This window comes from Staurois parvus, unplaced genomic scaffold (genome assembly GCF_062004578.1).
Source record: "Staurois parvus isolate SC_StPar_1 unplaced genomic scaffold, SC_StPar_1.0 ptg000165l, whole genome shotgun sequence".
Taxonomy (NCBI): domain Eukaryota; kingdom Metazoa; phylum Chordata; class Amphibia; order Anura; family Ranidae; genus Staurois; species Staurois parvus.
Window position 1 is genome coordinate 8,851 of NW_028317961.1, and position 1,153,433 is coordinate 1,162,283.

The 1,153,433-nt window shown below is 41.2% G+C and overlaps 1 protein-coding gene across 12 annotated transcripts; it reads right to left on the reverse strand.

Annotated features, from left to right (window-relative positions):
- Positions 1-33,869: 33,869 nt before the first annotated feature.
- Positions 33,870-605,553, reverse strand: LOC149462829 (receptor-type tyrosine-protein phosphatase kappa). 12 transcript variants are annotated; one of them, XM_089676118.1, is made up of 34 exons: positions 605,076-605,553; positions 519,709-519,831; positions 454,825-455,096; positions 386,879-386,960; positions 377,708-377,823; positions 338,543-338,717; positions 283,857-284,150; positions 211,470-211,772; positions 203,317-203,426; positions 202,748-202,949; positions 200,327-200,432; positions 190,887-191,160; positions 184,414-184,450; positions 145,517-145,655; positions 139,129-139,170; positions 126,080-126,109; positions 110,278-110,438; positions 104,271-104,306; positions 97,137-97,321; positions 96,856-96,943; positions 95,798-95,874; positions 95,567-95,584; positions 89,061-89,097; positions 88,395-88,492; positions 85,785-85,901; positions 75,124-75,278; positions 65,315-65,450; positions 59,219-59,377; positions 54,437-54,610; positions 50,194-50,325; positions 49,987-50,112; positions 45,344-45,507; positions 44,444-44,579; positions 33,870-35,021 (listed from the first exon to the last, which is right to left on the reverse strand). In XM_089676118.1, exons 1-34 carry the CDS (start codon positions 605,155-605,157, stop codon positions 34,968-34,970), a joined length of 4,440 nt encoding a protein of 1,479 aa, XP_089532244.1. In that variant the 5' UTR covers positions 605,158-605,553; the 3' UTR covers positions 33,870-34,967. The 12 variants fall into 12 exon arrangements, with proteins under 12 accessions (XP_089532244.1, XP_089532245.1, XP_089532250.1 ...); XM_089676119.1 differs by having other exon boundaries at positions 59,228-59,377; positions 605,076-605,552; XM_089676124.1 differs by lacking the exon at positions 139,129-139,170.
- Positions 605,554-1,153,433: the final 547,880 nt, after the last annotated feature.

The following is a 1,153,433-nucleotide window of genomic DNA, read 5'->3' on the forward strand; positions in this document are numbered from 1 at the left end:
CAGGCAGATTACGGGCCTCACATAGCTGCTGCCAGGCCCCTAATCTGCCATGGGCCCCTATATACCGCCTCCTCATGCTGCTGCCAAGTCCAGAGTCTGTCATGGTCCCTGTACGGCCTCCCATTGCTGCTGTCTCCATCGCCACACTCTGCTGCCATGTGCCACTTTCAGGTCTCTTCACACTGCTGGTGTGTTAAATTTTTTGACATAGGGTGCAGGCAGATTACGGGCCTCACATAGCTGCTGCCAGGCCCCTAATCTGCCATGGGCCCCTATATACCGCCTCCTCATGCTGCTGCCAAGTCCAGAGTCTGTCATGGTCCCTGTACGGCCTCCCATTGCTGCTGTCTCCATCGCCACACTCTGCTGCCATGTGCCACTTTCAGGTCTCTTCACACTGCTGGTGTGTTAAATTTTTTGACATAGGGTGCAGGCAGATTACGGGCCTCACATAGCTGCTGCCAGGCCCCTAATCTGCCATGGGCCCCTATATACCGCCTCCTCATGCTGCTGCCAAGTCCAGAGTCTGTCATGGTCCCTGTACGGCCTCCCATTGCTGCTGTCTCCATCGCCACACTCTGCTGCCATGTGCCACTTTCAGGTCTCTTCACACTGCTGGTGTGTTTAATTTTTTGACATAGGGTGCAGGCAGATTACGGGCCTCACATAGCTGCTGCCAGGCCCCTAATCTGCCATGGGCCCCTATATACCGCCTCCTCATGCTGCTGCCAAGTCTAGAGTCTCTCATGGGTCCCTGTACGGCCTCCCATTGCTGCTGTCTCCATCGCCACACTCTGCTGCCATGTGCCACTTTCAGGTCTCTTCACACTGCTGGTGTGTTTAATTTTTTGACATAGGGTGCAGGCAGATTACGGGCCTCACATAGCTGCTGCCAGGCCCCTAATCTGCCATGGGCCCCTATATACCGCCTCCTCATGCTGCTGCCAAGTCTAGAGTCTCTCATGGGTCCCTGTACGGCCTCCCATTGCTGCTGTCTCCATCGCCACACTCTGCTGCCATGTGCCACTTTCAGGTCTCTTCACACTGCTGGTGTGTTAAATTTTTTGACATAGGGTGCAGGCAGATTACGGGCCTCACATAGCTGCTGCCAGGCCCCTAATCTGCCATGGGCCCCTATATACCGCCTCCTCATGCTGCTGCCAAGTCCAGAGTCTGTCATGGTCCCTGTACGGCCTCCCATTGCTGCTGTCTCCATCGCCACACTCTGCCATGTGCCACTTTCAGGTCTCTTCACACTGCTGGTGTGTTTAATTTTTTGACATAGGGTGCAGGCAGATTACGGGCCTCACATAGCTGCTGCCAGGCCCCTAATCTGCCATAGGCCCCTATATACCGCCTCCTCATGCTGCTGCCAGGTCCAGAGTCTCTCATGGGTCCCTGTACGGCCTCCCATTGCTGCTTTCTCCATCGCCACACTCTGCCATGTGCCACTTTCAGGTCTCCTCACACACTGCTGGTGTGTTGAATTTTTTGACATAGGGTGCTGGCAGATTACGGGCCTCCCATAGCTGCTGCCAGGCCCCTAATCTGCCATGGGCCCCTATATACCGCCTCCTCATGCTGCTGCCAAGTCCAGAGTCTCTCATGGGTCCCTGTACGGCCTCCCATTGCTGCTGTCTCCATCGCCACACTCTGCCATGTGCCACTTTCAGGTCTCCTCACACACTGCTGGTGTGTAGAATTTTTTGACATAGGGTGCTGGCAGATTACGGGCCTCCCATAGCTGCTGCCAGGCCCCTAATCTGCCATGGGCCCCTATATACCGCCTCCTCATGCTGCTGCCAAGTCCAGAGTCTGTCATGGGTCCCTGTACGGCCTCCCATTGCTGCTGTCTCCATCGCCACACTCTGCCATGTGCCACTTTCAGGTCTCCTCACACTGCTGGTGTGTTGAATTTTTTGACATAGGGTGCTGGCAGATTACGGGCCTCCTATAGCTGCTGCCAGGCCCCTAATCTGCCATGGGCCCCTATATACCGCCTCCTCATGCTGCTGCCAAGTTCAGAGTCTGTCATGGGTCCCTGTACGGCCTCCCATTGCTGCTGTCTCCATCGCCACACTCTGCCATGTGCCACTTTCAGGTCTCCTCACACTGCTGGTGTGTTGAATTTTTTGACATAGGGTGCTGGCAGATTACGGGCCTCCTATAGCTGCTGCCAGGCCCCTAATCTGCCATAAGCCCCTATATACCGCCTCCTCATGCTGCTGCCAAGTCCAGAGTCTGTCATGGGTCCCTGTACGGCCTCCCATTGCTGCTGTCTCCATCGCCACACTCTGCCATGTGCCACTTTCAGGTCTCCTCACACACTGCTGGTGTGTTGAATTTTTTGACATAGGGTGCTGGCAGATTACGGGCCTCCTATAGCTGCTGCCAGGCCCCTAATCTGCCGTAGGCCCCTATATACCGCCTCCTCATGCTGCTGCCAGGTCCAGAGTCTCTCATGGGTCCCTGTACGGCCTCCCATTGCTGCTGTCTCCATCGCCACACTCTGCCATGTGCCACTTTCAGGTCTCCTCACACTGCTGGTGTGTTCCATTTTTTGTCATAGGGTGCTGGCAGATTATGGGCCTCCCATAACTGCTGCCAGGCCCCTAATCTGCCATGGGCCCCTATACCGACTCCTCATGCTGTGACGTTGCAACAAGGTGGAATTCAACCCTACATATGTTAGACCGCCTTTACGAACAGCAAAAGGCCATCACAGATTTCCTGATGTTAAAAGCAGATAAAGGTACTCCCTGTGTAACTTAGATGTCAGCCATTGGCAGCTCATGCGTGACACCTGCGCTTGCTCAGGCCCTTTGAGGAGGCCACGCTATTCGTGAGTCGGCAGGACTATGGGATGAACGACGTCATTCCTCTGTTGCACGTCCTGGAACAAATGCTGTTAACAATGGCTGGTCAGGGTGCGGTAGACGTGGCGCACAGATCTCAACGCCACATGGCCCCTGTGGGGGCAGGACTGGAAGAAGAGGAGGAGGTAGAGGAGGACATTGGTGCTCAGGAATTATTGAGTGAAATGGGTGGTTTTTCCACTCAGCGGACAGGAGTGGAGGAGCAGGAGCATCTGGTAGAGGAGGAGGAAGAGGAGACAGAGGACCTAGACGCACCGTGGCAGTATGCTGTGGAGATGGAGGCAGGGAGTCCCTCGCATTCCTTGGCACAAATGGCCCATAGCATGCTCGGTTGCTTGCGTAGCGACAGCCGAATAATAACCATCAGACAGAGGGATGACTTTTGGCTGTCCACCTTGTTGGACCCTCGCTACCGTTCAAAAATGGTGGCCTTTTTCACACCTGCTGAGAGGGAGGCCAAAATAACGTACTATAAAAAACACCTATGTAGTCAGCTGGTCTCTGCCTGTCTGCGCCAACGTCCATCCTCAGACACTGTGGGCCCTGTGCGCTCGTGTTCCGCTGCCATGGCAGCAGGGGAGGGGTGGGGTGGTAGGAGCAGTGGCAGCTCCACCAGCAGCGGCTGCCTCAGTCTGCAGTCGATGATGAGTAGCTTTCTTCACCAGCGCAGTGAGGAAACTACTAACCAGCCGCAGCAGCAGCAGCAGCATCAGGTGGACCTGGAGCAGGACCTCAAACAACAGGCTTAGGCCTACTTGGACAGCACCCTGCCAACCGAGGTAGACAATCCCCTTGACTACTGGGCAACGAAACTTGACCTTTGGCCCCAACTAGCTGAATTTGCCCTTGAAAGGCTGTCATGCCCGGCCAGTAGCGTGGCATCGGAGCGCGTGTTTAGTGCGGCAGGAGGTATTGCAACTCCGCGGAGGACACGACTGTCCACCCAAAGTGTGGAGAGACTCACGTTTGTGAAAATGAATCAGGCGTGGATTAGTCTGGATTTCAAACCACCAGTTCCTGACACAACTGACTAAATCCGCCATGAATCATGCCCCAAACATGTGCCACTTTCAGGTCTCCTCACACTGCTGGTGTGTTCCATTTTTTGTCATAGGGTGCTGGCAGATTACGGGCCTCCCATAGCTGCTGCCAGGCCCCTAATCTGCCATGGGCCCCTATACCGCCTCCTCATGCTGCTGCCAAGTCCAGAGTCTCTCATGGGTCCCTGTACGGCCTCCCATTGCTGCTGCCTCCATCGCCACACTCTGCCATGTGCCACTTTCAGGTCTCCTCACACTGCTGGTGTGTTCCATTTTTTGTCATAGGGTGCTGGCAGATTACGGGCCTCCCATAGCTGCTGCCAGGCCCCTAATCTGCCATGGGCCCCTATACCGCCTCCTCATGCTGCTGCCAGGTCCAGAGTCTCTCATGGGTCCCTGTACGGCCTCCCATTGCTGCTGTCTCCATCGCCACACTCTGCCATGTGCCACTTTCAGGTCTCCTCACACTGCTGGTGGGTTCCATTTTTTGTCATAGGGTGCTGGCAGATTACGGGCCTCCCATAGCTGCTGCCAGGCCCGTAATCTGCCATGGGCCCCCGTACCGACTCCTCATGCTGCTGCCAGGCCCGTAATCTGTCATGGGCCACTGTTGTCGCTTGTTGGCATATTCCGCTCGTTCAGATGCTCCTTCTCCTGCTACTCCTCTTCACGGATTCCGTCAGCAGTCTTTCTTGGAATCCGTTTCCAAGAGACAACAGTTTGCGAGCACGCACCCGACGGTGCAGAAGCTGAACGTCCTCCTGTCCAAGTTGCTGCTGCCAGGCTCGTAATCTGTCATGCGCCCCTGTACCGCCTCCTCATGCTGCTGCCAGGTCCAGAGTGTGTCATGGGCCCCCGTACCGACTCCTCATGCTGCTGCCAGGCCCGTAATCTGTCATGGGCCCCTGTACCGCCTCCCCATGCTGCTGCCAGGTCCAGAGTGTGTCATGGGTCCCTGTACGGCCTCCCATTGCTGCTGCCAGGCCCGTAATCTGCCATGGGCCCCTGTACCGACTCCTCATGCTGCTGCCAGGCCCGTAATCTGTCATGGGCCCCTGTACCGCCTCCTCATGCTGCTGCCAGGTCCAGAGTGTGTCATGGGTCCCTGTACGGCCTCCCATTGCTGCTGTCTCTATCGCCACACTCTGCCATGTGCCACTTTCAGGTCTCCTCACACTGCTGGTGGTTTCCATTTTTGTCATAGGGTGCTGTATGGCCTCCCATTGCTGCTGCCTCCACCGCCACACTGTGGCTCCACACTCTGGTTTTGGCCCCGTGACTGCCCAAATGAGTGAAGTGTGCGGTGATTCTAAGATCGACGGCACTCATCTGCATGTCATACTGACTGACAGTATTATTTCTCTTCCCCAGCAGACTCCAAGGGCATTTAAATTAAAGGTACAGTGTTCTGCACTAATATTAAGTCTCTCTGAAGCCTAGAAACACCCTTTTTTAAGTTAAATTCACAGCGAATTTATTCGACTCGAATCGAATATTGTCCACGAATTCGCCGAATCAGTCGAATCGAATTTTTCATTTCTTCGCTCATCTCTAGTCACAACCCTTCCTCCCTAAGTATTTGAGAGGAGGAGAAAGATAGCTGTTTGTACTCCTAATCAGGAGAGCAGCTTAGGGTGACAAAGCCGCTCTTCCATCGATGCAGTATAGTAAGCATTGTCACCCTAGGATCGGAATCTTGATACTTACAGGGCCACTTGGGGAAATAAGAGGGTGACAACTCTTACAAAGGAAAACTAATACAGCCACAACACTTAAAGACTGGTGGGCTGCAATTTTTGACATTTAGTTTTGTTGAGAAAAGATTCAATAATTGTAGAAAGAAGATTTGTTTACTTGACCACTCTTAGGAAATACCCTTCACATCCCTGCACAGTAAAGCTGCTTTTATGCATTCTTGTTCTAAGTAACAATGAGCAACCTTTGTTTTGGAAGCATCACTTTTGCAATTTAGCTTTGTGCACTAATGTCAGAAAAGACATTCTGTAGTAAGGTTAACCACAAGCTGTGTGCCTTTATACAGTTTAGTTCTCTGAACAGCTAAAAGTTTACATTCTGCTAAGGATACCACAAAAAGCTCACATTCTCAGAGATAGACGGTTCAAAGACAATAAGCTGACATTATAAAAAAACAATCAGAATAAATATAGTTTTAGATCAGAAAGCATAACCATGAATGTACAAGAGCAGTGAAAACTAAAACTGTAACTTAGCTAAATCTCTTTCCCTTCCATCTTTAGGGTGAATTTTTTTTGTCTTTGCTGCAGAATACAAATTTACTACAAAAAAAAAAGACTTGGCGATAGCACAGTTTTTTCAGAATGATACTCATTTTTAATTCAACATACACCTAGATTCCAAAGCAGATATATTTTTATGCTAAAATAATATACAAAATAATTTTTAACTAAATAATACTCCTATTATTTAACATATGTTCATGCTTAACAGTTTAAAGATGAGATCTTTTTTGGTTTAAGTAAGATGCCTTCATAGCAGCAAAAGCTACACCATAAACCTCAAAAAGGATAATTTACTAAATTGGGAAATCACTACAGAGACCTTTACAATCAACCATTGGAAACTTTTGTTTTGTAAAAGAACAAGGATTTTACAGGTTAGTTTGAATTCTCTTGGTCACCATTATTAGAAAGTCTTTAGGCATGTGCTTCCCTGAAGAGTCCTAGGGAAGCCCGGTCTTCATCCCCTAGATGAGAGTACGAATTTTATTATTAGATCTTTTTACATTGCATGCATCAGGTTTGTCCCACTAGTGACAGATGACATGCAGGCAAAATACCAAAGTAAGGTATCGAGTTAGCAGTCAAAGGTATAGTTCGTAAGCTATGATCAATATCATCAGTGCGCAGTCAGAAGTGATCTCTGCACATTTACCACCAGAATGGAAATTCTTGCCCTCCTTCTGTAAAGTCTACCCACCAGAATGAAAGCTTGCCTACACATACAGTAAGTCAGCAGGGAAGTACTGCTTCATCTTACCCATCATGTTGCATCTCTAACATCTATTGATATGAGGAAAATGCATCAGAAAAAAGACTAGCTACAGCAGAAAGAAATTCAGCTATGTTGTACTTCTGAGCATAAACTTGATGTATGAATTTGCCGTTATGTATGTATATATATATATATATATATATATATATATATATACACACACACACACACACACACACAAAAAAATATATATATATTATACCTTTGTTTACAGTATATAATAGAGAAGATGAAAGAAGAGCAATACAAGCATTTAGATGAAATGTGCATTTGAAAAATATTGTCATTCACAGATTCACATTTGTCACCATACACAAAGTGTGCCATTCAAAGTCAAGGTCTCTAGGAAACAGATTTTTCAGTATTTGTTGATGAAATGAAGCAAGTAATTCTATTAGCTCCCACACCCAGTGTAAAAATGAAGATCACTCTGTGAATTATCTCTGGCTCCCCTCTAAGATATTATTATACGGTAATTATATAGCACTAAAAGGTTTGCTCAGCGCTGTACATTATAGTGGGGGACAGAACATGAGACAATACAGTAACAAAACAAAACACGAGGGGTTCAAGGGCCCTGCTCTTTCGAGCTTACAATCTAGGAGATAAATCCCTTCTGGTACCAGTGTATCAGCCTCTGTAGGTGAAACTTTAGCCTATCCACATGGATTTTGGCCAAACTCTTGGTATCTACAATCAGGAGCGATATCAACCTGTAATTTGACATTTAACGAGGTTTCTTCTTTCTATAGATACTAAAATTACACATGGTAACAGAGCCTCATGTGGCATCTTATCCCCTTTGTGTATAGTGAGGACATTGTTGGATCCCTGGACAGGTAAGTGTCCTTAAATTAAAATTTGTATTTTTGGGGGAAGCCAGGAGCTCCACTTTAAAGCGAAGTTCCACCCATTTTTAATACTTTACCTTATTATGTAGTCCCTGTGAAATAAAGCACAAGTTGGATATTTTTTTATCATACATACCTTTTAATCCTCGGCAAGCCTACAGTTCCGGTCCTGACAGCCTAGGTGATGACTTCGTAAGGCGATTTGCAAGGTCTCCTGGGATGTCCTTTACTGTATCCCAGGAGTCCTTTGGTTTCCTGTAATCGCGGGACTTGGAAACTGGAAATAATGCGAATGGGAGGTGTTTTGCGCCATTTTACTGGAGTCCATGATATATTCCCTTCCTTGCAGTACAGTGCTGTACAGGTTGCCTGATGGGGGTGGGGGAAGGGAACTTCATCCGCCCCACCATTGTTATGGCAACTAGCACTGCACACATCGCGCCAAGCAGTGTCTGTACTGCGCATGTGCAGGAACAAGTGTTGCATGCTGGGATAGCCAGCAGCATGATTCCAGGAAATAAATACCTGCGGGCTTCAGATACCCACAACCATCATGGCGCCTGCCTGCTTCCAAGATCCTGGTAAATGTTTATGGTTTTCTAAGTAATTACAATGCTTTTAATATTTAATTATTAATGCTATTTGTAATGTCATCGTGGATCTGCTTTTAACAAAACATTTTTAGGGGGACTTGAGCTCCACTTTAAGTACCAAAGATTACCTATGATTGCTTGGCTGTTTAGGCCTAGGGACATCTAGCCCTTGTTCCTTTTGTGGTAGTTAAAATTCTTTGTGCCTTGGATTTCATGTGAAATTTCATATGCAGTTGTTACATGATTTTTGCCTTTCCCTCAGTTATCTCCTTTCTCTGTAATCTTATAATACAGCAAACCCAGCTCTCTGACAATGACATCATGCTCTTCACCTCATCCAATCAGATGAGGGGCATTTTAATAGAGAACACGTCTCGTTAAAAGCTGACAAAATCTAATTTAAAATGTAGAATTAAATTGCATACAATTAATGTAAAATGTCCACTGCCGCGAAGAGCAATATATTGGTAGCTACATAAATAAAACAGTAGCTGTGTAGCATCATTTTTCTATTTTGGATAGAAAGTCTTATCTGAAATTGATTATATAAAATAATGCAATAGATAACACCATATTTAGAATATTTTAATTGGCTTGAAATTTCTCTGCTCCGCAAGGACAAATGAAACCATTTTCTCCTCCATATAACACATTAAAACACATTCAATTTCTTTACAACTGTTTTAACTGAACTGTCTCCGAGCTTTTCATTAAATGGCACTTGTCTATTAAAGATTTAAGATTTACTTAATATATCATGAAAAAGCAGCAAAAGGAGACTGAATAATGCTTGACATATCTAAAGTGCATTTCTGACAGCTGGAGGTACAGTGAAGAACTTTTCAAATTAATTTTAAATACCACTAACTCCTTGGTGGTTTGTCTAGCTCTCCTCAATGTAATTCATGTTTTTTTTTAAAAAAAAAAAAAGTAGCCCAGGTGCTTTGTCGATTAACTGCTTTTGAAGGGAAAATATACCTTTCATCTACTTGGGGGATACGCTGACACATTAGTATTTGTACAAAATGGATTTTTATCTTGGCTGAATGAAGAAACAAAGCAATTAAAGAAAAGATTTTAGGCATATTAATTGCATGACGAGGAAATGTCACTCGAGTGTATACTTTTGTTTTTGACTGCACAATGCATCAATAGTAAAGGATGTCAATGTAATGGCCACAATTACAGCCTGGTAGCTCTGCTGTCTCACAAAGCTCCCTGTCATTTTAAAGGGCAAATAACATTCACATCTAACAGAGTGTCAGAATTTTGCATTGATAGTCATCATATTTATAAGGCACTGGATCTAGAGAAGATGAGGAATGAAGGAGAGTAAGCACAGATATGTCAACGGGAGACATTGATCAAAAGATGTGAGTTTGGAAAGCAGGAAACTGCTATTTTGCTCGCAGCTCTCCACAATGTCATCCCTCACAGGCTTTTCTACATTTAATAAAATATAAGATACTATGGGGTCGAATTATGAAAAAAAAATAATTTTGTGAATGTCTCCACATCTGCACAAATGTCATGAATCATCCCCATAATGTTTAATCTGTGTGAATTGTCATTTTCTATCATCAGCTCCATCTAGTGGAGACAATGCAGTATTTTACTGAAATAACACAATGAGGAAAATACCCCATTGTGAGCACTAGATGGAACTGATGATCATAGGAAAAAAGGATATTTCACACATATTACAAACATTTAAAGTGGTTGTAAACCTCTAATATGAAATATGAACAAAGCATGTTGCTCTAAAGTGTGCCTCAATCCGAAGCACTAATTGTCATTTCTGTCTGCTGCTTCCTTTCTCTGCTATCTGCATGAGCCCCTTCTGTCAGCTTTTCCGGACACCAAAAGGTAAAAAAAAGGTGATGTGGAGGGTGCTCACAGCCTGTGATTGACAGCCTCAGCTCTACTCCTGTGTAAAGGGGGGTGTGCCCCTCCAATCAGCTCTCATTGAGTTTTGCAAAGTTTAACTGCAGCTCCCTGCCCTCTGCTTTCTGAAATCTCAAACAATCTGTATAAATTCTGGACTTTGAATTGCTGTAGAGAAGATAAGACTGCAGATAAACCGGTACAACTTATGTAGGAGGATTTGTTTCATTTCTGTGTTTCATCTGTGAGTCACCTAACTGGGTATATAAAAGGGTTTACAACCAATTTAAGGTAAATTTTCTTTTAATTTTGAGACTTATAGGGGGTTATTTACTAAAGCTGGAGAGTGCAAAATCTGGTGCAGCTCTGCATAAAAAACAGTCAGCTTTCAGGTTATATTGCCAAAGCTTAACTGAACAAGCTGGAGTTAGAAGCTGATTGGCTAGCTTGCACAGCTGCACCAGATCCTACATGCAACAGTTTTAGTAAATCCCTCCCATAGAGTAGTATTTTATGATGTGTCAGGATAGATACTGTATATAGGAGCGTCTTATTTGGTTTTGAAGGTGCAAATTCCAGGGTTAAAATGTAGTGAAATGCAGGATCTACCCAGAGACTCTGGAATTATCAAATCCAGGAACAAGGTCTGTATGCAGGGACAGCTGGGAGCTTTAGCTGTCAGACCTCAGATGGGGCTATGAGACCACAGGGTCTCCTCAATTTCTGTCATGGCTGTTAAGGGCTTAAAACATTACTAGTTAATTTAATTATAGGGGGGCCCTAAAGAGAACCTCAACTGCAGAAGCTGTGCACCAGAGAAAGGGCAAATGACTAGTCACCAGACCTGTCTATGCTCTCCCTGCAGCTGACCTTTTAAGAACTGGAATAGCAAACTCTTCCAATAAGGACAATTCTTCCAGCAACAGCTGCCTTAGGGGCGATATACCTCACTTTGGAGAAATTTTCTCTCGCTTCTTATTAAATGTTTTCAAGTTTTCCTTACTCTAGCCAAAATGAAAAAAAAAGCAGTTAAACTAAAAAAAGCCAAACAAACAGCAAATAACTAGCCAGAAGTAATGCCTGTAGGCTACCTGCAGCTGTAATTCTCTCTGTTATTGATATTACCATGCTTTGTTCTACACTGTGTTGAGGTGGCCATCTTTAGAGGCAGGGCTTTGCTTTCAGCAAGGAGAACAGTGAGCAGCCCAAATTTCAAGATTCAGCAGTCAGTGGAAGCAGTGCCTAAGATTCACACTGCAGATACACAGCTATGAGGTTCTAGGCATAGAAGTGCCTAGGCATCCTTAGATGCTAGCAGTGCACTACTATATTTTAGGAGGAATCCAAATAAAAATATAGATTATTTTGTACTTAGGCGCAATTAAAAATTACATTGGAAATCTTCACTTTTTAAGTCAACTAGGCTAATTTTATCTATCACTGTCATTTTGTTACATGGTCAGTTCATACAGAACATATAGTTAGTTAAAAAAAAATGTAGAGTAGTTTTGCATTTATTTGTCTTGGTTTGGACAAAAAAAAATGAATTTTCAGTTTTTGATCAGGTAAATCTAAATATTACGTATTAATTTTTTGGTATTCTACAAAAGCTTTGCAAGTCTGAATGGTCTGACATTCAGGTGAAGCAGGAGGTACTGAAAGCCTCTGCAGGAATGTACAGGCACCGCTATGCTCCACATTTACTAATACCAGGAATTGTGAAGTGAGGACATGCAACCTTGGTTCTTTTCCAGAGAGAGAGTTTTTTTCTTCAGATATCAGTCCAAGAGCACACAGTTGGACCTAGCTTGGTATAATAATCAGAATGCCTTCATTTAGTCACAAACACTTCAGTAACTTTAAATTCTCCAGATATGTTATCTTCCTTCATGTTTTCAAATTTGATGTAGCTTCATGCTGCCTCTGATTTTTGTTAATTAGGTTGTTTTCTTTAGGTATGCACAGCTGCCCAAATACTTCTGGACATCTCCTGAACTTTCTTGCTGTTGTTTTTTTTTAAAGTGTTTATATGTTTTTTTTTCCAAGAAAAAAAGGGAGTGTACAAAACAAATGACCACCAGCACTGCAACGTTTTCAATGGTAGGTGGCCACACACAACCCAGTAAGGTGTACAAAGTACACAATAGTACAAGTAGAAAAATATAACAGTAAAGGTCTTGGTAGCCTAAACAGTGACATTCAGACATACACATGATCACAATAATGAGGTTAACCCAAACCCATGCTAAAGAAAGAGACATCCCATAGATGATTACGAGATGAAAAAGTCAGCCATCTGAGAGGCTGAGATATCTAACCAGGGCTGCCATACTTTGGTAAATGTTATACTTTATATTTAGGTAGGGCTGCAATGACAAGATGACAGAAATATTGCATTGTAGGTGGAGTATAGCTTTTCTAGTGTTCCAAGCGGAAGAAAAGCAAAAGATACATAATAGGAACGTCAAACAAAATCATTGAGAAAGCCAATGTATCGCTACCCCCGTAGAAGTTGCTGATTAAGACAGGTTCTTTCCCCACACTGTGTAGAGGCAGCCAGGCACACAGCAACATTCCATTCACTCTGGCTCATTGAACAATCTAGCGGATATCTTTTTGAATATTTATGGCTTGAAGAAACTTGTAACAGGGGAGGGCAAAGGGGTATGGAATACTTCAAAGCATCAAGCACAGTCTGTGGACACTTCTCTCTCTGTAGCAATAATACAAGTACAGGTAAACTGGAACAGTCTAAAGGTTCACGGCTGGGGACCATGAAACAAAAAGTAGCACAAGTAGTTTTAGCCTAGGATGGTCTATAGGTTAATGGCTGGGGACCATGAAGCAGTATGAGTGCAGGTAACAGCAGACTGGAACAGTCTACAGTTCATGACTGGAGACCATGAAGACACTTTAGCACAGGAAAAGCAGCTAGGCTCACAGGATCCTGGCACACAGTCAGTTCATAGGTGCAGCCTTCAGGAAAGTAGTTCAGCAGCCAGTCAACAGACTTCAGGGGCAAACAGCCTCCCTCCTCTCAGCTCACAGATCCATCCCCACTGGGGTAAAAAGACAAATCTCCACAGGGAAGAGATTGACTAGGCCCTGCTGAATATTCAGGCTGGACATTTAAATTCTCCCACCCTAAGCTTTAGAAACGTTTTCTAGAGACAGGCTGTTGTAATCAAACTCTCAGCCTGTGGAGCTCTTGGGCAGACCAAACCAAATGATCACTGCTTCCTTGATTACAGTTGAAGCCAAAAACTAAATTTACCTAAAAGCCCAACTAGGAGAGTGCTACACCTAAATGACACACCTCTAGAGTTTTGGGAGCCTGTAGGTTCAGACTGGCCTTGAATAGATTAAAAATAATTTAATCCAGAAGGAGGAGAAGTGAGGGCAAGTCCAAAACATATGTAGTAGGTTAGCTGACAGTTCTACATACATTGAATAACAAGCTTATGTCGCCAGTCCCATTTGAGACAGTTTCTTTGGAGTGTAACGTAAATGGTTAATAAACTTCAATTGGATTAGTCTATCATCCATACTAATAATATTGTGAAAGCAAGTTTCAGTTACTGCTGATGTAAACTAGAATTGGGGCAATATATCACTGTTCCTGCAAACTATTGCTTGAGAGTTAGAGAAGAGCAGATGAACCCATACAAAAAAAGAGGGCCAAAGCCAACCAGCAACATAGTTTCCCAGAGAAAGAGCCACCTAAAGGTGTCAAATGCTTTTTGAACATCCTAAGACAGCATCAAACCACTTTTCTGATATTTACCAGCACTTTATAAATGTAGATAGATGCCTGATTTTATCATAGGTGCTTTTGCCTGGCTTAAACCCAGATTGGTATGGGTTAACAATAGAAAGGATGACCTTGTTCAAATGATTAGAAAATACTTTAGCCAAGACCTTAACATCATTATTCAATAAAGAAATGGAACATTAAGAGCCACAGAGTATTTTGTCTTTACTGGGTTTACTCAGGGAAGCAAGTCTGAGGTGGCTAGTGCATAATCATTTCTAGATAAGACTCGACAGGTTTTGGATTGGCATGAGTACATGCAATACTTTTACATGTTTATATGCAGCACACCATGTAGCAAAACATTTGGAGTCTGTCAGTAGGGGTCGTAACCCCTATCTAAAACAGGATGCAGTATGTAGATAAATCACCTTGGTGTATCAAAGTTTGGAGTGGAGAATAACATATCTATTAGGGTCAGACACTATGGGGAGACAAACAAAAGAGAGGCCTTTATGAGTGAAAACAGAAATACCATCTGCATAGTTAAAATAGGTAGAGTGAAAGCTCCACATCACCCAGTGTTTTTTGAGAGTTTACTAAGTGGGTTTAATGTAGACATAACACATGTGGCCACTAATATTCCAAGTAAGAAAGGTTATGGTAGACATGGGAATTCTGATATATATAAAAGATTCAGGATCATGCTAAAGTCAATAAAGTTTTTCCTTGGGTCACAGCCACAAGTACAAAAAGGGTGAGAGAGCAGACTATACACACATCCATACATACTACAAAACAAAACTGAAAAAAGAACAGCATCATGGCCCAAAGAAACAAAGACCTAAAGTCAAACTCCCCTGCCCAACTCAACCAGTACAGAGCAGCCTTTTTCCCCAAGCTATGTCCTATGGTGGGAAACATGGTCATAGGCAAAAATTGACAATACCAAAATAGCTCTGAGCTATGGAGCAATATCCTCCTTAATTAAACATACAGACAGACAGATGATAAGTATAGAAAAAAAACAAAAACATAATAGTGTCACAACATTGCAGATACTATAAGCAAATACCATGTAAAACCTGGTTTCCACCAGGCAAGAGCACATTTTGGTATGCTGAAGAAAAAGGTTTGCCCTTTGTCAGGAATGGACTTGCCAATAATGGTGGGACTCACCTGCCTTGTGGGCTGCAGTACCAGGGCTGGCCAGCGGGTGCTCTCAGCAATCAGAGACTCAACCCTGCAGTCAGCCAAGACACCTGAGGCTGATTACAGGTGTATTTAAGGGATGGCCATACCTGCAGTCTGTGCCTTGGTGTGTGTTTTTCCATGGGCCCCTGTATCTTGTTACCTGCATTCCTGTTCCTGTTCCTGTCTGACTGATTCGTTGCCGACCCTGCCTGATCCGGACCTCTGCTGACTTCTCCTGTTTGATCCCTGGCTTGTGACCCTGACCATTCTCTGCCTGACCCCCTGTACCTACCTGCCCATTAGTTGCTGTACCTGGCTCGTGACCTGACTACTCTCTGCCTGCTCCTCCTGTTCCTACCTGCCCGATTGTTATTGACCTGGCTTGCCTGACTACGCTCGCACTGTATGTATTGTTATCTGTGGATGGTTTGGTTCGTTTTCACTGTGTTATGTTTTAGTATTGCACTGCGTTTATGTATTGTTAGTATTAATAAATTATATTGTTTATAACATATCTGAAGCTTGCGTTTCCCTGCGTCAGTTCACATACCTCTGGTCCTACCCGGAGCCCTGACACCCTTAGTGTGCAACACGTAGCTTGGCCAGAAGGATCGTAGCATACTGAATGCTGAGGTCGTAACTGGAATTGTGCTTGGAGTTTATGGACGTGTGGAGTAGTCCAGGAATAGAGCTACCATTGCATTATTACTGTGCAGTCTCTCTTTATATTGGCTGCTCTGAGGGACATGTCTCAATATTTAAGCAACCTGATGACCATAGAGCTAGGTGTATTGTCTGATGAAAGAGGTCTGCCTGGGACTCTGTGAGCCCTTTCAATAACAAATTGCTGAGCAAAACAATCCCTTGCTAATTCCTCCATCATCCAGCTCTCCAAAAAAGCAAAAGGGTAGGATTATTTCTTCTTAATCTGTTTTCCAGATCATCAGGTTTATCTTCTATTCCCTGAAGTTTATGGCAGAGAATAGTAATTTTGGGGATAAAGAGGTTAGTGGTATCCTCTAGGTCACTAATGCGGTTCTTAATATCAGTAACCCTTTCCATCTACTGCATATCTTGGAGCAGAATAGAGAAATCCAGTTTATGCTCCTCCACTTTTCCCATTAGATCTGTGTAATTTACCTTGATTTTGGAGAGCACCACAAGGGTTAGATGTGGTGAGGCTGAGGCCACCAGAGAGAAGGGCAATGAGAAATCTGCTACATCCCCAAGCAGCTCAGGAATAGAGGCAGGTGAAGACAGTAGAGCATGAAGCGGCAGCCATCTTGGCAAGAACACATGGTAACACTCATTCTGGAGGAAGGCTGTTTTTTTTATGCCTTCCCATCTACTACCAGACGCTGGGGAGTGGAAAAGGCTTCTGTGGTCCAAATGGGGTAACAGTGTGTAGTACAGTGGTGATTAGCAGTACAGGATTGGTAAAGTTAGTGGAGGAATGCCCCGGAGCTGCAGTAAGAAGCGTGCACTCACATCTGGTACTAAGGCACGCCTCCAACTTTTCTTGTTTAGTTAGAATTTTGTTGTTGGAAAGTATCATATACTAAATATGGTTTCAGATCTGTTTGGAGCTATCCTATATCAAGTAAATTGTTAGCAACTAAAGATGGCCATGCACTGATCTATCTACCCATCTCAGTTTTTATTTTAAATATATTTCAACCAAGACCTGTTATTAGATGTGGTGCTCTGTTCATGTTGTGGAAATTCTGAAAGATACCCAATCATGTGCAAAGAAAGACATTTTTGGCTTACACATGATTGGATGATGGAAGTCAGCATAGCTTTACTTCTTTCACTATACTAAGGAAACAATTATTATCTTTCAAAGTAAAAATTCTATTTGCCTTTAGTAAAGCAACCCAATATGTGTTTTCCACCAATAAATAAAACAATTAGCAGTATCCTAAGAAAAGATTCTGTGAATTATGATTCATCAGCAAAATTTGCCACTTACCACTTGCTGTTTTTGTTATATGTTATGTATACACCAAGGCCCTCTACTCATTTCTGTTAAATGAAATGAAGCAGCCTATTCATTGTGAAAGGGTATGAAATGCAGGGAATTGTCCCAAAATTCACACATTTCTTTCTTTTAATGCATCACATCACAATGCACAGCATGTGTGCTATGGAGCACTAAAACTTACTGTAAAACTTCATTGGGGTGCTATTCTAACATGTCAACCCAACAAATTGTAGATCATGTATTAAAGTACATTATGGTAATGTGTAGTAAAATGTGCTTTTTATCATGTGTTACCACAAGTAGCTGTAAGGACAGCAGTCACGTACCTGGTGGAGATAGAGCTGAAGAGGGGACTACTCTTGTACCTCTTGTCCAACACCCCTGGTAGTGATAACAGGCAGTGTAAGGACACAGAGTGGCACAAGGCCAGAGTAACAGGCAACACCAGCTGTTTGCTGGAAGTAGATGATGGTAGATCACCAGACAGGAACCAGAAACTGGAACACAATGACAATTGATTGGCAGACAGGAGCGTAGCCAGTACATAAGCCAAAAGGACATCAACAGCTGGGCAGTAAGGTACAGGAACATCAGGCACAGTCAGGGTACAAGCCGAGATCAGTACACAGTCAGGCAGTGAGATACAGGGAGTTAAAGACAGGAGAGGAATCCTGACAAAGCCAAGGTCACAGTGGTCAGGCAGAAATCCAGAGAGGTCAGGGGCAAGTCGGGTCATACACTGGTAGACAGGAATAGCAAATCAAGGTAGAGATAAGCAGGGACTAGCTGAAGATCACTCAGCAATCTGTTCATGTCATAGTCCATCTTAAATGGGCCATTTGTTGGCAGTGCTAATACTGGGCACGTATGTGCTCATGCGCACATTCTTTTTTGCACACATGCCAATATATTTGCGTGTGCATGCCAATGCCTGTCTTGCAGTGAACCTTTGCTCAGAATTATGAGCATGAACATGTAACAGCTTTCTGGTTCTAATATGTACGAGTTTCTCCTACAACAACCTAAAGGAACCTGGCTCTGGAGAAATATGAAGGTTGCTATTGAGGATGTCTTTGTCCCTGGCTGTTTATGGCTTTCTTCACTTTCAGTTAGCTGTCCAGGATGAGCATACAGCTTGAAAAATCATTGTTAAGGTAAAATTTCTGATTTGAATAGTTGGGGTCAGTGACAGAGTATTAAAGTCATTGCTTGTATAACAGTCAGAAAACTAGCATTGTTAAATTGTCTAAATCTTCCCTGTACTAGTAAAAAAATAAATACAACATTTTAGCTGGAGTTGTGCATTACACACTAATGCCAGTTGTTTCATCTGCAATAGATTGATTTAATCTGGAACACTTGTCAAGAAGGGGTTATATTTCATGCCAAACCCTTATTAAACTGTTGTTTGTAGTTGACCCTATTAAACTGCAAATTTATTCTATACACCAGTAACAGTATAAAGGGATGTTTAATATTTTAGGCTTTCCAGCCATAATATGACACATTGGCTGTTGTGACGACTGCATCCTTGGTCCTTCTTTCTTGGATGGATTATCTATATACCATTCTAAAAAGTAATCCTTGACATTTTCTGCAATCTCTGTATGACATATAATAAGGAGTGGAAAAGCTTTCCTTTAGCATCACGGTTTAGGAAGAAGATCCTTCTCTATTTCAGCATATCCTATCAACATGTGTTTGACGTTTGAGAACATTGTGTGATTTCTGCACAGGCTGGAAGGGATGCTGCTTTATGGTCTCTTCATCTAGAAGTCAGAAACATTTCAGTGAACTGGAATAAGTTTTCTGACAGTAAATACTGTAAGCTGTATTCTGCAGATGACAGCCAGTAACACTATATAGATTATCCCCAAGGATTTATCTAAGTGTTTACAGACTAGTAATCTCCTGCTCAAAATATGTCCTTGCCTCAGATTGATTAAATTCCGCTGTATTCTAAACTGAAGGCATAAATAACAGTCATCTCTCTTAAACAGTAAAATAACAAACTATGGAACTGCAAACAGCAAGGGAGAATTTTATTAGGCAGGTAGAAGCATTTAAATGGACAGTAGCTGAAAAAAAGAGCAACGGAATTTAACCTTTCAAAAACATTACATATATATGCATTCCTAACCTAAACACTTTTTTTATATTGTAAAGTCAAATCTGTGCATATGCTATAGTGGTGATTACATTTCTACTTATACTGTAGCTTTGTGTAATAAAAATGCACACGGTGTATATATATATATATTTATATGTGTCTGTATATATGCACCGATCAGCCATAAATTTATGACCACTGAGAGGTGAAAACAATAACATTAGTTATCTTGGTACAATGACATTTGAAAGTTGATGGGATATATTAGATAGCAAGTAAACAATGTTACTGAAGATGATGTATTGAAAGCAGAAAAAATGGGCATTGCAGTTTATCATGTATTGAGCTGAGTATCTGCAGACCAGTCAGGGTACCCATGCCCAGAGCCACCTACAATGCGCATGTGAGCATCAGAACTGGACCACAGAGCAACGGAAGAAGATGGCCTAATCTTATAAATCTAATTTTCTTTTACATCATGTGGATGCTTAGGTGCATACGCAATGACACCAGAATGCAGTGTGATGAGGCAGTGTGATGCTTTGGTCAACGTTCTGTGGGGAAACCTTGGGTCCACTCATGTAGATGTTAATTGACACATATCAGCTACCTAAATGTTGCTGACCAAGTACACCTCTTTACGGTTTAAGGAAGGCAAAGATGACTTTGAGGTGTTGACTTGGCTTCCAATTCTAAATATCACAATCCAATCGAGCATCTGTGGGATGTGTGGGGAAAAACAAGTCTGATCCATGAAGGCCCCACCTCACAATTTACGGGATTTAAAGCTGTAGTAAAGAAAAAAAAAAAAATCTTCTTCCTGCAAATTAAGAACATAATGTGCTAGAATGCACTGCATACTAGCACATTATGAAGGACTTACCTGAAAATGTAAGCTGTCTAAGCTCCCTGGGCCTTCCATCTTCAGCCAGTGTTCCTTCCGGATTCATGGGCTGCAGCCACATGACTGGCCGAGCCGTGATGACATCACTCGTGTGCGGGAGCCACGGCCGTGACATGGCTCTCAATGGATGACAGACAGTGCGCATGCTCCGGTGACACCATCGGTACTGTTATGTTGTTTTTTTATGCAGCCTATGGGCTTAATGAAAAAAAGAGGAAATATCTGCCAGAAAAAAGATGTGATATGCCCACCATTAGAATATGCTGCCCTACATCCACCCACTTCTAATGGAATGGGCATACATGGGCTGAACAAAAAAAACAACCTAATAGATTCCTCCATTCACATTGATTGATGTGGATGAAGAAATCTCTGCCGAACAAAACATATGCCGAAGCATAGGAGCGAGCCACCCATGGACCAGCCCAGACCTCCATGCTTGGGTATATATGTTCTTTTTTTTTAACCGCAGATGAAAAATGTCATTTAGCAGGTATATTATACATATCAACATTTGTTACAATATATGGTACAGGGTGTTTAAACAGGGCAAGAAATGACTCGCAACTATATGACAAGACAAGCTAGAGGCACAAACTTCTAAGTTTGAGTTAGATATAGTACAGTAAATCTCTTACCCTGTGGCATATGAGTACCTAGCTCCAATGGGGCGAGATGCTGCAACACTACACTCCCACCAGGGATGCAACAAGAAACTACATGAAAGAACCTGTGGGAAAAATATTGGATAGAACAGGAGTCAGAGAAGGAGGGGGGAATAGAAATGTAAAGACAAAGATAAAAAGATAAAGAGAAGTCCCCTAGGAGGGGCTAGGACCACAATTATCTAGAATGACTTGGGTCGTTTAACTTACGGCTGAGCCTTCATGGTAGCAGCAAAGTATCATCAAACTCTGGGGGCAAAAAGTGAGTGACCCAAGGTTTCCAGAGTTGTTCATACGCAGGCACTCCAAAAAGATTGCTTCGATTTTGGCATGAATCATCACCTGTGTAATCCTGTGCTTCGTTGCTATGAAGGGAGACTTCCAAACCTTCATTATGGTTTTTTTTTAGCAGCAGCAGTGATTTTACTTTTTTAATTAATAAAACACAGTAACAATAGACCATTAATTAAATAAAATAACTTTAATTGAAATCTGTGCCAAAAATATGAAAAATATACCTGTACAGCCCTGGCCAAAAGTTTTAAGAATGATATGAATATTAATTTTCACAAAGTCTGCGATTTCAGTGTTTTTAGTCAGATGTTACTATGGTATACTGAAGTAATTATACTGAATAATTACAAACATGTTATAAGTGTCAAATTACATTAAGTTTATGAAAAAAGTCAATACTTCTGGGCTACATCCTGACTGAGGGCAGCCCATTCTTGCATAATCAATGGTAGACGTTTGTCAGAATTTGTGGGGATTTTTTGTTCATCCGCCTCTTGAGGATTGACCACAAGTTCTCAATGGGATTAAGGTTTGGGGAGTTTCCTGGCCATGGACCCAAAATTTCGATGTTTTGTTCATCAAGCCACTTAGTTATCACGTTTGCCTTATGGCAAGGTGCTCCAACATACTGAAAAAGGCATTGTTCATCACCAAACTGTTCTTGGATGGTTTGGAGAAGTCGCTCTGGAAGGATGTTTTTGCACCATTCATGGATATTCATGGATGTGTTCTTAGGCAAAATTGTGAGTGAGCCCACTACCCTGGCTGAGAAGCAACCCTGCACATGAATGGTTTCAAGATGCTTTACTGTTGGCATGACAAAAGACTAATCGTAGTGCTCAACTTTTCTTCTCCGGACAAGGTTTTTTCCAGATGCCCCAAACAATCAGAAAAGAGATTCAGAGAAAATTAATTTACCCCAGTCCTGTACCTTTTGCGGAATATCAGTCTGTCCCTGATTTTCCTGAAGAGAAGTGCTGCCCTTCTTGACTCCAAAAGTCTTCGCCGCGCTGTTTATGCAGAACACATACCTGCCTGCTGCCATTCCTGAGAAAGCTCTGCAATGGTGGTGCCCTGATCCCGCAGCTGAATCAACTTTAAACAGATATTAGTGGTGCTTGTTGGACTTTCTTGGGTGCCCTGAAGCCTACTTCACAACAACTGAACCTCTCTCCTTGAAATCTTGATGATGCGATAAAAAGTTGATTTAAGTACAATCGTAGTAGCAGCAATATCCTCGCTTGTGAAACCCTTTTTGTGCAAAGTAATGATGACTGCATGTGTTTCCTTGTAGATAAATTAGTATTTTTGTCATTCTCAAATCTTTTGGCAAGGGCTGTATATGCCAAAGCATAGGAGTGATCCATCCACTGACCACCCCAGGCCTCCATGCTTGGGCATGTATGTTTTTGGTTTTTTTATGTTGATGATAAATCTCATGCAGCAGTACTGGCGTATCTATTCTGAGAGGACACTCTGTTGCTCTCAGAATAAACAGATCAGTGCTGCCCCTGAATGGTTATCCTGCAAAGAAAACAACAGTTAACAATAAAAGACAATAACAACACAAGATTAAATCAATAAAACAACTATTTTTGGCTTTTTCATTTATTTTTTTTAATGGGTTTTTTTCTTTACTTTTTTTAATTTTTAAACTTTTTTTTGTAAAACTGTAAACTTTCCATACTGATTTTAGGGTCTCTGTGAATGCAATAGCTAGTTTCCTGACTACCTAACATCTTTGGAGACCCTGTGTAAATGTGTATCCTATACGGATACTCCACTAGTGTGTGGTTTCAACAAATGGGAAGCCCTGGTGATTAGGTTTGCACAGTGCCACATGAGCCAATTCCAAAATCAAAAAGGTGTCTAAATAGCGGCATGCTCGTATAAAAATTGTCCACTTATAAGTGGTACCACACAAGGAAAAAGGGGTGACACCAAGTCCTAAACTATCTTGCCACTGCTCCCTATGTAGTCTGGGCATCCAGAGGGCTCCACATGACCATTTTTTCCCTTGTAAATCCAAAAATTACATGTATAGCCTGTTGCCCTCTCACAGGTCTTACACATTTTGACCCCATATCTGACATGCTTGCTGGGGAGAAACTGTTTGAATGTATTGTGGCCAGGAAAATTATGCAATGCAGATGTTTTGCTGGGGCATATACACATCTGCAAATTTCTGGCTAAGGCAATTTATGAGGGGCTGAATTTTCTGGAGTCTATCATATTCAGGATCACCCCGAGAATGAGTGTATTGCTGTTGAAATGCATAAATTGCATTATATTCTCATATCTATGCCTTGCCATGACAGCAGTGAACACAGGCATATGAGGAAGCGGGTCTGTAGACCAATATAACTGCAACTCAATCTTTTTAGTAATGCATATGTTGACGGTTAGGGCCAAAAAAACTTTAAATTCAGAAGCCATAATAGGTTTCCATGCAAATTGCCTGGCAAAGTTTGAATTTGGTTTGGCAGCAATAAATTGTTGTGTGTATTAATTTCTTTGGTCCACATCAATCCATACAGATCAGTGAAAAACAGCTCCAAAAAATCAAGGAGAGTAGCTACATTTGCTGTTTCCACTTGAATTCCGGGTTGGGCAGTGAATGGGGAAGTACGGGTGCTGTAGAATTTGTGGGCTGCCAGTCAGGATTTGCAAGCAAATCTGGAAGGTAACTATGGGCTCTATGGACCTGTGTTTTCTTGGTGGCTCTGGGCTAGCCACCGTACCAGCTTGCACTGAACTTATGGGACTCGCCACATCACCAACTGCTACTACAGTGCTGGTACGTAAAAGACCAGGATGTACTACACCGCTGGTGCTCGCTAGTTCACCAAAAGGTAGAGTGGCACTAGTACTGGCACTCTGCTGCATATGAGAATCATCATGCAATTCTAACACCTAAGCAACCTAGAGTACGGGGTCAGGTATACCTGACCTTAGCAGGGACCTCTTCTCCATCGTCTGAGCAATCTGTCAGGGTGCCGCTGCTCACTACAGGTTTGTATTCTGAGCCTGATTCTGTCACTGAGGCTTCCACTTTGACTGTCATCTGACATGCTCAGAATCCTGTAGGCCTCTTCACTTGTGTACCTTTCTTTGTAAATTTTGGCCAATATAATTTATTAGTGCAACTCATGGGAAAAAAAAAAAGCACCTGGCTGTCAGGGACTGTTTAAAGTTACAAAAAAATGTACCTGGTAGTGCTAGCAGAGATCAGGCCTGATCTTGCTAACACTGCAGTTTTCTGTGTAATGTATCTATGGATACTGCACTTTCTGGGGGGCGGGGACCGGAGGGAATAAATGCAGGTGCTGGCAGATGTCAGGCTGATCCTGTTAACATTGAGTTTTTGGGGACACTACTATTGTGAGCACTAGTATAGTTCTGGTCTGATTAAAGATATTGATCTGTTCAGACACTATGTAAGCAATAGACATTTATAGTGTATATGTGAGTGTTCCTGGCAATCAAAGGGTTAAGTGTGATACAAAAGTAGTGGCGGGCAATCTGATGCTATCTTGGAGGGATGCCAAGTGACGCTAACCCTAAAGTCGCCTGTGACACTAATACAGTGATCAGTTAAAAAAAATCTGTACACTATTCTAATGATACTGGTGACAGAGCAGTGAAAGGTTTTTTTTTTCTCCAGCATGGTGGAGCAACAGAACACATCTCCCACTGCTTTCCTACTTTTTATCATTATGGATAATGTTTATCTTTCAGGTGACTTGCCTGATAATTGTGAGTTCTTTTTGTCTTGGTTATATGAACATATAGACTACCAAACTGGTCTGCTTGTTTGGACCATGGCACGCAGTTACCCCCCCCCCCCCCCGGTATTTCCTTCCCTCCCCTTATGGCTCTTCTCTCTGTTCTATGGAAAGCTGGTGTCAAAGGCCACATTCTGTACATTCTACCTTATCATTTTGTCGCTATAGGGCAAGCCTTGCCAAGGTTTGGTTTACTGACACCATTGAGGCCTTATGTTTCTTGCTGTGATACAATATAGATTTTTTTTTTTATTCATCTTTCTTTATTACTGTATGTGTTCAAGAGCCACAGTTGGACTACCTTGTCTTTTCTATATGACTTCAAGTTCTATACGTGATTGTAATGATGACATTACAGTTTCTCAATGCTTTTTTTTTTCTTTTGTACTCTGTAAAAATGTTGAAAATCATAATAAACAATGTTTATACATATTATAGTGAGATTTAAAGTGTGACTACAAGGGGGAAAGGCCAGCCTAGTTTACATTCATGGACAGTGTTGTCTGCTTTTTAATGGGTGGGATAACTGTGCATATATGGTGTTTGTATTTTGATACATTTGTTAAAAGTGTCTTAAGATAATACCCTGTAGTGGTCCCTGGCTATCACCTATTTCTTCTCTGTATATTAGTTTTCTTTTCGAGCACCCTGGGATTGGAAACGACTAGGACATGGTTAAAAAAAAAAAATACTGTCGGAGCTGGAAGGTGTTTTGGTTCAGTGTCATTTAGAGTAACGTCTCATTGAAGTGGTCCTGAAACTTAAGTGAAGATTTTCTATCTTTTGTGGAACATCTGGAAACATTAATTGTGCCTAAGGAGTACTCTGTAAACCCCAGTTAACTACTGGGCCTTGCCCTGAATCTTACAGCTGTACACATGTAGTGTGAGATTATGTAATGTACTGCAACATCTGACTTTTAAGGCAGGCAATAGACAGTGCAAATTTATTTCCTTTTCTTTTTTTTCTTTTGTCCACATACAGGGCGATTAGCTACAGTGCCATGGGCTGTAAATTCTTGACAATGTTGCAAACAGTGGACACAGGAACATTAAGATCTCTGGAGATGGACTTGCTTTTCCACAATTTTTGTTCTCAAATCCTCAGACAATTATTTTCTGCTCTTTCTCTTCTCCATGCGGCATACAGAGACACACAACAGAAAGACAATCAATTTGTCACATTTTTAACTGGTTGCTGGTGTGTTTTCTATATTGTCAGCACCTGTTAATTGATACAGGTGAATTTAATTACAAATTACAGGAGCATCACAAAGTTGGAATGCATTTGTTTCTTCCAATTTTGAAAAGGTGCCAATTTTGGCCAGCCCATTTTTGGGGTTTTGCGTGGAATGTGTCAGATTTGGCTTTTGTTTCTCCCCTTTTTTGTCATGCCAATACAAACAAAAATAAACATGAGAATGCCTAAACCATAATTTCAACAATTTTCTGGACGAAGTGGTGCATTATCTGACAGAAATGCAGGGGTGGCAATATTTTTGCCCATGACTGTATCTCCACCAGGAGTAGATAGTAATTATTGCAAGCGGCTATAACAGCAGGCTCGTGAGACCCTAGCCCTTTTGCACATTAGTGCAATTAGAGGGGGTGAGTAGACTAGGTGAGAAATGCTTAAGTGCTGCTTTTCAGCACAAATAACATACTTTTAAAAAAATTTCTAAAAATATTATTTGTAAGAGAGGTTGGGGGCAGGGCAGCACAACATGAGAGTGAGGCTGAAGGTCCTCTAAGGTGCATTCACCCCTGCAAATGAACCAGCACTCCAAATAGATGCAAGAATCCCAATAGGGGTTCCCGCAGTTAGCCCTGGTACATTCCCAAGAAATGAAGGGAATGGGTGGGCAACAACTAGGCAAACAGAACTGTGCAACAGCATCTTTGGTGAGATGTCCTCCATTAAAGGGCTTGCAGGTGAGTTGTCTTTCACAGGCAGCTTTAACTGACTAGGCTTTGAGCCATAGAATTCTGTACATGTGAATGGAAACCAGAGCCATTATTGAAGTTTTTATCTTGATCTAAGGCACCCACAGAAAAAAGCAGGCCATGAAGTAATTGCTGTAATTGCTCAGTTAAAAGTACAGTCCTGCAATACAGGATTGTGTTGCTTGTTCATTGCCCAAGTCTAGTTAGCTGTAGTTTGACAGTTGAGTCAAGGCAAGGCTAGACCAATGGGAAGGGCCATTGTGGTTGTTGACTACAGCAAAGTGAAACAAATTTCTGGTGACCTGTGAAGAAAGGAATGTGTAAATGCACATCCTTTTTGTTGATAGATAAGTATTCTCCACAGTGAAGGGTGACAATAACTGACCAAACTTAGTAAACACTTTGAAACCTTTTGGATGGGAGAACAGGAGTGATAAGTAAGCAGATCCCTGAGTGGTTGAAAGTAAGTCTGTTTGAAATAGCTAAGGCACTGAAAGACCTGAAGCCAAAAAGAAAAAATAATTGAGGTAGAGGACGCAGGAAAAACTCTCTTGTAAATCTATGGATACTAATGTGCTCACCCAAGCATCAGCTATGTGAGCTCCCCAGACCTCAACAAAAGCCAGACGTGTCCCTAATTGGCAGAGTAACTTCATAAGAGAAATTTCTCAGCAAGAGACTTGCTGCACATATGATTTGAGATCCTATACTTCTTATGGTTTGACTGTAGAGTGGATTCTCAACTGTTTCATTAATAACAGCTGAGATTGTTTTGGATGATACATGATTTTTGTCCCCATTGTATAGTTTTTTTTTTTGTATCTGCTTGCCAATTTTATACTTTATTTTTTATTTTTAATAGTGTAAATTTACCTTTCATTGTATGTTGGAATTATGCAACATTTAAAACCTATATTTCTGAATTCTTATGATGTGATGGTTTTTAATACAATATGTGACTTCACAAGGGTACAAATAGTAAGGTGGCATTTGTATTAATTTTTTGCCATTGGATGAAGCTCAGTACACAGTGTAGAAAACTGGTGCATAATTTTGGCAATTCTCTGGCAAGTTTTGGTACTGTGTACCATTTCCAGTCTGAGTACTGTTTGGTCCCATTGCTGACTAGATTATATAAATCAAGAGGTCACAAATGGCATCCTGTCCCATGAAGATGTGTTCTGTGTTGGTGGAGACAATTAATGACATCATCATGCATGCACTGGGCAGGCAGCAATGATCGTTTTAATGTCTGATACACCTGAATAACTTTAGATTTTTTAAAACCTTGTTGCCTGGATGACATTGGGCCATGGCGTTTGGTTTGTTTTCTCTTGAGTGATACAAATATTTCTTGGAAGAGATACATTCCATAGGGTGGTATTGAGAGATATCTTATGGGGAGCCAGACTGTTTCTAATGCTATGTTAACCACTTATAATTTGAGGTTAACATCCATTGGGAAGCAGTTTGCAATGGTGGTGGTGACACAAATGGAGGTGTATTATATTTCCTAGAGATTTCACAGCACCAGACTACCACTCAATTTATGGACTTTGGATGGGCTTTTTGCACCTTCTATGATTACTGGCACATTGTTAGGATTATTGACAATGGAGGCTTTAAAATCATTTCTGAAATTTTATTTATACACATGCGCACTCTTGAACTATATTGGGAAGATACAGTGCACTTATTGTTGCATATATCTTCTAAACATATGTTGTATTTGGATAAATTGGGTTGCAGCAGTCTTCTTAATCATTGTGACACTGAATGCAGGTAGTTCTTCCCATTTATGCTGCACACATGAAAGAAACATATGAAAACATGGAACTATTGTTGAAACACATCCAGTACAACTGGAATATCTATGGAGAGCTAAAAGTAGTGGCTCTACTGCTTGAAATGCAGCTCAAATATACCAAGTACTGTTGTTACATATGTGAATGGGCCTACACTATGGATGAGCACAGGGACACCTTTGGACAGCAGCATTGTCACTCTGGGGAGAGGGGAGTGTTAGATGTGCTAGCAGATGTAAATACACTAACAAATTGAAGCTGAACTGTTTTTTCCCTTTTGCGATAAAAGATATATATATATATATATATATATATATATATATATATATATATATATATATATAAGCTGATCACCTTAACCACCCCTTCCGGTGTTATGGTTTTTTTTTTTTTAAAACAATGCAGCTATCACATCAAAGAATTGGTACGCTGCAATATAATAAAGGTTTGCTTTAGGGTTTAATACCACCTTAAAGTTTTACTCAATACACACTTTTAATTTACATTGTCCTTTCTATTCCTGTATAATGGCACTGTATTTTAATTAAAAAACAAAAATCTAAGTACCGTTTTCCTAATCGATATACAGCTGTCACATGACCCAGATCTTTCTCAACCTGTCTGCAGGGAAACATAAGCAGGAGGATCCTCTAGTCCTCTACCACTGGTCACATGTTCAAAAAAGAAAAAAAAAGTCTTTGGAATACAGAGTAAAAATAAATATCAAACTCTTTTAAATCATCATGCAAATAGATATTTGAAATCAAACCGTTATTTTGTGGAAGTAACATGGTGTGGGCAGATTTCTGCCAGTCCCAGGCTGTATCAAGACTCTCCAGTCTGTGTCTTCAAATAAAAGAGGGAGGTGAAGCCTCCATCAATCAAGATGTAATATGCTACCCCATTGTGTTTAGCTGGTTAGTGGGCGTGAAGGAGGAGGGTGGTAGTGGGTTGTCATTTACCACTATGTATTGCCCACATGTGTGACTCTATAGTCACATGGGCTGCTCAGATGCGATAGGGAGAAAATGCTCAGCATTGAAACTCACTGAAAAACAGAGCATGTGCAGATTTGCCACTACAACTGCAATAATCCCTAGCTTAATTGGGGACACGAACAGAAGTTGAAGCTAGAGAGCAGCAGAATCATCCTGTGTTTTTTTTTTTTTTTTTGCAGATTAAAGACGACAGATCTCATGAGTGTATATGAACAGCATGCAATAAGCCAGTTTTTTATGATGTGGGTATAGTGACACTTTAAGGAAGGCATTTTTGTTGGTCTATAGATCAGATACACCAGTAAAAATTACCTAGAAAGCATTCAAAGATGTCACTGGGAATTTTCTTTGCAACTACAGAGCACCTAACTACTTTCAGTTCCTTGAAAAACTTGTTACAGCATACAATACCATCAAGTCAAAATGGCAAAATGTCAGAGAAGATTCATTTTCTGCAATCAGTGAAGAACGAGATGAAAAATTTTACCAAGACATAACCACAATGAAAAACGAGAACAGGGCAACTGGAATCCATCAATGATGGCTGATTATTGTTGAACACTATGGTGAGATGCACCAAACACTGGATAGAAATGAGAATCCACAGGAAACCTCTTATGAAACATTATGCAAATAAGTACGTTATAGTCAATAGTAAATTTTTTATTTCTTAAGTTTCCTATGTGATACAGTAATTAGGAAATTACATTTCTGTTCCATTTGAAGGGGTCTATCATAATCACCAAATGTTTTTCAGTTAGCAAAACTTATGAAAAAATGTGTTGTCCAGTAAACATCTATCCTAGATGGGAACCCAGGAATGTATGTTAGTTTTATTCTTTGCTCTGTACTATAGCAGATCCAGGATCTAATGCCACGCAGATTTTCTAACAGGTTTGAACATGTTTCTAAATGAGAATAAGCCCTTTCAACCACCAAAGGAGTTTGTTACTGCCATTGTGGTGGTCAAAACAATTATCAAAAATCACAAGCACTACTTCAATTTGAAACATTGAAAACAATATATCCACATTAATGTACATTTTAAATTATACAGTATATTACACAAACATACAGCATCTCACAGAAGTGAGTACACCCCTCACATTTTTGTAAATATTTTATTTATCTTGTCATGTCACAACACTGAAGAAATTACACTTTGCTACAACGTAAAGTAATGAGTGTGCAGCTTGTATAACAGTGTAAATTTGCTGTCCCTTCAAAATAACTCAACACACAGCCATTAATGTCTAAACTGCTGGCAACAAAAGGGAGTACACCCCTAGGGAAAATGTCCAAAGTGGACCCAAAGTGTCAATATTTTGTGTGGCAACCAGCATTTTCTAGCACTGCCTTAGCCTTCTTGGGGATGGAGCTCACCAGAGCTTCACAGGTTGCCACTGGAGTCCTCTTCCACTCCTCCATGATGACATCACAGAGCTGGTGGATGTTAGAGACCTTGCGCTCCTCCACCTTCCGTTTGAGGATGCTCCACAGATGCTCAATAGGGTTTAGATCTGGAGACATGCTTGGCGAGTCCATCACCTTTACTCTCAGTTTCTTTAGCAAGGCAGTGTTTGTCTTGGAAGTGTGTTTGGGGTCATTATGTTGGAATACTGCCCTGTGGCCCAGTCTCTGAAGGAAGGGGATCATGCTCTGCTTCAGTATGTCACAGTAGTTGTTGGCATTCATGGTTCCCTCAATGAACTGTAGCTCTCCAGTGATGGCAGAACTTATGCAGCCCCAGACCATGACACTCCCACCACCATGCCTGACTGTAGGCAAGACACACTTGTTTTTGTACTCCTCACCTGGTTGCCACCACACACGCTTGACACCATCTGAACCAAATAAGTTTATCTTGGTCTCATCAGACCACAGGACATGGTTCCAGTAATTCATATCTTTAGTCTGCTTGTCTTCAGCAAACTCTTTGCAGGCTTTCTTGTGCACCATCTTCAGAAGAGGCTTCCTTCTGGGACGACAGCCATGTAGACCAATTTGATGCAGTGTGCGGCGTATGGTCTGAGCACTGACAGGCTGACCCCCCAACCCCTTCAACCTCTGTAGCAATGCTGGCAGCACTGATACGTCTGTTTCCCAAAGACAACCTCTGGATATGACGCGGAGCATGTGCACTCAACTTCTTTATGGTGAGGCCTGTTCTGAGTGGAACCTGTCCTGTTAAACCGCTGTTTGGTCTTGGCCACTATGCTGCAGCTCAGTTTCAGGGTCTTGGCAATCTTCTTATAGTCTAGGCCATCTTGACGAAGAGCAACAATTCTTTTTTTCAGATCCTCAGAGAGTTCTTTGCCATGAGGTGCCATGTTGAACTTCCAGTGACCAGTATGAGAGAGTGAGAGCGATAACACCAAATTTAACACACCTGCTCCCAATTCACACCTGAGACCTTGTAACACTAAAGAGTCACATGACACCTGGGAGGGAAAATGGCTAATTGGGCCCAATTTGGATATTTTCACTTAAAGGTGTACTCACTTTTGTTCCCAGCGGTTTAGACATTAATGGCTGTGTGTGGAGTTATTTTGAGGGGCCAGCAAATTTACACTGTTATACAAACTGTACACTCTCTACTTTACATTATAGCAAAGTGTCATTTCTTCAGTGTTGCCACATGAAAAGACATAATAAAATATTTACAAAAATGTGAGGGGTGTCTCACTTCTGTGAGATCCTGTACATGTACATTCATAAAGTAGGCCATATGTGAGTTGAAAATAGAACAAAAATTATTTTCGATTGTTGAATTGTTCGCTTTTTGCATCATTTGTGTTCCAGCTGCGACATATAATTTTCGCGCCTCAATAGAAAGTGCCTGATCGAACATATAGGATTTTTTTTTGTTTTTCTTAGAAAAATGAAACAAAGAATGGCACAGTCGTATCAGATATTTTCCTTTTTCAATCAATAGAACAATCTGTTCTAGACTCAACTATGGCTGGCTTAAAACTTCATGTAACTCCAAAAGGATCTATCCAGATTATATTTAGATCAATTTATCAAAAGTGCACCACTGGAGGGACAGTCAGCATTCAGGTAAACATCAAATAGGAATATCCTTTATTGAAATTATATGAAATAGTTGTAACACATCCATCGCGTATCAGCAGTCGAGGATCAGCCATGACTACGGCCCGACAGCTGCTACGCATTGGCTGTTTTACAGCTGTTTCATGTCCATTCAATAAAGGATATTGCCATTTGATGTTTACCCAAGTGCCGACTGTACCTCCAGTGGTTCACGGCACACAGAGGCATCAGTGACCTTTCAGTCTTAGCACCGGGTGGCGCTGAGGATAGAAGGAAGGTAGCAGCACCACTACACCTTTTTGCAATAGATAAAGTGCACCCTAAGATAAAGCTAAATATTTGCAGTTAGGTATAAGGGTAATGGACAAGGAGAAAGGCTAAGAAAAAGCTTTTTAACATGACAACTTCACAGGTCAAAAGACTGTGTCATTTCACACCTGTGGTCAAAAATACTTTCAGCTGGGAGTTCTGTGGGTAGGTTTTACTTCCTCTTATTGTGATCACTGCTTCATACTTAAAGTGATACAACCAGAAAGGGAAAGACAGCTGAGGGTCCACTCATTCCTGTACATTCTGAGCATTTCTGCAGTGCCTAGGGATGTACTTGAAGGGTAGCTGAACTGGGAAAATAGTTTTTAACAGAGCAGGAATCTCAGTGTTGCCCAATACACAACCCATTGATAATAGATTAAATCCAGGCTTGAAATGCATGAAGCAGTGTGTTTGGATGTTATACATTCTAGGCTTTAGGTAGTACACCTCAGCTACCCTCCTACTTCTCCTGAATGTGTGTGTGTGTGTCTTCATTCCGAAGGGGATTGCACTGAACTCAGTATATGGTAAATACAGTAAACTGTCTAGCATAACAGTTGCTGTGTGTACTGTAAAGTATTAGTGGCTTGCTGAATGCTTTCACACATTGCTTGGAATTACTCTTTAAGTACACATATTTAGGCTCCAGTACTTTTGTGACCCCTATACCACTACACATGCTGAACATATGAAATGTTAATTCCAATCACAAAATATAAAAAAAAATTAACAGCAAATGTCATAGTAATGCCACAACAGGAAGGAATGTTCTCTTTGAATCATACAACAAACACACCTGAAATAGGATATTTATTTATTTCAAACTGATTTTCCGAGAGCCCAAAGCTTACAGTCCTGTAAACATCAAGATACACATTTCGATACAATGTTGCAACCATAGGCGTTCATAGCCTGGACCACGACATGTCAACTTCTTGATCTCCAATTAGAATTTTTTTTAACATGTGGCCCAGAGTTCAGCTCCACCTTTAGTAAGCTTTGATTGCCATAAGATGTGAGATTAATTTGATCCATAGGTACAAGTGTTTGTGGAAAACTTTACATCACTTTGGTCCGGCTTTTAGAGATGGTCCAGAACCAATCAGTCACATAAACTTGAGTTCACCAGTATGAGCACAACAAAACATCTTCAAAACATTGCTCTTGGGTTAATGCAGAAAACAGATGCCTCTTACTTACACTCAATACATACAAAAATAAACTGCCGTCAATTTCAGCAAAAAGCTTTCCCCAGGAAAAATGACTGTTCCTTCAGCCGTCAAAAGAAAGGAATGTAAATAAGCAATAAATACAGAGTGTGCTTCTCCATATTGACATATTTACAATTGACTCTTTGGCTTATGTTAGGGATTTGTTTTTCCAAAATAATATATATGATATGATCCAGCCATCAATGTGAGAAAAAAATAGTAAGCCAAGTACAGATAGGTGACACTTGAAATGTAAAGAGGATTTACCATCAAATCTGCTCGGCTTTCCTTTGCATTTTTCTTAAACAAATTGTATTAAAAAAAGAGAAAACTGCCACATTGTAAATATAGACACATGCAACATATTGGCTCTAAAGTTGTCTCATGAGACGGCTGCATATACAAATACATACAAATCCTTGTGACGTAGAGACTTGTCCAGCTTCCGCCTCCAGCACTGTGTGTGATAATGTGGCACTAAATCCATCAATACTTTATACAGCCATAAAAACAGTTCAAGTTCTTTTATGAAGATACAGAAAGTCATAAGAAAAATACTTTCTCTTCGTTTAATTTTTTTTTTGTTTTAGTTTAAAACTTTTAAGGTCCGGTGTAAAAATCCCCCTTTGCAAAGCTGGAGTAGTATCTGTCCGAACATTAAATGCAGGTTGGCACATCAACTATGACGATTCAAGGTATTCCAAGGAAACATCATAGCAGAAACGGTATTGTTCCTGTTAAAACAAAACAAAAAGAATAGTAGCTACCAAATGAAAACAGCAATTAAGAACATTGATAAACGTTTACAATGACCACTGGTGGAATCTAAAGAAAAGTGTTTAAAAAAACAAAAACAAAAAAAAACCAAGCTTTTCACACAGAAGAGAATTCATACTGCATACAGATGCCTAAACTAATCAGCATGATATGACTTTCCATGATTTGGTCACTACATCTTTAACCACTTGCCTACCGGGAACTTTTACCCCCTTCCTGCCCAGGCCAATTTTCTCGCTTATACTTTGAATGACAATTGCATGATCATGAAACACTGTACCCAAACTAAATTTTTATCTTTTTTTTTAGCTACATAGAGCTTTCTTTTGGTGGTATTTGATCACCACTGGGATTTTTATTTTTTGCTAAACAAACTAAAAAAGACTAAATATTCTGAAAAAAAAAAAAAAGTTTTTCTTAGTTTCTGCTATAAAGTTTATAAGTAAGTAATTTTTCTCCTTCGCTGATGGCCACTGATAGGCTCTGTTAGGCAGCACTGATTGCCAGATGGACACTGATTGGCACTATTGGTTGCACTGATGGGGCTACACTAATCACCAGGAAACTGATGATCAGTGCCCTGATGATCAGTGTAGATGACCCCCTGCGTAATGCTACTTACCGGCTCTCCTCTCTTCACGAGCTGCCGATAACCGACATATCCTATTTACCTGTTGATCAGCTGTGATCTGACACAGCTGGTCACATGGTAAAAGTGGCTGTGATTGGCCCGTTCCGTAGCCATAAGATCAGCTGTGTCCGAAGGATACAGCAATTACAGATCACGTGCAGTGCGCGCCCCAGGGGGTCCATGGACGTCCTCCCAGAACTAACCAAGCGCGCGGTAGCCGTCTTTTGGCTATAGCGTGGTCGGGAACCGGTTAAAGAGCCATGAAACCCCAAACTTTTTCTTGGCATGTATATTTATAAATGGTGCCCTTTACCTATACTGGGAACCTTTTCTTTCCCCATATGATATATTTTGATTAATACCTGGTTTATCCTGCCATTTCTAATGTACTCTTTCATCTCAGTGTCAAAAAAAAGGAGCAGATTCCGTGGCCGCTACGTCACCACACACCCTGCAAATGCACCGCAATGTCTGTTCAGTGCTTTCACTTTCCTCTCTGAGCTGTACCGCGTGACATTTCACATTACCCGGGGGGGGGGGGGCTCTGAAACTAAACTGGATGGGACTAGCAGTAGTCATGATTGATATGGGATGTCTTCCAGGTTTACTAGTCTCACGTTTCACACAAACAAAGCTGCTGGCAAAAGCAATCAGGAACCGTGCTGTGAGCCTAGTGAAACAAAGTCACGCGACTATGGTTTACCAATTTTGATTATGGCTGATTAAGGCATTAAAAAGGTATTTAGATTTTTTTTTTGTTTTTTTTTTAACTGAGAGACAGGCATCCAGGCTTAATGCTATGTAAACATAATATAAACTGAGAATTGTGGTAGTGGGTTTAATATAACTTTAACCTTTCTGACCACACAACTTTGTAAACCTGAAAAGATTGGAAATTGTTCAAACAAGCTGAAAGCCCGTAACCAAGAAGGTGGTTTCATCTATTTTACCTGGTCTGGAAGGGAATATACATGAAGAAAGCCATAGAAAATGTTATTGCCATTCCGATTCCATTTCACATAACTATAATTAACAGCTAAGGATGCTAAAACACAACAGTTGCGTAGATGGCAGCACACTCACTGCATGCAAGTGATAGAGGAAACACTATGATCTCTAGGATGTTTATTCCCTCTTAATTTGTTTCTAGAAACATAACTGTGAAGAGACTGGGTGTCATTTCAATATTATACTAGCCCACAGGCTAAAAAGTTGACTGTGGCAAGTCATGGTGTTTGTGAATATTTTAATTATGGAGTGGGGTTCTCTTCTAGTAAATTAAATGCATGAAAAAAGTGTGCGGAGTCAAGCTCGGTGTTTGTAAATCGACCCTGAAGTGGATAATTAACTTTGTCACTTTTGGGAGGTGAGTCTATATCAGCATCTGGCCATGCCTCCTCTTTGTCTAAATCTAAAACGGAAACTCTGAGGGTTGCTCCATAAGTATCAACACTAACACAATGCTGCCTGAGGTTTTTATTTTTTTTTTTTAGTACCCTAACAAGCAAGGTAGGGCTCAGGTTTTAAAGCATCATAATTGCCAGAGGACCTTATATTGTGTACAAGGATTCTACAATCAAAACTAAAAATGCTACATAAAAACTGACTTTGGGTGTCAGGGGTGGGGTGAAATAGTGACTGAATTGAATTTATCTTCCAATTTTTACTTTCTGCTTTCCTCATCTTCTGGTCATCCCTATGGCTATGGGGCCTATTAATAAATCAGGATGACCTTGAAATGGCGATACTGCTATCTAACAAAAAAAAAAAAAGCCCAAATAGAACTCTGATCTTATTACAAAGCAAGCAAAGTACAAAAAAAATCATTTTGGCATTGAAAATGCATACAAAGTTTTGATGTGATGGTATTTAAGTTCCTCCTGGATTTCGAAATACATTCCCAAATACTCCCCCCTTTGCTTTCACAGAGGCTGTGGATTAGAGTGCACTCCAAAATACACACAGTTCTTGATTGTAAACTACGTAAGGATCCAGTTCAGGCCTTGTTGAACAGGCCACCTACGGTTCTACTTTGTGAAATGCCAAATTAATTTTTTTTTTAATAATGCCACCTAACTATTGCTTCTGGAGATCTTAATGCATAACTAAAGGCAAAACGTTTTTTAGTTTTGGATAGGGTGGAGAGGGATTAGAACATCTGTCAATTTTTATTGTAGACTAGATTCACAATCTCTACTTGTCCTGTTTATTATTATTATTATTGAAAGTGAAAGTAAAACAAAATCCTGAACTTTGGCCTGAGAATAGTAGGCAGAGATGTGATGTCACACAATCCCTCAGTTATACACACCCTCCAGCCTCGGCTTAAGAATGTGCACAGCTATCTGATATCTCTATGCTTGCGAGTATATCTCCTGAGTGCATTCAGGGGAATACACAGGTGCCAGTGACTATGTCAGGATCTGTGCTAATTAGGAGAAAGCTGGTAGGAAGGGGTTAATGTTAAAAATCCTAGGTATCTTACAACCTAAAGTGGCAATGTGGACCTGAAAACTCTGTAAACAGCAATTCACAAGCTAGGTGCTGTAAATAGAGCACGACAATCTAGGTAAGTCTGCTGACAGCTGATAAGTACAGCATTACTGAAGTGATGCCGATCTATGTAATAAATCACAGGTGCTGAGTTCTCGATCTTGTGAAGGCAGAGACCAGCAGGGAGAGGACACCTGCTCCCCCACACCTTTGCAGTGTATTACATGGAGACTCATGCTGGTCTAGTCTTCAGCACACCCTGTCACAGGAGAAGGGGAGTGGCGACACCGTTTTTCTGCTTGTGTCGGATTTATTCTGTTCAGAAGAGCAGGGGGTATTTCTGGAGAAGGGGATTGCTTCAAGATAACAAACTAAGCTCAGATGCCCAGTAAAGGTAAAATCTAGTCAACTGTAGGATTAGATTGATTTTTTTTTTAGGTTTACAACCACTTTAAGGCCTTTTGTTCTTTTTTTCTTAAGAAAAAAAACTAAATGAATGTGACCTATGCTTACATTGACTTTATGCATAGCCTGTAGTGAATTTACTTTTCATTTTTTTCTTTCTATAATTTAGGCTACAGATTATATTTTCTTTTTGACATGCAGTATCTTGACTTCTCCATTATGAGGCTATTTGGTTTATATTTGTTAATATGCACATCATTTTGGCACATCTAACAATTGGGCCTTTAGTCCTTTAGACTGCACCTTTTGAGAAATGGCCATTTTAAGTTATATAATGTGTTGTACACATTACATGTATGCATATTGGTTTATTATTACTATTATTTTTAATTTGTATTACAAAACTTTTTAATAAATACAGTATACTGAAGAAAAAAAATACACACCTCAATTTCCACACCATGGCCTGCATTTTATGAATAGACTAGCTGAAAAAGGATAGTGATATCCGCTGTCCATTTTAAATGAGCCCCTTAGCACTTACACTACCCTCTTTCTGAGCACACTGTACCTCTGCCCCCACGTGGCAGGATACATAGTACATAATTATTGTAGTTCTCTAATGTGATATTCATGCAGAAGCTAGCTGACAGGAAATAAACTAAGGCTAGCCTAACTCCAGCCAAAAATATATATATATTTTTTTAAAGCAGAGTAGGTAGGAGTCAGATCCTTTGTCCAGCTTTTATTGTGGTCTATGTTCTCACTGGGGAAACTTCTCCTCAATTCCTGTCCTGACGAGGGCTTAGAGGGTGTGAAAGTCACCATGCCAGAGAACATGCAATAAAAGTAACATATGTTCCACACCTTCCTAAATCTACAAAATAAATGTGTTTTGTTACTGTCTCTTTGTGCATCAAAAAGAGATCCCATCACTTCCCGTTTTTGTGACACCCTGTCATGGGACAGGAAATTAGAGTAAATCTTTCCAAGGGCAACACAGACAGCAATAAAAGCCAGGCAGAGATCTTAACCATTACCACTTTTATATAAAACAAAAAAAAGTTTTGTCCAATGTTGGTCCTAAAACAAACTGAGTGGACTTTCTGACTTTGGCATCTCATATATTGCAGTTTACTAAATTATTAAATGTGTTACCTGGAGTAGCTAAATTTGAAGAGTAAAAAGCGTGAGTCCACCACCTAGGGCTTTGGGCATTTAATATGGTATTAGATAGTTTCTGCTCTGCTCCAAGAGCTGAAACATTCACTGAAGGTAAGTACATATGGTATTTATTGCAGTACATGGGCTGTCACGTAAGAACAGTAAAATATGATGTTCAGGAACGCTATGGGTTACAAAAGGTTAGCTAATCATTGATCACAGCTATCAAGGGCAAATAAAAAAAAGTTAATGAAGCATTTGGAATGGGCTTCACTATGATAAAAATGTGCCACAGATGTCAGCACAAATTAATACATCCATGATCACCGCACTACCTATATCTAGATACATTTCTTAGAAAAATGTGTTCAAGTGCGTGTCGGAAATGTAAAGTCATATTTTTCTCTCCACTATACTGCAACAGTATGTGTAAATCACATTACCTTTGACTTCACAGCCGAGCGGCATCATAAAAATGAGTTAGTACCTGATCTTCAGCAGGCACAGTGTGTTAACTTCAGCACGGTTAGTTTTGGCTCTTGGATATAACAGTATGTGAGAATGAAGCACGTTTGTTAATGTGAGAGCCAAGTTTTCAGAACAAGTCAATAATGGACAGAAATAAACACAAACTGCCTTCTCTATTGATTTATTCTCTATTGATTTCTCTTAGCATTTGTTTTATTACTAACAGCACACTTTCATATCCATTTATATCCAAAAGCTTCTAATTTCATAAGGTAAAATTAATTAAACTCAATATCAAAAAGAATAAGGAATCCACTTAAAGAAGGCCAATGATAATCTAGTAGTAAAAAGGGATTTCTAAATATGCTTGCTTACATACTCAGAAATGTAGAGAAAAGGGAAAAACACAGTTTTCAGTAGGTGTCATTAAAGAAGAGCCATCACCAGAAGCAGAAAAAGTTTAGGTCCGTCCCAGGGGTTCCTGTGCACATGGCACGTGTCCCCATTTATGTCCAAGCAGTAGACGTTAAATATAATAAATATTTATTTTCAGTCATTGCTGAGCCCCACCCCATCTCCATTTTGCAGTGCTATTTCCTCACTCCTATTTTGTTTACAGTTGTGACAGTTGTGTACCCTGGCAGAAATTGTGAAATTTTGGGCATTCATTTTGAAAGTATGATTGATCATGCCAAAAAATGGTCTTTGACTGAAGGATAGCAATCAAATGAAGCCATATATCATCACATAGTTTGGCTCCTGTTTTTAAATAACAGAAATCACCCAAATGGCTCTGGTCAAAAGTTTACATACCCTGGAATGTTTGGCCATGGTGCACACACACACGGTGACACACACAGGTTAAAATGGCATTAAAAACTTAATTTCCCACTGAGCAGGCTAGATACTGAGCCATGAGGAGCAGAAAAGAACTGTCAAAAGAACTACCATAACAAGGTCATGGAACTTTATAAAGATGTAAACGGATATAAAAAGAGTAATGCACTAGGCCAGTGCGACCTCTGTTTTTCTCTATTCAGTATATTTGGACTTCCCCGGTTATTTGAGGGCAGCAAGGAGTGCATTTCCCAAGAAATTCATGATATGGTCCTATCTATACAGAGTCCATCCCTAAGCGCAGGAGTATCTGGGTTTGCCATTTCTTCACTGTTCTCTCAAAATATGCATGTGTTAATGCATATTAAAACATGAATCCAGTAAACGCATAGCCAATATTCTGAGTTCAGTTATGACCAATTAAGCCATAATCAATTTAGATCATTATGCAATAGTGATATTCACAACATATAAAACATATAATTGCATTATATTGTAGAATTCCTAGGATAGTATCTAACTACAGAAAGGTTTGCAGAACAATACCATGATAGACAGTGACAGGCAGCTACAGTGCCATGCTGGAAAGTACTTTGGAGTGGCAATGGCAGGAATATAACCAGGAATGGATTCCCTGGAGCTTGTAGACAAACAACATTTTGCACCCTCTGCTAGGATCACCTTTTTATACACAGGAGTTTGTTTGTTCCTTCCCAGATTAAAACCCAATGTGCCTAATAGTAATCCTAACCCTGAGAATAAAGAGAGGGCTAGGATAGTTTTTAAAGCTTTTAATAGAGTGCATAACTGCTAGGAATTAAAGGCTGTCACAGTGTCCCTGTCAATGAGATTTCTCATTTCTTCTTGCCAGTCAGCTGTAAACTAGACAGAAAATGAGAAGAAATTTCCCTGAAAAGAAACATGGGCAGCAGTAGTATCCCAAAAAAAATTTAAACCTTTCTTCTTTACTAGAAAATGTGTCTTTATAGCTGGCTATGCCCACCTGAGGGGATTTCCGCTTACTTCCTTTTTTTTGGCTGGTAACTATCATACAGACATGAAGAGGAAAAATCCCCCCTCACATACCCAAATGTGGACACAGATATCACTTTTGTAGGTTTTAAGACTATCAAAATTAAAAAAGGCTAGCTCCTCCCTTCTCCCATTGAAGCACAAACCCACTACTTGATGAACTGGCTTCTTATAGCAGCGATCAAGGTAAAACTACAGAATAAAATGTTCACAAGTAAAATGCAATTAGATCTACTACCATTTGGAATTTTTAGCAACAAAACATGTTCCATTTTAAATACAGTATATCTACACTCCTATTAACATCCTCTATAAAAAATAATAATTAGAAAGCAATTATCCAAACAAACATTATTTCTCATTAACTGCACAGCTCATTTGAGGAATGTTTGCTTTGCAGCATTTCCATAATTTGCCTCGGTTCCTTTATTTCCTCAGCAAAAGTGATATATGCTGAAGATCCTAGGGGACACCACATTCTGTGCAAACAGTACATTACCATGAATTGATGAGCAGTGTTAAATATGGATGAATTGTTGTACTGTAATGTACAAGGAATTTGAGTGCATTTTTTTTTCAAGATAAAAGATAAAATGAAGAATTTATTTAGAAACAATTCAACTACTTGATCTAGATATTTCTTTAACCGCATATCCAGAATACAGATCAGTTATTTTGTTCTAGCTACAAAAATTTCCTTGATAACAGAATGTGCCCATTCATTTGATTTCCCTTTGATAAAAGGCTCCATGTCTGACTAAAAATAAATTTGGTCTTTCAGATACTTCAACCGCCATGCCTAGAATTCTTGACCCATGAATTATTAACCACTCCCCCCCCACACCACCACCCAGAGCAGATATAGTGCTACAGGGCGGCAGGGATGCGCAAAGTCACATATATATACATGATTTGCAGTTCCGGGTAGGAGGTGCATGCGCGCCACCCTACCCACGCCGCTATTGGCTGCTGAACGTGTGAATTACCGGGTCTTGGCTGGCGATTCTCGGTCAGGACTCGACGATCGTCAGCAGAGCTGACAGGGGAGAGACCTGTTTGTAAACAACACAGATCTCTCCTGTCAGCATAGACATGCTGCTTTGTATCTCTCTGCACAGCAGAGAGATGCAAAGCAGCATGTCTCCCTAGCAAAACACACACAGCACACAGTTAACCCTGATGTTAACCCCTTCCTGCCCAGTGTCATTAGTACAGTGTCGGTGCTTTTTATTAGCACTGATCACTGTTTTAGTGTCACTGGGAATGTCAGAGGCAGTTAGTTCCCAACCAGTGTCAGAATGTCCACTGCAGTCCCGCTATATGTCGCTGATCGCCGCCATTAGTATAAAAAAAAAAATATTCCAGTATATATACACACCGCCATTTGTGGATGCTATAACTTTCACGTAAACCAATTAATATACATTTATTGGAATTTTTATAGCAAAGACATGTAGCAGAATACATTTTGCCCTAAATTTCTGAAGAATTTATTTTTTTTATTCTTTTACTGTACATTTTTTTAAAATATTTATTTTAAATATTGCGGACTACACTATTTAACCTAAAGTTCAGGTTAATGGTTTGCAAGAAAATAATGCTTTATTCGAGTTGGATTTTGCCATATTTTATATACTACCACTGGATTCAACAGTGAAATGTACTTACACTAGAAATCTCAAAATTGAAGAGAAACTAACAAATATACATGACCTAACGTGGTAGTAAACTCCTTGTTATTTTGTACCTACAGGTAAGCCTATAATATGGTTGGAGAGATTTACATGTTTAGCAGCCTGTGATGTCACACCGAATTCGGACTGCATACCATCCATTGAGAAAGCTGTGCAATGGTCATGACTTCCATGTGCACGAGTAGCAGTCACATCATTGTGGTTCGTATATTCAAATGGCTGGAGCAAGCAAACCCAGAAGGAAGACCAGGTGAAGATGGATTTCCTGTTAGCGGTGACAATGCACCGCTGGAGGGATCCATTTCTTAGGCAAGTCTGTCATAATGTATGTGGTGCATACTAGCACATTATTATATAAGCCTGCTGGGGGACTTTTTTTTCTCCTTTTTTTATAAAGCAGTTAACTATTGCTTTAAAAGTCATGCAATGATAGCACTACTTTACTCCAGCTGAAGTTAAAACAGCATTAAACAGCAAGTACAAAACAATGCCACAATGAAATAACAGAATAGAGAGAAGTTGCATCAGTTCAATGAATGGAATGCTATGCCAAATTCACAATAGAATGCAGTATTGTATAATAGTAATACATCATCACAGGTGGCTTTTATCTAAACACAGTAGTTTAGAAGACCATGATTACACTCGCACTTACCGGAGTCTCTACCATATTTGGCTTGCTGTTGCGTAGGGTTTTTACTGCATGGAAAACATCCACCACATTTTGCCTCTTGATCATTTCACACACAATACTAATGGCACAGAACACTCCACTTCTTCCTCCACCATTCCTAATAATAGAAGTTAAAATGTACAAAATGACTTTAAATAAAAAATTAATTCCTGGGAATATACAATTATTGTTGGCATCAGTCCACCCTAAACAGAAATTCCAGTTTAGGTAGGGGCCAAATAGCTTATTAGTGCATTACATTTTTTAAATCTCTGGGGGCAGTATTCTTTATACCCAAATTACACAATTGCTCAACTGATGCAGCAGTTACAAAGGGAGTTTTACACATCATGTGGCATACTGAATACTTTTGACATTAGAAAAATGAAAAACAAAATGCTCTTGACCTGCAGCATTAGGATATACAACTCTACGATGAGGTAAGGAGGGCAACTAGAATCTCCACTGGGGAGATTTCAATGCAAAAGCCTCCAGAGAAATATAAGAAACCACAGTCAATGAGCTAGGAAATCATCTAAACAATTTTTGCCCCATTTGCACAGAACAATTGTACATGCCCTTTACTGGATGAATTGGAATGTAAATGTCTCTTTAGCAAGTATTCAAAAGGTAGCAATGTTTTTACAGTAAATGGAATTCCAAACTCTGCTGATATGGGCAATTTACATATACATGAATGTGAAAGCAGGAAAAGTAGAGCCAAACAAAAATTAACAAATAAATGAATACATTCATTCACACATTTCTAACTCTAAACCATATAATTTGTCACCAGCATAACCAAGCCAGGCAGAGCAATAAGTACATGAAAGGACGAGAAACATGACACTATGGTACACAATGTCTCAATGGGTAACTCACAGGCAGTGAATAATAGTGCGTCCCTCTCCTTCATCACACTCCTCTTGCCATTTCTCAACTTGCAGAATTAATTTCAGGAAAGATCTTTTGGAATTTGGTACTTCCCTGTGAGCTGCCCATCCCAAGTACTGAAACTGTTGCACCATGAGATATCCTTCTTGAGGCTGTTTAAAGACAAAGAAATTAGTGTTTAAACTGTACATTCATCAACATTAAAGCTAAGTAGTCATCTGATCTAATGTATCAATATATTAAAGCTGAGATGACATTTTCCATAATATAACTGAAATTTTTGCACTCATACGTTTTCTTTTTAACTCTATTCCTGAGCACAGGAATCTTACCAATATTTAAACAGCCGAGTCCTACTGCCACCTTCAGAAGGTTGGGACACAGGTAAATAAGAACGTTAATCATTAGGACAGCTCCCGTATAACCTGCTTTCAACCGTCATGACTGGAATCAGGTTATACAGGGGCTCTTTTGTGATCAACCAGTACATAAAGCCCCTCAATAGACGAAAAAACTTTTTTTAAGGCAAATACAGCCAGTAGAAAAATCTTATTTTTTATTTGTCCATTGAGGGAAACCGGAATCTTAGGATTTCCTAAACAGTTGGGAAATCCAAAAGCAGTGGACAACAGCCACCACGAGATCCAGCATATGTGGGGATCATACTACAAAAGAAAACTGAACGGAAAAATGACTAAACAAAGGTTAAAGAGGGGCCAACAAAATATGGAAGTTACCATGACTCTAAAAGGAGGGCATCAAGGATCAACCTGGTGCTTCAGACAAGGACAGAGAATCATCACTAAGAGGAAACTGCTAACTGAAGGACAACAAACTATATAACTGGAGGACAACCAACTATCCACCAGAAAAATCAGGAGGTACCTGATTTTTCCAGGGTTGAAAGGGAGAAAATTTAGACCAAATAGCTACAGTGGATAACAAAACAGAAAGGTTTACTGGGACAAATACCAAAGATAGATCAGATCATTAAAGAAAAGTAAAAAAAAAGACATACCATGTCCAATAGAAAAAAAAATGGATAACTGGATGAAAGACTCTAAGCCTAACTTACTAAACCCTTGACTTCAGGGAAAGCAAGCTTGGAAAAAAATCAATGCCAAAAACAAGACACACTAGTCAATAGCCAGAGGCTTGAGCTTAAAATAACCTTAACTTCAGGGTGAGGTAGGTCCATTGATCAGGATGTTGATGGACAAGTAAACCCCTGAAGAAATACACATTCATAGAATAAAAACTAAATGGAAAAAGGAAGAAGAAACATTAAGCTGAGAAAATTTTAAGCGTGATGACCCTTTTTTTCTCAAGCAGAGTGTGGGGTGATTAACAACATCTGTATAAAAGGGTAGGTGGGGTGAGGAAATATTGTACTACAAACTGTCATACAAGGACATCTGTACCAGAATGATGTTTAAGAGACCTTCCAGCTAACAAATTGGGTTTTTCAGTGATGTGGTAAACACATTGCACCTTAGCCAAGCTGTTATTAAATATGTGATTCTAAGAATCATTCAGTCTACACCACTCTCTGCTGAGGAACTAGGTGCAGGAATCCTAGGAATAGCACTAGGAATATTTGTGTAATAAAGAACAGAGGAATACAGAGCATAGAAGTAACATAAGGGGACTGCAGCTTGATCACAAGGTTCCCCCGGTAATTAGGACCCATGAAAGCCTTTAGATTTATACTACTATCCCACTTTACGGATATCTGCAACAAGATAACTTGTGTTATCTTGTAGAGTGTTTTGTTTGCTGACCCTCCAAGAATAGACAGGACCTTCCAGCTACAGATACTCTATTCAAGGGAGAAAGGAGAAGAACACATTTACAGAAGCCCCCACTCTTCAAAGTGGTAATCATATGAGGAGATCCAGTAAATCCTGGTAAGAAAATAGTGTGGTCACAAATGGCACACGCAACACTGTCTAGTGTAGGAAGTAGGTCCGCTGGTCAGTTAAAAGGGATGTTCTCAAATATTTTCAGAGAGGAAGATTTTTGAAGCCACCAGATGAGGTCCAGTGCAATTCAAATTAAAAGACTGATCAACAGAGGGATCCCCCACCGACTCTAAAATTTCTGTTCCGTAGAACCGTATTCAAGGAGTAGGCAAGAGAGTCTGGTGAAAAGTTTCCAGGATTTCTCATTGCAAAAGGAACAGCTTTGTACCTTGTCCAAATACCAGACTTGCTAACTCAAAGGAAGTGACCATAAAAGATTGAAAGACAGCACAGAAAGGGAATGTTAAGTGGAAATTCCCCAACAATACCACAAACCCTGAAAGAAGTGAATGGGGAAGAAACATTCTACACACAAACCCCCAAAGAGGTGAATGGGAAAAATATGCTATTCACAATGGAAACTAACTTTCATCAGGGAAGGTCTCATGAGTGCTTCACAATTGAGATGCTGGGAAAAGGTACTAGGGTGGATATAAGGGTCAGTGTTGTTGAGGAAAGTCAACTACTACAAGGGGTGTAGCCATTTATAAAGGAAAAAGACTACCATGCAGAGGTGAATGTGAGAGTCAGTGGGATACCATTCCCATAGATAAGGTGCTATCACAGTACGAATCAGAGATCCCAGGGTGCAAGAAAGCCAAACAAACCTGGTGCAATGGGGTGAAGTAATACAAAAAGAGTGAGAAGGGGCAGCTAAAAAAGGTACCTTGCTAATTGGTCTAAAGCAGAATCTACCAAAGGAAGTCTAAACATCCAAACTGTAAGGAGCTAGACTAGCAGGACTCATTAGGGTGAACAAAGATGTCCCAACTTGCAGAGGACTGAGCAAATGAGATTGAGGACTTCTGGCTTTGGGAACTGTGGCTTAATTGGGAGGTATACTCTAATCACCTAAAATGTACTACTGTAGTAATAGATGAAGGATGGGGTTTTCTCCTATCCACCCACAGTAAGGCAGTCATGCACTCTGACCACTAGTGGCATCTGGAATAACACTGTCAAATGCAGGTCCGAGAAGATCCATTCCCTTAAAGAACAAGTAAATCAGATGTTCTTTGGGCCTATCAACACACACAAACCAACTGTTTATGAATTCCTAAAGGATGATGATTTTTTTTTGCATAAATGGATCTCTCACCTGTCACTTTATATTTAAGAAGGTATGCCATAATATACAAGTAACCTTGCTATAAAAGCCAATTGATTTGCTTTTTTCTATTTTTGGGAAGAATTATAACTTCTGTCAGGTTCCGATCTCTGTCTATAACCCCAATGGGGTTGCTAATTACTACAAGAAAATCAAGAACAGCAGCTGTCTCCATGACAAGAATGAACAAAAAGTAACAAATATTGTATGTGTAGGTCTAAACCCCCCCCCCCCTCTCCCCTGTACTATAAGTGTGTTTTTGTCTGTGTAGCCATTTCAGAGAGTACCCATCACGTTCTGTCCTAATAGTAAGTGAAAGGAAATTTCCCCAGTAAGAACAAAGATGGCAGACAAATGCCCTTTCTGAACCCAGCTTTTAATATGTTCATTGCTATGCATTGCCCAGTTGTTAGTATCTTCATAGTTTTAAACAGAACCACTCATTACAAGGGCACTTTGACCAGCATGATACTTCTGCATAAATGTCCAAATACATATCAGAGCCCCAAAATTTTCATAAAAATATTATTATTATTACATCGAGTTTATATAGCGCCAATGGGTTTGCTCAGCGCTGTACAATAGAGAGGGGGGCAATACATGATTATACATATATATACATATTTATTATACACAATAAATTATTTCCTTTTTGATGTCTAAGATGAACCCCTATTTGAGATTCTTCCATGTAAAAACTCATGTCCTGCTTCATCATTCATTCACAGAGTTCTGTGAATGGGAGAACTACGTGTACCAACAGCCTTTGCAGCCCTTGGCTTGTGGCTCTCAATTAACTATCAGGGTGCTGTTGAGCACTCTAGGTAGTTCATTGATGCTCCCTGTCAGTGTGTAACTGCCTGCCCGTACAAGATACAATCAGACAGCTTACACTGACAGTCTGCAAGAGCCCTGCATTGCACCCACGATCTGCTGATGGTGGGTGCAATGCTTTGCAAGCTTGAAGTGAAAAAATTAACAATGCACATTTTTAAAAAAATGTTATGTGCAAAAAGATGTGCATTTATAATTTTATTTCTTTTTAACTTATCTTTTAATGCAAGATTTTCTTTAACCTTTAGGTCTAAATTTTTTATCAAACTAGCTACAGAATTGAGGACTGCTTGAGTTCTTTTCTATATACTGTACATCTTCATGTAAGCTGACCAAACATATACAATTTGACAAAGATTCCCTCGGCTTACCTTCAGAGTGAGCCACTGACACCATACAAACACATAATAAGATAGAAGACTAGAAACACATTATTGTCCTGGGTCAGTGGCCTACTACCTAAAGATATCAATAATAGACTGGCAAAGAAACACACAGTAGACGTGCTCTTATTTCAGATCTACCATGATCCTTTAAAATAAACCAAAATGTGATCTGCATTGCCCCATACCTAGGTGGCTAAAGACTGTCACTTAAAGGGAAGGTTTTGTGGCACACTTTATACAGTTATAACTCCATAAAAAAAAAAAAAAAAAGTTTGTATGTACCCGTGTCAGATTACATATCCTAAAGATTCTGCTGATTACATCACAGTCCATTGAACAGGACATGCACTCCACCTGGATTGGACCATACCGCAACATGCCTTCTTCAGGCCAATACTGTGGACATCCCTGTGCCAAAATCAAACTTTGTGTGAAAAGCATGTCTTTTAAGAGCAATTGGTTACATATTTTATTTTCAACCAAAATGACCTGTGTCAAATCCACTTCACTAAGCATCACTAATGAAGAACATCCATAGTCATATACTAATCTCCAGAAATCTTTCACAGTGTTTGGAAGAGGATGCTGGGTAACGATGAAGGCAGCTGGTTGTCTGTAACTCTGCAAAAGATGACAAACAAGGTTATTTCTTTTAGGTACTTCTCACTTTTTGTCTTCTTGTTGTATCTCTAATGTTGGCTGTGTACTAGGCAATTTTGCTGCAATTTGACCACTTTCAACTGCAAACATTACCAAACAGTCCAAGGTAACCTACCACCAATAGTTGGAATTAGCTGTTGGTGGTAGGTTGCACCAGCAAAAGCGGGTTTAGATCACCCCAAACCTAAGAGCACATTAGACTTCTCACACCTCTCTAGTGTTATTGGCTAGAATGCAGAACATATTTTACTACTGTAAAACTCATAAATAGAAAAGATAAAGTCCTGTTACACTAGCACACAAGATATGTTGCCTCTGCACAGGAAAATGACCATTACTCCAGCATTTGATTGTGTGACCATCCATTTTTTTCAGGAAAGGTATGTACATCTGTAGCTCATTTACAGTTTATGGATTTAGGTAAGCATGATAGTTAGGACAGGGCAATGTAATTTCATAATAGGTCTTCTTTAAGTGAAATTGTACAAAAGAGCAGTGATTATGGGCAATGTTCAGTATCTCACGGAAATCGTTTATATGGATCCAAGTGCAATAAACTCTGTGTCTATATTTTTAAAGTGTAGCAAGATGGGAAGAATAAAAAACCTGGGTAGTAGCAGTACCAGGTTACAGCACAAGCTGTTAGAACACATCACTCATCATAACATTTGTTGCTCCAGAAGAAAAGTTATTAGGGATGCACCAATACCACTTTTTTACAGTAAGTACGAGTACTCAAACTTTTTTTTTTTTGTACTTGCCTTTACCGATATCTGCCAGCAACTGTTTTGTCTGCAGTTCAGCTGTCAACAGGGGAACCCCACTGACAGATGAATGAGTGATTGGTTGCTAAGAACAGCGGCCCCGCTCCTTAACCACTTCAGCTCTCACACCTGTTCACCCCTTATGGGCCAGAGCAATTTTCACATTTGACATATAACGTCGTAATACATATATTGTTTTTTATAGGGCAAACAAGGCTTTTTGGGGGGGAATATTGTCTTGCTACAATCATTTGTTTCACAGTCCTTGGACAATTAAAAGTAACAAATCTAAAAACAAAAAAAAAAAAGGCACTTTCTTTTTTTTGGGCAGTATTAGATTAAAAATAGTGTTACTGCATATAAAAAGTGCACATTTTATTCTGTAATTTGTGCTGTATAAAATTACACTAAAATTATAATTCTGGTACAAAGCATTAAAAAGTTATTTACAAATGAAATACATTTATTTTTTCAATTTTGCGTTTTTTTTTTTAATGTTAAAAGTGTAAATATATGTTAAAGGTGTAAAAATTATAATGAACAAAGCAAAAAAAGTTTTAATTACCAATATTTTATAAAATAGAAATGATTAAAAAATAAAATAGAATAAAAAAAAATATTAATTAAATGGAGAATAAGGAGTTAAATTGGGACTGATTAAAGTAAATTAGGGTTCGTAGGGCTTAAACAGAGGAACTTTTTTTTTTTCTTTGAAATTAAAACTTTTTTTTTTTTTTACATGACAGGATGCCTTTAACTGATGAAGTTCATCACTTTGATCTGTAGATGCATAAACAGAAAGATACAATGTTTCTTTTTATCTTTCTGTTTTAGTGGCTCAGCAAAGTTGTTAACATTGTCAGGCTGATATTTTTTTTGACAGTTCCAATTTGGGACTTGTTTACACTTCAGCTATCAGCAGGGGAACCCTGCTGACAGTTATATGAGTCATTGGTTGTTAAAGTTATACTAAAGGTTTTTTTTTTTCTTGTAAAACAACAAACATGTCTATACTTACCTACTGTGTGCAGTGGTTTTGCACAGAGCAGCCTAGATTCTCCTCTTGTTGGGCCCCCTGCTGGCACTCCTGGCTCCTCCTTTCTGTAGGGTGCCCCCATAGCAAGCAGCAACCCGCTGCTCCATGTGCCCGTTCACACACACAGCCTCGCCTTGGTTCCGCCCCTTTCTCTCCTCATGAGCTGACTGGCAGTGATTGACAGCAGTGGGAGCCAACGGCTCCCGCCTGCTGTCTCAGCCAATGAGGAGGCAGAGACCCGGGATAGCCGAGGATAGCGATGGGGCTCAGGTAAGTATTGATGGGGCTGGGGCACTGCTGCACACAGGATTTTTTTACCTTCACACATTGAATGCATGAAGGTAAAAAACCTTGAGCCTTTACAACCACTTTAAGGATGCAGTGGCCCCTCTCCTTAACAACCAGCAATTGCCGGCTTTTTTTCTATTTACATTTCAGATGTCAGTGGGGAATCCCGCTGACAGCTGAAAGAACGGGAGCCTAAAGGTATCCGTTTCAGGTATCGGAGCATTTGCATGAGCATCGATTATCATGAAAATTCTTAGTATCGGCATTGATACTTTTATCAGTGCAACACTAAAAGTTATGATGGGTGGTGCCGCTATGGAGCCACACCACCCACAAAGAAGAATGCGGACCCTCATGCGGGTGCCATTAACTCTAATGGCACGCCACCCGCACTGGAAATTGCAACCGTACTGGGAACCGAGGTTCCTGTGCGGGCTGCATTTTCAGAAGAAGTGCAGGGACTTCTTTCCTGCGTGTCCCGGGGCACGGGAGTCCATTCAAATGAATGGTCTCTCGTGCCCGTGCAAAACACAGCCCGCAGGAACGCAGATATGTGAACCGGGGGTAAAAGGCTAATCAGACTCCAAGCTTTGCAACATAGAATGGTGTTGCAAGCATGCCTAATCTCCATTGTTAGGAGCAGATATACTTAAGGGTTCTCTGGAAGGTATTGGAGTAACAAATGTTGAGAAAAGGGATTTGTGCTAACAGTTTACGCCTGTTAGCTACCTAGTACACTTTTTGTTTTTCATTTATAATTCGCTGTACAGGTTTGCTATAAATAATATAGAATGTGTGCATCTTACAATAACAAGCTAGAGAGGTGCTCCAACATGTTTGCCAATCAAGTTCCTTGGCAACAGCTATATTTCTGGGATAAGTAAAATGCTTGTCTTAACAGGATGAATAGAAACTGGGCCGAGAGAGGGAACTAGTCCTTTTTAGTATTACTCACAACTACAAACAAAACAGAAGTTATAAGACTGAGCTGTTATAGATGAACCACAAACCATAAGATGAGATGGATATTTTAGATTTAAGCCAAGATATTTGAAACCCAGTACCATAAACACAGACCAAAGCATGATTGCATTTGATTGCCTTTCATTCTCCTGCATAACACTTAACCAATTACACTAAATGAAACAAATCGCAATGACTGTTCAAAATGCAACATAAAATGTTCTGCCTAATGTAGTTCATTACAGTCTCCATTTGCAATTTAATGTTATCCATTAATTATTCAGCCTGAGAAATTGCTTAGTTAGAATTGAGCAAATAACATGGAATGCATGGTATTGCGGTTCTGTGATGTGTAAACAAGGATGTATGCAGCCAATTTTAGCTCTCTCTGTAAGAGTCATTTAAAAATACATTTCACGTGTTCTTGTATGTGTGTAAAAATGTAAAGTATAAATATATTTCTCAATTTGTTTGGTCTAATTACACATTCTTCAAGTATTCTTGGCTGTATCAAACAACGAGGCTTAGCAGAACAGCTTTAGTTATGCAGTAAGCTCCCTTTAAGTGATATCTGGCTAGAGAAACAGATGTGAATGGGAACTCTCGTAACAACGAACATAAGAAATCGAGCAGCACGCATTACAGCTAAATGACATCTGGGAAGACGTGAACACTTTTGTAACTTCTCACAGAGCACGGTGGCCTCAGAGCTGCAAACAGATCCTCAGCCTGTGTCTCTTTAACCTTGAATGCTTCCAGGCGTTGTGTTAACAGCTAGAGTGGAAGTAAATGGGCCATGTGAAACAATCATTCCCACAAGAGGTGAACCCTGAAAATGACAAACAACTTGCCAGTATTTCATGAGAATCCAATTTTAGTGAATGACAACAGGGCTTTAATTACTGCCCATTAATTTCCTATTTGTTTTGGCATAGTTTGTAGCACTACTTCATCAATCATGCTGGATCAGCTACGACTCCTGTCCTCTACACACATCAAACAGAGAGGGGGGTCTCCTTACATCCACCAGTGCTGCATTGATGTAATTGCTGCTCTCCCCATCTATGGTAATTAAGAAAGGCAGACATCTGTCAGGAGGCAGCAGGTCCATGAAGCGGTTCTTGTCATGGTTCCTTGGCAAGCAGGCTATGCTGCAGTCCTCAGCTTGTAGTCGTGGGGTTACAGAATTCAGAGTCTGTAGGAGAGAAATTCATTAGAGGCACAGTACCGCCCCAGTGATCATTAAGACAGGGTTTCTGCTTCATGCTACATCTAATACTATATCTGAACCTTTTTCAAAGATTGCCACTGAAAATGTGCACATGCAACATATATTCTTACAAAAGGAAAGAAGTCTATTCTTTAAGGAGTACAACAATAAAAAAACATATTTGGATTGTGATGAATTCAGTAACTGTGAAACTTTTGATTACTCTGGATACAAATACTATTATTTTTTTTTTTATAGTCAGGGGTGCAAGAACTGCTTCTAGGCTGTGAGCAAAACAAGAAGTAGTCCCTAAACAATAACTTTAATGCATATGATGCAATGGTGATGCTGTATATAACACAATGATGCTGTTTAGCTACATAGAGATACTGGTCGTTAATAATGAGCAGAGAGCTTGCATACACATTTGTAACTTCTTCCATCCTTACCCCTACAGGACTAAGCCTAGGTTCATGCTTGCTCATCTGCATTTTTAATGCATTTTTCTGACATTTTGGTTTAATTTTAATGCATGTTCATGTATTTTTGTTGTCCTTTCACATGTGTTTTTTTTTTTAAAGCGTTATGCATGTTTGTTTTGGCCAATGACTAGCAATATCTTGTCTGTTTAGGGGAGGGATTCTGTTATGGCAAAAAAAAAAAAAAGGGAAATGGAATGAAAAGTGCATGTAAGGTCCTATCCACATTTGTGAATGTGGCTGTTTGTGATTACCCAAAGGAGAACTAGTGGGGTTCCCTGGAATCAAGTGGGAGAGGGAAGCCCCACTCAAAGCAATGGGAGCCGACAGCACTCACAGCTATTTACAGATGCTTACATGTAAATGCTCATGCAGTGATTACCTGCAAATGATCAGTCCTGGATGCTGACAGTCTGTGTCCAGGGATGATTATCCTAGGGTAATTGGTGCACAAGCATTTACCTGAGAATTTACATGAGAATAGTTGTAAATAGCTGCAGGTGCTGTCAAGCTCCCCTTGCCTTCATTGGGATGTCCCATCCACAAATAATGGTGATGAACCCTGCTGAAGTCACACAGATGTGAAAGGGAGTTCAGCTTACTTTTTCAATGAAAAGCTTCAAAGATTACAACATGCATATATCATGCACATTGAAAGCTTCAAATGTGAAAAACTAGATATACAGTTGTGGCCAAAATTATTCAACCCCCAATGCTGTAAAGGGGTTTAGGGACTATAGTGTACATTTGGAATTGTATTCAGAATCAAATCCTACAAGGACGTTGTAACTACCCAAATGCAACTAAAATGACATCAATTGTTTATGTAATACAGTAGTAAATGGTTCTTATGTGGTTTCTTCATTGCCACAATTATTCAACCCCTTAAAGACTACCACTCTGAAGAACAGAGGTTCATACAGGTGCTTTCCATCAGGTATTGAAAACACCTGTGGATGTCACCGAGCAGCAATCAAGCATAATAAGCACCAATTAGGCAGCTTTAAAATGACTGTGATACTCAGCTCCTTCTAGACATTTACTGGTGTGGTTACAAACATGGTGAAGGCAAGAGAATGGTCCAGGAAGACAAGAGAAGAGGTGATTTCTCTTCACAGGAAGGGCAATGGCTATAAGAAGATTGCAAAGATGTTAAACATACCAAGAGACACCTTAGGAAGCATCATTCGCAAATTCAAGGCAAAGGGCACTGTTGAAACGCTACCTGGTCGTGGCAGAAAGAAGATGCTGACTTCGACTGCTGTGCGCTACCTGAAGCGTAGAGTGGAGAGAAGTCCCCGTGTGACTGCTGAGGAACTGAGAAAAGATTTGTCAGATGTGGGTACAGAAGTTTCAGCCCAGACAATAAGACGCACACTGCGTAATGAAGGCCTCCGTGCCAGAACTCCCAGGCGTACCCCCTTGCTGTCTCCAAAGAATAAGAAGAGTCGACTGCAGTATGCCAAAAGCCATGTGGACAAACCACAAAAGTTGTGGGATAGTGTTCTGTGGACTGATGAAACAAAATTAGAACTGTTTGGGCCCATGGATCAACGCTATGTTTGGAGGAGGAAGAACAAGGCCTATGATGAAAAGAACACCTTGCCTACTGTGAAGCATGGTGGAGGGTCAATCATGCTTTGGGGCTGTTTTGCTTCTGCAGGTACAGGGAAGCTTCAGCGTGTGCAAGGTACCATGAATTCTCTTCAGTACCAGGAGATATTGGATGGAAACGTGATGCAGTCCGTCACACACCTGAGGCTTGGGAGACGTTGGACCTTTCAACAGGACAATGATCCCAAGCATACCTCCAAGTCCACTAGAGCATGGTTGCAGAGGAAAGGCTGGAACATTTTGGAGTGGCCATCGCAGTCACCAGACTTAAATCCGATTGAGAACCTCTGGTGGGACTTAAAGAAAGCAGTTGCAGTGCGCAAGCCTAAGAATGTGACTGAACTGGAGGCCTTTGCCCATGAAGAATGGGCGAAGATACCCGTAGATCGCTGCAAGACACTTGTGTCAAGCTATGCTTCACGTTTAAAAGCTGTTATAACTGTAAAAGGATGCTGTACTAAGTACTAAGATTGAATGTCACTTGGGGGTTGAATAAAACTGATAATGCTGTGAGCACAGAAAAGACATTTGTGGTTATTTCATTATAACTGTTATGTTATATTTGTCTGACCTACAAGTGCCTCTTTAATGTAAATGTAAGCAAGATGACTGAATGATCAAAAGCAATGTCAAACTGGCCAAAACACTCAATTTCAGTGGGGGTTGAATAATTTTGGCCACAACTGTATAATCTTACCAATATTCAAATAATTACACATGTAATACTAAAATGTCCCACCAAATTTAAGCTAACCTTCATCCTCACCAACCACCATCATCTCATGCCTACCTCCCTCCTCTCTAAATATTACAAACTGTATTTTCAATTTCTTTTTTAATTTTTATGATCAACTACCACTACTTGCAGGCTCCTGGGTTGCTTACATCACCCATCTAATGAGGCTGTGGGATATACTGTGGCATGCCTTTAAGGGGGCTAGCTGTCTCTTAATACTACCAGCCAGTACCCTAATGATGTGCTATGTCATCAAGGGGCCTGCTGCAAGAACCTGGAAGTGAGAGATTACCTCCAAATGACATCACAAATGAAAATGGCAGTGTGGGACCAGGTACACAGAAGATCACATGTGTCTTGTAGACTATCCAGTGAAAAGGTATAGGGGAGGATATTAGCGTGGGTGTAAAGTTCCTCATTAAGTAGCATTTAACAGGAAATCTGAGGATATGGACAAATTCCACACATTTCTTCAATAATAATAACATTGTAGAGACTGTGTTCCATTATGTGACACTTTTCCTAGATAAACAAGGAATCTGCCATTGCTGACTTTTCATTCTGCAACACTAGCTGCCTGATTTATCCTTTTATTGAATTGGCTTAAATCTCTAATCCAGAATAAGTAAGGAGATAAGGAGTTTTGACTTTGACTTTCCAGAGCTGTGGCCTAATTCTAGGCCAGAAATCACTAAAGCCAGAGGGTCAGCACAACATCCAGGCAGCTAGCATTTTCAGGTGATGGTCAATAATAGCATCCCTCATATTTCTTTTAAGAAAGTTTTACTTTAAATAACCAATGTACACAAAGTGATTGATCATCATCCATGTGAATATAGTGAACTAACTCCTATGAGGAAGAACACATTCAGAAAAACCGTAAATGCCAACTATTCTAGTACTTAGTGTACTTTTTAGACATCAAGTTTTTCCATTAATTACCATTTCCATTAATTACCAAACTGAAAAACCATTCAATCTAAAGGCCTATTTGGAATGCACATCAATACATGCTAAAGACAATCATATAAAAAAGGTTTTGTGAATATATATATAAATGTTAAAAATGAACTTTTTCCAGTATTTTACCAAAGAATGCACAAACAAATACAACTGTATTTTGCAATTTTAAAATGGACTTACCATGTCCAAATGTAAATATCATAATCCTACAACCTCAGAAACCTAAGTGACTCCATACATTTAGGCTGCATTCATACTTACTGGTAAGTGTTTTGTAGGCTGAAGCTAAAAACTCACAATTTTATGGGGTATTGTATATTGTAAGATGATGTATGCAATGTGATGATGTGATCTATTACTCTCAACAGTAAGTAACCTTTAGAAATCAATGCTGCATGCTATAAGTACTTAGAAGCACAAACAGCATGCTCTGTGCCAGTAATGGAAGTTTTTGGTATAATGTTTACATAATGAAAACTTCATACAGTTTCATGCAAACATGCAAAAGTGAACATAAAGAAAAATATGCAATTGTAATACTAATGTTGGTTTTTTTCCTGTCACAAACATTTTTATTGTTCTGTAGTTTAGATGAAATGTTTAATAAAAATGCAATCTGAGATCACAAAACGTAATGCCATATAATGAGGATGTTTAATATGGCTGAGCCTAAAATAATGAAAAACATTTTCTTTTGTATCCAGATACAAGGACAGATGCATGAATTACAAATTTAGAGCATTAACCAATTGCATGCAACTTACATATATGACAAAAGATAGATAAGCCTCTAATACATACTGATAATACCTGGAATTCATCTTTGAGATGTGATGAATTGGTCTGTGAGTCTATTCTTATCATGTCAAAGTATGCTGCTTTAAACTCACAGACGGGTATGGCAGTCTCTCCACATAAGCATGCCTCCAATATGGCATCATGAATGAAGATATACTGCTCCTGCAGAAGATAAGTAGGTTACAAAGGCAGATATCAGAAGTATTAAGATTAAAACCAATATTTCTATACTTGCTGATTGAATATAATTTACATATGAAAATATAAAAACAAAATCACACCAGTGACCTTTTCTGCATGTTGTTTAAAACCATATAGGACGTATCCTCTAATGAAATTGTTGACTATTATTGATTTGTGCAAAAGTAAAAGGACTGCTAAATAAATTAACTGTAGGCTGTGTGCACAATTATTGAGCAAGTTGTACTTTTGAGGATTCATTTTATTATTGAACAACTACAGTGCACTTGGTCAATCCAAAATGTTAATAAACCTCAAACCTGAATATTTAAAGTGGAGTTCCACCGAAGAGTTGAAGCTCCACTTTTCTACCTTCTCCGCTGCCACATTTGGCACCTTTTGGGGGGAGCAGGTACCGGGTTTTGATAGGTACCCGCCCACACTTCCACTTTGTTTGCCCCAACGAACTGAGCCAGACGTTCACCCCACAGTATTTGTAGCTGCTGATTTTTGTTGCATTAAGTAAAACTGAGGTTTTGGATTTCTTAGGAGAATATCTGTATGCGCACAATCATTGGGCAACTATCAGTGTGCACAATTATTATGTAACTAAATGGAAAACAAAAATGTTCCCATCTCACTTGTTTATTTTCAGCTGTGAGAGTAATAACTCAAAATTTACAAATTCAAATTTCTGACATATGATAAAAGAAAAAAAAAAAAAGAAAAAAAAAAAATCAGTAACCAATATAGCCACCCTTCTTTTCAATAACAGTCATAAGTCTCCATTCATGGAGTCTGTTTCTTGATCTGCTGACGATCAAGTTTTGTGTGCAGCAGCCACAGCCTGTCAGACACTGTTCAGAGAGGTGTACTGTTTTCCATCACCATAAATCTCCTATTTAAGGAGGGCCCACAAGTTCCCAAAAGAGTTTAGGTCAGGTGAGGAAGTGGGCCATGTCATTATTCTTTCATCTTAAAGGCCTTTACTGGCTAGCCACGAAGTGGAGTACTTCTATGCATGTGATGGAGCATTCTCCTGCATAAATATCAGAGTGTTTTTGAAAGACTTTTTCCTGTACCACTGCTTGAAGAAAGTGTCTTCTAAAAACTGGCAGTAGTTTTGGGAGTTGATTTTGAGTCCACCTTCAACCCGAAAAGGTCCAACTAGCTCATCCTTAATACCAACCCATACCAGTACCCCACCTCCACTTTGCTGGCATCCGAGTTAAGTCAAGCTCTGTCTCCCTTACTGATCCAGTCACGGGCCCATCCATGTTGTCTGTCAAGAGTCACTCATCTCAACAGTCCATTAAACCTTTGAAAAATCCGTCTTCAGATATTTCTTGGCTAAGTCCTGATGTTTCAACTTATGTGTCTTGTTCAGTGGTAGTCTGGTTTCAGTCTTCCTTACTTTGGCCATTTCTCTGAACACCTTGTACTTCTCGGCACTCCAGGTAGGTTGCAGTTCTGGAATGACAGCACTGGAGGATAATGGGTTCCTGGTAGCTTCATGTTTGAGTCTTCTCAAATCTTTGGCAGTTAATTTGCATCTTTTTTTTTTCAACAAGTTTCTTGCAACCCTGTTGACTATTTACAACAACACGTTTGATGGTTCTGTGATCATGCCCAATATCTTAGCAGGTTCAAAAGTGCTGCATTCCCCTGAAAGACTTTTTACAATATTTGACTTTTCAGAGTCAGTTAAATCTCTTTTCTGGCCCATTTTGACTGAGGAAAAGAAGTTGTCTAATAATTATGCACACCTTGATATAGGGTGTTGATCTTCTTAGGCTGCACTCTCCCTCATTACACAAATACCCATCATCTGATATGCTTAAAACCAATAAGCATTCAGGTTTATACAGCTTGGGAGTTGGACAATAAGCATAAAAATGACGATTTGGTCAAAATACTCCCTTGCCTAATAACTGTGCACACATAGTATACAGATCTTGATATTTGTTGGCAAATTAGTGCTCAGATTAGCTCTCAAGAGCTACACAAGTCCTAAGGAGTGAACCATTGTTCCTAAACAAAATTGTCCACATTTTTCTAGGTGTTCCTCAACACCAGTGCAGATTTTTAGCTTCTCAGGACACAAACTCCACCAGAATTGCAAAGCTTAAAAAAATCCTATAATTCTTAACGCTTATGTACATGGACATTTGTTCACATCAAACTTCTTTTCTGCACAACAAAGCTAATAGAAATTAAACCGTAGCTTGAAGCATTTGGCAGTCAAAGGCAGGAATTGTGAAACACCACTGAGATCCTTTATAACTAAATTACAATCTAAATGCACCAAAAGGCATGTGGTTTTTGGCTATCTACACATGTAGTTTAGCAGTATTTACTTGGTAAAAAAATGTTTAGTGATCAAGTTTGTGTCTTGACTTTTTTTTTCCATAAAAGCTGAACACATTTACTTTTTTATTTCCTAAATCTCAAAATGATCTTGATAATGAACTTCTAGGTCATTTGCAATGTATTTATCTTAACAGGCTGCAATAACACCCATCAGCTTCTGCTCAGTTTAATTTCTTCAGCTGATTCCCAGATGTATAGTAATCCGGCACCTGTATAGCCACCAGGCCCTTTCGCAGTGTGGTCCCCCCTTGCTGCACCCCCCTGCCACCTTACATGGGCTTTAACATGGAGGTTGGGAGGAGACAAAAGAACATCTTGTCTTCAAACTCCTCTGCCTGGAATGGAACTGGAAGCAACATTAATTTTGTCACTTTGACAGACATAATTCTCTTTGCTTTATCAGCTAGAGAAGCATGTAACAGAGCAGATCTCTGCTCGGTTATATGCTGTGGAGGGCAGGAGAGATCTATTAGACCCCCAATACATCCATAAAGAGTACCTGTCAATTGCCCATTTCTATCACATGAGGTTCGGAAACCCCTTTTGATAGCAATAAAGTTTAATTAAAAAAAACAAACAAAAATGATCATAAAATGTAAAACAAAAAAAAAAAAAAAATTAAACATAACCTCCGCTACCATGCACACAACTGCAAAAGCAAATGTGCGCCCAGGGTGTGTTTGTGTATGTAATCCGTGATCATACCACAAATGTGAGGTATCACCTTGAATGTCAGAGTGAGAGTAATAATTCCAGCACTACAGAGAATGCAGGTAACTGCAAACTGATGAGCTGTATGGGCTTTTAAAGTGTCACCAATGGATTGTTTTAGGTACCACAGTTTTTCATGAGCGCAAGCAATTTTAAGACTTGACATGTTTAGTATCTAATTACTTGACACAATCTCATATTTCACATTTTACAAAAGCATGGGTATTATACTGTGTGTGTTTGCACTAAAAATCATTTTATTATATTTTTTTCCTGAAAATATGCATTTAATAAACAGTTGGGCAAATATTGTGGGATATAAAACATTGCAACAACTATCTTTTAAATCTACAGGTCCCCTGCTTTCAAAAAATATAGAATGTTTTGGGGGTTTTCGGTAATTTTATAGCTAAAAATGCAGATTTTTACTTACAGGTGAAACTAAAAAAATTAGAATATGGTGCAAAAGTTCATTTATTTCAGTAATGCAACTTAAAGTGAAATATATGAGATAGACTCATTACATGCAAAAGCAAGATAGTTCAAGCCGTGATTTGTCATAATTGTGATGATTATGGCTTACAGCTCATGAAAACCCCAAATCTACAATCTCAGAAAAATAGAATATTGTGAAAAGGTGCAATATTCTTGGCTCAAAGTGTCCCACTCTAATCAGCTAATTAATCGATAACACCTGCAAAGGGTTCCTGAGCCTTTAAATGGTCTCTCAGTCTGGGTCAGTAGGAATCACAATCACGGGAAAGACTGCTGACCTGACAGTTGTGCAGAAAACCATCATTGACACCTTCCATAAGGAGGGAAAGCCTCAAAAGGTAATTGCAAAATAAGTTGGATGTTCCCAAAGTGCTGTATCAAAGCACATTAATAGAAAGTTATGTGGAAGGGAAAAGTGTGGAAGAAAAAGGTGCACAAGCAGCAGGGTGACCGCAGCCTGGAGAGGATTGTCAGGAAAAGGCCATTCAAAAGTGTTGGGGACTTTCACAAGGAGTGGACTGAGGCTGGAGTCAGTGCATCAAGAGCCACCACACACAGACGGATCCTGGACATGGGCCTCAGATGTCGTATTCCTCTTGTCAAGCCGCTCCTGAACAACAAACAACGTCAGAAGCATCTTACCTGGGCTAAAGAAAAACAGACCTGGTCTGTTGCTCAGTGGTCCAAAGTCCTCTTTTCTGATGAGAGCAACATTTGCATCTCATTTGGACACCAAGGACCCAGAGTATGGAGGAAGAATGGAGAGGCACATGCTGCAAGATGCTTGAAGTCCAGTGTGAAGTTTCCACAGTCTGTGTTGATTTGGGGAGCCATGTCATCTGCTGGTGTTGGTCCACTGTGCTTCATTAAGTCCAGGGTCAATGCAGCCGTCTACCAGGAGATTTTGGAGCACTTCACGCTTCCTTCCGCAGACGAGCTTTATGGGGATGCGGACTTAATTTTCCAGCAGGACTTGTCACCTGCCCACACTGCCAAAAGCACCAAAACCTGGTTCAATGACCATGGGATTACTGTGCTTGATTGGCCGGCAAACTCACCTGACCTGAACCCCATAGAGAATCTATGGGCATTGCCAAGAGAAAAAGGAGATACATGAGACCGAACAATGCAGAAGAGCTGAAGGCCGCTATTGAAGCATCCTGGTCTTCCATAACACCTCAGCAGTGCCACAGGCTGATAGCTTCCATGCCACGCCGCATTGAGGCAGTAATTGCTGCAAAAGGGGCCCAAACCAAGTACGGAGTACATATGCATGCTTCTACTTTTCAGAGGTCTGATATTGTTCTATGTGCAATCCTTGTTTTATTGATTGCATGTAATATTCTCATTTTCTGAGATTGTGGATTTGGGGTTTTCATGAGCTATAAGCCATAATCATCACAATTATGACAAATCACGGCTTGAACTATCTTGCTTTGCATGTAATGAGTCTATCTCATATATTAGTTTCACCTTTTAAGTTGCATTACTGAAATAAATGAACTTTTGCACGATATTCTAATTTTTTGAGTTTCACCTGTATGTGCAAAAATAAAAAAAGTTGCTCTAATGCCAAAGTGATTACGGAAGTAAAAAAAGCACAGAAAAATTAATTACTGTACAATAGTTTATCTAATGAAAATTTATTTTACTAGTAAAGTATGCCTCTTTCTTGAATACTTTACAATGATGTGTTCCAATAAATGAAATCATCAATACCAATGTGGTTGAGGCAGTGTTTTCAGTACAGTTTCAGCGTAAACAGCGTTTTCAGCAGGTCTCTATAAACAATGGAAATGACAGCATAACTCTGTGTCATAGGCTGTCAGAAGGTTCACCTAATACTGTAGATATTAAATTACACTGCAAAAGAGATCATCATCAGTGCTTCAGTAAGGGCAAAAATAGAAATTTAGCCAAACTTTTCTAACTGTGCTTACCACAGCATTACTAAGTGTTACTACAAATAAAATCAGCTTTACACCACTGCAGACTTTGTATGTTCTCCAACAGTAAAATGTCCTGCTTGCTATGTGTGTTCAGATAGTGCATGCCCTGTATGTCACGGACTGTGTGAGATTTGCTCATATATGCTCTGATTGATTAATCTGTGTGTTTTCTGATGACATTCTTTTGTGCCATGACTGTTGTGTGCAGTGTTTGAGCACTGCTTTTGTTCTGGGTGTGCACTCAAGCCACAGTTTGTGTGCTGGGTTAGAGGCACATTGTGACAAAGGGGTAGAGGAGCAGGCACATTGGAGCTAAATGTAACATTAAAAAGGAAAACCGGGTGGTAGGAAAAGTTCCACAGTGAAGAGAAGAACAGTTATATGCATTACTTACCTCTGTCTGGACCATATTAATCCGCCGGGAGCGTAAAGCTTTCACACAGTTGTAGATGTCTACCACACCTTCCCGTTCTGCCATGTCCAGCATGATGTCAATAACTATGTAGCAACCAGTGCGACCAGCGCCAGCGCTGCATGGTGTAGAGGGGAAAAACATGCTAAACGTTATAATGTACAAACTAAAAAATACCTTTATAGCTGGGCTAATTCATAACCTTCAGTTGACTAAAAGCTCTTCATTTATATTATTCAATTTCAATGGAAAATAAAACATTTTTAGTGTGATTCTTTTTATGCTTGCTACAGTGTAAAGGTCACATATGCAGCATTTTTGTTCCCAAGTTTTTAAAATGCAGTTGATAGACACTTTTTTAATGAGGAGCTTGAAACTAGATTTATTTCCCTGTGTTAGAAGAGGCATTACTTAAAGTGATATTAAAGGGTTTCAAAGCTCCTGTCACTGAATCCTTAAAGGAAAAAAAATCCTTATCAGAAACAGTGAGAGGTTGGTTGAGAATAGAATAAAACAGAATATAATAGAATGACTTTCACAGTATTACAATATGTTGATGCAATTCCAATTTCTGTTATTGCACAAAAAATGGCAGGATCCACTTCTGGGACTGACCATTTTTCCATAAAATTCTTCTTCTGTGGAATTTAACTCAGCAAAAGAGTTTTGAAGGCCTGAATATCTTGTCAGGATTTAGCCAATACTCAAGCAAAGAACAGGCAACTTAAATGCATAGGGAAAATATCTTTTAAAATTTTTACCAGCAGCTCAATAAGCCATTTTCCTCAGCTATTCTGCACTTGGTCTCCACTTGCATGTCCAGAAAAGGAACAGCAACAACCCAGGTGCTGGCAAGTGTTTGCATCTCTGGAAAAGCAGGTAGCAAGAAGCAGGCGTGTTTTTTATATACTTTGTGGAAATGGTGGGTGAAATTGCTTCAGCCAAAAAACATTTAAAAGAATGTCATCACTTAAGCAGCAATGTGGCATGGGAAAAATCCATCAAGCTCAAAAAGGTTATTGTTACCGAATAATATAATATTCTTTTTATTTCTGCACTTATGGAAAAAATCAACTATATGGTTATCAGCTTAACACAATTTTGTGGACCAGACTGGCACACAATTGCAATGTAAGTAAGACAAGGTGACGCGCTACACCTTAAACTATGGTGTAGAACTATGTGTAAAACCAAATAAAACTTATTACAGCATATTCTTAAAACATAATAAAAATAAATATAAATGACAAGCAATCCATCCTGTGTCCTCAATAACTGTGCAAAACCTTCCAATTGTGCAAAAGCCACAAATTATTACTCCATGATATTTGCAGAATTGATGTTTATTTGAGGAAACAGCATTGTTTAGATACACTTAATTATAAGATTAAGAGTAATAATCTGTGGCTTTTGCACACTTACCGAGGACACAGGATGGATTGAAGTTCATTTATTTTTATTATATTTTAACAATGTAATAACACAAACTGCACCATTTTTTATTTACAGATGTTACCTACTGCCAATGTAGTAGAGATATTCCAGAGGGTGAATTACACACCAAGGTAAATAACACCCCTAATGTAAAAACAGGACACTGTCACAAATGCAAGGAAACCCTGCCTTAATTCATCAATGCTGCAGGTTCCCAGAGCAGACCAAACTTTACCCATCAATGGTGGGTATACATCCGAAGGGGTCATCAGGGTCTGGGTACCATAGGAATGGGCCATGGCCTTGAGCCTGTATAGAAGCTTACAGCTAACTACTCTCCTTACACAATGTGTCAAAGTGGGCAACACATGCAGGATCCAGTGCCCGAAGCAAACAATACAGGCAGACTCTGTTGATGTTGGGCATGGTTTCCAAGATGTACATGAAGGGCAACCACTCCAGAACCTGCTAGTGAGTTCTGAGGCAATAAGCAACTGGATCTTGATAGACGTGTTAGTAAAATCAGTGAAGCATATTAAAGAATTGGTGTAGATACTTAACCAGAAGAGAGGAGATCCATCATTTAAGGAATAGGTGCAGTTAAGTGAGCGTGCACAGAGCGGCATTCCCAGCTTTTGCCAGTGTTCAATCATATGAAGATGACTACCAGTCCTGAACTCTACAATTAAGATATCCTGTCTTCTTAATTGCTCATTAAGGGAAACAAGATGGATTTACGGTCATGTCAAAACTATCTAGTTGAGAGGTGGGTAACATAACAAACAAAATGCTAACAGGCCCAAAAAGTGGGCAACACAGCAAACAAAATGCTAACAGGCCCACAGGTAACCAATGCTAACAAATGGCCTCAATAAAGCTTGCTTGGCTGCCTGGACAACACCCTGAACAAGAGAGCGAGAGACTAGTGGTCTTTGAAAAAAACATCCAGAGACAAAATGTGGCTCTTCACTGAATTCTGGGCCAGGCGAAGATCCAGTCCTGTCTAAACAAAGAATTCAATACTCAGAATTTCCTAAGATGGAAATTACCAGCTGAATGCTGTTCATTATGATCCTTCAGAGTATGTGAGGGAAGAGTTGTAGAGGAGCAAAGGTGTAGATCAGATAGAACTGATCTCAATGAGCCATCAGAGCATCCTAAGATCTTTGGACCTGGAGACAAACTTCAGTAGCTTTAGCTTGTTGTTGAACCTGTGACTTGGAGGACGGAGCAAAACATAAGGAGCTCTTCTAAGACTCTGAAAGTTCCACTGATGCTTGGCCTTCTTTTGCTAGGACAAAAGTGTGCTTTTACCTCTAGTGATCTCCTTAATCAAAGAGTCTAGGGATATGCAAAGAAGTGCTCCCCATCATAAGGCATTCACAGTAAGGGCTTCTTGCACAGCTATTCCGTAGCCCAAAACTTGCGCCAAGGGGTCCTTTGAATGTTAACCAAAAGAAGACATGCAGAGACTATACGCATAACGTCTGCTAGCCTGTTAATTCAGTAAAGCAGAGACAACAAAATAGATCCAGGATCCCTAGCCATATCTTTGTCTAGACACTAAGCTTGACAGACATGACCACAACAGAAGGCTGAAGGGTGGGTTTAAAGGATATAGGTGTAGGTGGGTTTAAGCATGTCCGTACTGACTCCACAAGTACTGCAATTATATCATTGATCTTAGGAATTAGGTCAGTAGACTAAGATCCCTCTTGCAGCAACTAATCCATAAAGGTTTGGGTGCTTTTCTCTTCATCTCCCACTGGACTATGCATATGCAGCTGAAGTTTCAGGAAAATCAGAGATGCATGAGATGGTACAGGAGCACGCTTACGACCCCTGAATTTTGAGTCAGCTATCATGGTCAAAACTTTCTCTATATGCTGTGACATAGCTGTAGAGAATTCCTCCCTGGATAAAGCATAGGAGAAGGAGGGTATTCCAGATGACGTTAGGGCTCAGAAGAAGGTGCGGACTCCAGCACAAGAAAAGGGTCTAGTCTCTTAGTATCAGGCCTTTAAAGGGAATTACTGCAAGCCGCCCAAGCTCTGTTAGTGGATCGTAAACTGGAAAGCCCACACAGAAGTGCCAACTTTGCACTTATGAACCATCTTGCAAGTGAAGGCTTTCCCCTTAGAGTACTTTCAAACCATTGTGGAGCAGGAAGAGGTAATGCCCTCTACAATCAGGGAACACTGTGGCAACTGCGAAAAAGTCCAGGTCTTGCTGAAGTCTGACAGATCAAACTATCAGCTAAAATTGCACTTATAACAAAGTACTTAAAACACCTCTAAGTATATAGAGTAGAACAAATAATGGCATAAAGAATATCAAATCCAACTGCAATTTTATCACTTACAGAAAGAAGAATGAAAATTAATGTTGCAGTAGTAGTCAAGGAATGTCAGTATACTCATTTTTACAATTAAAAAATCCAGATTTTTTTAAAAATAAAAAGAATAGTAAATAGTGTTTCTCAGCTCCTTTATCCCATAGTTCTCATTAGTAGGTCTGGCAAAGGCTGAAGATAAGAGGTCCATGACTCTCCACTCTGCCTTAGCATTTAATCATGGGAGATCAATACCAAGGGCTTTCCAGCACAGCTATTTGTTTACACTTCACTACCACCTGAATAAAACAAGAGGAAAAGCACATTCGACAGATAGTCTGATTTATTAGCGGTGCTGTCTCCATCCGCTACCTTACAGAAAATGTAACTAACAGTGTTGCTGTGTGTTATTCAAAGCACTCGGCTCATTGTCTTAAAATGACACCAGTGTTTAGGTAGGCATGGAACAATGAACACTTCACATCTAAGCAGCAGAACATCTGAATTGCTGGAAAACTCAGATTTAATTTTGTACTCTACAAAGGCAAGGCATATGCCCTAGAAAAATAAATGAACATGTACGTAAACGCCTTAGAAGGAAAGATACTTGCTTTAAGCTTTGCAAAGTTAAAAGAAAAAAAAGTTGTGAAACGTTTCTGCTTGGGTCCATAAAGTGTAAAGCTCCACTTTCTGCTTGATTGCACCAGGGTATCCAAAGCTTTGTACTGTTATACCTACCAGTCCCTGTAGCCCATCATTGTAATGGGTAGTCTCACTGACCAATAGTGGGATGGAAGAGTGAATCCAAAAACATAGTAGCTTGGCAGATTGTTATACAGAGCTTCAGGGGCACATGAGATTAAAGCATAGCTAATATGCAGGCAACTGTAGGTTTCTAAAAATCATAGCCAAAATATTTTTCGAATCTGTTCCTAGGCTATTTGATGTAATTATACGAAAGAGCATCTGGCACAAAATCAGAAACAGAATATATAAAAGTTAAAACCATCCAGTACTGCACTGATCACTGATTAAAAGAGTGTTAGTACAACTAGACTGTTAACACAACAAGAAACAAAATGCCTACAAAACAAAGTGCAAAAAAACCCACCAATAATTAAACAAATTGTGAAAAAAATTGCATACAGTGTGGACGATGGTACACACACACACACACACTATAAAACAAAATTATCTTGTGTGGTTAAAAATTCCGCCATTAACAATACTGTGTGACACTCACAGTGCAAGGATCCGAATAGCAACATGCAATATAAGAAAAATAACAAAATGTGAATTGCCCACACACTATCAATACTCAAATGTGATAATAAATGCACTAAACCAGTCCAGTGTAACGCTCTTAAGTGTGAGAAATCAGTGTGTCCAACAAGGAACTTTCAGCTGTGGTATGATCCCACTCGGCATATTCAGCAAACCTGCTTACCAAAGATAAATGACCCCAATTTATGAGCGGTAATTTATCTCTGCCCCTGAAAGTACCTTGTTGGTCACATGCATTTCTCGCATTAAGAGTGTTACAATGAACTGTTTTTAGCGCAACCATTACCACATTTGAGAATTGTTTGGCCAATTCTTCATACTTTTGCAATTATTTTGATTTTTGCACTGTGCGTGTCAGAAAATATTCTTATAAGTGGTACAAAAGTTTGCAGGAAAAACAAAAACAAAAAAACTGCTCAGCGCTGTATACTTGCACATTATGAGACGTACCTTAAAACAAAGCTCCTACAATGGCACGCTGTTATCTCTAACAGGGTTACCATCTTCACCCAGTCTTTCTTTCAAATTTGCAGGCTCTGATGTTTGAATGGTCGACCTGCAATGATGTCATTCCCATGCATGCGCATGGGAGCCACAGCCATAGAGCTTTGAAGGGATGGCATACTCAGTTCCAGAGCGCAGTGCACTGGTGATGTCACTAGCTGCAAAAATAGTAAAGATCTCCAAAATGGTGCATGTTTAGGAGATAATCCTTATACCTACAGGAAACCTTTATTATAAGCTTGTCTGTGGGTAAAAGTCAGCAAGCGGTGTTTACTACCACTTTAACTTTTTTTTTATTTTCACAAATGAATATTTCACAGCTTATAGAGCGTGAGCAGTAGTTCACAATTTATGCACATTTTGTGCAGTTTTCATGTTTTGTGTTACATTTTGGATTTTTGCTTAGCATTGTCACATGGGGCCTCATTTCAATGTATATAGTGTGCGTCCCACTGCCCATGATTTGTTTAATTATTGGTGTTTATTTTCTACACTTTGTTTTGTATGCACTTTTTGTTTCTAGTTTTGTTTGTAAAGTAACAAACACTCTTTTAATCAGTGATCAGTGCAGCACTTTGATGATTTTAAACTGTACGTGTCTGAAATAAGCTTCAATAGCAGGCCATTTTTCAGAAGTATGATCGTTTGAAATTTACTTTGTCATGCAATGATGTACATAAAATACATTTTATGATTATTTTTTTTTTTTTATTTTGAAGACAAATAAAATTTTTTTGGTGGTATTTTATAACCGCCAGGTTCCTAATTTTTTACTGTAGAAAGGAAAGTTGACTACATTTTTTTTAAAACAAACCTGTTTCCCTATACTTTTGTTATAAGCCATTGCAAATAAAAATGCCATGAAAGCATGAATACCCCACAAAATAACCCTTTTTGTACAGTAGACACCCCAAAGTGAACTCATTTTTTGCAGCAATTTGTTTTGTAAATGATGAAAAATGCAGGTATTGTGAGGTTAAAATTGCTTGGTAATGGATAAAATGAAAGTATGTACCAGTAAGATATGACAGGATGATGGAAAAAGAATGTTCAGATGTGCAAGGAAGGCAAAAAGATTAAAATATGTAAACCACAGCAGAGACACTATGGAAATCAGTTTTATTGTAAAGGAGTAGAAGATAAAAGGGTTAAAGTTTTTCTTTATACTACAGTGGTTGCTGCTGATCTGGAATAAACAAATAAATGAGTTATTCATTCTTTAGTTTCACTTTCTTCCCTTCCTCCACTGCAAGAGAAAAGGTTGGGCTCACAGATGTAAACACGCTATTTACATTATGATTGCCGTGATTCATCTTTCTACGACAAATCACAGTGATCCTAAGGTATAGAGCCATGCAGGCTGGCTCTGCACATGATGATGGCTCATTCACAGACATTACCAGGTGCATTTATCATCCAGAGATTATTTGTGGAGCAACATTTATAAGCAGTGCTCCGAAAATAAAAGCCCACCAATATGCCATTTTCTTATAATGCAGTGGTAGTTGAGTGGTTAAAGGATCAGATCACCTTTCGTAACATGTTACATTTTACACCCATATTAAGGATGTAAAATTTTATGATCAGACCAGCTGCCAACCTCCCCTGGCCCCCGCTTTGACAGCTGGTGGGGGATCTTCTCCCCCCTCTCTAGCTGTCAAATTTTAAAAAAATATGTCTGCCCGTCTGGCCATGTCACGCATTCACAGTCCTTTTTACCTGCAAAAAAATGTGCATGTTATTTTTTACTAAAAGGTGAAATTATCCTTTTACAAACCAAGCTGTCTGTTCAGGGCTGTTGAGCCAAAGTTGAATAATTGTTTTTTTATTAATCTAAGGCATATACTTACAGGTCCTTGTTAACTGTATCAACCTAACTCAGTTTCAATTTATAAACTTTTAAAGTAATCTTTACAGAATGCCCGTTACTGAACTTTATTATTCTTGAACTGGATTCCTTCAGCTCTGGTTACAGAGATTTTATTGAATCTAGCTGAATAAGTCTAAACTAACAGCGCTCATTGAAACATCTGCGAAAAGGGTCTAAATTGTTTACATCAACAAGTAGGGTTTGTAATGTTTAACCTGCATCAGAAAAACAGGCTAGTGTCTGATTGCTTTGAACTATGGTACATTTGGGGCCATTGAATAAAACAATGAAAAGTATTTAAGAGGTCCAACAGAAACAAACACATTCTGTGGAACTTCGTAAACCCATCTTTGACATTCATTAGAACTCAGTTATGCCTCTCCGTGACAACTGTAAATTCATTTGGGACGAACACCAAACTCAGTGAAGCAGAGTAGTGGCTGAAGAGTTTTGCAGCTGTAGCATGATGGGAATTCAGAGACCTTAGCTCCCCATCAGCTCCGCCCAACTTGTGATTGACAACAGGCAGTGGGTGGATTCTAAGCATACAACCTGCTATTCACTATGGAATCTGCCCATTGCCTGCCTTGATTTACAAGTGGATGTGATAGGGTACTAGCCCCTCAGGCTCTGATCAATGTCAGCTTCTTTGGTTACTGGTAGCCTGTTAACCATGACGCTGCCAGTGTCCTTGACAGCCAATAACAGGTGATGATGGGGAGGAGTAGCAGTGTGTGACCCTGCTATACAACTTACAGCCTATCTCTGTACAACAATTTTGCATTGGTTCTCCCAATTACTTTTGAGTTTCTTCATGGTCCTAATAAAATGAACATGAGTCTATCGCATGTGTCATTAAAGCTACTAAAACTGGCTTAAAACAAAAAAGGAACGCTGAAGACACTACATGCCAGATAAAAACAAGACCACCAGCAGCATGACAAAAAGAAATTGAGCAAAAGGTGATAAAATATAGCCCCCAGTCTTTGGTAAAAACTGAAACAAAGTCTTCTGCAGCTGCTCTAAATATACCATGCACAAGGGAATGCACTGTATATGAGTAAAAAAACAGAGAAAAAGTGCACACTTTGCGCAGTTAAACCTTTAGTGATCAAAGTATTGAAATCATGGTTGCATTCACACATTTCATTTACTAACAGCACCTTAAATGCAGCCACATCTTGTTGAAGTTGTAGAACCACTTGTAGCCAGTGATGTCCAGGGGTTGCTCAGCATGGAGTTTGAATCTCTCACTGCAGGCTGGCGGCAGGTTTTTTTTAAAAAACTGGTTAAGTACTTTACAAAGGGTAAAACCACCAGAAAATTGGAAAAAAAATGCTTTACTGAAACAAACAGGCAAACAGATATGTTCAAGGACATCCTTGGAAGAAGTCTAGATGACGAAACCGGTAGGAAGTGACGTCAGATGTCATAACTGATGCAATTGCGGATGCTGGAAGTGCAGCAGTGGCCATTTTGGAAGTGGTTTTACACTGAATGTTTGTAAGTGCATAGATTTTAATAAATATAAAGTTTTATAAGGATTGATCTATGGCCTCTGTATGAGATCTCTTTCTTGGGAACCCTGGAGAGAAGTTGGAGCAAAGAAGGGGACTGTTGAAATTGGAGGAGTTTGGTGGAAAGTGATTTGAAAAACACTGATCTGGTAACACTTGCATGCATTTTTGGAAAACAGTATTGCACTATATTGGTATTTAGGGTAAACCTGTGTGGATATTCACATGAGATGGTCATTGAAGTACCAGACACAAGGAGACAATGAGCTGAAGTGAATTAGTGAATTTGAGAATAACTGATTGGATATACAAGTATATGAAGGGTAAGGGTAGAAAAAGAAGAACACTGTGAACACATATGGTTATTTTATTATAAATGTGAGCACATTGGACAGGATTTGAGGCATGGTGTATTGAGCATACTACAGTATATTATATTTTTTTTTTTGTAGATATGGGAAGATTGTATTCACAGGAAGATGATGGAGATATGACGTCTGATCTTTGGTTGTACAGAGACAATATTGAACTTATCATTTTGAGAGCTCTGGTCACTTCTATGATTGACATTTTCCAACCGCCATATTTTCCCTAACACTGAAATCAGTAAAGTGAACCTGACCTGGACAAAAACGTTTCTACGGTAACAAAACTTCTAGTTTTTAAATCATCTGCTGCATAGTTGCCTTGGATCCTAGGTTCTGCTATATAACTGTAGAAGGCCAATGGTTTGTAAAACACAGTCCACTGATATTTTTCCTATTTTAGCAACATTTATTTTTCTAACAATTTTCATAACAATTATGAAAAAAAATACACACTAGAAATAATAGTGATAAGTTACACAAACCTGCAGTGAACCACAATGGGACCAGCACTTGGTGGATTAGACAATTTTACTCTCCGAATAAAAGACAGCAGGCCTGTGGCATGATACGGTACTCCATGATCAGGCCAACCGGTGAAGTGAAACTGCTTGACTTCCCTGATTTCATTATATCCTCTCTGTAAAACAATTAGAATAAATCATTCTTGGAAGCAGAAAGTGCCTTAGCAATCCTTATCTTAACATTTCTTTAGAAGAACACATAGCCCAGCACATAACTTTATGTCTTGCATATTTTTAGACCAACGCGGCAGATACAATAATGCAGAATAAAAAAAAATGTGCCTTAAGCTAATGCATTCATTCTTGTATCCCTAAAGTGCATTTATTTTACTCTGTGTGCGCTAGGTTTTCTTTGTGTCCTGAGCTACAGAGTCATGAAGCAGGTTTATAGCTGATGACTGCTTTATTCTAGGATATTTTACAGCACTATCAAGCTATCAATTTTCACCAAACGTCTGGAGGAAGAAGACAATGGCACTTCACTATATTTCCACTGCACTGCAGCCAACACATTTCTACGATATACTAACAGATATCCAACATAGTAGAACAACTATGTCCAAGTAGTACTGAAAAAAAACATCACGGAAATGAACATAAGCAGAAAAAACATGTATTTACAATAATTTAAAGTGGTATTAAATCCAAACACCAAAAAGGTAATATATTGCAGTTTTCTTTTTTTTTTTTTGAGGCTTTATCTCCCCTGTTTTCGACTGGTGCTGTGGCCAGTTTCATAATGGCAGGGATTGGGTAGGCAATATATTTTACTAGACTATTGTATACCTCTGTCTTCATGTGTAATTACAGCCATATTAAACCTAAATGTACACATTATTATACAGGCAGTGCCCAAGTTACAAACATCCAACTTACAAAGGAGGCAGCGTGATGTCATGCTGGTGCCGGAAACCGCTGGGCGGCCATCTCGCTGCTCACCGCATGCTGCCACCTACTCTCTGGCAGGCCTGTCAGCAATCCCATGTCACTGCATGGCCAGTTAACCCTTCCGCATGCTATCAAAACTTAAAAATATTTTTTTTGGCTGGAGTTACACTTAAAAAATGTACCTGTTCCAACTTGCGTACAAATTCAGCTTAACCCCTTGACGCCGACGCCACACAAATATGCGGCCTCACAGAACTGGGCTTTTTTCCGCGTACCTGTCTTTGTGCTGGGAGCGCGCCGCACTACACACTCCCAGCACAAAGACCGCAGTGTCACTGAGAGCACCAGGTCCCGTTCTAACAATTGGGACCCGGGACTCCCGATTCCAGTTCACATGATCGCTGTGATAGCCTCTGATTGGCTATCACAGTGATCAGTCACTGTGCAGCCTGGCCCCCTTGTTTTTTTTCTCTCTCTATGAATGGAGGAGATAGATACATTGTATCTCTCTAACTCCTGGCATAGAGAGGAAAAAAAAAATGTTTGTAAAAAAAAAAAAAAAAAAGATAAATAAATATTAAAAGATAAAATAAAAAATAAAGAAGAAATACCTAGATTAAGGTTTGATCTAGTTCAGTGCCAGGGTTATTGTTTGGGTTAAGGTCAAGGTCAAAGGTCAAGGTCAAAAAGGTCAGGGTCAAAAGTCAGGATTTAAAACAAAAATTGGTATAAGTGTCAGTTAGTGTCAATGTCAGTGTCAGTGTGTTTTAGGTAAAAAAAAAAATACAAAAACAAAATGCGCACTATTGTTTCTGGGATGTACTACAGGTACAAACAACAAATAACATACATATATGGTATCACTGCAATCGTCAAGAGCTGGAAAATGTATTTTGGGTTGTTCTTTGGTGGTAGGATATGGTAGTAACAAGAAACACACAGCTAAATAAAAAAAATATTTTTATTTTACTAATTTGGGCCAGTTTTCATTTGATAATAAAAAAAAATCAGGAGATATCCATTACCATTTACCACCAAATTAAAGCCCAATTTGTCCTGGATGTACAAAGTAGTTGTGACGATATGTATGGTTTTACTAACACATGTCAACATTGCAAAATTGTGCTTAGGCATTTAGATTTGTTTTACCCTTAGGCGTGAAGGGGTTAAGCACAAACCTACAGAACCTTATCTTATTCATAACCCAGGCACTGCCTGTATTGTATTATATACCTGGAAGTGTTAGGCCTTGCACATGGGAGTAAAAAATGCTGAGATTTGTTTACTGATCTGATTTTAGATGCATTGTTGTCTATGGGGCAATTAACATGGCTTAGTAAAGATCAGTAATACAGTGATGAGTACAGACCCGTAAAAGAAAAAGAGAAAATTTTACTTTTGAGTGCAGTCATTTACTCGCATACACGTCTTTTCTCATCTATAAGCACGTTTACGCGAGTATATTAGAACGCTGTCAATGAAAAAAAAAATTGTATTCGTCTACGTGCTGACACAATTACTCAACATCATTCAAGGTCATTACACACGTTTTTTTTTGTTTTACTCAGAACTCTGTCAACAAGTTCCTGAGTAAACATCAGTAAATTATGACAATCATGTGCAAGGGGTCTTACACTTACACGTTAGCATGCACTGAACCAGAGAAAAAAAAAAACCTAAGGCTTGATCCTGTTTAGGTTTAACAAGGCGCTGAGCAAAACATGGCACCTAGATGCAGCAGAACTCTGTGCTATGGCTGCATAAACACAGGACAGTTAGCTGCATCCACTTTGTATGTGGCCAGACCTGCCAACTCTGGAAGCAAACTTTCTGTGTCCCGGGCTGTTCGGAGGCTCTTATCGCATGTGACTGGTTGTGTCATACAGGGTACAAATCTGGCCACAGCTGTTCTTTCCCATCGTGTGCGTGGAGCCAAAGTTTCTCTGTCGGCAAGCAGAAAAGCTAATCACTCGAATTAATGAGGCCCAACAGATTGCGTAGAAGAAACAATGAGCAAAAAATGTTTGGTTTTGTTCATAGCAGTGATGAAATTCAGAGATCCAAATGACTATGGTTTTCACCAGCTCATGCCCAATATTTACATGCCTGCAGGTAAAAGTTCATATAAAACTCTAGCCAAAGATAAATGCCTGCAAGGGTCAGACTGAGAGTCACATAAAATTGTTAATTGCGAATGGACATTTTTAGAGCATGTTTTTCTCAGATTTGATTATATTGAACAGCTTTGTCATTGGAGCACAGTGAAAACACCATACAAAGCGAGCAGCCTACTCTTCAGGTGCTGAAGTATTGGGAACACACACACAAATATGAATTTCCTGGCTAAAAAGAAATCTATATTATACATATTCATATTTATGTTTTTTAATGAACTGCAAGCTTTAAAGTTGAACTCACAGAAAAAACCCCAAAACAAAGCAAACAATATTTGCACATTTGCTATTTAAAAAGAAAGAAAAAACCCTAATATGTGTCCTGTTTGTGGATGCTGCTGTTTTAGGCAAAAATGATAACTTCATTTATTCTGACATCGCTGTAAGCATCAAACTTCCGGCCCTAGTAGAATGCATGAAGTAAAGGTGTACACTACATAAAGCAATTTGAGTCACCCTCACTCCATCTTCTCCATTTGTAAAACATCTTGTATTCTTTTCAGAGAATATAAGGTGTTCTGGGATTGAAGGAGGCCACAGATGGAACTGCTATACATCTTCCCCTCCTCCAATCACAGAACACCTTGTATTCTGTCTAATGATGCAACAATACTTTTTTTAATGGTGAGTACGAGTACTGATACTTTGAGGTGTGATTTGAGTTAATGGACGCAAATTGCACGGCAAAGAATAGCATGCAGTTTGAACAGGAATGCGATTCCCATCCACATCACATGCAGTTTCCCCATTGCTCCTGTGTGAACCCAGGCTTGTTATTCACATTGACGGTGTTGACCAATCAGATGCTGTCTAGCCTGAACTGTCATCACTGCAAGGAGAGGAAAGAAAGCGGCGGGGATTTCAAATCCCTGCCACTTTCTCTCTTCTCCCAACACTAAGTATGGGATGCCTGAAGGGAGGTTCCCTGCATCACTCCTGTGTGCACTCGAGCTACGACAAGCCTGGTTCACACAGGAGCAGTGGGGAAACAGTAGGCAATTTGGTCAGGAATCACATTCCTGCTCAAACCGCATGCTAATCTCTGCATTGCAATTTGCATCCATTAAAGCAAATCACACCGTAAAGTATTGGTTAAGGTATCAGTAGTATTTTCACGAGTACTCATGAAAATACTCGATATTGGCACAGATACTGATATCAATGCATCCCTAATTCTGTCAAAAAATACTAAATATTTTATGAAAGGAGGTGGTGGAGTGAGACAATTTACACAGCCTTACTGCATGTGGTGTACTAGAAACAGGAGTGGATATTTCAGAGACAAAATGATGACACTTACAGTGGTGCCAGGATGAATGAAAGTTAGTGTTTTTACTTAATGGGATACACATCATTGGGGGTAATTCATATTTACAAAGCAAATATGCAGATATTGTTTATTCAAGAAGCTCAACTTTAACGCAGATGTATGTCCTTGCAGCAGATCCCTTTTTGTGATAAATTGAAGGGCTTTCTTGTTCATTGTAGTGTGGATCTACAAGATAAAATTTAAAGTGCACTACAAAATGAAATGTTTATAGAATACAGCTTATTGTCCTTAGATGTGGTAGCTGCATTTGTTTTTTTTTTTTTTTTTTTGTTTAGGCTGTTATTCTGTGAATTTTAAACTTATGACGACAGTCAATCACTGTACTATATCTGGGTTGTCACAATAAGACACCTACTTTCTGAAGTTCAAAACATAAGAGGGAAGGTTTTTGTAATATTAATACAATTTTTAATTTTTACAATTAAAATTAATACAATTACATTTTTGATGCACTTATCAGACAGATACAGATAGAAAAAGGGGGGATGGCTAATCTTAAGAGCTTTAATTCCTAAGCCCTTCCTCCAATTTGGATGTACATACCCTCAAATTAAACCTGAGAGTGTGAACTTTCAGCCCATATCCATTATATAACTATAGCTTGAATATGTTTTGATAAATACCTGAAAAAAAATAAAATTGTGCCTGTGTATAAATATATATGGACCTAACTGTACAAGTATAACAAAATAGGTAATCAGCTCAATGATCGGACAGAGAACAGTAACTTTCAGTTTACTAAACAGGTGGAAAGTTAGAAACAATAATGCAAAACAGGTTCAGGATAGCAAAAACATGCATACACAGCAGAAAGATGAAACAAACACGTGAAGCCAGCACAAAACACAAACTCTTCATGTCCATGTCTCTGTGACTCAAAAGGGTAACATGTAACTGCATAGCATAGTCTCATTATTAATCTCTATAACAACAGTGTCTAGCTGAGAATCACTAGGAAAACAGTTAAAAACACAACCAGCTACTTGTAATTATTCTCTTATATGGTATCACAGTTAAGTCTACGGTAGCTCTGGTAACACAGGTGAACAGCTGGAGGGATCCAATGTCCTAGGACAAATGGCCACCCCATTGTAAATGAAGTACTCCTGCCTGGCTTTTACAGTGGAAGGCCTCTCATCTGGCTGCAGATCACCTGCCCAGCTACCTTTGCTTCATTAGGTGTGGCCTTTCTGATCTCCTGAAGAATCAAAGCTGAGAAATTTATACTCCCTGGGGGTGTCCATGAACCCAGAGGTTTGTGTGAAAAAGGCCTGATCTGCATCTGAGCATGGTGGTTAAATGGACTACATAACAAAACACTTAAAGGGGAGCAAATAGGGCAGCACTACTACTAAAAACAAAAAGCCCTAATGTAGTTCAGTTATTCAGAAGTACAATCTTGTTATGTATAACAAGTTGTTTTTAGTTTTGGATAAAGAATGGAATAGTTAAGATCTGTCAGTTTGTTTTATTGCTTTCAGTGTCTCCTTGGAATATTTCTCCTCTTTCCATTCTGCAGATGCACCAGGAAGTAAAATAAATTTTCTAAAAAGTTAGGGTTGTTCCCATCCTAGACAGTTGTTCCTGGAAAGGATATGCCCATTTAAATATTTTCCTTCATGTTTTGTTCTGGTGACAACTGTAAAATGAACAAGACAAATCAAGAGGGTGAATCTAGCTAACTGGGACAAAGCCAGCAATACAAACTTGACTCTTTCCTAATCCATCCAAAACTTTGGATAGGTTTGGCTATACATACACTTTAGGCTATTTGCATACAAAAATAAGGTTTATATAACACACTGAATTCACAAAGAGTTACTTTCCTCTTTAAAATTTGAGATAAAATATTATGTTTTCAAAAATGTTTCTTTAATTCTCAAAAAATGAATTATTTCATCAACATGCTTATTTCATCAACATGTACTAATCTCATGAAACCATTCAGGTATTTTATCTCATGATGTGATATTCAGTGGGATGGACACAATGGAGAAGGATCAGAACCCCAGGCAGTTTGTATTGCTAATAAAGAGGTACAGTAGTTTAAACTGTAGAAATATGCCAACTCACTAAATCAGTGTGGTCCCTGCAACATATGTATTAATACAAAAGAAAAAAGGTGACTGGAATACCAGTCAAAGGGAAGCTGCTTTCACAGGACTCACGTGGTAAATACAAAATATCTTTATAAATGTCAAATATTGAATGAAAATATAAAATAAAAAAACAGACACACAGATAAATACCCTTTTTCCACCAGTAAAAAAGACAATGTTGTTATTGGGGGTGGTGGGGGTGGGGGGATTTCCCTTCACTTCCTGTCCCATAGCTAAAACAGGAAACCCTACAAATGAAAAAAATCCTTTGGGGACCCCAGGTCACCAGAACCAATGTCCTGTCCCCACTGGAAGATTTCCCCTTTATTAATTTTCTGGGACAACCCAAAATCTGGGATTTTCTTTTACTTTCACTTTCAATAACAACAGTGAACAGGACAAATAGAGGGGTGAATCTTCCACCAGGGCACAGGCAACATTAAAAATATAACAGGGGTTCTAATCCCCTTCCACTCCATCCAAAAAAACAAAACAAAAAACTTTTTTTCTTTAGTTATACTTCAAGTAAACCCAACACAATGATTTTAAGTAATTCCATATTTAAGTTCCTAGGTATTACTGTTGAGAAACTGATCCAAAAAGGAAGGGAATACTCCAAATTAGCTATTTATAATATTTTTACATTCCTTAAATACCTCATGCCTGGACCACTACTTATTTAAGGTGATAGTGAACTGACATTTCAGCATCGCAGGAGATAACTGTTAAAAATATGTCACATGATTCAAGTATCTCATGAGATATTCTTAAGTGAATTGAGCCCTGAATCATTTACATCAGTTCTTGGCTATGTGTGAACTGCTAAACTATAATCTCATACACACTAGGTAAATATGGGAAAAAGCCAATAAATTGGCTGGGGTATATTTATTGCTATTGTGGGGCAATAAAAATGTCACTTTATTCTCTAGCCTTGAACACTAAAGTGACTTTCTCAATTCCACAGATTTCTTGAACATTATAAATCAGATCAATAGAGTACTTTGTAATCTGTGCTCAGAAATTTCATTTGCTTTTAAAATTAATAATAATCTGTACCTTAACATTTCCTTACTTAAGTGTTTATTTCACTGTTCAGTGGGTTTTATTGCTGACAATGCCTTGCATTTCAGAAACAAAATATGTACTGCATTACAGAAAAGGTCTAATTACACTATACACAGCTTTGGAGATTTACTTATCATATACAGACTGTGGGAGGCTGTATTATACAATATACTATACAAATAATATAACCATAGTGCACCTGATTTTCGGTTTATTTTAAAAGCAAGCTAAATGTAGGAATAGAAGAACTACAAACATTACTTTTCTAAAGTGTTTTCCTCTAATGAACAAGTCTTGTGTGTTTTAAAAATGTCTCAATTTATTTTGCTTTCACCGATCATATATTGGAAGCCATAAAGTAGAACAATAAATCAATTTTGTGAACAATGTTTGTTAGCTGCTTTGCTCTGTTATATTTGTATAGTATCCCCAACATCTAAAATAGGTTTATTGTTATGGTGGGAGTACAGACAACAGTTGTCTATGCATATTTACAAGCATAATATAAGAGTGGTTTAAATACTGTGTAATGAAGAAGCAGTTAACATTTCCCATAGGCTACAAATTACTGTACGGACATAAAAGAAAACATTGTATCCATGTTTTTTTAAGTTCCCCAACCTGCTTTACAATACAGAAATAGAAAAGGGGAGCTGTGCTTTAAACACAAACTTTACACATTAGTCCAGGTTCACACCAGTGCAACTTGTCATGTTCCTTGACAGTTCAATGTCGCATGACAAGTCACATCCCATAAGCGGCAATGGAACCATTCAAATCGGTGTGACTCAAGTCACAGTGACTTTGAAAAACGTCCCTGCACTATTTTTGGGCGACTTGCATTGACATATGTTAAATGAAGTCACACTAAATTGTCGGCCTCAAAGTCTAGCAACTTTGCACAACTTCAAAGCTGCACTGGTGTGCATGAGGGCTAAATATGGGGTATAATAAGGCTAATGATACCCAAATACCACCCTACCCGTAATCTTCGCTCCTCACAAGACCTCCTACTTTCTAGCTCCCTGGTCTCCACCTCCGACGCCCGACTGCAGGACTTCCCCCATCCTCTGGAACTCATTACCCCAATCCATCAGACTGTCACCTACCCTCCTCACCTTTAGGCGCACCCTGAAAACCCATCTCTTCAGGGAAGCCTACCCTGCCCTCATCTAACAGCCGATCTCCTCCACTCCTCCTACCACTCCATCCCCCAGAGCCACTTCCTCCTGTACCACTATCCCCTCCCTCCTAGATTGTAAACTCGAACCCCTCGTGTTTTGTTTTGTTACTGTATTGTCTCATGTTCTGTCCCCCACTATAATGTACAGCACTGAGCAAACCTTTTAGCACTATATAAATGCTGTATAATAATAATAATAATGATTTCACAGCCTAGTAACAATTTATAAATAATTTGTGCTTCAAAGTAACAAAAATATATCTACAATGCCTACATTTTCAAAATCCATCTGCAAAACAAATTAGGCAGCTAATGTCCCCATTACTACTCAAGAAGCCTCATTCAACTGCCATAGGTTTCCATATAAGCAACACAATATTGCACTCCAGTGATCTCAAGGTCTACTCAGAAACATTTCTATTATTCTCCTAGAATGTAAGCTCCAAGGAGCAGGGCCCTCAAATCCCTCTTGCATTGAACTGTATTGTTGCTGTATTGTCTCCCGTTATATTGCAAAGCGCTGAGCAAACTGTTGGCGCTACATAAATCCTGTATAATAATTCTATTGAATGCTACATACTACAAGGCTTTGCCATAAGAACACACCCTGTAACACATTTCTCCCTTCCTTGGGCTTAAAAGTAGAATTCCAGGTTTCCAATCACCAAATTAGCATTTGGAAAGTATTTCCATGCCAGAACAGTTTGATCATTGGAACTGCTGTAATAGAGTATAGCAGCAATAGCTGCATGCTGTAAATGGTGCTGTTTTCCAGCAACAGTTTGAGACATTTCCTCTCTGCTACAGGGTATAGATCGAATCAGTCATAGTGCATCCCTGTCAGTCAGAAGAAGCTTTGTATTTTTATCAATGAATGCAATGCTTCCTCTTACTGGCCAAGGTGGAAAGACAGGTGAATGGTGTCATGATCACAAACTCAGCCAATCAGAGGAAGCCTTGTATTCATTGATAAAAATAAAAGGCTCCAGGGGAACTCCTGGATGGGCTTGTGAGATTGGTACCCGACATGACTGCAACAACCTTGAGTTTTAAAACAGAACAAAAGAGATGGTCTTTTAGTGTTTTTTCCTCTCGGATGCATTCAACTGCATACAACTGGAGCACAATGCCTCTCCAATAGCAAAACTTTGCTGGCTATAGCTAACAAAGATGAGGAAATCAGTGAATTAGATAGCTCTTGCTGAACAAATAGCCTATTTCAACATTTGTGTAACATCAGTTGCCTTAATTATGGAGAATCATGAAATTGGAAATCCTGATTACCTAGATTCATAAATTGGCCAATTTTAACTAAAGCCTCGACTGCACACACATATATTTAGACAAACTAAAAAGTTGAGTTTTGCTGAAAATTAGATTTACTTTATTCACCAGGGCTGTCTATTTCACTGTGATAACTGATAGTTTGGTGTTGTATAGTGATAAGGTAAATGCAGGCCATTTCAATATACTAGGGAGTCTCTTGTAAATGGTGAACAGCTAGCAAAAGAAGAGCATCTATAATTATTCTTCCAGCAGTGGCCCGAGTCTTCAACTTCTGGTGCTTTCCAAACTTCTGGTTCTGTGAATACCTGCTCTTCCTGACACACATTGTATTTCATCCCATTGGCTCGAATGTCACTATAGGACAGGCAACCCAATGGGAGGAATCACAACATGTGGTAAGGAGGAGCCATTATTTGCATATCCAAAAGCATGGGATACCTGGAGTGACTGGGGAGCAGCAAAACATCAGATTATATATATAGACTTCCAGAAAGGTTATGTATCGATGCTCTTCTTTTACAGGCTTTGTTAAGGTAAACCTGTGGTAACAAGGTCACTTTGAAATTTATGAAAGCCTTTCACATTTTTCTTACCCTTTCAAGTGTAAATGTACGGATGACATACTCAGCCAGTGGCTCCATTTCTATACATGTCACTTTAAAATCTCCATAGACTTCAGTATCATCAGGCCAATACTTGTAACATTTCACCTGTAACCATAAAAAAAACCCCAAATAAAATTAGTACAAATACATCTCAATGCAATTGTTCCTTCTTTAAAGTAGATGTATCTCTCTCTTCCTATAATTTTCTATTAATACAGTAAGGAAGGGTTATAACCTGTCAGTTTATTTTTTGTTATCTGTGTTCCATTGGGGATATTTACCTTCACTTCCTGTTCCAAAAAAGAAAGGGAGTGAAAATCCCTGTAAATTAGGAGAATTCCTTAGCCACCAAAACTAGTGTACCAATTGGAAAAATTTCCCCTATTAATTTTCTGGGGACAACCAAAAATGTAGGGTTTTCTTTCAATTTCAATGATAATAGTAAATAGGACAAATAGAGAGGGTGACTCTCCCTAATGGGGGCACAGGCTGCAAAAAATCTAATAGGTGTTCAAATCTATCCCTGCTCTGTTCAAAACAAAAAAACGTGGCTTTAATTATACTTTAAGAACAATACTGTAATTATCTATGAACATCTAAAGCAAAAGTATGTTTTTCTACCTCCACCCCGACTACTTTGATGATGTCACTGATCTTTCTTTTCTTATCCAGTGCTGGTGGTTACTTCTGCACTGAATTACATCAGTGCAGTAGTACTATGTGATAACCATAACAGCCTGGGCTCTGAGATAGTTAGTTAAAAGACACTAGTTGACATTTTAACCAAGAACACTGTGGGAATCAAGTGATGAAAAAAGGTACTGCAAAAGACAGCTCTGGATTGAAGGTGAGCATTGCAACATGAGCTGCTTGCATATTTTACTTTTAATGGCCAATTTATTTTCACATTTTGGCTGGAGTTCTGACTTAAAGTGTACGCAAATCAAGATATCTGCTATAGAGATTCAGAAAGTGTTTGGAAATTTTACAGCTGTCACCAGAACAAGAGGCAAGAGTAAATCATCCATTGGGGACACCTGTTCCAGTGAAAATTGTCTAAAAGGGAAATTTCTCTAATTTTAGAGATGTTTCCTCTCTTTTTGCATCTCCAATACAGGAAAGTAGAAGGAAACCATGAAGGAAAAATAAAAAAAATAAAAAAAAACCTTTCCTATGCAATCCAAAACCAAACATTTAGATGATACATACACTTTAAAGCCAAACTCTGGGCAGTCAAAAATTAACCCTTGTAATGGGGCTGTGCCTGCACAATAGCTCATTATTTCCAGGGCAAAGGAGAACCTGTTTTACTTACTTGATCCTCCTCTCCCCTGGAAAACCGTGATCCCCATAATCCGGTGGTCAACTGTCCCTCGGTGTCCTCACACCTAGAGCAGGGCTATAGAGCCTGCTATGGTCCTGTTAATGTCAGGACCCTAGACTACAGGAGTGCAGAAACTGTGAGGACTGGTCTAGCTGTAGACAGGAGCGGAGGCTCAGGTAAGTATGTTTCCTTAACGCTAGAAGTTGGGCTTTAAGGAAATTTCTCCAACAAAGCAAACCAAGTAATAGGCTTTAAAACTTATAACAAAGTTTAATTTGTTTCATGTTAAAAAAGCCACAGTACCAATGCACTTGAATCAGAAACACCTCTTATACTAATACTAAGCAAATGGCAAGGGAGTGGAATGTTTACAGATCTCAGAAACACTATCAGGGTAAGAAAAGATTTATTCCTTTGTTTAAACACATTTCACTTCACCTATATCTTTATGCTTGGCATGTAAAACTACTCAGTGAGAACACATTTACACTTGCTTTGATTTTAACACACAGCTCTGCAGATTCTCCACACTCATTAGTATCCCCCAGTTTTGCTGATTCCCCTCCACTCACCTCTTGCTATATTGCTCCCATGCTGCTAACCAGGAATTACAACTGATAGTTTCTCCTACTCCGGTCTGCCAGTTCTGCCGATTCTCTTCCGCTCAGTCCTCTTTCCAGTCCATGCTCACCTTCCACTATAGCATTCCCACATTGCACACCACGTGGGCTGTCTGCTAGTTGCTTCGCTCCGGTCCAGACCTCGCTTACCTTCCCCCTGCACACCAGATGTGACGTCTGCACCAGAAACTTCCAGAATATACACCCATGAACTGGAAGTGACTGAGATTATGTCTTTCTCATTTACTTGTTGGTTTCTCAGTGCATCCTGGGATATTTGATACATCTAATACCTCCAAAACAAAATGAAGCTGACTTTGAATAAATGTCTCTCAAATGCTGCAGGTGCTGTTGGCGAGCATTGTGATAGACTTCTATGGAGGCTTTGGAAATGCTTTGGAGCACCAAAAAAATGACATGGGGTATAGTTTTTTAATGAAGCAAAGCAAACAACACTGTGAACAGGACTGTAAGGTAACCATTTTATTTAGTGAGGTGCTTTGACTGGCATTCAAACCGCATTAAAAAAAGTTTGTTAAATGCCACATTTTGACGCAAGTTTAAATGAGACCTAAGGCATATGGAAAACATTATTTAGGATAACACTGATCTGATTGAGCTGGCAAGCCTCAACTAAACTAAATGCAGTCTTACCCGGCCAACTTCAACTAGATTTGTGACCATAACAATGCAGGCAGATTGCTCTTGCCAAGCCATCCTCCAGAAATCATACACTGTTTCATGAACTGGGCCTATACAAACAGAAAAATAAAGATCAGTAGGTTGAAAGAGACAAAACCACGACCCTTATTCCTATTTTCATCTGTGACATATGTGGGTATATTTAAAAATGTTTGACAGTGTAGGAAATTATGTTTATGTATATATTCACGTGTGCAAATACAAGGTTAACAAAACTGAAGTTTTTATTTTCCTATACTTCCCTATACTTCAAATTGCAAATATTGCTTTATATTGGACTTGGAGAAAGATAAATAATCATCTTCTTCAGTGCTTTTTAATGAACTTTCTGGATAGGAATGTTTCCTAAAATGCTATCATGCAAATCCCATAGTTCTTAGAAGTTCTAGAAATGTTCACATAAATAGCTGTAAATGTTTTTAAAGTTTGATTTTAGTCAAGCTACGGGTCAATAAGCCAAAAAAGTATAAAAGTTCTTCACTAACTTAGGCAGTGCCAATCTCTGTTCAACAGAAAGTAGTATTTATATTTCAATACAGGTTTCTAAATGCAAATGGAATCTTGCCAGGAAGCTTAAATGAAAGCAATTAAAGTAGAGAGCAGAACAGATTCTTTTACCTTGGGTGGCAATGTAATGGCTCGGTCTCTGATATCCCTGAAACAACAGGCAAATAATTCATTCTTAGGATCAATAGGGTGCATTAAAATTATACGAACTACTAAAACTGTCTGGCCATTTACACAAAACGTTACAGAAATAGAAATCAAAGAGTGTGCATGAGTGATTATTTCAATTACACATTCTATATGGACAATCAACTGTCATACTTAATAATGTAACTACCCAGAATAAAAAATACAAATCTCAAGCCAGCACTTTCTCTGTTTAGCCAGAAACAGTGTTTGCTGGTGGTATTGGATACTACAAAAATCTTTTTAAAAATTAAATGTAATAGCAATAGTATATACAGGTCACCAAAATTCTACTAAAATACTTTGGTTATACATGAAGAAAAAAGAATCCTTGAAAACATTTTACTTAGGGTCCCCTGGAAGAAAAGGACTTAACTAAATGGAAATGAGAGGCTCTCAGTTTCAGATAATAAAATTCAATTTACAGAAATAAAAGCAACATGTGCCGCATGCAGGAAGATGTTAAAGTAATTGTGGCAGTCAGCATATGGTGTGGGCCAAATGTCAAGGGCAGCCACAAAAATCCAGACATCTTTCCAAAAAGCACTAAACTCACTTCAGAGGCAAACCCATGAACACCTGCAGGCGGTTTACGATTGGGCACTTTTGGTGGGTATCTAATAAACATCAAGCATGAAGGGACACCAATGCCATAAAATAGCTTTCATAGAAACATTTTAATCATCTTATCTCATTATTTAAAAATATATAATGTCCAGGTTCCTAGGGTCAAGGTTCTTTGTGTCTGATTTAATGTGACTTATCTTTGTTATCAAATTATGTCACTTTGTACAGTGACTAAAGAGATGTTATGATATATAAAAATCAACTAATACAATTTACAATAACACAATTATTTTTCTGCATGCTTACATTGCATTTTTTTTAAAATGAATTTAAGCTTAAAATGGTAACCTGCATTTTACTCCTGGCCATTTCCTTTAGGAGACCAATTGAAATCTGGGTATAAGACTTGTTTATGGGTGACTGGAACATATAAGCAGCCATAAGTCAAACTTTATGAGCATTGGTGCCCCTTCAAAAAGGATAGCACTAGTGGGAGCACAAAGGAAAAACACATTCTAGAACTGAAGGCCTCTCTTCAGAGTTAAATCTACTAAACTGCATATTCATAATATTCCTGAAAATAATGAATGTATTAATTTGAATTACTATGGTTTAGTATTCCAACAGTAACACTAAGTAGGGTTTAGCAAATTTATGATCAATTTTTATTTTTTTATATAATATTACCCAATTATCTAAAGCTTAGTTAGAAGAACCCATTATTAAGTTTCATTAAAAAATCTCAGAGACAAAAATGTGAGACAAATCATGACTGCAGAAGGCAAATTGTCCAAATTAAAGCAAATAGTAGACAGTAAGTATAAATTCTACATTTCTATGGTTTCAAAAAAAGTACTCAAACTTCTTGCTATCTATTAATGTTTCACATATGATAGACACAATTTAATGGAACTCCATTTGAAAAATGTGTGAATCCTGGGTGAAAGTTGTGTAACACCTGCAGTCAAACATTTACACGCTGACCTCTTATTGAAGCATTAAAAGACATTTAAGGTAAAAAATGTGACGGTGCAATATATAAATATAAATATAAATATAAATATATATATATATATATATATATATATATAAAATTTTCCTGTCAAGCCATTATTTGATGGTAGAAAAGAAAATAAAGTTGTCTCGGGAAATAATCAATACTGCTTTACTTCCCTTTAAAAATATCTCATGTGAAATGACAAGTTTGGAGAAAACTTGTTGTTGTTCACAGTTATGGTTTTTTTCCCCCCATTCTAGAACTGGCATTTTAAAAAAGGACAGTGGGCATTTGCTTACTTTCCTTTAGGTTTTATATATCTTCTCTGCATAACACCAAATCTGTGGCCGAAGGTTTTATACATCTACCCTGCATGACACCAAACAGGGCCCAGCTTGTCCAGTCAATACACACAGATACAGAAGTCATGGCCAATGGGTAGTTCAATGTTCTGTCATCTGATGAAAATCTGTAGCAATTTTAATTTGAATCCATAAAATGCCTAAGTTATTTAGATGATACCAGCCAAACACTCTGATACTAATGTTTAGACAATAATAAAAATGTTAAGTGTGCCAAGGTTAGAAGAGAGGCAAAATAGGTCCGCATTATATTATAAATGTTGGCTGTTTGGTGTGCTGCCTGAACTTTATGCAAGCTATTTTTGTTAGCTTCTCGCAGTTGTATTTGCAATTTGTCAGTGGCTAGTTTATATTTTAAACACCTGTTGGTGGTCTGGTAATCAGGTGCACCAGAAAAAGTAGTATTAGCAGCTCACAAACACAATATGGATGCCAAACTTAAAAAAGAGATAATAACCTCCTTAGCAGGCATAATTCTAAGTTAACCCATGTTTTATTTTTCACATTTAAAACCCCAACACTTAAATCCCCAAAGCATTATATATATTTTTTTGAAAGCAGAGGACCCATAAAATCATGTAAATTGCAATTGTTATGTCACACGATAAAGGCTCCTTTCACACAGGCATTCCGATCAGGTCCATCTGTCTTTTTCAGGCTGACTTGATCAGAAGGTTCATAAAGCCCTATGAACGGGTGGATGTAAACAGACTTGTGCCTGATTACACTCATCTACTTCTGGGTCCAATCAGTTCTAATTAAAAAACTGAAAAGGACTGCTTTCCTTTCTGGTTCGGCAGAACGGATCAGAGGTAACCTGATGAGAATGGACATTGGAGCCCGTTTACATCTGGCTGTCTACAGAGTGGGGTCTTCTTGTGTCCACTCTGAATAAACTGAGTGGGTATCGTTGTGACACCTGTCTTGAATGGCTCCGATCAGCAAAGGATCTGCTAACAGATCCCCTGCTGATCGGAGTGGACTCTGCTCCATGTGGAAGCGGCCTATTAGCTGAACTGTTTATCATGTCATTTTTTTCTTTTAGTAAAAAATACATTGAAATTCATTTTAGTGCATATAACGCAATAACATTTTCCAATTATCTGAAAATTATAACAGATGAGTTTGAATGTTTAATGATAAATAAAAAAAATATGTCAAGATTTATAATTGCATGCCACAACAAAACATCCACAAACTAGGATACCTCAAAACCTTTACAGCTCATCAATTTAGAACGAACTGTGAATATTGAACCTAAAGGTTTTACTTTAACTATGACAGGTGCAGTAATACCCAATAGTCTTTAGAGAGCCATCAGAGGTCTTTAAGGCACCTAATGCCTCCTCAGCACTCCCCCCAGCTTGACTGAATACAAATTCTGACAGCTCTGATCCCAAAAGTACTCTGGAGTTCTTCCTGGTTCATTGCTCCTAGGGGAGATCAAGAAATAGATGTTTCTCATTTTCCCTCTGCCTGACATCTTCAATAGATGTCCTGGGCTCCCATAAGGCACACGTGAGCCTAGGATACATGAGGGAGGGTGCAATATCTCTGATATACTATATATAGAAGTGATAAGGCCTCTGTAAAGTGAATCATTTCTATATGACTGGTCAAAGCCAGCTGAACAAAAAGAAATACAAACAGACCATTCATTTCAACAATATTCTTCCCAGAAGATTATATGTGCATTTATCAAAATTTTGACTTGCTATTTGCCTATAAAAACTTCCCATGAGAAAAAAAAAATCCAAAAGACCTGAGACTACTGCTGGGCACAGGCATCCTGGATGTAATGTCCTCAGTCACAACAAACTCAGAGCCCTGACACTTTGTAGTATTCTAATTCACTCCACTCCAGCTGCTACATAAAAAATTATGTTGGGAGAGGACAGGGGTGCCATTACAGTACAGCACAGTGAGTATTTACAGAAATGAGACGAGCTATGATGTGCAAGGAGAGGAGACTTGAATTGACTCTTCTGAAGTAGGCACATTTGCTAGCAAGTTCAGAGCCACATGGCAAATCAATTAAAAAAAAAAAAATGATGATGGAAAGGAAAAGCACTGCAAGTACGCATTTTAAACTGGTAACAGGTTTTCTTTAAAGTAAACCTGTTATGACAGAATTATGGGAGGTCCTTATAAACTTCCATCTAAAAAAAGTCAACTTCCAGGCAGTTAAGCTGGCCCATTTTTATTGTCGGAATGACTGACCCAAAACTATAATGCATACAGGAAGTAAAGGGCCTTTTTATAAAAACTGGCAAAAATAGATCTCAATATACCTATTTTATAAAAGTTGTAATACGAGGTTGTGATGTTGAAGAGAAACTAACAACATAATACAAAGCATCCAAACTGAAAAAAATAGTGATGTCAAAAAAGTAAAGTGAAAGCAAATTTTAATATATGTAATTACCTTTCCTTTCCCCAGCACCCTAGAAATAATAAATTACATTAGGTTTAAAGCTTAACTCCATCTTTTTGTACACTTTACATTTTGTTTGGGTCAAGCTGGCCCAAATGAACTGTGTCCCTCACTAACATGTGAGGTTGCTGGATGTACAGTATAAACTGTATGTAGTGGAGTCTACATGCAGCACACAGCACTATGGTCTGAGTGCAAGCCAAGACCTTCCTGTCGCAGACCAGGAACACAATAGAGTCTGTCTGAGCAGCGCTCAGCGATTCATAGAAATCGATGTATGCTGTATGTAGCCTCAGCATGTGCGATTCAGAAGCAGTTCCCATAGAAGTCAATAGTCTATAATTCGCAACTGAATCAGACTGCACTGCTCAGAAATTGGACAGGACTGTTTTTCATTCTGAACTGCCAGTGCACGGGACATACACTATGTTGCAAAAAGTATTGGGACACCCCTCTAACTCATTGGATTAAGGTGTTCCAATCACCTCCATGGCCACAGATGTATAAAATCAAGCACCTAGGCATGGAGACTGCTTCTACAAACATTTGTGAAAGAATGGGCCACTCTCAGGACCTCAGTGAATTTAAGTGTGGCACCGTGATAGGTTGCCACCTGGGCAAGAAGTCCATCCGTGAAATTTCCTTGTGACTAAATATTCCACAGTCAACTGTTAGTGGTTTTATAACAAAGTGGAACTGGGAATAACAGCAACTCAGCCACGAAATGGTAGGCCACATAAAATGACAGAGCAGGGTCAGTGCATGCTGAAGAGCACAGTGCGTAGAAGTCGCCAACTGTCTGCAGAGTCAATGGCTAAAGACCTCCAAACTTCATGTGGCCGTCAGATTAGCACAACAGTGCATAGAGAGCTTCATGGAATAGGTTTCCATGGCCGAGCAGCTGCATCCAAGCCTTACATCACCAAGTGCAATGCAAAGCATCAGATGCAGTGGTGTAAAGCACGCTGCCACTGGACTCTAGAGCAGCGGAAACGTGTTCTCTGGATTGACAAATCGCGCTTCTCTGTTTGCAATCTGATGGATGTGTCTGGGTTTGGCGGTTTCCAGGAGAACAGTACTTGCCTGACTGCATTGTGCCAAGTGTAAAGTTTGGTGAAGGAAGGGTTATGGTGTGGGGTTTGTTTTTTTTAAGGGGTTGGGCTTGGCCCTGAGTTCCAGTGAAGAAAATCGTAAGGAGCCAGAATACCAAGACATTTTGGACAATTTCATGCTCCCAACTTTGTGGGAACAGTTTGGGGATGGCGCCTTCCTGTTCCAACATGACTGCGCACCAGTGCACAAAGCCAGGTCCATAAAGACATGCATGAGCAAGTTTGTGGTGGAGGCAGCTGCAGGCATCATCCTGGTATAACCACTTGAAATCCAGCAAAATATGGGTACGTCGCTGATTGTCAAGTGGTTATACACAGATGAATCTGCATGAAATCATCTATTAGATGTAAAGAAATTTAGCCATTTATACTTTTACAAACAAGGCCTTAAAAATCTAACAGAAGGTGTGGCTATTCTACTGAATCCACACTAAGGTTATGCTATGTGGTAGATGTAAACAATACTAGGCTGAGTTTATTTATTCGTGGGCTAATGAATCTCTTATTTCACATACTATTACTGATTTTAAAGATCTATGAATTTACAGACACACATTAGAACAATCTAAAAATAAACATTCTAAACAAAAACCAAAAAAACCAACACATTAAGTAAAAAAAAATATGATGCAGCCAGACAATCAACATCAGAAAGAAATATGAGCAAGGGAGGTTTACCATTGGGAAAATAGAAAGCATTTCAGGGACTTAAAAAAAAAAAATGTACTGGTGCCAGGTTAGTGTATTGTGGCTATATAATTACTCTACAAAAAAAAAAAGAGAAAAAAAAAGTAACAAGACAGAATGAAAATAAGAAAATATGTAACAAAGTTAATCAGGTGGAGCATGCACAGATGTCAGGTAAATAAGCATTAGTAGGAATTACAAAGTAACTGGGAACAATTTCTATATTAAATGTTTATTGTAGGGTTCTGTTATTCACATATAGTAGTACTTACATCCCTGTACAGCCAAATCTACAGGCCAAACCAAAGTCAGGTGTGAAAGAAAGCACAATAATGTCAGTGAGTACTCAGACTTAGAACAAGCAAAGTGTACAGTTTCTCTTCTTTTAAACACTTGCAGTCAACTTCATAGGCATGACATGCGGGGAAAAAAAAAACACATATACAACAAGCTGAGAGCTGAAGGCATGCAGGGGAATAGCAGGGGCTGTGCAGCTCACTTACATCAATGTAATTTGCATTTATGTAGTCAGAGGATGGGTCATCTTCCACTGGCTGAAGGATGACTCTTGAGTGGTCATCTGGTCAAGAGAAGAAAACAATGAATCTATCAAGTATACAGCCCTTTGCTCTATGGAACAGCTAGTAAGACTAAGTTACCTTGTTGAGACAATTTGCACACCACTTCTTGCAGGAAACTAAAACTCAGGTATGCTTCATCAAGTAACCAGATTGTAGCAGCTCAGTAAAAAATATGCAAGCATTTTGTATGTTTTTGAAATACTTATTTTGCCTGCAATCTTGACTAATAAGCCACATGGCAATTATAACTCCAGTGTGGGAGAAAAAAATAAAACATAGGTAGCCCATCATTTGAAAAATTAAAAATGAAGCTAATGCTGAAATACTCACACCCTGTCCCTTTCCAGTTTTTCATACCACTTCCCGTGAGCCTAGACCGTCATGTCATTTTTAAGAAAAAGAAGTGTGGGAAGGGGAAAACAGAGGCTTGGAAGACAGGATTTGTTTTTAAGCTGGAAATTCACCTTAACAAATATGGTTAGAAAAGTGAATGTTGAAGCATAAATGCTAAAATGTGTGGTCTCGTGAGCTACTATGGTGTATACAAAGTGTTAATAAATAATTAAATATTGTGAATGATGCTAAAATGGTGTACAAAGCAATATTGTATCGAAATAAAATATGAGCATAACAATTTGTTATCATTTGTATTGCATTTTTTAGAGAAGAGCGACACTTTTACTTTAATTTGAAGCATGAATGGTTTATTAAAAATCATTTTAAGGTCAGTATCTTCTTAAAACTCTTCCTTGCGACTAAAATATGTTGCTCAGAAAACGTATGACAGCTAGCTGGACTGGGAGTTTGGTTGTTTATGCACACAATTTTCTTATACAGTCTCAAGTAGATGTGGGTAACAGGAAAAAAACAATTGATGTAAAGTGGGTCTGACTTGGAGAAACCAATATCTAAACTAAATAACTGGACATAAAGGAATCCTCAGAAGCACAGAATTCATTTCAATAATGAACACAACTTACAGGCAATGATGTTTCCATATCTATTCTTTGTTCGGTTCTGGTCTTTCTTAGCAACATCCCATGAAGCAGACTGACCCTCAAAGAAACTCTGTAAATATTAAAATATACAGTTCATCCTCATAAATAGAAGTGTTGTTGTAAAGAGAGATGCAACAAGCCTGCCTTAGGTCAGCCAGAAAAATGAGGACAATAGTTAAAGCACATATATTTGTGTCATGCTAATTTTTTTTTTTTTAATTTCTTGATGTCTAAACTGTGCTTTATTGGATTTCAGCATTTACCTCATATTCCTCTTTGAATCCATAGCTGTCAGATGTTTTCATAAGATTTATATGTTGTAATAAGTCAGCAACCCTTATGGCTGGATGAAGCTGTCCAGTTTGGTATGGAGATTCTGTTCCCTCACACAGGTAACGAGGAACATCTAAAAGACGGCTGGATTCAGCTGTTGCGGTGTGGTTTTCATCTGTAAAGAAATAAAGAAATGTTTAGCTGCAGCAAATTAATAAAATGGTTGTTTTTAAAAGTATGTACGGTACAAAGATTAGCTCAGTTCTCTATATTTATGAATGTAGTACAGTAACCCCCCAAACACATCGGGTGTGACTTGGCATGCGATTTGCATGCCATGCGACTTGAAAATCGTATGCAAAGTTGCACCCTATTGTCCACTATTACAGCGGTCATATCGGTGTTCGGAGCCGCACTGATTTATAAAGTAGTGCATGCATTACTTTTGGTACGAATTGCATAGACATCTGTGTCAGATGTCTTGCAAAGCGCACCAAAACTTCACCATAAGTCGCACGATTTCAAAATCGGCTTTGATGTGACCTGGGTGTAAAGCCGGCCATAGATGGTTTGAATCTCTAGATTCGAAGCATATATGGGCAGGCTGGGTACAACCAGCCTTTCGGATTTTACATGTGATTATTGCTAGCAGCTAATGGAAGACATACAAGACCACTGATAATCTCCCTCGATCCGGAGCTCCACACAAGATCTCACCCCGTGGGGTCAAAATGATCACAAGAACGGTGAGCAAAAATCCCAGGACCACACGGGAGGAACTAGTGAATGACCTGCAGAGCGCTGGGATCAGCATAACAAAGGCTACCATCAGTAACACACTACGCCGCCAGGGACTCAGATCCTGCAGTGCCAGGCGTGTCCCCCTGCTTAAGCCAGTACATGTCCGGGCCCGTCTGAAGTTTGCTAGAGAGCATTTGGATGATCCAGAAGAGGATTGGGAGAATGTCATATAGTCAGATGAAACCAAAATAGAACTGTCTGGTAGAAACACAACTCGTCGTGTTTTGAGGAGAGAGAATGCCGAGTTGCATCCAAAGAACACCATACCTACAGTGAAGCATGGGGGTGGAAACATCATGCTTTCGGGCAGTTTCTCCGCAAAGGGACCAGGACAACTGATTCTTGTACAGGACAGAATGAATGGGGCCATGTATCGTGAGATTTTGAGTGCAAACCTCCTTCCATCAGCAAGGGCATTGAAGATGAAACGTGGCTGGGTCTTCCAACATGACAATGATCCCAAACATACCACCTGGGCAACGAAGGAGTGGCTTCGTAAGAAGCATTTCAAGGTCCTGGAGTGGCCTAGGCAGTCTCCAGATCTCAACCCCATAGAAAACCTTTGGAGGGAGTTGAAAGTCCTTGTTGCCCAGTGACAGCCCCAAAACATCACTGCTCTAGAGGAGATCTGCATGGAGGAATGGGCCAACATACCAGCAACAGTGTGTGCTAACCTTGTGAAGACTTACAGGAAACGTTTGACCTCTGTCATTGCCAACAAAGGATATATAACAAAGTATTGAGATGAACTTTTGATATTGACCAAATACTTATTTTCCACCATAATTTGCAAATAAATTCTTTCCAAATCAGCCAATGTGATTGTCTGGATTTTTTTTTCTCATTTTGTCTCTCATAGTTGAGGTCTACCTATGATGCCAATTACAGGCCTCTCTCATCTTTTTAAGTGGGAGAACTTGCACAATTGGTGGCCGACTAAATACTTTTTTGCCCCACTGTAAAATACAAAAATTCATTTGGGTACAGTGCTGCTTGACCATGCAATGGTTATTCAAAGTCTGACAGCGCTGAAAGCTGAAAGGGGGTAAAAGTGCCCGGTATTCAAGTATTTAAATTAAAACCAGGATCTCAGGGGCTCAAGCAAACATATTGCCAAGCAGTGTGCAGGTTTGAGGGACCATTGTTGTTTCTATGTACTCTAAATATTACAGTGTTACTATATGAAAACCTATTTAATTAAGTAATTGCTGGATTTTCAGTAAAAAGAAAGGTGCAGTGGTCATTAACCCAAACCTCTGTCCAACATTTCTACAGTAAGCCTGCTGTCCACTTACAACTTTCTGAAAGTGGTAACATGGGAAAGAGGATAGGATAAGGTGGACACATACAAGATGTTAATGGAGACACCATAGTCTCCATTTGTCCCGAACGCATACTGTATCTACAAAGCCTCTCAAAGCTTACCATTCAGGTTTAGGTAGCAACTCCTCTAGTTAATCCACAGCTCAGCTTGTCCTACATACATGGTTATAGTAACATTGTGTAAAAACAGAAAGCCATGAGAGCTATTAAGCAGTCTTACTCTTTTGCAGGATAGTCATGGTCTCTCTGACATTCTCTGACTAGGACTCAAAAATACCTAAAGAATTGCTTTATACTCCACTTTATTTTAATTGCCAAACAATTAATACTCATAGCATAGCCTGGAAAGAATAACATTGTGATTATTTCTCCGTTTAATAAAAATAACCACATTTGCTGAAGGCAATCTGCAGGTAGAGCTTCTAATTGAGGGATCATAGGTAAATCAGTGTAAGGCTTCATGTACATGGGATGTTTGGAAAACACTTCTGAACGATGGAAACTGACTGCTGGAAAACGTAGGTTAAAAAACATCTGTTTAGCCGTGTTTGCATACTGTGTTTAGAAGTGTTTTATAAAGATAACCTCAGGAGACCTTCCAAAATGCCCAGAATGCACTGAAAAACAGTACAAAAATTAACTATTTCAGACATTTTGAGAGAAATAGAGAGAGCAGAAGCAGAGAGAGTAGTATTTGTTGAGATTAGCGGTTTTGTTCTGTGCAGAAATTTTTGCAGCAGTGTCTAACATATTTTCTTTCATGCGAAACCTCAAAGTATGGTGTACCAGGTCCATTTGAGTATGCTTTGCATGCAATTTTCATGATGAAAAAAGGCTCTGGACAGCATTTGGAAATGGAAGAGTTAAAATAAATTTTCAATGCAAATGCTTATAAACGCGGTTAGCATTTGAAACGCTGATAAAATCTACTCCTGAAAGCAAGTTTGGTGCGTACAAAAAACCGACTGTAAACTCAACTGCCTGTAAATGACAGTGTACATGGACACATAGGAAAACATTAAGGGGAGTTCAGGGGCAGCTGAAAAAAAACACAGAAAATCTCCTAAGCGTGAGTTTATCAGTTGCAGTGTACATGGAGCCTTAGCATGACAAGCATAATGCTTTACGGTTTCAAACTACAATTTATGAAGACAAAAGTTGTTACTTCTTTAGATGGTTTGTGGGACACTTTTTGATTTCTTATGGAACTGAGCAGACTGGAATGTAATATATTTATTTTAATGTAATTAATCAGGCCTTTTAAGGGAGCTCAAGAGTAAATGTTCCATTAAATATGGGTGACATATCTTTTTTCATTTGTGCAATAGCTTGAAATAAACCAGACCTATGTTGCATGCTTCATTGTGTCAGAGGTACAGAGGGTAGGCAGCTGGCAGCAACAGCTGGGAGTGGCAAGCTGGCAGCTGCCTTTATATCACGGAGTGGCACCAAGAGTGTTAAGCCTAGCTTTCGAATTGTTCGGAATGTCACATAAAGACCTAATTTCAAAAGTAAGATACTGCAAAAAAGTATTAATACAATAGGACACCTTCCTACTTACCAGTGATTGGCACTGTACCAGCCAGAGCAGCAGAAAATGAAAACACAAAACATGTTTCTGTATAAAATCTTGACAAGCACTTGAGTCAGGCTACATTAGGTAGATATACAAAACGGTGGTATGTTTATGGGTAGCGGGGATGGGTGAAATGGATGAACAATACAGCCATGCAGACAAAAAAAAAAAAATACAGTTGATAACTGCAAGGACTACTTCTACTACTAAACCAAAAAAGCAATGTACAGAAAAGCATACAAAGTGTACACAACACTCAACGTCATATCTTATCTAAGCAACACTAAATAAAATGCATTTTGCCACAATTATGAGATTTAATCTGTTAATCTGACAGCAAAATCCTAAAGGATATTTTTCACAAAACACAATTCTGTGTGTTACTACAGAGAGCTGGAGCAATATTTCCCAGAACAATTTACAAACTACTAGCAACTTTATTTTTGTATACTGACATGAAATAGAAAAACTAATGTGATATACATAAATGTTTGATTATTTATTTGATTTGATTTTTTTCTATGAATGTGAACCTGTACTTTGCCTATTTTGGGTAATGGATTAACTTTAGATGAGAAATTTTAAGCATGCTGTACTTGCTTCACCTTGTGCTTCCCTGCCACCCCAATCCCCCCAAATAGGTATGGGGAAATTACACAACAATCATTCAGGCCCTTCCAAAATGCAGCAGTCAGTGCCTGAGAAGCCAATCTCCAGGCGTGCGGGCTATCACATGGAGAAAGAGGAAATGTACATTTCATCTTGCTCAGCAACCAAAATTTACACAGGTATGTCCGACCTCTTGGAGTCTGACTCTGATGACATGGGAGTATGTGGACTGTAAATACGGCAAGCTTAAAAGAGTTCTAGGTTTACTTTAACTTTAAATTGTTTGTTTATGCCAAGTTGGCCAGAACAATCTGGCACTGGGAGTGCTGTAACAGACTGTAGCAGCATTAGCTACATACAGTAAGTGGTGGTGTGTTTCAGCAGCAGTAAAATCAACTTCCTATCTGCACCAGAAATAAAAAGACTTAGTCTTAGTGCATCTCTGCAATTCAAGATACAGGCTTACCTCGGTTTACGAATTGAATACGTTCTGCGGGATTTTCCGCACTGCGAAAAATTCGTAAACCGAAACGTGGTTTTCTAATAGGAGTGCATTGAAAGCCAAATAATCCGTTCCGGAGGTCATAAAAAAGTAAAAAAAAGTCTTATCTGTTCAAAACGCTTGATAAAGTGCACTTTAAAGGCATAAATACTGTACAGGGATATGATTAAAAATTAATTTGTAAATGCATTGAAAACAAAATAATCTGTTCGTATTGCGAAAAAAAAATTGTAAACCAAGGTATTATTTTCAATGCATTTTCATTCGTAAATCGAAAATTACATTAACCGAGGTGTGCATAAACTGAAGTACGCCTGTATTTTCATCAAAAGAATACAAGCTCTTAATGTCGTCTGCCCACCTCTCCCTCTCCACGAATCAGAGAAAAAAATCAGAAGAAAAGGCCTCTTCTGAGTGGAGGAGATGATGTAAGCCTGACTCTCTCTGGCAGCAGAGAGGAAGTTGCTTGTACTGCTTTCAGAACTCAGCACTGCTTACTGTAAGCAGCTAATGCTACTACATTCTATTACAGCAGGCCCAGTGATCAGACCATTCTAGTATGGAAACTATTCAAAGTTTAAGTAAATCTGGAATTCAATTTTAATCTTCCTTAGTACAGGTTCCATTTAAGGGAAAACATTTTAAAATGCCATCCATATTAGAGGATAGACATTAAAAGCAAGAAAACCAAAATGTAAACATACTTTACATCTTGTTTTCAGTACACTGGAATAAAGTACTTTGATAGTACAAGAAATGATTTCATATTTCAGTATGGCCTTAGTTGAATACTGAAGTAAAAATAACAGGGTCATAGTTATCTACTCCTGCCTACTGAAATTAAATGCCTTTGGGATGTTCAAGATTTTTTTTTAAACTAGGTTTATGAGTCCAGATTACCTGCTGGCATTTATTTTGCAGGAGCACATATTTCTCTTTGTTTTATCAAGATAAAAATAAAGCCCTTGAAATAGCTTGATATTGTATGTTTATTTGTGACTAAGCTTTTACCATAGAAAAGATAATTGGAAAAGAAGTGTATCACAGGCGTGAAATAGAAAATGGAACCTGAAATAAAGTACCGACTACAAAACCGCAGTGCTCAGTAACAGAACTATCTTACTCAAACTACTTTAAAAAATGTGTTCTTTTTACCCTGTGCCTTCTTAAACTAATTTGTCAGTAATTGTGTAGTTCTTCGCTAGAGGATCCCCAACTATCCTTCATAATTTGCCAGGTTCATAAGCTGATGTTAAGAGCCAGGGAAATACTGGTTGAAGCCAACTGATGACTGCAACTCTGCACATCAGAAGTATAATGCTATTGAAAAAAAGGACATTTGAGTAAAAATAAAGTCAAATTAATGTAAATACGTTACAATTAAATATAACAAAACAAAATTGTGTTCCACAAGACTATGATTTACTGTAAAAACCTACAACCACAAGATTTGCTAACCTAAAATTTCCCAGGACATACCCTAGCAAGCAAAAGCAGTTTCCATATTTGTTGACCTATTGTTAAAACCCTCTTATCATATATGACCATCTAAAGAGTACATCCCACTTGTTCAAATAGTAATATATACATGAGTTTTATTCTATTTTGTAAGTATGGAAAAGAGAGCCATTTCCTTCAAATCTTCTTCTGCCAATAATTTAATTCTGGATTTATAAACAGTTGTGCAGAGCATTTACACTTGCAAACTTTGCTAGTTTAAAAAACTAGTATAAATGTTATTCTCCATATACTGTAGATGTAGGAGCTGGCCAAGCACAATAAATTCTAATAAATGATTTCCAAGAAATCAACCCTTGAAATATGCTTCTGATACAGAGCAAACACACACACACTGAATGCATGTCTGCTTAACTCTCCATAGGCTTGAAACCTGTGAGGTACACTGGAAGAATGTAGTCAGAAAAGATGCTGGGTAGTGGATGAAAAATTTCCACAAGACAAAAACCCTTTTTACAATGTGATCCATGCCTTATCTTTGCAAATATCTGTACCGTATACATTTTGAGATTGGTACTCCAGTGAGTTAAAATACTTTGAATAGTGTGACAATCAGACAACATGTATTAGAGATACATACCTGTAGTCCTATTGTAATGGAGATTTTACAGTACTAATTCTGGCAAAAATTCTGTATGCATGAGAAATATACTTAAACAGGACCTGCCTGTTTGAAATCACGTGCTTTTAGTGGGAAATTCTAACTAATCACTAAATAAATGCTCTTAACATTGAGTCACATGCAAGAAAATCATTCATGCGTGAACTTGTGATAATGTCAGACTAGGTCCTCACCTAACACAGCAGTCGGCACAAGTGGATCATTGGGCACTGCAGGAAAACAAAGCTCATGAAAATTCACATTACCTCCAGTATTGGCAGTTGGAAACAGACAAAAAAAAAAAAATTAGCACAAGACATCACTGGCTATTAACAGATGAATTCTTCCAGCAGGCCAACAAGGACAATAAAAGTGCATTACGGACCTCGATGACAAGACCAAATCGGCCTTCAGTTTACAAGTTCCAGTATCTAAAGCTTATGCACTCACAAAGAAATGAGGAGACTTGCTCTTCAGATTTTAGCAAGTCAGTATATAATCATTGGTCACTACACAATAAAGATTGCCCTGAGGCTGTTAATTTACAGGACAAACAGAATATGAATGCATGTGTTGAACTTATCTTTAAATGACATGCATTATTTGTGGATGGATGGGCCACTTTTATAAAGCTGATGTAACAAACGAATAGCTCTAGCATATAATGATCATTCAAACAGCCAATAAAAGCATTGCTGCAAGAGATGTATGGAGGAAGCAACTAAGGAGCGGAGTAAAAGAAGCAGATACAGTGGAATTTAGTGTCAAAAAATCATCATTAAAGCCATGTAAAAATTGTGCACTATCAATATTCAGCGCCGATAGATCCACAAGTTGCATACTATAACCCTGTATATTACATAATCATTTCTACCGACCTCCATCTAATAACGTCAAAATGAACATGTGTTAAAGCTAAACTTCTGGAACAATAAAAAAAAAATTAAAATTAAAAAGACACTGTCACTTTCCTGTCACTGCACAACAGGTTATCCTACACAATGTTCAACGCTCCTGCAACATATATGCCACCATTATTTTGTTTCTCCCATACATTTCCTGGTGTGTCAAAGGCTTCCTTTGAGCACAGGTAGCTGCTACCTCTCCCTAGCCCTGTGTATGAGTAGTCCAAGTAGCAGGTACCTGTGAAGTCTCGGAACAGTTGTTAGTTTCTTTGAACTCTGGCTGTACTTAGCAGGCACTTAAATACTGTATAAGCATGTAGACATATCGGGGTTTATTTACTAAAGCTGGAGAGTGCAAAATCAGACTCACTTCTGCATAGAAACCAATCAGCTTCCAGGTTTCATTGCCAAAGCTTCATTGAAAAAGCTGAGGTTAGAAGCTGATTGGTTTCTATGCAGAAGGGAGTCTGATTTTGGACTCTCCAGCTTTAGTAAATAAACCCCATCCTGTCATGTTATCTTCAGTGGACACGACAGGATTAGACTTATGAGCATGCAATTGACCGGCAGTCTAATAAATGTATACAAGCAGAAGAATCAAAAAGCTCTACTGCAAAGACACATTCTGCTGTCACCAGAAACAAGCTAGTGCTGTCTGGGGCAGTCAGCCTTGATTTCAGAAAGCTTGGACATTGCTACATTTATCCAGCTAAAGAGAGAATCTTATTACTACCATGACTCTAATGCTGGGAGTTATAACAGCAGCCATTGACACCGATGCTGGGGGTCTTGATTGTGTTCTTTGACATCAATGCGAATGATTAACTATTGCTGCCACTGACATTGCCTTCTTTTCAGTGTGTATTGCAGCACGCTATAAAAAAAAATTCAGCAGGACTAATACTTTTGGGCATTGAGGTGCATTACAGCCATTTCATTTGCATTTCAATGCACAAAAAAATGCTGTTTTGTGTGGCCCTCTCCTAGTGTTAGGGATTGTATGGAGGACCTCTAAAATTTTCAAGTTGACCACCACTGTTCTATAGTATTCCCCTTTACTCCTTCACCTGCAGCAACAGTGGGGGAAATAATTATTTGATTCCCTGCAGATTTTGTAGGTTTTCCCACTTACAAAGAAATGAATGGTCTATAAATGTTATCATATGTATTTTAAAAGATTGAGACAGAATATCAACCAAAAATCCAGGAAAAACACATGATACAAATGTTATAAATTGAGCTGCAGTTCAGTGAGTAAAATAAGTATTTGATCCCCAAGAAAAACTTGATGGAAAAACCCCTGTTGGCAAGCACAGAGGTAAGACGTTTCTTGTAGTTGGTTGCTAGGTTTGCACACATCTCAGGAGGGATTTTGGTCCACTCTCCTTTACAGATCTTCTTGAAATCCTTAAGGTTTGTTGGCTGTTGCTTGACAACTCAAAGTTTTAGCTCCCTCTATAAATTTTCTATAGGATTAAGGTCTGAAGACCACTCCATGACCTTAATTGTGCTTCTTCTTGAGACACTCCTTTCTTGCCTTGGCGGTATGTTTTGGGTCATTGTCATGCTGGAAGACCCATCTTCAGTGTTCTGCTTGAAGGAAGAAGGTTCACATCCAAGATTTTACAATACATGGCCCCGTCCAGTGGCCCCTCAATGCAGCAAAGTTGGTCTGTACCTTTAGCAGAGAGAGAGTCCCAAAGCATAATGTTTCTACCCCCGTGCTTGACTGTAGGGATGGTGTTCTTATGGTCATAGTTAGCATTTTTCTACTTCTAAATAAAGTGAGTCGAGTTAATGCCAAAGAGCTCAATTTTGGTCACATCTGACCACAGCACATTCTCCCAATCCTGCTCTGAATCATTTAGATGTTCATTGGCAAACTTCAAACTGGCCTGTACATGTGCCTTCTTGAGGAGGGGGATGTTGTGGGCACTGCAGGATTTCAATCCAAGGTGGCATATTGTGTTACCAATGGTTTGTTTGGTGACTGTGGTCCCAACTGCCTTGACATCATTCACAAGCTCCTCCCGTGTAAGTTCTGGGCTGATCCCTCACTTTTCTCATGATCATCCTTACCCCATGAGGCAAAATCCTCCATGGAGCTCCAGACCAAGGGTGATTGATGGCTATTTTGTATTTCTTTCATTTGCGAAAAATCGCTCCAACAGTTGTTTCCTTCTCACTAAGCTTCTTGCTGATGGTCTTGTAGCCCATTCCAGCCTTGTGCAGGACTACAATCCTGTCCCTGATGTCCTTTGACAGCTCTTTGGTCATTTGCCCATGATGGTGAGGTTTGAATGGAAGAAATAGATTCTGTGGACAGATGTCCATTATACACATAAGCTGTCATTAGGAGCACCTTCCTAAATTGAAAGGACTAGTCTGTGTACCACATGCGCACAAAGCCAGTCTGTGGGAGCCAGAATTATTGTTGGTTGGTAGGAGATAAAATACCTATTTTACTCACTGAACTGCAACTCAATTTATAACATTTGTATCCTGCTTTTTTTGGATTTTTGGTTGATATTCTGTCTCCATCATTTAAACTACACTAAAATTAAAAATTATAGACCCTTCATTTCTTTGTGAGTAAACTTACAAATCTGCAGGGGACAAAAATGTATTTTCCCCACTGTGTATAACATATTATTTAGGTAGAGTAATGGAAGGTGTAGACATGCCTGGCCAGAACATTGAGTAATTAGACTAGGGCTAGTATATGCACGAAGGGAAGGGCCTATACTAGGGAACTGACTCTCCTGGAGTAGTTAAAGCTTAAAGAGTACCTTAACTTTTGTGGAAAATGTATATTGCATTTTACCAAACTTTGTTGCAGATTCCTACCTGCTTCTGTTCTGAATAAATAGCTGTTTGTTTCACTATGTCCTTTAAATATGGATTTAGAATGGGAGTCTCGTATTCGTTATAATCAGTTGGTGCACCTTCAGTGTTCTGATGAGAGAAGTATTTAGCCCTTTGGGAGTAACTCATCAAAAAATTAATTTCTGTTGCACAGGATGCCTAAAATCTGACTTCCCTCAGTGGAGACTTCTGTCAAAACCAGTGAGTCAACTGCATAAGCAGGAAATAACATTTTTGTAGATGTTCTGTAACCAAACAGAACTCCTCCCCCCCCACCCCAAAAAAAACCCCCACAACAAAACTCCTCCAGGTTACCATATTGCAATGAATTTTACAAAACATTACAGCACTGTAGGTTGAAATGGAAAAGTAATTTTTAAAAACATTAAATTACAATATGGCTAATGTAGCATTTGTTTATGTTGTATTACTTTATTTGCTAGAGTTTTTTCCCATGAAAGCATCAGGGACAGTACTAAAATTGAATAAAAATGTGTTCCCCATCTGCTGGTGGTTGCTATGTTGATTTGTGGAAAGAAAAAATAATGCAAGTAAGCATATAAAAACTCTATTTTACCTACAAATTATTAGTAGGTGATAGACTCTCTTTAAAATAATTAAATGTGTTTTACATACAACATTAAGTTTCTTAATCTGTCTCAATATCAATCTCCGTCATCACTGTCACCCAATGCTCAGAATGGGAGACAAAGGTGCAGCAATCTGGCTCTGTGGCATGCACATATGCGTATAAGTAGCATACGGCTAGGAGGAGAGAGCAGAGTAAGCAGATCTAATGGCTTATCAGTATGTTTCTTATGTTTTATTTACAAATGTGCAGTGTGGGTGGTCTGTAATCTTACACTTAAACAAAAAAATCAGTCTCAACCTCCTGGCTTTGCTGTCTGGCAAAGGTGCAGGAAACATAAAAGTGGAATTTACAAATCCTTTCGTGGATAGGAAAATATGTGAATTTAAGCTGTGTTTCTGGCCATTTGCCTGGGGTCTCACTAAAATACTATTAGTCTGACAGGTATGGTAATGTTACCAATTAATGGCTACAAGGGTAGAAAGCCCAATACAACTATGTTTACCTTAAAGTCCAAGGTCACTCGAAAGAATCTGTTTTGATAGAATGCTGGGAGGTCTGGCAATATGAACTGTGGGTTCAGAAACCAGGTCAGCATATTTATTATGGTAATTATGAGGCATGTCCATTCCTTTTGGTAAATTTCTTATGCATTTTATATTTAGGAGAATGCATCAGGAATAGTGGGGATAACCACAGATGGGTAGGAACAAAGTATGTGTCTGCAGTTGAGAAATGATGTTGCTGCTTTCTCCAGGAAGTGCAAGATGCCAGTATTTCATTTAGCCCTTCAGACTATACCTATAGCTAAAATGCCACTTAAAGTGGATCTGCTGACAGCCTAAATATTTACTGCTGTTCAGTGGCTTCTAGGCTTCAACAAAATGGCAGCTTCCAGCAAGAAGAAACAGGAACAATGCTGGAGGAAATTTACAGCACACACTAATTTTGGTAACATCATTACTAATGTGGAATGTATGTTCCTTGCTATAGAACATTTTTTAAATCAAGTTGTTATGGGTAAAGTTTGACCTTAAAAATAGACTGCCTCTTTAAAGTGGCAGTAAACCATTTTCTTAATTTTACTTACAGGTAAACTTACCTGTAGGTAAAATGAATATCTCCAAAGTGTGCACCATTTAGGAGATATTCTAGCAAGCATCGGCGCATGCGATCTGAAGGAATGGCATACCCATGCTGTTCCTTCAGAGCTCTGCTGCAGCCGTGGCTCCTGTGCATATGCGTGGGAGTGAAGCCATCGCAGCTCAGCCATTCAAGCGGCCACAGCCCAGGAACCCAGAAGGAAGACCAGGTGAAAATGGAAGCAGAGGTGACAGCACTCTGCTGGAGGGCTTTGTTTCAAGGGAAGTCTTTCATAATGTCCTGGTATGCGCACATTATGCCTTTACCTTGCAAGGGGAATTTATTTTTTCCCCCCATTTACCTTTACTACCACTTTAAGTGATGATTTTTTTCTGAACGTTGTGCATCTAATCTAAGAGTCAATTGAAATTGAGTCAAATTAAAAAAAAAAAAAATCTGAATTCTTTAACTGGGCCAGGGGTTTGTTCACTTGTTATCTCTTTAGTCTATATTAATGAAATAGATGTAAGTGGACAATAAAACAATGTTAGGATATATGTTCACATGTACAAAATCTTAATGTTCTAAATAGCAAAGATTTCTAGAAAAGTGCTGAAATTTTAGCATTAAATTGCTTTGCAACCTTGAATAAATTCATACATTTTAAGCCTGATCAGAATATAAAATTATTCAATCCCTTCTATAGCATCATGCATACAACATATTTTTTTTGGATTATGTTGCCTTGAGAGTGCTTACATCTGGGGGTGAAGTTGTGAGAATCCATGTAGGTAATAGACAGAGGGTCTTCGGCATGCAGAGTGCTTTGGTCAGCATAACTTCTATCCATTGCATTGACCATATGCGTCATCTCCTGACGCGTGTTACCCATGGCATCCTTGCGCTTCTTTGCCAGTTTACTGAAAAGGAAAGTACACTACATTACTTGCATAGGAGAAAAGACATTCAGGGTGACCCTAAAAGAAGTGATTAAAGCTTTAAATTCTATCAATATGACAAAATTCACAAACTGTAAATACTATTGAATGCAGAATGCTCTAGAAGTAAAAAGGTATTTTTTTCCAGTATTCAAATGGCTGAATAACCCAATAAAACAATTTGCCAGAGTCACGGGTAGTTTGGTGTTTCACTGCATTCTTGACAATAATGGTTAGATAGCTGAAGATAAAACACAATAGTAGTTGTCAAACAGTGGCATGTATATGATTATATACATTTCTTTGTAGTCTTTTTCACTGTGATCAACTGTCTCTGCCAATATTCATCTGTGGCATACTGCAAACCTCCAGTGACAAGCATCTCACACAGTTCAGTATCTTGTGGAGGTGTAGCTACCGGTGTAAAAAAATCAAAGAAACATATTTGAGATTCCTGAATACACCTAAAAATATCAATAACATAACACAATATAAATATTTCAGAAAGAAGATTACATGATCAAGACAGCAGTATAGCACCATACAGTGAATATCAGAGCTATAAGAAATATCAGCCTTGTGAATTTCTGGAAAAATACATATTACATACATATTAAAAAGGGAAATTTTTAGCAAAACAAGCTTCAGCTTACTGATGAAATATGCATTAAAACCCAACAGTATTTTTTACAAAGTGGCGGTCTGGTAATGTCTGCATTAAGCAACACAAACTGGCCTACAGTAATTTATAATTTAGTCTATTACTTTTTTTTTTTTTTTAAATATAGTGAATGCATTCAGGGATGAAAAAAAAAAAAGGACATATTCGCCAATACGGGTCATTTTGGTAAAAAACAGCCAAGACTTATCACTATGGAAAAGTCTAATAGGATTATTTACACAAACCTGCGGAGTAAAAATGGCTGTAAACCCTTACATTCTGTATACCCAGTGAAGTGGCTAGCCTCGGGTGATGCACAGAGATGAAACATATCAACCTATATAAAGTTGTACCTGTCTATCTGCGGTATCCTCTTCTCTACAGCCTACCAAAACACAGCATCTCTCAGCTCTAGAAAGAAATGGGTGGGGATCTGATGTCACAGACTGCAGAGCTAGAGCACAGAGTTCCCTGATATCTGAAAGAAGGGAAAGGAAAGGGAAGACACCCCCGTACTCAGACTGTGTGCTGCAGAGGGGTAGGCCATCTCCCAAAAGCTGAGGAGTTGGTTTAAAGTCTTTGTAGTGACTTATGTAGACAGCAGAGGGATTAGATTTCATAGAAAAACCACACTTAGTGCTTTGGATTCAGGGGAATACACACTATGCAGGGAGAGGCTTTGTTCCTGTTTCATGCCCCAGGTTTAAAACCACTTTAGGTATTATAAAGAATTATTCACATTGAATAGTAGGCATTTCTAGGGCAGCATAAGCGCTCCAAGTTTTGTGGTGCTCAGACGCTCTACCACACATGACATAACCTGGCTGTACAATCTACCCACAACTATATAGTGTCAGGGTCTGGTTGGATACATTTGAATGTTAAAGTGTCACTGTCATGAGAAAAATATGGGGTTACATTGCATTCCTTTTCTCTATACTTATTCCATGACAGTGATCCAAGCATTAAAGCCAAATATCAGCAGAACAACCAGGGAACTAACATTCAAAAAAGAACAATGCAATGTCAGCCCCCTACTTTTTCATGACAGAGTCTCATTAAAGTAAAGTTTTAGTCAATATAAATGACTGCAAATCAGACCGTAAAGTGTATGGTTGGCTTAAAGGGGCTCTTCACCCACCATTTTTTTGAAACCCCTGCTTACCAGGTTGCGAGTTCTGCAAAGTTCAGATATTTACCCACCCAGTGGGTCCAGCGTTATCCTGCCGAGATCCTCTTCTGTTCTGTCACTGCTTTGGTACTGTGTTGCCATGTTTTTGTGTGACATCATCAAGAGGCAGCCAGCTAGTCCAGGTTCAGGAGACAGGCCTCCCAAGGGTGCTTTACTAGGCATGCCCCCTCATCCTTTTCTGAATGAAAGACTATGCCTCCTGGGATAATGACATGCATATTCTAGGAGGCACAGTGCACATCATTTGCCTATGACAGTGACGTGCAAAGGGCGCAGGACTGAAATAGTTTGGTTAATAAACAAAAAAGTATGATGTTTATATAGCAGAGGTGAAGAGGAGGGAGGTTTGTTTTGAGGGTGAAGATCTGATTTAAGTCTTGCAATAGCTTATATGCAAATTAAGAAAGGCTTTACAACTTTTTCCCTTTTGGGTTCATTGCAGGGAGACATTCCAGGGAACAAATCGGAGCAGTGAACTAATTGCTAATTCAATCTAGCAAACACTTCAGCTGTGCAGTCTGAATTCCATGTGGTTTGCTATAATTTTAGATACCTGTTATTCTCTGCAGCCAGAATGCAGATAACTACTCAGATAGCCAATGAGTGTGTACCTCCTGAAGGATATGTTCTGCAACGTCTGCTCTTACTGCTTGATATTTCACCAATTACAGGTGAAACTCGAAAAATTAGAATATCGTTCAAAAGTTCATTTATTTCAGTAATGCAACTTAAAAGGTGAAACTAATATATGAGATAGACTCATTACATGCAAAGCAAGATAGTTCAAGCCGTGATTTGTCAGAATTGTGATGATTATGGCTTACAGCTCATGAAATCCCCAAATCCACAATCTCAGAAAATTAGAATATTACATGCAATCAATAAAACAAGGATTGTACATAGAACAATATCGGACCTCTGAAAAGTATAAGAATGCATATGTACTCAGTACTTGGTTTGGGCCCCTTTTGCAGCAATTACTGCCTCAATGCAGCGTGATATGGAAACTATCAGCCTGTGGCACTGCTGAGGTGATATGGAAGACCAGGATGCTTCAATAGAGGCCTTCAGCTCTTCTGCATTGTTCGGTCTCATGTCTCCCATCTTTCTCTTGGCAATGCCCCATAGATTCTCTATGGGGTTCAGGTCAGGTGAGTTTGCTGGCAAATCAAGCACAGTAATCCCATGGTCATTAAACCAGATTTTGGTGCTTTTGGCAGTGTGGGCAAGTGCCAAGTCCTGCTGGAAAATGAAGTCAGTATCCCCATAAAGGTCGTCTACGGAAGGAAGCATGAAGTGCTCCAAAATCTCCTGGTAGACAGCTGCGTTGACCCTGGACTTAATGAAGCACAGTGGACCAACACCAGCAGATGACATGGCTCCCCAAATCAACACAGACTGTGGAAACTTCACACTGGACTTCAAGCATCTTGCAGTGTGTGCCTCTTCATTCTTCCTGCATACTCTGGGTCCTCGGTTTCCAAATGAGATGCAAAAGTTGCTCTCATCAGAAAAGAGGACTTTGGACCACTGAGCAACAGTCTGTTTTTCTTTAGCCCAGGTAAGACGCTTCTGACGTTCTTTGTTGTTCAGGAGCGGCTTGACAAGAGGAATACAACATTTGAAGCCCATGTCCAGGATCTGTCTGTGTGTGGTGGCTCTTGATGCACTGACTCCAGCCTCAGTCCACTCCTTGTGAAAGTCCCCAACACTTTTGAATGGGCTTTTCCTGACAAACCTCTCCAGGCTGCGGTCATCCCTGCTGCTTGTGCACCTTTTTCTTCCACACTTTTCCCTTCCACATAACTTTCTATTAATGTGCTTTGATACAGCACTTTGGGAACATTCAACTTCTTTTGCAATTACCTTTTGAGGCTTTTCCTCCTTATGGAGGGTGTCAATGATGGTTTTCTACACAACTGTCAGCTCAGCAATCTTTCCCATGATTGTGATTCCTACTGAACCAGACTGAGGGACCATTTAAAGGCTCAGGAACCCTTTGCAGGGGTTATGGCCTAATTAGCTGATTAGAGTGGGACACTTTGAGCCGAGAAAATTGCACCTTTTCACAAAATTCTAATTTTCTGAGATTGTGGATTTGGGGTTTTCATGAGCTGTAAGCCATAATCATCACAATTATGACAAATCACGGCTTGAACTATCTTGCTTTTGCATGTAATGAGTCTATCTCATATATTAGTTTCACCTTTTAAGTTGCATTACTGAAATAAATGAACTTTTGCACAATATTCTAATTTTTTGAGTTTCACCTGTAGATTCAAACTTCCAAGGCAGCTTTGAATCTAATTGTTGGCTGTGATATACACATCCTAATACTGACACTTTGTCAAAATAAAGTAAATTTCAACCTTAAGTGAGCAGCGTTTTCTGAGTGTCAAACACATGCCACATTTGTATTACATCGAATTATGTATCTGACTTTTTTTATCCTTTCTGCATATCAGTGCTACAGATTTCCTCCAGCCTCTTTTAGTTGCTCGTAGGGTCAACCAGGGTGCCTGTAACAGGGTGATACACAGGACTACAACTTAAAGACCTTCATGGCAGGATGAAAAGGTATTATTTTAATGAAAGTTAGATATTTAAAACAACTGAAAACATCTTTGAAGAGAACATTTTTAAAACTGAGAATATAAAGGTTTGGTTTATGTCTACTTTAAACCTTCTGAAGCAGAGCTACAAAGGGTGTATTTAGGAACCTTTCTCCTACATCACAAACCAGCAAGAAAGACTGGTTTATAATGGTCTATAGCAATGCCTTGACCAAAAAAAACACAAGTATTTTGTTCCCTCTGTATGTATTTTAAACTCATATCATTTTAACAATAAAGACAACTGCTAACAGGTATAGTGTACAGGCACCTTGCACAGGCTGCATAAAACTTCTACAGCTTTTAGTACCCCCTGATCTGTCCAAAGGCTGGGCTTCCTGATCAGGAAAAGCACCGTATCCCACACATGTAAGGCATCCCATCAAATGTATGGGCCAATAGAAATATATTGGGGGTGTGAGGGAGGAGCAAAACTGCAATACTACCAGAAAGTGTTACAGCTTATCCCAATCAGAAGGAAACACTATTTTTTGTTTTGCTAAAATGACAAAGTAATTTTTTTTAACGTAAACTGCAACTAGAAAAAATGGTGAGCAAAACTACAGTAATACATTACAATTAAATAAATCTCAACATTCATTAATTTTGGAATTAAAACATACTGTGTATATCTCATGAAAAATGTACAACCATGGAGGGCTGGTGTGCACATTAGTGTACGTTAAGTGGAACTGCTTCTTTATTGAGCCAGCACCCCATCTCAAAATACTGCAAAAAAAAAACTAACAAAATAAAGAAATGAAAAACAACAAAAAATAAAAAAACACATTCATATACTTACCTTATCCCCACTTCTGCCCATGGCCAGAGTGAAATTAGCTTCCGTTGATCGATATCCAGGGAAATACTGAGAAGCCAGAATCTTGGGAGAAGATGCTGCTGCATTATGGGCGAGGATCGTGGCATTTCCCAGGATATCGGATATCACTCCCTGCAGCACATTAGGGGGCCCTTACTAATTAAGTTGAGCTTACGCAGTTTTAAAAAAAAACCAAACAAACATGCAAATATTTTAATTTCATAATTTGAAAGTTTAATGGTTTTGGTGAAATTATTATTTAACACAACCCCTTATGTGTGCAAATTTAATAACTGATGTTTGATAGTTTTGTGAATATTTACTTCGATCTTTTAAAAATAAACATTGTATGCATCATGTAAATTAAGAAACTGTTTGCAAAGCCTGCTCAGTTTGCTTAAAAAGAAGTGTAAACGCCCATTCACCCCCAATGTCCTGCACTGCACCACATATTCTTGCACTAAGGAGCACTACATTAAGCAGCATTGTCCATGCACAAACAGTCCTGTATATATATATATTTTTTAAACACTGCACCCCAAAACATCATAATATCTTCACTATAAATATGAGTTGTAGTGCAACTGACAAAGAATTGTAATGCAGTTCAACACATATACAGTGTGCTTTAAATAACTTGGGTCAACCTGTGGCCATGACAGGACATAAAAGAATTTTCACATTCTTAAGAAGCAGCAAATGAGCTTTAAAACAATCCTTTACAGACCTCTGTTGCAGCAGGCACTGCAGAATAAGTAATCCTGAAATACTATGACAGAGATACACACGTCCAGTTACATTAAAAGGCTGCCAGGTTTCAATGTCACTGCTGGGTAGATGAGCTGCAATTTCAGTGTTTCTATTATGAAGTTTGAGACTCATTTCTCCATGGTGTCTGCAGCTACAGAGGTCAGTGATTAGCGGTTTTAAAACTAATTTACAGACTGTTAATATGTACAAATTTTATATGCGCACGACTTGGGTTTTAGTTCTGCTTTAAGAATTCCCCCTCCTTTTGGAATCTTTTGCAGTGTGTGTAATAGGATTCCCTAGTGCTCTTGCTTAGTGCTTGTTACTATTGTAAGCTCGAAAGAGCAGGGCCCTCGAACCCCTCGTGTATTGTTTTGTTACTGTACTGTCCCCCAATATAATGTACAACACTGAGCAAACCTTTTGGTGCTATATAAATACTGTATAATAATAATAATACTAAATGGTAAAGGACGTTGGTCAAAAAAAGTAAAAGACAGGACTAAGGCAAGCCATAGATGATTTGATTTTCTTTCCTTTCACCATGAGTGCCAAGAAAGAAAATTGCTTGATTCTCCCATCAATATAGTCAGTGTTAATGGGGGAATTCCGTTTGCAGTGCTATTGTTTTCCGCTGGCAGGGAGGATTGCTGGGAGGCAGAACACAATGATTACTGCAAGCAGCTATAGTCACTAATAGTAATCACAAGTAAAGAATCTGACAGGCTGCTTAAACCCAAGTCCATCTACCAGCCTACCCACAGATTGATCGAATCTTGGCCAGTCCCTGTTGATTCGACCAAGAATCGATTCATCTATGGGTAGGCTGGCAGTACCCAAGTCGATCCATTGGTCAACTTGGGTACAACAAGTCTTCCCATAGATGGATTGAATCTCAGCCCAATCCTGCTGAAGTGGCTAAGATTCGATCTGTCTATGGCTGGTTAAACTCTAGCTATTCTTAAAGACGTTCCCTGCCCCCTCCTTGTAGCTATCCCTGTGTAGGTAAGTGGCTGCTGCAATGGACAGGATGGAGCACAGATGATGAATGGGCTCATGACTCCAGGAATTCACAACTGTTGTGAAGCGCTTTCTTAAACAATGAAGTCAGAGCTGCTGAATCATGTAACAGCACTGGATGAAAAAGAAAAAAAAAAAAGTATGTACACAGACGTTTTTAGACCGGGTATGCAGGATAGGTTGTCAGAGGAGGGAGGGAGGGAAAGTTTTTAACAATTAGAGTTCGCCTTTACTAACACTAATTGTATCCTCAGAGAGAAATAAATTTCAGTAATGTGTGTGAAAATTTTAATGTTCTAGATAACAAAGAAGCTTAAGTCTAAAGATACAATGCCATTTCATTTGCCATGCTTTACCTATTTTGTCTCTGATCTTTAGTTTTTTTCTCTAATAAATAAAAGATTACATCTTCAGTCAGTCTGTCAACTTAAGAAAAGTTCCTTTTCCATCTCCCCTCTCTGTTTAAAATAATGGACTGCAGCACGTTTAGGGTAATGTAAATTAGGAGCAACATTTCATGTGAGCAAATTGGCAGTCTTAAACTGGAAAATTATGTATACATTATGTCAGATTATTCAAATTAAGGTAAAACATTACAGGTAAAAACTAACAGACAGTAGTTTAACAAACAGGGAAAAGTGCAAGAATGGTTTCTCAAGAAAAATGGACAAAATATCAATTTATACTTATTATAATGTGCGATCTTACACTAAACCACAATGGAAAAGAAGACGGCTTTTGAATTAAGTAGCCAAAATCACTTTCAGTTGAAGTAAATATTACATGGGCAATAGGCAACTGCTATGAAGCCATTTTTTTTAAATACAAATTACTGTAGGCGTTATTGACACCTGATTTTTTTCTAACTCGAAGATCCAAAACGCCCGAAATAAAAAAATAACATGGCTTTGTGCCTGTTAACACCTGAGAGTAGTGTCGCCAAAAATTGTAGCTACAAACTTTAAGCAGTTTTGGCCCTGATAGACTTCAATGGCATAGCATGAAAACGTGCTCAGTATACTTTTTCCCCTAGTAACTAGCTTTCCATTACCTAAAAATAAAATAATGAACTTCACAAGAGCACTCAAAAGCACATGTACAAATGCTATAAAAAAAAGCCTGTAAACACACTCTGCTCAAGTGTGAATGCAGCCTTAAGGATCTTTTTCTTTACTTTTTTCATATTACATCAACCATGGAATTTCATTTTCTCTGGCTAATGCCTTGGATGTTCCCCATTATATTGCACAACAAGAATATAGGCAAGTGGCATCACATCAGTGCCTTTATTAGGTACAATGGCTGCTTTAAAAATTGATGTATGTCACAATGTCTACCTCATTTTAGTAGCTGCTCCCCACAGTGCTGGCTTGCAATGTAATTTAATGCAGCGTTAGCACAAGGTTTTTGTAAATATAAAAGGCACGCAGACTGACAAGAGATACACACCAAAAGGTTTCTGAATTTGGAAACTGGATATCTTCATTAACCTCAAGACTCAGCATGACAAGAATAATGTATAGTGTTTCACATAGGCAGTAAAAGGATCTTAAAGGAGTGTTGATTGTTTACATTCAGTTACACACAGTTCCGAGCTACTAAAACTGTATATTAAATTACAAACATACAGTATCTCACAGAAGTGAGTACACCCTTCACATTTTTGTAAATATTTTATTCTATCTTTTCATGTGATAACACTAAAGAAATTACACTTTGCTACAATGTAAAGTAGTGAGTGTACAGCTTGTATAAAAATTTACATTTGCTGTCCCCTCAAAATAATTCAACACAGCCATTCATGTCTAAACCGCTAGCAACAAAAGTGAGTACGCCCCTAAATGAAACTGTCCAAATTGGGCCCAAAGTGTCAATATTTTGTGTGGCCACCATTATTTTTCAGCACTGCCTTAACCCTCTTGGGCATGAAGTTCACCAGAGCTTCACAGGTTGCCACTGGAGTCCTCTTCCACTCCTCCATGACAACATCACGGAGCTGGTGGAGGTTAGAGACCTTGTGCTCCTCCACCTTCTATTTGAGGATGCCCCACAGATGCTCAATATGGTTTAGGTCTGGAGACATGCTTGGCCAGTCCATCACCTTTACCCTCAGTGGTCATCTTGGAGGTGTGTTTGGGGTCATTATGTGGGAATACTGCCCTGCGACCCAGTCTCCAAAGGGAGGGGATCATGCTCTGCTTCAGTATGTCACAGTACACATTGGCATTCATGGTTCCCTCAATGAACTGTAGCTCCCAAGTGCCGGCAGCACTCATGCAGCCCCAGACAATAACACTCCTACCACCATGCTTGACTATAGGTAAGACATACTTGTCATTGTACTCCTCACCTGGTTGCCACCACACACGCTTGACACCATCTGAATCAAATAAGTTTATCTTGGTCTCATCAGACCACAGGACATGGTTCCAGTAATCCATGTCCTTAGTCTGCTTGTCTTCAGCAAACTGTTTGTGGGCTTTCTTGTGCATCATCTTTAGAAAAGGCTTCCTTCTGGGACGACAGCCATGCAGGCCAATTTGATGCAGTGTGCGGCATATGGTCTGAGCACGGACAGGTTGACCCCCCCACCCCTTCAACCTCTGCAGCAATGCTGGCAGCACTCATATGTCTATTTCCCAAAAACAACCTCTGGATAGGACGCTGAGCACGTGCACTTAACATCTTTGGTCGACCATGGCGAGGCCTGTTCTAAGTGGAACCTTTCCTGTTAAACCGCTGTATGGTCTGGCCACCATGTTGCAGCACAGTTTCAGGGTTTTGCCAATCTTCTTATAACCTAGGTCATCTTTATGTAGAGCACCAATTCTTTTTTTCAGATCCTCAGAGTTCTTTGCCATTGAGGTGCCATGTTGAACTTCCAGTGACCAGTATGAGAGAGTGAGAGCGATAACACCAAATTTAACACACCTGCTCCCCATTCACACCTAAGACCTTGTAACACTAATGAGTCACATGACACCAGGGAGGGAAAATGGCTAATTTTGGACATTTTCACTTAGGGGTGTACTCACTTTTGTTGCCAGCGGTTTAGACATTAATAGCTGTGTGTTGTTATTTTCAGGAGACAGCAAATTTGCACTGTTATACAAGCTGTACACTCACTACTTTACATTGTAGCAAAGTGTCATTTTGTCAGTGTTGTCACATGAAAAGATATCATAAAATATTTACAAAAATGAGAGGGGTACTCACTTCTGTCAGATACTGTATACTGCAATCTTTCTCTAGTGTAACAAATAAGTGATTAACATCAAAGAAATTTGCAGGTTCGTCAGTTAGCTGTACTATAAACGATATACATTATATATTCCATCTTAGCTTTTCATCCATATGTAGCATTATTGTCAATTTTCAGTCTGAACAACATGTTTATAAGCAAAACTACATTCTCAATAGGTTTTCCTGAGTTTTTAAAAAAAAACAAAAAAAAAAACACCACCCTGAGCCAACAATATACTGGTGTTGATTTAATATAGGCAAATATGCTGTTCATTTCACAAGGGAAATGGCACTTTGCTATTTATTTTTCCAGAGTTCAGTAAACATGGTTAAACTTCATTTAGCAAATAATACTCAACTGTGTGCAGGTAAAATATTAAAAAATAAATTTTTTCTTGTATGCGATTGAATAATGGACGTAAGCAAAGCCTCATCTCATTCACTAAGCTCTGGGGAAAACTCCCTTGCAAAGTGAACAGCCTATTTGCCATCAGTACATCAACCTCACAGAGTGATATTCCAGTGGCTTCAAGGCCAAAAGCATAGGAGATCTTGTTGCCTCTGCCTGGAAAGCTTTGTACCCCCATAAAACATTATGTCGAATGTCCAAAAAGAGCAAAAAAAGATTTTTTCTTGCTCTTTGCTCTATATTTTTTATCTGAACATATTAAAAAATTGTATGTAAACTGTAACAGTGAACATATTTTATTTTCTCCCATTTGGTTAAATCTACCAATACTCCACTGAAAGCTTTTTGGTATATCTGTTCAATTTGTAAAAAGCAAAACTGTTGATCTTGCCAGAAATCCAGTTGTCCTATGTGTTGTGGACTCATTCTTATCTCAAGCAGTGTTATCACCCCTACTTAGTTCCCCCCTCTACTACAAATCACCTATTAACTATGTAACGGAAATGTTGAAAGTAGGTGTTGTTTTGTAGACCTAACACGCTTGACCTGGTGTGATAACACTATTCTTCCACACAGCAATTTAGTGTCGTCATTCTAGGACAAAAGTGCATTTTACTGGCAGGGTCACCAGGTGAAAATAGGAATTTTGACATACCCGCAAATTCCATATCTTGGAGTTAAATAAAAGGACACAAGTGTCTATTTATAGACTATGGGATTTATGCTGCCGCCTTTGTGTGACTGAACACTGGCAAAAGCTTTGCTGGGTCCAACCCCCAGTATATCATCAACCACCACCACCATCCTCCCCCCTTTCACTCAGTGGGGCTCCAGTTTTATTATTTTTTAGAAAGCAATAAGTAGATAAAAAAAAAAAAAAAACGCTAACAGTAGGTACAGTCTTGCGAGAAGAAACCAGGGTCAATGAACTCAAACTTAATAGCAGAAGCAGTCGACTTGATAAAGCCATGTGACCCAGTGGTGTAATGCGTAGGGAAGGGGCTCTGCCGACACGATGCTTAAAGCAACATACAGCAAGTATTCAGCAATATTGGAAAACCTTACTGTGGATTCTAATTTTAACTTTTAATGCGGTTTTAACTTGTAATTATATGTGAGTGCACTACTTTATTCAAACAAAAATTTTAAAGAGGATTATTATTATTATTATACAGTATTTATATAGCGCCAAAATGTTTGCTCAGCGCTGTCCATCATAGTGGGGGACAGAACATGAGACAATACAGTGACAAAACAGTACACGTGGGGTTCGAGGGCCCTGCTCTTTCGAGCTTACAATCTAGGAGGGAGGGGATAGTGGTACAGGAGGAAGTGGCTGTGGGGGATGGAGTGGTAGGAGTGGAAGAGATCGGCTGTTAAGTGAGGATGGGGTAGGCTTCCCTGAAGAGATGGGTTTTCAGGGTGCGCCTAAAGGTGGGGAGGGTAGGGGACAGTCTGATGGATTGGGGTAGTGAGTTCTAGAGGATGGGGAAGTCCTGGAGAAGTCCTGCAGTCGGGCGTGGGAGGAGGAGACCAGGGAGCTAGAAGGTAGGAGGTCTTGTGAGGAGCGAAAAGTACGGGTTGGGCGGTATTTGGGTATCAGGTCGGTGAGGTAGTTTGGGGCAGCGTTATGAATGGCTTTGTATGTCAGTGTTCGTATTTTGAATTTAATGCGTTGGGCAATCGGAAGCCAGTGTAGGGAATGACAGAGGGGGGTGGCAGAAGCGGAGCGGTTGGTGAGGTGGATGAGTCTGGCCGCAGAGTTCAGGATAGACTGAAGTGGGGATAGCCTGTGGTGGGGTAGGCCGGTGAGAAGGGAGTTGCAGTAGTCCAGGCATGAGATAATAAGGGAGTGAACGAGGTGTTTAGTAGTGTCTGGGGTTAGGAACGTACGTATTTTGGAGATGTTGGGGAGGTGGAGCCTGCATGAGTTTGCCAACGATTGGACATGGGGTTGGAAGGACAGGTTTGAGTCTAGAGTGACACCTAGGACTTTGGCTTGCGGGGTGGGACTGATGGTGGCGTTGTTGGTCGTGATGGAGAGGATGGGGGCGTGGGCTGGGGAGAAAATTAGGAGCTCGGTTTTGGATAGGTTCAGTTTGAGGAAATGGAGCGACATCCAGTCTGATATGTCGTTCAGTAGGTGGGCGATATGGGCGGAGACTGAAGGGGTGAGGTGAGGGGTGGAGAGGTAGATTTGCGTGTCATCGGCGTAGAGGTGATAGTTGAAGCCGTGGGAGTGTATCAGTTTGCCGAGGGAGGGGGTGAAGATGGAGAAGAGAAGGGGCCTGAATACAGAGCCTTGGGAGACCCAAACAGAGGTGGTATCGCTATAGGGAACGCTAAAGGAGCATTGGGATAGATAGGAGGAGAGCCAGGAGAGAGCAGAGTCTCTGATGCACAGGGAGTGTAATTTATTAAGGAGGAGGGGGTGGTCAACTGTGTCGAAGGCCGCGGAAAGGTCGAGGAGTAGGAGGACTGAGTAGTGGCCATTAGCTTTGGCGGTTAGCAGGTCATTAGTGATTTTGAGTAGGGCGGTTTCGGTGGAGTGTAGGGGACAGAAGCCAGACTGTAGTGGATCGAGGAGGTTGTTGTCAGTGAGGTGGGAGCTTAGGAGATTGTAGACTAAGCGCTCAAGGAGCTTGGATGTAAATGGCAGCAGGGAGATAGGTCTAAGGTTGTTCAGGTCGGTGGGGTCCAGGGAGGGTTTTTTGAGTATGGGGGTGATGTGCGCGTGCTTTAGGGGGGAGGGGAATTTAGGAGTATGACACTATTTCTGATTTTATGCTTTATGACACAATGGTATGAGTATGAGTAGAGTGTAAGCGAACCACATTTTCACAGCTTTATACATAATTTTATTTAATTTTATTTGTATATCACAGTTATAGGATCATTTAATTATTTATTATCACTTTATACACACCATAGTAGCTCACAAGACCCCACACTTTAGTATTCATTTGCGACAGATGGCCCCTGCCAATTCCAGAAATAGCAATAGCCACTGGAATAGACCAGACAAAGACTCACTGAATTCTGCCTTAGACAGGTATGCACCTGTGAGGGAGCCCAATTAAAGGGACTGGAGTATCTGAGAAGTTCGGCAACAGGTGGAGTGGCAAGTAATTAGCTTGCGCTGTCAGCAGAAAATGCCTTCTGACATCAAAAGCTAGGGAAAACCACTAATAGAGTCTCTTCCAACACTTGTGCCTCATAAAATGCTTGTGTGCATGGCACTGCAGCATGTTTGGAAGGATGAGGATGTAGTGTACGCTACAAAGTCATCAAGAGACGTAAAGCCAGGAATCGATATGCATAAGGGTTCGGGGAAACCCTGTCTTACCTTGTCCACGTTGCTGGGCCACTTCAGGGTAAAGGCTTTGCCTGTCATAATAGGCATACTTGTAAAGGAGTCAGGGTCTGAGTGACATAGAGATGGACCATGGCTCTGGCCCTCTTTAACTGCAGCTAACTACACTCATTATATTAAGTACCAAGGTGAGTGCCAAGTGCAGGAACCAGTGTCTGAAGCAAACATTATAGACAAGCCCTGCTGCCGCAGGTTCTGGGTACGGTTCCCAAGGTGTACTCAAGGGTAACCAATGCAGAAGCTGCTAGGTAGCCATAAAAGCAATATTCAGTCAGGTCTTGATAGATGTGTCAGTCAAAGGTAAAAAAAAATCCTGGTAAAAAATAGTAGGAAATTCTTCTTCAAGAGAAGGCATCCATCACCTAATGACACTGGAGCCTCATGGTGTAGACTGTGTTATATGGATACACTGGGGGGTAGTGTGTGTGTGTGTGGGGGGGGGGGTGGAACCAGCCAAGCTTTTGCAGTGTCCAATCACCTGAAGTTAATGACGTATGACCCATGGTCTATGAATTCATTCTTGTGTCATGTACTGTATAATAACTAAGCAGTATATACCATTTTTTTATTAAATATATATTATATTTTATTTGGGTTTAAATACACCTGAATATTCACACACTTCACCCACAGCCCTATATAAGAAACAGATATGCCAAGAACTAATAAATTCAGGGAAAATTAGAATGTAAAGGAAAAAATATGCAGCTTAGGCATAAGACTTGCATAAAAACCATTTCACCTGAGAGAAACACTAAACGCTGCACCCGTCAGCACTAACTAGAAATGAGTAGGTAGAGGAAAAAAGGTGGTACATAACCTGCTATACTTCCATAACCGATCCTACAGTACTTACCCGTAATATAAAGAATTTGTTGTTTTCGAAATACTAATTAACACCTACAAAAATACTATTACACTGCCCCAAATTAAACACCACCACGTGCAGCGTCCTGGATAAATAGTTAAGACTAATACCCAAGCAGACAGATTTTAAAAAACAATTTTATTTACATATAAGTTTGTTAGAAGGAGGAAACCATGACCCATAGACAAACAGCGTGCAACAAAAGGTGTTAGTGACTTATGACACACTCAGTAGGTTATCCCTCTAAAAATAAATAAAGCAACAGTAACCAATGCCAGCCATATATTAAATACTGTCTCTTCTCTCTTGGAAGTGTTGAGTCTTCTCTTAATAACAATGGCTAGTCCCTTTTTCTGAACATATTGTCTCACTAAGGAAGGAATAATTTTAGCGATAAACACAATTAAAAAATAAATTTCATAAATTTACAAATGTTTTCAACTTTTGGTGAGCTTTAACTTTCAAACTCTTCCTTAGGGCTCACTAACAAAAGGATGGTTAAGCTTTTTTTTTTTTTAAGACTCAAGGCAGTTGGCAAGACACAACTGCACAACTGGCTTATACATTTATTTGCCAGCCATGTGATCTTACCGCTGTATTTATTTTTAAAGGGATACTGCATCTTATGTTAAGTGTTAAAAATCCAAATAAAATAGGTGGCCAGTTTTTACTTACAGGTAGTAGGAGTAAGAATAGTAGCTCCTCCTGGTAGGCAAATCACAAACAGTGAGGAAAGAGAAGCAATGGTGAATGAAAAAGCATGAATCATTCACATTCAACAAAGCAGCACAATAAAAAAAATACAAAATAAAATGAAAATAAAAAAAAAAAAAACACAACAATGAGCTCTTAAAATATATATATGTATTATTGTCATATAAATGTCACTTGTTAGCATTTGAATGCTTTCATGCACTAAATATACGTTGCCATGCAATTCAACAAAAAAAATGAATGTTAGCTGCAAAACAATGTGTATACATAAGTAAGATGACTTCTTGAAGAAAAAAAAAAAGACCACTTGAGGAAATTACATGCAACATTAAAACTTTGTAAACTGAAAAAAAAAAAAAATTTATATAAAATGAAATAACATACAAATAAAAAAATGAACATTTAAATGGTGTATGTGTTTGAAGCACACAGTTAATTCCTGAATTTGAGTGCAATGACATTTGCTGTACACTGAGGTTGGTCAATGGTAACGCATAAAGAACCACCTGGTCCCAAAGGTCACAGTCATACTAACCCCTAATAGCTAGATAGTATACAGTATACAGTATACACTAAAGCAATTTAGGTTGGCTTACATGTGAAAAAGGAATACTGAAAAAGTTGTAACAAACAGTGAGATCTACTAGTTAATAAATGCACACCACACGGATTTAATAAGCAGGTCACACTATTCATAAGTGACCAGTTGAAGGAGTTCACATCCTGGTGAAAAATGTCACATAAGAACATTAAAGCGTATCTCTAGGCACAACCTTTTTTTGTAGTTTTCTTAGGGGAGGGTTGGAATAATATGTAAGGGAAAATCTTCAAATGGGGATATCAACTACAAAGGGGAACTGCTAACACTTTTCGAGATTTCCACTAACTTCCTGCTAAGTCCCTGGTACAGGACGTGAAGGGAAATTTCCCCTATGGTACACAGACAGAAAAAAATAATCTGGCACAAGTTCTAACCCTCCCTTACACTATCCAAAACGACAAAAATAGTTGGGCTCATACATACCGCTTTAAACAAGCACTTAACCAAAATACAGAGTAACGTACATTAAAATTCATTTAAATGGCACCCCAATGCACCATGAGGTCTATTCTGTATCGCAGAACAGAGCAATGTGCACAAATGCACTAGAAAATGCATTGTGGGGTGGCTTTCAAATCAATGGCAGCCCATTGCAAAATGCATTTAATATGCCACAAAGACACAAGGATGTGAATGAACCTCTAGGTCTTTGTGGTGTGTTAACATGCATTATGTTGTAAGTCAGGGGTGTCCAACCTGTGGCGCAAGACAGCTATGAATGCAGCTCAACAAGAAATCATAAACGTACTTAAAATTGCTGATTTTTTTGGGGGGGGATTATTTTGAAAAAATGCATTTACACTTACTGAACACATACGGCCGAAGAAAAATTTGACAGTGTCTCTTTACTGGACTTTTAGAAGTTTTATCTTCCCAAAGAAAAATAACTCTTCACAATCATGCCTTATTCATGTCATCCATTTTCAGCAGTACCTATAGTTGTGAGAAACTATTTTCAAGGATGAAGCACATGAAGGGCAAAATAAGAACCAAAATATCTGATGATCACCTTGAGAATTCATACTACATCCATCGAACCAGATATTGATGCGTTCGTTTATCAAAAACAGTGCCAAATATCGCACTAGTTTTAGGTTGCCCACTTTTAGTTTTATAATAAAAAATATTACAAATAAAATTAAGTTTTATTACTCAAATAGGTACATTGGGTTGATTTACTGGAGGGTACAACATCTGGTGCAGCTATGCATGGTAGCCAGTTTCCAACTTCAGCTTTTTCAATAAACTTTTACAAAAAAAAACTGGAAGCCGATTGGTTTCTGTGCAAAGCTACACCAGATTTGGCACTCTCCAGTTTTAATAAATCAACCCCATTATCTATATCAGTGATCGTTACCTTGTGATCTGTCCAACTTTTTCTGCTCATCAGCTATCCTTATTGTAGTGTATTTTAGGTGTGGCCCAAGACGATTCCTTTTCTTCCAATGTGGCCCAAGAATGTCAAAAGGTTGGACACCCCTTTCATAAGTTAACACATGTTGTGTTTAGGCAGCCCATTAAAATGAATGGACTGCTTTTGCACCCCAAAGTGCCGAAAATTAGATGTGACCCTTTTTTTGTGCATTGCAGCATGCTGCAAAATAGATACGTTTGCAGTGCCATTCAAAATGAACAGCACCTCAAAGCAGGAACGCATGTTACATGCAATAGTACACACTGCATTAATGCTTTTATATACATGGAACCTAAAGGTCTATGTTTAATAAAGGCAAAGGGGTTTGTATCGGAGGTCATCTTCTGCTAATCATGCAGTATATATCCCTGTCATCCAGATTCTCTGCTATTTAACAGCCTAATATTCAGATCATCTTACTCTATCAGAGCTTGTGAAAAAAAAGGCAGTCTGCTATAAGGGTTCATCTCTATATCCAAGTATGTTGCAGCCTAACCACAAATCACTAACAAATCAGAGCATGAGAGGACAATTGTAGTCATACCATACTGTTGAATGTCTGATGAATTTTAGGGCAAGCAATTATAAAACTTGGAGGTAAAATATGAACCATTGTTTCTTAGATATCAGTAGCAGTTAACCACTGATGTTGCTCATTCCCTGTAGATGCTCTTTAAAGGATAAGTTCACCTTTCATAACATGTTACACCCATATTCAAGGTGTAACATGTTATGAATGCATTGGCCCTAGCTTTCCCTGCTCTGACAACTAGCAGGGGATCTTCTCCCCCCTCGCTGTCAAACTTAAGAAAAAAATGCAGCCGTGCACTCATTCGCTGTGTTATGTGAATGAGAAACTAGAAGTCCCGCAACCTTAGCAGCTGTCGGCTTGTAGTTCTCAATGCACTACCACAGTGCTGTGGAGCGCCATGGTAGTTAATTGAGTCTTCCTGTTAGTATATCAGCTATCCCGTATGGGCAAGCAGATATACTGACAAATTTGTAGGAGACCTGCATGGCACCAGAAATCTGCTGATTGCTGGTGCAATACTTTAGAGGCCCCTGCAACAAAAAATAATAAACATTTTTTTTTTACCTGCAAAAAAATGTGCATTTATAATTTTGTTTGTATAAAGGTGAACTTATCCTTTAAAACAACTTGAAAGAACACTGGGCTGCTTGTCACCAAAATGTTGGTCCATGTACTAACATAGCAACTAACTCCTAAAATACAGAACTTCTGATATTTGGTACTTGTATCCAGACATTGACGTGGAGGATCTGTAGCCTAGATGTTTCACCCCATGGTGTTTCAATAGATAAAAATTGTCACTAAAAGCCCAGAAATTTCAACAGTCCAAAAACAAGACTCAGACATTATTAGTAGTAGCCTTTGTCTCTCACGGTAAAGAATTTCATATTGAATGTACTAAAGTGCTGTAGGATCCCTCATGCATGTTAATGCTTCAGATGAGGACTGTTATAGTGAAAATGAGGCTCAAATAATTCTAACACCTTCTTACGTCTTCCCTTCTCCATAGTATACATGAAACCTCAAGAATACTTTTATGAATGTGGCTAGTGGGACACCCAGTCCATCTTTAGGAAGATGGCACTGTAGCTGTAAAATTCTGTTCCACCATAATACGCAAGCTTTGGTAAAAAAAAAAAAAAAAAGTATATATATATATATATATATATATTACACACATACATATACACACACAATTTTTTTAACCATTAATCTGGCATGAAAATATCTGGAGAATGAATTTCACCTAGGTATGCCATGCAACCAAATGCCTTACAAGAAGCCATTCTCGGCATTGGCCTAATGCGCCAGAGGACTCCAAAAAATGCATGCATTTTGAGTTCATCTTAAAACAATCTATTATAGTGTTGCCCTACAGACTCAAAGGATTGGTAATAAAAGTGCACTCCAGTTAATTCCTACTCACATGGCTGTATGATGTGCCATGAGCATCATGGGCAAATGTTTGCAAAGCCCTAATTATAGTATACAGTTAGGATTTAGAATATACACATTTGAAAAGCTATACATCTACACACTATCATGATATTATATATGACTATTTATAAAACAAAGCCCAAATGATTTTATAATGAAGCACACTGGTAAAAAATGAGAAAAAAAAATTTGGGAAAATATGCAGTGTCCCTTTAATTGGACAGGAACGTCTATGATTTAAGAGTGAACCCAGTCAACATCTACAGCATCACACATATAAGCCAGTTTAACAGCAACACTTCACATCACAAAATGTTTATGGAACCAAACACAATTATATAAAGAAGGTAAAAAATTTGAACAGTTCGGGAAAATAAATATTAGGTTAATAATATAACAAGGAGTACACCAATGACTTCACGCTAAGCAATGTGAACTTTGATTGATATGAACAAAAGGATATTATCAGGCTCCACAATGTGACTGCAATTGCGCCTAGTGATCCAGCCAATGTGAGCCTTCAAACTGATTTCCATGCATAGGCTGACAACACTCACACAGAGTGTCTCTATACATTGTCGCCTTATAATGCAAACCATGTATATCATGACAGCACATTCAACCTTAGTCCAGGCAGACCAACCTACACAGACAAGTGTAGGTTCTACAGTATGCATTCCAGAATCTGGATTCATTCACAAGTATAAAGTATTCAGTCTAAATTTACAAGATCCCTTCCCAAGGTAAAAAGTTAAAAATCCTAGCTTCATTCAGTTACTGCATTCTTTACAAAATGTATGGACATATAGGACTCAATGCCTGTCAACAGGTACCAAAATTCCAAAACTTCAACACCAAATTGGACATAATCAAAGGGACCAAACTGGCCCAAACAGACTATTTTCTTTACTAATTTATGTGGTTCCTGGCAGCACTGTATAAACGGTACATAGCAGGGGTCTCTAAACTTTCTAAGCAAATGGCCAGTGTACTATCCTTTACGCTTTAGTAGGGTTGGACTGTGGCCAATGGGAGTAGAAAAGGTCCCAACGTCAGCGGGAAAAAACAATGCTCCATCATTGTTGTCAGTGGGAGGAATTGTGCCTCATCATTGGAATTAATTGTGCCCCATCATTGGTATCATTGGGCCCCTTCCTTGTTGTAAGTGGGAGACATTATTCCCCATTGTTGCTATCAGTAGATGAAATAGTGCCCCAAGAGCTGGATAAAAGCAAGCAAAGGGCCACATCTGGCCCCCAGGCCACAGTTTGGAGACCACTGACATACAGCATCAATATATGCAGTATAGAACACTATGTTCTGTAGTTTGGCAACTTTCTGCCTGCTGCTGGAACATAATTTAGTCAGGGTGTGTGAATGAAGCCTTATGGTCAAACGATATCAAAACCCCATGTGAAGTTTAGTGATAGAACTATTAGTTAGCAGGGCAGGTAAGCAAGATAAAAAAAAAATTCTTAAAGTGTTAGTAAATGCTCCAATGTTTAACTAAACACCACGAGCAGAGCAGAACAGAATTCTATACCACTACGCTCTCTTTAACCACTTCCAGACCGGACACTTTTACCCCCTTCCTGACCAGGGCAATTTTCAGCTTTTAGCGCTATCACACTTTGAATGACAATTGCGCGGTCATGCAACACTGTACCCAAATGAATTTTTTACCTTTTTTTTGAGACAGATAAAGCTTTATTTTGGTGGTATTTATTCACCACTGGGATTTGTATTTTTTTTGCTATGTAAATGAAATATCCAAAAATTTTGAAGTGTTTTTTTAATAAAATTTTGCAAATAAATATTTCATCATAAATCTTAGCCAAAATTTATTCCGTTATCTTTTTAGTAAAAAAAAAAAATCCAAATTAGTTTATAAGCAAAAATTATAATTTTTAAACATTTTTTATTATATTATTTTATATTTTTTTTTTTTTTTTTTTTTTTTACATACTGTCACCCTAGCAGTACAGTGAGCTGTGATTGGTCACAGCTTGTCACATGGTACAAGGCTTTTGTGAATAGCCTTGTACCATGTGACCTCTGTGATCATTCACAGATTTCACACGTAGTAAGCAATGATGTCAGAAGTGACATCTTGTTTACTACTTTGCATGTGATCACTGATTGGCCAATCAGTGATCACATGATCGGGACCTCGTACAGAGGTCCCGTCCGACGATCGGTGTTTCACTGTGTCCCAGGGAGCGCGCACAAGCAGGGTACGGGGAGGCCGTTTATAGACGGCCACCCGACCCTGCAGTGCCACCGTCAGGCCGTTTATATACAACGGTCGGACGAGAGGTGGTTAAGGGCTGGTTCACACCATAAAAACGCAGTCCAGATGTGTTCTGGATGCGTTTCCACGTGCGTTTTTTTAGACGTTTTAGGCGCGTTCTGTTGCGTTGTTTTACACATTCCGATGCGGGTTTGATGATTTCCAGTTCATTTTTCCCCTCTTTCTTCAATTTAAACAGGGACATTCCATTCCATTATACCACATTCCAGTACAGGAAAAATGCAGCCTGTTCTACTTTTTTTTTTTTCTGCAACTGGAATGCACTGGAACTGCAAACACTGATGTGAACTATGACACTGACAACCATATAACCTTCTCTCTGTGCATTTTGGATGCAGAAAAAAGATACTGAAATGCATGTAGTGTGAACTGGCCCTAAATGTCAAAATTTCTGCCACATACTTTTTTTTTTGTTAACTGATCACTCTGTGGAACCCTTACAGTGATGACGTGCACCTCTCTACACAAACTACAAATTCCATCAATCAATGCACTCACCAATACTGCTATTTCTTTTTATTCCGTCAGGTTGATTTGAAGTTTCCACATACAGTGGGACCATGTAGATTAAAAGACTGCACATCACTCTGAAAGGAAGTTGTGCAATGCTGCTATTAGTAGAGACCCAGGTAGCTACAGGTATTTAACATGATTTTCTTTTAAACTTGGGTTTAGTGCCACTTTAAATGTTTTAGAAAAATAGGGGTATTTCAGCGGTACATACACAGTACCAGATAGATGCTTTAAAAAAAAACAAACAAATTGGATAGTGCTACTTGATTGCTTTCTATCTTCCTGTTACCAATGACAACTTGAAATCAACTAATTAATGCTATGCCTGACTTGCTAAGTAGGGGTATTACAGCCATTGCACTTGGCTTCTTACATTCAGTGTACACAAAAACACTTCATTTGAGACTAATGACCAATTAGCAACCTAAATGAACTTCTCCAGTGTCAAGCAGGAATTTAATTACATGCTTTTCTGAGACCAGTGCGTATTTTCTGTAACACAAGAACAATACTAGGAAAAAAAAAACATGAATTTTTAATGGTTTGCAATAAGGACTTGCTCATATGTGTATAGTACTGCATTAGGACAATGATTTAGAGGCAATTTAGGAGAGGTTATAAAAGCAGAGGAGGTATCTTAAAGGACAACCATTTTTAACGTGAACTTCGCATAAACACATTTTTCATGATGGTACACATGCTAAGAACCGTGCATGTGTACCTTAATGGGTTTTATTACCTTTCACAGGGATTACAGTTCTCACCCTGACAATGCCTTCATCTTCTTGTCTCTAGAACAGTGGTCTCCAAACTACAGCCCTTAGCTTGTCTTTATCTGGCTCTTGGGGCACTATTCCTCCCAGTGATATTACCAATGGGTTGTAATTTCTGACACCAACATCAACAGTGGTGCACTATTCCTCCCACTGATACCAATGATGGGGCACTATTCCTTTCATGGACACAGATGATAGGGCATTATTCCTCTCAAGGAAACCCATGAAGGGTCATTATTCCTCTCACAGACACCAATGATGGGGCTATTATTCCACTCACAGGAACCAATGATGGGGCTATTATTCCTCACACTGACACCAATAATGGGGCACTACTCTTCCCACTAACACCAATAATGGGGCACTACTCCTCCCACTGACACCAATAATGGGGCACTACTCCTCCCACTGACACCAATATTGAGGCACTATTCCTCCCATTGACACCAATAATGGAGCACTGTTACATCCACTGACACAAATAATGGAGCACTATTCCATCCACTGACACCAATGATGGGGCTCTATTCTCCTCACTGACACTAATGATGGGGCTCTATTCTCCTCACTGACACTAACGATGGGGCACTATTCCTCTCATTGACATCAATGATGGGGCACTATTCCTCCTATTGACACAAATAATGGAGCACTATTCCATCCACTGACACCAATGATGGGGCTCTATTCTCGTTAGTGCCTCTATATCTGTTGCCCCTTCTGTAGTGATGTATTGGGTGCAGATAGTGCCTTTTATATGCCAGCTGCGGGTGGGACCACAATAGAAAGGGTAAGGAAGCAGATACATCCCTGACCAGCATTATGTAGCCTGTGTATTGGCAGTGAGTGAGAGAACCCTCAGCAGAGCTGAAGCACCAGGGCATTCAGATGAGAACACTTTTGGAGCAGAAACCATGTTCCCCTGACCTTCGCTTACTGGGTCCTGCGGCTTGGTTTAGCAAGGTCTCTGGGCCTGTGGAGGGTTTCCCTTTTTGTGAGGGGAAGGTACATCCTGTGTAAGCAACATCTACAGTATAGAGATGGTACCATCTGGGAAGATGACTAACAGTTCTGGGACTTATGTGAATGTTCTGTACTTGAGAAGTACTGCTCAGGATGTCGTGTACTAAGGAATATTGAAATATGTGTAAGGATGTCATGCTGTAAAGGAACTGTGCTTACAAGAAACCTACTGAACCATCATTGAGTTGTGCAGTAAAGCATTGAAAAGCATTTTGGAATGAACATTCCTTTGTCTTGGGTGATAGGCCAAAGGCTGAGAATGTGGAGGAGGCAGGCTTCAGGCCAAGGAAATGGTGATACAATATGGTGGAGTAACGCCAAAAACAACAAATAGGTGACCATTCAATCCAGAAACAAGAGGAGCAGGACCTGGGCTAGCATGGCACGAGCTCCTGTCTAATCCAGGTCCCTTACAGACTGTCTGTGTGCCAGAGACAAATGGAAGAAAAGATCCCTCTCCCGCTTTTCGTTTGTTAATTGAGGTTTTAATTAAGATAAAACTTGAAGCTGCTGATCTGAAGGTTCTCTGATTTTAATGAAAACAACATCCCTTTGCACATTTCCAAAGGTACAATGTGAAAAATATATGTGTTATCAAACTATTTAAAAAAATCATCACTAGCCATTTCATGACAGTTCTTTTCAAAGAGATATTTCATGAGATATAGGTTTTCAATGCCATGAATTGCCATTCACAGCAAAATGATAAATTCTATAGAAATCTTCACAAAATCACAAGACACCTTAGCAAAGTGGGCATGAGTGACCTACAGGACAACATAACTGCAAATATGTAGGGCATGAATTGGTAAGAAAAAATTAAAATACACATATGTAAATATGTATATTTGTTTCCATCCATTGAGTGGAAAAAACATGAATTTTTTATGGGACATGTATAAACATTGTTTCAGAGCATGTAAAGACACTGATATTGATCAGTGGTAAAAGAAAAATGCTTCTGTGTAAACCACATATGGTTGATCTGCGGAAGGCTTAATGACATCATTAAACTGGCTGTGCCTTCAGCAAATATCCATATGTTTAAAGAGACACTATCATCAGAAGAAAGACTATATACAGTAAGTCTCTCTCTATTTTCTATATACATATGCACATACACACACATATACAGTATATATACACACACACACACACATATATATATATATATATATATATATATATAGACTTACACACATATACACGTGCACAGTGCTCAGCATAAATGAGTAAACCCCAAAAGATTTGCCAGAAAACCTTCACTTTCATTTCACAATCAACATTTTCTATGGGACACTATACTATAAAATACTCCCACAAATGCGGGCCATTGATTGCAAACAAGATTTGTTAATTTGCAGACACAAAAAAAGTGTTTTTCCTAAGAAATTCATTCAAGACCATGTTGCAAAAATGAATACACCTCAAGTCTTAGGAGCAAAGATAAATTTTAGACAACAAATTCCTAATTAACAAGAATTCAACTACAGGTGAGTCTAATTATTCATTAAACAGGTGTCCAGCAGACAGTGGATTATAAAAATGGGAGTTGCTTAAAGAAAATCCCTTCCCATTTCATGCTCTCAGCAATGGCACCACATGGAAGAGAAATGTCACAAGGCCTGAGAAAGAAAAATTATTTCTTTACACAAGGAAGGTGAAGGCTACAGGAAGATCAGCAAAGGTTTACTTATCAGTCAGAAATTCTGTAGCAAAGGTGATAAAAAATTCAACAAAGATTGAACTGCAACCATCTCACAGAGACATCCAGGCCATCCATGGAAGTTAACACCTCGACAGGAGCATCTTCTGATGAGAAGGGTTGAAGAAAATTGCCATGCAAGTTTACTGCAGTTAGCTAAAGAAGTAGTAAGACAAACTGGGGTGATTGTTTCCTGTGACACAATACGACATACACTGCAGAGGAATGGCATGCATGGGTGTTGTCCACGAAGGAAGCCTCTCCTAAAGCCCATGCATAAAAAAAGCCCACCTAGAATTTGCCAGGGCCCATGCTGAAAAAGAATACTACTTTGGCTCTGTACTCTGGAGTGATGAGACCAAGATAAATGGTTTTGTAACTGATGGCTTCAAAACTGTATGGCATTGCAAAGATGAGGAGTACAAAAAAAAAATGCACGGTGCCCACAGTAAAACATGGTGGTTGCAGTGTCCTTTTGTGGGGCCGCATGAGTGCTGCTGGTGTCAGGGAGCTGCATTTCATTTATGGTATCATGAATTCACAGATGTACTGCTCTGTATTGAAAGAGAAGCTGCTACCATCACTCCATGCCCTTGGACATCGCACACTTTTCCAACATGACAATGATACAAAACACTCATCTAAAGCCACGGTTGTATTTCTGAAGAAGAACAGGGTGAAAGTGATTCAGTGGCCAAGTATGTCTCCTGAACTGAACCCAATCAAACACCTATGGGGAATTCTGATGCGACAAGCATCACTCTCCATCCAGCATCCAGGCTCTAAAAGAGGTCGTTCTTGATGAATGGAAAAAGATAGATGTTGCAATATGTTGCCAACTTGTTCATTCCATGCCTAGAAGACTTGGTACTGTCCTTACAAATCATACAAAATACTAGATGCAGCAGTTTTTGTTGTGGGGTGTATTCATTTTTGCATCAAATAATTTGAGTAAAATTGAAAATTTTGTAATCTAATTTATATTAATAACCTTACTTTCATGTAATGAGCTAAGTAAAATGTTCTATAAAACTCAGTTTTAGATTAGAAATTTCATGTCAGAAATTGTTCATCGGGATATTGATTAAAATCCTACTTTTCAAAAGTGGTGTACTCATATATGCGTGTGTGTGTCTGTGTGTGTGTGTGCGCGCGCGCGCATACACACACAATCCAGTGGTTTGACTTGATACTAGAACAGCCAGAGTGGCAAGACATCTGTCCTTAACCTTTTAAAGTCTGCCACCATCTACTGAAGTTCCTAAATGTTTGAAAGGAACACATCTATGGTACCATGTCCTTCCCTTTTTTCCTACAGGAAAGACCAATGTCCATTCACACAAACATTTTCCAAAAATGTACAAGTTGGCCATTAGGACATGAACAATTTGTTTTTAAGAACGATTCCCACACTTTTGTACTATCCAAACATGACAAACAGCGATCAGCTGTGTTTGATCATTCAGTTCTCTGTGCAGAGCTGGCTGGAAACAGATGCAGCATCGGATTATTGCTGCATCCACCTGGGTGAGTATTTTAGTTTTTTCTAAAGCCCATACTTTTCTTTTAACATGTGTATGTCATATCTCAGGGAAACAAATGTGATCCATCGAAAAACCCTTCAACCTGATTGACTGAATACAGCCATGGGTAGGAATGCATTAGGGGAAGGGGGGATTGTCCTGTGGTAAACCCTACATTAAAAGCTGGTGACAAGCCTACAACTGGTCAAATCAGGCAACAGACACCATAACAAGTCTCTAACTACCAGATTAGTTCCCCTTTACCAAAAGTATGGAAAAGAAACTATACTTCTAGGTAAAGGGTTATGTAAATATGAAACAGTATAGTTTTTTTGTCCTCAGCTTGTGATAATGTCCTTTTAAAACATACCTATAAGCCCACAAAAGTGGGAGTCAACATTACTTAACCACTTACCTAACTTTCAAGGATGTTTTTTTTTCTAATTCTCTGAATTTGCTTAGCTTGTGTAAATATTTATTTCCAATGTAAGTGGAAAAGTATAATTTAGCAGGCCAGTGCACCCAAGAATGAGGCTTTATCAGTTATGAGTGGATGCTGATGGGCTAGCAGCTTTTAATATGTCCCTTCAGGAGTGGGATTTCCCCACCTTAATTCCCCCGTTTCTGTATTTACTGTAATACAAAAGGAGTCTGGCAGTGAGAGAGTTAAGGTAGCCATATGCAGCCTAATTCCTCACACTGAGCCTGCAGGCTGAACTCATGAAGAACAATCCTTTCCCACATCAATCATAAAAGCATGGAAGGAAAATCTCCACTGCTGGCTGTAGAATCCAAGTGGCCCTAGAACCTACAGCTGTCTGAATACCCAAACAGTGACTGCATCTGATAGGACAATTTTTCACATGGCTCAGTGAAAGAAGTTAAAATTTGCGCCCTCTAAGGCTAGCATGAGAAACTGCGGTACAGAGATTTTGCTACGTCCTAAGGCATAGAAGAAGCCAATAGGCAATTCAAACAGCTGCCATGCACCCAAAAGTAAATAACAGTTTTGGATGGACCAATGCTTTAATTTGATCTCCTCATAAAGCATTTTGTGAGTGAATGGTTACTCATCAACCACATTAGCAAACAACAGAAAGCACTGTATAAAATAACTGAAAATAATACATGAAAGCACATGAGTAGCTGGCTTGCAGACAACACTTGGAGCATACCTAAGGCTTCTAATGCAGAAGTTCCTTCGCCATGTTATATATCTCCAGGAGGTAATTGTAAAAAGGCAATAATTAATCAGTCCAATCAGTAAACAATACAGCATGACTACAACATATTTCCACAATAACATTACTACATGTTCATACAAAATCATTTCCGTTATACACATAACATGTACTAGTACATTTCTACAGTTAACACATTACTACAGTGACATTGCAGATATTAATAACATACCAATGACAGCACAATCTTAGTAAATTCATTTTCAAGCTCACTGGCATGCAAAGAATACCACAAGCAATGGTGAGCGATTGCTGTGCTACTTCAGAGAGCCACTAGGTGGTGCTGTTTAATTTTTTATTTCCCCCTAGCAGAATAGGAAGGAACCCAATACATATAATAAAGCTAAATCTTCATATCCTCAAACTTTGATGCGGGGACAGCAGCACAGGCAAGAAATAAAAGGATCAACTACAGGATAATTGCGGGGGAAGAGAAAATGTGACAAGTCTTGCATAGGTATGCATACATAATAATATAATCACCATTCATAATAAACAGCAAGTACTTAAGTAGAGTACATTTAGCTTTTATGGGCTAGTAATCACTGGCTGTAGATTGCATACTATAATGTACCCTTTCCTTATCAGTAGGAATGGTCAGCTTCCTTCAACAGTGTTTACATTTTATGCCAATGTTTTAGACAGAAAAATCTGTTGAATATTAAAGTAGCCAAAAAGTGCTTAATATGAATATTGGATTTTAAAAAAAAAAAAATTAATAATAATTTTTGTCTTATCTGCTGACAGTTAAAATACTAAGGATAAGGGCCCTCCTAACCCTCTTGTATTGAACTGTATTGTTGCTGTATTGTGTCCTGTTATATTGTAAAGCGCTGAGCAAACTGTTGGCACTATATAAATCCTGTATAATAATAATACTACTACTATCAATAACAAAGATGTGTATGCTATCAATACAGTGAGTCAATCACTGGTCAAGCTGTGATTTTACTTTTCTGCCTAACTGAACACTCCGACTGGACTTTGCAAGTTTTTGCTCAATGCATTTCCACTGAAATCAATGGCAATACATCAAAACTTATTAAATTTATGCACGTGTTAAGTCAACATGCATTATGATGCTCATCAATGCATTATGATGGGCAGTGACATCAACATAAAGTGCACTACAATGCATGTTGAAAATGCATGACAGGGAACGATAACTTGCATTTTGAACGCACTTCCATTGATTTCAATGGAAAACACATCAGAGGCAAAAACAGGTGTAATTCCAGTACAGTTTATCGACCTTACAAAGAAACTGTCTATCACTGTCATTCTACTAGTGATCTAGTTTTCTGTTAAATATAGAATTCTTGAGGATGGATAAACACCGGGCTGTATTTACAGACAGTGCTTAAAGGATTCTCATAGCTTGAATGGAACTCAAGGAAATGTAAAGGCAATCCGTTGGCATCCAAATGGTTCGGCCACTGCCGATGATTTTCTCCTGAATACTAACCTCATCTAAAAGAGAAGTACGGGTATATGTTTTTTTTTTTTTTTTTTAATCATACTTACCTAGGTGGGTGCAGCATCATTCCAGTACTGCATCTGTCCCCCACTGGGTGAGAAGTGAGGGATCAGACACCGCCGACCCCTCAGCTCTCCCTGCCGCTTTGAGCACAGAGTGGTGACGGTCAGTCACTGCTCTCTCTCCCCCCCCCAGCTCTCACTGGAGTGCTGGGCAGTGGAGGGAGCAGCTGGCTCAGGCTCTTAGCAGGTCGCTGAGAGGCTAAACCAGGTGCCGGTACAGACATCTGGGTGGATCCCGACTTTAAAGTCAGGCTCTTTCCTCAGCCGGACCAGATGAGTGACATCGGCCGACAGTTGACTTTAGACCTCTTTTGGCTGAAAACAGGTCACAGGAGTGCAAAACAAACTACACTCCTCTGATCGACAGAAGTACAGCCAAACAAGCTTTGGCTGTACTTCTCCTTCAACTACTTGGTGACTCACAATTTCATAACAAGGGAAAGGAAACTTATATTTATAGATTATCCCTATATATGAGTCTAGCGAATGTTTAGCTTGATGCAGCCCCCCTCCCACCTCCTCCAGGGATCCTTTGAAGTGGTGTTAGACCCAAAAGCAAAAATTTCATATATTGCACCTTAACAATTCTTAGATGTGATGGCTACCTAAATTTCCTGTTTTTTGGCTCTTCCATTTACTTTCATCTGGTGATCGGGCCAGTAAATCTGTTTTTTTTTTCAACAGAACAAGCTGTCCTGCAGATGTGGCAGTTTGAGGGTTGAGAAAGGCCACTTGCCACTGACGGGTGCTTACAATGATCAGATTTTTTTATTCCATGTAAAACCTTTATCCTAAAAAGGAACAAATCTATTTGCTGTAACTGCTTATAAAAAGTGTTTGATTTAGATATACTAACAAACTGAAGCCAAACTCCCGCTGTTAGTCCATCCAAAACGCCGCCTTCCCCAAAGTGACAATGCTGCTGTCCAAAGGTGTCTCCTATGCGCCAACATCCAGAGTGGGGACACTCTAATACAGGAGGTATGTTACTGGCCAGATCACCAAGTGAAAACGGGAGGGAGGGACAAAAAAAAAACAAACAAAAAAAAAAAACTAAAAACGAAGTCCAATGCAGCCACCGCATCTAATGATTGGTAAGCACAATATTTTAAATTTTTTGTTTTGGGTTTAATACCGCTTGAATGTCCTGGGCAGTCTCACTGGCTCCAGGGGTTGATGGAGATAGGGATAAACTATAGTTTTGCAGGAAGGGTTGAGATTTGCATGCAATTTCAGCTGCTTACTCTACATCTGGTTATGCAGCCTCTCATTACGAAATTATTTTGCATCATAAACCCAATCTGAACTGGTTACTTTAGTGACAGGTTCATTTTAAAATAAGAAACCACCTAATTTGCTCAAATTTATATGTCTGAAGAACAGAAATAATGTAGAGATTATCCCTGAGCTTCAACGAATGCTATGAGACTATCAATTTGTCTAATGTCACACAGCAAGAAACCAGTTTCTCACTGCAGGTGTAAGCCAGGGCAGATTCTATGAAATAGGGAATCTGAAAGAAAATGGAATTTAAGTTTAAACGCTTTGAAATAAGGGACCAAAGGGATTTCTTAAGATCTAAAACTATTTCAGAGACTTTACCATTAAAAGAGCCCTAATTTTGACAGCTGTCCAGCATACAAGGGTGTTGACTGAACTGCTGTTTGTTAACAGAGCATGGCAGTGTGACTACAGTATAGGCATTTTTTCAGCTAATATCCTGGTTAAATTGTATAGCCCATAACAGTGGAATTTTTTTTTACAGCTTAGTAAGGAATTATTAGCAGCAGTGACAATTAACCTAAATGGTAAAACAAATGGAGCACGTATCAGATCAACAGTAATACAAACCTTGGGAACAAGTCAGTACAAGCAGTCTCTGTACTGCAATGTATATGCTAAGAAAACATCATCTGAAAAGCAACATTTAAGCAGCTCAGTAGTCGTCGGTGATCATTGCAACACATCAGCATAAGAAATAGTTGTTGCTGGTTTTTTTTTAAAAAAACTTTCCTTCTCCACAAGTGTCTGTACTTCAAATTGAAAACTTACATTTAATTGAAGGGAAATTTTTCAACAAGGACACATTTTGACTTTATAGTTTTTATGTACATAGTCTTCCATATTATTGCTATTGTACATAGCACTGTAATTGCCTTCTTACACTGTAACCGAACATATTCGCATCTCATTCAATTCCTTTCTGCTTCTGTTTTGCAGAAATAGTATCAAGGATGATGTCACATGAGCAACTCTGCCGCTAGTGATCCTGCCAATGGCAATTTGTTGAAATCGCCATAAAGTAGGATCGCTAAAAGATTGCCCAATTTTCTCCTAGGTCTTCAACTCCCCCTCTTTAGCTAAAGCAGCGTCATGCCATAACTAGCAACTGAGATTCATCTGCGTTCAAACCAGCGGCAGTGACATATTCCTCCTTCTGCCTATAGGGACAGATTAGTAGCTTCTTTAGTGGTCCTGCTGCTGGCAATTGTCCTCTTGTGGCAGAATCCCCCATCTGACATCAGCCTAACAAAGGTGTGTATGCTATCAACACAATACATAACAAGCCAAACTGTAAAATGTAAATACTCCAGCTGAACCCACACCTTTATGTTTTTACCTGACTTGGTTTGCACTGAAATCAACATAAGCACATGGAAACATATCTCAACATATGTGTTAAGACACACGTCAAATGCATCATGACGACTGTCAACATGCATTGACATCCAATACAAATACATACAACATTTAAAAAAGTGCAACCACTCGCGTTAACCATGTGCTTTGATGCGCTTCTTTTTATTTCAATAGAAAAAGAACCAGAGGAAAAAACACATAGGTGTAATGTCAGTGTAGTTCATCAGCCTTACAAATAAAAGGGCTGGCATTTGAATTTTGTCATTCTACTTAGTGAATTGTGTTTTTGATACATATATAAACCATGGAACTGAGGCCATATTCGGAAGGTGTTTAATAAAAAAAAAAAAAAAAAAAAAAAAAGTCTTTTAACTTGATTTGTTGCTCCTTATAACGGAAGGTATTCATGTCGGATTCCACCACATGTTAAAAAAATAAGATTATTTCTCATTTCAGGATAGTGGGTGGAGCCATGCAAACCATCCCTTTTGCCCCAAAGGCCAACTGTAAATGTAGAACCTCTGGTGTATAGCACAAATATAAAGCATTTTATTCCAAACTGGATACAGCTGTTTCAGGCTTTTTGGCCATCATTGCAGCGTATAAAATCCTTGGCTTCTACAGAGTAGAGCTTGGGACCCAACAGAAAGTATAACCCAGAAGGTTAATTGAGAAGGGATGAAAGAAACCAAAAAAGCCTCCACTGAATCTATGTGTAGCACAGCAAAGCTTTCTTTTATCAGGTGGTATTCCCATGTCTCATTCCATTACATATCCCAAACCACCACTCCACTTGAAATGAAGCTAAACAAATACAGCTTAAGCTATCCCAGGGTCTCTAAAGTGATAACTGAGCAAACCAACTCAAAATTTGATGTGTCGAATACCCATTTCAATGGAGGAAATAGTATAGGCTACATTGTCAATGTAAGAGACACCCGCAAACAGATAAAACAGTATTCTGTGAACATACTGCATCCAAAATAGACCGCTATGTAAATATTAATGATGCAGTAAGCAGGTATGGCAGAAAAACATTGGCCTCTATTCCTGCTTATGCATGTATTAACCAGTGTTTTGGCATGGTGCGTTTAGGCAGCCTATTCACTTTAAAAAGGTTGCCTAGGGAGTCTGAATACATGAATATGTACTGAATTTTTTTTTTTTTGAGGAGGAGCGGGGATGGGGGCAACCACAACACCATTTTGTACATGTGGCATGCACATTTGTGTATTGTGGTGTGTTTATGGTCAGGTGGTTTGCTTTGTACTGTCTATGTGTGTGCTGGGGTGCTGTTCAGAATGAATGGCAATGCACATACTGTATATTGCATGTTCTGGTGTTTCTAATAGCCTTCACGAAACATGCACAAATTCCCATGAAAGGTAAGAAGGGAACCTTATAGAAAACAAGAAAGTCCCACTAATCTGCCAGGTCTTCTTGCAAACTCTACAACTCAAAACTACTTTAGTTGACCTTTAAGAATATGACTGATTTAACTGTTATCTGGAGCAACAGAGAAACCCAAAGTGTTTCATAAAGATTGGAATTTGTATCTGTTGAATTAACCAGTAACAGGACACAATACTCAGTTGCGGCATCCAGATGAAAACTAAAAGGCTACATTTATTAACCATTTCTCCCTACAAGGCTAAGTGATCCTTGCATATAAGAGTCAAGCTCTGCACACTTAATACAACTTTACCCACCAATCTGCCATACCCAAATAGAAGGCAAATCGAAACCTAACTCGCAGACACGAAGATGTTTCTCAAACAGTGTAACCAGACTATTTTGAAATATGGATGCACATCTAACAGCACAGAATTTGAAGGAATTATTTAGGATAACCTAATATTGGTACATTTTTGTAAAAGTAAGACCCCTTTAACTTGCATTTACAATATATATTTGGAAACAGGTATTTTTAAGATTTGTAATGTTTTCTAATAACTGCAAAACTTCTAAAAACATACAGCTTACCATATTAAAAAAAAAAAAGTTTAGTTATATCAAATATGTACATAACATCAAACATAAACCAGTAAAAAAAATACTAATGGACAACAGGATTTCACCATTATTTTGCAGTTTCTGAGTGTGACAAACAGGACAACTGAGCAGTTTAATTTTGAGTCCTTACCTTTTTTTGACAATTAAAACGACAACTAGAAGCAGTAAGATGAATACTAAAATCCCTGCACTAATGCCAGCTATTTTCACCACACGATCGGTTTGCTTGGCAGGATCAGGAATAACCTCTGGTTCTTCAACCGCAGCAGCTAAAAATGGGAAAGAAATACACACAATTATAAAAAGGCTCCAACTTAAAACTAGTGATCAAAAGCATCAAGGTAAGTCAACAACATGACCACTTGTGCTATTCCGGACCCTGGTTCACCAAAAGCTTCAGGTCAGGATTAGATATCGTAACTATGACAAAGTGTAGCAACCCAAAGAAACCAATCCAGGTATGACAATTTTCAGCTGACACAAAGAGAATTCTGATTGGCTGTATAGGGGTACTGTGTCATCACTTGTACTTACACTGCTATATCAATAAGCCAAAACGTACTACATGTTAACTCATGCCCAGGAAACAAGAGGTCAACATGTAGCCAGTGGGATGACTGTAAATGCATATTGTTGTAGAGAAACCAACCAATTCAGTAAAAAAAGAGGAACACAAAAGACATATAATGAAATGCTAGCCTCATTTAATTGCACTTGCTGAATTATTAATCTCCATTAATTTCCAAAAGACCAGAATGGATGTTTTTCACATGTAACCTTAGGCTTGCTAACTGCTCCTTATTTATAATCGTAAGATAATATGCTGTCTGAAAGCTAGACGCTGTTACACAGACAAATGTACATTTCTGAGCCAGAGAACACATGAGAGGAATTTATAAAATGTGGTATTTCCTAAGCACATGCTGCAGGTCAAGGATTATGTGCTGCAGCAATACTTACCCTCGCATTTTGCACTGTGCAGCTGCACTACAAGTTTCTCATTCATAAAGACAACTGCTTAACAAGTCTACAGCTGAGAAAACGTATAGTAAGCAAAAAAAAAATGCCCAGTAAAAGTATTTCATAGGACATTCAAAACATCCAGTATTACCCAAGGAGGTTCTATATAGAGATAAGCAAACAAAACCAATCAGGGTCTGACCAGAATTGGGACAATCCACTGCTGTGTGTGAATACCACCTATTGCTCCAGCTGCAGTACAAAGATAATCTTTTTGATATTCAATATAAAGCTATTATAAATCCATGCGGCACTTGATTTATGTTAAAAGAGAAAAAAAAAAAAAGCAGAAAACATACAGGATAAAGGAAAACTTTCCCAAAAGAAGCATGGACGCTGCCATTGAAGACTCCTATGCCTGAAACTCTAGTTGCCTGGCTGTCATTCTAACCTTGTGGCTTCAATCTTTTGAGTCACAGATCTGGCAGACACATGCAGATAAGAACTTAAGAATTTGCTCACAGTTTTCTAATTACTAAATAGTAGCCAGGCAGCTAGCGCCTTCAAAAGGTGGTTAGCAATGGCAGCTCCCATGTGTTTCTCAGGAAAGGTTAACTTTAGCCCTTTGTCCACCAAGACACAATTTGTATGTCCTGGCATTCAAGCACGTGGCTGCTGCTGCAGCTATGAGCTTGGTATTGATATTGTTATTTTCAGTCTTGTTGGCCTCCTTGTGATAGCAATGAAGTAAAATAAAAAAAATTAAAAAGTAAAACTTTCATAGAAAATTATAATAAAATAAACACACCTGAACACAAAAACATATAGAAACACATCAATAGGGCCACGCATGTATATAAACAGCAATTGCATCACACATGTGAGGTATTCCAAAGACATGCTGGTGGGTTAATTGCCTCCTGTCTAAATTGGCCCTAGTATGTGTATGTATGAATGTAAGTTAGGGACCTTAGATTGTACGCCACTCGAGGGTTAGGGACTGATGTCAATGTACAACATATATATGTAAAGTACTAAGTAAATTGACAGCGCTATATAAGTACCTGAAATATTAAAATAATCACCATGAACACTGGAGTAACAGCAGTAATTCAGACTTTTAAAGAGTTGCAAAATTTTCACGCGTCTTAAAAAATTGCAACTGCCACAATTTTATTCTACTGGGCCTCTACTGAAAATATATAATTATTTGGGGTTTGTTTAAAGTGATTTTTGTAGCCAAAAATGTCCCACTGGTGACCTTTTTGGGGCACTACATATATGATTAGGCCTAAGCATCTTTAGAGCAGGTTCGCACTACCAAAACGTTTTTCTCTGCCCGTAGTGATCGCAGCTGCTGGCAAAGGGTGGGTAGAGTCTTGGGTTTTTACAAAGCAAGGCACTGTTTCCCCTTTTTATTCTAACACACTTTAATGGAATGCCACAAAGGGACATTCAGTTCATTTCAGTGCATAGCTGCTTAGCTGAGCTGGGCAACCGTGCATAAAAACACACGGTCGCACAGAGACCTGTAGAGCGGTGAAGAAAAATGCAGTCGTGTTGCATTTTTCCACACCACTCTGCCCCACAGCTGACAACTGCAAGAAGAGTGAATGGGGCACACAAAAAAACCAAACACAAAAACACAGCTCACCAAAGTGTGCATCAGTCCACCCCCCCAAATAAAAAACAAATTGGTCCAAAGATGGCAAGTAGGACCTGGCAAACGTCTCTTGTAAACATTTTTCATCATTCGTTATTCCAAAACCATCTTACTGCTGGCTATATAAAGGTAATATGAAGTGAGGATAAATGTGCTGAATCTTATATATGAACTATGCACCTTTAAAGTCCCAATATCCACAAAAAAAAAATATGCAGATCCTCTTCTTCCTAGTTACAATGGACCACCTCTAAGTTTAGTTCTAAGGTACATCTATATTAGAAAATTCTATAAAAACTTTAATTGCAATACTGACATCCGTGATCTATTATCCAGAACGGTTTAGACTCACATAAGTAATACCATTTATCTCTTTTGACAATGGATAAAACATCAGCTCAAAAAAACACCTGCCATGCACCATGCAAAGGGAACCATGTTTTTCCACAGATGAAACTTATTTATTATTTATTTTTCTAGGCAGGCATCAGATTTTATCAGTTACTGTTGTCCATCTGTGCAATGAATAGATTGTCTAAGAGACTGGGCTAACTGCCGTTTACACAAATGATTTTGGTAGCCTCAGGCTCTTTAACAACAGGAAATGGAAGCTTTTCATAAGTGGCGTTTCAGATTTTTGTTGCAAACAAAAGTTAATTTACAACCATTTGCTGTAACCACATGAGGGAATCTCCCTTACAACCTTTACTTCTGGCAGGGATTGCAATATAAATTTTAACTTGCAATGTGGTGGCGAAGATCAGATATGAAGACTTGTCCTTGACAGAATTATGTTGCTCCTTTGTGGACCAATACATTCTTTATACTTAATACTATATCAAAATATATAGTCACAAAGTTAAGGGTATATAACAAAAACAAGTTACAAGAAGAAAAATCCCTGTCCAAATGAGCTTGCAATCTAGAAGTTTTTAATCAAATTTTTTTCCCCTAACAGTTAGTATAAATTCCATATCTATTGTATACAAGTCTGTCACAAAGTAACGTCTATTATGATTATTGACTCATGGGACCTTAATAGGTGCTCACAGTAAAAGGATATGTAAGCTGTAAACCTTTAAATGGTTGTAAACCTCAAACATGAACAAAGCATATCCTTCTATAGTGTTTATGTGTCTCAGTCCAAGCATGAAGGGGTTGATATACTAAAACTGTAAAGTGCAAAATCTGGTGCAGCTCCAGGTTCTTTTGTTGTCAAAAGTTTAATTGAACAAGCTGAAGTTAGAAACTGATTGGCTACCATGAACAGCTGTACTAGATTTTGCACTCTACAGTTTTAGCAAGTTAACTCCAAAGTGTAATTTCTGTCTGCTGCCTAGTTCCTTCTAACAGGTTTTCTGCACACCAAGAGAAAAAAGGTGACAGGGGTGGGAGCTTCAGCATACAGCCTGTGATTAACAGCCTCAGCTCTGTTCCTGTGTGAAGGGTGTTGTTTCACTTCCCTCCAATCAGCTCTCAAAGCTCTCTTCCCTGAACTCTGGAGTGTGTAATTTCAGCTCCCCGCCTCCTCTTTTCTGACAGCTTAGTCAAGCTCTATAAATTTTACACTTTGAACAGATGTAGAGAAGAAAAGATTGCAGAAAAACAGGTAAAACATATGTAGAAGTTTAATCTCTGTATCACCTGAGGCCAGTCAAATAACCTCCTTTGTATGGTTTTTTTTTTTTTATAGGGGTTATCCTTTATACACATACGCCCTACAAATCAGCGTCATCCTGCTGTGATTCATCACTCCGCTGCTGGTCTTGCACTTCCATCTTCATTTCTGATGTCATCAGGAGCCAAGAGACAGCAGCCAGGTCCACCCACCACCAGCTGCTGTGTTGAAGCTGATGCCTCCTGGAATTAGTGACATGCCTAACCCAGAAGGCTTCAGGAGTTGGACCATTAATATACCATTAAAATTGTTTTATCATATATGTTTGTTAAGTAGACATTGCCACAATTTTTGTCAGCTGACACTGCGCTCTGTTTTTTTTCTGCTGTAATCAGTGATATTGTTCTGAGGACTACAGAACCCCAACCCATCTATGTTATGGACAGGAGGAAAGGGGCAGTTGACCCGATTCTCTGTTGACCTGATACAGTAGAGAGAGTGTCTAAGCATGGTCATACTATGGTATGAGTTACAAGTAGAGTTAACACTACTGTGCACCAGATCCTGCTCCAACATCTTCCTCTGTAACATCACTGGGAGCCAGAAAGAGACAGCAAGCCCCCTGATGACACATTGCCAGGTCCACCCTCCTCCAGCCACTGTGTTGAAGCTGATTTCTCATGGGATAAGTGACATGCATACCCCAGAAAGCCTCAGGAGTGGAAGAGACCTCATTCTCATCTAGGACTGTAGGGATAAAAATTGCAATGAAGGTCAGCTTTAAATATACAATTAAAATTGTTTTATCATAATGTATATTTGATAAGGGCCAAAAAACTGCTAATTTTGTCATAAAGTTTGAAAGTCAATACTTTGTTCTTTGTCCTAATATTAGTGATTACATTTTGTGGACTTCAGAACTCCACCCATCTATGTTAGGGACAAGAGGAAAGGTAGAGATTCCAGTAGTTCTGTCCCTTTTTTATTGTCCTAATACAGTAGGGTGAGCAGCTAAGCGTCATCATACTAGGGTAGGGATTACCAGTAGGTTGAGTGTTGTCATACTAGGACAGAATGTATGGCAGCCTATATATTTCTCCCAATACAGTTTTATTATTTGGGAATGCCTCTAACAGTGCCCCTCAAAAATACACAACAATCACCTTTTTCTAAACTATGTCTAATATTAAATTATTTGTTCTTTATTAACATCGGTGTACAGAAATACTGAAGGAAAGATGTTGATATGTGAAGAGAAAAAAACAGTTGAAGCTGTGCTAAAACAAAGTCAAGCAAAAGACAAAGAACTGGTCACCAGCATTACCTCTAGACTCCCTCAACAGATCTCTTTCTCCTTTACAGACTTGCCAAGCCCTGTTTTACACTTTTTGTGGAGGTGACCATCTGAGTAGAGGATCAGAGCTCTGCATCCTTATGGCAGAACTGTGTCTCTGAATACTGGAAATCTGATGACTGGTGAAGGAATAATCAACCAGCAGCAGTAGAGGTCTAGAAAGCACAAAAGCAGGAAGTTACTTGTCCACAAGTCTTCTGGTACAGTTTCCCCTTCAAGAAGACTAAAGAGTAGCATAGTAGTGACATCAAACAGAGGCAGCAGTGCCTTAAATCTCACACTGCAAATACACAGCTATGAGACAAAGAGACACAGAAGTGCACTGCTAGGTTTCAAAATAAATTCAAGACACAAAGTATACTTTAAAGTGTTACTAAACCCACAATAGTAAAATCAGTCTGTATATGCACTAAATCATTCTTGTTCTACTCAATGTTTAACCTAACCTCTGCATTGTGTAAAAAGGGCGTTTGACTATGTCTTCTCTGATCCTTCCCTTCTTCCCCAATCCATCTTTTGATAGAACAAGCTGCACATGCTCAGTTTGGTGTGTATTGCTACAGAGGCTTATTTTTCCACCAGACTGTCCAGACAGAGGGTCAGGGGTTATGAAGCCTTATAGGACAATCAGGGGAAAATAAGAACTCCTCCTACAAGCTGTAACCAGTGCTCTGCTGGACACTGATAGATATCACAAGAATGTTCTAACTGCTGATGAGAAAAGGTATTCAGCAGTTTATATTCACTAAAATAATTGCGCTTCCATGTTCTGTGTACTATAGGAGACCAGTTATAGTGAATGCAGGGTCCTGGGTTTAGGAACACTTTAAGGGTACTTAGGCAGAATTAACATTTGTAGATGTCCCCTATAAAATAGCTAATCTGAACTTTTAGCGTTTAGGTACCACTCACTGGCATTGTGTGCACTGGCCCCCGAGCTATGATTCGCATAATAATAAAAAATATTTTGGCACAGATTCCAACACACCAGCCAGATCTAGGCAGACATTCATGCAGATAAAAATGTAACTTAATATAAATTTGCTTAATGTCCAGCACATAAACATGCACTGTATCTATCACAATAATGTATTGAAGTGGTTTTGCGATTCAGGACAAATCAGACGGAATTATACAAACATAGATTCTGTTTCAAAGAGCCAAGAATCTATCATCGCTACTGTTTTAATATGTAGAGCTCAGTAGAACCTGCTCCGGCCCAGCAAATCAACCTTGCATTTTTCATGTTTGAACAAGTGAATCACTTTCTTTCTATTCATCAATGTTCTAGTCATTGAAATATTTAATATAGGGTGTGTAAATGTCTAAGATGAGCTATAAAAATCTATGCACATCTAAGAAATATAGAATAAATTAGAAAGGAAAACTTTGTACAATGAATACACAGAGGACTGATTTCATTGTACTGATCCACGTAATTAAGAGATATTTAATTTTTTTAACAGAACAATCTTCTCAACAGATTGTTATGGGAAGAAATAACTGGTAAGTGCATAAACCTTTGGACTACCAAACTCCAACCCCATGGATGATCATTGCGGTTGGTAGAATATAACAAAATACAGCTGCCATCAGACCATTTGGTTGGCATAATGCTTGAAGAGCTCAATGCCTAAAAACTTATTTCTGCCTAGTCAACTGTCCCTTCCTTCCCCCATCCTCAAAATAGTAAGTATCTAGCTGTGTATATAGTCACTCAGACAGACAAGGTGGGAGAATTCACTAAATCAGAAATTTCCCCACCCAACTGGAGGGAGAATGTTGTAGGAAAAATGAGAGAGAATGCTAAGGTTATGATTCATAAGAGACAAGTAATTTCTTTACTGCTTCAAACTCTCTGTCAATGGGGACGTTAAAGTGTTACTAAACCCAGGACCCTGGATTCACTATATCTGGTCTCTAGCAGTACACAGAACACGGAAGCGCAATTATTTTAGTAAATATAAACTGCTAAATACATTTTCTCATCAGCAGTTACAGCAGTGACTTCTATCAGTGTCCAGCAGAGCACTGGTAGAAACTTGTAGGAGGAGTTTTCATTCTCCCCTAATTGTCCTATCAGGCTGCAGGACCCCTGACCCTCTGTCTGGACAGCGCTGATTGGTCCCGTGCTAATCACATGCATCCTCCCTCCCACCCAAAAAAAACCCCTCTACCAATACACACGAAACAGAGCAAGTGCAGTTTGCCCCAAGGCTCTGTGCTATCAGCAGATGCAACGAGAAATGTGGAAGAAGGGGAGTATCAGAGAAGACAGGATCAAACATCCTTTTTACACAATGTAGAGGATTAACCACTTCAATTCAGGACACTTTTAGCCCCTTCCAGTTCAGGCCAATATTTGGCTTTCAGCACTGTCACACTGAGTGACAATTACTTAGTCATGCAACACTGTACCCATATGAAATTTTTATTCTTTTTTTTGAGACAGATAGAGCTTTCTTTTGGTTGTATTTGATCACCACTGGGCTTATTTTTTGCTATATAAATGAAAAAAAAACAAAAATTTTGAAAAAAAAAATCATTTTTTGCTTACTTTTCATTATACAATTTTGCAAATAGATAATTTTTCTTCATAAATTTAGGCCAAAATGTATTCTGCTACATTTTTGTGGTAAAAGTAACCCAAAATAGTTTATATTTAGTTTGTGTGAAAGCTATAGAGTCTACAAATTATGGGATATATTTGAAAATTGATCAGTTGAGATCCTAAAATGGGATGGGGTATGCCGGTGATCAGGATGCTGGTATGAGGTATGACGGTGATCAGGGCACTGGTATGGGGTATGACGGTGATCAGGGCACTGGTATGGGGTATGACGGTAATCAGATCGCTGATAGGGGGTATGACGGTAATCAGGTCGCTGATTTGGGGTATGGCGGTGATCAGAACACTGGTATGGGGTATGGCGGTGATCAGAATGCTGGTATGGGGTATAGCGGTGATCAGAACGCTGGTATGGGGCATGGCAGTGATCAGGATGCTGGTATGGGGCATGGCAGTGATCAGGATGCTGGTATGGGGCTTGGCAGTGATCAGAACGCTGGTATGGTGTATGGCGGTGATCAGGGCGCTGGTATGGTGTATGGCGGTGATTAGGGCGCTGGCATGGTGTATGGTGGTGATCAGGGCACTGGTATGGTGTATGGGGGTGATCAGGGCACTGGTATGGTGTATGGAGGTGATCAGGGCGCTGGCATGGCATATGGCACTGATCAGGGTGTTGGTTTGGGGTATGGCGGTGATCAGGACATTGGTATGGTGTACAGGGGTGTTTTGTGCGTACTGGGACATGACAGGGCCTCTCTGCATTATTTATTATTGTTATTGTGGGGCAGTGATCAAAGACACAGGGGCACTAAACTGGGGCACTTGGGTAGCTGGCACTGCAGTGTGTGAATGTACAAGCAGCCTGACAGGCTGCTGTATACTCACACACTGCAGGATTGCTTCTCTCTGCTCTCACACAGATCGCCTGAACACAGCGGTAATGTGATCCGCTGTGTCCGGGGCGACACACCGATCACCAGATCAAAGTGTGTGCACACACGTATGTATATGCTGCACAGTAACTGAAAGGATAAGTTCACTTTTTGACAGAAAAATTTAAAAATGCAAATTTTTTTGCAGGTAAAATTGTGTATGTATTTTTTGTTGCAGGAGACTGGAAAGCATTGCACCAGTGATCAGCATATTGCTGGTGCCATGCAGGACCCCTGCAGACCTGCTGGTATATCTGCTTGCCTGCACGTGCAAGCCAATACACTCTGACAGATGGAATCAAACTACCACAGTGCTCACAGAGACGTGGTAGTTCATTGAGGACTACAAGCTGATAGCCGCTAAGGCTGTTAAGACTAATCATTTTCTCCTTCACAGAAAAAGCTTTAAAAATTTTGACAGCTAGTGGGAGAAGATCCCCTGCTAGCTGTCAAAGTGGGAGAGTGGGGCCGGTCCTTTCACAACACAATACATGTTACACTTTGAATATGGGTGTAACATATAACATGTTATGAAAGGTGAACTCATTCTAAAAAAAAACCCAAACACTGGCAATGTCAGCAAATGCCGATAACCCTACTTTTGGCTGATAATTTTCAATGGCCGATATAGCAGTGCATCACTAGAATGAACTCTAATTCCATAGTCCATCTTTAAGAATACAAGTTGCCTCATGACATAGCATGTCAGTTTTTGGTATTATGTAGGAGAAAGCAGCAAACATCAAGACCCTTTTCACATCTTGCGCTTTGGGTTTGTAGGCAGAATTGCTGTGATTCTGCCCGCGATTCCAAATCATGTGGTAATCACTGTGCAACATGTGTTTAGATGCCATTATTCCTTAATGACAACTCAAACTCGAAGAGATTCTTTCACGGTTGTCGCATGGCAATTGTGGCAAACAGCACCTTTCAAAATCACATGAAGCTTGTCACCCAAAAAGGAGCAGGAGCTTCTTTTCAGGCAACAATCGCACTTAGAGCAGCCCTATACGATATACAAAATGCGTGAAAATAGCCTGGCAAAAATTGTTCCTCCTATGCAAATGTGTGAAGGCAACCTAAAAGTTCTTGTTGCTCATAACAACCTATCAGGTTAAAGGCTCAGGTGGAATGGTGTTGTTGTCAAACACAGCCTTTTTCCATTTGAATACAGCGCTGCTTAAACGCATGCATCTGATTACAAAACCCAGAGTTTGAAAATAAAAGGCTGTAGTTGGCTTGCTTCATTTGCAATTCAAACAACATCATATTTGGGCATGTTGAGTCCAAAGAAAAAAAAAATGGAAACCAGGTCAAAGGCAGTCTGTCATCTACCCTACTCCATTCAAGTTAATGGGTATTTTCAGATCTGCAATGGATAAGCATTTTAAATGCCTGTCTACATGAGTCCTTAAAGTGATCAGGTTGCAAAAAATGAAGATGAAAGGTTCATGCAATAGAATATAGCACCATAACACGCGTTGAGGAACACAGGCTGCCACCACTTACAGAATTAAATGCCCAAGAGTCTTACAGGGGCTGCAGTACTGAAACAGAAGGAAGGTAGGAGGAGATATGGGCTGTGGGAGAGTGGAGTATAAAAAGCTCTTCTACTGCAAGGACTTTTCACCCTGATTTTGTTTTCAAGTGGATAGGGTCACTGTAAAATGTCCTATCTGCAGGGCAAAGTTCAAAATGAAACAGATTGTGATTGAGCACTTCAAGCAGCAAGATATCTTCTCATTAACATACTTTTCATACCTAGGTCCCCAAGTGACCTCAGGGTTCTGCAAGGATTCCATGCATGCATAGACTATGCAACTTACAGTCAAATGAAAAGTACTTAAATGATCCATTACAAGCAAGCAATTTGGGCCGGTTGACAGAGAAATTCAGTGTAATAATGTACAGGATTTAAAGTTTCCAGCAAAATCTTCCTGACTTCTTAGCAGACATATTGTATCTACAACCCCATCTGTTTCTTAGATTAGGCTGCAGGCAGCAGCTGTAAACCACTTCCAAAGATACAGTTACAGACTGAGGTTTCTAGTTAACTTCTGGCACAAGGACCTGGTAAAATAAACTTTATGAAGAGCTTCTGGAAACCTAATCCTGGTTGCTATACCAACAGACACCTGAAACCACGAGAAACTGCACATCACAAATAATGGAGAACAGTGGTATATTGTATACATTAGTTTATGAATAATGCAAACAAAACACATAATAGACTTTAAAAGGATCACTTAGCAAAGAAATGTTAAACAAAATAAAAACTGAGACTATTAAAGCCTCTATCCCTAACCTACAGGATAGGGAGTACAGAACAACAAGGGAAACAAGTACAACTATATAACGCTTTTAATATTATTCATCTAATAGTAAGGAAAACATGGGGTAACAAAAAACATGGGGTAACAAAAAAATGTGGAACTGCCATTGTTGACCATGTTTAATAAAAATGACTTGTTTAGGTGTATCTGGCTTCAATACCTTTTTAGATAGTAACCCAAGTAAAAGTATGCAGATTAGAAGGTCAGAACCTCTGATTTATGTACTCATTTCAGGTGTTTGACTTGAGATGTGAGATGAGAAAGTGCTAAAAATCTGCACGAAAACAGAGTTGTTAGGAGAGTTCAGCCACGGTAGTCTGCAAGTGACTGACTAAAGATTTCCTTAAAACCAAGGGTCCCAAACCCCTAGGCCGCAGGCAGTCCATGGCTTCCTGGGGCCTGGGCCGTGCAGTGCGTGGGGGGGGGGGCACAGGTTGTTTGGGGTGTGGATGTCCTGTGTGTGCCAGCACAACCTGCACTTCCACCCTACGACCACCAGAGGGCACCCGCTCCCCTACTCCCACCACCACTACTCCCCTTCCCTCTCTGTGGCCATGAAGACTGAGAAAGGAAGGGAGGAGAGCTGGCCAGGGACAGGGTCTCATAGAGCACTGGTGAGACCGAGGCTGCACCCACCAACTCCCCAGCAACCCCCTTCCCCCAGGTGACAGGCTGCTGCCAAAAACCCATCTGGTGTCATCATGTTATTGCTCAGATCTTGTATTTCTTGATCAGTCCTGCTGGTGTATATGTGGAATAAGTTTGAACTGCTCACTTCCTCCTTGCCCAACCAGGGAGGTTGGGAACCACCACTTTAAAGCTCAATAAAGAAATAAATACACAGAAAATAAAATATGCATCTCTCAGTGCCAACAGTTTACCTACAGCACCCAGAAGACCGTGACATCCAGTGCAAACAAATGGCCACTGCCTCAATCTTTAACTGGCCTTCACAGCAAGGAGCACATGGAAATGTGATGAATGTCAAACGATATAAGAGAAATGTTCCCAGCTCAACTTACTGACCAGCCTGCAACCAACCTAATTGTCTTGTCAAACAGTTTGCGATAAATACATAGGTTTAGTTTGCACACATTTGAAAATACATGTGAAATCTGTACCCCAACTGACACATTCAGGACAATGTTAACATTACTATAATATCACCACCAAAATCAGAAACTTGTTCTCGGAGGCACAACTCTCAGGGGTTTAGATTTCACACATTTGCAAATACATGCGTAAGCTGCAGAGCCTATCCACGGCACCCCAATATTCTGCAGTTCCTAACTCTATACATTTGGAGAGCCTGCATAACTACAGAATATTGGGGTGCCATGAAGAGGCTCTGCAGCTTATGCATGTATTTGCAAATGTGTGAAAACGAAACCCCTTTTTTGGTGCTGATATTATAGTAATGTTAACATTGTCTTGAAAGTGTCAGTTGGGGTACAGATTTCCTTTCCATCTAGAATATTCTCTCACCTCATTATGTTACACTGAGGCACTAAAGTACAAACATGGCCATTGCCAAATATGTCAACATGGGTTAACAATAAAGGCTGTAATTTCTTTCCAGTGCACAACTGAATAAAAAGTATCACATCATGAGAGAATCATGTGATAAGAGAATACCAGTCTACAACATACAGTAGCTATAGCTACATTAAACTGGCTGAATGCATATTACAACACATGAAAAACATATTCCCAACCACAAGATGAGAAGTGATGTATATGTTTTTCCCTTTTCTAAATGCACAATAGAAAGTACATGTAAAATAGAAAATAAAGTGAACAAAAAGACAGTTGACATGGCGTGCTTAAAGCAGAGTTCCACCCAAAAGGGGAGTTCCGCTTTAAAGATTGGTCCCCCGCTCCTCATTAAGGATTGGCACCTGTGGGGAGGGGGTACCCGAATTTGACAGGTACCCGAAGCCTTATGGTACACGTGACAGGTCCCAGAAGACTACGGGGCCCATTCAGGAAGTGCAGCGCTACTCTCACATACGCAGTGGGCACCTGGCTGTGAAGCTGCAAGCTGTCACAGCTGGGTGCCCACACTTTTTGTAGCTGTTGACTTTTATTTTTTTATAAAGTGAGTGGAACTCCGCTTTAAGAAAAAAAAAATTGTAAGAGTTTGCCACACGGTCTATAATGTTTAGTAAACTTATACCTTGCTCCTATGGGTATTCATTGCAATGATGTGAACTGAACCTAAATGACTAACAAAAAGAAATTTCAGCTCAGAAAACACCAGTAAACTCAAGGACAATATATTTTTGCCCTAAAATAATTCTAACTGCACAACAATTTGTTACTTTCTACAAGTACTTGGAGAGTGGTAGCACAAAGGCTATGTTTAAGCCCAATTATCTGAAACAATTACAGGGTTTATAAATGCACACAAAACCGCAGGTGAAAAAGCATATGGTTTGCTTGATTTACTTTACAAGAATTTAGGTGCATTTTCATAAGCTTTTTTTAGTTATATTGCATTTAGCCCTTTTCTTCCTACGTGCAGACTCACCCCCTTTCCTGTGCCATCATTTCCTTTCAAAAGTAGAGCTAGAGAAGAATTTATTATTTAGGCTGATGTTTTTACCAAGTTTTTCTGATGTCTTCGGTCACAGCCTTGATCTGTATTCATGCACATCGCAGATCTGTACAGCTGTGTTCAAGTATGAACAGGGCACAAAGAAAAGCATTGCTTCCTATGTGTACTTGCAGAGCACAAGTTTGAACAAGCCCTCAATAACTTTTTGTGTGTGCAAGTGTACGCATGTGTACAATCATGTGGGAAGTAAGTACACCGCAAGGACATTGTTCACTTTATTAACATTTGAACAAGCAAATATTAGATCTTTAGTAAACAGTGTCTACAGATAAAATTGATATACTTTAATATAAGCACAATTTGAAACAGGCAATGTCGCTTTAAATTTAACTATGAATCTATTTCATAGTGCACTGTGGAAAAAGCAAGTACAACCTCAGAAGCTGGTATTGCCCTCGAGTAAAAAAATACTTCTGGAAAGCATTGTTCATAATTGCCCACCAGTCTCTGACACTGCCTCAACATTTTTGACTACTTCTCATTAGGAAATTAAAATTCCTTCAGCTGCACTATGTTTGTGGATTTCCTAGCATGGATTCATGTTATTTTGTTTTAAATCAGGGCTTTTCCAAGGCCAGTTCATAACCTTCCATTTCTTCTTTTTGAGTAATTCATTTTTGGATGTATTAGTGTGCTTTAGATCATTATTGTGCTAAAAGATACTGTTCCAGTTTAACTTGAGGACAGATGGCCTTAAATTCCTAAATGTTCATCAAGCACACTTTGATATGGTACAAACTTATTAACTTGATTGCTGCAAGCTACTTAGGTCCTGAAACAGCATAACAACCCTAAACAATATCATTTTCACCACCATGCTTCACAGTTGCTATGGGGGTTCTTCTCTTGAAATGCTGTCTTAGGTTTGCAAAAAACATGTCTGTTTCTGTGGCAAAACTATCTTTGATTGATCATTCCACAGTACATGGTTTCAGAAGGCCTCATTTTTGCCTACATGACAAACTGTAGCACTCCTCTAAACTTTTAGAACAAAAGCATCTGCATAGCATATCTCCAATGCAGTTTAAAGTTTATTGCAGGATTGTGATTGCAGAGAAGACATGCTATGATTAATTTCAAAGTTGGTGACCTTTTAACCATCTCCCGGCCGGATGGTGGCACTGCAGGGTCGGGTGGCCGGGCGATCTGTACGAGGTCCCGATCATGTGATCGCTGATTGGCCAATCAGTGATCACATGCAAAGTAGTAAGCAAGATGTCACTACGTGTGAAATCTGTGAATGATCACAGAGGTCACATGGTACAAGGCTATTCACAACAGTTTTGTACCATGTGACAAGCTGTGACCAATCACAGCTCACTTAGTAGTTCTCAATGGCTGCAAGAATGCAGACAGAGAGAAAGAGAAAGGATTGCTTTTACATCCTATATGGGTGTAAAAGCAATCAGTGTAGAAAAAAAAAAATCTTCATCACCCCCCACAAGTAGTACAGTGTCACCATGGTAACAGCATGTAAAAAAATAAATATTAAAAAATAAAATAAAAATGTAAAAAAAAGTTAAATTATAATTTGTTTATAAACTAATTTGGCTTTTTTTTTTTTTTACTAAAAAGATAAACGGAATAAATTTTGGCCTGGATTTATGATGAAATATTATTTATTTGCAAAATTTTATAAGAAACATTTTTTCAAAATTTTTGGACATTTTCATTTACATAGCAAAAAAAATCAAAATCCCAGCAGTGAATAAATACCACCAAAATAAAGTTTTATGTCTCAAAAAAATGGTAAAAAATTCATATGGGTACAGTGTTGCATGACCGCGCAATTGTCATTCAAATTGTGATAGCACTGAAAGCTGAAAATTGCCCTGGACAGGAAGGGGGTAAAAGTGTCCGGACAGGAAGTGGTTAAAATCGCATGCCAGACTCATAGGCACCCACAACCATTTTTGTGAGCAACTTAGAGTTCTTTAGATCTTGGCATGATAATACCACACATGTCAATGCCAAAGAGAAACCCAGACCCTGCATGCCTGAGATGTGTGGTGGATCTGAGTGGTGGAAAATATAGGAATGATCTTTTTCCATGTGACAAATCAACATTTTCATTAATTTAGATTGTGAAAATGGATACACCATGTCAATTTTGTGTGTCATTTGTTCAAGTATATGACCTTTATCTGCAGGCACTGATTTAATGAAGATATGTTTGCCTGTTCAAATATGTTGAAACCGTCAACAGTTTTCAATGGGTATGCTTGGTTTTTCACATGTCTGCCTGCATATACAGTATGTGTGTTTTTTTTTTTTTCCAAGCTTCCACCAGAACAAGAATAAAGGGAACAACTGGTCCCGTGACAACTAACAGGGAATTTTACTTACATTGGAAAGACAAACTCACTCCCTGTTCAGCCTAAAGCAGTGGAAACCACGGGAAAACGCCCTAATGATATAGAAAACGAAAAAAACAAACCAAAAAAACCTCAGACTGTGATCTGATCCCTTCCATATTCTATCCAAAATGAAACTAATTAACCTGAAGTATTAGCTTCAGATATACTCCAAGGACAAAGCATAATGGTGGGCATTGATGAAGTAAACTGGCAACACAAATAATTGCAAATCAGGTTGTGTCTCCCATAGCATGTGTGTCTGTATTCCTGGGCAGCCAAGTGTGACCATTTGCAAAGTTCAAAGGCAGATTTGTGTAGATGAGATGGATGTTCAAGCTAACAGACACATAATTAGGTGGCAAGAGTCAGATTTCACTCAGTCACAGCACTACTTAATACCAGCCAAAAGAAGAATTTTTGACTCAGGCTGTAACCTTGTAACAATTCTGTCTTATGATGCATGTCATTGCTCTTGTTTAGCATTGCTCTGTCCAGCAACAAAATTGATAAATGTCCCCCAATGTTTTTTCAGTAAATATGCTCCGAGTTTTTTTTACTGTGATACTTGCCTTAGAAAGTTTTGATGTGACTTTTCACATTAATACTATTGGCTTATTCTTGTAAAATTAACAAGGAATATGTAGATTAGCCACTTTCTTTAACAACTGTTGGGATAAGATATCAGACACACAAGGAAGGTATTGCTTTTAATAATCGCATCACTAACCTACTAAGTGACATATCGGCATGGATGTCACTCCTCTTCCTCAAACTCAATCTTTCCAAAACTGAGCTCTTAGTATTCCCCCCAGCCCGTGCCCCCTCCCCTGACTTCTCCATCAAGATCAATAACACAATCATCAGTCCCTCCCCTCATGCCAGGGTACTAGGTGTAATCCTAGATTCCCATCTGTCCTTTCAGCCCCAAATCCAATCACTGTCCAAATCTTGTAGACTTCACCTCCGCAACATCTCCAAGATACGCCCGTTCCTAACCTCGGAAACCACTAAGCAACTTATCCACTCCCTTGGTATATCTCGCCTTGACTATTGTAACTCCCTCCTCATTGGCCTACCTTATCGTAGGCTATCCCCTCTTTATTCTATCATGAATTCTGCTTCCAGAATCATCCACCTTACTAACTGTTCTGTATCTTTCATCCCTCTCTGCCAATCCCTCCACTGGCTTCCCATTGCCCAACGGATAAAATTCAAAACACTAACAATAACGTATAAAGCCATTTATAACATTGCCCCAAATTACATCACCGATCTTGTCTCCAAATATCACCCAAACCGTACTCTCTGCTCCTCACAAGACCTCCTACTCTCTAGCTCCCTTGTCTCCTCCTCCCATGCTTGTCTCCAGGACTTCTCCAAAGCTTCCCCCATCCTCTGGAACTCTCTACCCCAATTTATCAGACTATCGCCTACTCTGTTCACTTTTTGGCGATCTCTGAAAACCTCTCTCTTCAGGGAAGCCAATGCTGCCCTCAGCTAATACTGGAATCTTCTACTCTTCCAACCAGTCCATCCCCCACAGTTACTACCTTTTGTACCACTAGCCACTCCCTCCTAGATTGTAAGCTCCAAGGAGCAGGGCCCTCAAATCCCTCTTGTATTGAACTGTATTGTTGCTGTATTGTCTCCCGTTATATTATAAAGCTCTGAGCAAACTGTTGGCGCTATATAAATCCTGTATAATAATAATAATAATAATTAAGCTATATGGCCTGCCTATATAAATGATATCCTTGCTTGTTAGATCTTCTATTTGATTGTGCAGCAATTATTCTTCAAACTTTTCTTTCAGGCAGTGGGATCCCAGGACTTTCTATTGAGAAGAACAGGCAGTATGGCTGCTCTCGGACTGGTCTTGGCAATGCCCAACGCTTTTTGTTTTACCTCCCCATTAAGTAGAAATGCCCATTTTAATTGGTAGAGTCTCTTCTTGTCCAGCTGCACACACCCCTTCTCCTGGCCGTTACACAGAATAGACTTTTAGATCATTAGTGGTAAAGTAACTGACCCTTCATTACAGATTTGCACAGCGGTAAAGCAAGGTAGAGAAGCAAAAGCATATTGGGGCAGCAGAGCGGCTAAATGGTTAGCGCTTCCACTTGGCAGTACTAGGGTCATTGGTTCAAATCCCAACCATGGCACCACCTGCCTGGAATTTGCATGTTCTCCCTGTGCCTGCGTGGGTTTCCTCCGGGTACTCCGGTTTCCTCCCACACTCCAAAGACATGCTGGTAGGTTAATTGGATCCTGTCTAAATTGGCCCTCATATGTGTATGGATGTAAGTTAGGGACCTTAGATTGTACATCCCTTGAGGGTTAGGGACAGATGTAAATGTACAATATATATGTAAAGAGCTGCGTAAATTGATGGCACTATACAAGTACCTGTAATAATAATAATAATATTGAGGAATGAGGCAAAGGGATAGAGGGAGGTTTGGTGAAGAGTCTGGGGATGAGCTGTAAGAAGAGCTATACTGCAAAGCAAGAAAAACCCTGTGTATGTGATCAATCATATGGCTACCCTTTGAGCATATGGTAGATTATTATACAGGATTTCTAGAACGATTAATTATATCTAGAAACAATGTTTTTAAAACATGAACACTAATTGGTAACATTATTTACATCAAACTAACCTCTTAATTATGTAAATATCAAAAATCAGTGACAAGACTATACATTTCCTTTGAAATTCGAATAAACAAAATAGTCTGTACATGGTCTGTGTGCTTCACCCTAGCACTAGGAATTGTCCTGTTTGGTACTACATGACTTCTCAGAGCATTTAATATAACTAAGAATATGATCATTAGACTGGAACAATGTGTACTAAAACCCTCATCAGACATGCAGAATGTAAAATTGACCACAGTAAGAACTCCAAAACTATTCCCATAAAAATGCCATAAAGCCACCACATTTTGTCGCAGCAGAGCTTTTTTTTTCTTTTACCCTATTCTATAACTAGGTCAAATGGGCAAGCTTTTACAACTCAAAATGGGGTAAAGCACTTCAGATATAGTTAGCAGGCTTTATTAGGAGCTCCCAATTGAATAGCATTACAGTGAGCAACATCAACCTGATATTTCAGCATTATGGAAAATAAGACAAAGGATTGGTACAGAAACTTTAGAGAGCATCTCTCAGTGACTGCAGACGTCTATGTGCCCCTGAGCATAAATCTAAGAAAAGCTCTGCTGATTGTGCCACATAAGGAGAGTGCTTTGGGCAGTGACACAGATGTTGCTGATATGCTTTTAATTTATAAGTAGGACTTTCATTCCTTGCTAAAATGATTCACAATGGTTAAACATAATAGGATGAATGATAAAAAGTGCTGTGTGCAATGTTAGGGGTTTAGCAGTATTAGGGATCCAACTGACAAATCTTCATCTTTCGAAGCAGCTCAGCACTCGGCTCATCGTTCTAAGCTCACAAACTCTCATCTTGATTCTCATTTTTGCAGATTTGGAAAGATTTGAGTGTGACATACGGATGGCATTAAGAGCATCAAGGGTTTATACACTGTATCACTGAGACAAAGGGGGCAAGAAACTATCATGAATACATGAAAAAGTAGCTTGAAGACCAGCTGTGCAGACTAAAGTCAAAGCTACAAAACAAAGGGATTTCCACCTTTTCCTTTTAAAGCATCAAAACGTGTCCTTCTAGGTAAAATTGTACCTAGACATTTATGCATATATTATAAACACTATGTGAACTAAAATATTCAACTTGCATTATGTCACAAAATATTTTGCTACTGTAGTGCTTACCTCCACAGGAGCCACTGAACATGATGGGTTTTCTGTTCTGCCATGACTAAGTTGCTTGAACCCCAGTGACACTTGTGCAACTTAAAAGTTAGTATGCTACCAATCTATAATATTGCACAGAAAGCTGACTACAGACAACTGAATGGCTGATTAAATGGATGTATTATGGCAGTGCAGTTAAATATGTAAACATTTCATATTTCAGATATGTGCCTGCCGTACCAAGCACTTGTATGAAAAAGTATTCTGTTCTCTTTGTATTGCTTCCTTTGTGTGAAATCCCTGGCGTTCCTGCCGATTCCACTCCTTTCCTACTAAAAACTGTCAACACTAAGCAGCAGCACATCGTGGTCAGTTCTCTAGCTGTGCTGGGAACTTAGTCTGCACTCCTCCAATGATCAGACTTGTTCTGACACAACCCCCCCCCCCCACACAAACATTCACTGAGAAGTTCAGTGTTCTGCTGTTTCTCATCCCCCAGCCCTTATGAGGCTGAGAACAGAGAGAATGTAATTACCTATAAAAGAGGGAAACAAGGTATTTATAATGCTTTTATTTCTTTACACAATGTGTTGCCTTTCATTTCTATTTTAAACTAAATGGGTTGTTTTACAGGGTGAGGGTTTACAATCACTTTAAACAATGCATAAACAGCTAACTGAACAGGTTTAATATATAGTCCATCCCCGTGTTTTTTTGTGCAAGAAATGTCTGATGTTCATACATCAGTACAGTGTGCAAGAGGCTTTAAGATGCCGTACTAAATAACTTGGATACTGATCTATAAAATGGCAATCACCTAAACTGTAGTGATGCTAAACCAAATTATATTTGAAGTAAAAAGGGTTAAGAGTATCAGCATTATATAACCAAAAATAAAGGTGTGTGTGTGCATACTACACATACAGCCCCAATAGTGGGTGGGTGTATGAGTTCCTGACAAAGGGGTACCTCTGGAAGTGAATATAAAGTACCTGGAGTCTGATTGTCAGTTTTAGCCAGCTTTCATTGGGGCCGTTCTGTAAGGTGATGCACATGTAGTTGTTCATTTAAAAGTGTGCAATGGATAACTGATGGGCTGCTAAACAAGTAGTCTCTATTGCATTACCTGTGTCAGTGTTGAGCTAAAACACAGATGCTTTGGTTCACCCCTCCTGGTACACAGGAATCTGATCCAAATCACTTGGTAGTCTATTGTCCTCAGGTAACCCCGCAACTCCATCCTATTGAACAGGTCGTAACAAGGATCAGTCTCAGCTCTGGTCCTTGCTGGTTCTCCGTTGTAAATACTCACGGAAACAAGTTCTTCAAGCTCCCGTCCCAGCTCAGCAAACAATCACTCTGTGGCTCAGTCGAAAAGGCTCTTCCTATGGACATAGCAAGGGTGTCCAGTCTCTGCACAGGCTCAGCAAAGGCAACAGGTCTGCACTCTCTGGTCCCCACACCAATCTTGAGATGGCACCTTGGTCTCAGCAACATCCCAGCCAAGGTCACAAGTCTGTAAGGCTTGGATTTCCCCACAAAATATCCAGATATCTCCAGAATTGACTGGGAAAAGTTCTGTCTCTCCTATTGTTGGCAGGAATTTCTGGGTAGTGAATCCACAGTCCAATAGACTCCATTCACTTGTATTGTGCAGCACTCCTTTAAGGACTACATATCCCAGAGTAAATAGCATCCGCAAGTTCTCCTTCTCCTGATGCCAGGAGAGAGGGGGAGCAGGAGTGAGAGGGGGATCAGACACAGAGCCACTGTGGCAGCAGGAAAGCGAGTTGTGGAAGCTGGTTGCTGCACACACAGCCTGCTCTGTTTACTGCTCACGGGGGGTGGTGTTTGAAGGAGGTGAGCGGGCACAAGGAAGCACAGCCTGATCACTGAATCTCAGCAAACACTGATCCTCAGCAAAGCCCGCTTCTCCACACAGCCATCAGACACCTGTCCTCCACTGATATTTTTTCTTAAACAGGTGCCAGGCAGATATATACTCTATATAAAATCAAGAACGTAAGCATGCAGACTGCTTCTACAAACATTTGTGAAAGAATGGGTCGCTCTCAGGAGCTCAGTGTATTCAAGCGTGGTACAGTGATAGGTTGTCACCTGTGCAATAAGTCCATCCGTGAAATGTCCTTCCTTCTAAATATTCCACAGTAAACGGTTAGTGGTATTAAAGTAAAGTGGAAGCAACTGGGAACAACTCAGACACAAAGTGGTAGGCCACGGAAAATGACAGAGCAGGGTCAGTGCGCGGGGTCAGTGCACGGTGTAGCGCACAGTGCACACAAGTCGCCAACTGTCTGCAGAGACAATATCTAAAGACCTCCAAATTTCGTGTGACCTGCAGATTTACAGAACAAAAGTGCGTAGAGACCGTAATGGAATGGTTTTCATGGCCGAGCAACTGCATCTAAGCCTTACATCACCAAGTGCATTGCAAAACGTCAGATGCAGTGGTGTAAAAGCATGCTACCACTGGACTAGAGCAGTGGAGACGTGTTCTCTGGAATCGTGCTTCTCTGTCTGGCAATCCAATGGACATGTCTGGGTTTGGTGGTTGCCAGGAGAACGGTACTTGCTTGAGTGCATTGTGCCAAGCGTAAAGATTGGTGGAGGGGGGATTAGGGTGTGGGGTTGTTTTTTCAGGGGTTGGGCTTGGCTGCTTAGTTCCAGTGAAGGGAACTCTTAAGACGTCAGCATACCAAGACATTTTGGACAATTTCCTGCTCCCAGCTTTGTGGGAACAGTTTGGGGATGGCCCCTTCCTGTTCCAACATGACTGAGCATCAGTGTACAAAGCAAGGTCCATAAAGACATGGATGAGTGCGTTTGGGGTGGGGGTACTTGACTGACCTGCACAGAGTCCTGACCTCAACCCGATAGAACACTTTTGGGATGCACTAGAGTGGAAAATGCGAGCCAGGCCTTCTCGTCCGACATCAGTGCCTGACCTCACAAATGCGCTTCTGGAAGAATGGTCAAACGTTCCTATAGACACACTAAACCTTGTGGACAGCTTTCCCAGAAGAGCTGAAGCTGTTATAGCGGCAAAGAGTGGGCCAACCCAGCATTGAACCTTACAGACTAAGACGGCGATGCCATTAAAGTTCATGTGCATGTTAAGACAGGTCTCCCAATAGTTTTGGCAATATAGTGTATGTGTATAAATATTAGAATACATCACACACACCATCCTATCTTTCCCTACCATCACTAACAGATCTGTATGTACAAAAGTAAACATTTCATTTGTTTGGATATGTTGTTTTAATTTTAGGTTCTGATGTGTCTTTCAAATCAAAAGTTTGAAGTCTCTTTTGCTGATAAATGCAAATGACTGGAGATTCCAAGGAATAAATGAGCTCCAAGTATTGCATCTTGAACTACTCCAGCAATTTCTCCTTAATTAGCCAGATCCGCTTCAGTGTAATGAAAGCTATATGCACTACATAATTTCTAGTACATGCTCTTTTTACATCACTCAGTTATACTTTTGATTACGGCAAAAAAAAAGACCAAAAGAAGGGTGAATAGATTTACTTTTGGCTCTTTGCTTTCCTCTACCTTACAGTGTGCTAGATGCAAGAATTTGCAAATGAAGCATGCCTTGTAATCTGTGAACAAAGCTCCTTGTAATACTCATGCCTGCATTTGTAATGGCTAGACAGGGACAAAAAATAGCAGCATTCACTGTGTTGAATCACAGTCTAAGAAGCAGGCTAGGTTCACACTTGCATGAAAAATGGTTGAAAATGCTGATGTATATTTTCTTGATGCGTTGTAATGCCTTTTGTATGCCACCATTGATGTCTAATAGGCCAATATGAACTATGTCACACCAAAGGAAGAGCCTGCACATTTTCCAAAGTCACATGAAAGCATGATGCATAAGTGTGAATGGGTTCTGTAAACAATTATTGGATTATTTTTGTTTTGCATTGTTGAGCCAATGGCCAAAGTGTGACAAATTACACAGCTGTGAACATAGACTGAATGTCACTAATTTGGTTTTAAAGGTACAGATATTTTCAAATATCAGAGGGATTCAATCTCTAGCTGCAAAACATTAGATGCAAGGCATGCATTTGAGAAGGCATCATTGTTGCATGTACCATGATGGAAAAATCCATGCAACAGACACACTACCGTTACTGTTCTCTTTCAGAAAAGGATAAAAGAAAATTGTAGTATATACTATGTGATTTCAGATTATCAAAATTGGAGTAGCCTGAATCTAGAGCAGCTATGCATAGTAACCAATCAACTTATAACTTTCATTTTAAAGGCTTAACTGAACAAGCTGAAGACAGAAGATGATGGACTGCCATGCACAGTGGCTCCAGATTCTGTCAGCTTCAGTCTTGATAAATTTCCCTTGTTGTGCCTGCTGAAATGTTATTAAATGCTTCTGAGCTTTACTCATTTTATACCCTTGCAAATGCATATATTAAAATAAACCTGTTAAGCTCTTGGACGCTTCAAACAGGGCATGCATAAGCAGAAGTTAAATGGTATTATACTCAAAAACATATTTGGATCACGCCTTACCAATTCTAAGTTTGGTGTTTGCATTCTTTTGCGTTTTTTTTTTTTCCTTTTAGGTTTTTTTTCCTTTATTTTCATCTGGTGATCCAGCAAGTTATTTTTCAACTAACTAACTGACCAAGCTGTCCAGGCAATACAAGTTAGATGATTGAAACAAACCATTTAACACTGATAAGTGCTTACAATGGTCAGCTTTCATTCATTTATGTAAAACCTTTATCCCAAAAGGAAAAAAACACTGTTTGCTGTAACCGCTTATAAAGTGTTAGCTGGAGTTCAGCTTTAATTTGAGTCCATCTACAGTAAATCTGCTAGTCTAATACTACCCTCTGCCTAGACCAACAATGGGTGTCTGCTTTACCACCTCATTCAGAATGCAGACAAGGTAAGAAAGAAGTGTATTATTGGCTGGATTAGGTGAAATAGAAAGAAAAAAATCCTACAAAAAGAAATCTAAAACAGCCACCAAATTGAAGGATTGGTAAGCTGCAAAATATTGCAATTTTCTGTTTAATACCTCTCTAACGCCATAGACAGCCATACAATGATCTGCCATAACTTTATGACTGGTGAACAAAAGCAAAACAAGGCGCACTCTCTTTGTGCATTACCGTGGTGAAACACAAATTTATTATAAAGCATAAAAATGCATACTCACAAACCAAAGGGGGATAAAAACAGAGAAGAGTCTGTAATGACGGTCCAAAGTGACTGTAGACCTTTGGTGAAGAAGGCTAACGCGTTTAGGGAGACATATTCCCTTCTTTAGAGTACATCTCCCGAAATGCGTTAGCCCTCCACACCAAGGGTCTACCATCACTTTGGACCTTCATTATGGACTCTTTTTCTCTGTTTTTATCCCCCTTTGGTTTGTGAGTATGCATTTTTATGCTTTTAAATACATTTGTGTTTCACAACGGTAATGCACGAAGAGAGTGCGCCCAGTTTTGCTTTTGTTGACCAATATCAAGATTTCCCGATCTTCTAAGGGCTGCACCTCAACGAATGACAGTTACAGTAATCCTAGTCTGCATGAAGATTTGGGCACTGGTTTCGTTTGTTTATAACTTTATGAGTGCTGACTGGTAAAATGAATATAACACTGATTTTTTCAATACAATGGCATATGAAAGTCGATGGGACTTAGCCAGCAAATAAACGTGTTGTCCCTGCAGTTGATGTGTTTAAAACAGAAAAGACCCATGTCCACAGCCAATAGTGTATACAATAGTCAAGTGGGAACTGGACCACAAAACAATAGATGAAGGAGGTCTGGTCTGATGAATCATGTTTTCTTTTTCATTAAGTGGGTGGTCAGGTGTGTGCTTTGGTTACATGGGAAAGAGATAGCACCAGGATGCAGTATGGGAAGCAGGGAATGCTGTGAAAGCAGTATTATGCTTTGGGCAATGTTCTGTTGGGAAACCTTGGCTCCTACCACTCATGTGGATGTTACTTGACACTTACCTAAACATTGTTGCTGACCAAGAACACCCCTTCATGGAAATTAAATCCCACAATGGCAGTGGCCTCTTTCTACAGGATAATGCCACTTGACACATTGCAAAAATGGTTTAAGAATGGTTTGAGGAACACAACAAGAAGTTTGAGGTGTTGACTTGGCTCCAAATTCTCCAGATTTCAATCCGAATAATCTTAACATAAATTTAGGTCATCCAAGAGACTATCGGTTAAAATCTAAGTTTATGAAGCAGAATAAAAAAATATGGACCTGGAAGCGGCCATATTTTAACCATATCCCTGACTGATAACTGTTTGAATATTTAACATTAATCACATTTATTTCTCTATGCACGAGCAAGACAATCAATACAGAATCTGCTAGGAGTAAAGACTCAAACCAGTTTGGCTCTCATACCTCTATATCACATATGGATCTGAGCAATTTTTACTTTGCCATCAGTTGAAATAAAGTAACAAATGCATTGTTTTTTTGAAAGAAAAACTAAGCTTTTTTTTGGCAATATTGTCTTGCAAAAGGTATTTCATTTTTTATGCAATCTATAGACAAAAGATGTAAAAAATGTGTTTTTTTTTTCTATTTAGACCAGTGTTAATTTTTTTTTGACAAAGTACTTTTACTGTAAATTTGTGTCAAATTTAAATGACACAAAAATGATGTTTCTGGTTCAAATCATGGCCAAGTTATTAGGCAATGAAAAAGGAATTTTCATTGTAAAGGGGTTTTTTTTATTTGTAAAGTTTCTTTAAATGATGTCATTTGTAGACCAAAAATGTCACATCACTGATCTACATATGAATGAAAAAGTAAAAACCAGGAAACAATACAATATTAGGCTCCATGCACACTATCATTTTTTTAAGCTCAAAAACACTTGGAAAAAGCTGGTAGTTGCATTCAGAAGCATTTGGGAGTGTTAGCGTTTTATAAGCGTTTTTACAGTACATGTAAAGGAAAAAAATATAAAAGCTAGAAAAAAAAAGCTATTTTGGTAGCTTTTTCTTTTTCTGCTTGAAAAATGCTCCAAAAAACTCGGTTAAAAAACATTTTGTTCGGCTCCTGGATGCTGAAGTTTAAAAAATGCTAATGGCCTAAAATAGTGTGCATGGACACATACAATAACACTATTTAGCTTCTAGAAGCAGAAAAAAATATACGGTAATAGCTTCTAGGAGCTTAAAAAAACGTTAAGTGTGCATATTTACAGAATTAGACCCTGTTAAGACATACTTTGGTGACCTGTGTTTTAACACACTGAAGGAAAGCACGTCACCACCAGGACACAATTTTTTTCTATGCGCCTTATTCACGCTGCAAGTAAGCTTGGCGGTTTGGTGCTGTGAGCTGTGATAGAATGCAGACATGATGCAGTGCACAGGAAGGCATTGCATGGCACTATACAGCATGCTGATATGTGATAACATGATGTATCACTTTGTGTACTTCAAATAAAATAGAATTTAAAAAAAAAAAAAAAAAAAAAAAAAAAAAGGAAGTGTCCATCACACCACCCCCACTGGCTGCTCACTGCTGCCATGATGGACAACTGCCAGCACACTATATTGCTGCAGTTTTGTGTGTTGGCAGTGTGACTGGGCCCTAATGCAGGCCATAGACTGTACGAAAAACGATGTTGCCACCAATGGTTTAGAAAATCGGTTGTCTTTCACAAATTTTCCAGCATGACCAATAAACGAAATGAGGAGGAACCACGAAAATCGTCCGATGCCATTGCCCCACTAACAGTGCAAAAATCGGCCGATTATTCTTTCGGACTAAAAATCGGCCGGTAAACGAATCGTCTATGGCCTGCATTACACTTGAATTTTATTAGCTGCTCCTGCTTTGTAATACATAGCTCTCACCTGTGATTTTGAAAGATCCAAACTGCTGGTACTAGCAGCAGAGGGAGTGGCAGCAAATGGAAAGAAGCTGAAGGTAGGAGCTATGTCCTAGAACATTTAAAGTTTTTTTTTTTTTTTTTTGTAGGTATCTCCTATGTTTCAAATCCTGAAGTCAAAGAAAAGTTGCCTAATGCAAATGCACATTTATGGTCTTTCATGGTTTTACAGACGGTATATCAATGTACATACTCACTGGGTGTGTTCAGTTACAGGGAGGACACAGGAAAAAGGGAAGGGGTCCCTTGGACTCACTCAACTCAGAGACTTAAGTTGGAGGTAGCCAAAACTTTCTCAGTCATCTTCACTATACTGTTGCACCTTTGGGCTATAATAACCACCTATATGTTTATATAACCCCATTTAAGCTCAATACTGAAAAAAAATCTCAGACGCTAAAACATATCACCTAATCCTCAGCAGTGTTCTATAGCACTGGTTAAGGAACAACTATGCCCACTAAGCTCAAAGGAGATATAGATGTTGAGCCAGTTTGTGAAGCATGATGACATCACAAGACAAATAACTGGGCACTGGTTGATGATAACCTGCAAAATTAACCCCAGTATAAGTGATCAGATAGGCTCATGTTTATTAATGAGATGCCTATTACACAGAACCAGATCAAGGGCCTTCTCTTAAAAGAAACCATCTGCTGAAAGAAATCCGTGGACTGATATCCCAGACGACCTGAAGATTCTTGTTGCTCAACTGTCTCTGGCTTCAATGATGACTCAAAGTAAATTGGCAGCAACTAGCAAAGTCAGAACGGATTTGCATACCTGTCCAGGTCAGGGACTCGAAAGTACTGAAGCCAACAGTTCTGCATTACAGGAAGCTTCTAGGAAATTCAGGCGAGGTCAACATTGCCTGTCCAAACATTTGTCTCAGCCAGTTTTCTTTAAATCCCTTTCTCTATTAAAAAAAAAAAAGCTGAGGACTTTTAAGTACACATTTGTACAGAGTTCTTTCAAGCTTCGTAAAGCTTGTTTTTCTAAGAGAGAAATATTCCCCCACTGAGTGGGCATGAGCCGAGCTTTCATAGCAGATTATATATATAAAAATGGAGTTATAAAGATGGTAAGCAGGTTGTAAGGTAAAACTGAAGCTTAGAACACCACTCATGCTACTTTCTAAAGAAATAATTAGCAGAAATTATTGTACAATTACATGGCACACACTGAGTTAACTATATCTTTATGCACCATTATAGACACTGCAAGCTTGAGAAAAACTGATCTTGCCTTAGTGGTGATTTAGTTAATAGCACTTGCCAAGGACCATTGCTTACAACCATTCTCTCAGCAGGAATCTACCAAGTGAAGCTGGCAGGACAGCAATAGATAAAACAGTTTTCCCTAAGAAAGACATTATAAGTGATTTAAAGCTATTGGATTAATTTTCACTTTACATCATCAATGCCAGAGAGACGTGGTTCAGTATTCATAGTATAAACTAAGACCGCAATGTAAAAATTGTCACCCTGTACAGTTTCAGAAGAATTTCACTGTGTGCCATAATACATACCCTATACACTGTATATTGTGTTATTAAAGTGGTTTTTAAGGCAGGTGGTTTTTTACCTTAGTGAATTCTCTGAATTACAGTAAAAACCTTCTGCAAGCAGTGCTGACTTACTCCATACTTATCTGAGCCCAATCTAGTCCCAGTGATATGCATGAGAGCACAGGCTCTCCCTATGTATTGGTGCAGAGACTGAAGTGAAAGCCATTAGCTCCAGCTGCTGTCAATCACAGCCAGTGAGCAGGGGTGGGGGAAGAGCCGTGCTCTATGTGTCAATAGACACACAGTATGCGGCTCAGGGGCGAGCAGCCAGTGGAATGCTATGGGTGCACTTGGTGGGGAGGAGGAGCCAGGATGTCAGGGGGGACCCAAAAAGAGGGAGATCGGACTGCTCTGTGCAAAATCATTACACAGAACAGACAAGTATAACATGTCTGATATTTTTGAAGTTAAAATTTCACAATCACTTTAACTGACTGAGAAAGAACTGTATAAATAAAAGGGTAGTATGTTACAGGATAAATTCTTCTGAAATGAATGCATTATTACACTGATAAACAATGAAGGCAGAGCACAGCTGGACTTCAATTTTATTTCAGTGCAAAAAAAAATAATGATGTTGTACAAAGTGAAGGAACATATAATTACAAAACAGGTATTACTAGACATTGCAGATTATAACTCTTATTATAGCAACTGAATAGACAATGTAAAGATAGTTTTATAATGTGCATAAAACAAGGATAATATACCCCTTTGTTGCTGCCATTACTAATCATTTGTGTTTAATTTTGTATACCTAAAAAAAAATAATTGCCAATATAAATATAGCCCCACAGCCTAATTCGAGCCAAATGTTTTCAAATGTTGTATTTTTGACAGTGGAAATACTGTTCCTCATTTCCGGTCCATTGGAATGGGTTGCCTAATACACGACAAAAGGGCAAAAATCATGTATGCAGCATTCTCCTCAGTGCAGTGCACCACAATGCATGCTCGTGCAATTAGAAAAGATGACAACGCATTGTACCAATGTGCATTACCACACCTCAAGGGAATGAACAGGCCCTCATTGATTTTACCTGTTGTCTTAAAATTGGCTTGCCAGATTTGAACAAAATAAATATGGGCATTAGAGGACTTGAATTCCAGGCCTAGGCTATATAAAGGGCCTCAACTTCTGCTCTAGATGGAACTTTCCCTATCCTTGCTACTGATGCCAAGTCCTGTTTTGGCCATTCAATATTCCAATGCCAGAGCCTCTACTGCCAATTACGTTTCTGGCATTTGGATTGTTGAACAGCCTGCGGCAGTGGCTACTGCTTGGAGAGGGCCGAAAATCAATCTAGGCAGAAGTCAAGGTCCAGTGTATAGAGTAGGTATATTTTCAAAAGGCTCCTAATAAAAAAAAGGGATCAGTTTAAATAGCATCACAGGTAATTGTAGAAAACACATGGTGCTTGTAAGCTATGCTTAGCTAGTGTTTAAAAACACGTAAACGAATCCACATATTTAGAAAAATGTTTGTAAATGGTATGGTGTAACATTTAATGTAGAATATCCCTAGGTCTTTTCTAGATTAAATAGAAAGATGCCTGGAACATTTCTCAAGTCAAGGTGAGAACACTGTGCTATCAGAGGCAATCTGATAATTAAAAATCAAACTACTTGTTATTTCTACAGTGAGATGACAAAGATGAATTCATCCAATCTTTTATGAGAAATTATTTTAATGACACAAGAATTATTAAATGCTAAAGAGTTCCTGACCCTGGCAGTTTCTTGATTAATGATGAACGACACTGCTACTAGAAGGGTTAGAGATCATGAAAAGGACACACTGCAATCAACATTTCTTCTTAGGAGAATTAAAAGATATCCTGTATGTATTAAAAAGAAAGGATCTTTCCTGTTGCTATCAACAGTATTCTTGCACACATCCTGTTTTATACCCTGGGGGAGTATGAAGCAAATACCTTTCTATTCTATCCTATGTAATACACAACCCCCTCTCATTTTTGGGCTGGCCATACACTTATACATTGCATGCTGAATGGAAAAAAAATTGAACCAATTCCTCCATCCACACTATATAGCACAAATGGCTGAATCTCCCATAGCAGCTACTGTATATTGGCAGCTGTCTCTGCAAGCTGTCAAAATTCCCAAAGAACAGCTGCATCTAAATGTATGCAACCACTGCTCAGTTGACACTTTTCTCGGTTCCATTTATTTTCTTTTTTCTTACAGAGGTAAGTCAGATGTAAGTCAGATGGGAGATGGCCAACAGGCCCTCCCACTGCTTTGTGTGCGCTCATTAGCATCTTTGGTACTTTTTGGTGTGAAAAAGTGCAGTGCTGTAAACTAGGTTCATTGGAATACATTCATTTTTCTTGCATATGCATTTGCGCTGTGTTTTTGCTAGGTTTAAAAATGCACCTGACTGCATTTGGTGTCCCTTTACTAGTTTGTTTGGGACAAGCCGGGCCAAACAAACTATTTTCTACACTAACAGATGTGCCACCTAGGTGCTCTGTATAAACTGCATGTAGCCTCAGCTACAGTGCATCCAGAAAGTATTCACAGCGCTTAACTTTTGCCACATTTTGTTATGTTATAGCCTTATTCCAAAATGGATTAAATTAATTTTTTCCCTCAACATTCTACAAACAATATACCATAATGACAACGTTAAAGAAGTTCGTTTTGAAATATCTGCAATTTATTAAAAATAAAAAATGAAAAGAAAACCACATGTAAATACGTATTCACGGCCTTTGCTCAATACTTTGTTGAAACACCTTTAGCAGCAATTACAGCCTCAAGTCGTTTTGAGTATGATGCTACAAGCATGGCACACCTATTTTTGGGCAATTTCTCCCATTCTTTTTTGCAGTACCTCTCAAGCTCCACCAGGTTGGATGGGGAGCATCTGTGCACAGCCATTTTCAGATCTTTCCAGAGATGTTATCGGATTCAAGTCTGGGTTCTGGCTGGGCCACTTCAAGACATTCACAGAGTTGGCCCGAAGCCACGCCTTTGTTACGTGGGCTGTGTGCTTAGGGTCATTGTCCTGTTGAAAGATGAACCGTCGCCCCAGTCTAAGGTCCAGAGCACTCTGGAACAGGTTTTCATCAAGGATGTATCTGTACATTGCTGCATTCATCTTTGCTTCAATCCTGACTAGTTTCCCAGTTTCTGCCACTGAAAAACATCCCCACAGAATGATGCTGCCGCCGCCATAACCATACTTCACTGTAGAGATGGTATTGGCCAGGTGGTGAGCAGTGCCTGGTTTTCTCCAGACATAACGCTTGGCATTCAGGCCAAAGAGTTCAATCTTTGTTTCATCAGACCAGAGAGTTTCTTTCTCATAGTCTAAGAGTCCCACAGGTGCCTTTTGGCAAACTCTAAGCTTGCTGCCATTTGCCTTTTACTGAGGAGTGGCTTTCGCCTGGCCACAGATGGTTGTTCTTCTGGAAGGTTCTCCTCTCTCTGCAGAGAAACGCTGGAGCTCTTTCAGAGTGACCATCAGGTGCTTGGTTACCTACCTGTCTAAGGCCCTTCTCCCTTGAGCGCTCATTTTGTCTGGGCGGCCTGCTCTAGGAAGATTTCTGGTGGTTCCAAACTTCTTCCATTTACAGATGATGGAGGCCAGGCCACTGTGCTCATTGAGACATTCACTACCCCCCCCCAGTTTTCTTGGAAACGTGACAGACTGTGGGATCATTCAAAATGTGCAGCCCTGCTCGTGCATACGCAGTGGGCACATGGCTATAAAACCACCAGCAGTCACAACCAGGGTCCCACAGTTAAGATGCTGGCACCAGAGACAGAAGACAGCCGGTGAACCCAGCTGTGGTGAGTACACTGCTGGATCGAGGGACAGGTAAGTGGCTGTTTTTTTTAAAAAGTCAGCAGCTACAATTTTATTTTTTCACAGGAGACTGGAACTCTGCTTTAAGTAACTGAAAATAAGTCGAAAAAGTGCCTTTAAGTATACTGTACAGTCAGTACGATGTGATTGGAATTTAGTTTAACTTACAGTGACCCTTATTCAACATTGATGAAATACAAGTGTCTGATCAATATTTGAAGCAAAGATAGGTCTCTAAAGAGAGCAGTGAATGAAATCCTCTGCGACACTGCAAATGCTGATCTGAATTGCATATGACAGGATAAACAGCACATAGACCAAAGGACTGTGGGACAATGATCAAAGTGGCAAGTTTCACAGTGACAGTTATTGCCACCCCACCGCTTCTGTGTCAGAAAGAAGGCTCAGCAATAGCGTAATTAGGTGCACAGTAAAAGATGAAAACTAACAGCTCAGCAGAGGAAGAGTAGCATAAAGTGTTAGAGCAATTGTAGAGCGAGGTTATTAAAAAAAACACAACTGAAAGACGCTAACAGATGTGAAAAACACCACCTGGGAGAAGGAAAGAGACATATCATTGAACAAATGCACTAATGATCCAGTAACCTCCATTAACCTGGATGGATGATAATGGATAGTTAACTGCACATTAAGCCACTTCTCACTAGAATAGATAGAGGTCTTTAAGCGGAAAGCGCTTGTCTAAATTCATCAAGGTGGGATTTTGCAGTAAGCAAGAAAAGAAAAACTATATTATACTCAGATTTAGAAATATACATTGATACAATAAAACAAAATATAAAACGTGAAATCACTAGTGTTCGTCACACAATAAAGGGCATTCTAGTGGCAGCATTGGCTACTGAAAATAGTGACGTAAAAAATAAATCAATAAAAAAAAAAGTAAATAAAATAATCTGCCTCAAAGCGGTTTGTGTGTGTATATATATATATATATATATATATATATATATATATATATATGTGTGTGTATATATATATATATATATATATATATATATATATATATATATATATATATTTACATACATACACACACACAGATACTTTACTTTCTGGATTTAAAATGTGAGAAAGGCTAAAAAAAATTACAAAGTTTTATAGTCATTTTTTTGCTATGGGAAAGTTTAATATCAAAAGTTTTGATTTATTTGCCTTGGGAAATTTCTCCACACATTCGTCATACTTTGCTGAATATTCAAATAATCCCATAAAACAGAATTTCTAAATTTGCTTATTCAATGACTTTTCACTATTTTCTACCCTAATGCATTTTCTCAGTTGTCCCTTTTTCTACCATTCAGTCTAAATATTACCATTTACTGTCCATCCATGTAAAACTTCTTGAAAATCAGGTGTGATGTAGAGAAATAAGCATATAAGCCAAAGTGAAAAGCAAATACTTATGTGACTACACATAGGAATTGATTGCTGACATATATTATTAGACTTGTCATACTGTTCCAAGCTTGTGGTTTTCAAATCTGATCATGGGGATATGTCTGAAACTAAAACTGCCCATGAAAATGTAATTTAACCTCCCTGGTAGTCTGATTATTTCAGATTTTTGGTGCTGAAAGCGGTACCATTATTTTGCATGGAAATTTGGCGTTTTATCTTGTAGGCCTGTAATTCTTAGTAATAACTCACTGAAATCTGTCCGAACAAGAGTCTAGTAAACATCTCGGGTATGATAATATTTGAAACACTAAATCATAAATTATAATTTAATAAATAATCATAAAAAAGAATATAATAATAATAATAATAAATTTAATTAAATAATATAATCAAACCAAAAACACTGAATTTTGAAATATAGCGCCAAGTTCACACATCACTGAGCAGAGTCGCAAAATTGTTTTCAGTGTCTGATGACGAATTTCCCCACAAATCATTATCACTCAATTCTGCAAGTGGTTCTAATTTACTATCGCTGTTCTCTAGCTGGTCTAAAACTGCTTTTGACCTAAAGGGACGCTTTTTGGACGCCATGGATATTTCTCAGTTCCCAGGCAGAAAGAACAGTAAAAATGCAGGCAGGGCACAGGACAAAGCACTAGGGACAAAAAGTATGTGAAACAGTTTGATACAGTAATGTTTTACTATGTGATTTTAGTGTATTTAGGGAATGTCACTTTTTGCCATTTTCAAATTTGCCGCCGTTCCGTCCCCCATATGTCCCGACGCTCGCAGGGGACGAAACCCAAAAGACAGATGCCGGCATCTGCCGGATGACATTACAGGGGATGCTGCATGAGGGACATCGCGGGAGCGCAGGACAAGGTAAGTGATACTGGGATCCTAGAGCAGCACAGCATGGTAAGCCCGAGTGTAGCTCGGGGTTACCACTTGTGGTGCTGAAACTTTACCCCGAGCTACACCTCAATTTTTTAAATCACTCTTGTGATCCATTTCCAAGGGCTTTTTTCTACGTTTTTTTTCATTTTTACATGATGCCCATGAAAATGTTCCAGTGATTACTGGCAGTATTCCCGAGTGTAGCTCGGGGTTACCGCTTGTGGTGCTGAAACTTTACCCCGAGCTACACTCGGGAATACTGCCAGGGAGGTTAATCACTGGAACATTTTCATGGGCATCATGTAAAAATTAAAAAACGTAGAAAAAAGCCCTTGGAAATGGATCACAAGAGTGATTTAAAAAATTGAGGTGACTAGCACAATAAACATCCAAATGGTACAGATAGTGGTAGATGTTTGACTACAATAAAGATGGGAAAACACTAGAAGTTTCTTTTTTTTTTAACATAGTGGCTGAATGAAAAAATATGATCGCCATACTAACACATGCAATGTTAGTGTGGCGATCACCCTCGCTGTGTCTTTCTGTTCTGACAGGGGAGCTGCCCCCGCAGCAGAACAAACTGATCAGCGCTCACAGCCATTGGCTGCCAGTGCCGATTTGATGCTGGTTGGATGCTGGTTTTACAGCATACCTGTTCAACAGAAGCTGGTCGCAAGACCAGCTTCTGTAGAAGAGACTGCTGTACATAAGGGCCAAAAGACAGCTGGTTCCTGCTGAACTGACCATTATCAGATGTTTTTTCAGCCCATATGTACCCAGCTTAAGAATGTCAACCAAAAACTGCCTAACAATCATCACCCCATCCACTATAAATACATAAACATTCATATTTGCCTATTTACATAATCACCAGACAGAAGTTTTTTTTTTTTTAGTTCCAACTAAAAGACAAATATTTCAGTGCACAGAATATCTATTGCTCTGCTTAAATTCTCCACAAGGGGAATTATTATGTCATAGGAATGCAAAAGCTTGATTATTGCTCACGTCTAGTGAAATCTGTCAATTCTGCAACAAAGCCCCAATATAAAAGAATATGTAAAATATCTTTCCAAAGGTTGTGCTCTAGATATGTAGTGGTTGGGAAAGGGAGAAGTAACAGTGGTGGGGAGGATAAACCACATTGGCCAGCAGGGGGCACCCAATCTGACACAAAGAAGTGGGCCAGTTTCAGTAGAAGTATATAAAGCAGAACTTGACCCATAACAACTTGATAACAAATAACGTTCTTTAGCAAGGAACATACATTCCTCACTCATAATTATGCTACCAAAATTAGTGTGTGCTGTAAATTGCCTCCAGCATTGCTCCACTTTCTTCTTGCTTGAGGCTGAAATTTTGCTGAAACTTAGAGCCCCTGAGCAGCATTAAATCTTCAGGCTGTCAGAAGATCGGCCTCTACAATTTCGACACAGTGCCAAAAAATAGAGAGCAACTGAGCATGTGCGGAGCAGAGTGAGACAGCGTATTACTGGATTTAAAAATAGTATAAGCAATTATTTTTAACGTTTTACATAGCTAAACTTACAAAAGGGGCCAGCCTGAAGAGATCTAGCAGGACTTAATTTTCTGACTAAAGTTCCACTTTAAGTAGGCGAAGATTCTGTTCACAATTCTCCAGAAAGTTATGTGACTTTGGGGGACAAATGGGGTCTCTAGGTACTTTTTGACCAGGCTATACAGTAAGCATGAATCTGGATGAGACGCTTGTAGCAACCAAAGAGTTAACATACAGTATGTGTCAATAATTCAACCTATTCAGGGGAGATAATAATATACAAGCAAAAAGCATCTAATGAAGCCTCTAGTTATGATGCCCTAATCACAGCTCAGATAAAAAATACATTTTTATGTAGAAATACATGACTCCGTTATAATTATATGGTTAAAAAAACTCCAAGTGAAGCATTCCATACATGCAATTGTGTTAGCATTTTTGAGTACGGATTTACTTATTTATACTTCTGAAAATAAGGCAGCAGTCTCAGTGTTACACTACAATTCTTGTTTATCAGAGGAAACAAAAGTAAAGGCTACAGGCACCCACAGTGTTACCCCAAAATTTACATAATCTAGTTAAAATCTCAACTTTCTATGCTGGCCTATTTGCTTAACAATGTTAACACTGTAAAGAAAAAAGAAGAAAATGACATTTATAGAATTCTCTCCAACTAAAGAGAACATCACACAATCTGCAGATTATCCAGACACAGAGCAATTGTTCAACCTTAACCTGTTCTTCAGTCTGTGATTGTGCAGTAATGAAAATATTCACAGCAGCATCAGCAAGTTTATTCAAGTCAGTCCAAGGAAAGTGTAAGTGACCCAACATATTCAAAAGTGACCAAAAGCTACCACAATAAAGATTCTTGCAAAAAATACTTTGTTTACTCGAAACCTCTGCCTCGCCAATGGCTGATACAGTCAAGGATAATTTCTATATTACACAGTTATGGTGGGATCAAATGAGGCAGGAGTAATTTGGAGCTGTTATAGTAAGCCTGATATGAATAAAAACATGAAGGCTTCCACTGTAGACCATCCTTTAGGAAACTACCAGTGTGCAATCCTCACCCTTTTCTGCAATCTAAAAAAGGTGACAGTGACTGGAAATATAAAATCTAGTGGGGTGAGCCTAATAGCTAGTCAACTTGCATTTCCTGGAATAGATCCCATATATTTACATTTACAAATGTGCTGCAGAAAACTAATTTTTATTCTCCCAGGTTTATTTTTAGAACATGATCTATGATTAAAAAAAAGGGGGGGGGGGGTGTTTTGGTGAACTTCTCTTCTAAATAAAATATGTTTAAATTTTTTTTTTTTTTAAAAGAACTTATACAAAACATTTTTTTTTCGCTCTACCACTCACACACAATATGTTTCATTTCAGAACAATATTGCCAGCTTTCTACCAATTCTTCAGCAGTTGCCCTCATGGTCCTGCAGAGCACACTTTTCAGAGATAAATTGATCATTTCCCCCCATGGCTCCTTCTCACAATAAAAGATGTGTGCCTGAAAACAGGCATGTGGCAGGTGAAAGCACTTTATATGGCTAGACACAAAGTCAAAACACAAAAAGACCTGAGCAACCGCTAAGCAGCATATTCTACACATCTTTTGACAAGGAGGAAACACGCTCTTACCTTTAGTTGCAATTCTCACACACTGTATTTTAGTTTCCTAATGGAAAGGAAAAAAAAAGGCAGAGATGTAACATTTTTCTAGTTATTCTATAAATAGCTAACCCTATTAACAAGAAATGGTCTGTCTTTAGAACAATAAATACATTTAGATTGTTCATTATGCTACCCAAACATATGTAAATAAAGTATACTACATATCTGTATTAAAACAGCTCCCCTTCTATTAACCACTTAACTACCGGGCACTTCTACCCCCTTCCTGCGCAGGCCAATTTTCAGCTTTCAGTGCTGTTGCACTTTGAATGACAATTGCGCAATAATGCAACACTGTACCCATATGAAAGTTTTATCATTTTTTTTCATAGAAATAGAGCTTTCTAATGGTGGTATTTACTTGCCGCTGGGTGTTTTATTTTTTGTGCTATAAACAAAAAAAGGAGCAAAAAAATTTGAAAAAAAAAAAGTTTGTTTCTATTATAAAATTTGGCAAACAGGTAAATTTCTCCTTCACTGATGTGCATTGATGAGGCTTCACTGATAGGCAGCACTGATGAGGTGGCACGGATAGGCAGTACGGATGGGCACTGATAGGCAATAATGATGGGCACTGACTGGTGGCCCTGCTAGGCACTGATGGGCACAGGTGGGTGGCACTGTTGGGCCCTTGTGGGCGGTACTGCTGGGCACAGGTGGGCAGCACTGATGATTGGTGCCGATCCATCCTGTGACAGCGCGAGGAAAGTGCAGCCGATAACCGGCAACTGCATTTACCCAGTGATCTGCTGTGCCATTGGACACAGCTGGTCATGTGGTAAAAGGCCGATGGAATTGGCCTTTTACAAGAGGACGTGATCAGCTGTGTCCATAGGAGATCGGCGGGTGTGCGCCCTGGTGGTGTGCAGGAGGGCGAGTTCTGGAAGGACATCATATGACACCCTCCCAGAACTGGACAACAGCGCTGTAGCCATCATTTGGCTATAGCATTGTTGGCAAGCAGTTAAAGTAGAAGTTTTTAAGGCTTTAGGGCCCATTCACACCAGAACGTGGTATGGGAAACTCATGTTCTGTGCGCATTTCCCAAACTGTGTTCAAAGCACTGCACTTGCGATCAGCGGCGGGTGTCAGTGCAAAACTAATAACACCCCAAATACAGTGTTTGCTTGCACTTCACTGCATGGTATACAGTAGAAGTACCAAGAGATCCAGCCACAATGCATTTTTTAAGTAGCATGCCCTACTTTTGGTACAGTGCAGTGTGATTTCAGCCTATTCCAATGACTTGCAGTGGGAAGACAAGTCAATAAGGAGGTAAGATTGTGGATTATGAGTTGGAACCCCCTTTCCTCCTTCACTGCCTGAATGTATTCCTCAAGGATTTTTCAAATAGGCATTTGGGGAATAACAGAGAATCCTGATTTAGTCATACAGCTCATATGTTGCAGACTGTAAGGGAGCCCGATTCAGTGGGATGGAGCAGTGCCCATGTAAGACCTTGCTCGAAAACAAGACAAAAGCTATCAACCTGAGACAAACTTGACATTTCTTTAGGGCCTGCAGTGGGATTCTCGCTATTTGTCCTGTATCCTCCCAAGTGCTCCAACAAAGGCGGCTCTAGGCTTTGTAAGGCCTTAGGCAAAATTCAGACATTAGGCCCCACTTATGCCCATCCATCCGTAAGCTATGCAGCAGGCCTTCCCAGATCCTTGGTAGGCCTTCTCAGGTTGAGATCCTTGTGCGGTGGATGGGAGGGGTGACATGCGCAGATAAAACGTTACTCCTCATTGGCTGGCGGAGCTCCACACGTCTTAGGTTACATGAGAGACAAGTGTGACAGGGCTCTCAATGCTGCCTGTGCGTTAAGGTCCCCTTTCCCACAAAACTAAGATAATGCATTAGGCCAGAGGCATAACTAGATCCATCAGGGCTCGGATGCAAAAAAAAACCTGAAGGGCCATTACCTCCTAGCCCAGGGACTTTTACTACCTTTGAGGGGCCCTTTATTATGGTCTTACTGTAGGCCCTCTTCCTGCCATTACATTAGAATCCCCTCTTTCATCAGAGTTCTCAGCATTTCCTGAGCTCCCTTTACATTAGAGTTCTCCTCTACAGTACATCAGAGTCTGCAGGGTTTGCCTTACATGGACCCTGATGGTAAATGGGGAACAGTGCGGACCCTGACGGTAAATGGGGAACAGTGCGGACCCTGACGGTAAATGGGGAACTCTGCGGACCCTGATGGTAAATGGGGAACTCTGCGGACCCTGATGGTAAATGGGGAACTCTGCGGACCCTGATGGTAAATGGGGAACTCTGCGGACCCTGATGGTAAATGGGGAACTCTGCGGACCCTGATGGTAAATGGGGAACTCTGATGTAAGAGGTCCTCTGGTTACTAGAGCTCCCCCTTACATCAGGGTTTGCAGAGTTCCTCCTTATCTCAGAGTCCACAAAGTTTCTCCTAGCAATGTAAGGGTGAACTCTGCTGACTCTGATGGAATGGGGAATGCTGGGAACTCAGGTGTAAGGGGGGGGGGGGACGACGACTCTTAAATCAGAGTTCCCCTTTACACCAGAGTCTGCAGAGTGAATACACTAAGGTAAGGAGTTCACTGATGTAAGAGGAGAGTGAGGACACTGATATAAGGGGGACCCTTACATCAGTGTCCCCCCTTACTTTAGGGTCTCCATTCATCCCTTACATCAGTACCCCCCAAACAGAGAGAGTGACTGACTGCCCCACGGAGCGGTCACACATTAACCTGTAAGTGACTGCAAGCTTTGGTCCTCCTCTTCACCACGCCCTTTCCTTTCAGTTGCTTTCAAAAGGAAAGTTGTCTTGTCCTGAGCTTCCTCTCCCCCCTGTACCCCCCTCCTTGAACACGTTACCAGCAGCAGCCTACTCCCTGCTCAAGCCGCGCTCAGCCACGACTGAGCCAAGCTCAACCATTTAGTAACTGGCCACCTCCGGAACACTGCTTGGAGCAGGTAGGCAAACTAGGCAGCCATGAGGCCCAGTTATTGTGAGGCCTTAGGCGACCACCTAATTTGCCTAAATAATAAGCCACCTCTGCACACCAAGTGATAAGGTGAGCACCTAACAAAATATCCAGTTCCCAAAGCAAATATTGTAAGTCTGATCTACTGTCACAGGGTCTGGGGACAGTTCTCAAGGTATGCATCAAGGCTAATCAATCTGAAATTGCTAGAGACCATAAGGCAATCGGTGCAAGTCAAAGGTGGTAAAGAAATCACAGGCTTGGCAAGGTTATATGGATATGGTGAAGGACAGTCCCTGCAAAGCTTTTGCTAGTTTCTAATCACTTAAAGATAGTAGCATATAACCCATTGTCTAAGAAGCAATTCCTGTGTCCTGTACAGTATGATTGACATATTGATAGCTTTTATCAGTCCATGTTACATCCTTATCCGGCCTGTCAAATACTTGCAGGAGCAGCTCAGTTCCTATTGAAGTAGTCACTACTCCAGAACTGTGCAAAAAAAAAAAAAGCACTAAGGAAACTGTGGCTTGGAATCAGTAAAAACCTCACATGGAATCCCTGAGAGGTGTGTCTTTATTTAATGCATAACTTCAGAAAATGTGTCCAAAAAACATCCAGAGCAATGGTACAACCCAGGTTGACAAGATGGAATGCCCGCTCACCTGAGTCCCCAGGCTGGGAAGAGATGGGTGTCCTCGATGTGTTCCTGCACCGGCCGGGGATCGCGGCGCTCCAAAAGTGACGTCATGCAACCAGGAGGAAGCGGAAGTAGGGCACTCAGTATGGGTTGCAAGCTTGGCTAGTAACCACGACAACGCGTTTCGAATGCATGCGCTTTGTCAAGTCAAGACAAAGCGCATGCACTGCATGCACAATGCGTTGTTGTGGTTACCAGCCAAGCTTGCGACTCATACCCAGTGGTGCCCTACTTCTGTTTCCTCCCCGGTTGCAGTGACGCCGCAACCGACCGGCATGTATGCAAGTGAATAAGAGTTAATAGGTGTGGTCTTAGGAAAGTTTCTGTAGTTCAGGAGACAGGGTTGATGATGTTGGTTAGGATTTCAGTGCACTGTGTTTTCAGCCCAAGTGGAAGCTAGGCACTCACTGGATTTTGGGCAGTGACGCAATACTAGGTAAGCCACAGTAACCAGACTATTTTATTTCCTTAAAATCTTATATATGATTAATCGTCACAGGAAGAATTCTACTGCTCTTGTTAATTAAAGTTCACAACTACCCATAAGAAAAGCACCACAGTGCCTTTACATTTTTATAGTGCTGCTCTCTATGTCTATTTGATTCTTTAGCACTTAATTTAGAGAAAAGGAATTTAGTGAAAAGTATCAGCTTTGGCCTATGCTTTAAGCAGACAGTAGAACGGGAACCGTTATATGAATACTTTATAAAGCAGCAGTTGCTATACTACTAAGATTAAATAAAACATCTTTCAAATTTATTGTACGGTTTTATATTCCACAGTATGAAGTATGTGAATTTATTTAATTTGGTATGCTATTAATTGGACAAATTTGCAAAGCAAATCAGTGTCAGGAAGGTCAGACTGAATCCCATTTAATTAATACATTTCCACATATGAAGGAGTTTGGTATCTTAACTTGGGTCCATAATAAGGAAGCTATGCCATCTCATTGTACCATTTTACACACTTGTGTTATTGCTGCATATACTGCTGCACAAAAGCATCACCAACAGATTGCTACTAATGAATAAATGAAAAGCATTGGTTTAGGCTGTAAACTGGAAATGCACAGCCTCAATCCAAAGAAATAATGTCTTCTAGCATAACTACTTGACATACAGCAAGCATAATCATTCCCATCAGCAACTTGACCTCTATTACCACAGGGGCAGTACAATAGTGTTGCAAGGTAATAATTTCACAGATATCATACTATCAAAGCAGCAAACATCAACAGTGGAAAAAAAAAAAAAGGAAAAAACACAAAAAAAACCTTCAATTTCCTTTTAATTATACCTGTTCAGGTACAGATCCCCATCTATCAATCTTGCTGCATATCCTAGCAATTTCACCTAATCCCCAGACACCTGGCATGGCAACTCTATAACAAGGATGCTGCGATCTTGAGTAGAATCCTACTTATTTAGAAGAAGATTCTCTAATTGGATTTTAAAGCACCTTGTGTTATTGTTCTTCATGCTGTGCTTTCCTCTTATTCTGTTTAAATAAGGAAATCATTCACAGGTACCAGCCTTTGCCTCAAACAGACTTTCAGTACTTTTAGACTTCTGATCTTGTCTGCCTTCTTCTAGCATGAAAATAAAAAAAGCAACAATACCAGTAAACAGATGAACACTATTTTTAAACGTAGAAAACACTATTGTATGCACCAAAGAATTAATTGTTCCTTGGGTACCCGGAGATTTTTTTCACCCAAAAAAATAGAGAGGCCACGAGGGACCTTTTGTTTTCTCACTGGCATTTGCCACAATATGCTCCCAGCCAACATAGGAAAATCTATTTGCCTTAAATATTGCCAATGCTTGGAAGCACTTATAATTGTACTGCTGGCAAAAGAGCCCAGCAGTGAAGCGGTCACATCACTTGTTATAATCAAGTAGTATATGACCAACCAAAAGCTTTTCAACCAAACCAATCTATAATCACGCACAATCGTTATTTTAAAAGAGTGCTGGTGCCAGGTGTTCACATCACCCCTGCACTTTAGGAGGTTAGATTCCTGTGCAGATTGGGCCTCGAAAGCAAATTCAACCAATTTTGCCCATTGTTCTTGCCCAGATACAGAAAGTTGATGCATACAGTCACCCATTAACATGAATGGCTGTATGCGGGTATACGCTAGTACTTATAAAACATCCTACACTTTTCCGTATGTGTTTTTACATCTGTACCTATGGATGAATGGACAGGGATATATGCTCAGTTTTTACGTTGTATGGCCAAGGCGGCCATGTGCATGAGCCCTTGTGTTCCTTTTCAAATATATCACTGTTATCTGTATTTAAAGAAATATCTAAAGTCTGCCTGTTAAAATATATCGAAAAAGTGATGTGGTGTACTTCATTTTGCATATGACTTTATATGTGTATATAATTTAACGTGCAGGAGAACAACAAATGACACAGCTAATAAAGGCTGTAATATGTTTCACATCAGATTTAGCACTTAATTATTCCACAAGAGAGTGCACATTCTTCTATACAGTATATAGTTTCAAGTTAAGTGGAGGAAATGGCCCATAACTAGTACCCTTGAAAAGCCCATCTATTTCTGCACCCTATTTCAAAACTATTTAAATCTTGGTAGAAATATTTTGAAAGTTCCTGCAGTTTTCACATGGATATTTGAAAGGTTATGTACAAGTCGTTTGAAGATGATGAATTTTGCACCTTAACCCTGAGTGGTATCTCTTCATGATCAATAAACTAAAGCAAAAATATAAAAAAAAAAACAAAGCACAGGATATGTCTCACCTTCTCAACACTGCTCACAGCCTGAAAGTATATGTTATAGCCTTTACGAGGAAATAGAGGTGCGTTCCAGTAGTCTTGGTAAGTCTTATTGTCACCAACAGTAAAAGGTGCAGCTTCAGGAAGGTTGGAAGGCGGAAGTTCTGCAGCAAAGTAGTAAAGGGGGCCACCATTTCCAGCACTGTTGTAGGCCACTGGAATCTGATAACACTCCATTCCTCCAGTCTCCCTCTTTGTCCGATGAGGGTTCAGCTCTTCCACAACAACTTGATAAGCACTATGGAAAAATAAAGAATTAATGGTCACTGTAATTTTTACATCAAGAAAGGAGGAATGCGCATACCAGCAAGCCATTAAAATAAAATCCCTTTAACTACACAAGAATCCACATTTATACGCATTGCAAAGATGTTGTATCAAATCGTAGTTATGGTGTGGCGATTCTGATGTTTGTTACTTATTCTAATTCTAGGGCCAGTTTAAGTCAACTAGTAACAAAAAAAGGTAAAAAACTGGGATGTCCTAAACCATATATAATGATGATGTGATAAATAATGGAGTTCCTGCAAGAGGATAACCCCAAAACAAATTAAGCACAAATGCAACCGACTCACTGAGAGTAGTGTCCTCGGAACCGATCAGAACGTGTAGGAAAAAAAGGGGAGAGAACCAAGGGAAAGATATTCCACTGGTCAAGAGGTTCCAATGAGGACAGTCTGTGGCTTTCTAGAAGCCGCGGACTGTCCTTATTGGAACTTCTTGACCAGTGGGATATCTTTCCCTTGGTTCTCTCCTCCTTTTTCCTACCAGTTTAAGTCAAGCAAACTAATATGTTTCAGTTGTAAGAGGTTGAAAATCCCTCCCACACAGGCATAACACCCTACGGACATATGCCAATCAGACATAACATTAAGACCACTGACCGGTAAAGCAAATAACACAATGATGATCTCGTTACAATGGTATGTTAAAGTGGATGGGGTATATTAGGTAGCAAATGTACATGTTGTTCCTGAAGTTGATGTGTTGAAAGCAAAAAAAATGGGCACGTGTAGGCATTTGCATTAGTTGTGAAATACACTGCACGTATGATTAAGCCTCATAAAAATCAAGCAGCTCAACACCACACTATGATCCTAAATTAGATCAAATCACAGAATATAAAAAGGAAAAGTGTATCATGCTCCTTCTCTCCAGAACTGAGTTCCTATTACCCATGATCACTTGTTTTTCTACAAATTGGCTCCTATACCATACTGCATTGCAAGGAGAGCAGTAGATGATGCAGATGATGCCAATAACACCCGCAAGGAACTAGCCATATTTCTCACAACAGGAATAGTTGTTTCTGCATTTGGATTGACAATTGTATTTGCTTAAGCAACAGTGCGTTATCACACTGTGTGTGGATCCTTTTGATGCTCTGTACAGTGACTTGGAGACAACTGGCGAGTGGTATTAAAAGTTGGTGAACTGATGGAGAAGCAGGATGAGGTTTGGAATTGGAGACTCAGAGTAAAGCCCATTAAGACCCTCTTATTAATTTATGGGGTCGCAATATTTGGTGAATGTGCTTGCACTAGGGGAGTGTGAAGTGGCACTGTGGAAAGCATTGTCATTGAAGCTGCTTCACTTGGCATTGGAGTGTATGAAGCAAGAGTGGTAATTTGCACCGTTACACAGGACTATTTAGTGTGTGTGTGTGTGTGTGTGTATATATATATATATACACACACACACACACACACTATTTCTATGGTGGACTTAAACACAGGAGCTAAACTCAAATTGGTGTTTATTAAAAGTCAGCAGGTACTAAACATGGAGCTGCTGACTTTTAATAAACAGGTACTTACCTGTCCCATGATCCAGCGATGTGCTCACCTGAGCCGTTCTTTACATCACTGTCCTGTCCCCGGCATCTCAACTTTGGGCACCCGGCTCTGACAGCTTATGGCATCACAGCCGGGTGCCCACTGCGCATGTAGTGTGAGCTGTGCTGCACTTTGTGAATGGTCCCGCAGTCTTCTGGGATCTAAGACATGTCCCAGAAGACTGTAGGGAGGGAGGGAGGAGAACTTCCGCTCTGAACGCCTTGACGGTCGGAGCCATGTGGGAGTGGGTACCTGTCAAAACCAGGTACCTGCTCCCTCTCACCTGAAAAAAGTGCCATTAGGTAAAGGGGAGCGGGGAAGGAGGCCTTAAAGCAGAACTTTCCTTTTGGGTGGAGCTCCGCTTTAAGATGGAGAAGACAGATATTACTTGAAAACACAATTTTAAACGGTTTATTTTGCACAAATATTTACAACCCCAGTTCCAAATACGTTGAGATGCCGTGTAAAATCGACAAAAAAATGCAAGCTTTTAGTTGCCCTGTGCCAACTTTTGTGAGATGTTTAGCTGCCATCATTTTCACAATTACTTTTTTTTTTTCTTAAAATGGCACATTTTCTCGGTTTAAATATTTGATGTATTTTCCATTGAATAAAACATAGGTTTATGAGATTTGCAAATCATTGCATTCTGCTTTTATATAGATTTTGCACAGCGTCCCAACATTTTTGAATTAGGGTTGTATGATTTGATATGGAAATAGTCACATGACAAGTCGCACTCAGTGTTTCCCAAAGCGTACCATTCATATTTTTGAAAGTAATTCCCGCACTATTTTGGTCTGACTTTCATGCGACTTGAGGGCCATAGACTTCAATGTACACCCTCCAAAGTCGCATTAAAGTTGCACCTGAATGATATATGTGTGACTTGTGTGCGACTTTGTAGAGCACAAACAATCACATTGTCTGCTCTTTGACCCCTGTCCAAACCCATCCAAAGTCTCATCAAGTCACACTGCAAAGTCACAATGGAAATTGCACAAGTGTGAATGGAGCCTTAAGTTCTTAAAGATATAGTGTAATTTTGACAGGGGCCAAATTGTAAAGGCTATACGACTGGGTCAGAACAAATCCATATCTCCAGTTCCTGTGTGATATTCCCTGTCCCAGTTCTCAGAACCTACTAAAAGCGACCCAAGGAAGGAAAACTGGCAAACAGGTGTCAGGTTCATGGGCACACAAGGCTCATTGACAGGGGAGCTAGGGTTAGGTTGTGAAGTCCTATTGAATAGAAGAGTTACTGTAGCGCGAATTAATGAAAAAGCATATGCTGATTCTAATAGAAAATGAGTCATAATGCATAGTGCATCTCAGTTTGTTGCATATGGGCCTGAGGACTAGTCAGGGTGCCCATGCTGACCCATGTCCACAGCCAAAAGCACCTACAATGGGCATGTGAGCATCAGAACTGGACCATAGACATAGACCAGATTGACTTGCCCTCCAACTTCTCCAATCCGATTGAGTACCTGTGGGATGTGGTGAAAAAACAAATCTGATCCACGGAGATCCCAACCTGCACCCTACAGGACTTAAAAGATATTCTACTAATGGCTTGGTACCAGACACCACAGCATAACTTCAGAGGTCTAGTAGAGTACATGTCTTGACGAATAAGGGCTGTTTAGGTGGCAAAAGGGGGGCCAACTCAATATTAAGTGGGTGGTCATGCTCCTGATGGGATTTCAAATGAAACATATAAGACCATCAGGGCTTCCCAGTATGGCACTGTACAAGTGAATTATAAACTAAATCAAAAGTCTGTAATGGATAACATTATAGAGAATTGATATTCTAGTTTATAAAGTTACTGAGCATGTTTATATTTGCCAAAAAGAATCAATTTACAATTTGTTCAATATTCAAAGGGGCACTATAACCTTAAATGACCTCAGAGCAGATTAGTTTCTTAACAAGATATTTTTAAATCATTTTGTTAGCATTCCCTTTGAATTTACATTATGGGAGGCGCAGACCCTGGGCTGAACATAATGACTGGCTATGGGCTCTGCTTAAGGCACCAATTTGCAGTTGTCATTGCATTAAAGACAGAAAATGCTGACAGGCATCTCCACCTCCTGAATACAGAAAACTAAACTATAACTGACATACTGTAATACAGGCACAGATGGACAGAAATCTGTCCACTGTACCAAAATAGACTGCCTTGCATCTTTACAGTTGCTGAAGACATGATCCTTACAAATGTTTAAAGCAGATGGTATAGAACCTGTATTGCCCTATAGTTCCTGCAAAGTAACAGCAAAACAAACATTCATTGTATACCGGATCCTATACTGAAGCAATATTATGTAAGCTCAGTTTGACAGCAGAATTGTCACATGACCTGTACAATTAAAGAATAGTGCTTCGAGCTTAAAGTGCATCTCAACTAAAGAAGTGAAAATTTGCCAAGCTATAGAGAACATTACATTTTTTTTTTTTTTTAATTGTGCCTAAGCAGTATCTTGACAAATGTGAGCGGTTTCAAACTCTTTGCAAAAAATATCAGTTTGCTTACTGGCATGTGAGAGTGCCTAGGTACTCCTGTGTGAGATCTAAAGCCTCGGACTACTAATCTCACAATATTTGAAGTGATATTTGGTAATACGACTGCTGTGCTGATCACTATTTTCCAGGATGGAGCTTCTGATATGAAGAAGGAAAGCCATGCCTTTACCAAGAGAACTTACTCCAAATACAGAGGCAAACTACAAAACAAGGCAAGCCAAGTCATTAATCAGGAAAGGCTTACAGTGGTTGTAAACCTCAAATATTAAATATGAACAAAGCATATCTGTCTATAGTGTGTACTGTCTCAATTCGGGGCACTAATTGTCATTTCTGTTAGCTGCCCTGTTCCTCTGCTATCTGGGGCACTAAATGTAATTTCTGTCAGCTTCCCTGTTCCTCTGCTATCCAGGGCAATAAGTGTCATTTCTGTCAGCTGGTCTGTTCCTGTGTTATAAGTTTTCCTGACATTGAGAGAAATGGTGATGGCGAGGGAAACGCCTGTGACTGACCTTCTTAACTCTGTTCTTGTGTGCTGTGGGGAGTCATCATTTGTACTCTGTCTGCATTTTTGGAAATCGCTTTAACCACTTGCCTATGGGGCACTTTCACCCCCTTCCTGCCCAGGCCAATTTTCAGCTTTCAGTGCTGTTGCACTTTGAATGACAATTGCGCGGTCATGCAACACTGTACCCATATGAAATATTTATAATTTTCACACAAATAGAGTTTTCTTTTGGCGGTATTTACTCACCACTGGGGTTTTTATTTTTTGCACTATAAACAGAAAGAGCAAAAAATTAAAAAAAAAAAAAAAAAGGTTTTGTTTCTATTAGAAAATTTTGCAAACAAGTAATTATCTCTTTCACTGACATGCACTGATGAGGCTGCACTGATAGGCAGCATTGATGGGCACTGATAGACAGCACTGATGGGTAGCACTGATGATGCACTGATATGAAGCATCATCATTGGGCACTGACTGGAGGCACTGCTGGGCGGCACTGATAATCAGTGCAGATCTACCCTGTCACAGCGTGAGGAAAGTTCTGCCGATAACTGGCAATTGTATTTACTTTGTGATCTGCTGGACACTGCTGATCACGTAGTAAAAGGCCACTATGATTGCCCTTTTAACTGATCACGTGATCAGCTGTGTCCGTAGGACACAGCGATCACTGACAGTGCCGAGTGTGAGCCGCTGGGGGCGGATTCAGTTCCACTTTAACCAACACAGGAACAATGCTGTCCTTTACAACTGCCTGCTTCTATAGGTAGCAAGGTAAATGTAGAATTTAAGTCCGTGACTATTTTTCCTAGATCTTGTGCAAGGTTTACCTCTCCAGGGTTTCCACCTACATATACAATACTAATCAGTGGACTGGGGATGGGTCTGGCTAAAGAATGTGTTAACCATTCTGCCCATTCTCAATCTTCAGCTCATTCTAGACCTCTCCTGAGAACTTGTACAGCTGGGAGGAACAGAGAATATGAACATTATATTCATCATAAGGAAGTGGAATCTGCCCATCAAATACCTGGGAAGTAAATCTGTATATTTGAATTCTCACAGCAACTGACAGGGAACGTTTAAAGTAAGCTTACAGTTTAAAGTGAGAAGTTATAGGCTCGTGATGAACATAAAATATATGAGATCAAATAAAATAAGTACACATTTATAAATACAATAATTCAAATTACAAAAGCAAACAGCAGGGCCTAAAACGTCGCTAAAAAGCCTTATACACCAGGAACATTCTTCTGTGCCGAATGTCCCGGAACAAATATGGAATCTGTGATTATGTCCTGAAACTGCGCTATAAGGTACAATTGGAAGTGCAAATGAAAACACATAGGAACACCATAAACAGGTTTGGAGAGCTGTGTAAAATTATTATTCGTTATGAAACACGGATATTGAGCAGAAATGTTAACCTTCGCAAACTGCTATTTTTTTTACTATATACTGTATATTTAGCCTACACATCCCCTTAAAATAATGTCTCGCAGTATGTGCCAAGTGAATAGCCCAGTGCTCACCCTGATCCAGTTGGTTTAGATCATTCTGACCTATGCTTCTGCCTTTTCCCTCACAATAAGTTACCGGTCACAGAATACTGCTCATTACCGAGTATTACCGTTGACAATATGCACTTCCCTTAGACAAGCAGTGTTGAGAAAGCACAACAAAGTGAAGATAAAGACTGTATGAATGCCATTATGTCCACCTAGTCATTTCAGCAATTTTGCTGGTGCCGTCTAAATAATGCATTTGATTTTTTGGAGATGAGCGGAATGTCATAAAAAATTGTGCTGATGTTCTCTAAGGCTGCTATGGCAAAGGCAAACATTCCCAGCCCTAAAAGCATAGAATTGAATGAAATGTGACTGGAGTGAAGCTCAGCCACACAACAAAGCAGCTCCCTCTGCCTCCATATGAAATACAAGTCTAATACATGTGCACACAGCTTCCAGTCAGTAGCATCAAAATTTAATAATAAATGGAGCTCAGCTGACTCAAACCACAGAGGGGAAAAGAAATTCCATAATTGACAGAGACAGTAGAGACTTGTAAAGTTCCAGGAAGCCTTGTCATATCTACAATTACAGATTTCAGTAATGAGCCTTCCATTCAGCTAAGGGGCTCTTGGCAATAAGGAGGATAACCCTTCAACATCTAAGAATCTGGCCAACATACCTGTCAAGAGCAGCAAAAAAAATAAATAAAGGAAAAAAAACAAAAAAAAAAAAAGGATTGCCACAGAGCAATGTTCTATACATGTAACATGCATATTATAGAGAATTACTTAATGTATACACAAGCATCTGCACAAGCAAACATAGCAGAGGAAAGGAAATGAATGACATTTGTAGACTTTGTCAGTTTGAGGCTTATTTTAGAGTAACAGCCAGAATTCATACGATTAATTTTCAGATTATATATAGACCAACTATTTTGTATCCATATATGACTGCATTAACCACAATGGCTATTTATATAAACTTGCTTATTCACTGTATGTTGACAATATATAAGTAAAAGTAAACAAAATAAAACTAAACCATGTTTATATAGTTAATAATTAAGACAGACCTTAAAGCACTCAAAGATCACTTGCTGTTAGAAATAACTCTGGGTTATTTGGGTTGATTGAATATCATCTTGACATGAATGATACATGAATCTTGAATGTTGGCCTTTGTTTATTGTGGTTTTATTTTTTTGTATTGTTTCTTTACTTTGTCCCTCCTTGGACCACAGTAATTCTAATACCTTTAGGGGTGTCGCTCAGAATACAGATGGTTTAATGGTCCACATTATCTTATTCTACATTGAGTACTTGTTCTATGCAATAACCTAATTGTTATTAACCACTTAAGGACCGCCCTATAGCAGATATACAGCTACAGGGTGACACCTGTGCTCAAATCACGTGTATATATACGTCATTTAGCATTTCCGAGTAGGGGGTGCGTGCCCTATCCGCGCTGCTGCGGATGTCAGTCACTGGGTCCCGACCGGTAATTACCGAGTGTCTCCGACGGGGAGGAAGATTGTTTTGTTTACAAACAATCTTCCTCCTTGTAAGCTCAAGCACACTGCTCAGGATAGCTGTGCACAGTACAGCCATCCTAATTAGTGTGCTTACAGTGAAGCACACTCCCCCTGCCCCCTAGGAAAACTCTCCAAGCACACAGTGAACCCGTCAATCGGCCCTCACATTAACCACTTTCCTGCCCAATGCCATTAGTGTCAGTGCTTTTTTTATTTTTTTTCTATCACTGATCGCTGTATTAGTGACACCTAGTTCCCACCCCCATTGTCAGAATGTCCTCTGCAGTCCCGCTAAAAGTCGCTGATCGCTGCTATTACTAGTAAAAAAAAAAAAAAAAATCCCATTATCTATACCGTCATTTGAAAACGCTATAACTTTCACGTAAATCAATTAATTTACACGTCTTGGGATTGTTTTTTTTAGCAAAGACATGTCGCAGAATACATTTTGGCCTAATTTTATGACGAACTACGATTTATTAAATTTGTATACTGGACAGGTTTAATAGCAAAGTCCAAAATGTTCTTTTTTTTCCTCAAAATTGTCGGTCTTTTTTGGTTTTAGCGCAAAAAATAAAAACCGCACAGGCGATCAAATACCACTGAAAAAAAGCTCAATTTGTGGGGGAAAAAAGGACAAATTTCATTTGGGTGCAACATTGCACCACCGTGCAATTGTCAGTTAAAGTAACACAGCGCCATAACGCAAAAAATGGCCTGGTCATGAAGGTGGGTAAATCCCCAGACGGGCAAGTGGTTAATATTATTATTAAAAAAAAAAAAAGAAAAAAGCACTAAAAAGATATTTAGTTACTAACATTTGACTACCTATGAGTAACCTTGGATCATGAAAGGAAGCCTTTATCAGTAACAGAGCTATTGGTTAGGCTAGAAATGTATTACTGGCAGCTTACTCTTCCCTTAAGGTAAAAGCAGTGCTATAGAATACAGTAACTCTTATTATTATTGCTTTTATTGCACGCATACACGCACGGCCATGGGTAAAACATTTTTGAAGGTCTGTGTGTTACAACAAGCCTAACCCTAATCTTAATCTACGGTCACCTAATGTAAATATAAACATAAAAATTTGCATTAGCAACTGAAACTTTCTTTCCACTTAGGAATAAGAAAACATATCTGTCTCAAAGCACTACATATATGGAACAAATATAGGATAGTTGATAATTCTGGGCATAGAATTTTGGCTCATCAATTCTGAATGGTCTGAAATTCAAACAGTGGGTGACCCTGCAAGCACTATTCAGCTTGATATATTTCATTTAAAAATCATCTGAGCTGGGTGGAAATTCAACAGCCGAACAGTGATTGTATCCTACAAAAAGGCAGCCATCGTTCACAAGCAGCTGCCAGAATACAATGGAGATTCCTCCATCCACAGTTTTTCTCTTTGTCTCTTGTGGGCTAAATGGTTAAAATCAGACCCATCTATGCCTAGGTGCAATGGCTATAACACATACCTGATAGGAGCTCCTTTTGCTTGTGCAGGTCTCAACAGTACAGTGATGGTTGTGGCAGTTTCATTAAGAGAGGCATCAATACCTTCATAGTCTGGTAGTGTTGGAGCTAAAGGAATTGTTAAAATTGGAAAAAATAGAAACGTTTTAAATTAGTACATTATTCTGATGTAAATTGTTTTCACAGTGAAATAATTTGTGCTTCACAAAGAAAAATGTGTCAGACCATCTACTTAGTTAAACAGCCTTATTACATAAAAGCTCCGATGTGAATGCACAATATATATGTAAAGCGCTGCGTAAATTGACAGCGCTATATAAATACCTGAAATAAATACATTCTTAAAAGGTGCTAAAAAATAGCAACCAATCAGAATTTCCGCATCTGAATTTAGACCAGTATAAGACAGACTTTGACTGGTTTCTTCTGAATAAGTCTGACTGCTGCCATTAACAACTACCCTTAGCAGCTATTCTTTGTGGATCTTTTTGGCACGAACAAATAACATGGATGGACTCTAGGGTCCCATGAAGAATGTCAGTCAGCACTCCTAATATCTTTTAATTAATAATATCCACCATAACTACAGAAGCTTCACACAGGATAATTACCTAGAAATGCTGTCATACAGTGGAAATGCCAACTGAAAATACATACAGGTGAAATTCGAAAAATTTGAATATCGTGCAAAAGTTCATTTATTTCAGTAATGCAACTTAAAAGGTGAAACTAATATATGCGATAGACTCATTACATGCAAAGCAAGATAGTTCAAGCCGTGATTTGTCATAATTGTGATGATAATAGCTTACAGCTCATGAAAACCCCAAATCCACAATCTCAGAAAATGTGAATATTGTGAAAAGGTGCAATATTCTCGGCTCATAGTGTCCCACTCTAATCAGCTAATTAAGCCATAACACCTGCAAAGGGTTCCTGAGCCTTTAAATGGTCTCTCAGTCTGGTTCAGTAGGAATCACAATCATGGGAAAGACTGCTGACCTGACACCATCATTGACACCCACCATAAGGAGGGAAAGCCTCAAAAAGGTAATTGCCTTAGTTTGCAGGGCTAATACAGGTGTGCTATTTGCCAGAACAATTTCTATCTACAGTCAAAATAATATTAAAAAGTAATCATGGTAACTAACTCTGTTAGGCAAATGTAGTTCCAAAACTCTAGCATTTGTTAGCATTGTGGCCAATTAAATGCTACACATTACAAATGTTGCTACTAAAATAACTGTAAACATATTTAACAGGGAATGTTACAACCCTATTTTTCAAACCTAGACAAAAAAAAAGTTGAATGATATGACCAACAACAAATTTTTACTTTTAAGCACTTTTCATACTTCAGTCTTTGCCAAGGCTCTGTTTTTTTCCCGAAATAAAAAGTACCACCCTCCACACAGCGCAGGGAATTACAATAATTACTCCACTACAGACTAGCATTTTATATTTTACTCATAAAATGCTGACCACAGTGTGGAGTTTGCAGTATCCTGCAGTGTGTGTTCTTTGCATGAAGCTACAATGAACCAACTCAGATAGAAGTCCTGTCACGTAACCTGTCAAAGTCCTCTGACAAGTTTCCTGGCACTCCTTCCCCAAATTTAAATGAATGCAGCTCTGCTTGCTTTAGAATCCAAAAGCAGGCAAAACATAACCAAATGCGCCTGAAGATTTTTTTTTTCTAAACCAGTGGTATGGTTGAAGCTGCATTGTAACAAAGTCTCATTTTAGTGGAAATGACAAGCAGTTAAGCAAAACCTAAAAATAAAAAAAGAATTAAAGATAGATGTTGAATATTTTAATCTCACTAAGCATACATATTTCTTGGCCGTAAGCCAGCCTATAGATGGTTCGAATCTCTGCCAGTTCAGCAGAAAACGGCTGAGATTCAAACCATGTATAGGCTGAATGTACCCAAGTTGATCGATCAAACAACTTGGGTACAAGCAGCCTGCTGGATTTTACATGTGATTATTGCTAGCAGCTTTTATAGTCGCTAACAATAATCACTGTATGCTCTCGGCGGGGACAGCTTCACCTGCCCCCCCACCAGGAGAGCACAATGGCTCTGCGGGAGGGATTCCCCTGTGGTTGCAGGAAAGAAATTTGCTCCATCTATAGCCAACTCTATGGCCAGAGTTATTATCAGCAAATGATGACTTTTAAGTGCTATAAGCCACATAATGCATCTTCTAAATGGTTGCTGTAGGCTGTTTCAGGGTAAATCTCCCCAGAAGGATCGCAAACAGCAATTAAAAACCTGAATGAGGTTATAACTCTTCCCATTTTATTAAAAAGCATAGAAAAACTTTGGGCTATATATACTTTTAAAAAATTCTAAATTAAATTGTATACTGGTGACACACAAATCAACTTATTAACTATAGCTAGCACCTAAGGTATATTACCTGATATGTTGGTGGTAACATTGATGGTTGTTGCTGGACCAAATCCTTTGACAGTGCTAGCCCTTATAAGGAACTGGTAAGTAGTGCCTGGATGCAATTGAGAGAAAACATGGTGCGTACTATTCCAAAGTTTAGTAACTGTTTGAGGAGGTCCTGCCACAGGCACTGCGGGATCAAAAGACCGTATACTATTGTATTTCACCTGTTGAAAGAAAAGTTTTTACAAAATGGCCTTTGTAGTCATGACATCACATTACATTTACAAATACTGCAAATTCAATTTATAGGTTCCTTAGGCAATAATAGCAAAATTACAAGTCTGCAGATTTTTGTTTGTGCTAATGATCCCTGTGTTTAGTAATTTATTACAACAATCCGCAATGTGACCAGCACAGACTGTTCCGCACCTGTCCATGGGTTTCACTATTCTCATCACTACCATGCCCTTCATGACGGTCCAATAACCTCAAGCTGCTAGGAACTTTCAAACAACAATCTGTATAATCCAACATGATTAATTACGGCCATTATTTTAACAAAGACATTTCAGCAGATGTGAGCAGTGGTACCTCATATTGAGTGATAATGCCATTTGGCTCCATGGGTTCCTTCCAGTTCAAAAAGATCTTGTCTTCAAATGGTGTGCCTTTAAGCGAGCCGAATGGGACATATCCAGGTACTGTGGGAAAAGGAAGTTTTCATTTAAACAGCTAAAGTAAATATTGTGCATTTAAATTAGGTAAATTAATAGAAAACCCTTGCAATAAAAAAATACAACACAGGAGTGCAGGACTAATTAAAAAATATTCTGCAGAGACAACCATTACGTAGGCTAAACTATGAGACAGCAACAAGAGAAACTGAGCTGTGCACACAACAGCAGAATTCATTACTCCTCAGCTTTTGCAGGAAGTTCATACAGTTACCTAATGTTACAAAAAGATTTAGTATTAGATGGGCTTGACATATGAGAATACAGTTTTAAAATGGTTCTGTTATTGTCCTAGCCACTCAAATATATTTTTAATCATTTATAGAAAAGCAGAGCACAGTATCTAAATGGTTGCTATGAATAACATGACACTTTGTGCTCTAGCTTTTATTATCCCATCTGCTTTTCTTGGAAAAGCAGATATTCATGAATGAGGTATGTAACAGAGAAAAAACAAACATCCAGAAGCATCAAGGGTTCCTTTTGCTGAGTAATGAAGAATATGAATATTAGTTTACAAACAAATTAGGTGATGCTCAAAGTAATAATTTGATTATAGCTACTGTCATTCTACAACAGCATAAAATTAAACCATTATATAAATCATTATACCAACTAAATCAACTCCAAAAAAAGTGATACACAAAATTATTTTAGACAAAGGCAGAAATCAAGCTGATGTTGGTCACTGGGTCTATTTTTTGTTGACTCTGGTTAAAAGACTTGGTACTTCTAAAGTTTCTTCTTCAACACATTCTGCCTTAAAATAAGGGAGGTGGTGACGTGAGAGATTAAAGCATTTCTAAACCTAAGGAGGGCATATGACAGCCTCTTCCTTCAGACAGATGAACTGTCAGAGTCTCTGGGTGTGGAGGAGAAAAGCACTGCCTTGTCCCTTCACTGTCTGACATGTGAGCATACAGACCTAGAGGGCAATGAAAAATGACAGGCTGTGCGTGTCAAGACACCGAAGAGACTAGCTGCCATGGGCAGTTCTTTCTTGATGGGGCTCTCTCCATCTTATACAAAGTAATAGGAAGCTCACATAATTACAGATTTCCAAAAACCAAATGTAATGTTTTAACAGTCAAAATAAAAATATAAATGAGACTATTTTATTCACTGTGGCCAATTGCAACCAAAAACCATGCTAATAAACATTTTTGCTGTGTGGGAAAGTTGTTTGACAAAACCAATGAAGCAATATTATGAAGTACTCTGGGACATTTTTAAAGTATTAGGCTCCATTCACACTGGACGTTTTAACGCTGGTAACGTTAGCTGTGTAGAATTTTTCAGCGTTTTTGTATTAGCGTTTAGCCAATTTTTTTTATTTTTTCACATTTGCGGTTTTTAGAGTTTATTTTTTTTACAAAAAAAATGTCCAAAAACGCTGGTTTGCCACGATTTACCACTTTTGACATGTTTTTCAGCACTAGAGCAGTTTTACAGCTAGAAAACTCTTCTAGAAACCCACCAGTTCTGGGAGTTTTTTTTCCAGCCAAAGAACGTTGATTACAGTCTATATGGGCATGGACACATAGGATAACATGCTAGGGAGTTTACTGGCTGTACAAAAAAAATCAAAAAGCCAAAAACAGCAGCTGTAAAAACGTGAAGTGTGCATGATGACTTAGCTGTTCTAAAAAGCTATCTATTTTCTAGTTATAGTATCTCACAGAAGTCAGTACACCCCTCACATTTTTGTAAATATTTTATATCTTTTCATGTGACAACAGTAAAGAAATGACACTTTGCTACAGTGCAAAAGTAGTGAGTGTACAGCTTGCATAACAGTGTACATTTGCTATCCCCTCAAAATAACTCAACACACAGCCATTAATGTCTAAACCGCTGGCAACAAAAGTGAGTATACCCCTATGTGAAAATGTCCAAATTGGGCTCAAAGTGTCAATATTTTGTGTGTCCACCATTATTTTCCAGCACTGCCTTAACCCTCATGGGCATGGAGTTCACTAGAGCTTCTCAGGTTGCCACTGGAGTCCTCTTCCACTCCCCCATGATGACATCAAGGAGCTGGTGGATGTTAGAGACCTTGCGCTCCTCCACCTTCCATTTGAAGATGCCCCACAGATGCTCAATAGGGTTTAGGTCTGGAGACAGGCTTGGCCAGTCCATCACCTTTACCCTCAGCTTCTTTAGCAAGGCAATGGTCGTCTTGGAGGTGTGTTTGGGGTCGTTGTTATGTTGAAATACTGCCTTGTGGCCCAGTCTCCAAAGGAAGGGGATCATGCTCTGCTTCAGTATGTCACAGTACATGTTGGCATTCATGGTTCCCTCAATGAACTGTAGCTCCTAAGTGCTGGAAGCACTCATGCAGCCCCAGACCATGACACTCCCACCACCATGCTTGACTCTAGGCAAGACACACTTGTCTTTGTACACCTCACCTGGTTGCCGCCACACGCTTGACACCATCTGAACCAAATAAGTTTATCTTGGTCTCATCAGACCACAGGACATGGTTCCAGTAATCCATGTCCTTAGTCTGCTTGTCTTCAGCAAACTGTTTGCGGGCTTTCTTGTGCATCATCTTTAGAAGAGGCTTCCTTCTGGGACGACAGCCATGCAGACCAATTTTCTGCAGTGTGTGGCGTATAGTCTGAGCACTGACAGGCTGACCACCACCCCTTCAACCTCTGCAGCAATGTTGGCAGCACTCATATGTCTATTTCCCAAAGACAACCTCTGGATATGACGCAGAGCACGTGCACTCAACTTCTTTGGTCGACCATGGCGAGGCCTGTTCTGAGTTGAACCTGTCCTGTTAAACCGCTGTATGGTCTTGGCCACCGTGCTGCAGCTCAGTTTCACAATCTTGGCAATCTTCTTACAGCCTAGGCCATCTTTATGTAGAGCAACAATGCTTTTATTCAGATCCTCAGAGAGTTCTTTGCCATGAGGTGCCATGCTGAATTTCCAGTGACCAGTATGAGAGAGTGATAACACCAAATTTAACAAACCTGCTCCCCATTCACACCTGAGATCTTGTAACACTAAGGAGTCACATGACACCGGGGAGGGAAAATGGCTAATTGGGCCCAATTTGGACATTTTCACTTAGGGGTGTACTCACTTTTGTTGCCAGCGGTTTAGACATTAACGGCTGTGCGTTGAGTTATTTTGAGGGGACAGCAAATTTACACTGTTATACAAGCTGTACACTCACTACTTTACATTGTAGCAAAGTGTAATTTCTTCAGTGTTGTCACATGAAAAGATAGAATAAAATATTCACAAAAATGTGAGGGGTGTACTCACTTCTGTGAGATACTGTATTTCTTTATTGCACTTACCCAAGTAACCCTGAACTTGAACTGCTATGGTACTAAACAGCACATATGTTTATCAATATTTAGGCCCACAAATGTGAACTCAGTCGGTTCTGGTGGTCTTTAAAGTGGAAGTGAAGCTGCTGGCCTCCAGAGGTGCCCTCTGTGTGCAGAAGAAAGCCAACAACAGCTGGGAAATCCATGGGAAGAAGAGTTATTATGGAGCATTGTTGGCTGCCTCTCTTACACACTGAAGCTGTCGCTGACAGCCGAGCCTGGGACCGAACTGGAGCAGAACAGCTACAGAATAGGCAAGTATAGCAATTTTTTTCCTTTACAGGGATAGATAGATTAGGCTTAGAATGTGGCTGAGAGTAAGTTTAGAGTTAGTTAGGTTTTGCCTTTACTTCCACTTTAAAGTTGAACTCCAAGATAAGCATTGTCTAACTACAAGAGGCATGTATACTCATACCTGAATTTTGGTGTGCTTTGTGTATTTCTTTTAGATCTGTGCAGTAATCCAGCATACTTTGCCTTTAAGCAGGAACTTCCTGGTAAAAAGACCAATCACTTGTGCCATCTCCTGCTTTGTGAAAGGTTATTGGTGTTGTATCTGGGCCCCCACTGTATTTTCTTGCAGACAGTCTGTAGTGAGTCGGTCTGCACAGTCCCTACCACAGCTCTAATTTTGCATCAAATATGTACAACCCCAGTGATGATGTCCCTGCTACTTTTACAAGGTAATACTTGTGTTTGCAAGTGTATTTGGCTATTGAGAATTATAATTTAAGTTGAGGTGTCTGTGCCCAAAGTTAAGCTTTAGAGTGTCAGAATTTTCAATATAGAGAAATCGAACAATATGAATTAGCTGCTCAAAAAATAAAAGCAAAATTGTCTCAGAACAAGACTTATCAATACACTGCGTCTATAGAAGAGGTTGGACACCACTGCACATTTACAAGACCTAAAATCTTCTAAACTTATGATTCTATAGCAAATTGTGTGTGTCATGTGTAGTAATGCTAAAAGCTTGCACAACAGAGAAAAATGGCTACTACACTAAACCGTGTCACTGATATAAAGAGAGAACAAGTGTCCTTGTTCAACATATTTATTAATTTATCCTGTTCAAGAAAGAAATTCCATCCTTCACCTTCACATTTTCTTATCACTATGGATAAAAACAGATGTTGGTTTAAAATCGAACAAATGCCTTTTGCATTTTAACCATTTGAACTCCACATTCCATTTAGAAAGAGTGAAAACTTCAAGTGGAGAGCTCACTGCAGCATCCATTGATCTCCTTTGCAATGAATGAACCCAGAAGCAACAAGTACTTCTTCAATCCCATGTTCAGTTTATTCATTCCTCGGCTACTGTGGCCAGGTAACCAACTAATCAAGCATGATCTGTGCTTGACTGACTGCAGCAGGGAGTCTAATACACCATTGATGACTCCATTAAGGAGAACCTTTTATTTACCCATATTATCACACAAGGGGCCTAATAGCCCCCTTGTGATAGCAATAAAGTTAAATGAAAAATAAACTATAAAAAAAGAGTGTTAAAAAAATAGTGGGGGGAATTAAAAGCACCCCTTTCACCGCAAGCAAACATGGTGTAGGGCTTGCATATGTATGTAAACAGCAATTACGCCACAAATGAATACTGCAAACGTCAGCGTGAGAGGAATGACTCTAGGGCTATAATTTATGGTCAACTTTAAAGGATAAGTTCACCTTTGGGAACAGGTTACATGTTCCACTCAGTTTAGGGTGGAACATGTAACATGTTCCTAATGTTGCCTTCGACCCCCCACATGATCCCTTCCCCCCCATTTTAAAAATAGTGCAGCCATGCAGGTTTAAGCCCACATGGCTGCGTCATTCATTCACAGTGTTTTGTGAATGAATGAAATATGAGTCCCGACAGCCTTAGCGGCTGTCGGCTTGTAGTTCTCAATGAACTACCATGGCGCTCTTCCTGTCAGTATATCTGCTTGCCCGTATATCCCTTACAGGCAAGCAGATATACTGACAGGTCTGCAGGAGACCTGCATGGCAGCAGTGATCTGCTGATCGCTGATGCACTGCTTTACAGGCTCCTGCAACAAAAAATAATAAATGCACATTTATTTACCTGCAAAAAAAATTTGCATTTATTAATTTTTGTCAAAAGGTGCACTTATCCTTTAAACTGAAAACCTGTAAGGGCTTTTCAAGTATCACCAATGGACAATTTTGGGTACTGCAGTTTTTTGGCATTTCAGAGATATGTGCAATTTTAAGGCTTGGCATGTTTTGTATCTATTTACTCTATGCAACCCCATCTTTTATATGTTACATCTTTTATATGTTACAAACATATTTATCTTTTATATGTTACAAACGTATTTAATATCATATTATTTGTATGCACTAAAATATATTTTAACAATTTTACCAAAAAATGTGTTTGACAGTTGCACAAAAATCAAGTGAAATACAAGTTGCAACTACTACCATTTTATTCTACAGGGCCTCTGTTTTTGAAATATGTACATATTTTTGGAGGGGGCGAGTAATTTTCTAGCAAACATTTTGACCCATCTGTAAATCTTGGAATACAGCACAGGACACAGAGCTGTAGTGATAACCACAGGTTACATGATTGCTACCTTCAGGTGACTGGACACTGACAAAGAACTTTGGAAGGGCCACCCCTAGACTTGTTTAGTAGAAGGTTGTTCAAGTATTGTATGACATGGATTCTTTGAGTCGGCAAAAGAGCAAGAAGCAAGGTAAGCGCTTTTGTAAACAATGCAGGAAGTGCTGGTCTCCTACAGCAAAATGAAGAAAGCGTTGGTGTGGAGGAAAGATGGGGATATGTAGATAGGCATCTTATATGTCTACTGATGTCAGAAACTCCTCTTGTCTGAGAGAAACAATAACAGATCTTGCCAATTGCTTCTAGATTTTTGGTACACAAAGAAATCTTTTCAGGGACTTTAAAAATAGGTTTGAGACTGTATGGGTTTAATTAAAAACCTTGCAACTTTTCCTCTAAAGCACTTGGAACAACCACCTCTCGTGACTGAATTTGTCACAAGGTGGCCAGTAAATCTTGTTTTTCAGCTAAAACTAAGTTTGGGAGTGTGGGCACAGATAGAAATTCTGTTTTGTATACATTTTAAATAACAGATTGGGCCCAGAGCTTTAGGATATTTTGGATACAGAATGGTGGAATGCCAACAGATGTTTGAGGAGTGGGAGAACCTCTTCACTGTGGGGAGGGCTTGCGATGATAGCAAGTTGTAAGCCTTGCTTTTTTAGTTGACTGGGATAAGCAAAAGGGCCCCTTTTGCTGAGTATAGTTAGTAGCCATGGGAGTAGGAGACTTTTTCTTATGGAATAGGAGCATCTTTCCTTCAGTGACATCCTTGATGAATTTATCAAGGGATTCCCCAAACAGGCATAAACCATCAGAAGGCATGCATAAAAGGTGCCTTTTACAAGCAGGTTCAGAAAAACCTGTGCATATACACAAAGGTCAAAAACATTCTAGAGGACTTGGCAAGTTGCATTCACTAGAGAATCCCCACAAAGCAAAAAGTTTAAGGGCATCAGATGCAATTGTTCCAAGAGAACAGGGTCATCAAAGACAGGCCTATTTATTGGCCTTGTCCAGTTAGCCTTATTTTGGCAAATAGTCATGATGGCAATAACCAGCTGGAAGGCTGGACCTCCAAGGACAAAGGACTACAAAAGATCTAATCAACAGAATCCTTAAAAGGAACATCCTCAATATGAACTAAAAAGTGTTTATTGAGAATTGAAATAGCAGGCTCTACTACTGGAACAGCCTATTTTTTCCCCTAAAATTCAAAGTACACATTTCAGCACAATGCTTGAGAGGATACACTTAATATACACATGGATAGGAGTCTTTTTTTAATTTTGCCAGCCTCTTTGTGACAACAAGGGCTTATTTGGGCTGTGGAGACTCAGGTGCTGCTAGGCAAAGATGTCATTGTGTCATCTACAGTGTCAATTGTGTCGTTCAGGGAATCTAAAGTGGTAAGCAACTAGTGAGAAGCCATAGTCTGTTTCTCTTAAAATGCAGGGGTGGAAAAATCCTTACCAGCTTCTGCTACAAAATCTGCACCCCCTTTAGTTTCCTGAATTTTGTCTTCATACAGAAAAGGAGGCTCCATATTGGATTACTAAACAGAGTCAGGGAAGAGAGGAAAAGTGTAGTGCTTTTGCCCACTGTAAAACAAAAGTTCTACGAGTTTGAAATGTTTTCCAAAGAATTCAGACACAGTGGCAGAATAATCTGTTTATGTCAGATAGGCCACATTCTGTGCACATGAGTGGGAGCTAGAATCATAGTATGGTAGCATTGCCATAACATGACATTTCTTTGAGACAAGGGAACAGCTAACACCCTATGCTGTGCTTTGTGTTTCCTGTAGGCCATCAGCAGAATGTTTATTTGGCCATTTTTTGCCAGTTCCCTTGCGCCTGTTATTCTTCATTCCTAAAGTGAAGAGATGCTCTGTGGGTTATTAACAGAATGGATGCGAAGGAATGAGGTTTTGCATGTCCGGAATAAAGAAGCAGCTATAATCCAGTTGCTATCTAAGTTCCTTGGCAAAGCTTTTAAAATATTTGATTTTTTTCTATACTTTTACCTGCAATTTAAGTTGGTGACAGGGTCGCTAACACTAAAGACTTACCATCTTCATCTGTTTGGATAATGGTCTCCTCACTTTCCTTCCTTCCCTCTGGATTGGTTAAAATCATTTTCAGGCTAACATTTGTGTAAGGTGGGAGATGTTCCACTACATGCTGGGGAGCTTTGGGGTCCATATCTAGACAGTCAGCCTTGTTCATGCCGTGGCCCCGGTAGTAGTGATAGCAAATGGTAACATTGAAGGTATGGCAGCGAGTGATATTGTAGCCCAGAGACTCCCAATCGACAGCAATACGTCTGGACTGTATCTCAGCAATCTTCAGAGTTTTCGGTGTCCTCATAGGCTCTGGATAAACAGAAGAGAGTACATAATGTAAGCAATATACCAGGAAAACAGAGGGTTTTCAGTTAATTTCACCCTATCTTGTTATACCATCAAAACAATACATTTATCAATCATATTTCAATAATATGACATTTTCTGCCCATGCCTTCTCCACATCCATTCAACAGCCACAAAGCCATGCCTATTATTCTTTCCTATTCTAATCTGAGACTTACACAGCTTCTGTAAATATCTCACGTTCTGTATATAAAGGTTTACTTATTATGAATCGTGTACGAGTTGAAGTAGTCAGCTTTTGTTGCCATCTGCATTGTCAGTGCAATAAATACAGTGTGGATAAAAAGCTCTTATACAAAGGATAGCAAAGCTGTTAGGCAATATATAACTATATAATACCCAAACAGGACACTGCTTTACTGTTGGTAATGGCCAAGGCAAAAGATCATGCCTGGCAATATATAATTTATGTAACCAATCTTTGCCTAAAATCAGTTTTCGATGGCCTGGCCTTTAAGTGCTAGATACTGCATACAGTATATGGAGAAGTATTTTTCTATATATGCCAGATCTTGTTAAAAAATATGCATTAAATTGAATTTAAAACCTAAGGACTCACTGCACCTGTCTGCTTTGGGGCGTTGCATTAAGGCAGCCCATGCACTTTAATTGGACACACCAGAGCAGACTTGTAAAAGCACTTGCAATAATTTTTCCAATGCATTGCACCCCAACACTGTGTTGCAGGTAAACAAAGGTGCATTGAGGACCTAACTCCCCTAATGTCTGTTACAGCAACGTAATGGAATGAATGGGCCTATCTGGATGACCTTTTGTTTGCCTGTGTACTGTGTATCATAAATAACTGGCATTTAATAAAAGCCCAAAAAACCTTAGTTGCATTTCAGTGCTGCTGATCACATGCAGCTTCTTTTCATCTACAATCATGCAGTCCAGAAAAGGTTGCATTACTCAGGATGGGTTTCCTGATGGGACAACAGTGGGTCAGGTATACCGTGCACTAATAGAGCCACTTGGGGCCTTTATCAGAAGCCCATAAGACAGGGTGACAATGCAAGAGCACAAATAGGATACAAGGACAGAGCATTGTCAACCTATAAAAGGAGGTGAGAGATTTAAAGTATTAAATTTACTCTTGAAATGAAATTAACATGTTAAAGTTTATACAAGATTTAATTGTTTTGGTTTACTTGGACCATAAATCTTAAATGTGTAACAAATCAAATGGCCTAGTATTAATCGAATCACAAGCACAGAAAAGATAACAAGTGGAGAGAATTCTAAGACAGGAGAAAAAGCGAGAGAGAAGGCAAAGCCTCTTGCAGGTGAAGAACAATCATTCACAGCTGCAGCCCTGACAAGATGCCCCCTAAAGGTAGAACACCATAGCTGTTCTGTTTCATCCCCTGCCGTTCTGAGATCTTCCCTGTGGGTTTTTAATCAATGTTTAAGACTCAAAGACATTAAAGAGGAAATGTTAATTAATAGCATGATCCATTTTAAAAGTGCTTGGAGCAGATGCATAGGGATACAATGAGAAGACCAGGCAGCTGTCGCTTTTAATTTTTTTTTTCCTTCTTGGGAAGTAAATTAGCCAATATATCATACTAGGAGAGCATCAATATCCCCTGGATTGTGATGAATCCACTTGCATTTTGATGCAATCTGCTAAATGAACTAATTGCTCAGTTAAAACAGCAGTCTAAGGGATGACGCACATTTTAATTGCCATTTACTGGTGTTCAAAGTCAGTATTACTGCTGGATAAAGAACGCTTATATGAAAGCCTCCAGATTCAGGTGTGTATAGGAATAAATGACAACAACAAACACTAACAATGGATAAGTAATCCACGTGTATATTTTAAAAAATGATACAAATGTAAAAAGGATTTCTCACACCCTCTCATTACATTAGCAGTTTCCTCTGGTGCAGAGATCTTGGCAGGAGTACAGGATGAGTATGTAAAAAACCCTTCTGTGTGCAGCTTCCCCCCAATACCTACCTGAGCCTATTTGTGATCCACTGATGTGCATGAGAGCCTCGTTTCTCTGGGGACTCTCCCTCATTGGCTAAGAGAGCAGTGGGAGCAATTGGCTCCTGCTGCTGTCAATCACAGCCAGTGAGCCAATGAGGAGAGTCAGGGGACGGGGCCGAGCTGCGGCTGTGTGTGTGAATGGACACGCAGAGCAGCGGCTCAGGAGAGAGCCTGCTTGGGTAACCCCATAGTTCTTGGGGCACTAGGCAGGAAGGAGGGGTCAGCAGCGCTAGCAGGGGACCTGAGAAAAGGAGGATCAGGGCTGCTCTGTGCAAAACAACTACATAGAGCAGGTAAGTATGACATGTTTGTCATTTAAAAAAAAAGTGCCTTTAATATCACTTTAAAGTAAATGTTAATATAGGTCAATGCAACACAATGTTTATTTTGGCAAGATCACACAATGATAGGATTCCAGTCAACACTTGCAGATCACGGATCTTCTCAAAAATCTAATGACCAATGAAGTATTGACTCATGGCATAAAACTTGCATGTTGACATGCATGATAGCAGAAATAATTGTCATATGCATGTGTTTCTTGAGAGGAGCTGGATGACTTATAACACTACTGCTTTAAAGCGGACCTTGCGGTAAAAATGCAAGGCCCACTTAATATATTAGGGCTCCACCCCAGCCACAAAAAAGCAGCTTGACAGCTTAATATGTAGTAAAAAGCCAAATTATTGGAATATGACATTCTCCTTCTAACAAGATCAAAATCTCCCAAAAACACAATCGTACACTGTGCTCCAGTGTCTGCTTGTGAAATTTCGAGCACTCTGCAATCTCTTGGAAATTGACAGATGCAGCAAGATATCCCCCCTTGCAGTATTGAAATTGGGAGAAGGGGGAAGTAGAATACCTCACATGAATGACTGGAACAGAAGACCAAATATTTTGTGCAGCCAATTGTGATCTTGTGGGCCACATTTCAGACCCCTTATATCTTGCAATGTAATAGGCGGAACTTGCAGTTTAACACATGGTCAGCCTTAATGCGATACTTTACTTCTTACTAAAAGGAATATTGATAAAGCAGTAAATGTGACATTCGGTGCAGATGTAGCTTCCAGGTATATGCGTTTTGAGATGATATTGAAGATAACATCCCTAGATAAAAAAAACGGGGTTTTAAAGGCACCATACCACAAAAATATATATAATAAATGCAACTTTATTAATAAAATTCAATCCACTGTTGTGGTAATGAAAAATAGAACACATGGTGCATTGTTTTTAAAATGCTTGTAAGATTGGTAACAGGCACAATAGATACACATTGGTGCAAAAATGATGAGCCTATTGGTGGAGCAATACAATGGAGAGCTAACCATGATAGATGAGGAAATTGATAGCATTTATACTCAAGGGAATGATTTATTATCTCATGTACGCTTTAAAAAGAAAGATATGGAGTTGAAAGCCCATATAGAAAAATGTAACACTAATTTAAATGGATAAGGAAACCAAAATATTTATGGATAGGATGGTCTTCAAAAATAAAAAAGCCTACAGATGGCAAGGAACCAATAAACAATACATTAAAAGATCAGAAGGGAGCATGTGGTTGAAGTTGAGGATGGGGTCGTTTCTGATTCTTCTTCACATCCTTCCACTTCTTCTCAGCAACAATTTCACAAAAAAACATAAGAATGGAGAGGGATTTAGTCCAAACATGGGGGGCACTTTCAAACAATTAAGATCAAATATACAGCTTAATTCATCCATTTTGGATGCACATAATCCAATGGACACACAATCAAATTTTGCAGTCTGGACAACCTTAACACTCCACATGAGTCCAACCTTATAGTCTCACAAGGAAATAACCACACCACGATCAACACCACATGGTGTGGTCCTTTAAACATACCATGTGAGAACCTATGTGACAACACTAATACATTTAGACTCAAGCATCCTTTTTTTAGTAAATCCCATGGGAGGAAAAAAAACAAAAAACTATACAAACAAATCTGGACCACTATGTGACACGAGCACGAACTGAAAGTACACCTTAGAGGTAATTAATGTATCTCCTACAGTCCTTTCTTTAGAAGAAATTGAAGTACTATCCCTGGTCCTTTGTTTTTTGTCCAGAAAAGGATTTTGATCCATTTGAAGCAGTTAAGCACATTCACTTATTTGCGAGACAGTTGCTGTTGAGGGTTTTACAAGAAAAAAAACTTAACTTGTAAGAACGGTTTATCCAATTTGGATTTTTCCCAATTATAAAAACGGGATTTTAAGGCCCTGAAAGAACTTATTGAGTTATTGGAGGAAAGCGACAATATGGGTTATATTGATGAAATTGATAAATGGGACTTGGATGAATTATTAGCCGTGAACGATAACTCTCCGGTTTCAATCCAATTCCTGCTTCAAAAAACTTTCAAACCAAAATCCAAAACCTTTCCTTCATTAACTCTCAATGGCAACATCTTTGCTTTTGTGCAGCAAATGATTAAAGAAATTATTGCCCTACCTACTTTGGGTACATCTGGACAAAACTTGACCAAATCCTATGAATTAGCTTTGGAAAAGTTAAGAAAAAAAAAAAGGACTTGGTGATCAAACCCTCAGAGAAGGGTGGTAATGTTGTAGTAATGTCTTGTGATCAATATAGTTCCATGTGCCAGCAGATTTTAAAAAATACAAAATGGTATAATAAGGTCTCCCAACATCAAGTAAAAAAGACCAAATTAACCTAATATAAGATCATTAATGATGCCTTGCAAGATAATATCATTCCCAAGAGTACTTAGGAATTTCTGAACACTGAATGGCCATGCCTCCCAGCCTTTTATGCTCTTCCAAAAGTGAATAAAAACTTAAACTCCCAGGTAGACCCATTATCTCTGGATATGGAGGTCTCATGGAAAATGCAAGTACCTTGGTGGAAATGCATTTGAGACCACATGACATTAGTTTACCATCATACACTAAGGACACGATTCATTGTTACAAATAATTTAAGACATGCAGGTCCCCGCCAATACTCTATTAGTGGTCCTGGATGTAAAGGCTTTATATACAGTAGTAGTATACCACACAGTAAGGGCCTGGATATTATTAATAGTTTTCTACAAGAAAGAAGCAGGGACCAGACTGAATTCAATGTATTTGTTATTGAAATTTTTCAATATATTTTGACTAAACAATTACTTCACTTTTGGCGGTACCCACTTCCTCCAGGTGTCGGGCGTAGCTATGGGGACATGCTGTGCCCCATCCTACGTCAATTTGTACCGGCGGGGGGGGGGGGGGGGGGACACGTCAAGTGTTTGGGGATGAGTCTCTCTCAATGTACCTGTGCCATATTCTTTCCTGGCACAGGTACACTAATGATACACATCCTCTGGGATGGCACTAAAGAGCTGCTGGATACGTTCATTACATGTTTGGGTGTTAATGACTTCAATCTGTCTTTTACGATGACATGTGACCCTGAACGCATTTCCTTCTTAGATGTGGAGATTTACACTTTAAGATCTACTCTATATCATAAGGCCACAGCTGGCAATACTATTCTAAGGGCCAACAGTGGTCACCCATGCAATTTAATCAAGTCTATACCATATAGCCAGTATGTATGTCGAAATTGTTTCAATCAAGCAGATTTTAAATGAGAGGCAGATGCATTAAGAATCAGATTATTAGCTTGTGGATATTCAAATAAAATGTTGAAAAAAAGCATATTGTCGAGTAAACCAACAGTCACGTACGGATCTGATTTTTCAGACCCCACAATATAGCTCTAATACAGTAAAAACTACTAGATTAATTATGCGTTCTAACAACAAATCCACCACATTGTAAACAAATAGTGGTATTTATTAAAAGCTGATCCAGTTGTGGCTACATGTGTGATGGATAAAGCCGAGATTACGTATCATAGGAATAGATCAATCAGAGATACTTTGGTAAATAGTAATTTTAATAGATCAGGAAGGACGAACTGATGATGCCATAGGGGAACCTTTGTTTGTGGTGGTTGTGTATACTGCTAATACATCTCCCAAGGCAGAAAACATATTTTGTCAAATGGCGAGATGCATTAAGCAAGACACTATGTCAAGTGCCAAATGGCAGGTGTTTATATGATGACGTAGGTGTGATAGCTTCTATATTGGCAAAACCAAACGCACGTTTTGGAAAATAATCTATGATCATGTCTTAGCCATCCAAACGGGAGACATTTCATCCCCCATTGGTAGACATGGGACTTGGTATCATTCTAAAAATCCACAGTGTGTAAAGTTTTTTGCTCTTGAAAGAGTGCATTTGGACCCTAAAGATGGTGATTGGGACCGCTGTATCCTATAAAAAGAGGCAAGATGGATACACAATTTGGCGACGACACCGCCTCCGGCCTTGAATGACTCATTAAGTTTCAAACACTTTTTGCCCTGATATTCAGCCACCCTATATGTATTAATGTTATCTTTATATATATATATATATATATATATATATATATATATCTTGAGTATTGTTATATAATTTATGTATATGCTTATTTGTAATGTATTCTATATGTATAATTTTTTTTTGTATATTTTTGTATGCATTTGTTGGAAAACTATTTTGTATTGTATTATTTTTGATGTATTATGATTTTGAATATGTAATATCTATGTAGAATGTATATGGTTTTGGTTATTTTAATAATGTATTGTTTAGGTTTGATAATGACTCCGAGGAAGACACCTGGAATCATGAGCATATATCCGTATAATAATGCCCTTTTTGGTGTACATGTGGATGTTGGACTGGTTCATGTGTGCGTTTTGGCTTGGCGGCTTATCTGTTTTCTCTCTGGTGTATCCCCGTGTTAGCTGAGTGATGCTTTGATCTCCAATGTCTTCACATATTGACTTCTCAAAAATGTCCGTTATGTGACATCTGGCGTCATGACGAGCCGGCTGGTGACGCCAGGCGTCGTGACATGTATTAACGTCGATGACAATGTTGCACATGTGTCGTAGGGTGTGGACGCCAATAATTTGGCAGTTTAGTCTGCTATGTAAGGCATATACAATGGAGATTATACCTCTCTGACTGCGTTGTTGGGCTGGATTGGCAGCATTGTTTCTACTGTGTTTCCAGAACAGTTTGGGAGAACATTACCGCTATATAGGGATCGTTTTTTCTCTTCCCAGAGGGACTTTGATTGTTGGGAGCTGCCTAACCAACTAAAAAAGCACTCTGCCTGACTTGGTATGAATCCAATTAATAATTATTTATGGATCTATTTAGTAGGTCTTCCCTTTTTCTCCCTTTTTTTTGTTGAGAGTAGAATTGCAGTACATTTTGTAATAGTTAATTTAAGGTCCCAACAGGGATATAGTAGACATTTAGTCTTGTTTAAATTGTAGTTCCCGGTTTTTAGGGTCTTTATATATAACTAATGTGGGGAGAAGGGGTATAGTTTGTAGTTACGTGGGACACTTTAAACATTTGATATCAATGATTTTACAGTCTTCTGCTGTGGACTGATAGTCTGTGTTCAACTGGCAAACGTCTACATTTTCTAAGTGAGAGATCCTTCCTGTCAGTGTCTGGATTGTATGCTTGTGTTTCTCTTCCATTGGCCTCCTGCAAACCCTTTGATGTCATTTTGGGTAAATGTTAATGGAGCATGTTATATACATTGTCATGACCTCAATATGATGTTTATTTAAAATTTTTGGTTAATTTTGTATAATTTCAGTTTTTACACTTTTTCTCCCTGAAGAAGCGGGCTATGTCCCGCGAAACGCATTGGAGAACAAAAGCCAAATATCTACCTGCAATAACTATGCCAGCTATGGAGAACAACAGTAAAGCATTCTCATGAACCAATTATGCTAGTTATGTCAGTTATGATATCCAGGCTATTTGAACCTTATTTTTGCACCAGTGTGTATCTGTTGTGCCTGTTCCCAATCTTACAAGCATTTTAAAAACAATGCATTATGTGTTCTATTTTTCATTACCACAAGGGTGGATTGAATTGTATTAATAAAGCTGTATTTACTGTATAGTTAGTGATTATATTTTTGTGGTATGGTGCCTTTAAAACCCCATTAGTTTATCTAGGGATGTTATCTTCAGAATTATTAAGGGGTGTGGCACCAATAAATCCCATTAGCAAGGGGGGATGATCTCATTTTGGATCTCCATGTCCCACCTTCTCCTTATCAGTGTTTTGAGGAAACTCTGTCATCAGACCATAAATAAAAAAATAAAATGATTACATGCATTTTACCAAATTTTATGCATAATATCTAACTGTAAAAGTCTTTCTTGTGAAGACATCCAAAAGGCCCAAGACTGCTGCTGGCCACCTTGAGTGAGATGTCAGCAACCACAGCAGACTCAGAGCTGTCACTTAATGACACACTCTAATATTCCCCTTAGCAGCTACAAAAAAGTTTATCTGGAGAGGTTGCATCAACACAGACAGAAATTTGATGAAATTAGACACTACCATAAGAAGGGAGGGCTATAAAAATCATGGAGTAAGGGGCTGAGCGAATGAATTAAAGTGGTTGTAAACCCTTACCTATACCCAGTGAAATGACTGGCCTCACGTGATACACAGAGGTGAAACAAATCGCCCTACATAAGTTGTACCTGTTTATTTGTAGCCATTTGTCCTGTACATCTTTGTGAAATTCAGATATGAAAAGGACTTTTCACATACTCACAAAGCAGGGGGGTGGAGAGCTACAATTACACACTGTACAAAAGCTCTGAGAGCTGATTGGAGGGAAGGGACACACCCCCTTTGCACAGCACAGGAACAGAGCTGAGGCTGTCAATCAGCTAGAAATCCCTCCCCTGTCACCTTTTTCTCTTGGTGTCAGGAAAACTTATCAGAAGTGATTCATGCTGATAACAGAGGAATGAGACCGCAGAGAGAAATGCTGCTTACTGCTTTGGAGAGAGCCAAGTAGACACTACAGCAATAAGTGCTTTGTTATGATTTCATGTCTGTATTTTACAACCACTTTAACTCTCCTGGCATTATCAAATTATTTAGCAAGTTTAAAGGCATGCTGCAAGTGAATAGATAAGTTTGGAAAAGAAAAATACTATAAATAAGAATTGGAATTATTTTTGTGCTTTACCTGCATTTTCTTTAAATTGATAGGTTTGGCAAATAATACATTGCATAATATACCACTGCTGTACAAACATGGCCTTAAGCGTGCAGTATAAAATTGCCAAGGCAAAAAATTAAAAGTTCAGCTGAAGAGTTAAATACAGAAGTATCTTGATCTCAGTTAACCAAATTTAACAGAATTTAATGAAATATGCATGCATATCATCTCCTAACTTTGTGACACTTTTTTCCTCTCTGTCTATTTTTGCCACTAAAGTTCAATTAGCTGATGCAATGGGTGTCTAGTCAGCTGGAAAACACCAGTAGAACAAGACATATTCCCAAGGCTGCCATCAATCTCTTTTTCTCCCTAGTGGCATTATCACTGAGGCAAGAATAATTTTCCCAATCTAGCATAATTAAATTATTACACAACAGAAATCAACGGCCATGACCATGGGTATCAGACTTTAAAATGGCACAGAGCCAGCCTATTTCTATGGGTCATGCATGACTTTCTATTTACATAAGAAGAGAAAATTTGACAATGAGAATATATCCTTTAAATCTGCAGATTAAAAAAAGGCTGTGTACTATATAAAATTGTAAAACATGCATATCATCAAAATAAATGCAACACATATTGCATTGATTTTCTAAGGGGGATAATCTGTAAACAATTACTTAATATAATACATTAACATGTTTATCCACTTTCCCAATGGGAAGGGCAGCACAGTGGCTATATGGTTAGCACTTCCGGCTGGCAGTACTAGGGTCGTTGGTTCGAATCCCAACCACGGCATCACCTGCCTGGAGTTTGTATGTTCTCCCTGTGTGGGTTTCCTCCGGGAACTCCGGTTTCCTCCCACACTCCAAAGACATGCTGGTAGGTTAATTGGATCCTGTCTAAATTGCCCTAATATGTGTATTTATGAATGTAAGTTAGCGACCTTAGATTGTATGCCCCTTGAGGGTTAGGGACTGATGTGAATGTACAATATAGATGTGTAAAGCGCTGTGTAAAATTAACGGCGCTATATAAGTACCTGAAATAAATACATTTAGAATGTAAGATGTACATAGAAGTGGCATATCATTTCTTCATGGGACTATCATAGTCCACACTAGGCTACAATTTCTTGGTGATAAAAACACACCCATCTCATCTCCAACTCTACCCAGATTTATTTCACTTGTCCCAAACTATCAAACATAGCTGAAGTATTTCAGGTGGGTTCAGGAGTATCCCCGACAATGATGTTCATTAAAACTAAACTGTACATTAGGTAGTAATCTTCATCCTTATAAAATAAGCTTTTGACTTTCAAAGAATTAAAAGTAGGGAATCCTTTCTGGCCCTGAAGGATATCCAGCACTGCATACATCCACCTCAAAACCTCAGCTGTGTGCCAGTTTATAAATAATACATAAGCAAATCAAAACACTTGAAGCGTGCCATTGTATGGGTCCTTTCACACACGGCTTTTATTCCAATCAGCAGTGGATCTGTGAGCTGATCGGAGCAGAGTGGGGTGGATGACAGGTCCATGTCCACTTAGTTTCAGCAGAGCGGACACAGACAAGCCCCACTCTGCTCTATATGCGGTCAGGAGTAGACGGTACTCTGCTGTGTTTATATCCAGCTGCCTCCTAACCTCCTCCATTTTTTTTTTTTTAAGCAGGCTTGACTGGACCCGGAGGTAGATGGATGTAAACGGACTTGTCTGTTTACACCCACCTGTCCATAAGAATGCATGGACCTTACGATCAGGTCCACCTGAAAAACGAATAAGTGAATGGCCCGAATATATGGGTCCTAAGATATAAAAGACACGCTCACATCTAAAAAAGTATTTGTGCATGGAGGAAATGATCACTGCAACTACACAATGCTTAGGAAAATGTTTTATGCTTTTATCAAAAGTAGAAAAGAATAAACAAACAGACTTCGTGACATTCGATAGGATCAGATAGGGAACACGTGTGCTATGATGTTCATGTTTCTAGGATACAACTGAGATTTTTGCGTTTAGAAATATTTTTTGACTGGTCCATATCCAGGGCACAATTCACCAAGCGGTATTCTACTGCACCTGAGTATACAGTAGGATACCGCATAGCATTTTTAAATAAAAAAAAACATTTGAATCCGCTTAAAAAGGTTACCAAAATACCGCATGAGTTATTTTATCAAGTCATGTGGAATTTTAGTAGTGAAAAGCACGCATCATGTTTCAGCTGTCAGCGGGGTTCCCACTGACAGCTGAATTTAAGAAATGCCGGCAATTAAAAAATAATAAAAAAAAACAAACAACGTGGGATCCCCCCTCCCATCTATACCAAGCTCTTTGGGTCTGGTTTGGATTTTGAGGGGACGCCCCATGCAAAAATTTAAAAAAAAAAAAATGGTGTGGGGGTTCCCTCCCAATATCCGCACCCCACCCTTTCCTGACCTGCTAGGCTGCACGCACGGATAAGGGTCTGGTATGGATTTTGGGGGGGAACCCAAGCCATTTTCTTATTTTTTTTAATTGCTTGCAATTCTTTCTTTTACATTCAGCTGTCAGTGGGAATCCTGCTGACAGCTGAAACATTAATGCACGCTTTTCACTACTAAAATACCACGACTTGATAAAATAATTCATGCAGTATTTTAGTAGCCTTTTTTAGTGAATTTACTATTTTTCAGTGCATTCTGGGCATTTGGGAGGGTGTCCTGAGGTTATCTGTCAGGGATCATATCGCCATGCAATGGCTCCCCTCGGGCCGTGGCGGTGCGAGTGCACAGGAGTGTGGGGGCATGCATGCGCAGTAGCGCGGAAACTCGTGCATGCCCAGTAAGCGTACACGTCGTGCCACGCAGGCTATTTAAACCAGCAGAACACTAAAATCAATGCCTTCTGGTCTACAACGTTCCTGCACATATTCCTGATCCTGTTGCCTGTATTCTGATTTGCCTAAGAAAGAACTCTGCCTGCACCGACCTTGGATATCCCTGACCATCTGCTTACCTGCTCCTTTGTACTTTATCTGTCTGCTTGATACTGACCCGGCTTGTCTGACTTTGTTGCAACTACATATCTGCACCTGTACCTGGCTCACAACCTGACGGCTGCCATACTTTCCTGCCGCTGCACCCACGATCCTGCATCTGGCTTGCATCCTGATGTTTGCAATACTTACCTACCGCTGCACCCACGGTCCTGCACCTGGCCTGCATCCTGGTCACCGCCATACCTGCCTGCTACTGCATCCACACTCCGGTGTCCAGTTCCGGTCTGCATCCTGACTTCCGCCATACCTGCCTGCTGCTGCACCTACGTTCCTGCATCTGCACCTGGCCTGCATCCGAATCTCCTGGGTCTCCAGCTACCTCCCGCCAGCTCCAGATCTACCCGGCACTCGTGCCACTCCTGGCTCTGTGCCCTCTGTTCCCACTATCAGGGGTTCCGAGCGGGAGTCTTAAGAGGACGCCTTCTCTCCACGTCAGCCTCCCTAACCAGGTACATGACATCTTTTAAAAATGCTTCTAAATGCAAACGTGCATAAACGCGGTATACAAATGCGGCTAAACTCTAATTTTTTACCTACGGTTTCCAGCAGTCAGCATCCATCGTTTAGAAGAGTTTTCCAAATGCCCTGTGTACATGAGCCCTTATAATTTACAAATAGTAATAATAATAATGAGGGCTTAGAGAGTTATTTGGCTGTTTCCTTTAAAAATAAAAAATCATATCAATGTCCAATGTCCGCAAAATGTTAAACTGATCAAACAGGTGGAGATCATTTTTGATATTTTTTCTGGACATCTAAAGTTTCATACAAGACAGTGGAAATCTTCTCAGACCATTTATAATGTATGCATAGCTCTCTGAATTTTTGTCAGTTGTTGGTAACTGGACATTTTCAGAAGGGCAGACCTGATATATTTGTGTGAAAAAGACAGGCAGAAGGTTCAACGGAGCTGAATGGTCAAAACAAAAAATTCTCCAAAAGGTTTTTTTTATTTCAAGCTACTGCAGTCAGACTTGAACACACTGAACACATACATATAACTATTAAAACTAGAATATATGTCAGGAGTCTGCAATAAACATGTTGGTTTAATTTAAGGCTTAATTCAAAACAATTCACAAGGTTAGATGTGACAGATTACAAGGAATGTGCTAACACACCTAGCAAATGAAAGGGCTTGTTGTGTGGCACACAGCCTTGCTTAACAAGGTCCTAACATTGATTTATTGCTGCAAAGACCTGATACAAAATACAGATAATTGGCATTCAAATATGCAAATTCTGATTTAACTTGAAAAAAACAATTGACAATGACAAGCATTTGACTGACAGCTGATAGAGGATGCTACTTATACTTCCCAGGGTCGTCACACTTTTTTTTTTGGTGTTCTTGTACATTTTATTAACACAGCTCATTCAGTTTGGGCTGCCAATGCACAAGATTGGACAAGCAGCTTTTTTTTCCTGATGCAGTGCAGTACCAATGCACAGTACTGTTCATTGTGGTGAGCGGCAATGTATGTGCATTGGAACGGTGCTGCCTTGGTGCATGGAGTGCCTTCAAACATATCTTAGCTCATCAGATCACAAACGTGTGTTTTGGCCCTTACATTCGAAAAAAGTCACCATGAATGCCCATAAATGGAGGGCAAAGAGACTTGATCAGCTCATAATACAGCTGCACCAGCCCGAAAACTTAAAGAGCAGGAAGATTGGTTAGATGGTCCACTTTAACTGAAACTCCTTTTAGCATCGCAGTAATGAGTGCATAACCACAACGCACATTAAGTTCATTAGAGTATTGTGGTGCTGTTCATTTTGAATGGCACCTCAGTGCATTAAAGCAATGCAGGTCCTATGCACATGCACAGAATGGAGCTGGGAGTAGGTTCAGCCTTAGTTAGAATTTGACTGGAATTACACATTTGTATATTCAGATTACCTTCATTATTACTATTAATGGTGCCCAGTGACATAAGATGGAGATCAGAAGGTCCTGCCACTGAACAATCCATGCATGGTGCAGTTATACATACTGTATGTGCTGAAGTATTTGTATGCATTGTGCAAATATACCTGGCATAAGCCTCATCTAGGGGAACCACTCATCAGCCAGACATTTCAAAGATTGATTCTTCTTTGAGTTGATGCCAAAATGAGCCTCTCTACAAACTGTTGAGGGTTTACAGTTTATTTAATAAATATACCTTACCGCCAGTCCTCATTTTACATTATGAATTTATATGGATTTGTCTAGGAATGCTATACAGATGAACAACATACACTACACCCTGTTCCAAATTATTATGCAAAGGATATTTTTCTCATTTACCGTATATACGCGAGTATAAGCCGAGTTTTTCAGCACATTTTTTGTGCTGAAAAACGGCCCCCTTGGCTTATACTCGAGTCAACGTCTGCAGGGGGCTGCTGTCTCTTACCTGGCTCCGGTCCCACGACGATCCGGTCCATGAAGCGCGGCTGCTCCTTCATTCGGTTCGTCCACTGGATGTTCGCGCGGCTGCTCGGCTCCGCCTTCTCACCGGTGATTGGCCGCCAGAACTGTAGCTCAGGAAAGGCACACAGGCGGCCAATCACCGGCGAGGAGGCGGAGCTGAGCGGCCCCGCGAAAATCGAGTGAAGGAGATGCAGGTAAGTGTGCCGTGCTTAGGTGCTGCTGCAACCACATATGCTGGCTGCAGCAGCTCCATACTGGAACAGGGGCCAGCAAGTGTCAGTGGGAGGAATAGTGCCCCATCATTGGTGTCACTGATACCAATGATGGGGCATTATTCCTCCCACTGACACCAACGATGGGGCACTTTTCCTCCCCCCACTGACACCAACGATTGGGCACTATTCCTCCCCCCCCCACTGACACCAATGATGGGGCACTATTCCACCCCCCACTGACACCAATCATGGAGCACTATTCCACCCCCCACTGACACCAATCATGGGATACTATTCCTCCCCCCCACTGACACCAACGATGGGGCACTATTCCTCCACCCCCCCACTGACACCAACGATGGGGCACTATTCCTCCACCCCCCCACTGACACCAATGATGGGATACTATTCCTCCCACTGACACCAATGTTGGGACACTATTCCTCCCACTGACAGCAATGATGGGACACTATTCCTCCCACTGACACCAAAGATGGGGCACTATTCCACTGACACCAATAATGGGGTGCTATTCCCCCCACTGATACTAATGATGAGGCACTATTCCTGCCACTGATACCAATGATGGGGCACTATTCCTCCCACTGACACCAATGATGGGGCGCTATTCCTCCCACTGACACCAATGATGGGGCACTATTCCTCCCACTGACACCAATGATGGGGCACTATTCCTCCCACTGACACCAATGATGGGGCACTATTCCTCCCACTGATACCAATGATGGGGCACTATTCCTCCCACTGATACCAATGATGGGGCACTATTCCTCCCACTGATACCAATGATGGGGCACTATTCCTCCCACTGATACCAATGATGGGGCACTATTCCTCCCACTGATACCAATGATGGGGCACTATTCCTCCCACTGACACCAATGATGGGGCACTATTCCTCCCACTGACACCAATGATGGGGCACTATTCCTCCCACTGATACCAATGATGGGGCACTATTCCTCCCACTGACACCAATGATGAGGCACGATTCTTCCCACTGACACCAATGATGAGGCACGATTCTTCCCACTGACACCAATGATGAGGCACGATTCTTCCCACTGGTGTTCCCACCCTCGGCTTATACTCGAGTCAATAGTTTTTCCCAGTTTTTTGTGGTAAAATTAGGTACCTCGGCTTATATTCGGGTCGGCTTATACTCGAGTATATACGGTAGATACAAACATAAAACCTGCTTATGGCTATAATTGGTTGCATGTTTTAAAAGCAAATTATACTGAAATACAGACAGAGCTAAGCTTATGAAAGAATGTAATATTTAACATGGTTTGGCAGATCAAACGCCTTCTTACTGACATCCTTACCTCAAATTTTGTATCTAAAAAAATGTGTATTAACCAAAAATGTATTTAATCAGGTACTGAAAGACGGCAAGCATGATTTGTAAGTGCACTGGCCCACTACTATTGATCAGATGTCCTTATTTATCTAATGAAACGGAAATGTCAAATGGTTGCTATGGGCTACAGCGCCTTATTAAAAGTTAATTTGGCTGACCACAGAGAAAATAATAGGTACATTCTATTGTTCCTGTAAACAATACATCTCATTAGCTTAAGGGACACTTATTAGTGATATGACCTGCAATTCCCTAGAAACGGACAGCTCTAGTCTTCAATGCTGGCAAAACAAAACAATAGCTGAACACACGTTTCCCTCAGAGCACGTCTTAATAATAAAACGTATTATCCGACTGTCAGATACAGGGAAATCTACAGAGATGTCCCAAAAGCTTTTGACATAAAGCTATTTCCAAAGATGGAAGTTCAACGAGAACTTTGCAGAATGACAATCTGTTTCGTTGCTGTCTTTCAGCAAAAGCTAGAAGTGTAGATTGCAATGCCCGCTTCAATTTAACCCATATGTGAGAACGAGAGCATCAGTTCCTTGACCTCTTGGGAAAACACACTTGTCAGCATGAAATTGGATGCAATGACATCTCCTGGCATTCTGGCCATCACCCAATCTTAAACCTTTCGGCGCTGGAGAAAGCCTACAACCATCTGGCAATATCATAGCCAGTAGGTAGACATACTACAACAGCATAATTTCCAGCATCCCAAAAATGACCACTTGAAATACATTTGTAGAAAATATTACCTACAGATGTGCATACTTTCTTGATTGTATTGCTAACATAAGATGTTACTTCTAACAGTGTAAGATTCACAAATGTATAGAATATTTATAAAAACACTGCTCCAAAAAAATTAAAGGAACACTTTGAAAACACATCAGATCGAAAATAGGGAAAAATATCATGCTGGATATCTATACTGATATGGACTGGGTATTGTGTTAGGAAAAGGATGCTCCATCGTTTGATGGAAATGAAAATGATCAACCTACAGAGGACTGAATTCAAAGACACCCTAAAAATCAAAGTGAAAAAAATTATGCAACAGGCTAGTCCATTTTGCTGAAATTTCATTGCAGCAACTCAAAATGGTACTTAGTAGTTGGTATGGCCCCTACGTGCTTGTATGCATGCCTGACAACGTTGGGGCATGCTCCTAATGAGATGACGGATGGTGTCCTGGGATATTTCCTCCCAGATCTGCACCAGGACATCACTGAGCTCTTGGACAGTCTGAGGCGCAACCTGAAGGCATTGGATGGACCGAAACACAACATCCCAGAGGTTGTATAGGATTTAGGTCAGGGGAGTGTGTGGGCCATTCAAAAGGTATCAATTTCTTCATCCTCCATTAACTGCCTGCATACTCTCACCACATGGGCATTGTCGTGCACCAGGAGGAACCCAGAACCCACTGCACCAGCTTGGGTCTGACAATAGGTCCAAGGATTTCATCCCAATAGCTAATGGCAGTCAGGGTGCCATTGTCTAGCCTGTAGAAGTCTGTGCATCCCTCCATGGATATGCCACCCCAGACCATCACTGATCCACCACCAAAACGGTCATGCAGAATGATGTTACAGGTGGCATAACATTCTCCATGGCTTTTCCAGACCCTTTCATGTCTGTCACATGTGATCAGGGTGAACCTGCTCTCTACTGTGAAAAGCACAGAGTACCAGTGGCGGATCTGCCAATTCTGGTGTTCAATGGCAAATGCCAATCGAGCTCTATGGTGCCGGGCAGTGAGCACAGGGCCCACTAGAGGACGTCGGGCCCTCAGGCCACCCTCATGAAGTCTGTTTCTGATTGTTTGGTCAGAGACATTCACACCAGTGGTCTGCTGGAGGTCATTTTGTAGGGCTCTGGCAGAGCTCATCCTGTTCCTCCTTGCGCAAAGGAGCAGATATCGCTCCTGCTGATGGGTTAAGGACCTTCTACGGCCCTGTCCAGCTCTCCTAGTGTAACTGCTTGTCTCCTGGAATCTCCTCCATGCTCTTGAGACTGTGCTGGGAGACACAGCAAACTTTTTGGCAATGGCACGTATTGATGTGCCATCCTGAAGGAGTTGGACTGCCTGTGCAACCTCTGTAGGGTCCAGGTATCGCCTCATCCTACCAGTAGTGACACTGACCCTAGCCAAATGCAAAACTAGTGAAAAACAGTCAGAAAAGATGAGTATGGAAAACTATGTCAGTGGCCTCTACCTGTAAAACCATCCCTGTTTTGGGGATTGTCTCATTGTTGCCCCTCTAGTGCACCTGTTGTTTATTTCATTAACACCAAAGCTGCTGAAACTGATTACCCCCTCTGCTACTTAATGACCAGATTAATATCCCAGGAGTTTATTTGACTTGATGCTATACTCTGATTAAAAATTGTTTTTTTAATTTAAATTTTTTTGAGCAGTGTATATATAGAAATGTTACATATCAATTTTATCAAAATGTAAATAAGGTCAACGCAGTAGTATAGTGACTTTCCTTTACTGGGCACCTCCATCCTCCTCACAGGGACCTTCGTGATACCATACTTGGGGCATAATTGATCAAGGGAATTTGATACAGTACAGTTTTACTTCTTTTATGATCATAAGATCTGAGATGCCACAAGCGCACTTTATTTTACACAATCACATTTTGTTTTTAAGGTATATAAGGGGAAAACTTTGCGCTCAGAACGAGAGAGAGCTGCCAGCACTAAGATCTGTGATACAAACCCATAAAATGTATAAAAAGGTGCAGCTCTAAATACATATGCAAAAATTATACACAATAATTATCAAACTAACATATTATCTTAAAGTGTCCATGTGAAAATTAATCTCAAAAACATGTACATATAAAGTGCAATCAGAAAGAAAAAAAGGCCGTCTCCCAAGTGTTCGTTGAAAAGGAGAAAAGGTTATATAAATCCAGAAATTCAGATGAGGAAATTCATCAATAGTCTTCCACCACATGTAAACAAGAAGCCCTTTTAAAGCCATGTGTCTACCTTACGTGCATATAGAATACCTTACCAAAGAGTACGTGACCCTCTGAGGGTATGGTCAAACAACGCTCAAGATCATACAACCTTCTGGCCTCCAAAGATCCTCCAATAGCTGCCCATTCAAGCGCTCCAGCAATCCCGACAGACAGATAACATACAAGGGAAAGAGACTCTCATAGTGTAGCAAGACCAACTCTAGGATTTATTAAAACATGAATAAATGCACACTCACACAGATGTGAGGCAAAGGAGCAATATTGCAGAGTGTCAATACCATCCGATCAGCTGCTGTCTCCTCCACGAAGCTACTTCCAGTGTCGGCATACATGGTGACGCCAATTCTACTGGCCCTGCCCGATGCATTTCATAACAGACATTACCGGGGTGCTGTCCCCTTGATGACATCTGCTATGATGAAACACATAAGCTGGGGCCAGTGGAAGTGAGGTCACAATGCAGTAAGGTTTTAGGGCAGTTAAATATATGCCTGCAGTTCTGCTTTAAATTGCCTATGAATGGCACAAGCACAGTACAAGACAATCATTTAACTTACAAATATTCAGTTAAAGTTGAACTTTAGGCAAGCTACTAAATACACAGTTTAAATTAATATTTAACAAACACTTCACCTGCCAAAGAGTTTGCAATTCTGTGTATATAGACATCCCTGCCAGACAGCATAATCAGATCAATGACCTTTTATGTAGCAGTAACAAACTATGGTCAACATCACACCCCTCATCTACTGACTGGACAGCAAAGACAGCAGATGTCATCCCTCAGCTCACTCTATCTCCTCCGGTCCCTATGTTCACTTTCAGTCCATGAAGCAGCACTTAACTGGCTTGTAGTGATGACCCTCCCTTTCCCAGTCTGAGCGTTACTAACAAAAAGGTTACCAAAAGCTTACAATTGTGCTCAAAAGTTTGCATACTCTGGCAGAAATTGTGAAAATTTTGGCATTGATATTGAAAATATGACTGATCATGCCAAATAATGCTCTTTTATTGAAGGATGATGATCATATGAAGCCCTTTATTATCAAAATAGTTGTTTGGCTCCTTCTTAAATCATAATGATAACAGAAATCACCCAAATGGCCATGATCAAAAGTTTACATACCCTGGGATGTTTGGCCTTGGTACAGACACACAAGGTGACACACACGGGTTAAAATGCAATTAGAGGTTAATGTCCCACATCTGTGGCTTTCTAAATTGCAATTAGTGTCAGTGTATAAATAGTCAATGAATGTTAGCGCTTACATGGAAGCACTGACTAGGCTAGATACTGAGCCATGGAGATCAGAAAAGAGCTGTCAAAAGTCCTGCGTAACAAGGTAATGGAACTTTATAAAGATGGAAAAGGACATAAAAAGATGTCCAAAGCCTTGAATATGCCAATCAGTTCTGTTAAATCACCTATTAAGAAGTGGAAAGTTCGGGGATCTCTTGATACCAAGCTAAGATTTAAAGAGCAACCAAACAACTCTTTGATAATAAATGGCTTCATATGATCATCATCCTTCAATGAAAGAGCATTATTTGGCATGATCAGTCATATTTTCAATATCAATGCCAACATTTCACAATTTCTGCCAGGGTATGTAAACTTTTGAGCACAACTGTATATTCCGTTATTCCACCATTCACATACAATATTTGCATTAAAAAATACACAATTAAAAATAAAACAAAAGTTTTGTTATAATAAGTGAAAGCTATCCCTGAACAACTGATCCAAATGTGATGGCCTGAGACAGCAGAGAAGATAAAGTAGTATTCTGTCACTTGTATCGTGGAGATTTCGTCAAACGAAAAACAAAACTTCAAAAGAAAATGTGTGTGGACATGCAGCCCAAAAAATCTCTAAAAAAAAAAAAGCAAAAAACGAAACAAACAAACAAAAAAAAAAAAAACACATTGGGAGTATGCTAATTGTATAGCATTATTTATTTACTTCAGGTACTTATATAGTGCCGTCAATTTACGCAGCGCTTTACATATATATTACATTCACATCAGTCCCTAACCCTCAAGGGGTGTACAATCTAAGGTCTCTAACTCACATTCATACATACACATGCTAGGGCCAATTTAGACAGGAACATATTAACCTACCAGCATGTCTTTGGAGTGTGGGAGAAAACCGGAGGAAACCCACGCAGGCACAGGGAGAACATGCAAACGCCAGGCAGGAGGTGCCATGGCTGGGATTTGAACCAACGACCCTAGTGCTGCCAGGCAGAAGTGCTAACCATTTAGCCACTGTGCTGCTATTATTTGCGTTCAAACACCAAAAGAAGAGCAGAGGAGACTTGACTATCTAGAGAAGATGGAGACCATCAGAACAATAAATGAAATCCTATCCGAGATCTAGCATATTTTTCTAGGTTTTGCTGGCACACAGCAGTAATAAAGTAATAGTCATGCTCTGCTCCTTGCTGAAAGTGTGAACAGGAGACATTAATAAATGCTCCACTGACAATTACCTGTCCATTTACTTTGATACAATGTTTTTTTTTACCGCCTCCATGAATGATTAACTGTTTGTGTATCCTTCATGTGTAATCAATATCTAGGAAGCTTAACATTAGCTTTTCAGATTAGATGGCCTACGATAATAAATTTCATCGATCCAGGACACTGCGCTGCAAAAATCTCAGTGCATTTCTCAGAGTTTAAATTAAAAGCAGATATATGGCTGTTCAGAGAAGAAATGCCACGGTGATTAGAAGGTGTGATCTCTTCAAAGTCCTTTTGGACTCCAGTTCATGCCCCCACCCTCAGCTCCCAGATCATTTGGAATGAACTGGCCATGTCAACGAGCATCAAGATATACACAGGCAAATAAGAGTGTCAGAGCATATTACCGGGCAGCAAAAAGGATCCAACTGAGACCATAATTAAAGCAGGCACAGAGAGGGGGGAGTCATTATTGCAATCAATTTGTAAAATTAGAACATTGACATAGATAGAACTAATGAAACACGGTACTCCAACAACAGAAATGTGACATTTTATCTTCATTTCTTTGAACAACTAGTTATTGGAAATAAAAAAAAAAAGATCATTTTCATGGGTTACAGTTTAAATGCTCTACTCTAGGACTAATCAATGTTTTATATTAAATTATTCCTGAATGAACACAACATATTAGGACAACTATTTACTTTGCTTTTTTTAAAACATTTTTGTAAAATCTTTTCAAATGAAGCTAAAATAGAATTCCGCCCAACCAAGTTTTTTCACCCGTCATGTTTTTGATGTCTATGTCCTTTTAGGAAAATTCCCCCTACATTCTAACCTGGTGACAGCTGCCACTGAAAAGGGAGGTGAGTAGAAACCTCCAATACAATCCTGTTTTGACTACATCAGTCAAAGTAGGAATTTCCCCTCAAAATCATTTGGAGACAGTTTTGGAGGTATAGTGTCTGTTCCTATCCCATCATTGACAATTATGACATGTTGAAGAGAAGGTAAGGCCATACAGATACCAATTTACAGGCAAAACAACGGAGAGTTAAAGTATACCTCCAGAGGTAGTCCACAGACACCATATTACAAAAAAAATATTAATTCAAAATATGTGTTATAAGTTAGACCAGGGCTTGAAAAATTTGCTTTGAATCTAGGAGCCAACTAAAAAAGTTAGGAAAAAGTTTTTTTTTTTTTGGTAGCATAGTGTGGGTTGTCAGAGACCGGGCCAAGGCAACTTTTGGGTGACAAGTTTCACACGATGCAATTTGCAGTACGACAATCACAGCAAAACTGCACCACATTTTAGGTGCCATTGATAATAATGGCACCTGAACCTGGGTATTGCGACTGCAGTGATTCTGCTGCAATGTGAATGGAGCTGCCCTGGCTCACACTCAAACTCAGATTTTCATGACAGGCTAGATATTATGTGTTCCTATTGAGGTGGTTCACACAGATGTGATCCACGCGTATTGTGTTTAGAGTGCCATTACAAAAAGGGTCCATACTCGCAAGTGGTAGAGTAGCATGCGGAGAGAAGTATTCACATAGGAATGCTATTGACAGGAGTTTTCCATTGAAGTCAATGGGAGGTGTATGTGCATTGAAGTCAATGGGAGGTGTATGTGCATTGAAGTCAATGGGGGGCGGTTTTGCACTAAAGTCAAAGGGGAACAGTTTTGCATTAAAGTCAAAGGGGGACAGTTTTGCATTAAAGTCAAAGGGGGACAGTTTTGCATTAAAGTCAAAGGGGGACAGTTTTGCATTAAAGTCAAAGGGGGACAGTTTTGCATTAAAGTCAAAGGGGGACAGTTTTGCATTAAAGTCAAAGGGGGACAGTTTTGCATTAAAGTCAAAGGGGGACAGTTTTGCATTAAAGTCAAAGGGGGACAGTTTTGCATTAAAGTCAAAGGGGGACAGTTTTGCATTAAAGTCAAAGGGGGACAGTTTTGCATTAAAGTCAAAGGGGGACAGTTTTGCATTAAAGTCAAAGGGGGACAGTTTTGCATTAAAGTCAAAGGGGGACAGTTTTGCATTAAAGTCAAAGGGGGACAGTTTTGCATTAAAGTCAAAGGGGGACAGTTTTGCATTAAAGTCAAAGGGGGACAGTTTTGCATTAAAGTCAATGGGGGACAGTTTTGCATTAAAGTCAAATGGGGGACAGTTTTGCATTAAAGTCAAAGGGGGACAGTTTTGCATTAAAGTCAAAGGGGGACAGTTTTGCATTAAAGTCAAAGGGGGACAGTTTTGCATTAAAGTCAAAGGGGGACAGTTTTGCATTAAAGTCAAAGGGGGACAGTTTTGCATTAAAGTCAAAGGGGGACAGTTTTGCATTAAAGTCAAAGGGGGACAGTTTTGCATTAAAGTCAAAGGGGGACAGTTTTGCATTAAAGTCAAAGGGGGACAGTTTTGCATTAAAGTCAAAGGGGGACAGTTTTGCATTAAAGTCAAAGGGGGACAGTTTTGCATTAAAGTCAAAGGGGGACAGTTTTGCATTAAAGTCAAAGGGGGACAGTTTTGCATTAAAGTCAAAGGGGGACAGTTTTGCATTAAAGTCAAAGGGGGACAGTTTTGCAAGTCGATGGAAGGTGATATTGCGTGCTGTAATACATTCACTTTCGTAAAACCTCCCTCATACACCGGAAATATAAGAACAAATATCTTCACGGAGATAAGCTGAAACAAAATCTTCAAAATTGTCTTGTGTTATGTGTGGTCTAGTGGAGAGTCAAGCAGCATGTGTAAGTACAAGTTCCACACCTCCCTCTAGCACCTATCAGGCAGGGCACCGTCCAGAGGAGCATAAGTAAAATATTTGTATATCTGGAACCTCCCTCATACACCAACACGCCATTAATCAGCAAAAAGTCTTAATCCTTTTTGAAGATGTTATAAAGCAAAATGGAATCAATCCACAGAAAAAGAACTTGTCCATATATATTAAGTCCTTCAGGGGCAATAGCACTTATAACACAGTGAGAATAAACACTGTAAGCAGGGTAAATATACTTATCATGCTGTTGCTGGCATCAGAGGAGTTTTTGAGGTTTAGTAGATGTTCATGGACATGGCTTTAATGCACTTTGTATGTTTTATTTTTGTACTATTTAAGAGGTTGTTGATATATTTTGGCCATTAAATTTTGATACAAAGTTTAATAAATAAAAACCCACTGATTCTGGTTGAGTACATAACTGATCATTGCTGTGGCTGGTTTATATTGTCACAATCTACAGGGCAAAATCAAAGGGACAAATAATAATATACAGTAAAAAATAAAGTACATTGAAACATGAACATATAAAACATGTTTGCAATATTAGCATATACCATATAGCATTGATACACAGGATATAAGGGGGAGAGAAAAAAAATTACAATAGTCCGAAGCAAGGTAGTAATTAATATCTTGTAAGGTCCACCCCACAAATATACATCCAGGGCACAAAGACAGGAGTGGAGAAGTGGGAAGATCAGAAGCAGGCCCCTGGGGTGGACCCTTATGAACTACCTCCAGAAATATAGTTAAAGTTCCTGTTTTGTCTGTGAATTGGTATATTTATGATTTGGGAATTATACCCCCATTGGTTCTTATAGATAGGTCTATACTAACTTACCACCTCTACTATTTGTAGTAGTATTTTATGGCCAAACAGATTTCATTTAAAATAGAGCTCTGTGTTTTTCTAAAATGGCCATCCTATAAACAATCAACTCTATCATAAATTTTCTAAACCTTAACCATTACTCGTTCATAGGTCTAGGCTCAAAGTGCGCAGCACTGTTCTACTGTTGTTGTGACAGAAAGCTGATTATTTATAGAGAATGGTATTCTCAGAAAGAGAACGTTTCAACATGTAGCAGACATTCCTGATTGGCTCCCAATGGTAATAACATGGGTAAATAGCCCTTTCAAGTCATTGTATAGATGAGGGAGAAAGAAAAAAAAAAAAAACATTGTCAGTTCACAGGAAATATACATTAGATACCAACTACACATGATATTCAGCACTGAGCCCACATGTAGGATTAGTGGTGGGTTCCTACTTCTAAAACAACAAGGTTATATAATATGAAGAGCTGCTGAACATGTGAATATAAAAGAGATAATAAGGTTAGTACCGTGACATGTATTGTAGCTTACATCTGTGTGGTGTACTTGACAAAATGGATATGTATAATTCAGTCAGTACAAGATACGAGAGACTTCAAATGCTCTTCTTATGACACTCGGAACAATAACAGTCCATCAAGCATTTAAAAGGCAGCATGGATCTTAAGTTCTTCATACACCGGACTGTCTAAAACCATTTAATTCTGCAAGAATATAATAAAGTATTCATGGTACCAAGCTTCACAAGGCAGGGAGCCACATCAGCTTCGAACATGAGTAACGTTAGAAGAACACAGCAGCAAAACTCTTAACGTGAGGTCTTAGATGTTTTTGAAGGAAGGTAGCAAGTGGTTTGATATGAAGGAGGGCACGTTAATGCAGCTGGATTATTTGTACACTATGCAAGATTTTTTTCTATGCCTGCAGTTCAGCTATGTGTGCTGAAAATACATGCAACTCTCAACTTCTGTAAAGCCCAGTACACACTATAAGAAAATCAGACAAAAGATCGTCCAGTTTTCCTTGATGTTTCACAGAAGGTATAACTGAGGAGGATACTAACTGTACAAAAATTCTCGTACAACAAAGGCTTTTTTTTTTTGGTGGTTGTTTATGGTTTCTGATCATGCGCAGTCTGTTGAATCCAATTTTTCTTGTTTGAAAACCGTACACATTAAATGAAAATCGCTAGTTCTGTTTTCTTCCAAGAACAATTTAGGAGTTTGTCCCTTCGGAAATTTTTGTTTTTTCCTGAATACTGGCAACTAAATTTTAAAGTGAAAATAAATAAATACCTATGCTTGCATTTTTTATGGCTTTTCCTGGGGTGACAATTGCTTTAAATGCTAACTTGAACTGTTCCTGAAATGGTTAGTTTAGCCCAACTCCATTAATATTCACTTTTCCTTCCACATCTCCTTATCAGTCACTCTTCTGATTGCCAGATTCTCTGTCCACCAAGAAGCTTTGGAGGGTGGAACTAAGCATGATTGGAACGAAGAGTGCATATAACTGTAGATACCCCTATTTCTAGATGACCCGATTTTCATTGTAATGCCTGTTCATGCCTTTTTTTCTTAAAAAGCTTAATTTGAATTACTCTGCATCCAATAAAATACTGTATGCATTAAATAACGAACAGAAAACAAATGTAGATAACCTCATCTTATGCTTTTTCCCCCCTCATCATATACACGGCTTGAATAAATCATATTAATAACTTGTTTATTTAAAGCAGTATTAACCCCTTGGCGCTGGCGCTTCCTGGTCCTTTAAAGGTTTCAGAAGCAGGGAGGCAGGGCGGGCTTAGGGTCATGTGACTGCCGTGACACGCTGTCACATGATCAGGAAAGGTCCTGATCGAAACCTTTCCGTCAGTACCAGACATGTGTGCTGGGAGCATGCAGGGTGCACACTCTCAGCACATATGTTCTTTTTTAATAGAACGCAAATGTGCGGCCGCTTGGCGTCTAGGCCCAGACGCCAGGAGGCTGCACATTTGCTTTCGGCCGGCGTGAAGAGGTTAAACCCCAAACCAAAAACGTGATATACTGCAGCTTAAAAATTATATATGGTGACTGCATCAGTTTTTTTTTTTTTTTTAAGGCTTTTTCCCTCTGTTTTCCCCTGGTGATCTGGCTAATAACACATCACCTATATGAGTGGGGTGAGCACAGGGGGCACAGCAGAGAGCAGCATTATAAGTCTGCGGGGGAGTTATTTTATTAGTAGATTTGAATACAACAAACTTAAGTCAAACTCCAGCTCAAACTTTACAATCAGTTAAAGCAAAGAGTTCTGGAGGGTTAAAGGTTTTACATGAACAAATAAAAGCTGATAATTTTAATAATCCCTGCCTGTGATAAATGGATGGTCTCATCCATGTAAACTGATACATTCTACTGGAGAGCTTGAACATCTGAAACATAGCAGATTTGCTGGCTGAATGAAAGCTGAAAATAGAAGAAAAAGCCTAAAAAAAAGAAAACTAATACAGCTATCACATCTAAGAATTGGTAAGCTGCAATATAATACATTTTTGTTTTTAGGTTAAATACTGCTTTAAAATTACTCCAATAGACACCATATTTAAACAAAACAGAATAACTTTTCCCTTCTGCTTGGACTGTTCCCCTCTTTTGACTGCAGCGGGGTATGTTGAGAACTAAATATCTGGTGCTCATCCTTCTTGCATGTAATACTACTTGCTTTCAGACCAACAAATATAAATAGTAAACACCTACCCAATAGGAACACACTATTTCTCACAGTTCCTTACTCAATTTTAACAAGATATACTGAAAAAATATGTGCGAACAAGAAAAAAACCCCCACACTCATTAAAAGCACATTTGCAAATACACGTATAAACACACTAACTATACATAAGGTAAAAGGTCCATTTGGCATGTTATTATTATTATACTGGACTTTTATAGCGCCGACAGTTTGCTCAGCGCTTTACATTATGGAGGGAGACAGTACAGTAACAATACAGTTCAATACAAGAGGGATTAGAGGGTTTACAATCTAGGAGGGAGGGGATAGTGGTACAAGAGGTAATTAGCTGTGGGGGATGGAGTGGTAGGAGCAGTAGGGGATTCCAGTATTAGCTGGGGTCGGGGTAGGCTTCCCTGAAGAGATGAGTTTTCAGTGTGCGCCTAAAAGTGAGCAGAGTAGGCGACAACCTGATAGCTTGGGGTAGGGAGTTCCATAGGATGGGTGAAGCCCTTGAGAAATCCTGGAGACGAGCATGGGAGGAGAAAACAAGGGAGCTAGAGAGTAGGAGGCATGTTTCACAAAATAGAATTAACACACACAACTGTCATCAAACTGTGGTCCACAAATACCCATATGTAGCCTTTGCTATTAACTGCTGATGGACTGCACAGATCATATCACCTACCACTTAGCACTTTTTTTTTCCCTACTATTATATAAAAGTTTTGGCTGTCATGAACTGAGGTAGAAGAAGTGTTCATATTTTTATCTACATATGTATAATTTTATTTTAAATTGTGCTAGCAATAATGATCTTTAACCATAGGTTAGAGAGATGCAATTTTCACCAGGTTGGCTCTAATGCACATTTCCAGCTTTTAAGCACTTAAAATGCCACACAGTGGAAAGTGCTGCTCATCTACTATTTGACATAATTTAGTACAGCATGTCTGTCTTTTCATATAACAGCATAAAAGCTGGTGGGGAGTTTGAAATTAATTTACTTTTCTACTGACATTAAAAAATACCTGACATTTTTTGACCTTCAGTACAATCTTTCTTTGACCCTCCCCTTCCCGACACACAGATACAAAAAAAAAAAAAAGTTTTTTCAAGTTGAATGTTATGGCAAAGTTGAAATACAGATTAAGCTGTTTAGGCCGCTTTCACACAGGCAGTTGTTCTGCAGCTTGTAAATGAAGGTTCTTTTATTTTGAAATTCCAACACTCCTGGCACAGAGATCACTTGCATTTGTACATTGCGTTTATCTGCGTTTACATGCGGCTGCGTTTAGCTGTGGTAGTAAATTATTGCCTTTTCTAATGCAACTGTTTACTTATTTTTTCTTTGTACTGCGATTAACTGCGTTTATGTACAGATAGCTGCGGTGCATTGCTCCTGGACGCTGTCAACTTTATTTTTCCGAAACGCATAAAACCGTATGTTATGAAAACGTTGCTAAACACAGTGTGTGAATGGAGGCATAGGGATGCATTGTCTAAATTTAGCTGCAGTAAGTTCCTCTAACCGCAGCTAAAAGCTGAAATCTAACCACCTTAAGGCCCCTTTCACACATGTGGAACATCAGTTCAGTCATGTTTTTTCATCAGTTTTTTTATAACCACTGCAAAAGCAAAAACGGATCATTTGTTTATTTATATCAGTTTTGCATCTGTTATGTATTTTTAACAGAACAAAAATAGGGCTTTGATCAGTTTAAAAAAAAACCTAGATGTTGACGGATGCAGATGTAAACGGATATAAACAGATGCTCATCCCTTCACATTCGTTTTTCTATAGAGATACATTGATGTCCATTTTTCATCTGTCAATGGGTGAATAATAATAATTGAAAAAAAAAAAAATGGAAAAACGGTTTATACATGTGAAAGGGTCTTACTTGCCAAAGGATATGTAATTCTGTTTGTCCCGCACTCTTAGTAGGCAAAATCTGGATGCCTTGGAGCTGGATCTTCAAAGCAGTGTAAAGCATGCCATACACTAGTACATTTTTTTGAACGAATGATTACATTAACATTCATATGAAAATTCTCATTCAATGACCTTACAAATGTTCAAAAGTACTTCAAAACTTTGTTGTTTCAACACTGAATTTTGGAACAAATGGGTTTTCCCAAATAATCACAGTTACTGCTAGAAATTTGTTTGTGCAACAGTTTCTATCTTGCGCCTTTCAAATTTCTTGTCAGTGCAGTAGAAAAAGAGCGTAATTTAATGCTCGCTAACAATGAGATTAATCAGTAATGATTAAAAAAAAAAAAAATTGTTCTAAAATAAAAAAAATTCAAATGGAACTCTACTAGAATATGGCCAACGTAAGCACAACATGAGCTAGAACACACTGCAAGCCTCCTAACTGGTCAATGAAGGAGTAGTAGTGAAATGATAAGTCATCACTCTGAGTAGATTACAGGTGGGTGATATCAGGGCGAATCGGCAACCAACACCACCTCTGAAAGTTTTAGCAACGGTTAGGCCCCTTTCACACGAATGTGCAGGCAGACCGGATCAGACCCTACCATTCTCCTCTATGAGCAGTTGGATGTAAATGGACTTCTGCCGGCTACCTCTGATCTGATAAAAACAAACGGAAGGGGGTTTTGTTCCTCTCCATCTGGCCAGACTGGATTTGAGGGTAGATGGGTGCAAACAGACACATCTAATTGTTCCTAGAGCAGAGCTTAGTGGACAGAAAGAGTTTAGTGGACAGATTCCCCACTGAGCAAACGGAAAAAAATGGATTTCGCCCTGTCTGAAAGCAGCTTTATAAGCTAGAGCCAGAGCCTGACTTGAACCCAAATTATTCTGGCCATATAAAGCAAATTTATAGCAAAAGCCATTCCTGTACAAAGTCAATAGAGGATATTTACTAAAACTGGAGAAGATGTGCATGGTAGCCGATCAGCTTTTAACTTCAGCTTGTTTAAGTTTTGACAATAAAACCTAGAAGCTGATTGGTTTCTGTACAAAGCTGCACCTGATTTTGCACTCTCCAATTTTAGTAAATCTCCCACAATGTGTTTCAAGAACCCAAACAGCATACCCCTTTACATTTATAGCCTGTACATACCTGGGAATAAGTGATGTACAAGCAATTCATTACATTTTATACAACTAAAAATACAGTATTTATGTTAATTTAATTTTATTTAGTCCAGACAGCCCTGAACAAGCAATTCATTACATTTTATACAACTAAAAATACAGTATTTATGTTAATTTAATTTTATTTTATTTAGTCCAGACAGCCCTGAACCAAAGATCCCTAAAGCCACTGCTGTTTTAGTGCCAAACTGATGAGCAAAGGCATTATACCTGTATGAAAAAAGATCATCAGTGGATTTTGCTACCTTATGAAACTATTGTTCTACGTACACACAGTTCTAGCATGGCTCTATACATAGGTACTGAAATGTTTTGGAAATTCTGAGAAAAATAAACTGTAATATGAATCTCAAAAAGAACAGCAAGATTTTGTGATGATCACGTACCATAAAACAACTTCCACTATTGTTGACATACAGGCTTATTTAACCAGACACCGAATACACAAAAGTAGCCAATCGGAATGCATCTTTCAACAATTTGATTTCATTAACACAGGTCATAGATGATGCAAGAAAGAGAATTACTCGATTCCCCCATGAACACAGTCAATGTTGATGTAGGAATCCCTTCTGCAAAGCTATTGTGTTCTCCCAGCGGCGCATGGAGCTGTCACTTGCCAGGAGAGCACAGTGGATGTTGTTAACCTGCTATAGCCACTTGCAATAATCACATGAAAAATCTGACAGGCTGGTTGTACCCAAATCGTACAATTGCATTGGATACAATCAGCCTGCCCATCGGTGGTTTGAATCTCAGCCAGTTCAAATTTGAACCATTTATGACCGACTTAAAAATTCTGCAATGGGTTACTGCACTTTGGCATTCTACCTTTGCTTCCTCTTCCTAAATAGTATCATTTTTCCTAAGGCTAAATAAGATGGGCAACGCCAACATTGACATTTCCTCTTGTACCAAATTGTATTGTAACTGTAATGTCTACCTTCATTTTGAAACACTTGATAGTCACCAGGGTCACCAAAACTCACTGGAAAATTATTATTATTATACAGGATTTATATAGCGCCAACAGTTTGCTCAGCGCTTTACAATATAACAGGAGACAATACAGCAACAATACAAGAGGGATTAGAGGGCCCTGCTCCTTGGAACTTACAATCTAGGAGTGTCCCTTCTATTCCTGTTCTAATGACTACTCAGAATGTAAGATTTTATTTAAACTTTGGTGAAAACCGTCACCAAGACAAAAAGAAAGGGTAAAACTCCCTAACGAGGAACACAAACCAAAAAGAACCTGGCATATAAAGTTCTCCACGTGATCCACAGCTTGAGGCATTGGTGATTATTACGGAGGCACACACCCAGCTCCAAAAACAAATTGTAGCTATATCAGATTGGAGATGTAGGATATGGACATTCTGAATAAAGCAGAACTTCACCCTCTCAATCAACATTCACCATTTTTAATCTTTATAATGGTAGCATTGGTTAATAGGAGAGTATATCATATTTAATTTTTTTTTTTTTTAAATGTTTCTGCAGTTACTTTCTGGTTTCTTGTCTAGGCAAATTATGTTACTCCAGGAGTCTTCAGGAGGGGTTTTCTCAGCGAAGCACACCCTCCTGCCTGCATACCTGAGCTAAGGGCAAAAGGATTCCAAGAAGTAAATGCTACATGAGTAATCTGCCCTTACTTTTGGCCAGAAATGCTAAGAGCTGTTTTTCAAAGTGATTTCTCAGCAAAATAAAGCATGGAGACATGGATGGGCTCTGAATTTTAAAAATGAATTAAATTGCATTTTTGCTTTGTGGTGCTCAGCTGCGGTGTGGTTTTGCTATAAAGATAGTTTTGAGGTATATGCAAGTCACAACAGAAAATAAAGTCTGCAGGGTTTTTAGCTTCAGTTTTGAGTACGGGACAGCTAGAACCACTGTTAAATAAAAAAAAAAAAAAAAAAAAAAAAAAAAGGAAGAGTAACTGTTGTGTGACAACTTTGCTACTGTGGCAGAAAGCAAAAGGGAATCTTCAATGAGGACACATATAGCAACAGAAAATTAATGGAGGATGAAGTCATCTCAGACTCTAGTAATGAGTGTTTTATTGCCAAGGTGTCTGCTCACTTCCAGGCTTGGAGACAGCAGGAGAAAAAAAAAAAAAAAAAAAGACAGGTTTTGTTTCCTACTCTAATGCAGGCCATAGATGGGTCGAAAATCGGCCGATTTTCAGATCGTTAGTGGGCGATTTGGTCGGTCGTTTTTCGGTATTTTGGCCGTTTTTTTTTTTCGGTAAAGTTGGAAAAAAATCGGCCGATTTTACCGATCGGCCGATTTTCGCGGCAATTAGTGGGCAAATCGGCCGATTTTTTACCGATAAAAAATCTGCGCATGAGCAGTGACCTGCAAGAGGAAGACAAAAAGAAGAAGAGGAAGACGATGAAGAAGAGGATGAAGAAGAAGAAGAGGAAGAAGAAGAGGATGAAGAAGAAGAGGATGAGGATGATGAAGAAGAGGATGATGATGAAGAAGAGGATGAGGATGAAGATGAAGAGGAGGATGAGGAAGAAGAAGAGGATGAGGATGATGATGAAGAGGAGGATGAGGATGAGGAAGAAGAAGAGGATGAGGATGAGGAAGAATAAGAGGATGAGGAAGAATAAGAGGATGAGGATGAAGAAGAAGAAGAAGAGGATGAAGAAGAAGAAGAAGAAGAAGAGGATGAGGATGATGATGAAGAAGATGAGGATGAAGAAGAAGAAGAAGAAGAGGAGGATGAGGATGAAGAAGAAGAAGAGGATGAGGATGATGATGAGAAGAAGAAGAAGAGGATGAGGATGATGAAGAAGAAGAGGATGAGGATGAAGAAGAAGAAGAAGAAGAAGAAGAAGAGGATGAGGATGATGAAGAAGAAGAGGATGAAGAAGAGGATGAGGATGAAGAAGAAGAAGAGGATGAGGATGAAGAAGAGGATGAGGATGAAGAAGAAGAAGAAGAAGAAGAGGATGAGGATGAAGAAGAAGAAGAAGAAGAAGAAGAGGATGAGGATGAAGAAGTAGGATGAGGATGAGGATGAAGAAGTAGGATGAGGATGAAGAAGAAGAAGAAGAAGAAGAAGAAGAAGGATGAAAATAAGAAGAATTCCAGTCCAGCAAAAAGTGTCTCTGCAGAGAGCTCCGCTATTTCTGACAGTTCTCTGACAGTTCCTTGACATTTACAACGGTTGAAACATTGTATCTATTTGTTTCCGAATAAAAACATCTGTATCCTAAATGGAAACAAATAGATACATTGTTGCAACTTCTATAAATGTCAAGGAACTGTCAGAGAACTGTCAAAGAAATAGCAGAGCTCTCTGCAGGGACACTTTTTGCCGGCTCTAGACGGGTTGAAAATCGGCCGATTTTTTTTACCATTGATGGTAACGTCGGCCACTTGAACAACCGATTTTTCGTTTTTTAAAAGAAAAATCTGCAGTTTTTCTCCCCATCTATGGCCTGCATAAGTGTACTTTCACCTGGGCTGTCCATTCAGGTCCACTTGCTTGTTTTTAGGTGAACCTGATCAGAGGCTTGATATGGGTCTATGGGCAGGCTGATGATGTGTCTGTTATACCCCACCTATCTCTAAGTGCATCCAGGTACGGGGAAAAAAAAGAAAAAAAAATGGAAAGGAACTTTGTCCTCTTCTGTTTTTTCAGACCTAAATATGAAGGATTAAAAAGTAGCAAAGCAGCCTGGTGTAAACAGACACAATCCCATTTACATCTGGCCACTCAGAGCCATCACGGGTCCATCCCTATCTACTGTGTAAATACAGACACACTGAACAGCCATGGATGTAAAAAAAAAAATCTGTCCCGTTCAGCTCTGATTCAGCAGGGGATCTGGCAACATGTGAAAAAGCCCTAAAATCTAAGAAAAATATTTTGAATTGAGATTCACTTTAAATGTATAAAAGTAACACAGCCTAAAGCATGGTACACACAAAGTTTTTTTTTTTCTTATACCCAGTGGGCTGAACAAAAAAAAAAAAAAACCAGAGGTCGCCATGCTAACTATGCGATATTATCGTGGTGATATCTCCCGCTGTGCCTTAGTGTTTTGACAGGGGGACTGCCCACCACCAGAACACAGTGACCAATCATTACATCCATTGGTTGCCAATGCTGGTTTTCAAGCATGTTCCTTTGACAAAAGCTGGTCACTGGACCAGCTTCTGATGGACCGACAGCTGTACACACTTGTCTGAATGTTGGCCAGTTCCTGCTGATCCAACCAATATTTGTATTGTGTCTACTCAGCATTACTTGACAGAGGCGGACTGACAACTCATGGGGCCCCCAGGCAATAGGGAATCATGGGGCCCCTGTGTCCTTGCCCAAACTCAAAAAAGCCTATCAAAAAGGTACCAGGGGCATCTCATGGGGCCCCCTATTGACCCCGGGCCCTCGGGCAGTGCCCGAGTTTCCAAATGGTCAGTCTGCCCCTGGCTGACAAGCAATGTGGTGCACTAAGCAACCAGCGGCTCAATGTCACTTTGTCAAAATTTGGGAACACCAGTTGCTCATCCATGTGAGTAAGAAGCTCAGGTATTCCCACTGCTGCCACAATAAAAAAAACAAAGATGCATTTAGAATAGCATTAGCAAATGGATTTCACCTGTTGCCTGGATTCGTTTTCTTTTTACATCTGTACCAGCTCAGCATACTTTTTCCATCCAACAGTACTCAATATTTTCCTTAATCTGTTGAGTATGCTCTTAAACTGGCCAAACACACCAGTTCACTCACAGGGTAAACCTGAATGTTTCACTGAACACTAGTCTTTGATTCTGTTCTGAAAACAGCTGCAGTTCAATTTTCCTACTGGCTGGTAAACAGAAAAACAACAGACAGATGGTATGCAGAGGCTCCGTCCCTAAAGTGGTTTTGTTAGTTTGCTAATTCCTGCATTACTGAAACCAGAGGCAGCAACCATACTAGGCTGTCTGCGAAGACAGAGGCAAAGGAACAAATTAAAAAATAGCAAAAAATGAACTGAAGAACAGTACAGACGGCATAAAGCCCAGCAATTCTCTGGATTGAAAGGTTCCAGCTTTAAAATAGTTTTCGGTTGACTTCAATAACTGACACTCTGACAAGAGACAATAAGATGGGCAGTGATATAGAACCGTTATCTATAGAGCGGTACGGAGGCAGTCTGATTTGTGCACAACGTACACTCACATACATAAATTGGACTCGTGAGCCCCTGCTCTCTAGGTCGTAAAAAATCTAACTGTCTTCCAAGCAGAAAGGTGCAGTAAGGGATAACAACATATTGGCCCAGATCAAGTACATTTACAATTGCAGTCATGACACCCAGAACACCTTCTTACTCACAATAAAATAAGGATGTGGAAGGAATAAAATAAAACAAAAGCCCCAGAACATATAGTATTACTGCCTATTCAATGAATTTCAAATAAACCTATATCACCATTATCGTCATTATTATTATAATACATGATTTATTTAGCGCCAACAGTTTGCTCAGCGCTTTACATTATAACGGGAGACAATACAGCAACAATACAGTTCAATACAAGAGGGTATTGATAAGCTATGTCTTTTTTTTTTTGCAGCTACAGTAAACATTAGTACAGTGCTTCTCAACCTTTTTTCAGTCAATTATTTACAATGTCAAGGCACCCTCTAAAATTATGAACAGTCTCGTGACACCCTCTGAAATTATGGACTGTCTTGAGGCACCCCATTCTAAAATCAAAAAAACTATGCTAATAGTGTTCCTAGATTGTAAGCTCGAAAGAGCAGGGCCCTCGAACCACTCATGTATTGTATTGTTACTGTATTGTCTCATGTTCTGTCCCACTCGCTATTGTACAGCGCTGAGCAAACCCTTTGGCGCTATATAAATACTGTATATTAATAATATAATGCAGCAACATCCACTTGTAGAACATCCAACATTAGAGATGATTTATTTTTCCATAGCAAATACTCTTTTGCACACTGGTACTGACTAGTATTCCAGTGTTTCTCTTCTCCCTCAGTTTTTCTCCATCACTGAGCTAATGTGACTCCAGCACTGCAAGGGAGGGTCAAACAAGGATGCTGTGCAGGCAACCTCCTAATCAACTGATGTCATTGGTTGTCAGGATGCCGGCAGCCAGAAGGTCATAATGGTGCACAATGAAAACCTGTGGCCTTGTGTAACTAAAAGGCAGGATTGTTCCACCCGCTGGCTTGTATACAACTTTTGGGGAATTTTTAGACATTTTGCCAAGGCACCCCTGAAGAAACCTCAGGGCGCCCTGTGGCTTTGTGTAACTAAAAGGCAGGATTGTTTGACCAGCTGGCTTGTTTCCAAGTTTTGGGGAATTTTGAGACATTTTGCCATGGCACCCCTGAAGAAACCTCAGGGCACCCTGTGGCTTTGTGTAACTAAAAGGCAGGATTGTTTCACCTGCTGGCTTGTATACAAGTTTTGGGGAAGTTTTAGACATTTTGTGAAGGAACCCCTGAAGAAACCTCAGGGCACCCTGGCTGAAAAAGGTTGCATTAGAATGAACATTTTGTGAAATGTAGTCAGTGTTATTTGCATCATATTTTACAAGTGGTGTTGCCCTGTAACATATATATTACAGTATTACTAAACTTACAACAGTAAAATCAGTCTGTATATGCAGTAAAGCATGCTTGTTATAGGCATTGTGAAAACTAAGGGGTTAATCCTCCACCTCATGTAAAAAGGCAGTATGATCCTGTCTTCTCTGCTCCTCCCCTTCTACTGTCCACAATTTATCTGCTGATAGCACAGAGACCTGTGAATCACTCATGTTTTGTGTGTATTGCTAGAGAGCTCTTTTTTTTTTTCATTGGGAGGGTGCATGTGATCAGCACAGGGCCAATAAGCACTGTCCACACAGAAGGTCAGGGGTTATGTAGCCTCAGAGGACAGTCAGAGGCAGGGGCGGACTGACCATTTGGAAACTCAGGCACTGCCCGAGGGCCCGGGGTCAGTAGGGGGCCCCATGAGATGCCCCTGGTATCTTTTTCACAGGCTTTTTTGAGTTTGGACAAGGACACAGGGGCCCCATGATCCCCTATTGCCCGGGGGCACCATGAGTTGTCAGTCCGCCCTTGATCAGAGCAGAATGAAAACTCCTACAAGCCTTAACCAGTGCTCTGCTGGACAATGATAGAAGTCACAAGACTGCCAATGAGAAAAAGGTATTTAGCAGTTTATATTTATTAAAATAATTGCATTTCTGTGTTGGGTGTACTGTGGGAGACCAGATAAAGTGAATGCAGGGACATGGGTTTAGTAACACTAACATTTTGGTGTACATAACAAGAGGTTACCTTCTGGGTCATAGGTACCTACCTCACCCTTGCACCACCCTGCTGTGGGGAGCAAATACACTTTTTACATATTTTCTTGAGGTTTGAAATAGCAATTCAGTACTTCCACCTACAAGATGAGGCATTTCAAAGGAATAGGTCCATAGCAAAATTTTTAAACAACAGCTAAATTAGCGTTCAGATAGGGAACATGCCTCCATGGAAGAAGTGTTCCCAAATTCATTCATCAATTCATGCTACAGGTAAAGGTTACTGTATGTTTTTTTCCTGCTGGCTAGCTTGAAAGTGTGCTGGGGCAACCCCTGTGTACTCTTATGTATATTTCCCTGCCCAGGTGTACCTTTCCCTGTATGCTAGTTTCAAACGGATCACAGCAGCTGCCATTTTTTTTTAATTATATGCACATATATATTTATTAATATTTGAAGAATAAGGCTTCATGTACACTGGGGCTTTTTTCCTGGCAGGAGAAAAGCAGCTGCAAAAACACCCCTAGGCCAAGGTTTTTCAAATGAGTTAAGGTAGATCAAGTGCTTGGGCATTTATTCGTTTAATTGGCTAGAATACAAATTTATTCTGACCATTGATATTAAAACACAATCGAGCGCTAAATGTGCTTAGCATTAATGCGCATTTAGACGCATTTGCATGTGTTTGCCTGCGTTTCAGCACGTTATGCATTTTTCTTCTGCCAAAACGCTCCTTTCAAACACACAAATTATTTTTTTTTTCTGCCTCTAAACTCCTGTAAATGCCTATAGTGTGCATGAACACATAGGTTAACATGGAAGGGAGTTTAACCTCTTGCCGCCCGGCCAGTGTTCAATGGCCATATGGCGTCCACCCAGGCATGCGTGGTTTGCACGCCTGCAGAGCCGCACAGCGGCGCGATCTGTCACCGGCCGTGTACCTCGGACATGGCCGATGACAGATCTGAGTATCGGCCCTGTTGCCGGTACCATGTGACCTGCTGTGACCAATCACAGCAGATTAACATGACAGTTGTATACAATCAATGGCTTCATTCATGCCATCCATTGTATATTAGTGTGTGAATGGTCACAGCGATCACATGCACAAGCTGGGCCAATCACTGCCCAGTTGTGTCATGTGATTAGCCGTGGCCAAATCACAGCTAAGCACAAAAAAAAAAAATACCTGAATGAATCGATGTCATTCAGTTAAATACTTGCTTATAGCAAAGTAATTCATTGCTATAAGCAAATTGTGTAAAAAAAATAAATAAATACTGATCACTTCCCCAAAGTAGCACAATGTTACTATGGTAACATTGTACTACTTTGGTCATAGTGAAATATGAAAAAAAATCTTAAAAAAAAAAATTATATATATCTTTTTTTCATACTGTCACCAGTCAGTGTCCCTGATCACCACCATGCCAGTTATATGACGACGCTGTACTGCACCGGTGACAGTATGTAAACAAAATATAGTGAAAATAATTTTTTCATTTTTCCATTTTCCGACAAATGACAAAAAAAACACAACTTCAAAAAACTCGCCATGCCTGTTATGAAGTACGTCGGACTGTATACTCTGCAAAAAGGGGTCATTTGGGGGATATCTGTACTGTTCTGACATTCTTGGACCTCAAGAAATTAGATTGGCTGTCAGTACTTCAGGATTGATCAATATTCAGATATATCCCATAGTTTGTGAACTCTATAATTTTCCTACAAACTAAAAAATACATCCTAATTTGGGTTATTTTCAACAAAGACATGTAGCAGAATACATCTCGGCCTAAATTTATGAACAATTATTTATTTGCAAACTTTTATAACAGAAACAAAGAAAAACGTTTTTTTTTTTCCAAAATTTTCTGACTTTTTTTGTTAATGTAGCAAAAAATAAAACCCCCAGCGGTGATTAAATACCACCAAAAGAAAGCTCTAGTTGTGTGAAGAAAATGATAAAATTTAAGTTTGGGTACAATGTTGTATGACCGCGCAATTATCATTCAAAGTGTGAGAGCGCTGAAACCTGAAAAATGGCCTGGGCAGGAAGGGGTAAAAGTGCCCTGTATGGAAGAGGTTAAATACAGAGGGAAAAAAAAAAAAAGCTCAAAGATTGTAAAAGCAGCATTTTTGAACTCAAGTGTGCATGAGGCCTAAAGCTGGTACAACATTGTGCATTTAGCTAAGAGCATTTGCTTATGAAGACACACCTATATCGGTCTTTATAGCGCCAGAGCAATAGATACTTTACAGTAATACTAGCAGCAAAGTGACATAAAAAAATCTGATTTGAAAAGCTTTAGCACCTATTTGCAATGCATCATATTACCAATGCCATGAAACCTGCGCCATAATAAACTGATGTACCCAATAAACTGCTCATGTTTGTGTATTAGATTGGTAGGGATATTAAATTGCAAACTCCACTGATGTGAACAGTTCTAAGTGCTCTATAAAGCTACAGTTACAATTCTAGGCCATCATGCATCACAAGTGAAAAGTAGGTCAAAGTATCATTTGACTATTCAGTAAACTTACTAAACATTGCCTAATTTTAATCTCCACCATGCTTTCTAAATAAAATGACACTTTTGGTGATTAAAGATCAAAACATACCTGCCAATGATGCCAATGCAGAAAAAACATGCCTAATTTTACACTATTTCCCACAGTAGAATTTATACATTTAAAAATAGGCTTCAAGGTCGGACTTGAGTGTTACAAGAGTCTGAAAATCTAAGGCATCATTAATAGAAAACCTACAAGTGAAGCAATACACAGAAGATGCATGATGCTTGAAGCTTGTGCTGTGCCAATCATCGTGTGAACCCTGGCTGAAGTTCACAACTTTACAATTCATATGAATAGTTATGAATCGCGCAGCTTTCCAAAATTGCACTGTGGCAGGCGAAAGAGGCTGAAGGGAAATCTTCAGAGCCAAAGAGACCATAACGGGAGTGATGCGCTAAACAGGAGATTAAAAGAAGTTTCCTTTTATCATAACCAAAGTGATTAACTATCACTGGAATCACAATCTTATTTAATCTGACCATAGACATTACAAGGTGGTCCAATTATCAAAAAAAAAAGACATAAGAGTTTTTGTTTATGACTATTGAGCCAGGAGAAGGACCACTGATAGACACCTAAGGTGACTTGCTTAACACATCGTCCGGGCATCAAAGGCAGTTCGCTGAGATGCTCCTGCACAGTCAGACTCTGAAATTGGTAGGCATGTCTTGTGGCCACAGACCTGAAGGCCGTCATTGAGTCGGGCCATAAAATACTGAACAGTAATTAACTGATCTCTCTGTGGTGCTTTTTGGCCCGTTCACACCTGTGCATTTTAGGATCGGTGAAAACATTCATGCTTGCGGCATCTTTGATGTGGTTTCATCAAAACGTATGCTGCACAGTGTTCAATGGTCTAAAGAAAGAATTGTTAACCATTTCAGCTTGCACATTTGTAAAGCAATAGTGAAGAATTAAAGAAAGATCAATTCCTAATGGAAACAAAGTTTTGATCATGACGCCTATTTGACCAACGTTCATGCATTGATGCATACCAACATGGCTCAAAAAAACAAAACAAGACACATTTTAAAAAAAATATATTTAAATATATATATGGTCAGCACTTCGGCCTGACAGTACTAGGGTCATTGGTTCGGATCCCAGTCATGGCATCTCCTGCCTGGAGTTTGCATGTTCTCCCTGTGCCTGCGTGGGTTTCCTCCAGGTACTTTCGTTTCCTCCCATGCTGGTAGGTGAATTGGATCCTGTCTAAATTGTCCCTAGTATGTATGAATGTAAGCTAGGGACCTTAGAATGTGCACCCCTTGAGGGTTAGGGACTGATGTGAATGTATAATATGTATGTAAAGCACTGCATAAATTGACAGCGCTATATAAGTACCTGAAATAAATATACAGTGGGGATTGAAAGTTTGGGCACCCCAGCTAAAAATCTGTATTAATGTGCATAAAGAAGCCAAGGAAAGATAGAAAAATCTCCAAAAGGCATCAAATTACAGATTAGACATTCTTATAATATGTCAACAAAAGTTAGATTTAATTTCCATCATTTACACTTTCAAAATAACAGAAAACAAAAAAATGGCGTCTGCAAAAGTTTGGGCACCCTGCAGAGTTAATATCTTGTACTGCCCCCTTTGGCAAGTATCACAGCTTGTAAACGCTTTTTGTAGCCAGCCAAGAGTCTTTCAATTCTTGTTTGAGGTATCTTTGCCCATTCTTCCTTACAAAACTCTTACAGTTCTTTGAGATTTCTGGGCTGTCTGTCACGCACTGCTCTTTTAAGGTCTATCCATAGATTTTCAATTATGTTGAGGTCAGGAGATTGTGAAGGCCATGGCAAAACCTTCAGTTTACGCCTCTTGATGTAATCCCCCGTGGATTTCGAGGTGTGTTTAGGATCATTATCCATTTGTAGAAGCCATCCTCTCTTTAACTTCAGCTTTTTCACAGATGGCATCAAGTTACCATCCATAATTTGCTGAAATTTTATTGAATCCATTTTTCCTTCTACTCGTGAGATGTTCCCTGTGCCACTGGCTGCAACACAACCCCAAAGCATGATTGATCCAACCCCATGCTTAACAGTGCCCCTTCTTCTCCAAACGTACCTTTGCTCATTCCGGCCAAAAAGTTCAATTTTAACCTCATCGGTCCACAGAACTTGTTTCCAAAATGCATCAGGCTTGTCTGTATGTTCATTTGCAAAGTTCAAACGATGATCTTTGTGGTGAGGACGTAGAAGAGGTTTTCTTCTGATGACTCTTCCATAAAGACCATATTTGTACAAGTATCTCTTTAGAGTGGAATAGTGTACCACAACTCCAGTGTCTGCCAGATCTTTCTGGAGGGATCGTTCAGTCAAACGTGGGTTTTGAATTGTTTTTCTCACAATCCTGCGAGCTGTTCTGTCTGATATTTTTCTTGGTCTTCCAGATCTTGCTTTAACTTCCACTGTTCCTGATGACTGCCATTTCTTAATTACATTCTGAACAGAGGATATTGACATCTGAAAACGCTTTGCTATCTTCTTATAGCCTTCTCCAGCTTTGTGAGCGTCAACTATTTTCAGTTTCAGTTTTCTAGACAACTGCTTAGAAGAACCCATGGTGCTAATTGTTGGGGCAAGGTCAGATGAGTCTGGGCATTTAAAACCTTTGAGATTGACATAACCTGGTCTTCCCAGACTATGATTGAGAACAATCCATGACACTGGCAGGTCTCAGCTTTGCAAAGGGGGCAGTGCATGCTATAAATTCTGCAGGGTGCCCAAACTTTTGCAGACGCCATTTTTTTGTTTTCTGTTATTTTGAAAGTGTAAATGATGGAAATAAAATCTAACTTTTGTTGACATATTATAAGAATTTCTAATCTTTAATTTGATGCCTTTTGGAGATTTTTCCATCTTTCCTTGGCTTCTTTATGCACATTAATACAAATTTTTAGCTGGGGTGCCCAAACTTTCGATCCCCACTGTATATATATGTATATATATGTATATATAAATATATATATATATATATATATTTTATATACATATGTATGTGATTATTTACCAAGTAGAAGAATTATTTTTTCTTTTCTGGGGACGTGGCAGCACTTTGGCTCAGGGATGGCCCACCTACCCTGCTTGCATTAGGATGTTAACAGGTTAATATCAAATGTATATTCTTTTACTTCTATATTAAGCAGATGTCATAATGCTTTTATTACAAGTACTAAAATACTGCAATGGACTTTGAAGACCTTTTCTTCTTAACGTCAATGGCGAAGGTAAAAACCTCTACTTAAAGTGTTACTAAACCCAGGGCCCTGCATTCACTATGTCTGGTCTCCCACAGTAAACACAACATGGAAGTGCAATTATTTTGATCAATACAAACTGCTAAATACTTTTTCTTAGCAGTAGGAGAAGTTGTGTGACTTCTATCAGTGTCCAGCAGAGCGTATGTTAAAGCTTGTAGGAGGAGTTTTCATTCTGCTCTAGGAGGATGCAGAACCCCTGCACTCTCTCTGGACAGTGCTGATTGGTCCTGTGCTGATCACATGCACTCTCCCAAGAAAAAAAAACACCTATCAATACACACCAAACTGAGCACGTGCAGAGCGACTCCACACGATATGACTTATCGGGAGATAAGAAGGGGACACTGGAAGAAGGGGAGGATCAGAGAAGTCAGGATCAAACAGTGTTTTTACACAATGCAGAACCCCTTAAGTTCCACAGTGAGTATAACAAGCATGCTTTACTGTATATACAGACTGATTTTACTGTAGTGGGTTTAGTAACACTTTAAGAATAATTTTTTTAAAATATTTAAAAACAAAGAAATACAGATAAAGCCTTTTAAAACAGCTAATGTGTACAGCAGTTTGTCTTCAGACAGATTTGATCTGTTCTTACCGCAACACTGAAGAACAAGGGTGCTAGACATATTAAGTGAATAAAAAAAATATTTGACAGTATCGGAAACTCTTATTAAACTAAATGATGTACACAAGGATATTCTGTCCAAGTACATTTAACAATATCAGAAAAGAGGCCATCCAGCACCGGTCTAATGTTCCATAATATGATTCACATGCAGAAAACTAGGTTATTACCTGCTCCATCCCTGTCTAATCTTCTCCCAGGGGTAAAATATGTTGTGCCTAATAGTTTGTGTATCAAATATTAAAATAAATTAGATTCCTTTGTGCACTTGCATTCTTTCTTTAAAGGTCAAACACGTTTTTCAAGCAAACAATTATACCATTCTAACCTGGTACAATTTCCCATCAACAGAAAACGCTATGAAAATAAAGAGGGGTGGGGGGGACCACTGAGAATACAAAACATTAAAAGGCTGAAAATGTGTTTACTAGCTTAGATTTTTACCAGACTCTCATTTTCTAGGTGCCTGCTCAAAAAAACAACCTATTATCTGGGATTTATTTTTCTGCCTATTGAAAAGAATCTATAATAATAATGTAAGAAAATTAACCCTGGCTGGAATTGCCCACTAATTCTACTAGAAAGCGGTTTGGACCTTTCTGATCTTAGTGTAGAACAATTGTCAGAACATACATCACACACAAGGCTAGAAACATTCTGCCTAATTACTGTTTTCACAGAGAGAAGTGTGGGCTCATACAAACAACTGCACAGAGCTATTCTTCTACGGAGCGCGAGATACAGAAAATATATTCACACTTTTTCTCTACATGTTTATCTAAACATTTTACCTATTGAAATATTTTTTTTAAAAATTTAATTGAACCCATATTAATTGTTTAGCATTTTTTGAGACAGATAAAGCTTTATTTTGGTGGTAGTCACCACTGGGATTTTTATTTTTTTTTTGCTATATAAATGGAAAAAGTCAAAAAATTTTGAAAAAAAAAGTGTTTTTGTTATAAAATTTAGCAAATAAATAATCTTTCTTAATAAATCTTGGCCAAACTGTATTCAGTTGTCCTTTTAGTAAAAAAAAAAAAATAACCCAAATTAGTTTATAGCCAAAATAACTTAAAAACTTTTTTTTTACATTTTTATTTTATTTTTTTTATATCATGTTTTTTTTTTTTTTTTAAACATACTGTCACCATGGTGACACTGTACTACTTGTGGGGGGTGATGAAGATTTTTTTTTTTTTTACACTGATTGCTTTTACACCCATAAAGGCTGTAAAAGCAAACATTTCTCCTCCTCTATGGCTGCATTCTTGCAGCCATTGAGAAATACTGTGTGAGCTGTGATTATGCTTGTCACATGGTACAAGGCTGTTGTGAATAGCCTTGTACCATGTGACCTCTGTGATCATTCATAGATTTCACACGTAGTAAGCAATGATGTCAGAAGTGACATCTTGCTTACTACTCTGCATGTGATCACTAATTGGCCAATCAGTGAACACATGATCAGGACCTCGCACAGAGGTCCTGTACAACGATCGGTGTTCCACTGGCCACCCGCCCCTGCACTGCCACCATCCGGCAGTTTATATACAACGGCCGGATGGGAGGTGGTTAAGGTCATATTCCAGTGTACTTGATTTTGGCTTCATATTAAAAATGCTACCCTCCTGACCCTTATTCCTACCCTTGAAGTATTTAAAGGTTTCAATCATACCTCCGATTTAACTTCAGTCCTCCAGACTGTACACAATAAAGCTGGCCATAAATGAGTCATTTTTTTTTTGTTCAACCAAATTGAACACAAAAAAAATTGACCCGATTACCTAATCCACACAATAGAGGTGGAAGATGGAATCCTCCTGCTGTGTCTTTATATTTTGACGGTGGGGAGACTTCCCTGCCTTCAGAATATATAGATCAGCACTGCAGTCTGTAGCCTGCAGCACGTATCGAGAGGAAATTTTCCAGCAGGGCAGTTGTACAGATGTTAGTTGGTAGATTGACTTCTGTACAATCACATTGCCCATGCATAGATCAAAATAAGGCCATGCTAAACAGGCACAATTGGCAGCATTATCTCCTAAAGTCTCTCTTGGTATGTTTTATCCCTCAAACCTTTCACCATTTTTCTAAGTGAGGTCTCCAGAGTTAGACACAGTGGGTTAGATTTACTAAAACTGGAGAGTGAAATATCTAGTGCAGCTGTGCATGATAACCAGAGTCTAACTTTAAGTTCAATTGACAATTTGACAAAAAAAAAACCCCAAAAAAATGGAAGCTGATTGGTTTCTATGTAGAGCTGCACCGGATTTTGCACTCTCCAGTTTTAGTAAATCAGTTCCAGTATTCTAAATGAGGTCCAACTAAAGTAGGATTGTTCAGTGCTGGAGTTTCCAGAGAAGTGCATGTGGAAGGGTATGTAGCAATTATAAAATGTGTTTAAGTTATACTATGTAAAAAGGATCAAGTAACAAAAATAAAAATATAGTAGCTGTTATTCCAGTTTGTCTGAAAAAGTAGAAATGTACCGTACTTTGTGTCCAAAGTATTCTGATGGCAACATTAAATTGTGAGTTCCTTTGGAGGCAGCAGCTTTTGAGAAATATATAAACTCTAGAAATAACGGTTGGTGCTATTATTGAATAAAACAATCAGAAACCTAAAGCAGAACTAAACCTTTCAATCCTTTTCAGCCAATGAAGCTGCCATCTTGGCCTCTGTTTAATTTGCAGTTGCCATGGTGCTGCACATGTGATCAGTTCTGATGGCTTGACAGTTCAGCCGAGAGCATAAATTACTCTTGACAGTTATCATTCACAGAATGCCTTGAATATAACAGTTTTTGAGCAACCATTAAATTGATGGGTTTAGTTCTGCTTTAACGTTTATTTATTTCACAAAGCTAGAAAAAGGTTTATAGTGACAAAAATAAAAAAAACAAAAAATCTAATCAAGTACGTATGCTTAAAACAGAAGAACAAAAAAACTCTACATTTTCACCTAGATAGAAGTAGCATTAATCCCACACTGCATTTGTTCCCTGCCACCTTTAAGACCGAGAGCCGAGAGATCAAATGTCGCTCATCATTCAGATCACGGTCTTTAGTGAGCAGAGAGCGGTGATTATCAGTCACCGGCTCTCTTGCTCTGCCCTTCCAGCGTTCATGGGAGTTCCGGGCTGTAGAGGGGGCGGGAGCAGCTAGCTCAGGCTCTCAGCGGTGTGCTTAGCGACATCAGCCAGCAGTAGAATACGGGTCACAGGAGTGCAGAACTAGGTGCACTACTGTGTTCATCAGGAGAAGTAGGGCCAAAAGTGCTGTGACCCTAATTGTTCTTTAACTTAAAAAAATGATTTAATTGCTTTCAGCTTCCTCCAAAATCTCATTTTTTTTCCCTGTTACAGCAGGGGTGTCAGACTGGTGGCCCTCCAGCTGTTGCAAAACTACAAGTTCCATCATGCCTTGGTCACTTGATAAACCCCCATAGCTTTAAGTACCATCTCTATGCTGATGACACACAAATCTATCTTTCTACTCCTCACCTCACCCCATCAGCCTCCTCTCGCATTACTAACCTACAAAGCGACATATCGGCATAGATGTCACTCCAGTTCCTCAAACAAAATCTTTCCAAAACTGAGCTCATACTATTTCCTCCAGCCCGTGCCCCCTCCCCTGACTTCTCCATTCAGATCAATAATACAACCATCAGTCCTTCCCCTCATGCCAGGGTACTAGGTGTAATCCTGGACTCCCATCTGTCCTTTCAGCCCCAATCCAATCACTGTCCAAATCTTGTAGACTAACCTCGGAAACAACTAAGCAATTTATTCATTCCCTGGTTATCTCTCGCTTTGACTATTCTAACTCCTTCCTCATTGGCCGACCAAATCGCAGGCTATCCCCTCTTTAGTCTATCATGAATGCTGCTGTCAGACTCATCCACCTTACTAACTTTTACGTATCTGCCACCCCTCTCTGCCAATCCCTCCACTGGCTTCCCATTGCCCAATGGATCAAATTCAATATGATCTCCTGCTCTCTAGCTCCCTTGCATCCTTCTCCCATGCTCGTTTCCAGGATTTCTCCAGAACTTCCCCCATCCTCTGGAGCTTTCTACCCCAATTTATCAGACTATCGCCTACTCTGCTCACTTTCAAGCGATCTCTGAAAACCTCTCTCTTCAGGGAAGCCTATCCTGCCCTCAGCTAATAATGGAATCTTCTACTCCCCCTACCAGTCCACCCCCCACAGTTACTACCTTTTGTACCACTAGCCCCTCCCTCTTAGATTGTAAGCTCCAAGGAGCAGGGCCCTCCTAACCCTCTTGTATTGAGCTGTACTGTTGCTGTATTGTCTCCCATTATATTGTAAAGCGCTGAGCAAACTGTTGGCGCTATATAAATCCTGTATAATAATAAGAATAAGAATAATAATGCCTCTGCCTTTGGGAGTCATGCTTGTAACTGTCAATCTTGCAATGCGTCATGGGAATTGTAGTTTGGCAACAGTTGGAGGGCCACCAGTTTGAGACCCGTGTGTTAGAGGGTGGCTATGTTCGATCACTATGTCCCATTATATGTTGGAGTGTAGCCACACTCTCTTGGTTGCTCCTGAGATAGATCAGGGACTATGGGGTTTGTAGTGTGTGCAGAGCAGTGCACATGACCGCAACTAGAGTGCACTGCTTGTTTCAAACAAACAGAAGTGAGGAATAAAGGAGAGGTTCCAGGGACATTACAAGGAGAGAGAATTTCATGAAAAATAAATTACAGGGCCAACAAATAGATATGTATGGATTATTGTTGGAGAATAAGGATAACGTTTAGTGTCACTTTAAGATATAAAGCTAGAGGTGACATCTTTTCACATTCACAATGGTTTTGTTTTTCATACAGGACAGAATGACATATACATAAGAAAGAGATGACTTTGTCAACAAGAAGCATGCTGTAATCACACAGGGAAGATTCATCAATCCCAAAAATGTAGTTAACCAGCACCACCCATAAGCCTGGGTCTACGGAGGAATGTAGTAACCTGCAGCAGGCACGCTTTCTCAACAAGCGACAAATTCATTTGGCTTTCACTTTAAAATTCAAATTGAGCTGCCTGCAGAGAGGCTGATAAGCTTGCTGCTAGACTATAAAGTCAACACCAGCCTTAAGATCTTGCACAGGTGGATTATGTGTAATGAAGTAAAAGAAATAAATATTGTGTGAAGTGAACTCTTCACATGAACGTCTGCAAAATCCAGAACTGCTTGGGAATATCTATCAGGCAATATAGAACTGAACAAATTCTGTGTACACATGAAGATAAAAGGGCCTAGAAGAGCACTCTCCTCTCTTTTGTTTACTAAACAGCCATGTGCCCAAAGTTCCTGAAGATAAACTTTTGCCAAAAAATGGTTCTCACAAAATGATGTTATGTAGAACACTTTTACATACAAAGAAAATTTTGACGCAGGAACTCACATTTGTTGTTCTATGCAGCAATTCTCATATTATTATTATACAGGATTTATATAGCGCCAACAGTTTGCTGAGCCCTTTATATGAATGTATGGTGCTACAGAGAGCAATTCCCAGGATTTCCCGACATTACAAGTTATGAGACGCATACTGCTGTAGGCACTGCTCTAATCAGGTTTGAGTAACCCATCTAGGAAGGGGAAACCCTGACCACTTGGGCCCATCAGTGTGTAATAAGTACCAAAAGGCTGCATGTAGATTCAAGGGCACAGGTTATGAAGTTTCTAATACTCTTGCAAAAGAGGTAGCTTTAGCACAGCCAGAGTCCTAACAACCAATGATGTCATGTGCATACCCAGACCTCAGCATCACAGGTGGGCGGAAGTGGAACTTCTGCCCTCCAGATCTCTAGCCTGCTTTGCCTCCTGTCTCCTGCCTACTGTTAAAAGGTACAGGGAGGCACTGTGATGGGGACACCCAATGTAAGGCAGTATTGTAATGATGGGACGCCTGCTGGAAGGGGGCACTGGGATGATGGGACGCCTGCTGGAAGGGGGCACTGGGATGATGGGACGCCTGCTGGCAGGGGGCACTGGGATGATGGGACGCCTGCTGGCAGGGGGCACTGGGATGATGGGACGCCTGCTGGCAGGGGGCACTGGGATGATGGGACGCCTGCTGGCAGGGGGCACTGGGATGATGGGACGCCTGCTGGCAGGGGGCACTGGGATGATGGGACGCCTGCTGGCAGGGGGCACTGGGATGATGGGACGCCTGCTGGCAGGGGCACTGGGATGATGGGACGCCTGCTGGCAGGGGGCACTGGGATGATGGGACGCCTGCTGGCAGGGGGCACTGGGATCGAAGGATACTGATGTAAGGAGGCATTGTGATGATGGGATGCCTAATGTAGTGGAGCACTGTGATGATGTGACACCCGGTGTAATGGGGCACGGTGATGATGGGACACCCGGTGTAATGGGGCACGGTGATGATGGGACACCCGAAGTAAAGGGGCACGGTGATGATGGGACACCCGATGTAAAGGGGCAATGTGATGGGACACCCGATGTAAACGGGCACTGCAATGGGGGGAATCCTGATGTAAGGAGGCACTGTGATGGGGGGGATGCCTGATGTAAGGAGGTAGGTGATTATGTAAGGGGGCATGGTGATGGGTATACCTGATGAAATGGGGCACTCTGATGAGGGCACTTAATATAAGGGCACTGTGATAGGGGTCTATTGTCTGATAGGTGTACAATGACTAAATACAGTATATCCTACCTGAGTTATAACACAAACATGAGATTTTAGTGATTGGACCGGACCTCTTTGCATTGTTTTCAATACTCTGCTTTCATCCCCATACATCCTGAGGTGAGACTGTTTAGAAGCACAAATTTCCAGTCCACTGCAATATATAGGTAAATAACAATCACACTTAACCACCTTCTATGCAAAATATCCGGTTCCTATACTTATTGTTTCCCCTAAACATAATTGTAGTCAGCCCATCTATGACTTCACAAGCATTAGCAATTAGGAGGTAGAGTGTGATATTTATCTAGTACTAAGAAAAAGCTGTAAAAGGAACTATACAAACTTCCAGAATGTTAAATAGTCTGCTTTCATTAGCATGTGATACGGCTGAACTTGTTACAATGCTATTTGAAAGTGTATCTTTCCCTATTTGTCACTCATGAAGAGAGCAGTGCATCTCCTGCTAACTAAGTGTAACACAAACACATAAATATGCATGGAGAATATTACAAGGCCCCATTGTAAACATCATGGTAATGTGTGCAAGTGAAGCGTGACCCAGCAGGAAGAGGAACAAATTGCTGTATCTTTCTCCGAGTGGCTGGCCCAAGCTAATAACCGAAGAGAGGTTTAGAACTAGGTCTGCCAGATGAAATGGATCAGACAAAAATACATTTCTATCACACAACTATTACAAGGATTGAGGCATTAGCTCAAACTAGTTGTGACAGACACACATAACAAGTGGCTTTAATAGCGAGGGCTGAAACAAGCAAAGTAATAAATGGGATTATTGTAAGCTGTAACCTGCATTTTATCAGATGGAAACACTTTAAAGAGGAACTCCAGACCACATTCAAGTGTATGTCTGGCCAAAATGGATTTTTGCTTTTGATAGAAGGGGGAAGGATAAGTTTTCTTGTCTGGGGCTCTTACTTACGATCATGGTGACAAACAGTGCAAGAGACATGAAGTGAGGGAAAACCAGCAATAAATGAAGTTGAAGATAGGGGAAATAAAAAAAAAAAAAAAACGTGACAGGATATGAATCCCTCCCCTGCTCAATAAAACACAGACAACAAAAAAACCTGACAGGATATGAATCCCTTCCCTGATCAATAAAATACAGACCAAAAAAAAACCTGACAGGATATGAATCCCTCCCCTGATCAATAAAATACAGAAAAAAAAAAACCTTACAGGGTATGAATCCCTCCACAGCTCAATAAAACACAGACAAAAAAAACAAAAAAAAAAAAAAAAACAAAAAACACCTAACAGGATATGAATCCCTCCTCTGCTCAATAAAATACAAAACAAAAAAACAAAAAACAAAAAAACCTTACAGGGTATGAATCCCTCCCCTGCTCAATAAAACCGACAAAAAAAAAACCTGACAGCATATGAATCCCTCCCCTGATCAATAAAACACAGATTAAAAAAAAACAAAAAACCTGACAGGATATGAACCCTCCCCTACTCAATAAAACAGACAAAAAAAAAAAAACAACTGACAGGATATGAATCCCTCCCCTGATCAATAAAACACAGACAAAAAAAAATACCTGAACATATAGAGGTTTATTTATTAAAGGTGGAGAGTGCAAATTCAGGCTAACTTCTGCATAGAAACCAATCAGCTTTCAGGTTTTATTCCCAAAGATTAATTGAACAAGCTGAAGTTAGAAGCTGATTGGCTACCATGCACAACTGCACCAGATTCTGAGTGAACTAGCTTTAGTAAATCTCCCCATATGGTTATCTGCTATATATATGTTCTTAGATTGTAAGCTCCAAGGAGCAGGACCCTCCTATCCCTCTTGTATTGAACTGTATTGTTGCTGTATTGTCTCCCGTTATATTGTAAAGCGCTGAGCAAACTGTTGGCGCTATATAAATCCTGTATAATAATAAAATAAAGGTGTGTGTGTGTTTTCTTAATATTAAAGAAGCCAAACAGGCTTTTCAAATGGGACTACTGCACCACAACCGCAAGCCTTGCTTCTGGTTCGCAGTTGCAGCACAGTCCCATTCACTTAAATACTGTATGTCATATTCAGCAGAGCTTTCCCCCACCAAATGTGGCAGAAGGATAATTTTTTTCCATGCTTTGCATTGCAGCACGTTATACTCCCATATGAATGCTTGTGCAGCTTGGGGGAAGTGGCGGGGGGCGGGGTCAATCGCCTGTGTTTACTGCCCCCAACTGCAAGTGTAAACTAGGCCTAACCCCCGTTCCCACCGATGTGACTTGTCATGCGATTTGACAGTTCAAATCATATGACAAGTCACACCCAATGATGAGAAATGGAACCATTCTAATCGCAGTCGGACCAATTTGAAAAGTAGTTCCTGCACTACTTTTGCTGATTTCGGGTGCGCCTTGCATAGACATCTGTGCATGAACTTGCACAGATGTCTTACAAGTCACACTAACATGCGACTTCAAGTGAAGTTGCACAATTTCAAAGTCATATTCAGTGTGAACCCAGGCTAAGACACAGTTGCTGGAAAGCATTAGCAGCTTGCCAATTTGTTTCACTTGTTGACCAAAAATTTGCTTTTTCTTTTCCACCTTTATTTGAAATTAGGAGCAGCAAAATTACAGAGCAGGGAAAAAATGTGTCTCTGCCCACCCACTGGATTATATAACATTTACAGATAGTATGAAATAAGCAAAAGATCAAACATAACTGGAGGAGGTTTTTGCACATATATAAACTAATAAAGCTGTTTAACCACTTGCCCTCCAGAGGATTTACCCCCCTTCCAGACCAGGCCATTTTTTGCATTACAGTGCTGCGTTACTTTTGACAATTGTGCGGTCATGCAACTCTGCACCCAAACAAAATAACCCTTCTTTCTCCCATGAATACAGCTTTCTGTTCGGTGCTATTTGATAGCCTGTTCATTTTTTATTTTTTGCACTATATAATAAATAAATTTAAAAAAAACTATAGATTTGACTTTTTGCTATTAAACATGTCCAGTAAAAAATAAAAAAATAAAAAAATCTAATTTTGTCAAAAATTAGGCCAAAATGTATTCTGCTACATGTCTTTGCTAAAAAAAAAAAAAAAAAAAAAAAAAAATCCAAATACATTTAAATTGGTTTACGTGAAAGTTATAGCGTCTACAAATGGCGGTATATACTGTGATTTTTGATTTTTTTTTACTAGTAATGGCGGCAATCAGCGACTTATAGCGGGACTGTGGCGGGCATTCTGACACTCGACACAATCAAAGGGTTAACTGTGTGCTGTTTTACTGTAAGCTGTGTTTTCAACTGTAAGCACACTGCTTTGCATGGCTCTGTATGGCTCTATGCAAAGCCATACAAAGCAGTGCGCCAGAGCTGACAGGGGAGAGAACTGTATTGTTTATATTGTTTATATACAGTTCTCTCTCCCCTCGGTAATACTCGGCAATCACCGGGTGCCGGCAAGTAATATCGGCCGGGACCCAGTGATTGACAGCGGGTAGGAAAAAAAAAAATATATAATAATAAATATATATATTTATTTATTACACACGTGATTTTGCGCACCCCTGCCGCCCTGTAGAAGTATATCTGCTATAGGATGGCAGGAAAGCAGTTCAATCAAGCTGATCCTATTGATAAACAAATACATACAGATTTCTGGAGATAATTAGAGGAGAAATATTTAACATGGAAATAAAATTGTTAATAGTTAAAACACAAAACTGACAATCTTCACAACTCATGACACCATAAACCCTTGAATGCTTTAAAGGACCTTAGTTACACCTTTGCAGTTTTTAAACGTATTCATAATTAACAGTGATTACGATGTAATGTTAATGCCTGTCCATGTGTGACAAACCCCTTCAGCAAAGAGAATATCTAACTATCTATCTATCTATATATATATATATATATATATATATATATATATCCATCTATATATCTATATCTATATATAGATATATATATATATACACACACACACACACACATATACACACACATATACACACACACACACCATTAGGGAGAGGTCTGATTAACCCCAAATTTATTCTGCAGCAGGACAATGACCTGTAGCCAATGTCATTAAGAACTATCTTCAGTGTAATGAAGAACAAGGAGTCCCACAGAGGTCTGGTCTCAACTTCATCGAGTCTGTCTGAGATTACATGGAGACAGAAGGATATGAGGCAGCCTACATCCACAGAAGACCTGCGGTTAGTTATCGAAGATGTCTGGAACAACCAACCTGCTGAGTCCATCAAAACTTGTGTACAAGTGTATCTAGAAGAATTGATAAAGGTTTGAAGGCAAAGGGTGGTCGCACTAAATATTGATTTGATTTTTTTTCTTCTGTTCATTTAGTTTCTGTTTTGTCAATTGATAAAAACAAAAAACTATGAACACTTCTATTTCTGAAAGGATTCTTAACTTACAGCATTTCTTTCTCATCTGCCTAAGACTTTTGCCCAGTAGTGTGTGTGTGTGTATATATATATATATATATATATATATATATATATATATATATATATTTATTGCACACACACACTCACTGGCCACTTTATTAGGTACACCTTGCTAGTGTCAAGAAAATATTCCCCACACCTTTACACCACCACCATAAGCCTGAACCGTTGATACAAGAGATCGTATCCTGCGTACCTTTGTTGTGAGGAGTGGATACTCGAGTTACTGTTGCCTATCATCTTGAACCAGTCTGCCCATTCTCCTCTGACATCAACAATGCATTTTCATCCACGCAACTGCCGCTCACTGGATATTTTCTCTTTTTGGGACCATTCCCTGTAAACTGTTGTTAGCTACATGTCATGGGACACCTTGACAGTCCTAAAAAAATGAAGAGCGAGCAACAAGTGCTCCACCTCCAGAAAGCTAAATGTAAAAATTTTTCAAAAAATTGTAAACAAAAAAATACCAAAAGACATTGGATGTGTTCCTGATAACTTCCAATTTGTATGAAAACATATGTTTCTGACAAAAGAAACAACACGAACAATAGCTCTACTATGATAACAGCAGCAGGTGGCGTCTATTTGCATACTGAGTAGGTAATACCTCCTGCAACAAACGGCCAAAACCTTTGAAATCCACATTTAACCTGTGAATTTACTCTCCTAAAAAAGAAGCTACAGAGGAAAGCAGCATACCTAGTCAAGATCTGATCTAGAAAATTTATTTGGCAAACTGTGACCCAAGTCATTTTACTACAGATAATTGCAGTCATTTACAGGGGGGTCAGCAGAAGAGGTGAGATGTGGACTGTTAATACAATTACTAGATCAGCTCTGATTACTCCTCCAAATGCTATTACTATGTCTCCAGCAAACCAATCTACTGTAGATATACAAGGCATTATCCCATTAATCTGGCAAACTGGAAACTAAGACAGCTAGGTCTTTGACTCGGTTCTTGCATCATGCCCATGACAAAACTGAACACTAGTAATTAAGCACAACCTACTTAGTTTAAGAAGATATAGAAGCATAACAATGTAAGATTCCAGCATTTGGCATCCAAATCGGGATAGTACCCACTATAAAAGTGTTACATGTCCACCTTCACATAGAAAAACTTAAAAAAAAAATCATTAAAAAACACTTTTTTTTTAGATGCTCTACTCTAGAATTTCAAACAAGGAAAATCCTGCTGTCTGTACTTTGTTGGCAGAACTCACCTCCTCAGTAGTAAAATAGATTTGAACACTGCCATAACAAAGGGTTAAACATTTAGTAGAGCCTTCTCCACTGAATATTAATTAGAAGGTGCTCACCCTGTCCTAAGCCTTTCTATTTGGATAAATCACAGCCATGACACAGACACATTCTCCTAAGGCCCAATGTACACGGGACACTTCTGAACGATAGAAACTGACTTCTGGAAAACGTAAGTTAAAAAATGTCTGTTTAGCCATGTTTATGCACGCTTGCATTTAGAAGTGTTTTTTTAAAAGAGAAGCACAGGAGAACCTCCCAAATGCCCATAATCCATGTAAAAGTGGTAAATTAACGATTTCAGAGAAATAGAGAGAGTAGAAGCAGAGAGAGCAGTATGTGTTGAGATTAGCTTAGTGTGAGGTGCTCATTAACATTTCTTTTGTTTCCAAGGGTGGGAAAGGTGTCCACCTGGCAGGGGGTCTTCATGAGGAATTTGAGGTGTGAATGTGCATTAACATATCTTTTGTTTCCAAGGGTGGGAGCGGTCTGAGGTGTGAATTGGTCATTACAATGTGTGACAAACTTGGTAGGAACATCCTAGTGTTTTGTCCAGGGGTGGGCAAACTTTTTGACTTGAGGGCCGCAATAGGTTCATATATTGGACCCGGGGGCCGGACCAAGAGTAGATGAATGATGTGTATGTGTCATCCATAGTAAGTATAGTAATATTCCCCCATAGTAAGCATAGTAATTAATCCCCCATATAGTAATTCATCCCCCATAGTAATTCATCCCCCATATAGTAATTCATCCCCCATATAGTAATTCATCCCCCATATAGTAATTCATCCCCCATAGTAATTCATCCCCCATATAGTAATTCATCCCCCATAGTAATTCATCCCCCATAGTAATTCATCCCCCATATAGTAATTCATCCCCCATATAGTAATTCATCCCCAATATAGTAATTCATCCCCCATAGTAATTCATCCCCCATATAGTAATTAATCCCCCATAGTAATGCATCCCCCATATAGTAATTAATCCCCCATAGTAATTCATCCCCCATAGTAATTCATCCCCCATAGTAATTACCCATAATTACGCTGCCCCGCCTACACATATCCTGACAGCCACATCCGCGGGCCGGATTAAAAGGTCCGCCGGGCCGTATACGGCCCGCGGGCCGTAGTTTGCCCATTGCTGGTTTTGTCCATTTGAGTACCTTGAAAACGTTTTGCATGCATTTTTCATGATGAAAAAGGCTTTGGAGAGCATCGGGAACTGGAAGAGTTAAAAACATTTTTCAAATGCAAACGCTTATAAATGTGATTTAAATCGCTGATAAAATCAACTGCTGAACGCAAGTTTCCTGCATTCAAAAAAACGACTGTAAACTCAAATACCTGTAAACGAAGATCTGTACATGGACACATAGGAAAACATTAGGGTGAGTTCAGGGGCTGCAGAAAAAACCGCTGAACAGCTCCTACAGGGGAGTTTATAAGCTGCAGTGTACATGAGTATTAGGAAATAAATCAAATTAAGATTTTTTTATTTTTTTTTAAAAGGGAACACAAACATAGTTGGGTTTTCTCATATTTATAAATACACATTAACGATTACATGCAAAACAGATACTAGGCAGCAGAAATTAAAGATCACTTTTTCTTGAGTAAATTCAACCTCTCAACAAGGGTTAATGGAAATACATTACAGGTTACAAAGATGAGTTACCTAACTTAATGAATGATAAAACAGATAACCGCAGTGCAATCAGCTCACTGGCCCTGTAAGTCATGAAGACACTAACTACAATTCATGACATTTATCGACATGTAAGCAATCAATGTAATTTAGGCCAACAGGATGCTTGGGAAGTGGCAGGAATCCAAATGCAGGCACGTAAACTGAAGTGTATGAGCAGGCAATACCAGCCCTGCACACAGATAATCACAGAATTAATTCTACTGCCAGGCCAATGTTCTGCTTTAGGACATCTCTAATAACACCTTTCAGTCACAGTGTTAACACTTTTTGCTCAGACTGGAAAAGATAAATCATCAAGAGAACAAATTTGACTAATGCCTTTATGTTCTGTATTAACAATATGTCATCCAGTGTCTTCTGTGATTTACCGGAAGCTACAGGCCACAATTATCCAACTCAAACACTGTATCTCAGTCATAAAGCATGGTTCAAGGACAGAAACAAATGATCATCAAAACAAAATGGTTTAGAGAGCCTCAGGTAACTAAAGTAATATTCAGCTACCCACCAGTATGATTTTAAACCTACCCTTGGGAATGCTAGGAACAGCTAAACATTATCGAACAATCTACGTTAGCGTCTAATGTCTATTAAAGGCCATGTGACCTCTCCGTTCAAACATGTCTATGGAGTAGCAGAACAGTGGCACAATTTGGAATATGTGTGATCTACAGGGACACTGTAAAAGCAAAAGCTGAATTCCAGTAGTATTCTGTCATTTCTAAAAGTGGCTCTGTTCTTTTACCAAAGGTGACAAAGAAAAGGCATTTCTGAAAAGGAATAATGTATACACTACCTTTCCTTCCATCTGTACTGCCGCAGGGAAATGGTACCCAGAAGTTTCCTGGGAACAGGACACTTCAATCTCCATGGTGCCCAGAAGCACTAATTGGTTCTTTCTGTTGACCTCCACACTATTGCAGGAGACAATGATGGGCAGACCATCAGTTAGAACCAGTGAGAGCAGTGGAGGACCCAGGAAATGGACACTCTCAGAAGTAGCAGGTCCCAAGCAGATTTTGGAGGACCATTTCCCTGCAATAAAGCCGCATTCAGCAGCTCAGGTGGCAAGAATTGGGAGTATGTACACTTTTGTTTACGGGTATGCATCATCCTGAAAACCTTTCTGTAGAGCCATCAAAAAATTATCTTCCCAAAATATAACCTAAGATTTCCAAAATTATTATTTTACAAAAAAGATGCTCAAAATAGACAAATGTTATGTTAAACGTCAGTTGGATTAGCAAGTTAGTTTTGTCATAAGAAGAGCTTAACTACTACCACTAACATCATGTGCTAATTACTCAAAATCAAGCAACTACTCAATGGAATAAGCAACATATCTGCATGAGACATCTTCTTTGGAAGGCACAACTCTCCCATAGTAGGGTTGCATTCTGCTCCTAGAATTGTGATATCACCTTTAGTACAGCAATGTCATTCCGAGGCTGCTATGTTTGTATAGCACCGGAAGCAGGAAACGTTGGGGCGCCAGGTAAGGAAATACTGAATGGTTGGATATAGGGGTTGCTGGGGTGGGCTGCACCCCCCCCCTTCCCCAAAGCCCCTGCTTACAACCTCCCTGCCTTCCCACACAGCACAGACATTGGCTACATTCACAACGGCGATTAGGGCTGGTGTGAATTTAAGCAGCAGTTCCTCCTGCGGCTCTCAGCCGGTAAGTGCGGCTGCCAGCCCGTTCAATAGAATGACAGTTAGCCAGCAGCCACACATATTCATGGCTTTCTATGTAGCTAGTGATTACCTGCAGTGATCACTGCTGGATATACTTTGTCTGAATCCAGCAACAAGAGGTGCAGCCTGGTGACCTGTCATTATAGTGAACAGGCCCGGAGGCTGCACCTATCTACTGACAGCCGCAGGAGGAACTGCTCATCAGCTATACTTATTGTTAGTGTATTTTATGTGCAGCCCAAGACCATTTCTCTTTTTCCAATGTAGGCCAGGAAGGCCAAAAGGTTGGACACACCTGGTATACAGCATGCTGGTGCCTATGCAGTACTGCACCAAGCTGACTCAGGGTACGCATAGTACACAAAGTGCAATGTGGGGCTGCTGGATGCCATTTCCTGTTCTGACCTCTGATTTTTATATACTGTAAAAGCATTTGGGGGGGGGGGGGGGTGAAAATGTTTTTTTTTTTTTAATTTCCACTTTAAGATACAGCTACTGCACAACCCAAAGAGATAATCACACGTCGAAGCGACTTACAAAAAAATTCCCATAATGCAAACATCTAGGATCAGTCAATGTAAAAGGGGGCGATTGCTGCAAAGTGTAATTGTGAGAGATTTCCTCTCAGAGTAATCACTCGAAATCATGTAAATTAGCATTGTGTTTACGGTAAGATTAGTCCCTTGAGATGGCGTCAAGTCTAAAAAAATTCTCCGTGCAGCTCAATTTCATGCCAATGTTACATTTCTTTTCTTTTTTTTTTAAAGCATCATATTTGTAGCAAGGATAGCTGTAGGCATTTTAAAGATTTTTTAAAATATATACGAATATGTAATGTGTTTTAAGTACCTTTTTCAACAGTTAAAGGAAAAAAAAATGTCCTTGAGGCTGACAAATTTGATCATTCCTGGTTCTGCCAACTAACAAATAACAGAGTGTAAGCCCACTGGACATTTTGATAAAGCTGGTAATGTTAGCTGTGGAAAGTTTCAGCATTGGCGTTTAGTGTCATTTTCCCACGTTTGCATTTTTTTTTACCAAAAAAAGTATTTTTTTTGGTCAAAAAAATTTTTTTTCAAAAAAGACTGCGGCATTTTACAGCATTTTGCCATGTTTTTTCAGCGAAAGAGCATTTTTACAGTTAAACTCCTCTAGAAACCCACTAGACCTGGCTTTTTTTTCCAGCTAAAAAACAATGATTACAGTCTATGTCCGCATGGACACATAGGATAACATGTTGGCGGGTTTACTAGCTGTAGAAAAAAAACATCAAAAGCTAAAAACAGCAGCTGTAAAAACATCAAGTGTGCATGAGGACCAATACTCAACTCTTGAAACATCATTCAGACTGGGCAAGGAAAGGGAAGCATTATACGCCTATCAAGCTTAGTTGCATGCACATGTGCTGTAAAGAAGAGGGACCAGTAATCAGATCATTGTGTTGCTGCTCTGATCAACAGACTGGGATGTGTTTCTGCCATAGTGGAAACTAAAGTGGTTTTAAAGGCTAAAGGTTTTTACCTTAATGCATTCTCTTCATTCAGGTAAAAAAACATTTTAGGTGCAGCTTCCAGTGAGCCATTGGATCCTGCTGCTTTCAATCAAATCCAGTAAAGATGGAACTCTGATCCGCACTCCATGTGTGTGTCACGAGACGCACACAGTGCAGCTCACGATCGAGCCTGCACAAGTACTCCCCTGGCATGCGGCTTGCTGGGGGGGGGGGGTATTTGATTGGCAGAAGAAGCCAGGACCGCTGACAGACTAGAGAAGAGGATCAGGACTGCCCTGTGCAAATCCCATTGCACAGATATTAAAAACACATAATAAGAAAAAAAAAAAATAATAGGTGTAAATGATCTCCTCCGCCCACTGTGCATTGGGAAAGCCACTGGAGGAGCACCCAGATCCTGGCTATCAATGTATGTAGTGCAGACTACTACATCTGCAGTGGCCCGTGAGATAATTGCTGGAGTTCCACTTTAACATAGCATGTGCCGAAGGTTGTGCACCCTGAAAGGGTAGTCCACCTTAAGAGGTTACAATAATGAACAGTAAAGGTCAGGAGCAGACTGACCATTTGGAAACTCGGGCACTGCCCGAGGGCATGAGATGCTCCTGGTACCTTTTTCATAGGCTTTTTTGATTTTGGGCAAGGATACAGGGGCCCCATGATCCTCTATTGCCCGGGGGCCCCATGAGTTGTCAGTCCGCCCCTGGTAAAGGTGCATGTTACAATGTGAATCAGTGCAGCGTGCTTGTGCATTGTGGTTTGCTGGAAAAGAATGCATACATTATTCCTTTGTTGAGATGTGTCACATCCTATTCATTTGAATGGACTGACTAATACAAAGGAGTACATGCAACATTCATTGACATGCTCTGCAAATAACAGAAAGCATTTAATAGGGAAAAAAAAACCTCTTGGTCAGAATGCGCAGAGCAATTAACACCTTGAACACCCCCATGTAATGTCATCTTAAAATGAAATTAAAGCCTCCCACACAGTTTTTAAAAATGTCAGGCAGAATATTATGTGCATGTAATATGCTAAAATATTCTTTATGCCATATTTAGGTTACATGTCAGACAATGATTTCCTAGGACTCCCCCCCCCTCAAAGCTATATTTGCATCCTTATAATAGGGACACAAAGTAAACTTTTGAAAGTGCTGCACACTTCAAACACACACCTCCAGCAGCACTTCTCACAGACCTAGCCTGCTTTGCATAAAACAGGAAAACAAGGTGGCACTTTGAGCATTAATCAAATGCTATTTAGCATAAGAGAGATGAAAGAAGGCTGGCGCTGTATAATTACACTTGTCGAAATGAAAATACTAATAATTGAGAGGCAAAGCAAGGCAGTGGCATGTTTTAACCCCAAGACAGAAAAAAAAAATGCCATTAAAGAACATAAAAAAAAAAAAAAAAAAGGCTCAAGGTTTTAGCTGTATTTAACAAGGCACTCATGAAAATGAACTGATTGCAGTAGTTGTTTATGTGTAACAATCAAGTGACAGAGCACAGGAGCACATAAGTCAGACTTGGGTCTAAGGCCTTGTTCCTACAGGTGTACTATAGTGTATGTCCATGTGAAGGTTGCCTTTTCATGCCCGAGCAGGCAGTCCCATTCATGTCAACCCGAACACAGCTGCTGCTCCCAATTTGACAACCAGGCAGGCACTCTTCGCCCGACTATAAATCAGTGGCATATTTCGGTTTACTTCTAGTCTGCCTCATCTGGCGACCTCTTGGTATCTGCAAGTCCAGAAGTAAAGCTAAAGGGGTAGGCGCAGTCAGTAGCTACCAAGCTGAAATTCAATACATTGACCTATCCTAGGAGCCCCTTGACTGGTGAACTGTGCAGTCTTATAGTAGTTCAACATCTTTCAGATTTCAAACACCTCCAATAATGTTTTCTAGTTTCAATAATTGAAAACAATCATGGAACATTCTGAGTTCAGCAGAAACCATCATTCATGTATGACTAAGGCAGCAACATCTGTAAAGACAAACGGTCTAGGAAAAAAATACGCAAGCCACCAGTTCTGGTTTGATTTTAAAGGAAAAACATCAGGGCCTTCACTGGTCCCTGGCTTCACTACTTATTGAGTTACTGACCTTGAACTAGTATGTGCATATTACGTGTCCTGACATAACACTTGCTGCATTTTGGTTATAGGTCAGTGAATTACTAGGTAATAAATTGATAAAGAGATGACAGAACCCCATCCTTCATGGCTTACAAGTCAAACCCTGGATTCCTATGCTGACAGGTTCTCTTTAAACAAGGCCATGGGTAGGGGTCCTCCTAGCTGGTGGTAAGTTGCATGTTCTATGACTCATATGTGTATATAGGGCAATCTGACAATCACATTCCTCTTACGTCTGATCATGCATCTGTACTCATTACAATCTATGGGTATGGATGAATGATATCTAAAAGGTTTAGCCTGAAAACAGCTTTCAAAGAAATTAAATTTGTAGGACTACATTAAAACTATGTTTGAGCATCCTGGCCCATCGAGGATAACTCATAGAAATCACAGATGCTTGGTTATTTTTGCAGCACCGGTTAAAAGATCTTGTCCTACTTCCAACTTTCACAGGTACTAAAGTGCCGATTCACATATATGCGAATTGGCTGCTGTCTGAACCGCATTCAGTCTGCATGACATGTGAACAAATATTGCTTCCTATGGTGCCTGTTTACATATGTCCCATGCACTGGTGGTGCGGATTCAGTGCGGTTTGAAAAAGAGTCATGTACGCTTTCTGAGAAGTGCGGTCCAGTTCAGGTACGGATTACAGGCTATTGACTTCTATGGGAACCATTTCTAAACCCCATATGTGTGAACAGGATAATCCTGAGAACGAATCCTGTCCTGAACCGCACAAGTGTAAAGCAAATTGCAAATCACATGTCCGATTTCTGAGCTGTGCGGTCCAGTTCAGGTATGGATTACAGGCTATTGACTTCTATGGGAACCGTTTCTAAACCCCATATGTGTGAACAGGATAATCCTGAGAGGGAATCCTGTCCTGAACGGCACAAGTATAAAGCAAATCACATGTCCGATTTCTGAGCTGTGCGGTCCAGTTCAGGTGCGGATTACAGGCTATTGACTTCTATGGGAACCGTTTCTAAACCGCACGTGTCATTAATTGTGAACAGGATAAAATCCTGTCCTGAAGCTGATGTAAACCTGTCCTGAACCTGATGTAAACCTGATTTGAACAGCTTAATAACTACTGTGTCAATTAGCTGTGAAACCTGAGCTTCAATCCGCACTTAGTCCTAAAGTATACATTGGATTCTATTATAAACAAAGGCTAAAATACATTATATGCTGTATTTGGTCACTGCAACTGAACACCTGTATTATCGCTGCTAGTTAGTTTGGACAGTAAATGCATCAATAAAGAAAATTAAGCATTTCATATTTCAACAAGTTACTAAAGGCTATAGATTATGCCATTTTCTTACCTTCCACCATGGGTGGAAAGAAGGAAAACTACACTACTCCCCCATCAACACAGTTAGTGTTGATGGGGGAATCCCTCCTGCAGTGGGCAGCCTACCCTGCCGGCAGTATACAATGATTAGTGTTGCCAGGTATTGCCGGCCACAATAATCATTCGAACAGGCTGCTTGTGCAAAAGTTAATTGACAAATCGACTTGTTTATAACCAGGGTGTCCACACATGGATGGAAACCTGACTGGTTCAGCAGGAACTGGACAAATTTCGATCCATGTATGGCCGCCTAACAACTGTAGACTATTACTAGTAAAGTAATGAGCATTTGGCCTGGGGTGGGTAATCACTGTTAATTTATGAAGCTGCCAAAACAGTAAAATCAATAGCACCAGTTTTCTGCCATCCCCCAACCCATGATAAAATTGCAACCAGTAGGAATAGGAAATGTTGAAGCAATATACCTCCCTAATGTAAATATTCTCATCAATGTGTATTAATGTCCTGAAACCCTTATTTTTTTAAATAGTTTGAAATTATATCTGTACACAATAGAGCTATAGTTCTCATTACACTTGCAGCATCTGTATCCTTTGGGCTTTACTGATTCTTTCATCACAGCAAGTCTACCAGACAAGGTCTGACTGATGGCATTCTATGCAGTCCCTAATGATGAAAAGCATGTGATCTAGGCTGCTCCTAAGCACCATTTTTACATTCATGGCAAGAAAGAGGACTTTTTACGCAAGCATGACATGTGTCCTAATGCTTCATGTAAAGTTTAAATTTTAAGGATAGGTCTACTTTAAGCTCCTTAAAGCTTTAATAAAGTTGGAAAACAGGCTACTTGCTGAAGCAGAAGTATCATTTTTTATTGAAAACATAAAGTGCTTTGAATTTTGATGGAAGAAGAAAGCAACTCTGGCAAAGGGTAGATATATTAAAGTTCTGGACGCAGTGAACTGCTGACCTTCTAGCTTTTGTGAAAATACAAAAATACAGAGGAAGCCCAGCAGGCACTAGAAATCCACAGTATAATAGGACAATGTCGCACTGGCAACAACACAAAAATAGTACAGTATGCTAACTAGGCAAGTTTCTAATATAAGCAACTATTCTTACTAGAGGTGTGAAAAGGAAACTGAATATTTGAAATCCAGGAAAGAAAATTATCAAAGGAAAATAGTTCTACTGAAATGTATACTGCAAAAAGAAAGACCATACTAAAATGCAACAGGGCACATTTTCCATATACAGTAGGGTTAGGTTAAATTTTTCTTAAAGCAAGGATCCCCAAAATCTGGCACTTTGGTAGCCTTTAGCTGGCACAAATTCTCCCACTGATACTAGGCATTATTCTTCCCACTGAAACAAACAAGGGACCATAATTGCTGCCACTGACACCAATGACAAGGCGCCATTCCTCCCACTGATACCAACCACAGGGCACTCGGCCCCCAGCTGATACCAATGATAGGCCACTATCCCTCCCTCCTACATTGTAAGTTCCGAGGAGCAGGGCCCTCCTATCCCTCTTGTATTGAACTGTATTGTTGCTGTATTGTCTCCCATAATATTGTAAAGCACTGAGCAAACTGTTGGCGCTATATAAATCCTGTATAATAATAATTGTCCCCACTGATAACGATGATGGGGCACTATTCCTCCCCCAAACACGCACAAACGATCCGGCACTATTCCTCCCACTGACACCAACAATGGGGCACTATTCCTCCCAATGACACCAACAATGGGGCACTATCACTCCCCTTGACACGAACAACGGGGAACTATTCCTCTCACTAATACGAATGATTTGGCACTATTCCTCCAAGTGATAGCAATGATGGGGCATTATTCTACCCACTGAAACAAAGGATGGGCTACTATTGCTCCCACTGATACCAATCACAGGGTACTATTCCATCAACTGATACCAATGATGTGGCATTATTGTCCCCACTGATACCAATGATGGGGCACTATTCCTCCCACTGATACCTAAAGTATTGATACCTAAAAGTATTGATAGGACATTATTCCTCCAAAAGATACCAATGATGGGAAATTATTCTGCCCACTATTCCTCCCACTGATACCTAAAGTATTGATACCTAAAAGTATTGATAGGACATTATTCCTCCAAAAGATACCAATGACGGGAAATTATTCTGCCCACTGATACCAATGATGGGGCATTATTCTGCCCACTGATACCAATTATTGGGACACTGTTCCTCTCACTGATACCGATTAAAAGGCACAATTCCTCTTCCTACTGACCACCAACCAGAGAGATTGTTTTATTCTCACTGATGCTGGGACTACCCCCTTGGTCCACAGTCATCCCCCTAAGGTCTGAAGGACAGTAAACTAGCCCTTTGTTTAGAAAGTTTGGAGACCCCCTGTTCTAGAATTAGGACTAGTGCATCTAGATGGGGAAACCCATGCACATTGATCCTGTTCCTATTGGATCATACAATCCCCTCCATCCACTCACTGAATTCAAGTTTTTCTCTCTTTTTTTTTTTTTTTTAGGTGAAACACTGTTACTTTGCCTGCCTAACCCAGCTATAGTAACTTTAGCACTGAGCATGCTTGAAGGAGCTTGCCTACCTGGGTACGCTCATGGAAGAAGAATATAATATAAATCAATAAAGGAAATACCTGAAATACAAGTCAGTGTTGTCTACTAATTTATGCTCCTCTGCAATAATTTCAACTTCACCCATAAACATACAAGCAAGCACATAAATTATGCTGTCAAGGTTGTACCCCACCCAAAAGCTCTGGCATGCCATTCTTCTGTCTTTACGGTTACACAAAGTAATATGGATAGTGGTCCAGACAACAACTGAGCAACACAAAAAGTCTACTTCCCATAAAATGCTGTAAGGTACCTTTATAAAATATAGATAAGGCCCGTGGAGTACAAATTAGGCTGCCTTGTCTGTATTATTCTCACGAAAGTGGTTTAAAAATAAAGATAATTAAATTAAAGAATACAGGGTCTAGTGTATATTATATTCTGGGACCTGACAGTTGTTTCTCAATTAGACTAAGCACTCTGTAAGGTGGCCTGGAATATAAAGTTGGAGATTCATAACAAAGATTACTTGGCATTGTCATGTTAAAGAAAAGACAGCAGAGAGGGGAGGAGGTTGAGGATGGTTCATTATTTTGTTTAGCTCACCATCTGACTTGGCTGAGCTGTTTTAATCTCAGAGAATTTCCATAGTCTATGTGATTTAAATGCTGATAGTGCCACATTTAATTGTCAGTTCTGTGATGTGACCTGACAAAACAAGCATTTGAAGTACTGTTTAGCATAGCTGCTTAGCTAAAGACAGCCACGCTCCACTCAGAAATTCAAATGCCAATTCCACTCAAACCATCCTCCAGAGTAGGAAGATGCTTTAGTCTAGCTGACCTTTTGCAGTAGGGTTATCTTATAATAATTCCGTGCTTGCACTCTCATTATTCTAACAATGTGTGCGGCATACGGAAGCAAATCAAGCAATATCAGAGCAATGCTGTGTTTAATACTAGTGTTTGTGGTCTACAATATGCACAGCCTGACGTTGGGATGCAACCAATTCTTGTTTGAAAAACATAATCATTACATTTTCTTGCCTGGGAATGCCTTTGCCCTACAATTCACTGTGGACAACACATTCAAAGGCTAACGTCAAGTACAGACAGGGGACTATTTGTATTCAATTAGGAAGAAACAGAAGCACACAGACATATGACTGAAATAAACTAATTAAGTGTTCTTGCATGGCAAGACCACTTACTGTTATCTCACATATATATTCTTATTATTATAGCCAAATTTACCACCCTAACTCCTCCCACAGTTTTTACACTACATAGACCGTAATATACCGAAACGTGCGGATTGTTCCCGATTGGTGTGCTATTACTTTGTGGAACGTTTCGCCAAATGGTTCACAAAATATCGCCGTTTTTGTGGTGAAATTGGTCCTATTAGGAATGAATGGCGGAATTCCTATAGGAATGAATGGCGGAATGTTCAAAACTAGAGTGGGAGCTGACAAAAGCTAGAGTGTGAGCTGAAAAATCAGGACCTGATTTCTAAACTGCCACCACTCCCTCATTTTCAAGCCCACCTACACAAATCTATCAAAACGTTCAGCTATCCCTGCTGCCACTAAAAATGTCAATGGCTAAGCCATGGTCCTGATAGTTTTCACAATATGACCATTTGTTTGCAACTCACGCCGCCCACTGACATTCATTGAAACTCCACTCTAGCCACCTCAAATTTGAAGGGCAATTTCTAAACTGCGACTGTGCCTTCATTTTTAATATTTCAGAGACATACTATGCATCAAAATGTAGGTCTGGGTCTTGTGATTCTAACAATATAAAGCTCTTCATGTAAGATTTATAATTTTTAAACTACAACTGTTTGAAGATGGCAAACGCCAGTGAAGTGAGCAAGTTGGAGCAGTTTGTTTTTAACCACTCTTCTCTGCCTTGCTACAGTGAGTGTTGCCATAGGAACCCAGGTGTGTGAGCAGGCAGCAGAGTGACAAAAGCTAGAGTGTGAGTTGTAGACTATTGGTGGAGGAAAGAACACTTCACTCAATTTACCCAGAAATTGTAGCTTTTCTAGTTAAAATTGCCACTCTAAATATTACCAAGTATGGATACTATCTATCAGTCACAATAAGAGCCACCCAAGAGTACAGCAAATTTACAACAGCTAATGTAAATGCTTATAATCAAATAGGCATAGAGCTTTTTTACTGTATACTGTACTCTTTGTTCTGTTGTGTTACTGACCAAAACACATTAGATGTTCCTGGACCAAGCATGCGCCTATGGAAACATTAGATAAAAATCAAAATTGTCTGCACACTTTTTCTGGGTCTGTGATGAAAGAGGATCAATATGACAGCCAGCCACCAGCACTTTCCAAATCAGCAATGGTATTATCTATGGTGCACAAGCAGCTATAGTCAGCCAAAACAGGCTAGTCAGGAGCAGAAGCAATTGGACAGGCTAAAAAACCTAATCCAATTGCCTGCCTCTCTCCACAGGCCAAGTATGAAAGGGTTATGTTTTATGTTAGGATCAGGGGCAGACTGACCATGTGGAAACTCGGGCACTGCCCACGGACCCGGGGTCAGTAGGGGGTCCCATGAGATGCCCCTGGTACTTTTTTCATAGGCTTTTTTGAGTTTGGCCAAGGACACAGGTGCCCCATGATCCCAATTGCCCGGGGGCCCCATGAGTTGTCAGTCTGCCCCTGGTTAGGATACTTGTTGGTCACAGCATGCCTGTAATTTCAACTACTCTGTGAGGTCTGTAGTTACCCAAGTGTCATCACATGGCTCAAACATTGACTCATTCCCAATCCCTTACGGCTCATCGACTAAACTCACTGTTTATAGGGAAATAATGATTGCTGCAACCTCTCATCAAATCAGAAAAGAGGGTTCATCTGAACATCAGGTCCCATGAAGTTAGTGATGTTAGTGACCATGCCATTTTCCAGAAAGGAACCTTCTCTTTAGCCTTCCCAAACAACTCATATCTCATTACCTATTATATCACTTACAAAGCAAAGTCACTGAATTGCTTGGACAGCCAAGTTATCCTGCACAGTTCTGCACATGAAAGCAAATGACACGCTCACTCCATAGAATGCAATCCATCACTACCACACCAACTAGGTAAAGATAGGATGCTTCTTTTTAAACGGTCAGCATCATTTTATGGGCCCTTCTCTCTAAAACTGGAAGTCAGTTTAAACTATTTTAAATATAGAAGACTACTGATAAAATGAACATATTTGATAGTATGGGCGCCTTTTTCATAACATACCAAGCTATGGTGGATGTTTATAATTTCAGTGTTATTCATTAGTGCACAATCATGGCAGTTTAGAGCAGTTATCTGTAAACCCTGGAAAGCAGAGACTCTCTCCAAGCTGCAATCATGCCAAAATCTCAAGGCAGCTGCAATGCAGAAATCTCAGATTGAACATTTTTACTCTAGCACAGCAACTTCAGCCGCATAATATTTGAAAAAACTAGTATGTTTATAAGGTGTTTAAAATCGTTATTGTGGGACACAGCACTAAAAATGTTATCTTCTGAGAAATACTTCTTTGATGAGGAGTTGGTAACACAATGACTGCATTAGTATGGGTACACAGCAAATGATTTCTACTCCTTCAACAGCCTCTCAAAACTATAGAAATTTGTCTTTAGCCAGGCATACAGATCTGCTGTTTTATGATTTCAGTTTCCGCTCCTTTAAACTTACTGGGCTTTCCCTAAGAAAACCATCTTACCTGCACACTTGGTCCTTGTAATCAGTGGAGGTCCTGGTTGCCCTGTTCCACCTTCCCCTGGTCTTGTTAGCAGAACCCTAATCTCATACTCTGTATCTGGGTCCAAATGCCATAGCTTGTAGGTTGGGGCATTCACGGCATGGGTTTCTGTCCAAGTCCCAGTGGTCATCCTATACTCCACCTCCTTCAGAATGATAGGCCCATCTCCAATAATTGAGTTGGCATTCAGCTGAATAAGGAGATATGTTGGACCAACACCAAGGAGTTGCGGTGGGGCGATCGGTCGTGGTGGTTCTGGAAGGGAAAAAATATATATATATTAAAGTAATTTCACCTAAGCAAGGGGTGTTATGAAGTATTCGTAAAAGGGTCATCTTTTTTGCTTGCATACATAACACTAACACGAGGAAGATGTATCATACACATTGTATTAGACACAGTGTGGGTACTTCATCTGCCAGGAAAAAAAAAACTCAGGATTTAGCTGGAAGCTTATTTCAGTCAACTAAGTGCTTGTTCAAACAAATGGTGAACTGAATTTTGCAGGAAATGCATACCAGAATTTATCAGAAGCTGAATTAGCTTTTCTGCATTAGACAGGTTTTTCTCATCTCTTTGTATGAAAGGAACTGCCCTACAAATTTTGGGTGAGTACTGAATGACAGGTTCATCCATTGTTCAAGGAGAATGTAACCATGTAGGATCATCAATCCAGTTGCTGAACAAGTGCAAAACACACCGAAACGAGGTGCATCTTATTGTCCAAAAAGCAAAGTAGGTCATTTTTTTTCAACAGCAAAAAGCTATGTGGCCTAAATACTTTATTTCATACAGAAGAAAAGAAAAACATTTATTTTATATATTTAACACTGTTGTAGAGGGCACATAACTTCTGTGGATATTTTCCACTAAGTTTTAAAGTTGTATATCATGTGTTCATGTTCACTAGGTCTTTCACAGGAATGAGTCAGTTGTGTGTTATTGATCAACTACGACAAAACCTGATTTCTGATTTACTGGTGAAATCATTCCTGTTAGGCTCCATGCACACTGGGCTTAAAAAAACACCAGTTCCCTTGGAAAAAAACCCCAGACATATAGAGCATTTTTGTACAATGTTTAGACACGTTTAAGAGTGTTTAATGTTTTTTCCTGCCAGAAAACTCAAATCGAAAACGCAAACCAGAAGGGTTTTTTTTTTCTGCCTCTAAACGCTGAGCTAAAAATATGCCTCTAAATATCCTAATGTGCATGGACACATAGGATAACACTGAGTTGCTTCTACAGGCAAAAGAGAAAACTCCTGTAGAAGCAGAGTTTTTTAAGCCAGTGTGCATGGAGTCAGTCCTTATGCACACTTGATGTTTTTACAGCTGCTGTTTTTGGCTTTTGACTTTTTTTTCTACAGCTAGTAAACCCCCCAGCATGTTATCCTTATGGGGTGGCACAGTGGCTTAGTGGTTAGCACGTCTGCCTTGCAGTAAATGGGTCATGGGTTCGATTCCTGACCATGGCGCTTCCTGCATGGAGTTTGCATGTTCTCCCTGCTTGCGTGGGTTTCCTCCGGGTACTCCAGTTTCCTCCCACACTCCATAGACATGCTGGTAGGTTAATTGGCTCTTGTCTAAAATTGGCCCTAATAAGTGCATGTATGAATGTGAATTAGGGACTTTAGATTGTACGCCCTTTGAGGGATAGGGACTGATGTGAATATATATATATATATATACATACATATATATACACACACACACACACACACATACATACACAGTATTTAAAGCGCTGTGTAAATTGACAGCGCTATATAAGTAACTGAAATAAATAAATGTGTCCATGCACACAGACTGTAATCAACATTTTTTGGCTGGGAAAAACCCCCCAGGACTAGTAGGTTTCTGGAGTTTTATAGCTGTAAAAACGCTCCAACGCTGGTAAAAAACAAAAAAACAACAACTCTAAGAGCGCTAACAAACGCAAATGCGAAAAATGTGGCTAAACGCTAATACAAAAATGCTAAAAAAATGCTGAAAAACTCACCTTTTTAACGTGATTTTACACAGCTAACATTACCAGTGTTATTGAAACACCCAGTGTGCACGGAGCCTTAGTGTTCAAAAGCCTCAATCAATATTACTGGGAAATATAGTTACATTTTTAGTTATGAACTGTAATTTTATTAAAGCATCGACAAACCATAAGTCAAAATAAAACCCAAATTATATACAGTATGTAGCTAGGATTAGTCAATATTGTATTAATAAAACAATTTAAAGATGTTGCAGAGCCCTGCATTATCAAAACCAGCTTTTATTACATCTATAGAAATAAGGCAGCCAAAACATGAGTAAGCTGGATGTTTCTTTAGTCTACATAACTCCTCAAAAACACCAGAAAAAAAGCTCAAACAGCTCCATTCTCCATAACAAAAATAGCCACTACGGCAAAATCTTCAGCATAAAATCTTAAAGGATAAGGTCAAGTTTAAAAAAATAAAGCAGTGCACTTTTTTTTCAGTAAAAAATGTGCATTTACTGTTTTTTTGGTTTTTTTTTTTTTTTAGGAGCCTGGGAAGCAAATCACTGGAGCTATGCAGGACTCCTGCAGACTGTCATTGTGAACTGTCAGCTTGTATATCGTATACTGACAGGAAGAATTAATGAACTACCGTAGTAGTTACATAGTTAGTCTGGCTGAAAAAAAAACAAACGTCCATCCAGCTCAACCATTAAAAAAAAAAAAAAAATATATATATATATATATATATATATATATATATATATATATATATATATATATAATCCTATACCCACAGTAGATCCAGAGGAAGGCAAAAAAGCCCAGCAAAGCATGATCCAATTTGCTCCTGCAGGGGAAAAAATCCCTTCCTGATCCCCCGAGAGGCAATCTGATATTCCCTGGATCAACTTTATCTATAAATGTTAGTATCCAGTTATATTCTGTGTCTGAGAAAGAATCCAGGACTTTTTTCATGCAATCCACAGAGCTGGCCAGAACCAACTGAGGGAGTCTATTCCACATTTTCACAGCTCTCACTGTGCAGAAACCTTTCCGTGTTTGGAGATTAAATTTCTTTTCCTCCAGACGTAAAGAGTGCCCCCTTGTCCTCTGTGATGACCTCAGGGTGAATAACTGTACACCGAGTTCACTATATGAATCACTGATGTATTTATACATGGAGATCATATCTCTTTAATCTCCTATTCTCAAGAGAGAATGAATTTAGTTCCTCTAATCTTTCCTCATAGCTGAGCTCCTCCATGCCTCTTATCAGTTTAGTTGCCCTTCTCTGTACTTTCTCCAGTTCCCCAATGTTCTTTTTGTGAATTGGTGCCCAAAACTGAACTACATATTCCAGATGAGGTCTTGCTAATGATTTGTACAGGGGTAATATGATATCTCTCTCTCTGGAGTCTATACCTCTTAATTCATTGAGAACTACAAGCCTACATCTGCAAAGGTTGTTGAGACATGCAGCTTCCCATTCACAGAGCCCTGTGAACGAATGATGGAGCCTCGCTCGATCACATTTTTTTTTTTTTCTTTTCAATTGTCACAGCTAGCGAGGTTAGAAAATCCACCACTAGCTGTCACAACAGGGGATCGGGGGTGGTGTTACAGTAACATGTTACACCCTGAATATGGGTATAATATGTTACAAAAAGGTGAACGTGACCATCTTCACCATAATTTATAGTCCTTATAAATGTTCCACATTATCAGGGTGATCTAAAAACTTCTCTTTGTGGGGATCTGCTTGTGTTCAATTTAAATGCATAATCGCCAATTATGTTTATTCCATAAAACCGTGCCATGAAAAAAATGATATGCAAAGTGCAGTCCACAGAAAGCAATCATATTTTACTCTGATCAGACAGGGATACTTTTTGACCGTATTATATGATTTACTGCACTTTGTCCAAGTCCTGTAAGGACAGAACACAATAATAAAACAGTGACTAATCACAAGTAAACTATGCTGAGTTGAAGCCACAGCACAAGAGATTAGGACGCAGGAAGAAAGGCCTGTATGTTTGGGGCCAACAGCTGAAGGTATCAGATTGATTTCTATACACAAGTGAATGCCTGTGAAGTCACAAGCACCACATCTTACAGCCTGCCAAAACATGCTACAATAGTGCGCTCTTCAGCCAAAATAAACATCCTGAATAAACTGAGGCAGAACCAGGCTCCAGGGAACTTTATTTTTAGAGCACAAAAGAGCCACATCTACAAAGGTCGTTTTGTGTAAGATTTTATGTGGACTGCGAGAAACACACTACTTTTGTGCGGTGATGGAAACGATAAAAACAAAGTAGGATTATGCACTCACACAGACTTGGATTGGATGAAAATATTGCATAAAACATAAAATAATGGTTTCAATTAAGTTGTGATTAACATTCCGTTCTCACGTTGCAATCATTTGATATAAATGCACTGTATATTTTACACCGTGTTCCAAATTATTATGCAAATGATATTTTTCTCATTTACCTAAATAATTGATGTAAATAACAGTCAGCATATTTCTCATGTTATCAACTATTAAGAGTACAATTCAAATTTTATTGAACAAACCTCCAAATAACAGGATTTTTGTTAAACATAAAAAACTTACAATGCACTGTTCCAAATTATTACGCACATAAGTTTCAAAACACTTTATAGGCTGTAAAGAACTGAAAATTGTCATTTGTTGTGTTTGCAGCATATTTACTGAAATCAAAAGCTATTTCAATCAAACTTTTAACAACATTTTAACTTTTAAACATTTTAACAGGTCACGTTACATTGTAACATAGGACCCCTTATTTGATAGCAGCTTCACAAGTCTTGCATCTATTGAACTTGTGATTTTTTGGACAGTTTATGTTTGAATTTGTTTACAAGATGTCAGAATAGCCTCCCAGAGCTGCTGTTTGGATGTAAACTGCCTCCCACCCTCATAGATCTTTTGCTTGAGGATGCTCCAAAGGTTCTCAATAGGATTGAGGTCAGGGGAGGATGGAGGCCACACCATGACTCTCTCTCCTTTTATCCCCATAACAGCCATTGATGCAGAGGTATTTTTTGCAGCATGAGATGGTGCATTGTCATGCATGAAGATGATTTTATTATGGAAAGCATAGTTCTTCCTTCTGTACCAGGGAAGAAAGTGGTCAGTCATAAACTCCACATACTTTGCAGAGGTCATCTTTACACCTTCGGGGACCCTAAAGGGGCCGACCAGCTCTGTTTCCATGATTCCGGCTCAAAACCTGACTACACCACCGCCTTGCTGACATTGCAGCCTTGTTGGAACAGGGTGGCCGTCCACCAACCATCCACTACTCTATCCATCTGGACCATCCAGGGTTGCACGGCACTCATCAGTGAACAGAACTGTTTGAAAATTAGTCTTCATGTATTTCTCTGCCCAATGCAGCTGTTTCTGCTTGTGAGCATTGGTTATTGGTGGCCGAATAGAAGGTTTATGCACAGTTGCAAGACTCTGGAGGACTCTACACCTTGATGTCCGTGGGACTCCAGAGGCACCAGCAGCTTCAAATATCTGTTTGCTGCCATGTAATGGTATTTTAGCAGCTCCTCTCTTGATCCGATGCATGGATCTGGCAGAAATCTTCCTCAATGTGCCTTTATCTGCACGAACCCGTCTGTGCTCTGAATCAGCCACAAATCTCTTAATAGTGCGATGATCACGCTTAAGTTTTTGTGAAATATCTAATGTTTTCATACCTCATCCAAGGCATTAAACTATTTCACTCTTTTCGGCAGCACAGAGATCCTTTTTCTTCTCCATATTGCTTGAAAATGGTGCTCTGCTTAATAATGTGGAACACCCTCCTTTAGTAGTTTTTCCTTAAATTGGGCTCACCGGCCAATCTAATTATCACAGGTGTCCGAGATTGTTTTCAGTGATCAAAAGAGCCCTGACACACAATGCCATCCATGAGTTACACTGAAAAACAAAATATTTAATCTTTGTGACACTTAAATAGAATTTGCATAATAATTTGGAACGCGGTGTATATGGGGGGGGGATTTATCAAAACTGGAGCAAACAATCTTAAACAGCTTAGCATGGCAACCAATCAACTTCTATCTTCAGTTTGTCAGGTAAATGTTGAAAATGAAGGACAGAAGCTTATTGGTTGCCATGCACAGATACCGCAGATCCTAGCTGCTCCAGATTTGATAAACCCCCCTCATAGTGTTTGAACTTGGAAATATCACCCAGATGTGTCTCTTTCTGCAAAGAATCATCATCTAAAAGCGAGATGTGTTCAATGTAACTTAGACTGCCCATACAGAACTGGGAAGAGAAAATCCCTGAACGCCGCATACCGACAAGATCCAAGAGTCACTAGAGTGTAAACAGCTCAGCTCTGTCCAGGCCACATCAACGATGTATTTCACCCCACCCACGGGGCTTAGTCATGGAGCTCTTTGTTTTTCAAATTGATAAAGCGCATGCGCACGAAGCATGTTGTCCCAGCAACCAGCCTCTTCCTCCTAAGCTGCGGCTCCAGCGTGGGTTCCTCCCCTCCGTCTCCTTGACATCGCGGTGACGTCACCTGGGATGCTGGGACGTCATGCTCTGGCAGGCGTTCATCTCCTCCACTGCTCCCCTCTGAGCGGATAGGCCATCCATCTGGGAACCTGGCATCTTAAAGCTACAGGCTGGCGTTTTAACATATTACCCGGTGTTAGTTTATTAAAGCTACACCTCCATACAAGGTGTTTTATATGACCACAAACTACACAGCGTCTAGCTCTGGTCAATACTCCTTTATACACTTATGTGTTTTACTGTGTCAGCAGTGAGTTTATACCATTGATGACAGTTGAAATTATTCACCTTTTCCTTTGGGACACATTTGTGCGCTTATGTCTACAGTGTTTATTCAATGCAACTTAGACTGCCCATACAGGACAGGGAAGAAAAAATCTCTGTACACCACATACCGACAAGATCCGACAGTCACTAGAGTGTAAACAGCTCAGATTCATCCAGGCCACATCAACCATTTATTTCACCCCACCCACAGGGCTTAGTCGTGGAGTTCATGGAGCTCTCTGTCTTTCAATATATTAGCACAACCAGACCACATTATGAAAGACCTCAATGTTTTAGTTCTTAAAGGAAATTTCAAATCCATTCAGGAAAGAAAAACTTTTGAACTAAGAATGATAATTCTATTTGAGATATGGGTCTTAATTTGGACATGGGATTCCTCAATCACTATCCAATATTTTTATGACTCCCTCTGTGAGTGTTGTCCCCCCCCCCCCCCCCCCCCAAGTCTTTGCTTTTGCTTTGCGGTGTCTTATCTCTAGGTTAACCCTAGGCTTGTGCTTCTGCTTTTTTTTTTTTTTTCCTCATCCCCCACATCTCTTCTAACATTCTGCTAAAACGTTGTAATAGTACTGCTGCTTTGACCTTGAAGAAGGGGACATACCCTGAAAGCTTGTCTTCAAAATTGTATGTTAGTGCAAATAAAAAAAGTATCACATCAGTACTCAATTGTTTCTTTCAGTATATGAAACAAATGAATTCAATTATGGCTGGTCACAATACGTAACAACTTCACTTATTTTCATTTTTTTTACAACTTTTAATTAAATATACACCTTATACAGAACCATGACGTTTAGTCCCAGCTGCAAGTGTCATGCACATTTGGTTAATACATTAAATATATCATAAAATCAATCGATATGCATAAATATAGGTGTTCACTTTAAAATCTGCTTCCAGAGTTACAGTATGTATCTAACCAACTCACAAAACTCTCTTCAACCTTCCTGAAAACACATGCTAACAGCTGGCTTGACTTCATAACCATCCTAATTCATTTCTCTTATTTATTTCCATATTCACAAAAATCTCCTTGTTTCAGCATACTTCTGTTCAACTGTGCCTTAACTACCATCTGCATAAGTGCAGCATATGTTTTTCTTGTTTACCACGACTACAATCTAATTAATTGTATGATTATCTTTATGATGCTAGTTTTAGCCTGTGTGTGGCCTTATTTGTTGTACAGAAACCTTGATTCAGTGGAAATAGCATAACAAGACAATATAGTCGTGTAAAAATTAAGTGTACCCTATGGAAATGGTTTCCACACATTTTAAGAGCCAACCCTTGGATCTTCATTCCAACAGTGCTCACTAAAAAAGGTGTTAGAATTAAATAAACACACAAGACACATTTGATTTTAATCTTATTTTTTAAAAAGTATCAATAGATGTGATGGTGTGCTGTAGAAAAAGTAAGTACACCCTTGGCTTTTTCCCTCTTAAGTAAAAATTACTTCTTGTAGAAGTTTTGCAAACCTGACCATCAGTCTCTCAACATCAGTTTCACCATTCCTCTAGGCCAGGGGTGGGCAACTGTGGCCCTCCAACTGTTGTAGAATTGCAAAACTGACAGTTACAAGCATGACTCCAAAAGGCAGAGGCAAGATGGGACTTGTTGTTCACCAACAGCTGGATGGCCACAGTTGCCCACCCCTGCTCTAGGCAAATGCTCTTCAATAGCATAGTTTGTGGGGTTCCTACAAAATATCTAATGTTTGGCTGTTCAAATGTGTTGATGAAGTCAACTATTTTCATGGAGCACACTTACCGTACTTTTACTAATCATTGTACCAAGTTTGATTTTTTTCTGGGGGGTATACACCAGTAGCTCTCAGTTTGGAATGGCAAATATTAAAATAAATGCTAAATAAGATGGATAACCATATAGGAGCTGGAGGTGAGAACAAGCGTCAATTTCATTTCAACTGTTAATGTATGGGCATGAAAACTATAGCAGGTTGTACAAAATTGTCACCACCTTACCAGAATTGGTCTTGGGTTTGGTTGTCCTGAACTTTAAAGTGCCTTTAAAGGCTCAAGGTTTTTACCTTCAAGCATTCTATGCATGAAGGTAAAAAACCTTCTGTCTGCAGCAGCCCGCCCATTGCCCCAATACTTACCGGAGTTCCATCGTGATCCAATGATGTGCATGAGAGCCTCGGCTCTCCAGGGTCTCTCTCTCCTCATTGGCTGAGATAGCAGTAAGAGCCATTGGCTCCCACTGCTGTAAATCATAGCCAGTGAGCCAGCAAGAGAAAGGGGGAGGGGCCGAGCCATGACACTGTGTGTGAATGGACAAGCAGAGCAGCGGCTCTGGAGTGAGTCTGCTTGGGTGCCCTCTTAGCAAGCTGCTTGCTCTGGGGGCACTAGGCAAGAAGGGCCAGGAGCACCAATGGGGACCCGCGAACAGGAGGAATGGGGCTGCTCTGTTCAAAACCACTGCACAGAGCAGGTAAGTATGTTTGTTTTTTAAAAAATAAAATACCCTTAATATCATGTTAACTCTTGGGGGTATATATGGCAAAAACGAACATGCACAGGCAAACTGTTCAGCTAGTTTTTCTATCCCATCTAATATATGTCCAACGCATTTAGACTGAGCTGAGCCTTACTACACATGGTTGCCAATTAGGCAAGAGTGATGGGCACAGCCAGTACATATTGTAAAAAAAAAAAAATCCTTATTATAAGTACAAAGACGGTTTCATGTACATGTAATTCTCTGATCCTTTGCTGGTAGCTGATAAAAGATCAGCCCCATAGCTATGTTTTATCATTGTACAGCTGGTTCTGCATCCACAACCTCCTCTAATTTGTCTATGGGTGATGCATAAATCATTCACAACATGGATTCAGTAACTCCATGATCTCGATCATCATTAGCAGTAAACCGTAGTGTCCACTGAAATAAAAAGGCAATTGTTGCAGCATCCTTACTTCACATTGATGTGCATGGTGAATATTAGGTTACAGACAAAGTAAACATTGTTTTGATTTTCAGCAAGCTCAGAAAACTGTAAGATTCTCTTTCAACCATAAAAATGAATTTCAAACAGTTTGCTCAAAGACAACCTGACCTCCTAGTCTCAGTCAAGGCTTTTTTTGTCCTTATAACAAGGCAAAGCTTTTCCTACTGTGAATACATAGGACTGAACAAAAAGTTAGTGCCTAGAAATGGGATTTTTACATTTCTTGTTTGCTGACACCAACCTGCTGACCTAAAGTCACTTGTTCCCTTTTCCTGTCCATAGGCTGTCAAACTAGCAAACCATTTTCAGTTTTATTTAACCACTTCCAGACCAGACACTTTTACCCCCTTCCTCACCAGGCCAATTTTCAGCTATCAGCGCTATCACACTTTGAATGACAATTGCGCGGTCATGCAACACTGTACCCATATGAATTTGTTACCATTTTTTTGAGGCAGATAAAGCTTTATTTTGGTGGCATTTATTCACCGCTGGGATTTTTTTTTTCTGCTATGTAAATGAAAATGTCCTACTTGTGGGGGGTGATGAAGATTGTTTTTTTTTCTTCACACTGATTGCTTTTACACCCATAGAGGATGTAAAAGCAATCATTTATCTTTCTCTCTGTCTGCATTCATGCAGTCATTGAGAAGTAGTGAGTGAGATGTGATTGGTCACAGCTTGTCACATGGTACAAGGCTGTTGTGAATAGCCTTGTACCATGTGACCTCTGTGATCATTCACAGATTTCACACGTAGTAAGCAATGATGTCACAAGTGACATCTTGCTTACTACTCTGCATGTGATCACTGATTGGCCAATCAGTGATCACATGATCGGGACCTCGTACAGAGGTTCTGTCCGACGATTGGTGTTTTACTGTGTCCGGAGGACACAGTGGGCATCGGATCACGGTGCTGCGCACTCCCAGGGAGCGCGCACAAGCAGGGTCCGGGGAGGCCGTTTATAAACGGCCACCCGACCCTGCACTGCCACCGGCCGTTTATATACAACGGCCGGTCTGGTTAAAGATGAATTCCAGGAAAGGCATATATTTACATAGTTATATTGGTCCAACTCAGATACCTGGCCGATGCCCCTAGAAGCTGGAAATCACTGTAGCAGGCACCACTACTCCAGTGATCTCCTTGCTTCCAGGTCCCGTTCTGAGACACCGGCCTCATGCACCCTGCACAGAAGAGGTCTGCCATTCGGTACATGTGCCATTCAGAGAATGCACTTAAATTTCTGAATACCAAGCATTTTCTGATTGGACAAGGTGGACAGCGTGCCATCACTGCCCTGCCTTTCCTGAACACTTTCAGATTTTTACTCTGAACTTTGGGAAGCAGAGGATAAGGGCCTGCATTATGTCTGTGCCTTGTAGGTCTGTGGGTCAGATCTGACTATAAACAGACTCTTTACACTCTACAGTTATCAATTAAGAATGGTAATTAGACCCCTTTCACAAGGGCGTTCAAGTCTGTGTTTTTTACCTGTCTGTTGACGGATGAAAAAACGGACAGCAATGCATTCCAATGGGCAAACGGATGTAACCAGACGTCTTACACTTACATCAGTTTACATCTGCTTCTGTTCAGGTCCATTTTTTTATTTTTAATTGAAACAAGTCTACATTTTTGTTCCATTTAACAAGTGGACAAAAAGCAGATGTAAATATATGAAAAATGGATGTACAGTGGGGAAAATAATTATTTGACCCCCTGCAGATTTTGTAAGTTTGCCCACTTGCAAAGAAATGAAGAGTCTATAATTTTTATCATAGGTGTATTTTAAAAGATAGAGAGAATATCAACCAAAAATCCAGAAAAAAATACATGATACAAATGTTATAAATTGAGTTTCAGTTCAGTGAGTAAAAAAAGTATTTGATCCCCTACCAAGCAACAATAATTCTGGCTCCCACAGATTGGCTCATGTGGTACACAGATTAGCCCTGTCAATTTAGAAAGTCACTCCTAACAACAACTCATTATGTGTGTAAAAGACACCTGTCCACAGAATCTTTTTCACTTTTTTCGTTGGACTGTTTCTGTAAAATTGTAAGTGAAATATCATAGCAGTTTTACTTTAAAAATATTTGGGAATAAAGTGGCATTCTTTTTTAATTCAAGTCAATGTCCTGTGGACCTTTGGGATTGTTAGAGAGTTGGGCTTGTTAGGACTGATATTTATTTTTATGTGTGTTCTAAGGAATATTAAAATCGCAGCTGAACAATCCCTTGTTATATCACCAACTGATTAAAATGTATGCATAATTTATAAGGAAATGGAGATTTATAAATAATCACAAGCTTTTTCTCCAGGGTCTCCAAACAAAATGCATATGGTAATGTTGTGATACAGGTTACCTTCAACAGCAGAAAGTAATAATTATACTAATATTGCAATTATAGAGAATCATTGAGTGTTAATTTTTCAGATTATATGGATCACGTTTAGTGCAGAAAAATACTTCTCATTTTTCAACGTAATAATTTTGTTGTCCTTAGGGTAGAATGTATGTAGTAGAAAATTTGTTACCTGAAATCATGATTGTAGTCAAGAGATTATTCACCAGTCAATGCCTAAGAACACAAACTGTTGCTTTAAAAGACATCACATGATAGATGTCAGGCAAGGATTAGAATATTTATGGCTACACCCACTTCAGCAGATGAAGTGGAGAGTCTATTGGACAGTTTGGAAGTTTTGTCCATTAGTATATTGTCTCAAGATCGTAATGTACGATCTGCATTTACACATGAATGCTTGCAAAATATGGGATTGCACATCTAAATAAAAATTTTAGGAATCTGGTCAAAATTAACATTTAAAAATCTTTGTACTATTACCACCTCATATATGTTCGTACAAGGACAAATATTTGACCTATTTTTTGCTGTGGTCAGTCTGCACTTTCCAAAGCTTGAACTTCATGGACACTAAATGCACAGATAAAATATATGTATGGGAGGCAATTTATCTACCTCTGGTACACAGAACAGAACTGTCTAGGCACGGAAGGCGACCAGATTATCTCTGTTGGAGTTAAGTGGCATGGGTCTTATCCCTCCCCCAGCCTCTGATTGGACAGTGAAAAAGACTACCAACAAATGAGCTGGTCATGCTTCTCACCTTCTATCAACATGCTTTTTTTATTACCACATACACCCATCAGCCATAACATTATGACCACCCATATAAACCTTTGAGGCATGGACTCCACTAGACCTCTGAAGGTATGCTGTGGTATTTTGCACCAAGAAATCAGTAGCAGCTCCTTTAAGTACTGCAAGTTGTGAGATGGGGGCCTCCATAGATTGGACTTGTTTTTCCAGCACATCCCACAGATTCTCCATTGGATTGATATCTGGAGAATTTCGAGGCCATTTCTTAAAGGTTTCTACACCTCAGAATTGTTGAGTTCATCAAACCATTGTAGAATTCATCACACAAGGCCACTTTCTTCCATTGCTTGGTGGTCCACTGTGGGTTTGGACACTCTTCTATCAGAACCAGCATTAGCTTTTTTTAGCAATCTGAACTACAGTAGCTCATCTATTGAATGGGATTGAACGGGCCATGTGCACTAATGGCGATCAATGACCTTGTCGCTTCCTTGGACTACTTTGGTAGATCCTGTCTTCTGCAGACCGGGAATATGCCTCGAGAGCTGCAGTCAATAGGACCAAGTCGTCTACCTATTACAATTTAGCTCTTGTCAATGTTGCAATTCCTTATGCTCTCCCAATTTGTCTACTTTCAACTAGTCAACTTCAGGGACAATATATTCAATTGCTACCTAAAACCCACCAGTCTTCAGATGCCATTTTAAGGAGATTGCAATAGATTTATATCAAGTCAAGTTTAGGTACTCACATTGAAAAATCCACATTCAAGGGCTTCTTTTATCATTCTTGTGATCAGTTACATTGCTCGCTGAGTATTGCATGGTCAGCCTAAGTACACTTTAAAGGATAAGTTCACTTTTTGGTAAAAAGATGCACAATTGTACAGCAATTCTTAGTAGATGACTGATAAATATTGTTCAAAAGTACTTAAAAATGTAATTTGATTTTAACACTCGATTTTGGACTGAATAAACTATAATTAATAAAAATCTCATTCACTGTGAATAAAGAAATGTGTTTGTTCGAGAACAATTTTCCATTCTGTTCTTTTAAGTTTTATGATCAAATGAACATTTTGAAAATAAAAACTTTAAAAAGGCATACACTAGTATGCTTTTGTTCAAAGTGGTTGCATGGGGTTTTCAGTGAGTTTTTTTGTGTTTTTTTAATTCCGCCATACCGATTTTAAAAGAGATTAAGTTAATGTATATAGTGCTATCAATATGTGCTAAATATTAAACAAAATTTGGTAGCTACAGTATTTCACAGAAGTGAGTACACATCTCACATTTTTGTAAATCTATTATATCTTTTCATGTGACAACACTGAAGAAATGACACTTTGCTACAATGAAAAGTAGTACAGCTTGTATAACAGTTTAAATTTGCTGTCCCCTCAAAATACCTCAACACAGCCATTAATGTCTAAACCGCTGGCAACAAAAGTGAGTACACCCCTAAGTGAAAATGTCCAAATTGGGCCCAAAGTGTCAATATTTTGTGTGGCCACCATTATTTTCCAGCACTGCCTTAACCCTCTTGGGTATGGAGTTCACCAGAGCTTCACAGGTTGCCACTGGAGTCCTCTTCCACTCCATGACGACATCACAGAGCTGGTGGATGTTGGAGACCTTGCACTCCGCCACCTTCCGTTTGAGGATGCCCCACATATGCTCAAAAGAGTTTAGGTCTGCAGACATGCTTGGCTAGTCCATCACCTTTACCCTCAGCTTCTTTAGCAAGACAGTGGTCATCTTGGAGGTGTGTTTTGGGTCATTATGTTGGAATACTGCCCTGCGGCGCAGTCTCCGAAGGGATCATGCTCTGCTTCAGTATGTCCCAGTACATGTTGGCATTCATGGTTCCCTCAATGAACTGTAGCTCCCCAGTGCCAGCAGCACTCAAGCAGCCCCAGACCATGACACTCCCACCACCATGCTTGACTCTAGGCAAGACACACTTATCTTTCTACTCCTCACTTTGTTGCCGCCACACACACGTGACACCATCTGACCCAAATCAGTTTATCTTGGTCTCATCAGACCACAGGACATGGTTCCAGTAATACATGTCCTGTGGTCTGCTTGTCTTCAAATTGTTTGCGGGCTTTCTTGTGCATCATCTTTAGAAGAGGCTTCCTTCTGGGAGGACAGCTATGCAGACCAATTTGATGCAGTGTGTGGTGTATGGTCTGAGCACTGACAGGCTGTAGCAATGCTGGCAGCACTCATACGTCTATTTCCCAAAGACAACCTCTGGGTATGACGCTGAGCACATGCACTCAACGTCTTTGGTCGACCATGGGGAGGCCTATTCAGAGTGGAACCTGTCTTGTTAAACCGCTGTATGGTCTTGGCCACCGTGCTGCAGCTCAGTTTCAGGGTCTTGGCAGTCTTCTTATAGCCTAGGCCATCTTTATGTAGAGCAACAATTCTTTTTTTCAGATCCTCAGAGTTCTTTGCCAAGAGGTGCCATGTTGAACTTCCAGTGACGAGTAGGAGAGAATGAGAGCGATAACACCAAATGTAACACACCTGCTCCCCATTCACACCTGAGACCTTGTAACACTAACGAGTCACATGACAACAGGGAGGGAAAATGGCTAATTGGGCCCAATTTGGACATTTTCACTTAGAGGTGTACTCACTTTTGTTGCCAGCGGTTTAGACATTAATGGCTGTGTGTTGCATTATTTTGAAGGGACAGCAAATTTACACTGTTATACAAGCTGCACTCTCACTACTTTATATTGTCGCAAACTGTCATTTCTACAGTGCTGTCACATGAAAAGATATAAAATATTTACAAAAATGTGAGGGGTGTACTCACTTCTGTGAGATACTGTATGTATGACTTGTAACAAGTATCCACAACAGCAACAATATTTGTTCTATTTCTGACAAGCAATTACATTAAAAGTTCTTGAATGCAAAGCTTGCCACTCACACTTAGCATACAATAAAATAAAAGATAAAAGAAAAGATAAAATATTTATTTTCTTTTTTTAATTATCTAAACCTTTTGACAGTCTATAAGGTCATAGGCACTAAATGACAAAGTTTATTTTGTTCCCAGGGAAAACAGACTACTGCAAGATGAATTAAATGTACGATTCCTTCATGCCTCTACAGGGATAAGCATAAGACCCTAAATGTTGGCTTATTAAATGGGTTAGTTGAATTGACTTCAGCAAAATGACATTATAGCGAACACTTTAGTCAGCACGTGGCAAATAATGATTTATGATATCTTTCTGTGGAAAGTAGAGTAGTAATTTGCAACTGCCTACAATGTATATTGAGCCAAGCAGGATATTACATTTTCATGTCCTGTGTGTGTATGCATACACACTTATACACAGTACATAGGTACACACAGAACAGGTGAACTGTCCGTGTTATTCAAGTACAAATGTGCTTAAGGTGTACTAGCAGGCTCTACTCTACTACCCAATGTATAAAACGTGAAGGAACACATCAAGTGCATTCTTCAAGGCAAAATGGTAACATTTTCATGTGTGTTTATTTATATATAAACCCTTCTCATCAGAAGAAACTCCCGTAGAGGTGTTAATATCTGTGGACGGCCTGTACGTCTGTGAGATGGTTGCAGTTCCATCTTTGTCAAATTTTTGTATCACTTTTGCTACAGTATTCTTACTGATAATAAAGCTTTGCAGATCTTCTTGCAGCCTTCACCTTTCTTTCTCAGGCCTTGTGACATTTCTCTTCCATGTGGTGCCATTGCTGACAGCAAGAAATGGGAAGGGGTTTTCTTTGTTAAATAATGCCCTTTTATAATCAACTTTATGCCTGTTTAATAAATAATTAGACTCACCTGTAGTTGAATTCTTGTTAACCGCTTACCGACCACCCTATAGCAGAACTACTGCTACAGGGCAGCAGGACTGCACAAAATCAAGTATATATACACGTGATTTTGTATTTCCGGGTAGGGTGGCGTGCGCCATTGGTGGCTACAGCTGTAGATCACCGGGTCCGGACGGAGATTCCCCCCACTGACAGATCGCCGTACAATACAGATCTCTCCCCTGTCAGCACCAGCATGCTGCTTTCGCCTCAGATGTTAACCCCTTCCTGCCCAGTGTCAGTACAATGTCAGTGCTTTTTATTAGCACTGATCACTGTATTAGTTAGTGTCACTGGGGATGTCAGTGGCAGTTAGTCAGTTCCCCCCCCCCCCAGTGTTAAAATGCCTGCCGCAATCCTGCAGTCCCGCTATAATTCGCTGATCTCCACCATTACTAGAATAAAATGTCCAAAATAAATTCCAGTATACATACCACTATCTGTAGACACTAACTTTCACGTAAACCAATTAATTTACACGGATTGGCATTTTTTTTAGCAGACATGTAGCAGAATACATTTTGGCCTAAATTTATGACGAAATTTGTTTTGTTTTTTTTCACTGGATATGTTTTATAGCAAAAACTTGTTTGTTTTTTTTTCAAAATTGACAGTCTTTTCTTGTTTAAAGCGCAAATAAAAATGCAGAGGTGATCAAATACCACCGAAAGAAGGCTCCATTTGTGGGGGGAAAAAAAAAAAAGACAAATTTCATTTGGGTGCAGTGTTGCATGACCGTGCAATTGTCAGTTAAAGTAACAGCACCGTATCACAAAAAAATGGCATGGTCAAGAAGGGGAGTAAATCCTCTGGAAGGTAAATGGTTAATTAGGATTTTATCTAAAATTAAAATTTTGCTTTGCGGCTGAGACTTTCATTTGGGTGTATTCATTTTTGCAACATATATTTTGAGCATCTATTTAAACTCATGTAAATCAAAAGTATTAGAAGATCTTTATCTTGAAGAAAATGACAGTATTTGATAACACATGTAAAGCCAATTTCAGACATCTTGAGGTATATTTTAAGTACAGCTAGAGACCGAAGAGGAACGTCTCTCATTTGCACTCTGGCACTTTAAAGGTTAAGTGAAAAGTTAAGCCTTTGAACTGCGTAAGTGCTACAACTACAAATTCACTGTCTTTCCATGCATAGTGCTGCTGGAAGCATTTAATCTTTGTGACATGCCACTTACCGGCTGCTTGAAGTGCTGAAATTGGAATTATTTCACACCAGAAACTGCTAGCTTCTGCATACTGAATTTCCTATACTATGCATCACTGTGGCATCTTGTTCACCTTGATTTGAAACACTGAGGCAATCATTTTATTATCCCCCTTCATGCAATAAGCAAAACTGTAGACAGTCTTTAGTACGGTCAGCACAAGCTGTAAACAAGACCAAACTCACAAAGCAGGCAGAAAATGGTCAGAAAACTAAAAGAATAACCCAGTACAGTTTTTAAAGACCTGTAGCCCAATTAAAAATCATAACATTGCTGAAGAATAAAAAGGGTACCACTTTGTATATCCAGTTACACACCTACCATTTTCTCATGCTGCAACCAAGAAAAAAAAGAAAGAAAAAGCACTTGGAACACTCTGTACCCCTAAAACTCTACATGCAGCTAACTGCTTCTAACTGACTCCAGCACAAGTAAATTCAAAGCATAGAAAGATCCCCTTGCTTTATGGGTCAATATCCGCTTTGCTGCCTTGTGGATAATTGTTTTTCAAGTTTGTGTATTTTACTTTCCACACAAAATTAAAAATTACAGAACATTTAGCTGGCAAACCCCATCCTGTGTGTGTGTTTATTTTAAAAAAAATATTTTTCATTAAGATCATGTACAACTTAAAACAAAAACAGTGGGAAACAGTAAGAAAATGCAAAATTTGGTAAAAATCCCTTTACTTGTACGCATTCCTCTAAAAGTTGCAAGAACAGTGTTCACTGTGAACCACCAAGCAGTAAAAATGTGTGAAATGTAAAAAAAAACAAAACAGAAGAAGTGAAGTGGGCTAACCATCTACAAAAAAATATGGGTACTTGGCTGGGCTGACAGGAATAAGTTATGTCAGAGTAGATATGAATAAAACTGGCCAAACACGGCTTGGTTTTCTCTTGATGGTGCTGCCAAACAATAACTGCTGCCTGCATCTGCAAGTATGCATTCACTGTTCAGCTGATAATGTTCCACCTGGCTCAATTTTTAATACTGACTTTTGTCGAGCTAGGTGGTATGAGCAGGGTCACCCATGGCTTCAATTTCAACCAGTTCAGCAGGAATCCTTTAAAAAGTTAGCCATCTATAGGTACCCTAATATATGCACCTCATTTGCTATTCAAAAAGCGCATTATCAGCAAGCTTACAGATATTAAAAGAGGTTCCCCCCTTCCACATGCATAAATTAATAATTAGGAGTATATTTTAAAGAGTTTCTGCTTGACAACCAACAGCCATAGGTGAATGAGCTTGATACTACAAAAATTCTTCATGTAGGAATTTTTCAGAAAACCTCAAAAATACAGTAGTCTAGTGCAGGGGTAAATACAGTACATAATGCTTGTGGTCAGTAGGAGGAATAATAATGTCCCATCCTTGGTACTAGTGGGAGGAATAGTGACCCTTTGTTGGTATTAGTGGGGTGCCCTATTGGTGGCACCAGTAAAAAGTAGGCAGTATGGTGCTTTATCATTGGTGTCAGTGGGAGGAATGGTACTCCAATGTTAGTATTAAGGGGAGTTAATTTTGCCCGATCTTAGATCGGAGGGAAGAATAATGCTCCACTACTGATGTCAGTGAAAGGAATGGTGTCTCATTGTTAGCTTCAGTGGGAGGAATAGTGCCCCCAAGAGCCAGAAAAGGCAAGCTATAGGGCCACATCCAGCCTGCACAGTTTGGAGACCACTGATTTAGAGTGAAATGTCCCAACTGTAAACAATGCAATTTGCTCATGTTCAAGCATTCTTGTTGGATGGCGTTACTGACCCAGCGTTGCCAACTTTTTGCCCAGTGCAAATCGTATTTTCCTTTAAATACCTCAGTATTCAGATCACAAGCATTTCATCCCGATACCTAATGGCTGTCAGGGTGCCATTGTCTAGCCTGTAGAGGTCTATGCGTCCCTCCATGGATATGCCTCCCCAGACCATCACTGAAACACCACCGAAACGGTCATGCTGAATGATGTTACAGGCAGCATAACATTCTCTATGGCTTCTCCAAACCCTTTCACGTCTGTCACATGTTCACAGGGTGAACCTGCTATCATCTGTGAAAAGCTGTGTCTGGGAGACACAGCAAACCTTCTAGCAATAGCATGTATTTATGTGCCATCTTGGAGGAGTTGCACTGCCTGCGCAACCTCTGTAGGCTCCAGGTATCGCCTCATGCTACCATGTCAGTGGCCTCCACTTGTAAAACCATTCTTGTTTTGGGGGTTGTCTCATTGTTGCCCATCTAGTGCACCGGTTAGTTTCATTAACACCAAAGCAGATGAAACTGGTTAACAACCCCTTCTGCTACTTAACTGACCAGATCAATATCCCAGGAGTTAAATTTTTTTGATGCCATATTCTGATTAAAAAGCGTTTAATTTTTTTGAGCAGTGTATATGAAGATGGCAAAGTGGTTCCTTTTGAAACAATGCAAGCTCACTATAAATTACCAAATCACATGCTTTTTTTGTTATTATTAGTTGTCCTATGCTGTAAAGGCACAGGGATCAGGTGTAGAGTGCAGTTTATCCCCGTCTACTATCTTCAATTATATGAAGTCTGGTAATTCCACTAAGAGGTTTCTCTCTCTGTTTTACCATGTTATTGAATACATACGTAGAGGGCTACCTGTGCAAGGTCTGTCCTATTTGGGAGAAGGATGTAGGGGTGTTTGAAGAGGAGCAATCAATACGGTTACACTCCCTCAATGTGTCTCACAGGTTGTCCCAACTTCATATTCTTTTAAGGGGACAATACACCCCAGTTAAGCCCCATGCTATGGGGCTGCGTAATAACCCAATCTGCAATAAATGCAAGAGGGATCATGGAGATCTCATTTACATGCTTTGGCAGTGTCCTAAATTGCAACAATAGTGGGAATCAGTGGTAGACACCCTTAACACTGTTTTTCAAACCACCATCAAATTAGACCCAAAGCCTTGCATATTAGGGATTCTGGATGACAGTAGCTTGTCTTCGTATCAGGTTGAGACGTTATCCAAAGCAGTATTTTCATGCTCAAATTGCTTCTTCAGGACTGTAATCTAGAGACTCCCCCAACTAAAGAGGAATGGATACAGGCTGTAGAGAACACTATACACTATGATAAGTAACTATACCTCCACCGTAGATGCCCAGCAAAGTGTGAAAACCCTAGTTGGCTCCCCCAGGTCTGGCTCCATTGGATTTGGTGTTACACAGATTATTGTAATTCTATAAATTGCTTGGGTGTAGTAGTATGTACCTCCCCAAAAGTCGGTTTTGAAACCATCCATATTCTGAGATGAAAATTATTGAGGCTTATACCCCCTTTCGATATTTGTTTCATGTCAACTGATCTAATGCTTGTACACCACTGTGTCTCTTTTTGTACTGTATTGAGCTTAATTATGGCTACTGTTTTTCTGTTTTGTTTTCAAGTATTGTATGTCTGAAAAAAAATTTAAAAAAAAAAGTTTTTTTTCCCATAAAACAATAATCACATGGTATTGCACAGGGCAGTCTCAAACCTTCTCTACTGGGGTTCCCAATCAGCACTCCAGGCTCCTCTTCTGCTTGTGCCATCATTGGAAGCTGCTGTAGTGGCACATGTGCTGGCTTGCTTCCAAGCCCCTGACAAATACAGCATGGCTCAGCCCCACCCTTGGCTTAATGGATCTGACAGCAGCAGGAGCCACTGGCTCTTGCTGTTCTCGGGCCAAGCCTGTGAGAGAGAGGAGAGAGGTCCTGCAGACCTACATGCTGGATCAATACAAGGTAAGTATTTAGGTGGGGGTGGAGAGAGAGACTGAGACTAGCAGTCAGAAGCAGAAAAACCTTACATCTCACACTGCAGATATACCGCTATAAAACTATCAACACAGTAGGCCCCCTCACAGGCCAGTAAGTGCACTGCTATTTTATTAGGGAGGAAATGCATTCTAAGGCTCAATGCATACTAGCATTTTTTTAAGCTCCTAGAACATATTAAGAGCATTTTTTACTGCTCCAAGAAACTGTGTTGTCCTGTGTGTCCAAGTACACTATTTTACGCCAAAAGCATTTTTCAAGCTTCAGTGTTTAGGAGCAGAAAAAAAAATGTTTTTGTAGAGTTTTTGGAAGCGTTTTCCCAGCAGGAAAAATGTCAAATACTCCTAAAAGCTTTTTTTTTTTTTACTTCATGTACTGTAAAAAAGCTAAAACTGCTAACACTTCTAGTTGCTACTAAAATGCTACTATAAGCCAGCACAAAAGCGCTATTATCAGCGGTTTTTCGAGCATAGAAAAACCGCTAGTGTGCATGGAGCCTAAACCTTAGATTGTAAGCTCATTGAGGGCAGGGAATGATGTGTATGTAATTATATATATATATATATATATATATATATATATATATATATATATATATATATATATATACACAGTCAGGTCCATAAATATTGGGACATCGACACAATTCTAGCATTTTGGGCTCTAAACACCACTACAATGGATTTGAAATAAAATGAACAAGATGTGCTTTAACTGCAGACTGTCAGCTTTAATTTGAGGGTATTTACATCCAAATCAGGTGAACGGTGTAGGAATTACAACAGTTTGCATATGTGCCTCCCACTTGTTAAGGGACCAAAAGTAATGGGACAATTGGCTTCTCAGCTGTTCCATGGCCAGGTGTGTGTTATTCCCTCATTATCCCAATTACAATGAGCAGATAAAAGGTCCAGAGTTCATTTCAAGTGTGCTATTTGCATTTGGAATCTGTTGCTGTCAACTCTCAAGATGAGATCCAAAGAGCTGTCACTATCAGTGAAGCAAGCCATCATTAGGCTGAAAAAACAAAACATCAGAGAGATAGCAAAAACATTAGGCGTGGCCAAAACAACTGTTTGGAACATTCTTAAAAAGAAGGAACGCATTGGTGAGCTCAGCAACACCAAAAGACCCGGAAGACCACGGAAAACAACTGTGGCGGATGAGCGAAGAATTCTTTCCCTGGTGAAGAAAACACCCTTCACAACAGTTGGCCAGATCAAGAACACTCCCCAGGAGGTAGGTGTATGTGTGTCAAAGTCAACAATCAAGAGAAGACTTCACCAGAGTGAATACAGAGGGTTCACCACAAGATGTAAACCATTGGTGAGCCTCAAAACAGGAAGGCCAGATTACAGTTTGCCAAACGACATCTAAAAAAGCCTTCCCAGTTCTGGAACAACATCCTATGGACAGATGAGACCAAGATCAACTTGTACCAGAGTGATGGGAAGAGAAGAGTATGGAGAAGGAAAGGAACTGCTCATGATCCTAAGCATACCACCTCATCAGTGAAGCATGGTGGTGGTAGTGTCATGGCGTGGGCATGTATGGCTGCCAATGGAACTGCTTCTCTTGTATTTATTGATGATGTGACTGCTGACAAAAGCAGGATGAATTCTGAAGTGTTTCGGGCAATATTATCTGCTCATATTCAGCCAAATGCTTCAGAACTCATTGGACGCCACTTCACAGTGCAGATGGACAATGACCCAAAGCAGACTGCAAAAGCAACCAAAGAGTTTTTAAGGGAAAGAAGTGGAATGTTATGCAATGGCCAAGTCAATCACCTGACCTGAATACGATTGAGCATGCATTTCACTTGCTGAAGACAAAACTGAAGGGAAAATGCCCCAAGAACAAGCAGGAACTGAAGACAGTTGCAGTAGAGGCCTGGCAGAGCATCACCAGGGATGAAACCCAGTGTCTGGTGATGTCTATGCATTCCACACTTCAGGCTGTAATTGACTGCAAAGGATTTGCAACCAAGTATTAAAAAGTGAAAGTTTGATTTATGATTATTATTCTGTTCCATTAATTTTGGTCCCTTAACAAGTGGGAGGCACATATGCAAACTGTTGTAATTCCTACACAGTTCACCTGATTTGGATGTAAATACCCTCAAATGAAAGCTGACAGTCTGCAGTTAAAGCACATCTTGTTCGTTTCATTTCAAATCCATTGTGGTGGTGTATAGAGCCAAAAATGTTAGAATTGTGTCGATGTCCCAATATATATATGGACCTGACTGTATATATATATATATATATATATATATATATATACATACATACACACACACACACACACACACACACACACAGGCATGTCTCGGTTTACGAATCAAATGCATTCTCTGGGATGTTTTGTATTGCGAAAAATTCGTAAACCAAAACGCGGTTTCCCATAGGAATGCATTGAACACCAACTAATCCATTCCGGAGGTCAGACAAAAGTAAAAAAAAAAAAGTCTTTTATCTGTTCAAAACTCTTTATAAAGTGCACTTTAACCTCCCTAGCAAGTTGATTATGTCAGTACTTCTGTGCTCAAAGCAGTACATTGTTTTCAATGAAAAGGTTTTTTTTTTATTGTAGGACTGTAATTCTTAGGAATAACTCACTGAAATCTGTCCGAACAAGAGTCTAGTAAACATCCCGGGTATGATGAAATTTGAAACCCGAAATCATAAATTATAGTATAATAATCATAAATAATAATAATAATAAATGTAATTCAATGTAATCACACCAAAAACACTGAAATTTGAAATATAGCGCTAAGTTCACACATCACTGAGCTTAGTCGCAAAATCGTTTTCAGAGTCTGATGACAAATTTACCCACAAATCATTATCACTCAATTCTGCAAGTGGTTCTAATTTACTATCACTTTTTTCTAGCTGGTCTAAAACCACTTTTGACCTAAAAGGGACGCTTTTTAGACGCCATGGATGTTTCTCAGTTTCCAGGCAGAAAGAACGGTAAAAATGCAGGCAGGGCACAGAACAAAAAAACTATAAAATTGGTGCAGCGCTACTAATAAAATACATATGAAGCAAATAAACCAACACAAGTGAATCAACCCCCTTAGTAACAGCATAAATCAATCACTGGTGTCAAGGTGCAATTGACACACACTTAGTAAGTGACTAAGGGGTGATAAAAAGTCCAATATGAGCACACAGGTGAGGAACTCTTCACACGTGGATGTGTCATACGTGCCATGGAGTCATGGAGTCATGGAGTCCCAATATGGCGCGGACTTCCGGCGTCCGCGCCATATTGGGACTCCATGAAGCCGCATGTCAGGAGGACAGCCGGTTACTGTGTATGATCGTTTGCCTACATGTAAGTGGGTATTTGTGTTTTTATTTAATTAAATTGGATATATTGCACTATGGAGCCTGTTTGGTTTATGTCTCTGAGTGGAAGATAGTGGTGTCGGTAGAGCGGTGGAAGAGGTCTGGCTAAAGTTACCATCATTCCGGTCATACTGAAGGGATCAACAGGGGATTGCCTGACTATCTTTTGAAAGCTGGTTGGCCCTTGAGGTCATTGCAAGGAGGTGAGGGGGCACTCAGATTGTTTTGGGATTCCTGTGGCACGTATGACACATCCACGTGTGAAGAGTTCCTCACCTGTGTGCTCATATTGGACTTTTTATCACCCCTTAGTCACTTACTAAGTGTGTGTCAATTGCACCTTGACACCAGTGATTGATTTATGCTGTTACTAAGGGGGTTGATTCACTTGTGTTGGTTTATTTGCTTCATATGTATTTTATTAGTAGCGCTGCACCAATTTTATAGTTTTTTTAGTTTATGTTATATTGGTACATAGTAGGTGTTAGCAGCTTTTTACATTAGGGTCATCTAAGCGCAGGGGTTCTTTTATTCATTTTTTCACAGGGCACAGGACAAAGCACTCGGGACAAAATGTAAGTAAAATGGTTTGATACAGTAATGTAATACTATCAGATTTTAGTGTATTATGTGTTTGTATAATTTTAACAGTTTTGAATTTCCCACTGGTTCCATCCCCCGTACATCCCGACGTCGTAGGGAACGGAACCTGGAAGACGGATGCCGGCATCGGCCGGAGGACATGGCTGGGGACGCTGCAGAGGACACATCGCAGGAGTGAAGAACAAGGTAAGTGCTGTAGGGATCCCTGAGCAACACTGCAGTGTAGCTCGGGGTTACCGCTTCTGGTACTGAAACTTAACCCCGAGCTACACTCGGAAATACCGCCAGGAGGGTTAAAGGCATAAATACTGTACAGGGACATGATCAAAAAACTATTTGTAAATGCATTGAAAATCAATTAATCTGTCTCGGAGGTCAGAAAAGAGAAGTCTTATCTGTTCAAAACTCTTTATAAAAGTGCACTTTAAAGGCACGGGGCCGGTGCTATAAACCTCCCAGGCGCAATGCATCCTGGGGAAACTTGCTTTGTATTGTGAAAAAAATTTGGAAACTGAGCCATTATTTTCAATGAATTTTTATTTGTAAACCAAAAATTAAGTTAATTCAGAAACTGAGGTACGCCTCAGGTACTGAAACTGAGGTACTGTGTGTGTGTATGTATATTAGATTGTAAGCTCCAAGGAGCAGGGCCCTCCTAACCCTCTTGTATTGAGCTGTATTGTCTCCCATTATATTGTAAAGACCTGAGAAAACTGTTGGCGCTATATAAATCCTGTATAACAACAATTATATATATATATATATATATATATATATATATATATATATATATATATATATATATATATATATATATATATATATGCGCAAAGCTCTGCATAAATTGACAGTGCTATATAAGTAACTGTAATAAGGTAATTATTTCAGGGTACTGTTACCATTTGTAAATATTCTCTTTAACATAGCTCATCACGTTTATTAGAATACTATGGTTACCATTAGCTCTATGACTAGCATACTTGGCACACATTTTTATTTTTGCTTTGTACAAAGGCAGTCTATATACAGTAAGTGTAGACCAGAAAGCCATGAGTCTTTCTTCGCTATACTGGTTACAATGTAAACAACTCAGGCAGAATTTAGACATCTAATTATCCATTTGTTTTTTGTTTCCACCTTGTGGGTTAGATCATTTATCATGTTTCACACTAATGATCAGTAACCACAAGGAAAGTGATTTCTGGAGGTAACAAACTACCTACCATATTAGCATACTCATAGCTTACAAGTTCCAGTCAACAGCCACTATGCATAAATATGTGGTCATTCAATTTACACCGCATAGAACGGTTTGACATGTTACTTGCTTTTCCCCAACAGCTGCCAAAACTAGACTCCTGTATATCTCACGCTAGCTGATATATTCAAACACTATTATCCAAATCATGATAACAAATCAGAAGGCGTTTTTTACTGGAGAGTAGTAAGCAGATAATGTGCAGAGACTCAACATGAACAGATAAATGTGTCATCTATTCTCAGCACTGTGTTTAGTCATAACGAAGACATCCATCATATGAATCCTGACAGGCTGCAAAGATAATTCTAGACCTTTACTTTACTGATCCTTGAACTCTGTGGCATCCATTGTTTGCATTACCTCCTATCTAGACAAAGCAACACCCAGCTCTCTAGTGGTAGAACTCATAATGTCTTAACCCACAGTGCTACTCCTATCAATCATTGATATCTTTCAAATGGACAGTAATGTAGAAAGGAGCAAGTTGCAGCTGTCATTCTGAGGTGTATGTTTGATTATTTATTACAGACATTTATATAGAACCAAAAATCTGTGCTGTGTTTTATATACTGTACATTCACATCAGTCCCTGACTTAGGCTCACAATCTAAGGCCTCTATCTGACATACATAACCGCACACACATACAACAGCCAAATAAGATAGCAGCAAAATCATCTGGCAGTATGTCTTTGGCATGTGGGAGGAAAATGCAGAAACCATGAAACCCATGCAAATACAGGAAGAATATGTTTAGTTCCTGTGGTTATGGTCTTTGCCCTGGATTTAAATCAAGGATGCCAGTGCTACAAGGTGGGAGGTGCTAACTGTGCAGCCACAGGAATGGTTTTACAAGTGCAGGCCACTGACATGGTAGCATGAGGCGATACCTGGAGCCTACAGAGATTGCACAGGCAGTCCAACTCCTCCAGGATGGCACATCAATACGTGCCATTGCCAGAAGGTTTGCTGTGTCTCCCAGCACAGTTTCAAGAGCATGGGGGAGATACCAGGAGACAGGCAGTTACTCTAGGAGAGCTGGACAGGGCCATAGAAGGTCCTTAACCCAACAACAGGACCAGTATCTGCTCCTTTGTGCAACGATGAGCACTGCCAGAGCCCCACAAAATGACAGCATGGATTTACTGTACAATACATCAGTTTTTCAAACATGAGGGTACTCAGACCTGAGATCAGAGCTGCACAATTGAGCCCTGCTTTTCCACAGGAATCAGGCAATGCAATTAATAATTGAATAGTCTTACAGAAACAGGAAGGTGGTATCCACATTCTATCCAAGATAAATGCCTTAATGTTCCACACAAAACCAATGATGTAGCAAAAGGTATAGTAAGCACTCAAAAAAGATTTTTACAGGTGAATAAGGAGAACAGTGTAATAGCATTATAGAACAAAAAACAAATAAAACAGATACAGCTCAAATGCCTCAATCTTTTATCCCAGTCAACTGGTCACAGCGTTTGGGGGTGCTGGACGGGTTGAATACTGGCTCGTCAGACACATCAAGGACTACAACAAAATGGCGCAAACTGTCCACACACTGCCACGGCATATAGTAAGCTTCAACTTGGTCTCCTACACATGGGGGAACTGCCTCTAAAACGTTTCAGTAATCATAGGGCTTGATTATAGTTGCTTATTATTTTTTTTTTACTAAGACAGTGTGCGGACAGGCATCATTTTGTTGTAGCTTTAGTGCATTGAGTTTTTGGCAAGTCATGCTTTTAGAAAGGTATTTTGTGTATATATATATGTGTGTATATATATATATATATATATATATATATATATATATATATATATATACACACACACACACACACATATACACACACACACATACATATACATACACACAGCAGGTAAAATAAGTATTGAACACGTCACCATTTCTCTTAATAAATATATTTCTAAATGTGCTATTGACATGAAATTTTCACCATGTTGGTAACAATCCTTGCAATCCATACATACAAAAACCAAAAAGTTAAGAAATTAAGCTATGTGTAATAAAATAGGATGACACAGGGAAACGTGTGAAGAAAGGGAGGTGCAACAAGACACCAGCTGAAATCTATCAGTAATTAGATAGCAATCCTGCCCCTTGTCAGAGCAAATGAATATCAGCTGGTTCAGTCTCAACTGATGGCCTATAAAAACCGGTCTTAGTAAAAAGGTGTCACACAAAAACATCTCATGATGGGTAAAAGGGCTCTCTCAATACCTTCGCAACCTTACTGTTGCAGAATATGCTGATGGCATTGGTTACAAAAGGATTTCTAAAATTCTGAATGTTCCAGTGAGCACTGCTGGGGCCATAATCCGAAAGTGGAAAGAACATCATTTCACCATAAACCGGCTACGACAGAGTGCTCCTCACAAGATTTCTGACAAAGGAGTGAAAAAAATTATCAGAAGAGTTGTCCAAGAGCCAAGGACCACTTGTGGAGAGCTTCAGAAAGACCTGGAATTAGCAGGTACAATAGTTTCATAGAAAACAATAAGTAATGCATTCAACCGCCATGGCCTGTATATGCATGTTCACCACACAAGACTCCATTGCTGAAGAGCCTGTGAAATACTGGGAGAATATAGTCTGGTCAGATGAGACCAAAATTTAACTCTTTGGATGCCATAATAAAGCATGGATTGCATGGGTTGTCACCGACATGTGAAAATTTCATGTCGATAGAACCTTTGGAAATATACTTACTGAGAAAAATGGGAATGTGTTCAGTACTTATGTTATCTGGTGTATGTGTGTGTGTGTGTGTAATATATACAGCTGTGTTAAAGATAATAGCAGTCAGACATCACTAACATGATCAATCACTGTTTTTGGTAGAAATGATATTTCTACATGGCAAATAACTTACTAGCAGGTGTAGTAGAGTAATAGAAATCCAACAGACCCAACAGTCATGACATGCATGCTGCCGATTCTGTGTAATTGAATCACTAATTGAAAGGGGCATGTTCAAAATAATAGCAGTGTGGAGTTCTATTAGAGAGGTCATTCATTCTTTGAAAAACAGGTGGCAATTATTGTCCTTATTTAAGGAAGGAAGGCAGTAAATGTTGCACATTCTGGCTACAGTGCATTTCTCTCTGAAATTCTGAGGAAAATGGGTCGTTCCAGACATTGTTCAGAAGAACATTTTGTGGACTGATGAAAGTAAGATTGTTCTTTTTGGGTCTAGTGGCCGGAGACAGTTTGTCAGACGACCCCCAAACACTGAATTCAAGCCACAGTACACTGTGAAGCATGGTTGTGCAAGCATCATGATATGGGGATGTTTCTCATACTACGGTGTTGGGCTTATTTATCACATACCAGGGATCATGGATCAGTTTGAATACATCAGAATACTTGAAGAGGTCATGCTGCCTTATGCTGAAGAGGAAATGCCCTTGAAATGGGTGTTCCAACAAGACAATGACCCCAAACACACCAGTAAACATGCAACATCTTGGTTCCAGACCAACAAGATTGACGTTATGGCGTGGCCAGCCCAATCCCCGGATCTTAATCCAATAGAAAACTTGTGAGGTGACATCAAAAATGCAGTTTCTGAGGCAAAACCAAGAAATAGAGAAGAACTGTGGAATGTAGTCCAATCATCCTGGGCTGGAATACATGTTCACAGGTGCCAGAAGTTGGTTGACTCCATGCAACACAGATGTACAGCAGTTCTCAGAAACAGTGCTTATACAACTAAATATTCATTAAGTGATTCAAAGGAAAGCAAAATCTTCAAACATTTTTCAGTTTATATAGTGAATGTTTGAGTTTGTAAAGAAGAATACAAACACTGCTATTTTTTTTGAACAGTCTAATATTCACTTTTCTTCACTTTTTTAAATTTATTTTTGTGTGTATGGAAATAAAAGCTATTAGGATTTTGAGCTTTATTCACTTTTTTCAACACACTGCTATTATTTTGAACACAACTGTGTGTGTATATATATATATATATACACACACATACATAAACAAACAAATATTTATTTAATAGGTCGGGATGGGAAAAAACAAGGATGCCCATTCATATTTTGCAAATGTCCCTCTCAAAGACCTTCACACATGGTGCAACATCAGGAAATTGTGGTGGCAGTGATTGGGGGACCTGTGTGTATGAGGGACCTGTGTGAAGGAATGCTTTGTTAACGTGAATTGTTAGACAGGGGGTCTTTTCAGTTGTTTTTCAGGCTGGCTGGTAAGTGTGCTGGGAAATACTTTGTTAGTGATGTGTGTTGCTCTTCCATGTGCACCTTACTGCAAAGGCTAGTTAAAGGTTGGGGTGGATGCCACTTTTTTGTATAGATGTCATCTATTGCATCATTCCCGAGACTGTTCAGTTGTCAAAATATAGGCATTTATATGTTTTTTCAGATGATAATGGAGACCTTTAACTTTACATTAATTTATGCATTAGGGTCTATTTTAGTAGTTACAGTGCATTTTAAATATAAAAAAAATGTTCTTGGCAATCGGAAATCTTTACAGCTACAGTATACCCACGCAAACAAGTTAATGCTACTTCCTTCGTTCAAGATTTGCCTGTGGCATGAACAGCCTCAGGATACATGCAGGCCTGGGAAAATTGTGAAACCTGTTCTCCTAATAGTATACTTACAGATGCTCTGTTTATCACTGGTCTACAAATAGCAACGGAGGATCCAGACTGTTTACCATAAAATATCCAAGACTATCGGCATCAATTCAGTTTCATACGGGTGTACTCATAAAAGTTTTATAAATCAAAATGCCCCCAGTGGCAGAATGGGAATCAGTTTCCAATTCAAATTCTCTGAATATATGGCTGTACTGACACCCTGCATTTTCTATAGCTAAGAGGAATTCTAAAAGTTCTTTCCATCATTACTATGCAGTGTCTAGAAAACTTTGACAAAACAATAGCCTGCCATACTTGCCATGATTTGTTCTTGTAGTTGCACTAGTTATAAATCATCACCTATGACCTGGGAAAAGGTAAAGTGAAAACATATGGAAAATGCACTCACTCTTGCTATAAAAGCAGTGTGGATTTAATATCTGTTGTAATGTTTTTTCCCCATAGTGCGTAGCTTTATACAGGAAATTTTGTTTCTGTGCATAGGTCCCAACTGCCCCTCATTTGAAAACAAATCTCTCTGTAACCCTTTCCTCCTCAGTTGGCCCCTAATTTTTGATATGAGACCACCATATAAAATGCACTATGTGAAGCTGGATTTTAGCCTTTCCTTTTTCCCACACTTATAGCCAGTCCTAGCCCGTGTTGAATTTGCTCAAGCCGACCATACATAGATCGAAATTTGAATGGTTCAGCAGGGACCAGCTGAATTTCAATCCTAATATGGACACCCTGGTTATACAAAAGTTGGGGTGGGAGTGGCTGGCTCATGCTTTCAGAGGTGAGCTGAGCTAGTTGCCAGTAAGGCATCTGGGCACACCATGACATTGTCCCTATCTCTGCAGAGCCTGCACTGGCTCTTTGACTTCAGCTGACAGAGGATTTTAACCAGCTGTTGGCTGAATTTTGGTCAGAGGAGTGCAAAACTACAGTAAGTGCACTCCTGTGACCCACGGGAAGAGTATGGTCTTAATTTTAGGTGGTCTGTGTAACTTAGGGCATGACAGAAGTAAGTTCTTTGCCTACTTACTTTGTACTACAATGTGCTTCTCTCTTTCGTCTGGAAAATTGGGAGGAAGGTCTGCACTTTACGTATGTAAAAGGAAAGTAGGTGAAACCTTTACACTTTTGGGAACCCCCGTGAGCAGCTGGGTATTATATCAATTTTGACACACTGTTGCTATTGCTACATGAAGAAATTGTTCTAGAACTTTTTAAGAGTGTTAGTGAACCCATGGAGTTTTTGAGAGGCTGAATTTGATGGACATTTGTCTTTTTCAGAAAAGTTCCTACACAGCTGAAAACTCAGGGTGAATGTCCCCTTAATTCAAAACATGAGGGATTCTAATGTCTAAGTCTAATGCCTACAACAAAAGTACATTTTAGAAGAAAATGTTAATTATCCTACATAGAAAACTAATCTGGCCTCCCCTGAAAACACAAAATATTTTTCCCCTCTGTAAAATATAGGACAGTCACTTTGGTAAATTAGGTTATACTTTGAAAGTTTCAATGATTTAAGAGCGTAGCATCAAAAGAGCGTTGTACAATTTACAGAGAGAATAATCATATAGAATGTCCTCTCTTACCATGCTACAATGTTCTTGGCCAAAGTACAGCCTACTAATCAATCTGTTTTATTTGTAAAGTTGACAGCATGTCGTGGAGATTTCTTTACTTTCAAGGTGATCTGATGTGTAAACAAGGCACAGAAACAAAATCATCTCTCTCCATTCCGACTTTAATAAAAAAAAACTGGAGTATCAAAGGTGGCCAAATATGGTCATATACGGTCTATGAAAGACTTAAAGAATCTCAGGTAATCATTTTGAAAATTTGAGAGTCGTGTACTGCTAATTAAGGAATTTGCAATGTCGTAAAAATATTTTAGCTATCTTTCAGTAGAGGACAGAGTTATAAAATGCAAAAAATCTATAATTTACTTTGTTTAATTTTAAGGATCTGATAAAATGAGGACTTTTGCTTCAACTCCTGAACAGGAAATGGCCTGGGGGGAGTGGACCTGATAGAAGCCCGAGCTGAGGTTGTCATACACCTTCTTACAGGGTTTGGCTGTAATGTACAACCCGTAGTTAATTTTTCCTTTCCTAAACTGAAAATGTAAAAAAAAAAAATTCAACTCCTGCCTAATTTCTTTTCCAAAGTCTTGGATGGAGCAAGGCAGGATTAAAATAACCCTTGGGCTGGGTGTTTACTGCCATCTGTTTGGAGATAAATACATTAGTGCACTGAAAGCCTGAAACCTAACATTTATAATTAGAGCCATTACATACATTTTAACAGTCCATGAAGAACTTGCGCTTTGTTTCCCCCCCTACTCCTATTCTACGGACAGCTGTAACATTTTAGATTTTCCCTTTCTGTCTTGGTGGCAATAGTCAAAAAGACACAGATTGAGAGAATCTCTAAAATAAAGACAGCAAGAAAAACTTACCATGAATTAAAGCCCTCCCCAATCTATCAGAAGAAAAAAAAAAGTGGAGTTCCACTTTAAAAGGTCAAAAGGTGCCTTCTGTTTTATGCATTAACAAAAATGATCAGCATGTGGGAATGTCTAACTTGTTGCATCTTTGATTTTTTTCAGACTGGTGTATTTCTGTCACTACTGTGGCAGGCACTGCAAAAGCCTGACACCTAACATTTATAATTAGTGTCATTATGTACCTTTTAACAGTGCCCAAAGAGCTCATGTGCAATGAAACAAAGGAATGTAAAAATACATTTCAGGCAATATTCTATCTAAAGTAAACACATCCACTAAAAAAAAATGAATAAGCCCATTAACAGCACTGAAATTAAATAGATCTCTTTCTAAATCAGCAAAATCCTTGACAAACATTGAGAATATATTACCATAACAACCTAGCTCTGAGACATTGAGAAATCAAGACGTTGCATTCCTTGAATTTAAAAAATAAACATCAGCGATAAGGGAATTATTGTTTACTGATGTTAAATTTTATTCATAGTCCACAGAAAACAAAACTACTAAAGGGGCCATTCTAATTATTTCCCAGTAATTGAATGCAGCATTTTATATTATGCAACTTAGGTGTGAATATATGCACAAAACCTTTTGAGGTTTGATGTGCTCTATGGTTTGAGTTTTGTTTTTATTACTGATTCACAACTAGCTTTGCAGGGTTTTTTTTAACCGTATGGATGCTTTTATGTCTCGGGTTGTCCTAGATTCTGTATTTAAACAGAATATCCAATTATAAATCAAAATAGTAAATATTCACTTACAATACATAGGAAACTATGACTTCATCATTCGTTTACAACACATAACCTAACTCTAGTGGATGGATATCACAGTTTAGCAAGTTAAAAACCCAACTCCAGTCACAATATTTATTAGATTTTGGATATAGCAGAGAAATGTTAAGAGTCTCATGTTTTCACCAATAATTCTGTCCCTGGTGGGGAGGTTTCCCTTTACTTCCTGTAAGAAAAGAAGTGGTTGGAAAACAGAAGAAGTGGTGGGAAATATTTCTGGTGAGGGCATGGGCAAAAAAAGTAAAAAAAAAACAAAAAAAAGAAAAGGGTTATGAAATGTGAAATGAAAATGTGGCCAATTTATTAAAGCAGTGGTCTCCAAACTATGGCTCTGGGCCCGATAGCAGACCTGTATCCAGCCCTTGGGGAACTGCTCCCCTCCTATTGACAGCAATAGGTAAATAATTCCTGCACTGATACAAATGAGGCCACTATTCCTCTCACTAACGCTACTGATGGGGCACTATGCCTTCCACTGACACCACGATAGGGACCTAAAACTAGTCTTTTTTCGCTTTAGAAAGTTTGGAAACCCGTGTACTAAAGTATGTTCACTTTGCAAGAGGAATTTTCACTGTGGAAAATAATTTTCATTTAGTTTAGGAGATAAGGGGAAGAATGCTAACACTCAAACTCGGCAGGTGGGCACAAACACAGGAAAAGGAAAAAAAACAAAAAAAATGCATGCTAAGGATTGTGGCAGATGACGTAATTCTAAAAAAAAAAAAAAACCCTGCCAATCTAAAACAGCCTTAGCTGTTCATTATTCAAGGATTAAAATGTAGCATTCCAGTGAAATACGAACTATAGGTAAACCTGCTCCCACCCCAATTATAAGCCTATTCCAACTACCTGTAAAGGAAAAATGTCTATACTTACCTATTCTGAGGGCACTCTGGTACAGTCACACAATCTCTCCCATAGCAGGCTCCAGTGAAGAGGAGCAATCGTTGACAAGAGCAGTATAGCCTGGGCGATGAAGCCATCCATAGGCTTACTATGGAGCATCCATTGGCTTACTATAGAGCATCCATTGGCTTACTATAGAGCATCCATTGGCTTACTATAGAGCATCCATTGGCTTACTATAGAGCATCCATTGGCTTACTATAGAGCATCCATTGGCTTACTATAGAGCATCCATTGGCTTACTATAGAGCATCCATTGGCTTACTATAGAGCATCCATTGGCTTACTATAGAGCATCCATTGTCGGCTGTCCCTCCTCTACCCTGAAGCTGCTGGGAGCTGATAATGTGACCAGATGAATGCCCACAGAATAGGCAAGTATAAAAATTATTCATTTACAGGGTAGTTAGAATAGACTTAGAATGGGGGTTGGAGTAGGTAAAGTTAGTAGTATCTGGAATTCTACTTTAGGGAGGACCTGACCTGTGGGGTTTTGCCCACAAATGCAGGCAGGAGCAAAGGCCTTGTTCCCAGTATTCCCTATAGGCTCCCTGTGGTTATCTGACTTATTATGTCTCGTTTCTTTGTGTGCAGACAGCCATCATAGTAAAGGCAGGACTTGACTCCATGATTCTATTGTCAGAGATGGCACTCTGATGATTGGTAATGTGACATCTGGTGGAGGAATAGAGGAAATATGTAGGAAGTCAATATCCAAATAATATATCAATAAGCAGGGAGATGCCTGCAGTGCGCAGGCACAGACACCTCTCCAGCAACCATAATGAGGAGCACAGTAGTGACCTTGTTCCAAATCTCACAAGACTAGCATTCATAGCCAACAGTGCCTTTCATATAGCTATAGGACTGTAGACACACAAGTGCCTAGGTACACTTACATGCACTTTACCTTTTTTTTTTTTTCTTTCTATATGAACTAAAATAATGAAGTATAGCATTTATAGTACTGGATTTGTAAGTGTACTAGACTTCCTGAAATTCCTTCAACAAAAGTATGCTTGTCCTTTAAAAAGTCAAATGTATTTCAAATATATATCTTTCCTTTTCTCATTGTACTGAGAGTGAAAACAATAAGATCATCAATTAGGAACACAACTTAGAGCTGTAGATATTGAATAGATGTGTTAAAAATAATTAGAAATAAATTCCTTGTAGATGAGGAAGCTCTGAGTAGACTCTAATCTTAACAATTCAAACATGAAATTATAATAAGAAAAAAAAAACTTTAGTGAAATGAACTCTCTCTCTCTCTGAACTGCTGCATCCTTCGTGGGTTTGATGTGAAGAGCTAACAAAGAGAAAATTAATGAGACTAAAATGAGATATTTTAACCTCGGCCTGACATTTTGAAGTTTTACTTTATTTTTTATAACAAGCATAAAAATTAAAAAAAAAAAGAAAACTTGAAAATGAAAGCAAATATATAACCTTTCACAGCTTCAGAGGTTTTATAATATTGTAAAACATTATTGCTTTAATAAGATCCACTCTTAAAAAATCTCATTTTCTAAAACGAAGTTCCAAGCAACAGACTTGATGGATGTGCCATGATTACAATTTCTATTGACTGTCATTGAAATGTCACTTTGTCGTTGGTATTACTGATACTGAAACTTTAAAGAGCACCTCTATCCAAAAAACATTTGTCTTCATGACTATGCTGTAAATATGTACAGATATACTGAGTATATCCAACAGATATAAAAATTAGTTGTTGACATACAAGCCATAGTTTCTCTCTAAGGAGATTCATTTAGGGAGCCAAGTGAATTTCAGCGTCGCTTGCATGCGTTCCCCTGCTGCTCATGTACTCTACACAGCACCATCAAATGGCTAAAGAAGAGATTCTAGTCTGTAGGTAACTAAGAAGCACAAGGTTTAGTCAATTTTTGCATAACACCAAGTTGTTTTTGTTGCCATGCAGAATAAACGAGTGAACCACACAAACCACCTTGGACATGTTTTGTTCTCTGGATCTCATGGACTATTAGAGCCCTATGAACCCCAAAACAGTGTTTTCACACAGAAGAATTTTTTTTCTAACCTACAGTGTTTAGGAGATTAAAAATTAGCTTTTATTGATCTTCTAAAAAAAGGAAATAAGCATGCATAAGATTTATTTTTAGAGAGAAATTTAAGAAAGTAGTATGGCCAAAGCTTTTTTGGTCATACTTCTCTTGTGGGTCACAGAAGTGCAGTTACGTTTGCCCTCCTGTGACCCAGAATCAGCTGATAGAAAGCTATTGCCCACCACCAGCTGACATGGTAGAGACACTCCAGGCTCTGGGAGGATTCTGATCATTGTGGGAATCCACTCAGCTGCCATTGACAGCTGTCTGAGAGCCAGAGCCAGCTGTACCCACCTCTTCTTCAGCCATTTTGGAGTGAACAGGTGAGTATGTATATTTGTTTCATGTTAATCCCAAACTTCTTTAAAAGGCATCATTTGGTATTTTGCATAGGGGTTCTCTGAGCCATGCAAACTGAATTCTGGCATATTTCCCCTGCCCAGGAAGCCTAGGTGCTGCATACAGCTAAACATAGGTCAGAATGGCTGTATTCGGGTAGACAACTGTACTCACACAAAAACTCGTAAAGTGCATGGATGTATTCCAAAAATGACAAAATTCTCTATTTTAGGAATATGCCCGTACTATATATGAGTGTTTACATGAGTAGCGGTGTATACTCGCGCACAGCTAATCAAGTCTAAAGGCTGAACACAGCACTTAGGCTCCCTGAGTGGAAGAAATACGCTGGAATTTACATTGCATTGGATCAGAGAGCATGTGTGCAAGATTCTGTATTCAGAAAAAAGTTAGCAAGAGGGTTATTCACACTGTCATATCAGATATTTTGACCCATTCAGTTTTTATGCTCTCTCTCTTGCTGCTTACGTAAAGTGTTATTAAACCCACAACAGTAAAATCAGTCTGTATATGCATGCTTGTTATACTCACTGTGGAATTTAAGGGGTTAATCCTCCACATTGCGTAAAAAGGATGTTTAATCCTGTCTTCTCTGATCCTCCCCCTTCTACTGCCCCCAATCCACCTCCTGATATAACAGAGCCTTGGGGGCAAGCCGCTCATGTTAAGTTTGGTGTGTATTGCTAAAGATTTTTTTTTTTTCTTTCTTAGGAGAGTGCATGTGATCAGCACAGGGCCAATCAGCACTGTCCAGACAGAGAGTCAAGTTATGCAGCCTCATAGGGAGAATCAGGGGAGAATGAAAACTCCTCCTACAAGTTTTAAACAGTGCTCTGCTGAACACTGATGGAAGTCACACGACTGCTCTAACTGCTGATGAGAAAAGGTATTTAGCAGTTTATATTTACTAAAATAACTGCACTTCCATGTTGTGTGTACTGTGGGAGACCAGATATAGTGAATGCAGGGTCCTGGATTTACTAATACTTTAATTTCCTAATAATTCTTGATGAACCAAAGCCTAGAGCAATATAGTTTTAAAATATTGCTCACTCTGATGTTCTGGTCAACAGGAATAATGTTAGCGGGGGTGGAGCCTAACCCTGGCGGCTGACGAGAGCCCGATGTAGGAGCTCTCGGGCAAGCTCCTTCACCCACCTCCCCAAACCCCTACCTGTGATGTGGAGCTGCGGTGCGGTGGTCCCCCTTGGATGGATGGAGGAACCCTGCGGGAGAGCTGAGTTGTGAGAAGGGATCCGGCTCCGGTGCTCGGGGTGAAGGTGTGTCGGGCAGCGGGGAGACAAGGTGGAGCGGTGCAGACACGTGACCGGCCGTTAAGCACCACTGGGAAACCAGGAAGCCGGCCGGTGTTTGGTGCAGAGAGAGAGGAGCTGATCGGCTTGTGGATCTACCCCTTGGTGCACGGCTGCAGACCCAATACCTGGTCCCCTGTTATAGCGCCGATAGTCTGGTGCCCTGCTAATAGGCTCACTGCTCGGAGCTCAGCATCCTAGCCCAGTGCTCAGAATCCTGTCAGCCGGTTTCTACCTGGAGCTCTGTCTGCCGGCTTGTTGGCTGGGATCTTGACCGTTGCTGGACTGCTGGGGGCTGTGCTGGTCGGTCCGTTGTTTGGGGCCCTGCTGGTTGGCCCATTGCTCTGAGTCCTGCTTCGGAAGGAGGAGAGACACGGGGGATTGGAGAGAGAAAGGAGGAGGATTCTTTTTGGAGGAACCCCTAAAATGATCACACTGCCCAGCTGAAGGACAGAGAGGAATGCTGGTTGGGCCCCGAGAAGAAGAGAGACACGAGCAGGGTGAGTGACTCTGACCGAGTCTCAACAAAATTATGTGCTTCCTGTGGGCTGTTGGGAGAGGCAGTGTGTGAGAGAAGAGAGGGGAGCCCCTTGAGTGGGAAATATAAAATAGTGAAAAGGAGAAGAGGAAAAACGAATAAAAAGCTGGAAAATCAAATGAGTGGATAAGTAGTGACGTATATATTAATAGTTATCTCTCCTTAACCCCCGAGCCAATAAAGAAGAATAAGAGCAATAGAAGAATGAAAAATAAAAGTACAAAAGGAAGTGGGCTAAAAGGGACTCAGACTGGCACTATTAAAAAATACACTTCCCAGGGAAATATAACCCCAGAAAGGACTCAGGGCAAAAGTGGAAAAGGTGAAGTAGATCTAAGCCTGGAAAGTAGCCCTAGACTATCACTAGGCCTTGATATTAGCAGCCAACAAATATCTGCTAATACAGAGATGGAGACAGAGCTACAAATACCAAACAAAAAAGAAATGGCAGAAATGTTCAAAGATCTGGAGAAAACAATAAAACAAGAAATTGTAAATATTCGAAATGATTTGGGTCACCTTTTGGTGAGAGTGGAAGAAACGGAGGAAAAAGTCAAAAACCAGTCCCAAACTATTGCCGAATTGGAAAAAGAAATAATTAATATGAGGAAAGCACAAGAAAAATTGTTTTATAAGGCTGAGATACAAGAAAATAGGAATAGGAGGAGAAATATTAGGATACGTGGAGTCCCAGAGAATTCTAAAGGAGAAAATTTGCAAGAGATGGTCTGTAAAATATTAAATTCCATAATGGACAGTACTAATATGGAAAAAACTAAAATAGAAGGAATCTCTAGACAAGGAAAAATCCAAGGAAATTCGGGAAAAGATAGGCCACGAGATATACTTGTCAAATTTTGTGAATTCCTAGATAAAGATAAAATTTGGAAGAGGATAAAGGGAAAAGCAGTAATTATGTATGAAGGAAAGGACTTACAGATATATGCGGACTTGTCACCAGAGACTTTATGGAGAAGGAGAACCCTTAGACCTCTATTGGAAAGATTGAAAGAACAAAAGGTGCAATATAGATGGGGGACCCCTGAGTGCCTAATAGGATGGAGAAATGGAAATACAGCATATCTTAGGTTCCCAGAAGATTTGAAAAATTTTTGCGACAGACTCAATCTACAAAGAATGGAGATTCCTGGCTGGGAAGAAGAACACTGGGAAATTAGAACGAAAAGAAAAGAGGACTGGCAACTGGTTGGTGGGGGGGGGCGGAGGGGGGGAGGGGGAGAGGGAGAGAGATAGTGGTTTTTTTTTTTTTTTTTTTTTTTTTTCTCTCTCTCTCTCTCTCCGCCTTGTCCCTTCCGCCCTCAAACCACTGTTATTGAGATATTTTGGTAGGATTTAGGGGTTAAGGGGGAGGGGGGGAAGGGGCGGAATGCTGTCCAGGGCTGGAGTTTTTCCCCTATAGATTAAATCAAAAGTGGATAGTATTACCACAAATGATTGGTAGGCAATCAACAGACCTAAAAAGAGGGGAGGGGGAGGAAGGGGGGTGGGATGGGAAAATGGGTGGGAGGGGGGAGGGGAGGGGAGTTGGGTGGGACGGGAGCTGGGTGGGAGGGAGGGGAGGAGGTATTGGGTTAATACTCTGCATGACAGAAGGGACAAAGAGGAAGAGGCAATCTAGAAGAGAGATGGAGTTAATAGGGAAAGATGGAAGAAATACAGTTTATAACTTATAATGTGAATGGGCTGAGTTGTCCAGGGAAGAGATTTAGGTTGTTTAATGAGTTACATCATAGGGCGACGTCAGTGGTATTTTTACAGGAGACGCATTTTGAGATAGAGGCAAACGTGAAATTAAAATCCAAATACTACCCAATATGGTACTATGCAGATTCTCCAATAAAAAGAGCAAAAGGGGTTGCAATAGGTTTGGCAAAGAATATGAGATTTGAGCTGCAGGATAGAAGAACCGACCCGGAGGGGAGGTTTTTATTCCTAAAAGGTAGACTTCAGGGGATAGAGTGTACTTTAGCCAATATATACTGCCCTAATAGAAACCCGGAGATATATATGAAGGGTCTGTTGAAAAAATTAATGGAATTCAAAAAAGGGCGTTTGATAGTAGCTGGAGACCTAAATTTCTGTATGGACCCACAAAGGGATAATACCTCTTCTGTGCAGAGAGAGGGGAGTAGGTCTCTGAGAGTTTTGAAGAAAGTGATGCATGAATGTCAACTAGTGGACACCTGGAGAATAACGCATATGAAAGACAGAGACTATACCTTCTTCTCTAATGCACATGAGATATATTCGAGATTAGATTACATCTTAATAGACCATCAACTTATAGATCACCTGGTTAAAATTGACATAGAGACAAGGACGTTCTCGGATCATGCTCCGGTCGTAATGAAAATGGAATGGGGAAGAAGGTGGACTGGAGGATTAGGGTGGAGGTTAAATGAGGTTCTTCTTCTGGATGAGGAGGTAGTTCAGAAAATCGAGAAAGAGATTAAGGTATACTTTAAGGAGAACGAATCAGAGGAAGTATCGATAGCCACAGTCTGGGAAAGCCATAAGGTATTCATAAGAGGAATCTTGATAGCGGCAGGAGCAAGGAAGAAAAAGGAAAGAAGAGAGAGGGTCAGTGGGATATTAAAAGAAATATTGGATTTAGAGCAGATACATAAGAAGAAAATAACAAAAGATACGAGACAGAAGTTATTGGATAAAAAAGATGAACTAGAGAGATTGATGGATGAGGAGAAGAGAAGAGTATACAACAGGGTTTTGAATGAGAGATATAGATGGGGAGACAGACCAGGAAGATATTTAATGAGAGCTTTGAATAAAAAGAAAAATAGGAACTATATAGAAAAGATAAAAAGCTCAAAGGGGGAGTTGGTCCACTCAAATAAAGAGATTATTAAAGTGTTTACGGAGTATTACAAAAAGTTATATAATATTAGTCCCCAAGGCCCTCTAAAACAAACTCAAGAGGTAATTAACAAAAAAAAGATGACATACTTAAAAAATGCGGGATTACCAAAACTAAGTGAAGCACAGTTGAACTCCCTAGACGCAGAAATTTCCCAGGAAGAAATCAAAACAGCACTAAAAAGCACAGGGGGGGGAAAAAGCCCAGGCCCGGATGGTTATACAGTTAAGTACTATAAGAAATTTAGTGAAGTACTGTTACCCAAACTGGAGAAATATATGAATGCTCTGGGAGGTGGGATGGAAGTGAGGAGAGAATCCCTACAGGCCCATGTAGTGCTTATTCATAAGGAGGGAAAAGATCCATCTCAGTGCTCCAGCTACAGACCTATCTCATTATTGAACACTGACACTAAACTGTATGCAAAGGTGTTAGCAAACAGGTTGAGGGACTTGATGCCTGAATGGATACATGGAGATCAGGTGGGCTTTGTACCGGGGAGAGAAGGTAGAGATAACGGCTTGAGAACCCTCATGCTTATTCAGAAAAGTAGAAAAGGGAAAGCCCCGGTAGTGCTCTTGTCAATTGATGCAGAGAAAGCATTTGATAGAGTGGACTGGGGCTTTATGATGGACAACTTAAAAGTACTGGGGATAGGCGATAAAATGCGAGAGTGGATAAGTAAATTATATAGGGAGCCTACTGCAATCATCACGGTAAATGGGGAGAGATCAGAACCCATTGGAATGTCCAATGGTACAAGACAAGGCTGCCCACTATCCCCCCTGCTATATGTATTGTCACTCGAACCTTTGTTGTCAACAATAAGAAATAGCGGATCGGTAAAGGGAATTCAGATAGAATCTATAGAACACAGAGTAGCGGCCTTTGCGGACGACTTATTGTTCTATGTGGGGAACCCCCGAATAACTCTCCCAAATATAATGAAGATTCTGAAGGAGTACGGTGAACTATCAAATTTAAAAATTAATCCAACGAAAACAGAGATCCTGAATATTAATATATCAAAGAACGAAAAAGAAAAACTACAAAAAGAATTCCCCTTTATATGGAGAGAAAAAGAGATAAAATACTTAGGAATAAAACTCACTGCCTCATCTAAGCACCTGTATAGATTAAACTATATCTCTTTGATAAATGAGATCAGGGAAGATCTAAAAAGACTGGAAGGAGGAAATCCATCCTGGATAGGACGTATAAACTTAGTCAAAATGGTAATTATGCCTAAAATACTGTATAGATTTCAAATGGTACCAATTAAAATCCCAGAAGCCTTCTTTAAGATAATGAAAAAAATGTTAACAAGATACATATGGAAGAATAAAAAACCTAGAATAGCATATGAAACATTGAGCAGGACTAAAGAGAAAGGGGGATTGGGTCTACCAGATGTCAAGAGATACTATAAAGCAGTGGTCTTAGCAAGAATATATGACTGGACATTTAACCATAAGGGGAAAAGTTGGGTAACAATTGAAAACGATCTTAGTGGCACTAGATTGAACCAGACGATATGGGTTCCACCACAGTTTAGGGGAATTAAAGAAAGCACAAGTATCTACACTCTAAATGTTCTTAGGATATGGGATAATTTACACAAAAACATGAAATGGGAATTTAATTCTATATTAATGCCTCTCACAAATACTGATTACTTTCCTCCGGGAAAAAATAAGATATCGGGGAGATGGTTTAGAAAGGAGGATACCCAACTGAGAGATGTTTTGGTGGGGGGGGAATTGAGACCACTTAAAGATTTAATGGAGAATAAGGGAGATATTTTTATTAGAATAGATGAGTGGAAATATCATCAATTGAAATGTTTTATTGGAAATCTTCCGAAACCCTTGAGAGTAAAACAGGAGTGGAATATGTTTGAAAGGTTGTTAGAGACACGAAGAGATGGGAAGCACGGTGTTTCAAAAGTGTATAGAATACTCACAGAATTAGACACAAACACAAAGTTAATCTTTATCACAAAATGGGAAAGAGATATGGGAGTTGGGTTTGACGAAGATAGACAGAAAAAGATGTTTAGATTGATACACGATAATGTGAGTATGAGAGAGGTTGAGGTTAATTATAAGTGTGTGACACGATGGCACATTACACCGAGTGTAGAGCACAAGATGAATGGGGAGGACTCAGATAAGTGTTGGAGAGGGTGTGGAGAGATGGGCACGGTGTTTCACATATGGTGGGAATGTCCGAAAATCCAGGCTTTTTGGAAGATAATAGTCAAATTGATTAAAGAAATAACTGAAATTGACATAGGGTTAGACCCAACGACGTGCCTCCTACACAATGTAGAGACATCAGTAAATAAATATAAAGACTCAGGTATTTGGTATTTCTTGAATGCGGCGAAAGGGTTGATACCCAAGTTTTGGCGGAGGGCTGAGGTACCAAAGGAGGAAGACTGGATTAATAGAGTAAACCAGATAGGTAGAATGGAAAGATCATATCATATGCAGGAAGATAAGATGAGAGTTTATTTCAGGAGATGGGAAAAATGGGAAAGAGCACGATTGAAAGAGAAATATAGGAAAATATGAATCAGGATGTTAGCAAAAAAAAAAAAAAAAAAAAAAATTTAATAAGCCTCAAGAGAGTAGAATGGGATAGAGTCTGCAGAGGGGGAGGAGGGGGGAGGAGCGGTGGGAAGGGGGGATAGTGGGATGGGAAAGAAAAGAGTTTTTAGTAAGGGATAGATAGAAATGTTAGAAATGTTTATTTGTATGAAAATTTTTTTCCCTTTTTGGGTTTTTGTAATAATATGAAAAATTTAATAAATATCTAAATTAAAAAAAAAAAAAAAAAAAAAAAAACAGGAATAATGTTAGAAAACCTAAAGCTAAAAGGAAAAATGGAGGGATTTAAAGTTGCATATAATAATATGAAATATCATTGTGATACATTTTATGGATCCTCCTTACAGCTTCAATTCATTAGCTTCCAAGTTAAAGAGGTAGTTTTATAACTTTTTGCAAAAAAATTCATTTATTTTTAAAAAAGCATTGAAATAAGGCAACCCAGCCCAAAATGTGCAAGCAAAAGACCCAATCTGAGCATCAGTTGAGACAACTAGCTTTTCTATGCAACATTAGCAAGAACCTCCAGCTGTTTTCAGCACTTTTTTAAACATATCTGGCTTTTCCGAGCAGTTGGAATAGGATGGTTGTCGTGTGTGGAATATTTACTCATCGGTCAAGTCTCAGATGAGATCAAGGTAGATTACATATCAACCGCAGTCATATTCTATGAATCATGTGTAACTGTGGCCGGCCTTTCAACAGTCACACATCGGCTTGTCATTCTACCAGTGTTGGGATCCACCATAAGCCACACCTGACCCTGGCAGCAGCAACTTCACAGAAAATCCCTTCGTAATATACCCAACTGCCTAAAGTACTTACCGCCTTCTACCACAACAGAAGTGGCTTAATAATGTGTGATATTGAAAGCACTGGTTGCCTTTACTAAACCATTTGTGGCCAGCCTAGCCAGAAATATCCGTATGCAGATTAACTGTACTACCATTTTTATCATTATAGAAAGCATTCACAGCCGACAAGCCAAACATTTTAGCATTACTCACAAGGACTTGAAAAACATTAAACTCATGATAAAATAAACTGTGCGCTTTTTCTTCTTCCTCTGGCTATATTAACACCCAGATCAATATTACACTGCCATAGCTTCCCATAGTGAAATTTTCATTTGTTACAAACTGAGAGGAAAAAAGCTCTGGGCATGCCCTGTCACATTTGCTTTGGAAGGAAATGCACTAATAAACTCTTGCCCCTGGGTCATCGTTGACAACGGGCAATACGCTGCCAACTCACATTAAAGGCAATTCATATCAGTGGCCCCAAACTTTCCTATAAAATTACTATCTTTTCTCTGGTTATAGCATTATGTCAGATTTAACGTGCCACTGAGATACCAGGGTCGTCATCACGGCTTAATCTGTAATATACTGTAGGTTTAACACCATAGAAGCTTAACCCTTCTTGGGATTAAGGAAATATTAACTTTGCTTAATATGATTTGTCAAGCTAAACAAGGATATAAAGAAAACCGCTTTTAAATGCATCTCATTTGTCAACAGAATAATGCTCCTATCGACATAAGGTGGAGGAAAATTGTATCCATAAATGTATAAGAAGCACTGTTAAAGGGGTTTTGACATATTAACACTAAATAAGCTTAACACATTCAGTTAAGCCTCTTTTACACGTCGGCTGCTATTTTCAGTGCTTCGTCTTTTAAATCCTGTGTTTTTCTTTATTATGCTTCTCTATCCTGTTAGTCTTTATTTTCTGCACACATTGGCCTAAGTATGATCTATGAAGCAGCAGCAATTGGCTGCCTTTGTTTGTGGTCAAAGTGTTGCTACTCTGATTAGAATTTTCCCAACCTCCTTTGTTTCCATGCACTGCACCGATGACCAACAAGCATTTCACATGTTTTACTGGCTAAAGTGGGTAAATGCCTTTCTTCTTTACATGAGAATCTTCTGGAAAAAAACAAAGTTTTTTTCTTCTTTTATTTTCAGGGAAGCCAAGTTACTATCTCTTAGCGTATTGTTAGCCAATGGCATCACAAAGCAAGTGCCAGATATATGAATATGGTATAAACCAAAAAGGAATCAAAAAGTTGAAAAATAGCAAAAATACCAGACATGCACTAGAATAGTGTGGCAATTTAAATGTCTAATAAATAAAAAAGTAATACATTCACATGGAAGGATAAACACCTAAGTGGGTGACAAGAGGTTAATAAAGGAGAAGAGTAGACAAAACACATCCACAGTTGACATAGCATATCCGGAAAGGGGGGAAGCCTGGATTATCGGATTTGGCAGCTTCAGAAGTTTGGTGTGTCTAGTTTACACTGTTGGTTTTATCTAAGATCCATCTGCCACTGGCTAGAAAAAAATATGTTTTGTGGGCTCTACCTTGACATATCTATTTAGATGTTTGTTTTTTAATGTGAATGCATTACTTCATTTTATTTAAAGTGGTTGTAAAGGCTCAAGGTTTTTTACCTTCATGAATTCTATTCATAAAGGTAAAAAACCTTCTTTGTGCAGCAGTGCCCCCAGCCCCCTGAATACTTACCTGAGCCTCATTAACATCCAGCAATGTGCACGACACCCTTTGCTGTCCCGGCTCTCTGCCTCCTCATTGGCTGGGACAGCAAGTGGGAGCCACTGGCTCCCGGTGCTGTCAATCAAAGCCAGTCAGCCAATGAGGAGAGAGAGGGGGCATGGCCAAGCCACGGCTCTGTGTGTGGACATCTGGAGCAGCAGGTGCCCCCATAACAAGCTGCTTGCTATGGAGGCACCCGACAGAAAGGAGAAGCCAGGAGAGCCTTCGGAGGAACCCGAGAAGAGGCGGATCCATGCTGCTCTGTGCAAAACCACTACAGAGCAGGTAAGTATAACATGTTTGTTATTTTACGAACCTTTAGTATCACTTTAACCGCTTGTCCTCCAGAGGATTTACCCCCTTTCCTGACCAGGCCATTTTTTATGATACGGTGCTGCATTACTTTAACTGACAATTGTGCGGTCGTGGAACGCTGTACATAAATGAAATTTATGTTTTCTTTTCCCACAACTAGAGCTTCTTTTTGGTGGTATTTAATGTGCGTTTTTTTTTATTTTTGCACTATAAACAAGAAAAGACCGACAATTTTGGAGAAAAAAAAAAAACGTTTTTGACTTTTTGCTTTAAAACATGCAGTAAAAAAAATTAAAAATCTAATTTAGGCATAAATTTAGTCCAAAATGTATTCTGTTACATGTCTTTGCGAACAAAAACTCCCAATAAATGTAAATGAATTGGTTTACGTGAAAGTTAGTCTCTACACATGGCGGTATATATACACTGGAATTTTTATTTTCTTTTATACTAGTAATGACGGCGATCAGCGACTTATAGCAGGACTGCGGGAGGGAGTCTGACACTGGGTGGGAACTAACTGCCACTGACATCCAATGACACTAATACAGTGATCAATGCAATTAAAAAGCGCCGACACTGTACTAATGACACTGGGCAGGAAGGGGTTCACATCTGGGGTGATCAAAGGGGTAACTGTGTGCTGTTTTATATAATGTGTTGTGTGTGTTTTACTAGGGAAACATGCTGTGCAGAGAAATACACAGCAGCATGTTATTGCTGTCAGGAGAGAGACCGGTGTTGTTTACACACAGATCTCTCCCTTGTCAGTGTTACTCGCTGATCGCCGGGTGCTAGCGGGGAATATCCGGCCAGGACCTGGTAATTGACATCTGTTGCCGCCAATGGCGGTGTGGGCAGGCTGGCGCACATGCCCCCCTTCCTGAAAATGCAAATCACATATAGATTTGTGATTGTGCCAGCTCTGCCATCCTGTAGCAGTAGTTCTACTATAGGGCGGTGGGGAAGCAGTTAATGAGGACTGGAATTATTACACTATGCTAGCAAGCTTCTGGTGCTTTGATACTGTCCAATTAGCAAGTTCAATACTAGGCTTAGGACTTGTTCCCCAATTCTATAAACTCAAGTTCTCAACTGTACCGTCTTCCTCAAAAGGAGAACAGAGAGGTGTTGCAGTAATATAACAGAAACTGAGTAAAGAATTAACATTTCTGTGAAGAGAAAGTTCTTCCACCCATCAATTCCAATGTTGTCCTTTAACCTAAAAACCCAGCTAAAGATACGTTTATTCACAAAAACAGTGAAAAAAGATAAATTATTTTCTAAGGGCTAAATATAACATAAATCACTCTAGAAAAAAATGTCAAATAGCAAAACACTAAATATTAAGCTGTACCAACTAACTCTGCACCAAAAATAAAAATATGACAACTTTGTCACAACACACATCCGAGGTGTCTGGACCACACAGCAGATATTTCCCTCTGGGAGACAACAGAAAGCTCCATTGTGTTGCAGTAACCCAGTGGGATTCTATAGGAATCCGGCTTTGTAACATTACAAGGGATTTTGGGGATTCTCTGTTTGACAGTACTGCTTTAACCATTAGCTGCCCGGCAAATAGCCGTTTGGCGGCCACAAAAATGCTTTACCTTTCCGGGGTATACGCCATTTGGCGTCGTCCCGCACATGCGCAGTTCGCGCGGTTGCAGAACCGCGCGATCTGTCACCGGCCGTGTACCTCGGACACAGCCGATGACAGACCTGAGTACCGGCCCCCGTTGCCGGTACCATGTCACCTGCTGTGACCAATCACAGCAGGTCACATGACAGTTGTATACAATGGATGGCTTCATTCATGCCATCCATTGTATACTAGTGCCTAGCTGTGAATGGTCACAGCAGGTCACATGCACTTGTCATGTGATTAGCTGTGGCCAAATAACAGCTAAGCACAAAAAAAAAAAAAAAAAAAAAAAAAACCCTGAATGAATCGATGTCATTCAGGTAAATGCTTGCTTATAGCAAAGTAATTCTTTGCTATAAGCACATTGTGTGTAAAAAAAAAAAAAATACTGATCACTTCCCCAAAGTAGTACAATGTTACTATGGTAACATTGTACTACTTTGGTCATAGTAAAATATGAAAAAAAAACTTAAAAAAAAAAAAAAATGTAATAAAAAATTAAAAATAAAAAAAAATATATATATATATTTTTTTTCCATACTGTCACCAGTCAGTGTCCGTGTTCACCACCATGCCAGTTATATGGTGACGCTGTACTGCACTGGTGACAGTATGTAAAAAAAAAATAGTGAAAATAATTTTTTTAATTTTTTCATTTTCCGAAAAATTATGACAAAAAAAATACAACTTAAAAAAGCTTGCCATTCCTCTTATGAAGTACGTCGGACGGTCTACTCTGCAAAAAGGGGTCATTTGGGGGATATCTGTACTATTCTGACATTCTTGAACCTCAAGAAATTAGATTGGCTGTCAGTACTTCAGGATTGATCAATTTTCAGATCTATACCACAGTTTGTGAACTCTATAACTTTCCTACAAACTAAATAATACATCCTAATTTGGGTTATTTTCACCAAAGACACGTAGCAGAATACATCTCGGCCTAAATTTATGAAGAACAATTATTTATTTGTAAACCTTTATAACAGAAACAAAGAAAAACGTGTTTTTTTCCAAACTTTTTTTTTTTTTTGTTAATTTAGCAAAAATTAAAAACCCCAGCGGTGATTAAATACCACCAAAAGAAAGCTCTAGTTGTGTGAAGAAAATGATAAAATTTTAGTTTGGGTACAATGTTGTATGACCGCGCAATTGTCATTCAAAGTGTGAGAGCCCTGAAATGTGAAAAATGGCCTGGGCAGGAAGGTGTAAAATTGCACGGTATGGAAATGGTTAAACACAGTTTGCTTACTATGTCCAAGACTGATTACCTCCCGCATCCAAATATTTGCAAAATGTTTTAAATTGTTCCCCCACTTGTATTAGTGGGGAAATTCTTTAAATGTGACGTTGTCATATCTCCTAAATTAGTTGGTTTTGAGGTCCAATTGTTCTTATGCAGCAGACTTGGGTTAAGGGTATACTTGCTTTCACTATGAAAACCTGAAGCCTATCCCCATTATACTGTAGAATCATTTTTACCATATATAAACTGTAGTGTGCCAAACAGTTATACTGTATGTCTTCATTTTGTAAGGATAACCAAAGAAGTTAAACAGTTGCTGCCCGATTTGAAGGATTTTAGTAGGTTTCCTCACTAATTGCATACTGTATGAAATATATAGAAGAATGAACAGAAAATATGAAACATTGTTGACCAATCAGGTTGTGAGTACCCTATTGATTATACAGTCATGGCCAAAAATATTGGCACTCCTGCATTTCAGATAATGAATCACTTCACCCAGAAAAGTGTTGCAATTACAAATGTTTAGGCATTCTCTCATTTTTATTTCTTTTGTTTGTATTGGTATGACACAAAAAAGTGGAGAAACAAAAAGCCAAATCTGACACATTCCATGCAAAACTCCAAAAATGGACTGGACAGAATTATTGGCAACTTCTCAAAATTGTAAGAAATAATTGCATTCCAAGTTTCTGATGCTTCTGTAATGTGTAATTAAACACACCTGTATCAATTAACAGGTGCTGACAATATAGAAGTCACACCGGCAACCAGTTAAAATGGTGAAAAATTGACTCAACCTTTCTGTTGTGTGTCTCTGTATGCCACATGGAGCATGGAGAAGGAGAGCAAAATTTTCAAGAAGTTTACATCCTATGGCACTGTTGCTAATCTCCCTGGATGTGGATGAAAGAGAAAAAAAATGATCAACGAATGCAACAAAGAATTGTTCGAATGGTGGCTAAAGAAAACCCGATCAACTTCCAGACAAATTCAAGCTGACCTTCAGGCACAGGGTACAACTGTATTAGCTCGCACTATACATCACCTTCTGAATGAAAAAGGACATTATGATAGGAGACCCAAGAGGACCCCACTGCTCACACAGAAACATAAAAAAAATCTAGATTGGAGTTTGCTAGAACTTACCCGAGTAAACCAAAATCATTTTCGGGAGAATGTGCTGTGGACAGATGAAGCAAAAGAACAGCTTTTTGGTAAAGCCCATCATTCTAAAGTTTTCAGAAAAAGAAATGAGGCCTTTAAAAGAATATAGTCCCTACAGTCAAACATGGTGGAGGTTCACTGATGTTTTGGAGTTTCTTTGTTGCTTCATGCACTGGATGTCTTGACCGTGTGCATGGCATTATGAAATATGAAGTCTACCAAAGAATTCTGCGGTGCAATATAGGGCCCAGTGTCAGAAAGTTGGGTTTCCGTCAGAGGCCAATGAACAAAAGCATGTCACCCAGAAATGGTTTCAGACAAAGTGCAGGAGAGTACTGAACTGGCCAGCAATGAGTCCAGATCTCAATCCCATAAAGCCCATGTGGAGAGATCTCAAAACAGCAGTTGGGAAAAGGAACCCTTCCAATCCCAGAGACCTGGAGCAGTTGGCGAAAGAGGGGTGTGCTACTAAAATGTTAACTTGAGGGTGCCAATAATTCTGTCCAGTCCATTTTTGGGGTTTTGCGTGAAATGTGTTAGATTTGGCTTTTTGCTTCTCCACTTTTTTGTCACAACAATAAAAACAAAAGAAATAAACATGAGAATGCCTAAACATTTGTAACTGCAACAATTTTCAGGGCAACGTGGTGCATTATCTGACAGAAATTCAGAGGTGACAATATTTTTGGCCATGACTGTACATTTTGAAATCAGATAAGCCAAGCACCACAGTTCATGACCTATGTATAGATCATATAATAAGCATTTAAAAGAGACTGTTTTGGGTGCTGGATGTATTAAGAGACACTCCACAGGTAGATAATTTACCAATGTAAAACATGCAGAGTTCACGGTTTTAATGCATATTAGACTCTAGATATACCTCTTTAACTTCCCATACCTTTTATTAATTTACTATGCAAGTTTCTTAAAGAACAAAACAGACCCAGAGATCTACCTTTCATTATGTAAACACTTGCATGCTTTGTTTAGTGCATATTTATATGCTTTAGTATTGTCACATTAAAGGGCTTTTGTACTTTACCTGAACAGTTCTCCAATTCTTTCTTGACAATCAGAATTAAATTGCTTCACATTCTGCAGTAGGCAGTTTAAATAATCATACTACAGTAGCTAAAAGTAGAGCATGCCACTGCTGATCATGGCCTTTGGAACATGCTGGCTACCTGGCTGTCATGCTGATTCAATGGCTCCAATGTTTACTGAGTCACTGACCTAGACCACGCGTGCAAACCAGGAGTTATGCTTTTCCTTTTTCTTGTTAGTTTGTTCTAGCTCAGGTAGTATAAATCTAAGGATCAGCATTTTTGTAGATGTTCAGCAATTGCAGCCTTAGGGGCATGGCTAGAATTTGTAGCCACCTGGGGCTTACAAAAAGAGCTTGGGTGAAGCCAAAGCACAAGTGTGATTTTAAAGAATAAAGTCACATGTTGACCAATCAGGGATATATTATAAAACATATTCCCAATAAGCATGTCAAAAAGCATCAAAGCATATCTTTCAACAGCTGTAAATCCAAGCATATGGATCCCAAATCCTCTGCTAACTACCTCTCTTGCAAAGCCCTTCTATCCTGCATAGATAGTGATCCATACTGAGAAGCATCCCTCTTTTATACCTCTTAGGATAAATGTATTAGACCCAGAAGTAACCAAATGCATACAAAAGTATGATTTATGAGTTTAAGGGAAATATGCAAATCACAAAGACCAGCAGTGAGAAATAAAAAGCAGTTTTAAATGTGACTGAATAGGAAATGCTATGTTTAAAAAATGAAACACAAAACATGTAACCATCAACTCTAAGCTCTGACCTATGTGATCCCAAAAACTACATTCCACTGCTTGTATAAACAAAAAAACCTACCACAAATCAGTGGTGAAACACGGACAGGTGTGCACACATTTCTATACAGCATCTCCTATTATCCCCTGTAATTCTAATTTTTTTTTTTTTACCTCTAACAATTAGTTGAGCAAAGTTTGAAACTCCAGATCCTCTCTCTGATTGTGTTACACATCTGTGCAGATCTTCGTCTGCCTTTGTTACCTCCCGCAGCTTAAAAGTGGCTGCAAATCTTCTGTGGTTGATGTTTTTTGTTTGGGCTACAGGGATATCTTCTCCATTCCGTCTCTAAAAAAAAAAAAAAACATTAACACCATGAATTCCAAAACATTAAACCATGTACAAAACGACCTATCATTTCTGAAAATCTTATGGAACAAAAAGGAAAAAAAAAATAAACAAACATGCCAAACATTCAATGTTCATGATCAGCCCACTATATAGTAAGTCTCTGCTTAACAAGTTATTCTATCATGACTACAGAACAGAGGAACCCAAGCAAGGGCTTGGGTACCATTGCTCTACAGTCTCAGAGCAGGTGTCAAGTACCTAGCATACATCACCATGCACTTCCCATACACTATTCTTATATGCACGGCCTATCTACTTTCATTACACACATTCCCATCACCTGTCATCATTATAGATTCCCCAAATAGGCAAACGCTGTCTTATTTTTATTATTTCATTAAAATAGCATTTACTTTCCTGTATTCAGTGTGACTCACTGTGTCTCATAGCCACTTCTAATATTTAAAGTGGCTCACTAGTTGTCATTGTTTTGGAACCCCTTCTACAACTAACATCTTTCAGTTTCTCTGGGCATAATAGACATTTGAAGAATTCTTCATAGCTGCTGCAATGCTTACACACCAGAGCACTGGTTCTCAAACCAAGCTGTGTCTGTATATCCATTCAAGTAAAAAAATATACTTCACACCTTTATCAACCAACATATGCATGGCATTTGATTAGCATTAGCAATCACTTAACAAAATGCAATTGTTGAACAATGGCTTGTTTTCTAGCAAAGTGTCACCCCAAATCAAAGACTGTAATAAAATTCACAATTTAACAGAGAAATAAACCAAGGCAACCCCAAATGGCCTCTAATAAACAGAGGAAATCACAGTATAAGATCAGATCAGGACACAGCTGCTTTGAAGAGATATAGCATATATAGCCAGAAAAAGCTTCATCTCTAAGAACTTATTCTGTGCCTGTGCAAAGACTAACTTACAATAAATTTAACTCATCAGATATATCCAACATCTACAATAGTGGCCCAGTAAAAGATTGCATTTATATTATTGCAAATAGAAACTCCATGAAGAATAAATCATAGGCACAGCATTCAAGTTGATTCTAAAAGGTTTGCAAAGGCTCTGTTCTTTATCAATCTACCAGTAACTGTAATATATGTGGGAAACTCAATACAGCAAGTACACTATATTAGGCCCCTTTCACACTGATGTGGTATGGTTTTTGACCACACTGCAGGTGCAGCGCAGTTCCTCGCAGGTTTGGGGAGGGCTAGCTGCATCAAGGCTTTCTGCCAAACATGTTAGCATTTTACTTACTCCTGTGCAAGCAATAAAGACGTTTATACGGATGTTGGAGTTGCCGGACACATTTTCTGTTTCATGGAGTTTTGGTGGATAGGGGAGCACCTGCTTTTTGGATTCCATGCCTGATTCCCAGATCTTTATCTAGATTCCCCTTGCACGCATTCCTGGAAGTATGGCTCATCAATGGTGGGTGCTGTAGCGACTACCAGCTGGGACTGGAAACATTATACTGTAGGTAAAACGTACATATTCACCAGCACACCATGGATCTCCAATATGGTCCAAAAAGGGGTTTTATTGCAAAAAGATCACATTACACAAGAAAGCGATGAGTTTACATGCCTGATGAAGGGGTTTTGCGTGGCTCCAAAACGTTGCACTTTTTGTGATGTGATCTTATTACAATAAAATACTTTTTTGGACCATATTGCAGATCCATGCTGTGCTAGCAAATATGTACGTTTGGACAAAATACAATTCCTCCTGCGCTCCAGGACCCAGGCCGGTGGCGAGTAGGTGAAATCAAACCCAAACGAAATGACCACCGGAGCATGAAAGGTCGTGCAGCTCCAAAACAACGCTGGGGAAGCCCGAACAATACTGCAAAGTGAAAAAAACAAGAAGCGTACCAACCTTGTGCATTACCTCAGTAACCAAAATTTATTAGTAAAGGAATGGTACTCACAAACAGCAAATAAAAACAGGCATGTAAGTCCTCCAAGGGACTTCAGAGACAAGAGGCCAGCGCGAATCCCATCATGGGGGTAGACACTCAGTACAGCTGACGCGTTTCGAAGGTCGTACCTTCTTCCTCAGAGCTGCAGCTGAGTTAATGCGCAAGGTTGGCGCGCTTCTTGTTTTTTTTCACTTTGCAAATATGTACGTTTACCTATGATGATTCCCAGATCTGTCACCTGTAGCGAGCACTGAACCTGTTCTCATTTCTACTAAGCGGGTTAGCTGCACTTTTGGATTGACTTCTATTATGGTTTTGGTGTGCTTTCTGAAAGTACGTGTATACTAGTCTCTACTGTAATGCACTTATTAATTTTAGCTTTAGATAGGGAGAGAAAAGGACATTTAAAACACCTTTTATCCTTGAGGGTTCCTTGAGGGTTTATTCACACCAAAACGTGGTGTGGGAAGGGCACATTCTGCAAGAGCAAGCAGGTGCCAATGAACTGTTAAAGTGATAATAAAGGTTCAGTAAAAGAAACAAAAAAAACTTCATAATTACCTGCTCTGTGTAATGGTTCACAGAGCAGCCTTGATCCTCCTCTTCTTGTGTCTACCTCCAGCACTCCTGCTCCTCCCCCCTGCTGAGCGCCCCCAGATCAAGCTGCTTGCTCTGGGAGCACTCATGATTGCTCGCTCCCGAGCCGCCTCTGTCTAGGCTCCACCTCCTCCTCACTGGCTGTGGTTGACAGCAGCAGGAGCCATTGGCTGTGTCTCAGCCAATAAGGAGGGAGAGACTCAGGAAAGCCGCTGCTCTCACGCACTGGATCAAGATAGGGCACAGGTAATAAATTAGAGGGCTGAGGGGGAGCTATAAACTGTTTTTTTACCTTCAACCATTTTAATGGCACCCCAAATGCATCCACAAAGGCAAAGTGTTTTGTCATGTGTCCTCTATGCCCTTTGGGAAGAATTATCACCCCCTTCAACACTTGTTGCTGAAATACATGAGCGGACAGAACAGGAGAAAAAAATCTTCAAATGCAGAACCATTACCACAAGCAAATCCACTTATCTTCCACATATTCCTCGTTACTTTGGAAGGTCATAAAAATTAATTGTTGAACTTGGAAAGTACCATTTCTTTAAACACTGTTAAGGGGAAAGATCGTCTGTGTCCATTACTGCAATTTGCTACATGAACTGGGCCCTGCAGTGATCATTATTACACGCTCCCCTTCAAAGTGATACCCTTTACCTTTTATTGGAAAACACATTTTCAAGATCAAGCTATTAAAAGCAATCCGGAAAGCTTCCAAATTAAAAAAAAAATTAAATTGGCCAATAAAAGGGATAATAATTATATCTTATGTACACACACATACACATATATATACATGTAAGGATGCATACAGATCCATATAGAGTCAAATACACACGCATTCTTATGCACTGAAGTTTTGCAACTGTTTGCATATTTGACAGCTGAGTTTGGATGACAACCTGTTATCTAGATTTTTTTTCCTTTTCCCTGGCATCAGTCTGGGTTAAAATGTTGACAGACATCAAAACACACAATTGAAAGGACCCAGGGAACAAAGTAAAAACTTGCCAGCAAGAGAGCAGAAGTATTGCACATCCAAAAATATGTCCTGAAAGTGTCATACAGTGTCTTTTAAATAAATGCTTGCCATTTTCTTTGATGTAAATTTGACCTCTGCGTCAATATTAACTAACTTTTCTTTGCCTTTTGAAGGTCTAACTAAAAGTTAGTCCTCTTTGAAATATATTTCTATGTTTATGTATCCTCTGTTAATAGGAGGAGCTAGTTTAAAGAAAAAGTATATGCCATTGTTCGATCATGAAAATAGTATTAGAAAATCGTACTGGTACTGTATTAGGTTGTGTTAGGAGAATATGCTGCCCTGGCTACTCTAGTATGATATGCTTTCACAAAGGATCGACTCCTTTTTTCAGCAATCACATTATGTAATTATCATCATAGAAAAATATGCAGGGGTTCCTCTTCAGATTATTTAATCAACCAGTCAAGAGCCTGCAACAACAAAAAAGAGGTAGATGGTCACATGCTACTCATGTTAAAGTGGTTCTTATAATTCCTCTCAGTAGCCCCTGGTAAGGTGTTTCCCAGCATTTAGAAGGAGCCCTCATGGAATTATACACAGAACCCTTATTTTGCATGCTGCCCTTTTTGTCCATTTACTATATTAAATTGTGCCGGTGGTTTCATACCGGCTTAGCACATCTGGAATTTCTCCAAATAATAGGTGATAATTGGACGTAGATTGTCCAGTTTTGCAAGTCATGCATCAGTTGAAGTGGAAGAAGCAGCTCCCTGTTCTCCCTCCTCTTATTTTCACTTTTCCTTGTCATAGTGTTACTTTAGTGACCTAGTATAGGGCGGTCTATATTTTCTATTATTATTATACAGGATTTATAGTGCCAACGGTTTGCACAGCACTTTACTGAGAGCAGGCAGTACAGTTCCAATAAAATTCAATACAGACGGCCTTGCTCGTTCGTGTTTACAGTCTAAAAGGGAGGGTTAAGAGAAACAAAAATGGGAATAAGTGGGGGGGATGAGATCATGGAGAGAACACAAGTACAGTTGTTAGGTGGGGGCAGGATAGGGATTTTTAGGGATCCCTAAAAGTGGACACAGTAAAATAGTTGAACATATAAGGGTAGAGAGTTCCATAGGATGGGAGAGGCTTGGGAGAATTTGAGAAGGCGAGCATTGGAGGGGGTGGCAAAGGAGCTAGAGAGCAGGAGGTCTTGGGAGGAAAAAAGAGAACAATTTGGTAGGCATTTTGAGAGAAGGTTAGTGATTTAATACTACCAATAATGTTCTACTATTCTACAATGCGTTTGCAGTGATAAAAATAAAATAAAAATTCTGAGATCACAGTACAACACTCAAGATATATGCATACAAATACACAAAACTTTCTCAAAAAAATATCCATGTAATAAAGTCCCAATGAATTTTCAGTGCTTCAAATCATAAGGTTTCTTCTTAAACATATAAGTGAATATCACCAATCCGTGCTCTAATGTGTAATACTGTGATTTTCCCCCACCAGGTGTGCTCTCACTTGAATGAATCTGATTTTACTACAAGAGCATGATCAGTAAACGCTTTTTGTCCCCCAGGGATTCTCCTGAGAAAGCCATGTGACCCTGTGGAGTAACGCGTAGGGGACGGTTCTTGAGTCCTGAGTGATGTACTTTGATTGATCTCTGAATTTTCTACACATTTTAGGATAGCAGAAGCGTGGCACATTATTGGTATTGATTTTATGCACACTAATATATGGAATTTGTTTGGTGTTAGCAGCTTTCAAATTAGAAAAAATTGTATAGCAGCTCAAAGTTTTCACATACATTTCAATAAGGTTAGTGATGTAGCCGAGGGCTGAGACGTTTATGGCTTTATTAGAAGTTATTATTTTTAAATTCATTTGTTGGGTGAGTGGAAGTCAGTGGAGGAATTAGCAGACACTGAATGGTTGGTAAGGTGGATAAGTTTTGCCAGCGGCATTGATGATGGACTAAAAAGGAGGTTAGCCTATGTAAATATAAGCCAATGAGGAGGGAGTTCCAGTAGTCAAGGCAAGAGATGACAAGGGAGTGAATTAGGAGCTTTGTGGTGTCATTGGTTAGGAAGGGGCGTATTCTGGAGATGTTGCAGAAGTTGAGGAGGCAAGCTTTCCATAGTGATTGGATGAGGGACAAAATGGAGAGTTCAGAGTCCAGGATTACACCTAGAACCCTGGCATTCAGGGATGGGTTGATAGTTGTGCTATTGATCTTGACAGAGAAGTCAGAGGAGGCGTGTAGGGGAAGAAATATGAGCTTGGTTTTAGATAGACCAAGTATGAGGAAGTGGTGTGACAACCAGACTGATATGTCCTTTAGTAAATTAGTGATGCATGAAGAGACTGATGGAGTGAGCTGAGGGGAGGGGTAGAGACATAGATTTGGGGGTCATTAGCTTAGAAATGGTATTGAAACCCATGGGAAGCTATCACCAAGGAGGGGGGGGGGGTGTAGATTGAGAATATGAGAGGTCCAAGAACAGAACCTTGCTTGATTGATAGTTTTGTAATTTGGGTTATCCATTAAAATTCTGTGGCCAGTTTAGACCAATAGTAAATGCAAGCAAGCCTGCATCATTTATTTATTGTATGTAATTGTACTCCAAGCTGTGTTTTATGTATTCTGCATACTACCCAACAACAATTTTTGTGTTAAAAAAGTTGTTTAAGGGAATAGGGGTGTAGTTGACGTCCAATCATATCCCCCTGATGAAGCTGCGTCATCTGCAGCGTAAGGCGTAGGGGAGGAGCCTTGACGTCACCCGGCACCCAAGGAAGGCAGGCACATACGCTGACTGGCAGACACGCTGGCTGTAAGATCGTAGATGTTTTAACTAAAACGCTTTATATTCTTAATATATGCGAGTGTATATGGGCACACAATAAAGGTCTTTTAATGTAAGGATAAGGCACTATGTTTATGTCTTCTTTATACTGAGGAAATATTCTTGGGAGGAGATTAAACGAAGGATTCCTGCGGTGGTGTGAATAAGAGAGGAGAGTCACATTCCAGCAGCAATTGGGAGATACTCACCATTATTGTTATGATGCAATATATGATCCAAAGTTCCAATAGGTGAACAAAAGCGAGATTTGCCTTTAGTAGGCATCAAAGGAGGTGAGCGCATATAGAGATCACAATAAGAAGTCACTTGGAATGGAGATTTGTTAACTTTTGAATTTTTCACGTTTGGACTGATCACTTTTTTTTTTATAGTAGATTTAATGGTGACTTATTATTTGGATATATTTTGTTTCACGTTAACACAAAGGACTTATATCACTAATGTATATTTTTGAAAAATTATAGCTTAAGTATATGATATTTTTTAGGAGAGCGGCACTATTGTTTGAAACTATTTTTGTGTTGTACCGTTCCCTAAAACACTCTTTCCACCTTACTTTTAAAAAGGTAGTTATAAATTGATTGGAGCAGTTGCCATTTTTGTTTGACATGCTGTGTTTGGTGCAAAAAGACACAAGATTTCTTTAGCTGCCTTTGCACTGTACTAGGCATCTGGTTTGTTACTTCATCATAAAGGAGGAATGAGCCAACTCCAAGCATATCTACCCTACATTTATTCACTGCTATATATGAGAGAACGGTTAGAGTTAAGGATCACACTTCCCATAGGGGCTGTGACGAGGCAGTGTTGAATCCACATAGATTTTCAAATCCTTGCAACAAAAAAACTCTGATTTAATGCAAATTTTTGAAGAATTCAGGTTTTTTTGCAGATTAGATATTAAGTGTGCTGGGAAAAGATTGTATAGTATTGCAGCCAGCTCTAATAAAAAGCAACAAACATTATTGTAAATCATCTATTTTTAAAGGACAAGTTCACCTTTGGTCTTAGTGGCTGTCAGCTTATAGTTTTCAATGAGCTACCACGACGCTGTGGAGCACCGTGGTAGTTCGCTGAAGTTTCCTGTCAGAATATTTGCTTGCTTGTACATCCCGTACAGCAAGCAGATATTCTGTCAGATGTGCAGGAGACCTGCATGGCATCATTGAGCTACTGATCTCTATTGCATTGCTTTCCAGGCTCCTGCAGACTAAAATAAAAAATGCACATATTTACCTGCAAAAAAATGTGCATTTATTATTTTTGTCAAAAAGGTGAACTTATCCTTTAAGTGCTGCCTCATTTTATACTGGTCACTAGCTCACTGGCAGCCTGGTAGGCTAAATATAAAAGACAAAGCATCAAAATGATCCGATTCCTATTAAAACCATCTTCACAAATGTCACAAACCACAACATTATGCGTTACGAAAGTTCTCTGTAAAAGGTACCAACTTTAAGAGTGACTGATTTGAAAGATGTACTTCTAAGACCGCAGCTTATGCAGCATAATTGATATCTATGGAGGGTACTTGGGATTTGGATTTGAAACACATACATGAGCTTTTATATATGAGGGTCTTATACACTTTTTTTTTAAACATGTCATACTCACCTACTCTGTGCAATGGTTTTGCACAGAGCAGCCCTGATCCTCCTCTTCTCGGGTCTCCCGCTGGCATTCCAGGTCTCTCCCCCTCCTGCCTAGTGCCCCCATAGCAAGGCTTGCTCCTCAGCCACTGCAATGTGTGTCCATTCAAACATGGAGCACAGCTTGGTCCAACCTCCGCTCTTTCCTCACTGGCTGTCATTGACAATAGCGGGAGCCAATGGCCACCACTGCTGTCTCAGCCAATGTGGAGGGAAAGACCCGTGGAAGACGAGGCAGGATTAGGATGGGGCTCAGGTAAGTTTTAGGGGGGCTGGGGCGCTGCTGCACACAGGTTTTTTTAATCTGCATGTATAGAATGCATGCAGGTAAAAAACTTTGAGCCTTTACAACCACGTTAAAGTGGTTGTAAACCTCAGACATGAAATATGTACTAAGCATATCCCTCTGTAGCTTGCACATGTCTCAATTAAGAGCACTAAGGCCCTGATTCACTATTGGGCGTGGGCGCATATTTATGGGCTTAAGCCCAATTTTCATGGGCGTCCGTCATTTTTTACCCTGCAACCTAATTCACTATTGAGCAGAGCCCATAAGCAGATGCCCAATCTAATTCACAAAAAGACACACGCCCGAAATCAGACTCACAAAACAGACTTGCTAAGAAGCAAGTCTAAAACCATGAAAAATCACTGCAGAGACATGTTCACTTAGAAATTTGCTTTGCCAAATATCAGGACTTCACTTTAAACAATATCTGCTATTTCCAAAAAAATTAAAAATGTGTTAAAATCCGTTTTTTTCAAGGAAATCGACACAGTAAAAATCTAGAAGCCCGTGCAGTGTCTTTGGCAGATACAACTGAGCATGTGCAGAACACATTTTAGACTTCTGCCATGGGCGTTTGCTTTTTAGCCACTGACTAATAGTGAATCTGATTGTGGATTCCTCTGACAGCCGGCACTCGCTCGCGTCTATTGTGTTTAATAAACAGCACTCGGCATATCTTCATGTAATCTAACTAGATTTCCTTAGTTCTAGTGATTCTATTTTTGTTTCTTATCCTTTATAATTATTTCTGTAATGATTTTACTTATTTCAAAGGTCTAGATAATATTTATTTTGACAGCTGAATGTAAAAATAAAGGTCCACAATAAAAAAAAAACAAAAAAAAAAAAAAAAACAGCGTGGGTCCCCCCTCTCATCCATACCAAGCCCTTCAGGTCTGGTATGGATATTAAGGGGGAACTCCACGCTGAAATTTAAAAAAAAAAACAGCGTGGGTCCCCCTCAATATCCATACCAGACCCTTATCCGAGCATGCAGCCCGGCAGGTCAGGAAAGGGGGGGGACGAGCGAGCGCCCCCCCCCCTCCTGAACCATACCAGGCCACATGCCCTCAACATGGGGGGGTGCTTTGAGGCAGGGGGGGCTCCCCCCCCCCAAAGCACCTTGTCCCCATGTTGATGAGGACAAGGGCCTCTTCCCCACAACCCTGGCCGGTGGTTGTGGGGGTCTGCGGGCGGGGGGCTTATCAGAATCTGGAAGCCCCCTTTAACAAGGGGGCCCCCAGATCCCGGCCCCCCCCTACGTGAAGGAGTCTGCGGTAGATGCTCCCGCAGACTCCTTCACAAAAAAAAAAAGTGTGGTGTAAAAAAAACACAGTACAGGGTCTTTGACAAGTCCTTTATTAAAACAATGTCCCCCGAAGTAGATCCAACGTCAATCACGGCGGCGGCGGCAGGGACCCGAAAAAAGAAAAAAAAAAAAAGTTCCGCTCCAGTCCGAGGCTTCCAGCCTTGTGAAGAAGAGGCTAGCTGACAGTTCTTATATAGGTATGGGGCGGGGCCAGCCGGGCACATCATCCCCGCCCCTTTCCTATTTGAGAAATGTCACCCTGTCTCTCCGCTGAGGCTAACTAGCTGAATGCAGGAGACAGTCTGACATTTCTTATATAGCTATGGGGCGGGGCCAGCCGGGAACATCATCCGAGTGACCCGCCCCATGTCACATGCTTGCTGTTCCCGGCTGGCCCCGCCCCATAGCTATATAAGAAATGTCAGACTGTCTCCTGCATTCAGCTAGTTAGCCTCAGTGGAGAGACAGGGTGACATTTCTCAAATAGGTAAGGGGCGGGGATGATGTGCCCGGCTGGCCCCGCCCCATACCTATATAAGAACTGTCAGCTAGCCTCTTCTTCACAAGGCTGGAAGCCTCCGACGGGAGCGGAACCTTTTTTTTTTTTTCTTTTTTCGGGTCCCTGCCGCCGCCGCCGTGATTGACGTTGGATCTACTTCGGGGGACATTGTTTTAATAAAGGACTTGTCAAAGACCCTGTACTGTGTTTTTTTTTTACACCACACTTAGTTTTTTGTGAAGGAGTCTGCGGGACCATGTACCGCAGACTCGTTCACGTAGGGGGGGGGGGGCCGGGATCTGGGGGCCCCCTTGTTAAAGGGGGCTTCCAGATTCTGATAAGCCCCCCGCCTGCAGACCCCCACAACCACCGGCCAGGGTTGTGGGGAAGAGGCCCTTGTCCTCATCAACATGGGGACAAGGTGCTTTGGGGGGGGGAGCCCCCCCTGCCTCAAAGCACCCCCCCATGTTGAGGGCATGTGGCCTGGTATGGTTCAGGAGGGGGGGGGGCGCTCGCTCGTCCCCCCCCTTTCCTGACCTGCCGGGCTGCATGCTCGGATAAGGGTCTGGTATGGATATTGAGGGGGACCCACGCTGTTTTTTTTTAAAATTTCAGTGTGGAGTTCCCCCTTAATATCCATACCAGACCTGAAGGGCTTGGTATGGATGAGAGGGGGGACCCACGCTGTTTTTTTTATTATTTATTTAATTCACGGAAATAATTTAAAATTCAGCTGTCAGTGGGAAACCCCGATGACAGCTGAAACATTCCTTCTGTCCCTGCAGAGAGCTCCGCTATTATATTTGACATTAAAAAGTATAGAGACTGCAACATTGTATCCATTTGTATCCATTCCGGATATAGATGTTTTTATTCGGATACAAATAGATACAATGTTGCAACCTTTATACTTTTTAATGTCAAATATAATAGTGCAGCTCTCTGCAGGGACAGAAGTAATTACTTCGCTATTATATTTGCAGGCCGTAGATGGGGCGAAAATCGAACAATTTTTTTACCATTGGTGGTAACGTCGGCCCATTGAACAACCGATTTTTTTTTTTTAAAACGGTCAGTTTTCGCCCCATCTAAGGCCTGCATTTTTCTTTTTCTTATTCTTTTTTTTTATTCTTTTTCTTGCAGGTCATGGCTCATGTGCAGATTATTTATCTGTTAAAAGATCAGCCAATTTGCCGATCATTGCAGCTAAAATCGGCCGATCTGCAAAATCGGCCAATTTTTATCCAAATTTACCAATTAAAAAAAGTTGCAAAATCCCCAAAAATGGCTGACCAATTAACCCACTAACGGGCTGAAAATCAGCCGATTTTTTTTGCGGACGATTTTAGACCCATGTAAAGCAGGCCATAGATGGGTCTAAAATCGGCCGATTTTTCTGCCGAAAAGAAAAGCGAACGATTTTCGGGCCGTTAGTGGGTTAATTGGTCAGCTGTTTTTCGGGATTTTGGCACATTTTTTTTATCAGTAAATTTGGAACAAAAAATTTTCAACTTTACTGGTAAACAAAATATGCTAAAATCCCAAAAAATGGCTGACCAATTATCCCAATAACGGAAGAGGCCCTTGTCCCCATTAACATGGGGACAAGGTGCTTTGGGGGGGAGCCCCCCTTCCCCAAAGCACCCCCCCATGTTGAGGGCAGGTGGCCTGGTATAGTTCAGGAGGGGGGGCGCTCGCTCGCCCCCCCCCCCTTTCCTGACCTGCCGGGCTGCATGCTCGGATAAGGGTCTGGTATGGATTTTGGGGGGATCCCCAAGCTGTTTTTTTTTATTTCAGCGTGGAGTTCCCCCTTAATATCCATACCAGATCCGAAGGGCTTGGTATGGATGGGAGGGGGTGCCCCACGCTTTTTTTTTTTGTTTTTACATTCAGCTGTCAGTGGGGAACCCCGCTGACAGTTGAAACATTAACACATGGCTGTCGCTCCTACAATCCCGCATGAGTTATGTTATCAACTCATGCAGCATTTTAGTAGCGAAAACCAATGCAGCGCTCATGTTTCAGCTGTCGGCGGAGTTCCCCACTGACAGTTGATGTAAAAGTATTGCAGGGAATTATAAACAATTTGTAAAAAACCCGGCGTGGGGTCCCCCCTCCCATCCATACTAAGCCCTTCGGGTCTCGTATGGATGTTAAGGGGTAACTCCACACTGAAATTAAATAAAAAACAGCATGGGGTACCCCCCAAAATCCATAACAGATACTTATCTGAGCATGCAGCCCAGCAGGTCAGGAAAGGGGGGGGGACAAGCGAGCGCCTCCCCCCCTCCTGAACCATACCAGGCCACATGCCCATACCAAATTATTCAAACATTTGTAAACAGACCAATTAACTGAAATGGTTTGGCATTTGTACCCCAAATATGACGTTCCCTGAGGCATTGGTAAACCGAGGTACGCCTGTATTAGTATTGCAATCCTTTGTATTGGGATACATAGAACCATCATACATGTGAATTGGCAACATAGCACAACATTTGTGTCACATTGGAGATATCTGGTAGTTACACTGAACTTGCCCAGGGACCTAAGATTGATTCACAGCACAGAAATACAGGCTGGATTAGCAATGTAGCTCCGTGGATTAGTGGTTAGCACTACTGCCTCACAACTCTAGGGTTGTCGGTTTGAATCCCAACCCCGGTGAGGAAGTAGTATGATCTCCGTGTGTGGCTGTCTTCAAATAGATGTTCTGGCAACATCTTTGCTTTCTGTCTAAGTGATCCCTAAAATGTGAATTAGAATGAGGCCTTGTCTGTTGAAACACCTTCAAAGCTGCACCTTATGTGAATGTCATACAATGGGGTAAGATAAGAGCCTGGAGCACTAATAGATTTGATAATGATGGTTTACACTCCATCCACTTTTGTGAAGGATTTGGCAAGCAAAGAGCTGACAGAGAGAGAGAAGAGCGAGCCAGTGAGATGAAGAAGAGTGAGCGAGAAAAACATACTGAAGAGTGATAAAGAGAGACATACAGAAGAGTGAGCGAGAGAGAAGAGCGAGCCAGTGAGACAAAGAAGAGTGAGCGAGAGAGAAAAGACTTGGTTGGTGAATCCACACATCAAACTTGTCACAAATACTGGTATGGATTTTTCCACCAAATGCAAAGCAGACCGCACGCCTTCAAAGATTTATTTCCTTTGTTAATTTTCCTGCTTCGTTCACACTATATGCAATTGAAAATTACTGTTTAAGTTGCCAATTTTACTGTGTTTTCTAGAGAATTACTAACTAGTTGTGTTTTCAATTGTGTGTAGCATTGCGATTTCTATTTGAGTCTAGATGTTAAATTGCTAATAAATGGCCAAAATCTTCAAATACCTTTGAACTCTCACTGCAACAAATGGCGTACGTTAATACACTCACATTCACATTCATTATATCCAATATCAGGTACCATGTCAATTCACAAATTGCACCTGAAATTGCACACCCTGGATGTGACTTGTCATGTGATTGGCATGGCCAGCAGCTTGCTCTTTGCATGGCAAATTGCACCCAATGTTACTGGGGGCTAACACCACTGTCACATCTAATCCGATGCGGCAATTGCCCAACTTACAGTGAAGTTGCACGAGTTCACAATCCAATTGGATGTGAACAGAGCCTACAGTGGCCAATAGGGTGCGACTTGGTCTACGATTTGCAAGTCGCCTGTAATGCCAATTGCATGGCAATCGCAAACAATGTTACTGGGGGCTACCCGGTCACATTAAAGCAGATTTCTAAGTGGTGTTATTGACACCACAGTCACATCATGTGACTTGCATAGAAGTTGCATGATTTCAAAGTTAGGGTACATGGTGATTTCAAGTGCAATTTGCAAGACAATCGACACCGATCTCTCAGCAAATTGCATGAAAAGTAGTGTATTCATTACTCTATTATTACTTGCGGCTCCAACCAAGTTTGAACCACAACAATATGAACGCTCCAATAGCGTGCACATTGAGTGGGACTTGGCATGTGATTTGCACAACATGCAAGTTGTAAATCGTCTGCAAAGTCGCACCCTATTGTCTGCTATTAGAGTGACCACATGGGTGCGTTTCAAACACTGATTTCTATAGTAGTACATGTACTACTTTAGTGGCAATTTGCATAGAGATCTGTGTCAGATGTCTTGAAAATTGCATTAAAATGGTCAACTTTACTGTAAGTCGCAGGATTTGTAAATCAGCTTTGCCCAGAGTGTAATGTTTGGTGATGTTTGATTTCTGGAGTGTTTTGCCAATTGATGGGAAATTCACCATACTAGTCAAATCGATTTGTCATTTTCAGTATTGCATACAAGATGTGGTCATGTGACTGTCTTAACTCATGCGAGAATCTGGAGGGAATTGTGACCATAGTAGCAATAACGGTTCCAATTGGGGTTCCCTTTCACATCCCTGCTCAATGTTCTGTTGTATGCTGCACACGTACATTTCACTGTATATATCTTTCTGATTTGTGGGGCCTGTATACCAAGGGTTAATGCAGGTAGGAAGCGGATTCATCAGGTGAAAACACTTTCACTGACCAAATTAAGGTCAGTGGTGGGTGTGGCTTCATTGGGTGTGGGGCCTTGTTTGGCGCGCTCCAAATACAACCTAGCTTATATAAAGATGTGCAGTAGGGAGTGATTTGGCCTGTTACTAGGCCGGGTGGTTTGTGACTAAGTCCTTGCATGGTGTGGTTTGGGGGAAGAAGAGATTTTGTGCTGAATTGCCCCAGACACCACTCAGGCTGTGTTTGGAAGTGGGCTGGAAATGTTTGCATAATTTTGGCCTTGTAAAGTGTGTTTGTGTGTTATTGCACAATGATTGTGTTTTTTCTCTTTGCATTGAAAGCCTCACACATGTCAATCGTTTTGTTTAAAATCTGCCCTTGTTTTAATTTTGCTTGCTCATTTAGACTCCAATGCATTTTTCTGACAAACCTGCTGACAAATGTATGTGTAGGGGGTTTGTAGAGGTGGGAGGGGATTTGTAGAGGTGGGAGGGTTTTTTTTCACATGCTTTGTTTTCTTGATATTTTGATCTGAAGACTTTTTTTTTGTGAATGGATCTTCATACTAAGTGATTGTGTAAGTAAATCCTATGTGCATGAAAATGTTACTTGATTCATCTTCCCCTTTGTTTCCTGCTATAACCTGAGCACACACAGTTCACTAGAAGTATCTTTAGATTGTAAGCTCTTATGAGCAGGAGTGTTTTATTTTTGCCACATCAATCCTATTTTTGTGACTCACCAAGATATTGACTGTACCTACTTGTTCCTGCTGACCAAATAAATGACGATATATTTGATCAATAAATATTTGACCGATGTTTTTGTGTTTATTTTATGTTCAGTATATGAACAACCTTAATAGTTACTTTGTATACTTATATAATCTGCTCAAATGTAGCTTGTAAGAGCGTGAATATGCAAGTGGGTGCAAACTGGCTTTTTCAAAACCAAAAAAAAAAACCCACTTGCACCACAATATTGTTATGTACTAATAAATGCAACATTCACTGTGCAGCCAGCTACAGGTTTTCTACAATTCGATTTACAGTAATAAAATAGTCCACACTTTGTTGATTTTTGGCCTTTGGCAACAAATATTAGCCAAGGTTAAAAAAAACAAATCAATAAGAAACACACATTTGCGAAAGCTATCATAGCCGCACATAAAAATGTGCGATTGCAAACAAATAAGCACCAAACAGGTGTCCGCATGGCGCATGAACGGCTATCCTGGAAGTCCGTCATCACGTGCGCGCGCACCCGGAAGTGGTTGTGGGGAGTGTAAGTGGATGAGAAGTGGTTGGAGGTTTTGTGTTGGTTGAAAATTTTGATAACCTTATTGGCATTTGGACATGGCGAGAGCACAGTTCTCAACTGAGGAGATGATCCTTATACTGTATGTACAGTAACTGTGGCCATTGCAAATATGTTAATAACATGTGAGGGACAAGTAATTGCAATTTTGTGGGTGGGGCCTAGCAGAATCTCACTTGGTGCACATGCTACTTATCTGTACATTAGCTCCTGGGTATTGATGGGTCAATGATATTAACCACTTGCCTACTGGGTACTCATACCCCCTTCCTGTCCTGGCCAATTTTCATCTTTCTGCACTGTTACCCTTTGAATGACAATTGTGCGGTCATGCCACATTGTACCCATCTTAAATTTATATCAGTTTTTTCAGACAAATAGAGCTTTCTTTGGGTGGTATTGACTTGCTGCTGTGTGTTTTACTTTTTGCTCGATAAACCACAAAATAGCTCATAATGAATAAAAGTCTGTTTATATTATAACATTTGGTAAACTGGTAATTTAGCAACACTGATGTGCGTTGATGAGGCAGCACTGGTGGGTGGCACTGCTGGCCACAGGTGGGCGGAACTGTTGGGTGGCACTGGTGGGCACTGATCATCGGGGCCGACCCCTGCTTTGATAACTGCTGGTTCTCGGCAGTACTTTCCACACATTCTGACAGCGTGATGAAAGTGCAGCCAAGACCCGGCAAATGCATTTCCCAGTGATCAGCGTGTCATTGGACATGGCTGATCACATGGTAAAAAGCCGCTGTGATTGGCCTTTACCACATCACGTGGTCAGCTGTGTCCTTAGGACACAGCAATCACGGAGAGCGCGTTCTGCCAGGATGTCATATGACACCCTCCCAGAGCTGCCTGGATGCAGTGTAGCGTTATTCGGCTATCTGCGGTCGCCAAATAGGTAACCAGCTAGGCCTTCATGGCTAATTCTTTGAATATCTGGACATGTATACTGCGTATAATGCATTACATTCTACAATGTGTTGGTGTACATGGTATTACAGTGTGCAATGCGTTGCTGGATTCTGCATGACAGTGGACAGCGTATCACAGTGTGCAATGCGTAGCTCCATCCTGCATGACAGTGTACAGTGCATTACAGTCTACAATGTGTGGGTGTACACGGTATCAGTGTGCAATGCGTTGCTCCATCCTGCATGACAGTGTACAGTGCATTATAGTCTACAATGTGTGGGTGTACACGGTATCACAGTGTGCAATGCGTAGCTCCATCCTGCATGACAGTGTACAGTGCATTACAGTCTACAATGTGTGGGTGTACACGGTATCACAGTGTGCAATGCGTTGCTCCATCCTGCATGATAGTGTACAGTGCATTACAGTCTACAATGTGTGGGTGTACACGGTATCACAGTGTGCAATGCGTTGCTCCATCCTGCATGACAGTGTACAGTGCATTACAGTCTACAATGTGTGGGTGTACACGGTATTACAGTGTATTACAGTGTGCAATGTGTTGTACACTGCAGTGTGCACTAAAGCATTTTACACTCATGCACTGTACACACTAAAGCATTTTACACTCATGCACTGTACACACTAACGCATTTGACATTTTTAGTGTGCAATGCGTTAGTGTGCAATGCCTTGGACAGTACAATACATGTGCATACCCTGAAAAAGGGTCCTGCACATTTTTGGCCCGGATGCGGTGCAATTTGAGGTGTGCAAAATGTTTGTCTCTAATTGCAACGCACACAAATTGCATGTGATTTGCCCAGGAGTGCGGTGTTAGACCACAATGCATGTATGTGAAGCCAGAATAAAAGGATGTGGATTTTGTCTATTTTTACTTGCGTATGTTAACATTATGGAAGTGCATTTTTTTTCTGTTTAACATGCTATAGAAATGCAACATGCATTTGGATGTAGTGTTTTTGTATGTGCATTTTGGAAGTATTCTAAACACACATTGACCCTAGGGCCACACCATATCTTATGCAGGCCATAGATGGGTCGAAAATTGGCCGATTTTTCGGCCGAAAATAAAATCGGCCGATTTTCGGATCGTTAGTGGGCTATTTGTTCGGCCGTTTTTCGGTATTTTGGCAGATTTTTTTTTTCGGTAAAGTTGGAAAAAAAAACGGCCGAATTTGCCGATCGGCCGATTTTCGCGGCAATGATGGGCAAATTGGCCGATTTTTTACTGATAAAAAATCTGCACATGAGCAGTGACCTGCAAGAGGAAGACAAAAAGAAGAAAAAGAAGAAGAGGAAGAAGAAGAGGATGATGATGAAGAAGAAGAGGATGATGATGATGAAGATGAAGAAGAAGAAGAGGATGAAGATGATGAAGAAGAAGAGGATGAAGATGATGAAGAAGAGGATGAAGAGGATGAAGAGGATGATGATGAAGAAGAAGAAGAGGATGATGATGATGAAGAAGGATGAAGAAGAGGATGATGATGAAGAGGAAGAAGAAGATGAAGAAGAGGATGATGATGAAGAGGATGATGATGATGAAGAAGAGGATGATGATGATGAAGAAGAAGAAGAGGATGATGATGATGAAGAAGAGGATGATGATGATGAAGAAGAGGATGAAGATGATGAAGAAGAGGATGATGAAGAAGAAGAGGATGATGAAGAAGAAGAGGATGATGATGATGAAGAAGAAGAAGAGGATGATGATGATGAAGAAGAAGAGGATGATGATGATGATGAAGAAGATGAAGAAGAGGATGATGATGATGATGAAGAAGATGAAGAAGAGGATGAAGAAGAAGAGGATGATGATGATGAAGAAGAAGAAGAGGATGATGATGATGAAGAAGAAGAAGAGGATGATGATGATGATGAAGAAGAAGAGGATGATGATGATGATGAAGAGGAAGAAGAGGATGAAGATGATGAAGAAGAGGATGAAGAAGAGGATGATGATGATGAAGAGGAAGAAGAAGATGAAGAAGAGGATGATGATGATGATGAAGAAGAAGATGAAGAAGAGGATGATGATGATGATGAAGAAGAAGATGAAGAAGATGATGAAGAAGAAGAGGATGATGATGATGATGATGATGAAGAAGAAGAAGAGGAAGAGGAAGAGGATGATGATGAAGAAGAAGAAGAGGATGATGATGAAGAAGAAGAGGATGATGATGAAGAAGAAGAGGATGATGATGAAGAAGAAGAGGATGATGATGAAGAAGAAGAGGATGATGATGATGAAGAAGAAGAAGAAGAAGAAGAAGATGATGAAGAGGAGGACGATGATGAAGAATAAGAAGATGATGAAGAAGAGGATGATGATGATGAAGAAGAGGATGATGATGATGATGAAGAGGATGATGATGATGATGATGATGAAGAGGATGATGATGATGAAGAAGAAGAGGATGAAGATGATGAAGAAGAGGATGACGATGATGATGATGATGAAGAAGAAGAGGATGATGATGATGATGAAGAAGATGAAGAAGAGGATGATGATGAAGAGGATGATGATGATGAAGAAGATGATGAAGAAGAAGGATGATGATGATGATGAAGAAGAAGAGGATGATGAAGAAGAAGAGGATGATGATGATGATGAAGAAGAAGAGGATGAGGATGAAGAAGAAGAAGAGGATGAGGATGAAGAAGAAGAAGAGGATGATGATGAAGAAGAAGAAGAGGATGATGAAGAGGATGATGATGAAGAAGAGGATGATGATGAAGAAGAAGAAGAAGAAGAAGAAGAAGATGATGATGATGAAGAGGAGGATGATGATGAAGAATAAGAAGATGATGAAGAAGAGGATGATGATGATGAAGAAGAAGAAGATGATGAAGAAGAGGAGGATGATGAAGAGGATGATGAAGAAGATGATGATGATGATGATGATGAAGAAGAAGAAGAAGAAGAGGATGATGATGAAGAAGAAGAAGAGGATGATGATGAAGAAAAGAAGAAGAAGAGGATGATGATGATCAAGATGATGAAGAAGAAGAGGATGAAGAAGAAGAGGATGAAGAAGAAGAGGATGATGATGAAAAAGAAGAAGAGGATGATGATGAAGAAGAAGAAGAGGATGATGATGAAGAAGAAGAAGAAGGATGAAAAATGAGAGGAATTCCAGTATGGCAAAAAGTGTCCCTGCAGAGAGCTCCGCTATTTCTTTGACAGTTCCTTGACATTTACAGCGGTTGCAACATTGTATCTATTTGTTTCCGAATAAAAACATCTGTATCCTAAATGGATACAAATAGATACATTGTTGCAACCGCTGTAAATGTCAAGGAACTGTCAAAGAAATAGCGGAGCTCTCTGCAGAGACACTTTTTGCCGGCTGTAGACGGGATGAAAATCGGCCGATTTTTTTTTTACCATTGCTGGTAACGTCGGTCGCTTGAACAACCAATTTTTCATTTTTTAAAAGAAAAATCGGCCGTTTTTCTCCCCGTCTATGGCCTGCATAAGCATTAGTGTGCCTGGGGGAGGGGGGGACCTTTGGCCTTTCCAAACACAGTAGATGCTCCAAGAATGTTTCCTTGAACTCTTGAAATGGTTAAAAAGGAAAGACACTCTAGATAGCCTGCACTGAGAATTGACTGTCATGATGACGTGTCAATGATTATTTGCTCTCATTTTTCAGGAGTACTGCTTGCAGTTGAAGCTGGTAGAAATCCACCTTCACGTCCTCCACTCACCTTCACTCGTGGCCAGTGGATATTTTGTGGCCGCAGGCAAGAACTGGCATCGAGGACCTGCATAATGACCCTGGCATGCCAGAGGTGGTTTGGAAGCAGCACAGCAATTTGACCATCCCTTTCCTCTATGTTGGTTTTAGGGTGCAGAATTGCTTCTCGTTCGTGAACGGACTGTCGCCGGATATCAGAGTCCCCATATTTTCAAGATATGTTTTAGCCATGTTGGCTTATTTTTATGTTATTTTCCAAGTGTGTCGCACCTAACCGCACAGTAGTGTGGTGCCATGCGTATTTGTGGCTGTGAATGGGGCTGTTTTTAATAGACGTGTGTAGGTGCAACAACGTTTTCATCATGGTACCTGCGCACATCTACATAGGGCATTGCATTTCTTTGCTGTGCTGGAAAATGTGTGTTCTTGCATGCGTTTCTGCACCACCAATGGTGTGAACAAGTCCTAAGGGCTGGTTCACACTATAGAAACAGTCTAGATGTGTTCCTGATGGGTTTTTTTCATGCCCTTTTGGCATGCATGTTTAGTGTGTTCCAGTACATTTTGAATGTGTTTTGGACATGTTTACATTGCATTTTTGTATCCCTTCCACTTATTTTTTTCTATTTTCTTTCTATTCAATGTAGTTAGGGACATGTGCGTTTTATTACATTCAAGGACGTTTCAATGTGTTCCAGTACAGTTCTGTGCAGAAACAATGCAGCGTGGTCAACTTTGTTTACAGCACCTGCAATGCACTGAAAATGCAAGTGCTGATGTGAACTATGACATTGACAACCATATAACCTTCTTTCTGTGCGTTTGTGATGCCGAAAAAGCAACTGAAACACATGTAGTGTGAACTGGCCCTAAAGTTTATTAGAGGTCAGGGAACGGGACTGACCAGGAATTGTGAATTCAATCAGACTAGTGGTGAGATACAATCAGCAATTGTATAATAATGTGAGATCTGAGCTGTAGCTGATAGAAATTAGACACATTCACTTGATCAGTAAATAGATAGTTAAAGAGTGGGGCGGTGATCCATAGATTTGCATATGGGACAGGTGATGACGGGGTGGGGGAGGGGGTCAAGTTGTATAAGGAGACAGATTTAAAAGAGAAAAATGTTACAATGAAATATACACGGCATGAAACTTGCACATTTCCTAATTGGCAGAAGAACAGTACGCAAGTAACATTCATCCACTTTCTAGTCATTAGGCAAAATCATAATTGTTTGATCAATATTCCTGCCACTGACACAACCCAGAAAATTGATCTCCATTTTTTAGGATGTAGCCATGACTGGGATTAGAACCCATGACCCAAGTGCTGTAAGTTCTGAGCTCTAACCACTAAACCACTGTGGGAGACACAGTTTGAGCTATAATGTAGAATAGTTACATTGTTTAAAAATGATAGAGCGAGCGCTGGTCACATGATATAGACTAGTAAAATGGTATTACACAAGATAAATATAACCACGAACAGTAGTGCATGAACTCGTGAAAGGTCATCCACCCCTGTGACAGTGTACTACACTATTGAGCACCTTTCTGGCTCCTGTGGCTGAGCTAATTCCTCCCCAGGACCATTTGGGCACCCACCCTGATGGATGGATGGATGGATGGATGGAGCTGGATGACTAACCCATAACTGCCAGCATACCGCTGCACCCCCAGATGTGTGATGTGTATAACCCATGCACATTAATACTTTTATTCTGGTGAGTGTAGACCAGTCCCAAGGGTGGTTTACCTTTCACAAGTTCATGCACTACTGTCCGTCACGGAGAGACCACACGTGCCATTCATAGGCACTCTCTGAGTTGGTACTCTCACACGAAGGACATTCCATTATTCAGGAATGATTCTATGAACTTATTTTAGCACCATTTACAATATTACATCATTGTTGCAATTCTTTGCACTTTTTGGTTTTTACATGCGTTCATTATTGATCACATGCATTTATAGCGCTGCACTTGTCTTTACCATAGAATAGTTACGTGATTAAAGAGAATGAAGATATATAATTATATTGGGAAATTAGAAGTATATAAATTATTTGAGATATAAGTGTGTAAATGTTTAACATTTGAGTACAGAATGTATGACATTCATTAGTAAATGCATTAGTTTCCTGATCATTTTGGAGACACAGCAAGAAAATACATAGAAGAAAATAGAAAATTCTAATACAGGTGTACAGGTGTATTTATTACATTCTAAGAAGTCTTTTGCCATCATGAAAACGCCAATGTTAATAAAGCCCGCACTTGTGCGCCATCTAGCGAACATATCCGGTATTGCACCTAAAAATGTGCCAGTGATAGCAAAGTAGTCAATAGACGCTCGTCAATGAGCTTGCTAGACGCTGGTCAGACGACTGATTGATTGACCGGAGTCTGCCTGAATGGTCAGTCTCTGCTATTACACTCACATCTTAGTGAATCAGGGCCTAAGTGTCTGCTGCTTCTTTCCTCCGCTATCTGCATAAGTCAGACACGTTTTCTTGACACCAAGAGAAAAATGGTGACAACGGAGAGACCTCCAGCAGATTGACAGCCTCAGCCCTATTCCTGTAAGCTGTGTGGAGAGGGGGCGGGATGTTTCTTCCCTCTAATCAGCTTTCAGAGCTCTCCTCACTGGGCTTTGCAGGGTGTAATTTTAGCTTTCCGCCCCCTTTTTTCTGAACTCTCAGGCACGTTGTATAAATTCAGCACTTTGAATGGACGTAGAAGAGAGATGTCCTCAGATAAACAGATACAACTTATGTAGGAGGATTTTCTGTGTATAACCCGAGGTCAGTCACTTCACCGGGTATATGTAAGGGTTTACAACCACTTTAAAGGCCTTGCTGTAACCCAAGATACTTAAATATACTGGTTATAAAGATCTTTCAATTTACTCATTTTATATAAAACCATAATCTAATGGGAGTACAGTTTATGTGCCTACTAATTTTCAAGGCCTGTGTGCTTTCTTTTGTCTAAATTGTGTGTGTGCGTAGGGAATGTGAATTTATTCTTCAGCCCAGTAGATGGTACAAAAAGGTTGCAATGTTAATAGCTGTATCATCCCCCTCTAGTGACATAAGGTTTATTTGCATTTGATGACTATTTTCCCTGGAGACGTAGAAATTTCAATTCTATACAGAGGGAATTTCTGGAACAGAGATTCTAGTTTTAAAATAGCCCCCTTTAGCTACAAGATTTTTATCACACTCTGAATTAAACGGATGGTGCTTATGGAAGATCACAGTTTTTAACAATAACTTCCTATATCCTTTCCATCCATCTGCACAGCATTCTGTCCCTGTGCTTTGTTATTTATCCTTCCCTCCTACGCCGTTACTGCAAATGATCATAATTGTGTATTTCTGCTTTATTTATAAAGGCTCCTGTCATCTTACCATACTTTCTGTACATTTGGGGCCCTTAACATTTACCGAGCACCTAGCTCACAATAGGTTGTTGACCTGTCAGATGAAGCAGTATGTGTGGCCTGAGATCAGCAGGGAAATGATTCATCTAGAATTCAGAAGCTGGTCAATTCAGGCTGGGAACAAGTAGGAAAATTTAAGGATGCAGTTGACATTCCTGAGAGCGAAAAGTTTCAAATTCACTATAAATTATTGTAGAATTTGTCTAGGTTTGTACATGCACCTTTTGGAGTTCCTACATCTCCTGTGCCACAAGAGCATTTTTTAAATTTGCAGTAGAGAAACAGCAAAATGTCTTAATATATCTTGGACCTCGCTGTTTAGAGAAATTAAGAGTTATAGCCAGGTTAAATTGTATGTCTGGGCATAATAAAAGAAAAAAAAACTATTCAGTACATCTCTACACAAGCATTAAATGCACATACGACGCAATCTTTTGTCTCTCTAAAAATGCATCAAGTATAGAAAAATACCTGTTGATCTGTCAGATAATCTGTGTGCTCCTAACTTGTTGGAGCTGACAACACACTGCCACTGCTGCACTTAAAATCCCAAGCAGTGTAGTCAGCCATACCAAACTCTCCCTTTTGAGACTAGAAAACATCCCCTCCTCTTATCTATATAAGTGGGAAGATATTCTATAGGCCACAAGGGTGAACTCAGGCAGGGCTGAAAACACTGCTTGGGATTTCAGCACACCATAGCTCTCACCTCAGGAATTTGGGAGCGCTCTTGATCTTCAGCAGGTCAACAGCTAATTTTCTCTTCTTGCCAAACAAAGGAAAATAGGCATGCACTGCATAGATATACTGTATATATTTATTTAATTTGTTTTGGTCTAGACCAGGGGTCTCCAAACTCTCTAAACAAAGGGCCAGTTTACTGTTTTTCAGACTTTAGGGGGGCCGAACTGTGGTCAGTAGGAGTAAAAATATCCTGACCTGGGAGTAAACCATGCCCCATGATTAGTATTAGGGGGAGTATTAGTGCCCCATTTTTGGTATTAATGGTAGGGATAGTGCCCTATTGTCGGTGTCAGTGGAAGGAACTATGCCCCACTGTTGCTGACAGTGGAGGAAATAATGCCCCATGGTCCAGATGAAAGCAAGCAAAGGGCAGCAGTTTGGAGACCACTAGCCTAGACACTTTTACTGATGCATACTGAAGTTGCTACATTTAGTTTGGGCAACTAGGTTCAATAATCTTTGGTCATGCAAGGGTTAAAGGAAATTCAGCCAACAGTGCAAAATCATGAAGAGGCTGTAATGACAATTGAAAATTAATGCCTCTGGAAGTCTTTGTAGGGCTGTTAATTTGCCCTTCTAGCAATATGTTTCAGTAATACTTGAAATGACCAACAATATACAGATGTTGAACATGCTGGTTATCAAGTAAAATCTAAAACTTTCTTCCAGCCTCCTGTGAGGTTGTGTTTTCACTAACAGATGATTAGAAATGGGGTGTAGTGCCTGGTATCTTTAGATCTTTAGATACAGTGCTGCTTGTGTTCATTGTAATTTTTTAAAAATGTCAAATGTTCTCAAAACCAGTTCATATATGGACCTGCCTAGGTGGTAAGGCAAGGCATTGATGATTTGATTAAAATTGCTCAATTCCCCCATCAACACAGTCGGTGTTGATGGGCAATGCCTCCCTCGGAGCTATTGTGTTCTGTAAGCAGGGAGGCTTCCCGATGGGTAAAACACAATGATCACTGCTAGCGGCAACAGCCACATGTAAAAAAGATCTGATGTGCTGGTTGTACACAAGTTGATCGATGGATCGACTTTGTACAATCTGCCTGTCCATACATGGATCGAATCTCAGCTGGTGCCTGTTGAACTGGCTGAGATTCGATCCATCTATGGCTGACTGAAGAATATTCATCCTAAAGACAGTGTGTCCACTTCAGGATCAGCTAGGTAGATCTAGCAATCAGGCTGGCAATGGAGGTTTATTTTAGGGGCCTTTAGTTCAATTAGTATTTTCATTTTAATAAAGCTCCGAGTCAGTTTTTCGTTACTTTGAAATGTTCTTGCCTACAATATGTTTGACTTTTCTAGAACAGCATTCCTAAAAGCTTCTATTATACTTTCATTGTTTCAGATCTTTCTGATCAATCCTTCCCTGTAGTTGTCTGGGTAGTGCCTCCGTTCTTATTGGAATTATATTTTTTTTTTCAACCGCGTGTTGAACTTTTAGTTCTGTGTGAATAATTTACAGCTCCTGTACTGGTATCAGATTCTTCATTCTTCCATTTGTGAAAATAGTTCAAGATGACTATACGTAATCCTGTTAGCCCTGCAGCATTTTGCATCAGTAGGATGTTCTTTAAAATATTAACGAAACATAATTAAAATTCTTTATTGAAAGTTATGCTTTGAATTTCTGATCCGCTGAAGGCAGAAGTACCCTAATTAAATGGAACAAAATTCTTGTTAAAGAGATAATGCCATCTTGGCAGTACCTGGATGTAGCTAAAAATAAAATAAATTGGATATCACCTTGGCTTGGTAATGATGGTTTAAAGGATTTTTGCAGAATACAAAATTGTACATTGTTGGATCTACTTAAGATTTTTTTTGTGTTCTGTGAGTATTCTGTTGGACTTAAAGAGGACATATATACTGTACAGAGGGTAGTCATCAATAATTCTCCCTGCAGCTTTTCTCCGGGGTTGGCTTACGATGTCGTATTCCCTGCTGTGTTTCCATGTGAAGTCAGCTATCTTGATAGGGAAGCAGAACTTTGTTGGTGGAAAAATGATCAAGAACCATCCAGAGAAGCGGAGAAACCAAACATCCAGAGAATGAAGTAGGAGCAGAAAGATCCTGTTCTGCAGGTCCTCAGGTGTGGGCATCTTAGAATGCCTCGCACTACACATTTGCAGCTGTAAGACTACATTCGCCTATCAGAAAGTTGACTGCAACTTCTAAAAAGTAATTAAAGCCTTTTTTTTTTTTTAAGCAGGGTACTGCTTAGTCACAATTAACACTTCTATATATTCCTTAGACAACATCAAATCTTTACTTTTTGAGTAGAAGTATACTTTAAAATAGAGAAACTGATGACTTTATGCCAGTTTATAATAACTGATGTTATACTGTACACTGGATTTTTTTTTTTTATACCATTGCTGTGGGTTAGATAAAGAGAGAACAAAGCAGTACTAACCTTTATGAGCATGATCTTTTCCATTAAAACTTTATGAATGAGATGTACAATAAAATATGTCACTACTATAAGCTATAAACACAATGAGGGAAATTTACAAAACCTGGAACAGCTGTGCATCGCAAATAATCAGCTTCTTTCATTTTCAAAGTTTAACCACTTGCCTACCGGGCACTTTTACCCTCTTCCTGCCCAGACAAATTTTCACCTTTCAGCACTTTCCTACTTTGAATGACAATTGTGCGGTCATGCAACACTGTACCAAACCCAAATTTTTATTTGTTTTTGAGACAAATAGAGCTTCCAAAATTTTTGAAAGAAAAAATTTTTCTTCGTTTGTTATAGAATTTTGTAAATAAGTAATTTTTCTCCTTCACTGATGGGCATTGATAGGCTGCACTGATGAGAAGTCACTGATGGGCACTAATGGGCAGCACTGATGGGCACTATTAGGTGGCACTGATGGGCATTATTATTTTATTTCAGGTACTTATATACCATCAATTTACGCAGCACTCTACATATATATTGTACATTCACATCAGTCCCTAACCCTCAAGGGGTGTACAATCTAAGGCCCCTAACTTACATAAATACATACACATACTAGGGACAATTTAGACAGGATCCAATTAACCTACCAGCATGTCTTTGGAGTGTGGGAGGAAACCGGAGTACCCGGAGGAAACCCACGCAGGCACAGGGAGAACATGCAAACTCCAGGCAGGTGGTGCCGTGGCTGGGATTCAAACAAACGACCCTAGTACTGCCAGGCGGAAGTGCTAACCATTTAGCCACTGTGCTGCCCACAGTGCATTGATAGGAAGCACTGATTCAACTGATGGGCACTATTGGCTGAACTGATGGGGCAACACTGATCACCAGGACACTGATGATCAGTGCCCTGATGATCAGTGTAGATGCCCCCCTGCAAAATGCAACTTACTGGCACTCTTCTCCTCGCGCAGTCAGCATGAGAAGAGGACTGCCAATAACCGGCATTTCCTATTTACCAGGTGATCAGCTGCAATTGGACACAGCTAGTCACATGGTAAAAGTGGCTGTAATTGACCCTTTCCTCAGTCATGTGATCAGCTGTGTACGAAGGACACAGCAATCACAGATCGCGTGCAGTGCGTGCCCCAGGAGTCACACGGTGGGGCGTTGTTCTGGGTGGTTGTCCATGGACTCCCTCCCAGAACTAGCCAACCGCGCTGTAGCCGTCTTTTGGCTATAACGCGGTCGGGAACTGGTTAAAGGGGCTATTAAAGCCAAAAAAGCAAACATTTATTATATTGCAGCTTACCAGTCCTTAGATGTGATGGCTGCATTAGTTATATTTTTAAGTTCCCCCCCCCCCCCCATTTTTAAATTTTTCTGGTGAGTCAGCCAGTAAGCCTGTTATTTTTCAACAGAACAAGATATTCTGCAAGTGTAGCCGTTTGAACATTTAGACAAACTATTTACTACTGATAGGGGTGCTTAAAATGATCAGTATTTATGTATGTAGACCTCCATCCCAAAAGTAAAATGCCTTTTGCTCAAACTGCTTAAAACCAGTGAGCTTGAGTTCAGCTTCTTTTTTTAGTGTACCTAAATCTGCTAGTACATATAGCACTCTCCTCTCCTAGAATGAAAATGCTGCTGTCCAAAAGTGTCTCTGTTGCTCCTTTATCCACAGTGTAGGTACACTCTAATACAATGACTGTGTTATTGGTCAGATCTGCAGGTGAAAGCAGCCTAAATAAGAAAACTAATGCAGCCACTACATCTAATGATTGGTAAACTACAATGTGTTACATTTTTGCTTTTAGGTTTAATAACACTAACTGAACAAGTAGAAAGCAGCTGATTGGTTGCTATATACAGCTGCTCTAGTTTTGATCAATTCTCCTGAGTACATTATAGCCTGTTAATCTAAGGTTACAAAGAGTCAAAAAGAGAAAAACAGAAGTGAATATAAATATGCAGTATTTCATATCAACCCAAAAAAAATTAAACATTCCTTTGAAAACTATTTTAGGACTCACACTTCTAAATGGTCATCCTTAAAATCATGTGTAAAAGTTTTCTGAATATTGCCACTTCTGCGCACAGTGTATTCAAACATCATCTGTTGAAGCAGATGCACATACTCATTGCTATTTTGGTGTCTGGGTGATGCATCTAAAAAAAAAGTGCAAAAGGCTGCAAAACCTGCCATGCACTTGGATACCAGCATTCACAAAGTGGTCAATTGAAAAAAGCCTTACTAAGTATGCAATGTGCTTTCAAGTCCATTATTTTTATCACTGTGATTATCTCATGTTATTAATGCTAATACAATACGGTACTTTTCCAATCCATGTAGAATTTTAACACGTTGAGGTGCATTTTATGTTTAGAAAGACAAAATATCAATTTGTTAGATAATGTTCTAATTATTGAAAAAGCAACTTCTAAGTGAAGTAAACATTTTCATGAAAAAATGACCATGGGGAAAAATAAAGTAGTAAAATAACTTTGTGACTTCACCCTCACGCACTAAACACTCCGATAATTTGTATTTTGTCATATTCATGCATTTGAAAATATTCCAAATTGAATTTGAAGAACTCCGCTCCTGGGTAGCCAATTACATGAGCAGGGGGGATAATTGAGAGAATTACCATCTACAAATGAAGCAGTGTTGCCATAGTCGTGAACAACTGGGTTCACACTAGCCCATGCTCTGAAGAGCGATCCGCTGTCAGGCATTCACGAGGTGAGCTTTCTGGTCCTTGATTTAATTATATATTGCTGAATAGCAAATTACAATGAGGTTAATGTGCCACAGCTACAAGGCAAGCTTTTGACTTGTGGTTACGGAGCAGCCCCGTTGACTTGATAAGTAAAGTCTGACAAGTGGTGCCGCCTATGAACTCAACATGCCGATTCACATTTGTCATGGCTGTGATGCAAAGCATCGCTGACACAGCATGGGAACAGCCCCCTCCAGCTGTATTTTGAACTTTAGGTGGGTGGTCAAGGAGCAATAAAACCATTTTTTCTTTTCATTTTCAACAACCCCCCCCCAAAGATTTTTTTTTTTTTAATCATTAAGGAAATAATTGCTTGTTGCACAATGAATTGTCAAGTCAATTATTACCATTCTACTATAGACAGATGTGAATGTACAATATATATATCATATATAAATAAAATGTATGTTTACAATATATGTATATATGTAAATTGACGGCACTATTCAAGTACCTGTGATAATAATATAAAAGTGGTTAGTGTAGTGCTCCTTTCGGGCCAGTTCACACTACAGAAACGCAGCCCAAATGCGTTCCGGATGATTTTCTGCATGCACGTTTTTGGCACTTTTCAATGTGTTTTTGATGTGTTCCAGTTAAATTTTCCCCTCTTTTTCTTCAATTTAAATAGGGACATGTGTGTTCCAGTGAGTTTTTGGCACGTTCCAGTGCGTTTCAGTTAATTTTCCCCCTCTTTTTATTCAATTTAATAGGGACATGTGTGTTTCAGTGCATTTTTGCAGTGTTCCAGTGCGTCTTTGGCATGTTCCATTGTGTTTCAGTTGAATTTTCCCCTCTTTTTCTTCAATTTAATAGGGACATGTGTGTTCCAGTGCGTTTTTGGCACGTTCCAGTGCATTTTTGGCACGTTCCAGTGTGTTTCAGTTAAATTTTCCCCTCTTTTTCTTAAATTTAAATAGGGACATGTGTGTTCCAGTGCGTTTTTGCAGTGTTCCAGTGCGTTTTTGGCACGTGCCAGTGTGTTTCAGTTAACTTTTCCAATAAGTGATTTTTTTCCTTCACTGATGTGCGCTAATGAGGCTGCAATGATGGGCACTGATAGGCTGCACTGATGGACACTGATAGGTGGAACTGATGAGCAGGAACTGGTAGGTGGCACTGATGGGCATTGACAGGAATCAGTGATGGGCACTGAAAGGCAGCACTCATATAGGGCACTGATAGGCAGCACTGACTGGCAGTGTTAGGCGGCACTGATGCGCACTGTTAGGCGGCACTGATTGGCGGCACTGATTGGCAGCACTGACCGGCACTGATGGGTAACACTGAAAGGCAGCTCAGATGGGCACTGATATGTGGCATTGATGTGCACTGGTAGGCACTGATATGTGCATGCAGAAAAAAAGCGCACTAAAATGCATGTAGTGTGAACTGGTCCTTATGCATTTCAGATAATTGTTTAAGTTGTGTGTAGACAATTACAGAAAATTAGAGTAACATCTCACTATAGGCTTCTGTTCCTGACATACAGTTCCTTTTGACCTGAACCTTAATACATTTTTATAATATAGTAACAACCAAAACTAGTGATAACAGTAGTGTGTAAAAAAGTGACTGTGGAAATATACCAATCTCACTGTTAAATAGTTATCTCTGTCTGGAAGAAGGATTACAAATATAGTGATGTGTGCATCTCTCGCTTAAAAACCCTTTTCCTGATTCCGTTAAATTGCACCCTGATCACTGTTCTAATGTGCAAAGTGCGATGCATCCGCCCACTTTAATTGTAAAAACTTGATGCACCTCACAGCTGTCAGACTGGATGAATTCTAGTCGGCTCCTTCAACGGACTGAGAGCCCTTGTGTACTGAGCAATCACATTTCAAATCATCCACCAGGGATCTTTCTGTGGCTAAACTGAAACCTAGCAGATTGCTTCTGCACGGGCACCAGATATATGATATGATTCAGGTACATTAAAGCAAACCTTTGAGAAGAAAGGGATGGATGACTGAATTGGATGATACAGTCAGAACTTTGCATTAGGGATAGTACTCCAAAATCTATTACCATATGCCAGCTTTCCCCGCAGATGTGCAGGATGACAGTATGATTTCATTGCTTTTGAAACAGGAACAAGCAGACAAGGGCCTCCCAAGAGGAAGCCAACATTCAAACACAGATGCAGGAAATGTATCTTTATGTAAGGGGCTACCGGAATACACCGGTCTGAGAAGGTGGACTCATTTTTAAAGTGAAAGTTTTAAAAACAATAATAACCAGGATGGCTGAATTTGTCTGGTTTTTACATTTTTGCCCTCCATTTACAAACAGCTGACTTCAACACCCACAGATATAGGTAAAATGGTTGTACAAGGTTTGCATGTCCGTTTCCCTGAACTGCTTTGCCATGAAAGCAACATCAATGCTAGGGCTATAATGTAACAATGATGACCATTTAAAAACATAGCAAAACCGATAGACTGCAAACGCCCATACCTTCCTGCCAATTACCTTTTAAGGGGTTTTAAAGATTCCCCACCATGATATACATGGGACCAGCAATTCTGACCTCTTGTTAAAAGAATGATACTTTATACATTCACGCCAAAACTTAGAGTGTATTTCAAGCCCAAACTTTTTTTTTTTATTTAGTTTTGAAAAAAGTGGGGAAGGGCCAAAGCCCATGTCAGGTTTTAACTGGTGCTCAAGGATTCGTTAGAATGAGAGTTTCCCTCACTTTCTGGAACAGGGGCAAGAAACCAAAACAAGTGCAAAAAATAGGTTTTCTTCACTAGAATAGGGGAAAACTAGAATCGTCTGTCCATCACTGTTGAGAATGTTCCTTTACGTGTTGCCTGATGAAACATTTATCAGCACAACAGGAAGTGAGGCTTGATTTTTTTTTTATCATAGCCCCAGATAGCAGTACATTCAACAGGCATTCTAATAAAAAATAAAGTTTTTTGGCTTGACAGAGCTACTAATACTGTATTTTACAGATATAAGAATGTTATTGAAAGACACTAAAAGCTTATCAAAGTCTGAGTTAAGGATTCATTTGTAGCAAGAATATGTTAAAAATGGCAGCTTTTGAAAAAAAAATAAAAAAAAAAATTATATATATATATATATATATATATATATATATATATATATACACACACACACACACACACACACACATATATATATATATATACACACACACACATACATACATCTACACACACACACATATATATATATAATGTATATCACATATATCTCTCTCTCTCTCTATCTATATATATCTCTATCTATCTATACACACACACATATACATAAATATACACACATATACACATAAATATACACACACATGTCCATATATTGCGCACATTACACACACACACACACACACACACACAAGTCAACCAAAGTCAGGACTGTGGGTTACCTGTGAGCAATCCAGTTTGAGCTCTTAAATCTAATGGTTTGTCATTGGCAAGTGCAAATAAACTGGGATGACTCTCCCTTTGCTTTTATGAGCTAAAGGATAACCCCTCAAGTTAGAAATTATGTAGTAAATGGAGGAAAAATTAGTAATGTACAAGGGTTAGACAAAAAAAAAAAAAAAGGAAACGCTACATAATCGGCAGCTGTGAAAGTGACGGCTTGTTTCTCACTGAAAACGGAAGTGAGGCAACATTCTTTTGATTCCGCTGTGTGATGAGACACCTAGCTAACAGGTGGGGAGCCTCACTTTCATCATCCACTGCGTGCACTGCTAGTAATAGAGTCATGTCAGAACTTACTAAGCTTCAAAGAGGGCAAATTGTTGGTGCCCACTTAACTGATGCCTCTGTGACTGAAGTTGCCGATTTGCCATGTCGCGATGTACAGTGTCAAAGGTTATGATGGCATATACAGTTTCTGGGAAAATACTGTCTGATAAGCATAAGCGACATGGTCAACTGACCGAAAGGGACAAAAAGACATTGTGCAAGATTGTGACCTGGAATAATACATTAAAAAAAAAAAAAAAAAAAACTGTCGAAAAAATGATTGCAGAGCTCAAAGTCTTCAAGGATTTTTGATCCTTTGTAAAGAGTTAAACAGGCCATTTAAATGCACTGCAAAGATGCCATGGGATCATCAAATGAGGGTTTGGCAATTGTAAAGTGTGGCCGTGATTGGATGATTTTTCTTTTTTTTGAGGGGGGTCAGCATATAGGGTATACACCACTCAAGGCTGGCCTGCCAGGGATCACATGCTGCTGGATGTGCCTATGTGCCTGCTTGGTCCACAACCACAATCCGTGAATATGAGAAAAAGATGTAGCAGCACTTTAATATACAAACAGCAGACTTGTTTATTATTCAATTCAATCAAGATAAAAAGACAGCAATACATGGCTCTGGGAACATTAGTAGACTCATTTCACTCTCCTTTACTGCTTATTCATTACACCAATGGCAACAATGTGTCAAGAAAATTCAACCAGACCAGCTGGTTCTTCCCAAAAGAATAATTAGCCAGAGATACCCGCAGCAGTCTCAGACTGACACAAGTATACAGATTCTTGTGAACAGGACAATCATCTTATGTCTGTAGGCATATATGAGCACAAGTTTAGACTTCTTCAGTGATTACCAGCATCCAAATATCCAGGAGATAGAAAGGAAGACAATAGAAATCATAGTCTAAACATTTAGTAGATTTCAGATAAATCTTTAATACCTTGATATTGCCTTGCTGATAAAGTGCAGGCATTTTAGGTATGAAAAAGAGAACAATCCAAATAATTCAAAAATTCAGATACCAGTTGGAAAGTCTGATAACAGGTAAGTGACAATATAATGAGCAATAGCAAAGCGGGCCATATTACACAGTAGAATGGTATAATGTTTGAGCCTTCTTTTTTTTCTTCTTTCTGTACATTTGCACTAAAATATTGTATGTACACAGGCTCATATAGAAGTTGACAGCCTTAGAAAAGGGAAGGCAAAGCAAGAACTGCAACAATGTTTCATATAGTGGCAAGGAAATGTGTTCTATCCCACATGGAAGAAAAATATATTTGAAATATATTTTAAAAATATTCTTCACAAACATATTGACATATTTTTGAAATACTACAATTTTGGCCATATTCCATATATTTCAAAATTTATATACACATACATATACAGTGGGCAAAAAAGTATTTAGTCAGCCACCAATTGTGCAAGTTCTCCCACTTAAAAAGATGAGAGAAGCCTGTAATTGGCATCATAGGTAGACCTCAACTATGAGAGACAAAAGGAGAAAAAAATCCAGACAATCACATTGGCTGATTTGGAAAGAATTTATTTGCAAATTATGGTGGAAAATAAGTATTTGGTCACCTACAAACAAGCAAGATTTCTGGCTCTCACAGACCTGTACCTTCTTCTTTAAGAGGCTCCTCTGTCCTGCACTCATTACCTGTATCAATGGCACCTGTTTGAGGTTGTGGACAGGTGTCTTTTATACCGATAACAAGTTCAAACAGTCACACTCCAAACTCCACTATGGTGAAGACCAAAGAGCTGTCGAAGGACACCAGAAACAAAATTGTAGACCTGCACCAGGCTGGGAAGACTGAATCTGCAATAGGCAAGCAGCTTGGTGTGAACAAATCAACTGTGGGAGCAATAATTAGAAAATGGAAGACATACAAGACCACTGATAATCTCCCTCGATCTGGGGCTCCACGCAAGATCTCACCCCGTGGGGTCAAAATGATCACAAGAACGGTGAGCAAAAATCCCAGGACCTTACGGGGGGACCTAGTGAATGACCTGCAGAGAGCTGGGACAAACGTAACAAAGGCTACCATCAGTAACACACTATGCCGCCAGGGACTCAGATCCTGCAGTGCCAGACGTGTCCCCCTGCTTAAGCCAGTACATGCCTGGGCCCGTCTGAAGTTTGCTAGAGAGCATTTGGATGATCCAGAAGAGGATTGGGAGAATGTCATATGGTCAGATGAAACCAAAATAGAACTGTTTGGTAGAAACACAACTCGTCGTGTTTGGAGGAGAGAGAATGCTGAGTTGCATCCAAAGAACACCATACCTACTGTGAAGCATGGGGGTGGCAACATCATGCTTTGGGGCTGTTTCTCCACAAAGGGACCAGGACGACTGATCCATGTACAGGACAGAATGAATGGGGTCTATGTATTGTGAGATTTTGAGTGCAAACCTCCTTCCACCAGCAAGGGCATTGAAGATGAAACGTGGCTGGGTCTTCCAACATGACAATGATCCCAAACATACTGCCCGGGCAACGAAGGAGTGGCTTCGTAAGAAGCATTTCAAGGTCCTGGGGTGGCCTAGCCAGTCTCCAGATCTCAACCTTATAGAAAACCTTTGGAGGGAGTTGAAAGTTTGTGTTGCCCAGCGACAGCCCCAAAACATCACTGCTCTAGAGGAGATCTGCATGGAGGAATGAGCCAACATACCAGCAACAGTGTGTCCCAACCTTGTGAAGACTTACAGGTGACGTTTGACCTCTGTCATTGCCAACAAAGGATATATAACAAAGTATTGAGATGAACTTTTGATATTGACCAAATACTTATTTTCCACCATAATTTGCAAATAAATTCTTTCCAAATCAGCCAATGTGATTGCCTGGATTTTTTTTTCTCATTTTGTCTCTCATAGTTGAGGTCTACCTATGATGCCAATTACAGGCCTCTCTCATCTTTTTAAGTGGGAGAACTTGCACAATTGGTGGCTGACTAAATACCTTCTTGCCCCACTGTGTGTGTGTGTGTGTGTGTGTGTATGTATGTATGTATATACACACACACATATATATACACACACACATATACATATATACACACACATATACACACACATATACATAGACATATATACATATACATACACACACACACATATATATATATATACACACACACACATATATATATATATACACACACACACATATATATATACACACACACACACACACACACACATATACATACACACACACACACACACACATACACTGTATGTTGAAATGCATTTTTATTACAGAATATATAAAAAATATTTTAAAAAATACATTTTCAAATATACGGTTTGTATAAAAATACAAATCTACATTTTTGGAATGCATTTACAAATATATGTAAAAATATATGTTAAAATGACTTTTTATATGTTAAAAAAAAAATCTGAATATATTTAAAAAATATTCATTTTTAAAAATATTTTTCATATGTTTTGTAATAAAAATGCATTTCAAGAATATTTTTAAAATATATTTTTCTTTTCTGTGGGATTCAGTACAGGGTTTGCTGAGAAAGAATTGCAGCGATGGTTGGGTATTATAATCTGCTATAATTTTACCCTTTGCAAGCCCAGTAATTATGGCCTAGTACACATGGGTGCACAGATTACCAGAATATGTTTGACTCTTTAAGGTTAAGAGCAGGAGGAAAAACTTGAGAATATTAATTATAAAATGAACACTAGGTATTGTTCTTTTATAGTCATGTGCGTTACAAATACATGTGGACCGACATGTGTAACATGATGAACTGCGCCAATCTGCTACCTACTGACAACTTGCTAACATATTTGCTAGTCATTTATAACAAGGGGCTGCTATGTGATGCATTCAGTTAGATAAATGTAGAATTACTGTGTGCTCTGCCCGAGGGAAAAGTTTAAGGATATCAGATGTGGACAATGTTTTAAAGAGGGATCAGGCCTGTGAGGGGAACCGGAGATGAGCTGTGACAGCCAAACAAGCCCAAAGCCATTATTAGTACAGCTGACATTTTTCTCATGTTCTTCATAATAAGCCTTAGTCCCTGCACATTAGGAAGTTGCTAGAGACAAGAAATATATATATGCACTAGATTTAATAGTGTTCCTTGCAGGGTAGTTACCCTGTGCAGTAAACTGTAGCGACTAACAGTCATTTTTTGCTTTGAATTACACCTAACCCAAATAGACCAAAAGTCAAGCTAGCTGTAAAAACTATTTTGACTGGCATATTTATATATATATACACATCTCTCTCTATATATATATCCATATATATATATATATATATATATATCTATATATATATATATATATATATCTATATATATATATATATATATATATATCTATATATATATATATATATATATATATCTATATATATATATGTATATATCTCACAGGTTATCTTACCAATATTTGTAGAAAACTGTAAAAAATAATGGCTCATTACATATGCAGATGCTGCTTCCTGCTTAACAGTGCTATCTAACCTAACTGCTTTACTACTCTTTCCCAACAGTGAAATTCTAGGGGTCAATCTACTCACTAAAAAAACAAAACATTCACTCCTTTTAAAGATCCACAAATCACTAAGCATGCCCGGCTTCCTGCTTCGAAGTGCTAAACAATGGGTGTGCTTTAATGTTCCTTCTTACAATGAAATTCTACAAGTCAGTCTACTCATTCAATCCCTTTGAGGCTGAATAAATTACTATGTTTAATGCAATGACACAAATAAAGAAGGGCAAGCTTTACTTAAAATCACAGGAAATGCTTCAATAATAAACTCAAAATGTGCTTTTAGTGAGAGCATACTTGACTTTCCTGTTAAAGCCATCTGCTATATTAAAAGTACGGTAAGGAACAACATTCCTCATTCCAAATGGCACTGTCTATTCATATAGAACAGAGTTCATAGCAGGCCATAGCAGTAACAAGCAATGATACCAGTTTGCAGAAATACCACGCTTGGACACTTGGTTGGCAAAGGACTCTTACCTGGCAGGGTTTCAAACAGAAGTCTGTAACGGAAACCCAGTCATTTCCCTCAGTGCTTTCTATATTTGTTATTCCCATTTGGGTGTACTTTTTTAAAGGTTATTTTAGACTACGCTATTTCCTGATAGAAAATAGTCACTTTAACCAAAAAGGAAGAGAAGAACGAGAACAAAGTCTCCTTACCTGAAGCCACAACTTGTTGTTCACTGCATCTCTGCCTGTGGCAATACACTGAAATGTAGCATTCTGACCAGCATTCACCTCAACATCTCCCAGTCTCAAGAAGTGAGGGGATTTATCTGTAAAAAGCAAGGTACAAATGTTATGGAATGTTTTTTCAAGGAGCACTCAATTCATGTTATGTTGTTTGGTTAAATAGGTTTTTGCTGAAAATCTACTTCTGGGTTTGACAGTGGCTCTGGACTCTCAGGTGAATCGCCCAGGTGGTGTCTAGTGTCCTTCAGCTGTTGGTTCAGTAGAAGTTATGAGTGACCAGAGGCATTCCTGCTCCTATCCAGGTGTGGCTTTGGCCTATTCCCCTCCTTTGGGAGGAGGTTGAAGGACTGACAGTGCCAATGTCACCATGATGGCATCACTGTATGCGTGCAATACCAGGGCAGATGTGACGTCACCTGGGAGGGCCCTGGAGGTCCTAGCCAAAGCAAGGTTCAATGAGCATTATGGGTAACTCAACAGTTAACATTATTGGATACAACTGGCCCCTTTGAAGAACTATATATACACCAGCAGATATGTGGTGTAATCAGTGATGTATTAGTTTTTGTGCTGCCCTAGGCAACACTAAAATCGAGCAGTGCCTCACCTGGTCCCCATCCTCTGTCACCTGCCACATACGCTCCTTCTTTCAGGCCACTCAAGGCAAATGCCTTTTTTGCCTCGCAGCAAATACGATCTTGGGTGTAATGTGAGCATCATTTTGTTTGGAGCAATAGCATATCGGGTGAAAGGAGATCAGTGGACCCATGGCAGAGGTGACATAAAATATGTAAGAGATAGATGGTGGGTGGCTAATATCTACGGACCTTTTACATTTTGTTAATGGAATTCATTACTTTTTATAGCCCCCACAATTTTTTTTTGAATACCAACAGTCTGCAGTATTTCTTTCACCATTTTACCAATTTGGATTGGGGGGGGGGCGCAGCAGACCTCGTGGAAAGACTGACAGTACAGATGAAACTCGAAAAATTAGAATATCGTGCAAAAGTTCATTTATTTCAGTAATGCAACTTAAAAGGTGAAACTAATATATGAGATAGACTCATTACATGCAAAGCAAGATAGTTCAAGCCGTGATTTGTCATAATTGTGATGATTATGACTTACAGCTCATGAAATCCCCATATCCACAATCTCAGAAAATTAGAATATTGTGAAAAGGTGCAATATTCTAGGCTCAAAGTGTCCCACTCTAATCACCTAATTAAGCCATAACACCTGCAAAGGGTTCCTGAGCCCTTAAATGGTCTCTCAGTCTGGTTCAGTAGGAATCGCAATCATGGGAAAGACTGCTGACCTGACAGTTATGGAGGGTGTCAATGGTGGTTTTCTGCACAAGGAGGGAAAGCCTCAAAAGGTAATTGCAAAAGAAGTTGGATGTTCTCAAAGTGTTGTATCAAAGCACATTAATAGAAAGGTATGTGGAAGGGAAAAGTGTGGAAGAAAAAGGTGCACAAGCAGCAAGGAAGATCGCAGCCTTGAGAGGATTGTCAGGAAAAGGCCATTCAAAAGTGTTGGGGACTTTCACAAGGAGTGGAATGAGGCTGGAGTCAGTGCATCAAGAGCCACCACACACAGACGGATCCTGGACATGGGCTTCAAATGTCGTATTCCTCTTGTCAAGCCGCTCCTTAACAACAAACAACGTCTGGGCTAAAGAAAAACACACCTGGTCTGTTGCTCAGTGGTTCAAAGTCCTCTTTTCTGATGAGAGCAACTTTTGCATCTCATTTGGAAACCAAGGACCCAGAATATGGAGGAAGAATGGAGAGGCACACACTGCAAGATGCTTGAAGTCCAGTGTGAAGTTTCCACAGTCTGTGTTGATTTGGGGAGCCATGTCATCTGCTGGTGTTGGTCCACTGTGCTTCATTAAGTCCAGGGTCAACGCAGCTTTGTACCAGGAGATTTTGGAGCACTTCATGCTTCCTTCCGCAGATGAGCTTTATGGGGATGCTGACTTCATTTTCCAGCAAGACTTGGCACTTGCCCACATTGCCAAAAGCACCAAAACCTGGTTCAATGACCGTGGGATTACTGTGCTTGATTGGCCAACAAACTCGCCTGACCTGAACCCCATAGAGAATCTATGGGGCATTGCCAACAGAACAATGCAGAAGAGCTGAAGGCCGCTATCGAAGCATCCTGGTCTTCCATAACCACTCAGCAGTGCCACAGGCTGATAGCTTTCATACCACGCCGCATTGAAGCAGTAATTGTTGCAAAAGGGGCCCAAACCAAGTACTGAGTACATATGCATGCTTATACTTTTCAGAGGTCCGATATTGTTCTATGTACAATCCTTGTTTTATTGATTGCATGTAATATTCTAATTTTCTGAGATTGTGGATTTGGGGTTTTCATGAGCTTTAAGTACCTTCTACTACGACATTCAGGCCCAATTTGGACAATGGGGAGTAGATCTTTCTGCTTCTCCTTTGGAACATCTTATGGCAGAACCAAATATTACCAAATTGGTAACCACTATCTACAATGCATCGGCTGGTTCACACTCCTTTACCTCCTCTTTTGAGAAATGGCGTGCTTATCTTCATGATCTCACAGAGGAGAATTTGGAGGAAGTTACTAAAACTATTTTACAAGATGTTACTACTGCTGAAAAGTTTACACATTTGAAATGTATACACCAACTGCAGTACACCCCAGCCAAGTTGAATCGAATAGGAGTAACGACTCAAGCCTGTTGTCCTAAATGTGGGGAAACCTCAGCTGTTTTCCACGTTTTGGTCGCGCTCTAGACTGTCTCCTTTTCGAGCTGAACTGTTTGACATGTTGACAAATCATCTGTGTTTACAAGCTCCCAGGACCCCAGAGGTGGGCTTATTGGATGTTTTTGGCAAGTATGTCCCTCTCACCTGTAGCCGTATTATGTTTCGTATGATCTTTTTCTATGCCAAGAAGGCGATTTTGTTATGCTGGAAGGACACATCTCCACCTGCATTGTCATACGTTTGCCACTTGATCAACCAAGTACTGCCTATGTACAAACTTATTTACAAGGGCCGTGCTTGCCCAAAAAAATTTACTAGAGTATTGCAACCTTGGCTGGATACTTCAGCCTCTCAAATGGCGGATCTGGCTCCTTCACAGTCCTTGGATTAAAAATTGTGTCACTTGTACCTCTATGTCTTACGCCCCGAGAGAGTATGGGTGTGTTTGTATACGTGCATTTTGGTAACTGATTTGTTTATGTTTCTCTTTTATTGATGGCTGCATTACTCTGTCAATATATGTGGCTCTATTGCTCTCAATTATCTCTGGTGACAGCCACACAGATATATGGGCGGCTTAAGTTTTAATGTTTTGCTGATTAGATGCTGGGCTCTGTGCAGCCAACTCTCTGACCATCGCCCTGTTAGATAGCTGCTGTCTTGTACCTTTTACCAACTAAAATTAAACATAGACATGTTAAAGAAAATACATGTTCACATATTTCTTGATTTAGATCATACAATAATTGGAGAATGGGAAATGGAACATTGAAATTCCCCAGAAATCTGTACTTCAGTACTATTAAGAACTTTTATGACATTCTATTACTGGAAGCCAAAGAATACAGTGGGGGAGGTATGCTCATCTATATTGTGTGCACAATTATTAGGCAAGTATTTTGACCAAATAATTTTTATGCAAATTTTCCAACACCAAGTTGTATAAACTTCAATTCTTCAGGGTCGCAAAAAACGTGTTGAGAAAAAAAAGATGCAAATTAACTGCCAAAGATTTGAGAAGAATCAAACGTGAAGCTACCAGGAATCCATTATCCTCCAATTCTGTCATATTCCAGAACTGCAACCTGCCTTAAGTACCCAGAACTGCAAGGTGCTCAATGCTGAGAGACATGGCCAAGGTAAGAAAAGCTGAAACCTGACCACCACTGAACATGAAACAAAAGTTGAAACATCAAAACTGGGCCAAGAAATACCCGAAGACAGATTCTTGAAAGGTGTGACTGACCCTTGATGGACCAGATTGATGGGCCCATGGCTGGGACAGTAACAGGCCCAGAGCTCCACTTTGACTAAGATGCCATCAAGGTGGAGTTGGGGCACTGGTATGGGCTGGTATTATTAAAGAAAAGCTAGTTGGACTTTTTTTTGGGTTGAAGATAGACCCAAAATCAACTCTCAAATCTACTGCCAGTTTTTAGAAGACACTTTCTTCAAGCAGTGGTACAGTAAAAAGTCTACATCTTTCAAGAAGACCATGAAATTTATGCGGGACAATGCTTCATCACATGCATCAAAGTACTCCACTACATGGCTAGCCAGTATAGGCCTTAAAGATGAAAGAATAATGACATGGCCCCCTTCCTCACCCGACCTAAACCCTATTGAGAACTTGTGGGCCCTTCTTAAATAAATTTACGATGAAGGAAAACCGTACACCTCTCTGAACAGTGTCTGGGAGGCTATAGCTGCTGCTGTACAAAAAAGTTGATCACCAACAGATCAAGAAACTGACAGACTCCATGCATGGAGGGCTTATGACTGTTATTGGAAAGAAGGTTAGCTATATTGGTCACTGATTTTTAATTTTTTGGAATGTCAGAAATGTTAATTTGTAAATTTTGAGATTATTCTCACTTTAACAGATGAAAATAAACAACAGAGATGGGAAAATCTTCGTTTTTCATTTAGTTGCACAAGTCTGCACACTAATACTTGCCCAATAATTATGCACTCATAGATATTCTCCTCAGAAAGCCAAAACCTCACCTTTTACTTTCTTAAATATTTAGGTTTGAGGTTTATTAACATTTTGGATTTGACCGAGAGCACTGTAGTAGTTCAATAATGAAATTAATCCTCAAAAATACAACTTGCCTAATAATTGTGCACACCGTAAATAGAACTTTTGTTAGATCTTTTGAATAAAGAATGAGGAAATTTAGTGCAAAACAAAATAACAGAGGATGCTTATTGGTGAATTGGTGAATAAGCTTGGTGAATTGGTGATGCTAAATTGGTGAATAAGCTGGGATATTTTGTAATATACCCTGAAGTTCTGTTTTTTTTCCCTTATTAAGCCGACGTTTGCCATTCTTCTCAATTTCTTTGCACTGTGGTGAATGCACGTACCTGTTCATTTGAGCAATAATAGTTGTTTCACACACCCCACCCCAAGACCCTTTCTTCATTCCCATAGTGTTTCAGAGAAAAACAATAGAAAGACTTGTGATCCAGAACATTGGGTTAGCACATTTCCCCATCCATATGTAATGTTATCTCCAGGTGGATAGCGCAGAAAGAATGCCACAGGGTTAACAGAAATACAGCCAGAAATGACTTCTGTTTGAAACAAGATGCAAGAATGCATGCTGACATGCCCTGACGAAGCATCATTATCCCAATTCGGCTGACTTAATTACATAACTTGGCACAAACAAGCCATAACCCTTAGCAATCGTATAAGACTTTCCAGTTCCAGCTAGATTTATGTAAAACAAAAAGCTGTTTAGTTGCCATAGTTTAATGTGCATTGTTAGGTTTATTTAATAATATTGTGCAAATGAAACCTTCCCTGCATGGCAGTGTTTGTCTTTGGCTTGTACTGCAGATCTGACAGGTTTTTTCTTTCCCTTGTACTCTGACTCCAGCAATGAGTGTTTAAAGCCTGGTTGACTTTCAGCAAAGAAAGTAATTAAATAGATTTCATTAGTTTACGGTTTTGGCCTTGTATCTGTTAAAGATCGATACAATTATCATTAACAGAGTGAATGTAAAGCATGACCCACATTTACAAGTGCTTGAGCACAGCCATTTTTAAATAGCAAGGAATGGAAGTAATTATGCAAATGCACTTAGGTAGTCCCAATTTACCTTTCTTGACATTTCTTGTGCTACTGGTGGTGAGAAAGCTGCAGAACATCAACCTGGGGAGTGAGCTTAGATCCAAAGTCTTGCTCAGAAGTGGAATGACAGTAGGAACAATTGGAGGCCAATTCTGAACTGGGAGGGTCTGAGGCAAACTTACATAAACCCCTCAGTCTAGAGCAGTGGTTCTCAACCTTCCTAATGCCGTGACCCTTTAATACAGTTCCTCATGTTGTGGTGACCCCCAACCATAAAATTATTTACCCAGTAATTATAATTCATGAGTGTCGTTTTAACTCCAATACTGCTGCTTTCAACACAGTAGCTGCTTTTAACAGAGTAGCTGCTTTCAACACAGCAGCTGCTTTCTACACAGTAGCTACTCTTTACACATCGGAAATATGTGTTTTCTGATGGTCTTAGGCGACCCCTGTGAAAGGGTCATTTGACCCCCAAAGGGGCAAATTAATGAAATACTTGTGAGCCACTAGAAGTTCTAAGGGAGTTCTAAGGGAAGTTCTAAGGGATGACGTCACCGCCCCTAAGGGAGGGGCGGTGACGTCATCACGCATCCACAGAGGAAACGGCGAGTATAGCGAGTGAACACACACACACCTGCAGGGCTGTTTGCAGGAGGACCTGGATTTATTTACACAAAAGCGTTACTTTTGCTGATACCATGTGAGTGGGAGATCAGAAGCTCATTAAACATTTTTACTCAGGATAAGACACTATGTTTCTTTTTCCCTTTTCTATGTATGTATCGTTCATGGAGGAATAAGCCAAGCAGATAGAGGAGAAAATCCTAATTGAGAAAAGCTGAATTGAGGAGAAAGGAGAGGAGGAAGGAGAGAGAGGTTCATGTCATGAACATAGACTTACCACGCCAATCAGATTGATTCACATTACCATCTCAATTCGTATGAACTGAACTATTTTTTATATTTTCATTATATATCATTATATATTTTTTCACTTTTGAATAGTTTTTCAGGCACGCAGTTTTTTTGCATTGATTTACAAATATTAATGAAATTTTTTTGATTCACTTCAATTATGGATTCAAGTATTATGCAATTATGAATTTAAGTATTATGGATATAGATTATTATTGAATTTTTAGTTATATACAATATTTATTTATTTATTTAGAGCACTTAGATTTATTAATTTTGGAGCGCGGTACAATATAGATATATGAAATTGACCCCCAAAGGGGTCGCGACCCACAGGTTGAGAACCACTGGTCTAGAGACTGTGTTGCAAGCTAAGACTGAGAGTCTCCTGAGTGTAGCAGATGGGTTCAGTGTAAATTTGCGGAAACCTGACTGGATCTTGTAGGGTGCAAGTTTGCTACTGCAGGAAACTGAGGGTACATATTACTAGAAAAGGGATATCTATTAATGTTTGATACATACATACAGTTGCTTAGTAATGTGCACTAGTTGGAGTTCGAGATATGCACTTACTTCCAGGAAACCTATAAATAGATAATTTGAAACTGAGATTCTTGTGGAATGGGAATCTTCTGGGTAAAACCTGAATTTCTGAGACTTAAGTTTCACATGGAGGACCACAGAGGTGTAAGGCTACTCTTGGGGGACCTGCGAGGTACTCACCTTCTGGAAACGTTAAGGGGTATAGATTGTGTGTTGGGTGACAATGAGAAGCTCACAGGGGCATAAATTGAAGTGAAATCACTAGAGCAGAGCTAACCGAAAAGATGCAAACCCTTACTGCTCAGAAGACTGCTAAACATCTACAAATGTTAGATCGTTAATATTTATTTAAATGTATATTATACTACAAAAATGTATAATGTTCCATTTAAAGTCAAAATTAGCGATATTATTTGTTTTGGGTGTGACGTTTACAACTTTCCCAGTGGAAACAGAAGTTTCAAAAGGATGGCCCCAATGGGAAAATTAGAACAACTGCTCTACTTAAAGTGAAATTTCAGATTTAAAAAAAAAAAAAGCCAGCAGCTACAAGTAGTGGAGTGGGAGCAAATTTCTGCTCAGATCACCTAGGTGATCAGAGAGGAAGTGGGAGCGGGTACCTGTCAAAACTAGGTACCCGCTTTCAGAAAAAAAAAGTCACCATTAAGGGCAGAGGAGAGGGGGAGGAAGAAGACTGGATCTTCTTGTAGTTACGCTTTACTGCATATCATAGATTTTTTTCCAACTCCGAAATGTTGCTGCTCTCACAGTTAACATGTAAGGATAATCTTTCTGCAGTTGGCTCTCGATGATTTGATTTTTCTTGAAAGTTTTAGTGCTTATAGCCAACAGCTTGTTATGGACATCCAGTAGGCATTGATAAGGGCATTAGGCCCTTCTTCTATCAGTCTGCTACATCTAACCATGTGTCCACAGACATCTCATAATTTTCAAATAAGATCATTATCAATTAGATCAGGCAACAATCCCATGATATCTACAGCTGTTATATGACTATTGTAAATTGAGCACTGTCAATATTTAAGAGCACTAATATCTTTAGGCCAAAGAAGATTAAAAATAGGTTGTATTTAAGTTTTCAGCACACATTATAACTACACCATATAAAATAATGCTAAAAAGGTAAACAGGTATTCCACCACATATGATGGTTGGATGAGTAGCCCCACAAAAATGTAATTTAAATATCATGTTGTAACTTGTTTGCTTAGCACGTGGCCAGAGTTTGTTAAATGTTGAATATACATTTTGATGCAGAAAGCATGTATCCTGTGCCCAGTTTTCAATTTCTGCCCAAAAACACTATAATAGAACACTAAATTTAACCAGCAGCTTTAAAAACCACTGTGCCTCATCCTTCCTATTTAACAGGCAGATCTACCAAGAAACATTGATAGAAGAAAACTAAAACCATTAAATCGGAACTGAATTCAAACGATAGAAGTATAGTATCCCTTGGGTCATATTAAAGAAACGCATGTTGCATCTTCATTAAGGTGTCTAACAGCAGAGCCACAAATGAAACTAACCAATTAAGACAGAGCACAAATAAATCATTTATTCTTTCAATTAAGGATTAGCTTCCATTTACTACAGTCTTTTTTTCACAGTTAAGATTAGACAGTAATTAATGTAGCAAGCACATAATTTTCCGCATGGAGTGACAAACAAAAGAGGTTTAACCATTGTTGATTTTGAGGCATTGTCTTATGAGAAGTGGCACTGTAAATAATACACCAGCTGCACAAGAGCCACTGGCTTTAGGAGGGGATAACCATTTCCTTGGGTATACATACTTTTTTTAAATAAATCCTTACCGCAGGGGTAGCTCAAAACTTGAACATCATCTATAGCAATGTATCCACCCCTTCCACCAGAGGCTTCAGCTTCAAAGATAACCTGCCAAAACACAATGGAATACAAGCATCATTAATAACATTTCAGAGAACAACTACCTATATGAATAAGACGACATCCAGCATAAAAAAAATGCATGCAAACAGCTACATCATACAACTTCAACTGCTTTCTCTGAGGGCATTAGCATATACACTTAGTCCTTTTTTTCACGACAATTCCTGTCTCCTCATAGAATTCTCTTACTACGGTTTTTAAGGAAGCACAGCCAAACAGACATATCTTCCTAATGGCAAATGACTTAAGCATGCTATTATTATTTCCACTGGCCAGGGATTTCTGTGTAGCAGGCAACACTGATGAGTCATTGTTCCATATGTAGCAATCAATCCAATGAAAGTAATAGTAAAATTCACCAAGTAGTACAGCAATCAAGAATTTATCATAGGATAACCCTAAAACATGGATAATTGTGACAAGAGAGAGCTAACTGGGGAAAACTAGGTCACCTGCACTCTGGTGTTTTGCAAAGTACCTTGCTGTAAATTTTTGCTTCGTGCAATAGCAGATAAGCAAGAGCGGAAGTGCCACCTAATTGGTACCAATGCCCCATTGCTGGTGTCCATGGCAGGAATTATGCCCCAGTGTTGGTGTCAGTGAAAGGAATAGTGCCCCATCATTGGTGTTAATGACAGAAATTATGCTCCAGTGTTGGTGTCCAGTGGGAGGAACAGTGCCGCATCATTGGTATCTGTGCCACATTGTTGGTGTCCATGGCAGGAATTATGCCCCGGAGTTGGTGTCCAGTGGGAGGAATAGAGTTCCATTTTTGGACGCAATGGGAGAGAAAAATCGCCTCATCGCTGGTGTCAGTGGCAATAATTGTGCCCCACTCTTGATGTCCAGTTGGAGGAACAGAGCCTAAAGATAAAGGCTAGCAAAGGGCCACATCTGGCCCCAGGCCACAGTTTGGGGAACACTGCTCTAATGTATCATTGTGGTTTTGGAGAATTCTATAGGACCACATAAATTACATAGAACAGATCACCAATAGTCTTTATGAAGGCATAGCAGAGTCTTAAACAGTACATGTACACAGATGTATTACATTTTGTGGGACTCTTGACCAAAAGAACACTACCATGCCATGGAATTATCAGAACTTATGTCAATGTCTTAAAAAGACCTGTTGTACCACCACTTAATTCCATGCACAAACTAAAGCTGCACCACTACTGTAGGATTAATCACTCCTTCATAAAAAAAAAATTAAAAAAATTACCAACACACAATGTACACTATAGAGTGCACGTCAACCACAGTGGCCAATGAAAAAGCACAGAATTATCTTTCTAACTTGTCACTACAAAAACTGGACTATTAGAGAAAACGGGTTAGATTTCCCGATCCCGGATAAAGGATTTCAGTCCTGTCTAACTGGCACACAAGTGCCCCAGAGCAGTTGAGCTGATTATAGACAGGATTTTTTTTTTTTCAATTCTGCCAACAGATGCTTCTATCCACGCCGGTCCAAAACACTGATATATTGTATTCTGACAATGGGACTCACTGATTGGCAAAAGTTTTTCAGCATATCTCTGACATAAGCTGATCAAACTGTCAAAAACTGATGAATGGGGCAGCCATACACTGACCAAAAGTCATCCAGTCCCTGTTGAAGCAGCTAAATTTCGATCCATCTATGGCCAGCTTTAGTATGGTGCTGGAATCTAACTTCCTATGCTGCTATGACTTCAATTGGATGGGTCAACAGTCAAAAAGGTAACATTCATTGCCATTTTAAAATAAATTTTAAGTATTTTAAATGCTTCCTTAGTTTTGTTTTTCCTTTTTTTGTATGCTAAATAATTTGCAATGTGGCTGTAAACCTATTTTAAAAGAGAGGGGCATGGGGGGGCGGTGTATGCAGACATTTCATGCTACACCTTACATATGTGGGCAACATAAAAAAATGGTCTAAAAGTTGGAGTTGGCTTTTAATACCTGACTACTCAATTTCCTAGCACAGAGCCCCCCCCCCCCCCCCCCCTTCCTTCTTGTACACCATAGCTCTCTCCTCTTCTGGGAGTGTCTAGTTAATCTCTTTGTTGATCAGCATCTCTACCTCCGCTTCTCACTTAACAATAACCTATTATGTAAAAGGTGAGGGAGGATTAAATAATATTAAAAAGAGCGGTTGAATGACAGCTCTGTTTCTGCTGAGGATGCTGTCATCACATCCAGAAATGGCGGGGTTCAGTAGAAGTCTCTGGGTTTTTGGATGTCTACACATGGGAGCATTTTACAGGTAAATAGCATGTCTAAAATACATTAAAGTATAACTAAAGGCAAAACCTTTTTTTTTTAGCTTTGGATAGAATGCAAAGGGATTTGAACACTTGTCAGTTTTTATTGGCGTCTGTGCACCCTATCTACCATTATCTTTGAAGTAAAAGAAAAACCAAAATTTTGGGTTGTCCCCAGAAAAGTAAGAGGGGAAATCTTCCAATGGAGACACTAGTTCTGGTCACCTGGGGGTCCCCAAGGAATTCAGTTAATTTGCAGGGATTTCCTCTTACTTCTTGTTTGGCTATGGGACAGAAAGTGAAGGTAAATCTCCCCAATGGGACACTGTTAGTGAAAAAAAAAAATCTGACATGGGTTAAACCCTCCCTTGCTCTATCCACAACGAAAAAAAAAGGTTTTGCCTATATAGTTACATATAGTTTTGCCTACTTTAAATGAACATATGATCTTGTGGGAAGATTTTTGTTAAACTGAATGGTCTGGTGACCGGAACTCTAAGTAAAACACAAAAGTTATAGGGCTGAAGTACACAAGTAATTTTAATGCTTTTCAACTGTAGAAATGCTGCAAAAAACCCTTGAAGCTTTGCCCATAGCAAGACATTCCCCAAATATCCACTGTACTGTATATAAAGGTTTCTAGAACATGAAGTAGTAGATGGTATTTAACAGTGTAAGATCACAGCTATATACATTTTAATTTTAAACATACAGGGTCAGAAATAAAGACAGACTTGACCTTGTGAATTTTGACAGCAAAATGTTATGCTGTAGTCTGCTCTGGACACTGAATGAGATTTTTGTTCTGCTGTTCCCCCTCCTCACAACCCTTCAATCTCTTAAGCCCCGAAGGAAGGATTTTCACAAGTACATCTGCTGAAAGAGCAGTCTGGGGAAGACTGGACTTATAAACATGCAGAACATGGTATGCATAACTCATCAGTTGAAAAAGAACGTGAATGAACCTAAACAGGCTCTCCTAACAGAGATACCTAATGCAAGGCCAAATCTCTCATGCAAGAAGTGCAAAAAGCAATCATTTTCATGTAACTCCTACATACACAAAGGATGGAACATGATATTGTTAACAAAACAGCACAAGATTTAGAAGTTGGAAACTTGGTTTCTTGGGTTCTACAGGCAGCGCTCTTACAAAAAAAAAAAAAAAAAAAGACTAACACACACAATCAACTGCTTTACTTTGGGACTGTTCACACAACAGCAACTGTGATGGCAGCAGTGCTCATGCCCTACAACCAGTGAATTTCATTGAAATGTCAAGTGACATTTCATTAAATTCATACTAAAGGCCTTTTTAAAATAACAAACATTTGATACTTATCTGCTCTGTGCAAGGGTTTTGCACAGAGCAACCCCAATTCTCTTCTTCTCTGGTCCCCTGTCGGCATTCTGGGCTCTTTCCTCCTGCTGAGTGCCCCTATAGCAATCCACATTCGTGTCCTCGCTCCCGAGCTCTGCGTGTCCATAATACACACAGAACGGAGCTCATCCCTGCCCCTGCTACCTCCTCACAGGCTGTGATTGACAGCAGCTGTCTCTGAGCCAACAGGGGGTATAGAGCCGGGACAGCAGCCTCTGGGATCGGTCCCAGGTAAGTATTGTTGGGGGCTGCTGCAGGGGAGCTGAATACTACTAATCTTCAGGCTCTGCAACCACTCCAATTTCTACTGGCTGCAGAGTGGTCAATGCAGTGGATTATGTTGCACCACACAGCGCTGAAAAAGAAAGTATCCAATAATTACTGGAACTATGATAAAATTAGAAAACCCTTTCAAGGATACACACTTTGAGTGCATAGCCCTACAGTAGAATTGTCCATGCAACGCTGATAAAAATTAAAAAAAAAGTGCATCTGCGTGTTTATCTCAATGCAGAAGCAGACCTCCATCAATAAGCTGCAGGGTGTCAAACACAATAACTTGCGCAAGAAACAAATGGCGACACTTTTTCTCTTGTCCTGTATAGAGAAGGCCACTTAAAGGATGGTCACAAAGTACATTCACTCTATAATCTTGGACTGACTGAAGGCAGACAATTTTTACAGTCTTTGTCCTGGATAGGACTGTCACTTTAATGTGTGTATATAAATTACAAAAAAATAAATAAATAAATGATCGCTATTTGTCCAGATGTTATTCTGCCAGGCTGGAAGACCTCATCATTTGAGAGCTGCATTATCACATGCACTGTATTTGGTTCAGGCTTGTAAACCAATAATTTCTGACAGTACCTTGTTATTTAGAATTTGAAAGCACTTTGGAAATAACCTTTGTTTCTCTTGTGCTATTTTCACCAAACAATCTGGTCATTACTTTCCTATGCCTTCGCTTCCATTCACTTTTAACTGCTTCAAGCAGACATCCTACAAATTCTGTCACATATTTCTTCAGGAGGCACAGATGGACTGGGAAGACTGCTCAATGAAATGTTTCCAGCAAACTGAGCAATATGTAACCTTCGCTGCCATCAGACAGCTCGTGAAGATGCTTCCCTCTGAGAGAACGGTTAGCTCATGAAACGTGAGAAGGAAAGGGTCACTCACCCACACATCAAACTCATCAGCACTAGAAAGACAAGAAATCAACCATTGCTCTGGGAAGAGAAAATCCACCTTCTGTGCTGAATTACTACTTCAAAATGCACTGTCTCATTAGAGAAATTATAAAATTGAATTGCTTAAAATATTCTATTTAGATTCTTATCCAACAATGACCAATTCATGCAAGAATGACTACAGCTATAAACAATGTTCACTCACATTCTATATATGTATTAATCAAAAAGCATAATGTGCAAGTTTTACACTTAAAGAGAAACTTCAGTCCCACCCCTGCTTTGTTTGATCTCCCCTTCTCCCCTCTTACCCTTTATGCAGCATGGTCCTCAGTTTAGATACTCACCTGCCCATCAAACCAAGAGTTGTCCCGCTGTCATCTGCTGCAGCCTAGGTCTGGCAGCTCCAGGTTTCCCTCTGATGTCATCAAGTACTCGACTGCCTCTTCTTTGTTCAAGAAACTGGCCCCTAGTGACAAACGGTAGGCCTGTCCATCGGCCACTAAGTCCCTGCTTGTGTAGTCTCCAGGGATATTTGATATGCAGGTATTGGATGATACAGGAAGACACACAGTGGATAGCCAGTTACAAGAATCCCTTTTTGATTTAATTTTTAGTATCAGCTATTAGGCTGCGGAAAGCTATCTGGCATTCCCAGCGTCAAAGTCAAGCCCAGAGTCAAATGTCAGTTCGGACTTACAATGCCTTGAAAAAAGTATTCAAATGTATTTTATTGGGATTTTATGTGATAGATCAACGCAAAGTAGCATATAATTGTTAAGTGGAAGGAAAACGAGAAATGGTTTTCAGAATGTTTTACAAGGGCGGCACAGTGGCTTAGTGGTTAGCACTTCCGCATGGCAGTACTAGGGTCGTTGGTTCGAATCCCAATCACGGCACTGTGGTTGGGCACCACCTGCCTGGAGTTTGCATGTTATCCCTGTGCCTGCGTGGGTTTCCTCCGGGTACTCTGGTTTCCTCCCACACTCCAAAGACATGCAGGTAGGTTAACTGGATCCAGTCTAAATTGTCCCTAGTATGTGTATGTATAAATGTGAGTTAGGGACCTTAGATTGTACACCCCTTGAGGGTTAGGGACTGATGTGAATGTACAATATATACATGTAAAGTGCTGCCTAAATTGACGGAGCTATATAAGTAAATAAAATAAATATGTCAAGATTGTGGCGTGCATTTGTATTCTACCCTCCCCCGCCCCAGAGTCAATACTTTGTGGAACCACCTTCTGCTGCAATTACAGCTGCAAGTCTTTTTAGGGATGTCTCTAACAGCTTTGCACATCTAGAGAGTGAAATATTTAGGGTCGTAGTCCTGCTGGAAGGTGAACCTCCGCCCCAGTCTCAAGTCTTTTGCAGACTAACAGATTTTCTTCGAAGACTGCCCTGTATTTAGCTTCATCCATCTTCCAATTAACTCTGATCAGCTTCCCTGTCCCTGCTGAAGAAAAGCATCCACACAATATGATACTGCAACCACCATGTTTCACGGTGGGGATGGTGTGTTCACGGTGATGTGCAGTGTTTGTTTTCCACCACACATAGCGTTTTTGCTTTTAGGCCCAAAAATTAAATTTTGGTCTCATCTGACCAGAGCACCTTCTTCCACATGTTTGCTGTGTCCCCCACATGGCTTCAGGCAAACTGAAAATGGGACTTCATATGGCTTTCTTTCAGCAATTGCTTTCTTCTTGCCACTCTTCCATAAAGGCCAGATTTGTGGAGTGCAAGACTAATAGTTGTCCTGTGAACAGATTCTCCCACCTGAGCTGTGGATCTCTGCAGCTCCTCCGGAGTTACCATGGACCTCTTGGATGCTTCTCTGATTAATGCTCTCCTTACCTAGCCTGTCAGTTTAGGTGGATGGCCATATCTTGATAGGTTTGCAGTTGTGCCATACTCTGGCACAGTGCTTCGTGAGATGTTCAAAGCTTGGGATTTTTTTTATACCCTAACCCAGTTTTAAACTTCTCCACAACTTTATCCTTGACCTGTCTGGTGTGTTCCTTGGCCTTCATGATGCTGTTTGTTCACTTATGTTCTCTAACAAACCTCTGAGGGCTTCACAGAACAGCTGTATTTATACTGAAATTAAATTACACACAGTTAGACTCTATTTACTAATTAGGTGACATCTTGCATTGCCCTCATGGGGGCAGGCTGGTGGCCAGGACCATAACCATCAATGAAGCTCTAGGGACAGGACACACAGCATCATTCGTTACTATGGTCTGTGCGCACCATGGCAATTGATGACACTGATCCATGGTGGGAGGCATGCAGGAACACATTAGCATTAAAGAATGGCTAGATATGCACCTCTGACCAAAACTGCTCTGCTACCTCCCACCCTCTGCTATGCTGCTGGAGCCAGAAGAAAAAAGGGGACTCTGAAGGTGGAACTGATGGTGGGTAGGTGTTGGTTGGTTGGGGGAGGGTGCGGGGGTAGGGGGATTCTGATATGAGAGGATTCTGTGATGGGGGGACTCTGACGTAATGGGAGGCCTTTGAAAGGGGGATTATGAGGTGATGGGGCACCTTTGATATAAAAGTAATTTTATCAAGGTGGTTGAGTGCATCTCAGGTCCAGGTTTCCCATTAATAGTAACATTTAGATTTATAAAATAGTAGACTGGGGTGCCTCAACGGTAGCTGAATTTACACATTTTGTTTAGTGCATAGATTTGTGTGAAAAACAGACAGTATATAGCGGCAAAACTGAACAAAATATAATTTTACAAGTACAGGAAAATGTTTGACTGTAAACTTGAAAATATGATCCCAAATTTTGACACTAATGTAGCGTTGAGCATAAGCTGTGGTCCTTTACGTGTAGAATACAAGCATTGTGTGTGCACGTAGGAGTCATTTTTTTTATTTTTAAATTGTAAAGCATTCCCCCCTTTACACAAGATCTTCAAATAATTTGTAGAATTCTACACCATAACTGTATTCTTTCCCCATTTACGATATAAACATGTCAACCTACTTTAAACCGGACTTTAGAATCTCGACTCTATAATTACATTAGATTCAAGTATACTAGGTTCATCACATTAATCACCTTTTTTGCCATCTTCTTTCCTCTTTACATTAATAATCGTGAAATCACATTTAAATGAATTGCTACAGGCATATTTATAAACAAAACAGCCTGGGCTTGCTCCGTGAAATCCCAAATGACCCTTGGACAATGATTTTACAGCAACAACAAAATCAAATTTGCAAACTTTAATTATCTCTTCAACACAATCGCAATGCTGCAAACCCTCAATTTACACATTATAAAGTAAAGCAAAGCATATTAGCAGCTCTAAAATTACTACAACAAGCACAAAAACACCATGTACTTGAAAGTACAGAAATACACTAAGGGATGGTGTAGATACTACTTACAACTATGTTCCTAACAATGACTTCTAAACCAGCACCATCATGTTTTGACTGTGTGATGTTCATAATATGTCTCCATGAACATAAAATTCAGTTGAAGTTTCAGGCTCTTTATCTTGGTGACCAAATATGTCAGGATCACTGGTCAGAATCAATTATTTTAGACTAGGTAACCCATGAAATTCTGCTTGCTGGAGCCATAAAATAATTGTGTGCATCAGGAGATTTCCAGTAACATCAGTTGAAAGCAAGTTACCTTCCATTAACAACCATTTTATGCGGAGAAAACAAATTCCCTTCCCCAAAGTATTCTGGGCCTTACTAGAAGTGGCTGACCACCAACATCCATTAGCTATGTTCCTGGCATTAACATTAAGAGGCCAACACACCAGCTTTTATCACACATGAATTTTCACCGAAATCAATAGAAACATATCATTCAGAAGCACATCAATGCATGTCAACTTGATTTGAAGTTCATTTTTATTTACACTCACGTTCAATGCAATTTGAATTGCAACATGCATTATAATGAGAGTTTCCTTCCACTACCATTGATTTTAATGGACAGAGGTATGAATAGGAGCCTTGATGTGGGCACTGCAGTTTATGCATATGTGTGCAAACAAAACTCTCCGTTTTTATTGTGAATTGTCAGATAGGGTCAATTTGGTTTTTATGCAGGCTGGCACTTGTGCTGAGGTATCTTTTGTTTGTTTGCGAGGTATGAATAGGTTCTTCAAAAAACCCACATAACTGTTGGCAAAGCATATCTAAATCCCAAACCCCAAATTTTACATATTTCAGCTTTCCAGTCCTTAGATACGTTGGCTACATTTGTTTTCTTTATTCAAGCTTTTTTTCTTTTATATATTCACCTGAGATTCTGCCAGTAAAACACTTTCAGTCATAGAATGATAGGTTACTCACCCTTCTCTATCAGGACAAATGGGATCGGACTACGGATACTTGCCTCTCTCCTGCTGTCCATAACAGAGTGGTTCTGAGACCACTAATAATAATGTAATCTATAATGGCACAGGAATGTATCAGTTGATAGGATGTCTGACAATATCATTAGGTGCGTTTTTAAACTTGAGAAGCAAACTTAATGTGAAACTATACTTACCCTTACTCCAGTGATGCCGCATCCAGGAGCTCTCCGTCTGGCCGTTAACATCTTTAGGCAGCCAGCTTCCAGGCCTCGATTGCCTGCCGCTATCATTGGCCGGGCGAGGAGGCCGTCATGCGTGGGAGATCAGTCAGATTCGGCATTGCTGAATTTGCACAGTGAGCTGCGCCATACAGGGGCAGACAGGAAGGTAAGCAACTTTAATGCAGAAGAGACAAAGCAAGTCTCTTCTGCATTAAGATTCCTGCCTGTTCACCCATTTTTATTTTTTTGTAGCTAAAATTCCACTTTAACAAAGCACTTTTATTGTTAAATAAAAGTGCTGCACCTCCGCTACCTGCACCGAGAGGGTAAGCCTCCCTTTTGGGGCACCTACCACTGAACTGCCCAAACCCTATCCAATTCGGCGGAGCCAAGCCTACCACGCTGCCTTACTGCTCCCACCGACGCAGGGCCCCCAGCACCCCCAGTCGCTGGCCCACAACATCCACCTGCGCTGCTCACCCACGGACGCTGAGCCAGACTGCGACTAACCCACTCCACCTCCTGCCAACGGCCCCTCTACACCGCCTAACGCCGGTCCCTTCATACACCACCTGATGCTGGGCCCTTCAGCACCATCAGCGCCTCCCGACGCCGAGTCCTCAGCGCCTGGCCCTCAATATCCGCCTGCGCCGGCTCACTTCGTTCACGGACGCTGAGCCTACTACAGCTGCCAACGCCTAGCCTACTCCACCTCCAGACGTCAATCCATACCACCTCCTGACGACGACCCTTCCACTCCTCCCAACGTCGGGCCCTTCAGCACCCTCAGCGCCTCCCGACGCCAAGCCCTCAACACCTGGCCTCAACTTCTCCGGTCTCCGAGCCGCCAGCATCACCAGATGCCGCGCCTACTGCACCCCAGACGTCGCGCCCTACGACCCCTCCGCTTACCGAACCACCGCACCCACCGATGACGTGCCGCCGCACCCACGGACACCAACCTACTTCACCCGCAGACTACTACCAACCAGCTGCTATCCTTGCTGCCCTCCACTCTCCCTCTCCCCTCCCAGAAGAACTCAATAGTCTCCTCCACAGCACTTCAGACGCTCTACTTCACCATCCCGGACCTGCACCCCCTCACCTCCCACGGCGTTTCGGACACTTTGCTTTGCCATCCCTGACCAGCACCCCTTCACCCCCCTGACCTTTCCAGCACCCCGCTCACCCCAACATGCCGCCCGCGCTCCTCCTCCTCTTCTCCATCCTTAAAACCGCCTCCCTCTACCCGCCCACCCCCACTAACATGTTACTGGAGATACTGGAGAATGGGTACATGCTTTACACTCAGATTTCAAAATCGGGTGACCTGCCAATTTCATTGCAATTTGCAAGACATCTGACACAGATGTCTATGCAAATCACAACAAAAGTAGTGCATGTACTACTTTAGAGATCGGTGCAGCTCCGACCAAGTCGGAACCACTTCAGGTGCATAGGGTGTAATTTGGCATATGATTTTGCATACCAAGTCACACCCAATGTGACCGGGAGCTTAAAAGACAATCAGACGGAAGGCACAATTTGCTACAGATTATTAGTATTACAGCCTCTTAATCAATGTTTCCATATTTGTTCATCCTACAACCCCCCACTCCAGGACTGGTAGCTCTTAAGTTCATGCAGCCTTAAAGCTGGTACCCAAGGGGCAAACATCAGCTGGTTCAACAGAAACCAGTGTGCATTTGGCCAGTGTGTCTGGCCATTTTGGCAAGCCTATCTGGCTTCTGTCGAACAGGCATGCTGGAAAACCAGCATCTGATCAGCGATTGTAGACAATAGCTGCAAGCGCTTACCGATGTGTGGGCAGCCCCCCTGTCAGAACACAATAGCTCAGTAGGGAGAATGCTCGACTAGCATTTCATAGTTAGTGCAGTGAGCTCCTTGCAAGCGTCTCAGTATTTTTTTTCTGTTCAGCCCCCTGTGTTGTATATAAAAAAAAAAAAAAAAAAACAAAAAAAAACACTACCTGTGTATATGAGGCTTTAGAGACAGGAATATAGAATACATACTCCTTGCTTCTGTACCTGATTATGCAGGGTTAATAAAGGAAGAATAGGGCCGCCCTAGATCCACCTGAATGATAAGTTCCTCTTATGTGTTATGTGGTTATTTCAGTGAAAAGGATTGCGACAATACACTAGAGATGGCATGCAGTCTCTGTCCTTTAGGAATGGGGTACATACAGACTGTATTGTGAAGACCACTAAATAAGAGGGAAAAAAAAAAAAAAAAAGATGGTTGCAAATTTCATGAACATCAAAAGAACCTTCCGACTCTTCTGTACCCCTTTACCCAACAGATTTTTTTTACTGAATTTAGCCACAAATGTTCAGAGCTGGCCAGAAGAGAACAAAAAAAAAGGAAAAAGTCATCACAATTTTAACATTGAGAAATGATGCTGCCCTCTCTAACCCAGCTACCATAAGCTTTGGTCCACTAGTGTCATTATAGTACAACCCTGTTGAGAGGTATAAAATCTTCTGTTTATTAATCATAAACATATACTCTGAGTATTTGTGAATAAATCACAAGTACATGTCCACTTTATTCTAAAATGCAATTAACTGCAGGCTTGTGCTGCTGACAACAGAAATTACAGTGCATTACCCAACCTTTCTTTGTTTCCAGAGGGCTTAACGTTTGACTTCTGCTCCAAATCAAACAGAGCTGCGAGACTTATCCTATCCATGTTTCCATGAAGTCCTGCAGAGCTTGTAAAGCTGTACAAAGCTTTGTGCAGTGAAAACGAGAAGACCTTTTCTGACACTACATTAGCATGTTACTTTTACAAGAAAAAAGGGGCAAACTTTACAAAGGGGACATCATTATATAAGCAGCAAAAAAAAGATTTTAGTTTATTTTTGTGCTTCAAAAAAAGAACACACTGTAGGAGGCTCTCCTAACAAAGGCATATTTAATGCTGTGCAATTGCTGATCATTGGGCACTAAAAGGTGCCCACAGGATATCTAGATGCCCTTGTCCAGTGCTTGATTCTGGCAACATCACACAATCTGACTTTATCAAGCATCTTCGTTACACAAGAAAATTAGACATGTGCATCAAGGAACTGGTTTTAAAGGAATGATGCTATGCAGTCTGCGTAGAGACGTTATATCTGTGCCTTCTCAAGCCAAAAAGACTTCTTCCTGGCTTCACTATTCTATCATAAACTCACCATACTATCCAATTGTGGAAACTTCTTTAGAACTACCACCACCAATGTAGTTCAAGGGCCTGGCTGATTGTATGCAGTTTGAAAGACTTGTTAAAGTTTGTCCTCAATTTCCCTAGTTTTGGTAAATTTAGTAAGATTTATCATAAATTGTACAAACTGTAATGCATATTGCTACCCAAAGCCTCTAAATGTACGCAAGATCTGGAGAAAGAAGCTACACTAGATTGAAGTTATTGACACAACAATACCAAAGGCCCATGAAGTCTATAGAGAGAAAATTCCGGCCATTCTCGAACCCCTTTTTTAAAGCACTAGTTTTGTCAATCTAAAGGATTTTTATACTTTCCAAAGCTAGTCATATACTGTACGAATTTTGGCTTGTTCCTGACGAACTGGATTAACCACTTGCCTACTGGGCACTTATACCCCCTTCCTTACCAGACTAATTTTCAGCTTTCAGCGCTGTCACACTTTGAATGACAATTGCGCGGTCGTGCAATCTTTATAATTTTTTTTCTCATAAATAGAGCTTTATTTGGTGGTATTTAATTGTCGCTGGGGGTTTTACTTTTTGTGCTATAAAAACGCAGGAGAGCGCGTTCTGGGAGGATGTCATATGACGCCCTCCCAGAACTGGCCGGCCGCAGTGTAGCCGTCATTTGGCCATCTGCGGTCGGCAACTGGTTAAAGTTGCTTAGTTGGTGGCCTTGCAGACCACCGCCTGGCAACATCCTTTGTCTGATAAATTGAAGGAACCAGGCAAACTGTTAGCCCAACAGTCACTGCATTCAAACATATGCAGCCACTGATCAAGTATTAGAACAGCCAGAGGGGTTGGCTATCTAAATACAATAGTTGCAGCAGGAGATTCATTTATCTGTCCTGTACAGGTGGAGGAGGAAATCTGATTATGAAAAATCTACTGCATATGTGTGTATGTCCAGTTGTATTCCCTGACCTGGAATGAGTGTGCAGACTATGAATCCTGATTTTTACACAAACAGTAGAACAGGAAACTCAAATTTTCAGCAATTTCAGCAATAGCAGCTCCCATCCCGTACATAATTTTTGTATATGTACTTACTGATCATTAAAAAAAAAAAAAAAAAAAAAAAAAAAAAAAAAAACACAAACACAAAAAAAAACAGGTGATGCCTAATTTAATTTACTTTACACAGTTGAGTATATGTACACCAATCCTTTTTATTTTTATTTTTTTTCTTCTGTCCCACCAGCTCCAAGATTGCAACAGCCCTACCAGATTGCTGCCTTGACTTCAGGTCTCTACTGCAGGTAACATGACTGTCAGGAATTAATACAGGAGCAGCCAATGCCAGCTCTCTTTTGAAAATGTTAATTGCCTGATTGTGACTGGCTTGATAATTTTAAAAGCGACAAATCTTTTACAGGCCACTATAATTGAGAGTCATAATAATGTTGTAATTCTTTATCTTCATTTGTTTGGGGCCAAAGAATCCAAAAGCATTCAAATCAAAAGGTTCAACATAAGAGACACTCTAAAAAAAAAAAAACGCAAAAAAAAAAAATTTTTGACTACTGCAATGCTTAGTGAAAATATTAAAATGGGGGATGGGGACAAATTTTTCACTAATCTACTTTGTGTACACAGACAATAAACATTGAGCAGCACCTAAATATACTAATGCCAACTATTTACACACTGTCTATCGGATGAAGGATTTCTGCTAGCAAAAAAAGGCTAGCTTGGAATAATTACACAGGTAAGTAAGGAGAAAGCATTACAACGACCTGTATAAAGATTCCTATTAAAATGAAAAGATAAGCCTAATGTAAGCAATTTTGTATCTTTTTTTAGTAATCTTAATATTTCATAAAGTGTTACTAAACCCAGGACCCTGCATTCACTATATCTGGTCTCCCACAGTACACACAACATGGACATGCAATTATTTAAGTAAATATAAACTGCTAAATACCTTTTCTCATGAGCAATGTATAGCAGTCTTGGTATTTCTATCGTTGTCCAGCTGAGCACTAGTTAAAGCTTGTAGGAGGAGTTTTCATTCTGCTCTGACTGTCCTATGAGGCTGCAGGACCCCTGACACTCTGTCTGGACAGTGCTGATTGGCTCTGTGCCGGTCACATGCACCCTCACAAAGGAGAAAAAATAAAAACCGGTCTAGCAATAGACACTAAACAGAGCAAGTGTAGAGTGACTCCTAGAGCTCTGTACCTTTAGCATATGGATTGGGGACAGTAGGAGGGGAGGATCAGAGAAGACATGATCAAGCATCCTTTTTACACAATGTGGATTACCCCTTAGGTTCCACAATGATTTTAACAAGCATGCTTTACTGCATACCAACCATGGCACCAACTGCCTGGAGTTTGCATGTTCTCCCTGTGCCTGCGTGGGTTTCTTCCGGGTACTTTGGTTTCCTCCCACACTCCAAAGACATGCTGGTAGATTTATTGCATCCTGTCTAAATTGTCCCTAGTATGTGTATGTATGAATATAAGTTAGAGACCTTAGATTGAATGCCCCTTCACTGATGTGAATGTACAATATATATGTAAAGCACTGTGTAAATTGACGATGCTATACAAGTACCTGTAATAAAATAATAAATAAAATACAGACTTATTTTACTGTTGTGGGTTTAGTAACACTTTAAAGTGGAGCTTTAGGCTTTGTCCACCATTAAGGATTGGCACCTTTGGGGAGCAGGGGGCGGGGAGGGGGTACCCGAATTTGACAGGTACCCGCTCCCCCTTCCGTTGTGATCGCTTAGGCGCTCGGAAGCAAAAGTTTTCCTCCCCACCTCCCTCCACGTAGTCTTCTGGGAAACGTGAAAGGTCCCAGAAGAGTAAGGGACCATTCACAAAGTACAGTGCACCTAGCTGTGAAATCGCAAGCTGTCACAGCCGGGTGCCCACACTGAAGAAGCCCGGCGCTGGGGACATAGGATGGCTTGTGAACCCTACCAGTGTCAGAACACCATGGGTTTTTGTAGCTGCTGACTTGTTTTTTATTTTCACTGAACCTCCACTTTAAGGAGTCATCATTCTCTCATCTCTAGCTAATGTATCAGTCTGCATTTTGTTTAAAGCGGTCCACTTTTTGTTTACACTTTTCCAAAGGTTCTCCAAAACTACAAATTTTACTGACAGTTTTTTGGGCCCAAATTCTATAATCTCAACTTTTTCAGAACATACAAGTTTGGAGTATGCAAGAAGTGCACTTGTTTCAACACAATTATTTTTATGGAAATCTCTCAGTACAGTTTGTTCTTTTATGTTCGCACTTATATAAAGAGGGAATAACACAGTGTATGAACTTGGCTTAAAAGAGGCACAAAAAAAACTGGCACTTTCCCATCAAAAATATTGCCATTAATGTATACCAGCCTAAACCAGGTGTAAAGCTTTTCTATTCAATGGAGGAAAGCCAAAAGGAGCAACTTTTTATGTTATACTGCAGCAAAGCAACTTCTATTAAGAACCTGAAGTTAAATATGACTCAAACTCTAAATTTCAGCTGAGATGTGTATTCAGTAAAACACAGTAGTCTGTATGCCCCCCTTGGCTATCTCAAATCCCCCCATTCCTCAACCACCCTCCACCATCACCCCACTTATCACCAATTTATTCTATTCCCTTTCATGAATACCCTTTTTTGCCCTGCGTTCAATCCAGTACAGTCCCAGGAGATGTAACACATAAAAGAAACCTTTCCGCCATACTGTACCTGTAGTTGTTAGCTGACATTTGTCTCATAATGCTAGATGGAAACCTGATTTTTATACAACCTGTATAAACTATTATAAAAGATACAATACAAAATGTATGATCTCTGACTGCTGCGTACAGTGCCTATACCTGTCTTGATAGAAAACGTATAAAAAAAAAAAAAAAAAAAAAAAAAAGATTTAAGCTAAAGAAGAACTTCGTACGAAAACAACAATTGCAACAAACGTGTTCTGCAAGACATAACACACGGTGTAATTTTAAATACAAAGTACTAAAAAAAACAGTTATTTCAAAGCATATTATGATTCAGCCATCTAATGGGAATGGATACAAGATGAATGTAACATGGCAATGGGTGGTAAAATAACTAAGCTCTGGGATATTCTGTGGTGTAGATGCTCTAACAATACAGTCAGTGCTGCTCCACTGCAGATGGCATGCCCCACTGAACAATATAGCTATTACAACTTGTTAAGCAATTCTTCATGATAAAGTGCCTTGAGTAAAACCAGTGTGCTGTAACTGAGCACCTCATTTCCAAGCTGTATCTATAGTTTCTAGGGTAAGAAGCAGACACGCTTGGTTTCCACAGTAGTTATTTACTGGAAATAAACATTTTGTTCATCAGTTAGGTTCCGTGTTAAAAAACATTCAACCGAAATAATGCTAATATGTAAGAATAAATAAAGATAACTAGTGAAGAGTTAAGATCGGTCCATTGAGATCATATCTTACTCTTATAAAAGCAAGGTAAACCTAGGAAACAAACGGTTGATCAAGATACCGACACAGTTGGTGTTCAGTAAGCGTTATTCAAGTGTAGAGCCAAGTCACTCAAAATATTGATTTATTGAAAACATACAAAAAGCTTCAGATGTGCAGCTGTTGTGATACTTATAAATGTGGAACAGTTTTAATCTAGTTGTTCAGAATGCCAGAATATGGTGCAAATATCCAGGCATGTCAAAAACAAGAATTAGAAATAAAATGACTGCCATTCCTGGAATTCACACCAACATACATACCAAACATGTATATCTAAGAAAAAAAAAGAACAGAACTGTAACCCTAACAAAATAATTTGTAATGTGTAAAAGGCAAATATATTATAAATAAGATGAAAATTATTTGTTAATGCCAGAGTTAAAGTGGGACTAGACCAGGGCTTGACAAATTTGCTTTGAATCTAGGAGCCAGTTAAAAAAAAATTAGGAGCCTGTTTTTTTTTTAACATAGTTTGGGTTGTTAGCCCATGGGTCAAGGCAACTTTTGGGCAACAAGCTGCATGCGATGTGATTTGCCATGTGACTATCATGGCAAAACTACAACACGTTTTATGTGCATTGGAAATAACGGCACTTGTGGTTTGCTATCACAGCAAATCTGCCATGATCCCAAAAAAGCCCAGGGTTTTCAAACTCAGGCTAGATAGGTGTTCCTAATGAGGTGGGTCACAGATACGATCATGCATTGCAGTTTGAGTGCCAATACAAGAGCCCTGTGCAAGTTTGTAGCGGTGTGTTCCAGACTCACAAGTGATAGAGTAGATTGGCATGCAGAGATAAGTGTTCACATAGGATTGCATTGACAGGAGTTTTTGTATTGAAGTCAATGGGAGGCATTTTTGTATTGAAGTCAATGGAGTGGAGAGAGAAAGAAAGCAAAAATCACACCTGTACTGAAACCAGAATGACATTGCAATTTCAGTACACTGTGTGAACCCAGGCACTAGGACACAAATTCTAGTCACCATGCCGACCTGGCGCCTAAAAATTTGTCAAGCCCTGGCCTAGACTTTTGCAGCTTTATGCCTGAAACAAAAGACAGGTCATAGTGAATCATATGGCACTTACAGAAAACATTCTACATCTTCCCTTTTGCCTATGCTCAAATGTTCATTCATTGCAGTGTGTCCCTGTAGAACAGCTCCTCCTATTACTAGACTCCAACACCCCCTGATAACACCATAAGTGTAATACAGAAACCAAGAAGAACAGAGTTTCTAGGCACCATCACTTGTGCTCTGCTCATACTAATCAGAAATAAATAGTAAATGGACACGGTTCAGTGATTTGTACTGCCACGTTACACTGTGTTAATGAATCCCTGTTATATATTATTATTATCATCAATACCTCCTCCTGCTATATGGCAGAGTGGTTAGACGGAAGCCTCTCCTTAGCGTAAAACTCCAAGCAGGCTTTCAAGTGTTTTGCACTGAGGAGAGGCTTCCATCTAGACACCCAGACTGGTGGAGGCTGCAGTGATGGTTGTCCTTCTGGAACTTTGTCCCTTGTCCACACAGGATCTCTGGAGCTCACAATGACCATTGGGTTCCTGGTCACATCTCTTACTAAAGCCCTTCACCTCCGATTGCTCAATTTGGCCAGACGATCAACTCTTGGAAGAATCTTGGTTGTGCCAAATTTCTTAAATTTGAGAATTATGGAAGCCATTGTGCTCTTGGGAAGCTTCAGTGCAGCAGAAGCCTTTTCCAGATCAGTGCCTTGCAATAATCCTGTCTGAGTTCTGCAGGCAGTTCCTTTGACTTCATGGCTTTTGCTCTGATACAACATGCATTGTCAGCTGTGAGGTCTTTTATAGAGAGGTGTGCGCCATACCAAAGCATGTCCAATCAATTAAATTCACCACAGGTGGACTCCAATCTAGGTGTACAAACATCTCAGGAACAAACAAGAGAAATGGGAGGCACATGAGTTGAATTTCAAGTGCTGTTGCAGAGGGTCTGAACACTTGTGCCAATGTGATAGCTCAGTTTTTTCTTTTTAATAAATTCACAGACATTTCTAAAATTCAGTTTTCACTTTGTCATTATGGAGTACTGAGTGCACATAAAATTCATTCTTTTCATTAAACAACTGTAGTATCAGACTGCAACCTAACAAAATAGGGAAAAAAAAAAAAAAAAGGGAGGGGGGTCTGAATACTTCATGAATGCATTTTACTTTATTGCTTTTGAAACTGCAAGGATACAAAATGTATTCACCATTCACCTGAATATACATTGGCACGGTGAAAAGCTATAATAGCTCCAGATACATTAACAAAAGATGAATAGCATTTGAACTCCATGCTTTAAGCTGTATCTGGTATATCGTATAGAATAGTCTACGTATGTTTACAGCAATCTGGCAATTTCTATTAAATATGAAAACAAAATGGAAAGATTTAGAAAGAAACGTCTCCCCTAATGAAGACAGCCAATGTCTTTAGTAGCTGTCTAGAATGTTGTAAGCCAATCAGGTTAGGGGGGTAGTTTGCTTTTATGTTTCATCATTTAGCAGCCTTGGCTCAGTATTGCAGCTCAGAATGTCACTCAAATGTCAAGCAAAACAGAGTTCTGTGATGCAGTAATACCTGTCCTGGGATGCCAAGGTGAACAACAAAGGGCCTATGATATTACAGGATCAGTATACCTTTTTTCCCCCTAAGATTCTCTTTCTAGAAAATGTTCAGGGACCCCTTGTGAGATATAGGGATGGGGGAGAGCACGGAGGATTACTGTAAAGCGGAGCTTACATTTTAGGCAATACTTGTAGGTTACCTTGCTGCTCCCAGGAGGAGCAGCACCCTGCTAATAAGCCTTTTTCGCTTCTTTCTCATGCCAGCATATTTATTGTCAGCACATGTGCACCGCATCCCATGAAACCAGCGCACAATGATGCCCCTCTTTCTCAGACCGAGTGTGGCTGTATAGGGAATTGCAAAAGACTGAGCCCAAATCATTTATGGACTTAAAGCAGAAATAAACCCTCCTATCCTTTTCAGCCAAGGATACTGGTATCTTAGCCTCTGTTTGATCTTCAACTGCCATGATGCTGAACATGATCAGTTATGACTCCAGCCACCTGATGGTTTGACAGTTTGGTTGAGAGCACAAGCAAACATGAGCTACATTCCTGGCACATGCAGGGTATGAAACTGTTTTTTGAAAGCCATCCACAGATGGATCGAATCTCAGCCAATTTAGCAGGGACCAGCCACGATTTCATTTATTTATGGGCAGGGTCATAGTACTGAAGTTGATCCATTGGTACAGCTTGTACAACCATCCATCCAGCAGCTATAGCCACTAGCAGTAATCATTGTATTCTGTTAGCTGGGAAGGCTCCCTTCCAGCAGAACACAACAGCATTGCAGGAGGGATTCCCCAATCAACACTGACTGTGCTCATGGGAGAATAGAGTAATTTTCTTTCCTTCCACCTGTGGTTGAAAGAAAAAAACAAATAATCTATGGCTTGCCTTAAAATGCATTTGAAAATACCGTAATCATTTTTAATTGCATGTAGATGAATAAAATCAGCCTTTTTCAACCAGGGTGCCTTGACGCATCTTCAGGGGTGCCTTGGCAAAATGCCTAGAAATTGCCCAAAAATGATATACAAGCCAGCAGGTGGATCAAGCCTGCTTTCTAGTTACACAAAGCCATAGGTTTTCATTGTGCATCACTGCAACCTTCTAGCAGCCGGCCTCCTAACAACCAATAATCCCATCAGTTGATATGGAGAATGTTGGTCGCCTGCATGGCATCCTTGCTGCCTGCACGGCATCCTTAGTTACACAAAGCCATAGGTTTTCACTACACATCACTGCAACCTTCTAGCAGCCAGCCTCCTAACAACCAATGAGGCCATCAATTGATATGGAGAATGTTGGTCGCCTGCACGGCATCCTTGCTGCCTACACGGCATCCTTAGTTACACAAAGCCATAGGTTTTCACTATGCATCACTGCAACCTTCTATCAGCCGGCCTCCTAACAACCAATGAGGCCATCAGCTGATATGAAGGATGTCCATCGCCTGCACAGCATCCTTGTTTGACCCTTCCCTGCCCCTCTCTGTCAGCACTGGGGTCAGATTATCTGGGTAATAGAAAGAAACTGAGGGAGAGGAGAGGTATTGGAATACTATTCAGTATCAGGAGTGCAAAGGTGTATTTGCTTTGTAAAAATAAATCCCCTCTAACATCCAGTGCCCTAAATGTGTGTGTGTTGCTGCATTAGGTAAAACTATTAATGTTTTTTTACATTTTAGAATTGGTGCCTTGAGGCTGACAATTTTAAAGGGTGCCTCAAAATTGTTCATAACTTTAAAGGGTGCCTTGACTGAAAAAAGGTTGAGAAACACTGAATTAAAAAATATTGTATCGGCATGGTTTTAATAAAAAATCGTATTTGTTGAATCTCTTTTATATGCTTGAATTTTGCTGTTATATATTGGTGTAGTGCCATAATGCTGCACTCACACATTTCCATATTAAGGGTACATAAACAATGAACATCTAAATGGAGGTAAATGGATTATTTGCTGCTGGAAAATGCATTTTATTGCAAGTTGCCTTGATGACCCTCAAAATATGGAAAGTTGCCAAACTGATAAAAGGCTTTTTTTAATTTCCAGCAAACTTTCATTTCAGGGAAGAAAATCAGCTTTCTAGTCATTTTCAAAATACCACACACAACTCTGAATAGCATTTAGGTAAAGAACTGTGCTAAGCCAAAGCATGCTGAAATATCAGGGACAATAACCTATATTAATGGACTGCACACCTTATCCGACAAAAACAGATGGATGGGGATCTGTTCCCCATCCATTTAATGGATCTGATCAGATGGCCAATGGGTGTAAACATATAGATGACCCATTTACATCTGACCAGCAGGCTGTGTCTGTTCTGCACAAGCGGAGTGGACATGGACCTGTCATCCTCCTGCTCAGCAGAGATCAGTGGACAGATCCCACGCAGAGCAGGTGGATCCACTTGGCCACCCGTGTGAAAGGGGGCTAATACTTTTTGTAGTTAAAAAATACATTGGGGTTGATTTACTAAAACTGGAGAGTGTATAATCTTGTGCAACTGTGCATGGTAGCCAATCAGCATCTGACCTCAGCTTGTTAAATTAGACAAAAAAACCTGGAAGATGATAGAACTGCAACAGATTTTGTATGCTCCAGTTTTAGTAAATTAACCCTATTGCTTAACAAGGCCTCTACTTGTACACCAAAAAGAGGCACAAATGAGAGGAAAGGAGGACAGAGGGATTTAGTTTGAAAAGAGGGACAGTCCCGCAAAGTGAGTGACAGGTAGAAGCTATTGGATAGGCTATGGTCACGCAGGCAACTCCGCAACCATTTTTTTCCTTCTTTCCTCCAGGGTTCCGTGAAACCAAAGGTTCCTCCAGAGGTTCCAAAGGGTTCTTAGATAATAAATAATTCTTACTAAAAAATTGCATCAATGGTCTTTCAAAGCAGTCTGAGCGTGGGCAAATCTTTTTACTTAACAGTTTAGGGTGGTCCTTCTACTGACTGCCACAATGGCCACCAATATAAGAAGACGCTTTTCAGCTAACCAACAATTCTCCACTCGGTACCAGTATAACAGGGCAATAAGCTTTTCAATGGACTTTATTATTAGTTTATTTTTCTGATTACGAAAAATATTTTCTTTTGTAGAACAGAAGAATGTTATGATATGATCTGTTCTGGGTGTCAAATACAACACAATTTTATTAATATAAATCATTACGTTTATATAAAACTTGCTGATCACGTTAATGTACCATGAGCTGTAGATGCAGGGATTTAGCAGGGGTTTTCTGAGACATGAAAAAGATCAAGGGTCTTCTGTGTTATACATGGTTAGAAGAAGCTGTTCCAGCCTGTTGCTTGAATGTAGCCACTACAGAAGTTACTCAGTTGCAGTTCAGACTATGGGCATAAAAATGGCTATAAAACAACTACAGCAATGCTTGCATACATACATCCTCTAAAGTCCCATTTCATATCCCGTAAACAGAGAGAGACTGTGGCACTTACTAAATAGCATATGATAATGAATGTTTAATGGACCAAGTAGTAAATGATGTTAAAAGATGCACACATTTCCTTGTCTCTAAACATTTTACTGCCTCCTACCTCTGGCTTCCTAGCCGTATAAGCGTATTTTGTCCATCTCTCATATTGCTGCATCTCAATTCTACAAACATGTTAATAGCACTCTGCCAGCAATGGCACATTAATAACACTTACAGTACTTAGCACCTCACAAAGTACCAGCATGAGCAGTCTTGTAAACAGCTGATATGGCAAGAAGACGTGAACACAACAATTAAAATAAATGAGCAGCTTTTTCATTAGCATATACGTATAATGTCAAATAAAAATGTGTGTTAACGATCACAGTTGTTGTGCGTCTTGCAAAGCTTTCTATGGAAACTGGGATACCTATGAGGTACAGGTAGATATTTTTCCGAATACCAAGCTGGTATTTTCAGATTTCTCACAATAAACTGACACAGGAGAAGGAAGCAGTGCTCTACCTGCCATTGTCTGACATTTAATATTCTCTTTAATACTTGACAGTTCTAGAAACAACTGATTTTCCTCATGCAGAACACATCAACTCTTTCTAAAGTAACTGAACAATGCATTTGGACTAATAATGCCAACTGTCTTGGTCAGCAGTATCCTTCCAGAGTCTCCCTTTCAGTCTTTCAGCTCGGTTTACTGGCTAGGATTAAATATGACTGGCTTTCATTATGAAAAAAAAAATGAGCCTCAATGTCTTGGAGGTAGGCACACAAATGGTGCTATTGTGTCTTGATCCATTGTGAACATCTTACACAAAACTGTTACAACGACAACTCCCTTTATGCCTTGTGCTCAATTCACCAAGCTTTAACATGTGTTTGCCATAATGATTGCCATTTTTAACCATTGATCAGTTATTTTCAGCTCTCACTGGCCCTCATTGTAGAAAATAAGCATTGTAATGGCATTTTAATAAAACAAAGCTTTGTTATTCAATGCCAAGTGTGTTTTAATCTTAACCCTTTGCACTAGTGCCTCCCAGCCCTTTAACAGGTTTTAGATGCCAGGAAGCGGGGCATGGTTTGTGATCACGTGATTGCCATGATTGGCTTTCACAGCAGTCACATGATCGGAAAACTCCCAATCGCAAATAGTGATTGGGAGCCTACCTTTACCTGCCAGTAACTGTGTGGGGAGTGCGCGTGCTGCCTCATGGGCCAAATTGAAGCAAAAAGGCATAGTCTGGTCCATCAGCTAGCTGGCAGAGAAACCTGCGAATAAACATCTCTTATTTGCTCCATTTTGGTTTGGTAAATAAAAACATATTGTTATACAGTATCTGTTTTGTAAGTATAGAAAAAAAAAATGTTGATCTTGTCAGAACTTTGCATGTCACATTTCCTGCATTATTCTCGGAGCAAATTTAGCACTTCCAATTCTCGCCTTGGGAACTAAAAACAGTGGAATGGGGAAAAAAGTGGTTCTCTGCATTAAGAATAAATAAAAATTTCTGTGTGCAGCTCTCACCTAAGTCCCCCCACCTTATACTTACTTGAGCCTGATCTTGATCTAGAGCCTGATCTTGATCTAGAGCTGTGTCGGAGGGCAGCGGCTCTCTTTCTTCACTGGACATCGAGGCAGCAGAGGGAGCCATTGGCTCCTGCTGCTGTCAATCACAGCCTCTGAGGAGAGAGCAGGGGTGGGGCCAAGCCGCGCCATGTGTTTCACACACACACAGGCTAGCTCAGGATCAAACCCGCACAAGTTCCCCCAAAGCAAGCGGCACTCAGAAGAGGGAGGAGACAGAGACACTAGTGGGCGACCCCAAATGAGAAGGATCGGGGCAACTCTGCGCAAAACCAGTATTTAAGTCATAGGTGCCCAACATGTGGCCCCTGGAGCCCTCTGATGTGGCGCTCAACCGCAAACCAGGGAAGCACACTTCTAATACATCCTGCGGGTTTGGCGGTATATACAGGAACTGATCATCTCCATTTTCCTCCTGCAACTGTTGAATCGGCTTTTCCTCCTCTCCCTCCCCCTGGCTTTCAGCAGCTGCAGGTTGAAAATGTTCATTATGCTATTCAAAATAAAAAATGTGAAATTCTGAACCACTGCATTTCATTGTGGCCTGCAACCAGTTACCAAAAAACTTAAGTGGCCCTCGCTCTTCAGATAGTTGAACACCCCTAATTTAAATAGTTTAGCAAAAGAAAGCTGGACAGGGCTGACACCTTTCAGTCCACAAAAAGACTGTGTGATGGCAGCTTAGAACAGGAAACCAAGACATAAGGTCATCATTTTTTGTGTTTTTTGGCAAAGTTCAAGAAACAGTGCCTATGATTTGGAGATGAAGACCATGAGATGGGATGGATTGAGTAGTTTACAAGTTTAGCAGATGTCAACAAAAAGGTCCACTACACCAGTGGTCGGCAAGCCGCGGCTCGCGAGCCACATGCGGCTCTTTACCCAGTCTAATGCGGCTCTTCTGTGTGCCGGGCGCCTGCTCCCCTCCCTCCTCTCGGTCGGCCGCTCCCCTGCCTCCTCTCGGTTGGCAGCCCCAAAAGTCCGCGCGGACCTTTTAATCCGGCTTGCGGATGTGGCTGTCAGGATGTGTGTAGGCGGGGCAGCGTGCCGAACGTGAGGGGAGGGGAGCTAGGCTCCTCTCACAGTCCGCCCTGAAGACCCGAACGGCGCGGGAAGACAGCGAGAGGAACGCAAAAGGTAAGTGAATTGACACGGGGGACTTGGCTTACTAGAAGGGGGGGGGGGGAATAGTACTGTGGGGGATGAAATACTATATGAGGGATGAATTACTTTATGAGGGATGAAATACTATATGGGGGGATGAAATACTATATGGGGGATGAATTACTATATCAGGGATGAATTACTATATGAGGGATGAAATACTATATGGGGGGATGAAATACTATATGGGGGGATGAAATACTATATGGGGGGATGAATTACTATATGAGGGATGAAATACTATATGGGGGGATGAAATACTATATGAGGGATGAAATACTATATGGGGGATGAATTACTATATGAGGGATGAATTACTGTATGAGGGATGAAATACTATATGGGGGGATGAAATACTATATGAGGGATGAAATACTATATGAGGGGATGAAATACTATATGGGGGGATGAAATACTATATGGGGGATGAAATACTATATGAGGGATGAAATACTATATGAGGGATGAAATACTATATGAGGGATGAAATACTATATGGGGGGATGAAATACTATATGGGGGGATGAAATACTATATGGGGGGATGAAATACTATATGAGGGATGAATTACTATATGAGGGATGAAATACTATATGGGGGGATGAAATACTATATGGGGGGATGAAATACTATATGAGGGATGAATTACTATATGGGGGGATGAAATACTATATGAGGGATGAATTACTATATGAGGGATGAAATACTATATGAGGGATGAAATACTATATGGGGGGATGAAATACTATATGAGGGATGAAATACTATATGGGGGGATGAAATACTATATGAGGGATGAAATACTATATGAGGGATGAATTACTATATGGGGGATGAAATACTATATGAGGGATGAAATACTATATGGGGGATGAAATACTATATGGGGGATGAAATACTATACGGGGGATGAAATACTATACGGGGGATGAAATACTATACGAGGGATGAAATACTATACGGGGGATGAATTGCTATGGGGGATGAATTACTATATGGGGGATGAATTACTATGGGGGATGAATTACTATATGGAGGATGAATTACTATATGGGGGATGAATTACTATATGGGGGATGAATTACTATGGGGGATGAATTACTATGGGGGATGAATTACACTATGGGGGATGAATTACACTATGGGGGATGAATTACTATATGGGGGATGAATTACTATGGGGGATGAATTACTATATGGGAGATGTATTTTCAGTTTTAAAAATATGGCTCTCAAAATAAATTTCAATCATGGTTTTGGCGAGATTTGGCTCAGTTGAAAAAAAAGGTTGCCCACCACTGCACTACACCATTGTTTGGGCACCTGGCTGCACATTCCCAGATAATACAAGTCAATAAGAAAGCCTACTAGGTGTCATCTATGATACTTCATCCTTTTTTGTTTGGCTGGCCCAGACTTGGCTCTTCTGTTATAAAAGCGTGATGGAAGTTTGTTATAGCCAAGTATGAGCTCTAACACTAACTTTATATTTTGATGGCACTAAGCACTATATATATTCATGGTCATAAATACCATCTTGGCCACACTTTAGTTAGCAAAAGTATGATCACATTGAAAATGTCACGTGATAAAATTCCTTGGTGCCTTCATCAAAATGAAATATGATATGAATACTATTTATTATTGTAATTAATAGAAATCAATTGTTATACATACTTTTTGTATATTAACAAAATTTACAAGTAGTAAAAACCAAGAAAACGGCATGCTTGACCAGCTAGGGTTCATCGTCTTGAGATTTAAAAAGAAAAAAAAAAGAAAAAAGATTTCTAAATAGGTTTCTGCTGTGACAAGAGGCAGGAGCAATTACTCTCTCTGCACATCAATCCAGGCAGCTTGGCAGTTTCCAAAGCTAACATGAGCAACCTGCATGAACTTTCCTTATGACATCAATCAGCAGGTAGCACACTGGATGTGACTTCACTACAGAGAAGAAGAACTTGGAGGTGAAATATTTCAATACAACTATTGGCACCGAGAGAAGATATTACATTTTTTTTAATATTATAATATATATATATATATATATATATATATATATATATATATATACATACACACACACACACACAACCATATATATCTGTATATAACAATCAACTATAAGCCCAGGTTCACACTTATGCGGTGTGGAATTCGCAGTGGTTTCTGTGCGATTTCCGCACCACATCACAATCGCACCCTTTTCATGCGATCCGCCGAGGGTGTGTATGTTAACAACACTCCGAAATCGGTCCGCAAAACACGATGCGATGTGCAAAATCGGATCGCATGGTTGTGAATACCCAGACGATCAGATTCTAGTGCGGATAAAAAAAAGGGTCCTGCACCTTTTTGTTGTGGATGTGATGTGATTTGAGCCATACAAAATGTGTGGTTCAAATCGCACTGCGCAGAATTTGCATGTGATATGAACAGGAATGCGGTGCGAATCACATGCGATATGCTGCACCGCACAAGTGCGAACCCGGGCTAAAGAGAAAGAGTGATGCCACAAATTTGTAATTGTTTTGTGGGTGGCTGCAGTGGAAATAGAAAAGATCTATATGACACAGGTGACAAGCTCAGGTTACATGGCAATAGTTTAACCTGAATGCCATTTCAAAATTAAGCCATATTTGTAGCGGTTTTGTTACTGCAGCACAAACCTGTAAGATATTGTGGCTATAATGAAAGAGTATTAACCTCCACATTTGGAAATTTTTTTTACTGCACGAGCACTAAAAATGTGAAATAGATTTCAGTAAGAGTTAGGCCCCATGTACACAGGACACTTCTCAATGATGGAAACTGCTGGAAAATGTAGGTTAAAAAAAGTCTGTTTAGCTGCGTTTGCATAACACGTTTATGCGCGTTTGCGTTTAGAAATGCTTTTTAAAAATCAGCACAGGAGAACCTCCCAAATGCTCAGAACGCACTTAAAAGTGGTAAATTATTAACTATTTCAGACTGTTTCAAAGAAATACAGAGAGTAGAAGCAGAGACAGCAGGATGTGTTAAAATGAGCTTAGGTGTCAGTTGCTCATTAACATTTCTTTTGTTTCCAAGGGTGGGAAGGTGTCTGTTGGAGTGCTCCATTAGGGCCACCTGGCAGGGGGTCTTTATGAGGAATTTGAGGTGTGAATGGTCTTTAACATATCTTTTGTTTCCAAAATTGGGAGAGGTCTGAGGTGTGAATTGGTCATTACAATGTGTGACAAGCTTGGTAGAAACAGCTTGTGTTAAGTGTTTTGTCCATCTGACTACCTTGAAAACGCTTCGCATGCATTTTTTCACAATGAAAAAAGGCTCTGGACAGCATCGGGAACTGGAAGAGTTACAAAAAAAATTCAGAAGCAAACGTTTACAAACATGATTTGCCACTTCTACATGCGTTTTGCATTTAAAACGCTGATACAATCGACTACTGAACGCAAGTTTTCTGCGTTCAAAAAAACGACTAAACTCAAATACCTGTAAACAATGATGTGTACATGGACACATAGGAAAACATTAGGAAGAGTTCAGGGGCTGCTGAAAAAAACGCTGAACAGCTCCTAAACGTGAGTTTATCAGCTGCAGTGTACATGAGCTCTTATTTCTAGCCAACTCAGTAAATTACATTATATTTAAAGGCCAAGTTCGCATAATCTCAGCTTTTTGCAGGTAATTTGTAGGTCACAGGTGCAATGCCAGGATCCTGCAGACTCTTAGTCAGCGGTCTGTCCATACCTCATATGGGCAAGCAGTTACTGAATGGCAGGAAGAATCAATGGACTACAAGAGTCCACTAGCGCCCTCACAGTTCATTGAGAACTACAAATCATCGGTCATGGAGGCGGACGGCAGTTGTAGTTCATTAATTCACAGAACTCTCAATGGATGATGCGGCAGTGTGGGCGGAGCACCGCATGGCAGCGTTGTATTTGAATTGCAACAGCGGAGAGCACTGTCACAGGGGGGAGAGAAGGCAGAAAACATGTTACATGTTCCACCCTAGATATGGTGAACTTAGCCCAAAATAGAACTGGCTTTACATGAAAACAGTGTAGGCACTTGATTCCCAAGTTAGATTGATTATGCTTTGCCAGGGTTGGCAATTTTTTTTTTGTCTTTTGGTTGAACATATTGGACTTGTCTCTTTTCAACCTAACTATGAACTATGCCCAAAATATGTAATTGTGACTGAACAACCCATGTAGTCAGTGGGAAAAAAAAAAGACCAATTCGGTATTAGTGGCAGAACAGTGGCTAAATGATTAGCACTTCCGCCTGGCAGTAATAGGGTTGTTGGTTTGAATCCCAACCACGGCACCACCTGCCTGCAGTTTGCATGTTCTCCCTGTGTGGGTTTCCTCCAGGTACTCCAGTTTCCTCCCACCCTCCAAAGACATGCTGGTCTGTTGATTGGATCCTGTCTAAATTGACCCTAGTATGTATGAATTTGAGTTATGTATGATATATATTATATATATATAGCGTTGCGTAAATTGATGGCGATATATAAGTACCTGAAATATTAAATAAATAAATAGTGGTCAGCATGTTTTTTTAAAGGACTGTATTACAAGAATACATATAAAGTCCATTATTTCACCTGCTCTCATCTGATACAATATATCACATAATTTAAGTTTGTAGAGTTCAACTATAGGGGGGTTCCAGTAACCAAACAGCAATTGCCCCTTACCTGAGGTTTGATCTTATTGGTCACACATCAGAATCTTACTGTAAAATCTACAACTTTGGACAGAAAAAAATCTTACTGAATATTTTATGTTATTATAATAACTAGATTAGGATGTGTGAAACAGTGATCCAAGAAATAGAGTTTTTCAGTATGGAACTTCAGGCAACCAGTTAAATGGTTTAACCACTTGCCGCCCGGCCTATGGTCAAATGACGGCCGGGCGAACATTTCGTCATATGATGCCCCTTCCCGGATCGCACATTGCGCGTGCCCGCAGGGCTGTGCTGTGGCGAGATCTGTCACTGGCCGTGCACCTCAGACACTGTCGATGACAGATCTGTGTACTGACCCCGTTGCCAGTACCATGTGACCTGCTGTGACCAATCACAGCAGGTCACATGACAGTTGTAAACAATGGATGGCTTCCTTTCATGCCATCCATTGTATACAAGTGTGTCTAGCTGTGAATGGTCACAGCGATCACATGCACAGGCTGGGCCAATCACAGCCCAGCCATGGCCAATCACAGCTAATCACAAAAAAAAAAAAAAAAACCTGAATGAATCGATTTCATTCAGTTAAATGCATGCTTATAGCAAAGAAATAATTTCCTATAAGCAATCAAATTGTGTGAAAAAAAAAAAATAATGCACTTCATTAAAGTAGTACAATGTTACTATGGTAAAAAAAATATTAAAAAAAAAAAAAAAAAAAAGAGAACAAAATGTAATAAAAATTTAAAACATTTTTTTTTTTCGTACTGTCACCAGTGTCCCTAACCACTGCCACACCAGTTATATGCTGACACTGTACTGCACTGGTGACAGTATGTAAAAAAAAAAAAAAAAAAAAAAAAACTGAAAATTTTTTTTTTAATTTCTTCATTTTCCGAAAAAATAATGACAAAAAAATTACAACTTCAAAAAACTCGCAATGCCTCTTAAAGGAAATTAGATTGGCTTTCAGTACTTTAGGATTGACCAATTTTCAGATATATCCCTTAGTTTGTGAACACTATAACTTTCCTACAAACTAAATAATAAATACTGATTAGGGTTAATTTCACCAAAGAAATGTAGTAGAATACATCTTGGCCTACATTTATGAAGAACAATTATTTATTTGCAAACTTTTATAACAGAAAAAGAAAAAAACTATTTTTATTTTTCAAAATTCTCAGTCTTTTTTTTGCTCATTTAGAAAAAAAATAAAAACCCCAGTGGTGATTAAATACCACCAAATGAAAGCTCTAGTTGTGTGAACAGAGTGATAAAATTTTAGTTTGGGTACAGTGTTGCATGACCGCGCAATTATTCAAAATGTGAGAGCGCTGAAACCTGAAAATTGGCCTGGGCAGGAAGGGGGTAAAAGTGCCCAATATTGAAGTGGTTAAATGCATACATTGTATGTTTATGGTTTTGCCTGCCAAAGCAACTGTAATTTAGTACAAACCTCAGCCAGGTAGGTGACATTTCCTGGATCAGCAATGCATCTTCCAAGGTCATCTCATCACCTCCTTGGGCCAACATCTTGACATCATTAAGTCTTTCCATCTGAGAGGAGGTGATCCAAGAACAGTACAAGGCAGTAGCGGAATGACTTTCTTGGACATGCAACTGTGTAAATCACAATAGTGATTTCGGCAAGTAAACCGAGTATATGTATTTTAACTATGTGTTTAGTCATTTCCCAGGAGATGTGCCTTAAGTAATTGTCCCGGTATTTCTCAGAAGCCTATGCTTCTAGTTACTCTCCAGTGAGAAAAGGACAGAAGGGAACACATAAGAAAATAAATTAGTAACACATTGGAGTTTATCTGGATACCACACAGACAGGCAGGATTAACGACCCTAGGGATATATGTCCCACAGGGCATATGACTTGCTGTGAATTACACCATAGATCATGTCCTCTGTGCTAAGCTGAGATGTGCTTTACAAGACTATTTTTCTTCTCACATGTATAATCCCCAACTCCAAGCTTTAAAAGAATATATATGGTCACTAACACATGTTATGAAGATAAAGAGATAGAACTGGCATTTAAGGATATCTTTCCTGCCTAAAGCTGCCTAGAGATGGGCACATTTTCCAGTGGCTGTGACAAAAGACCTATTATGTGCCTTTTAATGAACAACTGCTAAGCAACCTTCTGCTCCTGGTTTAGGCCCCATGTACACGGGACACTTCTGAACGATGGAAACAGACTGCTGGAAAATGTAGGTTAAAAAACGCCTGTTTAGCAGAGTTTGCATAACGTGTTTATGTGCGTTTGCGTTTAGAAGCATTTTTTTAAAGATACGCACAGGAGAACCTCCCAAATGCCCAGAATGCACTGAAAAGTGGTAAATTATTAACTATTTGAGACTGTTCCAGAGAAATATAGAGAGTAGAAGCAGAGACAGCAGTATGTTTTGTTTAGCTTAGGTGTGAGTTGCTCATTAACATTTCTTTTGTTTCCAATGGTGGTGAAGGTGTCTGCTGAATTGTCATTAGGGCAGGGGGTCTTCATGAGAAATTTGAGGTGTGAATGGTCGTTAACATATCTTTTGTTTCCAAGGGTGGGAGAGGTCTCAGGTGTGACTTGGTCATTACAATGTGTGACAAGCTTGGTAGGAACATCCTGTTTTCAGTGTTTTGCCCATCTGAGTACCTTGAAAACACTTTGCATGAATTTTTCATGATGAAAAAAGGCTCTGGACAGCATTGAGAACTGGAAGAGTTAAAAAAAAAATTCAGCCGCAAACACTTATAAACGTGATTTGCCACGTTTACAAGCGTTTTGTGTTTGAAACGCTGATAAAAACCTCTGCTGAACGCAAGTTTTCTGCTTTAAAAACAAAAAAAAGACTGTAAACTCAAATGCCTGTAAATGATGATGTGTACATGGACACATAGGAAAACATTAGGGTGAGTTCAGGGGCTGCTGGAAAAAAAAACAAAAAAAAACGCTGAACAGCTTCTAAATGAGAGTTTATCAGCTGCAGTGTACATGAGCCCTAAGGTTACCAGTAGGCATGACATGTCTATGGATCTCAAGTCTACAAAAGCCCTACATGGTGACACTCATGCAATGCTATTTCTCCGCCAGTTATTCCTTCTCCATTCATGATAATGAGCTTCTAAGAATATAGCGCACTCTGCAGTGTGCTAACAACTGCTTGCCTTACAGTGGTTGTAAACCCTTACATACACCCAGTGTAATGAATACGGGTGATAGACAGATTAAACAAATCCACCTACATAAGGTGTACTTCTTCATCTGCAGTCCTCTCTTCTCTACATCTGTTCAAAGCGCAGGATTTATATAGGATCTCTCAGCTCTGAAAAACAGGGGGCGGAGAGCTAAAGTTATACTTTGCAGAACCCAGGCTGTGTGCTGGAGGGTCCCTCCCATCGCCTTTTTTCTCTTGGTGTCAGGGAAAACCTGTAAAAAGTGACTCATGCAGATAATAGGAGGCAGCAGACAGAAATGTTCTAGACTGAGACAAGTACACACTATAGAGGGATATGCTTTGTTCATATTTCATGTCAAGATTTGCAACCACCTTAAGTGCACTCCTACTCAAAGATCATTAAAGCAGTTGTAAAGGCTGAAGGTTTTTTACCATCATGGATTCTATGCATGAAGGTAAAAACCTTCTGTGTGCAGCAGTGCCCTCAGCCCCCTCAATATTTACCTGAGCCTCATCAGATCCAGCAATGTGAATGACAGCCTTGGCTGCCCCGGGTCTCTCCCTCCTCATTGGCTCAGACAGCAAGTGTGAGCCATTAGCTTGTACTACTGTCAATCACAGCCAGTCAGCTAATGAGGAGAGGGGATGGTTCCAAGATGCAACTCCGTGTGTGAATGGACACACGGAGCAGTGGGTGCCCCCATAGCAAGCTGCAAGCTGGGGGGGCACCCGACAGACACGAGGAGCCAGAAGAGGCTGCAGGGGACCTGAGAGGAGGATCCAGGCTGCTCTGTGCAAATCCACTACACACAGTAGGTAAGTATAGACATGTTTGTTATTTTACAAAAAAAAAAATAATGAACCTTTAGAATCACCTTAATTCTGCACAACAGAGACTAGAGGACATAAAGCAGCGCTCTTGCAGTTGTGCAATTTCAAAGACATAAATGGCCTTTTCGTAACTATTAATGTGACACTTAATGGCCCCGTAATCTATTTTCCATTTCTGTGCTTCATCTGCCTCTTTGTAAGGTCCTCCATGAACTCCTAAACCTCACCTTTTGCCGCTCACTCCCTTTTGTTTGGAATGAGCAGTGCACATTAGTTGTGGTCATGTGCACTGCTGTACACACTATAAATTCCATAGTCTTTAGCCCATCTCAGGAGTGAGCAAGAGAGGGTGGCTATGGTAATACATACAGTGGGACCAAGGAGAGTTAACATAGCCACCCTCTTAACAGAAAGCCAGATCACCAAAAAAACAAAGAAAATTGGAAATTGTAAGTAGCTCAATATTGATTATCACTTCTGGTCAAGTGAACAAGTCTCTGCATGTTCAAGGAGAACAGATCAATTCAGATCAATTAAGTGAACATTTTGAATAGGTTATTTACAGCTATAACTGAGAGGTCATAGTTTCAATTGATATTTTCAGTCATTTACAGAACATATAACAATACTGTTTGAGTGGCATCATTCAAATTTTTATTTGATGATAGATTGCTTGTATCAGCATGTGCCCTGATGATCAGTGTAGCCTTAGGAGTGCCACCTGTCAGTGTCCATCAATGCAAGCTGTCAGTGCTCATCAGTGCCTAATAGTGCACATCAATGCCACATATCAGTGCCCATCTGAGCTGCCTTTCAGTGTCACCTATCAGTGCCAGTCAGTGCCACCTATCAGTGCCATATATGAGTGCTGCCTTTTAGTGCCTATCAGTGATGCCTGTCAATGCCCATCAGTGCCACCTACCAGTGCCTCCTCATCAGTGCCCATCAAAGCAGCCCATCAGTGCCCATCAAAGCAGCCCATCAGTGCCCATCACTGCAGCCTCATTAGCGCACATTAGTGAAGGAGAAAAATCACTTATTTACAAAATTTTATAACAAAAACCAAGAAAAAAATTTTTTTTTGTCAAAATTTTCTGTTTTTGGTTTGTTTAGCAAAAAATAAAAACCAGGATGTGATTAAATACCACCAAAAGAAAGCTCTGTCTCAAAGAAGATAAAAATGTCATATGGGTACAGTGTTGCATGACACAATTGTCATTCAAAAGTGTGACAGCGCTGAAAGCTGAAAATTGGCCTGGGCAGGAAGGGGGTATAAGTGCCCTGTAGGCTAGTGGTTAATAGATAACATTTGGGGGGGCACTCATTTGGCAAGATCAGTTATAAACACCTAGAATGAATAATGATACAATTAGTTGAGGAAAGTAGAAACATAGTGCTGGGCCCATAGATTTATGTCACTGGTATTGTGATCTTATAAAGTATTGATGCTGATGTTAATGATCTGGTTCCCAGGAAGGCAGATTTATCAGGGCTAGAAAGAACATAAGAGGATCTCCATATCTATCCAATATCCATACAATATCCCCTCCACAGGGGAGGGAATATGGTCTGAAGTTTTTGTGTATTATTTTGACACTTTCAATACTATTGACTATTTGGTTTTAAATATGATCCCATGGAGTGAATATTGTATTGATCTCAGATTGATATGGAGATCTAATGTTTCTAGCCCTGATAAAGGATTTGCTTTTGGACCACTGAAATGTGTTGGCTGCTTTTTGGACTGTACCTCTGACTTACCAGCATAAAGTTGCATTCAGACCTCTTAGCAATGGTGTAGCACTTCAATTTCAATGATTGGAATGGTAAAATAAGCCCTTTGAAAGCAATTTTTAAAAGGCTATAGTTTTAAGAAGCCAATGACCAACATAATACCATAATAATTATGATTTTATTATTGTATTGACCTTTCCAGTTTCAAAGAAAGGGGCATCAAATCTTATTAAAAAGCTTGTTGATGCGACATGTTTTTCCTGTCGAAATATAGTTTTAAAAAAAAAAGTGTTAAGTTCACAAAGCAAATTCATCTTTATTTAATCATCATAAGCACTGTGTGCCAGAAGTGCAGACTTATCATTGATTATTAACATCTGAGCTTTTCTCTGTCTCTGAATAGATTGGGTTAGTTATATAATGACACGGCTGTTAGCACTGACCTTTGAGAGGGGAATTTTATTTCTATTCTGGCCGGTTCCTAGATATTTAAAAGTAATTTTCCAGAGCCCATGAATATTTTGCACACCGAGTGGCCAATAAAAAGACTCATATTTTCTTAATCAAAACGTTACAACTACCTAATGCAACAGAGCGGTTTAGGTAAAGTGTTGCCTATCGTTCCACATCACAAACCTTAATCACTTCATTAATATCATAGCAGAAGGATAGTTAGTTGGCTTGCAAATAAAACTGTGGCCCAAATCTACTGAGAGCACCTTAAAATGAGAAAAAGCTCCTTCAAGAGTGAGAAAGCAGCTCTACAGTGTTCCTTCGCTTTATGCAGACACAATTAAAACAGCACAAAAAACATATTACTAACTTTATATTACACCGTGCATTATGTATGCGCAACAGAACTACTATACAGTATATGAAAAAGTTTTACTTTTGAAGAAACTTCGCCCTTATGCATACAGAATTTATGTGCCAGCTGTATTAAGATTCTAGTGTATTCTTGCTACTGGATTCTCAGATGGATGTAGATAGTTGTGGGTGCGCAATCTGTGCAAAGCAATGACAAGCTGACAGCAGCTGCAGGGTGTTGAGATGTAATTGCACGTAAGGCAATTACCTGAGGTTAGACACACGATAGCCCCTGGATGCAAACTGTTTGCACCCAGGAGTAATCATCTTTCCCCAATCGCAGGTAATTGCTTCATGTGCAATTGCATCTGAACACCCGTCAGCCTGTCACTGCTTTGCACAGATTGCACCCCCACAACTATCCACATCCATCTGAGAATCCAGTAGCAAGAATACACTAGATTCTTACCACAGCTGGCATGTCTTGTAAATCAGGAATAAATCTCAAATTCAAAAACATCTGCAATATTATATTAGAGTAGTAGACATTAAAATTGGATCCAACTTTGAAATCGTGCAATTTCAGGTCACACGATTTCAAAGCAGCAGGTCAGTGTGACTTTAGGTGCGATTTGACATCTGTGCGATTTCATGCTCAAATGTCTAAGAAAAGTTGCACCTGAAATCGCAAAAAAAAAAAATAGTTAAGAAACTTTTTTTTTTTTTTAAATCAGTGCACCGATTTGAATAGTTCCATTGCCGACAATAATGTGCGACTTGTCATATGATTTGAAACTGTCTAGGGGTGTCAGTATTAACAAACCACAAACGCAGTGCATTTGCCTGCACTAGATCACATGGTACAGTAGTACCATGTGGCCTGGTTGCTGTGCGTTTTTTTTTTTTTTTTTTTTTTTTTTTAACAGTAATGCACTACTTTTGGTGTGATCTGGTGTGATTTCAGCCCATCAGTAATGCACTACTTTTGGTGTGATCTGGTGTGATTTCAGCCCATTTAAATGATAAAACACATTTACAAAAAAAGATTAGACACTGAAGTTCACCAACAGGGAAATATAAACACCAAGGGGCCAGGATTCACACCATTTTCCAATGGAATCCGACTGGAAAAATGTGGTGAAAATTAAGTAAATCTTGTGTGAAAAAATATATTGCAGTGTACCAGTCTGCAGTGTACCAGTCTGCATCTATGGAAAAGCAGTGTCGTCAAAAGACAAGGACAAGAACTGTGCTAGGACTACAGAACACCTCCCTCTCAAATAGAGGTAAGCTGGGCAAGACTGATAGTACGGCTTGAGATTTTATTTATTTCAGGTACTTATATAGCACTTTATATATATTGTACATTCAGATCAGTCCCTAACCCTCAACGGGCATACAATCCAAAGTCCCTAACTCACATTCATACATACACATACTAGGGCTAATTTAGACAGCATCCAATTAACCTAACAGCATGTTTTTGGAGTGTGGGAGGAAACCGGAGTACCCGAAGGAAACCCACGCAGGCACAGGGAGAACATGCAAACTCCAGGCAGGTGGTGCTGTGATTGGGATTCAAACCAATGACCCTAGTACTGCCAGGTGGAAGTGCTAACCATTTAATCACTGTGCTGGATGGCACCACACTGGATTTTTAGATGAACAAGAAGATTTTATCCTGCACTCGCTTAGCAGATATTGTATAATAAAATCGCTTTATTAGTATATTTAAGAGACCATATAGAAGTAAAATAAAGTCAACTGTTGGGTTTACATACACTTTAATAACTACTACAGAATTGAAATCAGCCTCTGCGTAACCTTTCCTTAAGAGCCTGTAGGCTGAGAGCTTAAATGATAAGCTATGGCAGGGCTTATTTCTGAAAACACTACTCAAAGAGCAATGACCTGGTGTAAAGTTGAAAGAAAAGAAAAAAAAAAAAAAACACCCACATGAAAAGAAATGAAAAACATAATATGGTCTGATGAATCATCTTTCACCCTATTCCCAACATCCAGATTAGTTTACGTTTGGAAAAAACAAATGATGCTTTCAACTTACAATATCTGTAGCCAGCTCTTTAGGTATTGTCATCTATCTCGGGGTAATCACTAGGACTGATGATTGCTGTGTATTGGCTTATAAAGGCTACGGGAATATAAAACCATTTTAAAGGGCCAGTGGCACCCATAGGTGGAAACCTCTTTCCCTTCTGTTTCCACATTCTGAAATAATGTGCCTTTACATACAGATAAAGGAAATGACAAGTTCCTGTTATAAACACATTCCTTAACCTCCCTGGCGGTATGATAATTTCATATTTTTGGTGCTGAAAGCGGTACCATTATTTTGCATGGAAATATGTAGTTTTTTTATTGTAGGCTGTAATTTTTAGGAATAACTCACTGAAATCTGTCTGAACAAGATTCTAAATCATACATTTAATTCAATAATATAATCAAACCAAAAACACTAAAATTTGAAATATAGCGCCAAGTTCGCACATCGCTGAGCAAAGTCGCAAAATCATTTCAGTGTCTGATGACGAATTTCTCCACGAATCATTATCACTCAATTCTGCAAGTGGTTCTGATTTACTATCGCTGTTCTCTAGCTGATCTAAACCTGCTTTTGACCTAAAGGGACACTTTTTGGACGCCATGGACTTTTCTAAGTTTCCAGGCAGAAAGAACAATCAAAATGCAGACAGGGGACAGGACAAAGCAGTAGGGGCAAAATGTATGTGAAATGGGTTGAAACAGCAATGTTTTACTATGTAAAATCGTTTTGAAAAAAATGACTTTCAAAATTTCCCGCCACCGGCGGCGCTTGTACGTCCCGACGTCACAGGGACCGGAACACAGGAGGCGGATGCCGGCATCGCTGCAGGGGACACATCGTGGGAGCCAAGGACAAGGTAAGTGCTGCAGGGACTCCCTATGCAGCGCCGCATGGTAAGCCCGAGTGTAGCTCGGGGTTACCGCTTTTGGTATAGACATTTTACCCCGAGCTACACTCGGGAATACCGTTAGGGAGGTTAAACAAATGAAGACTGAAGGAAAATGTGGCCCTGCTACTTAAAGGACAAGTTCACGTTTGGGAACACGTTCCATCCGTTTTTAAAGTGGAACATGTAACATGTTCCTGATCCTGCAGCCGCCACCCGCTGCAGGATCCTGCAAAAAAAATGTGCATTTATTATTGTTTGTGGAAAGATGAACATATCCATTAATACCGTATTTTCCGGTGTATAAGGCGACTGGGTGTACAAGACGACCCCCTAATTTTCCAGTTATAACATAGATTTTGGGCTATACTCGCCATATAAGACTACCCCCCTTCCGAGGCAACACCATTTAAAAACATACAGTATACCGTGCTGAGCCAAGCTGGCTCAAAACAAATGTCCCTATGACAGATTAATCTGTCAGCCCGCTGGATGTGTGGTATATACAGTATACTGAGCCAAGCCGTTTCAAAACATACCAGTATGTTCTTACTGTAATCAGCCCGCTGGATGCGTGTATGTACGATAGCTGCGGCTACATACAGTATACACTGGGCCAATCACGGCGAGCGATGTATTCTACTAATGAATACAAAGCCTGCTCGGATTGGCTGAGGTTGTGACATCACCAGCCCACCTCTCTGACTCAGCCAATCTGAGCAGGCATATAGACAAGTGTGCTCGTAGACACACCGGGCTTTTGCATACTGGTGAGATATGACTGCCTTCCAACACCTCTATGTACTCCTGCATACACAGCATTATATGAAGTATCTGCTTAGGCACTGATAGATAGCTGTGTGCATATTCAGGTATAATTCCCCCGTTACAATGAGACCCATCAACTTCAAGACTTGAGAATGCATAAAACAGTTTTACCTCATAAAAAAATGCCATGGGCACTTTATACAACATATGAATTATGGTTCCCTAGTTTGCATGTCTATGGGAAAATGAAGGCAGTGGGGGAACCACTAACTGGGACACACCACACTCACTATGTGTTAGAGATCCTTGTTCGGTATGACAGATTTCCTACCATCAACTACAATCCTAACTGGTTTTCAAAGTTCAGATTACACGTACAGCCTTTTGGGACAAGTTTCCATAACTGTCCAATAATTGAATGTTCAAATTTCTCCAGTAACGAATGTTCCAAAACAACTTGCAAAATAAACATTTTTTAAAACCCTTGGTTAGCCGCAGCTTCAGTGCAATGTCAGATAACAGTTCTATTTGGAGATATTGCTCTTTTCTTCCCCTGACAATTTAGAACACTGTATTCCATCTATATATGTGAAAAAGACATTCCAATTTAGACTCTGAGATAGTTATCAGAAATGAAACAATGTGGGGCACCAGACACACTTACCGCACTCTGACAAATGTTTGTGCTGTCAAAACAGGTAATGTGCCATGTACTCTGGCAATATTAGAGGAAACAAATGACACTCACAAAGGCACCATTCACGAGAACTTCATAACAGGTACAAAAAATATCAACTTCACAAAATGCAGCAATGACTAGTTACAGATTATAACCAAAAAAACAAAGTCACTATCCAGAACTGTCACATTAATTTAACAGAATCATGGTATGACAGTTGTGACTGTTTTGTAAATTTCATTCAAGTGGAACTCTGGGTACTGTCTTTACTGCATTTTTACACTGGTCCAATTTGGCACAATGTATGTATAGATAATGCATACCTGAGTGGTCATTGAGGAATCTGGCGATATCTGTAGTAGTCGGGGCTACCAAGTGATGGTCTCAATCTTCTGTGTACAGTACTGTGCCAATCACCTTTCCCACTGACACCAGAGAGTTGTATTTCCACCATTCATACAATGCATAGTATTTTTTTTTCTAAGTGGATACAATGCATTCTCTGATTGGACCAGTTGGAGACTAACATTCCACATCATCCACAGAACACAATGTGTTCAATAAAAAATACAAGGCACTGTGAAAATTGTCAGTGCCAAGTGAGAAACAACCTGTGGCCAGCATGTAGAGGGGAAGCTTTTTTGCAAAAGACCCAGAATGTCGCTGCCCTTCAGGTATGAGATATGCATACTTGCATTGGTCCAAGCCAGTAAACAATAAAAATCATAACTGGAATTCAGCTTTACGTTTTAGTCTCATATGGTTTACTTTAACCACATCCCACCCATAAGACTTCCCTGTACATCCTCAGGTTTCAGTGGTTATACCAGGGCAGAGGATTCTGAATAAAGTAAAAATGATCATAGAGATGACCAAGGATCACAACTTCCTCGGTTATCTCTATGGTCTAAGAAACCAGAAGGAACAAAGGGTGTTGTCACTTCGGCTTCACTCAGATGTAAAAAAGCCGTTACTTGCTTGGGAAAGCATCTAAATCATATCGATAGTGACAGCGGCACATTTTATCAACAAGCAGAAAAAAAAACACACTATGTGGCGAGTTCATTTGACCTCCAGATGCACTCATCTTCCCCTGGAGTATCAAAAATGGTCTACTAAACTGATATTCAAAATTTGAAGATGAACCTGTAAATATTGGGTAGTTTTTGGGCTTCTTTGCCATGTGATTGTGATGTACCTGCCAATTCTCTCTGAATAGCTCACTAATCTATGGTGAAAGAGCCGTGTGATTTTTTTTTTTGCGTATCTATATTGAAATGTCACAAAATGACATTTCATTTGTCTTTATGTAATGTAGAGCATTACAATGTAGCAGAGTGTGTCACAACACACTATGCTGAAAAAAAGAACAGCAAGTCCTACTTTCTTTCAGCACACAAATCCCTATAGTGTGGTGCTGTGAACTGAGCTAATAGGACATAAGGCAATCTGACTTGTCTGGGCATTGGGCAAGGTTGTTCAGTGCAGTCCAATGCATGTGAAGTGAAATGGCCTTTAGTAAATGGCATTTTTAGTTTTCACTGTGTATAATACAAGGAAAAGCTTATAGACCTTCATATACAAATGCACGATAGTTTATATGCAGACCAGTACATGAGCAGGTGTGAAACATAATTAGAACTTACTTGAGCCCATACACATTTGATGTCTCAAGAAAGGAAGTGACTGCCTAGTTAGACAGGTCACAGATTATGTAATTTTCTTTCCTCCCAGGTGGACTGACTGTGTTGATTGGGGAATCCCTCCCAAAGTGCTTTTATGTTCTGAAGAACAAAACAATGGTAAGTCTTACCAGCTATAACCACTGACACTAACCATTCAAGAAAAACCTGACAAGCCGGTTGTACAAAAGTCAGGGTGCTCATACATGGATCAAAATTTGTATGGTCCCAGCTGAACTAGCCAAAATTTCAGTCTATGTACAGCTTGCTACAGATACCTTGTGGTTGATGCATACTGTAGAATATGCACAAACAAGAGTGACTACTTATGACTGGCCTGTCAAACCTTGCATTTCATCATTTCAAAAAACAGTGGTATGTAAGCACATCGAGTGGACTTGTAAACAGAAGCTGGCTATACATTAGTTGTTTTTCTTATGAACATTCGTACAAAAATTCTTTGCACATTTGATGACTGGACGAATGTTGTTCAAAAGTCCTTAAAATTTTGTTTGTCTTCAACATTCGATTGTGAAATGAATGTGATTTCCCAAATGAAGACCACACACTAAAATTTGTTCAAGTAAAAAATGTTCCACCATGCTCCTTAGAATTTTCTTGTTACTGTGGTCAAAAATCAATGTCCACTTGACCTTAGGAACTATTATAAAAATCAAACAAATATTCCTAAAAAAAATAAATTAAATTACTGCTAGTGTATAGCCAGTTTTAAGCTGGCCATAGTTGTTTTTTCCAGCCTACATACGAAGCGGAAAAAAAAAAAAAAACACAACAGATTCCTCTATCCACTCAAACAAGATAGATGGAAGAATTCTCCCGACAGGGACCCAGAGCTGTCAGAGTACATGGAAGAGCGGCTGCAGACACTGATCGACAAACATTACCAACTTGTTTGTTCAACAGAAGATCGATTTCTGTCAAACATGGACAGCCCCAAACTGAACAAAATTCAGCTGATCCTTGTCGAACCATCCAAATTTTGATCCATCTATGGCCACTTTAAGTTATAATAGTCACCTTCTACCTGCGAATAGTCACTTTTAGGGCTCATGTACACTGCAGCTGATAAACTGACGTTTAGGAGCTGTTCAGCATTTTTTTCAGCAGCCCCTGAAGTCTCCCTAATGTTTTCCTATGTGTCCATGTACACATAGTCATTTACAGGCAGTTGAACTTGCAGTCATTTCATTGAACGTACCAAATTTGCGTTCAGGAGTAGATTTTCCCAGCGTTTCAAACGCCAAACGCTTGTAAACTCGGTTAACCGCGTTTATAAGCGTTTGCATTTATAAGCTTTTTTTTTTAACTGTTTCATGTCCAGATGCTGTCCAGAGCCTTTTTTCATCATCAGAAATGCATGCAAAGTGTTTTCCATGTATTCAAATGGACCCGATACACCAGCGCAGTCAGTACCAGGTTTCGCATTAAGGAAAAATGGAAGAATGTGCTGCATTATGCTCATGATGGGATCCATAGTAAATACAACCAGAAAAGACAGGTCATCTCAACACATACTGTTCCGTCTGCTTCTGCTCCCTTTATTTCTTTCCGAATGTCTGAAATAGTTATTTACTATTTTTCAGTGCATTCTGGGCATTTGGGAAGGTATCCTGAGGTTATCTTTAAAAACGCTTTTAAACACAAATGCACATAACCGCGCATAAACACGGTATGCAGACGCGGTTGAACTTTTTTTAACCTACGTTTTCCAGCAGTCAGTTTCCATAGTTTAGAAGAGTTTTCCAAACACCTCGTGCACATGAGCCCTTACTACGTCACATTTACTAACAAAACCTTTAGTGATCCTGAATATTCAGACATAATCAATACAGTAAGGCTACACAACATACAATATTGATAACATGCATTGCATTTTATAAGCCGTGGAGAACACCTACCACAGCATGACCTTACCATTTTCAATATTGTTATTATACAGGATTTACGTAGCGCCAACAGTTTACGGAGTGTTTTACATTATAAAGGAGAACAGTACAATTACAATACAGTTTGATAGAGAAGGAATAGAAGGGCCCTGACCATGGAGATTACATTCTAAAGCTTGACTGAGATGGAACAAAAAGGTAATAGCTGCAGGGGATGACCTGATGGAGGTGACAATTACAGTTCTTAGGTGGAGGTGGGATAGACTTCCCTGAATAAATGATAATTAAAAGGAAATTTGAAGATTTCAATAATGTTACAATTTTTCTTTAATAAAAGAACCTTATTAAGTAAAACTATTTCTCAGGACTGTATAGGAGCAGGAAGAGAGTGAAAATGTGAACGGGCAGAAAACACTATTTATCATGCACCAGCAGCAAAAAGGGCAACAAAAGAAATGGCCATCTGACAGGAAGCAACAAAGACTGAGCACCAGTTGCCAATACCTAATTCTTTCTGTACTCCTTTTAATGTTTGCAATTACAGCCAACTATACATTGGCAAAAGCGTTACCTTCTGCGCCCATCGTGTATAGCAAATAGCTGTGTGCCAAGATAGTACAGCTCCTGGCTTCTACTCAAATGCAGGAAAGACTGTGCTTAACAATTGTTTTCCAAACTACTTCATTAGCACTCAAAGTGATATTAAAATCTGCCTGGACGTGTTATACTGAGGCTGTAGCTTGGTACAGAGCCAGAAATACTATGCAGTCATTATCAGAAACAAGGAAGATGTAAACTTAGAATCTGCCCACGCTGACAACACTATATGGCTTTACCCTACTAGAGGACATCAGGATACGGATTAAAAATAGGTTGGATGGCTTAATGTGATGGAAATAAAAAACATACAAGATAATGACGTTTTATAGACAATTGATAACTGCACAAACACTCTGTATTACACTTAAAGTGTTACTAAACTACAACAGTAAAATCAGCCTGTATATGCAGTATAGCATGCTTGTTATACTCACTGTGGAACCTAAGGGATTAATCCTCTGCAATGTGTAAAACAGCTGTTTGATCCTTTCTTCTCTCCTTTTTCAAGCGACCACCTCTCCAGACTGAACCGTAGGCATGCACATGCTCAGTTTGGTGTGTATTGCTAGAGAGGATTTTTTTTTTCTTGGAAGAGTGCATGTGATCAGCACAGGGCCAATTAGCACTGTCCAGTCAGGGGATTTGCATCCTCCTAGACCAGAATGAAAACTCCTCCAAGCGTTAACCAGTGCTTTGCTGGACACAGATAGAAGTCACAAGACTGCTCTAACTGCTGATGAGAAATGGTATTTAGCAGTTTATATTTACTAAAATAATTGCATTTCCATGTTCTATGTACTGTGGAAGATACAGTGAATGCAGGGTTTTGGGTTTAGCAGCACTTTAAACAGAAAAATTCAGTTGTGGGATTATTTCAGTCTACTTTTCTGTCACATATTTTATACATTTTCATAATGCCAAACTATGTGGAGCCTGCAGAGTACTGTACTGTTCACACAATTTAAACTGCCAAACAAGTAAAAGCATTTTGGAAGCTAAGACTTTTCAGTAAACAAAGTAAATGTGCTTAAATCAGGAACTCACTCCATATGTCTTAACCTGAGTTTTGTGTAATCGCATGCAAAATAAGCGCACACACAGACCTGATTCACATGGGCTTCAGCTTGTGTAAGTGTAGTGTGAACAGCAAGCTTTTAAAAATCATGAACAGAGCTTTCAGCAACCTTCGTTGAGCAGGGTCCGGATCTGGAGCAACTAGCAGACAGCACACGTGGAAAGTGAGCGCAGAACGGAGAGAGAGGACTGAGTGGTAGAGGATAAGCAGAGCCAGGGGGCCAGAGCAAGAGAAACTAGCAGATGTCACACGTGGCGAGGAGCTTGGGAGCTCTTAGATTGTAAGCTCCAAGGAGCAGGGACCTCCTAACCCTCTTGTATTGAACTATATTGTTGCTGTATTGTCTCCCTTTATTTCCTAAAAGCGCTGAGCAAACTGTTGGCGCCATATAAATAATTTATAATAATATAGGGGGGGGGGGGTGAGCAAGGACTGGGAACAGAAAAAACTGAGTTGCAGGCAACAGCTAAACTGGGGGACCAGGGTGGAAGAAACTAGCATGGTGTGTAGCATGGGAGCAATATAGAGAAACATGAGCCGAGACACGAGAAAGAGGGAGATCAGCAAACCAGAGAATCAGCAGAGCTGAGGGTTAGAGTGGGGATCTGCTGAACAAGGGTACTAAAGATCTTGGCATCTAGTGAGTAGAGCTGGGGGGTAGCTGCTAGCAAGCTTCAGCACTACTTGACGCTTGTAGAATGCCTGCAAGCAGCTTGCTTAAAGTGGAAATCAGCACTCCCCATTAATGGAGAAGTACAGCCAAAGCTCTTATGGCTGTACTTCTCCTGTGGATCACAGGAGTACAGTTCGTTCTGCACACCTGTGACCCATTTTCAGCCGACAGAGGGCTGAAGCCGGTCAGCTGACGTCACTCAGCTGGTCCAGGCTGGAGAAAGATCTTGACTTCAAAGTCAAGATCCACCCCAGAACGAATCTTGAAATGTGAGCAAAAGAAAGTGAAATAATGGACGTTTTCTGAGAGACAATGGAAGAGAGAGCAAGAAAGCAAGCTAGAAAGAACAGCTCTATGTGCTTGTGTCAGCAGCATAGCCCAGCAACTAGCATTTCTCACGGAGATTGTACTCAAAGGGAAGGATAGCTATGGAAAAATAGGAAAAGAAGGAAATACCCTAATTATAAATGGAGCCATTCCCACTTGTTTTGTGTCTTACTCAGTAAAACCTATTAACATTCAGCTACATTTGTCACCTTTTTTCAGCTTCACAAAGACAGTATTGAAAAACATTGCATCATGCTACATGCCACAGGATACACTGAGCTTTCTCCAAGCAGAGTATTCATCTATCTTCACTGCCCATTTTATAAACATCAGAGGCTCTTGTTTACAAGCAGGAGACTCATATGCAAGTTGAAGGCAGCCATGACTAATGGCAGGAATACATGGTAAGAAAATTGACCGATTGGTCATCTGACGACTGATCGGCGTTCATTCGATGGTCGAAATCGTGGCCCACATGAACCAATCGAAAAAAATAATTTGTCGAGCAATACATAGTGTTGACGTATTCCGTACAAGTGGAAGTGTTGCAGTGTGCATGTGACCTTGTAGCCACGCCCTGCCGCCCAGAAAGAGCGATTGGACATAAATCCTTGGAATTAATTGGATTAAATTGGATTTATGGATCCTTGGACATTTGGACATAATTGCAATAAATTGGATTTATGGATCCTTGGACATAAACATCCGGGTCATCTTCTGTTTCTGCTCATGCGTGATAGCGCTTGATAATTTTTTTTTGGACGACCGTCATACCACCGCATAGAAAATAGGTCATTTGCATGCGAAATGACAACATTTTTCACTGTTGTTCAACCACATTTTTTCGTTCAGAATATCATCGGTTATAACTAGAGATGAGCGAATCGAACATGGCGAAGTGGAATTCGTTTCGAATATTGGGAAATATTCGATTCGCGCCGAATCCGAAAATTAGCCAACTTCGGATGCACGAATCAAATTTTCCCAAAAATGGCGGCGACGTGTGGCGACGGAGCGGGGATCTCTGGGAAGGCGCGCAGACAAGGCGCGCTGACCCATAATGCATTCATTCATGACATGTGATCGCATTAGCCAATCAGCAGCCAGCCAGCCAGCACTGTGTAATGGTGGAGCTATAAATTGCGGCCATCTTACAATTCTCCATTAGCCTCCGGTCATTCAAGAGAGACAGACCTGTCTGTATTAGGGACAGAGTTAGGGCCAGGGAGACTTTAGGGCCACAGAATCGTTAGTTACTCAGGGACAGACACAGAATCGTTACTCAGGGACACAGAATCGTTACTCAGGGACACAGAATCGTTACTCAGGGACACAGAATCGTTACTCAGGGACACAGAATCGTTACTCAGGGACACAGAATCGTTACTCAGGGACACAGAATCGTTGAATTAAAGAGTATGTCAGACAACATGCAGAGGAGTGGCAGAGGAGGCAATGTTTCAGGAGCGAGCAGACATGGCAGCAGAGGAAGGGGTCGAGGCAGCACTAGTCGCAGCCAGAGGCCAGTGCTCCCGGTGTCATCCAGTGGTCGTGTCTCCACCGACAACCCTGCCGTCATCGATTGGTTGGCTCGGTCGTCTTCCTCTTCCCAGGTCACCTCTGACACCTACAGCCAACGGTCGGTGGGTACGTCAGACACAACCGTTAGTTGGCATGGCCCGGGAGCAAGCCCACTGAAATCACGTGTCCTCTACCTGCCCCTGTCCTTTGGTGTTCCCTCACCAAGCGAAGTATCGCATGCTGTGGGCTCAGCCCCACTGTACAGTGAGGAAGAGCTAACAGAGGGCGGTCAGGAACGGGGGGAGACATCCGCCTCTTCAGCAGCCAGGCGAAGAAGTACTGGCGAGGAGAGTGGCTCGGTAGCCGGTCTAGAGACAGGTCTGTCTCCTGACCCACACGCAGCCGAGGGGGCTAGTAGTGAGGCGGAGACCCTAATTGATGATGATGAGGCTGATCGCACTTGGCAGCCTCGTCGTCATCTGCCAGGCCCGTAATCTGCCATGGGCCCCCGTACCGACTCCTCATGCTGCTGCCAGGCCCGTAATCTGTCATGGGCCCCTGTACCGCCTCCTCATGCTGCTGCCAGGTCCAGAGTGTGTCATGGGTCCCTGTACGGCCTCCCATTGCTGCTGTCTCCATCGCCACACTCTGCCATGTGCCACTTTCAGGTCTCCTCACACTGCTGGTGGGTTCCATTTTGTCATAGGGTGCTGGCAGATTACGGGCCTCCCATTGCTGCTGCCAGGCCCGTAATCTGTCATGGGCCCCTGTACCGCCTCTTCATGCTGCTGCCAGGTCCAGAGTGTGTCATGGGTCCCTGTACGGCCTCCCATTGCTGCTGTCTCCATCGCCACACTCTGCCATGTGCCACTTTCAGGTCTCCTCACACTGCTGGTGGGTTCCATTTTGTCATAGGGTGCTGGCAGATTACGGGCCTCCCATTGCTGCTGCCAGGCCCGTAATCTGCCATGGGCCCCCGTACCGACTCCTCATGCTGCTGCCAGGCCCGTAATCTGTCATGGGCCCCTGTACCGCCTCCTCATGCTGCTGCCAGGTCCAGAGTGTGTCATGGGTCCCTGTACGGCCTCCCATTGCTGCTGTCTCCATCGCCACACTCTGCCATGTGCCACTTTCAGGTCTCCTCACACTAGCTGGTGGGTTCCATTTTGTCATAGGGTGCTGTATGGCCTCCCATTGCTGCTGCCTCCACCGCCACACTGTGGCTCCACACTCTGGTTTTGGCCCCGTGACTGCCCAAATGAGTGAAGTGTGCGGTGATTCTAAGATCGACGGCACTCATCTGCATGTCATACTGACTGACAGTATTATTTCTCTTCCCCAGCAGACTCCAAGGGCATTTAAATTAAAGGTACAGTGTTCTGCACTAATATAAAGGCTCTCTGAAGCCTAGAAACACCCTTTTTATAAGTTAAATTTGCAGCGAATATATTCGACTCGAATTTATTCCGCGAATTCGCCGAATCAGCCGAATCGAATTTTTGAATACTTCGCTCATCTCTAGTTATAACATCCTGCTCAACAATGAAGATAAATTTGATTTTCTTACTGCTTAAGAATGGCTTAAGTATGCTTCTATTCAGGTGAACGATTACTTTTGACAAACAAATTCTATTTCAGAGAATCCTTTACAAAATGTGAACACAAAAGACACAAACCTGTGAACACAAGCTTTTCCATTACTCACAGATATTGTACAGAAACTGCCCTATATAAGATATACCAAAAGTATACACACCGCACCAGGGGAGGACTGACAACTCATGGGGCCACTGGGCAATAGGGGATCATGGGGCCCGTGTCCTTGCCCAAACTCAAAAAAGCCTATGAAAAAGGTACCAGGGGCATCTCATGGAGCCCCCTACTGACCCTGGGCCCTCGGGCAGCGCCCGAGTTTCCAAATAGTCCGCCCATGCACTGCACAAAGTTTCATCTATAGAAAGCATATCTCAATTGTACTGCAATCAAACAGTATACTGTAACATTTACTACAGCCCAACATCATTCCCTCTTTGCTTCTGCTACTCCTCTGTAGTGCAAAGTTCCATCATTACTAATATAAATCGGCAGCACGGTACTGCTTTCCTTCCTTTTCTTCTTTTCTGGGCCAGCCTTAAGTAGGCTGATCCTTACATAAAACACTGAATCGGAAAAGCCCTGGGACCTTTATATTATAAACGATTTCTGTTTGTATATGAGCAGTGTGTACAGCAAGCTTTGACAAAGCATTTTCGGAGCTTTCAGCATGCCCTGAGAACTTTTCTTGAAGCCTTTAAAACAAGTATGGAGATACTAACACAGATCCTCATGGAAGTGCTAACTTGCCCTTTAAACAAGCTAGGCCCCTTTAACGCGGGTGATCCGCTCAGGTCCACTGGTCAGTTTTTCTTTAGGCAGACCTGATTGGAAAGTCCACAAATTTCTACAGACAGCCAGGTGTAAATGGACTTGTGTTTACACCCACCTACCAGCTTGTCCACCACCCTATAGCAGAAGCAGGGCTGTGCAAAATCACATATATATATATATATATATATATATATATATGATTTGCATTTCCGGGTAGGGAGAGCACGTGCCACCCTGCCTGTGCTGCCATTGGTGGCTAGGGATGTCAATCACTGGGTCCTGGCCGACAATTCCCTGCTGGCACCCAGTGATCATCGGGCAAAGGGGACAGGGGAGAGACCGGTGTGTAACAACACAGGTTTCTATCCTTTCAGCATGGATATGCAGTGTTGTATCTCTCTGCATAGCAGAGAGGTAAAAAAAAAAGCAGCATGTCTGCAAAGTAAAACACACACAGCACACAATTAACCCTTTGATTGCCCCAGATGTTAACCCCTTCCTGCCCAGTCAGTGTCGTTAGTACAGTGTTCGTACTTTTTATTAGTGCTTTTTATTAGCACTGATCACTGTATTAGTGTCAGTGGCAGTTCCCACCCAGTGTCAGAATGCCCGCCGCAGTCCCACTAAGTCACCGATTGCCGCCATTACTAGTATAAAAAAATAAAAATTCCAGTATATATGCCGCTATTTGTAGATGCTATAACTTTCATGTAAACCAATTAATTTACACGTATTGGGATTTTTTTTTTGTTAGCAAAGACATGTCGCAGAATACATTTTGGCCTAAATTTATGAAGAAATTTTATTTTCTAAATTTTTTTATTGGATATGTTTTATAGCAAAAAGTCAAAATATTGTTTGATTTTTTTCCCCAAAATTGTTTTTTTTTTTTTTTATAATAGCACCAAAAAAAATGCAGAGGTGATCAAAATACCACCGAGAGAAAGCTCTATTTGTGGTTAAAAAATGACAGATTTCATTCGGGAGCAGCGTCGCATGACTGCGCAGTTGTCAGTTAAAGTAAACCAGTGCCGTATCGCAAAAAATGGCCTGGTCAGGAAGGGGGGTAAATCCTCTAGAGGACAAGTGATTAAAAAAAAAAAACCACAGAAGGGGATCCGCCTTCTTCCGTTTAGGTGGATCGGATTGAAGGGTATTCGAGTGTAAACAGGCAGCAGAGTATGTTTATTTATTTCAGGTACTTATATAGCGCCATCAATTTGCACAGCGCTTTACATATATATTGTACATTCACATCAGTCCCTAACCCTCAAGGGGCGTACAATCTAAAGCCCCTAAATATATTTATACATACACATACTAGGGCCAATTTAGACAGGATCCAATTAACCTACCAGCATGTCTTTGGAATGTGTGAGGAAAATGGAGTACCAGGAGGAAACCCACGCAGGCACAGGGAGAACATGTTTATTCCAGGCCGCCCACAGAGCAGAGCACTCTCCATGTCCACTCTGCAAAAACTGAGTGGACATGGATGTGTCCTCTGCCCTCTCTGCTCTGCACAGCAGGGGATCTGTGAGTTTCAGTGGGCTTTCAAGTTTCAAGCAGTGCTGATTTGCAAGTGTAAAGTGACAATCAACACTCATTATGATCTGTGTTAAAAACCCTAAAGCTATAAATACTGTTTTACTAATATTTATTTAACCACTTCAAGTCTGGACACTTTTACCCCCTTCTTGTCCAGGCCAATTTGTATGTTGATTGGTTTGCATGCAAGTTTTAGCATCTATACTCTATGGTATATATACTGGAATTTGTATTTATTTATTTTATACTAGTAATGGCGGTAATCAGTGACTTATAGCGGGGTGGTTGGCAATCTGACACTTTATGAAAACTAACTGCCACTGACATCACCAGTAACATTATTCCAGTGACCAGTGCTAATAACATGCACTGTCACTGTACTAATGACACTGGGAAAGAAAGGGGTTAACACCTAGGGCGATCAAGGGATTAAATATGTGCCTAACAAGTGTGTGTGTGTGTACTGCTTTTACTGGCGATCTAGTTTTCCCTCATTCTGTACTTTCATTCTAGAGCTATGTTCTGCGAAGCCCAGAGCCGATCACTGGGTGCTGACGGTCAAACACTGGCTGGGACCCTTGATTGACATGTGCCTCCTCATTGGCGGACACAGCAGCGGGAGCCATTGACTCCTACTGTCAATCACAGCCAGTGAGCCAATTAGGAAAGAGGCGGGGTCAAGTTTGTGTGTGAATGGACACACGGAGTAGCAGCTTGGGAGCCCCCATAGCAGAAAGGAGGAGCCAAGAGCACCAGCGGGGGACTCAAGAAGATGAGGATCAGAGCTGCTCTGTGCAAAACCACTGCACAGAGCAGGTAAGTATAACATGTTTGTCATGTTCAAAAAAAAAAAAAATCTGCCTTTACAATCACTTTAGGACTTCTGTACTGCAAATTATTTATATATAGACCCCTCGGAGAGTGTTGTATAGCATAGTTGCAAAAACAAAACTCCATGGAGATAAGCCAAAGTTTAGTCTAATATTTTTAAGGTCAGCGAGATTGTAATGTTTATCTTTGTAAAAACAGCAAGTAAGATGGGTATGACTATATTCAACAAAGATACATTTCTTGGAAATGCCGATATTACAATATCAGATACAAAGATGGCAGTGAGTAATTACTTCATCTAAAACTGCCTGTTCTTAAGAGAATAATCGGTTTCTGTTCAGGTCATAATATGAGAAGCAGTCTTCATAATTCTAAATTAAAGTACAATTAGGATTCATTAGGTCACAGAATGGACTTTACAATCATTTTTTCTCCTGTTCCATACACAGAAGAAAACATATGTAATGTTTCTGATCAAAAAGGATCTTAAAAGGGAAACTGTTTCAGGTCACTTTTATTCTAATCTATTTTTTCAACAAAAAAGGGGACCAATATCCTGATTTATACGTTGTGGCAGTTATCTCACACTGCTTTGCTTAGCAAGGCTTATTACCAAAAAAATCTGCAGCATTTCTGAAATATATATTTGCTCATGTTTTATCACGTTAAAGAGTAATTCCACTTTTGTTGAGAAAAAAAAAATAGGGGTGCACCGAAATGAAAATTCTGATGCTGAAACTGAAAATTCAGGATGCATTTGGGCGAAAATCAAAACCGAAATGGACACGGACACTGGCATTGGGCCGGTGTAGTGATCTGTCATCTGTCCCGTGGACACAGCCAGTGACAAATCGCGCCGGAGGCTTCCTACTTGGCCTTCATTGTACAATAGGGAGGGTGGGAAGAAATTAAAGGGTGTCAGTGTCAGGTGTGCACCCGGCACCCATCCCCTGCGCAGCCGGCACCCATCCCCTGCGCAGCCGGCACCCATCCCCTGCGCAGCCGGCACCCATCCCCTGCGCAGCCTGCGCAGCCGGCACCCATCCCCTGCGCAGCCTGCGCAGCCGGCACCCATCCCCTGCGCAGCCTGCGCAGCCGGCACCCATCCCCTGCGCACCCGGCACCCATCCCCTGCGCAGCCTGCGCACCCAACACCCATCCCCTGTGCAGCCGACACCCATCCCCTGCGCAGCCTGCGCACCCATCCCCTGCGCACCCTGCGCACCCATCCCCTGCGCACCCTGCGCACCCATCCCCTGCGCAGCCGACACCCATCCCCTGCGCAGCCGACACCCATCCCCTGCGCAGCCTGTGCACCCGGCACCCATCCCCTGCGCACCCGACACCCATCCCCTGCGCAGCCGACACCCATCCCCTGCGCAGCCGACACCCATCCCCTGCACATCCTACGCACCCGACACCCATCCCCTGCACACCCTGCGCACCCGACACCCATCCCCTGCACTTGCAATTCTATACACTATTTTTTTTATTTGCGAATATCTTTCCCACAAAAGCAGGAGTTACCCTTTAAAGACTCTACACAGAAATATACCCGATGATCAGCTAAAAACACACTCATCATTTTATTTCTTACTGTGGTCTGAGAACACACATTTTTGTGGACGGAGTAGCGTCAGCCCTGCTCGTTCTCTTTTATTAAACTACGCAACCTTATTCACAGCATAAAGGTTAATTGCCTTATAGGTCAAAGAAGAACAGAGAGTACAGTACAGCTCTGAAAGATTGACAGGTATATCTTTTCAGCATTTCTATCTATGTCTGTGTTCTGACTGGATATATAGCACACATTATGCTACAAAAGTCACTTTTCATTTCAGTCACACAGACCGTATTGAAAAGAGCGGTCAATATGTTAAGGTACATGTGATAAAGCTTTATTTTCAGCAGAGCAGCTAGAAACAGCTTGGTACATATGTTAAAAAAAAGGGCCTTTCTGTTACTCATGCAGATACTGCTAGACAATAACTCTCCAGATTCAGCAATTAGCTTCCCTGCATAGGTTCACATAGGAAATCTCTATTTTGAGCCTATCCAAGGTTCTTACTTAAATAAAGCCCTGATGAAGAGGGAGTTTTCTCTGACCTCTGAAACGCATTGGCTTTTTTTTTACTTTTTTTTTTTTCTTTTTTTAAGTATAAATTAATTTAGGCTCTCTAATCCTTTTGTTTGGTGCTTCTTCCATTAGTGCATGTTCTTTTCTTGTAATCTCTTGGAGTACACACTGGAAGGTACCCTTGTCTGTTGTGAGCAGCCCAACATGAGCCAGTGAGCTCTCCATATGTTTTTGTCCTCTCGATACTTTGTATTATCTGTCACCAAAGTCCCAGTGCATCTTAGATGTTTTTTTCTGCACTGTACATATACTGTGTGCTCTCCTCCACTGTTCCAGAAGGATATACAGAACATCCTCCAGCACATTACTGTGATTGCAGCAAATCACAGAAAAAAAGGTACAGAGTCAATGAATATGGCTCTGTACCACATGATCACTATAACCAATCATTGCATCAGAACAGAATGTAAAAAAAAAAAAAAAAAAAAAAAAAGGTTGCTTATAGTATGTCGGAAGCCCTCACACATCAATTGACATATGAAAGAAAAGAAAAACTTGACCACCAACCAGAACCAGTGCAATCCTGTAACAGTGCCAACACTATTAAAATCCACCCCTCTAATGTCAGTAATCTTTCTAGAGTACATGTTAGTCCCATCCTGTATATGACCTGTATATTAACCCCTAACCTTTTTATCATGCACATCTGTACATTAACCCATTCTTCCCCCACTGTATGTGACCTGTACATTAACCCTCATATCCTGATCACTCTATATATGACCCTGATATTTAATGTATCTAGTGCATCATTGCCAATCTCTTTGTTCTAGCCCCCTCAATAATAGCATATTTCTTTATTTCCAAAAATTTTCAGGAAAAAAAAAATAAGATCACCTTGGGGTGCCCATTTCCCCAAAAAAGGAGGGGGGAGGTGAGGGGGTTGGAGTTGTTGCACTGTCCTGGCATTTTCATTTTCGATGTTTGCGAACAGAAAGTAAAGGAAACTTTTTTTTTTTTTTGTTCATATTTGTTGGACTTATTTTGGTATATAATAAAAAAATACTACCAAAATAAAGATAAAAATGTTAAAAAATATTTCAAATTATTTTGGATACAGTTTAGCATGACTGAGTATTGTCAGTCAATGTATCACAGCCCTGAAAAATAATAAAAGCCTGATATTTTTGCCTAATGAAAGGGGTAAAATATACCAATGCTGAGGTGGTTAAGGACCAGAAAGGACATTGTTCAATCTACTGATCTACCCTAGAGACATGCTGAAATCCAGTGTATGCACTGTATGGAATTAAAAAAACATGCAAAGCACTATGGTGAAAATAGAGAATTAAAGCTGAAGACAAAAGACCAGATGTGTTCCTGTTACAATGAGGGCTGTGCATGGCTAGAAATCCCAATAGTCTTTACCACTATGGAGAGAATGACCACTGATTCAAGCGGAAAGGGACAATATGGCTGCCATGAAGACGACTACATGAAAAGCCAGTGCGGCTGATGCCACTGGAGTCCACACAGTGAGGTCCAGACTACTATTCTGACAAGAGTGGTATCTGTCCACCCTGGCCTTTGATGGAAGGATTGGGGTAAGCACCTGAGAGCTTTTGTATTTACTCTATACATGCACCCAGCAAAACTGACTTTCACTTTTACATTCACTGTACGTGTCCCCCTTTGTAGCATGGATGGTAGCCAAAATAGGGAATATATCCAGCAAAGAACTCCAAAGTGATCCAGTCTTGCTCTAGTTATGCATGACAAGACAATGCTTCATCTCATCTCTGCTAGAAACAAAGTGGAAGCTCTGCTTATCTGTCCACAGTTGGCACCTTTTAAGGGGAGGGGGGAGCGGGCATCTGGTTTTGATAGGTACCTGTTCCCAGTTACAGCTCAGTTTACTGCGGCGGACCCGACCCGGAAGTTTGTACCCCCCCCCCCTTCCTCCTTCTGGAACACTTCACAGGTCCCAGAAGACTGCAGCCCCTTCACAAAGTGCAGAGAGCTTCGCACATGGGCAGTAGGAAACCGGCTGTGAAGCCACAAGTCTTCATTGCCAGCTTCCCTTAGTCAAGATGGCAGCTCCAACACCCAAAAGCTGATTGAAGAATTGGCTAGGGCAAGGACACCGCTAGATGCTGGGACAGGCAAGTGCCCCACAGGTCTGTGACTAAAAAGCTGATTATTTTCATCTAATTGCCATGTATTTTGGTTTGCTGAAAACAAATAAAATATTGAAAAAACTCCTAGATGTCATGATTTGCCGCAAAATTGTCTTCAAATTTATCAAATTTTAAATTTTTGGTATTTTGTTTTATATTATGGGTTTTTAACCAAATTTTGAGTGTAAATTACTATTAAATAATTCACATAAGTGCATTTAGGATATAAAATGCCAAAAAAAACCTTAAAGGGGTTGTCCTAGTTATGTAAAAAAAAATATAGCACTGTAAATTTGATGGTCAGCTATACATAAGCTAAGCAAGTTTTAGGGAAAAAAAATTATATTTCCTCATTTTCCTAGTTCTCTTCTGTTGTTATTTGTTATTTGCAGGTAAACAATCTCTGCCCCTCCCCCCCTGCAAAGGGGGTAAATACAAGTGCTGCTCTGAGTGACATGTCTGGCTACTGGGATACTCAGCAGCATGCAAATGGTAGAAGGGGTTACTCTTTCCTGAAGAATCCAGTGGGTGGGATACCAAATACCCTTGTTTTCTGTGTCTATGGGACAGTCGAGCCCGACAAAATCACTGGACAAAGAAGAATTGGCAGAAGAGGGTGCTAAGTCGGTGAAAAAAACATCCTCCGAGAAACTTTGGTATCTTCCCATAAAGTTCTTCTACCACCTCTCCACATAAAATTGGGATTGATGAAGCAATTCGTAAAATCACTTCCAAGAGATGGAGAATGGTTCAAATACTTGGTCACCAAGTTTCCAGGCCTGTCGGAGGCAAAATTGAAGGAAGGTGTGTTCGTTGGACCAGACATTAGAAGGCTTATAGTTGATCAAGAGTTAGTCAATACCAGGACGGATCCTCAAAAAGAAGGGTGGATTGTATTTAAAGAAGTCGTACAGAAATTTTTAGGCAATAACAAAGATCCTCACTGCAAAAAAATTGTCGGACAAATGCTTAAAGCATTTCAAGCTTTAGGTTGCCTGATGAGTTTGAAAGTGCATTTCCTCCAGTCCTACCTTGACTACTTTCCTGAAAATTTGGGAGCTGTGAGTGAGGAACAAGGTGAACGATTCCACCAAGACATTAAAGAGATGGAAAGGAGATACCAGGGAAAATGGAGCATTACAAATGATGGCAGACTACTGTTGGATGCTTCAGATAGGCATTCCAGATGCTACTAACAAGCGTAAATGCACCAAGAGGAGCCTCACAGGGAAGAAGAATCAAGTTTAGTGTGTGTAGGTGAGCTCATTTCAGTTCAAAAAAGGATTTTCATGAAAAAATTGTAATAAAACTTTAATTTTATAAGTCTATTTCTATTTATTTTGAGGTATTGCCTTATTTAACATAGTTACCTAAATTGTCAGGAAACGTGATGTCCTATGACAAAATGGAGGTCATTTTCAGATTCAGTACACCAAAAAACAAAGATTACGTGGAATAACCAAAAAAATTATTTTGCAGACCTGTGTAGTAAAATTCAGCAGCTACAGTATTTATAGCTGCTGACTTTAATGTTTTTTTGTTTTTTGGTGGGGGCAAGGACTCCTCTTAAGTGTGAATAGGTCTGCTTTTAAGTTTGTTTTTAAAAAAAGGAACAAAGCTATCATTAGCACAGATTTCTCAACGTGCTGGAAAACCTCCTGGGTGCAGCATAAACCTGTTGTACACGATTTTGCCCAGATATGGCAACCAATGTTTAATCTGAACAAAATTTTGGGGTGCTTGAAAATTCTGGCCGCATACACTTTATTTACCAATTCTTATTATTATTATTATACAGGATTTATATAGCGCCAACAGTTTGCTCAGCACTTTACAATATAACGGGAGACAATACAGCAACAGTACAGTTCAATACAAGAGGGATAGGAGGGCCCTGCTCCTTGGAGCTTACAATCTAGGAGATGCGTATTTTTCAGTGCCAACACAAGAACTAAGATTTATCGTGGAATTAACTTTCAATGAATTTAACTTAAGGGTCCAGAACGTTGCCAATCCATAAAGAGGAGCACTCTGGCCAAGATGATAAATTTGTCCATGGAGATGTATTCAGGCAAGCCACACTACAAATGACTATCCATGCAAAACCAAGCATTTCCTCTTCTCTGTTCGCACAAGTCTCCACTGCCCTGCAGCAACAATCATTATTCAGTGACAAGAGGTGAGGGGTGATATCAGTTTAGGAAACCCTAAACAGCTCTAAGCAAAGTAATCACTCAAAAGAAATGTTTGCAGAGTACTTGTCAAGATATAAAGAAACAAAATGTACAAAATGAGGTCTCTTAATGTGCTAAGCAATTTCTGCAGCATAAACCACAGTGTTTTTAATGCACAGTTCCATTACTACGTACAGCCTCTGAAAAGAACATCCCTTTCTATAGGGTTCTCACAGAAAGGATGCTCGGGTTGCATAAATGATCATAAACATAGAATATTTCGTAACTTTTTCCTAAGTGCTTAGATTCAGAAGTCCATTAAACTTCACTCAACAGAAAGGGACTAAGCAATGCGGTAATTGAAAAGAAGTCACCTCTTTGCCCTCATCTCTCTAATATGTTGTTTTTCACCCTGGGCAGTTCATGTCAGGACTCCTTTGGCCAGTAATTTCCATCTGCCTACAAGAACCTAAAGTAATCAAGTTCACATTTAAAGAAAACAAGCACAATGGAGCACATTTAGGAGTCCTGGTTCACACTAGTGTGATTTCAGATGTGACTTGAGTCGCACAGAATCACATGACAAGGGAAATCACATTTTTAAAGGTGCCCATTCACATTAATGCGACTCAGCACAGAGCAATTTTGGAAAAGGTTCCTTTACTACTTTGGTGTAATTCCAGTGGAATTTTGGCCCCATAGAGTATACAGCCATGGTCAAAAGTTTTGAGAAAGACAAATATTTTTTGCAAAGTCTGCTGCTTCAGTGTTTTAGATATTTTTGTTAGATGTTACTATGGTATACTGAAGTATAATCACAAGCATTTCATAAGTGCCAAAGTCTTTTATTGACAATTACATTAAGTTTATGCAAAGAGTCAATATTTGCAGTGTTGACCCTCCTTTTTCTGAAATTCACCCAGGCAAGCTGTCAATCAACTTCTGGGCCACATCCCGACTAATGGCAGCCAATTCTGGCCTAACCAATGCTCGACGTTTGCCAGAATTCGTGGAGTTTTTTTGTTCACCCGGCTCTTGAGGATTGACCACAAGTTCTCAATGGGATTAAGGTCTGGGGAGTTTCCTGGCCATGGACTCAAAATATCGATGTTTTGTTCCCCAAGCCACTTAGTTATCACTTTTTCCTTATAGCAAGGTGCTGCATCATGCTGGAAAAGGCATTATTTGTCACCAAACTCTTCTTGGAAGGTTGGGAGAAGTTGCTCTCAGAGGATGTTTTTGTATCATTCTTTATTCATGGATGTGTTCTTAACCCCTTCCCGCCGGCGCCTCCCGGCCCTTTAAGAGTTTCAGACGCCGGGAGGTGGGGCGTGGTTTAGGGATCATGTGACCGCCGTGACACGTCGTCACGACGGTCACATGATCGGGAAAGGTCCCGATCGAAAGAGCGGACCGGGACCTTTCCGTGAGTACCGCACATGTGTGCTGGGAGCGCGCAGGGCGCGCGCTCCCAGCACATATGTTTTTTGTTACATGAACGCAAATGTGCGGCCGCTCGGTGTCTAGGCCCGGACGCCGGGAGGCCGCACATTTGTGTGCGGCCGGCGTAAAGGGGTTAAGTATAATTGTGAGTGAGCCCACTATCTTGGCTGAGAAGCAACCCTGCACATGAATGGTATGAGGATGCTTTACTGTTGGCAAGACACGGGACTGATGGTAATGCTCACCTTTTCACCTCCTCAGACAAGATTTTTTTCCAGATGCCCAAAACAATCGGAAAGGGGATTCATCAGAGAAAATAGCAGTCCAATCCTTGTACCTTTTGCAGAATATCAGTTTGTTCCCGATATTTTTCCTGGAGAGAAGTGAGTTCTTTCCTGCCCTTCTTGACACCAGGACATACTCCAAAAGTCTTCACCTCACTGTGTATGCAGATGAACTCACACCTGCCTGCTGCCATTCTTGAGCAAGCCAAGTAGTGGTGGTGCCCCAAAACCGCAGCTCAGTCAACTTTAGTAGAAGGTACTTGCTGGACTTTCTTAGGTGCCCTGAAGTCGTCTTCACAACAACTGAACCTCTCCTTGAAGTTCTTGATGATCTGATAAAGTGCAGTCTTAGTAGCATCAATATCCTTGCCTCTGAATCCCTTTTTGTGCAAAGCAATGATTAGTGCATGTGTTTCCTTGCAGGCAACCAGGGTTAACAGAGGAAGAACAATGATTTCAAGCACCATCCTCCTTTTAAAGCTTCCAGTTTGTTATTCTAACTCTCTCAACATGATAGAGTGATCTCCAGCCTGGTCCTCGTCAACACTGACAACTATTAACGAGAGAGAAATTCACATGACATGATGTCAGCTGGTGCTTTTGTGGCAGGGATGAAATGAAGTGGAAATGTTTTTTGGGGGATTAAGTTCAATTTCATGGCAAAGAGGGACTTTGCAATTAATTGCAAATTATCTGATCATACTTCATAACATTCTGGAGAATATGCAAATTGCCATCACAAAAACTGAGGCAGCAGACTTTGTGAAAACTAATGTATGTGTCATTTTCAAAACGTTTGGCCACGGCTGTACAAACCTCACAGTTGCATCCAAGTAGCACTACATAATCAGAGTGAAAGTCAGATCAAAAGTGTATGAATCTAGCCTAAAATCTGATATTTGTTCTTTAATATTATAAATCTAGAGGTTTGCATATGAAAGATGTAAATTTGACTCCTTACTCAGCTTTATTTGTTTGTGTCCAATTTCTCAGCTTAAAGAAATCAGACAGTCAATGCCCTATTAACTGATCTCACACATTAAGCCCGAATATTCAGATTCTTGTATGAGTTCAGTCATGGTTGGTTCTCTTTAAGGGCAAGTTCGCACCAGGTGTGTTGAGCTACATTGTTCAATGCAGGCTCAAATGCAAGGGCACAAACAATTGCTTTCTATGTACACTGTTCACACCAGGTGCAATGCGTTACAAAAAAAAGGCAACGTGTCTGCATTTTACACAACTCACCTACCCAAATTACACTGTGGTGCATACAAAGTTGAATGGAATGTCATTTTGTGACTTTTTTAAAAAAACAGTGCAATGCACTGTAACAATGTATTGCTGCACCCTTTTATAGTGCATAGCTATTGGTGTTAATGTTTAACCACTTTGGTGCTGGGTGCTTTCATCCCCTTCCTGCCAGGCCAATTATCAGCTTTCAGCGCTGTTGCAATTTGGAGGACAATTACACGTTCGTGCAACACTGTACCCAAATTATCATCATTTTTTTTTTAAAGATAGAGCTTTATTTTTGGCGGTATTTTATAACCACTCCAAAACCAACTGTCCACCTGTGAGCCAATACAGTGAATTCTCTGCAAACACAACACAAAAATATTCAATAAACATAAATCAAAAAAATTTTTTTTAGGTTCGCAAACACATCACACCACCTCATACAATAGTGTCAACCAATATATAGATAAATATCGTGCTGCGCTCCTCTATTATTATCAAAGACACATGTGCGTGTAAAAATCGATTTCTCCCTGATGAAGCCACGTGACCGGTGGCGTAACGCGTAGGGGAGGGGCTCTGACGTCACCGCGTGCAGTCGGCTTTTCTGGCGAGTACAGACACAGTGTGTGTTAACACACTGCTACCTTTTCTTCTTAAAGGCTTGTTTATTTTAATGAAAATGTGAGTGTGACAGAGTTTGGCAATAAAAGGAGTTTTATAAGGATAAAGCACTATCTTCTGTTTTTCTTTGCAATTATATATGTGGAGTTTGCTGGAGTAATTCTGGAGGATTGTTCCCCTGGAGGGGAGAAGGAGGGAAGATTCATCCAACCATCCACACACCCATAGATCCATACAAGATAATGAGGAGAGGAGTGACACCAGGTTAACCAGGAAAACTGCGGTTTGGAGAGATTGTTTGAAGGTGATAAGCAGCCAAGCATACTTCATCCTTTTATAGGATAAACTGCATGATTTAGCCAGTTGAGGCTGGAGACGGAGGTGAGCGCATGATAGAGCTGTATTTATGCTGCAAAGGTTTTTGGAACCTGGAGTGTATTCATCGAATTAGCACAATTTCTCAAAAAGAAAGAGGACTCTTATGTATCAGTCTCTGGATATACAATGATACATTTATTTCCATAGTATAAAGGGATTATATAAGCACAGTGGACATTTATTTTTTTCACATTTTGTTTTGTTTTTTTCACACTTTATATTAGATTTTATTTTAGTTTATTTTTTACACATAATCAATGTGTCTTTGATGATAATAATAGAGGCGCGCAGCACGATATTTATCTATATATTTTATAACCAATGTTTTTTTTTATTTTTTGCTAAACAAATGTAAAGTTTTTCTGAGTTTGTTATAAAATTTTGCAAATAAGTCATTTTTCTTCTTCATGGATGTGCTCTGTTGAGGCTGCACTAATGATCAGTGGCGTGATTATCAATGTAAACCATGTACCATGTTTCCTCACACAAAGCATATAAGAAAAGTGCTGCCGATAAGTGGCAAGTCTGTTTATTATGTGATCGGCTGTGTCCAATCACAGCTGATCACAAGTAAAGGGCCACTGTGTTTGGCCCTTTACCCCGAGGGCGAGGTTCTGGAAGGACATCCATGGACACCCTCCCAGAACTAGATGATCACGCTGTAGCCGCCTTTTGACTATAGCGCAGTTGGGAAGTAGTTAAATTGCGAGTAAAAAAAAAATAAAATATGACTGAAATGTGCCAAAACCACACAACTTTCCTTTATTCCTCTTTTCATAAATCTTTCCTAAGTATATTGGATGTTGTATTTTATGCGCAATAGCTCAATTTCCTTTGATACTATGGTGTGTATCAGAAGCAAAATGACCAATTTTCTCTCTAACCTGTTTTTACTTAAAAACACCCTGTTAGATTTGGGAGGAAAACAGACTATTTTTCCAGTTCCTCTGAAACTGATGAAATATTTGAATTCAATGGGCTAAGGTGAAAAGGCCTCGTCTAAGTAATCTGTATCCAAGGCTCTGCAGTGCTGATGTATCTCTGTAGGAAATCCCAGACAATGCAAATACAGGAAGCTGCAAGATGGCAAAATCCACACGTCTATGTTAGCAGTCAAACTTCTATGGTTAGCATTAGCACAATTTCTTGGCACCTGTAGGCCACTTGTCCCAGGACCATGTGGTTGCTCAAAACTAATTGGGAAAAAATGTTATTCAAATTATTTTCCTACTTGCTGTATGCTTCATAGAAAATTGTAATATCAAGAAAACATACTAACCAAAGAAAACCACAGCCCCCCGCCACCACTAACAACAATTCCTTCCTCCTGTAGAAAGAATGTCAAACTGCCATTCCTGAAAATAAAACCCGTAAACTGACTGCTTTCTATGCAGAGCTGAACCAGATTTTGCATGCTCCAGTTTAGTAAATCCCCCCCAATATATTGTTTGCTTCAAGCAAGTCAAATTGGGGATGCAGCAAAATTTCGGCCAAAAATATTTATTTTTAAAGTTTATCAAGAAAACATACTAACCAAAGAAAACCACAGCCCCCCCGCCACCACTATGCGGGGCAACAATTCCTTCCTCCTGTAGATAGAATGTCAAACTGCCATTCCTGAACACTTACAGGATTCTCCAAGTTAGGCAAAATGGAGTTGATTTACTAAAACTGATGCACTCAGAATGAGCATATTAGCCAACTAGCATCCAACTTTATCGTATTCAATTAAGCGCTGAAAATAAAACCCGTAAACTGACTGCTTTCTATGCAGAGCTGAACCAGATTTTGCATGCTCCAGTTTAGTAAATCCCCCCCCCCCCCAATATATTGTTTGCTTCAAGCAAGTCAAATTGGGGATGCAGCAAAATTTCGGCCAAAAATATTTATTTTTAAAGTTGTGTTCCGTCAATATTTCCCAAAACACCAGGCATTGGGGTTAATTTACTAAAACTGGAGTGCAGCTGTGTATGACAGCCAATCAGCTTCTAACTTTAGCTAGTTCAATTACACATTGACAAAAAAAAAAAAAAAACCTGGAAGCCGATTGGTTTCTATGCAGAGCTGCACCAGATTTTGCACTCTCCAGTTTTAGTAAATCAATCCCATTGTCTTACCTCATAGTTATTACCTTTTGTTCCACTTGCCCCTCCTTTTTATAATACAGGATTTATACAGCACAAACAGTTTGCTCGGCACTTTACATTATAAAGGGAGACAATACAGCAACAATACAGTTCAGTACAAAAGGGTTAGGAGGGACCTGCTCCTAGGAGCTTACAATCTAAGAGATTGTGAGCTCTGCCTAATCCTCTTGTATTGAATTGTATTATTGCTATATACTGTCCCCCCCTTTATATTGTAAAGAGCTGTGCAAACTGGCCCTATATAAATCCTGTATTATATTAACAATAATAATAATGGACAAAGTGAGAGTAGGGGTGAATAAACAACAGAATAACTTCTCTGTATGAGAGCCACAGCAATGGCTATACTTTTCAGTATATATAAATGTATGTATTAACTGTGAATTTCGCTTCTATTTATGGTCAAACATACCTGTTCAGAGGTAATTTTATTTTGCAATTAAAGTGGTTGTAAAGGCTCAAAGATTTTTACTTTCAAGCAATCTATGCATGAAGGTAAAATCCTTCTGTGTGCAGCTCCCCTAATACTTACCCCAGCCCACTCATAATCCAGCAATATGCACAAGAGTCAACTCTCATTGGATGAGACATGGCTCCCGTTGCTGTCAATCACAACCAGTGGGCCAATAAGGAGAGAGAGCGGGTGGGGCCAAGCAATGGCTCTGTGTGTGAAAGGACATGCAGAGCAGTGGTTCGGAAGCAAGTCTGCTTCAGTGCCCCCATAGCAAGCTGCTTGCTCTGGGGGGCATTCGGCAGGAGGAAGGGCCAGAAGCGACGGCGGGGGACCAGAGAAGAGGAGGATTGGGGCTGTTCTGTGCAAAACCACTGCATAGATAAGTACCAGAGCAGGTAAGTATGACTTTATTTTTTAATTGCCTTTAAACATCACTTATTAATAATAATTTATATGGATGTATTTATGCCTGGTGTTCCATTTTAAAGCTATTTTCCTAAATAATGCCTTTACAACTCTCTGCAGTGTCATGTAATATAAGCCATAATTATTACATCGTCCAATGCAGTTTCTATCAATGACAACATGTTTAACACGCTTCAACAACATCGCATTATAGCATTGCACATTTTCCCAGAAAAAAAAAAAAAAAAAGCACAAATCTGTTTTGTAAAATCATCACAAAGCTCATCTTAATCTGCAAATGGAACGATAATCATGGTATTAGAAGAAATGGGTTTTATACTCAATGGTGTTATGATGATCAGATTAGCATGGCTTTACCTGATACTCATTTGGCCAAAAGGTGCTAACGGCCAGCTCAGCCCTCAGCCAGTCCTTGCCAGTGGCACCCGTGACATTCCAGATAGGGTTGGCAAGGGGTCCTTTATTCACCCGCACAAAAATGTTCAAGGTCCCAGGACTGTCTCTTTTTTGAGTGAAGAGAAGATAGTTGAAGTCGATGCAGTGCGTGTCATTTTCCTTCATGTTAGGAAGCTGTAAGCGTGCCTTTTCTCCAAGATCATGTTTGGACGAATCCACAATCATGTAGGAACCTTTAAAGAAAGTTAAAGAAATCTTTGAAATACAGTGCCTAGAAACAGTGACAATGTCAAAAGAAATACTGCCTTTCCACTAGGGAAATGTTATCTTTTTGAGGACATACAGATGCTATACAAAAGGATGCAGAGTTTGCAAAAACAGTTTAAGCATTGCAAAGAAAAAAAAGGACAAAAGCAACTTCGCTAAGATTTTATAGCTACATGGAGAGCAAGGATCTGATAAGAGTGCCAGCATCTGACAGCGCAAGATGCTAACCCCCCTGGAACTGAATGTCCTTCATTAAAATTTACACTGCAAAGACTACAGCACTTTTAGAAGAAATTTAGCTGAGAAAACAAGGGATATGGACTGTTCCTAAATAACCCAGAACTCCAGCCAGCTAAATGCAATTAGCAATTTTTTTTTCCTTTTTCAGCCAATCTTTTGAGCTACACGCCTCTACAACATAGCACAACTAGACAGATAACTGCAACTTTTACCTACTTGCGTAGTTAGTTTACAATATTTACAATAATTACATCTCATGCAAACTGGACATTTTGCTAACTCTCCTAGAAGCCTTTCCACCTAGAAGCAGTGTTTTGGCAGAAAAAAATGCTTGATGCTTCTATTAGTATGTAATACAGGGGTGTTCAACCTGTGGCCTATGGGCCACTTATAGTCCTCAACCTCAAACCAGGAAGACGCATGCCCAGGGTCGGCAACCCATTGATCACCATCTGGGCTTGCTATCCCACCATTCCAAAGCATCAAAGTGCATTAAGCCCGGGCCAGTAGCAGAAGCTGGTGGTTGTGGAGATAGCATGAGCTGCATAAGCTCCCTCTGTAGCCCCAGCTTCTGTCCCACGTGGACTGATACCAAGTGCACTTCGCCTGGGACATTTCTAGTAGACTGGAGAGCGATGCCAGCAGAAGCTGGAAGAAAAGAAGGTCACTGAGCTATTACAATGGGCATATTACCACCCATTAAAGGGTTAACAACTATTCGCCTGCTTTCACACTGATCTGTGGGTGCGGCGCAGTGCACCTGTGGCTTTCCTGCAGGTTTGCTGCAATGAGCCATAGACTCATATAGCCTGTGGGTTTGGTGCGCTTTCGGAAAAGGAACCATACCCACAAGATATAATAGAAGTCTACGGCAAAGAGCAGTTGACCTGCAGGAAAGCCACAGGTACACTGCGCTGCACTTGTGGTATGGTTTAACCTGCAGGGCATCAGTGTGAAAGCAGCATTATAGGGGGGCTCAGGACAGTGAGGGCTCATTTACATTTGTGGCTTGGGGAGCAGTAAAACCCCATTGCTGAGATGTGTTTTCACCACACCCCCAACCACTGGTGTAGCTTCAGGGGCCGCAATGGCAACCCCACCCCATGCTCAAGGGAGCCCATGTGACCTCCCTGTCACATTCTGTTTTACACTTGGAAAGGAGGGGCAGTGGGGGGCAACATATACAGGAACTGCCCCCCCCCCCTCCATTCTCCTCCTCCCGCTGAAAGCTGGCTTTTCCTCCTGTCGGCATTCAGAGGCTACAGGAGGAAAATGTTAATTATGTTATTCAAAATTTTAAAAAAATCTAAATTATGAACCATTTCATTCTATTGTGGCAAGCGCTCTTCAAAAAGGTTAAGCACGTTTAGCATGTCAAGAGTTTGGGTGTTGATATCAACGGCCAGAATAATAATTTATTTTGGACATTGAAATGAATTAATGCTAAACGTGCTATAACATGTTACACACTTTTACAAGTGCCTAGCGTTAACACATGTTTAAATGTGTTTGCAGACATCAAGTGCTCTTTCTGCCAAAGTGCTACTGCTCCTGAATGCAATGGCAGTGGGTTTTTTATTTTTGCCTCTAAACTCCTCTAAAAGTTTATGTGTGCATGGACACATAGGCTAACGTGAATGGACACAACTAGAAGCAGCTTAAAAAACAAAAAAAAAAACATCCAGTGTGCATGAAGCCTAATAGTAATACACGAGTTAAAATAAACTTTTAATTTTAACTTTTTAATACATTTGTCCACCTATAATGAAAAAAAAAAATTTTTAATTCAAAATCAGTACCAAAAATTAAAAAGTTAACACTGCCAACTTCAACTTGGGCTTAGGTGCCCAAGTCAAAGTTTGCAGTGTTAAGATTTTATTTTTGGTACACGGTTTTATTATTAGATGCCCCTGAGAGCACAAAAGACTTAAAGAATATGTAAAACCAACGCTTCCTATTCCTGATGTGTGCCAACTGTACCATGTACTTGTATGAAAAAGTATCCTGTTCTCTTTGCATTGCTTCCTTTGTGTGAAATCCCTGAAGTCCCTCTGCTCTCCTTAAAAATTTACCACACTACGGAGAACACAGCGTGGTCAGTTCTCTAGCTTTGATAGGAACGCAGTCTGCACTCCTCCAATGATCAAACTTGACCTGCAACCCCCCGCCCGCACAGCCTTTCCCTGGGAAGATCAGTGTACTGCTTTTTCTCCTCCCACAGCTCATTTGCAGCTGAGAACAGAGGGAATGTGATCATTAAAAAAAAAAAAAAAAAAAGTATTTATAATTTTTCTTTTAATCAACAACCGTTTTGTTTTCATTTCTATTTTAAAAAGTGAAGGTTTCCATGTAATCAACAATAAGCTCAGGAAAATGTGTCTTATGCTGACAATACATTATACAATTTTCTTGAGATTTTTGCTTTAGATGATTTACCAAAAACCATATAATATGAGGTCAAACCTAAACAACACTTTCAATTGTATCCAATTAGGCAGGCCCTTGCACCTACATAGTTGAAGGTAAATCTAAAGTAAATTGGGCAGAAATTGGACAGAAAACTAAGAAACTTGTATAGTCAGCCTTAGACAGAAAAAGTGAAAATAATATAGCAACATTATTTAAGACTGTTCTTAAAAAAAAAAAAAAAAAAAAAAAAACAGTTTCAGTGACCAGTCAGGACACCCATTAAAGCTTTACTTTTGGAAGAGTGGTGTATATTAATCATACTGACTGATTTACACAAAGCACATGTAGCATACCATAGTTCTCAAATGACCTTACCATCCCCCTTCAACAACCAGCCATTAGCACAGAGGTTACATTACAAGGCTAATTCCTTTCAGCGGGATAGTTTCTGGTTTGATGGCGCTCAGATGTTTACATGCTCTCCATATACTGTACGCAGAGCTTTTTTTTTGTGTGTTAAGTCACTTCAAGTTTTGTTTTTGTATCCTAAAACAAGGTTTGACTGATCATTCTATCTCTGAGTGTAATTACTTGTAAGAATAATGTCTTCACAACACATCCAGAAGTGTAATTGTTCTGTGCAAAAAGTACATGAAAAATCCTTCTTATTTTCTAATATCATTATTTGTGGGAGAAAAATGAGAGCAGAAAGCAAGACAAAAAAAAAAAAAAGTTTTATTCCCCCCCCTCGGAGGTCCCAAGATACAGAGCTCTCAAAGCTTATTTCTCCAAGACAAAAGCGTTTGTTGCTCCGGTGAATCCATCAGATGGAGCCAATGCCAGATAACCTGTGTCTTTATTTGAAAACCGGGGAAGAAAAATGTCTTTGTCAAAGCTCCTGAATGCAATTTTTGTCATTCTCTTTTGAATAGGTGTTCTAGGACAAGGTAATAGCACTGGGAAGCAAACAAGAAAAAAAAAAAAAAAAAAAGAAAAACCGTGGTCAATGGAAACATTATGACCGGTAACCCAAGACACACATGACCCTTTCACTGCGGGAACTCTTATTACCTCAAAAGGAACTTGAGTATATTTTCACAACACACATTTTAAACTGACTATAACCCTTTTCATGAACAATTCTGTATTTACATTACACATCTTCAATGTTTCATTTACTTGTCTATATTTTGATTACTGTATTTCATAAGCAGATTTATTAATGCTCCAATGCTCATCTGTGCATTTAGAAATCTGAGTTAACGAGTCTTTTTGGATCTATCATGAAAACGTTCACTTCATATGAATCAACATTTCAACTTTTTCCAAAACATATTTTTTTATGCATAAAGTATCATTTTCTTCCTATGACTAAAGGCATCATTCACACCATGGTGCAAAGACATGAGTTTTTCTGCACCGCTTCTACAAGGACACAAAAAAAAAAAAGCATTGTTCTCTATGTCCACTGTTCACACTATTTATTTCAGGTACTTATATATCGCTGTCAATTTACGCAGCGCTTTACACACACATACATATATATATATATATACATATATAGTACATTCATATCAGTACCTAACCCTCAAGGGGTGTACAATCTAAGGTCACTAACTTACATTCATACGTACACATTCTAGGGACAATTTAGACAGGATCCAATGAACCTACCAGCATGTCTTTGGAGTGTGGGAGGGAACCGGAGTACCCGGAGGAAACCCACGCAGGCACAGGGACAACATGCAAACTCCAGGCAGGTAGAGCCGTGGCTGGGACTATGACGCTTGTATTCCGTACAGATTTTTTTCTGCACAAGAATCTGCAACATGTATAAAACTAACTAAAACACGCATGAAAACTGATGTAAACTTGTGTCTCTGCAAGTGAAATCTGCACGGCAGTCAATCAGTTTTTCTGCACGTATGGTGTGAATGAGGCCTAAAAGGTCCATTCGCATCTTCACAGTGCAGTAACAAATGATAGAGAAAGGATTCATGTACATGAGCCTACCCTGACCGCTGGAAAACGCAAATCGCAGCAAAACCGCGGTACAGTGATTGCCGTGTTTTCCAACGGTCGGCGGACAAAACGTTCCTATCCTAAATGCAATTCTTCCACGTTCAGGAGAGGGAGATTTAAAGTGATACTAAACCCAGGACTCTGCACTCACTATATCTGGTCTCCCACAGTACACAGAACATGGAAATGCACTTATTTTAGTAAACATAAACTGCTAAATACCTTTTCTCATCAGCAGTATATAGCAGTCTTGTGACTTCTACCAGTATTCAGCAGAGCATTGGTTAAAGCTTGTAGGAGGAGTTTTCTTTCTGCTCTAGGAGGATGGAAATCCCCTGACCTCTGTTTGGACAGTGCTGATTGGCCCTGTGCTAATCACATGCACTCTCCCAAGGGGAAAAAAAAAAAACCTAGCAATACACACCAAACTGAGCACATGCATGCCTATAGATCAGTCTGGATAAGAGGCAGTTGCTTTAAAAAGGGGAGGAACAGAGAGTAAAGGCTCAAAAAGCCTTTTTACACAATGCAGAGGATTAACCCCTTAGGTTCCACAGTGAGTATAACAAGCATGCTTTACTGCATATACAGACTGATTTTACTGTTGTGGGTTTAGTAACACTTTAACTTCACCTAAAATGCTGAAGCTCCTAAACTCTGCTAAAAGCCTTTGTGTATATGGATACATAGGCTTTTATGGAGTGGAGTTTAGGAGCTTTGGCAAATAAATGCCAAAAGTTCCTAAACTCGAGTTTAGCAGTTGCTCGTGTACATACATGAAGCCTAAGAGTTTTACTGCATTTTATATCAGCACATGTTAATGCAGAACTAAACCCTCTGATCGTTTTCAGCCAAGGAAGTTGCCATCTTGGCCACAGTTTGATCTGCAACTGCCATGATGCCGCACATATGAGCAGTTATGACACCAGCCATTTGATGGTGCGACGGTTTGGTTGAGAGAACAAATGTGATAGTAAGCAATTTTAGGATGTAACTGGTTTTTTAAACCATTAAATCAATGGGTTTAGTTCAGCATCAAATAACAGTTACATTCCCTGCAATGTAACGGTCACGTTAGTTGTGTTCTCAACCAAACTGTCACACCATCAAATAGCTGGAGGCATAACTGATCACATGGGCAGCATCATGGCAGTTGAAACATAGGCCAAGATGGGAGCTTTCTCAGCTGAAAACGATAGGAGGGTTTGGTGCCGTTTAAAGTGATTGTAAACCCTTACATATACCCAGTGAAGTGACAGGCCTCAAATGACACACAGTGAAGAAACAAATCCTCCTACATAAGTTGTACATGTTTATCTGCAGACGTCTTTCCCCTACATCCATTCAAAGTGTAGAATTTGCACAGGAACTCTCGGCTCTAAAAAGCAGGAGGCAGGGAGCTGAAGTTACAATCCGTGAAGAGAACTCAGAGCTGACTGGAGGTAAGGGACACCTCCCGACCCCTCCTTCATACAGCACACAGGAACAGAGCTGAGGCTATCAATCACAGGCTGTGCCCTTCCCAGTCACCATTTTTCTCTTGGTGTCTGGAAAACTTATCGGAAATGTCACATGCTTATAACAGTTGAATGAGGCAACAAACAGAAACGACACTTCGTGCTCTGGATTGGCACAAGTACACACTATAGAGGGATATGCTTTTTTCATTTTCATGTCTGTGGTTTACAACCACTTTAACACAATGCATACTATGAAGAGGCCCTTGGAAAAACGCTCCTCCCAACTTCCCAGCCTAGGTCATATGGTCCTTGGTTGGCAAATATTAATGTGGAAAATCTATTGCTTGCATTCAGTCAACAGTGAGATATATGGATCAAATATAAACATAGATAATGTTTTAATAAACACATTTAAATTTGATCAGTTTCACATAAATATAGGAAATTATATTACTTAGATCAGCTCATTTTGCCTTACAGTGAGGAACAGAAGTATTTGAACACCCTGCGATTTTGCAAGTTCTCCCACTTAGAAATCATGGAGTGGTCTGAAATTCACATTGTAGGTGCATTCCCACTCAGAGACAGAATTTAAAAAAAATTTCAGGAAATCACATTGTATGATTTTTAAAGAATTTATTTGTCTTGCACTGCTGAACATAAGTATTTGAACATCTGAGAAAATCAGTGTTAATATTTGGTACAGAAGCCTTTGTTTACAATTACAGAGGTCATACGTTTCCTGTAGTTCTTGACCAGGTTTGCACACACTGCAACAGGGATTTTGGCCCACTCCTCCACACAGATCTCCTCTACATCTGTCAGGTTTCGGGGCTATCACTGAGCAACACGGAGTTTCAGCTCCCTCCAAAGATGTTCTATTGGATTTAGGTCTGGAGACTGGCTAGGCCACTCCAGAACCTTGATATGCTACTTACGGAGCCACTCCTTGGTTATCCTGGCTGTGTGCTTCAGGTCGTTGTCATGTTGGAAGACCCAGCCATGACCCATCTTCAATGCTCTGACTGAGGGAAGGAGGTTGTTGCTCAAAATCTCACAATAAATGGCCCCATTCATCCTCTCAATACAGTGCAGTCGTCCTGTCCCCTTCGCAGAAAAGCACCCCCAAAGCAGGATGTTACCACCCCCATGCTTCACAGTAGGGATGGTGTTCTTGGGATGCAACTCATCCTTTTTCCTCCAAACACAACGAGTGAAGTTTAAACCAAAAAGTTCTACTTTGGTCTAACCTGACCACATGACTTTCTCCCATGTCTCCTCTGGATCATCCAGATGGTCATTGGTAAACTTCAGACTGGCCTGGACATGTGATGACTTGAGCAGGGGAACCTTCCGTGCAATGCATGATTTGAAACCATGACGGCGTAGTGTTCTACCGACAGTGACCTTTGAAACTGTGGTCCCAGCTCTCTTCATGTCATTGACCAGCTCCTCCCTTGTAGTTCTGGGCTGATTCCTCACCTTTCTTATCATCAGTGATACCCCATGAGGTGAGATCTTGCATAGAGCCCCAGTCCGAGGGAGACTGACAGTCGTCTTTAGCCTCTTCCATTTTCTAACAATTGCTCCAACAGTTGATCTATTTTCACCAAGCTGCTTGGCAATTGCCCCGTAGCCCTTTCCAGCCTTGCGGAGGTCCACAATTTTGTCTCTGGTGTCTTTTGACAGCTCTTTGGTCTTGCCCATGGTAGTAGTTGGCATCTGACTGACTGTGGAGTAGACAGGTGTCTTTAAAGAGCTCAGACAGGTGCTACTAAGTTAGATTGAGTGGAGTAGAGGTGGACTTTTTAAAGGCACAGTAACAGGTCTATGAGAGACAGAATTCTTGCTGTTTCTTAGGTGTTCAAATACTTATGTTCAGCGATGCAAGACAAATAAATTCTTTAAAAATCATACAATGTGATTTCCTGGTTTTTTTAAAAAAATTCTGTCTCTGCGTGGGAATGCACCTACAATGTGAATTTCAGACCCCTCTATGATTTCTAAGTGGGAAAACTTACAAAATCGCAGGGTGTTCAAATACTTCTTTTCCTCACTGTAGCCTACAGCTTCTTTCCAAACCCATAGACCTGCACTGAAAAGAAAGAGTGTAGCATACTTGTAATTTACCTATAAGAAGAAATTAAGTTAGCATATGTAATGGGCACATATGGTTGCTTCTGTGCATGTAAATATTTATAGACTAAACATAATTTTTCATTAAATATTGACACCTATTTATAATATGGTTTATGCAAATATAAGTGTAAGGAAATGTCTTTTTAACTGGCATCCATTTTGTATAATGCCTCCATTTCTAGATGTGTGAACAGTTAATTTTGATTTTGGAGTTTCGCTTGTAAGGCCTCTCTCGTTTTCTGAGAATAGTTTCTATTCTCGGTTAACGGAACCACCTTATATGGTATCCCTCAGCTATTTGTGGTTTCTGTTTTTCCCGTAACTATACTGATAAGAGTGGAATGTTTCATTGGTCATCCTAAAATTAAGTAACACCCACTGAGTTCTGTACAATAGTTCTTGTCTTGCATTAAACTTTCAGAGATTTAGCTTTCACACCTTGGTGTCCAGAGCTTTATTTCTCCCAGGCCTGGAAGGGAAAATATTCGAGGACAGTTTGGGCTACAGACAGGAACTGATCCTTTCAGTAATCACAGACACAAAATATGCATACACATTATATATATATATATACACACACACATACACATATACATACATACATATATACAAACACACACAGATAATTTATTTGATCAATGTCACAATATTAAAGTGCAACTCTATGAAGCTGTATTATAACTTGAGGGGGCAAGTGTGAATCATACTCGCATCCTTGGTTACATTCATGAGCCTAGGCACTTACAAAATTAGGCTTCCTCACAATGCTCCCAGTATCTAAATACCTGTATGCGTAGTATGCAAACCTCCACAGACATCTAGGGGCCTACAATTAAAAAAAATACATAGTACTGCATAGCAGTTACAGCCAACAGCCCTTTTAGAAGAGCTCCAACGGTGATTTTTAAATGTGGGAAGTCGCCCCCGCCGGGAGAAGACAGTGATTAATGCTAGCAATAATCGCAAGTGAATCCAGCAGGCCAGTTGTACCCAAATTGGTCGATTGATCAATCAGCTTGGTACATTCAGCCTGCCCACATAGAATTCGAACAGTATAGCCGGCCTTACACATCTCTACAAGCTTTCCTTTTAACCCCTGTTTGGTGCATGCTGGGTGATCTCCTCATTACCACCTGGCAAACAATGAGGAAAAAGGCTTTTCATGACCGCTACATTCTTTCATATACCACAGAAGGATTCTCATACAAATTGTCCAATTAAGCCTAGTTTACAAATCAGTGACATACATACAGACTGCAGCTCTCTATCCACCTTGGAAATGAGCTCTAGAATCTTTAAAGTACGGCCACATACAGTGCATTCATAACATACTCAGACCTTCTGCACTTTATTCAATGTTATGTTGCAGCCGTTTAAATTCATATTTTTTTCTCATTAATCTACACTCCGTACCCCATAATAACAAAGTGAAACCCGATATTTAGAAATATCTGTGAACTTAATAAAAATAAAAAACGGAAATATAACATTGCCATAAGTATTCCGACCCTTTGCAACAACACTTGAAATTTAGCTCAGGTGCCTCCTATTTCTGTTTGTTGCTGAGATGTTTCTACACCTTGATTGGAGTCCACCTGTGGCAAATTTTATTGATTGGACATGATTTGGAAAGTTCACACCTTTCAATAATGCAGGCCATAGACAGTTTGTTTATCGGACGATTTTACGTCCAAAAGAATAATCGATTTTCGCACGGCTAGTGGGGCAATGGCATCGGCCAATTTTTGCGGTTCCTCCTAATTTATTTTATTGATCATGCTGGAAAATTTGCGAAAAACAGCTGATTTTTGCAATCATTTGTGGCAACAGAACAACCGATGTTTCTTTTTTCGGACGAAAAATCGGCCAATAAACGAACCATCTATGGAGTGCATAAGGGTTCATGTGTTTGGAAAACTCTTCTGAACGATGGAAACTGACTGCTGGAAAACGTAGGTTAGCAAATGTCAGTTTAGCCACGTTTGCATATCGCGTTTTTGTGCGTTTGCGTTTAGAAGTGTTTTTAAAAGAAAACCTCAGGAGACCTTCCAAAATGCCCACACTGCACTGAAAAATAGTAAAATATTAACTATTTCAGACATTTTGAGAGAATTAGAGAGAGCAGTATGTGTTGAGATGACCTGTCTATCCTGGTTGTATTCACTATGGATCCCATCATGAGCATAATGCAGCACATTCTACCATTTTTTCCTTCACGCAAAGCCTGGAAGATGACTGCACTGGTGTACTGGGTCCATTTGAATACATGGAAAATGCTTTTCATGCATTTCTGATGATGAAAAAAGGCTCCGGACAGCATCTGTGCATAGAACAGTTAAAACCGCTTCTAAATGCAAACGCTTATAAACGTGGTTAAACGCAGGCAAAATCTACTCCTGAACGCAAGTTTGGTGCATTCAAAATAACAGCTGTAAACTCAACTGCCTGTAAACGACGACGTATACATGGACCCATAGGAAAACATTAGGGAGAGTTCAGGAGCTGCTGAAAAAACGCTGAACAGCTCCTGAATGTGAGTTTTTCAGCTGCAGTGTACAGAACTGTAAAAGGTCTCAGAGCTGACAAAGCATACTGTATCAGAGCAAAAGCCATGAGATCAAAGGAACTGTCTGGGTAGTGTTATCAGTGCGATTTGTACCTCCGATTTCACTGTGGCTTACAACTTCATTTAACAGAAGTCAATGCAAATTGCAATGAAATCTGAAAAAGGTAGCGCAGAAACTATTTTTTAAATCGTGCTATTTCAAATCGCACTGATTAAGACACTGCCATAGAAATACATTAGATGTGACTTCAGGTGTGATTTGTAAATTGCATGTGGCACCTGAAGTCGCACGGTGTGAACCAGAGCTTAGACTGACAAATTTATATGAAATTGACTAGCAAATTAAAGTCCAACTCCAGCTATCATTTTTCAGCAGTTTCTTTTCTTTTGAGATAAAGGTTTTACATACATATTTATTGTAAGCACCCCTGTCAGTGTGAACTAGTTTGTCTCAACCCTCTAACCAGAATGTTCTCTGGACAGCTCAGTCTGTTAAAGGGGGCTAAAAAATAAACGTATGCAGGCCATACATGGGTCAAATTCCAAATGAATTTTTTTAAAGAAAAAAATAGGAAATTTTGTGTTTTGTATTCCAATGGTGACACTATTGATTTCGAAATTCGACCAACCAAGCCTTTAAATTTCACTTCATGTTGCTACAGAAATGAATTTTCGTGGCCAGAATTTCTTTTCTTTACAGGTCACTGCTAATGCACATTTCTTTTTCAATTACATTTATCGCACAATTCTCCTATCATTGATTAGAAATCCATTTGTTTTTCAAAAAATTTTCCAACATGCTCGATCACTCAAATCTGATGGTCGCTCAAAAATCGGTAGTTGCTGTGGCCCACTAATGGTGCAAAATTCAAACAAAAATTCTTAAAATTTTCGAAAGAATCAAAAGAAAATTAATTTCCGAATTCAGTCCATGTATGACTGGCTTTACTGTCTGGTTTACCAGGTGAAAATACCACTTTTGAGTTTAGATATGCTGTAAGCAAACATCCTTTCTCCACTCATTAAATGACATCAATCAGTCTCAAAGTAACTCATTGTGGGAAGTAAAATACTTCTGCCCATGGATGTCCCACGTTTTATACACCACCTTATGAGGCTAAACTGAATAGCTTAGCCTAAGTGTTGTTTTATCTCCTATGAGAATCAAACAGGGTTAATTAGGTGTTCATGGACATTTGATAGGAAGAATGTTCTATCAGCTCTATCTCTATGATGATGACTATACTTTGGATTTCTATATGCTTACTTAAAGCGGAGATGCACCCAAAAGAGGAAGGTCCGCTTTAAGGACTGGTCCCCCACTCCCCATTAAGAGGAAGGGGGGAGAAATTGGCAGGTATCCGCTAAGGCGACTGGAAACGGAAATTGTCATCCTGCCCTTCCCTCTCTGTAGTCTTCTGGGACATGTGACAGGTCCCAGAAAACTACAGGACCAATTCACAAAGCACAGCGCTACTCGTGCATGCGCAGTGGGCACCCGGCTGTGAAGCAGAAGTACTGCTACAGGGCAACAGGGCTGCGCATAATCTTGTATATATACGTGATTTTGTATTTCTGGGTAGTGTGCGCGCCACCCTACCTGCGCTGCCATTGGTGGCTACAGCTGTGACACCGACATAGCAGAGCATTACAAAACAGTATGCTTACATAGTAAAGCACACACAGACAACATAGTAAAACAGCGCACAGCACCCAGTTAACCTTTTGATTGCCCCAGATGTTAACCCCTTCCTGCCCAGTGCCATTAGTACAGCGTCAGTGCTTTTTATTAGCACTGATCACTGTATTAGTGTCGCTGAGGATTTCAGTGGCAGTTTCCCCCCCATGTCAGAATGCTCGTCACAGTCCCGCTATAAGTTGCTGATCACCGTCATTACTAATATAAAAACCAAAAACATTTGTAGCCGGTATAGTTTTCACATAAACCAATTAATTTACACATATTGGGATTTTTTTTTGCAAAGACTTGTAGCAGAATACATTTTGGCCTAAATGTATGACGAAATTAGATTTAAAAAAAAAAAAAAATTTATTGAATATGTTTTATAGCAAAAAGTAAAAAAAAAATTATATATATTTTTTTTTAAATTGTCGGGGGTTTTTTTTGGTTTTTTTTTATACTGCAAATAATAAAAACCTGAGAGGTGCTCAAATACCACTGAAAAAAGGTCCATTTGTGGGGTAAAAAAGGACATAGATTTCATCTGGGTGCAACGTTGCATGACTGCACAATTGTCAGTTAAAATAGCGCAGCCCCGTATCGCAAAAAAAATGGCCTGGTCAGGAAAGGGCGTAAATCCTCAGGAGGGCAAGTGGTTAACCAAGACAAATGTTGGCGAGTTACCATCTTTTCACTTATTCACCCAATTTCACTTTTTGTTTTTCAACAATTCTTAAAGGTTTGAAACAAAGTTTGAAACAAAGTTGCAACTAACACCCCGGTCGCACTTTGCAAATTGTATGCCAAGTCGCACCCTATTGTCTGCAATTACAGCTGTCAAATTGGTGCGGTTCTGACTTGGTTGGAGCTACACCAATTTCTAAATTAGTACATGTACTACTTTTGGTGCGATTTGCATAGACCTCTGTGTCAGATGTCTTGCAAATCGTACCTCAAATCGGCATGTCATCCGACTTTGAAATCGTGTGACTTCACTGTAAGTCGCACAATTTCAAAGTCGGGCTTGATGTGACCGGGGTGTAAAAGAGGAAAAATGGAGCAGATAAAAAAGCAGCTGAAAGCTGAACTCCAGGAAAGCAGCTGAACTGCCATGAGTAGCGGAAATTATCCACCAACTTCAAAAAGATAAAAAGGGAAAGCCTATCTTCAACTATATTTTGCTGACTTATGTTTACCTTGGTTGGAACAAGGGAAAGAATTACTGGTCCAACTATAAAAGATCTACTTCAGCCTTTTGGCATCTATATCCTAACCAAAATGTCTGAACATGTAATCAGCATTCCCATATATATATAGGTGTTACATGTGTCTTTTCTCTTAGCACTCAGAACGGCAGATTGCTACAAAAGTAAGGAAACACTACAGTAAAAGGAGACAATCCACAACCCTTCAAATGGCAGCTTGTTATACAATGACAGCATCTGCTCTTTGTTATGTGACACTCCCAGGTTGTACCAAGTAATGCCTGGCACCAAGTACAAGGGAGCTGAAATCTCAGGTCTTACAGAGCACTCGAGAACACAAGGTTAGGTCAGGAAATGGTACTACTTAAAGACTCTTTCCCATGAGCACATATTCGTAGTTAAGCTGACCATACGTGTTCAGATTTTTCGAGAATTTTAGTTTCAAGAATATTTGTTTTATTTTCTAATCATTAGTGGGGTCAAACTGATGTTTGTTTTCGACACCAGTAACAGGAAAAGTTGAAGGGGCAGGAAGGAAAACCTCTCGATCAAATCAATTTTCAGCCAGTGTATGTGGTTATCGTTCAGAAATTACATTTGTTTTAAAATCGATTAGACGCAAAAGACAATTTTTGGACATTTGTCCATTCATCGTATGTGCAAAGAATTTCCGTACAACTTCTCTTACCTGTATTCTCGGCTGAAAATCTACCCATGTATGGCCAGCCTTACCATAGAATGATTTACCATGAAATAAGTTTACATTTGACTTTCACATTTTACAGACTTGATTTTCTATACTGGTGATACAGAAAGAGCTCTGCAATCATTCTGCTTCTCTACTTTGAGTACTGTTGACGGAAGACTTCAGACACACTTTTACACAATGTAAAAGTTTATGACTGGGCAAACTTAAAAAAAAACAAAACAAAAAAAAACAACAAAAACATAACCACAGAACCACAAACACAAAACCACAAACACACAAAACCACAAAACCACAAACACACAAAACCACAAAACCACAAAAACACAAACTACAAACAGAAAACACACAAAAAAAACCCCCCAAAAAACCCCACAACTATGTAGTATCCTTCTCCAATATATGCACATTCCCTGTATATGTTGCAAGAACAAAAAAACAAAACAAAAAAAAAAATCCTTGTTGGTCTGCCAGAAAACCCGTGAACTGCAGTGGTCAGTGCAGCACTAGTAGAGCTGTCAGCTCAGATGGCAAGTTAAGCGCATACTGGATTTCTGGAAGATTAAGGACTTGTTCACAAAGGCAGTGGGTGAGCAGGAAAAGCAGGCTGTTTAGCTGAAGTTTTACTGTCCCTGAACACCCACAAGGAGACGCAGTTGCACAAGGCTGTACACATGCAGGCAAAAACTGAATGGAGCCACTATATAATTGGGTGCAATGTATAGTATGTAGTGAGTTTGCACTTTCAGGGTTGAAAAAGGAAGGGGGGATGGTAACTGCACATCCGAATAAGCCCTCATAGGCATTTTTCTGTATTTGAAATCATTTTATAAAAGGGATTAAAACATGGATACATGTGTATGTGTTACAGAGATGTACTGAAAATACTATTTTTATACTTTGTGACAAACACTAGGTGATCCGTAGCCTAGCACTGCAAGATGATGTAGTAAAGTACATCTGTTGTGTGGCACAGCGAGGACATAGAGCCTACATATGTAATGAGCAAATATGCACATCTGGCTTTCCTTCTATGTATATATCATTACAAACGTTATGCAGGAAAATGTTAAAACAAAATAAATACATACACACTTGCAACCACCAAGTGATTAGTTCAAAGCAAAATCACCAGCTTTCTGGAACTTAGGATAACTGTCTTTTGTTAAGGGCCTTTCACATTGGTGCATTCTGTGGGCACAAATGATTGCATGTATCATGTGCTCTGTGTCACTGTGAATGGTCTGCAACACACCAAAGAAGATGCATACTACACTTTCCTTAAAGAATATGTAAACCCAGCATCTCGTATTCCTGATATGTGTCTGCTGTACCATGTACTTGTATGAAAAAGTATCCAGTCCTCTTTGCATCGCTTCCTTTGTGTGAAATCCCTGGTATTCCTTCCAGTCCCTTTGCTTTCCTATTCAAAACTGACCACACTAAGCAGGAGAGCATACCATGGTCCGTTCTCTAGCTATGCTGGGAACTCAGCCTGCTCTCCTCCAATGATCAGATTTCTGCTGACAACCTTTTCCCCCTACACAGCCTTACAATGGGAAGATCAGTGTGCTGCTGTTTCTTCTTGCCCAGCTCTTACGCAGCTGACAAGAGAGGGAATGTGATCACTTACATAAAAAATAAAAGTGAAAGTGTGTGTTTTTCTTTCCATCTATACATAAATGTTTTACCTTTCATTTTAAACTGAATGGTTTGTTTTACAAGGTGAGGGTTTACACATACGTTTAACAGCTTCCCTACTGCCCTATAGCATAACTACTGCTACAGGGCGGCAGGGCTGCGCAAAATCACCTATATATACGTGATTTAGCACCGCCATTGGTGGCTACAGATGTCAATCACAGGGTCCTAGAGATTCCCGTCGATCGCCGAGTATCACTGATAGGTGAGAGACCTGTGTGTACACACCACAGGTCTCTCTCCTGCCAGCAGTAACAATCCTGCTGTGTAGGTTTCCCTAGTAAAACACACACACAGCACATACTGTAAAACACACACACAGCACATACTGTAAAACACACACAGCACATACAGTAAAACAGCACACAGTTAACCCTTTGATCACCCCAGATGTTAACCCCATCCTGCCCAGTGTCATTAGTACAGTGTCGGTGCTTTTTATTAGCACTGATCACTGTATTAGTGTCACTGGGGATGTCAGTGACAGTCAGTTCCCCCCCCCAGTGTCAGAATGCCCACTGCTGTCCCGCCATAAGTCACCAATTGTCACCATTGCAACAAACACTTTTCTCCTGAGCTAGGGAAAAAACTCAGTAGACCCAATAGAAATGTTCTGGAATTTTCTGGAATATGCACTGCTTGCTGCCCTCAACAGACCGGGGTGGTCCAAATACACTAGATGCTAATGAAGAAACAGAAAAAGGGCGCGCTGACCTAGTGCATTATCGTTTAAAATCTGGTTGGCTCTTAGGAAGAGGTTGTGTCCTCGAAACGCGTTAGCCAGTTGGTCATCCAGGGTTCTATCGTATGGACTCAGATGTTGTTTGGATCATACATCCTGTTCAGTTTGACATGCCTGTGTTTTGTCTATTGTGAGTATGATACTTACTTTGTTTCTTCAATAAATATTTTAAACGATAATGCATTAGGTCGGTGCGCCCTTTTTCTGTGTCTCCATTTGCCACCATTACTAGTATAAAAAAATGTTTTTAAAAAATTCCAGTATATACACTGCCATTTGTAGATGCTATAACTTTCACGTAAACCAATTTACATGTATTGGGATTTTTTTCTTTTTTTTTTTTTTTTTTTTTTTTTAGCAAGGACATGTAGCAGAATACATTTCGGCCCAAGTTATGAGAAAATTAGATTTTTTTAAAAATGTTTTTACTGGACATTTTTAATAGAAAAAAGTCAAAAAAATTGTTTTGTTTATAGCGCAAAAAATAAAAAAAAACGCAGAAGTGATCAAATGCCATAGAAAGAAAACTATTTCTGTGAAAAAAGGATATAAATTTACAGAGTTGCATGACCGCGCAATTGTTAAAGTAATGCAGTGCCGTATCCCAAAAAATTGCCCTACCACGAAGGGGGGTAAAGCCTCTGGAGGGCAAGTGGTTAATACAACAAACTTCTCTTTTACATCTATGTGCTGCAGTGCATTGTGTCAGTGCATTGGGGTGCTATTCTAAATGAATAGTACCATGTGTTTACTGGCATGAACAGGCCCCTAGATTTGAGAGGCAGGTGGATCAGCTTGAATTCACTATAAGAATAGCTCAGAGGAGAGATGCATTCCACATTCTCCATCCTAGGAGAGTTAAACCCTGAGCTGAGTGTGTGAATTTGTAGCATATTAGTTCCAGGTCGTTGCATCAAATACCCTGTTTTTTTAAGCAGATATTTACTTTAAAGCTGAACTCTCTCTAGGCAAACAGCTAAACACAGATGAAATGCATACGCTAGGGTGGTTTTACATACCAAAGGAATTGTAAGTCTGACCATCCAGTCCTGAGATTTACACAGCTCTGCCACACAACACTGCCCTGTTTAGCAGGGAACAGCAACTCATCGTTCTCTTCTGTACATTCACTTTCATTTACAACTCCACTCCACATCCCCACTTTGTGACTGGACAGTAAATGGGAGAAACAACATCTCTCGCTTTGATCTCTCCTTCTATTAGCATGCTCCTTTCAAGGCAGCACATCTGATTGGCTCCTTGTACTGATTCTCCCTCCTACAGATCTGCATTAACAGGTGTCTTTGATATCTGCCTGGGGTTTAGGCTTAAACCTATATTCACTTGTCATCTACACACAGGATGCTATCAAGCATGCTGGCCTTGCATTTTAAGTTAAAACTTTACTTGAAAAGTAACAAAAAACAGGAAATCTTTCAACAAAACTGACCAAAAGGTTATTATACTTTATGTTTTAAGTCCTCATGCACACTGGATATTTTTACAGCAGCTGTTTTTGCTTTTGACATTTTTTTTCTACAGCTAGTAAACCCCCACGCATGTTATTCTATGTGTCCATGCACACAAACTGTAACACTGTTCAACAAATTTTTATTTTTTGCCAGTTTTGGAAACAAAAGGATCCATTTCTTAATGAATTTCACATTCTGAGTTCAAATATAACAATGAAATTTGTCAATTGGCTCTAGTTTTTCTGTAAACGGAAAGTTTTCTACTATAGGCGTAATGACTACATAATGCACAATTATTATATAGATAGATGTCTTTCCACAAATATAAAGCAAGTGATATTGACTACCTAACAAAGCCTAAATGGCATAATATCTTGCATAGGATTACCAAGAAAAATTATAGCCATAAGCTAAGTTGAATCATTTTAATACTTAGGATTCTCACTATTTTTGTCTTCAGTTTGTGTCGGTTTTGCTTCTCTTGGCTTTTCTCTTGTATTCGAGGAAAGGGCTATCTCTTACAACTGCACGTGACTACACGCTTCAGGTTCTTCCTCACTTGACTCAACCACGAAGGATTCTGGTGCTTTAGGAATTGGTAGCCCCTCTCCATGAGGAACTGGACGTATTGCTGATGGAATATTTGGATAGTGCACAGATAACTTTTTCTTCTTATTTAGCCCTTTTACAATTGGAGGCACCATACAAAAGTAACAATTACTAACATGATCTGTTGGCTCTCTCCAAATCATTGGCACAGCGAAAGGCATAAATGCCTTTTTTCCATTCAACCATTGCTCCAGTGCCGTCCCACAAGAATTGCAGCATATATGTGGTGCCCAGCTCTTGTCCTGGTCTCCTATCTTGCAGCCAAAATACAAGTTGTAGGCTTTCTTAATCATTCCTGTTATCCTCCTTTTTTGTGAGATAAAAGTTATTTCACCGCAGATATAGCAGAAATTATCTGCTTTATTCACACAAGTTCGAGGCATTACTGAGTAGCCTATATAAGCATAAAATGAAATGTAAAGACGCTGTCGAACTACAATCAGCTACAGATACTGCAGCTTTTATGCAGTGAAGTGATGCAATTAAAGGCTAATATTGCATCATCTCAGTATACATGCAATTTTCTATTGGTCACCAGTATCAATTGCGCAATATGCAGCTGAAGTTGCATCATAATTTTGAATGGCTTACGTCATTAGATGGGTGAATATATCATGGAAACTAGAGCCAATCAACATTTTTTAGGGTCATTTTCATTTTCAGCACCCCAAAATTATGTAAGATTAGCTAATTTTATGCCCGAAACTTTTTACCTGTTGAACAGTGTAATCAATGTTTTTTGGCTTTGACATTTTTTGCCTGGAGAAAAAACCCAGGACTAGTGGGTTTCTAGAGGAGTTTTGTAGCTTGAAAAACATGCTAATGCTGAAAAACATAGTAAAACCGGCTTTTATAGACCAGGAAAAAAAAAATTTTTGTAAGAAAAAAACCATTAAAAAAAAAACGCTAACGCTAATACAAAAAAACAATTTTTTTTTTTTTTTTTTTAAACTCTCGGTTTTAACGTGACTAACATTTATTAAAATGCCCAGTGTGCATGGAGCCTAAGTGGTAATTGGCAACAGTTCTGAACATACCATTGCATGGTCCTTTTTCATTTACAGATTAATCAAATGTATTCAGGAGGAAAATGTATGTGTAAATATGGAACACAGTTTTACTTGATCTCATTGCTAAATGAGGTTTTAAAATGCCCAGCAGCTTTCATAAATGTGCATTTGTTGCTCCTCTCCACTTCTACAAAAGCTTTACATTGATCCCAGCAATATAATCAGTCAGCTCAGATAAACTATTATCCAAACATACCTTGTTCTGACAGCTCAGAGCTCGGAATAAAACCCAAGATATTATATCAGTAACATGCTCTCTTCTCTGGACAAAAATGGCCTTAAGCAAGAATGACTAGAGGCAAACTTTGGTATAATCTCCAATGCAAGCGCAGCCCATGCAACATCTGCTCACTAAATGGAACAGTGTCAAACGGCACGCTGAGGATTAATTGTTCAAAGGTTTCACAAAAGAACCCATGTCAACTCTGAACCACGAGAATTTGCAATCCCTGGGCCAGATACACAGATGTAAGCACTGCCACGCAAGTAGAGTTTTAGTGCGTGTGCAACTATACAACTTATTGAAACCTGAACAAATACAGGAAAAAAATGAGCACGTCCGTATGGGCTAAAGTGGAGCAAAAATGAATTTAAAGAACTCTCACCAGAAGTTTAAAATGCTTGTTAAAGCTGCCACTGCACCTTGCACTTAGTCCCGATCACATCTGTGCCATGGTTTTCAAGTGAAAAGACATTTTATTTTCATCAGTACTGGCTGTAGATCCACAAATTAGGAGTGTTCCTATGAAGTAGGTACCGTCACAATACTGAAGGCAGCTTTTCATTTTGCAACCCTCTGCCGCCTCCTCCAGGTGTGAGAGTGCACACAGGAGATCCTGCACAACTCCCTACCCACTCCTCCGCTGTAGCTCTGCCTGTTTTACCACCCTGTGCCTCCTCTGCTATACCCTTGTGACACCTTCAATGTAGAGAACAAACATCTGCTACTAAAGAGAAAGACTTATCCAATACCTGCCACCACCAGCTATTCAGGGAAAGCGTGTGGAATAGAAACGGTCAGCTTGTGTTAAGATGGCTGATGCAGTAAAGCACAGTCAGTCCAAAAAAAAAAAAAAAAACCCACAACACCACAAACCAGCCTGTACACGAATTCTAGGTAGAGTAGTGTAGTAGAGGACTTATATTGTTGATGGCTAGTGTCTTTGTGAATAATGGCAACTCCAGCAGATGTCATTAAAAGAAAATAAAAAGCTGACAGTTTGTACTCCACTTTCCCTGCAAAGCTGGCCTTGAACAAGTCTCAGCTTAGTCTCTTTGGTACACAGAAATGTGTTTATTACAATGAAGCTGTTAGAAGGGTATAGCAGAGGAGGCACAGGGGGGGTTATGTGCTGTCTATAGTGAGCACTTTGTCATGCCCCTCTCCTCTATGTATTGTCAGCCTGAACTGCAGTTGGGTGTACAGTAGTAGATTTTTGTTCAAAAATTTTAGGAACATTCATTTTATTTTCTATAATCATCTTTGTGGGGTTAAATTGACGTTCATTTTAGATTTCAGTGCTGAGAGAATTAAAAAAAAAAAAAAAAAAAAAAAAACAGGATGGAAAAAATGTTCTCGAATTAATGCATTTCTAGCAGCGTATGTGATTTTTGTTCAGTAAAGTCCATTCTCTCCAAAACCAAATGTTACCAGGAGACAAAATTTTGAACTCTTAGGCATTAATCAAGCTGTCAAATGTACTGAAAATTTCTGTACAAAAGTTTGTTAAAAATGTTGTTAAAAAATCTACTAGAGTATACCTGGCTTTAGAACAGATCCCTCAGCCTTCATCCAGTGTTGTCAGATAGCAGTAAGCAGGGGAGTGGTGAGCTGACAACCTACACAGATTTTGACGGGACTAACTGCAGTGTGCACTGGGTTCACTGGGGGATTTAAAGTGGAATTTAAGCCATAACAACTTAAAATACTAAAAAATAATATTCTTTAGCAAGGAACATACATTCCACATTAATATTTATGCTACTAAAATTAGTGTGTTCTGTAAGTAGCCTCCAGCACTGTTCCTGTTTCTTTTTGCTGGAGGCTGCCATTTTGCAGAAGCCCAGAGCCTCTGAGCAGCAGTAAATCTTAAGACTGTTAGCAGATCAGCTTCTACATTTTTGGCACAGGCACAAAAAAAATATAGAACAAGTGAGCATGTGCAGAGCAGAGTGAGTGTATTACTGGATTTTAAACAGTATAGGCACTTATTTTTAATGTTTCACATTGCTATACCTGCAAAAATTCCAGTTTAGCAAATCCCGTGAGACAACTTCTTTAAGCACCCATGAATCAGTTATTCTATTTTAAGTTATTTAAATTCATTAGAGAGAAACCTGACTATATGCAACCAATATTTGACACACCCACCCACTAGGTACTCTCTCGGACAAGGAAAAATGATATATACAAAATACCTTCATTTTCTTATAAACACACAAAATAAGGAGTGGCAGGTCCTGCTTTACAATTACAAAGCATGACTCAACGCAGGATTTACACTTACACCATTTATGTAGGTGGTTTACAACTACAGTACAATTATGGCCATGATCAGAGAACATTTAAATGCCATTCAGAGACAGACACATGAAAGGCAGGAATTCCATAATTTTGGAATTACACTTGGTACACCCTTCTTATTCATACAAAATTCTCACATTGTTCTTTTCAACCTTTGGCTCATGTATATGAACAAATCTGGCCATGGACATAAAGTCAAAGTACACATATCTGGTTAAGCTGCCACTGCTTTTTTAGGCCTAGAATTGGCCAGAAATCACAATAATTATGTCCATAGGCACTTTCACACAGCAAGCTAGTGTATTCTGCTGATTTATCACAATTTTTTTATTTTATTCAGTTCCTCATGGGACAATATACATGGAGTACTTTGTTCCATTTTCCTAAGTACCCTAAAACACTAGCTGGATGACAGGGGACTCCCACCTTGGCGCACAACCGCCCAACATCACAGCTAGTAAGAAGGTGGCTGCTTTTTTATGTAGCATCTTTCTCCGGCTCCCAGGACTTACCTGAGGCAAGCACCAGAATGCAGAGGCAAGTCCTGAGAGCCATTGACAGGTGCTGCCTATCAAAATGCTGTCTCCCCTGCTAGCTGTGGTGTTGGCTGGCATGCCAAGGAGGGGGGACAGGCATTATCCAAAACTTCAGCTAGTCTTCTATGGCATCAAAGATGGGACAAAGGACTACATGTAATGTGTCGCATCAGGAAATAAGTAATGAAGAAAGTGAAAATTACTTGATTATACTGGGTTATGAAGAAAAATGGAAAGCATCCGTTTCCAATCTCTCCTTGCTGTGGACCCTCCTCTCCTACAGACCCTCTGGGGTGCAAAAGCAGTACCCACCCAATGCCTCATGCACACAGGACATTTTTGCTATCTCTCCTAGATGCCTTTCCTCCTGGCAATGGAGTTTTAGCAGACAAAACACTTGATGCTTGCAAATGCATGAAGTGTGTTTAGGTGTGTCAAGTGCTTGGGCGTTAATTCATTTCACTGACCAGAATAATAATTTATGTTGACATTAAAATAATGTTCAAGTGCTAAATGCACCTAGCGCTAATGTACTGGATGTACTGGCAGTGGGTCTTTTTTCATGCCTCTGAACTTCTCCAAACACTTATGTGTGCATAGACACATAGGCTAACATGCAGGGGCATTTAGAGGCAGGAAAAAAATGTCAGACAGCTTCATAAACGTCCAGTGTTCATGAGGCCTTAAAGTGATAGTAAACCACAAAATAATAAAACGAAAAAAAAAAAAACAACTACTCCCTGAAAGTTAAAAGCATAATGTGCTAGTAAGCTTCTATCTTCACCCAGTCTACATTCCGGGTTCGTGGACTGCGGACGTGGCACGGCTCTCTCAAAGGGCGGCACGCTGCTAAAGTTAGTAAACCCTTGCACATTTAGGAGATTATAAAAAGTATGGTGCAGCGCTACCCTAAATATTACCGTGACTTAGCAAAAAACAAATATAATACAAAACGGTATTATAACACAATATAACTCATACCAATATATCTTAATGGTGACTAATCATTATCCTCAGTGCATACAGTGGATAAATATGCCACTCACTTACCAATCATGAAGTAAACTGATCCACTAGGGGATCCATAGTTAGATGGAAAAGTTAATGTTGAAAATAAACGCCAGTAAAGGATAAAAAAAAGTCCTGATGGGACTACAATAAAGTGAAAGATATTAATTAAATATTAATAAATAAAAAAAAACTAAGTGTGGATTACAATATGTAGGAAGGACTAAGAGAACCCTATGGAAACGACTTGGGGAACATGTTCAAAATATCAAAAAAGGTTTCCCTAAACATAGTGTTTCAAAACACTTTTCAATATGCCACAATTGGGACCCCTCTTTACTTTTTTGGGGGATAGAAAAATATAAAACTCATTGGAGAGGCAGTAACAAGGTTCGCACTTTAAGCCAATGGATTTTCTCCATGCAGACGCAGGCACCTAGAGGTTTGAATGTTGAATTTGATCTTAACTGTTTTATTTGTGATTTCTGAATCCATCTGGTCCTCCTTTAATGTTCATTGGTATATTTAGGATTTAAATTATGTTTTTTTTAATGTGGGTGGTAAATTAGTAATAGCATTCCAAATAATTTTATTGGGGCTTGACTGTTATTTAAGATATATAGATAAAGGTAGTTTTAATAAGTATTTAATATTTATATTACTATGTATATTGATGTTATGGTTGTTTTTGCAAGGGTGTGAATTTAAATTATACATATTCATAAACGCACCTTATAATGCATTCATATATATTTTGTTTGACGGATAGGGTGTGGTGGTACATTAAAATCTTATTAATTTAGTAATATTGAGGTAGTTCTTCCTCCCCTCCCTCTTTTTAGTCTGTATTTTCGATTTTTTTAGGGTATAGTGTATTTTTAGATTATTGGGCATTTTTAGATGGTCTCTATGGATTTTTAGTTTAATAAGGGTATGTGCATATATGTATATATATTTTAATAAACAGTATACATGTAGCCATATAAAGTAGTATTAACACCCGCATCTGCATCACTAAGTAGTAGTAGTAGTAGTAATGGGTTTATGCGTTTATAACCATTTTTTTAACGTTTTTATTTAATAATTTTTCTTTATAAAGTTTGCCAGAGCTGCTTTTGGGCAGCTATATATGCCTCGTTTTTAATAGATTATCTAGTGCAGGTTTATGTATATAAAAATTTGTATGGCTGCCGGAGGTTTCCTGTGGTCTTATTGCATAAGCTTGTCTTCTATGCAGGACCTCAATAACATGACCACCGAAGGTCCGCCTTCCTTTCTTTGATTGACAGACTCCCTATAAAAAGCCATGTCACCAATCATGTTACCCTGAGGAAGTCACGTGATAATGGGACGGAACGCGTAGGGACGTGGTGACGTATTTTCGGCGCTACACCCATCTTGCTACACCTGAAAAGCCCATGCAAGTACACCCATAGCATGAGGTTTTACAGCTTGTTTTATTCTGTGCAAAAGTGAGTGGGCAATTGGCTATGCATGTTTTAAAGGCATAGTAAAACAGATTTACACTATGGGAGATCTTTTTTCTGTCTTTATCCTGACCCTAATGTGAGCTAGCTGTATCTCACTATATCATCCCTGGAGGGGACCCTGCTGCTTCTTCATTAACCTGCAAAGGGGATATCACTGCTGCAGAAGGATATTATTCTCGAAGGGGGGAACAAACCGTGGAAGGTCCCTTTTGTCTCTTAACAGGTGTTTTGACCCTTTTGGGTCGCTCCAAGGAGGTAAGGAGGCAATTCAGCCGTTTATGGATTATTGCCTATTGGTTGTCATACGTATTCACTTTATCACCTGCACTTTCTGAAGACGTAGGAATATTTGGTGTCTACGCACCTTTGAACTTTTTTCTTTGGACTTATTTCATGCGACAATTTTTAAAGAAAGTTTTTTGGTTAATCATTTCTGGTAATATTATGTATATTTATCATATCATTTAATCACTGCACTTGTCACTACTGTGTGATAATTAATCCCATATTTAGGGATTCACGGAGCTTTTCACCTACTTTTCACTTTTATTTGCCAATTTAAAGCCTTTGTGGTCACCAGTATTGTTATAGTGATAATTGATCCCACATTTAGGGATTCACCATTTTTTAATTTATTAATATATTTCACTTTATTGTAGTCCCATCAGGACTTTTTTTCTCCTTCACTGGCGTTTATTTTCATCTTTGGTGAATGAGTGGCATATTTATCCACTGTATACACTGAGGATTAAGATTAGTCACCATTAAGATATATTTGGTATGAGTTATATTGGGTTATAATACCGTTTTGTATTATTAGATTTTTTTTTTTGCTATAAGTCACGGCAATATTTAGGGTAGCACTGCAGCATACTTTTTAGAGTTTTCAATTATCCATTTGGTATATGGTTGGGTGTTAGCAGCCCCCTCCTCTTAATTATCATTTGTGTTATTTAGTAGCACAGTAGGCCTTATTACAGGGTTACCTGTAGGTACAAGAGAAAAAAAAAACAAAAAACTTCTCTACCACTTTAAACTGTAGATTTCATTGGTAGTCATGATGAAGTGTTAACAATTAAATACAGTGGTCTCCACAAGCAATTGTTTCATGGTAAGAATATGACAAAAAGGATGCAGTACAGGTATTCAGCCTCCTTAATACCCCTAACAAAAATCTAGTGGAACCAATTGCCTCCAGAGTCCACCTGTGTGTAATTTAATCTCAGTATAAATACAACTGTTCTGTGAAGCCCTCAGAGGTTTGTTAGAGAACATTAGTGAACAAATAGCATAATGAAGGCCAAAGAACACACCAGACAGGTCAGGGATAAAGTTGTGGAGACGTTTAAAGCAGAGTTAGGTTATAAAAAAAAATCCCAAGCTTTGAACATCTCACGAAGCACTCTTCAATCCACCTTCCAAAAATGGAAAGAGTATGGCAGAACTGCAAACCTACCAAGATATGGCCATCAACCTAAACTGATAGGCCAGGCAAGCAGAGCATTAATCAGAAAAGCAGCCAAGGGGCCCATGGTAACTCTGGAGGAGCTGTAGAGATCCACAGCTCAGGTTGGAGAATCTGTCCACAGGACAACTATTAACCGTGCACTCCACAAATCTGGCCTTTATGGAAGAGTGGCAAGAAGAAACCCATTGTTGAAAGAAAGCCATAAGAAGTCCCATTTGCAGTTTGAAAGAAGCCATGTGGGGGACACAGCAAACATGTGGAAGAAGGTGCTCTGGTCAGATGAGGCCAAAATTTAACTTTTTTGGCCTAAGCAAAACGCTATATGTGGCGAGAAACTACCACTGCATATCACCCTGAACACACCATCACCACCGTGAAACATGGCAACATCATGTTGTAAGGATGCTTTACTTCAGCAGAGACAGGGAAGCTGAAAGTAATTGAAGAAATGGAGAACTGTACATGCTGAATCTCAAAAGGGGTCTAGAACAAACAGAAGGGCTCCCTGTTTTCCCACAAAAAAAAAAACAATGCACCTCAGTCTTCCCATTATCCCCATGGGATTCAGTTATTCAGGAGCCTGTAGAGACCTGTATCATCTATAATCTGGTATCATGTCCTTAGTATGAAATGCCAGTGTACTCTGTTTTCCTAACAGCACAAGGAACATTTTCTGTTCTAATTATACCAATTTAAAAAGGGCTGAAAAAAGGAATTTTCCTATTACACGTGGCAATTAAAGTTGTTGGATTATCAATTGTGTTTTAAACTGGTAGAAGCAGCAATCATTTGAGACTTTTAAACCCTTTAAATAGATTTGGGTCTGAGCAAGATGCATAGGCTTGCTGGAATTTCTCACTGAAAACACCATTAAGCATCTCCTCTGTAATCTTTGCAATGAGTAACATAGCAAAAACTCCATCACAATGAAACAAATTTTTAAGCAAACTGGTGATATGACTTACCACCCTGAACATACAGCTCTTGGGAAATCTAAGAGGTTAACACTGTGCAATATATGAAAAATTATCTTGTCTACATTCGACCCAAGGCCATATTATGGTTAAAGCGCATGTAAACCGAAAAATGAAAACTTAATTGATTGCAGCTTACAGTAATAATGTGGAGTGACTTTGGAGGCTGTGCGCTTTCTTTTAACTACTTGGGTACCACTGTAATACCCCTCCATTAAACAGGTAATTTTTCATTTTCTACTGCCATGATACTTTGACTGATAAATACTTTGTCATGCAAGATTGTACCCAAATTTGTTTTATCTTTTTTTAGATGGATATAGCTTTCTTTTTCATGGCATTTAATAATGACAGTGTTTTTACATTTTCACTATATAAAGAAAAAGGAAAAAAGTCCAAACATTTTGAAATGTTCCCCTTATTTTCAGTTAAAAAAAAAATATCAAGACAGAATAACCCCCCCCAAATACCCCATTTTGGAATGTAGACACACAAATGTGATCTAATTTTGTAAAAAAAAAAAAAAAAAAAAAAAAAAAAAAAAAAAAAAACACACACATGCTAGTATTGAGGAGTTTAAAATAACAAAATTTGCTCAATATATAGCCAGCTTAATGTGTTAGTAAACCCAGGACCCTGCATTCACTCTATTTGGTCTTCCACAGTACACAGAACACGGAAATACAATTATTTTAGTAAATGCAAACTGCTAAATACCCTTTTTCATCAGCAGTATATAAGTCTTGTGACTTCTATCCATGTCCAGCTGAGCACTGGTTAATCTTGTAGGAGGAGTTTTCATTCTGCTCTGGCTATCCTATGAGACTGTATAACCCCCGAACCTCTGTCTGAACAGTGCTGATTGGCCCTGTGCACCCTCCCAAAGAAAGAAAGAAAAAAAAAAAAAGAAAAAAGCACTCTCTCTAGAAATAAACACCAAACTGAGCATGTGCAAAGCGACTCCTAGAGCTCTGTACTATGGCAGATTAATTTGCGACAGTAGAAAGGGAGGATCAGAGATGACAGAATCAAACAGCCTTTTTTTTTTTTACACAATGCAGAGGATTACCCCTTAGTTTCCACAGTGAGTATAACAAGCATGTTTTACTGCATATAAAGACTGGTTTTACGGTTGTGGGTTTAATAACACTTTAATTTCCGCAGCAAATGAATGCAGGCTTGTAACAAAAAACACATCAAGAGTTGCTGGGGCTCCTAATAGTTGCTAACAATTACAGTATAAAAACCGACTATGGTGGGTTTATGCAAACTGCGCAACTCCTAACTACTACTTGATGCAAAGCCAGAGATTATGTGAAGAACAGCAAAAAAAAAAAAAAAAAAGTAAGCCAGCTTGCAAATCTCAGATTTAAACAACCCGGAACTTGCCCTTTCAAAAAGCTAGCAGCTAATACCACTAATGCCAAAAGGAAACAATAGTGAGAGAATGGAGTTTTGTAAGCTGCTCCATTGTTATTTCCCAACTGCTTTTGGCTGGTGGTTTGTCAGCAGACCAGGCAAATTAAAAGAAAAAAAAAGTATATATATATTATATATATACATATACACACACACATATACATATATATACATATACACATACACACACATCATGTAGCTCTCTCATGTCAATATGTTTTATACCCCAGCGCAATTGTAAATTCACCCTGCAGCAGATTGTATAATTATACTTTCTAATTAAAATAAAAAAATAAAAAAATAAAAAAAGTGGTCTGCCTGTGTTAGAAATAATGTATACTTATGCAGCTGTAATTTTACTGTGTGGCACATTTGGTGCTCTGTGGCAACAGGACCCATAGCATCCAACAGTGACACCAGCATCACTGAAATAATATAGATTTCATATTTTTGAGTTTACACACCACTAACGTCTATACTTTTTAAATTTTCGCTGGCCATTGGGCAGAGGTTAACCAGAGATTGCATACATTTGTGGAAAGCATCTTAATAACTAGACAGATTAACATAGTAAAAAAAAAAACCTTAAAATTCTTAATTATTACTCAAAGAATACAAAGGTAAGCTATATAGCAATATTCAGACTTTTTTTACATATTGACATTTAAGTAATGAAAGCATATTCGTCAATTAGATGGAGGAAGTCTAAATAATTCTTCAGAAGTACTTCTCATAAAAAGTGTGTGAGGAATTATTAATTCTGGCACTAGAATATTTTATTTACGGGGAACAGGAAGCTTCCTTGGTGCTTAGCCTCACAGTTGCCCTTGAAATACTATTAAATATGTAGATGATCAATTGTTGCGAGCTACCCATTCCAAAATGTCTAAAGTGCAATAATTCAGCCAAAGTCTTTCTGCTGAAAGATTACTCCTTATCAACCAAATGCATATTCTCTCTGGAAATAACAAGTGGTTAATCAGTCTAAACATATTACTTCCTCTCTGACACCCTTACCACAGAATGTCATTAGCACACCTTATGTTTCTTGTTTTTTAATCTCCTGCTAACATTTAATTCTGTTTTTATAGTTCTGCAAAAAACGCAATTAAGGCTCCACTTACTGCAAAGTAAAAGCTAAATTATGCATATTAAAAAATTGTAAAAAAGAATGACCCTTCTGACCACCAATCTAGGGGCGCCTCACAAAGGCGTGTGAAGACCTTCCTTCACAACACATGCATGCACTTCCGGGGTCAGGTCATCACAGTAAAACAGCAGCTTATAGCGTTTTAAATTTCTCAAATGCATTTAAAAAGGTAGCATACTAGTACAAATAAAATCAATGTATTTTTATGAGTGTCAATAAATATATGTTAGTGTTAATGCAGCGTTCTTGTCCAACCCAAGGGAAGGATGAAAAATTGAGTGACAGCTAAATTTTTGGTCCTAACAAGAAGTATTAAAAATTGATAGTTTTATATACTTCTTGTCAAAGCTGTCCAGCTTTCCTAAACATCTGATAATTCCTGGTTTGCCAAAAGACCTCTGAATATTGGGGGCCCAAGCCTAAAAACAACACAGAAGATCAGTCACATCTCTAGAAGCCCACCTGGTATTTCTGTCAGTTTCAACTGCATCCAGCAAACATCTGAGACAGTTTTGTGACAACGGATAGGACTTTTTTCAGGCAGAAACAAAAAGAAAAGTTGATACATAGGAAAAGTATTTTAATTCTGTAGTTCTTCACCAGAAAATGAACATGAAATGTTGTTAATGGATAGGCTATAAATGCATTAGAAAATGGTTAGGAAAATTCTGTGGCCACCAAATGTGACCACGCTGAAAATTAACACTGCCATGTTCCTGACAAAGCTCTTTCTTAGGCCATGATCACTTCTTGAGCGACGGTGCTGAAAAGTTTGGTGATACACACACACACACACACACACACACACACACACACACACACACACACACACACAAACATTTTGAGTAATGATTAGAATGTCGTGACTATACATATGTGTTGTGACTATACGTTGTATATGTGACAGCTCATCTACTGTTACAGGTAATGAATATGTGCAAAATGTTAAAGTCTCTGATCAGAGATTAGTTCTTTTTTTTTTCCCCCCCCCCTCACGTTCCCAAAAAATAAATAAATGAAGTTAAATGTTACAGGTTTATTGACCTTGGACAATGTTAGTACATAGGCTTTTTTTTGTCTTCAATTTTCCTTTAAAAACTCATTATGCACTTTAGCCCACATGTATAATCAATATAGACTGGCATAGTTGTCTGCATGATGTGCAAGCAACTAGCCAGCTTAATTCTGGATCTTCAATAATAAAATGATGACCTTGCCTATAATATATAGATGCATATTTATAAAGCAATGAATTTGACATTCAACACACATGCACTACAGGTAAATTAATCTGTTGTTTCAACGCGGCCCAGGAAAGTTCACCTGCAGTGAATGGTTTGTGAAACCAATCAGTAGACTGTGGGTGCAACCTTTAGGCTTCTGAAGACACATCTTCACCCTCATACCCTCGATACAGGCTGTCTGAAATTTAAAGGAAGCGTCAATGAATTACATGGCCTTTTATCAGCACCCATGTAGTCCATTTACACCCTGTTCCAAATTATTATGCAAATTCTGTTTAAGTGTCACAAAGATTAAATATTTTGTTTTTCAGTTTAACTCATGGATGGCATTGTGTGTCAGGGCTCTTTTGATCACCGAAAACAATCTCTGACACCTGTGATAATTAGATTGGCCAGTGAGCCCAATTTAAAGAAAAACTACTAAAGGAGGATGTTCCACATTATTAAGCAGACCACCATTTTCAAGCAATATGGGGAAGAAAAAGGATCTCTCTGCTGCCGAAAAGAGTGAAATAGTTCAATGCCTTGGACGAGGTATGAAAACATTAGATATTTCACGAAAACGTAAGCGTGATCATCGCACTATTAAGAGATTTGTGGCCGATTCAGAGCACAGACGGGTTTGTGCAGATAAAGGCACATTGAGGAAGATTTCTGCCAGATCCATGCATTGGATCAAGAGAGCAGCTGCTAAAATACTATTACATAGCAGCAAACAGATATTTGAAGCTGCTGGTGCCTCTGTAGTCCCACGGACATCAAGGTGTAGAGTCCTCCAGAGTCTTGCAACTGTGCATAAATCTTCTATTCAGCCACTACTAACCAATGCTTACAAGCAGAAACTGCTGCATTGGGCAGAAAAATACATGAAGACTAATTTTCAAACAGTCCTGTTCACTGATGAGTGCCGTGCAACCCTGGATGGTCCAGATGGATAAAGTAGTCAATGGTTGGTGGACAGCCACCCTGTTCCAACAAGGCTGCGACATCAGCAAGGCGGTGGTGGAGTCATGTTTTGGGCCGGAATCATGGGAACAGAGCTGGACGGCCCCTTTAGGGTCCCCGAAGGTGTAAAGATGATCTCTGCAAAGTATGTGGAGTTTATGACTGACCACTTTCTTCCCTGGTACAGAAGGAAGAACTATGCTTTCCGTAATAAAAACATCTTCATGCATGACAATGCACCATCTCATGCTGCAAAGAATACCTCTGCATCAATGGCTGCTATGGGGATAAAAGGAGAGAAAGTCATGATGTGGTCTCCATCCTTCCCGACCTCAATCCTAATGAGAACCTTTGGAGCATCCTCAAGCAAAAGATCTATGAGGGTGGGAGGCAGTTTACATCCAAACAGCAGCTCTGGGAGGCTATTCTGACATCTTGCAAACAAATTCAAGCAGAAAATGTCCAAAAACTCACAAGTTCAATGGATGCAAGACTTGTGAAGCTGCTATCAAATAAGGGGTCCTATGTTACAATGTAACGTGACCTGTTAAAATGTTTAAAAAGTTAAAATGTTGTTAAAAGTTTGATTGAAATAGCTTTTGATTTCAGTAAATATGCTGCAAACACAACAAATGACAATTTTCAGTTCTTTACAACCTATAAAGTGTTTTGAAACTTACTGTGTGTAATAATTTGGAACAGTGCATTGTAAGTTTATGTTTAAAAAAAATACTGTTATCGTTAGGAGGTTTGTTCAATAAAATTTGAACTGTACTCTTAATAGTTGATAACATGAGAATTATGCTGACTGTTATTTACATCAATTATTTAGGTAAATGAGAAAAATATCATTTGCATAATAATTTGGAACACGGTGTAGAACTACAAGTTTGTCTGCCATGGTGGCAGACAAGATTGGTAGTTCATTCATTCTCAAATCCCTTCTCTGGATCAGACTTGCCGATTTTAAACATGACAGCAGCTGCAGAGGAGAGGGACCCCACTCGCTGTCATATGGGGGGGGGGGATCAGGGGTGAGGTGCTGGGGCATGTTATACCCTAGATATGGGTGTAGCGTGTAACATGTTCCAAACACGAACTTATCCATTAAAGCAGTAGTAAACCGCATTTAAAAAAAAAAAAAAAACCCTGCAAGGTAATGTCATAATGTGCTCGTATGCATTGCATACTAGCACATTGTGAAGGACCTGCCTTAAAACGAAGCCCTCCAGCAGCACGCTGTCACCGCTGCAGAGCCTTCCATCTTCACCCGGTCTTCATTCCAGATTCGCGAGCTCTGGCCATCTGATTGGCCGGGCCGTGATGACGCCATGCGCTGGAGTCCCAGGCCACAGCAGTGCTCTGAAGGAACAGCATGGCTATGCACCGGCTATCAAAAGAAACAAATCTCCTAAACAGCACACATTTAGGAGATACTCATTTTACCTACAGGTAAGCTTTATTAAAAATACAGCGTGTACTACCACTTTTAAGTGTAATATGAAGAATGGCAGATATTAACATATAGTAAATACATTATTTTTTTTATATTTTAGATACATTTTAATAAAATAAATAAAATTTAGAGTGATAAATATTTTATTACTGTTTGCATCCCTGCTATGGAGACTCTTCAGTTGTCCTGGTGAACATCAACAGACTGAAAACAAGAGAAAATCCAATATTTTGACAGAAAAGAAATAAAAGGGAAATATTTTAAAGAATACAGTTCTGCTGACAACTGGAAAGATTTCCTCTCAGTGTCTACACCAAAACCTCCAGCTACTTGACAATACTGCAGTGTGGATAGTCACTATTAAAACTGCTGAAAGTGTTAATTCTGGACATGCCAGTAATAACTGAAAGATAAATGGAACGGTTAGTAAGGCAGGAGTATGTTGTGGGCCATATGTTCTAGACCAGCCTGCATAGTTTGTTTACTGCAGGGAATAACAGAAGACGTAAGCAATAAAAATGCCACTGCATATTTTGTTAACCTGTCCACAGGAGAGCTGTGAACATTAACAATAATTCATTTTGCGTGAAACATAAAAGTTTTGTTCATAATCAAGCAAACAACATATGGTAAAGCCGCAAAGTCACACAGTTACTGACAAAACAAATTACTATAGCTTGGTAACGGCTGAATTTTGTACATTCAAAATAACAGGAAGAAAAAAAAAAAAAAAAAGTAAAATCTAATTTACAAGACAAAAAAAAAAAAAGATGGAATAAAATAAAGAATTAAAGTATAACAAAGGGCACATTTTTTTAGATTTGGATATAGTACTGAAGGGTTAAAGACAGTCAGGTTTTTATTGTTGTCTGTCGGTGCGGGGAAACTGCATGTGATTCAGACTGGAATCGCACCGCATTCCTGTTCAAATTATGTGCGATTCTTTTGCGGTGCGATTTGAGCCATTCATTTTGTATGGCTCAAATCACACTTGGATGTAAGGTGCACAACCCTTTTTTTTTTCTCCCACGCACTAGAATCGGATCGCATGGGTGTTAACACTCATGCAATCTGATTCAGCCACATACATTGCGTTTAGCAAACCGTTTTTGAGGTGTCAACTTAACATTGAACTGAGCGCGATTGTGATGCAGTGCGTGAAACTGCACAGGAATTGCTGCGAATCCCGCGCCACATCAGTGTGAATCGGCCCTTAAGGACATTCTCTATCTATCTAATTATCCTGATCACAATTATCACAAGAAATGAATGAGAGGGTAAATCTAAAATTCTGAGTTGTCACCAGTCCAGAAGTCTTCCAATGAGGACATTTCTTCCTGTGAAAAGCCTGGTACACATGTACTGAAAGTCGGCTGGTTCAGCAGGAACTGGTTGACTTTTGGTACATGTGTACAGCTGTCTGTTCAACAGAAGCCGATCTAAAAACCAGCTTCTGTTGACCAAACATGTTGGAGAACCAGCATTTGATCAAAGCTTGTAGCCAATGGCGGGTTGTGGGCATTTCAAGTTTTTTTCATTCAACCATCAGGTTAAATAAAAAAACCAGACGTGTATACCCAGCTTAAAGGGGGATTTCCCTCGAACTGACAACACACCCTGTCTCTTCCTGTTGAGTCTACTTGACAAGAAAAAAACATTTAAATGGTTTTAACGTTCCCTTGTTCTGTCCAAAAATAAATTAAATAATGGGGAAAAAAAGTGGATTGGAGTGGTTTGTGACGATGTTAAATTAGATAACTTTCCTGGAGAATAAAAGTAAAAATGTTAATTGTGATTATGGGAAAAAACCCTTGTTGTTTCCCATTTTCTTTTTGTTTTAGTGAATTGGCATCTGATGTATTAAAGGACCCAGTGTTAAGGAAAAAATGTAGGCTGTCTAAAGAACTTAACAAATGGGTAGCAGATGCTCGGCAGCAAAACTGGAGAATTCCACTCAGTTTTCAGCTGTGTTTTGAGAAGAGCTTGAAAACTGTTCTAGAAGTGACTTGGTATTCATGGGTTACAGTTTCCGCCCAGAACAGTGTCTCCTAAAGGAAAAACACCAAGTGATTATGGTTGAAGAGCTGCTTGAAAAGGATCAAAAAATGACCCAGGCCTCAAGGTAGTGAACATGTATACCGGACTCATCCTAGAGAGAACTATGAAAGTACAGGATATCAGAATAGGTCTGGTAAAACATATAGCACACTTGAAAATGTTATAGTATACCTGGTCATTACATTCTGCCAAAACTTCTAAAAATGCTAGTTCCCATGCTGTTGGTGTGACCGGCTGTCTCAATCCCTTCTGACCCAGTGCAGGATAAGCATATGTCTTGTATGTGGTCTTTGCTCTAACAATGACTTAAACAGAACCATTGAATATTTGTTGGGCCCATTTCCCTATAGACACCAATCTGGTTTCATCCCTTATACAAAGGGTGAACAAAACAAGGAATCTGTCAAGTTGGTATTTGTAACTGTTAAGCTGACCATACACTGATCAAAATTTGGCTGGTTCAGCAGCAACTGGTCAAATTTTCATCATTGCATGGTCATCCTGCACTGATCAGTGCATTCTGGCAGAGGCTGTTCCCAGCAGGGGCGGGGGAGGTTCATCCATCCTCCTCGCTGAAAAAAAAAAATGGACTATGTCCAGCTTTACATTTTTCCTACCTTACTCCCTTTTACATGCTCCAGTCCATAGTAGTCTCAGGACTGCAATTTGGCATATTATTTATTTATTACAGGTTCTTGTATAGCACTGCCGATTTACACTTATATATTGTACATTCACATCAGTCCCTAACCCTTGAGGGCCGTAAAAAGTCCCTAACTTACATTCATACATACATGCAGTACTAGGGTCTTTGGTTTGAATCCCAGCCACGACACCACCTGCCTGGAGTCTGCATGTTTTCCCTGTGCCTGCGTGGGTATCCTCCTTGTACTCCGGTTTCTTCCCACACTCCAAAGACATGCTGGTAGGTGAACTGGTTCCTGTCCAAATTGGCCCTAGTATGTATATGAATGTGAGTTAGGGACCTTAGATTGTACACCCCTTGAGGGTTAGGGACTGATGTGAATGTACAATATATATGTAAAGTGCTGCGTAAATTGATGGCGCTATATAAGTATCTGAAATAAATAAATGTACTAGGGACAATTTAGACAGGATCCAATTAACCTATCAGCATGTCTTTGGAGTTTGGGGGGAAACAAGAGAACCCAAAGGAAACCCACGCAGGTACAGGGAGAACATGCAAACCCCAGGCAGGTGGTGCCATGGTTGAGATTCGAACCAATGACCCTGGTACTGCCATGCGGAAGTGCTAACCATTTAGCCACTGTGCTGCCCTTCCCATTGGGAAAGTGGATAAACATGTTAATGTTTTATATTAAGTAACTGGAACAGCTACTTTAATACAATATTCTGTTTTTTTATTTGACCAAATCAAAGATCTGCTCACATGAAACCAGTAACCCTAGAGCAGCACCTTACTGGTTGGACCCGTTTTATTGCATTATGTCCACTCTGTAAGAATACAAGAAGTGTAAGATAGCAGGTGAAATGTGCCATGAATATGAGACATTTCATCTAGTGTTCATGTTTGGAGGAATGTGCGGAATACCACTTTTTAAGTAGTGCAGTGCTATATGAAAATCGGCATCCCTAGCTTCCTTTCAGATATGCACACTCCATTGGCCATTTAATCTACCCATAGATGAGATGTCTAATACTGTACTTTCTCAAGACACCCTTTGTCCCAGCCCTGCAATGCATGTAATAAAAACAAAGGAAAGTCCATAGCTGCATGCTTGTTCCAAGTCAGTTACAAGGCATTGAAGAAAGGGTTTGGGAGAGAGAGTCCATTTTACATATACTGTTGTTAATATATTAAAGCTGGCCATAGACAAGAACTTGTGATACACCATAATACATTTTTAAGTCTTTTTTTTCCACTAGAGCATGCCAAGTTTGGAATTCAACCTATCTCTGAGCACAGATTAAAGATTTTCCCTGAATGCTGAATCTGCAGTCATGAATAGATACCTCCACCACAGGCACGTCCAAATACCAAGGAAAATATTGAAAAATAAATGCATGGAAATGTACAGCCTGTCTGGCTTCTATTCCCTAGCTACAGGTCACCTTTCTTTATTAAAAGGGCATCAGCTAGAAACTGCACTGAAAGTACAGAAGCATTGAAGAATTTCATCTCAAGCACCTTGCTTACTCCGGCTCTTTTCTGCTGTTCTCCGGGACCTGTATAGCTGAACATTTTGTACTTTTCAGATTTTAATTTCCTTACCCATGTGTCAGCTCAATAACATCATTACTATAGTCTATCCAAATCCCTTTTCAATTTTTATTTTTGCTGGTTTCACTAGATTCTTCTCTGCGCCCTTTTCCTTCCCTGGTTCAGCCCACCAGCACAAAACTAATGCTTCACTGCAAATATTAAAAGCATTTCTCATCAACATTTATTAGAGATTAGAAGCTACAAAAAACACAGATACGGATCCCCTTGGTTAAACTCAGCAGATTTACCTTAAGGCTTGACACCCCTCATTTTACACCGTCATAGCAAATCACTAATTCCGTTCTTGCCTTTTACGATAATTCCCAGAAAGCTTAAAGGGGACCTATTTACACATCATAAATTTGCAGAAGACAGTGTTATACTCACATATTGCATGGTCCAGCGCACACTCCCAGAATTGGCTAAGGTACTGGAGGTCGCTGACTGGCTGCACACCAATGTCCTCAGGCAGGTCCATAGATAATGCGATTCTCTTTCCTGTACTGACTGTGTTGATGGGGGAATCTCTTCTACAGAGCTATTGTGTTCTGTCGGAGGGAGAACACAATGATTTTTGCTAGTGGCTATAGCCACTGGCAATATTCGCATGCTGATGGATGGATCTTGGCTGAACCAGCTGGGATTCGATCCATCTATAGCTGGCTTTAGCCAATCCATGGTGAGGCTTAGTCTGAAAGGGTCTTTATTGCATTACTCTGGGTTCGAGTATCACATCCATATACTAGCAGCCAGACCACCCCATGTTCCCAGTGACTTTACAAGTGTCTTCCAATGCCGCCCAGTGTTCCCAATATCATTCTGCCTATCTCCAGTGACTGTGCGTGTTCCTGCCTGGAACCCAAATGTCAGTACCGGTCATATCCTCTGAGGTGTCCAGTGTGCCTGTGTCTCGGACTCCTTTTGTACCTAAGCCAGCTTCCATCCTTCCGGCACCTCCTTGACTCCGTGTGTTCCAGGCTGCCTTTTGTTACAAGCACCTGTTCACTCCATGTCTGTAGCCTGCTTTAATACTTCAGTGCACTCCTAGTCTGCTTCCTGCTCTGTCACCGTACACTCCAGCCTGTGTGACTCCTACCTGTCCCCAGTGCACTGCTGCCAAGCTTGGGCTGTACTACCAGCGATCCCAGCATCTCCATGCTTTAAAGGGACTTTTACCTACATATCAGTATATAGTAGCTGTCTGCCAGAGGGCAGCAATCTGGGTATCATCCAAAGTCAAACACGTTTCAACCTTCAAAAGCTCTAGTGAAGATAAGGTGGCTTCTCAGCAATGCTAAGTGATCTAATTCTTGCTCTACAAGCAGGCACATTGGGCTCTCCCACCAGTGCCAATGCATATCCTGCCTAGTAGCTCTGTCTTCCGTGGTCAGTGCCACTGCCTAGCCCCAGCTGCTACATCCAGCTAGAGCAGGGGTGTCCAACCTGTGGCCCAAGATAGCTATGAATGCAGCCTAACACAAAATCAAACTTAATGGGTTTTTTGGGAATTTTATTGCAAAGGTACATTTACACTGAGTGACCACATGTGGCTGATGGAAAATTTGACAGTGTCTCTTTACTGGAGGTTTTTTTTAGGTTCTGTCTTCCCACAGAGAAATATCCCACTCTTCACAATCAGACCTTATTCATATCATCAGTTTTTGGCCATCACCTATATTTGTGAGCAACTATTTTCAAGGATAAAGCACACGAAGGTCAAACTTAGAACCAAATTATCTGATGATCACCTTGAGAATTCATCAAGAATTGCTACTACATCCATTCAACCAGATATTGATGCATTCGTTTATCAAAAAATATCACAGTAGTTTTATGTTGCCCTTTAACATTTATCATAAAAAAAAAAAAACGTTTTATTACTCAGATCAGTACATTATCTATATCAGTGATCGTTAACTTGAAATCTGTCCAAATTTTTCTGTTCATCAGGTATCCTTATTGTTAGTGTGAAAGTGTAGCTTGCGCAGAGAACTAATCAATTAAACTGGCTTCTGCTAGCAAAACCACAAAATGTGTAACGGTACACAAATGTGTAAGTACACACATAAAAATTGCTGCGCTGCCGCTACTGAAAAAAATAAATGAACACCTTACTACATATAGGGTACCTACAAGCGTGTATATACTTCAATGCCCTATGGGCTGGCAAATATATCCCGCCTACCCAGTGGCTAAATCATAAATAAGAAACCAATGTATGTAATCAATGTGCTCAAATGACAATTGTGCATAAAATAACAAACATACAATACCATCAAACTATGTATACAGTGAACTTATATGCAGAACACAATATGTATGTTAAAGTCCCAATCATATAAAAGTTCCAATGTGAAAAAATCCTCATCCGCATCCAATGTGAATACTAAGTGATACAATGGTTAATCTTCTTATCCATAGCAATCCTCTGTGTTGAGTGCTCCAATTAGTGCTCCCCCTCCAGAGCCCCACTCACCGCAAATAATTTACCACCTTGGATGGTAGGTCAAATATTGCATTAGATGTTGCAGCATTCTCCTGTAGCAAGTTGGCTGTCTGTATGATCTCAATACCTCTATACACTGGTAACTGACTTCATATGTGAAAAACACCTCTAGACCAATCGCTTGTGAAAACTCCTCCAGAACATCCACAGTACTTCTTTACCACCGTAAATACATTGATAATCGCTATGCCTATGAGGAACCCAGGCATAGCATGATCAATGTTTTTTTGTGTACTGTGGATGTTCTGGAGGAGTTTTCACAAGCGATTGGTCTAGAGGTGTTTTTCACATATGATCATGCTATGCCTGGGTTCCTCATAGGCATAGTGATTATCAATGTTTTTACGGTGGTGGAGGAGGAGTATTGTGGATGCTCTGGAGGAGTTTTCACAAGCGACTGGTCTAGAGGGGTTTTCACATATGGAGTCCATTACTAATGTATAGAGGTATCAAGATCATACAGACGGCAAACTTTCTGCAGGAGAATGCTGCAACATCTAATGCGATATTTGACCTACCATCCAAGGTGGTCAATTATTTGCGGTGAGTGGAGCTCTGGCGGGGGAGCACTAATTTGAGCACTCAACACAGAGCATTGCTACAGATAAAAAGATTCACCATCGTATCACTTAGTATTCACATTGAATGTGGATGGGGATTTTTTTCACATTGGAACTTTTGTGTTTGCACAATGATTGGGACTTTAACGTACATACATATTGCGTTCTGCATACAAGATCACTGTACACATAGTTTGATGGTATTGTAGATTTGTTATTTTTAGCAAAATTGTCATTTGAGCACATTGAGTACCGTATTTTTCGCTCCATAAGACGCACTTTTTTCCCCCCAAAAAAGGGGGGAAAATGTCAGTGCGTCTTATGGAGCGAATATAAAGCGGCCGGTCCGGTATTTCTGCCGCCACCATGTCAGAATACCGGGCCGGCCGCTCAGCTGTTCTCCCCTGCAGGGCCTTACCTGTTCCTCGCTCCAGCGCTGCACAGTCTTCCCGCGCTGGCTTCTGTGACAGCCGGGTGCCCACTGCGCATGTGCTGCGCTTTGTGACTGATTCGGTGTCTTCTGGGACACATGACAGGTCCTAGAAGGCGCCGGGCCATTCACAAAGCGCAGCGCTTCTCGCGCATGCGCAGTGGGCACCCGGCTGTCACAGAAGCCGGCCCGGGAAGAAGGAAGGAAGGACAACTCCGCGGAAGTGGGAGCAGGTACCTGTCAAATTCAGGTACCCGCTCCCTCTCCCTCCCCAAAGGTCAGCAGTCTCTGGTCATCCTCTGCGCTGTGTCCGCAGTCTCTGGTCATCCTCTGCGCTGTGTCCGCAGTCTCTGGTCATCCCCTGCGCTGTGTCCGCAGTCTCTGGTCATCCCCTGCGCTGTGTCCGCAGTCTCTGGTCATCCCCTGTGCTGTGCCCGCAGTCTCTAGGCATCCCCTGCGCTGTGCCCGCAGTCTCTGGTCATCCCCTGCGCTGTGCCCACAGTCTCTGGTCATCCCCTGCACTGTGCCCGCAGTCTCTGGTCATCCCCTGCACTGTGCCCGCAGTCTCTGGTCATCCCCTGCACTGTGCCCGCGCTCTCTGGTCATCCCCTGCACTGTGCCCGCAGTCTCTGGTCATCCCCTGCACTGTGCCCGCAGTCTCTGGTCATCCCCTGCACTGTGTCCGCAGTCTCTGGTCATCCCCTGCACTGAGTCCGCAGTCTCTGGTCATCCCCTGCACTGTGTCCGCAGTCTCTGGTCATCTCCTGCACTGTGTCCGCAGTCTCTGGTCATCTCCTGCACTGTGTCCGCAGTCTCTGGTCATCTCCTGTACTGTGTCCGCAGTCTCTGGTCATCTCCTGTACTGTGTCCGCAGTCTCTGGTCATCCCCTGTACTGTGTCTGCAGTCCATTGGTTCAGAATATTTTTTTTTTTTTGTTTTTCCCCTCTAAAACCTAGGTGCGTCTTATGGTCAGGTGCGTCTTATGGAGCGAAAAATACGGTATATACATTGGTTTCTTATTTACTACTGGGTAGGAGGGATAGAATTGTCAGCTTATTGTTCGTGTATTTTATGTGTGGCCCAAGGCAATTCCTTTTCTTCCAATGTGGCCCAGGAAAGTCCAACGTTGGACACCCCTGAGTTAGAAGCCAAGAAGTTTCAGCAGTGGAAGAACAAGTTTCTCAGAAATACAGGTGAAACTCAAAAAATTTGAATATCGTGCAAAAATTCATTTATTTCAGTAATGCAACTTAAAAGGTGAAAGGTGCGGTCATCCCTGCTGTTTGTGCACCTTTTTCTTCCACACTTTTCCCTTCCACATAACTTTCTATTAATGTGCTTTGATACAGCACTTTGGGAAAATCCAACTTCTTTTGCAATTACCTTTTGAGGCTTTCCCTCCTTATGGAGGGTGTCAATGATGGTTTTCTGCACAACTGTCAGGACAGCAGTCTTTCCCATGATTGTGATTCCTACTGAACCAGACTGAGAGACCATTTAAAGGCCCAGGAACCCTTTGCAGGTGTTATGGCTTAATTAGCTGATTAGAGTGGGACACTTTGAGCCTAGAATATTGCACCTTTTCACAATATTCTAATTTTCTGAGATTGTGGATTTGGGTTTTTCATGAGCTGTAAGCCATAATCATCACAATGATGACAAATCACGGCTTGAACTATCTTGCTTTGCATGTAATGAGTCTATCTCATATATTAGTTTTACCTTTTAAGTTGCATTACTGAAATAAATGAACTTTTGCACAATATTCTAATTTTTTGAGTTTCACCTGTACAGTGGTACCAGTTCCCTGAATAAATCCTTATCACTGAACAATAAAGAAGTAGGTACACCTTGACAAGTCCAGCTCTCTGCTCTCTCCACCTGTTGGGTGGCAGAGCCCGATTAACTACCAGTGCTGATCCTCCCTCTCCCTAATTACTGTGAAGGGGACGACAGAAGCTGCTCTGAAGTCACTTACGCTAGTTGTTTGTAACAAATAAATCTAATCATTTTTAAAGGAATACGCAACTGAATTTCTTAAATACCTCCCTAGAGTTCAGCTTTACACATTACATTTCTGTATATCGCTTGTTCAGACAACTAGAAACATGCTATAAGATAAGTAAGGCCTTCATGTGCAGAAAAAAACAAGGCAAACTACAACACCTAAAGATATTGCCATCATTTGAGATAAAAAAAATGGTGCATAGTGCTAAACTGCTTGAAGCTTTGTACCTAATCTTTAACATTCAGTCCATGTAATCCATGAAAACTGCATCATCGTTCTATACCGAAAAGCTGCAGGTATACCTATTGTGGTCGCTTTGAGCTATGAACGCCTTAACTGCCCACTTTAGGAGGGAAACATTTTTCCAGCCATTTAATGATGTGCTATTATTTGACCTTTTGTGCTGTCACACTGCATCAGCACCACAGGCATGAACACTTCACTTTAGTGTGCTTGTCAGAACAGGGCAATTCTAGCATTTTAACCCGTCACCACCTAACAAAAAATGAAAATAGACATCCTAAACTAGAACTTCAATGATACTCTATGAATAAACATTTTTTTTTTTAAATGTCCACAGATTCTCAAAACAAACCGCATTTAAACATTGGCATAAATAGATTGTTATGGGTGTCATATGAGAACCTGAGCCGCAAAGGATGGGTAGATCATTGACACTCTTTGCAACGCTGCCTCTCCTTTCCTGGAGAGTCTACATTTTGGGACTACAGGATTCCACGTATATATTTTTTCTTACAATGTGGGTCTAGTTATTATGGAATACTTTTTTTGTCCTGGGTAGTAGTATTATTATGCAGGATTTATTTAGCGCCAAAAGTTTGCACAGCGCTTTACAACATGAAAAACAAATGTATTATTTATTTCAGGTACTTCTATAGCGCCGTCAATTTATGCAGCACTTTACATATATCTAGTTCACATCAGTCCCTAACCCTCAAGGGGTGTAGAATCTAAGGTCCCTAACTCACATTCATACATACACATACTAGAGCCAATTTAGACAGGATCCAATTAACATACCAGCATGTCTTTGGAGTGTGGATGGAAACTGGAGTACCCGGAGGAAACCCACGCAGGCACATGGAGAACATGCAAACTCCAGGCAGGTGGTGCCATGGTTGGGATTCGAACCAACAACCCTAGTACTGCCAGGCAGAAGTCCTAATTATTTAGCCACTGTGCTGCCCAAATATGGCATTTCACTGCAATACATGGGATGTTTAGGTAGAATACATGTATATTATCCATGTTATGTGTTTATTTCAGACAGATCAGCTAATGTAGGATATAGCGTATAAGACAATACAGTCTTAGAGAAGCAGCTCAAGTCCACAAAATGCGGTAAGTACGGTGTTGAGATATATATTACTGGATTAGATGTTACAGTGTTAGATAAAAAAAAAGCTTGGATTTTATGTTTGCATTTAATGTGAACGTTCATGAAATCTTTGGATTTTATTAATTTGTAACAATAAAATGTTTTCCTTATGGGTATTGAGATGCAAGTTTATATCCTCCTTCATTTGGAACACAAAGTCCTTTCAATAAGAGAGACCTTGTAGGTGTTTATTCAAGTACATTTGATGGCATGATCCATGACTACTTCAAGCTCCACTGTTCTCAGCCTCCTGATTTTGGAATATATCAGTAGTAAACCCAAACTTACATTGTATCAGAACTTACCAATTCTTAGAAGAAAGAAAAAACTAATGTAGCTGTCATAACTATTTTCATCTAGTGATCTGTCCAGTAAGTCTGTTTTTCAACAGAGCAAGCTCTCTATCAAACATAGCAGTGTGAGACAAAAACATTTACCACTGATAGGGGTGCTTGCAATGATCAGCTGTTATTTATTCATGTAAAACCTTTATCCCAAAAGAAAAAATAAATGTTGCTGCAACTGAGTGTAAGCAAAAAAAAATGCACACGATACCAGTGTTGTGAACAGGGCACATAGAGAACAATTGTTTTCTTTGTACCCTTGCAGAACCAGGTGCAGAAAAACTCACGTGTTTGTGCATGGCGTGAACAGGTGTGTTACTGACCAGATCACCAGAGGGGAAAAAGGCCTTAAATGAGAACTAATGCAGCCACCATGTCTAATGATGGTAAGCTGCAATATAACTCATTCTTAGTTTTGGGTTTAATGCCACTTTAAACATTTCCTGTGTATCTTGTCCAATAGTTTTACTGCCATTAATGCGTATTTAAGGCCAAAACGTCATTTGTTTTTCTTTTATATTTATATAGAGTGGTGAGCAGTTAGAACTTCTGTCAGGTTTATATTGTTGTCCACGACCCTATTAGGAATATTAATTCTCTCCATATGTCCAGGTGACCACTGTCCGGGTGACAAAATAAAGGGAAATCCCAGATTTTGGAATAGATATAGATATATATATAGATAGATAGATATAGATAGCTAGATAGCAGGCTCCGAGGAGCAGGGCCCTCCTATCCCTCTTGTATTGAACAGTATTCTTGCTGTATTGTCTCCCATTATATTGTAAAGCGCTGACAAACTGTTGGCGCTATATAAATCCTGTATAATAAATATATATTACACACACACATTATATACACACACACACATACACTTTTTTTATTATTTCACACATATACAGTACATACTCCTATACACAAAAGGTAGATATCATAATGTTCCATTCAAATATGCACATTTTATTTGAAAATTCTCTATATGAAAAAAATATTAGGATGTTAAATTTTTTTTTTATTTTCAAGAACGGCTATCCAAACAGCAATATTAAAATCGGAGAAACTGCCAAAGCCTATATATTTTATGTGTGAATTTAAGTAAAGGGGTGTTTGAAGGGAGCCACGGTTGTCATCACTCAAGGTAATACTGCGACAAAGCCATAACTTGTCTGCTAGACGCATCTAAAGACCTGCCCTTGCACTGACCTCCAAGGGGGAAAATAAAGTGTTACCTGAATTCCAGACATTCTGCATTTGAGAGAAGACATAACAGGAGTAACTGATATTACAATTTAATGTAGTGAGCAACTGTAGTAGCTGAAGAAAAGTCCACTAGTTACTAAAATACTTAATTATATAAAAGGATCAGATAAAGAAAAAAAAACATCACATGCCAGGTCTTAGCCATGCACACTGAAGCTCTTGTATAGATGCGCATAACCTTTACAGTAGAAAGATATACATTTCCGTTATTTCTTGTCATTTGTCTGCAGAACTTTAGCTTCAGCCTGCAGCCAGCCATTGCTCAGATAATTCAGAAAAATTTCTATCAGCTTTTTACTAATTTTCCCCCAATTTAGATTTTTTGGAAACTGGGAAATGATGAAATATGTCCCAGACTACAGTGGACTGTTCAAGGTCTTTTATTGTTGCAACCAAAAGATGATGAAAGTTTCCACGTTTGGCAAGTGTGTGACCAGAGTAATACATCTAGTTGGATATCCTCCTGCGCTTATATGGATGACCCTAACTGCTAGCTGCTACCACTCACCTTACACCATAAAGTAAACCAATTTAAAAGAAAAATAGAGAAGCGCTACTAATATACAATATAATATTGAATATTCAGAGTAATACATCTACCACTGACCAGAACCCCAAATTCCTGTTGCACACAGTTTTTCTCACTATCTCTCTGGAAAATTCATCTAGCTGGCTCTGTTCATACAGAGCTTAAGAAGACATACAGCCACTCAATGAGATAGGAGGAGAAGCGTGTTAACATCAACCAGTTCGGCTCCAGAGGATTTTTTTTTCGTATACATGTAAAAATCTTAATTTTTGGCAATAAAATTACTTAAACCCCAGAATATTATATATTTTCTGAAAACAGAGGTCCTATAGAACAAAAAGATAGTTGCATATTTTTATGTCATATGATATTTGAGCTGCTATTAAATGCAAATTTTAAGGAAAAAATATATAATTTTTAATGCAAAAACACACAATATAATACCCATTTTTGGTTAAAATATAAAAGAGGATTGCATCGAGTAAACAGATACCAAACATTCCATGTCTTAAAATTGCGTGTGCATCCAATATCACCAAAAACTACGGTGCTGAAAAATCACCATAGGTGACACTTTAAAAGCCTTTACAGCTCATCAGTTTAGAATTAACTAGAAGCTCTTGCGCTAGAATTATTGTTCTTACTCTGGGATTCGCGGCTATGTCACCCGTGGTGCGACCTCGGTTTACATACATGTACACACCCTGGGTTTGCATTTGCACAAATGTGCGGGGCAAGAGGGGTTACAGCATTTTTGTTTTTATTTTAATGTTTTATTATAATTATTTTTTAAACTTGTTTCTTTTCTTTTTACTTTATTGCCATCACAAGGGGTTAATAAACCCCTATGATAACATTGGGCAGGTGACAGGTACTCTTTATGAAGACATTAGGGGTCTAATAGACCCCAATATCTCCCCTGCCCTTCACATCATCTAACCAAACACAGATAGGCTTGGTTAGAAGTGTCCCCTGGATGAACTGAGCAGGAAATGACGCATCTGAAACCTGAAGTGACATCACTTCTGGTTTCAGTGTTTGCATGCGAGATCGAGAACATGCACTTGTCTCGGTCTCATAGCGGTTTCCTTCCCCTACCTGGTCGTTGTCTTCCAGGGCTCCAGTAACAGTGAGAGATCCCAGGAACCACAGGAGGAGGGGGCGTGGGCGCTGAACTGCCGGCTCCATGAAAGTGATCGACAGTTATGGAGCTGCTGCATCACTTTCAAATCGGGAAGCAGCTGAACAAAAAACACACAAGCTGCTACTGCAGCCATCAGCTTGTGATTAAAAGGTTCACTCCGTGGACATATGTCCAGAGAGCTGAACTGGTTAAACTGCATTGGGGGGTTCTTTACTGTCAGAGCGGTAAAGAATGTAGAGTCCATTCCACAATTGGTGGTGTCAGCGGGAAGTGTCGATAGTTTACAAAAACTCAGCTGGGCATCTTATCAAATGCAACATACATAGTATTAACACACACACATTGAACTGGATGGACTGGTGTCTTTTTTCATCCTTACCAACTATGTACAGTAACCATGTAAAAAAAAAAAAGCAGTATACATTAGGATCAATGAGCCTACACAGCCAGGAATGAAGACATATGTGCATTAAGTTATAAATATTCATTTGACAAGTAACTTTCCACCATTATTTTCTCCCAAAGCACAGTAAAGTTTTGTTTAGTGAGTGATGAACACTGAGCAGGCGGTCACAAAAATAAAAGAACATCCATCTGATGTCAAAACACTAGCACATAACTAAAAAAAAAGATCTTTTACAAATCTTTCCCTTCTGAACATAAATTTGTTACGTGTAGGTTTTTTATTCATTTATGAGAAAAGAAACCTCTGTAACGATAATAATCACCAGTGGCAGGAAAAGGAGGTGTAGTTTAGTGTGCAAAGGGTTGACATCAAACTGCGATTTTCTTTGCACCATTAAACTGACCATCTGGTCAAACAAACAGTCCAGTTGTCTCATTAACTTTCACAAAATGGATTTATGCAAATAGCTTTTATGTAGACGTTCACCAACCATCTCCATGAAATAACAGGTTATTCTATTTCTGTAAATGGGTGAGATAGACCTGAAAAAAGAAGTGCAGTTATCACATTACTTGTTTTACAGGGCAGATCTTGTGCTTTCCAGAAGGCTAACCTGAAGAGTATAATATCTGGCAGCAGGCTGGGGGGTAGGGGCTTGGCAATCAACCTAGCTATGGTGGGCATGAGCATACAAGGACACCCAGGCGTTTGAGGCATCCGGGAGGCTTAAATGAAAAACAGACCTGATAGCTCTGGTGCTGGATTTTCCATTTTACAGCTGAAGTTTAAATGTTGCCTTCCATGGTTCCTCCATCCCCTTTCATAAGCATGCCAATTACATTTTTAAAATAAACCCTTTCCATTTTCATTATATACAGCTGTGCTCAAAAGTTTGCATACCCTTAGAGAAATGGTATTATACAGTATGCACCATTCTTAAAGATTCACATGAGTGAGCAGGCAAAATACATTTTTTTTTCTTATGGGATTTATATTCAAACCGTAGATCATAACAGGAAGGCACAATCATAAAACAAAATATGGCAACAAGTGAAATAACCCCTGTTCAAAAGTCTGCATACCCTTAGTTCTTAATACAGGCATACCTCAGTTTACGAACACCTCAGTTAACGTAATTTTCGGTTTACGAATGAAAAGCCATTGAAAATAATGCCTCGGTTTACAATTTTTTTTTGCAATACGAACAAATTAATTGGTTTTCAATTCATTTACTAATTATTTTTTAATCATGTCCCTGTACAGTACTATGTCTTTAAAGTGCACTTTAAAGTTTTGAACAGATAAGACGGTTTTTTTTTTTTTTGTTACTTGTTTTCTGACCTCCGGAACAGATTAAATTGGTTTTCAATGCATTTACAATTTTTTTTTAATCATGTTCCTTTATGCCTTTAAAGTACACTTTATAAAGAGTTTTGAACAGACAAAACTTTTGACTTTTTTCTGACCTCCAAAACGGATTAGCTTTTAATGCGTTTACGGATTTTTAATCATGTCCCTGTACAGTATTTAAGCCTTTAAAGTGCACTTTATAAAGAGTTTTGAACAGATAAAACTTTTGACTTTCTTCTGACCTCCGGAAGGGATTAATTGGTTTTCAGTGCATTTACGAATTAATTTTTAATCATGTCCCTGTACAGTATTTATGCCTTTAAAGTGCACTTTATAAAGAGTTTTGAACAGATAAGAGACTTTTTTTTTTTTACTTTTTTCTGACCTCCGGAACGGATTATTTGGTTTTCAATGCATTCCTATGGGAAACTGCATTTCGGTTTACAAATTTTCCACAATACAAAAAGTCCCGCAGAACAAATTAAATTTGTAACCCGAGGTACGGTTGGTACTGTGCATTGCCTTCTTTAGCATCAATGACAGCGTGCAGTCTTTTGTAATGGTTGTCTATGAGACCCCAAATTCTTGCAGGTGGTGCCCATTTGTCCTGGCAAAATGCCTCCAGGTCATGCAAAGTCTTTGATTGTCTTGCATGAACCACACATTTGAGATCTCCCCAAAGTGGCTTGACGATTGTAAGGTCTGCAAACTGTGATGACTACTCCAGAAACATCACCTTTTTCTGCTGTAACCACTGGAGGGTCAAGTTGGCTTTGTGCTTAGCGTCATTGTCATGCTGGATAGTCCAACAGCGTCCCATGCGCAGCTTTCCTACAGAAGAACGCAAATTTTCTGCCAGTATTTTCTGATAACAAGCTGCATTAATCTTGCCATCCACTTTCACAAGATTCCCCCATGCCTTTAGAGCTCCCCCACCCAAAAAAAAAAAACCCCATCAGTGAGCCGCCACCACCATGCTTCACGGTGGAAAGGGTATTCTTGTCGCTATAGGCATTGTTGACCCCCCTCCAAACAGAGGTATGATTGTGAGAATAAAGCTATATTTTGGTCTCATCACTTAACAATTACAGTGTGCCAGGAGCTGTGAAGCATGTCAAGGTGTTGTTGGGCATATTGTAATCAGGCTGTGTGGCATTGGCACAGCAAAGGTTTCTTTCTGGCAACATGACCACGCAGCTCATTTTTACTCAAGTATCGGTGTATTGTTCTCCTTGAAGCAACCACACTGCCTTTTTCCAGAGCAGTCTAAATTTCTCCTGAGATTACCTGTGGGTTTTTCTCTGTATTCCAAAAAATTCTTCTGACCATTGTTGCTGTAATCTTTCTTGGTCTGCCTGACCTTGGCTTGGTATCATATCAAGAGATCTATGAAATTCCACGTCTTAATAAGTGGTTGAACAGTACTAGCTGGCATATTCAAAGCTTTGGATATCTTTTTATATCCTTTTCCATTACCTTGTTACGCAGGTGTCTTGACCATTCTTTTCTGCTCCCCATGACTCAGCATCTAACCTGCTCAGTGTATCCATGTGAGAGCAAACACACTCATTGACTTCACCAATTGCAATTTAAAAAGCCTTGGCCTCGCCCACTCTCTCCCCCATTGGCTCACTGGCTGTGATTGGCAGCAATGGGAGCCAACGGCTCCTGCTGCTGTCTCAGCCGATGGGCAGGGAGGGTCTCATGCACATTGCTGGTTCGCAATGGGGCTCAAGTATTAAGAAGACTGAGGGGGGGGGGGGGCTACTGCACACAGGTTTTTTTACGTTCATGCATAGAATGTTACCTCTGAACAGCTATGGTGGACTGTAAAAAGAGGCGAAATGCACAGTTAATGCATGCACAGTTAAAACCTTGAGCGTTTACAACCACTTTACATAAAAGACAGTTTTTGCGGCAGGATCAGTCATTTTCAATATCAGTACCAAAATGTTGTGATTTCTACCAAGGTATGCAAACTTTTGAGCGCAATTGTACCTTATTCTAGAGCCAGTGAAGTTAACACTGGGTCTCCATGCTTCTCTATGAAATGCAGACAGATCATTGCTGGTGGGAAGGGCCAGTGGTCTGCTGTACAGAACTTCATGAAAATATCACAGCACTCTCAAGAGCCCTCAACCCTGATGCAAGTAGTGGGTTGGGACTTGGTAACAGTTATGCAAATATAAATCTGCCACGGAGTGCCCCATGCCTCCCCCCCCCCCTTTGCCTGCTGTTCGTCGGCCATATCCCTCCACCCCTCCCCCCCTTGCACATTCCTCTGTCCTTTTAGCTTCCATGAACGGTGCTGGGCCGGCCGTTGCAACCCAGCAGTGAATCGCACGGCTTTAAAAAGATGGGCACAAGAAGCAGCCCTCCTCTTTGTTCCTGTGCACGCTGCTGGAATCATCCATCTCCCTGAAAGCCGCTGGGAGGCTCGGGGGGGGGGGGGGGGGGGGGGGGGAAAATCGAGCCTCAGCAGCCATCCCCGCTGCGCACTCTGCAGACCCCCCCAAAGGTCAGGACTGTAGCCCTCTGCAATACCCCAGGGTTGGGTGTACCTGCTGCCCTCTGCTGAATGTCCCAGGGTGGGAGTCTCCGTAGCTCTGCATGAGCCCCCTCCTCAAAGGTCAGACCCCACACCTGAGACCCACAAGCTAAAGGGAGACCGCCTGATCCTACCCAAGACCCCTGTCCAGGGGTAAGTTGCCCGTCTGTTGCCCGAGACCCCTGCCCAGAGGTAGGTTTCCCGCCTGTTGCCCGAGACCCCAGTCCAAGGGTGGATTGCCTGCCTGTCGCTGGAGACCCCAGCCTGGGGAGAGATTGTTCGCCTGCTGCCGAAGACCCCAGTCCAAAGGGGGGGGAGACCACACAAGCCACCCTGCCGAAGACCCCAGTCCAAAGGGGAGGGAAGACCGCACCAGCCACCCTGCCTGAGACCCCGCGTCCTGGACCTCCAACAGGTATCTGTGTTATACTTTCTTATCCTTGGGGGACCAGACACCCTGTCGGATCCGTGGGCACGTTTTCCCCTGTTTTACCCAAACTGCTGCTGGGACGATCCCGTTTTACCCGAAACTGTTCCTGTGATGATCTTTGCCCCTTGTGAGATTACAATCTGCCACAGAGACTCTTCCTTTGCCCTTGGTGCTGGGCTACAAGTATCTTAGCCCCTCCTCGCTGTCACCCCCCCTATTGGCAAGACCCCCCCGTGCCAGGAATCGTCTCTAGTTTGCGCACAGATCACCATTAAGTGTCTGTCATTTTGTTGTCTCAAAGCTTTGTGTGTTCCCCATCTTATCTGTGTATTCTGTCCTGCCTACGCTTCCGTCACAAAATATAAAATATAAAAAGATGCAAGTCTGAAGGAGTTGACATTGCTAGTCAGGCTGCATTTGCATGTAGACTGCTCTGCGTAACACCTACATTTGATGCTGAGCTTCCATGATTGAAAGAAATCAAATCCAATGAATCATATTGATGGGCCAAGGATAGTAGGACGCAGACACAAAAATGGTGTTCCCCAAATGTGCCACTGCTTTGCTGCCTTGTATTGTGAGTAAATCCTTAGAGGATAGAATTGTGAATGCTGCTCCTTTATACTTTTTATCCGGATCTGATGCAAACAGCAGACACAGTGAATGTAAACGTGGTGCAAACCACAGAAACTGCAATGGGCATTAAAAAGCATTACCAGGTAATAAAGTCAATCTACACATCCAATGCTGCCCAATGCACACTGAAGCAATGGTAGAGCCAAAATATCCATTAAGATTACCTTAATCTGAGATCTCTATAATCTGCAGCACTCAAAATCCAAAGAGATCTTCACATGGTGCGTGAGTGGGCCTGCCTCCTGAAGCCTCTGCTGTGTATTTCACCTGTGCCCAAGGAGTAAGCAGGACTCAGGAGGAGGTGAGCTCACTAAGCGAGAATCAGATTATACACGTTACCCAATACAGCCAGTACGCGAACGGCTTTAATGGGTCCTTAACCCTTCATATTGTGTATCCAAGTGGATTATACTCTTTTTTTTTTTTTTTTTTTCCCAGGACTGATTGGGCTTTCATTTGTTGGTAAATGATAATACAGGCGTACCCTGGTTTACGAATTGAATGCGTTCTCTAGGACGTTTCGTATTGCGAAAAATTTGTAAACCGAAACACGGTTTCCCATAGGAATGCATTGAAAAACAATCCATTCTGGAGGTCAGGAAAAAGTTAAAAAAAGTTATCTTTTCAAAACTCTTTATAAAGTGCACTTTAAAGACAAAATACTGTACAGGGACATTAAAAATTTTCAGAATGGCTTCAAAACATGATGCAAAACCAACACCTCCACACTTGACGCCACATGCTACCTACAGACTCCAGCATGCACGGGGCCGGCGCTATAAACCTCCCAGGTGCAATTCATCCTGGGGAAACTTGCTTTCATGATTCATGAAAAAAAATCATGAATGCATTGAAAACCAAAATTAATCTGTTCCGGAGGTCAGAAAAAAAGTAAAAAGTCTTCTGTTCAAAACTCTTTATAAAGTGCACATTAAAAGCACAGGGTCGGCGCTATAAACCTCCCAGGTGCAATGCATCCTGGGGAAACTTGCTTCGTATTGCAGAAAAAAATTTGTAAACCGAGGCATTATTTTCAATGGATTTTCATTCGTAAACCAAAAATTAAGATAACCAAGGCGTTCGTAAACCGAGGTACTCCTGTACATAACTCCTGATTTATTTTTTTTTTCATTATCAAATGAAACACAAAATAATAGAGAACCTAACACCAATGAACAACCCAAAATGTATGTGTTTGCTCATTAAAGCTGAACTTTACCCATATTAACATAATTAAAAATAATGTTCTTTAGCAAGGAACATCCATTCCACAATAATAATTCTTTCTACCAAAATTAGCATGTGCTGTAAATTTCCTCCAGCATTGTTCTGGTTTTTTGAGGCTGCCATTTTGTTGAAGCCAAGAGCCCCTGAGCAGCAGTAAATATTTAAGTTGTCAGCAGATCAGCCTCTAGTGTCTCTGATTTTCAACACAGTGCCAAAAATAGAGAAATTGAGCATGTGCAGAGCAAGGTAAGACAGTGCATTATTGAATTTTGAACAGTATAGGCACTTTTTAATGTTTTACATAGCAATACCTGCAAAATGGGCCAGCTATTTTTGGACTAAAGTTCCACTTTAAGGGGTTAATGTGCCTCCTGGGAATGTTTGTAAGTATCCCTCCTACATTACACATAGGTGAGAAAAAGGGGTTGGCAATCTATAGATAACTGACCAAAAGTAATGGGTGGAAAGGTGCACTATTAAAAATGCCTGGAAAAACCCTTGGCAGGTTGTGCATCATATAGTTTATGCATTTCAAAGTGGTTGTAAGCCTCAAACATGAACAAAGCATATCTTTCTGTAAAGTGCACGTCTCAAACCAGAGCACCAAGTGTCAGTGTTTTGTGCTGATAGAAAAAATACGTTTTTGTAAGAGAAAAAAAGGTGACAGTGGAGGGATCACCAGCACACTGCCTGTGATTGACAGTCTCAGCTCTATTCCTGTGTGTGGGGAGTGAAGTCCCTTCCCTCCAATCAGTTCTCACAGAACTTCAGCTCCCCACCCCATGCTCTGTGTATCACCTTAGGCCAGTACCTCCACTGGGTATATGTAAGGGTCTACAACCACTTTATGGCTTAACTTTACATTTTTGCTGTTACACAAAGCCACAGATTTTCATTGTGCAACATTACAACCTTGGACACTGTGCAGGCCAGCTGCCAGCATCCTAACAACTGCTGATGTCATTAGTTGATAAGAAGTACATCAGGGGCATCTGCACAGCATCCATTGGCTCCTGCTGCTGTCAAACACAGCCAGTGGGCCAATGAGCAGAGTGTGGGGGGGGGTGTTAAGCCACGGCTCTATATGTCTTATGGACACAGAGTAGCAGCTCGGGTGCGAGCATGTAGTGGTGTCCCCTAGGAAAGCTGCTTACACTGCTCACGGAGGAGGAACGCCAGCAGGGGACCCGAAAAGAAGAGGATCAGGGCTGCTCTGTGCAAAACGCCTGCACAGAGCAGATAAGGATGACGTGTTTGGTTTTGTTTTTTTTGTTTTTTTTTTAAAAAGAACAATGCTTTAGTATCACTTTAAACAAACGTCTGTTGATGTGCACATAATGTCAGTTAAAGAAACCTCACAAAGTTTTTACTTTAACAAATATTTAATTATACCCTTCACTTCAAACATCTCATTAATCCTCATTCAATCTAATGAGCCCTAAGTAATTCCTCATTCAGTCAGGTATTTTTAAGCTTTTTCTGCTGTTTTTTTTGTTATTTTTTTCTTAACCATTCATATGTAACTTTTTCCTATTTTGCAGCTTTGCATTACATGAGTATCAGTCTGTCCAGCACTATTTCAGACCATCATAAAATTTGACAGGTTGTTGGCAGCACGGCTTATGCCCCCCGAGTGCATGAAAACGTCGGGATTTAACATACGTGGGCTAGACGCCCAGTGTGCACAAAGCCTTAAAAAATGCATAACCTTTATATAAAAAAATGGTCTTTCATTAATTCGTAAATACTTTTGTATTCTGTTCAAGAATCATAATCTTAGTGTAACCGATAATTGGACAGATAGCCACATAAAATGTACACTTTATCTACAGTAATACTGCTTGCATTACAAACAATAATACTAGGGGGAAAAAAAAAAAAACCTTTGCCTCTGGTTTACAGAACTAAAATATGCAATATTGCCAACAAAGTCTTGTCCCCCCAAAAAATTACTGTAGTCCATAATGGGTATACAAGTGTGAGAGCACAAATGGTGGATGTTTTCCAATGGAAATAAAGGTCCAAACCAAGGTACGAAGGCTACTTTCACACTGCTTTATTGCAAAAATGTAGTAAAATGCATGTGTTTTTACCACCTTTTTGCTGGTGCATTTTGCAGTTGTGAAAAAAAAAAAAAAAAAAAAAAGGACATGCAACTGGAGTGTGTTTTTGCTGTTTTTTTCATGCGTTTTCCATTCATTTCAACGGGGAGGTATGTTTTTGTGCATCTCTCTTTTTATGGCACAAAACACGACTGGCAAGTGTGAAGAGTTCCATAGGATTTACTGGCAATACCTTTTTTTCTTGCCTTTCTTTTTAATTTAAAAATAGAAGAAAAACTGATCTAGTGTGAAGCTAGACTTAGGTTGCTTTCACACTGAACGTGGTGTGGGAAACCCACGATCATGTGCGTTTCACACACCATGTTCAAAAAGCACTGCAGTTGCAAGCTGCATCAGGTGTCAATGTTAAATTATAAATCCACAAACGCAGTACATTTGCCTGCACCTGATCGCATGGTACAAGTAACAATAATGTATAGACGTGCAGCAATACGTATAATGAATGAATAATGTCCTACGTTCTGCAGACATTTTCTCTCTAGTGATGCCTGGTCCTCTTCACAGCGTGGGACTTTTAGGAATATGGGGGTGAATAGCCTCAGGTCTAACATTACAATGCTTTTCAGAAGTTATTGACGACAGCAATGTTAGACCGGAAGCTATTAACCCCCACAACAAAGAAAGTTCAGAGCTGTGAAGAAGACTGGGCATCACAGGACAGAAGATTTCTTCAGGAAGGCACATCATGAAAAAGGCACATCATGAAAAAAGGTAGGAGGTATGAATGTAGCCTAATTTCTTGTAGGGCTTTTAAAACTTTGGTTTCTGTGCCGAGCTGCTCACTATAGGTCAGCCCAGCACAAACCCCCTGCTGCTCTTGAGCCCTCATCTGGTCTACGCTGCTCACCTTTACTGTCTGTATATGCAGTCATTATTAAAATAATCAATGGACCAGCCACAGGCAAGCCGATCAGTAAAAAACAGTGACGGAGAAACTGCAGGCAGCCCTTTCTTCAATCACTGTTTCAAATAATAGAAAAGGGAAAAACCGGACAGAGTATACTTCAAACAACAGTTCTACTTTAAAAGAAGAAGGGTAGGCAGGAGTCTGGAGAACTAAGAAATTTAGATTGTAAAGAAAACTTAAATGACTTTCATCAACAGTTTCTGCCAACAAACTATTTATATTCCTTCTTCATGTCTTCTGTAGAGTCTTGTTTTTAACAGTCATTTTAATGTACCCCGGCACTCCATATATTCAAGTTCAATGTCTCATAAAATGGCTACCAAATTCTAATGAAAGTGTTTAAGTGCTTCAAAAAGCACTCTAAAAGAAATCTTTGGCCAAGATGCAGAGTACTGATCATTACTCTTACGGAGTGATCAATAACAGCCAATTGAGAAATGTAAACTTCAAGAGTGCTTAGGTTTTAGTAGCAACCAAAGGCACAACAACTCTTCTGCGTAAGTAGACCACTTATATAATTATTCACTTTAAAGCATACATACTTTATATACCTACATATAACAATTTGTGTGTGATGATAGTATTAATGTAATACAAGTGATAATTATTTTATTATGCAGTATTATTGCATTCAATACAAGGTGGTTTGCTTTGTAGTAGTATGCTATTTGGCTGTATTGTGCATTTGAATATTGAACGCTCCTTTATTACATTATTTTTAACATGCAATGTTTAACCACTTGCCTACTCGGCAATTTTCAGCTTTCAATGCTGCTGCATTTTGAATGACAATTACACAGTCATGCAACATTGTACCCATATGAAATTTTTATCATTTGTTTCACACACAGAGCTTTCATTTGGTGGTATTTATTTGCCACTGGGTGTTTTATTTTTTGCACTTAAAAAAAAAAAAAAAAAAAAAAAAATTTGAAATAACCGGTTTTCTTTGTTTCTATTATACAATTTTGCAAACAGGTAATTCTTCTCCTTCACCGATGTGCGTTGCTGAGGCTACATTGATAAGCAGCATTGATGAGGTGGCACTGATAGGCTGCACTGATGAGGCAGCACTGGTGGGCATTGATGAGAAGGCACTGATGTGCAGCAATTATGAGAACTGATAGGCGGCACTGATGGGCGCAACTGTTTGGCGGTACTGCTAGGCACTGATCATTAGTGTCCTGATGATCGGTGCAGATGTCCTCAGTATCATTTACCGGTTATCGGCAGTACTTTCCTCACGAAAGTGCAGCTGATAGCCAGCAACTGTATTTACATTGCGATCTGCTGTGTGATTGGACACAGCTGATCACATGGTAAAAGGTCGCTATGATTGGCCTTTTACCTCATTATGTGATCAGCTGTATCCGTAGAACTCAGCAATCACAGAGAGCGCGTGAGAGGGCGTGGTCTGGAAGGACGTCATATGACGCCCTCCCAGAACTGGACAACCGTGCTGTAGCCATCATTCGGCTATAGCGTGGTTGGCAAGTAGTTAATGAATGAATGAGATTTATCTATGCTAGTGGTCTTTTGTTAATTCCTGATGAGTTTTGCAGCTTGAAAGACCCATACTTCTCTATTTTTGTGTTTTTGTGATACAAAATTCATCAGTACCTTATGTCTTTTTTATTACAGATACAGTAGAAAACAGCTAAACCTGAAATTTGGAAACAATTTTGAAACTATCCTTCCTGTGGGCTTCCTCATCGCTACAAAAGCTGTAAAAACACCTGCACTTGTGATCATTGTGCCATTGGGAAGATTTCCCTTCCTGTCCTGGAGAGGCAACAGGAAATGAGAGAACATCCCTACAAATTGAAGGGAACTTTCCTCAGACATTTGTCACTGATCTAGTGTCCCCATTGGAAAATGTCTATTCCTGTTTTGGTAACAACTTTTTGGAAAATTTGGGATTCTACCTCACTTTCACTCCAGGAGACAATGGTCGCCAGAACAAATAGAAAAAGGTGAATCTCCACTGCGGGCACACAGACCGCAATAAAAACTCTGACGGAGGCTCTAACTCCACCCACATCATCATTTCATCTAAAGTTGTAAAAAAATGGGTTTGTGGGTTGGGGATAGTGAAGTTCCTCTTTAAAAAGGAAAAGTAGGGCCAAAACTCTTTTGTCCTCACTTCTCCTGGGGAACACAGGAGAGCACTTCATTCTGCACTCCTGCGACCTGTATTCAGCCAACAGTGGGCTAAAGCTGTTGGCTGATGCCATTGAGTCAGTCCAGGCTCTAAACAAATCTCGACTTTAATGTCAGGATCCACCAAGATTCCTGAACAGCAGCTGGCTCAGCCTCTTATTGAGCAGCTGAGAGCCTGAGCCAGCCACTCCCACCCCCTTTCACAGCCCAGAGAACATTGGAGGGGCAGAGCAGAGAGTTGGGGACGGGCGGTCACGGATGTCTGCTTACTGAAGACTGAGAACTGAGAAATCAGTTGTGTTTGATCACTTGGTTGTCGGTCTTAGAAGTGGCGGGAGACAGATGCATCACCGGACCGAGTATGTAGGTTTGTTTTTTTCATTTCCATACTTTTTTTTTTTTTTTTTTTTTAGAGATTTGTATGCTAATAAAATCTTGAAAGAACGGAAAAGTCACTGATGATGTGGTTAAGTTGCCTAGCCAGAATGTAAACCATAGCAGATGAACCTGCCGCGGTAGGGAAATCGTTTTGGTCTACAGAATGTGAACCTTCGTTTGCTAATCCTTAGCAGGGGTGTGGAAATTTTTGAAAAAACTACTTGTCCAGGGACTAAATTGGGGCCCCAATCTACTTGTCCCTCATGACAATCTACTTGTTCAGATTAAAAAAAAAAAAAAATTTAACCAAAACCGTATTTAAATTTGTGGTTAATTTAGGAATGTCTGGGGCTTTTAAAAACAAAAGGGGCTTCATGGCGACTTAAACGTGTAATAATTTTAACATTGGGCTGTTTATCTCCTCCTCAACTCCCTGCCTGTCTCCCGAACTGCATCCGGGGACTAGCAGGGATGAGAGAGACCTTGCAGTGTAATGAGCACCGACTGGCTGCTCCTCAGGAAAGGGTGAGTCAGGACTTATCCTTTTCGCTGCCAGAGCCATTTTTGCACATTTAAAAAATCAGTTTAGGCCTGAAGATTACATAAAACCCCCAAACATATATTTTCTGAAAGCAGAGACCCTAAAGAATAAAATAGTGGTAGTTCCAATTTTTTATGTCGCAAGTTATTACCGCAAAATTTCAGTTAATTTTAGGGCACAAAAAAGCAATAAATTGCCTTTTTTTGTAAAATATAAAAGATGAGGTTGCAGCGAGTAAATATATATCCAACTTGTCAAACCTTAAATTTGTACGCGCTCGTGAAACGGCAGCTAACTTCAGTACCCTATACTTTCTATAGGTTGACACTTTTAAAGCTCCTTATAGGTCACCAGTTTAGCATTATGGAGGAAGTCTGGTGCTAGAATTATTGCTCTCATTCTGGTGTGCATGGTGATATATGTGACATGTGTATCACAATCGATAGTTTCATGCGTAAGTGCCCCAGCGTGTTCTTTTATGTTTGTACGTGCGTATATGTGGGGGCCTCAATTTTTATTTTTTTTTTTTTATTTTTTTTTTTTTTAGGGGGGATGGTATGTGTTTGGGTGTAACTTTCATTTTTTACAATTAAAAAAAAAAGCAACTTTTTTTTCCCCCATCACATAGGAGACAAAGTCCCCTATATGATGATTTTTTATGACAGGTTCTCTTTGAGACTTTCAAGGTTTAAAAGACCCTGGATGTCTCCCCTCTGCTCCACTGCATTACAATCTCTCAACGGGGACCCGGAAGTGACATACCCCAGGCGTCGGACAATAGGAATCCAAAATCCCTGCATTAGGCAAGCCAACAAGTGACTGGATGAATTTAAAAAGTTAAAAGCAGAATTCCTTATTTATAGTCATTATCACATTTTTTAAATATCTGCTTCTGAGAACTGATATTTTTAAATTTTTTTATTTTAAAAATCTGCCTGGCTTACACATCATTCCTTTAACAGTTCCAGAGTATCTTATGAGATGCTTAGATCTGTCTTAACACTTCCAAAAAGTGCAAGGCATGGTCAAAATGTGAGATCTTTCATAAAGAACGTTTACATACAAATGATCGTCACTTGAAAGTCCACCCTTTAGCCATGTACCTAAATTACAGTTTAGTAATTGTAAAATAAACTGACATTCTAAACTACAGTCCTAGATACAACTTTACTGCCGTCCTTTTTCATTTGCCAAAAGCAAGCTTTTCTTAAGTAGCAGTGACCTCAATCATATGATTAATTACATAATACTACATTAATTGAAAACTTAGTTGCTTTCATTTTCCCTGAATATCATTCTGTCTTCGAACAGTCGATTAAGCTGTTCATCAAAGGTGAGTAGGCAAGGTCAGCAAGACTGTACCTCTTCATCTATTCATTACTGATTCTCCATGGTAATTAACAATGCCAACATTTACATAAATCACATTCCCTCTGATTGTGCTCTTATACTTTGAGGCAGGGGGGGATTTAATCTTGACGGGTTTGATTTTTACTTCACAAGCTGACTCAAAATTTTTATCCAATGTCACTGGAGACAAAGCTTAATTTGGCTAAGAGTAGGTGCTTTCCATGGCTAAAGTCAGATATGTATCAATGAAAGATTAGCTCCAATAAATCAATACAACACTTTCTAAACCCATTATTATACATATTCCATCCAAAACTGGTACCATTTTGGATGGTATAAAAAAAATACAATTATGCTAAATACTTTTTGATCAAACTGGCAAAAGTGGGTGAACTTTACAAAGGTTTATTTCGGGTCATTGATAATATCGTGGACTAGGGAACTCTATGGTGCAATGTGGCTATGATAACTCATTTTTCTGAGCCTTTGCAGCAATCAGGGTACAGCACAGTAAAGCCTTCTAGAAGCAGAAGGTATTTACTTGGCTTATTTATTTAATCGCAGATTCCAAAAATGGAGGAATATTTCTCACTTTAGGGCAGTGAGCAGGACCATGAAGATAATGTCCCAAAAGCCAAATGCACATTCAGAACCACTGGGGTATAGAGCAGATAGTATAAATATAGAGCCATTTTACACCAAAACGTCATACAGATATTCAAGGCTTATTGACCATTATCAGCACAGTGCATGGAAACCATGACTTTGGAGTAGGCCTTGGGACCCAGCTAGTAGAACCATCAAGATTATGTTGAGAAGGGCCAAAAGGAATCAAACAGCCCTGCAAGAGAATCAGCAGCTCTGTATGTGCATTTGGCCATGAAATAATAGAGTTTTACATACGTTGAATTTTTAAAAGAGTACATTTGACCTAGCCCCTTCCCACTCACAATATTCTATAAACCTCAGCCTGATGCCCCATGTTGGGATATCTTTAGAATTGTCTGCCCCTCTGAGCGCCTCCAAATCACACTTCGAGAGAGCCGCCAACTACTCAAACACTGATAACTCATGTCCCTGCTGACATTCAGGAACCCATCAGTTCTTCTCATGTGATCACGACGTCAGCTATGCCATAATGATCACATGAAAGCTCAGAGTTTCACCTTATTTGTCCTTTACAAAATAAAAGGAATACTAATTAGATAAGTCAGGTGGTCCGTTTCCATTCGACAGCCCATAGAGGGCAGTGGGCTGCGTCCGTTCTGCAAAAAAGGAATGGACACGGACCTGTCACCCACTTGTTCAGCGGGGATCAGCGGGCAGATCCCTCACCGAGCAATTGAATCCGCTGACAGATCCACCCCGTGTGACAGGAGCCTTACACAAGTTTTTTTCTCCTTTGGCACTTGTGTTTTATTTATATTTTCTATTGGTGTTCAGTTATTGAGGCGATTTAAATCCCCCCCCCCCCAAAAAAAAATATTTAAACCTCAGCTTTAAAGGGTTAAATGGTAAAATGAAAATCAACTCACCCCAAAATGCATCTGGCTTTTTCTATTACACTGCAGTACAGGTTAGTATGAACAGGCTCTACTGAAAACAACATTTTCTCATGTCCATGTATTTTTCCTGCACTTTAAAATTTAGCAAGATGCATGACAACACATCTAGTGAGATCAAGCCAAGAAAAAAAATTGTTTTTCAAGGTAACTAAACTTGCTTCATTCTGTGACAACCATTTATCAGAGGTAATAATAGTGGTAGAGTATGTACTGTATGGTCAGCGTAAACCTTCTCACCTTTTGGCATTTCTGTAGGCAGATAATGGGGTTCTTGCGCACTGACATGATCCCAGTCAAAGTCATCATAGAGATCTTGATGATAGTCACAAGCGGCTGGGCCATCATCAAAGGTGCAACCTCCTGTAGGAAAAAATATATAATAGTTTACAGAAATCTTGCAAAAAATATAACCGACAAAATATACAAAACACAATATTTTATGCCAGACCTGCAAATGTAGCCCTGGTATGTGTACAACGGCAGTGTGTATCAACATATACACTCACTGGCCACCCTATTAGGTACACCTGTTCAATCGCTTGAGAACTCAAAGATAAAATACCCAGTGAGTGGCAGTTGTGTGGATGAAAATGCCTTGTTGAGGTCAAAGGAGAATGGGCAGACGAGATGATAGAAAAGCAATAGTAACCAAATATGTCAATATGGACCAAAATCTCTGAGGAATGTTTCTACCACTTTGTTGAATCTTTGACATGCGGTTACAAAAATGTTATACAAAATGTTATAAAATAGTTTTGAACTGTATAAAAAAAAACTAAACCAACAAAACTTCAATATTGCTTTTAAGATGTTACTGTATAATAAATATTTTTTCCTTCCTAAATTGAAGACGCTCCATGCACAGGAAAGCATAGAAAAGAAAAGAATGATTCAGAGGAAATTGAAGAATACTATTCAGGGTCCTAAATTTTACATTCAAAGGGTATCTTTTGTCAAAACTATTTTTTTTAGGTTTGAATACAGCAAGTAATGCCTAAAAATTCCTGGCATTTTATTTAATTTCCTTTCTGGGAGATTACTCTTCGTGTTTCAAACACACAAAGAAAATAAAAGCATTTTTTTTTAAGTTAGGAGGCAATTTCAGGTTTTTTTTACACTTATTGTACAGATAAAGTAACATGCTTTCATTGCTATATTAAGAGGACTAAATAGGACACGATCATAGTTAGGATTTACTATGTTAGGACTATGATAGTTAGGACTGGATGTCGCTCCACTTCCTTAAACAGAACCTCTCCAAAACCGAGTTCCTAGTCTTCCCCCCAGCCTGCACACCACCCCCTACTGACTTCTCCATCAGGTCCAACAATGCCACTATCAGGCCCTCCCCACAGGCCAGAGTACTTGGTGTCATTCTGGACTAGAACCTATCCTTCCAGCCCCAAGTCCAATCTTTAACAAACTCATGCAAACTCCACCTCCGCAACATCACAAAAATCCACATGTTCCTAACCCCAGAAACCACTAATCCACTCCCTCATCATATCACGACTCGATTACTGCAACTCCCTCCTCACTGGCCTGCCTCGCCACGGGCTATCCCCGCTTCAGTCGATCCTGCACACGGCTGCCAGACTCATTCACCCAACCAACCGCTCCGTTTCCGCCACCCCCCTCTGCCAATCCCTCCACTGGCTTCCAATTGCATAACGGATCAAATTCAAAATCCTAACACTGACGTACAAGGCTGTCCACCATACTGCCCCGAACTACATAACTGACCTAATATCCAAGTACCACCCAGCACGCATACTCCGCTCCTCACAAGACCTCCTTCTCTCTAGTTCCCTGGTCTCCTCCTCCCATGTCCGCCTCCAGGATTTCTCCAGGGTGTCTCCCATCCTTTGGATCTCCCTACCCCAACCCATAAGACTATCACCTACTCTCCTCTCCTTTAGGCACACCCTGAAAACCCACCTCTTCAGGGAAGCCTACCCCACCCCCTGATAATTGCCGACCTCCTCCACTCTTCCTACCACTCCATCCCCCACAGCTTTCTCCTCCCGTACCACTATCCCCTCCCTCCTAGATTGTAAGCTCGAAAGAGCAGGGCCCTTGAACCCCTCTTGTATCACATTGTATTGTTATTTTACTGTCGCATGCACTGTCTCCGATTTGTAATGTACAGCGCTGAGCGAACTGTTGGCACTTTATAAATATTGTATTATAATAATAATATCCTAAAAGGTATTTACTACCATCAGCAAGGCAAGTGATCAAGTAGCTGCATCTGTAACAGTTCTGGCAAATATAAATATATATATATATATATATATATATATATATATATATATAATATCTCATCCCTGACAATGCGTGATCTCCTGCATGGTAGGGGTTGGGGAAAGACCTGGCAACCTACCCTGTAAAAGTAATTGCTAAGAGAATTCATGGAAAAAGTCGCTTACGAGTGATGGTCCATGCAATCGCCAAGGCTCGGATACGACTGAATAGAAAGATGCATATACACATATATATATATATACACATATATATACACATATATATATATATATATATATATATATATATATATTTTTTTTTTTTTTTTTTTTGTCAAGTTGCTGATTGCATGAACAGGCACCATAGAGAACAATTGATTTTTCAAGTTAGAGCATTTTTGGAGCTTCGAGCTATAAGCAACAAATCGCTCAAGTGTAAATGCAGCCTTAGATTTACATACCCGTTAGGTATCTAGTATCAGCAAAGCCATTGACCAAGTACCTACATCCCAGAGGAACATTTTTTTTTTAAACCACAACAAAAACAAATCTTGATACAGACAAAAGAAAAGAAGAAAAAAAAAAAAAAGGAAAGGGTCAGTCAAATGAGATACTTTGAACCCTATTAGTCAGCAAACCACCACAGTCTTAGTGGGTTAATAATTAAGGTAGACTTCCTCCAGGAGTTTTTTTTTTTTCTTCCTGCCTTACATTGGCCTTCATGAGCCACTGAGCATTTATGTCTGTCTCAATCTACAAACTAATCATCATTCATGTTAACCTCTGTCAAAAACACACAGATACAATAAATTAACTCAATGCTTTTTTTTTTTACATTATTGTTTAAATGGCTAATGTAATGGATTCTGAATAATAATTCCAGACAGACTAATGTTGTTATTAAAAGAACATCAATCCAGAAATGTAATTACAAAAATTGCAAACTTGGCATTTACTCAGGTCAGAAAACAATGGCTTACATACCACTTCTCTACTGTATAGAAAGGGGACATGTTTGCTCAGTTCAGTTACATTATTTAAAATTAGACCTTTTCATAGCCAATGATGCACATTTACTGTCTCCTGCGTTTCTAAATATATGGCCTTAACCACAGTACATTACTATCATTATCATTTGTCTGTACCTTTCAAAAAGTACAGCATTTGTTAAAGTGGTTCTAGAGGCTGAAGGTTTTTTACCTTTATATATCCTATGCATGAAGGTAAAAAACCTTCAGTGTGCAGCTCCCTTACCTCTCCACCACCATACCAGTCCTCCTAATACTTACCTGAGCCCGATCGCGATCCAGTGATGTGCATGAGAGCCAAGGCTCTCCTGGGTCTTTCCCTCCTCATTGCCTCCTCAGACACAGCAGTAGGAGCCATTGACTGCCAATTGCAGCCAGTGAGCAGGGAGAGGGGGACGGGGCCGATTCATGCTCTGTGTGTCTCAAACACACAGAGGCGGCTTAGGAATGAGAATGCATGAGTGCCCCCATAGCAACCAGCTTGCTCTGGGGGCACTCAGCAGAAGAGAGGAGCCAGGAGCACCAGTGGGGGACCAAAGAAGAGGAGGGCCAGGTCTGCTCTGTGCTAAAACATTACACAGAGCAGGTAGGTATGACATGATTGTCATTTATTAAAAAAAAACAAAAAAAAATGAAAAACTTTACAATCACTTTAGGAAGTATAGAAAAAGCCCTTAAAGTACTTCAATCAACATTTAAAAATCACTTGTGTTTATGCAATGGTACTACAATAATGTAACATACCAGACAAAAGAGATTTTGGTTTTACATTTTTTTCATCTGCATTTTGTCACTAATAAACGCACAGTAAACTACCCCCAATCCACAAGTTTGAACTCAGAAGTCTTCGCATGCTTTAACCTTGTAAGTGAAATTGCTGTAGCATTTTAGCGTTCCTTGCTGCACTGCCTTATTTTGTCAAAATAAGATATACCATAATTTGTGCTATTTAAACAGAATGAACGAGAAAATATGAACAATTCATAGTCTTGCACAAACTACAAATTGTACTGTAAAAAGTTCAAATGCATGTCAGCCACACTCATGAATTTAAAGAGCTGAGCTGGATTAGCATCTAAACTGCCAATAACAGAATTCACATTACAATGTAAGAGGATAAAAATATACACGATATTCATATATTACATTTACAGATGGATTTATATTTTTTCCCTTTTTTGCTTTGCTCAAAAAAAAAAAAAAAAAGTAACTCAGAACATGTGTGTACCCATTATTTTTAAGCAGGTGAAAGCTGTCAATGGTTGTGGCAGGCAAAGACAAAGCACAGCTCCCAGTGACTCAGTGCTCTTGAAGCAGGGCACATAAATGATTATACAGGTATCTCAATCACATCTTTTATTCTGCACGTTAGCAGCCCTCAAGCTTTATCATCCAAGACAAAATTGCAAATATATCACAGGTACAGATATGAATGTTTCTGAGATTAAAAACTGTAAGTAAACTTTTTTTTTCTAATAGCTTTTCTTTTACTGTAAGACCTCATTCATACCTCCACATTACGTGACTACACATTTTTTAGTGCGTCTTCACGTGACATGCATAGGGCAGCCATTTCAATTGAATGGGCTTGCCCTACACACAACAAAACGTGCAAAAGAAGCTCCTGCACCTTTTTTGGGACATAGAGTTTTGAGTGTTTTCTGGCCACATTTAGGGTGTCATTAACAATTAATGGCACCACAAGCATGACATGGTTTTTTACATGTTCCCAGACCACCCGCTTCTGCATGCATTCACAGAATGCACAGAGGAGAATGGAGCCTAAAGATTTTGCTTAAAATGTCTATGCAGCTTTCGCTCATGGTTAAATATACCATTGAAAGCATTTTGTTATGCAAGTGCAAAACACCTACTGACCATGTGAGAAATTCAGATCTGTCCTGTTGTCTCAAGCAGTCCCCCTACGATGTGGAAATGGGAAAAAATGGAAGGGATTTAGTAGTTGTCATGTGCTGCCACTAATGCCATAAGAAAATTAACAGCTGAGAACTTCTGGCAGAGGAACACGTTCTATGCTTGCAGGGGTATTTAAACTTCAATTTGGATGAGAGCAGCAGCTCTCTCCCTCCTCACTGGCTCAGAAACAGCAGCAGGAGCCACTGGCTCCCACTGCTATCAATCACTGCCAGGGAGGTCAGCAGGGGGTAGGGTCAAGTCACCGTGTCAATGGACACACAGAGCACGGCTCGGAAGCAAACCCTCACAAGTGCCCCATAGCAAGTGGATTTCTATGGGTGGCACTTGGCAAGGGGAGGAGTCTTTGTGGGGGACCAATGAAGAGCAAGATCTAGACTGCTCCATGCAAAACCATTGCACAGAGCAGGTAAGTAGACATGTTTGTTATTTTTTTTTTTTTAAATTACCCTTTACAATAATTTTAAGGGAATAAAATGTGGAATTGTGAAGGCATAGAAGATACACACTGCATATGTGTTATTACCAATGGACTTCGTGCAGGTAGAACAAAAAAGGTATGAACTGTATTTTCTGCAACATATGCAGAATGCGGTTTTGACAGCATTACCGTTTTAACATGCTTAATATGTATGTCATAATGCAAAGTTTAATTTGCAAAAGATGCATAATGTATATATATATATATATATATATATATATATATATATATATATATATAAATATAATGATCATACAACTATGATCAGTTTTAGGTGAAGGCTACATTTCTGCATTTTTATTTGTTGCAATGTGGTGTGTTTTTATGCATTACTGTTTATCACTATGGGAAATAAATTTTATGGAAGCCATACCAAAGAAATTAAGCAGGAATTTGTAAAGCATTGCAAAAAATGCATACATGCTTTAGTAAAGAGCTTCCACATTCCTAAATCAGTAAAGATCCGTACGTTTTTTAAGTTGAGGTGGAGCCTCCATGGATAGGACTTGTTTTAGCAGCATGTCCCACAGATGCTCAACTGGATTGAGATCTGGAGAATCTGAAGGCAATTTCAAGTCCACACCAAAAATTTGTAGTTGTGTTCCTTAAACCGCACGGTGGCAGGGCACATTCTCCAGATAAAAAAGGGCCAATGCCATCAGAGAATACTATTTCTATGAAGAGGTATACATGGTCAGCAACCATGTTTAGGTAGGTGGTGTGTGTCAGGTAACATTCACATGAATGGCAGGACCAAAGGTCTCCCAGCAAAACATTCCCCAAAGATGACACTAGCTCTGCAAGTGTCATCTCTTCCCCAGGTACAGTAAGCAATGCATACACACCACCATCCACATGAAGTATAAGAAAACATGATTCATCAGACCAGGCCAACTTCTTCCATTGTTCTGTAGTCCAGTTCTGCTGCTCACATACCCATTGTAGGTGCTTTTGGCTGTAGACATGGGTCAGCATGAGCACCCTGACCAGTCTGAGGCTGCATGGCCCCATACACAAGAAACTGTGATGCCCGTTTTTTATACTTTCAACACATCAACTTCAGGAATATTATGTTTTCTTGCTGCCTAGTATATCCCACCAACTTTCAGATGCCATTGTAATGAGATAATCAATGTAATTGACTTATCAGTGCTCATAAAGTTATGGCTATCAGTGTATGTTCCAATACTGACATTCGAGACAGCTGGAATGGTAGGGTCTGTTACAGTGAGATCAATCTGATAAGGTTTAGGTCTATCCTTATTTTAGACATTCCAGATTAATATCATATGTATTTCTGTACACACAGTCATGCATGCCTATAGGCTTTTTTTTTTGGACTTCAGAGGAAAAACCATGCTGGCTAATTTTAAGCCTCTTACACCTGTACATAGTCTGATCCTTTGTCTTACTAGATTATGGACTAACCTTCAGGGTTCAAAGCAATTGTTGATGCAGCATGTTTTGTCATGAAAAATGTTCCAACTTGTTCTCACATTGAGAAGACGATGTCAACTGTCCGTGCGTGGTGACAACTCACCAGGTGAGTCAAATCAGTACAGCATTGGGTCCCAGTGTGATTAAGGATGAAGCATATGTCCTATATCTATGGCTGGGCATCCATCATGTTCATGACACAATTTTACATATTTATTTATATTTAACTACAGGCAAGTTATAGATACCAACCTCTTAAGTAAATATGGGTCTGCTATTTATAGGAGAAAAGTGACGAGTGAAGTGACGTTCCCTTTGCAGCTAACCTAACCTTGTCTTCTAGAAAACGAGAAGATGACACACAATGGAGACCTGGGCCTGCAAGGCAGTCATTACCCTTTTAAGACTTGAAACAGCCTCCAGTATATTAACACAATCTACCAATAGATCACATATTTAATAATTTACCAAGATGGATGCCCTTAATTGTAGCCATGTGAACTAATTCAATTCTACATATTAAAATGTTAAAAACTGTATAAAATATAATTTCTCCTGTCACATTATCTCTACGCCAGATGAAATGTTGCAATTATTTCCTTGCTCCAAGTGTCTTTATAGAAGTGAATCATAGGGCTAAATCTTTGCAACTGAAGAGTGCTCCCTACCTATCAAAATATAAATGCACACATGGAAGTAACTGAACACTGGCTACAAGCCCAGATATACCATTCTGCCAAATTTAATAACCGCAAGGGCACAGAATGATCACTACATTGAATATATATTATTCCCTTATGCTCATACACCAAGTATCTATTTTGCTATTCTAATTGCAAGGTACATAGGAATGCAGTTTTCTATAATGACTTGCCAATGACTGACAATGGTGCTCAAGCATCTCAACAAAGGATTTCCTCAAACTGCTATCCTAGTTACTGATCTTGTCATATACAGTAGATTAGAACACTTGTTTATTAAAGAGTAACTACTTTTGTTGAGAAAAAAAAAAAAAGCATATCCCTCTGTGTGATCTACCTACATTGCAAGGATGTAAAAACTTTGCTGTAGATTCCTACCTTTTGTTATTCTGAAGAAATAGCGGTTTCTCAGTCTGCATACAATAAAGAAGAAATTCTGGCGTACAGAGGTGGTTATTCCAAAATAATACAGTACGGATTATGAACAGAATGTCAGATGCTAGCAAAGCAAATGACGTATGTATATGTGACTTTTCAACGTATACCGTAATTCTGTGCTGAAGATAGGCACAGGTAAGATATTAACACTGTTAAAAAAAATTATAAAATGTCCATAGACATAACCAAATCTTTAAAAAGTCTCTGGGACACCAAGGGGTTTATTTACTAAAGCTGGAGAGTCCAAAATCAGACTCCCTACTGCATAGAAACCAATCAGCTTCTAACCTCAGCTTGTTCAATGAAGCTTTGGCAATGAAACCTGGAAGCTGATTGGTTTCTATGCAGAAGGGAGTCTGATTTTGGACTCTCCAGCTTTAGTAAATAAACCCCCAAGTGTCAGATTGCGGCAGCCATCCTATAGAGCAAAGCCAACTCTGCCTGCAAAAACAAAAAAGAAAAGGACAGGAGGCGCCAGTTTAAGTGTAGTGATTAGAGGTTTTATTTAATAATATAGGATTAAAAACACTCACAAAAAGGCAATAAAACAAGCAGCTCATCTGTGTAGGAGGATGTGACCACTCCTCTCGTCCAGCAGGTACCGCCGGTCATACTCCTATGGTGCCATGTAAGCTGTGACAGTATGGAGCCATGTATGTCGATTAGGAGACCACCCGGATGTCATGCTGGAAACGCAGGCAAAGGATACAGGCTAGCTCCTTCTACAGGCCTCTACTATCCCAGCTTACATCCATGGCACCCTAGGTGTATGACCAGCGGTACCGGTACTTTTATTTTTTGTTAGTCTGTGCCCATTAACAAAGTGAATGTGAATAGGAGCGATTTTATAATTATCAACCAGTTACTAAACTTACAGGATTCTAATGAGGAAAGTTGTAAGGTCTGCATCCCTTTAAATGTACTGTAATTAACCCTTTGGGAGTATCTCACCAAAAATGTATTTTTTGCTGCAGGGGATGCCTAAAATCTAATTTGCATCACACCAGTGCTTCAGATTGAAAAGGAAATGTCATCTTTGATAACTTTCAAGTACAATATGACTTGTGTAGCAATTGTGTATGCTATATTATTTTTATTTGCCATTTTTTTCCCCCCACAAATGCGGAGTTACCCTGCACACTGTACTGATGTTTGAACTTTAGAATGCCTGGCTAAACTTTCGTTTGGGTACGCGAGTAAAGAAGAAAACTAAATTCTAGCTCTCAGAATGGAATTTTAAGTTCTTCAAACTGACATCTGAATTACGTATGTATATACTGTACTGTGAGTACTAACCAGCAACTCTGATTTCTGTATTTTAGGTTAAACTCATCTATACGCAGCACATGTTTACGCGCCTGTGTAAACAGGCACATTGAAAACAATGGGCTGCATTTAGATCAGAAATTAAAAAAAAAAGCCTTTTTTTTTTTAGGCAGTAGTGTGCAAATGGCCTAAAGGTCCATTCACACCAGATGCTGCTTTATAACAGCAGCTACAGTGCAGTGTGGGCTGGCAGAAGACACTTTTTTTTTTTAACTTTATTGAGATGTCTCTCAGACATTTAATAAAATTGAATACGCCATCAAGCAGTGCGTTTGCCTTACTCTGCACTGCACTTCCCACTGCAATCCAGTGGTGTGAACTGGGCCCAAATGAGTCAAGGCATTTTTCAAAGTTTTGTCTCCTTAACTTTTAGGAATTTTTCCCCTTTAGGGCCCGTTCACACTATATGCAGTGGGACTGTGTTGGGGGGCTATTCCAGTGCAGTCCCATGGCATCTGGTGTGAATGGGCCCCAAAGAGAGAAAAAAAAATAAAAAATCTTGCAAGGTAAGGAGACAAAAACTTTATAATAAAACATTATGAGCTTCACAATAACTGTCCAGTCTTTTGATCCACCGAGGAGGGTGCTAATTCTATTTACAATATTACAAACAACACTGGCGACATCAAATCAAAAATTTCCTTTTTATAATAACCAGTCCATTGGGATTAATATCATCAGATACCTGTCTTCAGTTCTGCTGCCTCTGGCTTCTAGAAAATGTCTGTGGTTTTTCAGCAAATATTGCTGCGTCTGTCTTTGACCGAAATGAATAAACACTGCATCTCATTCAGCAACTCCTTCCTTTGCTATGGGTACCAAGTTCAACTCCCAACTCAATTAAATTTTGTATTCATAATACATTGCAGGATACACACACACGTGAGGATGTAGACATGGCAAATGGAATAAAACCAAGCCATTGCAATACACTTCTATCTAAGCTCAGACAACAAAATGCATTCAGACTGCTGCACTTCACCCAATGCTTGAGCAAGTACAATGCCTAGAAATGTATCGCTCTGAACAATATTCTGACAGTAAAAAAAAATAAAAATATTTAAAAAAAAAAAAAAAAAAAAAGCAGAGAGAAGCAGAGTTAAACCTGGCTCACCTAATGGAAGAAATGTAAATTATTTTAGTAAAAAAAAATAAGTACCCCTAAAGCCCACAGTACTTGTCACAACAGATAAAACTCTTATCTGAAACAGCCTAGCTTTTGGTATTTTTCATTATAGCTCTGGAAAAGAAAGTAGAAAAAAAAACAAAAGAACCTAAACCATTTATATACTCTATGATGTACTTCAGACTAATAAAACAAAACACACACCACTGATGGAAAATCTAAACTACCTGTGGGAGGATACCACACAGTAAGGGCTCTAAAAATGGTTGAGTGGTACTTGGTCTTGCTGCTCGGAAGTAGCTGATATGTAGGATTTGGGTTGGATGGTGGGATAGGTTACACATAAGAAAATTGGCAAACATTTCCGTACAAGGAATGATTGTATGATTTTCTGATCGTGTGTACACAACTTTCAACCATCAATTCAGACCTTTCAAATGAAAATTTCCAAGGGGACAAATTCCCAAATTTTTCTAGTAAGTGAACAGAAGATTTTCATATAATGTGTATGGTTTTCATACAAGAAAAATCGGATACGAAAGACTGTGCATGATCGGAAACAATATAATCTACGTCCGTTTCTACATCGAAGAAAAAAGAAAAAAAAAAAAAAAAAAGGCCTTTGTCGTTTGAAAACCATACTGCGAACAATCGAGGAAAACTAGACAATCGCTTGTCAGATTTTCTTATGGTGTGTACCCTACTTTACATTAAACACCAGCTTACCTGTTTCCTCAGTACAAATTTATCAAAACGTTTCCCTGAAAGAGTTGAAAAAAAAAGCCAAAACTTTTTTTTACAGCAACATAAACTCATATTGTACATAACCAAACATGATTAAATCTTATGAATGACAAATTAATCGCCAGTATTATGTTGCAATGTGTATTTTTTACATATTTACATATTTTTACATAACTTTTATATTTTCTGGTTGGTCGGGTTAGGTCTTTTATTATAGTTTATCATACACTGTTTTATAATATCATGGGAGAGCTATCAGTGGAGAGCTCACACACATACAGTATAGATTATTTTATAAAACAGTGCATAAACTGTTGGTGCTATATAAATAGTATACATAGTATAAATCGTAATAGACTGATCACAGAAGGAGAGAATGTGAAAAAAATCAAATAAAGCAGAGGAAACAAGTGTATTGTAATTCAGGATGCATATTTTTCTCAGTGAAACTCCCACTGCTTTCCATTAAACACCACTATCTGATGTACCTGCAGAATCATGTATGCCACAGGTGTCAAACTGGTGGCCCTCCAGCTGTTGCCAAACTACAAGTCCCATGGGGCATTGCAAGATTGACAATTACAAGCATGACCCCCAAAGGCAGAGGCATGATGGGACTTGTAGTTTCGCAACAGCTAGAGGGCCACCAGTTTGACACCCCTGGAAGCAAACCCATATCCTCTGATGGTGCATAACTGCGGTAGTGACCCAAATCCCAATCCTCTTTACAATTTAAAATACAAGATTTAAAGCCCGTCTTCGAGCAAAAACTAACCACCTCCCTACCCATTTAGTGGTTTTGTTTACATACACTGAAGTACCTTTACTCACTGTGCCCCTTTATGACTGCCCAACTATATATATATATATATATATATATATATATATATATATATATATATATATATATATATATATATATATATATTCTTTTGCAGGTGATTTAAAAAGCATGGAAACGTGTACACATAGGGCAGTCCATTCACTTGAACAGGCTGCCATCTGTGCCTCAGAAGCTCAGGGGCCAAATGTTGGCCCAGAGCCAGGTACATTTCTCATGTGTTTTGTCATGAGACAATCATGGCAAAAATCATACGTTTGGAGTGCCATTTAGGATGATTGGCAGCCAAAGTGCATTGTGGATTTTGTGACAATTTGGAACTGAGGGCAGAACTGCAGCGATCCGGTCCATGATTCCAAATCACCCATTTGTGAACAGGTCTTAGGGTGGACACCCACACATATCTTTCACTAGGCGGTCATTATTTATGTGCTGAAAGATTGCTCGCTGCGTCCACTTAGCACCAAGACTATGCTGTTGCACAGCTCTTGGTCCCAACTACAGACTGGTAACCAGCAGGACTGACTTCCAATCATGTGGCCACATGATCATTGATTCTTATTGCTCTTGGATGCTCTGAACTATTTAACGGGGTACTGGGGTGGGTGGGAAAGGGTTAAAAGGAGAGATATAGTCACAGCGTACACTATTACTTTTTAACATCAGCACTATAAAAGCAATACAAAAGAATAGTTATTTTTGACAATTTAAATATAAAGCTTATTTGAAAAATCTTTTATTGCTGCCTGTCTGCTGGCCATCTTTTTCAGTAATTTACTGGATCCTCTGTGCTTGCTTTGCAGTTGGTCCTCTGCTCATTTCCTTGGTTTATATTAGTTTCTAAGGGCTACATATCCCATGCTACCTTTCTGCTTGGAGGCAGCGATTCCTGTACGGACTCCGCCTCCTCTATTAGCCCCTACGTAGTTCAGACAGCAGGCTCTGTGAAATGTGCGACACAGCAGAGCCTACTTCCAGGGCACAGTGATTACGTGTCACAGCATTCAAGAAAGCAAATGTGTGGGGATCCTGACAAAGTGAGTTTACAAACTTTAAGATCAGATTTTTTGCAATAGATATAGTTGACATATAATGTGGAAAGAAATATTTTACGTTTTTTTGCCTGGGCAGTGACATGGCCACCCAAAGGTTCCCATCTCTTGTGCAGAGAAAATGTGTGAACACTCACAAGTGGAAAGTAATGTGACCACAGATTTATGGAAGGATAAGTTAATATTTACAAAAAAAAAAAAAAAAAGCACTTTTTTTTTTTTAACACACACACCAACAAACCAACAAATACACACACGCACCAACAAATACGCACACGCACCAACAAATATGCACACGCACCAACAAATACGCACACACACACGCACCAATACACACACGCACCAATACACACACGCACCAACAAATACACACACGCACCAACAAACCAACAAATACACACACCAATAAACACACGCACCAACAAACACACACACGCACCAACAAACCAACAAACACACACACGCACCAACAAACCAACCAACACGCACGCACCAACAAACCAACCAACACGCACGCACCAACAAACCAACCAACACGCACGCACCAACAAACCAACACACGCACGCACCAACAAACCAACACACGCACGCACCAACAAACCAACACACGCACGCACCAACAAATACACACACACACCAACAAATACACACACACACCAACAAATACACACACAAACAAACCAACGTACCAACAAATACACACGCGCACCAACAAATACACACGCGCACCAACAAATACACACGCGCACCAACAAATACACACGCGCACCAACAAATACACACGCGCACCAACAAATACACACGCGCACCAACAAATACACACGCGCACCAACAAATACACACACGCACCAATACACACACGCACCAATACACACACGCACCAATACACACACGCACCAACAAATACGCACCAACAAATCAACAAATACACACACCATCAAACCAACACACACACGCACCAACAAACCAACACACGCACCAGCAAATACACACGCACCAGCAAATACACACGCACCAACAAATACACACGCACCAACAAATACACAAACACACAAACCAACGTACCAACAAATACACACACGCACCAACAAACCAACAAATACACACACGCACCAATACACACACGCACCAACAAATACGCACCAACAAATGCACACACGCACCAACAAATACACACACACACCAACAAACCAACAAATACACACACACCAATAAACCAACAAATACACACACGCACCAATACACACACACACCAACAAACACGCACCAACAAATACGCACACACCAACAAATACACACATGCACCAATACACACATGCACCAATACACACATGCACCAATACACACATGCACCAATACACAAACGCACCAACAAACCAACAAATAAGCACCAACAAACACGCACCAACAAACCAACAAATACACACACGCACCAACAAATACACACACACAACAAACCAACAAATACACACGCACCAACAAATACACACACGCACCAACAAACCAACAAATACACACACGCACCAACAAATACACACACGCACCAACAAATACACACACGCACCAACAAATACACACACGCACCAACAAATACACACACGCACCAACAAATACACACACGCACCAACAAATACACACACACCAACAAACCAACAAATACAAACCAACAAACACACACACGCACCAACAAATACACACACGCACCAACAAATGCACAGACACAAACCAACAAATACACACACGCACCAACAAATACACACACGCACCAACAAATACACACACACACACACAAAAAAAAAATATGCATCTTCTTTTTTTTTTGTTAGGGAACTGTAATGCCTTGGTCCTGAAGAATGTCTGTATAGCTGTCTGCTCGTACCTCTGATACGGACAGGCAGCTACACAAGCTCAATGAACTACCTAAAGAGCTCAACAGCACCATTTTATTTCATTGAGAACCACAAGCTGACAGCCTCAAAGGATTTCACACACAGAACATTTTTGTATAGTGACAGTGAGTGGGGGGAGAAGATCCCCCACTCGCTATCAAAACAGGGACCCTGGTGGGAGTGGAGGCTGGTGAATCTGTAATATGTTACACGCTGAATATGGGTGTAACAGGTTACAAAATGTGTGCATGTAGTGAATTGCCCTATAAATATAATTAACAAAATATTTTACGTTCCCCAAATTAGCATATAAATATCTTCGCACCAAGTACATAGCAAAAGAGACACTATGGGGTTTATTTACTAAAGCTGGAGAGTGCAAAATCAGGCTCACTTCTGCATAGAAACCAATCAGCTTCCAGGATTTATTGCCAAAGATTAATTGAACAAGCTGAAGTTAGAAGCGGATTGGTCTGTATGCAGAAGTGAGCCTGATTTTGCCCTCTCCAGCTTTAGTAAATAAACCCCAAAGTACGTCTATTTGGATCAAGTTTTCTGAGTTAAATGAGTAGAATTCCTAGTGTTAAATCTGAACATGAATGTACTTTTTTTTTTTTTTTTTTAACTTATTCATAAAAACACACTTGTTCCCTACTCACAATGACTCCAGGGTTTACCAACAATTATTGTATAATCTGGCTGCAGTGTTAGACTTGACTTGGTCCAATCATACACACTCCTGAGCAGGCAATTAGAGAGCCTGGAGGAAGGTGGATGGCATTCCTTTTAAAAAAATCTATGATACCCAAACACCAGCAGATTGGCTCTGGCAGGAAAGCCCAGGGAAAAGTAGTTGATTTGATTAAACTGCTAAAACCATCCTGCATTCTTCACTTGTTCTTTATTCATAACTCAACCTGAAGGCAAGATCTAAAACACTGGAAAAAAAAAAAAAATACATCCATAGCTCATACATTCCAGTTCCTTCTGCAACCTCCCGAAGCATATAATTCTTAATAAAACTAATGCGTTTGGGCCTTTTTTCTTTTCACAGCAATTTTGAAGGGATTTTCTACAATATACTACAGTTGCTATATTATTTTGGGATTACAAGGAAACGTGCCTAGTTAATTTGACATTGGCACAAGAAACGACTGAAGAAAAGGCTTGTTGTAAAGTTTTAAAGGATCTGAACTGACACTTAAGGCAAAAAAAAAAAAACTACAATAGTAGAGCAAGCAAGTAAAAATGAGATGTCACATGGAACCTTTTCACAGACAAACAAAACGGTGTTTTTGTGCCCTGAAAAAAAAACGAAAAAAAACACAAGAAAAAAACAAACAAATACAGTGGACCCACAAACATTACATTTGGCCATACACAGTGCCAGTTAGCACTTCTTCCAGCTGTCCTATTTAAATTTATAAAGGGCTTCATGGATTGGTGGCAAATGGTGAAAAACAACTTTTAAAGATGTGATATAAATTCGGTATCCAAAATAAATCTATAATAAATAGTGATATAACCCTATTTGACACTTCAAAGTCCCACTTTCACCCTTGAAAGTCCAAAATCATAAATAATAAACCTTTACAGTGTCAGTGAAAAAAATATGTAAAAAAGTCCAAAATTCCAAACAATTTGTCAGGGATCTCCGCGATCCCCGCAGCGATGGTCCCGGCGCAGGCGTAGTGCGCCGCCCTGTGCAGGGACGTGGCCACTAGGTCCGGGCCGGCCGCGGCGTTCGAGTTCGCGCATGCGCAGTAGAAGCCGCGGCCGCCCGCTGGGCACCAATGGCAGCGTAGGGCGGGATATTTAAATGGCCCTGAGCTGTCATTCAGTGCCTTCTGGTCTTACCTGCATCCTGTATTCTGCGAACCTGTACCTTGTAAGTTATTTGACCCGGATTGTTCTTGACCTGCTGATTTCTCCTGCCCAGACCCTTGCTTTGCCTGACCTCTCTTCTGAATGCCCCTCATTAGTTCTGACCTGCTGTTGCTGACCTGGCGTGTGACCCGACGATTCTCTGCCCGCTGCCTTGTACCATACCGTCCTCTCTGTTACCGACTCGGCCCGTCAGACTTCTCACTTGCTCAGCCATCCATCCATCCCATCGGGGTCACCCGACCTCCTCATATCAGGCTCTCCCCTGTTGGAGCCCCTGGCGAACACCCCTACCACTGACGGGTGTGCTCAGTAGTTGCGACCTGGTCTCGGGGTACTCCAAGTCCATCCCCACCATCAGGGGCTCTGGTGAACAAGTACCCTGGGGCTTAGATTCCGCGCTCTGGGCACACCTGACCAGTGGAGTGCTAGTGGTGCCGCTAGGCGGTCCGTTACACAATTACTCCTCCAAAGGGCCCTTATGAGGAAGTCCAGAGGTGATGAAACTCGGCAAGGGACGGGACGTTGCATGGGAACTGAAAGTGGCCATCTTTCTTGAGGGTATTCTGCACTTCGGCGTTCCAGAAAGCTGCTCGTGGCTGGGACATGGGGATTTTTGTGAATTTATGAAAACATAAGTGTAAGCATATCTAATAAATGTTCTGTATCTTTTAAATGAACATATTACACTATGTGTGCTTTTCTTTTATCTATGAATGGCAATGGGAGATATAAAGAGATAAGCTGAATGAAGGGAGAACCTGAAATTTAATTGAAGCCTGGAATCCAATCCTGAGAGTCATATCTATATTGGAGTGAGAGTCCATGGAATACTTTAAAGGTTTTTTTATACCTATTTAGGGTAATTGTATGCAATTCAGTCACATAGAAGTGTTCAGTGTATATAGGTGTTTCACGACTTCACGTGTTGTTCCTGATTTTGAGTTCTTTCTGATCTGCACGCTTTATAAATATTTTTGTGGATTACATTTAAATTGAGGATAATACACTATTTAGTTTTCTTTATCTTTGGAGGTATATGCTCCTTTGGAAATACACGGGGATGATGAAGCGGAATCTGGAGGAATAATTGTTTGGAATTTTGGACTTGTTTTACATATATTTTTTCACTGACACTGTAAAGGTTTATTATTTACAACTTTTAAAGATGGCAGCATGTTAAAAAAATATGAAATAGTTTAAGAAGGAGCAGTTCACCCGCTAGCTTGCTATATTTACTGGAAACCTGGCACAGATCTCTGCACCGAGATGTACACAATCAGACCCATCTCCTAACGAAATAGCAAGGTGGGTTCTGCTGGATTTTAATTACAGAAAATCATGTAGGTTTTCCTTTTCTTTTTTTTTAAACATCATTGATGGCGAGAATACTGAAAAAGATGGAGATGCCAGCACAGGAGAAACCAGTTGGGCAACTTAGGCTACCAATGTATTTCCATAAATTACAAAAATACAGGTTTTTATGAAAAGATACCAGCTCTCTGCGCACTGGAGTGTCAGGCTGTGCGGGTGCAGGAGCAGCTGGCTCAGACTTTCAGCGGCTCGCTCAGTGGTTGTGCCAGATGCTAGACCGGCATCTCGGTGGATTTACACACCAAGGTGGAATCCCTGCCGAGCATGGACAGGCTGAGTGGCTTCACTGACAGCGGAATTTAGATCATTGTCGGCTAAAAAGGAATCACAGGAGTGCTGAACTAAGTGCACTCCTATGACCCACAGGAGAAATATGGCCAAAAGAGCTTTGGCCATACTACTCCTTTAACCTTTTTGCCACTAGGTCCATATGTCAGACCTGACAGCAAGAATTCTTTTTTTTTATACACAAACCAGCGGCTCCAGCCACCGGGATTGTGTATAATGCTGACAGGCATACGCCTGCCTGTCAGGTGGAAGCAGACTGGTGGCTGCACTGCTGCCCGATCTCTTCCACGGCCCCCTGTACCGGTAACCAACCTGGCCCCTCTCCCCCATAGTACATTCCCGCCATGTATCTGGGCCCCTTTAGCCCATTTGCCAGCCCAGGGAGCACCATGGTGGGTGGAGGGGAGAGAGGAGATCGGATGGATGTCCGCTCTCCTCCCCTTCTTTCTGTGACCCAGAAGGCGGCGTGTATGATGTCACTTCCGGGTCCTGGTTATCACTTTCACAAATAGTCTGAGATACATCAATTGCAATGTGATCTGCATTATAATACATCTAATTTAGACCAGAGGAGACATGCAGGGTTTTTTAGGCACTGAATGTGTCAATAAAGAGAACCTGTCACCTCAAACCATCACATAGGGGACACATAGTCCCCTATGTGGTGAAAAAAAAAAAAGGATAAGTAAAAAAAAAAAAAACTTTTTTTTTTTCTTTAATTGCAAAAAAAAAAAAAAAAAGCTGCACCCAGGCACATAACATCCCTCCCCCATAAATTTGAGGCCTCCCCACCCCCACATATACGCACAAATGCACACTCTAGGATGCCTACCCATGACGTCGACTGTGATACACATGTTCCATATCACGGTACACATCGGAACGAGAGCAATAATTCTAGCACAAGACCTCCTCCGTAATGCTAAACTGATGACCTATAGGAACTTTTGAAGCATCGCCTATAGAAAATATAGGGTTGTCACCATTTCATAGGCGCACACAAATTTAAGGTTTGACACGTTGGGTATCCATTTACTTGGCGCAGCCTCACCTTTTGCACTAAAATTTACTTTAGTGTGGATTTTAATGGAAGTTTGAGTTTCCTAGAACTTTACGGTAATATCGCGAGATAAAAAAATTGGAATTGCCATGGTTTTATTCTCTAGGGTGTCTGCTTTCAGGAAATATAGAATGTTTGGGAGGTCTGTGTGATCTTCAGGCCTGAAATAATTTTTTAAACATGTGCGCAAAAAAAATGCAAAAACTGCTCTGGCAGCAAAAGGGTTAATGGAAGCGATTAGCTCAAACAGGACAAAAATGATGTGGACAAAAATGATGTGTACCCAGATTTAAGATGTAGTGGAGCCTCAGAGAATTTCTGTAGTAGCTAATGACACCTCATTGGCCCAGCAATGACAGCTAAGTCCTGGCTTCAGATCAAACCCAAGTGCATCTCTCATAGTCACTTCCTCAAAATGAAGATGCAGTTCTGCCTATATTTAGGATTCATTCCCCATTAATCACTTTGGTCACTTCTTTTTTTATATCTGTGACCAATCAGCTTGACTGGACAGAAAAGGTTGTGAATAGCTTGAGAACAAGGACGTGTCACAAGGATGTGTCTTGTTTAAGAGAAATGAATGGTTGCAATAGAAAAATACTAGCGTGGAGTTCCACCTAAAAAAATAAAATAATAAAAAAGTCAGCAGCTACAAAAAATTGTAGCTGCTGACTTTTAAAATGCAGCTACTTACCTGTCCCTCAGTCCAGTGGTGTCTTCACCACCGCTGATTTCACCAGCCGTCTTCTCTCCCTGGCGCCGGCATCGTCAGTGTGGGCACCCGGCTGTGACAGCTTGCGGCTTCACAGTCGGGTGCCCACTGCGCATGCGCAAGAAACGCTGCGCTTTGTGAAAGGCCCCGTAGTCTTCTGGGACCTGTCACGCATCCCAGAAGACTACAGGGAGGGAAGGGGGGTGCTTGGGGAGGACAACTTCCGGTTCTGATAGCAGAAGTCGGAGCGGGGACCTGTCCAATTCGGGTACCCGCTCCCCCCTCCACAAAGGTGCCAATCCTTAATGGGGAGCGGGGGGACAAAGGCCTAAACCGTAACTTCCCCTTTTGGGTGGAGCTCCACTTTAATCATTAGCTTCTGAATAAATGAAGGTACATGTTTCTGATAGACCAAGATTCAGGTATTTGTGTCCCTTACAGTTTGGCATAGAAACATACACAATGATTAGTAAAAGCAACACAACCAATGCAAAAAAATATTGATCAGTAATCTCCAATACCTGTAATTATTCTACAACAGCAAATTCTCAAATGACACCGGAAAACTTCCCACGTACATAGGTATGTTTCAGTGTAAAATTGATAGTGAGGTGATGTGCATGTGACCCTTCTAATCATAGTAAAAATTAAAAATAGTATTAAAGTGGGTGTAAAGGCTCAAGGTATTTTACCTTCATGCATTCTATGCATGAAGGTAAAAAACCTTCTGTGTGCAGCAGCCCCCCCCCCCCCCCCAATACTCACCTAAGCCCCCTCTCAATCCAGCAATGTGCACTGGAGTCTCGGCTATTCCGGTGCTCCCTCTACTCATTGGCTGAGACAGAAGCGGAAGCCATTGTCTCCCACTGCTGTCAATCACAGTCAGTGAGCCAATGAAAAGAGATAGGAGGTGGGGCCGAGCAGCAGCTGTGTGTGAATGGATACACGGAGCAGCGGGTGCCTCCACAGCAAGCTGCTTGCTGTGGGGGCACCCGACAGGAAGGAGGAGCCAGGAGCGCTGACGGGGGAACCAAGAAGAGGAGGATCTGGGATGCTCTGTGCAAAACCAATGCAGAAAGCAGGTAAGTATAGACATGTTTGTTATTTAAAAATGAATAAGCCTTTAGAATCACTTTAATAACTATCATAACCCTTTCTGTGTATTTCGAGAGACAATCATATGTATATTGGTAAATTGTACACTTCTATTCACCTATCACTATCACAGAAATTTCAGTCTATATCTCCTTAAAAAATCGTGTATTATCCCATATACAATAAATCTTGTTTTCGGTGCCATCCTCTTCCGGGTCGTACTTTGTTTCTAATCATGCACGGTCTTGCTCATTCGCTGTTTTTCTTTTTTTTTAAAGGATGAATACTATACTCATCAAAAATCTTTCATTCTGGTAACTGAGAAAAAATTTCCATTATGTCCTTTCAGAAATTTTCATCTATACAGCCAACATCAACTCTGAAAAGCAGTATAACAATGAACAGAATATCAAACAATCATTCCAAATATGAACATTTTTGTCCGATTTTCTAGCCTTAAGCCTAATCAGAATTCTTCTGGCTTGCACAGCACTGTCAATCTAACAATGGGAACATTGATACAGAGAATGCAGACTGACATCACCATACTCTCCTGCTAAACGGTCTGACACATAAGCTGGGGGTGGGTCCCTCACTTTGCTGCAATGTTTAGGCTTCATGCACTCAGGACGTTTTGGGGTTTTTTTTCCCTCCCCTGGATGCCTATGATCCAGGGAAGAAAAAAAACAAACAAACCAGCGTTCAAAAAAGCGCCTAAAGGCACGTTTTTGCAAACATGTTTAGGCATATCAAGCACTCTAGTGTCCTTTCATTACACTGGCTAGAATATGAATTTATTCAAGCTGTTTGAATGTTGGCTTAAAGTGATTGTAAAGGTTCATGTTGATTTGTTTTTTTAAACAACAAACATTTCATACTTGCCTGCTCTGTGCAATGGTTTTGCACAGAGAACCCCCAATCCTCCTCCACTTGGGTCCCCCACTGACTCTCCGGGCCCCTCCCCTCTGCTGAGTGCCCCCAGAGCAAGCAGCTTGCTTGGGGCGCACTCGCGCGTGCTTGCTGCTGAGTCGCCTGTGAGAGACAAATAGCGGCTCTGCTCCCTACTCACTGGCTGTGAGTGACAGCAGCAGGAGCCAATGGATCCCACTGCTGTGTCTCAGCCAATGAGGAGGCAGAGACATGGAAGAGCTTTCGCTCTTGTGCACATTGCTGAATCGAAATCTGGCTCAGGTATTAGGGGGAGACTGAGTGGGAGCTGCAAACTGAAGGTTTTTTACCTTATGCATAGAATGCACGAAGGTAAAAACCCTTCAGCCACTTTAGGTGCTCCAAGCACTTAAGTGCATTTAGACACATTTACACGTGTTTAGGTACATTGGATATTATTTGCAGCAAAACACTCCACTCCTGGACGTGCTTCCTCCACGTTTTTTTCTGCCTCTAAAACATTTGCCTATGTGTGCATGGACACATAATCTAACATGGGGACTTTTAGAGACAGCAGAAAAAATAAATAAAATGAACGCCTTGAAAAGTGGCGTTTTTTACATCCTATATACATTAGGCCTAAACCTCAGATGTAGTTAGAGCATGGTTATGCTGCTTCACAAAATGTTTGGAAAATAAGACTAGCCAACAGAATCAAACGTCTTTTGCTAGCTAAAACAGTTCACATAGCTCTATTTAAATTGTGTAAATTGGAGTTTTTGTCATAGTTCTATGCCGAGTGTGGTGATCTATGAATATGCTTTATATTTATGCAATAGGAAACTTTTATTGCAACTTTAGGCAAGGGTAACGCCTATGATATAAGTAAAACAGCGCTGGAAGATGGGCAACAAAACTTTCTACCGATGCTCCCACAAAACGTGTGAGAACTATGGTTCCAACATTGTGGCATGAACAAGGAAGCCTACCCCACCCTCACCTAACTGCCGATCTCCTCCACTCCTCCTACCACTCCATCCCGCACAGCCACTATTCCCTCCCTCCTAGATTGTAAGCTCGAAAGAGCAGGGCCCTCGAACCCCTCGTGTACTGTCTCATGTAGTGTCCCCCACTATAATGTACAGCGCTGAGCAAACCTTTTGGTGCTATATACTGTAAAATAATAATGATGATGATATCAGGCATATCTTACATATAAACCTTCATGACATGGCCAATTTTTGTATGTTTAGATGGGCATCTCCCAACATACATAAGGCTGTGCTCAGCAGAAACATGGTTGATTTCTCATACATGGGATTATTTTCATACAAAAGATCATTTGTCTATCAATAAACATATATTTGATAGAAGGCATGACCAAAAACAAAGCTTCCATGTGCAGGTGATGCCCATGTGCAATGTGTATAAGTATTTGGTTACCATATAAAAAATGGACACGTGCAAAAATTGTCCAACCAGACAGGTGGCTAAAACATTTCAGATCAATTTTGGGCAATGTTCATCAGTACCATTTCTTCAGGCTATAATTAGGCTTTGGGCAGCACATTAGCTTTAAAATATCTAATAAATTGCCTGATTGAGAGGCCTACCATATAGGTATCTAAAAAACAATCATTACAACAAAATTAGGTCATCAGGGCTACCCCAAAGACATGCAATTTCAATCCTACATTTGTTGTTAGACCCGGGTACTTCTATTACTTGTCCTACTTAACAGGATTAATAAGAGAACATGTCTCAGTTGCCACTGTTCCCTTTAAAAACCTGGGTGCCAGTCCCCATCACCCTTTTTTTTAAATTTAGATATAACAAAAACAAATGTTGTCATTGAAAGGGATCTATATCTATTTTCTATATATGTTTCTTTATATAGTAACTTCTGCTGAATTCTCATGTGTCCTGAGGAAGCATAAAGAGAAAACGCGTTGACCCATGAGGAACTACAATTTATTGCTGTATACAATATAATAAATCTTGATACATTCATTAGCACTTTGTGGTAGAGTGAGTCAGCAGTAGGAAGTGTCTAAATCAATACTGAGCAATCCGGTTTCTATATCTTTGGTGATTTTATTACAATTTCTTTTTTGGAAAATAAATAAAATTTGGGATTTTTTATACATATGTGTGTGTTCCCTTTCAATGCCAGTAAAACCCAACATTTGTTTTTAGGTTATATATATCTGATGATTATTATTGATGTGGCATAGGAGCAGTTTATCACTTCTCTTAAATTTTCCGCAGGATGGAGTTCAGCCAACAAACTTATGGAGAGCTCTGCGGAACTTCAGGTTTTACACAATGTGCAGGGTTGGATGATGCATTCACATTTGTGCTCCCCAGAGCTAGAACTCCAGGCATATCAAAAAAAAAAAAATTTAACACAGTATCTTTATATCCAACTATTGTAGGTACACAAATCAGTCTTGACATAAGTATTGGTCTCCTCTTGCATATCATATGCAGGCTCCATGCACACTGGGCGTTTTAGCCGTATAAAATCATGTTGAAAACATGTTGTTTTTTTATCATTTTTGCATTAGCGTTTAGCCGCATTTGCGGTTTTTAGTATTTTTTTTTTTGCTCAAAAAAATTTCCAAAAACGCTAGTTTGCCACGTTTTGCTGCGTTTTTCAGCATTAAAGCGTTTTTGTAGCTAAAGAAACTCCTCTAGAAACCCACTAGTCCTGGGTTTTTTCTCAGCCAAAAAAACGTCCCAGCAAAAAAACATGCTGGGGAGTTTACTGGCTGTAGAAAAAAAAAATGTCAAAATCCAAAAACAGCAGCTGTAAAAACGTCCAGTGTGCATGAGGACTTATGGTGGTAGAGAGGGACAGCACAAAAAGCTAATCAGGCCCTGTTGCATGCAGAATGGAGTGGAGAGGCTGATATATTAGGCTCCATGCACACTGAGATTTTTAAGAATGCTGGTAATGTTAGCTGTTTAAAGTCACGTTAAAAACTTGAGTTTTTTGCATTAGTGGTTAGCTGTGTTTTGCCACATTAGAACGTTTTTACAGCTAAATAACTCCACTAGAAACCCAATAGTTCTGAGGGGGTTTTCCAGCCAAAAAACGCTGAATTTAAAAAAATCAAATTTCATCAAATTTAAGCCAAAATGTATTCTGCTACATATATCTTTGCTAAAACTAAAAATCCCAATACGTGTAAATTAATTGGTTTGCATGAAAGTTATAGCGTTTACACATGGCAATATACATACACTGGGATTTTTCTTTTTCTTTCATATTTACTAGTAATAGCGGCTATCAGCGACTTCCAGTGGGACTGCAGCAGACATTGTGACACAGAGGGGAAAAAAAAAAAAAAAGCACAGACACTGTACTAATAGCACTGGGCAGGAAGGGGGTAACATGAGGGGCGATCAAAGGATTAACTGTGTGCTGGGAATGTTTTACTGGGGGGTGGGATGTGTGTGATTCACTGTAATCACACTGCTGTGGATGGCTGTGCTGTGCACAGCCATCCACAGCAGTGTGTCCGAGCTGACAGGGAGGAGGACTGTTAGTATACAAAACAGTCCTCCCCGTCGGAGATCTTCGGAAATCAACGGGCACCAGCGTGTAATTACCAGACGGGGTCCGGTGATTGACAGCCATGAATAACAGCGTGGGTAGGGTGCTCGTGCGCCCCCTACCCAGAAAAGCAAAATCACGTATATACACACATACACGATTTTGCGACCGCTGCCGCCCTGTAGCAGTATTTCTGCTATAGGGCGGTTGGCAAGCGGTTAAGTTTACACGTTCTACTTTAAAAACAGGCAGAACATGTGACATATTCCAAAGGTGAACTTTAGATTGTATGCCCCTTGAGGGTTAGGGACTGATGTGAATGTACAATATCTATGTAAAGGGCTGCGTAAAATTGACGGCGCTATATACGTAGCTGTAATAAATAAGTGTAATTTCCCCCTTAAAGAAACGCTCAACCTAATATCACTACCAGTGTCTCATTTTGGTCAAAAAAAGTCCAAAAACGCCGGTTTGTGGCGTTTTACCACATTTTTCAGCGTTGGAACGTTTTTGAATCTAAAAAACTCCTAGAAACCCACTAGTCCTGGGTTTTTTTTCCCAGCCAAAAAACGTTGATTACAGTCTACCTGTGTAGGGACACATAGGATAACATGCTGGGGGGTTTACTAGCTGAAGAAAAAAAATGCAAAAACAGCAGCTGTAAAAATGTCCAGTGTGTATGAGGACTCAATCTGCGCACTTAATTTTCTGTCTCTTCACTGCAATCCCCTGCACTGGTATCTGTAGGAAAGCATGAGCCGCTCATATTAAAAAGATCCCTGCACCAGTTTTTAGAGACACCACTGAGCATAACATCCTGCAGTACATACAGTACTAACCCTTCATGTTTTACTGCCAGTGTGCATCTATTTCTTGTCGTACGTTTGTAACAGAAGCATCATCAAAATGGATTACAGAATTTATAGAGCTTTGTTTAAAACAAAGTTAGTAAGTGAAACAAGGAGGGAAAAAATGCCTTTGGCATCATTTCAAAAAAGTAACATGCATTTTAAAACTTCCATAAGAAGATTCTTACAACTGCACCGCTTACTGCAACAAAAACAAAAATAATTACACTTTATACACAAATGATTTGAGAGAAAAAAAAAAAGCTGAAACGACTGCATTTGTAATTTGCAGCTAAAGGATTTGCAGGCTCTAACAGGTAAAGTGTAAACCACGTAATTAAAATGGAAAATGATTCCTTCCTTCCCTGGGGAAAGAAAGGCTGAAAGAGCATATTATGACTGCCTGAGCTGAAGCAGACGAAACACCTTGGGGAGGAATGAGGCTAGAGCAGGGAGGCATGAGACTGAATGAAATAGAATTTCCCTCTACACACAACTCATACATGACACTAAATACACAAGTCAGAAATGAACGAACGGGCTAGAAAATTAACAACACAGACACTAGGTACAGTGAAAAGTCGAATTTTTCAAAACTAGGAGGCAAACAAATTGCATCGGCTGGTTCATGCTCCTACAGTCAATTGATTTACACACTTTCAAACTTGGGAGTGAATCTTTAAACAATCACTGCCTCCTACAAACATAATTGACACAGATGAGCAATGCTGTCATGAGAGATTGCCCCCGGCAGCCATAATTCACAGGCTTCTAAATCAAGAAAGAAGCAAATGACATTTTAACCTTTTACTTAAACTGGCCATATGGAAAATACACCCAAATCAACTATTTCTTCATCTATGCTATACAACACGGAAGGATCAATAACCCACTACTGTGTTCTGACAGCTGGCCCACCCTCTGTTACAACACCCCAAACAACAACTGCTTCTGATTGGATATAGCTACTTTTCTGCCAATAATTTTCAGAAGCCAGCGGAATTTGAACAGTGTATGACCAGCTTAACCACTTGTCTTTTTTTCTTTGTTTCTACTATAAAATTTTGCAAACAGGTAATTTTTCTCCTTCAGTGATGTGCGTTGATAAGGCTGCACTGATGATGGGCACTGATGGGTGGCACTCACTGGCAGCACTGTTGGGCACTGATGGGTGGCACAGGTGGGTGCCACAGCTGGGCACCACTGGTGGGTGGCACTGCTGGACCCAGATCATCAGGGCACTGATTATCAGTGCCCTGATGATCGGTGCCGATCCCTCCTCTGACATCTGCCGGTTCTCGGCAGTACTTTCCTCACGCTGTGACAGCGTGAGTAAAATGCAGCTGACAACCAGTAACTGCATTTCCCAGTGATCAGTGTGTCATCGGACGCGGCTGATCACGTGGTAAAAGGCCACTGGCCATGGTAAAAGGCCGTAGGACACAGCAATCACGAAGATCGCCGGGGGCGCGCAGGAAAGCACGTTCTGGGACCACATCATAAGACGCCCACCCAGAACTGGCCAGCTGCAGTGAAGCAGTCATTCGGCTATCTGCGGTCGACAAGTGGTTAAAAAAGTTTGGGCAATTTTTTTTTCCGTGCAATTTACCTAATCCGCTGATCCTCCAAGCACAGGACTGTGGAGTTCCATATCAGGCAAGAATGGGACAACATTCCTATCCCAAAACTCCAGCAGCTGGTCTCCTCCATTCCCAAACGTTTACAGGAGTGTTGGTAAAAGAAGAGGGGATGCGTGGTAAACATGGCTCTGCCCCAACTTTTTTGAGACGTGTTGCTGCCATTATATCAAAATTACCTTATTTTTTTTTTACTTAAATTGGTAAATTTTCTCAGGTTTTGCAAATAATTCTGTTTGCATCCCAACGTTTTTGGGAATTGGGGTTGTAATTACATCTGCAGAAAGGAAGCTATCCGTGAGCACTTTAGTGGATGATGTATCCAGAGGTCCTTAAGCAGGTACTTGCTCAGACAACTTTTAGCAGTAACATACAGATATACTTCATGCCAAGTAATATTCAGAGCTGGATATATGACAATTTTGGTCTAACCAAACATTTTTCAATGTAGCCAGCGCTAACTGGAATTCTTCCCAAGAATGTTCTTAAAACATTCTATACAAACAGAGAGTATTTACACTGCGCTGGAAGAAAGTGAACTTGGGATTACATCTAAAATGGTTACTTGCTGGGAAGTTATCCAATCCCCAAACAATGCTCTATATATCCTTCACAGAATGCTCATAGCCAAAAGGGGTTGGTCACACATGCAGAAACAATCCAGCAACCACTAAAGCTGAAGTATGGCCAAAAATTATCTCTGTGAATTTGCACAGTAAAAATATCCCACAGTCAGTCTTCTGCCAGCACCAAACGTCTTCTGCTGGGGCTTGTAGTCCAAGCCATAGTACAGATATCACAGGAGGTTGCTTGCCTGCACCTCTTCCAATTAAAAAAATGCAAGGTGCTCTGATTGGAGGAGGGGCCGAAGAACATAATGATTACCTTTCTCAAATCATAGAACATTCTGCATTCTGATACAGTGCACGCAAGGTAAAAGGGACAAAAGACAAATACAGGGGTTACCACTAACCTACTTCTAAAAATGCTAGCTGCCCAGCTACTATGCTGAACCACTGGTTTCTTTCAATTTACGCAATCGATTCCATACTGTATATACCCACACAGGAAAATTTCCCATCACTGGTGTCAGTAGTAAAATTAGCTCCCCATCTCCGGTGTCAGCAGAAGAAATAATGCCTCATAATTGGTGTCAGTGTGACAATTAGTTCCCCCATCACTGGTGCCAGTGGGAGGAATAGTGTCCCATCACTGCTGGGAGTGGGAGGAATAGTGTCCCATCACTGCTGGGAGTGGGAGGAATAGTGTCCCATCACTGCTGGGAGTGGGAGGAATAGTGTCCCATCACTGCTGGGAGTGGGAGGAATAGTGTCCCATCACTGCTGGGAGTGGGAGGAATAGTGTCCCATCACTGGTGCCAGTGGGAGGAATAGTGTCCCATCACTGGTGCCAGTGGGAGGAATAGTGTCCCATCACTGGTGCCAGTGGGAGGAATAGTGTCCCATCACTGGTGCCAGTGGGAGGAATAGTGTCCCATCACTGGTGCCAGTGGGAGGAATAGTGTCCCATCACTGGTGCCAGTGGGAGGAATAGTGTCCCATCACTGGTGCCAGTGGGAGGAATAGTGTCCCATCACTGGTGCCAGTGGGAGGAATAGTGTCCCATCACTGGTGCCAGTGGGAGGAATAGTGTCCCATCACTGGTGCCAGTGGGAGGAATAGTGTCCCATCACTGGTGCCAGTGGGAGGAATAGTGTCCCATCACTGGTGCCAGTGGGAGGAATAGTGTCCCATCACTGGTGCCAGTGGGAGGAATAGTGTCCCATCACTGGTGCCAGTGGGAGGAATAGTGTCCCATCACTGGTGCCAGTGGGAGGAATAGTGTCCCATCACTGGTGCCAGTGGGAGGAATAGTGTCCCATCACTGGTGCCAGTGGGAGGAATAGTGTCCCATCACTGGTGCCAGTGGGAGGAATAGTGCCCCATCATTCATATCAATGAGAGAATTAGTTCCCCATGTCTGGTGTTGGTGGAAGGAAAGTTACCCAACATTGGTGTCAGGGGGAAGTATAGTACCTCTTATCAAGGGCCGGAAAAGGCTACCAAAAGGCTACCCACAGGCCACAGTTTGAAGACCCCTAATCTAAAGGATGAAAATCTAAATTGTACTGATGGATCGGCTTTATACATCTGGAAACAGGTTGTATTTATTTAGTGGCTGTGACAAAAATACCATTATCAAAAGAAAGTAAAACTAAAAGAAACACAAACTACAGCTCAGAAAAAGAAAAACACGGAAACAAGAACTGCAGGCTAAAAGAACTGCTACAATCCACATTTACATTTCTCAATCTAATTCAATTACTGAGTCTGAAATAAAAGTCCGACATGCCTGCAGCTAGTGTTTTTCAGGCAAGAACAGATCAAGTTTAACAACCTGGCCCAAGAGGGCAGTAAATTAAATAAACAGACAAAAGAAAAACCTTTCTACAGGGCATTTTAATAAAAGCAAAAAAGGAATAAAACAACCGAACAGGCTCCCTTTTTCCATCACGCGCACTGAAAGCAAAATTGAAGCTCCGTTTTCTCTGCTGTGAAAATAAAAAGAAAAAAAAAAAAAACCTAAAATAAAATTATAATCTTCTCATTAACATACAGTGCAGGGAACACAGATCTGCAGAGAGTTTGATTCATTTCAATAAGCACACAATGCAATGCTCCAAGGACAACATGTAACTGTGGAAAAAAGCACATTGGTTTTGACAGTGCTTCCAAACCAGTCTGTTTTGGAGAGATGTTAGAGGTGGCCCTGATTTTTGATGCAATTAGAATAGGAACATCAAGTGAATGTAAGCACTCTGGATAAGAGCAGACACGCATTTCACCCATTTTTAAAATGATTGTGTTTACTGGCGAAGAGAGCCTGTGCTACTAATCAGCCTATTCACTGTGATGTTCTATCACAGGCGACTAATAAACCAGTTTAATAAAGATAAAATCAGACATGGCCTTTGATTGCTCCTCGGTGTCTCATGGCTTGCGCTTCTGGATGTGATACGTACCAATGGAAACGGCGCTCTAAGTAGGCTTCATTACTGCGTTCTCAGGAACAGAAGCAATGAGGATGTAACAGCAGTCTGACACCGCGGTGTCACTGTAACACAAACACACTTACTGCAATAATAAAACTGGCATTAATGTTCTCCGCATGTGAACACTGAAGCCGACAAGGGCATCTTCTAAATGCAATCATCCATTAACTGCGTACTGTTACACAGTGGTAAATATGGTACGGTTATCTGCACTAACTTCTATTAGCAGCAGGCAAGAGAGATAAAAGAAGCTCCAAAAGAAATAAAGGAAGTTTACAAAAGGCAAGCAACATCACAAGCTTAAGGCCCTGTTCACACTTGGGCTTAGCAGAAACGCGGGCAGAAACATGCATTTCTGCAAACGCGCAACCTGCTTGCCATGCCATTATTTCTTTATAGCACCCTAAACGCAGTTAGCAGAGGCGTGTTTTGCTGCACATTTTCCACTTGAATATATATATTAAAAAGAAAAAACACAGCACAAATTTAGCAAGTTTTTGCAGCGGAGGGAGGCCCATTCAAATTAATGGTGCAGCTGTAAAAATCCGCTATACAAATGTGCAAAAAAATAAAAAATAAAAACTGATGTGGTAGTGTTGCTCAAGTGGGAACAGGGCCTAGACTCATACAATGTGCAATTTTAATTATTTACAATAAAACAATAAATGTAAAAAAACATTATACAACTGTTAAAAAAGATAATGAAAAAAAAAAAAAAAGAAGAAGAAAGCTTCCCCAGTTTGTCTAGTTTTTGTTTTAACAGCAGAGCTGGACTTTGGAAACATAACTGAATATCTGCAATGGACTTTTCAAAAACATACTACTTCTAGTAGACTGTGCAGCAGCACAGGGGGCTTGCTAAGATTTTGGTGTGGGTCACCAGTGATCAGACCACCTCCTCTTTGGCATGTAGACCTGGAAGTTTTTTAAAAAAAAAAACAGACAGGTGACGCCAAAAAAAAAAAAAGTGACCAGGTGGTCCATGCCTTTTTTTTTTTTTTTTAAATACTTTTTTGTTAACCATTTTAAACATCTAGGTTTGTCCTAAACATGTTTGAAGCTAGTTACTGTTGACAGACTCGCTACACCTCTGTTGGAAGTCTACTCCAAGCATCAACTGCCCAATGTGTGACGTGCTCTACTGGTTTGCAATACCCTTGTGGTGTAGTGCAGCAAGCACCACCTTTCGTCTCCCACCTGATCAGCAATGAAACATGCAGAATGCTTCTCCCCATTCCTTTGGATGGCTTTTGGCCACAAAAGTCAAAAGGATTGTTTACTGTCTAACCACATATGCACACAATGAACAATGGAGGGAGCATTCAGGGCATCCCAAGGCTACACCACCCTATATTTATCTACCTACACACCAGTAACTACACTTGAGCAGAAGTCCCAAAATTGTTTTCACAGAGGGGTCCTTTGCTGACTACATCCTTCGATTGCTAGAAGACAACATTCAAGGTTGAGCTTGAATATTATATGAACCTCATTATTAAAATTGTAATTTTTATCCCATGTGCCTAGTTCAGAAACATGGGGGCTGCCATTATCAACTTATCATTCTGCAACTGCTATTCACCTGCCTGTTATAGGGACTGCCTTCGCATTCATACTTTGTAAATCTAATATAATCTGGGCACAGTGGCTTAGTGGTTAGTACATCTGCCTTGCAGTAAATGGGTCATGGGTTCGATTCCCGACCATGGCGCCTCCTGCTTGGAGTTTGCATGGGTTTCCTCCGGGTACTCCGGTTTCCTCCCACACTCCAAAGACATGCTGGTAGGTGAATTGGATCCTGTCTAAATTGGCCCTAGTATGTGTATGTATGAATGTGACCTTAGATTGTACGCCCCTTGAGGGTTAGGGACTGATGTGAATGTACGACATATATATATGTAAAGCACTGCGTAAATGGACGGCACTATATAAGTACCTGAAATAAATAAATGTACACTGCATTGATTTATGACCACTTTTTTTATTTCATTTTTTTAAGATCCAGCTAAAGTGGTTGCGAACAAGAAATATTAACAGAGCATATCCTTCTATAGTTTGTGCTTGTCTCAATCCAGAGCACAAAGTGTCATTTCTGTCTGCTGCTTCGTTCCTCTGCTATTAGAACAAATAAATTCTGAAATGTTTTGCTGACACCAAGAGAAAAAAAAAAAAGATGACAGGGGGGCACATGCTGTGATTGACAGCATCAGCTCTGTTCCTGTGTGCTGTATGAAGGAAGGTGCGTCCCTTTCTTCCAATCAGCTCTCAGAGCTCTCCTCACCGATATAACTTCAGCTCCCTCCCTCAGCTTTTCAGAGCTGAGAGATCCTATGTAAATTGTACACTTTGAATGGATGTAGACAGCTGCAGATAAACAGCCTATGTATTAAGTACAACTTTTGTAGAAGTATTTGTATCATTTTGCTGATCACTTCACTGGGTATATGTAAGGATTTAAAACCACTTTAAATAGGAAACTTTAGGAAATGCACATTGAGGTCTTTTTTTTTTTTTTAATCCACTGAGGTGAACAGGTCCTATCATAACAGTGGATTATCTCATCTATGCATTTACTGGTGCTGAAGGACGTGGCAAAATACCACTCAACATATTTTTTTGTTAAACCCTCAGTTCCTAAGAGCAAGTATGCAAAGGGGGACTTCTAGCTTTCACAATGCGTTCTGCACAGCGATTCAGAGAACACTGAAGCCAGAGGGTCAGCCACGGCAGCCCCCCATTTTCCTCCAAAGAAAGATTACTTTAACCATTTGGAGGATTTACTCTCCTTCCTGACCAGGCCATTTTTTGAGTTACAGCGTTGTGTTACTTTAACTGACAATTGTGCGGTCATGCAACACTGCACCCAAATGAAATTTACGTCCTTTTTTCCCACGAATAGAGCATTATTTAGTATTTGATTGCCTGTGTGTTTATTTTTTGCGCAAAAAAAAAAAAAAAAAAAAAAAGATAATTGAGGAAAAAAAAAAAATATTTTTGACTTTTTGCTATTAAACATGTCCAGTAAAAAAATAAAAAAAATTCTATCAAATTTAGGCCAAAATGTATTCTGCTACATGTCTTTGCTAAAAAAAAAAATCCCAACACATGTAAATTAATTGGTTTAACGTGAAAGTTATAGCATTTTCAAATGGTGGTATATATAATGGGCTTTTTTTTTTATTTTCTAAATTTTACTAGTAATGGTGTGATCAGCGACTTATAGCGGGACTGAGGTGGACATTCTGACACTGGGGGAAACTGATATGGTATCACTGACATCCCCAGTGACACCAATACAGTGATCAGTGCTAATAAAAAGCTATTTTGTTTACAAATGGCAGTATAGATACTGGAATTTATTTATTTTTTTTTACTAGTAATGGCGCCGATCAGCGACTTCTAATTCTGACACTGGGGGGGGACAACTGATTTGGTGTCACTGACATCCCCAATGAAACCAATAGAGTAATCAGTGCTAATAAAAAGTAATGACACAGTACTAATGGCACTGGGTGGGAAGGGGTTAACATGTGGGGCAAAAAAAGGGTTAACTGTGTGCCGTTAACGGTGTGCTGTGATTGTGCTTCACTGTATGCACACTGCTTTGCATGGCTGTGCTATGCTCAGCCATACAAAGCAGTATGCAGGAGCTGACTGTTCTCCCGCCCATCGGAGATGCTCGGCAATCACTGGGCGCCAGCGAGTAATTACCAGCTGGGTCCTGGTGATTGACAGCCAAGGCCGAAAATGGCGGCTCTTGTAGGGTGTGCGCCCCCTACCCGGAAATGCAAAAACACTTGTATATATACACACATGTGACTTTGCGCACAGCTGCCTCCCTGTAGCAGTATTTCTGCTAAGGGGCGGCACTAAAGCAGTTAAAAAAGGTTTCTTGTGAACATCAATAAAAAGATAAACAAAAAGCTTTGAAAAGCAATTTAAACAACTGTCTAAATCCTCACACTAATGTACCAATTTATTAAGCATAATTCACCTGGAACATTTATTATTCATAGACTCTGCTCCAGAACACACGGTCATACATATAAAAGAGCTTAGCCATATAATGTAAATGTTATGTATCCGTAAATCAGACTGATACATCTTATCAAAGAGAAAATAAGAAAAACAGCACATTGCACAACTGCAGACTAATTATACCATCTGCTATGCCACAGTACAATAACACAAAGACACAGCACATTAACTCTTTAACATTCCCACATGGTGCATGTATATTCAGCAGGCTTCCTCGAGACGGCTATGGATATACAGAGAAATCAACTGCCATCATTAGTATTCCCTGTTCCCTTTTCTCTCGCTGAACTGCCAGACTCTGCAGGGACTTAAGCTATCTGACAACTTGCCTCCAACTCACCTAGGTAGCACAGAGATGAATGTCAGGATCAGCAATAAAAGGCATCAATCAAACATATACACTCATCTAAGCAAGTCGCCAATGCTAATCAGTGGGTATATGGAATTCTAGCCAGGCACTAGTTGAGTCTCATCAATGGTTACAGAAAGGGATGGAATGAGGTCACAAAGGAATCACAACCTAGGCTTTCAAAATAAGCAAAAAATTTCCAATATATTTGCATTCATCTTCATCGTGTCATAAACATGTCATATGAAACTTCTGTTTAATCATGTCTACAGGAAATACTAGGGTGCTCCTATTATGCATTGCCCTACAGCTATGTACATTCAGTAAGATAAGTAAACAGCTATGCCTGGGGAGTATTACGCATTTAGTTTGGTTTCCTCACCAGTCAGAAGAAAGCAGCACACAGTACTGTGCAATTACTTACACCAGCAAGGAAAAAAGAAATCCCGTCTTGACTAAAAAAGAAAAAAAAAAAAAACACATAACATCCAAATGTTGCACTTTAACCATTTCATGAGGACCGTGGAGTCTAACAAAATGGATACAAATGTGTACTTGCTCCACATCTCTTAGCAGACATGTAAAGCAATTATTTGGCACACAAGACTGATAAAGCCCCAAAAATCAGCATTTTCTAAGTTAAAGGCAAAGTTTCCCTTTTTTACAGAAAAAAAAAAAAATGTGTGTTTACTTTTTGCCTGCAAAGCATTGCACCCACAATCCACTCCTGCAGATTCGCGAGAGTGCGAGCGAGCCCGAGAGAGTGAGAAGGCGCGAGAGAGCGAGAAAGAGCGAGAGAGAAAGAGCGCGCACTAGAAGGAGTTCAATGGACTATGAGTGACCCATTAGGTTTGCCTGTCAGTTTGTCAGGCAGACCCGATCAGAAGGTCCATTCATCCTTGTGGATAGGTGGGTGTAAACAGACTTGTGTGCGCTTACACCCACCTGCAGTACCTCAAGGTCTGATCAGGCACTCAAAAAAAATAAAAATTTTAAAAAAAAATTTTTTAAATGTCTGTCTGCTCAGCAGAAACTGAGCGGACATGGATGTGTCATCCTTAAAATATAAAGCGCCACAAAGCCCAAACGAAAGTGCAGCTATCATGCCAATACCCCCCTGGGTAAAAAAAGTCCTTGTATGTCAGCAACAGCGCACTACTTCGTACTCCAATCTTCCCATCAAAATCTCTATAGCCAGAATGTGTTGTATCCAATGAAATCTCTTACTCCTGTGATCTTCCAATGTACGGATCCAAAATCTCCACACAAAAAAAAAAAATTATATAGTGTAGTATTTCTTCTGCAAATGATGCTACATGTGCGACTGTGTGCAATATACAGAAAGTGTGCACCACTGCTCCCCTAAATACTCTTACCCTTTTAGGGTGAAAATGTGCCTTTTTTAGACTGTGAATTAAATCCACAATACACGTGTCCGTCCTTCACCCACAACCTGTGTACAAAGCAAAAACAACGTGCTTGATCCCTTCCCCTTCAGGTATGCACCTTACCCTGCATGTCTTGTGAATAGCCTTTTCAAAATCATGCATCAACGTGCCCAATCGCCTCCTCACTTCTTCAAAGATCCTCAATGATCATGAAAGATAAACATACTCCCATGGTGCAGTATTACTTAAAATTCAAGTTTAATAGTGTAAAATTGCGCGAAAGAGAGAGAAAATGAGAAAGAGAGAGAGAGAGAGAGAGAGTTTAGCTTCAAGGAGCAGGGAAAAAAAATGCTAAAAACAGCTTCTAAGAGCTAAAAAAAAAAAAAAAAAAAAAAAAAAAAAACAACACACCAGTGTGTATGGAGCCAAAGTTGACAAAATGCACAAGAACTCTAACTCTAGGGGAAACCATAAAAAAAAAAAAATCCAAATCCCCTGCAGTAGTACTCCCCATACAGTGTCAGTTGCTCGTTACTGCCTAGGGTACCAGGGGAAAAAAACAAAAAATAAACAAAAACAGTTTACCTACCTTATCCCTCACTCTTCTGGCAGTTGACGTGCAACTCTTCTCCCTGTTGCTTAGAGTTGCAGGTGGTCTCTGTGCCCTCAGGAACGATGCAGGGATATTGGCCCTGCATTGTACTTGATGACATCAGAGTGTCTGCCACCCACAGAGCGCCACAGAGAAAGGGCTGCCACAGGCTAGTCTCGTACTGTGGAGGACGTCTGTAGGAGCAAGGGATTAGATAAGTAAATGTCCTTTTCACTAGTACCCTAGGCATAAACGAGCAATAAACGTTACAGTGCAGGTTGATGACTTTGTTCTCCCAGCAGGAACTGCCAGCCTGGTGGTGTGGAAGAAAAAAAAAAACAAAAAAAAAAAAACCATTTCAGTTAACAAATCTAACAATATTTTTATGCTCCCTATATATTAGAAACACCAATTACCTACAGCCAGGACAGGAGTAATGTACCCCTATATGGGCAGCACAGTGGCTAAATGGTTAGCACTTCTGCCTGGCAGTACTACCGTCGTTGGTTTGAATCCCAACCACGGCACCACCTGCCTGGAGTTTGCATGTTCTCCCTGTGCCTGCGTGGTACTCCGCTTTCCTCCCACACTCCCAAGACATGCTGGTAGGTTAATTGGATCCTGTCTAAATTATCCATAGTATGTGTATGTATGAATGCAAGTTAGAGACCTTAGATTGTACACCCCTTGAGGGTTAGGGACTGATGTGAATGTACAATATACAGTATATGTAAAGCGCTGCGTAAATTGATGGCGCTATATAAGTACCTGAAATAAATATACAGCAGTTACACACCCATTTCAATACTCTTACCCTGCCTATTTACAGCAGATAAGGTATGTTTTGCTTACAGAGATGCCAAAAATCTTTGGGTAAGAGGTCTGTCCTGACATTCCCTGTAAGTGCACTTTTACACTACTGTAAAGCACTAACATGTGCGGTTTCATCCCATCCATTTGAATAAGCTGCCTAGGGACTTATTCATACTTGCCCAAAATACTGACGCTTATCAAATGCAAGTATAAAAAGGTGCATTTGAAGCATGTAATGAGCGTTAAAAATGCCCCCCTTGCCTCCCAAATGCCCTAAGCGCACTTGTGGCACAGTTGACATGCGTTTTTTGTGCATTAAACCTTACCACAAATGTCTATTACCTTTAATGTACTAATGTGCCGCATGCTGGAACGTTACCATAGGCTTGAATGGAAGAAGTTGAAATGCTTCAAGTCCTTTAAGACTGGACATAGTGTGTCAATTTTTAAGTGTAGCGATGCTGATGCGAACGCTTCATGTTTTGATGATGTGAACAGCTCTGTGCGCTGCCCACATTACCAAGCGCATGGGCGTTTGAGGAGCATTAACAACGGTGACACCCTGTACGTTAATTTGCTGTATCATATAGTGTGTCATCAAGGTGAGATGGCGTGCATTTCAGAATGAATGGCACAGCATCGCACCAACCCACAGTATGGCAGCACAATAGTAAGAATATGCCCTGAAAAGGTGCATATTCCCTTCTTATCCCTGACTGTATCTCCAGCAAATTTACATACGTCAGCTAAGCAAGTTCCAATTGCTTTTCAGCTGATCAATCAGCACAGGGACAGTGATCCATTCCAGAAATTAATTTTCAATTAAGAGAGTGACAGCTTGATAAAACTCTCATATGCCATTGCCCTTATGGCTGTGAATGGTAGTTGTTACAATGTAACATGTTATCATGGTTCCTTAGTGGGTAGCATTGTTATCTTGCAATGGTGGGGGGGGTTCTAGGTTTGATTGCCATTATTAACTTGCAGGATTTTGTCTCCTTATCTCTGGGATGTTCTTCCCACTACCCAAAAACTTTTTGGCAAGGTAATGGTCTTACATTCAAAAAACTCTATATATGTCTCTCTCTATATTTTACCCAATTCTGGTCTCTGAACCAACAGTAGCAACTGTATGACAGACATCAGATCATGTGCATCTTACAGGCCGTGGCATCTGAAAGCTGTAATGCTCCTCTCCTTCCCACCAAGAATCAAGGTGGCACTATAACAATCTGCTGGTGTGGTAGGTGTATGGTAAAATTATTGGATGCACATGGCAGATGGAGACTACATGCAAGTGCTACTAAATGTTGCACAAAATATTACCCATTAGAACTGATTTTTCTGGATAGCAGTTGGAAACATGTTAATACCATCAGAGACATACCTTGCAGACCTGACACCTAGACCAAATAACTTCTTTAATGCCTTCCTCATACGGACAGCTGCAACTTTATGCACAATGACAGAACCAAGCATATTAACCAGCCCAAAATTTATAGTTGCCAACGTCTGCAAATCAATAGGCAGGACACCTTAAAGCACGGGTGTTTAGCTGGCGGCCCTTCAGCTGTTTCCAAACTACAACTCCCAGGAGGCATTGCAAGATTGACAGTTACAAGCATGACTCCCAAAGGTAGAGGCATGATGGGGCTTGTAGTTTCGCAACAGCTGGAGGGCCACCAGTGTGCCACCCCTGCCTTAAAGGAATCAGGAAGACATTTTGTGCACTGCTACTAAATGCTTAGAGGTGAGGCTAAAAAGTGGGTGTCCCTTTAGTGTTTGGATTGTAGCATGAGCGTAAAAACCATCATTGGTACCAGTGGCGGTAACAACCCCCAGCACTGGAGTTACTGACAGCAATAACAACAACCCCTAGCAGTGGTTGAAAAAATAATCCTTAGGACTGGTGTCAGTGTAAGCAAACCCTCGAACACTGGTAGTCAGAAGGAACAAAAATAGCCCCTTTCACTGGTGTTCAGTGTTCGTAATATGAAAGCTTCTCTCTTCATTGATAGTCAGTGCTAGCAATGCCAAAACTCCTTCATTGGTGGTCAGTGACAGTAATGTTTATTCCCCCTTCCCTTGATAGGTGGTCAATGGCAGCATTGTTTAATCCCACCCTTCCCTTCATTGGTGGTTAATGGAAATAATGTTTATTCCCCCTTCCCTTCATTGGTGGTCAGTGATAGTAATGTTTATTCCCCCTTCCCTTGATCGGTGGTCAATGGCAGCATTGTTTAATCCCACCCTTCCCTACATTGGTGGTTAATGGAAATAATGTTTATTACCCCTTCCCTTCATTGGTGGTCAATGGCAGCAATGGTAGTCTCGCATTGGTGTTCAGTAGTTTACATACCAAAGCACATGCTCTAGCGTTCCGGTCTCTTTCTCAGGCTGGGATGGCTTCTAGTTTCTGTGCTCTTTAAAGAGCAGGACGCTGGAACGCAGTCACCCAGCTGTCACTCTGCAATGTTCCTGATAACGAACTATCGCACCCTCCAAATTGGCAATACCGAATGTGGCCCCCTATTTCTTATGCTCTCCTTCACCATCTGCCTCACTTTGCTTTTCCTTGTGCTCTCCTGATCTGTCTTCTTTCCCTATACCTCTTACCTTGTCTTTCTTATCTTTATATATTTGGGACTGTTGAGAAATTCAAGGATGCTTTGGTATGAGCTGTGACCTACATTTAGGCCTCATGCATACTGCTGCTCATAAACGTTTAAGAGCTTTTGGCTTTTGTTATGCCAAAGCCCCTGAACTCAACTCAATAAAAGCCTATATGTCAATGCACACAGACTTAGAGTTTAACAGCAGCTAAATTTAGGGCCAGATAAACGTCCTTTTTCTGAACACAGAAGAATCATGTTTAGGAGAGGAACGTTTTGGCCAAAAAACACTAAGCTCAGCAAAACCGCATGCAAACACATCTAGATGTTTCTAAGCACTAACTGCATTTAGCACTTGGGCGATTATTCATTTCAATGGCAGGTACTCTGGCCATTGAAATGAATGTCCAAGCACTTAGCGCACCTAAACGCAGTACCACCTTTACAAGTATTTTTGCTGCGTTTAACGTTTTTCTGAAGCCAGCAGAAAAAACGTTCCAATGTACATGGAGCCCAAATCAGCGTTACCGTTTTTTGCTTCAATACAGTAAACACCCAATCCCTACTGCCAGATTAATAAAATGTCCAACTAAAGTCAAATAACCTGAAAGTTTTCAATTTTAGTCTAAGGCAGCTAATTATCATGAGTCAGAAAAGGGTGAAAAGTTACATAAAGAACATAAATATGTATGGAATCTGAAAATCCTTGATATGCAATTACTGAAAACTTGAACAAAACAAATTAACTGCTAGTATAAATTCAAGTAGGGAAGTTATATTAAAGTGATAGTGATCATTGTTCGCTTACTAGACATAGCTCACCATTATTTCGTATAAAAAAAAAATACACCAAGTAAATATTTCTCACCACCTTACAGTCTCACACTTGTATACATTTATAGTCACCACAGTGCTTGAGTTGACCAAAAACCTGCAAATTGTTGTGTTTACATTCTCTCAGCGATGAGTGATCAAATCTGCTAAAGGTTCAAATTATGCAGATGGTAACTGTATCATCTTGGAGTACAAAACAGGAGACGGGGATGATATTGATACACCATGGGTTTAACACTGCTGATTGAACACTGGCAAAAATGTTTGCTAGGGCCTCCCCTAGAGCAAACCCACTGAACCATGCCGACTCTGAAGCTCCAGTTTTTTTTAGCAAGCAATAAAAAGTGATCAAGATACAGATGGGACAGGTAATCACAGACCATGAGGAGCAACCAACCAATAAAACTGAGGGGTGAGGATCAACATAACTCAGAACTGTGAAGACAACACAAAAAAAAAAAAAAGTCCAGTTCCAGGAAACTTGGAAAAATTTAAGTTACCTTACAGTGGGGCTGTACCTGCACTGCAAGGGTTAATTGCTCATTTAGGTGGGGGTGGTCATATAGAAGATCTACTTACCCCAAAGGTTTAAGGTCCTGACATCTTTAAAACCAGTGTATGATCCATAGTCTTGCATTGGACATAATGACAGTGAGACACAGTCCACTGCCAAAGGGTGGGAGAGCAGTTTGCCAAAGGAGCAGAGCATCAGGTGAGTTAAAGGGCTATTTTCCTCCCCTACACCAAAACAAGTGGTTAACTCTTGCAATGCAGGTGCAGCCCCACTGTAAGGGATCATTTTTCGGTTTCCCGAAACCCAGACAATACTCAAATAACAGCTTGAACCACCTTACAGCCAAAGCTTGCATCAGCTGAGACCTGAATGTTCACCAGGTAGAACTTGCAAAATGTGTGAACAGAGGACCAGGTGGCGACTTTACAAATCTGGGATACAGATACTTAATGTTGAAAAGTCCAGGATGCACAAATCTCTGGTGGGATGGGCTCTGGTGGGAAGAGAACTAACCTTTTCTTTGAGGGTGAAGACCCTGGAAATTAGTTGTCTGATCCACCTGACAATGGTAGAGTGGGAAGCAGACTGTCCTTTATGAGGGCCCATGGGCAAGTAAAAGTGTGACTCAGCCTTGCAAACCAGGACTGTAACTTTCAGGTAGATCCCGACAGCCCTGACAACAGCCAGGCAATGTAGGGCAATTTCCTTGTCAAATTTTAGAGCAGGACAGGAACAATGTCCTTACAGAGGTGAAAGGAGGAGACCACTTTAGGGGGGGGGGGGGGAGAAGGTTCTGGTCTCGAAACCACCTTGTCATTGTGCAACAAGAAAAAATTCTTTATAAAAGAGAACTGGTTTTTCAAATACAGAAGTCAGAGTATGGTGCTATTTGGTTCAATGAAAATCATCTGAACCCTTTCCCCTCTTACGCAGCAGTCAAGGGAGAATCTTCTTCAGAGTGAAGGTATAAACCAGTTGGCAAAAGTTGTCATTGATTCCAATGAATCACCAGAGAATCTACAGCAAAAAGCTCAAGAATCCTTGGTCTTGGCCATTACTTTGTTTAGCTTGTTTTTGAACCTGGAGACAAGGATATGCACATCTGGTTTTCCCCACCTTTGACAAGAGATTTTAAAAGAGACCACTCCCCTTGTTCTAGGCATTGACAGATTAGAAAATCCATCTTCCAATTGTCAACTCTCAAAATGTGGACTGTTGAAAGCACTGGAAGGCAAGATTCTGTCCATCTAAGTATTAGACTCGTTTCTTTCAAAGCTGCTAGAAATCTGGTGCCCCCTTGATGATTCATGCAGATCACTGCTGTGGCATTTTTCAATTATAATCTGACTGGGTGACCTAGTAGAATGGAGATCCAATATTGTAGACAGTCTGATGGCTCTTGGCTCAAGAATGTGAATTGGTAGTTGTGACACCTGTTGGGATCATATCCCTGAACAGTCAGTAAGTGGTTAACTGTCATATCTGTCATTATTGAATTTCAAGTCTTGTAAAGGAATTACGTCCCCAATTCCAGGGCAGGATTGGAGATCCACTATGTCAGAGAGATCTTTGCCTGACTGAACAGAAACACTGAGTGATCCAAGGATTGGATATACTTGTTCCATGTCTCGGGAAACTTAAGGGGTCTGGAGCGTAACTGGGCAAATGGAACTGCCTTGGAGAGGACACCACGAGGCCTAGAACCCCCATGCAGACGCAAATAGGCATTGCTGTGACCTGAGAGTCCAAGAACAGGAGGGAAGAAGATTCTATCTTGAGCTGTGTCTAAGATTGGACCGGAGGGTGCGAGGGCTGGAGAGCAGACTTTGGAAAGCTGAGGCTTTCACAATCAAACGGAATGCATAGAAGATGCTTCCTACAAGCACATTCAGCAAACCAGGCTTTTAGCAATGAAACCCTACATGTGAGAGAAAGGATTATTGAGACTTGTTGAGTGACATTTTCAAGACCATCAACAAGAAACAACAGGGTTAAAGAAATCAGCTCTATTGCTCTAGGAGAGCAAGGCCTTCAAAGGCAAGTTCCTGGTCTCTGTTCATGCCTCTCCAGTCAGCAATAGTCTGGCAAAAAGACATAGCAGCAATTACTGGCTGCAGGGCTGGACTTGCAAGAGCAAATAAGGCTTTTTAACAGGGCTTCAAAACACCTATCAACAGAATCCTTAAAGGAGATCTAGGATCACAGCATACACTAAATCACAATTCCGTGAAAAAAATAAAAATTGAAACACCTAAAAAATGCCTATTTGCAGTGCCTGAGATCCCCATCTGCTGCATAAATCTGCCCATAGGAATGAATTACAAAAATGTGCTGTATGTGCTGCTACTTATGTTTACATGCGTGTGCATAACAGGCATATTTTCCTGAATGCAAAACCTGCACTGTACAGCTGTTAGTAAAAGCATGATGCTTGCAGTCCTTCAGCTTGTAAACAACTGGTAGAGAGCTAGAACCAGAAGTGCCCTGCATAGGAATTTAAAATTGATTCCAGAAGATAAAGCAAACAACAACCCATTTTAAAAACTTTGCTCATTACTAATATATCACTAATCACTTACAAATAGCCTGAACACTAAGGTTGGATTAAAGCTGGCCATAGATGGATCGAGTCAACTATGGGCAGGCTGGCTATACTCAAGTTGATCCTGTCGGATCTTTTGCATGCGATTACTGCCGGCAGCTATAGCAGCCAGCAGTGATCTTTGTGTTCTGCCAGCAGGGACTGTAACTGTGTTGATAGGGGAAATGAGCAATTTTCTTTCCTTCAACCAATTACAGAAAAAAAAAAAAAAAAAAAAAACCACAAAAATCACATCATCTATGGTTTGCCTTACCAGTGTTGTGTACATGCAGCATGCATGGTAATGCATACATGTAGGTGCGAATAAGCCCATAGAGTATCCCTTTGTCTTTCACACTTAACTGTAATGCTGAGATGTGAACCAGCCGTATAAGAAATAATGGGGCTTCTACCTGACATGCATTTTCATTAAAGCAAAAATCAAGGACAGATATGAACAGATCCTTGACGCAAAGAGTTCTCTGTAAATGAGAAAAGTTCAAAATCAATGATTTATGTTTTTACCAACTTTTCCCTTTAGGAAGGTAGACTTATAATAACCTCATACCCCCCCCCCCCCAAACTTCCTAAATCGAAACAAGTTTACATGGAAAAGAAAGACACTTTGATCCCCCATGTCATTTATTCAGCATAGTACTGGAGAGTATCACTTTCTACAATGTGCACAATATTACTTCAGCACCATTACACCAAATGTCACTAGATAAGCAAAGCAACTGAAGCTCACCGTCTGCCACCGCAAATCAGTCTTTACTGCAGGACACGGTTTGAACTGCTGTTTTCTCTGTACTCATGGGAAATACAATACACAGCATTGCACATTGTGTTACACGTGTTCCATGATTACAAGTGTTAATGTAAAAAAGTACATACAAATTTTACAAAAACAGTGTGTACGATGTAGATGATGAAAACTTGTACTGCCCATGATAGCTTGACCCCCTCCTGGTTTGAAAAAAGAAAAAAAAAACTATACATAATTGTGCAGGCATGCATACAATTTTAGCCCTCAAAGTGTGCCTAAAGACCTGAGAAATCAGTGATGTGCAACACTGAATATTTCCTGGTAGAGTTGAAAGCACTCTCAGTTCAGTTAGCTCTGATGAAGAAGGGATGCCCTTCGAAACGCGTCAGCTGTACTGAGTATCCACCCCCATGATGGGATCCGCGCTGGCTCTTTATCTTTCAGGTCCCTCTGAGGACTTACATGCCTGATTTTATTGGCGGTTTGTGAGTATTATCTTATAATTAATAAACTTTGGTTACTGAGGTAATGCGCTAGGTTGGTGCGCTTCTCGTTTTTGTTTTGATTTGCAGAGTTAAAAGTGAACCTGTGATTTTCCATACAGGGTAAAGTTCCAGACTCACTAGAAGCATACCTAGAAGCACTGAGATATTAATTTGCCTCCCTATGCATTACGGAATGCCGAAGGTGTGAGGGAAAGTTACGTATATGCTGGGGGGGGGGGGGGGGGGGGTAAGGCAAATTTGCCACTTTGCCCTGAATTGACAAAGCACAGACTTGCTTTAAAGTAAACCTGCCACCTTTTGTGTGTTTATCTCTCGGCGAGAACCCCGTAATAGTTATAGGCAAGTTGACCAGCAAACCAGAGTGCTGAATGTTTCAGAGGTCCATCAGTGGACATGAAGAAAGCTGAAAAAACCTGTAATTGTACCAAAGTATTTACATTCTTTTCTGTCGACAAGTGTACAGTTTAAAGCTGTCCTTCACACAAATGTAAAGAGAATGAGAATATATCCACCAGTGCTAATTGGTGCCCTAGAGACTGTTCTGAGATTTTCAGGAGGTACCCTGAATTAATACTTCTGTAATAAGGGATAGATTGTCTAGTGAGCGCTACCTAGAAATAAATAATAGTATAACAGGAAAGCGGCTAGAACACCAAAAAAGGTAACCAATACAGAATACTTCTGTAATAAATTGATACTATTGCCACACAAACGCCTTTTTTAAGCAGATAAAAATGTTCAACCATGGATGTTACCTTTCCCATTAGCTCATAAACTATCCACATATCACAGAATCCTGTATAAAAGCACATTAGTCATTTATCACATAAACCAACATCTCACATGGCCATCTTTAAGTGGGGTACTAAAGGCCCAGTCAAACTGATTTGTGCTGTGATACACATTGCATTCAGGAAGACCATTGATTCTGAATATGTTCTAACAAAATTCAAAGCAAGGCATGCCTGCACTATTTTTTACCAGCATAGCATGCCATAATGCAGAATGTGCATTATAGTGCACTGAAGGGCAGGTGCAAGCCAATGCAACACACTTATACCACACAATATGGAGCACATGCATTGATGCATGAACAATGAGACAAATCCAGCCTAAATGAAAAGAAGTGCCTCAAGACTACTTTTTAATAACCAATTAAATCCGGCCATAGCAGGGGCAGACTGACAACTCATGGGGCCCCCAGGCAATAGGGGATCATGGAGCCCCTGTGTCCTTGCCCAAACTCAAAAAAGCCTATGAAAAAGGTACCAGGGGCATCTCATGGGGCCCCCTACTGACCCCGGGCCCTCAGGCAGTGCCTGAGTTTTCAAATGGTCAATCCACCCCTGGGCCATAGAGGATTTTAATCCTGGCCTGTTCAGCAGGGACCGGACAAGAGTCAAACCATCTATGGGCAAGCTGACTGTACCCAAGATTACTGTTGTACAGAATGGGATTTTTACATGTGGATTATTGCCAGCAGCGATAACCGCTAGCAATAATCACCATTTTCTCCGGGCAGGGACAGCTCTCCCACCAGGAGAACACAAGAGCTCTGCGGGAGGGATTCCCCCATCAACACTGACTTTGGTTGCAGGAAAGAAAATCACATTATCTATGGCCGGCATAACTTTGCTAAGCCACATGAAATACAGTGAAGAATACTAAAAATTTGACAATAAAATATCACCAACATGTTGAAAACTCTTAAAGACGTTTGAGGAACCTTGTCCCTTCATACCTCATATTGAATCATTAAATATAGGACTTTGTCATTTTGGTATAGCAGCAGATATTATCCCATCAAAAGTATGGTATACTAACCTGCAAGCAATTCCTGAATTTGTGAACATTATATTGTCCTGTCTATTTGGAGCTCAGACATATCAATTTACAACACATTACTTTAGAGACTGAGATGAGTTTCTCTATGACATTAATCTGGACATTATAAGGGATCAATTGAGGGAGATTTAATGGAGCACAAAGGCAGAAACACACCTTTCTAAAGTCACACCTTAAGACAAGCTTTGATTTCATGGTCTTCTAAATAGTTATAGTCAAGCTTTCACATGTTCACTAGCATCATTTTATTTTAAACTTCTGAGCATTAAAGAAATCACAAGAGCAATAAAACACATCATAGCTGAACTGCAAAATCAACTCAATGAGTAATCGAGCAACGAATTGTAGCAACCATAATAAACAACGAAAGTCAAGGTAGATGAGGATTAATTAGCTCCATTTGGCTTTACACATGCATGAGTTTTGCCACCTACTGAGGAGACAGCTTTTAAAACAAAACGAAAAAAAAAGTGTCAAAGTGAAGAATAATATGGCTTGTTATTGGGTAAAATGCTGGGATGCATTTAGAACACCTGATTTAGCCAGGAGTATTTGTGCCTTTACTCCAAACTGGTGCACCTGTATCGTGCTCAATGGCAGAATATACCCTGTAAATTCACATTGATTTTTTGGGCTCCAAGAAAAAAAATCTATAAGCAATCCATGCAAACCAGGAAAACAAATAAAGATGAAGAAGTGGAAGCAAACAAATACATTCTTCCCTCTGTTCAGACAGACACTATCCAGATAGACCTTGACAAACAAGAAGGTCATGCAGATATTCCATTTTCTCCAGTAGGTCGCTTTGTATCCTTTTCTGCAGTTCTGAAGGTAAAACATTTAAAAAGGGGGTTTCCAATTTATAGCCAAATGAGCAGGTGCATGTTTTTCAGGGACACATCATTTTGACATAATCCTCCTAAAACAAATTCTAATCAAAAGCAAAGCAAAACTGGTTCCACAGTACAGCCATTCACATATAATGGCACTCTACGCTGCTACTAAATCTTAAAGCCAACTACTGACTTTTTTAAAGCAGTTCTTGAATTATTGAACTTCAGTCCCTTTTTATATACAGGATAGTATATAAAATCTCTCAGATTATGCTCTCCTTCCCTAATCTATTAAAAAAAAAAAAAAGAACTTGCCTCGAGTTGGAAATGTGAACCTTGACCAGGTGGTTTACATTCATTTGTTGTACTGGATGTGTAGAACTAGACAGCAATTAGACTTTAACCACTTGCCTACCGGGCACTTATACCCCCTTCTTTACCAGGCCAATTTTCAGCTTTCAGCGCTGTTGCACTTTGACAATTGCGCGGTCATGCAAGATTGTACCCATATGAAATTTTTATCATTTTTTTCTAACAAATAGAGCTTTCTTTTGGTGGTATTTAATCACTGCTGGGCGCTTTACTTTTTGCGCTATAAAGAAAAAAATTGCAAAAAATTTGAAAAAAAGTTTTTTTCTTTGTTTCTATTAGAAAATTTTTCAAACAGGTAATTTTTCTCCTTCACTGATGTGCGTTGATGAGGCAGCACTGATAGGCAGCACTGAAGGGCACTGATAGGCAGCACTAATGAGGTGGCACGGATAGGCTGCACTGATAGGCGGCATTGATGATGGGTACTGAGACAGCACTGATAGGTGGCACTGACTGGCATCGCTGCTAGGCACTGACTGGCGGCACAACCGCTGGTGCCGCCATTCAGTGCCCAGCGGTTGTGCCGCCATTCAGTGCCAACCGCTGGGCACTGACTGGTGGCACTGATTTGCAGCAATGCATTGATGGGCACTGGTGGACACAGGTGGGTGGCACAGGTAGGTGGCACTGCTGGGCACAGGTGGGCGGAACTGGTGGGTGGCACTGCTGGGCACCGATCATCAGGGCACTGATAATCAGTGCCCTGATGATCGGTGCCGATCCCTGCTCTGACAACTGCCGGTTCTCGGCAGTACTTTCCTCGCGCTCTGACAGCGTGAGGAAAGTGCAGCTGAGAACCGGCAATTGCATTTCCCGGTGATCAGCGTGTCATTCGACACTGCTGATCACGTGGTAAAAGGCCGCTGTGATTGGCCTTTTACCCCATCACATAATCAGCTGTGTCTTTAGGACACAGCGATAATGGAGATCACCGGGTGTGCGCCCCCAGGTGCGTTCTGATATGACACCCTCCCAGAACTGGCCGGCCACAGTGTAGCCATCATTCGACTATCTGCGGTTGGCAAGTAGTTAATGCAGGGTTTCTCAACCTAGGGTTTATTTAGAAGTTGAGCAATTTCTGCCTTTCAGATAGGTTCCCACTGACACCATTGATCTTTTTAGCTATTGGTAAGGGGTTAATTCTTCCCAAAGACCACAAGTGTAAGGTGCATTCTTCCCACTGACCATCACACATTTGTATCATTAGTTATATAGTCATTTTTAGAAGGGGTTCCCTGGGACCACAAAAGTAATTTCAAGGGTTCCTCTGTGATGAAAAGGTTGAGAAAGGCTGCTTTAGAGAGACAGCGAATCAAGGAACACAGAAACAAAGTGCTCTTCTTAGCAACGGGTTGATTTTCAATATTAGCTAATGACAAGTTATACATATATGTGAGGAATTTAAGAGAGTTAACTACAAGTCCCAAGGCTCCTTCAAACTGTCAACCAAACAGAAACCCAGTCAAAATGTTTACAGTATATGTCGAGGCAAAAAACATTGCTTCAATACATGCACATTTCCCCATGGCTAATCCCTTTAAAAAAGAAATCCCAGAAAATAGCTGATTATCTGCCAGAAATGCTCTCGGCTCTTAACCCCTGTGGTGGGCTGAGCTGAAAACACACAGCATTTTTGTGGTTTGAGTGGTGTCAGCTCTGCCCAGTTTTTTTATTTTGTTTTTTTTGCTGCTACTACTACTACTCAACCACTCTCTCTCAGACCTTAGCTTAATTAAAAGATAATCCTTTGGTAGTTCAAGAGGACTAGGAGAGCTAAACAGGCTCTTTGAGATGACACGGGATTTCTGACACAATCAACAGTTTTCATTTTTTTTTACAGTGCTTTTTCATAATTACAAGTACTTCTATAGTGCCATCAATTTACAGTGCTTTACATATATATTGTACATTGACATCAGTCCCTGCCCTACAATCCAAGGTCCCCAACTCACATTCATACATACACATGCTAGGACCAATTTAGACAGGATCCAATTAACCTACCAACATGTCTTTGGGAGTATGGGAGGAAACTGGAGTACCCGGAGGACATTCGAACCGACAAGCCTAGTGCTGCTAGGTGGAAGTGCTAACCACTTAGCCTCTGTGATGCCCATATTTCAAGGATATATTGAACAGACCAAAAATGAAGCTAATAAGAGAAGTTCATTGTAAAGCTGGCCAAAGATAGGCATTTTTTTTCCATGCAGCCAGTGGGATTCCTCCATCGCACACAAGCAATCGGGATGGAGGAATACCTTGGCTGGGACATTGCATTCTGATAGTGGCTCCTGCTTCTGTCAGAATAAATTGGCTGTAGCCGCTGATTGATAAGTTTTCCAAGTTGATTATTTCATTGACTGATGAAACAATTGACTTCTTTCAAATAGGGATGGCCACAAACTGATCAAAAGATTTGTATATGGCCAGCTATATTTACATAAATCAAGTCAGAGTGGGGTAGGGGGTTAGAAACTCTGCCACATTTTTATTTCTTTTACATTGCCAGGGCTTTGATTTGTCCAACACCCCGGGCACATCGGGTGTGACTTGGCATGCAATTTGCATTTGCATGCCATGCAAATCGTATGCCAAGTTGCAACCTATTGTCCTCTGTTAGAGCGGTCATATCGGTGAGGTTCTGACTTGGTCAGAGCTGCACCAATATCTAAAGTAGTACATGCACTGCTTTTGTTCTGATCTGCATAGACATCTGTGTCAGATGTCTTGCAAATCACAACTGAAATGGGCAGATCACCCAATTTTAAAATCGCGCGACTTCAGTGTAAGTTGCGCGATTTCAAAATCGGCTTTAATGTGACCGGGGGGTAACTATCAATATGACCCCAAAAAAAAAAGAAGGAGGACTAAAAGGTTTTTGTGCAACCATTAAAATATGTGCAAATTTGAGAGATGTTAGTCATGGATTAAACACAGTATCACTCTACACCTTTTTCCAGCACTAGTTAACTATGTGCATCGCTTTCACCAATAGCAAGAAGGAAGTTATCCAACAATTAGAATATGGAGAGCTCTCATCTCCATATTCTACCTCTTTTCATGCAGACCCTAGGCTAATGTTTGAAAGCCAAATTCGGACATAAGTGACTAATCTGGCTGCAGGTGGAATTTAAAGATTGGCACACACTGCAAGTCGCTATACACTTAAAAGTAATTTACTCTGCAGGTTTTACTTTTAGTCTTATGTTCTCAGCAGGTCTAATCAGCTCATTCTGGCTGCATTTTCCTTTCATAGACAAAATGCAAGCAAGCACAGGAAAGAAAAACTCTACACAAACACAAAGGTATCATCTACAATGACACGTCATGCTGTTCAGGTAGTGTGGTTCATTACCAGATGTAGACACACTTCACATGGATTGAACTTATTAAAACAGAAGACTAAAAAAAAAAAAACACATATGCACCCTGAAACAATTTGCAAAAAGGTGAATGACAGGCATTAAACATGCAATTATACGTTATTAATTCAATAATACGTTTGGCAAAAAAAAAGGCATTTTAATAAAGCAGCTTCAATAATGTTTGCATTCATTGTATGCAGATCTGTTTCAATCCCTTCACTAGAGTAGGGCTGGTCATACAGCTTACCGTATATCAGGGTTTCTCAACTAGGGTTCCTGTAGAACAGGAGCTTTAGTCAGTTAATCATTCTTCCAGCAGAGGTCCGAATCGTTTGTACAATCCTTCGCATCATAGCCCCCTACTCCTCTTAGGCTAGATTCTCTGTTGCTGGGGAACATGCGCAAAATCACATGCATTCTCGGCCCATAGCAAATGGCACCCCCATGAATCGGCACCTACAACAGATTTTCAAGTGTTTCAAACCACATGGTTCTGCAGCATCATGCGACTTGGTGTGGCGTAATTTAAAAAAAAAAAGGGTTTGTAAGTATTTTCTTGCATGGAGGAAATTAAATTGAATGGGCTGCACAGATCTGAACCAAGCCTCATATCACAACATCACAATCCTGCTCTTATAACAGCATTCTCAGTCCTCTCCTTCCCATTAAAATACCCCCTTCACATTTCTGTCCTCGGCTCTCCCCCCCCATTACTGTCCTCGGCTTCCCCCCCCATTACGGTCCTCTGCTTCCCCCCCCATTACGATCCTCTGCTTCCCCCCCATTACGGTCCTCTGCTTTCCCCCCCCCCATTACGGTCCTCGGCTTTCCCCCCCCATTACGGTCCTCGGCTTCCCCCCCCCATTACGGTCCTCGGCTTCCCCCCCCATTACGGTCCTCGGCTTCCCCCCCATTACGGTCCTCAGCTTCCCCCCCCCATTACGGTCCTCAGCTTCCCCCCCCATTACGGTCCTCAGCTTCCCCCCCCCCCCCATTACGGTCCTCAGCTTCCCCCCCCCCCATTACGGTCCTCAGCTTCCCCCCCCATTACGGTCCTCAGCTTCCCCCCCCATTACGGTCCTCAGCTTCCCCCCCCATTACGGTCCTCAGCTTCCCCCCCCATTACGGTCCTCAGCTTCCCCCCCCATTACGGTCCTCAGCTTCCCCCCCATTACGGTCCTCAGCTTCCCCCCCCATTACGGTCCTCAGCTTCCCCCCCCCATTACGGTCCTCAGCTTCCCCCCCATTACGGTCCTCAGCTTTCCCCCCCCCATTACGGTCCTCAGCTTTCCCCCCCCCCATTACGGTCCTCAGCTTTCCCCCCCCCCATTACGGTCCTCAGCTCACTTTATATCACCCCCTCCCCTTTCCTGCCCTTCCATACAGAGTCGACAGAGGGAGGCACAGCAGGTCTGGGCCGGGGGCAGGAGCTGCAAGCTAAGGATCAGTTGATAGGACTGCCATGCATCCTAGTAACCAATCGCCTGCTTATTAACTCAGGCAGCCCCCACCCTTTGCCCAGAGCTGTCCTGCCTCCTGCTGTTGGCTCTGTGACAATGACAGTGGCAGGAGTGACAGTTGGGGCAAATCGGCTCCTACATGACTGGAGCACGGCAGTCCGGATGGGGCGGTGACACGGTCCACCATTTAGTGATACCTGTTCTAGGAGGTTGCTAGGGTTCCTTGAGCAATCAGCAATTTCTGCCTCTCAGCTTAGTTCCCACCAGCAACATTGATCCTTTTTAGCCATCTGTAAGGGAGTAATTCTTCCTAATGACCATCACACTAAGGTATCATGAATTGTAGGCATAGTCATTTTTAGTAGGGGTTCCCTGAGACTGAAAAGTTAGTTCAAGTGTTCTTCTGTGTTGAAATGATTGAGAAAAGTCCATATACTACGTTAGATGCAAGGTGCACCCTGGGCCATCCACACACCTGTAGTCACTTTATGGCAAGATCCGTTTCTACATTAGTGCCACATGGGTTAAAGTGTGGTTTAAGGTATAGAACCTTTTGAGGGTTTACCGCTATTTGTCAGCCACATTAAATATTTTTTTCATGGGATTCTGTTTTATTCAAACATGTTTTAAAAGTTTGGCGATTTTACATAGCCTTGTCAAATCATTGGTCGGTAACATCTTACCCTAGGTTCACATCCCAGCATTTTTCAGAAACAGTACAGTCCATTTAACAGGATTTCCTATGGGACATGTTCACATCTCCGTGTTTTCGAAAGGGTCAGGGACTTTTTTTTTTTTAAACACAAAAATTTGCGTTTTTGGTTCTATAGACTTCAATGGAAACACTGCAGAAAAGCATTTATTGCGTTTTTGCTGCGTTTTGCATCTGCCTAGCAACAAGAAAAAAAAAAAACACGCAAAAAAGCGAAAAGCATCAAAAACACGTAAAAAAAAAAAAAAAAAACAGGTGCAAAAAGCAACGCAATGCAAAAACGGGTCAAACACAACCTGCATAGGTGTGAACCTAGCCTACAGAGGAGTTTACTCTTCTCTGTGCCATGATAGTCCCGACCACAACCTATTTCTTGCATTTCCTTGCACTTATTGGGATGATGGCACACAGCAGCAATGACCAATTCTTTTTTTTGTTCTATGTTTTTTAAAAACCTGGTACAGTTTGATATCCTATACAGTATGTTCATGGGGGTAGCCACATTAGGGCCTGTTCACACTGAACCATTGCATGGTCCTACAACATGTGTGTACATCATTCTAATACTATAACTAAGTGCTGTTCATGTCTCTGTGCTGTTTGCGTCTGATTTGTTTTCCCATTTTATAGTGTTGTTTGGTTCATAGAAGTATTAAAAGAGGAAGCATGGCCAAAGCTCTTTCTGCTTACTATCAGTCAACCCCCAGAGTAATACAGTGAATTACACGGACGACAGTATGAAAAAAAAAAAAATTGCTTTTATTCCCCCCATACTGTCACCAGTCAGTACCCTTGATCACTGCCACACATCACGATTGCTCTCAACTGCACTGGTGACCATATATTTAAAAAAAAAAAAAAAAAAAAAAAAAAAAAAAAAAAAAAGGAAAAAAATGTTTTATTATTGCCATGTTCCAAAAAATTGTGACCAAAAATAACAATTTGAAAAAAAACCCAAAAAAAACAAAAACAAAACAAACAAAAACAAAAAAAAAACAAAAAAAAAAAAAAAAAAAACTTGCCATGCCTCATACTACCTTGAACTGTCTACATTCCAAAATGGGAATTTGTTATTTTTTCATTTATATAATAAAAGAAACCCCAGTGGTGATTAAATACAGCCAAAGAAGGCTCCATTTGTGCAAAAAAATAAAAAGATAGAAGAAAAAAAAAACACCACTTGACCTCCCTCTGGAAGGTTTTACCCTTTTCATGACCTGGGCATTTTTTTCTGTTTTTGTTTTAATAAAACCGTGTCTCTGACAACTATAATAAATAAGACTGTTGTATTAACAAATAAGAATGTTTTATTAACAAATAAGAATGTTTTATTAACAAATAAGAATGTTTTATTAACAAATAAGAATGTTTTATTAACAAATAAGAATGTTTTATTAACAAATCTAATTATCACTCCTTTCTATAATAGAAATGTTGTAAAGCATTTATTTTAAAGAATATTCTTCGTGCTTCAAGATGCTCTAAAGCTGATAAAACATCAACCTGCTACTGAAACAAGGAAAAAAGCACATCCCCTCTCTGGCATTCTGGTTTAGCCCAAGGACACTGAAATTGGCTCCCATGTGTAATTTTTGTTAAGTGGTGATTAGTTCACTGTGGATAGGTTAAGCTCAAAGTGAATTATGAGCAGAATGATTAGAGACAAAATAAAAAGGCAATCAAATCTTTTGGGTGACCTTTCAAGCTAAAGCAATGTCTAGTTTTTGCTAAATAATTTTTCCTTAGTAAGATAACAGAACAGTGAGACTTGTGGATCTCAACAAACCCCAGGCGCCACATACATTAGACCCTGTGGAGGGGGAGAGTGGGTTAGACATGGGAGAGGGGAGGGTAAGTAATGGCTTTTAATGGGGACAAGTGCTATGTGCCTTTTTAGCTTGCGGTAAGTTCTTTAAAGTGAACTTACCCTTTAAAGTGGTCCCATACTCATCTGTACAGAACAAAGCAACAGGTTCACCTTAAAAGTATATGTAAACCCTCACCTTGTAAAAACAATCCATTCAGTTTAAGCCCTGGTTCATACTAATGCGGAGTGGGAAACACAGCAAATCCTGTGTGTTTCCTGCACCACATTGCAATCACATGGCATCCATGCAATCTGGTACGGCTGTCAATGTTAAATTAACGACACCCCAAAACAGATCGGAAAATGCAGTGTGATTACCAGAACACCCATGCAATGTGAATCAGGTACGGGGAAGAAAGAAGAAAAAATAAAAAGGGTCTTGCACCTTTCTGATGTGGATGTGATGCACACAAAGTGTATGGCTCACATCACACTGCACGTGATTGCACATGCGATGTCTCGCACTGTATCAGTGTGAACCAGGGCTAAAACAGAAATGAAAGGCAAAACATTTGCTTATAGATATAAAAACCATCACATCATTTCCCTGTTTTTATTTTGTTTGTTTTTTTTTTAAATAAGTGATCACATACCCTCTGTTCTCAGCTGCATAAGAACCTAGGGAAGGAGAAAGAGCAGCACACTGATCTTCCCAATGAATGTGCAGAGGGGGGCGAGTCAGCACAAGCCTAATCATTGGATTAGCTCTAAGCACAGCCAGAGCACTAAGCACACTGTGCTCTCATGCCTAGAGTGGTCAGTTTTAATAGGAAAGCAGAGTGATTGGCAGGAATACCAGGGATTACAAAGGAAGTAATACAAAGAACAGGATACTTTTTCATATCAGTACATGGTACAGCAGGCACATATAAGGAATATAAAATGTTGAGTTTACAAGCAAGAATCCACAGCAACGTATAGCAACCTTCCCTGTGTTCTCTGCCACTTTGCTGTCATAAATAAGAAGAATATACCCAGTACAAAGTAGATCCTAGACAGCTTGCTCAGGGCTAAGGACTCTCTCCCCCATTCCCATGTGATGGTACTGAATAGCCAACTACCATACACCGACCAAGTGCATCACATGCCCCTCTGTACGATAGTGGGTACCTCTCTCTTCACCTGATGGTGAGTGCTGAAAGGGCAGCAAAGGAGAAGGTGCTACCAAGCCACTGCATAGCCAGAAGGAAAGTGAACTTATTGCTTTGCCATGCATGGTAAGTATTCTGGTTCTCTTCCATAGGGATTGACGGTCCACTATTTTGCTTTGTTAGTCCTCATGCACAAGGGACGTTTTGATAACGCTGGGACCGTTAGCTGTGTAAAGTCATGTTACAAACGTGAGCTTTCAGCGTTTAACTGCGTTTGCTAGCTTTTTTTTTACCAGAAAAAAGTCCATAAAAAGCTGGTTTGTGGCATTTAACCGCGTTTTTCAGCGTTAGAGCATTTTTACAGCTAACTAACTGCTCTGGAAACCCACTAGTCCTGGGTTTTTTTCCAGCCACAAAACATTGATTACAGTGTATGTGTGCATGGTCACATAGGAGAACATGTTGGGGGGTTTACTAGCTGTAGAAAAAAAATGTCAAAAGCCAAAAACAGCAGCTGTAAAAACAAGTGTGCATGAGGACTAGGTTCCACAGATCCAATTGTCTTGAGAAAAAGAAGACCTGTGTGCCCTCCAAACAATTGCTTTTATGCAGTAAAAGAGTAATATTTCACACGCCTTCCTTGTGCTGTGTACCAAGCAGCATCACAGCTGGCTGTGCACACCTGGAATTACAAGGCAAGAGGTAAGTGTGCGGGGCGACATATTTAAGATCCAATTTTCGTGGTGTGAAATGAGCTGCAGTGCATACTGAATTTTTGTTGAACCTTTTATTCATAACGATTAAAAAATGCATCCCCAATATCCTCTGCAGAAGTGAACATTCTCCTTGCAAGTCCCCTACAGAAGTGTGCAGAGTTAAAACAAAGAGCTTCCTTCATATGACATATTACCCCAAATAGGCTGCATTACAAATGTATCCAAATGCTGGCATAACATAGTACTGAAGCATTTACATTTTTACTGGTGAAGAGAGGTTTTTTTTCAAGTCGGAGGGGCATTAAAGTGTTATAAAATCCACAACAGAAAAAAATCAGACTGTATATGCAGTAAATCATGCTTGATATCCTTCACTGTGGAACCTAAGTGTTTAATCCTTTGTATTGTGCAAGAACATGGTTTGATCCTGACTTCTCTGATCTTCCCCTTCTTCCAGTGCCCCCTTCTTCTCTCCTGATAAGACATATTGCGTGGAGTCACTGCATATGCTCAGTCAGTTTGGTGTGAATTGCTAGAGAGGTTTTTTTTTTTTTTTTGGAGAGTGCATGTGATAAGAACAGGGCCAATCAGAACTGTCCAGACATAGATCAGGGGTTCTGCACCCAGAAAGAAAAGTCCTCCTACAAGCTTTGACCGTTGCTCTGCTGGAAACTGATAGAAGTCACAAGACTGCTCTAACTGCTGATGAGAAAAGGTATTTAGCAGTTTTTACTAAAAAAAGAATTGCATTTCCATGTTCTGTGTACTGTGGAAGACCAGATACAGTGAATGCAGGGCTGGGTTTAGTATCACTTTAAAGCAGAGTTCCAGCCATTTTTGCGTTTATTAAAAACCAGCAGCTAAAAAAAACTGTAGCTGCTGACTTTTAATAAACACACACTTACCTGTCCTGGGGTCCAGCAATGTGCTCGTCCCTTCTCCCCTCCGTGGCGCTGGCATCTCTACTGTGGGCACCAGGCCGTGACAGCTTTTGGCATCACAGCCTGGTGCCCACCGTGCATGCGGGAGTCACACCGCGCCTCCTGATTGGTCCGGCAGTCTCCTGGATCCTGGTAAAGGTCCTAGGAGACTGCGGAAGCAAGGAGGGGGCTGAAATTCTGGATCACTTCGCCATGGCAAACTGAGCTGGAAGTGGGTACCTTTCAAAACCAGGTACCCGCTCCCCCAAAAGGTGCCAATAATGGAAGGGGGGAGGCAAATTAGTGGAGCTTCCGCTTTGGAGTGGAACTCCATTTTAAACATATAAAAAACACAATAAACCTGTGCAGCACTATGGTAAAGTCTTTAATTATGTGCAATGTCAATAATAAATTAATTTAACAGCCAAATTGTAGTAATATTTAAAAAAAAGGAACTTTTTTTTTTAAGACTACATGCTTAACTGAATGTGGAAACTGAGATGAAACAGACACACCCATTGTTTTATCTACAGGTAGGGCATTAGTATGGAGCCTAGACTTCCTTTGTTAGGAAAGTTTATGGGAAGTGTAATGCAATGCCACACAAAGGCGTTCCTTTTAACAAATGAATGCACCTGTAATGCAGGGTGTAAGCATGAGAACAGCAACATTAATCAGTGCATGAAACCCATGAGTCATTAAAGGGGACCACAGTAAAAGAAAAGCCCTAGCAATACATATTGTAAACTAAATCACAGATCATCACCTTATACATTTACGTTCATTTCTTTTCTAAACCTGCAATCAAATGTGATCAGTTTCCCACTTAATTGTACTAACAGGCAACAGCTGACATTTTGCAAGCATTGATCTAGCGAGTCGCAGGAAGGGTAATTTATTTCAATTTACGTCAATATTCCACCCATTTCTGATAATGAAGTAGAATGTATAATTTAACTAAGCAGTAAAATCTTGGCCAATCATACACAGGCAGATCTCTCATAAAAATCAACAAGAATTCAGTGGACTGCAGATTGTTTCTGAGCCTGCACCAATACTGTATACGTTCCCTCTAAAGCATGCAAGAATTTTCTTTATCTTTCTAGACAGAGTTGTCCAAAAGAGAGATCTCAGTGTGGGACAATTAAACTGATCCTGTTTTCTAGGTCAACACTAAGGTGATGATGACACTTCAAAGCAGGATATGTAAAACAAAAAGGTGGTGAACATTGCATCTGGAACCAATGTGTAGCCTAAAGCTGGCCATACATGGCTCAGTTTTTTTCCTTCAGCCAGCCAGCTGAACAAATAAATGGAACTGATGTGCTCATCCACACATCTGGGAGGTGGATGAGGAAACCCTCCCTGCTGTTTCACCGGATTCTGGCAGTGGGACTCCCCTACTATCAGAATATACTCAGGGGTGTGGACATTTTTTAAACTACTTGTCCAAAGGATTTTTTTTTTTTTTTTTTTAAAGCAGAGGCCCTAGAGAAAAAACTGGTGGGTTTTGCATTTTTCTGCAACACAAGTATGTGTGCAGCAGTTTTTCAAATGCAATTTAAAAAAAAAAAAAAAACTTTTTTGAATTTTAATGCAAAAAAAAACAATACTAAACCCAATTTTTTTGGTAAAATATAAAAGATGATGACCAAACATGTCACACTTTAAAATTGCGCACAAACCATACAGCGGCAACAACGTAAATTTTACTATCCATAGGCAACACTTTAAAAGTCTTTAGAGGTACCACCCTAGATTTACAGGGGAGGTCTAGTGATAGAATTACTGCCCATGAGCAGACAGTCTCGGTGATGCATCACGTGTGAACGGACGTATGTGTCCGCCTTTGCACGCGGGGACAGGGGTGCTTTAAAAAAATGTTTTAAATTATTTTAACCCTGTCTCTTTAATTTTTTTTCTTTTTCTGATCACTTTTATTGCTGTCAGAAGGAATGTAAACATCCCTTGTAACAGCAAGCGGCAGTGACAGATGCTCTTTATCCAGAGATCTGGAGTCAATAAGACCCCAGATTCCCCCTCTGCCCTTAAACTTTTTGATCACACAAGATCGGTGTGATCAAATGCTTTCCAATTTTAAAAAAGGGTGTCATTTACATCCGGGAAACCGGAAGTGATTTATGTTCATCGCTGTTTTCTATATCTACATAGAGCGAAAACACAAGATGGTCGATCTGGTGTCCTGGTGCGAAAGGGGGGATGTCCCCTTCCACTGTCTGTAAAAGCAATCCAGTGGCTAGTTAGCAGTTTGGATTTCTTTTACAAGAGAGCTGACTGTCAGCTCTAATTCCTGCTGCTTGCCCGCAGCAGGGCTAAATAGAAGGAAAACCTCTTGTCCGGCGCCCAGAACTGCATGTCCCAGGCATCGGGCTATAGGAATTGCACATCCCTGATACTAAATCAGAGCTGCGGAAGATTGGTTGCATACATTGATCGAGCAAAAACATACCAACAAGCCTGTTCATGAAAAAGTTGATCAGTAAGTTGACTTCTCATGAACAGGAATGGGCATACATGGAATGAAATTCAGCCTGTTCCTGCTGAACCTGAGGAAAGTTGATCCACATATGGCCAGCTTAAAGCAGAACAAAACCCTCAAATCCTTTTCAGCCAAAGAGGCTGCCATCTTAGCCCTTGGTTTGAATTGCAACTGCCATGGTACTGCACATGTGATCAGTTACGACACCAGTCATTTGATGGTTTGACATTATGGTTGAAAGTACTAGCAAATGTAACAGTTAGCATTCCCGTCATGCTAGCATGGTAACTTTTTTTGTAAACTGATAAACTGATGGGCTTAGTTCTTGCTTTAAAGACTCCGTTCACACTTGTACGACTTGTCATGTGACTTTGGACACAGTCACATGACAAGTTGCAACACATCATTTTCAATGACACCTGTTTGGATCTACGTGACAAACGCAGCAATTTTGAAAGTTTCTTGTACTATTTGATGCCACTTAAGCGCCAGAGAATGTAAAGTCACATTAAAAGTCACACTGGACATTGGAGTTGCACAAGTGTGAACGGAGCCAAGGTCTCATGCACACAGGACATTTTCCCAACCCTGTGTCAAGTGTTCAGCATTCATTTGTTTCATTGGCCAGAATAAACAATTTATTGTTGCCACTGAAATGATATAACACTCAAGTGTTTAGTAGTGGCAGGAGTTTTATTCTGCCAAAACCCTGCTGTACCTGGATGCAGTGGCAATTTTTTTTAGGTTTTTGTTTTTTTGCTGCCTCATAAATGTTTGTGTGCATGGACACACAGGCTAACATGGAAGGGAGGTTACATAGATAGTCTGGCTGAAAAAAGACAAAAGTGCATCCAGTTCAACCATAAAAAAAAAAAAAAAAAAAGTTATAATCCTATACCAACAATTGATCCAGAGGAAGGCAAAAAAAAAAAAAAAAAAAAAAAAAAAAACAACCAGCAAAGCATGATCCAGTTTGCTCCTGCTGGGAAAAAACTCCTTCCTGATTCCCCAACAGGCAATCAGATATTCCTTGAATTAACTTTACCTATAAATGTTAGCATCCAGTTATATTCTGTGTTAGAGTTAAAAAAAAAACAAAAAAAAACCCTCTAGGGGCAGCTGTAAAAATGTCCATTGTGCATGAGGCCTAAAGTGGACTGTATACATACCACAGACAGTGTTAGCCTGCCATTAATTAGAACAGACTGAGGAGCTAATCACAAACACCTTGCCATAACCATCACAGAAAAACATTGATGTGGAGGTGTATGGTACTGGACCGCTATGGAACGAGGCCTTAGGGATTACTGTTTAAAGTGGTTCTAAAGCCTGAAGGTTTTTTCTACCTTAATGCATTGTCTGCATTAAAGGTATAAAACCTTCAGAGTATAGCTCCACCACCCTCAAAACCCCCTATACTTACCTGAGCCACATTCTCAATCCAGCAAAGTGCACAAGAGCAGAGGCTCTCTTAGTTTCCTCCATCCTCATTGGCTCAGACAGCAGAGGGAGCAGGGCTGATCCATTTTCTATGTGTCTTATGGACATAATGCTGTCTCAGGAGGGAGCCCACACAAGTGCCCCCATTGCGAGCACCTTGCTATGTGGGCATTTGAGGGGGAGGAGCCAGGAATGCAAGCAGGGGACCCCAGATGAAGAGGATCAGGGCTGCTTTGTGCAAACCCACTGCACATAGCAGGTAAGTATTAAAAAAAAATCCTTTCCAATCACCTTCATGTGTTTGGCAACCACACTAACCATAAGGAATGCTCTAAATCCAACTGTCAGCATGACCAAGCTCAACTTTTAGTCTTCATGCACGCTTGATGTTTTTACAGCTGCTGTTTTTGGCTTTTGACTTTTTTTTTTCTACAGCCAGTAAACCCCCCCCCAGCATGTTATCCTATGTGTCCATGCACACATAGACTGTAATCAATGTTTTTTGGCTGGGAAGTTTTTTGGCTGGAAAAAAAAAAAGCCAGGACTAGTGGGTTTCTAGAGGAATTGGCTGAAAAAAACGCTCTAATGCTGAAAAACACAGCAAACCGGCATTTTTAGATGTTTGACAAAAAAAATATTTTTGTGGTCAAACCTGCAAACGTGTAAAAATGCTGCTAAACACTAATGCAAGAACGCTAAAAAAACTCACGTTTTTAACGTGACTTTACACAGCTAATGTTACCAGCGTTATCAAAACGTTCAGTATGTATGAGGACTATGAGAAAGCCAAGATTTGCATATAATTTTAGCCATCGTAACATGTAGTTTTCATTGACGGTAACACCAGGTCTTACATCTGTTCCGCATGTGTGCAAAATGTTTGTACCCAACTTACTCTTAAAAAGCTGTCATTTTATGATTTTGTGGGAACGCAATAGTTGAAATACTTTGTGACTATTGAGCTATTGTACAAAAATTCCATTTTCTAGAAAACAACCAGTACCGGCAAGCTCACTGAAAAGCAAAAGAAGAAATGAATACAAAGTTTTCATGCAATAAAAGTCCTGTATAATAATAAAATAATAATAATAATAATAATGTTGCTCCACAAATGATGCCAAAGTAAGCAGTTGTCACTGTTTAAACTCCACTTACAGCTTGTGCAATCGGTCCTGAATAGTGAATGTGCTTGTGGGCTGAACAAACAAAAGTGGAATGACTGAATCAGCCACCGAAGAATAACTTACTAAATAAACACACACACAATGATCACTATTTTAATCACTACAAACCGAATGGATCCTGGCTTCGATGCGATTTCAGTTTCTCAACTATAACTGTGAAGGCATACTAACAATGCAAGCTTTTCCACCAACCTGGTAGGAGAAGCCTCTAAATCAACATTAGTTTTATGATCTTATGGGAGTCCATGGAGGGAAATGAAAGGGAACCTGTGCTGAGAATTATATTCAGACAGCTGTCACTGACCTCCTTACACTCCAATCATTTTTTGTCACTGACCTGGAACATGCATGTAGCAAGTAAAGACAAAAGTTAACTTGTGACTTCTTGTTCAATGATCCAAAAGGTACTGAAGCCTTAAGATCAGCATGGAAGGAAAGAGTATTGGCTCAGGAGAGGTGGTTATGGATATAATAGTCCCAAGAGTCAATAGGGAAATTAAGGAAGTTCAGCTACAGGGCTATATAGGACCTCTCCAAAAGTGGGGTAAATAGTTGAAGAGGAATGAGTTTCCTGCTATAGAGATGGGGATAATGCAGCATAGGTAGTTCTGGGAGAGAGGGGGGGGGGTTGAAAGCTGCAAGGTATGGCACCATCGTGAGGCAGCACCCTCTAGAGCAGGGGTCTCCAAACTATGGCCCTCCAGCTGTTGAAGTACTACAAGTCCCATCATGCCTCTGCCTCTGGGAGTTTTGCCTGTGGCTGTCAGTCTTGCAAGGCCTCATGGGACTTGCAGTTCCTCAACACCTGGAGGGCCATAGTTTGGAGACCCCTGCTCTAGAGTAAAGCGGAACACTGCAGTGAGAAAAGAGAGGAGAGAGAGGTGCGCCAGACTAAAACAATTTATTGCACATAGACCTCAGAGGTCTGATGAAGAAGTATATTGCTTTGAAACTCGTCACCGCCCCCTTCCTGCAGCTCCACGTTCCGTCCTGACGTCACTTCAGCCTGGCGGCCATCTTTCACGTTCCAGGCTAGTTTCCACCGACGTGACACAGCCCATGCTGGCTGGAGAGGTGCCACACTAACCAGGAGACCCAGCTCTCACACGCACCGTGGCCCCCTGGATATTTACCCGCCCTCCCTGCTCCTCCCATGAGATCGGTGATGGAGATCTGGCCATCACGCTATCTGTGGCCCCTGGAACCCATCCAGTCCATCCATCCTGCCTCTGGTATTACGCCCGGATGACGTCCTTCTCTTAAATTGATGCCTGAAAACTCCCTACGTCCTGGGAGTTACTCAAATTCGTATGCAATAAATTGTTGGTTTTATACTACAGAGTCTGGCACACCTCTCTCTTCTCTATTAGGATCAGCATGGCAGTCAGACATTTTATTTAAAGGGGATGTCAGCATTGGCAGCCTTGTTTTCTTTGTACAGTTTTCATTGGGTGAAGAAGAAAAAAACAAAACAAAAAAAAACACACACACACACACACACACACACACACACACACACACACACGACGAAAAAGCGCAAACTGAAAATCAGCCCTTAAAAAGTGACACTAAATCTTTGGGCTTTTTATCGAAAATAACAAAAACATGTCTATACGTACCTGTTCTGTGCAGCAATTTTGCACAGAGCAGCCCCGATCCTCTTCTTTATGGGTCCCCTCCAGCACTCCTGGCTCCTCCTCCTCAAGCAGTGCTCCCAGCCACTGGCCCTGGAGGCAACTCTGCATGCTCGGCCCTGCCCCCCTCTCTCTCCTCATTGGCACATTGGCTGTAATTGACAGCAGTGGGAGTCAATGGTCTCCCGTTGCGGTCTCAGCCAAAAAGAGGAGGAAGAGTACCCAGACAGCAGAGGTTGTTAAGAACGTCACTGGATTGGAGGGGTCGCAGGGGCCCACTGCACACAGACTGTTTTTTACCTTCACACATAGAATGCATCAAGGTAAAAAAAACCTTGAGCCGTTCAATCCACTTTAAAGTTAAACTACACTGCATATGACCACCACAAACACAAATCGCTATTTAATTCACGATATACTTTCCTATCTATTTACTAATGCTAGCAGAATTAAAATAGTCAATGTTGATTGAAAGAGTTAAGTATAATAAAACATGCTTTTTAGATCTGGTCATATACAACATGTTAAATGCTTTATATGTTTTTTTAACAAAACTATGGAAAACTTGACCTTGGGACAATGTTTGGCTAATACTGGGACATGCAAATCACAAGGAAACTGCAAGAGGGAGGGAGCACGCAATGCTAGAATGCTGTGGGTTGCCCTGTCAATATCCTATCAGAAATCGTTCAATCTTTACATTGAATTAGCCGGGCAGAAAATTGTCAAACAGTGACAGCAACCAATCGAATGCAGCCACTGTTTGAGTATTCTGACAGCCGCAGGTCACTTTTATACAGCAACATACCTGCTACACTCAAAAGCAGGAATACCTGCAGTGGCCAGGGAGCAGCATTTCAAGACAGGGCCACTGGACAAGTTAAGAATGACAAGATGGCTTTTTAGGCATTAAAGAGTGGAAAAAATTACTATTAGATACTTTATGCTGCCACTGAGAATTACAAAAATTCATTAAGAGTTATATGTTCATCCGGTCTTTCACAAAATCAACCTGCTTAGATTTTTTAAAAATAAAATGGACATGATCTATGAGTATTCATGGCAGTGTGCTGTCATCACAATGATAATGCTCTATCCTATGTAGGCTGTCACTCAAACACTGATAAAAAGGGCTACAAATTCACATACAAACATGCATGAGATGCCTATATGGCATTCCTGGTGTTCTCAGTGGATCGGCCTAGACGGGTGACATAAGCTCAGGGTCATTCATTGGAAAACTATATACATGTCCTAAAGTAGGCAAACTCTTGTTGGAGGAAAGCTCTGCCTTCAGTGCACAGAAAACATTTGTGTAAAAGTTTAAAAAACAACAAACGAAAAAATAAAAAAAATAAACGGGGGGAAAAAAAAAAAAAAGGAGGAGGAGCATGTAACATGCAGATGAATAATTATAATTATTATTATACAGGATTTATATAGCGCCAACAGTTTGCACAGCGCTTTACAAAACAAAAGGTAGACATAACAGTTACAATACAATTTGGTACAAGAGGAAACAGAGGGTCCTTCTTGTTACAGCTCACAATCATCCCCAATTCCAAAGACCTCAATTCATTTCTCTTACCTCCAAGGTACTTTTTGTTATGCCATAAGAAATATTAAAAGTGAACTCTGTAGGACACATGGGGAAAGCAAAGCATTATACAGATGGTCCGTGCTGCATCTGAGCTTTGATGTTTGGGAGGCTACCCACAGGGAGGTACAGTAACACATGTACACACATATACCATTTTGATCCTTTATCAATAATACATCACATACTGAGACATACTTTACTGCCCCATCAGCAGCAGATATCATGGGTTTAGAACAATCAAAAAAGAAAAAAAAAAAAATGTCTGCATATAAACTGTAAGAGCGTCAGCAAGCCTTTTGAACCAACAGCTAGAGTCACAAGTTTCCAATGTCTCAGAACAAAACCTTCAGTTAGAAAAACTGAATTATGGGTGATCTAATTTGATTGACTGCAACATGTGACAGCATGAAGTGAAAATAACTGCCAAAAATATATATAAAATTAAAGCCTTGTTTGTCTGTCACAAAGAAGCAAAAAGATTTTCTTCTAGAATTGAATTTAAATTTACTTCAGAGATTAGATGTAAGCTATAATGATTTTTGGTTGTTTTAATTCTTTATTTAAAGTGGCTGTAAACCCTCACATATATCCACTGAATTGACTGGCCTCAGGTTATAAACAGAGATTAAATAAATCCACCTACAAAAGTTGTACCCATTTATCTGTTGCCATCTCTCCTCCACATCCCTTTAAAATCTAGTATAACTTGTCAGACCGTCAGAAAAAAAGGGGGCGGAGAGCTGAAATGACACCGCAGAGCACAGTGAGGAGAACTCTGAGAGCCGATTGGAGGGAAGAGACACACTTCCCCTTCATACAGCACACAGGAACAGAGTTGAGGCTGTCAATTGCTCGAGGTCCCTCCCGTCACCATTTTTCTCTTGGTGTCAGGAAAACTTGTCAGAAGAAGCGGCTCATGCTTATAGCAGAAGAACTAAGCAACAGACAGAAATGACAGAAATGAGACTTCGTGCTCTTAAAAGAGACAAGTACACACTATAGAGTGATATAGAGTGATATGCTTTGTTCATATTTCATGTCTGAGGTCTACAACCACTTAATAGGTTTGCATCAACATGACAGAGGCAGGTAAAAACATAAAATAATGAAACAGAAAAAATTAAACAATCATGCCTTCTTGGCGTCAGAATTGTCATTTCCAGCAGTGCAAATCTTTTGAATGGTAAAGAAGCAGAACAATAAACCATCATTCCCCATATATGGTCATTATTTTTCATTACCTTTTTTTTACATGTTTATAAACATTTTATATCAACTTTTTGTTTAGATTTAACTTTTATTAAACAAATTAAAGTAGAACTATAGGCAATTGTTTTTTCATTTTGGATAGAGTAAGGGAGGGTTTTAAGCCCAGTCAGAACGTTTTTCACCATCGGTGTCCCATTGGGGAGATTTCCCTTCACTTCCTGTCCCAGAGCCAAACAGGAAATCCCTGCAAATTAAGGTAAAATTCTTGGAGATCCCATTGGAAGATTTCCCTCTATTAGTTTTATGGGGACAACCCAAAATTTGGGATTTTCTTTTACTTTCAATAATAATGGTAAACAGGACAAATAGAGAGAGTGAATATCCCTAACATGGTCACAGACAGCAATAAAAACCAGGGGCTCTAGTCCATCTCTAAAAAAAAGTCTGCCTTTAGCTGTACTTTAAATGTATTTGTTGAATACATCTATGATAGTTTACAAAACATACGATAAGCCTTCAAATTAAAAAAAAAAAAAATGAAAAAAAATATTATATATATATATATATACACACATACAAATTATATTTAATATATTTTCAATTGCTGGGCTTCCTACAACCACATTTAATTGGAAGGTTGAGTCAATATGGGCGCAACTTCTACCTTTTTTTTTTTAAATAGGTCAGTTTTAAAACTGTGAACCTAAGGCTCAGATCACACTAGCGTTGAAAGCAGGTGTTTGAGGCGCGTTTTTAACACTCCTCAAACACCTATGAAAATGACACACATTATTATTATACAGTATTTATATAGTGCCAACAGTTCGCTCAGTGCTGTACATTACAATGGAAGACAATACATGAGATAGTACAATAACAATACAATGCAATATACGAGGGGTTCAAGGGCCCTGCTCCTTGGAGCTTACAATGTAGGAGGGAGGGGACAGTGGTACAGGAGGAATAGCTGTGGGGGATGGAGTGGTAGGAAGAGTGGAGGAGGTCGGGAATTAGCAGAGGGCTGGGTAGGCTTCCCTGAAGAGATGAGTTTTCAGGGTGTGCCTAAAGGAGAGGAGAGTAGGTGATAGTCGGATGGATTGGGGTAGGGAGTTCCAAAGGATGGGTGAGGCCCTGGAGAAGTCTTGGAGGCGGGCATGGGAGGAGGTGACCAGGGAACTAGAGAGTAGGAGGTCTTGTGAGGAGCGGAGAGTGCGTTTTGGGTGGTATTTGGATATCAGGTCAGTGATGAAGTTTGGGGCAGTGTTATGGACAGCTTTGTACGTCAGTGTTAGCATTTTGAATTTGATCCGTTGGGCATTTGGAAGCCAGTGGAGGGATTGGCAGTGGGGGGTGGCGAAAAGGGAGCGGTTGGTAAGGTGGATGAGTCTGGCCTCAGTATTCAGGATTGACTGAAGCGGGGATAGCCTGTGGTGAGGTAGGCCAGTGAGGAGGGAGTTGCAGTAGTCAAGTTGTGATATGATAAGGGAGTGGATGAGTGGCTTATTAGTTTCTGGGGTTAGGAAGGGACGTATTTTGGAGATGTTGCTGGCAGCATACAGTGCTGTTCACACTGAAGCGTTAGCGTCGCGTCAAACTTGACACCTCATGTCAAGGAAGAGTTGAAGCCTTTCAACGCCTCCCATTCAAGTCTATGGTGACGCTCCTCAAACACCTGGCAGCCTTTTGCGAGGCGCTAATACAATTAAGATAATTATAGGCGTTTGTGCTGCGGTTCTAACTTTGTAAAATGCCTCAAAACCGAGCATAGGGAGTTCAGGGAGTGTTTTTAACGCTTGTTAAACGCCTAAGGCCATAGGGGCGTTTGGTAAGAAGTCAAGTGTGAACAAGCCCTAAATCAGATTTTGCAAGTAAAATTGCAATCAGCTAGCAACATTTCTGACAAGTTCTTCTAACAAGCATGTTAAACTCTGGTACCACTCTACTAATCCACTACCGGAAAAAAAAAAAAAAAAGGAAATTCCAACCTAACCTTTCAAGTTGATCTTCAAGCAAAAAAACTGTTTATATAAACAGTTTTACTTCTCCAAGAGTTTGAAATTCTTACCAGCTAACCTTGTGATTCAGACACTCCTTCTAGACAACATTTCCAGGACTTGTGAATACATTACAGTGAAACAATACAGTCCAGTCAGTTCAAAACCCATCACACAGGTTTGGTTGGACAAAGGAGCAGCAGCACACTACTAACGTTATCGCTCTGCTCTTGCCCCTGTAAGCTCGTTCACCGACAGGGCTGATTAAAGCCAAATACCATTGACTGACTTCTGTGCTTCCCGTCCCTCTCATAGTTTTGAGTACTGCTGTACAGAGGATTACAGGTGGCCACTATTCAGAATGACTTCAATTAAATGGCACTTTTTTTTTTGTGATCTGCCAGAAATTCTGCATTATCCATCTGCTCTAACAGAGCAGGAATATATTTTCCTCCTTCATAGACAACACTCATCCCACCTACTGTGGCTAGTCTGAGATCACCAATATCAAGAGAGGATCTTCTAGATCAGGGGTGCCCAACTGCTGGACTGTAGGCCACATGTGGCCCATGGAGCCTTCAGATGTGGCCCGCGACCTCCTGCTCCAGGATGGCAGGTCGGCAAGCCCAGACTGCGGGTTTCCAACCTGCCATTGCAGAACATCAGTGTTCTGAATGGAGCTGGTGCTAGAGGAAGCATGGCTGTAGAGGGAGAAGAGTCGCATAAGCCAACGTATCCTGTATAGTGTTGGCTCCCGTCACAGGCCAAGTGATACCAACTGCACTCCACCCTGGACAGCAACAACCGGCAATACCTGTATCAAGGGAGATTTCTCAATGGAAGATTATTATTAAAGGTGAGATTATGTTCTAAAATCACAGTGTATATATTGGCATCTCTCTTCTCCAATGGATACTAGGCTGCTTTCTAACTGATCTGCAGATGCACCTGCGGGCTGCCTGCACTGAGCCATAGACGTCTGTTATCTGTGGGTTTGGTGTGCTTTATGAAAGTGCACCACACCTGCAGGATATAATAGAAGTCTATGGCAAAGTGCAGTTAACCCACAGGAAAGTTGTAGGTGCGCTGAGCTGCACCGCACCCACAGTACAGGTAAACCACAACCCATCAGTGTGAAAGCAGCCTTAGGCCACTTTCACACAATCGGTCCTATCAGGTCCACCTGTTTTTTAGACGGACCCTCAATTCTCCTCTATGGAGCAGCAGATGTAAACGGACTTGTGTCTGTTTACACCCGCCTAATGCCGGCCATACATGGGTCGAAATTCCCAAAAATAATCGGCCGATTTTAAGTCTGCTAGTGGGTCATTGGCCCCGGACGATTTTCGTGGTTCCTCCCCTTTTCGGTGGTCGGGCATGTTGGAAAATTTGTGAAAAACCACCGATTTTCGACTAAATGATGGTCAAATCGTATGATTGTTTTTCCGAAAAGAATATGCGAATGAGCCGTGACCTGGAAGGAACAGAAGTTTTGCCTGTCATATGGTGTGAATTTTATGACTTGGTCAGCTAATTTTCGAAATCATTGATGGCACCATCGGATTAGCGAGCAAACGACAAAAAAACATTTGGCATTCGACACATGTATGCACTGAATAACTCCAATCCACAAAAAAAAAAAACAACAGAAGGGGATTGGGGTATCTGTCCCCTTCTGTCTGGTTGGATTGGAGGGCCCACAGAGTAGAGCAGGCGGTGTCTGTGGACATGGACCTGTCATCCGCCCGCTCTGCTCACTCTGGCTTGTGATCGGTTACCAGGACGCTTAAGTGGCCCAACCCTGTTCTAGATTCTTCCCTTATATTTTGTTCTAAAGTAAAAAAATAAATAAAAAATAAAAAATGTGTTTTTAACCCAAATGAACAAAAGCAAAGCTGTTCTCACTTAAACAGGTTTATTTATACTGGTGAACCTAAACTACAAGTTTTATTGTATAAACATACTGCATACTATTGCACAACTTACAACATTTGACATTGCAAAGATGCCAAACATTTAGGTTTGCTGTGCAGCCAAGTGCAATCTATTGTTCTATGTTATTAGCCAGTTAGGCTCAAAGAGGCTGTCTGCTGTGTCAGTCTGTGGGATTACTGGCAAGAAGTCAGCGGAGAAAAAAAAAAAGTCAGCTTTCAAGATTTAAACTTTATCTCCAATATCTTTAATCCATTTCTCAGTAGCAGCCATACATACAGCCCCTTTATAAACAGGTATGAGCTCACCATGTAGACTTATTCGTCAGATGGGAAATTGGCAGCAATGTCTGCTCTGTTGGACTCAATTTTCTCAGCGACTCTCTTGCTACATGATGCTGAGCATGGAACAATAGACTGGTTGCACAGCAAACCCATACTGTTCTCTCTTTCCCATAATCCCTGACTCCAGTGTCATCAATGATCAGGCATATGGCAATTATTAAAAGCTTCCGCAGTCAGATGGAATTCTGCAGCAATGCACGGACGGCCAGAAAAAAGATCCTGGCTTTGCCTGTACTCAGCATCATGTAACTAGAAAGTCGCAGAGGAAGTTGGGACCGACGTTCCAATAGTGCAAACACTGCGGCCAATTTCCTATCGGACGAATTGTCTACAAATTTTAGTCTGCTTTAAATAGACATTGACTGAATTTTGGGGCCTTGTTTAAGGTTTTACACCATGTCAATTAGCAACTAACATGAAACAGCTCCATCTGTCACTGTCAAATCTTCAACCTGTGTGCTAAATACTTCTGCAGGCTTTTTGACAGATACACCTGTAACCTGGCCTCTCTAGAGTGCTTTTACATGCCTTTTGTTGCGTCAAAATTCACATATCAAAGTGCTAATTGGTATGCCTCTTTTACAAATGACACCAAGTACCAACTGTCAATTACCTAAATATAACTCACGTTTACAACTGAGTTTCGAAGTATAATTAAGTTACCAGTAATAAATACACACACATAATATATCCACATTAAAAAAAAAAAAAAAATGGGCGCGCGCACGCACGCACGCACACACACACACACACCATTGGATTCAGGTGTTCCAATCACCTTCATGGCCACAGGTGTATACAATCAAGCACCTAGACATGCAGACTGCTTCTACAAACATTTATGAAAGAATGGGTTGCTCTCAGGAGCTCAGTGAACTCAAGTGTTGTACCATGATAGGTTGCCACCTGTGCAATAAGTCCATCCGTGAAATTTCCTTGCTATTAAACATTCCACGGTCAACTGTTAGTGGTGTTATAACAAAGTGGAAGCAACTGGGAACAACAGCAACTCAGCCATGAAGTGGTAGGCCACGTCAAATGACAGAGCTGGGTCAGTGCATGCTAAAGCGCACAGTGCTAAAAAGTCGCCAACTATCTGCAGAGTCAACAGCTAAACACCTCCAAACTTCATGTGGCCTTCAGATTAGCACGATAATGCGTAGAGAGCTTCATGGAATGGATTTCCATGGCCGAGCTGCTGCTTGTAACATGACAAAATGTGGAAAATTTCAAGGGGTATGAATATTTTTTCAAGGCACTGTACTTGCATTTAGCGCTCAGACGTTTATTCATTTGATTGGCCAGAGTATTTTCCATTGACATGAATACACGCCCAAGTGCTAGAATTGGCTAATGTTTTGATGCATTTACACACACGTTTTTGCCACATTTAGTGTTCTTTAGCCAAAACGTTCTTCTCCTGAATGCGAATCTTCTGCGTTCAGGAGAGGGACGTTTAAATTCCCCTAAATTTTGCTGCTCCTAAACCCTGTACATGGACACAAGCTTTTATTGAGTGGAGTTCAGGGACTTTGTTAAAATAATGCCAAAAGCTCCAAAACACACGTTTAGGAGCAGCAGTGTACATAGGGCATTAGATCTCCCTTTACATTTCTATTTCCACTAAAATCAGGGGTTACAGTTTATGGAACCCCAGGACTTTAAGGTGGATACAAAGCCAACTTTTTTTTAGTTTTGGATAGAGTGGTGAAGTATTTGAACCCTTGACAAACTTATTGCCATATGTGACCATGGGAGAGAGATTCACCCTTCATATTCAACCTGGTTATCATTATTACCAGTAATGAAAGTGAAGAAAAATCTAAAATTTAAAGTTGTCACTAGAGAGGAAATCATCAAATGAGGACACTTCTTCTGATTAGAACAATCTGAGAGCAGGCTGTTAATTTTCAAGAGATTTCCTCTTCCCTCTTGTTGTGTCTAAAAGAACATGAAGTAAAGAGAATTTTTCCAGTGGGACACAGATGGCAAAAAAAAGAAAAACGATATGGATCTCACACACACATATGGAGCATGGCAGGGTGAGGCCATGCCACTGTGTGATAAGGCAGTTTTGGTCAGATTTTGGAGGAAACCAGCACACTAATGATGCAGGTGTGCGTGACCTTCATATTGGCTCTGGGATCAGCACTCAAGACTCTAGCCTTCTGGGGGGGGTCAGTGATTGCAAGGGAGTAGTGAGGATGCATGTTTGCACCACATTGTCCAGGACGGAACAGATTGAGACACGAGCCTGAGAGAAAGAGAGAGAGAGACACACAGTCTGAGGGATGGAGCAGCTGGGAATCTGCAGGAAAGCCAAGCTGACAGAGGTACATTGTGTAGTGCAGGAATACTTAGATGTGTTTGATGGTCAGGAGGACCAAGGCATGTAGCCAAAGGGCCGATAAAGAGTCGGGAGGCTGAACACTAGGTTTTGTATCGATGGTGAGAACATCCCACATGGAAAGATATTCATGTGAACGTTCACTTGGTTTCAATAAAAGTGGGCAGAAAAAGCCCTGAAAAGTACCTCCGGTGTGGAGTAAACTCATTTTTTGCACTACCAAAGAGCTACAAAACCCCCTAACTTTTCACAGGAGGTATTAATGAAAACTAAAAATTCCCAATAATGTTGAGGCTGGATTCAGTGTTGTCCAGGCAGCTGTCAACATGCTCTCAGGGGGCTCGCTGTGGGGAGCAATGTAAACAGTAAAAGACGGCTGCAACTAGAACGTTTAAAAAAAAAAAAAAACCACACACATTCTAGCAGTCATGCCCCAGTAAACCCTTCCCCCACCTCCACCACTGCTACCACCACACACACATGAACTAAGCCTTTGAGCTTGGTTTATTACTTTGGCCCTGATGTTAACAAGGGACAAAGCCACCTGTCCAGTGCCTCTTTTAGCCACCCACGCAATTAAAGTCTAAAATGATTGGTACGGTTTTAACTAAACCCCGTAGTCCCCTGGTGCCCAATCTGTGACCCTTACGCACCTTTTGTGTAGGCCCCTGCAGACACCAATTCGTGTTTCCATAGTACCCTGTTATAGTAGTGATTTCTAGCAGCCCTATCTAATGTGTCTCCAGACGCAGGTCTCCAATCTCCTGTATTACGTCCCCAGTCTCTGACCGTCTCCTGTATTACGTCCCCAGTCTCTGACCGTCTCCTGTATTACGTCCCCAGTCTCTGACCGTCTCCTGTATTACGTCCCCAGTCTCTGACCGTCTCCTGTATTACGTCCCCAGTCTCTGACCGTCTCCTGTATTACGTCCCCAGTCTCTGACCGTCTCCTGTATTACGTCCCCAGTCTCTGACCATCTCTTGGGTTATACCGATTTTCTGACTATATCCTGTTGTGTGTCTGTCATCTATGATAATGGATATTCACAGAATTTTACATCTTTGGTGATATCAGAGGCCGCCCATACCAAAAAGGTATACCATCACTGCTCTAGTCAAACTCCCCTCATACTCCACATCCAAGAGGTTAACTGTAAATCCAGGCTACAGAAGAAGATGAAGGGCAATCTCACTGTATTAACATCCCATAAACTCTGCACAAGCACTGGAAACATCCACAGACTACAGTATATGATCTCTATTGTAACTCTGAAGACAGACTACCATGCAAAAAGGCAGAGACTATATGTGTGGTTCTTCAGCACAAAAGCACAATCCTCTGTAAACAATGTCTGGTCACTAGCATAGTTCATTGATCTTCTCACCGTACCAACTGTCACAATTTGAAAACACTGCTGCTGCCCGGGGCTCCACCCACATGGCCATGTCACTCCTCAGTTCCCTGTGAATGAATAGACTACAAGTATCATGATCCATTGTGGCTGATTGCTTGTAGTTCTCAATGGACTGTGAGGGTGCTGGTGAGCACTCTCGTAGTTCATTGATCTTTCTGCTCTTAAAGCAGAGCTCCACCCAAAAGGGAAAGTTCCACTTTAAACCTGTGTCTCCCGCCCGTTATTAAGGATTGGCACCTTTGGGGAGCAGGAACCCGAATTTGACAAGTACCCACTCCCACTGCAATCACCTAAGACAATCGGAAGCTGTCCTCCCCCCTCCCTCCCCATAGTCTTCTGGGACATGTGACCGGTCCCAGAAGACTACGGGACCATTCACAAAGTGCAGCACTTGTTGCGAATGTACATTGGACACCCGGCTGTGAAGCCGCAAGCTGTCACAGCCAGGTGTCCACGCTGAAGATTCCAGCACCGAGGAGAGAAGACAGCCGGTGAAACCAGCCATGGTGAGAACACTGCTGGACCGAGGGACAGATAAGTGTCTGTATTGTAAGTCAGCAGCTACAGTTTTTGTAGCTGCCGACTTATTTTTTTCAACTGGAACTCCACTTTAAAGTGTTACTAAGCCCAGGACCCTGCATTCACTATCTGGTCTCCCACAGTGCACACAACATGGACATGCAATTATTTTAGTAAATATAAACTGCTAAATACCTTTTCTCATCAGCAGTATATAGCAGTCCCGTGACTTCTATCAGTGTCCAGATCAGCATTGTTTAAAGCTTGGAGGAGTTTTCATTCTGTCCTGGGAGGATGCAGAACCGCTGACTGTCTGGATAGTGCTCACTGGCCCTGTGCTGATCACATGCACCATCCCAAGAAAAAGAAAAAAAACTCTCTAGCGTTACTTACCAAACTGAGCATGTGCAGAGTGTTCTATTAAGAGATGAAATGGGGACCGTGGAAGAAGGGGAGGATCAGAGAAGACAGGATCAAATATCCTTTTGACACAATGCAGAAGATTAACCCCTTAAGCTCCACAGTGAGTATAACAAGAATTATTTACTGCATATACAGACGGATTTTACTGTTGTGGGTTTAGTAACACCTTAAGTAAATGCCTGCCCGTATGGGAGGTATGGGCAGTCAGCTATCCTGAGAGTCTACAGGAGCCAGATACTGCACCTAAAATCTGCTGATCGTGGGTGCAATGCACTGCAGGCACCTTAGAAAAAAGTAATAAATGCACTGTTTTTTACCTGAAAAAAAAATGTGCATTTATGTTTTTTTTTTTTATTCAAAAGGTGAACTTATCCTCTAAGAAATTGGAAGGACCCTGCCATTAGAAATGATTGAAAGCAAACCTGAAAAATGTGCATAGACAAGAGTACCAGTTTGTGACTCATGGTAGTCTTTCCCAAATATATGACTGCAGTTTAAACATTTAATTACAAATCAAGTAAGCACAAGAACTGTAAAATGATTGCCTCCTGAGCTATCAAGTTCCATCTGTGTACATTTTAAACCTTCGTGTGAGTGGGAGGAGGTCATTCACTAAAGCAGACACCCTTTCCTTTAGTATCTAGTAAAGTAAAAACATTACCAGTCTGGTATGTTAACTCCCAGATAATAACATAAACAAAGACTGAACCTAAAAAAAACCTTTACTATCTACACAGCCCACATATTATATCTGGAATATGTTCAAGTGACTTTCAAGCATGAATACATTTGTATACTTTCCCAGAAGTCGTATTCTAATTCACCACCAAAAGACTTTTCAGCTGATTTACTGCTATTGTCGTGTCTAATGCCCTAGTAGGTTCTGCATAAGAAATCCATACAAAACAAAAAAAAGTACAATAAAAAAAATAAAGAAAAAACAAAAATACATAAAGATGAACCTGCCACTTCAATTAAGCTGCCATCACAACTGAAATAAGGCTGCCCAAGCTATCATAATATAAAGAGGAGGTAGAAGTCAGCGCAATGTGTGTACAGATTTGAGAAATAAAAATCATAGGCTTTGCAATTTACATTTTACACCCCAGCCTGTGTAATAGCAGCTGTTCTTGGCAATTTGTGAAATCCAGCGATGACACTGCTCAAAGTTTCAATTAACCGGCAACACTTCTCAAAGCCGGAGAACTCAATAAAGCAGTACAACTTACAGAGGGACGTCAATACTACACTTCACATCCCTCTCTAGACAGCCTTGTATCAGCAACAACCGAGGCAATCAGTTTTCAGGAGAAGCAGAAAGAGTTCTCGGAGCATTCAGAAAATTGATCATCTATATAGTTAAAGAGAAGAATCGCGCAAGAGATGACATGAAATGATAGAACAGAAAACTCATCAAGAAACATTCAACATATAAAAAAAGGTGATCCTTGACACTAGTATAGCATTTTAAAGCCTAGGCTTTTTTTTTTTTAATCACAAAGGACAGTACTTACATTTAATGGAGGAGTGTCCCTCGTGCTTGTGCAGAATCTTCGCGGTCCTCTTACACAACCCCCCCCCCCCCCCCCCCAACAGCAGTAATCTTCCAGTGCTGCAGGGGTTATTACAGCCATCAGACCTATCAAAGGTATTTATCAATAGAGCCAACTGCCTGCTCTTTCTGCCCACCCTCCTCCATTCATAGAAGCTGTACTATAGCTTCCAGCAATGAAAACTACTCTATGAATGGAGGAGGCTCACCTTTTATTCATCTGCCCATCCTCCATTCATAGCGATTTTCATTGCGGGAAGCTATAGTACTGTCCGTTGTGCAGATCTTAAATATATATAATAAATAAAATGTTAAAGCCTACAATTTATATATCTATATATAATATCTCTACACTGGACAGTTACACCAAACTACTTAAAGGAATCAATGACAAATAAGTGAAAGCAGAAAGTTTGGAGTTTAAGCTGGCCATACATGAGTTGGCCAACCAGTGAATTGAACAGAGAAAAAAAAAAAAAAAAGGGAGAGAGAAAAGGACCAATGTAGATGTGGGAATCCACCACCCTGTGCCATTGTATTCTGACAGTGGGAGGACTACTCTGCCATCACAATACACAGATCTTTTAGACTGTAAGCTCTAATGAGCAGAGCCCTCTAATTGCTCTTATATTCAACTGTATTGAAATTGTACTGTCTGCCCTCAGGTTGTAAAGTACTGCGCAAACTGTTGGTGCTATATAAATCCTGTATTATAATAATAATTAAAAAAAATAATCAGCACTGCAGCCTTCTGCCTGCAGCACTGATCAAGTGAGAATATACCGACAGGATGGCTGAACATAAGTAGACTTCTGTTCAACGATACATGTATCCAAATTCTGCTGGTCCCTGCTGAACGGGCCAAATTTCAATCCATATATAGCCAGCTTTAGTATAAATCCAAGAACAAAAACTGATAGTATTGCAGCTTACTTAGATGTGGTGGCTGCATTTGTTTTCTTTTAACACTTTTTCCTTTCTATTAAACTGGTAATCCTGCCATTAACACACTTCCTGTCCGAGGATGATATGTACTGAGCAGAGACAACCCAATTTCTCCCTCTCTTCCTCATAATGGGGAGGCGTTTTTTAGTTCATAGAGATAGCAGGGAACAACGCCAAGGCTGAATTCACGCTGACTTGCGGTAAAATGCAATCCATTTTATGTGCGTTTTAACATGCACTGACTTGCGTTGGCGCAGCTTTTGACGTGGGTTGATGCAAAATGCATAGCATTTGAACGTGTGCATGTTTCCTGTGACATTACATCTTGCTCCTTTTTATGAATTAGGGACAACATTAATGAAAAGGCAAAGTTGTTTTTTTTTTCCCCATTACTTGTTGACGTGCATTTTACATGCATACATGTTGCATTTTAACACAACGCAGCATTGTAGTGTGACTAGGACACATAGAAAACAATAGTTTTTTAATGTGTCTATGCATTGACCTGCATTTTACAAGTGTGCTACAACTCAGATCAACGCACTAGTGTTTATCACTCTATTTATAACTCTGCCCCAAATTACATCACCAATCTTGTCTCCAAATATCACCCAAACCGTACTCTCCGCTCCTCCCACGACCTCCTGCTCTCTAGCTCCCTTGTCTCCTCCTCCCATGCTCATCTCCAGAGCTTCCCCCATCCTCTGGAACTCTCTACCCCAATTTATCTCTGAAAACCTCTCTTCAGGGAAGCCTATCCTGCCCTCAGCTAATAATGTAATCTTCTACTCCTCCTACCAGTCCATCCCCCACAGTTACTACCTTGATTGTAAGCTCCAAGGAGCAGGGCCCTCCTAACCCTCTTGTATTGAACTGTATTGTCTCCCTTTATATTGTAAAGCGCTGTGCAAACTGTTGGCGCTATATAAATCCTGTATAATAATAGTGTGCTAAAACGCAGATCAACGCACTAGTGTGAATTAGCCCTTACTGATAACAGTCCAGAGGCACAGGGCACATGACGTTATCAGCTTGGAAGATTTCTGGCTGGATGAATGGAGAAATATATTATATATATATATATATATATATATATATATTTTATTTTTTTTTTTTTTTTTTTATTAATTATTTTTTTTCAGATATAATAAAACTCTTTCAATGGTACATTTAACAGACCTAAAGGAGCTAATAAAAAAATGTACTGTCAGACTTTACATACTCTTTAGGTTATGAAAAAATGCAATCGTCTGGGATAACGCAGATCCCTTTTGCGGATCTTAAACATTTCACTTTTACATACAGTTACAAGGTAAGAGCAATAAAATATAAATATTTAAAAAAAAATGAAGGCAAATAAAGAAGCCAAAGTTGAGAGATGGGACAAGATAGAGAATATCTTTTCTATGTTTGTATAGCTCATACTAAATATGACGTTAAAATGCACTAATTAAATAATGACAAGCTGAACACAAGTTCCATGGGATTCAAGCACTAATCAGAACAGAAGAGCCGAGGGACATGAAAGCGCTGTCAATTAACAATGCTGAGAGGGAACCGAATACGGCCCATTCATTTTGGATATGAGCGACCCCAGTAATAATCAAAGATGTCAGTTTTCAAACAATAACCAAGTGGATTCATTAGTAACATGACATTACAGCGCCAGCCAGAAACAAACAGAGAAAAAAAAAAAAAAACCTCAGATAACAGAGATAATGGACAATTTGGCACACAGTGTGTTGGCCAATTATTGTTTTTTTTTGTTTTTTTTCTTAAGCAACTCAACTAACGCCTTAAGCTACCTGCCTTATTTTCATCTCCGTACCTGCGCTACACTCACAGAATTGGCATAATCCTTTGTTCTAGCAGCTTAGAACAGTCTCTGCATGGAGGCAGTGTGAGCACACAAACCGCCAGCATCCCTTCACACAACCAAGGCAGCGCTTCAAGGAATATCTCCGCTCGCTGCTAATCGAAGGCTTCAGCTAGCCATGGGTCTTTATTTTTTTCAGCTGAGCATTCCGTTTTTCTTATACGTTTTGATCACTACAGGGGAATTTTCACAGAGCAGTAATTACACGAAAACTGCTAACTCGCCGACTAGGCTAGCTGTTAACTCCCAGCAATAGACAGGACTTATTTCATGTCAGCGTATAAGGTATTGACAGTACAAATGTAAAAAAATAACAAAAAAAAAAAAATCAGAATTTTGTTACGGCCTGGGGGATGGGGGGTGAAGACAGTCAGGAGTCTAACAAGTTCACAGGAAGTTAACATAGGAGGTAGAATTGGCTGAAGTTAGCAAGTCTGCTAAATAGATGGAAATGAAAGGTGCAAACAATGCTGTGTGCTCATGGTAATGGAGGCAGGAAAAGTGGCAGGAATGTCAGTCTAAACCACAAAGACTGCAACAGGTAGAAGGGAAGCCGAGAAAGCCACAAGGCGTACAGGCTGGAAGTTCTATCCTGTGTAAACTGATCCTTTCATTGGGGGAGGGGGACCCAAATCCTTCCCCTCTTCAACAACCTCTGCAAGGGACACCATTCAAAACAACCTGGAGGAGAACAAAAAGAACACAACCTATCTCCAGGAACTCCAAGGAAAACAGATCGTGTCAAGAGTTAAACTCGACCAGACTCCTAGGTTTAATCCCCAACTGTATGCCATTACATTTGTACTTTAAACAACTGACAATATGATTTTCACCTTAAAATAAAATTTAAAAAAATATTGCTTGCACCTTTTTTTCATCTCAGTGCTACTGATCTCCTCCAACCTCTTTCATCCATTTCAATCTGCTGCACATAATGGCTCGGAACTGGCTTCCTAACGTTGACAATGCCTATGCAATGTATCTACTTCTAGAGATCACGTCACAAAGTCAACACACCTGGATAAGTACGGTTTAAAAAAACACACACACACACACACACACACACACACACACACACACACACACACACACACACACACACACACACACACACACACACACACACACACACACACACACACACACACACACACACACACACACACACACACACACACACACACAAAAAAATCAGTTGAGCCCAAAGAAATTTTAAAATGACAGTCCAGTCTAGGGGTTAAAGATTTGTGAACCGAGCCTAAAATCTTTATCCAGGGTGCCTGTGATGAGGTGACAGCATAGACTATATTCTCTATCCAGGCTGCTTTTGATAAGGTGACAACATAGGAGACTATACTCTCTATTGGAGGTGCCTTTCATAAGGTGACAGCATAGGAGACTATACTCTCTGAGGTGCCTTTCATAAGGTGACAAGGTAGGAGACAATACTCTCTATGAGAGGTGCCTTTCATAAGGTGACAACCTAAGAGACTATACTATATGGGACATGCCTTTCATAAGGTGACAACAAAAGAGACTATATACTCTCCATAGGAGGTGCCTTTCATAAGGTGACAACGTAGGAGACTACTCTCCATCAGAGATGCCTTTCATAAAGTGACAACATAAGAAACTATACTCTTTCTAGGATACCAACACAGGAGCCTATATGTTCTTTCCGGAGCACATGATAAAGTAGCAAAATAGGAGACTACAGCCTCTATCTGGGGCACCTTTGACAAGGTTGGAACCTACAGTCTCTATCTAGTCAGGCTGCCAACATAGGAGTTAAGTACCTGAGAAATATGTAATAAAGTGAAAACACAGAAGACTATAGTCTCCATCCAGGCTGCCAATTTAGGACCCCATAGTTTCTATTTGGGGCACATATGATAAACTGACAACATAGAGACCTATAGTCTCTATCCCAGATGCCAACACAGGACCCTCAAGTCTCTATCCAGGGCTTCTGTGGTAAATTGACAAAGTAGGACCCTATAATCTCCATTTGGGGAACCTATGATGAGGTAACAAAGTAAAGTCATATAGTCTCCATCCAGGGCTCTTGTGATAAGGTGACAAAGTAGGACCCTATAGTCTATTTAGGGCTCCTGTGTCAAGGTAACAAAGTAGAACCCTATAGTCTCCAACCAGGGCTCCTCTGATAAGATGACAAAGTAGGACCCTATCGTCTCTATCCAGGGTTCCTCTGATAAGGAAACAAAGTAGGACCCTATCGTCTCTATCCAGGGTTCCTCTGATAAGGAAACAAAGTAGGACCCTATCGTCTCTATCCAGGGCTCCTGTTACAAGGTGACAAAGTAGGACCCTATAGTCTCTATATAGGGTTCTTTTGATAAGGTGACAAAGTAGGACCCTATCATCTCTATCCTGGGCTCCTTTGATAAGGTGATGAAGTAGGACTCTTTCATTTCTATCCAGGGCTCCTTAGATAAGGAAACAAAGTAGGACCCTATAGTCTCTATCCAAGGCTCCTGTGAAAGGGTGACAATGTAGGAACACACCTGGGAAACAATTTTGTTAGAAAGTGCCTGAATAAGAACCTTGGTGGCAGGTTTAATGAAAGCTACAGATTAAGACAGGTACAAGTTAAATCATCTATGAGATCAGGTTTGGATGTAGTTTAACCTCTCCAGGCTGTAAGGAAATCAGCTAGGACCCCAATAAGTAAAGCAGAACAGCCAAGACCCCTGTCAGACCTGGTCACCTGGCAGAGGCATGTATGTCCATGTTGAAGATGGAACAGATAACAAGGGACAATAGGACACCTGGACTAGGTGTGTAGAGATGAGGGAGGGGGGAGGGTCAGGCTCCCCGTAAAGTTCCCAGGTCGGGGGGTTTTCAGTCCATCACTCACCTGCAGACAGCTGCCCGCGGAGCGCTGATGCCCAGACGGTTGAGAAGAGGAGCGGGACCAGCAGAACACAGCCGCCATCCATGTTTCCTCCAACTTTCCCAGGTAAGGCAGATCCAAGGAGCAGAGGCGGCACAATCCCAGTGTGAGTGTCCTGTCCCCGCAGATTACAGGAGAAGCTCGGCGCTCCGGACTATGACAGGCGCTCCGCACTCAGCGCTCTCCATGCTCGGCGGCTCCCCGCACTCCGGAGTTACTTTCAGGGTCTCTGCTGGGGGAAGAGAAGGAGGGGGGAGGAGGAGGCAGCCCTGACGTCACCCGGCTACACCAAACTAACCCCGCTCGGGAATGTGTAATCCCTGGGGACACAGGCACCGCGCCCCCTACTGGAAGCTGCTCGGGAACTACAGGCCAAGGTGTGCGGCGGACGGCTCAGGCTCCGGAGTGTGCGGAGATCATCCAGACAGGCGGTGTGATAGAGAGCGGAGTGTGGGGTGGGGAGGAGGCTGTGCTCAGAGCGAGCACACAGTCACACCCCTCCTCTGTGTAGATCGGAGACAGCACTTCGTACAAGTTTCTAGGATGGATCCTGGGTGCACGGTGCCTCCTGTACAGTGCAGTCACTAGATGGTGAGGACGAGCTGTCAGTGTTAAGCTCAGGAAACTGTACTGTCTGGGCTGCTCAGGAGGATCTCCTCCTTGGACACTGGATCTGATGGGCTGTCATCACAATGCACTTCTCTTAGAAGTCTATCACACTCAGTGGGGGGGTGATTTACTAAAACTGGAGTGCAAAATCTGGTGCAGCTGTTCATGGTAACCAATCAGCTTCTAACTTCAGCTTGTTAAGCGAAGCTTTGACCATAAAACCTGGAAGCTGATTGGTTTCTATGCAGATCTGCGCCAGATTTTGCACTCTCCAGTTTCAGTGTAGGTTCACACCTATGCGGTTTCAATTGCGGTTTACGGTTTAATCAGCCCAGCAACAAGTTGAAAAAAAAAATGCATGTGCAAACACTTAAAATGCACGGAAAAAAGCACTGCAGAGATGGATCAAACTGCATAGGTGTGAACCAAACCTAAGGGCTGGTTCACACCATAGAAACACAGTCCAGATGAATTCCGGATGCATTACTGCATGCGCATGTTTGGCGCACTCCAGTGTGTTTTTGATACACTCCAGTTCATTTTTCCCCCTCTTTTCTTCAATTTAACCACTTGCCTACTGGGCACTTATACCCCCTTCCTGCCCAGGCCAATGTTCACTGACTGATGGCACTTTGGGGCACTGGTGGGTGGCACTACTAGGCACTGCTGGGCACAGGTGGGTGGCACTGCTGGGCATAGGTGGGTGGCACTGCTGGGCAAAGGTGGGTGGCACTACTAGGCACTGCTGGGCACAGGTGGGTGGTACTGCTGGGCACTTGCGGGCAGCACTGCTGGGCACAGGTGGATGGCACTACTAGACACTGATGGGCACAGGTGGGTGGCACTGGTGGGTGGCAGTGCTGAGTATGATCAGTGCCCCGAGGATCGGTGCCGATCCATCCTCTGACAATTTCCAGTTATTGGCAGTACTTTCCTCACGCTGTGACAGCATGAGGAAAGTACAACCGACAACTGCATTTATTGGTGATCTGCTGTGTCATTGGACACAGCTGATCATGTGGTAAAAGGCCGCTGTGATTGGCCTTTTACCACATCATGTGATCAGCTGTGTCCGTAGGACACAGCAATCACGGAGATCGCCGGGTGCACACCCCGGGGGCGCGTGGGAGGGCGAGTTCTGGGAGGACATCATATGACTCCCTCCCAGAACTGGACAACTGCACTGTAGCCATCATTCGGCTATAGTGTGGTTGGCAAGTGGATAAATAGGGACGTGTGCATTCTGGTGCGTTTTTGATGAATTGTACCTCATTTCAGTACAGTTCTGTAAAACAGGAAAAATGCAGCATGTTCTGCTTTTTTTCTCTGCAACCGGAATGCACTGGAACTGCAAGCACTGATATGAACTATGACATTGACAACCATATAACCTGCTTTCTGTGCATTTTGGATGCAGAAAAAAGCACACAAACGCATGTAGTGTGAACTGGCCCTAAACTTGTGTTTACACCAATGCGGTGTGGGAAACACTGCGAATCCTGTGTGTTTCCTGCACTGTATTGCAATTGCATTGCATTCATGCGATCTGGTGCAGGTGTCAATGATAAATTAATGACACCCCAAAACATTGCAAAATGCAATGCAATTTCCAGAATCGATGCAATCCAGGTGCGGATTTAGAAAAGGGTCCTTTGCTTTTTTGATGCGGATGGGATTTGAGCCATACAAAATTGCACCACACAGACATTTGCATGTAATTCACACAGGAATGCGATTCCTATGAGAATTACATGCGGTGTCCCACACAGCATAGTGTGAAACCCAGGCTTAGTAAATCAAGCCCGCTATGTCTATAACATGTTCATTTACTGCTTGTCTATACACAGGGGAGCTCTGCCAATCATTGGAAAAGGGATGAGCTAAAGCAGAATTTCCCTGCCGGGGGTTCCTCCTGAGATAGCTGGGGCTTCCTTGAGCAATCAGAGGTGGGGAATGGATCTTCTACCTTCAGTGATCACTAGAGATCAGCTCAGGATTACTCCACACTCGTCTCTACCAGAACAGTAAAAAAAAAATAAAAAATCACACGTTTTATGCTAAGTCTGCTTTCTCACTGATCAGTTTTTCTTCCGTTTTTGCATTTAAAAAAAGCAGAAGAAAAAACGCATGACCATTAAATCCTATTGAACTCTCCAAACTGGTCAGTTGCAGGTCCGTTGCGTTTTTCAAAGTCCTGCAAAGTTGCATTTTTGGTGCGGTAAAAAAAAAAACACGCCCCTCCCCATTGAATTGAAAACGCTTCAAAAACATACCCGCGGTTTCTTTTTGGTTCATTTTGTGAGTCACGTGTCCTTTTTTCTCAGGTACAAAATGAACCAGAAATGCAGCAAAAACGCATATAAATTTTTTCTAACGGTAAATTGCAATGGAAAGTAGTGGAAAGCTGGTGATATATGGATCGAAAATCAGCCAGCTCAGGGTCCAGCCAAATTTCAATCCATCTACAATCGTTCTAGCTTGAGAAAAGTTGATCTAATTATTTATTACAGGTACTTACAGTTGTGACCAAAATTATTCAACCCCCAATGCTGTAAAGGGGTTTAGGGACTATAGTGTACATTTGGAATTGTATTCAGAATCAAATCCTACAAGGACGTTGTAACTACCCAAATGCAACTAAAATGACATCAATTGTTTATGTAATACAGTAGTAAATGGTTCTTATGTGGTTTCTTCATTGCCACAATTATTCAACCCCTTAAAGACTACCACTCTGAAGAACAGAGGTTCATACAGGTGCTTTCCATCAGGTATTGAAAACACCTGTGGATGTCACCGAGCAGCAATCAAGCATAATAAGCACCAATTAGGCAGCTTTAAAATGACTGTGATACTCAGCTCCTTCTAGACATTTACTGGTGTGGTTACAAACATGGTGAAGGCAAGAGAATGGTCCAGGAAGACAAGAGAAGAGGTGATTTCTCTTCACAGGAAGGGCAATGGCTATAAGAAGATTGCAAAGATGTTAAACATACCAAGAGACACCTTAGGAAGCATCATTCGCAAATTCAAGGCAAAGGGCACTGTTGAAACGCTACCTGGTCGTGGCAGAAAGAAGATGCTGACTTCGACTGCTGTGCGCTACCTGAAGCGTAGAGTGGAGAGAAGTCCCCGTGTGACTGCTGAGGAACTGAGAAAAGATTTGTCAGATGTGGGTACAGAAGTTTCAGCCCAGACAATAAGACGCACACTGCGTAATGAAGGCCTCCGTGCCAGAACTCCCAGGCGTACCCCCTTGCTGTCTCCAAAGAATAAGAAGAGTCGACTGCAGTATGCCAAAAGCCATGTGGACAAACCACAAAAGTTGTGGGATAGTGTTCTGTGGACTGATGAAACAAAATTAGAACTGTTTGGGCCCATGGATCAACGCTATGTTTGGAGGAGGAAGAACAAGGCCTATGATGAAAAGAACACCTTGCCTACTGTGAAGCATGGTGGAGGGTCAATCATGCTTTGGGGCTGTTTTGCTTCTGCAGGTACAGGGAAGCTTCAGCGTGTGCAAGGTACCATGAATTCTCTTCAGTACCAGGAGATATTGGATGGAAACGTGATGCAGTCCGTCACACACCTGAGGCTTGGGAGACGTTGGACCTTTCAACAGGACAATGATCCCAAGCATACCTCCAAGTCCACTAGAGCATGGTTGCAGAGGAAAGGCTGGAACATTTTGGAGTGGCCATCGCAGTCACCAGACTTAAATCCGATTGAGAACCTCTGGTGGGACTTAAAGAAAGCAGTTGCAGTGCGCAAGCCTAAGAATGTGACTGAACTGGAGGCCTTTGCCCATGAAGAATGGGCGAAGATACCCGTAGATCGCTGCAAGACACTTGTGTCAAGCTATGCTTCACGTTTAAAAGCTGTTATAACTGTAAAAGGATGCTGTACTAAGTACTAAGATTGAATGTCACTTGGGGGTTGAATAAAACTGATAATGCTGTGAGCACAGAAAAGACATTTGTGGTTATTTCATTATAACTGTTATGTTATATTTGTCTGACCTACAAGTGCCTCTTTAATGTAAATGTAAGCAAGATGACTGAATGATCAAAAGCAATGTCAAACTGGCCAAAACACTCAATTTCAGTGGGGGTTGAATAATTTTGGTCACAACTGTATGTAGCACCATCCATTTACTCAGAGCTTTACATATTATTATACAGGATTTATTTAGTGCCAACAGTTTGCGCAGCACTTTACAATATAAAGGAGACAATACAATTACAATACATTTCAGTACAGAAGGAATATGATGGCCCTGCTTGTGGAGCTTACAATCTATATACATACATATATATTGTACATTCACATCAGTCCCTAACCCTCAAGGAGCTTACAATCTAAGGTTACTAACTCACATTCATACATACACATACTAGAGGACAATTTAGACAGGAGTCAATTAACCTACCAGCTTTGGAATGTGGGAGGAAAATGGAGTACCCGGAGGAAACCCACACAGGCACAGGGAGAACATGCAAACTCTAGGCAGGTGGTGCTGTGGTTTGGATTCTAATGATTGATTTTTCTTACACTGGAATATTGGAAAATGTTTATTTGAATAGCGTCTCAGCCGATTGGCTGATCAGTGTATTCTGACAGAGGATATGTCTCCACTCTCAGAATATAAAAAGGCCCCTTTCACAGGAAGGGACCAGTCAAGTCTGCTGGTCAGTTTTTCAGGTGGACCTGACCGGACCTTCTATTCATCTCTATAAACTGGGGATGGGGGGTGTGTAAACTAACTTGTGGGCAGCACAGTGGCTAAATGGTTAGCACTTCCGCCTGGCAGTACTCGGGTCGTTGGTTCGAATCCCAGGCACGGCACCACCTGGCTGGAGTTTGCATGTTCTCCCTGTGCCTGCATGGGTTTCCTCTAGGTACTCTGGTTTCCTCCCACACTCCAAAGACATGCTGGTAGGTTTATTGGATCCTGTCTAAATTGATCCTTGTATATGAATGTTAGAGACCTTAGATTGTACACCCCTTGAGGGTTAGGAACTGATGTGAATGTACAATATATATGTAAAGTGCTGCGTAAATTGACAGCGCTATATAAGTACCTGAAATAAATAAATAACTTGTGTCCGTTTACATGCCCCTAACTGCAATCCTTTCCGTCTAGGCAAATTGGATCAGAGGGTAGTCAGGTATAATTAGACAGCAGAGTCCATTTACTCCCGGCTGCCCATAGAGCAGAGCGGGGCCTCTCCGCATCCACACTGCATAAAATTTATTTAATATTATTATTATTTCAGGTACTTATATAGCGCCATCAATTTACACAGCACTTTACATATATATTGTACATTCACATCAGTCCCTAACCCTCAAGGGGTGTACAATCTAAGGTCCCTAATTTGCATTCATACATACACCTACTAAGGCCAATGTACCCTAGGTTCACAGCTAAGCGTTTTTCTGCAGCATTTTGCAGAAATGCAGTACAGTCCATTTAACATGATTTCCTGTGGGACATGTTCACACCTGTGCGTTTTCACCAGGTACGTTTTTTGGAAAGGCTCAATGACACTTTTTTTAACGCAAAAAGTTGTATTTTTGTTTCTATAAACTTCAATGGAAACACTACTGAAAAGCATGTATTGCATTTTTGCTGCGTTTCTGATGCATTTTTGCTGCGTTTTGCATTTTAAATCTGCCTAGCAACAAGAAAAATGTAAAAGAAGAAAAAAATATGCAAAACGCATCAAAATGCAATGCAGAAACGGCTCAAAGGCAACCTGCATAGGTGTGAACCTAGGGTTAATCGGAGCCCTCCTCATCTGAAAGGGACCTACACAGCAGGGAGGATTCCTCCATTCACTTCCATTGTGTGAATGAGGGAATCCATTTTTTTTTAAGCCAATAACATAGTACTTATGTCCAGGGGCAGACTGACAACTCATGGGGTCCCCGGGCAATAGGGGATCATGGGGCCCCTGTGTCCTTGTCCAAACTCAAAAAAGCCTATGAAAAGGTACCAGGGGCATCTCATGGGGCCCCCTACTGACCCCGGGCCCTCGGGCAGTGCCCGAGTTTCCAAATGGTCAGTCCGCCCCTGCTTATGTCTAGGGTTTCTCATGGTAAAAAAGGTTGAGAAAGACTGATCTAAAGGATGATCATACCATTCTAAGAAGGTGATCTCCAAAATAGATTGCGTACACAATAAAAGAATATGCTGCCAACATAATGCACATATGTGGCTGCACAGATGTTGCTGTCATTCACAGCCTGTGAGCCAATGAGGAGAGAGCAGGGGAAAGGGCCAAGCTCTGTTCCGTGTGTGAATGGACACACAATGCGTGGCTCGGGAGCAAGCCTGCTTGAGTGCCCCCATAGCAAGCAGGCTTGCTATTGGGGGCACTTGGCAGGGGACCCAAAAAGAAAAGAATCAGGGCTGCTCTGTGCAAAACCATTACACAGAGCAGGTAAGTATAACACGTTTGTTATATTTAAAAAAAAAATCTTTCCTTTAGAAACATTAAACTACCTGGAATATATATATTGCTATTGTGGTTAAGGATCTGGGAGTGCCGTTGCATCCCCTCTATGGATGGTAGGATTTGACCTCCAGACCAGAACTGATTTGGATTCTTGCATGAATATCTTGCGCGCTATCTTTGAAGCTCTTTGCTTTTGATGTGAAAATATTGGAGATCTATAACACCTTTTGGACTACTATCATCATGTCCCTCAGCTCTTCCGTTCTGGATTTGAGAATTTCCACTCCAGCAAACTGTATGGGAAGTTTTGTTTTTACACTACTGGGTTTTCCTATACAGATACTGTTCACATGTGCTCCTGATGAAGATGTTGAAGGCATTCAAATTACGCTGAGCCAACATGTGGATGTTAAATTGAAATAAGATCTATGAACTTCACTTTGCAAACACTGGAAATGATGCTATATAACATATTAATATTTGTATAATAAACTTTATGATTTTATGAATTTACTTTGTGGTACCATTTTCTATATGCCCAGAAAAATTCAATAACTACAAGTATTTGAGGATGTGGACACATAAGACAGAGAACCTTTATACCTTATATGTACGTCACACATATGCATCCATGGACAGCTGAGGTTTCTATGCTGAGAGCACACTCAGTGCATGCTCCCAGCACGGTGACTGAGCTGTCATAGACAGCTTTCGTTTCTAGTAATGATCAGATGCTGGTCAGACCGGCTCCCAATTCTATGACACCTGCTACAGCAAATCACAGTAGTAATGTGATCGGGCAATCTTTCCTATCCAACAGGCATGAAGAACCAGTTAGAGGGACGTTGGGTGGGAAGGATTAAAGTAGAACTCCAGCTTGAAGCCCAAGATTGTTATGTGTTTGCAATCACTCTGCAATGCACATCAGTGGAAAAAACATTCACTATGGGGCCCATTCACATCAATGCTACATGGTGTAGTGTGATTTTTGAAAAGGTGCACTTGCTTCTTTTGGTTCTGAAAAGTACATTTTAGACCCATAGACTTCAGGGGGAAGACATGAAAAATGCATGTACATGCGTTTTTTTTTTGGCATGTTCCTGGTGGTTTTTTTGCTTAAAATTGAGTCTATTCCTCCTAGCAACAATTATGTCACAGTAGATATTGCTAGTTATTGGCAAAACATGAACACATAAAGCAGGGGTCTCCAAACTGTGGCCCAACGGCCGGATGTAGCCCTTTGCTACCCTTTATCCGGCCCTTGGGGCACTATTCCTCCCACTGAGACCAACAATGGGGCAGTACTTCTTCCCATGAAACCAATGATGGTGTACTATTCTTCCCATGAAACCAATGATGGTGTACTATTCTTCTCATTAATACCAATGATGGTGTACTATTCTTCTCACTAATACCAATGATGGGGCACTACTCTTCCTACTGACCAACAACCCTGAGCAGGGGCGGACTGACCACTTGGAAACTAGGGCACTGCCTGAGGGCCAGGGGTCAGTAGGGGGCCCCATGAGATGCCCCTGGTACCTTTTTCATAGGCTTTTTTGAGTTTGGGCAAGGACACAGGGGCCCCATGATCTCCTATTGCCGGGGGGCCCCATGAGTTGTCAGTCCGCCCCTGACCCTGAGGCCATGTTTATTCTCACTGATGCTGGAGCCAGGATATTTTCTATCCTCACTGGCCCTAATCCAGCTCTCCTAAAGTATGAAGGATAGTATATTGGCCCTTTGATTGAAAAGTTTGAAGACCCCTGACATAAAGCATTAAAAACATGCTACAAAAATGATCTGAAAGATACATGATTATGCAGCACAGAGTGAATCTTGACTAAGTGCCCAGCCTGGCCAGGAGGTTGGAAGGAACACAAAAACTAAACAAAAAATTGCACACGGCGTTCCACTGGTAAATGGACTTGGCATCAGATATATATTTGTGTTAAAGTGAAACTCCACTTTTTCTTTTATTATTTTAAATATGGTTCTACCCTCCTGTGTTAACTAGTTGCTGACTACACTATAGCCGAATAATGGCTACAGCATGGTCATCCAGTTCCGGGAGGGTGTTATATGATGTCCTCCCAGTACCGTGCCCCCCCCCCCCCCACCTGCGAGCACCCAACACTCTCTGTGATTGCTGTGTCTTTTGGACACAGCTGTTCACGTCATGGTAAAGGGCCAATCACAGTGGTCTTTTACCACGTGATCAGCTGTGTTCAATCTCAGCTGATCTCAATGTAAACACACTTGCTGGTTATCGGCAGTACTTTCCTTACACTGTCACAGACAGCCAGTCAGTGCTGCCTATCAGCGCACTTCAGTGCTGCTTTTTAGTGCCCATCAGTGCTGCCTATCAGTGCCCATCATTGCCACCTGATAGTGCAGCCTTATCAGTGCCTCCTCATCAATACCCACCAGTGCCGCCTAATCAGTGCAACCTATTAGTGCCACTTCATCAGTGCAGCTTATCAGTGCCCATCAGTGTAGCCTCAACAACGTGCATCAGTGAAGTAAAAAAATTACCTGTTTGCAAAATTTTATAATAGAAACTAAAAAAAAAAAAGGGGGGGGGGTTCAATATTTTCAGTCTTTTTTCTTTTATTTATAAAAAAAAATAGAACACTCAGTGGTGATTAAATACCAGCATAAGAGAGATCTATTTGTGTGAAAAATGGGTACAGTGCAGGGGCGGACTGACCATTTGGAAATTCGGGCACTGCCCGAGGGCCCGGGGTCAGTAGGGGGCCCCATGAGATACCCCTGGTACCGTTTTCATAGGCTTTTTTGAGTTTGGGCAAGGACACAGAAGCCCCATGATCCCCTATTTCCCGGGGGCCCCATGAGCTGTCAGTCCGCCCCTGGTACAGTGTTGCATGACCGCAACACTGAAAGCTGAAAATCAGCCTGGGCAGGAAGGGGGTAAAAGTGCCTGGTAGGCAAGTGGTTAAAGAAAAAAATTCAGCTTCAATTTACCATCTTCACACTCCAGTATTGTCCCTTGCTTCCTCCTTGGTCCAGTGCCAGTAGTCCTGTTTGAGCAGAATGACAATTGTCACAATGTTGCAGTCTGATTTACTGGGGAGAGAAGATAGTTATTTTCTGCCTGCTAAAGGCTGATGACATCATCTCAGTCTAGGCAAAGTCACTTGCCTGCAGCTCTGGGTGTCCTTTTTAATATTACTTATGAAAGGTACAGATTTTTACAGCTTTTTTAAAATTATACTGTTGCTATATATTGTGACATTTAGGGGCTGAATTGTGTAAATTAGTAAAGTTTCATTTTAAAGCTGCAAACCAGACAAACTGATAAACGCATGCTTACAATGCATGTTTGGAAGACTTTATCCATCAGACCATTTACATGACTGTCCAGCCTGTTCTGAGATTTGCACAGCTCTGCCAGATAGCACAGGCTATGCTTCTTTTGTTTTTGCAGTGAAACAATACGGCTTAGTCACTTCCATGCCTGCATCCTGTGATTGTAAAGTGAAGGTGAAACAGCGCGCTAAAGCCTGGCACACATAATAAGGTTTTTTTTCATTCAACCTGACAGATCGTGTACTAACACAAGCAATGTTAGTACAGTAATCGGTACTGGTAATCTCCGCTGTGCTATTGTGTTCTGAAAGAGAGACCTTCCCCTCCGACAGAACACACAGGTCAGTGCTTACAGCCATTGGCTGCCAGCACTAATCAGATGCTGATTGAATGCTGATTTTCCAGCATGCCCATTCAACAGAAGCCGATCTTCTGTTGGACAGGGAACTACACACCAGGGGCGGACTGACCATCTGGAAACTCAGGCACTGCCCGAGGGCCCGGGGTCAGTAGGGGACCCCATGAGATGCCCCTGGTACCTTTTTCATAGGCTTTGAGTTTGGGCAAGGACACAGGGGCCCCATGATCCCCTATTGCCCGGGGGCCCCATGAGTTGTCAGTCCGCCCCTGGTACACACAGGCCGAAAGTCAGCTGGTTTCTACTGTACCTGCTGATTTTGGCCAATATTTTGCCCATGTGTTCCCAGCATAAGGCTTCAATCAATCAGCCACACGGGGGCTGCCAGTGGTGGCTGTTAATGAGAATCAATAGATGCTAGTAATAGGCAGCCTATAGATGACCTGATTCCCCCATCCACAGATTCTAGGTGGATGGGGGAATCCTGCCCACTGTGTCTTTGTATTCTGACAGCGGGGAGACTTCAGAATACACTGGTCAGTGCTGTACAAATCTATGTACGGAGCCACAGTTGTTTGTATGTACATGAGCAGTTACATGTGAATAGAGTCTCCAAAGCAGAGATGCCACTTCATCCCTCACTTGCCCTCCTGAGGATTTACCCCCTTTCCTGACCAGGCAATTTTTTGCATTACGGCGCTGCGTTACTTTAATTGACAATTGCTTGGTCATGCAATGCTGCACCCAAATTAAATTTGCGTCCTTTTTTTCCCACAAATTGAGCTTTCTTTCTGTGGTATTTGATCGCCTGTGCGTTTTTTATTGTTTGTGCTATAAAAAAAAGTCCAACAATTTTGAGAAAAAAAATATTTTTGACTTTTTGCTATTGAACATGTCCAGTAAAAAAATTTAAAAATCAATTTTCGGCATAAATTTACACCGAAATGTATTCTATGACATGTCTTTGCTAAAAATAAATCCCAATACGTGTAAATTAATCAATTTACGTGAAAATTATAGCGTTTACAAATGGCGGTATACATACTTGGTTTTAAATAAAAAATTTTTTTTTTAATTTTTACAATAATGGTTGTGATCAGTGACTTATAGTGGGACTGCGGCGGACATTCTGACACTGGGGGGAACTGACCTTGTGTCACTGACATCCCCAGTGACACCAATACAGTGATCAGTCCTACAAAAAAAAAGCACTGACACTGTACTAATGGCACTTGGAAGGAGGGGCAATCAAAGGGTTAACTGCGTGCTGGGAGTGTTTTACTAGGGGGCGATGTCAGTGTGCTTCACTGTAATCACACTGCCTTGGATGGCTGTGCTATGCACAGCCATCCAAAGCAGTGTGCCTGAGCTGACAGGGAGGAGAACTGTTAGTAAACAAAACAGTTCTCCTCCCCAACAGAGATCCTCAGAAATCACTGGGCGCCGGCGAGTAATCACCGGGCGGGACCCGGTGATTGACAGCCACGTCCGTGAATGGTGAAGAAAAGCAAAAACAGGGCGCACTCTCTTCGTGCATTACTGTGGTGAAACATGAGTTTATTAAAAAGCATAAAAGTGAATACTCACAAACCAAAGGGATTAAGATTTTAGGCGGCTGAGAATAGGTAGGGTGCACGTATGAGTTGCGAAATCATGTATATATATGTGATTTTGCACACCCGTGCCACCCTGCAGCAGTATTTCTTCTTCAGGAAGGAGTTAAAACCGAACACATTAATTACACAGGTTCTGTGGCTGATTAAGGTGGTAATTAAACTCACTTAGTGCCTTATCTGCATTTAATCAGCCTCAGAACAGGTGTAATTAATATGTGTTTGGTTTTAAAGGGATGAGGTGGCAACCCTACTCCAAGGGAACCTAGTTGCATCCAGAATTGGCATTTCTGCAGAGTTCTGGCTACACAAAAAATGGTCAAAACCAATCGTAGCACAAAGTGTTGCTGTGTCCAGAGGCGGCCATCCTTGTTAATGTAATCTAATGGGTCATCTCTGCTTTCACCTCCTGTTTCCATGTTCCTGTTCAGCACATATGCATGCAGTGCAGCCTGGCTCTTAGTGCAGACTCTCTTCCCCCAGTCTAAGTGGTGCTGTACAGGGGAATGCACTTTGCATGCAACCATGACTCTGTACTGCCTTAGCCCAGGTACACACCAATGCAGTAAACGCTGTGAATCCTGTGCGTTTCCTGCACTGCATTGCAATTGCATGGCATTCATGCAATCTGGTGCAGGTGTCAATGATAAATTAAAGTGGAGCTCTACCCAAAAGGGGAAGTTCTGCTTTAAGGCTTTGTCCCCTGCTCCCCATTAAGGATTGGCACCTTTGGGGAGCTGGTATCCAAATTTGACAGGTACCCGCTCCCACTTCCGCTGCGATCGCCTAAGGTGAAGCAGAAGTTGTCCTACTACTACTTGCGGCTGTGCAGTGGGCACCCGGCTGTGAAGCTGCGAGCTGTCACAGCCAGGTGCCCACAATGAAGATGCCAACACCGTGGAGGAGGGCCGGTGAAACCAGCCTTGGTGAGGACACCACTGGACTGAGGGACAGGTAAGTGTCTGTATTTTAAAAGTCAGCAGCTACAGTTTTTGTAGCTGCTGACTTTTATTTATTTTTTATTCAGCTGGAACTGCGCTTTAATAACACCTCAAAATGTGATGTGATTGCCAGAAATCGCATTACATGGGTGAAAACACTCATGCGATGCGATTCAGGTGCGGCTTTAAAAAAGGGTCCTGCACCTTTTTAGTGCGGATGCAGTGCATTTTGAGCCATACAAAATGTATGGCTTAAATCGCACAGACATTTGCATGTAATTCGCACAGGAATGTGGTGCGATTCCTGTGCCAATTACATGCGCTGTCCCGCACAGCATAGTGTGAACCCAGACTTAAAGTACCTTCACACTATTGCAGCTTCTCTGTGGCCTGCGCTTCTAATAGAAGCTCATTTTTGCTGTGTGTACGGAAATAACTGCGATTTACGCACAGTCGCACACCTGCATAGATGTGAACCTACCTTTACTGAATACACCCTTTATGGTTAAAGGCAGGGGCAGACTGACAACTCATAGGGCCCCTGGGCAATAGGGGATTATGGGGCCCCTATGTTTTCGCCCACACCCAAAAAAGCCTATGAAAGGTACCAGGGGCATCTCATGGGGCCCCCTACTGACCCTGGGCCCTCGGGCACTGCCTGAGTGGCTAAATGGTCAGTCCGCCCTTGGTTAAAGGACATCACAAAAATTATATTGCTAGTAGCAGTCGGTTTGAATGTAAACAATAAGTTCCTCTTTTGAAATAAATAATAAATGCACTTTTTTTTTACAGGTAGAAAAATGTGCGTTTATTATTTTTTTGTTACAGGAGCCTTGAAATCATTGCACCAGTGATCAGCAGATCTCCTAATCTAAGGATAACAGTAGCAACTGTCTGGAAAAATTCCTTTTGGAAAATCAATGTTTCCTCCTGAGATCGGTCAGGCAGAAGTTTTCTGAGTGTCTATGAGCATGTGATCATTTTGAATGCAACTGTTATTGACCAGACCTAGCAATTGTTATCTTATGTTATAGGTGTCCTGTTGTGTTTTGTAATCATACTCACAGCGGCCACAAAGAATATTCAGTGGTGTCATAGAGTCATACACCTGGGCATAATGAATGCAAAGCTTTCCACTGCAGTGCAGCCCAATGTATATAGATCCCAGAGTAGTGCAGCACTGACACTGCACTTGCTGTTCATTAAAGTGATTTGTAAAGCTTTCATTTTTTTTATTAACCACTTGCCTACCAGGCACTTTTACCCCCTTCCTGCCCAGGCCAATTTTCAGCTTTCAGTGCTGTCGCACTTTGAATAACAATTGTGCAGTCATGCAACACTGTACTCATATGAAATTTTTATAATTTTTTTAAGACAGATAGAGTTTTCTTTTAGTTGTATCCAATCAACTCTGGGTTTTTTATTTTTTGCTAAACAAATCAAAAACAACTGAAAATTTTGAAAAAAAAGTTATTTCCTAGTTTCTGTTATAAAAGTTTGTAAATAAGTGATTTTTCTCCTTCACTGATGTGCGCTAATGAGGCTCTAGTGATAGGCACTTATGGGCTGCAGTGATGGGCACTGATGAGGAGGCACTGGTAGGTGGCACTGATGGGCATTGACAGGCATCACTGATGGGCACTGAAAGGCAGCACTCCTATATGGCACTGATAGGTGGCAATGATAGGCGGCACTGATAGGCAGCACTGATGGGCACTGATAGACAGCACTGCCTGGCACTGATAGGTGACACTGATTGGCAGCACTGATAGGCGATACTGACTGCCACTGATAGGTGGCACTAAAAGGCAGCTCAGATGGGCACTGATATGTGGCATTGATGTTAACTCGTAGGCACTGATATGCGGCATTGATGTGGCACTGACAGGTGGCATTGATGGACACTGACAGGTGGCACTCATGGGGCTACACTGATCATCAGGACACTGATCATCAGTGCCCTGATGATCAGTGTACATGTCCCCTCCAAGGAATGCCGATTACCAGCTCTCCTCTCGAGCTGTCAGCGGAAAATGGAAATATGTTGTTTTTTTATTGTAGGCCTGTAATTCTTAGGAATAACTCACTGAAATCTGTCCGAAGAAGAGTCTAGTAAACATCCCGGGTATGATAAAATTTGGAACACGAAATCATAAATTATAATATAATAAATAATCATAAAAAATAATAATATAATAAAAATAAATGTAATTCAATAATATAATCAAATCAAAAACACTGAAATTTGAAATAGAGCGCCAAGTTCGCACATCACTGAGCAAAGTCGCAAAATCGTTTTCAGTGTCTGATGACGAATTTCCCCACGAATCATTATCACTCAATTCTGCAAGGGATTCTACTTTACTATCGCTGATCTCTAGCTGGTCTAAAACCGCTTTTGACCTAATGGGATGCTTTTTGGATGCCATGGACGTTTCTCAGTTTCAAGGCAGAAAGAACGGTAAAAATGCAGGCAGGGCACAGGACAAAGCACTAGGGACAAAATATATGTGAAATGGTTTGATACAGTAATATAATACTATCAGATTTTAGTGTATTGAGTGAATGTCAAATTTTTACGTATGTACCGACGCACGCAGGGAACGGAACCTGGAAGACGGATGCCGGCATCGGCTGGAGGACATGGCCGGGGACGCTGCAGGGGGGACATCACGGGACCGCAGGACAAGGTAAGTGCTCGAGGGATCGCTGGAGAAGTGCTGCAGTGTAATCCAGAGTGTAGCTCGGGGTTACCGCTTCTAGTACTGAAAGTTAACCCCGAGCTACACTAGGGAATACCGCCAGGGGGGTTAACAGGTGCTTTTAGGTACATTATTCCACTTTTATGATTTTAGTGCAGCACCCTGCTAGGTAGGTGCTAGGGTTGGATAGATAGAATTTGTTGTGTCTTTGATAGGTAAATTTAGTTGTCACTCTGTAGTGGCTGAGTGGCCGTAAATTTTTGTTAGGAAAAAGCATAGTTAGCTCACTGTACTTGGTGAGCTGTGATCATTTAGTTAGGTCTGCTCTGTGTGCTCAGGTGTTGCTGGTCTGCCTAGCTTCCTCTCTACCCAGCAAACTGTAGAAGTTCCTGGTTGATAGGTGTGGAGTTATGCAGATGGCAGCATGAATATTGATACAGCCTCAGCCTACCCCAGGGAAGAGGGGCTCTCAGGCATGCTGGGTAACTGTATATATTCAGTGAGCACACAGGGCTCTGGCTTCTTTCCTGTCCAGGACTCATCCAGCCTAGGAGAGGGCACGTTGCCCTTCCAGGCAGCTACTGCCATGCGGCCTCAGGTGGGTGACCTGAGAGCCTGAATGTTGAGACCGAGGTTCTGCTATGCTGACTGAGGGACTGTCTACTAAAGATCTGAAAGGCATCCAGTTGCTCTTGGGCCTCGTGAGTGCAGACATCCCTAAGCCGTCATGCACACTTGCCGTTTTTACAGCTGCTGTTTTTGTTGGTGTTTCATGTTTTTTTCTACAGCTAGTAAACCCCTTATCATGTTGTGATATGAGTCCATGCACACATAGGCTGTAATCAAAGTTTGTTGGCAGGAAAAACGGTCTAACGCTGAAAAACACGGTAAAACGCAGCAAACTGGCATTTTTGGACCTTTTATGTTTTTTGTTAAAAAAAAAGCTAAACGCTAAAAAATGCACATGTGGGAAAACGCCGCTAAACGGTAATGCCAAAACACTTAAAAAAGCTGAAAAACACGTTTTTAACGTGATTTTACACAGCTAATGTTACCAGCGTTATCAAAACGTCAAGTGTGCATGAGGACTTAACATCTACACGCCGGCCGAACGCAAATGTGTGGCCTCCCGGCGTCTGGGTCTAGACGCCGAGCGGCCGCACATTTGCGTTCTATTAAAAAAAGACGTGCTGAGAGCGCGCTCCCAGCACACATGTCCAGTACTCACGGAAAGGTCCAGATCTCCTCTTTCGATCGGGACCTTTCCCGATCATGTGACCGCCGTAACGGCGTGTCACGGCGGTCACATAACCCTAAACCCCGCCCTGCCTCCCGGCTTCTGAAACCCTTAAAGGGTCGGGAGGCGCCGATGCGAAGGGGTTAAGGATCTTTGAGACTTAACCCCCTCTGGCCCTAGGAAGTCAGCTGTGGGTCTAGCAAAAGGGGACACTGGCTGGTGTTATGAAGAACTTTGTCCATCTGGCCTACTTTTAAAGGGACACTGCTCTGGGTGTTACTACTTTCTACTACTGCCTGAAGTCCACTGTTTGATTCAAGAACAGATTCCGACTTAGCTTGCCCTGGAGATTCGATAAAAACTAGACAAAGTCCTTTAGTGTACATAGTTCCTATATTTGGAGTATTGCACTCATCTCCCTCCTCCCTATCCAAGTTCTCCAAAAATATAAACAACATAAACAACACCCCTAGACTGAATATTGAAGAAACGTGTGAATGAGCCTATGTGCCTATGGGCAGCACAGTGGCTAAATGGTTAGCACTTCCACCTGGCAGTACTAGGGTCGTTGGTTCGAATCACAGCCACAGCACCACCTGCCTGGAGTTTGAAGGTTCTCCCTGTGCCTGTGTGGGTTTCCTCCGGGTACTCCGGTTTCCTCCCACACTCCAAAGACATGCTGGTAGGTGAATTGGCTCCTGTCTAAATTGGCCCTAGTATGTGTATGTATGAATGTGAGTTAGGGACCTTAGATTGTACACCCCTTGAGGGTTAGGGACTGATGTGAATGTACAATATATATGTAAAGCGTTGCGTTAATTGACGGCGCTAAATAGACAGCGTAAATTGACAGCGCTAACCTGAAATAAATAAATGTGCCTGGCTGCAGGACAAAGTAACTGGGGAGGACTTGGACAGTATTCCTGCAGCTACTACAGGAGTAGCGCTACCTTAGGAAACTAGGATCTGGTATCACATCTTGTGAAAAAAGTCCAAATGATGAGGACTAGAAATGTTTTACTAACTTCTGTATACTATAATTTCATATGATGTGCCAATACATTCTCCTAATATTGGCAGATAACATACGGTTATGTGCATGGATTATCTCTAATAGTGACAAGAGATAGGAATGACATTTCCTCACACAGGAGAATAAGGATCTTCACCAGCGTACCTTGGTATAGTGACATAGTGATCACCTCTACAAAAGGGATCTTGCAAGATCTTGAAACATCGGCCTGTAATGCCTGTTGCTTTATGTGAGTAAAGGACAAGATTATCTCTATACCATGCAGTGCTGGGGAAGATCCTTATTTTCTTATGATTGGTATTGGTGCCATACAGCAATCTGGTTCAACCCCTTGCAGAAACTGTAGGCGAGCCTATCAGGGGTGTGACGGATATGGTACAATTTCCTCACACAGGGGCGCCAACAGGAGGGATAGAGCCAGCCCTCCTGTATCAGGCCTGGACCCCATCAGCTCAGCAGGGGCAGAATTGGGGACTCTGTAAGTACCTTTGGCTGCAGGCAGAGTAATCTTTTGCTTCCCAACAATTAACTAAAAGTTCCTCTACCCCTTCAATTCACCAAGAAGGCTGGAGACAGAGGTGGGACTATTTACTCATCTTTAGGAGCAGGCAGAGTAATGCTCCATACTACAGCTCCTGACAATTAAATTCAAATTTTGGCCCCTTCCATATCAATTTGCTGGAGTAGTCCAAAACTTTAATTTAATTGTCAGGAGCCGAGGCATGGAGTATTACTTTGCCTGCTCCTGAAAATTAATAATGGTGGGGATCTGCTCTTACTCTGCTACAGTTTCACTTTCACTTACAGGCCTTCTCTCCACTCTGGACAAGGAGAAGCAGCACATTGATGAGCTAATTTTTTTTTATTTTTGTCACTCTGGTTTCTTCTTTTATGTAGCATGCTACTTGAGATGCAAAAGACCTGATTGACTCATTGTGTTGCTTCTCCCTCACCCAATCTGAACAAATCCTCTGTTTTTAATGGAAAATGTTAGACAGGGCAAAATTGGTTATTTTGCAGGCTGCCTGGTAAGTGTTGCTGGGAAATACTTTGTTTGTTTGCGATGTGCATTGCTCTTCCATGTGCACCTTACTGTGGCTGGTTATTGGTTGGGATGGATGCCATTTTTTTGTGGTGTTGGCTAATTTGGATGCAAGGATGCACTGGATGCCTTTGCTGTCATTTTGGTATCGCTGGGCATCACGTGCGTCCCTGTACCTTTAAGAAGCGGTGGGCTCCTCCAGGCTCACCCGCCCTTAACCTATCCATTGATATATGTGCTACTACTATGGAGGCTATGGAAGTTTTAGAGTTAGGTCCACAGTATACAGAAGACCCTTGATGCGGGATTGTGGCTTACGCATGTATTTGCAAATGTGTGCAAACAAAACCCTCTGTTTTTAAAGCAAGCTGTTAGACAGGGCTAAATGGTTGTTTTGCAGGCTGGCTGGTTGCTAGGAAATTATTTGTTTGTTTGTGATGAAGGATTACTTTGCCTGCTCCTGAAAATTAGTAAGGGTGGGGATCTGCTCTTACTCTGTTACAGTTTCACTTTCACTTACAGGCCTTCTCTCCACTCTGGACAAGGAGAAGCAGCATTCTACTTCTCCTTGTCCAGAGTGGCTCCTTGTGTTGCTTTTCCCTCACCCAATCTGAACTGATTGACACTTCCTCCAGCTCTGCAATCGGTTCATACACAGAGCTGGAGGAAGGATCAGCAGGATCCTGATATTGCACCTGCAATCCACCTAACACAGTTGCATTGATTTGCAGGCTCATTTTCACAGACAAAGTAAATACACATTTTGTTCTGCAAATATATATTTTTTTTGCAAAAGAAGGAAATAGCCCTTAAGGATTTATTGATGATCACAGAGCTGCATTATTTGTGTTATATATATCTGCCTAGAATTCAGCTTTAACACACGCGTGTCTTTCAACTAGTGTTGTCATGCTTAGTAATCCAGTAAATTGAGGATATTATATCAGGCAATTTAATCCAATAATTTCCAGTATAAAAATAACATTTCTGTTTGGTTATATAACACTAGGAAATCGTGTACTGTGTATAATACACTGCTCAAAAAAATTAAAGGAACACTTTGAAAACACATCAGATCTCAATGGGTAAAAATATCATGCTGGATATCTATACTGACATGGACTGGGTAATGTGTTAGGAATGTAAGGATGCCCCATCGTTTGGAAATGAAAATTATCAACCTACAGAGGACTGAATTCAAAGACACCCCAAAAGTTTAAGTGAAAAAATGATGCAGCAGGCTTGTCCATTTTGCTGAAATTTTATTGCAGCAAATCAAAATGGTACTCAGTAGTTTGTATGGCCTCGCATGCTTGTATGCATGCCTGACAGCGTCGGGGCATGCTCCTAATGAGACGACAGATGGTGTCCTGGGGTATTTCCTCCCAGATCTGGACCAGGGCATCACTGAGCTCTTGGACAGTCTGAGGTGCAACCTGGCATCATCAGATGGACTGAAACATGATATCCCAGAGGTGTTCTATTGGATTTAGGTCAGGTGAGCGTGGGGGCCATTCAGTGGTATCAATTCTTTCATCCTCAAGGAACTGCCTGCATACTCTCACCACATGAGGCTGGGCATTGTCGTGCACCAACAGGAATCCATGACCCACTGCACCAGTGTAGGATCTGACTGGCTCCAAAGATTTCATCCCAATACCTACTGGCAGTCAGGGTGCCATTGTCTAGCCTGTAGAGGTCTGTGCGTCCCTCCATGGATATGCATCCCCAGACCATAACTAACCCACCACCAAAACGGTCATGCCGAACGATGTTACAGGCAGCATAACATTCTCCGTTGCTTCTCCAGACCCCTTCACGTCTGTCACATGTGCTCAGGGTGAACCTGCTCTCATCTATGAAAAGCACAGAGTACCAGTGGCAGACTTGCCAATTCTGGTGTTCAATGGCAAATGCCAATCGAGCTCTATTGTGCTGGGCAGTGAGCACAGGGCCCACTAGAGGACGTCGGGCCCTCAGGCCACCCTCATTAAGTATGTTTCTCAATGTTTGGTCAGAGACATTCACACCAGTGGCCTGCTGGATGTAATTTTGTAGGGCTCTGGCAGTGCTTATCCTGTTCCTCCTTGCACAAAAGAGCAGATACCGATCCTGCTGATGGGTTAAGGACCTTCTATGGCCCTGTCCAGCTCTCCTAGAGTAACTGCCTGTCTCCTGGAATCTCCTTTATGCTCTTGAGACTGTGCTGGGAGACACAGCAAACCTGTCAGGAATGGACTCGCCAATGGTGGTGGGACTCACCTGCCTTGTGGGCTGCAGTACCAAGGCTGGCCAGCGGGTGCTCTCAGCAGCCAGAATCTCACTCCTGAAATCAGGCCATCACCTGAGGCTGATTGCAGGAGGTGTATTTAAGCAGGACCAGGCCTGTGATCAGTGCCTTGGTGTATGTTTCCCATGAGCCCCTGTACCCTGTCTGCTTCCTGCTTGATCCTGATCCTGACTCTGAACAAACTCCGCCTGTCCTGACCTCGGCTATTCCTGACCACTCTTCTGCTCGCTCCTGGTACCCTGTTTGCCCGTTAGCCACCGATCCGGCCTGCCTGACTACGTTGTGCTCTATATATATATATATATATATATATCAGTTTAGGTTTGGGTTTGTTTCACCTTGTTGTATGTATTTGTGTTAGTTTTGGGTTTGGTTTGTTGCACTGCGTTTATGTTTGTGTTGTCCTTAATAAATTATCTGGTTTACACGCTATACCTGAAGTCTGTGTTTCCCTGTGTCGGTCCACACACCTCTGGTCATTCCCGGAGCCCTGACATTACACCAAGGCCATTCCTGACCAGAAGTGGCTGCACAGGGAAGCCATCTTGGCTTGTTGTGGTGAAGGTTGCATCCGGAGGAGGTTATATACTTGTATTTACTAGTCTTAGATGACAGAGATTATGCCTATCAGACTCTGCAGGAGTATGCCAGGGATCAGCTGCTAGAATGCATACAGATCGCTCATTTCCTAGTAGATCAGGGCACGGAGTTCTCTGAGGTGCAACCATTGATTCAGGCTTGTGTTGAGTTGGCTTCATCTGGTACCCCTGAAAGCAGGGATGACTTTTTGCCGCCATTTAGTACAGACCAAGTAGAGTCACTGGTATGGTTGTTGGAGGATGATCCGGATTGCTTCTTGGAGCATTATTCAGAATGTTCACCACATGTGCTAGTGGAGTGTATAAATGCAGTGCAGTCTTTGGTCAGACAGGCTATGTGTAAGCTGAGTTTTGTTCAACCAATACTACAGTCCTGGTCAGAATTGTTACACCCAGCCTCAGTCAGCTTGCAACAAACCAGTCCTGCTTCCAATCATTCCTCTGCTCAAAGCTCTATTCCCGACAGCACCCCCAGTTACAGCCCAATATACCCTGCTATCTACCACATGTCAGTCCCCTGTTCCCACTCGCTGCACCTATCCTGCCTTTAACCCTGTAAAAAAAGGCCGCTGTAACAACTATTCCCTCCTCTGTTCCACCCTCCAGCTCTTCTCTGTCCCCAGCTACTCCATCGATTTACTTGCAGTGCCCCAGTAACTAAACCCAAGAAGAAGCAAAAATTCTTTACAACCAGCACCATCCTACCAGTATCCAAACCGGTCAGTCTGCTGTGTGAGAACCCGCCTTCTGTTGTTCAGCCTGATGCCTGATGACCCAGTGTACGCTACCCAGCCTGATGGCCCGATCCGGCCGGATGACCCGATCCGGCCGGATGACCCGATCCGGCCTGATGATCCTACCTGGCTTGATGACCTGATCCAGCCTGATGATCCTCCCCAGCCTGATGATTCTCCCCAGCCTGATGATTCTCCCCAGCCTGATGATCCTATCCAGCCTGATGATCCTATCCAGCCTGATGATCCTACCCAGCTTGATGATCTGGTGCCCGCTACCCAGCCTGATGGCCCGATCCAGCCTGATGGCCCGATCCAGCCCGATGATCCTACCCAGCCTGATGATCCTACCCAGCCTGATGATCTGGTGCCCACTACCCAGCCTGATGGCCTGATCTGGCCTGATGACCCGATCCGGCCTGATGATCTGGTGTTCGCTACCCAGCCTGATGACCCGATCCAGCCTGATGACCCTACCCAGCCAGATGACTCGGTGCCCGCTGTTGTGCCAGATGACTCAGTGCCCGCTGTCGTGCCAGGTGACTCGGTGCCCACTGTTGTGCCAGGTGACTCAGTGCCCGCTGTCGTGCCAGGTGACTCGGTGCCCGCTGTCGTGCCAGGTGACTCGGTGCCCGCTGTCGTGCCAGGTGACTCGGTGCCCGCTGTCGTGCCAGGTGACTCGGTGCCCGCTGTCGAGCTTGGTGACCCGGTGCCCGCTGTTCTGCCGATGACTCGGTACCCGCTGTTCCGCCCGATGGCCCGGTGTCCGCTGCCTCGCCCGATGGCCCGGTGCCCGCTGCTCCGACTGATGTGCCTCTGTCCGCTGCCCAGCCTGATGTGCCTCTGTCCGCTGATCAGCCTGATGTGCCTCTGTCCGCTGCCCAGCCTGATGTGCCTCCACCCACTGCCCAGCCTGATGTGTCTCCGCCCGCTGCCCAGTGTGATTTGCCAGCCCCTGATATCCAGCCAGTTACCTGACCCAGGCGGTGGAACATTTTGCACACTAAGGAATGTATGGAGTGTCCTGAGGCCGCTCCTTGAGGGGGGGTACTGTCAGGAATGGACTTTCCAATGGTGGTGGGACTCACCTGCCTTGTGGGCTGCAGTACCAAGGCTGGCCAGCGGGTGCTCTCAGCAGCCAGAATCTCACTCCTGCAATCAGGCCATCACCTGAGGCTGATTGCAGGAGGTGCATTTAAGCAGGATCAGGCCTGTGATCAGTGCCTTGGTGTATGTTTCCCATGAGCCCCTGTACCTGCATCCTGTCTGCTTCCTGCCTGATCCTGACTCTGAACGAACTCCGCCTGTCCTGACCTCAGCTATTCCTGACCACTCTTCTGCTCGCTCCTGGTACCCTGTTTGCCCGTTAGCCACCGATCCGGCCTGCCTGACTACGTTGTGCTCTATATATATATATATATATATATATATATATATATCAGTTGAGGTTTGGGTTTGTTTCACCTTGTTGTATGTATTTGTGTTAGTTTTGGGTTTGGTTTGTTGCACTGCGTTTTTGTTTGTGTTGTCCTTAATAAATTATCTGGTTTACACGCTATACCTGAAGTCTGTGTTTCCCTGTGTCGGTCCACACACCTCTGGTCATTCCCGGAGCCCTGACAAAACCTTCTGGCAATGGCACGTATTGATGTGCCATCCTGGAGGAGTTGGGTCCAGGTATCGTCTCAGGCTACCAATAGTGACACTGACCCTAGCCAAATGCAAAACTAGTGAAAAACAGCCAGAAAAGATTAGTAGGGAAAAAATGTCAGTGGCCTGTAAAACCATTCCTGTTTTGGAGATTGTCTCACTGTTGCCCATCTAGTGCACCTGTTGTTAATTTAATTAACACCAAGGCAGCTGAAACTGATTAACAACCCCCTCTGCTACTTAACTGACCAGATCAATATCCCAGGAGTTTAATTGACTTGATGCTATACTCTGATTAAAAAGTGTTCCTTAAATTTTCATGAGTAGCATATTATCAGCCAAACCTTAATATAGACAAGAGTTCTGCAACTGTGCTATCGCCCAGTAATTGGCAACTTTATTTTTTGTCTGGAACCTTTTATTAAGCTGCTATACACACCCTGCAATGGATATTTATTGCTAAATATATTACCAGTCGAAGGTCAAACATCATCTATTTCTTGATAAACAGTCACAAAATGTAATCTATTTAGGGCAGTTAAATTACACAATAATCAAATTCCATGCAACATCCTATATATGTTTTTTTTTAAATATTTATTTATTTTCAATTTATTGATCATTGGGAGGCATACGCATACAGCAACATTTCAGGCATCCCTGCCCTTTGTCAGTCTACAAAGGGCGAGTCAGTAAGGGCTCAAATGTCCAGCAGCCCTTGCCGCTCCTCTGAAAAGCAGTTCACAGTGCATCAGTTTTCAGTGGTGCCCTGCAGCGCACTGCAATCATGTGCATCATCATTTGGTTGCTGGGTGACTGCGATGTGGCCCCATAAACTTGCATAGTTTGCGTTCGTCACAGTGACACTCACCAAATTCAGCATGCGGTTTAATTTTATGATGCATGTATAAAGAGCTGAAGGGCTGCATGTCAGTGTTCAAAGAAGCGGTCGGGAGGTAACAAAACTGCGGCCCAACTGCCTTGTTTTACCACCCCGACTGCACTTGTGAGCAAAGCCAGAGACACATATAAAGCTGGAATGTGGAAAAGACAGAAATTAGCTATAAAGAATTCATTAATTGTTTAAGGCCTCTTTCATACGGGCGGTTGTTCTGCCTCTTGAAAACTCACATTTGTACATTTTATTTCTCTACGATTATGTGCGTTTACATACAGCTGCATTTAGCTGCAGTAGTAAATTCTTGCCTTTTTTATAGCAACTGCTTACTTATTTTTCTTTGTACTGCGATTAATTGCGTTTATGTACAGATAGCTGCGGTGCATTGCTCCTGGACGCTGTCAACCGTATGTTATGAAAACATTGCTAAACACAGTGTGTGAATGGAGCCATAGGGATGCATTGTCTGCATTTAGCTGCGGTAACTAAGTTCCTCTAATCGCAGCTAAAAGCTGAAATCTAATCACCCGTGTAAAGGGGGCCTAAAGGTGATGGCAACATTGACCAACAACAGATGTAATCCCTAAATGGAATCGGCTGAATGTTTCCTACTCTAAGGAAAATATGCAAAACAAATGAACAGATATATTTTGAAGAAAAAAAATGCATGTTACAGTCATGATTTAACCCTCAGTGTAACAAGGTTAATAACTGGGCAGCACAGTGGGTAAGTGATTAGCACTTCTGGCCTTGGCAGTACTAGGGTCTTCGGTTCAAATACCAACCACGGCACCACCGGCCTGGAGTTTGCATGTTCTTCTTGTGCCTGCATGGGTTTCCTCCAGGTACCCTGGTTTCCTCCCACACTCCAAAGACATGCTCGTAGGTTAATTGGATCCTATCTAAATTGGCCCTAGTATATGTACAGTATCTCACAGAAGTGAGTACACCCCTCACATTTTTGTAAATATTTTATTCTATCTTTTCATGTGACAACACTGAAGAAATGACACTTTGCTACAATGTAAAGTAGTGAGTGTACAGCTTGTATAACAGTGTACATTTGCTGTCCCCTCAAAATAACTCAACACACAGCCGTTAATGTCTAAACCACTGGCAACAAAAGTGAGTACACCCCTAAGTGAAAATGTCCAAATTGGGCCCAATTAGCCATTTTCCTTCCCTGTGTCATGTGACTTGTTAGTGGTACAAGGTCTCAGGTGTGAATGGGGAGCAGGTGTGTTACATTCCTAGATTGTAAGCTCGAAAGAGCAGGGCCTTCAATCCCCTCATGTTTTGCATTGTATTGTTATTGTTCTGTGATATGTTCTGTCCCCCTTTGTAATGTACAGCGCTGAGCGAACTATTGGCGCTTTATAAATACTGTATAATAATAATAATAATAATTTGGTGTTATCGCTCTCACTCTCTCATTCTGGTCACTGGAAGTTCAACATGGCACCTCATGGCAAAGAACTCTCTGAGGATCTGGAAAAAACAATTGTTGCTCTACATAAAGATGGCCTAGGCTATAAGAAGATTGCCAAGACCCTGAAACTGAGCTGCAGCATGGTGGCCAAGACCATACAGCAGATTAAAAGGACAGGTTCCACCCAGAACAGGCCTCGCCATGGTCGACCAAAGAAGTTGAGTGCACGTGCTCAGCGTCGTATCCAGAGGTTGTCTTTGGGAAATAGATGTATGAGTACTGCCAGCATAGCTGCAGAGGTTGAAGGGGTGGTGGGGTCAGCCTGTCAGTGCTCAGACCATATGCCGCACACTGCATCAAATTGGTCTGCATGGCTGTCGTCCCAGAAGGAAGCCTTTTCTAAAGATGATGCACAAGAAAGCCCACAAACAGTTTGCTGAAGACAAGCAGACTAAGGACATGGATTACTGGAACCATGTCCTGTGGTCTGATGAGACCAAGATAAACTAATTTGGTTCAGATGGCATCAAGCGTGTGTGGCGGCAACCAGGTGAGAAGTACAAAGACAAGTGTGTCTGGCCTACAGTCAAGCATGGTGGTGGGAGTGTCATGATCTGGGGCTGCATGAGTGCTGCTGGCACTGGGTAGCTACAGTTCATTGAGGGAACCATGAATGTCAACATGTACTGTGACATATTGAAGCATAGCATGATCCCCTCCCTTCGGAGACTGGGCCACAGGGCAGTATTCCAACATGATAACGACCCCAAACACACCTCAAGATGACCACTGCCTTGCTAAAGAAGCTGAGAGTAAAGGTGATGGACTGGCCAAGCATGTCTCCATACCTAAACCCTATTGAGCATCTGTGGGGCATCCTCAAATGGAAGGTGGAGGAGAGCAAGGTCTCTAACATCCACCAGCTTCTTGATGTCATCATGGAGGAATGGAAGAGGACTCCAGTGGCAACCTGTGAAGCTCTGTTGAACTCCTTGCCCAAGAGGGTTAAGGCAGTGCTTGGAAATAATGGTGGCCACACAAAATATTGACACTTTGGGCCCAATTTGGACATTTTCACTTAGGGGTGTACTCACTTTTGTTGCCAGCGGTTTAGACATCAATGGCTGTGTGTTGAGTTATTTTGAGGGGACAGAAAATGTAGACTGTTGTACAAGCTGTACACTCACTACTTTACATTGTAGCAAAGTGTCATTTCTTCAGTGTTGTCACATGAAAAGATAGAATAAAATATTTTTTAAAATGTGAGAGGTGTACTCACTTCTGTGAGATACTGTATGTGTGAATGTAAGTTAGGGACCTAAAATTACTCATATACACTCCTTGAGGGTTAGGGACTGATGTGAACGTACAATATATATGTTAAGTTCTGCATAAATTGATGATGCTATGAAATAAATAAATATTCAGTAAACCTACATTCTAAAGTGGTAATAGGATCTCCCTTTCAAGGCTACAATGTCACAAATCAGTATTCCTATGTCCAGGACAGTATTACTGCTCCAGAAGGGATATTACTGACTTGTGGAATTTAGCTTGACAAAAGGCTGCATGAAGCCTTACTGTATGCTTATGACTTTTAATGAGCAAAAAATAATACTCTGAGGGGAATTTATTAAAACTAGAGCACACAGAATCTGGAGCAACTGTGCATAATAACCAATCAGCTTCTATTTTTCATTTTTAAATCATAACTGAACAAACTGAAGATAAAAACTGATTGGTTACCATGGACAGCTGGACCAGAATCTGTGTACTCTAGTTTTTATAAATTCCCCTCATTGTGTGTCATTTTTGGGTTTTTCTTGGTGGTTATTAAATCCCTGTAAAATTTGTATTGCTGTTTTTGTCTGTTCTGGCGATTTGTACTTCAATTCCTCTCTGTTCCTGTCTGTTCGCAACATTGTCACTGGGATAGAAATAGTTGCAGAATTTCCCCAGAGTGGGCAGCACAGTGGCTGAATGGTTAGCACATCCACCTGGCAGTACTAAGGTCGCTGGTTCAAATCCTAACCACAGCACCACCTGCCTGGAGTTTGCATGTTCTCCCTGTGACTGCGTGGGTTTCCTCCGGGTACTCCGGTTTCCTCCTACACTCCAAAGACATGCTGGTAGGTTAATTGGATCCTGTCTAAAATTGTCCCTAGTATGTGTATGTATGAATGTGAGTTAGGGACCTTAGATTGTACAACCCTTGAGGGTTAGGGACTGATGTGAATGTACAATATATATGTAAAGCGCTGTGTAAATTGACGGTGCTATATAAGTACCTGAAATAAATAAAATAAATAATGAGGCCTCAAACAGCATTAAAAGCCTGATGGTAGGCAGGTACACACTGCTATTCAAAATGAAAAATAAAAGTTCTGGTAGAAATAAAAGCATATCTAAATTCAAAACCAAAAATGTTATATATTATGGCTTACCAATTATTAGATATGATAGATGGCTGTATTAGTTTTCTTTTTTTTCCCCTCTATATTCACCTGCTAATCTGGTCGAATTCTGAACAAATTTTCTCTAGAAAATCGGAAATTTTGTGCATTTTGTGATCCAATGGTGCCACCATTGCTTTCGAAATTCAACCAACCAAACCTTCAATTACTCCTCATGTTACTACAGTAAGAATTTTCATGGCCAAGAATTTTCTTTTCTTTTCAGGTCACATCTTTATATTTTTTGCACGATTCTCCCATCATTGATTTTACATTCATTCGTTTTTCAATTATACTATTTTCTTGAGAAATAATATTGACAAAAAAACATATAATAGGAGTTCAAACCTAAACAATACTTTCAGTTGTATCCAATTAGGCAGGCCCTTGCACTACATAGTTGAAGGTACATCTAAAGGAAATTGGGCAGAAATTGGACAGATAAGGGTAAGATAATTGTATAGTGTGTGCCCAGCCTTATGCAGGCCATACACGGGTCGAATTCAGAACTAATTTTCTTTAGAAAATTGGAAATTGAGTGCGTTTTGTAATCTGATGGTGCATCATTGATTTTGAAATTCAACCAACCAATTTCACCTCTGTTGCTATAGAAAAGAATTTTCATGGCCAAGAATTTTCTTTTCTTTCCAGGTCACAGCTTCATTTCTTTTTCGTTTATATTTCCCGCACGATTCTCCCATCATTGATTTGAAATTCGTTCATTTTTCAAAAAAAATGTCCAACATATCCAATCACTCAAATTCGATGGTCACATGAAAATCGTCCTTTTCTATGACCCACTAATGGTGCGAAATTAGAGCAAAAATTCTTAGAAAAGGTTTTCGAAAGAAAATTATTTTGGAATTCGACCCATGTATGGCTGGCTTTAGGGTCCGATCACACCAGGTGTGGTGGGGCTGTTCTGGGTGGTTATTCCAGCACATTCCCACCACAAGACAAGACAAAATGTCTTGTCTTCTATGTCCCTGGTTCACACCACAACAATGCGGTGGTGTGTGGGTGGTGTGCGCTGAAAAAAAGTCCAGCAAGCTGTATGCGGCACACAATACAACGTAATCAATTGTCATTATGTGACATTTCAATAAAATTGGTTTAAAAAAAAAAGTGATGTGCCATGATCAGCACTGCATTTCGGAAGGCAGTTATAATTTTTCTATTTTATTCTATTCTATTGTTTTTCTATACTATTCTATTCTATTCTTTGATTCTCTATTCAAATCTATTTTAATTATATTCTAATTGATTCTATTCTATTCCTTTATTTTCTGTTCTATTTTGCTCTGTTTTACTTTATTATTTTCTATTCTACTCTTTGGTTTTCTATTTTATTCTTTTCTATTTTACTCTTTGATTTTCTATACTAATCTTTTCTATTCTATTCTTTTCATTGATTTTCTATTCTAATCTTTTCTATTCTATGCTAATGGATCTATTCTTTTCTATTCCTTTATTTTCTATTCTAGTTTGCTTTGCTTTACTCTATTATTTTCTACTGTATTTTGTTCTATTCTTTTATTTTATAGTCTGTTCTTTTTTCCTCTATTCTGTTCTATACTATTCTTTTATTTTCTATTCTATTTCTTTATTTTTATTTTATACTATTCTTGTTTTCAAATTCGAATTGGTTTTCAAATTTGTTTTTCAAATTGAATTACCTGTATTTTCCAGCGTATAAGGCGACTGGGTGTATAAGACGACCCCCTAATTTTCCAGTTAAAACATAGGTTTTGGGCTATACTCGCTGTATAAGACTACCCCCCTTCCGAGGCAACACCATTTAAAAACATCAGATTTTTTAATAGAAATAGTTATGACTTACCTGTACTTAAAATCCTTCAAAATCCTCATATTCATCCTCTGACATCATAAGTTCATGAATGACATCTTGTGATACATTTGTAAGACAGTCATCATATGGATCAAATTCCAAATCAGATGGTTATCGCTGGATGTGCGGTAATACGGTAGCTTCGGCTACATACAGTATACAGTATATATACAGCCCGCTGAATGTGCAGTAATGTACATACAGTATACCAAGCTGAGCCAAGCTGGCTCAAAACAAATGTCCCTATGACAGATTAATCTGTCAGCCCGCTGGATGTGCGGTATATACAGTATACTGAGCCAAGCTGTCAAATTTTGGCTGAATTTCATTTCGTTCAGATTCATTTACATTTTTTACTATTGTAATTCGTAATATGGAAACATCCAAATCTCAGAATACTGGAAAATTTGTCTGAATTTCAATTCGGAATGGAATGTACTGCACATGTCTAGACAGCAGCACTGTCAATCTGGAGAAACTATAGTGTTAGTTGCACTAACAGATTCAGATGGACTTTATATGTGACTAACAAATTGAAGCTTAACTCCAGCTAACACTTTTTTTAATCTGTTACAGCAGTTTTATTTTTTTCCTTTTGGCATAAAGCCTTTACATAAATAAATAGAAACTGATTATTGTAAGCCCCCCTGTCAGTGTTAAATGGTTTGCCTCAACCTTCTAACTGCCACTTTGTCTGCAAAGCCTGGTCTGTTTAACCTCCCTAGCGGTCTGATTATGTCCATATTTCTGTACATTTTTTTGCATGGAAATATGTAATTGTTTTTATTGTAGGCCTGTAATTTTTAGGAATAACTCACTGAAATCTGTCCGAACGAGAGTCTTGTAAACATTCCCAGTATGTTACAATTTGAAAACACGAAATCATAAATTATAATTTAATAAATAATCATAAAAAATAATATAATAATAATAATAATAATAATAAATTTAATTCATGCAAAGTCACAAAATTGTTTTCACTGTCTGATGTCGAATTTCCCCACGAATCATTATCACTCAATTCTGCAAGTGGTTCTGATTTACTATCGCTGTTCTCTAGCTCAGTGTTTTTCAACCTTTTTTGTGCAAAGGCACACTTTTTTCATGAAAAAAATCACGAGGCACACCACCATTAGAAAATGTTAAAAAAATTTATTGAAAAACTTTTTGACTTGAGGGCCGCAATGGGTTCATATATTGGACCCGGGGGCCGGACCAAGAGTAGATGAATGATGTGTATGTGTCATCCATAGTAAGTATAGTAATATTCCCCCATAGTAAGCATAGTAATTAATCCCCCATATAGTAATTCATCCCCCATAGTAATTCATCCCCCATATAGTAATTCATCCCCCATAGTAATTCATCCCCCATATAGTAATTCATCCCCCATAGTAATTCATCCCCCATAGTAATTCACCCCCCATATAGTAATTCATCCCCCCTATAGTAATTAATCCCCCATATAGTAATTCATCCCCCATAGTAATTCATCCCCCCTATAGTAATTCATCCCCCCTATAGTAATTCATCCCCCATATTAAGTCCCCAAGCCCCCCCTGTGTCAATTCACTTACCTTTGCTCCGCGCGTTCCTCTCGCCGTTCCGGTGTAGCATGAAAAACTGTCTCCTATGAGGATCTGTCCCCCTCGACGTATCTGCGCATGTGCCAGTTTCAGGTATTAGCAGCCGATCGCAGATACGTCGAGGGGGACAGATCATCCTGACAGTATCACGCTCCGCGGGTCGGATTAAAAGGTCCGCCGGGCCGTAGTTTGCCCATTGCTGTTCTAATGATTGGTCTATTTGTGAGCCGAGGCCACATGTTACGGATGAAATTGCAATTTTTCCCACGGCACACCAGACAATATCTCACGGCACACTAGTGTGCCACGGCACAGTGGTTGAAAAACGCTGCTCTAGCTGGTCTAAAACCGCTTTTGACCTAAAGGGACGCTTTTTGGACGCCATGGACGTTTCTCAGTTTCCAGGCAGAAAGAACAGTAAAAATGCTGGCAGGGCACAGGGCAAAGCACTAGGGACAAAACGTATGCGAAATGGTTTGATACAGTAATGTTATACTATGCTATTTTAGTGAATGTCACTTTTTGTCATTTTCAAATTTTCTGCCGTTCCGTCCCCCGTACATCCTGACGTCGCAGGGAACGGAACCCAGAAGACAGATGCCGGGGACACTGAAGGAGGGACATCGTGGGAGCGCAGGACAAGGTAAGTGATCGAGGGATCCCGGAGCAGCGCCGCATGGTATGCCTGAGTGTAGCTCGGGGTTACCGCTTGTGATACTGAAACTTTACCCTGAGCTACACTCGGGAATACCACCAGGGAGGCTACGGAAGTTGAAAAATAATAGACTTACTGGTCAAATCACCAGGTGAATATAAAGTAAATATAAAAATTAAATTTAAAAATGTAAAACAAAATCCTATAAAAGAACTAATGTAGCCACCACATCTAAATATGGCTAAACAGCGCTATTTTAAATTTTTTATTTTTTCATTTAGATTTGCTTTAAAAAGGGAAAGGAAATCTGTACAACTTTAAAGTAAAGTATTTTTTAGGTAAAGCTAATTAGTGTATGTATACATGGAAAAAGCCATATATTATTCTTGCATATACACACAGTGCTTTATTGTCTCTGAGCACTGTCACTGTGTTTTACAGGCTCTCTATCAGTACAAGTCTATAAATGTGATAAGAATGATTGAAAAAAATAACACAATGCCTAGATGGCTTATCATGTAATTGCATTTATCCCAGCAGTTGTTCAGTAGGATAGTAGAGGGCATTTTGTGCCAATCTGTATAAAAATATTTAGGAAAGGAACAGCAAACAAGTAAAATGTGAAAGTCACGTGGGAACACTTGTTGAAGTTTCAGCTGTCGAGGAGGGGATATTACTTTGGTGAGACCTCCTCTTATTTCCTATTGAGTCTACATGATAAAAAGTGAAGTGAAAACTCTCCACAGATGGCCAAAAAACCCTGATAATTCTTTTAACCATTCCCTATTTCATTCAAAATAAAAATAGATTTTGGCTTCAGATATACTTTAAAAAATAACAGAATTTTGCCATTACAAACTCTGATGAGACCTCTGTCCCCTTGCCTTCCTTATCAAATGATTGAAAGTAATCACAGACCTCAGATGCAGAGCTGTTAGGAGATCAGTCAGTGTCCTTGCATTACAGTGACAGCTAATGCTGCAATTTTAGTATCAGCATTGCATAATCAGTGTAACCCCCCTGGTGGTATTCCCGAGTGTAGCTCGGGGTATGTTTCAGTTCCGGAAGTGGTAATCCCGAGCTAAACTCGGCATTACACTGCAGCGTAGCTCTGGGATCCCTGCATCGCTTACCTTGTCCCGCAGTCCCACGCTGTCCTCGTGCTGCGTCCCCGGCCATGTCCTCTGGCCAATGCCGGCATCCGTCTTCGGGGTTCCGTTCCCTGTGAGCGTCGGGACGTACAAAGGACGGAACCGGTGGGAGATTCAAAAATGTAAAAATTTTACATACACATAATACACTAAAATCTGATAGTATTACATTACTGTTTCAAACCATTTCACATACATTTTATCTCTCCTGCTTTGTCCTGTTCCCTGTCTGCATTTTTACTGTTTTTTCTGCCTGGAAACTGAGAAAAGTCCATGGCATTCAAAAAGCGTCCCTTTAGGTCAAAAGCGGTTTTAGACCACCTAGAGAACAGCGATAGTAAATTAGAACCACTTGCAGAATTGAGTGATAATGATTCGTGGAGAAATTCGTCATCAGACACTGAAAATGATTCTGTGACTAAGCTCAGTGATGTGCGAACTTGGCGCTCTATTTCAAATTTCAGTGTTTTTGGTTTGATTACATTATTGAATAAAAATGTATTATTATTATATTATTTTTTATGATTATTATATTATAATTTATGATTTCGTATTTAAAATTTTATCATACCCAGGATGTTTACTAGATTCTTGTTCGGACAGATTTCAGTGAGTTATTCCTAAGAATTACAGGCCTACAATAAAAAAAACAACATATTTCCATTGAAAACAATGTACCGCTTTGAGCACAGAAATACTGACATAATCATACCGCTAGGGGAGTTAATACACAAGGAGAGACTATAGTTATCCCCTCATTGTCCTGCTGGCCTCTATTTTAAAAACCTTCCACCTCCATAATATAATTCCCTCCAGGATAGCTAGATAGGTTTTGTTGTTTTGATTTTTTAGCTAGAGGTTGAGTAGTATCCTAGGATGGGATGAGGAGGAGGCCCAGATCTGCATGTTTGAGGGACCTTGGCCAATCCCTTGGCAGAAGGCTGAGCAGAGTGACTAGGGCAACCCTCAAATGTGACAGAGTCTGGGGAGCAGTGGGCAACGTTGGGGGAAGATGGATTGAGAGAAGGCTGGAATGTGGAGCGTGGGAGGGGGCCCCAGGGAGGGAAGTATACCTACAGGCCTAATGCTGGATGTGAGGGAGGCAGCCCAGCGTAAGGCCTGAAGGCAGCCACCAACCCACCACGCTAGCAGGCGAGGACAGTGTGAATACTCCTACACCCATTGGGCCAGATAAAGGGAGAGGGCGATCAGGTGCAATACCCAACTAGTCTTCACCCTGGACTGCTTAACTGCAAACTCTTGGGACCCCCTTGCTGAGAAATACCCTCAGCACAGCTGGGTGAAGAGGAGGATTCATCCGGGGTCTGAAGAGGTACACCAAGAAAAAAGGGACAGTGCTATATTTTGTCTAGTCTGCCTTTTCTTGTACATAGTTGCTAATAAGTTTGTTCTCAAGTTCTACAGTCCCTTGGGCATCCTGTATACCCCTAGACCCCATCTAAGTTGTTAACTCCTAAATAAAAAAATAAAAAAACTACTAAAAACCAGCTCAAGGACTGTTTTATTGACTCTGAAAGTACAAGTGCAGTGGCGGACTGATAACTCATGGGGCCCCCGGGCAAGAGGGGATCATGGGGCCCGTGTCCTTGTCCAAACTCAAAAAAGCCTATGAAAAAGGTACCAGGGGGATCTCATGGGGCCCCCTACTGACAGGCAGTGCCCGAGTTTCCATATGGTCAGTCCGCCCCTGTACAAGTGTGAAAAAATATGTGTTGCCTGGCCACGCAAAGCTTAGGGGGAGCCAAAACGAACCCAGCAGCCCTCAAGAGGGTAGTGCTACAATAATAAATCTAGAAAGTACTGCAAATAATAACTGTGAATAAATAATACAGCCAATACCAAGTTGTTGAGAAGGCTATTTAGCTACGTAGTCATTTAATAATGTGCCTACCACTTTCTAATAAATACATATATGTTTTCACTATGTCACATTTCTATTACAAGGAAGATTGGACTAAAAAAAGTATCACCAATATAAACATAGAAAAGTAAAATACAAAGGTAAAGATATAGCTAAGTTGAGAAGGGGGAATCCCACAGTACACATCTCTGGCTCCTGTTTGTCAGACTAGGCTGTCAAGTTAACAGTGAGTCCTTGTTTGGGAGTGTGCACAATAGAGAGGAAGATTAGAAACATTTATAAACATCTTATGCAGGCCATAGATGGGTCGTTTATCGGCCGAATTTTCGTCTGCACGAAAAATCGTCCGATATTCACGCCGTTAGTGGGGTAATACCGTTTACCGGTAATACTGTAATACCGATTTCGTGGATCTTCTCGTTTACTTTTATCAGTCATGCTGGAAAATCCAAGAAAAACGGCCATTTTTCGTGGACATTGGTGGCAGCATTGCTGCCAGCAACGACCGATTTTTCGTTTATCGGCCGAAAATTCGGCCGATAAACGACCCGTCTATGGCCTACATTAGTCTTCTAGGCTGTTTAGATAACATGCAGAGTTCTCAGTCAGCTTTCCACTTGCACCAGCTATATAGGTAGTAGACATGTGCATGACGGAAATGTTCGTTTCAGGTGCATTCGTTAACTGAAGAATTTAACGTATATTTTTTGCTCCATAAAACGCACCTGACCATAAGACGCACCTAGGTTTTAGAGAAGGAAAACAAGAAAAAAAATATTCTGAACCAATGGACTGCAGACAAAGTACAGGAAATGACCAGAGACTGCGGATGTACTACAGTAGATGACCAGAGACTGCAGACATAGTACAGGAGATGACCAGAGACTGCAGACATAGTACAGGAGATGACCAGAGACTGCAGACATAGTACAGGAGATGACCAGAGACTGCAGACATAGTACAGGAGATGATCAGAGACTGCGGACATACTACAGGAGATGACCAGAGACTGCGGACATACTACAGGAGATGACCAGAGACTGCGGACATACTACAGGAGATGACCAGAGACTGCGGACATACTACAGGAGATGACCAGAGACTGCGGACATACTACAGGAGATGGCCAGAGACTGCGGACCTACTACAGGAGATGACCAGAGACTGCGGACCTACTACAGGAGATGACCAGAGACTGCGGACACAGTACAGGAGATGACCAGAGACTGCGGACATAGTACAGAAGATGACCAAAGACTGCGGACACAATACAGGAGATGACCAGAGACTGCGGACACAGTACAGGAGATGACCAGAGACTGCGGGCACAGTACAGGAGATGACCAGAGACTGCGGACATACTACAGGAGATGACCAGAAACTGCGGACACAGTACAGGAGATGACCAGAAACTGTGGACACAGTACAGGAGATGACCGGAGACTGCGGACACAGTACAGGAGATGACCAGAGACTGCGGACATAGTACAGGAGATGACCAGAGACTGCAGTCATAGTACAGGAGTACAAGAGATGAGCAGAGACTGTGGACATACTACAGGAGATGACCAGAGACTGCGGATATACTACAGGAGATGAGCAGAGACTGCGGACAGTACAGGAGATGAGCAGAGACTGCGGACACAGTACAGGAGATGACTAGAGACTGCGGACATACTACAGGAGATGACCAGAGACTGCGGACATACTACAGGAGATGACCAGAGACTGCGGACATAGTACAGAAGATGAACAGAGACTGCGGACATAGTACAGAAGACGACCAGAGACTGCAGACATAGTACAGGAGATGACCAGAGACTGCAGACCTTTGGGGAGCGGGGGGGAAGGTTACCCCAAACTTGACAGATACCCGCTCCCACTTCCGCTGCGAGGAAGTGGAAGTTGTTCTCCCTCCTCCCCGTAGTCTTGTGGGACATGTGACAGGTCCCAGACGACTACGGGGCCATTCACAAAATGCACTGCCACAAGCTGTCACAGCCGGGTGCCCACACTGAAGATGCTGGAGCCGAGGAGAGAAGACAGCCGGTGAAACCAGTGGTGATGAGGACACTGCTGGACTGAGAAACAGATAAGACCGAGGAGCAGGTTCTGCTGCACAGAAGAGCCGAGAGGCCGGCCCGGTATTCTACCATGGCAACGGCCGTTCCATATTCGCTCCATAAGATGCACAGACATTTTCTCCCATTTTTTGAGGGAAAAAAGTGCGTCTCATGGAGCGAAAAATATGGTAATTTTGTCATATTCGAATTAAAGGATGGAAAAAGATTCAGATCCATTTGTTTTCCGAGTCCGAATTATCAAATGTATTTGAAAGTTTTATTCATTTCCCCATGGGCCTGAGCTACTTTTGCTTCATGTGATGTCATCTAAATGAAACTAATTAAACAAATGCATTTCTTAATTTCGTTATAACTTTTTTTTGGATTGGTTGCCATTTTGTTTCTGTGTTCATTCGGAGATTCAGATATCCACCATCAATGCTCACTATCTCTCGCAGCACCATGATGTAAGTTAAAAAGCTGCACCAAAACTGCCAGTCAAAAAGTCCCTGACCCCCCCCCCCCATACCTTTCTCAGCAGGCATTAACTCCAAACTACCTCTGGGGATCCACTCAAAGAGTCGGGGAGGCCCTGTCCTCATTGGTAGAAATCAATAAAGCTGCCCCCCTCCCCCCGTGAATCCAGAACGGACCCTGCACCTTTCATACATGAGAGATGCCATGATCCCGACCTAAACAGACACCCCTCCGCTGGCTGCAGCGTATGTCTTCTGGACATGTATTTTGTTCCACTGGGAAGTGAATACGGTCAAAAGGGATACTTCTTCTTTATAACATGAATAGCTACTAAAGGTGGTTAGTGAGTAGCTATAGCTTCAAATGCAGTGAAAAGTCATTTATTCAGACTGAGCTACAAATCTCTTGAATTGCCGAAACACAGACCTAATGAGAGCTAATGTGTAGCTTTTACAAATTGCTGCTTACAAATCACTTGTGGGTGTCAACTCTTGATGGGTTTATGCATGGTTAGTTTAAGATAGAACTAAAGCTAAAATATTTTTTTTTTCATTTTGGATAGGGTAACAGATGGTTAAAAATCTTCTTGAGATTTCCCTTCCCTTCCTGTTACATAGCCAAAACACAAAGCAAGAGGAAAGCCCTCCAAAGTGAGGGAATCCCTGGTTATCACCAAGGGTCATCAGACTTATTGTCCCCATTGGAAAATCTCCCCGCTGTTCCTGATCTGGTGACAATCCAAAATGTAGGATTTTCCTATTCCTAGGGTAAATCTCCCTAACGGGGAGCATGGACACTAATGTGATCCTAACAGATGTCCTAATACCTCTCCATTCTATCTATCAGTAGAAAAAAAATAAGTTTTGTCTTTTCAGGCTGAAGCTGTATCATTGCCTCTCTATATAGGGTTGCCACCTCATCCCTTTAAAACCAAACACATATGAATTACACAGGTTCCAAGGCTAATCCCAACCACAACACCACCTTCCTGGAGTTTTCATGTTCTCCCTGTGTCTGCGTGTGTTTCCTGCATGCTGGTAGGTTAATTGGATCCTATTTAAATTGGCCCTAGTATGTGTATGTATGGTTGTATGTTAGGGACCCTAGACTGTACACCCCTTGAGGGCTAGGGACTGATGTGAATGTACAATATATATATATATATAAAGCACTGCGTAAATTGACTTTATAAGTACCTGAAATAAATAAATAACTTAACCACTTGCCCTCCTGAGGATTTACCCCCCCCCCCTTCAAACAGAGCTTTCTTTTGATTCTATTTGATCGTCTGTTTGGCTTATATTTTTTGCGCTATTAAACATGTCCATTAAAAAAATAAAAATCTAATTTCCTTATAAATTTAGGACAAAATGTATTCTGATACATATCTTTGCTAAAAAAAATCCCAATAAGTGTTAATTAATTGGTTTACATGAAAGTTGGAGCATTTACAAATGGCGATTATACTTGAATTAAAAAAAAAATTTTTTTTGTTTACTAGTAATAGCAGCGATCAGCAACTTATAGTGGGACTGCGGCGGGCATTCTAACACAGGGGGGAACGGACTTGGTGTCACTGACATTCCCAGTGACACCAATACAGTGATCAGTGCTAATAAAAAGCACTGACACTGTACTAATGACACTGGGCATGAAGGGGTTAACATCTGGGGCAATCAAAGGGTTAACTGTGTGCTGTTTTGCTATTTGGGCTGTGTCTGTGTTTCACTGTAAGCACACTGCTTTGTATGGCTTTGTTGTGCAGGAGCTGACAGGGGAGAGATCTGTATTGTTTACATACAGGTCTCTCCCCTGTAGGAGATACTCGGCGATCACCAGGTGTCGTCGAGTAATCACTGGCTAGGACCCAGTAATTGACAGCTGAGGTCACGAATGGCCGTACCCGGAACTGCAAAATCCCATATATACTGTATATACGTGATTTTGCGCACCTGTGCTGCCCTGTAGCATGTCTGCTATACGGTGGTGCAGAACTGGTTACTGCAGATAAGGTACTAAGTGAGTTTAATTACCACCTTAATCAGCCACAGAATCTGTTTAAATAATGTGTTCAGTTTTAAAGGGATGAGGTGGCAACCCTATCTCTATATAGTAGCTGGTTTCCGGAGTGTGGCATTTCCACCTTCTGTCTTCTGACCTGTTTCAGTTATACAGTATTTTGCCTGAAGAGCACTCTCTATTTTTCATTTAGCAACAAATCAGCTTCTCTATTTTGTATGGCTAGACTAGGTTAGGGCATGAAAGGAAGACTCTTATTGGTTGCCAGGAAGGCGATTCCTCACTCAGACATGTTACATAGTTAGTCTGGCTGAAAAAAGACAAAAGTATATCCAGTTCAACCATTAAAAAGAAAAAAAAAAAGTTAATCCTATACCCACAGTTGATCCAGAGGAAGGCAAAAAAACCCAGCAAAGCACGATCCAATTTGCTCCTGCAGGGAAAAAAATTCCTTTCAGATCCCCCCGAGAGGCAATCGGATATTCCCTGGATCAACTTTACCTATAAATGTTAGTATCCAGTTATATTCTGTGTATCTAGGAAAGAATCCAGGACTTTTTTTAAAGCAATCCACTGAGCTGGCCAGAGCCAACTCTTGAGGGAGTCTATTCCACATTTTCACAGCTCTCACTGTGAAGAAACCTTTCCGTGTTTGGAGATTACATTTCTTTTCCTCCAGATATAAAGAGTGCCCCCTTGTCCTCTGTGATGACCTCAGGGTGAATAGCTCTACACCGAGTTCACTATATGAACCACTGATGTATTTATACATGTTGATCATATCCCCCCTTAATCTCCTCTTCTCAAGAGAGAATACATTCAGTTCCTCTAATCTTTCCTCATAGCTGAGCTCCTCCATGCCTCTTATCAGTTTAGTTGCCCTTCTCTGTACTTTCTCCAGTTCCCCAATGTTCTTTTTGTGAATTGGTGCCCAAAACAGAACTGCATATTCCAGATGAGGTATTACTAATGATTTGTACAGGGGAAATATGATATCTCTCTCTCTGGAGTCTATACCTCTTTTAATACAAGAGAGGATTTTGTTCGCTTTAGAAACCGCAGCTTGGCATTGCATGCCATTATTAAGCTTGTGATCTACCAGAACTCCCAGATCCTTCTCCACCATTGATTCCTCAGTTGTACTCCCCCTAGTATGTATGATGCATGCGTATTCTTAGCCCCCAAGTGCAGAATCTTACATTTATCAACATTCAACCTCATTTGCCACATAGTTGCCCAATTAAACAGTGCATTGAGGTTGGCTTGTAAATAGGAGACATCCTGTAACAATGTTATTCCACTGCACAGCTTGGTGTCATCTGCAAAAACTGAAATGGGATTTTTAATCCCAGACCCTATATTGTTTATAAATATATTAAAAAGTAAGAGTCCCAACACTGAACCTTGGGGTACACCACTGACATCCCTAAGACAATGCATAAGATCTTATGACCATCGGCTGCAACATACAAGCAAAGCTGATTGATGTCAGAGAAAAGTCTATTGGCTTAGCTGGATGTTCATGTCCTTAGTGGCGGACTGACAACTCATGGGGCCCCCGGTCAATAGGGGATCATGGGGCCCCTGTGTCCTTGCCCAAACTCAAAAAAGCCTATGAAAAAGGTACCAGGGGCATCATATGGGGCCCCCTACTGACCCCGGGCCCTCGGGAAGTGCCCGAGTTTCCAAATGGTCAGTCCGCCCCTGCATGTCCTATAGCTATTGTTGTCCTGAGATAAAGATGGTGCTGGCAATGCCTTATGCAGTCCAATATGAAAGTGATCTACAGTATATTGTTAGATTTGTAAAAAATCATTTGACAGTTGTTCAGCCACAACTTAATGTTTACCCTTTGGATGTTGGCCAGGAAGAAATAGTAAGGGCAGGTGTGAGAGAGGGAAAAAAGAAGAAAGGAACTCTGGCAGCGACAAGAATGCAAACAGCTGCAGTGCTGCAGCATTCTAGAGTCTACTATGTACTAAAATATCTGTCCAGGATGTATATTTGTCTGAGTGTTCTCTCGTTTCAAATATTGCATTTATCAGTCCCATATAAATAAAACGAGTTAAGCACAAAATAACAAAATTAATAAAAGCCTAAATCCAACTTTAGGTTTGAATAGAGAGAAAGTTACAATTTCTCTGTGACCCCATTAGGCAGATTTTCTCCTACTTCTGTTTTTGTGACACCTATACAAGAAATGGGGGATGCAGTGGTTGTCGGGAAAGACATTCTTAGAAATTCTAATCCTTCCTTATTCTACTAAAAAATGGAAAATTCTATCAAATATTTATAATTGTCCTTTCCGGATACTGATCTGTGGCAGCATAGATATTATATAGCTCCACCCCTATCTCCACCTAAGGCACCACTCTAGCCACTTGCCTACTGGGCACTTTCACCCCCTTCCTGCTCAGGCCAATTTTTAGCTTTCACCGCTGTCACACTTTAAATGACAATTGCAGTCATGCAACACTGTACCCATACAAAATTTTTATCATTTTGTTTTACATAGATAGAGCTTTCTTTTGGCAGTATTTATTTTTTGCTAAACAAATGAAAAAAGACCAACATTTTAAATTTTTTAAATGTTTTTCTTAGTTTCTGTTATAAAATTTTGCAAACAGGTAATTTTTATCCTTCACTGATGTGCTCTGGTGAGACTGCACTGAAGGGCATTGATATGCGGTACTGAAGGTCATTGATAGGCAGCACTGATGGACACTGACTGGCAGCATTAATGGAAACTGGCAGCACTGACAGACACTGGCAGTCAGCATAGATGGACACTGTTGGGACTGCACTGATGGACACTGTTGGGATTGCACAGATGAACATTGTTGGGGATGCACTGATGTCCTGTTTTACACTTGCCAGTTATTGGCAGTACTTTCCTCACGCTGTGACAGTGTGAGGGAAGTGCAACAGATAACCAGCAACTGTGTTTACTTTGTGATCAGCTGTGTCATTGGAAACTGCTGATCATGCGGTATAGGACTGCTGTGATTGGCCCATTACCATGATTTGTGATCGGCTGTGTACGACGGAAACAAATTTGAAAATAATTTTAACAGATTATAATAAATATAAAATAATTCTAATGGATTTGAAAACCATTCTATTCTTGATTCTATTCTATTCTTTTATTTTCTGTTCTATTTTGCTCTGTTTTACTATATTATTTTCTATTCTATTCTTTGATTTTCTATTCTAATCTTTTCTATTCTATTCTAATGGATTCTGTTCTTTTCTATTCCTTTATTTTCTATTCTATTTTGTTCTGTTTTACTCTATTTTTTCTACTGTACTCTCTTCTAGTCTTTTATTTTCTATTCTGTTCTTTTTTCCTCTATTCTTTTCTATTCTTTTATTTTTTTATGCTATTACTTTCTATTTCTTTATTTTCTGTTCTATTTTATTCTAGTTTTCTAATTTGAATTGGTTTTCAAATTTGTTTTCAAATTCAAATTGGTTTTCGAATTTGTTTTCGAATTCGAATCAATTCGGATTTCAGCCGAACTTCGTTTTGATGTTTCAGATTAGTTTAAATACATTACTGCTGTAATTCAGAATTTGGATATATCTGAATCTCTGAATAACAGGAAATTCGTCTGAATTTCAATTTGGATCAAAACGAACTGCACATGTCTAGTTTTCATTCATGACTCATTGTTTACTATTTTGATGCTGTGATTGGCCACAGCTATCACATGGTAAAGGGTGCTCTGATTGGCCCAGGTACCATGTGATCACTAGTGACCAATCCAAAGGTGTAACTGGAACCTTCAGGGCTCTGGAGCCAGAAACCATGAAGGGCCACTTGACCCAGGCCCTTCCCACTAAGCATGGGGTCCTTCCCACTGATCCCAAAGCTCTTTACTCCTGTGACGCGGCCCTTTATTATGGTCCCACAGTGGATCCCTTTCACATGTTCTGCATCGGGCCCTCTTCATACCATCTTGGGGTTCCCCCAAGGTGGTGGAACGCCAGGGCCCAGTCGCAGGTACAACCTGCTCGAACCTAGTTGTTCTGCTACTGTTGTCAATAGGACTGTGAATGGTGTCAGTCTGTAGAGCAGTTGACAGTGTCAGTATGGCAGTGGACTTTGCCAGTAATGCATTGGATGTATTCAGTAGGGCAGTGGATGGGGTTAGTAGTTTTTCATTTTTGTTATTTTATTTATTATTTTTTTACCACTGTATTTTTATTTTTTTACCATTTTATTTTTCATTATTTTATAGAATTTTTTAGGAGCCCCATTGGGGAGTATGGTGAGATATCAGGGGTCTGAACAGACTTCTGATGTTACCTTTGAGATTTAGAAAGAGAAAGGAGATTGAGGACACAGCCCTCAATCTCCATCTCTGAACCTTTAGCAGAATGAATGGAAAGCAATAATTTGGTACAGAGCTTCCCGTTCATTCACAAACTGAAGAATAGTAAACATAAAAAAAGAAAGCGAATGCAGACATCACATTTAAGAAGGGTACATGGGCAGTGTAACAGAAGGGGGGGGGGGGATTTTGACAGGAGGGAGGCAGTATGACAGAGAAGGCAGTGTGTGACAGGAGGGGGCAGTGTGAAAGGTGGGGGGGCAGTAAGACATGTGGGGGGGCAGTAAGACAGGTGGGGGGGGCAGTAAGACAGGTGGGGGGGGCAGTATTACAGGAGGGGGTCAGTGTGACAGGTGGGGGGGGCAGTAAGACATGTGGGGGGGCAGTAAGACAGGTGGGGGGCAGTATTACAGGAGAGGGTCAGTGTGACAGTAGAATACCTGGATACATTATAGACTCATCTGGGCACTCCTGTGTCAGAGAATATTTTCTAGGATTCCTTGCTGGAGCAGCCTAGGGAAAGTAAATCTCTTACCTAACCCGGCAGGAGTAGTCTGGAACCAAGAAGCAAAAGCTGGAGTCGGGGGCAGGGGGGGGGGGGGCGAGCTGGCAGTCCCAGAAAGTTGCCAGAAAGACCTAGCACTAGGCTGGATAGGAGGGTGAAGGGGCAGCAAATAGAGTAACGGTGCTCTGCATTCTTCTCCCTGCAGCCTCTGAATGACCGCTTCTCCTCCTCTCTCTCCCGCAGGCATTCAGAGGCTGCAGGAAGGAGAAAGTAGAGCATTGATTGCTCTATATGCTGCCCTGTCACCCCTCTCATCGAGGTTTAGACAAATGTGACAGTCGAGCCGTACGGCCCCCTGAAGCATAGGGCCAAGTTGCGGTTGCGACGCCTATATTTCGCTTCTGGACCAATCACAGATCACACACAGTAGTAAACAATGATGCCATGAATGGATTCCAATAATGACTGTTGTTTACTCTGTGATATGTGATTGCTCGGTGATCACATGGTATCTGGGCCACTCTTAGCAGCTCGATACTGAGCACCACAATCTGCTGGGCCCGGTGGTCACAGATTGCACTGCTGGATGCCACAGGGGACACGAGCACTGCGCATGAACAGGTTGAGGTGCTGGTGCATTGCGATGCCTGCTCAAGCTGCCGGACAGCAACAAAATTACTTGTCCGCAAGTGGTTATACCAGAGGGTAAAACAAATCTTAACACCTGAACACAGCTTTGCAACATGTACTTGTAAAACTGTACATATAATCACAACTACGTAGTATATCCAGGTGAAATATGCTGCATTTTTTTTAAAATTGGGCTCTCATTTGGTGGTAAATGGTAATGGATATTTCCTATTTTTTTTTCAATCAAAGGAAAACTGGCACATTTATTAAAAGTTCCTTCTGTACTGAAATGTATTGTAATTGTACTGTCTGCCTTATATTGTAAAGCGCTGAGCAAACTGTTGGCACTATATAAATCCTGTATAATAATAATATTTAAAGAATTTTTAGCAGTATATTTCTTACTATTACCAGAACCTACCACCTAAAAAGAACCCAAACTAAATTCCCCTGCTTCTGATGATCACAGTGATGCCACATATGTGTGTGTTATTTGTTGTCTGTATCTATAGAAGGACCCAGAAAAATTGTGTGCATTTTGCTTTTTTTATCTTACTGAAAACACAGACATGACATTGTTACAAAATTCACAACTGTGTGTATGATTACAATGAATGAAGGCTGCACAGCAGCTATAAAACCACAACGAAATTATTAAAATCACAAGATTACCGGAACATTAGCCCATGTTTTTCTAAGTAAAGGAAAAAGAAATACAAAAAGTCCCTGGCTACAAATGCTCTTTTTGATATAAGCTGTTTTTTGGCCTCATTGTGAAATTTGATGCAATTTCAGTCAATTTCCCCAAATGATCTTCAGATTGAAGCCAAGTGTCCTGCTTCCGCGTCCTGGTTCCATTGTCTGAAGCACAGAACCTTGGGCCAATGATAGCAGGTGGTTGTAGAGGGAACAATGGCATATTATTAAAGGGAACATTGGAAGAGGCTATGCTGGAAGAAGCAAGCTGAATTCTGAGTCATTTTTATTCGCTAACTATTTTTTGCCAGAGACAGATGAACAGTAAAATGGCATGTGAAAGAGACCCAAATAAACAACAGCTGAAAGAGCCATTAGCATCTCCCTTTACATCTGTTTTTTTTTTTACTTCAGCCTTTAACTGTTCACCCCATACCCTACACACCAAAAAAAAAACATAAGAACTAAAATAACAATCCTTCTGTACTTAAAGATGCTTTCATCTGTTTAATGCTCCCTATAAACTATATTTGGCAGAAATTCCAAGGCTACTCAGGCCAAAAAAAAAATATTTATTTTCAATAAAATTAATGATTAGTACTGTAGGATGGAAATGCTTCTTGGAACAAAAGGAAGCGGTTTTTGCTTGTCCGCCTTATTTTCAGCATACTGTAGACGGTTAAGTGATGCCTTAGGAGTGCTTGGTAAGCATACGTTAATAATTGCTTATGGCATAAATAAACATTAAGCCCAAAAGCCAAACTATGATATTTATTCCAAGAGATAGCTATTAATGAGTCAACAGAAAGTACATTTATTTATGTCAACATAAAACAGTGCAGAGACTAAACAATAATTTTTTTTCTTCAGATATAAAGTTAAAAGGAAGGGAAAAAATATATATTGTTTGCTTTATTTTTTAAATCCTGTATCAGATAGAATAGAAATAGGTGTAGCTGCATTGTTTTTTCTTTTTTTTCCCAAATCTTAGGCCCCTTTCACATGGACGTTCCGATTGGGTCCGCTTTTCCGGTTCTCAGGTGGACCCGATCGGAACCTCTATTCTCCTCTATGGAGCGGTGGGTGTAAATGGAAATGTGTCTCTTTACACCCGCCGACATTCAATCTGATCCAATCCACCAAAAAGAGACAGATGGGGATCCATTCCCCTTTTGTTTGTTGGATCCCATAGAGGACAGCAGGCTATGTCTGAGTCCACTCTACAGCAGCGGAGCGGCTACGGACCTGTCACCCGCTTGCTCAGCAAGGATCAGTGGACAGATCCAGTGCTGAGCAAGCGTATCTGCTGAGGGGTCCGCCCCGTGTAAAAGGGGCCTTATATAACTTCAACTAAAAATAGGTGTAGATGCATTGTTTTTTTTAAATCCTATATTATACAGAAAAAATAGGTGTAGCTACATAGCTTTTTTAAAGATCCTATATCATATTTAGTAAAAATAGGTGTAGCTACATTGTTTTTTTTAAAATCCAGCATCATATAGAGAAAAAATAGGTGTACCTACAGAAAAATTGGCATCATTATTTCCAACAGAGCAAATGTGTCTCTTCAGTAGGAAACAATGATAACTCATTTGTCAGCCAGGGCTACTGTTTGTTTATGGCCCTAGAATGAATATACCTGAATTTTGTTGTTTTCTTTCCATGCTGTGAAAAGAAGACAAGATAAATTGTATGATGGCAAACCCAGTATACCTTAATAACCACAACAGAGAAAATTCTGCAGGAGATGACAAAAGAATATGTGTCGTAGAAAATGTGTAATATTGTACTAAGCATGGGTGGCATTAATTTGTTGTTAAATGTTATGCCACCATATTGCTTGAATTAAATAAATTGTAATAGAACCATAAATTGCAAAATCATACACCTAATTTATATGCCCTATACAACCAGAAATCAAAAGAACTACAGTACATAAAGTGCAGATGTGGGTGTAGCACTGACCTTCAGTGGAGCCTCTGATGTATGGGTCTCCTGATTCCGGACGACAAAATCCCTGCCAGGAATGCCACACCCTCTGACACACCAAGTCTGAAGAAGTTAGATTTATTCAGGTGGCACAGTCAATGAGGCAACAACAACAAAAAAAGTCAACAGCAATAATCAGTCACAAAATAAAACAAATTTGTACAATATAGCAAAGACAATGGGAGGAGCAAGTATTTCTAGACCCAATCTCCTTCGGGTACTTGAATTCTAAATTTTGAGGAGAGGTTTCATAACTAAAGGTGATATTCACCTTAAGGCTAATAGGTCCTAGGGTCTCTCCAAATTCCTTCCAATGGCCATTGAAGTAGTAAATGTTGGGTCCCCAAGTCCTACAGTGGAGCACTCAAGTAAATTTGTGATCCCATGGTAAAGGGTGCCAGACACCAACCTAAGTTACACGTTAGGGTGGTGCTGTCCCTTTAAGAAGAGAGTAATAAGGTTGAGGCCAACTGCCTCTCACCATGGTGAGAGTGGTGAGTCTGTTGTTGAAGCCTTCTCCCATTCCCCAGGGTCTGGAACTTGTGGCATTGGCAACAACGTCTGGTGACGCCCCTCTTCTCTAGCTCACTAGATCCCTCCAATGACAGTGGCTTCTGGATGAGCCCAGCAGCACAGTCCCACTCAAACACAGCAGTGAACTTGCAACAAGCAGTGTCTCTGACTCAGCAGCACGTCAACTACCTCCTCTCACTCCCCATGTGAGACTCCCTTAGTTCAGGCTTCTCATTCCTTTTTCCCCCTCTCTTAGCACACCATCCCTTCTGGGACTTGTAGTCCCATACAGTAATTTACTTAATAATGGCTGTCTCCTAGGGGCTACATCCCCCATAGTTCCAGGTGGCTCCAAGCAGTCCTTTACCGTTCCCTGGGTGGGTTCTTTCTTTCCCAGACTACACCGCAGCTAATCACAGTGTCTCTGTATCCTGGTAGGTGGACAGGCTCTCCTCTGGCTATGGCTGCAGGAGCAGTCTGTCACAGTGTCTGTCCATCTCTCTCTCTCTTCTCCTTGTAAGGCCCCTTTCATACTGATGTGGTGTGGTTTGACCGTGCCTCAAGTGTAGTGCAGTGTACCTGTGGGTTTAGTACAGGTTAATTGTGCTTTCACAAAGCGCTCTATTATGTCCTGCAATTTTGGTGCACTTTCTGAAAGTGTACCAAAACGTGCAGGAGTTTGGTGCACTTTCAGAAAGTGCACCAAAACCACCGGCCGTAATAGAACTCTATGGGAAAGCGCAGCTAACCCACACCAAACCTGGTTCAGCCCACTGTTGGCTGCAAATGGGTCACAGGAGTGCAGAACAAACTTTTCCTTTAATTGTGGTGATAAGCCTAATGTTTTGAGCAGTTATTGTGCTGTATACCTGTGCCTTTGCTTGCACTATCCTTTATTCTAGAAAATTATTGTTAGCTCTCTTAAATCTTAAATCCATCATAGTAAAGTATACATAAATCTTTGGTTACCATTGTAAAACTTAATTTTGTAGCAACAAGTCTTCTTTTGCTTACTCTGCTACTGACGGTTGTTGGAGCTTTTGGGTCTTAACATTTTTTGTGTGTCCTGTTTTGTGTGCTGGACCCATAGAAATACAAATCTCATATATACAGATTTGCAGAAAACATTAGCAATAACCTTTTCTAGCTGTGGATTTGGGGCACAATTCCTTTTGTGAGATTTTGATCTCTATGAGTAAGGGATTAATGCTCAGGAGCCTTTCAATTTTATCAAGCAGATTTGTCAGGTTATGGGAGACCTGGGAGGTGCAGTCTTGCAACATCATGGATTGCAGGTCTTTATATTGAGGGAAAAAGATTTTTTGTTTCCATTAATAATGCACTAAAACTCATTTTACCTCAAGACACAGGCATTCAACCATATCATAGTTGCCAATAGTCCTGAAATGCCTGGGACACTCACAGATTTGTGATAGCTGTCATTGTCTCGGGCAGAGTCCCGAAAATGTAGAATTATCATGGACATTGCATCTTGCACCTTTCCAACTCAGTACACTGTGACAGGCAGCACAGCACAGCCCTGGGCGCTAAGTTAATTTCAGCCACTGCTTCCGCTCTACTGATTTCCACACCAGCAGCTGCTCTCCCAAGTCCCGGCTCTGACTACTCCACTCCTCCTCCAGATGCAGGGCAGAGATGGCAAGATGGCCTTCCTCAGACTACAAGACACCGCCTGAGCCCCCTCTCCCTTCAGCCCTTGTTCAGCTGGCAATGCTAAAATATCTCTCCATCTGGGTGGTACGCAATCTCTGATCATCTCTTGTGCCATGTCTGCAGTCTCTAATCATCCCTTGTGTCATTTAAACCACACCCATTTTTGGTCCAGCGCTGCCATACTTTTCTTGCTAAGCCACGCCCAAGGATGAATGCCAAACCCCAATTTACATATCGCTCCACCTAAACTCGCTTTCTGGACATACAGTTAAAAAGAGAGGAAATGTCACGTACCTTGGTTGGAGTCCGAACACCACTGAATGTGGTGAGAGAGATACAAGGCTCAATGAAGCACAGATGCCGGTAGCTTGATAGCAGGTGACTGCCACCTTCAGGAATGTAATCAAGGTGAGCCAGGGTCATACATGGTGAGACAGCGTGGTCAGGAAGCAAGTTGGGGTCGGTGCCAGGGAAGCAGGCAGAGCAAGGTCCAAGAGCAAGCCGAGGTCAGCACCAGGAGATCAGACAGAGCAAGGTCCAGTAACAGGCCGAGGTCAGCACCAGGGAAGCAGACAAAGAATAGCCAAGCCGAGGTCAGAATCCAGAATCCACAGAGCAAGGTGAGGAACAAGCTGGGCCAACAACCAAAGATCAGTCAGTAAAAGAAGGAAAAAGCAGGAACACAATCACAGGAAGCTGAAGAACATCCAGCAATTAGCACATAGCAGGATCTCCTTTAAATAGGTAGATTGGTGCCAGTAAGCGAGGATGTATGCGCTGGCTTACACAAATGCGCCTACATGTCATTGCAAGTTGAATATTAGCACAAGCTCATCTGTGTGCTGGTGCACGTGCATGAGCATTAGCTGCATGAAATAAGCATTAGCTGCACGGAAATGAGCATTAGCTGTATTAATTTCCTGAAAGGAAACCTTCCAATGGGGACACTCGTTCTGATGACCACGTCACAAAGGAATTCCCTTCATTTGCAGGGATTTCCTGTCAGTTTGACTATGGGACAGGAAACAAAGGGAAATCTCCAAAATGGGAGACGGTAAAAAAAAAATATCTGATGGGTTATAACCTTACCTTGTTCTATCCAAAATGAAAAAAAAATAATTTTTGCCTATAGTTCTACTTTAAATCACTATAGTAGGGGTTGTTTGTGTATGTGTAAGTATGTGTAAGTATCTTTGGAACTATGATCCCTTCTATGGCACCTTTTTGAACACTGAAAATCCCTGCCATTACTGAGATATCTGGAATATAACCAATTTAAAGAACAGAGACAACCCCCAAAAATATGACCACTCCCTGAAAAATGACATTTCTTTATCTATAGCAGTCATTAAATTATGAAGGTATAACTTATCAAAAGCACTGTGAAGATGTTGTAACTTTTAGTTCTCATGATTTCAACCTTATTAAGGTTTTCACAGTAAAGGGCAAATACAGTACAGAAGAAGGCAGCTTGCCAGATGTGTCAGAAGTGTTCCTGAATCTTCAGCCAGGCACCTGTAAGCAACAACAGCTGATTTTTAGGTAAAAAAAATAAAACATTTTCATTAGTATGGGTTTTAACCACTTGCCCTCCTGAGGATTTACCCCCTTCCTGACCAGGCCATTTTTTGCGTTATGACACTACGTTACTTTGACTGACAATTGCATGGTCATGCAGCGCTGCACCCAAATAAAGTTTACGACCTTTTTTTCCCATGAATTGAGCTTAATTTCACTGGTATTTGATTGCCTGTGCGGTTTTTATTTTTTGCGCTAAAAAAAAAAAAAGACCGACAATTTTGAGAAAAAAACAATATTTTTGACTTTTTGCTATTAAACATGTCCAGTAAAAAAATTATAAAAATGAAATTTCTTCATAAATTTAGGCCAAAATATATTCTGCTACATGTCTTTGCTAATAACTAGTAATGGCAGCGATCAGCGACTTATAGCGGGACTGCGGTGGGCATTCTGACACTTGGGGAAACTGACTTGGTGTTACTGCCATCCCCAGTGACACCAATACAGTGATCAGTGCTAATAAAAAGCACTGACACTGTATAAATGGCACTGGGCATGAAGGGGTTTGTGTTTGTGTTTCACTGTAAGCACACTGCTTTGTATGGCTGTGTGCACAAGCTGACAGGGAGAACTGTTTTGTTTACAAACAGTTCTCCTCCCCGTTGGAGATCCTCGGCAATCACCGAGCGCTGGTGAGTAATCACCGGCCGGGACCCAGTGATTGACCGCCGAGACCGCGTATGGCAGCCAGTAGCAGTATTTCTGTTATAGGGCAGGCGGGAAGCGGGTAATAAAGAAGAGAGCTGTAAGATACCCATGAACACAGGCACCAACTGCTCACTAATAGGCAGAACTAGATCCAAACTCTAAAAAAGTACTATACTATACATTATGGATGTTATAGAGAGCAACTGAATGTAAAAGATGCTGTATATGTAGAGCTATTTCAATATTTGACATTTTACAATGCAAGCGACATAGCAAAAGTAATGTTTGGGCTTAGTGCTCACTTGGACTTAAAACTATCACAGCTGATATTGTCTGTAGAGGATTTCCAAGGTACAATCATCTAAAACCATTAGTTGTGATATTCTTAATAAATACAAAGATGACTTTCACGGACTAGGACATTTTCCTGGGAAAAACAAAATCCTGGTGAATTAAACAATTACTCAAAGAGTGCATGCTCCTTGCAGAGCTCCTGTAGTGCTGATAGAAAGGCTTGCTAATGATCTTCACAGGATTCAAAAATAAAGTATGATAGTCAATGTTAATGGCTAAAAAAAATAGATGAATTTAATGGTGACAGTTAAAAAACCAAGCATGAGTGATCTATAGAGTTTCCTAGGTACTATAATCTTGGGGTCCGTTCACAACATACTGCTCTTAACATAAAAAGGCATGGGCGCTGATGTACATTTAACATGCATTTTCCTGTGGATTGCATTACATTTTAATGCTCATTGGTGTGCATTTTAATGTAATCTGTTGTGAGGTGACAGATCCATGGAACAGATCAAATACTAGCAACAATTTAATAAGGAGATTGTTGATGCATCTCATAAAACTGCACCTCACCCCTAAGACATCTTAGACAAAAAAGTGTTGTTGGGGCATAATGGATTTTTAGTGGTGCGACACGAAAAATTTATCAAATTTTTCCATAAAATAATCATTATCAACAATTTATTTTTACTTTCAGTTGCATTGCATTTACACGTGTTCATGTGTGTTATGATAAAATGCAGACAGGTTGCGTTTTAAAGCAATGCACTGCAACACACATATACACCACATTTTGGTGTGACCAAGGCACATGGAAAACAATTATTTCCTATGTGTGCTTGCAGTGTGGAAAAATCCAGATCACTACATGTGCTGTGTTTACTTAATGAGTTTAATGATCCAGTGAGCAACCAAAAAACAAAAAATAATAATATAATGAAAAAACCAACACTCCAATTAACCACTTGCCCTCCTGAGGATTTACCCCCCTTAATGACCAGGCCTCTTTTTGCTACTCAGCACTGCACTAATTCAACTGATAATTGCAATGCTGCTTCCAAACGAAATTTACGTCCTTTTTTTCACACAAATAGAGCTTTCTTTCGGGGGTATTTGATCACCTGTGCGCTTTTTATTTTTCACGCTATAAACAAAAAAAGACCAAACATTTTGAAGAAAAACAATATTTTTTACTTTCAGCTATACAAAATATATAGTAAACTTTAGTTATAAATTTAGGCCAAAATGTATTCTGCTACATGTTTTTGGTAAAAAAATCCCAATAAGTGTATATTGATTGCTTTGTGTGACAGTTATAGCGTTTACAAACTATGGAATAGATACTGCAATTTACGCCATTATTTTGCTATACAGCACTGCGCTAGTTTAACGGACAATTGCGCGGTCATGCAATACGGTACATAAATGAAATTTACATCCTTTTTTTTCCAACAAATTGAGCTTTCTTTTGGTGGTATTTGATCGCCTGTGCGTTTTTAATTTTTTGCGCTATAAAAAAAAAGGCTGACAATTTTGAGGAAAAAAAACAATATTTTGGACTTTTTGCTATAAAACATGTCCAGTAAAAAAAAATTTCAAAATCAAATTTAGTCATAAATTTCTGTCAAAATGCATTCTGTGACATGTCTTTGCTACAAAAAACCCAATACGTGTAAATTAATTGGTTTACGTTGAAGTTATAGCGTTTACAAATGGCAGGAAAGATACTAGGATTTAAACATTTTTTTTATACTAATAATGGCGGTGATCAGTGACTTATGGCGGCGATCAGCGACTTATGGTGGGACTGCGGGACTGCGGCGGACATTCTGACACTGGGGGGGAACTGACTTGGGGTCACTGACACCCCCAGTGACACCAATACAGTGATCAGTGCAAAAAAAAAACACTGACACTGTACTAATGGCACTGGGGAGGAAGGGGTTAACTTTATTATTCAGTGAAAGGGTTAACTGTGTGAGGGGAGTGTTTTACTAGGGGGCTGGGGTGTGTATTGCAGGGAACACCGCTGATCGAGAGAGAGAAACTCTTCTCTCCCGATCAGCCTGTCAGGAGCTGTCAGGGAACTGACAGAAAGCACAGCTACTGCAGCTGTGCTCTCTGTCACTGATTGCCGGTAATCGCCGGGACATAGCCGGTAACGACCGGCTGTGACCAGGCAACTGACATCCGCGGCCGTGATCGGCATGACAGGTAGGGCAGCGGCGCGCCCTGCGCGCGTCCCCTGCCTGTTTTGAAATCACATGTTTTAAAACGTAGTTTTGCCCAGCCGTGCCGCCCTGCCGCCGTATTTCTACAGTGGCTGGGCGGCATGTGGTTAAGGTCACTTACACCCTTCACAGACTCATCAATGTGTCTCAAAATCTAAAACAAACATATTTGGTGCAGCATCTTTCTACTAATAATCATCTCCTAAAAACCTAATCACAAACGTAAGTGTTCATAATATGTCAGGAAAAAAAAAAAAAAAATATACAAAAAATATATATGAATAAAGCCCCATATATAATAGAATAATATCTTGATGCTCCTTCACTCTTTCACCACTTCACATCTTCATAAAACATAAACCAGTGTTTCTCCACCAACACCCAGATTGTGCTCTTACCTGGAGTTTTTTGACCTCACATTATATAATGCTTTCGTCACACAGCGCTGGTGTCCTCTCACTGGGACTAATGGAATGAAGATTCCCCAGGTGATTCTCCTACTCCCACAGCAAACTTAGAATCTTGTATCTCCTTCTCCTCTTCCCCGTTACAAAAACGGAATAGGCAGAAATAGTGCTTTATCATTTATAACTATTAAAATAGGATAAAAATGCCACTCACAAGTTGTTGGTGCTAGATCGCACCAGATATAAACCGCATATCAACAGTACGATATCCTTCCTCTGATCTTGAGTTGCGTCGTGACGTCAGCTAGCCCCTCCTCTAAGTGTTATGCCACAGGTGACGTGGCTTTCTCAGAGGGATATCCAGGGGGAAGCATAACATGTAGGGGAGGGGTTAGCTGATGTCACGACGCAACGCGAGATCAGAGGAAGGATACCGGAAGAGAGTGTATGGAATACTAAATACCTGGCCGAAGGCAAAAGATTTATGTTTTTGAATATTTTTAAAACATTTTTATGATGATTTTGCTATTATGGATGATGAAAGGTTTGTTGTTTCCACATCCATGAGAACTGAAAAACAAACAGACAAAGTTCATATGGGATTTGAGATAACTGAGCCAGGCATATAATCTGCTGGCCAAAAATTATTAAAACCACCAAATTAATTTTCGTACAGCATTGAACTTCTGAGCCAAGGGAAGGGAACTTGGTTTCGCACACGTGGTACCCACGTGACCATGGAGAAAGTGACATAAGCTCATCTTGTGCTAGACACTGCAAACTATATTCTAGTTGTGAACTATTGTGGACAATTTTTTTTAAACCAATACACTGGAAATTCACCCTACCACCAAAATTGAAAGCAATTATTTTGTAGACATTGATTCCCAGAAAATTGTCAATGCCTTGATTTTAAACATGCAACTTCTAGTATTATATAAATACTACTACATAACTTAAAGACCATTTTCTTCCAAGGAGGTTTTGTCATGATATAAAGATCTGGAGGGACATGGCTGTCAAATGAAGCAACCTGTTAATTTTTATTTATTTAATACAGGTACTTATATAGCACCATCAATTTAAGCTGCGATTTACATATACAGTGCTCAGCATAAATGAGTACACCCCTTTTGAAAAGTAAGATTTTAATCAATATCTTGATGGACACAAGAACAATTTCCAAACTTTTGACAAACCTTTATTTAAACTTTTGAGTTTTATAGGACATTGTTTAGCTCATTACATGAAAGTAAAGTTAATAATATAACTTAGATTACATAATCTTCAGTTTTACTCTAATTAGTTGATGTAAAAAATGAATACACCCCACAACAAAAACTACCACATCTAGTATTTTGTATGACCTCCATGATTTGTAAGGACAGCATCAAGTCTTCTAGGCATGGAATGAACAAGTTCGTGACATATTGCAACATCTATCTTTTTCCATTCTTCAAGACCTCTTTTAGAGCCTGGATGCTGGATGGAGAGTCATGCTCAATTTTTCTCTTCAGAATTCCCCATAGGTGTGCAATTGGGTTAAGATCAGGAGATATACTTGGCCATTGAACCACTTTCACCCTGTCTCTATTCAGAAATGCAACAGTAGCCTTAGATGTGTGTTTTGGATCATTGTCATGTTGGAAAAGGGCATGGAGTGATGGTAGCATCTTCTCTTTCAATATAGAGCAGTACATTCATGAATTCATGATGCCATCAATGAAATGCAGCTCCCTAACACCAGCAACACTCATGCAGCCCCACAGAAGGACACTGCAACCACCATGGTTCACTGCAGGCACGATGCATTTTTCTTTGTATTCCTCACCTCATGAAGACATACAGTTTTGAAGCCATCAATTAAAAAAACATTTATCTTTGTCTCATCACTCCAGTGTACAGAGTCCCAAGTCTTCTTTTTCAGCATGGGCCCTGGCAAATTCTAAGGGGGCTTTTTTTGTGCATGGGCTTTAGGAGAGGCTTCCTCCGTGGATGACACCCATGCATGCCATTCCTCTGCAGTGTACACCGTATTGTCTCACAGGAAACAATCAACCCAGTTTGGCTTTCTACTTCTTTAGCTAACTGCAGTGAACCTGCATGGCAGTTTTCTTCAACCCTTCTCATCAGAAAACACTCCTGTCCAGGTGTTAACTTCCGTGGATGGCCTAGACATCTCTGTGAGATGATTGCAGTTCCATCTTTGTTAAATTTTTGTATCACTTTTGCTACAGTATTCTGACTGAGAAGTATAGCTTTGCTGCTCTTCTTGTAGCTTCCACCTTTCTCGTGTAAAGAAATTATTTTCTTTCTCAGACCTTGTGACATTTCTCTTCCATGTGGTGACATTGCTGATAGCATGAAATGGGAAGGGGTTTTCTTTGTTAAGTAACACCCTTTTGCAATCAACTGTCTGCAGAACACCTGTAAAATAAATAACTAGACTCACCTGTAGTTGGATTCTTGTTAATTAGGATTTTGTTATCTAAAATTTAGATTTACTCCTAAGACTTTCATTGGGGTGTATTCATTTTTGCAACATGGTCTTTAATGAATATGTTAAGAAGAATACTTTTTGCATGCCCAAACTAACAAATCTTGTTTTCAATCAATCGCCCGCACCTGTGGGCATATTTTGTAGTATAGTGTACCATAGAAAATGTTGATTCTGAAGGGAAAGTAAAGGTTTTCTGACAAATCTGTTGGGGTGTACGCATTTATGCTGAGCACTGTATATTGCACATCAGTCCCTGACCCTCAAGGAGTTTACAATCTAAGGTCCCTAACTCACATTCATACATACACATACTTGGGCCAATTTAGACAGGTGCCAGTTAACCTACCAGCATGTCTTTGGAGTGTGGGAGGAAACTGGAGTATCCAGAGGAAACCCACGCAGGCAAAGGGAGAACATGCAAACTCCATGCAGGAAGTACTGTGGTTGGGATCACTGCTTCCAGATGGATTAGATGAGGGCTACAATCTAAGTGATAACAATTTGGTGAATTCACCAGGTCCATAAGTGGTCTCTCAGGCACTAGAAACACAAAGTGTACTGGCACAAAGAAACAGCAGCATACAGACTACATATTCTTACTAGTGTTGAGTACTTACTACTTCCATGTAGTAAAGCCATGTTAGTGTCTTGATGGTGATTAGTATGACTATAGTACCTGTTTCTGCTGTGGTTTGCATGTTTGTCACATTTGTATTGTTTTTCTGAAAGAAGGAAATGCAATCTACTCTAGTAAATGTTAGATGGCTTGCTGAAGTTGATTTACTAAAGGCAAATAAGTTGTTTACTTTGCAAAGGAATTTTCATCTAGATTAGTGAATGTGGTGAAAATTCACTTTGCAATGAGTGCCCAATCACATGGAAGGAAAATAAAAATGAACAGTATTTTTGATTGTACATGATTGGATGATGGAAATCAGCAGAGCTTCACTTCGTTCACTATGTTCTGAGGCAAATTCCAATACAAAGTGCAACTTCACTCGCAAAGTAAACAGCCTATTTGCCTTTAGTAAATCAACCCTAATATGATTATGGGATGATCTTACTTTGGGACTTGTTTGTAAGGATGTTCCTGGAACAATCTTATTTCCTGTTAAATGCTGAATACACTGTTTTATGTTGCAAGCATGTCTTTTGTTTTCAAATTCAAATCCCTCTGCAGTAAAACATCAGTGTACCTGTGAGCCCTGAGGATATCTCATGGTAAACAATCAAAGTCCACCTTGGACACACCTCACATCTCAGAAATATCCTGGAAAATGTTGTGTGAAGCAACAAATAGTAGCACCTTTACATCAGAAAACAGATCATGCTAGTACCCCAAGGATATGATAAAGATAAACTCCCATAACCAGTGTAAGCACATTCTGGAGTTACTAACAATACCTGTTTTCAATGTACAAATGCAGAATCAGCAAAAGGCAACCATTCCTAATATAAAAGAACAGATAACCACTCTGTAAAAGAAGTCAGTGAAATAATATCCATCTGTACTATCGCCCATGCCATGTATGAATGCTAATGCACCCTGCTCTGCTACATGGTAAATGTCTGCGAGTAATATCCATCTGTATTATCGCCGATGCCATGTATGAATGCTAATGCACCCTGCACTGCTATATGGTAAATGTCTGCGAGCAACATCCATCTGTACTATCGACCATGCCATGTATGAATGCTAATGCACCCTGCTCTGCTATATGGTAAATGTCTGCGAGCAATATCCATCTGTACTATCGCCCATGCCATGTATGAATGCTAATACACCCTGCTCTGCTATATGGTAAACGTCTGCGAGCAATATCCATCTGTACTATCGCCCATGCCATGTATGAATGCTAATACACCCTTCTCTGCTATATGGTAAACGTCTGCGAGCAATATCCATCTGTACTATTGACCATGCCATGTATGAATGCTAATACACCCTGAACTGCTACATGGTAAATTTCTGCGAGCAATATCCATCTGTACTATCGACCATGCCATGTATGAATGCTAATACGCCCTGCACTGCTACATGGTAAATTTCTGTGAGCAATTTCCATCTGTACTATCGACCATGCCATGTATGAATGCTAATGCACCCTGCTCTGCTATATGGTAAATGTCTGCGAGCAATATCCATCTGTACTATCGCCCATGCCATGTAGAAATGTTAATACACCCTGCACTGCTATATGGATATCTATACCGCTTTTAAAATTCACCTCTTACTGAAGCTGAGTCATAACTATCAATGTCCTTATTGGAAATTCTTACTGCTTCCAAAATCTTTAAATCTGTCCATATTACTGCTGTGTTTACTTTGCTCTTATTGTCTAACCCAAATTTATGAGTTGATCCTAATCTTTACAACCCTGCCCTCCTGCTCTCTTATTTTCTCTTGTCCTCCTTTGGTTTGAGAAGTTTGCCCTGCTAGCCATGTGTCTTTCCTATGCATTCCTAATTGATTAATTGGCAATACCCCACCCAACTCAGTATAAATTTAGCCCTTCCTTAGGGGAGGCACAGCCAGGAGCAGTATTGGCAACTATCATCTTGGATTAAGTATTGAGCATTGCACTTCGGCGAATGCACAAAGCGAGAAGCAGACAACTTCAAATACTAAAGACTACAGGTGACCTGTTTCCCCATCCAGCTCTTACCCAGTCTGTTTCTTCATCTCACCACTCTGTAACATGCACTTCCTACTCCTCCTTCTCACAGTTGTATCCTCTCTCTTCAAACTCTCTCCTTCACCCCTCTTCTCCACCCCACAGCATATATATATCACCCTCACTCCCAGTGATGTATTTTGGTTTTGTGCTGCCCTAGCCAAGACTAAAATCGGGCGCCCCCCACCATCTGAATTTGTCCCACGCCAGCCATGGTATACCATTTGGTGCCAAATTATGGTACCTAAAAATCTCCATAGACAACATTTTAAAAGCTTTTACACCAGTTTAGAGTTACACGGGAGGTCTAGTGCTAGAATCTTTACTCTCACTCTGACAATCATGGCAGTACCTCACATGTGTGGTGCGATCTCCATTTACATATGCATGAGGGACCTGTGTGTGAGCATGGGGGAATGGGGGTGCTTTACATTTTTTTTGCTATTTTATTCTTTCTTTCTTTTTTTTTTTTTTTTACACTGTACCTTTAACTTTTTTTTGATCAACTTTATTTCTTTTACAAGGGATGAACAACATCCTTTGTGATAGCATGGGCCATGACAGGTCCTCTTTATGGAGAGATCAGGGGTCTATTAGACCCCAAATCTCTCCTCTGGCCTCAGTCTGATCGGTTACTTCACTAGCCGTTAACCTCCCTATCTGTCTCTCTCCTCATTTGAAGTTCACTGTATTCATTTATTCTCTTCAGCCTTGTCTTGCCCCAACCTGGCCACTTCAGTCTACAACAGTTCACTGTCATCCACCATGGACACATTGACCTCCCTCACTACACACAGAATTAGGCTCCGACCGCTACTGCCCTGGCAAACAGACAATAGCAGATGTCTCAAAATATGTAGCCGTGCTCTTGAGCGTTTATGGCGTAAGACTAAGACTCGGCAAGACATCGACCAATATAAATGTGCTCTTCAAAAATACAATTCCTGTCTCCACACTGCCAAACAGACCTATTTTATCACTCTCATTAACACCCTCTCACGCAATCCCCTTCAACTCTTTTCTACCTTTAACTCTCTACTTCGTCCTTCTTTACCTCCACCCACTAACTGACTCACTACCCAGGAGATCTCTAATCTATATTTCCCTTGTTTAACCCAGCTATTATAGAGGAGGTTGGTAAATTTTTTTCTAAAGCCCACCTAACCACCTGTCCCCTGGACCCTGTTCCCTCACAAATACTACAGTCACCCTCTGGCAATATCCTTCACTCTTTAACTCATATCTTCAAACTCTCCCTATCTACTGGCATCTTCCCCAACTCTCTAAAACATGCACTAGTCACTCCCATACTTAAAAAGGCCTCACTGGACCCCACCAATCATAGCAACCTAAGACCCATCTCCTTACTCCCTTTTGCCTCCAAACTCCTTGAACGTCTAGTCTACAACTGTCTGAGCTGCCACCTCATTGAGAATAACCTTCTCGATCCCCTTCAGTCTGGAATTCGGCCACAACACTCCACAGAAACTGTTCTCCTAAAACTCAAATCAACTTACTAACTGCTAAAACCAAAGGGTGCTATTCCGTGCTCTTACTTTTGGACCTCTGCGCTGCCTTTGACACAGCTGACCACCCCCTCCGCCTTAAAAAAAAACTCTATTTACTTGGTCTCCATGACTGTACTCTCCATTGGTTCGAAACTTACCTATCTTACCACACCTTCAGTGTCACTTACAACGCCACTTCCTCCTCTCCTACTCCTCTTACCGTCAGGATCCCCCAAGGTTCTGTCCTTCCTTGGGTCAACTGATAGCTTCCCATGGTTTCCATTACCATTTATATGCTGATGAAACACAAATCTATCTCTCTACTCCTCAGCTCACCCCATCAGTTTCCAAACGTTTCACCGATTTACTAACAAACATATCAGACTGGATGACACACCATTTCCTAAAACTCAATCTATCCAAAACTGAGATCATAGTATTACCTCTCCCACGTGCCTCTTCCCCTGAAATTAGTCAGCATCAATAGCACCACTATCAATCCATCCCCGCATGTCAGGGTGCTAGGGATAACCCTAGACTCTGAACTATTCTTTCAGGCCCACATCCAAATTCCTGTCCAAATCATGCTGCCTCAACCTCCACAACATCTCCAGAATACGCCCCTTTTTAACCAATGATACCACAAAGCTCCTAACTTACTCCCTGGTTATCTCTCGCCTCGACTACTGCAACTCCCTCCTTATTGGCTTACCCTTACATAGGCTATCCCCCTTCTGGTACATCATGAATGCTGCTGCCAGGCTCATCCACCTTACCAACCATTCAGTGTCTGCTACTCTCTGCCAATCCCTCCACTGGCTTCCACTCACCCAATGAATAAAATTCAAAATAATAACAACTTACAAAGCCATCCACAACTCTGCCCCCAGCTACATCACCAACCTGGTCTCAAAATATCAACCAAACCGCTCTCTTTGATCCACCCAAGACCTCTGCTCTCTAGTTCCTTGTCACCTCCTCCCATGCTCGCCTCCAGGCCATCTCCCGAGCTTCAACAATCCTATTAGACTCCCTCCCTCAATCTGTCCAGCTGTTTCCTAATCTATCCACCTTTAGACAATCCCTGAAAACCTTTCTCTTTTAACTAGTAAACTGCCTTTTATTTCCTGCATCAGCTCATCCCCCACAGCTATTACCTTTTGTATCACTCAACCCTTTCTCCTAGATTGTAAAATCTAACTAGCAGGGCCCTCTGTTTCCTCTTGTACCAAATTGTATTGTAACTGTAATGTCTATCTTCATTTTGTAAAGTGCTGCGCAAACTGTTACCATCTACCTGCTGGTGTTATAAACACAAGAAACTAGAAATGTTAGGTGTTTGTATATGCAGGGGTGGACTGACCATTTGGAAACTCGGGCACTGCCCAAGGGCCCAGGGCCAGTAGGGGGCCCCATGAGATGCCCCTGGTACCTTTTTCATAGGCTTTTTTGAGTTTGGGCAAGGACACAGGGGCCCCATGATCCCCTATTGCCCAGGGCCTCATGAGTTGTCAGTCTGCCCCTGTGTATATGATATACCAATCTAAGTTACTGTAGCAGAAGTCAATGTGATACTAATTGTAATGCAGTATTTTCTGTCCATGCCTATAACCAATCAACACACTAGCATTGTGTTACACTGGCCATACACTGCTATAATAATGACAGAATCATGTAAATGATTGGCTGCAGTCAGTGTTCGGCTGGAAATTTTCCACCTGGCTCCTTCAATTTTCCAAAATCAAAATTTGACGAGCCGGGTGGAAAATTGTTGGCTGAACAGTGACTGCAGCCAATCAGCTGCAGTCCTTGTTTGGGTATTCTGACAGCTGCAGCCTCTGGGGATATTGGTCCAATGTCACTGTTTATCATCGTTGGGGGAATCAAGTGATTTCTCTTGTTCAGCCAACTAGTTTAAATGAAGTAAGTAGAAGTGTGTATGGCCAGCTTTAGTGTCATATAGTGGTGCTAAGCTGATTCCCAAGAGGAAGTTGACTTAAAATGTATGCAATTCCTAATGATAAACTTATCTTCTGTGACCTGGTAAACAAAGATTGTGAAGCCACCCAAGCCGAAAGGGACCGCTTTCCTGGATCCACTTACAGATGGGATTTCAGTGTGTCCCTGTACTGCTCCAGAAGGCTAATTAATGTGAATGGAAGGATAGCTGCTCTCCCAATCTGCCCAAGCAGAAGATGAAAGGCAACCTAAGCCTGTGTGTCTCTGCAAAAACCATGCTTTGGGACTTAGTCATAGAATTGTGACCAACATAGATGCATTCAAGAGTAAAACTACTTTGGATTAAACTACCATGTAGTATTGGAGAGTTGAGCTGTCTGTGGAGGGTGCTTATTTGGCAATAGTGATGGGCCGTATGTTCGAGCTGAATGTTAGGCCAACTCGAACATCGCCGTTCATGTGTTCTGCGAACACACAAACGGCAAGGAAGCCCTGACAGTGCATTGTGATTAGCCAAAGCAATGCACCTGACCACAGATCAGGTGCAATGCTTTGGCCAATCACAGTACATGATGACATCACAAGGGGCGGGGATTGTAGAAATCATGCACACAGAGATGAATGCGAACCTCCATTTTGGCAAAGGCCTCCATCTTCTATCATTTTCTACTCCCAAATCAGTTTTCCTCATCCCCCCTCCCTCTCTGTTGAGTGACATGTGGTCTGTTTGATGCAGAGTTCAAAAGGCAAAAGGCCTCAGTGGGAGAGCTCCATGGCTATAAAACCCCAGCCAAGCTGGTGCCTATATGCCTGTTAGCTTCGCAATCTGGGATATCGTAAAACCATAAACCAAGTCCTTCACTGAGTTCAAAGACATTCCAGATAAGCCATAAAACGGACTCACATTTAAACATCTATTTTCCCCTATGATTACATATCTTGGATTATGAAAGACTTACACAAACATGGAGCACATATTTGGACGGCTCACTTTAATACAAATTGTTTGGTATATTACATCCCCTAGCTGAGATCAACAGGAGAGCAGAAAATAATATCTCCTTAACCATCCTAGCAGGTATCTCATATTTCATATGTAGACGTTCAGCAGAAGATTCTGCATAATCTACTCATGGATAGAATGTTATATGTATCCAGGGTAAGTTATGAACCATAATATAAGCTAAGAGGGATTTTTGGTCATAGCTTGGGTCTCCGCCTGCCACACCCACCCAAATGAGGCGATTGGTTCTCTGCTTCAGGGACACACCTTGCTGAGATCCTAGATAAAGGCTGTGATGCTTGAAGGTAGGCTAAGCTGAGTTGAGCTAAGTTAAAGATTCTCCCTTGTAACATCGGAACCAACTCTGGGAGACGGCCCTTTTGCTCTGAAACCTGATTTGCTTAACCCAGGCTGACGGCAAGTACTTTATCTATCCAAATTCCTTTCTGTTATCTCTTTGTTGTGCTATTGTTCTCTGTATATTTATATATATTGGCTATATCTTTTTCTGTAAATATTTTTGTTGCACCCTTTTGACCTTTTAGTAATAAATCTTACTTTCTAAAAGTGTTGAACTGTTTCTAAAGCTCTTTAATGCAAACTAAAGAACCCCTGCCTCTGAAAAGCGCTACTGTGTGTGTGTTTAAACCTCTATATATCCCTGCCTGCGGTGACAGTGGTATACAGACGATTATTCAAACCTCATAGTGTTATTGCTAATATTGCCGAGTTTCCTCTTTCTCTGTACAAAAAGGTGGTGGTGGCAGTGTGAAGGGTTAATTGTGTAATTAACTTGACCCTGTAACAATCGCTCTCAGGCTGCAGGTACACAGGTTGTGGTCCATTAGCTGGAAAATCTGTGTGCAGGGTGCAGCTAGGCATGGCATTGTTACGCACGTGACAGCGCGGTTTTAGATTGGCTAGTCCTTCGGTCATGAGTTTGGTGAGAAGGGCTGGGGTCTGACGCCGTGATCGTCACAGGGGTGACCCCCACCCCCTTGTGACATCATCACACTATTTAAGAACTGTCATCCCTGCGCAGCTGTCTTTTTTCAGGTTGTTGGTGGCAGCGGGTATCGTGATTGACGTTGGATCTACTTCGGGGGATATTTTCAAAATTTTTGTTTTGAATAAAGGATTTGTCAAAGACGGTCTCCTGTCATTTTTCCACTACACTTTTTTTTGTGAATGAGTAGTGGTACCCCAGACTCATTCACATGGGGAAGGACCAGGATCTGGGGGCCACCTTATTAAAGATTCCAGATTCCGATAAGCCCCCCGCCCTCAGAATCCCACATGGGGACAAGCTGCTTGGGGGGGAGCCCCCCTGCCCCGGAAGCACCCCCCCATGTTGAGGGCATGTAGCTTGGTATGGTTCAGGAGGGGGGGCGCTCACTAATCCCCCCTTTCCTGACCTACCAGGCTGCATGCTCGGATAAGGGTCTGGTATGGATTTTGGGGGGACCCCCACACCATTTAAAAAAACAATGTTGGCGTGGGGGTTCCCCTCAAAATCCATACCAGTCCCAAAGGGCTGGTTAAATGCCAGCAATTCGTATTTTAAATGCTGGCAATTCCGGCAATTCTTTTTATACTCAGCAGAAACAACTGAAACAATAAAGAATGTTTTTAATAGATGTGCAATATTTTACCTCATACTCAGATGTGATAAGATACTGCTTATTGAATTGTCCCCTCTGTTTGAAGTTCGCAGTCAAACTTTCGTTATGTTCTAATGTTCGACCACGAACTGAACAGGGTTGAGTTTGTCCCATCACTATTCAGCAGGTGATTATATTGGTTGGATGAGCTAAAGTATATCGGAGGTGGATGATGGATAAGTATCTGCCTGTATTTCTCAGCATAGAGGACACCATTGATCCTGACCGAATCTATATCTCTATTTGCAGAAATACAGTCCCAAACTTTCAAGGAACCCCCATCATGCTTCATCTTTGCCTCCAGACACTCATTACTGTATCACTCTATAGCCTTTGGCAAACAAACTGCCTCCTGCTACAGCCAAATATTCTAAATATCACATTTTGACTTCTCAGTCCATAGCACCTGCTGCCTTTTTTCTGCTCTCCAGTTCATACATTTTCATGCATAGTTGAGTCGTTTAGCCTTGTTTCCACATTTGAGGTCTGACTTTTTGGCCACAATTCTTCCATAAAACCACTACTGGCCAGACTTCTCTGGACAGTAAATGTGTGTACCTGGGTCCTTTTAGTTTCCACCAGTTCTGTGCTGCTCGCACTGCTGGACGTCTTCCAATGTCAAAGGGAAGTAAGCATGATGTCTCTTTCCTCTGTTGCATTACATTTCCTTAGCCAACCACTGCGTCTATGATCCTCAACGTTGCCTGATCAATGATGTTCTCTTTGCTGAAAAATACCTGCAGATACTTATCCATCATGCCATCAGGGAGGAATGTGATTGGTCCCAAATTTATTCTGCAGTAGGACAATGTCATTAATAATAATCTTCAGTTTAAAGAAGAACAAGGAGTCCAGGAACTGATGCTTTGGCCGTCACAGAGCCCTGGTCTCAACTTCATTGAGTTTGTCTGGGATTACATGAAGAGACAGGAGGATTTGAGGCAGCCAACATCCACAAAGGATCTCCTGAGTTCCTTCAAAAACTGCAAGCAAGTGTACCCAGAAGAACTGATGCTGGTTTGAAGCCAAAGGATAGTCACACTAAATATTTATTTGACTTAGATTTGTCTTCTGTTCACTCACTTTGCATTTTGTAAATTGATATAAATAAACCATTAAATATATATGTTTTTGAAAGAATTCTAACTTTATAGCATTTCTTCACACCTGCCTAAAACTATTGCACAGTGCTGTATATGGTTATAGCATTGGTCTGATGCTGTAATTATCCCCTGTCACCTCAAAGACCAAGAAAGGAGTGATCACATGACTGCTGCTGCTCTTGATCTTCATTGAGCAGAGAATGGTGACTATCAGACACTGGCTCTCTGCTCTGCCCCTCCAGTGCTCACTGGAGTTCCGGGCTTTGGAGAGGGCAGGAGTAGCTGGTTCAGGCTGTCAGCAGTATGTTGAGAGGCTGAGCCAACTGCTGTTCAGGCATCTGAATGGATCCCAACCTTAAAGTAGGGACCTTTCTAGAGCCTGGACCAGCTCTGTGACATCAGCTGACAGCAGACTTTTACAGGCTTTAGCCTGCTGTTGGCTGACATCACATAGGTATCATAAAATATAGTAAATTAACATGTAATCTTTTGAAAAGATATTGTTGAAATGACTGGTCTGATGATTAGGTCTCTTTGAGGAAACTCATTCATTTTGAACGGGTTGGCAGTGCACCTTAACACAATCATGCTGCATCTGTGTTGGGGTGCCCTACAGTGCATACGCATTGTTACTTATTGTTGTGGGGTGGTATCAAAATGAAAAGCAGCACAACACTCACAATTACTGTTATCAAAATGAAAACATCCGAATAGGCCCTATGAGTACTGCTCCTATAAAGGAGCAAATATGAGAAAAAAATTACGAAAGTCAAATATTCAGATATATATTATCGATACCTATAGTGCTTATGTGTTCTGCCACATGATTTCAGTTTCTGGATGTACTTTTGAAGTAACTGACAGCAAACTGCAAAAAATGTACAATTATGGAGTGAATTGACCTGTTCTAACATAGAAGGAAATGTAAGTGAAGAGAACTCTCCTTTCTAAAGTTTCATTTGAAAAAATAGAGCTTTTAAAGCCCTGGCTAAAGCACTATACCTTTAATCTATCCAAAAAAAAACAACAACCAAGCTTTGAACATGATCCATTCATTTGACATTATGGGATACTGAAAATATCAGATGATTAGTGCAACAAATATTATGAAGAATAAGTCAGACAGCCGAGATGTATTTGGTAAGGACATAAAGTGGGCACAAGACAAAAATGAAAGTGGGTCTCTTATAGTGGCTAGAATATGAATCACAATATTCTTTTAAGTAACCTTTCTCACTATAAAGCATTATTACTCAGGATGATACAGCAGGATGATTCAGAGTGATTTTAATTGGACAACGCAGTTGTGTCAGCACGTGACCAATCAGAATCACTCTGATTTGTTCGGAAGAAGACAGCGGCTTTTAAAACCCTAGACCACTGGCTCCATGGGCAGTGAAAGCTAATTATCCATGGAGGTAAGTGCAGTGGGGACCTGGGGCCGGGGAGGAGGGAGATCGTACGGTCTTAAGTTCACTTTTTCGCAAAAAATTAAAAGGTGAACTAAGTTTACATTAACTATTTATGAATGATAAAACAGCACTGCATAAATCATCCTTGGGCAGCCAGTGCTCCCGTTATTGTCTGTGAAATGAGCCACCCATAGGGTTTGCTTTACAGGCACAGTGAACAGAGCAGATCTGAGCTTCTCTGTACCATGTGGTCACTGTGATGATCAGTCACAGGAATCATAAATGTAAACAGTGTAGTGTTTACTTTGGTGGGCCAAACCCCTTCTTCTTACAATGGAGGAAAGGAAAAAATGAACTAATAAATGACACCAAGGGGTTTATTTACTAAAGCTGGAGAGTCCAAAATCAGACTCCCTTCTGCATAGAAACCAATCAGCTTTCAGGTTTCATTGCCAAAGCTTCATTGAACAAGCTGAGGTTAGAAGCTGATTGGTTTCTATGCAGAAGGGAGTCTGATTTTGGACTCTCCAGCTTTAGTAAATAAACCCCCAAGTTTCATGTTTAAACTCCCTCAATACCAGCATGTTGCTTCAGTCCCAAACAAATTGTGGGAAGAAAATGAGATCATATTTGATATGTTTTATAACAGGACAATAAAATGGAACTTTTTTTTTTTTCTTTGTTTTTTATTTACTCTACAAAGAAAAAAAACAACAGTTGTTATTATAGACCACCAAATGAAAGATCTATCAGTCTAAAAAAGAAAAAAATTATAAAAAAAATCAATTGCTTACAGTGTTGCAAGACTATATCAGTCAAACTATATCAGCACTTAAAACTTTAAAATGGCACGGTATGAAGGAGCATTACAGGCTACATGTAAAGTGGTTAAAAAAAGACTACAATTCCTCTTTATGCTGTTCTTGTATCAGCAAATTTAGCCATAGACAGTACTAGGGGGGTCGGAAATGTTATCTGCCTGACCAAGAAGGAAATGAGCTAGAGCAACAAAATTTGCCTGCTATTCTACATATTCTCCCCTAAGTTCAACACGTAGCACATTATCTCTCCAATTTTTTTAACCCTTCCAAAAAAATGTTTTGCCAGTTCTGCAAAAAAACTGCTCCATTGTTGCTATGACATCTGAATCTGTTCATAATGTCTGTCTTATCAGTGTTTTTGTAAGGTTAGGAAATAGGTAATAGACAAGTAGAGCAAGAACTGGTGAATAGGGTGGATTGTTTATGTAAAAAAACCCTAAATCCTTCAAAACAGCCAGTGTCTTGCCCTGTGTGAGAGTACATTGTGCTGCTGGGTGCATTGTGTTGCAAAACCAACACACCCTTCTTCTCCGCCATGGTTCATTCAATTACCTGCAACAATTGAGAAAATAGAGCTCTAATCCTTCAAATTGTCATAACAAAATTGGTGTTACATGTTGGGAAATGACCTCCCTTTTGTGGGTACCCAGTGGGGGTACCGGGATCCTTGGGAGTACAGAAGCTCAGAAACATGTAGAGAGAAGTTTCAAGTGGTCATCAGATTGAGGTTGTTAATGTCTAAGCTGGATGAGTGGTATACAGGCTGTGTACTGTGTACCATTAGGAGAGTGTGATTAACTGTACTGTGCATTGTACACAAGGAATTGTGCAAAAGGAGAACATGATCGCTTTTAACCTGGAGTGCCCCCTTAATGCTGACTTCACATGAATACGGCCTGCGGCTGTGAATACAGGCATTAGCGAGCGCGTTGTCCAATGTCCCCACTGAGTGAGTTAAGCTCTGTCCACAACTGTAAATCTATATTGCAAAAATGTCACAAATCACAATTACCTCTTACTCTAAGAAACAGTAGGCTTATGACCAGAAAAAGTTAACCTGGCTGGCAGATGAAAATTCTTGACATCGTTTACATTTTTAACCAATAGACTTTCAAAGTCTCACTCATGTGACAGGTTTGGTAAGTGAATATTTAAAATACATGTAAACTATAGCAATGATTTTCTCATATCTTCTGCCGTTTGATATAAATATAAAGTTTAAAGAATGTTGGTATAATTGTCGTATAAGCACAAAAATAACCTCAAAACGAGTTGATCCTGCCTGAAATCCAGTGATCTCATTATTTCCTGTGCTCTCCGTCTTTACTAAACTAAAATCTTAAGCAGTTCAGTCATGCTCAATTCTCTAGATCAGGAGGGTCAAACTCAATTTGGGCCAGTTGTATCTGTAAAACTGGATGTGCAGAGCACCCCAACCCCTTACATCAGATGTCAAGAGCCCCCCCCCACCATCAGACATCAAGAGTCCCTCCACCCCCCCCCTTACATCACAGTGCACCCCTTTACCTTGTGCTGCTGCTGGGAAGAAGCTGGGGGCAGATCTGGGAAGCAGAAGTGGCAGGGTCTGGAGGAAGACAAGAGGACAGATGGAGTCTTCTGAATGTTCAGACCAGGGGAGGTGGAGATGAGGTGGTGCTGCAGCTGCACAGAATCTGTAAGAGGAGTTCTGTCCTTCTGTCTACTTCAGACTGTCAAGATGGGGGATGCAGAGACAAGGTTTTTTGTGGCTGCACAGAAAAGCGCAGGATCTGGTAGAAGTGTTCTGTTTTCCTCTCTGCTACCGATTGTTGAGGCAAGCTGGGGGCAGAGGCAAGGGGGGTGCTGCTGCTGCAAGGGAGGCATGAGGGCCACCTGAAATGACCTGGTGGGCCAGATTTGGCCCACAGGCCTTGTGTTTGACACATGTGCTCTAGAATGATAATGCTGATCCTTTGATACAGTAATTGAATTAGCATTGTCATCCCAGGACAGCAAATATGTTGATAGCAGGTTTATTAAGTGCAAATAGTAAAAATGCCTGTAAAGAAAGAAAACTAATGCAGCATGTAAGAATTTGTAAGCTCAATTGTATTACATTTCCTTTTTGGGGTTTAGATATACTTTAATGATTATGGGAAACCTATGCGGTCTGTGCATTTAGCTCTAAAATCAAATGTCCATATGAAGAAGAAAAAAATTGCATAATGACCACATGCGTTGACAATATCAGTACATCTATCATATTGGCTGTCATTCATCCTTAAATATATTCACCCTTCACGCCAATATTTAGGAGGAATGATGACAGGTACCCAATTCTAATCTTCAGAGATAAATAGCCTACATATAAGCATCTTCAGATATGCATCATTATTTCAACGTTTCTGTTGATATAATGCACAAGAACAGAGAGGAATAGAGATGCTAAAAATGTTTCTCAGCTGCTTAATTTAGGAAGTAGCTACAGTGGCAAGGAAAAGTATGTGAACCCCTTAGAAACAGTATGTGAACCTCCCCTGGTTTTCTGCAGTAATTTGCCATAAAATGTGATATGACATTCATCTAAGTCACAACAATAGTTAAAGAGAATGCCTGTGCTTAAGCTGATAACACAAAGTCAATTCTAATTTCTCATGCCTTTATTGAACACACCCATTAAAAATTCACAGTGCTGGAGGAAAAAGTAAGTGAACCTTGGAGTTAATAGCTGTTCGAACCTCCTTCAGCAGCAATGACTTCAAGCAAGAGCTTTCTGAATCTCTGGATCAGACCTGCCCAACCTTTTCACCATTGTGCTTTGTGGACAATTCAAGCAGCCTCAGCTCAAACACATTTGCAGGATGTCTGGTGTGAATGGCTCTCTTGAGGTCATTCCACAGCATTTCTATGGGGTTAAGGTCTGTACTCTATCTGGGCCACAGAAGGTAAGTTTTCTTTTTTCTGAAGCCAGTCTGGGGTGGATTTACTTCAAGGCTTATGTCATTGTCCTGCTGCATTGCCAAACTTCTACTAAACTTCAGCTTGTGGAAAGCCACCCTGACATTATCCTGTAGCATATTTTGGTAAAGTTAGGAATTCATTTTTCCCCGTGATGATGGTAAGTGATCCAGGCCCTGAGGCAGAGAAGCAATCCCATATCATGATGTTCCCTCCACCATACTTTACTGTTGGGATGATGTTTTGATGTTGGTAAGCTGTGCGCTATTTGTGCCATACATAGTGCGGAGCATTCTTCCCAAACAACTCAATTTTTATTTCATCAGTCCAAAAAACATTTTCACAGTAGCATTGTGGTTTACTAAGTTGTAAATAATATATATTATAATTACTTGCAAGCCACTGCGGTATAAGATAGTAATTAAATATATAGGTCAGCAGGCATCTATTCACATCCTCATATAAATGTGTTTTGTAGTAATGTACAGTAAATTGATTGCTTATTGCCACGCCCTAAATGTGAGATATGAATACTTCCAGAAGTGATGAACAATCCAAGTCAACTTATTACAACTTCAAAATAATTAAATAATAAAATGTGAAAAAAACCAAAAAACGTGAAAAAAAATATCATAATATAGGTAAATTAAATAATAAAAATGAATAGTGTCCAAAAAAAGTCTATATAAATTTTATTAAAGTTGATTAGTCAAACAAGATTGCAGGTGGATTCTTGCTGGAATATACATGCTTATATGCGCTCACCTTCCATTAAGCCCACTGCTGGGCTAACACAGCTTTATGATGTTTATCCTTGATGGATATCTTTAGAGACTCCCTTGGATACTCCTGATGATTGATAATGGATGATTGTGGGTCTGTGGGTTAGCTTTTTCTCATGGCAATAAAGAGTGCTCCATCTCTTTGTATTATTCCTCGTTAGTATAGTGGGAAAGACAAAAGGTACATAGTGCCTTATCATTTTTTAAAAGAACAATTTTATTCCCAACTTCTTCTTATGCACTCACACGTATTCAGTATAAAAAGTGCTGAGTTAAAATCAGTGAAACAGCTACATGCGTTTGTGACAGGTCTCCTGCATGGCTGTTCACACTCGCTCACATAGACTGTACTCGCCGTGAAGTCGGGTTGCTGTGGTGACATCAAAGCCCCTCCCCAACACGTTGCGCCACAGGGGCACGTGGCTTTGTCCAGGGGATGTGAACCCACACATCCCCCAGACGAAGCCACGTGTCCCTGTAGCGCAACACATTGGGGAGGGACTTTGATGTCACCACAGCAACCCGACTTCACGGCGAGTACAGTCTATGTGAGCGAGTGTGAGCAGCCACGCAGGAGACCTGTCACAAACATATGTAGCGGTTTCACTGATTTTAACTTTTTATACTGAATACGTGTGAGTGCATAAGAAGAAGTTGGGAATAAAATTGTTCTTTTAAAAAACGATAAGGCACTATGTACCTTTCACTTTCCCACTATACTAACAAGGAATAATACAAGGAGATGGAGCACTCTTTATTGCCATGAGAAAAAGCTAACCCAGAGACCCACAATCATCCATTATCAATCATCAGGAGTATCCAAGGGAGTCTCTAAAGATATCCATCAAGGACAAACATCATAAAGCTGTGTTAGCCCAGCAGTGGGCTTAATGGAAAGTGAGCGCATATAAGTATCTATATTCCAGCAAGAATCCACCTGCAATCTTGTTTGACTAATCAACTTTAATCAAATTTATATAAACTTTTTTTGGACACTATTAATTCTTATTTTTTAAATTACCTATATTATGATTTTATTTCAAGTTTTTTTGTTTTTTGTTCACATTTTGTTATTGGTTTACTAAGGTGTGCTTTTGTCAAACTTCAGCAATATTTTTGGAAAGCAGTGGCTTCCTCTGCAGTGTTCTGCCATGGATACCTTGCCTGTTCAAAGACTTACATATGGTAGACTTGTGAACAGGGGTGTTTGCTAGTTTCAGTGAAGTCTTCAAGCCTTTAGCAGTTATTTGTGGGTTCTTCTTTACTTCCTTCAGGATTCTGTGTTGTGCCTTGGGAGTCATCTTGGCTGGGCACCCACTTCTAAGAAGCTACAGTACTAAACTGTCTCCTTATTTAGACAATAGGGGAGAGTTACTAAACTGCAAAGTACAAAATCTGGTGCAGCTGTGCAGAGAAACCAATCAGCTTCCAGGTTTTATTGCCAAAGCTCAAATGAACAAGTGGAAGTTTGAAGCGGATTAGCTAACATGCAGAGCTGCACCAGATTTTGAGCACACCAGTTTTAGCAAATCTCCCCCAATTTCTAAAACTATTGACTGATGGATGCCTAAATGCTTTGATATTTCTTTGTATTCTTTTTAAGCATTATGCATCAACTACTCTTGATTGTATGTCTTCAGAGAGCTCCCTTTTGCAAGGCATGGTTCACATCAGCTGACGCTTCTTATGAACAGCAATCATAAAATTAATGAATGTCTTTTATCAACCAAAGTAGATCTAAATCACACCATCAAGCGTATTTCATTAACTGGACTCCAGGGGTGCAAACTACTGATTACGGTTAGCTTTCATTGAAGTAATTATTCTATAGGTTCACTTACTTTTTTCTCTGGTCTGTGAATGTTTCTTGGGTTTGATAAATGAACACATAAGAAATTAGAATTGTTTCTGTGTTATCAGCTTAAGGGCATTGTGTTTGTCTATTGTTGTGACTTGGATGAAGATATGACCATCTGTACCACTGTATATAATATACCAGGATGATGACACAAATGAATAAAATAAGTCATGTTTGATCTAAAGAATCTGTGTAGTGCAGCTGGGGAGGTTGACACTTCTGCTCTCCCGTATTCAATCTGGTTTGCATCCTGACTCAGCTTGACGATGTACCTCTCATTGCTGATCCTGGTTTATGTTACTGACTTTGAATATCTGCAAATTAACATTCTGTACAGGTCTGATCAGAAAATTTCTAGCAGGAACAAGATGCAACTCTGTTTAGTTCAAGGCCAGTTCAGTAAACATCACCAAAGTCCAAGTGCTGAATCTTAACCCCACTGAAATCAACGGGACCTGAATGTTAGAAAAAACAATAATGGCCATTGTATAGGCCAATAGATAAAAAATAGTTAAGGAGCTGTTAAACAAATTACATGGGGGGGGGGGGGCACTGCTCTACCAAAGCAAAACATTACCAATTAAACATTAAAAATGTACAATTCCATTAAACAACAAGCCTGGGAAATGCCCTTAACCTACCTGTAAAATGTTGCATCTGTATGATGTATACAACTGCAGCAGAAGTGACTTTTACGAAGCACACAAAATAAGAAAATGCAGTGTACGATTCCAATAAATGACAGCACCTGTCCCCTTTTCCTCTTTGTAAATAAAGCAACAAGGCATTCCTTTCATCTATACCAGACCCTTATTCTAGATGAGGGGACCCCCCCCCAAAAAATAAAAGTTTGGCTTTCTTGCTAAAAATACCACATCCGAAGATCCATATCCTTGATGAGAGACTGGTATGAATGTCAAGGGGGCACACCATGCAAAAAAAAAAAAAAACAAGAAAAAAGCATGACCCCCCCCCCCCCCTTTCCCAAACTCCATACCATATTACAATACCTCCTGCCTACAGACCCCTACACACATCGGGCCAGGGTTGTGGGGAAGAGGCTCTTGTTCTAATCAACATGGGGAGAAGGTGCTCTGCTAGGGGTGTCCTTCTTGGCAAGGTCCACCCAGCAGCATCCAGACAGTGCGACCTTCTGCTACAGAACACCCTGGGAGCTGCTGAAGGTGCACTTCTGAGCTGTCTGTGGGCTGGTTGTGCAGGAAGAGCCACGTAGCAGAAAAGGCCATTTACTGTTAGTAAATCGGATAAGGTTAGGGTGAGTGATGTTACTAACTAAAACATTATTAACTGAACTGAATGATTGGGAATTAAAACTTTAATTTGGGGGTCACAGTGTCACTCACTGGGATTTGTGGGACTGGTTGGTAAACACGGTGTTTTAAAAAGTAGCAGTCTACCAAGGTAAACGGTATACTTCTTAACCTTATCCAAGTTATTGACTAAAGCCTACCTCAGTGAGACTATCTGAAAATTATTTAATTTATTTGGGGCTCCTTCACTGAGATTTGGAAGACTGGGTAATTAAAAATGCCAATCTACTTGATTGAAATGCATGCTTTTTTGCTTGGGCCTAGTTCAGTTGAGCCTGACTGTGATCTGATTCTGATATTGGACGTCCAGCCACCTGTTGGGGGTGAGGGGGAGGATAGGAATGGTGTTATTGACTGATCTAATGAGGTAAGACCTCCACCCACTGGCTGCAAATATAATTCACAATCATGGTCTTAGCCAGCATGGGTTGTTGCATATTTATTATTCACCCATTTATTTTTTTGCAAGGTATTGCAACATACAACCTGAAATGTTTAAACTTTACTTGCAATCATAATATTCAGAAACCTCTGAATCTGCAACAAAATCATTGCAGAGTCCACTCCCAGACCATTGGATGCCAACCAAGATGTAATACCAAGGAAGAGTTATGACTTCCAGCAGCAATACCCCATTTCTGATGCCCTCCACAGGTCCATGGAAGCCAAGCATGACATAACACAGAGCTGTCCTCTAGAAGTTGACAACATAGATGTTAAAAGTGTTTTGTCTTTTTTCCCAAAGTGTTACTAAACCCACAACAGTAAAATCAGTCTGTATATACAGTAAAGCATGCTTGTTATACTCACTGTGGAACCTAAGGGGTAATACTCTGCATTGTGTAAAAAAGATGTTTGATCCTGTCTTCTCTGATCCTCCCCTTATTTTACTGTCACCAATCCATTTATTGATAGAACAGAGCCTTTGGGGCAAGCGGCACATGCTCAGTTTGGTGTGTATTGCCAGAGAGGTTTTTTTTGGAATTTGTGTCTGGATTTGTTTTTGGACCTTAATTATTTCTGGTACAAAGATAAGCTTTACAAACAAGCCAGAGGAGTGTCGATGGGTGCAAAATTTGCACCAAGCATCACCATTCTTTTTATGGCTTAAGGGAGGAGGAGAGAATATATAAACAGCGACTTAGGATTTAGTACAGTATTTTAGATTCATAGATATTATAGTTACTTGAAGGGGTAATGCACAGCATCTTACTAATTTTACATCAGGACTAATTATTAATACGAAAAATAGTTCTCAAATGGGAAATCAACACAGAAACCTTTCTTTTTCTAGATTTGGAGATTTTTAAGGGTCTAGGAGGAATTCAAACCCACACTTACTTTAAGGCAACGGACAGGAACAGTTATATTCCAAGAGACAGTTGCCATCACAAAACATGGCTAATGAATATCCTTAAAGGACAATTACTTAGGATTAAAAGGAATTTTATCCAACAAAAAGATTATGATCTTCAAGCTAAACGCATAGGAAAAATGTTTATAGATAAAGGCTACAAAGTTTTAACAATACATGGACAGATAGAAAAAATAGGTTAACATGACAGGCAGAGTCTAATTGCAGATAAGGATTCTCATAATAGTAATAATTTTACACTACCCATGATATTGGATTACAATAAACAAACACAAAGTAGTAGAACAAATTTTTATTAAACACTGGCAAATCCTCAGGAGAAATACACATTTCAAAACCGTGCTACCAGAACAACCTAAGTTTATATATCGGAAGACCCCCACACTTAGGAACAGGATTGTAAAAATTGTTATTGATCCACCAAAAAAGAACACAATAGCCTTCTTTGATATGAAAGGGTTCTATGCATTCGGCAGATGTTATGCCTGCAGTAGATCCATATGCAATAAGAAAAGGAGAAAGTTGTTCTCATCATTTGTTACAGGTAAAGAGTTTGAGATAAAGGATTGTATTATATGCCAAACGGAGGAATTGGTGTGTGCTATATCATGTCCATGTGGATTACAATATATTGGTAGGACAAAAAGGATTTTAGCAAAAAGAATAAAAGAACATGCTTAATATATTGCATGGGGCTTCCCCAAGCATAATTTATCATTCCAGTTTAACTAGCTGCCGACCGCAGATAGCCGAATGACGGCTACACTGCGGCCGGTCAGTTCTGAGTGGACGTCATATGACGTCCTCCCAGAACGCGCTCTCCTGCGCGCCCCAGGGGGGCTGATTACGTGATGTGGTAAAAGGACAATCACAGCGGCCTTTTACCACGTGATCAGCGGTGTCCAATGACACGCTGATCAGAGGGAAATGCAAGTGCCGGTTCTCGGCTGCACTTTCCTCACGCTGTCAGATCGTGAGGAAAGTACTGCCGAGAACCGGCAGTTGTCAGAGCGGGGATCGGCACCGATCATCAGGGCACTGATGATCAGTGCCCTGATGATCGGTGCCCAGCAGTGCCACCCGCAAGTTCCGCCCACCTGTGCCCAGCAGTGCGCCCACTAGCTCCGCCCACCTGTGCCCAGCAGATCACCCACCTGTGCCCAGCAGTGCACCCACCTGTGCCACTCTGCAGTGCCACCTACCTGTGCCCAGAAGTGCCACCTACCTGTGCCCAGCAGTGCCACCTACCTGTGCCCACCCACCTGTGCCCACCCACCAGTGCAGCCCAGCAGTGCTGCCAGTCAGTGTCGCCAGTCAGTGCCAAGGGGTTGTGCCAGTCAGTGCCACCAGTCAGTGCCCAGGGGTTGTGCCAGTCAGTGCTGCCAGTCAGTGCCCAGCAGTGATGCCAGTCAGTGCTGTCTATCAGTACCCATCATCAGTGTCACCTATCAGTGCCGCCTATCAGTGCTGCATATTAGTGCCGCCTATCCGTGACACCTCATTAGTGCTGCCTATCAGTGCCCTTTAGTGCTGCCTATCAGCGCCGCCTATCAGTGCCCATCGGTGCTGCCTCATCAACGCACATCAGTGAAGGAGAAAAAATACCTGTTTGAAAAATTTTATAATAGAAACAAAGAAACTTTTTTTTTTTTTTTTCAAATTTTTTTCACTTTTTTTATTTATAGCGCAAAAAGTAAAGCGCCCAGTGGTGATTAAATACCACCAAAAGAAAGCTCTATTTGTGAGAAAAAAAAGATCAAAATTTCATATGGGTACAATGTTGCATGACCGCGCAATTGTCAATCAAAGTGCGGCAGCGCTGAAAGCTAAAAATTGGCCTGGTAAATAAGGGGGTATAAGTGCCTGGTAGGCAAGTGGTTAAAGAACATCACAATAGTTATCCATCTCAAATGCAAATTTGGGGTATAGAAAAATGTAAGAGATTGGAGAGGGAGTAATAAGGTGAAAACCCTGAGTAAAGAAGAGTCTAAGTGGATTTTTATAGTTAAAACTTTGGTACCTAAAGGCATGAATGTGGACTTGCCATGTATACATCCAGTATGTCCTACCAAGGCAATGCTCCAGTACTGCTTTATGGCGACAGGGAGTTGCCATGCTATTAATCAACACAGTTACAAATACTGGTTTATGTCACTACTCCACGTACCCTCTGATGAAGCCACGTTGGCGTATCGCATAAGGGTGTGGAGAGAGTGACACTAAGAACAGCTGACAGAGCCCACCGGGTTGTACAAGACAGGAGGTAACCTGGGAAGGAGAGTGCAGGAGGGAGGACATAGACTACTTATACAGAGTCCCCACTGAGTACTGCATTCATATGGAACTGATTTTATTAGTGCGTTTATCTGTGGTGCACCAGGACAGTGCACTTTGCTTGTGAGTGTTTGCGTTTTATAAATTTTTACAATAAATTGGATATTATTGGTGCACACTATAATAGTATTCTTTTTTACATATACTTTGAGAATTGACCTGCACCAGAGGCACTGAGCATCCTGAGATGAAGATAATACCCGCAACCCAGGGTCAATAGGGTTAAAAGCCCTATCAGACCGAAACTTAGTAAGTCATATATATCAGGTGAGAGACTGATGGTGACAGTATCTCAAAATGGTGATATCATTCGTTATGGCTTTTTGCACATGGATGGGATGGATTCAAGCTGCATGGATGTTTAAATGAGGACTTTTCACGTAAGAGGACTTTATTTTTGTGGATGCAGAGGTATCCTGAAGTTTCACATGAAGAATCTAGCATTGATATATATGTAGCGCTGTCCCAGTTATTATATTGTTCATTGTGCATATGTGGTTTGATCATATGGGGACTTAGCGGTGGCATATTTCTACTGATTTCTACTTGTTCATTCAGAGTACATCATTTGTTGGATTTATTATAAGTGATTGTGCAAAGGTTTATTTATTTATTTACCAAAAAAAATGTTTTTTCACATCTGCAGAATCTTTCCTTTTGTAAAAGAATATGTCGTTGCCTTCTCTATGTTCAGAAACTGTTGCTTCAACCTTCAGATATGCTTTCAACATCTGCAGAATCATGTTCCACTCGTTCTGATGCACTATCTTCATATATGACATTTGTGGCACCAGATGTTTGTAATTTACAACCACTAAATTATACTTTATGAAAGCACACTCTATCCAGCCATCATCAGACACTACTAACTTTTCAAGGGAATAAAGTCTACTTTTGCACTGTGGCTAGTGCTTGCAGAATTAAACGAAAATGGCTTTCTTTTTTGTGTAGAAATACATTTATAGTTTTGCTTAACTTGTATGGCTTTTGGTACTAACAGACACAGTTCATGTATTACTGGTTGGAAAGTTGAAAAAGGTTCATATACATTCTTGTGTCAGGAAACATGAGGAATCTGCACAACATCAGGCACTGGAAAATATATTTCTGCCTGCAGAAAACAGAGTAGGTATTAAAACTCAGTGATTCTAACTAAACTGGTGAAATCATTTGTCAGAAATGCAGTAGTACTATTCTTGAGCATGTTACAATTGAAGGCCATTTACCTCAGAAAAGTCTCACAAGAAAAAAAAAGAATGACTGGAGATCGGTCAGAGGATAAACCCCTTTCTAACCCCCTTGAATGGTTTCAATATTAAGTATTATCTGTAGTTGTTGATCAGGAGATAACCAACCTGAAACAAAAATCTGCAAAAAAAAAAAAAATCTGCAAACAAAAATGAAACATTAATCTGTGATATGCCAAATGGTTTAGCCAGATCAAAGAAAGTGGCATTTCAGCAGAAGCTTTGCAAACTGTAGCACAGTTGACTGATGTCAATATCGTGCAATTAAAGGTTGTACTTGTTACTTTCAAGGAAAATTATCCAGGTCTAAAGAAACAATGGTCTCCTTAATACAGTAGTGATGTTTTGGTGAGAGTGAAGAACTCACTGATTTGAAATGTATAGCATGTCTTACTGTTTCTTATATAATTTTGTGTGACCATCACTTGCAATCTGGTATAGATGAATCAGAGTAACTTGCGAGCCACAGGTGTGATAATTACTAGAGGATCGCAAACATGAAACACATAACTACAACTGTGTTGGAAATATCTACAAATATATGTTGCGCTCCTAAATACTTCTCAATAAATAATAATTAAATTATTACCATTAAATTAATTCAAATTATGATACAAATAACTAATAAAAGTGTATAAACACCAAAAAATATTTAAATAGATAGTTTCAACTAATCAATCTCCTCCAAATAAATATCAAAATAATTCCACATGAAATACTCCTCTAAAAATTTTTTTTACCAAGTGCTCATAAATCATCTATTAGTGACATGATGTACTTACTAATACCCTCAATTTCATTTATATTCATAATACCCTCATTTAATATAATAAAAATAGTAAACCAACTAATAACCCTCAACTAAAACACATTTAGATGATCCCCCATAAATAAAAATAACCAAATGCTCATAAATAATTAATAGTGATTAGTATGAATCCAAATATCATCAAAATAATAGTCCCATTGAATAAACAATTGTTTATATATAGTGACTTGGTGCTTGTTGTTCTTCATCGATCTATGTGAATGGAGGAATCTTTTTGTTTTCTTTTTTCATTCAGCCCATAATCTAAATGGAAAAAAAGAACATTACATGTATGCCCAACATTAGAAGTGGGTGGATGCAGAGCGGTATATTCTTTTTTTTTTTTTTTTTCAATAAAGAGTTTTTATTGAATTTTTCATAAGTTACAATAGAAATGAATGAAGAAAACACAAAACACCTAGGTAGCCAAAAGGGTCATAGAGCGAGAATGTAACAAAGTTGAATAATAAATGTACAACAAAAATATGATGTAGTAAAATTAAACATGTTATAGTTCAAATCTATAATGCTTTACATCTATAGAATGAGTCTTGAGAGGACTGCAGAGTATTGGGAAACATTTATCTGTCCTATAAAGTTCCAGCTCTACTCAATGTAAAAAACTCTGTAAAGGGTATAATTATAATGACAGGGGCAGGTGAGATTAGAAATAAGTGAAAAGGTATTGAGAAATCATGTAGCTTTTTATAATCAGCCGAAAACCTAAAGATGAACCAGTCCTTCCAAGTTTTATGGTATCTGGTCAGACGGTCATCAAACATAGTCATTCTTTCCTCCATGTGATGAATATTATTTACCTCTCATAGCCAATCTCTTATTGAAGGAGTTCGGGTTGTCTTCCAAAATTTGGGAATTAGAGATTTGGCAACGTTAAGCAGATGTTTAGTCAAGGAGTTCTTGTAATCTCTTTACAAGACTGTGGAATTGTTGGAGTAGGCAACAAGAAGCATTTAGTTTCATTTTAGTTTCAGTAATTTTTATTATAAGATCACAGACCTGTTCCCAAAAGGTAGATATTAGGGGACATTGCCACCAAATGTGTAAAAGAGTGCCTTTTTCATTGTGACATTTCCAACAAAAACATCTGGAGTTTGAGGACACCTTTTTTGTAACTTGTCAGGAGTGGTATACCAATGTGTAAGCAATTTGCATAACGTTTCTTGCAATTTTGTACTAAGAGAACATTTGCTGTATGTGCTAGTAGACAGGCATTTTGCCACCAGTCCTCTGAAAAGTTTTCCTTCAGGGCTTTTTCCAGTAAGTTTCTAAAATTATCTTGTTTCTCATTGGCTTTGGCTTGAAGCCATGAGTACGCCAAGGAGGTAGTTTTCTTAGTCTTAGATCCTTTGAGGCAAATTGTCTCTAATTGGGTCAGAGCCTTAGAGAAAGCAACTTTTTTATAATATTGCAAAGAAAGTCATGTATCTGAAAATAGGTCCAGAAAGGCATTACTTTTCCTCCACATATATCTTTTAGAGACTCCCGAGACACCATTCCACCAGCTGTAATGCAATGTGTGGCTAATAGTGTATGCCCCTTAGTCATTCTAGGTATTGTATAATTATGTAAGCCTGGTGAGAATTTAGGGTTACCAGTTATAGGTGTCAGAGGGCCTGGTATAGTTGCCATATCTTTAGTTCATGAACATTTATGGAAAATCTCTAGTGTGGGACCAATTGTAGGATGTTGTGTCACTTCTTTAGGATAGGAGGATTTACCAATCCAAGGTATGAGTTGAAGTGGGAGAGAGATCGAGGAGTTTTCCAGAGATATCCAGTCCTTATTCCTGCTGTGGCAGTTCCAGCCCACCACTCTGGCCAAATGTGTAGCATATTAGTATAATTTAAAATCAGGGAGGCCCATTCCCCCTACTTTTTTGGATCTAGTCATCAAGTAAAAATGAATAGATGGTTTCTTATGGGCTCAAACAAATAGTCTTTGTATTTGTTGTAATCTTTTTAACAACTTCCTGTCCAGGGCAATTTTCAGCTTTCAGTGCTATCACACTTTAAATGACAATTGCGCAGTCATGCAACATTGTACCCAAATGAATTTTTTAACATTTTTTTTGAGACAGATAAAGCTTTATTTTGGTGGTATTTATTCACCGCTGGGATTTTTATTTTTTTTGCTATGTAAATGAAAATGTCCCAAAATTTTGAAAAAAAAGTGTTTTTTTTATAACATTTTGCAAATAAATAATATTTCATCATAAATCTTGGCCAAAATTTATTCAGTTATCTTTTTAGTAAAAAAAAAGATTCAAATTAGTTTCTAACCAAAAATTATAATTTTTAAACATTTTTTTTTACATTTTTATTTTATTTTTTTATATTATTTTTTATTTATTTATTTTTTTTACATACTCTCACCCTAGCAGTACAGTGTCACCGTGGTGACACTGTACTACTTGTGGGGAGTGATGATTTTTTTTTTTCTTCTACACTGATTACTTTTACACCCATATAGGATGTAAAAGCAATCATTTCTCCTTCTCTCTGTCTGCATTCTTGCACTCATTGAGAAGTACTGAGTGAGCTGTGATTGGTCACAGCTTGTCACATGGTACAAGGCTGTTGTGAATAGCCTTGTACCATGTGACCTCTGTGATCATTCACAGATTTCACACGTAGTAAGCAATGATGTCACAAGTGACATCTTGCTTACTACTTTGCATGTGATCACTGATTGGCCAATCAGTGATCACATGATCACTGATTATCCAATCAGTGATCACATGATCGGGACCTCGTACAGAGGTCCCGTCCGACAATCGGTGTTTCACTGTGTCCGGAGGACACAGCGGGTGCCGGATTGCGGTGCTGCACGCTCCCAGGGAGCGCGCACAAGCAGGGTGCTTGTTTATAAATGGCCACCCAACCCTGCAGTGCCACCGTCCAGCCGTTTATATGCAATGGCCAGTTGGGAAGTGGTTAAGAAACTGGAAGGCAGTTTGATAGATAAGGCATGTAAACAATATAGCAATCTTGGTAGGATTGTCATTTTTATGATAGCTTCCCTGCCAAACCAAGAAATGTTTTTCAAGTTCCAATTTTTAAGATCTTTTTCAATATTTCTCAAAAGGGGTATAACATTTTGTGCATATAGTTCCTCTAAAGTGGGTGTAAGCCAGATGCCTAGATATTTTATGGCTTTCATTTTCCATCTGAAAGTACAGTTATGTTGGGTGAACTGTATGGGGCAAGGGAGAGATTAGGTGCTTCCGATTTACTATAATTCACTTTAAAGTTGCCAAGATAGCCAAAAATTTTAAAGGTTTGCAAAAGGTTAGGGACTCAGGTATGAGGTTGTGACACAAAAAGTCACAAGTCCTCTGCATAAGTAGCAATCTTAAAATCCGTACCTGGAATCCAAAAACCCTTTATAGATTTATTGTTGATCATGCGAATAAGGGGCTCTAATGATAAAACAAAGAGTAGGGGGGATAAGGGGCATAAAGAATAAGAGAAGGTAGAGGTTCATAGATATACTGTATCACCCAATATATGGTTTCTGTCCAGTAAGAAATAAGAAGCTGAAAGGTAGATGTCTCATTGGTCCTGATGAAGCCGAGTGAGATACGCCCATCGGCGAAACATGTTGACGTCATATGTCAGATACATCACTTCCGGTCACACGCATTGGTGCCATACACGCTAACCAGCAGGGAAGCAGCCATATTTTGTGGGCCATGAGTTGTTAAGGCTGCATAGGCACCAAGGGGAGAACGGAGCCCGCCAGTTACAGTCCCGATGGTGGCGGCTGTCCCCGGGACTATGCCTGGTAATCCAGACGGAGGAAACTTCCAGAAAGTATCACCTATGGCTCGGGTGGTGAGTGAACTGTCACACAGCTAGGCGAACAAGGCGTTTTTTCGCCACTTATACATATATCAGCAAGAACACGTATTGATTGACTGTCCATTTGTCATCAATTTATTGCAGGATGGGGACAATATGACTCACTATCCAGGTGCAAGACACCATTTATACATTACAAGAGACGGAGGACCCAGCAGGTTACACACTGTCATCTATATTAAGGTGGTCTATAGCCCGCATGTTGCGGTAAAGAAACCCCTTGAAGCAGGGCCTTGCCATCTTTATCATCTGCATTATATCAAGGATACCAACAGCGATTCCTTCATGACTGACTCTGCATTTATACATATCGGCATGTCCACTGTGAATTTGTTCACCACTCACTCATGCCCTCAATAGGAGCTGTATTGCAATCATCCTGTCATTATAGGGTCATCCGTATCCTAATATATATTTTCAATTTTTCACCCACATTGCCTGATTGGGTTATGGGTAATCTTGTCATAATTATGTGGTGCCTGTTTTCAGCCATCTTTGCATAGCATTGTATAGTTTATTATACCTGATGGTACAATTTTTCGACACACCCCCTACTGGTGGTGTAACCAATGTGTTGGTGCTGCAAATGTACTAGACAGGTTTCTCTCATTACATATACAGCACATCAATATAAGACCAGTCTTGATGTTGCTTTTATGTGATTTTAGGTCTTCTTGTATTATCTCATACTGAGGTGATGGTGAACCAGGGTATTTACCCTATTGTCTATAATTATTGTGTAATAAAGCATAATTTTTTGGAATTATTCTGAGTATCACATTCTGTCCATAATGTAACCACTTTTTTGTGAATCTCTTTTTCACAACCCCTCTCTTTCTATATGCGGGATAAGGGGCATCCCTGTCTGGTGCCATTTTTAATGAGAATCTTGTCAGAAAGGACTCCATTGATTTTAATTTGGGCAGTAGGTGATTTATACATAGAAGAAATTTATGATAACATCTTTTGCTTCAAACCTATGTGGGAACATGTGGCAAACATAAAGACTCAAGCGCTCTGTCGAAGGCCTTTTCTGTGTATGTGGATAAGAGGAGCCCTTCTATTTTCTCTCTTTTAGCTCTGTGATTCAGATTGGGTGTTTTAGTAATATTGTCCTTGGCCCATCTTCCAGGCATAAATCTGACTTGCTCTGGTCCAATGTTTCCTCCCAACAAAGGCCTAAGGTTGTTTGCGATCCATTTGGCTAAGAGTTTCAAGTCAGTGTTGAGAAGAGATATCAGCCTATACCTGGAGCATTCCAAAGGATCCTTTATTAGCCTTTGGAATCACTGCAATGTGAGCTAGGAGGAAGGGTTCATGGACTTGTCGATGCACATATAAAAAACTCAAGGCATGTAGAAGAGGGGCTTTTAAAAGGTCTGAATAGGTTTTATAGTATTTGCGATGTCAGGCCGTCAGGTCCTGAACTTTTCTCTGACTTTAAATCTTTTATAGCCTATGCTAATTCTTCTTCAGCAAAGTTGCACTCAAGGTCATTAGCCACATTTTGAGATAAAGAGGGTAGATTGCTCTGTTTGTAAAAAAAATTTTTAATAGTTAGGTCCCTATTACCTTTTAGGGTGGTTGACTTATGGGAAATGGGTACATTATACAGCTTAGAGTAAAATTTATGAAATTGCAAAGCAATTTTATCTGAATTGTGAACCGATTTACCATTCTCTGTGTTAATAAAGAACATATTCTCCATTATCTTCAAATCTTTTAGGGCTTTAACATGAAACTTTCCACTTTTATCACCATGCTCGTAGTAAATGCATTTTTTAAGAAAGAATGAGCGTTTAGATTTTTGGTCTGTATTGTTTTATAAGGCTGATCTAGTTTCTAACAACCCAGTCATTTACATTTTGAACCCCACTTGATTAATTCTCCTCTTACCACACTTATGAGGATCCCATATTATTAATGGGGTAAGGCCTTCACAGGTGTTTAATATAAAATAGGATTTAATAGTTTCAGATATATTTTCATGGATAGAAGGGTCAATAAGCAGAGAAGGATTCAATCTCCAATTACAAATTTTGATAGCTTGTTCTGATATGCATAGAATTAAGGAAATGGGGGCATGATCAGAAAATGAATGAAATCCGATCTTAGCTTCAGTTAGAATAGGAAGGTCCCTTGAGAAATGAAGAAGTAGTTTATCTGAGAATATTTCTCATGTGGAGGTGAGTAGAAAGTCTTTATCAGTTGGGTGTAAAGACCTCCAGGAGTCAACCAGTGTGAGTGATCTCAACATTGATTCTCTTTAGTACTCTATTAGAGATACAATTTTTGCCAGAGGAGGTATCTTGGAGCCAGTTGAGGGGAATATTGAAATCCCCTCCTAAAATTATACAACCTGAGGCAAACCACTTTAGCTCATCCACGACTTTTTGGCAAAAGGATATATGGGCTGAATTTGGAAAGTAAACATTGGCCAGAGTGGTGGGTCTGGCTTCTATTTTTTCCTTTAGAAAGATATACCTGCCTTCCAGGTCCACTAGTTGATCTATTACTGCAAAGTCAGTCTCTTTACTAAGAAGAATGGAAACACCTTTTGTTTTAGCTAAAGGATTTGTTGAGTGAAAAGCTTTTATATAATAGTTGTCATAAAGTTTGGGTGCATGATTTGTCTTAAAGTGGGTTTCTTGAAGAAAGACCACCTAAGGTTTTACTTTAAGCTCTCGCAGGAGAGTAGAACTTTTCTCTGGGGTGTTTAAACCTTTTACATCATGAGAAATCAGGATAGGCGGTTTCCCCAATAAGGAGCAGACCATTGTGGCAATAAGCAAAAAAACAACTTAACATCATTTAAATCTATTGTTAGTAGTACAAGTATATTATGGACCTAATGTTGGTCGCAGTGTCTGGAGTTTGGAATCTCTATCCTTAAGAGAAAAAGAAAATAAAATGTGGGGGGGGGGGATATATGGGGAGGATGAATGAAGGGTAAAAGTTAACCAATTCAATACCGGGCAATTTTACACCTTCCTGCCCAGGCCAGTTTTCAGCGCTCTCACACTTTGAATGACAATTACGCGGTCATACAACATTGTACCCAAACTAAAATTTTATCATTTTCTTCACACAACTAGAGCTTTCTTTTGGTGGTATTTAATCACCGCTGGGGTTTTTATTTTTTGCTAAATTAACAAAAAAATACCCAAAATTTTGAAAAAAACACGTTTTTCTTTGTTTCTGTTATAAAGGTTTGCAAATAAATAATTGTTCTTCATAAATTTAGGCCAAGATGTATTCTGCTACATGTCTTTGGTGAAAATAACCCAAATTAGTATTTTTTAGTTTGTAGGAAAGTTATAGAGTTCACAAACTATGGGATATACAGTATCTGAATATTGATCAATCCTAAAGTACTGACAGCGAATCTAATTTCTTGAGGTCCAAGAATGTCAGCACAGTACAAATATCCCCCAAATGACCCCTTTTTGTAAAGTAGACAGTCCGACGTACTTCATAAGAGGCATGGCGAGTTTTTTGAAGTTGTATTTTTTTTGTCATAATTTTTCGGAAAAAGAAAAAATTAAAAAAATTTGTTTCACTATTTCTTTTTTTTTACATATTGTCACCAGTGCAGTACAGCATCATCATATAACTGGCATGGCGGTGATCAGGAACACTGACTGGTGATAGTATGAAAAAAAAAAATATATATATTTTTTTTATTATTATTTTTTTTTTTTTTAAGATTTTTTTTTCCCTATTTCACTATGACCAAAGTAGTACAATGTTACCATAGTAACATTGTACTACTTTGGGGAAGTGATCAGTATTTTCTATTTTTTTTTTTTACACAATTTGCTTATAGCAAAGAATTACTTTGCTATAAACAAGCATTTACCTGAATGACATCGATTCATTCAGGTTTTTTTTTTTTGTGCTTATCTGTGATTTGGCCACAGCTAATCACATGACATGCGCATGTTATTAGCTGTGACCATTCACAGCTAGACACTAGTATACAATGGATGGCATGAATGAAGACATCCATTGTATACAACTGTCATGTGACCTGCTGTGATTGGTCACAGCAGGTCACATGGTATCGGCAACGGGGGCCGATACTCAGATCTGTCATTGGCCGTGTCCGAGGTACACGGCCGGTGACAGATCGCGCCGCTGCGCGGCTCTGCAGGAGCGCAAACTGCGCATGTGCGGGAGGACACCATATGGCGTCCAACTGGAACGCTGATGACATTTGCCGTCCGCCATTCGGCCATAGGGGGGCGGCAAATGGTTAAAGATGAGTAACAATACTTATGATACTATCAATCAGAGAGTATCCTAAGGAAATTAGACTGTAGATATGTAGCAAAAAATAACACTAGACCAATCCAAAGCAACACTTAATGATCTACAGTTTTGGTGGGGTAGTGGGAGTGCCCAATACCAGAATAAACTGGTTACCCACAGATTATCTAAAGCAGATAATAGTAATAATAATGTTGATATTGAGTTAACTTGGCATATAAAAAAATGGGAAACTACAGCTCCACAGCCAAAGAAAAAAAAAACACGTAAGTTATTTAAAGTTTGCTCAGTCTTAAAAGACAGTGTGTAGATTACAAAACAATAACATAGCATAATAAGCAAAACTAATATAAGATTCATGTTAATATAAATCAAAGTGACTTATCAATAGTAAAGATACTAGGATCGCTCTCCCAGTGTTCTTCTTAGTCTAATAAAGATAACTTAACTGGGGTGCAACATTGCACTTCAGGCTAAGCCAAAAGTTCATAACTTAGCGTTTATAATTAGTATAGATATTTATAGAACTGGGTAATTAGCACTTTAAATACCAATTATGGGAAATTTCCAGTTTTAGACTATCAATGTGCCCTGCAGACAAGCAACAATATTGAACATTAATAAAGAATTTTGTCTAGAGGTCTCAGTATAACATACCTCAGCTCTCTATGTAAGTAGAGTTATATAAAGAGTTATGAAAGACATAGTATGCGTATATGGTTAATGACACATCAATACAAATCTGGAAATATGCTCTAAACCTTACGTTTCAACACTGAAATGATGGAGAAAGCAGCCAAAGTGATGATGTAGGAGTAAACCAGTGAAGTTTAGTATATCAGGAAGACATAGTCCCAAACAGGTAAAGTTAAGCACAAATCTCTCACGTAAGAGCAGATGGATCTGTTACCTCTTTTAATAGGGAACCATAGGGAACTGAAAAAAGGGATCCATAAGTGAGAGGACACATATGGGTATTCATATATTAGTTAGGTCTTGTGTGTCAGGACAGTCATTAAGGCACAGTAGAGAGATAAGTGCCTAATCAGTGGCAAAACATCAAGCAGATTAAATGTGTGACACTATGGAACGAGCCATGGTGTTTCTCTATACAAAGCAACCAGAAAAGTCCAGAACCCAAGAGGGGAAGAGTACTTTAGACTAACATGGCAGTTCCAGGAGTAAAAGTCAAGCATTATCTCTGGTCTTTGGATGTTTAGACCTTGGGGAGGACAAGGTCGATGCAGAAGTTGATGGCTTGAAATTTCTTCCTTTCTTGTGAGGAGTTTTGTTAGGTGAGTTGCGGGGTGAATCTGAGGAGTTAGAAATAGGAGCAAGTAGTTTTAAACTCCTGTCATCATTCTGGTAAGTCAGTGTATGGTAATTGCAAGGCATTACAGAAATCCCTTAGCTCCTCAGGTAATCTGAATAGGTGTTATTTGCTATTTAGTGTGTGGCTTGCAGAGCAAAAGGAAAGCCCCATCTGTATGATGCCTTTCTCTCTCCCAACAGGGGGCACAAAGCCCTTCTGTTGTTTAATATTATGGGCAAAGGATCCTGAAAGAGCTTAATGGCATCTTCATTAAACATGATGAGGTCACTCTGCCTAGGTTTAGAAATTTCTTCTTTTAGTCTAAAATTGGATAGACCACAGATTATATCTCTGGGTGGAGCATTATCTGCACTTCTGGAATGTAGTGATCTGTGTGCTCTGTCTAAATCAATGAGTTTTTCAGGGTCTCTTTCCAGGACACCATTAAAGATCTTTTGCAGAGCAGGTTTAATATGCTCAGGGCTTACAGCTTGCCCTATTATCCAAATCTACCAAGTGCTGTTCATAGCAATAAGGTGGTTAGAATATGACATAGTTGTGTCTTCCAGTCTGGCAATAGCTTTATCTCTTTGTCTTCCTTGTCATTCTGTTGCAGCTAGTTGATCCGACATCACTAAGAGATCAGACTTCAAGTCAGCTGCTGTGAGAGAGCTCTTAATGTCTGCAGCTATTGCAGTCATGTCAGAGAGGATTAGAAGTTGATGAGCATGGCTTGCATCTCTTACCCATTCCTCTGATGCTGGTAAAGAGTCTTCATTGCTATTCTCCTCCTAGCGTGCTGTTGCCATCTTTCCTACTGAGGTGCTGTGTCGTGAATCCAGCTGTGTTTGGAAGACCGCCGGTATATGGCAGGCATCTGAGGCAGCGGGTGTACGATGATAGCGGGTGTGCTGAATGGGTTTAGTTATTTTGCCCATCATATGGCTTCTGGATGCTGAGCTGTAGGCTGTGGAACTGGAGGGATCCCGGAGCTCGTTCAGTGAGCTGGCTAATTAGCCGTTGGATTGCCATTGGATTGCTTTTACAAGCAGCAGGATGGGACCACCCCCCTTCTAGCCACCTTCCACGGCTTTCTTTTGTGCTCTCTTGCCCCACCGCCGAACCCAAGAATGCAGCCAGAGGTTCTCACTGCCGACCATAGAGCTTATCAGAGACCAGAATGGCTCCAATCATCTCTATTGACTAAGAAACCAGGAGCTACAAGCATTTAATTTCTATTTTGGCATTTCAGGGCCTCTGAAACTGTCATAGGTAGTCAGGAAGTGAAATGAGGAAATTATGCCCTTTATAAGCTTGAAGGTGCTTATTGGATTTTGGGGTCCTGTATGCAGCTAGACTGCCAAAAGGTCTCACACATGTGGTATCCCTATACTGGGGAGAAAATTCAGCATATATTTTTGGGTGTAATTCCACATATACCTATAGCATGTGTGACCAATATATCATTTAAGTGATAAGTTTGTGTTAACTTTTTTTTTTGTCATATTCCAAAAACTTGTAGTAAAAAATAAAAAACTTCCCATTGACTCAATATGCCTCTCAGCAAATAGTTTGGGGTGTTGACTCTCCAAAAAGGGGTCATTTGAGGGTGGTGGTGGGGATTGTGCTTTCCTCAAATTTCAGGGCCTGTGAAACTGTGATGGGTAGTGAGGAAGTGAAATGAGGAAATTACGGACCTTCAGGCTTTCAAAGGAGTCATTGGATTTCGGGCTCCTGTATGCAGCTAGGCTCCCAAAAAGTCTCACATATGTGGTATTCCCATACGCAGGAGAAGTAACAGAATATATTTTGGGGTGTAATTCTACATATACTCCTGTCATGTGTGAGCAATATATCTTTGTGTAAAAAAAATATATACTTTGTGTAAAAAAAAACCAAAACATTTCTTGGGCATTTTGCAAAAATTTGTTGGAAAAAAAATCAATCAATCAATCTTCCATTGATTCAACATGCCTCTCAGTGAATAGTTTAGGGTGTCTACTTTCTGAAAAGAGGTAATTTGTGGGGTGTTTGTACTGCCCTGGCATTTTAGCACCTCAAGAAATGTGATAGGCAGTCAGAAACTAAAAGCTGTGTAAATTCCAGTATCTACACCATACAGGTGAAACTCGAAATAATTAGAATATCGTGCAAAAGTTCATTTATTTCAGTAATGCAACTTAAAAGGTGAAACTAATATATGAGATAGACTCATTACATGCAAAGCAAGATAGTTCAAGCTGTGATTTGTCATAATTGTGATGATTATGGCTTACAGCTCATGAAAACCCCAAATCCACAATCTCAGAAAATTAGAATATTGTGAAAAGGTGCAATATTCTAGGCTCAAAGTGTCCCACTCTATTTAGCTAATTAAGCCATAACACCTGCAAAGGGTTCCTGAGCCTTTAAATTGTCTCTCAGTCTGGTTCAGTAGGAATCACAATCATGGGAAAGACTGCTGACCTGACAGTTGTGCAGAAAACCATCATTGACACCTTCCATAAGGAGGGAAAGCCTCAAAAGGTAATTGCAAAAGAAGTTGGATGTTCCCAAAGTGCTGTATCAAAGCACATTAATAGAAAGTTATGTCGAAGGGAAAAGTGTGGAAGAAAAGGGTGCACAATCAGCAGGGATGACCACAGCCTGGAGAGGATTGTCAGGAAAAGGGCATTCAAAAGTGTTCTGGACTTTCACAAGGAGTGGACTGAGGCTGGAGTCAGTGCATCAAGAGCCACCACACACAGACGGATCCTGGACATGGGCTTCAAATGTCGTATTCCTCTTGTCAAGCCACTCCTGAACAACAAACAACGTCAGAAGCATCTTACCTGGGCTAAAGAAAAACAGACCTGGTCTGTTGCTCAGTGATCCAAAGTCCTCTTTTCTGATGAGAGCAACTTTTCAATCTCATTTGGAAACCAAGGACCCAGAGTATGGAGAGGCACACACTGCAAGATGCTTGAAGTCCAGTGTGAAGTTTCCACAGTCTGTGTTGATTTGGGGAGCCATGTCATCTGCTGGTGTTGGTCCACTGTGCTTCAAGTCCAAGGTCGATGCAGCCGTCTACCAGGAGATTTTGGAGCACTTCATGCTTCCTTCCACAGACGAGCTTTATGGGGATGCACCAAAACCTGGTTCAATGACCGTGGGATTATTGTGCTTGATTGGCCAGCAAACTCTCCTGACCTGAACCCCATAGAGAATCTATGTGGCATTGCCAAGAGAAAGATGAGAGACATGAGACCGAACAATGCAGAAGAGCTGAAGGCCGCTATTGAAGCATCCTGGTCTTCCATAACACCTCAGCAGTGCCGCAGGCTGATAGCTTCCATGCCATGCCGCATTGAGGCAGTAATTGTTGCAAAAGGGGCCCAAACCAAGTACTGAATACATATGCATGCTTATACTTTTCAGAGGTCTGATATTGTTCTATGTACAATCCTTGTTTTATTGATTGCATGTAATATTCTAATTTTCTGAGATTGTGGATTTGGGGTTTTCATGAGCTGTAAGCCATAATCATCACAATTATGACAAATCACAGCTTGAACTATCTTGCTTTGCATGTAATGAGTCTATCTCATATATTAGTTTCACCTTTTAAGTTGCATTACTGAAATAAATGAACTTTTGCATGATATTCTAATTTTTCGAGTTTCACCTGTAGTTTGTAGACGCTATAACTTTCACACAAACTAATGAATATTCACTTATTGGGATTTTTGTTTACCAAAGACATGTTGCAGAATAAATTTTTGCCTAAATTTATGACTAACTTTGAGTCTATTGGATATTTTTCGTAACAGAAAGTAGAAAATGTTTTTTCAAAATTTTTGGTCTTTTTTTGTTTATATCACAGAAAATAAGAAAAAACAGTGGTGATCAAATACCATCAAAAGAAAGCTCTATTTGTTTGAAAAAAAAACCAAATTTCATTTGGGTACAGCATTGTATGACCGCACAGTTACCAGTTGAAACAGTGCAGTGCCGAATAGCAAAAAATGGCCTGGTCATGAAGGGGGATGAATCTTTTTTAGAGGGCAGGTGGTTAAGGGCATATTTAAACTTTTACAAAATGTATAAGTGATTATTGATTAAAAAAAATGTATTTATACATTTTTTTTTATTAGGCGATTAGAGGTATTATGCACAGGCCTCTGCAGACTATGCCTCTAGCTATAGGTCTGTACTGAGGTAATGGGCTAGAGGAAGTGTCAGTGCACTACAATGTACTACAGATGCAGCTTGTAGTGTCTCCATTTACAGATCTCTGGGAAAGGATGACATGGCTGAGCCATACATAGCCGCAGCGAATTTAAAAAACAATCTAGGAGCTTTCACAGAAAAGAACCCATGTAACCTTAAACATGATCAGAAAGGTGGATTTAATCTAACATCGATAAGTGAAATGTTTCTAATTGTATATTGTTGATCCAACCTCAAGTTGCTGGAGCATACAAAATTGTGTTTGTTGTATGATGGGCTTGGCAAGTTGGCACTGGCCTGCCTAGTGACAATTTTGCTTTTCCTGTGGTAAATGAAGTTCAGTGGCTCAAACAATTAGAAGCTAATTTTTCAAAATTAATTTCATTATTCATAATTCAAATAGTAAATTGGTTATTTCATGTGGTAATTAGTGTTCAGATACTTTTACATTTAATAAGATTAAAAGGTTCTGACCTGTTCAGATGTTGCTAAGTACACATGAGACTTGGCTTTTAAAACTAATTTGTTATATGTACTGCAAGATGGCATAGGTGATTTTGATAACTCAAATGTTGCCGTGCAGTGATTGCAAGTAAATCCTATTTCCAATGCATATTTACTTAAATTGCTGACATGAGACCTATTGGTCTCTTTTGCCATAAATGCATCCTCCTGCCTGTCAGTTGTCATGTTCACTGAGCTGCGCGTGCGCAGCTCAGTGAACATTTACGTCCTGATCTGTGCCACGGCGATATGACTCCCATGTGCATGCACTGGAGATACGTCATCCGGACGACCTAGAAAGAAGACTGTGTGAAGATGTAAGTGCCGGGGGCTCTCCAGATCGATCCCACCACAGCGCTGGAGGGCACCGTTTGACAGGTAAGTTTGCCATAATGTACTAATATGCCATGCATACTAGCATATTATGGCATAACGCACCTGGAGGGCCCTAAAAAAATTTTTTACAGAGGAGTTTACTACCACTTTAAGAGTCTCCCTCCCCAGCTGCACATGCTCTCCTTCACTTCTTTTACTCCCCTTGCCACTTGGATCAGCACCTTTATCAAAGAAAATACTTGGTGATTCAGGATATAGGGAGCATATGGCTCCCAACCCTTCTGTCCATGATATGACAGTGCTAGTAATATCAGTCAGCTACCCATTACTGTCACTTTGTTCACATTGGGTGTTTTTGTTTTTTGAGTAATCCATTTTTACTACTTGTTTATAATTATATATATATTTTTTACATTTTGGATCATGATCAGTTTTTATGTGTCATGTGATTTATTTATCATTCTATGTTCACTTCATTCATTAATTAATTTTCTTGCTCACTCATTTTATCACAAGTTATTTTGTGTTGTTATTTATTTCATTTGCACCTATTTTAATTTGATTCATCATTATTAGGGGTCTATTTGATTGGGTAGCACAGGATAATGCTTTCATTCATTATCTACTGCTATCACAAAGAATATTTATATTTCCTGTGATAACAATAGAAGTGATTTAAAACAAAAGTAAAGGTGCAGTGTAATTAAAAAAAAAATTAAAGTGTCCTCTGTCTCTCTGTGCTCCTTCGAAAAGGCAAACACATGCCTTGGTCCCACGCGCATTCGTAAACAGCAATCGCACCACATGTGTGAGGTATCACTGCGTACGTCAGATCAAGGGCAGTAATTCTAGCACCTCCTTTTTAAATCTAAAGTGGTAACTTGTAAAGGCTTTTCAAGAGTCGCCTATGGATAATAAAATTTAGTTTGTCGCCATTGCACGGGTGTGCGCAATTTTAAAGCATGACATGTTTGGTCTGTTTACTTGGCGTAACATCATATTATATATTTTACCAAACAATACGGTAATTATATTGTGTTTTTGTGCATTAAAATGAAAAAGTGTATATTTTCCAAGCAAATTGCGTTTGAAAAATCGCTGCACAAATACTGTCTGTCATAATGTAATTTTCTAGCAAAAAACACAGATTTTTGCCTCTAAACAAAAAATGTCAGAAAAGGCCTGGTCTTCAAGTGGATATTGAATCAATAAAAAATAAATATAGCTGCATATGCACTATTATACTATTAAAAAAAATTATTATAAGCCCTAACAAGGGAATATAAAGTGATAATAAAAATGTGTTGGTGTGGCGCTTGTGAACTATAATATACCTCCTCCCCCCTGATATGAGCTATCAAAAATAGTCAAGTAAATAATTTTCATGTCTCCATATATACCTAATCAAAATACATATATAAAATAAAGAAAATAATAAACTTCTAAGTGTACAATGCACCTCCCTCCCAACATGTACTGTTTCAATGCAATGTTACAATGAAACAGTACAACCTACTCTACTTCCATTTAGTGCATAAAAAACACAAATAAAAATCTCTGTGCAATATTACTAACATAAAAAAGGTAGATTCACAAATATAAAAAGTCCCTGTGTTATTCCGCAATACAAAGTGCCTCAAAACAGTGTTACAATTAGTGCCATCCTCCACACCCTTAATTAGTGATCACATATGCTCCCATCTTGGACACCTCACTCACCAAAATTCCCTGACTCCTAATTTGGTAAGCTGGTCTTATTTCACTCACGGATTCTCTCTCCTCCAACCTAGTCCTTTCCTCTCCACTTTCTTCTTCTCCTCAGGGTCAGCCATAGAAAAGAAACCAAGAGGCAGCCTCCAACAGTGTATTGCAATTTTCTTAAAACTTTCAAAAATATTAAAAATCCACTTACAATACGATGAGGCTTGTATCTTACAAGCTAGAAAGCACTAACTGATATTCTGGGATGCTCCTGAGTTCCAAGGACTGATAATGACAAAAGTAGAAGTGACGTAAGAAGCCCCTCCCAAGGACCCCTGATGACTTCAAGATGGCAAAATGATTTTGGAGGGGCTTCCTATGACATTTCCGCTTTTGTAATTTCCCATCCGTTAAATGAAGGAGTGAGTGAATTTTTAATGTTTTTCAAAGTTTTAATAAAGCAGTAATACACTATTGGAAGCTGTCTCCTGGCTGGCCCTAAGAAGGAGATGAAAGTATAAGAACCTGGAGAGGAGAATCCAGGGTTGGGAGGAGAGCAAAAAGACCCGCTTACCAAAATATGGGGTTATGGAATTTTGAATTTTGGGTTGTGTACCTGTAAAAACATGATAGTTTTCTGGGCAAAAACTATTACTTTTAATTTGCTTACTACAAGTATATATTTGCATGATTGTGTGATCAACACAATGCAAAGTATAATTATTTTGTATCAGGTTGGGGCATCAGGAATAAAGACACAAATGAACACTGTAGTTTTATTGTATGTGATGTTGTGATGGGTTGGTTAGTTGGGCCCCAACACCTAACTTTCTCCCCTGGGCTCAGTGTGCCAGTTTAAACTTAATTCTATCCTCCATCACTCTTTCTAAATCTAAACAAAGGTTTTGCCTATAGTTAGACTTTAAGTAACTTGGGGGCATGCAGATCATTTGGTAACCAAAACCTTGTTAAGGCCAAGAGTTCTTTAGTATAGCAGATATATAATTTTATTGCAAGAGACTTTGGAATCCAGATTGCCTTTACTTCATATTCCAATTCTTTGTCCATGGACCATGTTTGGAGAAATGAAAAATTGATTTAAAGTAACCTCTTCAATGGAGAGAGTCATTTAAACTTTCAAAATTAAACTCCCTGTCTAAGAGCAGCCACTACAGGATGCCTGCAATTATTATATGTTATCCCACTTTCTTTGTGCCTATATAAAACTTTTTTTAACTGTGTTACTAGCTTCTGGCATTCCTGCCTTTGGGGTTAAACTCTGGCAATGATCAACCATTTGTCTGTAGCACCTTTCTAGGTAGCTAGGGGAATCTCTAGTTTCAGTTGTTAGTTAGAGGCTGAGCAGCAGTCTGGTGCAATAGTCAGCGGGATTAAATTTCGGTCAGAACTGAGAGGTTCTGCAGATCAGCTCTCTGGGACTTTTCTCTATGCTAGAACTTTGAAAAAGGTTCTAGAAGCAGTGGGCCAAGGTAAGGAGTGGCTGATCTGCACTTTTGAGGGATCCTGGCCAATCCCCAACAGGAGGCTTGGCATAGGACCAGGACAGCTCTTAAAAGTGACAGAGCCTGCTTAGCTGCAGGAGAGTTTGAGCGGAAGATGGAGTGGAAGTGAGGCTGAAGAGTAAGAGCCTGGGAGGGGGCCCATATGGAGAGGTGCTCACCTACAGGCAGAGGACCTTGGAGGGAGGAAAGCTCAGGACATAACCAGCCCCCAGAGCAAGGACCACCTGTGCAACAGTGAAGGAGTGGCCCAGCTAGAAGGCCTGATAGCAGCCACCAACCCACCAGCAGCACAGGAGAAGGACTGAGTGAGTAGACCTGCACCACCTGGGCCAGTATGGGAAACAGGCACTCCAGTGGGTAACTGGATTAGCTATCTTACCTGGGACTGTTCCACACTGCAGTGCCAGGCACTGGATCCCTTGCCCAGGGATTCACCCAGTACAGCTGAATGAGGAGAGGAGTCATCTGGGGTCTGAGGTAGTACAACAGGAGATGCTGGCTAGCTCTCCAGAAGAGACATTTTTGCTGTAAAGACTTGTACATAGTTGCTAAGGAGTTTGTCCTCTATTGCCATTACCCTTGGGCATCCCATACACCCCTTATCCCATTCAAGTTCAATCCCCTAATAAAATTTCAAAACAAGCTCAAGGACTGGTTACTGTCTCCTGGTTGCAAGTGCGAGTGAAGTAAATGTGTGTTGCCTGGCTGTGCAAGACTATAGAGGGTCCCAAACTCCTAAGGGGGGTAGTGCTACATGTCCAATTACAGAGCATCAGTAGATAGACAGGGTACTCTCTTGCTTGACAGGATAACTTCAGGAATAGGGCTTATGGGGGAAATCTTGATTTTTGTAAGCATACGGATTTATTTTAAACTAGGAAAATGTACAGGCCTATGTAATGTGTGACTTAATGAACAGTAAGGGAACTGTATTCGGACACTAAAAAAAAATTCAATGCATCCTATTTTTTTCCTTTGTCAGCCCATTTCTTACACCTAGCTGATAATTTCCAAATGGCCTTCTTTATATTCTCCCAGACTCCTTGTAGGTCTGTCCTCATACAATGTAATTCCCAAGGGGGATGTCCAGTTACCTTGTAAGGTAAAGATATATAATCTTCAAACAAAACTGCAGGAAAATCACAGCATTTAAATATTGAATTCAAAGGTGATAATATTACAAAATAAAGTTATAATTAACGTTTCTGTCTCCTTATTGTTATTTAATAAGTAAATCCTCTACTGAAAATGCTGAAAACAGTTCTGTATTCTGTATAACAGAAGTGATAGAGAGTATTGGGACATCACATCACTAGAGATTAGTATATCAATTTGTGTGATTTAGAACTTTCAGTGAATTTGCACTGTTTACTCCAAGTTGGGGTTCTACTGGAAGGATATAGAATATATGTTATCAAAATGTGAGCTCAGTTCACATTACAAAATTCATGAATGTAAAAAAAATGTTTAGCCCAAACACAATTATATAGTTGTGGTGGAGACTAGACTTTTCATAGATTCCATGGCTACCAATGGAGGAACTATAGGATGCCAAACAATCTGTGATAGCCAGGCTTTTGAAGATCCCATGGTTACCAATAGTGAAACCACAGGATACCAACAATCTGGGAGCGTTTCCTGCTGGCATCTTCTACCCGACTTAATGGGTAGTGATTAAAAATGTTATGCAGGATTACATTATTAAAGTACTTTAGACCCTGTCTATCAGCAGGATTGTCTCCAAATCCTACTGAGGACTTCTGTATGTTCTATTCTGCCTGCTCCACTTTAAGCATTCTTACTGTGGCATCTACTATATTACAGTACCTGCTACTGCTAAGTTACAACAGTGATCCAATTTTCTGTAAGATATCAGTAACAGATGCAATTTGAATTACTGCCTAGAATTTTACCTTCAACTAAATTGACATATGATTTTCTACATTTACTCTGACTTCTTTACTGTATTGAAGAAGAATTCAATGTACTTCCATTTAATAAATTATTCTTATTGAATACACTGTGAAAAATATATCTATGTTTCTCCCAGTCTTACAAAAATATTGCAAATCAGGAAAAAAAGTATTTCTCTTCACACTAGGATTAGTCAGTTGCATTTATCAGATGCACTTTTTTCAACCACTCAATCATTTATTTCATTTTCTAGAAAAATTAATTTTTTGCACATTGACTGCCATTTTCATTCTCTTAAAAAGCTTTGACTGTACATGATGGATATATTTTATCGAATAATGTGGGTGGATTTATGGACATAACCACTTATGTTCAAATGAACACATGCACAGGATTGTGAAAGGAAAAATAAGGCATACAAATGTCCTTATAAACTGAATAAAGTGTTATATAATTGCACTTTGTGATTTTTTTTTGACCTAGAATGTCTTTACAGTCATTTTTCTATATCATATAAGGGACAGCTCCTAGCCAAGTATTGGCTATACTGCTTGTCACCTCGTGCCAGTGTTACAATCACCTTTTTTGGTACTTTTCATACATGTGATCCAGTACTCAGGTTCATACTTGTTTTTACTGGATATTCGATGGTGTAAATAGCTTAGGGACATAGATTCAGCATCTTTTAACTCCAAAAAAAAAAATTTGCTGCAGGACATATGGAGAACCTGATAAAACATTTTACAACATGTTTGATAATGCACTGATCAAAAAAATTAAAGGAACACTTTAACCACTAGCCTACAAGGCACTTATACCCCCTTTCTGCCCAGGCCAATTTCCAGCTATCAGCGCTGTTGCAATTTGAATGACAATTGCGCGGTCATGTACCCATATGACATTTTTATCATTTTTTTGAGACAGATAGAGCTTTATTTTGGTGGTATTTAATCACCTCTGGGTTTTTTATTTTTTCTTAAACAAACCAAAAACCACTGAAAATTTTGAAATAAAAAGTTTTTTCTTAGTTTTTGTTATAAAATTTTGTAAATAAGTGATTTTTCTCCTTCACTGATGTGCGCTAATGAGGCTGCACTGATGGGCACTGATAGACTTCACTGATGGACACTGATAGGTGGCACTGATGGGCACTGATGAGGAGGCACTGGTAGGTGGCACTGATGGGCATTGACAGGCATCACTGATGGACACTGAAAGGCAGCACTCATATATGGCACTGATAGGTGGCACTGACTGGCACTGTTAGGTGGCACTGATAGGCAGCACTGGCGGGCACTGATAGGTGGCACTGATGCACACTGATATGTGGCACTGACTGGCACTGATAGGTGGCACTGACTGGCAGCTCAGATGGGCACTGATATGTGGCACTGATGTGGCACTGATGGGCATTGAAATGTGACACTGATGTGGCACTGATGGGCAATGGCAGGTGGCATGGATGAGCACTGAGAGCTGGCACTGATGGACACTGACAGGTGGCGCTGCTGGGGCTACGCAGATCATCAGGGCACACTGATCATCAGTGCTCTGATGATCTGTGTACATGTCCCCTCTGAAGAATGCCGATTACCGGCTCTTCTCTCCCCACAAGTTGTCAGTGTGACAGCTCGCGGGGAGAGAAATAAAGATAACTGGCATTTCCCTTTTTACATGTGATCAGCTGTGATTGGATTGGACACAGCTGATCACATGACCGAGCTGACATCTTCGGCTCTTTCTGTGGATTGGTGACCCGCTGTGTCTGGGGGACATAGCACATCGCCGATCGCCGCGCTGCGCGCTCCGGGAGCCGCACATGCACGGTTAGAATGGGAGGACGTCATATGACGTCCTCCCAGAACGAGAGAACCGCCTTGCATCCGTCATTTTACTATATGGCAGGCGGGAGGTGGTTAAAAACACATCAGATCTCAATAGGGAAAAAAAAAATCATGCTGGATATCTAGAGTATACTGATGTGGACTGGGTGATGTGTTAGAAACATAAGGATGCCCCATCGTTTGATGGAAATGAAAACTATCAACCTACAGAGGACTGAATTCAAAGACACCCCAAAAATCAAAGTGAAAAAATGATGCAGCAGGCTAGTCCATTTTGCTGAAATTTCATTTCAGCAACTTAAAATGGTACTCAGTAGTTTGTATGGCCCCCACGTGCTTGTATGCATGCCTGACAATGTCAGACATGCTCGTAATGAGATGACGGATGGTGTCCTAGGTTATTTCCTCCCATATCTGGACCAGGGCACTGAGCTTCTGGACAGTCTGAGGTGCAACTTGGCAGCATCAGATGGACCAAAGCATGTTATCCCAGAGGTGTTCTATTGGATTTAGGACAGGCGAGCAGGTGGATGATTCAATGGTATCAATTCCTTCATCCTCCAGGAATTGCCTGCATACTCTCGCCACATGAGGCCGGGCATTTTCGTGCACCAGGAAGAACCCAGGTCCCACTGCACCAGCATAGGGTCTGACAATGGGTCCAAGGATTTCATCCCGATACCTAATGGCAGTCAGGGTGCCGTTGTCTACCCTGTAGAAGTCTGTGTGTCCCTCCATTTATATGCTTCCCCAGACCATCACTAACCCACCACCAAAATAGTCAAGCTGAATGATGTTACAGGCAGCATAACATTCTCCACGGTTTATGCAAACCCTTTCACATCTGTCACATGTGCTCAGGGTGAACCTGCTCTCATCTGTGAAAAGCACAGGACGTCAGTAGCTAACCTGCCAATTCTGGTGTTCAGTGGAAAATGCCACCTGAGCTCTGTGGTGCCAGGCAGTGAAAATAGGGCCCACTAGAGGATGTCGGGCCCTCAAGCCTCCCACATGAAGTCTGTTTCAGAATGTTTGGTCAGAGACATTCACACCAGTGGCCTGAGGTCATTTTGTAGGGCTCTGGCAATGCTCATCCTGTTCCTCCTTGCACAAAGGAGCAGATACCGATCCTGCTGATGGGACCTTCTACGGTTCTGTCCAGCTATCCTAGAGTACCTTCCTGTCTCCTGGAATCTCCTCCATGCTCTTGTGACTGTGCTGGGAGACACAGCAAACCTTCTGAGCCATTAGTGGCCACTGCTGTCAATCACCAGGTCCTGTTGTCAACCGCTGCTGTCAATCACCAGGTAAGTACTCGCCGGCGCCCGGTGATTTCCGAAGATCTCCGACGGGGAGGAGGACTGCTTTCTTTACTAACAGTTCTCCTCCCTGTCAGCTTGGGCACACTGCTCTGGATGGCTGTGCACAGCACAGCCATCCAGAGCAGTGTGATTACAGTGGAGCACACTGACACAGCGCCCTAGTAAAACACTCATTGCACATGTTAACCCCTTCCTGCCCAATACCATTGGTACAGTGTCAGTGATTTTTTCTAGCACTGATCACTGTATTGGTGTCACTGGGGATGTCAGTGACACCAAGTCAGTTCCCCCCAGTGTCAGAATGTCCGCCGCAGTCCCGCAGTCAAGCTATAAGTCGCTGTTTACCACTATTACTAGTAAAAATAAAAATACGGAAAATACTGCCATTTGTGAATGCTATAACTTTCACGTAAAATATTTGGTAAAACCTGTAATTTCTTCCTTAGGGTTATTATTTTATTTTCACTATTTATTTTCAATATTTGGAGTTGTTCACAAATTTTTCATCATTTTTGGAGTGTTCACTATTTGATTATATTCAAGTGCATTTATGTATTGAGACATATATTTAAATATTTATATATAATTTTTTTTTTCCCCTCACGTGTGAGTAGAGTGTACACAATATGCAGTCTGCTTGATTCACTACTTGTTCACTTTTTGTGTTTATGCTTAGTTAAAAGGTAATACACTATTATAAGTTTATATTTTTTTGAGGTTCATGAAGAATTTAAAAGAATTTTGGAATTTCTACACCGGATTATGAAAGAGTGATACGATTTTGATTTGGAGGTTGGAAAGACACTTCTTAATAGAAACATTTTTGTACACTTATTTTTGGGACACTTATTTTATTTACTTATTTATTTATTTATATCTTTTTATGTAAGATTGGGATAGTTTTTTTTATTTTGCAAAGAAAAGTTTGGTTATATCTCATGGGGCCCCCTACTGGGCCAGGGCCCTCAGGCAGTGCCCGAGTTCCCAAATGGTCAGTCCGCCCTTGGCCCTGGATAATAAGACCTCCTTCTGGGGCAGGCACTGTCTGCAGTTAGCCTTTTAACATTTTTAGAGAATATCTAAAAGCAAGAAAAAAAAACCTGATACATTGTAGCTTAACAGTTTTTAGGCTGGCTGAATTGATTTTCTTTTATCAGACTTTTTTTTAACTTTATTTCCATTTGGTGATCCTGCCAGGACACACTTTCTGTCCTCAGGTGACAACGCTTACTCTCTGTACTGTATTTATTAAGGATTAGTGTGAAACCCTAGGACATGGCTACAGAAAATCTCCCCCTCTTCATTATAACATAGGAACATAGGCATTTTGAAGCCTAGGTTGACAATCCTTTCCATGGAAAGGATAGGCAAATAGGCTGTAGTGAAAGTGGCAAGGCTCTCTAGCAAAGCCGCTTGTGATGGGATGCAGATATGCCAAAATACAGTTCCTACCAGGAGCGGACTGACCATTCATGCACTTGGGGACTGCCCGAGGGCCCGGGGTCAGTAGGGGGCCCCATGAGATGTCCCTAGTACCTTTCATAGGCTTTTTTGGGTGTGGTTTGAGTGGTGAGTGGTTGAGACACAGGGGCCCTGTAATCCCTTATTGCCCGAGGCCCCATGAGTTGTCAGTCCGCCCCTGGTTCCTACCTGAGATCCCATAAGCAACAATCAATTCTGATAATCAGAATAAAATGAGAATCCAGAGTCTTGGGGATAGGTGCATCTCTAAACCAAACTGAAACACATTTTATGTTATTTTACATGATTTCTGATTGTTGTGAGTAATGATTAATATGTCTTTTGGTTATGCAGATCACAAAATAACAATTTCTTAAGTTATATGAACAGCAATAAAAGTATTTTCAGAAATATTGGACTTTGTCTCAAATGATATCAGATATTGTTGTTCTGTACTGGCTACTGCTCCAGTAACACATATATCTTCAACACAATAACAACAGCATTTTCTGGATATCATTAATCTTTCCTCGGTATGCACACTGCCACCATCTGCTTTAAGAATCTTTCATTTGAAGTAAATGTTTTATAATAACTTTCCTAAAGTTAGCTTTTATGTTGTTTTTTGCAAAGCAAGGATGACTCAAATTTTATAACTGGAAACATTCAAAATTGGAACTGATAAAAGGTTTCCATATTGTTTTGTGTTCTGGGTTAACATTGCTTTTTTAGTCTATGCAATTTGTATTCTAACCAGTTTGTATAATCTATCTTGCTGTAAGAGTAACTGGGGATACTGGGAGTGTTGCTCAGTAACAATGAACTGGGAAAGAGGGAAAAATGGGTTTTCTAAACCTGAACTCCAGAGAGATATAAGAGACATACATTAAAGCAGTATTAAACCTAAAACCAAAAAAGTAATATATTGCAGCTTACCAATCGTTAGATGTGGTGGCTACATTTGTTTTCTTTTTTTAGGCTTTTTCCCTCTCTTTTCACCTGGTGCTCTGGCCAGTAACATACCTCCTGTACCTCCTACCCCAATCTGTCCAACTGTCTGTCCAACTCTGTCCACTTTTAGGGATCCCTGAAACCCTTCTCTTCAGAGAGGCTCCTGCCCCCACCTAACAATTGTACTTTTATTTTCCAATTGCCCAGTCGCGTCACTCATTCTCAGTATTCTGTGAATGAGAAAATTACAAGTCCCGGCAGCTTTTGCAGCTATCAGCTTGTAGTTCTCAATGAACTAACATGGCACTGTGGAGTGCTGTTGTAGTTCATTGAGTCTTCCCGTCAGAATGTATCTGCTTGCCCATATGGTGTACAGGCACACAGATACTGTCAGGGATCCCGGCCGCTCAGCATTGCGCGCATGCACAGATCGCCGATTCTTCCTAGCCGGCGAACACACAGATCGCGGCTGCGGCGGCCGCGCATGCGCACTAGGGATCGCGGCCGCACCAATGAGAACACAGGGCGCCCTATTTAAACCTGCCCTGTGCATCTCCAAATTGCCGCAAGGTCTTGTTCCTGTTCCCGTGTTCCTGCTAGTACGTTTCCTTGTTGCCAACCTCTGCCTGTTCTGATTTATGCTGACCCTCTCCTGCTCTTACCCCGGCTCGTTCCTGACTATTCTTTGCCTGTCGTTACTACTATTTGGACCCTCTGTTAAGGAACCCGGCGTGTGACCTGACTACTCTTTTGTCTGCTGCTTGGTACCGCATCTGTCCCGACTGTTACTGACCCGGCTAGTCTGACCACGCTCACTCCTGGCAGTCATCCATCCATCCCGCTCGGACCTGGACCTGTCATCCCCTTTCCAGCAGGCTCATCCCGGGCACATACCCTCAGCGGGACCCTCTACCATAGTTGGGTGCACCCAGGGGTCACAACCTGGTTCCAGTTGTGCATCAAGTCCATCCCGACCATCTGGGGCTCTGGTGAAAAGGCAGACTGGGACTTAGACTCCGCGCCTGGGGAATCCCGTTCTGTGGACCACTAGAGATCCCGTTGGGCAGAGCCTGACAGATACACTGACAGGTCTGCAGGAGACCTGCATGGCACCAGCAATCTTCTGATCGCTGGTGCAATGCTTTGCACAAGTATCAAACTGGCGGCCCTCCACGAGTCCCATGAGGCATTTCAAGATTGACAGTTACAAGCATGACTCTCAAAGGCGGAGGCATGATAGGACTTGTAGCTTTGCAACAGCTGGAGGGCCACCAGTTTGATACCCCTACTTTAGAGGCTCCAAAATAAGACATACCATGTCTCCTATAAGGATAGCACAAGTCCTTTGTGATTAAAAGAGAAGTATGGCCATACTTTATTCCTGGTAAAGCAGCAAAAGAACTGAAATTCCGTTCAGGAATGAGCATTTTAACACCAGGCCGTCATCAGCAGGACACAGCCTGGATCTGTGAGACACAAGAATTTTCTTTAAATTCCAGGACAGTTTCATAAAATTTGGGGCTGTTTTCAGGTTTGTGGTATGCATTATCTTATTTTTAGCTGTCTGAGAAAAACCAGTGTACTAACTAAACAAAAAAAGTTGTGAAAGCCTTCTAAATTAAATTACTCTAGTGATAAAGGCACAATATACTACTGGTCATATAGAACCTAAACACTTACAGATTTATATACAATTGCTTTATCTAATTTTCCTGAACTATCATTGCACATTGGTTTAATGGAGTTAATTAGACCATCATAAACTTGACGTATATACAGTATAAATTTGATGACAGTTCTTGAGTGTAATTCATGTTTTGATAGGGAATGTTTATAACTAAATATTATAAGTGCTTCTGACATTTATCATTTTAGGCTGCTATCTGTCTGTTGAGTTTTGTAGTAGTTGTTATTGGTGATGTATTGTACTTTTCTGTGATGCACGAGTCACCACTAAATGCTGCATGATATAAACTCAATAATTTTATTAAAGTCTTAAACTAGTGTTCTGTGACTTTATTTTTTAGACTTTTAAATAACTTTATTAAGACTGACTGCTATGTGTTTAACTATTAATTTGTTGTCAACTCTTGCTATACTTTTGATGTCTGCTGTACCCATCTAAAGAGCTGAATCAAAAACAAAGCGAACTTCAGCACCAACAATAGGAACAAAATAATGTACCTGTACTCATGGAACGCTATGCCAGTTATACCTTTACCTACAAGAGCTAGCTTGTATATGTTCCCCAGCATCACTTCATTGCCAGCAGTTTCCTATGCACCCAGCTTGAAATGCCACCATCGGGTTCCTTAGCCATGTTTTTTTTTAATGGCCAAGCACTTTGTGCTGCATCTCCTTCCACAAGTGGAGCTGCTGCTGGTGAGGAGGAGTGTTGTGCTGGCAGTGAGAAAAAAGCAAATTGTTTGGTGTTTCCTAATGATGTTTGTATCCACCATACTATAGGCACATCTTCAGGGGAAAACCTAAGGGCATAGGCTGGCCACTCTCCCTTAAGGGGGCATTATTTAGAGAGTTGTTGCTCCCATAGACAAAGCTGCCCTTTATGTGCTGCATGGCACTGCATACTTTAACAGACTGTCAACAATAGCTACCTGATGTGGCCTAATCAACACAATACTAAAGTTATAATTTAATCACTTGCTGGCTGGCCACTATACATATTTGGCTGGTCTGCTCCCCAATTGTTCCAGTAGGATGTATGACTATGTCCCCCTTGAATTGCACCTTTGTATGCACAGTCCTGTGATTATGCTGTTATTGGAAACAGCAGATCACAGGCATAAGTACAGAGTCAATGAGAGTGGCTCACTACCATTTGATCTCTGCGACCAACCACAGCATCTCAAGGGCTGCATGGCCATCCAGGTACAGTTTGTTATTGGTAGGGTTACCAGGTGTCCCACTCCAGCTTGCTTTAAATGAAATAATCCACATTAGGGTGTATTTATTTCACTAGAAAAACAGAATATTGTGTATATATAATATATATACACAGTATTACTGCAAAATATTGTAGTTCCTAGGTATACAATATTTAAACACTTTTATTAGGCAGCATTTTAAATGGGACACACACCAGCCAGCTTTTCTTTTCAATAGTTTTTATTTGTTTTTTTTCCATAAGAAAGAAGTTACAAGCTAGTACAGAAAAAAAACATCCACCCCCCCCCCCATATAAACTGCAGCCCTTTCCGGCTGAAACAGGCAATGCACAAAATACAATATTTCAAAACATTTATCTGTTGATGGTGACCAAAGGGGCCCCTTAGAGACCTGTAGATGGAAGACCTGCAATAATAAGATAACAGAAAAAATGAAATCTAATGTAAAGCAGTTTGTCAGGTCTGGTGCCATAGACCACCACAACCTGTATAAAGTGGCAATCGCCCTCAAATGTTCGACAGGCCATAAGGGGATATGCCCCTCATGGCCTTTGGTTAACTGTGTCCAAAACCAGAGAAGGGACTTGAAAAGGAAAGAGAAAGAGAAATTAAATAGAGAAAGAGAGGAGTGAGAAAAGAGATATGGGTAGAAAAGGAAAGAAAAAGGGAAGAAGTAAAGGATGCTTGGTGGAGGAGGATCCGGCTAGAAGTCGGGTGCAAGGATTAAGACGATTACTGTTTATCAATTTTCCATATCGACCAACATCTATCCTAGGATGATGCTGAAAGAACGAGCCAGCTCTTAATGAAAAATACAGCTTTGGCGGGTATTAATTTCACTGAATAAAGTCATCCAAATAATGTGACTATGTGCACAGTATTTAAGCATTTTCAATAGGCCCCATTCTGAACTGGGCCCACATAATTTTTAATGAAAAAATAAATGTGAAAAAGCCATAAAAATATTGTAGTGACTACATGCACAGTATTTAAGCACTTTCCATCAGGCAGCATTTTAAGCAGGACCCATTCTAGCCAGCTTTGATAAAATATTCAACATTATAGTGTGTTTATTTACCCCAAAAAATATAGTAATGACTATTTGCACTGTATTTAAGCAATTTCACTAGGTTGCAAACACCAGCCATTTTTTAGTAAGAAAAATATCATCAGGCTGTATTTTTTTTTACTGAAAAAATAAAGCAATATTGCAGTGACTCTGTACACAGTGTTAACCACTTGTACTAGACAGCATTTTGAACATGACACATACCAAGCAGTTTTTTTCCTCCTTCTTCCTTCTCCCTTTTCTATTTTTTTTTTCTTTTTTAATTTCAGTCAGCAAGGTATTTACCTATGAGATTGTTTTTTTTTTAATCAAAGTAAGACAAAACATTGGATCTGAGAGATTTTATAACTCAGAATAACAATCTTTGAAACAGTTTGCTATTTCTCAAGCGTTAGTGTATTTACAGCTCACAGGGGAGACAATCAAAGAAATACAGACTTGTAAGGCTGGAGAGACCGTGCAAGCAGTCATCCTATTTCCAAATTCATAAAACAGACACCTACAATAAAGCAGTTTCATTTTAGCTTTAGATAAAAGAAGAGTGTTGGCCTGTTTTCTTAGGATGGCCTACTCCACCACTAACTGCATCGCCCAATACCTTTTCTGTTGGGCTTCAATAAAGTGAATACGTGAAAATAATGAAATAAACTTTTCACAATACTCCTTTATTTGTCTAGAGACCAACTTAACATAAAAACCCTGTATAAAGCATTTGTGTGCTTCCCAAATTGAAAGCTGCCTAATGTCTCTGCATTCATTCAGGTGAAAAAGAGATGAGAGTTCCACCTGGAGCTCCACCCAGGAGCTTTCCTCGTGTAGGATGCTCTCTTTGAGGTGCCATTGTTTACATTGAATTGATTGTGATAAAAAAAAGGAGAAAAAGTAATCGGGGCATGGTCAGGAACAACCATAGGCTTGATAGTACATGAGAAACATAAAATAAGAAATAATCCCCGAGTAGTATTTATGTACTGAAGAAACGTATGTGTAATCCTGTGTTTTATGGTGTTGAAGTTGTCATACATTTACTAGTTGGACCTCATGTAAACATTGCTTAAATCCTCTTAAATAGGGATATGAAAAATGTGAGGAACCGCTGAAAGAATCTATCAGGGGATCCAATGCCAGATTGAGATCCCTGTCCAGGATGATCTCCCTAGTGGCAAAATGACAAAGATCTGCTAAACAAGACTCCAAAAAGGTTAGCTGAGATGTGTTAGGAAAATATACATTAGCCAAAGTGACATCCTGTTTGCCAATATTACCCCATAGGAAAAGATATCTGCCTTGAGGGTCAGAAAGTTGGTCCTCCAGCATCCACGGCAGGTTTTTAGCCAGCACAACTGAAACCCCACTTGATTTAAGATTGTCAGGACAGCTATAATAGCAGACATGGTATATAACATCTGTGAGGGGCACCTAGTATTTGTAAAATTAGTTTCTTGCAAATATATAACACTTGCAATCATCCGCCAGCATTCCCTAAGATTCTGTGTCTGCTTTACCGGGACACGCAAGCCCCTGACATTGATCGATACAAATTTGACTGCACTCATGGTACAGCAACATAAAAAAAAAAAGAGAACTGAACAAAAGAGACAGTAGAAACAGTAAAGAATAAAAGAATAGAAAGAGTAAGACTTGAGAGGCAAAGAAGGGATCATATTAAACGAATTAGGGTGCCTAAGCACCAAATGTCCTCAGCCCACCAGGGGATATGGAACATGTACTATGTATGGGGGTAATGTCCAACCACAGGTGAGTAGACGCATTTCTGAACTGAGTAGACCCACCATCAGAAATCCTACAGAAGAAAAATTTTCATGAAAGTAGAGCTAAAAAATTTGCCTTAGCTACTATATGAGACCCGAAAAAAACAAAAAAAACAAAACAAAAGGCTGCAACATGGGGTTAAAAAAACAACATCCACAAGCTACCAAGTAGCCAAAATACCGTCAACTAACACCCGGAGCGGAGAGCGCCAACAACGCTCACCACTATATGCCCATATCTAATCAGGTGGCCATTGCCTAAGGAATACAAATAACAATATGTATTGTTTTTAATAACAGTTGTAAGGTGTATTAACCAATTTACAAAACTTGAAGTCTTACTGAAGGAAAAAAAAACCCTTAATAGTGCTTTTGTGCATGGTTGAACTTATCCACCTTATGCAAATAAATAGATTAGAAAATCAAGACCAAAACTGTTTAAAAAACATATAAAAAAAATAAATAAACGTGTAAGCAGACATACTCCATCTCTTAAAGTGGGAGTAATTTCCCACTGGACATTTGTACCTACAGGTAAGCTTATAATAAAGCTTACCTGTAGGTACAAGGAATATCTCCTAAACTTGCTCCAGAGATATTCAGTGTCCCTGCTGCCAATGATGTCACTGGCGCATGCGCTCTGAAGGAATAGCATACTTGTGCCGTTCCTTCAGAGCTTTATGCAGTGGCCAAGACTCCCACACATCATCGCATTTCGGCCACTCAAATGGGAAGACACACTGGGTGAAGATGGAAGCCCTGTCAGCGGTGACAACACACTACTGGAGGGCTTCATTCTAAGGTAAGTCTTTCATAATGTGTTAGAATGTGATGCATACTAGCACATTATGTTATTATTTTTGCAGGGGACAATTTTTTGGGATTTTGTTTTTATTTTTGGTTTACTACTGCTTTAATACTACTTCAGAGATCCATCAATATAAAGTGGTGGATGCAATAGATGAGGAAAGAAGGAAAAAACAACTCTTAAGAATACTAACATACAGAAAAAAACTCATTCACATGCTACTAATTAAATTATAAACTTAGATCAAATTCATTTAAGCGCATCTACTCTCGCCTCTTAGCACCACTTAAAAAAACAAAACTTTTGTTTGTAATTTGCATATTGCATATTTATCATAAGTACAATAAATCCAACTCCCCCCACCCCAAAAAAAAAACCCCTAAGAGTGCTTTCGTGCATTTATAAACTCAGCCCTGTGCAAATAACTACTTTATAAAATGACAATCACAACCATTTGAAAAAACCATAGACCTAACCCATGTGCAAGAGGATCTACTCCAACTCTTAACACTACTTTAAACATCCATCAAAAGAAAAAAAAAGGAAAACCCACCCTTAAAAAGTGATAATATGCCACATAACTAAATTAATTTGTGTGGTATAAATAAACTCATTTATGTGCTACTAAATAAATTATAGAATAGATCAAAATCATAGAAAGAGAAAACCCAAAATAGTGCATTTGTGATTAGGTAAACTCATGCACGTTATGCCAATGAATAGATTATAAAATTAAGATCAAAACCATTTGAAAAAACCCTAGACCTAAGCAGATCTACACAGTCTCTTAACACTTCTTCAGAAATCCATCAATTTAAAGTGGTGGGTGCAATAAATAAAAAATCCTTAAGAATATTAACATACATAAATAGACTCATTCATGTGCTACTAAATAAAGTATAAAATAGATCAAAATCATTTAAAAAAAAAAAATGATATAAGAGGACCAGGCAGCTTTTAATTAAAAATCATAATTAGAATGAGTTTATTTCACTACATAAGCCCCCAAACATATTGTAGTGACAATCTGCACGGTATTTAAGCACTTGCACTGGGCCAGACTTTGAAAAGGGCCTACACCAGAAGCTTTTTTCATATAAAAATCAAGTGTATTTATTTAATTGAAAAAGCCAACAAATTTTGTAGCAACTACATGAACAGTATTTAAAAAAAACTTTCACTTTGTGGCATTCTATTCAACTCGTCTTTATTAATTTTTTAAATAACAAGGGAGACAAGAACAAGGACATCCATAGGTTCACAATAGTAGATAAATATACAAAGATGATATTGACTGCACAACTATATATCCAAGTAGTACAGTATGAACCATAGGGGAGAGGGGGGGTGGAGGAAGATGGAAAGGAGGGAGAGTGGGGGGATAGGGGGAGAAGATAACTCTTATAATTTATAGATTCATAACATTTGAGAATACCAGTCAGGTTAGCAAGGTTGTGCTTACATACTTATTAATGTACTCCAAAATGGTAAATGCCATCAAACTTCCATTGTGCATTTAGGATGAAGTGCACACAAGTGCCAGGCTTTATAAAATTTGTTGTATGATAGGTGTGAGATAGAGAATCTCCTCTCCATGTCACAATGGGAATTGAGATTAGTGACCACTCTTGTTAGGGATGGGGACTCTGTGGTTTCCATAAACTACTTATATTATTTATGGCTGCATAGAGGAGGTGTATTATAATGTTACAAAGTTCTGGGGAGAATCTGTAAATACCTATATGAAGAAGCGCTAGGTCTGGGCTAGGGAGTATTGTAGTACCAGAGATTTCTGAGATTATTTTGAATATGTTGTTCCAAAATGATCTGATGGACTTACAGGACCATATCATGTGAAATAGGGATCCTGTTTCTCCACACTGTCTCCAGCATTGTGGAGAGGTTGTCGGATATATTTTGGTTAGTCTAATTGGGTTAGGTACCATTGATGTAGTAGCTTAATGTAAGATTACCAGTGTGTGGCACAGCAAGAGGCTTTATATGTGGTGGTAAAGGCTTTCTTCCATGTGTGCTCTGAGACCTTTTGGGAAAAGATGGCTTCCCAGTTGGTTAAGGATGTTGTTTTAAAAATGTGTTTTGCATCTAAGATAAGCGAATAGAATACAGATATACCTTTGCCAGGGTATTTGGGTCTATTTAAGAAGTGAAATGCTGGGGAAGGGAGTGTAGTAATGCATGGGATATTACTGGTTTTCAAACAGTGTGAAATTTGGAGATATGTAAATTTCTCTTTGGAGGATAATGGATATTTTTGTTGCAGTTGGTGGAAGGTGGCCAAGTTTTGATGGGCAAAAAGATCAGAAAATGAGAGATATATCTAGCTGTTCCCAAGGAGTTAGATTGAGGTCCAGGATTAGAATGGCGAGAGCATTGAGAGGAATATGGATCTTTTTAGATTTAGTCTGATCAAGTAGAGAAGCTAGGTAATATGTGTGGAAATGAGGGAGGTTTGATCCCCCTTTGTGGTAAGGGCGAATGAGTAGGTTATTGGAACATTTGGGTCGCTTGGATTCCCACAAAAATATATGTGCTGTGTGGAAAAAATTCAAAGGTATGGGAAGAGTTCTGAATATATATAAGCTTTTTGGGGAGGATAATAATTTAAGGCTGTAATGCGGCCCAATTTGGACAAACCAAATGTTCAGAGTGAGGATATCTCTCTGGGGAGGTTCTGGAGGAATGTTTTATAGTTATGGTTGTATAGTTGGGATGGAGATGGGGTTAGATTGATTCCGAGGTATGGGATTGAGTGTTCTGTCCAAATATAAGGTAAATCTTTTGACAAATGGAGTTGGGTCTTTTTTGGTGTATATAGATTGAGAATTAGGAATTTGGATTCATTGAGTTTGTAATATGATATACTGGCATAGTGAGTTAGGAGTTCTATTATTTTATATAAGGATCTGGCCGAGTTCGTAACCATTAAGATGATATCATCAGCAAACTTATTTTGTGTTCCGAGTCTTAGAATTTTATACCTGTTATTAGAGGGTCTTGTCTTATTTTCGCAGCAAGTGGTTCTATTAGTAATGCAAATATTAGAGGGGATAAGGGGCATCCCTGTCTAGTTCCATTGGAAATATCGAATGGGAGTGATAGTTTACCATCCATTAAGACTCTGGCTGATGGGGAGGAGTATAGAGACATTATTGCAGATTGTAGCCATCCTGTGATACCAAATTTTTGTAGAACTATTTGCATGAAACCCCAATGGATGTGGTCAAATCATTTGGTGGCATTTTAAACAGGACCTGCACCAGTTAACTTTATATTAAAAAGCAAAATAAAACATTAGGTTGTATTCATTTTACTGAAAAAAAAAACAATCAAAATAATGTAGTAACTATGTGCACAGTAACTAAGCTTTGTTACTGGGCCACATTTTGAACAGGACACATACCAATCAATTTTGAATCAAAGCATCAAGACTGTATTTATTTTACTGAAAAAAAGCCACTTCAATATTGAAGTGACTCTGAACACAGTGTTTAAGCAATTGTACATGGATACATTTTGAACAGCATACACATCAGCAAGCTTTCAATATAAAATCAAGATTAGAGTGTATAATTGCATCTCATCTACTTTCATACTGTAAGGTAATATAATAAGATAAGGGTCTGTTATAGTTAAAGAGAATTCCTAGTCATGTAAGCAAAGGAGCAGGGGATAGTTAAAATAAAGAAATGGTGTGGGGTACTCCACACAAGAAAAGCATAGAAAATGGCCTGAGGTCCCCAATATTGAGGCCCCTCAAAATACATACCAGACACTTTTTCTAACATGCAGCCTGGCTAACCAAGAAAGAGGAGAATGAGCTTGTGTCCCTTTTAAACCATACCAAGCCACATGTCCTCATCTTGAGGGGCACCTTTCTAGTGTGGATCCTCCTAACAAAGCATCTTGTCCCCATGTGGATGAGGACAAGGGTCTCTTTCTTATAACCCTGGTTATGGGGGCCTGCAGGTGGGAGGTTTATTGGAATCTGGGAGCTCCTTTTAGGAATAAGGGAGGCCCCAGATACAGAGGTACATTGTACTCCTACACATTCACAGATTAATATTTGCAGTTCAAAATAATTTATCTGAAGATTCACTCAGGAATTTTTCTTTAACTCATAATGTACTGGATGTCATCAACTATGGCCATCAGGCTTTGAAGGACCAATAAAGGGGCTTTTGAATAAGCCAGCCTCTTATTATGAAAGGGGGGCACAGAGCAGCCAGAGTGTCATTGAACTATAAGCTGTTGTAGGGAAAGCATATGGTAAGAATGCAAAATAAAGAGTGAGATTATGGTTAGTTAAGAAACTGACTTTGAGTCCTTCTGCACACTGGACTTAAAAAAAACACTGCTTTTACAGGTGTTTGGCGTGTTTACAAGTATACTAGAAGAGGAGCAATTACAGGCTGAAAAAAAACACCAAAAAGGTGAGTTCAGGAAAGGAACTGAATAGCAAAACAAAATGTGGAATGCCTAAACGCATGTAAACATGTTTGAGCATTAATGTATTCCAACGGCCAGGATAAATAATATTCTGGCCAATGGATACCATTAATGCTCAAACACTTCACATGCCTAAGCACTTTTAATGCTTCAAAAAGGATGTGCGGTGTGTGGCTTTAGGCGTGTTTTTTAACCACCTCAATACTGTGCACTTTTACCCCCTTCCTGCCCAGGCCAATTTTCAGTTTAGTGCTCTCACACTTTGAATGACAATTACTCAGTTATGCTACATTGTACCCAAATGAAATTTGTATAATTTTTTTTTCAAACAAACAGAGCTTTATTTTATCACTGTTCTTTTTTTGTTTTTTCTTATATAAGAAAAAAATGTGAAAATTAAAAAAAAAAAGATATTTTCTACTTTTTGTTTTAAAAAATTTCCCATTAAATCAAGTTTCATCATAAATTTGGGCCAAAATGTCTTTGATAAAAAAATCCCGATAAGTGTATGATAATTGGTTTGTGTGAAAGTTATAGTGTCTACAAGCTATGCTACGTATTATTGAAAACTGATCAATCCTGATGTACTGATTGCCTATCACATTTCTTGAGGCCCTAAAATGTCAGGACAGTACACATACCCCCAAATGACCCCTTTTTGGAAATAAGGTATATAGTAAGAGGCATGGTGAGTTTTTTGAGGTTGTAATTCTTTTCCCCCACAATTGTTTGGAAAATGAAGAAATAATTTTTTCCCAGAAAAATGTCATATTAACAAGTCATTTCTCACACAGCATAGGCATACTTGCAATACCATCCCAAAATACATTCTGCTATACCTTCTGAGTATGGCAATACCACATGTGTGAGACTTTTCCTTAGCCTGGCCACATACAGAGGCCCAACATCCAAGTAGCAACTTCAGGCATTCTAGAGGCATAAATTAGACATCTAATTTCCTGACTACCTATCACATTTTTTAAGTCCCTGGAGCACCAGGACAATGAAATTACCTGGAAAATTACCTGCCTATCAAAGCTCTGGAGCACCAGGACAATGGAATTACCCACAAAATGACCCCATTTAGGAAAGCAAACACCTCAATGTATATTTTATGAAGCATAGTAAAAAAATTGTGCTAAATGTCAACATTGTGATGAAACTCAGTCCATGTTTCTGAAGACAGAGAAAGATGGACTGAGCTTCATTGAAGTGTTGATAATAAAAACACTACTGTTTTTGATCTTCCTTTTCTGAAAGACCGTGAGTGCCTCTAATCCAGTTTTGGACTTTTTTGATTTTCTTTGTGTGTGAGCACCTGGGCATTTATCTCAAATGTAGAGTGCCATGGCTACCTTTGGAATTATATATATATATATATATATATACACATACATACATACACACAATAATACCATATCTATTGAAAAGAATCCATAAACCAATAAAAGTGGGGTGGGCTTACCAGACACACCCAAAGTGGTCAGCACACATGACGCGGTGTTCCAATCAGGTCTACCCGGGGAGCATGGAAACAATGTACAAGAGCCGGTAGCTTTATAAAGAAACCATTATAACAATGTTATAACCATGCTGAACACAAATTATCCTACCATCACTATTTGATCAAAGAAAAAAATGCACATACCATAACTGAATTTCACAGAGTACTTAAATGGACAATGGACAGAAAAGTTGAACAGGAATACACAATGCAGGATTCACTGCTCTCACAACAGATCTCACAATACAGGATTCACTGATCTCTCAGCAGATAACCAGTCGATGCACAACTCTATAAAGATAATAAATGAAAACCTGAAATGCATTTCATCAAGTGAGCAATGCCTGTCAGGGCTTTCATACATCCTGCATAACCCACCTTAATTATATAGCATGTGTGCTCAGCATTCAAGTCAGTCATATAAACATAGCAGGTGTATAAAACATCACAGAGCAGTTATCTGTAAAAATTAAAATATAAACATATGGGGAATCATAAATCCACCATACATGCATATGCTATGGCAGCAACAGTCTGATATGTGTCCAATAGCAGCTAACCAGATCTCACCATTTAAATAAAGAAATCCTGTTCCCTTCATATAACCATGGTGAGTCAATCCCCTTTTAAAATTGCACAGCACCAAATACAGTGATATGTTTCCTAGAACCGGAGAACAAAAAAGACCATAAGTCCTCCTGCACATGAAAATGTCTGGCCAAAACCCACACTTCATGATTAAATGGCTTTAATTTACCTGCCAAAATACATTCTGCTGCTCCTCCTGAGTATGGTGATACAACATGTGACAGGCTTTTCCACACCATACAGAGGTCCAACATCCAAGTAGCAACTTCAGGCAGCTAGCACATAGCATGTACTGTATATACCAAGAATTACACCCCAAGATCAATTCTGCTGAGCAGAAGGTAAACAAAAGATTACCTGTGGTTTTAGTAGTGCAGTTTTCCACAGAGGAGAGCATTGGTCCAGGCAGCAGGCAGGGGTGTGGTCAGCGACAGTGAAAGGAATCATCCAGGCATAAGGCAGAAATACTGTCCATAGTCAGTACAGGCAGCAGGCCGAGATATTGCCAGCACAGCCAAAGCACTGGTGCAAGCAACAGGCAGAGATGTGGTTAGCAACAATGAAAGGAATTGTCCAGGCATCAGGCAGAGACATGGCCAGCACAGAAAAAGTATTGGTACTGGCAGTAGGTAGGAACATGGTCCAAAAACAGGCAGTACAGGTAGCAGGCAGAGGCATGGTCAGTTCAGGTGGCAGGTAGAGGCATACTGGATTAACAGGCCAGGGTCAGATGATAGCAGGCAGAAACATTAGGCTTAGGGACTTGGTCAGGTAAGACCTGGACACAGGGGTAGAGTCTTCTTCCCACCCAAATTTCTTTGAAGCCTCCAGTCTACAGACCCTTATCTGAGAATTACAAAACCCAGAGAAAGCCAAAAACTGACATACAGTTGCAAGAAAAAGTATGTGAACCCCTTGGGATTATGTGGAGTTTTGCATGAATTGGGCATAAAATGTGCTCTGAACGTCATCTAAGTCACAACAATAGAAGAACACAGTCTGCAGAACATAATACTACACAAACATTAGATGTTGCCATGGTTTAATTGCACATAACATGTAAACATTCACAGTGCAGGGAGGAAAAAGTATGTGAGGCGCTAGCTTAATGACTTCTCCCAGAGCTAATTGGAGCCAGGAGTGAGCCAACCTTGACTCCAATCAGTGTGATGATATTGGATGTGTTTCTGACAGCTGTCCTGCCTTTAAAAAACACAAACCTGTTTTGGGTTTACTGGTTTCAAGAAGCACTGTCTGATGTGAACCATGCCTCGCAGAAAAGAGCTCTCAGAAGACCTGCGATCAAGAATTGTTTACTTGCATGAAGCTGGAAAGAGTTACAAAAGTATCTCCAAAAGCCTTGATGTTCATGTGTCCACGGTAAGACAGACTGTCTACAAATGGAGAACGTTTAGCACTGTTGCTACTCTCCCTAGACATGGTCATCCTGTAAAAATGACTGCAAGAGCACAGCACAGAATGCTGCATGAGTTAAAGAAGAATCCCAGAGTGTCAGCTAAAGACCTACAGAAATCTCTGGCACATGCTAACATTTTTGTTGACACATCTACAATAAGGAAAACATTAAACAAGAATGGAGTACATGGGAGGACACCACGGAGGAAGCCATTGCTGTCCAAAAAGAATATTGCAGCACGTTTGAAGTTTGCAAAAGAGCACCTGGATGTTCCACAGCACTACTGGCAAAATATACTGTGGACAGATGAAACCAAGATTGAGTTGTTTGGGAAGAACATGCAACACTATGTGTGGAGAAAAAAAGGCACAGCACACCAACATCAAAACCTCATCCCCACTGTAAAACATGGCGGAGGGAGCATCATGGTTTGGGGCTGCTTTGCTGCCTCAGGGCCTGGACGGATTGTTGTCATTGATGGGAAAATGAATTCCAGAGTTTATCAAGACATTTTGCAGGAAAACGTATGACCATCTGTCCGCCAACTGAAGCTCTGCAGAGGATGGGTGATGCAACAGGACAATGACCCAAAGCATACAAGTAATTCAACAAAACAATGGCTGCAACAGCACAGAATACGCCTTCTGGAATGGCCCAGTCAGAGTCCTGACCTCAACCCAGTTGAAATGCTGTGGCATGTCCTTAAGAGAGCGATTCACACCAGACATCCCAAGAATATTGCTACACTGAAACAGTTTTGTGAAGAGGAGTGGTCCAAAATTACTCCAGATCGTTGTGCAGGTCTGATCTGCAACTACAGGAAATGTTTGGTTGAGGTTATTGCTGCCAAAGGAGGGTCAACCAGTTATTAAGTCCAAAGGTTCACATACTTTTTCCTCCCTGCACTGTGAATGTTTACATGTTATGTGCAATTAAACCATGGCAACATCTAATGTTTGTGTAGTATTATGTTCAGCAGACTGTGTTCTTCTATTGTTGTGACTTAGATGACGTTCAGAGCACATTTTATGCCCAATTCATGCAAAACTCCACATAATCCCAAGGGGTTCACATACTTTTTCTTGCAACTGTACATGAGACCCCTGTGTTGTCTTGAATCCCACTAGTACAGTGGCAGAACAAAAGACCAGTTCAGGAGCCAGGCATAAAGCATGGTCGATTAACAGGCCGAGGTCAATTCATGTGGAAGGCGGAAACATGGTTGATAGTTCAAGCAGCAGGCAGAGGCATCGTCAATAAACAGTCCAGGGTCAGTTCAGGTGGCAAGCAGAGGCATCGTCAACAAACAGTTCAGGTCATACAGGGAAATAGATAGCGGACACTGGAAAAATATCTTCACTTCACATGTACTATACTTCACTAATAGTGTGGTGATGTGTGATAGATATGGAACCACTCTCTAGTGCCTGCCACGGAGGGACATCGGGGACAATAGTACCGGGTGTCACAGCAAATTCTGTTACTGGAACATACACAACATTTTATTTGGGGTTTGCTGTCTTTTTGGGTAAGAGGGAGTATGTCAGGGAAATGGCTTTCATGGAGTCTAGTCAATAAATCAGAGCACATTTGTTTCGGGGGCATGGCCATGCGAAAAGAGAAGGGCTGTAACAATGTCCTCTTGGTATTTCAGGTAGGTTAGGGATCTTTGTATGCACTTATAAAAGATGACATACAAATTTTACAGGGCTAACTGATACAAGTAGATGGTGACATTTTTATAACAAAAAGTTGTGTCAGGAATGGACTTGCCAATAATGGTGGGACTCACCTGCCTTGTGGGCTGCAGTACCAGGGCTGGCCAGCGGGTGCTCTCAGCAATCAGAGACTCAACCCTGCAGTCAGCCAAAACACCTGAGGCTGATTGCAGGTGTATTTAAGGGATGGCCAGACCTGTAGTCTGTGCCTTGGTGTGTGTTTTTCTATGGGCCCCTGTATCTTGTTACCTGCATTCCTGTTCCTGTTCCTGCCTGACTCGCTGCCGACCCTGCCTGATCTGGACCTCTGCTGACTTCTCCTGTTTGATCCCTGGCTTGTGACCCCGACCATTCTCTGCCTGACCGCCTGTACCTACCTGCCCGTTAGTTGCTGTACCCGGCTCGTGACCTGACTACTCTCTGCCTGCTCCTCCTGTTCCTACCTGCCTGATTGCTATTGACCCGGCCTGCCTGATTACTCTTGCATTGTATGTATTGTTATCTGTGGGTGGTTTGGTTTGGTTCGTTTGCACTGTGTTATGCACTGCGTTTATGTACTGTTAGTATTAATAAATTATATCATTTATAACATATCTGAAGCCTGCGTCAGTTCACATACCTCTGGTCATACCCGGAGCCCTGACAGATTGATCTCCTTGTGACTAAGTAGGGCTGTAACATCTGGTCGTTCATATGCACCCCCCCACCCTTCATGAACTGGTTATATTTGTGTATGCATCTGTATTGTTAACGAAATGTAAAAACCTCATTATCATTTTGTAGCATGTTCTGGGCATGCAAGAAGAATGGACTAGCATATTATCTATAGGTTGGGTAGACCAGTAGTCATTGAATTAATTTTTTTTTCAGTCCCATATTCAATGTAAGTCCAAGAAAAATGTAAAATTCCTCCATGGTGAGGTGATTCCATACAAATGGATGGGCATATGATTAATTAGGATTTCTGGCAATATATTGGCTAGCATACAAATTACACTGCTTCATAATGTAATTTAGCAGATCATCAGTAAAAAAAACAAATGGAAAAAATAGATTGGCGTAAAATTTTCTGCTTGTATCTGAGGACCTGGCTGTGCTGTAAAAGGGGGAATTATAGGTTAGCAGGCAGCCACGTGGGATATAAAATTAAGTCTGGGAGGCTAGTATGAGCCCTACCTTATTGTCTTGGACAGGACACCCCATTACTAGTGCCTGGCATAACATCTGGAAACACTGCCCTGCTTGTACTCACCACTACACCAGGATTTGCAGTGCTACCGGTGGATGCCTGCTCCTCCTCAGATCACCTGAACCTCTTTGTTTGAACTCTCCCCTCCTCAGAATCTGTTGCTTTCCCACTGCGAAAGAGAGAGTGTTCCCAGCTATTCTCCTCCATCGTACTCAGTATCTGGAAAGCCTCCTTGCGGCTGCACAATCTTTCAGACATGTTGATGCTGCACTGCTGATGTTGATCAATGGTACTGTGTGACAGATTTTGATGTACACTGGCACACTGACAGATGTTGACCACTGGTACGCTGTGACAGATGTTGACCACTGGTACGCTGTGACAGATGTGGATTTGACACTGGTGCACTGTGACAGATGTGGATTTGACACTGGTACACTGTGACAGATGTTGATCACTGGTACAGATGTGGATTTGACACTGGTACACTGTGACAGATGTTGATCACTGGTACAGATGTGGATTTGACACTGGTACTGTGCGAAGATGTTGATCATTGGTACAGATGTGGATTTGACACAGATACTGTGTGAAAGATGTTGATCACTGGTACAGATGTAGATTTGACACTGGTACACAGTGACAGATGTTGATCACTGGTACAGATGTGGATTTGACACTGGTACACTGACAGATGTTGATCACTGGTACAGATGTTGATTCAACACTGGTACACTGACAGATGTTGATCACTGATACCGATGTGGATTTGACACTGGTACACTGGTGAGATGTTGATCACTGGTACAGATGTGGATTCAACACAGGTACACTGTGACAGATGTTGATCACTAGTACAGATGTGGATTTGACACTGGTACGCTGTAATAGATGTGAATTTGACACTGGTACACTGTGATAGATGTTGATCACTGGTACACTGTGACGGATGTGGATTTGACACTGGTACGCTGTAATAGATGTGAATTTGACACTGAAACACTGTGACAGATGTTGATCACTGGTACAGATGTGGATTTGACACAGATACTGTGTGAAAGATGTTGATCACTCGTACAGATGTAGATTTGACACTGGTACACTGTGACAGATGTTGATCACTGGTACAGATGTGGATTTGAAACTGATACACTGTGACAGATGTTGATCACTGGTACAGATATGTATTTGACACCGTGACAGATGTGTGGGGACACTAGCTAGGTGATCAATGTGTGTAAGTGCTGTATAACTCACTGCTCCCTGGCTGGCAACACAAATCGGCTCTGCTTCTCCTCACTGGTGGGCTCTGTGAGAAAAAGCAGAGCCGATCAACTGACAGGCAGCCCTGTTTACATTACATGATGGCTGTGATTGGACATTATGTGATCAGAAGGGACAATCACAGGGCCCTTCTGCTGAGCGGTGATGCGCCGAGCATAGGGGACAGGTGCGCTGCCACGCGACCATACGTGCGCCCGCATTCTGAGGATGTACAGGTACGTCCACTCAGAATGGCGAAGCTCTCACCGGCCATTTAAGTGCAGTGGCTGGGGGGGAAGCGGTTAAGCAGCTTTTCTCCTAGTGTTCAGAGAGGGCCTAAACAGATGCCCTGAGTACATGACATCTAATTTTGATTGCTAGGCCTTAGCAATCAACCCCTTTGCTGCATTCCTAATTATTATTATTGTATTTTATTTTATTTTGTGGTTGATTTGTCAGCAGTCACCTTTAGCTTTCAGATTTTAAATTTTATTTTAAGTTAATATGGCATTTTTTAACGTGTGGGTGCTCAATATGGAGTATTCACTTGTTTCTGACCATGTGTTCTGCAATGTTTGAAAGGAAAACAAAAACAAAAAGTTAAATAACAGTGTACACCTAAACCAACTCACATTTTATTACTAACATTAACTGCAACCCCTACAATCCCTATAAATGAAATAAAAGCATGTACTTGTTAATCCAGTTATGCTTGATTAAAACTGTCCTGCTTGTGGCCAATTTTACACTAATGTATTATTTGCGGTCTCATACTTCTTGCAGAAAAAAATCTACCTGTAATCTTTGTCCCTAGCACATTTATGCCTTATTAAAACTGTCCTGATGCTGATCAGCTTTACAGTGCTGTATCCTCTGCAGTATCTTAACTGCTTCCTGTCCGCCCTATAGCAGAAGTACTGCTACAGGGCGACATAGGTGTGCAAAATCACATATATATATATATGTGATTTTGCATATCCGGGTAGGGGGCACGCACGTGACTTACCCGCACTGCTGTTTGCAGCTGTGGCTATCAATCACCGGGTCCCGACCTGTGATTACTCACCGGCGCCTGGTGATTGCTGAGCACCCCTGACAGGGGGGGGGAAGGCCGTTTGTAAACAAAACAGTTCTCTCCCCTGTCAGCTCCAGCACACTGCTTGGCATAGCACAGCCATGCCAAGCAGTGTGCTTACAGTGAAGCACTAACTCAGCCACACAGTGTAAAACAGCACACAGTTAACCCTTTGATAGCTCCACATGTTAACCCCTTCCTGCCCAGTGCCATTAGTACAGTGTCAGTGCTTTTTATTAGCACTAATCACTGTATTGGTGTCACTGGGGATGTCAATGGCACTAAGTCAGTTCCCCCCAGTGTCAGAACTAGTAAAAAAAAAAAAAAAATCCCAGTATATATATTGCCATTTGTAAATGCTATAAATTTCACATAAAACAATTAATTTACACATATTGGGATTTTTTTTTTAGCAAAGACATCTAGCAATACATGTTGGCCTACAATTATGAAGAAATTAGATTTTTTACATTTTTTTATTGGACATGTTTAATAGCAAAAAAGTCAAAATGTTTTTTTCTCAAAATTGTCAGCCTTTTTTTATAGCACAAAAAATAAAAAAGCACAGGCAATCAAATGCCATCGAAAGAAAGTTGTATTTGTGTAAAAAAAGGACGTACATTTCATTTGGATGCAGTGTTGCATGACCGCGCAATTGTTAGGTAAAATAATGCAGCGCCGTAACGTAAAAAATGGTCTGGTCTGGTCAGGAAGGGTGGTAAATCCTCAGGAGGACAAGTGGTAAAAGTGGTTTTGTACCTTAATGCATTCCCTGTATCAAGGTAACAAATGCCCCACTGACTATTTCCCCCCCTCCAAACACTTACCTGAGCCTGTCGGTGATCAAGCGCTGTGTCCGGCTGTTGCCTTCTCTCAACTCTCTTCCTCTTCTCACAGGGACTCAGACAAGAGCCATTGGCTCCTGCTGCTGTCAATCAAATACTGTGAGGAGGGACCAGGGGGTGGGGGCAAGTTATGCTGTGTGTGTCTATGGAGCACGGCTCCATAGACACACACAGCTTGAGAGTGAGCACGCACGTGTGCCCCCTTATCAAGCGGCTTGCTATGTCAGCCCACAGAAAAGAGGAGGGACCTGGAGTGCCAGCGGGGGACCCCAGGAGAGGAGGTCTGAGGCTGCTTTATGCAAAACCATTGCACAAGTATAACATGTTTATTGTTGACTTTACAATCACTTTAATTCTTATAGCAAAGCACCAGTTGGTCTGTAGTATATTTTGGCCAATTCTTCCTCATAAAAATGTTATACTGCTGACCAGTTTTACACTGCTGTATCAGCTATTGTTTCCTAATAAATAATGAGAGCTTGCTAAAAATTGGCCAGTGACAGGATAGTTTTGCATCAGTACAGATTTAGTATTAGAAAAGGGACAGCCTCTACCCTATTTCTATCAAAGTGTGTCTATTACTGCTTTTTTAACAACTGAAATGTATCAGATTGGGATGCAGCTGTTGTATATAAGCTAAGCTAATTGTAAAATCAAAGAATTAATACCACAGCCAAATATGAGCTGCCAGTGTTCACTGTCACTGAGACTATCCATGAAAATTGTACTGTTCCATAACATCTTGTATACATTTACGGCATCCCGCAAGTATGTAATTTAACTGGTTCAATTCTGCCCCATAGCAGAAATACTGCTATAGGGTGGCAGCTGTGTGCAAAATCATGTATATATACGTGATTTTGCATTTCTGGGTAGGGGGCTGTCAATCACCGGGTCCTGGCCGGTGATTACTCGCTGGTGCCTGGTGATTGCCGAGGATCTCTGACAGGGGGGAGAACTGTTAGTAAACAAAACAGTTCTCCTCCCTGTCAACTCCAGCACACTAGAGAAGCACAAACACAGCACACATTGTAAAAAGGCACACAGCACACAGTTAACCCCTTGATCACCCCACATGTTAACCCCTTAATGCCCAGTACCATTAGTACAGTGTCAGTGCTTTTTATTAGCACTGATCACTGTAATGGTGTCACTGGGGATGTCAGTGACACCAAGCCAGTTCCCCCCAGTGTCAGAATCCCAGCCACAATCCTGCTATAAGTCGCTGATCACTGCAATTACTAGTATAAAAAAAATCCCACTATATATACCGCCTGAACGCTATAACTTTCACATAAACCAATTAGGATTTTTTTTAGCAGACATGTAGCAGAATACATTTTGGCCTAAATTTATGAAGAAATTAGATTTTTTAATTTTTTTACTAGACATGTTTAATAGCAAAAAAATATTGTTTTGTGGCCAGTGGGAGTAGACAATGCTCTGACAACGGTGGGAGCAAGCAATGCCCTGACATCGGTGGGAGCAAGCAGTGCCCTAGGCTTGGTGTTTAGTGGGAGTAAAAAATTACATAATTGGTGTCAGGAGGAGGAATAGTGCCCCATCATTGGTATCAGTGAGAAGAATAGTGCCCCATCTTTGGTGTCAGTGGAAGGAATAGTGCCCCATTATTGGTGTCAGTGAGAGAATTATTTCCCTATCACCGGCATCAGTGAAAGTAATAGTGACCCATTGTTGGTGTCAGTGGAAGGAATATTGCCCTATCATTGGTGTCAGTGGGAGGAATAGTGCCCCATCTTTGGTGTCAGTAGGAGGAATAGTACCCTATCATTGGTGTCAGTGGGAGGAATAGTGCTCCATCATCGGTGTCAGTGGGAGGAATAGTGCCCTATCATTGGTGTCAGTGGGAGGAATAGTGCTCAGTCTTTGGTGTCAGTAGGAGGAATAGTGCCCTATCATTGGTGTCAGTAGAAGGAATAGCGCCTTGTCTTTGGTGTCAGTGGAAGCAATAGTGCCCCAAGGGATGGGGGCCACAGTTTGGAGACCTCTGGGATAGCCTATAAGCTGTCATATATTCTTAATAAAACATACCATGTCTCCTATAAAAATATCACAAGTCCTTTGTGATTAAAAGAGAAGAATGGCCGAAACTTTGACCATACTTCTCTTCTGGGTCATAGGAGTGTGCTTATTCCTGCACTCCTGTGACTCAGTTTCGGTTGACATCACATAGCCGGTCCAGGCTCTACAGGGATCTTAACAATGAACAGCACTGTGGAGTGCCATGGTAGTTCATTAAATCTTCCTGTCAGTTATAGGAGTATAAGATGAAGAGCCGGCAACTCGTTCTCCCAATAAAAGTACTTTATTCATAAAGGGTACAGTGTGCAAGTTACAGCAGCTTGCTGTTGTTACAACTGCTGTACCTTGCACAATGTACCCTTTATGAATAAAGTACTTTATCGGGAGAACGAGTTGCCAGCTCTTCATCTTATACTCCTATGCTGTTTAAAGTGCCAGGAAGATAGTGTGAGCTTTGCAGCACCGTTTGTCTACCTCCAGGGGAAATCAACCTAGGTGTACATTTTTGTTTGTGTGTACATCCCGTAAATGCAAGCAGATATACTGACAGGTCTGAAGGAGACCTGCATGGCACCAGTGATCTGCTCATCGCTGGTGCAATTCTTTACAGGCTCCTGCAACCAAAAATAATAAATGCACTTTTTTTACCTGCAAAAAATGTACATTTAATATTTTTTGGTCAAATGTGAAATTATCCTTTAACCCCTAGGAATCTTACTACTCCTGGTGCTACTCACTATTCATTCATCATCCATTCCCTTTATCAGTGCTAGAACTAATATTAAAGTAAAACTATAGGCAACACATTTTTTTTCATTTTGGATAGAATAAGGAAAAGCTATTGTAACAAGCGTGCACACAGTGAAAGACGCAGGCTCCATTTTGTTAAGAATCTCAATTTTCTCCCCTCATTCTTTCCCCCCTCCCTCTCTGAGAGGCACAGTGACATATGGCAGCGTGTGTGTGTGTTAAAAGTGTCACAGACCAGAGCCCAGCAAGGGGGCTATGAGCTATAAGACCCCCAAGGGAGCTGGGGCCTCACTGTCCAAAAGGACCTGTAAAATTTAGCACCTCGTAAAAAGATAACTCAGCCTTCCCAGGAGTTCAAGGCATTCCAGAGAAGCAAGAAACCAGATAACCTTTTTAAAAATCCATTTTTCTGGAGGGCGCATGCGCGGCCGGCCCTGCATGGACGTGTAGTAAGCCCGCTCCGTCCATCCGCTGGATCCGAAGTGGCTTACACCAGCCCCGAGGGACATAAACATAGTAGAGGGCAAGGGCAGAGGTGCACAACCCTCCCCAGCTATGCCCTGATGCAGAAAAACCCCGGGACGGCCAGGGAAGCTGACTCATTTCTTCCCCGCTGTTCAGGCTGGGACACAAGGTGGCACCGGCTCCATTAACACTACATGCAGATCTGAAGAGGATGACAGGAACCAGCAGACGGATCCCAGGCTGCAGTACTCGCTCTATCCAGGGGACCCTGGTGAGTCATCTCCCCCCATCCCCTACAACAAGTAGCCCAGCCAAATCACGTCCACGCCTGGACATGGACGCTACACCTGCTTACCAGACCCTCATCCATCCATCCCCTCAAAATGCCACTAACTTTCCAATAATAGAGATGTTCCCTGTGTCTGACAAACCTATCTCGGAAATCTGCATGAAAAACATGCGTCTCTCACTCAGGCAGACACTGCACAGCGACCTTACATCATCACTTGCCCAAATTACTACTTTGATTCAAAAACAACAAACTTCAGACTACGCCATAGTGAGACAAAGATGGAGGAAATAGTTATAGCTCACAACGACTTGATCGTCGCACAAGCTGATCACACTGCCGACATCGAACAAATCAATCTGAAACTAGCGGACCTGGAGGACCGTTCTAGACGCAATAACATTAAATTTAGGGGTATTCCTGAAAATATCACCAACAAGGCATTATTACCCCACATCCAACAATATATGAAAAACCTTATCCCCTCTCTCTCAGATACTGAACTCGCCATAGACCACGCTCACAGAATCTCAAAGCCGTATTTCCTGTCAGCATCAATTCCTAGGGATGTTTTGGCACACATCCATTTCTACCACATAAAAAAGAAGATAATGACAGCAGCCAGAAACCCCCCTCCATTACCGCCATCACATGCTAACATCAAGCTATATGTGGACCTTTCAAAAGCTACACTTCTAAATCGTAAAAAATTGGTTACCATCACCAAAGCCTTATAAAACACGGCATTGCTTACCAGTGGGGCTTCCCCACTAAAATTACCATCAGACACCAGGGCAGAATTCACACAACTAGAAACCTAGAAGCGGGGATAGATTTATTGAAGACATGGAATATTATACCTGTAGACCCCCAACAATCCACCTCTACTACCGTGCAACAGATGGAAGTGGAATAATTTTGACATGCTATACCTCCAACTCATTTCAAACTGCGCACCTCTGACGCTCTACTCCACTATATCCCATCCACTCAACTAAGATCCGGTGATCGGCCTGATTGAAATAATTTTCTTGTTACAAAACACTGTTTGGCATGACCTTGTACATGGTCAATGCTTGTTTACACCCCCCAGTTTTGAAGTAGCGTCTCAAGCTACTCATGTTTCTTGCATTTTACGCAAGCCTTTTTTACCCCTGTTCACATCCCTCAGTCCCTGCACCACCAGTCAAATAAATACTTCAATTATTCAATTAAGTATCCTCCTTGAACATGGAGCACAATTTTTGACTCTCCAATCGAGTCATTTCAACAAGGCCCAGGCTACAAAACTCTCCTCCTCACACTCTTACCCGTACAACTTGGATCAACGCCTCAAGCATCAACTCTACTACTCCACAAACCGTACCAAAGACCCACACGATGATTAATATAACCTCCCTAAATGTTCGTGGCTTAAACTCCCCCTTCAAAAGATCGATGCTCCAAAAAGAAACTCGGACATCTCACGGGGACATTGTTTTCATACAGGAATCTCACTTCGCAACATCCAAGACCCCCAAACTACAACTGCTATAAAAGGACACTACTGCTATACTTACTGCTATAAAAGGACACTATACAGTTCCGTTATATATCAGAAACAGCTGACCCTCAAGGTCGCTATCACATATTGATCTGTGAACTTAACAACACCCTCTACACCCTAGTGAATGTTTATGGTCCTAACAACAATCAGAACCAATTTCCACACCCTTATTTCTTCACAAAAAAAGGAAGACTTATCATCGGTGGAGACTTCACGGTTATCGGCAACCCACTCCTGCACTCGTCCTCCAACAAAACAAAACTTCAATCGTTTCCTGCATGATCACGACCTTTATGACATCTGGAGATGCCAACACAGCACCGAAAAGGACTACACCTACTACTCCCCCTCTCATCTATCTTATTCCAGAATTGATTTCTTTATTACGGATAAATGGACTCTACAACATGTAACATCATCCAACATCGGTACCATCACATGGTCAGACCATGCTCCAATCAACATAATCCTGGACGACTCTCAACGCTCGACACTCCCCCCCCATCTGGAGACTGAATTCTACTATTCTGAAGAACCCAGAGAATAACATTTGCTAGAAGCCCATAACCTATTTTTTGACCTAAACACCACACCTGATATCTCTATAACCACACTTTGGCCTGCCTACAAAGCTTATATGCGAGGCATTCTCATACAACTAACGCTCGAATCAATAAACAGAGATTGCAACAAACTGACCAACTTCTAGCTTCTACAAAACTAAATGAGGAAATTAACAAACAAACCCCCAATACCTCCACATCTGCATCCCTCACCTCAGACAGGAACCAACTTTGAACCCTCTTACTACATAAATATGACCTCAACCTCCAAAAAACAAAGTCACAATTTTACTCCCTAGCTAATAAAGCAAATTCGCTTCTAACAAAAATAATCAAACAAAGATGCCTCAAATCTAAAATCTCCTCAATTTTACACCCAAATACCTGCACTTCCCTTACAAATCCAAAGGACATTGCTGACGCCTTTGCTACTTACTACCAAACGCTGTACAATATTAAGGATGACCCAAATACTCCCCAACCAACGACACTGTCCATTCAAAACTTCTTAACTACCACTAATCTACCCCATCTTACTCCGTTACAACTCACCTCTATATCTACCCCATTCTCTCCCTTGGAAATAGAAAAAACTATAAAAATCTTATCCCTTAATAAATCTCCAGGGATCGATGGCTTTACCAACGAATTCTATAAAACATTTGCTCCTAACCTTACTCCACACCTAACCACTCTCGTCAACCATGCTGCATCTACAGGTACATTCCCTAAGGAAATGTTGCAATCCATAATCACAACTATCCCAAAACCCGGCAAAGACCCGCAACTTGTTCAGAATTACGGACCGATCTCACTACTCAATATAGATATAAAACTTTACGCCAAACTAATATCCCAAAGATTGCTCCCCCACCTACCCACACAAATCCACCCAGACCAAGTAGGATTCGTTCCCGGTCGCCAAGCGCCGGACGCAATGAGGAGACTCATTTCTCTTCTGCATACATTAGAAACCACTAAACAACCCTCTCTACTTTTATCCCTTGACGCTGAAAAAGCATTTGACCGAATTCACTGGCACTTAATGAAACTCACACTTCAAAAGTTTGGAATCACAGACTGGATGCTATCGGCAATCCTTGCCCTCTACTCCAACTCCTCAGTGAGAGTACTGTCAGGGCTCCAGGTATGACCAGAGGTGTGTGGACCGACACAGGGAAACACAGACTTCAGGTATAGCATGTAACACAATATAATTTATTAAAGAGAACACAAACATAAACGCAGTGCAAACAATCAAACTCAACACTTACATAAATATGTACAACCAGGTGCAATAAACCTTAAACGAATAGGTACCAGTGCAGTCAGGGCTGGAGAGGTGGAGCGGTCAGGCAGGCTGAGCCCACAGCACGGATTTCCTCAGGTGCGGGGTCTAAGTCCCAGCCTGCTATTCACCAGGGCCCCTGATGGTGGGGATGGACTTGGTGCAGACTGGAACCAGGTCGCGACCCCTGAGTGCGTCCGGCTGTGGTAGCGAGTACTGGCAGGGGAGTGCAGGAACGGAGTCTGATGGGAAGAGGCAGGCAGACTTACTAGAGGTGATCCGTGCGGGATGGATGGATTGTCGGGTGAAGTAAGCGTAGTCAGACAGGCCGGGTCGGTATCGTGCAGGCAGCGTGGTACAGGAGGAGCAAGCAGAGAATGGTCGGGGTCACAAGCCAGGTTCAGCAGGTAGCGGGCAGCGCGGTACAGAGGATCAGGCAGAAGGATGGTCAGGCAAGCCAGGGGTTCAACAGGAGACGGTCAGCAGAGGTCAGGATCAAAGCAGGGTCAGCAACGAGGCAGGAACACAGGATACCAGGTACAGGGGCTCATGGGAAACATACACCAAGGCCCAGATCACAGGCCTGGTCATTCCTTAAATACACCTCCTGCAATCAGCCCAGGTGTTGGCTGACTACAGGAGTGAGCTTCTGGCTGCTGAGAGCACCCGCTGGTCAGCCCTGGTACTGCAGCCCACACGGCAGGTGAATCCCATCACCAGTGCTGAGTCCATTCTTGACAAGTACTAACCAATGGTACACTATCACAGATTTTTCACATCTCCAATGGCACCAGACAAGGTTGCCCCCTATCCCCCATAATTTTCTACTCATTGAACCATTAGCCTCGAAACTCAGAGATGACCCAGCATTCACAGGAATTTCCCATTTCAAAAGATAACACAAAATCAGCCTATTTGCAGATGATATAATACTAATGATTACCAATCCACACAAATCCCTCCAAACGATCCAAACACATCTGCAAAAATACTCAGAAGTATCATACTACAAACTCAATGCACCTAAATCCCTACTAAATCCCAGAAAATACTCCTCAAACACTTTCCCTTCTCTTGGGAACACCACAGCATCCCTTATCTGGGAATTAAACTCACCTCTTCGACAGACCAACTTTACACTTCAAACCATAAACGACTACTCAAATCCATCCCTCAAGAACTTAAAAACCTACACATGTCTACATTCTCGAAATTAGGAAGAGTAGCTGCTCTAAAAATGTGCATACTGCCCAAAATCCTTTACATTTTTTGCACACTTCCTATACCTGTCCCCAATACATTCTTCTCCAAACTACAAGCAATACTTGCTAAATTCCTCTGGAATTCAAAGAAACCCAGATGTACGACAAACCTCCTTATACGCCCAACCTCTAGAGGAGGGGCAGGTCTCCCACACTTAAAATCATACTATAATGCAGTACTTATGAACCAACTCTACTTTTGGTGGCACCCAACTACCGAAAAACCATGGACCACTATGGAAACACTTCCCCATCTTCTAACTCCACTACGCGACATCCTGTTCCTGCCACAACCCTCTCAACCCAGAAATCTACCCAAACATCCCTGTATTCGGGCTTCCCTACAAGCCTCTTGTAGGGAAGCCCGACCTCTTATTATCTAACTCACCAGATTCAAAAACAATACCTACTTTGATCACCATGCTACACTTTATCACCCAGTCTTTGAACCTCTCACATTGGGAAAATCAAAATATATTCTGTGTACAAGACCTTTATACAAACCAAAAAATAGACTCCTTCCCGACCATCCAAGAGAAGTTTCACCTCCCTAACAGTGAAATCTTCACATACCTGAGGATAACTCACTCCTTACAAGAGATGAATATTCCACTCCATTTGAACGTTTCTAACACCACGTACCTCTTTCTTAATAAAGCACAATACCCTAAGAAAGGGATTTCAACCTTTTACATGCTTATATCCGGGGCTTTGTTTACTCTACAATCCACCTCTCTATCTAACTGGGAGAAAACTCTCTCACAATCAATTCAACTCCACACATGGGAAAACACCTTCAACATCACACATCGAGCATCTAGATGTAGCTCCCACTGGGAATCGTACTTGAAAATCTTACACCAGTGGTATTTTACACCTGTCAAACTCTCCTTATATTACCAACACCACTCACCTGCTTGCTGGAGACAATGCAGAGAAATAGGATCAACACTACATATACTCTGGACCTGCAAATCTCTAAGATCGTACTGGAACAGCATTTTCCACTTGATCTCATCAGTTGATGGAGCCCAAGTGGCTCCAAACCCTGCCCTCGCACTCCTCCATATAGGAATTGACAAATTTAGTACTGAATTCCAAACCATCATTATCCACATATTAGCAGCTGCAAAACTTAACATCACTAAACTATGGAAATCTTCCACAATTACTTCTCTTTCCACCCTTATAACGGACCTCAATTTCCAATGCGAAATGGAAAGAAGATCGGCCCTCAATAACTCCTCCCATTATAAATTCAACACCCAATGGTCTCGATGGCTACAAAATCCCAACTGTTTTATAAGATGATAATAAATACGTAAATATGTAATCCTGCGACTCCTTTGCCATAGACTGGGGTCCCCCCTTCCCCCTCCCTCCCTTCCTTCCTCCCCTGCTCCACCTTTTACAAAGTTTCATACCCTTCGGTTTACACTAAGCCAACAACACCTTTTCAGAAACTTAATTTTTGCCCATATAACCCCAGCCAATTGGTGGGGAATGTCTTTTTCATTCTCACTTTCTGTTTATATGTACCCGCATGTGAACCGCATTATTATTATTATTATATATTGTACTTAAACTTTCTCAATAAAAAATATTTGAACTTTAAAAATCCATTTTTCCCCTATGTCTCATATCTTGGAGTATGAGAGACTTACATAAAAACCTGGCATATCTTCAGATTGGCCACGAGGAGACAAACAGTTTGGTAGGTCACACTCCCTGACTGGAATCCAGCAGAAAAGCAGAAAAGTAGATCTCGTGAACCATTCAAATATATATTTCATATTTCATATCTACCCCCTCCTCAGAGGCATCTGCATAATAATCTACCCGCGGTTGGAACGTCACTTGTGCATAGGAAAAGTTATGAGCAAAATATGAGTTATGAGAGATTTTGGCTATAGTCTAGGCCTCCGCCCAACGATCCTTCCCTAAACGGGGCATTGGTCCTTGACTTCAGAGACACCCCCTGCTAGGGAACTACAAAATGGGCTGTCAGGCCTAAGAAAGCTAAGTTGAAGAATTCTCCCTTTTAACATCAATACCACCAGGGGACACCTGTACCATTTCGCTCTGAAACTTGATCTGCTAACTCAGGACTTTGGCAAGTACTTTAACCCTTTAACCTCTCTCTGTTATCTCTTTGCTGTGCTGTTGTACTCTGTATATTTATATATATATTGGTTACATCTTTTTTCTGTAAATATGTTTATTGCACCCTTTTTTGACTTTCAGTAATAAATATTTCCTTTTGAAAGTGTTGAACTGTTTCTATAGCTCTTAATTGCAATTTACAAATTCCTGCCTCTAAAAAGAGCGCTACTGTGTTTGTTTAACCCTCTGTATAACCGGCCTGCGGTGACCATGTTAGGCAGGTGATTATCTCAATCATTATAGTGTTATTGCTGGTATAGCCGAGTTTCCTCTTTCTCTGTACAAAAAGGAGGTGGTGGCTGTGTGAAGGGTTGATTGCGTAATTAACCTGACCCAGTAACAATCGCTCAGGCTGCCAGTACATAGATTGTGGTCCAATTAGCTGGAAAATCTTTGTGCAGGGTGCAGCTGAGTGTGGCATTGTTACGCACATGACATCGCGGTTTTAGATTGGCTAGTCCTCCGGTCACGAGTTTAGTGAGAAGGGCGATCGTGGGATCGCCGCATATTGGTGGCAGCGATCCCACGTCCGTCACAGCTATAACCCCTGTCAGATTTTTTTTTTGCTATCTGTGTCCCATTGCAGAGATTCCCCTTCACTCCTGTACCATAGCCAAACAGTAAATGCAAATTAAGAAAATTCCTTGGGGCCCCCAGGTCACCAGAACTAGTGGCCCCATTGGAAGATTTCCTCTCTATTACTTTTCTGGGGACAACCCAAACATTTTGATTTTCTTTTACTTTCACTTTCAATGATAATTGTAAACAGGACAAATAGGACAAATAGAGAGGGTAAATCTCCCTAACAGTGACACAGACAACAATAAAAACTGATAGGTGTTCTCTCTGCATTCTATCCAAAACTAAAAAGAAATTGTCTGTAGTGATTTTTAGGTGAACTAGCTCACTAATTTCTTATGGGAGATTGGGATTTTAAACAAACCCACTGCTTAGCCCTGCAGAGCAAGGTAAAGCATATCAAAGCAAATAGGTCACCGAACACTGCCATACCCAGCCATTTACGCTTCTTGCACAGTGGGAGTAAGGAAGTGTTCAATACGTTTCTAGAGATTGCCCAATTTGTGCTACTGAAGAAGCAGATAATACTTCCAAGAAATTCATTGAGAAAGATCTCCACTGCACTGTCTCACTGGCCAACTTTATACCTATTCCACATTATTTTTGGTTACCTGTCTGAGGAGCAATATGTGTGAATATATAAAACAGCTAATGGGTGTTGGATGGACAACTCAGAACAAAGGTATTTGCACACCTCTTATCTTGTCCAGTACAGCAATTTAATTCTGTTTTTCATAATACATGTACAGGGTACATTATGAGTTCTCATAGGGGCTGATTTGCAAAAGTCAAATAGGCTGTTTACTTTTCAATGGAAGTTGCAGTTTGCAAGGTAATTTGCCCCAGAGCTTAGTGAATGAGATTAACCTCTGCTGACATCCAAATATCTGTTTTTTCTCCTTGCATATGATTGGGCAAAGCTCTGGGGCAAATTACCTTGCAGAGTGGTCAGCCTATTTGCCTTTAGTAATAAAAACCCCAGAAACTCATAGAATGCATCATTTTAGTCACTAGGTGTGTGAATTTTCTTTAACAGGGTGTGCTAGAGATATCATTCTGAGTTAAGTATATTTAATCAATCATCAGGCCTGTGGGGCTTGATAATGCATGATGGGTTTGTTATTATATACTTAAGGCACTTCCTGGTACATATACTTTTCTCGTGGGCTTTTGTTCTGCGAGGATGCAAATGTAACACCTGCCTTAAGCCCTATACACACGGGCTGAATATCAGTCGGTTCAACAGAACCTGCCAACATTCGGCCAGCACATACGCCAGCTGGTCCGATAGAAGCCCGGCTTCTGTCGAAAGGGCATGACCGAAAGACATCTGCTGATCGGCTTCTAATCAGCGCTCTCATCCAATGGCTGAGAGTGCTGACCGGTGTGTTCTGGTGGGGGGGCAGCCCCCTGTCAAAACACTATAGCACAGCTGGGGAGTTCACTGTACTAACACCACTTGTGTTAGCACAAGGATCTGTCAGTTTTTTCGTTCAGCCTGCTGGGTTGAATGAAAAAAAAACTGATAGTTTGCACAGTGCATTACCCCTTGTCTTAGGGCTTAAAAAACTAAAGTGCTGAGTACTGAAGGAATCTCCCCTTCTGGGAGGACTCCTTGAAGATAGTGGCTGCCATGGAGTGCTACTTGGGGTCTCGAGAAACCTAACTCCAGCTGCCCCCTACATGATGGTGGTGAGTGATTGACTAAGTAGGAAAAGTACCACAGGAACCTTTCCACATTGTCCTGCCTTGAATTTTAAGACTGCGACGCCACTAGACCCCAAGTTGCCAAGGAATCACATTTGAAATTTAGATTTTCAGCTTATAAAACCCTGCGAGAGATAGACTGATGTTTAGAAAAAATGCTGAAAGACTGTGTATTGAGTAGAAACTTGCAGGTATCCTGTGCTCCTTCCAACCTTCTTCCTATTCTTCATGCATATGTGCGATAAAATCTACAAAAATCTTAATTAAACTGAATGACTCCCATCAATTTTAACATCCAGGAAAAATAATTACTCCCTGGGAAAAAATGTGCCTGGGACATTATTTGACAAATAAGTGGGCCTGGGACACTCACAATGTAGTCTCTAGTGAGCTGAGGGTCAGTATTCCTTCCAATTATGCTAACCAAAATAGTGCTACACATACATAATATACACATAAAAAATATAATTGTTTTCCTTTTCATTGCAGACACAAATAATCACTGTGGCTGAATACATGCACATTCCTGTACATCAGTTAATCCCCCATGTCTATTAAAACACCTAAACGTTTAATTCCCTTGACAAAGCACGTAGGAAAGGCTTTCTCCATCTGCTATTGCTGCTGATGAGATGCCAAATGTCTTTACAAGTACTCACATAGTACTCACATAGAAATGAATGGAAATACAATTACAAGGCATGTGCTCTTAATGCAGTTCCTCCGAATAGGTAAATGGTTTTGTATACAGTATATTACCTTCCCAAAATGATTATGGAAGTGTTATATTACAATAAAAAATACATTTATATTGTTTTATGTCTGGGAGATGGTGTGTGTGAATTTTTTCACAAAAAAAAAACAAAACAAAACTTTTTCTCTGTATTTGGATTTTGTTGTCTGCACAGCTAGTAACTTGTCATTTATTGCAATCAGCAACTCTTTGAACACCGTACAATAAAAATTATATTTTATATAGTAGTAGGAGGGAAAAATGGACTGTAGCAAATCATTTAATATTAAATATCTACATAGGTAGCAGCTTATAAGAGGACACAGGCAACTAAACAACTTGATTAGTATATAGAAAAAAAATAGTGAGTAATACAAAAATAGTGATAGCATGTTTAGGTTTAAGTTGTGTAAAGCCATGACTGGTAGGCAAACTTTTTTAATTAATTTGTAAATAGTAGTTGGACTGTCTCTGCTTACTTCTATTTTGATGTACAAAAGAACAAAATTGATAATTAGCAGCTATTAACTGCTGTATGGATCCAGAGAATGCCACAGAAGAATCTAATGCTATTTTAGTTAGCTAGATGAGCATATGAATCTTCCATTCATGCTTTAGAGCTTCTTTATGTTGCTTTATTGAACAAACCTTAGCTGTCACAGCAGCGCTAAATTGAGAATGAGCTAACTGGTAGGGAAACACAGATATGTACCCATGACTGACAATTCCCAACAAAATCACTTAAGGCCTAATAGGGAAAAATCATTAACACAGAAAGTCTAAAACAAGTTACTCATTTCTGGCCCTTAAGGATATGGACCATTATCTATCTAGCCCTGGATTCAAGGAATACACAGGGTAACACAGAAATTTAGCAAATAAAACAAGATTATATAGAATAAAATTTGTGTGGGGTTATAGATAGAGATGAGCGAATCGAAGTATCCGAAGTGGAATTCGAGTCGAATATCGGAAAAATTTCGATTCGTGCCGAATCCGAAAAACAGCCTAATTCGGACGCGCGAATCGAAATTTTTCAGAAAATGGCGGCTGACATGTGCGGCGACGGAGCGGGGATGTCGGGGAAGGCGCGCAGACAAGGCGCGCTGCCCCATAATGCATTCCTCAACGACATGTGATCGCATCAGCCAATCAGCAGCCAGCCAGCCAGCACTGTGTAATGGTCGAGGTATATATAGCGGCCATTTTGGAAATCTTCATTTGCCTGCAGTCATTGAACAGAGGCAGACCGCTCTGTACTAGGGACAGGGACAGAGTTAGGGCCACAGAAACGAGAATTGGGGACAGAGAGAAGTTACTTAGGGACAGAGAACCATTACTCAGGGACACAGACTTGTTAATGAGGGCCACAGAATCGTTATTTAGGGACAAAGAAACGCTAGTTAGGGCCACAGAATTCATACTCAGGGACAGACAGAATTGTTACTCAGTGCCAGAGAATTGTTACTTAGGGCCACAGAAACGTTATTAGGGCCACAGAATTTTTACTCAGGGACAGACAGAATTGTTACTGAGTGCCAGAGAATTGTTACTCAGGGACAGACAGAATTGTTACTGAGTGCCAGAGAATTCTTACTCAGGGCCACAGAATTCATTCTCAGGGACAGACAGAATTGTTACTCAGGGACAGACAGAATTGTTACTGAGTGCCAGAGAATTGTTACTCAGGGACAGACAGAATTGTTACTGAGTGCCAGAGAATTGTTACTCAGGGACAGACAGAATTGTTACTGAGTGCCAGAGAATTGTTACTCAGGGACAGACAGAATTGTTACTGAGTGCCAGAGAATTGTTACTCAGGGACAGACAGAATTGTTACTGAGTGCCAGAGAATTGTTACTCAGGGACAGACAGAATTGTTACTGAGTGCCAGAGAATTGTTACTCGCACAGACACAAAATTGTTACTTGCACAGACACAGAATTGTTACTCGCACAGACACAGAATTGTTACTCAGGGCCACAGAATTCATACTCAGGGACAGACAGAATTGTTACTGAGTGCCAGAGAATTGTTACTCAGGGACAGACAGAATTGTTACTGAGTGCCAGAGAATTCTTACTCAGGGACAGACAGAATTGTTACTGAGTGCCAGAGAATTGTTACTCTCACAGACACAAAATTGTTACTTGCACAGACACAGAATTGTTACTCGCACAGAGACAGAATTGTTACTCAGGGCCACAGAATTCATACTCAGGGACAGACAGAATTGTTACTGAGTGCCAGAGAATTGTTACTCAGGGACAGACAGAATTGTTACTGAGTGCCAGAGAATTGTTACTCTCACAGACACAAAATTGTTACTTGCACAGACACAGAATTGTTACTTGCACAGACACACAATTGTTACTCAGGGCCACAGAATTCATACTCAGGGACAGACAGAATTGTTACTGAGTGCCAGAGAATTCTTACTCAGGGCCACAGAATTCATACTCAGGGACAGACAGAATTGTTACTCAGGGACAGACAGAATTGTTACTGAGTGCCAGAGAATTGTTACTCAGGGACAGACAGAATTGTTACTGAGTGCCAGAGAATTCTTACTCAGGGACAGACAGAATTGTTACTGAGTGCCAGAGAATTGTTACTCTCACAGACACAAAATTGTTACTTGCACAGACACAGAATTGTTACTCGCACAGAGACAGAATTGTTACTCAGGGCCACAGAATTCATACTCAGGGACAGACAGAATTGTTACTGAGTGCCAGAGAATTGTTACTCAGGGACAGACAGAATTGTTACTGAGTGCCAGAGAATTGTTACTCTCACAGACACAAAATTGTTACTTGCACAGACACAGAATTGTTACTTGCACAGACACACAATTGTTACTCAGGGCCACAGAATTCATACTCAGGGACAGACAGAATTGTTACTGAGTGCCAGAGAATTCTTACTCAGGGCCACAGAATTCATACTCAGGGACAGACAGAATTGTTACTCAGGGACAGACAGAATTGTTACTGAGTGCCAGAGAATTGTTACTCAGGGACAGACAGAATTGTTACTGAGTGCCAGAGAATTCTTACTCAGGGACAGACAGAATTGTTACTGAGTGCCAGAGAATTGTTACTCTCACAGACACAAAATTGTTACTTGCACAGACACAGAATTGTTACTCGCACAGAGACAGAATTGTTACTCAGGGCCACAGAATTCATACTCAGGGACAGACAGAATTGTTACTGAGTGCCAGAGAATTGTTACTCAGGGACAGACAGAATTGTTACTGAGTGCCAGAGAATTGTTACTCTCACAGACACAAAATTGTTACTTGCACAGACACAGAATTGTTACTTGCACAGACACACAATTGTTACTCAGGGCCACAGAATTCATACTCAGGGACAGACAGAATTGTTACTGAGTGCCAGAGAATTCTTACTCAGGGCCACAGAATTCATACTCAGGGACAGACAGAATTGTTACTGCGTGCCAGAGAATTGTTACTCAGGGACACCTAATCGTTGAATTAAATAGTATGTCAGACAACATGCAGAGGAGTGGCAGAGGAGGCAATGTTTTAGGAGCGAGCAGACGTGGCAGCAGAGGAAGGGGTCGAGGCAGCAGTATTCGCAGCCAGAGGCCAGTGCTCCCGGTGTCATCCAGCGGTCGTGTCTCCACCGACAACCCTGCCGTCATTGATTGGTTGGCTCGGTCGTCTTCCTCTTCCCAGGTCACCTCTGACACCTACAGCCAACGGTCGGTGGGTACGTCAGACACAACCGTTAGTTGGCATGGCCCGGGACCAAGCCCACTGAAATCACGTGTCCTCTACCTGCCCCTGTCCTTTGCTGTTCCCTCACCAAGCGAAGTATCGCATGCTGTGGGCTCAGCCCCACTGTACAGTGAGGAAGAGCTAACAGAGGGCGGTCAGGAACGGGGGGAGACATCGGCCTTTTCAGCAGCCAAGCGAACAAGTACTGGCGAGGAGAGTGGCTCGGTAGCCGGTCTAGAGACAGGTCTGTCTCCTGACCCAGACGCAGCCGAGGGGGCTAGTAGTGAGGCGGAGACCCTACTTGATGATGAGGAGGTTGATCGCACTTGGCAGCCTCGTCGTCATCAGGCAATTTCTTCCGCATCATCAGGAGAAGAGGGTGGCAGCTTGGCAGCGAGCAAAACAGTCGGTGGGTTGCCCAGGAGACAGCAGCAGGGTCGCATCAGTGTCAGTGGAGCCAAACGTCCACGGAGTAGAGCACCAGCTCCACTGCAGCCTACCACCACGGCCAGTAGTGGTGCCGGTGCGCACGGAGGAAGTAGCAGTCAGCCAGTGAAGAGTAGCGGGGGCAAAGTTTCCTACTCGGTGGTGTGGCAATTTTTCCTCAAGCCGCCCGAGGAAGTAAACGTAGCCGTATGTCGACTATGTGGCCAGAAATGCAAGCGTGGCCAGGGGGCCCATGTTGGGACTACAGCGTTGCGTCAGCATATGCAGCGTCACCATTCGGTGGCCTGGGAAAACCGTGATAAACATACGGCGGTTCTGCCTGCCCCAGCCCCCGCTCCATCACCCGCTCCGTTACTTGCTCCGTCACCCGACGTCGTCAATCGCCCTCTATCAGCCAGTCAAGGCTCCAACACCTCTGCTGAGGGGAGTTGTCGCTCATTGGCATCTTCCGCTCGTTCAGATGCTCCTTCTCCTGCTACTCCTCTTCTCGGATTCCGTCAACAGTCTTTCTTGGAATCCGTATCCAAGAGACAACAGTTTGCGAGCACGCACCCGACGGTGCAAAAGCTGAACGTCCTCCTGTCCAAGTTGCTGGTGCTGCAGTCCCTCCCTTTCCAACTGGTGGACTCAGCACCTTTCCGAGAAATGATGGCTTGTGCCGCGCCGCGGTGGAGAGTGCCAAGCCGTCATTTCTTTGCCCAAAAGGCAGTGCCAGCCCTGCATTCACATGTAGAAGAGATGGTGGGCCAGTCTTTGAGCATGTCGGTCTCTGCCAAAGTGCACGGCAGCGCCGACGTGTGGAGCTGTAACTACGGTCAGGGACAGTACATGTCATTTACGGCCCACTGGGTGAACGTGGTGCCGGCACAGCCGCACCAGCAACTTGGACAGGTCACGACGCTTTTGCCTCCACGTTTGCACGTCCTTGGTCCAGCAAGCATGTCCGCCTCTACCACCTCTTTTTCCGCCGTGTCCTCAGCCGCCACCCCCGTGCCAAGTCCCATTACCCGACCGGCATATCACATGTGCAGGGCGCAACGGTGTCACGCTGTGCTGCACCTGGTATGCCTTGGCGAACGTAGTCACACAGGGGAGGAACTGCTGAGTGTAATGAACAGAGAAATCGACAGATGGCTGTCTCCGCGCAAACTAAAAATCGGAACCATGTTGACTGACAACGGAAAGAACATGGTGTCTGCTCTGCGTCAAGGAAGGTTGTGCCATGCGCCATGCATGGCTCACGTGTTCAATCTGGTTGTCAAGCGGTTCCTAAAATCCACCATCCCACTGCAAGACATCCTTAAAATGTCACGTAAACTGTGCATGCATTTCAGCCATTCCTACACCGCAAAGAACACCCTCATTGAGCTGCAGCGGCAGAACGGAATTCCACAGCATCGCCTGATCTGCGACGTTGCAACAAGGTGGAATTCAACCCTACACATGTTAGACCGCCTTTACGAGCAGCGAAAGGCCATCACCGATTTCCTGATGTTACAAGCGGATAAAGGTACTCCCCTGTGTAACTTAGATGTCAGCCATTGGCAGCTCATGCGTGACACCTGCCGCTTGCTCAGGCCCTTTGAGGAGGCCACGCTATTCGTGAGTCGGCAGGACTATGGGATGAACGACGTCATTCCTCTGTTGCACGTCCTGGAACAAATGCTGTTAACAATGGCTGGTCAGGGTGCGGTAGACGTGGCGCACAGATCTCAACGCCACATGACCCCTGTGGGGGCAGGACAGGAAGAAGAGGAGGAGGTAGAGGAGGACATTTGTGCTCAGGAATTATTGAGTGAAATGGGTGGTTTTTCCACTCAGCGGACAGGAGTGGAGGAGCAGGAGCATCTGGTAGAGGAGGAGGAGGAGGAGACAGAGGACCCAGACGCACCGTGGCAGTATGCTGTGGAGATGGAGGCAGGGAGTCCCTCGCATTCCTTGGCACAAATGGCCCATAGCATGCTCGGTTGCTTGCGTAGCGACAGCCGAATAATAACCATCAGACAGAGGGATGACTTTTGGCTGTCCACCTTGTTGGACCCTCGCTACCGGTCCAAAATGGTGGCCTTTTTCACACCTGCTGAGAGGGAGGCCAAAATTACGTACTATAAAAACCACCTATGTAGTCAGTTGGTCTCTGCCTTTGTGCGCCATCGTCCATCCTCAGACACTGTGGGCCCTGTGCGCTCGCGTTCCGCTGGCATGGCAGCAGGGGAGGGGTGGGGTGGTAGGAGCAGTGGCAGCTCCACCAGCAGCGGCTGCCTCAGTCTGCAGTCGATGATGAGTAGCTTTCTTCACCAGCGCAGTGAGGAAACTACTAACCAGCCGCAGCAGCAGCAGCAGCATCAGGTGGACCTGGAGCAGGAGCTCAAACAACAGGCTTGGGCCTACTTGGACAGCACCCTGCCAACCGAGGTAGACAATCCCCTTGACTACTGGGCAACGAAACTTGACCTTTGGCCCCAACTAGCTGAATTTGCCCTTGAAAGGCTGTCATGCCCGGCCAGTAGCGTGGCATCGGAGCGCGTGTTTAGTGCGGCAGGAGGTATTGTAACTCCGCGGAGGACACGACTGTCCACCCAAAGTGTGGAGAGACTCACGTTTGTGAAAATGAATCAGGCGTGGATTAGTCTGGATTTCAAACCACCAGTTCCTGACACAACTGACTAAATCCGCCATGAATCATGCCTCAAACATGTGCCACTTTCAGGTCTCCTCACACTGCTGGTGTGTTGAATTTTTTGACATAGGGTGCTGGCAGATTACGGGCCTCCTATAGCTGCTGCCAGGCCCCTAATCTGCCATAGGCCCCTATATACCACCTCCTCCTGCTGCTGCCAGGTCCAGAGTCTCTCATGGGTCCCTGTACGGCCTCCCATTGCTGCTGTCTCCATCGCCACACTCTGCTGCCATGTGCCACTTTCAGGTCTCTTCACACTGCTGGTGTGTTAAATTTTTTGACATAGGGTGCAGGCAGATTACGGGCCTCACATAGCTGCTGCCAGGCCCCTAATCTGCCATGGGCCCCTATATACCACCTCCTCCTGCTGCTGCCAGGTCCAGAGTCTCTCATGGGTCCCTGTACGGCCTCCCATTGCTGCTGTCTCCATCGCCACACTCTGCTGCCATGTGCCACTTTCAGGTCTCTTCACACTGCTGGTGTGTTAAATTTTTTGACATAGGGTGCTGCAAGATAACGGGCCTCACATAGCTGCTGCCAGGCCCCTAATCAGCCATGGGCCCCTATACCGCCTCCTCCTGCTGCTGCCAGGTCCAGAGTCTCTCATGCCATGTGCCACTTTCAGGTCTCTTCACACTGCTGGTGTGTTAAATTTTTTGACATAGGGTGCTGGCAGATTACGGGCCTCACATAGCTGCTGCCAGGCCCCTAATCTGCCATGGGCCCCTATATACCGCCTCCTCATGCTGCTGCCAAGTCTAGAGTCTCTCATGGGTCCCTGTACGGCCTCCCATTGCTGCTGTCTCCATCGCCACACTCTGCTGCCATGTGCCACTTTCAGGTCTCTTCACACTGCTGGTGTGTTAAATTTTTTGACATAGGGTGCAGGCAGATTACGGGCCTCACATAGCTGCTGCCAGGCCCCTAATCTGCCATGGGCCCCTATATACCGCCTCCTCATGCTGCTGCCAAGTCCAGAGTCTGTCATGGTCCCTGTACGGCCTCCCATTGCTGCTGTCTCCATCGCCACACTCTGCTGCCATGTGCCACTTTCAGGTCTCTTCACACTGCTGGTGTGTTAAATTTTTTGACATAGGGTGCAGGCAGATTACGGGCCTCACATAGCTGCTGCCAGGCCCCTAATCTGCCATGGGCCCCTATATACCGCCTCCTCATGCTTCTGCCAAGTCCAGAGTCTGTCATGGTCCCTGTACGGCCTCCCATTGCTGCTGTCTCCATCGCCACACTCTGCTGCCATGTGCCACTTTCAGGTCTCTTCACACTGCTGGTGTGTTAAATTTTTTGACATAGGGTGCAGGCAGATTACGGGCCTCACATAGCTGCTGCCAGGCCCCTAATCTGCCATGGGCCCCTATATACCGCCTCCTCATGCTGCTGCCAAGTCCAGAGTCTGTCATGGTCCCTGTACGGCCTCCCATTGCTGCTGTCTCCATCGCCACACTCTGCTGCCATGTGCCACTTTCAGGTCTCTTCACACTGCTGGTGTGTTTAATTTTTTGACATAGGGTGCAGGCAGATTACGGGCCTCACATAGCTGCTGCCAGGCCCCTAATCTGCCATGGGCCCCTATATACCGCCTCCTCATGCTGCTGCCAAGTCTAGAGTCTCTCATGGGTCCCTGTACGGCCTCCCATTGCTGCTGTCTCCATCGCCACACTCTGCTGCCATGTGCCACTTTCAGGTCTCTTCACACTGCTGGTGTGTTTAATTTTTTGACATAGGGTGCAGGCAGATTACGGGCCTCACATAGCTGCTGCCAGGCCCCTAATCTGCCATAGGCCCCTATATACCGCCTCCTCATGCTGCTGCCAGGTCCAGAGTCTCTCATGGGTCCCTGTACGGCCTCCCATTGCTGCTTTCTCCATCGCCACACTCTGCCATGTGCCACTTTCAGGTCTCCTCACACACTGCTGGTGTGTTGAATTTTTTGACATAGGGTGCTGGCAGATTACGGGCCTCCCATAGCTGCTGCCAGGCCCCTAATCTGCCATGGGCCCCTATATACCGCCTCCTCATGCTGCTGCCAAGTCCAGAGTCTGTCATGGTCCCTGTACGGCCTCCCATTGCTGCTGTCTCCATCGCCACACTCTGCTGCCATGTGCCACTTTCAGGTCTCTTCACACTGCTGGTGTGTTTAATTTTTTGACATAGGGTGCAGGCAGATTACGGGCCTCACATAGCTGCTGCCAGGCCCCTAATCTGCCATGGGCCCCTATATACCGCCTCCTCATGCTGCTGCCAAGTCTAGAGTCTCTCATGGGTCCCTGTACGGCCTCCCATTGCTGCTGTCTCCATCGCCACACTCTGCTGCCATGTGCCACTTTCAGGTCTCTTCACACTGCTGGTGTGTTTAATTTTTTGACATAGGGTGCAGGCAGATTACGGGCCTCACATAGCTGCTGCCAGGCCCCTAATCTGCCATGGGCCCCTATATACCGCCTCCTCATGCTGCTGCCAAGTCTAGAGTCTCTCATGGGTCCCTGTACGGCCTCCCATTGCTGCTGTCTCCATCGCCACACTCTGCTGCCATGTGCCACTTTCAGGTCTCTTCACACTGCTGGTGTGTTAAATTTTTTGACATAGGGTGCAGGCAGATTACGGGCCTCACATAGCTGCTGCCAGGCCCCTAATCTGCCGTAGGCCCCTATATACCGCCTCCTCATGCTGCTGCCAAGTCCAGAGTCTGTCATGGTCCCTGTACGGCCTCCCATTGCTGCTGTCTCCATCGCCACACTCTGCTGCCATGTGCCACTTTCAGGTCTCTTCACACTGCTGGTGTGTTAAATTTTTTGACATAGGGTGCAGGCAGATTACGGGCCTCACATAGCTGCTGCCAGGCCCCTAATCTGCCATGGGCCCCTATATACCGCCTCCTCATGCTGCTGCCAAGTCCAGAGTCTGTCATGGTCCCTGTACGGCCTCCCATTGCTGCTGTCTCCATCGCCACACTCTGCTGCCATGTGCCACTTTCAGGTCTCTTCACACTGCTGGTGTGTTAAATTTTTTGACATAGGGTGCAGGCAGATTACGGGCCTCCCATAGCTGCTGCCAGGCCCCTAATCTGCCATGGGCCCCTATATACCGCCTCCTCATGCTGCTGCCAAGTCCAGAGTCTGTCATGGGTCCCTGTACGGCCTCCCATTGCTGCTGTCTCCATCGCCACACTCTGCTGCCATGTGCCACTTTCAGGTCTCTTCACACTGCTGGTGTGTTTAATTTTTTGACATAGGGTGCAGGCAGATTACGGGCCTCACATAGCTGCTGCCAGGCCCCTAATCTGCCATGGGCCCCTATATACCGCCTCCTCATGCTGCTGCCAGGTCCAGAGTCTCTCATGGGTCCCTGTACGGCCTCCCATTGCTGCTTTCTCCATCGCCACACTCTGCCATGTGCCACTTTCAGGTCTCCTCACACACTGCTGGTGTGTTGAATTTTTTGACATAGGGTGCTGGCAGATTACGGGCCTCACATAGCTGCTGCCAGGCCCCTAATCTGCCATGGGCCCCTATATACCGCCTCCTCATGCTGCTGCCAAGTCCAGAGTCTGTCATGGTCCCTGTACGGCCTCCCATTGCTGCTTTCTCCATCGCCACACTCTGCCATGTGCCACTTTCAGGTCTCCTCACACACTGCTGGTGTGTTGAATTTTTTGACATAGGGTGCAGGCAGATTACGGGCCTCACATAGCTGCTGCCAGGCCCCTAATCTGCCATGGGCCCCTATATACCGCCTCCTCATGCTGCTGCCAAGTCCAGAGTCTGTCATGGTCCCTGTACGGCCTCCCATTGCTGCTGTCTCCATCGCCACACTCTGCTGCCATGTGCCACTTTCAGGTCTCTTCACACTGCTGGTGTGTTAAATTTTTTGACATAGGGTGCAGGCAGATTACGGGCCTCACATAGCTGCTGCCAGGCCCCTAATCTGCCATGGGCCCCTATATACCGCCTCCTCATGCTGCTGCCAAGTCCAGAGTCTGTCATGGTCCCTGTACGGCCTCCCATTGCTGCTGTCTCCATCGCCACACTCTGCTGCCATGTGCCACTTTCAGGTCTCTTCACACTGCTGGTGTGTTAAATTTTTTGACATAGGGTGCAGGCAGATTACGGGCCTCCCATAGCTGCTGCCAGGCCCCTAATCTGCCATGGGCCCCTATATACCGCCTCCTCATGCTGCTGCCAAGTCCAGAGTCTGTCATGGGTCCCTGTACGGCCTCCCATTGCTGCTGTCTCCATCGCCACACTCTGCTGCCATGTGCCACTTTCAGGTCTCTTCACACTGCTGGTGTGTTTAATTTTTTGACATAGGGTGCAGGCAGATTACGGGCCTCACATAGCTGCTGCCAGGCCCCTAATCTGCCATGGGCCCCTATATACCGCCTCCTCATGCTGCTGCCAGGTCCAGAGTCTCTCATGGGTCCCTGTACGGCCTCCCATTGCTGCTTTCTCCATCGCCACACTCTGCCATGTGCCACTTTCAGGTCTCCTCACACACTGCTGGTGTGTTGAATTTTTTGACATAGGGTGCTGGCAGATTACGGGCCTCACATAGCTGCTGCCAGGCCCCTAATCTGCCATGGGCCCCTATATACCGCCTCCTCATGCTGCTGCCAAGTCCAGAGTCTGTCATGGTCCCTGTACGGCCTCCCATTGCTGCTTTCTCCATCGCCACACTCTGCCATGTGCCACTTTCAGGTCTCCTCACACACTGCTGGTGTGTTGAATTTTTTGACATAGGGTGCTGGCAGATTACGGGCCTCACATAGCTGCTGCCAGGCCCCTAATCTGCCATGGGCCCCTATATACCGCCTCCTCATGCTGCTGCCAAGTCCAGAGTCTGTCATGGTCCCTGTACGGCCTCCCATTGCTGCTGTCTCCATCGCCACACTCTGCTGCCATGTGCCACTTTCAGGTCTCTTCACACTGCTGGTGTGTTAAATTTTTTGACATAGGGTGCAGGCAGATTACGGGCCTCACATAGCTGCTGCCAGGCCCCTAATCTGCCATGGGCCCCTATATACCGCCTCCTCATGCTGCTGCCAAGTCCAGAGTCTCTCATGGTCCCTGTACGGCCTCCCATTGCTGCTGTCTCCATCGCCACACTCTGCTGCCATGTGCCACTTTCAGGTCTCTTCACACTGCTGGTGTGTTAAATTTTTTGACATAGGGTGCAGGCAGATTACGGGCCTCACATAGCTGCTGCCAGGCCCCTAATCTGCCATGGGCCCCTATATACCGCCTCCTCATGCTGCTGCCAAGTCCAGAGTCTGTCATGGTCCCTGTACGGCCTCCCATTGCTGCTGTCTCCATCGCCACACTCTGCTGCCATGTGCCACTTTCAGGTCTCTTCACACTGCTGGTGTGTTTAATTTTTTGACATAGGGTGCAGGCAGATTACGGGCCTCACATAGCTGCTGCCAGGCCCCTAATCTGCCATGGGCCCCTATATACCGCCTCCTCATGCTGCTGCCAGGTCCAGAGTCTCTCATGGGTCCCTGTACGGCCTCCCATTGCTGCTTTCTCCATCGCCACACTCTGCCATGTGCCACTTTCAGGTCTCCTCACACACTGCTGGTGTGTTGAATTTTTTGACATAGGGTGCTGGCAGATTACGGGCCTCACATAGCTGCTGCCAGGCCCCTAATCTGCCATGGGCCCCTATATACCGCCTCCTCATGCTGCTGCCAAGTCCAGAGTCTGTCATGGTCCCTGTACGGCCTCCCATTGCTGCTTTCTCCATCGCCACACTCTGCCATGTGCCACTTTCAGGTCTCCTCACACACTGCTGGTGTGTTGAATTTTTTGACATAGGGTGCAGGCAGATTACGGGCCTCACATAGCTGCTGCCAGGCCCCTAATCTGCCATGGGCCCCTATATACCGCCTCCTCATGCTGCTGCCAAGTCCAGAGTCTGTCATGGTCCCTGTACGGCCTCCCATTGCTGCTGTCTCCATCGCCACACTCTGCTGCCATGTGCCACTTTCAGGTCTCTTCACACTGCTGGTGTGTTAAATTTTTTGACATAGGGTGCAGGCAGATTACGGGCCTCACATAGCTGCTGCCAGGCCCCTAATCTGCCATGGGCCCCTATATACCGCCTCCTCATGCTGCTGCCAAGTCCAGAGTCTGTCATGGTCCCTGTACGGCCTCCCATTGCTGCTGTCTCCATCGCCACACTCTGCTGCCATGTGCCACTTTCAGGTCTCTTCACACTGCTGGTGTGTTAAATTTTTTGACATAGGGTGCAGGCAGATTACGGGCCTCCCATAGCTGCTGCCAGGCCCCTAATCTGCCATGGGCCCCTATATACCGCCTCCTCATGCTGCTGCCAAGTCCAGAGTCTGTCATGGGTCCCTGTACGGCCTCCCATTGCTGCTGTCTCCATCGCCACACTCTGCTGCCATGTGCCACTTTCAGGTCTCTTCACACTGCTGGTGTGTTTAATTTTTTGACATAGGGTGCAGGCAGATTACGGGCCTCACATAGCTGCTGCCAGGCCCCTAATCTGCCATGGGCCCCTATATACCGCCTCCTCATGCTGCTGCCAGGTCCAGAGTCTCTCATGGGTCCCTGTACGGCCTCCCATTGCTGCTTTCTCCATCGCCACACTCTGCCATGTGCCACTTTCAGGTCTCCTCACACACTGCTGGTGTGTTGAATTTTTTGACATAGGGTGCTGGCAGATTACGGGCCTCACATAGCTGCTGCCAGGCCCCTAATCTGCCATGGGCCCCTATATACCGCCTCCTCATGCTGCTGCCAAGTCCAGAGTCTGTCATGGTCCCTGTACGGCCTCCCATTGCTGCTTTCTCCATCGCCACACTCTGCCATGTGCCACTTTCAGGTCTCCTCACACACTGCTGGTGTGTTGAATTTTTTGACATAGGGTGCTGGCAGATTACGGGCCTCACATAGCTGCTGCCAGGCCCCTAATCTGCCATGGGCCCCTATATACCGCCTCCTCATGCTGCTGCCAAGTTCAGAGTCTGTCATGGGTCCCTGTACGGCCTCCCATTGCTGCTGTCTCCATCGCCACACTCTGCCATGTGCCACTTTCAGGTCTCCTCACACTGCTGGTGTGTTGAATTTTTTGACATAGGGTGCTGGCAGATTACGGGCCTCCTATAGCTGCTGCCAGGCCCCTAATCTGCCATAAGCCCCTATATACCGCCTCCTCATGCTGCTGCCAAGTCCAGAGTCTGTCATGGGTCCCTGTACGGCCTCCCATTGCTGCTGTCTCCATCGCCACACTCTGCCATGTGCCACTTTCAGGTCTCCTCACACACTGCTGGTGTGTTGAATTTTTTGACATAGGGTGCTGGCAGATTACGGGCCTCCTATAGCTGCTGCCAGGCCCCTAATCTGCCGTAGGCCCCTATATACCGCCTCCTCATGCTGCTGCCAGGTCCAGAGTCTCTCATGGGTCCCTGTACGGCCTCCCATTGCTGCTGTCTCCATCGCCACACTCTGCCATGTGCCACTTTCAGGTCTCCTCACACTGCTGGTGTGTTCCATTTTTTGTCATAGGGTGCTGGCAGATTATGGGCCTCCCATAACTGCTGCCAGGCCCCTAATCTGCCATGGGCCCCTATACCGACTCCTCATGCTGTGACGTTGCAACAAGGTGGAATTCAACCCTACATATGTTAGACCGCCTTTACGAACAGCAAAAGGCCATCACAGATTTCCTGATGTTAAAAGCAGATAAAGGTACTCCCTGTGTAACTTAGATGTCAGCCATTGGCAGCTCATGCGTGACACCTGCGCTTGCTCAGGCCCTTTGAGGAGGCCACGCTATTCGTGAGTCGGCAGGACTATGGGATGAACGACGTCATTCCTCTGTTGCACGTCCTGGAACAAATGCTGTTAACAATGGCTGGTCAGGGTGCGGTAGACGTGGCGCACAGATCTCAACGCCACATGGCCCCTGTGGGGGCAGGACTGGAAGAAGAGGAGGAGGTAGAGGAGGACATTGGTGCTCAGGAATTATTGAGTGAAATGGGTGGTTTTTCCACTCAGCGGACAGGAGTGGAGGAGCAGGAGCATCTGGTAGAGGAGGAGGAAGAGGAGACAGAGGACCTAGACGCACCGTGGCAGTATGCTGTGGAGATGGAGGCAGGGAGTCCCTCGCATTCCTTGGCACAAATGGCCCATAGCATGCTCGGTTGCTTGCGTAGCGACAGCCGAATAATAACCATCAGACAGAGGGATGACTTTTGGCTGTCCACCTTGTTGGACCCTCGCTACCGTTCAAAAATGGTGGCCTTTTTCACACCTGCTGAGAGGGAGGCCAAAATAACGTACTATAAAAAACACCTATGTAGTCAGCTGGTCTCTGCCTGTCTGCGCCAACGTCCATCCTCAGACACTGTGGGCCCTGTGCGCTCGTGTTCCGCTGCCATGGCAGCAGGGGAGGGGTGGGGTGGTAGGAGCAGTGGCAGCTCCACCAGCAGCGGCTGCCTCAGTCTGCAGTCGATGATGAGTAGCTTTCTTCACCAGCGCAGTGAGGAAACTACTAACCAGCCGCAGCAGCAGCAGCAGCATCAGGTGGACCTGGAGCAGGACCTCAAACAACAGGCTTAGGCCTACTTGGACAGCACCCTGCCAACCGAGGTAGACAATCCCCTTGACTACTGGGCAACGAAACTTGACCTTTGGCCCCAACTAGCTGAATTTGCCCTTGAAAGGCTGTCATGCCCGGCCAGTAGCGTGGCATCGGAGCGCGTGTTTAGTGCGGCAGGAGGTATTGCAACTCCGCGGAGGACACGACTGTCCACCCAAAGTGTGGAGAGACTCACGTTTGTGAAAATGAATCAGGCGTGGATTAGTCTGGATTTCAAACCACCAGTTCCTGACACAACTGACTAAATCCGCCATGAATCATGCCCCAAACATGTGCCACTTTCAGGTCTCCTCACACTGCTGGTGTGTTCCATTTTTTGTCATAGGGTGCTGGCAGATTACGGGCCTCCCATAGCTGCTGCCAGGCCCCTAATCTGCCATGGGCCCCTATACCGCCTCCTCATGCTGCTGCCAAGTCCAGAGTCTCTCATGGGTCCCTGTACGGCCTCCCATTGCTGCTGCCTCCATCGCCACACTCTGCCATGTGCCACTTTCAGGTCTCCTCACACTGCTGGTGTGTTCCATTTTTTGTCATAGGGTGCTGGCAGATTACGGGCCTCCCATAGCTGCTGCCAGGCCCCTAATCTGCCATGGGCCCCTATACCGCCTCCTCATGCTGCTGCCAGGTCCAGAGTCTCTCATGGGTCCCTGTACGGCCTCCCATTGCTGCTGTCTCCATCGCCACACTCTGCCATGTGCCACTTTCAGGTCTCCTCACACTGCTGGTGGGTTCCATTTTTTGTCATAGGGTGCTGGCAGATTACGGGCCTCCCATAGCTGCTGCCAGGCCCGTAATCTGCCATGGGCCCCCGTACCGACTCCTCATGCTGCTGCCAGGCCCGTAATCTGTCATGGGCCACTGTTGTCGCTTGTTGGCATATTCCGCTCGTTCAGATGCTCCTTCTCCTGCTACTCCTCTTCACGGATTCCGTCAGCAGTCTTTCTTGGAATCCGTTTCCAAGAGACAACAGTTTGCGAGCACGCACCCGACGGTGCAGAAGCTGAACGTCCTCCTGTCCAAGTTGCTGCTGCCAGGCTCGTAATCTGTCATGCGCCCCTGTACCGCCTCCTCATGCTGCTGCCAGGTCCAGAGTGTGTCATGGGCCCCCGTACCGACTCCTCATGCTGCTGCCAGGCCCGTAATCTGTCATGGGCCCCTGTACCGCCTCCCCATGCTGCTGCCAGGTCCAGAGTGTGTCATGGGTCCCTGTACGGCCTCCCATTGCTGCTGCCAGGCCCGTAATCTGCCATGGGCCCCTGTACCGACTCCTCATGCTGCTGCCAGGCCCGTAATCTGTCATGGGCCCCTGTACCGCCTCCTCATGCTGCTGCCAGGTCCAGAGTGTGTCATGGGTCCCTGTACGGCCTCCCATTGCTGCTGTCTCTATCGCCACACTCTGCCATGTGCCACTTTCAGGTCTCCTCACACTGCTGGTGGTTTCCATTTTTGTCATAGGGTGCTGTATGGCCTCCCATTGCTGCTGCCTCCACCGCCACACTGTGGCTCCACACTCTGGTTTTGGCCCCGTGACTGCCCAAATGAGTGAAGTGTGCGGTGATTCTAAGATCGACGGCACTCATCTGCATGTCATACTGACTGACAGTATTATTTCTCTTCCCCAGCAGACTCCAAGGGCATTTAAATTAAAGGTACAGTGTTCTGCACTAATATTAAGTCTCTCTGAAGCCTAGAAACACCCTTTTTTAAGTTAAATTCACAGCGAATTTATTCGACTCGAATCGAATATTGTCCACGAATTCGCCGAATCAGTCGAATCGAATTTTTCATTTCTTCGCTCATCTCTAGTTATAGACACTGTATAAAGTAATTAGTACTTGGCATCCCCGTTTTGGCAAAAGTACATTTTGTAAGGTAAACTGCTTTGGGTGCCAACATTTTGACAAAGGTAATTATACTTGTGCTAATGTTCATCAAAACTATAATTCAGTAACAAAATACTAAAATCATTATTGTTTCATAACAAATACAACACACACAATGCAACATTTTCAACATTCTTACTAAATGTAAAAGATAAAACTGCATTATAGTTAAATAGCAAATATCTGTAAACTTGAAATTTTGCCTTTTTTGTGAAATGGTGAAAATCAAAAAAAAGCAAAACTGTAAATCTGTTGAAAGTATATATATATAGCCAAAGACTAAGGTACTTTATGTAAAGAAAAAGATTACAGTTAACGGACTACATTAGACTACAGTAAGTAATCTGTAGAATGTAAATCAACTATTGAACTAAGCCCTAAAGTAAATCATCATCTTTGGCAAATAGCAAATCTATACTGGAAGAGGGTGTGTTTCCCTATGCACCATCTGGCCAATTGATGAATCTAAAATACATAACCTTTATTCAAATATATAAAAAATGTATGCTCAGCTGTAATTAATTCCTACTGGAGTAGAATGTACTGCACACAACAAAATGACTGGATACCATTGTAATTATTTACCTTACATCCAAATGGTTAATAACACCAGACCAAATCAAATACCATACCATTTTAGATGAATTGATGGCATAAAAAGAGACACTGTAGTTTGATCATAAACCTATCAGCTTGAATATATAATCTCTATTAAGGAAATGGAGTTACCCCATGGACAAAATTAATGAGATCGTATAATCTATCTTGCTACAGATATGTAATACGGGTACACTCATCCACGGGCTTAAATGTCAGCCTCTTATGGACAAGCCCCATACATCACCATATCCAGACAAAAATACCTGATTGTCTTGAGGAATGCAAATGATGCACTGTAAAACACAGTACAGACCTCTCCAAAAAAAAGGGGGGAGAGGAGTGAATACCATGCGCATTCAAAAAGTGCTCCCAAAGAAAGACCCAAAGAAAAAAAGAAACTCTACATGTTTTTCTGCAGAAAACAGAGCTTCATCAGGAGTATAAAGAATTAAAATAGTTCACATAGTGGCTGGAAGTTGTGCTTAGCTGCACATGCTGGCAAAATGGCACCTATTGTTCTCTATATAGAGATGGCCATCAAAATGGCCCCCCGCACTTGCTCAGTTCCTCAACAGCCACCATCTTGTGGACAAAACTTTCACATGTTCAGTACCTCAACAGATGCCATCTTGTGGATAAAAAAACAACACCACAGCAGCACATCAGTTCACAACACAATAGACACTGCTGGTGCTCTCAAACACTGTTAATTTCCCAAAATTACAGTTCATACCATTATATAGCATTTATGGAGCAAAGTCAAACAAAAAGCACAGAATCCCTAATCACACACAAAAGGAAGGAAGGTAAATCCTTCATTTAAACCATAAGGTGCCCTTGAGCCTAAATGGAAAATCCATTTTGCTTCAAGTTTCAAAAGACATTTATCTAGGTCTCCTTTTATAGGACCCAGATTATATTTGTCAATAATCCAAAAGTTTAAGAGGTCAGCCTTACCATCATGTTTTTGTATCTTATGTCTTGCTACTGGTCTATTCTTGTTTCGAGCAATATCGTTCACATGTTCAAAAACTCATCTCCTAAAGGGGCACATTGTTTTTCCTACATATATTAGGGGGCATAGGCATTTTAAAGCATAAATCACCCCCTCTGTGCTACAATTATATAAATCTCTTATTTTAATAATCTCCTCATTTTTAGGGTTAACAAACTCCTTGGTATTGCTCAAGACAGTACATGCCTTGCAGTGACCATACCTGAAACTACCTTTTGGTTTTTCAGGTAGCCAAGTGTGTTTCATTGATGTTTTAGAGGTTTTTTTCTAGCTATTTACTAACATGTCTCTCAAATTCCTACCCCGTCTGTAGGTTATCTTATGGTCTTTAGATAGGATCTGTGAGAGATATTTTTCCTCATGCAAAATGTTCCAATATCTCTTTATGATGTTGAAAATCTGCCCTGGTTGATTTGAGTATGTACCTATGATATGCATGCCTTGCTGGTCATCCACTTTTATGGTTTTCTGACCTAACAGAGATTCTCTCAGAACCCCTTTCACTTTCTCATAGGATTTAATCAAATCAGTCTTATGATAGTCACGTCTCATACATCTGTCAAACAATTTTTGACTCTCCATTTGGAATGCCCCTTCCGTTGAGCAATTTCTCTTTGCTCTCATAAATTGACCAGTGGGGATTCCTTTTTTCAAGGCTGCTGGATATGAACTATTCGTGGAGGCCGGTTTTTGATAGATTGTTGTATTAATATTGCCTCCTTCACCCCTTTTAATCTCCAAGTCCAAAAAATGTATGCCATCACATTTAATTTCACTCGTGAAGTACATCCCAATATTGTTTCGATTTAAGGTGGCTACAAAATTCCACGAACAGATCTTTTTGACCCTGCCATAATATGAACACATCATCAATGAATCTTACCCACATAAGAATGTGTGATGTAAAACATTCTAGTTCTTCTACAAAGACCATAGTACACTCTCACCACCTAAGAAAGAGATTTGCATACGTAGGTGAGCACAATGAACCCATCACAGTTCCTCTGCACTGTCTATATACTTTGCCATCAAATAGGAAAAAATTGTGTTCCAAAACAAACTGCAAAAGTTGGAGAGTAAATGTGCTATGGTTCTCAAATAGTTTGCCTCTAGTTTCCAGAAAGGATTTACAAGCTTTTAGACCCAAGTCATAACTGATATTACTATATAAAGCCTCCACATCTAGACTAGCTAGCCACACATAATCTTCCATTGTGATATTTTTTAGTCTGTTTACAAAGTCTCGTGTATCTTCGATATATGAAGGTAAACTATATACAAATGGACACATGATATAATCTAGATATTTACTTGCTCCTTGTGTAAGATTGTTATTGTCCGAGATAATAGGGTGGCCATTAGGTTTTTCTTTATGTTTTTGTACCTTAGGTAAGACATAAAAAGTCACAATAGTTGGATGTGCATTCATAATAAAGGCACCTTCATTTTTGGAGAGGATCCCCTCTTCAATAGCCCTTTTTAAAATAGAGTTCAATTCACTCAAGTATTTGGGGGTTGGATCGTTCTGAAGTATTTCATAGTTATTCTCATTGCTTAATAACTCATTACACATTTTCAAATAAAATGCTCTATCTATCAAGACTATACTTCCCCCTTTGTCAGCTGCCTTTATAACTATTTCTTTATTACTGCGCAGATCTTCCAATGCCTTGGAAGGTATTTGATTTGGTCTGATGTTATTAACCATTTGGATGTAAAGTAAATAATTGCAATGTTATCCAGTCATATTGTTGTGCGCAGTACATTCCACTCCAATAGACATTAATTACAGCTGTGCATACATTTTTTATGTATTTGAATAAAAGTTATATATTTTAGATTCATCAATTAGCCAGATGGTGCATAGGGAAATGCACTCTCATCCAGTATAGATTTATTAATCTGTAGCATGAACAGACAGGGAGTAAATGTACCTTGCTATTTACAGTGCCTTGAAAAAGTATTCATACCCCTTGAAATTTTCCACATTTTGTCATGTTACAACCAAAAACGTAAATATATTTTATTGGGATTTTATTTGATAGACCAACACAAAGTGCCTCTTAATTGTGAAGTGGAAGTTAAATGATAAATTGTTTTCAAACTTTTTAAAATTATTATATCTGAAAAGTGTGGCATGCATTTGTATTTAGTCCCCCAAGTCAATACTTTGTAGAACTACCTTTTGCTGCAATTATTGTCTTTTTGGGTATGTCTCTACCAGCTTTGCACATCTAGAGAGCAACAGTGTTGCCTGGTCTTCTTTGCAAAACAGCTCAGGCTCTGTCAGATTGGATGAAGAGCGTCTGTGAACAGCAATTTTTAAGTCTTGCCACAGATTCTCAATTGAATTTAGGCCTGGACTTTGACTGGGCCATTCTAACACATGAATATGCTTTGTTTTAAAGAATTTCATTGTAGCTCTGGCTGTATGTTTAGGGTCATAGACCTGCTGGAAGGTGAACCCCCACCCCAGTCTCAAGTCTTTTGTAGACTCTAACAGGTTTTTTTCTAAGATTGCCCTGTATTTGGCTCTATCCATCTTCCCATCAACTCTGACCAGCTTCCCTGTCCCTGCAGAAGAAAAGCATCTCCACAACATGATGCTGCCACCACCATGTTTCACAGTGTGGATGGTGGGTTTGGGTGATGTGCAGTGTCAGTTTTCCGCCACACATAGCGTTTTGCTTTTAGGTCAAAAAGTTCAATTTTGGTCTCATCTGACCAGAGCACCTTCTTCCACATGTTTGCTGTGTCCCCCACATGGCTTCTCACAAACTGCAAACAAGACTTCTTATGGCTTTCTTTCAACAATGGCTTTCTTTTTGCCACTCTTTCATAAAGGCCTCTTGGCTGCTTCTCAAATTAATTCTGTCCTTGCCTGTCAGTTTAGGTGGATGGCCATGTCTTGGTAGGTTTGCAGTTATGCCATACTCTTTTCATTTTTGGATGATGGCTTGAACAGTGCTGCCATGAGATGTTCAAAGCTTGGGAAATTTTTTTTTATAACCTAACCCTGTTTAAAACTTCTCCACAACTTTAGCTCTGACCTGCCTGGTGTGTACCTTGGCCTTAATGATGCTGTTTGTTCACTAATGTTCTCTAACAAGCCTCTGAGGGCTTCACAGAACAGCTGTATTTATACTGAGATTAAATTACACACAGGTGGACTATTTACTGTACTAATTAGGTGACTTCTGAAGGCAATTGGCTCCACTAGATTTTAGTTAGGGGTATCAGAGTAAAGGGGATCTGAATACAAATGCACTCTACACTTTTCAGTTATTTATTTGTAAAAATTTTTGAAAAGCATTTATCATTTTCCTTCCACTTTTCCACAATTATGTGACACTTTGTGTTGGTTTGTCACATAAAATCCCAGCAAAATATATTTACGTTTTTGGTTGTAACATGACAAGATGTGGAAAATTTCAAGGGGTATGAATACTTTTTCAAGGCACTGCATATATGTAAAGCACTGTGTAAATTGACTGCACTATATAAGTACCTGAAATAAATAAACTCAAAGATCAGGTAAAATGTAGAAAATTTCAAGGGATATGAATAATTTTTCAAGGCACTGTATGAAATAGTTTCAATGTTATAAGCAAACAAGCAAAACAGGTTATAGATAGCAAAGAGCATGCATACACTGTAGCATTTGTAGCACAAAACAAATCAAGTTATGAAAGCTGCACAGACATGAGGGTTTATTCAAGGCAAAAATTCCATTTACTTTGCACGGGAAGTTGCACCGTGAAAGGGAATTTTCCCCGGAGTTTACTGACTGAAATTTTGCTTTGCAAAGAATACCCAATCATGTGCAAGAAAAATAAAAAAACAGCATAATATACATAATTGGATGATGAAAGTCAGCAGAGCTTCCTCTCATTTACTAATCTCTGGAGATAATTCCCTTGCATAGTGAAACTTTACTTGTAAACTGAACAGTCTGCTTACCTGTTAGTAAATCAACCCAAAAGACTCTTTACAGCAATGTCTCTGTGGTTCAATTTGGGTAACATGTGGCTACATAGCATAGTCTCTGTACGACTCCATAACAACAGGACCACAGGGGAGTGGAGAACCACTCCACTTTGCAGATCACTTGCCCTGCTACCTCTGTTTCATTAGGGGTGGCCTCTCTGAGGGAGGGAAGCTGAGGAATTTATACCCAGGGAGTAGTTGGAAAAGAAGTGAAAGTGGCCTGTCCTTGCATGGTGAGTAAATGGGCTCTTCGCTCCACAAATATACATTCATACCATAAAAAAATAGATTGACAGAAAAAATTCATATGTATTTAGTTCTTTTTCCAACACACACATTTATATCATATAAACCACACGCATGTTGCATCCTCTTACTAAATGTCAATTGTATGATACTAACATTAAGTCTTGTGCTATGAAAATGTCTGGCAATAATATATTGTTGATCTCCTTCACATCTGGTATATGTGAACAATGCAAAGGCAGGAGATTAGCAAAGAAATGCATATTGTAAACGTGCTTGTTGACATTGTCATAAGTAGAAGATATGCTGTGAGCAATTCAAGTGTTTCAAAATCTTTGAATGAGAAAGGCTTCTGAATCTGGATTTTAAGACACACAGGGTGCCTGCTCATGATCTTTTCTTTCTCTCCTATTTATCAGTTTTCCCGTGGATATAAACACACAGTTATTGACTTTTTTCTTGTCTCTGGACTGTAGTCGCAATAATTCTATTTTTTGTATAAGGACAAACTTAGGGACAATAGAATAGGAAATTAGAATAGTCCGCTGTACATGTACGGTTCTAAGATTTCTTTTCTAGGTTACCACAACTAAATTAAACTATGTTAAAATGTGTGCCTATTGCCCTTAGCAGTTAGTCTCCACTTTTCATGTAATGGGAGGACAGGATTGATTGTTATGACTCATGACAGTACCATTGTATGTGCCCATAATATTGTTCTATTGAATTTAGCTGTTCCTCTGATTCAGCACACCCTTAATTTACTGTCCACAAATAAACAGATCTTATGCCTGGACCGCAGAGTCTCAGGAGTACTCAAACCATGAAAAACAGCTCCATCCTCAGTTATTAGCATTTGAAGGTCAATGTCCAAGTAATACAACTCAATCAATACAAGACAAAAGTACAATTTCACAGATAGTCTTGTTGGTAGTCTACACTGGCAGCACATATTTGGATTTGAAATAGTTTTTTTTTAAATCTCTCAATTTGGTTAAAATTGTAGTTTTGCTTAAATACAGCAGTCCACAAATGTTTCATTGCAGTTTGAATGTTGTAATGAAAAAAGAAAGGGAAATGACCCGACCTTAAAATACCACTTTGACCCTTATTTAGGCATGCAGCCTTTTGGCCAGGAAAGGGAATGTAGCAAGCACATAGGCTCCATGTCCTGTAAAATATCAGGCCTTTCAACATGGGGGGGGGGCACCTTGCAAGGGGGAGTAACTAAACACCTATTGAGAGACCAGAGCCAATGCCCCAAGAAGGAGGTGAGGGTAATATGGAGTGTACTTATAGTGAATTACCTTATAATAAGGGAGTGCCCAGATATCTGCCACCTCCCAAATTAAAGAGTACATTGGTACATTGGTCCACCTTACCCATTCCCACAATCAGTTAAACATAAATAACATTCACACCTTGAAAAAATACTATTATTAAAATAAAACACAGAAATATAAAAAATACATTTTACAAATGTCTTCTGATGAAAATTCACATAAATCGCAAAGTCCAGCTATGTTTTTTTTTATTTAAATATTTATTGATTTTCAAAATATTAGGAAATATAAAATCCACAGTACAAATTCTTTTACATTCTCATAAGAAAAAAAAAACAATCATTCCCCGTATTTTCCTTATTTTTCCCATCTCCCCCACTAACAAAATCTCCCTCCCCCCCTCCCACCCACCATCCATCCTGCGCTTCTTCTTCGCCTTCTGCTATTAGACAAGAGAAAAAGAGACTAAAAAAAAGTGTTCTTATTACAAACGGACAGAAAAAAAAAAATAAGAGAAACCCTTCTTCAGCCATTCACCTTCGATCTAAACTCTTCCCATTTTTTCCATTTCACGTAATATGTCACCAACCTATCTTCCTGTATATAAAATAATTTCTCCATTCTGCCAATCTGGTCCACTCTATCTATCCAGATTTCCTCTTTTGGAGCTTCTACTTTACGCCAGAACTTGGGTATCAGACTTTTGGCTGCATTTAAGAAGTACCATATACCTGTTTCTTTATATTTATTTACTGATAGTTCTGTATTATGTAAAAGGCAGATTCCAGGGTCCAAACTAATATCTATTTCCGTAATCGTTCTAATTTGATGTACTACGTTTCTCCAGAATACCTGTATTTTTGGACATTTCCACCATATGCGATACATCGTGCCTATCTCTCCACACCCCCCCAACAAAAAGGTGATTTCTCCCCACTCATCGTGTGCTCTATATTCGGTGTTATATACCCTCTTGTCAAACATTTATAATTAATTTCCACCTCGCATGTACTTACATTCTCGTGAATCAATCTAAATATTTTTTTCTGTTTAGCCTCCTCTATCACCACCCCCAGATCTCTTTCCCATTTTTCTATATAAATTAGTTTTTTTTCCCCTATGTCTAACTCAGTGAGAATTTTATATATTTTAGCAGTACCATGCTTCCCATCTCCCCGTGATTCCAACAACCTCTCAAACAAATTCCAATCTTTTCTAGATCTCAAGGGCTTAGGCAAATTCCCAACAAAACTTTTTAATTGATTATACCTCCAACTATCTATCCTAGTGAAAATCTTCCTTTTCCAAATCCTTAAGTGATCTCAGTTCTACTCCCTTCATTATATCTCTCAACTGGGCTTCCTCCTTCTTGATCCATTTTCCTGAGATTTCCTCCCTACCTGGCGGGAAAAGTCCTGAATTTCTCAATGGCATAAAAAATGAGTTAAAGTCCCACTTTATCTGCTTGTGCATTTTATCCCACACTCTTAAAACATTTAAAGTATACACACTTGTGCGCTCTTTTAAACCTCTACACTGTGTTGGCACCAGGGGCGGACTGACAACTCATGGGGCCCCCAGGCAATAGGGGATCATGGGGCCCCTGTGTCCTTGCCCAAACTCAAAAAAGCCTATGAAAAAGGTACTAGGGGCATCTCATGGGGCCACCTACTGACCCCGGGTCCTGGGGCAGTGCCCGAGTTTCCAAATGGTCAGTCTGCCCCTGGTTGGCACCCATATACTATACACTTATTACCACTAAGTGAATTTTCTATTGTGACCCAACTTTTCCCTTTTAAATTATGTGTCCAATCAAATATTCTAGCCAAAATTACTGCTTTATAATATCTTTTAAAATCTGGCACTCCCAATCCACCTTTTTCTTTATTTCTACTTATCACTTCATAAGATATTCTAGGTTTTTTATTTCTCCAAATATATCTTGATATCATCTTTTTAATCACCTTAAAATATACCTCTGGAAGCTTAATAGGGACCATTTGGAATTTATATAGGATTTTGGGAACGATTACTATTTTTATCAAATTTATGCATCCTATCCAGGACTGATATCCTCCTACTAATCTCTTTAGTTCCTCTCTAATTTCATTTAACATTACTATATAATTTGATTTATAAAGGTTTTTATATGCCGAAGTGAGTTTTACCCCCAAGTATTTTAATTCATCCTCTTTCCACACAAAGGGAAATTCCCCTTTTATCCCCCTTTTTTCATTATTTGGAAGATTTATGTTTAATATCTCTGTTTTAGCTGGGTTGATTTTTAAGTTTGACATCTCTTCATATTCCTTCAATGCCCTCATTAAATTAGGGAGCGTTATCCTAGGATTTCCGACATAAAACAATAAATCATCCGCAAAAGCGGCAACCCTTATGTTCTATATTTCCTATACATATTCCCTTTATGTCTGAATTTTTCCTTATTGTTGACAACAGTGGTTCCAAGGACAGAACATACAACAATGGAGACAGCGGGCAACCCTGTCTTGTTCCATTTGTCATCCCAAATGACTCCGATATCTCCCCATTTACCATAACCACTGCGGAGGGCCGCCTGTACAACTTTCCTATCCATGCTCTCATTCTAGCTCCCACTCCCAAGCATTTTGCCTATACATCTTTTGAGGGTCCAGACCCACCATAGATTTACCACCTTGGCCCCATGGCCCCCCCTGCTTCCCACCACCTCAGATACCTCAAATCTATCTAGTCAATTCGATATGGTCCCAGCAATTCTTAAGACCTGGAGAGAAAAAAAAAGGGAAGAAGGGAAGAGGGGAGAGAGAGAAGAAGGGAAGAAGAGAGAGAGAGAGAGAGTTCTAGCAAACTGCCAATCTTCTCCTCCTCTAGCTCCAAAAACTCCTTCACCCTCCCAACCAGGAATCTCTATCATTTGTAAATCAAGTCTGTCACAGCAGTCTCTTAAGTCCTCGGGGAATCTCAAGTATGCTGTAACTCCATTCTTCCATCCGATTAAACACTCCGGAATACCCCATCTATAGTGCATATTCTGATTTTTCATCTGCTCTAACAGGGGTTTCAGAGATCTTCTCCATAATGTCTCTGATGTTAAGTCCGCAAAAATCTGTATATTCATTTCTACATATTTAATAATTGATCTTCCCTTATTGTTTCTCTATATCTCTTCTTTATCTCCCAGCTTCTGGAACTGGACAATTATATCTCTTGGTTTCTTTTTTTCACCTCCTTGTTGAATCTTTCCTATCCTGAAAACACCTTCCAGGTTAACCAATTCTGTTTCTGGTTTGTCCATTATGGAGTTTAAAATTTTACAGACAAGGCCTCGTGTTTCTTCTCTCTTTGCAAACTTTGGAACTCCTCTTACCCCAAGATTGTTTCTCCTATCTCTGTTTTCTTGTACTTCCATTTTGTAAAGCAATTTTTTTGGTCTTTCCTGATATCTATTGTCCTTTTCTCTAGATCAGAGATATATTGGGCATGGTTTTTAAATCTTTCCTCCGTCTTCTCCACCCTCAATAACATCTGCCCCAAATCACTCCGTTATTTGCCCTTTCTTGCTTTATTGTTTTTTTTCTAGATTCTTAAACATATCTGCCATCTCTTTCTTGTTTGGTAGTTGTAGTTCACTTTCAATATCCCTCGTCTCCAAATTTTCTGTAGCTTGCTGGCTACTATATTTCTTTCCCAGGGAGAGTCTAGGGCTACCATCCATACTCATTTCCAGTTCACTTTTTTCACCAACCCCTTGAGACCTTTCTGGAGTCACATTTCCTTGAGACGTATATTTTTTTATTGTACCAGTTTGAGACCCCTTTGGCCCACTATTTTTAACATTTTTATTCTTCATCTCTTCTATGCGTCTTGTTTTCTTCAATAAAGAGACCACAAGGAATAGTAAAAATGAACACCAGGGACCCAAAATTTTATCCAAGCTTATTATTGTACACTTTTCCACTTAGTTCTCCTTCTAGGCTGCTTTAATTCCTACTTATCTCGTTCGGACCCCCCAGGAAATCCCCCTTTTACAAATCCTCTTTTCCCCTTTACACAGCAAACAGTCACTATGCATAATAAAGGCCAGCCCAGGCTGCTCACACTCACCATCCACTTGCTTTTCTTCTGATGAGACAGCCGCAGCCACCAGCAGATTTCTCAATTGTCCAATTCCGTTGCTCTCTTCAGGGGGGATTCCTCTGGGTCTCTTCTATCTGTCGAGTTCACTCCCCTGTGGATAGATCTCTTCCATTCAGGGGGAGCATACTGCCCGTGAGAGACGTTAGCTGTATTCACTAAACGTGCACTGAGGTGGCGAACTGGCGTCTTCCTCTCTCCTCTGAACGCCTGCCGGCTTTTCCCCTACCCAGTGCTTCTCTGCGGCTAGCACATGATCAAGCCACATCTCCTCGTCTCCCCAGCAACCCTGCACTCTACCCGCTCTTCCTCCAGCAGGTCTCCAGCATGCCTCTGTCTCGTCCCGATGCCGCAGTCCACCCCCTCCTCACCGCTCCCGGGACCACCGTCTCCACTTCGGAACCCACCACGCTCAGGTAGGTCCCCCTACCCCTGTACATCCAGTATTGTGGGTATCCGAGGCGGTGGAGAGCCACGGAGAGCACCTACACCGTGCTCTCCTATGCCGCCACAGTTAGGCTCCTCCTCCGCTGCGTGGAAGGTCAATTGATATGGGCGCTCAGTTGCAGACAACTCAGTTGGGTCCAAGTCCAGCTATGTAATCCATGTATATTACGGCATCCAGCGACATAAATCCACATCAATCATAATGACTTGCTGCCCAATGATTTTTACACGCCACATTCCCATCGCTAAATGGCAGATCCCCAGCACTGTGAAAATATGAATACACAATGGCGAATCCCAGGTGACATTATTGACCATATTTGAGGTTTTTTTGTACCATAGGAAAAATATAGAACTTAGATTATGTGACGGAGAGCAGAAATATTTTATTTTTGTGTTGTTTTGTTGAACTCAACAATGTGTCAAGCAGTCAGCTTGTCTGCTAAATAAATCTAGGAGTTCCTTTGCCCCACAGGGGGTGGGAGATGAGGTTGATCTCAGCAGGAGACACAGACAGCCAGGTATCTTGTCACTTTCTGAACTGCTGAGACTTGTAGTTTCATATTGTCTACGTGGCTTCCTGGACTCTGGGACTTTGCTCTTCCTGCAACTATTGCCTGTGTGGTCTTGAAGCTGCGGCCAAGACAACACAGTCCTCCCATGATGAGTAGGCGAATTGAATTGCCCTGTGCCCCTGAACTTTGCTGTACCAGTCTGTGGCCTGCGACTCACTGTACCTGGATGGAGTTTTGGCTTTGATTCTGGACCTAACCCTATTCTGCACAGAACCTTTTGCCCTGCATGCTGGACTTAACCCTGCTCTGCCTGGAACCCTTTGTCCTGTGTGCTGGACTGAACTCTGCTCTGCTTGGACCTTTTGCCCTGTGTGCAGGACTTAGCCCTTTGTCTGCCAGAGTCCTGCCATCCCTGCAGTGTGTTCAGCCCTGTGTTATAGATTTACCCCTTTGCCTACCAGAACTCTGCTTTCCTTGACTTTCAATAAAAGCCTTGTGTGTATTCCTGCTCTCTCTCTGTGTTCGGTTCCACCCACTCCTCTGTCACAGGTTAGATTTGTTTTTATCAAGCATCTCCTGCATGGAAAAAACATTGCCATCCTGACAATAGCAGAGCCTAGATAGCAGTAAAAACCTGCCAAGGTTTTTAAGCCTTCAATACTCTATCCAAACTAAGACTAAAATGCTGGACATACACATTACCCTAAATCCATATGATGAATCAATCTATGGGGCAGCTCAGTGGCTAAATGGTTAGCACTTCCGCCTGGCAGTACTAGGGGTTCGAATCCCCACCACGGCACCAACTGCCTAGAGTTTGCATGTTCTCTCTGTGCCTGTGTGGGTTTCCTCCAGGTACTCTGGTTTCCTCCAACACTCCAAAGACATGCTGGTAGCTTAATTGGATCCTGTCTAAATTGGCCCTGCTATGTGTATGTATGAATGTGAGTTAGGGACCTTAGATTGTACACCCCTTGAGGGTTAGGAACTGATGTGAATGTACAATATATATGTAAAGCACTGCATAAATTATTAGTGCTATATAAGTATGTGTAATAAATATATAAATGTATTCCAAATCAAAGGATGATGTTTAGAGATGAGCGAAGTATTCAAAAATTCGATTCGGCTGATTCGGCGAATTCGCGGAATAAATTCGATTCGAGTCGAATATATTCGCTGCGAATTTAACTTATAAAAAGGGTGTTTCTAGGCTTCAGAGAGCCTTTATATTAGTGCAGAACACTGTACCTTTAATTTAAATGCCCTTGGAGTCTGCTGGGGAAGAGAAATAATACTGTCAGTCAGTATGACATGCAGATGAGTGCCGTCGATCTTAGATCTCACCGCACACTTCACTCATTTGGGCAGTCACGGGGCCAAAACCAGAGTGTGGAGCCACAGTGTGGCGGTGGAGGCAGCAGCAATGGGAGGCCATACAGCACCCTATGACAAAATGGAACCCACCAGCAGTGTGAGGAGACCTGAAAGTGGCACATGGCAGAGTGTGGCGATGGAGACAGCAGCAATGGGAAGCCGTACAGGGACCCATGACACATTCTGGACCTGGCAGCAGCATGAGGAGGCGGTACGGGGGCCCATGGCAGATTACGGGCCTGGCAGCAGCAATGGGAGGCCCGTAATCTGCCAGCACCCTATGACAAAATGGAACCCACCAGCAGTGTGAGGAGACCTGAAAGTGGCACATGGCAGAGTGTGGCGATGGAGACAGCAGCAAAGCAGCAATGGGAGGCCGTACAGGGACCCATGAGACACTCTGGACCTGGCAGCAGCATGAGGAGTCGGTACGGGGGCCCATGGCAGATTACGGGCCTGGCAGCAGCAATGGGAGGCCCGTAATCTGCCAGCACCCTATGACAAAATGGAACCCACCAGCAGTGTGAGGAGACCTGAAAGTGGCACATGGCAGAGTGTGGCGATGGAGACAGCAGCAATGGGAGGCCGTACAGGGACCCATGAGACACTCTGGACCTGGCAGCAGCATGAGGAGGCGGTACGGGGGCCCATGGCAGATTACGGGCCTGGCAGCAGCAATGGGAGGCCCGTAATCTGCCAGCACCCTATGACAAAATGGAACCCACCAGCAGTGTGAGGAGACCTGAAAGTGGCACATGGCAGAGTGTGGCGATGGAGACAGCAGCAATGGGAGGCCGTACAGGGACCCATGACAGATTATGGGCCTGGCAGCAGCATGAGGAGGCGGTACGGGGGCCCATGGCAGATTACGGGCCTGGCAGCAGCAATGGGAGGCCCGTAATCTGCCAGCACCCTATGACAAAATGGAACCCACCAGCAGTGTGAGGAGACCTGAAAGTGGCACATGGCACAGTGTGGCGATGGAGACAGCAGCAATGGGAGGCCGTACAAGGACCCATGAGACACTCTGGACCTGGCAGCAGCATGAGGAGGCGGTACGGGGGCCCATGGCAGATTACGGGCCTGGCAGCAGCAATGGGAGGCCCGTAATCTGCCAGCACCCTATGACAAAATGGAACCCACCAGCAGTGTGAGGAGACCTGAAAGTGGCACATGGCACAGTGTGGCGATGGAGACAGCAGCAATGGGAGGCCGTACAGGGACCCATGAGACACTCTGGACCTGGCAGCAGCATGAGGAGGCGGTACGGGGGCCCATGGCAGATTACGGGCCTGGCAGCAGCAATGGGAGGCCCGTAATCTGCCAGCACCCTATGACAAAATGGAACCCACCAGCAGTGTGAGGAGACCTGAAAGTGGCACATGGCAGAGTGTGGCGATGGAGACAGCAGCAATGGGAGGCCGTACAGGGACCCATGACAGATTATGGGCCTGGCAGCAGCATGAGGAGGCGGTACGGGGGCCCATGGCAGATTACGGGCCTGGCAGCAGCAATGGGAGGCCCGTAATCTGCCAGCACCCTATGACAAAATGGAACCCACCAGCAGTGTGAGGAGACCTGAAAGTGGCACATGGCACAGTGTGGCGATGGAGACAGCAGCAATGGGAGGCCGTACAGGGACCCATGAGACACTCTGGACCTGGCAGCAGCATGAGGAGGCGGTACGGGGGCCCATGGCAGATTACGGGCCTGGCAGCAGCAATGGGAGGCCCGTAATCTGCCAGCACCCTATGACAAAATGGAACCCACCAGCAGTGTGAGGAGACCTGAAAGTGGCACATGGCACAGTGTGGCGATGGAGACAGCAGCAATGGGAGGCCGTACAGGGACCCATGAGACACTCTGGACCTGGCAGCAGCATCAGGAGGCGGTACGGGGGCCCATGGCAGATTACGGGCCTGGCAGCAGCAATGGGAGGCCCGTAATCTGCCAGCACCCTATGACAAAATGGAACCCACCAGCAGTGTGAGGAGACCTGAAAGTGGCACATGGCAGAGTGTGGCGATGGAGACAGCAGCAATGGGAGGCCGTACAGGGACCCATGAGACACTCTGGACCTGGCAGCAGCATGAGGAGGCGGTACGGGGGCCCATGGCAGATTACGGGCCTGGCAGCAGCAATGGGAGGCCCGTAATCTGCCAGCACCCTATGACAAAATGGAACCCACCAGCAGTGTGAGGAGACCTGAAAGTGGCACATGGCACAGTGTGGCGATGGAGACAGCAGGGAGGCCGTACAGGGACCCATGAGACACTCTGGACCTGGCAGCAGCATGAGGAGTCGGTACGGGGGCCCATGGCAGATTACGGGCCTGGCAGCAGCAATGGGAGGCCCGTAATCTGCCAGCACCCTATGACAAAATGGAACCCACCAGCAGTGTGAGGAGACCTGAAAGTGGCACATGGCAGAGTGTGGCGATGGAGACAGCAGCAATGGGAGGCCGTACAGGGACCCATGACAGATTACGGGCCTGGCAGCAGCATGAGGAGGCGGTAGAGGGGCCCATGACAGATTACGGGCCTGGCAGCAGCATGAGGAGGCGGTACGGGGGCCCATGGCAGATTACGGGCCTGGCAGCAGCAATGGGAGGCCCGTAATCTGCCAGCACCCTATGACAAAATGGAACCCACCAGCAGTGTGAGGAGACCTGAAAGTGGCACATGGCACAGTGTGGCGATGGAGACAGCAGCAATGGGAGGCCGTACAGGGACCCATGAGACACTCTGGACCTGGCAGCAGCATGAGGAGGCGGTACGGGGGCCCATGGCAGATTACGGGCCTGGCAGCAGCAATGGGAGGCCCGTAATCTGCCAGCACCCTATGACAAAATGGAACCCACCAGCAGTGTGAGGAGACCTGAAAGTGGCACATGGCACAGTGTGGCGATGGAGACAGCAGCAATGGGAGGCCGTACAGGGACCCATGAGACACTCTGGACCTGGCAGCAGCATGAGGAGGCGGTACGGGGGCCCATGGCAGATTACGGGCCTGGCAGCAGCAATGGGAGGCCCGTAATCTGCCAGCACCCTATGACAAAATGGAACCCACCAGCAGTGTGAGGAGACCTGAAAGTGGCACATGGCACAGTGTGGCGATGGAGACAGCAGCAATGGGAGGCCGTACAGGGACCCATGAGACACTCTGGACCTGGCAGCAGCATGAGGAGGCGGTACGGGGGCCCATGGCAGATTACGGGCCTGGCAGCAGCAATGGGAGGCCCGTAATCTGCCAGCACCCTATGACAAAATGGAACCCACCAGCAGTGTGAGGAGACCTGAAAGTGGCACATGGCAGAGTGTGGCGATGGAGACAGCAGCAATGGGAGGCCGTACAGGGACCCATGAGACACTCTGGACCTGGCAGCAGCATGAGGAGGCGGTACGGGGGCCCATGGCAGATTACGGGCCTGGCAGCAGCAATGGGAGGCCCGTAATCTGCCAGCACCCTATGACAAAATGGAACCCACCAGCAGTGTGAGGAGACCTGAAAGTGGCACATGGCAGAGTGTGGCGATGGAGACAGCAGCAATGGGAGGCCGTACAGGGACCCATGAGACACTCTGGACCTGGCAGCAGCATGAGGAGGCGGTACGGGGGCCCATGGCAGATTACGGGCCTGGCAGCAGCAATGGGAGGCCCGTAATCTGCCAGCACCCTATGACAAAATGGAACCCACCAGCAGTGTGAGGAGACCTGAAAGTGGCACATGGCAGAGTGTGGCGATGGAGACAGCAGCAATGGGAGGCCGTACAGGGACCCATGAGACACTCTGGACCTGGCAGCAGCATGAGGAGGCGGTACGGGGGCCCATGGCAGATTACGGGCCTGGCAGCAGCAATGGGAGGCCCGTAATCTGCCAGCACCCTATGACAAAATGGAACCCACCAGCAGTGTGAGGAGACCTGAAAGTGGCACATGGCACAGTGTGGCGATGGAGACAGCAGCAATGGGAGGCCGTACAGGGACCCATGAGACACTCTGGACCTGGCAGCAGCATGAGGAGTCGGTACGGGGGCCCATGGCAGATTACGGGCCTGGCAGCAGCAATGGGAGACCCGTAATCTGCCAGCACCCTATGACAAAATGGAACCCACCAGCAGTGTGAGGAGACCTGAAAGTGGCACATGGCAGAGTGTGGCGATGGAGACAGCAGCAATGGGAGGCCGTACAGGGACCCATGACAGATTACGGGCCTGGCAGCAGCATGAGGAGGCGGTAGAGGGGCCCATGACAGATTACGGGCCTGGCAGCAGCATGAGGAGGCGGTACGGGGGCCCATGGCAGATTACGGGCCTGGCAGCAGCAATGGGAGGCCCGTAATCTGCCAGCACCCTATGACAAAATGGAACCCACCAGCAGTGTGAGGAGACCTGAAAGTGGCACATGGCAGAGTGTGGCGATGGAGACAGCAGCAATGGGAGGCCGTACAGGGACCCATGAGACACTCTGGACCTGGCAGCAGCAAGAGGAGGCCATACAGGGGCCCATGGCAGAGTGGCGAAGCGTAAGCAGCTTAAATTGAAGGCCATACAGAGGCCTATGTTAAAAATAATGTTTGGGGCATGATTCATGGCGGATTTAGTCAGTTGTGTCAGGAACTGGTGGTTTGAAATCCAGACTAATCCACGCCTGATTCATTTTCACAAACGTGAGTCTCTCCACACTTTGGGTGGACAGTCGTGTCCTCCGCGGAGTTACAATACCTCCTGCCGCACTAAACGCGCGCTCCGATGCCACGCTACTGGCCGGGCATGACAGCCTTTCAAGGGCAAATTCAGCTAGTTGGGGCCAAAGGTCAAGTTTCGTTGCCCAGTAGTCAAGGGGATTGTCTACCTCGGTTGGCAGGGTGCTGTCCAAGTAGGCCCAAGCCTGTTGTTTGAGGTCCTGCTCCAGGTCCACCTGATGCTGCTGCGGCTGGTTAGTAGTTTCCTCACTGCGCTGGTGAAGAAAGCTACTCATCATCGACTGCAGACTGAGGCAGCCGCTGCTGGTGGAGCTGCCACTGCTCCTACCACCCCACCCCTCCCCTGCTGCCATGGCAGCGGAACGCGAGCGCACAGGGCCCACAGTGTCTGAGGATGGACGTTGGCGCAGAAAGTCAGAGACCAACTGACTACATAGGTGGTTTTTATAGTACGTTATTTTGGCCTCCCTCTCAGCAGGTGTAAAAAAGGCCACCATTTTTGAACGGTAGCGAGGGTCCAACAAGGTGGACAGCCAAAAGTCATCCCTCTGTCTGATGGTTATTATTCGGCTGTCGCTACGCAAGCAACCGAGCATGCTATGGGCCATTTGTGCCAAAGAATGCGAGGGACTCCCTGCCTCCATCTCCACAGCATACTGCCACGGTGCGTCTGGGTCCTCTGACTCCTCCTCCTCCTCTACCAGATGCTCCTGCTCCTCCACTCCTGTCCGCTGAGTGGAAAAACCACCCATTTCACTCAATAATTCCTGAGCACCAATGTCCTCCTCTACCTCCTCCTCTTCTTCCTGTCCTGCCCCCACAGGGGTCATGTGGCGTTGAGATCTGTGCGCCACGTCTACCGCACCCTGACCAGCCATTGTTAACAGCATTTGTTCCAGGACGTGCAACAGAGGAATGACGTCGTTCATCCCATAGTCCTGCCGACTCACGAATAGCGTGGCCTCCTCAAAGGGCCTGAGCAAGCGGCAGGTGTCACGCATGAGCTGCCAATGGCTGACATCCAAGTTACACAGGGGAGTACCTTTATCCGCTTGTAACATCAGGAAATCGGTGATGGCCTTTCGCTGTTCGTAAAGGCGGTTAACATATGTAGGGTTGAATTCCACCTTGTTGCAACGTCACAGCATGAGGAGTCGGTACGGGGGCCCATGGCAGATTACGGGCCTGGCAGCAGCAATGGGAGGCCCGTAATCTGCCAGCACCCTATGACAAAATGGAACCCACCAGCAGTGTGAGGAGACCTGAAAGTGGCACATGGCACAGTGTGGCGATGGAGACAGCAGCAATGGGAGGCCGTACAGGGACCCATGACAGATTACGGGCCTGGCAGCAGCATGAGGAGGTAGTAGAGGGGCCCATGACAGATTACGGGCCTGGCAGCAGCAATGGGAGGCCCGTAATCTGCCAGCACCCTATGACAAAATGGAACCCACCAGCAGTGTGAGGAGACCTGAAAGTGGCACATGGCACAGTGTGGCGATGGAGACAGCAGCAATGGGAGGCCGTACAGGGACCCATGACACACTCTGGACCTGGCGGCAGCATGAGGAGGCGGTACAGGGGCCCATGGCAGATTACAGGCCTGGCAGCAGCAATGGGAGGCCCGTAATCTGCCAGCACCCTATGACAAAATGGAACCCACCAGCAGTGTGAGGAGACCTGAAAGTGGCACATGGCAGAGTGTGGCGATGGAGACAGCAGCAATGGGAGGCCGTACAGGGACCCATGACACACTCTGGACCTGGCAGCAGCATGAGGAGGCGGTAGAGGGGCCCATGACAGATTACGGGCCTGGCAGCAGCAATGGGAGGCCCGTAATCTGCCAGCACCCTATGACAAAATGGAACCCACCAGCAGTGTGAGGAGACCTGAAAGTGGCACATGGCAGAGTGTGGCGATGGAGACAGCAGCAATGGGAGGCCGTACAGGGACCCATGACACACTCTGGACCTGGCAGCAGCATGAGGAGGCGGTACAGGGGCCCATGGCAGATTACGGGCCTGGCAGCAGCAATGGGAGGCCCGTAATCTGCCAGCACCCTATGACAAAATGGAACCCACCAGCAGTGTGAGGAGACCTGAAAGTGGCACATGGCAGAGTGTGGCGATGGAGACAGCAGCAATGGGAGGCCGTACAGGGACCCATGACAGATTACGGGCCTGGCAGCAGCATGAGGACGCGGTAGAGGGGCCCATGACAGATTACGGGCCTGGCAGCAGCAATGGGAGGCCCGTAATCTGCCAGCACCCTATGACAAAATGGAACACACCAGCAGTGTGAGGAGACCTGAAAGTGGCACATGGCAGAGTGTGGCGATGGAGACAGCAGCAATGGGAGGCCGTACAGGGACCCATGACACACTCTGGACCTGGCAGCAGCATGAGGAGGCGGTACAGGGGCCCATGACAGATTACGGGCCTGGCAGCAGCAATGGGAGGCCCGTAATCTGCCAGCACCCTATGACAAAATGGAACCCACCAGCAGTGTGAGGAGACCTGAAAGTGGCACATGGCAGAGTGTGGCGATGGAGACAGCAGCAATGGGAGGCCGTACAGGGACCCATGACACACTCTGGACCTGGCAGCAGCATGAGGAGGCGGTACAGGAGCCCATGGCAGATTACGGGCCTGGCAGCAGCAATGGGAGGCCCGTAATCTGCCAGCACCCTATGACAAAATGGAACCCACCAGCAGTGTGAGGAGACCTGAAAGTGGCACATGGCACAGTGTGGCGATGGAGACAGCAGCAATGGGAGGCCATACAGGGACCCATGACACACTCTGGACCTGGCAGCAGCATGAGGAGGCGGTACAGGGGCCCATGACAGATTACGGGCCTGGCAGCAGCAATGGGAGGCCCGTAATCTGCCAGCACCCTATGACAAAATGGAACCCACCAGCAGTGTGAGGAGACCTGAAAGTGGCACATGGCAGAGTGTGGCGATGGAGACAGCAGCAATGGGAGGCCGTACAGGGACCCATGAGACACTCTGGACCTGGCAGCAGCATGAGGAGGCGGTACAGGGGCCCATGGCAGATTACGGGCCTGGCAGCAGCAATGGGAGGCCCGTAATCTGCCAGCACCCTATGACAAAATGGAACCCACCAGCAGTGTGAGGAGACCTGAAAGTGGCACATGGCAGAGTGTGGCGATGGAGACATGGGCCCCCTGGCCACGCTTGACTTTCTGGCCACATAGTCGACATACGGCTACGTTTACTTCCTCGGGCGGCTTGACGAAAAATTGCCACACCGCCGAGTAGGAAACTTTGCACCCGCTACTCCTCACTGGCTGACTGCTATTTCCTCCGTGCACACCGGCACCACTACTGGCCGTGGTGGTAGGCTGCAGTGGAGCTGGTGCTCTACTCCGTGGCCGTTTGCCTCCACTGACACTGCTGCGACCCTGCTGCCTCCTGGGCAACCCACCGACTGTTTTGCTCGCTGCCAAGCTGGCACCCTCTTCTCCTGATGATGCGGAAGCAATAGCCTGATGACGACGAGGCTGCCAAGTGCGATCAGCCTCATCATCATCAATTAGGGTCTCCGCCTCACTACTAGCCCCCTCGGCTGCGTGTTGGTCAGGAGACAGACCTGTCTCTAGACCGGCTACCGAGCCACTCTCCTCGCCAGTACTTCTTCGCCTGGCTGCTGAAGAGGCGGATGTCTCCCACCGTTCCTGACCGCCCTCTGTTAGCTCTTCCTCACTGTACAGTGGGGCTGAGCCCACAGCATGCGATACTTCGCTTGGTGAGGGAACACCAAAGGACAAGGGCAGGTAGAGGACACGTGATTTCAGTGGGCTTGCTCCCGGGCCATGCCAACTAACGGTTGTGTCTGACGTACCCACCGACCGTTGGCTGTAGGTGTCAGAGGTGACCTGGGAAGAGGAAGACGACCGAGCCAACCAATCGATGACGGCAGGGTTGTCGGTGGAGACACGACCGCTGGATGACACCGGGAGCACTGGCCTCTGGCTGCGACTAGTGCTGCCTCGACCCCTTCCTCTGCTGCCACGTCTGCTTGCTCCTGAAACATTGCCTCCTCTGCCACTCCTCTGCGTGTTGTCTGACATACACTTTAATTCAACGATTCTGTGTCCCTGAGTAACAATTCTGTGTCCCTGAGTAACGATTCTGTGTCCCTCAGTAACGATTCTGTGTCCCTCAGTAACAATTCTGTGTCCCTCAGTAACAATTCTGTGTCTGTCCCTGAGTAACAATTCTGTGTCCCTCAGTAACAATTCTGTGTCCCTCAGTAACAATTCTGTGTCTCTCCCTGAGTAACAATTCTGTGTCCCTCAGTAACAATTCTGTGTCCCTCAGTAACAATTCTGTGTCCCTCAGTAACAATTCTGTGTCTGTCCCTGAGTAACAATTCTGTGTCCCTCAGTAACAATTCTGTGTCCCTCAGTAACAATTCTGTGTCCCTCAGTAACAATTCTGTGTCTGTCCCTGAGTAACAATTCTGTGTCCCTGAGTAACAATTCTGTGTCCCTGAGTAACAATTCTGTGTTCCTGAGTAACAATTCTGTGTCCCTCGGTAACAATTCTGTGTCCCTGAGTAACAATTCTGTGTCTGTCCCTGAGTAACAATTCTGTGTCCCTGAGTAACAAATCTGTGTCCCTCAGTAACAATTCTGTGTCCCTCAGTAACAATTCTGTGTCCCTGAGTAACAATTCTGTGTCCCTGAGTAACAATTCTGTGTCCCTGAGTAACAATTCTGTGTCCCTCAGTAACAATTCTGTGTCCCTCAGTAACAATTCTGTGTCTGTCCCTGAGTAACAATTCTGTGTCCGTCAGCAACAATTCTGTGTCCCTCAGTAACAATTCTGTGTCCCTCAGTAACAATTCTGTGTCCCTCAGTAACAATTCTGTGTCTGTCCCTGAGTAACAATTATGTGTCCCTGATTAACAATTCTGTGTCCCTGAGTAACGATTCTGTGTCCCTAAGTAACGATTCTGTGTCCCTAACTAACAATTCTGTGGCCCTAAAGTCTCTCTGGCCCTAACTCTGTCCCTAATACAGACAGGTCTGTCTCTCTTGAATGACCGCAGGCTAATGGAGAATTGTAAGATGGCCGCAATTTATAGCTCCACCATTACACAGTGCTGGCTGGCTGGCTGCTGATTGGCTAATGCGATCACATGTCATGAATGAATGCATTATGGGTCAGCGCGCCTTGTCTGCGCGCCTTCCCAGAGATCCCCGCTCCGTCGCCACACATGTCGCCGCCATTTTTGGGAAAATTCGATTCGTGCATCCGAAGTTGGCTAATTTTCGGATTCGGCGCGAATCGAATATTTCCCAATATTTGAAACGAATTCCACTTCGCCATGTTCGATTCGCTCATCTCTAATGATGTTGTCAGTCACAAATTGGTGTCCAACTTCAATATCAAAAGCAACAAAACTTACCAAGCCTCTTGTTAAGAGAACAATGCCATAATAACGGTCTTGTAATAATAATATAAGTTATTATTTATTCATATACAAGAATAATTACACTAAACTATTTTGATAGCACATTTTTCAATTGTTTCTTAAACTGCCAAATTTGTATACTTCTATAGGAAACAACAAATTTGCAGTATAGTAGCACAGTACAGAAACATCATATCCCAGTGGGCTTCAGGTGGGTCTGAATTTTAGACCCATTTAGTTCAGATTGTATATATACGTCCAATGACTTAGAATACCAAAAAAAAAAAAAAATCAAAATGCAAGTATATCATATGGCAAGCTTTGCTTTATATGCAAAAACTTTTTAGTGGGTAATCCAAGTGAGAAGCTAACCAAAACAGATTCTTCATAGCATCCCAGTGCATTATAATCAGATAATCAAATTTTTAGATTTTCTAAATGTGGTCATACACTATACAATCTGACTGTATAATCTTTGTATCTCTGTATAACCCTTGTGTAATTTTGGTATAATATTCTTTGGGTTTACCGAAGCAACAAGGACATACCCTAAATAATCCATTGAATTCATATCAAATTACGCAGGGTCTTGTACTGCATAGTTGATGGCAGATCCAAATAAAATTGAACAATCAGATTGTTAAGTGTATGGTCAGCCTTTCAGTGACAATATTTGGCTGTGTGGATAGAGTATATGTTTATATCCATGAATACCACATGGCAGAACCTTCTTTCTAAAGAGGCTGCCAGGACATGTAGACACAAAGTCTTCCTTAAAAATAGCAATTATTAGTTGCCATCTTAGTAAGTTCAGCCTCAAATGTTTGTTTGTTTTCCACGTGGAAGATTATCATAGTCTGGTTTTATTGCTGACTTTTTAAAACATTAAAATACTACACTATATATTTCCATCTAGGCTCCGTGTGGTGAGCGCATTTCCCCTAGGGTCTTGTTCTGGTTGTGTGTCCAACTGTTCTGAGGAATGATCCATGGAGGTCCCTTATGTTTGGGTTATAGGCTATTGATCATTGGCCTTCTGGTGAGTGCCTGGTGGTGAATGACCTTTGCAATGTGGATGAGCACACTGAACTGAACACTTTTGGAATGATTATTGGAGATCTTTATCGGACTTTTCTTCTTTTTGCTGAGATTGTCTTATAATGGCCTTTTGTTACATACTGTATAATCACTGGCACTTTATGAGCACTATTAATTAGCTAATTTATCACTTTTCCATCAATGTTTACATTCACTCTTAGTTTTATAGACACTTTGTATAGTATCTAGTTATTGTCAGGGTATTTTTTACATTTATATATTTGTTATATTTGTTTATATGCTGCACTATTTTGATTTTATCCATTTACATCTGTTTACATCATCATCTGTCAACATCCATTTTTTTGGACCGGACCAAAGCCCCATATTTGTCCAATTTTGCATCAATTTTTACATTGGTAGTGGATGTAAAAAACTGATGAAAACTTGTAGAAACTGATGTAAAATGGATATAAACTAATGAAAAATATTTTCATTGAAAAAATGTGACTCAACTGTAGAAAAAAAATGGAAAGCCTGTGTGAAAGGACCCTTACTGTTGTGTCAGTGAGTGTCGGGATCATTTCAGGGTAGGTCATCACTGAGAACAAGGAAGGAACCAACAATCCAGCAACTCCTTTGGGAGTAAGTGCTACATAAGAACACATTCGTTTAGGTGGTTTTTGCACAGCAAACTTTCTAATCTAAGCAATATAACACAGATAGATGTGTGCCACTTACATTTAGTGTGTCTGGAGGGAATGCAGACATCTCTAATGTGAGCAGAGAATGCAGGAAAGCATAGGTTCTGTGTGATAACTGACTCAATTCAAGAAATATCTCATATAAGCTCTGTAGGCACAAGTACTTCTGAATGATCTCTGCATGGCATATGCTCTAGCTGGAACGAAGGCGGTCATGAATGGCAGAGTCAACAGATCAATGGCCGTTCACATATATTTAAAACTTATTTTAAAACTACAATTCTTTTAGTAAACATATTCAAACATAGGTATATACTACATTAATCTGATCACATATCCAAGGAATAATTTGTGTGTGTGTAATTTGTTAAAAATAGAGCTCTAGATACAAAATAACAGACAATTTGGATTGATCTTACAGTTTCCGCCGTATATTGTTGTCACAGTAGTACCGTAGAGGCCACAGCATGTGGTGGGGAACACAAGCACTTGATATCTGGAAGTGTGTTTGATGTAAAGATTTTGCTGTGCAATAAAGTGACAATTCTAGGAACAGGTAAGTATAAAGAGTCTTCTTTTACAGAGAGTTTTTGTTTCATTTTTAATGAAGGTGACAGAGTTACTTTAATTATGTTTGTTAGACTCAAAACTGCACTTACACTTGTACAAGCATTTATAAGCGCTCACAACAAACATCAGCATTTTATCTGTGTCACTCAATACTACCTTCAAAATATAATATCTCATTTAAACTTTACATGTTAATGCAATTTCAAAAATTATTTTTAATAATATTTAATATTCAGCTTTCTATAAGGCAGCCTTTTAGAAGAATATTAAATTAATTTTACATAGCAGAGAATACACAAATGCCATTTTGTCCTTTTGTTCGTGTTTTTGTTTTTCTCCTACCGGTTTGTTTACAGAACTAACTCAAAATATTACCTCAAAGTCAAAACTAATGTAAATGTATACCTTTATATAAAGAAAGACTAAAAAAATCTGGCTACCAGGAACTGGTAAGTTAAAGTGCATAAAATGTGTAAAAAAGTGATTCCTGTGAATTTAGCTGCTGTGGATTAACCCTCCTGAGGATTTATCCCCCTTCCTGACTAGGCCATTTTTTCGCATTACGGCACTGCATTACTTTAACTGACAATCGCACAGTCATGCAATGCTGTACCCAAATTAAATTTACATCTATTTTCCCCCACAAATTGAGTTTTCTTTTGGTGGTATTTGATCGCCTGTGCATTTTTGTATTTTTTGCGCTGTAAATAAAGAAAAAAGACCAACAATTTTGAGAAAAAACAATATTTTTGACTTTTTGCTATTAAACATGTCCAGCAAAAAAAAATGAAAAAATAAAATTTTGTTGTAAATTTAGGCAAAAATTTTTTTTAATTTTTTTTTACTAGTAATGGCGTTGATCAGCGACTTATAGCGGGACTGCGGCAGACATTCTGACACTGGGGGGAACTGACTTGGTGTCACTGACATCCCCAGTGACACCAATACAGTGTTCAGTGCTACAAAAAAGCACTGACACTGTACTGACACTGGGCAGAAAGGGGTTAACATGAGGGGCGATCAAAGGGTTAGCTGTGTGCTGGGTGTGTTTTACTATGGGGTGGTGTCTCTGTGCTTCACTGTAAGCATACTGCTTTGGATGGCTGGGCTGTGCTGGGCGGTGCTATTCTGGTCTCCGATCAGCTCTATGGTCAACTGGGAGAACCACTGGCTGCATTGTCAGGTTCCCCCGATGGCACGGGACTGCCCGAGAGGAAGGCAACGGGGGGGGGGACATCTTCTCCCTCTGCTTGTAAAAGCAATCCTGCAGCTGATTAGCCACTAGGATGAATGAAAGCCGATCACCGGCCGAAGAAAACAATACAAGTTGCAGGCATCATCCTGGTATAACCACTCAAAGTCCAGCGATGTATCAGTACATCGCTGGTTCTTGTTGGGTATATACAGTGGGGATTGAAAGTTTGGGCACCCCAGCTAAAAATTTGTATTAATGTGCATAAAGAAGCCAAGGAAAGATGGAAAAATCTCCAAAAGGCATCAAATTACAGATTAAACATTCTTATAATATGTCAACAAAAGTTAGATTTTATTTCCATCATTTACACTTTCAAAATAACAGAAAACAAAAAAATGGCATCTGCAAAAGTTTGGGCACCCTGCAGAATTTATAGCATGCACTGCCCCCTTTGCAAAGCTGAGACCTGACAGTGTCATGGATTGTTCTCAATCGTCTGGGAAGACCAGGTTATGTCAATCTCAAAGGTTTTAAATGCCCAGACTCATCTGACCTTGCCCCAACAATCAGCACCATGGGTTCTTCTAAGCAGTTGTGTAGAAAACTGAAACTGAAAATAGTTGACGCTCACAAAGCTGGAGAAGGCTATAAGAAGATAGCAAAGCGTTTTCCAATGTCAATATCCTCTGTTAGGAATGTAATTAAGAAATGGTAGTCATCAGGAACAGTGGAAGTTAAAGCAAGATCTGGAAGACCAAGAAAAATATCAGACAGAACAGCACGCAGGATTGTGAGAAAAACAATTCAAAACCCACGTTTGACTGCACGATCCCTCCAGAAAGATCTGGCAGACACTGGAGTTCTGCTACACTATTCCACTATAAAGAAATACTTGTACAAATATGGTCTTCATGGAAGAGTCATCAGAAGAAAACCTCTTCTACGTCCTCACCACAAAAATCATCGTTTGAACTTTGCAAATGAACATATAGACAAGCCTGATGCATTTTGGAAACACGTTCTGTGGACCGATTAGGTTAAAATTGAACTTTTTGGCCGGAATGAGCAAAGGTACATTTGGAGAAGAAGGGGCACAGAATTTAATGAAAAGAACCTCTGTCCAACTGTTAAGCATGGGGTTGGATCAATCATGCTTTGGGGTTGTGTTGCAGCCAGTGGCACAGGGAACATCTCACGAGTAGAAGGAAAAATGGATTCAATAAAATTTCAGCAAATTTTGGATGGTAACTTGATGCCATCTGTGAAAAAGCTGAAGTTAAAGAGAGGATGGCTTCTACAAATGGATAATGATCCTAAACACACCTCGAAATCCACAGGGGATTACATCAAGAGGCATAAACTGAAGGTTTTGCCATGGCCTTCACAATCTCCTGACCTCAACATAATTGAAAATCTATGGATAGACCTTAACTGAGCAGTGCGTGACAGACAGCCCAGAAATCTCAAAGAACTGGAAGACTTTTGTAAGGAAGAATGGGCAAAGATACCTCAAACAAGAATTGAAAGACTCTTGGCTGGCTACAAAAAGCAAATACAAGCTGTGATACTTGCCAAAGGGGGCAGTACAAGATATTAACTCTGCAGGGTGCCCAAACTTTTGCAGACACCATTTTTTTGTTTTCTGTTATTTTGAAAGTGTAAATGATGGAAATAAAATCTAACTTTTGTTGACATATTATAAGAATGTCTAATCTGTAATTTGATGCCTTTTGGAGATTTTTAAATCTTTCCTTGGCTTCTTTATGCACATTAATACAAATTTTTAGCTGGGGTGCCCAAACTTTCGATCCCCACTGTATGCTATGTTCATTTTTTATGAAGCCTGTTGGCTGAATCAAAAAAAGAAAGGAAATCTCTGCAAGAAAAAGTGTGTGGTATGCCCACCATTAGAATATACTACCCTGCATTCACCCACTTCTAACGGTGGGCACACATGAAATGTTTTTTTTTTGTCGTTCAGCCCATGAGCTGAATGAAAAAAAAAAGAATCTAACAAATTCCTCTATTCACATCGACCGATGTGGAAGAAGAAATGTCTGCCAATTTTTTTTTTAAATAAATACATTTTTAAATATATGCCGAAGCATAGGGGCCATCCACCTACTGGCCACCCCAGGCCCCCCTGCTTTGACATGCTCTTTACCGGCAGATGAAAAATCTCATCCAACAGCGCTGCACACACTTACTTATGTATATTCTGAGAGCAAGGCCCTGTTGCTGTCAGAATAAACAGATCGGTGCTGCAGCTGAATGGCATTTCTGCAAAGAAAACAGCATTGGCTAACAATAAAAGTAACATAAAAAAACAGTAGCTCCATAAAACAACTTCTTTATTAAAATATGTGCCAAAAAATATTATAAAATATATATGCCGAAGCATAGGGGCCATCCACCCACTGGCCACCCCAGGCCTCCATGCTTGGGCATATATGCTCTTTTTTAACTGCGGATGAAAAATCTCATCCAACAGCTCTGCACACACTTACTTATGTATATTCTGAGAGCAAGACCCTGTTGCTGTCAGAATAAACAGATCGGTGCTGCAGCTGAATGGCATTCCTGCAAAGAAAACAGCAATGGTTAACAATAAAACAGTAACAATAAAACAGTAACAGTAAAACCATAACAGTATAACAGTAACTCGACAACAAAAAAAAAATTCCAACTCTATTTGTTTTTTAAACTTTTTCTTTTTTTGTATTTTTTCTTTTTTATGGGTTTTTGTAACTTTTTTTTAACTTTAACCAAATTGTAGGGTCTCTCAAAATGCGATAGCCAGTTTCCTGACTACCCAACATCTTTTGAGACCCTGTGCAAATATGTGCCCCGAATTATGCCGTGCTGTACCCTATACTAATACTCCACTAGTGTGTGGTAGCAACGGAAGCAGTTCTTGAGGCAGAGAGTAGGTTGGCCAGCACAGGAGGGACAAAAAAAGCGGGTGTCATGCCTAAGTCCGCGTCTGCTACAGACATCTTTTTTGGGGTGTCCTTTGAGTTGGGGGTACTAGCAATGGCATCAGGAAAATGCCTCTCATGCAGCCAGATAACTGCATCTAGGTTGGGTGTTTGGGCCATATCACCTTCAGGATTCAAAAGGGCCATGATGATCTCTTTTCCTGGAATTTTAGGAAGGATCCACTACGTCCAGTTGCTTTGTAAAGCACAAAAGTGTTATATAGAGCCAATTGAAATAAACAGACACTTTTTTGTACCAGCATCTGGCTTTTTGGGAAACTAAGTATGAATTCATGATCTGGTCGCTGAAGTCCATCCCTCCCATGTTAAGGTTATAGTCATGGACACAGAGGGGCTTCTCAACAACACCAGCTGCCATGGCAATTTGGATGGTCGTGTCTGTGTGAATGGAAGACAGGACAAAAACATTCCATTTGTCCTCCCACTTCACTGTGAGCAATTCATCATTTCTCAAGCAGGCTTTTTCCCTTTTTTTAAGATGGGTATTTACAAGCCATTGGGGGAATTAGGTTGCATGATGCCACATGCGTCAATTTCAAGATTGTACAAATGTCTAAATAGTGGCACGCTTGAATAAAAATTGTCTATGTATAAGTATGGAAAAAGGATAACACCAAGTCCCAAACTATGTTGCCACTGCTCCCCATGTAATCTGGGCATCTGGGGGGCTCCACGTGACTATCTTTTCCCTCATAAAACTTATATGTATAGCCTGTTGCCATCTCACAAGTCTTATACATCTTGACCCCATATCTAGCAGGCTTACTGGGGAGAAATTGTTTGAATGCAAGGCGGCCAGAAACACTAATGAGGGACTCAACACAGATGTTTTGCTAGGGAGTATAGACATCTGCAAGTTTTTGGTTAAGGTGATTTATGAGGGGCCAAATTTTGTGGAGTCGGTCAAATTTAGGGTCACCCCAAGGACGACAAAGTGTGTTGTCATTGAAATGCATAAAACACATTATACTCTCATATCTATGCCTCGCCAAGGCAGCAGAGTACACGGGCATATGATGAATTGGGTCTGTGGACTAATACAACCGCAATTATTTTTTTTAGTAATACTCATGTTGAAGGTTAGGCCCAAAAAAACTATAAATTCGGAAACCGTAATAGGTTTCCAAGCAAATGGTCTGACAAGGTTTGAATTTGGGTTGGCAGATATAAGTTGCTTTGATCCACAATCAATGCATACAGATCTTCCATGAAAAACCGCTACAAAAAATCAAAGGGAGTAGTTAAATTTGCTGTTTCCATCTGAATTCTGGGTTGGGCAGTGAATGGGGGAAGTAGAGGTGCTGCAGAATTTGTGGGCTGCCAATCAGGATTTGCAAGCACATCCAGAAAGACACTAGGGGCTATACAGGCCTGTATGCAAATTCTTGGTGGCTGTGGGACACTATTTGTGCTAGCCACTGCACCAGCTTGTACTGCCCTTTCTGGACTCACCACATCACCAAGTGATACTGCAGTGCTGGTATTTATAAGACCAGGATGTACTAGGCCGCTGGTGCTCGCCAGTTCACCAAAAAGTGAGCGGCACTAGTACTGACACTCTGCTGCATATGAGAATCATCATGCAATTGTAACATCTCAGCAACCTGGAAACGGGATCGGGTATGCCTGACCTTAGCAGGGACCTCTCCATCATCTGAGCTATCTGTCAGGATGCCGCTGCTGTCTACATTTTCGTATTCTGAGGCAGATTCTTTCAGTGAGGCTTCCCCTTTACTCTCATCTGACATGCTCAGAATCCTGTAGGCCTCTTCACTTTTGGCCACTTTATTTATAGGTACCTAGTGCGATTTAAGGGAAAAGAGCACCTGGCTGTTAGGGACTGCCTGAACCGCTACATAAAAATTTACCTGCAAGTGCTAGTAGAGATCAGACCTGATTCTGTGAACACTGCGGTTTTGTATGCAATGTATCAAGTGATAGTGATCTACTGACACTGCACTTGCTGGGGGAGAAGGGGGGAGGGGGGGTTAAGCTTAGGGGCTAAACGCAGGCACTGGCAGGTGCCGGGCTGATCCCGCTAACACTGCATTTTTTTGGACACTATACTAATGTGAACGCTTGTATAGTGCTAATCTGATCAAAGATATTGATCCGTTCAGACACTATACTAGCAATGGAGGTTTATTGTGTATGTGAGTGTGTTTCTGGCAATCAAGGGGTTAAATTTGATGACTGATGTAGTGACGAGCAATCTGAAGCTATCTGGGAGGGATGCTAACTGACGCTAACGCTAGCTGAAGTCGCTGGTGACACTAATACAATGATCGGTAAAAAAACTCTGTACACTGTACTAATGACACTGGTGACAGAGCAGTGAAGGGGTTAACTGGGGGGCGATCAAGGGGTTAAATATGTCCTAAATGTGTTTTTACTGTAAAAGTGTGCTGTTTTACTCTGTATCTGCTTTTTTCTCTCTCTGGGACGGAATGCCCAGAGAGAGAAGATTTCATCATTTCCTGTACCTGTGTAAGTGTAAACACAGGTACAGGAAGATCTGTGATAGGGCAAGGATCAATAATCAGATCCAGGCCAAATATCAATGGTCCGAATCTGATGATTGATCTCTTGGGCATCAAATCATGGCAACACTGGGTCGGCATGCGCACGTATATATACGTGATTTTGCGTACCCGTGCCACTCTATAAAACAGTATTTCTGCTATAAGGTGGCACGGAAGCGGTTAATAATAGGTTGCGCTGATTGGCATTATTTGTTTAACGTGTGGTGGGTGTCTATCTGCATGGGAACACTGGTGGCACTGAGAAGTGGAGCACTTGTTTTGTTTACACCTACACAAGCACTTTTTACCTGACTACCTATTCGAAGGCCTCATTCACACCATACGTGCAGAAAAACTGATGGAAACTGACATGCAGATTTCACTTGCAGAGACATCAGTTTACATCAGTTTACATGCACGCTCCAATGAGTTTTATACTGCATATTTATATTGCAGATTCCTGTGCAGAAAAATCTGCACATGATACCAGAGTTGCGGTGTAAACAGGGCACATAGAGAACAATTGATTTTGTTGTACCCTTGCAGAACGCGTACAGAAAAACTGATGTCTCTGCACCATGGTGTGAACCAGCCCTTAATGTTATTTTGTATTGCTTTAGTATGTCAATTTTGGTCATGTTTTATATTTTGTTTATGAAGGTTTAGAGCAGCAGGGTTTATTTATGACATTAGGTTTTACAACTATATATAGTTTTTACATAACCACGCTCCTTATGTCTTTGCACTTTTATCTACTATGCTTACTTTAAAGCTGTTTGAAATGGTATAATCAGCACACTGTTGATGAATATTTGTAGCAAATTTGCTTGGACTGGTAATTTTTTTTACTGTGTATTTAATAAAGTTTTAAACTTTGAAGTATTTACAGCAATATCCAATATAGAACATAGCCTTGAAAAGAGAGCAAACTCGCTACAATTTGTATGGGCTGAAAGGTATTGCATTCTCATCAAATTAGCTCAACATTGAATGTTTTACATTTGCTACTGAGTCCTTAATATTGACATAAACAATCAATTAATTTTAGGTAGTCATGATTATGGTTTCTAAACATATTAATTCTTTGCTCACAATCAAAAATAGAAATTTATAACATGAGGATTCCTTTTTAAAATCATGAATAACCAAAAAGTGCAGCGCTACCCCTTAGAAAACTAATAGGCGGACAGTGGTGGACAGCCCCTATGTGAATGTGAATCACCAAAATGCTGTATTCAGCTTATACTGCTGAAACCTTAATAACTGGTATATAACTCAAATAAAATAACTAAATGTGCTGCAAATGTGATCTATTGCACATAAGCGTGGATACCCCAGCAAACAAGGTTCAAATAGAATGAAAAAAGGCCATCATCTTGTTCACTTTTATTAGTATCTAAAAATGCACTCACATTAACCAGTGTACTTGAAACCGTGCACATAGATATTCTTGTAGGTCCCCTTAAGAAAAAAATCAGGAAATCGACATCACCTTCTAACTAAGCATTCCAACTCAATTCCTGTTTGGCTTGACCTTGCCTCCCAAGCTGGATACAGCATTCAGGCGATTCACATCCACATAGGGGGTTTCCACCACTATCTACATGTTAATTTTCTAAGGGGGTACTGCTACATTTTTTAGTTATTAATTTTTTTAGGTGTGGGAACACATTTCAGGGAACAGCAGCAAACCCATTATATATTTTGGCAATAACTGTATTTAATATATATATATATATATATATATACATACACATATACACACACACATATACATACACATACAGTTAGGTCCATATATATTTGGACACAGGTGCAACTTACGTTTTTTTCAGGTATTTGCCAAAACATATTCAAGCTATAGATATATACAGTAATGGATACGGGCTCAAAGTGCACACTCTCAGGTTTATTTTGAGGGTACATCCAAATTGGAGGAAGGGTTTAGGAATTACAGCTCTTAAGAGTAGCCATCCCTTCTCTTTCAAGAGACCAAAGGTAACTGGACAATTGAATCAAAAGGTGTTTCATGGATAGGTGTGGGCTACTTATTTCTTTATCAATTAAGCAGGTAAAAGGTCTGGAGTTGATTCTAAGTGTGGTATTTGCATTTGAAATCTATTGCTGTGAACCTACATCATGCGTTCAAAGGAGCTGTCCATGCAAGTGAAACAGCCCATTGGAAGGCTTCAAAAACAAAACAAAATAAATCCATCTGAGAGATACAACATTAGGAGTGGCCAAATCAACAGTTTGGTACATTCTGAGGAAAAAACGCATTGGTGAGCTCAGCAACATAAAAAGGCATGGACGTCTATGGAAGACAACAGTGGATGATCGCAGGTTCCTCTCTATTGTAAAGAAAAACCCATTCACAATATCCAGACAAGAGAAGGACACTCTCCAGGAGGTGGGCATATCATTGTCAAAGTCTACAATCAAGAAAAGACTTTACGAGAGCAAATACAGAGGGCTCACCACAAGGTTTAAACCATTCATAGGCCTGAAGAATAGAAAAGCCAGATTAGACTTTGCCAAAAACATCTAAAAAAGCCAGACCAGATCTGGAAAAGCATTCTTTGGATGGATGAAACTAAGAATTATCTGTACCAGAATGAGGGGAAGAAAAAAATGTGGAGAAGGCTTGGAACAGCTCATGATCCAAAGCACACAACGTCATCTGTAAAACATGGAGGAGGCAATGTGATGGCACGGGCATGCATGGCTTCCAGTGGCACTGGGTCATTGGTGTTTATTGATGATGTGACAGAAGACAGAAGCAGCCGATTAAATTCTGCAATGTTTAGAGATATACTGTCAGCCCAGATTCAGCCAAATGCAGCAAAGTGGATTGAACAGTGCTTCACAGTACAGAGGGACAATGATCCAAAACCCAGGAGCTTTTGAAGGGAAAGAAGTGGAATATTCTGCAATGGCTGAGTCAGTCACCTGATCTCAACCCAATTGAGCATGCATTTCCCTTGCTGAAGGCAAAACTAAAGGCAGAAAGACCCACAAACAAAAAACAACTGAAAACAGCTGCAGTTAGAGCCTGTCAAATCATCAGAAAGGTGGAAACGCACTCTTTGGTAATGTTCATGGGTTCTACACTTCAGGAAGTCATTGCCAGTAAAGGATTCTCAGCAAAATATTAAAAATGAACATTTTATTTATGATTATATTCATTTGTCCAATTACATTTGAGCCCCTGCAAATGGAAGGACTGTGTATAAAAATGGTTGCAGTTCCAAAAATTTGTACTTGATATGTATGTTCAACCCCTTGAATTAAAGCTGAAAGTCTGCACTTCAAAATCATTTGGATTGTTTCATTTTAATTTATTCTGGTGGCATACAGAGCCAAAAGTATGAAAATTGTGCCTGTGTCCAAATATAAATGGACCTAACTGTATATTGTAACTATCACAATAGTAGCGTTGTGTGCTGCAAGAAATGTGAAGCAGTTCTAAAAACCATTCCTTGAAAGTACCAGTGGCTATCCATGTTCAGACCTTTTTTTTAGATAACATGTTGCCATAAAGTATATGTAAACCCTTACCTTGTGAAACAACCCATACAGTTTAAAATAAGAGGGGAGTTCACATCAAACTGGGACTTTTGAGTTTATGTAGCCAAATGCTGGCTATTTCACCCGCATGACCAAGAGACATTTTAACAAAGACAGCATTGGGCTTGAATCTTTCTAGTGTCCAACTTAGTAGCTCTAATCTTGTGCCCAGAAAGCAGGAAATTGGGGGACGTGTAGTCCGAGGAGTAGGGTCTCTGCATGGAGCAATTGCTGCCAAAAACTGCAAGGTACAGCCAACTGTAAAGAAGTGGAGAATGCTGGGAGAGTATATTTAAGGCCAGATCAGGAAGAAATTTGCTCTCTTTGGAATACCGCTGGAGGCTGAAAGCAGGGGCTCAGCTGCTCTGGACAGTTAGAGCAGGTCTTGCGGTTACTTCAACGTGGAGAACTGTCAGCAGGAGAATTACATACCTGCAAGCAGATCTTCTGTTCCAGCCTTTTGCTGATTAAGTGACTGTCCAGAGTCACTCGCTTCATCACTGACAGGCCGAGTTGAAGTTCAGTGTCACCGGGTGCACGGATCAGGCCTTTCCCTCTGAGCCCAGATCCTTCAAGAACCTGTTCCAGGACGTCTTCATCCCTTGAGCCTTGGTATCTTCAGGATTGGTGGGTGGGCGGAAGCCCACACTGAGTACACTCTTTCAAGGACAGGTATGCAGGTATGCAGACACCTTTATTTCATCTTCTATGAGCACAAGGCCTATTACAGGAAACACTAGCCTATGCTTTTCACCATTGCCGATTGCCATTGCACAGCAATCCCCTTTGGGCCCTAATTGAGCTAGCTGATGATTCCAGGACATGCTCCATTGCCAAGACTCTTCCTCCCTTTTCTTTTTTCCTTTTGCCTTCACTTAAAGAACTCTGTGCTTCATTCTTGTGTATGTTAAGAGGAATAGACAATCAGCAATAGTTCACTGCAATATTCTGATATTGAGTAATTATAACTTGTGTTGATATTTGTTGGGCCTGTGGCACCAGGGTTTTAAGGGGAAGGATTGACACAGAAAAGTCTTCCTTTCTCCATTCATGCCTGGTGTTAAAGGTTCTTTAAAAGGTCTAATTGTAGTTGCTGTTTGATTTACCTCTACTGCACATCTCTTATTTTAGTTCCCAGGGACTAAATGGTTCATACCAAACGTTAACCACCCTAATAATCTTTGTCTGTTGACTTGGAAACATCTAGTAAACATCCAACTGTTTTACTACAATTTGATGTCATTGCAAGTGTGGTCCTGTGTGTACTATGTCTGAACCCAGGGTGTCAGATATCAGAGGGCTTGCAAGGTTAGGGCAACCTTTGGGACTATTATCTTCCAGCATCTCCCACAAATGTAGCGCTACAGTTATATAATAAAAGAACAGATTTCAAGGAATGGAAACTGCATTTATTTTTCAACATACTCCCTTGCTACACTTATCCAAGCTTTTAACTTCTACCTGGAAAGCTCCGGCATAGAAAAACTTATCAGTACACCTGAACCATCCTAGGACAGCCTGCTTCACTTTGCTATCATTGTGTTCACCATTCCCACAGAAAAATTTGACTCTTATGCAATTTCACAACAAGTTATGCGTTGGTTATCTAGGATCAGGAGTTCCACAAGCTGAATATTCACAGGAATTACTTTCATGTATGCTGGGAACTACCAAGGTAGGGATCATTACTAAAGGACATGTGACCATCTTTGGAATGTTTACACCATTCAAATGTCTTACAGCTGCTGAGCTTCTCATCACTGTATTGTGCTTGAAGTCCTCTGTAGATATCTGTGCGTTTTACTCTTTAGTTCACAAGAAGCCTCATCACCACACACTGTTCTATGCACACACTGACACTGTTGTCTGCCATCCCAATTAACAGTCTCTGGACTGGCCCTCGACATGTGTGCTGCTTGTCAATAATAGGACACACTTGCCACTTACAACTACTTGTAGTAACACCACACTAGCATCCCTTTTTATACCTGGAAAATTAAAAGTCCCAGTTAGACTTGAACGACCCTCATAGAAGTGAAAGTAAAACATTTGTGTATAGATGTAAATACATTTGAAATAACTTTCCCCCCCCCCTTTTTTACAAGTGATTACATACCCTCTGTTCTCAGCTGCGTAGAGAGGTGAGAGTGGAGAAACAGCATCACACTGACCTTCACAGTGAATAGCTGTGCGGGGGAAGGGGGTGTTGTCAGGACAAGTCTAATCATTGGAGGAGAACAGACTGAGCTCCCAGCACAGCTAGAGAACTGACCACATATGCATATGTCTCAACTGTACAGACTAACAAACGAGAAAGAAGAGATTATTTAATCATCTGTAAACAATACAGGACCGTAGATAATTTTTTTTCTGGGGGGGGTTGGGGTTCAGCCTTGGGTACCCAGAGGAGAATAGTTAGACAGCATGCTTTCCATGTTGTGACTAATTGTGGGTGTGGCAAAGTTGCGCCTAGGGGCTGAGTGTGAGGGGCTTAAAACTTGACCCTACTCACTGTGTACATGGTAATTTATTTCACAGTCTGTGTACCCAAAAATGTGCCTTAATTATTGTGCTACAAGCAAGTGCTAGACATATACAACACCTCAGCACATTGATTTGTAAGATATGAAACTCATTGAAACCATTATATACTGTGTGTTTTTCTGCACATTGCCTATATTGAAAATTAACTTCACTAACAGTGATTACTGAGCAACTAGCATCTGTTGTACAATATAGCATAAATAGTGCAAGGGTCAGGAGTATTCTATATACAGCCTAGCATATGCAGTCCCCTTTAGGCAGAACTCTACTGACCACAGAAAATCCCTGTGTCAGCAAACATGTATGAAACAAAAAATGGTGGCCGGAGGACTCTCACCACACCGATGCCATATATGAACTGACGGTGATCAATTTTACATACCCTGATGTCAGCGGACAGCAGATTTTAGCCCACTATCAGCTGAAAACAGATCACAGGAGTGCAAGATGAACTGCACTCTCATGACCTAAAGGAGAAGTGTAGCCCAAATAGCTGTGGTGCTACTTCTCCTTTAAGGAATTTTTGTATAATAAAAGAATCTACTGGAGTGCAGCTTCCCAGCCTAATAAAAGTCATTGTAATGCCACTCATATTCCTGTCCTTTTAACAGGGTGACAGTAAGCTTACACCTACCCCCCGGTCACACTGATCCTGACTTTAAAATCGTGTGATTTACAGTGAAGTCACACAATTTCAAAGTCGGATGACATGCCGATTTGAGGTGCGATTTGCAAGACATCTGACACAGATGACTATGCAAATCTCACCAAAAGTAGTGCATGCACTACTTTAGAAATTGGTGCGGCTCCTACCAAGTCGGAACCGCATCAATATGACAGCTGTAATTTCGGACAATATCCAGTGTGACCAGAGACTTATGCTGTACAAGTGTCAGCTTACTGTCGCCCTGTTAAAAGGACAGGAATTTGAGTGGTATTACAATGACTGTTATTAAAAGTAGACACAGGCTATACAGTGTACAGGCACATATTGCAGCTCCCCGTTTCTCCTTCTCTTCTTCTGTGGCAAAGTACTTTCTTGTTGTCTTATCTCTCACCTCAATCTCAGGAGCTTCACTGCATGCATTTAAACAGCTTGTGTGCAAGCTTCTCTGGGTATAGGAAAAAGACAAGAATCCCATGGGATGATTTCATTGGAGTGATGGACAGAGTACTATGTGTGCCCATTGGCTGAGGAGGCAGAAGGGGGCGGTGCCACTGCCTTCTCAGCCAATAGGCACACAAAGTACATTGTACAATGGCTGAGGATTCAGTGGCACTGCCTCTTACTACCTCCTCAGCCAATAGGTAATGAAGCTGCCTCATAAGTCTTCACCCAGGATTTCCTGAGATTCAGCTTTAATTTACTATATGGACAGGCTTGTGGGCAAGCGAGCGGGGAGGGGGAATACATATATTATATGTGGGATGATGCTGTGTTAAAGGAGGAGGACAGCAACCCTTATGTACAGCCTCCCTGCTGGGCCACACTGCCTATCAGCAACTTGAAGAGAATGGCAAGTTTGCAATAGCTTAGCAGCTGTGACACTGATGGAAGTTCTGGAAGGGGTCTCGACCCCCCTGACTCCCCCCTTATGTACCCCCCTGGAACAATAAAATGTCTTGTGTCTCCTCTCAGCAGGACATGAACCACTTTCAGTTTTCTTGATGAATTAAACGACAGATATCCAGAGGTGGATAGAGGAGGAAACCAAAGGAAAAAGAATAAGGAGATAATTATATAATTTGTAAACATTGAAACTTGATGCTGCCCACTTTAACCTTGCTACCTTAGGTACTGGCCCATGAATGCCATAATGGTAAATATACAACTCTGCACATGATGTTTCTGACCTACTTAGAATAAATAAATATATATATATGTATATATATAAAAATATATATTGGCAGTTCTGGGCACTGTCACTGTGAGAATCAAGGCTATATCCCAGGATTCTCAACGAAACAGGTTGAAGGGCTCTAGAGGGTTTATTTAATGCAGAGGAAACAGACTTTTCAGTTTCCTTATTTGTTCGTAAAGTTATTTTTGAGATCTGGAGCCTGGAGATTTCAAAGTGATCTGGGAGGGATGAAATATCCAATCCTGGGTCCATGTTCCCTTAACCCTCAGCACACTGATTGTACAGGTGTGTGCAGGGCTTTAAATAATAACCTGACTAGGCTTCTGGGCTCCACCCCGGCAGACAGGAGGTCATTGCCCAGGAGTCAGGAGGACTCCACCTAGGTGGGAGCCAGAGCAGCAAGGGGCTGTATACCCCAGAGAGCCAGGAGGCTGAATATTTGTTTCATTTGTATTGATGGTGGATACCCCTGCATGGAAAATGTATTGTATGGAACTTTCCTTTAAATAAAATTAGGCGAAAAGGCCCTTAAAAAAAAGAAGAAAGCGAGTGGCTGTGTGCTGTAAAAGCTCTACCCTTCATTTCAAGTTCTCACTATATATATATATATATATATATATATATATATATGATTTTGTAAATGAAAAGGTATGAAGGTTGTATAACAGGAACTTCCAGATAGGTGTACATCACCCAAACCTTCCATCCCGGCCCCAGGACATCCAAACACCAGGATGCTCTAATGCAACTTAGAACCAAACTTACAGTTAGGTCCATATATATTTGGACACAGGCACAATTTTAGTTTTTTTCAGGTATTTAACAAAACATATTCAGGATATAGTTATATAATGGATATGGGCTGAAAGTGCACACTCTCAGGTTTAATTTGAGGGTATGTACATCCAAATTGGAGGAAAGGCTTAGGAATTACATCACTTAAGAATATCCATCCCTCCTTTTTCAAGGGATCAAAAGTAATTGGACAATTGAATCAAAAGCGGTTTCATGGTCAGGTGTCAGGAATGGACTTGCCAGTAATGGTGGGACTCACCTGCCTTGTGGGCTGCAGTACCAGGGCTGGCCAGCGGGTGCTCCCAGCAATCAGAGACTCAACCCTGCAGCCAGCCAAACACCTGAAGCTGATTATGCAGGTGTATTTAAGGGATGGCCAGACCTGCAGTCTGGGCCTTGGTGTGTGTGTTTTCCTGGGCCCCTGTATCTTGTTACCTACATCCCTGTTCCTGTTCCTGTCCCTGTCCCTGTTCCTGTCTGACTGATTTGTTGCTGACCCTGCCTGATCCGGACCTCTGCTGACTTCTCCTGTTTGATCCCTGGCTTGTGACCCCGACCATTCTCTGCCTGACCCCCTGTACCTACCTGCCCGTTAGTTGCTGTACCCGGCTCGTGACCTGACTACTCTCTGCCTGCTCCTCCTGTTCCTACTTGCCTGATTGTTATTGACCCGGCCTGCCTGACGACGCTTGCATTGTATGTATTGTTATCTGTGGGTGGTTTGGTTTGGTTCGTTTGCACTGTGTTGTGTTTTAGTATTGCACTGCGTTTATGTATTGTTAGTGTTAATAAATTATATTGTTTATAGCATATCTGAAGCCTGCGTTTCCCTGCGTCAGTTCACATACCTCTGGTCATACCCTGGAGCCCTGACATTACACCAAGGCCAATCCTGACCAGAAGTGGCTGCACAGGGAAGCCATCTTGGCTTTTGTTGCTGTAGGATGGATCTTGATGAGGTTGTGTATTTATCTCTGCTAGTGTTTGATGACAGGGATTATGCTTATCAGACTCTGAAGGAGTATCCCCGGGATCAATTGCTAGAGTGTATAAGGATCGCTCATTGCCTAGTAGATCAGGGCACAGAATTCTCTGAGGTGCAGCCATTGATTCAGGTTTGTGCTGAGTTGGTTTCATCTGGTACCCCCGAATGCAGGGATGAATTTTTGCCGCCATTTAGTGCCGACCAGGTAGAGTCCCTGGTATGGTTATTAGAGGATGATGTGGATTAATTTCTGGAGCGTTATTCTGCATGTTCACCACAGGTACTAAGAGATTGTATAAACGCAGTGCAGTCTTTGACCAGACAGGCTTTGTGTAAGCTGAGCTTTGTTCAACCCATACTGCAGACATGGTCAGACTTGTTGCACCCAGCCTCAGTCAGCTTACAACATCATTCCTCCGCTCAAGGCACTCTTCCTGCATCCCCGACAGCACCCCCAGTGACTGCCCAGTATACTCTAACTACCACATATCAGTCCTCTGTTCTCACTCGCTGCACCTATCCTTTCTGTAACCCTGTAAAGAAGTCCTCTGTAGCAACTGCTCCCTCCTCTGTTCCATCCTCCCGTTTTCCTCTGTCCCCAGCTGCTCCATTCGTTTGCAGACCTGCGTTTACTTGCAGTGCTCCAGTAGTTAAAACCAGAAAAAAGCAAAAATTCTCTCCAACCAGTACCATCCTGCCAGTATCCAAACCAGTGAGCCTGCCGTCTGAGAACCTGCCACCCGCACTTCAGCCTGATGTTTCTACCCAGCCTGATGCCTCTACCCAGCCTGATGCCTCCATTCAGCCTGATGCCTCCATTCAGCCTGATGTCTCTACCCAGCCTGATGAACTGATCCAGCCTGATGATCCTATTATGCCAGTTGACTCGATGCCTGCTGTCGATCCAGATGATCCGGTACCTGATGACCCGGTGCCCGCTGTTGTGCCAATTGACTCAGAGCCCACTGTCGTGCCTGATGACTTGGGGCCCACTGCCTTGCCAGATGACATGGTGCCCGCTGGTGAGCCAAATGACCTGATGCCTGGTGACCCAGTGCCCGCTGTCATACCTGGTGACCCGATGCCCGCTGTCGAGCCAGACAATCCCATGCCTGATGACCCAGTGCCCGCTGTCATGCCTGGTGACCCGATGTCCACTGTCGATCCAGACGATCCAACGCCAGATGACCCGGTGCCCGCTGTCGATCCAGACGATTCGGTACCTGATGACCCGGTGCCCGCTGTCGTGCCAATTGACTCAGAGCCCACTGTCGTGCCTGGTGACTCGATGCCCACTGCCTTGCCAGATGACGCGGTGCCCGCTGTCGAGCCAAATGACCTGATGCCTGGTGACCCGATGCCCGCTGTCGAGCCAAATGACCTGATGCCTGGTGACCTGATGCCCGCTGTCGAGGCAGACGATCCAATGTCTGACCCAGTGCCCGTGGTCATGCCAGTTGACTCGGAACCCACTGTCGTGCCTGGTGACTCGGTGCCCACTGCCTTGCCAGATGACGCGGTGCCCGCTGGCGAGCCAAATGACCTGATGCCTGGTGACCCGATGCCCATTGTCGTGCCTGATGACCCGGTGCCCGCCGCTCCGCCTGGGGGCCCGGTGCCTGCCGTCCCTCCTGTAGGCCCGGTGCCCGCCGCTCCGCCTGAGGGCCCGGCGCCCGTCGCCCCGCCTGGGGGCCCGCCGCCCGTTGTCCCGCCTGGGGGCCCGGCGCCCGTTGCCCCTCCTGGGGGCCCGGCGCTCGCCGCTCCGCCTGGGGGACCGGCGCCCGCCGCCCCGCCTGGGGTCCCGATGCCTGTCGCTCCACCCGGGGGCCCGGTGCCTGCCACCCCTCCCGGGGACCCGGCGCCCGCCGCTCCGCCTGGGGGCCCGGCACCCACCGCCCCGCCTGGGGGCCCAATGCCTGTCGCCCCTCCTGGGGGCCCGGCGCCTGCCGCCCTGCCTGGTGGCCCGATGCCTGCCGCCCCGCCTGGTGGCCCGATGCCTGCCGCTTCGCCTGGTGATCCGATGTGCCTCTGCCCGGAGTCCAGCTCGATGTGCCTCTGCCCGGAGTCCTGCCCGATGTGCCGCTGCCCGGAGTCCACCCCGACGTGCCGCTGCCCGGAGTCCAGCCCAACGTGCCGCTGCCCGGAGTCCAGCCCGACGTGCCTCTGCCCGGAGTCCAGCCCGACGTGCCGCTGCCCAGAGTCCGGCCCGATGTTGCGCTGCCCAGAGTCCAGCCCGATGTTGCGCTGCCCGGAGTCCAGCCCGATGTGCCGCTGCCCGGAGTCCTGCCCGATGTGCCGCTGCCCGGAGTCCTGCCCGATGTGCCGCTGCCCGGAGTCCTGCCCGATGTGCCAGTCTTTGATATCCCGCCAGTTACCAGACCTGGGCGGTGGAACATTTTGCCCAGCTAGGACTGTTTGGAGCGTCCTGAGGCCGCTCCTTGAGGGGGGGTACTGTCAGGAATGGACTTGCCAGTTATGGTGGGACTCACCTGCCTTGTGGGCTGCAGTACCAGGGCTAGCCAGCGGGTGCTCCCAGCAATCAGAGACTCAACCCTGCAGCCAGCCAAACACCTGAAGCTGATTATGCAGGTGTATTTAAGGGATGGCCAGACCTGCAGTCTGGGCCTTGGTGTGTGTTTTCCTGGGCCCCTGTATCTTGTTACCTGCATCCCTGTTCCTGTTCCTGTCCCTGTTCCTGTCTGACTGATTCGTTGCTGGCCCTGCCTGATCCGGACCTCTGCTGACTTCTCCTGTTTGATCCCTGGCTTGTGACCCCGACCATTCTCTGCCTGACCCCCTGTACCTACCTGCCCATTAGTTGCTGTACCCGGCTCGTGACCTGACTACTCTCTGCCTGCTCCTCCTGTTCCTACCTGCCTGATTGTTATTGACCTGGCCTGCCTGACGACGCTTGCATTGTATGTATTGTTATCTGTGGGTGGTTTGGTTTGGTTCGTTTCAACTGTGTTATGTTTTAGTATTGCACTGCGTTTATGTATTGTTAGTGTTAATAAATTATATTGTTTATAACATATCTGAAGCCTGCGTTTCCCTGCGTCAGTTCACATACCTCTGGTCATACCCTGGAGCCCTGACATCAGGTGTGGGCTACTTCTTCATTATTTCTCCTTCAAATAAGCAGGTAAAAGGTCTGGAGTTGATTCCAAGTGTAGTATTTGCATTTGGAATCTATTGCTGTGAACCTACATCATGCGTACAAAGGAGCTGTCCATGCAAGTGAAACAGGCCATTGTAAGGCTTCCAAAACTAAACAAATTCATCAGAGAGATAGCAGGAACATTAGGAGTGGCCAAATCAACAGTCTGGTACATTCTGAGGAAAGAGGAATGCACTGGGGAGCTCAGCAACATAAAAAGGCATGAACATCCACGGAAGGCAATAGTGTTGGATGATCGCAGAATCCTTTCTATGGTAAAGAAAAACCCATTCACAACATCAAGACAAGTGAAGGACACTCTCTAGGAGGTGGGCGTATCATTGTCAAAGTCTACAATCAAGAGAAGACTTCACAAGAGCGAATACAGAGGGTTCACCACAAGAAGCAAACCATTCATAAACCCGAAGAATAGAAAAGCCAGATTAGACTTTGCCAAAAAAAAATCTAATAAAGCCAGACCAGTTCTGGAAAAGCATTCTTTGGATGGATGAAACTAAGAATAATCTGTACCAGAATGACGGGAAGAAAAAAGTGTGGAGAAGGCTTGGAACAGCTCATGATCCAAAGCACACAATGTCATCTGTAAAACATGGTGGAGGCAGTGTGATGGCATGGGCTTGCATGGCTTCCAGTGGCATTGGGTCATTGGTGTTTATTGATGATGTGACAGAAGACAGAAGCAACCAGATGAATTCTGCACTGTTTACAGATATACTGTCAGCCCAGATTCAGCCAAATGCAGCAAAGTTGATTGGACGGCGCTTCACAGTACAGATGTACAATGATTCAAAACATACTGCAAAAGCAACCCAGGAGCTTTTGAAGGAAAAGAAGCGGAATATTCTGCAATGGCCGAGTCAATCACCTGATCTCAACCCAATTGAGCATGCATTTCACTTTCTGAAGGCAAAACTAAAGGCAGAAAAACCCACAAACAAAGAGCAACTGAAGACAGCTGCAGTTAGAGCCTGGAAAGCATCAGAAAGGAGGAAACCCAGTCTCCGGTAATGTCCATGGGTTCCAGACTTCAGGCAGTCATTGCCAGTAAAGGATTCTCAACAAAAGATTAAAAATTAACATTTTATTTATGATTATATTCATTTGTCCAATTACTTTTGGTCCCTTGAAAAAGGGGGGACGGCTACTCTTAAGAGCTGTAATTCCTAAACCCTTCCTCCAATTGGATGTACATACCCTCAAATTAAACCTGAGAGTGTGCACTTTCAGCCCATATCCATTATATAACTATAGCTTGAATACGTTTTGGTAAATACCTGAAAAAAACTAAAATTTTGCCTGTGTCCAAATATATATGGACCTAACTGTATATAGTCAGTTCTATTCTCTCTTGCACCTTGCTATTGGTAATTGAGGCTGTCCTTCACAATGATGAGTCATAAATACTGCACAGGTGGAGATAGGGGTGGGCCAGAGCCAGCAACCAAAACTATTTTAATGTAAAACTCGCTTTAAACCAAACAAAAACAGGTAGCTGACACTGATGTAGGGGTTTTAGTTGGAGTCTGAAAACAGCCCTGTAAACTGCTGCTGTAATTGGAACTTACAGGGTCATATGCAGGAGGCTCCAGAAGGATGATGTTCTCTTTTTATAGCATAATAGGTAATGTGACATATGCAAGGCGAAGTAACAGCAATTCTGCTCTAATTAGATCTCAGCAGAGCAAATTATGGAATGAGGCTTACAAGATGAAAGCTTGTACAGCTATTTGCTACATTAAATCCACTCCAGCTGCTGTGCAGGTTAGGATACAAGTTAATCAATGAGCAATTCATATCTAGATTATTCTGTTTTGTGCAAGTAAGCCAAATTAAGTAAACCATTTTATATAGTACATTATAGTAGTAATGATAATAGCACAGCTTGAACCTGCCTGAGTGGGATAAAATCAAATGCGTCTTGCCATTTGTGTGTGTGTACAATCTAGGGTCCCTAACTCACATTCATAAAAATACATACTAGGACCAATTTAGACAGAAGCCAAATAATCTACCAGCATGTCTTTGGAGTGTGGGAGGAAACCCACACAGGTACATGGAGAAAATGCAAACTCCAGGCAGGTGGTGCCGTGGTTGGGATTTGAACCAACAACCCTAGTACTGCTGGGTGAAAGTGCTAGCCACTTAGCCGCTGTACTTTCAAGCTGCTGAAAATGTTCTTAGTCTGAAAAAAGAAAACTAGTGCAGCTACCAAATCTAAGAATTGGCAAGCTGCACTATATAATGTTTTTGGGTTTAAATATCATTTAAAAAAATTGTAAAACAGTACTTACCCTCTCAATGCTCCAGCGCTGCCCCCTCTTCCAGCACCTCTCCTCTTCAAGGTTGAATGACAATCGGCATCTTTCAATATGCTTCCATGTTATTAACCAGCCATAGACTCACAGGAGCATGCTGTGGCACCATGCCCAATGCCAGAAGAAAAAAAAGAAGTAAGAGAATCTGTGACTTTAGAAAACGTAAAGAAAAAAAGGTTTGTATAAAGAAGATTTTTTTTTCTGCTTTGGCAGAAGAATTTTGGTGGGTGGATTAAAATTGAAACTGGGCTTTAAAAAATTAGCTGCAAATGTGCTTTAATTAGAGAGATTTAAAGACATACCCAGTTACAGTACGATTTAGTATTTCATAATTTGGTAAGTTAGAAAAAAAAAAAAAGAACGCATCTACTGAGGTTGGAATGTCTTGGCTCTTTCGCGATAAAACTTCAAAAAAGTATTAAAACACAAATAAGTTAAAAATAAAAGTACATAGATATTTTACTGATAGGCAATGATACTTGTGGTCAGTGAGCCTTATTTCAGCAACAGGTAGCATTTTTGCACTTGATCATCATATATTGTATTTGTATGAAATATAACTGGAGAAAGCTGTACTATCCATATATATTTTTTATTCGATCAAACAACATCTAGAACTATATCACTAAGAAAAGAGATTGTTATGAATGCACACCTCACCCACATAGTTATTCATTTTAATTTCATAGCTGAAACATCACCGTTCAGGTCTCAAAAAAAAGAAAGAAAAACAAGGCTATGTGTTTTTTTTCTTTTCATTCTGGTATGCGCAGTACACAAAATAATAATTTCTCTTTTCAGAATTTAGCCTCCAGCTTCAAAGAGTTATTGTTTATTGTGGTGCTTCAATCAAGAGCAATATGAACAATTCCTCATTGTAGTTAAAGTTTTTTTTTTCTAACAAATGTTTATTCCAATGTGTCTGGCAAATGAATTTGTTGCCAAAATGCATCTCGGTTTTAATTCCCCAGGAGCCTGTATAGCTGAGGTATTAAACCCAAGTGAATTGGATTCAGGTATTTCTTATTACGATGTCATCTAAATAAGAAGTAGTACACACAGCTATACTACATTGTAATGCTGCTTTCTCATCATCAAAAATAAATAGAGCGCGTAACCGTAAAAATTCAGGCCTCAATATATACTAAAATGCTGGGAAAATAACTCAACAATGTAAAGGTATAACAGGTTCTCTTTATTAAAAGAACATACTGCAGCATTGTCTGTGAGTGCTTTCTGTCAACCCAAGAATCCATACTCTGGTAACTTTTGGGATGAGGCAACCAGGTGTGGGGAGCATAAAAGTGGTACTGAAATGCTGGGAAAATAGCTCAACAATGTAAAGGTATGCCAGGTTTTCTTTATTAAAAGAACATACTGCAGCATTGTCTGTGAGAGTTTTCTGGCAACCAGGAGAATCCATACTCTGGTAACTTTTGAATGAGGCCACCAGGTGTGGGGAGCATAAAAACGGTCAGAAAAATGTGCACCCTCGGGTGGTTTAAACCATAATGTATGCACTGCCAAGTTTCAAATGTTAAAGATGGTGGAATCTCTAATCCCACATCTATATAGGCAAAACTTTATCTTGCACCTACCACAGCTAGTAAGACCAATGAAAAAACATTCTTGTGGTTCAGGGGTGGGCAACTGTGGCCCTCCAGCTGTTGTAGAACTACAAGTCCCATGAGGCATTGCAAAACTGACAGTTACAAGCATGACTCCCAAAGGCAGAGGCATGATGGGACTTGTAGTTCACCAACAGCTGGAGGGCCACAGTTGCCCACCCCTGTTGTAGTTGAATTACTTGCTGCCTCTACTGGTGTCAGCACAATCCTGATATGTTTCCTGCCAATTGCAGTTTCCTTACAAAGAAGGGCCAGCAATCTCCCCATCTTGATTGTGTGGGAACTGGCACCACCATATTGTGGCAGGCGGGGTACTGTTTTTTATATCTTTAAATTTGACTATCACAACTATCATTGCCCTTGGCAATGCGCAGGTTGCATGGTAAGGTTGAAAATTATCGAGTCTTCGTGTAGCACATGAGCAGGTGCAAAAGACATCATCTTGTGATAGACAGGTCATTCACAGCTTTTTTAATGTACAGTCATGGCCGAAATTGTTGGCACCCTTGATATTTCTCCAGGAAATCATGTATTTCTCACGAAACGTATTGCATTAACACATGTTTTGCTATACACATGTTTATTCCCTTTGTGTGTATTGGGACAAAACAAAAAAAGGGAGGAAAGAAAGCAAATTCGACATAATGTCACACAAACCTCCAAAAATGGGCTGGACAAAAGTATTGGCACCCTTTCACAACTGCGGATAAATAAGAATGTTACAAGCATGTGATGCTCCTGTAAACTCACCTGGGGCAAGTAACAGGTGTGGGCAATATAGAAATCACACCTGAAAGCAGATAAAAAGGAGAGACGTTCACTTAACCTTTGCATTGTGTGTCTGTCTGTGCCACACTAAGCATGGACAACAGAAAGAGGAGACGAGAACTGTCTGAGGACCTGAGAACCAAAATTGTGGCAAAATATCAACAATCTCAAGGTTACAAGTCCATCTCCAGAGAACTAGATTTGCCTTTGTCCACAGTGCGCAACATTATCAAGAAGTTTGCAACCCATGGCACTGTAGCTAATCTCCCTGGTCGTGGACGGATGAGGAAAATTGATGAAAGATTGCAACGCAGAATAGTCCGGATGGTGGATAAGCCGCCCCAAACATGTTCCAAAGACATTCAAGCTGTCCTGCAGGCTCAGGGAGCATCAGTGTCAGCGCGAACTATCCGTCGACATTTAAATGAAATGAAACGCTATGGCAGGAGACCCAGGAGGACCCCACTGCTGACACAGAGACATAAAAAAGCAAGACTACAGTTTGCCAAAATGTACTTGAGTAAGCCAAAAGCCTTCTGGGAAAACGTCTTGTGGACAGATGAGACCAAGATAGAGCTTTTCGGTAAAGCACATCATTCTACTGTTTACCGAAAACGGAATGAGGCCTACAAAGAACAAAACACAGTACCTACGGTAAAATATGGTGGAGGTTCAATGATGTTTTGGGGTTGTTTTGCTGCCTCTGGCACTGGGTGCCTTGACTGTGTGCAAGGCATCATGAAATCTGAGGATTACCAAAGGATTTTGGGTCGCACTGTAGGGCCCAGTGTCAGAAAGCTGGGTTTGCGTCCAAGATCCTGGGTCTTCCAGCAGGACAATGACCCCAAACATACGTCAAAAAGCACTCAGAAATGGATGGCAAAGAAGCGCTGGAGAGTTCTGAAGTGGCCAGCAATGAGCCCAGATCTAAATCCCATTGAACACCTGTGGAGAGATCTTAAAATTGCTGTTGGGAAAAGGTGTCCTTCCAATAAGAGAGACCTGGAGCTGTTTGCAAAGGAAGAGTGGTCCAAAATTCCGGGTGAGAGGTGTCAGAAGCTTATTGATGGTTATAGGAAGCGACTGATTTCAGTTATGTTTTCCAAAGGGTGTGCAACCAAATATTAAGTTAAGGGTGCCAATACTTTTGTCCAGCCCATTTTTGGGGTTTTGTGTGACATTATGTCATATTTGCTTTTCTGCCTCTGTTTTATATTTGTTCCAATACATACAAAGGGAATAAACATGTGTATAGCAAAACATGTGTTAATGCAATACCTTTTTTGTGTGAAATACTTGATTTTCAGGAAAAATATCAAGGGTGCCAACAATTTCGGCCATGACTGTATCTCTTACAAACATTTAAAAACATTCTTTATGACACACAAAGTTTAAACAAACCAGTGAATGCCCCTTCCACAATACATTGCCCTGTTCTGTACTGTGAGCAGTAAGGGAAATCTGCCCAGGTCAGACAGACAGGCAGGCACTCTAGGAGGTACTATGAAAGGCTTAGAAAAGGTGCTTGTAGAATTACAGTTAAAATATTTCTGTTGGGCTGGAATCCCATTTGGGTTGTTCAAAGTGAGTGACAAGACCCCACATTGCCATAATGGATGACTGGGGTGATGACACTGTCAAAGATTTTAAGCCAGACCTTTAGAGGTGGTTTTAGGTGGTAAAGCTGTCTCCTAATGGCAAGCAGGTTCTGTATACCTTGTTTTTTAGGGGCTCTATGGCTGGCTTGCAACTTCCTGATTGGTTCATTTCTAGGTCGAGGTAAGTGTAGCTGTTAAAAAACAAAAATAAATATAAACTCTGCACTATGGTTTATGAAAGGTAATTGCCTGCACGATGATTCCACCACTAACAGAAGGAGCCACTGGCTAGCTGTCAAACTAAAAAAAAACACGGCTGTGTGGGGCTCTGCTTGCCTGGATGCGTCACTCATTCATAGTCCTCTGCTGCTGTTGGCGTGTAATCCTCAATGCACAACCACAGCTATGTTTATGGATTCTTCCTGTCAGTATATCTGACAGATCTGCAGGAGACCTGCATGGCACCAGCAATCTGCTGATCACTGGTGCAATGCTTTACAGGCTTCTGCAGGTAAAAATAATACATGCACACTTTACCTGCAAAAAAATGTGCATTTATTATTTTTTACTAAAAGGTGAACATATTCTGTAACTACACTGCTCAAAAAAATTAAAGGAACGCTTTTTAATCAGAGTATAACATTAACTCAATTAAACTTCTGGGATATTGATCTGGTCAGTTAAGTAGTAGAGGGGGTTGTTAATCAGTTTCAGCTGCTTTGGTATTAATGAAATTAACAACAGGTGCAATAGATGGGTATTAATGAGACGACCCACAAACCAGGAATGGTTTTACAGATGGAGGACACTGACATTTTTTTCCCTACTCATCTTTTCTGACTATTTTTCACTAGTTTTGCATTTTGTCTAGGGTCAGTGTCACTACTGGTAGCATGCGGCGATACCTGGACCCTACAAAGGTTGCACAGGCAATCCAACTCCTCTAGGATGACACATCAATACGTGCCATTGCCAAAAGGTTTGCTGTGTCTCCCAGCACAGTCTCAAGAACATGGAGGAGATTCCAGGAGACAGGCAGTTACTCTAGGAGAGCTGGACAGGGCCATAGAAGGTCCTTAATCCATCAGCAGGACCGGTATCTGCTCCTTTGTGCAAGGAGGAACAGGATGAGCACTGCCAGAGCCCTACAAAATGACCTCCAGCAGGCCACTGGTGTGAATGTCTCTGACCAAACAATCAGAAACAGACTTCATGAGGGTGGCCTGAGAGCCCAATGTCCTCTAGTGGGTCCTGTGCTCACTACCCGACACCATAGAGCTTGATTGGCATTTGCCATTGAACACTAAAATTGGCAGGTCTGCCACTGGCGCTCTGTGCTTTTCACAGATGAGAGCAGGCTCACCCTGAGCACATGTAAAAGACATGACAGGGTTTGCAGAAGCCGTGGAGAATGTTATGCTGCCTGTAACATCATTCAGAATGAATGTTTTGTGGTGGGTCAGTGATGGTCCGGGGAGGTATATCTATGGAGGGACACATAGACCTCTACAGGCTAGACAATGGCACCCTGACTGCCATTAGGTATCTGGATGAAATCCTTGGACCCATTTTCAGACCCAACGCTGGTGCAGTGCATCCTGGGTTCCTCCTAGTGCATGACAATGCCCATCCTCATGTAGTGCGAGTATGCAGGCAGTTCCTGGAGGATGAAGGAATTGATACCATTGAATAGTCCCCAAGATCGCCTGACCTAAATCCAATAGAACACCTCTGGGATATTATGTTTCGGTCCATCTGACGCCACCAGGTTGCACCTCAGATTGTCCAGGAGCTCAGTGATGCCCTGGTTCAGATCTGGGAAGAAATACCCCTGGACATCATGCGCCATCTCATTAGGAGCTTGTCTCAAAGTTGTCAGGCATGAATACAATCATGTGGGGGCCATACAAACTACTGAGTACCATATGAGTTGCTGCAATGAAATTTCAGCAAAAAGGACTAGCCTGCTTCATCATTTTTTTACTTTGATTTTCGAGGGGGCCTTTGAATTCAGTCCCCTGTAGGTTGATAATTTTCATTTCTATCAAAAGATGGGGCATCCTTACCTTCCTAACACTTTACCCAGTCCATATCAGTGTAGATAACCAGCATGATATTTTCTCCCATTGAGATCTGATGTGTTTTCAAAGTGTTGTTTTAATTTTTTTGAACAGTGTATATTGAAATGCAAACAAGCCTTGTATGTGACTTTGACAAACACAATGAAAGAACAGGCATACAGTGTATCAAAGGGAGGAAGGAGGCCTGCACTGGTGTTCTTCTCAACGCTAAACTGGAACTGGACTGATGTGTGAGTTAAGCTTCCTGTTTCCTGTTTCAGGATTTCAATTTCAGACTGCAGTTGCAGTGAAAACCCAATAGATTGCCCCCTACACAACACAATGATGATATACAGAACACTCCTCTTTCGGAATGTCTTCGAAGAAGTTCTTAAAATAGTTGAGCGATATGTTGCCATTTTGAATGTGGCTGTTATTTTTCTGCATTAAATCTACAAATAGGAAAACATTACTGTCTGTTTTTGATCCGTGCAATCACTGGTCAAAAATAGACTGATGGAACACGTTTGTGAAAGGGGCCTAGTAAAAGTTACAGTGCACAAAAGTTTATCTGGAATGGAATTAGCATATTTATCTACACTTAAGACAGTAACCTATGGGATAGTAACATCATGAACTTTTCTAGCAGTAATCAGCAGATTTTTTTTTTCAACATTTCTCATTTTCTTGCAATTATGGCACTGAATTTTTTTTACAGGGCATGCAGCATAGTTTGCCGTTTGTATTGAGCTAAGACTGAATCAATACTTGTCCTATGTGTGCAGCTCTGCATTGCAGTTTAAATTAATCTCTTGTCGTAGAGTAGACAAGGCTAGAGTATGTACCTTATAAGAGGCAAATTCTAAATGCATAAGGTGTATGGTGCCAGTAGTCCCCTGACTAAGGATTTTTGCCTGAGCCACAGCAGTTTTACTCTGGTTGGTAACAACTAATTCTCTCAAAATGAATAAATTGTACTGTGGAATCACCAATAGGCTTTCCACTTTGCTGAAATGTATATAGTTCTGCAACTACATTTACTCTAGGCACAAAGAAGTTTGCTAATGCAGTCAGAGCTGTATCATAATTGTCATCTGCTTCTGACAAAGTATAGAAAATGCATTGATCTTCTTCCCCCAAGACAGTGGATATGCACAACAGGCAAGTCCTCCTGAACAGCATCAAGTATACAATTCTAAAACATATGGGTTGAGGCAGTAAAAGGCATTGTAGGCTCACCAGTGTGTGGAAGAAAAGGTGCAAGTGGCAATAGAGAAGAGACATCCTCATTGCAATCTTGTTGTTTCCTGTAGTCTTGGAAGCAGAATAGTTTGTAGAGTGCTTTATTAACAAGCTCAGGCATTCATGAGTATATCATACTAGGAACAGGAACTGAAAGTAACTTGTACAGTATAGGAGTATAGAAAGTAATATACATGTAACAATTTGCAAATAGTGACATCAGTCCATAGTCTACAGTCTAGAACAGCACACAATCAAAGCTGGTAAAATATATATATATATATATATATATATATATATATATATATATATACATATATACATACACACACTGTATATACACACACACCATATTGCCAAAAGTACAGTGCCTTGAAAAAGTATTCATGCCCTTCGAAATTTTCCACATTTCGTCATGTTACAGCCAAAAACGTAAATTTATTTTATTGAGATTTTATATGATAGACCAACACAAAGTGGCACATAATCATGAAGTGGAAGGAAAATAATAAATGCTTTTCAAATTTTTTTTACAAATAAATATCTGAAAAGTGTGCCATGCATTTGTATTCAGCCCCCTTTACTCTGATACCTCTAACTAAAATCTAATGAAACCAATTGCCTCCAGAAGTCACTAATTTGTAAATAGAGTACACCTGTGTGTAATTTAATCTCAGTATAAATACAGCTGTTCTGTGAAGCCCTCAGAAGTTTGTTAGAGAACATTAGTGAACAAACAGGATCCTGAAGGCCAAGGAATACACCAGACAAGTCAAGGATAAAGGTGTGGAGAAGTTTAAAGCAGGGTTAGGTTATGAAAACATAATCCCAAGCTTTGAACATCTCACGGAGCACTGTTCAATCCATCATCCAAAAATGGAAAGAGTATGGCACAACTGCAAACCTACCAAGACATGGCCATCCACCTAAACTGACAGGGCGGGCAAGGAGAACATTAATCAGAGAATCAGCCAAGAAACCCATGGTAACTCTGGAGGAGCTGCAGAGATCCACAGCTCAGGTGGGAGAATCTGTCCACAGGACAACTATTAGTTGTGCACTCCACAAATCTGGCCTTTATGGAAGAGTAGTAAGAAGACAAAAATTTAACTTTTTGGCCAAAATCAAAACGCTATGTGTGGCGGAATACTAACACGGCACATCACCCTGAACACATCATCCTCTCTGTGAAACATGGTGGTGGCAGCATCAACTTGTGGGGCTGTGTCAGGAATAGACTTGCCAATAGTGGTGGGACTCACCTGCCTTGTGGGCTGCAGTACCAGGGCTGGCCAGCAGGTGCTCTCAACAACCAGAGGATCACTCCTGCAATTAGACATCACCTGGGCTGATTGCAGGTGGTGTATTTAAAGGATGGCCAGACCTGCAGTCAGTGCCTTGTTGTACTGTTCGCTTGGCCCTGGTTTCCTGATCCCGTTACTCCTGTCCTGACTCTGCTTGAACTCTGCCTGTACTGACCTCAGCTAGTCCTGACCACTCTCCCGCCTGCTCCTGGTACTCCGTTTGCCACCGACCCGGCCTGCCTGACTACTCTTGTATGTTTGTTATCTGTTGGAGGTTTGGTTTAGTTTGTTTGCACTGTGTTTATGTTTAGTTTTGCACTGCGTTTGTATTGTTAGTCTTAATAAATTATATTATTTACTATACCTGAAGCCTGCGTTTCCCCGTGTCAGTCCACACACTTCTGGTCATACCCGGATCCCTGACAGGCTGCTTATTTTCAGCAGGGACAGGGAAGCTGGTCAGAGTTGATGGGAAGATGGATGGAGCCAAATACAGGGCATACTTAGAAGAAAAGCTGTTAGAGTCACCAATCTCGGTAATGAACAATGACTTCAAAATATTCAGCCGCATTCTGGCAGATAGACTGGCCCCTATCACCTCCTCTTTGGTCTCTCCGGACCAATCGGGATTTATCCCAGACAGACTTATCACGGATAATATTCGTCTCACATTAAATGTTATTCAGAATGCTAATTTGCATTCTAAAAGAAGTTTTGTTGCTGAGCCTGGACATTAACAAGGCCTTTGATAGTGTAATCTGGCCCTATTTGTTTTCATTGCTGCAGAGGATGGGCTTTAGTGACGAGTTTCTGTCTGGCGTGCATGCCTTGTACGAATCCCCCAAAACAAAAATAAGGCTTCCAGGATGCAACTCTGATTTTTTTACACTGGGCAGGGGCACCCGTCAGGGTTGTCCTCTTTCACCCTTATTATTTGCGCTAGTATTGGAACCCTTAGCAATTGCAATAAGATCACATTCGGATATCTCTGGTTACCCATTGTTGGTTTCACATTTCAAAATCTGTATGTATGCTGATGATGTTATGCTTTTCCTTACTAAACCGTTAATTCCATTGCCTAATTTATGCACAGTACTAAATGACTTTGCCATAGTGTCAGGTCTTACTGTAAATTTTACTAAATCAGTAGTTATGCCTATCAATGTTCCTGATTCCCTGAGTGCATCTCTCCATAATTCTTTTCCATTTTGTTGGGCCACAGATCGGATTTCCTACTGGGCATTAACCTTACCCCCAGATACTCAAAAATATTTGCTGCTAATTACCCACCATGTTTCTGGCACCTCTCTACTCTATTGAAGATCTGCCATGGTTACCCTATCTTATTCTTGGGTCGAGTCATGGCAGTCAAAATTAATATCTTGCCTAAATTACTATAACTGTTTAGAGCACTCCCAATCCCTGTCTCGAAAATGTTTCTAGATCAGTTTCAATGGATGATTAATAATTTTATCTGGCGTAACAGACGTCCCCGCTTTACTTTGTCGGTTTTATACCGGTCGCAACAGACGAGAGGTCTCGGCCTTCACAATTTTTGGCTATACTACCAAAAGTTTGGAAAACTCAGACATTTACTACATGACTAAGGACATTCCTTATTTGGGTTGATTGACCTACTCTGTTGGTAGATGTATAACTCTGCCTATCTCTTAATTTATATTGCTCATGTACTCTTTTCTCTCTTCTTCTTTTTAACTTTTTCTTTCCTCTATATGATTGTGCCTTTTTAAAATGTAAGACTTGAAAATTGCTGTTCACAGACCCTCTCCATCCAATCTGATAGAGCTTTCTGCTACTCCTGTTGAGTATGGAGATACCACACATGTGAATCTTTTTTACAGTCTAACCACATAGGCCCAAAATCCAGGAAGCACCTCTTGTAGTTCTAGGGACATAAATATGCATCTAATTTCCTGACTACCTATCTGATTTTTAGAGGTCCTGGAGCACCGGAACAGTGGAAACACTCACAAATTGACCTTATTTTGGAATGCAAACATCCCTAGATATTTTCTAAGAGGCATAAGGAGTTTTTTTGAAGACTTCATTTTTTTCCCACAAGTCTTTGGACAATGTAGACTGAAAATGTATTTTTTTACACAAAGTTGTCAATTAATAAGATATTTATAACATACAGCATAGGCATACTTAGAATTATACCCCAAAACACATTCTGCTATTCCTCCCGAGTAGGGTGACACCACATATGTGAAAAGTTTTCACAGTCTAGTCACATACAGGGGCCCAAAATTCAAGGAGCACTTTCTAGGCATTCTAGGTCCATAAATGAGTTCCTTCAAAAACTGTGTGCGAGTGTGCCTATAAGAATTGATACTGTCTTGAAGGCAAAGGGTGGTCACACCAAATATTGATTTGACTTGGATTTCTCTTCTGTTCATTTGCTTTACATTTTGTTGAGTGACAAACAAAATATTGACATCTATTTCTGAGAGCTTTCCTAATTTATAGCAATCCTCATCATTTGGTTATAGCATGTGCTGTGGGCTGAAAGTGCCCCAAAAGTTGTAAGATTTTAACTGTCTCAACAGCAGCATATATTTGGCTGTAGCATTGATATATATCTGTTAGAATTAGCAGTCGCACATGCTTTTTCATCAAGCAGTAATGAGCCTGTTCTGACGGTCAGATAAAAATTTGGCAGTAGTTCTCTGTGGTTGTACCTATTCTCCCTGGTTGAAACCTGTCTTCACATTGGCCGATTTCTATTAAACTCTCATTAAGACTTAAGATACACAGATGATAAAGCAGTGTAAAACATTCTTAATGAGGGAGAATTGGCTGAAATGTATTGAGACAAAAAGTACAATCAGGTGTTTCACTAGAAGAATTAGACCACAGATGACACAGTAAGGTAAAATTGACTAGAAGCCAGAAAAATTTCAATGAACAACTCTGGGCCCGAATTTATTAGAGGCAAAATAGAAAAGCAGGGGTGTTGGCTAGTAAAATTGGCTAGTAGAAGGAAACATTTAATAAATAAATAGTATAATAAAGGAATACATTGGGATAGTAGGCCTAAGTGTGCTAGAGGAAACTGCAGGTGTGTAGAGTAGAACCCCAGCTCTAGGTGTTTGCCAGTTACACTCTCCTCCCTAAAGCCAACTGGGCTTTTTTCTCCTACACTTCCACAGAAGTTCCTCAGATGAGGAGGTAGAATCACAAGAATTAGTAGATCACAGATAATAAAGCAGTGTAAAATTGGCCACTAAGAAGACAATTTTAATTTAGTAAAGTTAGGCCCAGATTTACTAGAGACAATTTGCTCATACAGGAATTAACTACAAGAATTAATATGCTGCAGATGCTACAGAAGTTAAAAAACTGTCCAACTGTGAACAATTTTTATCAGGGATAATAGGCCTAACCAGAGTATGCGTATGCCTAACTGTTATTTTTACTATGTGGGATAGGGGAGTGCATTAAGTGATACTGATATACAGTATTTTGAGGTTGTTTAGCTGCACATTACTCTTGTTTTATTTTTTTTTTCAAAGTATAAAAGGCAGCTCCAAAAACTAATAAGTGGATGGTGTGCTTTGAGCATCCCAAACTTAAAATACAAGTTCTATTACAATAAAAGGAAACAAAACCTCAAAACACTACCCCTAAAACAAAAGGTAATTTTTAAAGGGAAGCCACATAAATATGCTGTCAACATAAAATAAAACCAAACATACCTTTAAAATAAACAAAAATCTAAAAATACCCCCTGGAACAAAAAAGTCCACATATAAAGGGAAGCCTTGCAACAAAGGAAAAATGCTATGAACAGGTTAGCTGCAAAAATTACCTCTGACAGTTAGTCAACCACAAAATCATCAAATACCTCAATAAACATTCTGGCTTTGACTACCAAACCCCTATCATATAATTAAAGATATTTTGTTATATGGCATACAAAGATGGATATAAATCATATAATATACTTTATTTCTCAATAAGCTAAAACCACAACAAATTAAAATCTTAGCCAAGGAGTATATATACATATACACTGCTGGCACTGGCTAAGCGATATGCCCTTGTGCGAACCAAATGTATTTGAAGTATCCAATGTTGCATGCAAATAGAAAGTCCAGAAAAATCTGAGGCTTAAAGTCCATGGAAGGCAAAATATATGTAGTATAAATTATTCTCTCCATAAAATGGATAGCTGTAAGTAATCATCTTTAATAATTGTAGAATACAAAAGATCAGGGGCGGACTGACCATTTGGAAACTCGGGCACTGCCCGAGGGCCCAGGGTCAGTAGGGGGCCCCATGAGATGCCCATGGTACCTTTTTCATAAGCTTTTTTGAGTTTTGGCAAGGACACAGGGGCCCCATGATCCCCTATTGCCTGGGGGCCCCATGAGTTGTCAGTCCGCCCCTGCAAAAGATCCAAATCTATGGATGTCAAGATGTCTCAATACACCAAATTTTGTTCAATGGGCTTGTAGAGAGCATAATACATGGGTCTAATAAACTGGCCAGATCACCACCAATACGGGGAGACTGGCTCTATACTTGGACCAATAAATAAGAGTCAGAGTGGATGACAATAATGGAAAAAGGCCCATAAGCATACAAAAGTACTGTAGTCTGGATACAGTTGAATGAAAGTGAGATATATCACACTTGAATACATGCAACAGTATTAGGAGATGCTCTCAGCTATAGGTGGCACATGGGCCTAGAACCAACCATCAGAATACCAGAATACTCACTCAATGTCACCCCCTACTTGAAAATTACATGACTTTCAGATGGAAAACACTTCACACCATGGGGGCAAATGCACCAGGCGCAAAAATAGTTTGTCACAATGAATATCAAATATACCAAAACTATAATGAAATGTAAGACAATTTGAACACCAAATATTTTTATACCAGATATTTATATATATACACTTTTAAGAACTCTTGGGCATTGTCATACCAGGGACACATCAGATTACACATTCTCATAAGGACTATGAAGGAAAAGTATTAAAAAAACGAATAATATTGTTCTGTACGTATCACCTTTTGGTAGCTACAATAAAGGACATTGGAAAGTTCCTGGCTAACGTGCCCAAAAGTGATCACATCTTGGTGTGGCAGGAAGTTATGTATTAAACAAAACAAGAAAGATTTATTTAAAAGATATATACCCAATATATTCAAAACAATTAAAAAAATATATTCAAAAAGTGCTCAAAAATACACAAAAAAGTATATACCTCCAAGAATAGGCTAAAGTTTAAACCAGGGGCGGACTGACCATTTGGAAACTCGGGCACTGCCCGAGTGCCCAGGGTCAGTAGAGGGCCCCATGAGATGCCCCTGGTACCTTTTTCATAGGCTTTTTTGAGTTTGGGCAAGGACACAGAGGCCCCATGATCCCCTATTGCCCGGGGGCCCCATGAGTTGTCAGTCCGCCCCTGGTTTAAACTGTTATTTAAACCAGGTGGACTGGTGGCATTCAGCTCCCATATACACCTGGCTTCCTTTTGTAAAATATTTTGATCAAGATCCTCCTCTAGAGTGGGTCAACTTGTTCCAAAATTTAACACTTCAAATAGGACATGTGCTTCCAGTTGGTCAGGTCTATACGCCATATGGTCCTGCATTTCTGCTTCTGCTATAAGCTCATGTTCAATTCAGTGACCACTAACTTATAGTAAAACTGTTCAGCAGACTCTGTCAAACAAACAGATAGCTCTGACTAGTGTCTAACAGGCCGCTGATTAGAGCTATTCATCGTAAATATGATCCCCCTGCCAATGCCGACGCTTCCTTGTCTCCAGCCTCTCCACCTCCCGCCTCTCTTCTTCTCTTAAATGTCCCCACATTCTACTTTCTGGTTTTCCCTGCATTCACCCCCCCCCATGATTCATGCCCCCCGTGCAAACCTGATCCCCTGCAGCCACTGTTATGATCCGCCAGGTGGTGCCTCAGGCTGCCAACTGACAGACCTACTCAGAGCGTGGGGTCTAAGCCCGGGCTGTGCTTTCATCAGGGCCCCTGATGGTGGGGATGGACTTGAAACAGTCCCGGGCCAGGTCACGACCTCCGAGCAGGCCCACCAGTGGCTGAGGAGACCTTTGGGGACAGGTACCGGGAAAGCCAGATATGAAGAGGATGGCGGCCCCAGCAGGGTAGTAACGGATCATGGGCCCGTGAGGGTAAGCAGGGTACAGAATCGGTAGGCGAAGAGTAGTCGGGTCACACGCAGGGTCAGCAGGGAAGTCAATCCGTAGAATGGTCAGGGCAATCCGGGTCAAACGCAGGAGCAGGCAGAGTAGTCAGGACAATCCGGGTCAATCACAGGAGCAGGCAGAATAGTCAGGGCAATCCGGGTCAATCACAGGGGCAGGCAGCGTAGTCAGGGTCAATCAGGGTCACTAGACGGGTGCAGGAACTCAGGATCACAGGAAGACCTTGCGGCAATCTGTGACAGTGCAGGGCATCTTTAAATAGTGCGCCCTGCACTGTCATTGGCCGGCTAGGACGCGCCCCCGGCTGTCATTGGGCGCCTGAGGCGCGCCCGCGGCTCCTACTGCGCATGCGCGGCGTCCTGTCAGCCGCGGCTCGCCGGGACCTAGTGCCTGTGTCCCGGCGCGATCTGCCGCCAATGCGCATGCGCAGGGGACAGAGCCGCAATCGTGGACCACGGAGCAGCGATCCCTGACATTGCCCCCCCCCAATGGGCACCCTCCGGGAGCCCCACTGATCTCTCCACCGCGGGTGACCACGACAAAATTCCCGGATGAGCCTGGGTGCGTGAACGTTCTGGGCGGGTTCCCATTAGTTCTCCTCAGGGCCATACCCCTTCCATTTTATCAGGAACTGTGTCTGGCCCCCCCTCCTTCGGCAACTGAGGATAGTCTCCACTTCATATTCCTCCTGGTCACCTATGGTGACTGCCTCGGGAGGTCTGGATTCACGGTCCGGGAAGGGATCCGGTCTGGATGGCTTCAGGAGAGACACATGGAACACAGGATGTATCTTGAAGGTCTGCGGAAGCTCGAGTTCGTAGGCCACCTCATTGACTACTCGTTTTACCGGAAATGGGCCAATGTACTTGGGTCCCAGCTTCCTTGAAGGGCACAGCATCTTCAAGTTGGTTGTTGCTAGCCAAACCTGATCCCCTGGTTGAAGCAGTAATTCTCCTCTTCTCTTTCTGTCGAATGCCCTTTTACTGTCCTCTTGGGCTTTAGCGATGGCTTCCTGAATTGTCTTGTTATTGACAGAAAAGAAGTTCAAGATGTCTTGAGACGCCGGTACCGGATTCTCAGGCATAAGATCAGGGAGGAATGTGGGATGATACCCGTAATTGGAAAAGAACGAGGATTGACCCGTAGCTGAGTGACTCGAGTTGTTGTATGAGAATTCTGCGGAAGGCAGCAACGACAGCCAGTCATCCTGAAGGTAGGATGTGTAGCACCGTAAGTACTGTTCCAGCGTCTGGTTGGTCCTCTCAGTTTGGCCGTTGGTCTGTGGATGGTAGGCGGATGAAAGCGACAGCTTGATTCCCAGCGATTTACATAAGGCGTTCCAGAACCTGGAGGTGAATTGGACCCCCCGATCTGACACTATATCTTTGGGAACCCCATAAAGCCTCACTACTTCCTTGATGAAGATCCGTGCCGTTTCCGGTGCTGATGGAGTCTTCTCCAGGGGCACGAAATGTGCCATCTTTGAGAAGCGGTCGACGATCTCCATTATTGCAGTGTAGCCCTGGGATGGTGGAAGTTCGACCACGAAATCCATGGCTATCATTTGCCAGGCCCGCTTGGGTATGGGTAATGGACGTAACAATCCCCATGCCCTGCTCCTGGAGGGCTTTTTCCTTTGACAGGTGGGGCAAGTTCGGACGTAATGCTCACAATCCTTGATCATGTCTGGCCACCAGAACGAGCGCCGTAGTAGATCCAGAGTTTTCGTTACCCCGAAGTGGCCCGCCATTGGATGGTCGTGGCAGTGCCCTAGGACCAAGGTTCGCACTTCTTCTGGGACCATGATCCGGTCTTCCTTCCAAAATAGCCCACCATGGCTCTGGAGGGGTGACCCAGACGGAACTGGTAGTCCTACAGAAGCATCGAGAAGCCGGGAGCGAAGTTCCGTTTGTAGAGCGAGGAAACTCCCAGAAGGTAAGATGGTGTCAGGTACCACAGCGTCGTCGGGGTCCTCAAACATGCGGGACAGAGCGTCTGGTTTAGTGTTCTTAGTACCGGGTCGGTACGTTATATGGAATGAGAATCGCGAAAAGAAAAGAGCCCATCTCGCTTGGCGAGGTCTCAGTCGTTTTGCCGTTCTTAAATATTCAAGGTTTTTGTGATCTGTGAATATTAGAATTGGGTGCGTGGCTCCTTCCAGTAAATACCTCCATTCTTCAAGAGCAGTTTTAATGGCCAGGAGCTCCCGATCTCCAATGTCATAGTTACGTTCCGCTGGTGTCAACTTTCTGGAGAAGAACGCCACAGGGTGCAGTAGTTCCTTGGTACCATTCCTTTGGGACAAAACCGCTCCTACCGCATTTTCGGAGGCGTCCACTTCCAAAACATATGGGAGAGAAGAATCTGGATGGCAGAGAATGGGAGCAGAGGTGAACAATTCTTTGAGCTTTTCGAATGCCGTCTGCGCTTCGGGAGTCCACTTAAAGCGGACCCCTTGTTTCGTCAGTTGCGTGATCGGGGAGACCAGACCGGAGAAGTTCCTAATAAACTTCCTGTAAAAGTTAGAAAAACCGATGAAACGCTGTACCCCCTTTTTGTCGGCGGGTATTGGCCAATCTAAGATTGCCGTGACTTTCTGGGGATCCATCGCGACCCCCGCGGAAGAGAGAACCAGTCCCAAGAACGTGATTTCGTGCTGTTCGAAACAGCACTTTTCTGCCTTCGCGTATAGCCCGTGTTGACGCAACCGTTCTAATACCCGTATCACGTGACCCCGATGAACCTCCAGTGAGGGGGAAAAAATTAGGATGTCATCCAAATAAACCACCACGAAAATATCGAGAAAATCACGAAAAACATCATTGATAAAGTGCTGAAAGGTCGCCGGAGCATTACAGAGCCCGAACGGCATCACCAAATATTCATAGTGACCGAATCTCGTACGGAACGCCGTCTTCCACTCATCCCCCTCCCTGATACGGACAAGGTTATAGGCCCCCCGCAGGTCTAATTTAGTAAATATCATTGCCGATCTCAATCTCTGGAGGAGCTCGGGGACTAGGGGTAAGGGATAACGATTCTTTACCGTTATTTTGTTCAGGTCACGGTAGTCTATGCAGGGCCGTAACGATTTGTCCTTCTTCTCTACGAAGAATAACCCGGCCCCGGCTGGGGATGTGGATGGACGAATAAATCCCTTCCGAAGGTTTTTGTCAATGTATTCCCTCAGCACTCCCGATTCTGTTTCGGACAAGGGTAAGATACGGCCGAATGAGATTTCAGATCCGGGTAGGAGGTCTATGGGGCAGTCGTAGGAACGGTGCGGAGGGAGAACGTCAGCTCCTCGCTTACTAAAGACGTCTAAGAAGTCATGGTAGGCCGGAGGAATAACCTGGGATAGATTGGTGTCGCCATCCAAGCACAGGAGGAACCGGGGAACCACGGATCCTGTGACGTGGCAGTGACTCAAACAATAAGGTGAGCGAAATTGAATTGTTCCCTTTTCCCAGTCAATCTGGGGGTTATGGGCCCTCAGCCAAGGGAGCCCCAGAATGACTGGAAAAAGGGGGGATGCGATGGCATCCAAACGGAGGAACTCCTGGTGATGGTCTGCCATTGTGGTGAAAATGGGTGGTGTCTCCTGGTCCACTACCCCTGATTTTATACGGGACCCATCTGCCAAGAAGATGTTGAACCCCCTTTCTTTGGTCTGGAATGGCCAGGTAACTCGACTGATCATCCCTTCCTGCAGGTAAAGTAAAAGAAACGGGCGTGGACTTACTCATTTTAGCAGGACAGGAGCGCACCTGATGACCAGCTTCCCCGCAGTATAGACATAGGTTCTGTGATAGTCTCCTCTGACGTTCCTCGACCGATAAGTGGGAACGGGCCAATCCCAGTTGCATGGGTTCCGGGTTGTCCCCTGTTTCCGTGCTTCGCGGATGGTTCCCTGGGGTTGGAGCTGTATCTCTGGATGGAATCCATGCCACCCTTTGACCCTGGCTGCTCCTTTCCAGCCGACGTTCCCTTAGTCTACGGTCAATTTGAATGGCCAACTCAATCAGTTTTTCCAGGGAGTCAGGTAGGCCTACTCGTGCTAGTTCGTCTTTGAGAGACTCAGACAGCCCGATGCGGAACTGGTGACATAAAGCAGCATCGTTCCATCTGGTGTCTCCCATGCAACGCCTAAAATCGGACGCGTATTCTTCGGCTGTCCGGCGGCCCTGCCGCAGAGAGTATAGAGTAGCCTCTGCGGAAGCAGCCCGCTGAGGGTCGTCATACAAAACGGCCATGGCCCGAAAGAACTCGGTCACGGAGTCAAGATGGGGGTCGTGCTTCTCCATCAGACGGTGAGCCCAATCCTGGGGCTCATCCTGAAGGAGGGAGACTATAAACCCCACCTTGACGGTCTCGGTGGTGAACGTGCGGGGCTGTAAGTCGAAGTACAGGGTGCAAGCGTTCTGGAATGCTCGGAAGCGGCTCCGGTCACCACGGAATCGTTCCGGCAGAGGAACGCGGGGTTCAGGAGCTAGGGGTGTGGCAACCGCTCCGGATACCGGGTTAGCGGGAGGTTCTGCAGGTGGAGGACTCTGAGCAGGGGGAGTCAGGGGAGCTAATGTCTCCATGCGGTCCTCCAGTCGGGCGCAGCGACTGTGGAAGTTCTGGAAAGCCTGGGTCAAGGTTGCCAGGTGCTGACAAATATCCTCTACGGACGCCGGTCCACTTCCTGGCTCTGTCATGGCCGCAAGGTACTGTTATGATTCGCCAGGTGATGCCTCAGGCTGCCAACTGACAGACCTACTCAGAGCGTGGGGTCTAAGCCCGGGCTGTGCTTTCACCAGGGCCCCTGATGGTGGGGATGGACTTGAAACAGTCCCGGGCCAGGTCACGACCTCCGAGCAGGCCCACCAGTGGCTGAGGAGACCTTTGGGGACAGGTACCGGGAAAGCCAGATATGAAGAGGATGGCGGCCCCAGCAGGGTAGTAACGGATTGTGGGCCCGTGAGGGTAAGCGGGGTACAGAATCGGTAGGCGAAGAGTAGTCGGGTCACACGCAGGGTCAGCAGGGAAGTCAATCCGTAGAATGGTCAGGGCAATCCGGGTCAAACGCAGGAGCAGGCAGAGTAGTCAGGAAAATCCGGGTCAATCACAGGAGCAGGCAGAATAGTCAGGGCAATCTGGGTCAATCACAGGGGCAGGCAGCGTAGTCAGGGTCAATTAGGGTCACTAGACGGGTGCAGTAACTCAGGATCACAGGAAGACCTTGCGGCAATCTGTGACAGTGCAGGGCATCTTTAAATAGTGCGCCCTGCACTGTCATTGGCCGGCTAGGACGCGCCCCCGGCTGTCATTGGGCGCCTGAGGCGCGCCCGCGGCTCCTACTGCGCATGCGCGGCATCCTATCAGCCGCGGCTCGCCGAGACCTAGTGCCTGTGCCCCGGCGCGATCTGCCGCCAATGCGCATGCGCAGGGGACAGAGCCGCGATCGTGGACCACGGAGCAGCGATCCCTGACAGCCACTTTCAAGACACCAAAATATGTCCCCCCGCCACTCTGGACCCCCCCCCCCGCAATGGTTCCCAACTCACTGATCCCCTGCTGCTGGCCAGAATTCCTTCCTCCCCCTCCTGCTGTATTCAATGGATACAGTCAGCAATCACTACCGTTCACTCCTGTATCCATTAATAACTGAGTATAGTAAAGTGTGTTTACTATGTGTCAGTTTATGAATGAATAGGAGTCACTATACAGACTCCTTATTCATTCATGTAATGCGCAGCTTAGGCTGCAGAGATAGGGACTGTCCCATTGATGTCATTTGGGATGTAGCAACTGTATAAACACAGCCATTGCTCCCAATTTGACATCCATATGGGTCTGGATGCATGTCCCTGAGCTCTTAGTCTGTCTGTCTTCGAGGTTGTGCACCCACACCCGTACGGATGTCAGATTGGGAGCAGCAGCTATGCCTGTGGAGCCATTGCATGCACGGAACACCTGTGCATCCCCATCTTGGTAAACACGACCCTCCATGGGCATACACTTTAGTACGTGTGAGTGAGGCTTTAGTAACAATTTAGCAGCAATTTTATAAGTTACTTAGTATTTGTATGCACTAATAAAGATGGTAGTGTATTTTTAGTGAAAATAGCAATTTGATGAGCAATTGCGCAACTATTTCAGGGCTTTATTCTGTAGGTCATGTTCTTTCAGAAAAGATATGGTTTGGGGGGGTCTTTTACAAATTCTAAAAGTTGTATGTGAAAAATTATAACCTCCTTATTTTTAAATTCTTGTTATTTACAGTTTTGCATACCTTCCATTTTCACCATTTCACAAATAGGTAACATTTAAAATTTACAAATATTTGTTATTTTTTTAACTCAGTACAGTTTTCTATTTTATATTTAGTAGGCATTTAGCAGGAATTTTGTAAATGTTGCTGTGTATGTGACCACTAATACTAATTTTAGTGTATTTTTAGTGAAAATATTGGTCTTATAAAAATTTGCGCAAATTTCACAGGGCCTAAAAAATAAGTAGCACCTTCCTTTTTTCTACTGGTCCTATGCTTTCAGAAAATGTACAGTTTGGGGGGTCTTTCGCAAACTCTGAAAGCTGTAAAGGGAAAAATAAAAAAAACTATAGAAAAAATTGCAAAAATGGCTGGGCCACCTGAGTTTAAAAGTGGAGCACAGGGCCTGGCAGTGAACAGGTTAAACCTACAAATATAAGAAGAAAAATATGGTGTCACATTGAAGCATTTTGCTCTGTGTGGAAATGTATCAGGACCAGGATGAAGTTTCAGGTAGAGTGAAAGGTGTTGATGTAACATCACTTTTGGGTGCAGAAAGTTGCATGGTTACACGGGCAGAGTGATATCCATGGGTACAGGGAGAGGTTTGGAATTATAATAACAACCCTATGAGAGGATATGAGTAACGAGCCAGGAGAGGAACATTTTGGTATGGGAGATAAGTGCAAACCTTGTTATGCTACACAAGTGAAACATTGTTCCTATTTTTCTGAGTGATGCATTTTCTAAGTAAGTGATGCTAATGTAATGCTAACCTGGATTCCTGCACTTGGAAATCAATTTATATACAGGAAATGGCCTTCTAATGGATGCATAGAAAGGCAGACAGTGACAAATATGCTTATGTATTTTACTATGATAAAGTCTGTTGGATAAAAACATGTCACTCCAGTTCCAGTCTTGTTTATTAATGGGAATCATTTTGATCCAGAGTATCTATATTGAATTGCATAATTCCTCATGCGATATTAAATACATAATCAGACCTTTTGTATGATTCCTTGTATGTTGGCTCCTGGGATATTACATACTTATCATTGGATTTAATTATGTTGGATAGGGAAAATGAGACAGCCTCTCCTTTTTTTGGAAATTAGTCAATAAAGGTGTTCTTTTTAATATGATTTATATATTTTTATATCTCATAATTTTCTTCTTGTGTTCTTACGTTTATAGCTCTTCATATTTGAAAGTCTCACCCCACTGTGTAACTAGGTATGTTTGAAACGGCAAATACATTTTGTCTTATGTGGATTTCCGTATCATAATTTCCCTACAGCACTTTCGAACACACAAAAGTATGGCTGTACTGTGCCCTCCTTTCATGTTTGGGGGAGGGGGGGGAGATTAATCAAAAAGCCATCTTATTGGCCCTTCTAATCTGACTGGCCATAGTTTAAAGGCCATGCAGAGCATTACGGTTTAAAAAAAAATCCTATGAGTGAATTTGCACATACATTCTCCAGGACTGCGATTATCAAATTCACAGGATTTGTCTGCAAGCCATGGCAGTAATTGACCTAGTGGTGTCTCGAGGCAGGTGCGGGGGGTGCGCGCCGCATCGGGTGACACCTACTGCACGGGGTGACACCAGACCACTAGACCAGCTCCACAAAAAGGTAAGTTGTAAAGCAAGCCAACGATCCCCGTAGGATGGATCGGATCTGCGGATTGAGCATAATGGATTGGAGTCCAATCCATTATGCTCTCCAATCCGCAGATCTGATCCATCCTGCGGGGATTGTCGGCTTGCTTTACAACTTACCTTTTCGTGGAGCAGGTCCGGTGTCACCCCGCATAGGTAGCATGCCGACTATCCCCGCAGGATGGTTCAAATCTGCGGATTGGGGAGCATAATGGATCGGACCCCGATCCATTATGCTCAATCTACAGATCCAAACCATCCTGCGGGGATCATCGGCATGCATGTATGTATGTATGTATGTATGTTTAAATTCTAATTGAACCCTTTTAATACTGTAATATAGTTAGACTGCATATACAGTAATCATTATGCTTCTTTTTTTACATGTAAGTGCTGCAGCAAGGGATAATGTTTTTTTTTTTTTGTTTACAAACGATTTTATTATACATGAATAGACTGTAAAACAACAGTACATTTTCAAGTGATACATTCAGCAAAAACAAGGCACTTCTGAAAAGTACAATACAGAAAAGTATATTAACATAAAAAAAAGAGAGGAGAAAGAAAAAAAGGAAAAGAGTAAATTACGAGTGCATGAAATACGTGAACAATACGATAAGCTAAGTGATACATCCATCAACAGTACATGTCAGGCAACTTTTACTGAGAATGTTGTTAAGCATGCAATAAGTGTCTACAATCTGCAAGGGATAATGTTAAATGATGATTAGAGCAATGTTTGCTGGGGCAACCTGGAACATTGTCTGGTCTGATGGAGACTTTCAAATCTGTAATTTTAATATGGGTGTGTAATGTTCTCAAAGTCTCAGTTTTGACATTACTATGGTACTGTGACAGACCCAACCTGGGCAATGGCTTTTGGAGAGGACTAGGGGCTAGCCTTCTACCCATGGATTATGGCCCTTGGAGGAGACTGGGAATTTTGTCTGCTTCTCCTGGTCAGAGCATGCAAAAAAGCTCTGTTCAGCCTCTGATCACATGGAGAGAGTGGATCAGTCTGTGAGGATGGATAATAACGTGATGAATGCTGAGATCGAGGCTTGGATTAATTCTCTGAGTAAAGACAATACAATTTCCCTTCTTGGGTGGATGGAAAGGTGTAATATTTATGTTTTACAGGTTAATGGTCAGAGGAAATATGGGGCCCTCCTGAAGACTGGGTTGGAGAAGCTCCTCTGTTTGGGACAGAAATATTTATCAACAATCTCCCTCAAGAAATCTATGACGATACATTAATTCCACATTTTCAGACTGTTGGAATATTGTTTGAGGTTTGTCTGATGAGGGACAGGTTGCACAAGTGGGGGCCAGTCACCTGAAAGACAGCATTTGTAATGTACTTTGCGCATTCAGGGTTGGAGATGCCAGACTGTCTGGGGTGGGCTCCTGACCAGGGGCGGACTGACAACTCATGGGGCCCCTGGGCAATAGGGGATCATGGGCCCCTGTATCCTTGCCAAAAATCAAAAAAGCCTATGAAAAAGGTACCAGGGGCATCTCATGGGGCCCCCTACTGACCCACACCCTTGGGCAGTGCCTGAGTTTCCAAATGGTCAGTCCACCCCTGCTCCTGACTTGCCTGGGTGCCTGGCTGCTGATTAGCTTACTGTTTGATTAGATCACTGTTAGATGTTCATTAGATGTACTGAAGATATTGCTGTTTACTGTTCACCATATGCAGTGTTTAGGATAATGTGATCAAGCTCTTACCTAATCAGTGTGGGATGTTTGTGCCAATGTGAGGACTGCCCCTATTTCTGAAGTGTATAAAAACCTGTATTTCTGTTCAATAAACAGTTCCAGTTTGCACCTAAGCTAGTGTAGTCTCTGATGGAGGCACTCAAGTAGAGTGTCAGGTAGTCCGTCACAGGTATCCTAGACTATGTATTTTATGAAAAAAAAATTAATAAAGGAATGCGCTAAATACCAAATCACATGAAACTGCAGATAAATACATAAATAAAATAAAAAATACAGTATATAATTTATTGGCTCTGTGTCTATATATTTTACATATGTATTTTATGGTCAATCTTGGTTTATTGAGGTTTTATAAAATTTACAAAGAAAGGTAAAAGCCATCAGCAAAGACAGTAACAATAATAAAATACAAAACAGAAAATACAGAATTAGGTCTGGAGGGAGAAGAATAAAAAGGGGAACACAAAAATATCCACAGTAAACAAAGTGAGAAAAATAAATAGCGAAATGAATACTGTAAATATGAAAAAGAAAACATATTAAAAAAAAAAAACAATAAACAATCACTCCATGGAGCTAGATGACGGCAGTAACCAACATCAAGTACAGAGCCCGCAGCCATATATAAAATGGCTTCTACACAGGGGTGGACTGACCATTTGGAAACTCGGGCACTGCCCGAGGGCCCGGGGTCAGTAGGGGGCCCCATGAGATGCCCCTGGTACCTTTTTCATAGACTTTTTTGAGTTTGGGAAGGACACGGGGCCCCATGATCCCCTATTGTCCGGGGGCCCCATGAGTTGTCAGTCCGCCCCTGCTTCTACAGTATAGGCTAATCTGGGCCCGAAGGGGGTACAGGCAGCAGAGGCAAGTAGAGCAACAAATCAATAGCAAAACTGTTAAAAGCTTTACCATGCTCGAAAACAGAGACCAGTTCAAGGAGAGAAAGGACTGGGTGTACCAGTGATAGCCATCGCATTGTCCCATCCAGTCCAATGCCAAAGAAAAGAGCAGAAAAAAATTTAAAAGAAGAGGAAGAAAAAAAAAGGGAGGGGGTTGAAAGGGGGGAGGGTTAGGGGGGGCAAAAATAGTATTGCCCGAGGAAAGTCTCCCAGGGGGATAACAAACCAATAGGGACCAAAGAGAAAATAAAACTCCTGTTCAAGCGACCAAGAGGTCACGTAAAGCAAAAGATTCTCTGTACATATTCCAGGGGAGTCAGGTCTGGTGACAGCGTTCATAAGTGCCCAACTCCCATGCCAGGAGTGACTCCATACATTCAATGTAATCCATTTCCTCGACCCACTCTAGAAAGGTTGAAACACAGTGCGTTCCTCAATGGAGAGATGGCCAGTCTGGCAGCAGTCAGACAATGACGTAAAAGTCCACGTTTAATATGTTTGAAAGGAATGTAGGTATGTAGGAAACAACAGAGTTGCCTATATTCCATCCATTGGGCAAAAGAGGCCCTTCCCAGGATAAGGTGGGAGACAATCACGGTGAGGTATTTGCGTCAGTTGCCTGTGAGTGTTTTTGTTCCACAGAAGGAAATGAGAGCGATATTGGGCTGGGGGAAATTGGGGGTTCCCAAACAGAGGGGTCATAGGACTAACCAATGAGGAAACTTCAAGTTTCAGGGTCAGATTGTCTCACATTCACAAGAGATGATTGGTCAGCAGTGGTAGAGATGAAGAAGGACTCCGAAATTCAGGCACCATCCAGGGGAGAGCTAGAAGGTCACACAGTGCCATGGTCTGTTTGATGATGTATTTTAAAAACTATCATATGTCATACCAAATAACTCCAAAGAGATTCTGAAATTGCAGTTCTCTATTATTTCTCTTACTAATACTTCTTTACTTATTAAGTGGTTAATGATTTGTTTAATACTGTTCCTGTGCAAGAACATCTAAAATGGTAAGCTGAGATTTGTTTTTGTTTTAAGTTCTGTTATGTGAATGTAACAAAACATTAAGTGGGTGCTATTCCAATTTGGCTGCAAACAGGATAATACACTTTAATGATCTTTAAGGGTGAATGATGAAAATACCATATCAACTTGTACCTAATCTTTTCTTCAGTTCCACTGCAGAAATGCAGTTTAGGTTGGGAAGTGAACAGACTTATGGTTGGCACATGGATCTCATGTTCCTACACTTAGCAATGTCCTTGGTAATCTAGATGTCAATTCCATAATCCAGTGGTTTTCTAAAGTGGCCAACAATGTCCTTGACCTATTGGTATGTAATAACACAAAATATTTTCTTATCTGTATTTGTGTACTTACCAACCCCACTGGTGTACTGTTATCAGATCGTACATGCAGAATACCTAATCAGTAATAATATCCGGATAAAAGAAGTCTTCAAAAATATTTTTTGCATGGACAATTTGCATTTTATATCACACAGGAAAGCTCCATCTATCAAGTTTCATAAGTTATGACAATACTTTATATTACAGACTTTATAAAAATTCAGAACAATAACCAAATCCTAACAGGTTTTCTATCCGGTTTTCTTTTCCTAAAAAGGAATACAAAAACTGAGACTCGTAGCAGTACCCTTACAGAAAGCATTGCTTTGTTTATAATAAGCACAACAGCAACACAGTTTTAGGATCAAAGTGTTTAACACGTTTCAACAGTTCAAAGCAATCAAATAGAAAACCTCCTCCAACCTTTACATCATTATTAATCTGCATTTATTTAAAGCCTCACTGAAGCTTTAGCTAAAAGCAGGTAAATACATTCCAGATACATCAGAACTAAAGGTGTGCAAAGTCTTACAGTTCATTTTCTTTAGAAAGCAGCCACAACCTAAGGCAAAAAGCCTGTATCCTGCTAGCATGCTTCTGTTTGAAAGCAGAGGTCTCTCTGCAGAGGTCCCACAAGCCCCCAGCTGAGTCAGAACTAGAACTCTCCAAGCAGGAGACAGTAATGAGTTTTTGAAGAACTATTCTGACTCAGTAAAGGGTATGTTGGACCATGGTTTCCAAACAAAGAGATTTACTCACTGTGGCTGCTTCCTAAAGAAAACAAACTGTAGGACATTGCATACCTTTTTTTGTATGCACATGGAAAGTATTTAGCAGATTTAAAAAATTTGAAAGTTCAGGTAGGATTTAACAGATTAAACAAATATTCAGTATTCAAAAGATGTGACATTTAAATTTTGATAAAGGTTGTCCATAAAATGGCTAAAAAAGTTTAATCAAATACTGCTTGGAGTAGCTTTGTGTTTTGACACACTTGTTCTTGTAAGAATATTATTGTGTTTTATTAGCGTGGTTAAAAGAAAATTATCCTGCAAGAAAAATAGAAGCTGTCATTACTCAAAAGATGAAAACAGGATCCTGATTTTGTGGTCCTTTCTTTCACTTCATAATGCATATTGATCAGGCCATAAAAAGCAGACAGGACAGCAAAGTCCAGCAGCTGCTTGCATGAATTTTCAAGGAAGTGAAGCCTTAAAGGATAAGTTCATCTTTCAAAAAAAAATGTTAACTGCACATTTGTTTTGCAGGTATTTACTATTTTTTGTAGGAGCCTGGAAATCATTGCACCCATGATCAGCAGATCATGGGTGCGATGCAGGGCTTTTTTTTCTTTGTAAATGTCAGTTTTGCTGTACTATGTTGTATACATAGTATAGATGAACACAAGCAGAATCAGAGCACCCCCCAGATATGTGATGTTTCAAACTTTGGTTCATATTTCCCAGGGCAGTGCCCATTCCCCCGTGCCATTTGGTTGTAAATCATTTGCCAATTGGCCTAGAAAATAGCCATTACTATTTCTTTTTAACATTCAGCCTCCAATGATTTCAATGTGCTTTAGATTCACCACCCAAACGTTTGAGAAGTTTGTAAACTTACCCTCATCACTAGTCAAATCAAGCTGAATTAAATGCTTAAGGATGTTGTATTTGCCCATAAATACAGAGGGGGGTTTGAGTGTTACAATTTGTATTTCGCTGTTTAATATATATTTTTTTAAATTTTCAAACCCTTGAAAGGCTAAATGCACAACCTTGTTCACAACTGTTTTCCAGGAAACTTCTTAATTGTTTATGCTGTGTTTCTGAAGGACTATTAGTAGAACTCTTTAAATTATGTGATGGCCTATTTACATTATTAAATTATAAACCAGCACACAGCTGGTTCGTAATATGGCAATGTATTACCATCAAAATACACAGGAAGCCCCCCATAGTGGTAGGGGACATGTATTCATTTAAAATAAGAAAAACATTGGCATAGGGTTGCCCTTAATATCCCAGCCAAACCCTTGTCCAGGTATGCAGCTTGGGTTGCCAGGAAAAGGAGAGCAGCAAGCATGTCCCACCCCCTTACTGCACTACACCAGACTACATGCCCTTCATCAATGGAGGGTACTTTGCAATAACGGGTAGCAAAGCCTCCCTGGGGAAAGTATCCTTGTTCCAATGTTAAGTGTTTTGCCTCTAGAAGGGAAATTCAGTGTTGTCCTGCGTGCAGTATTACATTTGGCTGCTAGATGGAGCCCAGAATAAATTTACAGTTTTACAGAAACTAGAGACTGGTTGGCCTTGATATGAAGAAACTCCTTCATTCTAAGACAAGGAAGCGAAACTCAGACTTCATTTTAGGAACTGAGGGAAAGGAACAAGCCATATATCTGTGCAGCATGGACTGAACCTATAATCCTTAAAGGCCGCATCGCTGGTGAGCATGGAGTTATTGCCATATACAGTTTAACCAATTCAATACAGGGCATTTTTACCCCCTTCTTGCCCAGGCCAATTTTCAGCTTTCAGTGCTCTCTCACTTTGAATGACAAATTACACAGCCGTGCTACACTGTATCCAAACAATATTGTTATAATTTGTTTTTTATTTTATTTTTTGAGATATAAGCAAAAAACCCAAAACTTTTGAAAAAAATGAGGCTTAATGTGTCTTTTGAACATGTCATTTTTTTCAAAAGTTTATGGAAACTATGGAAAGAAAATGAAAACATTGTTGTCAATGTATAAGATATTTCTAACACACAGAATGAACATACCAAGAATTATACCCCAAAATACATTCTGCTACTCCTCCTAAGTATGGCGATACCACATGTGTGAGACCTTTCAACTGCTTGGCCATTTAGAGGAGCCTAACATCCCAGTAGCACCATCAGGCATTCCAGGGGCATAAAAGGGAAATAAATTACACATTTAATTTCCTGACTACCGATCACATTTTTGAGGTCCTGAAGCACCAGGACATTAGAATTACCCATGAAATTAACCTATTTTGGAAAGCAAACACCCCAACGTATATTCTAGGAGGCATAATAAGTATTTTAAACATGTCATTTTTTATCAAAAGTTTATAGAAAATGTGGAAAGAAAATTAAAACATATTTTTTTCACACAAACTTGGCAATTTATAAGATATTTCTAACACACAGGATGTACATACCAAAATTACATCCCAAAATATATTCTGCTACTCCTCATGAGTGAGGTGATACCACATGCGTGAGACTTTTCCGCAGCTTGGCCATATAGAGGGGCCTAACATCCAAGTAGCACCACACCATCAGGCATTTTAGGGGACTAAAAGAGGCATAAATTACACATCTAATTTCCTGACTACCCATCACATTTTTTGAAGGCCCTGGGGCACCAGAACCCACAAAATGACCACATTCTGCTGAGCAAAGGGTAAACAAAAGATTACCTGTGGTTTTAGTACTGCAGTTGTCCAAAAGGAGAGAATTGGTCCAGGCAGCAGGCACGGACGTGGTCAGCGACAGCAAAAGGAATTGTCCAAGCAGCAGGCAGGAATACTGTCCATAATCAGTACAGGCAGCAAGTAGAGATATTGACAGTACAGCCAAAGCATTGGTCCTGTCAAGGTCCTACCTTTCCTCAGGGCTTGTGCTGCTCCATGTGCTGGCATCCATCTTAGGTGTCTGCAAAGCATTGTGGGATCCTTTATGCTTTCAGCCCTCTGCGGCTCCTCCCAGGAGGTGGCGGCTTATCACATTTAAGTCTGCTGTTTGTATCTGTCCATTGCATTTGTGTCCTGTCTGTTGCAAAGCAGCAAGCTCCTGTTCAGTTCACTCATTGCTCTCCCGGATACCGACTCGGCTTTGGCAAAGACTCCTCCTGGCTTCTGACCCCGGTTCTGGCGACCATTCTTCCTGGCTTCTGACCCCGGCTTTGGCTGCGATTCCCGCTTGTTCTCGACTTGATTATCGTGGAAGACGACCTCGGCAGGAGAACTTCTGTCCTACCAAGTCATCCGCTGTTGCTGTCGGACTTGCATAGACTCTTGCCTTGTTTCTGTGTAAATAAACCTACCTTTAATTGCACCTCATTGTGTGTCTGGCTCCTTGCTCCCTGACAGGTCCAGGCAGCAGGCAGGTATGTGGTCAGCAACATCCAAAGGAATTGTCCAAGCAGCAGCCAGAGAAATGGTCAGCACAGCCAAAGTATTGGTACTGGCAGTAGGTAGGAACATGGTTCATAGTCAGTACAGGTAGCAGGCAGCGGTGTGGTCAGTTCAGGTAGCAGGCAGAGAAATGATCAATTTGCATGCCAGGGTTTGTAGTCAGAAATATTAGGCTTAAGGACTTGGTCAGGTAGGACCTGGGCACCGGGGTAGAGGCTTCTTCCCACCCAAATCTTTTTGAAGCCTCTGGTCTGCAGACCCTAAACTGAGAATTACGCAACTCAGAAAAACTTCTCTGGAGACCCTCACATACGTGAGACCCCTGTGTTATCTTGAATCCCACTATCACAGTAGCAGGGCAAAATATCAGTCTAAGCAACAGGCACAAGATGTGATCACTTAACAGGCCAGGTCAGTTCAGGTGAAAGGCAGAATCATGGTTGATAGTTCAGTCAGCAAGCAGAGGCATTGTCAATAAGCAAACCAGGGTCAGTTCGGGAGCAGGCAAAAGGTATGGTCAGTTTAGGCGGCAACAGAGACCAGGTCGAATAACAAGCCGGGGTCAGTTCAGGAGCAGGCAGTGGCATGATGAGTGTGAAGGCAAATGGCCAAATGGGAAAAGGAAGGAATTCTCTAATATTGCAGATAAGTATGGTAACTTATCCTCTGGAGCACACTTAATATTTTGTTTTACGCTTTGGCCTGTTTCTCTGGAAAGGACTTTATCGGGAAAATGGCTTTCATGGAGTCTGCTCACTGCATCTGAGTGAATGCTTTCTGGTGGGCCTTCTGGGTACACAAGAGCAGTGAAAATATCCTCCTGGTATTTCAGAGGATTTACGGTAAATCACATAAGAATAATAAACAGCCAAATTGATAAGTTAAATTGAGACTTTTGTGTAAAACTGGTGGGTTCTTCTTGTAGCAAGGTACGGCTGGATCATCTGATTGTTAAGATCAACTCCCCCAATGAACATATTGTACTCATGTACACATTTGGGCTTCTGGACTGGGCCATTCCTTCTGCCAATTTGCACAAAGGTGTTATTCTGAATTGAAGAAAGAAAATTTACATCTCGATTGTCCCTCCACTTCATAGCCAAATGTCAGGGCTCCGGGGTGTGACCAGAGGTATGTGACTGATGCAGGGAAACGCAGGCTTCAGATAAGTTATAAACAATATAATTTATTAAAGACTAACAATACAAACATAAACGCAGTGCAATACTAAAACATAACACAGTGCAAACGAACCAAACCAAACCACCCACAGATAACAGTACATACAATGCAAGCGTCGTCAGGCAGGCCGGGTCAATAACAATCGGGCAGGTAGGTACAGGGGGTCAGGCAGAGAATGGTTGGGGTCACAAGCCAGGGATGGAACAGGAGAAGTCAGCAGAGGTCCGGATCAGGCAGGGTCAGCAACGAATCAGACAGAGACAGGAACAGGAACAGGGATGCAGGAACAAGATACAGGGCCCAGGAAAAACACACACCAAGGCAGAGACTGCAGGTCTGGCCATCCCTTAAATACACCTGTATAATCAACTTCAGGTGTTTGGCTGGCTGCAGGGTTGAGTCTCTGATTGCTGGGAGCACCCGCTGGCCAGCCCTGGTACTGCAGCCCACAAGGCAGGTGGGTCCCACCATTACTGGCAAGTCCATTCCTGACACCAATACTTCCTCATTCCACAAACTCACTGACTCCCCTCTTTTTAGTCTTGTGTTTACCAGCTTGCTCTCATGGTGCCACAAGCTAGTGTTTTATTCTGGTAGAGATTGCGGAAAAGGGGCAAGCTAGTATAATAGTTATCGACATACTGATGGTAACCTTTATTGAAAAGTGGGTATACTAGTTCCTAAATAATCTTCCCACTGGTTTCAATATAGTCAGGGCATTAAGGGGGATGCAGCTGGGTGTCCTTTCCTTCGTACACACGGAATGCATACAGGTACCCCATGGCTCTGGGGATGAACTTCTTGAAGCTCAGCCTGGCAGTAAAGTGAATTAGTGACTCATCCACACGGGTGTTTTTGTTTGGAATTTATAATTGGGCACATTTTTCTGGAAGAAATTAAGAACAGGCCAAATTTTGTATGGCTTATCATATGCAAGTTCATTTCGTAGGGGGCACTGGGTGTTATCACTAAAATGAAAGAACCGCATGATCATCAGATATCATGTTCTTCACATAACTGATGAGTAAATGGGCATGTGGTGGATGGGGTGGGTTGACCAATAAGAGTGGACTTCATTATTTTTCTTGTCAGTCCCATGTTAAATGTGCGGCTCAAAAAGATCTTGAACTCCTCCATTGTTAATCGGTTTCCACTCATAGGGACGGGAATAAAAGGAAGTTTGATGGTTGGCTATAAATTGTTAGGCATAGAGGTTACTCTGGTCCACAATTGAACATAATAGGTCATCCATGAAAACTAAATCTAAAACAAAAATGGGGGCAACATTTTCCATGTTCACTTGAACACCTGGCTGGGCGGTAAAAAGGAGAATATTAGATGCTCCTGATTAAGGGGGAGGGTTTGCAAGCGCATCTTGGAGACTGGCATGGTCTCTAACCCTTTGGGGCTGACATGACATCCCACTAGTACCTGGCCTTTCTTAGAGGTACGTTCCTGGTGGATGCCACTGCACTACAAATGGATTTCACTATGCTACTGGGTGTGGGGGCTGAAAACTGACTTCAGGGGGCATGTGCCAAAGAAAATCAATTCTAAAAAATTATCATTTAACAGGGAGAGGCAATTTTAGATCAGCTCAAAAGGGTAATAAAAATTATTCAATTCCTTAAAAAAAACATGTTTGGAGGATGCCTTAACTTGCCCTCCTGAGGATTTACCCCCCTTCCTGACCAGGCAATTTTTTGCATTATGGCGCTGCATTACTTTAACTGACAATTGTGCACCCAAATGAATTTTACGTCCTTTTTTTCCCATGTATTGTGTGTTTTCTTTCAGTAGTATTTGATTCACATTTCGTCATAAATTTAGGCCAAAATGTATTCTGCTACATGTCTTTCCTCCCCATCGGAGATCGTCGGAAATCACTGGCCGGGACCCGGTGATTGGCAGCCGGGGCCACAACTGGCAGCGCACACACCTCGCACGTGCCCCCTACCCGGACATGCAAAATCACGTATTTATACATGATTTTGCTCACTCGTGTTGCCTTGTAGCAGTATGGGAAGGCGGATGGGAAGCGGTTAAAAAAGATGTATGGGGTATATAAAAAACAAACATCCATGATCACCTCTATGCGCCAATGTCAGCTATAAGACAGAGAACTGAGTGATCACATGTTCTCTGATCACTCAGTTCTCTGACTACTCTTCACTCTGCCCCTCTAGCACTTACTGGAACGCAGGTCAGGAAGCGGGGTGTAAGCAACTGGCTTCAGCTCTCAGCCACTGTATCCATTGTTCCCCAAAAAGTCATTGGCAACACTGCTACCCATTACATTTGTCAACATAAAATAAACAACAAATGCATTGAAGTGCTTCAATTCAAGTCTATGTCTAAAAGATCTGGTCTTGTGTTTTGTAGCTAGACAAGAACATACCTGGCCAGACTGACTTTGATTTAATTTCAGAACTAAGATGGTGGAGCTGATGCTCAAAGTTTCAAACTTACTCAACAAGCATTAAAAATGTGGACAAACAGAAAATTTTTATGGTAATCCTCAGCGTAAAATTTCACTCTTACATCTTTGGCGCCTACATTTGGCAGGACTCAACAAGAACTGTACAATAACTGGGACTGTCTGTTCTGTTATGGGCACCATGGTAAGCACAAACCCTTTTTGGGAGAGAGGAGGAGTAAAAATAACTATAAAAAGTGGTAAGAAGTTGGTGGCTTTTGCGAGTAGTGAAAAATTGTCTGTCCTTCCCGGTTTATTGTGCCTAATGAATAACAGAGCTATCTTTCAAAGTTCAAAAGTCAAGCCATGTTCCTGTTAAATCCCCTTGTAAATTGTATATAGTTTAGCTATGGATACCTGTCCTTAATGGTAAAACTAAAAAAAACACCATGCGGGTTGGTTTACTAAAACTGGAGAGAGCAAAATCTGGTGCAGCTCTACACAGTAAATAATCAGCTTCCAGTTTTTTTTTGTCAAAGATTAATTGAACAAGCTGAATTTGGAAGCTGATTGAATTCCATGCAGAGCTGCACCAGATTTTGTATTCTTCAACTTTAGTAAATCAACCTCCTTGTGTTTTTAGGTAGCTGATGTTGTACTGTGTAATATTAAAAATCAGGTAGTGAAAATGAAACAAAAGTTAAGCCCATGTATTACACATAATACAAGTGCAAAAGCTGTCCACAAACAAAGTGTCTGTGTAATTGTGATCACTCCAATGACAAACGTGACACACTATGTTGCTTCAAAGAAAAAAGTGATTCCACAAATGAACATTCCTCCAAGAAAACTCACATGGATTCAAATCTCACTCACCAGATGGATTTGACCTCTTTTCTTTGACTCACTTGCTAAACACAAGGGGTCAGCTCCATCCAGGGAGTGAGGTGTGAATCCATGTGAGCTGTCTTTTCTTAGAAGAATGTCCTTTGTGGAAGCACTTTTTTCTTTGAAACACCATAGTGTGTCATGTATGTCATTGGAGTGATCACAATTACACACTTGTTTTGTGGACTTTTGCACTTATATTATATGTGATACACAGGCAAAGCTGATAACATTTATTATACATTGTATATAATGCTAATAGTATTACATACCAATGTTGAACATTTCTAGCCTTTTGAGTTATTTTGTATTATCAAAATTCTTGAGGAATATACAGGTGTGACAGGTCTCCTGGAGATTGGATATGTACCAGTGGGATTAGAGGTTCCTTTCTAGAATGGAACTCCATCCCATTTCCAGTTAGTGCTGAGAGGCTGTATAGAGGACCCAAGGATTAAATAGTGTTTTTTTTTCTATTAAACACACACACCGAAATAGCCACATTCATAAAACACACTTGATAGATTTAGCAGTATGATCTCTTTAGATGACCCAACATCTGGATTCCTACTCTTTAATTATTATATGGGCTAGTTTACAATCAAAGACATCAGCTGCTATGAAACATTTACCATTTTCAGATGGTAAAACATGAATTCCCTATGTAGAACCACTGCTCTCAATCCTGTTCTGTTGCCTACGGGCACATTCACAACACTGGAAAACATGATTTTATTGCTTACATACACCTACACCTATACCCTGCACCTGTTTCAAACTGTTATCAGTCCCTCACATAATGGCATCACTGTTGCAAGATGGTTAGTAATTGCATGCAAATCTAGTCATAACTGTACTTTTATACTCTTAATTTTATCCTTTCCTGCATTTTACCTGGTAAAGGACTGTGATTTGATTATTTATGTGGTGTTTTAACCCTGCAGTGTTACTCCTTTAATAATTACTGAGGTTTGATACTGGAGTATCTGCAAATTATTTGGGACCAGCTGAATGTTCATTTTGGCTTTTTCATTGGAGTTCAGTTTTATTGTGTTTTTCTATGGATAACTGCATTGCTCCTTGCCTTATTATTATTATTCCTGATTTCTAACTGTTCACCTGAAAGGCTGAAATCTGACTTGCACTAAGGTTAGGTTCAAACTAGTGCAGCTGTGATTTGATCTGATGCGTAAGGGGCGGGGTCATTCGGTGACATCTTGACCATACATATCCATTTGCATGTCAATGTGCATTTTATCTTGTTCATATTACAGGACTTTTTAAATTTATTAACATATTCAGAAAACTGTATATTGCTGTCTTCTACAGGTAAATTAGATGCCAAAATGATTGACTAGTTCCCAATATAGCTATGTTAGTACAGTTGCATAGACGTCATACAGTTTTTTTTTTTTAGCAAAAACATATTGTCCCTGTCTTTGTAGGTTATCATAAAACATTTCACATAAGCTGAACAATTTTACAAATACTGAAACTTGCTACACAAAACAACGTTCACCCTAAAATTAACACAGTGAAATAAAAATTATAACAGTTGACTTGCATGTACTGATATGAAATGGAGAAAAGCACCTGGGTCAGCTAAAATATTATAGATATAGTGGCTCTGAATTACCAAACGACAGTAATGTTTTAGGTATGCTAGAGTAGCCTCTCAAGTAATATTATCACTATATAATAATGCTAGAGAGACCACTTTAGCATCCAGTACAATTGCAGCTTTGATGTATCAGAGCCATTTTCTCAGAACTTTTTCTTTATCCTTTGGCCCCAAGACTATTACATAGTAAACAGAAAATACATACTTGTCAAAATTTTCTAGATGAAATATGGGAACATATTTTTCTAAAATCAATTGAAGCTATCACAAAACATTAGGTTTTTGTTTAGCGTTCGGTTGAAGTCAAGTAGTAAAACAAAATATTTACAAATATATAATGTATTACAATAGTAATGATTGTGACAGGTTCATTCACAACTTAACATACTGTAAATTTTTACATAACTTTTTACATTTTTTAATTTAAAATTTGGGGCTTGTGGTCCTTAGTAGTGTTATCCTCTTCACGTAGTGATGTATCTCAAATCAGCGATCACAGGAGTGAAGATTCACATATACACTGCTTAAAAAAAAAAAAAAAAAGAAAAAAAAAAAAAGAGTTTAGCATCAAGTTAATTAAACTCTTGGGATATAGATCTGGTGAGTTAAGCAGCAGAGGGGGTTGCTAACCAGATTCAGCTGCTTTGGTGTTAATGAAATTAACAACAGGCGCACTGGATGGGCAACAATGTGATGACCCCCAAAACAGGAATGGATTTACATGTGGAGGCCACTGACATTTTTTTCCCTACTCATCTTTTCAGACTGTTTTTCACTAGTTTTGCATTTGGCTAGGATCAGTGTCAATACTGGTAGCATGAGGCAATACCTGGACCCTACAGAGGTTGCACAGGCAGTCCAACTCCTCCAGGATGGCACATCAATACGTGTCATTGTCTCCCAGCACAGTCTCAAGAACATGGAGTAGATTCCAGGAGACAGGCACTTACTCTAGGAGAGCTGGACAGGGCCACCACAGAAGGTCCTTAACCCATTAGCAGGAACGGCATTTGCTCCTTTGTGGAAGGAGGAACAGGATGAGAACTGCCGGAGCCCTACAAAATGACCTCCAGCAGGCCACTGGTGTGAATGTCTCTGACCAAAAAAATCAGAAACCGACTTCATGAGGGTGTCCTGAGGGTCCAACATCCTCTAGTGGGCCCTGTGCTCACTGCCTGGCACCATAGAGCTTGATTGGCATGTGCCATTGAACACCAGAAATGTCAGGTCCACCACTGGTGCCCTGTGCTTTTCACAGATGAGAACAGGTTCACCCTGAGTACATGTGACAGATGTGAAAGGGTCTGGAGAAGTCGTGGAGAATGTTATGCTGCCTGCAACATCGTTCAGCATGACCGTTTTGGTGGTGGGTCAGTGATGGTCTTGGGAGGCATATCCATGAAGGGACACACAGACCTCTACAAGCTAGACAATACCACCCTGACTCTCATTAGGTATCAGGGTGAAATCCTTGGACCCATTGTCAGACCCTACACTGGTGCAGTGGGTCCTGGATTCCTCCTGTTGCACGACAATACCCGGCCTCATGTGGCGAGAATATGCAGGCAGCTCCTGGAGGATGAAGGAATTGATACCATTGAATGGTCCCCACGCTCGCCTGACCTAAATCCAATAGAACACCTCTGGGATATCATGTTTCGGTCCATCCGACGCCACCAGGTTGTACCTCAGACTGTCCAGGAGATCAGTGATACCCTGGTCCAGATCTGGGAAGAAATACCACAGGGCACCATCCATTGCCTCATCAGAAGCATGCCCAGACATATATGCATGCATACAAGCACCCTGGGGCCATACAAACTACTGAGTACCATTTTGAGTTGCTGCAATTAAATATGATGCCTGCTGCATCATTTTTTAACTTTGATTTTTGGGGTGTCTTTGAATTCAGTCCTCTGCAGGTTGATAATTTTCATTTTCATCAAGCAATGGGGCATCCTTAACACATTACCTAGTCCATAACAGTAAAGATATCCAGCATGATATTTTTCCCCATTGAGCTCTGATGTGTTTTCAAAGTGTTCCTTTAATAGTGTGATTCCATCTATTTATAAAAAAAGATGAAAAACCCCGCCTACTATACCTACTATGAATGGTATCATATCCGTTTCCTCCGCAGCCATGTTAGATGTTAAATGGGTAATTTCCTTCATATTACTACTCTTTAAAACAAAAATATTATTTACATGTGCAATATTTAATTTGATTATCTTCCCAAACACTGTATATTTAATATCTATAAGAATTATGTGCACCCCCTAGTGGCAATGGACCATATTACAATTAAATTTAAAATCTGAACATATTAATTAGATAATGATAATTGTAAATAAAAAAAATGTAAAAAATAAATATTACCGCTTGCCCTCCTGAGGATTTACCCCCCTTACTGACAAGGCCATTTTTTGTGCTACGGTGCTGCCTTATTTTAACTGACAAACGTGCGGTCATGCAACACTGCACCAAAATGAAATTTATGTCCTTTTTTTCCCACAAATTGAGCCTTCTTCTGGTGGTATTTGATCGCCTGTGTATTTTTTATTTTTTGCGCTATAAAAAATAAAAAGACCGACAATTTTGTGAAAAAAACAATATTTTTGACTTTTTGCTATTAAACATGTCCAGTAAAAAAAATTTAAAAATCGAATTTCGGCATAAATTTAGACCAAAATGTATTCTGCTACATGTCTTTGCTAAAAAAAAAATCTCATTACATGTAAATTAATTGGTTTACGTGAAAGCTATTGCGTTTACAAATGGAGGTATAGATACTGGAATTTTTTATTTTATTTTTACTAGTAATGGCGGCGATCAGCGACTTATAGCGGGACTGTGAAGGGCATTCTGACACTGAGGGGAACTGACTTGGTGTCAATGACATCCACAGTGACACCAATACAGTGATCAGTGCTAAAAAAAAAGCACTGACACTGTATTAATGGCACTAGGCAGGAAGGGGTTAACATGAGGGGCGATCAAAGGGTTAACTGTGTGCTGGGTGTGTTTTACTATGGGGCCCTGTGCTTGTGCTTCACTGTAATCACACTGTAATCACACTGCTTTGCAAAGCAGAGGAGAACTGTATTGTTTACAAACTGTTCTCCTCCCAGTCGGAGATGCTCGGCAATAACCGGGCGTCGGCAAGTAATCACCGCCAAGACCCAGTGATTGACAGCCACCTACCCAGAAATGCAAAATCACGTATATAGCTCTTTTGAGCAGAAGTGTCTGGATGTACTCGCAGATTACCTGTTTACTCTGGCAGTGTGTGGAAGTTTTTTGAGCATGAAGTGAGGTACATTAGAGGTAGAAGAGAATTCCCAATGATGACCCCTCTGGATCACATCCATGACCCAAGGGTTTCTGTGCAAATCTGTGCAATCTGCCACCCACTGCACACGTCTGGGTCTAAAAACCATCAAATGGGCTTCTGTTACTGCTCCAGAGCTGCCTTTGATTTGGCCAGCCTCGCAATCGATGGCTGGGGTGACTTCCATTCCCTCCTGTAGTCCTTGCCCAGCCTATTACATATTGTAGAACATCAATCCTGACATCAGTCCTAGAACATCAATCCTGACTCATCTCCCGTAACCTTGGATATTGCAGATTCCAAATTGTTGCCAAACAAGGCTGCCCCATCAAAGGGAATATGACACCAATTTGATTTGGAAGATGCATCTGCTGTGCACAGCTTAAGCCAAAAGGCTCTTCTTGCCATTACCGAGTAAAGACCCTAGCTGAGCATCAATGGCAGCTTCGCTCATAAAATCTCCGGCTTGCTTGATTTCCACTAGGATATTCACCACTGATGGTGCTTCGGCACCTGCCAAAAGACCTGTTTCCACCTTCTCGATCCACATGCCTTCACCACTGAGGTGAGTGCCAACACTAGCCTACAGGCTCTGCAGGTGGATTTGTAAATTCTTTTCACATTGGCATCCATTCTTCTATCAAGGGCATCCTTAAAAGATACAACATAGTTTATTGGCAGAGTGACAGAGTGACTAGTCTGATGATGGCTGCATCTAACAGAGATGCCGCCTCCAATAGCCAAACTTCCTCTTCCTTAAATGGATACATCTTGGCAAATCTATTAGCCATTGATGGTTTTCTGTGCACCTTCCTCCACTCATCATAAATGAGGTCTCTAACTTCCTCTATTAGGGGAAAAGAAAGTACTGACTTCCTTAATTGTGGATAATACTTCCTAGTTTTAGCTGGCTGTACCACTTCCTCTTTCTAATCGAGACCCTCCCTGATTGCTCTCAAAAGGGGTTGCACCAAGGCAAAGTCAAAGCCGACTATACAGCCTTCCTCTACCGGGGAGTTCTCCCCTGATACTGACACTAGAGAAGGTTCCCTCGGGGAACTCTTTTGTGCCAACTGCAGGCTTGACACAGAGGTTGGTGCTTGACTTGGTTTGGTAGATAATTCCTGTAGGGACTCCTTGACAGATTGTCTGATTATGGAGGCTGTATCAGCCTTCTCTGCTGCCTTATCTGTTGCTGCCTCTAGTGAGCATGCTTGGCAAAGCATTTTCCCTGAGAAAAACAAAAAAATAAAGCTTTAATAATCACTTGAATGCTTTATAAGCAGTTACAGCAATCATTTTTTCCTTTTGGGGTAAAGGTTTTACATAAATAAATAAAAATTGTCAGTGTAAAAAAAAGTGAATATGACACTTGTATGTGAATTAGTAATGGATAGTTGCTGTGCTTAATTAGAATATATATATGCACCCTATAAACCCATTAGGATAGCTGAATCATGAGTAATTGTGAATGAATACCAATAAATGAATATGAAACAATTCATAAACCAAACAATACGCTAAAAAAAATGAAAAAAAAAAACAATGCACAAGATAGAAATAATAGCTAAACAATGTCCTTGTGCTTCCACCATGTGCTGAATGAATTCAAAATGTGACAGTCCTTAGACCTCAAAATTAGTGACATAGAAATCCATGCATCCACACCTCAGTGCAAAGGCAAACGAATGGCTCACTCACCAAACCTATATGACCCCATTACAGTGGCCATATATCGCATTGTGTTTTATAGACCAGGATATTCTCTAGAGGTTCCTCCTTGTATGGTCACCATCACCCACACTTTATGGTTAGATAGCCAAAGGGACTGATATATAATTTCCAATAAATTCTTGCTCATCGAGCACCCCAAATGATAATTGGAGGGATTGGGATAGGTAATTCTTGCTATTTATGCCATACCACTCGAGGGGAATCACAACAATGAAAAACCTTTCTAAGTGTAGTTTTTAATAAGGCAACAGTAGGAATTTAAACAAACTGGAAACACTCACATGATACAGTGCCTAAGAAGCTGGCACCAGCATGTATTGCCTGTATATTCAAAATTAAGATGGCCGACGTGCATTCCAAGCCTCTATCCTGGCCAGATGTGACGTCACCGGAGCCCAGATATGATGGAACCACGTTTTTCGTTCAATGTACGTTTTGCTTGGTGGCGTCTTCAGGAAGTGACGCCTGCCATGTCCAGGCTAAATATATATAGGGATATCCTCTTTGTGATTGGACAAAAACCATTAGCTAATCATATCTTGATTGGGTGGCTCCGGAATCATGGCCACTAAGGCTGAACAGTAACAGACTCAACATGCTGCTGCAATAGATAACTTCAGCTTCATAGTGTAAAGAACTTAAAAATGAATAATAAAGAACTCAATACTGCATTATTACATGAAATAAGTTGATTGGTTAGAGTGAGTGCAAACAAAGCATGTAAAATGACCCAATAATAAAACAATATATTAAATGAATAACCATACTAACAGATTAACCCCTTGTTTAAAGGATTGATTCTAAATGCTTAATTTTGTTTCTTATTTTTAATTTTCAGCCATAGAGAATGCTAAATCTAAATCATAACATACATAATAATAAATAATGATTAATAGTACCTAAAATATATGTAAGATAAATATTTATTTTAAATTAAAAAAATAAATTTTTTTTTAATTTAAAATCAAAGATTGAACCGTTCCTGAAACTCTTCTTAAAAGGGACAGGGTGTTTTCAAATAGGATGACTAAAGTGATATATAATAAGTGACCTCTCACCAGAGGGTCACTACCAGGGGCAGACTGACCACTACCAGGCACGGCCCGAGGGCCCGGGGTCAGTAGGCCCCATGAGATGCCCCTGGTACCTTTTTCATAGGCTTTTTTGAGTTTGGACAAGGACACAGGGGCCCCATAATCCCCTATTGCCCGGGCCCCATGAGTTGTCAGTCCACCCCTGGTCACTACTGTTTGTGTAAACTAAGTTACATTAGTGCCTAGGTTGACCTACAGTAGGTGGCCCCTCAACTGAGGGATCACCAAATCTGGTCAAAGGGATTGGAATGAGTCCTGCTTACCCCTGTTGTTAAAGGGGCAAATTTATTTTAGCTTTGGGTACAAAGAGTATAATAAATTACCTCTCATCTGAGGGCCACTGAGGTGAACCTAAAGAATAAGGGGATATACTAGATGACATAGATGCCTAGGTTTAACAAGAATAAATGGTCTCTCATCTGGGGGTCCATCAGATAAGGTCAAGGAGGTTTGGAAATCACCACGGTATGTTGTAAACACATAGGGATAGAGAATGGCTAAAAGGCAATTTTAGTGGGTGGGTTCCCATCCAATATATTTTACAGCAAAAATAGTTTAATAGTCCCGAATGGCATGCAGATAGGGACCAATATTAATAATTGGTAAGGAAGCAGGTGAGATTTATATCTCAATTTAAACCTTTAGGGTCCAAAGTGTGTATTCTATGTATCCATTGGGTTTCCATTTGGGAGAGTTTAATAGTCATATCTGTGCCTCTCCAACTCTATCTATTCTCCAAAATTGTAACTAACCGGGATCTTTGTTATGCTTCAGTCAGCAGTGGCTGGAGACACTGTGTTGTCTATACCCTTTTTTAATGTTGGTAATATATTTACCTATATGTGTGGACAACTTTCTGGTGGTTCTACCACTATATTGTAAATCGCAAGGACATGTTAATAGATATGCCACATAACGGGTGTCACATGTGATAAACGTTTTTATGGGGTATGTTTCCCTTGTGACATTAGATGAAAAACTGTTTATTTTCTTACATTTATTCCTAATGATCCTACATGCCTTGCATCTGCCACATTTAAAGGAGCCCTTAGCATCCAAGAATGTGGGGGGTCTCTTGGGGGGTTCCACCACATTCATGGATAAGAGATTTCTCAACCCAGGTGCTTTTTAGATAAATGTGGGCCTCGCTGATAATATTTGTTTAAGGGTAGGGTCCCTTAGCAGTATTGCCCAGTTTCTTCCAACTATCTTTTCCAGTTCTTTATATTGGAGGTTGAATCCTGTTAACAATGCCAGTTCTTTACCTGGGCCTGTTCTAACTTTAGGCTCTAAGAGGGCATCCCTTTCCATGTTACCAACCTGGGTTCTTAACACCTCCAATTCTGCTTTCTTATATCCTTTCTCAACAAACCTGTTTAAGAATTAATCTGATTGCTCATGATAGTCCTCTTTCCTGCCACAATTCCTTCTTATTCGCATAAACTGCCCCTTCGGTATAGCTCTTAGCCATTTTGGATGGTGAAAACTTCTTTTGGACATGTAACCATTCCTATCCATTTCTTTAAAATATGTTCTTGTGTCTAATCCCTTTCCATTCCTGAAGATTCCAAATCCATGAATTAAATAGTCTCACTATGAATAGTATTAGTTAACTTAATGCTATAAGCATTGACATTCATGGAATCAAGGAAAATCCTCGGTTCCTGGGGTTCGCCCTCTCAAATAATAAAGATGTCCTCAATGAACCTCTTGTACATTTTTAATTGTGGTCGGTATGTGTGGAAAATTGTTTCCTCCTCCAATTTATTAAGGAGAATAGTAGCAACACTTGGAGCGTATCTCACTCCCATGGCTACTCCCTTAATTTGATTTCAGAATTGGCCATTATACCAGAAATAGTTGTTGGCTATAGCCATCTCTAGCCCTTCTAGTAAGAATTATTTCTGTGGTGATGTTAAACGCGAATATTTGCATAGGGCCCACCTTGTGGCCTCCAATGCATCTATTTGTTTAATGTTTCTGTACAGAGATTCAACATCTACCGTTACAAGTAGAGTTTGTTCTGTAACCTCCACATTCTTAACATCTGCAGAGACGTTAGAGCTTGTTTGCTTTGGAAAAAATAAACAACAGACTTACAGGCTGGATAACCGTGTGAAGATAAAAGAAAGAAAACCTAAAAAAGAAAAACGAATGCAGCCATCACATTTGAGAATTCATAAGCTGCAGTATAATAAATGTTTGTTTTTAGGTTTAATACCACATTAAACCGAAAGATCACCATCTTGTGCTGAGAAGCACCTGAAACCCCTAAGCCCATGCTCAAAGACTGGAATTAGCACTTTTCTATTTCTCTTTAATACCTGGTTGTGGAAGGAAAAAAACAGAAATAAGACATCTTTTATATATAAAAAAAAGTATTTGGCATGCATAAGACTTTTCAGATTTTCACATCAGAGCAGGAAATACATTCATTTGTAACATTCACATCGCATTTTTACTGCCTAGAAAATTCTTCTAAAAACGTAAGTAGCATACATCAAAATGCTGTATTGCTTTTTTTCCATCTGGAGGCTTTGTACAAAGTAAGAGCTGTAAAATACACCTTGATTATTGTAGGTTCTTTGTCTCACACCTTTGTACTCAACTTCAAAATACTTATTTTTCTGCAATACCTTTATAAAAAATTATAGTTCTATTATCAATGGTGCTTTTAGGCTATATTTCAGCCTACAATATCTTCATATGAGGTATGAGTATAAAATTCAGTAATTCAGATGGATATGAAACAATTAATAATGCTGTTATTTTGATATTCCTAGTCAAAGAACAGAAATGATAGGAACACTTACATTTTTGTGTAACAGCTGTCGTATTATAGAATTCTCACTGCCATAATATAGAATTTTATAACACAAACATAATAAGTAGTAATGTACTTTATGCGGATATATAGAAACAAAACTGAGTTTCATAAAATATGAAATCTTTATTAGGCTAAGTCAAATTAAAAACAATACAATACACATTAAAAGAGCTTGGCTTAAAGGTTCACAACAGATTCCATTGTGGGGTCCCTGACAAAACCTATACCAGTTCCTGATCAGAGCATGTACGTATACATTCCAACCTTGCAACCATTTTATGCTTCTGCTTGATCCCAACCTGCAACTACTTGTTACTGACCTTTGGCTTGTTTACCAACTATGATTCTGTTTGATTCTCTACCTGCTACATCTGCTACCACACCCCAGCTTGCTCATATCCTGCTTGGGTAATCCTGAGGACTGTGACCTGGCACTAGGGAAACCTATCTCCACTATCAGGAGATCTAGTGAAGACAAGTTAGTGCATAAACCCTATGCCTTGGGTGCCCCACGTCACCCGCTAGGGGAACATGCTTGTGTATATCATGCCGATATCTGTGTGACCCTTTTCACTGCAATAGCCAGTGTTCTCCAAGCTTGATTCCTGATTATGACAGCACCTGTACAGAGGGGGGACCTGTAAAAATACCTTGTTGCAATGTTGATCTTGGCCTCTTCCTTTTATTCCTGACCTGGTAGATGTGGGGGTCTGCGGGGGAAAATTACCTGAATCTGGAAACCCACTTTAAGATAAGGAGGCCTCCAACTATCTGCCCCATGTCAACAACCAATGATTGTGCTGCCACTGACATCCTAGCAATCAATGATGTCATCAGTTGTTAGGACACAGTTGGTCAGCCCACACAGCAATCTATGCTGCTAGAAGGGAAGGGAGGCATGGTTGTAAGACTGGACAAGGTCCTTCATTGATCGCTCCCCCTGGGACTCTCCCACTGTCCCTTTCCTCCCCCTCTTTTTTTTTCCTCTTCACCTCTATACCTGTACTCTTTCTTTATTATTTCCCTCCCCCTGCACAAAAACTTTTTTGAAAATGTGGTGAGCATTGTTTGGTACTGTCAGAGTGATCAATTCAGGTGTGTCTTCTGTCGAGTCCCCCCATTGGGCCTAATCTTGAATAGATGACATGTCGCTGATAAGGTAAAGGCCGCTGTACCTACTTAATAATAAGTGCAAGACTATTACCAGTTTCTCTATACTGCATCTACCTTATTGGTCAGTTTGTGTGTATTTAGTTCATTTTCATTTCAAGCGTGCACTGAGAATGATTGTTTTTTCTTATCTTAGCCCTCTGTGGATACAGAATGATTGTAATGATCACAATGGTACTACGAAGACATGACTGTCTACCTATGTATGTTCGGACTTTTCCTCTGTCATGGAGTAAATAAATAAAGAATTTAAAAAAAAGTTTAGAACAAGAAAGAACTTTGAAGAGAGCTACTGTTTTTTTATAGTGGGGAAGAGTTAAAACTGCTGTCAGTTTTCACTGCTGTATTCATAAAGGAGATTTTATCTAATTTCTTGCTCCAGGGTTGATGGCCACCAGATAGAAAGTGAAAGAATTTTCCTTTAGAAGGGCACAGAAAGCAATATTAATCCAATACAGGTATAGCCTCTGTCCCATATTGGTTTTAGCAAATGAGTTTGGTCAATGTTCTAGTTTAGGAATGACATTATGATGAGACATCAACCTGAAGGCCAGTCATGCAAAAAAAAAAAAAAGCCAGAAGTCTTTTCCTCTTAGGTAGAGAAATATACATCAATTTATAAAAAGCTTAATTACTAAGACAGTCAATCAGTCTATATCTGTCTAAAGTCTTAAAAGAATGCAAATACAGTGAGAGCTAATGAAGCAGAGGTATATGTTTTCTATATCCTCTTTGAATGCAGTTTGCAAAGGTAATGTAAGGACTATAATGAGGTAGACAGTGACAGTGACAACTATAATATGTCACCTTATTAAGCTGAAATGTTTTTTGAACCAATGCATGGTTTTATTTTTGGTGGTGGATGACTGAAAAAGCTTGATATAAAATAATCTTTGCTGTTCAGATTTGTCTATCCAGATTAGCGAACTGTAATGGAGAGAGGCTTACATACTGTAATCTTCTAGGTAAAGATGGGAAAATCCAAAGAAAAATCTTTTTTTTAATCTCTTGTAAACAGATTGTTCACAGCCACTAACAAATGTTGACAGAAACACTGTCTGTCATTGCAAAAATTTGGTAAGGGACAGGCTGAGAGATTCCAATTAAGAACAGGTAAGTTTGTTGCACAAAGGAGTGAGACTGTAGACAATCAACTGGCAGAAACCAGCCTAGGGAAACAAATTAAGTGGACACCCTACGAGTGGTTGTCCAGGGCAGAGTTGTTGTACTCAGACCAGGGCTGTGTTTTCAGCCCCTGCTAAGAGTGCAGCATCACAAGATAGAGTGGAAGAGTCCTTAAGTGGGACAAATAGAGGTGTGAGCTGGGAAGGTGATGAATATTAGGGGACATATTTTCTATAGGGTTGGCCCCAGAGGGGTTGTTACTTTAGCCTTGAAGCATCTGTAACAATAGATTTGTGCACTTATTTATGCTTACACCAGGGGTGGACTGACCATTTGGAAACTCGAGCACTGCCCGAGGGCCCGGGGTCATGAGATGCCCCCGGTACCTTTTTCATAGGCTTTTTTAAATTTTGGCAAGGACACAGGGGCCCCATGATCCCCTATTGCCCGGGGGCTCCATGAGTTGTCAGTCTGCCCCTGGCTTACACTTATAAACCAAAGTGTTTTTTAGACTTTGAACAGTCCTAGAGCTAGTAGGTTTGAACCCCCTGATTGGGTGCTTATATGCTATATGCATTCTTCCAGAGCTACATTTTATTTGGATGCCATTTTCTCTAGTATTGAATAAATTGTCATAATTGTCAAATAAATCTGTGAATATGACACTGTATGTTCACTGTGCATGCAATGCACGATTCACTCAGAAACTGTGCAATAAACAGAACATTTATCAACATGACTTTCATCAGTGATTGTTTTTCTGTGAATATATGGTAAAAATTTGTGAATCTAGCACAAGGAATTTGCATATTGCCCAAAACTAAGAAACATGTCCCATAATTTTAAGACAAATAATATGAGAACATAGCAGAATGGGCTGGATGTTTTAAATGGCATATCAGCATGAAACATAATAAGAGATTTTTGTGAAAAAACCTCTCCAGGAATGAGACCTCATAGGCTGGTACTGTGGAGTGGCCTAATCCACTGTTTAGTATCCTAATTCATGTCAGGTGAGATGGACTGCAAAAACCTAACTAGATGCCAGGAGATACCCAGTATATTATAACCATAGCATGAAAAACTTAGTATGGAAGGACATAGTAAGTAGAGTCACTTTAAATGTACCATGGATTTTTTTGGATGATTTTCTGTCTACCAGAAAAGGACAAAAATAAGGAAGCAAGGAAGTTTTTTTTCTATTTCAGCTGTAAGCAAAGCTTGTAAATATTTTTCATTGTTACATTAACTAGCGTCAAAATATAATAATAGTATCTGTATCTTCTATATGTTTTGCTTAAAGTTGTTTAGTGTATGTAAAAAAAAAAAAAAAAAACAACAAGCGTTCATCACCGCAATATTTAGTATCAAAGAACTGTGTACTAGTACTACAAATATACGGTATATTGCTTTCTTTTAAATAACTGATTTAAAAAAAACTATTTCTGTAATAAGATAAGAAACTGTAGTACCCAATAATAAAGCAAAAAAGACTGAAATTATTGTGAAAGACAATGGGCCTGATTTATTAAGTGTATGTAGGCTGGCCCGTGGATAAAGTGTGGACTAGCGAATTGGATCATCAAAGCATTTACTATGCATCCATGACGCAGATGAAGTGCGCTGATATAATTTTTTAATTAGTGAAAACTGGGAAAAAAGCCATAGTGCACGCTATGCTGGGGGTATCACAGTACATGTGTACACATAAACTCACTTAGGGGAATGCAAAAAAGCTCTAACAAAGGATTTTTGGTGTCAGTTTCCTTAACCACTTCAAGTCCAGACACATTTACCCCCTTCCTGTCCAGGCCAATTTTCAGCTTTCAGTGCTATCACACTTTGAATGACAATTGCGCTGTCATGCAACACTGTACCCATATGAATTTTTTAGCAATTTTTTGAGACATATAAAGCTTTATTTTGGTGGTATTTATTCACCACTGGGATTTTTATTTTTTTTGCTATGTAAATGAAAATGTCCAAAAATTTTGAAAAAAAGTGTTTTATAAAATTTTGCAAATAAATAATATTTCATCATAAATCTTGGCCAAAATTTATTCCGTAATCTTTTTAGTAAAAAAAAAAAAACCCAAATTAGTTTATAAACAAAAATGCTAATTTTTAAACCTTTTTTTTACATTTTTATTTTATTTTTTTATATTATTATTTATGCTTTTTTTTTTTTTTTACATACCGTCATCCTAGCAGTACAGTGTCACCATGGTGACACTGTTCTACTTGTGGGGGGTGATGAAGATTTTTTTTTTTTTTACACTGATTGCTTTTACACCCATAAAGGCTGTAAAAGCAATCATTTCTCTTTCTCTCTGGCTGCATTCTTGCAGCCATTGAGAACTACTGTATGAGCTGTGCTTGGTCACAGGTTGTCACTTGGTACAAGGCTGTTGTGAATAGCCTTGTACCATGTGACCTCTTTGATCATTCGCAGATTTCACACGTAGTAAGCAATGATGTCAGAAGTGACATCTTGCTTACTACTCTGCATATGATCACAGATTGGCCAATCAGTGATCACATGATCGGGACCTTGCACAGAGGTCCTGTACGACGATCGGTGTTCCACTGTGTCCGGAGGACACAGCGGGTACCGGATCACGGTGCTGCGTGCTCCCAGGGAGCGTGCACAGTCCAAAATGGCGAGCGCCGTTTATGAACGGCAACCCGCCCCTGGACTGCCACCGTCCAGCCATTTATATACAGCGGCCGGACGGTGGTTAAGAACTACTAATTCAGGTAAGCATCACCGACATGTGTGACAAACACAGGTATTTCTTAAGTTAACTAGGTAAAGTGTATATGTGAATACACTCCAAACACTACAGGAGTATTTACATATACACAGATAAATCTGAGGATTTACTCAAAAAAAGGTAGTTCAAACTGCAATATATATTTATTGACAGAGTTGCATAATATATACAAATTACACACTAAACAGTATTTAGAAAACAATGCACAGTACAAGTACAGTAGGTTACATGATATTTACAAAATTACCCACAACACTATCTTTACAATGCAAAATATGAAAGTGCAGCGCTAATGAACAAAATGTATAGAATGGATCTGAGGCTGACCACAACCTTGAATAAAGTCCAAAGAAATAATGTCCAATTCTAATCACATAAAATAAAATCAGTGACTTCGTTACTCCCAGTGAGGCACAAACTAGATATCGTGCAGGAAATATAAGAAATGCACACTCACCAGATGCACGAAATGAAAGCGCAATAATTAAAACCAGAGGTCCCCTCTTGTCCTATGGAAGGTGCAGCTCACACTGGGTAGGCTTTCTCACAATATTGGCACCTTTAGAGGTCTTCTCTACTGGTGGGGGCTGCGGTGGGGGTCAGCACAAATGAGTCACTCTCCTCTGGGCCTCGGGGGTAGTCACCATGGGATCCTGGGGGATTAAATGCTCGGCGTGGAGCAGAGAATAGTGGCCATAGTGTAGTAGGTCAAAATCTCAAATCTTTATTAATGAATCAGAGTAGGTTCAGTCTTTCCCATGATTGTGATTCCTACTGAACCAGACAGAGACCATTTAAAGGCTCAGGAACCCTTTGCAGGTGTTATGGCTTAATTAGCTGATTAGAGTGGGACACTTTGAGCCGAGAACATTGCACCTTTTCACAATATTCAAATTTTTCTGAGTGTGGATTTGGGGTTTTCATGAGCTGTAAGCCATAATCATCACAATGATGACAAATCACGGCTTGAACTATCTTGCTTTGCATGTAATGAGTCTATCTCATATATTAGTTTCACCTTTTAAGTTGCATTACTGAAATAAATGAACTTTTGCACAATATTCTAATTTGAGTTTCACCTGTATTGTTCATTAGCGCTGCACTTTTTCATATTTTGTATGCTTGAGAGGTTTTAAGGTTTCCTTTTAGTGTATCAGCTGCTTATATTTTCATTGTTTTAGCGCTCGCTTGACCACTCTTATTTTATCTTTACAATGCAATGTACAGTACAAGTATTTAGTTAGTTTACCTCTCAGCCTATGTGTCCCCAGGACAAAAAGCTCATAGCTTGGTAACAATTTGTTATAACCCCTCTCATTTCTTTACAGTGGCTAATATAATGCACCAAAATTGGTTGCTATACCTAGCAAATGTATATTGGGTGCAGCCGGATTGGAGGATTCAAAGAAGGCTGCTGTTTACAACCTATGTGAGATCTTATAAGAAAATACAATGGCCAAGGGTTTTTGCACTTGCTGACTAGCAATCTAAACAACACTGTTACTTACTAATCAATTCATTAATAACACAACAACACTCAACAGTATTGGTAAACAGTAGTGGCAATAGTGCTAATATTGCTATAACCTAACAAAAAAATTAAAATTCTGGTGCTGCTGCTCAATTGTAAACCACTAACAGATCAATTTGTATAATAACACAGTGCTCAACAGTATATGTAAACAATAGTGACTTATAAGGTGTCCATCATTGTCCAAATATTACTTCAACGGTGCAATACCGCCACCTTCATCAATAAAGTCTTCATCAATAAAGTGCTCCGTAAAGCATAAAGTTACTCTGGCTCCACAGAACCACATTGTGCCAGGAGAGAAAGGCTGATGCACCAGGAGAGAGAGGCTGACACTGGAGAGGAGAAGGAGCATACCCATGGCATGTGGAGAGAGAGGCCGACATTGGAGAAGAGGAGGAGCTTAGACCCTGCACCTTGGATGAGCCTGTGTCATCTGCCATGGTGACCTGTTTGTGTACTCGTGCTACTGGTCAGTGGGAGCCTCTCTACTGCTATAGCTACTGGTCTCCGAGCCTAACCCCTGATCGTGACAGACAGGTATAGTCAGGTACCATCAACTTGACAATGACTGACAAAGGTGTTCATCAGTGTCTAAATATTACTTCAATGGTGCAATACTGCCACCTCTGTACTAAGTCTTCATCAACAAAGTGCTCCGTGCTCTATGAAGCAGAAAGTTACTCTGTGCTGAAAAAAAAACAAAAAAAAAAACACACTGTGCCAGGAGAGAGAGGCTGACACATCAGAAGAGAAAGGCTGAGACTGGAAAGGAGGAGGAGCAGGCTCAGGGCACCAGAAAAGGAGGATGACACTGGAGAGGAGGAGAAGTGGGCTCACGGCACCAGGAGAGAGTGGCTGACGATGGAGGAGGAGGAGCAAGCTCATGGCACCAGGAGGGAGCGGGCTGATGCTGGAGAGGAGGAGGAGTGGGCTCATGGCACCTGGAGAGAGAGAGGCTGATGCTATAGAGGAGGATGAGAAGGCTCATGGCACCAGGAGGGAGTGGGTTGACCCTGTAGGAGAGGAGGTGAGAGTGGGCTGACATTGAAGAAGAGGAGTCATTCTGAGTCAAGCAGTTAGAGGCGGGAGAGCGAGAGCTGCCATATGCAGGAGGCACAGTGAATCTGTGAAAGGAGGACCACAGCGGGAGAAGAGTGAAAGAGGGACTTACTGACAGGTGAGAGAAGCCAATCTATGAGAGAGGGTGAGGGAGTAGGGACATGCCACAGGGAGGACCAGCAGGTAGATGCGGGACACACTGACAGGGGAGCTCCAGCACACTGACAGGAGAAGCTGCAAGCATGCTGAGAGTGGAAAACAGTACTGTGAGTATTTTTGGAGTAATGTGGAGTACTGGGAGTATTTTTTATTATTTTGGAGTACTGGGAGTATTTTTGGTTTAATTTGGAGTACTAGGAGTATTTTGGAGTAATATGGAGTACTGGTATTATTTGGAAAGTACTTTGGAGTACTGGGAGTGTTTTTAGAGTAATTTGAAGTGCTGGGAGTATTTCTGGAGTAACTTGGGGTACTGGGAGTAATTTGGAGTAAGTGGAGTAACTTGAGTAATTTGGTGTATTGGGAACAAATTGGAGTACCTTAAATAGCCTGAAGTACTGGGAGTACTGGAAGTTGCTTGAAGTATTAGGAGCAACTTGGGAGTATCTTGGGAGTACTGGAAGTAACTGGGAGTATTTTGAGTAAATTGGAGTATTGGGAGTAAATTGGAGTTCTGGAAGATACTCAGAGTGTAGCGAGTAGGTTGTAGTACTTTGAGTATCCCAAGTAGAGAAAAAAAAAAAAAAGATACTGCTCAGATTAGGATTAAGAGGTGCAACAGTAAATTATATATAAAAAGGGGGAAGGAAAAAAAAAAAATCTAATCTTCCTGGAATATCCCCATTAGGTACGTTAGGTAAAATGTCCAACAGTGCACAACTTGCTCTATGTATGCGTTCCTTGATGAATCATTCGAGGGCGAATACTGCTGTGCGAGATTTGAGCTAGTTGTTTCTCCTGAAGCCCAGATCTTGGATCCGGAGAATCAACTGGCAATGCTGCGAAGCATCAGGAACCTGGAAAGGAGCCTGGACATTACTCAGTAGGTGCTAGCAGGAACCAGTGTAGAAGGGGTATACAGAGGTACAGGAACCAGAGGTAGGTAGCTGGGTGATGCTTAGAAAGAGGGGTAGAGGGAAGAGCCTTAGAGAGTTGCATGAGGTTGGAGATATCATCTCAGGGGTGGCATTGCTGGAGTGGTCTCCCTTTCATAGCTGTCAGGGGAATAACTGCTCCGGTAAGGAGGGGGGGGGGGGCAAGGATACAGGCAAGGCTAGGCAGATACTGATGGTAAAATATAACTCATGCAGCGCTAGAACTATGATAAAACACATAAATTCGTAAATTAAAAATTATTTGATACCAATATAACAAATTTAAAAATTATGAAAGTGACCAAGTTCAAAGATCTTATATGTTATAGTGACATAAATAGATAATAATATAAGATGACAAGCTATAATATCTGCAAAGGTTTAAAAATATAAAAGTGACCAAGTTCAATGACCTTATCTATTATAGTGACATAAATAGATGACAAAATATAATATCCGCAACAATTTAAGGTGCCAGAAATCAATACACGCACTATGGCGTATGGTGAAGTGCAAATATACGCACTATAAACATATGGTGAAGTATAGATGTGATAAGAACATCCCCAATTGGAGTTTCCAGGTGCATATGTGATTAGTCTCTGATTAGTGTAGATCCGTGAAGGTGAAAGATAAAATAAATGGCCGTAGATTGCACTCACCAGAGAGCGCAAATGAATGCGCATTTGAGTATTAAGGACCAACTCCTGGTCATCAGCATCAGGTTACTTAAAACATCAGGTCATCTAGTGGGCATCGGGGGGCAGACAGCACACCATCAGGTAGTATTCGGCACCGAGGATGGATTAGCCACCAGGGGAATCACACTAGTAACTTCAGTCAGGTCACAATGGGTATCAATGGACAAATGATGTCCAAATAGTAAAAATCTGGTAGTCTGATGTCCATAAGAAAGTGTACCAAGCATACTGTGTCAATGAGGCAGGCTTCCTTTGGTGGTAGGGGACTCAATTATTAGGACAGATAGGGCAATCTGTCACAAAGACCGTGATTGCCAAACAATATGTTGATAACCGGGTGCTCGGGTTTGGCATATCGTGGATCAGATGGACAAATTGTTGGGTGGGGATGGGGAGGACACAGCTGTCATGCTACATGTTGGAACCAATGACAAAGTTAGAGGAAGGTGGAGCATCCTAAAAAATGATTTCAGGGACTCAGGGGCTATATTGAAGCAAAGGATCTCCAAGGTAGTATTCTCAGAGATACTGCCTGTACTTCGAGCCATGCTAGGGAAGCAGCAGGAGCTAAGAGAAGTTAACAAGTGGCTGAGGAATTGGTGCAGGAAAGAGAGTTTCAGGTTCCTAGAGAACTGGGCTGACTTCTCAGTCGGTTACTGGCTCTATAGTAGGGACAGACTGCACCTTAATGGGGAGAATGCAGCTCTGTTGGAAGAAAGGATGGCCAAAAACTTGGAGGGGCTTTTATACTAGGTGATGGGGGGGAGGGATCAGAAGAAGCCATAGCCAGCAGTAAGCGAAGGTTAGGAGGGTGCTACAACCCTAGTACCTAAACTATGGGGAAGTGGGTTGGCAAAACAAAAATGCAGCCACAGAACAACTAAGAAGGAAATAATATGCATCTGTACAAAACTGATAGGTATGTACACAAATGTCAGGAGCCTAGCTAACAAAATGGAAGAACTGGAGCTGCTGATACACAAGGAGGATTTTGACTTTGTGGGAAGATCAGAGACTTGTTTTGACAGCTCACATGACTGACTGGCAACTATCCATGGGTATTCCTTATATCGGAGGGACAGGGAGGGTAGAAGAGGAGGGTGGATATACCTGTACATCAAGAATAGTTTGCAAGTGCACGTGAGAGACGATATTGTAAGGAACAGCTAATTTATTTAAGGCTCATCATGTCTTACAGGACTACTTTATGCGCCAACTGGTGGATGCCCTGACTAGAAATAATGCATTGCTAGATCTATTAATTACAAATAGCCCAGATTTGGTAACAGATGTGGAAACAAGCGACAATTTGGGAACCAGTGATCACAGAATAATTACATTCAGCATGAATCATAGGAAAAGGAGGCACATGGGTAGTTCAAGAACACTAAATTTCAAAAGAGACAACTTTTCTAAACTGCGTACAATAATACATGATAATAAATGGGACCAAATTCTAGAACTATTGAACTCTAAGGAAAATGGGAGTGCTTTAGGAACATATTAAATAGAGGTATTAGCCAGTGTATTCCAATAGCAAGCAAAATAAAAGAGCCAAGATTAAACTTGCATGGCTAAACTAATGTAAAAAGACATATTAAAGTACTAAACCCACAACAGTAAAATCAGTCTGTAAATGAAGTAAAGCATGGTTGTTATTCTCACTGTGGAACCTAAGGGGTTACTCCTCTGCATTGTGTAAAAACGCTGTTTGATCCTGTCTTCTCCGATCCTTCCCTTCTTCCAGTGCTCCCTTCTTATCTCCTGATAAGACATATCGTGTGGAATCACTCTGTACATGCTTAGTTTGGTGTGTATTGCTAGAGAGGTTTTTTTTTTCCTTGGGAGGGTTACATGTGATCAGCATAGGACCAATCAGCACTGTCCAGACAGTAGTCAGGGGTTCTGCATCCTACTAGAGCAGAAATAAAACTCCTCCTACAAGCTTTAACAAGACACAAAACTGCTCCAACTGCTGATGAGAAAAGGTATTTAGCATTTTGTATTTACTAAAATAATTGCACTTCCATGATCTGTGTGCTGTGGGAGACCAGATAGAGTGAATGCAGGGTCCGGGTTTAGTAACACTTTAAAGAGAAAAAAATGGCCTTTAAGAAATATAAGACAGAGAGGTCATTTTCAGCATTCAAACACTACAAGGAGTGCAATAAGAAATAAAAGAACACAATCTGTATGGCTAAGATAGACCACGAGAGAAACATAGTGGAAGAGAGTAATAAAAATCCCTAGAAATTTAAAAAAATATATACTAGTAAAAAAGTGAGGTCAGCACATATTTGCCCCATAAAAGATGATGAAGGAAAGTTGGCTACAAATGACAAGGAGAAGGCAACTGTGCTAAATACATTCAGGTACCAACAGACACATTCTTCTCTTCAGTCTTTATTAAGGAAAAGGAGGGGTATAGTAATCAAGACTGTATCATCAGGATACAGTCAGGATATAGCCAAACCATTATTCCTAATTTTTAGGGACAGCATACTGTCATGAACGGTACTAGCAGATTGGCAAAGGGCCAACGTAGAACCAATATTTAAAAAGGGGCAGAGATACATTCCTGGAAACTACAGGCTAGTCAGTCTAACATCAATAGTATGTAAACTATTAGAGGGGATGACAAGGGACTATATCCAATATTTTGTTGAAGAAAACAGTATCATTAGCAGCAATCAGCATGGTTTTAGGAAAGGCGTTCTTACCAAACCAACCTATTAACATTCTATGAGGAAGTGAGCTGGCATCTGGATAAAAGAAGGCCTGTGGATGCGATGTATCTGGATTTTGCAAAAGCATTCAATAAACTCCCCCATAAGCGCTTAATTTACAAACTGAGGTGTGTAGTCATGGACCAGAAGGTTTGTACATGGAGAGAAAACTGGTTACAGAGGCGCATCCAAAGAGTGGTGATTAATAGTGTGTACTCAGACTGGTCTGGAGTGGTAAGTGGGGTACCCCAGGACTTGGTCTTGGGACCAATTATTTTACATTTTTTCATAAATGATATGGAGGTTGGTATAAATAGTTTTGTATTGTCAGCAAACACTGAAATTGAGCTAAGTAGGACAATAACTTCACAGCAGAATATAGAAACTTTACAAGAATACTTCAATAAATTAAAGGGGTGGGAAATTACATGGCAAATTAGGTTTAATGTTGAAAAAATTTACAGTAATACACTTGAAGGCTAAAAATTTGAATGATCACATTGTCACATGATAGGTGGAAACCACTGGGGGAATCCAGGATGGAAAAAAGATTTGGGGTTCCTAGCAGATGACAGGCTCAGCAATAGCATGCAATGCCAAGCTGCAGCAAGCAAAGCTAGCAGAATATTAGCATGCATAAAAAAAGGGTATTGACTCAAGAGATAAAACAATAATCCTGACACTTTATAAAACTCTGGTCTGGCCACATCTGGAGTCCTCAGGAAAGATGTGCTGGAACTGGACATAAGGGAAACAAAGTTAATAAGTGGACCGTAGGACCTATCAGGGAGATGGTTTAGAAAGGAGGATACCCAACTGAGAGATGTTTTGGTGGAGGGGGAATTGAGATCACTTAAAGAGTTAATAGAGAAGGGAGACATTTTTATTAGAATAGATGAGTGGAAATATCATCAATTGAAAAGTTTTATTGGAAATCTACCGAAACCCTTGAGAATAAAACAGGAGTGGAATATGTTTGAAAGGTTGTTCGAGACACAAAGGGATGGGAAGCACGGTATTTCAAAAGTGTATAGAATACTCACAGAATTAGACACAAACACAAAGTTAATTTTTATGACAAAATGGGAAAGAGATATGGGAGTTGGGTTTGATGAAGATAGACAGAGAAAGATGTTTAGATTGATACACGATAATGTTAGTATGAGAGAGGTTGAGGTTAATTATAAGTGTGTGACACGATGGCACATTACACCAAGTGTAGAGCACAAGATGAATGGGGAAAATTCAACTATGTGCTGGAGAGGATGTGGAGAGATAGGCACGGTGTTTCACATATGGTGGGAATGTCCGAAAATCCAGGCTTTTTGGAAGATAATAGTCAAGTTGATTGAAGAAATAACTGAAATTGACATAGGGTTAGACCCAACGACGTGCCTCCTACACAATGTGGAGACATCTGTAAATAAATATAAAGATTCAGGTATTTGGTACTTCATGAATGCGGCGAAAGGGTTGATACCCAAGTTTTGGCGGAAAGCTGAGGTACCGAAGGAGGTAGACTGGATTAATAGAGTAAACCAGATAGGTAGAATGGAAAGATCTTATCATATGCAGGAAGATAGGATGAGAGTTTATTTCAGGAGATGGGAAAAGTGGGAAAGAGCAGGATTGAAAGAGAAATATAGGAAAATATGAACTAGGATGTTAACAAAAAATTAATAAGCCTCATAGATTAGAATGGGCTAGAGTCTGCAGAGGGGGAGGAGGGGGGAAGAGGGGTGGGAAGGGGGGGGTAGTGGGACGGGAAAGAAAAGAGTTTTTAGTAAGGGAAAGGTAGAAATGTTATAAATGTCTATTTGTATGAGAATTATTTCCCTTTTTGGGTTTTTGTATTAACATGAAAAATTTAATAAATATTTAAATTAAAAAAAAAAAAAGTGGACCGTAGGACCTCAGTTAAAAGGAATTACTACAAACATTAAACTTATTCTCCTTGGAGAAGAGATGCTTGACAGGAGATATGATAACAATATAGAAATACCTCAATGTTGATTATGGCATAAAGAATAAACTATTCAGTCTCAGGGAGTATAATAAGACACGGGGCCACTTAATAAAATTGGAGAAGAGGTTTAACAATTGGTGGTGTCATTGGGTAGTATTGATAGTTTAAAAAAACTCTTAAGATGTGTATCATAGTAAACACAATAGACAGGGATTTGGGATATGATCTTTGACATGAACACACACACACACACACACACTGAACTGGATGGACTGTTGTCTTTATTCAACCTTACAAACTGCGTAACTATTACTTGTGACCTGTGCCCCCCTCCTTCATCCATGCTCACCAGACATGATTGACTATCTGCTACAGCATGAGAGTCAAATGCACTCTCTCTGGTGAGGGATGTCCCCTTGCTGATTTCCATCTTCCATATCACTGAATGAACATGATCATTCTGAAGGAGGTTGGAAATCAGCAAGGGGACATCTCTCACCAGAGAAAGCACATTTGACTCTTATTCTGTAGCAGTCCATTGTGTCTGGTGAGTGTTGATGAAGGAGGGGCACAGCTCACGAATCACAGTGTGAATCCAGGCTCCAGGAATGTGATTTCATAGGCTGGTACAGTGGGCTGGCATGGACCTTTTAGTATGATTATCTGTCTGCCAGATGTAGTGATGTGATAATTTCTTTGCCCATTTTCCAGTGTATACTTCTGTTATGCAGTGTTTGTTTTGCCCTTTTCCAATATGGCTGCTATGCTCTCTGGGCACAGAGGATGAAGTTATCAGAGAGAGCACTTGTGGAAAAGAGAGGGGTGTGGATATCCTGGGAGAGAGAGCTCAGACTAAGTGTTGCAGCCTCCCCTCACTGAGACATGCAAAAAAGACTGTTAATGCTTTATGTAGGATGGTTCACTGAATGTTATTTCTTCAATATATGGACTGTCATATACAATGCTGTATGGATTACTGTCTATGTGGACAATACTTTTCTCAGTTGGGATTTCACTTGTTATCCACAAGCCCCAATTGAGTGGATGCACTAGCGCTTGTTAGAGATCTTGTCCTGATCACACAGATAATAAGGACTCTGCTCCTAAATACTATACAGGTGGTGCCATCATACCCCAGTTGCTGCAGAGAGTGTAAAAATAGAGCTATATAGACAAGAACAAAAATAAGGAAACAAGGACATTTTTTATTGTGACTGTAAGCAAAAGCCTGTAAATCTTTTTCTTTGTTACAGTTACTACTGTCAAAATAAAATAATAGTATCTGTATCACATACAATGCTTCTATATGTTTTGCTTAAAGTGTGCTTAGTGTATATAACAAAAAACAAGCATCCACCCCAACACAAAATTCCTCGGCCATGTGCCTGTCAGTGTGAAGGGTGCAGTGATAAGGGAGGGCAGGAATAAGTGCAATGAGGAAAGAATGTTTAATATGGAGACACAGACAGATTCATGTACCTGTCTCTGAAAGGGTCCAGATCTGAACCTGCATCCTTTGTAATCTGTCTGTGGTGTATCTAGCTGTGCCACCTGAAATGCTGGACAATCTTGCCTTGTCTTGTTTCCGGTGAACCTTGAACTCTTTATTCCTCCCATGAACTTCCTGATTTAAACCTGTTTGCCAGATTATTGTGCTCCCTCCATCCATTGTCTTGCTCCTTTGTGTACCTGCAGCTGTCCTTATATCCACTATTACTTGTTATCGACATTTGGCTTGTTTACTGACTACGATTTTGCTTGACCCTACCAGCTATAACTGTTACTGGACCCAAGGTTGCTCACCTCTTGGTGGGCAATCCTGAGGATCATGACCAGGTACTAACATGCAGCAAAACCTATCTCCACCACCAGAAGCTCTGGTGAATACTGATTAGAGCTTAAACCCTGCACCTTAGATGAGCCTGCGTCATCTGCCATGGTGACCTGTTTGTGTACTCGTCCTACTGGTCAGTGGGAGCCTCTCTACTGCTGTAGCTACTGGTCTCTGAACCTAACACCTGATCATGACAGACAGCTATAGTTAGGTACAATCAACTTGATAATGGCTGTAGTTAACAACTAAAAGAGACAAGTTTATAAATGAGATGCCAGATTGCTACTTTTATAGGATTTAGAAAATACTAGCTAAATTCCTAGCAGTTTTAGGTGTATAAAGAGCTATGAATATTACAACATTTATTGGACACCTCTACCTGCTTCTGTTCTGAAGATATTGAAATAAGTTTTACCAGCACTCTTGCTGAAATTTTTAAATGAGTGCTAAACCCTAAATCTCTGTGCTTGCATGGGTTTCCTCCCACTCTCTAAAGACATGCTGGTGGGTTAATTTGGCCCTAGTATGTGTATGTAGGAATGTGAGTCAGGGACCTTAGATTGTATTCTTCTTGAGGGTTAGGGGCTGATATGAATATACTATATATATATATATATATATATATATATATATATATATATATATATATATATATATATATATATATATATACACACACACACACACACACACACATATATATATATATATATATATATATATATATATATATACACATACATACATATACACATACACACACACACACGCACATATACATACACAGTGTACATATATGCAAAGTGCTGTAATAAATAAATAAACACAGGCCCTGTCTTTACTATATTCACAAGAACAGTTCCAGTGTTTTAAACCACAAGCATTCCTTAAATTGTGCAAACCTTAGGGTAATGCTGGGAATGCCACATTCCATGAAACAGGCCATCAGTAACATGACCACAGATTTTGCAAAGACTTCTTTCTAAGGCAGTGAGAGAATTATTGAAGCAGGGGTATAAAGGTTATTATATATAAAAGGTGAAAAAGCCTGTTACCATGGCTACAAGGTACAGACATTTTAATTTTTAATTTTGCAATTTTAGTTCACTACAGACTGAAATGGAAATTCAATTTAATTATAACCACAATTAAATTATAAAATTAACTTGCTTGTGTAAAAATCATAATTTATATAGTATTCTTTAATGAAAATTACTTTTTACTTTTTTCTATTTTTTATTCTGTGCTTATTTCAACATCTTTCAATTATCATTAGGCACGTGTTTGAAATGTACTTTATATTTGTCAATAAGATTACAGTCAGGTGAGCCATAGGAGCCAAAAATGTATTGCACCGAAAACAAAAAGGTATTGCTGCATATTATAATATTCAGTGGGGTGTTTTTTTGTTCCTTTTGGCGAACTACACTATGACATTAGTGGATCATTGTAGGAACATAGCATATAGTACCCCCAAGCCACATCATGTGCTTAGCTAGTTTAAAACAGCTGTATAGAAATTAGCTTTACATGGGATGTATTTATTAAGTCAACCAGAGGATGCATAAGTGCTCACAGGGCAAAAAAGGATTTTCATGTATCTGCCCAGAAATTCCTAAATAAGAAATGTCTCATACTTTGAATTCCTAAGAAAGTAGTATTGTTAGAATACTTTGTGCATAAAGCATGCTATGTTGAACTTTAATAATTAGGGATGAGTAAATCTGCCTGTTTTTGATTCAAGGGGGATTCTGTCAAATCCTGCTTAAAAACTGCAAACCAAAAACTCAGCACTGAACTCTACTGAAGTCTGAGAGAGGTAATTCTTGATACTAAACTAAATTTTAATAAAGCAAAAATCATTTAAAAAAATAATGTACAAGGGATCCTTTTAATATGACTAACAAATACTGTACATGAGAAAAATCCAATCCTTGAAATTACATGCTTTGGAGCAGGGGCAGACTATTTGGAAACTCGGGCACTGCCCGAGGGCCCGGGGTCAGTAGGGGGCCCCATGAGATGCCCCTGGTACCTTTTTCATAGGCTTTTTTTTTAGTTTGGGCAAGGACACAGGGGCCCCATGATCCCCTATTGCCTGGGGGCCCCATGCATTGTCAGTCCACCCCTGCTTTGGAGATGATCTGAAGCTGTATGTGGTGTTATGGATTAGTACAATTTTTAAGGACAACATTATGGACACTGTATTCTGGCATCACATATTTTGAATGTGTAGTTTTAACTTTTATGTTTAACTTGGTTTAAATACAGTAACTTCAGAATTTGTTTTTATCCAGTGGTAATATTCTTGAATTGAACAGTGAAATTAGTATCCACTAGTAGACGCTATAGAAAAGTTCACTTTAAAAAAAAAAATGAAACAAACGTTCTCAACATCGTACAAATTGGCCATTGGTATACCAGTTTAAGAATATAATTTGTGATCCCTACATAAAACATATAGCTGTATAGATCACTGGGAAATGTCCCTGAAAATTATTACACGCTGGTACTATACTCCTTACCAAATTTCAAAATTTAGCTCTCTTCACTCCCCCCCGTGTTGGAGAGACTGTGGGCAGTGGGTACACTACCACATATTCTTTGGTATTGCAAAAAATCTCACTAGTTTCTGGAAAAAGATCTTTCAAATTATCTCGGAGGGTACGGGGTTAATTATAAAACCTAATCCTGCTCTCCCATGTAGTTACACCTCATATTTTACTAGCGGCTAGATCCACCATTACTAGAAAACCTGCAAACGCCCAATCCTTCTGAGACTGTACAGATTCTAAAATTAAACTTCGAGTATGAATGGCTCTTGGCTATAAGAGAAATTAGAGTTCCTAGATTCACCCAATAATGGAAGCCCTGGTTAAACTGGACTGATAAATGTCTAAAATTTCCTATATGATGCTGTATTTGGTGCTGTTGATTATACTGTTTGATTTATTTTTTATCTGCATTTGTACAAAATATCTTCATATGATATATGGACCATGTTAATGTTATCTCCTATCCCTCTAGAATCTATTGTTAGACCTTTTCCAGTATAATGCTCTATAACTCTAATATAAATCTATTTGAAAAAAAAAAAGAATATAAGTTGTGAGCTTCTTTTTTGCATAAACATACTGCATTGTCGTACGTTTAATAAAATATCAGAACACAGTGTACCAAAACACTTCAAAACCACAACCCCATGCTTCCTGCCCCCCCGTTCAGACTAGACTTCAGGTATGTGCTTGTCAGAAATTGTCAAGTATTAGAGCAGTATGCAAACACTTAAACCTGAATTCTAGAAACTTAAAAGCTCTCCCTTGCAGTGGGGCTGTGCCCATACTGCAAGGGTTAACTGTTCATCTATGCCTAGGGGGCCGTGAAAACCAGTTTTACCTACCTGATCCTCAGCTGCAGGCACCTCTGTGCTGCTAAAACAGTCCCTACAGCCTCTTCTCCACTGCACTCTGGTGATCTATGGTCCTCTAACATTATCAAGACTGATGGAAGGCCAATAAGCCTGCAGGCCTGCATTGAACATGATGATGGCTAGGGACGGTCCACTGCTGGAGCCAAGGGAACACAGTTTGCTGGGACATTTTAGCTTTCTGTAGTTCAGGTTTATATAAGCAGCAAATAGAAAGAGACAAGACAAGTTTTATCTTGCAAGAAAAGGAAGAATCTGTTATCTGGGAATTGCATGTGTTTCCACTGATCCCATAGCAGTCGCAGGGCACTCACTCTCAGCATTGCAGAAGAGAGTGTACTTCCCGATTTAAAAGCTGCATATGCACAGTACACTCTCTCTCATGGCAGCAAAAACTCTCCTCACCAGGATTCTCACACTGCTATAGCCCCTTTCCATCTGATACACAGGGCTACAACAAAAAGGTCACTGAGTATCCCTCTTTGAGAACAACTAAAGAAATGATCGCTTTAGATATCCTCAATGAAGGAGGCTCAGCAGCCTTGTCCTTGTTCTGGAAATGAGCACTGGGAGTATTTAGAGCAGGCTTCATGGGGGTCATAAATGGTCCCTAGGAACTTTGCATACTTACCTCGATCCGATGCTGAATCTGTCCTCTGCTGGCTCTAAGTGTGAGAACACATGACCACTGATTTCTGAGTTCTTACCACTGCTGTGAACAGAGAATGTCTGCTCTGCACTCCCTCACACTCATTGGAGTGCTAGGCTGTGGAACGGAGGGAGCAGCTGGCTTAGGCTTTCAGTGGCTTGCTGAGTGCCTGAGCCAGGTGCTGCTCCAGACTTTATGGTGCCACTCCAGACTCTGTGAGATGGGGAAACACCTTTCATTGAACACTGATTGAAGTAAATTAAAAACGTTCTGACTGACATTCTGCAGTTTAGCCGCAAGATGTCACTGTTTTTTCTAACCGCCTCAGACTGCATAGAGATTTCTATATTCATGAAAGGGTGGGGTTTTTACACTTGGAGAGTGAACAGGAAAAGGAGAGGAGAGCAGCAATGCTTGAGAGAGAGAAGGGGGGGCTGTGTGATCTGAGAATCTGATGCCATCCAGATGTGAGGACAGCCCTCCGTGATCAGAAATTCAGTTGAGTGAAGCTGATGGTGTTCAAGACGTTGATCCTGTTCAGAGAAAGGAAGATCGCTGCCAGGAAGGCTGATGAGATCGCATGCTTGTTGAAGAGACATCTGTTCTGAGTCACCAGTGGATGCAAGGCAGACCCGGGTCGGTAAGATCGTGCACACACCTCATTTCAGTGTTGGCACCTCCAGAGACTGAGACAGGCCTATAGTTAGTTAGTTAGGGTCTCTGTTTGTGTCAGGCCACAAGTGTTGTTACTGATCATTGGAAGGGACTCTAAAACTTAAAGTGACATTTCACATTGGAGAGCTGATAAAATCCTACAAACTCAAGCCAGACTGGCGTTTTTCTCAGATGGAATACTCAGGCATGTGCTACAGGACCCATTATGGGAGAGGGAATACTGTAGATCTGAGTAAGATTGTAATCTGTTGTGCTGCACCGCATGCTAGCCCATACCATACACTGATTCTTGTTCTTTTAGGGTAATAACAGGTAAGGTGTGGCAGCTTAGTTGTGCCCACCAGTAGGTAAATTACTACACTTTCTACCTTCATCCATCAGAAGGCGCTGTGCTGTGCAACACAGGGGTCTCGGCCTTTGGGCTGGGTGTGTGTAAATTTATTGTATATTCCAGCATTTGTGGTTTTGTTTATTTGCCACATCTAAGTAAAATTCTGTTGTGACAAAAGCTGGTGTTGGGGTTGCTTTCCTCGTTCGTGACTTCACTGTATCCTGGGGAGCCCACCCCGGTACGCGGCTTACAACTTTATGGCCGAGATCCTTCTCCAGTCTGGACCAGCTTTGTGATATCAGCTGAAAACGGGTCACAAGAGTACAGAAGGAATTGCACTAGTGTGATCCATAGGAGAAGCACAGCGAAAAGAGCTTTGTCTGTACTTCTCCTTTTAACAATATTTTTACAAACAGCACAGTATATTTTAAACTACTGGGGCCTCTTGTCTGCATGGGTCAGTTTATATAAAAGGTGAACTTACCCTTGAAAGCCCAATTGGAATGTTAAAATCAGCTAAATTCATTCTAGGTCCACCAAAAACAAAGGTGTGCAAAGTCTAACAGTTTACTTTCTTTGGAAAACAGCCACAGCTTGAATGAAATTTCCTGTACCCTATCAGCATGATACAGAGATGGACCCTTGCTTAAAATGTAAAATCAATTATCTCAATGAGAAGGTCAACACTTCTGAGTCAAAGCCTGAGCTCTCCAATCAGCAAATCATGGTATGTCAGACCTCTCAGAGAGACCCGAAAGAGAGTAAGGGTTCTGTTGCATGCTGGCAAGTGACATGCTGCAACTACTTGCTAAAGAAAACAAACTGCAACTTTGCACGTTCTTTGTTTTAATGCACCTTTAGGCCTCATTTACACCACATGTACAGGAAAACTGTTTGAAACTGACCCACAGTTTTCTCTTGCAAAGATATCAGTTTACATCAGTTTTCATGTGCAGTTCACTGAGTTTTATACATGTTGCAGATTCCGGCGCAGAAAAAAAACTGCATGTGATACTAGTATTGTGGTGTGAACAAGGCACACAGAGAACAATGGATTTCATTGTGCGCTTGCAGAACTCGTGCAGAAAAACTGATGTCTGTGCACCATGGTGTGAACGAGCCCTAAATGTATTTATCTGATTTAAACTGAAAGTTCAATTGGACTTTAAATATCTTGAGCATTCCTCTGGAATGAAAAGCTGATTGAATTCTTATTTATGCTTTTCCTATTGCATAAGAGAGAGCTGGGGAAACGGTTGTATACAACCTCCACTGGATTGATTACTTCAGTCATCTACTTGGCACAGAGAAAACACAGGAACCTCTGTTGAACTGGACCTTCTATTGAATTGTAAACTAATTTAGCCTGCTGTACATGTAAAGTCTGCCTATCCATCCAGAGATTTAGTGCTACTTCTATGAGTATTCATCCTTTTCCTTCCCAGTTTCCATAATAAAATCTTTGAAAATATCCTACTTTTCTATAAGGACCTGAATAAATGAAACTTCCTAGGTACAAGGCAATTCTTATTTGGAGGTCCCACTTGCACATACAAGGCCCAATTGAATGGCTTCAGAAAGCATGCACCACCTTTGCGAAGGCTCAATTTCAAGCTACCACACAGGTGCAGAGAATTTAACAGCCAGAAGAGAAATAATACCTATATTAATAATAGGACTGCAGTTTCAAACAGGCAAATTGCAGCCTCAAAACAGGCTGCTCCTGCTAAGCTGTCACTTTTTCTAACACAGAGTGCTGTGGGAATCCGTTGCCATGTATTTTTAACAAAATACAAACAAATATATATAAAACATATATATAGATAGATAGATAGATAGGAGAGTTTTTTTTGTATATATAAGTCATTATAGATGTACAGCCCCAAGTTAGGATGAAGTGGGTAGAGCTTTCATAAATGTAATCATTTATCACTACATATAGCGCCAACAATTTATGCAACTCTTTACATATTGTAATCACATCATAGGTCGCATAAGTTCCTGCCAGCAAGGAGCTTACAATCTAGGGTCCTTACCTGATATGCATACTGTACATACTAGGACCAATTTTGAAAGCATCCAATAAACCAGCATAACCAAACCAGCATATCTTTGGAGTATGGGAGGAAACCATAGCACCTGAAGGAACCTCTCAGAAGTACATGGAGAACATGCAACTCCATGCACGTAATGTCCTGACCAGGATTTGAACTGGGAACCATAGTGCTGCAAACAAATAATAATAACAAAGGCTTGCTGGTGCAAGGGAACCAGCTTTACATACCCAGGTTCTGAAGGGTCGTGGCTTTCAGACCATGCTTGGTCCTGATATATCCAACAAAAGTTCAGTTTAATTAAATACTCCATTCTCTTGTTTGATAGTACGTTTATTGCAGAAAAAAGGTAAACTGGCATCAAAGAAAAAACATTGACGCCTTTCACATTTACATTAACCACAATGAGAGAAATACATCACTGTTTCTTCTTTGATGTCTGTTTACCTGAGCATGCTTTATTTTAAAATAAACCTAAGGTCCAGAAAAAGAATGGATTTTTTCATACAAAATCTTTGCTGGATACAACTTTTATAAGTTAGCACTACCAATTTTCTTGAAAGTCGTGCGTGAATGTTCTGTATGAAATTAATTTCTTATGTGCTGCTTGTTGAAAAAAACATATATTTCTGAAACACAAAACTATGCATCAAGCATATCAGAATTTGATTTTTTTCACTGAATGCTGAAAAATAATTTTGAAGGAAAATCATTATTAATTGATTCCAGTTTAGTATATTACATTTCTTCACACTCTCCATCTGTTCTGCCATTTCCAATACATCTGTTTATATTAAGGGTGGAAAACAACATGTTAAAAATTGTATGCAGAACGATTAGAAGCCAGCCACAGAATCTTACTCTACTCCTTGCATAAATAATTTAAAATGGTATAGCTCTTATGAATCATTTGCAGCCTGGTCTTGAATCAGCTTAAAATGTAAGCTTGGTGAAGAAACTGCACTATAAACTAATACCAATATAGGAATGTGTATGTAATTGAGCTGATAAACTTAAATACATACTAAATATTCTAATGTAATTTGTGATAAATTAGATACTAAGGATTAACTGTAAAAACATATACTTTGTAACTAGAAATGGTCTAATCCAGTGGTTCTCAACCTGTGGGTCGCGACCCCTTTGGGGGTCGAACGACCCTTTCACAGGGGTCCCCTAAGACCATCAGAAAACACATATTTCCGATGTGTAAAGAACAGCTACTGTGTTGAAAGCAGCTACTCTGTTAAAAGCAGCTACTGTGTTGAAAGCAGCAGTATTGGAGGTAAAATGACACTCATGAATTATAATTACTGGGTAAATAATTTTATGGTTGGGGGTCACCACAACATGAGGAACTGTATTAAAGGGTCACGGCATTAGGAAGGTTGAGAACCACTGGTCTAATCCCAGCAATACAGTTAGTACTTTTAAACTTTTTCAGTTTTGTATATCTGTAATAAGAGTATTTTCCATTGGCCCTTTCTACTGGAACTTTTCGTAGGTTATTCCACTGCTTGAAACAGGTTTCCTGGTAACCTATGACTCCTTCATTCACCTCCAACCTCCCTCATTCTTTTGCATTTTAAAAAATGTTTGCTTGCATTACCCTGCAGATTGATTCTTTAAGCAGAATTATGAATATAAGTAGAAGAGAAAACAGAATGAAGATAATAATACAGCTGCTAACCCATCTTGACCTGACGTTCCTCATTTGTTAGCCAATCAAAAAATAGACTGAAAGTTTCATCTAACATCAGTGTCTATGGAGCCTAGGAATGGTGCCACCTGTACCTCTTTTGCACTGCTGAGCTAGGTTGATCTTGCTTGCTTTGGGAGGTCTACTTGGAGCCTACTGGAGTCTGTGATGTATGGAGTAAGGAAGGAAGTAAGGGGTATCTACTGAGGAGCACTTGTGCAAAGAGGGACTACTGAGGAGGGCAATGGGGCAACTAGGTTTTCATTAACCCCCTCCCATCTGGAGTACTCCTTTACCCCAGCCAGCTAACAAAATTCTAAAGTCATTTATGCTGACTTATATTAGCTTGCATTCAGTGACATTAGGTAACAACGTTGCTGCTGATAGATCCTAACAGTCACACACCCATGCATTCTCTTATCTGTGTTATGATATGTGGTGCCATACTTATTTTGGTGCACATTTGCAGTCAAATTTGAGAAAACCCTCACTGCATGTTTGTTATGTGTTTCCATTCATGCAGCATACCTGAATAAAAAAGGATTCTTATCTTTCAGATGTTTCTAAAGGAGAAGATGTCATGGTGTTCAAATCTGCTCTCCAGCTGTTTGGAGAACTGCAAACACAGTATAGACAGGGTTAATTATGTTAAGCTTTACTTCCAGGCCCCCTCCTAAACATTACAAAGCAGGGAGAGCATGTAAGGATTTGTAAGCAAAAAAAGGTAACAAATAATTTTTAAATATTATTTTAAGTTATGCTAATGGGATCATGTAACAAATATAAAGTAGGTAGTATACCAGTTTGGCTACAAAAGTGGAAATACACTTTAACACCATATTTAGAAATTCTGCTGTCATGGACACACAAGATCTCCATCTAGTCTTTTTCCTACCACTTTCTTAAACTGATATCACAAACATTTCATAACCACAGTATTTCTGGATGGCTACTGATTACTCTTTTGAACATTTATTTAAAATAAAATTGGTTACATATTAATGATACACTGACCAGCCATAACATTATGACCACCCCGCATAACATGACCACCTACTTAATACTGAGCATGTCCCCCTTTGGCCATCAAAATAGCCCAGACTCATCAAGGCATTGACTCCACTAGACCACCTAAGGTTTGCTGTGGTATTTCACACCAAGCTTTCTGTAGTAGATGACTGTCTCTGCTGGCTTGCATTCTTCCCATAAGGCACCTTGGTGCCATCTCTTCCACAAGTGATACACATGCACCCGGCCATCCACGTGATGTAAAGAAAATACGATTAATCAGACCACACCACCTTTTTCTATGGTTCTGTTCTGATGCTCACATGCCCATTGTAAGCTCTTTTGGCTGCAAACATGGGTCAGCACAGGCACCCTGACCAGTCTGTGACTACGCAGCCCCATAAGAAACAAACTACAATGCACTGTGTGTTCTGACATCTTTCTATTGGAACCAGCAGTAACATTTTCAGCAAATTGAACCACAGTTGCTCTTCTATTGGATTGGACTATATGGGCCAGCCTTCATTCCCCATGTGCATTAATGACCTTGTCCAATGGTTTTCCATTCTTGAACCACTTTTGGCAGGTCCTGACCACTGAAAACCAGGAACATCCCACAAGAGCTGCAGTTTTGGAGTTGCTCTGACCCAGTCATCTAGCTATTACACTTTGGCCCTTGTCAAAGTCGCTGAAATCCTTATGTTTGCCAATTTTGTCTCCTTTAACAAATCAGCTTCAGGGATCACAATCACTTGCTGCCTAATATATCCCGTCCACTTTCAGATGCCATTCTCACAAAATATTCAATATTGTTCACTTAACCTGTCAGTGCTCATAATGTGATGGCAGTCCAGCACTTGAAGCCTAAGTGCAGCCAACCCCCCCCCCCCCCACACACAAAAATCAGTACAATGAACATAACATAAAGTCAGCGAGATGTGTCCCATGTGCTATTGTCTCTTCTGTTATGTGAATCTTCTTCTGCTCATGTCCTCCCACCCTTGCTGCTGTTCTCTTCCTTCAGGGCTAAATAGAACTAAAAGGCAGTCACAGGCTCTCATCAAGGGTCCCAAACTATGACTGGCCTTTCTGCCCAGTATGCTATTTATGGAAGTTGTACTACAGCTTCTATGAAAGGAAAGTGATCCATGAATGGAGGATGGAAGGGTTGATAGATCTACCCCAACATTCAAAGATCCATTCATTCATAGAATCTGTAGTACAACTTTTCTTACTGGCCAAGCTGGGAGAAAAGGGTGGGCTTAGTCAGGTACTTTTGATGAGAGCCTGTGATAGCCCCTTAGTTCTAAAAAAACATTGCGGCACCATACGATTACAGGAGCGGGGTTGCATAAATGGAGGAAGATTTCACCTAACAGAAGAGGCATAAGCACAAGGGACACATCCTACTGACTAAGTTATATCCCTTCTGCAGAATTTTCTGTTTTTGACTTGGGCTTTAAAAGTATTTTAGCATAGGATTTTTTGATTTCTTCTAGTGACATGGAATCAAATAAAAATCTTTCTAAAAGGTTATGCTTATGAACATTTATTCTGGAAATTATACTAATTTAACAAAATACAAACAGATTTTTTTTATCCTTTGAAACAATTTAAAAGCAGGAAGTGTACATTATCTTTGTAAAAAACGTATTATTACACATTTTAAATGAAACCATAAACATATCAAAGGACAAGGTATAAGAAATCAGAGCCCTAATTGTGCTTATGTTGTCAATGTAAATATTTACTATGGGGCAAAATCCATCAAGAAGAGGTGATTTACTCTAGAAATAATGTATACACTAAACCATGATGTTCGGGGTAAAACAGAAAATTTTCACCATTTGGGTTCCCTTGTCTTTAAGAAGCGGGGCGATAAGCACATTGATGTATGGAACATTGGTTAATGACTCTGTTTCGTTCTAGGTTTTACTATAATCTATGTATGATATCATTAATATACAATAGATGTTATCTAGCAGGTTCATATAGGGTTACTGTGCTTTATATACCCTGTGTTATATTGTATATACAGTATGTGCAATGTTTTAGTAACTGTATTAACTGTTACTGTAATAAGTGGATGTATTTTCAAGATCACATTTTTAAGACAATGTGTATAAACTAGAAAAGCTACAATTTCTGGGGAAATTGTGTGAAATGTTCTTGCCTGCTAACACACCTGGGTTCCTATGGCAACTCACTCTACAGCAAGGGCAGACAAGAGCGGTTAAAAACAAACTGCTCCAACTTGCTCACTTCACTGGCGGTTGCCATTTTCAAACGGTTGTAGTTTAAAAATTATAAATCCTACACTGAAGAGCTTTATATTGTGAGAATCACAAGACCCAGACCTACATTTTCATGCATAGTATGTCTCTGAAATAATAAAAATGAATGCACAGTCGTAGTTTAGAAATTGCCCTTCAGATTTGAGGTGGCTAGAGTGGCGTTTCAATGAATGTCAATGGGCGGCGTGAGTTGCAAACAAATGGTCATATTGTGACAACTATCAGAACTATGGCTTAGCCATGGACATTTTTAGTGGCAGCAGGGATAGCTGAACGTTTTGATATAAGATTTGTGTAGGTGGGCTTGAAAATGAGGGAGTGATGGCAGTTTAGAAATCAGGCCCTGATTTTTCAGCTCACACTCTAGCTTTTGTCAAATCCCACTCTAGTTTTGAACATTCTGCCATTCATTCCTATGGGACCAATTTCACCACAAAAACACCGATATTTCGTGAACCATTCGGCGAAACGTTCCACAAAGTAATAGCACACCAATCGGGAACAATCCGCACGTTTCGGTATATTACTGTCTATGTAGTGTAAAAACCGTGGGAGGAGTTAGGGTGGTAAATTTTGCTATAATAATAAGAATATATGTCAGATAACAGTAAGTGGTCTTGCCATGCATTTTACATATTTTTGAGTTTTGATTTTTTGAGTGATGTATTTTTTTTTGTTTATTTTGCTGTTGTTGATATTGCTTGACTAATTACTGTGAAAGCTATTTTACATCTAAAATTTAAAGTGTTATATGCATATTAATGAAAAGCTGGTAGATGGCATTTACAACGAATTGGAAATTGCAAAGTATCTTATAGCCCTGGTTCACACTGATGTGGTGCGGAATCCGCAGCGTTTTCTGTGCAAATTCCACACCGCATCGGAATCATACCCCATTCAAGCGAACCGCTGCGGGTGTGTATGTTACGTTAACAACACCCCGAAAGTGGTCTTCAAAATGCGGTGCAATGTGCAGAATTGGATCGCATAGGTATGAATACCCACACAATACAATTCTAGTGCAGACCAAAAAAAGGGTCCTGCACGTTTTTGGTGCAGGTGCGGTGCGAATAGAGACATACAAAATGTATGACTCCAATCGCACTGCACACAAATCGTATGTGATTTGCACAGAAATGCGGTGCGGTTCCTGTACGAATCACATGCGATATACCGCAACCAATAAATAAATAATTTGCGCTAGTAAATGTGTATAAATATATAAATATATATAAAGAAATCATCAAATCATAAGTCCAGAAAAAAATATATATATGCCAATACCACAAAAAAAAAAAAAAATATAAAAAAACTTTTAAGTGCAAAAAACTTTTGTGCAAAAAAAGTGTCTAAATATGAAAAATTTCACCAAAAAACCTTGATAATATAATGGCAGATCATCCATAAATATATCTTCAGAAACGGAAACTCTGCAACACACCGATCCTCATCGATCGAAATAACAGGATGAAAAACTTTGTAGTTAATCGAAAATCCACTTCTCCAATAGATAAAGGACCACCTTCAAACGTATCCATGGGGGGAAATGCCAAGCACTCGAGAGAAACAGAAAGACTTCATGGTGCAATATTATAAAAACCAATTCCTTTATTAGGTACTCATTGCACTTACTCAAGAGGTGTCCCAGCCGACACCAGCATCAACAGCATAACAGCAATCACATAAACGAGCCTGGCTACTCAGCACATGCGCAGTAGCTGGCAACCAAAAACGTAATGACGTCACATCAATCAAGCTCCGCCCTACGCGTTTCATCATCGACGTCCTCACGGAGCGGATAGATGTGAGACGTCTCAACCTCCTTAAATATTCACTCACAGGAAACGAACAGCTGACATCAATGGGGAATCAAGCAAAGCAAGCCGCCCCACAGATGACAGGAGTCCACAAAGGATATACAATGTATTCAATATATTTGCCATCACAAGCAAAAAAATTTAAAACAAGAGAACAAAAATAAAATAAAAAGAAATTTAAATAAAACACGAATGATAAATAAATTAAATAAATAAATACATTAACGGGCCAGTACCCTCTAAGACTGTGTTTCAAAAAGGGAACTTAAAGGGCCAGTAACACTTTAAACACAAATAAAGGGGAACTCTAGTAATAATACAAAAATAATGCAGAAATTGTACAAAAAGCATACAATCTCCCATATATCATCTTTAAACAGTTGCCTATATAAAAATATACTTAAAATAACATAAAAATTAAAAATTAAAAATTTGTGAGAAAAATTCAAATCTATATCGACATTTAACCCAAATGGTTGCAAGGAATTTAGTTCATAAATCCAAAACGTCTCTTTTTTGGAAATCTCATTAACCAAATCCGAGCCCCTCCAATGGGGTTTTACCATCTCGATCCCATAAAAGGTAAGTAAGCTCGGATCACAATTATGTACCGATTTGAAATGTTTGGATACACTATGTTTATCAAATCCTTTTACTATGTTTCTTATATGTTCGCCTATTCTTGTTTTTAAACATCTCCCAGTTCTCCCAATATATCTCAGATGACATGGACATTCTAAAACATAAATCACATGTGTAGAATTGCATGTAATCAGGGATTTAATATCATATTCTTTTTTGGAAAATGAAGAGCAGAATGACTTTCTTTTTTTATTATTACCAACTTTTAGAGTCCTACAAACTTTACACTTCCTACAAGGAAAAAACCATTTAAATTTGGAAACAGATCGAACTTTTTTGGGGGTTCGATGACATTGCGAGCCAGTTTCATCCTAAGAGACTTATTTTTCTTATAAATGAATTTAGGAGTTTTAGATAAGAATTTATTTAGTATATCATCTTTTAACAAAATGGGCCAATATTTTTTAAGATTTCGTTCAATATTTTTGTATTGCATATTATAGTTAGTAATAAAGGGTACATTATTTTCAAATCCCAAATGAGCCTATTTCCAAGAAACGTCTCCCTATCTTTAATACTAATCGAATTTCTCTCTTTAATCAAAAAGGTCTTATCATACCCTTTCTCTATAAATCTTTCAATTAACACCTCAGATTGATTGAAAAAATCTTTGTTAGCGCTACAATTTCTTTTTAATCTGGTAAACTGACTTTTTGGAGTGCTATATAACCAATTTGGATGATGTCCACTAGAAATAGGTATATAGCTGTTTTTGTCCACTTCCTTGAAGTAAGCTTTGGTACAAATTTGGCCATTATCTTTATATAGGACCAGATCCAAAAAATTAATTTGCTCAAAATCACTAATAACAGTGAATCTCAATCCATAGCGGTTCATATTAATATATTCCATAAAGGAATCGAGCTTTTCTCTGGATCCATCCCATACCATTATAATGTCATCAATATACCTCTTGTATAGCGCCATCTCTTGCCATTTATTGAAAATACTTTCTTCCTCCCATTTATCCATTACCAGATTTGCCACACTGGGAGCATACTTAGCTCCCATGGCAACACCCTTACATTGCTGAAAAAAAGTGTTGTTGTACCAAAAGAAATTGTTATTCATCGCAAATTCAAGTAATTCAACAACAAATTTCCTCTGCGATCTTTTCAGGAGTGATTTATGTTTAAGGGCCCATTTTACCGCATTAATTCCATCATTTTGATCGATGTTAGTATATAAAGATTCTACATCTATAGTAACCAACATACAATTATCAACATTATGTAATGCTTTAAGAATGTTAATAAGATGTCCACCATCTCTCAGAAAAGCCCTATTTGTCATAACAATGTTTTTCAGAAAAGTATCAACATATTCACCAACTCTTGCAAATAAAGAATTTATCCCACTCACAATGGGTCTCCCCGGTGGGTTCTCCTTATTTTTGTGTATTTTTGGTAAATAGTATATAGTAGGTATTTTCGGATGTTTAATCAATAAATATTTTGCTTCTTTTTCAGTTAATACCCCCAACTCTTTTCCTTTGTTAATAATACACTTAAGTAGTAATTTAAGTTTCTTAGTGGGATTTTTTTGCAAAATTTTATATGTATCTTCAGATTGTAATCTCTTCATTCTTTTTCATAGTCATTCTTATTTAAAACAACAATACTTCCCCCTTTATCAGCACTTCTAATTACTATATTCTTTCTCTTTTCAAGATCCTCAATACCCAATTTTATATCTGGTGGAATACAGTACGAATTTTTAACATTAATACTCTTAATCTCATTTTCTACCATATTTTTAAATACCTCCAAAAAAGCATTACCAGAAATCTTAGGGTTAAATGTAGAAGCATTTTTTAAACCACTATTTTGAAAACCATGAGAAGATGAAGTAGGATTGTTTCCTTGAGATTTATTCAATTCAAAAAATTTTTTAATATTAAGTTTTCTCACAAATTTTTGCAAATCAATAAAAACATCGAATTTATTTAAATTCGTCCTAGGTATATATTTCAAACCAAGGTCCAAAACTTTAATTTCTCTTTCAGAAAAAGTAACATCACTCAAGTTATAGATTCCTGCCCCTATTATTCTCTTTTTCTCTTTTTGTCTCCTTCCTCCTCTTTTGCCTCTGTATTTCTTGTTCCCTCTTCTCTGCCATAATTCCCTTGTTCTCTCCAATCTTTCTCCTGTGGTCTGTAACCCCTTGGTGCCATATTCCACCCCCGGTGATGGTATGAAAAACCCCCCCTCGATGGAAAAAAAATTTGGTTTTGATAACCTCCTCTCCTATATCCATTACCCCTATATCCACCTTGACCTCTATAGTTGGAAAAACCTCTTGATACCGCAACGCATATATGTGAACAGAGGCTTAAACTTTATTATGTTTTTAGAATATTCCAAATTTATCTTCTGATGATGCTTTATTGGTAAAAATTAAAGGTCGAATTAAGGCTTCAGCTTAAATGTGTTAGCATGTTGTTCACATTGATGTACAAGCTTGCTTACATTTTACGAATAAAGTATTTAAAGCGGAACTAAACTTCCCAATATATTCACTTCCACCTTCCAGTGATACGGTGGTTAAAACTCTTACTGGCCTCTGTAATCTTCTCCCTGAGTGTTGGGCTTCTGCCCTATTGATTGGCCAGTAGGGGAGTGATGTCATACCATGCATGCACAGCTCAGTGTATGTTTAATAGAAAATTGTGAGCGGGCAGGTAAGTGTATTATTGCAGAAGAGACATAGCATACTGTAGATATCATGCGAGGCTTGATTGGTAACATATTCACAATGCTTGTTCCTGTTGCAAGCTGGGCCAGTGCTTCCACTAGGCAAACTAGGCAGCTGCCTAGAGCGCACTGCCACCTAGGGGTGCCTGGGTGCACTACAGGCTCACATTCTCTCAGTGTGGCCTGTGGATCTCTTGCATGAATTCTTAATTTCTCTGCAGAGTCCCCTTCTCCTCATACGCAGGGAATGAGGAGGGAATGATGGTATCTTTACTCACAATTGTCTCACAGCCTGTCCACACACATGACCATTTAGTACAGATATAACAGTATTCCAGTGAAGTGTTGGCTTCCCCTATTATAGGAAGTGATGACATTAGCCCAGGACCCTGGGCTGTCAGCAGTCTCTGATCGGAGGATCGGTCCATGCATCTCCGGTGCACACACTGGCACACATGATCCTCCAGCTCCAACAGGGAGCTCTCTAGTGACCAAATGGGGTATGTCCAGCACTGGCTCTGCCTTCTTCTACACAGCTGGAGCCAATCAATAGGCAGGGGTTTGCTCTGGTTGCAGGGTTAACCCTATGTGAGTAGGATGATCGGGGGCCTATGTGTATGAGAGGGAAGCGGTGTAGTGCTGGGAAACCACCTGTCCTCACCGACAGCCTGGACTCTGCAGCACCCTGGCAGTAGCTGTCAGAGGTGTGAGGAGCCTAGGAGGATGGCGGGTCATGAAGGTGATAGGAGGAGGAGGGGGGGGCAGAGAATGGTCAAGGTGAGGGGAACGGATGCTGGTTGATCGTGTGGGACGCCACCATGTCATAAATGTTTTTTTAGCTGAGGGGAGGGGCAGCGGGGGGGAAGGGTTGCAAGTAGCTGTTCTTGCCTAGGGCGCAAATAAGTCCAGCACCAGCCCTGGTTGCAAGAGAATTTTCCTCACAGGTTAGTGAAAGAGGTGAAGCTTCACTGACTTCCTTCATCTATTAGTGTGCAGGCAAAAATACAGTTTTTTTTAAATTTTCCTTGCATATCATTCTGTATTCTTTGCTAACTGAAATTTTACCATAATCACTAAGCTCTGGGGAAAAATCCCTTGTGAAGTTCAACTTCCTTTGCAAAATGAACAGCCCAATTACCTTTAGTAAGTCAACCCCTCTGTGTAGTAGACAGCACAACAAGATCAGCTGGAAAAAGAGCCTGCATACAGTATATGATGAAACATTATGGCTACCACTATTTACTCATGCAATTACAACGTATTATTAGAAAACAAAATAATAACATTATGTTTGGATTGTCTACATTAACTTGTTGCCGTCCAGCCACTGTGAAAAAACGTCCACAAGGTGGCACTGCTGGGCAAAACCGCGTTTTAAAACATCATCTTGCAAAACAGGTAGGTGGCGCGCCTGAGGGGCGCGACCGCCCTACCCATGCCACCAATCGTGGCTGCGAGTGTCAATCACCAGTCCCGGCGATTGACGGCAAACAGTGACAGAGCACAGATGCATTGTTTACAGTGCAGCTCTGCTCCCTGTCAGCTCCTAACATGCTGATCCTGAGAGTGGCGTTTATCTCTCAGGATCAGCGTGTTCCTGTGAAGTACACCCCCTCCTCAGTAAAACACTCCCCTCACACAGTTAACCCTTTCATTGCCTAAAAAAAGTTAACCCCTACCTCCCCAGTGCCATTAGTACAGTGTCAATGTTTTTTTTGCACTGATCACTGTATTGGTGTCACTGGGGTTGTCAGTGACCCCAAGTCAGTTCCCCCCCCCAGTGTCAAAATGTCCTCTGCAATCCTGCAGTCACGCCATAAGTCACTGATCACTGTCATAAATCGCGATCACCGCCATAAGTCACTGATCGCCGCCATTATTAGTATAAAAAATACCAATATATATACCGACATTTGTAGATGCTATAACTTTCATGTAAACCAAATAATTTACACGTGTTGGGATTTTTTTTAGCAAAGACATGTCGCAGAATACATTTTGGCCAAAATTTATGGCAGAATTAGATTTTTACATTTTTTACTGGACATGTTTTATAGCAAAAAGTCCAAAATATTGTTTCTCAAAATTGTCAGCTTTTTTTATAGCGCAAAAAATTAAAACCGCACAGGCGATCAAATACCACCGAAAGAAAGCTCAATTTGTGGGAAAAAAGGATGTAAATTTAATTTGGGTGCAGTGTTGCATGACCACGCATTTGTCAGTTAAAGTAACGCATCAACGTAACACAAACCGCTTCTGTAACCGCTTCCTGACCACCCTATAGCAGAAATACTGCTACAGGGTGGCATGTGCGCGCAAACTCATATATATATATATATATATATATATATATATATATATATATACAGTTGCAAGAAAAAGTATGTGAACCCCTTGGGATTACGTGGAGTTTTGCATGAATTGGACATAAAATGTGCTCTGAACGTCATCTAAGTCACAACAATAGAAGAACACAGTCTGCTGAACATAATACTACACAAACATTAGATGTTGCCATGGTTTAATTGCACATAACATGTAAACATTCACAGTGCAGGGAGGAAAAAGTATGTGAACCTTTGGACTTAACTGGTTGACCCTCCTTTGGCAGCAATAATCTCAACCAAACGTTTCCTGTAGTTGCAGATCAGACCTGCACAACGATCTGGAGTAATTTTGGACCACTCCTCTTCACAAAACTGTTTAAGTGTAGCAATATTCTTGGGATGTCGGTGTGAATCGCTCTCTTAAGGTCATGCCACAGCATTTCAATCGGGTTGAGGTCAGGGCTCTGACTGGGCTACTCCAGAAAGCGTATCATGTGCTGTTGCAGCCATTGTTTTGTTGAATTACTTGTATGCTTTGGGTTATTGTCCTGTTGCATCACCCATCCTCTGCAGAGCTTCAGTTGGCGGACAGATGGTCGTACGTTTTCCTGCAAAATGTCTTGATAAACTCTGGAATTCATTTTCCCATCAATGACAACAATCTGTCCAGGCCCTGAGGCAGTAAAGCAACCCCAAACTATGATGCTCCCTCCGCCATGTTTTACAGTGGGGATGAGGTTTTGATGTTGGTGTGCTGTGCCTTTTTTTCTCCACACATAGTGTTGTGTGTTCTTCCCAAACAACTCAATCTTGGTTTCATCTGTCCACAGTATATTTTGCCAGTAGTGCTGTGGAACATCCAGGTGCTTTTTTGCAAACTTCAAACGTGCTGCAATATTCTTTTTGGACAGCAATGGCGTCCTCCCATGTACTCCATTCTTGTTTAATGTTTTCCTTATTGTAGATGTGTCAACAAAAATGTTAGCATGTGCCAGAGATTTCTGTAGGTCTTTAGCTGACACTCTGGGATTCTTCTTTACCTCATGCAGCATTCTGTGCTGTGCTCTTGCAGTCATTTTTACAGAACGACCACGCCTAGGGAGAGTAGCAACAGTGCTAAACTTTCTCCATTTGTAGACAGTCTGTCTTACCGTGGACACATGAACATCAAGGCTTTTGGAGATACTTTTGTAACCCTTTCCAGCTTCATGCAAGTCAACAATTCTTGATCGTAGGTCTTCTAAGAGCTCTTTTCTGCGAGGCATGGTTCACATCAGACAGTGCTTCTTGAAACCAGTAAACCCAAAACAGGTGTATGTTTTTTAAGGGCAGGACAGCTGTCAGCAACACATCCAATATCATCATCACACTGATTGGAGTCAAGGTTGGCTCACTCCTGGCTCCAATTAGCTCTGGGAGAAGTCATTAAGCTAGGGCCTCACATACTTTTTCCTCCCTGCACTGTGAATGTTTACATGTTATGCAATTAAACCATGGCAACATCTAATGTTTGTGTAGTATTATGCTCAGCAGACTGTGTTCTTCTATTGTTGTGACTTAGATGACGTTCAGAGCACATTTTATGCCCAATTCATGCAAAACTTCATGTAATCCCAAGGGGTTCACATACTTTTTCTTGCAACTGTGTATATATATATATATATATATATATATATATATATATATATATATATACACACACATACATACACACACACACACACATATATATATATATACATACATACACACATACACACACACACACACACACACACGATTTGCGCTCCCGTGGTTTTCACGCCCCTCCCAGATAGCGTCAGATTGCCTGTCAGCACACCAATAATCATATTTAACTCCTTGACTGCCAGGAAGACGCTCATGCACAATAAACCTCCATTGCTAGTATAGTGTCTGAACTGACCAATATCTTTGATCAGATCAGCACTATGCCAGCGTTCACATTAGTATAGCGTCCCCAAAAATGCAGAATTAGCATGATCAGCCCCAGCACCTGCGTTTAGCCCCTACACTTACCCTACCCCTTCTCCCCCAGCAAGTGCAGTGTCAGTAGGTCACTGTCACTTGATACATTGCACACAAAACCGCAGTGTTCGTAGAATCAGGCATGATCTCTGTTAGCACTTGCCGGTAAATTTTGATGACTCTCATATGCAGCAGAGTGCCAGTACTAGTGCCGTGCTACCTTTTGGTGAACTGGCAAGTACCAGCGGTCTAGTACATCTTGGTCTTTCACATACCTCCTTGATTTTTGGAGCTGTTTTTCACAGAATATCTGTATGCGTTGATTGTGGATCAAAGCAATTTATATGCACAACAATTTATCGCCGCCAACCCAAATTCAAACCTTGCCAGACCAATCACATGAAAACTCATTACGGTTTCCGAATTTACATTTTTTTGGGGCCTAACCCTCAACATGGCCATTACTAAAAGAAATGAATTGCGGTTGTATTGGTCCACAGACCCAATGTTCTCTGCTGCCATGGCCAGGCATAGATATGAGAGTATAATGTGTTTTGTGCATTTCAACAACAATACACTGTCATCCTCGAGGTAACCCTGAATTTGACCGGCTCCACAAAATTCTGCCCCTCGCAAATCACCTTAACCAAAAAATTACAGAAGTCTCACACATGTGGTATCCCCATACTCGGTAGAAGTAGCAGAATGTATTCTGGGGTGTAATTCCATATATACCCATGGCTTGTGTGAGAAATAAATCATTTAAATGACAACTTTGTGTAATAAAAAAAAAAAAAAAAAGTTTGTCATTTTCCAGAAACTTGTGCAAAAAAAATAAATCTTCCATGGACTCAATATGCCTCTCATCAGATAGCTTAGGGCGTTTGTACTATCCTGGTATTTTAGCACCTCAAGCAATGTGATGGGCAGTCAGAAAGTAAAAGCTGTGTAAATTCCACTATCTATACCATAGTTTGTAGATGCTATAACTTTCACACAAAGCAATCAATATACACTTATTGGGATTTTTTAACCAAAAACATGTAGCAGAATACATTTTGGCCTAAATTTATGACAAAATTTTTGTTTTTTTGGATATTTTTTATGACCGAAATGAGAAAATATTTTTTTTTTAGGTGATCAAATACCACCAAAAGAAAGCTCTATTTGTGTTAAAAAAAAAAGGACATAAATGTCATTTGTGTACTGTATTGCATGACTGCACAATTGTCCGTTAAACTAGCGCAGCTCTGTATAGCAAAAAAATGGCGTAAATTGCAGTATCTATACCATAGTGTGTAGACGCTATACCTTTCACACAAAGCAATCAATATACACTTATTGGGATTTTTTGTAGCAGAATGCATTTTAGCCTAAATTTATAACTAACTTTGAGTTTACTATATATTTTGTATAGCTGAAAGTAAAAAAATATTGTTTTTCTTCCAAATTTTCATTTTTTTTTTGTTTATAGCATGTAAAATAAAAAGCGCACAGGTGATCAAATACCACTGAAAGAAAGCTCTATTTATGTGAAAAAAAGGCCGTAAATTTTGTTTGGGTGCAGCATTTCACGATCGTGCAATTATCAGCTGAATGAGTGCAGCGCCGAGTAGCAAAAAGAGGCCTGGTCATTAAGGGGTGTAAATCTACAGGAGTGCAAGTGGTTAAAGTGGTACTAAAGGTTCAGATTTTTTGTTTTAAAAATAACAAACATGTCATACTTACTCGCTTTGTGCAATGGGCAGCCCAGATCCTCTTCTCTTGTCCACAGACAGAACGCCTGGCTCCTCCCCTCTGCTGAGTGCCCTGGGGGCAGTCATCCGTGCTCGCTCCTGAGCCACCTCTGTGTGTCAATGGCTCCCACTGCTGTGTCTGAGTCAGTGCACATCGCTGGATTGAAACCTGGGCTCCGGTAAGCATTGGGGGGGGGGGGTGGAGGGAGGAGCTGCACAATGAAGGTTTTTACCTTCATGCATAGAATGCACAAAGGTAAAAAAAACCTTCAGCCTTTAGAACCACTTTAGGTTTCTCTCTTTCACATGTTTGTATAAACAATGTCACAAATGCAAAGGCCCCATTTAAAGTTATAATCCAGTGAACAGGAGAGAAATGTATATATAAATCACTCAGGGCCCACAACCTATGCACTGATTGTTTTTAAAGTGGAGTTCCACCCGATGTTTGCATTTTTTCCCTATGTATGCATTACAGGTGGCCCAACAATGTTTGGCAGGTTATTTTTGTTGTTGTTGCAAAGTTTTCATATCTTTTGTTTCCATAATAATTGAACTTTTGCTGTACCTAGCTGCGTCGAGGTACGTCATATCCACCCACTCGTTGGTTCCAGGGATCGATGACATCAATTTCAGAAATGAATGCGCATCCTCCACTTGTAGCATTGCGATATTTCCAACCACACTAGCCTTCCCCTTATTGTCTTTTGATTGACAGGTTGTCATAACAATGGGGCGGGAGCTTCTGCCATTGTTCCCATTGTTAAGGCAACCTGTTGTAAACAATTTACGCCATGCAGTGTCCTTACTGCACAGGCGCGAGATCGAAAGGTGCATGCTGGGATAGCTAGAAGCACCGAATCCAGGAAGTATAGCTAGCGGGCTTCAGATGCCCACATCCTTTATGGAACCTGCCTGCTTCCGAGATCTATGTAAGATATTTTAGATTTAATAATTAACGAGCATGATATCAGACATAGCAGTAATTAACATTACAGTGCAGGTTGTAATAATTACAATAATAATTATTTAAAAGAAAAATGTATGGGGACTGGATCTCAAAGTGTGTCTGTAGCCTAAACTTTTATTTTTAGTTTTCGATAGAGTGGGGAAGGATTAAAACTCCTTCCAGGCTGTACTACCACTAGAGGCACCATTAGAGATTCCTTCACTTCCTGTCTGATAAAAAGTCATACCCAGGACAGAAAGTGAGGAGAAACCTCTCTAACAGCAAAATAGACAAAAGAAAAAATGCTTTTAATATGTTAAGGGAATGCTTTTTATTGTTGTCACTTCTTATTTTGCAGATTTCCCTCACTTGTCAGGAAAAAGGTTGTCCCTAGAACAGGAAATGAGGGAAAATTTCTCCTATGGATATCAGTGAAACCTGATATGGATTCTTACCTTTCCCTGCTATATCCAAAAATAAATCAAACATTTTGGATATGGATACACTTTAATTTCCATTGTTTGCAGTTTAGTTTTTCCGTTTGCATAGTTTCTGTGATTGCCACCTTTTAAATTGCCCTGAATTTGAGCTACAAAGACTAACATGTCATGTAAACATGAGAGAAGGTTGCACAAGACATAAATAAGAAAATGGCTGCAGTATTACACTTGAAAAGCTTGTTGAAAAATAGTTTATAAAAAATTCAAATGAAAAACAAACTAATTGGATCCGTACAGAGGCAATGGAGTTGATTTGTTAACGGCCGTGTGTGTGTGTGTGTCAATCTTCTGAAAGCCCCTTTATAATAACAATATTTATATAAAGATATATTTAGGAAGTTATGATCCCGGCATCCGCAGCGTGGGCACGAGGAGTTCCCGTGCTTGCGGATCCTCCGGACAAAGGCCGCGCTCACGAGAGAGTGGCCCCATGTCCAGGGAGTATGCCTTGTTGCCGGGCGATGAGGCACGCCTCCCCCGACCCACCCCTAGTTGCCAGGACAACTGGAAAGCGTAGTTAGCTTAAGAGGCTGATGCCGGACTCTTCGATCATCCGTTCTGCTGTGCAGTCATGGAGGGAGCCCAGCTGCGGTGGGACCCTCATGACCAGACTCTGCCTGAGACCCCCAAGTCTAGGGGAGATCGCCCACACCTGCCTGATACCCCAAGCTAAGGGGAGATTACCTGCTACCTGCCTGAGACCCCCAAGCCAAGGGGGAGATTACCTGCCAGCTGCCTGGGACCCCCAAGCCTAGGGGGAGATTGCCTGCCAGCCTGCCTGAGACCCCCAGCCCAGGGGTAGATTGCCTGCAAGCCTTGCCTGAGACCCCAGCATAGGGGGAAGATTGCCTGCCTGTTGCCTGAGACCCCAGCCTAGGGGAGAGATTGCTTGCCTGCTACCGAAGACCCCAGTCCAAAGGGGGGAGACCGCACAAGCCAGCCCGCTTGAGGCCCCAGCAAAGGGGGGAGATTGCCTGCCTTCTGCCAGAGACCCCAGTCCAATGCAAGACTCTATGCAAATGAAATTTATATAATTTTTCACACAAATAGAGCTTGCATTTGGTGGTATCAACCACGGAGTTTTTTTTTTTTTGCTATGTAAAAAAAATATAAGACTGAACATTTTGAAAAAAAAAAATATTTTTCCAATAAGTATATATTAATTGGTTTGTGTGAAAGAGATTAAATATATATACACACATATATACATATATACACATATACACACACACACACACCTATCTATCTATGGTATACATATTTGAAAATTGATCAGTCCTGATATACTGATGGCCTCATTTCTTAAGACCCTAAAATACCAGGACAGTACAAATGACCCCTTTTTGGAACATAGACAGTCTGAGCTATTTAGTTAGAGGCATGGCGAGATTTTTGAAGTTGTCATTTTTTGGTCACAATTTTTTGAAAAATGAAGAAATTAAAGAATATTTAAACCCAACATTTCATATTCCTGATATGTGCCTGCTGTGCCATGTACTTGTATGAAAACGTATCCTGTTTTCTTTGTATTGCTTCCTTTGTGTGCAATCCCTGGTTTTCCTGCAAGTCCCTCTGCTTTCCTATTAAAAACTGACCACACTTGGCATATGAGCACAGAGTAGTTAGTTCTGTAGCTGTGCCAAGAGCTCAGCATGGTCTCCTCCAATGATCAAGCCTCCCCCCTCAGAGACCCTATAACTTGGAAGATCAGTGTCCTGCTGTTTCCCCTCTACCAGCTATTATGCAGCTGAGAACAGAGGGTATCTGATCATTTATAAGAAAGGGAGAAATAAAAAACATTATGAATACATTTTATCTATATTATCTATACACAAATGTTTTGCCTTTCATTTCTATTTCATTTTCTCTCATCATATGAGATATGTGGCAGTGATCAGGGATACTGACTGGTGACAGTATTTTTTTATTCAATTTCTTAACATATTGTAACAGTTTTTTCTTTTTATAAACTTTTTTCTTTTTTTTATTCTTTTTTTTCTTTACATACTCTCATCAGAGTAGTTCAGTGTCACCATAGTGGCACTGTACTAGTCTGTGGGGTGATCATGGATTTTTTTTTTTTTTTACACCTTGATTAGCAACGTTTTGAACTGTCATGAATGGGATACATTCAGAACAGCTGTGATTATTATTGTGTGCTATGATTGGTCCACAGCTATCACATGGTACAGGATGCTATAGTAATCACATCTGTTATGAATGAAATTCATTTATAACAGCTGTGTTGAAATTGTGATCATGTGATCACATTGCCCCCAGCTGATCAAAGCGGCTGGTTATCAGGAGCTGCAATCCTGCACTCTCTCGGCTATATCATATACATGTACATGATCCAACCTGTCTGTGCTACTTGCCCACAGTATATGTACTGTGGGTGGGCAGCAACTGATTAACAAATATATAAAATGTATTTAGGTGTCAGGCACCGCCCGTCGGGATCTCTAGTGACCTACAGAATGGGATTGCCCAGGGTGCGGAGTCTAAGCCCCAGTCTGCCTTTTTACCAGAGCCCCTGATGGTGGGGATGGACCTGGCGCAAGACTGAGACCAGGTCGCGGCCCCTGAGTGCACCCAACTGTGGTAGAGGGGTCTGCCGAGGGTATGTGCCAGGGGAGAGCCTGATGTGAAGGAGCTGGCAGGTCCAGACAGTAGTAACTGGATCCGTGCAGGATGGATGGATGGATGACAGTATGGAGTATTGCGTGGTCAGACAAGCCAGGTCGGTAACGGTGGAGACAGATCGGTACAGAGCAGCGGGCAAAGAGTAAACGGGTCACGAGCCAAGGTTCAGCAACAGGAGGTCAAACAGCATAGGAGTAGGCAGAAGAGTAGTCAGGGACGAGCCAGGGATCAGAACAGGAGACTGTCAACAGGAATCAGGATCAGGCAGGGTCGGCAACTAGGTAACTTCTCACAGGAACAGATGCACAGGGAACTAGACCTTACTGCAACCTGATCATTGCATGGCTGGTTTAAATAGCGTGCCCTGCGCCGTCATTGGTGCCAGGTGTGCGCCCGCGAGTGCGCATGCGTGGCCGCAATTGCCGCCGTGGACGCCAAGGTCCTAGTGCCTGCACATTGGTGCGCCTAGGCAATCTGCGCATGCACAGACCCTTGCGCCGCGGGCCCTGACATTAGGCATGCAAATTAGTCATAAAGACAGCTAAATTTGGGTTGGGCATCTAGGCATCAGTGATCACTGGTCATTAGAGGGTAAAGGCATTCTGTAATAAATATGAAATGATTATTAAAATTACATATACATGATTTTTGAAGACAGGTCACCCCAAAGAATAAAAGCAATGGAAATTTCACTTCTGACTGAGATAGGAAAATCTGGAAATATAACTTGAATTTGGTTCACACAACAGCTAGGGTAAAACCTAGGAAAAGGATCATGATAGGTAATGTAACTTGATTGTCATGAGTATGTCAATACAGTCAAGCTCCTTGCCATTTTACACTGCAGTGCTAGTGAGTGATCTTAGAAAGCTTGTATTTTTTATTATAATTAGCCACTAAGGCCCCATTCACACCATTGTGATAACGCTCATTGGGGTGATTCATATGGTGCCAATTTTTCAATACCACCAAAAGGCCATGTACTAGCATGTCACCAATGATGCATGCACAATTTATGGTCTGTTGATATGCACTGGACAGGCAGTTTTTCTATCTCTTCCTCCGTAGTAATGCACCCAAAACATTTTTTCATATGGAAAAGTAAAAATGTGCGATAAACCTCATAGACAAAGTATAACGTATTGCCATTTTATCTTAAACATATGCAGTTTCATGTGCATAAGTGTGAACACTTGAAGGTCTATTTTATTTCACTTAGGTTCTCAGAACAAAAATGAGAACTTTGTCCATTTATATCAGCAGGCTTAGTGTACTTTGCTTTTGGCTAAGTCTGTTGTAAGTGAAAGACTTTTATTCCAAAAAGCTGGCCGAGAAAACATTTCAGACACATTACAGAACAAGTAATAGTAGACTATTTCCTAGTGCCTTTCTTTTTTTAAGTCGAATAGTCTGTAACACACCTACTTGACTTTTGTTAAATTTTTTTTTTTTTTTCTTTTTTTTTTTTAAATGTATCTTTTTATATATGACTTTTCTATATGATTTTTCCAACTATGCTCAGTAAAACGTGGCTTAGGAGGCTTACTTATACTGGCTTAAATGAATACAGTACAAAAATAGTATACATTCTCCAGTACAGCCTTAAAACTGCTCACGCCTGTCCTGCTTATCAAGCAGATTAAAAAAAGGTATGGGCAGCACAGTGGCTAAATGGTTAGCACTTCCGCCTGGCAGTACTAGGGTCATTGGTTCAAATCCCAACCACGGCACCACCTGCCTGGAGTTCGCATGTTCTCCCTGTGCCTGCGTGGGTTTCCTTCGTGTACTCCAGTTTCCTCCCACACTCCAAAGACATGCTGGTAGGTGAATTGGATCCTGTCTAAAATTGTCCCTAGTATGTGTATGTACTGTATGAATGTGAGTTAGGGACCTTAGACTGTACGTCTCTTGAGGGTTAGGGACTGATGGGAATGCACAATATATATGTAAAGCACTGCGTAAATTGACGGCGCTATATAAGTACCTGCAATAAATAAATATTCCACAAACATATGGTTAATGGGACTGTAATGTGAAAGGCAGATAATTGTTGGTTGTGTTATGACCATATATCAATGCAATCTTTGGTTTACTGCATTTATTGCACCACAAAGCTTAGTGTGAGGATATATGGCTGGAGATTCTACATTGAATTGAATTTATTGGCTCAGTATTTGTAAGTATGGAAAGCACAGCAAGCAAAGCGTGTGTATATCAAATGGTCACATGCCTCTTACAGCAATACCCTATGCAATAGAAACCAATCATTGTGGAATGCAAAAATATGTCCAGAATATATGGACATAAAACACTTAGACAGAAGCTTTTTTTAATATTTCATCCAATAAATAGCCAAGATTTACAATCCATTAGGTCATATTCACAGAGTCAAATAGCTCTTTTTACAAAGCAAGGCAAGAGCCACAAACAATTAACTTTTACTTGCAATACTCTTAGCTGAATTGTGAACACCAAGCTTTGACACATATCCCTAACTGCAAATTGTTATGTCCTTGTGCATGGAGAAATTAGCCATAAGATCATGACTTTTGGCTGCCAATAAAAAAATACTTAAAAGAACGTGCAGGTGGTATTAACTCCCAACCATTGCTACTTCTGGCAGACATGAAATAGTCTTACAACAATATCAAGTTGGCCAAGAAGTAAGAAATATTGGGTGTAGAAATCGCATGTACATGGTAACACATTGTTAAGGAAATTAATTATTGGACTATACCCATGTGGAAGAAAAATATATTTTAAATATATTTTTAAAAAATATTCTTCCCAAATATATTGACATTTTTGAAATACTACAATTCTGGCCATATTCAATATATTTAAAAAAAAAAATTATATATATATACACATACATACATACACACACACACATATACATACACTGTATGCTGAAAAGTGTTTATATATTTATATATAACCTTAGATTGTAAGCCCCTTGAGGGTTAGGGACTGATGTGAATGTACAATATATATGTAAAGTGCTGCATAAATTGACGGCGATATATAAGTACCTGTATTAAATAAAATATTTAAAAATATTTTTAAAAATACATTTTCTAATATAGGTCTTTGAAAATACATTTAATCTACATTTTTGGAATGCATTTACAAATATATGTTAAAATGACTTTTATATATGTTAAAAAAAAATCTGAAGAATAGATTTAAAAAAAATATATGCCTTTAGAAAATACAGTATATTTAAATTTTTTTGAATACATGTTGAAATATTTTAGGCCAATATATTGTAAATATATGTCACATATATAATTTTTTTTCGAAATATATTGGAAATATATTTCTCTTCTATGTAGGTAGTAAGTCTACTTGCTATTGGTTTTTACCATTTTCTTGATACATTTTTGCATCAGAATGTCCTGTGTGTTCCTCAGTGTCTGATAGAAAGAACAATTGTAAAACAAAAAAATAGAGAATTGTCTTAGTAAAGCTCAATAATTAATGTCTTTACTTAATCCTGCATATCCATGTACACAGTTTATCTTACCACCTCACCCAGTATCCCATATTTCTTGACCAAATTGATATTGTTAAATGTCTTTTAAGATCCTACTAGTGAAATTCCCACCTCTTCTAGCTTTAAACTGAGCTGATAAAAAGCACCTCAACATCAATAGTTAATGTATTGGCCATACCTAATAGGAATAGTAGGCTAAGAAAGGGTAAAAAGTCGCACTTTTTGCAATCCCATCAAAATAATTTCAGTCTTCTTGAGGTCTTAGCAATCGAACATATTCCAAAGGGTACATTTACTGACAATGAAAGACTAGCCCGTTTGTGTAAGAGAGAGACGTTCTGGATCTACAAATTAGGTTCTATGACCCCCAATGGTCTCAATGAGGATCTTGAAATCCATAGCATTATTTAACAAGTTTGACTTCTAGTCCCCGGAACTAGGATCCTCCAGTGTGTTTTTTATTACATACAGTATTGTCTTCTTTTAATCCTTGTTTTTTAATCTGCACTGTCACCATGTATATATTCTGTGCACTCAATTACGAATACATGTTATTACGCATCTATTATATTATATTTATTTAATTATGAACATATTAGCTACCTAATTTGATACCAGGATTGATTTTATTATATTCCTTTTAGTCATACCTTTTATACAGTCATTTTCATATACCTTTGATACAGTCATTTTCATATGCCTAGCATTCACTTCCCCCTACTCCCTTCTTTGCCCATATACCCATAATTACCTCACTGTAAACGCAATTTTTGACATAGCTTCCATGAACCAGCGATGTCATTTTTAACTTGTGTGTTTTTTTTTTTTTTTTGTTATTGTATTACCTTTATTTTACTAAAGATGAAAGTATATCATGCTTTCCAATGCTATTGTTTTTATACATATCATTTTTTATAACTTGCAATCTGTACCTTTAATTTTGTATTCAGCATTGCTTCAGGACGAGCCGTCCGCTCTGATTGACACCCCATCCCCTGCTAATTACACTCAGCCAGCCTTCCCTTTAATGGTCTTCTATATAATGGCCGCCGGCCATGGTTACCAGAGACTTGACAAAGCGCAACTGCGCGAAACATGTCGTCTTGGTAACCCCACATATGCTCCCAGCTGAAGCCAACGCCGGACACTGCCTTCGTTTGCCATGGTGACACCACCCAGGACGCTGGTACGCTGACACCACGTGATTTGAAGCCGACAGGAGCATTCTTTGATCTCAGCTCCCCTCAGAGCGGACGGGCCGTCCATTGGAAACACACTGTCCACTTCAGGCTGGTTAATTTTATTATACTTGCTACTTTATCTCACCCAATAAAGATGCACCTCCACTAAGGTGCTTGTCTGAGAGCATTTTCCACAGCGCCTTTTTTTCCAGTTTTCTATTGTCTACTGCTGTCACACAAAAAGAAAAGAACTTCCTAATAAAGTCTGATCTCAGTAACTGAAAATAATACACTTAAATCAGAAAAAATTAAGTTGTTGAAATTAATCAAAAGAATAAAATAAACATCCACACTGTATTATTACTAACATCAAATTCTGAAAAGGAACTATTTCTGATATATAATTGATGATCTTGTGCATAACAGCAAATTACAGGCACATACGATTTTGTTTCTAAGAGATCTGAATTAAGTCATCCTGCTGTGTTGTTTCATTTCCTTTACTACTGATCAAAATCAATACTTGACAAGTGATTTAATGTTCCCTCTTGAAGCATATTATTATTTCCCCAACAGGGCTTAATAACTGTATTGGTAGTTATGTTGTCTGCAGCCTCACCTTAGTGACACCACTGAGTGGGTGTTTGGTTCATAGTGTTTCTGTGTTGGGGTATTAGCTGTATATTAGTCTCATTGATACCAAGCAGCTGGATGCAAAGGCTTTCATTGTAATTAGAATAATTAAAGGAAACAAAAACACATGGAAAATTTTTCAGTTGTGTTTTGTGCATGCTAATCATTGAACAGCAATATCTGCACAGCTTCCTCCACTTCAAAACCTCTTTTGCTTGTGTGTTCACTAAAATCTCACATGTTGTAGCTCCTCATATTACACATTATAAGAAAATCCTCTGATTAACAGTCACAGGAGGTATTTATTATCAAACTTTTATTGCAACTATTTGATTGGGTTCTGTAAAAATTCTTAAATCATAAATAGATTAAAAAGTGAGAAGTAGAGATTTACTTGAAAAGTTAATTAACATTTCTATGAACATTCCAGAGAGGATTTACAAAGCCAAGTCAATATATACAATAAGCCATGCATTTATATTTTTCATCAATCAACAAATTTTTTGTTGCTTATATGAATTTAAAGAAAAACTACTTTATAAAATGGAATAACTACTTTTGATTAATACATATAGATACTGTAGCACTACCCCCTTAGGGATTGCTGATGAATTTGAGTCCCCCTATAGTCTTGCACAGCCAGTCAGTTAGTATTTTCCACACAAGCTTTCATCCGTACACAGAAATCAGGCTTTGAATGTTGGTTTTGTTATTTTATTGAGGGGATTACACTTGGATGGGGTAAGAGGTGTATAGGATACCCAAAGAAACCAAAATGTGAGGACAAACTTCCTGGAACTATTCACAGTTTCTCTTCCTCTGACACAGTCTCTGTTGGCATGCTAGCCAGCAGCTTCAGTTGTACTACCCCAGACCCTAGATGAACTCCTTTTCACCCAGCAATCTGGAGACTTTCTTCCTGAGCAGGGGATCTGGCACCTGTTCCTTCAAATGGGTAACAGTCACTAGTAGGGGAATAATCTGGTTTCCCACCAGAGTGCTCCTTCCCCTATCTGCCCAGGGGGTGCAGATGTACTCATTCCCAATCCTCTCCTGTATCACTTGCAGGAATGGCTGCTGTTGCCAGGTCTATCAGCTGGGCTGCTCCTTCCCTGCCATACAGGTGGTCCTCTCTCAGGGGACCAGTGAGTCATGAGTTTTCCTCCTTTTTAGCTCTAGGCTCGCAGGAAGCCCCATCCCATCAGGCTTCCTGGCAGCTTTCCTCCTCCAGCTTCACATCTTCCTGCTTCTCACTCCTCTCCCACCACCACTCTCCTCACACTTCTGCTACTGAGCAGGCTCCTATACCTTTTAAGGGAGTCTGAACCCCTTTGCAAGCCTTCTTTTGGGGGTTGGCTGAGGCCCCTCAAGTGTGCTGCCAGCCCCTCTCCAGATCCACCCACTGCCTCTAATGCCCTCCTCAGAAAGCCTCAGAGCAGGGGGAAATTCCAGAGGGGCTGGTTTGCAGAGTCTCTCAGCCCTGATCACAATTTGACCTCTCTAGCTATTACACCTGAGCTGCTAACCAGCTCCTGTCTAACCATTAGGATCTAGCTTTCCCTAGCTAAACTAGAAGGGTGCTACAATACTATATAGAAACATAGAACAGTGACTGCAGAAAAAAAGACTGCCTGGTTTATTGAGTCTACCACCAAAAAAACAAAACAAAACCAAAGAGGATATCCTACTAGGTAAGAGGAATGTGTATGCACACTAAATTATGAAATATCCAGGTGGGAGCCATCCACAATATCCATAATCCAAAAAAAGGTATCATAAAAATGGATTTATGTCTCAAACCAATACCGGAGTCAATTTAAATATGATTGGACAGGTGAACAAAATAGAGATCACTCCCTGACAGATGTCTTTTTAATTCTTTATTAGCTTTCATAACAAAGCTAATTGTGAAAACATATAACAAATGGTACCTGGTGAGCTAAAATATACACAATACACCCATCATGTCCCCAAATGCACATATATAAAAATATCATTAGAAAAAATTGGCTTTATCACATAGCAATCAATGGGCCCAATCCAGTGTGGATGGACCCTTAGGGCCAAGGCTATAGGTGATTGGATGAGTTTACACTGAATGTCCTTCCATGATTTGTTGAGGAATGGATTAATTTCAATTTTTCAGCAGTGTCAGTGATCCGGAAAGATGGAAATATTCCATAACATGCAGTAAAAGAATATCATTGATGGTCATGGATATGGATGTAATCCTGGGGATTAAATTTACACAGAAATAATTGCTGTGTTCTAGAGGAGGAAACAATGGGTGGATGGATGTCTGAAGATACTTTATTTTTTTGGCCTCATACCTTCCTCACAGAGGTATCTAGCATAGACATACTTCAAAAGTCTTATTCATTCAACTTCTACCATTACCATTTCTTTCTGTGCAGGGAACAGATTGACTTCAGCCACTAAGGAAAGGATCATTGTTTTTGTTTGTGTGAAGAAAAAAAAAAGAGGGGTTCCAGTGTGCTATTTATACAATGAATACGATTGTTGAAGCATGGCTATGCTGGATACCTGTTTGAGGAAGGTATGAGGCCATAAAGATAAAGTATGTTCAGTCATCTATCTGCCCATTGTTTCCTCCTCCTTTTACTGCATGTTATGGAACATTTTCATCTTTCTGGATCACTGACACTGCTGAAAAATTGCAATTAATCCATTCCTCAACAAATCATGGAAGAACGTTCAGTTTATACTCATCCATTCACCTATAGCCTTGGCCCTTAGGGTCCATTTATACCGGTTTGTGCCCATTGATTGCTATACGATAAAGCCAGTTTTTTCTAATGATATTTATATATATATGTGCATTTGGGGACATGATGGGTGCTTTGTGTATATTTTAACCCACCAGGCACCATTTGTTATATATTTTCACAATTATCTTTGTTATGAAAGCAAAAAAAGAATTAAAAGGGCATCTGTCAGGGAGTGATCTCTATTTTGTTTACCTGTACCATCAGATTTAAATTGACATCAGTATAAAGGTTGGTATTGGTTTGAGAAATAGGTCCATTTTTATGATATTTTTTGTTTGGTTTATTGAACCTACCCCAAATTTTTTTTTTAATTATACATGGTTTTGTATGGTTTTTATAACTTTTTTTGTCTGACTATATATCTATTGTATGTTTGTCCCAAGCATGTTTGAAAACATATGTAGCATGTGTGTTTTTCTTCCATTTGAGTATATACCACTTCTAAATGTTGACCAAGGTGTTTTGGAAATGTGATGAGGCTCATACTATATGCCTTACCTTATATTATACAGGTTTTTTCTGCATTGAAGAACACTATGTATACTAAATACAGTCTTTATATACATGGCCATAAGCATTTAGCATGGTACCAAGTTCCTCATTCACATTACCAGTTTCCAAGTATAAATTATGTCCAGTGTACACTGTCATTGCCTGGACAAATACAAAATGTTGATCCTTGTGAGCTTTGCTGAATTTTCTGCTTCCTGCATTGACAGTGTGCTTTTGATACAATTCTGATTAAATGTAACCTGCCCCATTCCAGGGGTATATGGACTAAATGCTTACCTGTCAGCGAAATATGTCTGTTCAGTTGTTTATCAGCTGTCGCCACAGGGACACACCCAAGGCTATGACCTGGCTGTGTCATGGATCATAATCCATACCTTTTGTGGATCTCATTTCCAAAGACCAAACATTCTTTAGAATTCAGCTTTTAGAGGGTTCACACCTACTGCTGGGTACAATGAGGCTCCACGTAAATCTTTGACAATCATTCCGGGCAATGCTTACCTCCTTTGGGAGTCCCTGAAAAAGAAACAAAGCAGTAGGCTATAATTGGAACAGCCATTCTCCTGGCAGTTTCATCAGAATTTAATAACACAGGTTTTTGCTGTGTTGCAAAGTGAGCTCCTGAACTCCGTGTATTGTTGTTTAAAAACGAGAATGGTTGCTCCCAGCGGTGCCTAAGTACACAAGTCGTTTGCTTTGTGAGTCTCTTTCAGTATGAGACCCAGACATCCTGAATACGATGTACCTGCAAACATCTGTTTGCTTTTCTTTTATGTCTATATAACTGGAAATCTGTATTGTGAAAAAAAGTCACCTCCTTTTTTTTGTGTACTTTGGACAACAGATAGTCCTTTCCTTGAAATGTTTCAGTTACAATAAATCAAACAAAGAGATTACTTCAATTCTATAGTTGATCCAGAGGAAGTTAAACATTAATACAAGGACCAATTATCTTAACAAGTCAATATTAAATACCTATCTTTTTTCTTCTTAATTATAATTTATTCTAATTATAATTCCGGCATGCAACAGTAACTCAGTATGGCCCTGGGGAAGTTACTCTGACCAACACCAGACTGGAAAATCTGCTCATACAAACACAACACACTAAATTGGTATCAGCATATTATGCAGAATTGACTTTAATAGACAGTAGGCAGTGTCATCACACACGCGAGCGATGATTTGCTATTTTCCCAGAGTTAACGGAGGAGAAATAGAAAGATGTTTTGTCCTCCCATGTGAGTACAGTTGTCTCTTCCAGGGACAAAATGATTCAATTGCATTATCTACATCAAATGTATTATACACCCCAGTGTCTCCATTGTATGGGACGACGTAACACAGCCATTTGCCATAAGTGTCAGGCTAATACCGGATCCTTTTTACACATGACTTGGCAATGCTGTAAAGTTAGGCCCCTGTGGTCTGCAGTTACAACATTTACCTCCGATACATTTGACTTGCCTAATGTATTTAGCCCCATGGTGTGTCTCTTAGGAGTGCTTGAGGATGAGCAGATGAATAATGCTACCAAAAACTTTTTCTGAGAATTTTATTCTTTTATGTACGAAAGCTGATAGCGTTACACTGCATACGTTCTGATGCTTTGGATTTGAGGGCATGGAAAAAATTGGTTAATCTTCAAATGTATGAGATGACGTATGAAGCTATGGGGTGTGCTGAAAAATTCAGAAAGATATGGTAGATTCCAGAGAAACGGTACCGGATGATTCTTGAGGGATTGGGGTGTCTTTTGGAGGGGAGGCGCTCAGACAGTATTTGGAGTTGAGAGATGTGATTAGCACCAGACATATTGTGTATTTCTTCTTTTCTTTCTGGTGGGAAAGTGCTATCCCGGCTAGTTTTTCCTGTTTTTTCTTTTTTTTTGTTTGCTTGCCTGTTTTACTGATGTAATAAAAGCTTTTATGCAACTATGATACTAATCACCACATCCTTAACTTTGATATGTGTATATCAGCACTTCCATACAGTGGTTGAATATATGATAGATATGTCATACATCTTGAAAGAATGTAATATTCGTAATGTATTTTGATATGTATGCATATTTGGATATGTATATGTTTGCATATGGCAATAAAAAACTTTTTAAAAATATATATATATTTGAATTCCATATCTGGGCAAATAGCAACCCACCTATTCCTTTCATCAGCTCTCACCCATTCACAACTGTTTGCCTGAACTACTTCCAGGAGTGAAGACTAGTGATCCAGCTTTGCAGTATATTTCCATAATAATCTGTCCTCTTTTCTTGAAGTCATTATGCTGCTGCAGTCTTCTAAGACTACAGGAAGTGTCCACATTACCCAGGCAATGACACAGCACTGCAGCACAGAAGCACCTGAAGAAGACTCTTCCACTGTACAGTAAGCAATTGTGAATCTTGGGACCATGAAGTAGATAGGGCTTTTAGAATAGTATTTTCAATTTATAGAGAAAAAGCGTTGTACTATTTTCAATGAATTCTGTGCATGGTGGGAGGGGGTAAACTCACAGCTGATGCTAGAAATATGGCTAGCATTTTTTGCATCCCCCAGCCATCATCCAAATATAGTTGGCAAGGTATTACACAGACCTTCTCTGGACCAACTACAATTAAAAAAGTACCCCTTTCCTAGAGTTCCAGTAAAAAGATACAAACAGCACTATAGTCTATGGAAGCGAATCTTGAAAATAAGTTCTGGCCAGTTTCAAGGTTAATAGGCAAGCAGCTGTCAAGAGAAGGGCAAAAAGAAGCTGAGCACTGGCACTGGCACTTGGAAAACAATAATCCTTTAAATTACATACTTTGGGAATGAGTTATGCTGTATATGGCATTATGGAACAGTATGATTCTCGTGGACAGTGTTAGCAACCCCGTATTCTGGCATCACATTTTTTTTTAACTTTTACATTATTACATTTGCATTGCTGTTTGACTTAAATACAGAAGCAGCAGTCCAATCTAATTTACTACAACTTAAAAAAAGATTTGTTAATGTAGTTTTGGATGCACAGGGCAGGGCTGGCATTTAACCTAAGCAACTTTGAGTCTCCCCAACTCCTGGCTATGGGGACATCTAGTGGATAAAAAGGCAAATACAATAAGCCACCTCTGTGCCCAACCCTGCACCTAAAGCTATAGGCTGCACACCCTGCCTCTACACAAGGGGAAAGGCAGGCAGCAGCAAATTGAGGGAAAATATCTTAAGGCTAGGGGGAAGGGCAGGCAAAGCAAAACATTAGTCTACAATCTTACGGCCATAGGCTGAATTGCCTTCCCCAAATTAGGGTTTCAATTTTTTGATGGTATACTTTATTTTATTGTACTATGCACCTATTTTTTTGTGGCTCTGCTGTGTATGTTTGTTACTGACACACGCAAAGTTGCTTTTCCAACTCATCAATGCATACTTGTAATGTAAAATTGTGTGCACCAAGATATCAAATATTTATTTAAGATGGATAGATATGCCTAAATCCAGCGGCACAGGTTCTCTTCATGGAGGTAGAAGGTTTTTTTTTAACAGTATGTACAGATTTAGATTCTTTTTTAACAATTTGTATTTTCCTTTTAACACCTGTCTCTGCTCTTGTGAAACAAACAAGGGCAGGGACATCAATGTAACCTGGGTACTCCCTTAGCAAAAAAAGAAAAGGCCTATGTCTATAGAGAAACATGTCCATGAGCAAAAAAAATAAAATAAAAATATACTGACTGCACTTGCACAACACAGGGATAAGGGGAGGCATCAACAAATGGTGGGTAAAAATATGGTCAGGAAGAAAGGCTGACAGCAACAAAAAGTTATGTTTTGAGTCACACTTTGCCCAAGCCTTCTTTTTTCTATCACACTTATCAGAACTGTTCTGGGTGGACTAGGCTTGTTTCACCCTTATGGTTGTGAATGGTTCAGAAGATTGTGAAATAGCTGACAAACCATTTCTCTTTTAATCCTTGTAGGTGCAGAGCAGCCATTTGCTTGGCAAAGGAGTTTTGGGGTGCTGGCAATCAAGATATTTTTTTGGGCAGTCTTCAGATGGAACATTTCCCCCATTTCTGATACAAGAGGAAAATTTGGGGGGATCTACTGCTATCCAAAAAAAAATAGTGGCTCAATCTTCTGCACTATTGACATAAATAAAGAAAAAACATAAAGTCATAGGCTGGACACCCTTTCAGAATGAATATTTAATTTAGTATTTTATTTATTTTTCAAGTTACCATTTCATGTTTACAAAAGCTAATAAAACAAACATATTCATAAAAATAAAATATATATAAAAAAAGAATGAATATTTAACAGTGCACACTTGTTGCTGATACAGGCAAGGCTGCCCTTTGTTTGCATCTTGTCACAGAATTCTTGTGCAGTACAGTTGTGTGTACCAAAGCACCACATATCTACCCCCCTCCCCCCCCCAACACACACACCCTCTATTGATATAGCTTTCAATAAATTTGGGAAATACCTTTAATAAAAACAAGGTCAGGCAAACCAGAATCGGAGATTCTGTATGCTAAGGCATTTTTTTAAACAATACTTTGCATTTACAGATTATTATTTTTTTTTACAATTTAAATTAATGTTCAATACAAGGCCATACCTGCCCTGTTGAAGCAGAGACATCAATGCAAACTGGGTATTACCTTTAAAAAGATAGTCTTAGGCATAAACACTACCTTGTCCCTATGCAAGATAAAGCCAACAGCCCAGGCACTGGCATCCCAAAGGGGTTGGTAGCTACAAGGAGTTCTCTTGGTATTATTTACACATATTTCTTTGATGTAAAATAGCTTTTTGATTTGGCCTCAACTGTATCCCTGGTTTCTTTTGATAATATGGAGGGTATTGATAGCATATAATTAGAATATTGTACCATGGATCAATAAAAATATAAAACGAATGATTTAATGGCAGCCAATCTAAGAGACAATTAAAGGACTGAATGTTCGGCTGTCGTGGATAATGCTAGAAAGCAACAACATGGAAGATTCAGATAAATACAATGAAACTGTGCATAGTTCATTGCCTTGCAGAAAAAAAATCACACACTTTACTGGTAGGGATGAGCTCAAGGTTTGGTTTGAACACAAACTTGGCCCAAATTTTGGCTGTTCAGATATTCAGATGAATGCCTGAATATTTACCCATTTAGTGGGAGCTAAAAGTCATATATAAAAGCAGTATTAATGCCACTATTATGTATGACAGCTTTCTGCTGTCAATGGTTGTTAAGGATACTGAGGGGTGCACGCACTGCAGAGTCCTTAACAACCACAAGTAATGTCACTGACTTCATTACCTTACATGGATTCGGATTAGGACACCCCCTGACATGTTATTTAAAGGAATTAGACAGTTTTAATTTTTCACTTCCATCCTAATTCTTTCACATCCATTTAAAAAAAAAAATCACTGCTCATGGCTGAATAGATTTAAAACATTTTTTTTTTGTATCGGAACATGTTCCACAGGTCAGAGTGAACCCCCTGGCTATTTTTTGAAACCCTCTTGATGGGTTCAGCATCTGAACTTCTTTGAAGTTCACTGAAACCCAGGGCAGTTTGGCTCATCATTATTCACTTGCAGAGATTATTATATAGGCTACAAGGAACATCACCTTAAAGGTCTAAGTAGAATGAGAAATGTCTATACTGGGTTAAAAATGCCAGTTCTGAGGGATAGAGAGGATTAGATTGCCACTGCAATGGATGGTGGATACTGGTGGTATCTGCCTTGAAGCCAACTTTGACCCAAACCTGAAGCTCATTTGTAATATTGAGTATCTAAAGTAAACGCAGCCTAATGCAGGGAGAAAAACTGCAGATTTTTCTTTTAAAAAACGAAAAATCGGTTGTTCAAGTGGCTGACGTTACCATCAATGGTAAAAAAAAAATCGGCCGATTTTCTACCCGTCTAGAGCCGGCAAAAGTGTCCCTGCAGAGAGCTCTGCTATTTCTTTGACAGTTCTCTGACAGTTCCTTGACATTTATAGAAGTTGCAACAATGTATCTATTTGTTTCCATTTAGGATACAGATGTTTTTATTCGGAAACAAATAGATACAATGTTTCAACCGCTGTAAATGTCAAGGAACTGTCAGAGAACTGTCAGAAATAGCGGAGCTCTCTGCAGAGACACTTTTTGCTGGACTGGAATTCTTCTTATTTTCATCCTACTTCTTCTTCTTCTTCATCATCCTCATCCTCTTCTTCTTCTTCTTCTTCATCCTCATCCTCTTCTTCTTCATCCTCACCCTCTTCTTCATCCTCATCCTCTTCTTCTTCTTCTTCTTCTTCTTCTTCTTCTTCATCATCCTCATCCTCTTCTTCTTCATCCTCATCCTCTTCTTCTTCATCCTCATCCTCTTCTTCTTCATCCTCATCCTCTTCCTTCTTCATCCTCATCCTCTTCTTCTTCATCTTCATCCTCATCCTCTTCTTCTTCTTCATCCTCATCCTCTTCTTCTTCTTCATCCTCATCTTCTTCTTCTTCATCCTCATCTTCTTCTTCTTCCTCATCCTCTTCTTCTTCCTCATCCTCATCCTCTTCTTCTTCCTCATCCTCATCCTCTTCTTCTTCTTCCTCATCCTCATCCTCTTCTTCTTCTTCCTCATCCTCATCCTCTTCTTCCTCATCCTCATCTTCTTCCTCTTCTTCTTCTTCATCCTCTTCTTCATCGTCTTCCTCTTCTTTTTCTTCTTTTTGTCTTCCTCTTGCAGGTCACTGCTCATGCGCAGATTTTTTATCGGTAAAAAATCGGCCGATTTGCCCACTAATTGCCGCGAAAATCGGCCGATTTTTTTCCAACTTTACCGGAAAAAAAAAACGGCCAAAATACCGAAAAACGGCGACCAAATCGCCCACTAACGATCCGAAAATCGGCCGATTTTATTTTCGGCCGAAAAATCGGCCGATTTTCGACCCATCTATGGCCTGCATAACTTTATTAACTTACCAAAGTGAAAATAGTATCTTCTCCTTAATACATTACCGTAACCCACAGCATTGTTCCACTCCTTTGCAAAGTTGTACTCAGGTTAATGCACAGCATGTGGTTATAGTGCAATGTGCCTGTTACCATGCCAATGTTTTTACATTTGCGTAGAAATAAATGTATAGTCTAAAGTAAATTAGCTTCTGTACTTGCTGTAACTTTAATAGTAAATCCTATACTGAAATAATTTTACAGTCCAAACTGTAGGCGCTATATAAATCCTGTATAATAATAATAACCATACACAGTTTGAATTTTGGCTGATTCTTGCTGAATCAGCTGAAATTCGAGCCATGGGTGTCCCTTTGCGCACCACCCAGCTCAAAAAAGTTGGTGGGTAAAATCAACTGAGCTGATTCAATCAAATGCGGTCACTGTTCAGGTATTTTAGACAGTTGTGGGTGTTGGAGCTATCTGAATACAATAACTAGCACTGGAGATTCCTCCATCCTGGCTATTAGTATTGATGGGTATCAGTTGACTTTCTCCCCATACACAGCTGTCATTGGAACAACCTCATTGAAAGTTTACCAAAGTAACAACTGTAAAATTTTGGATTTGAATATGGACACACAGCAGATACTGTATGTTCTGCTCTGTTCTCTGCTGTGCTTTATCATGCCTTTATACTGGTAAGTTTCTTGCTACTCTGCCTGCTCATATCACAATATTATCACAGTCCAGCAGATCTCATTTTAGAGCATAGCATTCTCTTTTGCTCACACTGCAATTATAGGTCAGTGTTAAGGTTATGCATTTATATTTCCCATAGTGGTTTCTTAGCCACCCTACCTCTTTCAGAGCCCTTTAGCCACAATCCCTCTCCTAGAGCCACTCAGGGCCTCTTAGTTCACTGCACCCCAATGAGCCCCCTGCCCCATCTTTCCAGCTCCCTTTCTTCATCCCGTTGACGTTGACATAGAACATTCCTTCTTCTCACCAGCACCGCAGCATTTTTTACTCCCGCTACTTCCAATGCAGCCAACATTTTTTCTTCCACTGGCACAGCAGCATTTTTTCTTCCACTGACAACAATGCAACAGCATTTTTTTCCTCCAGCTGACACCAACACACTGGCATTTTTTCCTCACACTGATATTGCGGCATTTTTTTCTTGACATTGATGCAGCTGTCTTTTCCTCCCAATGGCACAGACCCAGGGGCATTTTTTTCCAATGTCACTACTGATGCAGGGACATTTTTCCTCCCACTGACTGACTCGGTGATTTCTTACTTCACCACTATTAGCCTCATATTATGCACTGCAGATAAACTTTTAAATTTGCCATGGTGTGTCACAGCCATTAAAACTATTTCCACTTACCTACTTATACTTGACTGGTCCATCCACCCCCTTATACTTGACATGTCCACCTACTTCCTCACACCTGACCTTTCCACTTACTTCCTTATGCAATATCTCTGCATGTATCTATCTGCTCATGTGTTATCATGTTTACCCATTTGTTGATCAAGTATTCTAACAGTTGCAGCATAAGTGACAGATAGAAGAAGAAATGTGGGCAGTCATGGAGTTGGGGCCCCCCGAAACTCATCAGCAGAATCCTGTACTTTGTGCAACAGACACCATTGACCCAGAGCAGAGTAATTTTAAGTTTTGATTAATCATGTCCCTTTGATACCCTCCCACTAATTGCACAGTGCATTGCATTCAGCTTTCAGCATGGCACACATAGTACACCACTATTGGCCTTGCCCCCTACTCTGACCGTATCTCATCCCCTTTAAAGGTATGTATAACAGTAGAGTGTCCCCTGATTTAATTTTGAAAATCTGGTCATCTTACTCTATCTAGCTGGGACACAGGTAGCAACAAAAACTTAACAGGGGTTCTAACCCTTCCCTACTCTTTCCAAAACTATATTATCTATCCAAAGAAAGGCTTTAACACTAAGTCTCAATTTGTTTTTCTTTATTTATTTTAATATCTTAGCACATGCCACGCCAACGCACATGACAATTTCACACTAATATATTATAAAAGGTAGTCTGCTGTTTGTACGCTCTTCAGTACAGACCCTCCCAGTACAGACCCCCCTCAGTTCAACTCATCCAGTACAGAATCCCCTCAGTAAAGACTCCCTGAGTACAGACCCACCACAGTACAGACTCCCCAAGTACAGACCCACCACAGTACAGACTCCCCCAATACAGACTGCCCCCTAGTACAGACCTCCCTAAGTACAAACTCCCCCAGCACAGACACCGCCATTGCAGACCATCCCCAGTAAACCCCCCCCAGGACAGACCCCTCCCAGTTCAGCCTGCCCTCAAAACAGACACCCCTTTAGTACAGATCTCCTAATCAGAGTGAGGGAAGTCCTTTGCTCAGCTGTGTCATCTGACCAGAGCTGAGGAAGAGCCTCCCCTTGGCTCTGAACTGCAGTTGTCAAAAAGGCAGAAGCAGCACAGAAGTGCCTATAATACTAGAACTACAGTACCACTTTAGCCTGTCTGAGAGATGCTGTTGAACTGTAGAACAAAAAAAAGAAAGGCAGCCAGCCAGCACCCCTTACACTCATGCCTAGTACACACGATCAGAAAATCAGATGACAAAAATCACATTCGGGGGGGATCGAACAATAAGCTGATCGTTAGTACACAGCTTTCGATAGCCAATCATGACAATTCATGTAACAATATCCAAAGCAGAGGCGGACTGACCATTCGAGCACTCGGGCACTGCCCGAGGACCCGGGGTCAGTACGGGGCCCCATGAAATGCCCCTGGTACCTTTTTTATAGGCTTTTGTGAGTGTGGGCAAGGACACAGGGGCCCCATGATCCCCTATTGCCTGGGGGCCCCATGAGTTGTTAGTCCGCCTCTGATCCAAAGGGACAAGCACGAAAATTTTTCTTGTAAGATAACAGAGCGAACTATTTTCTTTTAATCAGTGAAATATTTGCTAAAAAAAAAATTGAGAGACCAAGACCACGCAAGCTCGAAAACAAAAAAATATGTTAGAATACAATACATTGCATCACCTCCAAAGTTGTATTCTGTTGTATGAGAATTTTTTAACTTTAGTAACCTCTTCGTTTTTTATATAAGACTAGCATGCAAAAAAAGAAAACAGATGACCGTTTGTCTGATATTCTCATCGTGTGTACGGGACATTAGTATGTCACTGGTAAAAACTCTTCCACTTTAAAAAGCCAGTAGGGATTAATCTTGGTGCTGAAGTGCATATGCTTTTCTGATTGCGTATGTGTGCCACTGCATACCTAATGTGTACCAAACCAGCATCAAGTCCCAATGCTACCCTGAACAGATTTGGCATAAAAATTTATCTCTCTCCTATGACTCACACTTTTTTCTAAAAGGAAAAAAAAAAAGCTCTGTGAGGCAAATGGCTGCATGAACATCCTCTCACAAAGACTTGTTTCTCATACCGGTTGTATTCATCACATAATAAGATAGTCTAAGTTGATCAGAAGAAATTATCATATTTAATCTTACATCCAGGCTGTCTCTGTATATTCACAAAATTGTGTTTTCGGTTTTAGACAAAATAACAAAAAAAAAGCAGATAAAATAAAAACCGGTGCATCACTGAAAGCACCTACCACTTACAGTATTTGAATTTAACTGAATTTATTGCTAGCCTGAATGAATAGACATGAATTATAAAAATAATATAGGTCTGAAACTTATTTTATTATTATACTTTTTTTATACAAAAATACACGCTTTTGTTATCTGGTGTTCACATATGTATAATGCACGTTTGTTGCTTTTTATCTACAAACATTTTTTTTTCTTTGTATTGTCCTAGTTTGTTCTAGGAACATGTTATCAAAAGAAATGCTGCAAATCAGCATGAAAAACAAGAAGAAAAAAAAACACGTGAATATCTCCTGCTGATTGGGCATCTGTCAATGATTGGTTGGTTTCTGTTTTTCCTTTGAAAAAGAAAAGCTTTTGGCCCGAAAAGAGGCAGCAATTCAAAAACAGAAAGAAAACATAGATATACATTTATTAAGCAGACACATGTTCTGATTCACAGGAAACTATGTTCACAATTTAAGTTTTTTTTTAGTGAATTAAAGATTTTGTAGGTAACCACAACAATTAGATTTTACCTTTATCCTATCCCATGTAGCCAAAAAAAAAAAAAGGTCATGGTTGATGGACAGCTATGGGTAACTGCACTTTGCAATTTGCTTGTAAATGATGTACTATTTTGTTTTATAAAACAGTCATAATTATTTATACCACTGGTTTCCTGCACACATTTAGCCTATCTATGAAATTATAGTGTGTCCGATAACTTGGTGTAGATGTTCCCAGCTTGTGAATAACAAATCTGTCTGTCAATAATGGTTAAATACCTGTGTGTTCAGGCTCTTGCTGTCTCCCAGGGGAGCTATAATCAACATACAGGAATTACGAGTCACTGCAATGTACCAATTATACACCAATCCTGGTGGACTGGTCAAAGTGTGCTGAGATAAAATCAATAAAATGTGTTTCATTCTAATAAGGCTTCACTGCAGAAGGAAAGGATCTAGCACCTGTGAAATGTACATGAAGAATCAGGTTAATATTACAATGCCTGGGTGATTGTTATTGCTGTTGGAATCATATTTATATTAGATCACTAAAGCTGCCAGTATTCATCCTTCTGCCACTATATTAATCCATATAGCATGCATAATTCACCAGTAATAGGTTACTGTCAACTGTCTGCTGGTTATATAAAGCAGGAGTATAGTGAAATAAAAAGCTGTGATGACTTGTTTGCATTTCATAATCAATGAACTGTACCTGACTTACACAAACTGATTATCATAGTAATTATTTCCTGTAATGCACTAGCTTTAGAAGCAATTCTAATATAAATGTTGCAGCCTGATCCAGTTACCATGGAAAAAGTTAGCATAGATATGACATCTAAGAAATTATATTGTCAAATATATGTTATTTTTTATCTGTAAGTTCCCATCTTCAATAACCGTTAAAGTAAACCTGTCACAAATCCAGGCAATTAAAATTAAACACGTGAGATAAAAATGAATAAGTGTAGGTTACCTTCAGTGACAAATGAATAGATCAAAGTATAGGCAGCTAATGTGCACATTTAAGTTTCTCTGAAATATTCATATTACCCCATTTGCCTCCTCATTGCTCAATGAGGCTGCACAGCACAATATAGCAGAACTATACTGTATCTGGGCACCACTATCCAAAAACACTATTTAACAAATGTTTAATATTCAAAGCAAACTCACCCACTCATCCATGTCTCCATGCTTCATTTTGCTGAGAGATCACATTGAAAAACACTCCTAGCGTTAAACTCCTAGCTAAAATCCTATCTACTCGCCTCAATACATGTATTGGATCTCTAATCCACAATGATCAGGTCGGCTTCATACCAACCCGACAAGCGGGGGACAACGTCAGACGTGCATCCTTTTTAGCACACTTAGCCAAAACTCGCAATATTCCTGCTTGCTTCTTGTCCTTGGACATACGGAAAGCGTTCGACACTGTCTCGTGGCCATACCTACACTATATATTGCGCCGATGGGGTTTTGGCCCGCATTTCTTAACCTGGATCTTTTCTCTCTACCAGGGCCCTTCGGCCAGGATCAAATACTTAGGGCATCGATCTTCTCATTTCCCAATTATGCGTGGCACCAGACAAGGTTGTCCCCTATCCCCTCTGCTTTTCGCATTAGCTATAGAACCGCTGGCCCTATTGATTAGGACTGACCCGGATATCCGCGGACTTGAGATAGGAGGCACCACACATAAACTGTGCTTATTCGCAGATGATGTCTTACTTTTTCTCGCCTCCCCCTTAACATCCACACCTACTCTTCTTCAGCTACTTGATAGGTTTGGGATGCTCTTGGGCCTCCAAATAAATCCCCAGAAGTCACTTGCACTTAATATTTCACTCCCACCCAATGAACTTAACCATCTAAAATTGATCCTGCCGTTGTCGTGGTCGCAAGACTCTGTTCCCTTTTTGGGTATAAAATTCACCCCGCATATTTCAGGTCTCTATACAGCTAACTACATTCCTATGCTAGCTCGTCTAACGGCACTAATGACCAAATGGTCCTCCCTTCCGTTGGCTTGGCTAGGCAGGATAGCTGTTGTGAAGATGTCGATCCTCCCCAAAATCCTTTACCTTTTCAGAGTTCTCCCTATCCCAATACCTTCTCACTACCTTCGTGTATTGCAGCGCCGTATTTCCTCCTATGTTTGGGGTAAAGTCCGCCCCCGTGTTCCTTGCTCTACTCTATACCGACCAAAAATTCAAGGTGGTCTGGGCCTCCCTGAAATTAGCAAGTATTACCAAGCGGCGCATGTAGCACAATTGCCAAAGTATCATGCTACCAATGAAACCCCGCAGTGGGTCATTCTGGAATCCATTGAGTGCGACCCCTTTAGTACAGGAAACCTTCTTTGGCTGAGATGTGTTGATCGCCGCACGATTGCAAATCCCATCACCTCGCATTTTTTGTCCCTCTGGGATAAATTGAAGTCCCGTTATCCCCTACAATCACCACATAATCCCCTCCTTTCATACCTTCGAAATCCAGCCTTCCCCCCAGCCTGGTTCGCACCACACGTCTTTGCTCGCTGGTCTACGGCTGGTCTCACCCAGACCCGACACTTCGTATGCAGGAATAAATTCATATCCTTCGCCTCACTATGTGAATCCCATAACCTCTCTGCTAGAGATGAGCGAATTATTCAAAAATTCGATTCGGCTGATTCGCCGAATTCGCCGAATAAATTCGCTTCGAGCCGAATATATTTGCTGCGAATTTAACTTATAAAAAGGGTGTTTCTAGGCTTCAGAGAGCCTTTATATTAGTGCAGAACACTGTACCTTTAATTTAAATGCCCTTGGAGTCTGCTGGGGAAGAGAAATAATACTGTCAGTCAGTATGACATGCAGATGAGTGCCGTCGATCTTAGAATCACCGCACACTTCACTCATTTGGGCAGTCACGGGCCAAAACCAGTGTGGAGCCACAGTGTGGCGGTGGAGGCAGCAGCAATGGGAGGCCATACAGCACCCTATGACAAAATGGAACCCACCAGCAGTGTGAGGAGACCTGAAAGTGGCACATGGCAGAGTGTGGCGATGGAGACAGCAGCAATGGGAGGCCGTACAGGGACCCATGACACACTCTGGACCTGGCAGCAGCATGAGGAGGCGGTACAGGGGCCCATGACAGATTACGGGCCTGGCAGCAGCATGAGGAGTCGGTACAGGGGCCCATGGCAGATTACGGGCCTGGCAGCAGCATGAGGAGGCGGTACAGGGGCCCATGGCAGAGTGGCGGAGCGTAAGCAGCTAAAATTGAAGGCCATACAGAGGCCTATGTTAAAAAGTCCCCCCAGCAGCAGCGTGGGGAGACGACTATCAAGAGTCCAATGGCAGAGTGGCGGAGCAGAAGCAGCTTCAATTGAAGGCCATACACAGGCCTAGGTTTAAAAGTCCCTCACAGTTAATTCCAATAACGAACTCTACTCCTCCGTGCAATCTACTTACGAGACCCTGGGCAGGTCTGGGTCCAATTTGTGGTAGAGACTGGTTTTGTTCAGCCATGCTTGAGCGAGTAATAACAGGTCTGTGCTGCCCTTTGGTGTCTGGCTTAATGCGCACAACACTGAACGTCCCAGCGTTTGTCAACGATTTGCCGTTAAGTGATGCAAACCCGCTGAACCACGTTCATGAGGAGCCGGTACAGGGGGCCATGAATCAGTATGGACCTGGCAGCAGCGTGAGCAGACGACAGAGGCACATGGCGCAGGGTGGCGGTGTAGGCAGCATTTTTCTGAAGCCATACACAGGCCTAGGTTAAAAAGCGGAAGCCGTCAGCAGCGTGAGCAGACGACAGAGACACATGGCGCAGGGTGGCGGTGGATGCAGCAGTATTCGGAAGCCAAACACAGGCCTCGGTTAAAAAGCGGAAGCCGTCAGCAGCGTGAGCAGACGACAGAGGCACATGGCGCAGGGTGGCGGTGGAGGCAGCAGCAATGGAAGGCCATACAGCACCCTATCACAAAATGGAACCCACCAACAGTGTAAGGAGACCTGAAAGTGGCACATGGCAGAGTCTGGCGATGAAGTCAGCAGCAATGGGAGGCCGTACAGGGACCCATGACACACTCTGGACCTGGCAGCAGCAAGAGGAGGCGGTACAGGGGCCCATGGCAGAGTGGCGAAGCGTAAGCAGCTTAAATTGAAGGCCATACAGAGGCCTATGTTAAAAAGTCCCCCAGCAGCAGTGTGGGGAGACGACTATCAAGAGTCCAATGGCAGAGTGGCGGAGCGTAAGCAGCTTCAATTGAAGGCCATACACAGGCCTAGGTTAAAAAGTCCCCCCAGCAGCAGCGTGGGGAGACGACTATCAAGAGTCCAATGGCAGAGTGGCGGAGCGGAAGCAGCTTCAATTGAAGGCCATACACAGGCCTAGGTTAAAAAGTCCCCCCAGCAGCAGTGTGGGGAGACGACTATCAAGAGTCCAATGGCTGAGTGGCGATCCGGGAAGTCAGCGTTGTGATTGCAGATGCAATGCAGAGATTCTATGAGGTGATGCCGTGGGTGCGAAGAAGATCATATACCGTCGTACTTCCATCCATAAGACGGAACAACCTGCGAACCGGGAGCTTTATTGCCCTGACCCGCTGAGCAGCTTCTGGGATACCCAAGAGGCCCATGGCAGAGTGGCGGAGCGTAAGCAGCTTCAATTAAAGGCCATACAGAGGCCTGTGTTAAAAAGTCCCCCCAGCAGCAGCGTGGGGAGACGACTATCAAGAGTCCAATGGCAGAGTGGCGGAGCGGAAGCAGCTTCAATTGAAGGCCATACACAGGCCTAGGTTAAAAAGTCCCCCCAGCAGCAGTGTGGGGAGACGACTATCAAGAGTCCAATGGCTGAGTGGCGATCCGGGAAGTCAGCGTTGTGATTGCAGATGCAATGCAGAGATTCTATGAGGTGATGCCGTGGGTGCGAAGAAGATCATATACCGTCGTACTTCCATCCATAAGACGGAACAACCTGCGAACCGGGAGCTTTATTGCCCTGACCCGATGAGCAGCTTCTGGGATACCCAAGAGGCCCATGGCAGAGTGGCGGAGCGTAAGCAGCTTCAATTAAAGGCCATACAGAGGCCAATGTTAAAAAGTCCCCCCAGCAGCAGCGTGGGGAGACGACTATCAAGAGTCCAATGGCAGAGTGGCGGAGCGGAAGCAGCTTCAATTGAAGGCCATACACAGGCCTAGGTTAAAAAGTCCCCCCAGCAGCAGTGTGGGGAGACGACTATCAAGAGTCCAATGGCTGAGTGGCGATCCGGGAAGTCAGCGTTGTGATTGCAGATGCAATGCAGAAATTTTATGAGGTAATGCCGTGGGTGCGAAGAAGATCATATACCGTCGTACTTCCATCCATAAGACGGAACAACCTGCGAACCGGGAGCTTTATTGCCCTGACCCGCTGAGCAGCTTCTGGGATACCCAAGAGTTTGGCTTCTGTGGGGAATATGGTTGAAAACTGAAACTTAAAGGCATGTTGACGGAAGGGCACCAGTGTCAGTGCTCCGGAGGGAATATAGCTTCAAAGCTGACACTTAAAGGTATATCGACGGTCAGAGACCACAGGAAGTGGAGCTTGCGTCTTAAATCGACTGAATGTGGCAGACGTGAAACGTCTACGGGCCGTATATGAAACGGGTTGTTCCTCTTTCTGGAATAAGTGTTGGAAATGGCCACTCTTTTTGGTGTGGCGTTTTGTCTATTTAATTCCGATAACGGACTCTACTCCTCCGTGCAATCTAGTTATGAGACCCTGGGCAGGTCTGGGTCCAATTTGTGGTAGAGACTGGTTTTGTTCAGCCATGCTTGAGTGAGTAATAACAGGTCTGTGCTGCCCTTTGGTGTCTGGCTTAATGCGCACAACACTGAACGTCCCAGCATTTGTCAACGATTTGCCGTTAAGTGATGCAAACCCGCTGAACCACGTTTATGAGGAGCCGGTACAGGGGGCCATGAATCAGTATGGACCTGGCAGCAGTGTGAGGAGACCCGAAAGTGGCACATGGCGCAAGGTGGCGGTGGAGGCAGCAGTATTCGGAAGACATACACAGGACTAGTTTAAAAAGCGGAAGCCGTCAGCAGCGTGAGCAGACGACAGAGGCACATGGCGCAGGGTGGCGGTGGATGCAGCAGTATTCGGAAGCCATACACAGGCCTAGGTTTAAAACTGGAACCCAGCAGCGTGAGCAGACGACAAAGACGCACATGGCAGAGGATGGATCTGGCAGCAGTATGAGAAGGCGGTACAGGGGCCCGTGGCACAGTGTGGTGATGGGGGCTACAGCAACTGGATGCCAGAAAGTGGCCGATAGGGCTATATACTGCATGGAATTATAAAGTTGTAAAGACAGCGGCCTATAAGGCTATACACACTATAACAATCATGACTTGATTGACCATTGGCCTATAAGGCTATACACAGCATGAATATCATGACTTATTCTGAGAGTGGTTTGGAAGGCTATATACAAAAAGTAATTCATGAGCTGTCCGGACAGCGGACAATAAGTACATATATACAAATCAATTCATCAGCTGTCCAGCCAGCGGCCTCAAAGGCGACACATATAGAAAGCAATTCATGAGCTGTTCAGACAGCGGCCTCTAAGGCGACAGATATACAGAGCAATTCCCGAGGTGTTCAGGGAGCGGCCTGAACGGCTAGGTTATTACTAAATATATTTTTGTGGCCAAACATCGGCCTATAAATAGATGTCTACACAGTGACAAAAAATTATGTCGCCAGACAGCGGCCCCTAAGGCGACAGATATACAAAGCAATTCCCGAGGTGTTCAGTGAGCGGCTTGAACGGCTAGGTTATTACTAAATATATCTTTCTGGCCAAACATCGGCCTATAAATAGATGTCTACACAGTGACAAAAAAGTAGGTCGCCTTACAGCGGCGTATCCTACAAATTGACATTATAAGAAATGGTTTAGACCAAAAAAAAAAAAAAAAAATTTGATGCGATGCTATACCTTAGTAGATTGTGGAAAGTCGACAAGTCAAGCGTAACTGTGTACATTACAGAAAATCTTAACAAGACAACCAAACATGTGGCCAAACCGTGACCGATACAACAAGTTAACAATGTAAGAAACAGGAGGGGGCCAAACTGTGGCCAATAAATAAACAGTCCACCTCATTGATGAGATGGACAACACGTGTCAAATAAATATTTAAAAAAATTGCTATTCCATCGGTCTGGAACTGGTCGACTATAAATAATTAAAAAGTTTAAATTCATGTGACAGTCGTCCAGCGACGTATAAATAATTTAAAAACACCAATTCATGAGGGGCCCAACCAGCAGAGTATAAGTCATTAAAAATGTGCAAAACATGAGTCGGCCGACCAGCAGCCTCTCAATAAAATATATATACAAATGTACGGATCAGGTGGAGGTCTTCCATTTGTCCCTAATAACATGTTTGGGGCATGATTCATGGCGGATTTAGTCAGTTGTGTCAGGAACTGGTGGTTTGAAATCCAGACTAATCCACGCCTGATTCATTTTCACAAACGTGAGTCTCTCCACACTTTGGGTGGACAGTCGTGTCCTCCGCGGCGTTACAATACCTCCTGCCGCACTAAACACGCGCTCCGATGCCACGCTACTGGCCGGGCATGACAGCCTTTCAAGGGCAAATTCAGCTAGTTGGGGCCAAAGGTCAAGTTTCGTTGCCCAGTAGTCAAGGGGATTGTCTACCTCGGTTGGCAGGGTGCTGTCCAAGTAGGCCCAAGCCTGTTGTTTGAGGTCCTGCTCCAGGTCCACCTGATGCTGCTGCTGCTGCGGCTGGTTAGTAGTTTCCTCACTGCGCTGGTGAAGAAAGCTACTCATCATCGACTGCAGACTGAGGCAGCCGCTGCTGGTGGAGCTGCCACTGCTCCTACCACCCCACCCCTCCCCTGCTGCCATGGCAGCGGAACGCGAGCGCACAGGGCCCACAGTGTCTGAGGATGGACGTTGGCGCAGAAAGGCAGAGACCAACTGACTACATAGGTGGTTTTTATAGTACTTTATTTTGGCCTCCCTCTCAGCAGGTGTGAAAAAGGCCACCATTTTTGAACGGTAGCGAGGGTCCAACAAGGTGGACAGCCAAAAGTCATCCCTCTGTCTGATGGTTATTATTCGGCTGTCGCTACGCAAGCAAGCGAGCATGCTATGGGCCATTTGTGCCAAGGAATGCGAGGGACTCCCTGCCTCCATCTCCACAGCATACTGCCACGGTGCGTCTGGGTCCTCTGTCTCCTCCTCCTCCTCTACCAGATGCTCCTGCTCCTCCACTCCTGTCCGCTGAGTGGAAAAACCACCCATTTCACTCAATAATTCCTGAGCACCAATGTCCTCCTCTACCTCCTCCTCTTCTTCCTGTCCTGCCCCCACAGGGGTCATGTGGCGTTGAGATCTGTGCGCCACGTCTACCGCACCCTGACCAGCCATTGTTAACAGCATTTGTTCCAGGACGTGCAACAGAGGAATGACGTCGTTCATCCCATAGTCCTGCCGACTCACGAATAGCGTGGCCTCCTCAAAGGGCCTGAGCAAGCGGCAGGTGTCACGCATGAGCTGCCAATGGCTGACATCTAAGTTACACAGGGGAGTACCTTTATCCGCTTGTAACATCAGGAAATCGGTGATGGCCTTTCGCTGTTCGTAAAGGCGGTCTAACATATGTAGGGTTGAATTCCACCTTGTTGCAACGTTGCAGATCAGGCGATGCTGTGGAATTCCGTTCTGCCGCTGCAGCTCAAGGAGGGTGTGCTTTGCGGTGTAGGAATGGCTGAAATGCATGAAAAGTTTACGTGACATTTTAAGGATGTCTTGCAGTGGGATGGTGGATTTTAGGAACCGCTTGACAACCAGATTGAACACGTGAGCCATGCATGGCACAACCTTCCTTGACGCAGAGCAGACACCATGTTCTTTCCGTTGTCGGTCAACATGGTTCCGATTTTCAGTTTGCGCGGAGACAGCCATCTGTCGATTTCTCTGTTCATTACACTCAGAAGTTCCTCCCCTGTGTGACTACATTCGCCAAGGCATACCAGGTGCAGCACAGCGTGACACCGTTGCGCCCTGCACATGTGATATGCCGGTCGGGTAATGGGACTTGGCACGGGGGTGGCGGCTGAGGACACGGCGGAAGAAGAGGTGGTAGAGGCGGACATCTTTGCTGGACCAAGGACGTGCAAACGTGGAGGCAAAAGCGGCGTGACCTGTCCAAGTTGCTGGTGCGGCTGTGCCGGCACCACGTTCACCCAGTGGGCCGTAAATGACATGTACTGTCCCTGACCGTAGTTACAGCTCCACACGTCGGCGCTGCCGTGCACTTTGGCAGAGACCGACATGCTCAAAGACTGGCCCACCATCTCTTCTACATGTGAATGCAGGGCTGGCACTGCCTTTTTGGCGAAGAAATGCCGGCTTGGCACTCTCCACCGCGGCTCGGCACAAGCCATCATTTCTCGGAAAGGTGCTGAGTCCACCACTTGGAAAGGGAGGGACTGCAGCACCAGCAACTTGGACAGGAGGACGTTCAGCTTCTGCACCGTTGGGTGCGTGCTCGCAAACTGTTGTCTCTTGGAAACGGATTCCAAGAAAGACTGCTGACGGAATCCGTGAAGAGGAGTAGCAGGAGAAGGAGCATCTGAACGAGCGGAAGATGCCAACGAGCGACAACTCCCCTCAGCAGAGGTGTTGGAGCCTTGACTGGCTGATAGAGGGCGATTGACGTCGGGTGACGGAGCAAGTAACGGAGCGGGTGATGGAGCGGGGGCTGGGGCAGGCAGAACCTCCGTATCTTTATCATGGTTTTCCCAGGCCACCGAATGGCGACGCTGCATATGCTGACGCAACGCTGTAGTCCCAACATTGGCCCCCTGGCCACGCTTGACTTTCTGGCCACATAGTCGACATACGGCTACGTTTACTTCCTCGGGCGGCTTGACGAAAAATTGCCACACCGCCGAGTAGGAAACTTTGCCCCCGCTACTCCTCACTGGCTGACTGCTACTTCCTCCGTGCACACCGGCACCACTACTGGCCGTGGTGGTAGGCTGCAGTGGAGCTGGTGCTCTACTCCGTGGCCGTTTGGCTCCACTGACACTGCTGCGACCCTGCTGCCTCCTGGGCAACCCACCGACTGTTTTGCTCGCTGGCAAGCTGGCATCCTCTTCTCCTGATGATGCGGAAGCAATAGCCTGATGACGACGAGGCTGCCAAGTGCGATCAGCCTCATCATCATCAATTAGGGTCTCCGCGTCACTACTAGCCCCCTCGGCTGCGTGTGGGTCAGGAGACAGACCTGTCTCTAGACCGGCTACCGAGCCACTCTCCTCGCCACTACTTCTTCGCCTGGCTGCTGAAGAGGCGGATATCTCCCCCCGTTCCTGACCGCCCTTTGTTAGCTCTTCCTCACTGTACAGTGGGGCTGAGCCCACAGCATGCGATACTTCGCTTGGTGAGGGAACACCAAAGCACAGGGGCAGGTCGAGGACACGTGATTTCAGTGGGCTTGCTCCCGGGCCATGCCAACTAACGGTTGTGTCTGACGTACCCACCGACCGTTGGCTGTAGGTGTCAGAGGTGACCTGGGAAGAGGAAGACGACCGAGCCAACCAATCGATGACGGCAGGGTTGTCGGTGGAGACACGACCGCTGGATGACACCGGGAGCACTGGCCTCTGGCTGCGACTAGTGCTGCCTCGACCCCTTCCTCTGCTGCCACGTCTGCTCGCTCCTGAAACATTGCCTCCTCTGCCACTCCTCTGCGTGTTGTCTGACATACTCTTTAATTCAATAAGCACCCCAAAAATAAAACCAGATTTAACTCTTTGAACGTACAATAGTGGTTGTGAAGCAGAAAGTCAGTTTATTTAGCACAATCGGTCAATTGCAGCTTGCCGTTGGCTGTAAACTGTACGTTTATGTCACTGGAATGCACTAATCACCCAAAAAATATTACCGCCACCCGGCGTGTATATGGATTTAACTCTTTGAACGTACAATAGTGGTTGTGAAGCAGAAAGTCAGTTTATTGTACACAATCGGTCAATTGCAGCTTGCCGTTGGCTGGAAACTGTACGTTTAGGTCACTGGAATGCACGAATCACCCAAAAAATATTACCGCCAGCCGGCGTGTAAATGGATTTAACTCTTTGAACGTACAATAGTGGTTGTGAAGCAGAAAGTCAGTTTATTTAGCACAATCGGTCAATTGCAGCTTGCCGTTGGCTGGAAACTGTACGTTTATGTCACTGGAATGCACTAATCACCCAAAAAATATTACCGCCAGCCGGTGTGTAAATGGATTTAACTCTTTGAACGTACAATAGTGGTTGTGAAGCAGAAAGTCAGTTTATTGTACACAATCGGTCAATTGCAGCTTGCCGTTGGCTGGAAACTGTACGTTTCTGTCACTGGAATGCACTAATCACCCAAAAAATATTACCGCCAGCCGGCGTGTAAATGGATTTAACTCTTTGAACGTACAATAGTGGTTGTGAAGCAGAAAGTCAGTTTATTTAGCACAATCGGTCAATTGCAGCTTGCCGTTGGCTGGAAACTGTACGTTTATGTCACTGGAATGCACTAATCACCCAAAAAATATTACCGCCAGCCGGCGTGTAAATGGATTTAACTCTTTGAACGTACAATAGTGGTTGTGAAGCAGAAAGTCAGTTTATTTAGCACAATCGGTCAATTGCAGCTTGCCGTTGGCTGGAAACTGTACGTTTATGTCACTGGAATGCGCTAATCACCCAAAAAATATTACCGCCACCCGGCGTGTAAATGGATCTAACTCTTTGAACGTACAATAGTGGTTGTGAAGCAGAAAGTCAGTTTATTTAGCACAATCGGTCAATTGCAGCTTGCCGTTGGCTGGAAACTGTACGTTTATGTCACTGGAATGCACTAATCACCCAAAAAATATTACCGCCACCCGGCGTGTATATGGATTTAACTCTTTGAACGTACAATAGTGGTTGTGAAGCAGAAAGTCAGTTTATTTAGCACAATCGGTCAATTGCAGCTTGCCGTTGGCTGGAAACTGTACGTTTCTGTCACTGGAATGCACTAATCACCCAAAAAATATTACCGCCACCCGGCGTGTAAATGGATCTAACTCTTTGAACGTACAATAGTGGTTGTGAAGCAGAAAGTCAGTTTATTGTACACAATCGGTCAATTGCAGCTTGCCGTTGGCTGGAAACTATACGTTTCTGTCACTGGAATGCACTAATCACCCAAAAAATATTACCGCCAGCCGGCGTGTAAATGGATTTAACTCTTTGAACGTACAATAGTGGTTGTGAAGCAGAAAGTCAGTTTATTTAGCACAACCGGTCAATTGCAGCTTGCCGTTGGCTGGAAACTGTACGTTTATGTCACTGGAATGCACTAATCACCCAAAAAATATTACCGCCAGCCGGCATGTAAATGGATTTAACTCTTTGAACGTACAATAGTGGTTGTGAAGCAGAAAGTCAGTTTATTGTACACAATCGGTCAATTGCAGCTTGCCGTTGGCTGGAAACTGTACGTTTCTGTCACTGGAATGCACTAATCACCCAAAAAATATTACCGCCAGCCGGCGTGTAAATGGATTTAACTCTTTGAACGTACAATAGTGGTTGTAAAGCAGAAAGTCAGTTTATTTTGCACAATCGGCAAACTGCAGCACCAACTGTGCACGACAGCCACCAAAAAAAAAAAGGGTGTATGTCACTTTAAATTTTCGATTCTTTGATAGCTGTGGCCCTAAGTAACGATTCTGTGTCCCTGAGTAACGATTCTGTGTCCCTGAGTAACGATTCTGTGTCCCTGAGTAACGATTCTGTGGCCCTAAAGTCTCTGTGGCCCTAACTCTGTCCCTTAATACACACAGGTCTGTCTCTCTTGAATGACCGGAGGCTAATGGAGAATTCTAAGATGGCCGCGATTTATAGCTCCACCATTACACAGTGCTGGCTGGCTGCTGATTGGCTAATGCGATCACATGTCATGAATGCATTATGGGTCAGTGCGCCTTGTCTGCGCGCCTTCCCAGAGATCCCCGCCCCATCTTCTCTGTCGATTTTCTCCGTGGCCACACATGTCGCCGCCATTTTTGGGAAAATTCGATTCGTGCATCCGAAGTTTGCTAATCTTCGGATTCGTCGCGAATAGAATTTTTCCAAATCTTCGGAACGAATTCCACTTCGTCATGTTCGATTCGCTCATCTCTACTCTCTGCCTCTGAGATATTCAGGTATCTGCAGCTGAAGCATTTCTTTGCTCCATACACAACGGCACATAACCCATCACCTACTTTGTCACCTTTTGAGCGAGCTTGCCTCAGGGACCCCCATAGACGGGGCCTCATCTCCTATTTATATTCCCTCTTCACAACTTCAACTACCTCAGCGTTCCCCTCGTATACAAATAAATGGGAAGTGGATTTAGGACGGCAAATTGACCCCTCAGATTGGGACCTTATTTGGTCCAATACCAAGGAGTCGTCACAGAATATTGTGGCCCTGGAGACCAATTACAAAGTTTTGACCCGCTGGTACCTAGTCCCGGCTAGAATTGCGAAATATACCCCTGATTACCCCTCAGTTTGTTTCAGGGGCTGCGCAGACCTGGGTACTTTTTTCCATATTTGGTGGGATTGCTCCATCGTCCGTGCATTTTGGGTGGAGTTTTTTAAAATATTATCTACACTCAGTGCCGTAACCCTCTATCCCGATCCATTAATCGCGCTTCTTAACCTGCGACCACCTGGCATCGCTAAGGCGCATTTCAAACTTATTCTACAAGTCACCACCGCAGCCAAGCAGGTTATTGCTAAATCATGGAAATCTCCCTCGTTGAGTATGACTGCAGTTTCGAATAGGGTCACTCAGGCAATGATTCACGCAAAAATAGAAGCCACTATCCTAGATTCCATCCCTAAGTTCAAGAAGATTTGGAATCCCTGGGTAGAGCATTTCCTTCCATCCAATTTTGATGACTCCCTTCTCAATCCGTAATCTGCATCTTTTGTTTGACGGTACCATTCCTTAGCCATACTGCGGGTTTCCCCCTACTGTGCAGCCGTATGCCCCTTCCCATCCCCCCCCCATTTTGTTAGGCCTTAACTGCCATTTGATAGTCCTCTTTATTAGTGATGCCTGGCCTTGTATTATTGGGTTTCTTACTGTGCAATTAATGTACACCTTCAATGACCCATACTTTTGCTTATTATTTTATACTGTTCCATGTTAAAAAATAAAATTGAACAAGAAAAACACTCCTAGCATTTCTGGCTGTGGCCATCTTGAGTAAGGGTAAATGATTCATGTTGTATTTACTTCCTGTAATCCATCTGCCTTTAGCTCAGGCATACAGGTAAGAGGGTTTCATTAACTGAGAACCCTACCCCAATAAAGACTCATTGGATGAATGACATCATTTGCCTAGGCTTAGAAACTAGGAAATAACTGAAAAATGCTAAATAACTTTTAAAACAAGTAAATATTATATGCATATTTTCCTATTTATTCTGCTTTAAACAACCAGTTGGAAGGCTCAGGAGACTGTGGAGGGGGGGCAATGTACACTACTTGTATATCTTTTGTTTTTTTTTTCTTGTTTTGACATAGTTTTGCTGAAAGCAACATTTTTATCATACACTCCATCTTGTGATGAGTTTACTTTAAAGTGGTTGGAAATGCATTCTATGCATGAAGGTAAATAAACCCTTATGTGTGCAGCAGCCCCCCACTCACTCACTGTCAATCACAGCCACTGAGCCAATAAGTGAGTAGAGGGGGCGGGGCTGAGTCACAGCTCTATGTATCTTATGGACACATGGAGTGAGACTTCGGAGCGAGCATGCACCAGTGCCCTTATAGAAAACAGCTTGCTGTTGAGGACATTGGTCAAAGGAAGAGCCAGGAGCAATAGCAGGGCACCCAAGTACAAGAGGACTGGGCTGCTCTGTGCAAAACCATTACACAGAGCATGTAAATATGATGTGTTTCTTTTCTTTTTTTTAAAGCCGAACCTTTAATATCACTTTAACCCAAGTGTGCTTAGGGTCTTACGGCAACATTTGGTCTTAGGGCACACAAGAGAAAAATGTGAGGAATCTTAAGACATGAAAAATCATACAAAAAGAGTGGAAGGGTGTGCTGTTGAAGGCTGCTATTTATTATTTTTTCATATTAATTTTATCTGTCTTCTCTGGATTAGTGATGAGCCCAACTGCCCTGGATTTGGTTCGGCAGCAGTTCTATAAAATTTGAAGAAGTTTGGATGCTGAACCTAAACATCAATGAATCTGTAAAATTAAAAATGCCAATTTTATGGTCTAATAGGCAAGGGGGTGGGAAAAAATGGCATGGGGGAAGTAGGTACTGCCTGGGGGGGCCTGTACCAATGCAAAAAAATAAAATAAAAACAAAAAATCAATGCAGCTGGAAGCAGTGATTTTCTAGCACTGGCATTTACAAAGGAATAAAAGTTTTAAAATTGCTGGCAAATGACTTTGAAAGCTGTCATTGCCAGGTTCTTTGTAAACAAAAAACCAAAACAGCGCACATTTAGAGGGATCCGTGTGCTGTTCTTTTTTCCTTTCTAACCCTTGAACCACTCGTGTATTGTATTGTTACTGTATTGTCTCATGTACTGTCCCCCACTTTAATGTACAGCGCTGAGCAGACCTTTTGGCTCTATATAAATACTGTATAATAATAATAATAATAAAAAATAGAAGCTGGCAAAGAATATCATTTTCTGCCAATTTAAACCGTTTCATTTTTTTCTTGGTAAATGTCATTTTTACTGTTGAACATCCTACAGCAAGGATGAAAAACATTGTGTAGAGTCCTTCAAAATGCACATCAGCCCCTTTTGTCTGGTATGGATTTTAAGTTGGTATATCATACACACACAATAAAAATGTGTGAGGTGCCCCAGAAGATATGTACCAAACTCTCAGGGTCTGGTATAGATTAGAGGAAGACTCCACCCTTGATTTGAGCATTCAGGAAAGGGAGGACGAGCATACAGTTTTACGCTTCCCCAAACCATACCAGGCCACCTGTTCTCACATGCAGGCCCCCTTTCCTCACATTGGAGGGGGTACCTTCCCGGGAAACAGATGGGAGGGGGGAACAACCTCCTGGAAAAGCAAAGTTGATGAGGACAACCCAGGGGTTTTGAGGGTCTGTGAGTGGGGAGGCTATCAGAATCTGAACACTCCCTTTACATGGGACTGCCAAATAATTCTCCCTCCCCGTGTGAAGGAGTATGGGGTGCTTAATATCCATACTCATTCACAAAAAAAATTCAGCTAGAACTAAAGATGCCCAAATGTTTGACAAGTCCTTTATAAAATAAAAAAAAAATCCCTAAATATTCCTTTGATGTAAATCCAATACAATTAGGCCACCCAGATTGCACTGTGTTCTTCCTACTTTACTGGGGATCGAGAACTTCGATATTTGAAGATAACTGGGTGCTGAGGCTACTCACTAGGGTGGCTTGAAATGGAACAGGCCCTCATGGATAAAAAATGTAGTGCGGTCCCAACCAGGCTCACACTGGGAAAAAATAGGCCTGGGCATTTTAGACTGAGCAACCAATTTCCGGGGGGGGGGGGGGGTGCAAGGGCATTTGCAGAGTCAGTCCTCCACACTGTAATATAAAGGGGCACTGTGATATAAAGGAACTGCACTGTGAAGGGGTACTGTATTGATTACAGTGCCCCTTTACAGTGCAGCCCCCTTAATATCACAGTGGCCCTTTACATTACAGTGCCCCTTGAGATCTAATCCCAGTGTCCCCTATATATTCAAAGAGATGGCCCAATCCAACAAAGATACATCCCCACATTGCAAAGACGGGATGTCTCTTTGCTGAACAGGGATGTCTCTTTGCTGGATGGGGATGTCCCTTCTTGGACTTGGCTGTCTCTTTGCTGGATTGGGATGTCTCTTTGCTGGACCCAGCTGGGCAAAGAGACAGCCCAGTCCAGCAAAGAGGCAACATATCCAGCAAACTACCAGCACATCCAGCAGAGACTGCCCTTCCAGCAAAGAGACAGCTCATCCAGCAAAGAGACAGGTCATCCAGCAAAGAGACAGCTCATCCAACAAAGTGACAGCCCATCCAGCAAAGAAACAGTTCGTCCAGCAAAGAGACAGACCCTCCAGCAAAGAGACAACTCCTCCAGCAAAGAGACAGCCATCCAGCAAAGAGACAGCTCATCCAGCAAAGAGACATCCCCTCCAGCAAAGAGACATCCCCTCCAGCAAAGAGACATCCCCTCCAGCAAAGAGACAACTCCTCCAGTAAAGAGACAGCCCATCCAGTAAAGAGACAGCCCATCCAGCAAAGAGACAGCTCCTCCAGCAAAGAGACATCCCATCCAGCAAAGAGACAGCCCATCCAGCAAAGAGACATCCCGTCCAGCAAAGAGACATCCCGTCCAGCAAAGAGACAGCCCACCCAGCAAAGAAACAGCCCCTGCAGCAGAGACAGACCCATCCACTGCCGCTACAGACCTGTCACAGTGTGCAAGTGGCTGCGGGTGCAGAAGAGAGCACGTTGTTCTTCCTTCAGTGCAGTGGCCAGCCGAGGAGGTGTCTGTGTGTCAGCGACGCTTCCTGCTTGTCTTCAGGAACCATCACTGCTGCTCCTCCTGTCGGCCCTGCTTTGGGCATAGCTGCACAGCGGAAGGCGAGCGGAGGCCATGGTCTGTATTAGCCCTATCCAAACCTCTTGCTGTGCGGCCCGGTCATCTTAAGCCCGGTGGCCCCGGCGCACTGGGCAAATGCCCGGTGTGCTCTATGGCCAGTCTGGGCCCGGTCCCAACATTCCTTTTATATAATCTGATGATATGCACTTTGAAGCTTCAGGGTAAAAAAGAATATAGTTCTGAAATAACTTCCCCAATATGTGGGAAAGGGTGACTATCAACAACTACAGCTTTATTTGGTTTACAAAGCTCAACACATAATATAACATCCACGGATTTCTCCATCCATGCAAAGCAACATGGACAAATTAATCAACCATTGCTGCTAAGTACTTTCGAACAGAGCATGCATCTGAGTGGCTTTATATTGTTATTTATATGAATTTATATTATTCTGCAACCATGATTATTATAGGCACAAAAAAGTTCTTTGCTATGAGAGTTGTATAATAAGTGTCATCTGCTGCTGGCAGAGTGTAGAAAATAAGCAGTAAAAGGCACTGCAGGCTCACCAATGTGTAGAAAAAATTAAGCAGGTTACTGCAGAGATAGAAGAGTCATCCTTATCGCCAATCCTGTTGTGTTCTGTCGTATAGGAGGAGTACTTTTAAGTTCAGGCATCCTAAAGTACTGTATATCAGAACAGGTGTTATTACATACACTATTAAACAGTTTTTGAATAAATCATATTTAAAAGCCCTCGCTAACATATACAGTAACTCCTATAGGCGTATTAAATTAAAACAGTGAAAACTGTAAAGTGCTCAGCACAGCAGTAGTCGAGTTCTTGAAATGTATATATATTATGTAAAATATGCCAGGAGGTGGTGGCTAAAAATGCTAATGTGTACTAAATATGCATTTATCATTTAACCACTTCAGCCCTTACACCTGTATACCCCTTATGGACCAGAGTAAATTTTACAAATTAGCTATGATCCTACTTATTGAACGTCGACTTTATCATTACTTAAGATAGCAAAGTTATGTATGTATTGGTTTTACAGGACAAAACTTTCTTCTGCTGATATTGACTTTATGATCTATGCAATCCATAGACAATATATAAACAATACTTAAAACTAAAAAATACACTTTTTCCACTTTTATCAGTGTTAGTTTAATAAAAAAAAAGTTTTTACTGTAGATAAAAAGTATAAAGTTTTATTCTGTCATTTGTCCCTTAAATTTGACATGATAATTTGACATCAAAATTATGAGTCTAGTGGGAAGCATTACAAAGTTGTTTACAAATAAATACAGTTTTTTAATTTGTTTTTTCTAAGAAAAAAAAGTAACAATAAGGTTTATTAAGGATGATTAGAGTCCAACTTTACTCTCTCAATCAACATTAACTATTGTATTTTTAATTCCTATACTGCTAGCCTTAGCTAATGGATAGGAAGGTATACGATACTTGCTTTACATTTTTTTGTTTACATTTATTTAGTCGTATCCTGGTTTTTGACCTAAGCTAAAATGATGTCATATGCTGTAGGAGTCTTCATGGGCATTTTTTTTTCTTTCATATGAGGAAGGGGGGGGGTAGGCTTTCTCATCTAAGCACATCCTCCTGCCTGCATGCCTGACTTAAGAGCAGATGGATTCCATTAAGTAAATGCTACATACATCATGTGCCCTTACTCAAAATTGCCAAGACTAGAAATGTTAGGGAATGTTTTCCGAGTGATTTCTTAACAATGTAAAGCATGGAGACATGGATAGATGGGTGAGATTTCTTTGAATTATAAAAATAATATAAAGAGCATTTCTGATTTGTAACCACTAGAAGACCGCCGAACTGGAAAAATATGTTATGGTTTTCAAGTGGAATACCAGGGTTATGGCTGCAGCAATATGCTCCAGTAATGTTTTTTTTCAGCCAGCAATTCTCTAACTGCTAAAAGTGATTTGAGTGTCTGATTAGCCTCCTGGATCACTTTTACAAGTGGTGGGAGGAGTAACCTCCTCTTCCTCTGCCTTCTGGTGTTTCATGGGGTTACCTGGATGATTGGTGAGCCCAGGGGCGGACTGACTATTTGGAAACTCGGGCACTGCCCAATGGCCCGGGGTCAGTAGGGGGCCCCATGAGATGCCCCTGGTACCTTTTTCATAGGCTTTTTGGAGTTTGTGCAAGGACACAGGGGCCCCATGATCCCCTTTTGCTCGGGGGCCCCATGAGTTGCCAATCTGCCCCTGGGTGAGCCCAGAAAACTGATCCGGTGCTTGTGGCAGCTGACCACAGAGATTAGCTGAAGAAAGATGGCCTCTGCTAATCTCTATACTCTAGGAGGAATGGAGTGACCTCATTACATCACTTCTGGTTCTGGCCCTATATAAACAATGCCATTTTTTTTGGGAAAGCATTAGACTAATGCTTTTTTTTTATTTCATGCTTTCCATTGTAGAGGGGAGATGTGGGGTTTTATAGAGGGATATTTAAATTTCTTGCCACAGCAATAACAATTATCAAAAACATTTGGGGCAGTGTAAAGAAATCATAATAAAATAATTAATAAGTATTAATAAAAAATTAAAGAGCCTCCCATAGTGACGAAAGCATACATAGGTCCTGCCCACATATGAAACCAGTGTTTGCACCACACATGTGAGGTATCACCACGTATGTTATAGCGAGAGCAATAATTCTAGCACTAGACCTCCTCTGTAACTCTAAACTGATAACTTGTAAAAATGTTTAAAGTGTCGCCTATGGAAATTTTTAAGTACCATAGTTTGGTGCCATTCCACGAGTGTGCGCAGTTTTAAAACATGACATGTTAGATATCTATTTTAAAAGTTTATTTTGCATTTATGAAAAAAAAAACAAAAAAACAGAATGAGGAAGAGACAAATAATAACAGGAGTTCAAACTAACAAATCAAAAGAATAAGGGTACGTAATACAGAAAACGGGATCCAAAACAAAAAAACAAACATCAAACTATCGTAGGCAAAAAACCCCGTACATATGACAAAGGATAATCACGAGACAACATAATACCATAACAGGTAAGCAGTCAGAACATACATTAGCAGCCAAACACATACAACAGTCACAAACAAACAAGCACAAATTGGGTATTTGAAAGAAATAGTAATACATCATCTGCATATAATGCATTTTTCTCTAATATCTGGAAAATTACACAATAAACAAGCCAAGGGTTCATTTGTAATAGCAAAAAGAATTCCCCCTGATGAAGCCACGTGACCCAGTGGCATAACACGTAGGGGAGGGGCTCTGACATCACGACACATAAAGTTACATACAGCAAGTACACAACTACATTGAAAAACCTTACTGTGGATTAAAATTTTAACTTTTAATGCGGTTTTAACTTGTAATATATGTGAGTGCACTACTTTATTTAAATAAATTAATTTTAAAGATGATAAAGCACTATATTCTTTTATTACATTTCATGACCAATATACCTATAGAGAAAAATCCCTAAGTAAGCAAGGAGACCCCCTAGTGGGAAGAGGGATATTTCTGTCTGATGGATAATCCAATCCATTTATCACCAAGTCCAATTAACTAGCTGCCGACCGCAGATAGCCGAATGATGGCTGCACTACGGCCGGCCAGTTCTGAGTGGACGTCATATGACGTCCTCCCAGAACGCGCTCTCCTGCGCGCCCCAGGGGGCGCGCACCCGGCGATCTCCGTTGTGCTGTGTCCTACAGACACAGCTGATCACGTGATGTGGTAAAAGGCCAATCACAGCGGCCTTTTACCACATGATCAGCGGTGTCCAATGACACGCTGATCAGAGGGAAATGCAAGTGCCGGTTCTCGGCTGCACTTTCCTCACGCTGTCAGATCGTGAGGAAAGTACTGCCGAGAACCGGCAGTTGTCAGAGCGGGGATCGGCACCGATCATCAGGGCACTGATGATCAGTGCTGTCAGGGCAGGGGCCGAAGAACGGACAGGCAGGCCTAACAATGTAACGCACTGGCTGACGACAACCACCACCCACAGACCGAAGTCACTCAGGGCGCGGAGTCTAAGTCCCAGGCTGCCCTTCACCAGGGCCCCTGATGGTGGGGATGGACTTGACGCAGCCAGGAACCAGGTCGCGGCCCCCGAGACACCTCAGCTGCGGTAATGGCCGCCGCCAATGGCATGTAGCTGGTGGAAGAGACAAAAGAGTAGTCAGACAAGCCGGGTCAACAACAACAGGACAAAACAGTACAGGACAGCAGACGAGAATCACAGGTCACGAGCCGGGTTCAGCAACAGAGGGTCAGATCAAACGAGAATACAAAGAATAGTCAAGTCACAAGCCGAATCAGATACCAGGAGAGTCACGAGAGTCAGAACAGAGTAATAGCAACACAAAGACACAAGACACAAGTGCAAAGAGCATGTGCGGGCCACAGGCTTATATGTCATCAGCCACACCCCTCTGGGGGATGGACCACAGAGACCTGAAGGCATAAAAGGATTCCCATCATGCACAGCAGAATCCAAGATGGACGCCAGCACATGGAGTAACATAACCTCAGGGAAAAGGTAGGAGCTTGACAGTACCTCCTCCTCAAGGACCCCTCCCCCTCCGCGGCTCAACAAAAGGTTTCTGAGGAAAGCGGGTATGAAAAGCGCGGAGGAGGGCAGGAGCATGGACATCCGCGGAAGGAACCCAGGAACGCTCCTCGAGACCATAACCGCGCCAATGAACCAGGAACTGTAATCGACCTCGCACCAATCGAGAGTCCAGGATCCGGCTCACCTCATACTCCTCATGACCGTCAACCCGGACAGGACGGGGCCGAGGCAGAGAGGTAGTGAAGCGATTGCAGATCAAAGGTTTCAACAGGGAAACATGAAAGATATTGGAGATCCACATCCCAGACGGAAGGGCAAGGGCATAGGCCACCGGATTCACTTTGCGGAGAATGCGGAAAGGACCGACAAAACGGGGAGCTAGTTTGGGTGTGGGCATCCGAAGATTGAGGTTGCGAGTAGACAACCACACACGATCGCCGACCTGGTATGAAGGAGCGGGCAACCATCTGCGATCAGCCTGGAACTTCTGGCGCTGAGCTGAGTCCCTCAAGGCCCTCTGGATCTGCCCCCATGAAGAACGCAGGGCAGCAAGATGGTTCTCCACAGCCGGAATGTCCTGTGGTAAGAACCTCTCAGGTAATACCGCGGGTTGGAACCCATAGTTGGCCATGAAGGGAGACATCCCGGAGGAGGAGTTGACCGCCGAGTTCCTGGCAAACTCTGCCCAAGGCAGGAAATCGGCCCAATCGTCCTGATGGTCTGAAATATAACACCGAAGGAATTGTTCTAAGGCCTGATTGGAACGCTCCGCAGCCCCATTGGACTGCGGGTGGTAGGCTGAAGAAAAGGAGAGACTAATACCCAACTGGGAGCAGAAGGCGCGCCAGAATCTGTTCACGAACTGACTCCCGCGGTCCGAGACAATCACCTTAGGCAACCCATGCAGGCGAAAAATCTCCCTGGAAAAGACCGTGGCCAGTTCTTGCGCTGTGGGTAATTTCCTGAGTGGAATGCAATGGCACATCTTGGAAAACCGATCGACGATCATGAGGATGACCGTATGACCCCGAGACACCGGGAGGTCTACAATAAAGTCCATACCTAGATGTGACCAAGGACGCTCCCCATTGGGAATGGGTTGCAGAAGACCCAAAGGGAGATGCCATGGAGACTTATTCTGGGCACAGATCGAACATGCCGCTACATAAGAGGCAATGTCGGCACGGAGGGTTGGCCACCAGAATAAGCGAGAGACGACCCAATACAGCTGGTTCTTCCCCGGATGCCCGGCAGTTTTGGCGTTATGGTAGGTACGCAGCAGGCGGGTGCGCAATCCCTCGGGTACGAAACATCTACCCTCCGGCTTCCCGGGAGGAGCATCAGTTTGAGCCGCCAAAATCTGCTCCCCAAGAGGAGAGGTCAGACTGGTGCGAATGGCAGCCAGGATCTGATCTGGAGGTATAAGTGAGATTGGCTCAGAGTCTTCCCTGGACAACTCAGAGTATTGCCGTGATAACGCATCAGCCCTGACATTCTTGGAACCAGGCGAATATGAAACCACATAGTTGAAGCGTGACAAGAACAGAGCCCATCTGGCCTGGCGGGGTGTCAATCTCTTGGCCTCCGAAAGATAAGTCAGGTTCTTGTGATCGGTAAGAATGAGAACCGGAACCGCGGAATCCTCGAGCAGGTGCCTCCACTCCTTGAGAGCCAGAATGATGACCAACAACTCCCGATCTCCAATCTGGTAGTTGCACTCTGCAGAGGAAAGCTTCCTGGAGTAGAACCCGCAGGGAAGTAGGGGTCCATCGGGCAACCGACGCTGAGACAGGAGAGCCCCTACTCCCGTCTCAGAAGCATCAACCTCGAGGACGAAGGGCAACCCAGGATTGGGATGTGAAAGAATCGGAGCCGAAGCAAAGGCGGCTTTCAGAGCCTTGAAAGCTATGATGGCCTCGGATGGCCATTCGTGAGGGTTACTCCCCTTCCTGGTTAGGTCAGAGAGAGGTTTTGCCAATGTGGAGAAGTTCCTGATGAACTTCCGATAGTTGGCAAAACCCAGAAAGCGCTGAATGGGCCGAAGACCATTGGGACGAGGCCACTGCAGAACCGCAGCAACCTTCTGAGGGTCCATGGAAAATCCCTCCGCGGAAATTATGTAGCCCAAAAAGGCAACTTGGGATCGATGGAACTCGCTCTTCTCGAGTTTACAAAAGAGTCCGTTCTCACGCAATCGTTGCAGCACCTGCTTGACATCCTGGACATGAGACTCCATGGAGGTAGAGTAAACCAAGATGTCATCCAGGTAAACCACTACGCACTGCTGCAACAAATCACGAAGGACATCGTTTATGAATTCCTGAAAAACCGCGGGCGCATTACACAATCCGAAGGGCATCACCAGGTATTCGTAGTGCCCGGTTCTGGTGTTAAACGCGGTCTTCCACTCATCCCCCTGTCTGATCCGTACGAGGTTGTACGCCGCCCTAAGGTCGAGTTTGGTAAAGACTGTCGCTCCCTTAAGGCGGTCGAACAACTCAGAAATCAAAGGAATCGGATATGCATTTTTAATGGTAATCCAATTGAGACCCCTATAATCGATGCAGGGCCTCAATTCCCCACCTTTCTTCTTTACGAAAAAAAAACCTGCTCCTGCTGGAGAAGTAGACTTACGAATGTGCCCCCGGGAAAGCGCATCCACAACGTACTCCTCCATGGCCTTATTCTCCGCAACCGAGAGAGGGTACACCCTGCCACGCGGAGGAGTGGCCCCGGGTTGCAAGGATATGGCGCAGTCGTAAGGACGATGCGGCGGTAAGGTACCAGCGCGTACCTTATCAAACACGTCCTGGTACTCCCCATAGTCGGTGGGCAACGCAGAGTCCGAGGAGGCAAACAATACCTTAACCGGCCCCCGGATGCACCCGGCCCCACACTGTGGAGACCATGAGAGACTCTCGGCTGTTTGCCAATTGAAGGTTGGATTGTGCCTCTGGAGCCAGGGATACCCCAAAACCACCGAATAGTGTGGGGAAGAAATCACCTGAAAACAGGCCAACTCCCTGTGAACAGCCCCAATGGCTACCTCTATCGGCAGAGTCTCGTGGGGAACCTGCGGCGGCTGCAGGGGCCTGCCATCTATGGCTTCGAGAGCCAATGGGGTAGCACGAGCCTGCAGGGGAATGGAGTGCTGTGCAGCAAACGAGCTGTCCAAGAACAACCCACCGGCCCCAGAGTCTACCAACGCCTGGGCCGTCACCGAGCCCTCCGTCCAAGAAAGGACCACGGTGATCAGTGGCTTATCCTTGCGGAATGCCGGGGACGAGGAAACTCCACCCAAGATCTGTCCCCGACATGATCTCAGGTGCGAGCATTTCCCGGACGGACCGGACAAGACTGCCGAAAGTGCCCACCGAGGCCACAGTACAGGCAGCGACCCTCCCGACGCCGAGCGGCCCGCTCTCCCTCGGAAAGGCGAGCAAACCCCAGCTGCATGGGTTCCCCACCAGACAAGCTATCCCCGGGAGGCGTGGGAGGAGAGGGAGGAATGGGTGGGACAGAAAACGCAGGTGCCAGTCGATTGGAAGGCCTCTGCAGGCGTTCCCTGAGTGAAGGCCTCTCCCTGAGCCTGGTGTCAATCAGGATCAGGAAAGAGATGAGCTCCTCCAACACCACAGGCAGTTCCTTAGCTGCAATCTCATCCTTCAATGTGTCAGAAAGGCCATGGGAAAACGCAGCCACCAGAGCCTCATTGTTCCAACCGACCTCTGCCGCCAGGGTACGAAACTCTATAGCGTACTCGGCCACGGTCCGTGAACCCTGATGCATGGTCATGAGCAGTTTGGCCGCCGAGGCGGAACGAGCCGGTACGTCGAATACCCTACGGAAGGCATCGACAAAACGGGAAAAATCTTGAATCACCAGGTCGTTCCTCTCCCATAAGGGATTTGCCCAGGCCAAGGCCTTGTCTGAGAGTAGTGAAATTAGGAACCCCACCTTTGACCTCTCAGACGGAAAGGCGTGGGGTATTAATTCAAAATAAATACCCACCTGGTTGAGGAACCCACGACACTGACTAGGCTCACCCCCAAAGCGCTGTGGAAGAGGGGCAGAACCAGTCATACCTCTGGGCGCCGCTGATGCAGCCGTCGAGGTGGTGGACGCAATAGGCGGAGAAGCTGCGGGAGAGACCACCGGAGTGACTACCGGCCTAATAGCACCAGGATCAAGGTGTGCAGTGCGTGCAAGCAGAGTTTGCAACGCCTGAGCGAATTGATCCAACAGGTGATCCTGTTGATCGAGTCTGGCGACTAGCATTGGGAGCGAAGGCGTGCCTGCACCGTCAGGGTTCATGGCACTTGTGTAATGTCAGGGCAGGGGCCGAGGAACTGACAGGCAGGCCTAACAATGTAACGCACTGGCTGACGACAACCACCACCCACAGACCGAAGTCACTCAGGGCGCGAGTCTAAGTCCCAGGCTGCCCTTCACCAGGGCCCCTGATGGTGGGGATGGACTTGACGCAGCCAGGAACCAGGTCGCGGCCCCCGAGACACCTCAGCTGCGGTAATGGCCGCCGCCAATGGCGTGTAGCTGGTGGAAGAGACAAAAGAGTAGTCAGACAAGCCGGGTCAACAACAACAGGACAAAACAGTACAGGACAGCAGACGAGAATCACAGGTCACGAGCCGGGTTCAGCAACAGAGGGTCAGATCAAACGAGAATACAAAGAATAGTCAAGTCACAAGCCGAATCAGATACCAGGAGAGTCACGAGAGTCAGAACAGAGTAATAGCAACACAAAGACACAAGACACAAGTGCAAAGAGCATGTGCGGGCCACAGGCTTATATGTCATCAGCCACACCCCTCTGGGGGATGGACCACAGAGACCTGAAGGCATAAAAGGATTCCTATCATGCACAGCAGAATCCAAGATGGACGCCAGCACATGGAGTAACATAACCTCAGGGAAAAGGTAGGACCTTGACAAGTGCCCTGATGATCGGTGCCCAGCAGTGCCACCCGCAAGTTCCGCCCACCTGTGCCCAGCAGTGCGCCCACTAGCTCCGCCCACCCGTGCCCAGCAGATCACCCACCTGTGCCCAGCAGTGCACCCACCTGTGCCCAGCAGTGCACCCACCTGTGCCACTCTGCAGTGCCACCTACCTGTGCCCAGAAGTGCCACCTACCTGTGCCCAGCATTGCCACCCACCTGTGCCCACCCACCTGTGCCCACCAGTGCCACCCACATGTGCCCACCCACCATTGCTGCCCACCGGTGCCACCCACCAGTGCAGCCCAGCAGTGCTGCCAGTCAGTGCCACCAGTCAGTGCCCAGGGGTTGTGCCAGTCAGTGCCGCCAGTCAGTGACCAGCAGTGATGCCAGTCAGTGCCATCTATCAGTATCCATAATCAGTGTCGCCTATCAGTGCTGTATATTAGTGCCGCCTATCCGTGACACCTCATTAGTGCTGTCTATCAGTGCCGCCTATCCGTGACACCTCATTAGTGCTGTCTATCAGTGCCGCCTATCCGTGCCACCTCATTAGTACTACCTATCAGTGCCCTTTAGTGCTGCCTATCAGTGCCCATCAGTGCCCATCAGTGCTGCCTCATCAACGCACATCAGTGAAGGAGAAAAAATACCTGTTTGAAAAATTTTATAAAAAGAAACTTTTTTTCAAATTTTTTGCATTTTTTTTATTTATAGCGCAAAAAGTAAAGTGCCCAGTGGCGATTAAATACCACCAAAAGAAAGCTCTATTTGTGAGAAAAAAATGATGAAAATTTCATATGGGTACAATGTTGCATGACCGCGCAATTGTCAATCAAAGTGCGGCAGCGCTGAAAGCTGAAAATTGGCCTGGTAAATAAGGGGGTATAAGTGCCTGGTAGGCAAGTGGTTAAAGGGACACAAGCTTTTTATGACTTCACTTAACAGTTTGGTCATGTATGTGTATATGATGAGGTGAGAGCACAACCGGTGAAAATACATTTTTTTTTATGTTTGGTGAACTGCACGGTTATTATCTTGCATCACAGAACTAGAAGAAGTACCAGTACTTATTAAGGACATGTTTGCAGCAGCAATATAATTGCAGTGATATTGTGACAAATACTTTTGATGCTGGACTTTTATTTATTCAATATATATTCACTAATAATTTTTGCAATTGATAGTGGAGCATGACACTATTTTTTATTTGATTTTATATGACACAATGGTATGAGTATGTGTAGAGTGTAAGAGAACAGTTTTATACACAATTGTATTTAATTTTATTTGTATATCATAATTTTAGTATCATTTGAATATTTAAATATTTATTAGCACTTTACATACACCATAGTAGCTCACAAGACCCCACACCTTAGCAAAAAAAAGACCCCTGTCTTGTCCTTCAAAAGAGGTCAAAGGCGGGGGACTGTAAACCATTTGGGGCAGCACATACAGTACATCCAGAAAGTATTCACAGTGCTTAACATTTGCCATATTTTGCTATGTTGCAGCCTTATTCCAAAATGGATTAAATTAATTTTTTTTCCTCTACATTCTACAATCAATACCCCATAATGACAACATGAAATAAGTTAATTTTAAAATCTTTGCAATTTATTAAAAATAAAAAATGAAAAAAAGCACATGTACATAAGTATTCACAGCCTTTGTTCAATACTTTGTTGAAGCACCTTTAGCACCAATTACAACCTCAAGTCGTTTTAAGTATGATGCTACAAGCTTGGCATGCCTATTTTTGGGCAGTTTCTCCTATTCTTCTTTGCAGTATCTTTCAAGCTCCATCAGGTTGGATGGGGAGCGTCGGTGCACAGCCATTTTCAGATCTCTCCAGAGATGTTCAATTGGGTTCAAGTCTGGGCTATGGCTGGGTCACTCCAGGACATTAAAAGAGTTGGCCCATAGCCATTCCTTTGTTATGTGGGCTGTGTGCTTAGGGTCATTGTCCTGTTGAAAGATGACCCGTCATCCCAGTCTAAGGTCCAGAGCGCTCTGGAACAGGTTTTCATCAAGCATGTCTCTGTACAATGCTGCATTCATCTTTCCTTCGATCCTGACTACTCTCCCAGATCCTGCCACTGAAAAACATCCCCACAGTATGATGCTGCCACCACCGTGCTTCCCTATAGGGATGATATTGACTAGATGGTGAGTGGTGCCTGGTTTCCTCCAGACATGATGCTTGGCATTCAGGCCAAAGAGTTCAATCTTTGTTTCATCAGACCAGAGAGTTTTGTTTCTCATGGTCTGAGAGTCCCTCAGGTGCCTTTTGGCAAACTCCAGGCAGGCTTCCATTTGCCTTTTACTGAGGAGCGACTTCCGTGGCGTTTCTTAGTATTATCTTTTATGGGGACTTGCATATTCAGGTAAGCACATCTAATGTTTACCACAGTAGAAATATTAGGCATATAGACTGCCTGATCTGTATGTATAACTTTTTTAAGTCTAATTGCAGGTACTTTATCTTGGATTTTCACATCTGTAGAAAATAGGGAAATGGGTCTGTAGGATTCTGGCTCTTAGGATCTTTATCCTTTTTGGATGTGACCATTATTCTCACTTCATACATTCATGAAGGAAGCCTACTATTAGAAAAGAACTCATTAAAGGTGAGCAATAATGGAGAAAGAAACACCCCCTCATATTTTTACTATACCTCTATGGGGAGACTGGTATTAGGTGATTTATGATTAGGAAATTCGGATCCTGCCATGTTCCATTTCTGTAGGGTAAATGGAGCAGTCAACAGAGATCTACCAACATGAGTAAATGTAAGAAGGGGAATTCTATCCAAACCTGTTTTAATTTCCATAGAAGAATAGCATGCCCTAGAAGAATACAGAGATTGATAAAAATCCCGAAAAAAAACACCAGATCCACTTCTGCTTGTGGACAAACTTGCCCATTACCATCATCAGGAGCACTAATATGAACACTATCCATATGTGACTAAACAATCTGAGCTAACAGTTGCCTGCCCTTCAGCCCAAGTCAAGCATTTCTGAAAAAACAGATTTTGCCTAGCTCTATCCTCCAAAAGTGTACCTAGCTGAATGTGTAGTGCCATTCACTCATAATCTAAGGTAGGAGCTAAGATATATTTGGCCTCTGCAATATTGGTTGCGTTTATCTTATGTTCCAATTCCCTTCAAGTAAAAGACTTGATAGTGCTAATCTGTTTGATAAAAATACCTCGAAAGTAAGACTTAAGGGTATTCCAAATTGTACACTGCGTAGCCAATTTAACATTATATACACCTATTTGAGGACTCTACCTAATCTGATGGTGGAAAAAGCACTAACCAAAATGGATTAAGATGCCCAATGGTGCAATAGTCCCTATAACTGCAAAACTAACATATCAGTTAAAGGAGAATGGTCTGAAATCCCCCAATTAATCGTGACCTCATGAAACACTGGGATACATTCAGAAGAGCTAAAGGCCAGATCTATCCTAGACAATGAGTTGTGTGTTTTTGAGTGACATGCGTAGCACCCATCATTAGGATGTTTCTATCTCCACTCTCTTGCAGACCCAGTTCCTGACATAAATTCCCCATAGGGAACAAAGTGTCTGCTAGAGGAATATGTGGAGTTGGGAATTTGTCCCTAATTGGATCTATAATGTTAATAAAGTTATCTACTGCCAAAACTGATATGGGGAGCAGGTCCTGCTTTTAAAAATTTTACCGACACATGCTTTTGCATGTTTCACATGCATAGCGCAGCCCACTGAAAAATGCAACACTTGGAAATGTGCAAAAAGCTTGTGCACCCAGACGCACCTCCTGGTGTGAAGGAGCCCTCAGAACGGTGTGCCCTGAGATTGTGCAAAATTCTAATGGAAGACTTGACTGAAAAAAGGTTGAAAAACACTGCCTTAAACTAACACATCGATGCTAGTCAATGTTTTTCTGATGTGTCTCTGGGACTATACACTTTTAATTTTAATGTAACAAGACATCTGCCTGGCATCTATGCCTTCTCCCTATTCAAGCTATTCAAAACTGCACTGCTGCTGGTCATTTTTTGCTTAAAATCTCTTCTGTGAAATCTGTGAAAAAATGTAGTATTCCTATGTCACTAAATGGACTTGCACCCTGATGCACTCCAGTGTGAAATGCAGATATGGGCACCCACATAGAGTGCTGATTTCCATTAAGTAATGTCTGTTTGTGGGGGCATAAGAAACAGATGGAGCAGAGGAAGGATGTGAATACCCCTTTTGAATTCAGTGTCTTTGGTAATGTCCAGTCCAATTTGGGGATGTGAGATCTATCTGGTGTGTTTGCAGATAAAGGGAAGGGCTTTAGGTTGTGGGATTTGTTTTTGGCCCCCTCATGCCCCTTACACCTGTCCTGGAGGCTGTTTGTCTGCTAGTTCCCTCACTCCTGTTATTTTGATCTTTGATTTGTACATATTAAAATGTATTACTTTTATTTATCAGATGTGTACTGACTTATCTCTCAGCAATGCTCAAAAGTTCCAGAAATTTAGGCAAAAGTGAAATCTACAAATTTCGGATTATGACAACAGAGACAACCTTACTTTTAAATTTGTTTCCCTACCTTTACCCTAGGATCACACCTAAATGTTTTCTGCAGCATTTTGCATTTTGCAGAAATGCACTACAGTCCATTTTTATTTCTTATTGGACACATTCACATCTCTGTGTTTTCACCCAATGTGTTTTTGAAAAGGGTCATGGACTTTTTTAAATGCAAAAAGTTGCATTTTTGGTTCTATAGACTTCAATGGAAATGCTGCAGAAAAAAAACGCAAAACGCATCAATAACATGGCAAATATACATCAAAAACGCATGTGCAAAAATGCAAAATGGACCACAAAAAGCACTGCAGAAGCGGATCAAACACAAACTGCATAGGGGTGAACCTAGCCTTACAGCCTTATAAATCCCCTTGTCCCCCATGCTCTCTGAAAGTAAACTTTAAGCTTCTGCACTGATGAAAATTACCCAGGGACATTCCACTGTGGTCACCGGTCACCTTTAAAAAAAAAAAACAGCAGAAAACAAAAATAGAAAATATGCCCTCTGAAATAAATACATGCAGTCTGCTATCACTGTGGTGCATGTGGACAAGGACAGACTGTGAAGAGGCAGCAGGTAAATCAACAGCATAACAATGAAACTAAAGAAGAAAGAAGATTATCAGTGCCAATCAGAGCTGCCTTTCAGTGCCTATTAGTGATGCCTGTCAATGCCAATCAGTGCCACCTATCAGTGCCTCCTCATCAGTGCAGTCTATCACTGCCAGCAATCAGTGCCACCTATCAGTACTAGTCACTGACACCTATCAGTGCCAATCACTGCCAATCAGTGCTGCCTATCAGTGTCCAACAGCGCCATCTATCAGTGCCCATCAGTGCTTCCTTTCAGTGCCCATCATTGATGCCTGTCAATGCTCATCAGTACTGCCTATCAGTGCCTCCTCATCAGTGTAGTCTATCAGTGCCCATCAGTGCCATCCATCAGTACCAATCAGTGCCCATCTGTGCTACCTATCAGTGCCGATCAGTGCTACCTATCAGCTCTGTCTGTCTCAAAAAAATATAAAAATTTGGTTTGGGTCCAGTGTTAACCGCCAATTGTCATTCAAAGTGCGAAAGCTCTGAAAGTTGAAAATTGGCCTGGGCAGGAAGGGGGTGAAAGTGCCCAGTAGGCAAGTGGCTGATTAAAGGATAAGTTCACCTTTCCACAAAAAAATAATAAATGCACATTTTTTTGCAGGTAAAAAATATGCATTTATTATTTTTTGTGTTAGGAGTCTGGAAAGCATTGACAGAAATGCTGGTGAACCATTTTCTTTACAGGTACCCATTTTTAAATTTTACTACTATTTTAATACAAATGTACAATAATAACCTAAAACAAATCATACTAAACTTGCTACATTTTTTCATATTATATTATACAGTAGGTGATGCATATAGCATACAGTAGGTTGGAAACAAACATAATAACATGATTTATTGTCATTTGCCACCTCGTACAAAAGGGTAATAATTCATGAGAATACAATAAGAAAATGTACCTGTATCTTATTACCACAGTACTTTGATATAAAATATATATATTATTAAACTTGGTATGCCATTTTTGTATACACATTCATAATACTGTATATAATTTAAAACCTAATGATTTAGAGCTGCTGAACAGTAGCTTTTTTTTAGACAAAGAACATAATTTTTTGTTCAGCTTTTGATCAAAACACTTCACACAGTTATCTAAGATTCTTTTACAAAGTTAACATCAAACATAATCTGCAAGAATGTTTTTTTTTTGTGTTCTTTATGGCAGTTTCTGATGCACATTAACAATACATAGATATTTAAGTATCAAAATACAATACTAGCATTTCAAAGTTTGCACATCTTAAAGTGCTACACAGAACTCCTTAAGACTTAAAATCTGTCACCATAAAAAGAACACTTGGACATGCAGCTTTTCACTAATTACTGTAGACAATGTAGCATATTTCAATGTCTGGGCACATGGAGTTCTAATAGCTCTGTCGATGCAGCTTTATGCTATAGAGATACAGATGTAAATAGAAGACATCAAGAGTGCTGATTATCCACTCCTAGTTTCTCATGTTAGTGTGAATTTAAAAAGTAAAAAATTGATTTCTACATTGTCTCAGTTTGCTGTACAGCACTCTGATCTTCCCTGACAGATTTGATTCAAAGTCTAAATGCAAAGTGTTGCTTTAACAGACCAGTGTCAGATCTCTCTTCAAGTGCCAGCAAAAATTGCTGCGGTTCATGTTTCTTGCAGCCAGGAAAGCATGGAGGCAACCAACCCTTAATTTTGTAGAGGTGAAACAGTTGCTCATGAGCATCATGTTACATGAGAAACTTACGGCAGTTGTCAATGACATGCATTCTAAACTTCTGAAGATATGGTCTCTGTGGTTAGATGGAAATAGCCAAATGAGTCTTGGCCATTCTATCCTGTCACTTTAACATCTTATCTAAGCTACAGGAGGAACTACGAGTCTGGGTGGATCCCATAGACCCTTTACCCACTCCCTTATTTCTCCCTTTCTATGAAAGCTGTCTGCATTTCCCCACTTTTTCCTTTCAAATTCCTTTTCTACTCATTCAACGTCTCTTTTCTAGTTTTCATTCTTCTTTCACATCATACTTAGAATATGCCTGGTTTACAGCTATTACCACTTTCCTCATCTTTTCCTCTTCCAATTTGTTTTGTTACAACACACCTACTTTCAAATGAACGTAACCTAAAGCCCACTTCATAATTCAACCCTTTCTTGCACTATACTCTATTTTACATTTTGTTACCCAATTTATGGCATTTCTTTGCATTATTTACCTTGCTACCTACTGTGCTTAACCTCCCTAGCGGTCTATTATTTCAGATTTTTGGTGCTGAAAGCGGTACCATTTTTTTGCATGGAAATATGTAGTTTTTTTATTGTAGGCTGTAATTTTTAGGAATAACTCACTGAAATCTGTCCGAACAAGAGTCTATTAAACATCCCGGGTAGGATAAAATTTGAAACATGAAATCATAAATTATAATTTAATAAACAATCATAAAAAATAATAATATAATAATAATACATTTAATTCAATAATGTAATCAAACCAAAAACACTGAAATTTGAAATAGAGCGCCAAGTTCGCACATTGCTGAGCAAAGTCACAAAATCGTTTTCAGTGTCTGATGACGAATTTCCCCACGAATCATTATCACTCAATTCTGCAAGTAGTTCTGATTTACTATCGCTGTTCTCTAGCTGATCTAAAACCGCTTTTGACCTAAAGGGACACTTTTTGGACGCCATGGACTTTTCTCAGTTTCCAGGCAGAAAGAACAGACAAAATGCAGGCAGGGCACAGGACAAAGCACTAGGGACAAAATGTATGTGAAATGGGTTAAAACAGCACTGTTTTGCTATGTAAAATTATTTTTGAAAAAAATGACATTTTTAAAAATTTTAAAATTTCCCGCCGCCCGTACGTCCCAATGTCACAGGGACCGGAACACAGAAGCCGGATGCCGGCATCGGCCGGAGGAGATGGCCGGGGACGCTGCAGAGGACACATCGCGGGAGCGCAGGACAAGGTAAGCTCTGCAGGGACTCCCTATGCAGCGCCGCATGGTAAGCCCGAGTGTAGCTCGGGGTTACCACTTTTGGCACTGACATTTTACCCCGAGCTACACTCGGGAATACCGTTAGGGAGGTTAATGTATTTCCCTAATCACATAACAATATGGATACCATTTCAGTCTCCGTATTTCTATATGTAAAATGGTCAAAAACTCAAAAAAAACTCTGAAACAAAGTGTAAGTGCAGATCCCTTGCACTCACCACTGGTTTACCAAATGCCAGTGTCATGCACATTTCTCACACACAGTATCTCTCCTAGAAGCTCCCTCAGCTCACCTGGTCAACCCTGCCCTTTCTGTGCACTCAGGATGGGCTGTCTGTCTTTCAACACATGCAAGATCACTTGCACCTCGACAACAACATCCCAGAACTTTGTGCTTGCGATTGGTTGCCATCTGTTCAAAGGGACCTCACCTGCTCTCAATAGTTGGCTGTTTCTGAGTTTCGTTTCTGACTCAGGTATGCTGCCTGTAAATTATCCATATTTCTGTAAGTATAGATCTCTGATGCAAACATACCCAGCTGGCCAACCTACCAAAAGTGGAGCAATGTTTTCTTTATATGGAGCTTCTGGCTTCCTTTGAAATGTATGCATGTTCAGGGCCTGGACAAAGAAAATAAAGGATGTATTTGTCTCTGGCTTGGCCTAGGATGGCCATTATTATCCACAGCTGGGCACAGTAAGTGTCCAACATTTTGGAAGCTATCAGCTGTGCAGCTTGATGTAAAGATTATTCTCCCCCCCTCTTTTTTTTTTTTTTTATACTAACCTGTATCACATTATTCTACTTCCTAACTAACCTTCTCTCTACCTGATCTCTAGCTCCCACCTATAACCTACTCGTTTCTTTGTTTGTGTACCATAACCGATACAGAACGCTGTCCTTCAAACATGTACTACGCCCCATATCACTCACATATCCAATTCTTCGACTCGTGAAGCAGATCCAAAACTTGAGCATATGCTGTTCATATTCTCTATCATACTCTTCACACTCCCATGACAGAAAATGCTGCTCAAAGGTGATAAGACGATATATCTTTTTGCGCATTTCATATCTGCTGTATATTTCCTGGATTGTAACATTACGTTGACACAATGTTTTACAATGGTATGTTTTGTATTGCCTGTTGTGATTTGACCCATCTGCGTCACGGGAAGCGCCATATGTATCGTTATGAATGCTTTCTTCTAATAAAAATCTTTTTTGGAAAAAAAAAAGATTATTCTGGCCCTGGGCAATAAGTAGATAGATTAGCCTGCCTCTAAGGCCATTACATACATGGAGGAAATTGATGGGGAGGGGCATGCTACAGCAACAAATCAGAAAAGCAGAGTTAAACCTACGAGAATAAGCAGAGACGCCCACTAATTTGAAAGTGTTTTCCTTTCTGGAGTAAAAAAATCTCTAACTAGTGTGTAGCAACTTCACAGGAAAGCATTAATATTGTCCTGCAATTTATTTTGTGTTCTCCACTTTGTGATTATTTCAAGGAATATGAAAGTCAATGCAGAAAAAGTCAACAATCCAGCATGACAAAAAAAATACATCCTTACTGTACAGAAAATAACAAATTCTGATACATGCAGAATAGTATAATATGGCTCTAAAAATAGGAATATCAAACAGATAATCCATAATTTGTATTTTCTAGGCAAGGTTATAGCACAACTGCATCAGCAGGTTCGCACACTGTATAATATACTGTTAATGTATTTGGACACTACATGCAACAGGCAGTGGTATTCAGACACAATAGTTAATGATGCCAAGATATTGATACTTCTAGTAGCTCAGCTGCTGTATTCAGACATCATGAACTCAGTAAAGAAGTATAAAACAATATGCAACAATAAATTATTTTGTGAGTTTGGTATATAGACCTATTGCTAGCTGCCTTTTTATACTTTGAGCGCAGACTTATTCTTTATTATTACTATGTATTCAGTGTCAAGCTGTCTAGATTACAACATACAAGTGACACAAATGTAGTGTTTTAGTAATTCAAGTCACAGTTCACTTAGTGAAAATAGCAAGCAAGCAATGGGATTTTAAAGCAGGCACTTACGGAAGCTTTCTCCTGAAGGTATTTGCTTTATCATTCTGCTGCCATTTTTCCTAATTTACCAAGAACAATGGTTTTCTTTAGGTTTCTCATTTTTATACTAGAGAACAAACTTTCATAACTCCATCAAAGCAAATAACATGTTTAGTGGCTCTCTGCCATGTTGGTTTCATATAGTGGATCATAGAGCAGAAGAGCTGGGTCTCAATTTCATGCATATTTAGGAGAAAAGGTAGAGATATAAGGGCCCCTGATCTTACAAATGTGCAAATATGAAATCAGAGACTTGAAGACTAGACTTGCAAGCTTAGCAAAAGAAAAAAAATAAGGAAAAAATAGCAACAAGATATGCAAGATAGCAATCAGGGCAGCTAAATAGAATGTGAAAAGCATGCAGGTTGCTATAGTAAGTAAAACAAACCCCTCCCCCCACCACCGAAAAATTTTTTTTCAACTATATCAATAGTAAAGAGATCAGAATGGAACACATAGGCTCCATTAAAGATGAACATGGGAAGTTGGTTACAAATGACAGGAAGAAGGCAGATGTATTAAATGCATTTTATCTCTTCAGTTTATACAAATGGAAAACAAAGATTTGATAGATGGAATAGTAATGATAACATTGTACTGAATGTACATCTGTGGCTGACAGAAAACCAGGTTCAAATAAGACTGCAATAATGTAACATTAATGAAAGTCAGGACTAGATGGCTTACACTGGCGAGTCCTCAGGGAGTTAAGTGCTCAAGGGATGGTTGTCTTTAAAGATGTATAGAGAAAGGAGGAAGCCAAGCTCCTAGGGGTCAACTGGAAAAATAAGAGGAGAGGTGCAAGAGCCCTAATAGTGTAGTATGTTGATGGTATTAGTAAGAATTATATAAGGTGAGAGTAGGAAGAGAGGAAACAACTTACATTTGGTGAGGTTATGAATGACCACATGGTATGGCAGACACAGTGCAGGTGTGGAGAATATCTTTGCCTTCACGCAAGACAAAGTGTAGGTAGCTCACGATATCTCAGGAAACCTGGTCCTAGGTCTTCATGGGGGATATAAAGAGTGCGATCGCTGGTTTATATATGAGGAAAAGTTCTGTTCACTGTTCAAATGGCAGAGGTGCCTATGGTGCCATGTGTTGATGTTTAGGAATGGCTCAAAGTTATCACTTTTAATTCCAACATATAATTTATTAATTACTACACAGCAAAAATGTGTTTCATAAAATATACACTAACTCAGTTTAGCGGTGTTCACACAGCGAGTCTGTAGATTAAATTATTTTACAATACATTAAATACAAATGGATCAATACAAATACAATAAGATATACAGATAAAATATGAGTAAAATTATAAATAAGATATGAAGGACTTCCAACATGAATTTCTCAGGGTAGATATAATTTTATACAAAACAGGAGTTGTTTGTTATATAAAAAGTGAACTTTGTACATACACTTAAACCTTTTCCCTTTCCTTAGAACTGTATATAAGGTGTACCCCCAAAAAACAAGCTATACTGTGTATATACTGTATATTGTGATTAATGGGAGCAACATGTATTATATAATAATGACCAGTAGGTAAAGTTACTCCTCTGGGGGATTGTCTAAACTATAGTCCTAATGCTACTAGCAGAAAACGTTTGAGACTGACAGATTCCAAAGTGAAGAAGTATTCAAGTAAGGATACTTTCAAACATGGGAAGCTACTTGAATACTCTTGCACTTTGGAATCTGTTAGTTTTGAAAGTTTTCTGCTAGTAATATTAGGGTTAAAATATACACTAACTCAGTTTAGCGGTGTTCACACAGCGAGTCTGTAGATTAAATTATTTTACAATACATTAAATACAAATGGATCAATACAAATACAATAAGATATACAGATAAAATATGAGTAAAATTATAAATAAGATATGAAGGACTTCCAACATGAATTTCTCAGGGTAGATATAATTTTATACAAAACAGGAGGAGTAACTTCATTTAGTGCTCATGTTTTATATAATGCAAATTGCTCCTATTAATCACAATACATATAACTTCCCTACCAACTTTTTTCTTGTGTGTGAACATTGTTAAACGGGGCAAGGATGTGTGTTAGCTACAGATTGCCACTTTGGTGTTAAGTAATCAATACATTTCATGTCTGAGTTAAAAGCTAAGACTTTGAGCCATAAATAAACATAAACACATGCCACCATGTGTGCCTCTGCTGTTCAAACAGTTGGCTGGACTTTTCTTCCTGTATAAACCCTCAGAGAGTCCCCATTCACTAAGCTCTGGGGAAAATTCCCATGCAAAGTGCAACTTCTCCTGCACAAGGAACAGTCTATTTGCCTTTTGTACATCAACCCCAATATTCCTGGATTTTGCTATAGCATTTGATACTGTACCTTATAAATATTTAAGTTACAAAATAGAATCTATTGGTGTTGGAAACATTGTACATGGATAGGAAATTTGCTACATGATCAAGCCTAGGAACTAGTGATAAAATGTTTCATCCTCTAAATGGTCTGAGACTGTTAGAGGTGTTCCCCAAGACTCTGTCTTGGGACCAATGTCATTTAATTTGTTTATTTTTAATACTGAGATTGAAATTTAGAGCTCATTTTCAGTGTTTGCTGATGGATGGGCAGCTACATGGAATTTGAGATTAGATAATGAGAAATGTAAAGTTACATGCTTGGGTACTAAAAATATGCACACAAAATACTCATTAACTATTTCAATACTGGGCACTTTCACCCCTTCCCTGGCCAGGGCAATTCTCAGCTTTCAGCGCTGTTCACACTTTGAATGACAATCGTGCGGTCATGCAACACTGTACTCAAATTAAGTTTTTATAATTGTTTTTTAGACAGATATAGCTTTATTTTGGTGGTATTTAATCACCACTGGGGTTTTTATTAGAAAATTAGCAAAAAATGTCATTTTTTTTCTTCACTGATGTGCGCTGATGAGGCTGCATTGATAGGTACTGATGAGGCTGCACTGAGGAGCATTGCTGAGGCAGCACTGATGTGCACTGATGGGCACTGATTGACGCTGATGGGGCTGCACTGATAATCAAGGCACTGATAATCAGTGCCCTGATTATCAGTGTAAACAATGTACTCACATTGAGACTTTATCCTCCCAGTGCTACTGTTCTTTGGCTATATTTCTGTATGTATATTACATATACAGTAGCTTTTTATTGAAGGAAAAAACAAGCCTGAAATAGGAAAGTTAAATAATTTTATATTAAACTATTTTTTGGACAGTGCAATTCAAAGATAAGCATCTTGTTATGCTTTCCTTGGTAAAAGTGTCCATTGAACACTCAGTAGCTATTTTATCAGGAGTGAGCAACTTGCCTGCTCTGACTACGGCATGCAAGCTAGTATCAACATAGCAGTGAGCCACATGCTTGCAGTGTTTCATTTTATGAATACAAGCCATCATGTCTAGTGTGCCAAGGAGGCATAAACTGGGGAGGAGAGGATTTTTTTTGGTTAATTCAAATATAGTTCTGGCTGGTGACTCTTAAAAGGGCAGGAGCTGCAAGGTCTCAGCACTTCAGGCTACATCCCAGACTGTTTGCTATTCCCTGCCCTGGTGAGACTGGACCATGCAGTTGAAAAAAGGAGAAAGGAAGAAAGGAGTACTCTAAATGAACACTGACTCATAGAGCAGCAGAGACACAAGATCTGCGGACAGTAGTTCTCTTGGTGGTATGAGCTGTAGAGGGTGATGTGCACTCTTCGCATGTTCTGGTAAACAGAAGCCCTGATTTTGGTGTGGTCCAAGAACAAAGTCTGTGCATAGGAGGAGGAGAGCTATGAGGCTGCTGGACTATGCTGTGCTAAACAGCATAGAGAGGTTGCTGCTGTAAGCTGCAATGCTCCTGTGTTGTAGAGAACCAGACAGCTGACCTGTACAAAGAGAGGCCTGAGCTGCAGCACAGTGCTATATCACTGAGGGACAGAGACCAGAGAGAGAGAACTTCAATCTGCGGTGCTGTGGAGAGGACAGACAATTCCAGAAACAGAGAAAATCACAGATCCAGCTAATGCCGACTGGAGAGATGAGCACCATGTGTGTAGCCTCTTATTTGGCCTCCAGAAGACTGAGCAGGACCTGCCCTTGTGATGAGAATCCTCTTGACTACCACTATTTACAGTACTTTGCTGCTTGTTGCTTAGGGACTTAGTTGCCTTTGCCTACACGTTACTGCTACTCAGAAAGAGCACTCCTACAAGTGTTCATGGGCCCCAACTTCAGCAGACTATGTTTGGACCCTCCACTGGTCAGTGGCATAGTTAGAGATTTGGGGTATTGGATTGGCCACATAGTTATCATTTATATTTGGTTATTGCAGTGCCCATTCCTGAGATTATTAGTAAGCAGTTTTATTGTCACTATTTAATCCACCTTTTGCTTTCATTCTGCCTTTAATAAATCCCGCTTTATGTTACAGGTATGTCAGTGAATTTAAGTCTAGCTTAAAGCAGATTACCACTGAGGAACAACAAATTGACCTATCTATCCATCAGCTTCTTAGAAGTTAACAGTACACAAAGAAAGCAAAATCCCAGTCACTAAGACTGGCTAATTAGCTTGCAGATTTTTTTTTAGGATTCATTGCTGCAAATCAGCCTAGTCTCACAGATTTCACACTTTATGAATTATTCTACTAATATGTTATTTTTCTTTTACACATTTTTTGAATTTACACCTTTATCCATGTTGCATGCATACTTAGCTACATTGTAAATGTCTTGTAAAGCTAGGTAGTATCCAAATGGACAAATGGAAATAGATTTGCCACTTTAGGTTGCAGCAGAGTTGTGATGTCAATATTAATGCAATCTTTTTACATAGTAATAATGATTCATGTTTTTATGTTGTAAAAAAGCTTAAACCAATACTTGTTGCTTGTAAGAGGTTTATTGATCCAATGCTGTCACATCAATTTGATTCTTTTTTTGTGAGCCCCTGTACCCTAGGTTTATCTATCCTAGGTTTTAATATAAAACAGAAAATTCTAATTGTTTTATAAGCTCTACGGTGTTCAGATCTTGAAAAAGTAACTCTGATTATAAGACCATATGTAATGTCAGAAGTTACATTTTGGATTTCAACACAACAGTTTAGTCTAGCGAAAATGCCAGTAACTGCTGTGGCTGTTTAGATGATGATAGTAAATGTCTTATTCTCAATTTTTAGAATGTGGAACAGTAACATTACATGGATATCTGCTGTTCCTGTTTTAATATATTACATGAGTCAAGTCACTTCATAAGACACATAATTTCTTTGTATGTTTTTTAAAAAATTATAAAGGAAAAATTGCCTTGACACTTTTGTAGTTAATAATATAGTTAATAAAATGTAGCGTTTAACCCCACAGAAGCTACTTCATATGATGGGTTCTTTGTTTTGCCATGACTTTTTAAACTGCTCAGTTCCCACTGACACACCTGGTTACAGGTTGAAAGCCGCTCACACCTGTGTAACTTAAGCGCTAGTATGCTACCACTCTCAGTCCTCATGCACACTGGACATTTTGATAACGCTAGTAATGTCGGCTTTTTTTTAGTGTTTTCACAGTCGCGTTTTGCCACGTTTAGCGGCATTTTCCCACGTTTGCGGTTTTAGCTTTTTTTTTTGTAAAACAATGTCCAAAAACGCCGGTTTGCGGCGTTTTACAAAGTTTTACTGCGTTTTTCAATGTTAGAGCATTTTTACAGCTAAATAACTCCTCTAGAAACCCACAAGTCCTGGGTTTTTTTTATAGCCAAAAAATGTCCCAGCCAAAAAATGCTGATTACAGTCTATGTGTGCATGGACACATAGGATAACATGCTGGGGGGTTTACTAGCTATAGAAAAAAATGTCAAAAGGCAAAAAACAGCCGCTGTAAAAGTGTCAAGTGTGCATGAGGACTAAAATAGTGCACTGAAAACAGGCCACAGACTGCTGGATGTTATATAAAGTACGTATATATCACAATAAGGCTAGTCAAACACAAAACCAGTAGGCAGGAAAATGAACACATTTAAAGATGCTGAACCAAATAGGGTGAACACTGGCCTATAATAAGGCATGCCGGGAACCATTTATGTGGTCCTATCCAGCTGTTGGTCAGGAGATTCCCTGGATGAAAGGTAAATGTAAGCAAAGGGTTGGGAATCGGATACAGGTAATGTCATGTCACTGGGTGGGTGGAGCCTGATGGGGAACTGAGAGTTCTCCATCGTTTTTGTGTGAGTGACAGCACACAGCAGTGAGTGGATTTGAAAACTGCTATTGGACTGCATGGTGGCAATGGATAGGCCCACTGACATGCACTGTCATGCAAAATCTGACCTGATTGGGAACTAGTCTTTCCCCATTAGGCTCTGCCCACCCCTAGTACCAAACTCTTTGGCCATGTGCCTGTCATTGGGATGAATTCTGTGGCAGGGAAGGGAATACTCAAAGGAAGGAACGACCAATGTGGACACTCTGACCTCAGGTACTGAAAGATTCTTGTACCTATCTCTGACAAGTGCATATATCAGGCTCAAACATCAACACTTTTGGTGCTGCACCCTGATTGAAAACTAAAGGGTGCCCACCACCCACTTTATGAATCCCCACAGTGGGTTTAGTTCTGCTTTAGAGGGGTTTCAAGAGGAGATAAGAACAGGTAATCAATAACCTTTATTGTAAGAATTTCTAGAAAAATGATTTCTATGATGTAGAATAAAAGCTCTTTATTCTTATAAAATTAAAAATGCTACAGTAAACATATATTTCAGCTGTTTTTTTTTTGTGTTTTTTTTACTGGGTTAAGAAAACACATAGGGACATTCATGTAGACATAGAGTGGCTAAGTGGTTAGCACTTATGCCTAGAAGAGCTAGGATCACAGGTTTGAATCCAAACCATGACACTCCCCTCATGGAGTTTGCACGTTCTCCCTGTGTCTGCATGAGTTTCCTCTCACACTGCAAATGACATGCTCATAGGGTAATTTGCTCCTGTCTAAATTGGTCCTAGTATATATGAATGTGAGTTAGGGATCTTAGATTGTACACTCCTTGAGGGCAGAGACTGATGTGAATGTACAAACATACATGTAAAGTGCTGCATATATTGATGGTGCTATATACAGTAAGTACCTGTAATAAATTAATATGCATAGACTTGCTAATATTAAACCAAAAATATCTTGCAGCTTAGCAATCATTAGATGAGGTGGATGCATCATGTTTCTTTTCTTTGTTTTTTTTACCCCTGTTTTCCCCTGGTGAACTGGCCAGTAACACACCTGCTGTATTAGTGAGACACCACTGACTGTGGAGGAATAAACACAAGACACAGCAGACAACAGCTTGATTTACTAAAACTGCAGCGTGCACCAATCTGGTGCAGCTCTGCATGGAAACCAATCAGCTTCCAGGTCTTGTTGTCAAAGCTTTATTGAACAAGCTGACGTTAGGAGCTGATTGGCTACCATGCACAGATGCACTAGATTTTGGACTCTCCAGTTTTAGTAAATCAACCCCTGCCAGTTTGGGGGGGGGGGGGGGTTTAATGTATTAGCAGATTTGAATACAATAGCAATGCCAGCTCACACTTTATATTCAGTTACAGCAAACAATTTTTTTTCCCTTTTGGGATAAAGGTTTTACATGAATAAATAAAAGCTGATCATTTTAACCACGTCTGCTAGTGGTAAATGGATTGTTTCCTTCATGTAAACTGATACATTCTGCTGGAGAGCTTGAGCTTCTGAAACACAACAGACTTGCTGGCTGAATCACCAGCTGAAAACAGAAGAAAAAAAGCCTAAAAAAAAGGAAAACTATTGCAGTAATCACATCTAAGAATTAGCTATCTGCAATATAATAAATGTTTGCTGATGGGTTTAAAACTGCTTTAATTATAAAGTATTGAACATACAGTGTAGTATGGTAAAGAGAGTTTGCTATCCAATTCTTTAATTTGGAAGCTGAAAGCCGGAGATGGAAGAGAAATGTGTCACCCAAACAAGTAGATGTTTACTGTTACAGAGGTCTGGCACAACAAATGATGCTTGTTACCATGGTTTCAAAAACAAAAAAGACTGGAAAAGCACATTTAAACTTGTTCTTTCAAAACAATTTAGGATCATTTAGGTTTTCTAGCTACAAATTTGATATTTAAATCCATATTTCATACATACATTTAAGAAATAATACAGGACGGAAAAGTTCAGACATGCAGGATTAGCATTAATAACTGATACATATGTATTTTAAGTCTTCCCGTCAAATGCTCTTATATAATGAAAGTTTTCTTTTAACCCCATTTTATCCTCCAGAATCAATCTCTTTCTACTCAGTTGTTGTGTATCACTTATGCCAATTGTAAATAGAAATGATTAAAAAAGGTACATTTTAAATATATGTATACACATCCTTAATAAAATAAAACAGTGAAATCAAACTGGGTTACCTTGCTGTAAATGTTTTGCTAATAAGTTCAATGCATTCTTGCTCTTCCAGTTTTTGCATAGTGTAGTTTTTGTACATTTCTTAGACTAGTTGCAGCACGGCATGATCAATATATTGCAGATATACAATATTTAGAGACATAGAGGAAAAATTTGAGTTACTGCTGCACTTTTCTTTTAACAGAAGTTGATCTATTGCATTTCATTGTGTTCATAATTGGTTTCAGAAATCATCCCTGATATTTTTGATCCCTGCCCAAAGTCTTCTATTCAATTAAAAATAATCTTATCCTGTTACACATTGATGTCTTTAAAGTGTCATTTAACCCACATCATTAAAACTTATCAATAAATGCTGTATTACATGCTGTTCGTATTCACTATGGAATACGGATTCTGTATTCTGCAAAAAAACCTGGTTGATCCCACTGTTCTCTGTCTCCCTCTTCTGTCCATGTCCCCAATGCAGCTGAGTATTTTCCAGAGCAGTGTTGGCAGCCAATGCACATGCTTAGTTTTCAGTGTGTTTTCTACTCTGAGCATTTCCTCCCTATCACATTTGAGCAGCCCATTTGACTATAGAGTGACACATGTGGGTGTGTATACAGTGGTAAATGACAGCCCACTCCCTCCTTCACCATGCCCACTAACCAGCTAAACAATATGGGGGTGGGATGTTACATGGTGATTGATGGAGGCATCACCTCCCTGTTATTGCAAGACACTGAAGGAGCATGACACAGCCTGTGATTGACAGAATTGACAGAATTCTGTTCAACCATGCTATTGCCAAAAATAGATTTCCTTTCAAATAATTGTATTTGTATAACAATTTAAAGCAGTTTATTGATATTAATTATTTATTTTTAATCTGTATCCCAAAGGCTGTTTTTTTTAACATGTGACCAACAGCAGAGAAATAGAATCTCCTACTGTCACTGTTTCCCTGCACACAGGCTGGGAAAGAGCTGGGTCATGTAACAGCTGTATATTAATTAGGAACAAGGTATTTTTTTTAAATTAAAATAATTACAGTGCTATCATTCCCATACAGAAAGAGTAGAGGTAATGTATATTAAACAGTGTGTTTAGTATCACTTGGGGACAGTTGCAATAAAAAATACTGATTTGTGTTTGTGTAATGGAAGGGAGGAATGACTGGTTGCTACCATCATTGTCAGAAAAGAACATGCGAGCCACAACACCCACATAATTATTTCTTTTAGGGAGAAACTCTTGCTACTTGCCACTCAAGACCAGTGGGCCAACTGCAATCTGTACATAAAAGTCAATAGTCAGGGTGGTACATGAAACCCACACAGAAAGTTTGAGTTGTCACCACAGCAGTGGTAAAGAAAAAAAAACTGCCAATAGGGAGAGCTGTTCAGGTGATATTTATCTAAGAGGGTATTTTGGAGAGATTTCCTCTCTTTCTTTTTTGTCTGCAGGACAATGGTACACAGACAAGAAATGGTACACAGGTACAAAAAGAAAAACTCCAACAGTAGTTTGACCACTTGCCTACCGGGCACTTATATCCCCTTCCTGCCCAGGCCAATTTTCAGCTTTCAGCGCTGTAGCACTTTGAATGACAATTGTGTGGTCATGCAACATGAAATTTTTATAATTTTTTTCACACAAATAGAGCTTTCTTTTGGTGGTATTTACTCACCGCTGAGTGTTTTATTTTTTGCACTATAAACAAAAAAGCGCACAAAATTAAAAAAAAAAAGATTTTCTTTGTTTCTATTATAAAATTTTGCAAACAGGTAATTTTTCTCCTTTACTGATGTGCGTTGATGAGGCTGCACTGATAGGCAGCATGGATAGGCAGCACTGATGAGGTAGCATGGATAGGCAGCACTGATGGGGTAGCATGGATAGGCAGCACTGATGGGCACTGATAGGCAGCACTGATGAGCTAGCACTGATGATGCGGCACAGATGATGCTGCACTGATATGCAACAATGATGGGCACTGATAGGTGGCACTGATGGGCAGCACTGATGGGCTCTGATGGGTGGCACTGACTGACGGCACTGACTGGCGGCACTGCTGAGCACTGACTAACGGGACTGCTGGGCACTGTTGGGTGGCACTGCTGGGCACGTTTGGTCTTCAGGAGGCATGTACAATTGTCTCCCCAGGCCGCCCCCTTCCCTCCCATCCACCCCATTTATTTTGTTCTTTATTAGCCTTGGTATCGGTCTTGAAGAAGGAACTCTGCGCACGCTCTGAAACGCGTCACCGCTCCACGCTCACGTCACTTCCGGTCTGTGGATCCCTGGACGGCCAGTGGTCCCAGAAAAGCAGTGGCCATCTTTGACATCCCATCTCAAGCTCCCCCTGCAGCTGCTGGCTGGCACAGCGGTTCCTTGCATAGTGGTCAGAGCCCCGCATTTGACGGATTACTCAGAGCCTGTTTTTTACTGCTACACTGTAAGTGTTTTTAAGCACTTTTAAGCACTTTTATTAAAATTGAACCTGGATATACTGCACTTAGAAGCGCCTTCCTGTCTCATCTTCCTCCATGTAGAGTTTGCTTCCACTCTCAGAAGCGCTGTTCAGTACCTGTGTTCCAATCCACCACCCACCACTGACTGACATTCCTCCACAGCACCTTCCATTGATGCACCCTGCAACACATCTTCTCATCTTCTTTACTTTAACATAAAGCTGCACTAAATCCATTTTAGTGCAGCTCATTAATTCTTAAAGTGTTACTAAACCCACAACAGTAAAATCAGTCTGTATATGCAGTAAAGCATACTTGTTATACTCACTGTGGAACCTAAGAGGTTAATCCTCTGCATTGTGTAAAAAGGCTGTTTGCACCTTTCTTCTCTTTTCCTCCCATTTTTCCAGCGACCACCACTTATCTCCAGACTGAATTGTAGGCATACTCATGCTCAGTTTGGTGTGTATTACTAGAGAGATTTTTTTCTTTCTTGGGAGAGTGCATGTGATCAGCACAGGGCCAATCAGCACTGGTCAGACAGAGATCAGGGAATTTGTATCCTCCTAGAGCAAAAAAGAAAACTCCTCTTACAAGGTTAAGCTAGTGCTGGGCTGGGCACAGAAGTCACAAGACTGCTCTAACTTCTGATGAGAAAAGGTATTTAGCAGTTTATCTTTACTAAAATAATTGCACTTCCATGTTCTGTGTACTGTGGGAGACCAGATATAGTAGATGCAGGGTCCTGGGTTTAGTAACACTTTAAATGTGGTGGCTACAATTCTTTTCTTTTTTTTAAGAGGCTTTTTTCCATTTATTTTCACCTGGTGATCCAACCAGTAAATTTGTTGTTTTTCAACCTCTTTTGAAAGTGGCAGTTACATTGTTGGATAAACGGTTTATTAATGATGGGGTGCGTTAGCTGACAGTACATTAATTTATGCAAACCTTTTTCTCAAATAGAAAAAAAAAATGTTGCTTTAAATGTTTAAAGTGAGAACCAATGGCCCATACTGCTGTCAATCACAGTCAGTAAGGAGGAAGCGAGGGCAGGGCTGAGCCGTGGTCTGTGTGGCTGTAAGACACACCGAGGCACCTTGGGAGTGAGCAGGCATGAACGCCCTTAAAGCAAGCAGCTTGATCTGTGGGAACTCAGCAAGGGGAAGGAGCCAGGAGCACTGGCAGGGGACCCAGGAAGAGGAGGATAGGGACTGCTCTGTGCAAAACCACTGCACAGAGCAGGTAAGTATATATGTTTGTTATTTTTAGAACAAAAAATGTGAACCTTTAGTACTTTAACAGGGGGAGTTTAATCACTTAGTTAAGCCCTTCTAAATCTGGTAATGCATCTAACACTAACCTCTTCCCAGACTGCCAATGCTGATATCCAAAAGGTGTCTCCACTGCTCTACTACAGGAAAAAAAGTAAAATAAAAATAAAAAAACAAATGTGGCTTCAACATTTAAATTGTAAGTTCTCCTTTGCAGAAAAAAATTAAAAGGTGAACTAACCCCCTACATACTCCCACCACAGCCCTCCCTGCATTAATCTTAATGGGTAATAGAGTTTCTTTCAACATCCACACAAGCCGGTGCAATGGTCATGGGTTTGAAAACAATGCTGCGCTTCCTCTTCTTTCCCTAGTGAAGCCTGGAAAGATCCGAGTGATTCTGATTGATCAACGCTGACACATGACCATGCTGATCAATCAAGGACAGTTAAATCTATTAACTGGAACATGACATTCCAAGCTTTCACTAAATACACAATCCTTCTGTTTTCTCCTACTCTGGTTGATCAGAAATCACACTATATTTCCAAAGGTATTGAGACACCCCTCCAAATCATGGGGTTCAGGTGTTCCAATCACCTCCATGGGCACAGGTGTATAAAAACAAGCACTTAAGCATGCAGACTGCTCCTACAAACATTTGTGAAAGAATGGATCACTCTCAGGAGCTCAGTGAATTCAAGCGTGGTACCGTGATAGGTTGTCACCTGTGCAATAAGTCCATAATAAGTGAAATTTCCTTGCTACTAAATATTTCACAGTCAACTGTTAGTGGTATTATAACAATGTGGAAGCAACTGGGAACAACAGCAACTCAGCAATGAAGTGGTAGGCCACATAAAATGACAAAGCGGGGTCAGTGCATGTTGAACCACACGGTGCACAGAAGTCACCAACTGTCTGCAGAGTCAATAGATAAAGACCTCTAAACTTTGTCTGGCCTTTAAATTAGCACAGTGCGTAGAGAGCTTCATGGAATGGGTTTCCATGGACGAGCAGCTGCATCCAAGCCTTACATCACCAAGTGCAGTGCAAAGCGTCGGATGCAGTGGCGTAAAGCACACCGCCACTGGACTGTACAGCAGTAGAGATGTGTTCCTATCACGCTTCTTTGTCTGGCAATCCTATGGACGTGTCTGAGTTTGGCGGTTGCCAGGAGAATGGTACTTGCCTGACTGAATTGTGCCAAGTGTAAAGTTTGGTGGAGGGGGTATTATGTTGTGGGGTTGTATTCAGGGATGAACTTGGTCCCTTAGTTCCAGTGAAGGGAACTCTTTTTGGACAATTTCATGCTCCAAACTTTGTGGGAACAGTTTGGGGATGGCCCCTTCCTGTTCCAACATGACTGCACACCAGTGCACAAAGCAAGGTCCATAAAGACATGGGTGGGTGAGTTTGGGGTGGAGCAACTTGACTGGCTTGCACTTCGAATCCGATAGAAAACCTTTGGGATGAATTAGAGTGCAGACTGTGAGCCACGCCTTCTCGCCTGACATCAGTGCCTGACCTCACAAATTCCCATAGACACACTCCTAAACCTTGTGGACAGCCTTCCCAGAAGAGTTGAAGCTGTTATAGCAGCAAAGGGTGGTCCAACTCAATATTGAACCCTACTGACTAAGACTAGGATGCCATTAAAGTTCATGTGCATTTAAAAGCAGGCGTCCCAATACTTTTGGCAATATAGTGTATTTCACAGCTCCTGCAAAGCATATAATTGGTATTTAGAAATAGACCAGAACACATTGTAAAAACACTTATCTATATCAGTTATTAGGTAAAACCTTAATGTGTTATTATGTTTAAAGTGTGAACATTGTGCCACTTTGTCTATAGTATATCAGCTTTCAAAGCAAAATTAAGATAGCAGGATGTTCTCATTGGAACAAGAGGTTTAAGCTAGCTATATATAATTAGATAGCTGAACCCTTAGCACATGCACAAACTAAGTTTGATGCTGGCACAGTTGTGCTGAAAACCATCTGCTATCATTCTTGTTGCCTACTGATTTTGTGTGTGGTAACATGAAAACAGAGAAATCGTGAAGCGCTGAGTAATTACATGGTGATGTGAATTGTTGCCTTTGGTCACGAAGAGAAAATCCTAATAGTATAGCAGAAGGCATTAAATATGACAGCAAAAATGTTTCAGGTTGCTGTATATTAATTGCTTATTAACTTCTCTCATTTTCCCTTAAGCACCACAAAGATAAATTGGTACTCCAGGGGCACCTCTCATTTCTGCTGTTGGAATCTGAAAAGTCACCATAAAACTTACTTTTTTTTAAAAGCCGTATTTGATAAAACCGCACCTGGCAGCATATCTTTTTCTATTCACCCCTCCTGTGATTCTGATTTACAACAAATTGGATGAATGAGAGGTGTTATGGTTCTTTTACACCCAACATAGTTCAAATATATTAGCATTGCTGGGCGCCAGGTTCATCGTATATTGTAGGTAGAGAAAAAGATTATTCTGAAGATCAGCATGAGATCTATAGAAAATCATTGCAGCCATTTGTCGTTGTAAAGCTGAAAATTTCCTTTGGCTGTGTGAAAGAGACTCTTTCCTTGACTGCCTATGTGTGTCTGACTGCCTATGTGTGTGGCCAACAATAAATAATATTACAAAAATGACTTGATTAATTATGAATTTATACATCTCAAAAGAATGCATGTTGCTCTAATGCAGAGAAAATAAAATCAATGACGTAGATGTATGCGTATGTATTATCATTTAAATGTAGAGTAAAAGGCATGCCTAAAATAACAAAAATATGTGGTAGGAAATTAGCTTATTTAAAAAAATACTCCTTTTGCTTATAATTCAAAGACCTTTATTTGGCAATAACCAAGAATGTGCGATGAGGTATGAATTAAATAACCAATTTTATGCAGTTTATTATTATAGACAATTGAAAGATGGTTTCTGATTGGCTAATAATAATAGCTGCATGTTGCATACTGGTCTTTGCTTCGTTAACAGGCTAGTTATAGCTTTAAACAACCTAATCCTTACTGCTTGCCATCACTCTCTCCATATGAAATATAGTCTCAGTGGCAAGCATAGTAAGCAAAGGGCCATTGTACAAGAACAAGTTTTCACTTTCTCCTTCATTTGGTGCTAAAGTACAAACACTAACCTGGTTATTACAAATCAGGAGAAAGGCTGGGCCATCATGCACAATAATTCCTGGTTCTGTGCATCCCAGGTCAAAGCAACAGTAGGAAGGGGTCCCAGCACTTATGCACTTACTTGAACTGCAACTCATGTACATTGGTCCTTTAAACCCAGAGGGCCTTTGTACAACTACACAGTCTGCACAAATAGTGCATTTACTCCTGTAAATTCCCTTGTACATACCTTAGGTCAACTGGTGACCCAGGGGCAGGAGCTGTGGCCTATGCTGGACTGTGCAGTGTTTCTGTCCCCTTTCAAGTCCACAGGACTCCACTTATGTAAGGTTGCAAGTTGATAGCTTTTCTGTTAAGGTCTCTGAAGAAAAGCAGCAAATGAACAGTATTTTGTGTCCATGTCAGCTTGAAGGAGGACAGAAATGCCACCCAGCCTGGGACAGGCAGCATCAAAGTGCTGAGATAGTAAAAGCTGGCACTTTATACTGAGTACAAGTTTACTTTAAATTGATTACTCAGTTGCTATAAACAAGGCAATATTTTAACATTCAAAAGCATTCAAGAGATTTCACAGGAGGGCTGATTGTGTGAATGTGTGTTACTAAACCACACTTACATTTATAGGTACACTCAAGTGAAAATTTAAATTTTATAATGTGAGCTTAGACAACCTGTTTAGTACGTCAGTTTTTAATCTACGTCACAGCTTTGCACAGACACCAACATAGAGGTTCTCCATTTAGAGGTAGTAAGGAAAGTAGTTTCTGGATCTGCAGGACAAAATAATGGTTGGGCTGCATCATTCTTTCTGGAAGAGAGCTTGCTATACAGCCAGAACATGTGATGGAGACAGTTGAGAGGCTAACAAAGTCCTTCTTTTTCTCCTCCTCAGAGGTGCAGAGCACAACAGCTGAAAATGTGCCGTTTTGGTCTTCCTCCTCTACTGCTAATCCTGCCATAGCCCTGCACACTAATTTCAGCAACTTGCTACTGAAATAGCCACAAAATATTTAAGTTATCAGATCTTAAGTAAGAGAGTGCCAGTAGCATAGAGGGAGAGTACATAAGGCAGGGAACACAAATTGGCAGTTGTGTTCCTGTCAGCTTACTTACAAATAGGCTTGAGTAATCAGGAGGGTAGGGATGACAAGGTGGCAGACTATATGCTGGTGCCAAAGATTGTAGATAAGGAAAGTGAAGGACAGCAGCAACAAGGGAAGAATTTCTCACTTTGAACCTCTCCCCCCATTCCACAGCATTCTCCATCTGTGGCCTCAAGTGATAGGAATGGAAGTCTGTCAAGAGGTTTTGAGAGACTTAACTTGGGGAACAAGTGGTGAAGAAGGCTAGCATGGAGCCATACTGAGTAGGGCCAAATTTAGTCTTGAATTTTGCCATAAGTCTCATAACCCCACCCAGCCATCTCAAGCAGAATCCTTGACCAGGTAAGTGTCTCCTTCAGCTACCGGAGTAGAATAAAGTAATTTCCTGTACTCACCTAGATGCTCAGCATATCAATGCCAGCTTGGAAAAACTTCTGGCGTCACAGCTGCTCACATACCAGCTTGTGGAGTCAGCACACTTCCACAATATTATTGCCTTCCCTGACCTTCACCAGCATATAGAAGGTAATGTGTCCATGTTGCTGGACCACCCGGTCAGTGAAGTGATCCACATGAACACAGATATGAGTTCCTGAAAGCATGGGCAGAGGTGTTACATCTACTTCATGGTCCACTGGGTGAAATTGATAGCAGATGGGAAGGATGCAAGATGCAGCACACCATAGAGCTTCTGGTTTTGCCCTGTATACTCCACCTTGAAGATATAGACAACACAGTCAAATCCCCCCTCTTCTCAATAGCCTCATCCATTGACTCCTCCGAACCACCAGTCCATCCCAAGTGATCCAGAGCCTACAAAATGGTCAGGCAAAATGCTGCCATACTGTTTTGCAGCTGGTATGCCCAGAGGACAGGAGTGACATTGAGCCAGATATTCTGGCATCTCTTCATGGGAAGGCTGAGAGGTGGCTGACCTGTCATTTTGTGCCAAGCAAGGTTGTGTGTGACAGCATCATCAACCTCTTCAGCAGAGAAAGTTCACACACTGGTTAGGTACCCTGCTTAGGTACCCTGTCTTGCAGCATGAAAAATGACTGTGTGGCCACTTTAGGTGTTCATACCCAGCAAATATTCACCTGGCCAAATGCAGCAACATCACAAACTTCTTGCCAACTGCCTGAGATATGATACACCCACATGATGGAACGCAGTGCACCATCAACAAGAAGGATTTTTCCCCCCCACATCATTTGTGTTGGATTTAGGATACTTGCAGCACACACTGCATGGTATATTAGACTTGAGGCTGGAGGCACATGACCAGGAGGAAGACTGCCAAATCCCAGGAGTTCTATGTGGGTAGGGTAAGATTGTTGAGAACACTGTTCACAGCAACAAATGTCCTATGCTAGTGGGAATTTGTGGCAAACAAGCTTATTCATGCTGAAATGAATGAGCAAGGACCACAGAATTTGGGCTATGAAGGAGAGGGACCATTACTAAATGGCCATCCTTTTTAATTTCTGATAAAAGAAAAAAGGCACATCAAAAAATTTAATTCCAGAGGGAGCAAATAATGTGCCACTTAAAAGAGGTGCTGCAGAAGAACCTCTTGAACAGATTTCCAGATGGCAGAATCCACTCTAATGCCCAATGTGCCACAGATTGCTGAAAGGATGAGCAGCAGGGGGCGTGGCTGCCTCAGCATTGCTTTTTAAGTAATTTTTTTTTCATCCACAACAGACAGGCCTGGCTACAGGCAACAGTCACAGGCAGTGCATAAACCATGTGTTTTTTTATAGTATTTGGGGTTCGGGGGCTTGCTAGCACATGCGTGGGCTTCTGGCTTGCCCTGCAGCCAGTTACTGCACGGTCTGGTTCTTCTGTAGCACCTCTTTTAAGTGGCACATTATGGCCTACCACCTTCTTCCACCTCTTCTGGAACTGTAGTGTTGCCAGCTCTTGCCACCTCTTTTGACTTGCAACCGTTATCAGCTCCTGCATCTTATGGCAGTCCTCTACCATTACCACCTCCTGTCACCTCCTCTGACTTTCCTTGCATACTACTGTAACCATTATTAGCTCCTGTCACTTCTCCTTGCCTGCCACCACTACCAGCTTCTACCACCTCTGTTGGTCTTCCAACATTACCAGCTCGTGATGTCTGTGCTTGCCATCCCACATTACCAGCTCTTGTCAACTCTGCTGGCCTGCAGCCTTTACCAGGACTCTCTTTCTCTATTCTAGTGCATCAACAATGTAGAGGTACTATAGATAATGTTTCTGAAGGTACAAAATTTGTAATGTAAATCCTGATTGGCAAAGTTTCCAAATAGGGGTTGATTTACTAAAGGCAAATAGACTGTGCACTCTGCAAAGGCATTTGCTCCAGAGCTTAAGAAACGAGATGAAGCTTTACTTTGCAAAGAATACCCAATCACATGCAAGGAAAATAAAAAAAACAGCATTCTTGCTTGACAAGATTGGATGATGGAAATCAGCAGAGATTATGCTCATTTACTAAGCACTGGAGCAAATGCCCTTGCAGAGTGCCACTGCACTTACAAAGTGCACAGTCTATTTGCCTTTAGTAAATCACCCCCATAATGTTTCCACAGTTAAGTCTCAACTGCAAAATTTTCAATGTTTGCTGCAGGGTAAATCATGGTCTGCATCTCCTTGTTTCTGGTCTATTCTAATACAACACCACTCAAAAATATTTGTGGTTATTATCTCTCTGAAATAATACACTTTAACCACTTGCTCTCCAGAGGATTTATTCCCCTTCCTGACCAGGCCATTTTTTACAATACAGCGCTGCATTACTTTGACAATTCCACGGTCATACAATGCTGTACATAAATTCAATTTACGTCCTTTTTTTCCCCACAGCTTTCTTTCGGTGGTATTTAATCGCCTGTGAATTTTTTATTTTTTGTGCAATGAACAAAAAAAAGACTGACAATTTTGAGAAAAAAAACAATACTTTTGCTATTAAACATGTCAGTAAAAAAATGTTAAAACCAAATTTCATAATAAATTTAGGCCGAAATGTATTCTGCTACATGTCTTTGCTAAAGAAAATTCTAATATGTGTAAATTGGTTTATGTGAAAGTTATAGCATCTACAAATGGCGGTATATATACTGGAATTTTTATTTTTATTTTTTTTTAATAATAGTAATGACGGCGACTTATAGCTGGACTTTGGGACTGCGGCAGGCATTCTGACACTGTGTGGGAACTGACTAGCCGCCACTGATATCCCCAGTGACACTAATACAGTGATCAGTGCTAATAAAAAGCACTGACACTGTACTAATGGCACTGGGCATAAAGCGATTAACATCTGGGGTGACCAAACGGTTAACTGTGTGCTGTTTCACATTGCTATGCAGAGCCATACAAAGCAGTGTGCAGGAGCTGACAGGGGAGAGATCTGTATTGTTTAGATACTCAGCAATCACTGGGTGCAGGTGAGTAATCACCTTCCGGGACCCGGTGATTGCCAGCTGAGGCTGCAAATGGTGGCACGGGTAGGGCCCCTTGCTTGGAACTGCAAAATCATATATATATATATATATACACATACACATACATACATACATACATACATACATACATACATATACACACACACACACACACACACACACACACACGTGAAACTCGAAAAATTAGATTATCGTGCAAAAGTTCATTTATTTCAGTAAGGCAACTTAAAAGGTGAAACTAATATATGAGATAGACTCATTACATGCAAAGCAAGATTTGTCATAATTGTGATGATTATGGCTTACAGCTCATGAAAACCCCAAATCCACAATCTCTGAAAATTAGAATATTACATGCAATCAATAAAACAAGGATTGTACATAGAACAATATCGGACCTCTGAAAAGTATAAGCATGCATATGTACTCAGTACTTGGTTTGGGCCCCTTTTGCAGCAATTACTGCCTCAATGCGGCGTGGAAGCTATCAGCCTGTGGCACTGCTGAGGTGTTATGGAAGACCAGGATGCTTCAGCTCTTCTGCATTGTTCGGTCTCATGTCTGTCATCTTTCTCTTGGCAATGCCCCATAGATTCTCTATGAGGTTCAGGTCAGGCGAGTTTTCTGGCCAATCAAGCACAGTAATTCCACGGTCATTGAACCAGGTTTTTGTGCTTTTGGCAGTGTGGGCAGGTGCCAAGTCCTGCTGGAAAATGAAGTCAGCATCCCCATAAAGCTTGTCTGCGGAAGGAAGCATGAAGTGCTCCAAAATCTCCTGGTAGACAGCTGCATTGACCCTGGACTTAATGAAGCAAAGTGGACCAACACCAGCAGATGACATGGCTCCCCAAATCAACACAGACTGTGGAAACTTCACACTGGACTTCAAGCATCTTGCAGTGCGTGCCTCTCCATTCTTCCTCCATACTCTGGGCCCTTGGTTTCCAAATGAGATGCAAAAGTTGCTCTCATCAGAAAAGAGGACTTTGGACCACTGAGCAACAGACCAGGTCTGTTTTTCTTTAGCCCAGGTAAGACGTTTCTGATGTTGTTTGTTGTTCAGGAGCGGCTTGACAAGAGGAATACGACATTTGAAGCCCATGTCCAGGATCTGTCTGTGTGTGGTGGCTCTTGATGCACTGACTCCAGCCTCAGTCCACTCCTTGTGAAAGTCCCCAACACTTTTGAATGGCCTTTTCCTGACAATCCTCTCAAGGCTGCGGCCATCCCTGCTGCTTGTGCACCTTTTTCTTCCACACTTTTCCCTTCCACGTACCTTTCTATTAATGTGCTTTGATACAGCACTTTGGGAACATCCAACTTCTTTTGCAATTACCTTTTGAGGCTTTCCCTCCTTATGGAGGGTGTCAGTGATGGTTTTCTGCACAACTGTCAGGTCAGCAGTCTTTCCCATGATTGTGATTCTTACTGAACCAGACTGAGAGACCATTTAAAGGCTCAGGAACCCTTTGCAGGTATTATGGCTTAATTAGCCGATTAGAGTGCGACACTTTGAGCCTAGAATATTGCACCTTTTCACAATATTCTAATTTTCTGAGATTGTGGATATGGGGTTTTCATGAGCTGTAAGCCATAATCATCACAATTATGACAAATCACGGCTTGAACTATCTTGCTTTGCATATAATAAGTCTATCTCATATACAGTCAGGTCCATAAATATTGGGACATCGACACAATTCTAACATTTTTGGCTCTATATACCACCACAATGGATTTGAAATGAAACACACAAGATATGCTTTAACTGCAGACTGTCAGCTTTAATTTGAGGGTATTTACATCCAAATCAGGTGAACAGTGTAGGAATTACAACAGTTTGCATATGTGCCTCCCACTTGTTAAGGGACCAAAAGTAATGGGACAGAATAATAATCATAAATCAAACTTTCACTTTTTAATACTTGGTTGCAAATCCTTTGCAGTCAATTACAGCCTGAAATCTGGAACGCATAGACATCACCAGACACTGGGTTTCATCCCTGGTGATGCTCTGCCAGTCCTCTACTGCAACTGTCTTCAGTTCCTGCTTGTTCTTGGGGCATTTTCCCTTCAGTTTTGTCTTCAGCAAGTGAAATGCATGCTCAATCGGATTCAGGTCACGTGATTGACTTGGCCATTGCATAACATTCCACTTCTTTCCCTTAAAAAACAACTCTTTGGTTGCTTTTGCAGTATGCTTTGGGTCATTGTCCATCTGCACTGTGAAGCGGCGTCCAATGAGTTCTGAAGCATTTGGCTGAATATGAACAGACAATATTGCCCGAAACACTTCAGAATTCATCATTCATCCTTTTGTCAGCAGTCACATCATCAATAAATACAAGAGAACCAGTTCCATTGGCAGCCATACATGCCCACGCCATGACACTACCACCACCATGCTTCACTGATGAGGTGGTATGCTTAGGATCATGAGCAGTTCCTTTCCTTCTCCATACTCTTTTTTTCCAATCACTCTGGTACAAGTTGATCTTGGTCTCATCTGTCCATAGGATGTTGTTCCAGAACTGCATAGGCTTTTTTAGATGTCGTTTGACAAACTCTAATCTGGCCTTCCTGTTTTTGAGGCTCACCAATGGTTTACATCTTGTGGTGAACCCTCTGTATTCACTCTGGTGAAGTCTTCTCTTGATTGTTGACTTTGACACACATACACTTACCTCCTGGTGAGTGTTCTTGATCTGGCCAACTGTTGTGAAGGGTGTTTTCTTCACCAGGGAAAGAATTCTTTGGTCATCCACCACAGTTGTTTTCCGTGGTCTTCCGGGTCTTTTGGTGTTGCTGAGCTCACCGGTGCGTTCCTTCTTTTTAAGAATGTTCCAAACAGTTGTTTTGGCCACCCCTAATGTTTTTGCTATCTCTCTGATGGGTTTGTTTTGTTTTTTCAGCCTAATGATAGCTTGCTTCACGGATAGTGACAACTCTCTGGATCTCATCTTGAGAGTTGACAGCAACAGAATCCAAATGTAAATAGCACACTTGAAATTAACTCTGGACCTTTTATCTGCTCATTGTAATTGGGATAATGAGGGAATAACACACACCTGGCCATGGAACAGCTGAGAAGCCAATTGTCCCATTATTTTTGGTCCCTTAACAAGTGGGAGGCACATATGCAAACTGTTGTAATTCCTACACCGTTCACCTAATTTGGATGTAAATACCCTCAAATTAAAGCGGACAGTCTGCAGTTAAAGCACATCTTGTTCGTTTCATTTCAAATCCATTGTGGTGGTGTATAGAGCCAAAAATGTTAGAATTGTGTCGTTGTCCCAATATTTATGGACCTGACTGTATTAGTTTCACCTTTTAAGTTGCATTACTGAAATAAATGAACTTTTGCACGATATTCTAATTTTTTGAGTTTCACCTGTATATATATATATATATATATATATATATATATATATATATATATATAGATATGATTTTGCTCAACCGTCCCATCCTGTAGCAGTACTTCTGCTATAGGGGAGTGCAGAACTGGTTAATGCTTATGTTAAAACTTACCTTGTCTCTCTCTTTTACATTATTGCCTAATCAAGCTGCTTACATGATCTCCTTTCATTTTTATTTCATGATAAAAACTGCCTTGTTTCTTCCTCATACATTGTGACTTAAAGTAGTAAAACTAAAAAAGTTTTTTGTTCAATTTGGATAACATGTATATGGGTATAACCCGTCAGTTTTTTTTTGCCAACTGCATGTCCAATTGGGGAGATTTTCCATCATTGCCTCTCCCATACAGTAGTACAGGAAGTAACAGGAAAGCTCTTCAAAGCAATGGAAATCCCTGGCAATCAGCAGAGTCATCAGAACCAGTATCCCCATTGGAAGATTTTTACTCTATTCTTGTTCTGGTGACCAGTCAAAACTTGAGATCATCTTCACTGTTACTAAACACAGTCACAAGGACAAATAGATCTCACCAATGGGGACACAGACAGAAATAAAAATCTGACAGGTGTTTTAATACCTTTCCTCTCTATAAAAGAAAAAACGGTTTTGCCTCCAGTTATACATTAACATGCATCTACATGCAAAAAAAAAAAAAATGTAATATGTTGTAGCTTCCCAATTCTTAGATGTGGTGGCTGCATTAGTTTTCTATTTTAGGCCCTTTTCCTTCTATTTTCATTTGTTGAGCTAGTGAGTCTGTTATTTTTCAACCTCCTTTAACAGGTCAAGCTGTCAAGCAAAACTGGCAGTTAAAGGGTTGAGACAAATCATACTGTGCATACTTAAAAGGTATTAGCTGGAGTTTGGCTTTAATTTGTTAGACAGGCTTGTAGCAATTGTGCACACAGAGATGGACATGGTCATCCATCTTGCTAAGGATCCTCCATCTTGTATCTCTCTCCCTCCTCCAGTCCCCCCTCCCTCTCTATTGAGTGGCACGTGGTCCCTGTGCTCTAGGGTTCAGAAGTGCACAGGCAATCAGGCACAGCGGGACAGCTTCATGGTTATCCCAAATTAGCTGGTGCCTGGGTGTCTGTTAGTTTCTCAATCTGAGAGAATCGTAAAACCATAAACCAGTCCTTCACTGGGCTTCAAAGACATTCCAGCTAGCCGTAAAACAAGACAACACATTTAAACCCCACTTTTCCATATAATTTTATATCTGGAGATGGGAAATAATGTGCATAAAAACCAAGCATACAGTATATTCGGATAGCTCAATTTAATACAAGTCATCTGATATCTTACACCCCCTCAGGGGCGGACTGACCATTTGGAAACTTGGGCACTGCCTGAGGGCCCGGGGTCAGTAGGGGGCCCCATGATATGCCCCTGGTACCTTTTTCATAGGCTTTTTCGAGTTTTGGCAAGGACACAGGGGCCCCATGATCCCATATTGCCCGGGGGCCCCATGAGTTGTCAGTCCACCCCTGCACCCCCTAGTTGAAGTCTACAGGAGAGCAGAAAGCATATAGTTCTAGCTGAAATAGTAAATTATGGCATGTTTGATATCTAAACGTTCAGCAGATGATTCTGCATATTAATCTACTCGTGGATAGAATGTTACATGTACCTAGGGAAGGTTATTGCCCTGGCATAACATGTGAGGGATTTTGGATCTAGCCTGAGTCCCCCACCTACAACTCCCTCCCTAAATGAGGCGATGGGTTCTCTGCTTCAAGGAGACACCCTGCTGAGTTCCTAGAAAAAGGCTGTTATGCTTGGAGCAGAGAGTTGAAGTGAAGTTGAAGAATTCTCCCCTTTTAACATCAGAAACCAACTTGGGAGACGGTATCCTTTGCTCTGAAACTTTATCTGCTTAAACCAAGGCTGACGGCAAGTATCTACATCTCAAAACATCTTTCTGTTATCTCTTTGCTGTGTTATTGCTCTCTGTATTTATATATATATATATATATATATATATATATATATATATATATATATATATATATATATATATATATTGGCTACATCTTTTTCTGTAAAAATTTTTATTGCACCCTTTTGACCTTTTTAGTAATAAATCCTATTATCTGAAAAGTGTTGAACTGTTTCTAAAGCTCTTTAATGCAAACTAAGAATCCCTGTCTCTGAAGAGCACTACTGTGTGTTTTAAAACCTCTATATATCTCTGCCTGCGGTGACAGTGGTATACAGACGATTATTCAAACATCATAGTGTTATTGCTAATATTGGCAAGTTTCCTCCTACTCTGTTCAAAAAGGTGGTGGTGGCAGTGTGAAGGGTTAATTGCGTAATTAACCTGACCCAGTAACAATCGCTCTTAGACTGCGACACATAGGTTGTGGTCCATTAGCTGGAAAATCTTTGTGCAGGGTGCATCTGAGCGTGGTATTGTTACGCACATGACAACGTGGTTTTAGGTTGGCTAGTCCTTCGGTCACGAGTTGGTGAGAAGGGCTGGGGGTCTGACGCCACGTCCATCACAAGGCTCATTTAAATTTGCTAGTTCATCTAATACTACCCTTTCCCTAGATTGACAATGCTGCATTTCAAAGGCGTCTCCATTGCTCCTTCAGTGGAGTAGAGGCACCTTAAGACAGGAAGTATGTTACTGACAGGAACACCTCTATTGTACAGCCACTCTGCAATATCTGTTGCTCTTCTCTCTGAGATAACACTCTCTATTATTTCAAGATAAAACCTGCCTCATCGCTCCATCTTACATTGTGTCCAGCTACTGTATAATAATTTTGTAGCTATTGTCTCTAAAATCAAAACACTTTCATGTTTATTTCAAGATAAAGCTGGACTTATCATTTGTTTTTATAATGCAGACTATCCATACTGTCCAGTCACTGAACAATACTTGTGTCTATTGTCTCTTAGATAATACACTCTCATTTTAACCGAAAGACAAAATCTGCTTTGTCTTTTTAAATTTGATTTCTATTTGATTACTCATATCATCCTGACTCCTGACACTATCCAATTTTCATCAAAATACATATCTAAAAGGGGATAGCCTGGAAGACACTAGCTGGTGGGAGGAGCCTGGTCATGGCGGCTGTGGGGAGTGAGCGGCACTAGCCTTCGGCTAGGTACCGCTCCCCGACCTCCCTGGTGACCCTTAGGAGCCGACTCACCGGAGTCTGGAGGGCCGTGGAGTGGAGTCCGGAGAGCCGGAGATGGGAGCCAGACGAGGGTCGCAGTGACGGGCCGGCCTCTCCGGTCCTTGGTGAGAGAGGGACCCGGACGGCTGGAGAGCGGAGTGACGTGGCGGGGGTGTGTGACCGGCCGCGGAGGCTCTCTGGGAGAGGAGAAAGCCGGCCGGCCGCCTGATCTGACGGAGAGACGCTGGCTTACAGTTACCGGCTCTCTGATGCCCTCAACCCCCGGCCAACTACTGCCCATAATCCCCGGCTGGCTACTGTCTGTAGCCCCCGGTCTATTGCTGCCTGGGGCCCCCGGCCAGCTGACTCTTCGATTCTGGGTCAGGGAGCCCGGGAGCGCCAGAAGACCCACCCTGCATCCCTGAGACGAAGTCCAGAGAAAAAAAAAACAAAAAAACCCAGGTACAGAGTTGAAAGCCCAGAGGAATCCCCCCCAGGACAGAGCTGCTGTGAAGACCCTCCACCCAAGCTTGGAGCCACCATCCGGGGAAGAGAAGGGTGAGTGAGACCTGCTGGGGGCCTATTGTATTGTATAATGGACTCCTGAGTGACAGTGGGGAACAAGGGGTTAAGGAGGAGAGGGGAGCATTCCCTGGGTTCAGAAGAGAAGAGACCCACATTCCCCTAGGAGAGCACAAGTAAAACTCAGTAAACCTGTCTGGATTACAAACCATAGAGGAGAGGTATAACCCCACCTAGAGAATATAGAAGACAAAAGACTTATAGAGGATATGAAGAATAAAGGTCCTAATGGAGCAGGGCTCAAAGGGTCTCAATCAGGCACGATAAAGAAATTTACATCACATGGAAACATTACGCCAGAAAGGGCCCAAGGTGCAAGCGCCAAAGGGGAAATGGACACTAGCTCAGGAAACAGCCCGAGACTATCACTGGGTATGAACAGCAGTTGTAGCCAACAAATAGCGGATGGCTTGGGACAAAAAGAACTTGATGGTGAACTACAAATACCGAATAAGAAGGAGATGATAGAAATGTTCCAAAGTTTGGAGAAAACGATAAAACATGAAATGACAGTAATTCGGAACGATTTAGGGCATCTGCTAATGAGAATGGAAGAAACAGAGGAGAAAGTTAAAACCCAGGCCCAAACCATAGATAAGCTAAGGAAAAAAATAACCCATTTGGAGAAAACCCAGAAAAAACTGTTCTACAGGATGGAAATTCGAGAAAATAAAGAAAGAAGGTCTAACCTTAGGGTGAGAGGAATTCCAGAGGCAGCAAAAGGGGAAACATTAAATGAACTAGTTAAAAAAATCTTAAACTCCATAAGAGACAGACCTGAAACAGAAGTGATTGAACTGGATGGAGTTTTCAGAATAGGAAAGTTCAAACAAGATACTGAGAGGGAAAGACCGAGAGATATTGTTGTACAGTTCCAGAAATTTGGGGTCAAAAATGAGATTTGGAAGAAGATCAAGGGAAGATCGTTAATTAAATATGGAGATTTGACTGTTCAAATTTTTGCGGATTTAACACCAGAGACTCTATGGAGAAGGAGATCCCTGAGACCCCTGTTAGAGCAAATGAGAAAACAGAACGTGCAATATAGATGGGGTACTTCAGCATCTCTAATTGGCTGGAAAAATGGGGTAACAGCATACCTGAGATTCCCGGAGGAACTGAGAGATTTTTGTGATAGACTGGATCTGCAAAGAATGGAGATAACTGGGTGGGAAGCAGAAGAAGAAAAAAGGAGAGACTCGGATGATACGGGAGGGGAGGATTGGCAGCGGGTCGGGGGGAGGGGGAGAGAGGCTCTGGGGTTGGGGAGAGGGGGGAGGGAGAAGTGAGCAAAAAAACACGCTTTTCTTTTTCTCTCTCTTGTTCCCTTGCCCCCCTAGTACCCCCCTTTTTTGAGGTGGAAGTCCCTCTGGAGGCTCCGGTTGAGGTGGGGAAGTAAAGGCTATTGCTGAGCCTTGTAGATAGAGAAAGGGGTGCTAGGGAGGTCGGAGGAAAGGTGAGCTGTCCATGGGCGGAGTCTACGCCCAATATTTTAAATCAACTGTGGAAACAGTTCCACAAATGATTTGTAGGCAGTTTATAAGCCTAAAAATGGGTAGGGGAAAAGTAAGAGAGGGGGGGTGGAGGGGGAGTGGGGCTAATATTCTGCAAGTCATTCGGTCCTAATAGGAGGAGACGAATTAGAAGAGAGATAAATAAAATCAAGAAGGATGGAAGAAATACAGTTTATAACATATAATGTGAATGGGTTGAATTGCCCTGGGGAAAGATTTAAGTTGTTTAAAGAGTTACATCATAGGGCAATGTCAGTGGTATTTTTGCAGGAGACACATTTTGAGATAGAATCTAATGTGAAACTAAAATCCAAATATTATCCTACATGGTATTACGCTGACTCTCCAATTAAAAGAGCAAAGGGGGTGGCAATAGGATTGGCAAAAAATATGAGATTTGAGTTGGAAGATAGAAGGACTGACCCGGAAGGGAGATTCCTGTTTTTGAAAGGTAAACTACAGGGAATTGAATGCACACTAGCCAATATATATTGCCCCAACAAGAAACCTGAGATCTTTCTGAAGGGTTTGCTAAAAAAATTGATAGATTTTAAAAAAGGGCGTTTGATAATAGCAGGAGATTTGAATCTCTGTATGGACCCACAAATGGATGCAACCTCCCTTGTGCAGAGAGAAGGGGGTAGGTCCCTGAGAGCTTTGAGGAAGGTGATCCACGAGTACCAGCTGGTGGACACCTGGAGAATAATGCACATGAAGGACAGAGACTATACCTTCTTCTCTAATGCACATGAGACATACTCGAGACTGGATTACATTCTAATAGATCATCAACTCATTGAAATGCTGGTTAAAATAGAAATAGAGACAAGAACTTTTTCAGACCATGCCCCAGTCGTAATGAAAATGGGATGGGGAAAAAGGTGGACGGGAGGTTTAGGATGGAGGTTAAATGAGGCTCTTCTCTTGGACGAGGATATTGTGCAGAAGATCAGGGAAGAGATTAAGGTATATTTCCAGGAGAATGAAACAGAGGAAGTATCGACAGCTACAGTATGGGAAAGTCATAAGGTATATATAAGAGGAATCCTGATTGCGATGGGAGCAAGGAAGAAAAAAGAAAGAAGAGAGAGGGTTAGTGGACTCTTAAAGGAAATCCTGGAATTAGAGCAGATACACAAGAAAAAAACAACAATAGAAACAAGACAGAAGTTAAGGGATAAAAAAGACGAATTAGAGAGATTGATGGAAGAGGAGAGGAGAAGAGTATATAATAAAGTATTAAGTGAAAGATATAGATGGGGTGATAGACCAGGAAAATACTTAATGAGAGCCCTGAATAAGAAGAAGAACAGGAATTATATAGAAAAGATAAAAAGCCCTAAGGGGGAGATGGTCCACTCAACTAAAGAAATTATTAAAGTATTCACGGAGTATTATAGAAAGTTGTATAACATCAGCCACCAAGGATCACCAAAAGAAATTAGGGAAGGTATTAATGAAAAAAGGAGGACATATTTAAAAAATGCGGGATTGCCAAAGCTTAGTGAAACACAACTGAACTCCTTGGATGCAGAAATTTCTCAGGAAGAAATAGAAGCAGCATTAAGAAGTACAGGGGGAGGGAAAAGCCCAGGCCCGGATGGTTATACAGTTAAGTACTATAAAAAATTTAGTGAAGTACTGTTACCAAAGTTAAAGAAATATATGAATGACTTGGGAGGTGGGATGGAGGGGAGGAGGGAATCCCATCAGGCCCATGTAGTTCTCATCCATAAGGAGGGAAAAGATCCCTCTCAGTGCTCTAGCTACAGACCAATTTCATTATTAAACACTGATACTAAGTTGTACGCAAAGGTCCTAGCAAACAGGCTGAAAGATCTAATGCCCGAATGGATTCATGGAGACCAGGTGGGCTTTGTTCAGGGGAGAGAGGGTAGAGATAATGGCTTGAGAACTCTGATGCTTATCCAGAAAAGTAGAAAAGGGAAAGCCCCGGTAGTGCTCTTGTCAATTGATGCCGAAAAGGCGTTTGATAGAGTGGACTGGGGCTTTATGATGGACAACTTGGAAGTGTTGGGGATTGGAGAGAGAATGCGTGAATGGATAGGTAAACTATATAAGGAGCCCACCGCATTCATCACGGTAAATGGGGAAAGGTCGGCATCCATTGGGATGTCCAATGGAACAAGGCAAGGATGCCCATTGTCCCCCTTGCTGTATGTATTGACATTGGAACCCCTGCTATCAATAATAAGGAACAGTGGAGCGGTAAAGGGAATCCAGATAGAAAATATAGAACATAAAGTAGCGGCCTTTGCGGACGACCTACTGTTTTATGTAGGCAACCCCCGAATAACACTACCAAATATAATGAAGATCCTGAAGGAATATGGTGAACTATCTAATCTAAAAATTAACCCAACAAAAACTGAGATTTTGAACATTAATATACCAAAGAGCGAAAAAGAAAAGCTACAAAAAGAATTCCCCTTTATTTGGAGAGAAAAAGATATAAAATACCTAGGAATAAAACTTGCTACCTCATATAAACAACTGTATAGATTAAATTATATTTCTCTGATAAATGAGATTAAGGACAAACTAAAAAGATTAGAAGGAGGAAATCCATCATGGTTAGGACGTATGAACCTAATTAAAATGGTAATTATACCTAAAATACTCTATAGATTTCAAATGATCCCGATCAAACTCCCAGAGGCGTTTTTTAAGATAATGAGAAAAATGTTAACAAGATACCGTATTTTCCGGCGTATAAGACGACATTTTAACCCCTGGAAATCGTCTACAAAGTCGGGGGTCGTCTTATACGCCGGGTGCTGTGCTGAAACCTTACCGTACTTCCGGGTTGACGCTACTGCGCATGTCTTCGGCAGCAGTAGACGATCGCGGATCACCGTAGCTCGCAGAACTGCATGAGACGTCGGATGCAGCAGTGCTCGATTGAGCTTGACTGAAACTGTGATATGCAGAGAAGGGATACACAGTGATTCTGCGCATGTCACAGTTTCAGTCACGATCAATCGAGCACTGAACGGCTGCATCCGACGTCTCATGCAGTTCTGCGAGGAATGGTGATCAGTGATCGTCTACTGCTGCCCTAGACATGTGCAGAAGTGTCAGCTCGGAAGTACCGGTATGGTACTGCTGCATCCGACCTTGTCCCCTTAACTGCTATGAGATACGGTAATTATTAATATTATAATGTCTGTGGCAGTTCTGTGCAATTTATGGTATCTTGGAGACAGGCAGGGCTGGGCAGGCAGGGAGAGCTGACCCACCCAATCCAAGCAGGCTTTGTATGCAGTGTGCACAGTGTGCACAGAAAATACTGGTACATTGCTTGCCGTGATTGGTTGGAAGAGGGGGGTAGTCTTATACGGCGAGTATAGCCCAAACCCTATATTTTAACAGGAAAAGTAGGGGGGTCGTCTTATACGCCGGAAAATACGGTATATATGGAGGAATAAAAAACCAAGAGTATCATATGAAACACTAAGTAGGACTAAAGAGAAAGGGGGGATGGGATTACCTGATGTCAAGAGATATTACAAAGCAGTAATGTTAGCAAGAATTTATGACTGAACTTTTAATCATAAGGGGAAAAGTTGGGTAAAAATGGAAAATGATCTGAGTGGAATTAATTTGAGTAGGATGATATGGGTTCCTGCACATTATAGAAGAATTAAAGAGGGCACAAGCACTTACACCTTAATTGTCTTAAGGATATGGGATAATTTACATAAACACATGAAATGGGAATTCAACTCTATATTAATGCCTCTTGCAAACACAGAGTTTTTCCCCCCAGGAAAAGATGAGATATCAGGGAGATGGTTTAAAAAGGAAGATATCCAATTGAGAGACATATTGGTAGAGGGGGAACTGAGAACATTTAAAGAATTAAAAGAGATGGGAGGAGATATGTTTACTAAAATAGATGAGTGGAAATATCATCAATTAAAATGTTTTATAGGAACTCTCCCAAAACCCTTGAGATTAAAAACGGAGTGGAATATGTTTGAAAGGCTATTAGAAACACGTAGGGATGGGAAACACGGTGTTACAAAAATGTATAGAATACTTACAGAACTAGACACAAAGTTAATTTTCATAACAAATTGTGAAAGAGATATGGGGGTGGGCATAGATGAAGATCAACAGAATAAGATATTTAGATTAGTTCACGAGAGTGTTAGTATGAGAGACGTTGAGATTAACTATAAATGTTTGACACAATGGCATATTACACCGAGCACTGAGCACAGGATGAGGGGGGAGAATTCAAAAATGTGTTGGAGAGGATGTGGGGAAGAGGGCACGGTGTTTCACATATGGTGGCAATGTCCAAAAATTCAGGTTTTCTGGAAGACAATAGTCAAATTAATAGAAATAATAAATGGAAATGACATAGGATTAGACCCAACCATGTGTCTCCTACATAGTGCTGAGACAACAGTAAATAAATATAAAGAATCAGGTGTATGGTACTACTTAAGTGCAGCAAAAGGGTTGATCCCCAAGTTTTGGCGGAAGACAGAGGTACCAACGGAGGAGGATTGGATCAATAGGGTAAACCAGATTAGCAGAATGGAAAAATCTTATCATATGCAGGAAGACAGGATGAAAATATACTATTCACGATGGGAAAAATGGGAAAAATCGGGATTGAAAGAGAAATATAGAAAACTCTAAACTAGGAAGTTATTCGAAGTTATTGGGCCTAGAGAGACTGGAGATCTTGCAGAGGAGAGGGAGGGGGGGAAGGGGGGAAATGGTGGGTTGGGAGGGAAGGGAAATAAAAGGTAAATAGAAGGGACAGAGTAGAAATGTATTGATATTTATATGTATTGTGTCTCTTCTTATGGAAATTTTGTAATAATGTGAAAAATTAATAAATATTTAAATTAAAAAAAAAAATAAAATAAAAGGGGATAGCCTGTCCCCCAAAGACATAGTTTCCGACGAAACATGTAGGGTGTGGCCTAGATCTGACATCATGTCACGGCATTTTCGTAACCATCAGCCTGCTATTTTACTTCAAATTCTCTTAATGCTATGCACTATATGAGCAAGCCTATAACATTTTTACCTTGTTGATTTTATGGAAAAGTCTTTTTATATTAACTAAAGGGCAATTTTAATGTACTACACTATTGAAGTATATACTTTTTTCTTTTGATGCCGAATTTGAAGTGTGCCAGCTTGCAGACCTTGTATGGAGATTGGTAGATCATGTACTTCCTTAACCGTTTCAATACCGTGCAATTTTACACCTTCCTGCCCAGGCCATTTTTCAGGTTTCAGCACTCTCACACTTTGAATGACAATTGCGCAGTCATACAACATTGTACCCAAACTAAAATTTTATCATTTTCTTCACACAACTAGAGCTTTCTTTTGGTGGTATTTAATCACCGCTGGGGTTTTTATTTTTTGCTAAATTAACAAAAAAAGACCAAAAATTTTGAAAAAAAAACACATTTTTCTTTGTTTCTGTTATAAAAGTTTACAAATAAATAATTGTTCTTCATAAATTTAGACCGAGATGTATTCTGCTACATGTCTTTGGTGAAAATAACCCAAATTAGGATGTATTATTTAGTTTGTAGGAAAGTTATAGAGTTCACAAACTATGGTATAGATCTGAATATTGATCAATCCTGAAGTACTGACAGCCAATCTAATTTCTTGAGGTCCAAGAATGTCAGAATAGTACAGATATCCCCAAATGACCCCTTTTTGCTGAGTAGACAGTCGGACGTACTTCATAAGAGGCATGGCGAGTTTTTTGAAGTTGTATTTTTTTGTCATAATTTTTCCGAAAATGAAAAAATGAAAAATATTATTTTCACTATTTTTTTTTTTACATACTGTCACCAGTGCAGTACAGCGTCATCATATAACTGGCATGGCGGTGAACAGGGACACTGACTGGTGACAGTATGAAAAAAAAAAAAAATTATATTTTTTTTTAATTTTTTTTATTTTTTTATTATATTTAATTTTTTATTACATTTTTTTTTTTATTTTTTTTAAGATTTTTTTTCATATTTTACTATGACCAAAATAGTACAATGTTACCATAGTAACATTGTACTACTTTGGGGAAGTGATCAGTATTTTTTTTTTTTTTCTTTTTTTACACAATTTGCTTATAGCAAAGAATTACTTTGCTATAAGCAAGCATTTAGCTGAATGAAATCGATTCATTCAGCTTTTTTTTTTTTTTTTTTTTTTTGTGCTTAGCTGTGATTTGGTCACAGCTAATCACATGACATGTGCATGTGATTAGCTGTGACCATTCACAGCTAGGCACTAGTATACAATGGATGGCATCATGAATGAAGCCATCCATTGTATACAACTGTCATGTGACCTGCTGTGATTGGTCGCGGCAGGTCACATGGTACCGGCAACGGGAGCCGGTACTCGGATCTGTCATCGGCCGTGTCCGAGGTGCACGGGCGGTGACAGATCCCGCTGCTGCGCCGCTCTGCAATAGCGCAAACGGCGCATGTGCGGGAGCACGCCAAATGGCGTGGACCCGGAAAGCTGCAGCGCTTTTCAAGCCGCCAAACGGCTATTGGCCGGGCGGCTAATGGTTAAAGCGATCTTGACCATTTATAATTTTATATTGATTGACGGTGGTGAAACCTTCTAGATACATAAGATGTACACTTTCACAAATGGATGAATTCGTTTTTACTTTGCAACTCTATGCCCAGAATGAGTCTTGATGAAATTAAGGTTAATATAGTGCTCTTTTTTTGGGGGGAGCTTCTCCACTTCTGTTTGAATACTTTTTTTGTAATTTGTTGCTTGGTAGGAAGCATTTTAACAAATGTTGGGAACTTCTTCTCTCCAGTGCCTAACTTAGAAGCTGCAAGTGCCCTAGGATTTATTTTAACTTTTTTTTAATAAAGTTGTAACAGGGAAAAATGTTGTCAGTTCACCTGCCCTCATGAGAATAGACTGACTCTGCAGTGATTGCATTCCAAAAATGAAAGGGGATTGGTTCATTAGCATCTTCTTCTATTTCTTCTTACTAAAAGAAAAAATGTCAACCATGAATCAGCTTAATCTAGTCTGATCTTGATGCATGCAGATCCATTTGTAATCTCCATATGTGATGGCTAAAGAGAAAAAGAGCAGCTGTACTTTACTACAAAGGAAGTAAATATGGGAAGGGGGGCTGCAGTCAATACTTGGAAAGAGAGAGTTTTGGCATGGCTGCAATTCAGTTTGAGGCAAAGCTGATCAACCTTGAAACATACATTTGCATAAATGACAGAAGCACAAAATACAATGCTTTACAGGAAACTATAATGATTTGGCAGAGTTTATTAAGCATTTAGCCTAATACTTTATATCTTTTTTTACTTCAGTTATTACACTCAGCAAACAACAGCCTTTTTTCAGCAAAGTAGCTAAGGTCACAATGGTAAACATATAAAAAGGGCCCTCGATCTCCATCTTCCGTTTTGCATAAATAAATATGTAATATTCAATATGTATCTAACAGAAATGAAAACGCTCTGTTCAACACCTTTCACAAGCACATACAGGTTTATTCCCAACAGGCTTAAGGACTGTCGCTTTTATCTTTAACTGTTTGAACAAATTTAATAAAAATTAATTTATAAAAATGCATTGAAAGACGTAAGCATGGTCAGACTGCAGAAATCTTTGAAATTCAATATCATATTGAAAATTGAATTTTTATTGCAAATGTTTATGGGTCTATAGAAATTTCCACATCAAAAACTCTCTTTCACGTAGCTTTTTAACAATCGCATGCTTCCATAAGCCATAAGCCATATACATTCATATAAAATGAGCTCATTTTAATCAATTGTCAGTAGCAAGAAGCAGCGAAGCACTGGCGTTGATGCATGAAAGGGCACACATTCTACTTTAACAGAGCAATAACTTAGCAGTTATATAGCACTTAAAATTGACTCTTGGTGCTTTCCACAAACCAAAGCAAAAAATGAAAGTGTTCTGTTCCTCTTAGAAGATAAACAAATAAAGACTACGAACCCCAGAGTTTAGACACAGCTTTAATATTTGACCTAGAGTTGATATGCGCTATAAGTGACATTTAATAAATTGTCTTTTTCCCCTAACCAAAATAAAAAATACATCTCAGTAAACCTTTATATATGACTCTAGCTGATCTCAACTCCTTCAATATAAGCCATGTTAAATTTATGTTAACCGCAGGAAGATGGTGATAAAATAATACCAACCTGTGGACAGACTGCTAAAAACAACAAAACAAGAGCTCAACACCATAACATTGGCAGTAAACAATAGTAGCAAATGCTGCTTGCTGCTGATGGAGTAAAATGGCATACTGATCTGTAAGTAGAGGTTAAATTAGAAAATGGGAAGCAAGGAGAAAGGTGAGATGTTTCTAATATATCAGGCCCAAGAGAAGTCTATAAATTGTTAGCACTATTGAATAGTCATCAATCTCTATGAGTTCTATGTTCTCAAGCCTGCTTAAAAAGAAAAAGTCATTATTTCTTAACCTCTTCCCTGATATGTACTAGCTTCTGCACGCAGAACAGCTAATAGACTACAGAGGGAGATTTAAAATGATCCAGTGAGCCCTTTACATGTATCTTAGCATTATTTTTTGCTTTGTAGTTTTTTGTAGTTGTTTTTAACCACTTTCTCTCCAAAGGATTTAACCCCCTTCCTAACCAGGCCATTTATTGCAATACGGCGCTGCATTACTTTAACTGACAATTGCGCGGTCATGCAATGCTGCACATAAATTACATTCAAGTAATTTTTTCCCAATTTTTTGTGCTATAAACAAAAAAATGGCAACAATTTTGACTTTGACTAATTTTTTGTGCTATAAACAAAAAAAACCAACAATTTTGACTTTTTGCTATAAATCAAATCCAATAAACAAAATTAAAAAAAAAAAAACAATTTCTTCATACATTTAGGCCAAAATGCATTCTGCTACATGTCTTTGCTAAAAAAATACCAATAAGTGTATATTTTATGGTTTACGTGAAAGTTATAGCATCTACAAATGGTGATATATACTGGAATTTTTTTTTATACTAGTAATGATGGCGACTTATATTGGGACTGCGGGACTGCATCAGGCATTCTGACACTGGGTGAGAACTGACTAACTGCCACTGAAATCCCCAGTGACACTAATACAGTGATCAGTGTTAAAAAAAGCTCTGACACTGTACTAATGACACTGAGCTGGAAGGGGTTAACATCTGGGGCGATCAAAGGGTTAACAGTGTGCTGCGTGTGTTTTACATTGTGTGCTGTTTTACTTGGGAGACATGTTGCTTTGTATCCCTCTGCTGTGCAGTGCAGTGTGCAGAGAATTTCCCAGAGTTCAGGCTCAAGCTTGGTCTCCTCCACGGGTAGGCAGCATGCAGTTAGCTTCTGAGCTAACATACACAGCTGCAGTCTGTAATTTTAAAATCTGCTACTGGTGCCCAGTATCCATACATCCTCTCCAGAGTCCAGAAGCAAGCAGCCATTTTAAAATCAGCCCTTACAACCTCCTCAAAAGGCTAAGATGCAGCTTTGCACAACTTCACTGCCGGGGAAGGGAATTGGAGTGTGCATGCTCACACTAAGCTGCTGGCTCTGCCCGCTGTCTTTCAGAGGTGCAGCACAAAATTAAGGTGGAGTTTAAAGTGGTATTAAAACCCAAACCAAAAATGTAATATATTGCAGCTTACCAATCACTACATGTGGTAGTTTTCTTTTTTCTGGCTTTTTCCCTATGTTTTCACCTGGTGATCAAGCCAGTACCACTCTCTGTATTAGCGTGACTACACTATGGATGAAGGAGCAACAGAGACACCTTTGGACAGTAGCATTGTTAATCTGAGAAGCAAGGGACAGCAGGTACAGACCTACTTCCTTTGCTGTACTGCTACACTTAGTCAGCTGCCCCTTGCTTCCTTTGACATCTACAGGAACCAAGCTGCTGTGGAACCCAACCTAGCCTTCCTGTTTCTGGAGGTGCTGAGAGACTGACTCCCCCCTTATTACAGCACTCATCAACACCTGCTAATTCTTAGCCAAATGCTAATATTACCTCATACATCACATATAGTTGGAGCAGCCTCTGAGGATTTTTTTTGTACCATAATATGTCTTTTGCAACCCTTTTAAGGGGTTTTTGCTATGTACTTAAAGTGGTTCTACAGCCATAAGATTTTTTTTTACCTTAGTGCAGTTTATGCATTAAGATAAAAAAAACTTTTCAATGCTTCCCCCCCCCCCATGCCTAAATACTTACAAGAGTTCTGTATCGGTACAGTGCTGTGCTTATCTGCTGGTCTTCTATCCTCTCTCCACTCTTTCACAGATTTGACCATTGGTTCCTGAAAACTTTCCGTCAAATTCAGTGAGGAGGGAGGTAGGACTGAGCCACGCTATGTGTGTCAATGGACACACAGAGCCCGGTTGTGGAGTAAGTCCACACATGTACCACTATAGGAAACAGCTTTCTATGGTGCACACTCAGAAGGGGAGGAGCCTGAAGTGCTGGCAGGGGAACCCAGAAGAGGAGGTTGTTTCAATACCATTGCACAGGGCAGGTAAGTATAGCATGATTTTAATTTTAAGAAAAATATTGAGATCATAGAGTTATAATTATTATTATAGAGTTATGAGAACAGTAATATTACAAGAAATATATTACCAGATATGACTAACTCAGAACAGTCAGCTGGTATTTCATATACTGTTGAGTAGTTTGGCAGAATATTGATGATCTAGTGAAGCAAAAAAGTGAGACAGGGGTTGAATGGTCCAGTTTGGAGACTGAGTAGGGCAGGAGTTCAGTGGGATTGACATGTGCTGGCAATGTAAATTTGGGCAAAGGGTTGTAGGATTAAAACTTTTGGATCCCTGTGCCCATTAGTGAATTCCTGAGAGGCAATTCTTATAAAGCAAGATATAAAGTTTTAAAACAGGCGGGAGATGAGGACTTTGTTAATAAATGTAAATAACACAGACTGTGCCAATGAGATTGTACATAATACAGGTCTCTATTGTTCAGACCTGGAGAGGAATTCCCAACAGGAGTGTGGGAAGAAAACATAGAGGATAACAGATGTCAACTGATGAAGCAAAGGGTACTATAATCCTTTGTAACTAGGATCTCATCAGTGGAGAAAATTTGACTGAGATGCCATATTGCAGTCATGATAGCACAACAGAGGCAATGCTGCAAGATGGTACTCATGGAGCAACAGATGGTTAGTGATCTGGAGTGTTAGTGGAGTGCGATTTTTCAAAGGTGAGTCACAAGGAGGAACGGTCTACCAGTTCATGGTAAGATGGATTCTTGGGCATAGAGGTTCCCTGGATGATGCAGATTACAAGGAGGAGTTGCAGAGATACTAGAGTTTTCTGAGCCCATTTGGAGAAGAAATGGAGAAGGATCTACTTCTGTGCTTAAATAGGAGCTTGAATAGGAAGCCCCCATAAATATTTCATATGATGTTCTCTAAGTGCAGAGAGGTACAGTCTGAGCAACTTCCTCTTTTGGATATTGTGGGATTACAATCAGAATATGTTTCATATTTGTGGCATCGAAATTCAAGGCCACATTTGTTTCTGGCTACTTGAATGGATTGTTTCTTAGTTCAGTTAAAAGTGAATTCAATGATGTCTCAAGCAGGATCCTCAGGTCTGTGTGGTCCAACGGCTCTAGAAATGTATACAATTCAAGTCTGTCTGTGGGAGCTGTGTACTGGAGTTCTCATAATAGGGTGGTCACAGTAGATTGAAAGTCTTCAGTTGACTCCAGTAGACCTCTAATGTGGAAGTTTCCACAGCATGCTTAAGTAGTCATTGTAAGCATTTAGCTCATGAATCTTCCTGGTGACATTAGTCATGAGCTTGTTCAACACTGTACCTAGGTTCTTTTGAAACATAGTGATAAGAGAGATCCTCTTTGGAGATGCAATGTCATGTGTGTGGAGAGACCATTGCAGTAGGAATAGTCAAGCAGTTCTTCTTGATCTTTGGAAGAGATTAAGAAGCAGAATCGGTTGATGTACACATCTTAGAAGGCTCCAAGACCATGAGGCCAGAACTCTAGGTCTGCTGATTTTTGTCATGTGGAGTATCCTTGTAGTTTCTTCTTCATTAGTAAAGTGTCAGATAGGTAAATACAGCAGAAACATGCATTTGTTAGCTTTAAGTGCCAGAATGTTCTGGAGGCATTTCAAAGCAAGTTTGGCATGTTCAGCTGCTCACGATCAACCCTAAATAAATATTTAAAATGTAGTTATTTATGTACTTTTTATCAGGGCAATGTGCAATATTGCATATTACGATTATGCAGTCTTCTATTCAGCCAGCAGATGGAACTATAATTACTTTTGCACACATTCACGATAATGACTATTTCAACATTCATGTGTGGCAAAAGAAACATTTTTTTTAACAAGACTCAAAGAAGTCAAGAAAGCAAAGACTCATCTTTTATCCAACAGCTCAGTAGAAGGTTTAATCAGACAAAAGTGGCTAAAATGTAAGTTTCTTTTGTTTTGCTGTCTCTTTGTTCTAACTCATAATGACTTATGTTGCCTAGAGAAAGGGACCCTGCGAAACCCCAAAATGTCAGTTTCTTATGCCTTATGTGATGCTGTCTTCACAATAAACATGTGAAGTGCATTTGTTTCAAGTACTGGTGACTTTGCATCTCACCTCAAAACAATGGCTACGCCAACAGTATATTTCCCCATGCAGCAACACATGTCCATCTACAGTAGTAAAGAGCCAATATTTCCCCATGCAGCAACACATGTCCATCTACAGCAGTATACAGCGAACCCAGCTAATTCCCCACACCCAGAAAAGAGCAGTGAGGCAACTTTTAAAGCCTGCCTTGGTGAAGTATGGTTGAGCTCTTGGAACAGAGTTAAATAACATTAACAAATATAACATTGGGAAGGGGCACGCCATCATCCCATGAGTTCCACAGCACCTTTATTAGCTAACATGATTATAGTTATGTTCCTACATTAAGGACATGCAGTAGCTAAAAATCCAGATAGTTCTGGTACATGGCCACTTTTACTTTCTAAAAAAAAATACCCTGTACTGCTAGTACATTGAAGAGCGAGACTGCAAAGCAGCAACCTGACTCTTCAGTGGTCCTACAGGTCCATTTGAAGCACCACTTCCCACTTAAATGTAAGCTATCAGTGCAAATACTGTATATTATAGTGACAACGCCTGCTCTACAAATAAAATATTGTGACAATATCTGCTCTACCAGAACATATATGAATCCAAACAAGTGCTCGAAACTTCAATTCAATACAGCAACAGTAAAAAAAACCTCTATGCTATAAAAAGTCACTTATTCAGTGCAAATGTAGTTAAAAGCATTCATCCATTATGTGAATTCTTCCAAGTGATCTCTACATCACCTGTGTGTTAAAAATGGAATGTTTACCAGATGGTGATGACCCACAATTTCTGAGTGGTTACATACAGCATGGAAAGTATATAATCACAAGGGACCCACAGGAGAAACACAGGGCTCCACCAGTATCCACAAAGATAATTCTCATAAGAGGCTTGTGCAAAAAGAAGAGACAAGGGTTCTCCCAATAGTGTAGGTCTGATAAAAAACATTTATTTAAAAAAGTTAAAAATACTCACAAGTTTTATATGAATATAGTGATATTTAAATAGACATATCCATGCCTGGTAACATCAGTTTGTATATACCCTTTCCAACGTGTTTCGTCAGATGTGACCTCATCAGGGGTTCAGAAGGAATTGGTTCACCTTACACTAAATACCATTCAGAAACAGAGGAGGTGAAGTTTACCACACATAGAAAAATAACATTTTAAACTGATACCCATTGAATTGTATGGAGCTAATAGAATGTCATTCAGTTTTAGACTCTTGCAGATAGCAGAGGAACAAGCTTCAGACAGAAATAACACTTAGGGGAAGATTTACTAAAACTGGTGTACTCAAAATCAACTTCTAACTTCAGCATGTTCAATTAAGCCTTGGCAATAAAACTTGGAAGCTGATTGTTTTCTATGCAGAGTTGCACCAGATTTTACACTCTCCATGTATGCACTATAAAGGGGTATGCTTTGTTCATATTTCATGTCATAGGTTTTCCACCACTTTAACTTAGCAGTGTGAAAAAAAAGAGAGAGAAGAATACATATTACTGTAGATAAAGCCTGGCAGTATCATTATAGTAATAAATAATGAGAACTCAGTTGGGCTCGACTTCCAGAGTCAACAAAATAATCAATTTTTCATATTCTGGGTTCTGTCATTTATCTTCGGACAATAGTGACTTCCTCATGGTGGAGATGCTAAAGTGCTATTATCTGCCAGAAATTTACTCAGCTTTTATGCTCCATTGTGGGCTGACAACACAAAGCATTTTTGTGGATTGAGTGTCGTCACCATTGCTCACTGTCTTTTGCAAAATTACTAACCATTCGCACACTCAGATGTCTACAACGTTATGACTAACCATTCTATATTCCAAGTAGGGGCTTAGTAATTTGCATTTCTGCCTTGCAGCACTGTGGTTTCTGGTTTGAATGCTGGTCAAGATACCATATGCATGGAGGGTGAATGTTCTCCCAGTGCTTGCATGCGTTTTCTCCCGATACTCCAGTTTCCTCTCACACTCCAAGGAAATGCCGGTAGCTTAATTGACTCTTTGACAAATCAGTCCTTCTATGTAGATGTATGCATGAAAAAAGGGGACCTTAGATTGTAAGGTCCTACAGGGCAAGGAATGTACAATATGTAAAATCGCTATGTAATTTGTTAGTACTAAATAAATAGTCCAAAACAGGAATGAGGGGGATAACACAAGAACTATGCAAAGGACCCAGGACATCTCTGTATTTCTGACAAGATCAACAGTTTATTTTTTTACTTATCAAACAGCTACAGTATAACAGAACACTTTCAAGGGTATATTAAACAGACTAAAAAGGAGCAATTCATGGTTTGGGTATACACACACTTTAAGAAACTTGTACTATTGTAAGTCTCCCTTTGCTAAAAAGCTTAGGGGCTAGAAGACTAAAGATGAAGAGAAATCCCCAACAAATGGCCATGAATGATAGGGTATACAACACTTTTATCCTGGTAAAATATGATATTTTACCTGTTTAAAGTGTTACTAACACTTAAATGGGCTGTTGCACCATCATTTATTGAATTTTATTTTATTTTTTTACATATATAAAAACAATTTACAAGTTGGTGCGATCTATATCACCTTTACAGTTCATTCATTTAGAGCAACATTTCTGTCCTACCTGATCAGTAATCAAGTAAATGCATCACACACTGGTTGCCCTGACACCAGCATAAGCTAAACTAAAGCTAAAGTAAACATGACATTGCTATTTGGTGCAATGTCCTATTAGGAATGGGCTCATCTCTTCTTGAGATTTTCATAACTGTTAATGTCTGATATGAAACAATAACCACAGAAATTAAAGATTAGTTATGCATGTGCATGAAAAACACTGTTATTGGTTTGGCTACAAAAGACTAGTAGAGTTTGATATTAAATTTAAAAAACGTTCTATGAGGTTGTTTACAATGTTCCTTTCTGTTCGCAGATGGGTGATTTACTAATGTAGAATGTCAGTGAAACATTAGATATCCTGCTTCAGCCAGCTCTTGATATTCATGTAGTACAGTGTGTTTTGCTTTTGAGAATAATAATCTACTAGTATACACAGCTAATGTGATTATTTATTTTCTTCACACTGACACGATTAAATATTAAACTTTGTTAGCCAGAATTCTTTTAGGTGAAAAACATATTTATTTGCATTTAAATTCCAAACTCCTTTTACATTATTTTTTCCATGAACATAATTACACACTAAACCTATTACCCTCTGTTTTAAAAGAAATTAAATTAGCGATTCATAGTACAAAGCACAAAATATATTGTCCAGTTTGGTTTGGTATCTTGATCGAAACAATATTTTATTGGCATCATTTTTAGATAACTTAGTCCTGTAAAGTTTAGTGGGAAAACAGGCTATAAAAAGCAATGCTTCCTGTGCCAGTACCTTTATTTGCCAAGACAATTCCAGGTCTGTTGGGAGCTACAATCCCAACAGTGTGTTCAGAGCCTGGGCCTCTTACAAGTTGGATATGCCTAGTAAAGTGCAGGAGTTTTGTCTTTTGGAACCAGCACTTCAGCTGTCCTGAAGGTAAGTATTGGAATTAAGTTACTATTAGAGATTAGATTAATTGCTTCCCAACTGCCCTTTAGCAGAAATACTGCTACAGGGTGGCACGGGTTGCATTTCCGGGTAGAGGGCTTGTGTAAGGCATGCGTAAGGAGTGCGTGCGCCTAGCTACGCTGCTGTTTGCGGTCAACAACCGGGTCCCAGCCAGTGATTACTCGCCAGCGCCCGGTGATTACCGAGGATCTCCAAGAGGGAGGAGAACTGTTTTGTTTACTAACAGTTCTCCTCCCTGTCAGCTCGGGCACAGTCACTGATCGCCGCTATTAATGGTAAATATAAAGATACAAAAATCCCAGTATATATACCGTCATTTGTAAATGCTATAACTTTCACATAAACCAATTAATTTACACATATTGGGATTTTTTTTACAAAGTCATGCAGCAGAATTCATTTCAGCATAAATTTATGATAAAATTAGATTTTTTAAATTGTTTTACTGGATATGTTTAATAGCAAAAAGTCAAAAATATTGTTTTTTCTCAAAATTGTAGGACCTTTTTTTTTTATAGCGCAAAAAATAGGAAAAGCAGAGGCAACCAAATACCTCCAAAAGAAAGCTCAATTTGTGGAAAAAAAAAAAGGATGTAAATTTCAATTTGGTGCAGCATTGCATGACCACACAATTGTCAGTTAAAGTAACGCAGATCCGTAACGCAAAAAATGGCCTGGTCAAGAAAGGGGGTAAATCCTCAGGAGAACAAGCGGTTAAAGAACATGTGTTACTTTGTTCCTTCAGTGACAGATCACAGTAAGCCCACCTTGCCACCCACTGGGGCAAACCTTTGCTGTACTCTCCCAGTGCTTTGTGTCAAGGTCCTACCTTTTCCCAGAGGTTTTGTTACTCCATTTGCTAGCATCCATCTTGGATTTCTGCTGAGCATGATGGGAATCTTTTATGCCTTCAGGTCTCTGAGGTCCATCCCCCAGAGGTGTGTGGCTGAGTACATATAAGCCTGGGATCTGCACATGCTCTTTGCACTTGTGTCTTGTGTCTTTGTCTTGCTACAGCTCTGTGTATACGCTCGTGACTCTTCTGGTATTCTGACTCGGCTTGTACTAAGACCATTCTCTGTGTTTCCCTTTGAGCTGACCTTCCGTTGCTGAACCCGGCCCGTGACCTGTGATTCTCTGTCTACTGTTCTGTACTGTTTTGTCCCGTTGTTATTGACCCGGCTGTCTGACTACGCTATTGTCATTCTCACCAGCTACACGCCATTGGCGGCGGCCATTTCCGCAGCTGGGGTGTCTCGGGGGCCGCGACCTGGTCCCTGGTTGCGTCAAGTCCATCCCCACCATCAGGGGCCCTGATGAAGGGCAGCCTGGGACTTAGACTCCGCGCCCTGAGGGACTTCAGTCTGTTGGTGGTGGTTGTCGTCAGCCAGTGCGTTACCCTGCCACTAGGCCTACCTGTCCGTTCCACAGCCCTGCCCTGACACTTTGTTCATCTATCAGTCCTGGGTCTAAACCCATTGTAAGCTCTTTGTTGGTCTGTGTGAAAGTAGGCATGGCGATTGGCCTCTCAGGTCCAGGAAATGCATCCTGGAATAAGGTAACCATGTCAATGCTCCTGCAAACCTGGAAGCACAGGAAAATTACAAAATACTCTGGCAGAGAAGCAGGGGAGTGTGGTGAAGGTGAGTTTCAGGGTAGCAGGGGTGAGTTCACAATAGCAGCTATCAATATGCTCTTAGCAGAAAAAGTGACAGATTTAAGGTTTTGTTTAGGGTCAGGGTAAGTTTTAGTGAAAATGTTAGGGATAACTGGTAGATTATATTTTAAGGTAGAGGCTAAGGGCTAATTTTAGGGGTAGCTTAAAGCATACCTAGACCCAGAAAAAAAATGTAACATATTTTGCATCTTACCAGTCCCTAGATATAGTGGCTACAATCGTTTTCTTTTTTTCAAGCTATTTCCCCTGCCAGTAACACGCTTCCTGTATTGCTCATGCACCATACTGTATCCATGAAGGAGCAGCATTATCACACTAGAACAAAAAGTTTGTTTGGACTACAGAACGCTGCCCCCTCACCTCATATATCCATTACATAGAGATGTGATGTTCTCTAGTCCACAAAGGAACCTATAAACAATGCTAACTGCTAACAGTCAGCAGAAGCAGAGAGCACAGGAAGTAATCACCTCACAATATTTCTGGCAGGATCAGGAGGTATGTTTTTACACTTTTTGAATGGACATAACTCAGCAAACACTTTTAATGGTATATTTATAATGGCATATAGACCAAAAAGGGAAAAAATAAGAGAATTTTAGGGGTTCGCAAACACACTTACGGAGGTCTACTTATAAAATAATTTACATAGCTGTTTGCCAGCTAAACTGCATGCACGTTCATTCTTTGCAAATTATTCAACTTTTATAAAAATGAGGCAAAATAGAATGTTCTAATAGTGTTTCTCTTTTGGTTGAATGTTCTTAGGCTATTGTTTAAGGCTTAGACATCACTTCACTAATCAACTACTCAGCAGTGATCAGTATCAACCCTATCTCATTCGTAGTACACGCAATCAGAAAATTGGACAAAAATACCGCTTTCAAAGCAATCATACGATAATCTGATCGCTAGTACACAGCTTTCAAGAGCCGATCATGACAGTTCATGTAAAATTTTTCAACGAGACAAACACAAAAATGTTTCTTGTTTAGGCAGGCCATACATTAACCAATTTTCTTTCCTTCAACCACAGGTTGAAGGAAAGAAAATTGCTCGATTCCCCCATCAACACATTCACTGATGAATGTATTCTGACAACAGGAGGTTTCTCAACCATCAGAATATAATTATCACTGCTTGTGGGTATAGCCACTGGCAGTGACTGAACGAAAAATAAAACAGACTGGTTGTACTGAAGTTGATCAATAGATTAACTTTAGTACAACCAGTCTGCATGGTTCCTACTGAACCAGCTGAAGTTTGCTCAGTCTATGGCTGGCTTTAAACGGTATCACTTCCTTTTCTCCTAATACAACAATGCAACTTTAGCAGTAAACAGTGTAGCTCCCAATACAGTTATAATTCACAGTTCACAGCAATAGACGTTGTCCCAATACTGTAATAGATTATCATGGTAAGGGATCAGGCTTGGAGACCAGTAACTATAGCAGTAGAGAGGCTTCCATCAACCAGCTGGATAAGTACACAAGCAGGTCACCATGGCTCATGACTCTGACTCGCCCAAAGTGCGGGGTCTAAGCACTAACTGGTATTCACCAGAGCTCCTGATGGTGGAGATGGGCTTTGCTGCATGTTAGTGCCAGGTTGTGGTCATCAGGATTGTTGCACCAGGAGGTGAGAAAACTGTGATTCTGCAGCAGATATAGCAGGTAGGGCCCAAGCAGAAGCATAGTCCGTAAACAAGCCAAAAGGTCAGCAACAAGTAGTTTCAGGTTGGGACCAAATGGAAGCCTAGCCAAGGAACAAGCCAAAGGTTGGTACAAGTGGATACAGGTTGGGATTAAGTGGAAGTGTAGTCAAGGAACAAGCCAAAGGTCGGTAGCAAGTAGTATAGAGATAAGGACAGTTGCAAGTACACAAAGGAGCTAGATATTGCCTGGAGAGAGCACAATAATCTGACAAACAGGAAGTACAAAGCCATGGCCTAAATAGAAGGTTTGTGAGAGGAGCAAGCAGTTCAAGGTTCACCAGAAACAAGGTACAAGGCAATATTATCCAAGGGTTCAGACAAGTTGTCATCCAACATTCCAGGTGGCTCAGCAGGGAGAGCTACTGCTGGGCGCAGCAGAGGTTTCAGAATCAGATCACGGTCCTGACATAGATTCTTTAAAAGCTTAGTGAACTGAAAGTGTGGCAACTGCCATTTCTTACAATGAAGTGGGGCACTCCCAAGAAAACCCCTTGGCACATATAGTACTAAAAACAGTGCTCACCAGTAATTGTGAATGGAAAGAGAATAAAAACGGTGTTGCAATTACGGAGGAACAAACGTAAACAGTGTGCAAGAATCTATTCTGCTGCTGTATAGTGCACACAATAAGTGAATGAATCTGCATCACAAAATTAATAACAGGACTTTCACAGCAGCAAAAATTTAAATGATTAACAGAAACTGATTAATAGCTGTCCTCAGTAGGTGAAAAAAAAAAAAATGGATGAAGTATGCCTGCAAATGGAGGCGGGGGGGGGGGGGGGTTTGGGGGGGGCTTGGTGTTAACAGTGATTGCTAAAGTGATGACAGACCTGGTGAATGAAGTGATCTACATTTTTACTCTAGTCTGACAGTGTAAGATTGGGCTGAGAGTGATCACTGCTGGATAGTTGCTCTGTAAAGTGTCTTGGCCGAAAACAATAACATAAGAACCAGGGGCGGACTGACAACTCATGGGGCCCCCAGGCAATAGGGGATCATGGGGCCCCTGTGTCCTTGCCCAAACTCAAAAAAGCCTATGAAAAAGGTACCAGGGGCATCTCATGGGGCCCCCTACTGACCCCGGGCCCTCGGGCAGTGCCAGAGTTTCCAAATGGTCAGTCCGCCCCTGATAAGAACCTTTGACTAGAAGAGAAAAATATAGTAAGAAACATTTTTCCAAAAGGAACAAATGTACATGCAGTTTTACTGGTTGAATAGCTATGCATTTTTTAAATAAATAGACCAGAAAGTGTAAGTGTAAAAGATTATATATTGCCTAAATATGTTGAAGAAATCGTTCACACAAGGAACTGACAGCGCCGAACACACAAACAAATATACTATTTACTGCCACATACTCTGTACTAACCAGTGTGTCACCTTTCACTTCAAAGTAGCAGCAGTTTTACCTTTGTGTAATTCAGAGGAAAAACAGGAAAAACAAAGCAAGCTTTTTGTGGTTACCCATTCATCGTTTTTATTTTTACCCGAATGCAGGTTTATGTTATTCAGCTTCACAGCACAATGCTGTTGTCACATTGCATTTGTTGTGTTAGGGGTTTCTAAGTGATACATATACAATTTAAAAAATGTAAACTATCATGACTCAAATATATGTGTGAGAGTGGTGCTATTGCCAACTGATTATTACCTTATGGATACTTTTAAACAGCAAATCAACAAATTTATCAAATAAATAATGTCAAGAGGGCCAGAGACTGAACCCGGCTTTTATTGGGGAGGTTTTTGGGGCACAGACAACAGTTCCTTTAGTCCACAGATCCACACCAGACACAGCAGCACAGTACAGTTCTCTGGAAGGCAATATGGAACAACAGGGGTATGGTAATCCACAGGGTTAATCCACACAGGAGGCTCCAGGCAGGGAAGGGTTAAGTCCAGGCAGGTTCACGGAGAGCAAGGGGTTAAGTCCAGGCAGGTTCACGGAGAGCAAGGGGTTAAGTCCAGGCAGGTTCACGGAGAGCAAGGGGTTAAGTCCAGGCAGGGGATAGATCCAGCCAGGCAGATTCATGGGGACAGCCGAAGATTCCTCCACAGTGCAGGGATTCCAGGCAGCACAGACAGTCCAGGAGATGAGGAGGAGGACGGGGGGGATGGGCGTCGGAGAGAAGCTGGCACTCAGCGCAGTCTTCTCTCATACACGCAGCCAGGAGAACACAAGGAGTTTTTTTTCCTGCTCACCCTTAAGTATAGAGCTGTGTGCCTTGTTGGTAACCGGAGATTTCCTGTCGGGTTACCATGGCAACGGGCCCTGTCTCCCAGGTCTCCAGACCTGCCCATGGAGCCCAGGAATTTGTGCATGAGGGGGAAGGGAGGAGGGGCCTGTTTGTGGATTCCTTCAGCAGGGGGCCAGACTGCAAGCCAGGGGGGTGAGTGACTGCTGAGGGCTGCCTGTGTCAGGGACATAGAGGACTAGAAGTCCCAGCATGGACGGGACATAAGAGTGAGGGGCTGCTGAGGAGTGGGGGGTGGCAGGCAGCAAACCTGGAGGATGGGGAAGGAAGGACCAACTCCATGACAAATAAATTAATAAAAAGTGATATAAATAAATAATTCAAATACATATGTTAAAGTTATGTGTACAGTTCAAATAGTGCCTGCACTCATCAATCACTGTATGTGATGCATCCATATACTAGATGGGTCACTGTGCTACACTGAACAAATTCCTCTCCTCTTTTGACCTCCAGTGCCACATGTGATCCTAGTCCCAGTGCTCACTCATCAGAAGCCAGTGACCCCTTATATATAATAAGTAGGTCAAGCAGTGGTTAATGCAATGTAAATCCCCACTCCTCCATAGCACCAACCATAGGGGTATACAGCTGACAAGGCTCCGCTCCTCCTCCAGGTTATTTAGACACAGACAGAGACCAAGAAGAAACTTCATTGTGCAACATTTATTAATATTAAAATCACAGAAAATAGATAAAAATATGCACTTACATAAACATGTGCCTCTTTGGGCACCTGATGTATTGTCACTAAGTTTTAAAGGAATGTGCTGCTGCTCCATTCTACCAGCGTGCAATCCACTGGGTGGATGTGACTTCATCAGTGGGTACAGCCAATCATAAGCCCTGCCTCTACACTTTTCATCATTGGGCGTCATCGTTATCCAAGTGAGAGTGGAGAGGTGGCGCTGTCTGAATGGAACTTTGGTGCTGATTTGGGCACATACACTGTGAGTGGTTTATCTGTTTTACTATTGTAGGCACAAAGTTTTTTACGTAATTCAATTTTTTTCTGTTGGTCTTTGTAAGTTAGCTAATGGTATGGTGAGGTGATGGAGAGCTAAGACCCAGGAGATCTGGCATACTGGAAGGAAATCGAAGTGGAGTGTTTTTTCAGAAAGGCAAAGCGCTTATTTACCTGCTTATTCTATTTGGAGTCATCTTTGTTTTGTGAGTGAGCTTTTTTCACTGGATGCACTGGGTAGATCACAGAATGAATTGTTTGGCGCAGTGGTGAAGAAGCATGAAGAATGAGTAATTTATGCAATTCACTAGACACCATTTTGTTGCACAATGTGAACATTGGAAAATGTATGTAGAGCAATACATTTTTTCTCTTCTAATTGGACTATAATATATACTGGACTCATAGTTAGACACATTTGTATATAAGGGATACATAGCATCACTTTATTGTCTTCACTGTTTCGCTAGTAAATTTAGGTGTAACCTTGCTATTTTAAATTACCCTGCTGCTGCCAGCTTTACACAGCTGTGTCGTTAGCGATCTCTTAACCACTTCAACACCAGACTATTTCATTCCTTCCTGCACAGGCCATTTCTTGCCATATTTTGAATGACAATTACTCAGTCATTCAATTGTATAAATTTTTTGGGACAAACTGAGCTTCTTAGTTTTTGTTATATAATTTTGCAAATAAATAATCTCTCTTCATAAATAAAGAATATCCTCCTGCGCTTTTACGGTAAATGGTACACTTAACTAAAAAGCAGCCAGCATCTATCCCATACCAGATAAGGGCAATAGTAAAAACACATAAAAGTGATGCAGCGCTAAAACTAATAATAAAAAGCACTCAAGAAATATAGAAAGTAATATACATAGAATACTAAAAACAATTTAGCAAACGGGGTAACAAATGACCCAAATCCACATGGGGATATAAAAGAGACAGTGACCCTTGGTACCCAAAGGGTACTCAATGAAGACCAGGTGGATATCTGCAGGAAAAACCAAACAGATAACAATGGCTTTGTGCAAAATAAAGTGTCCACAGTTCATACAAATGCTGTTATTTCCAAGACGTGTAGGTGAAGCACAGCACACTCCAAACGTGATCCCAAGTAGTATGGCTGCAATGGCCTCTCACCTCCACTCTACGACCCCACAGGGCCACAAAGCAAATGTTGATAACCTCTGGATCCCTCAAACTGGTGGCTCCTCAGGTAGGATAGTATGGGCAGTCATCACATAAACAGTATTCAACCGGACCCGTGGGCAAACGGAATACACCCTCCTCAGATGTCAAAGCTCATATGCTCATAAGTTAAGAAGAGAACACAATCCTCAGTGTATTACTGCTTTTAATGGCAAAATAACGATAAGCCAAAAAAGAGATATATACACTCACATAGCAGCAGCCTGTATCCAGATCATTGCAGTAAGCTGGGTGTGCAGCATGATCAAAAGGTGTTCCAAGATGGCATCACGCCGGAAGTACGTCACCACGCTATTGTCGTCGACGCATTGCGTCACGTAACTCGTGACTTCGTTAGGACAGCGTGATTGGCCAACAGTACTTCCTTATAAAGGCCGGGAAATGCACCAATCAGAGATGATGGGCGGTACAATCACGGCCATATTTTCGTAGTTCAATATTCAGAGCATTCTCCTATTGGATCTAATACTCACAATAGGAGAAAAAACACTTATGACTGGAAATAAGCCAGGCAACTTATAAATACCAATACAAGGCATATGAATCATGAAAAAACCATAAAAATAGATGTGGAAAACCACATACTTTAATAAAAGTTGAATAATAAAATCCTAACGGCGACATGTCCATAAAAGCGTGACATGCCCTATTTGCATAAAATATAATAATTGGGAAAATAGGGAAAAAATTGCTAATAAAAAGAATATAGAAGTGGAATGCAAAATTAAAATATAAAAATAAAAATAAGAATAAATCACTCCCTTGTAATCATGCATGGACACTCACTTCTGATACATAACAAGATAATAAATATAAATATAAAACAGCATACAGAAATTTAGCGATCACTAATAAAACAGTTCAAATCAAACTCAATATTAAGTCCCATAGGGGCAAAAGTATCCATCCAAAAAATATATTTAGATTCCGCTGACTCAAAGACCTCACTTTATGGGTCCCTCTCCAATGTTTCTGAAATTTCTCCACTCCCCAGAATCTCAGACTTGAGGGATCTTGGTTATGAAAAAGCCAGAAATGGTTAGATAAACTATGTTTAGGAAAACCCTTCTTTAGATTTTGAACGTGTTCTCTCAGCCGAACCCACAAAGGCCTTATTGTCCTTCCCACATATTGCAGGCCACATCCACATTGGAGGACATAAACGACCCTCTCCATCCTGCAAGATATAAAGTCTTTAATCCAAAAGGTTTTCCCATTGCTAGTAGCTGTAAATGAACTCAATCTAGGGTTCAAACCCTTTGTGGCCTTACAGGCATAGCATATTTTGCATGGGAAGAACCCTTTCTGATCAAGAAAAGTGACTTTCAAACTCTTAATGGGGGGGTCTAGTACATTACGGACCAGTTTAGACCTAAGGGAAGGGGCCTTCCTATATATAAATTTAGGTATTGAAGGTAATAATTTAGAAAGGATAGGATCAGTTTTTCAAATCGGCCAATGTCGTTTAAATACTTTTTCTATTTGTTTATAATTACTAGTAAAGTCCAGGATAATTGCCATTTGATCCTCATAAACTTCTATTCTGGGTTTATCCGTAAGGAAATTGCTTCTCGCAGTCATTCCCACTTCGGCAATCTTATTTTTTATACTTTCTCTAGAGTAACCTTTTACAAAATCTTTCTTCCATAATACTGGCTTGCTCATAATAGTCCTTAATATCTGTACAATTCCTTCTAAGTCTTACCAATTGACCTTTAGGGATATTCATTAGCCAAGGAGGAAAATGGCAGCTATCTAATGGAATATATCCATTACGATCGACTTTTTTGAAAAAGGTTTTGGTATGCAGATTATTATTATCTTTAATAAAAATACATAAGTCCAAAAAAATTAATAGATGTACCACTCACATCCCACGAAAGCTTAATATTTTTATCATTGATATTCAACTGATTTAAAAAATTCAATAGATCAGATTCCAATCCATCCCTAATAATGACAACATCGTCGATATATCTTTTGTACAAGAGCAATTGTCTTGGGGAATTACAATATACTGCCTCCTCTTCCCAGTGGGCCATAAATAAATTGGCCACACTGGGGGCAAACCTTCCCCCATAGCCATTCCTTTCATTTGTTTATAGAATTGCTTCTTATACCAGAAGTAGTTATGGGAGAGGCAGTACTCTAGACTTTCCAAGATAAATTTCCTCTGTGACCATTGGGGGTCACTAAATTCTCTAATACCCCATCCTACTGAGTCCACTGCATCCTCATGGTCAATGATGGTATACAGAGCAGACACATCTGCACTGGCAAGCAAAATACTATCATTACTACTAATGCCATCTAATAATTGTATAAGGTGCTTGGTGTCTCTCAGATAGGCCCTAGTTTTTTTAACCAGGGGTTGAAGAAATGTATCGATATATTGACCCATCCTAGAGATAACAGATTGGATCCCATTGACAATGGGTCGTCCTGGTGGGTTCAGAGGGTCTTTATGCATCTTGGGTAAAGTGTAGATAACTGGCAATCTGCATACATCTGGGACTAAATATAGAGCTTCTTTTTTATTTAGTATCTTACTATCCTTTCCTTTCTTAACCAATATTACAAGATCCTTTCTAAATTGATGGGTGGGGTCTTTGGATAAAGGGAGATACGTAGTGGTATCCCCTAATTGGGATTCCAGTTCCTTTTCATAATACTCCTTAGCAAGTATCACTATACTCCCCCCTTTATCAGTGGGTCTGATAACTATATTGTCCCTTTTGGACAGCCTCTGCTGTCCAATATATAATGCTTTGTTTTGCCCTACTTTACCAAAATTTTAATTCTTCATATCCATATTGACCATCTTTTTAAATACCTCTATTTGATTATTATTGGCCACCTGGGGATTAAATAAAGATTTATTCCTTAATCCAGTATGGATAAAATCATCACTGCAGGCACTCGATATAACATTCTTGGCTCCTGGCAAACCACAGAAATGTTTCTTAATATTAAGTTTTCTGACATAATTGAGAGTGTCTACATAAACATTGAAACCATTGGCGGCTTTGGGAGGGGCATATTTCAAACCTTTATCTAACACTAACAGCTCTTCGGTAGTAAGCGTGACTGGGCTTAAATTAAACACTCCTTCACCTACAACTCTTTTTCTTTTGGGCCTTCCAACCTCCTCTGCATCCCCTCCTCTGTCGGAACTTCTCCGGACAGGGCTGAGGTTGGTTCTGCCCCTCTCTAAAAAAACCTTCGTTATGTTGAGGTCTCGAGGGTTCGGTAAGTAGGTATCGGACTACTAGTATGAGGATGATAATGGTTCCCCTGATCATAATATGGACCAGGGATTCTACCATACGAAGGTCCATGATATGATCGGGGTGGGGCTTCATAGGAATAGTGATCATGTCTAGGAGGTATATTATACAAATGATGATCATGTCTAGGAAATTCATGGTACAAGGGTTGCTGGTAATCATTTCCCTGTGTATAATTATTAGATTTCCATTGTTTACCCTTTTTGAAAGGTTTTTTCTTAAATGTACCACCATTACGTGGTTGCCACCCTTTCTTAGGGGTATGATTCATAGGTCGATTAGGTGGATTATTATGGGGGTTTCTAGAACCATTATTTGGAGACTTCGAAAATCTCTCTTCATAAAAAAACAGTCAAAAAAAAAAAAAGGAAAGAGAAAATGAGATTTTAACGGTGCTGCTACCTTTTCTCAGGACAAACTCTTTAGGATAAAATCGTAAATTTTATTACCAAATTCATTATAATTGGTTGGGTTACACAGTGCCCTAAAACAGTGAGTGCACACAGGACTAAAAAGATCAAACTTTCCTGATTTCCTGTTCATAATTATCAGTATGGCCTCCCAGAAAGCACTACCTCTCTTTGTATAATTTGTTACATGATAACATTAGAAATGTTAAGACATATCACATAATATAACAATCTTTGGAAGGGGGTGCAATAGTACCGACACGTTTCGCACTTTAGCTTCTTCAGGGGTTCAAGGGGTACAGTTGAAAATGGTTGCTAAAAACACAATGACATAATATAGAGCAAAAAACTCATACTATTACATATATAACAAACATGATTAATGATACATATTGATTCACAGAACAAATATGATTTTCTCATTTATACGGCATTAAGGCCCATTGGCTGCTGCCTCTACCAGAAGCAAAAGAAAAATTATGTATACCTCTCCATGTTGCAAATGTGCTTCACTCCAACCACTGTTCAGAAAGTGATCCCTTTATGCACGTTGTGCTCGGAATTATATGGCTCCCCTATATGGCTGCCAATGCATGCTGTTGCTGAGACTATCTGTGAAAATTGTTCTGTGAAAATTTCTAATAAAATTCTAACAAGATTTGTTGAACCTTTAGTGAATTGAACCTGAGCATATTTGCCCATCTTCGACTAGTAACTGTCACATGTATTAGAATATATACACAGCCTAACTTTTCTCTTTCAATTTTACATTTGTTGTCCTTGTAAAGACAATAGATCTCTCTTTCTGAAGGATTTCCTTTTGTCAGTTACACATTTTCTCACAGCAGTCTAAAATTTGCAGCTTTTGTAAAATCTTTTTGTTATAGAAAACAATTCATTAAAAGGGTATTAAAAAGAAGCAGTAAGAATTACATATTACTAATGATGGATTGTTTGACAGAGAATAAAATTAAGAAAGAATGATTTATCAAACACTTTAATTTGTAACTGCCTATTATCACAATTCTTCCATTGATCTCTGAGAAAAGATTGATGTACTTAGAAAGAATTGCTTGTCTCTTCATCCTTTCTTAAGCCTTATGTGTATTTGAAGAGCAGTTAGAGCAAAAACAGTTAAAGTCTTTACTGGATATAATAGATATAATAGAATTTTTATAAGTAGACTTTTTAAACAACTTATAACTTAATAAAATGATTCATTTTTGCCAGATCTTGAAGCTCTTTTTTTCCAAGAAAGTATGAAAAAAAATTAAACTCACATTTATAAAAGAAAAAAGCTTTGGCTTTGCTATGAAAGGGTACAGTATAATATCTTGAGGAAGCAAAAATCTATAAACCAGGCAATCGCTTGCTTTAATTCTATGCACTGCAGTTTAGGAATATAAAGACAAGCCTTTATATTGGATCATTTCAGGATTTTAGGTTTTGCTGAGCAGGCAAATTAAACTCACTTTGCATAGGTTTAAGATTATATACAGTCTAACTGTCCCACAAGAGGCCAATTTGTTATATGTTGATTCTGAAGATTAAGCAAACACATTCTTTTTTTTCTGATTAATTTTTGTTTTACAAATGACTAATAAAAGCATGATATCTGCTGCTATTGTTATTAGTCTCTTGTATAACTATATCATGACTACCCATTAAATTAAAAAGGCACAATGAAATACAGAAAGAGGCAAGCTTTTTGTTCTGCTAGTCATTACATGGTTTGAACATCTGCTGTTTCTGATATCATGCATTCATTTAGTTAGCTTTTCAAATGAATTATTTGAATATGGCACTTGAAAAAATATGTTAAATCCTGCATTGAACACTGAACTGAATAACAGTAAACTGTGCAAAGGAACATAATAAAAGATGACATATGGTTTACAAGTGTTTTCATATTATTTCTTATTATTTAACATGTTTGTATACAAAAGAAAATCTGCTGAAAAAGAAAACCCTGAATTAAAGTATACATGTGCCCACATCTCCAAACTATCATTTTTCCAGGGCATTCATAATTATTTGGATAAGCTTGACCATTAGAGGAATATTTTCCAACATTTGAAACTTTAAGGGTAACAATATTTTCATATAGTTATTCTTTAAAGAGAAACTGTCACATTGCCCATTCAGAACAAAAACAGTATCTGTGTAAAGCCCAGAACCCCCCACCCTAGTAATACTCACCTCTTCAGCTATACGCCACCACTCCTTTCTCTGTCACAGCCACCACCAAAATACCCAGTGTAAAAGATTGAAGGGAGCAGTGATGCCACCCATTCCATCACATGACACTGCTTGGGCCTGCTAGACCCAAGTACTGCATCATAGTAGGAGGTCACATGATCCCCCATGCTCATAAACACTGGGTATTTTGTGCTGACTGCAACATATAAAAGAAGCAGAGGGGAATCACTGGAATATAAGTTGGTCATGGGTCTGTGCACAGACAGTGTCACTTTACCCTGAATTAACAAAGTAACAATGATTTTTTAAACTAACCCTCTCAAGCACTTCTAAAAGTCTTGTACTTATCTGTCCAAAATCCTACCACAGCAATGCTGCATGGATGTCAGGTCAGGAGTATAGATGACAGCAAAACAATGCTGCAAATGCAGACAGTTCAATAATAAATACACACCACAAGCAAGCCCACGAGCAGGCCTGTAGGCAGATCAGACTGGCTGGTACTTAGGGTGCACCACCACAGATGCCAGCAGAGCGGCAAGGACTGGTAAGTAGATGGAGCAGGTCAGAACAGCCCAAGAAGTAACAGAAAGTCTCATAGGGCCAGGCAAAAGCATAGTCTAGTTGAGCTGGGTCACAAAAGAGTAGATCAAAGTCCAAAACGGTACAGAATGATATTGGAGAGAGCAGGGTCAGAGCAAGCTGGGACCCACATGGTAATCCACAGAGCAAATACAAGGTGGGTCAAGCAAGAGCACACCAGGTAGTGTCCACTATCATGAGCAACAAGTACTTTAACCACATGCCGCCCAGCCACTGTAGAAATACGTTGGCAGGGCGGCACGGCTGGGAAAAACCACGTTTTAAAACATGTGTTTGCAAAACAGGTAGGGGGCGCGCACGAGGCGTGCCACCGTCCTACCTGTCCCGCCGATCATGGCCGCGGATGTCAGTCGCCGGGTCACAGCCGGTCGTTACCGGCTGTGTCCCGCTGATTAGCTGCAATCACTGACAGAGAGCAGGGCTGCAGTAGCTCTGCTTTCTGTCAGTTCCCTGTCAGCTCCTGACATGCTGAGCCGGAGAGAAGAGTTTCTCTCCCGATCAGCTGTACCCCGTGCAGTACACACCCCCGCCCCCTAGTAAAACACTCCCCTCACACAGTTAACCCTTTCGGTAAATAAAAAAGTTAACCCCTTCCTCCCCAGTGCCATTAGTACAGTGTCAGTGGTTTTTTTTGCACTGATCACTGTATTGGTGTCACTGGGGATGTCCGTGACCCCAAGTCAGTTCCCCCCCAGTGTCAGAATGTCCGCCGCAGTCCTGCCAAAAGTCGCTGATCGCAGCCATTATTAGTATAAAAAAAAATTAAAAATCCCAGTATCTTTATCGCCATTTGTAAACGCTATAACTTTCACGTAAACCAATTAATTTACACGTATTGAGGTTTTTTTTTTTAGCAAAGACATGTCGCAGAATACATTTTGGCCGAAATATGATTTTTACTGGACATGTTTTATAGCAAAAAGTCCAAAATATTGTTTTTTTTTCTCAAAATTGTCAGCCTTTTTTTTTTATAGCGCAAAAAATAAAATCCACACAGGCAATCAAATACCACCAAAAGAAAGCTCTATTTGTGTGAAAAAAGGACATAAATTTCATGTATGTACCGTACTGTATGACCGCACAATTGTCCGTTAAACTAGCACAGTGCTGTATAGCAAAAAAATGGCGTAAATTGCAGTATCTATACCATAGTTTCTAGACGCTATAACTTTCACACAAAGCAATCAATATACACTTATTGGGATTTTTTTTTACCAAAAACATGTAGCAGAATACATTTTGGCCTAAATTTATAACTAACTTTGAGTTTACTATATATTTTTTATAGCTGAAAGTAAAAAATATTGTTTTTCTTTAAAATATTTGGTCTTTTTTTGTTTATAGCGTGAAAAATAAAAAGCGCACAGGTGATCAAATACCACTGAAAGAAATCTCTATTTGTGTTGAAAAAAGGATGTAAATTTCGTTTGGGTGAAGCGTTGCATGACCGCGCAATTATCAGTTGAATTAGTGCAGCGCTGAGTAGCAAAAAGAGGCCTGGGCATTAAGGGGGGGTAAATCCTCAGGAGGGCAAGTGGTTAAACATGGACAGCAGGTTGCTGACCAATCACTGTTGTTTCCAAGGAAAGGCTGTCTAAGGTGACATTTGCTCAGCCTTAAAGGGCCAGCCCAAGTCCTGGTACTGACAGTCGACCGCTAGTACTGTATCTAAACAGCTGCAACTTCAAATTTCAGCTAGCCTCTTCATTCTTTTGCAAATGTGTGAAATTCCATCCTTTGAAGAACCTGTCTATTATGCAGAACCATGGAACCATCCTGGAGATTTATCAGCAGGACTGCATAACATGGATCTAGAAGGATTGTAGACAGGTGAGTATAAGACATTGGGATGGAGTTTCAGGGAGGAAGGGGTTAACTTAAAGGATAATTATAAAAATGTGTGGTCCTCCTTACACTCTTGTATTGAACTGAACTGTAACTGTACTGTCTCCCTTTATTTTGTAAAGCAATTGTGGCACTAAAGGGATGTGCTGCTTGTTTTGCTTGTTCAAAGATTCAGCAAACGGCCAAACTAAATGGATGTTCAGCTGAGCCAAATCTCTGGCTGCAGTGGGAGTGAAACTACTGCTTCTAAATGTGACAGCGTCCTGTTCAGGGTTCCTGGTTCCAGTAAGGTATCCCCACCAGATATATCAAGGAAAATGTAATGTGAGGACTGTGTAAAAACAAAAGGGTTACTAAAGATACTAGATTCATAGCAGATTATTCCGATCTGGTATGGATTTTAGTGTTTTACTATTTGCGCTATATAAATCCTGTAAAGGGATGAGCTGCTGGTTTTGCTTGTTCAAAGGTTCAGCAAACTGCCAAATTAAATGGGTGTTCAGTTGAGCCAAACCTTTGGCTGCATTGGGAAGTGAAACTACAGCCACTAATATAATCCCGCTTGACCCATTCAGGTGAATATAAACAAAGGCCCTCCTGGCAAAGTACCTTTTCTCTGTTAATGAGGGCTATTTTCAGGATCTGCGGAGGGGGGCTTATTGGAATATTGAACCCCATTTAAAAAAAAAGGATCCCAAAAACACCTCATCCATAGATTCTCACAACCACTGGTCTAGGGTTGTGGGCAAGAAGCCCTTGTTCATATCTTAGGTGCTTTATCAAGGAAGGGAAACTCATAAAAATGAGCGCAGAGAGGCCACTCCAGGTGGAAACATGTGAACAGTTAATCATGAGCTCTCCACTGCTGCCTTGTTAATCATTTGCATGATGAAGAGAATTGGAAAAAATAGGCGCTGTGGAAAATGCTCTCAGACAAGCACCTTAGTGAAGGTGCATCTTTATTGGGTGAGACAAAGTAGCAAATATAATAAAATTGACCAGCCTGAAGTGGACAGTGTGACTCCAATGGACGGCCCGTCCGCTCTGAGGGGAGCTGAGATCAGAGAATGCTCCTGTCGGCTTCAAATCACGTGGTGTCAGCGTACCAGCATCCTGGGTGGTGTCACCATGGCAAGCGAAGGCAGTGTCCGGCGTTGGCTTCAGCTGGGAGCATATGTAGAAGACCATTAAAGGGAAGGCTGGCTGAGTGTAATTAGCAGGGGATGGGGTGTCAATCAGAGCGGACGGCTCGTCCTGAAGCAATGCTGAATACAAATTTAAAGGTACAAATTGCAAATTATAAAAAGTGATATGTATAAGAACAATATTGGAAAGCATGATATGCTTTTATCTTTGGCAGAATAAAGGTAATACAATAAAAAAAAAAAAAAAAAAACACAACAAACTATTCTTGTGGAAGAACTCTAAGTTAAAAATGACATCGCTGGTTCATGGAAGCTATGTCAAAAATTGCGTTTATAGTGAGGTAATTATGGGTATATGGACAAAGAAGGGGGTGCGGAGAAGTGAAAGCCTGGCATATGAAAATGACTGTATAAAAAGGTATGGCTAAAAGGAATATAGTAAAATCAATAAAGGTATCAAATTAGGTAGCTCATATGTTCGTAATTAAATAAACGCAATAGATGCGTAATAACGTATTCGTAATTGAGTAAACAGAATATATACATGGTAACAGTGAAGATTAAAAAAGTATTAAAAGAAGACAATACTGTATGTAAAAAAAAAAAAAAAAGTCGGTACATAACCATAACAAAACAAAAAAAAAAAAAAACCCACACTGGAGGATCCCAGTTCCGGGGACTAGAAGTCATACTTGTTAAATAATTCTGTGGATTTCAAGATCCTCATTGAGACCATTGGGGGTCATAGAATCTAATTTGTAGATCCAGAATGTCTCTCTCTTACATAAACGGGCTAGTCTTTCATTGTCAGTAAATGTGCCCTTTGGAATATGTTCGATTGCCAAGACCTCAAGAAGACTGAAATTATTTTGATGGGATTGCAAAAAGTGCCTGGGGACACTATGCTTATCGCATCCATCTCTTATAAGTCTTCTGTGCTCCCCTATGCGTTTGCGTAGAGGGCGTGTAGTTCGGCCTACATATAGGAGCTTACACGGGCATGTGAGGACGTATATGACGTGGTCAGTTGCACACGTTATAAACTGACGAATGTGGTAGCTGTTGCCCTGGGAGTCCAAAAACTGTGATCTGCCATGGGTGATGGACCGACAGGTGAGACAACCTCTTTTGTTGCATCTGTAGATACCAGTTCTGTCTTCAAATGTAGGAAGGGGGCCGTTATCTTTGTAGGTGGACAGTGACATTTTGCTTGGGGCTAGAATGTTTTTCAAAGTACGAGCTCTCTTGAAAGTTACTTGTGGGGTGTGTGGGAGAATAGGTGGTAGTCTAGGATCAAATTGTAAAATGTGCCAGTGTTTGCGAATGATGTTTGTAATGTCACGATGTGATGTGTTGAAACCAGTGATGAACCTCACCGAGTTGGACTGGTCACGGGCCTGAGTGTATGTTCGGTCTATCAATAAGCTATGTTTAGTATATGCATTTTTTATAAGGGAAGGGGGATAGCCTTTCTCAGAAAACGTTTTTGAAAGGAGAGAACCTTGTTCTTGGTAATCACATAATTTTGAACAGTTCTTCCTTAGTTTTTGGAATTGGCCACTGGGAATATTATTTTTCCAGGCTGGATGGTGACAACTGGAATAGTGTAGATATGGGTTCCCACTAGTGGGTTTGGTGTAATTTGTACTACAAATTTCATTATCTGTGAGTTATAAAACCAAGTCTAAAAAGATTATATCTTGGGAGTTAAAAACATGAGTAAAAGAAAGTCCACGGTATCTTGAATTGCAATATGCGACAAAAGATAAAAATTCATTCAAATCACCATCCCAGATTAATAAAATGTCATCAATATAGCGCCCCAAAAAAACGATATATTTAGCAAAGGGGTTGTTTACTTGTATATATTGTTTCTCCCAATATCCCATTGTGAGATTGGCGTAACAAGGGGCGAAATTTGGTCCCATCGCAGTCCCTTTAGTTTGCAAGTAAAATTGGTCAAGGAATGTAAAATAAATATGGGTAAGGCAAAATTCTGTACATTCAATAATAAATTTGGCTTGGGTGGAGTTGATAGAACTTTCAGAAGATAAGAAATATTGAAGAGCCTGTAGGCCTATGTGATGGGGGATTGATGTGTATAAGGAAGTTACATCAAGTGATGCCCAATGATACCCATGTTTCCACTGGTAATGGCTGAGGATTTCTATCACATGACTGGAGTCTCTGATGTAGGACAGCAGTTGTACAATTAATGGTTGGAGGAAATAGTCAATGTACTTGGAGAGGCCATTAATAAAACTATTGGTGCTTGCAATTATAGGGCGGCCAGGGGGATGTGTAGTAGATTTGTGTATTTTTATAAGCTGCCTGGTAGGTCTCAATGTATGGTCCCTTGGACTGTACTGGAAAGAAACTGGATTTGGATTTAAAATTGGTGTGAATGATATCTGGGTTTAAGGAAATCTTGGGTGTTTGTGTATTAGAAGGATGGCTTTCCATCCATAGATCCTCTAGCATCTGGACTAATATTCTATCATCTTCTTGAAAAGAAGAGTCTGTATTGATAGTATGAGAATCAATACTAATAGTTTGGGGATCAGTGTCAGATGGGGAGATATTAGAAAAATGTATTTTGATAGTTAAAGACCGAATAAAACTATTTAGGTCTTGAAATAAGTAAAATTTGTTAGGGCCTGATGCAGGAGAGAAACTGAGTCCTTTCCAGAGTAAAGATAGCTCATCATTGGATAGTATGTGTGAGGAGAGATTAAAAGTCTTTACTGTACTATTGTGTTCGGTGAGTCTAGTTTCTCTTTCTTTTTTAGCCTGGAGTCTCTTTCCACCACGTCTGCCTCTTCTAGTTTTCTTTTACTGTCCCCATTGGGAGGGACTCTAAAAAAAACTTGTGGAAGGGAGCTGGGATCACTTTCTGATGGTAGTCGGGAAGGGAGTATAGAATTTTCTGTGAGGAAGGAATTTAGGTCCTGAGATAAAGGACCATAACGGTTTGGAGTAGGAATGGAAAAAGGATTGTTTAGTGGTAAATCTGTACTAATGGATGGGATGAGATGGGATTGGAAAGATTAGTACTGGAGGCTGTTAAATTGTTGGGGGGGGGGGGGGTTAGGAAGGGAAACACCAATGGTATCAGAATGTTGAGTTAATAGATTAATAGATGTAGATTCAGTGGGTGATGATGGTGTTGGAAAGGTTGTGCTGGGTGTATGTTGGGTAGAGGAGGAAGGGGGAAGGGGTTTTAAGTAATTATGAGGTTGTTTATGTTTGTTAGATTTTTTGGGAATCTCTGTGGGAGGAAACTTTGTAACAGAGGGAATATTGATCTTAATTTGTTTTCTGTTCCATCTAAAGATGTGACCTAACTTGTAGTCTTCGATATCTCTATCTAATTTTCCTAGTTTTTTGGATACTATGTCATCCTCATTTTTAAGAATATTGGTATCTAATGTTTTTCTCCATTTTTGGTAAAGACATGAGGAGCTGAACTCTTGAACTTTATTTTCTTTTTCCTTAATTTTGGTTTCTGCCAATTTTACTTTGCGTTCCCTTTGTTGGATGATTAATTTAATCCATTTGGTAGTGCAGAACTCAGATCAGTTCCCAGTCATTTTTGAGGTCGACATCAAGAAAATCACAGTGTTTTTTAATGTGTAGGCCTCTTGGTGTTATCCCAAGTTCTAAATATTTTTTAAGGAAAGAGAGGTCCCACCATTGTGCATTTTCAAACTGTTTTTCATATTGCAACTGAAAAAAAGCTTGTCTCATTTTATTTTCATAGTCTTCTGTAAGAGGAGGTGTTATTTCTTTAGGAGATAAATTAGCATGTAATTGGGTGTTTGGTGGGAATTCAAATGACTAAATATAGATTGTATCTAAGGGGGGGGGGTGTTAAATGAAACCTAGCCTTCAAGGGAAATGGGTTGTTGTATGTGATAAATAATATGGATGAACATACACTCTTAGTCTCTGAATTCCTAATAGTAAACAAAAGTCAAATTCCATGAGTACCATGCAGCTCTAAAAGAAAAAAGCCAAACAGGGCTTGTGAAAGGGAAACTCATACAAATGAGCGCAGAGAGGCCACTCCAGGTGGAAACATGTGAACAGTTAATCATGAGCTCACCACTGCTGCCTTGTTAATTATTTGCATGATGAAGAGAACTGGAAAAAATAGGCGCTGTGGAAAATGCTCTCAGACAAGCACCTTAGTGAAGGTGCATCTTTATTGGGTGAGACAAAGTAGCAAATATAATAAAATTGACCAGCCTGAAGTGGACAGTGTGACTCCAATGGACGGCCCGTTCACTCTGAGCGGAGCTGAGATCAGAGAATGCTCCTGTCAGCTTCAAATCACGTGGTGTCAGCGTACCAGCGTCCTGGGTGGTGTCACCATGGCAAGCAAAGGCAGTGTCCGGCGTTGGCTTTAGCTGGGAGCATATGTAGGGTTACCAAGACGACATGTTTCACGCAGTTGCGCTTTGTCAAGTCTCTGGTAACCCGGGCTGGCGGCCATTATATAGAAGACCGTTAAAGGGAAGGCTGGCTGAGTGTAATTAGCAGGGGATGGGGTGTCAGAGCGGACGGCTCGTCCTGAAGCAATGCTGAATACAAATTTAAAAAGGTACAAATTGCAAATGATAAAAAGTGATATGTATAAGAATAATATTGGAAAGCATGATATACTTTTATCTTTGGCAGAATAAAGGTAATACAACAATAAAAAAACAAAACAAAAAAAAAAAAACCTATTCTTGTGGAAGAACTCTAAGTTAAAAATGACATTGCTGGTTCATGGAAGCTATGTCAAAATCAAGGAAGTATCCCCAGGCAATATATTATCATCTAGGAAAAAGGTCTGATATAGATGAAAGAAATCCCCAACCACTTTGCCAGTAAATTACATTTTGTTTTTTTAAGCAATCAGTGTCTGCCTGATAATTAACACTGCTATGCTATATGGTAAACGTATGCCTGCAATATCCATCTATACTATCTCCATGCCATGTCTGACTGATAATTGACAATGCTATGTTATATGGTAAATGTTTGCCTGCAATATCCTTTAAACATGTCTATATACTTGGTTATTTGATTTGTATCTCATTTTGCCTTAGTAATCAAAGCATCAATTACATTTTATAACTTTGACTTGTGTCTGTTACTGTGGCTGGTTTGGTCGCTTTTTTTTTTAGCAATCTCCCCCTACCATTCAAGGGTCTGTTATCAGATTTCATCAATTGACAAATGTTTGCTAGCACCATCCTCACTATAAATCTAGTTCGGATTATGGGAAAGTCGCAGGTGAGTCAGTCGCAGACATCATGTTTCTTTTTTGAGTGTTTCTTGAATGAGTGTTGTTGCAGTTTCAGCACAGCAGTTTAACTAAAGAAGGATAACTAAAACTGCATGAGGATAAAACAAGAACTCTGCTCCACTCAGGAAGGATGGCAAGCAAACCAACATTTGATATTTCATTTCCTGTGACGTCTGATTCCCACTAATATGCCCCTCTACTCTTCCTTCTCACACTAGTGTTCTGTGTTCAAACTGTCCTTACTTTACCCTTCATCTCTACCCCACAGCGTATACATATCTCCCTTGCTCCTACCCTCTCCCTTTTACTGTGCCCATCACCTCTAAATACTGAACCCACATACTGACCTAAACACCAGGGCAGTGAGATATGGGCACTCATATACATCCTGTTCCCATCTTATTTTCCTCACCCTCCATCTTTTCCTAATCTCTGGGGACATTTCCTCCAATCCTGACTCTCCATTTTCTAACTGCAAACCCCATATCAGACATCCTTCCTCCTCTGGCAACAATTACAATCTACTCAGTTTTATTTCTATGTCGCTGCTTCCAAAAAACAGCCCATCAATCTCATGTGACCTCTGGAATGCCCACTCTGTCTGTAAAAAGCTCACATCTGTGCATAACCTTTTTTTTATCTCCCATCGTTATAACATACTTGCCATAACTGAATTCTGGCTTCAAAATTCTGACTTGGCTTCTCCTGCTGCCCTCTCCCATGGTGGCCTGCAATGGACTCAATTACCCAGTCGCAGTACACAAAAAGGAGGTGTAGTTGGATTCCTTCTATCCCCAGAGGGTACTCTAAATCCTTCCTACCCCTCGAGCTCCATCTCTCTTTTTTGAGACACACTGTATTGTCTGTTTTTCTCCTATTTCTCTGAGGATTGCAGTGAATTATTGGCCTTCTGGACCAGTATCACATTTTGTTGATGACTACTCTGCCTGGCTACCCTACTTTCTCTCCTCTGAAATACCCACTATCATTCTTGGTGACTTTAACATCCCTGTTAATGTTAACAGTCTGGCTACAGCTCAACTTAACTTCATTTTTTGACCTAACACAAATGGACACACACTTCCACTCACTCCGATGGTAATACCCTTGACCTTGTATTCTTCCATCTCTGCGCTCCTGGCAACCTCACCAACACCCCTTTTCCTCTGATCACAACCTCATCAGTTGCACAGTATCCTTGTCTCCAACCACATATCCATCTAAGCAGCAAACAATTACTTGTTTTAACCTTCGCCACTTTAACCCTTCTCTTTCTGCTACTGACCACCTCTATGACAAATTCTCTTCCCTTTCCTGTCCTAACCCGGCCACCTCTGTTTACAACAATTCACTATCATCCTCAATGCATTTGCTCCTCTAACTACACAAAGAATCAGGCCCCGACCGTTACAACCCTGGCTAACTGACAACACCAGAAATCTTAAGAGACATGGTTGTGCTCTTGAACGATTGTGGCATAAAACCAAATCCCTGCAGGACTTCACCCTATATGAATCTGCCCTCCTAAAATACAATTCCAGCCTCCATGCTGCCAAACAAACCTATTTTGTCTCTCTTATTAATACCTTGTCATCCAGCCTTCGTCTGCAGTACATACACTATGGCTGGGCAGCACGTGCAGGCAGAATCACACATATGTACATAATTTTGCTTGCACAGTTTCAGGGGCATGCTGTGAGCTCCCCATCCCCACAACCACTGTGTCTGGGATGTGGATCCCGATACTCGGGGCCCAGTGATCATGTGATCACTATGCAATTACATCACAGGATCAACAAAGCTGGTATAAATTAATTCATTCATAACAGCTGTGTTTCCTATGCTGTGATTTGCCCACAGCTATCACATGGTACCTGGGCCATTCACAACACCCTGTGCTACGTCATTAGCTGTAGCCTAACACAGATCAGTAGTAATCAAAGCTGTCATGAATGTAACCCATTCATGACAGTTGAAAACTTTGGTGTTTTAATGATCTTCGTTGTAACAGTAAACAAAGCGTAAAAGAAAAATAGTAAACATGAAACAAATATTAAAAAAGGAAAAAAAAAGTTACAAAGTGAAAAAAGTTTAAGATATTGAATAAACATAGTTTGTTTGTTTATATATTTGTAACATACTGTCACACTGAACTGCACTGGTGACAGTATGTAAAAAAAAAAATTGTGACAATAAATTGCAACTTAAAAAAAGCTTGCAATGCCTCTTACTAAATGCTTCAGACTGTCTACTTTCGAAAAAGTGGTCACTTTTGGGGAATTTGTACTATCCTGGCATTTTAGGGCCATTTTAAGAAATGAGATTGCCGTCAATACATCAGAATTGATCAGTTTTCAAACATATATATACTGTATATAGATATGTACCATAGTTTGTAGACGCTATAACTTTATTGGATATGTTTTATGACAGAAAGTAGAAAATATAGTTTTTTTAATATATATTTTCAGTCTTTTTTCATTATATAACAGAAAATAAAAAACCCAGTGGTGATAAAACACCAAAAGAAAGCTCTGTTTGTGTAAAAAAAATGAAAAATTTTTTATTTGGGTACAGTTTAGCATGAGTCAATTTCCAGTTAAAATAGTGCAGTGCTGAATAGCAAAAAAGGCTCTGGTTATGAAAGGGTAAAACCTTCTGGAGCTTCTAACCCCTCCTAACCTTCTTGTATTGAACTGTATTGTTGCTGTATTGTCTCCCGTTATATTGTAAAGCGCTGAGAAAACGGTTGGCGCTATATAAATCCTGTATAATAATAATAATAATAATAATAATAATAAAGTGGTTAAAATATTTTTTTTTGTTTTGGTTCATATTCTCTAGGGCAATGCCCCCACCTTATGAAATTTGTTTGAAAATTTCTCATCTATAAGACTTGAAAATTGCCATTAGAGATTTGTCCAAATTGCACATTTTTAGGGTGTTCGACAGGAAGGACAGGGTTTTTTTTAATAAAGAACTTGTTAAACACTATTGCAAACATTTGGTTATATTTATGTCTAAGTTGCATCTTTATTTTTTTGTGAATGAGTAGGGGGTAGTCCTTCTGCTAGGGGTACTCATACATGTAGGGGTGGTGGTATCTGGAGGCCCCTTGATTATTAAATGGGTTTCCAGGTTATGATAAGCCCCTTTCCTGATGACCCCCGCAACCATCAGGCAAAGATTGTGGGAATGAGACCCTTGTTCTCACCAACATGGGGGCAAAGTGCCGGGGGGGTCCCCTTGTCTATTAGCCTAGAAAATGGCCATTTTAAATTTGACAGATTTGGCTCCCATTGATTTCAATAAAGTCCGGGTTAGGCATCCTAACTTCTTTGGAGTTTGGCAAACTCCTGCAAAACTAAACCCAGGGCAGTTCATCTCATCACTACCACAGATCTCTACAATCACTGGATCAGGGTTTTGGAGAAGAGACCCTTGTCCTGGTATGATAAAGCAGAGGGGCACATGCTTGTCCCCACCTCTCTCCCGGTCAGTCAGGCTGCGTGCTCAGATGAATGGTCTAGTATGGATTTTTGAGGGGACCCCCTTTTTTAAAACTTTAAATTGCCAGTAAGTGACATTTCACTGCAATGTTCTTTTTGTTTCTTAAAATTTTGTTTTCATTGTGTTGCAACCAAACCTGTTTCTGGTTCTATCCTACTCATCAATAGCTGTTTGACTAAAGGTCTGTTGATTGCAAGCAATTACAATTTTGCTACTTATATAAACATGCATGCTCCCAGCATCTGGTGTTTATGCAGATATTTGGAAAAGGTTCTAACCAATTTCATTTCTGTGTAACAGGGTTCGCTCAGCAGCGGGTGTGTGTGACCCCCTGGATGGGTGCACAACACAAAAACACAGGCACAGCACAACAGTGGAGGTGAAAAACAAAAAGGTGCAGTTTATTTACAATATTTACAGGAAAACGTCAAACCAAAAAGAAACATCAAATAAAATCCTGGCCAACTTGGCTACTTACTGTACGAATAGCCTCCCTAGCTATCCACTAGGTACAGCTTGATGCTATACCTAGTCGCTGATAATTGGAGGCTAGCTTTTGTCTCCCTGCACACAGATCGGCTGTTGCTCCCCAGTCAGTTCAAGCACAGATCTGGTTCCAGGTTGGAGCAACTCCCTAAGCAAGCTGGGAAGTTTTATAATGGCCTTAATGAGCCCACTACCTTCAGCTGGGCTCATTACCTCAGTGCTGAAGGACTCAGCACTTCCCTCTAGTGCAGTGTTTCTCAACTCCAGTCCTCATGGACCCCCAACAGGTCATGTTTTCAGGATTTCCATTATTTTGCACAGGTGATTTGATCAGTTTCACTGCCTTGGTAATTACCACATCTGTTTCATCTGAGGGAAATCCTGAAAACATGACTTGTTGGGGGTCCATGAGGACTGTAGTTGAGAAACACTGCTCTAGTGGAACAAATCCCCATAGAGTCTAAACCTTGGACAAATGTATCGTCCATCCAGGACGCAACCAGGTGATTTCACCTGCCTACTGTCACATCTGCCTATGGTCTAATGTGAATAGGAAGCTTCAACTAGCAAAGAGAGGGTTGCTATAATCAGTTTGTGTTTAAAAATGGAAATATAGAAACGTAAAGAGACAAAATACTCTACAAATTGAAAGTAAAATTGAAAAATGTGTATCTTACTGAAAATAAGAAAGCAAAATTTCCTTTTTGCGTGGAAATAAGATTTGTAGGTCTATAATGTGTACTTTATGTAACAAGTGTAAGGTGATAAAACTAGCATTGAATACAAACAAGGAGCTATATTAAAGCTGAACTCAAGCCACAGGCATCTATATAAATTCTTAAGGGAAAAAGTAACCTCTTGTAATATGTTAAAATAGTTGTAAAGGCTCAAGGTTTTTTAACTTCATGCACAGTATTCATGCAAGTTAAAAAAAACAGCAGCAGCCTTCCCCTCCCCCCTAGCCCCCTCTAATACTTACCTGAGCCCCATCTCATTCCAGCAATGTGCACAAAAGCAGTGCCTCCTGTGGATCTCTCTCTCCTCATTGGCTGAGACAGCTCCCACTACTGTCAATCACAGCCAGTAAGCCAATGAGGAGAGAGCAGGGCTGAGCTGAGCTCTGTGTGTGATTGGACAGACAGAGCAGAAGCTTGGGAGCGAGCCTGCTGGGGTGCCCCCAAATAACAGGCTGCTTGCGCTGCTGGAACTCTCTAGGAGAGAGGGACCAGGAGCACAGGCAGGGGATCCGTGAAGAGGAGGATTGGGGCTGCTCTGTGCAAAACCATTGCACAGAGCAGGTAAGTATGACATTGTTATTTTTTTATCTGCCTTAATATCACTTTAAATGTTCAGATCCATTTTTACTGTATAATTCATTTATTAGTATATGCAAGGTCAGGGGTGTACTTTTTGTGTGCTGTGGCTATGAGAACTGCAGCTCTCATACAGTGAAACAATCATGTTGTTTATATTACTCTCCTCTCCCATTATCCATTCACAAAGAAACATATTTCTCCAGCCAGATACAGTAGCTGATTTCTTTCTGGCAAACGTCAGTCAAGAGCAGTAATTCATCAGGCTAAGAAGCAAAACTCTGCATAGACTTTATCAGCAATCTGGCAACAGGATTGGAAGGTGCTCCCATTTAGGCTTTATGGATCTGCTTCAGTTTGTAAATGATCGAGCTTTCAGGAATTCCTTTGACATGAGTGCTATTTATCTATTTAAAGTTAGTTTTCTTCGCTTTATACTGCTTATCAGAACAATGAACAGTAAGGATGGCTGTTTTCAGAACAATCATATATTCTACAAAATGTCAGCCTGGCTGACAAACTGATAGCAGTATAAAGTGAAAGAACTAGCTCTTCCCTGTAAAGCAGTAAGCAGGTGCTAAAGAGTCAAATTGCAGTCTTATGCAAGCAGGATTGTTGCAGACCATAGATTTACAGATAGAAGTTAATTGTAAACGGGAGCAGCCAGACTGGTACGAATCACACAACACTTCACTGCATTCTCTCTACAATTGTCTGCTATGAGGCTGTTAAATCACCAAGAAGTGTCCAGAACTTCTACAAGTTCAAACGCTTTCAACCCCTTCTAGTCCAGGACAATTTTCAGCTTTCAGCACTCTCACACTATGAATGACAATTACTCAGGCATACAACACTGTATTCAAATAAAATTGTTATAATTTTTCACACAAATAGAGCTTTCATTTGTTGGTATTTAATCACCACTGGGTTTTTTATGTTTTGCTAAATAAATAAAAAAAGACCCCAAATTTTGAAATAACATGTTTTTCTTAGGTTTTGTTATTAAATATAAATATACTTTCTTCATAAATTTAGGCCAAAATGTATTGTGTTATCTTTTATTGGTAGAAATAGCCCAAATCAATGAATATTATTTAGTCTGTGTGAAAGGTATAGAGTCCACACACCATGGTATATATATTTGAAAATTGATCAATTCTGATGTACTAACTACCTATATTGTTTCTTGGGGCTCTAAAATGCCAGGGCAGTAGAAATACCCCCCCAAATGGCCACTTTTTGGAAAGTAGACAGTATTAGGTATTTAATGAGAAGCATGGGGAGTTTTTTGAAGTTGTCATTTTTTTGCAGTACATAGTGCAGTCTGACATCACTGCAATAAGGAACAGATGGCTGGCTGCGTTTGGTTCACACTAGACACTGTTGTTCAAAGATCAGGGATACCATGAGTTGGCCAATGTTTTGTGAGTATGTGTAAACTGTGTGCAAAGGCTGAAAATTACTCACAGTTAGCTGTAATGGCTCTCTCTCCTCACAGACGTTGGTGGTGATCAGGATCCACTGCTATGGTGGTGATCAGGATGATGGTGCTGGTGTACAGCGGTCTGATGTCACTGCAGTGAGGGACAGATGCTAACTGTGGTTGGTTCACACTAGACACTGTTGGGCAGAGATCAGGGACATCATGAGCTGGTTGGCAAAGTTCTGTGTGGGTAAACTGAGTGCAAGGCTAAATATTACTCATAGTTCACTGTAATGGCTCTCTCTCCTCAGAGACAATGATGATCAAGATCCACTGGGTTGGCGGTGATCAGGACCCGCTGGTATGGCGATCAGGACACACTGGTATGGTGATGATGAGGATGTGGTGCGGCTGTGATCAGGACCTACTGGTATGGTGATTTGGACACACTGGTATAGCAGTAATTAGGACATAAAGTGGTAGTGATCAGGACCTGCTGGTATGACGGTGATCAAGACCTGCTGGTGTGGCGGTGATCAGGACCCACTGGTGTGGCGGTGATCAGAACCCAGTGGTATAGTGGTGATCAGAACCTGCTGATATGGTGATCAGGACCCACTGGTTTGGCGGTGATCAGGACCTGCTGGTGTGGCAGTGATCAGAACCCGTCGGTATGGCAGTGATCAGGACCCACTGGTATGCTGATTAGGACACACTGGTATAACAGTAATTAGGATGTAAAGTGGCGGTGATCAGGACTTGCTGGTATGATGGTGATTAGGATCCGCTGGTGTGGCGGTGACCAGAACCAATTGGTATGGTGGTGATCAGGACCTGCTGGTGTGGTGAGCAGGACCAGCTTATATGGCATTGACCAGGACCTGCTATTTTGGTTATATAATCACAAAATAAAAATTTACTATTTTAAAATACATCTTGTATAAGATACTTAATCTGTCTTTATTTTAGCTTCCTGTAATCCTTTGTACACCAGCACATACTGGAAAATGGAAGGTCAGCACCAAGGCCAGTACTAGGTTAGGCAGACACATTAGCAGAGGTGCAACCAATGTGTCAGGGATCGCGGTGTCCTGTCGGCCAGCACACGCACACTGGCGACGGCTCACGCCGGGACACAGGCACCAGGTCCCGGCGAGCCGCAGATGACAGGACGCCGTGCATGCGCAGTAGGAGCCGCGGGCGCGCCTCGGGCGGCCAATGACAGCCCGGGGGCGCGTCCTGGGCGGCCAAAGACAGTGCAGGGCGCGATATTTAAAGATGCCCTGCACTGTCACTAATCGCCGCAAGGTCTATCTGAGTTCCTGAGTCCTGTACCTGAGTTATTGGCCCTGATTGACCCTGACTACGCTGCCTTCTCCTGTATTTGACCCGGATTGTCCTGACTACGCTGCCTTCTCCTGTATTTGACCCGGATTGTCCTGACTACTCTGCCTTCTCCCATCCTGACTCTCGGCTTGTTTGACCTATCTACGGACTGACTTATCCTGCTGACCCTGCGTGTGACCTGACGATTCTCCGCCTGTCGTTTCTGTACCTCGCCTACCCCACGGGACCACTACTCGTGATCCATCCTGCTAGGTCCTGCCGGCATCCTCACATCTGGCTCTCCCGGTACCTATACATCCCCGGAGTTTCCCTCTGCCACTGGTGGGCCTGCTCAGAGGTCGTGACCTGGTCCTGGTCTGTTTCAAGTCCATCCCCACCATTAGGGGCCCTGGTGAAAGCACAGACTGGGACTTAGACTCCACACTTTGGGTAGGTCTGTCAAGTGGGCAGCTAGAGGCACCACCTGGCGGATCATAACAGTACCTTGCGGCCATGACAGAGCCAGGAAGAGGACTGGCATCCCTAGAGGATATATGCCAGCACCTGGCGACTCTGACCCAGGCCGTCCAGAACTTTCACAGCCGCTGCACCCGGCTTGAGGACCGCATGGAGACGTTAGCCACCCAGACTCCCCCCGCTCCAAGTTCCGCAACTGCAGAGTCACCCGCTACCCCAGCATCCGGAGCAGTTGCTGCACCCCTAGCTCCTGCCGGAATGATTCCGTGGAGACCGAAGCCGCTTCCGGGCCTTTCGGAACGCATGCACTTTATTTTTTGACTTGCAGCCCCGCACGTTCACCGCCGAGACCGTCAAGGTGGGGTTTATAATCTCTCTCCTTCAGGATGAGCCCCAGGATTGGGCTCACCGTCTGATGGAGAAGCGCGACCCCCATCTTGATTCTGTGACTGAATTCTTTCAGGCCATGGCTGTCCTATATGGCGACCCCCAGCGGGCTGCTTCCGCAGAGGCTACCCTATACTCTCTGCGGCAAGGCTGCCGGGCAGCCGAAGAGTATGCGTCCGATTTTAGGCGTTGGATGGGAGATACCAGATGGAACGATGCGGCATTATGTCACCAGTTCCGCATCGGGCTGTCTGAGTCGCTAAAAGATGAATTAGCACGAGTAGGACTACCTGACTCTCTTGAGAAACTGATAGAGTTGGCCATCCAAATTGACCGCAGACTGAGAGAGCGTCGCCTAGAAAAGAGCAGCCAGGGTCAAAGGGTGGCATGGATTCCACCGAGAGAAGCAGCTCCAACCCCCGGGAACCATACCAGGAGCACGGAAGCAGGGGACACCTCAGAACCTATGCAACTGGGACTGGCCCGTTCCACTTTATCGGCCTGAGGAACGTCAGAGGAGACGATCGCAGAACCTATGTCTGTACTATGGGGAAGCTGGTCACCAGGTGCGCTCCTGTCCTGCAAAAATGAGTAAGTCCGCTTCCTGTTGTTTTCCTTTACCTACAGAAAGGGGTGATCAATCTAGTTACCTGGCAATACCTGTGTCTTTACAGCTCCCCGGAGGAACCTTGTCGGTGACCGCAATCATTGATTCGGGAGCATGTAGTTGTTTCATCGATCTTATTTTGCTCACCGGCAAAAAATTCCCCTCCAGACCAAAGAAAGGGGGTTTAACATCTTCCTGGCAGATGGGTCTAGCATAAAATCTGGAGTGGTGGATCAGGAGACGCCCCCTATTTTTACCACGGTGGCTGACCATCATCAGGAGCTCCTCTGTCTGGATGCCATCGCGTCCCCCCTTTTCCCAATCATTCTGGGGCTTCCTTGGCTGCGGGCCCATAACCCCCAGGTTGATTGGGAGAAGGGAACGGTTCAATTTCGGTCACCATACTGCCGGGATCACTGCCATGTCCCAGGGCCCGTGGCTCCCCGGTTTCTTCTGTGCATGGATGGTGATACGGATCTTTCTCAGGTTATCCCTCCGGCCTACCACGATTTCCTAGACGTGTTCAGTAAGCGAGGAGCAGACATTCTTCCCCCGCACCGTTCATACGATTGCCCCATAGACCTCCTACCCGGGTCTGAGATTTCGTTTGGTCGCATTTTCCCTTTATCGGAACTAGAATCAGGAGTTTTGAGGGAGTATATTGATGACAATCTTCGGAAGGGATTTATTCGCCCGTCCACGTCCCCAGCCGGGGCTGGGTTGTTTTTTGTAGAAAAAAAAGACAAATCATTACGGCCCTGTATAGACTACCGTGATCTGAATAGGATCACAGTAAAAAAATCGCTATCCGTTACCTCTGGTTCCCGAGCTCCTCCAGAGATTAGGGTCAGCAACGATTTTTACTAAATTAGACCTGCGGGGGGCATATAACCTTGTTCGTATCAGGGAGGGGGATGAATGAAAGACAGCCTTTCGTACGAGATTCGGTCATTTCGAATATCTGGTGATGCCGTTCGGGCTCTGTAACGCACCGGCCACCTTCCAACACTTTATCAATGACGTTTTTCGTGATTTCCTCGATGTCTTCGTGGTTGTCTACCTAGATGACATCCTGATATTTTCACCCTCACTGGAGGCTCATTGGGAGCATGTGGCAAGGGTCTTAGCACGTTTACGCCAACACGGGCTTTACGCCAAGGCAGAAAAATGCTGTTTTGAAGAGTGTGAAATCACGTTCTTGGGACTGGTCCTCTCTCCCGCGGGGGTCGCGATGGATCCCCAGAAGGTCACGGCTATCTTAGACTGGCCAACACCCACCGATAAGAGGGGGGTACAGCGTTTCATTGGATTCTCAAACTTTTATAGAAAGTTTGTCAGGAACTTCTCAGGGCTGGTCTCCCCAATCACGCAACTGACTAAACAAGGGATCCGTTTTAAATGGACTCCCGAAGCTCAGACCGCGTTCGACACGCTTAAGAAATTGTTTACCTCTGCTCCCATTCTCTGCCATCCAGATTCTTCTCTTCCATACGTTTTGGAAGTGGACGCCTTCGAAAAAGCGGTAGGAGCGATTCTTTCCCAAAGGAGTGGTACCAAGGAGCTACTGCATCCTGTGGCGTTCTTCTCCGGAAGTTGACACCGGCGGAGCGCAATTATGATATTGGAGATCGGGAACTCCTGGCCATTAAGTCCGCTCTAGAAGAATGGGGGTATCTCCTGGAAGGAGCCACACACCCAATCCTAATATTCACGGATCACAAAAACCTCGAGTATTTAAGGACGGCAAAACGACTGAGACCTCGCCAGGCGAGATGGGCTCTTTTCTTCTCTTGGTTTACCTTTCATATAACGTACCGACCTGGGTCTAAGAATACAAAACCAGACGCTCTGTCCCGCATGTTTGAGGACCCCGACGATACAGTGTTGCCTGACACAATTTTGCCGTCCGGAAGCTTCCTCGCCCTGCAAACGGAACTTTGCTCCAGACTGATTGACGCTTCCGTTGGACTGCCAGTCCCGCCTGGGTCGCCTCTCCAGAACCGCGATGGTCTGCTTTGGAAGGAAAATCGGATCGTGGTGCCAGAAGGAGTTCAAGCTTTGGTCCTGGGGCACTGCCACAACCATCCAATGGCAGGGCACTTTGGGGTCACGAAGTCTCAGGAGCTACTGCAACGCTCGTTCTGGTGGCCAAACATGGTCAAGGACTGCGAGCGCTACGTCCAGACCTGTCCTACCTGCCAAAGGAACAAGCCCTCCAGAAGCAAGACCTGGGGATTGTTGTGTCCGTTGCCGATACCCAAACGGGCCTGGCAAATGATTGCCATGGATTTTGTAGTCGAACTCCCACCATCTCAAGGCTACACTGCAATAATGGTGATCGTGGATCGCTTTTCAAAGATTGCTCATTTCGTGCCCCTGGAAAGGACACCGTCAGCGCCGGAGACTGCACGGATATTCATTAAGGAAGTAGTGAGGCTACATGGGGTTCCCGAAGACATAGTATCGGATCAGGGAGTCCAGTTCACATCAAGATTCTGGAAAGCCTTATGTGAAGCATTAGGAATCAAGCTGTCACTGCCATCCGCTTACCACCCACAGACCAACGGGCAAATGGAAAGGACCAATCAAACGTTGGAACAGTACCTAAGATGCTACACCTCCTACCTTCAGGACGACTGGCTAACACTATTGCCTTCTGCAGAGTTTGCCTATAATAACTCGAACCACTCAGCTACGGGACAATCCCCGTTTTTTTACCAATTTCGGATATCATCCTACATTTCTCCCCGACCTAATGCCCGAAAATCCGGTACCAGCATCTCAAGATGTCTTGCATTTCTTTTCTGTCAATAACAAGACGATTCAGGAGGCCATCACTAAAGCCCAAGAAGACAGTAAAAAGGCGTTCAACAGGAAGAGGAGAGATGTTGCTCCAGCCAGGGGATCAGGTTTGGTTGGCTACGACCAACTTGAAGATGCTGTATCCTTCAAGGAAGCTAGGACCGAGGTACCTTGGCCCGTTTCCAATTAAACGGGTAATCAACGAAGTGGCCTACGAACTCGAGCTCCCGGAATCTTTCAAAATACACCCTGTGTTCCATGTGTCTCTCCTGAAACCATCCAGACCGGATTCCTTCCCGGATCGCGAATCCAGACCTCCCGAGGCAGTCACCATAGGTGAACAAGAAGAATATGAGGTAGAAACCATTCTCAGTTGCCAAAGGAGGGGGGCCAGGCGCAGTTCCTGATAAAATGGAAGGGTTATGGCCCTGAGGAGAACTCTTGGGAACCCATCCAGAATGTTCACGCCCCCAGGCTCATCCGGGAATTTTTTCGTGGCCACCAGCGGTGGAGAGATCGGTGGGGCTCCCGGAGGGTGCCCATAAGGGGGGGGGCAATGTCAGAGATCGCGGCGTCCTGTCGGCCGGTGCACGTGCACTGGCGACAGCTCACGCCGGGACACAGGCACCAGGTCCCGGAGATCCGCAGATGACAGGATGCCGCGCATGCGCAGTAGGAGCCGCAGGCGCGCCTCGGGCGGCCAATGACAGCCCGGGGGCGCGTCCTGGGTGGCCAATGACATTGCAGGGCGCGATATTTAAAGTTGCCCTGCACTGTCACTAATCGCCGCAAGGTCTATCTGAGTTCCTGAGTCCTGTACCTGAGTTATTGACCCTGATTGACCCTGACTACGCTGCCTTCTCCTGTATTTGACCCGGATTGTCCTGACTACTCTGCCTTCTCCCATCCTGACTCTCGGCTTGTTTGACCTATCTACGGACTGACTTATCCTGCTGACCCTGCATGTGACCTGACGATTCTCCGCCTGCCGTTTCTGTACCTCGCCTACCCCACGGGACCACTATTCGTGATCCATCCTGCTAGGTCCTGCCGGCATCCTCACATCTGGCTACCTATACATCCCCGGAGTTTCCCTCTGCCACTGGTGGGCCTGCTCAGAGGTCGTGACCTGGTCCTGGTCTGTTTCAAGTCCATCCCCACCATTAGGGGCCCTGGTGAAAGCACAGACCGGGACTTAGACTCCACACTTTGGGTAGGTCTGTCAAGTGGCCAGCCAGAGGCACCACCTGGCGGATCATAACACAATGTTTATGCAAACCCCTTCCGTGTGCACCTTGCTTTAAGATAGTTATAAATTGGGGTGAGTGGCATTTTTGTTGGATGGAATTGGCGTGGGACACACTAGATGCCCTCAAGTTGCCATTATGCTGTACTGGGCTTCTGGTGTGTCCCTGCACCTTAAAAGAAGGAATAGGCTGCCTCTGGGCATACCTGATTTTCACTTATCCATGGTTATAGTCTTCAACATGGAGGCTCTCATAGACTAGAGTTAGGGACCACACTTCACAGAGGAGCATTAATTAAGCAATATGGCCTCCGCATATATTTGCAGATGTTGCGGATCTAAAACCTCTCTTTTTAATGCAAATTGTCAGACAGTATAACTTTATTTTTTTTCTGGCTAGCTGATAATTGTGCTGGGCAAATTTTTTTTTTTTTTTCTCTGTGTAAAACCCTTCTATGTGCACCTTACTTTAAAAGCCAGTTATAAAAGTGGTTGCCATTTTTGTCTAGCAACAAATTTAGTGTTAGTATTTAAAAAAATGCAGATCTACTATTTGAATGTTAAGAAACAGTTCTCTCCTGGCTCTCATCCTACCTGTCACAACGCTCTTTCAGCGTTACCTATAATGCTAACACCTCCCCCTGACTCCCCCTCTCTGTTGGGGTCCCTCAAGGCTCTGTCCTCGGGCCCCTTCTCTTCTCCATCTACACCTCCTCCCTTGGCCAACTCATACACTCTCACGGCTTCAACTACCACCTCTATGCCGATGACACACAAATCTATCTCTCAACCCCCCACCTCACCCCCTTGGTCTCCGCGTGAATCACACACCTACTGAGGGACATATCAGACTGGATGTCACTCCACTTCCTTAAACTGAACCTCTCCAAGACCGAGTTTCTTGTCTTCCCCCCAGCCCGCACACCACCCCCCATTGACTTTTCCATCACATCCAACAACGCCACCATCAAACCCGCCCCGCAGGCCAGAGTACTTGGTGTAATTCTGGACTCCAACCTATCCTTCCAGCCCCAAGTCCAATCTTTAACAAACTCGTGCAGACTCCACCTCCGCAACATCACCAAAATACGCACGTTCCTAACCCCAGAAACCACTAAACAGCTCATCCACTCCCTCATCGACTCGACTACTGCAACTCCCTCCTCACTGGCCTGCCTCGCCGCTGGCTATCCCCGCTTCAGTCCATCCTGAATACGGCTGCCAGACTCATTCACCTTTCCAACTGCTCTGTTTCTGCCACCCCCCTCTGCCAATCCCTCCACTGGCTTCCGATTGCACAATGGATCAAATTCAAAATCCTAACACTGACGTACAAAGCTGTCCACCATACTGCCTCGAACTACATCACTGACCTAATATCCAAGTACCGCCCAGCACGCACACTCCGCTGCTCACAAGACCTCCTTCTCTCTAGTTCCCTGGTCTCCTCCTCCTATGCCCACCTCCAGGACTTCTCCAGGGTGTCACCCATCCTCTGGAACTCCCTGCCCCAACCCATCAGATTATCACCTACTCTCCTCTCCTTTAGGTGCACCCTGAAAACCCATCTCTTCAGGGAAGCCTACCCCACCCCCTACTAACTTGCCGACCTCCTCCACTCTTCCTACCACTCCATCCCCCACAGTTATCTCCTCCTGTGCCACCATCCCCTCCCTCCTAGATTGTAAACTCGAAAGAGCAGGGCCCTCGATCCCCTCATGTTTTGCATTGTATTGGTATCGTTCTGTCACATGTTCTGTCCCCCTTTGTAATGTACAGCGCTGAGCGAACTATTGGCGCTTTATAAATACTGTATAATAATAATAATTTAGAATATTCTGTGCATTAGGGTACATTCTGATCATTTCAGATACCTATTTTACACCTATAGAAGTTGCACTTTGTGTCTGTGAATGAATTTTGTGAACTGTGTTCTTCGCTTGTACATGTGGTAACTTCCAAATTTGCAATTCCTTCACTTTTTCACTCCCCCTTGGACTTTTTCATATTTAGATGCAATTATAAATTTTATGTCACTGAACCATACAAAATAGACCTTATTAGACTCTTTATGGTTGGAGTGGAAGACTTTACAACAAATTGTAAACCGCAGTACCAATAAATCTGTGATTAAAAATGAAAAGAAGAATTGCAACTCTGCCTAGACAGGGCTATCCACCAACACTTAGGGGTTGATTTACTAAAGGCAAATAAACTGTGCACTTTGTAAAGTGCAGTTGTACTCTACAAGTATGGTTGCTCCGAAGCTTAGTAAATGATGTAAAGCTTCACTTTGCAAAGAATACCCAATCACAAGCAAGAACATAAATTTAAAAAACTGCATTTTTTCTTGCACATGATTGGATGATGGAAGCCAGCAGACCTTCTGCTCATTTACTAAATTCTGGAGCAACTGCACTTTCAGAGTGCACAGTATAATTGCCTTTAGTATATCAACCCCTTAGTGTCTGTATAATGCATGCATTAGTCAAAAATGCAACCAAACAGTCTATTGTAGCTCTGGAGTTCCATAGTCAAGGTGGAATACACTTGCAATGGGAATTATAACTTGGAAACTCCACAAATTGGGCTTGACTGAGTTTTCCAAGAGTCAAGTAAGTAAGCATTTGGAAAATAGTTCTCTTATCTAATAAGGCCCAATTTTTTTGTTTTAGTGTTAATCACTATGGGGTCAATTATAAAAATGTTGCATAGTAATTCATTCAGTGAATCTGCATGTACACTCATTCTTTACAAATTGGGTGAAAACACATGCTGTTTAGGCTATTTGCTCTTCTGAATTTTTATTATTTGCAGTAGTAAAATACTGCATAATGGCCTCTAGATGGAGGTGAGGAGTGTAGGAAATACATGTCTTTGTAACAAGAGGTACAATGTAACAATTCTGAAGAGGATAAAGCAAATATATGTAACTTATGGTTACATTTATTTGCAAATTCTCTGTTGCATTCTCTAGCAATATTACATTTCTCCTGTTATAAAGTCATGTGTATTTATGCTCCTTGGCTGCATTTAGTGGTTGTAATGTGGTATTTTACTACAGCAAAAAAATAAAAAGAGAAAATAGCCTAAACAACATTCCTTTTTGCCCAGTTCACACAGAACAAATATACACGCAGAATCGCTGGATAAATGGCTATAACATTCTTTTAAAAATAAACCCCATAGTATGGTAAATATCCAACACAGCTCATTAGCCTGATAGAGCAAGTCTTATAGTGAATGATAGTGGTGGTAGAATCAGGTTGCAGGGTTCTTTCTTATATACAGAGACTGGAAAAATGGTTAGAACTAAAATAAACTTTGATGCAGCCAAATACAGGGGCACTTCTAGAGGATTTTTCGGCAGAAGTTAAAAATCAAAGTTATAGCAATGGCTATAAACACATACAAACACAGACACAGCTATACTGGAGGGGTTTAAAGCCAGAACCTGGATGTAAAAGAATAGTCCAGACAAATCCCAGACCTCAAACCAGTTATGAATCTGTCAAAAAACTTGATGATTGCTGTTTACCAGCAGACATCATCCTACCTGACATTGTGAAGAAGATTAGTCAAAAAGACAGGATTCAAATGTGCAAAGCTGATAGAGACGTATCCTAAAGGACTCACTGCTGTAATTCAGCCAAAGGTGTTTTATAAAATACTGGTTGAAATTTTATACTACTGACAGATATCTGCTTTTTTGTTTAATCAACTTTTGCATCCCAGGTTGTAACACTACAAAAAAGTCAAATGGGAATGAATTATTATGCAGAGTAGCATATATATAGCAAAGAAAAAAGCAAAATAATATATTAAAAGGAGGGACTAAATGTAATTTCTTATATGTTATTTACTGAATAACCCACAGTTAAAGCATTCTTACTTAGAATAAAAATCACACAAAACTGCATTTTCTTTAGATGGGCTCAAAACTTAATGTGGGAATGAAATATAATACATGCTCTACAGTATTCTTTATAAATCTATGAATGATCACTGCACAAAAAGTAATGATACCCTTTCATTGACATCATCTGACTGATAATATCTTTTTGTCTATGTCATCAGAGTAATAATAACCTTTCATCCATATCACTGCACAGAACATTTTTTACATTATTCTGCTTTGCCAGATACAAAGAAAAAGAGAACGATTTAAAAAGCATATATTTAAATGGTTATCTACAAAATCAGTAACCTCTGAGATGATGAGATAACGAGTTGCTTTCTGTGTTCAGCGGAGCTCCATTTTTAAAGCACAAGCACATAAAATTATTGAAATGTGATTTTCTGTTTCATTATGTTAGAGCTATGTATAGAAACTGGACTTTTAACAACACTGAAAATTATGAATTCCAGTGGGAGAGTGACATTATTTTAGATCAGAAAATCATTGCATGAAATAGCCTAATTGTCATGATAAGTTTAAACTATAGCAGTTATGGTGAACTATGTCTGATGGCATTGTTATGATCTAAGTTACAGTAGTTTTAGCTGTCTTGGTGTCATATTGTTTAGTAGTATTTTTTTAATTAATACTGTTAGAAAGTGCAGGAAAATTATTTTTATTATTTTATTGTATTGTTTTGTAGGATCCATTGTTACATTTTATTTTATTACATAGACAAGTTTCAGTACAGATTAACAACAGTTGCCCTAAAATTAGTTCCCTGGTCAGGAACACTGCAGCTTTTTATCCCCAGTTCACACTATGAATGGCACAGGAGTGTACAGTACATTTCTGTTGGATTTGCATGCGATCTAGAGCAGTGCAATTTGGGCCCAATCATTTTTGAATGGGCTTTAATTGCACTGCATCACACCAAAAATAGTGCATAAACTACTTTTGGAAATGCACTGCAACCAGATTGCATAGTATATTTAAAACATGCTTTCCGGTACAGGAAAATGCATTGCATTTGCAACCTGCATTTGGGGTGTCATTAACTTAACATTGACACCCACTGCAGATCATAACAGCAGTACATTTTAACCACATGCCGCCCAGCCACTGTATAAATACATTGGCAGGGCGGCACGGCTGGGCAAAACCACATTTTAAAACCTGTGTTTTCAAAACAGGTAGGGGGTGCGCGTGAGGCACGCCGCCGCCCTACCTGTCCCGCTGGCTGTGTCCCGCTGATTAGCGGCAATCACTGACAGAGAGCACAGCTGCAGCAGCTCTGCTTTCTGTCAGTTCCCTGACAGCTCCTGACACGCTGATCGGGACAGAAGAGTTTATCTGTCCGGATCAGTGTGTCTCCGTGCAGTACACACTCCTGTCCCTAGTAAAACACTCCCCTCACACAGTTAACCCTTTCAGTGAATAATACAGTTAACCCCTTCCTCCCCAGTGCCATGAGTACAGTGTCAGTGGGTTTTTTTTGCACTGATCACTGTATTGGTGTCACTGGGGATGTCAGTGACCCCAAGTCCGTTCCCCCCCAGTGTCAGAATGTCTGCCGTAGTCCCACAGTCCCACCATAAGTCGCTGATCGCCGCCATAAGTCACTGATCGCCGCCATATAGCAAAAAAATGGCGTAAATTGCAGTATCTATACCATAGTTTGTAGACGCTATAACTTTCACACAAAGCAATCAATATACACTTATTGGGATTTTTTTTTACCAAAAACATGTAGCAGAATACATTTTGGCCTAAATTTATAAATAACTTTTAGTTTACTATATATTTTTTATAGCTGAAAGTAAAAAATATTGTTTTTCTTCAAAAGTTTTGGTCTTTTTTGTTTATAGCGTAAAAAATAAAAAGTGCACAGGTGATCAAATACCACCAAAAGAAAGCTCTATTTGTGTGAAAAAAAGGATGTAAATTTCGTTTGGGTGCAGCATTGCATGACTGCGCAATTATCAGTTGAATTAGTGCAGCGCCGAGTAGAAAAAAGAGGCCTGGTCATTAAGGGGGGTAAATCCTCAGGAGGGCAAGTGGTTAAACATGGTGCTAGAAAAGTGCATGGATCATGGGTTTCCTCCACCGCATTCTAGTGTGAACCTAGGCTTTTAAAGGAGAAACTCTCCCAAATCTCGCCCTGTGCTGATGTGCATGCTTTTTGTCTCCTGTCTCCTGAGATACTACAGGTACAAATTGTTACATAAACACACTTAACATTATGCTTCTGACAATTTATTTTAGCTACTGTTTAATTAAAATTTAGGGAAATTTTCATTTAATATTGTTTATTTTCATATGCATTGACATAATAATCACAATATACACCCCTTATGATGAATCGTGTAAAAATGAAGCAGTATTCCCTTGATTGCAGTTTTTGTAAAGAAACTGCTTTACTACTCATTCATTAGTAGATCTCGCCCTGCATCTCCATGTGATAAGGCAGTAGAGAAAAGTAACAATCTGTTTTGTGGTCACATGCCTATCTGGAGAGAAAATACTGAAAACAAGTACATGTATAAACTTTATATAGTTAAATAGTAAGCTAAAAAGTTGTGATGTACCAAGTTCTTTCCTCTGCAACTCTTATATCTTTGGTTTAGAGGAAAGCAAAACAAAACCACCATTGCACCCAGTGCAGCTGTGGCCAGGTACATTTTGGCATTGAGAGGTTCTTGCAAGTGGTATTAAACACAAAAGCAAACATTTATTATATCTCCTAGATTGTAAGCTCGAAAGAGCAGGGCCCTCGAACCCCTCGTGTATTGTTCTGTTACTGTATTGTCTCATGTACTGTCCCCCACTATAATGTACAGCACTGAGAAAACCTTTTAGTGCTATATAAATACTGTATAATAATAATAATAATAATTGCAGTTTAACAATTCCTAGATATGGTGACTGCATTAGCTTTCTTTTTTTATTTTCACTTGGTGATCTGGCCAGTAAGTTCATTGTTTTTCAAAAGAACAAGCTGACAGTTACAGGGTTGGGAAAAACCATTTGCTACTGACAGAGGTACTTACAATGACCAGCTTTTATTTATTTATGTAAAACCTTTATCCTATAAGAAAAAAAACTGTCGCTGTAACTACGTATAATGTGTTAGCTGGAGGTCAGCTTTAATTTGTTAGTGTATCTAAATCTGCTAGTACATCTAACACTCCCTCTTTGCAGACTGACAATACTGCTGCAATAGGAAGAAGGGTCAGCCGCACAACGGAGGATAGCTGAATATAATGTATATTTAGTGATCCATAGGACACACAAAACACCAGAACATGAATACAGGACCTGTTAACACATTTCACACAATCTCATGCTTAATCATAACCATACACATAAGCTGTCCAAAGGTGCCCTCCATGCTCCTTCTTCTAGAGTGGGGGCACTCTAGTACAGGAAGTGTATTACTGGCCATATCAGCAGATATAAAAAAAAATATAAAGATAAAAAATGTATTTAGAAAAATAAAAAATATGTATATATATATATATATATATATATATATATATATATATAAAATATGATATATAATAAATAATGATGATGAAAATATAATGTGAATAAAAGTTCCAATGAAAAATTTTTTTTCAACAAAAAAAGTCTAAACCAACTTTGTAAAGAGTTCAACGAAATAGTTAATGCGATGTGCTCTCTTCCCAAACAGCCTGCTGATTTATGGGTGTAATCTGTGTAGAGAAGATACTTCAGTGTTAGCCTAATGACAGGCAGACCTCTCCCGCCGTGGAGCGCTCCTTATTCCCGCTCTCCGTTATTCTTCATTTTAGCCATGTAAAAAGAAAAATGACATAGTGTCTTATCATAGATAAACAGTGGATTTTATTAAGTGCCCAATATGCACTCACATTTAAAAGGATTAATCACGCTTTTTCTAAAAAGCTGCTGCAAGTGATGATGACCAGCCTCTTTAGTGTGTCAGCACACACTGACAATACTCGCCGTGTGGGTAGTCGGATCACTGGTGACGTCTCTTCCCCTCCCCTACGCGTTACGCTACAGAGACTCGTAGCTTCATCTGGGGGAAGTAGTGAAACAAGCACCTTAGCTGGACTCCTTAAATAGCCATACGGCGCCATTTTCTTGAAGATTTAATATATTCTGCCATCTTTATGGGGTTGAGCTCTCTATACTTAGGGAAAACTACGTCGTTAACTATTTCGTTGAACTCTGCACAAAGTTGGTTAAGACTTTTTTTGTTGAAAAAAATGTATTCATTGGAACGTTTACTCACATTATATTTTCATCATCATTATTTATTATATATCATATATATATATATATATATATACAATCTTTTTTATTTTTCTATATACATTTTTTATCTTTATATTTTTGTGTCTAATTTTTTTATTATTTTTTATAATTAATGAGTGTATATTTTAATAAGTAAACATAATTTGAATTTCTTCACAATTAATTAGGTGAATATATTTATTTTATTTCTTCTGATTTTCACGGATAATATCACAACAATTAATATCTTAGTTTCTTTAGTATTATTAACTTTAGAGATATGCTATCTCATTCATCATAATATAAACTGTTCATGACTATACTGCAGAGAGTACATAGTCACCACCATAAGTGAGTAAGCAATTAGTCCTAAATAGTGCGCGGTACCTTACAGTAACAATACAGTTTGATACAAGAGGAAAAGGAGGGCCCTGCTCCTTGGAGCTTACAATCTAAGAACGTTAAATGTAATATAATCATTATCTGTATATGTTGCCATTTGTCAAGAATCTTCTGCAAAATTTACTATCCTACTGATTTTTTATAATTCTACATAATTGTTTTTCATAAGAAAAAAATTTAAATATTATTTTCTACTTCCCCTAGATCTGTAATAAATTACCTGAAAAGAACAGGTATCAGCAACAGACCCCTGTAGTACACTAATGCTACGCTTATCCCCTTTCAAACATGTTCTGTTAACATCTAGCCTTTGTCTTTATCCATGTAAGAACATTCTCCCCTAAAACACACCTCTTAAATATCTGTACAAAGCTGTTATTAAGTCATGATGAGCGAACCAAACAAAGTTCAGTTTCCTGGACTGTTTCTGAACACTTGAAATTCACTAAACTCAAACATACAAAGGGGCGTTCGAGTCAAACTGGCACTTTTAATTTTACAGGTATAAAAACAGATGCTAGTGTGGTGTTACTACACGCAGTACTAAGTGGCAAGTGTGTCCTATTACTGATAGGAGGCGCACATGTCACAGGCCAGTCCAGAGACCGGTAATCAAGATGGCAGACAACAGTGTTAGTGGGTGCATGGAACACTGTGTGGTGATGAAGTTTCTTGTGAATGAAAGCTTGAAACCTATGGATACCTACAGAAGGCTTCAAGCACTGTACGGTGATGAGAAACTAAGCCGCAGTAAAACATGTGAATGGTGTAAACATTTCAAAGATGTCTGTACTTCCATTGAACCCAGCAGTGGTGGTTCCCAGCCCACAGTAGTCATTCCTGTGAACATTCATTCGTGGAACACCTGATCCTGGATAACCGACGCATATCCTGTCGTGAAATTGCACAGAGACAAATCTTTCTGTGGGACCAGTGAACACAATGATGATGAAGTGAAGCAGGCTGTCCTAGGATGGGTCAGGTGTACTGAAAAATCTTTCTATGCTGAATCTTTCCAGGCATTAGTTAAACATTCAGAATAAAGCAAGGTGCAGCGCTAAAATATTATGTTAGGATATATGGACATGTAATATTCAAAGCATCTTCATATAAAAATACAATAACATAAACTGATATCAAGGTGCAAGTAAAAACGTCACCTAATGGTGACTATAGGTGATTGGGCACTAGACCAAATACAGTCTATAGCGTGAGTAGAAAAGATTCCATATGATCTTCAAAAATCCAATGGCTGGATCCGTAGATGAGGTGATGGATGTATAAAGATTGCGCACTCACCAGATACACAATCTCAATGCGCATTTAGGGTAGATAATCTCAGGACATCAAGGATCCTTATGTGGGTCTGGTCAGATCTGGTCAAATGCCCCTCACTGCTTGGTAGTGCTGCCACGTTTGGAAATAGCCCCTCTGCAGATGTAAATGGCTCCCACCGGAGCTCAAGAACAAAAGGAGGCCAGATAGTGTGATATCCTTATGGAAAGGAGTGTTTATTCCAAAAAAGGGTACAGGTAGAAGCAAGAAAAATACTGACCCATACATATGCAAATGGCTGCCGGGGCCCTCGTGGCGCCGGTTGGCGTGACGTCACACGCGGCTACAGCGGCTACAGCGGTGTGACCATTTATTATCAAATAGTTGTTTGGCTCCTTTTTAAATCATAATGATAACAGAAATCACCCAAATGGCCATGATCAAAAGTTTACATACCCTGGAATGTTTGGCTTGGGACAAGAGCCAAACAACTATTTGATAATAAATGGCTTCATATGATCATCATCCTTCAATAAAAGATCATTTTTTGGCATGATCAGTCATATTTTCAATATCAATGGCAAAATTTCACAATTTCTGCCAGGGTATGCAAACTTTTGAGCACAACTGTAAAAACTAACCTACATATAAAAACTGATCATTTAAATTATGGTTCACATCAATGGATATACTGGTCCAATGCTGCATTGTATAATGCATGCAGCTGTTTTTGAATGGAAAATGTAGTTTTAAAAAGAAAATGTTGTGTTTGACTTGCTTTGCCTGCAGCTCAAATTCACCTTAATAAGATATACTGCATCCAAAGAAATGAAGCACGATGCCAAGCAGGTCAAACACCCCCCTTTAAACTGCCAACTGCCTGTGAATTTCAAATTAAGGTAAATGATTTTGCTGACCTGCCTTAAAGGTGTGTTCCAAATGCACATCAAATGATAGAAAATTAAGTCCATTAATATGAGCCCTTAGATATAAACTTATTTAATAATCTTTCGTTATTGGCTTGTTTGACACTCTCTATTTTGGGTGTATATTATCAAACAGGCTCAAATAATTTACACCCAACAAAAGTTAAACATACTGGTCTAAAGTTACTGAGTTCTAGCTTCTTATTATCCTTCCTAAATAATAGTACAACATCCATTGAATAAATCATAGCAGTTCATCAACTGTTAAACTGTAGTTTATCTCATCCTGCATATGGGATGGATGTAATCTCTGTCCAACAGGGAATATTGATTATCCCTCTCCATCATATTTTATAGCTGATTCACTCATCTGAAGAAAGATAAGAAAGCCGAATTCTAGAATAAAAAAAATATTGTCTAAATGGAAGAGGTATGTAAATTCTTACTTGAATGATGCACTTAATGTAGTTCTTTCAGAGCAGTTATCAGATGTGAAACTTTACTTTAACTTTTGTGCAGGAGCTTCCTGTAATAAAGTCCAGTCACTATTTTGCAGCTTCAAAGTGTAGCTCTCTTTTGAGAAGGGGGGTGTGTGGTGGTGGTGGTTGGTGGGTATGAGAAATGGCCCTCCACAAACAAGATATTGTTTTAAACCTGCAGTTAAATAAGAGAATCCGAACTTTTGCTAAGTGGTAGAATGGTTTTGATAATAAAGATTCAGAATCAGAATACTTTATCAATCCGAAAGGTAAATTGCCAAGGTAATTACATTCAACAAGACATCACAAAAATCACAATAACAAGGCACAATAGCAATAAAATTAACAATAACAGCAATTAATACCACATAAAACTTAAGACAGTAGGAAATGTTGAGTGCATGACCTGAAGTAAAGGAAAGAAGGGAGATACCATTATTTACCACCAGAAATACTGCTATAGGGCAGCACGGGTGCGCAAAATTTGCATATATATATGTGATATTGCATTTCTGGTAGGGGGCGTGCATGAGCCACTCGCAAGCCCTGCCCGCACCACCATTTGTGGCTTTGGCTGTCAATCACCTGGTCTCGGCTGGTGATTACTCGCTGGCACCTGGTGATCGCTGAGTATCTCCGACAGCGGAGAGACCTGTATGTAAACAATACAGATCTCTCCCCTGTCAGCTCCTGCATAGCAGAGCCATACAAAGCAGTGTGCTTATAGTGAAGCACACACACAGCCCCCATACTGAAACAGCACACAGCACACAGTTAACCCTTTGATCGCCCAAGATGTTAACCTCTTCATGCCCAGTGCCATTAGTACAGTGTCAGTGTTTTTAATTAGCACTGATCACTGTATTGGGGTCACTGGGGATGTCAGTGACACCAAGTCAGTTCCCCCCAGTGTCAGAATGCCCACCACAGTCCCAATATAAGTAACTGATCGCCACCATTACTAGTATAAAAGAAAAAAAAATCCAGTATACAGTGAAGGAAATAAGTATTTGATCCCCTCCTGATTTTGAATGTTTGCCCACTCACAAAGAAATGATCAGTCTAAAAATCAAATGGTAGGTGTATTGTAACACTGAGAGACAGAATAGCAACAAAACATTCAAAAGAAATGCATGTCTAGCAAAGTATGCACTGATTTGCATATTCATGAGGCAAATAAGTATTTGATCCCCTATCATTCAGCAGGATTTCTGGCTACCAGGTGTCTTTCATACAGGTAACAAGCTGAGATTAGAAGTAGTCTCTTAAAGGGAGTGCTGCTAATCTCATTGTGTTACCTGTATAAAAGACACCTGTCCACAGGAGCAATCATACAATCAGATTCCAAACTCTCCACCATGGCAAAGACCAAAGAGCTGTCTAAGGATGTCCGGGACAAGATTGTAGACCTACACAAGGCTGGACTGGGCTACCAAATTATCACCAAGCAGCTTGGTGAGAAGGTGACAACAGTTGGTGCAATCATTCGCAAATGGAAGAAACACAAAACAACTGTCAGTCTCCCTAGGTCTGGTGCACCATGCAAGATCTCACCTCATGGAGTGTCAGTAATCATGAGAACAGTGAGGAATCATCCCAGAACTACACATGAGGTTCTTGTCAATGATCTCCAGGCAGCTGGGACCACAGTCACCAAGAAAAAAATTGGTAACACACTACGCCGACAAGGATTGAAATCTTGCAGTGCCCGCAAGGTCCCTCTGCTCAAGAAAGCACATGTCCAGGCCCATCTGCCGTTTGCCACTGAGCATCTGAATGATGCAGAGGAGGACTGGTTGAAAGTGCTGTGGTCAGATGAGACCAAAATCGAGCACTTTGGCATCAACTCAACTCTCAGTGTTTGGAGCAGGGGGAATGCTGCCTATGACCCCAAAAACACCATCCCAACTGTCAAACATGGTTGTGGAAACATTTTGCTTTGGGGGTGTTTTTCTGCTATGTGGACAGGACAACTGCACCGCATCAAAGGGACGATGGACAGGGCAATGTACCAGCAAATCTAGGGTGAGAACCTTCTTCCCTCAGCCAGGGCATTAAAAATGGGTCATGGATGGGTGTTCCAGCATGACAATGACCCAAAACACACGGCCAAGGCAACAAAGGAGTGGCTCAAGAAGAAGCACATTAAGGTCCTGGAGTGGCCTAGGCAGTCTCCAGACCTTAGTCCGATTGAAAATCTGTGGAGGGAGCTGAAAGTTCGAGTTGCCAAATGTCAGTCACCAAACAATGACTTCGAGAGGATCTGTCAAGAGGAGTGGGCCAAAATCCCTCCTGAGATGTGTGTAAACCTGGTGGCCAACTACAGGAAACGTCTGACCTCTGTGATTGCCAACAAAGGATTTGCCACCAAGTACTGAGTCAAGTTTTGTGAAGGGGATCAAATACTTATTTCCCTCATAAATATGCAAATCAGTGCATAATTTGTTAGACATGCATTTCTTTTGAATTTTTTGTTGCTATTCTGTCTCTCAGTGTTACAATACACCTACCATTCGATTTTTAGGCTGATCATTTTTTTGTGAGTGTGCAAACATTCAAAATCAGCAGGGGATCAAGTACTTATTTACTTCACTGTATATACCACAATTTGTAGACGCTATAACGTTCACGTAAACCAATTAATTTACATGGAAAATAGAAAAAATAACAGTGATCAGAGGGTCACTGCTAGATGTCAGAGGTCTCCCTCATTTACCAAGACTCCACACTAAGGAATAAAAAGCCAAGAAAGAATTTGATGTTAATGATCTTCCTCTCTGCCCCTTTTTTGTAAGTGATTTATGTGGATACAAAACCTGTTTTCTCCCTTTTTTTTTGTTAAAATGTTTCTAATGGTCATACGTGTTACTCTGTTTAGGTGGACGTTTGGTCCTTTATGTGTCTTCTGCAATTACAAAGATGCCTGGGCCTTGGTTTCAGCATTTGCCAGTTTTAACCAATGAAATCGGCAGCATAGTTCCTAGGGTAAGCGGGGGTTCATAATTTTCTGGACAATTAAGTTTTTTTTCTTCTTTGGAATGTATGATTTTAAATGTTCCAATTTGATGTATATGGTATAATTATGTTTCATTGATTAATGTCTTTGATACAATTGTAGACTGTACTGTGGATAGCCTGTCTCTTCCCCTGAAGAAGCCTAGGATGGGGAAACATGTAAGGAAGCACCATCTATGCACCACAGAAAACAGTCACGTATGCTGTGATTGTCACGTTTGATGTACCTACCTGTATCCAATGTAACTGTATTGCAATACTTTGGTAAAAAACTCAGTTGGTTCATTGTTACTCACCTCCAAAATCCCATAACCACTCTTTTTTGTACAATTAATTTACACGTATTGTGATTTCTTTTTAGCAAAGACATGTAGCAGAATACATTTTGGCCTAAATTTATGACGGAAATTGATTTTTAAAATTTCATTACTGGACCTGTTTAATAGCCAAAAGTAAAAAATATTTTTTTTTCAAAATTTACATTTTTTTAAAAATGTATAGCGCAAAGAGTAAAAAAATGCACAGATGATCAAAAACTAAGTCCTATTTGTGGGGAAAAAAGGATGCAAAATTAATTTGGGTGCAGCGTTGCATGACCACGCAATTGTCAGCTAAAGTAAAGCAGCACCGTATTACAAAAAATGGCCTCAACAGGAAAGGGGGTAAATCCTCTGGAGGGCAAGTGGTTAAAGAGCACCAGTCACTATTGGTATTTTTGGAGCACAGAGCAGTTTAAGAAGACGTGTGTGTGTGTGTGTGTGTGTGTATATATATGTGTATATATATATATATATATATATATATACCGTATATTCCACATGGGACTGTGAATGTATGCTATTTGAGCACTGAACACTTTGAACTAATCATGTTTACATCACCATATATTGAAAGTTTATTTGGACACTTTGGATATTGTTTATAAATTTTTTGGGGGATAATTTTTGTACACTGTTGAGTGCTGTTTAAAACATTTTTTCCTGAGTAGACACCATAGTGACACTGTGCTACTCTGGGGAAGGGGGGGGGGGGGTGATCAGAGATTGATGATCACTATTATAAGCAATAGTTTTAACTGCCATTAAGGGCTTTCATTCATGACAGTTTGCTTACTATTGTGATGCTGTGATTAGCTACAGCTAATCACATGGTACATGATACAGGGTTCCATGTGATAGCTGTGTGACAACCACAGTATCAGAACAGTAAGCAAGCTGTCATGAATGGAGAGTTTGCTTACATGTAATCATATGATCACTATGATTGGTCATAGTGATCACATGATACCCTGGCTACTCACAGGGATGCAGTGTGCATGTGCTATGTGATGTAACAATACTTTGCTTAGCCTGTAGCTGCCCCCTGCCTACAATGAAGGCACTGTGGGTAGGTGGAAAGCGGTTAATAGAGATACCTGCAGATGAACGTTGCTGCAAAGTCCACTTGCAGGGGACCCTGAGGATGATGTGGCATCTATCTTTGTGTCGGAGATCTAAAGACAATATCAGAGGTCACAGTGGGATCCTCCAACTGTTGTCCAACCAGCTTGGAATGGAACTTCTCACGACAGGAACTGTGGTATGGCACTGAAACTGTGGCACTGGAACTCAGAGTCTGTCTATCTACTCTGCAATTTAGTCCCCCCTAATAGTTTCTAATTTGACATGCAAATGGACTTCTAAGACTATGATCCTGAAGTGGCCACAGAAGCCTAACCTGGCTTTAACCTATGCTGGTTATCGAGTCCTAAGCTAAAACTAGCTATAGAATCCCAGGCTATAAAAGTCAGGATTAACTAGGATAACAGGAGCTGCATATAAACTACAGTATTTTGCAATATACAGCTTCACCTTCCAATATACTGGAGGATGACCACTACACATACAGTAAAACAGACCTAGCTATCTGGCACTGTGTATATGAACTAATTAGAAAGACAGGGCAGACATACTAGTGGCCCTGATTCACTAAGATGTGAGTGTAATAGCAGAGACTGACCATTCAGGCAGACTCCGGTCAATCAATCAGTGGTCTGACCAGCTTCTAGCAAGCTCATTAACGAGCGTCTACTGACTCCTTTGCCATTAGTGAATGAGGTATCCTGTCTGGCACATTTTTAGGTGCAATACCGGATATATTCGCTAGATGGCGCACAAGCGCGGGCTTTATTCACATTGGCGTTTTTCTGATAGAAAATTCTAATACAGCTGTACTATTACATTCTGAAAATTCTCTTTTGCTATTTTTTTTTTTTGCTGTTTCTCCAAAATGATCAGGAAAGTATTGCATTTACTAATGAATGTCATACATTCTATTTTCAAATGTTAAACATTTTCACACTTATATCTCAAATAATTTATATACTTCTAATTTCCCAATATAGTTATATATCTTCATTCTCTTTAATCACATAACTATTCTATGTTAAAGACAAGTGCAGCGCTATAAATGCATGTGATCAATAATGAACGCATGTAAAAACCAAAAAGTGTAAAGAATTGCAATAATGATGTAAACTGGTAAATCGTGCTAAAATAAGTTCATATAATTATTCCTGAATAATGGAATGTCCTTGGTGTGAGAGTACCAACTCAGAGAGTGCCTATGAATGGCACATGTGTTCTCTCCGTGACGGACAGTAGTGCATGAACTCGTGAAAGGTAAACCACCCTTGGGACTGGTCTACACTCACCAGAACAAAAGTATTAATGTGCATGGGTTATACACATCGCACATCTGGGGGTGCAGCGGTATGCTGGCAGCTATGGGTTAGTCATCCAGCTCCATCCATCCATCCATCCATCCATCAGGGTGGGTGCCCAAATGGTCCTGGGGAGGAATTAGCTCAGCCACAGGAGCCAGAAAGGTGCTCAATAGTGTAGTACACTGTCACAGGGGTGGATGACCTTTTACAAGTTCATGCACTACTGTTCGTGGTTATATTTATCTTGTGTAAGACCATTTTACTAGTCTATATCATTTGACCAGCACTCGCTTTATCATTTTTAAACAATGTAACTATTCTACATTATAACTCAAACTGTGTTTCCCACAGTGGTTTAGTGGTTAGAGCTCAGAACTTACAGCACTTGGGTCATGGGTTCTAATCCCAGTCTTGGCAACATCCCAAAAAAATGGAGATCAATTTTCTGGGTTGTGGCAGGAATATTGATCAATCAATTATGATTTTGCCTAATGACTAGAAAGTGGATGAATGTTACTTGCGTACTGTTCTTCTGCCAATTAGGTCATGTGCAAGTTTCATGCCGTGTATATTTCATTGTAACTTTTTTCTCTTTTAAATCTGTCTCCTTATACAACTTGACCCCCTCCCCCACCCCATCATCACCTGTCCCATATGCAAATCTATGGATCACCGCCCCACTCTTTAACTATCTATTTACTGATCAAGTTAATGTGTCTCATTTTCTATCAGCTACAGCTCAGATCTCACATTATTATACAATTGCTGATTGTATCTCACCACTAGTCTGATTGAATTCACAATTCCTGGTCAGTCCTGTTCCCTGACCTCTAATAACCTTTAGGGCCAGTTCACACTACATGTGTTTCAGTTGCTTTTTCAGCATCACAAACGCACAGAAAGAAGGTTATATGGTTGTCAATGTCATAGTTCACATCAGCGCTTGCATTTTCAATGCATTGCAGGTGCTGTAAACAAAGTTGACCACGCTGCATTGTTTCTGCACAGAACTGTACTGGAACACATTGAAACGTCCTTGAATGTACTAAAACGCACATGTCCCTAACTACATTGAATACAAAGAAAATAGAAAAAAATAAGTGGAAGGGATACAAAAATGCAATGTAAACATGTCCAAAACGCATCCAAAATGTACTGGAACACACTAAACATGCATGCCAAAAGGGCATGAAAAAAACCCATCAGGAACACATCTAGACTGTTTCTATAGTGTGAACCAGCCCTTAGGACTTGTTCACACCATTGGTGGTGCAGAAACGCATGCAAGAACACACATTTTCCAGCACAGTAAAGAAATGCAATGCCCTGTGTAGATGTGCGCAGGTACCATGATGAAAACGTTGTTGCACCTACACACGTCTATTAAAAACAGCCCCATTCACAGCCACAAATACGCATGGCACCACACTACTGTGCGGTTAGGTGCGACACACTTGGAAAATAACATAAAAATAAGCCAACATGGCTAAAACATATCTTGAAAATATGGGGACTCTGATATCCGGCGACAGTCCGTTCACGAACGAGAAGCAATTCTGCACCCCTAAAACCAACATAGAGGAAAGGGATGGTCAAATTGCTGTGCTGCTTCCAAACCACCTCTGGCATGCCAGGGTCATTATGCAGGTCCTCGATGCCAGTTCTTGCCTGCGGCCACAAAATATCCACTGGCCACAAGTGAAGGTGAGTGGAGGACGTGAAGGTGGATTTCTACCAGCTTCAACCGCAAGCAGTACCACTCCTGAAAAATGAGAGCAAATAATCATTGACACGTCATCATGACAGTCAATTCTCAGTGCAGGCTATCTAGAGTGTCTTTCCTTTTTAACCATTTCAAGAGTTTAAGGAAACATTCTTGGAGCATCTACTGTGTTTGGAAAGGCCAAAGGTCCCCCCCTCCCCCAGGCACACTAATGCTTATGCAGGCCATAGACGGGGAGAAAAACAGCCGATTTTTCTTTTAAAAAATGAAAAATCGGTTGTTCAAGCGGCCGACGTTACCAGCAATGGTAAAAAAAAAATCGGCCGATTTTCATCCCGTCTACAGCCGGCAAAAAGTGTCCCTGCAGAGAGCTCCGCTATTTCTTTGACAGTTCTTTGACATTTATAGCGGTTGCAACAATGTATTTGTATCCATTTCGGATACAGATGTTTTTATTCGGAAACAAATAGATACAATGTTGCAACCGCTGTAAATGTCAAGGAACTGTCAAAGAAATAGCGGAGCTCTCTGCAGGGACACTTTTTGCCATACTGGAATTCCTCTCATTTTTCATCCTTCTTCTTCCTCTTCTTCTTCCTCTTCTTCTTCATCATCATCCTCTTCTTCCTCTTCATCATCTTCTTCTTCTTCTTCATCATCATCCTCTTCTTCATCATCTTCATCATCATCATCCTCTTCTTCTTTTTCTTCTTTTTGTCTTCCTCTTGCAGGTCACTGCTCATGTGCAGATTTTTTATCAGTAAAAAAATCGGCTGATTTGCCCATCATTGCCGCAAAAATCGGCCGATCGGCAAATTCGGCCATTTTTTTCCAACTTTACCGGAAAAAAAATCTGCCAAAATACCGAAAAACGGCCGAACAAATAGCCCACCAACGATCCGAAAATCGGCCGATTTTATTTTCGGCCGAAAAATCGGCCGATTTTCGACCCATCTATGGCCTGCATAAGATATGGTGTGGCCCTAGGGTCAATGTGTGTTTAGAATACTTCCAAAATGCACATACAAAAACACTACATCCAAATGCATGTTGCATTTCTATAGCATGTTAAACAGAAGAAAAATGCACTTACATAATGTTAACATGCGCAAGTAAAAATAGACAAAATCCACATCCTTTTATTCTGGCTTCACATACATGCATTGTGGTCTAACACCGCACTCCTGGGCAAATCACATGCAATTTGTGTGCGTTGCAATTAGAGACAAACATTTTGCACACCTCAAATTGCACCGCATCCGGGCCAAAAATGTGCAGGACCCTTTTTCAGGGTATGCACATGGGTGTGAATAGGCATGCCATCCAATTTGGCAAATCGCAATACGCTTTGTGTACCAATATTGGTGTGTTGGCAACTTCACCTAGAAAGCCGCAGCAGGTGGCATGAAGGGGTTGCGGTTGTGATGCGGTGCAGCGCTTGCACAGAAAACACTGCAAATTTCACATCGCATCTGTGTGACACCAGAATGTGCCAATATGTGGCTTGACAAAGCACAGTGGTCAGTGCAGATTATTTTCAATCCATGTTTTTTTACACTTTTCATTCACTGGTTTAACTCAGGTGATCATTAATCACAATTATCTCCGGAGATCACATGCAGCCCCTCAACCATCTACACATATCTCTGGAAATCTATACAGATCTCCTTGAAAAAATGTCTCCTCTCTTCTTCGGAAAACAATTGTCCTCCACCTCATAAACAGGGGGACAGAGAAGACTTCTCCTTGATAACTAAAATCAGATGAATTATCTGTGCTTAATAAACATACACCAATACTGCAAATGCATTGTACTGTCCAAGGCATTGCACACTAATGCATTGCACACTAGAAATGTCAAATGCGTTAGTGTGTACAGTGCATGAGTGTAAAATGCTTTAGTGCACACTGCAGTGTACAACGCATTGCACACTGTAATACTCTGTACAAAGTAATACCGTGTACACCCACACATTGTAGACTGTAATGCACTGTACACTGTCATGCAGGATGGAGCAACGTATTGCACACTGTGATACCGTGTACACCCACACATTGTAGACTGTAATGCACTGTACACTGTCATGCAGGCTGGAGCTACGCATTGCACACTGTGATACCGTGTACACCCACACATTGTAGACTGTAATGCACTGTACTCTGTCATGCAGGATGGAGTAACGCATTGCACACTGTGATACCGTGTACACCCACACATTGTAGACTGTAATGCACTGTACACTGTCATGCAGGCTGGAGCTACGCATTGCACACTGTGATACGCTGTCCACTGTCATGCAGAATCCAGCAACACATTGCACACTTTGATATCGTGTACACCAACACATTGTAGAATGTAATGCATTATACGCAGTATACATGTCCAGATATTCAAAGATTAGCCATGAAGGCCTAGCTGGTTACCTATTTGGCGACCGCAGATAGCCGAATAATGCTACACTGCATCCAGGCAGCTCTGGGAGGGTGTCATATGACATCCTGGCAGAACGCGCTCTCCGTGATTGCTGTGTCCTAAGGACACAGCTGATCACGTGATGTGGTAAAGACCAATCACAGCGGCTTTTTACCATGTGATCAGCCATGTCCAATGACACGCTGATCACCGGGAAATGCATTTGCCGGGTCTTGGCTGCACTTTCATCACGCTGTCAGAATGTGTGGAAAGTACTGCCGAGAACCAGCAGTTATCAAAGCAGGGGTCGGCCCCGATGATCAGTGCCCACCAGTGCCACCCAACAGTTCCGCCCACCTGTGGCCAGCAGTGCCGCCTCATCAACGCACATCAGTGTTGCTAAATTACCAGTTTACCAAATGTTATAATATAAACAGCCTTTTATTCATTATGAGCTATTTTGTGGTTTATCGAGCAAAAAGTAAAACTCACAGCAGCAAGTCAATACCACCCAAAGAAAGCTCTATTTGTCTGAAAAAACTGATAAAAATTTAAGATGGGTACAATGTGGCATGACCGCACAATTGTCATTCAAAGGGTAACAGTGCAGAAAGATGAAAATTGGACAGGACAGGAAGGGGGTAGGAGTACCCAGTAGGCAAGTGGTTAATATAATTGACCCATCAATACCCAGGAGCTAATGTACAGATAAGTAGCATGTGCACCAAGTGAGATTCTGCTAGGCCCCACCCACAAAATTACAATTACTTGTCCCTCACATGTTATAAACATATTTGCAATGGTCACAGTTACTTTACATATAAGGATCATCTCCTCAGTTGAGAACTGTGCTCTCGCCATGTCCAAATGCCAATAAAGTTATCAAAATTTTCAACCAACACAAAACCTCCAACCACTTCTCATCCACTTACACTCCCCACAACCACTTCCGGGTGCACGCGCACCAGATGACGGACTTCCAGGAGGATAGCTGCTCGTGCGCCATGGGGGACACCTGTTTGGCGTTTATTTGTGCACGATCGCGCATATCTATGCACGATCGCTCATTTCTATCCACAGCTATGATAGCTTTCGCGAATGTGTGTTTTAGTGATTTTTTTTTCTTTTTAAACCTTGGCTAATATATCTTTGTTGCCAAAGGCCAAAAATCAACATACAGTGGGGACTATTTTATTACTGTAAATCAAATTGTAGAAAACCTGTAGCTGGCTGCACAGTGAATGTGACATATTTATTAGTACATAACAATATTGTGGTGCAAGCAGGTTTTTTATTTTTTTGTTTGGTTTTGAAAAAGCCAGTTTGCACCCACTTGCATATTCACGCTCTTACAAGCTACATTTGAGCAGATTATATAAGTATACAAAGTAACTATTAAGGTTGTTCATATATTGAACATAACAAACACAAAAACATCGGTGAAACATTTATTGATCAAATATATCTTCATTTATTTGGTCAGCAGGAACAAGTAGGTACAGTCAATATCTTGGTGAGTCACAAAAATAGGATTGATGTGGCAAAAAGAAAACACTCCTGCTCATAAGAGCTTACAATCTAAAGATACTTCTAATGAACTGTGTGTGCTCAGGTTATAGCAGGAAACAAAGGGGAAGATGAATCAAGTAACATTTTCGTGCACATAAGGTTTACTTACACAATCATTTAGTATAAAGATCCATTCACAAAAAAGTCTACACATCAAAATATAAAGAAAACAAGACATATGTGAAAAACCCCTCCCACCTCTACAAACCCCCTACACATACATTTGTCAGCAGGTTTGTAAGAAAAATGCATTTGAGTCTAAATAAGCAAGCAAAATTAAAACAAGAGCAGATTTTAAACAAAACGATTGACATGTGTGAGGCTTTCAATGCAAAAAGAAAAAACACAATCATTGTGCAATAACACACAAACACACTTTACAAGGCCAAAAATATGCAAACATTTCCAGCCCACTTCCAAACACAGCCTGAGTGGTGTCTGGGGCAATTCAGCACAAAATCTCTTCCTCCCCCAAACCACTACAAGCAAGGACTTAGTCACAAACCACCCGGCCTAGTAACAGGCCAAATCACTCCCTACTGCACATCTTTATATAAGCTAGGTTGTATTTGGAGCATGCCAAACAAGGCCCCACACCCAATGAAGCCACACCCACCACTGACCTTAGTTTGGTCAGTGAAAGTGTTTTCACCTGATGAATCCGCTTCCTACCTGCATTAACCCTTGGTATACAGGCCCCACAAATCAGAAAGATATATACAGTGAAATGTACGTGTGCAGCATACAACAGAACATTGAGCAGGGATGTGAAAGGGAACCCCAATTGGAACCTTTATTGCTACTATGGTCACAATTCCCTCCAGATTCTCGCATGAGTTAAGACAGTCACATGACCACATCTTGTATGCAATACTGAAAATGACAAATCGATTTGACTAGTATGGTGAATTTCCCATCAATTGGTAAAACACTCCAGAAATCAAACATCACCAAACATTACACTCTGGGCAAAGCTGATTTACAAATCATGCAACTTACAGTAAAGTTGACCATTTCAATGCAATTTTCAAGACATCTGACACAGATCTCTATGCAAATTGCCACTAAAGTAGTACATGTACTACTATAGAAATCAGTGTTTGAAACGCACCCATGTGGTCACTCTAATAGCAGACAATAGGGTGCGACTTTGCAGACGATTTACAGCTTGCATGTTGTGCAAATCACATGCCAAGTCCCACTCAATGAGCACGCTATTGGAGCGTTCATATTGTTGTGGTTCAAACTTGGTAGGAGCCGCAAGTAATAATAGAGTAATGAATACACTACTTTTCATGCAATTTGCTGAGAGATCGATGTCGAATGTCTTGCAAATTGCACTTGAAATCACCATGTACCCCGACTTTGAAATCATGCAACTTCTATGCAAGTCACATGATGTGACTGTGGTGTCAATAACACCACTTAGAAATCTGCTTTAATGTGACCGGGTAGCCCCCAGTAACATTGTTTGCGATTGCCATGCAATTGGCATGACAGGCGACTTGCAAATCGTAGACCAAGTCGCACCCTATTGGCCACTGTAGGCTCTGTTCACATCCAATTGGATTGTGAACTCGTGCAACTTCACTGTAAGTTGGACAATTGCCGCATCGGATTAGATGTGACAGTGGTGTTGGCCCCCAGTAACATTGGGTGCAATTTGCCATGCAAAGAGCAAGCTGCTGGCCATGCCAATCACATGACAAGTCACATCCAGGGTGTGCAATTTCAGGTGCGATTTGTGCATTGACATCGTACCTGATATTGGATATAATGAATGTGAGTGAATTAACATACACCATTTGTTGCAGCGAGAGTTCAAAGGTATTTGAGAATTGTGGCCATTTATTAGCAATTTAACATCTAGACTCAAATAGAAATCGCAATGCTACACACAATTGAAAACACAACTAGTTAGTAATTCTCTAGAAAACACAGTAAAATTGGCAACTTAAAGAGTAATTTTCAATTGCATATAGTGTGAGCGAAGCAGGAAAATCAACAAAGGAAATAAATCTTTGAAGGCGTGCGGTACCTGCCTGCTGGGATAAGGGTCTGCTATGCATTTGGGGGAAAAATGCACGCCAGGATTTGTGACAAGTTTGATGTGTGGATTCACCAACCAAGTCTTTTCTCTCTCGTTCACTCTTCTGAATGTCTCTCTTTATCACTCTTCAGTATGTATCTCTTGCTCACTCTTCTTTGTCTCACTGGCTCGCTCTTCTCTCTCGCTCACTCTTCTGAATGTCTCTCTTTATCACTCTTCATATGTATCTCTCGCTCACTCTTCTTCGTCTCACTCTTCTCTCTCTCTGTCAGCTCTTTGCTTGCCAAATCCTTCACAAAAGTGGGTGGAGTGTAAACCATCATTATCAAATAATTCAGGCCCTTATCTTATCCCATTGTATGACATTCACATAAGGTGCAGCTTTGAAGGTGTTTCAACAGACAAGGCCTCATTCTAATTCACATTTTAGGGATCATTTAGACAGAATGCAAAGATGTTGCCAGAACATGTATATGAAGACAGCCACACACGGAGATCATGCTACTACCTCGCCGGGGTTGGGATTCAAACCGACAACCCTAGAGTTGTGAGGCAGCAGTGCTAACCACTAATCCACGGAGCTACATTGCTAATCCAGCCTGTATTTCTGTGCTGTGAATCAATCCTAGGTCCCTGGGCATGGTCAGTTTAACTAGCCAGATATCTCCAATGTGACACAAATGTTGTGCTATGTTGCCAATTCAGATGTATGTTGGTTCTATGTATCCCAATACAAAGGATTGCAATACTAATACAGGCGTACCTCGGTTTACCAACGCCTCAGGGAACGTCATATTTGGGGTACAAATGTCAAACCATTTCAGTTAATTGGTCTGTTTACAAATGTTTGAATAATTTGGTATGGGCATGTGGCCTGGTATGGTTCAGGAGGGGGGGAGGCACTCGCTCGTCGTCGTCCCCCCCTTTCCTGACCTGCCGGGCTGCATGCTCGGATAAGTATGTGTTATGGATTTAGGGGGGTACCCCATGCTGTTTTTTATTTAATTTCAGCGTGGAGTTACCCCTTAACATCCATACGAGACCCGAAGGGCTTAGTATGGATGGGAGGGGGGACCCCACGCCAGTTATTTAAAGAACTGTTTATAAATCACTGCAATACTTTGACATTCAACTGTCAGTGGGGAAATCCGCCGACAGCTGAAACATGAGCGCTGCATTGGTTTTCATTACTAAAATGCTGCATGAGTTGATAACATAACTCATGCGGGATTGTAGGAGCGACAGCCATGAGTTAATGTTTCATCTGTCAGCGGGGTTCCCCACTGACAGCTGAATGTAAAATAATTCCCTTTATTGCATAAATAATAAAAAAAAAGCGTGGGGTCCCCCCTCCCATCTGTACCAAGCCCTTCGGATCTGGTATGAATATTAAGGGGGAACTCCACGCTGGAATTAAAAAAAAAACCAGCGTGGGTCCCCCTCAATATCCATACCAGACCTTTATCCGAGCATGCAGCCCGGCAGGTCAGGAAAGGGGGGGGACGAGCGAGCGCCCCCCCCTCCTGAACCATACCAGGCCACATGCCCTCAACATGGGGAGGGTGCTTTGGGGCAGGGGGGCTCCCCCCCCAAAGCACCTTGGCCCCATGTTGATGAGGACAAGGGCCTCTTCCCCACAACCCTGGCCGGTGGTTGTGGGGGTCTGCGGGCGGGGGGCTTATCAGAATCTGGAAGCCCCCTTTAACAAGGGGGCCCCCAGATCCCGGTCCCCCCCCCTACGTGAATGATTCCGCGGTACACGGTCCGCAGACTCATTCACAAAAAAACTAAGTGTGGTGTAAAAAAAACACAGTACAGGGTCTTTGACAAGTCCTTTATTAAAACAATGTCCCCCGAAGTAGATCCAACGTCAATCGCGGCGGCGGCGACCCGAAAAAAGGTAAAAAAAAAAAGGTTCCGCTCCCGTCCGAGGCTTCCAGCCTAGTGAAGAAAAGCCTAGCTGACAGTTCTTATATAGGTATGGGCGGGGCCAGCCGGGGACATCATCCCAGTGACCCGCCCCATGTCACATGCTTGCTGTTCCCGGCTGGCCCCGCCCCATACCTATATAAGAACTGTCAGCTAGGCTTTTCTTCACTAGGCTGGAAGCCTTGGACGGGAGCGGAACCTTTTTTTTTTTTTTCCTTTTTTCGGGTCGCCGCCGCCGCGATTGACGTTGGATCTACTTCGGGGGACATTGTTTTAATAAAGGACTTGTCAAAGACCCTGTACTGTGTTTTTTTTACACCACACTTAGTTTTTTTGTGAATGAGTCTGCGGACCGTGTACCGCGGAATCATTCACGTAGGGGGGGGGGCCGGGATCTGGGGGCCCCCTTGTTAAAGGGGGCTTCCAGATTCTGATAAGCCCCCCGCCCGCAGACCCCCACAACCACCGGCCAGGGTTGTGGGGAAGAGGCCCTTGTCCTCATCAACATGGGGACAAGGTGCTTTGGGGGGGGGGAGCCCCTCTGCCCCAAAGCACCCCCCCATGTTGAGGGCATGTGGCCTGGTATGGTTCAGGAGGGGGGGGGGGGTGCTCGCTCGTCCCCCCCCCCCTTCCCTGACCTGCCGGGCTGCATGCTCGGATAAGGGTCTGGTATGGATATTGAGGGGGACCCACGCTGTTTTTTTTTTTTATTTTCGACGTGGAGTTCCCCCTTAATATCCATACCAGATCCGAAGGGCTTGGTACAGATGGGAGGGGGGACCCCACGCTGTTTTTTATTATTATTTATGCTATAAAGGGAATTATTTTACATTCAGCTGTCAGTGGGGAACCCCGCTGACAGCTGAAACATTAACACATGGCTGTCGCTTCTAAAATCCCGCATGAGTTATGTTATCAACTCATGCAGCGTTTTAGTAGTGAAAACCAATGCAGCGCTCATGTTTCAGCTGTCGGCGGAGTTCCCCACTGACAGTTGAATGTCAAAGTATTGCGGGGAATTAGAAACTGTTTTTTAAATAACTGGCGTGGGGTCCCCCCTCCCATCTGTACCAAGCCCTTCGGATCTGGTATGGATATTAAGGGGGAACTCCACGCTGAAATTAAAAATAAAAACAGCGTGGGTCCCCCTCAATATCCATACCGACCCTTATCCGAGCATGCAGCCCGGCAGGTCAGGAAAGGGGGGGGGGGACGAGCGAGCGCCCCCCCCCCTCCTGAACCATACCAGGCCACATGCCCTCAACATGGGGGGGGTGCTTTGGGGCAGGGGGGGCTCCCCCCCCCCAAAGCACCTTGTCCCCATGTTGATGAGGACAAGGGCCTCTTCCCCACAACCCTGGCCGGTGGTTGTGGGGGTCTGCGGGCGGGGGGCTTATCAGAATCTGGAAGCCCCCTTTAACAAGGGGGCCCCCAGATCCCGGTCCCCCCCCCCTACGTGAATGATTCTGCGGTACACGGTCCGCAGACTCATTCACAAAAAAACTAAGTGTGGTGTAAAAAAAACACAGTACAGGGTCTTTGACAAGTCCTTTATTAAAACAATGTCCCCCGAAGTAGATCCAACGTCAATCGCGGCGGCGGCGACCCGAAAAAAGGAAAAAAAAAAAAAGGTTCCGCTCCCGTCCGAGGCTTCCAGCCTAGTGAAGAAAAGCCTAGCTGACAGTTCTTATATAGGTATGGGCGGGGCCAGCCGGGAACAGCAAGCATGTGACATGGGGCGGGTCACTGGGATGATGTCCCCGGCTGGCCCCGCCCATACCTATATAAGAACTGTCAGCTAGGCTTTTCTTCACTAGGCTGGAAGCCTCGGACGGGAGCGGAACCTTTTTTTTTTTTCCTTTTTTCGGGTCGCCGCCGCTGCGATTGACGTTGGATCTACTTCGGGGGACATTGTTTTAATAAAGGACTTGTCAAAGACCCTGTACTGTGTTTTTTTTACACCATACTTAGTTTTTTTGTGAATGAGTCTGTGGACCGTGTACCGCAGAATCATTCACGTAGGGGGGGGGGGACCGGGATCTGGGGGCCCCCTTGTTAAAGGGGGCTTCCAGATTCTGATAAGCCCCCCGCCCGCAGACCCCCACAACCACCGGCCAGGGTTGTGGGGAAGAGGCCCTTGTCCTCATCAACATGGGGACAAGGTGCTTTGGGGGGGGGAGCCCCCCTGCCCCAAAGCACCCCCCCATGTTGAGGGCATGTGGCCTGGTATGGTTCAGGAGGGGGGGGGGCGCTCGCTCGTCCCCCCCCCCTTTCCTGACCTGCCGGGCTGCATGCTCGGATAAAGGTCTGGTATGGATATTGAGGGGGACCCACGCTGTTTTTTTTTTAAATTTCAGCATGGAGTTCCCCCTTAATATCCATACCAGACCTGAAGGGCTTGGTATGGATGAGAGGGGGGACCCACGCTGTTTTTATTTTTTTTTTTTTTATTGCGGACCTTTATTTTTACATTCAGCTTTCAAAATAAATTTTATCTAGACCTTCAAAATAAGTAAAATCATAACAGAAATAATTATAAAGGATAAGAAACAAAAATATAATCACTAAAACGAAGGAAATCTAATTAGATTACATGAAGATATGCTTAATGCTGTTTATTAAACACAGTAGTCGCGACCGAGTGCCGGCTGTCAGAGGAATCCACAATCAGATTCACTATTAGTCAGTGGCTAAAAAGCAAACGCCCATGGCAGAGGACTAAAAGGTGTTCTGCACATGCTCAGTTCTATCTGCCAAAGACACTGCACGGGCATCTAGATTTTTACTGTGTCGATTTCCTTGAGAAAAACGATTTTTAACACATTCTTAATTTTTTTGGAAATAGCAGATATTGTTTAAAGTGAAGTCCTGATATTTGGCAAAGCAAATTTCTAAGTGAACATGTCTCTACAGTGATTTTTCATGGTGTTAGACGTGCTTCTTAGCAAGTCTGCTTTTGTGAGTCTGATTCCGGGCGTGTGTCTTTTTGTGAATTAGATTGGGCGTCTGCTTATGGGCTCTGCTCAATAGTGAATTAGGTTGCAGGGTCAAAAATGGACGGACGCCCATGAAAATTGGGCTTAAGCCCATAAATATGCGCCCACGCCCAATAGTGAATCAGGGCCACTTTGTCTGTCACATGACTTAAATATACACTCAGCAGATGCAGTTAAGCTATTAGATCATAGGAGTATTTGCACAATAGTCTTTTCTGGTCCAGGATTTAGCAACATGGACAGGACATGTGGCGGAGACTCTCTGCACTTCCACCTTATGGGGTTTCAAAGCCAGCAAAACAGGGGCAGGAAGTGCATACATAATTTATTTACAGACATTTGCAGGCATTTACAAATTCAAATAGTAGTGGGCAGAAGATCCCTACAAGTGTTTGTTAACTTCATTTCCTTTTTGGAATTTTCATTTTCATTAACAAAAAATCAGCATACTCAACCTTTAGGAGCTATTTACACCTTTCCAGGGTGCTGCAAGACAATACAGCATGCAAGTTGACTTGTAGTATTTTTCTACCAACACATTTAGATGAATGGGCTGCTAATGCACAATAAAACAGACATGCACCACGTTTTCAAGACATCAGAATGCACAGATGGCTCATATCTGCAGATTGTGGTGTGCTGAAATGCATGTGTGTTGAGGTGCAATGGAAAGGTGCAGTGGAATGCAGGTCAAAGAATAGGGTATGGGGAGGAAAGACAAAAAGGGAAAGAAGGAAATAGGAGGCATTTTCTGGGGGTGTTTGGCACCCGGCAGGGATGTGCAGTTCCACTGATTAGTTTAAATAGTATGTTCAGAATAAAAGTAAGGAGTGTTCTAGGCTCATGTGGTAGTTATATTCCAGCCAGAACAATACTTTGAGAAATCCAGAATGAGAATAGCTTTAAAGTGTCATTAAACCCACAACATAAAAAATCAATAAATGCTGTACTACATGCTGTCCATACTCACTAATTCACGATGGGGTTCTCTGTCTGTGTTCTGCAAAAACCTGGTTGATCTTGCTGTTCTCTAACTCCCCCTTCTGTCAATGTTGCCAATGCAGTTGGGGATTTTGCAGAGCAGTGTCGGCCGCTACTGCACTTGCGCAGTTTTCAGTGAGTTTCTATGCTGAACATTTCCTACCTCACATTTGAGCAGCACATGTGCCTATAGAGTCACACATGTGGGCACATACAAAGTGGTAAATGACCTCCTCCATGCATACTAACCAGCTAAACACAATGGGGGTGGGATATTGCATCCTGATGGACTGGAGCTTCACCTCCCTGTTATTCTATGACACAGACTGGAGGGACATGACACTGTCTGTGACTGACAGATCTCCACCCACACCTGGTTGTTGCCAAAAATATTTTATTTGTATGACAATTTAAAACAGTTTGTTGATATTACCTTTTTTTCAATCTGTATTCCAAAGGCTTTTTTTTTAATTTTGAAAATGTGACCAGCAGCAGAGGAGCTCCTCCTGCTTATATTTCCCTACAGAGAGGCTGGGAAAGAGCTGGGTCATGTGACAGCTGTATGTTGATTAGGAAAAAGTTTTTTTTTTCTATTAAAATAATTACAGTGCCATCATCAACATACAGAAAGAGAAGGGACAATATAAATGAAACAGTGTGTATTTAGTATTACTCTATGTTTCTCATGCATCATAGTATCTGTAACTCTTTGCCTCTGCAAAGTTTAGGTTTGATTGGTTCCGAGCATTAGTTAGTGTTTTCCTGGTAGCAAGATAGGTATAGTTTACCAATTTTTAATTTGTGTTTAGAAATAGATAATGCTGGGATGTCATGAAAAATAAATTCACCATGCATTACTGCAATTTATAGGTGTAAAGCTAGCCTTTGAGTTTTACATGTGTGACCCTGGCTGATGGCACTTTAAGCGGCTGGATCCCCATGGCCTGGATATTTCCAAGAACATTTCAGCTTTCCCCATGTCTCCAGTCTGCAGTGGTACTGTATGTGAGGGGAAAATAGAGAGGAAGACACCTTTTGGTCACTGATGTGGGTGCACTGGTAGCCCCATCCACTGGCATGGATTGACATCAGGCTGCTGTAGAATGAGAATAGAGAGGAGAGCCACAAGTGTCATGCTACTGTACAGAGGAGGAGAGCAGAGAACCACAAACTGCTAAACTGTGCTATGTTGTTGCTGTGGAGCTGTGCAGTGCTGCAGGACCCTGAGAGGAGAGAACTGCTGTGTGAACAGAGCAGGCTTCAGGAAACAGGACTGTAGACTCCAACAAGTTGAAAACTGACCTGCGGACAAAGTTGCAGAAACCAAAGTTAGAAAGGTTAATTCTGCTTTGCTGTGTTGCAGAGAGGATTGAGAGCTGCAGAGAGAGAGATAGGTCTGAATATCCAGCTGATTTAGGCTTGAGAGGGGAGGCTTCTTTGTGCATGACCACTTGCCAGGTCTCTGAGAAATTAACTTTGATTGATGGCAGTGGTAAGAGGCCGTTTGACCACCAATCATTCACATTAACTATTCTGTCTTTTGCTCAAAGTCTTTGTTGGAAGTCCAGAGAGAAGACCTTGGATTTTAGGAGCATCTCTCACCCCCCTCCCACTTCCTTGGATTATAAATATTCTTGAAAGAGAGAGAAAACTCCAAAAGGAGTTCACCAACAGACTGTGTTTAACCCTTCACTGGCCCAAGTGGCATAATTAGAGTCTTAAAATCACAGGCAGGCCATGCAGTTGTCTTCTATAGCTGGATATTTACTGTATCTATTCCCTAAGATTGTTAATAAGTTGTTTAGCATTCCCATACTTTCTTCATACAACTTTTTCCTACAAGGCTTTTTGTTTTATCCTAAATGCAACCCACTTTATGCCACAGGTATGTCAGGGAGTGCTGGGTTCAGCTCAGGGCAGGTAAACACTGTGAAACAGCAGAAGGACCCATCTATCTAGTGACTCCCTAGCAGGGGCGGTCTGACAACTCATGGGGCCCCCGGGCAATAGGGGATCATGGGGCCCCTGTGTCCTTGCCCAAACTCAAAAAAGCCTATGAAAAAGGTACCAGGGCATCTCATGGGGCCCCCTACTGACCCCGGGCCCTCGGGCAGTGCCCGAGTTTCCAAATGGTCAGTCCGCCCCTGCTCCCTAGGTGGTAGAGCTACATATGCTTTCTCTGCCTTATAATACCTAAAACGTTTGTATTCAGCCATGTTTTCTTCACAAACTCTTTCTTTCTGCATCAACTTTTTAGCTATGTATTTAACTACCTCAGTCTCTTCACAAACTTCAGTGAGTGACAGTGAATTGTTTTTTTTTCAATAGGATCTAAAAGAACATAATATTGTAATTAGCTTGCTATATAAAGACGCTTTAGTTCAAAAGTACTGTTGTTTGTCTCTGATTTATGTAAATGTTAGAGTCTTTCTGAATAAAAAATATATTTTATCATTTCTCTAGTTTTAAACAATGGAAGATTTCAAAACCAAATAGGCTTCAAAATACAGGGTCATCTTAAGGTCCCAATGTCCGAGTTACACCATAGACAACCTGTTTTTCCAACTGATACAGTTTGTTTTACAAACAGATTGTGTAGAAGAACATATTATGACAAGGACCCTTTAGTCTCTGAACTGTGTGGTTTCTGGTATTCACACAACACCTTCCTGTTTACCTAGCAATCCCTTTCATCCACTTTTGGAGGGTAATATAGTGTATTATTCTTTTGGTGACTTTTGTTAGCTTAATAATTAGGCCAATTGCAATAATCCTTGTTGTAATGTAATATTCCTATCACAAGAACATAACTTCTATAGTTAGATCATTTTTTGTCTTCTTTTTTTTTTCTTTGTATTGGCGCATACTTTGCATATTTCTGTCAGGAATGGACTTGCCAATAGAGGTGGGACTCACCTGCCTTGTGGGCTGCAGTACCAGGGCTGGCCAGCGGGTGCTCTCAACAACCAGAGGTTCACTTTGGCAATTAGCCATCACCTGGGGCTGATTGCAGGTGGTGTATTTAAGGGATGGCCAGACCCGCAGTCTGTGCCTTGGTGTGTGTTTTTCCATGGGCCCCTGTATCTTGTAACCTGCATTCCTGGTCCTGTTCCTGTTCCTGCCTGACTTGTTGCCGACACCTGCCTGATCCTGACCTCTGCTGACTTCTCCTGTTTAAACCCTGGCTTGTGACCCTGACCATTCTCTGCCTGACCCCCTGTACCTATCTGTCCGTTAGTTGCTGTACCCAGCTCGTGACCTGACTACTCTCCGCCTGCTCCTCCTGTACATACCTGCCCGATAGTTATCTACCCGGCCTGCCTGACTACGTTGTGCTCTATATGTGTATGTACCTGTGTATCTATATCAGTTTAGGTTTGGGTTTGTTTCACCTTGTTGTATGTATTTGTGTTAGCTTGGGGTTTGGTGCACTGCGTTTATATTTGTATTGTTAGTCTTAATAAATTGTCTTATTTATACCATATCTGAAGCCTACGTTTCTCTGTGTCAGTCCACACACCTCTGGTCACACCCGCATCCCTGACAATTTCGACACTTATTCTTTCTGCAAGGAAATAATGGTTGGAATCCATAAAACGCAGAGTATTACCTGCCACAGTTATTTATAAACAGTTATGCTGTCTACAAGGGGAAATTAATTATTTAATTTAATCCAATATACAGGTGAAACTCGAAAAATTAGAATATCGTGCAAAAGTTCATTTTTTTCAGTAATCCAACTTAAAAGGTGAAACTAATGTATGAGATAGACTCATTACATGCAAAGCAAGCTGGTTCAAGCCGTGATTTGTCATAATTGTGATGATTATGGCTTACAGCTCATGAAAACCCCAAATCCACAATCTCAGAAAATTAGAATATTACATGCAATCAATAAAACAAGGATTGTACATAGAACAATATCGGACCTCTGAAAAGTATAAGCATGCATATGTACTCAGTACTTGGTTTGGGCCCCTTTTGCAGCAATTACTGCCTCAATGCGGCGTGAGATGGAAGCTATCAGCCTGTGACACTGCTGAGGTGTTATGGAAGACCAAGATGCTTCAATAGCGGCCTTCAGCTCTTCTGCATTGTTCGGTCTCATGTCTCTCATCTTTCACTTGGCAATGCCCCATAGATTCTCTATGGGGTTCAGGTCAGGCGAGTTTGCTGGCCAATCAAGCACAGTAATCCCATGGTCATTGAACCAGGTTTTGGTGCTTTGGTAGTGTGGGCAGGTGCCAAGTCCTGCTGGAAAATTAAGTCAGCATCCCCATAAAGCTTGTCTGTGGAAGGAAGCATGAAGTGCTCCAAAATCTCCTGGTAGACGGCTGCATTGACCCTGGACTTAATGAAGCACAGTGTACCAACACCAGCAGATGACATGGCTCCCCAAATCAACACAGACTGTGGAAACTTCAGACTGGACTTCAAGCATCTTGCAGTGTGTGCCTCTCCATTCTTCCTCCATACTCTGGGTCCTTGGTTTCCAAATGAGATGCAAAAGTTGCTCTCATCAGAAAAGAGGACTTTGGACCACTGAGCAACAGACCAGGTCTGTTTTTCTTTAGCCCAGGTAAGACGTTTCTGATGTTGTTTGTTGTTCAGGAGCGGCTTGACAAGAGGAATACGACATTTGAAGCCCATGTCCAGGATCCATCTGTGTGTGGTGACTCTTGATGCACTGACTCCAGCCTCAGTCCACTCCTTGTGATAGTCCCCAACACTTTTGAATGGCCTTTTCCTGACAATCCTCTCCAGGCTGAGGTCATCCCTGCTGCTTGTGCACCTTTTTCTTCCACACTTTTCCCTTCCACATAACTTTCTTTTAATGTGCTTTGATACAGCACTTTGGGAACATCTAACTTCTTTTGCAATTACCTTTTGAGGCTTTCCCTCCTTATGGAAGGTGTCAATGATGGTTTTCTGCACAACTGTCAGGTCAGCAGTCTTTCCCATGATTGTGATTCCTATTGAACCAGACTGAGAGACCATTTAAAGGCTCAGGAACCCTTTGCAGGTGTTATGGCTTAATTAGCTGATTAGAGTGGGACACTTTAATTAGTCAGCTTATATATTTAAAAAAAAATATTTTTGTATTGGAAGCACTTTTCTTTTTCGAATGCTTAAACAATCAATATAGCTGACTAAATTAATCCTTCAACATCCCTGACATAAAGTATCCTGTATTGTTCTAGGGATACCAAATAAATAGCAAATACATAATTATCAGGAACATGACAACATTTAAACCCAGCAGTTAAAATATAATATAAACTGTAGGCTAATAAGTGCCATCAAGCAAGGAGTCCAAAGCCCTGTGTAATCATACGCTGCTGGGAAGCGCAAATTAAAACAAACTTGTTGGTGTGTCCTTTACATTTTAAGTTCAAACTGCAAGAACCATGCCACATTGCTCTAGGGAGCTACTCTATAGTGTTGCATTTAAAGAATGCTTAGAATGCCAACTTTGGGCTAGGGCTGTGGTTCAAGTTTGCACTGCCATGAGCTTGCAGAGAATCCAAAAGATTTGTGAAGCTTGCAAATCTCAAACTTTTAATCAAAATGTTTACATTTTCACCATCAGAAATAAGAAGCAGCATTTTCCCTAGTCAGCTGAGTCACAAGAGTTGATAACATAAAGGAATGGATAACCCAATCCCTTTTTATGAAACTTTAGGCTCACAGCAGTTATATTGTCAGTGTGTGTGTAGCATTGTTAGAGAGTGTTAACAATTCCATGTAAGGTGAGATACTGGTTTTATCTATCTATTTATTTATTTATTTTTTATTTTGTTAAAGAATTTGTTAACTCAACATTTTATATTCCTGATATGTGCCTGCTGTACCATGTACTTGTATGAAAAAGTATCCTGTTCTCTTTGGATTGCTTCCTTTGAGCAAAATCCCTGGTGTTCCTGTTAGTCACTCTGCTGTCCTATTAAAACTGACCACACTATGCATGAGGCTGTGCTGGAGCTGAGCCTGCTTTCTTCCAATGATTAGACTTCTACTAACACGGTGTGCTGCTGTTTCTCCTCCCTGATCTCCATATGCAGCTAAGAACAGAGGGTATCTGATCACTTATAAAAAAAAGAAAAACAAAAGATATTTAAAATGTTTTTATATGTATACTAAATGTTTTGCCTTTCATTTCTATTTTAAACTGAATGGGTTGTTTTGCAAGGTGAGGGTTTACATATACAGTACTTTATTAGTACATGTCACCCATGGCAGTGCCTAGCTTTACATGAATCTTGTTTGACAATAGTTCTCCTATTATTCCTACAAATAACTAGTATTAAACAATAAGATTGGCCAGCCATAGATTTCAGTGAGGTTTGCTGCAGAGTTGTTTTGAACTGCAAGTGAAAATCTCAAAACTGACCCCAGGCAGATTCACTCATTCTACTTGGGGCCAACCAGTAGCAAAAGTTTTCTGATAAAACTTTATGAAAAGAACAAGTTTCACTTTCCTTCTTGTCACAAGCCTGTAGGAGTTACAGTATATCCAAAAAGCAATAATCTCCAACTGCAAATATACAGTAAAAAAAAATTGTTTGTATTGTTATTAAAAAGAAGAATTTCTGAATGTTTCTGTCAGATCAGTAAAACATTGTCAATATACCTGCTCTACCATGAAATGAAATCACTAAATGGGTTATTATCTGTAAAACAGTGTTATTCCTTTCACCAACCCACATTGAAGGTTGGCGACACAAGGGAATAAATAAACTCCCTTGACATTTTGTATGTCTGCTGGTAATAAATACTTTCAAACAGGAAAAAGCTGAGAAAACAAGCAGTGAGATATGTTGAATAAAAACTATAAGAGCCCGACTATTTATAAAGCAGTTAATCTAACATTCACTGAAATTTTACTGCATGTGAATCTTCCTGGTTCACGTATTTTAAATGACAGTGATTGATTCACCACTGGTGAATGTTTGGTAAAAGCCACATTTGCTACTTAAAAATATGCCCTTTAAAGTAAATCTTTGTATTTCTCATAGAGAGCAAAGCTACTTAAATCCACTTAAATTGCTCTCATCCCCTGCTACTTATATTCCCCTTCTGTTCACTCCATCACCAATTTGTTCACCCATTGAGGAGAAAGCAAAATGCCTGAAGCTTTTGGCTTGGAAAAAATGTAACTTTGCATTATAGCTAGGATTTTTTTTATTAAAGCAACAGCAAAAAAAAAATAATAAGAGGTCCTATTTATAAAACTCTAGGAATTCAGCTGCTTTGCAAGAAGTGCAGACATACCATGAGCTAAGTTCAATGAGGTGCCTGCCATCTCATCGACTTATCTCTTTAATTTACATCTGACAGGTTTATGGAGCTCCAGGAAGAGAGCTTCTGAAGCTCAAATGCAGGACCTACTTACCTCAGCTCCTTCAAGTTGTTATGGCTTCCCTTGCCCTCCTCCTGCCCAATCACAGAAGCCTTTTTATTATGTGAACATATTCACAAAATACAAAGGCTTCTGTGAATGGACAGCAGAAGGTAGGGGTGGGCATAGCTGCTGTCTGTGCTTCTCTCCTCTCAGAGCCCTGAGTGTATCTTCTGGGAATGCCATAAACATGTCAGATGTAAATAATGATAAGTCAAGGAGGTGGCATGCGCTTCATTGGCCTTAATTTATAGTACGCCTGCACATTTATCAAATGGTCAAAATTCCTGGAATACAGCTTTAAGCATTTGCCAACAAAAAAATTGTAAATATAAAATTGAACACCTAAATAATGAAAGTACTGTATGTGAAAGAGATTAAAATGTATGTGTTAGATTTTTTAGAATTTTTGCACTATAGAAGGTGAATGTCACTGTGGGTATGGCCCCACTAAGGGTAATAGAGGCAGCTGCCATGATCATCCATGTGGTCTCCCTGTTACTTAGGTCCTGAAGCCTTGGCATAGGCCAGTGAAGCTACAAGTGCATGAGTCTGTAAATAAAATCCTGTAATTTGTAAGCAGTATCTAGTCTCTTTTACCCTAACAATTGTTCCTAGCCATCTCCTTTATCATAATTGCAACCTCTGATAGCCTCTTGTACTCATCTAACAAAAAAAATAATCTTTTTGTTCTTGTCTTGCTTTGTTTTGGCAGGGAGTGGAAATGGGTCAAAGAAGTGGGGAGTCGCCCATAAGCGTAGAGACTGCTGAGAGATTTTGATCTCTTATACAATTATTTGTGTATATTTCCAAAGCAGCGATATATTATATAGGAGTATGACTAGAAATATCTGCTTTTTGAAATAACACCAGAAACCTTTCAGTAGATATTAAAAAAAAAAATTTATGGAAAAGCTGTTACTCTTATCTCAGTTAAACTTAGTATACAAATATTGTGTAGCCACCATTTTGAATCTACACAAATTAAGTACATGTGCTTTAAATCACTGTTTATATATTTGATAAACTATGTGAGAAAAAAAGAATTTATCCTTTATGTAGTCAACAAATGTGTTTTACCTTTCATTTCCAGCTTGCAAATGGCCCTCAGGGCTATTCAAAATATCCTTCAATATCACAATAAAAATATTCATCAATGCCAATGTAAAAGCATCCATCAGTATAGCAGGGACTATGCCTGATTTTTCATTATTCATCTCAGCATCTCTTTTTAAAAAAAAATATTTTAAAATGTGTGCAAAAAACATGAAGTAAAATGAAGAAAAAGTATGCTTGCTTATGTTCATGTGACTTTTTCTTCATTTTACCGGCCTGGTGGATGAAATCCTTTATTGGAATCCTTTACATGCAATATGATAAAAACATGACAGGGCCAAGACAGGATAGAGGAGCAGTAGACGCGTTTCACAAGAACACATGCTTAGTCATTCCTGTAATAACTAAGCACGTGTTTGTGTGAAACGCGTCTACTGCTCCTCTATCCTGTCTTGGCCCTGTCATGTTTTTATCATATTGCATGTAAAGGATTCCAATAAAGGATTTCATCCACCACATTGTGGTGATCACAGATCGGGCCAGCACCTGCGTGTCTGTGGAGGGGTTATGCAGATTCAGCACTCACCTGGAGTGGATCTTTTGCACTTTCAGTTCTGCTAGTAGTCTTGTCATACTGCGCATTCGCAATATGGAAAGCATTACGTTGTGAGTGTCAGGAATGGACTGGCCAGCAATGGTGGGACTCACCTGCCTTTTGATCTGCAGTACCAGGGCTGGCCAGCGGGTGCTCCCAGCAATCAGAGACTCAACCTTTCAGCCAGCTAACACCTGGAACTGATGATACTGGTGTATTTAAGGGATGGCCAGACTTGCAGACTCTGCCTTGGTGTTGTGTTTGTCCTGGGCCCTGTATCTGTCCTACATCCTGTTTCTGTTCCTTTGCTGACCCTGCCTGATCTGAACCGCTGCTGACTTCTCCTGCTCTGGTCCCGGCTCGCTCCTGACCATCCCTCTGCCTGACCCTCTGTACCACGCTGCTTGCTACCTGTTCTGATCCCTGGCTTGTGACCCTGACCATCCCTCTGCCTGACCCTCTGTACTACGCTGCTAGCTACCTGCTGAACCTGGCCTGTGACCCCAACCCATCTCCGCTTGCTCCCCCTGTACCTACCTGCCCTATTGATATTGACCCGGCTTGCCTGACGACGCTTGCTTGTATGTACTGTTATCTGTGGGTGGTTGGTTTGGTTTGTTTGCACTGTATTATGTTTTAGTATTGCACTGCGTTTATGTTTGTATTGTTAGTGTTAATAAATTATATTGTTTATCACATATCTGAAGTCTGCGTTTCCCTGCGTCAGTCACACACCTCTGGTCACACCTGGGAGCCCTGACATTACACCAAGGCCAATCCTGACCAGAAGTGGCTGCACAGGGAAGCCATCTTGGCTTGTTGATGGGAAGGATGGATCTGGATGAGGTTGCGTATTTATATCTGCTAGTGTTTGATGACAGGGAGTATGCTTATCAAACTCTGAAGGAGTATCCCCGGGATGAACTGCTAGAATGTATACGGCTCGCTCATGTTCTAGTAGATCAGGGCACAGAGTTCTCTGAGGTGCAGCCTTTGATTGAGGTTTGTGCTGAGTTGGTTTCATCTGGTACCCCTGAATGCAGGGATGAATTTTTGCCACCATTTAGTGCAGACCAGGTAGAGTCCCTGGTATGGTTATTAGAGGATGATGTGGGTTACTTTCTGGAGCGTTATTCCACATGTTCACCACAGGTACTAAGAGATTGTATAAACGCAGTGCAGTCTTTGGTCAGACAGGCTTTGTGTAAGCTCAGCTTTGTTCAACCCATACTGCAGACATGGACAGACTTGTTGCACCCAGCCTCAGTCAGCTTAAAAAAACCCAGTCCTGCTTCTAATCTATTTCCTCAAAACTCTATTCCTGCATTCCCAACAGCTCCTCCTGCCCTGCTATCTACCGCATGTCAGTACCCTGTTCCCACTCGCTGCACCTATCCTGCCTTTAACCCTGTAAAAAAGCCCTCTGTAGCAACTGCTCCCTCTCCTGTTCCATCCTCCAGCTCTTCTCTGTCTCCAGCTGCTCCATTCGTTTGCAGACCTGCGTTTACTTGCAGTGCTCCAGTAGTTAAAACCAGAAAAAAGCGAAAATTCTTTCCAACCAATACCATCCTGCCAGTATCCAAACCGGTGAACCTGCCTTCCGTGGTTCAGCCTGAAGCCTCTACTCAGCCTGATGCCTGTACTCAGCCTGATGCCTGTACTCAGCCTGATGCCTGTACTCAGCCTGATGCCTCTCTTCTGCCTGAAGCCTCTACGCGGCCTGAAGCCTCTACTCGGCCTGATGCCTCTACTCGGCCTGATGCCTCTACTCGGCTTGAAGCCTCTACTCAGCCTGAAGCCTCTACTCAGCCGGACGCCGGCATTCAGCCTGATGCCTCTACCCAGCATGATGAACTGATCCAGCCTGACGATCCTATTAGGCCAGTTGACTCGATGCCCGCTGTTGATCCAGATGATCCGGTACCTGATCCGGTGCCCGCTATCGTGCCAATTGACTCAGAGCCCGCTGTCGTGCCTGTTGACTCGGAGCCCACTGCCTTGCCAGATGACGCGGTGCCCGCTGTCGAGCCAAATGACCTGATGCCTGGTGACCCGATGCCCGCTGTCCAGTCAGACGATCCAATGTCTGACCCAGTGCCCGCGGTCATACCAGTTGACTCGGAGCCCACTGCCTTGCCAGATGACGCGGTGCCCGCTGTCGAGCCAAATGACCTGATGCCTGGTGACCCAGTGCCCGCTGTCATACCTGGTGACCCGATGCCCGCTGTCGAGCCAGACAATCCGGTACCTGATGACCCGGTGCCCACTGTCGTGCCTGTTGACTCGGAGCCCACTGCCTTGCCAGATGACGCGGTGCCCGCTGTCGAGCCAAATGACCTGATGCCTGGTGACCCGATGCCCGCTCTCCGGCCAGACGATTCAATGTCTGCCCCAGTGCCCGCGGTCATGCCAGTTGACTCGGAGCCCACTGCCTTGCCAGATGACGCGGTGCTCGCTGTCGAGCCAAATGACTTGATGCCTGGTGACCCGATGCCCGCTGTCCAGTCAGACGATCCAATGTCTGCCCCAGTGCCCGCAGTCATGCCAGTTGACTCGGAGCCCACTGCCTTGCCAGATGACGCGGTGCCCGCTGTCGAGCCAAATGACCTGATGCCTGGTGACCCGATGCCCGCTGTCCAGCCAGACGATCCAATGTCTGACCCAGTGCCAGCGGTCATGCCAGTTGACTCGGAGCCCACTGTCGTGCCTGGTGACTCGGTGCCCGCCGCTTCGCCTGGGGGCCCGAGACCTGTCGCTCCGCCTGGGGGTCCGGCGCCCGCCGCCCCGCCTGGGGGCCTGAGACCTGTCGCTCCGCCTGATGGCCCGAGACCTGTCGCTCCACCTGGGGGTCCGGCGCCCGCCGCTCCGCCTGAGGGCCCGAGACCTGTCGCTCCGCCTGGGGGTCCGGCGCCCGCCGCCCTGCCTGGGGGCCTGAGACCTGTCGCTCCGCCTGAGGGCCCGAGACCTGTCGCTCCGCCTGGGGGTCCGGTCCTCGCCGCTCCGCCTGAGGGCCCGAGACCTGTCGCTCCACCTGGGGGTCCGGCGCCCGCCGCTCCGCCTGAGGGCCCGAGACCTGTCGCTCCACCTGGGGGTCCGGCGCCCGCCGCTCCGCCTGAGGGCCCGAGACCTGTCGCTCCATCTGGGGGTCCGACGCCCGTCGCCCCGCCTGGGGGCCCGACGCCCATCACCCCGCCTGGGGGCCCGATGCCCGTCGCCCCGCCTGCGGGCCCGATGCCTGTCGCCCCGCCTGGGGGCCCGACGCCCGTCGCCCCGCCTGGGGGCCCGATGCCTGTCGCCCCGCCTGGGGGCCCGGCGCCCGCCGCTCCGCCTGGGGGCCCGATGCCTGTCGCCCCGCCTGGGGGCCCGATGCCGGTTGCCCCGCTGGGGGACCCGATGCCTGTTGCCCCGCCCGGGGGCCCGGTGCCTGTTGCCCCGCCCGGGGGCCCGGTGCCTGTTGCCCCGCCTGGGGGCCCGCTGCCTGCTGCTCCGCCCGGGGGCCCGCTGCCTGCTGCTCCGCCCGGGGGCCCGGTGCCTGCTGCTCCGCCTGGTGGCCCGCTGCCTGCTGCTCCACCCGGGGGCCCGGTGCCTGCTGCTCCGCCTGGTGGCCCGCTGCCTGCTGCTTCGCCTGGTAATCCGATGTGCCTCTGCCCGGAGTCCTGCCCGATGTGCCTCTGCCCGGAGTCCTGCCCGATGTGCCTCTGCCCGGAGTCCAGCCCGATATGCCTCTGCCCGGAGTCCAGCCCGATGTGCCTCTGCCCGGAGTCCAGCCCGATGTGCCTCTGCCCGGAGTTTAGCCCGATGTGCCTCTGCCCGGTGTGCCTCTGCCCGGTGTGCCTCTGCCCGATGTGCCTCTGCCCGGAGTCCAGCCCGATGTGCCTCTGCCCGGAGTCCAGCCCGATGTGCCTCTGCCCGGAGTCCAGCCCGGTGTGCCGCTGCCCGGAGTCCTGCCCGGTGTGCCAGTCTTTGATATCCCGCCAGTTACCAGACCCGGGCGGTGGAACATTTTGCCCAGCTAGGACTGTTTGGAGCGTCCTGAGGCCGCTCCTTGAGGGGGGGGTACTGTCAGGAATGGACTGGCCAGCAATGGTGGGACTCACCTGCCTTTTGATCTGCAGTACCAGGGCTGGCCAGCGGGTGCTCCCAGCAATCAGAGACTCAACCTTTCAGCCAGCTAACACCTGGAACTGATTATACTGGTGTATTTAAGGGATGGCCAGACTTGCAGACTCTGCCTTGGTGTTGTGTTTGTCCTGGGCCCTGTATCTGTCCTGCATCCTGTTTCTGTTCCTTTGCTGACCCTGCCTGATCTGAACCGCTGCTGACTTCTCCTGCTCTGGTCCCGGCTCGCTCCTGACCATCCCTCTGCCTGACCCTCTGTACCACGCTGCTTGCTACCTGTTCTGATCCCTGGCTTGTGACCCTGACCATCCCTCTGCCTGACCCTCTGTACTACGCTGCTAGCTACCTGCTGAACCTGGCCTGTGACCCCGACCCATCTCCGCTTGCTCCCCCTGTACCTACCTGCCCTATTGATATTGACCCGGCTTGCCTGACGACGCTTGCTTGTATGTACTGTTATCTGTGGGTGGTTGGTTTGGTTTGTTTGCACTGTATTATGTTTTAGTATTGCACTGCGTTTATGTTTGTATTGTTAGTGTTAATAAATTATATTGTTTATCACATATCTGAAGTCTGCGTTTCCCTGCGTCAGTCACACACCTCTGGTCACACCTGGGAGCCCTGACAGTGAGACTCATCTTGCATATGCGCCATATGACATTACAATAATCTGTTAAAAAAAAACCTTCCCCAGAGATCTCACACCATCTTAGAGGGAATTTTTCTCATAACAAATGAGTGTCAGGTTGTATGGCATATGCATGAGATGAGGCTGATGATGTTATGAGCACATGTTGACAATACTTTTAGGAAAATCAAGGTGACAAACAAGATCTCCCTTAAAACCAACCACAGACGGTTTGAATCTTGGACGGTTCAGCAAGAACCAATTGCAGCGCAATCACCTTAAAAGGTGGAGCTTGTTTCAGTTTATTCTATCCTCCAGAGCTTGAACCCATTTTGATTGTTGACACTCTGCAAAACATCCTGAGGTTTTTAGAAACATTTAATGGATTGCATAATTTAGTAAACAAAGCACATAGTATTACAGGCAACTCAGAAAAGAGGGACGCACAGCAATAAACATCAATCAATGCAATTAGAACATATGGCTGAATGTTCTCTATAAGGCCTCTATTACTATTGTTTGCTAAAACCAGGTAAAGGTTAGAATACGTGAGAGTCAAATTATTTATTATTTTCAGACTGCTACCTCTAAAGCTGACAGTGTCTGACAATCTATTATGAACAATGTTGACCAGCTTAATACTCCTGTCTTTGCAGCAGGTCACTCTTTCCCCAACAGGGGGAATTGTAAGCCAATGGCACATAGAACCATGGTCCCCCAACTTGGACTCTACTGGAGTGCAGTAATGATGGTGTCAAGAACACACCTGAGTCTCTTTTTAAAATATTAATACTACTATTACTACTACTAATACTGATATTAGTGTTAGGGGTTGTTGCACCTTGGTTGGAGCAGTGGTTGACAGACATTCAGGAGGCATAACTGCTGCCTCCTGACACTTTTTTTTGTTTTGATTTTTGCAGTATAAATTCAAAAATGGTGCACATGTCACTTTGAGAAAACATTGATGAAAAAGCTATTCACAAATAGTATCCATGCCACTTTAAGAAAATAAACACATGATTAATAGTAAAAAAAAAAAACTATATTCATAGTCCATATAACAGTTCAATTTTAAATAAGCCACTGAAGATCCACTGTGAAAATGAGAAAGTGCCTTCAGTGCCACAATAGAATCATTGAAGTGCTCCAGTATTCAAGTGTTCATCCCTCCTGCACAGCTTCTTACCAGAGAAAAGGATCTCAACATATAGAGATCTGTATTCACTTTGTTGTAACTCAGGAACAAGAATACAAAGCAATACCATTTAAAATGCTTAAAAATAGGTCATACAAACTACACTTACACAATCCACATTGCATCCACATTGTGCACACAAAACAATTGCATATAAGTCCTATTTTATTCCTGGGTCCAGTCAGCCACTGTTACATCCCAGGGTATGCAGGTCTCATATGGGCACTTCCAGGTTTGTTCATGTGTGTCTACAAGCTCCATTCTATGTATTATGTCCCCATGCATAAGGGGTATGAAGCTTGCTAACATAGGTCACTTTTTTTTAGAAACCATTGTGTGCATCTGCTGCTATTGGAAGGTTGTATTCAGTTGATTACCTTAGACATTGCCTTAGACTTAGAGCAAATAAATCACACTAAACTTTTTACATTATACAACATTTTTGCAGTAACATGAGCAAATAGTCACCATACTAAAAAATGTAAATTAATACAGCTATATACCTAACAGCACTTTTCCTACGCCTAATTTGTAATTACCCTATTGCACTGTCATAATCTTGAACATAAATCATTCTGCTGTTTAAATCTATCTACTTTCTTTTTAAGATACCTCTCTCTTTTTGTTCTAACCTCATCAATACTTACAACTTTTTTGATTTCCCAAAATTGTAGCCCGCTAAGATTTCATACTATGTTTTGAGGAAAAATGTTTAGAAATGTATCTGTAGTATGCTACTAGAATAGTGTAGTGTATTATAGGCAAAATCATTGTGTGCGACTCATGGTAGTTGTGTGAGTCATGTGATTAAGGTTGGTTTATTGCAGGTCAGTTGAATGTCTCAACAGGTTGTGGCTCTATTGCCTCCTCCTAATTCTGGAGTACCTTGAACCCTCCAAAAGTTGGTAAGAAGGAAAGGGTGGAGGCAGGGGCAGACTGACCATTTGGAAACTCAGGCACTGTCCAAGGGCCCGGGGTCAGTAGGGGGCCCCATGAGATGCCCCTGGTACCTTTTTCATAGGCTTTTTTGAGTTTGGGCAAGGACACAGGGGCCCCATAATCCCCTATTGCCCGGGGGTCCCCGTGAGTTGTTAGTTCGCCCCTGGGTGGAGGGATAATCTGCATATTCATGGGTGGTCTGGTAAATCCCAGGTTTGGAGGCCCTGGTAGAGTGATGGACTGGCCTATAAATTTGGGTCAGGCTGACAGAGGAGTTGGGTGGAAGATGGAGTGCTGAGGAGACTGTTGGTGCCTAGGAGGGGTCCCCTAGGTGTGGGCTTGAGCTGGGTCAGTAGGATACATTCAGTTGAGAGGCATGAATGGGATCAAGGCTGGGTGCAGCATCGAGCAAAGAAGACAGTGTGAGTACAGCAGCACACTCTGGGGTCTACAAGGGGAAAGACTGCCACACGTAGCAAGCTTTCTAAAAAAAAATGCTGGGCTCAATCCTTAATCCTTATCCCAGGAGATCTTATGAGAATCCAGGAGGGCTGGTAGTGCTTGCAGGCTGTGGAACTGGGAGCTGCTCTATGGGGGAGAGAGAAGACGTCTCTGCATGTAACTACGAGAAGTAAAGTTATTTTTGAGGGGCTGCTAGTTCCTCGCCCATAAAGGGCAGCTGCTACTGATCCACAAAGACTGATGGCTTTCAGTAAAAGAACAGTCCAGGATCTGTCTTTGTACATAGAAGGAAAGTATTCACCTTCCATTGTTTCAAGCCAAACTGGGCATTCCATAATCCCAGTTTCCCCATCCAAGTTGATTTCCCCTAATAAAATAACAAAGCCAAGTCCATGGACTGGTTATTTTCTCTGAATGTAAGTTGGTGTAAGAAATACCTGTTGGCTGTGCGGTGAGAGGCTTAGGGATACCCACAACTCAGCAGCCCTCACGAGAGTAGAACTACATATTGTTTTTCTAATTCCCCTTATATTACAAACATGTTCCCTTAATCTTTCTTCCAATTGTCTGGTTGTTCTGCCACCATATTTTAAACAGAGACATTGTAACACAAAGCACAAAGGTTTGACGAGAATTTTTTATTTTTTATTCTCTTCCATTAGTAGTTACTGTAATAACACTCCTTTTTTCTGTTTTTGTTTTTGCTTTTTTACAGGCATAACACCTTCCACAACCAAAAAACCCTTTATCATAAAACAATGTAATTCTTTGCTCTTCTGGGTGGTCCACTATATTTTTTGCTCTCTTGTAGCTCAATCTTGGTGCTTTTCTATACAGTATAGAAACAATGAGCTAAGCAGCAAGACCCTCCTTCCCTCAAGTGTCGCCCGTCCAGGCCAAACGCCAGTTAGTAGATTGAAGTTTACCATACCAGCAATCTCAGGGCACTGCAGGCTCCCCAGGGTGCTTCAGAAACTGAGGACTACACAAAGTGTTCAGATGTCCTCGTCACCATTGTACTTCAGAAGTGCAGACAGACTGTGAACAGGTCACCTCTTTTTTAATCAAATAAACTTTCTTCTAAGTCTCCTCCTACTATCTCTTAAAGCAGAAAAACAGTACATAGAACTTAACAAACACACATCAGGCCTCTGCTGATCCAGTGGCACCAATACTTTCTGAAGCACACACCTGCAACAAATCAAAAGATCTGACCTCAATCTTTCTTATCTGAATGCTTGTTCCAAGACACTGTTATTTACACTGTTACAGTTATTTACTAATACTGGAAAGTGCAAACCTGGTGCAGCTCTGCAAAGAAACCAATCAGCTTCCATGTTTTATTGCTGAAGTTATGGACATTGTATGTACAGCAGAGATAGCAAGGAGACCAATATTTTTAGGAGGTCACACATGGCGATCCCCATACTTCTCTCAGGACAGGGTTTCTTTTACATTAGAAAATACACTAACTCTTCTTTATAAGTACTGTTACTGCTGCGTATGACAACCAATCTGACTATCCTTTTCCTTTCAGCTAGTTCAGTAGACAATAACAAATATTTTTCATTTAGAATTTCAATCAACAAGGCTAGTCACACACTTTGATTAGATACTTAGATGCTGTCAAATTCAGATTCCTGTTTATTAGCCTGTACAAGATGTTTTGATGAATATTCCCACTGTAATACCACTGATATAAAACCATGCCCCTGTTTTGTATGTATGTACAAAACAAAATATCTCAGAGTTAATCTAGCGACATCAAATATTTTAAACCTGAATCCCCCAGAGCAAAAGAAAAGCAGAAACAGTTGATAATAAAAATTAAGATTTCTTTCATTGCAAATAATTACTTTAATTAGCTAACCTAACAGATTTAGAATAATAAGCTTATATGTATTCATTAAAGAGTTTTAGCAAGATTGCTTCCTATCACAATGACTTCTAACTAATGTGGAATGTGAAATGCATTGTGATGATAATCTTTTTATTATCAAACTAAAATCTTAAAGAATTGAGAACATTTTATGTCAGACTTGAACAGAAGGCAATATTAAAATGAGGTTCTAAGCTACCCATAGACATAATATGGTGATTAAAAGGAGCTTGTGTCTATAAGAAACTCTCATCCTGACATTCACTGTTAGACGAGTTGAGTTGATCAAGGAGTTTAGAAAACAACCAATCAAGGAACTGTGCCAATTACTACTAATAGTGCTTGCTTTAAGCAGTGCTGGTAGACTTCCCCCTCCCCCTCCCCCACAGATGAACAAGAACAGAAATGTTTGGCTGAGCAAGGTGATAAGAGCACCTGAAGTTGGTTGGATTGAGCAAGCACACCCAAAAAAACCTTTGGGGATCTATGGGAAGACTTCTCTATGGGAATATTTCTCCTAAAGCTTCCCAAAGAACTTCAAGGATGGTTGGACCTACAGTTTGATCCTCACATAGCAGGACTGAAAGGTCTATAAACAGGAACATCAACAAAACTTTCCTGTTCATGTAGTATTAGGTAGATAAATAAACAATAGCTATTTTGGTAGGTTTTATAACCAGTTTGATTTAAAATGGTTGTAAAGGCTGAAGGTTTTTTTAACTTTCCTGCATAGTATGCAGGAAGGTAAAAAACCTTCTGTGTGCTGCTCCCCTCACAATCCCCCCAATACTCACCTGAGCCCCTTCTCAAACCAGCAATATACATGAGAGCCTCAGCTGCTCTGGGTCTTCCTCTTCACATTAGCTGTGACAGCCATAGGCTCCCACTGCTGTAAATCATAGTCAGTGAGCCAATGAGGAGAGAGTGAGGGGCGGGTCCAAGCCATGGCTCTATGTGTCTTATGGATGTATAGAGCAGGGCTCTGGAGTGAGCACGCACCAGTGCCCCCATAGCAAAGTAGCTTGCTATTAGGGGCACTGATCAAGGGGAGGAGCCAAGATCACTGGTGGGGGACTCAAGAAGAGGAGGATCAGGATTGCTTTATGTAAAAAAAATAAGGGACTGCTTTATTTAAAACAACTGCACAGAGCAGGTAAGTATAACATGTTTATTTTGTTTTTTTTTTAAAAAAAGCTGAACCTTTATTATCACTTTAAGTGGTTGTAAAGGAAAAATATTTTTACCTTAATGATATCTCATTAAGATAAAAAAACTTCCAATAGCAGCGCCCCCAGCCCCCCTCTCTAACATGTATTTGTGTCCAGTATCAGTCCTATGCTGTGCCCACCTTTAGGTCTTCTCTCCCCTTCCTGTGCTCTCACAAGCTTGGTTAAGAACAGCAGGAGCCAATGGCTACTGCTTCTATCAGTCAAATCATAAGAGGAGGGAGTGGGGAGTGGGGCAGAGCTGCACTCTATGTGTCTATAGATGCACACAACTCAACTCAGGATCAAGCCCACACCTGTGCCCCACAAACAAGCAGCTGGTCATTGGGGAACTCAGAGGGGGGGAGGGTCTGAGAGTGCCAGTGGGGCCCCCCAAAAGAGAAGGTTTGGGGCTAGTCTGTCAAAAAACATTGCACAGAGCAGGTAAATATAACATAATATATGTTATTTAAAAAAAAAGCCTTTACAATCACTTCAAATTTTCACAATAACAACAGCCAGTTGGAGGAAATAGGGTCTTTCTATGAGTATTATATCACGCAATCCAGCTCAAAATGTATATTTTCATGTTTTTGGGTACATTAATGTAGTTGTAAACAATAACTGAATTACATTTAGTTCACTAAAGCACTATGTACCATAAACAATTTTTGAATAGACATTTTAAAAAATAATATACCTGTTTTCACCTTTTTTCATTCTTTGTTGTATTTAAGTGCTGATGATCTCTTGCAGACTCTTTGAATCCACTTCCTGTCAACATGTATACAGTATATGCTAGTAATGGCTGCTTGCCATTTCTCAGGGCAGATTTTCTTATGGTGACAACTGTGAACCATGACTGTGTAATGTGTATTGAAAAAGGCCCCTTTGGGGGGGGCATGGCCGGCCACGGATGGAAATGACCGCTCAGTAAAGTGCTCCGAGAGCCACTGAGCCTTGCAGCTACAGTGATGGAACCCAACGGGAATCCCCGCTTTCATCATTGCCTTGCATCGGAAGGTGTCGGGTATGGTAATCCGGGATGGAGAAGAGAAAAATAAAGGAGGGGCCCTGCAAACTGTTGGATTTCTTTGCTCCGGCGGGTCCCCCCTCCTCCCAAAATGGCGCTGGTCCCTGCCCTGCTTCATATCCACGAGGACAGGAGGAGGGAGACAACCACAGCTCTCCCCTGCATGCATCCAGCCCTGCTATGCACACAGAGCTGGCAAATTCCTGCATGAGAACTCCAACCTGCAGTCCTCAGAAGCACAAGCAAAAATACTCTCCAGATGTGCAGCGGATGGGTGAGCAATCTCAGGATTCTTTCTCACATAACACCACAAGAGAATTTTTTGAGAATCTAGAGGATTACCCCACAGAATCTATGCCTCTTACTACTACAGTAATGAAAGATAGAAAGATATGTTAGTCACTCTTAAGGGATCCCTACATAAAGATATGATGAGCTTTGTGACACAGGTCAATTCGAAGGTGGAAAACCTAGGTGAGCGGATGTCGCAGGTGGAAACTAAAATGGGGGATTTCACCATAGCTCATAACGAATTGGTAGATGCACAAGTTGAGGATGATCTGAAAGCCCTAAGAGTGAAATTGGTGGATATTGAAGATCGGTCCCGCAGAAATAACATAAAATTTCGGGGGATTAGCGAGAATACTTCTGTCTCAGATCTCCGCAAATGTATTCAACAAATGATATCTACGTTGCTTCCGCATACTCCGAACAGGGAAGTAGTTGTGGACAGGGAGCACAGACTGCCAAAGCCTTCCTTTCTTCCAGAACACGTCCCTCAGGATGTAATTGCGAGAATTCATTTCTACCATGTGAAGGGGGAACTAATGCTATCTGCGAGAAAGAACAACCCACTCCCAGCGCCGTATAATGGGATTTCTCTGTTCGCTGATCTCTCTCAACATACTATATCAGCGCACAAGAAATTGATCTCCTTCACAAAATTATTGCTCAACAACAATATTAAATATCAATGGGGCTTCCCCACCAAACTGCTGATTGCAAGAGATAACCGGGTCCTCACGGTCTATTCTGAAGAAGAGGGCTTCCAACCAGCTAAAAAATGGGGACTTATTCCCGCAGATGAGGAAATCGCGCCCAATAAATCCTCCCCCAGGAAAATCCCTCCGGAGTGGGAACAAGTTGCAGGGTAATTCCAGTTACTTTAACCTCTTTACGTTTACCTGCGCCTTCTGCTTCTCCCGCTAAATGGTTGAATAGCGGTTTACCAGGCTGCAAGCCTCGGCATTTCCCCCCACCCAGTCAAGTGATTCGTTTCACAAGAACTTATACGTTACTCTTTTGTTACGTCTCTCTTCATAAGCTCTTCTCCCTCTTTTCTATGTTTTTCTTCAGAGCAGCATTACCACCTGTAACACTGGACTACAGTAAAACATTCCACTATGATACCGGAGGATTACACCTCTTTCTTCCTCGAGAGACATCTAAGGCCAATGTAAGCTTATTCGATGGGCTTTTAAATCCTGTCATGCCATTTCTGCTGGCACCACTGGAGGGTGTCCTCACCTCACAATTCCCAGTTTTCTCATGGTTCTAAAGATTATTTATATGAATGCCCATGGCCTTAATAGCCCTTTCAAAAGCCAAATGATGTGGAGAGAAGCTCCGCAACTACATGGGGATGTGATCTGTGTTCAAGAAATGCACTTTTCATCCTCCAAGGCCCCATACTGCTTAAACCGCAGGTTCCAACATATTTTTACAACTAATGGTCCTGATAAGAAGTGCAGTGTTTTGATTGCTATTCGTGACTCTGTCGCTTTTACACTACAGTCTCAGATGTCAGACATCAGAGGCATATTCCTAATCCTTGTGTGTGAAATCAATAATGTTGCCTACACTATCGTGAACCTTTATGCCCCCAATATCCATCAGGTCAATTTTTTCAACTCACTACGGAAGAAGTGGCGAAAATCCAAAAAGGTTTCTTGCTTTATTGTGGAGACTTTAACTCTATTATCAACAACTCATTGAACACTTCCAACCCTTCCCGTCATCTGAGACAGCCCTTAGCTCATTCCCTTACGGAAGCCAATTTGTATGACCCATGGAGATGCCTACACGCATCTGAAAAGGATTTTATGCATTACTCAACACCACACAAAGCATACAAATAGATCTTTTTCTAACGGATTTACAATTGCTAAAAAATGTGTCGAGGGCAGAGATCCATACCATGATGTGGTCGGATCATGCTCCCATCTCTTTTGAACATTGAGGAGACTCTGAAATTTTCTCCAGTATTTCTATGGCGAATTTATATTTCCATGTTTAGTAATAATGACTCTCATCCTGTTATTTCTACTGCTTTAGAGGAGTATTTTACTATTAACTCATTTCCTGACACCAGTGCAGCTAATGTGTGGTGCGCTCATAAAGCATATTGTAGAGGGTTATTAATGAAATTGGCCCCGCAGGCCAAACGTAATCTCAATCGAATTTTCACCGACACTATTATTAAGATAGCTAGACTTGAACGCGTACATATACAATCACCCGCCACCCTACAGGAACTTCAAACCACTAGACTGACACTACGGACCCTACAGTTAGGATGCCATGGACATAACCTAAAAAAGGCTAGAGCTAGATTTTATGCACAAGGGAACAAAGCAGGCAAAATGCTAGCAAGATACCTCACTACCCGACAAACTAAATCCAAAATAGCCTATCTCTTGGACCCCATATCTAACTCACCCACATACCATCCCAATAAAATAGCAGACGCATTCCGCACTTACTACTCCCATTTATATCATCTTAAAGATGACCCCTCCGCTCCACAACCTTCACCAGAGACTATCGGCCAATCTTTGAATAAATTGCCATTACCCAAATTAGACCTCCAAAAGTTGGAAGGTCTTAATCAGCCAATCCTAGAAAGCGAAATTATTGCAGCCATCAAAACTTTACCAAAAGGGAAGTCTCTGGGAGCTGACGGCTTCTCAAATGAATATTACAAAGAATTCCAGTCCATATTGGTTCCCCATCTTAAACTTACATTTGATGAAGGAATATTAAAATCCAAGTTCCCGCAGGAGATGTTACAGGCTATCATTGCTACCTTACCTAAACCGGGGACATCCCCGGACTGCTCACACAATTTCAGACCCATCTCCCTACTAAATACTGACCTCAAAATCTATGCCAAAATTATAGCAACCCGTCTTCTTAGCATAACTCCTCTCCTAATCTGGGCTGATCAAGTAGGTTTCGTTAAGGGTAGACAAGCAGCGGATGTCACTTGTAGAGTACTTGATTTGATGCACTTGATTGAAGCTCATGGATCACAGGTGGTGTTCTTGGCTTTGGACGCTGAGAAAGCTTTTGATAGGGTGCATTGGCGGTATTTAGATGCTACTCTAACTAAGTTTGGCCTAAACGGATTTATAAAATCTGCCATAATGGCACTTTATACTGTCCCCTCTGCTCAGGTGTTCATGTCCAATGCACTCAGAACCTTTTAGTATCACTAATGGAACAAGACAGGGCTGCTCACTATCTCCCATTATCTTTTCTCTAGTAATGGAACCACTAGCAATTGCGGTAAGAGAATTCGCAGATTTTGGGCATTCGAGTTGCGAATACTTTCCATAAAATAGGATTGCTCGCTGATGATGTTATCCTAACTGTCATTGATCCTGTGAATTCCCTTACGGAAATCTCATCTACCCTGCAGTCCTTCAGTGCAGTTTCCTATTACAAACTTAACATTACGAAATTATGTGCCTTACTGATAGCCATACCAAGGTTGCTCTTAATGAAGCTCAAAGCTAAATTTCCCTATTGTTGGACCCAGAAAAAACTTGACTACCTTGGTATATGCATTTCCTCTCCAATGTCTAACACTTTCAAAGACAATTACAAAAAACTATACCGGTCCGTACTAGCGGAATTACAGCGACTGAATACATTTGAAACATCCTGGATAGGCAGAATATCTGCTTTCAAGATGCTGATCCTTCTCCAAAATAGCATACTACTTCAGAATGATCCCAATTGTTATTCCCAATTGTGCTTACTTTAATAAGCTAGAGATGGCTATTAGAACCTATATCTGGCAAGGGAGGAAAGCGAGAATCTCTTTTATGTCACTTACTAAACATAAATCTAAAGGGGGGATCGGTCTTTCAGTGCTCTTTAAGTATTACTATGCCTCCATTTTAGATCAACTTCTGGAGTGGTACGCTGTATCAGATAAACTATGGGTTCAGATTAAGAAATCTGTACTTCTTAATGGAGACCTTCGGGCTCTCCTATTGGCTAAAATTACTCACCACAAACTTCTTTATACATTCTCTCCATCTATTACTGCATCACTTGAGGCATGGTGATTCAGTATAAATAAAGCAAATCCCTCTTCTCCTAAGATCCATATAGACATACCACTCTCAGTTTATGAATACTTCATTCCTAACCTCAACACCAAGCCTTTACACGATTTGGGCTTCAGCACCCTTGGCAATGTGGGGACTGACATCCCCAACAGAGGTCTTTACCCACTTTTACAAATTAGAGGCTTTCACAGGGTGAACCTGAAGACATGGGTTGAGATTGACTCCAAAATGTGGCAAGTTATGTCCAATCCGGCCCGAATTAAAAAAGGGATATCTTGGTTCTATAAGTACCTACACTATGATAACAACATCACTCTCTCCTGTAATATACACAATTGGGAAACAGATCTTAAACGGTCCTTCACCAAAGATGAATGGGAGGCTGCTATGGTTAATAGTTTAAGTATAACTAAATGCACCAATCATTGGAACTGCTCTCTTAGAATATTACACCGTAGTTATCTTACTCCTTACAAACTCGCTAAAATCTATCCCAACTTGTCCCCCCTATGCTGGAGGAAATGTGGGGATAAGGGTAATCTACTCCATACATTGTGGGCTTGCCCACATCTACAAAAATTCGCACTCATCTCACGAGTTACAAGCATATTAACCAGGCCAGCACAGCACCTAGCGCTACTCAATATTACTCTGCATCTATTCCACGTCCAGTATAGAACAATCGTTGGCCACATTCTTATTGTGGTTAGAATGTCTATTACTGCTGTTTGGAAGTCAGAGAGGATTCCGTCTTTGTTAGAAGTAAGCAATAGAGTAGACTCGAATTATCTCTGTGAAAGAGCTGTGGCTCTTCAATCCCAAAACATGGAGAAATTTCACTTTAAATGCCCTAGTTGGATAAATATGTTTATGCCCTTAGATCTGCTTATTTGATTACTTGAATATTATATGAATATACCAACTCTCAAACTACAGCAATCTCAAGGTACACTTGGTTTTTCGCTGCTTCTATGCTCTTATTTCATCTTCCTACATCCTTTTTATCTCTTATTCCTTTATTTCTCATTCTTCTTTTTCCCTCTTTTTTTTTTTTTTTTTGTCTCTCTATTGACATATTTTTGTCTATATAAAGCACTATGTTTGCACTATATATCTTAAAGGTCATTCACTATGCTGATTACAATTAGATTACACTATATATTATTCTTCTTCTACATTAGCATTGAAAGGCCTTGGGCCATTACATAACTACCTCTTCGATTTATGAGCGTAATGACACCATGGTGATAATACTGGAACATGTTTATGCTCAATGTTTATTGATATTTTCTATGCTGATCTAGTACTAACATTGTAAATGTACTTTTCTGAAAATTTTCATAAAAAAGAATTGAAAAGAAAAAGGCCCCTTTGTAGTCTCCATCAGAAGTTTACCTGACAAAGTAACAATGCAGAAGTACAACTGGGAGACAAAGATAGAATATTGTCACCCAACAGTGCAAATGCCCCACTAATGGAAATACAGAGTCTTATTTCTCTGGTCAACTGGTAGATGCTAGAACTAGAAAACTCTGGTCTTTCTCATACCTTCAAGAGCTCTTCATTCTCCCTAGACAAGCCTTTTTTGGTTACCTATAAATTCGATACTACACCCAAACCCTTACCAAATCCCTTCAATATTCCAAGTTGATGGCTTTTGAGTGAACTTGTATAGCAGGACTATCCTCTAGAGGGCTGATCTCTCAGATCTATAGGATACTCATCTCCCTTTCACCGCAACTCCTATACATGAGAAAATGGAAACAGATATTGGGCGAGGAACTACCTCTTTCCACATGGAAAATTATATAGTCCCAAGCCTCTAAAAGCTCTATCTGAACCTTATACAGAGAACACCAGTACAAAATCCTGTTTCATTGGTGCACCCCAATTGTGCGTCGATCAATATATCCAACGGCAGATAACCAATTCTAGTGGTGTAGAAGAGAGCAGGGCACCTTACTGCATATATATTGGAGTTGTCCCCTATTGGTTGACTGTTCACTCTCTTACACACTCCCCATTTGTGACCTGAATTTTTTTACCCAAAAATATTTTTCATAAGACGTCTACGTTGTACATTCTTTAAAACATCCAGAAAACTGTTAATGCACATTTTAACAACATGCAGATACTTAGCGACCCATAAATGAAAACATCCGGATTGGAGTATTTAACCATTTATCTTTACATTTTCTTGGACAAACACATCCATAACTGGGAACTCTAGGATTATCTAGAAAATTCCCCCACTGCTTAACCCCCCATTATCCCAGGATTTTGCCTACATTGAATTATTTAGAGGTTGGACCTGGCTCTCACCAACAGTCTGGAGATTAGGGCACTATGTTCCTTGTTCTCCTCTCCCTCTATTTTTCATCCCTCTTCTTCTTTTCATACTCTTCTGTCTTTGCCAAGGGTTTTTACCCTCAGCTTATATAGTGCCTTGCTTAGTCACCTCTTATTGATTTTTTATAATGGAATTGATAAAAACCATGCCTTCTGTGCTAAATCAACTCTGTATATATACAGTATTTTCTATGGTTGCCTTGTAATCTTTATTTTGAAAAAATCTAATTCAGTAAAAAATTGTCAGATAGAGAGAAAACAGGTGGCGCACACATCTAGTGAATTATCCAAGGTTTATTGTAGGAGTGAAAGAATAATAAAAACATACTCACAGACGAAGCATGTATCTAAAAAGCATAGAAAAATTACAATGGCCACAACGGAAGGCAAGGTGTTCTCACTGTCAGTGCGGTCAAATGGCTGATGCGTTTCGGGGATGAATCCCTTTCCTCAGAGCTGATGACCAACCTCTGATGCTGATATATGATGAATGGAAAGTAAGAGCCTTGCTGTTGATGCCAGGCACCCTTGGCTTCCTTTTTGGCTGTGCATATCCTGAGGCGCTGGAGAGTACATACGATATAGTAACAAATTGTCAGTTTAAAAAAAAGGATCTTGTCACCCTTAAACTTGAAGTGCCTGAACAAGGACCTTCATGGCAGGATCATCAGGCATTATTTTATTGAAAGCTGCATTAAATGTTGAAAATTGCATTTGAAATTATGTTAACATGTTAAAGCTTATATAAGATTTAGGTGATTGGGTTACATATATAATATGCAAACTTACATATAAATATATGTAATCCGGATAAATATTATAGGAGGAAAATGATTTACCATGTTAATAAAATATAGTATATCAAAATATAAAGACCTACCATTTTGATGCTCTCAAGAGTTTTTTTATTAAATTAGCATTAGTTGAGATTAAGCAGTCTACAGCAAATGACATCAGTCCACAAGATTGAGAGCGTGACCAATTAATATTAACAAATACACTATACTGCCAAAAGTATTGGAACACCCCTCCAAATCATTGGATTCAGGTGTTCTAATCGCCTCTATGGCCACAGTTGTATAAAATCAAACATGTAGGCCAGGGGCGGACTGACAACTCATGGGGCCCCGGGCAATAGGGGATCATGGGGCCCCTGTGTCCTTGCCCAAACTCAAAAAAGCCTATGAAAAAGTTACCAGGGGCATCTCATGGGGCCCCCTACTGACCCGAGTTTCCAAATGGTCAGTCCGCCCCTGATCTAGGCATACTACTCCACAGACTGCTTTTACAAACATTTGTGAAAGAATGGGTCGCTCTCAGGAGCTCAGTGAATTCATGCGTGGTACCGTGATAGGTTTCCACCTGTGCAATAAGTCCATCCATGAAATTTCCTTGCTACTAAACATTCCAAAACAAACTGTTTGTGGTATTATAACAAAGTGAAAGCAACTGTGAACAACAGCAACTTAGCCACGAAGTGGTAGGCCACATAAAATGACAGAGTGGAGTCAGCACATGCTGAAGCGCACAGTGCACAGAAGTCGCCAACTGTCTGCAGAGTCAATAGCTAAAGACCTCCAAATTTTGTGTGGCCTTCAGATTAGCACAACAACAGAGTATAGAGAGCTTCATGGAATGGGTTTCCATGGCCAAGCAGCTGCATCCAAGCCTTACATCACCAAGTGCAATGAAAAGCATCGGATGCAGGGGCATAAAGCATACCACCACTGGACTCTAGAGCAGTGGAAGTGTGTTCTCTGGAGTGACGAATCACACTTCTTTGTCTGGCAATCAGATGAATCTGGGTTTGGCGGTTGCCAGGAGAACAGCCCTTGCCTGACTGCATTGTGCCAAGTGTAAAGTTTGGTGGAGGGGGGATTAAGGTGTGGGGTTGTTTTTCAGGGGTTGGGCCCCTTAGCTCTAGCAAAGGGAACTCTTAAGGCATCAGCATACCAAGACATATTGGACAATTTCATGCTCCCAACATTGTGGGAACAGTCTGGGGATGGTCCCTTCCTGTTCCAACATGACTGCGCACCAGTGCACATAGCAAGATCCAAAAAAGACATGGATGGGTGAGTTTGGGGTGGAGGAACTTGATTGCCCTGCACAGAGTCTTGACCTCAACCTGATAGAACACCTTTGGGATAAATTAGAGCGGAGACTGCGAGCCAGGCCTTCTCACCTGACATCAGTGCCTGACCTCACAAATGCACTTCTGGAAGAATGGTCAAACATTCCCATAGACACATTTCTAAACCTTGTGGACAGCCTTCCCAGAAGAGTTGAAGCTGTTATAGCTGCGAAAGGTGAGCCAACTCAACATTGAACCCTATGGCCTAAGACTGGGATGCCATTAAAGTTCATGTGCGTGTAAGGGCAGGTGTCACAATACTTTTGGCAATATAGTGTATATGTAATGCTTAAACTACAAAATGTACTTCTCTCAGTATACTACTCAATGACTCAACAAAGAATAGACATGGCACACTGTGGCCAATATTAATATGGAAATTATGTATATTTAAATTATGCCAGGTTATTTAGTTATTGCAAGAAATGTGTACCGTCCAGATAACTTTTAAAACTAAAGATATATATTAGTTTTCTGATGGCCATGAGTTAAGAGTATATAATATGCTGACATTGGGAATTGCACTTTGTTAGTGGTATGAAGTAGACAGCTAAAGAAATAAGAATGCATATATTATGTTTTCTAACCCTTTTGTCACATTATATATGATTTTTGATGAAAATAGACTTATTTTCTCTGTCTGTAATCTGGTGCAGTATCCAACAGAAACATTTCAACAATCACGACAACCTGTTGGGATAGTAATTAGGAGGACAGACTGTCATACAGCTGTCTTGATACAATAATCATCTCCAAAAAAGTTAAGTTGATAAAGCCCTGTTGTTAAGAGAACAGGTGTACCTCGGGTTATGAATTTAATGCATTCTCAGGGACGTTTCGTATTGCGAAAAATTCGTAAACCGAAATGTGGTTTCCCATAGGAATGCATTGAAAACCAATTAATCCGTTCTGGAGGTCAGAAAAAGGGAAAAAAAAAGTCGCTGTCACTATAGGTCAGTGCCGGTTTTTAAATGTAATTACTGTTTTTTTTTCCCCTTCACTATAGCTCAGAGAATCAGCTGTCACTTTCCCCCCAGCTATAAGAATGAAAGTTTCCTTGTAATTTATGTTCCTGAGTTAAAAGAAACAATGTTTCCTTTTAGTTTCTCTCCTGAGATAAAAGAAACAAAGTATCCTTTAGCTCTGAGGAAAGTGACAGCTAATTCTGTGAGCTATAGTGAAGAAAAAAAAAGCCGGCAATTGCATTTAAAAATCGGCACCGACATACACTTCGTATTGCGAAAATAAATTTGTAAAAAATTTGTAAACCGAGGCATTATTTTCAATGTATTTTCATTTGTAAATAGAAAATTATGTTAACCAAGGCATTTGTAAGCCTAGGTACACCTGTAGTCTCCTCTCTCTCCAGTAGTCTGGTGCAGTCTCCATATGAAACACTGGAGTGGGGTGGGGGACACTGTGCTCCGACAGACACTGAACCCAAGGATGATACATGTCAGGGGCAGTGTTGGAACTACCAGGAGGGTCGATAGAGGGGTACCACTGATCCTCCTGTGTCTGTGTCTCTCCCTGCAGCAGCTGAAAGTAGGCTTTTAGCTGAAGGGAGAGATACAGACAATAGGAATTGTTCTGTAATTGCCCCCTCCCTCTACAGTTCCACACTCCTTCTGCTGACATCTGCCTGAGGCTGGCAGCTCTGAGTAGAGCCTTGTCAGCTTCTGTATGGAGGAGACGTGGGGCCCTGAGAGGAGCTTTGGAACATCCAGCACTGAAAGTGATTCTATGGACAAGAAGGAAGGAGGCTGCTCGCTGCAGAGAGGTGAGAGGAGTAAATGGGGAGGGAGGGAACTCTTTCTTTTCCATTAGTTTTGTTTATTTTTAAAAGCTCAATTGTAAACCAGAAAACCAATGTTTTACAAATAATCTTAGGCAAAATTATTGTAAAGGACATAAAAATAAGATGCATATTTGAACATATACAATATTTCAGTTTAGTATTAAAGACCGCAATGCATGGCCAAGTGGTGGATGGCAACCAGAGAGTCCAAAATCATACCACCACATAGCCATACAGAGGACCAGTATGGACTGCCTCATGATCGCTAAACCAAGATCAGAGAACTCTCAAAAGTAAAAGAAAAACAATATTTGAAATAAGCAAAAGGAAAGGAAGAAAAGGGAGGAATAAAAGAAAGGAAAGGATGGAGGTGCATTCAATCCAGGCAATCCAGTACCTTTAGTTCCATGCTCCGAGAGAGGCTGATAAGTATTTGTTCCAAGGATCCCAGGTTTTATCAAAGAACGTCACCTTATCATTGAGCAATGCTGAGAGCTGTTCACTGACCATTATCCATGATAGCTTGTGCTTTTAGTAACTCATCAGGAATTGTGGGAGACCTCCAAGCTCTTGCAATAGATATTCTGACCACCACAAAAATAAAAGTGACTTTACTTGAGTAAGTGCATAGATAAGATTATATATAGAGATGAGCGAAGTATTCAAAAATTCGATTCGACTGATTCGGCGAATTCGTGGAAAAATTTTGATTCGAGTCGAATATATTCACTGCGAATTTAACTTATAAAAGGGTGTTTCTAGGCTTCAGAGAGCCTTTATATTAGTGCAGAACACTGTACCTTTAATTTAAATGCCCTTGGAGTCTGCTGGGGAAGAGAAATAATACTGACAGTCAGTATGACATGCAGATGAGTGCCGTCGATCTTAGAATCACCGCACACTTCACTCATTTGGGCAGTCACGGGGCCAAAACCAGAGTGTGGAGCCACAGTGTGGCGGTGGAGGCAGCAGCAATGGGAGGCCATACAGCACCCTATGACAAAAATGGAAACCACCAGCAGTGTGAGGAGACCTGAAAGTGGCACATGGCAGAGTGTGGCGATGGAGACAGCAGCAATGGGAGGCCGTACAGGGACCCATGAGAGACTCTGGACCTGGCAGCAGCATGAGGAGGCGGTACAGGGGCCCATGACAGATTACGGGCCTGGCAGCAGCATGAGGAGTCGGTACGGGGGCCCATGACACACTCTGGACCTGGCAGCAGCATGAGGAGGCGGTACAGGGGCGCATGACAGATTACGAGCCTGGCAGCAGCAACTTGGACAGGAGGACGTTCAGCTTCTGCACCGTCGGGTGCGTGCTCGCAAACTGTTGTCTCTTGGAAACGGATTCCAAGAAAGACTGCTGACGGAATCCGTGAAGAGGAGTAGCAGGAGAAGGAGCATCTGAACGAGCGGAATATGCCAACAAGCGACAACAGGGGCCCATGACAGATTACGGGCCTGGCAGCAGCATGAGGAGTCGGTACGGGGGCCCATGGCAGATTAGGGGCCTGGCAGCAGCTATGGGAGGCCCGTAATCTGCCAGCACCCTATGACAAAAAATGGAACACACCAGCAGTGTGAGGAGACCTGAAAGTGGCACATGGCAGAGTGTGGCGATGGAGACAGCAGCAATGGGAGGCCGTACAGGGACCCATGAGAGACTCTGGACCTGGCAGCAGCATGAGGAGGCGGTATAGGGGCCCATGGCAGATTACGGGCCTGGCAGCAGCTATGGGAGGCCCGTAATCTGCCAGCACCCTATGACAAAAAATGGAACACACCAGCAGTGTGAGGAGACCTGAAAGTGGCACATGGCAGAGTGTGGCGATGGAGACAGCAGCAATGGGAGGCCGTACAGGGACCCATGAGAGACTCTGGACTTGGCAGCAGCATGAGGAGGCGGTATAGGGGCCCATGGCAGATTAGGGGCCTGGCAGCAGCTATGGGAGGCCCGTAATCTGCCAGCACCCTATGACAAAAAATGGAACACACCAGCAGTATGAGGAGACGTGAAAGTGGCACATGTTTGGGGCATGATTCATGGCGGATTTAGTCAGTTGTGTCAGGAACTGGTGGTTTGAAATCCAGACTAATCCACGCCTGATTCATTTTCACAAACGTGAGTCTCTCCACACTTTGGGTGGACAGTCGTGTCCTCCGCGGAGTTACAATACCTCCTGCCGCACTAAACACGCGCTCCGATGCCACGCTACTGGCCGGGCATGACAGCCTTTCAAGGGCAAATTCAGCTAGTTGGGGCCAAAGGTCAAGTTTCGTTGCCCAGTAGTCAAGGGGATTGTCTACCTCGGTTGGCAGGGTGCTGTTCAAGTAGGCCTAAGCCTGTTGTTTGAGGTCCTGCTCCAGGTCCACCTGATGCTGCTGCTGCGGCTGGTTAGTAGTTTCCTCACTGCGCTGGTGAAGAAAGCTACTCATCATCGACTGCAGACTGAGGCAGCCGCTGCTGGTGGAGCTGCCACTGCTCCTACCACCCCACCCCTCCCCTGCTGCCATGGCAGCGGAACGCGAGCGCACAGGGCCCACAGTGTCTGAGGATGGACGTTGGCGCAGAAAGGCAGAGACCAGCTGACTACATAGGTGATTTTTATAGTACGTTATTTTGGCCTCCCTCTCAGCAGGTGTGAAAAAGGCCACCATTTTTGAACGGTAGCGAGGGTCCAACAAGGTGGACAGCCAAAAGTCATCCCTCTGTCTGATGGTTATTATTCGGCTGTCGCTACGCAAGCAAGCGAGCATGCTATGGGCCATTTGTGCCAAGGAATGCGAGGGACTCCCTGCCTCCATCTCCACAGCATACTGCCACGGTGCGTCTGGGTCCTCTGTCTCCTCCTCCTCCTCCTCTACCAGATGCTCCTGCTCCTCCACTCCTGTCCGCTGAGTGGAAAAACCACCCATTTCACTCAATAATTCCTGAGCACCAATGTCCTCCTCTACCTCCTCCTCTTCTTCCTGTCCTGCCCCCACAGGGGTCATGTGGCGTTGAGATCTGTGCGCCACGTCTACCGCACCCTGACCAGCCATTGTTAACAGCATTTTTTCCAGGACGTGCAACAGAGGAATGACGTTGTTCATCCCATAGTCCTGCCGACTCACGAATAGCGTGGCCTCCTCAAAGGGCCTGAGCAAGCGGCAGGTGTCACGCATGAGCTGCCAATGGCTGACATCTAAGTTACACAGGGAGTACCTTTATCCGCTTTTAACATCAGGAAATCTGTGATGGCCTTTCGCTGTTCGTAAAGGCGGTCTAACATATGTAGGGTTGAATTCCACCTTGTTGCAACGTCACAGCATGAGGAGTCGGTAAGGGGGCCCATGGCAGATTACGGGCCTGGCAGCAGCAATGGGAGGCCCGTAATCTGCCAGCACCCTATGACAAAAAATGTAACACACCAGCAGTGTGAGGAGATCTGAAAGTGGCACATGGCAGAGTGTGGCGATGGAGACAGCAGCAATGGGAGGCCGTACAGGGACCCATGAGAGACTCTGGACCTGGCAGCAGCATGAGGAGGCGGTATAGGGGCCCATGGCAGATTAGGGGCCTGGCAGCAGCTATGGGAGGTCCGTAATCTGCCAGCACCCTATGACAAAAAATGGAACACACCCGCAGTGTGAGGAGACATGAAAGTGGCACATGGCAGAGTGTGGCGATGGAGACAGCAGCAATGGGAGGCCGTACAGGGACCCATGAGAGACTCTGGACTTGGCAGCAGCATGAGGAGGTGGTATAGGGGCCCATGGCAGATTAGGGGCCTGGCAGCAGCTATAGGAGGCCCGTAATCTGCCAGCACCCTATGACAAAAAATGGAACACACCAGCAGTGTGAGGAGACCTGAAAGTGGCACATGGCATGAGCCACTGTGGACCTGGCAGCAGCATGAGGAGGCGGTACAGGGGCCCATGGCAGATTAGGGGCCTGGCAGCAGCTATGGGAGGCCTGTAATCTGCCAGCACCCTATGACAAAAAATGGAACACACCAGCAGTGTGAGGAGACCTGAAAGTGGCACATGGCATGAGACACTGTGGACCTGGCAGCAGCATGAGGAGGCGGTACAGGGGCCCATGGCAGATTATGGTCCTGGCAGCAGCTATGGGAGGCCCGTAATCTGCCAGCACCCTATGACAAAAAATTGAACACACCAGCAGTGTGAGGAGACCTGAAAGTGGCACATGGCAGAGTGTGGCGATGGAGACAGCAGCAATGGGACGCCGTACAGGGACCCATGAGAGACTCTGGACTTGGCAGCAGCATGAGGAGGCAGTACAGGGGCCCATGGCAGATTAGGGGCCTGGCAGCAGCTATGGGAGGCCCGTAATCTGCCAGCACCCTATGACAAAAAATGGAACACACCAGCAGTGTGAGGAGACCTGAAAGTGGCACATGGCAGAGTGTGGCGATGGAGACAGCAGCAATGGGACGCCGTACAGGGACCCATGAGAGACTCTGGACTTGGCAGCAGCATGAGGAGGCTTTATAGGGGCCCATGGCAGATTAGGGGCCTGGCAGCAGCTATGGGAGGTCCGTAATCTGCCAGCACCCTATGTCAAAAAATTGAACACACCAGCAGTGTGAGGAGACCTGAAAGTGGCACATGGCATGAGACACTGTGGACCTGGCAGCAGCATGAGGCGGTACAGGGGCCCATGGCAGATTATGGTCCTGGCAGCAGCTATGGGAGGCCCGTAATCTGCCAGCACCCTATGACAAAAAATTGAACAAACCAGCAGTGTGAGGAGACCTGAAAGTGGCACATGGCAGAGTGTGGCGATGGAGACAGCAGCAATGGGACGCCGTACAGGGACCCATGAGAGACTCTGGACTTGGCAGCAGCATGAGGAGGCGGTATAGGGGCCCATGGCAGATTAGGGGCCTGGCAGCAGCTATGGGAGGTCCGTAATCTGCCAGCACCCTATGTCAAAAAATTGAACACACCAGCAGTGTGAGGGACCTGAAAGTGGCACATGGCATGAGACACTGTGGACCTGGCAGCAGCATGAGGAGGCGGTACAGGGGCCCATGGCAGATTAGGGGCCTGGCAGCAGCTATGGGAGGCCCGTAATCTGCCAGCACCCTATGACAAAAAATTGAACACACCAGCAGTGTGAGGAGACCTGAAAGTGGCACATGGCATGAGACACTGTGGACCTGGCAGCAGCATGAGGAGGCGGTACAGGGGCCCATGGCAGATTAGGGGCCTGGCAGCAGCTATGGGAGGCCCGTAATCTGCCAGCACCCTATGACAAAAAATTGAACACACCAGCAGTGTGTGAGGAGACCTGAAAGTGGCACATGGCAGAGTGTGGCGATGGAGACAGCAGCAATGGGAGGCCGTACAGGGACCCATGAGAGACTCTGGACCTGGCAGCAGCATGAGGAGGCGGTATAGGGGCTCGTGGCAGATTATGGTCCTGGCAGCAGCTATGGGAGGCCCGTAATCTGCCAGCACCTTATGACAAAAAATTGAACACACCAGCAGTGTGAGGAGACCTGAAAGTGGCACATGGCAGAGTGTGGCGATGGAGACAGCAGCAATGGGACGCCGTACAGGGACCCATGAGAGACTCTGGACCTGGCAGCAGCATGAGGAGGCGGTATAGGGGCCCATGGCAGATTATGGTCCTGGCAGCCGCTATGGGAGGCCCGTAATCTGTCAGCACCCTATGACAAAAAATTGAACACACCAGCAGTGTGTGAGGAGACCTGAAAGTGGCACATGGCAGAGTGTGGCGATGGAGACAGCAGCAATGGGAGGCCGTACAGGGACCCATGAGAGACTCTGGACTTGGCAGCAGCATGAGGAAGCTGTATAGGGGCCCATGGCAGATTAGGGGCCTGGCAGCAGCTATGGGAGGCCCGTAATCTGCCAGCACCCTATGACAAAAAATGGAACACACCATCAGTGTGAGGAGACCTGAAAGTGGCACATGGCAGAGTGTGGCGATGGAGACAGCAGCAATGGGAGGCCGTACAGGGACCCATGAGAGACTCTGGACCTGGCAGCAGCATGAGGAGGCGGTACGGGGGCCCATGGCAGATTACGGGCCTGGCAGCAGAAATGGGAGGCCCGTAATCTGCCAGCACCCTATGACAAAATGGAACCCACCAGCAGTGTGAGGAGACTTGAAAGTGGCACATGGCAGAGTTAACATGTTTGGGGCATGATTCATGGCGGATTTAGTCAGTTGTGTCAGGAACTGGTGGTTTGAAATCCAGACTAATCCACGCCTGATTCATTTTCACAAACGTGAGTCTCTCCACACTTTGGGTGGACAGTCGTGTCCTCCGCGGAGTTACAATACCTCCTGCCGCACTAAACACGCGCTCCGATGCCACGCTACTGGCCGGGCATGACAGCCTTTCAAGGGCAAATTCAGCTAGTTGGGGCCAAAGGTCAAGTTTCGTTGCCCAGTAGTCAATGGGATTGTCTACCTCGGTTGGCAGGGTGCTGTCCAAGTAGGCCCAAGCCTGTTGTTTGAGGTCCTGCTCCAGGTCCACCTGATGCTGCTGCTGCTGCGGCTGGTTAGTAGTTTCCTCACTGCGCTGGTGAAGAAAGCTACTCATCATCGACTGCAGACTGAGGCAGCCGCTGCTGGTGGAGCTACCACTGCTCCTACCACCCCACCCCTCCCCTGCTGCCATGGCAGCGGAACGCGAGCGCACAGGGCCCACAGTGTCTGAGGATGGACGTTGGCGCACAAAGGCAGAGACCAACTGACTACATAGGTGGTTTTTATAGTACGTTATTTTGGCCTCCTTCTCAGCAGGTGTGAAAAAGGCCACCATTTTTGAACGGTAGCGAGGGTCCAACAAGGTGGACAGCCAAAAGTCATCCCTCTGTCTGATGGTTATTATTCGGCTGTCGCTACGCAAGCAACCGAGCATGCTATGGGCCATTTGTGACAAGGAATGCGAGGGACTCCCTGCCTCCATCTCCACAGCATACTGCCACGGTGCGTCTGGGTCCTCTGTCTCCTCCTCCTCTACCAGATGCTCCTGCTCCTCCACTCCTGTCCGCTGAGTGGAAAAACCACCCATTTCACTCAATAATTCCTGAGCACAAATGTCCTCCTCTACCTCCTCTTCTTCGTCCTGTCCTGCCCCCACAGGGGTCATGTGGCGTTGAGATCTGTGCGCCACGTCTACCGCACCCTGACCAGCCATTGTTAACAGCATTTTTTCCAGGACGTGCAACAGAGGAATGACGTCGTTCATCCCATAGTCCTGCCGACTCACGAATAGCGTGGCCTCCTCAAAGGGCCTGAGCAAGCAAGCGGCAGGTGTCACGCATGAGCTGCCAATGGCTGACATCGAAGTTACACAGGGGATTACCTTTATCCGCTTGTAACATCAGGAAATCGGTGATGGCCTTTCGCTGTTCGTAAAGGCGGTCTAACATGTGTAGGGTTGAATTCCACCTTGTTGCAACGTCGCAGATCAGGCGATGCTGTGCAATTCCGTTCTGCCGCTGCAGCTCAAGGAAGGTGTGCTTTGCGGTGTAGGAATGGCTGAAATGCATGCAAAGTTTACGTGACATTTTAAGGATGTCTTGCAGTGGGATGGTGGATTTTAGGAACCGCTTGACAACCAGATTGAACACGTGAGCCATGCATGGCGCATGGCACAACCTTCCTTGACGCAGAGCAGACACCATGTTCTTTCCGTTGTCGGTCAACATGGTTCCGATTTTCAGTTTGCGCGGAGACAGCCATCTGTCGATTTCTCTGTTCATTACACTCAGAAGTTCCTCCCCTGTGTGACTACGTTCGCCAAGGCATACCAGGTGCAGCACAGCGTGACACCGTTGCGCCCTGCACATGTGATATGCCGGTCGGGTAATGGGACTTGGCACGGGGTGGCGGCTGAGGACACGAAGGAAGAAGAGGTGGTAGAGGCGGACATCTTTTGTGGACCAAGGACGTGCAAACGTGGAGGCAAAAGCGGCGTGACCTGTCCAAGTTGCTGGTGCGGCTCTGACGGCACCACGTTCACCCAGTGGGCCGTAAATGACATGTACTGTCCCTGACCGTAGTTACAGCTCCACACGTCGGCGCTGCCGTGCACTTTGGCAGAGACCAACATGCTCAAAGACTGGCCCACCATCTCTTCTACATGTGAATGCAGGGCTGGCACTGCCTTTTTGGCGAAGAAATGCCGGCTTGGCACTCTCCACCGCGGCACGGCACAAGCCATCATTTCTCGGAAAGGTGCTGAGTCCACCACTTGGAAAGGGAGGGACTGCAGCACCAGCAACTTGGACAGGAGGACGTTCAGCTTTTGCACCGTCGGGTGCGTGCTCGCAAACTGTTGTCTCTTGGAAACGGATTCCAAGAAAGAGTGCTGACGGAATTCGTGAAGAGGAGTAGCAGGAGAAGGAGCATCTGAACGAGCGGAAGATGGCAACGAGCGACAACTCCCCTCAGCAGAGGTGTTGGAGCCTTGACTGCCTGATAGAGGGCGATTGACGTCGGGTGACGGAGCAAGTAACGGAGCGGGTGATGGAGCGGGGGCTGGGGCGGGCAGAACCGCCGTATCTTTATCACGGTTTTCCCAGGCCACCAAATGGCGACGCTGCATATGCTGCCGCAACGCTGTAGTCCCAACATGGGCCCCCTGGCCACGCTTGACTTTCTGGCCACATAGTCGACATACGGCTACGTTTACTTCCTCGGGTGGCTTGACAAAAAATTGCCACACCGCCGAGTAGGAAACTTTGCCCCCGATACTCCTCACTGGCTGACTGCTACTTCCTCCGTGCACACCGGCACCACTACTGGCCGTGGTGGTAGGCTGCAGTGGAGCTGGTGTTGTACTCCGTGGCCGTTTGCCTCCACTGACACTGCTGCGACCCTGCTGCCTCCTGGGCAACCCACCGACTGTGTTGCTCGCTGCCAAGCTGCCACCCTCTTCTCCTGATGATGCGGAAGCAATATCCTGATGACGACGAGGCTGCCAAGTGCGATCAGCCTCATCATCATCATTTAGGGTCTCCGCCTCACTACTAGCCCCCTCGGCTGCGTGTGGGTCAGGAGACAGACCTGTCTCTAGACCGGCTACCGAGCCACTCTCCTCGCCACTACTTCTTCGCCTGGCTGCTGAAGAGGCGGATGTCTCCCCCCGTTCCTGACCGCCCTCTGTTAGCTATTCCTCACTGTACAGTGGGGCTGAGCCCACAGCATGCGATACTTCGCTTGGTGAGGGAACACCAAAGGACAGGGGCAGGTAGAGGATACGTGATTTCAGTGGGCTTGCTCCCGGGCCATGCCAACTAACGGTTGTGTCTGACGTACCCACCGACCGTTGGCTGTAGGTGTCAGAGGTGACCTGGGAAGAGGAAGACGACCGAGCCAACCAATCGATGACGGCAGGGTTGTTGGTGGAGACACGACCGCTGGATGACACCGGGAGCACTGGCCTCTGGCTGCGAATAGTGCTGCCTCGACCCCTTCCTCTGCTGCCACGTCTGCTCGCTCCTAAAACATTGCCTCCTCTGCCACTCCTCTGCATGTTGTCTGACATACTCTTTAATTAAACGATTCTGTGTCCCTGAGTAACAACTCTGTGTCTGTCCCTGAGTAACAAATCTGTGTCCCTGAGTAACGTTTCTGTGGCCCTAAGTAACAGTTCTGTGGCCCTCAGTAACAATTCTGTGTCCCTCAGTAACAATTCTGTGTCCCTCAGTAACAATTCTGTGTCTGTCCCTGAGTAACAATTCTGTGTCTGTCCCTGAGTAACAATTCTGTGTCCCTGAGTAACGTTTCTCTGGCCCTAAGTAACAGTTCTGTGGCCCTCAGTAACAATTCTGTGTCCCTCAGTAACAATTCTGTGTCTGTCCCTGAGTAACAATTCTGTGTCTGTCCCTGAGTAACAATTCTGTGTCCCTCAGTAAAAATTCTGTGTCCCTCAGTAACAATTCTGTGTCCCTGAGTAACAATTCTGTGTCCCTCAGTAACAATTCTGTGTCCCTGAGTAACAATTCTGTGTCCCTCAGTAACAATTCTGTGTCCCTCAGTAACAATTCTGTGTCCCTGAGTAACAATTCTGTGTCTTTCCCTGAGTAACAATTCTGTGTCTGTCCCTGAGTAACAATTCTGTGTCCCTAAGTAACGTTTCTGTGGCCCTAAGTAACGGTTCTGTGGCCCTCAGTAACAAATCTGTGTCCCTCAGTAACAATTCTGTGTCTGTCCCTGAGTAACAATTCTGTGTCCCTAAGTAACGTTTCTGTGGCCCTAAGTAAGGTTTCTGTGGCCCTAAGTAACGATTCTGTGGCCCTAAGTAACGTTTCTGTAGCCCTAAGTAACGTTTCTGTGGCCCTAAGTAACGTTTCTGTGTCCCTAAGTAACGTTTCTGTGGCCCTAAGTAACAGTTCTGTGGCCCTCAGTAACAGTTCTGTGGCCCTCAGTAACAATTCTGTGTCCCTCAGTAACAATTCTGTGTCTGTCCCTGAGTAACAATTCTGTGTCCCTAAGTAACGTTTCTGTGTCCCTAAGTAATGTTTCTGTGGCCCTAAGTAACGATTCTGTGGCCCTAAGTAACGATTCTGTGGCCCTAAGTAACGTTTCTGTAGCCCTAAGTAACGTTTCTGTGGCCCTAAGTAACGTTTCTGTAGCCCTAAGTAACGTTTCTGTGGCCCTAAGTAACGTTTCTGTGGCCCTAAGTAATGGTTCTGTGTCCCTCAGTAACAATTCTGTATCCCTCAGTAACAATTCTGTGTCTGTCCCTGAGTAACAATTCTGTGTCCCTAAGTAACGTTTCTGTGGCCCTAAGTAACGTTTCTGTGGCCCTCAGTAACAATTCTGTGTCCCTCAGTAACAATTCTGTGTCTGTCCCTAAGTAACAATTCTGTGGCCCTAAGTAACGTTTCTGTGGCCCTAAGTAACGTTTCTGTGGCCCTAAGTAACGTTTCTGTGTCCCTCAGTAACAATTCTGTATCTCTCAGTAACAATTCTGTGTCTTTCCCTGAGTAACAATTCTGTGTCCCTAAGTAACAATTCTGTGGCCCTAAGTAAAGTTTCTGTGGCCCTAAGTAACGTTTCTGTGGCCCTAAGTAACGATTCTGTGGCCCTAAGTAACGTTTCTGTGTCCCTAAGTAACGTTTCTGTGGCCCTAAGTAACGGTTCTGTGGCCCTCAGTAACAATTCTGTGTCCCTCAGTAACAATTCTGTGTCTGTCCCTAAGTAAAAATTCTGTGGCCCTAAGTAACGTTTCTGTGGCCCTAAGTAACGTTTCTGTGTCCCTCAGTAACAATTCTGTATCCCTCAGTAACAATTCTGTGTCTGTCCCTGAGTAACAATTCTGTGTCCCTAAGTAACGTTTCTGTGGCCCTCAGTAACGGTTCTGTGGCCCTCAGTAACAATTCTGTGTCCCTCAGTAACAATTCTGTGTCTGTCCCTTAGTAACAATTCTGTGGCCCTAAGTAAAGTTTATGTGGCCCTAAGTAACGTTTCTGTGGCCCTAAGTAACGATTCTGTGGCCCTAAGTAATGTTTCTGTGGCCCTAAGTAACGTTTCTGTGGCCCTCAGTAACAAATCTGTGTCCCTCAGTAACAATTCTGTGTCTGTCCCTAAGTAACAATTCTGTGGCCCTAAGTAACGTTTCTGTGGCCCTAAGTAACGGTTCTGTGTCCCTCAGTAACAATTCTGTATCCCTCAGTAACAATTCTGTGTCTGTCCCTGAGTAACAATTCTGTGGCCCTAAGTAACGTTTCTGTGGCCCTAAGTAACGTTTCTGTGGCCCTAAGTAACGTTTCTGTGTCCCTCAGTAACAATTCTGTATCCCTCAGTAACAATTCTGTGTCTGTCCCTGAGTAACAATTCTGTGTCCCTAAGTAACGTTTCTGTGGCCCTAAGTAACGGTTCTGTGGCCCTCAGTAACAATTCTGTGTCCCTCAGTAACAATTCTGTGTCTGTCCCTAAGTAACAATTCTGTGGCCCTAAGTAAATTTTCTGTGGCCCTAAGTAACGTTTCTGTGGCCCTAAGTAACGATTCTGTGGCCCTAAGTAACGTTTCTGTGGCCCTAAGTAACGTTTCTGTGGCCCTCAGTAACAAATCTGTGTCCCTCAGTAACAATTCTGTGTCTGTCCCTAAGTAACAATTCTGTGGCCCTAAGTAACGTTTCTGTGGCCCTAAGTAACGGTTCTGTGTCCCTCAGTAACAATTCTGTATCCCTCAGTAACAATTCTGTGTCTGTCCCTGAGTAACAATTCTGTGTCCCTAAGTAACGTTTCTGTGGCCCTAAGTAACGGTTCTGTTGCCCTCAGTAACAATTCTGTGTCCCTCAGTAACAATTCTGTGTCTGTCCCTAAGTAACAATTCTGTGGCCCTAAGTAACGTTTCTGTGGCCCTAAGTAACGATTCTGTGGCCCTAAGTAACGTTTCTGTGGCCCTAAGTAACGTTTCTGTGGCCCTCAGTAACAAATCTGTGTCCCTCAGTAACAATTCTGTGTCTGTCCCTAAGTAACAATTCTGTGGCCCTAAGTAACGTTTCTGTGGCCCTAAGTAACGGTTCTGTGGCCCTCAGTAACAATTCTGTGTCCCTCAATAACAATTATGTGTCTGTCCCTAAGTAACAATTCTGTGGCCCTAAGTAACGTTTCTGTGGCCCTAAGTAACGTTTCTGTGGCCCTAAGTAACGATTCTGTGGCCCTCAGTAACAATTCTGTATCCCTCAGTAACAATTCTGTGTCTGTCCCTGAGTAACAATTCTGTGTCCCTAAGTAACGTTTCTGTGGCCCTAACTAACGATTCTGTGGCCCTAAGTAACGTTTCTGTGGCCCTAAGTAACGTTTCTGTGGCCCTCAGTAACAAATCTGTGTCCCTCAGTAACAATTCTGTGTCTGTCCCTAAGTAACAATTCTGTGGCCCTAAGTAACGTTTCTATGGCCCTAAGTAACGGTTCTGTGGCCCTCAGTAACGATTCTGTGTCCCTCATTAACAATTCTGTGTCTGTCCCTAAGTAACAATTCTGTGGCCCTAAGTAACGTTCCTGTGGCCTTAGGTAACGTTTCTGTAGCCCTAAGTAACGATTCTGTGGCCCTCAGTAACAAATCTGTGTCCCTCAGTAACAATTCTGTGTCTGTCCCTAAGTAACAATTCTGTGGCCCTAAGTAACGATTCTGTGGCCCTCAGTAACAAATCTGTGTCCCTCAGTAACAATTCTGTGTCTGTCCCTAAGTAACAATTCTGTGGCCCTAAGTAACGTTTCTGTGGCCCTAAGTAACGATTCTGTGGCCCTCAGTAACAATTCTGTATCCCTCAGTAACAATTCTGTCTGTCCCTGAGTAAGAATTCTGTGTCCCTAAGTAACGTTTCTGTGGCCCTAACTAACGATTCTGTGGCCCTAAGTAACGTTTCTGTGGCCCTAAGTAACGTTTCTGTGGCCCTAAGTAACGATTCTGTGGCCCTAATTAACGTTTCTGTGTCCCTAAGTAACGTTTCTCTGTCCCTAACTCTCTCCCTGAATACAGCCAGGTCTGCCTCTGTTGAATGACTGAAGGCAAATGGAGAATTCTAAAATGGCCGCCATTTATAGCTCGACCATTACACTGTGCTGGCTGGCTGGCTGCTGATTGGCTAATGCGATCACATGTCATGAATGAATGCATTATGGGTCAGCGTGCCTTGTCTGCGCGCCTTCCCAGACATCCCCGCTCCGTCGCCGCACATGTCGCCGCCATTTTGGGAAAAATTTCGATTCGCGCATCCGAAGTCTGCTTATTTAAGGATTCGACGCGAATCGAAATTTTCCTAATATTCAAAACGAATTCCACTTCGCCTACTTCGATTCGCTCATCTCTAATTATATACTATAATCCAAAACCTCCGGACCATCAAACAGGACCACCATGCATGGAAGACAGTGCCCTCCTGAACACAACCTCTATAACAGTGAGAAGATGGTCCTGGAACATACCTTGACACTTGCACTGGTACCATGTACCATCTTATAATTACATTATAGTTGACCTCAGTAAGGGAGGTATTGATGATAGATTTAGACACGTCTTGAGCAAGCTTACAACAATCCTCCACCTCTAACTGTTCATTTAGCTCTTGTTCCCACTTGTCCATACAGAACAGTTTTGTGGGTTATGCGTTAACATACTGTAAAGCTTAGACATGTGACCGGTATGTTTTTCAAAGTTCTGGCAGAGCTTTTCTATTGAGGTGGAAATGGTCAGATCTGACTTGCTTTTTAAAACTTGTAAGTAATGTGTCAGATAGGCATGCCTAAACAGTTCAGTGTCTGGGAGTTGATATCTTTCTCTCAAACAAGTTTGTGACATAATCTCTCTATGATCGCATAGATGCAGAGCAAACATTTATTTTGTGGGTGGAAACCCGGGGTGAATACTGGATTCCTAAAAAGTGGGGCCAGGGAGGAGTGTGGTGATTTATAGCTGTATCTAGCTGTAAGTCTGTCCAATAAGTTGAGCGAAAATGATAGTGTGGGACATAAGTTTAGTGGGCTATCCACTGGGCATAACCATAGGCGATAATTGATTGACCTATCCGGATGCGAGGATTCCTCCATCTTCATCCATAGTGGACATTTATGTTTAGTTTGGAAACGGGTTAGCTGTGCCAATTGCTCATCATGGTAATATTTAAGTAAATCAGGCATCCCCAGGCCACCCTTCTGTTTTGGAGTGTGCAAGGTTCACGTATTAACCCTGGGTCTTTTTTTTTATTATACCTTTTTATTAAATTTTCCAGTACAAAAATATAACACCCCAATATACATCACATTCACTAGTGTATAAATCTCTTTTACAACTTCTTTGAAGTGAATGGAAACTCTTTTTGAAGACTCAACTTCTCTTGCTTTGGAATGTTGATATTTAAGATTTCTGACTTCGTGAGGTTTATTTTCAAATTTGACAGCTCGCCATATTGTATTAATAGTCTCATTAAATTAGGCAATGTTATTCAAAGGTTTACTATAATAACATATCATATGCGTAAGCTGCCACCTTGTGCTCCACTTCCCCTGTCTTTATTCCTACTATATCTACACTTTGTCTTACCCTTGCCAGGATAGGTTCTAGTGATAACAACAGTGAAGATAGTGGGCATCCCTGTCTCATACCGTTGTGCATTTTAAATGACTGGGAGAGGGATCTGTTGACTTTAACTGCCGCTGTGGGACTATTATAAAGCCCTTTTATCCAATTCAACATTTTGGGCCCTAGTCCTAAAACTTCGAGCGTATCGAACATAAATCGCCAATCGACCCTGTCAAAAGCCTTCTCGGCATCTATCGACAGGAATATTGATGGCTGCTCCTCTCTCTTTACTTTTTGTAAGAGGAACAATGATCATAGACCATTATCCCATCCCTCTCTTCCGGGGATAAATCCTACCTGATCCAGGTGTATCCATTCCAGCATCAGGTCCTTCAGTCTAGTTGCCAAGACCCTAGCATATAGTTTTGTGTCAGCATTTAATAAGGATATGGGTCTATAGCTAGCACACTGTGAGCTATCCTTACCTTCTTTGAGTATTATAGTTATATGTACTTGCAATGATTCTTCCTTCATTTGCATCCCCTCTCCTATTGCATTCATATAACCGCGCATTTTAGGGATGAAAAGATCTCTAAATTTTTTTAAATACCCTACAGTGAATCCATCCGGACCAGGCCTTTTTCCTGGGGCCTTATTCTTCAAGGCCAAACTAACTTCCTCCGGGGTAATAGTTCTCTCTAGGGCCACTAATTTTTCTTCTGCTATTCTTGGCATCTCCAACTCCTTTAAGTATTTCTGCCTTTTTCTCTTCTTATCATCCTTCATATCTTTTTGATTTCTAGGACTCACATTATAAAGCCTGCTATAGTATTCATGGAACCTATTAACAATATCAGTGGTGGAATACACTAATTCTCCTTTATCTGGAAATAATAAAATGTTTAGATTTCTTTTCATTTAACCTCCTCAGATATTTTCTAGGTCTATTCCCCGACTGATATCTTTCTTTTGATACCCTATTAAATATCCTCCTCACCTCCTGTTCCATGAGATCTTTTAATTCTTCTCTTTTAAGGATTATCTTCTGGTATATATCCATGCCTCTATTCTTTTTATGTAACTGTTCTAGCTTATATAGCTCCTCCGTCACCCTCTTCATTTTCCCCCCCCCCGGTCTTCCTTTTTTTCCCCCTATCACTATCAATGTTAATATATGACTTGTGAGCCTCCCAGACTGTGGCTGCTGAAACCTCCTTAGCCTCATTAAACTCATTAAAAATTGTTCAATTTCCTGCCTAATCTTTTTCAGTGTTTCAGGGTCTTGTATAAACATCTCATTTAATCTCCAAGTATTTATTTTGCCCTGCTCCACTCCAACCCGAAGTCTCATTGTGACAGGAGCATGATCAGAGGTGGACATAACCTCTATTTTTGAGCTAACCAACGACTCCAATTGTGACGATCACGCGTCAGACCCCTGACCTTCTCACCAAACTCGTGACCGAAGGACTTGCCAATATGAAACCACGATGTCACGTGTGTAACAATGCCACGCCCAGCTGCACCCTGCACAATGATTTTCCAGCTCACTGGACCTCAAATCAATGTACCGGCAGCCTGAATGTGATTGTTACTGGGTCAGGTTAATTATACAATTAACCCTTCACACTGCCACCACCTCCTTTTTGTACAGAGAAAGAGGAAACTGGGCAATATCAGCAATAACACTATGATGGTTGAGATAATCATCTGTATAGCACTGTCACTGCAGACAGGTTATACAGTGGGTTAAACAAACACAGTAGAACTCTTTTAGAGGCAGGAATTCATAAATTGCATTAAGGAGCTTTAGAAACAGTTCAACACTTTTAGAAAGAAAGATTTATTACTAAAAGGTCAAAAGGGTGCAATAAAAATATTTACAGAAAAAAGATGTAACCAATATATATATAAATATACAGAGAACAACAGCACAGCAAAGAGATAACAGAGAGAAGTTAGAGGGTTAAAGTACTTGCCAAAGTCCTGGGTTAAGCAGATCAAGCTTCAGAGCAAAAGGGCACGGTCTCCAAAGGTGGTTCTGATGTTAAAAGGGAGAATTCTTCAACTTACACTCTTAGGCCTGACAGCCCATTTTGTAGTCCCCCAGCAGAGGGTGGTGTCTCTGAAGCCAAGGACCAATGCCTCATTTAGGGAGGGATTGTCTGGGCGGAGACCCAAACTAGAACCAAAATCTCTCACAACTCATATTTTGGCTCATAACTTTTTTTTACTCAGGACACTGAGTCATAGGATCGGCAGTGCACACTCCCTCCCAGCCTCAAACTCCGTCAGTGACAGGGAGATGCTGCTGCACTGCTGAAAAGCTATGGATTCCTCTGTGTGTAGTGTGTGAGAGGGCACAGTGCGCCCCACACACAATGTATCACTGGTCCTGGAGGAGCGCCACTGAAATATGTGGGGGCAAAGCCCTAGGTCCGGCCATGTCTGTACCCCTCACCCTGCACATACTACCCACCGTCATACACTTTTTATCCCTCTCCCTGCACATACTATCCACCGCCATACACTCTGTACCCCTCTCCTGGCATACTACCCACCGCCATATACTCCACACTCCTCTCTCTTCACATACTACCAAACACTATTCACTCCACTCTCTTTCTTCTCCCTGCACACACTACCCACCGTCATACACTCGGTACCCCTCTCCCTGCACATACTACCCACCACCATGCACTCTGTATCCCTCTCCCTGCACATACTACCCACCGCCATACACTCTTTATCCCTCTCCCTGCACATAATTCCCACTGTCATACACTCTGTACCCCTCTTCTGCACATACTACCGACCACCATACACTCTATACCCCTCTCCTGCACATACTACCGACCACCATACTCTCTGTACTGTACATTCCCTATTTAACATTATTACAATTGATAATGTAAGTCATATTAGACTCTATTTAACAACACCCCTTTACACCATGCCCAACATTTAGCGCAATTTAAACTACACCCACTTTTTGCTGTAGCGTGCTTAGCGCACCGCATTTCTGTTTTTCCCTATGTCTAGGGCCCACTTTTGATCTTGCACATGGGCCCACTAACTTAATGATACACCCCTGGGCAGTAGTGTCCAACAATGCTAGTCCACTAAAAATCTATTTCTTAGTGGGGATTACAATTGCAACTTATGCATTTTTTTTTCAACAATATATTTCAGAACTAGAAAACACAAAACAAGTAACTAGGAAAAAATGTTTTTTCACAAAATATTTCCTAAAACTACAGTGCTCATAAAATTTGTGCTCAAAAACTTCAAGGGGGTATCTGTTTAAAAAAATTTACTTTGTAAATGTCTTAACATTTATAATTTTTTAAATATGTGTATAATAGCTTCCTTGTCTTTCACTGGGTGACTATAACATTCCTTAATATTTGGTCCTAAGAGAAAAATAGTTCAAAGAACATTTGACATTCGATTATGAAAGTTAACATTCAGCAATAGAAAAAATAGTCTGGTATGGAATTTAAAGGAGGCCCCATTAATAAAAAACAAACAAAACAAGGGTCTCCTCAAATTGTATTCCAAACCTGAGTCTGATATGGATTTAAAGAGAAACACTATGCAAAAAAAATAAACAAGAAAAAAGTGTTGGATCCTCCCCTAAATCCACACCAGAGCCATATCCAACCATGCATCTTGGGTGGCCAGGAAAAGAGGAATAATGAGTGTGCTGCCTCAATCCTGAACCATACCAGACTACATGCCCCCAACATTAGGGGTACATTGCTGGGGGGAGTTGCGTAAAGCATCTTGTCCCCATGTTGATCAGGAAAAGGGTCTCTTCCCCATAACCCTGCCCCTGTGGTCATGAAAGTCTGTGAGCAAGGGACTTATCATAATCTAGAAGCTTCCTTTAAAAATAAGGGGGTCCCCTGATACTGGCCTCTCTTTATGAATGAGTAAGAGGTAGGTAATGTCCATAACCAAACACTGCCCTGTTGGACAAGCAGTTAAACAGACAGGAAATCTAGCAACTCTGATAGATCCCACTGGGAAAAGACTCTCCTTTTTGGCAGTGAAATCATCATGACTGCTTTTAGAAATTGTGCAAACTAAAGGATTTTCGGCCCATTTAATCTTTGTTATTGTCGATATAGCTGACACTTACACCTTCAATGAGTCTAGGCAAAGTCCTATGTCTAATCCATCCTGGAGGAAGTCCAGAACGGCTGTTCTTGGAGGTGCAGTAGGACTGATGTCTCGCCCTGCAGAGAAAGAAGAAACTTGCTGGGAGGTACACTAGCTAACTGACACTTATATCAATAGTGATACTAATACAGTAATCAGATATGATACTGTACACAGTCACTGTACTAGTGACACTGGCTGGGAAAGAGTTAACATGAAGGGGCAGTCAAGGGCTAAATGTGTGCCTAACAAGTGTAATGTGTGCTGCTTTTACAAACATATTTGGCTGTTTTTTCTCCCAGCTTTGCAGAAAGAAGAAACAACCAGATCGCTGTGCTGGGAAGACATTGTTTTGTGTGTCTGTAAACATGTTCAGTCACAGCACAGATTGGCAAGGGGCACACGTACTCCAGACCCAGAAGCAGGTCAGAAACATACAGGTACTGTACATTGTCTTGGCCTGCCTGTGCCAAGTCATAAGACTAGACCACCAGAATTATTGAAACATAGACCATATGAGTTGATTTTTTCCTGGCTGCCCAGCTGCTTTAGAAGAATGGTAGGTCTGGAGCAAAGCAGTGTGGAGATTCTCGGGGAAAAAGCAGCAGTCATGAGATTTTCCAGGAGGAGAATGGATTTGAGAAGCCAGAATTCTCTCATCCAAAGGTGAAGTGAGACTAGTACGAATAATGGCCAAAATGAGGTCCGGAGATATCGCAAGAGTAGGAACAGACTTCATTTTGGAAGAGGAGGAAAGCAATAATGCATCTGCTCTTATATTCTATGTACTGGGTAAGAATGAAACTATGTAGTTGAAGCTTGACAGAAAAAGGGCCCACCGAGCCCTTCTAAGAGATAATTATGGTCAGTCAAAATGAGAAATAGCACATTAGAACTCTCAAAGAGATGTTCCCATTCTTTATAAGCAAAAATGATGGCTAATAATTTCATAATTGCATTCTGCTAGAGACAATGTTTTAGAAAAGTAGCCACAAGGATGCATAGGGCCCATGGGGATTGGATCTTGAGACAGGAGAGTGCCTACTCCAATCTCAGATGCATCAGCCTGAAGAATGAAGGGTAATGTAGAATCAGGATGTGCCAGCACTGGGGCTGCAGCAAAAGCAGCCTTGAAGAATTCAAAGGCTTTAATGGAATCCGGAGACTAATTCTGTGGGTTGCCCTCCTTTCTGGTCATGTCAGTCTGGGGTTTGACCAGAGAAGAGAAATTACTAATACATTTCCAATAATAATTGGTGAAGCAAAGAAAACCTTTTTAGAGGATGAAGACCTATGGGTCGAGGCCACTATAAGACTGCAGTTTCTCTGCATCCATTGAAAACCTGGCAGCAGATATGACATAGCCCAAAAATTTCAACTGTTCATGATAAAACACGTACTTTTCCAACTTGAAATACAGGTTGTTCTCTCTCAACCTCTGTAGCACACGGGAGACATCTGTGTGGTTGTTTTCTAGGGATTTTGAATATACTGTATGAGAATATCATCGAGGTAAATCACCTCACATTGCTGCAGCATATCTCGCTGGACATCATTAATAAATTCCTGGAAAACTGTAGGAGCATTGCAGAGACCAAAGGGCATTACAAGATACTCGTAGTGTCCGCCCTTGTATGGATTGGACAAGACTTCAATAAGTGAACTGCTTGGCCACAGTAAAGGCACAATCTCTCCCTTCTTCAAAAGGCTCTTTCTCTGGCAGAGAGACGCGTGAAGCTCAGCTGCATGGGCTCTACTTCACAGAAGGACTCCAGCCCAGTTGGCGTGGGAGTTGAGGGAGGCATGCAAAGCTTGGAGCCATACATACAGGAGGCTTCCGCAAGTGCTCTTTAAAGGACGTTCTCTCTCGGAGTCTGGTATCAATGAAAATGGCAAACAAGATCAACTCCTCAAGATTCTTAGCTATATCTCAAGCTGCAATCTCATCTTTAATGTTATCAGAGAGGCCATGGGAGAAAGCAACCATGAGAGCTTCATTGTTCCAACCAACCTCTGCTGCTAGAGTACAGAATTCAACAGCATAGTTGGCAACAGTTCTTGTACTCTGTTTAATGGACATGAGGCTCTTGACAGCAGAGGTGGAGTGAGCGGGAATATCAAATACCTTTTTAAAGGAGGCCACAAACTCAGGGTAATTCAGGAAAATGAGTTTTCGTGCCTCCCATAAAGGATTTCCACAAGCCAAGGCTTTGTCAGAAAGCAAAGAAATAATTAAGTCTACTTTGCTTCTGTCCATAGAGAATGCCTGGGGAAGCCTCCCAAAAACACTCTCAGAAACCCTCTGCAGTGAGCTGGATTGCCCCCAAACTGTTGGTGAAGTGGAGCAGAACCAGTCATACTTCTTACAGTGGTAGTATCAGAGGTGGCTGCCTGAACCAAGATAAGAGCAGCAGCATGGATCGCTTGCAACACTGGTTGCACTGGAGTAGCCGGGGTAGGAGGATCCAGATGAGCAGCTCGGATTAAGAGCATTTGCAATGCCATGGCAAACTGATCCAGATGGTCCTGCTCGTCCAATCTGGAACAAATATTGTGACTAGGTGGATTGCCTGCATCTTCTGAATTCATGGCCCTTGTATAATGTCAGGAACTATGAATGAACCAGGTGGAGACAGAAAATGCAGTTAAAAAAACACCTTTAATGAAATAGCAAATATAACATAGATCAGGAACATATTCAAATCAGCCAGGGTCTAGATGCTAGAGCAGGTTATCAGACGAGCCAGGAAACCAAATGTCAATGTAGTCAGGAGCTAAAAATCAGGAACAGAACTCAGAAGAGAAGTCACCCAGACTGAGTTGTACACAGGAACAGCTTCTGAGCATTGAAAGAAAAGAGCTGTTCATTAAGTAGCAGGAGCCCAGCCCTGACAGGTGACTCCTTGTTCTAGGGTCCTGGATCAATCCAGTTATTCCCCTGTGTTACCAGAGCTTCCCTAGACTTCACTTTTAAAAACTGTTTATGAGGATGATCACAAGTTCTTTTCTGGACTGTTTTATTGAAGTAGTGATTCTTCGATTCTACAAACCTGTTTTGCATAATTGCTTCAAACTGTGAACCTGTTAAATAAACTGTAAGTTACAGTTACTCTCTGTCTGATCATTTAGCTGGTTGTTCTGTTTTCTCTGAATTTAAGATTCAGTTTAAACCAAGATAGATATTATAGTGAAGGCTGATGTATTATGTGATAGTTAATTCATTATCTACTGCTGCAAAAACTGAATCCACTACTACAGTATAAATTTAAAGCCTTGTATTGTTGAACGGCCAGAAACCTAACCTGCTTTGTGAGAACACTAATCTTTTTCTAGGTAGAAAAGCAAGCACAGAGCTAAGGTCCCTACAAAGCATTGGTATGATGAGCAAATGGATAACTGAAATAAACGAGTAAATCTTGAGGTACCTTTTTTCTAAGAAAACCATAGTCATGTGAATCTTTCACTAACACCAGCCATACAGTATATGACTGCTGGAAATGTCCTTATGCTGTCATGGATCAACTCAAGAGAATGGTTGCAAAGATCAGAGATATAGGAGTGGTGAGCACTGTCAAGATATGCACAGTAAGGGTAAAAATCTTCCTGATCACTGAGAAGAAATGTCGGAATATCAGTACCTGCCATGATCCTAAAGATCTTACACGATATTTATCCATGTTACCTCTTTGCATTGCTAGCAAGAATCTACAGCTGAGACATCCTGACAAGCTTCTAATGAGGTTTCAAATGGTTTCTGGTATTTTATATAATAAGATAGGATATCACAAAATAGGTCAGTTATGAACTGTCATTCATCTTAACCAGAGGAAGGAACACATTTCTCCTCAGTGTTTAAAGTGACAATTTGAAGGTGTGGAGCTTAAAGCAGACCTCTGGCCACCAAATGGACATTCAAATATTAAAATATTCTTAACCTGTTCCTGCCCTGCCAATGTGTAAGGTAAAGTCTACAGGCTTGGAAAAATCAGTTTGTAAATGAATAGAAAACTGGCTGACAGACAGAATTCAGAGAGTAGTGGTTAATGATTCATAGTCTGAATGGTCATGGGTTGTTAGTGGTGTACCCCAAGTTTCAGTGTTGGGACCCTAACTTTTTAATATATTTATAAACGATATAGGGTCCGGGATTATAAATATAATTTCAGTCTTTGCAGATGACACCAAGCTTTGCAGTAGAATAACGTCCTTACAGGATGTCTCAGCCCTCAAGCTAACCTCAATACACTGTATAATTGGGCAACTATGTGGCAAATGAGTTTTAACCATTTCAATACCGTGCAATTTTACACCTTCCTGCCCAGGCCATTTTTCACGTTTCAGCGCTCTCACACTTTGAATGACAATTGCGCAGTCATACAACACTGTACCCAAACTAAAATTTTATCATTTTCTTCACACAACTAGAGCTTTCTTTTGGTGGTATTTAATCACCGCTGGGGTTTTTATTTTTTGCTAAATTAACAAAAAAAGGCCAAAAATGTTGAAAAAAATACACGTTTTTCTTTCTTTCCGTTATAAAAATTTACAAATAAATAATTGTTCTTCATAAATTTAGGCCGAGATGTATTCTGCTACATGTCTTTGGTGAAAATAACCCAAATTAGGATGTATTATTTAGTTTGTAGGAAAGTTATAGAGTTCACAAACTATGGTATAGATCTGATTATTGATCAATCCTGAAGTACTGACGGCCAATCTAATTTCTTGAGGTCTAAGAATGTCAGAATAGTACAGATATCCCCCAAATGACCCCTTTTTGCAGAGTAGACAGTCCGACATACTTCATAAGAGGCATGGCGAGTTTTTTGAAGTTGTATTTTTTTTGTCATAATTTTTCGGAAAATGAAAAAATTTTACATACTGTCACCAGTGCAGCACAGCGTCATCATATAACTGGCATGGCGGTGAACAGGGACACTGACTGGTGACAGTATGAAAAAAAAAAAATATATATATTTTTTATTTTTTTTAATTTTTTTTATTATTTTTAATTTTTTATTACTTTTTTTTATTTTTTTTAACTTTTTTTTTTCATATTTTACTATGACCAAAGTAGAACAATGTTACCATAGTAACATTGTACTACTTTGGGGAAGTGATCAGTATTTTTTTTTTTTTTTACACAATTTGCTTATAGCAAAGAAATACTTTGCTATAAGCAAGCATTTACCTGAATGAAATGGATTCATTCAGCTTTTTTTTTTTTGTGCTTAGCTGTGATTTGGTCACAGCTAATCACATGACATGTGCATGTGATTAGCTGTGACCATTCACAGCTAGGCACTAGTATACAATGGATGGCATCATGAATGAAGCCATCCATTGTATACAACTGTCATGTGACCTGCTGTGATTGGTCACAGCAGGTCACATGGTACCTGCAATGGAGCCGGTACTCGGATCTGTCATCGGCCGTGTCCGAGGTACACGCCCGGTGACAGATCGAGCCGCTGCGCTGCTCTGCATTAGCGCAAACGGCGCATGTGCGGGAGCACGCCAAATGGCATGCACCCGGAGTGGAGAAGCAACTTTGAAGCCGCCAAACGGCCATTGGCCGGGCGGAAAATGGTTAATGTTGGTAAATGTAAGGTTATGCACTTGGGGGCTAAGAATATGCATGCATCATACATACTAGGGGGAGCACAACTGGGGAAATCAATGGTGGAGAAGGATCTGGGAATTCTGGTAGATCATAAGCTTAATAATGGCATGCAATTCCAAGCTATGGTTTCTAAAACGAGCAAAATCCTCTCTTGTATTAAAACAGGTATAGACTCCAGAGAGAGAGATATATTTTTACCCCTTGTGGGGTTAGCTCAGGTGGGGGATCATCTTCCCTGGGAAAAAAGGTAGACTGCAGGCTTTCTTAAAATCTGACTGTTTGTCAGCTTTATTCACAGGTTTGCAAAAATGTCAAAACAAACAAAACAGCAAAATAAACCCTTGCCATCCAGGCACTAACTAAACATGAAACTTTTCTTCCCTCAGAGGTGAAGGGCTTCTCCTTGTCACCCAAAAACAAAACAAACGCAAACCTTTTCTTGTAGGTATAGTACACACACAGCTCTCTCAGAATAGCTCTCTGAGTCCCAGGCCAGGAGCAACTCCTTGCTCCAGCCCTGTCTTATTTATACCACCTGTTGGTGGTTATCAGTGGAGCACAAAATCCGATCCGGAACCACCTCTGCTATTGTGGCCCCGAAAACCCGGAGTGAACTCCACCTTAAACCTCAAAGTATGACCACATGCAAGGTGACACATAGCGTCCATCTATCACCTTGCCGTTCATACTGTCACACCCTGTACAAATCATTAGTAAAACCTGATATGGAATATGCAGTTCAGTTTTGGGCACCAATTCAAAAAAAGAACATTGGGGAACTGGAGAAAGTGCAGAGAAGGGCATGGAGGAGCTCAGCCATGATGAAAGATTATAGGAACTGAATTTATTCTCTCTTGGGAAGTGGAGATTAAGGGGGGATATGATCGACATGTATAAATACATCAGTGGTTCGTATAGTGTTATTCAACCTGAGGTCATCACAAGGGGACACTCTTTACGTCTTGAGGAAAAGAGATTTAATCTCCACTCCAAATACAGAAAGATTTCTTCACAGTAAGAAAAGCTGTGAAAATGTGGAATAGACTCCCTCAAGAGTTGGTTCTGGCCAGCTCAGTGGATTGCTTCAAAAAAATGCCTGGATTCTTTCCTAGATACACATAATATAACTGGATACTAACATTTATAGGTAAAGTTGATCCAGGGAATATACGATTGCCTCAAGAAGGAATTTTTTTCCCCTGTAGGAGCAAATTAGATCATGCTTTGTTGCTTTCCTCTGGATGAACTGTGGGTATAGGATTATAACTTTTTTGGTTGAACTGGATGGACTTTTGTCTTTTTTCAGCCAGACTACCTACAGTTGCAAGAAAAAGTATGTGAACCCCTTGGGATTACGTGGAGTTTTGCATGAATTGGGCATAAAATGTGCTCTGAACGTCATCTAAGTCACAACAATAGAAGAACACAGTCTGCTGAACATAATACTACACAAACATTAGATGTTGCCATGGTTTAATTGCACACAACATGTAAACATTCACAGTGCAGGGAGGAAAAAGTATGTGAGGCCCTAGCTTAATGACTTCTCCCAGAGCTAATTGGAGCCAGGAGTGAGCCAACCTTGTCTCCAATCAGTGTGATGATATTGGATGTGTTGCTGACAGCTGTCCTGCCCTTAAAAAACACACACCTGTTTTGGGTTTACTGGTTTCAAGAAGCACTGTCTGATGTGAACCATGCCTCGCAGAAAAGAGCTCTCAGAAGACCTACGATCAAGAATTGTTGACTTGCATGAAGCTGGAAAGGGTTACAAAAGTATCTCCAAAAGCCTTGATGTTCATGTGTCCACGGTAAGACAGACTGTCTACAAACGGAGAAAGTTTAGCACTGTTGCTACTCTCCCTAGGCGTGGTCGTCCTGTAAAAATGACTGCAAGAGCACAGTGTAGAATGCTGCATGAGGTAAAGAAGAATCCCAGAGTGTCAGCTAAAGACCTACAGAAATTTCTGGCACATGCAAACATTTTTGTTGACACATCTACAATAAGGAAAACATTAAACAAGAATGGAGTACATGGGAGGACACAACGGAGGAAGCCATTGCTGTCCAAAAAGAATATTACAGCACATTTGAAGTTTGCAAAAGAGCACCTGGATGTTCCACAGCACTACTGGCAAAATATACTGTGGACAGATGAAACCAAGATTGAGTTGTTTGGGAAGAACACACAACACTATGTGTGGAGAAAAAAAGGCACAGCACACCAACATCAAAACCTCATCCCCACTGTAAAACATGGCGGAGGGGGCATCATGGTTTGGGGTTGCTTTGCTGCCTCAGGGCCTGGACGGATTGTTGTCATTGATGGAAAAAAGAATTCCAGAGTTTATCAAGACATTTTGCAGGAAAACGTACGACCATCTGTCCACCAACTGAAGCTCCGCAGAGGATGGGTGATGCAACAGAACAATGACCCAAAGCATACAAGTAATTCAACAAACAATTGGCTGCAACAGCACAGAATACGCCTTCTGGAGTGGCCCAGTCAGAGTCCTGACCTCAACCCGACTGAAATGCTGTGGCATGACCTTAAGAGAGCGATTCACACCAGACATCCCAAAAATATTGCTACACTGAAACAGTTTTGTGAAGAGGAGTGGTCCAAAATTACTCCAGATCGTTGTGCAGGTCTGATCTGCAACTACAGGAAACGTTTGGTTGAGGTTATTGCTGCCAAAGGAGGGTCAACCAGTTATTAAGTCCAAAGGTTCACATACTTTTTCCACCCTTCACTGTGAATGTTTACATGTTATGTGCAATTAAACCATGGCATCATCTAATGTTTGTGTAGTATTATGTTCAGCAGACTGTGTTCTTCTATTGTTGTGACTTAGATGACGTTCAGAGCACATTTTATGCCCAATTCATGCAAAACTCCACGTAATCCCAAGGGGTTCACATACTTTTTCTTGCAACTGTATGTAATTATGTAACTTCAAAAAACTCACCATACCTCTTACTAAATACTTCGGACTGTCTACTTTGCAAAAGGGAATCACTTGGGGGATAGCTGTACTGCCCTGACATTTTTGGTTCTCAAGAAATTAGATTGGCCGTTAGTACTTCAGGACTAATTGATTTTCAGATATATACAATAGTTTGTGGACTCTATAACTTTCCTACAGACTAAATAATAAATACTGATTTGGGTTATTTTCACCAAAGAAATGTAGCAGAATACATCTTGGCCTAAATTTATAAAGGACAATTATTTATTTGGTAAATTTTAAAACAGAAACAAAGAAAATGTGTTTTTTTTTCAAAAATGGCTGTCTTTTTTCGTTAATTTAGCAAAAACTCCAGTGGTGATTAAATACCACCAAAATAAATCTCTAGCTGCATGAACAAAATGATAAAAATGTAGTTTGGGTACAGTGTTGCATGAGTCTGCAAATGTCATTCAAAGTGCGACAGTGCTGAAAGCCGAAAATTGGCCTGGGCAGCAAGGGGGTAAAAGTGCCCAGAATTGAAGTGGTTAAAGATTAACTGAACTGATGAAGCTGCACCCAACAGTCAGGCAGATGCTAAAAGACTAGTCACTCATGTTGAATGTAGTCTCCCCGCAACTGATCTATCCTCATTAATGACTATTCTGCATGGGGTGGTCATCTTGGTAGAGGCAGGTTTTTGATTCCTCTTTTCAAACCTTCATCAAGTAGAGCAATGAGCAGCACTCCAAATCTTCAGAGGCTAGCAATCAGAGGCAGCTGTACCTTAGATTCAACAATGCAGATATAGAGCTGCTGTGGGCACTACATAGACACACTCACATACCGGTAAGTGTATTGCTACTGCATTTTCCAAGAAGAATGAGGAAAAAAAAGGTACTACCTTTTTTAGGGTTTTATTTTAGGCAAAATTAACATTTCAATATGTTCCGTATAATGGAAACCTTTAGTTTTTGAGTTTAGATCCACTTTCTCAAACAGTAAATAAGTATTGAAATATGCCAAAATAACCTTTGTAGTTATAACCATTGTCTGCAAAGTTCACAAGAGAAGTAGTTATGTCATTCAAATCTGGTCTCAATCTGCTCTTAAATTAGAAATAGGAAGGCCACCAAGCTGCAAATTCATTGTGGACTTGAGCTTCAGAGAGAAAGTAAAAGTAAAACTGAGAAGCTGCACCTGCAAACTTTAAAGTGAATTTGTGCCCAGACTATGCATATTAAAAGCTAAATTCACAGCGTGTCCAAGATGGCTACCGAAGCAGACGCATAGTGAAGGAGCTCCGCTGTCCCATCTGCTTATTATCCTGTTCCCTACAGACTGAGTATATATAGCTACCATCACCCTCTACTCTCTGCTATCTTGCATTGCTATAACCAGAGGATGGCCATCATCTGTGTCCCAGAGTGCTGTCACATCGTCCTCAGTGTCCAGTGGCGTGGAAACAAAGCCTACAGGGGCCACCAAAATGGTAACCCAGACAGAGGACATGGACCCCGCGCTCCAAGAGCAGGATAACTTCACATCCCTGATACAAGCTATCACCACTTGCCAAACTACCCTGACGGGTAAGATTTACCCCCTGCAGATGGACCTACAGTAGGTCTTATCTGGAAAGATATGGATAAATTCCAGGCCCAACTATCCGAGGCTGAACGGTGCATGGGGGAGTCTGAGGATACGCTCAACGATCACTCGGCCTTTTTCCACACTTTGTAATGAACCTGGTGGTGGACCTGATGTGGAGAGAGGGCGTCCTCTTACCACTCCAGTTTGGGAGCCCTGATAGGGTAGACAGGAGGTAACTAGCTGGAAGGGGCACGAGTGCCTGATGGGTCTGTGGTGACAGCTGGCAGGTTAAGACCCGGAAGACCAGGATGCAGGTAGCAGGATGCAGATGAGCAGGTGCAGCAGCAGAGAGGAGTAGCTGAGATGCAGATGACCGAGGCAGCAAGCAGCCAGAGGTAGTCACAGGCAGGAGAGGTAGAATAGTCAGGTAGGGCGGGTCAGGATCAATCGGACGGATCAGATACAGAGGAATAGGCAAGCGGATAGTCAAAGGGAGAACATGGTCGGTGCAGGCGGAGTTCAGTCGTAGTCAGAGTCAAGCAGGTAGATCACAGGAGTCAGGATACAGATACAGGACGCAGTAGACCACAAGGCACCATTCTGTTTGCAGTAGGGGTTTAAATAGCCCACCTGTGCACATCAGTGAGTGCGCATTGGCACTGGCACGGCCATCAGGAACCCGGTGATGGCGCACAGATGTGTGCAGATACGAAGCTCTTCTTCCCTGACACACTCTCTGCACTAAAGTTAAGACCCTGGAATTCAGGATGCTGAAAATTGTAACCGGGGAATAACCTTTGTATCCTGGGACTACCTGAGGGGACCGAAGATGCTGACCCTGCGGCCTTCACAGTGCACCTTCTTTGCACCCTACTCCCACAAGTGCCATTCTCTCCCTTCTTCATGGTGGAAAGGGTGCATAGGATGGCGACGACCCAGAGTCCCCTGGGAGCACCTCCTTGCATCAATATTCTCTGTCTCCTGAATTTCCGAGACCATGACCTGGTTCTCCAGGAGAGTAGGAAGCTGGGTACCCTTTGCTTTGAGGGAGCAAAGCTCATGATTTTCCCTGATTTCTCTGTGGAAACGCAAAAGCTTCAGAAATCCTTTGACCATGTGAAGCTCAATCTGCAGAACAGGGGCTTCAAATATAGCATTCTTTTTCCAGCCCATCTATGAGTACAAGATGGTGAGTTTCTTTGCTTCTTCACCTTCTCTGAGGAGGTTTCTACCTGGCTGGAATCTTTGCCTTGGCAATGACTGATCCTGCTCCCGGTCTGACTCTTTCCACTTTACCATTGGGCCCTCTGGCTTGCTACTGTTTGGACATACTAGGCCAATTTTGATGTTTTCACCTGCCTACCACTGTCACAGCCTGGGACGATATCTTCTTGCTATGATGGCCGAGTTTACCCTACGGTGCATGGTCTAATCTGTGGCTGTACAAGACTTCATGGCCCTCTGCTGCAAGCCCTTCTGAGTGCCTACTTTACCATTTGAGACTGTGGTTCTGGATGTTACTGGACTTTCTGTGGCTTAATGGAGGTTCTTCCACTCCTAACTGCCCTATGCTGTCTTTCCAGTTGAATCCTCTGGAGTCTTTATTTGTTCGTGGTGGTGAGACCAGTTCATCTGTTCCAATTGCATTTTATGCAACACATGTTGACTTTTTGTTCGTTAAGTAATGTGCCCTTGGAATTTTCTGGGTGACTCTCTTCCTGCAGGGACATTTAATCCTTTTTTTTTTACAGGCAGCACCTTCTATATGGACTGTACGTGGACTTTTACACTGTATATCTTAGGTTCCTTTTGGCTTACTGCCCCCCCACTGGCCTGTGGCCTTGCTTGTTTTGGGGATTGAGGTTCTAGGGGTGATGCAGGGAGGGGGTGGGTGGGATGCTATGGTTGGGTTGTTTTCTTGTTTTTGAAGCACATGATGTCCTGGTTGGGTTATTTGCACTGGTGGACTACTGCCCAACTCTTTGTCCTATCTAATTTGCTCTGCAATCTCAAATCAGTGAGAGCCATGTCAGGTCGAAGCAGAAGATTATTGTGTTTGTGGCCAGCCTTTTTTTTTGCAGATATCAAATGGCTTTTTTAACAATTATCTCTTGGAATGTCCTGGGCCTAAATTCTAAATTCAAGCGATCCCTTTAGTTTTTTTTTAAACACTATCGCCCACATATTTGTATATTGTAAGAGATACATCTCATTGGTAGCCAAGTGCTCTCTCTTAAAAAACCATGCATTGGCACTTATTACCATGCTTTGTTTTCTTCTTACTCTCAGGAAGTCAGTATATTGGTCCATAAGATACTGCCCTTTCAGCTGTTAGATTTCCATTTGGACCCTGAGGGGAAATATGTGGTTATCCATGTCCTGTGTGATCATATTCAGATGGTTATTGGTGGGATTTGTATTCCATCTTCTACGACCTTATCGGTACTGCATAAGCTGGAATTTATCCTAGCCCAATAGGGGATATATGTGATTTTAGCTAGGGACTTTAATATGCTGCCTAATGCTAGCCTGGACAGGCTACATCCAGATGCAGTGGTTGACTCCCCATTGTCCCGCTGGGCAGAGGTTTCTGGTCTGTATGACACGTGGCGATGGAAACATCCATGGGAGAGGCAATAAACTTGTCATTTGGCTACCTATGCAACTTTTTCCAGAATTGATTTAGTGTATGTAAATGGCCCTCTGCTCTCCCGCAATTAGGAGATTTCCATCCTACTGTGCAGCATCTCAGACCATGCCCCTCTCCTGTTGACTATTGCAATGGATTTGGCTGCTGAGTCTGGGCTATGGCATCTGACCTGCTTCTGGATCACAGATGAGAGAGTTGAGCTAGTTATATCTTATGAACTTAGGGACTACTGGTTGCATAATGACTAGTACACAGTACCTCCCATGACTGTGGATGCATTTAAGGCATATGCTAGATGTCGCTACAAATTCACTATAGCCAAAATTAGAAAAGATTCACATATTCAGCTCTGTGATCAAGGCCCGTGCTCGGGTGTTAGAAATTAGCTATGCTGCTATCCAGGATCTGGGAACCTATAGAGATATGCTGACTGCCTACTGGGAACTTCTTCTTTCCAGTTTTAACAAGTCTTTGAATGGGGAAAGGTCGGGTAGACTCCTAGCTTGGCTGGCCACGGAACTGGCGGGGAACTCTTATATAGCTAATGTTAGAGCTGACGACGGTACCCTTCTGTCAGACCCTTTCCAAATTATTGCCCAATTTGAACGGTATTATACTCATCTTTACGCTTCCAAAATGTCTTACTCTCTTGAAACTCTGAATGCTTATGTAACCAATAATGATTTTCCAGTGTTACCTGTGTCGGCCATATGGAGATTAGAAGCCCCTATTATTTTGAAGGAGGTTCGGGCGATCACCTCTCTTCAGGCTGGTAAGATTCACAGAGTTTTATAAAACTAACTATAATTGATATTGTAGCCCCCTACTATTTTCAGATCCTTCGGGTGGCTGTGCACACCACTTGTCTTCCACTCTCTATGTCAGTGGCTATTGTTGTTGTGGTGCCCAAGCTGGGGAAGAACCCTAAACTTTAAGCCTCTTATAGTCCATTACCGCTCCTTAACGTGGATACCACAATCCTGACCAAAATATTGGCTAATTGCTTTAATTCCATTATTCTGCTGTTAATTAATGGTGAACAAACTGGGTTAATGCCTGGCAAGGACACAGACATCAATATCCGCCGCTTATATACTAATATTGCCCTTTCCCGTGATGGTGACTCTACTGGGGTAATGGCTTTGGAAAAAGCCTTTGGATCTTTGCAGTGGGAATTTTTATGGCAGGTGTTTCAAAGGTTTGTCTTTGGCCCCCAATTTATTTCTTGGATATGGCTGCTGTACGCTGCCCCTACGGCTCGAGTATGGACTAATAATAACCTGTCCTCCTCATTTCCCCTTGGTAGAGGGACCCAGCAGAGATGCCCTCTGTCTCCAGGATTGCTTGCATTGGCGATTGAGCCTATGGCTCTCCTTCTCTCCTCGCCTGCTGTTGGGGGGATACCAGTGGGCCCTTTAACTGAGCATATATCACTTTATGATCATACCCTGCTTTATCTGTGAGATGCCTCCATTTTCCTCTGGGCGGCACTGGAAATCATTAATTTATATGGTAGTTTTTCTGGAGTGCGGGTCAGCTGGGACAAGTCAGTCTTGTTTCCGTTGACCGGCTCAACCACTCCCCCTACTGACCTGACCTTTCTACAATGGGTATCTCACTTTAAATACCTAGGTGTTGTGTTAAAAAATGATCTTTTTAGCTATCTGACGGATAATCTTTACCCTGTTTTACAACATCTGATACAGAAATGCCAGGTCTGGAAGACGCTCCCTCTAACTGTGGGTTGTGTAAATTTGATAAAGATGACTTTCCTCCTGAAATTCTTGTACATCTTCCATCACATCCTGGTCCTTATTCCTGTTTCTTTTTTTAATAAGTTGGACAGGATCCCTACCTCCTTCCTCTGGGCTGGCTAGGTCCCTCAGATAGCAAAATCCATCTTGCAACTAACCCTCTTCTCTGGGGGTTTAGCATTACCCTGTTTTCAGAAATATTATCGACGGCATTGCTGGTCACTGTCCACTGGTGGTTCTCACAATCAAGGTCTAATCCATCGGTTAACCTGGAGGCTGCTATCCTTGGGTCATACTCAGCTCTGGTATAATGAGGTGTGAAGGCTACTCTTATGATGCGCACAATAGTCAGGGTCTGGGAGCAGATGATGGCTGCTGTTTCTGGTGAGAGACACTCTATTTCACTGTGGGGAAACCCTAAATTATCGCATTTGCACTCAATTCCTGTTCCTAGTCTATGGGCTCGATTTGGTATTAAAACACTCAAAAAAATTATGCCGTCCGGGCACCTCTTGCCCCTTCCCACTTTTCAAGACACTTTTCAGCTTCCTTCATGGATGCGCTTTAGATATCTTCAGCTGAAACATACGGTGCAGGCACAGTTCCCAGCGACAGTAATGGTTGTGCCTCATATGGTAGAAAGATTTCTAACTACTTGAAATGCGAATAAGATTCTTTCATCAATTTACCTTTGCATCTCTTGTGCCAACTCTGAGTTAGACCATTGCCTACTATGCAAATGGGAAGCTGATATCCCCGCTATCATTGAAAATCTCTTTGTGCCCTTGGTTATTTTGTCCAGAGACAGATTCATTCAGTTGAAATTTCTTCATGATGCTTACTATGCGCCTTTCCTGAAAACTATCCCACTCGATCTGCACTCTGTCCCAGGTGCAACTAGGCAGATGGGATATTTTTTCATGCAGTCTGGGAATGTCCCCTTATCCAGACTTTTTGGCAGGAAGTGGTCAGGGATATTACCACAGTTGTTGATTTAACGGTAGGGTTGGATCATAAGATCCATCTTTTAGGCATATATGACTCAGTGGCTCATTCTACTCATAAAAAGCTTTTTATACTTTATGCCAGTTTTTATGCTAGAAAGCCTATCCTTAAGAACTGGAAACTCTCTGTGCCCCCCACAATCAAACAACGGTTCTCCCAGATTGACTCTGTACTGCCCCTGTATAAACTAACATATATGGGACGTAAGTGCCAGAGCCTTGACTATTTGACAGTCTCCTCCCAGATGCTATTCTGATTGTTTAACCTTTATTGTCAATAGGCTGCACCCTATCACTGCACTGCTGTCCCTTTGTACTGTGGAACAGGGCATCTTCCCCTGACTGTTCCCCTTGTTGGGGTTACCCTCACTTTTGTGTTTGTTTTCTGAGGTGCTCTTCCTTCCAATATTTTCTCCCTCTTTTCTTTGCTCCTTTCTTCTCCCTTCCCTACTCCTTCTTTTTCCCGTTTTTTCAAACTGTCCTCTATCTCTTGCTTTGTGTTTTGATTTTCTCTTGTAGGGGACCATGGGAATTCTTTTCTGTTCCCGTGATCCCCTATGAAGTTGAAGCTTACTTACCCTATTACCTCTTAATCCCTGTGGTGGTACCTGTGGAATGGCCCTAAAGGATCTGCTGCTATTTATTTTTATTTTTGTGAACAGTTTTGAATGTCACTGACCCTGATTCTCTGCATTGTGGATTGTATAATAGTTGTCCTTGTACCCTTGTAACTATCCTTTCTTTAACTGTGTTTCACAGAATGTTATGTGCTTTACTGTTACAGTTTTATATACTGTATTGTTTTTTTGTCTTTTCAAAAAAGCTAAATTCACCACTGGAACATGTTACATGTTACACTTCTATTTAGGAACGTCTTGCTCAGTAAAATGTAAATCAAATGAAAGGTGTGTTGGCGAGCACAGTAGCTGCCAGAGCAGGTCATCCTCTTGAAGGACAGAAAGACCCAATATAACCAGGGGCTTGACAGGGGGTATCACTAAATCTTCATTAAAGCAGCCAAGGCATAATACTGAATAAATCACTATTTATTACAAGGGAGAAACATACATTGTTCTGAAATCACATTTTTTTTGTTTACCAATGTTTTAAAAAATAGGCTTATACATAGAAATGGCAGAGAGATCTTGAATAACATCAAAAATGCAAAATACAGGAGTTTGCAAACACATTCTCTGTCTATGAGGTTAAGAAAAAGAAGAAAAATGAAGCTGCAGACCAACATGAGATAAAATTACAGCTATAGCTAGCATCTAAGATGTTGACTATTACCTGGCCTGATAAATCTGTTCATATGGGTTACTGGAACTAACAATATACAACTAGTATTGCATTATTCAACAATTAAATGGTTACTGTTTCATAATAAAATTATTCCTGGTAGGATGGCCATGTTTCTCATTTACGGTCAAAGATGTACAGAGTATCCATGACTGTATGATGAACCCTTTCTATTAATTTCATTGCCTCCATGCGATGGAGCACTTGAGACCAAGGTACAGAAGGGACCCGCCAATTACGGGCGATAGCCCAATTAATCAATTTTTCAAAATGTTTTAAAGTGATAAAGAAATGTGGAAAATGTACAGGTACAATAGACAGTTATTTTATCAATCATTATGAACAACCTTTTGCCTGTTTATTAACATACTAGCTCTTCATAATGAATTAATTTATACAGGCAAGTGCATTTTAGATCCATTTGGTGCATTCATATAAATATTCAGTACATGGGGGCTGGGAAAAAAAAAAATATATATACTATATATATTGCATAATGTGGTGCAGTAATTGTTTCTGAAAGGAAGGAGTTAAATGAAATACAGTGCTTTTTTGGCTTCGGAAAGCTATAATACCAAGATAATTATTAAAATTAAGCTGCTGAATCACTACATTTCAAATTCAGTTCAGCAGTAACGTGTCTGGAAGGTCAAAGGATGAACAATCTATTTGCAATGAAAATCACATGGGTCATAGTTATCACTCATCTGGAAGTAAACTCGTCTGCAAATTTGATTGACTATCTTCTAAATTGTATTCCTTTTGCATCTAAAAGTGAGTCTATTAAATACTGGGCTTTTAAAAGCAGACTTGAAAGTGGCACGTAGGAAATCAGCTCGGTGGTACCTCTGCATTGTGCTTCCAGTTAATTAAAATTTCTTTACCAATGATAGACTTGTGAATATATGTTTTGATGCAGATTTGAAAAGAATTAAAAGATGTAAAGGAAGGATTGAATTCTATTATCTGTCAATTTGCGCTTGTTTTGCAGAATATAAATCCACTGTAATCTCTTTCATCTTGAAGTTTCGATGTTAAAGAAAAAATAGCCATTAAAAGTAAGGTACTTTTTCTGAAACTGTGAAATGTTATCATTTATAATGTTAAAATTATGTGTATGTGTGGACATATACACGCTTACCTATATAACATATTTTAGTTACTAATATTATGCATGCATTGAAGAGCAAAAATACAAAAATGAACATGCAGTACATTAAAAGGTTTTATGATGTTTGTTCTCTGTTTACTGTTTTAATAAAGCCACATGCTATGTGCATAGGGGGTTTTTGTTCTCTGTCCCTCCCTTGTAACATTTATTTAAAAATTTAATTAATTAATTAATATATACACAGGGTAAACTAGCACAAAGAGCACATGCAATCTGCAAACAGCAGTCACCAGAAAAAAACATTAAAATATGTTTTTCCCCACATTTTGGCATCTGAACTTTGAAGGCTATGTACATTTGTATAGTGAGCAATTTGTGTGCTGCTAAATTAAAGCCTAACATGAAACATTAAAAAAGCAGCCCCAGCTGTGATACTTCAATTTGAAGCTGTGCTCTGCAATACTTCTTTTTTGTCATAAGATGTTTTCAGTCATCTGGGTTGAATGACACCCAGCCTTATTCAACCCTGAGGGAGCTTTACTTCAGCACCCTTCCTTCCTATTGTACTTATGCAGAAAGTAGTGTTGATGTCATTACATTAGCACCTCCCTTTCCATCTCCAAAGACCAGCTAGAAAAGCTAAAAGGCAAGTATAATAATAAAAAGAATATTATATACACTGGGATAGCCTCCAGGGAGGGAGTAAGGGGGTGCCACTTGGAGAATTGGAGTCTGGAGTTGGGCTTTAAGAAATGTAATCCATGAACGTATTGTAAACAAGCAAGCACAGTCTTTATTGAAGATAGTAAGAACATTACAGAAAAAAAACAGCTGAGCAATGGATATAAAGTATACAAAAACACATTAAGCAGAAACTAATCTTGGGATGCATATACAGAACAAAATACAGAAAACTACAATCTTGAGTGTGGCTAATAAATAGTCAGTGGTGATAAACCTATATGAAAGTATTGTTGCCACCATTATGGGACTACTGGGTGTTGTAAATAAAAGATAAATGATGGGGTACTGAGAACATAATGACCGTGACCATAATATCAGGCTCATTCACACATGGATGCCCTATGCAGCCATCTCTCCCAGACTTCTGGTATTTAACAGGACATCCCCTATGAGTGTATATATAAGTTTCTTATAAGGGAGTGTAGCATTAATTTTAGTAACCCATGACTGGAATGCAGGAGGATGAGCCTGTATGAAATATGAAGCTATTAATTTTTAAGCACTGAAAATGGTTTGCTTCAAAAAACTTGTCAGGTATTTATCAGCGTCAGGGTCCTGAAAAGGGTCCAAAGATACATTTTTGGATTCAGCATCAGAGGCGAGTCCTTTTGATTGTGTAGAAATTTGACCACTTAGGTACAGTAGCCTTGGATCTCGGGACAGGCACATAATAGATGATAGAAGGTGCCTCTGGTGGTAGACCGTCTAGGGCACTGTGTGATGGTCAATATCTACAAATATCGATAGGGATCAGATAAGCCCTATGCAATATATTTAGGTGCGTGATTCTGTCAAAGAGCTTGGGAGAGACCAATTTACATGGCTCTAAAAATGTCCATGCTCCAGGTCCCTCATATCCATCTCCCAGAATGTTTTCAGTTGGTATGCAACCTTAGTAGCTGTTGGTAAAAGATGGCTGGTTTAAACATTAGAGGTTAGTTTCTTGGAGCCAGTATCATATACCTCCAATAGGTAGATTGAGGCTAACCCTGGTTATACATTAGGGAACGGAGCTTGAAGAGCATGGGGAAGTTGGAGGTAGCAAAAAAACATTGAGCTTGGCATAGCAAATTCTTCCTTGAGCTCCTGATAGTCAATACGTGACATAAGCTATACCCCTAGATGCCCGTGCACCAAGGTCAGGAAGACCTTGCAATAGCAATTTGGGTAGCTGATTATTAAACCAGAAAGGCATATGAGCATGGAGGGCAGGTGCATTCATTTTACTAGCTGCCAATCCCCACAGCTTTTGATGGTGATAGACCATACTTTTCCGATCATACATTTCCCAAGATCCCTGCACCTCCAGTAGAATAACCTGTAGTGAGTGAAAGGCATATCAGGTTGCAGGTGGGTGTGCCAAAGAAAGATACCGTATCTCTCCTTATCTGTCTTATCTAGGTGGTAAAAATGAGGGAGTTGTGCAGCCAGATAATATAAATTAAAGTCAGACAGGGTTGTGTGGTTCTTAAAGGTACACCATGGTAACTTGTGTCGATTATTTCCCCAAACAAAAGTATTGAGGATAGAATCGTCTTAAAAAATTGTAACAGTAAATATATAGGTGGATGCCACAGGATATATAAAATTTTGGGCAGTAAAATAATCCTAGTGAGATTTATTCTGCCCATAATCCCAAGGGAAAAATGGGCCCATGTTTGTGTTTTAGATTTCAATAAAGCATATAGCGGTTCACATAAACCCTTTCTCTGCCAGACCCTGTGCTTCACTTTTAAACCCAGCTGGCCGGACCATTTTTCCATTGCTTTTTTATTTTTACCCTACAGCTTTCAGAGTTTGTAAAAGCCTCCAAACCATATATTCTCTGAAAGCACATGACCAGGAGAATAAAAATATGGTGCTACTGATTTTTAAGGCTCTGTGATATTTGCGAAAATGTTTACCAAAGCTGAAAACACACTAAAATCATTATTAGCAGATAAAAACACAGCACATTTTTACAAAATTCATGATAAATATAAAAGATTAACCTGTATTGAGTTAACAAATAACAAATATTTGCCAATTTTAAATTGAGCCTTTTTGCAAAATGGTGAAAATTGAACATACGCAGAAATGTAAATAACCAAACATCTAAACATCTAAACATCTGAAGGTTTTCTTTTTTCACTTACAGTTTTCAGAATTTGTAAAAGCCCCCAAACCATTTATTTTCTGAAAGCACATGACCAGTAGAATAAAAAAAGTTGCTACTGAGTTTAAAGGCACCAAGATATTTGTGTAAATGTTTATCAAAATTATATTTTTGATAAAAATAGACTAAAATCATTATTAGCAGATAGAAACACAGCAAAATTCCTCTTAACCTGTATTGAGTTAATAATGAACAAATATTTGTCAATTTTTAATTGTGCCATTTTTCAGACTGGTGAAAATCTAACAAATGCAAAAATGTCAATAATCAAATCTCTAAACAGCTGGAGGTTTTTATTTTTCACTTATAGCTCTCAGAGTTTGTAAAAGACACCGTAAATCATATATTTTCTGAAAGCACATGACCAGTAGAATAAAAAGAAGGTGCTACTGATTGTTAAAGCCCCATAATATTTGCGTAAATGTTTATCAAAATGATATTTTTGCTAAAAATACACTAAAGTCATTATTGGCAGATACAAACACAGCACATTTTACAAAATTCCTGATAAATTCCTACTAAATATACAAGCTTAACCTGTATTGAGTTAATAATTAACAAATATTTGTCAATTTTAAATTGTGCCTTTTTGTGGATTGGTGAAAATCGAACATACGCAAAAATTTCTCTAAAAATCTGGAGGTTTTAATTTTCACTTTCAGTTTGTAAAATACTCCTCAAACCATATATTTTCTAAAAGCACATGACCAGGAGAATAAGAAGAAGGTGCTACTGATTTTTAAAGCCCCACAATATTTGTGTAAATATTTATCAAAATAATATTTTTGCTAAAAATACACTAAAGTCATTATTAGCAGATACAAACACAGCACATTTTACAAAATTCCTGCTAAATTCCTACTAAATATACAAGCTTAACCTGTATTTAGTTAATAATGAACAAATATTTGTAAATTTTTAATTTTGCCATTTTGCAGACTGGTGAAAATCGAACATATGCAAAAATGTCAATAATCAAATCTCTAAAAATCTGGAGGTTTTTGTTTTTCACTTGCAGTTCTCAGAGTTTGTAAAAGACACCGTAAATCATATATTTTCTGAAAGCACATGACCAGTAGAATAAAAACAAGGTGCTGCTGATTTTTAAAGCCCCATAATATTTGTGTAAATGTTTATCAAAATGATATTTTTGCAAAAAATACACTTAAGTCATTATTAGCAGATACAAACACAGCACATTTTACAAAATTCCTGCTAAATTCCTACTAAATAACCAAGCTTAACCTTTATTGAGTTAATAATTAACAAATATTTGTCAATTTTAAATTGTGCCTTTTTGTGGATTGGTGGAAATCGAACATACGCAAAAATTTCTCTAAAAATCTGGAGGTTTTAATTTTCACTTTCAGTTTGTAAAATACTCCTCAAACCATATATTTTCTAAAAGCACATGACCAGGAGAATAAGAAGAAGGTGCTACTGATTTTTAAAGCCCCACAATATTTGTGTAAATATTTATCAAAATAATATTTTTGCTAAAAATACACTAAAGTCATTATTAGCAGATACAAACACAGCACATTTTACAAAATTCCTGCTAAATTCCTACTAAATATACAAGCTTAACCTGTATTTAGTTAATAATGAACAAATATTTGTAAATTTTTAATTTTGCCATTTTGCAGACTGGTGAAAATCGAACATATGCAAAAATGTCAATAATCAAATCTCTAAAAATCTGGAGGTTTTTGTTTTTCACTTGCAGTTCTCAGAGTTTGTAAAAGACACCGTAAATCATATATTTTCTGAAAGCACATGACCAGTAGAATAAAAACAAGGTGCTGCTGATTTTTAAAGCCCCATAATATTTGTGTAAATGTTTATCAAAATGATATTTTTGCAAAAAATACACTTAAGTCATTATTAGCAGATACAAACACAGCACATTTTACAAAATTCCTGCTAAATTCCTACTAAATAACCAAGCTTAACCTTTATTGAGTTAATAATTAACAAATATTTGTCAATTTTAAATTGTGACTTTTTGTGGAATGGTGAAAATCAAACATATGCAAAAATTTCTCTAAAAATCTGGAGGTTTTAATTTTCACTCTCAGTTTGTAAAATTTCCCCCAAACCATATATTTTCTGAAAGCACATGACCAGGAGAATAAGAAGAAGGTGCTACTGATTTTTAAAGCCCCACAATATTTGCGTAAATATTTATCAAAATGATATTTTTGCTAAAAATACACTAAAGTCATTATTAGCAGATACAACCACAGCAAATTTTACAAAATTCCTGCTAAATTCCTACTAAATATACAAGCTTAACCTGTATTGAGTTTATAATTAACAAATATTTGTCAATTTTAAATTGTGACTTTTTGCGGAATGGTGAAAATCGAACATATGCAAAAATTTCTCTAAAAATCTGGAGGTTTTAATTTTCACTTTCAGTTTGTAAAATACTCCTCAAACCATATATTTTCTAAAAGCACATGACCAGGAGAATAAGAAGAAGGTGCTACTGATTTTTAAAGCCCCACAATATTTGTGTAAATATTTATCAAAATAATATTTTTGCTAAAAATACACTAAAGTCATTATTAGCAGATACAAACACAGCACATTTTACAAAATTCCTGCTAAATTCCTACTAAATATACAAGCTTAACCTGTATTTAGTTAATAATGAACAAATATTTGTAAATTTTTAATTTTGCCATTTTGCAGACTGGTGAAAATCGAACATATGCAAAAATGTCAATAATCAAATCTCTAAAAATCTGGAGGTTTTTGTTTTTCACTTGCAGTTCTCAGAGTTTGTAAAAGACACCGTAAATCATATATTTTCTGAAAGCACATGACCAGTAGAATAAAAACAAGGTGCTGCTGATTTTTAAAGCCCCATAATATTTGTGTAAATGTTTATCAAAATGATATTTTTGCAAAAAATACACTTAAGTCATTATTAGCAGATACAAACACAGCACATTTTACAAAATTCCTGCTAAATTCCTACTAAATAACCAAGCTTAACCTTTATTGAGTTAATAATTAACAAATATTTGTCAATTTTAAATTGTGCCTTTTTGTGGATTGGTGGAAATCGAACATACGCAAAAATTTCTCTAAAAATCTGGAGGTTTTAATTTTCACTTTCAGTTTGTAAAATACTCCTCAAACCATATATTTTCTAAAAGCACATGACCAGGAGAATAAGAAGAAGGTGCTACTGATTTTTAAAGCCCCACAATATTTGTGTAAATATTTATCAAAATAATATTTTTGCTAAAAATACACTAAAGTCATTATTAGCAGATACAAACACAGCACATTTTACAAAATTCCTGCTAAATTCCTACTAAATATACAAGCTTAACCTGTATTTAGTTAATAATGAACAAATATTTGTAAATTTTTAATTTTGCCATTTTGCAGACTGGTGAAAATCGAACATATGCAAAAATGTCAATAATCAAATCTCTAAAAATCTGGAGGTTTTTGTTTTTCACTTGCAGTTCTCAGAGTTTGTAAAAGACACCGTAAATCATATATTTTCTGAAAGCACATGACCAGTAGAATAAAAACAAGGTGCTGCTGATTTTTAAAGCCCCATAATATTTGTGTAAATGTTTATCAAAATGATATTTTTGCAAAAAATACACTTAAGTCATTATTAGCAGATACAAACACAGCACATTTTACAAAATTCCTGCTAAATTCCTACTAAATAACCAAGCTTAACCTTTATTGAGTTAATAATTAACAAATATTTGTCAATTTTAAATTGTGACTTTTTGTGGAATGGTGAAAATCAAACATATGCAAAAATTTCTCTAAAAATCTGGAGGTTTTAATTTTCACTCTCAGTTTGTAAAATTTCCCCCAAACCATATATTTTCTGAAAGCACATGACCAGGAGAATAAGAAGAAGGTGCTACTGATTTTTAAAGCCCCACAATATTTGCGTAAATATTTATCAAAATGATATTTTTGCTAAAAATACACTAAAGTCATTATTAGCAGATACAACCACAGCAAATTTTACAAAATTCCTGCTAAATTCCTACTAAATATACAAGCTTAACCTGTATTGAGTTTATAATTAACAAATATTTGTCAATTTTAAATTGTGACTTTTTGCGGAATGGTGAAAATCGAACATATGCAAAAATTTCTCTAAAAATCTGGAGGTTTTGATTTTCACTTTCAGTTTGTAAAAGACCCCCCAAACCATTATTTTCTGAAAGCACATGACCAGGAGAATAAAAAGATGGTGCTGATGATTTTTCTAGGCACCACAATAGTTAAGCAAATGTTTATCAAATTGCTATTTTCACTAAAAAAAACTAAAATCCTTATTTGCACAGAAAACCAAAACATAACTTACAAAACTACTGCTAAATTCCTACTAAGGCCTCGTTCAATGGGATATACTAAGGTGTATGTCCATGGAGGGCCATGTTTACCCACTCTGGGATGCACAGGTGTTCTGTGCATCCCTGTGCAGGCAGTAATATTCATGGTAACTGGAATGCAGAAGCTGCAAAGACAGATTTGACATCTATGTGGGTGTAGGACCATGGCCCCAAACGCAGATAGTGTGAGTTCAGTGACATACACCCTCTTGAATGTCTGTGAGCAGCCACTGAGTCTCAATTGACATCAAAGGAACTTCCTGCATGGGGATGCACAAAACACCTGTGCATCCCTGTGCAGCTAAACATGGCCTCGCTATAGTATGCCCCATGTGAACGAGGCCTTTGGCCTTGTTTAGACTTCTGGTTGGAGGTGGCAAAAATGTACGGTTGAGCTGCGTTTTTGCTGCCTACGATACACCAACCTTTAAGTTGCAATGGGCAATGGACAGGGTGATGATGCTGTCATGCTTCAGAAGCAAGGGAGATTTAGACGCATGGCTCACAGCACGATCGCAGGTGTGGGAACAGAAGGAAAACTGCATGGTCAAAAAGACCACGTGGTTTCCCTGCGGATGCATTTTGGAATGCACCTTTTTTGCGTGAAACGCTGGCATGGCAGCCAATTCCACTGAAGGGGCTGCCATGCCTGCACAAATGCAGGCCACACTGCCTGCACTAGTGTGAACCTAGTTTTGCTATTTTTTTTATTTTTACAGTTATTTTTTAACTAAATACATTTTTTTGTGGGGGGGGGGTCGCTAATCTGAGCCATCCTTTTGTTCAGCAGAGTCTGCTGAACATTTCTGCTAAAAGTTCATGGTCACTGAAGTGACCATGAGCTTATAGAGGAGGAGAAATGCAGGTCCGGTGTACGGACCTGGCCATCAAGAAGAGGTGCTGTAGGTCCGTGCACCTGGCAGTTGAAGGGTTAAGGGACACAGTCTGCTGAACACTCCTAAGTATTGAATAGAGCTGACCCTGACTGGGTGAAGAGAAACCTGTGCAGCAGATGGAGAATTTAGATCTTTCAGGAGGATCTGGGATTCACCCTAACTAAAGATAAGTTCAGCTTTTGGACAAAAATAATAAATGCACATATTTTTACAGGTACAAAAATGTGCATTTATTATTTTTGTCTGAAGGAGCCTGGAAAGCATTTCAAGAGTGATTAGTAGATTGCTGTTGCCATGCAAGTCTCCTGCAGACCTGTTAAAATATTTGCTTGCCATACAGGGATGTACGGCCAAGCAGAAATTCTAACAGGAAGCCCACAGCTGCTAAGGCTGTTGGGAGTTGCAGTTCAATAATTCATGGAAGTCTGTGAATCAATGACAGGGCATTGTGGGCAGGGCCCCGCATGGCTGCACTGACAGATAGTACAGGAAAACTTCTCCCTGTACTATCTGCCGGGGGGGGGCAGTGGGTGCAGCTGCAGCTATGGGAACATATTACATGTTCCACCCTAAAAACGGGTCAACATGTAACATGTTCCCAAAGGTGAGCTTATTTTTTAACTCTCAAACCCGAAAATTCACCAAACTTTTCTATAAGATGAAGCACAGCCATTAGTGAAGGGCTCAAGTCCTCAAAATACAGAATACAGGAGCATGCCATCTGTATATAAGCTGATAGTTTTCACCAGATGTCCCACCCACAAACCCAAATTTCAGAGTGTGATCTAATGGCAATTTCCAAGGGTTCCATTGCAGGGGCAAACAAAAGAGGCAATAGCTGGCACCCCTGCCTTGCAGCTCTAGACAAAGGAAAGGTCTTAGAGATCTGACCCTTCACCAATACCCATGCCACTGAATAAATTCCGGGTCAATACCATAACTTTGCAAACATTCCCACAGGTAGCACCTTTTCAATGAAACAAATGCCTTAGCTGTGTCTAAAGCCATCACCACTCTCGATCCCACCTGGTCATGTTGAACCTGAATATGCATAAATAATTGTCTGATATTGATTGTTGTGTTCTTATCTGGCATAAAGCCTATTTGGTCTGGGTGGACAAAAGTGAGAATGACCTTATTGAGGCTTATAGGCAGAATTTTCACCAGAGTTTTAATATCCATTTGAAGTTGAGATTAGCCTGTATGATTCTGGTAGTTATGGGTTGTTTCCAGGCTTAGGGATTAACAACTCTAACACTCCAACAATTGAGGTATAAGGAGTTCACTGAAATGCGCATAGAATTCCAGAGGGAGCCCATCTGATTCCTGGAGCTTTGGAGGTGGCAAATTGCAACAATGCCTCAGCAATTTCATCAATGGATATTGGAGCCTCTAAGAAAGCAATTTGATCTTGTGCCAGTCCAGAAAAGTTAATTCTCTGCAAAAAAGATTGCAATTCATTTAAAATATATGTTGCAGTGGATGAGTACAGGGTTGTAAAGAAGGTACAAAATTATGTGGTGACTAGATCAGAGTCTGCAATATATTGATTAGAGTCATTTCAAAGGGTGACCACTCCAGTAAGAGTCTGGAATCCAAATGCACCAAGTAGGTTAACAGATTGCCTGCACGCTCTTCATGCTCAAAAATCCTCTGTTTACAGGAAAAAAATGTTTGCTTGGCTTTTTGAAGTGCAAGTGATCCACTAATCTGACATATACTTGCAGGAGAGAGGCATTTTCAAAGGAAGGGTTAGTACTAAATATTTGCTCCAGGTAAGATAAATCACATTCGGCTATTTGTAGTGTGATCTTGGAAGAGGCTTTATACCTAGAGTTATAGGCAGTAAAGAACATGCAGGCATGTAATTTAACCAGCTGCTGTCTGGCCACAGTACAGTTACTGCAGAAGGGTGGCACAGGCACTCTGGATCATGGATCGTATCTATGCTATCATATGGTCGCAAGGCCAACAAAGTGGTTATGAATAAATTTTGTTCATAAAAGCTGTAATTCTTATAGTGATACTGTGATTGGCCCACAGATATCACATGGTACCTGGGCCAATCACAACACCATGTAACATGTGATATCTGTGGGCCAATCACAGCACACAATAATAATTATGGCTGTTTTGAATGTAACCCATTCACGATAGTTCAAGTATTGCTGTTACAGTGATCATTACTGTAACAGAAATCAAAGGGTAAAAAGAAAAAAGAAAAAATTCCAGATCACCCCTCCTTCCCACAGTAGTACAGTGCCACTATGGTGACACTGAACTACTCTGATGAAAGTATGTAAAATAATTGTAAAAAAAGAAAAAAATTTAAATATATATATTTTTTTAACATACTGTCACCAGTCAGTATCCCTGATCACCATATGATGACACTGTACTGCACTGGTGACAGTATGTAAAAAGAAGTGTGAAAAAAACTAATTTTTTCATTTTTCAAAACATTGTGACAAAAAAATTACAGTTTCAAAAAACTCACCATGCCTTTTACTAAATACTTTGGACTGACTACTTTCCAAAAAGCTGTCAATTGGGGGGTATTTGCATTATTCTAGAATTTTTAATGACCTCAAGAAATGAAATAGGCCAACAGTACATCAGGATTGATCAATTTTCCAATATATATTCCATAACTTGTAGATTAATATACACTTATTGGGATCATTTTAACAGACATGTAGCAGAATACATTTTGGCCTAAATGTATTTATTTTTCTTAATGTATTCATTAATTTTATTGGATATGTCTTATTACAGAAAGTAGAAAATAATTTTTTTTTCAAAATATTTGTTATTTTTTCATTTATATAGCAAAAAATAAAAAGCCCAGTGGTGATGAAATACCACCAAAAAAAATCTCTTTGTGTTTAAAAAAAAATTATAAATGTCATTTGTGTACAGTGTTGCATGACCAAGCAATTGCCAGTTAAAGCAACACAGCGCTGAATAGCAAAAAATGGCCTGGGTATGAAGGGGGTAAAACCCTCTGGTGGTCAAGTGGCTAAAAGACTCCACAAATGCCCCAAAATGGGCTGATTTTTGGTTTCTGTTGAAGGAGAATTGCAAACCAATAAAGTTTTATTTAAACAACAACAACAACAACAACAACAACAACAAAACCTTATTGCATGTTATTAACCTAGGTTTCCACTTATTTTATTTTGTATTTCTCCCCCTATGCTGTGCAAATCCTAATTTTTTTGTATGAAGGTCTAGTTGACCTGTACATGATCCTTCTGCAGCTTAAGGACATAGTCATGTGACTTTGCTTTATACCAACCTATGCCACTTATGACAAAACAGCAAAATGGCACAAAGGCCTAGTTCATTAGTACACTAAGAAAGACATATGACACAATAATGCAACAAGTGGGGATCAAGTTGCCCCTCTGAAATTTTGCTGCCTTAGGGTTCCTCATATCAAGATTCCCAACTGTCCCAAACTTTACAAACAATCTGTACAAAGTTCAAGCCAAATAAAAATCAAGTTCCATTCATTTTTTTCTGTATTACCAAACTTTCATGCTCATGTCAAACAGTGCTTATGAAAATATCAGACCTTTTTTAACTGGTTTAAAGGTTATTGCCAAGTGAAGATTCATAACATAAGTTATGACAGGATAGAGAAAAAATTACTTGATTTATATTTCTAAAGGATGCTTTTATTTTATATATTTCTAAAGGATGTTAGATTGAAAAAGTGAAGGCAAGTTCAATGTTCATTTACTAGTGTTTTTTTTGTAAAGAAATTGAAAAACAATCCATACTCACATGTATTCTTGAAATACATTATTGGTGATTTCACTATGGGGTATATTTATAAAGCAGTGAATGTTACATTCACCAAACATTTACTTATGGTTAACTGTTCCATGTATTTCCAAAAGTACAAGGACAAAGAAGAGTCATCTGCTGTGATTATTTGGTAAAAGTCTCATTCACTGCCCTGTAAAAATGTCCCATGTGATTGAGAACTCACAAAGTTTTAAATAAATAAGAAGCAATGCTTAGGTGTTCAGACAAATGTTTATTAAAAATGTTTTCAAAAACCTGTATTTTTATATAGCTTTTCCACAAATTTGTATTTGTGCTATGAATTGTAACTTAGAAATCCATTAAAATCATCAAATCATTTTTGAAAATAATATTTGAAAAATAATACTATTATAACCTGTATGTCAGTATTTTTAGAGAACCACTGCAAGAAAACCGGGGACCAACCCTTTAAACTGCTATGCTCCAGAAAGTTAACAAAATTATTTTGTGCTTTACCAAGCACTGCACCTAAGTATCCTGCATTAGTATGCAATTATACCAAATGTTCATAGTGATAAAATTAGGCATTAAGTTGCAAGCACAAGCTAGAACACACTTAATTTAATAATTTAACTTAAATTTTAAATTCTCTTGACTTTCTTAGTGAATATCCACTAACACAATCCCTTTAAGGAGCAAACTTAAAGGGTATCTAAAGTAATTTTTTTTTGGTTTGGACAGAGTAGGATAAGGATAGGTATGTTTGGTTAAATAAGAAAGGACAATTTAGACATTTGTTTATTGTGATCATATATCCTCTTAAGTATCTCTTCTGCAGGAAGAATAGGTCTACAGTATATAGTTGTTCTTCAACCAAGGTCCTCCAGCTCCCTTGTTAGCTTTGCTGCCTTTCCTGGACTGTCTCCAGTTCCAGCACATCTTTCTTTGGAGACGGGTGACCAGAACTGGTTGGTGTTGTCATATATTAAAGAATATGATTAAGTATTAATTAACTAAGTATCTCCATAGCAACAAGTTCAATGATTATTTTCCAGAGAGAGACATTTATTGGATTTTATATTCCATAACAGTCCACAAGGTACTTGCAACAGATGACAACATCCAGCAAAGTATTTGCAAATAATACAATGAATAGCAGCCTTGCACCTAGACAGTTTCAATATATGCAACAATGTATACTACATTCTAGACCTGTGCTTTCTAATCATGTTGTGTCAGCAATCAAAATCTT

Bases quoted from the DNA above. Each gene is read 5' to 3' on its own strand.
- LOC149462829 (XM_089676118.1), bottom strand. From the start codon at position 605,157: ATGGATGGCGGCTGTGTTCTGCTGGTCCCGCTCCTCTTCTCAACCGTC. The intron at 455,097-519,708 runs GTGAGAAGGTTT...CTTTCTTTAAAG, and splicing joins GCCTACAGAAATGCCAAAAG to GTTCCTACATGATTGTGGAT. The intron at 338,718-377,707 runs GTAAGGAGACTT...TTTTTTTTTTAG, and splicing joins ACAACAAGTTGTGGCTTCAG to AGACGGAATGGAGAAGATAT.